This window comes from Lissotriton helveticus, chromosome 2_1 (assembly GCF_964261635.1).
Source record: "Lissotriton helveticus chromosome 2_1, aLisHel1.1, whole genome shotgun sequence".
NCBI classification, from domain to species: Eukaryota; Metazoa; Chordata; class Amphibia; order Caudata; family Salamandridae; genus Lissotriton; species Lissotriton helveticus.
In genome coordinates, this window is record NC_136059.1 from 1,224,542,757 (window position 1) to 1,225,696,189 (window position 1,153,433).

Sequence of the window (1,153,433 nt, forward strand, 5' to 3'; positions counted from 1 at the left end):
ATATTCTAAAGTAATATTCTAAGGTAAAGAAAGTGTCAAATGACACTTCCCTTAATTAATATTAACTATAAATATTATTAATAATATGAATACTAATATTAATATTAATATTAATATTAATTAATATGAGTACATTACGTCATCAATGTTGCAATTTTTACATTAGTTGAACCTGCCAACGTTGACAAGTGTCTTGTAAATTCTTGTTTTACTTTTAGTAATGCGTGATGCATTGGTATATTTTCATTGTGTTCTATATAGTTTTGCAAAGTGAAACTTGATTTATTGCTAGCTAAACGTTCATCATTCTTTCATTGAACATGCCTTGGCTCACCTCCACGTTTACTGAAACTGTACAAACTCCACAATACTGATGATGCAATGGACATTAATTAAATATAACTGAAAAACTGTCAGGCCTGAATAATGCGTATTTACTTAAGTCAAGTGAACCCTAGATGAATAGTACTTAATCAGGCATTAGATTGTTTACTTCAGTTGAAACCTGGTTAATATATTTTCATTATTGATCAGTATGTATCATCAATATAAAACGAGAGGATTTATATACCATTTAAAAAGATTGGGGGGCGCAATGATGCAAGGGTGACTGTGTTGCTTGCAAGATTGCTTTTGTGCAGGAAGGATCACCAGATTTATGAAGCCGCTCAGGGTCACGCAAAGTGGTCTTGCGTGGCTTCACAGATCGCAGTTTGGGCTTTTTTCGCGCTTGCACCACGTTGCGTGTTGTAAGAGCGACACAACTACCCTTCTAAATATGCCCCATAAGCATATTTTTGTGATTAATTTGTGTTTCATGCAGGTATCTGCAAAGTTGCTGTGCGTCTCACTGCATTCAAATATATACTGGCTCTGTGATGTTATGTATGCAATTGACTAGGAAATTACGCTTACCCCAAAAGCTGGAACACGCCTCGCTCCCTGAAAGAAAAATATAAAAAATGTATGTTTTAAAACGGGCTCGTATATTAGGCTGTACAGTACATATTGCCTCCAAAAGTTTGAAATTGGAAAGATTTACATAAAAAAGAAGGAGAGGGTCTTACCAATTTGAAACCATTATGCTAATGTATAGTTTAAGAATAGAATCAATGAAAAAAAATATATATATATTATTCACAGATCTGATATAAAAGAATGGGTCAATTAATTCAGAGTCCACAAAGCAAGAGCGTTCACAGAGAACTCTTCTGTAGCCATGAAGTTCTCTCCCAAAAAGGGCATTCCATTTCTCATCTCAGACATAGGGGAAACCCTGTGAGCACAGGTAGATTAAATGATTTGCCCAGAATCACTGGATGATGAGGCGAGGCAAGAATTGGAATCTCGGCAACTCTGGCCATTAGGTCTTATCTACTATTTAATTTAAATACTTATATTTTTTATTTTTATATTTATAGAAATTGTTACACATGTATTTTTTAAATCTAGGTTCATTATTTCTTTTTTAATAAAAATAAACATTAATTATAATAAATGATTTGTCACTGAAACGTGTGTGTGTGTGCATATATATATGTACAGTACATTTAGAATTAATTTAATTCACTTAAAAGATAGATAGATAGATAGATAGATAGATAGATAGATAGATAGATAGATAGATAGATAGATAGATAGCTAGCTAGATAGATAGATAGATAGATAGATAGATAGATAGATAGATAGATAGATAGATAGATAGATAGATAGATAGATAGATTAAATTCCATTAACATTCATTTATATGGTGTGTTATGATGATTTCCTACCTCCATTGTTTTCCATGTGAGTGTTGGCCATGTGTAGTGCTTCACTTACTCTAATGCTGGTCTGGAGTATATTTAAGCTTGTCTGATACCATTAGAGTTACAAGGGGAATTTGAAGTGGATTTTGTGAATTTCAGTTGCCTTATTCTTATGTAGATGTTTTAGCATGTCACTTTCTAACCCCCTCCTTACATTTTCCTAACGCCCTCCCCTAATCCAGTACCCTCTGCCCCTCCCATTTACTGCTAAAACATAGACCAACGGCTGCGGGGATCTCTGCCATTAGTGTGGAGATCTTCACCGTGAACAAAATAGGTGAGACAGAGGTGAAGATCTCTGGCCATTGATTTGTTAATAGTATTTTGTAGTATGTGTAGCAGTGCTAATGAATACTGATTTTCATACTCCAAAATGCTGTTTGTAAATCATGCCCTAAGTGCCATTTTTCTACAGCAGAAATATAGAAAAAACACCTGAATATGTAGCACTTGTACAGTGAGAAAATAGTTTACTCATGGAAAAAAGAAAAAGTTCCAGGTGCAAATTAGCATATTTGGTGTAATATAATCTAACATAATTACTCGTAATTACCTCAAAATTACTTGTAATTATGCCTAATTGTGTGAGAAGCATAATCCAGCATTTAGAGCTAGTTTCTTAGGGCGAAATGCACCTTTGTGTCCAAAATTGTTCAGAGGATATATTTTGCACTAATAAAATAGCACTAAATGCTACACGAAATGAACAGTAGTGGCCAGCAGCCTCTCTTAGTTCATTGTTCCTGTGCTCCTGTGATGTGATTTTTTTCCTCAAATGAATCTTAATTACTCAAGCTGATGTAATCGCGTAATTTCGCATCACAAAAGTAATGCGTAGTTACTGAATTTACTCTCATTACACCAGTGTAATAAAAATCTCTTTGAGCTCTAGTGCAAATGCACATTTACATGCATTTTTGTATGCAGAATGTACTGCCTTTTGGAAAATATGTCTGGATACATTTTACATATTGGAGTGGAAGTGTAGCAGATTTCCTGTGGAAGTTCTTGCATCATCTGGGAACCTCTAAAATGTTAGACCCTCATGAAACATATGAGTAACATCAAGGGATCTGATTTCTGACTTGTTATCTTTAGGCTTTTTGAACTGAGCTCTGGGGGCCTCATTTATGAGGAATTGGCATTGGGCAGTGCTGCAAGTCTTGCTGCGCTGCCCTACGCCAATGTTAAAGGGCAGGGAGGCACCGTATTTATGAAATACAGTGCATGCCTGTTCTTTTCCCCTGTGCTAGTGCACAATTTGCTGAGGGGATATGGGAAGTCTGCACAGCCGATGAACTTCCCTCTTCCATCTTCCTTCGCCCGGCCCCACTTAGGCACCCCTCCCCCTCCATGTCTCTACCAGAGGAGCCGCAGGAGAGCACCAATGAAGTGTAAGCATACACCTGGCTAGCAGTGGTGCCTTAAAGCGGGCCCGTAGTAGGCACCCTTGCATGCTGGTGCAAGGGTGCCTCTGTTGCAGGCAGGATTGTTTGGTGCAGGAAGGGGCACCTTCCTCCACAAAGTCAATCTCAAGAGGTGTTTTCATCTTTCTAGGTGCGTGCTCCAGAATGCAGCACACATGGAAAGAGGAAAAAACAAAGAGAAATAAAAATATTGCTTCTCGTTATGCCTGCTCTGGGGAAGCGTAAGGTTTTGGCGCTGCCCCAGGTTTAAGTGATTTAGTAAATCTTGTCAGCGTCCAAATCCTTGGGTGCTGCGTGGAAAAACCCACTGCAATGCCCATGGAATGTCTCCTGTGCTGCTTTGTCTTTCTCCATATATATTCGGCCATGCAAAGCGGGTTTGCGTGGTCTCATAAATATGATTGAGAGGCATGCACTGAGGAAGCATCGAAAAAGGTGACACTCAGCACCACAAGCCTCTCATAAATAAGCCCCTAAGTGCATAGATGCCAAAATAACGCAGACAGTGTTTGAACAACAAAAAAGGTGAGTTTTTTAATATCAACTTAAATTTACCTACCAATGGTTGACCGGCAGCTGCAGGAAGCCTCTACAATTTAGATAAGGAAAATATCATTAGTATTATCATCACAGGCCCAATGCCTCATGCAATGCAAAATAATTCATTATAACTGAATATCAGAATAAACATTTTAGTGGTATAAGTGCAATATTTATTTACGTTTCAAAAATATCCAAATGTGTTTTGGGAAGTGACGTTATTACTGCCATTGTAGTAGCACAGGGACTTCTTGCAAAAATAAAAATAACATTGCAGGAGGTTTGCAAGTCACGGATTAATGCGCAATTATTCTTCAGTTCACTAAACACAACTATTGTAGGATCTATGTTCATACTACATTTGCTAGAAAAATTGAGTTGCTTTTCCAGTGCTGATGTCTACTATTATTGCCCAGTGAGGGATATTAGAAACAAAAGGCTGCTGTACAAACTAGCAGCACCTGAAACCTGAAGTGAGACAGGTCTACAAAGTCACCTGAGATTCATCATAATAATACTTGTAAAGCACAAACATATTACCCTTTAAGGTTTTGAGGTGCTGGGGGCCGTGGGTGAAGATATTCTACACCTTTTAAGCCTATTTTTCGACAATAGTAAACTTTTGTTTGTCACTGAAACTTATAAGGAATATGCTGCTCTGGGCTAGAAGTTTAGCAGCATTTGGTAACAGTTCTCAAGTAAACCCCAGAGCACGATAATATAATATAAAGTAAAATAATAACACAACAAAAACATAACAGTACACAAACAGAAACGGAACCAATTATAAGCCACAGTACAGCATAAAAACACCACACTTTAAAACCAGAAAAAGAAACACAGGACAACCTAATAGAATGCATTGGCAAAAGCGTATTTCTTTGTATACAGTAGGTGTATTATTGTGGTCCATTGTTGTATTGTGTTTTGTGTTGGTATGCCGGGTGATATCAGAGTCTTGTTTAGTTTTGTTGAACAATATGGTGTATTTGCTGTATATTTGTTGTGTCGTTTTTACATTGCTTTGTTGTTTATTGTGATGTGTTACTGTAGTATTGTGTTGTGGAGTTGGCGTCTCTCAATTGCAATCCATCTGCTTGAATATGCACAAATATTCTTAATCAGAGAGCTTGAGATGGTGGGCGTGCTGTCAGACAGAGCGGGGGGTGGGGGTGGGGGGGGTGATGGGGGCGCGTTCCGGCCCGAGGAGAGCTCAGGCATTGTGAGGCACAGGCATTGTGAGCTCTTCGGATAAACAGGATTTAAATTGTACTCATCACCCGCTGTGGACCTTGTAGCGTGGGCCATTGCCCAGGAGTTTCACATGAGCACCCGGACTGGTCACCCGAGGGCTTGCAAGATCCAAAGCAGAAAAGAGTAAGCTTTTGCTGGTACCCTGGGTGCCTGTGCCCACTGTTAGGGCTCTCCTATCCACCAAGACAGATCATTTAGGGCCCAAAGTTGTCTCAGGGATTTTAGTGGAAGGCCTAGTGGTTTGGCAGGGTAAGGTGGCTCAAGCCTTCTCAGGCTGCAGGCTGAAGGTTGCCTTTATTGCTGTGTTGGCTTGTGCACGACCAGGGTGGTGTACTCTGTGGCACCCTGGAAAACAATGCTTGAGTATCGGCAGTAATGGATCTTACGGCAGGGCAAAGCCACCAAGTTCCACTGTTATGAGGACTGTATCCGCAAGTGGACGAGGGACTCCACCTTCCTGTACTGCCCAGCTGAGAACCATGTAGGTTCACCTGAAAAATGGTAGCTACTGGTGGGCTCATGCCCCTGGTTGTTGGGATTCGGCTCTGGATTTGTGCCCATCGTTCCTTATGCTAGTCTCTAAGGATGAATAGTCATCCTGATGACCATTTCATTTGGCCAATCGAGTTCGGTGTCCATAGAATGGTAGACCAGAATCTAGTGAATGTGGTGCCAGTGCAGCTTGTGTGTAAGGTGCAAGTCTGTAGTGAACTTAAGCTACGATAGATAGGAAATGATATAGAGAAACCCCAAATTCCAATGCATACATTAAGGCCCCACAAGATCCGGCTGGACTATATAGTGGTGGGATCTAGTAATCCCCCAAGCAAAGAAAGTGAGATTGAGTTGTGAACCGGCAAAGTAAGGATAATGAGTTGGGGCTAATCTGTTAGCATCCAAAAGACAAGGATCTTAGATCACCATTATCAGAGTAAATAAGGAAATATGCATCATGACATTTTCTTGCAGCAAAGGATGGAAAGACAAGTCGAAAAATACCTCCATCAGATTGAGGTTCCGTGAAAATCGTTACGACGTTTTGGGCATCGCCGAATATGGACGAGTGTGGTATCTATGAACCGTAAATGACGAGTTTAGTAAGTGTACGCAGTATCGCCATGCTACTCAGAAGAGTTCGTCTCATTTACAGGTTTTTCCAATGAACCCTCGGGTTCCATTTTAGATACGGCATCCATTTTGTTTCTTGCCCTCACGTAGTCAGCGAACAGGCAACTGTCCGCATCGTGACCTTTTGTTCCCAAGCTTCACGGAAGAAGCATATGCCTTTTCATGCGTCTTTTATGAGTAGGGGGAGGACACTGCTAAAGCAGTTGCCTCCGCTCGAAGGTGATTCTGCCGTGCCGGTCTATTGTTTCAGCCTCGCACGTGCTGGGATCAAGCCCTTTTAAGCTACGATTACGCATCCAATATTATCCTCACACTCTCTCCTCCCTGTTGTCTGACTTCCCTGCAGCTGTTCTTGTCTCTTTCTCTTGCTTATTTACAACTCAAGTGGAATGTACCTAATGGTGGGAAGATGTGCTTTTACAGTTGGAACTGGTGATGTTAATGTAATTATGTTCCGGGGTTCTGAATACATGAAAGCGATCCTTTTGAATTTTACTGTGGGAACTGAGCTGTAACCTTTTGCTTACATATTGTGCAATGACAAGATCTTGTATAAAAGAGAGCGACCCACAAATGCAATTTGAAGCAGACTCTTGGAACCTACACTCTGTTGTACTTCTCATGACTTTTGCATCCCTGCAGTAATAAACGCTGATCTTTGACGCCGAAGGAAGTCTCCCGTGTCTCTGTCTTTAGTGCGCCAGAACAGGTATCCCACGAAGGTTTTAGGTGTTGTTCCCTGGCACCGCTGGGCCTTAAATAGTCCAGTCCTTCAGTTGGCGCCCAACGTGGGGCGACATCGGCGGTACCGGTCCAAAGCCTGACGATTGTGAGGAATTTCGTGTGAAAACTCCGAGGAAAAGGTGCACCCCGCTTCATCGATCCTGTTGTCGAAATAAGTGGTCCGAAGATTTTTCCCGCGAAGATTCCCGCCTCCTGACGGCTGCGACGGACCGATGCCCTGACTGTCAACCTGTTTTCGACGCCTGGCGTAGACCTTTCGTACAGCGAGACGATAGACGGGCCTTCCTGGTGACGCCATTGAAGCTCTCAGTTAAGTATTTGTGGGTCGCTCCCAGTCCTTAGTTGTTGTTGTGGAGAAGTGTGGCTCACTGTGGAGAAGTGTGGCTCACTGGTTAGAGCAGGCAGACCCTGAAGCAGAGGTCAGACCCGGGACCAGGGTTCGATTCCCGACGCGGCAGGGTGTTGAGCTCAAATGTCCACGGACTCGATAATTCTCGCTTCGGTGCCTGACCTAATCATGGGTTCACACTCTGCAACTCTGGGCATTAAGCTTGCTTAATCTCCACAACGGCCCCCCTGCGGCGGGATGCCTGGCTTTCACCTTGGGGATGCCCTGCAGGGGCTATCTCACAGGGAAAAACCAGGACGGGTTCCCAAGGCAAGCGCGGAGATACCCCTTCGGGGGTCGATTCTGGCGCTATATAAGAAATGTAATAATAATTGTTTCAGCTTGTTGAAACTTTGTTGTTTGCATGGTTCCATTGCATTTGTGGTTCTTAGTTGTTGGTTCTTAGTTGTTATTTGACAGTTGCAATTGCCAAAAACCGAGGGTTTTGTCTTTCACGAAGATTCAGTACTTCGGTAACCCTTGAAGTTTGATACTAGGTTAGTGTGCACGATGCCTAGCCATAGTGGTTTTCTTGGTTTCTTTAAATGTTGCAACAAGGATTCCCGGTTGGAGGACTCGTGTCCGATACCTCCAGTTGGAACTCCGATATATGAGCTCTATAGTCGACATGGTGTGGGCCCTATTATATATAGTAAATATTGGGTCCGTTACACGAAAAAAGATGGTGTCCTTAGTTGGCCACCGCACGGAAGTTTTGAACTTGCGATTTTAGATAATCTTGAAGCTAAATTGTTTAAAAAGAAAGCTAGGCCAGCTATGTTTGATTCCTTTCGGTTGTGGCGTAAAGAGGCCAAGCAGAAAGAAATCAAACAGTTTAAAAAGAATCGAAGAGAAGGTATCGTTCCGATAATGCAAGTTGTACAACAATGTCAGCGAGATAAAGAAGAAAAAGAAATAGAAGTTCCCACTAGACTGCATCACATGAGGATAGACAAATGTTATCCGGTTTTACCAACTAGTCAGGATAAGAAAGAAGAGGATTTAAAGGAGGATCCCTTGTTAGCGTATTTGATGAAATCGCCACCTCCTTATGCACAGGGTGCTACAGCCCCTGTAGTTCCTCCTGTAGTTCCGCCTGTTGTTCCTCCTGTTGTCCCTCCTGTTGTTCCGGCGGCTGCGGGTCAGCCCGTTGTTGGTCCTACTTTCCTCACACCACCTGTCTCTATTCCTACTGCTCCTTTGCCTGTACCTTCTCAGCCTCTTGTCCCTGCCACCCCGACTATCTTGCCTGCTTCTGCTGTGTCTGCCGTCACTTCAAACGTTGTGGCTCCTGTTCTCCTTTCTCCTTCTGTTCGTAATCGTATCCCTAACACTGTTGCTACCCTTTATTCACCGCTTTCTGGTCAGTTATTTCCATCCGATACTTCTGAAACTCCCCAAAGACGGATTCAGATCCCTAGTGGAAGGGAAAAAGAGACGTTAGTGACAATGGCACATAGGTGGATACGACATCCTGCCAACTACCCTCCACGCATGGTTTTCGAGACGTTTTCTCAGTTTAATGAGCCGACACAGAGATTCGTGTTCGAAGAAATGTGTAACTTTTTGAGGGAAGAATGGTATAATGACAATTTAGATAACGTACCGCCCGATATGATTGAACTTCAGAGTCAATTTTCGAGCGGTATGATTGTAGGTGGCGATGTACGACATGCCTTAGAGCGATTGTTATCCTTTAGATCCACAGTGCCTTCTCGCGTGTCATTTAATGATGACGACTTAGAAACTTGGAAAGCGGCTCCTGGTCAGTATCCCATGAGAGAAGTTCCGCCAGTATACATGCCAGGTGCTCCTGCTGCTAATCCTCCGATTCTTCCACATTTCCAAAGAGTTTGGATACACCTCCCATGGAAGCGATCAGAAGTCTTGCAGGTGAAACAATCTTTGCCTGATCCACGCAAGAATCCGGCGGGTTACTATAAAGAGTTGTCCCAATTGGTAGATGCTACTATTATGAACCTTGCCGACATCGACATGCTGTTCGGTAATGTTGTGCCACAACCGGTTTGGGCGAAAATTCGTCAGGAAAATCATGCGAATGAGTTAGGCGGTGATTGGGCTGCACTAATAGCAGCTGATGGCCGACAAGTTGGTGGGGCTAAGCCTGAGCAGTTAATTACGGATCTACCTCAGAGAATAATTACACTTATGAAAACTCTCATGCCAGCGATGAGGGTGAACTGGGATAAATTGTCAGCTTGTAAGCAAAAGAAAGACGAGAGTGTCTCGGACTTCTTTACTAGGTTCGAGGAAGCATTTGTCGATCATAGTGGTCAGGATATGAGCACTGAGGGAGGTCAGCGGTTATTCGTTGATAAGTTCGTGTTAAATTTGTTACCTGAACTATGCAACAAATTGAAGAATTCAGAAAGTGCATGGGCTGTTTCAACCACTGCACAGATATTAGCGACGGCTCAATATTATGAGAATAGGGAAAAAGAAGAAAGTGATCGTGTAGATAAGAAAACGAAGGAGCTCAAAACAAAGGTTTTGTTGCAGCAAGCGTATCCTCCACGTTCAAATCAAAATGATTCGCAACAGCAATATAGACCACAATCGCAATCCTCCAGAATACAGTCACGTCCTGACTCCTCTGACTTCAGATCTATGCTTGGGTATAACCAGTGTGCATATTGTAGAAGAGAGGGACATATAAAATATGATTGTCCGGCTTTACGTGATCGCCTTAATGGTGTATCGGCACGAGGGGGTCGTGGTGGTTCTCAACAAGCATCTCGAGGTAGAGGCCGCGGTACCTTTCAAAATCAGACTGAACGCCCTAATACGTCCTCGGACGCGATTAATTGTTTTGACCAGTGAAATGTAAGGTCCGATAAATCAGCGCAGTATTATGCGGACGACTATTACGTTGAACATGAGACTGTTGTAAACGATCGTTACTAGGACAGCCACCGACAGAGAGAGGGAGTAGTATCAGTTCCGGTTGATCAGAGTGGGCCTTACGTCGCAGTTGCTACATCTGGCGTAGTTGAGCCTTTTCTGTTAGACACTGGTGCGACGAAAAGTTCCATCATGCATTCGAAACTCCCTGGCGCACCTTTGTCCGGCTTAACAAATGTTTCCGTTGGATTCTCTGGCGCCCCTGTTAGCAATCCTGTCTCTAGCCCTTTACCCCTTACAATTGGCCCTCGTGAGCTGGAGGCTCCATTGATTTTATCTACTGGTTGTGGTGAGAATCTTCTGGGCTTGGATTTGTTAAAACGGTTATATGCGACATTGTATTGCTCTCCTGAAGGAGTGGAGCTTACATTAGGTCGGAGAGTAATCTCTCCTATGTACTTGTCGATCGATAAACTCCCGCCGGAATTGAGCTCCCTTCCTGCGTCTCTATGGGCCACAGGTCCCAATGACGTGGGTCTCTTGGACATCCCACCTTATATGATCAAGCTGAAACCAAATGTGCGATTGCCACGTATACCTCAGTATCGTATCTCCATTGAGGGAGAACGGGCGCTATTAACGATTGTACACGATCTGATCGAAAAGGACGTCGTTGAAGAAACTCGGGGAAATGTGTGTAATAGTCCTGTGTTACCCATTTTAAAACGAACTGATCCATCTAAACCTCCTGTGTACCGTTTCATAATCGATTTGAGAGAAGTAAATAAAATCGTGATTCCACAGTTCCCCGTGGTCCCTGATATCACGACTTTGTTGACCCTGATTCCAGCGTCTGCCTCCTGGTTCACGGTGATCGACCTAAAGAATGCTTTCTTTAGTATCCCGATTGCTGAGGAAAGCAGAGACCTATTCGGATTCTAATTAGGTGGTCGCAGTTTTAGACTGAAACGTGCACCACAGGGCTATTGTGAGAGTCCGTCGATCTACAGTCAAGCCCTTAAAAGTCAACTTGATTCATTTGTATTACCGGCAGGCGCAGCCTTGATTCAGTACGTTGACGACCTGTTGGTAGCTGCTGATACCGAAGATATTTGTAGAACTGCTACAGTATCGTTGTTGCGGCATTTATGTGACTTACATCACAAGGTGTCACCTTCCAAGCTGCAATATTGTTGCCAAGAAGTAACCTACTTAGGTCACTTATTGTCAAAAGAAGGGAGAAGGTTGACCCCAGAGAGAATTGCAGCGATTACCCAAATGACTGTGCCAAAAACTCAGAGAGATGTACGTGCCTTTCTAGGTATCACGTCATACTGCAGACAATGGATCCCAAATTTTTCACTATTGGCGAAACCATTGTTATCTCTCACCTGCAAGGATGTTCCGACTCCTTTGCCATGGACTGAAGAGTGTCAAAAAGGTTTTTCTGAATTACGTGATGTGTTGTGTTCGGCTCCTGTGTTAGGTACTCCTGATTACAGTAAGCCATTTACACTGTACGTTCACGAGAGGGATGGTTGTGCGTTGAGTGTTCTGGCGCAACAATTTGGTGACAAACAGCGCCCATGCGCATATTTTTCTTCGACCTTAGACCCAGTAGCTAGAGCTTTGCCGAGTTGTTTAAGAGCAACAGCGGCAGCTGCGGCGTCCATTCGACAGTCCGCAGGTCTGGTCATGGATAATATGCTTACGGTGATGGTTCCGCATGCAGTTGACACTCTTTTGAACCGAACGAAAACTCAACATTTGACGAGCGCAAGGTTGTCTGGGTATGAGCTGACGTTACTGGCTAGTCACATACGGATAAAACGGTGTAATGTGTTGAATCCAGCAACATTATTGCCGATCAACACGGAGTCAAGTGATGTAGCACCACATGACTGTTATCTGAGAACTGAAGAAGAAACGAAGGGTCGTATTGACCTAAAAGATACTCCATTGGTAGATCCCGATGGTACTTTGTATGTTGATGGTTCCTGTTTTAAGTTACCGAATGGTGATGTGACGACTGCGTATGCTGTAGTGACGTTGAGTACGATTGTGGAAACTGCGAGATTGAGTCAGAACTCGGCTCAGGCAGCTGAGTTGATTGCCTTGACGAGAGCGTGTGTGTTGTCTAGAGGAAAACGGGTGAATGTGTTTACAGACAGTCAGTATGCTTTTGGTGTGGCACATAGTTTTGGGCGATTGTGGAAAGAAAGAGGATTTTTTACGTCGCATGGTACGAAGATTCAGCATGGACAGCTTGTGAATGACCTTTTAGATGCACTTACATTGCCTAAGCAGGTGGCCATAATTAAATGTAGTGCGCACCGAAAAGTGACAGATGATGTTGGTCATGGTAATGCGTTTGCAGACGAAACTGCTAAAGAGACAGCTAGAGATCTGACAAATCGAATGTACGTTGTGAATTCGGTAAGATGGCCAGCCGAGACTAGCATGTGTGAGGACACAGTTGAAAGTGTGAAGGAAATACAGAATGAGGCCACTGAAATGGAAAAGACTAAGTGGAAAGAAAGCACAGGCAAGTTAGACGAGAATGGATGTTGGGTTGACTTGTCAGAGAAACAGAGATGGATGTTACCGGATGCATATGTGCTTGCTGTTGTTACAATGGCCCATGGCACAGCACATATTAGCTCGAAGGGCATATGCAAGTTATTGTCTCCTGTATGGAAGAATGATGGGATTACTAAATGTGCAGAGAGAGTGGTTAAGAATTGCATGGTATGTTTGATGCATAATCCCGGTAAGGGCACCCCCACTCCACCTGGTCATTTTGCCCCTCCTACATGTCCTTTCGAAGTTATCCAATTGGACTTCATCCATATGGAGAGATGCAACAATTTGAAGTATGTTTTGGTCGTAGTATGCGCATTCTCCAGATGGATTGAGGCTTACCCTCTTAAGGATAATACTGCTCTATCCACAGCTAAAATTCTGCTCAAAGAGTATTTCCCCAGGTACGGCATGCCTCGGATTGTATGGTCGGACAACGGAAGTGAGTTTGTGGGAAGTGTGATGAAGAGTGTGTGTCGTGGTTTAGGAATATCCCAGAAATTTCATAGTGCTAATCATCCTCAGTCAGCAGGTTTGGTGGAAGGATATAATGGCACCGATATAATGGCACCCTGAAATTGAAGCTTGCTAAAATCCAGGCAACGACTGGTTTATCATGGCCCGACGCTTTGCCTCTAGCTCTCTTATCGACCAGGGCTACTGTACACTCTCGAGTAGGGCTTAGCCCATATGAGATTGTGTTTGGCCGTCCTGCGAACATTTGGGGGGTTCCGAGGCCTAAAGAGTTTAACAGACTTGAATATCCAATGTTGATTGATTATCTATATGATCTGACTGCTAAATTGAGTTTGATTCATCAACAGGTCTTTGAGGCTCTGCCGTCACAAACAGAGGGTCCTGGTCATCGGCTCCAACCAGGGGACTGGGTCCTCACCCGTAATTTCGGACGAAAACGTCACCTTGAGCCGAGATTTGTGGGACCCTTCCAGGTGCTACTAGCCACGAGGACGGCGGTTCGGCTGGAGGGACGAAAACACTGGGTGCATGCCACCCACACCAAGAAGGTTCCGCTTCCTCTGCCGGCAGACACATGGATACGTAAAGGTTTTTCCTCGTCTGAAACTGACGTTCCCCAGCGCTTTGTCCCATTTAGCGAAGCTCAGCCCATAGGGAACACTTCAGTTTTATCTGACACCCCTGTTGATTCCTCTCAAACAATTTCCTTTCCTTCATCATTGGAGAATTCAAGTACTGAACAATTGCCTGAACAATCGAACACTCTTTCGCCATCCAATCCATTGTTTGAAGATCAGACTCGACCCGGAAGAAACCGATACTTTCTTCGTACACGCAATAAAGATGAATACATTTTTTTATTATTTTGATTTCAAAATACCCCCTCACATTTTGCCTTGACCATTGTAGACATTTTATTATGTATGTATTTCTTTTCCAGAACAGCTAGGAGACGTATATAAAATTGATTATTTAACTGATTAAAACCTACCATCTGGGTTGGCCGTAGGGCCGCGCGGGTACTTCTTTCTGTTTAGCAGTTATTGACATTAGGTCAATTTCTTTTGTCGATTTCTGGGAACTCCTGGGAATTGATAATCGCTACTCAGAACGAAGTGCGTCAAGAACGTTGCGGACGGTTGTTAGAGGATGGAGTTCTCCAAGCTGTCGAAGCTAGAGGAAAAGACGGCGCAAAGATCTAAATTGTACAGCACATTTCGAACAAAATGTTTTTTATTACAGGTTTTCATGTTGTTCCTAACTGTTTCTATGCTGCTGGTGGGTGGAGTATATTTTGGTTTTCAATCATTACTGCCTTCTGCCTTACCTACCTCTCCTTCTCACGATCTAAATTTCGTCTCTACTGTTTCTCCACATTCTTTTCACCTATTGCCCCAACATGAGCAAGTCAGACGTGCGGAATTTAGAAACAATTCCTTTGTGCAACTTTTGCATCAGCATCAGTTGGTGGTAAATTCTACAAATTGTTGGGTGTGTGGGCTAATGCCACATACCATGGACAGGGGTATCCCATATTTGGTTCTTCCGTACAGCCCCCAAGGGTCAGCTCGGGCATTCCAAATCATGTTCCGTAGTGCACTAGATTCCTACCCCCATCGAGAGCCACGCTCAGCAAGCTTTGGTCCTGGCCCGTACCATAAGTCTCTGGCGATAGCGATGGCTGATCTAGATAGAGACATTTTTGATGCTTCGCTCATCCCAGAGGAGGAAGTGCAGGCCTATAAGTACCTTAGTGAGGCTGAGTATAGTATATCAGTGGGTGATAGGCAGCTTAAAAGCTCATCTCCGATCTGGATTGTACCTCACCTAGGTCACTTTTGTCTGCAAGGTCGTGGCCGAAATCCAAGAGCCCAGCTTGGGAAGAGTGCTTGTGTGGATACTTACGTTCTACCGATGCTCTCTTCCCCTGTCTTTCTGACTGCCAAGGGTACCTATTTTGTATGTTATGACCGAGCATATACGTGGTTACCTCATGACTTCTCAGGTACCTGCTATATTGCAAATCTCTTGCCCCCTACTTTCACTGTTGCTGCCGACTATCACAAAATCAGAGTTGTGAGAGGCGTCATTAGTAAAGAGGATACTTCCGGTCAAGAAGCAGGAGACTTCTTCAAGGGTTTTCTACCGTTTTGGGGCCCTATGGTCAATAGCAGAAATCTGAGACAGTTAACTCGTGTAGTAGAGTCAACCGCTAACATAACTGCAAGCGCCCTTGGTAATCTGACAGCAGAGCTTCAAGCGGATAGGCTTATGACGTTACAGAACCGTATGGTTCTAGACATTGTTCTAGCAGATAGAGGTGGTGTGTGCAAAGTCATCCATTCGAGCTGCTGCATATTCATACCGGATAACGCTCCAACGGTTTATCAAGCCATCTCCAAGTTGCACAAAATCTCGGAGTCCATACACGTGGACGAGGGAGATTGGACGCTTCTAGGATGGTTTTGGAATCTAATGTCGACTTGGGGTTGGAAGATTCTCATGGTTATAGGGGTTGTTGTGACGTTTCTGTTCACGTGTTGTCTTTGTGTACAGTGTGGTCCTGCCTTATGTGGCCTTTGTGCTACAACGTGTATAAGAAGGCCATCTGTTACCAAAGAGGCATTGATGGATAGAATTATGTTCCAACAACATCTGAATGATCTGATGAGAATCGAGATTGACTCCGACTTCGACTAGTTCTTGCCTACATGAGGGCAAAAGGAGCGTCTGAGGTTCCGTGAAAATCGTTACGACGTTTTGGGCATCGCCGAATATGGACGAGTGTGGTATCTATGAACCGTAAATGACGAGTTTAGTAAGTGTACGCAGTATCGCCATGCTACTCAGAAGAGTTCGTCTCATTTACAGGTTTTTCCAATGAACCCTCGGGTTCCATTTTAGATACGGCATCCATTTTGTTTCTTGCCCTCACGTAGTCAGCGAACAGGCAACTGTCCGCATCGTGACCTTTTGTTCCCAAGCTTCACGGAAGAAGCATATGCCTTTTCATGCGTCTTTTATGAGTAGGGGGAGGACACTGCTAAAGCAGTTGCCTCCGCTCGAAGGTGATTCTGCCGTGCCGGTCTATTGTTTCAGCCTCGCACGTGCTGGGATCAAGCCCTTTTAAGCTACGATTACGCATCCAATATTATCCTCACACTCTCTCCTCCCTGTTGTCTGACTTCCCTGCAGCTGTTCTTGTCTCTTTCTCTTGCTTATTTACAACTCAAGTGGAATGTACCTAATGGTGGGAAGATGTGCTTTTACAGTTGGAACTGGTGATGTTAATGTAATTATGTTCCGGGGTTCTGAATACATGAAAGCGATCCTTTTGAATTTTACTGTGGGAACTGAGCTGTAACCTTTTGCTTACATATTGTGCAATGACAAGATCTTGTATAAAAGAGAGCGACCCACAAATGCAATTTGAAGCAGACTCTTGGAACCTACACTCTGTTGTACTTCTCACGACTTTTGCATCCCTGCAGTAATAAACGCTGATCTTTGACGCCGAAGGAAGTCTCCCGTGTCTCTGTCTTTAGTGCGCCAGAACAGGTATCCCACGAAGGTTTTAGGTGTTGTTCCCTGGCACCGCTGGGCCTTAAATAGTCCAGTCCTTCAAGATAAGCCTGTAAATACACGTATTGATTTGGGGGCTCAGAGAAGTATGAACTTTTGCAAGATCATTTGGCTTATATGAAGGAAACCCTGAACCAAGATTGTCACCCTTGCCAAGGCTACAATTAATAACATCACTACCATTGATAAATGCAAGTTCTTGTACAGAAAGTACAGCCTCTGCATTGCTGTAGGTTCAAGGCAACTTAGTTGATATGGCATTAGGTCATGATAAGCAGAGTGAAGACAAAGTTACCTCACCATCGTTACTGAATGTAGGAGCAAATCAGCTTGACAATGTTGTCCGCTTTACATTTGTAATCCTGCTATCCAAGGAACTTTTAAAAGCATCTTGGAAGCCTTGGTTGTGCTAAACACAAATCAACAGTCCCATACTTCCTTACTACAAAACAATAAATGTGGAATTACAAAAGGTATATATTTGCCTACCTACTCTTATAGGGCCGGTACATGAAGTTCAAAAGATCAAACAGGTGGAATAAATGTGAGGGAAGATAAAATAATCACTGTCAATAAAGCCCAAAGGGTAACCTCCAATAATACTGAAGAGGAGAAGGGCTCTGTATGTATCTATGACCCGCCTATACTGGTTAGACTTAGAGTCTAAAATAGTAGATACCAAAATTACCTGCATTATATTAGAAGTTAGTTATGGAAAAAATGCATGGAATGGCAAAGAAAATTCCAGCCAAAACACTGCTCAGACAGGTAAGGTAATGGCCAGAAAAATAAAGGAGACAAATAAACAACTCCCAGAGCAATTAAGTAATCGAATTAATTTTGATGATGGGTCTTTTGCAAAATTGAAAATTAAAATCCTATCTGCTTCAAAACCATCCCACAAAAGGAATATGCCAAAAGTTTCAACCCATGCTTCCCAGGAGAACAAAAAGGAAGGTCAAGAATCAAAGTCAGAATAAGTGAAAGATACAACATGTTCAAATTACCCAAAGTATCCCTTGGTGTTTAATATTCTCCACAAAGAAAAAAAAACAAGAACACTGTGACCTCTAAGCAGAGCATAGCTCCTTTCCTAGTTCAATCACATTCCTAAATTATCAGACACCGTAACTGCTGATTTAAAATCTGTAAGGTTTTTGACAAATAATTATGGAAGAGAATTAAGTAAAGTTGATTTTATTTCTCTTTTTGCCTCTCATACAATTTGCAAAGCAGAAGAGAGTTTAAACTTCTTGGGTTATCAGTGTCACTAGGTTCGGTAATTAAATCACAAAGTGGTCAGCACCAAGGGGTTTTGAGGCATACTGGAGAGTTAGCAGGTAATCAAGTTTGTTTTAACCAAGAGCAGAACTTTTCTTACAATCATTTGAGGAATGTGAGGCTTTGTGTGTCAATTCACGTTAATACATCTAGAGAGCATTTGAAGATCATGGTTAACAATTAGAGAAATACATGTAAAAATGAGTGTTGGCCAAGTTCACTAAATATAAGCAATTGTTTCTCTCCCCTTAGCAAATATGTTGAAACCATTCCCTGGACAAGCCAGGGCTGTCATAGCATACTGAATTCTCTAGGAGCATAACATTATATATTTGGAATGTACATAACTATGATCAGTGTGTAATTTGTCTGAATTTCTGGAAAGCTTGGAAGCAAAGGTATTAATCATCTCCACAGAATTTAGCAAGGGTGCCGTGATTATAGCAGGTGATCTCAATGCTAAAATAGATAATATTAGAATAGATTCATTATTGTAAGATATACTAAAGATGTATAATATTCCAGAGGCACATTTTCCACCTGGGACCACAGGGAGTGATTCGAATTTTATTGGTGACTGGTTGAACAAGGGCCGCCTAATAAGTCTGAATGGTCACCCAAACCTTGATAATCTGGCACTTGCCACTTTTAGCTTTGGCTGTCAGTTCCATCGATTTGATTATGTTTTCATCCCCTGCAATAAGTTTAGGCTGTTTAAGGATTTTAAGATGTTACATCTTGAAGGGAGTAATCATTGAGTCTTCCAGTGGGTTTTAATATTAAAGGAAGCAGTCTTAAGTGACTTTCCTCATAGATGAAGTACCCGATGCGTCCAAAAACAGTTGCAAGGACTACAAGGGCCTGATTACAAGTTTGGTGGTCCATAGGATTGGCAAACTCATGGTAGAGGTGCGGTGGCAGTTGAGGACCGCCGAACCAGTTCACTGCCCGCTGTATCACGAGTACGGCAGTCGAAGCGATTTGGGACCGCCGTAACCGCCAGTGATCCATGATTCCTGGCTGTGGCATGGAGGTCTGGGAAAGCAATATCAAGAAACTGCCTGTCTACAGGCAGTGGGGCAAGAAATGAGCAGAATTAAGCTGCAGAGTCAGGACCGAACTTTCACACAGTTAAAGAAAATACCATCAGCCCACGCCAATGGCAGAGCATCATCATCTGGGATTTACTGTAGGTTGTATGAACAGTGCAGTCCACATCACATGATGGAGAAGACTGCACTGAAATTTGCAACCCAGTGATCGATACAGCCACAGTGAAGTTGTTAACAGTGGTGCTGAAAAATTGCAGTGCAAAACAAAGGAAAAGTGAACAATGTGCAAGAGTTAAAATTGACTACTAGGACACTTCAAATAACTTTAATAGGCACTATCCTAGTGTCAAGTTTAAAAACAAAGGGCTAATAGTTTGAAAGAACTATTGTTAGCGAGAAATAGGCAGGTCTACATGTTTCAGCCATAATGGTGTCATTAAACCAGGCTTTCGTCAGGACCATGTAAACAACAGGAGAGAAAGGGTCAAAAGGCCACTCTTATACCCCTTTGAAATACTCAATCCAAATCAACAAAAGAGTGACTACATAGACAGGAATACAAAAATTCTACTTTCACTGCTCTGACTGAGTTGCTCTATTACTGTCCATCTGATATCGTTCGGACAGTGGCCAAATTCCAGAAAGTGAGCAGTTAATTTTGTAGTGCTCTTACGGCACCTCACATTGCTGCGATGTTCCCCGATACACATTTTTATTTTTATCGTCGTCATCCCTACATATTTAAGATTGCAGGTACAACTGACAAGATAAATAACGTTACTTGAATTGCAATTCGTATGACCTCGGAGATGCCAGAGTTTGCCATCCTCTAAGTTAGAGCATCTTTGAGAAGGAACAAAGATGGATTTACCGTCTTTCCACGCATACACAGGGACTTAATGATGCTATACCCTGGGGTTCAGTAATGCGACGGTACATTTTCTATCGAGACTACTGATAAAAAACTTCTCTGCTCTCTAAGTGATGTCTGTTTCCTCCTTTAAAGAATTTTTTTTTCTTCTTTGGTGGTCATGTCTGCCATTCGGCCTCACCATCGTTGAATGACAGCTACCATTATCATATCTCTAGGTTTATAAAACTCTTGTATGTAAGGCTCCTTTGTCCCAGATGGTTCACTGTACGTGTGACTTTTACACACATCCAAACATCTTGGCCTACACAAACTACAAACTAAGAGCCTCCTGCTGTATATAATATTGGGGGGTTTTCACGAACGCCGTCTAATATCAATGATTTGACCGAGCAGTCAGTGTAAAAACTATACATTAATGATTTTCCTAAACTGTGTCCTTTTTCGAATAGACACCTTTCCTGGCTGTCCGAATATGTTTGCTGATAACACATCGTGCTCATTAGTAAATGACGAAAAGTATTCTTTGTCCCTGTTCGCACAGGGTTGTGTTGCATCTTGTGAGCGCAATAATCAAGAATGATGTGCTTATTTACTTTTACTTTTTCTGTGGCCTCACTTAAAAAAACTGTCGCATTGATAAAGTTTTCTTTTCAATGAAGATAGATGCTGCATACACGTATCAACCTAGTGTGTAAAACAGTTTGGCCCCTTTAAGCATTAGGAACTGACTGACGATCACGTGATCGCAATCAACGTCGATCACGCATTGACAAAAACAAGCGTTACTCCGCGTCCCCGGTGTATTCGGGCCGTGGTGTGGACACATTAGGTTCTCAGGAGGGCAGTCGCCGGGACGAAAGTAAGTTAAACGATGATGTGAACTGTTTTCTGCTTACATCGTTTGCTGCTCGTTTTTTCCCGGGCGATTTATGCTTTTGAGAGAGACTTGAACGAGATAAACCACGCTGTTATATGACCCGGTCTCTCCCCTTTCTAGATGCTCCGGGCATGAAGAATTCCCCCTGCCACGAGCCTAAGGGGCACTTCTCCTAATACGCACGAGTGAGTGTCATACCCTAAGGCTTCTTTCTACCGGTCTTCTGATTTGGAAGGTGTATTTTTTATATATTAATTCTCAACGGGCACTTGTTCAACTATGATTATAGGAATCCCTCATTGCTTACAAATCATAATAGATTATGTATACCTTGATGAGGTAGATATCCTGTAGGTGAATATATCGCCAGTAACGCTGCGAAGTTGATGCAGTGGTTGTTGTAGGCACATGATTTATGTTAATGTTATTGAGTTCAACGAGCCAATTAACAACAAAAAAAAAATTGTTGGATATATTCTATACCTTGAAGTTACCATCTTCTACTGGGTATTTGGTGGGTTCTGTTATGTTATGTTATGTTATGTTAAAGTTTGTCTTAATATAGCGCTCAGCTACTCCAAAGGAGTGTCCCGGCGCTTCATCAGATTGAGAACAGGTGCTTAGGGGCGGGCAGACCAGGTGAGGACTATTGTACAAAGAGCCATGTCTTTAGCTCTTTCCTAAATTTCAAAAGGCTGGTATTCTGTCTCGGGGGGACAGGCAGGGAGTTCCACAATTTGGGAGCTAAATAGCGAAAGGAACGCCCGCCCAGTCGGGCCCGTCGGACAAGAGGGACAGTTGCCAAGGCCAGAGAAGTGGACCTCAAAGTGCGTGAAGGCATATACAAAGCCATCCTGTTTCTGATATATTTGGCTCCGATGCCGTGAAGCGCCTTGAAGGCTAGCGTGAGAGCCTTAAACGCCGCACGCTTTTTAATGGGGAGCCAATTAAGTTTTTGTAACAGTGCCGTCGCGCTTGTTCTGCGATGGAAGCCCAAAATGGCTCTAGCAGAGGCATTCTGTACAACTTGCAGACGAGAAATTAGAAAATTCGGCAGGCCCAGATAGAGCACATTAGAATAATCCAGGCGGGAGCCTATCAAAGCCTGGACCGTCACTTTCCGGTGACATAGAGACAACATCGGGAGGAATTTCCTGAGCATTTTGATGATGCCAAAACACTTGCCCACAAGGCCCATGACCTGGGGTTTCAGTGTCAATCCATCATCAATCTGAACACCCAGGTTCTTAGCCCTGGAGGACACAGCCAAGGGAGGGAACATATCTGATGGCCACCAAGACTGCCACCTGGGGTCTGATGGGCAGCCAAAAAATAGCAGCTCCGACTTATTTGAATTGCATTTCAGGCTGTGTTGCTCAAACCATTGGAAAACCGCTCCTAAGCAGCCACTGATCTGCACACCGTCAAAATCAGCACCCTTCGGGCAAGTAAAAAGAAGCTGGGTGTCATCAGCATAGGACACGATCTGGGCACCTTGGGACTCTGCCAGAGCCGCCAGGGGTGCCATGTAGATGTTAAACAAAGTAGGGCTCAACACAGAGCCCTGCGGCACCCTGACCTCCAATGGCATCATCTCGGCGGAGAACGTAGGGGCCCAGACCGTTTATCGGCGACCAGCAAGGAAGGACTTAAACCAATTGAACACCGCTCCCCTCAGCCCGATCTCCTTAAGTCTGCACAGCAGTCCGCTGTGGGGAATGGTGTCAAAGGCCGCCGACAAGTCCAGCATAACCAGCAAGGCCTTACCTCCCGCGTCCAGCACCTCTCTGATGGCATCTGTGACTTCAAGTAATGCCGTCTCCGTGCTAAAATTAGCACGGAAGCCTGACTGAGTGTCATGTAAGATGTTATTAGTTTCCAAAAAATTGGAAAGAGAGGCATGGACGTGCTTCTCCACGACCTTAGCCAAGGCCGGGAGAAGGGAGATAGGCCTATAGTTGGCATGCAGCAAAGGATCCAGACCAGGCTTCTTCAGAAGCGGCAAGATCAGGGCATGCTTCCATGCCTGGGGGACCACACCCGTGCTGAGCGAACAGTTCAGCACTGGGTTGACAAGATCGTTTATCACTGGGGCCACTTTGCCCAGGCATGTTGCAGGACAGGGGTCCAAGGGTGAGCCAGATTTAAGCTTGGACAACAGATCATGAGAAACAGTTAACGAAAGAAACGGAAAATTGGCAAGAATAGGACCATCATCAAGGGAAAGAGAGGGGGAAGAGGCACACATTTCAGAAGGCATACTCGGTATATTGGTGGGAAATGAGTTTTGAATAGTTTGAATTTTAGAAATAAAGAAAGAGGCCAGCTCCGACACCCAAAGTTCCGAATGTTGGTGCGTGGGCAAAACAGAACTGGGCGTAGTAAATTCTTTAACTATAAGAACGATTTCCTTGCTAGCTACAGTGGCGGCCTCAATTCTCCTAGCGAGGTACGCTTTCTTTTCCAGGATGATGCTGCCGTGATATGCCTTGATGGACTCTCTATAAGCAATTTTCTCCTGGGGATCATAATGACGGCGCCAAGATCTTTCCGCTTTTTTACAGCTGCGACGCAAATCCGCAAGAGAGGCTGTGAACCATGGGGCAGATGCCCGCTTGCAGCTTTTGCGGGGGGACAAGGCAGGAGCAAGTTCATCAAATCTCTCCATCAACCAGTCTTGCAGAAGAGCAAGATCCGTCTCAAGACTGTCCGACAACAGGCATGGATGGTCCACAAGAGCTTGTGTCAGCATAGATGGAGTTACTCGATTGTACGCTCTCGTTGTCTGACGCGCGTCCTCTAAGGGTCGTGTTAATGATTTATTGGTCACAGGAATCCGGAATTTAACAAGAAGATGGTCTGACCATAAAACCGGGCACGGAGGAGACACGGCAATAGGTGTGGTGGAGAAAACTTGGTCTAACGTGTGACCTTTGCTATGTGTAGGAGTAGTGATGTAAGGAACCAGACCTAACGGGGTGGTAACATCTAGTAGCTTGATGGTATCGACATCAGTGTTTGTATCCGTATGGATATTAAAGTCCCCCAGCAACAGACAGTGGTCCTTTTTTAGGCACAGAGCTGCTACAGCAGTGTTAAGCTCTTCATAAAAGGCGCCGAGGGGGCCAATGGGTCTGTAGAGTAAGATCCCTGTATAAGTTTGATGTGGGGACACAGCCAGAGAAAACCCAAGAGTTTCACAGCCTACGATGTCGTCTATCGAAATAGTGGTGCAGGGAAAGCGTTTATCCACTACCAGGGCTATGCCACCCCCTCTGCCTTGTGCTCTATCTTTCCTAATGATGACGTAGTTGGGGGGGGATAGCCGACACAAGGCCGGGTCCCGAATTTTCACCCAGTCAAGTCTCCGTCAGGAAAAGGCACAGAGGGTTCATGTCCACCAGCAGATTGTAAATATCCAGAGAATGTCTGGAAAGAGATCTTGTATTCAGCAGAAGACAAGTCAGGTTTATAGGCGAGTCCTGGGGGAAGGACGCTGTCAGGCCCCCACAGCTCCAGCCACAGGCAGAGCAACGTTTTTTAAAAGCATGTCTCCCAGGAAGAAGCCTATGACAGAAGCCCGCCGTTCCTCTTATAGAGACAAGCTCTTCAGATGTATAGGTGAGCATGCTGGGAAAGGCTTCAGTCCAAAAGAGGGACAAAGAGCAACTGCCCGCACACGACCGCCTCCGGGATGCTGACGGGCGCAGACGGGCTTACCTTAGGCACTCCTTTGGCGCGAAAGTAGGCGAGCCCGCACCACGCGACCGCTGCGCGGAGAAAAAGGCTCCTAACTTTATAGCCAATCCTGGAAAGGTGGGGAAGAACGCACCACTGGTCCGCCGACCAGCGTGCCGGTAATCCTCCAAAGATGGCCCCTGAACACTAACTGCAGCCTACTGGCCTACAGGACCCAGAATGCCTTGCGTGCCCAAACAGCCGAGCAGGTCTGGGGAAATGCGTGCAATAATCACCCGCGCTGCTGTTGCCACACCAGCAGTCTGGGAGAGAAGTGAGGAGTGGGGAAAAAATGCCAAAGTTGCGGGCAGAAGAACACCCGGCTTTCCGCCTCAGGTGGGGAGAGTGAGGAGAGAAGGAGGAGGAGAAATGAGCGTCAGGTAGGTGATGTCACAAAGTAGGCACAAACGCTAGTAGTCAGCGGCCAAAGGAAATTAATATACAAGCTAGAGCAGCCGCCTGACGCGCTAGCAATCAGCGCGCAGTAGCAGTGAATACAGCAAAACAAACACGATTTTAAAAGGTTAAAATGCACTCTAGATCAGCGCAATTAGAAATTTTTAAGATTTGCTCTAGTAACAGTACAGGAACAGTACTTCAAACCTCCGTCCTACCATACCCAACATCCGCCTCGAAATGCAGCGGGAGGGTGGTCAATCAGTCCGGGGGAAAAGTCTGGGCCTGCTTTATAGCCAATCCTGGGAAGGTGGGGAAGACTGCACCACTGGTCCGCCGATCAGCGTGCCGGTAATCCTCCAAAGATGGCCCCTGAACACTAACTGCAGCCTACTGGCCTACAGGACCCAGAATGCCTTGCGTGCCCAAACAGCCGAGCAGGTCTGGGGAAATGCGCGCAATAATCACCCGCGCTGCTGTTGCCACACCAGCAGTCTGGGAGAGAAGTGAGGAGTGGGGAAAAAATGCCAAAGTTGCGGGCAGAAGAACACCCGGCTTTCCGCCTCAGGTGGGGAGAGTGAGGAGAGAAGGAGGAGGAGAAATGAGCGTCAGGTAGGTAGTGTCACAAAGTAGGCACAAACGCTAGTAGTCGGCGCACAAAGGAAATTAATACACACGCTAGAGCAGCCGCCTGACGCGCTAGCAATCAGCGCGCAGTAGCGGTGAATACAGCAAAACAAACACGATTTTAAAAGGTTAAAATGCACTCTAGATCAGCGCAATTAGAAATTTTTAAGATTTGCTCTAGTAACAGTACAGGAACAGTACTTCAAACCTCCGTCCTACCACACCCAACATCCGCCTCAAAATGCAGCGGGAGTGTGATCAATCAGTCCGGGGGAAAGTCTGGGCCTGCTTTATAGCCAATCCTGGGAAGGTGGGGAAGACCGCACCATTGGTCCGCCGACCAGCGCGCCGGTAATCCTCCAAAGATGGCCCCTGAACACTAACTGCAGCCTACTGGCCTACAGGACCCAGAATGCCTTGCGTGCCCAAACAGCCGAGCAGGTCTGGGGAAATGCGCGCAATAATCACCCGCGCTGCTGTTGCCACACCAGCAGTCTGGGAGAGAAGTGAGGAGTGGGGAAAAAATGCCAAAGTTGCGGGCAGAAGAACACCCGGCTTTCCGCCTCAGGTGGGGAGAGTGAGGAGAGAAGGAGGAGGAGAAATGAGCGTCAGGTAGGTAGTGTCACAAAGTAGGCACAAACGCTAGTAGTCAGCGCACAAAGGAAATTAATACACACGCTAGAGCAGCCGCCTGACGCGCTAGCAATCAGCGCGCAGTAGCGGTGAATACAGCAAAACAAACACGATTTTAAAAGGTTAAAATGCACTCTAGATCAGCACAATTAGAAATTTTTAAGATTTGCTCTAGTAACAGTACAGGAACAGTACTTCAAACCTCCGTCCTACCACACCCAACATCCGCCTCAAAATGCAGCGGGAGGGTGGTCAATCTGTTTTCACATTTTAACAATAGAAGTTCCTAGGCAACTATTCAGTTTGCTAATAGGCAAATCCAACCACAAAATACAATGAGAATAGATATGATCACAAGTGTACTAAGAAATGATAACAAATTAATTAACTACAGATATTCAATTTATTAAAAATAATATACATATATATATAATTTCAATGCTGTACTAGAAAACCATAAAAAACAATGTCAACATGTATTTAGACCATTAATTGCATACAAAATAATACAGTACATTCATCATATTAAAATCAAATACAATAAGGAATTGTTGTAATACATTGGTTAAAAAGGATTTAGATCTGTATAGTGGTTCTAATATAAATTTCTACGCGCGTTTCGGCGTTCTGCACGCCTTCGTCAGGATAAACCACTGGATAATCCTAATAAAGAGACAAGAGAGCATCATGTCATACATTCCAGTACACTGTGAATAATTAAGTTTAAAAATACATATGCGGGGGACAACTGATTGGTGTTTAACTTGGAGATATTGAGATTTAAACAATGAAAAGGAGCCACACCCTAGATAGTGATTTCAAGGCATGAACTATATAGGGAAAGAAAAAGGGAGGAGGGGAGGGGAGAAAAAAGGGAGGAGGGGGGGGAAAGGATCGGTGAGGGGTCAAGGGAAGGGGGGAAGAAAGACCCACACCGCCCGGTATTGTGATCGATGCCTGGTTGTGAGTAGCTTTGAAGTTAAACATACTGAACTATTTCAGTGGTTTGAGAATAAATAGTGCTCTTACCTAGGGCTATTGGGCGAGTCAGGGTGGGATAACGATCAAATATGTAAAGCTTCCTGGACAAAATGATACGCCGAGGAACTAAAGAGAGATAACAGGATACATTATAGATCAAAACTCTAAAGGTGTATTAAGAATAGACTAATTTATCTCAATCAAGGAGGTACGGAAATACCTAAAAATGTCCAATTTTATGTTGTCTCCAAAGATATATGGTGACTTGACTATGAACAGGTTTAGCGGTTATAAATTTGTTTCTGTGGATAAGAAATGATAAGTCCATGATCAGTAATCGCTTGTTGCATTCAAATGATATCTATTGTGGAGGTCGAATAGCTTGCTTTAAAATATAATACCTTGTTATGAATAGATAGAATGCATAATATTCATTATTAATTGCCAAGATTTTGAGCCATCGGATATGATGCCACAAGAATATAGGGATTTTCCGAACAGTCTTATTGATTGGTTTAAATCGGGCAGCCTGAAAAATAGCAAGGACACGAAATCTATGTTTAGTATTAAGTTATTTTTAATTCGGGAGAAAAAAAGCCATGGGTTCTGACCTAGTTTCATTTTTATTGTTACCTGATCGTCCCCTTCAAAGCTCGAATATTCGAAACTGATGTCGACTTTAAAAACACTCAGCTGGCGCCATAATAGGTTTAGCTGTAAAGAATATACCAGCAAATCTGTTTTCTGCACTTAATAATTGTACTGCTGCTAATGTATGGCTAAATTGGGAAATGTTCAGTAGTTTACCCTTTTCCCTTTCTCTTTTTCATGTTTGATTTAATATAGATCCTACATCCCTCACGCTTTGCAGGGGACGCACGAGGAAGTACCTGTGCACCGGTTACCTTCAAGTTTGTAATCTTCTTGTTTGTCCCGCCACAGTTGGTAGCGGCGCCTTAGCGTGCGTCATTCATGAGGCGAGGATTAGATTGGTCCTGACGAATGCTGAGCTGATTCTTGGCTCCTTATAGCAGAAACATGTCGACCTTTGTGTGTTTTTTGTATAGGGCATCTTGGTTCAAACTAACACAACCATCCTTATGTCCGTCTTTCACTAATGCCTTTAATGGAGTCAGAGCTACCCCTTTATTAAAAGAGTTTTTCTGGTTTGGGGAGTAGCCCGTACTCCTTTTAATTCACTTTTTTATCACTGTTGTAGATTACTTTTCCAAACAAGAACCGAAGGAAGACAACTGGCAACCGACTCTCAGTTGGTGCCTGAGGGTTCTTTTTCTACACTGTGCATGCAAAACCTACTTTATTGCTGTCCCTTTCGGTCTGGTATTTTTACCTTGGTGGTAGTAATCGTATTACTTCACTGCCCTCTTTTTTCTTTGTATTTCTGTCTATGTAGTCACTCTTTTGTTGATTTGGATTTCGTCAGGACCAATCTAATACTGCAATTGAGACTGAAAATTGTGCAAGAGAAACAATAATAGTAAATGGATGCGATACACCCTACCAGCTCCTGTGAGTCCCAATTTGGTTGTCGGATGTCACAGGAACTTCAAGTTCATTCCTGAAATATAGTTCAACATAGTAAATCGTTACAGGAAACGATCCAGAAAATCTTGCAGCACTGCTACTCAATGATTCATCTTATAGTGCTAGCATCAAATTCCAATTTATTGCTCTATTTGTAGCTTAAATGGTCAAAAAAGGGTACATTTTAGAAAATGTTGTACTCCCCCATCTCTATGTGGGAGTGCTCCTCACCTCACCTGGCATCTGCTTAGTGAATGAGGCCCCACTCTGTGTGGTGGGTAAACATATGTTACAAACAGAGTGAGTATCCCTGTATGCCAGTTTCCCATTTTAAACAATAAAACCTTGTCGCTAGGTCACCCTATTTGACCATGGCCTCCCACCAAGATCTCTCAGAGTAAGATAGACGTAAAAAGAGATCTTTGTAGAGGACTAGTGCTAATGTCCAAGACATAATCTTGTAATTCTATATTGTGCGATATGGTCATAGTTAACCATTAAGTCATGATTAGTACTCTTATGAATGTCTGCTGTAACCACACTCTAGACCAGACACCCGTAGTACACAATAAATCTAACCGATCAATATTTAGTTACCAAAAAACCCTGTCAGCTATAAGTGAGCTGGAACAATGAAATGGAGGAGAAAGAGCCTAGATGAAAAAATATCTTCTTGTCCTCACCTGCCCGTCGGTACCCCGGGCTTGACTGAGCCTAAGGGGAGGTAACCGAACGGACAGAGGCAATCCTGTTAAATACACTTACTGCATGGCGACCATTGGGCCAGGCGTGGTCACATGATGGTAATTACACACGCTGAGCCAGCACACAGTGACAACCTGTGTTTGACACTGACTGGCTTGTGTTTTCACCCTCACACAGCCCTACACATGGACTGAATCTTTAGAATGTTGTGTATGGAAATTTCAACAATATAGGGGAGGAGCCAAGATGGCAGGTTGAAGCCGTCCGTGAGCACCAGCGGTTCTTTTTTAATATGAAAAAAATGTTTGTGGACAAACGGATTTGACAAGCTTACGGCGGATTCAAGTATTAAAAAACAAGAAGTACCTTCGAGTGCCTTGATATCCCAGTAAACTGTGTTTTTTAGCACTTCTCAGAGCAGGAGTAGGAATAAGAGTTGGAGGACAAGGACGGAGATGGAGACGGTGTTGCGATCCACTGGCTAGCTGCAGACTGCTAAGGAAAGCAACAGTGTGACCGCTGCGAGAACGGGAAGAGAGAGGGGAGATTTCTGCCGGACCATGCAGCCGAGCTGATTGCGGACTGGTGCTGAATGCTGGCAGTGACGTGAATTGGCCCCCGGCGCTTGCCGTTCGCTCGAGTGGTAGAGTGCTTGGCGGCTCAGCGTTCGCTGCCGCGACTGTGCTGCCGTGTTGTACTCCAGTGGCAGAATCGAAGACTGTCTATGGCGCCCCCTAAAACACGGTTAGAAATACTAGAACGACTAATCTTACTTTGGTAAGTGCTGCCGGTGCTTTGGATGGTAGACCCGGGCTGACTGATGGCCAGAAAGCTACGGGGAAGCTGGGGAAACCAATATTGTGCTTCCTACAAACTAAGCAGTCAGCGGATCTTTTTTTGACAGAGGGCAGTGGAAGCGAATGCTTGTTACAAACTAGCGGAGGTGGTGGAACAAGCAGTAGAACTGCAACAAAATGTCTCTATGTCTTCATACTTTTATGAGGCTGGTACTGTGCAGGGGGAGCATGATATTGAAGCTGATTTGTGTTATGAAGGAAGGAACTCCCTTGAAAGTGCTCGCAGAGAGAAGCGAGATAAGGAAGGTGTGAATGGGATAGAAGCTGAAATTAAACTGGTTGCTGAGGCTCTGGAAGAGGGTGAATCTATTGAGATAAATATGAATGGATTAAAATCTATAGATAGTGGCCCAGGAATCAGAAGGGGATACTAGCATTAAAGAATTGAATCTAGTTATAAATGGGCAAGATACTTTAGGGGAGAACAATATTCTAGCCCTGAATTCAGTCACTGAGCTCATGAATGACTGCAACAGTCAGTGCGACATCTGTGTTGGCAAAGGGATTGCCCCAGACACATAAGAAAAAGGGGGTAAAATCAAGTAAGCTGCTAAACCCCCCCATTGACAAAGAAGCAAAGCTTTAATTCATCTATTAGTAAAAAGAAAAACAAAAGGGCTTCATCAACGAATAAGACACCTAAGGGAGGTAAGCCAGAAAAATCTACTAAGACCCTAAGTGGATCTACACAACAGGTTGATAGAAAAAGCATCAGCATATAAATGTAGAAACAGTGAGCCCAATTCGACGATGGGTACAGGCAAAAGGAGGAGTTAAATCTCTGATCTCTCGGTTGTCAGATGTTGGTATTGTGGACGATAAGTGTGGAGCACTCAGACTTTCAGTGGATGGGATTCCAGTAGAGGAATCCGAAAGTACTTGCCAACAGAAGGGGGAGAATGTGATGGGGAAGGAACTGGAGGATGAAGAGGCATGTGAGGGGGTCCTCAAACAAATGAAATTAAATCAGAAACTTCAATGCTCACTCTAATTCTACAATCTTTGAAATAACAAAGAGAAGAGACACGAGAGCTGTTTGCCCAAGTCAGGGCTGATAATCAAGGCATACAACAGACGATGAAGGAAGTGACCTTCAAGGTTATGACTCTTACAAATGAAATAACGGATCTTCAATCTAGAGTTGCCGAAGGCAAGAAACAACCCTAAAAACCATTGGCAGGGTGCAACAACATGATGATATTCTGGAGAAAAAGCAGTGTAAGATAGAGGATTTGGAAAATCGTCAAAGGAGACAGAATTTGAAATTATTTGGGATTCCGGAAGGGTCAGAAGGGTCGGACTCTAGGACGTATATTGTGAAGATTTTGCAAAATGCTTTTCCGGATCTTGGGGACTGGGACTGGGACTGTCAGATCCAAAGAGCCCATAGACTTCCACTGGTACAGCATAGACAAGATACACGTTTTCCATGCCCCTTTCTCATTTATTTTGGGAATGTTTTGCTTTGGCAAGCAGTTTTTTTGAAAGCAGGTCCTAGAACACCTGTTACGGTTGAATCATTTACGATCTTTTTTCTCTCTGATTTTTGTAAAGCCACAATGGACAGGCGCTGGCAACTCAGACAGCTGATAGATCCATTTAAAGATAGTGGGGCACACTGTTAGTTAACAATGGGCTGTGAACCTCTGGGGTTTCCGTGGGGATTGGCTCTCACTTAGCTGCCTAATTCAACGGCAGCTGTGAAAGAGGATGATTCCTCCTTCTAGTTGTAGGTGGGTGGGACAACCTCTAGTGGAGGTTAAGAGGGCGGGAAGGGGAGAGGGGTGGTTAAAAAATATAAAAGTCACCTGGAGGTTAATTAAAAATGAGGAAAATAATAAAGGAGTAGGAAAAAGCATCAGAAAGAAAGTGTTAAAAGAAAAAGGTTACAGATTTTTATTTTTGCTATGGCAGGGTTTAAATGTTTAGCATGGAATGTGGCAGGGTTAAATAGTAAGATTAAAAGACAATTAGTGGCAGAAGAACTGAAAATGTATAGACCACAGATAGTCATGTTGTCGGAAATGCACTTGGCACATAAAGACCGTGGGTTGTTAAAAAAATTGGGATTTGAGGTAATAGGGAGTTCAGCTCAAAGTGCCTCTATACGAGGGGTCTCTGTTCTAAAGCATAAGGGTTTTATTGCTACGATCGGTAAGGTAAAGGCTGATTGAAGTGGGAGGTGGGCTATAGCTCAGTTAATATTTAGGGGAACGAAATGTGTATTTTTTGTACTGTATGGTTCTAATAGCGATGATCCTTCTGTATTTGATGTGATAAATGTTGAATTGTTGAACTGGGAAGGGGAACGGGTGGCGATGGGCGATTTTAATTGTGTTATCGATTACAGAATAGATACAACTAGACGGGGCTCATTTCATAGAGTGCGAAAAACAAGGGCTGCAATTAAGGAGTTAGGGCGCTTACAGTGTTTGAGAGATGTGTGGAATACTTTGTACCCTTTGGTTCCAGGCTATACTTATTATTCAGCCCCACACAAACTCTATTCTCGGATAGACATGGCTTGGGTCACTGCTACCACCATATGGGAGATGGATATGGAAATATGCCCAAAAGTAACCTCAGATCATAATCCTATTCTTTTAATATTAAAAGTAGAGGATCAGACTAGGACGCCCAGAAATTTCTCATTTCCCAGGTATTTATTATCAGACAAGGAGTATGTGGCAAAGACTAGAAATCAGCTTGAGTGTTTTTTTAGGGAAAATGCAGGATCTGCTTCCCCTATAGTAATCTGGGATACATGCAAGGCTGTTATGTAAGGCCATACTCAACAATATATTTTTCACCATCATAAAGATCAAAGCAATAAGGATAAAGAGATTATTTTGGCAATACATACTGCAGAAGACCAACATGCAGAAGTAGCAATGAAAGGGGTTAGTGAACTTGAAAAACTGGAAGAACTGGGATCCCTTTTTAATAGATCTTTGGTCAAAGCTTAAAAGCAAATTTAGAGAGAAAATTATGGTAAACTATAATAAATATCGTAGATCACAATATGAGTTTGGTGAAAAAATATGTAAGATTCTCGCTTATAAGGTTGCAGATGATAGGGCTAAGGCTCACATTAAGGCAATTAAGGGGAGATATGGTATTTTGTATAAACAACCAAAGCAGATATTGGATCAGTTTGTTTCATCCTATCAAGCACTTTTATACTCCTCTATCTGATCCTCAGCAAGAGGATATTGTCCTCTACATTCAAAACAATTGTTTTAAAAAGTATGGAGATGGAGACTTCGGATTTATTAGATGAAAGTATCTCAGTGGATGAACTGGAGAGGGCAATCAGTGGGCTGCCTTCTGGTAAGGCAGTAGGGGAGGACGCAATCCCCTTGGAATTCTATAAGATTTTTAAAAATGTCATGCTGGAGCCTTTTAGCAAGGTTATAGAATTTATTGGCATTAATGGTAAAATTCGGGACTCTTGGAGGAGTGCGGGTCATACCGGCCGATTTCATTTTCAAACGCAGATGTAAAAGTTTATGCGAAAATTCTTGCTAATCGGTTATCCCCAATAATGCCCAATCTAGTTTCTTGCCATCAGCATGGGTTTATCCAAGGGCGAGATACAACAGCACACGTTAATCTGGCAGGGACTGCTTTTGATGTGGCACAGACTACAACCACCCCACTCGGTATGATATTAGACACAGAGAAGGCGTTTGACCGAGTGGGGAGGATGTTTTTGTGGAACGCTATCAGCTGTTGTGATTAAGGGCCAATTCAAAAAGCTGATACTCGCTCTATATGATAAACCTTGTGCTAAACTTGTATATCTAGGGCTGTAATCATCTATTTTTCCCATATTATTTGGCACTCGACGGGGCTGTGCCCTTTCACCCTTCTTATTTGCTTTGTACATGGAGCCGTTTATACAAGCCCTTTTAAATAATTCATACATAAGTGCTTTTGAGGTGGGAACTAAATCACTTAAAGTCATCGCTTATGCAGACGACGTAGCGGTTTTCTCAACAAAGCCAGCAGATGAGTTAATAGCGATAACTGAAATAGCCCGCAAGTTTGGCCTAGTAGCAGGCTAAAAGCTAAACGAAAACAAGACTCAGGTTTTGTTAAATTATGAATCGACAGATTTCATACCGGTAGTCTGCCCGGTAGCAATATAATTGGGTATCAAAATAACCGCGCAAATAGGTAGAATTTTCTCTTTGAATTATGAAGAATTACTGAAAGAAACAGGTAAATCCCTGAAAAAATGGCATAAACTACCTATAGGAATTATTGGTAGAATTATTATAATAAAAATGAAGGTATCTAAATTTCTTTACCTTTTTCGTGCTATACCTTTGTGGATCCCGAATTTATTTTTCAATCGATTAGATGGTATTTTAAGTAGTTTTATATGGGATACAAGAAAGCGCGACGAGCGATAGAATGATAAAAATTACCCTTTTCACAAGGGGATTTGGAATTTCCAGACTTTAAGTAGTACTTTTGGGCCGCTTGCTTTATTCGCTTTCAGAGCCTTATCAACCCTGATAATATTTTTTTTAGGCATGAGTTTGCTTTAACTGATGAGGTCAATATGTTTCTGTATAGGATGACTGACCCAAACTATTTAAAAGAGCAAATTTAAGACTATTCAGGATAACGTATCCATATGGCATGCTATTATGATTAAAAATAATATATCTGTGTATCATGATAACTATCCACTATGGCATAATCCAGGCTTGCCAAAAATATTTCAGGATGCAATCGGCAGCAGCTGGGACAGGTGTGGGTTAAAAGCCTTGGGGACATATAAGATTATAATGGCTTTATGTCTTTTGAGAAACTGCAGGTTTTATATAAGCTGCCTGATTATATGCAGTTTAAATATTATCAGATACGGCATTATTTCTTAAGAGATATAAAACTGCTGAATACAACGGATTCGGAGGTATGTTTTTTTTAATTGAAGGAGAATTAAAGAAATTGATTAGTAGGGTCTACAAATTGTTAAATATTCATAGAATAGAGGAAGCTGGTAGACTAGCGGAACAATGGAGCAATGTGTTAGGGAAGCCTATAACAGCAGGACTTATTTCAAAATCTTTTAGAATAATAGATAAGGTGGTTCATTCTACTAATCTACGACTGCAACAACATCGTAGGTTATTTCTCCTGTATTATACTCTGGAAAGAATAGCTAGGTGGTCTAAAGATAATATTACGACCAGCGAACGCTTAAGATGCCCCAGGTGTAAATTATATGCTGCTGATATAACACATATAATAAAATAAATAAATAAATCCAGTATTTTTAAAGCGCACAGCTACCCGGAGGCATCCCGGTGCTGGGGGCCGTTCGGAAGATCAAGCGAGCTATTGCCCAGAGTCACATGGTGCTGGGCAGACCCTGTCTCCGGATCCGGGGATCGAACCGTGAGCCCCAGCGTCAGTCTCCCTGGCCGCGGCACCACACCTCTTACTCTTATATGTTTGTAACTTGCCCAGAATTGGATACTTTTTGGTTAGGTGTTCGGAGGGTCTTATCTCAGAAGTTGGGGATAGGGGCTTCTTTACCACTTAGGAAGATCATGATGGGTTATAGCCCAGAGCATTCTAAAAACAATAGTTTATTTTCCATACTGTTAGTTTTGGCTACATTAACTGTAGCCAGAGAATGGATCTCGCCAAAACCACCATCTGTTATGGATTGGTGGCGGCTGGTGAGACAAATCTATGATATGGAGCAGGCGTTGGCTAAAGTAAGAAGCCCTAAGTCAACGGTAAAGTTTATGACAAATTGGGGGTCATTGTTTTTGACCGACTAAGGTATTGTGCTAAACTGATGTAAGTTGGAAAGATGTAAATATAGTCGAAATGACTTCTGTTTTTTTGTTATTTTCTTATGTCTTTTGTTCATATTGTTGGATGTTTTTGTACTAATCTCCAGTTGACCAATAAAAAAAAAGGAATGTTGAACAATATCATGGGTAAGGTCAGTGTGACATGTGACCAGAGTTATCATAGCTGTGACTGGCCCATGAGTTACATGTGATCACATAGCAGCACGTCTGGGGAAAAACAGTGACACACGGGCCAAGCCAAACTAATCTAGGCCTGAACATAGACAAATCATTCTACAAAAATGTTTAGCATGGGATTTCCATAGTTGAATGCACCAATCGCAACATACTTTTAAAAAAAAAAACCTTTATATTCAGTTTTGTAATATAACAGTTACAAAAGAAAATTCCCCCCAGACAGCATCATTAAAATGGTAAACAGTCAAAATATCGAGTAACAAATATCGAATGGACATAATATCGAGTTTAAAATATAGAATGGACAAAATATCGAATGGACAGAATATAGACATCAAAAATATCGTTTTCAAGGTAAGTAATGTAATGTCAAATGTTAAAAATATAGAAAGTTAAAATATCGAAGTATATAATATAGGTTATTAAAATTATCGAATTTTTAATAATATCGAATTTTTTATAGTGTTTTTTTATGTTATTATATGTGTGAAAAGTTTGTATTTATGTTATAGTTTATTTTAATTAATTAATTTTGTTTTTTAATTTTTGCGTAATTTACTTCTGTAGCGGGTTGTGGGTTTATAGGGGAATAGGGTGGGAAGTAATTTAATTATAATTAATTGAATATGTAAATGTATTTATTGGTATTCATCTTTAATTAACTGTTAATTAATTTATATTTGGTAATTAATTACATTTTAATAGGCAATTAATTTTAATTAATTGATTAAGTGCTAATTATGTTAATTTTACTAATTTATTTTCTGTAGCGGGTTGTGGGTTTATAGGGGAATTGGGTGGAAAGTAATTTATTTATAATTCATTAAATATGTAAAATTATGTATTGGTATTTATTTAGAATTAATTGTTAATTAATTTTTTATGGGTAATTAATTAAATTTTAATTGCCAATTTTATTTAATTGATTACTTGCTAATTATGTTAATTTTACTAATTTATTTTCTGTAGCGGGTTGTGGGTTTATAGGGGAATAGGGTGGGAAGTAATTTATTTATAATTAATTAAATAATTCAATTTATTTAATTGTATTTAATTTGAATTAATTGTTAATTAATTTTTAATTGTTAATTAATTAATTGTTAATTTGTAATTAATTTGTATTAATAGGTAACTAATTGTAATAATTAATTTTAATTTGTAATTTTAATTGATTAATTATTACATTATATTAAATTGGTAATTACTTTTAATTATTTTTTTATAGATATTAATTTATATATTTTTAAATAATATATGAAGTATTTACTTTCCCTACTGTTGCTCTCTCTGGAGCGGGAATAGTAATTTTTACCCCTACGCTATCCAACGCTTTCCCTACTGTTGCACTCTTTGGAGTGGGAATAGTAATTTTAACCCCTACGCTATCCAACGCTTTCCCTACTGTGGCACTCTTTGGAGTGGGAATAGTAAATTTTACCCCTACGCTATCCAATGCTTTCCCTACTGTTGCACTCACTGGAGTGGGAATAGTAATTTTTACCCCTACGCTATCCAACGCTTTCCCTACTGTTGCACCCACTGGAGTGGGAATAGTAATTTTTACCTCTACACTATCCAACGCTTTCCCTACTGTTGCACTCACTGGAGTGGGAATAGTAATTTTTACCCCTACGCTATCTAACGCTTTCCCTACTGTTGCACCCACTGGAGTGGGAATAGTAATTTTTACCCCTACGCTATCCAACGCTTTCCCTACTGTTGCACTCACTGGAGTGGGAATAGTAATTTTTACCCCTACGCTATCCAATGCTTTCCCTACTGTTGCACTCTTTGGAGTGGGAATAGTAATTTTTACCCCTACGCTATCCAACGCTTTCCCTACTGTTGCACTCACTGGAGTCGGAATAGTAATTTTTACTGCTACGCTATCCAACACTTTCCCTACTGTTGCACTCATTGGAGTGGGAATAGTAATTTTAACACTCTTGCTATGCTACGGTAATAATATTGTATATTTTTTAATAAGATTATGTTAATATATATATATGTTTTAACAAATAAAATTGTATTTTTTTTATAACATAAATTAATTATTTAATAATTTTAAGGTTATTTAAGTATTTTTAAGTATATTTTAGTTATTTATTTTTAATTTTTTAATTTTACATTGATTTTAATAAATTCGATATTTTTACAAAGTACATATTTTTAAACAATATTTTTGATTCGCTATTTTTGTACTTACCTGTTTGTAGATAGGAATTCGATATTTTTGTAGTCGATATTTTGGAGTCGATATTTTAAATGCCTATATTTTTGTAGTCGATATTATGTCAGTGATCCCATTAAAACACATGTATACAAATAAATCGACAGTCTCATTATGGCACTTTTTTGGATATAGGCTGCACCTGGATCTACTTAAAACCATGAGGAATAGTAGCATAACAGACAAATGAAGCGGCATCATCGTGAGGAAATAACCAGACCTCGCACCATGCACTGTGCCAAGTACACCTCCGGAGCTACCCCCGCCTCCACATCAGACCCCGATCCCTGCACTGGAAATAATTCGCCACTGGTCCTTTCGGAATCACTTTGGGAAGATTGCTCTCTCGATGCCAAACCTGAGATACACATGACTCGCCAGGCAAGCAGGTCCTCTTATAATTTCTCATTCCTCCTAGTACTCTGCATATGTGTTTCTTCTGCAAGGGACAATTCCCTCACGTCTCTAAGCCATGTGGGTATCTCTGGGGCCTTCTGTCCCATCCAAGTTATAGCTACCCTGCGCCTTGCCAGCACCAAAATCAGTTGCAGTAATATATGAGAGTTTCCGTTTCCTCGGCCTTGGGACTAACGCCAGTAAGCAATGTAAGGGTGTTCGCTTGATCTGGAGGCCTGTAGTGTCAGTTATATGATCTACAACGCTTGCCCAAAAGCACCTAATTAACAGGCAGTCCCAGGCTAAGTGCAGGAAACCCACCACCTCCACGCTACATCTGGGGCAACTGTCCCTTCTGTCCTCCGAGTAACGACTCAACAGAATCGGAGTGAGGTAGGTACGGTGCAGGAAGTTAAAGTGTATTAGTTTAAAGCGCGCATTGCATGATACCTTACGCGTCAGAGCCCCTATATGCTTGCACTGCCCCATGTCCAGCGGCAAATCCGCCTCCCAGGCCGGTGGCACCGGCGGGGCGGAGTCTCGTTTCATAGCTGCGTATAGCAGGGAGATTAATCTGCGTCCCCTGCCGCAGGACATAAGAATATGCAAGGTGTGAGTCATTGGAGGTGCCTCCGGACACTAAGGCGAGACCGAGCGTACTATGTCGCTCAGTCCTTGATAGTGTAGAAACTGTCCTCCACTAAGGCCAAAGGTCTCCTCCGCCTGCTCGTATGTCAGAAAGGTCTCGGTAGGGTACAGATTGGTTAGGACCTCACAGCCCCCCTCTCTCCATTCACGGAAGGACATATGTTGTTCCATTGCTAACATGGGTGCCAGTATCCAGATCGGGAGTTCCCTGTGAAAGGGCGCTGCTCGCAAGACCCTTTCTATAAATCGTAGCCAAACGCCCGCTGTGTGTCTTACAACGTAGGTCAAAGTATCCTTTGCCCCTCTCCCCTGCATCAAAGCCACCTGTAGCTCCTGAACCGTTGCTCTACCGGCCAGTAGTCGCGTCTCCCAGACATCCGCGTCTGCAAACCATCTGGCCGTCGGTTGCAGCTGCGCGGCATAATAATATAAGTCAAAGCTCGGGGCTTCTAGGCCTCCCTCCTCGTAGGTAGGAACGCACAACAGTATGGAGAGCCACTCTGCTGCGCCGACCCGCCCAAAGCAGGGATGTAAGTAGCATGTACAGGGTCTGAAAAATTCTAGGGGGAAGAGGACATAGCGTGTTTTGAAGGACGTAAAGTGTCCTAGGCAGCATTACCATCTTGGCGACGGTCTGCCTGCCCATCAGAGATAACGGCAGAGTATTCCAAAAGGACACTGATTGCGGCAGGGACTTAATCACCCGATCAATATTGCGGGCCAGTAATTGTGTGTCCGTTGAGGCCACTTGGATACCTAAATAACGAAAGCCCTCCCGTTCCCAGCCCTAGCTCTGGCAGGTCTTCCAGGGGCGCCGACTCAAGACCCGACAGTGGAAAAATCAGGGACTTGTTGCGGTTGAGCCTCAACCCCGAGGCCTCGCCGAACCGGTCCAGATGGTGTAATAATATCGGTAGCACCTCTCTCGGGGCTTTCAAATAAAACAAGGCGTCGTCTGCATACAGGGAGATAACATTACATGTGTCTCCCACCTGGATGCTCCATTGCGACATCTCAGAGCGAATCTGCACGCCAAAGGGCTCTATAGCCAGGGCAAAAAGTAGTTGCGAGAGGGGACACCCCTGTCGTGTCCCCCCTCCCAACTGCCACTCTTCCGATCACGCCGCTCCCTGTCGTACCCTGGCCTGAGGGGAACTGTATAGGATACGAATCCAACGGCAAACATTTGGGCCCAAGCCCATCGCCCGGAGGACCTCTTGCAAATAGCCCCAATCGACCGTATCAAACGCTTTGGCGAGGTCAATGGAAACCAGTACCGACTGTTCCTCGTTACCCTGAACCTCATGTTTAGCGTGATTCAAGCGCCGTAGGTTCATGGCTGTATTGCTCCCAGGAATGAATCCACATTGGTCCGGGTGTACCAGATGCTCCATGTAAGGTGCCAGACGGGTGGCCAATAGCTTGGACAAGATCTTCACGTCCGTATTTATCATAGTAATCGGGCGATACGATGAAGGGTCATGTTTGTCACCCCCCGGTTTGAGGATCATGCAAATTTCCCCCCATGACATGCTCTGTGGGAAGAGACCCGCTCTCGAATGCTTCAAAAAGCACTTGTAAGAGGAGACGAGACAGTGTACCCCCGAACTCATGATAAAATTCCGATGAGAACCCATCGCTCTGGGCCACTTCGCACGCGGCAAGCGGGCCAGAGCTGTACGGACCTCGCCTAGTGTTAGGACTACATCAAGTTCCTCTCGGGCCGCCTCGGAAAGGGTCAGCAGGGTCAATCCCTGTAAATAAGGGAGATAAGAGGCCTCGGAGATATCTGGGTCTGCGGTATGTACTCATTGTAAGTGGGACTAGAGGACCCCGAGGATGTCCTGCTCCGAATGAACCATGTCCCTGTTCAGGTCTCGCAGGGCTACAATACGCTCCGGGGCCTGCTCCTTCCGAAGGATCCAAGCTAAGAGCCGACCTGACTTGTCGCCCTCTCTATGAAGGCGCTGCCTATATTGGCTCAGGGTGTATTTGTCGAGCTGGTCAAGAATATCATGTACCCGGGCGCGGGCAGTCTGCTCCTCCTCCCTCTGCAGGGCGTCAGGGGCCGCTGAGGTTTGGGCATTTAAAAGAGTATCCTCTGCCTTCCGGAGGTCCTGGTGGAGCTGTTTCCGGACCCCATAGGTGAGTTCCATGCACGCTTCCCTTTACCGCCTTTAGGGCCTCCCACTTAGTGGCCAGAGAAATGCCTCTCTCTTCCCAAATAAGGTCCACATTATCCCCAAGGGCTGTTTCCACATGGGCTCTCCCCACCTGATCTCGGAGGATATCCACTGGAAGCCTACAAGTCAGAGGACGGGTAACCGGAGCTCCCCATTGTACCATGCAGGCTACCGGAGAGTGATCCGATAAAATACGAGCCTGGTGGCCAACCTCAATGGACATATTAAGCTCAGCATTCGCTATTAAGATCCTATCTAGGCGACTGTACATGTTATGGGTGGGGGAGAAACAGGTATACACTTTCTGCGTCGGGTTCTTTTGACGCCAAATATCCACCGCCCCTATATTTTCCATGACCATCCTGAGCTGCTCTGTCATACGGGGTTTTGTGCCCTCTCGAGGTGGAGACCTATCCAGGACAGGATCAAGAACACAATTAAAGACCACAAACCAAATGACTGGGGCCTCCAGATCATGAATCAGGACGTCCTGAAGGGCCTGTAAGAAGATTGGATCATCCGTGTTGGGTGCATAAGTGTTCAGTATGACAACTTCCCTACCATCCAGTTTCGCCCTAAGAAGGGGGTATCTACCGTGTATATCCGACTCCACATATTGGATAGCGAACGGGACCCCAGGTTCCAACCAGATCAGTACCCCTCTGGCGTAGGTAGAAAAAGATGAATGGAATATCTGACCCTCCACTTTTTTCCCAATTTCTGTGCTCCCTCATCTGTAAGACGGGTCTCCTGGAGGCATGCAATTGAGACTCCATGTCTACGAAGAAAAGAAAAGACTCTATATCTTTTAGTGCACGTGCCCAGTCCCCTCACGTTCCATCTCATAAACTTATACCCCATGTCTGACAATGTGGCCTACCCCACCACAGTGCTCTATCCACAATGTAGGTCCCATCCTGTGCCCGAAATGTAATACATATGATGCTTGAAACATTCCCCTTCAACAACCACTTCCAACATTCCCCCCACCCCCCTCCCACGAGCAATATACGTGCAACAACAGAACTTGCCAATATGCCCTTCCCGTGCTGGTGCCAGGACGTGCACAGCCACCCCATTCGCCCAACAGGGCTAACCATCCAAGAATAGGAAAAAGAAGGAACCCCCCCCACCCGACTCCCGGCAAGGCCAACTATCACAGCATTAGTACAGGGCTCGAACCGGCGAGGCCGGCCAGCCATGCCTGCATCATACAAACCATACATATCCACACAATCCCATCAAGGTTGGGCCGCCGAGTTAAGCAACTGGGCCCCCGCTGTCTCAGGGATCGGAGAACTGGTAGGTGATATAGCTTCGGTAGTGGGCTGCAGGGTGTCTGGGACCAACACCCCTCCCGGTAAGGGAGTCTTCGATAACATTGGTTAGCCCTCAGACTCCGTTGGTTCCAGGCGGAGGGCCACATCATCCCCCACTGTAACTCCCCGCCTCTCCTCGCGCTCAGCTGTATCTGAGTCGTGTCCCCCAAGTACCTCGGGCCCCCCCTGCTCGCCGGGGGGGAGGGCATCCCCCCTGATCTCCAGCCACTCCCAGACTTCCTCTGGGGTGTCAAAGAATTGCACCTTTCCCTGCAACAGAACCTTAAGCTTAGCCAGGTAGAGCAGCATATACTGTAGGTGCAACTCCCGAAGTTTCTGTTTAACTGCCAAAAAGGACTTCCGCTGCTCCTGCACCTGCTGGGTGTAGTCCGGATAGATGGATACCCTTGCATTCTCAAAGGAGAGATCCGCCGTCTCCCTCGCCGCTCTCAGGATGCCGTCTCTATCTCGGTAATTGAGAATCCTAGCGATGAGGGCTCGCGGAGATGCCCCAGGTCTTGGCGGGGTAACCGCTCAATCACAAAGACCTCCGACAGACCCGCCGGGCACAGTGTTGTACGAATCCAGTGCTCGAGAAAGCGCTCCGCGTTACCCGCCTCCACTCGTTCCAGAATGCCAAGGACCCTGATGTTACTGCGGCGTACCCTCCCTTCCGCATCCTCTGCCCTCCGCTTAAATGCGCCCGTCACGGCCGTAAGTTGTGAGACTGTCTTTTTGAGGGACGCCACCTCTCCTTGCAACAGCAAGATGTTCCCCTCCGCATCTGAAACCTTATCTGCCACCTTTCGTAGATCTGTCCGCAATAAGTTCACATCAATGGACACCGTTTCTATTTGTCTCTCCAAGGCAGAGTGAGATCAACTCCGGAAGGGGAGGACTCGTCGGGAGCCTCAGCCTTCTCGTCCTGCCCGGACTGGCGCGTGATCCTCTGTGAGGGGAGATGCTGAGTGGTGTATTGCGTTATGGTGTTTGGCTCCGAGGCATGGGACATCCTATCCTTATGCATTGCAGGCCCCCAACCGATCTGTCTTTGGCCTTCTAGATGGCGATGGAGACTCTAATATACACAGTCAAAGGCCCGCGTGTTTGCAGAGGGACCGTGATCAGCCGACCCATCGCAGCTCCTCCCAATGTCCACTCCGACTCACCGTTATGTCAGGCCCATACGTCGCGGGCCTTGCAAGGAACACCAACAGCGCCGGAGGAACAGTGGGCCAATCTCATCCGGGCCAGTCCCAAGGCAATCGCAGTGAACCCCGTGAGGGAGGGGGGCCGCGTCAACACCTCAGGCAGGCCAGGAGCAGCTGTTAGCCCCCAGTGCCGCCGTCTCACCCCAGTAGCTCGACAGGGCGGCCGCTTGACCCAGGGAGCCCCGATGATCCAGACCAGGAGGAGCCAATCTAGAACCCACAATCGGGCTCTCGCCGCCAATGTTCCTAGGTACTCACGCTCTGCAGTCCAGCTCCAGATCTATATCCCCACAAGGACGGCCGCAGGCCGCAGTTTCAGGCGGGCCCTCCGCCAACCCGATCCTCAACAGGTCCCCGCCGCACTCACAGGGCTCCCAGTCTTCAGGAGGCTCCCGATGTCCAAGGGTGCCTCCCCCAGCTCCTCAAGCAGTCTTTAGGGCTAGTACAGGAGGGCCGAGATAGCCCCCAGCACCACGGCACAAGCTGCTGGTTTCACCATCCTCCGTGGTAGGGTCCGCCACCAGTCCCGCAGGGCACCAACAGCCTAAGCCGGGTTTCACACTCCAGCGCCAGCCGGCGTGACTAGCACTCCGGGCTCCCCCCACTGCGTCAGGCGGGGGCCCCGGCGCTTCCCTTTGCCCTGGGGCCGCAGATGGCAGTGGACCCTCTGCCGCGGGCGTGTGCCACTCGTCCCGAGGCCCTATGACCCTGGGCACCCAGGTTGCAGTTTTCTTAGGCCGCAGACTACGGCCGCACAGTATTCTGACCCCACACGACTCCCCGCGGGCCAGCGCTCAAGTCCGCCACCAGGCCCTATCCCTGCTGCAGAGCCTCGGGGCACACAGGAGGGCCCCAATGGCAGCGGGCTCCTCCTCAATCGGGTCTTTACCAACGTGGTCGGCCCGCAGCTCCACCGACGATCTTCTGCACTCCGGGGTCCCAGATGGCAGAGGGCCCCTCCGCCGCGGGAGCGCTCCTCTCGTCCTGAGGCCCGATGACTGTGGGCACCCGGGATGCAGTCCTCCTTCGTCCCACGGTACCAGGCCGCAGACCTCAGCCCTGCATGACACCAGCTCCGACCCTACTCCGCGCGGGCCGGCGCTCAAATCCTCCGCCGGGGCCCGCCGCAAACGCAGAGCTCCAGTCCAAACGGAAGGGCCCCAACAGCAGCAGGCGCCTCCCCAGCTGGGCCTTTCACAAGGGGGTTGGTCCAGGGGGCCTGAGCAGGGCAAGTCAATTCCTCCGCTCCAGCGCCGGCCGGCGCGGCGATCACCGGGGGCACTCCCTCAATGTCCAGCAGCTTTACCAGCAACCTCCAGCAAGTCGAGGCCCCAGATGGCAGCGATCCTCTCCCCGGCAGCGGCGCTCCCCCCGGCCCAGGGGCTTCGGTGTCCGACAGCACTTCTATTGTAGACCGCCTTCGTCACGCTAAAGCAGGCCGCAGACCCCGGCCTCACGTGAATCCAGCCCCGCCTCCACAGAGCTCAGTCTGACTTCTGCGCTCTCCCTCCAACATTCAGTTCGCAAATTACAACAGGATGTGGCCCCAGGTACTTGGGAGTCGTGTACCCCCCCTTTTTATTGCGAACGACGAGCCTGCAAGGATCATCAGGATTTCTGTGTCTGCCCGCCGGGAGCCGAAGGAGCCTACGTCCTGTTGGCCATGCTGCTTGGCCACGCCCTCCCAATCGCAACATACTTGAATGATTTTTTCAAACCACTCAGAGAACAGGCTCACCCATCAGTGAATGTGCAGACACATGTCAAGCTATGGGATTCATGCTGACGCTCGTACACATGTTTTGAAATTTTGGATGCACACATGCATGTCACTACTGTTCCTACCCTGAATATGACTCTATCACATGTCCCTCGCTTGCCAGGTTGTGACACGCCCAGCTGGACCTCTGCTATCTTCCTGGCCAAGCCACGAAGGTCCTACCACCTCATGCAGCAATGATGGACACAACGATATGCGACCCCATGGCATGCACCTTCTTGACGTTGGTCAGCCACATCCTTGCCTTCTCATGGGAGTTGATCTGTAAGGCTGACATGGTGATAGTCCCTTAGTTTACATGCATCATGTTTCTGAGTCCTACACTACTATACATAGATAATGGTCTGTTTTTCAAAAATATCTAAGGGGAAGGCAGGTAGCATCATGTGCATCAGTCCTGAGTTCAATAGGATAGGATAAGAGTTTATAAAGCGCTCGATTGCCGTGGCGGCTTGGCGCTGGTGTGTGTAAGGAGTCCAGAGATTTTCATCAGCAGCAGTTTAAGTGACAAAAAGAAGCGTCTTCAGGTTTTTCCTGAACAGCTTCCTATTAGCTTGAAATCTCATGTCCAGAGGTAGTCTATTCCATAGATGAGCTGCCCCATTGGAAAATGTCCTGCCTCCCCATCTGGCCCGCTTGACCCTAGACATCTAACTCTGTTCCATGAGAACAGTGAGGACATGTTTGCCCCAGTACATACACTTCTACAGCAGTGTGCCAGCCCAAAACCGTTCCCTACATACAGTGAAACTTGCAAAAAGCCTAAATGAATATCTATGATTGAGATTCCTAATGCCAGTGATGCTCGGTTATTGCACATGTCCAATGGCAATGCACTGTTGTCATCACTCACTTGTTCCTCTGGTTTGCTATACATCCAGCTGTGTAGTGGCAGGAGAGTGTCCAGCAGGGCCTGGTTCTCCTCCTCAGTAAAAGCTGGGGCCCTGGGTTGTGTCCTTGCCATTGTAGCTACCAGAGGAGGTTGTCACAGCAGCGGAGAGATGGGTAGGTGCAGGAATGAAGCAGGTGGTGCAGGCAAGTGCCATCTCTGGGGATCAGACAGACATATCTCTAGAGCAGAGGCGGTATCAAATACCTGCATCAAAAGTGATAGATTTGCGTCAGCCGCATTGTACAAATCGGTCCAATGCATAACATTGCTTGCAAACGACACGCCTACCTTGACATTCAAACGCTCTTTATCTAACCACGATTCACTTTAATACATTGGCGATGGGAGGTAACCAAGTCGTTTTTCCACGCGCTGAAGACATGCGCCCAAATGCGCGTTGTTCACCATGACAACCAACAACTAATGGCTGTGACAGAATCGTTTCGGATGCGGCTACCGAGTCCTGTGAATACTCGCCCGCGTCTTTCACCATGACAACCAAAGACTGTGACCAAATTGTTCCTGATGCGGCTACCATGTCCTTTGATTAATCAGTCGTCAGAGCACACACTGCTGTGATTGTTGTATTTTTGTCCATTACATGTGTGGCTGCACTTATTAAGTAATAAAAGTGACCTTTAACTGGATAAGGCGCACTCGCATGAGGAGCTAAATGTGAGGGGGACATGATACACTGTTTTTTTTTTGTCACCTACAAGCATGTTAGGACAGAAATCCTGTTATCCACATAGTATTGGTCACAGTGCCCATTATTTTTGTGTGGGTGTACATGTGCATTCTTACCTTGTCACTGCATTTGTAACTGTATGAGCCATTGTGCAATTGTCATTTCAGACTGTAGATGTCTGTTGTGTAAGTAATGGCTCAAGCTTTACCATTGGATGAGTAGACAGATGATTATTCTGCATCTTCAGCTTGTTTGTGAAATGTGAATTACTAGTCTTATCTGTGTGGCCAAACCTGCAGTGTATGGTGGTGTTACATATGTTATCATCATCAACATTGAACATAGTCTGTGTATCGGATTGTATGTGTAATGTTGACATAGCTGCATGACAATGTCCAATTTGTGACATTGGTGGGCATGATTGTGTATATGAGATGATGTGTCAGGGGTGTGGAATTTAATAAAATATCTACATGTCCATGGGGCAGGTTGCTTCATAAATCTACTTGTCCTGTAACAAAATCCACTTGTCCCTTTGGTACCATGTAGTGTGGCGACAAATTATGGCAGCAGTCTCATTATATAAGAGTTCTAATATAGCCTCTTTGATTATACCGGGGCTCATACCATAGTAGCATTTGAATACTTCTTATGTTCCCACGTTTCCGCAGATCTACATACTGGTAGGGTAACCCAATAGTTCCAGGGTTAGAATGCCCTTTGAGTCTGTGCAAACCTATTAACTCATGTTTTAAGGGTTTTCAACAACTATTCTCTAATCTTTTCCCATACTGAGATGTTGGAAATTTACTCCTGACAATGGCAAACAAAAACCTTCTTGCAGAGTTGGGAAAAACAGTAGTTGGAGGGAATTTGAACTTTCAAACACTCAGACTTTCGCATGAGCAAATCTACATGTGCATGTTTGCTCATCTAAAATGAAGTTCACAAATATTTTCTAAGAGTATGATTTCTTGTCCAACTTCAGAAAATTCTTGGGAATTCATGAAAGCCATATAGCTGCACTTAAATGCAAGGACATATACCATGGATGCACTTTTGAGACTTTCTTTAATATTTAGGCCCCTAATTTGTAATTTGGTCTGGCGATGACCATGACATTTTGCGTTTATTAAAATTCTGTATCTATATTGGCTTGCTTCATTGTGACTAGACATCATTCTGCTAGTTCACAAGGAGCATATTGGCACACTAAGTAGTTTTGTTCAGTTCCAGTAACTACTGTGGCAGTGTGTGTTTTTGGAGACCAAAAGCTATTTTTGCTTTTGCCAATGTTTGTTATAATGGTTAGGGCCCTGCAGCTCCCTCATCAGGAAGGTTTTACAAAAACCATGCCGAAACTAGTCACACATTGACAAAACTAAAAGGCTAACCACCAATTTCAGACCTACTGACTTTGCCAATGCTTGTTTATTTTTGTTTCCCATAATTCTATTGAAACTGGTTACACTGATTGTCTATTATGAATATTTTTGGGAAATACTAGCATGCATCAACACAGGTTACTAAATGATACTGCAAAGAAATGGTACCTGCAATTTTACAGTAGTTTAGCTAAATGTTTTCTTTCATGCTTTCCTTTTTTATCAACATTTTATTTTGAAAGCAAAGAATCATCAATCTTGCTTTCAAGCTGCTGCTAATATTTGCATCAAATCAGAGAGCATTCTGGGAGCATTATACATAGCCTCATATTGCTAAACTTTGAAAACGTGTGTATACATTTTTGTAGTGGGCCCACTGCCAGTAGTGGAGTCAGAGCTTGCAACATTTACTTAGAGCGCGCACCCTAATAATAAAGGTTTTCAATTAATGAACCATAAATACAAGTTTGAAGCACATTAACATATGGACAAAAATATTACCTCAACTGCTTACAGTGCCCTTCCCTGATCCATAATGTGGTGCTGCAAACTGGCAGCCAAAGGGTTTGGGCTGCAGGGGGTTGGGCCTACTTGTCCCAAGGACAAACTACACATGAAAACTTGTTGCCCTTGACCCCAAAGATATGTCCTGGGCGTTGGGTTATAGGAATTCTACATCCCTGTGTGTATATCAGGTGTCCCACATCTCTTCCATTCCATGTTCCTATACTGTCTACCTATTGAACATGTAATTGTTCATAAAAGTATATTCATTTTTATGTGTAACATTTGAGTATGTGATGCTTGCTCACATTGATGAGTGTCAAACACTAATGATGTTGTACACTACACCACTCTAATTTCTATGCCACCATACCTTGGCCACATGTCTGGGTATGGTACTGATACTGTGAGATGTATCTAAGGTCATCCTTTTGTAAATTGAATCTGTATTTCAAATGATCTGTAGGGTTCAGTTGTGTTCAAATGTACTGTTCAAATGTACTGTTCTGCTTGTTCGAATGCATGTTTCTTTGTACATTGTGACCTGACACCAACTTTATTTACACTGTGCACATAGGTATCGCAGACAACCTGCAGTCCACAAGCCCTTTCCAGGCCTAGAAACCATGGAAGAACATCAGGAAGTACAGATTCACCAGGCCAATCATTGAACATTTGTCTGCGCAGTTGTCACCTAATCTGCATCCTGGTCGCCCATATCCACCTGCACTGACACCCAAAGTTCGGGCTGTGGCTGCTTTACATTTGTTTGCCATTGGTTCATTTCAGTACACAGTGGCAACAGCTGATGGCATGTCACAGACCATGTTCAGCTGCATTCTTTGTGATGTTTTGGGGGCATTTCTGCGTTGCCTGGGCCACTACATTAAGTTCCCCTCACGTGGTGATTTGGCAGTCATCAAGGATGACTTCTATGCATTGGGTGGGATACCCCACATAATTGGCTCGATTGAAGGCACCCATGTTCCATGGGTACCACCACAGGCAAATGAGGTGGTGTATCGCAACCGGAAGCATTACCACTCCTCAATGTGCCGGACATGTCCATCTCCCAGGTCTGTGCACGTTTTCCAGGATCTGCACGTGATGCATATATCATGAGGAGCAGCGCCATCCCACGATTGATGTCTCAACTACAACCAGACCGTGCATGGCTTTTTGGTAGGTGATGTAGCAGGGGTGTGTTGTGTGTAGAATGTATGTCAGATAATGCTCTGTTAACCAACAATGATTCAATATTTTGCTTTCAATATAGGTGATTCAGGGTACCCCAACCAACATTGGTTACTGACACCACTCCATAACCCACTCACCCCTGCAGAAGTGCAGTATAATGAGGCCCATGGTAGGAGCCTACAAATCATTGAGCATACTTTTGGCCTCTTGAAGACCAGCTTCTGCTGACTTGATCGGAGGTGAGAAGCCCTCCAATATGCACCATAGAAGATGTGCCACATCATCACCGTTTGCTGCATGCTCCACAATCTTGCTATCCGGAGTGAAATTCCACTCAAATAGGACGACGGATATCAGCAGCTGCCAGCGAGGGAGGGTCCTAGGCTGGGACATGATGACAGTGGGGATGATGATGATGGCGTGGATTTGAGACAAAAGCTCATCCAGAATTTTTTCACGATTGTAGCTATGCAATGAAAGTTTGGGACTATACAAACATGTGTTGATGGTGGACAATGTGTATGTATGCTTGTGAGTGTTTGAAAATTGCCATGATGGCAGCTGTGTGACAATTTATTTTGAGATGGACAAGTTGACATGTACAGTATTACCGTGAATCATAGCTAGTGTCCACACTGAAAATCTTGTGCTTCAGATGACATTGTTTGCTAAAGTAATCAGGCTTAGTCCTGTGTGCCTAACTCTGTTCTATGTTTCTCCTTACAATGGTACTTGGCTGTGCCAACATGCAAGTTGTGACCTCACCAGACCCCTGATTATGTGACTTAGTCAAACATTGGACTGTTTTGTAAATCCATGGCACACACTTCCTTTTGGACTGGTGGACATTTTTCGTTACTTGATGAGCCTTTTGTTACTGTGTAATGTCCTTTTACATTTGGTTAAGGCACGTTTTTATCAGGAGAATAAACGTGCTACACAATGAGTTGTGCCTCATTTGTTTTCACACATTCAGAGGATATCAGAGGATATGAAAGGAAAGGGAGGAGGAGTAGCGGTGGTGCTCAAAAGCCATATAAAATGTCACACCTTTACTTTAGCTCCCCTAAAAGGGGTTGAAGGACTGGGCTTTTCTATCAAGCTAAATGATTCATCTTCCTTTTCAGGCAGCTTGATTTATCGCCCTCCAGGTAGTGCCTTGGCGTTTTTAGATTCACTAAGTGACTCCTTAGGACAATTCTTAGTTCGCTATCCACATTTTACATGATTGGGTGATTTTAATTTACAATTGGAATCTACATCTGATACACATGCACTGAATTTTCTCCAAACCCTGGAGATTTTTGACCTTCAACAAACAGTCACACAGCCCACCCATCAAACAGGCAACACCTTGGACGGAATATGCACTAATTTTCCCCTCTTAGAGACTCAGCCTCCTGTCCCGCAGATTTGGTCAGACCACTTCTTGGTCCCCTTTTACATTAAGCTCTCACAGCCCCAACCTTTAGTCAAACTGACTCATAACTTAGGGAACCATGTCAACTGGACGCGAGTAGAGGCTAACTTGAAGCTCAACCCCATCGTTGACACACTTATCCCCATCATGCCTGGTGATGTTGTCCAGGGCTCCAAATGCTTTCATACGTGGATGCGACAGGAGATTAAGGACAGAGTTCCACGGAATCGCCCCCAAGGAAAAGGGAAAAAAGGGAAGATAAATGCCCCCTGGTTCACACCTGAGCTAGCAAAAATCCATCTATTATGCAAAAAAAAAGAACGTAGCTGGCGAAAAACCTATGACCCGATAGAAAGAAGCCTATATACCCGGCAGAGGAAATTTTACATCACGGCGATTAAAATAGCCAAGAACTTTTATATCAATAATATTAATACAGCCAAACAAAAACAAAAAATGTTATTCTCCATTGTCAAGTCATTTACCCATCCTGGAGCCCTACAACCAGAAATCCCACCTTCCTTAGAATTCTGCAATCAGATTGTGGATTTCTTTGAAGAAAAAATCTCATTAATACAAAAGGATTTCCAAGCTCCTTGTCAAGCCTTGTTTGCTATTCCACCGGACTGTGGAGAGAACCTGAAGGGCTGTCTTAGAACTTTTACTCCGGTCACGCTCCTCCAGACCCGGGAGGCAATCAAGTCATGTAAATCGGGTGCCCCCTTGGATTCATGTCCCCCTAGAATCCTCCACCAACTAATTGAGGTTGTCAATCCCATCATAAATGAGATTGTTAATGCTTCCCTGAGCGCAGGCGTTGTGCCTAGCGAATGGAAACATGCAATCGTGAGACCTCTCATGAAAAAAGAAAATAAATCCCCTACAGACCTTGCTAATTTGCGCCCGATTTCACTCCTCCCCGTTCTGGGTAAGATCACTGAACAAATGGTCCATAAAGAATTAAAAAATTACGTAGACTTACATCATATCCTTCACCCTCAGCAATCGGGTTTCCGTTCACACCACTCCACGGAATCTGCCCTGATTGAACTCACTGATTCAATAAAGCTATTACAAGATCAAGGGAAGAACGCCGTCCTGATCTTATTAGATCTTACGGCGGCGTTCAACACCATCTCCCACTCCCTATTGATTGATAGACTTAGGGATATAGGAATTACAGATGTTGCATTGGATTGGATAATCTCCTTCCTAGCAGACAGGTCCCAGACCATCTCCTTGGGCACTTTTCTTTCCAAAGAGAAGAAGGTACATTCTGTAGTCCCTCAGGGCTCAATATTAAGCCCTTTATTGTTCAACATCTATATGGTCCCTCTCATCTCTTTAATTGAGTCATACGGCATATTAGTAACATCATATGCCGATGACACTCAGCTTATTGTTCCCTTGGAGAACAACTCTACAGATGCTGAGCTGAATTTGAAGAAGTATTTAAGAGATGTCTTCTGCTGGATGGATCAAAACCATCTTAAATGCAACACCAGTAAGACCGAAATTCTTCCCAAGGGTAAAAACCCCCAATTCTGCCCCAGCAAATGGTGGCCTGAGGGCATCCCGGCGCCGCTCAAGTAGTTGCATCAGCGAGGAATCTTGGCGTTCTATTTGACGCCGAATTATCCTTCGACCAACATGTCAGGAATGTTGCAGGAAGCTGCTTTAATATCATTAAGTCACTGAAAAAGTTCTTCGACTTTCTACCCATAGATTCAAGAAAGGCAGTGGCAGTGGCTTTAATCCTTGCACGTCTTGATTATTGCAACGGTCTGATGGCAGGCGTTAAAAAGAAAAACACCCTCAGAAAACTCCAAGGCGTGCAGCACGCAGCGGCTAGACTTGTTCTCAAGTTACCCAGGAGATCATCTGCCTCGGCCGCCCTCAAAACCCTTCATTGGCTACCACTCCCCAAAAGAATACTGTTTAAAATCTTAATTATAGCTTTCCGTGCATTCAATGGCACTGGCCCGATCTACCTCATCAAACGGTTTCCACACTACAATCCCGTAAGGACCTTAAGATCCTCAGGTCAGAACCTGATCAAGCCGTTAAAATTCAAACTTAAGACTAAAGGAGGCAAGTCTTTGGGGCATATTACCAAGCAATAGCGATAATTATCGCTATTGCTTGGTTAGAGACAAAAATTTACCGCAGAGCTGCGGCGATTTTTATCGCAGATAAACCTTGGTATTACCAAGGTTTATCGCAAATGCGATAAAAAACGGCCACAATGCATGAATATCGCTGAAAAGTCAGCGATATTCATGCATTACCGAGCTAATGCTCTTAGCCATGTTATCCACCTCCCATTCGATAACATGGCTAAGAACTGCTCAGGGCAGGTGTTAGCTTTTGGAGATATTCGCGCTTAGTGCGAATATCTCCAAAAGTTGGTAATAGGAGATAGCGATGTTAGCGACTGTTTCCAGTCGCTAACATCTTGGCACGCCCACTTTGCATGTCATTAGTGATAAATATCACTGACATGCAAAGTGGGGCCCAAGATGGTCGCTATCTCCTACTAGCTGTCGCTAACTGGTGTTAGCGACAGCTAGGTAATAGGGAGATAATTTTATCTCCGCTTTCTTGGCTTTTAAAGCCAAAAAAGCGGAGATAAACCCCCCTGATAATATGCCCCTTTATCTTTTCTATCTGCTAAAGCGTGGAATTCTATTCCCAACCATCTCAGATCCCTAACCCAGGAAAACCAATTTAGAGAGCAACTCAAAACGTGGATTTATTCTCTCTCTGACAATCACGTAATGTCCTTCATATAGTCGCTTATCTTTTCTGGTTCTTGCACACTGTTTAGTCAGCGCCAGGATGCTCCTTTTGGAGCGATTGTTTGCGCTTTAGAAATATACAAAAATACAAATATTTTAAAGCTGAACATGCTCTATGATTCATTGGTTTGCTAACAATGATTGCTTATTGTGCATGATAATGGTGTCAGTATTTTAAGCAATAGACTTGCATTGCATCTGTAACATGTCCTACAGGTCGTGTAATGACCTTGTTATGTCTATTTATCATGCTGTGACAAGGTACATATACTCCCAAGCCATTGATTTTCTTCTTTAAAGTGATGTGTTACCAATGTTGTAGACACCTTCATTCTTTGATTTTTTTTCAACAACATTTAAATTTTTGCATTTGGCATTCAAAGACACAACATAACCACTTTATGTGTGCATAGTTATTTCTTTTAGTGCATAATGTGATGACATCAGTCAACATCATACTGGTGTACTCAACCAGAAAATTGAAAAGTAAGTGCAGATAGGAGTTTGTAGTGTTTGTAGATGAGCAATTCCAAAGTGGATTCACAGTTATTTGATTCCATAGTCCAACTCAGATCCTCCAGCCAATGTGGGAGATTTCAGTGACAGTCCACAAAGTGAATACTTGGCACATGATGGAGGATATCAGAATCAGGTAGTCACCTCCTGGGGGTGATGCGTAGCCATCTGTCTCTCACGTCTCTTCTTTGGACAACTGACTCCACGTTTGTGAGAGGCTAGCCTGGTATATGCAATCCATTTGTGTAGGTGGGCAGCCTGCACCAGTCCACACAACCACTATGGTGATTTAAGAGGTCTCAGACAACCTTAGACAGCTATCCAAGTGGTAGCTGTGGAGAGCAGTATTCAGGAGTGTAAAGCAGCCCTGTTTTACCAGAAGGCAATCTTAATGCATAGATTAAATGAAAAGGAACCACACCAAGTATCTATTAAAATATGTATTTATTATATAATGCTTTCTAGAATGTTAAAAAGGAGATAAACACAATGCACACAATACTTTAGCACAGAACGACAGTAAATAGCACGTTATACGCAGTGGGCCCCAGGGGGGACCAAAGCATATATGAAGAAAGTGGTATAAGAACCACAACTCTGGTACACACTCCTATACATGGGGAATGGAAGGCATCATATCACGTGGATCTATAAATCCATTATGGAACTCACACGCACACCACTGACCCGACTGCAGCTCCGCTGGGAGGAAGAGTTTGACCGAGCCCTCCATGACAAAGAATGGCTCACAGCCCTAGAACACCACAAAAAAGTGTCCTGCAACCAAATATTTAAAAAAATGTTCGGTTTAACGTCCTACACCCCGTTTACCTCACGCCAGCTAGGCTTAAGCTCTTCTTTCCGGCATCACAATTCGACTGCCCCGCTGCCACACTCCTGATGCCTCCTTTGTCCGCATGTTTTGGACAAGCCCCACACTACGAGATTTCTGGGCCACAGTGCACAATACAATACAAGAGGTCACAGGCCTGACAGAACCTCACACATGGGAAGCGTGCCCCCTCGGAACCTTCAGGCGACATAAACAAAAAAGGTAGAGCCCAAATTTGCAACACTACCCATATTCCTCACTAAACGCAGCATAGCTATGCACTGGCGATAACTGGGGGGCCCCCCAATAGCCGTGTGGTGGGGGGCGGTCAAGAAATGGGGGGGGGTCGAAGTGTGGTAAATAAATAAATAATACCTCTCTTTTTGACTAGACATATATCATAACAGATAGCTCAATAAATAAGAGTCAAGATTCGAGGTAGTAGGAGTTTTGCAGGTTTAATACAGCATAAGGACAGGAACAGGACAACCTGCATAGGAATAGGATGACAGGGCCCAGCAGCTGCTGGGGCTGGATCTGGGATGAGCGCGCTGACTTTTAATAATAATACATGAGCATATATACATAACGCAAACACATAGCATTACATTGCAGTAGGCGTAGCAGTGGGTGGAGCAGAAGGCGTGACGCGTAGCAGTCGCGAAAGATAAGGGCGAAAAGAGGTGTAACGGGGCGTATACATAGACATGTGATGCAAACGTAACAGAATATGTCATGAATGGGGCGGAAACATTGGAGGGGGCTACCTAAGGAGCCGGGACCTCTAACCTGATGGTGCGCGCAAACTAGCAATGACGTATCACTAGGAGAAGCTGGGGGCTATGAACTCTGTGCTAGGAGCAGAGACTAAAGTCTGGAGAGTCAGGGCGACATGTACCTAAACAGTATCTAGTATCTGATGTTTAGAGAACATGTTGATATAAACTAGAAGTTAGGAGGGGAAAGGCTAACTTGATTCTAAGACTGGACCATGCATTATTCTACATGTAGTGCGTGATGAAGAATATGAAATGACCATTAAATGCAGTATTTCTCTAACGTGGAGACGTGAAGGCTAGACAATGACGGAAACTATTGATGCAGTTCAGTAGCTTAGGAATGCAGAGAAGGAGGACTGAACTGATAACTGGAACTATAACATACTTTTGGCAGACTCAAAGGCTGAGCCAGGCACTGCGAGGCAGGAAGTAAGTGAAGGGTCGAGGATACGGGTGGGGGCTGTATGGCTCCTCAGCGAGGCTTCAGGAGACAGGAGCTGAATCTGGTGTCCAGGCCCTTTTGAGGCCTAGAAACGGGGACTTTACAATGGAATAACGTGCACACTGAGAAACGTGGCAACGTAGTTTTACATAGGCCTGATATACGTAGTATTCACGAGAACTAGAAACTGACATACTAGAGGTGGACACAACTGTAATTGCGTCATTAATCGAACATGGGGAATGCATATGCATATTTAATCATGCACACATAACATATGATGGATGACACGTAGGGACACAGAACATGGCAAAATTTACTTTTCCACATTCCCTCCTTGTCACTACGTTTCCATCAGGAAACATCAATTTTCATGATACCATCTATCATTTCATACAGTATCATTTGCTCGTCTCGAATTATCCTGGAACGGGATTTAGAACGGGGCTTGGGACTAGGAATACAAGAGGTAGCACAAATGCCGCAAATCGCAGGGCCACATTGTATACAGAGGCAGCAGCTGAATATGATCGCTACTGCAATACCTAGAAAGGACAATATTTTCCATCCCCATGCGGAAATTATATTCCAGAACCAACCGGACCATGTCCAGGTGCCTGGATCTTGGTGTATCAGATGGGCAATTTTATGGAGTCTGGTTATAGCTGAATAAACAGACGGCGCGTTATTTGGAATGAAAATGCAGCAACTAGATCCGATGACTCTACAGGCCCCGCCCCTATCGGCCAGTATGACGTCAAGGACGAGACGATTTTGCAAAACGACAAATCTCATAGCAGATTGCTCTTCGGTTAAGTTACCTAGAGCAGAGGCAGTCTCATTTACTACAGCTTCGAGGGTTCTGGTTAACCTACGGATTAGCTTACTATTCTGGATAGGTCCTATAAAGAAAAAGAAACCTCTGTTGAAATCTGTATACTGTTCTAGAGCAGTTTCAGTATAATCGACAATTGGGAACTCCCTTCTATGTCTAATGTGTACTAGATGTGTGTTTCTATGATAATCAGGTGGGGCTAGGAAAACTGGTGGCAGTAGGAAGGCAATGTAACAGGTTCCCTCCCAATCGAGGGGCAGACGAACATATGCGGTTTGACCACAAATAAAATAAGAATGACGTGAAGCTTTGAAAATAGATTTCCCACTGTCACTATACTTGACAATAGTAGTACAATCACTATGTCCTACATGTACAGAACCATAATTTCGGACACATAATTCGCCTTTGACTGGTAGTACTGAAATAGCAGGTAAGTCTGGAGTAGTATCAGACTGAACATTCAGGACCATGAAATTCGACGAATAATTACCTAAATTATACACTTCATTTTCTAGATCTAAACCTGTTCTGTGGGGAAGACCTTGCTTGTCTGGAAAACATGTACTGTTAAGAAAAGACATATCTGTTGAGGATGACGTTAACGTGGACCATGCTCCACACGAACCATTATGTGAGAATGGATAAGGAAAAAGTGGCAGAACTCCCTTCGGTGTCTGGAAAGGGGGGAGTCGACCACACACCCAACAATTAGTAGCATTGCTGGACTGGTGTGAGTAATGTAACATGCGGATAAATGAGTTATTTCGCATAGCGAGGCGGTAAGAGAGTTCATGAGGAGGCAGATCACTAAACGTGTGCTCTACTGTAGCATTAGCAGACTTATTTACATGAAGAACTGGGAAATACAAGAAAAATGCATAACTGGTGCAGGAAATCATAATGCTGAGAAACAATATGAAACATAGAAAAACGATACATCGGATTGAGTTTTGACTAACTCTCTCACTATGGGGGTCTATTTTATACATGTCAGAAACAGTCTAACCGTTTCACCTAGGGGAGGACTTAGACAATCAAACTGACTGACTTATTTTACTAGACCGGAGTTTTAGCTTGTACTCCTGTTGCGGAGTTTTCTCTAACAGGGGAGGGGTTGTAGCAATGTCTTTTGCGGGACAGTCCTTGAGAACAATATTTTGGCAATCCTTCAAATCCTGGGAAATGTTCTTTAAGACGGGTTTCAGTCCATTAAAAAGTTTGACATGAGAAAGGTGTACCCAGCCTTTGCGTCCTTCCAACTTCACGGCTGTACGGGTGGTGAGGAGGACCTGTCGGGGCTCTTTCCAACGAGGCTCCAGCGGACTTGATCTGTCAAAGTTGCGGACCATCACCATGGATCCTGGAACGATTTCATGCGGTGCCACCTCGGTATTGTCTGGAAATGCGGCAGCAACCTGTGAACGACATGAGTTGAGGGCAGACATCAAGGAAGCTAGGTAATCTGTCAGCATATTACTTGAAACATCGGTAATACTTCGGGGTCTAGGAGTACCCCACATGTTAGGGGGGCGGCCGAATACGACCTCATACGGGGACAGACCTGATCTGGAATGTGCGACCATGCGCATATAAAATAAAGCGACTGGCAGAGCTACTAGCCAGTCCACACCTTTCTCTTTACATACTTTTGCAATACGGATTTTCAGAGTCTGGTTATGTCTCTCTACGAGACCGGCTGCTTCAGGATGGCGTACACAATGAAACTTCCATTGGTACCCTAGCAAAAGGGAAACATGCTTCATGAGTTCAGATGAGAATGGCTGACCGTTGTCAGAATATACGACTCTAGGGAGTCCATAACGGGGGAAGAACTCACGAACCAACTGCTTGGCAGTGGTCGCGGCTGTGTAATCTGGGACTGGATATGCTTCTGTCCACCTGGACAAAGCGCATACAACTACAAGGACATACTTGAAACCTCGACATCGCTCCATCTGAATATAATCCATCTGGAGGACCTCAAAAGGGTGGTCAGGGGGTTGGAATCCACCTTGTTCCACCGGGACACTTTTACCTGGATTAAACTGACAACATATCATACAGGTACGGACTTTCTGCTTGGCTGCAGCTCGTAAATGCTTGTTGAACCAAATGTTCTGGATACTGTCTAACATAGCTTTTTCTCCTAAATGTGCTGGACTATGTGCGGTATTAATAATGACTTGAACCATAGAGTCGGGGAGAAACCATGTGGCTCTACCCTTCGTTAACCATCCTTGATCTGTCTGGACCCCTCCTTGTTCGGACCATTTCTTGATTTCCTCGGGAGTAGCATGTAACTGGATATCTATGACATCTTGTGTAGGGTCCTTAACTGTCATACATGTAGTCGGATCTGGAGTATGTGTCTGTGTCGGATTAACTTGAATGTCTGGAGTCTGTGCTGTAAGCTTGGCTGTGCGATCTGCTAGATCATTACCTTGGGAAATAATGTCAGTAACTTTCGTATGTGCTTTGCACTTCATGATAGCAATAGATGTCGGTAAATGTATGGCATCTAACAGAGCTTGAATAAGGAGACCATGCTGAATCTTGGTTCCATGAGAAGTCATGAAACCTCTCTCTTGCCAGAGCACTCCGAAGTCGTGTACAACTCCAAATGCGTAACGTGAATCTGTGTAAACATTAACTTTCTGGTTCTTGGCGTGTATGCAGGCTTGTGTCAGAGCAACTAGCTCTGCTGCTTGAGCGGACAGGGTGTCAATACGGTGTGTTTCAATAACTTCAGTGTCAGTAGTCACTGCATACGCGGCGACTAGTTCTCCTGTACTAGTTCTCATACATGAACCATCCACATAAAGTGTCAGGTCGGGGTCTGGTAACGGAATATCTGTCAGATCTTGTCTTGGCTTTGTCGTAATGTTAACTACTTCCACACAGTCGTGTGGGTCAGGATTCGAAGTAACTGATGGTAACAGTGTAGCAGGATTTAAAATGTTGCAGCGTCTGATTTCCATGTGTGGCTGGAACAGTGTCAATTCATAACCTGTTAAACGTGCAATTGTCAAGTGCTGAGTTTGTGTTCGATTTAAAAGAACTTCCACGGAATGTGGAACTTGTACTGTCAAGGTATGTCCTAAGACTATGGAATCACTTTGTCTGATAGCTAGGGCTGTGGCTGCAACTGACTTGAGGCACGCAGGCAGAGCCTGGGCTACAGGATCTAATGTGCTCGAAAAATAAGCACAGGGCTTGTATTGTCCTGCTTGATCTTGTGTGAGAACAGATAATGCTGTACCTTCGCGTTCAGTAACAAAAAGTGTAAAAGGCTTACTGTAGTTCGGTGTAGCTAGAACTGGAGCTTGGCATAGGGCTTTCTTTAACTCATTGAAACTAAGTGTATGTTCAGATGTCCAAGGGAGGACAGTCGATACGGCTGCCTCCTGTGTCGTTAACTGTATCAGTGGCTTGGCTAGAAATGCATACTGAGGAATCCATTGTCTGCAGTAAGAAGTGAGGCCGATAAAAGCACGTACCTCCTTCTGGGTCTTGGGCTGAGGAAGACTCGCTATTAACTGGATACGGTCTGGTGTCAACTGCCTACCCCTCTTGGACAGTAAGTGTCCTAAGTAGACCACTTGCTGGACACAGAATTGAAGCTTAGAAGGGGACACCTTGTGCCCCATCTCGGCTAGGAAATACAAGACTGTAAGGGATGCTTGCTCGCAAGCACGTTCAGAACGGGCTGTGATCAGTAGATCATCGACATACTGGAGCAGGGCAGTGTCAGTTGGCATGTGAATGTTGTCTAGTTGTCTCTTGAGTGCTTGACTGTAAATACTAGGACTTTCTGTGAAACCTTGAGGAGCTCGTGTAAACATATAGCTCCTTCCATTTAAACAAAATCCGAAAAGGAACTGGCTGTCTGGATGAATAGGGACACTGAAAAATGCGTTCTTGAGGTCTATGACAGTGAAGAACGTGGCTTCGGAATCAATGGCTGTTAATAGGGAAGAGATGTCTGGGACAACTGGGTACTGCGGAATAATACATTTATTAAGCTCTCGTAGGTCAATCACTAATCGATATACTGGGGGTGCATTTGGATCAGTACGTTTCATAACTGGAATGATCGGAGAATTACATACGTTGGAGTCAGTTTCTACAACCACTCCTTGAGCAATAAGCTCGTCAATAATTTTGGATAAGGCTGCTACAGCCTCAGGTGGCAATCTGTACTGTCTGATTCGTGGTAACACTACACCTGGCTTGAGAGTCACACGATAGGGTGTGATTTGCATGTAACCTACATCAGTTGGACCTTGCGCCCATAAGTGCTGCGGAACATTAGACAGTCTTGAATCAAAATCTCGTAATACATAGTGACCCTTGAAGTCACGTAGGAACAATCGTATTCCCTCTGGGGAACAGCATATAACTGCACCTAACTCTTTCAGTGTCTTAATGCCTAATAGGTTTTCTGGACATGACTTAGTAAGTAACAAATCAGTAGTGCGGGACAATGGACCTACTTCTAGAGTAACTGGCTTTGAAATCTCATTTACGATAGGTTTTCCTGAAAATCCAAGGGAAACATTTCTTGAGCCTGAGAGCGGAGCCCCTGGAACTTCGGCGTGACTAATTGTGGTCCTACTTGCCCCTGTATCAATCAAAAACTTTCTGTCTTTCCCTAATACTTGACTGTGAACATAGGGACCTTCTTGATCTACAGGTATCTCGATGAGAGGCAAGCCTACCTCCCTCTCTAGGCTGTTTCATGAATACTGCTGGTACTCTGGATACTCAGACTGTGCATACTGGTACATCTGCGATGTAACGTGCTGTGTTGCAGCAATAGGCTGCGGTGCGGTAACTGTCTGTGGTGCATTCTGTGGCTGAGGAGTCTGTGAAACTTGTTCTTGTCTAGGCGGACGTGGTCTTTCTTTAGTCTTACCAGTAGCTATGTTGTGTTTCAGAACTGCACACTCATTTATAAAATGACCTGGCTGTTTACAATAATTGCAATTCCCTTTAACGGGAGCTGCAGGATGACTGGCTTGATTCGGACCCCTCTTCTGACTGTCTTGAGGAACAGATTGTGCAACTAGTACTTTCATTTTCGTGTCTTTCATACGTTTTCTCTCGTGTTCTTGCTCTTCTCTGATTCTATTCTGGTGATACTGAAGCATCTGCAACATCTGGGACGGGGTATTAGCTTGCCAGGTACTTTCGACTTTCAGAACTCGATTTTTAATTTGTGGGCTTGAATTCTCGACTAATTTAGTAACAAAAAGGTGAGGGTATGACTCACTACTTGTCTTGAGGCCACTGTTGATGCTGAAACATTTTTCAAATCTAGAATAAAAATCACTAATATCCTCATCTTGCTTCTGTTTACAGGCTGAGATTGCATCCCAGTCTTCTTTTCTAGTTGTCAATAATCTGGGTAAAACTTGTATTAATAATTCTGGTAATTCTTTACATTTATCTCCAAGACCGGTACCTGGTACTCGTGCCTTATCTTCAGCTTCTAGAACTGCCCAATCGATCTTTTTCTCTCCCACCTCCCATTCTTTTTCCTTGAGCTTTTCATACACCCCTGCGGGCAGCAGAACCTTTAACATTTTAATTATATCTGGATATGTGTATTCTCCCATACGGAGCATGTCTTTTAATTCTCTATGGAACCCTGCTGGATCTTTGTCATGACAGGGAATTAATTTCTTCATCTCGAGGAGTTCCATCTTTGTAATCGGAGTGTAAACAAACACTCGCTGCATTTCGCCACCCGTTCCTTTAACTGGGTGGACTTCTCGTAACGGATTCTGTCTCTCCATGTAAAATGGTTTACTTTCTGGAGGTGAGGCATGAACAAAATGCGGGTTCAAAAACGTTCTATATTTGTGACGCTGTTCTAGAATGACACTAATTAAATCGGTACCTAGACCTTTCCATCTATACTGGAGTAACTCGTTCAGGACATCATGTAACGGACCTGGATCAGAGTGCTGACCCTCATACAATGTGATGAGGTGCTGGATCATATACATACCCACCAGTCGTTGTTCGGCTGGGGGCATTTTCAGAAACATTTGTGCCACTATTTCGTCTGGAAAAGTGGTAGAATCAGTAATCCATCGGACTGCTGATCGGGCTAGTTCTTGTTCATGCATGGTACTTAACTCACTGTAACCGATTCGTGATTTCAGAATGTGATCGGTAGCTTGAAACACTTGTTCTAGGGAACCTTGTTCTGGTGCTGGAGAATGAGAAATAGACTTGTGTTCTAGGCGTAAATGGCGATCTGGAAATCTAGATTTTCCTACATACGCTATTCTGGCGGGATTCTCGTCCTCTACCTCTTCAGTATCAGAGTTACTTTCTTTCTCGCTTACTTGTGCTGCTTTACGTTGTTCGTGTATCTTTATTATTTCTCTACGGATTTTCTTGTACATACTCTCCATAGCACCGACGGTCTTGTGCTTACCCTCGGCTATATTATCACTCCACCTTGTTAGGATTTTCATTTCGGCCGGATCTTTAGACGGGTAATCTTGTTCTCTTATTAGACAATTGATCAGAAACTTTAATATCATGAGCTGGATCTCGGCTTTCCTTTGAGACATGGCCTCGCTAATACTTTCTGGATCATCCCCTGTACGGATGAAACGATATATTCTGTCTAGATCTTCTTTCATATTCGGTAAGGTGACTAGATACTCGGCCACCTTTCTTACGCGGAATGAATATAAAACCATATTATCCTCGCCTGGGACTGGATCATAACAGCATTCGGCAAGGGATTTTCTTATTTCTGCTACAGTCTGATGTCTAGGCGTACGCTGTGACGCTTGTGCATGTAATTCGGCTGTCGTTAAACGCTTGTGTGGCGGCGGGGTTTGAGGAGGACCTCCCCCTGCGGCCCCTAAACTAGAGTCGTCTACTGAGGCTCTTCGTCCTGGCAGAGTGGGAAATGGAAATGCAGGCTGGACTTGTATGGCGGGCTGGACCGGGGGTACCGTAACAGGTACTCCGGTGTCTGGAGGAGCGGGAAGTGCCTGATTTACAGGGACTGGCGGAGCGCGAACAGGATTTGCATATTCTGGGACTGTGTCGTCCAAATAGGACGAAATAAAAATATCAGCTGCGGTCTGTTTGTGACGTAGCTTGGTCGGAACTAATGGTGGCGGGAAATTACTGGATGCCTCTGGGGTCGCTTTTGGCAAGCCCTCGGCAAGGAGAGGATACATACCCCTAATAAGGGCATGCCTCTGTCTGTCTGACTGTTCGGCTTTGACTTGTTCACCTATCTCGATTAGTTCTTTTTCTTGTGCTCGTTCTAAGGATTCTCTACCTAATTCTGACTTTCTGATTTCCTTTTCAGTTCTTTTATGAGCTTCTTTGCGCCATAACTCGATGGCATCTTTCTGTGACTGTCTGGCTTTCTTTTTCCATAATGCTTCTTCTACTCGCATGATGCATTCGGCATCCCATGTACCCGATACGGGCCATCTATACTTTTCTTCTAACTGTTTGGTATACTCTACCCATAAATCTAGATACAATATGGCGCTTATGCCATGCTTCTGATACATAAAATGACCTGGACTGTCCCTCGGCGGAACAGGAACTGCTTCTTCTAACAAACCCTTTCTAGTTCTTAGCTGACGTAATCTCGAAAAGAGAGACATTGTAAACTTGAATCGGAACACAATACAATACACGAGGAACAATAACAACTGGGAAAACAATTCAGGCATACCACGACATTGGAAATACATTGAACAACATCATAACATAACAGTTCGGACAGAACATTACCTGGAATTCTGAGAACAGAAACACAAGAATTTCTCGAGAACGGAACAGACTAGAGTTACTGGATGCACTACTGAAACAGTACGGAACATACCGGTCCCATAAAGGGACGCATCAAGACCCGTATCCACCTAGGTGAACACTTCGTTTGTGAGTCTGTGTACCACCAACCCACGGACCAGAGTCAATTTAGATTGACCCTGTCTAGATACTACCCCAGTAATGGTACTCACCGGGCAGCAAGAACGGAAGGCCTCGGACTGGACTGGACTGCTACGACGACGGACGACGAACTTCGGACTTCAGTTACGGGTGGGCCTCCGGATACCTCGGACCTTGGACTCTTGGCTTGGGCTCTGGTCGGGACTCGCCGCGTTCCTCCACCGTCTCGTTTGGATGCTGGACCTCCTCCTCCGTCTCCTCCGTGGGCCTGAGGGATACTTGAAGCAGAAATATCTGCCGGTGCACAGAAGAGTTCCGTCACGACTGCAGAGGGTCAGGGGGTCGGCGTGGCTTCACCGACGCGTGGGGAAAGGGCAAGTCCCTGTTCGGGCGCCATTATGTGGTAAATAAATAAATAATACCTCTCTTTTTGACTAGACATATATCATAACAGATAGCTCAATAAATAAGAGTCAAGATTCGAGGTAGTAGGAGTTTTGCAGGTTTAATACAGCATAAGGACAGGAACAGGACAACCTGCATAGGAATAGGATGACAGGGCCCAGCAGCTGCTGGGGCTGGATCTGGGATGAGCGCGCTGACTTTTAATAATAATACATGAGCATATATACATAACGCAAACACATAGCATTACATTGCAGTAGGCGTAGCAGTGGGTGGAGCAGAAGGCGTGACGCGTAGCAGTCGCGAAAGATAAGGGCGAAAAGAGGTGTAACGGGGCGTATACATAGACATGTGATGCAAACGTAACAGAATATGTCATGAATGGGGCGGAAACATTGGAGGGGGCTACCTAAGGAGCCGGGACCTCTAACCTGATGGTGCGCGCAAACTAGCAATGACGTATCACTAGGAGAAGCTGGGGGCTATGAACTCTGTGCTAGGAGCAGAGACTAAAGTCTGGAGAGTCAGGGCGACATGTACCTAAACAGTATCTAGTATCTGATGTTTAGAGAACATGTTGATATAAACTAGAAGTTAGGAGGGGAAAGGCTAACTTGATTCTAAGACTGGACCATGCATTATTCTACATGTAGTGCGTGATGAAGAATATGAAATGACCATTAAATGCAGTATTTCTCTAACGTGGAGACGTGAAGGCTAGACAATGACGGAAACTATTGATGCAGTTCAGTAGCTTAGGAATGCAGAGAAGGAGGACTGAACTGATAACTGGAACTATAACATACTTTTGGCAGACTCAAAGGCTGAGCCAGGCACTGCGAGGCAGGAAGTAAGTGAAGGGTCGAGGATACGGGTGGGGGCTGTATGGCTCCTCAGCGAGGCATCAGGAGACAGGAGCTGAATCTGGTGTCCAGGCCCTTTTGAGGCCTAGAAACGGGGACTTTACAATGGAATAACGTGCACACTGAGAAACGTGGCAACGTAGTTTTACATAGGCCTGATATACGTAGTATTCACGAGAACTAGAAACTGACATACTAGAGGTGGACACAACTGTAATTGCGTCATTAATCGAACATGGGGAATGCATATGCATATTTAATCATGCACACATAACATATGATGGATGACACGTAGGGACACAGAACATGGCAAAATTTACTTTTCCACAGAAGAAGATATAATCAGGCAGGAAGATTCACGCGGTATGCGACGGGACCCCATAGCAATGGAATGGGCGATGATCCTCCATAACTTTACACAAACACAGGCTGCACACAGGGAGACCCCGTAGGCCACCCAAGAGGAACCAGGACCCAACGCACATCGATCAATACAAACCCCCCGCACTAGCCCACCCCTCCGGCCACCCACAGTAGACTAAGCATGGGCGGATCTAGCGGATCTCGCGTACGCGAACTTGCGGATTTACGGATTCGCAATCCGCGAAGATCCGCGAACTCTAGCGGATTTGCGGATTTTTCCGTTTTTTGTGTTGGCGCGTGTTCGCGCCGATTTTGGGACAAGTTCGCAATTGCGAACTTACTTTTCGGCTCGCAACGGCCGCGACTATGTTGTTTCTACGTCTGGTTTATCATCACAGGTTCACAGCACCCTCTGTTTCACCACTGCCACCCTCTGGGACACCCATGCCACCCTCTGGTACATCCTCACTGGCACCTATTAGGTTTATTTATCACTGTAGATTATGGTGGTTGAAAAAAGCAAGCACACCTGCCCTTCTTCAACTGCCATCAATTAATTTGTGTTTCATTAATGTGTCAGTAATTTTGAAAGTTCCAGTCTGGCTGGCACCTGCTTCCTTCCTTATCTGTAATTTGCTTTTTGTTGCAGTGAAATTTTTTTTTCACAGGACCTTTATGGTGCTATTCTATGAGCCTGCTGTTTGGGTCATAGCAGGGTCATAGAATAGTTGCAAACTCTGGAGGGGCCCATCAGGAAGCACTACCTTGAATGTTACTAATGTTAAGTTTGAACTTTTGCACCTGCTCATTGCTTTCAGTTTAGCTAAAATCGTTTTTTCTGCAATTTCGCGCGTTTTTTGGGGCGCGAATCCGTGCGAGATCGATTTCGGAAGCCGCGAATACGTGCGAATACAAAATTGTTTTTGTTGCGACGTGTATGTTCGCGTGATCTTGCGCGTGTTCGCGAGGCGCTTCTAGCTATACGTTTGCCAAGTTACCCTATCGGTCGTACACGGGCGCGGCCATCTTGTTGGCGTGACGTAATTCCGTTTCCGCCCGCTATGTGTAATCTCGCAAAGTGTGCTGCTCGCTAGTACAATTTCGCGCGTACTCGCAAGGAAAATCTCGCGCGAACTTACCCACGCGGTCGTGAACGGGCGCGGCCATCTTGTTTCTCATTCATTGCTATGGTTCTGGGCATGCTTTCTCTATCCTCTCTCAATCTCTGCCATCCTTTGCTTGTTTGAAGTTTTTTTGATCTAATTTTACTTATTATCTATCCCTCTATTTTTCTACCTCTATATTTTTGTGTTTTCTGCAGCTTTTAGTTACTTTTAAACTACTTTTTTAAACTCTTTTCTTTTCTTCTTCACTATTCTATTTCTTCTTTATCATTTAAGTTTATTTCTGCCCAGACCATGGTAAAGGGAGCCGGGAAGCACCCTGAGAAGGGGAAGGGTCCCGCACCCCGTGCCCGGCTCCCGTGCGGGCGTTTAAGGGGGGAGCAAGTGGTCCCGAGGGAGATCTTCAGCGCGGAGGAAGTGGCGGCACTGATCTTCCACGTCCAGCGCCGCCTCCCCAAGACGATCCTGGGAGGCGGCAAGATCGCGACCGGCTATGGCATCCGGGAGCGTCGCAAGCGGTGGGAGAAGGTGTGCCGGGCCATGTACAAGATCTCTGGGGTCCGGCGCACATATAACCAGGCCACCCACCGCTGGACCGATGTCATGGACCGGGAGCGGGACTTGCTGGACGCGCTCGGCGTAGAGGTCCCCGGGCTTGGTGAGTAGTAGTAGTAGTACATTTACTACTCTGTTTTATCCTGCTCTGTTATTTGCAAATCTTTGTTCTTTACCAAGAGCAATAATGCTGCCGATTACATTGAGGTAAATTATATTTCAAAATCTTCTATGCATTTCAGGTGCACTGCTCTCCTTCTCAGTAGCCTTGCTTGCTACTATGCTTCTTTGTTTTGTATGTTGTGTTCAGAAGCATTTCATTGGCCTGAGAAATTATGTATGAGTGTACTGTAAAGAAAAGAACTGCGTAATGCTAGACAGTAAGGGTCATATTTTCAATTACCGGCGCATCCCTGCAAAGTAGCAGGGATGCGGCAGTAATTGTGTGCCATGCCACCACCACCCATTGGCCCAAAACGTCACAGAAGCCTTACGCATCTGTGCCGTAAAGGCAGCGCATTGCTGGAGTTGCGTGGCAACGATGGCGCAGCTCCAGCAATGCTCTGGGGTACCCTATCTCCCCAATGCTGCATCAAGCCGTACGTCGGCTTCAAGCGCGCAGGGTTTGAGTCATGCATCATTGTCCTAAAAGTGACTGATTGACATCTTGTAGATTTCCCTCAGCCACTTTTAGGATTCGTTCCTGCGCAGGTACGCCCTCCCTTGCGCCGGAACGCCCCCTGATGGCGCAGGGCTTTACAACGTGATGCATCGCCCATATGCCCATATGTGTTTTTTTTTTTAAATATATACGCCGCACCAACACCATGGCGAGTCTTTTGTTCTGCCGCTGCGTCAGAAAAGGCACGCAACAATGGAGGAAAATCAGCCGCAACTTCCGCAAGGGACTTCTAAATCAGCCCCAACAGACTGAAGTCCAGTCCTTCCTTTAGACAGTCACATGGCTATAAGAAGAAATAGTGGCGGTGGTGGCGGGTGGATTGATAGTTTGAGTATTCACTGATCTGCAAGCAGGATGGACTTTGTCTGTCACGTGTTGCGCACTGCTGCCTGCAGTGCCAGGCCTAGGCAAACCTCTTTAGTAGTCTGTTTATTGAGTTACATAGGAACTTTCTAAGTCAACGTTCCGCAAATCAGGCAATACGAATAACGTAGTATACCACATGAGATAGATCCCGTGGAATAGTTGTTTATCTATTTGCTATTTTTCCAAAATATGTTGTTATTGTTCTTTTGAAATGTTTGATTTGGTTGAAAAATCTCATCCATGTTTTCTGGTTTTTCTTTCTTTCATGTTGTACATCAGCTCCCCCCAAGGGCAAGAGGACACAGGAGGAGGGTGCTGAGGATGCAGGCCAGGATCGGGCAGGCGAGGGCTCCTTTGCTGGCCCCAGTAAGTTTACATTTTAATAAACAGTACCTATTTTTTCCTAGCGTTCCTCATTCGATTTTTTCTAAATCGTCTTTGATCTTCTTGTAGACTGGATATAAATTCTTATCCTGCCTCGAATATGACTCCCTGTGGTATTACTAGACTATTCTTATTAGTCTGTCTGTGTAGCTAACTAAGATTGGACATTTGGCAATTCCATTGGACTCCCATTATATTCAGCAATACCTCTATGCACTGTCTCCTTACTGACTAGATAGTGTGGCAGAGTCATTCAGCTCCCGAAGTCACCGATTATAGATCCCCAATGATCTCTAGATTATCGTACGCAGGACAAGAGAGTAGTACGGAGTCACAGCACAGTCAAGAAGTGTCAGAGGCACTCATGCTTGCAAAAATTCCAAAACCTTTAGCTCATCCACTCTAGTCTAGAGGAACAAAAACCACAGAGTCTATTTAAGTTTAAAAGCTTTATTAAAAGTAAACACATTTATTAAAATCTACTTTGTCATAAAACTATTTAACTGTAAACGGAAAAGTGGTTAGTGCTGACGATTAATTGGACACATTTCTTGTGGTCGAGCCGAACTCTCACCTGGTTTGAACTTGATCCTGGTCGTGTTCTTAGGACTCAGGAGTCAAGCTTCTGTCTGTTAGGAGAAAAAGTGGTGCGTGTTAAAAATCAAAAGCAAGCATTCATCAGTTGTGCATAAAAGTGCAGCAAGACAACAGCCTTCCCTGGAAAATGGGACATTTTTACTATGGAGTAGACAGTCACAAATTATTACATTGTATTCTGTTTTTTTAACATTTCTCCTAGACCAAATATTATATAGTAGTGAGTGGTGTATTCTAACATTCTTAAATGTACTTTGTAGGTGTAACATCTGGTGACGGGGCCAGCGCGGAGGTGGCTGTGTTGGACCAGGACTCGGAGGCCTCTGGGGAGGAGGCGGCGGTAGAAGAGCTGGCGGACGTTCCTGTGGGGGATCAAACGGTGGTGGCGGAAACAGGTAAGCTATATATTCCTTACTTATTGAGATTGAAGACTGCATAGTGTGCTTTCTGCACGGGTGTATTACAATTACAAATCAACCAGGTAGTAGCCTCCTCGAAATGTACTTCGACTTAGCTGTGAAGTTTTTGGTGAGAAGAATCCCAATAAGTTCTTAGACGAACGTGATGGATGGGATGAACGAAAAGCGAAAGAAGGGTGTAAGTAAGTGGGACGCGAACTTGTATGATGGCTGGCAAAGAAGAACGATATGTGTTTGCTTGGCCCCCGAGGTGGCTGGGAAGGAAAGAATATGGTATGGTGCATGGCTGGGTCAATGATGAAGCAAGGATGGGTGGAAGGACAGCAGCCTGGGTGGGTGAAACAGAAACTGTATGTGTGCGTATACTTTGACTGAATGGATGCCTGGAGCATGGTATTCTCTGACTCTTAGATAGCACATGTGTATCTAGAGAGAGTAGATGGTCGCCAGGTGAAGTAAGTGTTACCTTGAAGAGCATGTACCACCGCACCCGCACGTCCGTTCCAGTGCAGGGAAGGCAAGGAAAAGAAATTGTAAATGTGTCCAATACTACCATGAATAGTAGCAGTACTTTGTATTGCGTTTGCATTCACAGCATATATCTGGTTATTACGGTGGACACTCCGTACCTCTCTTAATAACTTTAGTTTACTTGTAGTACGTCATTCATGTGTGGGTGTATCACTGTTCACTCAATATTAAGCAAAGCACCTAAAGTCATCTCATCTGTCATTAAATACGTCCCATGTGAAGTGATAGATAATCAAATTAGTTAGCTTCTTCAGTTTCCTTTTCTAGTACTCATTTGCACTGTAGGGTGAAAGGTAAATTAATTAAGCAGTAGCCCTTGTAACAGAGTATTCTCAGTGCCACCCGTAATAGAAAAGTAATAGCTTCACCACCTGCATGTACTGGACCGGTACAGTAACGCAAGTCTGTCTCACTCATCATGGTGTGCAACTTTTTTTCTCGGGTGCAAGTTCACTGTGCTGTGTCCATGTCATTCTGCCGGCTTGCATAAGATAACGTACCCATTTCCCTAAACAAGAGAGAAGAAGAAGAATAAGACTGGTGTACTGTCATAGTCGACTGTAATGGAAGTCCATAGTGGTCGTAGAATTAGTTCATTAAACTACCACTACTGTTAGAGCAAGGATGCAGAAGTGGGAGGTTACATAGATACTGTCCTCAATAGTTATGTACTGTGCTTTCAATTTGCTACTTGTACTCTGTGACCCAACTTTCGGCTCAATCACTTTGTGTTATTAATAAGGAGCATTGGTTACAGACTATGTCTTTCTTTCTTCATATAGTTGCTCCTTCCAAATCAACAACAAGGAGGGAGCAGGCTAGATTGGCCCGGCAACGGAGGCTGGAGGCCACAGTCGCCGAATATCGGCGGCTGGTGGCCCTGGAGGAGGAGGAGGACACGCAGTCGAGCGGGGCAACATCCTCGACTGTGACCACTGCATCCTCCTCCGTGACTAAGCCAGCGGGACCGAGCCGGGCTAAGAAAGACGACCGCCACCGCCAAGCAACCGAAATACCAGCTGCCCCCCACAGGAGCTGCAAGGAACGCCAACGCCGCCTACGAGTCCGCATGTCCAACCTGGAGCAGGAGGTCCTGAGGTATAAGAACTTGGTTAAGGGCCTCCGCTCCGAGCTTGCCACCCTCCGCAAGGAGTATGATGCCCATGCCGCATCATGCACCAGCACCAGCACCCTCCAGTAGTGGAGTGTCCCTTGCCCTTTTTTTATAGACTTTTGGGGGGTGGGATTTGGGAGTTGGGATCGTTTTGGGACGTTTCAGAGACAATCGTTGGGGTTAGGGTGGGTGAGGGAGATTATTTTGTTAGGGCTAAATAAATATATTTTTCAACTTTATCTGACCATACCTGTTTTTTACTGCTTTTCAGTCTGGTGGGTGGGGGGCGGGGGTGTAACAGTAACTTTGTTTTCCTGAACAGTCGTAGGACTTTAGTAGTACAACCGTCAATCTCTTGTCTACTCCGAAATAATACTCCATTATACTACCTCCCACCAAACGCTTATCTTACCTGTAATTTGTGTTAGAAATTAGGGCTAGGCCCAGGGCTGGCTCCAGGTGAAATGGGGATTAACGTTGTCAATCCTGGGCGGGTGACATTTCCTCATTGCGGTGGTACTAGTGGTGTGACACAGTGGCAGTTGCATGCCTATGGAAAAAAAGAAAACGAAACCTTGTTTGTCCTCCTTACTGTAGCATTACAACGGTTACGGTACGATCGAGAAAATAGCAGGTGACAGTACACTAGAACAGTGCCATAATGTAGCCTAACAAATGGTAAAGTATTTGCTTGCAAGTATAACTAGTACTTGCGTTGAATTTATTTGACATTGGCTACTACTACTAGAAGATATAGTACTGAAGCTGAGTAAGTCTAGAAGATATCCTCGTATTCCTTCACCAGCCTGTTGCTGCTATGACCTTATCCTCCCCAGCAAGTGTGTGGAATTATTGATGTCATTTTAGTCAGACATCAAGCAAAACAACACAGCCCGGGGGAAGAGGGTTAGGGTTTGTAAAATGGATGGGAATGGGGGTTTCTTTTTGGGTAGGTTTTGTTGAGAGAAGAAAAAAAAAGCAGAGCATGGACAAACAATAATTGAAGATACAGACAATCTTTGGTTACAAACTAAAGGTAAGCACATGCAGTCACACTCATAGAATAAAAGACAACAATGGATACTGTATCTGTATTGCGTATGTTGTTGGAGTTGTCCTGTTGAATTTGGTAAGTAAGTTGCATGCAGCAAACAATTCCTCTTATTGGCGGCACTCCTCCATTCCAGCTGACGCTTCGTCCATCAATGTGGTGACCACTGACAGAAGACACCCTGTCCACTGCCTGCCTGGCGGATGTTGACTGAAACCCGGCCTGTAATTATTGAACGGAAAACAGGAAGTGCTATTACAATACCACTGATAAATAAATAAAAGGTATGTACGCTGTGTGGTGCAAAAAGTCACACTTTGATTTCCCTAATAGACAGTACAATATTTTAGAAATTGCGTGCTCTGTCTGAGTCACCTTTTTAAGGATCAATAAGTATGGCCAAAATATTATAGCGGATCTTTCCCCTCAAGGTAGGTGTACTACTGTGTTTTAGAACAAAATTTGACCTTGAAAAAAAGGCTGTTCCTTATGGATTTTGTCCAAAACACTTCTATCCGGTATTAGACCTTCCCAGGAATGCCCCAGGCAAGACCCGCCGGCGCCAACCCACCCGCAAAAAACCACCCGACAACACCCCCAAACAGCGAAAAAGCTAAATCTCATACTTACAATATCTCTCGGCCTTCGGTCCAAATGCGGCGCTGTTCAGCTAGGTCATCATCATCATCAATCATCATAACTCCTGTTTTCCACCACGGATTTCCTGAAAAGCAAATGCAATCAAGATTAGACTGTCGCAGCAGTGCTTCGACAGAGACCCCGGCCGCAACCCACCCACGAACAGCAGGAAGCCCCCCAAAACGCTACATTGAGCAAGATGTCAGAAGAAATAGCAAAAAAAAGGCTGTTCCTTATGGATTTTGTCCAAAACACTTCTATCCGGTATTAGACCTTCCCAGGAATGCCCCAGGCAAGACCCGCCGGCGCCAACCCACCCGCAAAAAACCACCCGACAACACCCCCAAACAGCGAAAAAGCTAAATCTCATACTTACAATATCTCTCGGCCTTCGGTCCAAATGCGGCGCTGTTCAGCTAGGTCATCATCATCATCAATCATCATAACTCCTGTTTTCCACCACGGATTTCCTGAAAAGCAAATGCAATCAAGATTAGACTGTCGCAGCAGTGCTTCGACAGAGACCCCGGCCGCAACCCACCCACGAACAGCAGGAAGCCCCCCAAAACGCTACATTGAGCAAGATGTCAGAAGAAATAGCAAAAAAAAGGCTGTTCCTTATGGATTTTGTCCAAAACACTTCTATCCGGTATTAGACCTTCCCAGGAATGCCCCAGGCAAGACCCGCCAACCCACCCGCAAAAAAACAACCGACAACACCCCCAAACAGCGAAAAAGCTAAATCTCATACTTACAATATCTCTCGGCCTTCGGTCCAAATGCGGCGCTGTTCAGCTAGGTCATCATCATCAATCATCATAACTCCTGTTTTCCACCACGGATTTCCTGAAAAGCAAATGCAATCAAGATTAGACTGTCGCAGCAGTGCTTCGACAGACCCCAAAAATTACCCACAAACCCCCGGAACCCCGCCAAAGAGCACCTCAAAGGCAAGCAAGTCAGCAAAAACGGCAAGAAATTTCCACCTCATATTTGGTCCAAAACACTTTTGTCCATTATTAGAGCTTCACAGCAATGGGCCCAAATCCGTCAACTCACCCGCAAAGAAGTACAACACCCCCACAAGTGCTGAGTCTTTCTTCATTGGGCGTAATCCAGCACTCTGCTTGGAGGGAAATCGCAGTCTGGAGGAGGAGGATAGAGGAGCATGTTCTTCGGAACTTGTGAACCTGAGGAATGTAGACTGCGGCACCTTCAAAGCAATAAGCAAACAAGTGAAGACAGTTCTGATGATGGTCTTGTTTTTGGGATTAGGTGATTAAAGTTTGAATTAAATTAACTGTGCAAAACAAAGAAAGAGAGACACAAAGCACACAGGAATAAAAGGGAATAAGGACGAAAAAGAAAGTTCTTGATTGATTGTCTCATTTTCAGTGCTCGGTGTCAGGGAATAAGAACAAGATTTCGTCATCATACTCTGCGAATTCAGGCTGGATGAGGTCAGTGCCACCGAACAGAGAAAAAATCCCCTCATCTACGTTGCCGTCCTCCTCGTCTTCATGCGGCGTGCTTTCTCGTACTTTGTAATCAGGTGGTATGAGGTGCTGATTCATCTTGATCATTGTCAGCCGCTCCACATTTTTGGGCGAGAGGCGGCTCCGTTTGGGAGTTACAATGCCACCAGCAGCACTGAAAACACGTTCAGAAGACACACTTGCGAGTGGGCAAGACAAATAGTTTATAGCCAGGTTGTAGAGCTGTGGCCACAATTGTTTTTTGCCATGCCAATACTGCAATGGCTCCTCATTAAGAAAGACCACTGTTGAGTCATTCATATAGTCCTGCACCATCGACTCAAGGTCATCAACGGTTCCTCCACTTTGCTTACTTTTTGCTGTGGCTGTGACATTTTTTCGAGAACCATACCCCATCAAACTTAGCCAATCCTCCTCCGCAGCCACTGTTAGTGTTGTCATTGTGTGTGGTGCAGATGATCCAGTTGCCGGTGTCTTTAACGGCTGAGAGGTCACTTGTGCCCCAGCCACAGGTGCAGAAGTGGATTCTTGTGACTGGGGATGGCCTGCTGATGCTGATGCTGATGTACTGGCTTCTCCTTCAATAACCTGCCGTTCTTTTTCAAACCTATTGGCTGACCAGGCTAACCAATGTTTGTACTTTTGAACATCTGCATCATCAAAAGGAAAGAATGCTTCGTCTGCCAGCGCCTTTTTGTAGCGTGGATCCAGAATAGTAGCACAAATGTAATGCTGATCGGACTTGATCTTTTGAAGACGTTCATCACCACGTAGGCGCTCTAATAATTTCTCTGACAAAATGAAATGTTTTTTTTTTTCTTCATCTTCTTTTTCAAACTCAGAAGACACCGCCATCCGTTGGTGCTCCAGCATGCACAACAATGGGATAGCTTTTCCCAAATTACAGTCCTCCTGGCTGACTGCACGCGTGAAGAACTCAAAAGGACGAAGCATGTCTGTCAGGCTTTTAACTATGTCCCATTGCGCCGCAGTCATCCGCAGGTCCTCCTTCTGAGATTTACCCTCTGTGAAGAAATAGTGATCGAGTACCGTATACTGCTCATACAGACGCTCAAGCATGTAGAAGGTTGAGTTCCAACGTGTTGCCACCTCCTGGATGAGTGCTTTCACTGGCATTCTACGTTGAAGTAGCAGTCTCCGCAGATGCTTCCGGGCCTTAAAAGAATGGCTGAAATGGTTGGACATTTTGCGGCAGGTGGCCATTACCGCGAACGCTGCACTGTCTCTATCACTCAAGAATTTTTGAACTACCAGGTTGATACAGTGCGCCAAACATGGCACTCTGAAATAGCCACCCTCCGACATGGCCTTAACTACATTGGAGCCATTATCCGTGGAAACATAACCAATCTTGCGTTTTAGGGGGGATAGCATTGTCAAGACCTTTTTGTTAAACTCTTGCAAAAGGTTTTCTGCTGTGTGACTTTTCTCCAAGCCAAACATGGCTAGTGTTGCATGTTTCCGAGCAGCTTTGAAAACTTTGTCCGGGTCAACACCTGCGTTTAGCTTTGCTTTAACACCTGAAAAAGAGACCCAGTGTGCAGTGATGCACATGTAATCATGGCCTGGGCCACTGGTCCACATGTCTGTTGTCAGATGTATTGTGTGAACAGCACTCTTCTGCAAAGCTGCCCCAATCGCCTGCAGCACATCTTCATGTAGTGCTGGAACCGCAACTCTGGCAAAATAGAACCGGCTCGGAACTTTCCATTTAGGGCAGAGCGTTGCCACTAATTCAAGAAAACCTACCGCTTCTACAAAAGAAAAAGGTAGAAGGTCCACAGCTAGCATTTTAGCCAGCTTAGTGTTATACAGACGCGTCAGTGGGTGGTTGCGTTCATATGGCACGTCTGAAGTAAGCATTGTTCTAATGTTGCCCTGGACCAAGCATTTACGGGCTGATAATGACTTCGTTGACCCAATTTTGCTCGCTGGTGAACTTTTGTGGGTTGGTGTCTCACTCGCTCCAACACTCTTAGTGTGCCTCACATTGGGTGTGCTGCTGACAGGGGTACTGGGTGTAAGGGAAGTGTTTGACACGTCTTCTTCCTGCTCGTCATCATCAGATGAAACATCAACGTTTCCTTGAATTTGGCCTTTCTTGATCGCATCTAGGTGCGCAAACCATTTGACAGTGTGCTGTCTCCTAAGATGACCTCTCTGGCCTCCGGTACCATAGTTGGTACCTGGCTTACCACGACTAACTGCTTGCTTACAAATGGTACAAATGGCAAACTTTGGATTTTTTGGACAAACAGTAAAGAAGTCCCAAACTGGGGACTTGAAGTGTCTGTGGGACATGGAGGAGGCGGCGATACTGGTGGTGGTGGTCATGAAGCTAATGCCAGATGAAGTGGAGGATGTGGATTGCCCAACTTTTGTACGTTTTGCACTTTCACCGCCACTAATTAAGGTCGAGGTTGACGGAGGTCTCTTCTTGCCAGAAAGAAATATGGAAGCGGGACGAGTTGGTGTACTACTTAACTCCAATGATTGTGGTGTTTCCACTGCCTCCTCATCGACAACATTATCATCACGCTCAGCAGCTCTTCGGGCTAGGGTCAAAATGTCTGTTTGCTGCATGCCCGCTGGGGCTGCAGTGACCTTTATGATGACTGGGTCGTCGTTGGCAGAGTCTTCATCAGCAGCAGTATCCGCCACTTCTTGTTGAGACTCATCACACTCCATAACTCTGAGACTTTGGACGAGCTTCCTTTTACGCTTAACTACCTTTGTTTGTTCCCAAGTTTGATCCGTATCATCAGAAGGAGGTGTGCTTGAAGAGGATGTAGACACCACCCTTGATCTCTTCCTTGCTAGGGGTGTGGAAGACAATGAAGGATCATCAGGAGGAGTGGCTTCCTCAAATGATACCTCGCCTTGATTGTCGATTTCCTGATGTGCCCCTACTTCGGGAGGAAGAACTATTGTGGGCACTTGTTGTGACCCTCCATGCACCTCTGCTTGCGCATCTCCTTGCGCTGCCTCTCCTTCCACATGTACTTGGGCTTGTACTTGCACATGTGATTGTTGTTGCGGCTGTGGTTGTTCAACACTCGTCAGATGAGCTACAACAACCTGTGTTGATTGAGGGACATTGCTGCTGCTTTCTTGCGATGAGCCAACATCACTGGTCGATGGTGATTGAAGAAGTATACTGGCTGCCTCTGCAGCACTCAAGGGCTTGGACTTAAGTTGGCGTGGTGGTGGTGGTGGCACTGAGCCCAATGGAGCGGGGGTGCTGCTGCCAGCTTGGTCCCCAGCAGATCCCGCTGCAGCTGCTGCAGGCATACTTTTTTTTTTACTCCCAAAAAAAGGGGCGGGCGGCACACCAGTGTCCTTGGTAACTTCTGCTCCTTACTGGCACCTTTCTTGCTAGAGGAGCTACGGGTTACTTTTTTTGGGGCCATCTTCTTCAGAGCAGGTCAGCAGGCAGCAGTTGCACGAGTTGCAGAGGGTTCTGTGTCCAGACGTGACGTCGCGTGACGTTATGCTGCACACACCGCTGCAGGACTTCTTCCTGGCACTGGTGGTTCTATTGAGTCTTCTTGTGCACCTAAAAGCAATGGAAGACAGAGGAACATCAGTTCAGTTATACACCCCAAAAAATCGACAAAACACAGAAAAATGAGCACAATCCCATGCCATCCATGATGTTTACATTGAAGACACCCCACAGAAAGACTAGGGACATGCAAGTATGCAACACTCACTACCCCTGGGCAAAGGGCCACACCAGCAGGCCCAAAAAAACGACAAAAAACAATAAAATCTGCACAATCCCAGCCCATCCATGGCCTCAATGGTGTTTAAATTCAAGAAGACACCCCACAGAAAGACTAGGCCCATGCAACACTCACCACCCCTGGGCAAAGGGCCACACAAGCAGGCCCAAAAAAACGACAAAAAACAATAAAATCTGCACAATCCCAGCCCATCCATGGCCTCAATGGTGTTTAAATTCAAGAAGACACCCCTCAGAAACACTAGGCCCATGCAACACTCACTACCCCTGGGCATAAGGGATGAAAAGTAGGCAAAATAAGTGCAGGCCTCAGACACTGCCTCTCCTCAAAATGGCCCCCTTACACCCCAAGCACATGTTGCCTGTACCAGCCAGCACTCAAGATGGCCACCACCACCACCCACATGGCCAGTCCACATCAACAGTACACCCCCAAAAAACAGAAAAACAGCCAGAAATCACCACAATCCAATGCCATCCATGATGTTTACATCAAAGAGAGTGAGACCACACCACAGGCACACTCAGTCCATGCACCACCACCACCCCTGGGCAAGCAAAAGGCCACACCAGCAGCCCCCCAAAAAACGACAAAAAACAATAAAATAAGCACAATCCCAGCCCATCCATGGCCTCAATTATGTTTAAATTCAAGAAGACACCCCACAGAAAGACTAGGCCCATGCAACACTCACCACCCCTGGGCAAAGGGCCACACCAGCAGGCCCAAAAAAACGACAAAAAACAATAAAATCTGCACAATCCCAGCCCATCCATGGCCTCAATGGTGTTTAAATTCAAGAAGACACCCCTCAGAAACACTAGGCCCATGCAACACTCACTACCCCTGGGCATAAGGGATGAAAAGTAGGCAAAATAAGTGCAGGCCTCAGACACTGCCTCTCCTCAAAATGGCCCCCTTACACCCCAAGCACATGTTGCCTGTACCAGCCAGCACTCAAGATGGCCACCACCACCACCCACATGGCCAGTCCACATCAACAGTACACCCCCAAAAAACAGAAAAACAGCCAGAAATCACCACAATCCAATGCCATCCATGATGTTTACATCAAAGAGAGTGAGACCACACCACAGGCACACTCAGTCCATGCACCACCACCACCCCTGGGCAAGCAAAAGGCCACACCAGCAGCCCCCCAAAAACGACAAAAAACAATAAAGTAAGCACAATCCCAGCCCATCCATGGCCTCAATTATGTTTAAATTCAAGAAGACACCCCACAGAAAGACTAGGCCCATGCAACACTCACTCACCACCCCTGGGCAAAGGGCCACACCAGCAGGCCCAAAAAAACGACAAAAAACAATAAAATCTGCACAATCCCAGCCCATCCATGGCCTCAATGGTGTTTAAATTCAAGAAGACACCCCACAGAAAGACTAGGCCCATGCAACACTCACCACCCCTGGGCAAAGGGCCACACCAGCAGGCCCAAAAAAACGACAAAAAACAATAAAATCTGCACAATCCCAGCCCATCCATGGCCTCAATGGTGTTTAAATTCAAGAAGACACCCCTCAGAAACACTAGGCCCATGCAACACTCACTACCCCTGGGCATAAGGGATGAAAAGTAGGCAAAATAAGTGCAGGCCTCAGACACTGCCTCTCCTCAAAATGGCCCCCTTACACCCCAAGCACATGTTGCCTGTACCAGCCAGCACTCAAGATGGCCACCACCACCACCCACATGGCCAGTCCACATCAACAGTACACCCCCAAAAAACAGAAAAACAGCCAGAAATCACCACAATCCAATGCCATCCATGATGTTTACATCAAAGAGAGTGAGACCACACCACAGGCACACTCAGTCCATGCACCACCACCACCCCTGGGCAAGCAAAAGGCCACACCAGCAGCCCCCCAAAAACGACAAAAAACAATAAAATAAGCACAATCCCAACCCATCCATGGCCTCAATTATGTTTAAATTCAAGAAGACACCCCACAGAAAGACTAGGCCCATGCAACACTCACCACCCCTGGGCAAAGGGCCACACCAGCAGGCCCAAAAAAACGACAAAAAACAATAAAATCTGCACAATCCCAGCCCATCCATGGCCTCAATGGTATTTAAATTCAAGAAGACACCCCTCAGAAACACTAGGCCCATGCAACACTCACTACCCCTGGGCATAAGGGATGAAAAGTAGGCAAAATAAGTGCAGGCCTCAGACACTGCCTCTCCTCAAAATGGCCCCCTTACACCCCAAGCACATGTTGCCTGTACCAGCCAGCACTCAAGATGGACACCACCACCACCCACATGGCCAGTCCACATCAACAGTACACCCCCAAAAAACAGAAAAACAGCCAGAAATCACCACAATCCAATGCCATCCATGATGTTTACATCAAAGAGAGTGAGACCACACCACAGGCACACTCAGTCCATGCACCACCACCACCCCTGGGCAAGCAAAAGGCCACACCAGCAGCCCCCCAAAAACGACAAAAAACAATAAAATAAGCACAATCCCAGCCCATCCATGGCCTCAATTATGTTTAAATTCAAGAAGACACCCCACAGAAAGACTAGGCCCATGCAACACTCACCACCCCTGGGCAAAGGGCCACACCAGCAGGCCCAAAAAAACGACAAAAAACAATAAAATCTGCACAATCCCAGCCCATCCATGGCCTCAATGGTGTTTAAATTCAAGAAGACACCCCTCAGAAACACTAGGCCCATGCAACACTCACTACCCCTGGGCATAAGGGATGAAAAGTAGGCAAAATAAGTGCAGGCCTCAGACACTGCCTCTCCTCAAAATGGCCCCCTTACACCCCAAGCACATGTTGCCTGTACCAGCCAGCACTCAAGATGGCCACCACCACCACCCACATGGCCAGTCCACATCAACAGTACACCCCCAAAAAACATAAAAACAGCCAGAAATCACCACAATCCAATGCCATCCATGATGTTTACATCAAAGAGAGTGAGACCACACCACAGGCACACTCAGTCCATGCACCACCACCACCCCTGGGCAAGCAAAAGGCCACACCAGCAGCCCCCCAAAAACGACAAAAAACAATAAAATAAGCACAATCCCAGCCCATCCATGGCCTCAATTATGTTTAAATTCAAGAAGACACCCCACAGAAAGACTAGGCCCATGCAACACTCACTCACCACCCCTGGGCAAAGGGCCACACCAGCAGGCCCAAAAAAACGACAAAAACAATAAAATCTGCACAATCCCAGCCCATCCATGGCCTCAATGGTGTTTAAATTCAACAAAACAGTTGTATCATGCACCCATAACCAACCCTGGTCCTACTGGATACTGTGGCTACCCACAATATAATTTATTTAATTTTCTGAAAAAGTTCAAAAATTGTACTTGCAGCAACTGTAATGCCCCAAACAAACTTACTTGTGAAAGTTGATTTCTAATCCAAAAGTGATCCAAAGACAGTCAAAAAGGCCTCAAATCCAAATATCCAGCAGCACCCACAAAAAGTAATCCTTCCAGCTCCAGATCCAAATGAAAGTGACCAGGAGATGGACAAAGCACTGGGAGGAGCCTGCTGGACAGGAACAGGAAGTTGGAGACTGTGGGGCACTTCCTTCCTCCCCCCCCCCAAAATGGACTCCTTGCAAAAAAAAAGGCCATGCAAATGTCAACCTGAGGAGTGATTCTGATAAAAATCATAATTTTCTGAAGGTTTATCCTGTTTGCTGGTGATTTTCTTGTGCGAAATTGCAAAATCTCTATTTCGCAAGTGCGAGATTGTTCCTTTCCGCCGCAACTACGTGTTCGCAATTGCGAACTCTCGCGAGGTGTGCTGTGCAAGGTGGCAAGCCGCGAGTACGTATTCGCGGGCGACAAACTCCCGCGGGAACACGCAGCAAGATCTAAAATGGCGCGTCACTCGCAAAGAAAAACAACTCGGCAAACGCTAAAATGACGGAAAGTGAACGCCGTGCACCACGCCGTGCGCCGCAACCAAGCAAAAAATCCGCCGCGAGCGGATTCACGGATTTTCGACAAATTCGCGAGAGTTCGCGGATTGCGGATTTGCCGAAAATCCTAAAAATCCGCGAGCGGAGCGGATTTTACGCCCATGCTTACAGTAGACCACTCCACCAGCAGCGACGGGACCCATTGCCCGTGGATAACAAACCATAGAGGAGCGACGCCAACTAAACCCACCCCCCCCCCTCAACTCCCTCCACATCTTCCAGAGTTACTTTCCCAGTTCGGTTATGAATATGGATTACCCCTTCGCATTACCATTTACAGACCAGAAAGGTCTAGCAACTGTCATGAGGGACTGGGTGTCACAATAGTCCTCTCGAGCTCACCTACAAACATGGTTCCAATATACCATACATCAGCAGAGCTGCACCCCCAGCCTCAACGGACACGCAGCTATCACCTGTTGAAATGTTGATGCCACATGTAATACACTGAAAATGTTACCTGATTGCTGTACATGTATGATGACGTAAAAATCCAATCAAACGTTTTTAAAAAAAGAACCACAACTTGGGTCAAGACGATGTCGATAGGCTGTAGAAATGCTGGGACCCCAAGAAACCACCCAGGGTGAGTAGCTAGGGAGCCCACGGAGAGCATGTGCAGTCTGCAAACACGACCGCATGTTCCGTACCAGTCTATGCGCAAGTCGCCGTTGGAAGTTTAGAGATTAAGGACCCTTCCCAGTGGACCCTGAAGAAACCTTGTGGAAGACAGAAGGTTGGAGAGCCCCCCAACCGTGGATACTGAGATACCCAAGTTACCTATCCCAGGGAAGCCGGGTGATAGGTGTGAGGTGGTGTCATAAACAGCTGTCGAACCCAATGGAGGACTTCAGGAAAGTGTCACTGCTGGAAGAGGAGACAGTGTCCGGAAGAGTCCAAGCATGGACTCTTGAAGAGGAGTACCTGAAAGCAGAGGGAACAGGAGCCTTGGTAGATGAATGCTCACCAATGTCTGGTGCTTAAGGACAGATGACGGTGACCTTGACTCTGCAGCTGTTTGGACCAGGCGACGCTGAGGAAGACTAGTAACTGGATACGAGCTGTCCCACAAAGGATGTTGAGTGCTGACGGGTCGGTGTCAGGCGGGAGAACCAACAAGCCTTGGCAAATGCAGCCCACACAGGATGTCAAGAAGGAGCAGCTTTGGGACCAGCAAGTTGCAGGGGACTCACCACAAGCAGGGGAGTCAGGGCAGGCCCTGAGCAATCAGGGGAGCCCAAAAGAAGCAAAGGTTACCCTCAAATGGACTCACAGGCCAAAGGCACAGGAGACGCGAGAGGACCTTAAGCAGCTCACCAAAAGATGCAGGGCACAATGCACACGATGCGGTGTGGCTGCAGATTCTGATCACTGGAGATGCATGAGATTGGGGCTACTTTGAGCATGAAGATCTTCTTGCAAAGAATCCAACAAGCCTTTGTAAATGCAAATTAGATGTGGTGCACAGGGGTTCGGTTATTGCAACACCTACGAGGGATACTGTCCTCAAACTTGGCAAGAAGACAGGACAGGCCTCGGGAGCTGAGGAAAACCACCACCTGTGTTGCAGAGCCCACGGAGTCCGGAGGAGCTCAGGATCTGCTGACCGGTCTACTTGGTTATCGTGCCTGCAATTGCATGGGAGATTATTTCAGTTGTCCTTGATGCTTAACAGGCCTTGGAAGGTTCCTGTATAATGCACAGATGATGCAGTAGACTGGAAGGGAGACAAAGTCAGGCCCAAATGAAGTCCAGGGAAGTCCAGAGTGCCCAGACAGTAGAGGTGCAATGGTGCCTGATCTGAATCTTATCCCACGGCGAATCTAAAGTCCTATAGCCAGGTAAACCCTTGGAAAGGGTTGGGAAGATTCAAGGGACCCTCGCATGGGAGGGTCTGGACAGGGGAGAGGTTACTCCCATGTCCTTTGTCCAATTTTGTGCGAGAGCCAGAAGCTCCCAGGACTGGTTTGCACTGGACTATGCACAGGTGTTAAATATTGCCCAGTATATTTCTGGTCTTCCTGATTTGATCCTCTAAATGTTTGCCACTCCCGACTGAGAACGTTTTTGGCTTGAGTATTCTAAAAACGACCGTTAGGTCATTCAGAACTTGGCAGTGAGAGGTTGGAGATTTGTGCTTGGTAAGGTTGTCGACACGTGCTGGACTTGTATTGGCCAATAATTTGATTATCGTGATTTGTGTGATTTTATGTCAATTGCAATTTATGTAGGCAGGTAATGAGGAGATTTTTCTCTAAATTGTGAAAACTTGAACAGCACACATTGAGTCAGGTGCCACTTGGCTCATAATATTCTATATGCTACAATATTCTTGGCATGCCTGTTCTTAGCACACATCGTAGAATGTGTTGCTTTCTTGGAAGTACCATTATGGAACTAGATGGAATCAGCCGGCACCCTGAGAGGGGTTACCTAAATAGGTTTATGTATAAAAACGTATTTCTTCCTTAGTGACTAAGTACCCCATGGAATTAAATATGTACATAAAAAAGGATCCTGATCTGTGCACTTTAACATCCATAAGTAGTGATATGCAGAGTGCTTTTTGAGTGTTTTGCCAGCCAAAACTGGTGAATTGGAACAGTCTTTGGGCTGTTTTTTGTGCAGTCTTTTTGGGCTACTTTTGAGAGCTTTTCTTGTAAATATGACTTACAATTAGTATTTACAGACGGTTTGGTTTAAGTACAGTCTGCGGTCTGTCTTTTGTTTCTGTCTTAAGTGTTGATGTGTGTTTAAATGTCTATGTGGTTTGTGGTTTGACATCGGTGGTACTTGTGTGAGTAAGTTGTGATTGCGTTCTTTGTGTAAGAATGGCTAGCCTTAAGGGCTCTCTATAGTGTGTTCTGAGTGTGTGACCCCCTTCTGAAAATGTCTGGAATGAGCTCAATGTGTTTGGTTTTTTTGTCATCATTCTGTTATGCAAAATGTCATTTAACTAATCACATATTAAATAAAAAATCCAGAAATTAATTATGTAACATATGCTAAATAGCTACACACTACCATTAAAATTGACAAAGTAAGAAACTATAGATATGTGCAAATTGGCACAGTGCTAAACATAAAATTAGAATTCACATTCAATAGGATTAAAATATGCCTCATACAGAGGAAGAAAAACGAAATTGTGTGCTTTGCAATAACTATGACTAAAATACAAAATGTTACAGCATTTTCCTTAGATACATTCTATTAGACATTAAAAGGCGATCACATCATCTGAGTGAATTGGTTGTTGTCAAAATAAACCCGACATTACAGAACGATAGATTTGTGCTGGCTTGAAAGGCGTGAGATGTTGATGCCTGCTGGTCAGAGCAACAGCTGCGTAAAAAGCACATCGTTATTCCTGACCACAGGCCACAGAGGGAAAATGCTGAGTCAACTAGATTTTAAGTCAGTGTAAACCTGGTATAAAGGCTTGCATTACAGACTGTTTTAAAAAGATACAAAAGACAGTTTCAATATTTTGGATAACAGAGAAAAGATTGAAAGTAGGGATTTCCTTTCTTAATGCCTTTTTACATAAGCACATCCGTGGGTCTGATATTAAATAATAACTGTCCTTTAAAAAGTGTCACAGAATTTTCATGTTTCAGTAAGGCTTCTGTGCTTAGGGTTATAAAAGAATACATTTTAAAGCAAAAAGGAATGAGGTGTGCTTTTCAAATGTGGAACCATCAAAAGGGTTGGTGTTATTTGATTTTTTTTTTTTTAAAAAGGGAATTTGGACGATATGAGAAAAAAATGTTCATTAAAAATAAGTGCACACATTTTTATTTTGATATCTATACTGCCTAATTATCATACTATGAACTCCTAGAATCAAAGTTGAATTTAAGCAGTGCTGTACCGCAATGGGGGGAACTAAAATGTGAAATGTAACTTTACCCAGGCGTACAAAGCTTATTTTTATAAGGGTGTGCCTAATACATTTCTCATCCCCCATCTGTGGGATATATAGAGGACACCCTGGGGATCCCTAATATGCCAAAACATTGTAGGTTATTCATTTTTAGTGGCCCTAACACCAAAATCGAATTTGGGCAAAATGTACCTTTTAAAAGCAGTTCTGTCACTCAGAGCAGTTTTCAAACTGATCTCAGGCTTCGGTAAATGGCCACATGTAAGTGTAGAACAAACAGCTGACCTCTATACTGTTAGAAAAGCACACAGCACATTGTACACAAATGAAACTAAGTATAAAAAACCAGCAGAAGTTATTATCCTACCTCTAAATTACTGGCAAACAGGAACGGAATAGGACTGCTTTTCAGCTATCAGTCTCCAGGGTCCCTTTGAATTGGAAAACTGCATGGAAAGCCTTGCACAAAATAGGACAGCTGGTAAGGGTTAAAGGTCGAATTCTGCATTTAGCAGCCTAGCAGGGCTCAGAGCAAGGTTTGCTTTGACACTTCGACCTCTGAAACTTTTTGAAAGACGAGATGACAGCGCAGGGAGAGAGAGAGAAGTTTTGCTTACTATTTTTGGCAAAAACAAGTTTTTGTGCACTCGTATGAACAGAAGGAAATATAGTGGTATATATGGGCACTCATAAGCAGCATAGCTCTGCCATGTATATACAAATAATGGTTTTAGCTTAAAGATTACTATGCAAGGGCTGAGATAAGGATGCCATGGGATTTAGTTTGTATTGATTCACCCTCATGTTACAACTACTACAATTGCTAAAGGATTTGGTATTTGGTTATTAATGTTTTCTAGCTAGCTCAATGTGCTGTCTACCTCCTACAAGTTTGTTTTGTGCCCAGTTGCCACAAATAGGGGTTGATAGTGTCGACAGAAGTGAAACCTGTTTTAGGTTTCCTACTGTCAAAATGGGGAAAGGAGGTCTTTTGAGCCTGTCTAAGCTGTCTGGGAAACAGCCATGAAACATTTAATTGGCTATTCAGTAATACTGTTTTCAAATTTGTTAGCATTAATAAAATGAATAAAATATATATGCTATGTTACTGTCCTTCCTGTCTGATGAAATTATGAAAGGATGAGTAGTCTAGATTGCTGTTCCCAGATTTGACCTTTAAGGGGAACTAGAGGTGGGTAGTTTTTGTTCTAAAATCCTCAGGTGATAACACCATTATTGTTAGCTAGTCTGTGTAAATAAGCTGACGGTCCTTATTAGAGCTGATGTTGCATAGTCTGGATCGTGAAAAGTAGAATGCAGGAAAGACGCCCATGTGATCCTCAGCAAACATTTTTGAAGAAAACATTGTTATATAGGAGTTTGTTTGTCACAACATGTTCTGCTGAAGAAATGTATGTACCCACTATGTTGAAGTTTTTTAAGTTCTTTATGTAATAAGAATCCCTGTTAAATTAGCAGTTTTAGATTTTCCTGCTGCGCCTATAACATGAGAGCATGGTCCTAAGCATACAATGTAGGTGCTTTTATTAGGAAAAATCATTTTAGAAGTGTCTGCAGTCCTGTACAAGTAATGTAAAGTTTATGAGTAAAAGTGTAGAATATTTCCTTTTTTCTTGAGGGTTCTTCAGATGAATAATGTAGGAATACACAAATGTAAGGATTTAGAGGACGGGTACTCAAAGTACGGCCCGCGGGCCGCCAGCGGCCTGGCAAGCCTTCCTTGGTGTCCCGTGGACCTTGCAGACATCATACCTGTGTGTGTTTTTTTTTTTTTAAAGTGCCAGCAAACACCACCGGTTGCAGCAGCGCGGACTCAGAGACTGTTCTATAGGGTCCAGGCGATTCCAGCGATATTCAGAGTGGAGCTGCAGGGGCACTAACAAGAGGTGAACAAAGCCTCATTAACATGTAAATGGTATTTTAAAGACCTGTGAAGTACTGGGGTGCAGCTGTGTGTGTGTCTCAGCCTGGGCTGGGGTGAGGTGACAGAGGACAGCAGGGACTGAGAGCTGGTGGGGGAGGTGACGGAGGGCAGCAGGCAGTGAGAGCCAGGTGAGATGGCAGAAGGCAGCAGGGAGTGAGAGCATGGTGAGGTGAGACAGATATAGACAGATAAAGATATATAGAGACAGAGCCAAATAGAGGCAGTGACAGATAGAGGCAGAGACAAATAGAGACAGGGGCACACAGAGCTAGATAGAGGCAGAGACAGGGACAGACAGAGACAGATGGAGGCAAAGACAGATGGAGGTAGAGACAGACAGCGATAGAGACAGAGAGAGAGAGACAGATAGAGACAGAGACAGATTGAGGCACAGACAGATAGAGGCAGAGAGAGACCAAGACAGACAGAGACGGAGAGGGAAACAGAGGGAGGGAGACAGGGACAGACAGAGACAGATGGAGGCAGAGACAGATAGAGGTAGAGACAGACAGAGAGAGACAACGATAGAGACAGAAAGATATAGATCGAGATAGAGGCAGGGACAGATACAAGCAGAGACAGACAGAGACAGACAGGGACAGACAGAGACAGATAGAGGCAGGGACAGACCAAGAGAGACAGAGAGGGAGACAGGGACAGAAAGAGACAGATAGAGGAAGAGACAAGAACTGACAGATAGAGGCAAAGAAAGACAGAGAGGCAGAGTGACAGAGAGATGGAGAGGGAGATGGAGAGGGTGACGGAGGGAGCGGGAGGGAGACAGAGAGAGAAAGGGAGGGAGACAGAGATAAAAAGAGGGAGACAAGAGAGAGAAAGAGAGGGAGACAGAGAGAGAGAGGGAGACTAAGAGAAAGAGGGAGACAGAGAAAGCGAGGGAGACAGAGAGGAAGGGAGAGATAGAGAGAGAGAGAGACAGAGAGGGAGGGGGAGAGATAGAGAGATAGATAGAGTGAGAGAGAGAAAGAGATGTGTGTATGCCGGGTCTCTTGGCTCAGTGGACGAAGGCATCCGCTGCACGGGCCTGTGTTCAACCTCATGATCATAGTTTTTTGTTGCTCCAGCCCCGCCCCCAACGGTGCGGCCCTCAGCCACAAACCACACTGTAAATTTGGCCCCGAGAGAAAGTTTGTGAGTACCCATGATTTAGAGTATGTCTGTATTGTTTTTCTCTTTTCCTCAGAATTTAGTAAATGAACACAGACTTCCATAGCTGCTTCAAATAGTGTAATAGGTCAAGGTTTTCTTTTACTCTCAGATAGATGAAGTGGTTCTTGGGTGCCTTGCTAATATATGAGGTGTCCCAAGACTAGGAAGTATTCTGAGACTATCCTCTCTGTTGATAGATTATTTCTGTGCCTTGTCCAAAGACCTTTTGTTCTGTCCACCAATAGATACTTGCTGCCTTACAACCATTGCCAGAGGGGCCATGACATCAGATCCAGCCTGGAGAGTCAGCACTAGTCCAGCTTGAAGCCTAGGTGAAGGTAACCAGCACAGGTGTTGCTGGCAACTAGGACCTCAGTGAAGGCGGAAGCACTGGGATGTGGAGTGTGTACCCCTGCCACTGTCTTGGCCGAAAGACGGGGTCACAAATCAGAAAGGGAAGTTGTGGATTAAGGTTTTATTGACCAGCTGAGAGTCACAGACCGACCTGAACGGCAAGGAGGCTTTTGCTTGAGGTGACCCTTTTTGAAACGAGGGTTGCTTCAGAGATCCCGGCATCAAGCCCCTGAACCCTGGTCCCAAAGTGAATAAAAAGTTTGCACCTCTGTTTGTTAATCAAGAGATACCTGGGCACACTGGATACCATTAGTGGCCCCAACAAAAGAGCAGTGCACCAGCAGAGCAATACCGGAGTTAGGGAAGGACTTGAGTTCATGGTACAGGTACTGTGTCCTTGGTGCCTGTTGGATCAAAGTGAAGAAAACTGGTGCACTGCCTGAGACACTGGACAGGATCGTTGAAATACTTTTTCTTAAACTGGGCCGTGATTGAGTTGCGAGTTGTGCAGCTCCATCGTGGTAACAACAAGAGCCTGCCTGTGAGGCTCAAACAGACTCAGGAAGAAGACTCCCCTCTGGCTGGTTGTACAGCGGCTTCAATTTCCCCAAGGACTTCTTTTTGTTTGTAATGTACCCCTTTAGTCGTCCCATTTTTGAGGAGGAGCAGCCCTTTGCGGTTCCTCGTCCTAATTTGTATGACCCTGTGTGGTCCTCCTGGTCCCCTGGTTCCAGGATCGTTTTTTGTAATAATATGTCTGACTGCTTTAATATTTGCATTAGCAATAATGTTTTTTCTACGAGAGAAATATTCTTTTGACCAGTTGACAAATTTGCTTTGCCCTTTCCTTGACCATATTAATTGATACTCTAGCCCTCATAAAAGGACACTGTTTTTTTACATAGAATTAGACTAGATGGTTCTAGGATTTGCTTTCTGCTTGGGGTTGAGAAATATTGGTAATTCAGTTTGTAATAATGGTCATTACTCTCTCCTGCTATCTGTATGTTAATTACGACCCAATGCTCTGTTCCCTTTGTACTCTTGCTTATACCTTAGATATACAAGCTTAATGAAATGTTTAGAATGAAAAATGCCCACCGAGCAATGGATTAGAATATTGATGAATTCATGAGAATAAATGTGCAAAATATTTTCTATGTTCCTACTAGATCATAGGGATGTGTTTAGCTCATGCTAAAAGGACTATCTGTTAAAGATTGCAGGAATCGCTGTTAGCATGAACTGAAAGCCATTTTGCACTTGGCAGCCATCTTAGTTAGCCATGTGCTTGCCATGTGCTTTCTCCCTCTTCCAGAGCCTTGCACATGCTCAGAAAGGCCTAGCTGGAAGAATGCACCTGCTCCTAGTATATAACTGTCAGGCTATTCTTGCTGATGTAAGGATAAATATCTCTCCTCCCACTTTGTTGAGCAGGCACATTTTGTATAGCCATATTAGTCAGTAAGTATTCTTGTATGTGCCAGGACCTCCCCTTCGTTTTATGCTGGCTATGTAACCTATGCATATATAAGGCCCCTGTTCTCTGTACTCATTAAAATGTCCTCCTACAGTGGCCAGAAGGTACCGTATGACGCAGTCTCCCTCATCTGAGGTTAATAAATGCATTGTTTTTATATTACAGCTTCCGTGCCAATTTCTTCTTTGTTGGTTTAAAGGACCAGGTGTATCAGTGAACCCCTTAGGAGGTTTGTATTTCTTCACACGGACACAAAATGTGCTCCTCATGCAGACTTTCTGGCACTGGCAAGCGCACCAACCCAGCTCTAATACACTAAATCCTCTCTGGGAGGTGGTCACACCTCCCTGTGACAGGATGCCTATTTTTCTGCCATCCCCTGCTCAAGCTTGGCTCAGCAGCAGAAGGACAGAAATGTGTCTCTGGTCGGCAGCAACCATTTTGTGCTGTTCGGGACTAGAAGACTGGTACCAGGATAACTGAGAGCCTAACGGAGGGCTCTTCCAGTGCTTGGAATCATACCTACCACACCGTTCAGGGTGTGGGGTTTTATTCCAACATGTTTGATACCAAACATGATAGGATTTGTTGCAGTCGTTTTCGAGATTGGTCATCGCGTAATTACGTGATGCCCCTCTATATAGTACTAGCAGCCCGTCCCGACATTGTCCGGGTATGAAATAGAATCAGTGCAATGTGTGTAATAGGCAATTCAAAATTATTTTTAAATCTCCCGGTATACAACATGTTTTGTTTTATTTGAATCTGGACGGAGAATAAATAGGTTATGGACATTGCCGGACCTAGAGATGAAAGCCTGTTAGCTACACTGTGTCCAGAAATGTAAGTCGTTATGTATGCAGCAATCGGCAAGTTTGACAAAAGGTAGTATGCAGCATTCAGTAAGTATCGGAACAGATAAGATGAGTGAGATGCCTTCTGTAACAATTGCCGTGCAGTGTGTGTGCTGTGTAGTCCGTTAGTTATGGTAACGACATTCGCCCCCAGTACGTCTGACACTCCCCCAGCCCCAATGAAAATGCGAAGTGTGTGACCCTGTAACGTGTGTGTCCGGTATTTTGCCATCCGCTATTTTGCCATTTAGACAACCCACATGGCGTGAACCGCGAATGCACTGGAATTTTCTTAACGCACAGCCCAGTGTTATTGTAAAGGCTTTCGCCCCCAGTACGTCTGACACGGCCCCAGCACAATGCACACGCACATAGTACATCTGACATGCCCCCAGCACAAATAAAAAAGCTAAGTGTGTGACCCTGTAATGTGTGTGTCCGCACCCCCAGCTGAACGCATACAGCCACTTTTTGTATGTGACCCTGTAACATGTGTGTCCGCGCCCCCAGCTGAACGCATACCTCCACTTTTTGCATGACTTGTCCGCTCCAGGATTTACGAATGCCGCGCAATTGCTGGTGCGCAATTGCCGCGCCCATTGGTCACGCCCCCAGCACAACGCACACGTTTTGTTTCCCCACGCCCACAAGGAACACTTCTTTTTGTCGGAATGCCGCGCCCCGCCCACGCCCACAAGGGACTACTTTACCGGAAAGGTTCTTTTACGTTTTTAATGTATATGGTGGGCATCTGTATAGCCTATGTCTTTCTGCTGCAACTGTCCTTTCCAATGCTGTATTGGGTGTTGTGATTGGTGCTGTTGTTCCTGAGCTTACTCGCCTCAAAGGTTTGGGTTCTCTCTTTATTATATTAGTATAGATATGGCTACTTAACTGACAACCCGGGAGAATGGACTCCATAGGCTGCAGGGGTGTCTTGCTCATGCAGAAGCACCCTCTCACTTAGAGCCAAGCACCCTGCCTTCAGAATTGTAAAGGCCTGCTACAGGGGTGACTTATAGGTTTTAAGTGCAGTGACCCTTAGATATAGTGAACCTATATCTTTATTAAGTGGTGCATGAACCATCTTACGCAGGCTGCAATGGCAGGCCTGTAGTTCCAGTTTGCATGGTCTCTCATGGGTGGCATAATGCATGCTTCAGCCCATGTGAAACCTCTGGGGTACCTATGCCCTGGGTACATATTTACCATAAACTAGAGACTGACAAGGGTATCCCAATATCCAATCTGGGATGTACCTAGGTACTGAATACAACAATTTAGGAAGAAAGCAGATCTACTGGGGTCCTGATTAGCAGGATCCCAGTTAGACTAGTCAAAAATAGTATTTAATCAAGCAAAAAGTAGGAGTAACCATAAGAAGCAGATCCTACTTTCCAACGTTTTTCCTGAAGACCCTCAGGTGCAGGCAGTGGCGGTGCAGGGTTTCCTCCACCAGAGTGCACATCCCTCCCTGTGGCTGGTGCAGATGTTGTTGCACTGGATATAGTTGGCACACAAGGAGGTATGGGCATGTTTGTGGCAATATGGCGGAGGCAGGTGACAATGTCCCCGTGCACCGCAGTCTGGTCATCACTTTTGTCCACGAACCTGTCCAGTCTGTCATTTTGGGCAGCCTGCTGCTGTTGGATGGTCCTAAGGATCCCAACGACCTGGCCAAACTCTCCTTGTGAATCATCAGATGCATGGAGGATTCTGCAGAGGTTTTGGGTCTCCTAATTACAGAGGGTCTATTTTTTATCATGGGGTACCCCAGGCCCGTTCTCCCCACACCTGAAGTACGAGCCCCTAGGTAGGCCCTGACAGCCTAATTTGTAAGCCTTTTGTTAAGTTGACCAAACTTCTGCACCCATGTTTACTGAGCAGCAGGCTCTGAGCTTGTCTGACCAAGAATCACAGCCAGCCTCTCTCAGCGAGGCCTCCTGCTCCAAACTAAAGAGCCCCCACCCTACCCGTGTGCGAAGTTCACTGGCGCAGAGTACAATGTCTCACTTTTGTGTTGAAATATGGCTCGTCACATCCTGGGTCTGTACATGAGAATAAGGGAAGTTTCCCACCGCAGCCACGTCAAGCTGGGGTGATGAATAACCAGGACATATATCCATATATGTATATATTTCTGCTTGCCCTATGCAATTTACGACGAGTGCTTGGCCTGTGAATATAACGTTTCACCTAGTCTACGTGCTGATAAATGTGCAAACTATGCTATAAGTGACGTAGGTAGAAGTGGCATGAGATGACGTTACGGTAGACTCTTCTCATAGCCTTAGAGAGTATAAAAGGGGAGCCCACACAGTTCTCGTCGGACTACCCCACCCGTCTGTTAGTAGATGGCAGGCGGGTGTGGGTACTTCCCAAGAGCTCTTGTTTTTTGTTTTAAAGATATAATTTATCTTGCCAATATATTTGCTGTATATACCATGTATGCTATTTTGCCTCTAAATTGGTGTTTTCTTATTGAGAATTTAAAGCTTATATTACACTTGCAAGGCTGCTTTCTTTTAGGTTTTAGGTAGGTACGTGAGTATTCTCAGTATTTTGGATCAAATGTGATTTGCATTTTGTGAAAGTTTTCCTTCAGTTATATCGTTCCCATGGTACATCTGTAATGTGTTTTTGAGGTTTAGTGTCTCTCTCTCTCAAACAGTTCACTGTGTTCATGCAGAAATACATACTGTTCAAGTGACTATCAGAGAATGCGAAGTCACAAATATTCTGTATTTGCATTAATAATGCCTTTTTCTCAACACTGTGCCTCTTAAGTAAATCTGTAAACCTCCTGGCTTGGTTTCCATGACTCACACATCTGTTTCCTTAATTTTTAGTGCGACCGTTCCCAGATACCCTGCCTCGAATTAAGGAACCCCTTTTGTCCCTAAATCAGTCCTCTGATCACTCAGTGAAGTGCCCCCGTGCCCCCCTGACCCCCAGGGAAACGCTCCCTAAAACCTCCCTCGAACATTTGGTGCCATGACTCTGCATCGAGCGCAAAACACGGAGCAGAAGCCCGGTAGATAGGATCCATAACGAGTATTCCCGTGACAACTATGATTTCATCGGGATAAATTCCATCTGTAAGCACCGGGCACCATAAAAAAACTGCAATAGATTGAGGACAGATAATTAACTACCGCCAGAATCTTAGTGCCCTGGGAGAAGCAAAACAGTTGCTCCGTCAAGACTTCACATCAGTACAGGACAGTTTCCAGTCCAGGTCCTGAGGAGAACCCCTAAAATACAGCCGGGTTCGAAACGCGTTGACTCTGTGTTGGAACGGGATTCAGGAAGGGCGTGTCAGGACTGTAAATTAGGACATTGTTTACCTGAGAACTGACCCTTGGTTGTATATGTTTCCAGCACAGTCAAGCTAGTTGGCCAGCAAAAAGAATTGAATGGCCCCAGCTTGTTGGTTTTATATCAGGACTGGTGCCCTATACATTGAGTGAACAGAGGCATCTTCTGTTTGTGTTTTTCTTCACATATATGGTGTTATTGTAAATATGTCTCATTTATATTGTCTGTAAAAATGTGTTTTGAATATCGTACTTTATGTGAATTTTGCTATTGAAAAGGTTTTGATGCTCGGACATATGTGAATGCTTTCTTAAAGACTATGAAATAAGTAAAAAATTACTGAATGAAAAGTGTGCCCGCTCAGGATTCTTAAAGCTAAATGGGGTTCAATCAGGTTTTCTAAATAATCTATCTGGCCATCTGTTTTGTTGTTCCAATTTAGAGTGGTCTAGGCCAGTTAGTATATAGACCCAAGCCTTCCTTGGTTTCACTATGACTCGGATTTGCAGCACCAGCTGACAGGAAACAGCTGGGACCGGGCGAGGACACAGACTAAACACTCGTGCCTCTTTTCTGACTGAACCACGGAGAACAGCGCTAGGGTAAGTTATGATAACTGCCTGATGTGCTTGTGTCTTTTTGGGAATGATTTTGGAGGAGCACTTGTGAGACATCTGCGTCCCTCTTTGTCCTCTTCCCTGCCTAGCTGGCCTCGCTTATAAAGAACATTCCCAAGCTGAGGAAACTTGTGTGCGAAGTGGAGCTCTGAGCGAAAAGGGTGATGTTAGGAAGTTAATTGAATTATGTGTTTATCTTTTTATAAATAGACATACTTTACTGTGCTTCTCGTAGAGTCCGAGGAAAGATTGCATCTGGCATCTTTCATTGTTCAATTTTGGGTTGGTTATAAAATATATTTAAGGTATACCTCTGTCAACTTATAAGGTTTGATAGGGAAGTGATATCTCTCGGTCAGTAGTCCTGAGAAAGAAGTAGGAAGACCATATCTGTCTGGCCAACAACGATTTCCTCTTGTGTTTAAGAGTTTACGCCTGTGCAGGAAGGCAAGGATTTTGCTTAAGGCAAATATCAGCTACTTGCAGGCTCAGGAGCTGTTCCGAGTCCCAGATAAGATGTGTCACTCTACGTCTTGTGACTGGCACATGAGGATTTATGATAAACTGTTATCAGACTTCCTTGGCGTTTGCGAGGGACTGTCAGTAATATATTTTTATTTCCAAAGACAGTCAACATAAGTATTGTGTGATTATGGTTTGTGAACAAAAGGCTTTCCAATGTGGTTTTCTGTTCTCTTCATGTGTTAAAATGAAACTTAAAGACGTTTATTTTTTTTCTATGTTATTTTAAGGCATCCTTCTGTACGCATTTAGGCCAACAGAAGAGAATGCGCAAATAGTTCTGTGGGTTTATATAGTTGTCCCTCGCACCCGCCTAGCTCCTGTTTGACCCATGTGGCGCAGCACCACATTTAATTAGTACAAGTCACTTTCAGATAACTGACCACGTAATGCACAACAACTAACACTGATTTGTTGTATTAGTTCTTCACATTTATATTTTGAAGTATGCACTTGGCGACAGGTGGTTGCGTCTGGCATCTCCTACTTTGTGCCACAAATACGTGTGTATGGGACTGCGTCTGGCGGCTCACATTTGTTTTGAATTTTGATTACCTATTTATTGTAAATTGTATTGTTTGAACATTTATTTCTGCAAGGAATGGGAGGCATCTTATCGCATTGAGATTCACAGTGTCTTTTTTTCAACTGCATTCTTTCAAAAGGGGAACTTTTTTCCTTCATCACATCGCCTTGTGGGTTCCTCTCTCGAGCCTGGCAGCAGCCAACGCCTTTCAACCACTTTCTCTTCATGGTAAAATGTGTCCTTTGTTCTCCGCCTCTTTTAGCTACATGCGGAGTACTTTAATTGATATAATGTCTGTCACCTTCTCTCCATTTGTAATTTGGCGTCTCTCCCTCTCTTCCCTGGCTTATAGGCCGTTCTCCCTGAAGTGACGCAAATACTGTTCAATAGATGTTCAATTTGATTATGATTCATGGTCAAAAATTCTGTGACCTTTTGGAGAAACTTTTTGTAGCATAGGTGGCACGTCTATTTTCTTAAATATTTCCCAGAAGTGACCAAAATGTGTCATGTCCTATAGGTCAGAGGCACCTGATAATGTTGTCCTTATGTGGTCAATGGGTCATCATTAAAAGAGTATAAAGATCTGCTCCTTAGTCCATTCGACGGACTACCCCGCTGCAGTGACCCCTTGGGTCGCTGATGCCTGTGTGGTCTCCTTCAGCCCTCTATCTAAAAATCTTTGGCTGAAGCTCTAATTTCTTATTGTGCTTTGGAATGGTCTCTTTCTCTCTCCTCTGCATTGCCCTTATTCTAAAACATTATTGAAAAGCAATAATGGTTGTTCCTCCTATCTTAACGTGTGCATTCATAACATTTCAGCCAAATGTATGTTGCATTATGAAAGAATTTCCATTGATTTAAAATATATTTGCATTGCATGAGTGTGTTCTTCACTCCAGAGATGTGTCTTTAAATGCCAAGACTTTGCTAAGACTCCCAGACTATATATTGAATAAAAAAAATGGTTCTTCTTTCATATAAATTAGAAAGCTATATTTCTCTATCGTTTACACATCTATTTTGTCATAAATTTGCAGAAGCACCCCCTCAAATTAAGCTGCTTGGTGCAGTGCCACAGGACCATGACATTTGACCCTTTCATTGCCTTTAAATGTACTTTGACATTTTAAATACTTGCATGGTTAATTTTCTCATTCAAGGGTTTGTCTTCAAGGCACTGGAGCATCATAAATATCTATTCTTGTGTTGCTATTGCTGGCTGATTACAATTGTTGTTTTGAATAGTATTTCTGGAGCTAACAAATTGACAAATATATTCTCTTTGTTTCACATCCGCGTTGATTATTTTTAGATACGCAGTGTTTGTGTGGCCCGTGACCACAACAGAAGGGAAATATTTACTGTTCATCTCTTGTCTGGCCTATGGGCCTTTCTCATCTCTTTCTCTCACAGTGGTGCAACAGGTTTTCAGTACTGTTAAATGAGATCTTATATATTGACGTACTTCTCTCTTGTGTACTGCAGTGAGAAGTAATCAGCAGGAACATCTGGGTACGTGCCAAGCACAACTACTTTAACTGAGACAGGTTCAATTAGAGACCACGCAACTGGTGCGCGGTGCATCCAGTGAATACTGTGTCCAGCTTCCAAGTAGCTGCCATCACAACTCTTAATTACGCCTTTTTTATCACGGTTTTAAATAGACTCCCCTACTTTAACTCATTATACCCCGAATGAAGTACATTCAGTTCCTTGACAGTCACACCTCGCGCTTCACACCTTGCCTTTCTGGCATGCTTGGACTATCAGTAATGAAATTCTCCCACTTGAATATTCAGTCTGGTGGCAGAAAGTGGCTTTCACATGCATTTCTCGCCACAACACACAGACACCTTTTTTACGTTTTCTGGTTGCTATTACACCCTAGACTTGGCCCAGCGTCAAATGATAGACCAGCCACACAAAGGACAAAATTACAAAATAAAGTGAGGTCAAGGACTGCCGTCACTTATCTCCCAGAGTACAATAATAGAAGATGTAATACCAGGTAAAATGTATCTATTCACTTTGATATTTTTGGATCATAGACTTAACATAGTACATACAATTTTCTGTGGCCCACAATGTTAAAAGACTAAAAATGCATCAATATATGTAATATAGTTTCCTTGCATAAAAGAAGATACTTTCAGATTCAAATGCATATGAATAGCTCTCTATTTGGATGGCCAATTATAATTCACACTGTAGATTACACCAAATATTGTAGTACTGAGCAACTAAGTACAGAATAATTTACTCCTGCCTCCCGAATTCAGAAGCAGCCGAGGCAGGCACAAGCAAGAGATAAAACGATAGAATGGAATGCACACTAGTTACATCCCATTTCCTTTTGGATAAATATAGTTCCAATACATCATTGTAGGCCCTTAAGAGCAAAAGACTAGAATATACGGTGTTTACACAACATGCATGACACAAAATGAACGTGGTTTGGGTTTGTGGGAGCCTTTGGTTGACTTGATAGTCACAGGTTCATATGCTACTAGGTCCATTGAGCATTTCATCCTTCTGAGGTGGATGAAATGAGTACCATTGATTTGGGGAACAATGAAGATCTGCTGTTTATCGTCAAAATACCATTCTGAGTGAACATGCGCTTTACAAGAAAGCCATTTCTGAGTGAACATGCGCTTTACAAGAAAGCCATTTTTATTTTATAACAAGATTCATACATGTTGCATATTACAATTAGAGACAACACATGTTTTTAGATATTAAGTGGTGCTGAAAAGTTAATAGATTTTTTCTTGGACTGCCTTCAGAAGTAGCATTCCTGGCCGACCGCAGCTTCTGGTCATAGAGCCAGACAGTAAACAGACTTCCTGTGGTTGGCAGCGAACAATGAGATTGAGAAGAAAGAAAATATGCATGTGTAAAAATACGTTGGTCTGTGGAAGTGAACAAGAGAAATGAGTTGCCTAGGATCACACAATTTGGCAACGGGGAAAGCCGAGATTGAATACAGTGTTTCAGGCTTCACTGTGTGCAGTTTAGTGAAGGAATATGTATGTGTTTATGTGCAGATGGGTGAGAGGAGGTAAGGAATACGTTTTCGGATATGCACAGCTGGGTGCAGCCTTCAAAATATGAGATAACCACAGATTTGTAGGAATAGATTACTACAGGTAGACACCACACCAATATTACATAGACTCACAGGTCCCAGTGCTAGGAAAATACAAAAGAATACATAATACGTACAGATATAAAGTAGATTTCAATGTTAAAGGACATATGCATGGAGTAAGCAATGCTCAGTATTACAATATTGTCAGAATATAAATGTGTGGATTTAAAGAGGCCTTTTAAAAGTAGAGCTGCAGACTTTAGAGGTGGTTGCATATATTTTGCAGTTCGGCCACTGCAAGTTTTTTTATCTCCCCTAAAAGTTTCTATCTCCTGGGAACTATTAGAGTACAATGTTTGGGTTCTTCTTTCGCTTTCTTAGTTAATAAATGATTAGAGATTTTGCAACATTATTGTTATTAGGGTCTTCCCTGCGTCTCCAAGAAGTGTATTGGATTTCCTGTCTTCGGGATGTTTACTTACATAGGCTCAATGCCATTGTTTTCATCCCCTCGTGTCTGGTTAGAAATAAAATACAAATAGGAAAGATTTATCATACCACAGGCTCAGGCCTACTGCATTTTCCCACACGTTTGGATGACAGCTAGATGTTGTAATCACATGAAAAGGGCGCAGACATCATATGGTTCAATTATGAGTTTATTAAGATAACAGACACAACATCAACGCGCCCACCATCTTCAGCCGGCGAACAGTCACTGGCTGTCAACGAGCGGCGCTCACCCTGGAACGTTCGGAATGTAGGAGCATACCACTGCGGCGCGAGGGCGCGACCGCAGCGTAGACTAAGGCACAACATACCCCCCTTTCCTCTACACGCAGGTAGGGAACGAGTGGTGAACAATACAGGAAAGTAACCAACAGACCAGCCAACAAGGAAATCATGCAAGTGTTGAGGAAGCCTCCTGGCCCGTAAGGGTCTCTTGATATGTCTGAGCGCCAGGAGGGTTCTGAGGCACATCATTTGGAACGGTTGCTCTTTGGCCTGTGCCCAAGTTATCCCCTCCGGGGTCTGGTGCCCTCGTCTCAGGACCTGCGCGGGCACTGTCAAGCAATTGGCAATTGTGGGCTAGCATGTATTCTGAGCATGTACTTTTGTTGACTGCATTTCCATTAAAGGTTTCAGAAGAATGGTTTCTGGAACAGAACTTTGCTACCCTACGCAAGTTCCATTTGTCACCATTCTCTAAAACAACATAGAAGGGGTATACTTCTTTAACCTGGAAAGGTCCAAGCAACTTACGCAAACCTCTGACCACACGTCCAGAACGAACTTTGACCCAATCACCAACCAGTATGTTAGACATATTCTTTTCCCTTCCTTGTGCCTTCTTTGAATCACGCCCGTGAATGCTTTCGTCACGATCTCCACTTTTCCACTCCTCAATCACATTCCGGATCCAAGCAGGCACTAGTTTTGAGGCAGGTTTCCTGCCCCACATGGCTACAAAGGGGATCACACCAGTCGTAGAATTCTCTGTCGTGCGATATGCCCATACCGGATCATTCAGAGTCCTTTCAACATCCAGGTTGTTGCTAAGTGCCAGACCTATCGCACCCTTGATCATGCGATTGGCCCTCTCGACAATCCCATTGGATTGTGGATTGTACAAAGACGTGAACGAATGTTTTATATCACACTCACTCAGGAATTCCCTCATCTCATTTGAAGACAATTGGGTCCCATTGTCCGTGATGAGGACCGAGGGACAGCCCTCCTCCTTGAAAATGTTGCGCAAAACTTTGATAGTAATGCGGGTGGTAATCTCAGGAAGTAGGTAAGCAATAAGCCACCGAGTATGGACATCCATAACTACTAGGCCAAACCTTTTGCTGGGGTGGACACCGGGCATAGGTCCAATAAAATCAAGGCATACGCTATGCCGCACCACGCCAGGGTCCCAGATGGAACTAGGGACGGATTGGGGTCCCACTCTTAGTCGCTTCTCTGACTCACAGCATTCACTGCACCTCTCCACCCACCTAACAACGTCACCATCCATTCCTGGCCACCAGAACTCATTCCTCAACCTTTTTTTTGTTATGGTTTGGCCCAGATGCCCTTCATGGGCCAAGTCAAAGAGTCTTTTGCGGACATCGACAGGGGGAATCAACTTATCCTCGCGCATGATGATCTGATCATTGACGGTGGATAACTCGTTGATGACTGCATTATAGGGTCGGACACTAATGGGTAAGGTACTCTCTCTACGTCTACCTTTAGAGATGAGGCCCCTGACATTTCTCAAAACCTCATCATGGGACATGGCTTCAGCCCACTCTTCCTTGCTGACTGCACCACAACTCCACTGAACTACTTCATCAACACACGAAATGGCACATTCACACTCTTTTTTAGACACACCTGTCTTGTCCACCTCCTCCCACTTCAAAGACAAACGAGAAATGCAATCAGCCTGAACGTTGCGCCAGCCCGCAATGAACTCAAGATCAAAGTTGTACTCTGGTAATCTTGAGGCTAACCTGGCTAGTCTGGCTGACCCCTTTCCTGTTCCTCCTGGTGAAAGTATTTTCAGCAAGGGCTTGTGGTCGGTGCGAAGCTTAAATCTACTTCCCCACACATACATTCTGAAATATTCCACACCCCAAGCAGCCGCAAGGTCTCTTTTTCTATAAATTATAACATCTCTCAGTTGATGTCAAGGTACGGGATGAGAACGCTACTGTTCTTTCACTTTTTCCGTCACTCTGTGATAACACAGCTCCTAATCCGGTATCACTCGCATCCACGGTGATGATTGTCTTTCCCAGCACATCGAATGGGACTAAGATTCCTGCATTGCATATCTCAGATTTTATCTCCTTAAAGCATTTCTCTTGTCCATCCCCCCAAATGAAGTTGACCCCTTTCCTCAAGAGCACTTTGAGTTGTTCAGTTTTGCTTGCAAAGTTCTTCACAAACTTCGAGTAATACTCGATAAGCCCAATAAATGAGCACACTTGGTCTATATTTGTGGGGGTAGGAGCCGACTTAATGGATGCTAAGAGATCTCTCTTTGGTTTCACATCCTCTGATGAGATGGAATGCCCCAGATATTCTACCTCTGTTGCCAAAAAAGAGCATTTCTCCCTGTGCAGAGTCAAGCCAGATTCTAAAATTCTCGCAAGGGCATTCTTCAAGGCAGAATTGTGGTCACTCACACTCTCACCAAACACTAAGATGTCATCTTGGAAGTATATTACATTTTCCACCCCTTTAAAAATTTCTGTGACCATCCTCTGAAATACGCTTGCAGCTGAACATAGCCCAAAGGGCATCCTCGTGAATTGAAATATGCCTTCATTGGTGACAAAAGCTGTCAAGTGTTTTGAAGATTCATGCAAGCGTATTTGGTGGTAAGCATGACGAAGATCAAGCTTTGAAAAGTACTTCGCCGCTTTGAAAAGTACTTCGCCCCTTTTAGCAACACCATCATCTCGTTTATGTTGGGTAGGGGAAAGGTGTCTGGGATTACGTTCTGGTTAAGACTTCTGAGGTCCACACAGAAGCGCAATTTGCCATCGGTTTTCTGTGAAATTACAACCGGAGAAATCCATGAAGAGCATTCTATAGGCTCTATAACTCCGCTGGACAGCATATCATCCAGCATTCTCTTCACCTCCCCCTTACGGTAATTGGTACCTTTATCAAATTGTGCTGTACAGGGACTGCATTGGTTTTGAGTTTAATTTTATGCACATAACCTTTCAAATTGCCTAGTTGTTCTCTGAATACACCTTTTCCACCTTCTAAGATGTCTTCTACCGAGAGGTCATCTACTACCATGACTTGCTCGATAGCGTGTGGGTCAATTTCTGATGTGTAGGTCAAATTGATGATACCATCCTAATATGGGGTGTCCAGATTCTGCAACATACACCTTCCCCCTCACAGATCTTCCTTTAAACATAATGTCTGTTGCCATGTATCCCAAAATGTCTATTTGTTCACCCTGATACCCACCCGGATTTATGTCTTTAGGCATCAGTCTCTTGTTAGGCCACTCCTGCTTGAAAATTCTCTTGGGAATAATGGTATACAGTTCAACACTCTTATCCCCAATGATAAATCCTGCCTTTGGCCTGTGTCTCCTCTTACCGTTAGGGTTTTGATTCTCAGTGAAAAGAACCTCATCCTTTTCGCTACCTTCACATGATGATGGTTCCACACATAAGATTCTGTCTTGTTTGTAGTGTTCTGAAGGCTCATCAGATAACATGGCTACTTTACCTTTGTTGGCATCCCTACACATTCTAGCAAAATGACCCTTGCGGCCACATTTCAAACACTCTTTCCCTATGGCCCAAGACTGCCTTGAGTCTGATGCATGATAAGCACTTCCACACTTCCCACAAATTTTGTTACTGGCTCTTTTGGGATATGTTCTACCACCAGGGCTATTCCTTATTCCTTTAAACCTCGTTGAAGCAGCCACTTCACCCTCACTACTCTCCACAACAGAGGTTTTGCTTTCGCTAGACACATTGGGCTTTGAATCTCTGCGATCCATCTCCTTCATACATGAATCAGACTCTTCTATTATTTTTGCGATGTCAATTGCGTCCTTAAGGGAGGGGTCTTTAGCAGCCCATAGACGTTCTTGGGTCTTCCTGTTCCTACATTGGACAATCAATTGGTCTCTAATCATCTCTTCTGTCATGGGTCCAAATTTACACTTCAATGAGAGTTCCCTAAGTCTAGTGACGAAATCATCAATGGGCTCCCCTACTCTTTGTGGCTGAGTATAAAACTTATATCTCCTCAGCGCTATGTTAGTTTCTTTTGCAAAACGCAATTCCAACCTTTTTCGTGCTTCTTCAAACACATCTGCAATGGGTTGGCCTCTTTCATCATTAGCAACAGGTAAATACTTAAAAATGTGTTGACCTTCCTTCCCTAGATTATTAAGTAGAATAGCTTTCTTCCTACTGCTAGCATAGTCTTGTGCATCTAGTGCCTCTAGGTAATTATCGAACATTTCAACCCACTCCTCCCATTCTATACCTGGATTACCTGGTTGATTTAAAAAATGGGGAGGAGTAGACACAGCAGAAAGGTCAAGGGCATTTACATCCATGTTCTAATTAAATGTGTCGCCCGAATTGTCTGACACAATATTTTTCTCTAGTTATTATATTAATCTGACATGAGGACTCATCATGGACAAAAGCAAGATGAAACTTTATCACTGTAGCATATACCTTGCACTACACTACCTATAATAATCTTCTGAGTGAGTGTTTAAGGGATACTTTAAGTAAATTGCGTGTGTCACATCTACCAGGAGGTGGCAGTGTTACACTATAAACCTGAGCACCTGTGGTAAGGCAAAGTCACATTAAAAGATAGGTGCATATTACCAAGCAATAGCGATAATTATCGCTATTGCTTGGTTAGAGACAAAAATTTACCGCTGAGCTGCGGCGATTTTTATTGCAGATAAACCTTGGTATTACCAAGGTTTATCGCAAATGCGATAAAAAACGGCCGCAATGCATGAATATCTCTGAAAAGTCAGCGATATTCATGCATTACCGAGCTAATGCTCTTAGCCATGTTATCCACCTCCCATTGGATAACATGGCTAAGAACTGCTCAGGGCAGGTGTTAGCTTTTGGAGATATTCGCGCTTAGCGCGAATATCTCCAAAAGTTGGTATTAGGAGATAGCGATGTTAGTGACTGTTTCCAGTCGCTAGCATCTTGGCACGCCCCCTTTGCATGTCATTAGTGATAAATATCACTGACATGCAAAGTGGGGCCCGAGATGGTCGCTATCTCCTACTAGCTGTCGCTAACTGGTGTTAGGTAATTAGTGCCCCTCATTAAGTGTCTTTTCGCGCTCTTCCTCGTTTCTAGTCGCAGTGTGACTTTTACTGCCTCCGCTACGCTTCCTTCACTTGCGAAGCACACCACAATGCCGCTTTACCTCACACTGACGCGTGAACACTAGCGCTGAGCACTCAGCTGTTTTCTGGCACCTCGCTTTCGCTGCCTCCGCTGCGCTTCCCTCACTCGCGAAGCACACCTCAATGCCATTTTTCCCACAGTGACGCGTGAATACTTGCGCTGGGCACTCAGCTGTTTTCAGGCACCTCTCACCAACTCCGCTTGCTGCATAACGTTGCTGAAATCTATGGCTCTGCAGGCACCGCCTCCACCCTCACAGCCTCTGCACCACTGACAGGAAAGCACACTCCAACTTCTTCTTACTTCTGTCAGCTGACGGCTTCCGATGTCTTCGCCGATCTTCTCCGTTAGTTTCTTCGCTGTATGTTGTGTCATCCGCTGTCTGAAGACCGTCCTCGTCGCCAAAAGATGTTGTAATCACATGAAAAGGGCGCAGACATCATATGGTTCAATTATGAGTTTATTAAGATAACAGACACAACATCAACGCGCCCATCGTCTTCAGCCGGTGTACAGTCACTGGCTGTCAACGTGCGGCGCTCACCCTGGAACGTTCGGAATGTAGGAGCATACCACTGCGGCGCGGGGGCGCGACCGCAGAGTAGACTAAGTCACAACACTAGACAACGTGTCCATTATGATAATAAAGCAGCAATAACTTACTTATAACAACTTATGACACATATATTAGACGACGCTCTAAAAATCCTTGACCAAAATGAAGCCTGTCTTCTAATCCTACTCGACCTGTCATCAGCTTTTGACACCGTCAAACACGACAACCTGCTGAATCTCCTGAAACACAGAATGGGTTTGTCTGGAAATGTATTTACCTGGTTCGCCTCTTTCCTCCAAAATAGATCCCAAAGATTCAAGGTCAACAAATCCCTGTCCATTCCCTCGTCTGTCACGCTGGGAGTCCCACAAGGCTCCTCCCTCTCTCCCACCCTATTCAACCTTTTAATGGAACCGCTCACTGATCTTCTCAGCCTCTCCAAGATACACTTCCACATGTATGCTGACAACACCCAAATATACATCAAAATCCACTCTCTGGAAGACATCAAATCACTCAACACCACACTACAAAAAAAACAAATTTGGCTGGCCGAAAACCACTTGAAACTCAACTCCCTCAAAACGGAATTCCTTGTAATCGCTCCCCCTAACAAAACTCACACTATCATAGACTGGTTGAAGCACCTAACAGCTCTCAATGGACAACCGCTCATAGTCAACTCAGCAAAATCTCTAGGGGAAACGCTGGACAGTAATCTTAAGATGCAGAAACACATCAGCACCTCAACAAAGGGAGCCAACTTCCACCTTAAGACCCTGCGAAAACTGAAACCCTATCTGCCCGCCTTCGATCTCAAACAAGCAGTTCAAGCGCTAGTTATCCCACGCCTGGAATATGGAGCAGTAACCTTATGCGGACTCCCGAGGTCATCGACAGCCCCGCTAAAAGCCACGATAAACTCAGCAGCGAGACTCATCACAGGTTCTAAGAGGAACGCCCACATATCCCCAGACCTGAGAGCCCTCATCTGGCTACCGTTTGAAGCCAGAATTCATTTAAAAATCGCTTGTATGACTCACATGGCCCTCTACCACAAGGCCACACAATACCTTGCCCAGAAATTCGTGCTCTCGGCGGGCAGCAGAGCTTCCAGGAGTGCCAAGACTCTGCTCCTACAACCTCAACGATTTGCCAAGAGAAAAACATATAACCGATCCTTCTCTGGTATGGCTCCGAGGATATGGAACGCTTTGCCCAATGAAACCAGAATGAACCCTTCCTCTACCGCCTTCAAAAGAGAAGTGAAAGCTATCCGCATGGCTCAATTCACGTGAACTCTATGTCCACTCACTGCAATGTATTACCTGCTTCTCTTCGTTCATATTCGTCCTTCTCTTTATCTTTGTTGTTTTGCTCTAGCTTAGCACCATCCTCTCTTGATCTAGACGTATGTATAACTTACCTATTTTGTGTTATCCTATACCGTAATATAGCTATATTTACTCCACTTGCCCTGGTTTGCGCTATATAAAACGTTAAAAATAAAAATAAATAACTAAAATAACTAAATGCCAGAACAGAACTGCTTAGAAGTAAATAAGCGCAAAATAAGCGCCACAATTGAGGGAATATATATATATATATATATATATATATATATATATATATATATATATATATATATATATATATATATATATATATATATAATTTAAAGCAGAGGGCCCACCTGATCCTCGTGGTTACCTGGATAGCCTCGGAGTCCCAACGGGGGCTCTGCTGCCCAGACACTGACTGGAGGGTGCTGCCAAGGTGAAGGGTACCCAACACAGTGTTTTCTATTGAACTGACTTGCGTACTGCGACGGAGCCCTCATGCTCCTGACTGTACTCCTGACGACTGCCCTGGGGCCAATCTGAGCCTTCTTGCTGCTGTTGCCTTCCGATGTGTGGGCTGCCAGGGGGGGCCTTCTCCTTCGCTGAACGGCCCGGTGGTCACTCATAGCTGGCAGAGTGGTGCATTTGGAGGCCGGCACCATTTTGCTGATGATGCGGGGGGCGGAGACCCACCACTGTGATGCCTCTGAAGCTCATAGTACACTCCTTGGCAGACTGGGGCAGGGGTTCCCTGTGGGGCCTGCTTCTGTGAGTACCGCTGCATCTATTTGGGGTCAGGAGATTGAGCTTGGGACTGCTCACCTGTGTGCTGTGCACCCTTTCCTGTGTCTTGGGGCAGAGCGCTGCAGACCTTGGACATATACCCTTGGGGGGCTCTGGCTCTGACTCTGTGCCTCCACGTATTAAAGAAGAGAGCCGCCATGATCCGGTTGCCACCGAGCATTCCCCGCTCCTCTAGGGGAGGGGGGGTCTTTGTCCCGGCCGAGCTCCATCCCTGCTGGTGTTGCCGCGTGCTGGGCTGCTTGCTGTAGAGAGTGTACTTCTTTATGGAAGGTTTGTATTCGTTAATTCTATATTCTGGAATTGTTATGGTGCATCTTTCAGTCCACTGTCTTTACTGTTCAGTTACTGCTATACTCTTGATGTACCAGGTCGTGGGTCCTATTTATGGAATAAATCTAATTCACTACAACTACTGTTCTTGGATTGTTACTTTCATGGAAATAGTGGATTTTACTTCCTACATTTATTGGCGACGCTTTTGAAGACCCACCGACTTTGGAAAAGAACTATTTCGTGATTTCATCGATTAATTCAAGAAATCTATCCTGACGATATTTTTTCCACCACACCAATAAGGTACTGTACTACTAAACTTGTGTGGGAGAATAAATATTCATCTAGCAAATGTTAGAGTTTGATTTATAGAACTTCTCTGCCTTTTTGTGCGAGTATTTTCTGCACCAACTTTAATTTTTATCATACGGAGTGAAGTGGTGTGAAACTTGCCATTCTGTCAGTTATTTATCCTGGAATTCGGAAATTCAGCGCTTTTCATTTCATTTACAAAACTTATTTGGATGTTACAGTGCCATTCACGCAATGCATTTTTTGAAACTCCACTGAAATTCTAACTCGTGCATTACCTTCTTTCCACGAGCCGATCTTCACTCTGCCTGCTTGCGTTCTGCTTCTTTGCTGCCTGCCTATGACGTTTGAGTTTGTTCTAAAGGGTCAATCTTCTTCGTCTACACGCTACGCTACGCACAGCACGTCAAGGTCACCTTATCTGCCATTTTGAATCTTTTGTGAGGAGAAACTTGGCAAAACTGACATTGGATGAGAATTGAACACCAAATTTGGCACTTCACTGCATTCGGATGGGAAATTGACACGATTCTTGGAGACTTCATTTTCTTCAGTGCTTATTCTTCTGTGATAAGCACACGTTTTCAACTACATTTTATTTTGGGTGACTTTATCCTTATATTGTATTTTCTAGTCTGCAATTTTAACAACTGTACATATTATTTTAAATATGTCGTCTGCTTCCTCTAATAACGTTATGCAGCCTCCTCCTTTTTTGCAGGTTCCAGGTAAACCTAAAGTACCTTGGCATAAATGGTTCAGAGTTTTTGATAATTATTTAGAAGCCATTGATGCTACTAAGTATCCTGCATCTAGAAAAAGAGCTTTATTATTCAATCATCTAGGTAGTGCTGGTCAGGATGTTTTTGATAATTTGCCTGTTGCAACACCGCCATCTGGTGATGAAACATGGAACGTTTACAAAGAGGCTTTAGCCAGACTAGGAAAGAATTATGTTGATGAGCCTTCTGTTATGGTGGAGAGACATGTTTTCTTCAAAAGAAAACAAATGCAGGATGAGTCCATAGAAGACTATCTCGCAGTGTTAAGAGTTTTAGCTGCTAAATGTCAGTTTGGAGAGTATTTAGACACAGCTCTTAGGGACCAGTTGGTTTTCAATTGTTTTAATAAAAAAATCCAAGAGCGAATTTTGACCTGCAAGAATCCGCCATTGGATGAGGTAATGGACATCGCTCGCAGCATTGAAAGGTCTGTAGTATCTTCGAAGATTTGGACACAAGAAGTTTCTACAAAACATATGTCTACGGATTCTTCAGAGTGTGTTAAGGGTAATGATCCCACTGTAAATGTTATTTCTGCTAAAGCTAAATCTTTTACTTCACATTCTGATGGTAAGACAACACATTCTGATAGTAAAGCAGTTTGTTATAGGTGTGGTTCAAAATACCACTATGGTAACAATCCTACTTGTCCAGCTTTGCGTAAAAGATGCATCACTTGCAAGAAAATTGGACATTTCAATACAGTATGTAGAGCTTCTAAGTTTAAGAAAAAAGTGAATGCTGTTGAAATTGATGAGGATGAATTGTGCCAAGCTATGAGTAACACCCTGTCCACAATAGAGATAATCACCCTGAATAATGATACAACAAAGTGTAAGGGTCCTCTATGCAATATGATGATCGGAGTAATCAACATTAATGTCATGGCTGATTCTGGTTCTCCGATCCCCATCTTGGATCTTAGAACTTTTGAGAAATTTTGGTCAAATGTGTTACTCAAACCTACTGACGTTACTCCAAAAGCGTTCGGTGAGTTTGATATCACCATGTGTGGCTATTTTTCAGACTCTGTCAATTTCAGGGGAAGACAGATTTACACCAAGGTATATGTGGCAGTTAATGGCCGCGATATCTTAGGTTGGCAGGATCAAGCCAAATTGGGAAGTATGCCTAAACCTGGGCATGCAGATCCTGTTGTGTTGGGTGAATTTCCTGTTCTCTCCATATCGGATGATGTTCCTTTAACACCTGATGACCCCACTTTGTCGCAGTTACTGGGAAAATATTCTTCACTGTTCTCGGACAAAGTTGGTTTAGTCAATTGTTTTCAGCACAAAATTATTCTTAAGGATAATGCTATTCCAGTTATTCAGAAGTGTAGACCTATTCCGTTGTCTGCTCGTGATGATTTAAAAAAAATGCTTTAAGATTTATGTTCTCAAGGCATCATAACTCCTGTGGAATCATCTGAATGGGTTTCCGCTAGTGTCGTGGCACGGAAGAGTTCTGACGAGATTCGTCTCTGTGCTGATCTGAGGGCTCTAAACCGTAATATTCTGGTCGATTGTCACCCATTGCCAAGAATTCAGGAATTGCTGGCGAATTTAGGTGGTAGCAGATTTTTTACTACTATTGACTTAAAATCTGCTTACCACCAGATTCCCCTTGCAAAGGACTCTCAACACCTAACCACCTTTGTTACTCCGTTTGGAGTTTTTATGTACAAACGCTTGCCGTTTGGACTGGCTTCCGCAGCCAGCGTGTTTCAACATCTTATGGATACATTGTTTTCTGATATTGATGGCATCCAGGCATTTCAGGATGACATTTTAGTTCATTCTGCCTCTCTTGAATCTCATTATAGAATTCTTGAATGTGTTTTACAAAAGCTTGAGAGTGTTGGCATGACTGTTAACAAGAAGAAATGTAAATTTGTCACTCATTGTGTTGATTATTTGGGTCACAATATATCGGCTGAGGGTGTAAAACCTAAGATATCTTTAATTAATGCAATCAAGGATGTGCAAAGGCCTCAGGATAAGGATGCTTTGCGGGCGTTCTTGGGACTCAGTGAGTATTTTGCTCGTTTTGTGCAGGGATATGCGTTAATTGTACAACCCCTCCGTGATTTGCTGAAAAAACATGCTAAATACATTTGGTCAACTAGTACGCAAGAAGCTTTTGTTAATGTTAAAAAATTCATTTTGAATGCACCTGCTATTAGAGCTTTCTCTCATGGAGAGATGACAATTGTCACAGTTGACGCTAGTTCAAAAGGCTTCGGAGCTGTGTTGAGCCAAATGATTGGAGGTCAAGAATACACTATAGCCTTTGCCTCTAGAGTTTTAAATGGTGCTGAAACTAACTATAGCACAGTAGAACGTGAGGCTTTAGCATGCTGCTGGGCTGTTGAGAAATTCCGCATGTACCTTTGGGGCTCTCGTTTTCAGCTTTTCACTGATCATAAGCCTTTGATTTATATGTTAGGGGATAGCTTTTCTAATAGAGCTTCTTCCAGGCTGGTCCGATTGTTGGCTAGATTACAAGAGTATAATTTCGACATAAAATACATTCCAGGTGGAAAAAATGTCAGGGCGGACTGTTTGTCTCGTATTCCTTTAGAAGTGACGGATGGTGTATCTGAGGTGAAAAGTAATGATTTTGATGTTGTTTTTACCATATCTGATTTGGCTGAAGGTGGTAAGCTTTCTGAAGCTGACTGGTTAGCTGCCGATGGCAATGACCCTTGTCTCAGCAGGGTTAAAAAATTATTGGTGCATGGTTGGCCCTGTGATAGAAGTTTGTCCATGCAAGATAAGTGTTTTGCTCAGGTGGCTGCAGATTTGTCTATTGTAGGCAATGTTTTAGTGAGGGAAGATAAAGTGGTTCCTCCTGAAGGTATTCGTTCTAAAATCATTTCACTTGCTCATGAGGGGCATTTAGGGACTTCAAGCACTGTCAGGAAAATTAAGGATTTGTACTGGTGGCCTGGCATTGATGGACAGGTGAAGGAATTTGTTAACAAGTATCCAGAATGTTTATGTTCTGATAAGCATTGGCGTTTATCTACTTCACCTTTGTGCCCTGTTGATTGGCCGGCTGGTCCTTGGCAAAAATTAGGATTGGATTTTTCAGGTCCTTTTAATTTGCTTGGTTCTGAGAATACATATTTGGTTGTTATCATTGATTACTTTTCAAAATGGCTTTATTTTTCTTTTGTTAAGAGGCCTGATTCTTCTTCTGTAATTACTTTTCTGCAACGTTTATTTATGGTGGAAGGTTTGCCTATTGAAATTGTAACAGACAATGGTTCTCATTTTATTTCAAGTGAATTTGAGAATTTCTTAGATGGTGCCTCGGTGAAACATGTGTTAGTACCCTTATATAGTTCTTCGTCAAACGGTCTGGTTGAAAGGGCTAACCGTCTGTTGAAGGAAGGTGTTCAAACAGCTATTTCTAATAATTTGGATGTTTGCAAGTATCTTTGTGAAAAAGTTTGGAGTTACAACACTACTCCGCATTCTACCACAGACGTCTCTCCTTATTTTTTGCTCAGGGGTAGAAAACCTGTTTCTTCGCTTAACCCTGGTTGGTTGAAAGGGAAAGTTGGAGAGAAAAGTTCTGGTTTGGATATTCACAAAGTCAGAAAACAGGTTGAACTTAAACATGCAACATATAAGAAAAATTTTTATTTAAGAAAAACATGTTAAAATTACTTCGTTGTCTCCTGGTGATTGGGTGATCATTAAAAAACCTATAAGAGTTACGAAAGGTGAATCAAAGTTTTCAGCGCCCACTAGAGTTTTGAAAGTTGTTGGTGGAACACAAATGCAGTTGTTAAAATTACGAAAGAACAGGCGAAAATCATTTGTGACAGATCTGTTAAACAATCTGATTCTAGTTGGCTGGATTTTGAAAATCTGGCTCAGAAGAATAATTTTGGGCATTCTACTTCTTCTCAAGCTTCTTTGAATGTTGGGGGTGGTGATGCTGATGCTAATGCTGTTAGTCAAAATGTTGAAAATTTTGAAAATGTTGTTGGGAAGTCTGGGGATCATGCAGCAAGTAGATGCAGTTCTCGTGTTAGAAATCCTGTTCGTTCTCATGATTTTGTTTATTATTGAATGTATTTATTTATTTATTTATTTAGTTTTTTTGTTTTTTTGTTTTAGGAGAGGGGTGTGTAGAGAGTGTACTTCTTTATGGAAGGTTTGTATTCGTTAATTCTATATTCTGGAATTGTTATGGTGCATCTTTCAGTCCACTGTCTTTACTGTTCAGTTACTGCTATACTCTTGATGTACCAGGTCGTGGTTTCTATTTATGGAATAAATCTAATTCACTACAACTACTGTTCTTGGATTGTTACTTTCATGGAAATAGTGGATTTTACTTCCTACCTTGCCCAGAGAGAAGGGGGTGTGTGTCATCGACGTGCACAGTAGCTCTGGTTTTGGCCCTGCTCGTGGGGACTGGACACCGGTGCCTGGCCATTCGTGCTCCTCATGACCAACAAATAAGGGTGATCCCTGGATGATTCTATCGCCCTGAGACGTGGGGGCCGCCATTCACACCTGGTCCGGTGACTGCGCTGGTGGAAGCTACTGTTCATCTGTACTTGGCTAGTGGTGTTGTACTCCTGGGGGCATGGGTAAGCCCAGGGGCAAGCAGACGGGGGTTCCCCAGGACCAGGATGAGTCGGCTTTGGATCGCAAACGGCAGGATTCACCCGAACCGTTAGCCGACCATTTGGTCCAGCAGCAAGCGGCCTAGAAAAACTACTTACAATCTCTTTCACACAATGCAGGTTCCACATTCTAGGCAGCGTAGCCTAGTAACAGCGATGACATTCTACAGATACCAAGAAGTAGGAACACTACACTTGCCCTTTTAGAAAGGCAGCCGGCCCGCAAAGAAGAATACATTCCTCGAAAACCGTGAACTTGGAGTTATGTTAATTTGGTCAGTGAGACTACTCTCCAAGGAAGTTTATACTTGAATATCCCCCCCCCCCCAGAGACTCAAAATACTTTGCCTACTTTTTTTAAACCATAATTCTCGTGCTCCTCCCTTGTATACTGTAGGAGAGTACCTGTACGCAATGCAAGTGCTGGGAGTTAGATCTTAGCGTGCGTATAGGTTGGTATGGGACTGTGACTGAGATATCTTGGCCCCTTGTTATGTAGGGCATGGTGGGCTATCGTTAAGGACTTGAACTCGACCCTTTTTGCAACTGTAAGCCAGTGCAGTTTCCTAATATGTGTGGAGATATGGTGGCGGAACGGTACCTGGCAGATAAGTCTTGCTGCCGCATTTTGTACCATCTGGAGACCATGGATCAGATATAGAGGAAGCCCAAGGTACAGACTGTTCGCGTAGTCCAGCTGAGATGTCACTGTAGCATGGACTACAATCCTGTGACTTTCTTCAGGTAGAAGGTGCAGGAATTTCCTAAGGCTTTTTAGTTTCCCGAAGCAGGATGACGTGTTGTGCTTGACTTGAGTTGCGAAGGAAAGATCTGAGTCCCACTTGATGCCCAAATTCCTAGTGGATTTTGCTGGGACAGGGGGGAATACCCAGTTCCACTGGCCACCAAAGTCCAGCGGGCGGTGGTGAGACCTGGCCGAGAAATAGGACCTCGGTCTTATGTGCATTCAATTTGAGTTTGTTAAGGTTCATCCAACATGCGATGTCCTTTAAACACCCTGATAATCTGGCAAACGAATCCTCAGAGTGGTCTTTGAATGAGAACACTAGCAGGGTGTCATCAGTGTAAGAGACAGCTTTTACTTCCCAGGAATTAATAATAGTAAAGAAGGGCGACAGGTAAATATTAAAAAGTAAAGGGCTGAGGGCCGAGCCCTGTGGCACGCCGCACCATAATAGTTTAGGGTCTGATTGATGCGGTTGGAGAAAGGCTCATTTGATCGATCTGTAAGATAAGACGTAATCCAAGCAAGAGCTGTATCCTATTTCCCTATCTGCTGAAGTCTTTCCAGAAGAATGTGGTGAGCGTCTGTGTCGAAGGCCGCCAACAGATCTAAGAGGATCAGCTTTGCAGATGCCACTGCATCTACCAACATTCTCACTGACTCTGCCACCTCCACCAAAGCTGTCCCAGTGCTGAAGCCTGATCGAAAGCCGGACTGAGTATCCTGTAGGATGTCATGATCATTTATAAAATTGTATAACAACAAAGAGAGTGAGAGGAAGGGAGGCACTCTTGAACAACCTAGTAATATATTAGGAAAACAACAAAAGAGTGACTATGCATACACTGGAAATATTCTCCAAAGGAAAGAAAAAGCAGGGGAAATGTATGCATAGTCACTCTTTCGTTGTTTCCCATTTATAAAATTGGACAGTTGCCTTGGACCAATTTCTCTAACATTTTAGCGGGTGCAGGTAGCAGTAAGATAGGGCGGTAGTGGCCCAGCGCCGTGGGATCTGCATCCGATTTTAACAATGGAAGCAGAAAAGCATGCTTCCTAATATCAGGGAAGATGTCAGAGGATAGCAATGTGTTCCAGATCAGGTTTAAGACTGGATTGATCCAGAGAGCCAAGCATCTGAATTGCTTGGGTGGGCAGGGGACTGAAGGGGCACGTGGCTTGCACTTTAAGATTTCAGCTAAAGATTCCTGAAGGGATATGGGGCGGAACTCTGAGAGAGTTCCACCAGATTTGATATTGTCCTTTTAATGAGGTGCCGCGGTGTGCACTTTATCCTTGAAGGAGTAATTTACTTTCCAGCTTTTCTCTTCAAAGAAGTTAGAGAGGTAAGTATACAGGGACGGGGAGGCTGGAATCTTTCCCTCAAGAGCCGAAGGCCTGGTGAAGGCTCTTACGATCTTTACTTGTAATCTCCGCACTTTCAATACGCAAGATGAAGAATTCTCTCCAAGCTGCCCTCATCATTTTTCTGAGTTTTTTCAAGGCTTCCTTATATGCTATCTTGGCCTCCTAAGAGTAATCTTTCCTCCACAGCTGTTCAATATTTTTACACCTATACTTTTCAGTTCTTAGTTCAGTTGAGAACCAGGGGGCCGATGGTGACTCCCTCGCGGTCCTCACCACTCTCAGAGCAGCCACTGAATCAAGGGCAGAGGTAATCCTAGAATTAAATGCAGCCACGCCCTCATTCGGATTACCCAAACTCTGTAGACCTTTTCTAAAAGTACAGGGCCCAAACTATCAGTTTGTCGCCTTTTTCCAATTTCTTCTCAGCACCGTCTGCTTGCTTTCCTCATGTTGTAGATTACCCAAGCTGAATAAGAAAGGGACCATATAGTGGTCCGTCCATACCAGACATTGAGGGGCTTCAACTCTCATAGTAGTGATGCTAGAGAAGATGAGGTCCAGGGTATGGCCAGCTCTGTGTGTGAGGGCATTTAGAGGTTGAGTGAGGTTAGCTCCACTAGGTGTCCTTATTAGCTGGGAGGACTGGGGGCAAGTGCGATCATCCACTTAGAGATTAAAATCACCAAGGGCTATGAAATTGGCGTGCTTTAACGATTTTTGAGCTATCAGTTACACAATTCCAAGGTTTTCCCATTTGCGAAATCCGGCGGTCGATAAATTAACAAGCCGGCAAAGCAAAGGGTGGGGGGCAGTTTTATAGAGAAATGTTGGGCTGTTTTATAGAGAAATGTTGGGCTTCAATATTTTCTGGCATAATCATTTCTGAAGTAGAAATGTCCGAGGATTCTTTCGTAATGATAGCAACCCCACCACATCGTCTATCACCCCTCCTGTTAGCACAGAAAATACACAAGCCGGGAGGAATAGCGAGGGTCAAGATGGGTAGAGAATCCACTTTTAACCACGTCTCAGTTAGAAACATCACCTCCCAGGTGTTATCTATTAGAGATAACCAAATATCGTCCGCTTGCTTAGGGAGTGATTTACACTTAACCAAACCGGCTCTAACCTCACCACTTGACGATCCCCGAGCAGTAGAATGCTTTTCTCTCCTCTGGGTTATCATATCCTGGATCTCCCAGTTAAAATTAAATTCCTTACAGTGGAAGGACATGGCAAAATTGCACAAGTCACCCCATAGAGTTTTTGTGCACCGGTTGCTTCTTAAGGCCAGGAGATAATCATGTAGGTAGGAGATGCACTTACCACTAGCTATGCTCATTAAATAGGTGCCAGGGAGCAGTCCAAGAAAGCTGAACTGCTCACCTTTCAACACGGTGCTTGTGAATGTCCCTGCCGAGCGGAGTAGAAATGGCGATCCGCTCGTGTATTAAAGTTAAAAAACTGCTAAAAGCGCCCTTAAAATCATTGCAAATTGGACACAGGGTTTCTAAAAAAAATTGCAGGATCAAGGCAAGGGACTGCAAAATAACTCTCAGTTGATGTCAAGGTACGGGATGAGAACGCTACTGTTCTTTCACTGTTTCCGTCACTCTGTGATAACACAGCTCCTAATCCGGTATCACTCGCATCCACGGTGATGATTGTCTTTCCCAGCACATCGAATGGGACTAAGATTCCTGCATTGCATATCTCAGATTTTATCTCCTTAAAGCATTTCTCTTGTCCATCCCCCCAAATGAATTTGACCCCTTTCCTCAAGAGCACTTTGAGTTGTTCAGTTTTGCTTGCAAAGTTCTTCACAAACTTCGAGTAATACTCGATAAGCCCAATAAATGAGCACACTTGGTCTTTATTTGTGGGGGTAGGAGCCGACTTAATGGATGCTAAGAGATCTCTCTTTGGTTTCACATCCTCTGATGAGATGGAATGCCCCAGATATTCTACCTCTGTTGCCAAAAAAGAGCATTTCTCCCTGTGCAGAGTCAAGCCAGATTCTAAAATTCTCGCAAGGGCATTCTTCAAGGCAGAATTGTGGTCACTCACACTCTCACCAAACACTAAGATGTCATCTTGGAAGTATATTACATTTTCCACCCCTTTAAAAATTTCTGTGACCATCCTCTGAAATACGCTTGCAGCTGAACATAGCCCAAAGGGCATCCTCGTGAATTGAAATATGCCTTCATTGGTGACAAAAGCTGTCAAGTGTTTTGAAGATTCATGCAAGCGTATTTGGTGGTAAGCATGACGAAGGTCAAGCTTTGAAAAGTACTTCGCCCCTTTTAGCAACACCATCATCTCGTTTATGTTGGGTAGGGGAAAGGTGTCTGGGATTACGTTCTGGTTAAGACTTCTGAGGTCCACACAGAAGCGCAATTTGCCATCGGTTTTCTGTGAAATTACAACAGGAGAAATCCATGAAGAGCATTCTATAGGCTTTATAACTCCGCTGGACAGCATATCATCCAGCATTCTCTTCACCTCCCACCTTACGGTAATTGCTACCTTTCTCAAATTGTGCTTTACAGGGACTGCATTGGTTTTGAGTTTAATTTTATGCACATAACCTTTCAAATTGCCTAGTTGTTCTCTGAATACACCTTTTCCACCTTCTAAGATGTCTTCTACCGAGAGGTCATCTACTACCATGACTTGCTCGATAGCGTGTGGGTCAATTTCTGATGTGTAGGTCAAATTGATGAAACCATCCTAATATGGGGGGTCCAGATTCTGCAACATACACCTTCCCCCTCACAGATCTTCTTTTAAACATAATGTCTGTTGCCATGTATCCCAAAATGTCTATTTGTTCACCCTGATACCCACCCGGATTTATGTCTTTAGGCATCAGTCTCTTGTTAGGCCACTCCTGCTTGAAAATTCTCTTGGGAATAATGGTATACAGTTCAACACTCTTATCCCCAATGATAAATCCTGCCTTTGGCCTGTGTCTCCTCTTACCGTTAGGGTTTTGATTCTCAGTGAAAAGAACCTCATCCTTTTCGCTACCTTCACATGATGATTGTTCCACACATAAGATTCTGTCTTGTTTGTAGTGTTCTGAAGGCTCATCAGATAACATGGCTACTTTACCTTTGTTGGCATCCCTACACATTCTAGCAAAATGACCCTTGCGGCCACATTTCAAACACTCTTTCCCTATGGCCCAACACTGCCTTGAGTCTGATGCATGATAAGCACTTCCACACTTCCCACAAATTTTGTTACTGGCTCTTTTGGGATATGTTCTACCACCAGGGCTATTCCTTATTCCTTTAAACCTCGTTGAAGCAGCCACTTCACCCTCACTACTCTCCACAACAGAGGTTTTGCTTTCGCTAGACACATTGGGCTTTGAATCTCTGCGATCCATCTCCTTCATACATGAATCAGACTCTTCTATTATTTTTGCGATGTCAATTGCGTCCTTAAGGGAGGGGTCTTTAGCAGCCCATAGACGTTCTTGGGTCTTCCTGTTCCTACATTGGACAATCAATTGGTCTCTAATCATCTCTTCTGTCATGGGTCCAAATTTACACTTCAATGAGAGTTCCCTAAGTCTAGTGACGAAATCATCAATGGACTCCCCTACTCTTTGTGGCTGAGTATAAAACTTATATCTCCTCAGCGCTATGTTAGTTTCTTTTGCAAAACGCAATTCCAACCTTTTTCGTGCTTCTTCAAACACATCTGCAATGGGTTGGCCTCTTTCATCATTAGCAACAGGTAAATACTTAAAAATGTGTTGACCTTCCTTCCCTAGATTATTAAGTAGAATAGCTTTCTTCCTACTGCTAGCATAGTCTTGTGCATCTAGTGCCGCTAGGTAATTATCGAACATTTCAACCCACTCCTCCCATGCTATACCTGGATTACCTGGTTGATTTAAAAAATGGGGAGGAGTAGACACAGCAGAAAGGTCAAGGGCATTTACATCCATGTTCTAATTAAATGTGTCGCCCGAATTGTCTGACACAATATTTTTCTCTAGTTATTATATTAATCTGACATGAGGACTCATCATGGACAAAAGCAAGATGAAACTTTATCACTGTAGCATATACCTTGCACTACACTACCTATAATAATCTTCTGAGTGAGTGTTTAAGTGATACTTTAAGTAAATTGTGTGTGTCACATCTACCAGGAGGTGGCAGTGTTACACTATAAACCTGAGCACCTGTGGTAAGGCAAAGTCACATTAAAAGATAGGTGCATTACTGGGCAGCGCACCTTAAACCCATCAACCACTGGCTACATGCTTCACAGGGTGAGCCAGCGTTCCGGGCCGACAGGGGACAACTGGGCTCTGACAGCATGTTGGCTCCGCTATACGACCACCGCAAAATTCGCTCCTTAGTGGGACCCACCAAATTAACAGTCGCGGTCTGGCACGCAGCGACAAATGCACTGGGATGGAAAGGGATAATCACCAAGCTGACTCCACTGTGGGACTCCCGAGTCCTCGGTCACATGAGAAACAGCAAAGGATTTTCGCATTGGGACACTATAGGGATCTCCACAGTGGGAGATCTTTGGGAAAGGGGCGGGGTGATACCCTTCAATAGGTTGAAGGAAATATATGACCTCAGTGAGAGGGAACTCTACAGATACATTCAGATACGACACGCAATACTGGCGGTTCTGCCTGTGGACACCGACTTGCCGGAGTCCTCCCCGCTAGAGGATCGTCTTCTTACTGAATTTATGATAGAACGCGCAACATCCCTTATCTATCGCAAACTACTTAACAACTCACCAGACCCAACACTGACATTGAAGGCGAAGTGGGAGGGGGACACTGGTGAGATGGATGAACATGAGTGGAGTGAGGCACTGGCGTCACCTAGGGAGGTCGGCATCTCCTCAAGACTAAGACTAGTACAACTGAAGATAGTACATAGGGTATACTATACTAGAACAATGCTACATCGTATACACAGGATAGAACACCCTTACTGCCTTCGTGGATGCGGGGAGGAGGGTACATTCTTCCACACCATATGGGACTGCCCCCGAATTCAAGAATATTGGAAACAGATACTCGCAAACACTAGAATTAACACTATTACCTGACCCGAAGAGGTGCCTCCTCAATATATGGGAACCTACAGATCTCTCACGGCATGGACGAATTTGGGTCACAGTAGGATTGATGGTAGCGAAGAGAGATGTCGCACAGCGCTGGGGGGTTCCAGAAACACCGACCAAGTCACAATGGTGTTTGAACATGGACAGGACAATGGTGACAGAAAGGGCGGTATACTCTAGCCGCGCCTGCCCGGGGAAATGGAATAAAATCTGGTCAAAATGGAATATATACAGAGGTGAGATATGTGACCCATTGCCGGAGGATGACCTGGACGATTCGGATGAAGAGGGGGAGGAGGGATAGTTGAATAAGCGATATGTGAGATCAATGGGACCAGATACAGAAGGGGGGACACTTTTTACAATACCTCGTAGGGCTATAGGGCCGGAAATGCGTGGAAGTACACGTTACAGGCCTACAGGCTTAGACATAGAATTAAATCTTATGGGAAGTGACAAAACTACGGAAGGCTCTGTCATGGGACACCTAGAAAAGATACTTACGAATGATCAATATCACATTAAAATTGACCACAATCTTGTTCCTAACGGTTACTCTGTTTGTTTGTTTAGTTATAAAACTGGGAAATCAACAACCATTATTTTCTGACGAACTGCTTTGAATGCCACGACCTGTGATTGAATAGGCTGCAATGCTCGATATTTTGCTGGCTATCTCTTCGAAATGTATGTGATGTAGCACTGAAAGTATGACTAAAAGATAGCGGCCAGCCCACTGGGTTGTAGGCGTTCCGCAGTGTAATTGAATGATGCAATAAAAGTTTTTGATCCCAAAAAAAAAAAAAAAAAGATAGGTGCATATTACCAAGCAATAGCGATAATTATCGCTATTGCTTGGTTAGAGACAAAAATTTACCGCTGAGCTGCGGCGATTTTTACCGCAGATAAACCTTGGTATTACCAAGGTTTATCGCAAATGCGATAAAAAACAGCCACAATGCATGAATATCGCTGAAAAGTCAGCGATATTTATGCATTACCGAGCTAATGCTCTTAGCCATGTTATCCACCTCCCATTGGATAACATGGCTAAGAACTGCTCAGGGCAGGTGTTAGCTTTTGGAGATATTCGCGCTTAGCGCGAATATCTCCAAAAGTTGGTATTAGGAGATAGCGATGTTAGCGACTGTTTCCAGTCGCTAGCATCTTGGCACGCCCCCTTTGCATGTCATTAGTGATAAATATCACTGACATGCAAAGTGGGGCCCGAGATGGTCGCTATCTCCTACTAGCTGTCGCTAACTGGTGTTAGGTAATTAGTGCCCCTCATTAAGTGTCTTTTCGCGCTCTTCCTCGTTTCTAGTCGCAGTGTGACTTTTACTGCCTCCGCTACGCTTCCTTCACTCGCGAAGCACACCACAATGCCGCTTTACCTCACACTGACGCGTGAACACTAGCGCTGAGCACTCAGCTGTTTTCTGGCACCTCGCTTTCGCTGCCTCCGCTGCGCTTCCCTCACTCGCGAAGCACACCTCAATGTCGTTTTTCCCACAGTGACGAGTGAATACTGGCGCTGGGTACTCAGCTGTTTTCAGGCACCTCTCACCAACTCCGCTTGCTGCATAACGTTGCTGAAATCTATGGCTCTGCAGGCACCGCCTCTACCCTCACAGCCTCTGCACCACTGACAGGAAAGCACACTCCAACTTCTTCTTAAGTCTGTCAGCTGACGGCTTCCGATGTCTTCGCCGATCTTCTCCGTTAGTTTCTTCGCTGTATGTTGTGTCACCCGCCGTCTGAAGACCGTCCTCGTCGCCAAAAGATGTTGTAATCACATGAAAAGGGCGCAGACATCATATGGTTCAATTATGAGTTTATTAAGATAACAGACACAACATCAACGCGCCCGCCGTCTTCAGCCGGTGAACAGTCACTGGCTGTCAACGAGCGGCGCTCACCCTGGAACGTTCGGAATGTAGGAGTATACCACTGCGGCGCAGGGGCGCGACCGCAGAGTAGACTAAGTCACAACACTAGACAACTGTCCATTATGATAATAAAGCAGCAATAACTTACTTATCACAACTTATGACACATATATTAGACGACGCTCTAAAAATCCTTGACCAAAATGAAGCCTGTCTTCTAATCCTACTCGACCTGTCATCAGCTTTTGACACCGTCAAACACGACAACCTGCTGAATCTCCTGAAACACAGAATGGGTTTGTCTGGAAATGTATTTAACTGGTTCGCCTCTTTCCTCCAAAATAGATCCCAAAGATTCAAGGTCAACAAATCCCTGTCCATTCCCTCGTCTGTCACGCTGGGAGTCCCACAAGGCTCCTCCCTCTCTCCCACCCTATTAAACCTTTTAATGGAACCGCTCACTGATCTTCTCAGCCTCTCCAAGATACACTTCCACATGTATGCTGACAACACCCAAATATACATCAAAATCCACTCTCTGGAAGACATCAAATCACTCAACACCACACTACAAAAAAAACAAATTTGGCTGGCCGAAAACCACTTGAAACTCCACTCCCTCAAAACGGAATTCCTTGTAATCGCTCCCCCTAACAAAACTCACACTATCATAGACTGGTTGAAGCACCTAACAGCTCTCAATGGATAACCGCTCATAGTCGACTCAGCAAAATCTCTAGGGGAAACGCTGGACAGTAATCTTAAGATGCAGAAACACATCAGCACCTCAACAAAGGGAGCCAACTTCCACCTTAAGACCCTGCGAAAACTGAAACCCTATCTGCCCGCCTTCGATCTCAAACAAGCAGTTCAAGCCCTGGTTATCCCACGCCTGGAATATGGAGCAGTAACCTTATGCGGACTCCCGAGGTCATCGACAGCCCCGCTAAAAGCCACGATAAACTCAGCAGCGAGACTCATCACAGGTTCTAAGAGAAACGCCCACATACCCCCAGACCTGTGAGCCCGTGAGCCCTCAACTGGCTACCGTTTGAAGCCAGAATTCATTTAAAAATCGCTTGTATGACTCACATGGCCCTCTACCACAAGGCCCCACAATACCTTGCCCAGAAATTCGTGCTCTCGGCGGGCAGCAGAGCTTCCAGGAGTGCCAAGACTCTGCTCCTACAACCTCAACGATTTGCCAAGAAAAAAACATATAACCGATCCTTCTCTGGTATGGCTCCGAGGATATGGAACGCTTTGCCCAATGAAACCAGAATGAACCCTTCCTCTACCGCCTTCAAAAGAGAAGTGAAAGCTATCCACATGGCTCAATTCACGTGAACTCTATGTCCACTCACTGCAATGTATTACCTGCTTCTCTTCATTCATATTCGTCCTTCTCTTTATCTTTGTTGTTTTGCTCTAGCTTAGCACCATCCTCTCTTGATCTAGACGTATGTATAACTTACCTATTTTGTGTTATCCTATACCGTAATATAGCGTATATTTACTCCACTTGCCCTGGTTCGCGCTATATAAAACGTTCAAAATAAAAATAAATAAATAAAATAACTAAATGCCAGAACAGAACTGCTCAGAAGTAAATAAGCGCAAAATAAGCGCCACAATTGAGGGAAATATATATATATATCTATATATATATATATATATATATATATATATATATATATATAAATAATTTAAAGCAGAGGGCCCACCTGATCCTCATGGTTACCTGGATAGCCTCGGAGTCCCAACGGGGGCTCTGCTGCCCAGACACTGACTGGAGGGTGCTGCCAAGGTGAAGGGTACCCAACACAGTGTTTTCTATTGAACTGACTTGCGTACTGCGACGGAGCCCTCATGCTCCTGACTGTACTCCTGACGACTGCCCTGGGGCCGATCTGAGCCTTCTTGCTGCTGTTGCCTTCCGATGTGTGGGCTGCCAGGGGGGGCCTTCTCCTTTGCTGAAACAGCCCGGTGGTCACTCATAGCTGGCAGAGTGGTGCATTTGGAGGCCGGCACCATTTTGCTGATGGTGCGGCGGGCGGAGACCCACCACTGTGATGCCTCTGAAGCTCATTGTACACTCCTTGGCAGACTGGGGCAGGGGTTCCCTGTGGGGCCTGCTTCTGTGAGTACCGCTGCATCTATTTGGGGTCAGGAGATTGAGCTTGGGACTGCTCACCTGTGTGCTGTGCACCCTTTCCTGTGGCTTGCGGCAGAGCGCTGCAGACCTTGGACATATACCCTTGGGGGGCTCTGGCTCTGACTCTGTGCCTCCACGGATTGAGGAAGAGAGCGGCCATGATCCGGTTGCCACCGAGCATTCCCCGCTCCTCTAGGGGTGTTGCCGCGTGCTGGGCTGCTTGCTGTAGAGAGTGTACTTCTTTATGGAAGGTTTGTTTTTGTTAATTCTATATTCTGGAATTGTTATGGTGCATCTTTCAGTCCACTGTCTTTACTGTTCAGTTACTGCTATACTCTTGATGTACCAGGTCGTGGGTCCTATTTATGGAATAAATCTAATTCACTACAACTACTGTTCTTGGATTGTTACTTTCATGGAAATAGTGGATTTTACTTCCTACATTTATTGGCGACGCTTTTGAAGACCCACCGACTTTGGAAAAGAACTATTTCGTGATTTCATCGATTAATTCAAGAAATCTATCCTGACGATATTTTTTTCACCACACCAATAAGGTACTGTACTACTAAACTTGTGTGGGAGAATAAATATTCATCTAGCAAATGTTAGAGTTTGATTTATAGAACTTCTCTGCCTTTTTGTGCGAGTATTGTCTGCACCAACTTTAATTTTTATCATACGGAGTGAAGCGGTGTGAAACTTGGCATTCTGTCAGTTATTTATCCTGGAATTCGGAAATTCAGCGCTTTTCATTTCGTTTACAAAACTTATTTGGATGTTACGGTGCCATTCACGCAATGCATTTTTTGAAACTCCACTGAAATTCTAACTCGTGCATTACCTTCTTTACACGGGCCGATCTTCACTCTGCCTGCTTGCGTTCTGCTTCTTTGCTGCCTGCCTATGAGGTTTGAGTTTGTTCTAAAGGGTCAATCTTCTTCGTCTACACGCTACGCTACGCACAGCACGTCAAGGTCACCTTATCTGCCATTTTGAATCTTTTGTGAGGAGAAACTTGGCAAAACTGACATTGGATGAGAATTGAACACCAAATTTGGCACTTCACTGCATTTGGATGGGAAATTGACACGATTCTTGGAGACTTCATTTTCTTCAGTGCTTATTCTTCTGTGATAAGCACACGTTTCTAACTGCATTTTATTTTGGATGACTTTATCCTTATATTCTATTTTCTAGTCTGCAATTTTAACAACTGTACATATTATTTTAAATATGTCGTCTGCTTCCTCTAATAACGTTATGCAGCCTCCTCCTTTTTTGCAGGTTCCGGGTAAACCTAAAGTACCTTGGCATAAATGGTTCAGAGTTTTTGATAATTATTTAGAAGCCATTGATGCTACTAAGTATCCTGCATCTAGAAAAAGAGCTTTATTATTCAATCATCTAGGTAGTGCTGGTCAGGATGTTTTTGATAATTTGCCTGTTGCAACATCGCCATCTGGTGATGAAACATGGAACGTTTACAAAGAGGCTTTAGCCAGACTAGGAAAGAATTATGTTGATGAGCCTTCTGTTATGGTGGAGAGACATGTTTTCTTCAAAAGAAAACAAATGCAGGATGAGTCCATAGAAGACTATCTCGCAGTGTTAAGAGTTTTAGCTGCTAAATGTCAGTTTGGAGAGTATTTAGACACAGCTCTTAGGGACCAGTTGGTTTTCAATTGTTTTAATAAAAAAATCCAAGAGCGAATTTTGACCTGCAAGAATCCGCCATTGGATGAGGTAATGGACATCGTTCGCAACATTGAAAGGTCTGTAGTATCTTCGAAGATTTGGACACAAGAAGTTTCTACAAAACTTATGTCTACGGATTCTTCAGAGTGTGTTAAGGGTAATGATCCCACTGTAAATGTTATTTCTGCTAAAGCTAAATCTTTTACTTCACATTCTGATGGTAAGACAACACATTCTGATAGTAAAGCAGTTTGTTATAGGTGTGGTTCAAAATACCACTATGGTAACAATCCTACTTGTCCAGCTTTGCGTAAAAGATGCATCACTTGCAAGAAAATTGGACATTTCAATACAGTATGTAGAGCTTCTAAGTTTAAGAAAAAAGTGAATGCTGTTGAAATTGATGAGGATGAATTGTGCCAAGCTATGAGTAGCACCCTTTCCACAATAGAGATTAACACTCTGAATAATGATACAACAAAGTGTAAGGGTCCTCTATGCAATATGATGATCGGAGTAATCAACATTAATGTCATGGCTGATTCTGGTTCTCCGATCCCCATCTTGGATCTTAGAACTTTTGAGAAATTTTTGTCAAATGTGTTACTCAAACCTACTGATCCAAAAGCGTTCGGTGAGTTTGATATCACCATGTGTGGCTATTTTTCAGACTCTGTCAATTTCAGGGGAAGACAGATTTACACCAAGGTATATGTGGCAGTTAATGGCCGCGATATCTTAGGTTGGCAGGATCAAGCCAAATTGGGAATTATGCCTAAACCTGGGCATGCAGATCCTGTTGTGTTGGGTGAATTTCCTGTTCTCTCCATATCGGATGATGTTCCTTTAACACCTGATGACCCCACTTTGTCGCAGTTACTGGGAAAATATTCTTTACTGTTCTCTGACAAAGTTGGTTTAGTCAATTGTTTTCAGCACAAAATTATTCTTAAGGATAATGCTATTCCAGTTATTCAGAAGTGTAGACCTATTCCGTTGTGTGCTCGTGATGATTTAAAAAAAATGCTTTCAGATTTATGTTCTCAAGGCATCATAACTCCTGTGGAATCATCTGAATGGGTTTCCGCTAGTGTCGTGGCACGGAAGAGTTCTGGCGAGATTCGTCTCTGTGCTGATCTGAGGGCTCTAAACTGTAATATTCTGGTCGATTGTCACCCATTGCCAAGAATTCAGGAATTGCTGGCGAATTTAGGTGGTAGCAGATTTTTTACTACTATTGACTTAAAATCTGCTTACCACCAGATTCCCCTTGCAAAGGACTCTCAACACCTAACCACCTTTGTTACTCCGTTTGGAGTTTTTATGTACAAACGCTTGCCGTTTGGACTGGCTTCCGCAGCCAGCGTGTTTCAACGTCTTATGGATAAATTGTTTTCTGATATTGATGGCATCCAGGCATTTCAGGATGACATTTTAGTTCATTCTGCCTCTCTTGAATCTCATTATAGAATTCTTGAATGTGTTTTACAAAAGCTTGAGAGTGTTGGCATGACTGTTAACAAGAAGAAATGTAAATTTGTCACTCATTGTGTTGATTATTTGGGTCACAATATATCGGCAGAGGGTATAAAACCTAAGATATCTTTAATTAATGCAATCAAGGATGCGCCAAGGCCTCAGGATAAGGATGCTTTGCGTGCGTTCTTGGGACTCAGTGAGTATTTTGCTCGTTTTGTGCAGGGATATGTGTTAATTGTACAACCCCTCCGTGATTTGCTGAAAAAACATGCTAAATACATTTGGTCAACTAGTACGCAAGAAGCTTTTGTTAATGTTAAAAAATTCATTTTGAATGCACCTGCTATTAGAGCTTTCTCTCATGGAGAGATGACAATCGTCACAGTAGACGCTAGTTCAAAAGGCTTCGGAGCTGTGTTGAGCCAAATGATTGGAGGTCAAGAATACACTATAGCCTTTGCCTCTAGAGTTTTAAATGGTGCTGAAACTAACTATAGCACAGTAGAACGTGAGGCTTTAGCATGCTGCTGGGCTGTTGAGAAATTCCGCATGTACCTTTGGGGCTCTCGTTTTCAGCTTTTCACCGATCATAAGCCTTTGATTTATATGTTAGGGGATAGCTTTTCTAATAGAGCTTCTTCCAGGCTGGTCCGATTGTTGGCTAGATTATAAGAGTATAATTTTGACAAAAAATACATTCCAGGTTGAAAAAATGTCAGGGCGGACTGTTTGTCTCGTATTCCTTTAGAAGTGACGGATGGTGTATCTGAGGTGAAAAGTAATGATTTTGATGTTGTTTTTACCATATCTGATTTGGCTGAAGGTGGTAAGCTTTCTGAAGCTGACTGGTTAGCTGCAGATGGCAATAACCCTTGTCTCAGCAGGGTTAAAAAATTATTGGTGCACGGTTGGCCCTGTGATAGAAGTTTGTCAATGCAAGATAAGTGTTTTGCTCAGGTGGCTGCGGATTTGTCTATTGTAGGCAATGTTTTAGTGAGGGAAGATAAAGTGGTTCCTCCTGAAGGTATTCGTTCTAAAATCATTTCACTTGCTCATGAGGGGCATTTAGGGACTTCAAGCACTGTCAGGAAAATTAAGGATTTGTACTGGTGGCCTGGCATTGATGGACAGGTGAAGGAATTTGTTAACAAGTGTCCAGAATGTTTATGTTCTGATAAGCATTGGCGTTTATCTACTTCACCTTTGTGCCCTGTTGATTGGCCGGCTGGTCCTTGGCAAAAATTAGGATTGGATTTTTCAGGTCCTTTTAATTTGCTTGGTTCTGAGAATACATATTTGGTTGTTATCATTGATTACTTTTCAAAATGGCTTTATTTTTCTTTTGTTAAGAGGCCTGATTCTTCTTCTGTAATTACTTTTCTGCAACGTTTATTTATGGTGGAAGGTTTGCCTATTGAAATTGTAACAGACAATGGTTCTCATTTTATTTCAAGTGAATTTGAGAATTTCTTAGATGGTGCCTCGGTGAAACATGTGTTAGTACCCTTATATAGTCCTTCGTCAAACGGTCTGGTTGAAAGAGCTAACCGTCTGTTGAAGGAAGGTGTTCAAACAGCTATTTCTAATAATTTGGATGTTTGCAAGTATCTTTGTGAAAAAGTTTGGAGTTACAACACTACTCCGCATTCTACCACAGACGTCTCTCCTTATTTTTTGCTCAGGGGTAGAAAACCTGTTTCTTCGCTTAACCCTGGTTGGTGGAAAGGGAAAGTTGGAGAGAAAAGTTCTGGTTTGGATATTCACAAAGTCAGAAAACAGGTTGAACTTAAACAAGCAACATATAAGAAAAAAAATTATTTAAGAAAAACATGTTAAAATTACTTCGTTGTCTCCTGGTGTTTGGGTGATCATTAAAAAACCTATAAGAGTTACGAAAGGTGAATCAAAGTTTTCAGCGCCCACTAGAGTTTTGAAAGTTGTTGGTGGAACACAAATGCAGTTGTTAAAATTACGAAAGAACAGGCGAAAATCATTTGTGACAGATCTGTTAAACAATCTGATTCTAGTTGGCTGGATTTTGAAAATCTGGCTCAGAAGAATAATTTTGGGCATTCTACTTCTTCTCAAGCTTCATTGAATGTTGGGGGTGGTTATGCTGATGCTAATGCTGTTAGTCAAAATGTTGAAAATGTTGATAATTTTGTTGGGAATTCTGGGGATCATGCAGCAAGTAGATGCAGTTCTCGTGTTAGAAATCCTGTTCGTTCTCATGATTTTGTTTATTATTGAATGTATTTATTTATTTATTTATTTTGTTTTTTGTTTTTTTGTTTTAGGAGAGGGGTGTGTAGAGAGTGTACTTCTTTATGGAAGGTTTGTATTCGTTAATTCTATATTCTGGAATTGTTATGGTGCATCTTTCAGTCCACTGTCTTTACTGTTCAGTTACTGCTATACTCTTGATGTACCAGGTCGTGGGTCCTATTTATGAAATAAATCTAATTCACTACAACTACTGTTCTTGGATTGTTACTTTCATGGAAATAGCGGATTTTACTTCCTACCTTGCCCAGAGAGAAGGGGGTGTGTGCACAGTAGCTCTGGTTTTTTGATTCTATCGCCCTGAGACGTGGGGGCCGCCATTCACACCTGTTCCGGTGACTGCGCTGGTGGAATCTACTGTTCATCTTTACTTGGCTAGTGGTGTTGTACTCCTGGGGGCATGGGTAAGCCCAGGGGCAAGCAGACGGGGGTTCCCTAGGACCAGGATGAGTCGGCTTCGGATCGCAAACGGCAGGATTCACTCGAACCGTTAGCCGACCATTTGGTCCAGCAGCAAGCGGCCTAGAAAAACTACTTACAATCTCTTTCACACAATGCAGGTTCCACATTCTAGGCAGCGTAGCCTAGTAACAGCGATGACATTCTACAGATACCAAGAAGTAGGAACACTACACTTGCCCTTTTAGAAAGGCAGCCGGCCCCGCAAAGAAGAATACATTCCTCGAAAACCGTGAACTTGGAGTTATGTTAATTTGGTCAGTGAGACTACTCTCCAAGGAAGTTTATACTTTAATACCCCTCCCCCCAGAGACTCAAAATACTTTGCCTACTTTTTTTTTAAACCATAATTCTCGTGCTCCTCCCTTGTATACTGTAGGAGAGTACCCTGCAGGGCAGGTGAGAGAGTGCTGAAGGAGTGTGGTGGGGGGCTACTAAGTGTGTTTCGGGGGACAATTGTCAGCACAAAAAAAACATGATGGGAAGTGCAGATTCCATTAAAGATATGCTGAAGGGATAACCAACAAAAAGGTTACACCATCCTATGGCTATGAATGGTGTGACACAACCTTAGATGCTGTTGTCAAGGGTTGAGCTTGGATTGGTGCAGCAGCAGTCTGACTAGGAATAATAATAGTGGCACTTATACAGTGCTCCACAGAGGTGTACCAGTGCTGTAGCAGAAATCAGGTAAGGGTAACTGGCCAGGTGCTGATTTTGGCTAAAGAGCCAGGTCTTCAGGATCTGCATGAACTCCCATTCTGTGTCCACCCTGATCCAGCGCTCTCACCAAAATATTGCACAAATGACACTATCTACTACCACAAAACTTACACTACAACACTAGGCCCATATCAACAATAGAGCGCTTGAATCATGAGGCGATAAGATCTAAATATAGTTGTTTAAACCATCTGCAATAATCAAGACCAGCTTGTCATTTTAGAAAGTTTATTTTAACACATCTAGAAAAACTTAGATTTTGGTATTTTATTAAACAAGCATTAGAAAATGTCATAAAGAAATATTTATTCAGTATTAATAAAAAGAGCATAAATCAAGAATTATTATTCATTAGCAGAAATAAGTAAAATTAAGCATTTCCAAAATCCTAACTATATCTCAGTCTCTACCCTCATCACCTAGTAATAAAGTAATTAATAAAAACTCCTGTCCTCACGTGTAAAGTCCATCAGCATAACATCGTCCTCCAGAATTCTCGAGCGTAAGCCAACTATGTGTTCTCTGAACCTATTCTTATACCCTAATTTTAGCTGAGCTAACTATTTTTCACATTCCAGCAGACGAATTCTAGTTCTCCATTGGCTGAGCCACCTCGTACCACAGTAAACTGTGACACCTCCTTCTTGCATGCCCGGGCAAATTCACTAGTTCATTGTTCATGTAGAAGTCTTGGCAGCTTCTCCTTAGGCTGCTACATTTTGTAGCGACAGCTTCCTTTTAACCTTGAGCTTGTCAGCTCTGAACTCCCGTGGCACGTTAGCAAACGTTAGCAAATTTCTCCAAAAAGTCATCTTTTTAGCAGTTCAATCCAAAACCTTTCAAAATAAAAGCTCAGAGGCCTTTTCCATCCTTCTTGGAATTATTTTCACTTGAGCCATTTTCATCATTAGGCCTCTTTCAGAAAGCGTCAATTTTCTGCGCCACTGTCCCTGCGCCACTTTTAAAAGGGTACTATTTTCCTGCAGCCATCTCTAAGCTTCACTTGTAAAACTATTATATAAACAAACACAAAGAATGATTAATGAAAGAAATACAGTTTGTTCTGTTGCCTCCCATCATTGCTAATTATTAACCCATTAGTCTAAATTACCTAGCAGTAAAGCACAAATAAAGCAGCATTTTATATCTACCAGTCTTCATGAATCCAGCAGGGTTCTTTATGCACCTATAAAGAATATAGTGACACCACATAGACAAGGGAAGCAAAATAAGCACATGCCATTATTTTAAAAACAGCTGCTATTAGTTATGACATGACAATAGACAAGATTAATTTATTATTTTCCACATACATAAGAATGCAACATAATGCACATTTATGAGCACACATGTTAATTTCCCGCGTGTTCTGTGAAAATGCAACTTTAAACTAGGTTGAATTATTATACACAGCACAAATTGTTAGCATTATTAATTTATTTATGGAAGTGTGACTTCACGGGTTTAAACAGATTTCTGTTTTCTATCCCGCTCCATCAACTCCCTCATCTGGTGATTAACAAATCACCACACCACCACCCAATATTTTAGCAAAAATTTTATCTAAAATGAACATGATTCAATTTCACCTGTGTTAGTATTTCTAAAGACTTATCTCATCAGTTTATCTGCAATTCTCATATTGAGTTTTAAGAAACCCCTCTAGTTCTATTTCTTTTTCTTGTGTAACATACAACTAAGCTTCAATAAATGTGTTGCAAAAACTATAACTAATAAAATGTCTGTATCTTGCTTGTCATATTAACTTTAAACTTCTCCTTGTTAATTTCTAAAAGAACAATAACCTAAATTAACCAAAGCAGAATTTTATTTTCATTAAGCTTGCAAAGAAAAATAAAACAAAAATTTTAAAAATTTTACCTAAATTTTTTAAAAATTTCTAACACCCCCTTTTCAAAATGTTTTTTTTTTTTTTTTTTTTTATATACTCTTTAAACCTTCTAACAGTTTTTCTTCGACCTAATGTCACAAATTAATTTTTCAGCTAACAGAATTTCTTCGACCTTGTGTCATCTAACACATTTTCTTCAGCCTTATGCCAAAAACAGAAACCTAAAAATTCAACAGGTATGTACTTCAATCATTGTCACTTTTGTTTTCAATCTCTTTTTGACTGTGACTATTTACCTCCATTACAGATATCATTTCTATTTTCTTTCCTGCCTCACTTTTCTTTACAGCATCTTTTTCACTTGATATCTCATTAATCTGTTTCTTTGATCTGTATCTCAATTTGAATTTTAGGCCTTCATTTTCTCCTGGCCATTCATCACTTTTTCTTGTTAATTTCTTCTTTTGCTTGGTCACATTACATTCTGTTCTCCAAGCTCCTTTTCTGAATTTTCTTATTTCAGAATCTTCATCACTTTCATCAGTTTCAGTGTCAGAAATTTTCATTCTGGACTCAGGTACTTCTTTACTCAGCAACTTCACTCCGTTAGGAACGTCATTTTTGTAGCTGGTACTTGGCAATTCATTTTCTTCTTTTTCTACAATTACCTTTAACTTCCCAGTTTTAGAATTCATGTTCCTGCTTTCAGAGCTACTTTTCTGCTTTTCAATACTCTCCTGGTCTTGAATCATAATCTGATCACATTCTTCTTCTGCTTCTTTTTCTGGCAGATTTCCATCATTTTCTGAGTCTTCAACCACAACTTTCAAGTCTTCTTCAATCAAGGCTTGTTTCTTATTCATGTTCTCCAGATGTCGACCAACTTGTCGATCTTCAAGATCTGGATTCTCTTCAGGCTCTTCTTCAGAATCTGAATCATCAATTGTGACACTATCCTCATCAGGATTTTCAGGTGTAGTTACACGAAAAGTATGGCCAGTGTTAATCCACCTCTTCAGTCTTTTGCACTTCTCTGCATTTGCTGTGACAAGACTGACTGACCTCCTTTTCTGCCACCTTGGCACTAGAGAATTTCTTTTTAGACGAACCTTTTTCCTGATTCTTTTTCCTGGTAACAATTCAAGTACTTGCTCTTTTTCTCTTGTTTGCACTTCAGTTTCATCTTCATCAAACACAGAAATCATTTCATCTGATAAATTCCTGCAGTTCTCCAAATTGATGCTATCATTGATAGTCATCATTCTTTTCTCTGGTATGAATGTCTGTCTCATGACTTTGTCCATCATAATCTCACGTGGACTTAAATCTGTCTTTTTATCAGTAGTGTTTCTCAGAAACATCAAAACAAGTGGAAGGACATCTGTCCACTTTGTACCTGCAGCTAGGCACAATTTTACATCTCTGTCTTTTATAGTAACATTCTCATGCTCCTCAACATCTGAAATTTCTAGTCTATCTGTACAATGGAGCAGTCTGTTTTCAATATGTCTTCTGCTATCTGATAACTTTGCAACAGTAATTTCATCATTATGTCGCATCTGAAATGTTTCAATCCATTTTGTAATCAAACAGAAAATCACAAATATGTAGCACAGTTTATCATGCAGTGACATTTCACAGAAATCCATTTGTAATCTGGTCAATGAACCACTCTCCTGTAATTCTGTTCCCAATCTCATAATTGTTCTCTTAATTGTATTCACTTGCTGATAAGTCAGACACCTCTGGTAAAGAAATTCTGCAATTTTATGGTATATTCTGTCCATGTCAGTAATCATGCTATTTAGCGAAACTACTCTGTCATCTTTGTGTATCCAAATCTCATCCTCATCTCGCTGTTTAAAATCTACACTCAACCATGTGTTTCTCAACCATGTGTTATTCTCCTCATGAGTTGCTTCATCTTGTAAATCTTTGACTCCCTGCCATGTTTCAACTACAGATGTTAGTATTAGTGAACTCAAAGCATGTTCATCATTCTTTTTGTATGCTGCACATATCACGACAGCAAACCTTTCTACCAATTTAATATCATCAATCAATCTTTTAATTAAATTTGTATTTCTGTTAAGTGAACCTGCAGAAGTCAATGTTTTAATCTGTTGATCAATTGTATCTTTTACTTTGATGTCTTCACTCAAAAGACCATCATTTTCATACCAATATTCTGGAAGTGCATTTGTTCTTTTTGGACTCTTTTCTTGATCTTTATTTAATCCTGTATCTGTTTTGTCTGTCTGTTCATTAACAAAAATGTGTAATGGCAATGAAGCCATGTCATTCTGCTGAACCATTACCTGTCGCTGTATTTGTAGCTCTTTATTTAGCTCATTTATCTCAGTTTCCCTTTTAATTGACCAGAATTTTGACTCGTCTGACTGTGTCAATTCAATTAGGTCAATGTCAGACTTCTCACTTACCAGAACTGAAGTCATCTCTGTTTCTTGCTCGGTTGTAATCCCTACTAGTTCAATCTCAAGTACAATAGAATAAACCTTTTCAGTTAATGGGACCTTTAAAACTGCGGAATTAATTTCATCTTTTCCCAGCACAGGCACTATCTCTTTTTCCATAATTTTCATAGACTCCTTCAAATCATTTGATGAATTCACATGATCAGGAATATTAATTCCAAATGTACCAAACATTTCATCATGTTTTTCAATTGCATTAATTTTAGTAAAATTCTGAACTGGCACTTTATCAATCTGATCTGACACTTTTGGCGTTGCATTAATTTGCTCTAGGGGTCTTCGTGAATTTCTGTTCTGATCCATATTTACAACATCAATTTTACACTGATCAGTAATTTCTATTCTGACACTTTTATTATTTATTTTCGCTAATTTGGGAATCTTTAATTTACTCTCGCATTTGGCAACAACCTTTTTCATTTTCTTATACAAGGAAGACATTTTCTTTAATTAATTTGGTAAATGTACTCTCTAAATTTGCCTTGCAGTGCTTGCTGATCAATTAATTAATTAATTTAACACTATCAGGTGTAGAAAACCTTATAATTTGGTCAATTTAATATATCTCCTAATTTACCTATATCACTAATTATATTTAACCTGTAAAGAAAAATTAATTCGCAAAAACAGTAGCAACGCAAAATTTTTATTTATAACAATACCAACGTATAATTACATGTGTTTTAAATGTACTTATTTTTCACTTACACACCTTCTGCAACATATACCTGTGAAAAAAGAAAACCTAATCTATTTGCTAATATCCACTGTAAAAGCTACCGTCAGGGAGTGTGAGAAAGAACATTGCACACATACACTTTACTGACAGGGCATCTGGTAACACAACACACATCAACCATGTGTAGTCCCTCAGTCAATCGCAACACAGCGCTTCAGAACGCAGCTTTCGCTAGCACAGCCAATCACATCACAGCAGTAACTATAATGTTATACCGTTACTGTAGTCTCTCTCCCCCTCCCGCGCTCAGCGTCTCATTTATAAAACTAGCTCAATACTTTAATATGAGGAACACTATGGCTCATAACATCGTGCCATTAATTCTAAAACAACACACAACACTTGTCTCAGCTGTGACACACAATGAACCAGCCGTGACACACCCTCTCCTCTTCAAATCAACAGTGCCACTGCAGTGGGGACGCTCACAAGTGCAAACAATCAACACCAGAGCTCCCACTCCAAAGAAAAATAAAGTCAAAACACTCAGAGCACATTAGCTCATAACAATGTGCTGTTTAGTTTAAGCACAACAAGTGACACTCTCCACCTGCTCCAAAGTCAATAACATGTATCAGCTGTGACACACGTTTTAAATTTTAATTAGAGCGACTGAAATGAGGAAAAAATCAGACTGGGGACATTCACACAATACAAACGCTTATTTTTGAAGTGGCAAATTGCCTCAGCCTAATGTAGCACTGCCAACGATACTTTAGTCAATCAGGACACCACCTTGCTCCGATATTGCGGACGCCTTATCAAATCAGAGTGTACCTTCCCTCGCACTTCAGTCTCTATTATTACAATACAGTGCGCAACGCTTGTTTCTCAATTTAGCTGCAACACGCTTTATTTTATATAATAGCGCATCTGAAAGGAAACCAAAGCGGGGTTGAAACAGACATTAAATTCTATAAACAACTTATTAGCGCTTTATCCAATCACAGCGCGACTTTGCTGTGACGCTACTGTACTCCTAGCCAATCAGGGCACAGTTCCTTGATGACGCGACGGGTATTTCACAAATGGGAGCGCGGCGGCTGATGTAAACAGTCGCTGTAGCTAGGGCAGCTCTCCCCTTCTCTCCTCGCTCATTAAACGGCCCCTCCCTTACCAAATTAGAACTTTAATAGAGCGCGCTATGCTCTTCTTTTAAAACATTATAACGCCGAAGAAAAAGGGATTAAAACGGTGTTTTAACTCTAAATTTGATTACCAGACACTTGTACACAGTTACAGAGCTTTGCCCAATCAGGGCGCAGCTCACGGAGCCTTAACCAATAAGGTCGCGGCCTTGTGATGACGCTGCGCGTCAATAGCCAATGGGTGCGTGGCCTTGTGATGACGCGACGGGACTTCCACCAGTCACAGTGCGGCCCCTTCGTTATTTCTTCAACTTCAAGGGAGGCCAACAGGTCAAGGAGACATAGCGTATCTACACGCACAGGCCTCGCCAGAACCCCGCTCAATGAGAGCGCGACTCTTCTATACAACCCACACTACAAGATACCAATAATTAATTACAGAGCCTCGCCCAATCAGAGCGCAGCTCACGGAGCCTCGCCCTATCAGAGCGCGGCTCTGCCAATGACGCGACGGCGTTTTAGCCAATGGCAGCGCGGCGGCTGACGCAAGCAGCCGCTGCAGCTGGCAGCTCTCCCCAGGCAGCAGCCCCTCCTTTACAAAATACTCGGAACAGCGAGAAATGTTCTATTCAAACTACGAGCATTAAACAACGAGCAAAACATAAGGTAGGCTCAAGATGAGCAAGTATAGTTAGGCGGTGTGTAAACTAAAGGAAAGTAAACTAAAAGAAAGCATATCAATCAACAGGAAATCTGAGAATGAGATCGAGTCCAGAAAACTACACTACTAATCAGATCACTACTTTCTAATATAGCGCAATTTAAGAGAAAAAGAATGAAATGAATATACTTATAACAGTATTTTAAATGTAGATCGTATTTTATCCAATGGGAGCACTTGCTCTGACACTCCAGGGATATAAACCAATCAGGGCGCTACTTAATGATGACGCTCCAGACAGTTCTACCAACCAGAGCGCGGCAGGGCTATGACGCATGCAGCAGCTGCAGCTGCAGGCTCTCCCCACACGCTCTCACTCGCAAAACCAGCCCCTCCCTTACAATTTTCGATTGGGGCACTTTTTTAATCGTTTTAAACTACGGAGAATGATTTATTATTATAATTAAAGCGAGGAATGTTTATAAAATTAATTCTGATCACTTTTTACTTACTTCTAAATGATTAACAACGTGGAATACCTTAATTATAGCCTAATTAACACAGAACATTCTAAAATGCTCCTGAATGTTTTAAAATAGCACAGTTCACCTTTTTATACTTTTCAACTATGCTGAACACTTTTGAATTGTATTTTATTAGTGTGCAGAGCTTTTAAATGTATTTAAACACTGCACAACATCATAAAAAGTCTTAGAATGGTACAGACTTTATCCTGAACTTTCCTAAGTACCTTAGAATTACTTTTGGTACATTTTAGTGAATACAAAAAAACGAAACTCATCTGTCTGCTTCTCTAATTAGGATAGTTTACATACATTCAAGTATCCACACTTCGGAATAGTCGGCGCTATTCACACTAAGGATAATTTCCATTTGCCAGTAGAGCAACTCTTACCCTACCCTTCTAACACGTAAGAATATGAACTCATTTTCCTCTGAACGCACCGCGAAGTGACAGTATCTAAGAGTTCCACTTGAACATACCTTACAAAACAATCACGCACTTTCACACTGAAAATTCCCTAACTTCAAACACACATGAAATCCGTACAGGACTCTCACCTGTTTATAGAAATCATGCACCGTTAGCAAAATAACACCGTTATCCGTACAGGACTCTAACCTGTTTATAGATATAAAACATGTACCCGTACAGGACTCTCACCTGTTTATAGATAATCATGCACCGGCATTACCCTGCCCTTCACTCAAGCTTGAATATAACTAATACTCTTATCACAGTGAGTTTTATGAAAGGCGCTTTGTCCCTATTCTCATGCTGCTCTAATTTCTTAGAAAACCCTCACTATTACAAGATTCACACCTAGCCCTAAAACTGTGTTGCACGGCGACAACACTGTGGTACACGGCGATACCACTAGTGATACTCGGCGATATCACTGCAAACAGAACAGATGTCTTGTGTGACTGCCTTCTCATCACACAAACTGTACCGGTACAACTCACATATACCACAAAACAAACAAACTCAACATGTGTTAAAATTTAATCCTATGAATTTACCTACATATATGTATCATGCATGTAACATGTATGTCAAAAACAACATATATAAACCATCCTCTGCTACCAGAAATTGATCCAGCGCTCTCACCAAAATATTGCACAAATGACACTATCTACTACCACAAAACTTACACTACAACACTAGGCCCATATCAACAATAGAGCGCTTGAATCATGAGGCGATAAGATCTAAATATAGTTGTTTAAACCATCTGCAATAATCAAGACCAGCTTGTCATTTTAGAAAGTTTATTTTAACACATCTAGAAAAACTTAGATTTTGGTATTTTATTAAACAAGCATTAGAAAATGTCATAAAGAAAGATTTATTCAGTATTAATAAAAAGAGCATAAATCAAGAATTATTATTCATTAGCAGAAAAAAGTAAAATTAAGCATTTCCAAAATCCTAACTATATCTCAGTCTCTACCCTCATCACCTAGTAATAAAGTAATTAATAAAAACTCCTGTCCTCACGTGTAAAGTCCATCAGCATAACATCGTCCTCCAGAATTCTCGAGCGTAAGCCAACTATGTGTTCTCTGAACCTATTCTTATACCCTAATTTTAGCTGAGCTAACTATTTTTCACATTCCAGCAGACGAATTCTAGTTCTCCATTGGCTGAGCCACCTCGTACCACAGTAAACTGTGACACCTCCTTCTTGCATGCCCGGGCAAATTCACTAGTTCATTGTTCATGTAGAAGTCTTGGCAGCTTCTCCTTAGGCTGCTACATTTTGTAGCGACAGCTTCCTTTTAACCTTGAGCTTGTCAGCTCTGAACTCCCGTGGCACGTTAGCAAACGTTAGCAAATTTCTCCAAAAAGTCATCTTTTTAGCAGTTCAATCCAAAACCTTTCAAAATAAAAGCTCAGAGGCCTTTTCCATCCTTCTTGGAATTATTTTCACTTGAGCCATTTTCATCATTAGGCCTCTTTCAGAAAGCGTCAATTTTCTGCGCCACTGTCCCTGCGCCACTTTTAAAAGGGTACTATTTTCCTGCAGCCATCTCTAAGCTTCACTTGTAAAACTATTATATAAACAAACACAAAGAATGATTAATGAAAGAAATACAGTTTGTTCTGTTGCCTCCCATCATTGCTAATTATTAACCCATTAGTCTAAATTACCTAGCAGTAAAGCACAAATAAAGCAGCATTTTATATCTACCAGTCTTCATGAATCCAGCAGGGTTCTTTATGCACCTATAAAGAATATAGTGACACCACATAGACAAGGGAAGCAAAATAAGCACATGCCATTATTTTAAAAACAGCTGCTATTAGTTATGACATGACAATAGACAAGATTAATTTATTATTTTCCACATACATAAGAATGCAACATAATGCACATTTATGAGCACACATGTTAATTTCCCGCGTGTTCTGTGAAAATGCAACTTTAAACTAGGTTGAATTATTATACACAGCACAAATTGTTAGCATTATTAATTTATTTATGGAAGTGTGACTTCACGGGTTTAAACAGATTTCTGTTTTCTATCCCGCTCCATCAACCCCACGCATATTTGCTGGCAAGGTGTTCCATAGCTTGGCTGTCTTCACTGTGAAAGATCTGCCTCCCACTCGAGACTTGGCAAAACGGGGTACGCAATGCAAGTGCTGGGAGTTAGATCTTAGCGTGCATATAGGTTGGTATGGGACTGTGACTGAGATATCTTGGCCCCTTGTTATGTAGGGCATGGTGGGCTATCGTTAAGGACTTGAACTCGACCCTTTTTGCAACTGTAAGCCAGTGCAGTTTCGTAATATGTGTGGAGATATGGTGGCGGAACGGTGCCTGGCAGAAAAGTCTTGCTGCCGCATTTTGTACCATCTGGAGTCCATGGATCAGATATAGAGGAAGCCCAAGGTACAGACTGTTCGCGTAGTCCAGCTGAGATGTCACTGTAGCATGGACTACAATCCTGTGACTTTCTTCAGGTAGAAGGTGCAGGAATTTCCTAAGGCTTTTTCGTTTCCCGAAGCAGGATGACGTGATGTGCTTGACTTGAGTTGCGAAGGAAAGATCTGAGTCCCACTTGATGCCCAAATTCCTAGTGGATTTTGCTGGGACAGGGGGGAATACCCAGTTCCACTGGCCACCAAAGTCCAGCGGGCAGTGGTGAGACCTGGCCGAAAAATAGGACCTCGGTCTTATGTGCATTCAATTTGAGTTTGTTAAGGTTCATCAAACATGCGATGTCCTTTAAACACCATGATAATCTGGCAAACGAATCCTCAGAGTGGTCTTTGAATGAGAACACTAGCAGGGTGTCATCAGTGTAAGAGACAGCTTTTACTTCCCAGGAATTAATAATAGTAAAGAAGGGCGCCAGGTAAATATTAAAAAGTAAAGGGCTGAGGGCCGAGCCCTGTGGCACGCCGCACCATAATAGTTTAGGGTCTGATTGATGCGGTTGGAGAAAGGCTCATTTGATCGATCTGTAAGATAAGACGTAATCCAAGCAAGAGCTGTATCCTATTTCCCTATCTGCTGAAGTCTTTCCAGAAGAATGTGGTGAGCGGTCGAAGGCCACCAACAGATCTAAGAGGATCAGCTTTGCAGATGCCACTGCATCTACCAACATTCTCACTGACTCTGCCACCTCCACCAAAGCTGTCCCAGTGCTGAAGCCTGATCGAAAGCCGGACTGAGTATCCTGTAGGATGTCATGATCATTTATAAAATTGTATACAACAAAGAGAGTGAGAGGGAGGGAGGGAGGCACTCTTGAACAACCTAGTAATATATTAGGAAAACAACAAAAGAGTGACTATGCATACACTGGAAATATTCTCCAAAGGAAAGAAAAAGCAGGGGAAATGTATGCATAGTTACTCTTTTGTTGTTTCCCATTTATAAAATTGGCCAGTTGCCGTTGGACCAATTTCTCTAACATTTTAGCGGGTGCAGGTAGCAGTAAGATAGGGCGGTAGTTGCCCAGCGCCGTGGGATCTGCATCCGATTTTAACAATGGAAGCAGAAAAGCATGCTTCCTAATATCAGGGTAGATGTCAGAGGATAGCAATGTGTTCCAGATCAGGTTTAAGACTGGATTGATCCAGAGAGCCAAGCATCTGAATTGCTTGGGTGGGCAGGGGACTGATGGGGCACGTGGCTTGCACTTTAAGATTTCAGCTAAAGATTCCTGAAGGGATATGGGGCGGAACTCTGAGAGAGTTCCACCAGATTTGACATTGTCCTTTTAATGAGGTGCCGCGGTGTGCACTTTATCCTTGAAGGAGGCATTGACTTTCCAGCTTTTCTCTTCAAAGAAGTTAGAGAGGTAAGTATACAGGGACGGGGAGGCTGGAATCTTTCCCTCAAGAGCCGAAGGCCTGGTGAAGGCTCTTACGATCTTTACTTGTAATCTCCGCACTTTCAATACGCAAGATGAAGAATTCTCTCCAAGCTGCCCTCATCATTTATCTGAGTTTTTTCAAGGCTTCCTTATATGCTATCTTGGCCTCCTAAGAGTAATCTTTCCTCCACAGCTTTTCAAGATTTTTACACCTATACTTTTCAGTTCTTAGTTCAGTTGAGAACCAGGGGGCCGATGGTAACTCCCTCGCGGTCCTCACCACTCTCAGAGCAGCCACTGAATCAAGGGCAGAGGTAATCCTAGAATTAAATGCAGCCACGCCCTCATTCGGATTACCCAAACTCTGTAGACCTTTTCTAAAAGCACAGGGCCCGAACTATCAGTTTGTCGTCTTTTTTCAATTTCTTCTCAGCACCGTCTGCTTGCTTTCCTCATGTTGTAGATTACCCAAGCTGAATAAGAAAGGGACCATATAGTGGTCCGTCCATACCAGACATTGAGGGGCTTCAACTCTCATAGTAGTGATGCTAGAGAAAATGAGGTCCAGGGTATGGCCAGCTCTGTGTGTGAGGGCATTTAGAGGTTGAGTGAGGTTAGCTCCACTAGGTGTCCTTATTAGCTGGGAGATCTGGGCGCAAGTGGGATCATCCACTTAGAGATTAAAATCACCAAGGGCTATGAAATTGGTGTGCTTTAACGATTTTTGAGCTATCAGTTACACAATTCCAAGGTTTTCCCATTTGCGAAATCCGGCGGTCGATAAATTAACAAGCCGGCAAAGCAAAGGGTGGGGGGCAGTTTTATAGAGAAATGTTGGGCTGTTTTATAGAGAAATGTTGGGCTTCAATATTTCCTGGCATAATCATTTCTGAAGTAGAAATGTCCGAGGATTCTTTCGTAATGATAGCAACCCCACCACATCGTCTATCACCCCTCCTGTTAGCACAGAAAATACACAAGCCGGGAGGAATAGCGAGGGTCAAGGTGGGTAGAGAATCCACTTTTAACCACGTCTCAGTTAGAAACATCACCTCCCAGGTGTTATCTATTAGAGATAACCAAATATCGTCCGCTTGCTTTGGGAGTGATTTACACTTAACCAAACCGGCTCTAACCTCACCACTTGACGATCCCCGAGCAGTAGAATGCTTTTCTCTCCTCTGGGTTATCATATCCTGGATCTCCCAGTTAAAATTAAATTCCTTACAGTGGAAGGACATGGCAAAATTGCACAAGTCACCCCATAGAGTTTTTGTGCACCGGTTGCTTCTTAAGGCCAGGAGATAATCATGTAGCAAGGAGATGCACTTTCCACTAGCTGTGCTCATTAAATAGGTGCCAGGGAGCAGTCCAAGAAAGCTGAACTGCTCACCTTTCAACACGGTGCTTGTGAATGTCCCTGCCGAGCAGAGTAGAAATGGCGATCCGCTCGTGTATTGAAGTTAAAAAACAGCTAAAAGGGCCCTTAAAATCATTGCAAATTGGACACAGGGTTTCTAAAAAAATTGCAGGATCAAGGCAAGGGACTGCAAAATAACAGGAGAGACTCCCCCCCCCCCCCCAGGAGCATAGAGTAGACTCACCCCGTAACACGCAATGAGCCTCCCCCGTAACACAGCTCCCACACTAGAGTTTAAAACATGTATGAAATAGTATAGCAGCATAACACAGTAAAAACAGCCAAAAGTAAAACACTCACAGACCTTAAAACAGCTTGACAACGCTGCTCGTCAGCATAGCAGTGCTCATTAAATAGATGCCTGGGAGCAGTCCAAGAAAGCTGAACTGCTCACCTTTCAAAATAGCACCTATGAATGTCCCTGCTGAGTAGAGAAGAAATGGCTCTCTGCTCGGTAAATACAAGTTAAAAAAACTGTTAAAAGTGCCCTCAAAAGCAGTGCAAAATGGACACAGGGTTTCTAAAAACAAATTGCGGGATCAAGGCAAAGGACAGCAAAATAACAGGAGAGACTTCCCCCAGGAGCGTAGAGTAGACTCACCCTGCAACACGCAGCGATGAGCCAGCCCCGTATCACAGCTCCCACACTAGAGTTTAAAACTGTATGAAATAGTATAGCAGCATAACACAGTAAAAACAGTAAAATGTAAAGCACTAACAGGCCTTAACACAGCCTGACACAGGTGCGGATTGCGGCTTGCACCACTTGAGAACCTTCCCTGCATCAAGTCCAGTTGGAGACCGTCAATGCCAGCACCAGGATTGCCCTGCTGACCAGTGTGCTGGTGGTGGGGGAAGGTTGGGGGGTCAGTAGAGGAGTCAAACTCCCAGCCCCCAGCCAGGAAGGATACACCCCGTACACGCTCTCAAGCACTGCCTTGTCCTGCCCGTCGTGGCCCACAGGAGACGGGACTGCCCTCCTCCCCCAACCCAACGCGATTGTTTTGGTGGCCCTGAAGCAGCGCTTGAAGATGGGGAAACTGAAGGCCAATTCTGTGACACATGGAGGTGAGTCCACTAACACTCTGGACTCTTTCCTCCTAAGGACTTCAGATGCCCTGGAAAAAGAGATCAATATCCCTGAACGTAGGCTCTACATGGAGGAGTTTGCCCCCCACCTGAGCAATTTAACACTGAGATCCAGTCTGCAACTGCCATCGATCCCCCAAGTGCCAGTCCAACATCCACCTGTCCCAAGCACTCGATCTAAATAAACCTGCAGTTGGACAGGGTTATACTTTCGCCCACAGAACCTCCCACTAAGAAGAAAAAAGGAGGGGGGGGGTAAACGAGTACATTTTCACATGTTGATTCGGGTCCTACTTTGGCTACTCCTTTAGCTCCTGAGGTATGGCTCTATAGAGTCGAACAGACTATTATCAATTTGCTGCAACCTTTTCTGGAAAAACTAACCAGAATTGAGGCCAATATAGCTTCACTTATTTCGATGGGGGGAAGGACACTACAGAGAGATCCTGTTGATCAGGCCTCTATTACAACTCCTCATAACGGCCTGCCAGAGTCCCCTCGTTGTCCCCCCAAATAAACTATGAACCCCGGGTAAGACAAGCCCCAAAGAAAGATAGAGATGGTGGAGTGTCTAAAGATCCTCAAACAAGTCTCTCTGCACACCTGTTGTCAGTGGACCCTATCAGGTCTTCTCACCATAGATTGAGGAATAATTGTTTGTTCGCCCACCCTGCCATATATCAGTTTAATGCCACACAGACCCAGAGAACATCCAGTGATCCGGACCTTGCCATGCCAGTGTTGAGGCTGGAAAAATGGCACATATTTGAAAGGAAAGGCCAAGGAGATTCCTATACAAAACTAGCCCTTCCGCCAGCAGCCTGTCCATATGTGAATATTTTGGCTAACACTCCAGAGTTAAATTGTAATCAAAGGGAATCAACTGAACAACTAATTCATAAAGTACGTCATTGGACTAACAAACATGCAAAGGGACAGGCAGAATCTTTCTCCACATACTGGCAAGAAAATACATAACGGCAAGAAAATAACATTTTCAGGCTGGATTGTGTGGTAGTAAATTTTAGGTCCTACCTTACGATGCAGAATCTCTTCAGGTTATTACCTATTGACCCATCCCCGGATACACAGATGCTTGCGTTGCCATTAGGCTTCTTTTATAAAACAGTAAAACATAACCCTTGGGGACAGGGACCTGTGTTTCATTCAGCGAAACAATCATCCAACTTGAGGCCTGCAGCTAATCCCCTTTTAACTTGTAATTGATTCACTGCACTTGCAGATCTTGAAGCCTGTGATTGACTGAGGACCAACGGGTCAACCACCATCTCAGCACCTACCTGTGTTACGGAAGGGTCAGAGCATTCCCTGCATTGCACAGAAGAAAACAACCAGATTAAGTTATTTGTCTGGAATATTGCAGGGTTGGAGTTTAAAGTCGTCTGACCACAAATGGATTAAGATCATAACTGCATTCTATTTGACATGTCTTCAAGAGACATGGGAAAAGGGCTTATCCATCTAGACGGTTACCGTCCTTTTAACACTTCTGCCCTTCCTTCAAAATCAGATCGTGCTAGGGGAGGGATTCTGACTGATGAAAAACACCCTTAATATTGAAGTTTTGTCTACCCATAATGATTCCCCCTACTATAATATATTACTTCTAAAAGGTACAGGCGGTAATATCATGCTTATCATTCCTTATTATAATACTAATCCGCGGGTGAAATGACAAAGGTTGTTGAGGTACTTGAAGGAAGGAGCAATGCATTATTCAATACTCTTAATCAGATACCTCGCAAATTATGGCTGGGTGATTTTATCGCACGTGATTGCTCCTTTCTAACCTAAGCAATATGTGGATTAACTGATGAGACAGGTGAAGGTATTCCCCACTTTACCAGATTGGGGGGTGAGGGTGTCGCCCCACTGCTTTCTCGCAGTGTGAAAAGGCAGAAACATAAACGGTAAAAACTACCATTTATGTTGCTGTTCTCGAGGACCGGGGGGAGTGGCTTACCCACTATTGTGGGTTATGCTATTTGGTCGGCCCAAGGGCCGACCAACTCAGTCATGTGCACTCCCTCTTTTTCGCAGCCTACATAGAGAAAATGGCCTGACTGGGGCGCTCCCTGCTGCGCCTCACCTATCACAATGCTGCCAGTGCAGCGTTGTGATTGGCTTCGGTAGGGGAGGGAGGCGGCCTGCAGGCTACTTCCTGTTCCTGCAGCAGGAACACGGGACCCGCTGTACCATTACACCAAGACCTGGCAGGAGCGGAGGCGGGCGGTACGCAGCAGTAAGGTACGTTTTATTTTTAATATTCTAATCCCCCTGACGCCCCTCACCTCCTCCCACAATGGCCGCCTTCATATAAAAGCATGTTCAACAGAGGTTTTTTAGCATGGTCAATGCAATGAGCAGTGATTAAAGTGAGCAATATCAAGTTCACAATGTTATAAGTATAGGGCTGACAGTGTTTCTCATTGGTGTTTCTCTGTAGTGTTTTCTGTCTTGAACGGGTGCACAACAAAAGTAGTTTCTTTGGGATGACTATGCTAGACGCTCTAATTTTGCCAAGGTTATGCAGCAAGGTGTTATTTCTCTGCGAGGCATGTAGGAGGCGCAGAGCCAGCAGGGGGGAACTGCACCTTTTTATGTCGGAGTCACAGCAGCTAAATAGTGGTCTGCACTCAGCACATGAAAAGACTTTTGATTAAGTAAATAGAGCCAAGGTGGCACTGCTCGTCAGCCTGAGCACTGAGGGTGCCAGGAGCAGGTCAGAACCGTTACCAGGGGCACCCGTGCAGGGAGGGGTGCAGTGACCGGCCTGAGCCCTTGCACCATGAAAGCCTGGTCAGTGAGAGGGTACATGAAGAACCGAGATTCAGCCGAACAAGAGCAAGGGAGCATCTTCCTGTTTCTACTAAAGAGGTAGTCGCCTTGCAGAGATTTCAGTCAGGCAAAGCAATTACCGTTTTATTTGCGACTGGTAGCTTTTCCTGGGTCTCCATTCAACAGGAAAGTGGGGAGCAGTCAGTCGGGAAATCAGCAAACCATCAGACTCTTTAAAGTGATCCTGCCATTTCCACCTGCACTTTGCAATCAAATGCTACACGCGGCATGAAAAAAATCCAAAGAATCCATAATCCCTGATTAACTGGTTTTTACGCCAAATAAAATGTGAACAGTCTCGAGACACCAGACACTGAACAGTAGCTGCCTGCTCCATTGGCTTGCACGGAAATAAATATATTCACAAAATACCCACGATCAGGTGAAAGAATCCCGTCAGCAGCTTAACACCAAAATCATCATTCAAGAGCTGTGAGAAGCACCGTTATATTTTACAAATGCTATCACAAGGCTAAAAATAACAAGAGCATGACCGTATTGCAATTCTGGTCTCTTTTTAGCTTTTCAGATTGAAAGCACTCACACAGTCCCCTCTTTGACCCTAGTGCCATAAGTAAAATGCAGCCGTTGGAGTTGAACGGCAGTGTGACACTCCTCTTTGTGGTCTTGACCTCTGGTCCGGGCCTGGGGTAGGCAGCAAGCAAGTTAGACTCAGTGCAAGCAGTCGGATCCGAGATTGCCTACAGCATTGTTACCTTCTACTTTCAGAGGCCGCCGTTCCCTACTCCCTAAGCTAAAGATGCCTGCAGGCCTAAACATTTCAGTGCACCCTTTCAGTCCTGGAAATTGGCACTGTTTTCACCAGGAAGCTGTAGCATGTAATCATTTGCTGTATTTTATTAGGGCTATCGCTCTGATGCTAAAGTGAGGTAAATGATGAGAGAGTGGAGAGAGAGGTGTGGGAGATGGAGAGAAGGTGAGAGGGAGAGAGAAACCGAGAGACATCTGGACTAGTTGCATTATCAAAACTCAAGAATTGAAAGTTTCCCAGGTCCATGTAAGCATGTATATTATGTGCAACATATTTATGATATATGTTCTGTTGTATAGCACTAATACGTTATCCAGAAAGCCACTGTGAATGTAAAACGTAGGTTCAGTAGGTAGCTCAGTGTGTTAATGTGCCTGCGGCTAGCATACGGGTATTTGTGACTTACTGGCCACAAGTTGCAGTAAAATAGTTTAGTAAGATAACTTCCATAGGGCGAGGATTTGTGTCTAACCTTCACACCATAGGTTTCATTAGCGATAAAACAATCAACGCGCATGTTCCAGTCCCCGTGACACAGCTCAGAAGGCTACTGTGCCTACTGCAGACACGCAGGTGTCACCTGTAGGCCACAGGTTTCCAATAGAATTGGTCAGGGAATTAACAGGTCTTTTAGAGAGGTCTGGATGTAACTTGAAGTTTAGACATGTAAACCCAACATTTCTTCCTTAGAAGGTTGTTACAGGACATACCAGAGAACCGGGTGGCAGAAACATCAAATGAAAGGCTCATAAAGCCAAACCCACTATCAGGAAACGCTGTATAAAAAAAGTTTTTTATGTTATGTCATGGTATATATTCGTGATGCTAGTTTTTATGTTACGTCACATGTGTTCTTATGTGGTAGGTTTCTGCTTTTTGTATTTCATGGCTTTTAGCACGATATCAGCTTTTAATTGTGCTGTTTTGTTATATGTTTTGGTTTAGAGAATTTCATTTTGTTTCGGTCCAACCATTTTGTTGATATATCAAGCAATATATGTTGACCATAACTTGATTTAAAAAAAAAAAAACACATGAATGCCAAATGTGGCCCTAAAGAGACACCCATATTAGTAAACATTCTAATAATTGTGTGGGTTAGGTGATATGTTAGAATTTACGTGGCACGTGACGTCACTTAATATAAGGAATGTTCAAAGGTTTACATTGTGTTATATTATGTGCTCTGATTGGTTAAGACCCTGCTGAGCAACCAAACGTTTTTGAGTCCTTTCCGGTTATTTGGGGTACAGGTGAGTCTGGAGATCTCCCAGTCGGCAGGCAAGTTGGGTGTGGGGTGTTCTGTCCAGCAAGACTGGCTGCATGTTTCTTCTCACGCCATCTCTCTGCTTCCCTCTTCCTTTCTGTCTTTCTTGTCTCACTCCTTCTGTTACTCCCCCTTCCTTTCTGTCTCTTTCTTTCTCGCTGCCGGTCTTCAACTAGATGTCTCAACCTGAGTGTGTGCTCGCCCCGTCCTTTCTCTTCCTCTCTCTGATTCCCTCTTCGTCTCTGCTGTCTCTCTCCTTCACTCTCTGCCCTTCCATCTTTTTATTGGTGCTGGGCCGTATTATGTGTCTCAACCGGTCTACCTCCTTGCCCTCTCCTTTTTCTGTCTTTTTCTCTCTCTCTGCTTGCCCCTCTATTCCCAATTCTCTCCCCAATCATTGATGTCTTTCTTAGCATCCTGTCTCATTGTGCTCCCTTTCTCCTGTGGTCCTCTCTATTTTTCTGCTCCTCTGCTTTACTCTACATATCTAATCTTATCTCCCCTTTCCCTTTGTAACCTCCCTCTGCAATATTGCTATCAGACGACGGACAGCCTTGTCCCTGGGAGGCATGAGACCTGCATCTGGGGCTACCCCCAGCAGAAACAAACCATTTAACCATAATGTGTACTCTTTTGTGTCGGAGGGAAGCGCCGGGATCCTCTCCTGTCAATTAGTAACAGGGGCACATTGGACTTGTGAAAGATTAGCACACAGTGGCACAGATGGACAGAGCACGTGGTAGGCCAGTGTCTGCTAAGCATCCGATTAGACTGACAATTTTGCCAGTCATTGTCTTCGTTAGAACAGATTCACAATTGCTTTATTAACCTTCCTGCTTTCTCAAATTTGCTTGAAAATGCACCATTTGCCCACTCTTTTTTCAAACTGTTCTCGGGGGGGAGCCCCCTAACCCACGGTAGGTGGACTTTACCCATATTTCTCATGGCGATGCACCGAATAGACTACTTATTATAAAAGACCTAGACATAATGAATCCCATTGCCATGAGCACAGGTTTGTTCAACATACCTTTGGTAGTATTTTTCAGGGATCCACTATTGATTATATAATAGCTTCTGCATCCCTCAAAAACTCTCTGATGTTAATTTTTTTTTTTTACCTTTTAGTCACCATGCAGCTATAACCTGCCAACTGGGATAGGTAGGTATTTACACTCAACAGGTGAGGCAAAAAAAACTCTATGGGCCAGATGTATCAAGCAAAATTGTGATTGCAAACGTTGACATTTGCCGAATTTCACCATTTGTGATTGCAAAATTGTATAGTGCAATGTAGGAAGAAAAAACCTACTTGCAAACTAAGGAATCACAAAATTTGCGAATCCCTATTTTGCGCACACATTTAGAGGATCACAATTTGCGTTTCCCTAAATGCTAATCTAGTAGCCATCGCAAATTCCGATATTGCTTTAAGGAATCGCAAATTACCACCAACTTAAAGTTGATGGTAATTTGCGACTTCCTAGAAAAATTCACTTTTTTGCATTGTTCAAAGTGCCATGTGGCTCACATACATGCCCTTAGGGCATGTATGTGTGCTACATATGCACACACGCATATTTCAGGGGTGCAACAGGGTGTCCTTTTGGAACCCTTGCATCCTTGAAATTGCATGCGCAATTTGCGAGTATCTATTGGGTACTTGCAAATTGCGCATGCAATTCCCACTCATTCCTATGGGTCTCTTGGCCCATAGAAATGAATGGGAAGCCATTCCTTATTTACGACTCGCAATTTGAAGACACTTTTAGGAAAAAACTGGTAGGTCTCCTCATAAGTTGTTCACATTTTATTGCCATTCTGAACAGAATGCCCCACATATTTTGGAGCTGATTACCCTGGCCCCAGTTCTTTTAAAACACTCTTTCTGAAGAAGGGAATCTGTTAACCTTACACATCAATTTTTTGAAGACTGCCTTTCACTAAAGCAAGTACACAGGATTCCTTGGATCATGTATGTCAAAAACGGTCTAATTTCTTTAAGTCTAGCGCTTATATTTGAAAAGCCAAGTAAACGCCTAATCATCTCTAAAAAGAAGATTAAAACCTGATTTCTAAATTTAAAGGCAAAAGAAAGATACAAAATTACCAGCCCATAATATATGGTACGATCCTATTTAGAGGAACCAATTATCAACGAAGGGATAACCTCATACTTACTGTCCGTGACAAACCAATGCCATAGATTCAAACTACTTACATTTTGTTTAACCCTTATCCCCTGCATGTTGGCCTATCCAGCAGGAATGTTTTCAATACAAGAGCACCCCCCTTGCTCATGTGATTGTGTGTTCACGCAGTTTAAACTGCATGTCTTAATTTTCTGTAATTTTTATTCAGAGCTTCGTAAAAGATTCATATTGCCAATCACAATTAAATTAAACTTTAGGCAATGTAGCCCAGGGATGTACTTTTTACAGCTGTTGTCTGATCACTTTGTTTGTTACTTAGTTGCGTTTTTTTATGTCTCTCTCTAAATACTAGGAAATCACATAATAACCTGGAATGAATTAAAAGTTGTAATTTTTTTTAGGATATTGTTTTTTATAGGACATTTTAATAGTCTTTTGTGTATAATGATCAATGTTTCTTATTTGTACGTTTGAACTTTTATGATCTTTTCGAACAAGGATCAAATAAAGTTTTTTTTTTATTTGACTAAAGATATTTCTGTGTAAAAAAAAGTTTGTTTACCAGAGAGGTAGGTGTGACCTTCATTATACAGCAAGTTGCATTTGAAGATTACACAAGAATTTCAACTTGGACATATGTTTGCCATGCGACTATCAAGTTAGACATAATGTTATAGTGCTATAATAGATGGTATTCAGCTATCACTGTTTAATCACTGCCTCTAATGTCTTTATAAATGGCAACTTGGGATTTACCCAGTCGACGATTATAAAGAGAAGAGTTCAAAACTCAACTGTAATAAGTTATTACATTTGAGATCTGACCTTACAATGCTTACTGCCATAGCCAGCAGCTGAGGTGAAAGGCAGGTCAGGTCACAGAGCATAATTAATGCAGCTCTTTCAAGCATAGAAAATGCTCCTTTGCTTTTCTTTCTTCTATTTTCCTACCTTACAATGATAAGCAGAAAGAACATGCTTATTTTTTTCTCCTGTGATAATTGTAGAAAATGTAGAACCTTTGTGCATGTTTCTGCTAAATCTGAGCTACTCTAGCCTTAAAAAAATGACTTGTATTGAACTGTTTCTAATATCATTTTGCAACGTAAATCTAACAGGTATTTGATGTGTATAATTTTGCAACAGAAGGGCTATTTTTATTCTTTGTGTTTGAAAACATGCTCTCTCTTTTATATGAAAGAGCAACGCACTAAGTTTTTAAGTGGTTTGTAGAAAAGGTGATGGTGTACCATATATGTTATGGAATAAAGTACCCCTTGCCGTGCAGTATAAGGATATTGAATGTCACCTCTAAGTTCTATAACCTTACAAAGGTACTCGATTTTCAGCCTCGTTCCCCTACATGGTTATAGAACTCCTTGGTGACTTCGAACATCCTCATAATGAACGGTGGGGGATACTTTATTTCTTATATAAACTTAGGAGTATGTTATCCTGATGTAGCTAGCTTTGACAGCAAGTAAAAAGTAAAAAATGGACTTTAAGCTAAAGCATTCTGATCTGATTTACAGTGGGAGTTCGGAAAATCTGTACAGGCAGTAGGATTGCTTAGTGAACTGAATGTTGTATTTTACAAATGCAGTGTCTGTAAATCAAAATAGCTGAAATCCGAGCTTGGAAGACTCAGACTTCCTTCCTTCGTAGAGAGGTTTAGTATCTATTTTGGTACTTCATCCATGAGAGTTTATGTAATGCTTGATACTACCTGATATGTTGATTACTATCGGATGGGGCGATCAAACAAAGAGTCTGTAAAGAGGGAGCATACATTAATATGTGTGGCAAGGTGTAGTGTCCTTTTTATGCTCCACCTCCTGGCACATTCAACAGATGTGGAGGGGGCCCAAGAGTTCTGAGAAAAATAGAGCTGGGGCATGTGCCCCATCTTGCCCTCCCCTTGAGATGTCACTGCAACGTAGGGTTTGAAGGTGCTCAGAATGGGCGATTTGTAGCTTCATAATTTGTTGGTATTAAAACCCTGCCTGTGCTGCTCCTTTCACTCAGCATTCACACAGGAATCTGCCTAAATCTGCATGTTAACTAAAGCAAAAAAACGTACCGCCCTTGCAGCCCATTTAAATTACCGGTGGGTGAAATGAAGATGGTCAGGTGCTGTGGCATAAATCAGACAAATCTGCTGCAGGTGTTTTCGAGTGGAAGGTGAAGAAATTGTTTTTTAATTTATTTTAATGCATACATATTTTTCTGTAACACGAAAACTGTTTTCAAGGGTTCTGATCGAGGGACTGTGTCCCAGAGATCAGATAGTTTCCCCCTCCTAAGTCCACTCTCGTGCTGAGCTATATGCAGGGCGCCGGAACGTTTTGATCTTGCAGCTGCTGTGTTTTCATCATAATTATGCATTTACAGCATTTGCCATATAATCTATCATCTGCTACATAATATGCAGATTTTAACAACAAACAAAAAATTTTCCAGCTCTCATGGCTCAAATGTTACAGAAATGCAGCAACACATGTTGCTAGGTAGTAGATGTTCGTTTACAAAGTTGACTGGTCACCTTTCTCTCGCTTATAACTACATTTGGGTGTTATTCTGCAACTAATGATGTGAAAACGTTTTCTCCGACAGTGTTAACCTGTGTAAAAATGACAAAATAAAGAAGCAATACTCTTGCAAAATGTGCTTCATTATGCAGCATAATATGGATTTTCTTACAGCATAATTTAGTCAAATCTGCCACATAATTGAGTCCTTCCCTGTGTGGTAAATATTTAAGTAATTTACCTTGATCGGAATTTCTATATTATCAATAAGGTCAAGCATGAAGAGCAGAGTCCGTGGTGGTTAAAATTCAGGGTCTTTATTCAGTAACTCGAGTTAAGGGAGAGCTCCGTCACCTAAGGAGGCTCGGGAATGGTCTCTAGCTCTGTCACAGATAGCATGGCATTTTATGTACAAAAAAGAGGAAGGAGCTTCCCTTGAGTAAGATTCAGTTTAAAGAGAGAGAGAGAGAGAGTGTGTGGCAATCATACAGAGATTATGGCAGTAGCGACGTAACTGTGTCACAATTATGAGGAAGTCATGGCAGAGGCAGAGAGTTGAGAAATAACCCTAGGCTGGTTCCTTAGATAAGAAAAAGAGAAATAGTCGTGACAGGATGTCTGGTGTCATGTGTTTAGCAAACAGGAGCGGGTTTCTCAGAATTGGTCGTGTTTTTGGTAAACGGGGGCTTATTTCTCGGAATTGGTCTGACCAGAAGCGGGGGTGGTTACAATGGGGGCTTGTTTCTCAGAATCTGCCTGACCATAGGAATGTGCAGTTGCAGTTTTGAGGAAGAGAGGTGTTTTGCGTGCATGGACGTGGATGAGAGGGTGTATAATGGGACATACATGACGATAATATTCTATTTTTCCACATTCCCTCCTTGTCCCATAATATACCCTTTTAAGACTGTCTTCCTTAATCTACCTCTATGTTCATTAAGTTGTCCACTTGTTCTTGTAACATAATCCTTTCCTTGTTTTTCTTTCTAGTTTGGGGTCTGGGAATGCAGGTAGTGATACAGAAACTACAGAGTGCTGGACCGCACTGAATACAGAGGCAGCAGGTGAAGAGAATGGCTAGAGCAAGACCTATAACTGTAAGCGCCTTCCATCCCCATGAGGACAGGAGGCCCCAGAGCCAACCCGTCAGGGACCAGGCATCAGTGTCTGTATCTAGCTTTCTGGAAAGTATATGAAGGCGGGAAATAGCGGAATACACCCAGGGTGCGTTATCTGGGATAAATATACAGCAGCTGGACCCGATCAGTTCACATACACCACCACAGTCGGCCAATATGATGTCTAGGACCATACGGTTCTGTAACGTCATGAGTCTGTCGGCAGCCATCTCAGCGGTGATGTTACTTAATGCACCAGCTGTTTCGTTTATGTCTCCCTGGACTACACGAGTCAGTTGTCTTATGTGGCGGCTGTTGATCATAGGCCCCTAGAATGGGATGACTCCTTTAAAGAAATCGCCGGCCTCTTGGTCCGCTGTATCTTCAGCATCTATGGCCCCCCTTCGCCGTCTATTAATTACGGTCGGAGGGTCACTTAGATGGTAATCTGTTGGGGCGGTGTAGGTAGGGGGGAGGAGAAATGCAATGTAACACTTCCCAGACCAGCCTTGAGGTAGACAAGTCCGTGCGTGAGGTCCACAGATAAAGTAGGTGTTGGGGGCAGTAGCCATCGTTGGGAAATTTGGATCAGGTAGGGTGTATGTCTTGTTAAATTCACTATCTCCCATTTTCTGACCCTTGCCCTTTCCTCTTACGCAGACTAGGCCCTTATGGGGCACGGCCCATCCTCCCTGTTCTGTCTGTCTCTTCTGGATTGAAAACGTCTCCCTAAAGGAGGTAGTGTCATTAAAGAGGGAATAACTGGTGCTTTCACTATTGTCTGCTCGTCCCCATGTTGCTGTAAAAGTTACCATCTTTTCGACGGCTCGTACTGTTTTTGTTTTTATCTCGTTCCAGGTACTAGCGTTCTTGGCCTGGCTCTCAGGAATATTCCTAAAAGAAGCGGAAAATATCATAGAGAGTGCATAGGTAGATCCAGCATAGCCAAAAGGGAGAGGAATAAAAGGCATTCCTCCGTGTGCGGAGTGTGGCATTAAACCACAGACCCAGCAATTAGTTTTGTTAATCACCAATTGATGTTGGTGGAGCGTGGAGATGAATGTGTTATTGAAGACTCCTTTCTTCTGTTCTTGAGATGTAAAGGACGATCTACGTGTGAATGCATAGCTGTGTTGTTCAAAGGCGTGGGGGAAGACGGTGGGAAAGCTAGATGAAGGAACCAACCTAGGCAAGCCATGATACAAAAGATAGAAATCATAAAGAGTAGTAAGATAGAAACTTTGTTACGGAATAAATTTCCATTTTTAAATAAATTCTCCATTTTCTTGTTCGCTAGTCTGAGTCAATTTTGCATCCGAGGCCCGAAACTTCCCAGCAACCGCTTCACCAAACCGACGTCCTGGACTTAAATAGCCACCGGTAGGTCTTGGTCAGATGCAATGTCTCTAGCTTGTTTCTGATGGGATCGCAGCCGCGATCTGTACTCTTCTTGGGGAGAAAGTTCAGGAAGGGGCGAAACAAAGTCTGTTGTCTTAATATCAATGTCTTTGGGGTTAGCAACAAAGTCTGTAGGAGTGGGTCCGAAGAACCGCTTGCAATGGCTCGCGTGGAGCCACCCTTTTCGTCCTTCAACCTTGACGGCGGTCCTCGTTGTGAGCAGCACCAGCTTGGGAGACGCCCACCTTCTTTCCAGGGGGCTGGCGCGATCAAGTTCCGGATTAGGACCCAGGTGCCGGGTTGAATGGCGTGGTCCTCCGACGTTGTTTTGTCTGGAAAGGCAGCAGCCACCTGTGAACAACAAGAACGTAGTGCAGACATCAAGGAAGCTAGGTAATCTGTCAGTACATTAGAATCAATGTCAGTTAGCTTTTTATGGGATGGGACACCCCATATATTCGGAGGTCTCCCAAACGTGACCTCATAAGGGGACAGACCCGTCCGGGAATGTGCCACCATTCTCATGTAGAAAAGGGCAACCGGAAGGGCTGTAACCCAGTCTATTTGCTTGTCAGCACAGATCTTGGCTAATTTGGTCTTTAGGGTCTGATTATGTCGTTCGACTAGACCTGCGGCTTGGGGGTGTCGGACACAGTGAAATTTCCAGGTGTATCCTAACAGTAAGGAAACAGCCTCCATCAGTTTGGAGGAGAATGGTTGTCCGTTGTCAGAGTATATGACTCTTGGCAACCCATACCGAGGAAAAACTCCCTCACCAATTGCTTGGCAGTCATCTGGGCACCATAATCTGGGACGGGGGATGCTTCAGTCCATCGGGTTAAGGTACAGACTACTACAAGGACATACTTATGTCCCCGACATCTCTCCATTTGTATGTAATCCATTTGGAGGACTTCGAAGGGGTGATCTGGAGGATGGAACCCTCCTTGTTCAACTGAGACACTCTTCCCTGGATTGAACTGACAGCAAATCATACAGGTTCGTACTTTTTGTTTAGCCGCTGAACGTAGGTGTTTGTTATGCCATATCAAATTTAGACTGTCTAACATCTATGAGTTCCGCTGCTTGGGCTGAATGCACGTGTATTCTAGCTGCTAGAAGGACTGTATTTTCTGTAGTGACAGCATAAGCTGCAGAAAGTTCGCCTGATTGGAGGCGCATACGGGAACCATCTACAAACAGTGTGTGTACTGGTGCATTTAAAGGTACATCTACAAGATCAGACCGGGGTTTTGTGACTAGTTCGACTATCTCTAGGCAGTCGTGTGTTTGGTTGTCTACTGGAACAGTGGGTAATAGTGTAGCTGGGTTGAGGATATTGCATCGCTTGATGATAATGTGGGGTTGGAATAATGTAACTTCATAACCTGTGAGACGAGCTATGGTCAAGTGTAGTGTCTAAGCATGGGCGTAAAATCCGTTCCGCTCGCGGATTTTGCGGATTTTCGGCAAATTCGCAATCCTCGAACTCGCGCGAATTTGCCGAAAATCCGCAAATTCGCACGCAGCGTATTTTTTTGCTTGGTGATTCAATTTTGCGGTGCGCGGTGTTCACTTACCGTCATTCAGCGTTTGCAGAGTTGTTTTTCTCCATATTTTGCGTGTGCTGCGCCATTTTGGATCTTGCTGCGGGATCCCGCGGGAGTTTGGCGACCGCGATTACGTCATCGCGGCTTGCCACCTTGCACAGCTCGCATCGCGAGAGTTCGCAATTGCGAACACGTAGATGCGGCGAGCAGCAACAATCTCGCACTCGCGAAATTTCAAAATTTGCAATTTTGCACAAGAATCCACAAGCAGCATAAACCTTCTAAAAATGATTATTTTTATCAGAATAACTCCTAAGGTTGACATTTGCCTGCACTTTTTTTGCAAGGAGTCCATTTTTTGGGGGGGAGGAAGGAAGTGCCCCACAGTCTCCAACTTCCTGTTCCTGTCCAGCAGGCTCCTCTAAGTGCTTTCTTCATGTGCTGGTCACTTTCATTTGGATCTTGACCTGGAAGGATTACTTTTTGTGGATGCTGCTGGATATTTGGATTTGAGGCCTTTTTGACTTTCTTTGGATCACTTATGGATTAGAAATCAACTTTCACAAGTGAGTTTGTTTGGGGCATTACAGTTGCTGCAACTACAATTTTGGAACTTTTTCAGAACATTAAATAAAATATATTGTGGGTAGCCACAGTATCCAGTAGGACCAGGGTTAGTTATGTGGGTGCATGATACAACTGTTTTGTTGAATTTAAACATCATTGAGGGCATGGATGGCATGGGATTGTGCTGATTTTTGTGTTTTTCGATTTTTGGGGCTGCTGTGGGGGCCTTTTGCACAGGGGTAGTGAGTGGAGCATGGACTGAGTCTTTCTGTGGGGTCTCTTTAATGTAAACATCATGGAGGGCATAGATGGCATTGGATTGTGGTGTTTTTTGTGTGTTGTTCGTTTTTTTGTGGTGTACTGTTGATGGGGACAGGCCATGTGGGTGGGGGCCATTTTGAGTGCTGGTACAGTCAGGCCCTGGCCATGTGCTTGGGGTGCAAGGGGCCATTTTGAAGGCAGGCAGTGTTCTCAGGCCTGCACCCATTTTGCCTAGCTTTCATCCATTATGCCCAGGGGTAGTGAGTGGTGCATGGGCCTAGTCTTTCTGTGGGGTGTCTTGAATTTAAACATCATTGATGGCATGGGATTGTGCTGATTTTTGTGTTTTTTTCGATTTTTTGGGCTGCTGTTGGGGCCTTTTGCCCAGGGGTACCCAGTGGTGCATGGACTGAGTCTTTCTGTGGGGTCTCTTTCATGGAAACATCATGGAGGGCATGGATGGCATTGGATTGTGGTGATTTGTGTGTGTTTTTCGTTTTTTTTGGGTGTACTGTTGATGGGGACTGGCCATGTGGGTGGGGTCCATTTTGACCGCTGGTACAGGCAGGCCCTGGCCATGTGCTTGGGGTGCAAGGGGCCATTTTGAAGGCGGGCAGTGTGCTTTGTTGTGTCATAGGCCTGCACCCATTTTGCCTAGCTTTCATCCAGTATGCCCAGGGGTAGTGAGTGGTGCATGGGCCTAGTCTTTCTGTGGGGTGTCTTGAATTTAAACATCATTGATGGCATGGGATTGTGCTGATTTGTGTGTTTTTTTCGATTTTTTTGGCTGCTGTTGGGGCCTTTTGCCCAGGGGTACCCAGTGGTGCATGGACTGAGTCTTTCTGTGGGGTCTCTTTCATGTAAACATCATGGAGGGCATGGATGGCATTGGAGTGTGGTGATTTTTGTGTTTTTCGTTTTTTGGGGTGTACTGTTGATGGGGACTGGCCATGTGGGTGGGAGCCATTTTGACTGCTGGTACAGGCAGGCCCTGGCCATGTACTTGGGGTGCAAGGGGCCATTTTGAAGGCAGGCGGTGTGCTTTGTTGTGTCATAGGCCTGCACCCATTTTGCCTAGCTTTCATCCATTATGCCCAGGGGTAGTGAGTGGTGCTCTGAAGAAGATGGCCCCAAAAAAAGTTGCCCGTAGCTCCTCTAGCAAGAAAGTTGCCAGTAAGGAGCAGAAGAAGCAACTGGCGCCACTTACCAAGGAGACTGGTGTGACGACCGCCACATTTTTTGGGATAAAAAAAAGTACGCCTGCAGCAGCAGCGGGGTCTGCTGGGGACCAAGCTGGGAGCAGCACCTCCGTTCCATTGGGCTCAGTGCCACCACCACCACGCCAACTTAGGTCCAAGCCCTTGAGTGCTGCAGAGGCAGCCAGTATAGTTGTTCAATCACCATCGACCAGTGATGTTGGCTCATCGCAAGAAAGTAGCAGCATCCCTCAATCGACACAGGTTGTTGTAACTCATTTGACGAGTGTTGAACAACCACAGCCGCAACAACAACCACATGTGCAAGTACAAGCCCAAGTACATGTGGAAGGAGAGGCGGTGCAAGGAGAGGAGCAAGCAGAGGTGCATGGAGCAGCACAAGTGCCCACAATAGTTGTTCCTCCCGAAGTAGGGGCACATCAGGAAATCGACATTCAAGCCGAGGTATCACATGAGGAAGCCACTCCTCCTCATGATTCATTGTGTTCCAGATCCCCAGCAAGGAAAAGATCAAGGATGGTGTCTACTTCTTCTTCAAGCCCCCTTCCTTCTGATGATATGGATAAAACTTGGGAACCACCACGGCCGTCTGAGAGTGAGGCACACCATGATCTGACAAAGGTAGCTAAGCGTAAAAGGAAGGTCCCCGAAAGTCTCAGAGTCATGGAGTGTGATGATGACGCTGAACAAGAAGGGGCGTATACTGCTCCTGCTGATAAAGACTCTCACGACGACGACGCAGTCATCATAGGCGTCACTCCAGCCTCAGCGGGCATGCAGCACACAGACATTTTCACCCTAGCCCGAAATGCTGCTGAGCGTGATGATGATAATGGCGACGTGGGAATGGGACCACCACGAATGCAGTTAACTAGTACACCAACACCACCACCTACAGCTTCCATATTTTCTCGCCAGAAGGGCCCTCCATCCACCTCGACCTCCATGTCCTCAATTAGTGATGCTGTAAGTGCACAACGTACTAAATTTCTGCAACACACATCCTCCAGTTCATCTGGCATTAGCAGCATTCCCAGTATCGCCTCCTCCGCTCCCCACAGACATTTGAATTCCGCAGTTTGGGACTTCTTTAGTGGTAGCCCAACAAGGGAAAACATAGCCATTTGTAACATTTGTAAGGTTCGAGTTAGTCGTGGTAAGCTTGGTACCAACTATGGTACCGGAGGCCAGAGAGGTCACCTTAAGAGACAGCACACTGTCAAATGGCTGGCGCACCTAAGGGAGATCAAGGATGCCCGAATTGCAAGTCAACAAATTGTATCCGTTGATGTTTCATCTGCTGATGACGAGAAGGAAGAAGAAGCGTCAGACATTTCTTCACTTACACCCAGTACCCCTGTCAGCAGCAGATCTATGAGCCACACTAAAAGTGTGGGAGAGAGTGAGACACCAACGTGAAAAAGTTCATCACGGAGCGTAACTGGGTCGCAGAAGTCATCATCATCCCGTAAATTGGTCCAGCCCACCATTAGAAGCATGTTGTTTTCAGAAGCGCCATATGAACGCAACCACCCAATGGCGCGTCTGTATAACAGACGGCTGGCTAAAATGCTAGCGCTGGACCTTCTCCCTTTTTCTTTTGTGGAAGGGGTGAGTTTTCTTGAAATGGTGGCAACGCTCTGCCCTAAATGGAAGGTTCCTAGCCGGTTCTATTTTGCCAGAGTTGCAATTCCAGCACTACATGAAGATGTGCTCGAGGTGATTGGGGCAGCTTTGCAGAAGAGTGCTGTTCACACTATACATCTGACAGCAGACATGTGGAGCAGTTGTGCAGCCACTGATAACATGTGCATCACTGCACACTGGGTCTCTTTTTCAGGGGTTAAAGGCAAGATAAATGCAGGTGTTGATGAGGACAAAGTTTATAAAGCTGCTCGGAAACATGCAACAATAGCCATGTTTGCCATGGAGAAAAGTCATACAGCAGAAAACATTTTGCATGAGTTTAACACAAAGGTCTTTCAATGGCTGTCCCCAAGAAAACGCATGATTGGTTATGTTTCCACGGATAATGGCGCCAATGTAGTTAAGGCCATGGATATGGGTAACTATTTCAGAGTGCCGTGTCTGGCGCACTGTATAAACCTGGTTGTTAAAAAATTCTTGAGTGAAGAAAGTCCAGTCTCCGAGTTACTGACCACCTGCTGAAGACTGTGCACACATTTCAACCATTCTTTTAAGGCCCGGAAGCAGCTGAGGTGCCTGCAATATGAACGTAAATTGCCAGTGAAAGCACTCATCCAGGAGGTGGCAACACGTTGGAACTCAACCTTCTACATGCTTGAGCGTCTGTATGAGCAGTATGCGGTAGTCAATCAGTATTTCTTTAAACTGGGTACACCTATGATGGACATGAGGATACAGGTGGAGCAATGGCACCTAGTTAAAAGCCTGACATACATGCTTCGTCCTTTTGAGGTCTTCACGCGTGCAGTCAGCAGGGAGGACTGTAATTTGGGAAAAACTATCCCATTGTTGAGCATGCTAGAGCACCGACTGAAGGCGGTGTGTTCTAAGTTTGAAAAAGATGGAAAGGAAGAAGCATTAGAGTTGGCGGAGAAGTTATTACACCGCCTACTTGGCGATGATCGTCTTGAAATGATCAAGACAGAACAGCATTACATTTGTGCTACTATTCTGGATCCACGGTACAAAAAGGCAGTGGCAGGCAGAGTATTGTTTCCTTTTGATGACGCAGATGTTACAAAGTACAAACATTGGCTAGCTGTGTCAGCCACTCGGTTTGAAAGAGAACGGCAGGAAATTGAAGGAAAAGGCAGTACATCAGCATCAGCAGGCCGTCCGCAGTCAAAAAAATCCCCTTCTGCATTTGTGGCTGTGGCAGAAGTGAGTGATTTGCCCTCTCAGCCGTTAATGACACCAGCAACCGTATCATCTGCACCAGACACAACAGTAATATTGGGTGATGAAGAGGATTGGCTAACTGAGCTTGGGTTTGCTTCTGAAAGGGTCCCAGAAAAAAGTAAGCAAAGTGGAGGAACCCGGGAGAACCTTGAGTTGATGGTGCAGGCCTATCTGAATGACTCAACAGAGGTCCATCTTTCTCATGATCACCAACCTGGCTATAAATTACTTGTGTCATGTATTCCTATAGGTTCTGAATCGATCCCCCTATTCCTGACCCTGTTCTGGTTAAACTAACTATCAAGTTAACTAACAGTCAGCCCATGAGGCAAGAAAAGCCTCCATGATGCAGATACCGTTATCTGACGCAGTCACACTACGGCACAGGAACGTGTTATCTGATTAGGTCATAACGCTTGAGATCTAATTAGACAAGCGACATTCCTCCAGCCCCTGATAAGGCATACGACGTTCTCATAACAAATCAAACCTATGACAACCTGGATAATCCGTGCGGCCATTGTTTTGATTTCACAGAGAACTTTAGTAAAAGAATGTGCTAACGAGCAAGTCGTATGACATCTTTATTGACATATCTATGTCCATCCTTACGTCAATCTCGGCACCTTTAAGGTATAAATATTGCCGATCTTGCCCTATGCAAACACACGCGTGGTGACAAGACGGAGCAGCCATACTTGCCGAAGCCGAGAGCAGAAGCAGACCCCGCTGGCAGCAGCCCCGCCTTCCTGACGCGCTGAGAGACGCGCTGCTATCTCAAGCCGAGAGACCCAGCACCGGCGCTTTCGGGCAGCCCTCGCAGGCAGCCTGGAATATCGAGAGCAGAGAGAGAGATACCATCCCTCATTCATCCTAACTTCCAGGTACAGAACTGAATAACCCCTCACAGAGAATTCTTTAGTTATTCACTTGGCAAAAACAAACTTAACTTAAACTGTAACTTTCTATTCCCGCCCACGCATTAGACTTAGGTCAGGTACACGGGGTAGGCGTATTTAGAAACACCAGTTGAGTACGTTTAGTCAAATGTATATGTGTATGTAAATATATTTTAATCATTTGAAACATCATATGGCTCAGAAACCATATCAATGTTTTTACAGTATTATTTTATACTATTGCTTTTAATGTATGCACTTTACTTAACTATAAGTATTGCAATAATATCGATCCATTTCTCATGTATGAGAAAAGAGACTGATCAATAAATAACACCTTTTTATTGAACACGCCCGTCTCTTCCTTTTCTCTACATTCTGATGAGACTAAGAATGCACGTACTGACTGAGTAAAATAATTGCCTTGTGCTCACACGACTCTGGAGATTGACTCTTGATTAGGGGAGAGCAAAGTTGTCATGTTCTATGGTTGTCAGAAACTAAATCCCTTCTTGTCTAATCAGGGAAGTTAATTCCTCCTTGAACATTCGAGAAAGTTTCTAGCGAACTCTGAGCTACGCTGGCAAACCCAAAACTTAAGTCTAGTATCGACAGTAGTAGACCTAGTTAACGTCTGGTCTAGGCCTTTACTGCTGTAGGTATTATTCTAATGCGCAGAGCCTATTGGGAAAATAGGAGCTACACTACATGGCGCCCAACGCGTTTGGAAAGGGCGATAAAACTAACGTAAGACATTTAGAGTAACTCAGTCGTGCTTTCTCACTCAGACCCCTTTTTCCATTATACTCCAAAGACGTCTGGAGTGGGTGAAAGGTTATATCCTCCAAAACCTTGCAGGAGGGAACTCCTATGTATGGTTCTTGGTATAGTCAACGTTGAAGGATACACTGTTCCAAAATATTGTGCATCTAATCTCTGTTTCCATAAAGAAACCTGATCTGCAAACAGCTATAATACCATCTGGTCAGTAAAATGACTGAAAGTGATGATGAAAGAGAGGCAGTTAGATTAGCAACTGAACTCGCAGATGCTGATGCTACCATGCAAGCAGCAGACGCGGATATAATACTCATTCCGGTCATCAAAAGGAGATCTATAACTCTAAAACTTATAGAAAATGGACTGACACCTAGAGGTGGCACAGTCATGTTCGTAATTGAGGCACACGAATATCGGCAGACAGAGGTATATTATACATGGATACATTTTCCAGCAGCAAATACTGTAACAAAGTACTTCCACTATTACAAAGTAGAGGAACCTCCTAATGAGTACACTCCTTTCGAGGAGGTGGAAGTACCACTCAAATTCCAAGAGCATTTGCTCTTATTTGATGGTGCCCTAAAACATAATAATCACATCACCAGGCTCGGTCCTTTAGGAAGACCAGGAGCAACGTGGCCGGTACTAGCCGGATACACACCGCATCCAGACTTCGAAAGAATGCCTGCAGCAGATCTTTTAGTACAACTAAAACAATTAATAAAAATTCATAGACAATTAGTTCAGTATGTAATGCGGACTTCAACAATTCAGCCAGCGATTAAACTTCCACAGCTGACCCCTCACCAGGGGAACACAAATAAAATTACACCACAGAACATCCAATCCTGCCTAGGTAAAGTTCCAGCTAAACGGGAACAAATACCATTCTGGTTGGCACAGAAAATCACCCAAATAGAGGCGGTGTTTCCTGACACCACCCCGCTAGAAAAACACAGGATTCTGACTATATGTCTCCCAATGGGAATCGCACCACACATAGAGGACTGTGACACTTGGGGTACAGTCTTTGCTTCCATCTACACAAAAACGCACGGTGTTCCATCCATTTCGGTAATACCAGATGTGCTAAAACAAATTCAAGATGAATACGGTCCAGAACCAGCTTTAACTCTTGGTATGAAATTACTGAAAGACTTCAAGCAGGTCTCGGCTATATTATTAGCCAACATAAAAGGTGAAGCAGCAAACGTGGCGATCCGCCAGAGGTTAAAAGAGACAGATATAGCAGACCAACCAGCTGAAATTGCCAGAATCATAGAAAAATCCTATGAGGAACTAGGTAGAGATAGTCTAGGTGGAATACCAGTAAAACCGCAACTGACTGAAAGTCCAGAAAAAATATTTTTTAATAATAATTCACCAAAAAAGAACTGGGATGGAAACAAACAATCCAATCCTAAAGAAAAGAAATTCCAGTCCCGAGGAAGGTCTCCTAGGCGAAGAGAGAAATCTCCGAACCAGAGACACAGGTCACCCCAGAGTGACCCCTCTGGGAATAGATATAACCTTAGAAATAGGGATAATATTAAAAAACCTGATAGATATCAAGACATTGATACACGTCCCTCTCAATCTTTTCAGAATTCCTCGCAGAAATCGGAAAGAAGAGGACGATCAGAACAAAGAGAAGAGCACGCCAAGTCCAAAGACAAGGAACCTGCTCAACTAAAAAAGAAATTACAATTTCCAAAAAAGAAGGTAGCCTGTATCAAGGTAGTTAACAATGCCGAGAATACTGAGGACACAACTGAAAAACGGAGAGTGGGCTCAGACAATGCTAGACAGCGCAGCAGAGGTGAGCATAGCTCGCAAAGTCCTTATGAATCATCTGGAGACAGTGGACACGAATGAATATCTTCAAGTGGAAACTGCAGACACCAGAGTTAGCAAGCCCCACAAGATATACGAGATAACATTACGTATAGAGGGAGATAAGACTAGGAAAATAAGGGGACTATTTTGGGATAACCTCTCCAAGGGCTATGACATCCTTCTAGCTGAAAAAGACTGGCCACCAGAGTTTGTCAGGGAGTGCCCTCATGGCGAAGAAGTAATTATGCCTGCCTTCTCGAATCAAATCCCGATTCATAAAAAATACACACTTGCTAGAAAGTGGGCAGTGGCCTTAGCACCTGCTTTATATAAAAATCATGCAGGATGGGATGAGGATTCTCCTCCTCACAAAATCCAGTTAAAATCACAACCTACTGCACAAAGGCAGTACCCAATTAAGCAAGAAGCTAAAAAACAGGTACATGAAATACTAGATCAGCTAGAATACCAAGGGGTGATTGAAACTTGCACCTCACAAATGAACAATCCTTTGTTTCCGGTCTCCAAACCAGACAATTCATATCGTCTAGTTTTGGATTACCGACACCTTAACACATGTTGCAAAACTTTTGCAGTGCAAAACTCACACAGTGCTGCACTAATGAATAACATAGTGCGCAAAAAATACAAAACAACCTTGGACATCTCCAATGGATTCTTTTGTCAAAATATAGCACCAGAGAGCAGATATTTAACTGCATTCTCAGTAAATGGCACTCAAAAACAATTCTGTCGGTTAGCCCAGGGGTACAAGAACAGCCCGGGGGTATTCTCAGCGAGAGTAACAGAATTACTACAACTATATGATGATGAAGCATTATCTTATGTCGATGACATTTACTTAACAGATGATGACTTGGAGACTCACTTGAAAAGAGTGAACACCATAATACTTGGTTTCGCTGCAGAGGGTTACAAATTCAACTTCAAAAAATCCAGAATTGCCCATCTGACGGTCCTATTCTTAGGATATGAGTTATCAAGTGAAGGCAAAAGCCTGGCAGACAATTTCCTAGAGAAATGTGCCGTAATCCAAGCTCCTAAAACACTAAAAAACCTACAGTCAATTCTAGGCTTCCTAAATTTCGGAAGAACATACATTGCAAATTACGCAGAAAGGGTCAAACCCCTTTATGATCTAATTAAACCAGACTTCAAAAGATCCAGTTGGACTCAAACACACACAGAAATTTTGAGATCCCTACAAACAGACATGCTAATTAAAACAAAATTAGAAACACGTGATAACACATGCAATCTTGTGATTCGAGTCATCCCAGGGAGATGCGGATTCACATACCTGACCTCTAATGAGGGAGAAAAGGTACCAATTGCATTCAAATCACACTTGTACACTAAGGCTGAAATGAAATTTAGCCCAACGGAAAAAATTCTAACAGCAACACAGACAGCTATAGCAAAAGAACGAGCCCTGGCACAAGGTAAACGAATAGTAATCGTGACACCAATACCAGCCTTAGAGGCGGTAACAAAGGCAAGCATTCCAAATGCTAAAGCACTCCATCCGAGATGGATACAATGGGCTAACTCTCTTGCTGCAACAGACGTGGTGTACGAATTTGATCCTCACTTAAAAACACAAGAATTTCTCCAATATGAATTTGAATGTCCTCCGCCAACCGAAATTCTGCCTCTAGATCACTACGGCTGTATAATATATACAGACGGATCAGCACAACCCGCAGTAGGGGGTAAACAAGCTTACAGTGCTGCGTGCGCGATTGTTAAAGGTCGTTGGCACGAAGGGAAATTTAAACCAACCCTCACTAAAACACAATCCCTAGGAGATTGTACAGCTCAGCGAGCTGAACTACTAGCATTCAAGATGGCGCTTGAAAATACCGATCGAGAATTCCCCACACTCATAGTGTGCGATTCGTATTATTGCGTTCAATCTTATAATGAATACTTGCAGATCTGGCTTCTGAACGGTTTCAAGGATGCGAAAGGTGGCACAATCAAGCATAAAATGCTATGGGAACAAGTAGCTCTTTTACAAAAAGAACTACCAAAGACTCACGTGATACATACACTGAGTCATCAACGTGATGGCGTTCACGTTGCAGGGAATTCATTGGCTGATGAGGCCGCGAAGGCAGCTGTGCAAACGGCTTCCGTAGCCGCCGTCACCCGGTCAAAAACAAAAATAGACAGCGAAATATTACAAGCTGTCAGCGCTTCAGAAAAGGATTCGATAGAACCACTCCCTAAAGGCTTTCCAGTAAAATACTCATACATAACTGATGCAAACAATGTTCCTTTTGCTCGAATCCCTGGAGTGGGGGATAGGGCAATTCCAAACATGGAACATAGGTTAGGACTATTAATAGCGGCACACGAAGGGCTTGCTTCTATCCATGCTGGCGTCTCAGCCACAGTATCATTATTAAAACAGAGATACTGGTGGCCACAAATGCGAAGACAAACAAGGAACTATGTTCTAGAATGTGAAATATGTCAAAAAATGAAAGTATCAACGGTGAGACGTCCAGCTCAGACGCCCCTTCTAATCTCGGATAAACCATTAGGCGGTGTTTATCTAGACCACTGCGGTCCCTTACAAAGGGATGGTAACTATAAATATATCTTGGTTGCAGTGGACTCATGCATGAGATTCATATGGATGTGGCCCCAGCGAACGGCTGACGCCAGAACTGTTATAAAAGATTTGCGAGTCTTTATCGGCACATACGCAATTGGCATGCTGCATTCGGACAATGGTCCTGCTTTTAGCTCTCGGGCTTATAAGGAGGCCATGGTCAGCATGGGCGTGCAATTGCGGTACTCTTGTCCATTTCACCCTGAGGGGAACGGAATTGTTGAAAGAAAAAACCGTGACATAAAGCAATCTATAACGGCAAAGGTATTAGGTTCGGGAGCTGGGTGGGTCAAACATCTAATAAGTGTCCAACGTAGTCTAAATAACTTGCCAAGAAATTCTCTGAAGGGATTCAGTCCGTACGAATTATTATTTGGAACTAGAATGATTATCTCTGACCTCGACAGTCAGACTTCAGTGGTTAAAGAAAAAAGCTTTGAAGTCAAAGACCGTTTGGCTATTTTGCAGGACTTAAACAAAACAAGAAAAGACCTGAGCAACATACAGTTGAAACAACAGCCAACAACCACTGAAGAATCACCACCTGTCCCAGCAAGACCTGTCTGGATTCCAAAAGTCGGGGATCTAGTCAGGGAGAAGATCGCGGTAAAGAAGGAATTTGGGCCTTCTTACAGAAAAGCAGTTCCTGTCTTGTCTGTCAACGGGACAAGATCAGTTGTACTACCGCCACTTGCTGGTAAAAAGGAGAACCGAGTTGTATCCATCGACCTGGTAAAACCACAACATGTGGCCGATAACAAACAGTAGGCCAAGTGGACTCCCAATAAGTAGCAGAACACCAAGGTTTGCTACCAGTACAGAGGTCCTATCAAAAAGGCTCATCACATTCGAAACGCCTACAGAAGAACAGCAAGGACTATGCAACAATGCAATAGAACTCAGACCTCTGAAAACCCAAATAAAAACATTTAGCAGAGACACACCAATCTATACTGAAGTACCAAGTGACAATGCAAGAAACAAAAATCCTGAACCAATTGGAACAATTGACAGAACTGCATCCGGTTACTTCATAAACTTCGATGAATCCTCTGAAAGCCTCAGTGAATCAAAGACACAGCCATCATCAAAATTCTTTAAAGACAAAGCTAAGGAACTTTTGAACCAACTGAAAGAGACATATCTGGTTTCTCCATGGATTGAATTTTGGGTGGGTTTTGGTGCATTTATCCTCATACTTTGGCTCATCATGGTATTTACTTTGGGACGCTTCATTGAGGGAAAATATGCTAAAATGGACACAGCAAGTCAGAACATCAACTTGATCCTCAAACCACACACATCTTCACACGTCGAGAAAAGAGAACTTTCTTCAGAACTTTCGTCAGCCAACTTCACAGCCAATCCGATACCTGGTGGGGTAGCCTGGGACAACACTGACTATGAAATTTATGGTCCGGTCGAGATCCTGAAATATCCACACCAAATCAAGATCTCCTTGAGTGACTTTGCAAAACCAAACTCATTTGCTGATGATTGGGACTTCGAAAACATTAATAATATGATGTCTGATTTAGTAATGTCTGCTAAATTTACAAAACATGATTATTTGCAAGGTTCTACAAATTATGATAGTATGTACTGCTATAACCATTATGGTAACCATTTTTTACATAAATCTGCACAAACTAGAAATGTTTTAAATTATAATCAATGGGAACATTGTGCTACACCTCCAAAAGGGAGCTCAAGAACCGTTTATGACAAATATTCATATTTTTCAGGTTTTAACATAAGTAATGCTGAAACATTTTATTTTAAATTATCAAACAAGACAGGGATGAAAACCATGATAACAAACACAAAGTTGATATACTCAGATTCATTTTTCGAAAAAATGAATACTTTTGGATTTGATTATTGGGACAAAAATGTTGATTTGAAAAGTGTTTGGGGTACAAAAGAATGGCAAGTACAGGGTTTAGAAGCTTTGTTTAGAGCTTGCATGATCCCAGAACAAATGATATTTTTAAATGACACTGTTCAACAAACCACCTGTCTTGGCTTAGCCAAAATCAAAGATTTAAATAAACCGTCTATTCCAAAGCCAACAATGTTTAGCAATAGCTCTGATACAGATGAAGAGATAGACGTACACCATATATTAAACCAAAACAGAACACATCCTGATTGGAAACAATGGTTGATCTGGCCCACAGATACAAATAACTGTCAAGACAGATTCCTGAATAAAACACAGGGGTTCAAAATGACCAGGCCAGACCCTAGATATCCCCAAAGACATCACCCAGGGATAATAACAACCTACAGTGTGGGCAAATTATGCCTTCAATGGCTTCAAACTTCCACACTGCCTGAAATTAAGCAACACCTAACTTTACTTACTGATGGTGCTGACTTGCGTGATTTCATTATGGGACCACGCAAACAGCGTCAAAAGCGTTTCATAGCAGCCTCTGTATATGCAGCATACAATGAGGCCTGGAAGGTTACTCAAATTTAAACAGCAGAAAGAATACGGGAAATTGACCGTATCAATTTGGAAAAATCACTTTCTGTAGTGGACAATGGGTTAATGACTCTGTCCTCCAGAATTTTTTCATTGGACAGCATTGTGTCTTCAGCAATCGATATATTATCGCAAGACTTACTGTTATTACAACATGGACAGTCACAATTGCGTTCTATTGTACAGCTTGGCTGGACGTTACAAAATCTGCGTTCAGGCTATGTGCCTTGGCGTTTAATCAACACAACGTCACTATTCCAAATCTTTAACCTTACTGATAGACAAATCGGTATGGCGCAAAAGGGTGCTGATTATACAATCTTGAGCATTGAAAAACTAGAAAGATTACCAATGACAATGTCAGAACGACCTGTCAGTGAATGGATAATACACGGAATCATAAATATTCCCTATCTCAACCTTCAGGTTTCAATACTGCCAAAAATATATACAGGCTGGCATGTACGAGAAATTGGGAAAGGGGTACCTTAAAACAACTTGGAACCTGCCCTATTCACATGCATGTGTCAGTAATAAAGGACAGAAAGTGTTTCTTAGTGGCAACAATTGTGCTATGTCACTAAGCGGCACGCTTCTGTGTAATGGTATTAGTTTGCACGGAGCCTGTGAAGGGAATTCATACAACCTTTCATGTCACCAGCAAGGCGCACCTGCAACTGAAATAGAACCATTCTTTCAAAGACTCTATAATGGGAGTTACATTCTTATTGTAGACCGCAGATGTTGTAGTCTTATGACCGGGACTCCTTATCCAGTCACTACGACGGCGAAGGTCAAGTGCTGTGGACGTTCTTTGTTCCCCAGCTCCTTTCCAGACAGGGAGGCAAGGGCATGGCCCAATTTGAAAATTACTTCTATTCGAATAGATACTTTAAGCAGAATGAAAACAGTGCTTCTTCAGACGCCTACAAGGCTCACGTCATCAAAAGAAACGTATGATCTACAAGTCGCAAGGACGACTGCAGAGATACATACATTATTATCAACTAATTCCCCCGTACATTTCGCGGAAATCCTGAGCGAAATCTTAAATATTTCTGATACCAATGGGATCTCAGGGGTATTTAAGACAGTATTTTCGATGGCATTAACACCATTCAAAGCCATACTGGGTATTTTTCCAGATTTTGTCCATTCGATTTTTGGCGGACTTCCCCTGATCCTGGGACTAATTGCAGGAATCCTATTCTTAGTCCTTATTTTTCGTTATGGCAACCCATGTCACAGATCAAACTCTCGCGACAATGGAAGATACGATCCTAGCCATTGGATACCGGGACCGGATATCAAAAATCCTGGGACTCTCCCGGCTTAGAGACCTGAACATGACTTGGTTTCTATCATTTCGACCAATGTGGCAAAGGTGTGTTTTACCTGTACTAAGGTGTCTGCTATGCGGAGAAGAGTGCGTGTTAGACACCTGTCTGACACTACAATCGGATGCGCCAGTGGATGCAGATACACTGTTGGTTCCTACCAAGGTTCACGCTTTGTGCTGCCCTCAAAGGCTGCCAATCTTGATGACGGCATTCCTGGAATCTTCACCACTACGATTGAAGAGTAGTGAAGTTCAAGATGAAAGCAGCATCGAACAGGTACGACCTTCTGTCAGCAATGCGAATCAGAATGTCAATGGAGACAATCATGCACATGAATGCATGGTTACACCTATTTCCGACTTAGTGGAACTTTCCCATGAAGCTGTTGACAGTTTTTTCGAAAGCCTGAATGATATGATGTTCTCGCCAGAACAGAAATAGAGACTTTTGAGTAAACTCGCACACGGCGTTCCCTGAATTCGGCCTTCAACTTTAAAAATAAAGTCACATGAACAGTTTTTCCCACCAGTTCACGGACAACAATTTTTTAGCAAGCCCCAAATTATTTTTTGCAAAATTTTCGGGACACTTATCTTCTGCTTAAAGTAAGAAACTATTCCTAGAGAACTAAGATTTCTATTTTTAGATACTTTATAAACTTTAGTTGCCCACTGGTATGTTCACAAATATTTTATTATGTGATGAAATGGTCTCGGACTTCCTTTCTGTATAGCCATATTAAGAGCCATTTCATGTGTATTTCTCAAATACCAAATTAACAATGATGCATACAAATGCGTGTTTACTTTTGCATTTAATTCATAGCTTAAGTGCATACAATATATATGACTGCAATTTTTCAGTATATTTGAAAATTTCAAAATGCTTTTATGTATTTTGGGGTGGTAAGGTATACACTATACTCTATAGTATGTCGTACTATGTTATACTATGCATAGATTAGTAAATATGACCATAGTTAGCGTGGAGTGGGTGTCATGTATTCCTATAGGTTCTGAATCGATCCCCCTATTCCTGACCCTGTTCTGGTTAAACTAACTATCAAGTTAACTAACAGTCAGCCCATGAGGCTGTGGAAAAGTAAATTTTGCCATGTTCTGTGTCCCTACGCCCCATCCATCATATGTTATGTATGCATGACCAATATGCATATGTTATTCCCCATTTCTGATTAATGACGCAATTACAGTTGTGTCCACCTCTAATATGTTAGTTTCCAGTCCTCGTGAATACTACGAATATCAGGCCTATGTAAAATAATGTTGCCACGTTTCTCAGTGTGCACGTTATTCCATTATAAAGTCCCCGTTTCTAGGCCTCAAAAGGGCCCGGACCCTGGATTCAGCTCCTGTCTCCTGAAAGCCTCGCTGAGGAGCGATACAGCCCCCACCTGTATCCTCGACCTTTCACTTACTTCCTGCCTCGCACTGCCCGGTGCACCCCGGCTCTGCCTCTGAGTCTGCCAAAAGTATGTTATAGTTCCTGCTATCAGTTCAGTCCTCCTCCTCTGCATTCCTAAGCTACTGAACTGCATCAATAGTTTCCGTCATTGTCTAGCCTTCTCGTCTCCATGTTAGAGAAATACTGTATTTAATGGTCATTTAATATTCTTCACGCACTACATGTAGAATAATGCATGGTCCAGTCTTAGAGTCAAGTTAGCTTTTCCCCTCATGACTTTTAGTTTATATCAACATGTTCCCTAAACATCAGATACCAGATAGGGTTTAGGTACATGTCGCTCCGACCCTCCAGACTCTAGTCTCTGCTCCTAGCACAGAGTTCGTAGCCCCCAGCTTCTCCTAGTAACACGTCATTGCCAGTTTTCGCGCACCATTAGGTTAGAGGTCCCGGCTCCTTAGGTAGCCCCCTCCTATGTGTCCGCCCATTCATGACATATTCTGTTACGTTTTACTTCACATGTCTAAGTAAACTCCCAGTTACACCTCTTTTTACTGTTATCTCTCGCGACTGCTACACGTCATGCCTTCTGCTCCACCCACTGCTACGCCTACTGCAATGTAATGCTATGTGTTTGCGTTATGTATATAAATGAATGTCTTGTTATTGAATAGCAGCGCGCTCATCCCAGACCAAGCCCCGGCAGCTGCCGGGCCTCTTTTCCCCTGTCATCCTGTTCCTATGCAGGTTGTCCTGATCCTGTCCTTATGCTGTAATAAACCTGCAGAAACTCCTACTACCTCGAATCTTGACTCTTATTTATTGAGCTATCTGTTATTCATTCATTCATCCAAAAATAGGGTATTATTTATTTATTTACCACATAATGGCGCCCGAACAGGGACTTGCCCTTTCCCCACGCGTCGTTGAAGCCACGCCGACCCCCTGACCCTCTGCAGTCGTGACGGAACCATACCGTGCACCTGGCAGATATTTCTGCTTCAAGTATCCCTCAGGCCCACGGAGGAGACGGAGGAGGCGGTCCAGCATCCGAACGAGACGGTGGAGGAACGCGGCGAGTCCCGACCAGAGCCCAAGCCGAGAGTCCAAGGTCCGAGGTATCCGGAGGTCCACCCGTAACTGAAGTCCGAAGTCCGAAGCTCGTCGTCGTAGTCCAGTCCCGTCCGAGGCCTTCCGTTCCGTGCTGCCCGGTGAGTACCATTGCTGGGGTAGTGTCTAGACAGGGTCAGTCTAAATTGACTCTGGTCCGTGGGTTGGTGGTACCCAAGCTCACAAACGAAGTGTTCACCTAGGTGGATACGGGTCTTGATGTGTTCCTTTATGGGACCGGTATGTTCCGTACTGTTATAGCAGTGCATCCAGTAACTCTAGTCTGTTCCGTTCTCGAGAATTCTGTTCTGTTTTCAGTATTTTCAGGTAGTGTTCTGTTCGAACTGTTATTTATAATGTTGTTTAATGTATTTCCAATGTCGTGGTATGCCTGAATTGTTTCCCCAATTGTTATTGTTTTTCGTGTATTGTATTGTGTTCCGATTCAAGTTTAGAATGCCGCTCTTTTCCAAGTTACGTCAGTTAAAAACTAGAAAGGGTCTGCTGGAAGCAGCAGTTCCTGTTCCGCCTAGGGACAGTCCAGGTCACTTTATGTATCAGAAACATGGCATAAGCGCCATATTGTATCTAGATTTATGGGTAGAGTATACCAAACAGTTAGAAGAAAAGTATAGATGGCCCGTATCGGGTACATGGGATGCCGAATGTATCATGCGAGTAGAAGAAGCATTATGGAAAAAGAAAGCCAGACAGTCACAGAAAGATGCCATCGAGTTATGGCGTAAGGAAGCTCATAAAAGAACGGAAAAGGAAGTCAGAAAGTCAGAGTTAAGTAGAGAATCCCAAGAACGAGCCCAAGAAAGAGAATTAATCGAGATAGGTGAACAAGTCAAAACCGAACAGTCAGACAGACAGAGGCATGCCCTTATTAAGGGTATGTATCCTCTCCTTGCCGAAGGCTTGCCAAAAAGCGACCCCAGAGGCACCCAGTAATTTCCCGCCACCATTGGTTCCGACCAAGCTACGTCACAAACCGACCGCAGCTGATATTTTTATTTCGTCCTATTTGGACGACACAGTTCCAGAATATGCGAATCCTGTTCGCGCTCCGCTAGTCCCTGTAAATCAGGCACTTCCCGTTCCTCCAGACACCGGAGTACCTGTTGCGGTACCCCCGGGTCAGTCTGCCATACAAGTTCAGCCCACGTTACAATTACCGACTCTGCAAGCACGAAGAATGTCAGTCGACGATTCTGGTCTAGGGGCCGCAGGAGGAGGTCCTCCTCAAACCCCGCCGCCACACAAGCGTTTATCAGCACTCGAATTACATGCTCAAGCATCACAGCGTACTCCCAAGAGTAATAAGTCTGTTACAGAAATCAGACAAGCCCTTGCCGAATGTGTCTATGACGCAGTCCCAGGCGAGTATAATATGGTTTTATATTCCGTACGCGTAAGAAGGGTGACCGAGTATCTAGTCACCTTACCAAATATGAAAGAAGATCTAGACAGAATATATCGTTTCATCCGTACAGGGGATGATCCAGAAAGTATTGGCGAGATTATGTCTCAAAGGAAAGCCGAGATTCAGCTCATGATATTAAAGTTCCTGATCAATTGCCTAATAAGAGAACAAGATTACCCGTCTAAAGATCCCGCCGAAATGAGAATCCTGACAAGGTGGAGTGATAATATAGCCGAGGGTAAGCACAAGACCATTAGTGCCATGGAAAGTATGTACAAGAAAATTCGTAAAGAAATAGTAAGGTTACACGAACAGCGTAAAGCAGCACAAGTAAGTGAGAAAGAAAGTATCTCTGATCCTGAAGAGGAAGACGAGAATCCCGCCAGAATAGCGTATGTAGGAAAATCCAGATTTCCAGATCGCCATTTACGTCTAGAACCCAAGTCTATTTTTCATCATTCAGCACCAGAACGAGAGCCTTGTTCTCTAGAACAAGTATTTCAAGCTACCGATCACATTCTGAAATCACGAGTCGGTTATAGCGAGTTAAGCACCATGCATGAACAAGAATTAGCCCGATCAGCAGTCCGATGGATTACTGATTCTACCACTTTTCCAGACGAAATAGTGGCACAAATGTTTCTGAAACTGCCCCCAGCCGAGCAACGACTGGTGGGTATGTATATGATCCAGCACCTCATTACTCAGTATGAGGGTCAACACTCTGATCCAGGCCCGTTACACGATATCCTGAACGAGTTACTCCAGTACAGATGGAGAGGTCTAGGTACCGATTTAATTAGTGTTATTCTAGAACAGCGTCACAAGTATAGAACGTTCCTGAACCCGCATTTTGTTCACGTCTCACCCCCAGAAAGTAAACCATTCTACATAGACAGACAGAATCCGTTACGAGAAGTCCACCCAGTCCAAGGGACGGGTGGCGAAATGCAACGAGTGTTTGTATACACTCCGATTTCAAAGATGGAACTCCTCGAAATGAAAAAGCTAATTCCCTGTCATGACAAAGATCCAGCAGGGTTCCATAGAGAATTAAAAGACATGCTCCGTATGGGAGAATACACTTACCCAGATATCATTAAAATGTTAAAGGTTCTGCTACCCGCAGGGGTGTATGAAAAGTTAAAGGAAAAAGAATGGGAGGTGGGAGAGAAAAAGATCGATTGGACAGCTCTAGAAGCTGAAGACAAGGCACGAGTACCAGGTACCGGTCTTGGAGATAAATGTAAAGAATTACCAGAATTATTGATTCAAGTTTTACCCAGATTATTGACAACTAGAAAAGAAGACTGGGATGCCATCTCAGCCTGTAAACAGAAACAAGATGAAGACATTAGTGATTTTTATTCTAGATTTGAGAAATGTTTCAGTATTAATAGTGGTCTCAAGACAAGTAGTGAGTCATACCCTCATCTTTTCGTTACCAAATTAGTCGAGAATTCAAGTCCACAAATTAAAAACCGAGTTTTGAAAGTCGAAAGCACCTGGCAAGCAAATACTCCGTCCCAGATGCTCCAGATGCTCCAGTATCACCAGAATAGAATCAGAGAAGAGCAAGAACACGAGAGAAAACGTATGAAAGACACGAAAATGAAAGTGCTAGTTGCACAATCTATTCCTCAAGACAGTCAGAAGAGGGGTCCGAATCAAGCCAGTCATCCTGCGGCTCCCGTTAAAGGGAACTGCAATTATTGTAAACAGCCAGGTCATTTTATAAACGAGTGTGCAGTTCTGAAACACAACATAGCTACTGGTAAGACTAAAGAAAGACCACGTCCGCCGAGACAAGAACAAGTTTCACAGATTCCTCAGCCACAGAATGCACAACAGACAGTTACAGTACCGCAGCCTATTGCTGCAACACAGCATGTTACATCACAGATGTACCAGTATGCACAGTCTGAGTATCCAGAGTACCAGTCATATTCATGAAACAGCCTAGAGAGGGAGGTAGGCTTGCCTCTCATCGAGATACCTGTAGACCAAGAAGGTCCCTATGTACACAGTCAAGTATTAGGGAAAGACAGAAAGTTTCTGATCGATACAGGGGCAAGTAGGACCACAATTAGTCACGCCGAAGTTCCAGGGGCTCCGCTCTCAGGCTCAAGAAATGTTTCCCTTGGATTTTCAGGAAAACCCATAGTTAATGAAATATCTCAGCCAGTTACTCTAGAAGTAGGTCCATTGTCCCGTACTACTGATCTGTTACTTACTAAGGCATGTCCAGAAAATCTGTTAGGTATTAAGACACTGAAAGAGTTAGGTGCAGTTATTTGCTGTTCCCCAGAGGGAATACGTCTGTTCCTACGTGACTTTAAGGGTCACTATGTATTACGAGATTTTGATTCCAGATTGTCTAATGTTCCGCAGCATTTATGGGCGCAAGGTCCAACTGATGTAGGTTACATGCAAATCACACCCTATCGTGTGACTCTCAAACCAGGTGTAGTGTTACCCCGAATCAGACAGTACAGATTGCCACCTGAGGCGGTAGCAGCCTTATCCAAAATTATTGACGAGCTCATGGCTCAAGGAGTAGTTGTAGAAACTGACTCCAATGTATGCAATTCTCCGATCATTCCAGTCATGAAACGTACTGATCCAAATGCACCCCCAGTATATCGATTAGTGATTGATTTACGAGAGCTTAATAAATGTATTATTCCTCAGTATCCAGTTGTTCCAGACATTTCTTCCCTGTTAACTGCCATTGATTCCGAAGCCATGTTTTTCACTGTTATTGACCTCAAGAATGCATTTTTTAGTGTTCCAATTCATCCAGACAGCCAGTTTCTTTTCGGATTTTGTTTAAATGGAAGGAGCTATATGTTTACACGCGCTCCTCAAGGTTTCACAGAAAGCCCTAGTATTTACAGTCAAGCACTCAAGAGACAACTAGACAATATTCACATGCCAACTGACACTGCCCTGCTCCAGTATGTCGATGATCTACTGATCACAGCCCGTTCTGAACGTGCTTGCGAGCGAGCATCACTTACAGTTCTGTATTTTCTAGCCGAGATGGGGCACAAGGTGTCACCTTCAAAGCTTCAATTCTGTGTCCAGCAAGTGGTATACTTAGGACACTTGCTGTCCAAGAGGGGTAGGCAGTTGACACCCGACCGTATCCAGTTAATAGCGAATCTTCTCCAGCCCAGAACCCAGAAGGAGGTACGTGCTTTTATCGGCCTTACTTCTTATTGTAGACAATGGATTCCCCAGTATGCATTTCTAGCCAAGCCACTGATACAGTTAACGACACAGGAGGCAGCCGTATCGACTGTCCTCCCTTGGACATCTGAACATACACTTAGTTTCAACGAGTTAAAGAAAGCCCTATGCCAAGCTCCAGTTCTAGCTACACCGAACTACAGTAAGCCTTTTACACTTTTCGTTACAGAACGCGAAGGTACAGCATTATCTGTTCTCACACAAGATCAAGCAGGTCAATACAAGCCCTGTGCTTATTTTTCGAGCACATTAGATCCAGTCGCCCAGGCGTTGCCTGCGTGCCTCAAGTCAGTTGCAGCCACAGCACTAGCTATCAGACAAAGTGATTCCATAGTTTTAGGACATTCCCTGACAGTACAAGTTCCACATTCAGTAGAAGTTCTTTTAAACCGAACACAAACTCAGCACTTGACAATTGCACGTTTAACAGGTTATGAATTGACACTGTTCCAGCCACACATAGAAATTAGACGCTGCAATGTCCTGAATCCTGCTACACTGTTACCATCAGTTAATTCAAATCCAGACACACATGACTGTGTGGAAGTAGTTAACGTTACGACAAAGCCAAGACAAGACCTGACAGACATTCCGTTACCAGATCCTGACCTGACACTTTATGTGGATGGTTCATGTATGAGAACTAGTACAGGAGAACTAGTCGCCGCATATGCAGTGACTACTGACACTGAAGTTATTGAAACACACCGTATTGATACCCTGTCCGCTCAAGCAGCAGAGCTAGTTGCTCTGACACAAGCCTGTATACACGCCAAGAACCTGAAGGTTAATGTTTACACAGATTCACGTTACGCATTCGGAGTTGTACACGACTTCGGAGTGCTCTGGCAGGAGAGAGGTTTTATGACTTCTCATGGAACCAAGATTCAGCATGGTCTCCTTATTCAAGCTCTGTTAGATGCCATACATTTACCGACATCTATTGCTATCATGAAGTGCAAAGCACATACGAAAGTTACTGACATTATTTCCCAAGGTAATGATCTAGCAGACCGCACAGCCAAGCTTACAGCACAGACACCAGACATTCCAGTAAACATGACACATACTCCAGATCTGATTACATGCATGACAGTTAAGGACCCTACACAAGATGTCATAGATATTCAGTTACATGCTACTCCCGATGAAATCAAGAAATGGTCTGTACAAGGAGGGGTCCAGACAGATCAAGGATGGTTAACGAAGGGTAGAGCCACATGGTTTCTCCCCGATTCTATGGTTCAAGTTATTATCAATACCGCACATAGTCCAGCACATTTAGGAGAAAAAGCTATGTTAGACAGTATCCAGAACATTTGGTTCAACAAGCATTTACGAGCTGCAGCCAAGCAGAAAGTCCGTACCTGTATGATATGTTGCCAGTTTAATCCAGGTAAAAGTGTCCCGGTGGAACAAGGTGGTTTCCAGCCCCCTGACCACCCTTTTGAGGTCCTCCAGATGGATTATATTCAGATGGAGCGATGTCGAGGTTTCAAGTATGTCCTTGTAGTTGTATGCGCTTTGTCCAGGTGGACAGAAGCATATCCAGTCCCAGATTACACAGCCGCGACCACTGCCAAGCAGCTGGTTCGTGAATTCTTCCCTAGATACGGACTCCCTAGAGTCGTATATTCTGATAACGGTCAGCCATTCTCATCCGAACTCATGAAACACGTTTCCCTGTTGTTAGGGTACCAGTGGAAGTTCCATTGTGTACGCCATCCAGAAGCAGCTGGACTAGTCGAAAGACATAATCAGACTCTGAAAATCCGTATAGCAAAAATCTGTAAAGACAAGGGTGTGGACTGGTTAGTAGCTTTGCCAGTCGCTCTATTTTACATGCGTATGGTCGCACATTCCAGATCAGGTCTGTCCCCGTATGAGGTCGTTTTCGGCCGCCCCCCTAACATGTGGGGTACTCCTAGACCCCGAAGTATTACCGATGTTTCATGTAATATGCTGACAGATTACCTAGCTTCCTTGATGTCTGCCCTCAACTCATGTCGTTCACAGGTTGCCGCCGCATTTCCAGACAATACCGAGGTGGCACCGCACGAGATCGTTCCAGGATCCTTGGTGATGATCCGCAATTTTGACAGATCAAGTCCGCTGGAACCACGTTGGAAAGAGCCACGTCAGGTCCTTTTGACCACCCGAACTGCCGTCAAGTTAGAAGGCAGGAAGGGGTGGGTCCACCTCTCTCATGTAAAACTTTTCAAAGGACCAAAGCCAGACTTCAAAGACATTGCCAAGAACATTTCCCCGGATTCAAAGGATTGCCAGAACATTGTTTTAAAGGACTGTCCCGCACCAGACTTTATTACAACCCCTCCCTTGGTAGAGAAAACTCCGCAGCAGGAGTATAAGTTGAAGCTCAGGTCTAATAAGTCAGCCAGTTTGATTGTATAAGTCCTCCCCTAGGTGAAACGGTTAGACTGTTTCTGACATGTATAAAATAGACCCCCATAGTGAGAGAGTCAGTCGAAGTTCACTGCAATGTATCGTTTGTCTGAGTTTCATATTATTTCTCAGCATAATGATTTCTTGCACCAGCTATGCTTTCTATCTGTATTTACCAGTTCCTCATGTGAATATGTCTGCTCATACTACAGTAGAGCACACGTTTAGTGATCTGCCTCCTCACGAATATTCATACCGCCTCGCCATGCGTAATAACACATTCATCCGTATGTTACATTATTCACACCAGACCAGCAATGCCACTAATTGTTGGGTGTGTGGTCGACTCCCCCCTTTCCAGACACCGAAGGGAGTTCTGCCACTTTTTCCTTATCCATTCTCACACAATGGTTCGTGTGGAGCATGGTCCACGCTAACGTCATCCTCAACAGATATGTCTTTTCTTAACAGTACATGTTTCCCAGACAAGCAAGGTTTCCCCCATAGAACAGGTTTAGATCTAGAAAATGAAGTATATAATTTAGGAAATTATTCGTCGAATTTCATGGTTCTGAATGTTCAGTCTGATACTACTCCAGACTCACCCGCTATTTCAGTACTACCAGTCAAAGGCGAATTATGTGTCCGTAGTTATGGTTCTGTACATATAGGTCATAGTGAATGTACTACTGTTATCCAGTATAGTGACAGTGGGAAATCTATTTTTATAGCTTCACGTCATTCTTATTTTGTTTGTGGTCAAACTGCATATGTCCGTCTGCCCCTCGATTGGGAGGGAACCTGTTACATTGCTTTCCTACTGCCACCTGTTTTTCTAGCCCCACCTGATTATCATAGGAATTCTCTCTTAGTACACACTAGACACAAGAGAAATCTCCCGATTGTCGATTATACTGAAACCGCCGCAGAGCAATTCATTGATATAGATAAAGGTGTTTTCCCTTATTTAGGTACAGTTGTAAATAGTAAGCTTATTCGTAGGTTAACAAGAACCCTTGAAGCTGTAGTAGATGAGACTGCCTCCGCTCTAGGTAACTTAACTGAAGAACAATCCTTTATGAGAATTGTCGTTTTACAGAATCGTCTCGTCCTTGACGTCATACTGGCCGATAGGGGCGGGGCCTGTAGAATTCTCGGATCCAGTTGTTGCATTTTCATTCCAAATAACGCGCCGTCTGTTTATTCAGCTATAACCAGACTCCATAAAATTGCCCATCTGTTACATCAAGATCCAGGCACCTGGACATGGTCCGGTTGGTTCTGGAATGTAATTTCCGCATGGGGATGGAAAGTCCTGTCCTTTCTAGGTATTGCAGTAGCGATCATATTTAGCTGCTGCCTCTGTATACAATGTGGCCCTGCGATTTGCAGCATGTGTGCTACCTCTTGTATTCCTAGTCCCAAGCCCCGTTCTAAATCCCGTTCCAAGACAATTCGAGACGAGCAAATGGTACTGTATGAAATGATAGACGGTATCATGAATATTGATGTTTCCTGATGGAAACGTAGTGACAAGGAGGGAATGTGGAAAAGCAAATTTTGCCATGTTCTGTGTCCCTACGCCCCATCCATCATATGTTATGTATGCATGACCAATATGCATATGTTATTCCCCATTTCTGATTAATGACGCAATTACAGTTGTGTCCACCTCTAATATGTTAGTTTCCAGTCCTCGTGAATACTACGAATATCAGGCCTATGTAAAATAATGTTGCCACGTTTCTCAGTGTGCACGTTATTCCATTATAAAGTCCCCGTTTCTAGGCCTCAAAAGGGCCCGGACCCTGGATTCAGCTCCTGTCTCCTGAAAGCCTCGCTGAGGAGCGATACAGCCCCCACCTGTATCCTCGACCTTTCACTTACTTCCTGCCTCGCACTGCCCGGTGCACCCCGGCTCTGCCTCTGAGTCTGCCAAAAGTATGTTATAGTTCCTGCTATCAGTTCAGTCCTCCTCCTCTGCATTCCTAAGCTACTGAACTGCATCAATAGTTTCCGTCATTGTCTAGCCTTCTCGTCTCCATGTTAGAGAAATACTGTATTTAATGGTCATTTAATATTCTTCACGCACTACATGTAGAATAATGCATGGTCCAGTCTTAGAGTCAAGTTAGCTTTTCCCCTCATGACTTTTAGTTTATATCAACATGTTCCCTAAACATCAGATACCAGATAGGGTTTAGGTACATGTCGCTCCGACCCTCCAGACTCTAGTCTCTGCTCCTAGCACAGAGTTCGTAGCCCCCAGCTTCTCCTAGTAACACGTCATTGCCAGTTTTCGCGCACCATTAGGTTAGAGGTCCCGGCTCCTTAGGTAGCCCCCTCCTATGTGTCCGCCCATTCATGACATATTCTGTTACGTTTTACTTCACATGTCTAAGTAAACTCCCAGTTACACCTCTTTTTACTGTTATCTCTCGCGACTGCTACACGTCATGCCTTCTGCTCCACCCACTGCTACGCCTACTGCAATGTAATGCTATGTGTTTGCGTTATGTATATAAATGAATGTCTTGTTATTGAATAGCAGCGCGCTCATCCCAGACCAAGCCCCGGCAGCTGCCGGGCCTCTTTTCCCCTGTCATCCTGTTCCTATGCAGGTTGTCCTGATCCTGTCCTTATGCTGTAATAAACCTGCAGAAACTCCTACTACCTCGAATCTTGACTCTTATTTATTGAGCTATCTGTTATTCATTCATTCATCCAAAAATAGGGTATTATTTATTTATTTACCACAAGGCAAGAAAAGCCCCCATGATGCAGATACCGTTATCTGACGCAGTCACACTACGGCACAGGAACGTGTTATCTGATTAGGTCATAACGCTTGAGATCTAATTAGACAAGCGACATTCCTCCAGCCCCTGATAAGGCATACGACGTTCTCATAACAAATCAAACCTATGACAACCTGGATAATCCGTGCGGCCATTGTTTTGATTTCACAGAGAACTTTAGTAAAAGAATGTGCTAACGAGCAAGTCGTATGACATCTTTATTGACGTATCTATGTCCATCCTTACGTCAATCTCGGCACCTTTAAGGTATAAATATTGCCGATCTTGCCCAATGCAAACACACGCGTGGTGACAAGACGGAGCAGCCATACTTGCCGAAGCCGAGAGCAGAAGCAGACCCCGCTGGCAGCAGCCCCGCCTTCCTGACGCGCTGAGAGACGCGCTGCTATCTCAAGCCGAGAGACCCAGCACCGGCGCTTTCGGGCAGCCCTCGCAGGCAGCCTGGAATATCGAGAGCAGAGAGAGAGATACCATCCCTCATTCATCCTAACTTCCAGGTACAGAACTGAATAACCCCTCACAGAGAATTCTTTAGTTATTCACTTGGCAAAAACAAACTTAACTTAAACTGTAACTTTCTATTCCCGCCCACGCATTAGACTTAGGTCAGGTACACGGGGTAGGCGTATTTAGAAACACCAGTTGAGTACGTTTAGTCAAATGTATATGTGTATGTAAATATATTTTAATCATTTGAAACATCATATGGCTCAGAAACCATATCAATGTTTTTACAGTATTATTTTATACTATTGCTTTTAATGTATGCACTTTACTTAACTATAAGTATTGCAATAATATCGATCCATTTCTCAAGTATGAGAAAAGAGACTGATCAATAAATAACACCTTTTTATTGAACACGCCCGTCTCTTCCTTTTCTCTACATTCTGATGAGACTAAGAATGCACGTACTGACTGAGTAAAATAATTGCCTTGTGCTCACACGACTCTGGAGATTGACTCTTGATTAGGGGAGAGCAAAGTTGTCATGTTCTATGGTTGTCAGAAACTAAATCCCTTCTTGTCTAATCAGGGAAGTTAATTCCTCCTTGAACATTCGAGAAAGTTTCTAGCGAACTCTGAGCTACGCTGGCAAACCCAAAACTTAAGTCTAGTATCGACAGTAGTAGACCTAGTTAACGTCTGCTCTAGGCCTTTACTGCTGTAGGTATTATTCCAATGCGCAGAGCCTATTGGGAAAATAGGAGCTACACTACACTTGTCTTGCCCACTTGCAAGTGTGTCTTCTGAACGTGTTTTCAGTGCTGCTGGTGGCATTGTAACTTCCAAAAGGACCCACCTCTCGCCCAAAAATGTGGAGAGGTTAACAATGATCAAGATGAATCAGCACCTCATACCACCAGATTACAAAATACGAGAATGCACGCAGGAAGAAGACGAGGAGGACACCAACTTAGATGAGGGAAGTTCTTCTATGTTAAGTGACCTACTCCCGTATGAATTCGCAGAGTTTGAGGACAAGCTCTTCTTCCCTGACACCGAGCCTTGAAAATAAATGAGTCAATGAATCACTAACTTTCTGTTTCGTCCTTTTCACTTTTATTCCTGTGTGTCTCTTTCTTTGTTTTGCAAAATCTATATAACAAAAACTTTAATCACCTAATCACAAAAAACAAGCCCATGAGCGGAACTGTCTACACTTATTTGCTTATTGATTTGAAGGTGCCGCAGTCTGCATTCCTCAGGTTCACAAGTTCACAAAAACATGCTCCTCTATCCTCCTCCTCCAGACTCCTATTTCCCTCAAAGCAGATGGCTGGATTACGCCCAATGAAGAAAGACTCTGCACTTGTGGGGGTGTTCTACTTCTTTGCGGGTGAGTAGACGGCTCTGGGGCCATTGCTGGGAAGGTCTAGTACCGGATAAAAGTGTTTTGGAGAAAATCGGAGCAAAAAAAGTTTTTGCCTTTTTTCTCACTATCATGTTTTCGGTGGCCTGTTTGGGGGGGTTCCTGGTGTTTGTGGGTGGGTTTTGGGGTCTGGGAGCAGCGCTGGCACAGTCTAATTTTGATTGCATTTGTTTTCCAGGACATCCATGGTGGAAAAGTTGAGTTATGACCTTGCTGCACAGTGTGTTTGGACAGAATTGAAAGAAGGCCGAAAAATAATTCTAAGTATGAGATTTTCCATTTTTGCTTTTTGCCTGTTTGGGGGTGTTGTGCTTTTTTGCGGGTGGGTTGGCGGGTCTTGGGGCATTGCTGGGAAGGTCTAATACCGGATAAAAGTGTTTTGGAGAAAATCCATGAGGAAAACGTTTTTGCATTTTCTGACATTTCACTCACTACAGCGTTTTTGGGGGCCTGTTTGGGGGGCTTCCTGGTGTTTGTGGGTGGGTTTTGGGGTCTTTGAGCAACGCTGGGTATGGATACTTTTTATTGCAAGTGGTTTGAAGAAAATCCGTGGTGGCAAAGGGGAGTTAGGGCCTAGCTGCAGAGCGCGCGTGGAGTGATGTTGGGAATTTGCCAGGAAAATTACTAAGTCCCCATTTTTGTAGTTTTGCTTTTTGGCTGTTTGGGGGTCTTCTACTTGTTTCCGCCGGGGTTGACGGCTCTGGGGCCATTGCTGGGAACGTCTAGTACCGGATAAAAGTGGTTTGGAGAAAATCCATGAGGAAAAGCGTTTTTGCACATTAACTTAGGGCTCGTTAGGGTTAGCACTAGCAGCAGGGTTGCATGTGTTTCGGGGTGTTCTAGATTTTTGCAACTGAGTTCTGGGGTCTTAGAGCACTCGTGGGAATGTGTAATTTTGGTTGCAAGTGGTTTGAAGAAAATCCATGGTGGGGAAGGGGGGATTTGGCCTAGTTAAAGAAAGCGTTTGCCACTATTCTTAACTTAGGCCTCGTTAGGGTTAGCAGTATTGTATTGCATGTGTTTGGGCGGGGGGCTGTTTGAGGGGGGTTTGCGAGTCTTGGAGCGATGCTGGGTATGGATACTTTTGCTTGGTGGCAAGTGGTTTGAATACAATCCACGGTGGGTAAGGGGGGAATTGGGCCTACTTTACTTTCAAAGTACGCTTTGTCACCATTTTCTACTAGGCCTCGTTTTTTGAGATCTGATTGGGGGTCTTCTTAGGGTCGTCTACATTTTTGCGACTGGGTTTAGTAAGGGTCTGGGAGCACTGCTGGGAAGGTCTCATTTTGTTCTAAAACACAGTTTACAGTACACCTAGCTTGAGGGGAAGGATCCGCTAAATTAATTCGCCCATACTTATTTATCCTTCAAAAGGAGACTCAGACAGAGTAGGCACTTTCAAAAATATTGTACTGTCTATTAGGAATCTCAAAGTGTGACTTTTTGCACTATACAGCGTACATACCTTATATTTATTTGTCAGTGGTGTTCTAATATCACTTCCTGTTTTTCCATCAATAATTACAGGCCGGGTTTCAGCCTGTGCAATGGGAAAAAAAGGATGAAGTCAGGCTTCACATTAGCGAGCCGCAATTCAGCTTCCGTCAGGCAGTGGACAGGGTGTCTTCTGGTCACCAACATTGATGGACGGAGCGTCAGATGGAATGGAGGAGTCCCGCTAATAGGAGGAATGGTTGGATGCATCTTACAACTTCCCAAATTCAACAGGACAACTACAACAACATACAGATACAGTATCCGTTCTTTTCTAATTATCTTTTAAGTAATGTTATTGCTGTGAACTTCTATGAGAGTGACTCTGCATTTCTTTGATCTCTGCTTCTAAATTCATCCGTACAGCCATTGGATAGGTTTTACTTCTGCTATTTTTCAAACCTAATTTAATGTACCAAGTGTTTCTCTGAGTGCAGAGATAGGCAAGTGAAAACGCATAATTATTACTGCAGCCCTGTACTGTCGCATTCTTTCATTCACGGTTGTCGAAAGTACTAGTTACTTTTCAGTAACCATGCATGAAGTAGTGCATGCACTTCCTTTATGTCACTTAAAAGATTCATGGTTAGCTTTGTACCCAAAGATTTGTTTATCTTCAATTATTGTTTGTCAATGCTGTGCTTTTTTTTTCTTCTCTCAACAAAACTTTCCCAAAAACCCCCATTCCCATCCATATTCAAAACCCTAACCCTCTTCCCCCGGGCTGTGTGGTTTTGATTGATGTGTGACTAAATGACAGCAATAATTCCACACACTTGCTGGGGAGGATAAGGTCATAGCAACAGGATGGTGAAGGAATCCGAGGATATATTCTTACTCAGCTTGACACCGAGTCACTATTGGCAAATGAAAGCAGATTTTCATGTGCGCCATCAACTTGATTGGTCATCAAGAGCATCCTCCTCCTAGACGTGGCAAATTAAATTATTACGCTGCTGTGTCCTTCACCTTCAGTACTATTTCTTGTAATAGTAGCCAATGTCAAAGAAATTCAACGCAAGTAGTAGTTATACTTTAAATACTTTACCATTTGTTAGGCTACATTGTGGCACTGTTCTAGTGTACTGTCACCTGCTATATTCTCTATCGTACCGTTCTAATGCTACGGTAAGGACAAACAAGGTTTCATTTTATTTTTTTCTCAGATGCTGCAACTGCCACTGTGTACACCACAAGTACCACCGCAATGATGACATTTCATCCGCCCAGGATTGCCAACCTTAATCGCCATTTCGCGTGCAGCCAGCCCTGTGCCTAGCCCTATTTCCAAACACAAATTACAGGTAAGATAAGCGTTTGGGGGGAGGTAGTATAATGAAGTATTAGGAGAGACGAGAGACTGACACTAATCCTAGGACTATTGAATTCACTTACTCTGTGAGAGGCACTTAGTTTTGAAAACATTTGGGCCATTAGTACTTACACAACTTGAATCAAGATGCCACTTAAGTTTCAGGACTGTTAAACTCCCACCCACCAGCCTCAAAAGCAGTAAAAAACACGTATGCTAAGATAAAGTTTAAAGTATATATTATATATCCAGTAACATAAATCTCCCGCAAGACCCAACCCCCCCCCGAACCCCAACGAATGTCCCTGAAAACGAAGTCCAAAAAAGTAGAAAACCCAACTCCCAATTCCCACCCCCCAGAAGTCTTTAAAAAAGGGGCAAGGGACAGTCTCCTCCTACTGGCTGCTGTTGACTTTTCGGGCCAGGTCAGCATGCTCCTTGCGGAGGGTCTCGAGCAGGGTCTTGGTGTTGAGGAGCTCCTGCTCGAGGTAGGAAACCCTCAGGGAAAGGCGGTGCATCCTTTTTTTGCAACTGCTGTGGGGGGCAGCTGATTTCTTTGCTGCTCGGTGGTGGCGGGTGGCTGCGGTACCCCGGCTCCGTACCGCTGGAGACCTGCGCTGACTGGCTGACCCAGGGAGCGCGGAGGAGGATGCAGGAGTCGCCGTGGATGTTGTTGACGTACTCTGCGTGTCCTCCTCCTCCTGGGCCACCAGCCGCCGATATTCGGCGACAGTCGCCTCCAGCCTCCGTTGCCGGGCCCTTTCAGCCAGCTCCTTCCTTGTTGGTTTGGAAGGAGCATCTATATGAAGAAAGAAAGACATAGTCTGCAGGGTGATTGGTTTGCTGACGTCACACGCCGACAGGAGAGTCCGTGGCAGTCGATTGCAGACCGCGGACCCGAAAACCCTCACCGCGCTCACTGCTACCTGCTACCTGCTACCCGCAGTCTGCCCCCCCCGCATCTCCCTCACAGAGGTGCTGTCGGGGGCTGTCAGGGAGCCGCGGCTGAGGTCTGGGCCGACCCTGTTGATCCTGCCGCTCCAGCCCGTCCCGGTCTGCCCCCCCTGGAAAAACGAGCACAAAAGTCCGACTGCAGCCAGGAGCACTCGGGCGTCGGGGCGGGTGCAGGGCTGGTCCAAAGCCCGATCCACAGCCTGCCTTTTTCCGACGCCAGGGCAGAGAGCAGCGGTGGAGCAGGCGGAGGAAGCGGGTGAATGCTGAGCGAAGCAGAGACGGCCGTTTTGATCCCGCTTTGATCCCCGCTTTGATCTTCGCTGCTACCCGCTACTGCTACCGCTATTGTTGCAGCACGTTGCTGGTTTTCACCCCCATTCGTCCCAGGCGCTCCAGCCAGCTAGTTAGCGCCTATTGCATCGATAGCCTGGGCCGGCTATCAGTCTTAAGTCTCTCACCACGTCCATCCACGTTCATCCACCACGCATCGCCCTCCAAGATCTGGAGAATCTGCCTTACGGTGCCCTTGCAGAGTTTGTGCCCCCAGTGGACAACATGCTGGGGAGGAAAGGCAGGTGGCAAGGAAGCTGAGAGCTTGCAGGGACCTGACGGGGCCAGGACAGCTTCCAAGCACAGGCTCCAAAGCCTCAAAACCCCTCAGCCAGGACCGGAATTGTGTCCGGACTCGGACAGGAGCAATCAGCCCCAGATCTGCTTAACCCAATTTACCTTTCACATCAGCACCAGCGCCAGAGTCTTGTACTTCCAGACACGCGTTTCTTGGCATGAGATGTGAATGAGAGCCTCAGAGACCCCCAGGAAAGAGAGGATCGGAGCAGCGCAAGGCAACAGGCAAGTGGCAAGTGACAAGGTGCTGTGTGGGCAATAGGCGGAGAGAGGGAGCACCCTGAGCGCGAGAGCGGCAGCTGTAGAGTGTAGTGCCTAGGCGCGCACGCGGAGGCGGCCCAACTAGGCTGGGTGCAGTTCGCATCATCTCAAAGTGCCCTGCCCGTTCCTTTCTCCCGCTTCAATCACTCCACGCCACTGTCGCTATTATAGCCACCACCGCCTTGCCTACCATTGTAATACTCAAAAGAACACACTAAGTCTTAGCCAAAGCACTCTAATCCTCCGATCCCCCGCACTCGCACCAATCTTGCATTAGTTTGCATTAACTCCACATCATGAGATCGGGCAGAGTTAGAGCAGAGCCAATCAAACACAAAAGACGCCAACAGCAACGCAGAAATATGAGTGAAGGATCAAGTGATCCATTCGACGAAGAACTAACAGACGGGCTTTACACGAGTGTCAGTTTCCCCCCTAATAAGACTCAAAAGCCAACCCCAGGCATCAAAAACGCCAAGATTACAGACTTCTTAATCCCTCTACACCCTCTTTACCGTCTTTATCTACTATATCTTCAATGTCCATGACTCCTTCGTTGCGGCAAGCACAGACACTCAAGATCATCACCAGTAACAAAAGAAAGTCCCAGTCAGTTGGCCCGACAACGACAGCCCCGCAGCCTCAGAGCAACTCTACAAAAGTCATCAACCAAAGTCCATGGCCAATCCCCAAAATAATGGCTGACAAAGTAACAGTCAAAGCGCAAATAAACTCAAGAGAAGCACTAAACAATCCTAATGCCAAAAAGGAAACGTACACAGAAACATCGGTCCCACCAGAGGAAAAAACTTTAAACCTGTCAGCAAAGCCGGCCATAATAAATCAGGATTTTCTCTGTTGTACCGCGGGGCTCGATTTAGGGGTCACCCACCCAATATCCACAGGAACTGCCATCAGTGATATGTGGGACAGGAGCATCATAGTCACAGAACTCACAGAAAGTTCACAGGGAGAACGGCTGACTGGCAATGCACATACAAACTCGGAAAGTCGTAGGGCACAGGAAAGTCAAATAATTTCCAAGGAGCTATTTAAGAATGATAAAACATCAAAATGTCCAGCAGGTTTAGGACCACAACTAACACCCAATTGCGCCAGCGAGACCAGCTTAATAGTCAGCAGTGAAGATTCAGCAAAACCATCAAACAGTTCATTAGGAGATGCTCACCCCATCTCACTGTCATCTCACCAAACATAGTAATTTCTTAAAAATTCCAAAGTCCCAGAACTCAGAGTACAATCAATCACCAACTCCGGTATCAGGTCCGGTAAGTGCTTCACAAGATTCCTGCCGGAACAAACCAGAGGAAAAAGCTTGGCACAGTCCCCAAACCAGTGATAATCAGTCAGATCTCTTTCCATCAGAACAGGCTCCATTATGGATTCCATTTATAGGCATCATGGAAACTATCTCGACGGCGCTACTTCAACACTCAGTAAAACTGGAGTTACAGATAGACCTTTTGCAAATCCTGGCCTCTCATGTCGTAGGAATAGAAAGAAAAATAACTGAGTTTAACTCCCTCATCGAACGGGTGCAGAAAGACACGCACACAAAGTTCCATGAATGCCAGTGCCTTGATATAACGACCCATCTAGCAGCACTGCCAAACATATTAACAGACATTTTGTCAGAGGTAAGAAAAAACACAAACAAGTCCCATACAACCACTGAAGATCCATGTGCAAGAAATGCCCATAACCCCCCGTCATGCACTACCAGCGGGGACACCCCAACCAGTGAGGACACAATTGAGGAACTAATGGGATGAAGCCCACAAAATACTATCGCCAACATCGGCAGGGTCTCCTCATCCAGCGAGGACACAATTGAGGATCCAACGGGAGAAAGCATCTCAGTCACCATCGCCCATTAACCAATTGGCACCGACGACCCAATCAACCAAGGTAGTCAAGACCCAGGGCCACAAACCAATGAGCAACCAAAACAAACTAACTCCTTAACAAAACGTGGACGCAAACGCTTGAGGAAAGCTAGACAAAACAAGCAACAAGGGAAAAAAGGTACAACACTGCTCAAAAGGCCAGTACAAAGAACACAGCAGCGGACCCTTTAAAGCCGCACCTAAACTCCAGTTCCAAAGTAAGTCCTATTTATTATATATGTTTTGTGCTGCCAACCCCAACACCAGCTGCTGTTTGGCGTTGCTGTGCTATCCAGATCACTTAGATGGTTTGTTAAATGTTTATGGGGGCGCACCAAAATAGAAGTCCAAAGAAACCGTTTCCTTTACGTATGTAGAACATTTCTTTATTTATCCTTATTCAGTCATAAAATACAGATCACCAAATGGTATACAAAAGGTCAGCCAACGCGTTTCACTCTCTACCAGAGAGTTTCTTCAGGGCACTACGATTTTATCTAGCCTCGTGGGGTCAAATAATTCCCTTTTTCAGGCTGTTTCTTAGTCGGTCCAGTCCACTTAGTTGTTTTTATACCAATCTTTTGCCCGTGTAGTTTCTATCTGCCCTTTTAAGTATCCGTGTTCCCAATGTTGGTAGCTATAGCCACAGAGTAGTTCAGGCAGTCTAAGTTCTTCTTTTCCCTGACCGTATTTTAATAGGGTCATTGTAAATCTGTATCGTATCTTTATCGTAGCGGCATGGCTGGTTCCAAGCTTGGAAATCTGTCTGTACCCTTCCCCACCAACCCCTCCACAGTTAGTAACTCAAAATGATTTCAAAAACACCGATAAAGTTTTCCATCCAGTGCAAGAAAATAAAAAAATAAAATCAGTGGTTGGTCTTCCCCTGCAAAAGTCTCAAAAAGAACAAAAAACCATCACACATTACTTCACAAAGTCAGTCATGTCACAAAAAGAAAACTCGTTGGCCAAAGGGTCGCAGCAAAGTCCTCCTACAGAAGGATCAGAGTGTCTAAGTCTCTTACAACCAGTATTCGAGAATGAGCCAGTAGCTCAGACAAATATTCTATACCAGGGTCACCGAGCGAATAACCTAAAAACCATCCAAATCAGGCAGGTGGGGCCAAAAGAAGAGTTAGAGGCATTTCATCCAGCCGAGGTACTTGCCCACGAACTTATCCCACATTATAGCTCCAGGGGGAACCACGACATTCTTAACCGGAACGCCATTTTAAAACTTACAAACTCAATCGAAACTTTGAAACACCTAAAGACCATACACATCGAAAGTATCGAATTCAAAATAATTCCAAATGCAAATAGAAGAGAGATGAGCGTGGTAACATGGAAGGATCCCTCGAAGGCCAAAGAATTTTGGCAACATAGGGAAGAGTTCGCAAAATGGGGAATCGAGATAAGACCGATCGAAATTGAAAGATACCCGGGCCCGTTATCCAGGTTGGCAGATGCAAATTCAAAGTCCGACAGTGGAGTACTCCGGGGTGCAGTCGGCTGTTCGGACAGCAGCAAGGTAGGATGGGCCAACCTACGGATCATCCATCAAGGCTGGGCAGGACTTACCAGCCAGATGCGGAAAGTCTTACCCCCAACGGCAAGCCCAGCGGACAACAAGAGGGATGAAGCATGAAAACCGAACCTGAAGGTATGCTCTTGGAATATAAATGGACTGGGAGGAAAAACAAATGATCTTGAACTAACAGCTTTCCTCAAACAATTCGACATTATACTATTTCAAGAGACTTGGTCAATTTCATCGGACCACATAAATGGCTTCAAAGAAATTCAACAACATGCCATCAAAAGAGGTGCAACGGGCAGGGCCGCGGGAGGTCTATCGATTTATTTGAACACCAGCATCCCATGGTCACTTAAGTCAATCGAGTCAGGTCAAACATGGATCCAATGTATCAAAACCACCCTCCCGCCAGACCCCAGTTCAGGACTACAGGATACGCAAGAGTGTCGGTCACTGGTCATATGCAATATCTATATACACCCGGCATCTAAGAGCAAATTAGAGAAAATTCTGACCCTTAAAGCACTTCTCAAATCCTTGCAAGCCACTTACCCACAGGCTGGTTTGGTGGTTTCTGGAGACCTGAACATGTTCCTATTACAAACAGATCCCGCCTACGATATCCAACGAACCAAGCTGCATGGGAAATCAATCCCCCCAACAATAACAGACCATCGCAAAAAAGACAAATATGGTAAGATGTGCGCCCAAATGTTTGCCGAAATCGGACTGATTACTTTGAACGGCCGATTCTCGCAGGACCAGCCGGCATCCTCGACCAGAATTGTCAAAAAGGCTCAATCAATTCTGGATTACACTATGGTGGACTTTGAGGTATTCCAAATAGTAGACAACTACAGAATAATCCATAAACTGGAGAGCGATCACAGCCTACAAGTAATAGAGATCAGATTACAACACTCAAGGGCCCCAGCAACCAAAGATCTGGCTGTAACCCCGGCCCTTTACAATCTTAACCGGTTAGTTTGGAACGGAAAGAATGTAGGTGAAATCATGGTTCATGTGAGAACCATGTTGGCAGAAGCCAAAGAAAAAAACCCTCTAGCATACCAGGATACTGGGAAAAAATGACCGAGAATCTAACTAACAAATTTGGTCAACAAAATCAGACTAACAAAAGAAAACCCTATAAGGTATACCAAGCGCACCTGGGAGCAATAGGGAGTAAAAAAAGGATTTTCAATCAGGAAGTCGGAAAACTTAAAGGGATAGACACAAAGAGGGGTGACGACATCAAGAGACAAATATATAACCTAAGGCAAACATACAAAAAAGAAGTATGGTCTGTAAAGAAAAAACATCAAACAGAAATCTGAGCCCTCGATTTTAATGTAAATATACTACAGGAAGACTGGATCCACCATCTAAGCAAACACAAATGACCCATGCGCCCGTAAGGAACCAACATCTCCTTACCCACCCGCTGAATGAAAAGCATGAAGAAGATCAAATCTTTGGTGCAAACTGGATTACGCAATGCCAAGTCCAAATGGTCTTGAAAAAATTGAGGTCAAAAGGTGCGCCAGGTCCGAACGGCTTGCCTAATGGGCATTTCAAACATGATCAATCGTTTTGGGCAGAACACCTCACCCCACTGTACAATCACGCATTTCAATCAGGAAGTATTCCCTCTTCATGGAGAGGGAGCATTCTGCACCCAATCTTCAAAGCAGGCGTGTGCACAGATCCAGCGAATTACAGACTGATTGACTGATAAACGAAATCCTTCCCCTGTCTTGGTCCGACCATTCCCTGTTATCTTTCTCATTTAAACTTCCTGGTAAACCTTTAAAGTCTAGATCTACCCCTCTTACCACCAATAGAGCTTGGAGGCTAATCAACGACTCTAATTTTCAAAATCACTTTCTTGAGACAGAGGTCACACTAATGGAAGACTTATCTATCTGTAACAATGTCACTCTCCTAGATACCGGAATCCGCCAAGCGCTAGACAAAATAACCCCTATGAGGGAATTAAGGAAAAAAACTGCCTCTACGGAGAAATGGTACACCCCCCTCCTTAAAAGTCTTAAAAAGGAATGTCAAAAAGACGAACATCGGTGGAGACAAACAAAAAACTTGGAAACAAGAGCAAGCTATGTCACCAAACGAAAACAATATATCCTAGCCATCAGAGACGCAAAAAAAGCGTACTTCACTCAACGAATTCACGAGAACCACAATTCCGTTAAAGAATTGTTTAAAATAGTGAAAGAGTTCAGCGACCCATCCAGCACCTCACAATCCCTCACCCCTTCAACTGAGGCTTGTGAACGTATCAGCACTTACTTTGTGGATAAAATTAATAAAATCTACTCTACCTTCACCCCTCAAAACACTCCTATCTTGCCTGAGAATACTGACAAGCACTCTCCCACAACAAACAAATGCAACGACCAACCAGACTCAGGTAATATACCGCGCCTAACTAGCTTCCAACCATTTTCTGAAGAGGAGGTATCAGCGGTATTAAAAACAGTTAAATCCGGCTCCCCCGCGGATCCCTGCCCTCACTTCGTGTTCTCCAAAATTTCATCAACACTCTGCCCTCTCATCACTAAGCTCTTCAATAAATCACTTACAACCGCGTTGTTTCCGGAACCCTGGAAACACACGCATCTGTAACCCACCTCAGAAAGAAGGCTGGATCTGACGTCTCCAATCCGGAGAATTATAGGCCAATCTCCCAGCTCCCGTACCTCTCTAAAGCCTTGAAAAAACTGGTCAACACACAACTATCCCGATATCTGGAGAGCAACTCACTTCTGGACCCCTCCCAAACAGGCTTCAGATCCAATAATAGCACTGAAGCAACGTTGCTGGCAGTGTCGGACAGTATCAGATGCACCACAGACCAAGGTGGATCAGTGGCACTGATACTGCTTGACCTGTCAGCAGCGTTTGACACCGTTTCACACGATTGCCTACTAAACACCCTTTTAAGTAAAGGAGTGCAATCCACAGCACTAAATTGGATTAGATCTTTTCTTAGCAATCGTACCCAGGCAGTGCACATGGGCCCTTTTCACTCTAAACCCTGTCCCATCGGCTGTGGGGTCCCACAAGGGGCCTCGCTTAGCCCCACTCTCTTCAATGTTTACGTTTCATCACTGGCTAACATTGGAAGAAGGTGGGGCATCGGCATATGTTCTTATGCCGACGACACACAGCTGATGGTGACAATGGAGGAAGGGCCGGAGATAACTAAGAAAAAGCTACATAGTTGTCTCACCGAAATGGCCCTATGGATGCATAATCACTGCTTAAAACTCAATGCCGGAAAGTCGGAAATATTACTGTTCGGAGGAGCTAAACTTACATGGAATGCCACATGGTGGCCACCCTCATTGGGATCAGCCCCTACCCCAAAACAGCATACCAGAAATCTGGGCATCATCATGGACGACGAATTGTCCATGAAGGACCACATACGACTACTCTGGGGCAAAGGCTTTGCAATACTTAAACTCCTGGCAAAAATCTTTCCCTGGATACCATTGGACTGCCGACGCACAGTCACTCAAGGCCTTTTGGTCAGCCGCCTCAATTATGGCAATGCACTTTTCGAAGGGATGAATGAACAACTCTTCTCCCGCCTACAGGTTCTACAAAATCAGGCGGCCAAACTGGTCTGTAATAAAGGCAGGTGAGACTCAGCATCCGCCTGCCTTAGGAAACTCCACTGGCTACCGATGCGCCAGAGGGCCACTTTTAAAATACTCTGTCATGCGCACAGAGCTCTCCATAAGACTGGTCCCACAATCCTTCAAGGGAAAATTGACTTCTATGTCCCCAACAGGAGCCTAAGATCAAATCACCTAGCTCTGGCCAAACCCAAACGTATCTATAAAACTAGAACGGGCGGACGCGCCTTTTCTTATCTGACAGCCAAGAGGTGGAATGAGCTACCTGTTGATCTCAGACACACCATAAACTACCTTCAGTTCCGCCAAAAATTAAAAACTCACCTTTTCCCCAAAAATTAATCCCCCGGCATAGCCATCAGCAGTCTTCCTCGTTTTCACAGCGCCGTGATATCCTATGGGATGAGTGTTGCGCTTTACAAATACCGGAAATAAAAAAATAAAAATTGCGCTAATTGACGTAGAGGCCAAGGCATATGTATCAAATCTCCTGAAAGCATTGGAAGATTGGGTTAGCCGCAACAACATCCTCCCAATCACCCAGACAGGGTTCAGGCCTGGAACCAACACGTCATGTAACTTGACAGCGCTGAATCTTCTTGTCGACAAAGCAATGGCCAAATCTACAAAACTGTACACCTGTTTTGTCGATCTAAAAGCGGCGTTCGACACAGTACCAAGAGAGATACTATGGGAAAAAATGGCCAGCTGGGGCATACCTCCGAAGTTGCTACAGGCCATTATAAATCTCTACTCATCCACCTGGGTTAAGTTAAAACTTGGCAATGGGGACAGAACAACATCAAAAATCACCACCCACATCGGCCTCAAGCAGGGATGTGTATTGGCCCCCACCCTTTTCAACATCTTCACTGCGGACCTCGACAAGAGCATCTCAGAGATCCAAAGTGACCCGCCAAATGTAGCCCAATACAAAATAAGGAGCATGCAGTATGCTGACGATATAGTCCTTTGCAGCCTAACCCCGCTGGGTCTCCAACACGCTATAACAAGGCTGCATAAATACACCTGTACGCATGGGCTGCATTTCAACTACAAAAAAACGAAAGTGGTCTGCTTTGTGTCTCAGCCAGGGCAGCAAACATTCAGATGGCACATCGCTGGAAACAACATAGAGCAAAGTGCCACCTATAAGTATTTGGGAGTACTGGTTGATTCAAGATGGTCATTAAGAGAGCACACCCTGTACAGAAAAGCCCAGGCAAATAAATTGCGGTTCGCCTTAAACATACAAAAAACAAAAATAAAATGTCCATCTAATGAATACCTGCTGAAAGTGATTGCTGCCAAATTTTTACCTTCCCTTACGTATGGCTCCGACCTATATAGAGGCAAAGACGCAAATTTCCTGAACCTCCAACAGTCAGTGTTGTTTAAACACCTTTACCAAATCCCGCAGTTTGCATCACAGGCGCAGGTATGCCTCGAATTCGGGTTACTAAATCAGCACCAAGCCAGACAAGCCGCCATAATAAAAACGTGCTGGAAACTAAGAGCAGCTCAAGGGGACACGCTGATGGGTCACTGTTGGTCTGAAATTAACAATCAAGCAAAAGAAGAAAAGGCATGGAAAACAACAATGGAAGAAGCATTGAAAAACTTAGACATGCAAGAGACGTGGAACACCAAACATACCTTCGCAGCCTTTAAAAAAGTAGCCAATGGTGCTGCAAAACATAAATCCTGGATTGCTGACAAAGCAGAATTGGCTAAGAAAAAACACGGCTGGATGGTACTGGCTACGTATGAGAGATGCGTCCCGCAACCGTATCTAGTTAACCACATAACACCATCTACGCAACAAATGCTACTACGACTGCGGCTGGGAACCTATATCTCAAAAGATCAGATCCCGGCATGGCGGCAAACATGGCCAACAGCACTGTGCAGACTTTGTGGTCTCTCTGAAGAAACATTGATTCACGTCCTGTGCATCTGTCCCTCTCTGAGCAACTTGAGACGGTATTATCTCCTTCAAATATTCCGCCTTTTCCCAATCAGAACTTGTCGGTCGGCAGTCATGTTTGTACTGAACAGCCAACAGCTGCAGATAGCCTGCAGGGCCACCAGATTTTTTCAGAAAGCGAGCCTCCTACTGCTGAAAAACGAAAAAGAGGTGATCAATGGGACAAAACCCAAAGTCTTAGTGAAATAAATGACTTTGAAGTTAGATAATGAAAGATAGACTTTATTACTCCAAAATGGTTATCAGTCTGTAGATGCATTTTATTTATTTATTTTATGTAATAAGCTCTTTTGAAATTTACTCTTTTGTAAAGGTTTCAACTAACCATACACAATAAAATATTACTTACTTACTTACTTACTTACATAGTCTGTAACCAATGCTCTTTAAGATTAACACAAAATGATTCAGCAGAAAGTTGTGTCACAGTAGAACTAGCAACTTGGAAGCGCAGTACATAACTATTGTGGCCAGTATCTATCTAACCTCCCAATTCTTCATCCTTGCTCTAACATTAGTGGTAGTTTAAGGAATCAATTCCACGAGCACTATGGACTCACTCCATTAGAGTCGACTATGACAGTACACCAGTCTTATTCTTCTTCTTCTCTCTTGTTTAGCAAAATTGGTACGTTAACTTCTGCGAGCCGGCATAATGCCAGCGCAGTCAACTTGCACCCGAGAAAAACAGACGCCCGCCATGATGAGTGAGACAGACTTGCGTTACTGTACCAGTCCAGTACATCCAGGTGGTGATGCTCTTACTTTTCTATTACGGGTGGCACTAAGAATACTCTGTTACAAGGGCTACTGCTTAATTAATTTAACTTTCACCCTACAGTGCCAATGAATAGATACTAGAAAAGGAAAATGAAGAAGATAAATAATCTGATTATCTATCACTGCACATGGTATGTATTTGCTCACATATGGGATGACTTTAGGTGCTTTGCTTTTTATTGAGTGAACAGTGATACATCCACACAAGAATGACCGAGTTCTACTAAACTTATTAACAGATGTAGTGAGCGGCCATCGTAATAGCCGGATATATGCTGTGCTTGCAATACAAACTACTGCTACTATTCATGGTAGTATTCGGACAAAATTACAACTTCTTTTCCTTGCCTTTCCTACACTGGGACGGACGTGCGGGTGCGGTGTTACATGCTCTTCAAAGTAACACTTAGTTCATCCAGTGACCGTCTACTCTCTCGAGATACACATATGCTATCTAAGAGTCAGATAGTACCATGATCCAGGCATTCATCCATTCAAACTATATGTCAATCATTCTTCTTCATGTCTCTCATCTGGACAAACCTTACGTTTTCTCACGGGTAGCACACTATGCAGTCTGCAATCTCAATAAGTAAGGAATATAAGAGCTTACCACTGCCCGCCACTACCGTGGCAACCCGCACAGCAGTTTGGTCCGGCACTTGCACCGCCTCCTCCCCAGAACTTTCCTCCTCCACCTCCGCGCTGGGCCCAGCACCAGATGTTCCACCTACAAAGTACATTTAAGAATGTTAGATGTCATAGACATACACCAATCACTAGTATTTTGTCTAGGAATGAAGAAATGTGAATACCGAAAACAAGCTAATAATTTGTGACTGTCTACTCTAAAGTAAAAATGTCCCTTTTTCCAGGGAAGGGTGTTGTCTTGCTGCACTTTTTGGCACAACTGATGAATGCTTGCTTTTTAACACGCACCATTTGTCTCATAACAGACAGAATCTTCACTTCTAAGAACAAATCATCATCACTAGGACGGAGGGACCAACGATTCAGCACCAAATAGAAAAATTAAAGTTCAAACCAGGTGAGGGCTCGGCTCGCCCACAATAAATGTGTGAAATAAATCACTATAAGCACTTTTCCATTTTTAATCAACCGACAAGCTTGATTTCAATAAATATTTTTACTTTTAATAAAGCTTTAAAACTTAAATAGACTCTGTGGTTTTTGGTCATGAGTGAATGAGCAAAAGGTTTTGCAATTTGCAATGCATGAGCCCGTGCCTCTGACACTTCTGGACTCTGACTCCGTACTCTTGTCCTGCGTTGGATAATCATCATTGGGGATCAATCATCGATGAATTCGGGAGCTAAATGACTCTGCCACACTATCTAGTCAGTAAGGAGATTGGGGGTTCTTCAAAGTCTGATATCACTGAGGTATGTGGAAAGTCGACCTGTGCCTATTATAATTGATAAACAATGCACTTTAGTGTCCATAGTTCTGTTTGTACAGATTTGTCCCTGCAACAGTAGTAGTATGGATTGTCCTCCTATCCAAACCAAAAGTAAAGTAGTATCTTATTCTTTCTTGGTGGTCATTCACCTTTTTATTGTTGGTAATTGTCAAAGCATAAACATTTAGAAGACTTGAAAAGACATTATGGACAATCCCAGAGGACTGCACTCAGAGCATAGAGCTATTGGAGAGGTGTGGCTCACTGGTTAGAGGCGGCAGACCTGTAAGCAGAGAACGGTCCGGGACCAGGGTTCAATTCCCGACGCGGCAGGGTCATGGACCAGGGTCAACGGACTCGATAATTCTCGCCTCAGTGCCTACTCTAACCAGGGAACACACTCGGTAACTCTGGGCATTAAGCTTGCCTCATCTCTACAACGGCCCCCCACAAATGCCGGGGATGCCTGGTTTCACCCTGGAGATACCCAGCAAGGGACCATCTCACAGGGAAAACCAGGACGGGTTCCCCAGCGGTCTACAGCGCCAGGACACTCGGGTAGAGTAACAGTGCGCTTTACAAGTATCCCACATTTACATTTACATTTACATTGCTGACTAGAATGGGAGTTTCGTTTTACACCTTTTGCCAAATGTTTAATCTTAGTTAGCTACACAGACAGACAAATAAGAATAATCTAGTAATACCACAGGGAGTCATAGTCGAGGCAGGATAAGAATTTAGATACAGTCTACAAGAAGATCTAAGACGATTTAGAAAAAATCGAATGAGGAACGCTAGGAAAAAATAGGTACTCTATATTAAAATTAAAACTTACCGGGGCCAGCAAAGGAGCCCTCGCCTGACCGATCCTGGCCTGGTTCAGCAGTAGCAGCATCCTCCAATGTCCTCTTGCCACTAGGGGGAGCTGATGTACAACATGAAAGAAAGAAAGACCCAAAAACATGGATGATTGTTGTCAACCAAATCAAACATTTCAAAAGAACAATAACAAAATCTTTTGGCGAAATAGCAAATAGACAACTATTGAACGGGATATATTGACCTATCTCATGTGGTCTACTACGATATTAGTATTGCTTGATTTGCGGACCGTCGACTTGGAAAGTTATGCAACTCACTAAACAAACTACTAAAAAGGTTTGCCTAGGACTGGCAGGCAGCAGTCCGCAGCACGCGAAGTGACAGACAAACTCCATCGTGATTGCAGATCAGCGACAACACTAAAAAGTTTCCTACTACATTAACCAGTCATTAAAATACTCAAACTATCAATCCACCACCACTATTTCTTCTTATTGCCTGGTGTACAAAGGAAGGACTGGACTGGAGTCTGTAGGGGCAGATTTACAAGCCCCTGGTGGCTCTTTTGCTCCATTGTTGCGTGACTTTTGTGACGCAGAGGCATAACAAAAGAGGCGCCATGGTGCGGCGTATATTAACAACGTGACGCATATGGGAGATGCATCACGTTGTAAAGCCCTGCATCATCAGGGGGCGTTCCGGCGCAAGGGAGGGCGTTCCTGCGCAGGAACGCATCCTAAAAGTAGCTGAGGGAAATCTACAAGATGTCAATCAGTCACTTGTAGGACAATGATGCGTGACTCAAACCCTGCGCCTGCTTGAAGCAGACGTACGGCTTGACGCAGCATTGGGGAGATAGGGCACCCCAGAGCATTGCTGGAGCTGCGCCATCGTTGTCACGCAACTCCAGCAATGCGCCGCCTTTACGGCACAGATGCGTAAGGCTTCTGTGACGTTTTGGGGCCATGGTGCGCCGCATTGTAAATACGGCGCACCATGGGTGGTGGTGGCGTGGCGCACAATTACTGGCGCATCCCTGCTACTTTGCAGGGATGCGCCGGTAATTGAAAATCTGACCCTTAGTGTCTAGCATTACGCAGTTCTTTACACTATACTCATACATAATTTCTCAGGCCAATGAAATGAACACAAAATAGAAAACAAATACGCATAGTAGCAAGGCTACTGAGAAGGAGAGCAGTGCACCTGAAATGCACAGAGGATTTTGAAATATAATTTACCTACAATGTAATCGGCAGCATTATTGCTCTTGGTAAAAAACAAAAATTTGCAAAATAATAACACACAGAGCGGGAGAAAGCAGAGTAGTGATGAAATAGCTATAAATAGCTACTACTACTCACCAAGCCTGGGGATCTCGACGCCGAGCACATCCAGCAAGTCGCGTTCCCGGTCCATGAGATCCGTCCAGCGGTGGGTGTCCTGGTTGTAGGTGCGCCGGACCCCAGAGTGTTCAAACATGGCCCACCTTCTCCCACCGCTTCCGGCGCTCCCGGATCCTGTAGCCGGTAGCGATCTTGCCGCCTCCCATGATGGTCTTGGGGAGGCGGCGCTGGACATGAAAGACTAGTGCGGCCACCTCCTTCGCACTAAAAATCTCCCGAGCTATAACTTGCTCCCCCCTCAAACGCCCGCACGGGAGCCGGGCACGGGGTGCGGGACCCTTCCACTTCGCGGGCTGCTTCCCGGCTCCCTTTACCATGGTCTGGGCAGAAAGGAAGGTAAATTATAAAGAAGAAATAGAATAGGGAAGAAGAAAAGAAAAGAGTTTAAAAAAGTAGTTTAAAATTAACCCAAAGTAGCAGAAAACACAAAAATATAGAGCTAGAAAAATAGAGGGATAGATAATAAGTAAAATAGAACAAAAAAACTTCAAACAAGCAAAGGATGGCAGAGATTGACAGAGGATACAGAAAGCATGCCCAGAACCATAGCAATGAATGAAAAACAAGATGGCCACGCCCGTTGACGACCGCGTGGGTAAGTTCGCGCGAGATTTTCCCCGCGATCACACGCGAACATGTACTAGCGAGCCGCACACTTTGCGAGATTACACATAGCGCCCGGAAACGGAATTACGTCACGCAAACAAGATGTCCGCGCCCATGTACGACCGCTAGGGTAACTTCGCAAACGTTGCGCTACAAGCGGCTTGCGAACACGCAAAAAATCACGCGAACAAACACGCCGCAAAAAAACCAAATCGTGTATTCGCACGAATTTGCGGCTTCCGAAATCGATCTCGCACGAATTCGCGCCCCGCGAATCGCGCGAAATTGCAGAAAAACGATTTTTGCAAAACTGAAAGCACTCAGCAGGTGCAAAAGTTCAATCTTAACATTAGTAACAATTCCCTCTAGTGCTTCCTGAGGGGCCCCTCCAGAGTTCAGTTGCCTACTTGCAACTATTCTATGACCCTGCTCTGACCCTCACAGCAGGCTCAGAGAATAGCTACAAGTATGCCAAAGGTCCTGCTAAAAAAAAATTAGACTGCAACAGAAAGCAATTACAGATAAGGAAGCAGGTGCCAGACTGGAAGTTCAAATTCAGTGACACATTAATCAATCAGCCCCTAATTCATTCATGTCAGTTGAGGCAGGGCAGGTGTGCTTTTCCCCCCATAATCTACAGTGATGAAACAGAGGGTGGCATGGGTGAGCCAGAGGGTGGCAGTGGTGAAACAGAGGGTGGCAGTGGTGAAAAAGAGGGTGCTGTGATGAACCAGACGTAGAAACAACATGGTCGCGACCGTTGCTACCCGACAAGTAAGTTCGCGTTTGCGAACTGGTAAAAAACCCTCGCGAAACGGCAGAAACACTTGCGAAACCAAAAAAAAAAATCCGATAAATTTGCGAGAATTCGCGGATTTTGCAGATTGCGAATCCGTAAATACGCAATTTCGCGGATTGCGAATCCGCAAAATTCGCCCATGCTTAGTTGTGTCTGTGTCCTATTTAAAAGTAGTTCTACTGCATGTGGGACTTGCACTTCAAGAGGATGTCCTAGGACGATGGAATCACTTTGTCGAATTGCCAGAGCCGTAGCTGCAACAGATTTTAAACAGGCGGGCAAACCTTGTGCAACAGGGTCGAGAGTACTGGAAAAATAAGCACAGGGACGATGTTTATTGGCCTGTGTTTGTGTGAGCACTGACAAGGCTGTACCTTCCCGTTCTGTGACAAAGAGGACAAAAGGTTTGGCATAATCTGGTGTAGCTAGGACAGGTACAGAGCATAATGCTTGTTTCAGGGTGTCAAAAGCAAATGTATGATCAGGTGTCCATGGCAATGGAGAGGAGGTGGCAAAGTCGGAGGTCGTTAATTGTATCAAGGGTTTGGCCAAATAGGCGAACTGGGGAATCCATTGCATACAATAGGAAGTGAGGCCGATTAAGGCACGGACTTCTTTCTGTGTCTTAGGGGTAGGAATGTTAAAAATGAGTTGAATTCTTCCAGGTGTGAGTGCCCTACCCTCCTTTGACAGCAGGTGTCCTAAGTATGCCACCAGCTGTAAACACAATTGCAATTTAGAGGTTGACACCTTGTGGCCATGTTGTGCAAGGAACATTAGGACAATTCGTGAGGCTTGTTCACATTCTGGTTCGGAATGTGCGGTGATCAGCAAGTCATCGACATATTGTAACAATGTCGTATTGGAGGGCAGAACAATCTCGTCTAACTGTCTTTTGAGTGCCTGACTGTTAATACTTGGACTTTCTGTATATCCTTGGGGAGCTCTTGTGAAACAGAAACTGCGACCTTGTAGAGAGAATCTGAATAGGTACTGACTGTCTGGGTGAATGGGTATACTGAAAAATGCATTCTTAAGGTCAATTACTGTAAAATGTGTGGCCTCAGGATCTATAGCTGTTAACAGAGTACTGATGTCTGAGACCAAGGGGTATTGTGGTACCACACATTTATTGAGTTCACGTAAGTCAACCACGAGTCTGTAGACTGGTGGCGCACCATCATCAGTTTTCTTTCGGACTGGCAGAACTGGTGAGTTACATATGTTGGAAGGTACTTCTCTGACTACTCCTTTTGTTATCAACTCATCAATAATCTGAATAAGGGCTTGTTCTGCATCTGGGGGTAATTTGTATTGTCGGACACGAGGTAGGACAACGACTTCCTTCAATGTCACTAGGTGTGGTGTAATATCCATGAATCCTACGTCCGTTGGATCAGTAGCCCATAGTGTAACAGGAATGTCTCTTAGTCTGACATCTAATTCTCGTGTGGTGAAATGACCTTTGAAATCTCGGAGGAATAGTCGGATCCCTTCCGGGGAACAGCATATTACAGCACCTAGTTCTTTTAGTGTCTGGATGCCAAGGAGATTTTCGGGACAGAACTTTGTAAGTACCAAATCGGTGGAAGTTGTAAGAGGGCCTACCAGAAGTGATATTGGTTCAGAAACTTTGTTGATGACAGGTGTACCTGAAAAACCCAAGGAAATACTATTTGAGCCAGAGAGGGGTACCTTGGGAACTTCGTTGTGCTGCACTGTCGTCCTACCAGCCCCGGTGTCGATCAGAAATGTTGTTTCTTTACCTAGGAGTTTAGCATGTACATAGGGACCCTCTTGGTCAACCGGGACTGGGATCAGTGGACGACTATCGTGTTCCTCCCAGCTGTCTCATGAAATCGTGGGGAATTCAGGATAGGATGACAACGGACACTGATAGAGTTGTGTCGCTAATTTAGTATCAGTTGGGGTAGCTGACGCTGTAGCAGAGGGACGAGTGGTATAGGTGCGAGGTTGTGTCTTTCCAGTAGCAATATTGTGTTGTAAGACTGGGCATTCTCGTACAAAGTGACCAGGCTTTTTGCAATAATTACAGGTAACCTTTTCTTGTGATACTGGAGTTTGCTTATGGGTCTGAGGAATCGTATTAGTCTGTGCTACCAATACCTTCATTTTAGTATCTTTTGTCCTTCTTTTCTCCTGCTCTTGTTCGTCCCTAATTCTGTTCTGATGATACTGGAGCATCTGTAGTGCTTGTGAAGGGGAACTAGCTTGCCAGGTACTTTCAACTTTTAGTACTCTATTTTTGATCGTAGGTAAAGCATTTTCTACGAATTTTGAGACAAATAGTCGACTATAGGCGTCCCCACCTGAGGAGAGACTGCTATTGATAAGAAAACATTTCTCTAATCTGGTATAATAGTCCCCTACATCTTCATCTGGTTTTTGTTTGCATGCAGAGATAGCATCCCAATCTTCTTTCTTAGTGGCCAACAACTGAGATAATATTTTTGGGAGAAGGCGAGGGAGTTCCAGGACCAGAGGTCCCAAGCCTTGTCCAGGATCATGAGTAGTGTCTTCTTTCTCTAAATCTGTCCATGCTACCTTTTTCCCTTCAATCTCCCAATCCTTTCCCTTTAGCTTGTCATATGTTCCTTGAGGTAGCAGGACTTTGAGGAGAATATTGAGGTCCTTATAAGTAAAGGAGCCCAATTTCAGAATATCTTTGAGTTCCCTATGGAATCCTGTAGGATCTTTTTCATGAGAAGGGACCATTTTCTTCATCTCTAATATTTCTAATTTTGTCAAGGGAGTATAGACAAATGTCTGTCGTAGCTTTCCTGCAGAATCTATGACGGGGTGTACTTCTCGTAGGGGAAATTGACCTTGTCCGTATTGAGGGGGATTTGAGTCATATGTATCAGAAAAGCACTGGACATAGCGTTGTTGCTGATCTAGGAATGTATTGAGGAATTCTTGTCCCCTGGCCACCCACCTCCCTTCTAGGCAGTCCCGTAAGAGGGGACGTAACATTTTGGGCGGGTAGCCAGTGTCTTCGTACAAGGTAATGAGGTGCTGAACCATATATATGCTGGCTAGTCTTTGAGATGTCATAGGGAGCGATAAAAACATTTGGGCGACTGTCAGGGTCGTATATGGAGTATTGAGACACCCAGTGAGCGCTTGATCGAGCGAGTTCTTTTTCTTGTGTGGTGAGTGGAGGCTCGTCGTCCATCCAATCATCCAAGGCTTCTTGTGTTCGTTGGAACAATCTATCTGAAGAAGCTGACAATTGGGAGGCGCTAGGGGGCGCACAGCGGAATGGCTGGGTAGCTACACAGCTCCGCCGGACGTCTCACGAAAATGTGCGTTCTGTGCCCGTTTTGACGATCGTTACCGCCAGCAACAACACCATCGGGTTTGGAAAGACATCAGGCCCCGAATGACGCGATCACCGACGGAGGATCGGCGCTAAATCGACTGTGGGGAGGAGAAGATCGCGGACACCCCAGGCGAACGCTCGCAAAATGGCGGCATACCCCAAGAGCATTGAGACCCCGACGCACGGGTAAGACCCCCTGAAGCTCCGGCACTTGCATCCGCAACAAAGATCGAGTGCGTTATGGTCAGGGGGCGGAACCCTGATATGCACGGAGGACATGACCGAAATTCGTTTGAAGTCCAGTCACGCACGGCCCCTTTAAGAAATACCGGACGGTGGCAATCAAAATGGCGGCGCCCAGGTACACAGCGTGGAGAGCGCCGGAGAAAACGGGAATGAAGCAATCTGGCGCCTGTTTGCGGGTAAGACTCCTTGCCGCGCACTTCTAAGGTCTGAAGGCAGCTGCGGGGCGAGACGAGAAAGACGCGCTATGTGTTGACATAGCCAGTACACATACGGCGGAACCTGGAACGTGGTCGCTGCGGACCATCCCCCCACAGATGCAGCGAGGATTTCTGTGTTCCTAGACTAGTGGCGCTGCAGATCATCCGCATATCGAGGACTGCGCTGAGCCACGGAAGTGGCGGGAAGGAACGGACAGCGTGATGGGCAGGTCAGTGCACGAAGCAAGCACACTCAAACAAACTTCCGAGGTCGCCCACTGAGATGGTGTAAGGTTAATGGTGTGACCTACAGATCGACTGACACACTACATCCTTAGGCGTCAACATAAAGGGGCGTGGAAGTGGTCTTGAGATATTACCGCGAAGGGCACCGAGACATCGCACCATACTGCTACTGTTCATACCAGGGCGCGTGTTACTCGCCATGAGAGGTGTAGACTCTAATATCAAACAACGCTTCCAGCACTGCCCGCAAGAGCGATCTTACCAAACGAGTCATCGAGCATAGGCGAGTGGTTATCGTTATCCCGCATGGATCTGGGATGGTCCTCTATACAGCTACAGCACGGTACTGAGCAACAGCCCTCGAGCGGGTAGAGGACAGGCACGTCGCTGCTGACCTGGGTTCGGAGGTGAGAGTTGGAAGAAAGCTGGAAGCCCACGGACCCTCGAGACTCTCCGCGGGGATAACCACCAGGAGTGCTACCACAGCGGCGTCAATCAAGACCGTCAGGCAGACAACGCAGCTGACACGTACCAGGCCTCCTGAAACGATTGAAATGGGGAAATTGGACAAACAACAGCCGAAAATCTCCTTTGAGAACAAAAAACCATCGAAAGGTACAGACCAAGCGTCGGAAGGGGACGGATCGGTGACTGCGGACTCTACGTCCACCATGGAAAAGATTTTGCTGTCCATACAAGCTAATGTACAAGACATTAATGGGAAATTAGACAGTCTTACTTGCAGGATGGACGGGATGTCGGGCAAACTCGAGAAACACGACGAAAGACTAGAGGAAGCCGAATCAAGAATATCAGCAGTGGAGGACGAATCACATGCCACGACTAGCAAATGTACCGGTATGGAACGGGTCCTGGAGGTGATTAAGGCACGTGAGGAGGATTTGGAAGCCCGCTCCAGACGTAATAATGTACGCATAGCCGGCCTACCGGAGACCACCAACACGGGCAAAATGGAGATATATGTGGAACAGCTGTGCAGAGACATTTTTGGAGCGGAGGCCCTATCCCACATCTTTATAGTTGAAAGGGCCCACAGATCATTGGCGCCCAAACCCAAAGCTGGAGCGACACCACGGCCGATTGTGGCGAGAATACTCAACTACCGCGATAGGGACACGATACTGCGCCTGGCGCGTGAGAAAAGCAAGATCACACACCAAGGAAACACTCTGGAGTTCTACCCAGACCATACCATGGCGGTCCAACAGGCGAGGAAAGAATATGCGTCTGTGAAAACCAAACTAAGGGAATTGAACATAGGATACTCCATGCTTTATCCGGCGAGACTGCGAGTGACATGGAAGGACAAGGTGGTGATACTACAGTCCCCGAAAGCAGCTCAGGATTTTGTTAAAAAAATGATACAGCAAAACAAACAACGCGCACGAGAGGAGCAACGCACGGACTCTGATGTAGAGGAGTGAGTTTGAAGGGGGTATGAACCAGACTTGTGGTAAGACGTTCCTTTCTTTCTTTTGATATCACAAAGGTGCCATCTGCATAGCACATGCGGGACGCAAACTTGTGCATTAATAGTGCGTGTGCAGGTGATCTACTCAGACATTGGGAGCGACAAGTGTGACATTACATACACGAGGGCACTCTACCCTTTCCAGGCTCTAGTACTTTCAATTTACGGATCTATCTGTGCGAACTACATGCAAGGTTTGGCAGGGGATATTGCGGCTCCTCGTGAGGAGCATCACTGTAAAGAGGGTATAAGATGGTGCACGAACAATCATTACGTTGCTTGGCTGAGTGGAGAGTACGGACCCGGTCGCTCACAGGGGTACATGCTACATGGGAGGGTACCGAAAAGGTGGTCAATTGCTGGCATGTCTCATGAGATGTTGGCCGAGGGTCGGCGGGTGGACGTGGAACGGACACAGATAACTTGCATGGAAGTATTATGTCATTGTGAGTCGTCTGCACCCAGGCATATGGGTGTAGAGTTGTGCCCCAGGCGGACCTCCAAAAGGGTAACCCCCACCAAAGTTGTTCATATAGTACGGTTAATTGTATGAGTTAGAAATGGGTCAATGGCTTCGGCAGAATTGGGTTGCTGGAGTGGGTGGGGGAGGTGGGCAGGGGGGGTTTGTTAATGTTTTGAGACTGAAACTGATTATGCAAGTGCATTTATGGAATGTTGGTGGGGTGGAGTCTGAGGTGACTCAACTAACCTGCGCGAGGGAATCGAGATACTGTCTTGTGAAAAATAGACTCCAGTTGGCAGGAATGAAAATTCGCTTTGATATATGGCGCGGATAACAGGAGGCAACAGTAGAGATCATATTAACCTCTTGACATGGAATGTGAGGGGGCTAACTCAACCTAAAAAAATAAGACAGGTGTTCGCGTACTTGAAGAGATGGGAGGTAGATATAGCGGTAATACAGGAAACACATATTGCACCTCACACACGTACTCTGATTGGTGACAGGTGGGCGGAATCCACATACTTGGCTAACTACTCCTCATACTCGAGGGGTGTGATCACACTGATACGGAAAGGGGTGAACTTTGCGGTTAATAGGGTAATATGTGACTCGGGTGGCAGGTATGTTATTGTGTCAGGCACGCTACGTGGTCAAAAAATAACATTACTTAATGTATAAGGTCCCAACACGGACGCCCCGGATTTCTACCAGGAATTGTGGACACATCTTCAGTCACTAACAACAACACACATCATCTGTGGGGGGGACTGGAATGTGACAGTGTTGGAGGGGGTAGACCGCTCCCCAAATTCAATGGAGCCACATAAGCAGGCCAGGGTTAAACTTTCACACATGATTTCAGATCTATCACTGACAGACATATGGAGGCACAAGTTCCCAGAGGTTCCGGGAGCAACACACATTTCTGCAGCTCATAACAGCTGGTCACGCTTGGACTACTGGCTGGGCTCAGATACCATTGCACTGTGGACACAGGATGTTAAGGTCTTGCCAAGGACGCTATCGGATCACAACCCTGTGATGCTGACACTGGTGCTACCGAACTACACTACACCTCCCTTTCACTGGAGATTCAACTCACGCGCACTCATGGACACGATCTATGCAACCACTATTCACAAGGCGATCAAGGAATACTTCCTAATAAACGAACCTACGGTGGACGACCCGGGTCTTTTATGGGAAGCATTCAAGGCCACAATCCGGGGTATATGCATGAGCACTACGATCGGCATCTTAAAAGATATCCGACGGCAAATTACACGCTGTGAAACACGAATGAGGGAACTAGAGCAAGCTTATGACACCACACGTGACATCACACATCTAGGCGAGTTGAGGACTTTACACTCTGAACATCAGTCATTTGTGGAGGATGAGATCAAATACCTAGATAGGAAAATATCTGCCAGATCGTTTGGGGAGGGTGGCAGGCCTGGCAGTAGATTGGCGGCCAAAATCTGTGATGGTAAGGGACACAACCCTGTGCTACGTATTAAGGCGAAAGATGGCACGATACACACACAGGCTAAGGACATTTTAGACTGCTTTGCTACGGAATACGGGGAACTATACAAATCGAACCGACAGCCTCCAGGGAGGACACATTCACCTATCTAGAAAATGTGGCAATAGGATGGCTCTCAGATGGGCAGAGGGAAATGTTAGCATCACCCATAACGGTTGAGGAAGTGACAGACATAATAAAATCGCTACCAAACGGAAAAGCGCCGGGCCCTGACGGGTTCACTAATGAATTCTACAAACATTATGTTGATATCATTGCACCACACATGGTCGACATGTTTGGCGCGGCGTTCGAACACTCAGTACTCCCACCAACATTGCGTGAAGCTGCTATAATAGCGCTCCTAAAACCTGGTAAGGACTCGGAGATCTGTGAGTCTTATAGACCATTTTCACTTATCAATACTGACTCAAAAATACTAGCGAAGTTATTAGCTATACGGCTGAAACCACTTATGACACGACTGGTCTTACCGGACCAATCTGGATTCATACCTACACGGTCTACGGCCCACAACACTAGATCATTGTTTGCATTATCCCACTATCTTCAACCATCGACCAAAGCTGTGGCGGTCATGTTAGATGCCGCTAAGGCTTTTGACTCCATCGAATGGGGCTATTTAATCACGGTATTGCTTAGGATGGGATTCCCCAAGCGGTTCGTACAATGGGTCACACTCATATACACTAATCCGAGTGCAAGGGTACGCATTAATGGGTATGTCTCGGAAGCATTTAATATTTAGCGTGGCACTAGGCAGGGGTGCCCACTCTCTCCACTGCTATTTGCGCTGGCACTGGAACCCCTAGCTTGTGTAATACGGCAGAACTACAAGGCCTCGGCCTTACAGTTCCCATCCAGACCATTGCATATATCATTGTATGCGGACGACATGCTTCTGTATATACGCAACCCTGACACTCATTTAAACCCAATAATGCGGGAGTATATAAAATTCGGCAGCCACTCAGGTTTGACTATAAATTGGTCCAAGTCCTCCATCATACCTTTAACGGACACGACAACCTCGCAAGCAACAGACTACCCTTTGGAGTGGCAGTCAGACCCGGTAAGGTATCTGGGGGTGTTATACCACAGAGATCCTGAAGTAGTGATTAGATCGAACTATGGTACGGCTATATCCAGACTGGAGGATAAAGTAACACGCTGGATACAGCTGCCTTTGTCATTAGCGGATAGAATAGCGATCGTAAAGATGAATGTCCTGCCTAAACTACTGTACCTCTTCAATAATATCCCTATTGAACCGCCAACTGCAATCTTCCGCAGCATTAAGTCCCTGATTTTACGACTGATCTGGGCGGGAAAACAAGCACGAGTGCCCTTACAAACACTCACACTACCATATAACAGAGGGGGCTTCGGGGTGCCGGATTTTCTGCTGTATTATCTATGCGCTCAAGCACAATACGCGGCATACTGGTTCCACGAAATACCATACTTAACGCACACAGCCATTGAGGAAGGAGATGCTGCACCCATACCACTATCGTCAATGCTTTCACACACGCGCCAACCTCTACATAAGCAGGATAGCAATACAATTGACACCACCGTTAAAGCTTGGAAGAAATTGGCCAGATTAGCACGCAAAGAGCCATTATACGCGCCAGCGATGCCTCTTCCTCATCATCAGGCGCTCTCTGTCACGGGGGAGAAAGTAGGAATGTCACTACTGCGACAAGTAGGCATCGAAAAAATGGGGGACATGTTCCATGAGGGCAAGTTTCTGAATGCAGTAGACTTGAATTATATTAAGAATAAAACTTTGCTGTTTCTATTTACACACTACCGGCTGCAACGCGCTATGCAAGCCTTTTTCCCGACATTTCCAGAGGAACCGGAAAGCCTGCAGTCACTACAAATGGTCATCACCTCGCAAGATACCTCACATTTAGTGTCTAGACTGTACGCCACAGCACAAGCCGAGATGCCAGAGGCTGGTACCAGGGCTAAGGAGAGGTGGGATGAGGCACTAGAGACCTCACTAACGGAAGAGGAGTGGCAACAAACATGCGCACTAACACAGATCCTCACACCTAACGGTAATTTACGAATTATCCACTACAAGTTTATACATCAAGCATACTACACACCGGAGCGTATGTATAAATTTGGCCTTCAAGATAATGACAGGTGTAAGCGATGTAATGCGGGGGGAGCAGGTTTCACACATCTGGCTTGGTGTTGCACAGCGGTACACTCTTACTGGCAGGAGATAACTACTGAACTATCTACCATGTTACAGGTCGAGATAGACTGTACGATTAGAGTTTGCTTGCTGGGAGTGCTCCCACACCTAAGGGCTACAAAACGTAAATTCTGTGCGATAGCGCTGTTATTAGCCAAGAGGCAGATTGCACAATGCTGGAACTGCAGACAGACACCCAAAACGAGCAGGTGGCTACTGGATATGACAAGTTGCAGGGATAAACTACAGACTTATGAGGAGGAGTTACCTATCAGGGCTAGGCCCAAAGATTTCTGGTGCTATCTCACAGAATATCTAATGTCACGGAACACAGAAGAAGAGGGTTCACCGTGAAATGATTTTGTAGGTGGAAACTAGTACGGCATCGGGTCCCGTGGGGTCCGGTCTGTCGACACCTGAATGCATACTGTTATTATATAAGAAGGAATGAAGAAGTCTCAATTTGGTTATGTTGATACTGTGGTAAGTTCTGAATCCACAACTGTCATGTTACTGTTTGTATCGAAAAGTTAAGACCTTAATATTGGCAAAATTGTATAAATGGTCTATATACACGAAGCTGGACATGTTTGTATAATACTTAAATAACGTGAATATGAAGAATTAGCAGCCGGCCCCAGGGTTGTAGGCACGGAGCTGTGTATAACTAACAACTTACAATAAAGGTCTTTAAAAAAAAAAAAAAAAAAAAAAAACTGACAATTTCTTAGCCTTACTCCTGAGTTGCTCACTACCTAGGGAGCGAGGGGTACGGGAACGTACTGCTCCTTGAAAAGCAGCTTCTTCTTCCCTGTCCTCGTCTGTACCCTCATTCTCTGTCTCCTGGATAGGGGCATTTTTCTGATGTGAGTCGGAAACCTTACTAGTAAAGAGAGGAATGAAGAGATCTATTTATTTTATTTTTATTATAATTTCCAGCTACCACTGCTTGATCTAGCTGAAGTAGGTTGTCGGGAACCCTTTTTCCCGAACTCGAGATCATGCGGATGAAACAGGTAATCATAAATCGTGAGAGGCATTTTCTATGAGCTATAGGTCTATTTTTAATAGCCTCTTGTAGAACTTCTAAATCTTCTCCTGTTCGGAGAGCCTCGTAAATTTTATTTAGGCAATTCGTGATATTTGGTACTTCCCGTATGCTTTCTAGAGCTTCCCGTAAGCGATGGGAGACATCTGCTTGTGGGCCTTCCCCTGGAGTAGGGTCATATTCACATTCTAACATAGGTAGAACACCACCCGAAGTGTTAGGGATGGGTTCCGTCTGTGTAACTATTCGTCTGGCTGTTATTTGATTAGTATAAGCAGGAGGTGGTTCCATTAAATAGGTAGTAATGAAGTCTTCGGGTGCAGAAGGAACCTTAGGACGTGGAGGTGCTGTGGGGATGTTAGGGTCTGAGCTATCATTAGATCCTGTCTTTTGCTAGAGGACGGGATACATACCCGTCACAGAGGCCGAGACCTCCCTTTTCTTTTGTTCAAAACAAATATCATCATTCTGCTCCTGTAACCTTTTCATCTTACTCTCTTCTGACATTCTCTTTGCTTTCTCCACTTTCCCTTGCTCTTTCTGTTCCCTTCGATGTGCTTCCTTTCGCCATATATCAATGCTCTCTAACATCGAGGGTCTTGCTTTCTTTTCCCAACATTTCTTTTCTACTGCCATAATACAATTCAAATCCCATGTGCCACTCTTTGGCCATCTAATCGCAATCTCTAAATCTTTAGTGTAACCTTCCCAAAGATCCAAATACAAGATGGCACCAATTCCATATTTTGTATACATGAAGTAACCAGGAGTATCCTTCGGGGGGACTGGTACAGATTGTTCCAGTAACCCTTTCCGGGTACCCAGTTTACACAATTTAGAAAACAAAGGCATTTTCGTCAAAAAATAAACAATTTACACTTGATAACTTGATATACCCTGAGTATCAGAGTACAAACATACCGTTTTCTAGAAACCTAGAACCCGTCTTGACCGAGCTCTGAAAAATCAGAACCCGTCTTGACCGTGCTCTGAAAAAGATCAGAACCCGTCTTGATACACCCCCAGCAGTACTCACCGAGGTGCAGAGAACTTGAAGACCTTGGAAACAAGGTCACTGGACTTCTTGCGCTGCGCTCTTGATCAGGGGTTTGTCGGGGTTCTGAAGACCTCGGACTCGGCAACTTCACAATGTTCGGGCTCTGGGTCGAGACTTCCGCTGTCGTCCTCACGTCTTGTGTGGATGGCTAGGCCGCGGCTCGGTCCCTCTTCGACACGAAGGAGTTCATGCAGGAACACCCTGCAATGTGCACTTGGAAGTCCGTCGATGTCTTGAAGAGACAGGTTCGGGTCCTCATCACCGGCGTGTGGGGAGAAAGGGAAGTCCCTGTTCGGGCGCCAATTTGCTGTGGTTAATATTTTAGTAATTTACCTTGATCGGAATTTCTATATTATCAATAAGGTCAAGCATGAAGAGCAGAGTCCGTGGTGGTTAGAATTCAGGGTCTTTATTCAGTAACTCGAGTTAAGGGAGAGCTCCGTCACCTAAGGAGGCTCGGGAATGGTCTCTAGCTCTGTCACGGATAGCATGGTATTTTATGTACAAAAAAGAGGAAGGAGCTTCCCTTGAGTAAGATTCAGTTTAAAGAGAGAGAGAGAGAGAGAGAGAGAGAGAGAGTGTGGCAATCATACAGAGATTATGGCGGTAGCGACGTAACTGTGTCACAATTATGAGGAAGTCACGGCAGAGGCAGAGAGTTGAGAAATAACCCTAGGCTGGTTCCTTAGATAAGAAAAAGAGAAATAGTCGTGACAGGATGTCTGGTGTCATGTGTTTAGCAAACAGGAGCTGGTTTCTCTGAATTGGTTGTGTTTTTGGTAAACGGGGGCTTATTTCTCGGAATTGGTCTGACCAGAAGCGGGGGTGGTTACAACGGGGGCTCGTTTCTCGGAATCGGCCTGACCATAGGAATGTGCAGTTGCAGTTTTGAGGAAGAGAGGTGTTTTGCGTGCAACCTTTCGTTGGTGTGACCGAATTTACTAGTTACCGTCATGATGAACTCAGGACGTGGATGAGAGGGTGTATAATGGGACATACATGACGATAATATTCTATTTTTCCACACCTGCTTTATAATTCCACGGGCCCTGGCTATATGGGACACAAGAGTAATCCACAGTATGCTGAGAATCAAAGGGCAGATTTTAGGGTTGATGGATAAAGGGTTCATCATCTATCCAGCCTGTCTAACAGCTCAGAGGAAACACAATTTGGTTATAGAAAAGGACATCATTTGGTCCCCCCCCGTACACAAATCTTCCTGCCGATAGTAGGAGTCACTCACTGCACTATGCGACTGGGTTGAGTGCATTTCCAGGGCTGCTTTTGGATCCCAGTACACCACTGCTCACTTTTGAATGTTCTTTCAGGACCCCCTTTATGCCACAGGCATCTGGTTCTCTTCACCTGCATTAGTGACCAGCTCAAAATTCCCCTCTACATGTCCTGTGTCAGGGCATTCCACCCATTGCAACTGAAAGGATCTCTAGCTCCCCCAGGCCCCACCTCTCACAAACAGGGATTGGAGCCGCCGGCTCCAGGTGCAGGCAGGCTGGAATATCTACTGCACTGCAGGTGTCATAAATGTTCTAAGAATTATCTTCTTTTTTATAATGTCGTTATTTAAGGACCGTAATTATTCTAATGCTATTTTATCATTTATTATTCATATTTACAAAATGCAAGTGTGTTGGTGTGTGGGGCAGCGAAGTGTAGGCCGCGGCCCAGGACTTTAAGTGGTCCCTCTGGGTCTCAGACCCAACAGCAATAAAAACTGGGCACTGAATAAGTCCCAATCGGGCCCTTAATTCATGCCCTTGACAAACGACGTAAAACACTGATCGATTTCTGAACAATTAATGTAAAAAAACATAAGAGGATCCATGTCGGTGATTTAGTTCCTGTTCAAGTTTCATGTTTTACTTACTCTGTAATGCAGCCTGAATGGAGAACAGGGAAGTGCGTATGACTGATTTGGTCGGCCTGAGAAGGCTGACCAAACAGTGATTGTGCACTTTGAAGTGGGCAAACCACTCCTCCCCTGCCCCGCTCAGAGAGCAGAGCAGCCCCACCCACCCGCCCGCCGCAAAGCAGCAAGACACATCAGGTTGCATAAAATGATAATAACTTAAAAGTTATTATCATTTTTTGTTTCTCTTCTTTACACTGCTTAGAAGCAGTGGGGCCACAAGCCGCCCCATTGTCTAGTCTTTTCTTGCAGCGTAATTTAGTAAGCACTGCCACATAATTGAGTCCTCCCCTGCTGTATAATTCCATTGGCCCTAACCCTCAGTAAACTGAGAATCAGAGGGCTGATTTTTAGACTTGATGGATAAAGGATTTATTATCTATCCAGCCTGGCCAAAAGCCCCGAGGGAACACACACAGTTTGCTTATAGACATGAACATATAATTTTCTCCCCCCAACACAAATCCTCCTGCTGATAGTAGGAGTCACTCACTGTGCTATGCCACTGGACTGAGCACATTTCCAGGGCTGATTTTAGATCCCAGTCCACCACTGCTCACTTTTTAAATGCTCTTTCAAGAGCCCCATTATGCCACTGGCATGTGGTTCTATTCACCTACATTTGACTAGCATGCAATGTCCTCCACTCCAGCTGCCAACAACATACTAAGAATTATGATTTTTTACCATGTCATTATTACATGATTATAATTCTTTTAATGTTGTTTTATACTACATTATTCATGTATGCAAAGTGCAAGTCTGTTGGTGTGTGGAACAGCGGACTATAGACAGTGGGCTAGGGCTTTAATTTGGTTGGGCCGCTTGGGGTCTCAGACCAAGTGGCAATTAAAAACAGACACGGAAACGGGCCCCTGTCGGGCCCTATATTCATGTTCTTAACAATACAGGCAAAAACTCTAATCGATTTCAGAACAATGATTGTAAAAACATTTAAGGGAATCCATGTCAGCAATTTAATTGCTGTTCATATTTCACGTTTTACTCAGTCTTGCGTCCCCTTAAAGTGCTAGCGATTTCCAGGATGTTGTTTATCTGTGTTTTTTGCTGTGCAGTATATTACTCTTGTACTGAGCATACCTTGAACTGAGTCGCCTTCAGGTGTTTATATCAGCCACAATTGGGAGCTCTAGAGTTTCTCACAGAGCCTGTCAGTGGGTCAGAAAAGGTGTTCAGAATTCAGGGTCACACAATCTTTGGTGTCTCTGGCCTTGTATTCCAACTGCAATTGTGGTTCTTTGTAAATGTGTGTGAAGGAGGTAGCTGTTGTCATGTTAAATTAGTGACAAGATGAATGTAAAAGAAAATGCAGTGGTTTACAGCTGAGTGGGTGTGTTGCCTGTTTGAGGGTGGTGAACTGAAGGAGATGGTGCGGAATTTGGGGGTCAGCCTCAATGACAACCTGAGTCTGGAAACCAACGTTAACAAACAGGTGAGCAGCTGCTTCGCCCTAATGCGGGGCCTCAGAAAGCTGCTGCCCCTACTTCCAGCACATACCAGAGCAACCGTGGTCAGGAGCACTATCCTCAGCCGCCTGGATTACTGTAACGCTCTGCTACTGGAATCACCTGCTTATTTGATTTCCAGACTCCAGAGTATCCAGGCGGCAGCCGCGAAGATGGTACTTTCTCGAGGACGACGGTCCTCTACCACGCTGGCTCTGGCCGAGCTGCACTGGCTGCCCGTGCATCAGAGGATCCGGTTCAAATCTCTATGCACCGTTTTTAAGGCAGCACCCGGCTTGGGTCCCAAACCTCTTCAGAACAAATTCAAATGGTATGAGCCCACACGGACCCTCCGTTCCTCATCCACCAATCTCCTAAGTATACCTAGGATCAGGAAAGCTACTCATGGTGGCAGAGCCTTCAGCATAGCCGCAGCTCACCTCTGGAATAGCCTCCCCATGGCAATCAGGAAAACTAACGAACTGATGCTTTTCCGCAAAAAAATAAAGACTTGGCTCTTCCCAAATATCCAACTACCCTAGAGCATTGCTCATTCCACTCGCTTTGCCCTCTGCTGCTCAGTTCTTAGTCGCACTTTCACAGCGCCAGGATGCCCGTAGGGTTGCAGCGCGCTTTAGAAATGACATAAATAAATAAATAAATAAAATGTGAGTAAGTGAAAGGTCATCGAGGCACTAAAACACCGGTCGGGTGGCACACTATGGAATGCACATAAATTTGTTCAAATGTTTAAGCCATGCTTTTAATTACAGAGGGCCCCCCCCCGCACCCCACATTTTTGATCCAACTTAAAGCTTCACTCTGGCTCCAAACATGAATGTAAAATGGGCTCCGGTTTATCTCCAGGTAGCCCACCACCATGTCTGCGCTGGCAATGAACATATTTGTACAGGTGTACCTAATAAAGTTAAACTTCTGTCCGTCTACGGTCATTTTTATTTTATATAGATAGCATAGACTTAGCCCTCAGGGACAGAGGTACTCTTTACACAAAACAGAGAAGGCACTCGGTCATGCGTAGGATACAGAAATATTTTCATAATATTGAAGGAATTAATATCAGGTTAACAGGAGCAAAGATAGAAACAAATATGTTCTTAAGCAGACAGAGGATTTAGAGGGGGTTGCATGACAGAAGAAGAAGAGTACTTTTTAATTGTTTCCTGAAGGTCATGAGTGATAGGTCAGTCTAAAAAAACAAGGAGATCATTCTGGATGCCAGGGTATTATAGGAGAAGGCCCCTTTATTTCAGGTCTCGCCTACGCAGTGCACATAAGCTGCATAGAAGAGAGACCTTTAGCCATAGGCACAGCTTTGGGGCAAAAACTTGAACACGTTGCATTGCTTGTAATGGCAACGCGTGCACGTCTGGCGATTCCCTTGCGGAAGAGCGCGATGCCATATGGTGGGGCCATATGGTTGCAATCATCGCGCCTTGCTGCACACTCCCGCAAGGGAATCGCGCAGGCCCCCTCCCACCGCGCGTGGTTTCTATTTCCATGGCTCCCTTCTTGTGTTATTCTCGTGTCTTCCCAGAATAAACGTTTTCCTATTAAATATCCCCGTCAGTTGATGTCCGTGCTGAAGCTGAAGAGAGCATGACACAGGTTATAATAGGGGCGGGCTAACTCAGCCTTTCATCTTTCTGTGCTCTGTAAAAACGTGCGCAATTTAATAAAGCGTGCAGATATAATTCAGATTGTAGCGTTCAGTGGATAATAGTCTTGGTGGGTTAAATCAGTTGAATGGATCGTGTACCTTATTGGACCACATACAACCTGACTGACTATTTAAAAGAGGTCAGATTCACCACATGGAAAAGGAAGAGAGACCCGTAAAGACTGTAGTCTCATAAAGGCCGCGGCAGATTCAGGCTGTTGATCTCCCTCTCATTCCTCCCGCCTTCCAGTGGTACCTCCCGGCTGCTGTGAGGTGCCCCATCTTCCATGGGCCAGTCGGCTCCAGCATCCCTCGACCGGGTTCCTCTGATGTCCACAGAGGATGCTGCAGGTGCAGTCCTAGGGAGTCTGCTCCCAGGAGGGGGTGAGAGGGAGGGCCCGTTCCAGCGCAAATCACTAGTTACTCGAAATCACTTTGGTTCCAGGCGAGAAAACAGCAATTACCTGCAGCACGGAGCAGTTCTTTTATTGAGGGGTGGACTTTTTAACTATTTTTTAATTGGGTGATTTTAAAAATGTTTATGACCTGCCTGGAGCAAGTGCTGGGGATCTCTCACTTTCTTCTCTATTACATCGCTCTCTTTCCAACTGACGTTCCCTGAGAAACCATCCCACTGGAGCTGAGAACACTGATATTTATTATATGCAAGTTGGGTAGTTAAATGCAGTGTAATTTCCAAAGGAGGGATTGGAATTGTCGTAATTGGCATGGCCGCGTTAGCGATTAGCTGAAACTACACGCTGTCCTCCTTAACTTGGCTATGTATGAAAACGCCATTTTGAATGATGCGGCAGCCATCTTAGACCATAAGCGGCCTCGTGGCCGGCGTGCCCCTTTAGTCCGTTGTCCGTTCCACTGACCACTTCAGTCTGCCCAGCAACAGGCTATTGTTAGTACTGGTCAAGCTTGCACATGCGCAGTCCCAACTGACCAGTAAGCCTTCAGGAATGTGCGCCAAACTGACCAGCGGAGTTTTGCCCCCTCCAATGAGCTGGCAGTGTTCCAAAACATGACCATATATGTATATAAATGTCTCCTAACTTGTGCCGCCTACCTTTTATTGCCCCAAAACTGTATATAAATCGGGGTCACACCGGTGTTCGGTGTGATACCTCTTGCATTACCAAAGGGTGCTGTTTGAGTGTACCACCACCCCATGGGGTCTAAATAAACTTGTTCTTTGCCTTTTACAGTTTCCGTGCCAACAGTGCTTGAGTGTAAGTGGGTTATCTTCGGAGCATGTAGGCCTTGGGAACCCTGATTACTTCAAATTGGCGACCACGAAGGGACTCATCGGTGACTCGGATGCCCGAAGGAGAGGTCGTGACGAAGGCTTGGAAACTCGCCATGGACGCGCGCTGCCACGAGTGACCCGAGTCTTGGCTCCCACGGTGTTTCTTCCTTTCCTTCCGATCTGACCTTCCAGGTGGCGCCGGTCCCCGACTGAGTTTTCGATCGTCTGTGTTGCCGGGAAAGTGCCGTTTGGCTGATTTGATCACAAGACCTTGGCAGTTGGAATCTGGATATTTGAGAATTTGGGTAAGAGTTGTGTTCGGTAAGGTAGTCTTCGGACGCTTACTGAAGTTCTATGATTTGTGTTCGGTAAGGTAGTCCTCGGGCGCTTGCCGAAGTCCTACGATCTGTGATTTGCCTTGAGTTAGCTAACGTTTGTGAATTTGTGATCTTTGAACTCATATGTGTAGTGCACTTCACATAGGCAGGCATGTAGAGATGTTTCTCTAACTTTGTTTTTTTCCTCTGAACGGCACAGTTGTGTGAAGTACTGTAAGTGCCATTTTGTGCGGTGTCACGCTTTCGTGATACTTTTTGAACATGCCTGTTTTTAGCACACTCCGAGGGATGTGCTGTCTTGGAGAGGGTACCATAATTAGGTTAGCGGAAGCACAGCCGGCTCCCCCAGAGGGAACACCAAATCGCGAGATGTACATCAAACTTGGCCTTCCCCCTATTATGTACAGTAAATTATGGCATAAGTACACAAAGGCCGATCCTGAATTGCAATGGCCTCTACATGGGTCATTTGATTTACGTAAAGTACAGTTTGTAGAGCAATGTTTGTTTCAACGCAGGTCTAGACAAAACATGTTTGATTGTGTGCGAATGTGGGAGAAAGCGGTGCGTGAGCGTATGAAGCGTGAAGTTGCCTTGGCGGACAAAGAGCAGCGCAAGGCTGCTCGGGATAAGGCTTTACAGCTTGAGGAAAAGGAGGCTCAGGAGAAGAAAGAGAGAGAGGAACGGGAACGTAAATTGCAAACGACTGGTCAATTTCCTATTCGCCGACCGCTTTATCCTGTCCTTAATAATGAATTTGATGATTTTTCATTGCTAGATCGGTCACCGCCTCCGTACGTTTCGCCGACGGCTCCAGCTGAAGATCCGGGAGATGATGGGCAGGATAAGTCGGAAAAGAAAGGTGTATCTGCTCTCAGGTTTACTGCGGAGAGGTCCGCACATTTACGTAGTTGGGCTCGTAAAGTGAATAAGAACTGTGTTTCTCAGTCTGAGGTGATTGCAGAGAGGGGTAAATGGTCGGAACTTGAATTAATGTACTTTTTGTCTAGTTTGGCGGATGAAGTTGTTGCCGCGTATCGTGATCTTTCAGACACGTTAGAACCTAAAGCTTTGTCAGTGCATCGTGAGAATTTGGATAAAGGTTTATTTGATCTTGCAGATGTTGATGACCTATTTAAGCAACTGATCCAATTGCGAGATGAAACGACCAGATTGCGGGAGGAGCGGAAAAGGAGGCAAAAGGAGGCCGAATCGGCACCTGATGAGCAGATTAAGGAGTGTTCTCTCCGGGGTTCAGATAAGAGTTCTGCGTTGCATGTTATGCCTATGCGTGAAGCCGCGCCCTTGTATGTTCCACCAAAAGGGGAAGGTACAGATGATGATAAATCGTCAAAGGATGCGAAAGGGTATTTTGTGTATAACTGGGTATACACGCCTTGGAATAGAGCAGATGTTATGGCATTGAAAAATTCTCTACCTGATCTTCGAAAAAATCCGGCGGCATTTTATGAAGGGGTGGAAGGGGCTATTTCGTCTTGTGTGATGACTCTTGTGGATATAGATTTGTTCTTTGGGTTCATTTTACCACCTGATATGTGGAGGCAGATTCGTAAAAATAATGATGAAACAATATTGGGGGGCACATGGAAAGAAATAAATGCTGCCGATTTAGATAGGGAACCGGCATGTAAGCCTTGTCAGTTAATTCTAGATCTTCCGGCAGCTATTTTGATTAAATTAAAGACGCTTGTTCCCTCTAAAAAGATCGATTGGACTATGCTAACGTCGTGTAAACAGAAACCCGATGAAACAGTTTCAGATTTCTTTACACGTTTTGAGGAGGCATTCCATGATTACAGTGGTCAATCTTTAACAGACGATACGGGTCGGCATCTGTTTGTAGATAAGTATGTGGCTAATCTCCTACCGGAGATTGCAAAACGATTGAAGTCGAGTGAAAGTTCCTGGGCCACGGCGACCCCAGCGTCTTTGTTAACTATGGCTCAGTACTATGAGCGGCAGGAATTGGAGGCTAAAGAAAGTGTAGAGAAAAAGGCGAAGGAATTGAAAACGAAGGTGATGTTGGCGCAGGTTCGGGGAACACAGGGTAGAGGGAATGATAGAGGTAGACGAGGTGAAGGAAATACGTCGTATGGTCGTACGGACATAGCGGGGGATCAGTGCGCTTATTGTAAGGAGTTTGGGCATTGGGCCGAAGATTGTCCGGTACTTCGTGAACAGCGTAGTCAGCGTGGTCGAGGAGGCGGAAGGTCGAGAGGAGGTTATGCGGGAGCGAGAGGTAGCGGAAGTGATCGTGGAAGGGTTGAGGAGAGGGGCCGTGGCCAGGATGAATCAATATCAGATTTCGGAGGGTGAGAATGTGGAGCATCAGGATTATGTGCATGGATAGGACTGCGTAGGATGGGGTAAGGAATCAGTTGAAGTGCCGGTAGATCAGCAGGGTCCATATGTAACAGCGGGTATTCTGGGTTCTACTGATCAATTTCTAGTTGACACAGGAGCTACACGTAGCGCTTTGTCGAAAAACTTGGTTCCGAGGGCTCCCCTGTCTGGCGAAATGATTACATGTGTAGGGTTTGATGGCACACCCTCCCCCAGCCCATTGTCCAAGCCCCTTGCACTATGTCTTGACAAATACTTTAGTTTTGGTCAATTTTTGTTATCACCCCATACACCAGATAATATCCTGGGTATTGATTTGCTTAAATATTTTCGAGCAACGATACGTTGCGCTCCTGAGGGAGTGAGGGTTATCCTGAATGACAATTATCCTGACCCCGACAGGTTTTACGCCATCTCAGATATTCCAGCCTTGGCCTCTCTGCCGCATACGTTATGGGCGACCTCAGATACGGATGTGGGAGAGATGCGTATTCCACCAATACACATTACTGTTAAGGAGGGGGCCCCTCTACCACGAGTACCACAGTATAAGATCTCGAGAGAAGGTGAACTTGCATTGACACATATTGTTCAGGATTTGATTTCTGCAGGGGTTGTGGAGGAGGTCCCTTATAATGTTTGCAACAGTCCTATTCTTCCGATCCTTAAACGAGATACTGACAACAAAGTCTATCGCTTTATTATTGACTTGCGAGAGATCAATAAAATTGTCATTCCCCAATACCCGGTGGTGTCCGATATTACGACTCTGCTTACGCTGGTCCCACCCACGGCCACCACGTTTAGCGTAATTGATTTAAAGAATGCGTTCTTTTCCATTCCTGTTCATTCTGATAGCAGATACTTGTTTGGCTTCACGTTAAATAATAAATCGTATAGATTTTGTCGTGTTCCCCAAGGTTATACTGAAAGCCCTAGCATCTACAGCCAGGCTTTGAAAAGGCAGCTAGATTCGTTTAAATTGCAGTCTGGCGTTGCTCTCATCCAGTACGTGGATGACCTTCTGCTTGCTGCTGACACTTATGCACAATGTGAGGAAAGTACACTTGCGTTGCTTTCCTTTTTGGCGCAAACCAATCATAAGGTTTCGAAAAAGAAACTCCAATACTGTAGACCTCAGGTGACCTACCTCGGTCATCTGTTGTCTAAGGAGGGGCGTGCATTAACATCTGATCGAATTCAAGCAATTTTAGATACACCAGTCCCCCGCACGTAGAGAGATGTACGTGCCTTCATAGGATTGACGTCTTTTTGTAGACAGTGGATTATGGGTTTTTCACACATCATAAAACCCTTACTAGCATTATTGTCCAAAGCTACACCAATGCCTCTAGAATGGACAGATGATTGTCAGAAGGCTTTTGAACAGTTGAGACAGGCCCTTTGTTCTGCACCCGTGTTAGGCACACCAGACTACACGAAACTTTTCACATTGTACGTACACGAGAATGATGGGTGCGCGTTGTCAGTGTTAGTGCAACTACACGGGGATAAGCAGAGACCATGTGCATACTTCTCTGCCATTTTGGATCCTGTAGCACGAGGGTTGCCTGGGTGTTTTCGAGCGGTAGCAGCAACGGCAGTGGCCATACGACAGAGTGAGGGAATAGTGTTATCGCATAAACTGCTGGTGTTAGTTCCTCACGCAGTAGATGCTCTGCTAAACCAAACAAAGACCCAATACCTCACAAGTGCACGGCTAACAGGATACGAGCTGACACTTTTGGCGCCACATATTACACTAAAAAGATGCGCTACCCTGAACCCTGCCACTTTATTGCCCTATCCGGCCGAGGAGGGTCAGGAAGAAAAACATCATGATTGTGTTTTCCTGACCGAGGAACAGACAAAGGGTCGTGTCGACTTACAGGATGCGCCACTTCCAGATGTGGATGGGGAACTGTGGGTTGATGGATCGTGTTTAAGGCTGCCAGATGGCACGACTTCCGCAGCTTATGCGATCACGACACTTAAGACAGTGGTAGAAACAGCTAGGATACCACAGAAATCGGCTCAGGCAGCGGAGCTGATAGCTTTGACAAGAGCCTGCGAATTGAGTGCTGGCCTATGTGTGAACATATACACAGACAGCCGGTACGCCTTCGGAGTAGCACATGACTTCGGGCTACTCTGGAGGGAGCGTGGGTTTCTGACATCTCATGGAGAACACATTATGCACGGAGAGCTAGTGCGTGATCTCCTAAATGCGTTGCTTGGCCCAAAGAAAGTAGCGATAGTAAAATGCAGTGCTCATAAAAGGATCACGGATAAAGTGGGCCAAGGAAATGCCTTTGCAGACAGCATAGCTAGACAAACGGCTATGTCCCGAACTAGCTCCCCCATGTATGTGATACAATCGCAAGCTGAGCGATGGAGTGATGCTAGAGCAGAAATATTGGACATTCAAAAATCAGCTACTGAATCTGAACTTGCGGCATGGGCAGCAGATGGGGTACTAGATGACGAGGGTTGTTGGAGAAGCAAAGACATGGAGAAATGGAAATTGCCTGCGGCTTACTTGCAGGCGATGGTCCAGATGACACATGGACTGGCGCATGTCGGAGCTCTTGCAATTACTCGGCTGTTAACACGAGCTTGGGAACATCCTGAGATCGCTAATACTGCGAAGAGAGTAGTGCAGACCTGCCTGGTTTGTTTACAACACAATCCCGGAAAGGGGACCCATACTCCGAAAGGAGGGTTCGTTCCACCTTCTGCACCATTTGAGGTACTCCAAATGGATTACATCCAACTCGAGCGCTGCAACAACCTGAAGTATGTCCTAGTGGTGGTATGTGCCTTTAGTAAATGGGTTGAGGCCTTCCCCACGAAAGACAATACGGCTTTGACAACAGCCAAGGTGTTGCTTTAGGAATTCTTCCCTCGCTTTGGAGTTTGCAAATTTCTGTGGAGCGATAATGGGCCTCATTTTGTCGGAAAGATTGTGGAGTATGTACTGAAGGGGTTAGGGATTCAGCAGAAGTTCCACGCTGTATTCCACCCGCAGTCGGCAGGTCTGGTTGAGCGGTACAATGCTACGTTGAAACTTAAGCTGGCCAAAATTGTGGCGTCTACATCGTTGAAGTGGCCAGACGCTTTGCCGCTAGCACTGCTCTCTCTTAGATCAGTACCCCATTCACGAACTGGCCTTACCCCCTATGAGGTGGTGTTTGGGCGCCCCATGAATATCTGGGGGGTGCCCTAGCCGCGATTAATACATGATGTGCCTTGTGTTATGATGAACGACTATTTGGCACGATTAACAAATGATTTACTCTCTATTCATCAGCAGGTTCGAGAAGCGCTCCCTGACAACTCTACTGGAGAGGGCCATGATCTCCGTCCTGGGGATCACGTCATGATTCGGTCGTTTGAGAGAGCAAGCAGTTTGGAGCCCAGGTGGAAAGGCCCCGAACAGGTCCTCCTTGCAACCCGAACAGCTGTACGAGTGACCAACAGGAAGCGGTGGGTGCATTCGACACATTGCCGCCGTGTCTCTCCGGATCTGGTGACCCCTGCTGTGCTGACCGACTACAAGGAGATTTTGGAGAAAGAAAAGAGCCCAGCTGTGACGTCGGCCGAAGTTGAGGGAGCCTTCCCGGACCACGCTGTTGCCGGACGAGAGCGCTACAACTTGCGTCCTCGATAAGAAGATTTTTTTTTGTATTTTTAATGACTGGTTGGTTACCGCTCCAGGTTTGTGAAACGGAAACCGGGAATTCCAAGGGGGGGGATCAGTTCTGCCAGTGTAGCGACACCCGTCTTGGCCCGGAGAAGAAAAACAACGGCTACCTCGGAGTTCAGCACCGCATTTTTCTTTTTTTTTTAGGTATACACGTACGTGTATCTGAGACTCTGTGAACAATTTGTGCTATTTGAGACTTTTGCACGAGTATTCCTGAACTATGGAATCAACGGCATCACGAGATAAACGAATATTGGGTGCCTTTCTCTTTGTTCTGACTATTGTGGTGATAGCTGTAATAGCCTGGGTAGTTGAACTTGTGGTGCCTGTACGTGAACATTTGCTGCCGTCTACCCCGGCTCCATCTGAACATTTTCACTTTACATTACCCTATCACGAAGAACGACATCGGCAAACCTATCTGAATAACAGTTTTATTCAGATTCTTCATCACACACATAATATGACCAATACCTCAAATTGCTGGGTGTGTGGGATGTTGCCAGGGCACCAGAAAAGAGGGGGCACCCCACTCATTCCACTCCCGTTTTCGCACACTGGATCATGTAACGCCTGGTACACCCTCCTCTTTACCTTGAGATGGCCAACCAAAGGGGGGGTGCTTTTCCGTTTGAACAAAGTATGCACCCATGACAAGGATGGGTTTCCGCGGGCTGAGGGTACTCGATTTGAATGGGAGGAGTACAGGCCTGATAATATGTCTGCCCCACGTGTGTACAGCAACCAGAGAAATGTAAATGTATCCAGTGCACATGTTATTAATGTTATTGCCACTAAAGCCGATTTGTGTATTAGGAATAAGGGTTCGGTTGCAGTGGGGAAAAGCGAATGTAACTCTACCCTTACTTTTGATAGTCCGAATGGCATCTCATTTGTAGCATCACGAAACACGTACTTCATTTGTGGAACGAAGGGTTACCATCAGCTTCCATTGGGATGGTTGGGCACTTGCTATGTATCGTTTGTGCTACCTCCTGTATTCATTGCCCCACCAATGTATCACAATGATTATACTTTGTATCATGATTTCGTCCTGAATAGGGTTAAACGGACTGTTGTCTTGGATGACATAGACCAAACCGATACTGCTTTGCAACAGTATGTGGACTTCAATTTGGGACTATTTTCCTTCGTGGGGGCTGCACTGAACAGCCGGAAAATAAGACGACTGACACGTGTTGTTGAGGCTGTAGCGAATGACACTGCCATTGCCTTGGGAAACATCACTGAGGAACTACAGATTTCTAGAATTGTTACGCTCCAAAACAGGATGGTGTTGGATGTAGTTCTGGCTGATCGTGGGGGGGCATGTAGAATCATCGGAAGCAGCTGCTGTGTATACATTCCGGACAATTCTCCATCTGTTTATGATGCCATATCCAAGCTCCACAAGATCGCAGCTGAGATACATCCGGACAATGGAACTTGGACACTTTCAGGATGGTTCTGGTCCATGCTTGCTACCTGGGGCTGGAAACTGTTGACGATTCTATGTATAATCATGGGAGCAATGTTTTTCATATGCCTATGTATTCAATGTGGCCCAGCCTTATGTTCTATGTGTCTATCAGCTTGCATACCATCAAGACGAGCTCTTGCTCATGACAAAATGATGCTTCATAAGGAAGTAAAACAAATAATGTTAATAGACATCGAGGACGAACATCCTGATTATGTTCACTATGAGGTAGATTCAGCTAAACGCTAAAAGGGTCGTCTGTCGTAATTGGCATGGCCGCGTTAGCGATTAGCTGAAACTACACGCTGTCCTCCTTAACTTGGCTATGTATGAAAACGCCATTTTGAATGTTGGGGCAGCCATCTTAGACCATAAGCGGCCTCGTGGCCGGCGTGCCCCTTTAGTCCGTTGTCCGTTCCACTGACCACTTCAGTCTGCCCAGCAACAGGCTATTGTTAGTACTGGTCAAGCTTGCACATGCGCAGTCCCAACTGACCAGTAAGCCTTCAGGAATGTGCGCCAAACTGACCAGCGGAGTTGTGCCCCCTCCAATGAGCTGGCAGTGTTCCAAAACATGACCATATATGTATATAAATGTGTCCTAACTTGTGCCGCCTACCTTTTATTGCCCCAAAACTGTATATAAATCGGGGTCACACCGGTGTTCGGTGTGATACCTCTTACATTACCAAAGGGTGCTGTTTGAGTGTACAACCACCCCATGGGGTCTCAATAAACTTGTTCTTTGCCTTTTACAGTTTCCGTGCCAACAGTGCTTGAGTGTAAGTGGGTTATCTTCGGAGCATGTAGGCCTTGGGAACCCTGATTACTTCAGAATGATTGTCCTAGAATGACTCAGCTGTGTTTTTACTAGGGTAATTGCAGTCGTAATGTCCCTAACATCAAGCACACACGACTGTGTAATAAAAAAAAATTAAAATAGCAAGGTGCTCTAAGTGATAACAAACAATGGCGGATTGCAGAAAAAAAATATCTGCAGCAAACCACAAAATACATTATTTGGCTGTTAGTTTAGAGAGAAATCCAACTACACTAAATATGGGGTTCATAGGGAATAGCAAAAGATTGTGAGGAAATCCAGATAAAAAAAAACAAGTTGGCGTTTCAACCTTATATAGTAAATATGCTAATCTTCATCCGGACAAAAGGGGCGAGAACAATGTAATTTTATTTTTGCCTTGCCCAGATGAAACGACAACGCAATTTCAGAAAAGTATTTTAATTAAAAAACTGTATTGAGCACAATTAAGGAAACAGTAGCTATGTCACAAGTATTCATTTAGCATTTTAGTTTAATTTAGTTTAGGTTGTGCATTATAGAGCACACATATACCGCTTGGTCTCTTACCGCTAGGTTTGTAAGGTATAGCACAGTGTGACCAGGGGAAGCCTTATTCAGAAGAGCCCTAAGTTTCTTTCTGAAATGCTAATGGGAAGACACAGTTTCCAATTCAAGTGGGAAAACATTCCATAATCGAGGGACTAGTACCAAGTAAGCTTTTCTTCCAAAGAAAGCTTTGCAAAAATGAGCAAAGTGCACAAACTGAAGTATCTGGTGATTTCCGCAAGTCATTTATGAACTGGGCATATTATTTTGAAATAGATTCTACGATGGATTGGAACGTAAGGGAGCTTGGTAAGATTGGTAAGATTAGATTTGGCACTGGTGAAATGATGAGATGATATGACAAATCTTGAAGCTTGGTGTGAGATAGGCTGGAGGCTGAGACGAGATGGAGCAATTGCTCCAATTTCTACCATAGGAGCATAAGGCTAAAGCTCAAGACCTAGTCCAAGAAGGAAAGCTCCTTTCAAATTCATGAATTAGGTGTGCTTTAGATGCTGTTGACACTGCAGCTAGAGCAATTAATACTAGTGTAACATTAGGGAGGCATGCATGGTTAAGGATCTCTGGATTTAAACCTGAAGTCCAGCAATCCATTTTGAATACACCCTTCGATAAACAGCATCTCTTTGGACCCGTAGCAGATACGTCATTAGAAAAGATGAACAAGGATACGGAAGTAGCTAAATCTATGGGAGCCCTACCTTTTTCTTCTAATCGTGGCTCCTTTCATTACTCCTTCTATCTTGGGGGTCTAAGACCATCTCTTTAGACACTACTGCTGCACCCTACAAGGGCAATAATCAATCCTCCTCGAGAGGCTTCTTTAGAGGAGGGTACAGAAGTAACAATAGTAAGGGTAGAGGTAAAGGTTCTACAACACATACCACCCCCTCTCCTAACAAACAGTGACTTGCCTATTCTTCCCCCAATCATTTAACACCTGTCAGGGATGTCTTTTACAATTCCTCCCTACCTGGCAATCGATAACTACAGACAAATGGGTGCTAGGAATTATGCAACATGATTATTGCCTGGTTCTTACAAACAGTACTCCAAACATTCCGCCACATTCTCACAAAATGACACCAGAACATTTACATCTACTTCAGCAAGAGGTCCAGTCTCTCCTGTACAAAGGAGCCATAGAACCTGTGCTATTACAACATCAAGGAAAAGGTGTGTACTATTCTATAGGGGAGGGAATTAGGCTGGTGGATGTTGAGGAAGACCTAGATAGCTCTAGTATTATTTCATCTCCACTGAGTCTGTCTTCTAGTAGTGGTAACACAAGCTTATCAAACTCTCCAAGGCTATCTATTCCTTCTCCCTCCAACTTGACCCAGAGGACACCAGTTAAGATTAAACCCGTCAGTAAAAAAAGAGGGGGTGGTCCTTTGAAAACCCGTCAAGCAAAAATAGCAAAATTACAAACAAAGACTCCAATCCCGGCCCTGTCAGCTACTGTTCAGCCCCCTATCCTTTCTAGGGTTCCTTTAACAACAACTCATTCCACTGATTTTCCCACTGAGGAGGGTGGCCTTTTGGATAAAATGTAAATCCTTGTGAAATCACTAATGCTCCCACTCTTAGAGAGAACCAGAATGATTAATACAAAGTTAGACCAGATCGAGAAACAGGTTGAAGGTAATTCCTTATTACTAGCCGATCTGGCAAAAGGTCTGGTCATTATTAATCACCCGGCAACAAATGTAAACTCTACGTTGCCCACTAAACAATGCCCCCCTTGTCCTACAGTTCCCATAAAAGCCAAAAATGTAGCCCAAAAATTATCACGTAAATCCCCCATAAAAGCCCATACATCTTCTCTATCACAGAAGATGACTTCCCCCAAAGTAGCACCTAAACGAAATGTGAGTAGTCAAAAGGGGGAGATAACGAAATCAGGGAAAAAATGGGAACCCTTTGAAAATAAGGTTGATAAGGCTGACAAGGAAAATGGACTAACTGCCCCCCATAATATATATAGACCATCTAACATAAGAATAGACTTGCCACCTGAATCTGCTCCTTTTGTTGTCGTTATGGCAGGGGTTCCCGTGCTTCCTAAGGGAATAAAGGAAGACCATCGAGCCTTAAGAAATAAAGTCATATATTGGCTGTGTAATAATAGACCTCTGCCGGCCCATGTGAACGGAGAAATTCTTAATGTAAGGCGTTTAAATTGGGTCGGGTCACGGCCTAAAGATAGAAATGGGGACGCCATTATTATTAACTTCAAAGATCATAGAGCTGTGAGGCATATTGGCGACTGGTATGAAGCGAGAGGCAGTGACTCTATCTCTACGCATTATCTCAGTTACTTTTATCCTCAGACGCTGGCCCCATATCCTAAAGTATACCCACTAGGAAGGCAGAATTTTAATAGGCATGGCATAGAACACCATGGTTTTAAGCAAACGCTTTTTTACCCACAAAGATTCCCTTTGAACGAGGGTTTCCATAGTTTCAACATGGAACATCAAGGCTTTAATATACCGACTTCTACTCATTTTTCGATGCTCTATGGGCTGGAAGGTGTGGATTGACTCCACCCTACTGCCATTGGGAAAACTCGTACTCCGGTTAAACCTGTAGTGCTTGGAATCTCAGTGGCAGGGGGTCCAGACGCACCGGAGAAGGACACCATGGTCAAACCCCCATTAACGCAATCTATTCAGAGTGAAACTAATATGGCAGAACAAAATAAAGTGAGAATCTCTATGGGAGGAGCCACCCAACATACAAAAGAAAGTACCGTGGAGACACATGTAGATGAGGTGCAGTTGGGGAGCCATCACACCCCTCCCAAGGATAGTTTATCAGTAAATGAAGGGAAATCACTGAAATTCATGTACTGGAACATCGCGGGCCTTCGCACAAAGGTTGATGATGGAAGTGCCCTGAATTTTGTCCATAACTATAGTGTTATCTGTCTCCAGGAGACATGGGCCATGACGGAATTGCATTTGGCCAGATATAAGACTTATTTTACTCCTGCATTAGCAGCCACCTCGGGTAGGGCGAAGGGAGGTTTGACGTTTTTTATAGCCAACACAATAAAGGGACTGGAAATAACAGTCCTACACTTGGACCCAAATTATCAGTTGCTCAGCCTATCGCTTCATAACAAAGAGATTATCCTTCTGCTCAATTTTTATAATAATCTTGCGGAAGGACAGGCCCTGAATGTTTTAGGTTCCCTACGTCACAAGCTCTCTCAGTTGACACAGAAGGTAGGAGGCAGAGCTAGCGTAAGTATTGTATGGGGGGGTGATTTTAATTTGCACCCTTGCTTACGTAGTAATACTAATATTTGTGGGCTGGTGGATGAACAAGAAGAGCCAATTGTGCATTTTACCCATACGCCTATGGGGGCATATCTGAATGAAGTCCTGTCAGATTTGGGCCTTATGATGGTGAATACATTAAATACGATATCCCATCGGCTAGATCCAACTTTTTTGGGAAGGGGTTGTGAGACCACAATAGACTATATTTTAGTATCAAATGCTCTGGCTAATAGTCATGAGCTTTGATTTACTGGTGAATACATTAAGTGATCATAGTGCCCTTACCCTAGAACATTTTATGGATCACGCCCAGGCCACCCCTCGGATTCTACCTAGTGCCCTAATTCAGAACACTTTACATCTAGCTAAGATAAATGGATATTCCCTAAGATGGGAGAAGGTGATGGAGCAGATTCCATCTTCAGTGAGCATTGTTTTATTTTTTGTGCTTCAGACAGGCTGCATTTTAATTGCCACGCACATTTTGGTGCAGGTTAAAAACATGGCACATGAAAAACATGAAAGTGAGGCCTATTCAGTCTGAAATGCTTTTGCTGAATTAACATGTATTTTTTGCAATGTAGAGAAAAGTGGCCTTTTAGCTTTGAAGATTAATAGAATGTGTTTCTCTCTTCCCAGCTCATCCCTTGCCAATCTAAATTTAATATCCCTGTCTTAATAGACTTTGACTTGTTGCATATTTTGATTAATATTTTCAGTTAATAACACCTCTTTTTATAATGTGTGTGAATTAACAAATGCACCAAACACTACACAGGGGACTAAATGCTTTTTGAATGAAAAGCTATCTAAAACACTAATGCATGTTGCTGTGTGCGCTGTTATAACTGTGTGTGTGCTTTTAAATTTTACACTAAATGCATGAAAATGCTATGTTGCACATTTATTTTGCATGTTGTCATAAATAATAGAAAAGCTGCTTTTCACTAATAGCTTGGCTAGGTAAACATTTATAAGGGGTATTAGTATGAGGGAGGGAAACATAATGGGCTGATTTACATGAAATTAATATTATCTTTGTGTTTGTTTTATTTTTGGGGCCTACAATTAAATGGCTGCCTGTGAATCCAGCAAGGCTATGGCTTGCATTAAAGAGAAGAGAGCATGCGCAGACTGTACCAGCTTTCCTAAAGGAGTCAAGGACACTTTGAACTTTGTACATTCTTGTGATTCTGCCAATGTACCAGTGTTAGTTAAAAGTGTCCATCTGACTACGCTGTGGAAGGAAGGAAGGAAGAGAATTAGAATGAAACATTTTTCTTAGTAAATGTTGCAAATGTTTATAAATGTAGTTATTCATGTATGCTTCTTTTGTTAAAACTGGTAAAGTCAGGATTTTAGAATGAGTCAGGGTATTGAGAACTCATGCCATCATGACTGACCAATCACGTACAGGTTTTCCTGAAAGATGCTACATCTTTGTGTAGTCTGCCAATAATTAGGGTATAAAATAATGTCCTCACTGGATGGGGGCTGGCTTTTCTCAGCTCAGCTGGCTTCTATGGGTTAGGTACGAGAAACGTCCCGGGAGATTGCTGAAGGGGAGGTGCGTCCGAGAAGATTCAGGGGGAGGTTTCTTGCTTCCACGTCATATCTTGGCACATCCGGCCACATTCCTTTGAGGTCTGGTGAAGGGCGGGCTGTCTCCCTCCTTTTTGCTTTTTAGGCACAGAGATGCACATGAGCAGCAACAGATAGAAAGGCTCTTTAGATTTAGATGCTAAACTTTAAGTTTATGTTTTGACTAATTAATTAGGTCTAAAAAGATTTATTTGTTTTATGCATTTATTTCTCTTAATGGGAGATTTTTGCCAACTATTTAATTATTGATTAGCTTTGCAAGACTATTTTTCTTAGAAACTCTTTAAGAATTTTGACTGATATTTTGCGCCACATTTTCATAACTTCATATAATGCTTATATGCAGACTGTAATGTGTTCTGTATTATTGATATATTTCCTGTTCTCCAAATTCTGTAACCTGATTGATATTTTACTAATGAATAAAGGGTCAGAGAAAAATTAACTTTTGACTAGAAAATAAAACCCTTTAAAATACTCAACAACTCTCTTTATTGGCTTGAATAATAAATTGCATTTTTGACTGTTCAGGTTTATTTAAGTCTCCTGAAGGTAATACATGGTGTGAAGAGCCCAACACCTTTTGAGCGGTAAATTAGAGGTAGCATGAGGGTTTTGCATTGAGAAACTACCAGAAGAAATTACCGCCCCATCAAAGGTAGATGCCGGGGAACTAACTAGGAAAGTGATGCGTGCAGTCTACCCCTCCGTAGTTAAGTGACTAGATTCGGGATCCTTGGAGGAGGAAGTCCTACATAATTGTGAGGTAATCCTGGGGAAAACAAATGAATTACTAACGGCTAAGATAAAAAGTGACCGTCCCAGGAAAACAGGATGGTTTAATCACAAATGTACGGCAGCACATAAAAAATTGAAAACAGCCCTAAAAAAAACGAATAGAGATCAAGAAGAAATAAGAATGTTAAGAAAGGACTACAACATAGCATGTAAAGAAAGGAAAGCCGAACTAAAACAAGGTTTATGGGACCAACTACATGAAAGCTCCTTAGACAAGAATAGTGAGGCATTTTGGAGAGTGGTAAAAGCTCCATTCCTACTAGATCGCAAAACCCTTCCAACCATTGAAGTGGCCATCGAGGGATCAGTCTGGGTGGAACACTTCTCGAAAATATTCACGAAGGGCCAGGAACTAGAAGGGGCCGAGACAGTATCTAGTGATAGCCCCTTGATGGAGGCTTATCCCATAACGTCAGAACTAACCATAAGTGAGGTTCTGCAAGCGTTAAAAGCATGTAGAAACGGTAAAGCCCCGGGCCCAGATGGGGTTCCAGTAGATTTTTTCAAATATAAAATAGACCTATGGGCCCCCACACTGACTAGGGTGTTCAGGGCAGCACTGAAGACCGGTCTGCCGGTATCCTGGACCAAATCCATCATGGTACCTATATTTAAGAAAGGAGACAGGCATGAAGTGTCCTGCTATCGTCCGATCTCTCTGCTGGACTCGCTAGGCAAGGTGGTGGGGAGAGTAGTGCTTGAGCGTTTACAGCAGTGGGCTTACGATGGTGGGATCCTATCTGATCTCCAGTTTGGATTTCGGGAGGGTTTTGGGACGACTGAGCAAGCCCTAAATTTATCAATGTTGTTCGGTAAATACGTTTGTGCAAAGCAGGGCAGGTTATACATGGTGTACGTTGACCTGTCTGCTGCTTTTGACTGCGTTTCCCATGCAAAATTGTGGTCCGTCCTTTTAAATTTGGATGTTGAGGCCCCGCTGATTGGTTTCTTGAGGGAATTATATTCGAATGCCTCTGCAAGGGTACGTTTTGGTGTAAAAGGCGAGTTGTCTGAGTCATTTAGGGTAGAGCGTGGCGTCCGGCAGGGTTGTGTCTTGGCCCCCTTTCTCTTTTCACTTTACACAAATGGACTGGAGGTGGCTATGGTGAAGGGGGGCCAGGACCTACCGCAAGTCAGAGACCGCCCGATACCCGCTCTACTCTACGCAGACGACGCCGTGATACTGGCCCGCACCCCACCTGAACTACAGAAGGCTTTGGATAGGTATGCTACTTTTATGGGAAACCTTGATCTGCGAATAATTATAAAAAAGACATATGTAATGGCAGCAGGTTCAGGGAAAAAAGGGGGTAAATATATAATCCTTGACAAAGAAAGACTCGAAGTTACTGGCCAATACCCCTATCTGGGTATCATAATTGATGATAGATTAAATTGAAAACCCGCAATTGAGGCAAGGAAACACCATCTAATGCGAGCAATTGCTGCGCTCATAAGTTTTTCACAAAAGTTGGGAAAAAGGCCACCCGTAGAATTGTTACATATCTATAGAGCCAAATGTCAAACGATAGCCCTGTATGGGGCTGGATTGTGGGGACATACCAACACTAGCTCCTTACAAGTAGCAGAGAATACTTTCTTAAGATTTTTATTATCGGCACCTAAATGCGTTTCCACGTTTGGGTGCCATGCCGAACTGGGGATCCCGTATTTGGTGGATTTTTTTTTTCACAACGAAATTTTATTATTCAATTGAGTTTAAGCAGAGCAAAAGGCGTGGTTCTCCACAATCAGGAGAGCGCCACCAAACATTGCAGCATAGTATACACTCATTATAACAATACCAAGGAAACGGAGAAGAAATCAAAGTAAGGATCCCCCTCCCCTACCCCAGTCCCCCCCAACAACGCCCAATGCCCAACTCCCCCACTCCCCTCCCCTTATCCCACCCTAACCCTATGCACGTGCAGTAGACACATAGTATCATCGGTCGTAAGGCATGACACAGTAAGGAGGCACTCAGGTACCTCTGTCTATAGCTCCTCTTCATGTACCACCGGGGGATCAAGAAGCAGCCCCCTGCACTCCGCCCATCTCTTCCAGATCTTAAAGTGCTTATGAGGGCAGCCTCTCGCCTCAAACACCGGCTGTTCCAGTCCCATATAAAAATCTAGACCGGCCTTCCATGCACACAGGGGGGGGGGCCCGGACACCCTTCCACGCTCTGGCTATATCTCGCTTGGCCACTATTAGGCCCAGTAGCAATAGGTGGCGCTTGTAGATGTTCCCACCTACACCCTCGAGTATGTGGAGTAAGCCCAACCGGTGAGTGCGCGGGAGGTCCCATCCCAAGACCTCAGACAAGCAATTCCATACGCCCCTCCAGAATCCAATCAGTCTAGGGCATGACCACACTGTATGCAGCAGTGTACCCACAGCCGCGCCACACCGCAGACACTCCGACGATTCAATAGAACCAGCCTTCCAGAGCCTCTCTCATGTATAATAAGACCTATGCAGGTACTTGAATTGGATGAGGCGAAGCCGCATCGCTATCGCGGTTCCACGTGGGGACTCCAGGGCCTCCCTCCAGTCATCTTCATCTAGGGGACCTATGTCAGCCTCCCAAGCTGCTTTCAAAGGTAGCAAGGTAGAAGAGCAGTGGGTCACCATCGTCTGATAAATGCGAGAGATCTTCTTATCACCAAGGTCCCCCATGAATACCTTGGCTTCAATGGGGCTAAACTCAGGGAGCGAGTCGAGGTTCGCGACACTGGGCGTGAGTGCATGCCGGAATTGCAAGTAGCGAAAGAACTGGGTCTGGGGCATACTGAACTCAGCGCTAAGGTCCTGGAAGGACTTTAAAGTAGTCCCGGACATGACCTGTCCCAACGTTGATATCCCAACTGCATCCCAGCCATCAAATCCCGAGAGTGTCATCAGGCCGGGGAGTTGACCATTATGCCACAACGGTGTCTCAGCAGTTAGCCTACCCCACCAACCCATACGACGTAACGCCTGCCGCCACACAGCAAAGACTAGTCTTGTGACGCATGGCAGTGCCCGCAGCAGCCGGGCCGAGTAGAGCACCGTGTGCAATGTATGGTCGCCCATCAATGAGCGTTCCAGGGCATATGCCGGGTCTCCTCTGTCGCCATACCACCACTCGTTGAGTATGAGCAGCTGTGAGGCCTGATAATATGACAACAGATCGGGGGTGGCCAAACCTCCACAATACGTGGAGAGGAAGCACGTCTTCAGGGCCACTCTGGCCGCGCCCCCAGCCCACAGAAAGCGACTCAGGGTAGAATTAACTTGTCGAAACCACTGGGGAGGGATGGGATGAGGGTAGTTCTGTAATTGGTACAATAGACGGGGAAGAGCCACCATCTTGAATATCGCCGATTTACCAAACATGGTTAAAGGCACCCGAGACCAAGTTTTTACATCTTCTTGAACGTTATCCCACACAGGTACGATATTACGCTCCCACGTAACACGGGTGGATTCTGAAAGGAACACCCCCAAATACTTCAAACCGTCGGTCACCTGCCGTAAGTCTGCCGCCCAGAGGCCCACCTGCGCCTCGCCTCCCAGCACCCAGAGGGTAGATTTGCCTAAACTCAAGCAAAGACCTGAGACTTCTCCAAAAACTCGCATAATTTCTAACACTGGGGCCCCGAGCGATCCAAGTCAGTAAGAAAGAAGAGGACGTCGTCCGCATACAAGGCAATCCTATCAAAAAGGGTTTCAGACCAAACAAAACCCCGGAGCTGTGCGTCTATGCGAACCCAAGACGCTAGAGGCTCCATGGCTAGAGCAAACAAGTACGGGGACAACGGGCACCCCTGGCGGGTCCCCCGTCCAATGGAGAATACCCCCGACGTGGCCCCAGCGACCCGAACGGACGCCGTGACGTCTGTATAAAGCAACGAGATGTACGACAGGAGCACCGGGCCCAGGTTGAGGCGAGACAGGAGCGTGAAAAGGTACGTCCAGCTGACAGAATCAAACACCTTATGAATGTCCGCTAATAACAAAGCCGCCTCCTCTCCCAGGACTCCCATCGCGTCCACCGCCGCTTGCGCTCGCCGGATGTTGTGTCGCGTCGCCCGATGGGGCATAAAACCTGCTTGGTCCGGATGGACTAAGTCCGCCATATAGGGGAGTAAGCGATTCGCTAGTGCTTTTGCTAGAATCTTGGCTTCTATATTCAGTAACGAGATGGGGCGATAAGAGTCGTGTCTGTCAGGGGGTTTGCCCGGTTTTTGAAAAACCACGATTTCGGCGTGGCACCAGTCAGGTGGCAATCTGCCCCGCTCCCGTGCAGCTTCCAGAGTAGAACGGTAATGGGACCCAAGAAGAAGCTGGAATTTCTTGAAAAATTCACAAGGGTAGCCATTCGGACCCGGTGCTTTACCAACATTGAGCTGGCCCAGTGCCTCCCCAAGTTCCTCGGCCGTAAGTGGAGTATCTAGTTCCTGCCTGGCCTCATCAGACACCGCCCGAGGCGGCAAGTCATCAATAAATTTAGCCACATCCTCAGCGCGGAGACTGTCTCGTGGGGCATACTGTGACCGAAAATAGTCGGCGAAACTCGCTGCAAGCTTGGCCGGCTCTGTAATCGTCACTCCGTCCTCAGCAGTGAGGCCCGGCAGCGTGATCGGCTGGAGACGCTGCTGACACAACCTATGGAGCATGGTACTGGACTTGTCTCCCCACTGGTATATCCTGCTCCGCGTGGCCAGCCACGCCTGTTTAGCCTCGTCCATCAAGAGAGAGGCATAGGACTGCTGCGCCTGGAGAAGCAGCCGTACCGCTACCTCATCTCCTCCTCCCCGACTCTGTTGTTCTAGGTCTTCCACGAGTTTAGCAGCCGTAGTGGTCGACTCCCGACGTTTACGGCGGGCTTCAGCACACCACGCAATATCCACCCCCCTTATAGTAGGTTTCATGGCCTCCCACACTACTACAACGTCCATATCATCTACTAGGTTTTCCCGCCAGTAGTGTGCAACAGCTTCCCGCAGGTGCTGGACATAAGAGGGCTGCTGGAGATGCCACGAGGACATCCTCCATCGGAAAGGTTGCCTCTTTGTAAGCAGGTCTATCGTGACTGAAACTGGGGAGTGGTCTGAGAGCCCCCTCGGAAGCATCGCAGCGCTGCGCACCCTACTCAGACAGACGGCAGGCACAAACACATAATCCAGTCTCGAGAACGAGCCATGCACTGCAGAGACATACGTGTATTCGCGCGCTGTCGGATGCAGATATCGCCACACATCTACCCATCCTAATCCCTCCACCATGGCCTGCAACCGGGTAGGGGAACTTGGAGCAGGGCCAGCAAGCACTCCCCGCCGCCTCTGACGGTCCACACTCACATCCATCACCTCATTCCAATCTCCTCCAATCACCGCCAAGGACTCCGGGATATCATCCCACACCGTAAACAGCTTCTCGGACAGGGCCCACTGCAGAGGGGGGGGGCATACACACTCCCAAATACAACCGGTTCCTTGCCCACCATGCCCTTAACGAATATAAAGCGGCCTTGAGGGTCAGCCCACTGCTTTCCATGGACGTATGCAACTCTGCGTTGTACCAGTATAGCAACACCCCTAGAGCCCCTGACGAACCCGGCATGAAATACCTGATGATATCCAAACCTCTGCAAGCTAAGTACCTTAGAGCCCATCATGTGAGTTTCTTGGAGTAGGAGTACATCCGCGGCCTCTCTCTTCCCCCATCGCAAGACTGCCCCCCTTTTAATTACATCCAGCATCCCCCTGACATCCCAAGTGATTATTCGTAGGGACTCCCGGGAGAGTCTGTGAGGTAAGTCTGCCATAGTCAATCGAGGTCCAACATGACGGCCCCCCGTGCCATCTCCTCACACCGTGAATTTCTTCCAGGTCTTTAACAAACAGCACGTGCATTTCCCCTCCCCACCCGTTCCAGACCCTCCCAACAACAACAGGAACTACTCTAGCACACCCTACAGCTTCGGTTATCACTGGTCCTACATGTCCTACCCCCAACCCCTGTCTCCAACACCCCCCATCCCAATACCTCAGAGAACATTGAAGTACCTGTCGCGGCATGGGCCGCCCCGGGCCCAAAACAGAGGGCCCAAGACCAACCATACCAATGGATCCCAACACCCCTTAAGAACTGCAATTCCCACCCTTCCCCTAACCAACACCCACTTTGCGTGGTAGTCGGAGGCCCTATCTAGGCACCCCCAGACCCCTATCCGCCACCACCATTACGAGTAAACCATCCCCAAGTACAAGCACTATGAACATCGTCCACATTTCTAGGGACGAGGCCCGGCCAAGGACCCTCCGGCAGCTCAAGTGTCCCGCAGCAGCGCAGTGTCGCCCATGGGCTCACGAATTGTCTTCGGAGTGGTCGGACGCCATAGTCTCACTGGCACAAGTCACGCTGGCTGAGACGGATCTCTTCCTTGACCTGGACCTCCGTGGTCTGTCCGTTCGGGCCGGCTGGCCCCTCCGCTCCTGCGACAAACCTCCAGGGGCATCAGGATTTAGACCCGGCTGGGCATGGGGTCTGATCTGCACAGATTCGTCAGTCCACCTGAAAACATCTTCAGGAGAGTCGAAGAAATGGGTTCGGGACTGATACACAACCCGCAGGCGGGCCGGCTATAGCAGGGAATATTGGATTTCTAATCCACGTAGTTTGGCCTTAGCATCCAAGAAGGAACGACGCTGCTGCTGCACTAACCTGGTATAGTCAGGGAAGATCATGATCTTCCGGTTCTCGTACACAATGGAGTCTCTGGCCCTCGCCTCGCGTAGAATCACATCCCGATCATGATAGTTCAACAGTCTGGCGATTACAGCTCGGGGTCGTTCTCCCTCCGGCGGTCGCTGCGTTAATGCGCGATGTGCACGTTCAATCACAAAGCAGGCGGAAAGTGCCCCCGTGGGGAGCCAGCTTTCCAGCTATCCGGTTAGAAACTGCTCCATATTGTCCTTTTCGCATCGTTCCAGAAAGCCAACAAAGCGTAGGTTGTTCCTACGTGCGCGACCATCAGCATCTTCCACTCGGGTCGCAAGGGCCTTCTGAACGTGTTCCATCGCGGCCATTTTGTGTTTCAAAGTACCCACATCATCCTCGACCACCGAGATCCTTGACTCCATCTCGGTAATTCGGTCCACGGCGTTCCGTAGGTCTTGTCGCAGCAGGGTCACGTCCGCACCCACTGCCCCAATCTTCGCGTCCAGCATATCTCTGGACTGGGTGATCGCCGCCATGAGTGCCGCGTTGTCCGGTCCTGCTCCTCCACCCCCGCTGGGAGCTCCAGACCCTCCGCTGGGTCCGGTAAACTTGTCTATGGGCCCTTGCTTGGGCGGGCCGCCACCTCCCCTAGTCATAGCCGCGTGAAGCTGTAGGGGTCTGTATCAGGAGGCTCCACAGAGGGGGGAGGGTTCCTACCACCGAAGAGTGGTCCCGCAGCCCCTGAACAGGAAACGGCCTCCAGCCAGGGGTTTATGGAAATTGATCACCAGGCCGTGCCCTCCTCACCCCCGCTTCCGACTGCTCCGCAGGGCACACAGCGGACCACCCCGGAATCACAGGTCTCGTAGGTCCCCGGGCTTCCTGACTGCCACACCACCAGGCTCGCCAATGACAATCCAAGTGAGGTACAACGTGGCCCACCGGCTGTCCCTGGTAGGGTCTGCACCCCCAATCGTGATAGGTCCAATGGGTCACCCCAGAAGGCGGCTCAGCGGCGCCCCCCACAACCTTCCGCCACTTCCACCGGCACGGGGGCACCCAGACCCCTCCTGTAATCTGCGTCGGTTCTGTGTGCAGCCGGCCCCGGGAGAGCGCGAAAACCCAGGCCCCGGCTTACCGGCAAGGATGCAGGCCTCCTCTCTCCCCAGGTTCTCCAGGTGCGTCCCAAAATCGCAGCGAGGCTGATTAGCACCCAGCCGCTGCACCCTGGAGCCGCCGCCGTTCAGGGTCAGTCAGTCAGCCGTGTGGTCCGCCGGCTCGGTCGGATCTCCCCAGCCACTCCACTGCTGCCGATGACGGAGGCCCCGAAAATCGAGGTCCCAGTCTTGCGGCCCCAACGTAGGCCTCGTCTCACTCCAGCCTCCTCCAAATGCCAGAGCAGGCACCCACCATAGCCAGATGGTCCCTCCAGTAGCTCCTCACTCCGCCCGGAAGAAGGGTTCCGCCAGTCCCCGGGGGACGGACATAGGCAGGTCGGCGCGTCGACTCCCCGGCCGGGGAGCTCCAAACTCGAGGTCCCGGCTTTTCCCCGGGGACTAGGCCGCAGACTGCCGCCGCGGTCCTCAGCTCCGCCAGCGATCCGGGAGCACCGAAGGGCACACCGGGTGATACCTCCTGCCCTCTGCACTGCTCGCCAGCTGTTTGGGGATCAAAACGGGTCTGGAAGCCAGGATTAGTAGTCGGATAAAGAACGGGCCGGTGGGAGCTCTAACAAGCTGCGTCCACCATCGTCGCCCGCGTAGCCACCGTATTTGGTGGATTTAGCGAAAATACAACCGCTTTTACTATGGCGTCGAATTTGGACATCAACAAAAAATTCACTTACTAAGCAAATAGTGGCGGATTGCATGTCACTAGACTACTCACTCAAAATTAGTTGGCTTAGGTATGTGAAAAAGCTCTTGACCGACATGGGGCTTGGAGACTACTACTCCGATCCCGACAGGATTTCTGAAAAATATCCAGAAAGGAATTGAAAGTGAGGGCACTGTCCCACGTAGAAGAGCTGCGTATCGCCACAGAAGCAAGAAAAGCTTCCGTACAACACTCAATGGCGATACAGATTACTCTTTCCATTCAGCCATATTTAACATATGTCCTATAACAATTTGAGCGATTTCTGTTGGTAAGATTTAGATTTAACATCTTCCACCGATTGGTGGCTTTTCCGGCCCAAAATATTTGGGACCAAATTCTATTACCTTGTCCATGTGATAAAATATCAGAACAGTCAACAATCCACACTGTTCTGTTCTGTAAATACTATGATGTCCATCGTAAGCTTTTGTTGTTGCCGCTGTTAAAAACAATGGGCTCTAGAAGATGTCGTCCAGCTCTGCTGCGACTGCAATTTCTAGAGTCTGAACGGATTTGCAAATACTTTGTGACATTTCTGAAATGTATTTTTAAACACAGAATAAATCTTTGATAAGTTTTTATCCCATGGAAAATATATGAATCCCAGAAATTAAGAATACTGATGCATCAGCTAGCATGGCACAGTGTCCCCTAATGTCTCGCAGGGATATCGTGCCCTTTTATGAATTGTAACAAATCTTTTTATATTGATGTATAATGACGTTTTTTATTGTGATATTGCTTTTATGGTTTTTTATGTACTTTAAAAACCGAATAAAGAATTAACTAACTAACCCCAGGGGGCTATATAAGTCTGTGAGAGAGCCACACATTTCCACTGCATCCAGACACTGCTTCCTGCCATTCTTCATCCCCAACTGCTGCTGTTCCTGTCTCCTGGATCCAGTGATGGTGAGAACTGAGAACATCAGGGCCCGTCCCTTCACCACAGAGGAGCTGGGGGTCCTGGTGGACGAGGTGCTTTCACAGTATGGGGGGCTATATGGTGCTCCAGATGTACTGCTAAGTGTTTCAGAGTGAAAGTTTGAGAGTGCAAAGAGTGCTCACATGATGTTGCTCTGCAGAAGTATGTGCCTGTGAGTGCAAGTTAATGTGGATGCATCCTCATTTTTCATATACCATGCTCCATACATGGCCTAGTAAATATTGCACTTGAGTATTTGGGGAGGATGGCAACATTGACATTTCTACAGCCTTTCTTCAGCAATACAAAGGCAAACGTAGGTCTGAGACTGGGTAATGTAAATGTGTGATACACTGCCTAATATGCTGACTTCATGTCAATGGGGTGTGTAGCCTTATTTCCACAGATCCATGGCTACATTTAAGGATGGGAGGGACATGCAGTTTTTTTGCAGCCATACAGTAACACTGCTGGTTTGGACAGTCGAAGTCAGAAAAAACGTTGCCTGTGCTATGTGATGTCATAGTCCATGAGGTTTTCACATACTCATTTGTGACTTTATACATGTATTTAGTCAGGAGGGTACTGAAGAATGTGTGTACATTTTTTATACTGCCCCCATGGATATGTGTGCATTATGCACAAGATTAAAATGGCTGATTGTAACACTCTTGGTGGTAATGTTGCAGGGATTCTGCTCCTACACAGAACTGTGCACAGAGAACAAGGACCTCAGTGAATTGTGGTGTACCAAAAAAACTTACCTTAGTGCCTAGAAACCCTAACCAGCTAGCATCGGTGTCACATTAGATCTTCGTCCTATAGCAGGAGAATCAATGATTAGACAACCCAGTACATGCGACTTAGGTTATACTCAGGAATGGTGGGAAACAAGAATACTCTTTTGTTATACTCTCATACCAGTCCACAACAGGAGTAAATAGAGACACGAGCAAAGTTAAATATTTATTTTAACGACGTGCTCCAACATAAGCAGACATACGATTAGAAATAATATGGTCAGCATTGTTACAATTCCATAAAACACAAAAGGAGAAATCATATTACAATGATGGTGAAAACTGGTCTTATAGTGCCTAGTATTACACCCTCCCTAGATAGGAACTATGTTTTATAAAATATAGACGGTCTCTTAGGTTTGTTTGGGGGACCCCATACCTCCAAGATCAGCAGGTGTGAATCACATCAGCATCTGCATAGGCTCTCTGTCTCTCTGGAAAAATGGGCTTCATCCAAGTGTCTGTAATCATGCTTACAGTGCATTATTAAAGGCGCCAGAATCACGTTGGCTGCAGCTGCATATAAGTTATGGCTAAAACATGAGCCGATCAGCCCGAACAACAGCTACCTTGTTATGATAATCTTGGAGGCTTTAGCACTTAGTATGCAGACTAGAGTCACAATATAAGTCTAGGGATGCTGAAAACAAGCCATTCTCATGTGAAGCATTTCACGCAGCCTAACTTACAGCAACAGTTATATGCAGTGTTGTGTGCAAAAGCAACAAAAAGGTAAAATGGCATTTAAACTTCTAATAAGCCTATGCTAACATAGCAGTGTGAGTAACAAGGCCCAGCCCTCACTACAGTAATTCCTCCATAACACATCAGATAAATGTAATTTGGAAATATCATCCTTCCATTGTTTTCATTATGTGTTCTGTCTCGCATGTACATGCACTGTTTGCCCTCTCATATTGTACATGCATGTGAATTTCTGATGGCCCACGCTTCACCTCAGTGTGAGTCACCCTGGCCTGCACAGAAGCTGCCCAATTTTAAAAGGACCCATCAGTAAATGTACTGAGTGAAACATATGTGTTGTCCACAACCCTATTTCTCGATGACCTATCTTGGGCCTGAGGATTGCACAAGACAGGCCTACACGTTCTGAGAAGAGTGTGAGAATGGAAGATCATGTCCCTAAATGTGACCTCCAATACAAAGTTAGCCATTCACTGGCCAAGGTCATTAAGGGGTATGTAGTGTTGGACACAATGAGTCTGCCCCGACACATCATTTCAAATGCATTGTATGTATTGCTCATACACATACTGCATCACAGATGAGGGCCTTCTTCACAATGGTTTCTGTGCGGGCACACTGCATGTGTATGAGATGGCCAGGTACTGTGTCTATCATCATACATGTATACATTTCTATGAGATTATTTGATGCAAATGTACTAAGTGTCATGCTGTATGGGGTCTGCTCAACATTGGTGTGCTATGTTTTTTCATGCTCCTGTACTGACACACAGTGATACATAACAAAGTGTCACTGAAACTTCCTCTTCTTGTCTTTTATGCATGCAGCTTAACGTCCACCAGTGTAGGAGGGCCATTGTACCCAAGGTGCGGGCTCTGGGTGTCTCCAACCAACGACACACACACTGTCACTAGAGGTGCGATGACATCTGCCGGCTGAGCAAAAACGTGGCAGAGATGACGCTGGGGTTGCTCCCTCGGACTGGAAGGTTGGCGCGTAGGAGCATGACACCATTAATGGCCCACATCTTGGTAGTGACACAGCCAGAGCTGGATTGACGTTTGAGGGCCCATCAGCAGCAAGTTGGGGATGAGTATTCTGTGAAGGGTGACTTTGGGTGTGAGTGACTGCATGTATCCCAAACCTGAGCCAGTGCGGAGCTCAGTGATGTTTCTAGTGAGATGCAATGGCTTGTAAGTGGCCTCTGTGTTGAGTGCAGCAGTCATGCATTTTCGCTACATGTACTTCCTGGTGTCTTTAATACAATTGCCCTTGACATTGCAAGATGAGATGTGGCCTTCTGACATCTGCTGCATTATGGGTGTCACAGAGGATTGCATAAAGGTTGCACATGCAGACTGCACATGGTGGTGGGCAACATGGGTGTATCATTTTCTAATTTTATGCTTTGCTTGCATATGATGTTTGTGAGTATGGCACTATACTGAACCTACGTCTCTGTCTATTGCAGCATCTACCCAGGGCACGGAAGGACAGGGGACGGATGTACGACATTACAACGCATGCTTTTACCACGCATGCTTTTACATCGCAAGTTTTACAACGCTTACCATTACAACGCATAGTGCTTTGGGGCGCTGGATAGTGAATTATTTAATTTACTATTCCAACTCCAGTCCCCGTGGATAGTAGGAAAGGTGTTGGATAGTAAATTAAATATATTCCCTATCCTAGAGCGCCCCCCAGCGCAATGCATTGTAATGGTTTGCGTTGTAAAAGTTGCGATGTAAAAGCATTGCGTGGTAAAAGTTGCGTTGTAAGTGATGTTTCCCACAGGGGACAGACACCAGTGGTGAAGCTTCTGGCATGATGCTACACATGAGCTCACTGACACTGATGTGACCAGCGCTTCGGAGGGGGACAGGAGTGCCCTGGAAGAATCATGCCCGGAAACACCAACCTCAACATCATCTGACTCCAGCGGTGACTCCTCGATGGAGTTCGAAACCTGCCTCTCTTCCACCACACATCGTCCAGTGGCCACCCTCCCGGCTGCTACCACTAGTACTGTCTGTGCCAGCAGCCCTAGGAAGGGTAGAGTGTCCTCCCCCCCCCCTGCACTGCTGCCCCTGCCCCTGTCTTCCCTGCTGCCTCAGTGTGGAGGCGGTGGACCTTTTGCGCTAACTGTGTGTGGGTCAGGTTGCTCTCCTGAATGCCTTCCAGGATCATGACAATAAGTTTGCACGGGTAGTTGCCTACATGGAGGGCATTCATTCGGACGTGGGTGGTCTACACAGAACTGTCCAATCTTTGTCCTTCACAGTGACGGCAGCCATTCAGCTGTCAGAGGCTTCCCCCTAGTTCCAGTCCCTTCAGCAACCTCCCTGCCAGTGGCACCACCTGACGAGAGTGCCCACACGCTACAGCCCTCAGGCACCAAGTCCTCCACACGCAGCACACAACAGATGCACTCCCAGTGGTCCAGAGCACAGACACCATCCCCAAAACACAAAACAGGCACACAGGTGTGCAAAGGCAAAAGCCCTTCACGTGACACTCAGGGGCATCAGGCCAAGAAGCAGGCCTCAAGCTCATATTCATCTAAATCACCACCATCCAAGGGCACGCCCATCCCCACACCTGCTCCCAAAGACAAACAAACAGTTGCCCTGTCTACTGTGAACCTGGTGCCGGCAAAAACTGAGCACAAACACCTCTCTAAGACAGATTCACCCACAACGTCAACTCCCATCTGTGAAGCTGGGACAGGAGAACAAAGTGGGGTTTTACCTGTTAGCGGTTGATCCTGATAGTATTTGAATTACAGATTATTGCCAGGCTGAATTAGTGTTGCAATCTTGTTCATGGTAATCAAAAAAGGTCCACCTCAGAAAAGGTCAGTGTGTACCTTGTTGTTGATGGAATACACACAATGTGGTAAAATACCCCTCACACACCAAAAGGGCCCTTGGTGTCATGCTTCATCATCGGGGTCTTCCCGCCCGGCTGCCGGACGGGGCAGTGCTGCGACAAGCGACTACGCTGGAGCACCTTTTAAATGTGGGTGCTATGTGAGTGAATTGGAGTGAGTGTCAGTAGGGTCAGGGTGATATAGAAAAGTGATGTTAATAAATACCTGGCCTAGTGATAGAAAAAAATATTTAATAAACACTGGCTGGTATTGTTAAAAAATGTGGTTTCGGAAAGGGTAAGCGAGTTAATGGGCTTACTTTCCTGTGCGGGTCAACATGTTGCGGGGCGTCATGCCCCTTCGTCAGGACCGGGGTCAGATCCTCCTGTCACTCACTAATGTATTTCCACAATAAAAAGTGTATGTACAAAGTGGTGTGATGGTACTATTATTTATCAATGTGTATCGATATATATTTTATATCTATACAAATCCCTTGCTAATGCTGAAATACTGATGTAGTATGCTTAGGAAGGTAGGGTACAATGCCCCATGAGCCAACTCTGGACAGAAGGGTATTTGAGGGTCCAATCAACCCCCAGCCTCGTGGTGCTTCCTCCTCCGTCCGTGGTTTCCGTGATGAAGGGGCATGACGCCCCGAAACATGTTGACCCGCACAGGAAAGTAAGCCCATTAACCCGCTTACCCTTTCCGAAACCACATTTTTTAACAATACCAGCCAGTGTTTATTAAATAGTTTTTTCTACCACTAGGCCAGGTATTTTTTAACATCACTTTTCTATATCACCCCTGACCCTACTGACACTCACTCCAATTCACTCACATAGCACCCACATTTAAAAGGTGCTCCAGCGTAGTCGCTTGTCGCAGCACTGCCCCGTCCAGCAGCCGGGCGGGAAGACCCCGATGATGAAGCATGACACCAAGGGCCCTTTTGGTGTGTGATGGGTATTTTAACACATTGTGTGTATTCCATCAACAACAAGGTACACACTGACTTTTTCTGAGGTGGACCTTTTTTGATTACCAGTACCTTTGCAAGAGGAGGACGTGCCCACCTCGGTGCCACCCAGCACCACCTCTTCCTTCCCTCTTTTTGATTTCCCTAAGCAATCTTGTTCATGCCATGACCCTAGTACTTAATGTAAAAGTTGTACACCCTGTATTATTCACCATGGTCCCTGTTAAAACCGTACACTCTGTATTTTACATCATGGTCCCTGTACATTCTGTGAGTTCAGTACATTCAGTATCATTCACCAGATATTTACTTTAAAGGTAGCATTGCTTGTTTAATTTTAAAGGTAGCAGTGCTTGTTTATACAGGTAAAGTCCTGTTCATTTGATTGTGCTTAGTATTGCCGCTATACACGTGGGTCTTATGGTTACACCCTGGAATAACTGCCAAGCAGATTCACCTGCAGTTCACAAGGCACGTGTAACGCTTGTGTGTTCAAGCGCCTATAAAAAAAACACCCGCTTTCCAACGGTGCTTCCCTTCGTTGCCTCACCGCTGGAACCTTCGCTCCCATCCCCGCAGAATTAGAAGCCCCGCTGGAACTTACCTGGATTGGCAGCCGATTTCGGACCTCCTCCGCACCTGTTTCCTTGCAAGGAATTCTTCCTGGTTCCCCAAGAGCTTCCGGAAATCATCCTTCTCCTTCCTGAAGTCGGCGGCTCTCCCGAGTGCATTCCTTAAAGCCTTGAAAAGAAAAGAACACGAAAGAGGTTATTTTGAAGCTTGATTACGGGTGAATTCTGAAAACAAAGTTAAAAGACTGACCTTGAAGCTCCGGTAAGGTTATTTAAGCATTTTAGTACAACGAAGGATTACAACTGTTTAAAGCTCAGATGAAGGATATTATTTGGGCTTTGAAACTAAGGACTTTCTGAATACAAGACATTATAGCGCTTAATGAAAGAGACTTTGTTTTAGCACAGCTGTGAAAGAAACACAGTGTTCTGAGTGTTTTAAATTCATTTAAGGCATCCAAAGGAAGGTTTCCTTGTGAACATTATATTTAAAGCTCCTAAAAGACAAGTGTTAATTAGGAGATAAAACGAGTGGTGTGCATTGACAGCATATTTGGTTCTGTGTTTGTTTTCTTCTTTTATTTTATAATTCCAGAACCCCTTTTGGACACATCTTCTCTGTGAACAAAAGGTATGATTAAAATACTGAATACCTAGAGAATGCTAACATTTTAATTACTAACAGAACTAATCTTGTGGAATGGAAAAGTATTTTGAAGTGACTTTTGTGACTTTTAATGAAAGTAACTGTTAATAAATATTATTTATTTGAGGCCCTCATGAGATTAACGAAAGCATTATCAAACGAAGTGTGTGCATGGGCTCTCGTAGATTAGGTAGGTCATTAATCCCTTGGATATTATAAAGATAACTAAGAATTCTTTACCTATACTCTGTTCTTATTTGAAGATATAAAAGAGGAGGAAGGCCCAGAGTCACTTCTAGATTAGAAACTGTCACGCGACTTCCTAAAAGAAGGAGTCCAGTGTTTTATTTGTTTCTCTTTTCAATTCCCCTTTCCCCCAGGGATCATTCAGACTGACAGGAATTATTATAATTTTGTTAGTTTGATTGGTTCAGAGAGGAATTTGGAACACGCAGCACCAAGGAGGAAACGATCGGAGACTTGGAGATTCTGGTGAGTGACATTGTGACAGAAAGCGAAGCCACAAAAACCTCTCTCCCTTGTTTCCTTTTTGGTTCTGAGACTCGAAACCATGGATACTGAACAATTAATGCAGTTAGTTCACAAGTTAAATGAGGAGATGCAAGAATTAGGAGTGGAGAATCAGAGTTTAATACAGGAATTAGATAGAACTAGATCAGGTTTTACAAACGGGAGGGATCCTTTAGGCAAGACTGAAAAACCCATTCTCTCTCCTCCCACCTTTGGTTCTAGAACCTTTTCTCCTAGGAACACTTCAGGCGAAACCACAGAACAACAATTACAGGTTAATGTAATTAACCCCAGCCCAGTCCCTCTTGCTAACCCAGAAAGATTCACGGGAGATAGCAGTCGTTATTCAACTTTCATGAGTCAGTGCCACTTACATTTTATGTGTAAACCTCAGGTGTTCGCTAATGATACATCTAAAGTAGCTTTTATAATCTCATACTTCGGAGGAGTAGCAGCCAATTGGGCTATGCTTTTGGTATATTCTAATGATCCCCCATTGCATAATTTAGTTAATTTTAAGACAACTATGTCTAGTCTATTCGCTAAACATGTCTTTATACAGGCCTTCGACAATGAACTTGTAAATCTCCGTCAAGGAACCAAGGATTTGTTAACATATGTAACCACCTTTAATAGATTGTTAGCAGAGAGTCATTGGCCCAAAGATAAAAGAATATCATTATTTTATAGAGGCCTCAGAGAGGACATAAAGGACTCTTTAGCACATATTGTTAATTTTCCCGAAGATTATACAGAATTTTTAGACTTGGTAGTAAAACTAGATCACAGACTGGGAGAACAAAAGACGGAAAGACCCATAGGTGATATCAGAAATCTACACTTTAAGATATACAAGAAAGAAACATTAGAAAAGGACAAGAATTTGCATGTAGAACCTATGCAAATTGGTGGCTTAAAAGGCCCATTATCTGTAGAAGAGAAGGGTAAGAAGACGTAAAGGAAACCTTTGTCTGTACTGTGGAAAATCAGGACATTTTGCTAGGGCGTGTCCAGTAAACACGCAAAAAAGAAAACTTTAGCTGTAGTCAGTGATTTACCTAAAAAAGAGGAAAACTAAACTTCTCGAGGAAAGTAGAGATCGTTTCCCCGAGAGGTTATAATAAAAAGATCTTTCATTATGCAACCAATGTGATTAATCGAACCCCTAGACACTTCACCATAAGGTTAACCTTCATTTTAACCAATCAACAGAGACACAGTATACCTGTTCTTTTAGATCCAGGAGCTACTGGAAACTTTTTTGACCTAGAGTTTGCCAAACTCTTACATATAACTCAAGTTCCTAAAAAAGAACCAGAGCCAGTTCGGGCTGTTGATGGGTCAGCCTTGTCTTTTGGTCTAATCAGATTTCACACAGTCCCTCTAACTATAGTAGCAGATAATGGGCACACTGAGAATGTTGTTTTTTATCTCATCGGCACCCCAACATTTGGGGTAATTCTAGGGGTCCCATGGTTGGAGCTTCATAACCCAAAAATCGACTGGATTAATCGCACAGTGACTTTGGATTCATCTTATTGTCGGGTTCATTGTTATCAAGAGACTAAAGACCCAGTGGTGCCTCTTTTTTGTGTAATCTTGAATCAAGAACCCTCCTGTCGCCCTGAAGAATACCAAGAATATTCAGACATTTTTGATCCTATTAAGGCTTCTAAATTACCGCCACACAGAGTCTACGATTGTAGAATTGACTTATTCCCTGGAGCCACTTTACCTTGTAGCAGGATTTATGCTCTTACAGAACCAGAGAATAAATATTTAAGATCATACCTGGAAGAATTATTGGAAATAGGCTTCATTCGCAATTCAACTTCCCCAGTTTCTTCGCCACTTTTCTTCGTGGCTAAGACGTCTGGCGATTTAAGAGCGTGCATCGATTATCGCGCTGTAAACAAAGCCACCATTAAAAACAGGTACCCTCTACCTCTGATCGGAATTATTAAAAAAAAGTGAAAGGATCAAGTGTTTATACCAAATTGGACTTACGGGGGGCTTATCATCTTGTCCGCATAAAGGAAGGTGATGAGTGGAAAACGGCCTTCCGTACAAAATATGGCCTATTCGAGCATACAGTGATGCCTTTTGGTCTTTGCAATGCTCCAGCAGCATTTTAATATTTCATCAATGAAGTGTTGCACGACCTATTGGACATCTGTGTCATAGTATACATCGATGACATACTGATTTACTCCAAAAACCCAGAAGAACATACACCACATGTTCGTTCTGTTTTACAAAGATTACGTGATTATTCCTTGTTTATAAAGTTAGAGAAATGTGTTTTCAACACTTCTAAAGTGAAGTTCACAGGTTACTGGCTCTCTCCTGATGGGATAACCATGGACCCAAAAAAGTTAGAAGCAATTCTGACCTGGCCCATCCCAATGTCAGTAAAAGACACGCAAAGAGTTTTGGGGTTTGCGAATTTTAGACGCTTTATCTCAAAACTTTCCGAGATTGTAACACCAATCACACAGCTGTTAAAAAAAGGAAAAAAGTTTCAATAGAACTCAGAAGCTGAACAAGCTTTCGAAGAACTAAAAAGGGCGTTTACTTCAGCTCCCATTCTAATTCATCCAGATCCTGATAGGCCATTCTTTGTGGAGGCGGATGCTTCCCAAACAGCCTTGGGTGGTGTTTTAATGTAAAAAGATCTAAAATCAGGGCATCCACACCCAATAGCCTTTTATTCACAAAAACTATTACCCGCAGAACAAAATTACACCATAGCTGAACGTGAGTTACTTGCTATTAAGGCTGTTATTCAAGAATAGAGGCATCATTTATTAGGTGCAAAACACACCATCACAATATTTTCTGATCATAAAAACTTGCAATTCTTTTCCACTGTCAATGCCCTTACCCCAAGACAGATGCGCTGGTTGCAGTTTTTTAGTGAATTCGCTTTTTTAATTACTTATTGTCCTGGACCAAAACAACTGTTGTCTGATACTCTTTCCCGTCTGGTTTGTGAAAAATACAATGATCAAGTTACTAAAACACAGAGCATAATTCCATCTGAGAAGATAATCGCAGTCACTCAATAAGATACGTTTTTGGAAAAAGTAAAAGATGAAACTATGACTATGGATCAGGACCAATGGCTATCTCAGAAAGGAAAAACACACAAGATGATGGACAGAATGTTGCACAATGGCAAAACATTCACCCTCAGTCACAGATCTTGGTTTAATCCATCGTTATTTTGCTCACCAAGCCACCCCAGTTCAGACATGGCCATATGAAAATCAATCTTGACCCTGTGGCTCATGGGAACAGTCCAGACCGAAATACCAAGCATTTCTTCCCTGGACCGGAATCAAGCATCCTAGGACCGGTTTCTAGGTATCAGCCTTCATCAGCCAGGATAGCTTGACTCCAGTGGCTTAGTGAGCACGGGACCCACGTCTGGGCATATCTCAGAAAGAGCATACCATACAAGAAGGACTTTCTTTCATAAAAATAAACTGTTTGTCCCCAATAAGGAATTACTCTTACTGGTGTTAGAATGGAATCATGATTCAGGAATTGCACGTCATTCAGGAATTAACAAAACTCTTGAATTATGTCAAAGGAATTTCTGGTGGAATTGCATGAAAAAAGATGTAGAGCAATACACAAAAGCTTCTCCAGTATGTGAAAGACAAAAATCTCTTAATTCTTTATCAGTGTGTCTATTACAACCAATGACCATACCCCCTTTGCCTTGGCACAAGATTAGTTGTGATTTCATCACTGACTTGCCTGAATCCCATGGGTTTACCACAATTTTGGTAGTGGTCGATCTCTTATCCAAGATGGGACATTTCGTCCCATTGAGCAAATTACCATCAGCAACGGAATTTAGTCATATATTTCTGAACAATATAGTTAAACTCCATGGCCTACCAAATAAAATTATTTCAGACTGAGGCCCTCAATTCGTCTCTAGATTTTGGAACCAACTAAGTCATCAGTTGGGAATTGAATTAGCATTGTCATCAGATTTTCATCCTCAGACTGATGGCCAGACTGAAAAGGTGAACCAATATCTTGAACAGAGTTTATGATGTTTAACCACTACTCTGTCAACACAATGGGATAAGGTATTACCAATGGAAGAATTCTCATATAACAATAGCATTCATGCAGATTTAGGCTGTTTTCCATTCTATTTTCTAACCGGTCTTCATCCACGTTCCATTCCAATCACACTTCCTGATAAAGAACACATTTTGCCCGCAGTTTCAGAAAGGTTGGCAGAGTTACAAAAATTCCAGGAACAAGCTAAAAAGATTCTGGCTAAAAATAAATCTAAAATGAAAAAATCTGCCTATAAACACAGACTACCAACACCACCATACAAGGTTGGATATCGAGTTTGGTTATCAACCAGGAACATTCAAATAGAAGGTCCTAAGAAATTAAAACCAAGATTCATTGGACCATTTCCAATAGAAAAAATTGTGAATCCAGTTTCCATTACGCTAGATCTTCCCAGAGACTACGCCATTCATCCTGTCTTTCATGTATCACTTCTCAAACCACATAATCCATCCACATGAATCGATAACCCTCCCCACCAGTTGTTATAGGTGACCACCTCAAATATGAAGTGAAACAGATTATGGACTCAAATCGTGTATGAGGTCGCTTGTAGTATTTAATTGATTGGAAAGGCTCTGAATATCAGAAAGATCCTGGGAACCTGGAAACAGCGTCCATGCCCCACAATTGGTTTAGGCTTTTCACCATCTTCACCCTGAGAAACCTCACCCAGTGAGACGACCTTTGGGGGTAGGAACTGTTAGAGGTTGATCCTGATAGTCTTTGAATGACAGATTATTGCCAGGCTGAACTAGTGTTCCACTCTTGTTCATGTCATGACCCTAGTACTTAATGTAAAAGTTGTACACCCTGTATTATTCACCATGGTCCATGTTAAAACCATACACTCTGTATTTTACATCATGGTCCCTGGACATTCTGTGACTTCAGTACATTCAGTATTATTCACCAGATATATAACTTTAAAGGTAGCAATGCTTGTTTAATTTTAAAGGTAGCAGTGCTTGTTTATACAGGTAAAGTCCTGTTCATTTGATTGTGCTTAGTATTGCCGCTATACACGTGGGTCTTATGGTTACACCCTGAAATAACTGCCAAGCAGATTCACGTGCAGTTCACAAGTCACGTGTAACACTCGTGTGTTCAAGCGCCTATAAGAAACCCCACCCGCTTTCCAACGGTGCTTCGCTTTGTTGCTGCACCGCTGGAACCTTTGCTCTTATCCCCGCAGAATCAGAAGCCCCGCTGGAACTTACCTGGATTGGCAGATGATTTCGGACCTCTTCCGCACCTGTTTCCTTGCAAGGAATTCTTCCTGGTTCCCCAAGAGCTTCCGGAAATCATCATTCACCTTCCTGAAGTCGGCGGCTCTCCCGAGTGCATTCCTTAAAGCCTTGAAAAGAAAAGAACATGCAAGAGGTTATTTTGAAGCTTCATTACCAGTGAATTCTGAAGCTCCGGTAAGGTTATTTAAGCATTTTAGTACAAGGAAGGATTGAAACTGTTTAAAGCTCAGACGAAGGATATTATTTGGGCTTTGAAACTAAAGACTTTCTGAATACAAGACATTATAGCGCTTAATGAAAGAGACATTGTTTTAGCGCAGCTGGGAAAGAAACACAGTGTTCTGAGTGTTTTAAATTAATTTAAGGCATCCAAAGGAAGGTTTCCTTGTGAACATTATATTTGAAGCTCCTAAAAGAAAAGTGTTAATTAGGAGATAAAACGAGTGGTGTGCATTGACAGCACATTTGGTTCTGTGTTTGTTTTCTTCGTTTATTTTATCATTCCAGAACCCCTTTTGGACACATCTTCTCTGAGAACAAAAGGAATTAATAAAATACTGAATAACTAGAGAATGCTAACATTTTGATTACTAACAGAACTAATCTTGTGGAATGGAAAAGTATTTTGAAGTGACTTTTGTGACTTTTAATGAAAGTAAGCGCTCATGAGGTTAAGAAAAGCATTATCAAACGAAGTGTGTGCATGGGCTCTCCTAGATTAGGTAGGTCATTAATCTCTTGGATATTATAAAGATAACTAAGAATTCTTTAGCTATACTCTGTTCTTATTTGAAGATATAAAAGAAGAGGAAGGCCCAGAGTCACTTCTAGATGAGAAACTGTTACGCGACTTCCTAGAAGAAGGAGTTCAGTGTTTTGTTTGTTTCTCTTTTCAATTCCCCTTTCCCCCAGTGATCATTCGGACTGACAGGAACTATTATAATTTTGTCAGTTTGATTGGTTCAGAGAGGAATTTGGAACACCCAGCACCAAGGAGGAAACAATCGGAGACTTGGAGGTTCTGGTGAGTGACATCGTGACAGAAAGCGAAGCCACAAAAACCTCTCTCCCTTGTTTCCTTTTTGGTTCTGAGACTCGAAACCATGGATACTGAACAATTAACGCAGTTAGTTCACAAGTTAAATGAGGAGATGCAAGAATTACGAGTGGAGACTCAGAGTTTAAGACAGGAATTAGATAGAACTAGATCAGGTTTTACAAACTGGAGGGATTCTTTAGGCAAGACTGAAAAACCCATTCTCTCTCCTCCCATCTTTGGTTCTACAACCTTTCCTCCTAGGAACACTTCAGGCCAAACCACAGATCAACAATTACAGGTTAATGTAGTTACCCCCAGCCCAGTCCCTCTTGCTAACCCAGAAAGATTCACGGGAGATAGCAGTCTTTATTCAACTTTCATGAGTCAGTGCCACTTACATTTTATGTGTAAACCTCAGGTGTTCACTAATGATACATCTAAAGTAGCTTTTATAATCTCATACTTCGTAGGAGTAGCAGCCAATTGGGCTATGCCTTTGGTATATTCTAATTATCCCCTATTGCATAATTTAGTTAATTTTAAGACAACTATCTCTAGTCTATTCGCTAAACATGTCTTTATACAGGCCTTCGACAATGAACTTCTAAATCTCCGTCAAGGAACCAAGGATTTGTTAACATATGTAACCACCTTTAATAGATTGTTAGAAGACTCATTGGCCCAAAGATAAAAGAATATCATTATATTATAGAGGCCTCAGAGAGGACATAAAGGACTCTTTAGCACATATTGTTAATTTGCCCGAGGATTATACTGAATTTTTAGACTTGGTAGTAAAACTAGATCACAGACTGGGAGAACGAAAGACAGAAAGACCCAGAGGTGATATCAGAAATCTACACTTTAAGTTAGACAAGAAAGAAACATTAGAAAAGGACAAGAATTTGCATGTAGAACCTATGCAAATTGGTGGCCTAAAAGGCCCAATATCTGTAGAAGAGAAGGGTAAGAAGACGTAAAGGAAACCTTTGTCTGTACTGTGGATATCAGGACGTTTTGCTAGGGAGTGTCCAGTAAAATCCGCAAAAAAGAAAACTTTAGCTGTAGTCAGTGATTTACCTTAAAAAGAGGAAAACTAAACTTCTCGAGGAAAGTAGAGATCGTTTCCCCGAGAGGTTATAATAAAAACATCTCTCAATATGCAACCAATGTGATTAATCGTACCCCTAGACACTTCACCATATGGTTAACTTTCATTTTAACCAATCAACAGAGACACAGTATACCTGTTCTTTTAGATTCAGGAGCTACTGGAAACTTTTTTGACCTAGAGTTTGCCAAACTCTTACATATAACTCAAGTTCCTAAAAAAGAACCAGAGCCAGTTCGGGCTGTTGATGGGTCAGCCTTGTCTTCTGGTCTAATCAGATTTCACACAGTCCCTCTAACTATAGTAGCGGATAATGAGCACACTGAGAATGTTGTTTTTTATCTCATCGACACCCCAACATTTGGGGTAATTCCAGGGGTCCCATGGTTGGAGCTTCATAACCCAAAAATCGACTGGATTAATCGCACAGTGACTTTGGATTCATCTTATTGTCGGGTTCATTGTTATCAAGAGAATAAAGACCCAGTGATGCCTCTTTTTTGTGCAATCTTGAATCAAGAATCCTCCTGTAGCCCTGAAGAATACCAAGAATATTCAGACATTTTTGATCATATTAAGGCTTCTGGAATACCGCCACACAGAGTCTACGATTGTAGAATTGACTTATTCCCTGGAGCCACTTTACCTTGTAGCAGGATTTATGTTCTTACAGATCCAGAGAATAAATATTTAAGATCATACCTGGATGAATGATTGGAAATAGGCTTCATTCGCAATTCAACTTCCCCAGTTTCTTCGCCACTTTTCTTCGTGGCTAAGAAGTCTGTCGATTTAAGAGTGTGCATCGATTATCGCGCTGTAAACAAAGCCACCATTAAAAACAGGTACCCTCTACCTCTGATTCCGGAATTATTAAAAAAATTGAAAGGATCAAGTGTTTATACCAAATTGGACTTACGGGGGGCTTATCATCTTGTCCGTATAAAGGAAGGTGATGAGTGGAAAACGGCCTTCCGTACAAAATATGGCCTATTCGAGCATACAGTGATGCCTTTTGGTCTGTGCAATGCTCCAGCAGCATTTTAATATTTCATCAATGAAGTGTTGCATGACCTATTGGACATCTGTGTCATAGTATACATTGATGACATACTGATTTACTCCAAGAACCCAGAAGAACATTCACCACATGTTTGTTCCGTTTTACAAAGATGACGTGATTATTCCTTGTTTATAAAGTTAGAGAAATGTGTTTTCAACACTTCTAAAGTAGAGTTTACAGGTTACAGGCTCTCTCCTGTTGGGATAACCATGGACCCAAAAAAGGTAGAAGCAATTCTGACCTGGCCCATCCCAATGTCAGTAAAAGACACGCAAAGAGTTTTGGGGTTTGCAAATTTCTATAGACGCTTTATCTCAAAACTTTCCGAGATTGTAACACCAATCACACAGCTGTTAAAAAAAGGAAAAAAGTTTCAATAGAACTCAGAAGCTGAACAAGCTTTCGAACAACTAAAAAGGGCGTTTACTTCAGCTCCCATTCTAATTCATCCAGATCCTGATAGGACATTCTTTGTGGAGGCGGATGCTTCCCAAACAGCCTTGGGTGGTGTTTTAATGCAAAAAGATCTAAATTCAGGGCATCTACACCCAATAGCCTTTTATTCACAAAAACTATTACCCGCAGAACAAAATTACACCGTAGCTGAACGTGGGTTGCTTGCTATTAAGGCTGTTATTCAAGAATGGAGGCATCATTTGTTAGGTGCAGAACACACCATCACAATATTTTCTTATCATAAAAACTTGCAATTCTTTTCCACTGTCAAGGCCCTTACCCCAAGACAGATGCGCTGGTTGCAGTTTTTTAGTGAATTCGATTTTTTAATTACTTATTGACCTGGACCAAAGCAACTGTTGTCTGATACTCTTTCACGTCTGGTTTGTGAATAACACAATGATCAAGTTACTAAAACACAGAGCATATTCCATCTGAGAAGATAATCGCAATCACTCAATAAGATAAGTTTTTGGAAAAAGTAAAAGCTGAAACTATGACTATGGATGAGGACCAATGGCTATCTCAGAAAGGAAAAACACACAAGATGATGGACAGAATGTTGCACAATGGCAAAACATTCATCCCCAGTCACAGATCTGGGTTTAATCCATCGTTATTTTGCTCACCAAGCCACCCCAGTTCAGACATGGCCATATGCAAATCAGCCTTGACCCTGTGGCTCATGGGAACAGTCCAGGCCGAACTACCAAGCCATGTCTTCCCTGGACCGGAATCAAGCATCCTAGGACCGGTTTCTGGGTATCAGCCTTCATCAGCCAGGATAGCTTGACTCCAGTGGCTTAGTGAGCACGGGACACACGTCTGGGCATATCTCAGAAAGAGCATACCATACATGAAGGACTTTTCTTCCATAAAAAGAAACTGTTTGTCCCCAATAAGGAATTACTCTTACTGGTGTTAGAATGGAATCATGATTCAGGAATTGCAGGTCATTCAGGAATTAACAAAACTCTTGAATTATGTCAAAGAAATTTCTGGTGGAATTGCATGAAAAAAGATGTAGAGCAATACATAAAAGCTTGTCCAGTATGTGAAAGACAAAAATCTCTTCATTCTTTATCAGTGGGTCTATTACAACCAATGACCATACCCCCTATGCCTTGGCACACGATTAGTTGTGATTTCATCACTGACTTGCCTGAATCCCATGGGTTTACCACAATTTTGGTAGTGGTCGACCTCTTATCCAAGATGGGACATTTCGTCCCTTTGAGCAAATTACCATCAGCAACGGAATTTAGTCATATATTTCTGAACAATATAGTTAAGCTCCATGACCTACCAAATAAAATTATTTCAGACTGAGGCCCTCAATTCGTCTCTAGGTTTTGGAACCAACTAAGTCATCAGTTGGGAATTGAATTAGCATTGTCATCAGCTTTTCATCCTCAGACTGATGGCCAGACTGAAAAGGTGAACCAATATCTTGAACAGAGTTTACAATGTTTAACCACTACTCTGTCAACACAATGGGATGAGGTATTACCAATGGTAGAATTCTCATATAACAATAGCATTCATGCAGCTTTAGGCTGTTCTCCATTCTATTTTCTAACCGGTCTTCATCCACGTTCCATTCCAGTCACACTTTCTGATAAAGAACAAATTTTGCCCACAGTTTCAGAAAGATTGGCAGAGTTACAAAAATTCCAGGAACAAGCTAAAAAGATTCTGGCTAAAAATAAATCTAAAATGAAAAAATCTGCCTATAAACAAAGACTACCAACACCACCATACAAGGTAGGATATCTAGTTTGGTTATCAACCAGGAACATTCAAATAGAAGGTCCTAAGAAATTAAAACCAAGATTCATTGGACCATTTCCAATAGAAAAAATTGTGAATCCAGTTTCCATTAGGCTAGATCTTCCCAGAGACTACGCCATACATCCTGTCTTTCATGTATCACTTCTCAAACCACATAATCCATCCACATGAATCGATAACCCTCCCCCACCAGTTGTTATAGGTGACCACCTCGAAAATGAAGTGAAACAGATTATACACTCAAAACGTGTATGAGGTCGCTTGTAGTATTTAATTGATTGGAAAGGCTTTGATATATCAGAAAGATCCTGGGAACCTGAAAACAGCGTCCATGCCCCACGATTGGTTAAGGCTTTTCACGCTCTTCACCCTGAGAAAACTCACCCAGTGAGACGACCTTTGGGGTTAGGAACTGTTAGAGGTTGATCCTGATAGTCTTTGAATGACAGATTATTGTCAGGCTGAACTAGTGTTGCACTCTTGTTCATGTCATGACCCTAGTACTTAATGTAAAAGTTGTACACCCTGTATTATTCACCATGGTCCATATTAAAACCATACACTCTGTATTTTACATCATGGTCCCTGTACATTCTGTGACTTCAGTACATTCAGTATTATTCACCAGATATTTAACTTTAAAGGTAGCAATGCTTGTTTAATTTTAAAGGTAGCAGTGCTTGTTTATACAGGTAAAGTCCTGTTCATTTGATTGTGCTTAGTATTGCCGCTATACACGTGGGTCTTATGGTTACACCCTGAAATAACTGCCAAGCAGATTCACGTGCAGTTCACAAGTCACGTGTAACACTCGTGTGTTCAAGCGCCTATAAGAAACCCCACCCGCTTTCCAACGGTGCATCGCTTTGTTGCCGCACCTCTGGAACCTTTGCTCTCATCCCCGCAGAATCAGAAGCCCCGCTGGAACTTACCTGGATTGGCAGCTGATTTCGCACCTCCTCCGCACCTGTTTCCTTGCAAGGAATTCTTCCTGGTTCCCCAAGAGCTTCCGGAAATCATCCTTCACCTTCCTGAAGTCGGCGACTCTCCCGAGTGCATTCCTTAAAGCCTTGAAAACAAAAGAACATGCAAGAGGTTATTTTGCAGCTTCATTACCAGTGAATTCTGAAGCTCTGGTAAGGTTATTTAAGCATTTTAGTACAAGGAAGGATTGAAACTGTTTAAAGCTCAGACGAAGGATATTATATAGGCTTTGAAACTAAAGACTTTCTGAATACAAGACATTATAGCGCTTAATGAAAGAGACATTGTTTTAGCTCAGCTGTGAAAGAAACACAGTGTTCTGAGTGTTTTAAATTAATTTAAGGCATCCAAAGAAAGGTTTCCTTGCGAACATTATATTTGAAGCTCCTAAAAGAAAAGTGTTAATTAGGAGATAAAACAAGTGGTGTGCATTGACAGCACATTTGGTTCTGTGTTTGTTTTCTTCTTTTATTTTATCATTCCAGAACCCCTTTTGGACACATCTTTTCTGAGAACAAAAGATATGATTAAAATACTGAATAACTAGAGAATGCTAACATTTTAATTACTAACAGAATTAATCTTGTGGAATGGAAAAGTATTTTGAAGTGACTTTTGTGACTTTTAATGAAAGTAACTGTTATTAAACATTATTTTTTTAAGGCGCTCATGAGATTAAGAAAAGCATTATCAAACGAAGTGTGTGCATGGGTTCTCCTAGATTAGGTAGGTAAGTAATCCCTGTGTTAATAGGATATTATAAAGATAACTAGGAATTCTTTACCTGTACTCAGTTCTTATTTGAAGATATAAAAGAAGAGGAAGGCCCAGAGTCACTTCTAGATGAGAAACTGTTACGTGACTTCCTAGAAGAAGGAGTCCAGTGTGTTGTTTGTTTCTCTTTCCAATTCCCCTTTCCCCCAGGGATCATTCGGACTGACAGGAATTATTATAATTTTGTTGGTTCGATTGGTTCTGGGAGGAATTTGGAACACGCAGCACCAAGAAGGAAACAATCTGAGACTTGGAGGTTCTGGTGAGTGACATCGTGACATTACCTGGACAACAGGGGATGAAGGGGAAAAGGCAAGGACACCCCAAGCGTGCCATCAGATCCAGCACATCCCCACAGGGACAGCCTCCTGCACCTGTTACACCTTTGGAGGGAAGTGAGGCTGTTGGGCCAATCCCACTTCCCACTCCTGCCAAGACAATTGTTGGCTTTCGTATCCCCAAGAAGTTGATATCCAGCCCTCAACATTCACCGTCACACACTGTCTTACAGCAGCATGTCTCTGCCTCCCTGTGCCACCACGCCACCTGGTCCAAGGAGCCCTCAGGCTCCCACAGCCACTGATGAAATGAAAACGAAATGAAATACCAGTATTTGTAAAGCACACAGCTACTTCTGACGTGGTGTCCCGGTGCTGGGGGCCGTTGGGAAGATTAAGCGAGCTATCGCCCAGAGTCACATGGTGCCGGGCTAACCTGCCGCCGGCACCGGGGATCTAACCCTGTATACCGGAGTCAGGCACTCTGGCCTCTGCACCTCACCTCTTCCACTGATGATTCTACCACAGCTGGTCCTCTCTCTCCCAGGTCCAGTCCTCCAACTGGCCCAAAAATCAGCCACCTCCCAGTTCAACTGACAGTCACATCTGAGGCAAAGTCCCCCTCCCAACCCCTTCTCTCCCACAGCGGTGCCTGGACTGCCCATTTGTATCCCTTGAGCTGGGATGATTACCATGGCAGTGGATGGTGTTACCCATTCCCTGTGCAGTTTCTCATGCACACATGTGCACACCGGAACTATGGACTGGCCAATCCCTTGCTGTTTGTCACTTTGGATGCCCATTCCCTGTGCAGTTTCTCATGCACACATGTACATACTTTGAATTTGTTCTGGCCAATGGCTTTGCTGTTTGTCACTTTGGATGCCCATTCCCTGTGCAGTTTCTCATGCACACATGTGCACACTGGAACTATGGACTGGCCAATGGCCTTGCTGTTTGTCACTTTAGATGCCCATTCCCTGTGCAGTTTCTTATTCACACATGTACATACTTTGAAGTTCTTCTGGCCAATGGCCTTGCTGTTTGTAACTTTGGATGCTCATTCCCTGTGCAGTTTCTCATGCACACATGTACATACTTTGAATTCGTACTGGCCAATGGCTGTTTTGTACTTTTGATGGCGATCTGGGTCTTATGTAATAAAGACAGTTACTCCTGTTGGCTGCTTTGTCAATGTCCTTGCTAAATAAAATGTTTTCTGTATGAGTATGGTTGCATGTGACACATGCTCTGTATTCCACTTTAACATTGCCAATTGCTTGTTTTACTTTTTCAGAGTTTGCCAGAGGTGACAGGCATTTTTGTTCTTGTTGACACTGAGGCTTGAGGGTGCAATGATGGTTGTTTGTGATGATCTACTGTTATCCTAATCATTATATGGTCAGGTTTGCTAAATTGTACACATGTCATGTTACTATGCAATACCACAACAGAGGTGAATTCTATTCACAGGATTACTTGTGGGGTGGCTAGGGTCCATCATATCTGTATGATCTTTCTTGATGTGTGAACAGCAGTGTTGATGTGTGGTCATCTTGCGTAGGACTGTCTTCATAGTCACATGGGTACATTTGAATGTGTGAACTTGAGTAGTCATACAGTGTGAATGGGCTGTAATTGTCATTGGTGTTGATGTGTGTGTGCCCCTGCAATGCCAACTACACACATGTATTATCCAGGGAATGAGTGCCTGTTTGTTTAAATTGTCAGCCATGTGCTTCATATTGTGGGCACATGTAGGAGTTGTAGGTTGGGTACTGTGCAGTATGTTGGTGTGTCCTTGCATTCCTGGGGGACACCTACTTGTTGTTGCAGCCAGTTGTGAGTATGCAGTGTGTGACAGCCAAGTCTGTGATGTGTTTTGTTCACCTGACCTATTTTTTGATCCAGTATGGTATGTGGTATGTGGAGTCATACCATCCCCTATATGTGCTTCTGATGCCAACACATTGTGAGTTACTCCTCTGTGTGTTTGTGGACTGTACGCTTCTCACCTGTCCACTACTGAAGTAGACACCACTTAAATCTCATGTCTTCCACCCCATGCCTTGCCTGTGTGTGAGCCTCCCCACCACTTCATAGTGTGACACTATGCTGTGTGAGGATAATCTGTGTAAAGGACGAATGTGCCACTCAGGACAGTTTCACAATTAGTTGTAGGATATTTTCTTCTACTGGTTTGCAGTCACGATTGCTCATGTGCAGTGCATGTGTTTGAGCATCACAGTCCTCTAGTCATGTTGTTTGCATCTGGGTTTCCATGAGATGTGCATCTGTGGATGAAGGCTAAGGTGTATGTGTGTTTGCTGAGGTACTGCTACCCTTCCTGAGTGTGATGTTATGTTTCTGCTGTAAAGATTTGTGTTGTGGGAATTCATGGTGTGGCACTCAGATATGCGTGCTACTGGTTTTGTAGTTGTGCACACGCTGCTTGGTGTGTATTCAGTGCTGTCAGTGTATGTTGCCTTGCCCTTGCTTGATGTGCATCCCCCTGATGTCCAGCTGAGTTTGCTATGTGATAGATTGGTATGTGCCTCTGTTGTGTTGTCCTTTTGGATGTATGCCGTGTTTGGCCTGTGTTGGCTCTTTCTGCTGACAGGTGCAATGTGTGTGTTGCTCTATTTGTATGACATTGTGTGTGACTAGTTTGTGCATTGTGATACTTTCATATGTGTGTTGCATGTGTAGTGTGCATTTCTTGTTTGTATGTCACTTGCAGCTATGTGGATTTATGTTCATGTACTTGTTTTGAGTGCACACTAGTGGTTTGTCCTCCTATTTTGGGCCTGTCACTTGTCAGGATTGTGCATGTGCATGCTTGTGGTACACTATGACACCATGTTCACTTGATGACTGGTGTGGTGTGTATGTGTGTGTGTTAGCTGGTTTGTCCCCTTGATCCCAGTTATTGTTCATGATTGTTTTTTGAGGAGGCAATTCTTATTTGTGTTGGGGTATGGCATCTGTGCATTTGTCTAGAGCGACAATGTTGTGTATTCCTATTCTGTCTAGGGTCACATTGCCTTTCCACTGTTTGGCTGAACATGGATGGGCTTGTTGGACTTCTGTGGATGTTGTTTGTGAGCTTTGTGTTTGGCAATTGGTTTTGTGTCAGCATTGGTTCGGGCATCCCTGAGTGTGAGTCTGTTATTTGTGGATGCACCACAGAGAGTGTGATTGGTTGTCAGTGAACTCACAGGACATCATTTGCACCATTATGTGTGTTTCTCACAGGTGTTGAGTGTTGCAGATGTGAGGTGGGTAGGTGAGGGGCATGTGTGAAGGTCCTACTTGTGTTTGACAGTCAGGGAGAGTGACAATGAGCCATGTGTGTTGTGCTGATGACATATGCATGGCAAGTGAGTTGACACAGATGTGTGGCTGGTCACTGTATGACTTCTGACACTTCCTATCATCCCTCTGCCTATGCATGGCTTGCCTTGATGTATTTTATTTTATTTATAAGGTTTTATATAGCGTGAACTAGACCCAAGAGGGTATCAGAGCACTTACAATTAGGATCGTTGCGTTAAGAGTTACATCAGATACAAGAGTATAGTAAGGGACAGTACACATAAACAATGATTCAAGAATTCATAGGAGGGTGGGGAGGAAGGAGTAATAGCAGGGAGACGTCGAGGAACTGTGCCCAATGTCCTGCTGCGTAGGTGATGGTCAAGGGGGAAACCAGGGCCGATCTCCTAATTAGCTGTCTAGCAGCTCCATTGGCATCAGCCATATTGCTCAGGTCTCAGCATTCAGGAAAACCAGTTTTTAGTTTATTTGATTTGAGAAGGTCATATAGCGCTGGCTAGACCCAGAGGGGTCAGAGCGCAAAACCAGAGGATTGTTGCATTACAAGGTATATCTAAAAAGGTTATATAGCGCTGACTAGAGCCAGAGGTATCAGAGCGCTATACAAAAGGAACATTGCGTTACAAATTACATGAGTTACAGTAGTGTAGTAAGGTACAGTAAACAAACAACGAGGAAGAGAGAATTTGTATTAAAGAAGGGGAGGAAGGAGGCACAAGAGGGAGACGAGGAAGAACTGTGTCCAATGTCCGGCTGAGTAGGTGACGGTCGAAGGGGATACCAGGGCTAATCTCCTCATTAGCTGTCTAGCAACTCCACTGGGCATCAGCCATGTTGCTCAGGTCTCAACGTTCGGGAAAAACAGTTTTGAATAGAAACATAGGCTACGAGGATAGAGGTAACAGAAGGAGGTGGGGGAGGGAGTAAAAACAAACCAGAGAAGGAGCGGGGGCTACCATATAGGCTGATGGGGGATGTGATCAAGGTCTGGTCGGAGTCCGGTGGTAGGGAAAACTGTGGCAGCCATCTTGGGGTCAGGCCAGGGATTCTGACCTTGGAGATAGAAGCATCCGGTACCCATTTTAGCCTTTTGCTGGAGGGGTCATTAGGAGGGTGACATCCCCCATGGTGGGCCGCAGCCACAGTGTTCCCCAGTCCAGTCATAGTACACTCAGTCCACCTTGCCACTGTTTATACACCTATTACACCAAGCCCGATCTCATCAGGAAAATAAAGCAATCTACTTCGTCTTACACAGCTGCCATTTTAGGGTCAGGCACCGTACAGCTGCAGGACATCGGGAATCTGCGGTCGGCCCCGTTATCACTAGCTCCTCAGAAACTGATAGCACTGGCTCCTCACGCTTACGTATCGCATTGAGGTCGGAACACCTTAACGCAGACTTGCTCGACTTAGGGATGCAGGCAGTAGTCCCATTGCTGTTGGGTCAGAAATATCAGGGTGGGGGAGGCTTCCGCGGTCCACCTGTGTTCAACAGTAATCCCTATGCCAACACTTGCCACGATACGCGCTCATCCAGGACCCTCAGCGGTAACTGCCAAAGCTCAGCCGCACAGAGGTCACTTTGGTTTAATTTCACTCCCTGTGCCACCCATGTCTGACTTGAGGGCCTAAGGGTGGTGTGATATGTTCCTTCTCTTGCATGTGATGTACACATGCTATGTGGCTTGCTCCATGGCTTTCCAGCACTGTCCACTTCACTTTGGGCTAGCCCATTTATTGTCCTCCATTGCTGCTGACCTATGGTATGAGTATGTGGTAGAGTGTCAGTCTGGGGTCTTTCTAAGGGACTTGATAGGCAATGTGAACAGTTCAGTGGATATTCTTATGCATTGTGAGTCTTCTTTGGAATTATACTCAGTTTGATTCACATGAGTGGAAGGTAGGTGTGAGGAGGAGGGTTGTCCAGCCCCTGAGCTTCTGTGCAGGGTGTTCTTTTTCACCCCCACCTTTACAGTCAATCTCCCTTGTCCTTTGACGTGTGAGGTGCGACGTCTGGCTACACATGGCTGATTAATTGTGCAGGGGGCACAGCATGTGCTCAAATATGTGTGGGATGCGTACTGTGGGAAGTGTGAGGGTGGAGCCCAGTGAATCTGGGTGGACTGCCCATGCCTGGCGCCGGCCCTGCCTACTACATTGTGGGCTGGTTTTCCTGCGTCTTCACCGCTGCTGTGGCTTTCTTGGGAGATTGCTATGATTTCGCGGTTGATGGTGGACCCTGATGCAGAGGTGTGGGTTTCTATCAGGTAGGACATGTGTGAGTACACTGGGGAATTTGTTCTTGTCCCCACCAGAGTGTCTGATATGGACAGGAACCGTATGTCATTACAGGAGGTGTGTGTTGTGGTTGTGTGCGGAGTTGTGTTTTTGCGTACCTGCGGCGTTGTCCCCAGCGGTGTCTTATTTGCTGGTAGTGGATGAGGTACAGCAGCGGAAAGGCTTGAAGAGCTGGATCCATAGCGGTCAGCACCATGTGGAGGGGACCTGAAGTCGAGTTTCGCTCTCCGCTGTAGTGCTTTCGCCGTCTCCGGGTGGCTGGATTCTCCTCTGCAGTGTGATGGGCTGTTTGCAGCATCGTGATTTGTACGGCGGACGGGACGTCATTCTGCACGTGGTGTTTCCCTATTGGCTCCCTCCACCACGGTTGCGGATGGAAATTTCTGACGGTTCACGTAACTCCACAGCGGACAGAAAATGGGCTATGTTTGCCCATCGTAATATGGTGGAAGCAAGGACGGCCGATGGAGTGCGGGAAAGGACATTTTTCGCCACCGCCAGCCTCGCAGATGTGCCTCCATCTGACATCCTAATGAGCCCCTAAGTTAGTAAACAGTAGTTACATTATTACCATAGTGCTAAGAATATGAACATATACAGTTCAGATAAGAAAGTAGCACTAACATACTCCTACAGTGCGCACCCTACACAGTTTGTCCAAATGTCCGTAGCCTAGATATGTAGGTGTAGCATGTATAAGTGTATAGATATATATGCATATAGCCAAGAATTCCCTAGGGAAGAACCAACCCCCTCACCTGATGGTAGAGAACAAAGGACCCCGTCAACCTGCAAGGAATGTCAGATCACTGCGCGCCGAAGATTCTGCATGCAAGACCCCATGTCAGCGTAGAAGGAATTATCCTCTAATTTGCCGGGGGAATAAGGGTCTTATATACTAGAGTGGTCACTCAAGGGTTTCTTCTAGAACCAATATGTTTTGAAAACAATCATAAATGTTTTGAAAACAATCATCAATGTTTTTCTAAAACAATGCAATCATGCCCAGCGGGTCTGTTGGCCAAAGATGCAAAAAGTGGTGACCTTTATACAGAATAATTATGCAGTGCCTGAGGAAATGTTTATGTACATCAGGTACAGGGATTATGATAAAATACTAAGAGCCTGGTGTTGAAGAGACAGGGACAAACTACTAGGTAAAAGGTCACTTGTTCAGAACCGTTATTGTTGTGTGGATAGGACAATGTAGGTAAAAGGGGGCATTAAATCAATGAGGGGGACGGAAGAGCAAGTTATTTAAAGAGGTCCTACTCCTGAGCTCCTCCAGGGACTAGCATCAGATATATCGGAGAGATGAGGTAGTTCCTCTATCGGGCAGATGCACAGGTAGGTACTATCAAGCCAGAGTATGGGACGCTGGGAGACATGAATTTCAGATTCATAGTGCCCTCAGACACCTGTTAGGGTGTCATGCCTCATCATCGGGTGCTCCTCGTCTGACCGGCTTGATAGCACCTACCTGTGCATCTGCCCGATAGAGGAACTACCTCCTTTCTGTGATATACCTGTTAAAGGGGGCATACATGACAAGACTAGCCTAAAAGACATGACACTAATAATTATGTAAAATTAATTTACTCCCCAACCTTGACCCCTATGAACCCCACAACCCTCACCTAAGCAAATGTATTTACTTAAACATAATTATCAATTCATTTTAATCATTAAATAATGTATTAAATTTAAAATACATTTCTTCCCACCCTTCACCCCATAACCCTACAACCTAAAAATTAATTAAACAATTAACATAATTATTAATTAGTTAATATCAATCAACAATTAATTATTAATTAAACATAAATTACTTTCCCACCCTTCACCCTAATAAAACACACATAAAATGTACTTAAAAAACCCACAATAACATAATTAAAGAAATATTTTTAATTAAAAAAACTATAATTGTATTATAATTAAATAACTTCCTTTCCTATACCCCTATAAAACCCACTACTGAACTAAACACAAAATGTAATTAAATTAAATATAATTAATAAAAATGTAACTAATATATTTGTAAAAAATCAATAATTACGCAGAAAATTACAATATATACATTTAACATTTAAGCTAAAGTGCATATCAATAATTAAAAGAATATTTTGAACTATATTTTTGCAAATGATATTAATGAGTTAGATATTTAAAAAATCGATATTACTCACGCTAAAATCAATATTCTTGACAACGATATTTCCATGTCACGATATTTTAGAATGCATATTCTTGAACAATGATATTTTAAACTCAATATTTTTTCTGAATACCCTAGCGAGCCTGGGTGCAGACGTGCTGAACGGGTTGGTAACTTTGTGCGCTACGCATTAAAAAGGAAGGGGGCCAACTGGAAATAGGCTGCAAGGGGAAACTTTGGGACAAGTCCGGGAGCTCCCAACTGGGTGGCTGGTTGAGTTGTGAGGTTTCTGGGTGCATGGGGGAAGCATTCAGTCTCTTTGGCCTGGACGTCTCTGGTGCAGTGGATTTCTATCAGCTGGAACTTGTCTGTCAAGGTGCTTGCTGGTTTCGGTCAGGACCAGTAAGAAGGAATAAAACAGAACTGGGCCACTCTTTGTGATGCCCTCTGTGGTGCTGACATCCCTCGTCGGCTGGTTATGTTATGTTATTTATATAGCGCTACAGCTGCCCCAGCAAAGGGGCGTCCCGGAGCTAGTACAGAGAAAAGACTGACAAAGCAAAAGGAGCAGGCACAGACTAAGATAAGTCTTAATGGCCTTCCTAAATTCTAAATAGTTGCTGAGGCCACAAATCTGCACAGGGAGTGTGTTCCAAAGAGTGGCAGCTCTATAACAAAAGGAGCAGCCACCGGCATGAACTCTTCGTGTCCGGGGAACCACCACCATGTGCTGACCCTGTGAGCGAAGAAGCCATGAGGGGCATATGGCAAAAGGAGATTGGCCAGAATAGGAGGGTGGCCAGTTTCGAAACCTTAAAGGAAATACATAAGGTTTTAAATTCAATACGCCTGGCCACAGGTAATCAATGAAGACGGCGGATGGCGTTGGACACAGAGCAAGACCTACGCGGGCCTAAAAGGGTTCTTGCTGCTGCATTCTGTGCCCTTTGCAACCTCAAACCCTCTGCCTTATTGGACCCTAGGTAGAGGGAGCAGGCATAATCAAGTCTAGACAAAACCGTCGCCTGGATGATGACCTGACACGTGGATGCATCAAAGAAGCCCAGCAATGGTCTGAGCCCCCGTAGCAGTCCAAAACAAGTCCCTGCCATTTTTTTGGTTTGGACTCGATAGTTTAAAAATGAGTCCAACTAAACCCCTAAATTTTTTACTGCTTGTTTGGGGAAGGGGGGACTTGCCCAGACTGGCTGGCCAGCAGAGATCACTCCACTGACCTTGTGGTGGGGGGATGTGGGCCTGTGCCCTTCCTAGGTGTACCCTTGCTATACAACAACTCATCAGTGGGCACAGACACTGCACGCCTAGCTCTGCGTGAAGTTTTAGGGACAGGAGAGTCCTTTGCTGGAGATGCCTCAGAGGTTTGTGAGGCTGATGTCAGCCTCATTGCTTTTTTGGCCTTGCTCTTCCCTGACGGGCTCTTGTCTTTGCATTCTGGGCTGGCTCTGCTCTTCTGGGGGGATGGTGTCTGTGGGCGGGATCGCTTGGGTTGTGTCTGCTTTGTGCTCCTTGTGCAGTATCGTGTCTGTGACGCATGCGAACCGTGGGCACTGTCCTCTGATCTGGCCACTGACTGGGGGTTGGACAAAGGCACCTGAGCAGGAATGGGAGCATGTGCTTGTTGAAGGGCAGACGTTACTGCGGATGACAAAGCCTGGACTGTACGGTGGAGCCCACCCACGTCAGAGTGTATGCCCTCCATGTAGGCAACCACCTGCCCTAATTTCTTGTCATGGTCGCTGAAGGCATTGAGCAGGGCGGTCTGGCCCACACAAAGCTGGAGCAGGAGCTCTACACACTCAACACTGAGGGCAGCAGGGGGGGACAGGTGCAGGCTCAGCGGTGCCAGGTGTGAATGTAACTTGTCCCCTCTTACGGACATGGGCAGCACCAGACGAAGTGGATGGGAGGCTGGGCACTGGCCGTTGAGTGGTAGATGATGTAGCAGACTCCCCATCCCCTGTGCCTGACAACATGGATGCATCACCACTCGCATCAGATGATGTAGTACTCTGTGTCTCTGCCACGGATTCCTCCTGCATACTCCTGTCCCCTTCAGATGCGCTGGTGAGCTCTGTGCCACTGGCCTCCGGTGCAGCTGTAGTGCTACTCTCGCCACCACTGGTTTCCGGCTCCTGTTCCTCCATGCCCACTGGTGTTTCTGCATGAGAGAGAGATGCAGGGTTGTATAAATGACATCATCAGGACAAAGCAAATTAAACCATGCATACAGGGGATGCTCAAATCAACATGCTGACCACCACACCCTGCATAAACATTGCAGCAACACACTACATACACCACAACAGAGCCTGCAACACTGACTACCTGCCATGACTGAGCCATGTTTAGGCCACACAGCACAACACCTTGCCCGTGGATGAAGTCTACCACACACAACTTGACATGCCCTCACCTATCATGTCCCAACACTCAGTGCCACTGGCATGCCTTCAGGGAACCTGATGGGAGAACACACACACCTATTAGGACATGACAGTCCACAATGCCAAGTAGGCCATACCAAGCACCATGTGGTACTCTGGGGCATCTTGTTGTCAGACGTGTGACCCTCAACAATCATGGTGCATGCAAAGTCAAAATACATTAACTCACACTCAGATAGTGGACCCGTATGTTAACCCCCTAATACATTTCCCACACCATCACAATGCAGAATGACCATGTGGATCCCAACACACCTGGCTATGATAAAGCACAGCAGGGATGATCAGCCTTGTAAGAGCTGTTACAAAGCGGTACAAATTCAGGACAGAAAAGATATACCAGATGACCCCTAAAAGTAGTGTAAAATATCAATTAATATTCATACTTTTTAGTGTCTTAAATAAATACAGCTATATATTTTATACATTTTAATCACAAACATATCACCCGAACTTTAACATCAGAAAAAACTAATTTAAAAAATATACATATTGTAAGCAGTCAATTTATGTAATTACTGCATTTCACAAAAAATGTCTTCCTACATGCATTTGTATAATCCAATAGTAATCTGTCAATTAATCACATTTTAAATTCAAAGATGCACATTTACTGGATAGCCATGACATTTATGCCTGTGCATATAAAAAGTTCTAAACTGCATAAACCATAATGTAATGCATGTTAAACATGTATATTCAAAACAGTCTAAAGAAACCAGTATAAAAGACCATATTTTACAATGCATAATGGTACCTGTACAGTATGTAGCAGTTGATTGTCCAGTTAATGGGACAGGTACCCACCAGATCCTATAATCATGGTAACAAATAGAGCGAGTCACTAATCAAGGATGTCTCTATGCCTACTTCCTAAAATAATCAAAGACAAACAGATGTCGAAAAATAGGGGAGTCAGGTCAAAACTCAGATTTTATTAGTGCATAAATGATCTTAAATTAAGGTACCAATAGGCCAGTTGTATTAACTGGAGATCGTCCCCTATTTTTCGACATCTGTTTGTCTTTGATTATTTTAGGAAGTAGGCATAGAGACATCCTTGATTAGTGACTCGCTCTATTTGTTACCATGATTATAGGACCAGTTGCGTACCTGTCCCAATAACTGGACAATCAACTGCTACATACTGTACAGGTACCATTATGCATTGTAAAATATGGTCTTTTAGACTGGTTTCTTTAGACTGTTTTGAATATACATGTTTAACATGCATTATATTATGGTTTATGCAGTATAGAACTTTTTTAATGCACAGGCATAAATGTCATGGCTATCCAGTAAATGTGCATCTTTGAATTTAAAATGTGATTAATTGACAGATTACTATTGGATTATACAAATGAATGTAGGAAGACATTTTTGTGAAATGCAGTAATTACATAAATTGACTGCTTACAATATGTATATTTTTTAAATTAGTTTGTTCTGCTGTTAAAGTTCGGGTGATATGTTTGTGATTAAAATGTATAAAATATATAGCTGTATTTATTTAAGACACTAAAATGTATGAATATTAATTGATATTTTACACTACTTTTAGGGGTCATCTTGTATATCTTTTCTGTCCTGAAGATGGTCTCGGCAATTCATTTATAGAGACCGAAACGTCGACCTACGCTCTTTCTTCCTGGATTTAAGATATCAAATTTCAATTTAGAAGAAAAGCGTTTTACAACGGTTACAATTACGTTGTTTGATTTCTGATATATGCACTTCTTGTATTCCTGCTGATATACATTCAGTACCCTATTTATGATTTACAGTACATATAAAATACAACTTTTTACATACACCCGTGTTTTTTCTGTACTTTGTGCTAGAATCACATAGTGTGACCATATTGAATTGATTCATTTGACAAAAGTCATTTAATTTATTTACAGACTGTCATTTGTGTGGGTCTTGGATTTAAATCATTAAAAAATATCTAAATTTCATAATCAAAATCCCTTGAAGGTACTTCTACCCTTTCATATGCAAATCAGTCTGACCCTGTGCCTCATGGGAACAGTCCATCCCGAACTGCCAAGCCATGCCTTCCCTGGACCGGAAACAAGCTTCCGAGGACCGGTTTCTGGCATTTCAGCCATCTTCAGCCCGGCTTGCTTGAATCCAGTGTCAAAGTGAGCAAGGGGCTCACGTCTGAGCATACCCTGCCAACTTATGGCGAACAAAGCGGTACAAAAGGGGGTGGTAATGGACGGAGCATCTGAACCATTCAAACACTCACACCCAGTCAACAGATCTGGGTTTAATCCATCACCGTTCTTTAGCCCACTCTGCCACCTCAGTTCAGACATGGCCATATGCAAATTAGTCTGACCTTGTGCCTCATGGGAACAGTCCAGCCCGAACTGCCAAGCCATGCCTTCCCTGGACCGGAAACAAGCTTCCGAGGACCGGTTTCTGGCATTTCAGCAGTCTTCAGCCCGGCTTGATTGAATCCAGTGGCAAAGTGAGCAAGGGACTCACGTCTGAGCATATCCTGCCAACTTATGGCGATCAAAGCGGTACAAAAGGGGGTGGTGATGGACGGAGCATCTTGAACCAATCAAACACTCACTCCCAGTCAACAGATCTGGGTTTAATCCATCACCGTTCTTTAGCCCACTCTGCCACCCCAGTTCAGACATGGCCATATGAAAATCAGTCTGACCCTGTGCCTCATGGGAACTGTCCAGCCCGACTGTTCCCATGAGGCACAGGGTCAAGGTTGATTTGCATATGGCCATGTCTGAACTGGGGTGGTGTGGAGTGCAAAAAAATGATGGATTTAGGCCCAGATCTCTGTACTGGGGTGAATGTACAACATTGTTCTGCATTCTGTCCATCAATTGTTGTTTTTGCATTTGTCACCCCGAGTGGGACGGGTATGCTCAGACATGAGTCCCATGCTCTCCACACCACTGGAGTCAAGCTATCATGCCTGATAGCCAGAAACCGGTCCTAGGAAGCTAGATTCCGGTCCAGGAAAGACATGACTTAGCAGTTCGGGATGGACTGTTCCCATGAGGCACAGGGTCAAGGTTGATTTGCATATGGCCAGGTCTGAACTGGGGTGGTGTGGAGTGCAAAAAAATGATGGATGTAGGCCCAGATCTCTGTACTGGGGTGAATGTACGACATTGTTCTGCATTCTGTCCATCAATTGTTGTTTTTGCATTTGTCACCCCGAGGGGGATGGGTATGCTCAGACGTGAGTCCCATGCTCTCCACACCACTGGAGTCAAGCTATCCTGGCTGAAGACGGCTGATAGCCAGAAACCGGTCCTAGGATGCTAGATTCCGGTCCAGGAAAGACATGGCTTGGCAGTTTGGGCTGGACTGTTCCCATGAGGCACAGGGTCAAGGTTGATTTGCATATGGCCATGTCTGAACTGGGGTGGTGTGGAGTGCAAAACAATGATGGATTTAGGCCCAGATCTCTGTACTGGGGTGAATGTACGACATTGTTCTGCATTATGTCCATCAATTGTTGTTTTTGCATTTGTAAGAGCTGTTAGGCACAATGCCTGACACTAGCACGCATCCCTGCAGCCACTCACATGACACATCACTGCACCACCCCGCAAACATAACATGGCTCACCGCTGCCACTGGCTCTGTACACATGCATCCGCTCCCAGGCAAAGTCATCCTCCCCAAATACTCACCCGTGCCTTGCTGGCGATGCTCCTTCAGACGTGCATCCAAATCCGGATTAGTCACTGCCAATATGCGGAACATCAGTGATGTTAAGTTGTGCAGTTTTAGACGCCCAGTGCGCGGTTGCAGCCCCAAGGTCATCTCGGCCACGTTTTTTGCCTGCCGGCTAATGTCATCTCACCTCTTGTGGCAGTGGGTGCGTCGTCTGTTGGCTACCCCCAGGGCCCGTACCTTTGCAGCAATGGCCCTCCACACGGCCTTACGTTGGTGTACCTTTAGCTGCAGGTATGGGAGAAAAGTAGGGTAAGTTACCAGTTATACAGTGTCATGTACCAACATCTATCACAACAGTAGCAATACGCAGAGTCAGGACCAATTGTAATCCCCCTAATTCCCAAACTGGGGGACACCTCACAAGGGCACCCTGCATGGCCCAAATAGTTATCATAGCATGCATACATGAGGGCGTAGAGGCTACATGCCAATCACACACACATGCAGGATGACTGCACTGAAACCCCTTTGTGGATCGCACACATCACCAGTCCCATGCATGTCTGACCCCCTTGCCCAACAGCACCCTCAATGATAACTTACCACTACATTGGGGCCACTATACAGCCTCGGGTACTGTGCCAGCACCTCGTCCACTAGCACCTCCAGCTCCTTGCTTGTGAATTGACTGGCATGGATCTTCTCAGTTCTTGCCATCCCTGTGGACATGTAACACCTGTGGTTGAAGTGAGTGGTCAGGAGTCACAGGCAGCAGACACTTCTGGCAGCAGCAGGAGAGGGTCCCAGGCAGCAGCAGGAGAGGGTCCCAGGCAGCAGCAGCAGAGGGTCCCAGGCAGCAGAGGGTTCCAGGCAGCAGGCACTTCTGGAAGCAGGAGAGGATCCAAGGCAGCAGCAGCAGAGGGTTCCAGGCAGCAGGCACTTTGGCCGCAGCAGGAGAGGGTCCCAGGCAGCAGGCACTTCTGGCAGCAGCAGGAGATGGTCCCAGGCAGCAGCAGCAGAGGGTCCCAGGCGGCACGCACTTCTGGCAGCAGCAGCAGAGGGTCCCAGGCAGCAGGCACTTCTGGCAGCAGCAGGAGAGGGTCCCAGGCAGCAGCAGGAGAGGGTCCCAGGCAGCAGGCACTTCTGGCAGCAGCAAGAGAGGGTCCCAGGCAGCAAGCTCTGTGAGCAGTGGAAATGTGTTGCTCACTCCCACAGATTTATAGCCCCCTGGGCTTGTTTGTGAGGTGCAAAGCTACAATTATTGGTTGTGCAGGACTGCCTCATTCAAAAGCATCCAATGACCGGCTCCGCAGTGGCGGAGCACACCTTCCGCGATTTTCAAACCTGCATCATGCCACCGCAATCATCGCTCCCATTGGCTGTAGGCAATGCTCCATGGCGGAGATGCACCGCAGGGGCCCGGGGTGCACTACCGCGATGGTGCATCATTTAAAAGCATCCGATGACCGGCTCCACGGTGGCGGAGCACGCCTTCCGCGATTTTCAAACCTGCATCATGCCACTGCAATCATCACTTCCATTGACTGTAGGCAATGCTCCATGGCGGAGATGCACCGCAGGGGCCCGGGGTGCGCTACCGCGACGGTGCATCGTTTAAAAGTATCCAATGACCGGCTCCGCGGTGGCGAAGCACGCCTTCCGCAATTTTCAAACCTGCATCATGCCACCGCAATCATGGTTCCCATTGGCTGTAGGCAATGCCCTATGGCGGTGTCGCACCGCCGTGGACAGGCGGTAGCAACCGCCATATGTGTGGCGCAGCATGCCCACCGCCAGCAACCCATGCCAATGTCTACCGCACTTGTGTAGGGGGTGGTGCTGGTGTCACACTGCCATGGACAGGCGGTAGCAACCGCCATATGTGTGCGCAGCATTCCCACCCCCAGCAACCCATGCCAATATCTACCGCACTTGTGTAGGGGTGGTGCTGGTGTCACACCGCCATGGACAGGCGGTAGCAACCGCCATATGTGTGCGCAGCATTCCCACCCCCAGCAACCCATGCCAATATCTACCGCACTTGTGTAGGGGTGGTGCTGGTGTCACACCGCCGTGGACAGGCGGTAGCAACCGCCATATGTGTGGCGCAGCATGCCCACCGCTAGCAACCCATGCCAATGTCTACCGCACTTGTGTAGGGGGTGGTGCTGGTGTCACACCGCCGTGGACAGGCGGTAACAACCGCCATATGTGTGGCGCAGCATGCCCACCGCCAGCAACCCATGCCAATGTCTACCGTACTTGTGTAGGGGTGGTGCTGGTGTCACACCGCCATGACTAGGCGGTAGCAACCGCCATATGTGTGGCGCAGCATGCCCACCACCAGCAACCCATGCCACTGTCTACCGCACTTGTGTAGGGGGTTGTGCTGGTGTCTAGTTACCGCCTGTCTACGGCGGTGTGACACCAGCACCACCCCCTACACAAGTGCGGTAGACATTGGCATGGAGACGTGGGTTGCCCAGAGGGACGTCCGGGGTACCGACGGAGAGAGCGGTGCTCCAAGTACCTGAGCTGCAGCCAGGTGAGGTGGGGCTATTCCTTCCTGCCAATAAGTCAGGAAGATGGTAACAGATCACGTTTAAGGTGATATAAATTCCTCTTTTTATTAGCAGTAGCGTTTAATGGTCCTGAAGAAGCAGCGGGAGACCACCTGGCTCCGATAGTCTGCAGAAACATGTCGACCTAAGATACTTCCTAGTAGTTATTTTGTTACACTACTACTGCACTGTTTTTAGATCTTGGGACTGAAGGGGTACAGAATAAATGGTTTTTTCCCCTGTCACTACCCAATCTCAAAATTATTTTGCTTTACTGTTCACTGATTTACTCCCACTAATTTCTTTTGCACTGCTACTCAGTCATCCACAGACACGCTTTCCTCTTGACACGTTCGATATAGATTAGGCTTATAACATCTGCCAATCTATTGTGGATATTCGACCTTCTAAACGTGACGGTCCCCAAATGATGAAGGGCGGTCTCGTGAGTTGACTCATGGGAACTCGCACATTTGGATGATGTTCCACAGGCAAGATCTCACTTATCACCTTTCTATGCATTAAGGTTTACACACAGATACATACTTAAGTTATATATATAATTTTTTGACTTACTGCTATTTGTTGTTGGTGTACTTAAGTAATTAGGGGTCTTAGCAGTTTAGGTCGGTAAACTTTCCCCTAGGACCCTCCACCCTCTGTGTTTTGTTGTCAATAATGTGTAACCAATCAAAGTGTTGTGGGTCAGTGCTGACCTTGGCAAGGCTTGTCTTGTTGTAAATCTATCTAGGACCCTAATTAAATATCCCCGATTCATGCCCTTATGTGGTTATAACAAAACATATCCTTATAAAGGCATAAGAATCATGTCCATATTTAGTCATAGCCAATGCAGTCCAAATACGGCAAGGCTACTCCCATAGACTCCTAGAAACTACAACGCGTTCTTTAAACAAACCAAGCCTCCAGCAGCCCGGGAATTCCCTCTGCTTTTGTTTTGATTTGCACAAGAACTCCTGGAGTCCAGAAAGAACTGTTAGTTCTTAGTGACGTCTTATGTCCAACCTTACGTCAAACCCGGCACCTTTCAGGTATAAATATACTAACGTTGCCTTAAGCAAACACACGGTGGTTTGGAGCAGAGCGGCTATCTACTTGCCCGACGCCCAGCTGATGCGAAAGCCGAAGGAAGCCGACCCTCCCATTTGACGCACTGAGAGAGACACTGTCTTTTCTCCTGCCGAGAAATTCCAGCTCCGGTGTTTCCAGTCACCCTTGCCGGTTGCTGGGAGATCGAGTCCTGAGAGAGAGATACAACACCTCCTTCATTTTAGAACCAAGGTACAGAGCTGATTAAAACCTTAAGAGAATTCTTGTTTCAGATTCTCGGCAAAACTAACTTAACTTAAACTGCAACTTACTTACTCCTTCCCACGTATTAGGCTCAGGTCAGGTACACCGGGGTAGGCGTATCTTAGAAGCACCAGTTGAGTACATTAGTCAATGTTTTTATGTATGTATATATTTTATCCGTTTTAAAGTATCATATGGCTAAGAAACCATATCAATGCTTTTACAGTATTATTTTATAATACTCCTTTTACTGTATGCACTTTACTTCATGATAAGTATTGCAATTGTGGCAATTCATTTCTCTTGCATGAGAAAGAAGACTGCTCAATAAATGATATTTTTTATTGAAAACGCCCGTCTCTCTATTTTTTTGCACTCTGGTGAAACTAAGCATGCACGATTGACTGAGTGAAATAGCTGTCTATTGCTTTCACACGACTCTAGAGATATACTCTTTATTCTGAGGGAGCAAAGTTGTCATGTTTATGCGGTTGTCAGAAACTAATCCCTTCTTGTCTATTCAGGAAAGTTAACTCATTTCTGTTCATTCGAGAAAGTTTCTAGGGACCTCTGAGCTAGCTGGCAAACCTAATTAAGTCTAACATAGTCAGTAGAGACCTAGATGACCTCAGTCCTATGTCTACACTGCTGTTTATGTTATTCAAATGCGCAGAGCCTATTGGGAATATAGGAACTACACTACAGTCTCACTGTATGGTGTTGTTTCACACTTGTGCTACCATATCAGCCCATGCACACAAGTTTACCATCTACTATGATCATTGTGCTCTTGATGTGCACCAGCTTCACATGATGCATTGAGGTGTGACAGGTACAGCAGATGTGTGTGAGGCATTCATGGTCTTCTTACACACTTTTGTGGATGGTACGGATGAGGCGTGCACATGTGGAATGTCATGTTCAGAAACTGTGCATTTGCATTGACATTCTGTTATGTTTGTGGCACCTGTTTTTTGAAAATGGATTGGTGTGTCCTCTGTGTGTCTCAAATTTAAACACATGTAACCTTGTGTGCCACGCATCTCTCATGGAATTTTAAGGTTTTGCGTGACATGCTTAACGGTATGTGCTGAGTCCACTTCATGATGGTTGTCATTGACATGTGTCCATGTACATCTCACCTAGGAGGAGGCCAAATCTCATACGTCACCTGACAGTGCTGGAGGACATGGAGGATATAGCGATCATCCGAAAATTCTGCCTCGACAGAGCGACCATGAAGACCCTTGGATTTTTTTGAGTCCCACCTGCAGCCTCGTCGCCACTAACCAACAGCCTTCAAACCTACATACAAAGTGATGGCAGCCCTCCACTTTTTTGGAACTGGTTCCTTCTAGGAGACCGTGGCTGGTGCTGCAGTGATGTTGCAACCCATGTTCAGCATGGTGCTGAGGGATGTTCTTGCAGCCACGATGAGATATAAGGATCGTTACATACATTTCCCCAGGGGAGCAGAATTGCCAGGTGTGAAGGGTGACTTTTATGCCCTTGGGCACATCCCCCATTTTCTTGGTGCCATCGATTGCACCTATGTCGGTCTGGTGGCACCACAGGCCACTGAGCATATTTTTAGGAATCGCAAACATTACCATTCTATAAATGTGCAGGTGGTGTGCCTTGTGGACATGACAATTTCACATGTGTGTGCAAGATTCCCCGGATCTGCCCATGATTCATACGTCATGAGGAACAGCATGGTGCCCCAGATGATGGCTAACCTGCATCCTGATCGCGCTTGGATTGTGGGTGAGTATGCCCAGTGATATGGCGTGAGGTGTGTTTGTGACCTGCTGTCCTCTGCCTGTGCAACATTGCAATGTGTGTTTGTCATTCCTAGGTGACTCTGCATATCCCAGTCGCCCATGGCTGCTGAGTCCACTGAGAAATCCCAGGGCCCGGCTGACGTCAGGTACAATGAGGCCCATGGCAGAACCCGACGTGTCATTGAGCGGACTTTTGGCCTACTCAAGTCAAGATTCCGCTGCCTTGACAGGACTGGAGGAGCACTGACATACTCACCTGGGAAGGTCTGCAAGATCGTTGTGGCATGCTGTATGCTGCACAATTTGGCTATTTAAAAGGGGATTCCCTACTCCTGGATAACGGAGAGGAACCAAGGCCCACGCCTGCCCAAGGACCTGAGTCCAGTGATGAGGACAGTGGAGAGGAGGAAGGAGTTGACATTCGTCAACAGCTCATCAACCGCTACTTTACTTGAAGGTGTGTAAAGATGTACGACTTGTACATTGTCTGTTGTTGATGTTGTTGTGCAGGGCTATCTGCGGATGGTACAGACAGGCACATGTTCAGTCACCTGTGTGTAGGAAAGGTGGCATTGGCGTTCCATATGTGGACGTATGCTGGACTCTATTTGTTAACACCTGTTGCACATAGTCTTGTATGCCTGTAGTGTCATGTGTATGTTTTGTGTAGTGATATGTCTGTGATGCCACAATGACACCAGTGACTGTTGTTCTGTTGTGTCTCCCTAGGTGCTTCAGAATAATCCTGCCCTACATACTGTACATCATTTGTACACATCATGGACATTTTCAAAACTGTAAATATTGCACTAAAAATGATACACCACAAAATCTGGTGTGTCACGTATTTTATATGCAAAGTGGACATGTGAGGGGTGCGGGAATATTTACATGAAGGTGGTGAATGAGCAGTGAGTTGACAGTCATGGTAGATGAGATGCAAGAGTAGACACCACATGGATGTGGTGACCCAGTCCAACAGACAAGTGCCATTGCCAATCAGTGTAGGGAAGGATAGTCCAAACAGTCAATGCAGTGGGGAAGAGGGTTGCCGTCAGCGCTGGCTCCGTGACTGGCGTGTGGCTGGTGCTTTGCCTCGGGAGACTCCCAGGCTCTTCTTTGGACGCTCCCTTGATCTTTTTGGCAGTGGGGGGCCTGCTGAATGGCCAGTGGCATCTAAGGACTCGCCCCTCTCTGTTGGCGCAGGGGATGATGGTGCACTGTCATCCTGCAGCACAACAGAAGGGGGCGGAGGTGTTGGTTGTGACGCAGGCCTGTCCCTCAGCAACGCCACTTGCTGGGCCATGAGGTCCACCATTTGACCAATGCGTGTGTCGATGGACCTCATCAGCAGGATGAGCTCACGTAAAAGTTCGTCCGACCGGCCACTTTGTCCCTGGACCTGTTCATATGCACTGATGACTCTGGTGAAGTGGTCCGGGGATGGTGTGCCAACCTCCTGAGATCTGGTGGGGACCCTGGCCCTCCCACCTGCCCTGCTGCCACGGACCTGTTGCCTCTCCACGGTGGGTCCTCGCACACTCTTCCTGCCCACCACAGTTGGTGTTGTGTTCTGGTCGTCCCCTGGGACAGGGAGGGTGCTGGTGGTGGTGGGGGTGGTGGTGGCCGAGGTGGCAGCGGTGGAGGCACAGGCAGTGACTGCAGGGGTCTGCTGTGCAGTTGTTGGCGAAGCAGACGTGGTGGTGGGGAGGATGAGGTCCTGGGACCTGTTGGGCCTTTGCACACCAGATGGGCTGGCCCGGAGCTCATCGTCCAAACTGTCCTGGGAGTCAACATCCGTTACCCGGGATGGAGACTGGCTCTGCTGGTCATTGTTGTCCTCAGCAGCAAGATCTTCATCACCTGTGGATCAGATGGGAAATGGTCAGTGTTGGGCAATGTGCAGGTATTCTGTTAGCTGCATGTCATCTGCTGTCTGTGCACTACACAATTGAGTCAACTTTTGTATTATTGTTACATGCAATACTGGCTGTTATTACATGGTGCATGAAAACATCAAATAATCAAACATGTCCTGTGTCGATGCATTGCATGCAATTGGTGCCGTGTGCAGTGTTGCACGTCTCACAACCACAAACAGCCAGACCTGTGATGATGGCTACCTACCTGTTAGGTGAGGGTGGACAGTGCAATGGCTGACACATGCTCCTGGGTGGGGGAGGCCTCCATGCTGCTGGAGTGTGGGACAGGGGGCATGCTGGGAGTGGTAGTGCAGGCCTCACCCCCCCAAACATGTCTCCCAGTGAGGATGGCTGCCTACCTGTTAGGTGAGGGTGAACAGTGCAATGGCTGACACATGCTCCTGGGTGGGGGAGGCCTCCATGGTGCTGGAGTGTGTGGCAGGGGGCATGCTGGGAGTAGTGATACAGGCCTCCCACCCCAAACAGTCCTCCAATACAAGATGGCTACCTACCTGTAAGTCTGTTTGGTGAACAGTGCAGTGGCTGACACATGCTCCTGGGTGGGGGAGGCCTCCATGCTGCTGGTGTGTGAGACAGGGGGCATGCTGGGAGTAGAGATACAGGCCTCACACCCTCAAACAGTCCTCCAATACAAGATGGCTACCTACCTGTTAGGTGAGGGTGGACAGTGCAATGGCTGACACATGCTCCTGGGTGGGGGAGGCCTCCATGCTGCTGGGGTGTGGGACAGGGGGCATGCTGAGAGTAGTGATACAGGCCTCACACCCAGCCGCGGTGCGTCCATTGGGGCGTAGGGGCGTAGCCCTACCAGCCACATGGACCCGCATCGCGGCCGCCGGCCGCAAACCATTCCATTCCTATCTACATAAATAAATTACTGTGACTGTAACATAATACCAGCGGCAGCCGCCGGGAATTGCGCAGGGGGGGTGGCCTGCTGCAGCTTGAGTGACACAGTCCACACACTCAGGCTGCAGCAGACCGTAGTGCGCAAGTGCAAGTTTGTTTGCAACTTGCACAAGCATGCGCACTCACCGCACTGTAAGGTCCCCAGCGGGACCTTGCTCGCCTGACACAGCCCGGGTTTACAAGGGGCGACAGGGCGAGCAGCAAATGGGCCCCCCTAGCCAATCCTGGCACTGCTGGTCCACCGGCGCAGCATCCCATTGGATGGCGCGTGTGGGGGGGGGGACATCCTGTCCAGCAAAGAGCTCTGTCGCGGCCGGGGTTGGCATCTCTTTCGTGTCGTGTGCTTCAGATTTCGGCCTTAACATGCTGAGGAACTCAGGCTCACACCGAGTGGAAGAAGACGAAGAGCTCCTGGAATATGGTGAGTCACTCTGTCGGCTGGCGAGGGTCACAGGGTGAGTGGTGAGGCACAGGATTGAGAGTTACATAAAGATATGGGCACTGTTTGAGATGCGGACCGGGGTCATTAAATCATGGGGGGGGGAGACGGGCACAGCATTGGTGGTGGGGACAGCGGCCATCTGGAAATTAAACTGCAGTGTTTATAAAAGTGACATGGCGCCCCCCCCCCCCCCGAATCTGGCAGTGATTACTGCGAGCCTGGCCGAACTCGGCGCCCGGCAGCTCCACACTTCTCGTTAGCAGGCCTGCAAATGTCACCGGCTCCTGCTCTTAGTTGTCTGCTTTTTTTTTTTGTTAACTTAAAAAAATAAAACTTGGAATACTTTCCATATTTCTTCTCTCTTGACTAATAGCGCAGTCTTTAAAGATAAGTGCTCCTTGGTTTTCATTGCCATGTGATGGACTATATTCGATGCTGACTTGTGACTAAATTAGGGCTAAGTTTCGCTGCCAATGATTTTATATTTATTTGCATTTTGAAATGAGCGACTAATGCCATTTGCCTTCTGTGTTGATTCCGACATTTTTATTAAACCTTCAGTGGTTGCAGTCTGAACCTTGCCTTGTGGATTTTCCCGAGTAAAACTTTCTATGAATTTCCTCTGGGTTTATAGGATTTTCGGTTAGGGCTTTCATGTTTAATACTGACACAAAGCCCAGATCCATCAATCCGCCCTTTAAATGCTGTAAAGCGCTGATACCGTTTACACTTTTTTTTAAACCCCTCCCAGGCACAATATCGCACATCAACTGCTTCGCGGCGCTTCATAGCTTTCTCTTGTGTAATGATTATTTACTTCCTGGTGCAGGACAATGACTAAAAGACAACGTGCATTTTAAATATTTCATCTATGCTCTGACCCCTTGAAGCAGTGGGAGTATAACAGAAATGTGTAATTTGTATTGCCTCGTAGTGCCTTGGAGAATTATTTGGGGGTGCCTGTAGCAAAGCAAGCCAGGCTGATTTATGTCCTGTTGAAGTTTTCAAATCTCCACTGATATGAGGAGTGGGAAGCCAAACACAAATGGATTTACTTGCTTCTTGATATTTCTCTTTATTTGTTGTAACAGGATATAACACATCACAAAATCAAAGAAGAATCATAGCACACACCCCACAGATGCCATGTAAGCATTTCAAATTCAAACACTTAGCGAATTATGCTTACCTTTGGGAAGCTTCGAGTTTCAATTCAGGAACTAAGCAGTAGGGGACAGATTTACTAAGGACTTGTGTTTACCTTAATAGAGTTTTATAGAGCGCGAACTAGACCCGGTATGGGTATCAGAGCGCTTTACATGAGCTGTTACAGTTAAATTTATGAAATATATCCAGTGAGTTGTCGATTTATAGTTATAAAAAATAGGAAGGTGGCAATGGAATAGAAATGTAGAGCATGTAGTTCTGGCTTACCTGCCTGATCATATGTGAAGTTATGCAAATTCTCGTTGTATTACAATAGAATTAGATTAACATGCTGCTTGATAAGAACCACAATGTTTCTAAATCGGATCCCAGCTTTGGTATGTGGTATTTGGTATTTTGGTATGAACTGGATAAATGCAACACAATACATCTGCGAGCACATTAAAAACCAAGGAAAGGCTGTTTACTTCACTTTGCATTTTGAAACACTTGAATGTAATTTTAGTTATCTTACATTTATAAGTGCAAGGTTACAACTACTAAAACTCAAATCAAGGCAAGGCCTACTCACTGACATGGGGCAAGCTGATATCTCTAAATGTAGGCTGTGATCTGTGTTTGCCAGAATCTGGAATTGTGAATTTAGAGAATGGGATAATGGGAAATGTGTATTTTTACAAATTAACTTTCACTGACATGAAGAAAGTTTTAAGACAGTAAAATCTAGACTATCATCATTTTTTGCCAAACAAAACCACGGGTCTCCAATTAATGTTGACAAGTTGCCTGTACATCTTGATATTTACCACGTCCACAACAGTCCTTTGCAATTTCGCTGTACTGAATGATCACATCATATTAGTAACATGTATAAATTCCTTTGAGGTGGCCCTGGACAGAATATCCATACATTTAATAATTACTCTTTGATGTCATTGACAGCGGTACCTGTTTTCTAACATAGTTCCAGAATTAATCAGTTTGTGAGAAAAATGCTAAGACTGAAATTGGAAGGGAGCCTAGTTTTTGAAAGTCTGACTACTTCAGTGTGTAAAATGTTAGCTGTTGTGATAAAAGTCAGTGTAAGGCAATAACTGTGCAGGATGCCGCTTGCAATCACTCAACTCTACATTTCATAGGCCTGAGATCGGAGTGGAGAGCCAGACTGCCTCTTGGACTTGTTAGAGTCCCATAAGGGCATAGGAAGTAAAGCAGGTGACTCAGTAATAAAACATCAACCAGCAGGTTTAAGAATATTTCTGAGGCCCACAGCTGGAAGTGATATTTTAGAACCACTGCAGTCTAGGAGAGTATTTCAGGACTTTGATGTTGCTTTTGAAAGTTGTTGGCTGTTTTTGAGAGTAAGACGATCCAAAGGAGGCAAAACACAATCATGTGTATATTGAAAATTACAGGTCTCTTGAAATTAGTAGCCATCTGCAGCCCAGTCACATTCTTTGAGAAAGTACACCTCCCCCATGTCTTTCTGGTAATGTGAGTTATGAAAAAACAGGACATACATCTAAAGGTAGTTTGTGCAACACAGGTTCCATGTGAACATTCAATTGTGAGTGTTTTGTATTTAAAAAATGCTTCCCTTCATTTATGAAGACAAACCAAAGGTGGTGATGGACGGAGCGTTGACAATACAAACACTCACCCCCAGTCAACTGATCTGGGTTTAATCCATCACAGGTTTTTAGCTCACTCCGCCACCCCAGTTCAGACATGGCCATATGCAAATCAGTCTGACCCTGTGCCTCATGGGAACAGTCCAGCCCGAACTGCCAAGCCATGTCTTCCCTGGACTGGAATCAAGCTTCCCAGGACCGGTTTGGCATTACAGCAGTCTTCAGCCGGGCTTGCTTGACTCCAGTGGCAAAGTGAGCAAGGGACTCGCGTCTGAGCATACCCTGCCAACTTTGCCTCAAGTTTGCCTCTTGAGTATTGAACGACCACTGATCTCTCACTGGCTGAAAGGACTTGTGTGACAAGCATCAGTTCCCAAAGTGGATGTGGTTTTTAAAGGGATGGATGGATGTACGCGTTTAATGGGATATGCTAAAGTATTACCAAAGTATTCCTAAGTGCCCCCGGATCCTAGTTGTGCAAGCACACCCGCACACAGCAACCTCGAAATGGAAATACAAACAACAAAAAACTTAGAGATAAAAGGTTTGAAAAAAATGGAAGAGGAGTGTTGGGAAAGGGTTAGAAGGCATGGGAAGGTGTGCCAGGCAACAAATGGCTAGGGGCTAATGGGGAAAAGGTGAAATATTTTATAATAAGTTGAGCGGGATGGGGACGAGCGGAGGAAGCTATGGACGAGTAGAGGGAAGCAACAATGAAAGTGACGAGGTGGGGGAAACTAAAGGGGAAGCAGCACACAGAGGAGAGAGCAAGAGAACACACACATTCCTGAGCAAGAGACGGCAGCAACAAAATCTCTCAAAAGCCAGTGCTTCTCTCAGACCCAGAGCATTTCTGCTGCAGATACATGGCGGTGAATGCATTAAAACCACATAATCTTAGGGTCTCCCCCAGATTTGTGCACTGGTTCTTCCGGAGAGCCATCCAACTGTGTTCATGGCTCTGTAGCCAGCCCTTGTAGTTCTTCTACCCTCTCTAGGAGGGAGAGCAGCCTACCGCTGGGTTGCTATTACATGCATATCTGATATTTTATTAATTTTACTGGTTTCTTTATCACGCTGTAAATTTTGCTCTGTCATTTCGCTTTTTTGCCCATGTATGTTTCCTATTCCTCCCCTGTTTTTTGTTATTTGACTAGTTCATTCATCCTCTTTTGTATGGTTTATGGGAGGGGTAGTTCCACTTGTTTTGTTCTGCTTTAGAATATGCTGTAGAACCGTGCATGGTCATTCTGTCGTTATACAGAATAAGCAGCTACCTATGTTATGCCATCTATTAATGTAATACCTGCACTTTCACAATTGCTTTATTAACCTTCCTGCTTTCTCAAATTTGCTTGAAAATGCACGATTTTTCTTCAAATTTTTTTTGGGGGGGGGGTTATCCCCCCAAACCCCCCTTTTGGGGTTCGGGCTCGCTCGCTACGGTGCAGTATGCTAATCAGTTTGCACCCCACCACTTTCAAATGTCACCCACCGCCCCTGCTCACACCCCCAAACAGTCCTCCAATACAAGATGGCTACCTACCTGTTAGGTGAGGGTGGACAGTGCAATGGCTGACACATGCTCCTGGGTGGGGGAGGCCTCCATGCTGCTGGGGTGTGGGCCGGGGCATGCTTGGAGTAGTGATACAGGCCTCCCACCCCCAAACAGTCCTCCAATACAAGATGGCTACCTACCTGTTAGGTGAGGGTGGACAGTGCAATGGCTGGCACATGCTCCTGGGTGGGGGAGGCCTCCATGCTGCTGGGGTGTGGGACAGGGGGCCTGCTGGGAGTAGTGACACCGGCCTCCCACCCCCAAACAATCCTCCAACACAAGATGGCTACCTACCTGTAAGTCTGTTTGGTGAACAGTGCAATGGCTGACACATGCTCCTGGGTGGGGAGGCCTCCATGCTGCTGGTGTGTGAGACCGGGGGCATGCTGGGAGTAGAGATACAGGCCTCACACCCCCAAACAGTCCTCCAATACAAGATGGCTATCTACCTGTTAGGTGAGGGTGGACAGTGCAATGGCTGACACATGCTCCTGGGTGGGGGAGGCCTCCAAGCTGCTGGGGTGTGGGCCAGGGGCATGCTGGGAGTAGTGATACAGGCCTCCCACCCCCAAACAGTCCTCCAATACAAGATGGCTACCTACCTGTTGGGTGAGGGTGGAGAGTGCAATGGCTGACACATGCTCCTGGGTGGGGGAGGCCTCCATGCTGCTGGGGTGTGGGACAGGGGGCATGCTGGGAGTAGTGATACAGGCCTCACACCCCCAAACAGTCCTCCAATACAGGATGGCTACCTACCTGTTAGGTGAGGGTGGACAGTACAATGGCTGACACATGCTCCTGGGTGGGGGAGGACTCCATGCTGCTGGGGTGTGGGACAGGGGGAATGCTGGGAGTGGTAGTGCAGGACTCACACCCCCAAACATGTCTCCCAGTGAGGTTGGCTGCCTACCTGTTAGGTGAGGGTGAACAGTGCAATGGCTGACACATGCTCCTGGGTGGGGGAGGCCTCCATGCTGCCGGAGTGTGGGACAGGGAGCATGCTGGGAGTTGTGATACAGGCCTCCTACCCCCAAACAGTCCTCCAATACAAGATGGCAACCTACCTGTAAGTCTGTTTGGTGAACAGTGCAATGGCTGACACATGCTCCTGGGTGGGGGAGGCCTCCATGCTGCTGGGGTGTGGGACAGGGGGCATGCTGGGAGTAGTGATACAGGCCTCACACCCCTAAACAGTCCTCCAATACAAGATGGCTACCTACCTGTTAGGTAAGGGTGGACAGTGCAATGGCTGACACATGCTCCTGTGTGGGAGATGCCTCCATGCTGCTGGAGTGTGGGACAGGGGGCATGCTGGGAGTAGTGGTAGTGCAGGCCTCATACCCCCAAACATGTCTCCTAGTGAGGTTGGCTGCCTACCTGTTAGGTAAGGGTAAACAGTGCAATGGCTGAAACATGCTCCTGGGTGGGGAGGCCTCCATGCTGCTGGAGTGTGGGACAGGGGGCATGCTGGGAGTAGTGATACATGCCTCCCACCCCCAAACAGTCCTCCAATACAAGATGGCAACCTACCTGTAAGTCTGTTTGGTGAACAGTGCAATTGCTGACACATGCTCCTGGGTGGGTGAGGCTTCCATGCTGCTGGGGTGTGGGACAGGGGGCATGCTGGGAGTGGTAGTGCAGGCCTCACACCCTCGAACATGTCTCCCAGTGAGGTTGGCTGACACATGCTCCTGGGTGGGGGAGGCCTCCATGCTGCCGGAGTGTGGGACAGGGGACATGCTGGGAGTTGTGATACAGGCCCCTACCCCCAAACAGTCCTTCAATACAAGATGGCAACCTACCTGTAAATCTGTTTGGTGAACAGTGCAATGGCTGACAAGTTGGTGCTGGTGTGTGGTGGTGATGGTGGTGTTGTGTTGTTTTGCCTATCCTGTCAGATGTGGTGTTTGGCCTTCTCTTCTGGAGTGTTGCAAAGGATTGTGGTCAGTAAAGGGACTGTATTTATAATCAGCTGTGTGGGTGTGTCCAATTGGGCCTTTGCTGTGAGGAGTATTGTGGGTGCTGTCCTGGGAATTGTAATTTTTTTTTGCATTTGTTTTATCATTGGTATGTGTTTTGTGTATTTGTGGGGCATGGCTACTTTGATTTGTGTTTCATGTCCCGCTGCTGCGGTGGCTATGCTGCAGCTCTTCTGCTGTCTCTCCCATTCACTGCAGTGTGCGACCGCGGCGGTCGGAAACAGCGGTTCGTACCGTGGGACCATCGGGGTGATCCTAATTTCCCGTGCGGTGTCTCCGCTATGCTTACGGCGGGGTGTAGCTTTTCTGCTGCTTTTCCGACTTCAGCGGTCGGTTTTGGGTCGTCACCGCCCGCGTCGGGCGGTTTTTGTTAGCCCGCTACCGCTGCGGTCGGTCTTTTTTGGCGGTTGATCCTAATTTGACCGCCAGTTTATCCGCGATCCCGGCGGATGGTTGTTTTCCGCCTCCATGGCGGTCGGAGTGATTTTCTGCCCGCTATCCTAATGGGCCCCTTAGTATTCACTATGTCTATGGTTTATAGTTTTGTCTGTTATGTTAGCAGTTTCCTACTAAAGAATCATGATACAATGTCATTGACTTGTGTTATTCTTCTTTCTAAGGTGCCATGGCTAATATAAACTTATTTTTTTGTTTAAATCTGCTTATTGAAGTTTGTTTTACATTCTTTATACATGGTTAGCACAGTCAATTCAACAGTTTACTCAGCATACATGCTATTAATAAGACAAATCTACCTTGCATTGTCTTCTTCCATTACCAGTTTCATTGACTATTTGTAAGGCTGATCTCTTACCCTGGTGATAGAGTGGTGAGTTACAACGGGGTGGACCCTAAGAACTCTCTGACCTGGGTCAGTTAATCAGGTACATGTAGAAGTGGTCGGAGTCTGATATTTGGAGTAACAAATATCTCAAAGAATCACAAGTTTTTTAGTGGATCACTTTCGCTTATATCTAAACCACAAATGTCACTAAAAATAGAACAAGTTCATACATTCGGTGCATATTTTTATTTTTGCACATCTTAATTTTTAAATTGCGTGAGTTCCAAACATTAGAGCAGAAAATATTGCAATTGATGCATTGACAATATAGATCAACTTAAAGAAAGCACATTTATATACAATAGATACATTCAAGTATGTCAACGCGCTCACGGTGCACAGAAAGGAAAGTATTTAGGAGGGATGGGTGTGTGGGGGTAGAAGTGGGGACCGGGTAAAGGTGGTGTGACTAGGTTATAATCACAGTGAAAAATGAAGCCTTTACAGTCTATATACAGATCAATGGGTTCCAAGATAATCTCAAGCATAGGTTCCGTAACCATCCATTATTAAGTCCTATGCTTGGAAAGATAAGCAGTATAGGTTGTCGATGTTTCGACCCCTGAAGGTAAGGGTGGTTCAAAACCTCATGCTGGGGTCTTCATCAGGACGCGTGGTGAAGCAGGAGCGCCTATAAGTAATGCGATAGTAATGAATATATCTGGTACTACCATAAACCATTTGCTGCACTCGAACTAAAGTGGAAAATTACATACTTTGTATGGGGCCCGGGGTGGGCCTCGAACTTGGGACCTTCCAGGGTTCCTATGTTGTATGGTAAGCCTGTGAATTGAGTAGAAGGATCATAATTACAATGGGCTGTCCAACATGTGGACAGTTCACCAGTGTAACACACAGCCAAATTAAAAGTAAAAACCGGGGGAGCACTTACTGGGAGCTTAGCAATATCCGATTGAATTTCGTGAAATTCTTTGGCCAGCTAGGACGGCCGGTCCGCGGAGAAATCCGTAAGTTTCTAGAAATGAAATGTTAAACACGGATCAGTCTAAGCGAAGAAAAAATAATAATTAACCGCCATTGCCGCATTGTGGTTGCTGGGTATATGTGCGGTATTGTGCTTAAACTAAGGTAGGCCTCTCGGGCTGGTGGTAAAGTAAAATATTTGATGGGCCATCATTCTAGAAGGTCGTTTAGAAAAAACGTCCAGGCATGTCCTGGCTGCATGGCATGAAAGCGCCATGACAACGGCAGTTAAACGTAGTCAGCCATTGTTGAAAGCGGTATTGGGTTAACTGCCCAGAGGAACGCTCATAGTGTGCGTGGGGAAGTAAAAAAATACACTCGTCGCTAATCAGATTGTGATTGTTATGAGGCAATAAAACGGAAAACACCGCACAGCCAGAGTTTTCGATTAAGTTCCAAATGTACTGTGCGTTGGGAGTGACTCATAATCTTAAAGATCCTTCACGATGTCAGAGCGTAAAGGAAATAATGGTTGAATCTGTGAGGCCTCTTGAGACCGGGGAGACGCGCTGGAAAACGTCAAGGTCTCACCTGTTTATTCGCAGGACATGTCTGTCTCAACTAACTCCTCCGGCTGTCAGCGGCAGTCTGAGCCGCCTCGAGGTGCCGGCGCTAAATGCTGCTTGGGGGCTCGCCGGATCCTGGCCAATCACCAGCGAGTCAGCCCAGGGAGCGGGGAAAATCGTAATCCTTGTTAAAACTAAGTGTCAATCACAAAGGGATGTACGTTGGGTTGATGTACAGTGGTGTTCTATCTAGACACGTTCATAAACGGACAGGAACACATTCACAAAGGTAGGGTGCTGAGTTACTTGGGGTATACGAGTTAATTACAATAAGCTTCTTCTAGGTGGACAGACAGGAAAGGGTAAACTGAACCCGGGCAACATTGTAATATTGACATAGCGTTATGAAGTATACGTCCATGCACCTGACCCAGATTATTGCGTGACTTAAAATCAGCAAGGCTAAAACGGCATGTTGTTGCGCACTGAAATCACAATTATACATTAAAAACCGCTTTAACACCTTAACAAAATACAGACATCAATCCATGATATGCAAAGTAGTGCAAGAATATTTATACAACGTACTTTCTAAATCAACCCCTTGCTGTAATTATTCGGGTTCCAATAGAGTGAAGTTGTCAAGTGGCTCATTGCCCTGGCTAGATTCAAGGTTGAGCTGGAATTGTCCCTAGTACATCAACACCTGGGACAGGGTCTATTAGTATGTTATAAAGCGTGGGGAGGAGCCTCATGGATCAATCTGGATCTAGAAGTGCCATCTGAGAGAATGTTGTTTCCAGTTCATTTAGGCCATGCTGGACAGAGTTGAAAGATTGCATCCATTTACACTCACGCACATTCAGAATCGAATTGAGATTACCACCCCGTGGGCCCAGTGTGATTTTTTCAATGACCACCCACTTGAGTGATTCTGATGTGTGTGTGTGTTCTTGGAAATGTTCTACCAGGGGGGCTCCCGGTGTTTTACATCTTATCCTGCTGCAGTGCTGTAACACACGGTTCTTTATTTTTTGTTTGGTTTGGCCTATGTAAATCATTCCGCAGGGGCAAAAAATTGCATAAATGACTCCATCGGTGTTGCAATTCGTGAAAGACTTCAAAGTCACAGTCAAACTGTTGTGTGTTACAGTTTTAGTCTCTAGACATAGTGAGCAGGCCTTGCAGTTGCCGCATTTATGATTGCCAAGGATAGCAGGTAGGTTCCACATTGATTGTATAGTGGGAGCTGCCGGGCTGTCCAGCATAGAGCATACTACAAAGTCTCTAATGCTCTTTGCTTTTCTGAAAGCATGCGTGGGTAGATGGTGCATTTCTAGGGCCTCTGACACGATTTTCCAGTGCTTGTTCACGATCCTGCGTACTGCATTGCTCTTGCTGCAATAGGTGGTCACGCAGATCATCCTGTCCTCCAACGGTTGCCGCTCCTTGGGTAGCAGCAAGGAGTCTCTATTGCTGAACCATGCCCTCTTCCGTGCTCGTTTGACCAGTCTCTTCGGGTATCCTCTTTCTATAAGTCGGAGGATAAGTTCATCTGATTCTTGAAAGTAATCATCCTTCATCGTGCAGTTCCTCCGAATCCTGAGGAACTGTCCGAATGGTAGGTTATCACGTAAGGCCCGTGTGTGGTGGCTGGAATACTGCAGCAGCGTGTTTCTTTCAGTCGGTTTTCTATAAAGAGTGGTAAAGAGCAGCCCTTCCTTTTCTTTAATGGTGATATCCAAAAAGTCAATTGTTTCATTACTGCACGTGCTGGTAAACTGAATGTCCTCTGACTGAGTGTTGAGCCAGTGCGTGAAGGCCTCCAATTCTTGCTTGTCTCCTGCCCATATGATCAGTATGTCGTCTATGTACCGGCGATATTCCAAGATCTTATCATGATATGGGTTAGTTGGACAAAGAATCCTGTGTTGCTCATACTCATTCATAAAGAGGATAGCCAGATCTGGGGCAAAGGCCGCCCCCATGGCTACTCCTTTCATCTGCATGAAGAAATTATCTTGGAATATGAAAAAGTTCTTTGTCATTGCAATCTCAAGCAGGTCAATGATAAATTCCGTGGGGACTTCTGCTGGTTGTGGTCTTGATTCCAAAGCCCTTCGTATGGTTATCAGAGCCGGTTCTTGAGGGATGCTCGTGTATAAAGACACGATGTCCATAGTTACCAGAAGTTGTTTCTCTTTATCGAATGGGCGTTGGTCTATCAGGTTAATCACCTGCATCGTGTCCCTCAAGTAGGTAGAGGTGGCTTCTGCCAATGGCTTCAGGAAAACATCAATGTATTTGCAGAGGGGCTCAAGGATGGACCCACACCCTGATATAATCAGTCGTCCAGGAGGTTTGGTGGGGTTCTTGTGGACTTTGGGTAAGACATAAATCGTCGGTGTCCGTGGTTGGTCAACATTGAGATAAGAGTGTTCTTTCTCGGAGAGGAACCCGGCTTCCTTTGCTTTGGCCGTGATAGCGAGGATCTGGCGTCTGATCTCGTTGGTCGGGTTAGTTGTGAGTGGCCGATAGCTCACATTGTCCCTCAGTTGCGAGTATATCTCTTGTTTGTAATCCTCCGTCCCCATGATAACTATCGCTCCACCTTTGTCCGCCGGCTTGATGACTAGCGATTTATTGTTCTTGAGGCCATCCAGGGCTGCTCTTTCGCTCTTTGAGATGTTGTGTCTTACATATGGGCGTTGCTTCCACATCTTGAGCACATCATTCAGGTTTTCAGGTTTTAATGTCTTTATTTCGATGATAAAATCATAAAAGACAAATTCGACAGAACATTCATGAACAATTCAAAAATCTCCACATTGTACAAAATCTTATTAAAAAACAATGTCAGTGTATTATCAAATATACAATAGGGCTAAAATCCACAGTTAAAATGTTATTAAACCATTATCGGAGAAACCAGACATTAAGTAATACTAATCGTAAAAGTAGGATTGACATATGCAAGAGAAACCATTTACACATTGCGCATTTTGATCATGGGGCAGTTAGATTCCTTCTAGCTCTGATTGCCCATACCCAACCTAAATACTTGGCCAAACATATCACAATAAAGTCAGAGGTGTTTGTTTTTAAAGCCCGTATTGCGTCCGAGGATTTTCTACAGGACAAGCGTTTGAAAATGGGTTTTAGCCATTTGGAACGGGGTTCTTTATATTGAGGACAAGCGAACAGAAAGTGGCCCTCAGTTTCCTTGCATCCAGGGCAAAATCTGCAAAGATTTGAGGAGGTTTTGTCCCAGGATGAGGTAAAGGAATTCAAGGGTAATGAGCCCACCCGAAATTGGTGGTACAATTTTTTGTCCAATGGCCTAGTAATAAGGTCCCAGTATGTCTCACGGGCCGGGTCCAACTTAAAGCTTAAAAAGCGTCCCGTCAAACCTTCAGAACTAGAGGCATGTGCCAAAGAAAGGCGGATTGAGGCCCAGAATAAACCCTTAAATTCCTTTTTCGAGGGGAAATTGTTAGTGCCTGGGGAGACCCATAGATGACTCAAGCCCATATCGCACAGGCTCTTTTTCACTGAGCGAAGCCATGGAATTCGCTCCGAACCCCCCATAGCCTTCACCTCGGATAGCTCCTTTGCAAAAAGTGCCAAATCCTCAGAAGTCCATAAGCGCCTCCAAGTGGACACTACTCTGTATCTTGCCATGTCCGTTATTGGAAGACAACCCATGTCGTGGCAAAGTGGGATCTGTGGGGTTGATTGGGGCAGCCCCACCAGGTTACGAAGAAATCTACACTGGATTCTGTATAAACTCGAAAGGTCCATAAAACCCCATAACTCTGCCCCATAGAGTGTGGCAGCATTAATTTTGACATCATATATTTGTAGGGCAGGGGCAACCCTTTTCGTGATAGTTTTCTTTTGCTCACGCAAGAGACATCCAGTCAGTTGGGCAAGTTTTAACTGTTGGGTCTCTATTTGTGCTTTCCAGGACAATCGGGAATCCAGAGTGACCCCCAGATACGTCATTGTGTCGACTTGTTCCAGGTTAATCCCATTTAATTGTACACTACTACGTATTGGTTTTTTCCTGGAAAAAACCATAAACTTAGTTTTTCCCACATTTATCTGAAGGTCATTTTTGTTACAATATTCCTCAAAGTGATTTAAAGCCTGCTGTAAACCTCCCCTGGTCTTTGATAGGAGGAGGGTGTCATCAGCAAAGATCAACATTGGGAATTTCGTCCCCGCCAAGGATGGTGCATCAGTGTTAGTGGACCTAAAGAATTTGACTACCTGATCAAAAAAGAGTAAGAAGAGGGTGGGGGCGAGAACGCACCCCTGACGGACTCCTCGTGAGACCGGAAACGAGTCCGTAAATTGCCCTTGAACCCCCCATCTTACCCTAGCAAAATTGTCTTCGTGTAGTCTAATGATCATCTCAACCAGTTCCCCCGGCATTCCTAAGTCCCTTAATACCTGCCATAATTTTCCCCTCGGCACCAAATCAAAAGCTGATTTCAAGTCTATGAAGGCTGCAAAGATGGTGCCCCCACCAAGTATGACGACCTTCCAAAAGATCATGCAGAACCGTAGAACCTGGTCAATGGTACTTGTGCCAGATCTAAAGCCCGCCTGTAATGGGGACAATATTCCTTCGAGTTCCATCCACCCATGTACCCTCGCCAGGATTATACGAGCAAAAACTTTTTGAAAGCAGTCAATTAGGCTAATCGGGCGATAGTTCCCTGGGTTTGATCTATCTCCCTTTTTGTGTATAGGGAGGATCTCCGCCCCCTTCCATGTCTTGGGGATACGGGCACCTCTCGCTATGGTGTTAGCTATGCGTGTTAAATAAGGTACCCAAAGGCCTATGTTTGCTTTAAATAGGTCTGCTGGGATTTGATCCAACCCAGGAGCTTTCCCCCGCTTTGTTAAGCCTAGTGCAATCTCCGTTTCCGTTTCTGTAAAGGACATGATCACATTGCCAGTGGGTATTGCATGTAGCAAGTTCGATGTGGTCATAGGGTCAACAACCTCTGAGCAAAATTGGGTGGAATAATGATTTATCCAGTCTTCCGGGGATACATGGTTTGATGGAGTACGGAAGTCACCATCCTTTCCACATTTAACAATATCCCAGAATTTAGTCTGGTTATTAGATTTACTGGCGTCCAGAAGGTCCGCCCAAAAATCATCTTCCCATTCCCTCTTTGCTTCCCATTGCACTCTTTTGTACCTTTGCCTAGCCACCTTTACTGCACTCAGGTCTCTAGATTTGACTTTCTCTATTAGATAACTATGGGCCTCTCTACACTCTCTGTTATACCATTTTGCTCTTGGGGCATTTAGATGCCCGTTGTTTGGCTTACACGGTTTAGAGAGAAGGTTATTAAGCTCAGAGAAACATTTATCATGTATGCCCATGATCTTATCTAATTCGCTATGGCCCCTCTCAACAACAACAGACCTCATGTTATTTAAAGCATTCTTCACCACATTTTCTATGTTGGCCTGTATCACTACATCATTTGATATGGTTGACCATTTCAGTCTCCTCCGGTCATTTGATATGGTTACAACCCCTTGGCCCCTAGGATCAGGTTCCGCTAAACTTATCAGGTCATGCATTTTAAATTTCAGGGACAGTGGGTTGTGGTCGCTTTCCGGACGCATAACAATTTCCATATCAACAATTAGGCTCCAATATTCAATTTTTAAGAAAATATAGTCAATACGGCTCTTTCTGACACCATTGTCGAAGGTGAAGTTGGCTCCAATGTCCGATTTGGTACGACCGTTTACGGCCCTTAGTCCCCAAGTGAGGCAAAAAGCAGTCCAATTCAGAGCAGCCTCCGTTGCTTTAACTGGTATTTTGTTAGAAAGTTCTGGGATTTTCCATGTCGCATCTTCTGCAAACCCCCAATTATCCTCCGGCAGGTACAGTGGCTCAATTGTACAGTTAATGTCACCTGCTAACATAATAAATGTGCCTTTGTTCCAGCCCGTTAGTAGTATATCTAGGGCACCTATCAGCTTGGGGCATCGTCCACCAGGGAGGCCTCTAGAGTATATGTTAATAATAAGCATGTCCTGCCCCCCTGCTTTACTCAACCTTATAGCCAATATATCGGGGTTATCCACATACAATTCGGAAACTGAGTAACACCAGGCCTGTTTTACCCATATAGTCAGTCCCCCTGACGCCCGCCCTTTAGTGCCTTTTATTGCTGATTTGAAAAAGTTTACAAATCCAACCATATAAAACGGAACAGTGGCCCAAGTTTCTTGCAGAAGCACAACCTCATATTTACCTATGAACTCCAGCCAGTCCTCAGAAACCAGACGTGTCTTGGCTCCAGCAACATTCCAAGACACCATGTGTGAAGTTAGTATGTCTATTTCTGCAAGATTGTTACTAACAGTGGGGGGGGAAAGGGGGCTCGGTGAGCACGCACTTGTTGATCTGATTTCTTCTACATTAGAAATGGAGACCTCTTCCCCAACTAGCCCCCCCTGTGTTCTAGTTTTGTTATGGAGCAAAATCTGTTGCTCCCTTATTAAATCCGAGGTAGGGAAGGATGGGTTATGCACTCCTTCCCCATTCCCTATAACTAGATTTGGTAACTGGGTCGGTGCACGTAGTCAGTCAACCCATTCCAAATCTGACAGTGCCTCAAAATGGTTAAAAAGAGGGGGGTAGTATGGGGGGTAGGGAGTTATAGGCTCTCGAGGCCTCCCCCCTTTAGATTTCCAATGATTGGGGCCCATTGGATAGTTATGGTACATGTGGGGGTAGAAGTAACCAAGGTGCAAGGTCTGGACATCACCGAGACGGGCAAATCTAGCTTTCCTTTGAATTCTATCCACCACCCAGGGATCTTTAAAAGAAATCAAAATACAGTCCCCTTCCAGGTCTTTTTCACCCTTGCCTACCCAATCAACTCTCCTTACATGGAGGATTTCAGTGGGGGATGACGGAGGGAGTGGACGATGTTTGTTTAGCCAGAATGTGACCTTGTTCCGCAAGTCCCCTTGAGACTCTTTGATGCCCTCTCTTAGAGGGGCCACCCCAGTTAGGACGATGGTGTATTGTGACGCTTCTGGAGGTAGGTTAACTCTGGGAGGGTGTCGTGTGTTTCTGTAATCTGTCCTCTGATTCCTTTCTGGATGGGGGGTTTTCTTCTCCTTACCCGATAATGGTGTTTGCACTGTAGTATTATTTATTTGTTTTAACGTGCCGTTCGCTAAATGTTGTTTCGCTGGCGTGTTATTGGGAGTCAATGGGCGTTTGACCTTTGGTATTTCTTTAGTAGGGGCTCTACTGACAGTAGTCGGTATAGCAGCTGCTGATTTTGCCCCTATTAGAGGCTTCTTATTATTGTGGGTAGTTGATGTCCCTGAGGGGATTGTTGTGATTGTCCCCCCATTTTGATTGGCCCCCCCTGTGGAATTATGACCCCCTGTCTTAATACTAGAAGTTGTGAGTTTTTGCAAAAGGTCCATGTTGATATTGACGGCTGCTTCCAAAACATCTATTTTAGCGGACATTATCCTGGTTCTTTCCAAGACCGGAAGCAATAAGATTTTAAACATTGCTTCCATCTTGGCCAACAAGACATCGTCACTGCTAAAACACGTTGGACAGGGGTTAGAGGACCCAGAGTGGGCTAATGAGGGACAGTACACTATTGGGGGTTCTTGGTTGGTCTGGGAGTGGGAGGAGCTCGTCCTATTGACGTGATCTATTTTGGGTTGTTTTTGTTCCTTTTCTCCCTGTGGACTTGAGACGTGTTTTCTTTTCCGAGAAATATTATTAGTGGTGACTTGTTGCAAAACGGGCGTACTGGGTAAGATAAGAACATTTGATTGTGAGGCGCCAGACGTGCTACTCTCGTCGTCCTCAAAATTTTGGCTATCAACTTCTAAGCTGGTCAGGTTATTATCGGAGTTCAGTTCCATATTTTCGTTGGCCGTGGTTATTGTGGTTCCATCACCATCTGCATGGACTATTACTTCTGTCTCTGTGGTAGAAATACAATTAAACGCTGCATTAGTTAAAGGGCTTTTAACACGGGCCAAGGCACCTATAGAAGAGCGTTTCCCAGTGACTAAGTCCAGGGACAATCTATGTTCTACCAGTTCTATTTCTTTTTCTAAAATTCCTGTAGCTCTAGAGATAAAAGCATCAAGAGGACCTGAGACAACACCCTTTGAAGTTTGTATATGCACTAAGCGCTGTTTACCAGATCTTAATGCCATAATTAAGAGATGATGTTAAAGCCTATAGAGTACCTAAAAGAGGTATTACAGGATATAGATTAAACCAGGACTCTAGGCCCAACCCAACCTCGTCCGACCCCGGACGGCCACAGACGGTCCCGCCCTTGTCCCGGGCTTCTCCCGGCGCCCTCCCGCGCGCTCCCGCGCAGCGGGGAGGTTTCCTTCTTTATATAGTTCTGCTGGGAACGCCGAGGGGGCGGGGCCGGCAGGGAGAGGAGCCCAGCTGGAAACGGGCGCGCGGGGACTCCTGGTCCGTGGAGTCCTCCGCTCTACCCTCGCAGCCCTGCCGGTCAGATGAAGCCCCTTGAAGTTTGACTGCTGCTGTGAATCCGCGAAGCGGGACCCGCGAAGCTGGTCCGGCGAGGAGGGGCGGCACACAGCAAGCAGAGACAAAGGTGAGGTGTAAGGTTCGCCGCGTTAGCTGGAGGAATCCACCGAAGGTAGGCTCAGCTGTCTTTTAACTTTCCCAGAGGTGGGGGCGGGGCCGGCAGGGAGAGGAGCCCAGCTGGAAACGGGCGCGCGGGGACTCCTGGTCCGTGGAGTCCTCCGCTCTACCCTCGCAGCCCTGCCGGTCAGATGAAGCCCCTTGAAGTTTGACTGCTGCTGTGAATCCGCGAAGCGGGACCCGCGAAGCGGGTCCGGCGAGGAGGGGCGGCACACAGCAAGCAGAGACAAAGGTGAGGTGTAAGGTTCGCCGCGTTAGCTGGAGGAATCCACCGAAGGTAGGCTCAGCTGTCTTTTAACTTTCCCAGAGGTGGGGGCGGGGCCGGCAGGGAGAGGAGCCCAGCTGGAAACGGGCGCGCGGGGACTCCTGGTCCGTGGAGTCCTCCGCTCTACCCTCGCAGCCCTGCCGGTCAGATGAAGCCCCTTGAAGTTTGACTGCTGCTGTGAATCCGCGAAGCGGGACCCGCGAAGCGGGTCCGGCGAGGAGGGGCGGCACACAGCAAGCAGAGACAAAGGTGAGGTGTAAGGTTCGCCGCGTTAGCATTCATTACAAGGCTTTCATAGGTTAGAATTCGATGATTGATCATGGCAGTGTGGGGTGTGAAGGTGGAGGGTGGTCGTAAGTTGGTAAATGATCTGGTCTGGGTAAATGGTTTGTGTAGGAAAAAGCTCCGCAGGCGAATCTTACGGAAGAATCTCGCCAATTCCGTTTTGATGGTAAATAAATTGCCCTGTGAGGTCGGGACGAAAGAGAGGCCCTTGCTCAGGACGTGGTGGAATAGAATGTTTCCCTTGGCACAGTTTAATCGTTAAGCCCACATGTTAACTTTGGATATTTAAACATCTAAACACTATAAAACAAACCAATACATATATAAAAAGGCTGGTATAAATGTATTATTCATAAAAACAATGACAATCACAATTTTAAAAAATATGGTGTTACCATATTACAACTAATAAAAACAAAGGGAAGAAAGCAAAAAACCTTTTCTTCTAACAATTTCTAATACAACTGAACCTGATATCATAAGAAAAATCAATGACGAATTCAATGGACAGAATGGGATAAATAAATCAAATTGTACTACACCACAAAAAAGAGAGACACATAAAGACAATACAGTTTTGTCATTCCAGTTATAGCACACCGAGTGTATCAATCTCAGACTGACAATCTTGGGTACATCTGATTATTGTACTTTACAAAATTGGCAGGGTTACTCAGTTGTGCAATTCGTTTTGCGTCGACGCGTTTCGATGGCTATTTCATATTCTTGCCATCTTTTTCAAGACTGTTGTTTTTTCGTCTCCCTTTATCAGCGGCACTGGATGGTTGCCTTAAATTAGAGGTTCCTTTTATGTCATATTAAGGAAGAATTTCTTTCTTTATCCTGCAAGGGCATGTTATGGGGCAGGGCTAATCTGCTAGGAATTTCCTTGCTGCTTATTCTTTCCACGTGGTAAAATTATGTCAACAGTCCTAGGCAGGGGTTATCTTTGTTAATTATTATCCAGTTAGCGGTAACCCACTGATCGCGTCTACTGGAAGGGCACGTCCCGCCTTGTTTAAAAATTGCTTGTATCTCGCTCTTTAAGACGCTGTGTTAAATACGGGGTGGATACTTGGCTGAGCCGTCTTTTTATCTTGCGAAGCGGCAGCACTTGTCTTTCCACTCCCTGTCCGTTGTAATCCTCCGTCTGATTTCCCGTAGCGTTCTCAGTTTTGTGGCAAATAACTGTTCCCGCCATTGGATGGTTCTTGGGGTAGAGACTGCACGAGACCAGGTGGAACAGCTAAGCAAAGAAATTGTAGAACTGAAGGAAGAAATTGCTAGCCACTCAGCCTTTGCAAGTGCCAAAGACACCCTTGACCGTCTAAACAAAACACTGAAAGACTTTGATGTTGAAACTCAAAACAAAAAACTGGAGAAACTAGCAAAGGACATCCAATACTATAACAAGAAAAAAACCTACCCGTACCTGGCTGAGGACTATTTCAAGCAGGACAATCAGGGTCGCTTCTTCTACAGAGGCAGAGGGGGCTACCGGGGTGGTCAACGAGGTGGGAGAAGATACACCAACTTCTCAGACTCCTCGTACAGTGGAGGAAGTGATAACGAAACGGCTGGACCAAGCAATTATCAAAATCAAGAGCAATGGTACCAACCAGCACAGGATCCTCCCAGCAGACAACAACAACCTTTTTTAGAGGACAATACATGGAGACCCCCCCCCGGGAAGAGGCGGTGGATGGAACAGACGATCGAACAGAGGTCACGACCCTCAGAACTGGGACGACTCGAGACAGCAAGGCTACAACAGCAAGCAGGTGAGATTCCAGCAGGCCAACCACGGGGAAATCAGCACACGGAAGAAGACTTACCGCTGGTAACCAGAGTAAGCCCCATTATGAATCTATCTAACCTGACACTATCCCCTGCAGAGACAGGAGTCCTGAGCAAGGGCCTCTCTTTCGTCCCGACCTCACGGGGCAATTTATTTACCATCAAAACGGAATTGGCGAGATTCTTCCGTAAGATTCGCCTGCGGAGCTTTTTCCTACACAAACCATTTACCCAGACTAGATCATTTACCAACTTACGACCACCCTCCACCTTCACACCCCACACTGCCATGATCAATCATCGAATTCTAACCTATGAAAGCCTTGTAATGAATGATGTGCTCAAGATGTGGAAGCAACGCCCATATGTAAGACACAACATCTCAAAGAGCGAAAGAGCAGCCCTGGATGGCCTCAAGAACAATAAATCGCTAGTCATCAAGCCGGCGGACAAAGGTGGAGCGATAGTTATCATGGGGACGGAGGATTACAAACAAGAGATATACTCGCAACTGAGGGACAATGTGAGCTATCGGCCACTCACAACTAACCCGACCAACGAGATCAGACGCCAGATCCTCGCTATCACGGCCAAAGCAAAGGAAGCCGGGTTCCTCTCCGAGAAAGAACACTCTTATCTCAATGTTGACCAACCACGGACACAGACGATTTATGTCTTACCCAAAGTCCACAAGAACCCCACCAAACCTCCTGGACGACCGATTATATCAGGGTGTGGGTCCATCCTTGAGCCCCTCTGCAAATACATTGATGTTTTCCTGAAGCCATTGGCAGAAGCCACCTCTACCTACTTGAGGGACACGATGCAGGTGATTAACCTGATAGACCAACGCCCATTCGATAAAGAGAAACAACTTCTGGTAACTATGGACATTGTGTCTTTATACACGAGCATCCCTCAAGAACCGGCTCTGATAACCATACGAAGGGCTTTGGAATCAAGACCACAACCAGCAGAAGTCCCCACGGAATTTATCATTGACCTGCTTGAGATTGCAATGACAAAGAACTTTTTCATATTCCAAGATAATTTCTTCATGCAGATGAAAGGAGTAGCCATGGGGGCGGCCTTTGCCCCAGATCTGGCTATCCTCTTTATGAATGAGTATGAGCAACACAGGATTCTTTGTCCAACTAACCCATATCATGATAAGATCTTGGAATATCGCCGGTACATAGACGACATACTGATCATATGGGCAGGAGACAAGCAAGAATTGGAGGCCTTCACGCACTGGCTCAACACTCAGTCAGAGGACATTCAGTTTACCAGCACGTGCAGTAATGAAACAATTGACTTTTTGGATATCACCATTAAAGAAAAGGAAGGGCTGCTCTTTACCACTCTTTATAGAAAACCGACTGAAAGAAACACGCTGCTGCAGTATTCCAGCCACCACACACGGGCCTTACGTGATAACCTACCATTCGGACAGTTCCTCAGAATTCGGAGGAACTGCACGATGAAGGATGATTACTTTCAAGAATCAGATGAACTTATCCTCCGACTTATAGAAAGAGGATACCCGAAGAGACTGGTCAAACGAGCACAGAAGAGGGCATGGTTCAGCAATAGAGACTCCTTGCTGCTACCCAAGGAGCGGCAACCGTTGGAGGACAGGATGATCTGCGTGACCACCTATTGCAGCAAGAGCAATGCAGTACGCAGGATCGTAAACAAGCACTGGAAAATCGTGTCAGAGGCCCTAGAAATGCACCATCTACCCACGCATGTTTTCAGAAAAGCAAAGAGCATTAGAGACTTTGTAGTATGCTCTATGCTGGACAGCCCGGCAGCTCCCACTATACAATCAATGTGGAACCTACCTGCTATCCTTGGCAATCATAAATGCGGCAACTGCAAGGCCTGCTCACTATGTCTAGAGACTAAAACTGTAACACACAACAGTTTGACTGTGACTTTGAAGTCTTTCACGAATTGCAACACCGATGGAGTCATTTATGCAATTTTTTGCCCCTGCGGAATGATTTACATAGGCCAAACCAAACAAAAAATAAAGAACCGTGTGTTACAGCACTGCAGCAGGATAAGATGTAAAACACTGGGAGCCCCCCTGGTAGAACATTTCCAAGAACACACACACACACCAGAATCACTCAAGTGGGTGGTCATTGAAAAAATCACACTGGGCCCACGGGGTGGTAATCTCAATTCGATTCTGAATGTGCGTGAGTGTAAATGGATGCAATCTTTCAACTCTGTCCAGCATGGCCTAAATGAACTGGAAACAACATTCTCTCAGATGGCACTTCTAGATCCAGATTGATCCATGAGGCTCCTCCCCACGCTTTATAACATACTAATAGACCCTGTCCCAGGTGTTGATGTACTAGGGACAATTCCAGCTCAACCTTGAATCTAGCCAGGGCAATGAGCCACTTGACAACTTCACTCTATTGGAACCCGAATAATTACAGCAAGGGGTTGATTTAGAAAGTACGTTGTATAAATATTCTTGCACTACTTTGCATATCATGGATTGATGTCTGTATTTTGTTAAGGTGTTAAAGCGGTTTTTAATGTATAATTGTGATTTCAGTGCGCAACAACATGCCGTTTTAGCCTTGCTGATTTTAAGTCACGCAATAATCTGGGTCAGGTGCATGGACGTATACTTCATAACGCTATGTCAATATTACAATGTTGCCCGGGTTCAGTTTACCCTTTCCTGTCTGTCCACCTAGAAGAAGCTTATTGTAATTAACTCGTATACCCCAAGTAACTCAGCACCCTACCTTTGTGAATGTGTTCCTGTCCGTTTATGAACGTGTCTAGATAGAACACCACTGTACATCAACCCAACGTACATCCCTTTGTGATTGACACTTAGTTTTAACAAGGATTACGATTTTCCCCGCTCCCTGGGCTGACTCGCTGGTGATTGGCCAGGATCCGGCGAGCCCCCAAGCAGCATTTAGCGCCGGCACCTCGAGGCGGCTCAGAATGCCGCTGACAGCCGGAGGAGTTAGTTGAGACAGACATGTCCTGCGAATAAACAGGTGAGACCTTGATGTTTTCCAGCGCGTCTCCCCGGTCTCAAGAGGCCTCACAGATTCAACCATTATTTCCTTTACGCTCTGACATCGTGAAGGATCTTTAAGATTATGAGTCACTCCCAACGCACAGTACATTTGGAACTTAATCGAAAACTCTGGCTGTGTGGTGTTTTCCGTTTTATTGCCTCATAACAATCACAATCTGATTAGCGACGAGTGTATTTTTTTACTTCCCCACGCACACTATGAGCGTTCCTCTGGGCAGTTAACCCAATACCGCTTTCAACAATGGCTGACTATGTTTAACTGCCGTTGTCATGCCGCTTTCATGCCATGCAGCCAGGACATGCCTGGACGTTTTTTCTAAACGACCTTCTAGAATGATGGCCCATCAAATATTTTACTTTACCACCAGCCCGAGAGGCCTACCTTAGTTTAAGCACAATACCGCACATATGCCCAGCAACCACAATGCGGCAATGGCGGTTAATTATTATTTTTTCTTCGCTTAGACTGATCCGTGTTTAACATTTCATTTCTAAAAACTTACGGATTTCTCCGCGGACCGGCCGTCCTAGCTGGCCAAAGAATTTCACGAAATTCAATCGGATATTGCTAAGCTCCCAGTAAGTGCTCCCCGGTTTTTACTATTAATTTGGCTGTGTGTTACACTGGTGAACTGTCCACATGTTGGACAGCCCATTGTAATTATGATCCTTCTACTCAATTCACAGGCTTACCATACAACATAGGAACCCTGGAAGGTCCCAAGTTCGAGGCCCACCCCGGGCCCCATACAAAGTATGTAATTTTCCACTTTAGTTCGAGTGCAGCAAATGGTTTATGGTAGTACCAGATATATTCATTACTATCGCATTACTTATAGGCGCTCCTGCTTCACCACGCGTCCTGATGAAGACCCCAGCATGAGGTTTTGAACCACCCTTACCTTCAGGGGTCGAAACGTCGACAACCTATACTGCGTATCTTTCCAAGCATAGGACTTAATAATGGATGGTTACGGAACCTATGCTTGAGATTATCTTGAAACCCATTGATCTGTATATAGACTGTAAAGGCTTCATTTTTCACTGTGATTATAACCTAGTCACACCACCTTTACCCGGTCCCCACTTCTACCCCCACACACCCATCCCTCCTAAATACTTTCCTTTCTGTGCACCGTGAGCGCGTTGACATACTTGAATGTATCTATTGTATATAAATGTGCTTTCTTTAAGTTGATCTATATTGTCAATGCATCAATTGCAATATTTTCTGCTCTAATGTTTGGAACTCACGTAATTTAAAAATTAAGATGTGCAAAAATAAAAATATGCACCGAATGTATGAACTTGTTCTATTTTTAGTGACATTTGTGGTTTAGATATAAGCGAAAGTGATCCACTAAAAAACTTGTGATTCTTTGAGATATTTGTTACTCCAAATATCAGACTCCGACCACTTCTACATGTACCTGGTGATAGAGTGAGCCTAACGATTTTGGACCAATGATGTGCCTGAACCAATGTTTCGCTTCAGTAGAGTCAGTCATGTATCTAGTAATAAACAGATGAACTGAATAGAGATCACGGGTTAACATCAACAAGAGTGCCCGGCATCCCCCCCACCCACCCCCATTCTCCCACAGTGAAGCAGTTTCACACGTGGTAAGCAGTGAATTGGTGGGGGCATAGAAGCAATATGGTTTAGTAGTGGCTTGGAACCCCTTGCAGGGCATGTGGTTTGTGATCCGTCTCGCCTCAGCAACTGGCACAGTGTCTAGGGCCCTACTTCATCAGTTTGGTGCAGTGGTGAGTTGGCATCTGGTGTTGGGGCCATCTGAATAACAGTCCGCAGGTCCACTAGGATCGTGTCCCAATTGGACACTATAGGGTATTTGAGAAGCCCTGAATTGTCCTCTCTATGCAGGGCAGAGCTTTCTGCTTGTGCCCATGCCGGAAGGGACTGCGTCCAAGAAGCGAGTGTTGGGGGCAAGTGTTCTTTCCATCTACTGAGTGATGAGGCATTTGGCCGTGACCAGCCTTAGATTGAGGAAGTGTGATGTGACCCTATTTTTTTAAGTCCTACACTAAATGCCTGGAATCCATACTTCCCAGGTGTGTGGCTCAGGACGTCCAGACTAGATGGACAAGTGTGTAGTGACCCCCTGTCAGTAGTATATAAGATACTGGTACCCCCAGAGCATGTGCAAAAGCTCAGCATCACTAGAGAGCAGAGTGGATAGGTGGCACCTGCTCGCCTGAAATATCAATTTATTTTTGCTTGGGCGAGGTATGCCCTGTGCACTATGCAGTATTGTATTAGATGGAACCTGGCATTGCTTGAGACACACATCAGGCCCTGCAGCAACATCTCCCATTCCCTATCAGTGCAGGGTCGGGCCAGTGCCTCATCCCATTTGTTGTGAGTGGAGGGCCAGTGGAATATGTGGAGTACTTCCTTCAAACCAAGGGGCGGTGCAGTTGTCGCCGTGTCTACAAGCTGTAAGCCTGGCATCCATTTAGTTGAAATGCAAGATAGTAGTGATCAAAATGAGGAACTGCAAGGCCACCCCGGTCCGTGAGCAGGTATAGCTTCGACAGAGCTACCCTGCAGCTGGAGTTTTATGCACCATCTTTTCCAGGGATCAGAAAAAGTTAGCAGGGATCTATAGTGGAAGATTGGCAAAATAATAAAGAAGGCGATGGAGAGCAACCATTTTAAGGAGCGCTAGACAGCTTCTGACAGCTGCAATGGCAGCGTTTGCCAGAAAGCCATTTGCATCCTCAGAGAGGTGACATCTCTGAGCAGATAGCCATCATATAGATCTTTTTCTGAGTAGTACACTATGATTGCAAGGGTAGCAGAACGTGGAGGATTGTCAAAGTATGCAGGTTTGGATGAAAATTAGATGGAGGTCCATTAGTGAGCAAGTATTAGGGAACAAGCAAGATTGTAGACCATTTGCCCCCAAGACTGGATAGGTGGGCAAAGTGGTCTAGTGCAAGGGCGACAATATATGGGATGGAGTGACGGTCGCAAAGATAGATGAGCAGGCCATCAGCGTAGAGAGAGACGAAGTGTAGGCCGTCACACAGTGGGACGCCCCACTCTGCGCTCCTGCCCCTGCCCCTGCCGTGGAGGGCAAGTGCCAGCGGCTCCATGGCTAATGAAAAAGGCAGGGGCGAAAGAGGGCAGCCCTCGCGTGTTCCCCTGTGAATCTGCAAGGAGTCCAAGACTCCTGCAGGGGGCCTGTTTTGACCCTCATCTTTGGGTGAGTGTATAATAGCTTAACCAGTTTGAGGGAACGACCTTTAAAGCCATAGCATGCTAATGTTTCAAAAAGGAAGGCCCATTCTAATGAATCAAAGTCCTTGGCCGGATCCAGCCCCAGACATCCCGCTCGGGCCATGAATCTGGTGTGTATTTTAGGACTCCGAAGAAACATCTTAAGTTTAGGGAGGTGCTGCGTGATGGCACAAAAACATTCTGGTCAGGGTGTACCAGCATGGGTGTCAGCTGAGTCGCCAGGATCTTAGCAAGTATCTTATAATCCATACTAAGTAGCATCAGTAGCCGATAAGAGCCCAAATCAGTGTAGTCCTGGTGTGGTTTAGGGAGAGAGATCAGCAGGTCTTCGCGTAGAGAAGTGGGAAGGCAAGAGGCGTCTAGGGCCTCTTCACAGAGAGTGAGCAACTGAGGCACAAGGAGCATGGTGTTTGCTTTGTAAAACTCAACATGCAGTTTCTCTAGGCCAGGCGTTTTGCCTGTAGCAAGAGCATTGATCACCGCCTGTATTTTGAATGGTGTAATTGGGTCGTTTAGCTCCACTTTTTGGTCGGAGGTGAGGCGGGGCAGAGCAGGGGAATAGTGATGAGGAAGGCCTCTGTGTCTAATGGGTTAGCAGTGAGTCGGGATTTGTATAGGTGTAAGTTTACCCCTCCTGAGTCTAACGCTTTCCCTACTGCTGCACACACTGGAGTGGGAATAGTACATTTTACCCCTCCTGAGCCCAACACTTTCCCTACTTTTGCACACTCTGGAGTGGGAATAGTGCAGAAAACTGCCGCTAAATTGGCGATAATGGGCTTGATAATATGCTCTATGGAATTCCTTTTAACCATGTTAAATGTGAAGGACATCTAACATGGGCTTCAATTGGAATTCCATAGAGCATATTATCAAGCCCCTTATCACCGTTTTAGCAGCAGTTTTCTGTCACTAAACGGTGATCATTTTATCGCCTGTCTTGATAATATGCCCCATAGTCTTTAAATAAACATTGTGTTAGACCTGGCATCCTTGGCGTGGTTTCCCCTGACTTTTTGCCTCTATCCCCTGTATTTTTGACTGTTTGCTGGATTTTGTTTTGGCGGTTTACGTACTCTGGGTACTTTGCCACTGCTGATCAGTGCCAAAGTGCAAGTGCTGCCTGTGTAAATTGTGATTATGATTGGTTATCCATGATAGGCATATTTGATTTACTGGTAAGTCCCTAGTAAAGGGCACTGTGTATGCCCAGGATCTGTAAATAAAATGCTGCTAGTGGGCCTGCAGCACTGGTTGTGCCACCTACACATGTAGCCTATCAAATGTGTTTCAGACCTGCCACATCAGTGTCTGAGTGCAGTTTTAAACTGCCTTGTTGACATGGATAGTGCACCCACTTGCCAGGCCCTAACCTTCCCCTTTCTCACATGTAAGTCATCCCTAAGGTAGGCACAAGGTCCTCCCATGGGCAAGGTGCAGTGTAGGTGAAAGGTAGGACATGTACTGGTGTGTTTTACGTGTCCTGACAGTAAAATACTGACAATTTCCTTTTTTTTTTAAACTATTACAAGGACTAGCTCTCCCATAGGCTATCATTAGAGCTGCCTTGTAAAATTTTAAAAGTGTAAATTTCAATTGGGAACAACTAGAGTTGTGAAGTTTAGGCTCTCTGAACTCAGAATTTAACACCACACCTTTTAGTAAAGGTGTTTTTTTAAATTGTGTGTTTGGAAATGCCACTATTAGAAAGTTGGTATTTTCTTGTTTAACCCTCCTGTGTGCCTCTACCTGCTTGTGGATTCGCTGTCTGGTTTTAGACTGACAAGTGCTGTTTGTGCATTTACTCCAGACACTCACACAAAGGGAGTTGAGGTTACCCTGCATATGCTGATGGGTCTTTCTAAGCTAGAGTGTTGGGAGGAGTTGTCACTAGTACCTGAATAGGCCGTGGCTGCCTTGCACAATGCTGTCTCCACAACCCAGAGGTGCGGCTGGACCAGGGAGGGCAGAACTATTTTTACTGAGCGAGAGAGACTTTCTGAACAAAGACTTCAAAGGGAACAAGCATTAATAAATGCATCAGGTTTCACCTAAGTGATTAAAAATAAGCTGTTTTTTGTTGTAAGTTGTAGCTTGCTAAGTAGTTGTATAATATAAGTTACAGAAAGTCTGTTAAAGTGTTATGACTTGTTTATGTGCAAAAAGGCAAAATATTGTGTTACTATGGGTATGGTGTGGGTAAGTAATAAAAGAAATTGAAAAACGAAAGAAGGAAATAATAGAATTAATTGATGAAATAGCAATAATATGTGTTTATAGAATTTCTGACAACTTTTAGGCCTGGTGCTACTGCACCTGCTGCACCATGCCCATAGTGCCTGCAAAAAAACTGCATTTATGACTGCCTGTTTAGTGGTAAAATTTAGCAATATATGGTGTTTAGAGGAGTTATGACAACTTTTGGTCCCAGTGCCACTGCGCCTGCTGCACCAAATCACAACCCTGTTGCCTGTAAGGTAACTGCCCTTGTGATCTCCTGTTGTTTAGTAGTAAAATATTGCACTAATTGATATTTAGAGGGGTTCCTAGAGCTGTAGGCCACCTGCTGCACCATTGAAACCATGAAGGTAACTAATCATGTGACTGCTTATTTAGTAGTTAAATATAGCAATATTTGGTGTTTAGAGGAGTCTTGACAACTTTTGGCCCCCAGTGCCACTGCACCTGGAGCACCATTGAACTCATGGCCCTACTGTCTGCTAGACAGCTGCACCTGTGACTGCCTGTTTAGTAGTAAAGTTGAGCAATATTCTCCGTTTAGTGGCGTCTCCAGAGCTTTTGGCCCTGGTGCCACTACCTCTGCAGCACCATTCAAATCAAGCCCCTTTTAACTGCAAGATAACTGCAATTTTGTCTGCCTGTGTAGTAGCAAAATATAGAAATATTAGGTGTTTCGAGGAGGATGTGACAAATTTTGGGCGAAGTGCCAATGCACCTGCTGCAACATTCAAATCATGACCCTGTTGTCTGCAAGGTTACTCCACTTGTGACTGCCTGTTTAGTAGTAAAATATAGCAATATTAGGTGTTTAATGGGATGCCTAGAGCTTTTCGCCCTGGTGCTAGTGCACCTGCTGCACCATTCAAATCATGACCCTATTGTCTGCTAGATGAATGCACTTGTGACTGTCATGTTTAGTAGTAAAAATTAGCAATAATCTGGGTTAAATGGGGTCACTAGAGCTTTTGGCATCAGTGCCACTGAACCTGTTGCACCATTCAAATAAAGTCTCTTTTAACCGCAAGGTAACTGCAATTGCGACTGCCTGTTTAGAAGTTAAATATATCAATATTATGTATTTAGAGGAGTTCTGACAACTTTTAGGTTCAGTGCTACTGCACGTGCTGCACCATTCAAATCATGAACCTGTTGTCTGCCACATAACTGCACTTGTGGTTGCCTGTTTAGGAATAAAATATAACAATATTAGGTGTTTAGTGGGGGTGCCTGGAGCCATTGGTCCTGGTTCCACTGCACCTGCTGCACTAATGAAATCATGACCCTAGTGTTTACTAGATAACTGCACTTATGACTGACTGTTTAGTTGTAAAATATAGCAATATTAGGTGTTTAGAGGAGTCCTTAAAACCCTTGTGCCCAGTGGCACTGCACCTGCTGCACCATTCAAATAATGACCCTGTTGCCAGCAAGATAACTGCACGTGTGACTGCATGTTTAGTAGTAAAATATTTGGTGTATAGTGGAGTAATGACAACTTTTTGGCCCCGGTGCGACTGCACCTGCTGCACCATTTCAATCAAGCCCCTTACAACTGCAAGGTAACTGCATTGTGACTGCCTGTTTAGTAGTAAAATATAGCAATATTGGGTGTAGAGGGGTTCTGACACATTTTTGGCCCAGTGCCATTGTACCTGCTGCATTATTCAAATCATGACCCTAGTGCCTGAAAGATAACTGCACTTGTGACTGCCAGTTTAGTAGTAAAATATAGCATAGTTCTTTATATTAACTTTATTTTTAATGTGCATTGTTTATTACAACTTTTAGAAAGGTATAATAATGACCAAATAGAAAAAAATCAACCCAATAATTCCTACAAAGTACAAAGAAAGGTACTGAGGCATGAATAGGAAATGCCACAAACATTCCATGGCTAAAGCATCTGATTTACACAACTAAATAATCAAAGCAAGCATTCTGCATACAGACAGACGCTGTCTGCCTTTTCCGTGGGAAAAGATCTTATCTTGACAGTGAATGTGGGTTAAACAGTGTGAACAGCTGTAGTAGAAGTATCGCAAATGAAAAAGTTCCAGACAAAAGCGAATAAACACAATAATTCGGCAACAGGAACTGAAAAGAGCTCCTTTTTAGGATAAATTGAATACAAGAGTTTCACAAGCACAGTGCAAGCGCTGTGCAGACGAAACCTAAAAAGGGGTATAAGTATTAGACCTAACACCCGAGGACTTTAGATTGCTTCTGGACTAAGAGGACCCTGCCAAGAAGAGGAGCTGAAGAGCTGCCAGAAAGTGTGCTGCCACCTTTGCTGTGTGTTGCTTTGCTGGGTGGACCTGCAGTTGCTGCTTCTATCTGTGGGCAGTGGAAAGGACTGAACTCTTGCCCTGCTGTGATATCCAGCTTAACAAGATCGCCAAGGGTTTGATGCAGAGCTTGCCTATTGATAAGAAGTCTCAGGGACACAGACTTCACCTGCAGATTCATTGAACTCCACTGCTGAGAGTTCTGACCTACCTGTGGTGCCAACCCCAGTTCTGGGCCCTTGGAGGTTGTTCCTACTGCAAAGAACCTTTAAAAACTGCAAAATCAACGCTTCGCCCTTTTTGCAGTCGATTTCCGATGCAGCACTGCCATGCGGGAGAAGTTCTCAACGCACAGCCCCGTGCGGCCGAAAAAATCCACGCAGTGCCTGCCAGTAGCCCGAAGAATTGCTGCATGATGAAGCTGATACACTGGTCTCTGAAGTCTGAGACCACCGCCTGAACTCCCATGTAGGCCCTGCTGTGCCGCTAAAAGAAACTATGCATTTTGGGACTGCGGCTCTAGAAATCGACCTCCAGTACATCCTCATTTCCACGCAGCGCACATGTGCAACAAGATTTTCTGACGCAGCACCTGCTGACCGGAACCGTCTTGGAATCAACACATCACTTCCCCCTATAGTCCGGATTCGACGCATCACTTCTCCTGCATGCAGCAGAGCTATCAAATTGCATCCCCAACGACTCTGGAACCGACGAATCGCTGTGTTTTCTGATGCTTCCCTCCTCAGCGGCTATTTTGCCTTGTGGATTTTGACACATCTGAAGTACTTTGTGTAGAAATCCCGCATCCATAGATTTCTATGGACAGAATTGCTTGAAACCTTTTAAAAGTCATATTTTGAATTGTGGATGCTGGATTTTTGTCATTTTGGTCTTATTTGGTATAGATAAAGATACTTTATTTTTCTAAACTGTTGTGGTGCCCATTTGTAGTGTTTTCACTGTGTTACTGTGTGTGTTTTATACAAATACTTTACACATTGTCTCTGAGATAAGCCGGTCTGCTCATGCCAAGCTACCAAGGGGGCGATCAGGGGTTATCAAGGTGCGTAACTCCCTTATCCTGACTAGAAGGAAGAGTCCCTTTTGGACGGGGTGCACATCACTACCAACTAAAGACCACCATTTCTAGCATTGGTGGTCAGAGGTGAGGACCAAACTTTTATTTGTACTCGACATACAGTGATCAGTATGCACTACTACTGAATGCAGACCATTATGCAATCATATGCTACTTTGTGATTTTTTTATTCTGTTTTTGTCATAACCCTTGAAGTAGCCACACACAATGTCTCTGAGTGGTAAACCAGCAAGTGAGGTAGCAGGATTGGAGTTTGAGATTGAAATGTTTGACTCTTACAAAGTAGATCAGCTGAAACACTTTTGCAGAGTTTGGATGTCCCATGAGGAGCTTTGCCAGGAAGTAGGAGCTGCAGAAGGCCTTCAGGGACTGGTGGGCAGCCAGAGCAGCAGGGGGCGGGAATGTGTATCTAGCTCTGAATGTGTAGAGCCAGCAAGGGGGGTTTAAGGCCTAGGATCTGCTTGTTGGAGCATCTTCTAGGAGTGGCAGCAGTGTATCATCCAGGAATCTGTTCCCAGAGGAGCTGGAGGACAGACAACAGGAGAGGAGCCTGAAAGGCTCAAATATGACAGCAAATGTTTGAAATGGAGTTCCAACAGCAGGAGAAGTCCCTTGCTCTGGACGAGAATACACTTTCGTTGGCTCATGATTTAAGTTTGAAGGAACTGGACATGAAGGTCAAGCAAGGAGAGTCCAGTTCAAATTGTGGCAATGTACAGTCTGGGGGAAGGGTACACATTCCAAAGAATTTGATACAGGATTCTGTTAAAGGGGATAACACACATGCTTGGTTTGTAGGATATGAGGCAGCCGGTCATATGAATGGGGTCCCTGAGAAGCTGTGGAGAGGGGCACTGTGGAAACACTTTGAGAAGGAAGGAGGGAAACATTGACATCCCTGGGGGACACAAACAACCTCACCTACCCTATCATGAAGGAGGCCTTATGTACCAGGTATGAACTCACCTCAGAGCAGCATAAAGAAAAGTTTAGATCTTTTAAGAACACTGATTCTCATACTTGGTTGGAATGTGTTAATCATTTTTGTAGAGCACTCGATGGTTGGATCAGGGTGAGAAGCAAGGTAACTGACTATCAGGGGTTATATAATTTGATTGCTTGGGAGCACTTGTATAGTCTTTGTTTACCAGAGTTGCATCAGCAGCTGACGGATAGTAAGCTGACTGACTCCAGGAAGCTTGCTCAGTAGGTGGACTGCTGGACGATTACAAGGGGTATGTGGGAGACTCAACCAAGGGTGGGCAGGGTCCTCAGCGGAAGAGTGGGGGGACAATGGTACACAAAATAGGTTCTGTAAAGAGCCCTAATCTAGTTCCCCAGGGTAAAGGTTCCCAGCCCCCCAGTGGTAAGAAACAGTGGATCTCTACAGGGAAACCTGCAGAAAAGGGTCCCGCAAATGTTTTGCATGTGGTCCGGAGGATCAATCAATCAGGGGTTTTATAGGCATGGCTAGTCACCCTTTAGTGTCTCAAGGTGCTGGTGGTGGTGGTGAGGGGGGGTTCTACAGTTCAGTGGAAGAGCCAGTTCAGTCGAAAAACAAGGTTTTAGGCAACAGTAATCTATATGTACTTCCGCAATAACGACCAGAGTTCCCCAAGGCTCAACTCTTTCCCCAACCCTCTTCAACCTCTACCTTGAACCGTTAGCTGAAATACAACGTCCTGCCAACATCTCTTTCCACAGGTATGCCGAGGACACTCGGACCTACATCAAAATCTCATCCCTAGAGGAGATCAATTCTTTGAATGAGGACCTAAAGCTGACTGTACAATGGCTCGCCAGCAACCAGCTCAAACTAAATGCACCAAAAACCCAGTTCCTTCTAATCTACCCCCCCTAAAAGTTCCACTGACATTCTGAAATGGACCAAGTCAATCACAGCACTAAACTGCACACCAACCATAATGGAATCAGCCAAATCTCTGGGAATAAGCCTGAACAGCAACCTGAATATGCAAGACCACAGCAACCTGATGGCCAAAACTGCCAGATTTCACCTAAGCTACTTAGGAAAACTAAACCCATTACTTGTGCTTCAGACCTAAAAATGGCAGTATAGGCACTAGTTATCTCCAGAATTGAATATGGATGCTCAACCCTATCTGACCTATCAAGATCTCCATGGCCCCCCTAAAAGCTTGCCTCAAAGCCGCGGCAAGACTCTTGATCAAAAAAATTTGAACACTTCTCACCGCACCTGAATGCGCTTAACTGGCTTCCTCTTGAAGCAAGAAATCAACTCAAAGTGGCATGTATCACGCACAAGAGACCTTGTGCTCCAACCACCCTGCTTCCGAAAGGAAAAAAATATGCAATCGAGCCCTCTCTGGGGCCGGACTAAGAATCTGGTATTCGCTGCCGTCTTATATCAGAAGAACACCTTCTCTGTCAATATTCAAAAAGGAAGTTAAAACCTTCCTAATGGGCATAAATTTCATTCATTGCATACACTGCACAGCGGCATTGCTTTATGTTTCCTGCTAGATTCCTGATTGTTTTTTTAAATTGTTTTTGTTCCCTTCATTTTTGTAATGACCTCTTACTCCCACAAATGTAAAAGCTGGTTATCTCTGGATATTGCTCACTTGTTGGCCGCTCTGAATATTGTAAATATTCTGTTATTTCCCAAATGTGTTTTCATTTCCATCTCTCCTTACCCATGTTACTGTCTACTTCAAACCTGTATACATGTCCCTGTAAAGCGCTAACAGGTTACATTTGTGCTCTATAAAACTCTAAATAAATCAATTAAATAAATAAATAAGGTTCTTGAGGTCCTTCCTGAATTGAGACAGTGAGGGTGATTGCCTGAGATGTAGAGGAAGAGAGTTCCAGTTCTTTGCGGTGAGGTAGGAGAAGGATTTTCCTCCGGCCATGGTCTTGAGGATCCATAGGATCGTGGCCAGGGCCAGGTTAGAGGAGCAGAGGTGTCTGGTGGGAGTTTAGAAGGATTCAGTGGTTGAGGTATGCAGGTCCGGTGTTGTAGAGGGCCTTGTAGGCATGTGTGATGAGCTTGAAGGTGATTCTATTTTGATCGGGAGCAGGTGAAGGTCTCTCAGGTGATCAGAGATGTGGCTGTGTTGGGAGATGTCCAGGATAAGGCTGGCGGTGGTGTTCTGAATTCTTTGTAAGTTCTTTTGGAGCTTCTGGGTGGTGCTGGCATAGAGTGCATTGCCATAGTCTAGTTTGCTGCTTATGAGCACCTGTGCAACTGTTCTTCACCTGAGGGGGGACCCTAAGTGTCCCACGTACACACCGGCAACCAATGGTGCGTAGTCACATGGGTTGGTTAGTGTAATGCTCTGGGAAGAGTTGGTTCCATGTGAAGGGTGGGAGCCAGCTGAGATGACCCATGGTTCACTAGGGGACAGTGATTTGGTCCAGAGGACCCTTGTGCCTAATAATACTAAAAAAATACAGGCAGTGGGTGACCATCAATGGGCGGAACGTGCAATCTCTGAGAGACACTGGAGCCAATTTTACATCTTTCAGGTGTCAGCTAGTGTCTGAGGAGAAGGTGATCCCCAATGCACTTCATTCTGTAGTTGCAGCAGATAAATCTGAGCACTTGTGTAAGGTGGCGCTGGTTCCCTTAGAATGGGGGTGGTAAGTCTTAGGTATCTTGAGAGTAGTTGTAAGTCCAAACATGCCTGTTGATTGACTGCTTGGCATTGACCTGGAGAGTTCCCCTTGAGAAAAGGTGGAATGCTGGTCTCATCTGGAGATGTTTGGTCTCCCTGAGAGGGCATGTGTGCACCACTCGGTCAATGGCAGCCAGTAGGGGTGATCAAGAGGTTCCTGAAGCCTAAAACAATGGCCCAGGTGCCTGCCAGAAAGAGAAAAGGCAGGGGACGCGGGAAACCCGCTCAGTAGTTCCCACAGTCCAGGAGGAGGCAGACCTTGAGCAGGATGCCATGGACCCTACAGGGGAGCAAGTGGCCGAACTGAAAGAGACCTACCTGAGCTGACCCATAGGCAACAAGAGGTGGATCCCATCAGGGAGGAATTATGCAAGAAGCATATGGAGTGGTGCCCCCTCTTACTGGTTTGCGGCAGCTGGCTGCAAACAGGCAGCTGGTAATCAGCCTGGATCACATTGGATCTACTAGGAGAACTGCCTCCTGAACAGTGAGCCTAAGGTTACTGAACCAGGGTCAGCCTGTGTGCTGGTGGTACCCCTGCGCTTCAGGGCCTTCCTACTGGGTCAGGACATTTGGGGCAGGATATGACCTTTGACAGGCTTGTCTCCCACTTCTTTTGCCCCCAAATGCAAAGGCACTCTGATGCACATTGTAGATCTTAACAAACTTTCCAGGCAAGTGGGAGGAAGACGAAGGCTCCTCTACAACCTTTTCCTGTGATGAGCACCCCTTTTGAGCGGATGAGAATTGATATTGTGGGGCCACTGAACCCCAAGACATCCTTAGGTAATGGGTACATCCTGGTCTTAGTGGACCATGCCACCCGGTACCCGGAGGATATCCCTGTCAGAACAATGACGTCCCCTGTGGTGCGCCGGGTATTGATGGGGATTTTGTTCCGCATGGGTTTACTGAGAGAGGTGGAGTATATGACGTTTCAGTGGGAGGGGTGTGATGTAACCTATAAATTCACCACTCTTTACAATCCCCAAGGTAATGGTTTGGTTGCGAGATTCAACTGAACCTTGAAAGGCGTGATAAAGGGTCTTGCGGAACCCATGAGGTGTAAGTGGGACATACTTGTGCCATGCCTTCTCTTTGCTTACAGACAGGTACCGCAGAGACGCTTAGCTTGCAGCCCCTTTGAATTTCTGTATGAGCATCCTGTAAGAGGACCTCTTAGTCTGGTGAAAGAAGGCTGGAATAAAGCTCCCAGTAAACCTCTGCAGGATGTATTTAGCTACATGCTGGCCTTCAGAAACTAGACTGCATGCTTCAGGAAGCTCACACGGGTAAACCTAGAAGCCAGCCAGGACTACATGAAACAATGGTACAAGTTTCAACCTGGCCAGAAAGTGTGGGTCATGGCCCCAGTAGAGTCTTGCTCTCTCCAAGAGAAGTGGACTGGGTCTTTTGAGGTGGTGGAGAGCAAGGGTGATATCACCTGTCTAGTGAACTTGCAGACTCCAAGGAACCCTTTGAGGGTCCTGCATGTGACCCACCTCAAACCTCACTTTAAGAGGTCTGAAGTGAATATACACTTGGCAACAGATGATGAGTGGGAGAGGAAAGTGAACCTCTTCCTGACCTCTCTGTCAAGGAGAGAGATGGTTCAGTGAAAGGTGTAAACCTCTCCCCTGCACTGACTCCAGAACAGCACAGTGACTGTCGCCGGATGTTGGGACAGTTTACCACTCTGTTTTCCTTGACCCCAGGTGTCACCCACCGGTGTACCCATGATAGGGATACAGGGGACATCTCTGCTGTAAAATAAAAAATTAACAGGTTGACTGACAGGGTCAAGGCCAGCAGCAAAGAAGAAGTCTCTAAGATCTTGGTGTTAGGGTTGATTGAGCCCTCCAACAGTCCTTGGGCCAGCCCAGTGGTCTTGGTCCCAAAATTGCCACACCCAGTGCCACACCTGAACTATGATTCTACGTGGACTACCGTGGGCTCAATTGTGTCACCAAGATTGCCCAACACCCCATCCCCAGTGCTGACAAGCTCAGAGATCGGTTGGGAGCTGCCAAGTTCCTCAGCATGTTTGATTTAAGGTCTGTGTACTGGCAGATTGCCTTGACTGATGGGGCCAAAGAGAGGTCTGCATTATCAACACCAGAGTGGCACTACCAGTTTCAGGTTATACCCTTTGGGTTAAAGAATGCCCGCCACCTTTCAGAGGTTGGTTAACGAGGTGTTGGCTGGACTGGAGGATTTCAGTGCCGCCTACCTGGATCACATTGGAGTTTTCAGTGCCGGCTGGGAAGACCACATGCAGCACTTCTGGGAAGTGTGGAAGGCTCTGCTGAAGGCAGGCCTCACTGTCAAGGCCAGTAAGTGTGAGATAGGGCAGGGGTCTGTTGTGTACTTAGGGCACCAGGTAGGAAGCAGCCAGGTAGCACCCCTACAACCTAAGATTGCCACTATTCTGGCTTGGGAGCCCCACAAGACCCAGATTGAGGTGAGAGCCTTTTTAGGCCTCACCGGACATTACAGGAGGTTTGTTAAGGGATATGGCACCATTGTTGCCCCCTTGACTGAGCTAACTTCCAGGAAGCAGCCAAGGAAAGTGATCTGAACTGATGCCTGTCAGACCGCTTTTGATGCTCTGAAATCTGCCATGTGCACAACACCAATGCTCAAGGCACCCGACTTCTCTCAAGAATTTTTGCGCAGACAGATGCTTTAGAGCATGTTGTGAGAGTGGTACTTTCACAACTGAACGATGAGGCCTAGACCAACCTGTGGTCTTCATTAGCAGGTGGTTACTTACCAGGGAACAGAGGTAGAGTGCAATTGAGCGAGGAGTTTTTCCTGTGGTCTCGGCGCTGAAGAAGCTAATACCCTACTGGGACTCACTTTCGGGTTGAGACAGACCACATGCCCCTCAGATGATTGATACAAATGAGGGATGAGAACCCAAAACTGCTGAGGTGGTCCATTTCCCTACAGGGAATGGACTTTACGGTAAAACACCGCCCTGATACAGAACACGCTAGTGCTGATGGTCTGTCCAGATTCTTCCCCCTTAATTATGAGAACTCCGAGGAGGGTGGGTAGTTCTACCTATTGAATGGGACATATGTTAGTCCTGGCATCCTTGGCATCCTACTGGTAAGTCCCTAATAAAGCGCTGTCCCATCATTCATTTACAGTTGTCAGACGCGGTTCTGTAATCATCACTGTGATACTGTTAAAAAATGATGTCATGCAGTATGCATCAATCATGCAATGATGTCACATGTGACATACCGGTAGCTTATAAAAATGCTACTTTCACAGCAGTTGCTAGCCAATAGAAACACCTTTTCCAACAGTCTCCTCTGTGGTGCAAAGCTCCGTATAGAACCTTGCGTGCACACTCTCATTAGTAATCAAGACCATTGTTGTTACCACACGCTTCTAGGCTTGTAAAAAATAAAACCTACTGGATACCACTTCGGAAGTCAAATAGTTTGTTTGTTTGCTATCGCCCACCGCTAACATGCCAGATTCAGCCACAGGTGTGAAATGGTTAATTCCTTTCTTCACACCTTTTCCCTGGTGTGGTGGTAGATGTTCCTGCCCCCAGTAGAGGATTCTCGTTGTCATGTGGTAAGTCTTCATTACAAATAAGCTGCAGATGGCAAGTCATTACAAAGACTTTATTCCCAGATCTTCAATGCCATCACCAACGGACTATGTCTTCAGGTCGTATTCTCATTAGAGAATGCGCATTTGAAAAACTTCTCAAACTTCCGCGCATTAGGAGATCACAGTTCTTTGTTTCAAACATTGCAATTAATAGTGAATCACATAATTCAAAAAGCGCAAACGTTTATTCTGCCTCCAAGGTAGCAATCAAGTCGTCTGCTCTTCGTTTGACCATTGTGTTTATTATATCCTATTAGAGTCTCTCTGATGAGAATACTACCTGAAGACTACGCACAACAAATCAAATAGTCTTTAAATAACACATGTGTTAGACCTGGCATACTTGGGGTGGTTTCCCTTGACTTTTTACCTCTACCTCCTGTATTTTTGACTGTGTGCTGGATTTCGTTTTTGCTGGTTTAGGTACTCTGGTCACTTTGCCACTGCTGATCAGTGCCAAAGTGCAATTTCTCTCTGTGTAAATTGTGATTATGATTGGTTATCCATGATTGGCATATCTGATGTACTGGTAAGTCCCTAGTAAAATGCCCTGTGTGTGCCCAGGTCCTGTAAAACAAATGCTGCTAGTCGGCCTGTAGCACTGGTTGTGCCACCCACGCAAGTAGCCTATCAAATGTGTCTAAGAGATGCCACTACAGTGTCTGTGAGTGCAGTCAATTTAAACTGCCATGTGGACCTGGCAAGTGCAGGCACTAATCTTCCCTTTTGTTACATTTAAGTCACCTCTAAGGTAGGCCCAAGGTTCCCCCAATGGACAGGGTGCAGTGTAGGTGGAAGGTAAGGTATGTGCTAGTGTGGTTTACATATCCTGATAGTGAAATACTGCCAATTTTGTTTTTCACTATTGCAAGGACTATCTCTCCCATAGGCTATCATGAGAGATGCCTTGTAACATTTTACAAGTGTAACTTTCGAATGGGAACAGCTAGAGATTTAGAGTTTGGGCTCTCTGAACACAGAATTTAGTAAGAGACCTTTTAGTAAAGGTGGGTTTTAAATTGTGTGTTTGAAAATGCCACTTTTAGATAGTGGATATTTTCTTGTTTAACAATCATGAGTGCCTTTGCCTGCTTGTGGATTCAATGTCTGGTTTTAGAATCTTTGGATAGATTCATGGATGAATGAGTGCAAGGATGGATGTAAAGATGGTTATTTGAAGGGGAGAGTGGATGGATGAATTGATGGATGGATGGAGGAGTGAAAGTGAGAATGGATTTATGGATGAGTGAAAGGGTGGATGGATGGATAATGAGAGAAAGGGTGGATGAGTGAAAAGGTAAATCGATGGCTGAGTGGATGGATGGACTGAATATAAAGCTGGATGGATAAACAAAGTGAAAGGGTGAATGGATGGATGAGTGAAAGAATGGATGGGTGAGTGAAAGGGAGGGTAGATAGATGGCTGAATGAAAGGGTGGACAAATGGATGAGCAAAAGGGTGAATGGATGGACAGATGAGTCAAAGGGTGGATGGGTGAGTGAGTGAATGAAAGGATGAATGAGTAAACAGATAAATTGGTGAATGAATGAGTAGATGGATGGATGGATGGGTCGATGGGTGGATGGATGAGTGAAAGGGCGAACGGATGAGTGAAAGGGAGGATGTGATGAAAAGCAGCCCCCTTTGAGACCGCCGAAGCTGCTTGGCTTATCACCTTTAATTCACTTTCGATTCTATTAAAATAACGAGGCAGGCGCTGGTAACTGGAAGGCAAGAACGAGGTTTATTACTCTAGAGGAGAGCACGTCTACCGCAGACACCGGGATGTCTCTCAGGGAGGTGTTCTAACTTCAACTCTTCAACAGGCTACTTTTATACAGTGTTTCGACAATACAATCTTTATGAGCGGTGTCATGTAAGCTTGGTACCCCGCCCCGGACAGGATGCCATACATTTCGGACAAGTTGGTTCGTACCCTCCCAATCATAAACAGTCGGACATATGATGTTTATCGGGCAGCTGGCCTTTGCCTCAGGGTCGGGAACATGTGAGACTGGTCAGGGTTAACGTCCTTTACTGTTGATAGGAAAACAAGTTCCATTGTCCATCGGGAGGTGCATTCTTTGGGGTGCAATAAACCAGGTTAGTGAGGGACCTTTTGGTATCTACAATCTCTGGTTACGTGCACAGGGATGGGGAGGAACAAGGAATGCAAAGGTTTGCGGCGGCAATAGAATGTCGTTCTTAAGCTAACATCAAACATGGGCATGTCCGCTAGATTATGGCCCTTAGCACACATACCAAGTCGGTCAGAAGGTTATACAGATACTTGTAGAAGTACAGGTAAAACAGGGGTGAACAACAGAACACAAAATGGTTGCGATCGATCAAAATGGCTGCGGCCTATGTGTGCGTAGAAAAGGACCATCGGGCAAGATGGCGCAAGTAATGTTCACGATTATCGGGCCAGGTTTCACAGTCCGCCCTTTGAACATGACTAGCCAGCTTGTCACTTTATTTCAATCCCCATAATTTCCTGTATCTCTTGTTCACAAAGTACTCTCATTTTAGTCAGCTGAGTGCCCATAGTTTTAGGGCGCAAGGTGCTTATAAAAAGGGAACACAGAGGCGGCATACAGCGTACACATAAACAACAATCACATATTGCCAATACTGGGATCAAGAGGATCATTAAGAACTTCCAACCCCATTCCCTTAAGATGCCCCAAACCCAATTTCCTAGTGTCCAAGTCTCTGTTACTTGATGGATTTCCGAAGACAGTCTGTGGAGATGTTCAATAGCTTCATAAACAGAAGGTGAAGTGTCAGGGACATTTATGCAACAGCTGGCACCAATGATGCAACATGCTCCTCCACGGTCCGCTAATACCACGTCCAGGACCATACGATTCTGTAGGGCCACCAGACGGACTGCCTGAAGCTCGGCAGTGTTGTTGGTGAGGATGCCAGCTGTGATGTTCAGGGCAGTTTCAACTGCCTGAGTCAGGTGCTTGATGGCTCGACTGTTTGCCATTGGTCCCCATAACGGAACGAGCCCTTTCGCTGCGTTGAGGAATTGTGATGCGGCAGAGTCTGCTTGGTCAGTATCTTTGGGACGCCTTTCTCGATGATGCTCTGCAGGGGCCGTGTAGGTTGGTGGTAGGACAAAGGCGATGTAGCACGTGCCTCCCCAGCCCCGTGGGAGCCAGGTGTAGGCCTTGGTTCCGCAGACAAAGTACATGTTGGGTGAGGCCACAAATGCTGGAGGGTCCTCAGTGTTCAGAATCCTAGTGATATTGCACGTGCTGTGTCCCACATTTTTAGTCCCGCTGCCTTTGATGCACACAAGGCCCGAGACATTCATCACAGATAGGGCCACAGTCAGCGTTGCAGCGGTTCTTTTCTTGAGGTAGGTAAAGGTGGTTCTGATAGGATTGTTGAAAACTTGGATTTCCACTTGCTCTTTGGAAGGGACATTTATTGGGAATGTCGCACTGGTGGAGTGAGGACAGAAAGGAGCTGCTGTTCTTCCTGTTCTGTTCAGCCAGAACTCAGTGTAGAAATGAGCAATTGTTTCCCCAAAAGTGGCATTGTCTCTGTAACTTTCTTGGAAGAGCATCATCCAGGCAAGGCAAGATCCATGAACGGAAAAGGGTGAAGGGATGAATGGGATAGATCGTTCAGTGGCATGTGCTAGCAGTCCAGAGACCCAACAGTTGGTGGCATTAGTGGCAAGACTGTGCTGGTGCAACAGTTGTACAAACGAGTTGTTCCAAAATTCTTTGTGCCGCTCTCGGAGGTGAGGCGACAGTGATATCAGATAATGTTCTTTATGGGTATTGGGTTGCAAGGTGGGAAACATTGTTCTGTGTGCGGGAGCATTCTCTTCAATGATCCAGACTGTGATCATTAGCCAGTCAAAGTTGGCTTAATTTTGATATGAAACATATCTTTAAAAGCGATACAATACAGTTTTTAAATGCATAAAAAAGCCATTTTCATAAAAGACAGTTATACAAAATCAGAATACAAATGGCAACAATAAATTACATAAAATTATCAATTTTTAAAACCTCAATTAAACAACATAAGAAAGCTTTTTTGACCTAATCAACCATGCCCAATTTAAAAACTTCGCCATGTCACAGACAAGTAGGGGCCGTGTGTCAGATTTTAAAATACGTAAGGCCTCACTACATTGTCTGGTACCTAGTTCTTTGCATAGGGGTTTCAGCCACCTAAGGCGAGGAGCTTTGTATGCAGGGCATACGAAAAGAAAATGAGGGACCGACTCAATCCTGGTCTCACAGAATGGGCAAAAAGGAGTTGTCTGTACACGTGGCTTCCAGCTAGCAGTCAGTTCGCAAACAGGCAGCACTCCTATTCTAAATTTAAAATATAAAGCCCTATCTCTAGGTTTTGAGATAATATCGAGATAGGGCTCTCGTAATGTCACCTCCTTTAATAGTAGGAATTCGACAGTACATCTACCTGCATTACAATTAGAGTTAGAATTTCTCGAATCCCTTACCCAATTTCAATAGAATTTTTTCAAAACAGACTTGGACAGTGCGGACCTAGACTGCCAGACCTCTCCAAGACCCACTTCTCCAAGTAGACACTTCACATCCCTCAACCATCCTATTTTGTACCAACCAGACATTGATAAAACCTCTTTTAGCCCCTCCGCATAACTAGCAAGTTCCAGAACTCTCCATAAACGAGCCCAGAGGAGAAGAGGGCGCAACCTTGCCTGATCTTTGATGGAGCGACAGCCCATATCGAGGAGCAGGGGAAGGGTGGGGGTACTATAAGGGAGACCCATTAAATCCTTCAAGAATTTGTTTTCTGAACAAGTCAGCTGATCCACATTCTGTGCCCCCCAATGCTCTGCTTCATAAAGCGCCTGCACTCACACCTCTTGCCTTGTAGATGTCCAGTACTGGTGCAATTGGTTTGAGGGTAGAGGACCGTTGTTCTTTAAGCAGGGCCCCCACCACCCTTTTGTGGTTTAGCAACATTTTTTGGAGATGACAATTCCACCTCATGGTGTCAGAGAGGCGGATACCTAAATAGTCAAACTCCTTAACCCTTTCTAGGGATACTGAGTTCAACACAGGTGGCCTGCCCATCTTCTTTGGGGGATTCAAGACCAGATATTTGGTGTTTCCCGTATTGATTTCTAAACCCCTCAAATCGCAAAAAGATTGGAACCTATCAAGGAGGCTCTGCAGCCCAACCGGAGTCTTAGAAATCAAGAGGGTGTCGTCTGCAAATAGAAGAGTGGGTATTCTCCTGCCCGCCAGGGATGGAGCATCTGAAGGATTTTGTAAGAGATGATCCACCACACCGTTAACATATAATGAAAACAGGGTGGGGGCTAAAACACAGCCCTGACGGACACCTCTATTTACAGCTATTCTAGCGGTCTTTTGGCCCTGATTTCCCCACCGAACCTGCGCAAAATTTTCTGCGTGGAACTTTATTATCAAGGATAATAGGTACGGTGGCATACCCAAATCAGATAGGACCCTCCATAAGCGGCTGCGGGGCACTAGGTCAAAGGCAGTCCATAGGTCTATAAAGGCGAGATACAGACTGCCTTTTCCCAGCACGACCACCTTCCAGTATAGCAACAGCAGGCGAAATGATTGCTCGATGGTCCCGGTACCTGACCTAAAACCCACCTGGAAGTCAGAAAGTATCCTATTCTCCTCTACCCACTGGAGCACCCTCCCCAAAACCACCTTTCCTGCTATCTTCTGTGAAGAATCCAATAAACTTATAGAGCGATAATTAGCTGGGTCGTCCCGACTCCCTTTTTTAAAAATCGGGACGACCTCAGCGCCCATCCAGGAGCCTGGGAGAGGTGCGTCATAAAAGCTTGCATTAAGTAGTGATGCTATAAGCTTTCCCCATTCTAATTTGGAAATGCGGATCAAATCCCCGGGTAGGCCATCCAGCCCCGCAGCTTTATTTGGGATAAGACAAGAAATTGCATCCTCTACTTCCTTCCCTGTAAACAGAAGATCCTCACTTAGCCTAAAAAAGTCCACTGAGAAATTTTCAGTAGGATCGTCCCCCTCACCCAATGCCACAGTATACAGTTTGGAAAAATGATTAAACCATGACACCTCAGGGATATTACATGTTACAAGGGAATCCATGGGTTTGTCCTTGGCTCTGACTAGTTCCCAAAAACCCCTCGAATCCCTCCCAGCGCTAGCCAATTTTAGGTCGCACCAAAACTGGTTCTCCCACTCTTTCTTCGCCATACCAATAGCACGCCCATACATCTTCCTGGCAGTGCTAATTAAACCACTATCCTTCATTTTGACAGCCATATTTAGATATCTTTTGGCACTTCGGCAGGGGGCAGAGTACCAGCCAGGGTTGCCCTTAGGACGCCCCTTCCTGTTGGCCCTATAGCCTGGGTTCCGCATAATAAAATGGTCACCTAGTGCTTTGGTAGTGTTGCTAAATAGAGTGGGAACCTCATAGGAATTTGATGCGACAGAATCTAAGCTGGATAGAGCACTGACCATAATAGATCTTATTTCCAGAATCTTTCCTTCATCAAGAGCAACCTTTTCCCATTTTAAGCGTCTCCCACAGTTCGAGGGGCGAACTTCACACGTTGACTTCCAGGCCTGGGATGCTTGCAGTTTTTTCCCAACCGTCCACATTGGGGACAGTGACAAAGACAGCGGGTTATGATCGCTGTCAGTTAGAGGTAGAACTGCCATGTCCAGCAGATACTCCCAGAGTCTGAAATTCAACAGGATATAGTCTATTCGAGATGAAGGACCTACCCTGTTAAAAGTGTGGGCCCCACAGGAATCCGACTTTGTCCGTCCATTTACTGCCCTCACACCGTATTCCAGGGTTAGGGCATTTAAATGGATAGCTCTTTGGGTCCAACTTTTGATGGGTGGTATTGAGAGGGATGGAATGCCTCTCCTGGCATCATCCTCCTGGCTGCCTAAAATGTCATCCACCGCTAGGGGTTCAAAGGTGCAATTAAAATCCCCTGCTATCATTATGTATGTGTCTGTACTACCGGATCTAAGTTCGCCCTCAAGGCCTAATAGGGTTGATGAGGGCGTGCCTCCTTTCGAGGATCTAGCATAGATGTTAAAGATCACTAGAGACCGCCCCCCTAGAGGCCCTCTAATTACTAGTCTCTGTGAGTCCGGAGACTTGATATCTATACTCGTTATGTGGTAGCCCAATGAGATGCTTATCCAGATTAATAGGCCGCCAGAAGGGCGACCTCTCGCTAAGGGTGAAGGAATTGCAGGAACAAAGTAGGTAATGTAACCGACCTTGTATCGATGTTCCACACTTCAAGTTTCCTGGAATAGGCATATCCCAAATGACTCGATAAAGGAGTTCCATTCGGGTATATCCAAATTACGGGAAATGCCCGCTATATTCCAGCTGACTATCTTCAAGGCCTCGTCCTCAGCTATGGCCTGTGCAAGAGAAGACCTCTGTACAGGAAGGCCATCCGGAAGACCAGAATTGGTTAATATAGCATTCCCTAATATCTGCTGGTTGGGGGCATCAGGGACGGGCTCACCAGAATTTAGGTAATCAATCGACTCCCCAGAATAGGAAGCGGCAAGGCCATCAGGAGACAATGGGTTATAACACAGTGACCCCAAAGCTATCTCTTTACAATCTAAGATACGGCTTTCCGCCTCCCCTAATACATCAGGCAGCTCCAAACGAGGTTGATAACAATTTTGTCAACAGTCCTGCCATGACCAGTTAGAAAATGGGCATGGGTTTTGGCGAAATAAACTGTATTGAGAAAGGTTGTAGGAGGTTTGTCTGCCATCCCATCCCTCCCTAATAATAGGTCTGGCAGGCCGGATGGAAGCTACATAGGGATTAAAAAAGCTAAGGTCACGGGTGCCAATTCCTAGACTTGAACTCATATTACCATCACTATTGGCAAAACTACAAACATAGCTGGCTACCCTAGGATCGTCAAAATTGACTATAATACAGTCCCCCATTATATCTTTGGGCCTAGTGCCTAACCAGCTAACCCTCCTCACATGAATTACCCGACCACCCAAAAAGTTAGGGAGAGGTCTATTTTCCTTCAACCAAAATAGCGTTTTATTTCTAAGTTCGTCAAAAGACTCCTGTTTACCTGGCATGAGCACGGGCACCCCAGTAAGAACTGCCACAAAGGGCTGACAGTCAGGGGGCAGATTGGGATTAGGGGCAATTACTGTGTCAGAGACGCTTCTTTGGTGTGGGATGGAGACTGGAATTGTTTTGCCAGATTTTTTGTCATTTGAGCCAGTACAATTACTATTACTAGATTTTTTGTTCATAGCAGTGCCACTCGTCCCTAGGCCTCCAGACCTCACTGTTGTCATCGGACGAGAAGTGCTAACCACTGTTACATTGGTGGCATCGGGACACCCACTGCGACCGCCCCCGAGTTTGGGACGGCCCCAGAAGGGGCCACAGTAAGTGCAACAAGGGTATTTGCCTCAACCACCCCAGGCACCGCCCCACATGGGGGATTTAAACTCTTTGAAGTAGACGGTGTCTCTTGAATGGCAAGATTCCTTACTGGACCATCCTCCCTATTTTTAAAATGACGTTTAACAAAAGATTTTAAGGAGAAGAAGTTATCAAGAGTGACCTGCTCAAATCTGTCTAGCCGCCCTGTTAGCCCCTTTACTCTATCCATAACCGGAATCAACAATGTTTCCATCATTTTCCCCAACTGGGCGATCAATGGGGCCTCAAAAGAGGGGCCTTTGACAGGCCCAACAGGGTCAGATGTCAAATCCTCAGATGACTTCTCTGCAGTAGCACCAATAGCTACTCCCCCCTTTCCCCCCAAGGAATTGCTAGCACCCGGCACTGAACCCTTATTATTAGTCACCCCCGCCCTGCTTCCATTTCTCCTTGGTTTCTTGAAGGGTTTCAGGTATTTACCCTTGCGCGGACTGACAGGTCATTTCCTTTTGCTAGAGGATAATCCATTTGCTGCCGACGGTAAAGGCACAGCAGTGGCTATAGGATCCTCATAATGCTGTAGGGTAGCTACGGGAGGCACAAATGCAGAAGTCTCAATAGGCAGTAGCTCCGTCAACGCTCTATCGCCGCTAAGCGAAACCGCGTCCACCAAGCTCTCTAGCCGATCCAGACTGGCCCTAACCGCAACAACCCGCGGATGGTCAAGGTCGGGGGAAGCATTAACCAAGGGATCAGATACATGTGCTAAAGGAGCATTAGCTAAGGGGTCGTTTGCATGAGCCGGGGAGGGAGCTAACGACAGCATGCCCAATGATGAAGGTTTATTTACAAAAGGATCCTCGGAAAGACGCTGTTCTGTCATGGCGATTTCATTTTTAATTTCCGTAACAACACGAGTAATAAATCGGTCCATAGTCCCAGTAACACACCCAACACCGTCCCCGCCTCCCCCCTCAAGCTCCTACCCGAACGGTTGACATTGGCATAAGTGACTCAAACGAATAATAGGGCTACTTACAGGGTCAAGAAAGGGGTTCCTCTAGCTAACAGAGTATTAAGCACAGTACTCAATGTTCATGCTACCCATCAGCCGAATATCAGAGAGGTGGCCCAGCCCAGCCCTGCACAGGCCCGGACGGCCCCAGACGGCCCGCCCTTTGCCCGGGCTTTGCCCGGCTCGTCCCGCGCTCGTCCCGCGCTCGTCCCGCGCTCGTCCCGCGCTGCGGAACACTGAGTCAATAATGTAGGCGGAGTGGTCGCTTGGGGGCGGGGCTGACAGGGGGCGCAGACCAGGTGAATATGGCCGTGCAGCGCTCTCCCCTGTCGCTGCTGTTCCTCCCCTCCGCCTCCAAGGGTCCTCAATCAGCGTCTCAGCCAGCTGTTCCCAGCGATGCGGCACCCGCGAAGCGGGTGCGGCGAGAAGCGGTCAGGAAGGTCAGGAAACACAATGCTGGGCAGGCGTCCAAAGGTCAGGTACAGGTGCAGTTACCACGAAGGGTCCCCTGTGATCATTAGCAGGAGACAGGTTTAAAAATGCTGCCGCAAGTGCAATTGTCTTTGTGCCGTGCAAGTTGGCGGTCTTGGAGGCTTTGCGATTGTTCTTCCGGTGTTTGATATCTTCCATCATCTTCAAGGAGCTCAGTGACTGGCAGGACCACAGACTTTGTCTAACGTTTTGCCCTGGTAGCGTTGGCTGTGCTACCGATCTGAGGTTTTCGACTCAGTAAGTGGCCTGGTTGTCGGAGCACCCTCCTTTCGCTGATCTCAGGTTGTACCCTTTCTTGGATGGCACCGTGGGGTCAGGAACTTCTGTGAGTTGCAGTGTGTATTCTTGTGGATAGCAACTCAATGCTGGCTGGTATTTTGTTAGGACTTCCTCGGGCACTTCCACCTCTTCGCAAGTTGCCAGCGTCGGAGGGATTTTCTTGCAGTGGTGGGCATGCAGCCAATTTCGCTTCCCTTCCACTCAAAGGGCAGTTCGGGTGGTGATCAAGACTTGCCAGGGGCCCGTCCACCTCGGCTCCAGACTCTTGGTCCTCTGGAAGTTCTTCATGAGGACATGGTCTCCGGGCTTTATCTCATGTCCTGGGCCCCTGGATACATCTGGCAAGGCTTGCTGCACCTGTTGGTGGATAAGCGTTCGCTCGTTTGTCAGTTTATACAAATAGTCGGACATTAGTATGTCCGGGACATCGTTAATGGAGGTTGGTTTTGGAGCTGCCAAAATGCTCATAGGCCTGCCGAAGACTACCTCATAAGGAGTTAGTCTGTGCTTGGTTGGGGTGGAGCGCATTGATAGTTATGCCAATGGGAGGGCATCGGGCCATTTTAACCCGGTTGTGGCAACTATTTTGGCCAGTTTTAGCTTCAAGGTTGCATTGTGCCTTTCTACCAGGCCCGCTGATTGGGGGTGGAAGATGGCATGACATTTCTGTTTTACCCCCAACCCTCTCAGGATGTTCTGTATCACCTCGGCTACGAAGTGGGGGCCGTTATCACTCCATAAAATTCTACAAAGGCTATAGCGAGGGAAGAATTCTTTGAGCACTACTTTTGCAGTGGCTAAGGCGGTATTGTCGCGGGTGGGGTATGCCTCCACCCATTTGCTAAAAGCGCACACAACCACTAGGACATATTTCAGACCAAGGCACCTCTCTAGTTGGATGTAATCCATTTGTAGGACTTCAAAGGGGTGGTCAGGGACTCCAAACCCTCCCCGAGGTACAACGGTCCCTTTCCCTGAGTTGTGCTGTAGGCAGACTATACATTGTTGCACTAGGCGTTTGGCAGATTCGGCTAACTTGGCATTATGCCACACTCTGGTGATCAGTTCAATCATGGGGGAGGAGCCTATGTGTGTGGGTAAATGTGCCATGGTTAATATAGGGATTAGGTAGGCATTGGGCAACAGCCATCTATTCCCATCTTTAGTTCTCCAGCAATCTTCCTCGTCCTTCAGTCCCACCCTTTCCCACTCAGTCAGTTTGTCCCGTGTGCCTGTCGTCTGTATGTCTCTTACAGTGGTTCTAGCGCTCATCCACTGTTCGGCTTGTGACCTGGTCACATACATTCGTGTCGTAGTCCTGTCTTCTGCCGTGGCTCGGTCAGTAGCGTCAGCTGTTGCGTTTCCCTGTCCAATAAGATCAGTCACTTTCTTATGTGCTTGGCATTTTATCACCGCTAGCTTCTTGGGGAGGAGGACTGCTTCTGTCATTGAGGAGACTAACAGCCTGATTCATGTACGGGCCGTTTTGCGTGGCCCTAATAGCGAATCATAGCGACTCGCTATTGAGGACACGCAAAACGGCATTCATGTAGGAATTGCTAAATCAATAGCGATTCCTACATGTTCTCTATTTGCGAGTAGCAATTTGCTACTCGCAAAAAAAGGAATAACTCCCCATTCATTCCTATGGGCCAAAAGGCCCATAGGAATGAATGGGGAGTATCCCTTATTTGCGAGTAGCAATTTGCTACTCGCAAATCAGATAGCGATTTTAAGGGTGCCAGGGGTGTCCAAAGGACACCCTGTAGCACCCCTAAAATGCACATTTGAACAGGTGTTGCGCACACACATGTCCAAAGGACATGTGTGTGTGCAACATGCAACTTAGAAAAATGCTTTTAAAAGCATTTTTCTATGTTTTTGCTATTTACCGAGAGGTCTGACCTCTCGGTAAATAGCGGCCCAATTTTGCTAAATCGCAATTTTTGCAAGTGTCATGAATAGCATTTAAGGAATCTCTAATAGAGATTCCTTAAATGCTAATCCTCGCATATTTGCTAATTCCTCATTAGCGAATTTTGCATTTGGGATTGTGAATCCCAAATGCCAAAATTGCACTCGCAAAAGGCAAGATTCTGAGAATCTTGCCCTTTGCGAGTGCAATTTTGCTTCATGAATCAGGCTGTAAGTCTCCATGTAGGATGGGTTTACCATATGAAGTCAGGAACCCTCTCTCTTTCCATAGATCCCGAAATGGTGAACTACCCCAAAGGCATACTGACTGTCAGTGTATATGTTGACTGCTGTACCTGCTGCTAAAATTCAAGCTTCGGTGAGGGCAATGAGTTCCGCTGCCTGGGCAGAGCGTTGAGTAATACGGGCTGTCTCTAGAATGGTTTGGGCTGTGGTGACAGCGTATGCGGCTGAGGTGGTGCCGTCAGAGAGTTTGATGCAGGAACCGTCCACCCACAGTTCTCCGTCTGGTTCTAAGAAGGCAGTGTCTCTAAGGTCTCCTCTACTCTTTGTCTGATCGTCTGTCAGTGTCACAGAGTTGTGTAGGGGAGTCACACCAGGATCGTTTTTGGGTAGTGGTAACAAAGTGGCCGGATTGAGGGTGGTGCACCGTTTCAGGGTAATGTGTGACGCTAGCAAGGTCAGCTCATTTCCGGTCAGTCGGGCGCTAGTCAAATGTTGGATCTTGGTCTGGTTCAGGAGTGTGTCGACCGCATGGGGTACTAACACAGTGATTGGATTGGAGAGCACTATTCCTTCGCTTTGTCGTATTGATACTGCTGCGGCTGCTACAGCACGCAAACACGCTGGCAGAGCTATGGCTACTGGGTCGAGGGTGGCAGAGAAATATGCGCAAGGTAGCTGCTTGTTACCAATTGATTGTGTTAGGACAGACAATGCACATCCCTCCTTCTCGTGTGTGTAGAGGGAGAATGGTTTGGCGTAATCTGGGGTTCCTAGGAAAGGGGCCGAACAGAGTGCATCACGTAGCTCTTTAAAGGCAGTTTGACATTCAGGGGTCCAGGGGAGGGGTGAGGGGATGTCTTTAGCTAGGAGGGAGAGAAGGGGTTTGACGATGAGGCTGAAGTACTGCAGCCACTGTCGGCAAAAGGAGGTGAGACCTATCAAGGAATGGACCTGCTTCTGACTTCTGGGGACAGGAGTGTCTAGGATTGTCTGTATTCTGTCGGGTGCGAGTTTTCTCCCTTCTTTGGATAAGAGGTGGCCTAGATAGGTTACTTGTGATTGACAAAATTGTAACTTCTTTCGGGAGACCTTGTGACCATTCTTGGCAAGAAAATGGAGCAGTTTGATGGTGGCTGTGACAGCTAATGGTGTGGTGTCTGCTGCTAGAAGGATGTCATCTACATATTGTATTAGTGTCACACCGTCTGGTAATTGTATAGCATCCAACTGTCTTTTAAGTGCTTGGCAATAGATGCTCAGGCTCTCCTTGTACCCCTGGGGCGCTCTACAAAATCTATATGAACGAGAATTTAGGGTAGATCCGAATAGATAGCGGCTGTCTTTGTGAACGAGTATGGAGAAGAACGCATTTTTGAGGTCGATTACGGTAAAGGTGGTAGCGGTTGAGGGAATTAAGGTCAGAATGGTAGTGATGTCGGAAACTACTGGGTACTGTGGTACCACAATTTTGTTTATTTCCCGCAGGTCAATGATGAAGCGGTTAGCTTTTCCATCTCCCTCTCCCTGTCTCTTTATTATCGGTAGTATGGGGCTGTTACAAATGTTACTCACTACTTCCTCTACCACCCCTGCCTTCATCAAAGAGTGTATGATGTCCGTCAGTGCCTTCTCACCCTCTGGTGAGATTCTGTATTGTGGTACCTTCGGTAGGATTGCGACTTGTCGTATTGTCACATCTACTGGGTCAATCATCATTCGTCCTACGTCTGAGTCAGCTCTAGCCCATAAGTGTGATAGCAGAGTGTCCAGTAGGGATGTGTCAGTCTCAGAGATGAGATACATGTGCTGGGAAGGGCTATCTCTATGGTGCTGGCGGTTGTCATATAAGATGACATATACTCCGTCGGGTGAGCACCTGATTGTCGCATGGAAGTGTTTCAAAAGGTCGAGACCCATAATGGCGTCTGGGGTGTTAGAAGAGAGAAGAAATGTCGTTTCAACGATATTGCTGTCAAGATTGAACGGAATCGGTTTGGACAAAGGGTTGGTGGAGGGCGTACCATCAAATCCTATTGAGGTCACATGTGAGCCAGACAAGGGTGCCCTTGGAATCAGTCGTTTGGATAGTGCACTATGTGTTGCTCCCGTGTCTACCAAAAATGGCTACTCTGTGCCCAGGACCTTTGCGGTAACATAAGGGCCTTGCTGATCAACGTAGAGCTCGACTGGATCCCTCCCTTGCCCCTGGCTGTCCTATGCAAAGTCATACGTGTTGTCATAATCTGTCTGTTGATACTGGTTCTGTCTAGAATGGTCAAATGCGTTCACTCTTCTTGGCCTTTCTTCCCTTGCTTCACTTGCGTACCCTCTCCCACGTCCTCTTCCTCTTTGTTCACTTGCTATTTCCCTTGCCCCTCTGCCCCTACCAGCTCCTGATAAGGCCGGGCATTGGGATTTCCAATGTCCATATTCCTTACAAAATGCGCATTGATCCTGTCCTAAGTCCTGGCGGCGTACATATGGTGTCAACGAGTCATTTCTAGGCGGCTGTATTCTAGGGACATTCTGTTGGTATACTGCCTTATATGGTTCCCTCCCTGTATTCACCCCTTGGAGTTGGGCTATCATTACTCTTTCCTTCAAGTCCTTCTTTTTCTTTTCTGTAGCCCTGTCATACTCGGTTTTCTGATGTTCATAGTACTGGGCAATTTGGAGAATGGCCGCCGGTTAAGATGCTGCCCAACTACTTTCGCTAGTCTGTAATTTCTGGGATACCTCCGGCAGCAGTCCTTTGACGTAATTTTGCACGAATAAGTGGTGTCTGGTTGCAGTGGACATGTCCTGTCCACTGTAATCAGAGAACACTGTTTCGAATGTCGAGAAATACTCGGAAACATCCTCTTGTGGTTTCTGGCGGCACACGGTTACTATGGACCAATCTATCTTTTTCTCCGGTATCAGTGTTTTTACCTTCTGCACTATTTTGTCAGGGAGGTCCAATATAGCTTTAACCGGTTTTTGACCAGGGTTCCGCTGTTTGTCTAATGTGCTGAGTTGTTCCCAGGTATGACCGAGCAATTCTGTGTGGTCTACCTTTCTAATCCGCTTCCACACATCGGCTGGTAAACATAACCCGAAGAACAAGTCAATGTCAGCGAGCGTCATTATTGTGGATCCCAACACGGTACCTAGTTCTGTGTAAAAGGCGGTGGGATTCTTTCGTAAATCTGGCAGGGATTTACGGAACGTCAGGATGTCCTGTCTGTCCTATGGCTGATACACCCAATTGTAGACCACCCTCCCTCTAGCGTCCTGATGGTTTATGTCGTCATTAGTCCCTTGTCCCCTAGGGGGAACCCAGTACGGGGCGGCTTCTTTTATCTGCATCATGTTATCTAGCTTCTCTACTGGGGTTTTTACTTGCTTTGATGTCCTGTCTGTATCTATCCGCCCTTGTTTTATGAGGTGGCGGAATACTTCTAACGTGGACGAAAAGAGTTCTGCCACATCGTTGTCGTTTTCGTCCCCAATGTTAACCTTTCTGTAAAGAGCCATTAGTCTCCCGGGCCCTACATTCTGATATTTCTCTTCATAGGCAGTAAGTGCGTAGTAACAGAAGTGCACAATGAAGAATCGTTTGTGGTTCTCGGCATATGAATTGCATATATCAGTCACATACTCTTCCGTTTCTCTTCTCTCCACGAGGGTTTTGACTATCTTGTCAATGTTTGCCCGCTCGTCCGTACTTAATCGTGGGACCCTGGGTGACTCTTTTTCTATTGATCCTATCTCTACTAATGCGTTTGTTAATGAGGCACTTGGTGCAAGTGGCTTGACTGGAGCGGAAACGGTTGTGGCGTCTCCGCTGGTACTTTGCTGTTCTTGGGATTGTACTACGGGATGAGTAGGGGCATAAGGAGGTGGCATGTAGATGATCGGGGCCTAACTAGAGATCATCATTTATTCTCTGTTTAGCCGGTAACTCGGGGTAAAGAGTTGAAGGCATTCTAACAGGGTACTGGCCTGATATTTTTGATTCTTGTTCATTTTTATCGTTTTCCCTTTCTTTTATTTCACCTTCTAACCTTTTACAGGTCTGGTAAGCAGACTTTCGCATCTCTTTATCCTGCCTAGCTTTGTCTCTTTTCTTTTGTTGCGTTGCTTCTTTTCGCCAGAGGCCAAAGCTGTCAAGCATGGCTGGCGTAGCTTTCTTTCTGTGGAGCGCTAGTTCTAATATTTCTATTTTAGCGAGATCAAAAGATCCCGTCAGTGGCCACTGATTTACCCAGTCCTTCCTAGTGTATTTGTGCCACAGTTTGCTATAAGCAACGATGGCTACTCCATATTTAACATACATGTCCTTGTTAGGGGTGCCCTCCAGCGGTGCTGGATGACTGACCACTAACAAACGGTCCGGTCCAAACTAATCAAACAATTTTGAGAAGACAGGCATGACGTACAAGCGGTCAATAGAAATATCTCGATAGGTCGTGGACAAAGGTCCGCACTTCCTGCCCTTCGCTGCCTGCAAAGAGGGAAATATTCCTATTCTACGAAGTTTGCAAGCAGGGAATGTCTCAATTACTACCAATAACTTCAAGAACGGAATACTAGTATTCGACCAAACAATTTCAATACAATCAGACAGTCAATTTTGTCGTATTTCACGATCTTACCCGGACCGTATGGACAGTTCTTCGTCTTCCCCTTCCAGCGCCTGGTTGTCCTCTCACTCCGATATCGATACGGCACTCTTTTAGGGTCCCTGTCAGGACCGCAGGACACTCGAGAGAGAGGTCCGCTCAGAACTGGTGAAGTTCAGGTTGATCGGCAGCCAGACGAGGGTCCTCTCAAGGCAGGATAACCCCAATCGGTTAGTTGTTCACTCCGTCGTTGGGACCTCTCTTACTTGGACCGGCAAGTTGCTGATGGGCCCGACGCTTGGAACGCCAATTGATGAAAAGCAGCCCCCTTTGAGACCCCGAAGCTGCTTGGCTTATCACCTTTAATTCACTTTCGATTCTATTAAAATAATGAGGCAGGTGCTGGGAACTGGAAGGCAAGAACAAGGTTTATTACTCTAGAGGAGAGAACGTCTAACGCAGACACCGGGATGTCTCTCAGGGAGGTGTTCTAACTTCAACTCTTCAACAGGCTACTTTTATACAGTGTTTCGACAATACAATCTTTATGAGCGGTGTCATGTAAGCTTGGTACCCCGCACCGGACAGGATGCCATACATTTCGGGCAAGTTGGTTCGTACCCTCCCAATCATAAACAGTCAGACATATGATGTTTATCGGGCAGCTGGCCTTTGCCTCAGGGTCGGGAACATGTGAGACTGGTCAGGGTTAACGTCCTTTACTAATGATAGGAAAACAAGTTCCATTGTCCATCGGGAGGTGCATTCTTTGGGGTGCAATAAACCAGGTTAGTGCGGGACCTTTTGGTATCTACAATCTTTGGTTACGTGCACAGGGATGTGGAGGAACAAGGAATGCAAAGGTTTGCGGCGGCAATAGAAAGTCGTTCTTAAGCTAACATCAAACATGGGCATGTCCGCTAGATTTTGGCCCTTAGCACACATACCAAGTCAGTCAGAAGGTTATACAGATACTTGTAGAAGTACAGGTGAAACACGGGTGAACAACAGAACACAAAATGGTTGCGATCAATCAAAATCGCTGCGGCCTACGTGTGCGTAGAAAAGGACCATCGACAAGATGGCACAGGTAATGTTCACGATTATCGGCTCAGGTTTCACAGATGGATGGATGGAGTGAAAGGGTGGATGGAGGAGTGAAAGAATGAATTCATGATTGAAAGGATGGATGAATGAATGGATGTATGAAAGGGTGGATGGATAAGTGTAAGGATGGATGACTGAGTGAAAGGGTGGGTGGACGGATGGATGGATAGGCGTGAAGATGGATGGATAGATTTATATATGGGCAGGCGGATGGACGGACAGAATAGTAACTGACTGAATGATAGATGAAAGAGCGAATGGATAATAGAATGTAAAGGTGAAATGGTGGATATCAGTGGATGGATGGAAAGATGAATGGATATATGCTTGGACGGAAGAGACATGCAAATTCTTCTGGGGAGGGTCAAAACGATTTGCTTTGCTTGCATGGTGCTGCAAGAGCATTGATTCAAACTGGAGGGTATTTTAATTGTATGGCTACTCCCTTGAGCCAAACTATAACATAACGATATTATTAAATGCATGTCAGAGAGGGGGCTACGGAGAGATGAAGGGCACCGTTGGGGGTGATAGTAAGGCATTTAGGAGACTTTTTTGTGAAGGGGCTCCAGAAAAGATTGCTGCACTGGGCGCCATCCGCGTTAAAGCCAGGTCTGCATTTATTTGATCATTGAACTTTGAACTCAGACCCACCCATTTTTAGGTCAAGCCTAGCGTTGCAGCGCTTGCGCTGCTTGCTTAGCGAGGCATGCTGTATGTAGTAGGGTATGTTTTAGAAGTAGTGTGGAAACCCCGTCTATATTTTTCATTGGCTGGTGTCATTGTCCATGGTAAATGCTGGCTTTCGACTGATAATGAGGCTTCTTAATCCCTCCTTGTTACTGCCCTGTCTCCTTTTGTGATGCCCATAACGACTGGATCATTTGCTTGCGGCGTTACACTGTCTCCTTCATTAGTTGGTAGGTACTTTTTTTTTTCATTTAGTTTCTTTCAGCTTTGGCAATGGCGGACGCGTGTTTATATTTGCATTGTGCTTTCACTTTAACAATACCTGGCCCCATACCCACGCGAGTGCCTTGTGAGGTGGCAGCTATTGTTAAAGTGAAAGTGCAATGCAAATATAAACAAGCGGCTGCCTTTGCGCAATGGCGACCGCTTGTATTATTTTTTCATTGCGCTCTCACTTTAACAATAGAGGCACACAAGCACTTTTCTCGGAAACCGGCCTAGGTGTAACAGTTGACGGGTGGCTGTCTTTCATTACTGCCGGTCCCCCTTCAGGCCATGGAGGCTCTTTGTGACAGCTGTGTTTTCAGTTCTCAGCTGGCGCTGCTCTTCCCAAACTTTTTTGGGGTCTTTGCGGATTCGCGCGGCTACAGAAGCCATCTAAGTCTGTGCTAGACCACGGGGAGATCCAAGTGTGGGAACCAGTGGGGCGGTGGGGGCAGGAAGGTGAGGTTAACCCTCTGCTGGCGAGTGCTTCAGCTACATAGCAGTGCATCAACAAGCCTATCTTTTATTGTTGGTAAAAGGGCATTTTATAGACGATTCTTCAGTCAGACAAATATCTAAGATTCACTTCCTTGTAATGTAGCTGCGTTGTTGAGCCCTGCCCCACTTGCACTGAGAGTTGTATAAACCCATATTCTGATTGACATACATATCCCTAAAAAAACAAAAACCTCTTGTATTCAGCCACAACCTCCCTTCTGTTTATTCTGGTATTTCTTTCTATTGAAGGGAGTTAGAATGGTACATTTACACGTGTTTCCTTGGGTGCTCATGTTGCTGGGCGGCTGAAAGGATTATAGAATACAAAATATGTTGTGTTTTTATATGGAGGAGAACCTTTACCCAAATGCTCTTCAAAGTATTAACATTTCTGAAACTACAGTGTTTGAGAGAAAGCAAAAAATCTGGTATCTTAAGACAGTTAACTACTTGTGCTTGTAAGCTGTGTAACACACTGGTGGAGATTTCAGCTGTACAGTAGAACCATTAGCATTTTATAAGACTGCAACTTTAACTATTTGTTCCTGCGGTTTTGAATCCAAGTAGATAAAGAAAACAGGTTATTTGTCCCACTTAGTATTTTCTGTTACCTCTACTCCCAGCGTTTCCCCTCACTTCCCTTCCCTACAATAAATTAATTTGTCATTGTATGTCTCTTTTCCTAACCTCTTCTTCTCAGTGCCCCTTATTCACCACTACCTGTGTTAAAGATCGGTTATATTGAGGCACTCAGCATTCACCCTTGGAAATTCTCATGTGTTCTTCCTTCTGCATATGTGATGTGGGGAGGATGAACATTATTCTTGGAATGACCCATCAGTCACTAGAAATGGCATTGTTTGCAGCTTTCAAAGGCGTTCCAACTGAGGCCAATGAAGTGCAGATCTCTGTTCACTCATGTTAACCTTCCTTCACGGATACCAATGCAAAATCCAAAATGCTAATTCAAAACCTGAGAGGGCCAGAGCAGCACAAAATGTTGTTTGTTCTAAAACCTAAGTCAAATCTTCCTTGTATAAATCGAACATCTCTCACCACTATTTATTCATACTTTCCTCCACTTTCACCTTCCCCTCAGTGAAATTTCTCCTCCTGCACACCTCCAGATTCGTTACCGTGCTTTATGTTCCAGTTTTAGGCTAGTGATATTGTTCCCCCCAAGGTGGCAGAGAATTGAGATTGCAACACTGCAGTTAATGCAATTGCCAGAACTTCCCTGGTGTTGGAGCACAGGCACCTTGTTAGGAGAGAAAACCTGATTACATTCCCGATTATTCTGAAGTGCCAGTCTCGGATCAATTGCCTCTTGGACCTTGGTAAGATCTTAGGTTCCATTTCAGGGCTGAAAGTCAAAACGGTTCTGTGGCACATTCCTGTCAACTCGAACTTCATCAATTGCGGAAGATAAAAGAAATGAATACATTATATATCCTTTGGATGCTGAAGTACAAGATCTTTGGCTTACAAAAAAGGAACAAAGTGTTTGATTGACGTTCAAACACCACGTGTTTGGGTTCAAGCTAACTGAAGCAGCTCCTTGGGTTCCCAAAAGACCACCATCCGATCGATATACCTTCTACTCCAGTGCCTCGCTGGGCTGCTCCTCAACATTTTAACAGGAACCAGTATTTGTGTTTAGAATAAATCTATGTTTATTCTCCATGGGTCTTTGGATAAATCCCGGTACTCAATGTGCATACAAGCTTCGATCTAGGGTTACTTTGCCAAACCCAGACTCAGAGCATTTGAGATCTGCAATAGCTATTTCATATATCATGCTTTTGAACCTTGGTCTCAGAAGTAGTCCATATCAGAAAAGGGTTCCTGCCACTGTTGGCTCAATGCAGCATTCAAGATGATTACGGTTCCTTTTTAGGGCCTCCATTTATGGGGTACCTCACTGAATCTGGAAACTGGAGGCTCTCATCCACGTCTGTAATACTCACAACCTATCTACTTAAGACCACAAATCCCAAACTTATCTTTGCCTTCTCTATGCACATCAGGACTCGAGCAGTGTAATCCAGCACCAGCCTGCTAAGGTAACTGACGGAAAGCCAAAACTTGTTCCCAACCCTCATATATGCTGTCGATTGCGCAGTTCATGTGTACCTTGCCTCTGGGTTACAATATGCTGTGTTAACACATACTGTATGTTGACATTTTAACCAGCTCTGTCAACCGTAACACATTAAATACTGTCTGAGCTGTCCTCACTTTTTAGGTTGCGCCTGTGCAGCGCATGCGCTGCTCCGTGAGCCATGCTGTATTGGAGTATGGGCTTGTAGCTCCGCCCACTCGCTGCCTATATTTTTCAGTGGCTGGTGTCAGTGTCCTTTGTAAATGGTGGCTTCTGGTTCATTAATAGGCTTGTTAGTCCCTCCTTAGTACCGCCTTGTCTTCATTTGTTATCTCCCATGAGGACTGGCCCTTTTGCCTTTGTTGGTACACAGTATGAGTTATTTAGTCTGTAAACACTATTTTATTTGAGTTTTTCCTCAAGGCACTACATGCTTTCCTGCAACATTCAGGGCGCCATGCTCCATTCGCGCTTTCACTTTCAAGCAGCCCAGGACAATGGCAGCTGATTCCTTGAAATTAAATAGGTCTCGCATTTACAAGAGTTTGAGCTATTGGCATTGTAAATGGCAATGCCTTCTATTTATGTGTTAATTATCAAAACAGATAAATAAAAGGCATTGTCATTGACAATGCCAATAGCTTAACCTCTCGCAAAGGCGAGACCTATTGCATTGCAAATGCTTGTTAAATAAAACTGCGCCTCTTTTCAAGTTCGTAATACCACTGTGCTGACTGCGCCCGGTTTGGGGCTTTGAAATGGGATGGTGTGAATTCCCTTTATTCACTTTTTACGAACCTCAGACTCCAGTTTTCATTTCCAATCTCGGGGCTCTGGTTTCGGTTTCTTTTCTGCTCCACTGTATGCGGAGACAGGGTTTGCCTCGACGGCTGAGTCGTCACCGCCGTCTCCGGAAACGAAACTGTCCCGCAACAGTGTATATAATATCGGCAGGCGTTCACTCGTTCTGCGCACTTGGTATTGCGGTCCTCGGCATGGGTAAGAAGAGACCTTCGGGGAGCGGTGCGCCGCTGGCAGGGGGCGCGCTTCCCAATCTGCCCTCCTCATCTCTGTGGTTCTATTCGGCTGGGGAATGCCAGCTGAGCCGGTGCCCCCTGGAGTTCAGTGGTATTCGTCAGGTGAGCTGCAGCCTGCGCCATGTGGCTGTGGTGCTGAGCGACGGCAGAGTGGCCCTGTGTGCCACACAAGAGGCTGGAGCACTTCCGACTGGAAAACCGAGTGAGTGGCCGATTGCTAACAATATATGTCTTTTTTTTATATGAAACGAAAACTTACAATTCTTCAGTTTGGGAACTCCATTCACTTTGGCGATTATAGAACGTTGAATTTTTAGCCAATATCTTCTGATTTTACTAAAATTATATATGTAAAAATTATATATGTAAAATACATACAGGGGCTTACAGGCTGCGTTCTCTATCTAATGGTCAGTTGTGTCATTCTTATATTTCTTCTGCCTATGGGCAATAGGTGTCAGTCCACTTCACCCATTGGTTATCTTCACTGTGAGTGATGGTATTCTGCCCAAAGAGCACATCCACATACAAAAGAGTTTCCTTGCCAGGCACTTCTAGGGCTGTGTGTACTTTTTGACTGTTTTTGCCTTTTGCCAGTGTTTTTTTTATATTGGCACAGTCCCAGCTCCCCAAATAATTACATTTTATATTAGTCACGACAAAGCAAAGCAAACATTGCCAAAAGGCTAGAAGCCAACTCCAACCCTATTGGCTTTGCCAATGCGTGTCAATGTTTAGTTGTGACAGATCTTTTCAGGCTCTTGCAAAATATCATTGTGATATCATTGGTGCTCACACTTTTTCCAGAGAGATATTAGTTTAATTTATGGGACTTTTGAAGCATCAGTATGTGACTTAAAAGCACTTAGTGACTCTGCAAAGGGATGATGATCTTTGTGCTCCTTTTTTTAGAGTTTTATATAGTGCGAACTTGACCCGAGACATCGGGTATCAGAGCGCTTTGCATGAGCACCAGTTTCGTTACAGAACACATTCATTTTTTTGTTAGGCCCGGGGAGATAAGTGATTTGCCCAGGATCACAGGGTGTTGAGCGTCGTTGCGAACCCGGTTCCCCAGCTTTTAGGTCTACTGCTCTAGCCGTAAGGCTACATCCTCTCCCCAAGGAAGGCACTTCTTTCCCCAAGGAGTTAACTCCCCAGGGGGGCTGGAAGTTGTTCTTTTCCTACCAAAGGGGCACTAGAAACAGCACCCCTGCAAATGGTTCAGAGAGGATATTATCCTTACTATTAATATAGCAGACTGCTTATATATAATATGGGAGTGTCAGTAGGTGTGGGAATTTTGGCAATGGAGCCTTATTGAGCCTGTATTTTTAGCTTCATATATCAGTGAGACCCAGAGACCTATTCACAAACTGCACTTTGTAGTATGTTTAGTAGTACTACTACTCACGTACTAGAAAAAGCTATTTGCAAATTAACATGAGGAGAGAGACCTCTGCCTTTCCAATCATTTTTAGGTCGAGAACTCCTACCCAAATGCGTAGATTTCTCCACATGTAAGACTACATCTTCGTAGTAAATATGAGAGAGACAGGGGAATGGCTGGAAATTGAGGAATGCTTATTACTAAAGAGAGGGGTTTAGGAAGGAGTAAGGAGGAGTTTTAGGAGGGCACAAAAGGGGTTAAGGGAGGTACACCCACCTACCCACTAAAGAGTAAACCCATTGCTATTCACAAACAGCACTTCTAAAACTACTACATTCCGTGGAATTCCGCAGAGTGAAATTCCTCAAGTTCCGCCCACCTGTCTCAGTCTTGGAGTAAACCTAGCACTACCCATGACCAACCACTGGAACTACTACACCATTCCATAGAAAATAATCGATGTTTAGAGAAAGACAAGGGGACCCTAAAGGTAAGCAAGGACCTAGGGTATCAGATAATTACAAAAACCAGCGGTCCTTGTTAAAGCAAATGATTCCAAACAAACAGTAAATATAGAACGCAGTCAATTCTATACGATCTATCCAGCCGGATAGAAAATTTAATGCAAATAAACTGAATTATCTGTCATAGGACAGTAGCAATGTTCAGTAGGATACAATCCTGTATCCAAAACAGTACATAGAACTAGTGTGACAAGGTGACAATTTAAACAAAATCATAAAGAAACCAAAAAGAAGTTCAAAACAATCAGGCGAAACAGAGAAATTGCTTGTTCATAGTTATACATGATGCGACAAGCATAATATGCAGTAACAAACGTGACACAAGGAAGTAAGAATAATTGTGTGCACAATGTTTTTTAGAGGTCGACGACGTTTCGATCCCGTTCAAGGGATAACTGGGATCATCATCAGGACAGAGATACTGTAAGCCTGAGATAGCAATATTTACAAAACTGACATCACAATGAAAACATAAGGAATTGGGGGAAAAAAGAACAAAAGAAGGGAAGACAATCAGGTTATAAAATATGCGAACTAGTACTTCATGTCATTCAAAGGTCCTTTTGTTCTAGGTTAATGGGAAGACATACTGAGTGTTTCCCAATTCCGTATGTTTTTAAGTTAAATATATTTAAAAAGTATTATTTTTTAAAATGCACCTGTAAGATAATTGATCTGTAAAAATTTGGTGTATTTGTTCTAGCTTTAAAAATAAATAAACGTGTTTTAGATTAATATTTACCTTTAAAATATGTTGACTAATTGTCTTTAACATTTAATAGGCTTTTTTACTTTTCCCTGTACACGATGGTGGAGTCATATGTCTATGTGTATACAATTACTAGTAGTAACTTTACATTGGTTATGGGGGCTGTGGGGTGCATGTAAGCCAATACTTTGGAGTATCTTTACCCTAAGAAATGGTGAATAGCCACACATTACTCCAAAGTTAAGAGTACATTTCCACATGAGAAAATGTACATGTTTAAGTTTACCTGTGTGAATAGTCCCCTCCATGCCAACACTTTGTTTCACAATGAAGCAAACAAACTTGTGAGAGGCAAAAAAATAACACCAGGATCTTACAATAGCACCACGATTTATATACCATGGCAGGTGTTAGTTGTCACTGCAGTTTACATGGGATGGGACTTGGGTGTTTCACTGGTCAACCAGATCCTCTGGATTTTCACAGGAGAGGAAGTACTACCTCTCCAAACTCATTCTGAACACAATCACTGTGTAGTCACATTTGCTGTAGTTACACATTGCCATAGTGGCACACACTTTGGACCCTCATATCTCAACAGGGGAAATGTGATGGTCTTCCCACCACCTTCCAGCAGTTCTAGGCGTCCAGATTCTAATGTACTTCAAAAGACTTGGAAGAAACTGGACCAAAAGTACAGAACCTGCATACTCCTTTGGAGAATAGCCTCCCTAATCCATGAGTAGGAAAAGTGGAATTTGGGTAGCTGTGACCCTTATGTTAAGAAGCCAACGCAAGGGGAAGTGCCTGGCTCTTAACTGTGGAGTCCTAGCCCAACGGCTGCTCCAATCATAAGGGCACTAGTTGTCTTGAAACAGTGTCTACTAATTGCTCAAGGGAGGGAGAAGATACCTACAAATTCCTCATGGTCTCAAAGACCTTTCTGCACTGTAACACTGGGGACAGTGGTTTGAGGTTTTATTGGCTGTAAGAAAATATAATTGCACAAATATTTTGATGTGTACTGTTGGCGTCTGGACTGGCATTCCAGTTTTGCTTTGTATAACTAGGTGAAAGCTATTTTAGGATGTTTTGATGAAATGTTTTTGCTTTGCGGTATGTTGCTGGGAGTACATTTTCTGTTTTCCTATGCCATTTGATTTTTAACCGGGGTGGTCTGTCAAGTAGTTGTGTGCTTCACTTTAGAATGTTACTTTGACTCGGGATTAAACATCTTCAGCACCTTATCTGAGGAGTGATTTTGTAGAGAGTTGATCATAATTATATAAAGGATAAAGTACTCCTTGCGGTACATTATAAGAATATTGCAAGTCACTGAGCAGGTCCATAACCATATAGAGGAATGAGGCCAAAGGCAGAGTTCTTTTATAAGGTTATGGAACTCCTCTTTGACTTGCAATATCCTTATCATGTACACCAGGTGGTACTTTATCCCATATGATACATGGCCACACTATCACCTTTACCACAAACCACTTAAAACGTTGGTGCGTAGCTCTTTCATGTTTGCAAACATTAAGAATAAAAATAAAACATCTAATGCAAAATTAAACACATCAAACACTTTTTAGATACTTGTCAGTGTAAAAATAAAAGCTGCTGTGGTCCTGTGCGCTCGTAGTACTTCATTGAGCGCTGGTTGGAATCCGCGTTTAGTCAGTTCAGCTTGTTGTATCGTTATCTTTATGGTAGCCATGAATCGTTCAACCATCCCGTTGGCCTGGGGCCACAGGGGAATGATCTTCCTGTGTTTGAAGTTCAGGTGACGTGCAAACTCTGCAAATTCATGCCCGTTGAACTGTGGCCCATTGTCTGTCTTCACTACCGTAGGGATTCCGCCACAAATGCTTCATCGATGACGGGTATGACGGTGTTTGCTCTTGTGGATGAGACTTGTTGCGCAATGGGTAAAAGGGAATACTCGTCCATGATGACGATGTATTTCCCTGACTTCATTGGACCAAAGAAATCAACAGCTTCTTGCTGCCACACACTATCTGGGAGGTCAGACATTTGCAGTGGGGAGTGTGGTTCATCACACCCCACTAGTTGACATTGCGGGCAGTCTTGGAGGGCGGCTTCTACCATCTGGTCGAGGGAAAGGAACCAGACTTGCTCTCGCAGCGCTTTCTTCGTGGCCACTACACCTCTGTGTCCTTCATGTGCTAGGTTGACGGTTCCTTGTCTCAGTTGTTGAGGAATGACAATTCTCCGGTCTCTCGGTAATAATCCGTTGGCGCTAATCATGAGATCGTCCTTAACGTGTCTAAATGATATGAGTTCTTGCATGTTGGCGGTGTCATTGTTCTGCGGGTCCTCCAGATGTCTGTGCGGATTTGATGCATGATGTTTTGGAGCATGGCATCCTTGGCAGTGGCTTCTATGATGGCGTTCAGTGGGACGGCAGGTGGTCGTGCCTGATCGATAACAAAATGGAGATATTCTTCTGCTAGGGAGCCACTTGTCCGCGTCATGGCTTGGGGATGTTGTGATATGTAATTCGCCGGATTCTCTGCCTTTCCCGGTTTGTGAATGATGGTGTATGTGTAGTCTTGAAGGTGAATCCCCTGCCGTTCAATCCGTGGAGGCATCTTCGCTCGGGAGTTACCAAAGATGCTGATTAGGGCCTGGTGATCAGTGATTAGCGTTAAGTGCTTCCCATAGACGAACAGATGAAAATGCTCACGCCCACACGACCGCTAGACTTTCCTTTTCAGGCTGTGAGTAGGCTTTCTCCGTGTCAGTGCGTCTACAACTAGCATATGCCACGATGTGCCGTTGTTCTCCTTCATCATCATACTGAGCTAGAATAGCGCCAAGTCCGACAGGGCTAGCATCTACCGTAATTTCTGTCTATCTCCGAGGGTTGAAGTATGCTAGATTGATGGCAGAGCTCACAGGTGTTTTGATTTTATTGAAAGTGTGTTCGCACTTAGCTGACCAGTGGAAACTTTGGCCATGTCTTGTGAGTTCTCACAGCGGATAGCTGATGGTCGCATAGTCTTTGATGTACCGGGCACAGTAGCTAGCCATGCCTAGGAAAGATCGAATGTCACTGACGTCTTGAGGTTGTGGCGTATCAGATAGGGCAGAGACTTTTTCAGGATCGGGTCTAATGCCATCTTTGGAGAAGATGTGACCATAGAATTTTAGAGTTGACTTGTGGAACTCAAGTTTATCTTGGTTGAGCGTGAGGTTGGCATTGAGAAGAGCATGACATACGCGATCAAGTGCGTTGTCGTGATCCTTGCGAGTTTCACAGAACACTAGGATGTCATCGCTGTAATTAAATGAGTTTGGGATGTGCTGGATTACGCGGCGTACTGCCTCTTGAAAGATCTCTGCTGCCGAAGTTGAGGCGCTTATATCTGAAGATCCCTTGGTGTGTGGTGAACGTGGTGATGTACCTAGACTTCTCGTGGAGTTCGAGCTGTTGGTACCCCTATTGAGGTCCAATTTTGAGAAGACAGTTGCTCCATTTAGGCGAGTGATCATGTCCCTGAAATGGGGTCCTGGATGTCGATTCTGCTCAATGGCTGTGTTCAGGGCCCTGCATGTCGACATACAGGCGCACTCTATTTTCTTGTCCTCGTTTGGGCATGACTACTACCAGTGACACCCACAAAGTGGGTCCTGTTGACCTTTCTATGATGTCCGCTCCCAGCAAGTCTTGGAGCTCGTCATCTACTGCTTGTTGGAGGTGGAATGGTACTTTCCTATGGTGCTGGGTCACAGGCGCCACCTGTTCGTCAATGTGTGATCGTACTTTAAAATGAGCTAGTTTTGCTAGGCCAAAAAATAGCTTTGCCAAGTTGCTGATGATTTCAGGAGAATCGTCAACTCTGTATAGAATCTCTACTAGTTTCAGACGTTCGGCCGTTGGTAGGATGAGAAGGCAGTCAGCTGCCTCAGGGCCTTCTATCACATGGATCTGTGCACGAGCTGTCCTGTCTTTGTTTGTCAGAGACGTACGAAATTGTCCCAAACACAGCATTGGTTCTTTGTACATCCGCGTGTAGACACGTACTACTGCTGGTTCTAACTTAGGTTTCCGGTTAATTTTTTTGAACTCAGTCGTGCATATGTAGTTGAGTGACGCTCCGGTGTCTAAGACAAACTTCGCAGCATGATTTCCCACTTGAATATGTAGCCGTGGGTACTTCTTTAGTCGGTCGGGGTCCGCTACCATGCACACGAACTCATCACTGTCTTGTGATATGGGAGTGAGGGCGGACGATTCTCTTGAGGTTCATCATCGGGATCAATATGAACCTTGTGACCGGGTGCTGAATCTCGACGAGCTCGTTGAATGGTCTCTTCTCCCTTGCACTACCTTCACATGGTGACGTGATCCTGTGCTTCTCTTGGTTGGGCTGGTTTCCTTGCGACGGGTTTGACACGCCACTTCGAAGTGGTTGTCTTTCCCGCATCGATGGCACTGTTGTCTGATGGTCGGGCAGGGGCCCGTGTGGGGGTAGTCCTGGCCTCAGCGATAGCATTGCGGCTGTTGTTTCTGGGTGTCACTGCTCTTATTTCTGCTGCGGGACGAATTCGTGAATTTTTCAGGTTTTTGATGATCTGGTTGGCGTCTTGGGTCTGTTTGAGACTGTATTCGGAAGGCTTGTTCATGTTTCTCCGTCTTGCTATCTTCCATCTTTTTCGCATGCTCTTCTGCTTGGTCATTTATTTGTGTGAGCTCCTCAATGTCTTAGAGCGATTAGTACTTCTTCAGCAGACGGCGGCACTGTGACTCAGACTGAGACCCCTCAATGATTCATAAATGAATTACATCTTCAGTGTTGAAATTGTCAAATTCACAGTAACGGGCCTTAAGGCGAGAAATGAAATCACCCATGGATTCATCTCGTTCTTGAGACGCAAGGTTGAAGGTGTAGCGTTCATAGTCCAGGTTTCGCTTGGGGAGAAACTTCCTGTTTAAAGCTTCTCTCACATCTGTGTATGACGCAGCATTGGCCGGTTGTAGTTCTTTAATGATTTGCCCGACGTCCTTGCCCACCAAATTTTACAAAGCGATGAGTTCTTGGTCGGGGTCGCTGACTTGTGAACCCTTCATAAAATCTTCAAAATCTTCTATCAAGCTCTGCCACATAGGACCCATGCTGTTTCCGGAGGTCAGTATCAGGGGTTCAGGAGGGTGCAGGAATGATACCCCCAGTATCAGTCCGGCCTGGGCAGTTCGTGCTGGACCTAGTTGTGCATTGTGCGAGGAGTCAGGTTGTATGGACATGATGAAGCACAGCTGACCTCACTGTTCACTCCAGTAATCTGCGGCTGCGTCTACAGGGGCTTCAAATTGTATTTTGGCCGTCACAGAAATGCTTTTCCTCTTTTTGCCTGACTTAAAGATGGCCACTGGCCTGGTGTCCAGGCCTTCTGGTATGGTGTGACTGCTTATATGTAGAGGGTGTCCAATGTGCATACAATAGAGGCCTGCCTACATACTGTGCACATTTGACAGTGCACCATGTTCATATTGTGCATGCTAAGAGAATTTCTACTCATAATCGATCCAGTGTAACTACAGCTATCGCCTATATAAGATAGCCACAGAATGCGACGTCTGCAGACCAGCCTCGGTAATGAACAGTGAGGCTTACCCGAGCTCGACGTGAGTTCACTTCGTCTGAGCTCCAGGATGTCCTTCTAATTCTGACTGCTGGCAGCCTTGTCAATCAGTTCTCCGTTTCAACGGACAGTGAAAGCGCTCGGTTTTACATCAGGTACAGCAGCGTGTTGTCAGCATATGCCGAGTGCGCAAGTTAGAGGGGGGTGTCTCCGCATTCCACCCTCGTCGCCAGGTTTGAAATCGAGCGCATTAAATAAGGCTCAGACACCAGTAGAGATTAAACACGTCTTTCAAGCACGGCTTATCCCTGAACTGCGTTACTTTCCCCACTCCTCCCTTTCCCGTTCCGGCTATGCCTGACCCTGACGTCACAGGCGGGTCAGGCACAGGGATGCTACAGTAGGGAGTCCTCACAAAGCCTGTGAAGCTTGGGGACCAGTGTGAAGTGAACATGCATCATATGTGTGTGCTAGTGTACATGTTTAGCCAAACCTTTCTCCAAAACCCAAGATGATTAAGGGGCCGATTACATGTTTGGCGGTCCTCCTGCAGCACCACCACCGCTATGCTGCCAGGAGGATCTCCAAGTCCTTGGTGCACCCGCCTGCCAGATTTTGACTTTAATCCAGGGTGGGCGGACGGTCCTGCGACAGTCTCACAGGGACGGCTGTGTTAGGCTCATGGGACAGCCTTAACAGGCTGCTCCATGTCATGCATGCCGCACTGTGCAGGAACGGGGGTGCAATTCCAAGGTGGCACAACCTCCAAAAGTGGCAGACATGCATGTCCGCCACCAGCCACGGCCCCTGCAGGTAAGAGCGTTGGGGCGGTGGGACAGATGACGGGGGATCCCGGCGGAGGCGATGTTCCTGTGGTGATCTGAATGACACACTCTATATATGGCAGGTGGACCAGCAGTGGTGGCGGTGGTTGGACCACCACTGCAAGTACGGTGGTCCGAGGACCATCGTACTCGGAATTAGCCCCTAAGTGTTTACTGATGCATGGGTTATGGTTTTGTGTTCAAGGTCAAATTTCTTTTTCTAAATGTTAAAATCAGAGCCAGAACATTTGAATCCTTGCGGACAAACCCATTTTCATGCCCCACTTGTCATTCAAGAGGGTCAATTTGCCCACTAGCTCTGAGGTGCCACCTTGATGGACCTGAGACCCAAGTCCCTCAAGGGTCAAATTAAGAGCATTATGATTGCTGTTCTGGCTGTCAACCACCAACATATCTACAAGGGAGAGACACAGCTCAATAGATAGAAATATGTAATCAAAGTGGCTCTTTTGCAGAAGACTCTTGAAAGTATGGGTACCTCTGCGATCAGAAATGGACCTACCATTACATGCCCTGAGGCCAAGGCAGAGAGATAAGCTCATCAGCTGATCAGCGGTCACTGTGCATCTTTTTATGGGTTCCAGTTCTAACTGAGGAACAGCCCATGCTGCATCTTCCTCTTCTTTTAGATTGAAGGAACTGAAGCCAAAGGGTTCGAATTTTACATTAAAATCGCTGGCGGTGATTACCTGATCATTATCCTGTATAGAGTCAATGACACCGCCTAGAGTAAGGAGAGTACTAGATGGCCCTTTTATAAACATTGAAGTTGTTGTAAGAGGACCCACCCTGCCAAGAGACAACTCCAGAATATCCCTAGAGTTTATTCAAGCCTAGCGTTTATACACGCTAGCGAGTTCTTGACCCACGTAATTAAGCCACCTGCTGGCCGAGCTCTACCCTGTGAGATGGCTGGGCAAAAAAGGTTGTGTACCCGGAGCTATGGACTGGCTCTACACACCAAGTTTCGTGTAGCATGCATAAATCAAATGAGTGGCAAGCCCCCCCCCCCCCTCACCCCCCCCCCGATCCCCAGTCCAGATCGGCCAGTTTAGAATTAAGGCCATCAATGTTCCAAGATAGTATGTTCCAGGATTCAGGTTGTAAGCTTGGAATAGGGAACTATAAAGATGGTTACACAGGGGGAGTTGGCTGTCATATCTCAGACGAGTCAGTGTCCTTGTGCTGGGATATAATCAGAACATTCTCATCTGTAGCCCTGGGCGCATTGAGTTTCAAGCAAATCTTAGACGGTATAGAAGTTGGAAATCATACCTCTAAGGCAATGTGGTGGCCTGCAATGCTATGGGAAACCAGAGTAGGCTCAACAGTGTCTAATCCACCCAATGAGGATTCACTCCAGCAATGTCTTGTTGAATAACAGATGAGCATTTCCTCACATTACGCAACCAACAAATTGATCTATTAGTCAGTGAGTCTTGATCTTCTCTTGCTCCGTCTGGCAGCCTTGAGACATAATGCATTGAAATGGAGCTGTGACTCTACAGGTTACGCACCCCTAAAAAAAAGAAGCAACGAGCTGGCAGCTGAGAGACCATAAAGACGAATTGATGCCAGCTTTGGTGGTTCAGGCCCAGTACTAAGTGTGGTGTAGGAAAAACCAGGCCCTGAGCAATCAAGAGCAAATCTCACATGTTGTTGAGGGACTGGGGGAAAATGGTTAGAAGGACTACCCACCATTGCGGGGCCTTCCTTCCTCTGCACTGGCCTCTAATATGTGGATGGCACTGTTGATGTCGTTTGAGTGTATAGAGCTGGGCTGTACTGCACCTGAAGCATTCAGTTCCTTGAGGCTATGGAGCATTTGGTTGTAGTCTGTTTGTTACCTTACTATTTTGGATGCTGGCCTTTGAGGCTTTTGTGGATGTCACCTTTTGCATATGTCTTTCCAGGCTACACCCTTTTCTTTTAATAGGCTGAGATCAGCAGTGAACCAACCCTTCTTCTTGCAGTTGCATTGTTTCTTTTTTTGTGGACAGAGAGAAGCCAGCTGATTAAGAGCAGTTGAAACTATATTCTCTAGGTGGGCCAGGATTTCATTAGAAATGCTCAGCAGCAGGGCATTTATATGGAGGAAATCTTGGGGATATTATTAAAGAGTGTGGATGTTAAACCAAGTCCTCCATGGGCCATCCGGTGTTCTTCCAGGGAGGTGCTTGGGTTTGTGGGTTCATCTTGTTTCCAATAGTGGTTTTGATCATGATATGTTCAGACTATGAGAGGACATAGAATCTGAAGATCGAGGGCACAGGGATAAATGAAAACAAAGGGTTCCAGGTGTTGCGCATTAGAATGGTTTGGCTGACCAGTCAATTGGAGGAAGCTTAGGTGATCAAGGCCATGGATGATGCCTTGAGTGTTCTTGTTTCATGTGTTGTTGGCTCACACACTGAATTCTCCTGGGATAAAAGCTCTCAGTCATAGTAAACTTGGTGAACGATGTTAATGGGATAGGTGGAAATGTTCTTTATCAGGGAGTGGTATGGCCATGAGCATACAGTGGGATGAGGTAGGTGTTGTTTATGTTTGATGATGAAGATGGGGTTTGTGGAATATTTTATTTGCAGCTATTGTGAAGATTTGTACGTTGGTCCTATAATTTCCTTTCAGGTAAATAAATTGTGCAATATTAGAGCTACTACTTCACCTCTCCCCTATATTTCTACTTCACAGAAAGGTTGGAAATGACTTCCAACAGCAGCAGTGGAGCAAAAGAGTAATATAATTAAAAAAGCAATGTACCCAACACAACAAAGATCACTCAAAACTAAGTAGACCATGAGGAGAAGGCAGACAGTAGTTATTTTAGTATACTGGATTGTTCGATTGGCCCTTTCTATTTTATTTAAATTTTTTGCAACACTACATGCACTGGGTAACTTTTTGATTTTAAATAAATGCTATTGATTTTACAACTCAGTGGAGAAGTGATGCGACAAGCGTGGTACTAGATGCATCGGGTAACTTGATGGCAGCAAAACAAACTGGTAGTGAATAAAGGGCAGCAGTCAGCATAGGACAGTGAATATTGCAGGAGAAGGTTTGGTGTAACCTGTTTGGCAGCCAATCCTGAATTCGAGTTGGGTGATGTTCTTGGTGAAATGGTGCTGGCAATGAGTTCATAATTTAGTACCTAAAGAGGCTACAGAACACGCCTGTTAAGTCATTGTAAATATCACAGATAATGTAATTTCACGAATTGAATAAAACGGAAGGTCTAATAGGATGTTTTCTTACCTCAGTCGATGTCCATGTAAACTGACCTTATTCTTGTTCTCTTCTATAGAGTATTTTTCACTAGGAAAACTGAAGGTCACTGCTGTGGACTGTGGATTATCGAACATGCTCCTGCTCTCTGCTGACGGAAAACTGCATGAACATGACTATGTGGCCAGCATCTCACCCTTTCAGTAGGAAATATAATATGCATTATTCTTTTTCTGTCAATTGCATAATTGGTGCTTTTTTTGGTTTGTTTCCACACATTTTTCTCACTGCTGTGTTTTGTATTTTTAGCAGTAAAGGGAGTTTCGGTCTTCAGGTTCATAAGATTTTCTGTGCCAGACAGTAATTTGGTTTCAGAAGAAACCATAAGATCCACATGGGTAGTTGAGCTTCATCTTGTTCTATGGCACCGTGTGTTCAGACTCCTAACCCTGAGAAGGTTGCTACAAAGGAATCCAGGAGCATGTGCAGACGTCCTTCATGTTACCACACACTTCCACACAATTTGTCCATTTATGCCACACTTGCTTAGGTGATTGACTCTGGCTAGGAGAGAGTATTGGTGTGCTTTTCTTCTCTCCTTCCAGCCTAATCGCTTGCATTCTGTGTAGATTACCAGGAGTGGCCTGAGTATGTCCTCAAATGAGTGCAGGCCTTAGTTTGTGAGCGTGACACAATTGTTTGGTCTTCTCCAAGAGCTCAAGTTTGGCTAGCAGCCAGTATGAGTCATATTAGGAAATATATTTACACATATGAAAATGTTCATGAGGCAATTATCCAAAACCTATTGAACTGAACAAAAACATGGGAACCACAGCTAGGACACAGGAGTCATGTTTCATTGTCCTCCTTTTTTTGTGATTTTGTCGTACGGCATCAGGCAAAGCATAGCCAAGGTAAGACATAAAAGAGCAGTAAAATCAATGCAGTCAGACTATGTTCAAACCCTCCTAATCCCTGAAACTAGACAATCAAAGGTGTGGTTTGACCCAACTCGCAACAGCACTCACTTTGTTATTTCTTCACAGTCAGAGCACAGCTATAGCAGCAGGGTGACAAACTATATAGCAATACCTTCCTATTGCCAGTCACTCCAGAGTTCAACAAATTCCACTGTGTTTAAAGTGTGAAATCCAATTAGATTTTTTGCCTCAACAATAGTGTTTGTCACAATTTGAAAACAATTTGCATTATTTATCAAGACCATATTTCACTTGCATTTTGTATTGATAGTTTATATTGAAACTTAAGCATGCACTCTGTCAAAGTTGTAAGTACATCTTCTCAAAGGTTTGCCACGATAAATCTATACTACTATTATAAAGGAAGAACTTTGAACCTTTGAGGCGGGTAAGCTCGGGAACCACAGCGCCAATCCACACACCCGATATATCGTTGTAATCGTCAGGGTGTGCAGATGGACATAGGCTATATAAGCGTAATAAATATACGTTATTTAAAAAATTTACCGAAAAAAAAGTAGTCCCTTGGAAGAAGCGCCAGCCGCAACGGGCGTGCCCGACGTGAGGTGCGCGAGTAGGAGCGGCGTCCAGGAGCGCGAGGAGGACCGGCGGTCTATACTACTATTATAAAGGAAGAACTTTGAACCTTTGAGGCGGGTAAACTCGGGAACCACAGCGCCAATCCACACACCCGATATATCGTTGTAATCGTCAGGGTGTGCAGATGGACATAGGCTATATATACGTAATAAATATACGTTATTTAAAAAATTCACCGGAAAAAAAAGTAGTTCCTTGGAAGAAGCGCCGGCCGCGACGTGCGTGCCCGACGTGAGGAGCGCGAGTAGGAGCGGCGTCCAGGAGCGCGAGGAGGACCGGCGGACATGGCGCGGGGAGGAGCGGTGAGGAGCGGCGGACAGGCGGTGAGGAGCGGCGGACAGGCTGTGAGGAGCGTCGGACAGGCGGGGAGGAGCAGTGAGCGGCGGATGAGGTAGGTCATTTATTTATTTATTTAGGAGCGGTGAGCGGCGGAAAAATGAAGCAAAAATGAAAATCGTGAGCAAGAGGAAGCAAACGGAGCATTACAAAAGTGAGCCAAACGGTGCATTACTAGAGGAAAAAGTTACGTGTGCAGGTTACAAAAGCGTACATCGTGAGCAAGAGGAAGCAAACGGAGCATTACAAAAGTGAGCCAAACGGTGCATTACAGGAGGAAAAAGTTACGTGTGCAGGTTACAAAAGCGTAGAAAGTAAACATAGAGGTATAGGAGGAAAAAGTGACGTGTGCAGGTAGCAAGAGGAAGCAAACGGAGCATTAAAAAAGTGAGCCAAACAGTGCATTACAGGAGGAAAAAGTTACGTGTGCAGGTTACAAAAGCGTACAAAGTAAACATAGAGGTATAATACTGCAATATATGGAAGAAGGCTCCGGGGGACCCACGGACAACGTCAGGGCGGGCGGGGGCCCTGAAGCCTAATTGCTCCCGGACAACGTCGGGACGGGCTGCTACAAAAGCGTACAAAGTAAACATAAAGGTATAATACTGCAATATATGGAGGAAGGCTCCAGGGGACCCACGGACAACGTCGGGGCTGGCGGGGGCCCTGAAGCCTAATTGCTCCCGGACAACGTCGGGACGGGCTGCTAGTATATATATATTCATACTAATAATGTAAAGAGAGAGCCCAAACCTTTGAGGCGGGTAATCTCAGTAACCACAGCACCAATCACAACACCAAATACAGCGTTGGAAAGGGCAGTTGCAGCAGAAGGACATAGGCTATGCAGACTGATAAAAAAAGTATTAAAAAAATTGCAAAAAACTACATCATCCAGAAGGCCGAGGGCCAAAATAACAGCAAACAAGAAATGATGTAATAATGTGACTCACTATATTGAGACTGAGAGCCTGGAGCCAAATTGATCGTGAACAAGGGATATGCTATCCCCAAATGCGTAGATTTGTGCCTGCCTGCTTGAGAAACTCCATGCTGTGAGGATTAAATAAAAAAGCACATAAGTGAAGACAAACGCGAGTTCGTCCCGTTTTTCTCCCAGCTGGGGGAATTGGTTGTGGATTTAAATGCGGCGTGGTTCTGCTGCGGGGATTTACGAACCGTCGAGAGAGCGCTGCAAATTCTGGCGAAAAGGAACTGAGGGGTATCAATATATCCATACTAATATTATGAAGAGAGAGCCCAAACCTTTGAGGCGGGTAATCTCAGTAACCACAGCACCAATCACAACACCCAATACAGCTTTGGAAAGGGCAGTTGCAGCAGAAGGACATAGTCTATGCAGACGGCCACCATATACATTTAAAAGCTAAAAGAACCGTGCCAGCAAAGTAGTCCCTTGTGGGCGTGTCTGCATTCTGCTGTGGGCGTGTGCTGGAGCGTGACAAACGCTGGTGGCGTGTGGTACGTTCCGCCCTTCTTGCCATTTGAGTCGTAATTGCGCCCCATCAAGGGGCACGCTGGGGGCGTGACACACTGGGGCCGTGACAAACGCTGTGGGCGTGTGTCCATGATGTGGGCGTGTGTCCGCCCTTCATGCCATATGAAGGGCCAATTGCGCCGCATCAAGGGGCACGCTGGGGGCGTGACAAATGCTGGGGGCGTGTGCTACGTTCCGCACTTCATGCCATCTGGGTTGTACATTAATCAGATTGTCTGCTGTGGCAGTATGCTGGGGGCGTCACAAAGGCGTTCACCTCGAAGCGGGGTAAGTAACCATTCGCAAGATTCCCCTGGGGGACTGCCCGTTGTCTCACACATACTGGGGGTGCCGAATGCAGTGTGTGCCTTGGCCTGGGTGCGTCTGAAAGGGCCGAACGCAGTGTGTGGCTTGGCCTCGGGCACTCGGGCCGAAGAGCGTCGGTGTGGGTCATAAAAAAATAAGAACAGCGGGAAACAATCATTCAAGACTCACACAATTCTAATTGTTAGACAGTCACCGCTGGCCCTCAAGCGGGGGCACACGCGTCTGAGCGTGTCTGCGGGGACAATTACTGCAGCCTCTTATGCGCGCTGTTACTGAACTATCACATTAAACCAAATTACACGCGCCTGCTAACATCAGCCAGGGCTGTAGCCGGGCTCAGGCGGCGGATCACTACACTAATTACATGCGCCTGCTAAGATGAACCAGGGCTGCAGCTGGGCCTCAATCGGGGGACACGCGCCTGCTAACATCAACCAGGGCTGCAGCTGGGCCTCAAGCGGGGGAACACGCGAATGACCATATCTGAATACACACATTACACACATTCTATTTCATACCCGGACAACGTCGGGACGGGCTGCTAGTTAACTAATAATTAGTTGCCTCTGATTCGGTCTGAGAAAGATTCTGTTGGAAAGGAAAAATGTGGAGTTAATGTAGTGATTTGGAATAAATTAGTAAAATTGCTATTTGTTTAAAAATATATAATTTTGGGAGCTCACATAAAAGAAGTCTGGGCCACATTCTAATGTGATACATTTTAAAAATTGGAGGTATTCGTTTTATACTATTTCCCTTCAGAATGGGCTTACCAAAATGATGAGTAAGAAACCTATTTGTGGGATCCAGTCAATCACTATTTTTGGTAGCATCTACACAGTAGGTACAGTTGTTTCTGCTGCTAGACTTCCTGTTATTTTATGACAAAAATCCTGTAACCACCCTCTTCTAAATCTGGGTTTAAGTTTCCTAAGTTTGTTTGGTTAATAATAGATAGTGCCCCATGTAATGGTTTTTCCTAAGTTGGTGGTGTATGTCACTCATTGGCTACAGACGATACTACAAGAGAGAAAGCAGGACAATTGGGTAGAACTCTTGGGAGGGGGGATATTAGAGAGGTCACACATCTTCCCATCATCTATAGGGCTATAAATGACTATAAACTGGACTGCAGTGTATGTCAAGGTATACCTATATTGAGAATAAACATTACTGGTTGTGAATTATAAACTGTAAATTTAGACCAAAGTCTTTTATTTTCTTAACTTCTTGAGGAAAGTATCAAAATATAAGGTGGCCTGTTAGCATGCTTGGCGATGGTGCAGTGCTAACAGATTGTTCTCAAATGTACAGGTCACTGATGGTGTTAAAGTTTGACAAAGAGTAAGTGAGGATGGTACCCCACGCCAGATTATGGAGTCAGGTGGATCTTTCACTATATGTATTAGAAAGCCAGACAGTCCTCTGCCTTGATAGGAAAGGCCTGCAGTAGAATGGGCTGTGAAAAGCTAACAGGCTTATTTAGATTTTGGTGGACAGGGTACTCTGCAACCAACATGGTGAAGTATTGTTTTCTCCAAACTCCTGGTTTGCATGATCTGTTCAGAGTTGGGCGAACCATTATGTTTACTTTTGCAGAGGCTCTGCTGGCTCGACCATGGGAAACCATAGACCCCACATACTTCGGGTCAGATGTTTTAAGTACCTCTGACAATTTGCTCTATTTATGGCAGACGTTCTGATGTACTTTTTCCCTTTTCTGGACCAGCAAGAAGAAAATCCTGGGAGCCACGAACAGGAAAGTAAAACTTTTCCCCCACCCACTGGGAGAAAACTCCCAGCATATCAGGACATTTTTTATTGTTTATCTAAAAAATTACTCACGCTTTGGGAGTTGCATTAAAAAAACAAACTTTGCTGATTGACTTTATTAAACTTGGCGCCACTCAGCAAAGCTCCAGTGCCTTCAGAGCAGCCCCTGTGGTGGCAGCTTCTCTGAAAGCACTGCCTTGTAGAGATCTCTCAATATAGTGGACAGTCTTTCACCTGGGGAGCTGTGTAAATTATTCTGCTGCCCGGGTTGAAAGGCGGACTGGCCATCAAACTCTGAATACACTCTCAAGTGTTCTGAAGTCATTTGAAACAATGTGTGAACTGAATAGTTCAACTAGCATACAACTGTAAGGATCCCCAGTCAAAACCTGATCAAAAAGAGCCCAAGGTACATCCAGATCAAGTTCAGACTTGATCTTGAAATCTATCTGCATTCCATGGGCCAATAACCAACACCCTTAGCAAATGCCCTATCTCCTAGTCTCCAGCCCACTGAGTCTTCAAACTGGAATTGAAAAAGGGGTCAAATAAATGTGCAGCTTTAACAGCAGCTGTTGGCAAGCTACCCTTGTCATACTGGCTGAAAGGGAAGGCAGACACATAGGCACCCTCCCGATGGGAAGAGTGTTCAATGGCAGGTTCCTCACTGAAGTCTTAGATATCTTACAGCAGTGTTGTCGTGCCTGAGTGGACCCAAGGATCCTTGTTTTACAAACCTTTCTCCTTGCAGGTTCCCTCAGAAATTGATCTCAGAGTGACTGGTAGGTTTGTCCAATCCACAAGATTTTAGTCAACAGAAATTGAGGTTACCTCATATAGGTTCCACCATCTTTCTGGGCTATCAGAATGATGGGCCCTCTTTGTGATGATTTTGGTGTATTATATGGCATGGTTGTGGGACCTTGCCATGTACTACACTTGCAAAACTGTCTTGGGTCTAGTCAGATTTGTTTGTAAAAAATATAGCCCAACCCTGGGTAGCTGTGGCTTCGAGCAGTAAGGCTTAAACAAAGAAACTAGCGTAAAGCATTTAAAAACACCAAACAACGAAATAAGAAAGTTACACAACACAAAATAATTCTGACACCAATTTCTAAAAAAGGATTATATGTATATGAACCTTTAGACACCAAGAAGACCAAAATCCACCGAGGGTACTGCAGGTATAGACTTTAATGTAAAATGCAAATCTTAGCTTTTTAGTTTTTAAAAAAGTTTGAAAGTGTTGTGTTTGGCTAAACCAGCCCGAGTGGACCAACAAATCTGACCGAAAGAATGGTGTATGGGGAGGGGGGGGGGGGGGTAGGGGCGCACTAAGGAGTATTTAGACAGTTACCTGGTCACCAAAACAGTCCGAAGTCCAGTTCCACTTTTTAAATCTGTAACGCTGTAGACTTCAATGGAGTGGTTATGATGCTGGGGATACAGACTACTGAGGATGCTGAAAGATGCTCTGGGTTCTTGTTGGATGTGGGGTCTCTAGTTGGCAGAGGTAGGTACCTTTGACCAAATAGGGACCCTGGCGTCTACTCAGGGTAAGGGGGTACACTCCTAAAATAACCCCTGCTCACCCCCTTGGTAGCTTGGCACGAGCAGACAGGCTTAACTCAGAGGCAGTGTGTAAAGCATTTGTGAACACATACAGTAACCCAGTGACAACAGTACAGATGGACACCACACACGTTGTAGTATAAAAATAAGTATTTTTATATAGATTTGACACAAGACCACAAACGACAAAAATCCACAATACTGTACTTTAAAAATGGTAGAAATACCTTAGTTCTCTTTAGATGAAAAATGCAACACTTTGAATTCAATGTACCTTTGGATGCGTAACACTATACAACGAAAGTGTTGCAGGGAAGGTGATGCGTCGGTTCCTTTCACGCAAGAACGGTGATGCGTCAGGTCCCTACTGCTGCGTAGGGGATGCGTTGGTTCTACTCCGTGTGGGAAGGCGATACATCAGTTACTTACTGCACTTCCTTGGCGATGCGACCAGCAGCGCCGTGATGCGATGAAGATCCGGTGCAATGAAACAAAATGACGTCTTCTTCATGATGCGACAACGATGCGAGCACGTCCGACGGCCGTGCAGCAACTCAGCGATTCTTCTGAGCCGTGAAAGGCCCTGCAACACACTTCTCCGGTGATGCGATGGCGTCTGCTGCGACGGCGAAACTCTTCTCCGGTGATGCGACGACAACGGCTGCCGTGGCTACACGCTTCTTCGTCTTGAGTAGCGCTTCCAGCTCCCAGCGACACGCAGTCTCACAGAATGCCCAGCTCAACAGCAGCCACTTCAATTCCCCGCAAGCGGAGGCAGGGGAGCTGGTTGGTTAATTCTGTTGTCCCTGAGACTTCAGCAGGAGGCAAGCTCTATCTCGATCCCTTGGAGTTCCTTTACAAGTTGATTTGAAAGTAGCACAAAGTCCTTTCTCCTTTTTTTGTCAGTCAGGCAAGCACTGCAGGCCAATCCCCCAAACAGCACTCAGCTTAGGGATAGTCTCTTCCTCAGTTTCTCTGGCTCCTCTCCTCAGCAAAGGTTCTTCTTGTTTCCCAAAAGTGATCTAAAGTTCTTGGGTCTGGGTTGGGTCTGGGTCCCAATATTCATACTAGCAAATCATTTGTCCTCTGAAGGCAGAGGGTCCTGTACCCAGTCCAAACAAGTTCTGTGCAGTCCTGGAGCACTTTGTTGACAAGACTCCTTCTTTCCTTTGACAGTGTGGGCCAGGGACATCAGACGCACCACAGGAGGTGGAGCCAGCATTGTGGAAGGCAGGCACAGCCCTATTCAGGTCCCAGGCACACTCCTCCCACCCATCTACATGCAGGTAGCTCTATTCAGCCCTGTGCTGACTCACCCGGTCTCCTGGAATCCCCCAGCCCCTGTCACTCAAACTCCAGAAAAGGAATACACAACCTAGCAGAGGCAGGCTGGATGGTGAGGCAAGAAAATACCTACTTTCTAAAAGTGGTATTTTCAAACACAGAATGTTAAAACCAACTTCACTAAAAGATGTATTTTATCATTCTGAATTCAGGCATTCTAAACTCGAATTTCTACCTAGTTCCCTGAGTCAGTTAGGACTATAAGATGTTATAATCAAACTGCCCATTCTGGCCTATGGGGAACAGATAGCCTTGCAATAGTGAAAAACGAAAATGGCTGTAATTCACTATTAGGACATGCCACAGACATCAGGGCTTGTCCTACCTATTACCTACAATGCATCGTGCCCTTGGGCCTACCACAGGGGTGACTAATATGGACAAAAAGGAAAGTTTAGTGACTGGCACGTGGGTGCCCTTGCCCAGTCAGCATGGCAGTACCAGACTGCACACAGGCTCTGCAATGGCAGACCTGAGACACATTTTACAGGCTGCTTCTGTGAGTGGTACAACCAGTGCTGCAAGCCCACCAGCAGCATTTAGTTTACAAACCCTGGGCACACGCAGTGCACTGTACTAGGGTCTGACAAGTAAACCAAATCAGCCAATCATGGAGTCACTAATCCATACATCAATTGTCAAAAGGGAGAGCATATGCACTTTAGCACAGATCAGCAGTGGTAAAGTGCCCAGAGTCATAAAACCAACAAAAACAGGTCAGACAAAATACAGGAGGAAGGCAAAAAAGTTCAGGGAGGACCCTGCAAAAAGGGCCAAGTCCAACAGTACTGTTCTGTCCACATGGGGTGTTGTTATGGTTATTTCTTGTTTCACAAGTAAGGTGGGGCGACTTTGGCCACAGGGGTCAGTTTCCTTGAAAGTCCTCTTTGAGCCAGTAGAAATCTAGCTGCAACTGGGCTACCGGTTTCTGTACACAGCATGTCCAGCGGTATCACACTTTTCCAGGAGCCACAGTCACAGCCTGCTCTTTGCTAGCCCAAGGTGCAGCAGGTGCAGCCCAGCAGTCGGCGCAGCCTCTCTTGCCAGGCCCAGGGGTCAGCAGGGCAGACCTTTCACCAGTTCCGTCATGATCTGAGGTTCAGGGGGCCAGGGGGGCCATATTTATGCCCAGAAACTGCCATGAGGGATGATGTGTCCACTAGCCAATGGGCTACAGAGATCCCTCCTACCCTTTAATGATTTGCAGCTATATGTGACATCTAGCAATCCCAGAGTGCATTATTCTGTTCACTCTCAAGATGTCTGAATCCTTCCTTGGATGTTTGGAGCTTGGTAGCCCACCCCAGAGGTGTGGCTACCTAAGACCTACACGTCCCTGGGGAAACCGGTTTGGGCACTGGTATCCCCTCTCCATTCCCACTACCAGCCTGTCTGCCTGAACAAAGGGACAGCCCTTTAGGAGCATGATCGCCATTTCCCCACCAAAGGCGGCTTCGCCTTTGAAGCTCACCTCTTGAGCCAACACCCAGAGTGGCTGCTGCAAGTGGGAGGTAACATCTCTCCCTGTGGCAGGCTCCTATTATTCCTGAGCCTGGGAGTCATTCACACTACTTCCCAGGAGGGCAGAAGGCTGTCTGATGGCCAGCAATTGTGCAAAGCCTCAGGAAAAACTGGGCAACAGAGCGGCAAGTTTTTGAACGTTGCCTTTCCTTAAAAGCAACATTTTGTTTTGAGTTTTATATAGCGCGAACTCGACCCGAGACATCGGGTATCAGAGCTCTTTACATAGCACCAGTTTCGTTACAGTAGGACATATTCATTTTTTTGTTAGGCACGTGGAGATTAAGTGATTTGCCCAGAATCACAGGATGCTGAGCGTCGTTATCGAGACTCTAACCTGGTTCCCCAGCTTCGAGGTCGACCTCTATAGCCGTAAGGCTGCATCCGCTCCACAAATTCAATTTATTCAACTTGATTCAAATTAAATTCAACTTGGCCATTAAGTTGGATTTAATGCCACGATTTCTTTGACTCCTTGAAGTACACATTTTAGTATTCCCATTCAGAAGTTAGCCGGACTGAGGGGTCTGCCGGTAACTCTGTGTTGACCAATATCGCCACTAGTTTTTTCACAGCAGAAACGACAATTTGGAAATGTTGCTGTTAGGTCATACATCAAAAGCATATGTCCTACTTAATAATATACAGCTCCCTGCCTCAGTGCTCCATAGGCCTTCGTTAGGGAAGACTTACATATATTGTTAAGGGAAGTGGGGGCTTTGCCATTGGTTTAAATGGCAAAGTCGAACTAGCAGATTTAAAATTGCCCTTCCAGGCTGCAGTCACTGACCAGAAGCCATGTTGTACTTTGTTATACACAGGGCGGCACAATCAGTGCAGCAGACTTGGGTGGACACTGCCTTTCATGCCCTGGGTACCCCTGGGACTTATCTTCATCTGACCTAGTGCACCAGTTGTGTTCTAGTTCTTGTGCTCTTTCAGTCGCAGTTACACTGAACTGAAAAAAGGCCTACCTGAGTCCAATCCCTCCCTGAAGCTAACCTTCACTAAATGTGCCCTGCAGCTAAACCGTAAACCTACCATGCCTGTCTGTTTGGCTACCCTTCTTCACTTATCCCTAGCAACAACAGCCAGACCTCTCCTTCTCTCCTTCTCCATCAGTGTGCTGTGGAGGTACAATACATTGCAATCTGCTCTATGTTGCACAAACCCCTTCATTTGCATAAGATCATACAGAGATATACTCCGCCTCCCTGGTCTAGCTATGAGTAACTTGAACCATACATTCCTCCCTTTTAGTGTTCTGATCATTTATTTGCAAAGTGAATAGGTTTGTCCAGTCTGCTTTCTTTTCAGTAAAAATGGTTGCCATTACTGTCGCGGGCAACAGCCTCCCTTGCCAATTGATTGTATGATTCTGCATGTTATGGCCAGGGCCATGGCAAAACACTTTTCCTACTGTACTATAAGAAGATGTTGCCTACTTTCTCGTTCACGTTACAAGATTTCTGCCACCCTTCAATAAATATGTCAGTTCCAATCCAACTTGGATCCCAGATTTCTTGTCTGTCACTTCCTGTATTCTATTAAATAAGGAGCCCAGTAAATCAGGAAAAATATTTGCCACCTATGTGGTTCTCCTTTTTTCTTTCTGATCATCATCCATTTTGATCTTTTCTTTTTTCTTCAGTGTCGAAACTCCAGTTTGAACCCAGCGTGAGTTCTGTCTGTCCAGCCTTCCTGCGGTGTAGTACAATTTCTTGGAGGACCTATACCTTGCTCCTGAAAGTGTCTTTGCAAGCCTCTTTCCTCTTGCCTTCAGTTGTTTATTCTGTCTAAGTTACTCTTTCCTCCAATTTACTGATCCTTTACAGGGTACCTGCCTGATTCCACATTATTGTTCTTGGCATAGTGGTCAGAGAAAGGCATTTTCCTGTCTGTCCAACAAGGTGGGAGAGGTGCATGTTGACCCTTGGCAAATTCCTTCCCCTAGAACAACCACCGCTGATATAACAAGGGTCCACCCAAGTCAAAAAAAATACTTTTTGAGGGTGCTAAGGGTATATGTGTTTTATGTGAGCTGGCTACTAGGGATCTGCTAATCGATGGAGACCACGGAAGGACCTAACTGGCCTCCTAATATTACCATTGGCAACCGGTGCATAGTGTGCTAGCAACGTTTTCTGGGGTCCAAAAGTTAAAGCACCTGTATCTCAATAAGAGCCGGGCACCATGAGTCTGTTCCAGTGGTGGCGAGAGTAACTGAGTGGGGCACTTAGTAGCCTCCAATCTTCACCGCTAGTAACTTCATACTGGATGTTAGGGTGAGGGCCCATTCATGACTTTTGTGTCCAATATCTCTGCAACGGGCTTCAAAAAGTGTTCACATGGCACCATCATTTGCATGACAGGCTGCAGCCAACAGATTACATCCATAGTGATCGGAGTGGGAGTAAAAGATATTTGCTTCTCTCTGCAATTGAAAGTGAGTGATACAGATACCCTAAGGGTATGAGCAGTTTGGTAATGATGCAAGCTCAAATTAGCTCAAGCAGAAAAGCATCTCCAGCACAAAGACCCAGGCGGTGCATTATCTGTTGGTGTTTGGTATTTAACCTTTTCCAGGCCTGTTAGGCTGTGGGGATCTCTTAGCTCATGTATGTATGGCCTTGTCTGTTGATACATCCTCCGTGGAGATTTGTTATTCAGCTTAGTGTTGTTCAGGTGTTCAAGGTGGGCCGGGGTCAGCTTCTCTTTTTACAATGCAGTCCATCACTGATCAAAAGGGACTGACTGAAATCAAGACAATTTACAGGCTCGCAGCTCAAGGGGGGCACTCTCAGTATAGTTCAGCAGATGAGACAGGAAGGTTTGGCCAACCAAAGAGCTGACTTTTTCAAAGTTCAAAATATTCCTCCTTTCAGGGAGAAGTCTATCTCCTTCCTTTTTTGCAGGATGATATGGTTTGTGGGAGTAATTCTAAACAGGTTACACTAGTAAGAACTATTCAAGGCCCGCACCTGTATCCAAGTAAGAATAGTTCAGCCATATAAATAATATTGCTAGGGAATAGCCTGCACCACATGAAAAATGAGGAAGTGGCGAGTTTTACCCAGCACAGGGAATATACACAGCACTAGACATTGGACATGATGAAGAAATATCTCACATCCACCGGATAATTCCAGTTTTAGTGGGGGTGCTCTGGGCAGTAGGGCTGTGCAGATTGTCATGTCTCCGATAGGCAAATCACAGCACACATTCTTGTGTAGACGAAAGGCAGAGTTCCATTTTGAAATTTGTTGAACTGTGTATCACCCATGTACTACACATGCACCCACGTATCCTACATTTGTGATTGGCAAAGGACATGAGTCATGGGAGACTGGATGTGCCCTTAAAGAACAGAGCCAATTTGCAGTCTTCCTGCAGAGTTGGTGTAGACAGGTATGTACCCCTGAACTAAAATTGCTGCCACTACTACCAGCACCTATCATTTCATTTAACCTGGTCTGAGAAGGCACTAGACAACTTAACTTAGGCTGAGGGTGGACTTTGGATGATCACCCTGTCAGTTTAGTCTAACTCTGCTGATGATCTACAATGTTGAAATGTAGAGCACATCCAGTAGATTTGTAGGGTTAACTGGAGGAAAAAATGAAGGCATCCATAAATATGACCACGAAAGGGAACCATCACTTTACTTGCCCTTACAGAGGACTTCTGTTCCGACAGTGGGCAGCATTTGGAGTCATGGGTCTAACAGAGCGAAGTGTCACTCCCACGGTCTGAAATAAGTCTCTGAAGACAAGTAAACCAACATATCTCTGACCAGCTAATACATTTGTCTTTTTAAGAGCTGGGTTTGTACCTTATGTTCTTTATTCTGTTAGCTGTGTTATCTTCTGGAGCATTGTATTTGCAATCCACAACTAGTAAGTCTTGGGCTGTGCCAATACAACTTAAGAAAGAGACACGAACATCTTTAGAGATATTTTTGATTTACCTCTGTGAGGACTCTCTGTCAAGTTTGTTTCTCACATACACATTACATGTAATTTCTCTGCAGTTTGCCAGGAGTATTTTGTGCAAAAGAACAGCTGAAGGTTTTGGCATTGGTAAACTTTGAGATATTGACAGCTGTTGTAGAAAAGGAGAAGTAGAATAAGATGACCTCGCCCCAGTCCATCTGAAAATCAGAATTTCTGAGAGAGGTTCTCTCCTTTATTTTGTGGTAGCATTCACAGTTGTGAAGATGCGCATAAGTGAATTATTTATTTTGTGATGGAGCTTCACTTGCAACTTGTGCTTCACATGGGTAAAGTGAATTGATTTTGTACTAATGTTTTGATTATACCTTGAAACAGTCACTTGCATCTCATTTGGCGTATTAAAGTCCTATTGATCCCTATTACAGGGGAGCGTGATCTGGGTAATACAGTCACAGTATGATGCCGTGTTTTGGCATATAGTGGAATAATATTTTAACAATGAAAGTATTGTTTTTCTTTTACAGTCCTATCAAACGTTTACATGACAGACGCATCATTCAAGTTGCATGTGGTGACCATCACTGCATGGCACTCTCAAAAGGTAATTGGCACACTTTACATAACCGGTATGTTATTTCAAAGAGTAGATGTCTATGTTAAATTATATAATGAGAGCTGTAACATACCTATACTGCAACAAAAAACATTGTTTTGAAAGAATAGCTCAAGATGTGATACAGAAATCTGCAAGTTAAATCATAGTTGACAAATGTATTGTGTGTGGCCAAAGAAGTCTATGTTATACAATAAACAAAAGCATACACTGTGAAATGAAATTCTTCCATTTCACATTAGCTGAAAAACTACTCAATGTTCTTTTCTCACTGATTACCACTTTGCCCGAGAGGAAGCAGATCAGATCTTCTTCGCAAAGGCCCTCCTGGCACAGCAGAATCAATGTCAACAGCCACTACCAACACATTTTATTTAAGGGTTTACTATAGGGTGGGTTGGGCTCTAGCTGTCTTCTGAGTGATTTATATGTAATTGTCAATCTGACATAGAACGCTCAAACTCACCAGGGGATATGGTTGCTGGTGTTGTTCAAAATGGTCATAGGGCACAAAGAAATGCAGGGATGGCAGTGTTTCTGGAGAGTGGATATGGAGAATAAGTTATAAGGACAGATCTAAATGTGAAAGAGCAACTGGAAGATACAAACCTTGAGTTTGCATTAAAATAGTTTTTTTCGAGTTCGGTTTGTTGATTAACTGCAAGGTAGTTTCAGTTGTCAGCTGTAGTTTCAGAGAAAGACAGAGCACAATTTGGCAGAAGCTCAGTGTCTAAGGTCGGATCATTTCTTTGATTTTAGTGAGCAGAGAAACATCCGATGTGTAGAGAATAGATGACAGTGTGGACAAATAAGCATGAATTGTGTTGGTTTTATTGTGGAACAAAGGGACTTTGTTTTGAACTGGGATTAAGACAGCCTTGCTGACATCCTTGCAGTGTTCATAGGGTGAGAAATGATTTTGGAGGTTGCAGTTAATTGGGCAAATGAACAACATTTTGGCAGGATATAATCTTGGAGATGTTAGCTTTTAGATGGTGTATAGCTAATATTGATAATAGTTGGGCAGGAAATGAGATATTGGATGACAAAACAGTATTGTTGAATGACATTTTAATACATATTAACTTTCAGCCTAAGAAATTCTTCACCCAATGGCTTCTTGTAGAGTTTAAAATCTACATTGGAAAGGAACAACCCCTGTAGCTATGTCTTTGATATTCACAGAAGGCAACAGCTTGTTCCCTTAGTCTCATACCTTTCAGGAGGAAGAAAATGCATCTTTATTTCCTGCCCTTGCTTTACAGTTATGCTTTTTCCGCTACATCACTCAGTCGACTCCAGCATCTCCGTTGTCGCAACTGATCAGTGAAGCATTTCAAATGTGGTGCAGAGTGCTGAATAGCCGGCAGGACATGAAGGCCCAAACAATGCAAACATGGGATTCTTCTGCCTTCACCTGCCACCTTGTTGTAGTTTCATTCTCCTTGAATAGTAGAATAACAAGGCTTATATTTATGTTAATCCAATATTGTAATTTCTTCAGTATTTGCTTCTTGAAATTCCCAATCCAGGATGGTGTGCCCTTTTTTTCTGTGATTTAATTTCCTGCTTAGAAGAGGCATTGCAACACATGTAATTCCCCTATTTTTCTTCGGTCCATTGCTGTGAGAAATTGTGTTGTTGGTTGAGGAGGGGTGAAACCATGCTCAAGGAAGAGCCACAATCCCTGTCAGGGTGAACAACTAAACTTACTGAATTAACCTGTGCTTAACCATCTGGTTGCTTGGAACAAAAACAGCAATAAAGTGTAAACACAACGCAAGATAAACCCCACAACAATTTACAAAAATAGAGTACATTTTAATAAATTATTCAACAGCAAAATTACAAAATTCTGTCAGTAGAACCGTGGTTATTAATTTCTAAAGTTTAAAGTAAAATTTTGTGCCTGAAAGATCAAAGCGTCAACCTCAGTTTTTAGCCGCACTGGACTGGGGCAAAGTCAAAAGTTATGGTCAATCGCGATGCAGCGCAGGTCGGATGCAAGAAGTCGATTGGGCCCGATCTCTGATTATCTTTGGACTTACAAGAAATTTCATGGAAAAATGTCTGAGAAGGTAAAGTTGGCAGGGCAAAGCAGCTGGCAGTATCAGAGGTGGAGGAGGCATCGTCTGCAGGAAGTCGTTGGCTGAAGTCGCTGTGAAGAATTCTTTGTTAGGGCTTAGTCTCTTTTTTTTTAAAGTCAAAAATCTCCAGGAGGCCAAAGCTGCAGTTGGTAGCCGACGAGGGCTCCACGAGGCCGTATACCCACTCTGGAAGCCACTGAACAGGATTTCCTGCTGCGGAGAAGAACATAGCAGGAGCTGCCGCAAAGCCGGGCCAACTGGTGATACACCTTGGGTGGATCAACCAGCAGGTTGCACCGGCATAGCTAGGGGGGGAGTGGGGGAGGCCTGCCCCAGGTGGCACTATTTTCGGGGCGGCGGCCGCGTGGCACTGATGGCCCATGGGGGCGGCCTTTATAATTTATTTGCGGACACAGTCTGCAAATAAATGATAAAGGCCGCCGCCTTGGGCCATCAGTGCCGCGCGGCCGCCGCGTATGTGCGTGGTGTGGTCCCAGAGCCATCAATCTTGTAGCGCTACCAATGATGGCTCTGGAAATCATTTTTGGCCAGCCCCCACTGCGCAGAATACGCTGCAGTGACGTGCGCGTGTGCCACCACCACGCGCTCGAGTCTGGAGAGTGCAGGTAGTGGTAATGACTTCCGTGTCACACCATTGTCGCCGCCTTGGAGTGAGGGTGCTTCAGTGAGGTACTTTTTGATAACGCCAGCACGCGTGTAGTGATGTCCTTGCTACTAGTGCTGTCGGTTGGTACATGGTTTCCAAGGCGATAAGCAGAGCACCAGCCTCTGGATCCTGACAGCCTCTTCCGCTGACGCGAGGCGCAGCTGCGTGTCCCTATCTGTGTCCATGCTTCCGACAGGTGACAGGTCATTTTATCTGATACTTTTTCTGGAAAACTATTTAGAACCCATCGTCTCTTATGTGTGCATTTTTACATACAAGTGTTTACATTTTAATATGTATATTTTAAGAACCAAACAGGAGTTGGAGGTGAGATAGCCCTTCTCTTAAGTGATTTACCTACAGTGATGGGAAGCAATGGCCTGGGAGTTGTCTGGTGTGCTGCCCAGCACTCACACGCATATTGTGTTATCAACTGCAGTTTTCCTTTTCTGTGCACCACTTCTGAATTTGCCTTCGGATTTATTTTAGTATTCAGTAAGTGTATCAGAGGGCGGAAGTTGAGACCTAAGCAGCGTTGATGACTTTAATGCCCTGCCTGACCTGGACTTTTTGCAATTGGGATCATTAGCTTTGGTTCTTTTCCAGCTCTGCTATTCCATTAGGCAGTACTTGTCTAGAAGGTTTAAGTGCCAATGTTCCTTATAGAAGTGCTCCTAATTTTCACTAACCACGCTCTGGTGTATTTAACAAACTATGAGCTGCAAAACCATCAAAAGAAGAATAAAATGCCAACAAGGATAAAATGCTTGGGCTTGCGTTCATCCGCGACGCAATGGATTGATCCCAATTGAGGAGTTTAATGTCCAGCATTTAAAAACAACATGCATCGTTTTATTTAGCAATGACTTTCTTTTAAACATGTTTGGTTTTTGACTATTATATACGTAAACTTAAACCTGTTTGTGGCAGAAAATGCATCTTTATTGTATTTTCGTTTTGATGAGATAGTTGTGTTTCAAGAAGCCCAAAAATGACTTGCTTTTGTGCGTAGTCGCTATTCGCTAGGATTTTCACAGCGACCCCTCTTTTATGCAGAGGGAAAATATGAGCCCTTATGTTTCAAGGACTCAATGTTGTCTGTGTTCGTGTGCTTAATTTTTTTAATATTTTTCTTCTGATCCTGTCTTTGTTGATAAAAAACTGGCTTCAGCTGCGCACACTCTGGGTAAATAGGGTCATCTGTCTGTGAAGCACAAAGTGGCAATAGAAAGTAATATCTCTTTGAGACTTACTGTTGTTTACTGGCAGCTCCAGAGAAGGCAAAGCTGTGAACTGACAATGATTTAGAGAATTAAGAGTTAGTTACCACAAATTGTATTGTCAATGATAAAGACACTGGGCAACCATGGCTCAGTATCCTCCCAAAGTAAGTCAGCTCAGAAGGTTCTGCACTTCCTTCATGTGTACAGATGTGCAAGATACATGTTTAGCATTTTTTATGGGGACACTGGTATTGTCATGACTCTTTGATGTCTTCTCTTTGGATGCTCCCAGCACATACTGTCATTGCTCTTTTATAACCAATGACCAGGCAGCTGAAAGGTGGGTCTTGGGAATTAGATAGCTTTTCACTTTTCCAAATGTATACATCAAACGTGTCCTGTAAGTGAGGTAGGTAAGATGGTTGAGAAAGAGCAGGTTATGGAACATCTGGTTACTTGTGGAAAGAGGTTGTATTTGTTTAAAGCCTGTTTTTGATGTTAGACATCACCTGTGCATCGCTTTAATTTGAAATGGTATATACCTAATTGATGCTGTGTGGCAGACAAATTGGAAGTGCACAAAATCATAAATTATTTTGTTCTAATTAAAACCTTTTAATAATGAACATGTACAGCCCGAGTCAAACATGAAATAGTTAGTGATAAAATGCACACGTTTCAAAAAGAGATTTGAGAAGAATTAGCTGAAAAGATATGTAAAACTAAAGGAGACTTTTGCTCAAACCAGTCTTTTTGGCCGAGGGTGCACGCGCATGCGCACAGGCATCCATTATTTGCTTTTGTGGCCGGACCTCAGTGGCATTGGGGAGATAAGCCAAATGTGCGAAAATTGAAAAACAGCAGCTCTCTCAATTAAAGACAACAGCACCCCTTTGAAAGCAAAGACAGACTAGTCTATCGCTAAGACCAGTATAACAAGTTCCTTGCCGACCATTCTAAGAACTTTTATTGGTTTAATGTTTATACTATCAATTGTATAGCTTTCTATTGCAGTGGTGCTGTAAAATGCATGTTGAATCCCTGCCTTTCCTTCCCTTTTTATCGAGATGCGCTATTCGCAATGGTTCTTAGTAGCTAAATAATAAAGATTTTACTTTGATATGAAACACAATTATGCAAGGAACAAAGTTACATGTAGAAGTACAAATATTGTGAAAACAGAGTGCATTTTTCATTTCACATCTTAAAAAAAGAAACCTGCGAGTGTCCATCCTTTGCAGCACAATCACTCAAAACGTTTATATTTAGGGTCCCAAACTGTTGGTAGGCAACCTATCGGCTAAACGTTTGGTCAGTGACCAGCAGTGCCACCACATGCACATGAGGTCTCTGTGTATATATAGGCGATAGCTGTAGTTACACTGGATCGATTATGAGTAGCATTCTCTTAGCATGCACAATATGTACATGGTGCACTGTCAAATGTGCACAGTATGTAGGCAGGCCTCTATTGTATGCACATTGGACACCCTCTACATATAAGCAGGATGTATCCCTCAGACATGTACATATAAGCAGGATGTATCCCTCAGACATATCAAAAGGGCATAGCCTCTTGCGTGCGCCTGGCATATAGACCTGCCGACTGTGCCTATAATCAAGTTGGGCCTCTGCTAAAGTACCCAACTTCTCCAAATCATTAAACCACTAAGGACCTTATTCTGAGTTCCCCATTACCTCTGCAGGGAGATAACAGGGATGGAATTTACAATACAGACTGGTATCTCGCCTGAGTTTTCCCCTTGAAATGGAGAATAACATGCAAACCCAGTAATACCAGATCCAATTCTGCAAGTTTTCTCCGCCTTAAAAGGAAAAAAAAGGTCTACATCTGCAAACCTTTTTTATAATGTCCTGTGCACTAGTGTGCATTGCAAAACAAGTGCTGCACTTAGGGTGCAGACAGTTTCATAATGTCCTGGGTGCTAGCATGCATTTCAAAACTGGTTCTGCACTTAGGGAGCAGACAACTTCTTGACCTGCGCTAGTGACAAGCACCAGGAATGGATGGGCACACACATATCTAGGAGGCACCACACAGGCTGGAAGGTACTGAATGTGGTGATGGGGAATAAGGTTAAAAATACATGGTAACGGGATGGAATAATGGAGTATGTCTAACGTTATGACGTAAAGCATGCCAAGAATGTCAGAACACAAAAGCAGTGTGTTATTTCTTTAAGTCACTAGGCCTTGTGTGAAATGAACTTCTATATATCAATAACAAGCTTGAGGTTTTTGGCACGATAGAGCCAAGCTACACGGTTGACTTCATTGCGGGCTCCGGAGCGAATACGTCCTTGTTTCCGCAGCCCCCACTCCCCTTCCCGCTATTGGCCATGGGCTGCAATCTGAGGCATAGCCCTGGGGCCAGAAGCTCTAGCTACGCCACTGGCAGGTTGGTTCCGGTCTTTTCTCAGTTCTCAGAGCATTTTTTGGACAACATTTTTCCAAGTCCCAGGTTTTAGACTTGGGCTATCTGGACACTTTTGGCACCACCTCCAAGGGTCCAGGACTGGAGAGGCACCAGTTGGATGGTCAGGACTCACTCAGACTGGGTCCTGGTGTGGGTTTAAGATGGTTGGAGCCTTTTCTTTCCATGAGGCCCTGATCAGGAGGCCAGCCAACTAGCCCTTGAAGTCATTCTGGAAGTCCTCGGTTCAAGGTGATATGCAGGACTCAAGCACCAGGGCAGACCTTTGAGTTGCAGCAAAGCAGTCTTGAAGTATATAGCAGGCCACAGCAGCTGGCAGTCCTCTGAGAGTCCTTCCGCAGGTCCAAAAGTAAACTGAAGAGTGGGTCTAAGAGTGCTTATTTAGGTTGAAGCCTACCACATACAGCAGCTGTCTAGTTTGTAAAGACTTCTTGGAGATATTCAAGAAGCTTCCCTGGGAATGCATTCCCCCCATTGCTTACCATTGGCTATGTGTTTTGTAACTCACAGCTGCTGGCTTTCTATTTGCTGTCTTTATTTGTTTTCGGCTGTCCAGTATGTCTTTGTCCCTCTCGTGGAGCATAGCCTGCTTACTGTATTGTTCCTTGAGTGCTCACTTTCTACATACAGGCCATTAAATCTTGTTCTTATCTTGTTATATTTACTGTGCATTCAAAAACAGAGGTCAAATGTTAGGCTCTGTTGTCTGAGGGAGCTTGGTGTTTTCTTTCTCTGACTTTAAAGTGAGAGGATTTATAGGATAATGACTGGGCACTGGGGAATGTGCTGAAAGAAGGCTGTACAACATTATTTTTTTCAAGCACGCAGCAAAATTTAAATGTCTACATAAGCTGTGCAAATATTTTAGAATATTTCAGAGTTACGAAAGCACAAATGAAGCACATTTTTTGGTAATTCTGAAGTGTGGTGGAAACAAATATTTTAATACGATCAAAGCTAATCAATACACTAGTTGATGCCATTTCCACACATTGTTTGTGCGCTATATAGTTTTATCAGTAAACTGTATGTCTGTGCAAATGTAATGGTCATTTCAATTGAAAATGTGTTGTCTGTATTGAAAGTGCGCTACTACACCCTCTACCCCACGCCACTCTACTCCCCTCTACGCTACGCCACTCCACGCTATCTGCTCAACGTCGCTCCACTCTCTGCCACTCTACTCCTCTCTATGCCACTCTACCCCATTCTACTCCACTGCATGCCACTCCACAACATGCTTCTCCAATCTATGCCACTCCGCTCTACGACATTCTACTCCATTCTGTCACTTCACTCTAGACCACTCTACTCTACTCCACTCCACTGCACTCCACTCTACGACACTCCACTCTACTACACAACACTCCACCCTACAATACTCAACTACACTCCATGACACTCTATGCCACTTTGCTCCACAATACACCACTCCACTCTATGACACTATACTCCACTCTATGCTTTTCCACTCCGCTCTATGGCACTCTACTCCACGGCAGTCCTCTCTATGACACTTTACAGTCTATGACACTCTTCTCCAGTCTATGCTATACCTTTTTACACCACTCCCCTCTATTCCCCTTTACTCTAAGTCACTCCAATCTATGACACTCTAATCCACTCATCGCCTTTCAAGTCTATGAGACTCCACTCTATGCCACTCTGTGTCACTCTACGGCACTTCATGCTACGTCCCCACTCTATTCCCCTCCACACCCCTCGAACCACTCCCCTCTATGCCACTCTACTCCACTCTATGCCATTCTACTCCAACCTATTCCACTCCACTTTGAGACACTCCACAACCCTGCACAACACTCCACTCTATGACACTTTACTCTGCTCCACTCTACTCTAAGCCACTCTACTCCACTCTACAGCACTCTATACCATGCCACATCACTCTGCGCCTCTCCACACCACTCTATGTCCCTCCACTCCACGATCCTCCACTCTACAACCCTCCAGTCTATGACCGTCTGAAGCTACACAACATTCTAGGACACTTTACAACACCCAACTCTATGCCACATCACTCCACTCTACGACACTCTGTACCACTCCTTTCTATGCCAGTCTACGCCACTCCACTCTATGCCACTTCACTGTACTCAACTCTGTGCACTCCACTCTACAACACTCTACTCCACTCTACAACACTATACTCCACTCTATGCATGACACTTCCCTCACTCTATGCTGTGACACTTCCCTCACTCTATGCTGTGACACTTCCCTCACTCCATGCTGTGACAACACTCTGCTCCACTCTGTGCCCCTCCACTTAACTCTACTCCACAACACTCCCCGACACTCAATGCCAATCCAATCTATGACACTCCACACCACTCCACTCTTAAGCCACTCCACAACACTCAACACCACTGCACAACACTCTACACCACTCCACTATCCTTTACCTCATTAATGTTTATCCATGCTGAACAGTGGCCACGCTGGTGTACAACATGTCTAAAGCACATTGGCAAAGCCAATATCTCTCGCATAGGTAAGACCTATTGGCTTTGCCTATTTTTTTATTTTTTATACCTGGTGCTTTCATTTAAGTAGGAGAGGCTTCTAAAAGTGCCACTTTCAAAAGTGCTTACAATTTCCTGCCTCCCTGTACTTGCTCCAAACGGACTACAGGCACAATAGACTAGTGTGAAACCCTTTGTGTGAGAGCAGGGAACAGCCTATTGAATTGCAAGTGAGGCTGTGCCCAGCTCTGCCTACCCCATCCTGCCTGAGACAGCCCATACTGGCACAACTAATCACTCTATTGCGTGGCTGTCTAGGAAATATATACAAAGACCTACTGCCACTCACACCTAGTCATGTGATCCAGGAACAGGCTGAAGGCACCATATAGGGCAGGAAAATGCCAATATTCTAAAAGTGTCATTTTCAAAATTGAGATTTAAAATGTGTCTTTACCATTAAAGTGGATTAAATTAAATTGCAATTTCTCAGACACCAAACATGAGTTTTCTACCTCCAATCAAAAGTTAGCTTGTAAACAAACGTGGGAGAGATACACCTCATAGTAGTGAAAGTCGTATTTAGGGGTTTTTCACTACCAGGATATGTAAAACTTGAAACTACGTGTCCAACGTTTTAAATACAATGCACCCTGCCCTAGGGGGCTGTTTAGAGCCTCCATAAGAGGTGACATATGAATTAAAAACGGAGTTTTAGGCTTGGCAAAGGGGTTATTTTACCAAGTCAAATTGGTAGTTTCAAACTGCTAGCAGGCTGCAATGGCAGGCCTGAGACATGATTTACAGGGCTACCTAAGCGGGTGGCACAATAAGTGCTGTAGTCCTACTCATAGCATTTAATTTACCAGCTCTAGGTATAAGGTATAGCCCTTTACTAGGGGCTTATAAGTAAATGAAATATGCCAATCAGGTGTCAATCAATTTTACCATGTTTTAGGGGGTGATCACAAGCACTTTAGCACTGGTTAGCAGTGGTAAATGCAATAAGAACAGGGGTACTCCGTATTATGTTTGTGGTCAAGAGGTGGGAGTAACAAGTAGTACAAAGACACAGAAAAAACCTCTTATGACCTGAATTTCATTCAGCACTATTAGCCTTTAAGTCAATTATTTGTACACAGGATGCATTACATGACACAATAGACTTTTCACATATTTGTTATTTCTTTATATAGATTTATTCATCATTATACAAAAAATATATATACTTTTTTAAATTTTTCTACAGTTTTCTTTCACATAAAAAACATAATAAATATAACTAAATACCAGTTAACGTGCGTTTGTTGAGGTGCAACATATTAACTGAAGGTGTTATTCTAGATAGAACCCCTCATTATTCATTTATGTACAAATATGAGCATTCATCCTAGCATCCATACTCACACTTACTCACATACAAACAACAGTGACAAAAATACATAAATGTTTCCAAACTTTGTGGTAATGTATTATCAGTGTCCAATACAAGACTCCTCGTAGTATGGTTTCAGTATATCTTAACTCATGGACCAATCTATATATTCTTGTTGTGAACTCGATTTATTTTCCAATTTAGTTCTTATGATCTATCAGTTCGTCCTGTTCGAGGGTCTTTGTATGCGTACGGCCTACGTACGTTTCGGTGATATTTTATTTGGTTTTCACCTTCTTCAGGGCCAACTTGGACTAAGCAAGTGTCTGCAAATAGTCAGAAACCATGGGGTTCTCTTAATCTGAAATTTTAAACAAAGCTATGTCAATAATACGTTTGAATGCATCCTAAACGATCAAGTCTCAAAAGCTATAATAACTATTTATATAGCCATAGTTAGCAGAAAGTGGTACACACCAGTATAAGTTCTTGACCTTATATCCCAAAGATAGAACAGACCCAAAGTTGAAATTGTGCATTTAGAGAAAGATAAGGAAAAATTGTGTGGTGGAAGTAGATTTAAAAAAGAATTTATTAATGGTGAGGCTTCTACCAGCATGCAACACAGTGGTGGTGTGGGAATGACCTCACTGTAGACACTATTGTAATACAAAATATGTACCTTAGTATATAAGGTCCTAGAGGTAGGATGGATCTGCTGTAGCTTTATTAAGGCGCCTAGTGTTGGTGGCTTATTACAATTCTAGAGAAAGAAAGGGCATATCGCTTATTATATCAGTTCTACATTAGTGGTTTTGGTTTTCTAAACAACCCCTCTCCTCTCAGAGTATTACCTTTAGAGGTCCCGTCCATGTATGGCTGAGGTCTGATAATTTAAAAAGATGATCTAGTTATTCGTTCTCAATGGGAGTTGGGGCTGAGAAAGAGAAAGCAAGAGAGATGTTTAAATCTATATTATCTTCGTCTCTTGGTCTTGATCTGTCAGAAGTTGCTAAAAATATTGGTTGACTCACCTCCTAAATAGCAGAAGGCAGTGTTCCTTTATAGCGTATTATCTGTTCTTTATAAGTTTTTATGGTGCCAGATTGGAGAACATGTGCCGCAATTTGTTCTAAAACAACAAGACAAGGAAAAAAAAAAAAAAAAAAATTTGAGCATTTATAGTATAAAACAGAAGGTTTCTATTAGAGACAAAGCGCGCGTTTGCAGAAAAGGAATATGTTTTGGCAGCTATATGTGTCTATATTTGTTTATAGCCTGCTGCAAAGAAAAAAACCAACCGAGCCTATAGTTGCTAGTTGCAGACTTTGCTCCAAATTATATGTCTCTAAGCCCACCTTGTTGCTAGGTTATATATTTCGCCGAGGGCTGTGATAGAAAAACGGCATATGGCTTTATTTTGATAATTCTCTGCATGTAGCAGCTTAATCGCTTAGACAGATTTTATCAGTGTACAGGCAGGGGTACAGAAAACTGCTCTGTCTCTAAAAGACTGTTTAAGGGAGATGTTTCTATCTTAACGTTTTGGTATAATTATATATACACATGCTGGGGTTGCTCATTAATCTATGAAAAAAGAGAGGAAGGTTTTGTTTAGTTTTGATAACGGTTTGTCGAGTATCCTATTTCCTTACTTTGCGCTGATAGTTATTAAAGCTACTAAAATGGGTGAAACAAAACGAGCTGAACAGTGGTAAATGCACAGAGTCGTAATGACAATAAAAATGATTTCAGCAAAAATAGGAGGGGTGAAGGCAAAAAGTTTGGGGGAAGACTACCCTAAGGCTGAGAACTCAATTGCCTATTCTGATTAGTTTTGCCCCCCAAATGTTCCCCTCTTTTTCTTCTGCAGGATTCATTTTGGAATCTGTCTTCAGGAAGACCTCATGATAAGCTCTTTCTCAACCTTTATATAAGTGAAGAAGTGTCGCCTTGCTTTTGAGCCCTGCATTAAATATCAGCTACAATGAAGAATTACCAATATTACCAATTACACTTTTCTGCTCTTTGTGGCTGACATTTGCCATCTTTCATGTATATATGACAATCAGGGTGCCCCTCAAGTTTTCTTATTTGTTTCATGATATTCTAATATAGGGAGAAATTGCTTAATCTTTGGTACTGCGGGAGAATAGGAGATTATTCACTGTCATTGCTCCAAAAGTAGGTCAGAAAGTATTGAGGGATCGGTGTCCTGAGTTGTAGGGTGAACGAACAATAAATAAAGTGTCTCTGGCTCCCTTTTCTGAAGTTAACATGCACCAGTCCCCCATCAAGAAGGGGTAATTTATTCAAAATAAAGCATGATGATTGATCAATATAACTCATTTCTATTAATATATTTGATGGTGTCTTGATTTACAGACATGCCACTGTTAGTATGTCGTAGAGCTCTGGGGTGTTGGAGAGTAAGGTGATGTGCAACTGCATTGCATTGATGGTTCAGAACTGTAGTGAGCCATATTTTGTGCAAGTTTCTCGCAAAGCAGGAGGCACAAAGAATTCTATAAACCCAGCATGGTTACCGACGTAACCAAGCTATGGTATTTGATTGGCATATATTTGGGACATATACTAATGTACCACAATATACCATAAAACCCCGGACAATTGTAAACTATGAAGATGAGTGTGCCTGTCGTGCCAATGACAATATCTCAAGAAAGGAAAGGAAGTGGATTAGAGTACCCAATATTAGTATGTATCAGAAAGGAAAGTTCCAGTACACGTACTGTTACTTTCCCATTATTAAAGCATCTTCCCTTTACGCTTGAACTGTGTTTTATTTTGTTCTTTTAAGGTGGAGAGCTTTTTACATGGGGAGAGAACACTCATGGCCAGCTGGGGCTTAGATCTCAACCGTCGCGCCAGAGCACACCGCAGCTCGTGGAACACTTAATGGGCAGCCCCTTGGCCCAGATCACTGCAGGAAGTGCTCATAGCATTGCCCTTTCTCTAACAGGCACCGTGTATTCCTGGGGAAATAATACTGCTGGACAATTGGGACTTGGCCATATGGACAGTAAGTAAAATTAGGCAGAAGCGTATTTTTCTTATAAGGAATTTAGCAGTATTCAGTATCATTATCACATCAATTCTAGATAAACATTGAGCTGTGCAGGCACTGAAATACACAACCTCTGTCCCACTTGAGCTAAAGCAGAGCGAGTACAATTTAAATCAGTGCTTACCGGTTTCAATTTTAAAACATAATTTTCCTACAGGTAGAGTTTTGCAACTATTTATTGATTAAAATCAAAACCTGGGATGACTACATATAAGTACCAAATAGTGTCCTAAAGCAACCATCCATGAACATGTCTTGTAGTGTGCAAAGAGCATGGAGATTTGCATGACCGCTCAATAGGTTTGAGGACCGTATTTTTTAAAAATAAATGTCTTTATTATCTTTTCCTTTACCGACATAACATTTAACACTACTTATAAACCATAGCCATCAGAAAATGGAAGACTAAAGTTCAGGTTACAAAATAAAGACATTGGACGCCCCAGTTTTTCCCACCTCTATCATTTTTTAATTTACACATTAAATTATAAACACATATCAGTTGTCTTCTTATCCTCGATCAAGTGTAAGGCAAGAGATTCCCTCTGGGATTCCTTCTTGGTTTTACTTCCAGCTCCCCCAAACCCTTACATGTTTGTGGGGACTACCCCTGGATTAATGAATGGGAATTTCCAGGATGCAACATCTGTCCATACCCTGCTTCCACTGGGTTAGGCTCGGAGGGGTTTGTTTCCTCTAATTTTGGGTGATATTCCACTTCCATTTTGAGGCCCAGTCTCAAAAGGATCTTTATCTAATTTGTAGGTTTTGTAAATGACTTAGGATCTGATCATGAGTTTAACGGTATGGGAGTAGGACAGTACGCCAATGCCCCGCTTCCACACCGCACGCTGCCGACCACCCGACGGATTACAAGTAGTAATCGGGCAGGCGATCCTGCAGCGGCTGGCCCAGGGCGCTGCCTTCCAAACGCTCGTAGGAGACTGCCACAGCGCATTCCAGCACAACATGGACTGTAAAGTCATCAGCATGCAGGAACTAAGGGTGCACGGAGGCACTAGGGGGCTTTGTTGGGCACCCTTAGGTTTATCGCTACCACCCGTTTCATGGTGGGCTCACCACCATGAAAAGGAGGGCAGTTAGGAATTTCATAATATGCTTGGTGGTGCAGCAGCTGCACCACCAGCATATGGTGATCTCAGACTGCTGCAAGACCTCTAAGGATTGTGGATAACTGGGGGTAGCAGCAGTCCTACCACCAAAGTCCTAATACGGTAGTCGGACGCCGGTGCAGCGATCACCTCACCGTCATCATGATGGACCGCCAAACTAATAATCATCCCCTGAGGGGTTGATTTATATATATTTTATATATATATAATATATATAAATCATTCAAAACCAGGCGGCGAGACTGGCCCTCGGGATACCGAAGTGGCAATCTGCCAAACCCCTCCTCATCAAACTGCACTGGCTCCCTGTCAGCCTCAGGGCTGCCTTCAAGCTTGGTTGCCTTATCTTTAAGTCTCTCTCTGGCTCTTGCCCCGCTTTCCTGAAATCCCTCATTCGACCCTACTGTCCTTCACGCAATCTCAGATCACTTCATTTACATCTCTTGGTGGTCCCCTCCTTCAAACTCTGTAGATCTGGTGGTCGAAGATTCGCCTTCCTCGGCCCCAAATTCTGGAATTCTCTCCCCCTCCCAGTTAGGATCTCTGGCACTCTCATCCAATTTCGCAAATCACTAAAAACTTGGCTCTTTCCACAAACTAGCTAAACTCCCTCTGCTTCTTCTTAGCACCTTATCAGCGCCATGATACCCACGGTGACAGTGCGCTTTACAAGCACCCCCTTAACATAACATAACATAACATATTGGTGGGAGGCCCTTTTCTCCGTCAAGCAATGGAGTAAATTACTCCATCCCACTCAGAGAGATGCTGCTCGTCGAATTTAGTAATGACCGCCAAGCTGGCGGACATTTTTAAAGTATTGGAACTGCCATCCTATCAGTGCTTTCTCAGTTTGTTGCAGGGCTCTCTCAACATGACGCAGTCTTCCACCAATCTGTTTTCTTATTTATTTTCAAAGGAAAAGCACAGACGAAATGTTCTTTTTGAAAATTAAGAAGCTAATGTCCCCCTCACGATGGGAGTCATCTCCTATGCCAATGGGGCATTTTTTGTTTTCGACTGTCCCTTGCCGCCAGGGTTTGCCTGGTGCGGATTGACAGTAAAAAACATCTGTTTGTCCATCCATCCTAAGTGGGCGGGCGGCCATACAGTCAATTCTCCAACGGCCCTTAATCTGTCGGGTCTATCGGAAAAGTTTAGCAATGGCAGTGACAGAGTAGTCACAACTGTACCCAAAACTATAGTCGGGCCACATTAAAATGGGACGTGCACTACTCTGTTGGTGGGGAAGGAACTTAGTTGCCATTGCGATGGATTTCTCTCTCTGCCAAGATCTAAAATGGCCCCTTAGTTATGGACACTCAGACCCTCATTACAAGTGGCCACTTTATTCTGATGGGGTGTTACTTGCATCTATTTGCCCTATCAGAATAATAAGTTCCACATTAACACTGTGGATCTGTTTAGACTCAGCTGGGGCTTTCAGCTGCTCAAAACAGCCAAAATCTTTGGATGAAAGTCCAGGCCAAAATGAAGAATTATCAGGGGACGTAGACCCGGAATTGTTGATTCCCACAGCAATTCTTCATTTCATAGAGAACCCACAGCGTCAGGCTTGTAATGTCCCAGATTTTCCCTGTTGCTCAACTTACCAGCAATTGCAGTATCAGTAACCGCAGGCATGGGGAAATACTGGTCCATTTCCCTGGCCACTCGTAATGGGGGGCTTAATTATCTTACCATTCATTATTGGTTAATGATGTAGAAATGATTAGCAGAAATGGAATATAATTGCTAATAAACTGCACCTCAGGTTTTAGCTGATATTTAATCAGATTTCTCAAACATTGAAAATAAGTCATGATAAACAAGCTTGATTATTTGTTGCTTTAATATTTAAATTGCGAGATGATGCTTATGTAGGGATTTTAGATATTGTCACTCCGAAATCCAGTGAGATATTGTTACTTTGAAATCCAGTGTGTCATTCAAATAGTCAACCTTTTTCAATGTTCTCTGTTTTGTAGCACAATATTTACCAACTCTGGTTGAAGCTCTGTGGAACAAAGGAGTGGAATTTGTCGCTTGTGGTGCTGAGCACACTGCTGTTTTGTCAAAGGTTTGTGTATTTCTCCCAATCGTTTTCACGACAAAACATATAGTGCATATCTTGAGTCTGCATCCTGTATAGTGGCTTTTAAAGTGGAAGCAGCCTATCTATTTGCTGTGTTGAAAAGCTTATCATCTCAACACCAATGTAAGTGAGCCTTTAGGGGTCAGATAAGGGGATATATTTGCAAATAAATTAGAATTAAGTTATTTTGGGAGGTCATGGATCTAAATAATTTAGTGTTTCTTGTCTCCTGCAGTGTCTAAATCCCTCACAAAGAAGCTCCACTATCCTTAATCTAGTTCCGTATTCTACAGAAAGTGTCTGAAAATGATCTCTTTTCTCCTCAAAGTAACAATATCTTGACACTTAAAAACAAGCCCAGAGAGCAAAAACAGTGGGTTGTAAGGTATTTGTTTGCAGGGACTCCGTTAAGAAACATTTCAATGCATGTCTTTTGAAAGGACATTTAATAGTAAATCTGACCCGAGGAGGTTTCATTTTTTTTTTTTTTACTTTTTATTAAAGAAAAAGAAATTATACACAAGGAAATAAAATTGTACATTCGGACATGTGCTACAAAGGGGGGAAATCCGCAGTACAATATAATACAGAAATCATTGATGCAAGGGGGGGCAGTGAGGAAACAAGAGCAGTAATCACATAAGTTACACAAGACATGGAATGTCGGATCAGGGGGAAAGGGGAACCTCTGGAGTCTCAACGAATGGAGGCGTACATATGTTTCCACGGTAAGAGTTCCACTGGCTCCAAATTTTATTCCACTTCCTAGGTCTGCCCTTAGCCACATACACCGTCTTCTCTCTAAACATGCACCAGTCCATGTTCTCCTTCCACAGAGGTTACATTTTTAGGGGGAATTACAGTCCCACTTCAGAAATTTGTATGTGGAAATTTTAAAACTATCCCTTGATCTTTGAGGCAATATAGACTGCAAGCCTAGAGAGAATATGTAAGTAGTGAGCAAATCCTCTAATTGTCATCATGGTAATAGGAACCAGAGTCACAAATGAGGTGGAAAGCAGGCACTTTGAACTAATACACAGGTAGGCGTGTGCAATGAGCGAAATGGTTTATTTCAGCATGTAAATTTAGTTGGACGAAAGATAGACCCAAAGTTAAAGCTGTATTTATTCTGCAGGAGTACTTGTTTAGACGGGCCTACTCTTGATCATAAAATGCAGATCTTCTTGGAGTGCAGACCCATATTTTAGGAATTTGAACAGCACTGTGATAAATTGGGGGTATTTTTGACATTACGTGATCTCAATATTTTCATGCCATTGGCAGCTTCAGAATCAAGACAAAATGAAATAAGAATTTACTGACCCTTGAATGGCTAATTTCTAACACAAGCCCGGCCATACTGTTTTGGGAGCGAACCTGCCAATATTATCTGACTGTGAAGATGATGGAAAGAGTTGACAGTGATGTGGTAAATATCACTATGCTATAATCTTGCATACATGTAAATAATAGAATGTGCCTCATTTGTTAGGGGTACAACAATCCTACTTGTGAAAACCCATGTTCAAGGCATATGAGCTGTACATCATATGCTATGCATAGATCGCCATATAGTGTTGGGTCCTGATGTTTGCACTTGTTTTTCTTTGAAGAAGTCTTTCCAGTCACGAGGTAGGTGACCCCTCCTTTCATTGATAGTGCGCATGGGCATCGACTCCATTGTTAGATTGTTTTTTTCCGCCATCAGGTTCGGATGTTACTCACTGCGCTCCGGTTCGACATCGATCCCTCAGTGCGTAGTATACTCACCCTCGACGGTATTGTTTCCGATCGTGTATTCCATTCCTCGCGTATCGTGTTTATTTCAGAAAACCCTCTTTCGATCGTAGAGCTCGAGGTAGGCCATTGGGCCTGGCCCTCTCAGTTCGACTTACAGACGATGGAAAGAACTCCCTTTAAATTCTGCCCTCAGTGCCAATGCGAAATATCCACGCACCGACTCACACGAGTTGTGCAACCTGTGTTTGTCACCAGAACACAGTGAGCAGGACTGCGACGTGTGCCAAGCTTTCCGCTCCAAAAAGACGCTTCGCGACCGTCAGGCTCAACACTGCGACATGCAGAGTCAACACACAGGCTCCATTCCGGACCTCTTCGGACTGCAATCGGATGAAGCAGCCGGCGACGCTATCAGGGCCGAGAAAGAACAGGATCCGATCTACATTTCCGAGGTCGGCTCCAATCAGGATGAAGATATCCTGCATGGACAACGTACTGTAAGTACAGTCCCTACCTCACCCAAACTCCCAAGTCAACCTAAAAAGAAGGCTCTGGACCAACCCGCACCATCGGGCCCCGGTGGAACCGAGATCACACTTCCGACGCCCGCCTTCGGGCTCGGCACCGAAGCCTACTAAAAAGCCATCCGGCTCCGAAAAGCCCCACTCAAAGTCGAGCACTGAGCCAAAGCATTCGGGATCGAAGCCCAAGTCTGGCTCTAAACATCACCACTCTCCACCAAAACCCTTTCGAATCTGAAGACACCAACCCCTAAGCCATTGGCACCGAAAACGTTCTGCTCAAAAAACCGGACCCGAAACAGAAAGTGTTGAACATTCACCCTAAAACTGGACGCAACACCACCAAAGTGACTCTAAAGAGAAGGACTGATAATGAAGAGGAATATCACATTCCTTTGAAGAAGAGAGAGATTGGAACTAACCCTTCCCCTCCTCCTCTTCCATCAGCACCCTCTCCTCAGTCTCTAACTTCACCTGAGCACTCACCACTACATACACCGGACAATCAGTATGATGGGGATGGTAGTGATGATAACCAGCCAGGACCTATAGATGAATGGGACGCTAACAACACAGAACGATCCTGACTTATACCCTACCAAGCCCTCTCCGCCAGATGACAGTTTAGGCTATATTGAATTACTAGGCAGGGCTGCCAATTACCATGGGGTGCATCTCCACAAAGAATCCCTCAAAGAGTATTTCCTTTTTGAAACACTTTATAGTACACAAAAGGCAATACATACATTACCCATGCTGAAGGGGATGAAAAGACATGTAGACGACATATTTAACAATCCTGTCAGGGGATGTATCCTTACCCCTAGAGTGGATAAAAAGTATAAGCCAGCCCCATCTGACCCAGTGTACATAAGGGGACAATTACCATTAGCCTCCTTGGTAGTTTCAAATGCACGTAAGAAGGCAAACTCCCAAGCTACAGGGGATACTCCACCCCCAGATTAAGAATCAAAGCTTCTCGATGCATCAGGGAAAAGGGTGGCCTCACAAAAAGCAAACTTCTGGCGCATATCGAACACACAAGCGCTATTAGCCAGATACGATAGTGCGCATTGGGATGAAATTGAACAACTCATCCAAATTCTACCCCAAGAGCATAAATCTAAAGCACAATACTTAGTACGGGATGGACAACTTATTTCGAACAATCAAATCAGATGTTCCCTAGATGCTGCTGACATATCTGCCAGAGCAGTAAACATTAGTGTCCTTTTTAGAAGACGTGCCTGGCTACGTATATCGGGGTTCAAACCTGAAGTTCAGACCTCCATATTAAACACACCCTTAGATAAACAACACCTCTTTGGCCCAGTGGTAGATTATTCACTAGAAAAGATGAAGAAGGGCCCTTTCTCTAACAGGCACTGTGTATTCCTGGGGAAATAATACTGCTGGACAATTGGGACTTGGCCATATGGAAAGTAAGTAAAATTAGGCAGAAGCGTATATTTCTTATAAGGAATTTAGAAGTATTCAGTATCATTATCACATCAATTCTAGGTAAACATTGAGCTGTGCAGGCACTGAAATACACAACCTCTGTCCCACTTGAGCTAAAGCAGAGCGAGTGCAATTTAAATCAGTGCTTACCGGTTTCAATTTTAAAACATAATTTTCCTACAGGTAGAGTTTTGCAACTATTTAATGATTAAAATCAAAACCTGGGATGACTACATATAAGTACCAAATAGTGTCCTAAAGCAACCATCCATGAACATGTCTTGTAGTGTGCTAAGTGCAAAAAACACAGTTGATGGACAGAATGTAGAACAATGTCATACATTCACCCCAGTACAAGGATCTGGGCCTAAATCCATCGTTTTTTTGCACTCCACACCATCCTGGGTTAGACACTGGCTATATGCAAATCAGCTCTGACCCTGTGCCTCATGGGAACAGTCCAGTCCAAACTACCAAGCCATGTCTTTCCCAGACCGGAATCAAGCATCCAAGGACCGGTTTCTGGCTATCAGCCTTCATCAGCCTGGATAGCTTGACTCCAGTGGTGTGGAGAGCCTGGGACTCACGTCTGAGCATACCCAGCCCACTTGGGGTGAAAATTGCAAAAACACAGTTGATGGACAGAATTTAGAACAATGTCATACATTCACCCCAGTACAAGGATCTGGGCCTAAATCCATCGTTTTTTTGCACTCCACACCACCCTGGGTTAGACACTGGCTATATGCAAATCAGCTCTGACTCTGTGCCTCATGGGAACAATCCAGTCCGAACTACCAAGCCATGTCTTTCCCAGACCGGAATCAAGCATCCAAGGACCGGTTTCTGGCTATCAGCCTTCATCAGCCTGGATAGCTTGACTCCAGTGGTGTGGAGAGCCTGGGACTCACGTCTGAGCATACCCAGCCCACCTGGGGTGAAAATTGCAAAAAACACAGTTGATGGACAGAATGTAGAACAATGTCATACATTCACCCCAGTACAAGGATCTGGGCCTAAATCCATCGTTTTTTTGCACTCCACACCACCCTGGGTTAGACACTGGCTATATGCAAATCAGCTCTGACCCTGTGCCTCATAGGAACAGTCCAGTCCGAACTACCAAGCCATGTCTTTCCCAGACCGGAATCAAGCATCCAAGGACCGGTTTCTGGCTATCAGCCTTCATCAGCCTGGATAGCTTGACTCCAGTGGTGTGGAGAGCCTGGGACTCACGTCTGAGCATACCCAGCCCACTTATGGTGAAAATTGCAAAAAACACAGTTGATGGACAGAATGTAGAACAATGTCATACATTCACCCCAGTACAAGGATCTGGGCCTAAATCCATCGTTTTTTTGCACTCCACACCACCCTGGGTTAGACACTGGCTATATGCAAATCAGCTCTGACCCTGTGCCTCATGGGAACAGTCCAGTCCGAACTACCAAGCCATGTCTTTCCCAGACCGGAATCAAGCATCCAAGGACCGGTTTCTGGCTATCAGCCTTCATCAGCCTGGATAGCTTGACTCCAGTGGTGTGGAGAGCCTGGGACTCACGTCTGAGCATACCCAGCCCACTTGGGGTGAAAATTGCAAAAAACACAGTTGATGGACAGAATGTAGAACAATGTCATACATTCACCCCAGTACAAGGATCTGGGCCTAAATCCATCGTTTTTTTGCACTCCACACCACCCTGGGTTAGACAGCAGAGCGAGTACCATTTAAATCAGTGCTTACCGGTTTCAATTTTAAAACATAATTTTCCTACAGGTAGAGTTTTGCAACTATTTAATGATTAAAATCAAAACCTGGGATGACTACATATAAGTACCAAATAGTGTCCTAAAGCAACCATCCATGAACATGTCTTGTAGTGTGCAAAGAGCATGGAGATTTGCATGACCGCTCAATAGGTTTGAGGACCGTATTAAAAAAAAAAATGTCTTTATTATCTTTTCCTTTTACCGACATAACATTTAACACTACTTATAAACCATAGCCATCAGAAAATGGAAGACTAAAGTTCAGGTTATAAAATAAAGACATTGGACGCCCCAGTTTTCCCACCTCTATCATTTTTTAATTTACACATTAAATTATAAACACATATGGAATGATAGGAGGGGGGGCTGGGGCCAAGGATCACAGCCAACTCCACGGAGGTCTATTCCACTGCCCTCGGGATTGAAGCGGAGAACGCATTTCCTAACTGTCTGGACTCATCATATTTTAAGAGGACACGATTCAAGACAGTGAAGGCTGCACACAAAGTATGGGAGGCCTTTTTGAAGAGAGCGGGATTAGGAAGATACAACAGCTATACTCTGCTTTATAAAAACCGATCCCTCCCCTTAGAAATCTTTTCAGATCCAGTCATGGCAGAATGGGCAGATAAAGGTATTAGGAAACTGGGTGATTTGATGGGTCCTCAGGGGATTGCTCAATTTGTGGAACTGCGGGATGCGTTCAATATAAGTAGGAATAGTTTTTTTAAATACCTGCAGGTACGCAGCTTCCTGTGCAATATACGGGGGGAGTGGCAGGATTTATTAATAATAATTGCATACTGGACCTGATAGAAAAAGGAGGCGGGGTGTTGATCCGTAGTGTATATGCAAACCTGGTTACTACTAAGCCAGATGATATGGAGAAGCATGGGGGTAAATGAGCGAATAAGTTGGGGATTGAGTTGGCTAGATTCCGAGATTCCCTGTAGTTAGGCTGTACAGTGTTGTGCTCATCCCCGCTGCAATCCCAGCACTACAAAACACTCTTCTCGCTCTGCTATACCCCGGCTAGAATAGCCCAGTGGGGCGGCACTTCAGGGACGATGTGTTTTCGTTGTGATGCACCAGAAGCAGACATCATACATATCTTTTCTACATGCCCGCAACTGTATACGCTGGTTAAAGGCATTGAGCAATTTTTATCACAGGTCACAGGGGCCAACATCGTCCTTACCCCAGAGTTAATGTTGTTAGGTGTAGCAACAGAATATAATAGTATGTACGAAGAATTTCTATTCTTAGCTATGGCTGTATTAAGATTGATGCTCGCCAGGACATGGCTGGATAAGACTCCCCCAGCTATGCAGCATTGGCTTGCTAGTCTTTTGGCGGTCTACAATCTTGAAAAAGGGATATATGAAAGGAAAGGTAAAAGAGGGAGGGCATTAGGGAAGAAGATTTGGAAACCATTGATGCTGTGGAAAGGGGATAGGGTGGAGGTTTAGTGGAGGGGTGCCAGTAATGTTATGCGTGTAGATCCCGCTTTGTGCTACTTGATTATGCGAGCAAATGTGTTTGTTTTTTCCTTTATGGTGTTTACGACTGATTATGCTAAATCATCTTTTTGATTGGGAACAATGTATTCCGTATGGATAACTAAACAATGTGTGTATTCTTTTTTTACATTATATGCTGTGCTGTGCTATATGTGTCAAAATTTCAATAAAAATAATTTTAAAAAAAAGAAATTATAAACACATATCAGTTGTCTTCTTATCCTCGATCAAGTGTAAGGCATGAGATTCCCTCTGGGATTCCTTCTTGGTTTTACTTCCAGCTCCCCCAAACCCTTACATGTTTGTGGGGACTACCCCTGGATTAATAAATGGGAATTTCCAGGATGCAACATCTGTCCATACCCTGCTTCCACTGGGTTAGGTTCGGAGGAGTTTGTTTCCTCTAATTTTGGGTGATATTGCACTTCCATTGTGAGGCCAGTCTCAAAAGGCTCTTTATCTAATTTGTAAGTTTTGTAAATGACTTAGGGTCTGATCATGAGTTTAACGGTATGGGAGTAGGACAGCACGCCAATGCCCCGCTCCCACACCGCACGCTCCACTGCCGACCACCCGACGGATTACAAGTAGTAATCGGGCAGGCGATCCTGCAGCGGCTGGCCCAGGGCGCTGATCAGACATGTAGACGACATATTTAACAATCCTGTCAGGGGATGTATCCTTACCCCTAGAGCGGATAAAAAGTATAAGCCAGCCCCATCTAACCCAGTGTACATAAGGGGACAATTACCATTAGCCTCCTTGGTAGTTTCAAATGCACGTAAGTAGGCAAACTCCCAAGCTACAGGGGATACTCCACCCCCAGATTAAGAATCAAAGCTTTTCGATGCATCAGGGAAAAGGGTGGCCTCACAAAAAGCAAACTTCTGGCGCATATCGAACACACAAGCGCTATTAGCCAGATACGATCGTGCGCATTGGGATGAAATGGAACAACTCATCCAAATTCTACCCCAAGAGCATAAATCTAAAGCACAATACTTAGTACGGGAGGGACAACTTATTTCGAACAATCAAATCAGATGTTCCCTAGATGCTGCTGACATATCTGCCAGAGCAGTAAACACTAGTGTCCTTTTTCGAAGACATGCCTGGCTACCTATTTCGGGGTTCAAACCTGAAGTTCAGACATCCATATTAAACACACCCTTAGATAAACAACACCTCTTTGGCCCAGTGGTGGATTATTCACTAGAAAAGATGAAGAAGGGCACTGAAGTGGTCAAATCAATGGGATCCCTTCAGTACACACAAGTCTGTGGTTTCGTTCGGGCTCCTTCTAACGAGCAGGGTCCAAAAATACTTCCACAGAAACTGCATCCACATACAAGGGCAATTACCAACTCTCTGGCTCTAAAAAGTACTTCAGAGGCGGTTACAGAGGAAACAACGCCAAATGCAGAGGTAGAGGTTCTAGCACACGCACCTCCCCCTCCAATACAAAACAGTGACTTACCCATAATTCCCCCGACCACTTAACACCTGTCGGGGTAGGACTGTCAAATTTCTTACCAGCTTGGCAGTCAATAACAACAGACAAACAGGCTCTACAATTCATCCGTTCTGGTTACTGCCTGGAATTCATCAACACTCCTCCAAACATTCCCCAAAGTCACACAAACTCTCACCGGATCATCTACACCTCCTCAAACAAGAGGTATAGTCTCTACTTTTAAAAAGAGCTATAGAGCCCGTACCACTACAACATCAAGGGTCGGGCGTTTATTCTTTTTACTTCCTACCACCAAAAAAGAACAGGTCTCTTAAACCAATCTTAGATTTAGATCTCAGAGAACTCAATTTTCACATACAGTCAGACCATTTTCACATGGTAACACTTCAACAGGTAATACCTCTTTTGCAAAAAGTTGACCTTCTGTCCACTATAGACTTAAAGGACATCTACTTTCATATTCCAATCCACCCTGCTCATCGCCAGTTTCTCAGGTTTGTGCTAGTGGGCCAAAATTACCAGTTCAAGGTACTCCCATCCGGAGTCACCACAGCCCCCAGAGTCTTCACAAAATGTATGGCTGTAGTAGCTGCTCATCTCAGGACACAAAGCATCCATGTTTTCCCATAATTAGATGACTGGCTCATCAAAGCCAGCACGTACCAACAGTGTCTCAAATACACTTCCATAACCATAAAGTTACTACATAGACTAGGGTTCACAGTCAATCTGCCAAAGTCACATCTTCAGCCAGCCAATATTCAGAACTACCTAGGAGCCACTTTGGATACTCAAAAGGCTCTGGCGTTTCCCAACGCAGCCAGAATTCGAAACATTAAGGCTTTGGTCCTTCAGTTTAAACCCAATCAATCTCTTCCAACTCGGGGTTACATGCAACTGCTGGGGATGATGGCATCTTGCGTCATGATCGTCCAGTATGCCAGGCTCCACATGCGTCCGCTTCAGGAATGCTTAGCCAGTCAGTGGAACTAGTCCCATTGTCTATTAACCGATCTAGTGTTGGTAAGCGGCCGTACTCATCGCTCTCTGCAGTGGTGGAACACACAAAATCTGTCAAAAGGACGGCCCTTCATAGACCTGGTTCCACAGACAGTACTGACAGCAGACGTGTCTCTAACTGGCTGGGGTGCTCATCTACAGCAACACACAGTACAAGGACTGTGGAGTCACCAACAAAAGTTGCTCCACATCAACCATTTAGAGCTCATGGCCATATTTCTAGCCCTCAAAGCTTTTCAAACCCAGCTGGGGGGAAAAACAGTCCTGGTTCGTACCGACAACATGACAGCTATGTATTACATACAAATAACGCACTCGCTCTAATTGTCCCACCTAGGCCAGGACATCTGGAGGTGGGCCATTCAACACAACATCTATCTCTTAGCAGAACATCTCCCAGGAGTAGACAATCAGATGGCAGACCTGCTAAATCATCAGTCACAGCAAGTCCACGAATGGGAACTACATCCTCAGGTTCTCCTCCCATTCTTTCAAATGTGGGTCTTTCCAGACATAGACCTGTTCGCCACGCACCTAAAAGCAAAATGCCCAAACTTCGCGTCCAGGTATCCACACCCATTGTCCAAAAGCAAAGCATTATAGATGAACTGGTCAGGGATATTAGCGAACGCTTTTCCGCCTCTCCCACGCATTTCATTAGTGGTTCGGAAACTCAAACAAGCGTCCCTGACACTAATCCTAGTTGCTCCCACATGGGCACGTCAACCATTGTCCACAACCCTATTAGAACTCTTGATAGTTCCACATCAATAACTACGTCTTACACCCAATCTCCTCACGCAGAGCCATGGAGACATAAGACACCCATACCTCAGTCAACTCAATCAGGTGATCTAGCACCTGAAGTCTTAGAGTTTACCACCAGACTGTATGAATAACATCAAAGAAGCTAGACACCCTACCACAAGAGCCTGCTATGTAGCAAAGTGGAAGTGGTTTGTGATTTATTGTAATAACAACCAAATCAACCCGCTTGATGCTTCTTTTCAAAACATTATATGCTATTTGTTACATCTACAACGTTCCCAATTTAGCATACACATCCATACGTTTACATCTAGCTGCAATAGCTGCATACCTACAAAATAGAAAACCTCTATCTCATTTTAGAGTACCTGTCATTAAAGCGTTTATGGAAGAACTCATAAGAATTATTTCCCCGAGACGTCCACCTGCTCCGGTATGGAATCTCAACATTGTCCTCACCAGACTAATGGGTCCACCCTTTGACCCATTGCACAAATGTGAACTGCAATTTCTCACATGGAAAACTGCTTTCCTGGGGATGTATGACGTTACAACACATACTTTTACAACGCCTACCTTTACATCACAAGTTTTACAACGCATACCATTACAACGCATAGTGCTTTGGGGCTCTGGATAGTGAATAGTTTAATTTACTATTCCAACTCCAGTCCCCGTGGATAGTAGGGAATGTGTTGGATAGTACATTAAACCTATTCCCTATCCTAGAGCGCCCTCCAATGCAATGCGTTGTAATGGTTTGCGTTGTAAAAGTTGCGTCGTAAAGGCACTGCGTGGTAAAAGTTGCGTTGTAAAGGATGTTTCCCCTTTCCTGGTGGCTATCACATCACTCAGATGAGTAAATGAGCTTCAGGCATTAACTATCGAAGATCCTTTTTTGCAAATGCACCAAAATAAAGTAGTTCTTCGGACTAATCCAAAATTCCTTCCTAAAGTCATTTCTGCTTTTCACATCAATCAATCTGTTGCGTTACCAGTGTTCTTCCCTCAACCAGAATCAGTAGCGGAACGTGCTCTACACACATTAGATGTAAAGAGGGCATTGCTGTATTACATAGAAGGGACAAAACCTTTCTGTAACACAAATCAACTTTTTGTTGCTTTTGCTCCCCAACATAAAGGTAATCCCAAATCAAAATCAGGAATTTCAAGGTGGAAAGTCAAGTGCATTCAAATCTGCTACGCAAAAGCGAAACGAACATTAAAAGTCCCCCCTAGTGCACACTCCACATGCAAACTAAGGGCTTCTATGGCATTGCTAGGAAATATACCCATAGATGACATATGCAAAGCTCCAACATGGTCTACACCTCACACATTAACAAAGCACTATTGTGTAGATTTGTTAGCAAGACAACAAGCTAGAGTGGGCCAGGCAGTTTTACGTACACTATTTCGGACCACTGCAATAGATACAGGTTAGCCACCACTTTGGGAGATAACTGCTATATAGTCTATGCATAGCATATGATCTACAGCTCATATGCCTCGAACAGAAAATGCTACTTGCCCAGTATGCATCTGTTCTTGGCATATAGATCTGTAGTGTCATATGCGCCCACCCACCTCCCTGGGTACCTATACCTGTTGCAGTAATATCTTACTTAGATACATGCATTCATGAACATCTCCTTTTACTACTCCTATTATCTCTCCATTATCAACTTCTGTGGGAAAACACTCTAACAATGGAGTTGATGCCCATGCGCACTATCACCGAAAAGGAGGAGTCACCTTCCTTGTGACTGGAAAGACTTCTTCAAAGAAAAACAAAGTGCAAACATCGAGACCCAACACTAGATGGCGATCTATGCATAGCATATGACTCTACAGCTCTATATGCCAAGAACAGATGCATACTAGGCAAGTAGCATTTTCCTTTTGAATTACTAATACGTTTGCTGTTCTTACCCAATTTGCATTAAACATTTTCAGATAGAGAGTCCTCTCATTTTCTTCTAATGTCATTGCAAAGTAGAAAAATGAGTCCCCAAATCAAAACAAGGAAAACAACACTGATTGGAGGAATAGCTGTCACTTACATGCTAGACCAGTGAAAATTGGTGTACACTGTGAGGAATGTACTTTTCCTAAAAGTAAAACAAATATGTTCTAAAAAACCTCTGAGGTTCACTAATATTAGGAGTGAAAAACAACTTTCGGGCAAGTTAGTGCTCTGTTATACAAAAGTGAGTGAGCCCTATGGATATCTCTCCTGAAAATGTATGACAGTTCAGGGGTTGATCCAAAACGAAAAGGGACTTTTCCCCCACCATCCTGGCGATAACCAGGGAGGCCCTGCAACAGAGCCAGCATTTAATAAAATATTCCTGGCCTTACCAAGGGCCAGGCAGGCTTGCTTTGTCACCCGCTGCTTTTGGACCTTGCCTTGCCTTTTTTCCGCATCCCTCCCTCACTTTCCATAAAGTTTAGTGGTGTCTGTCAGCACCTCCCCTGTAAGGGGTGGAGATGCACCTTGCATTTTTTGCCCATTTTGTTCTTGCCTAAAGTGGAGGATGCTATTTGCTCCCAGCCTTGACGTGGCAGAAGGGAGGAAATTGGCCAATACTTTATTTTGACCCTCTGTTCCTTGCCCAAGTTCCAGGGCAATTATGCCTGCCCCTTCTCACCTCACTTGCGACCATGAGTATGAATTGTCAAACAGTTTTAATGATCCTTCTAGCGTTGCTGAATGAGTGAAAGATTTGTACGCCTTTCATCAAGTTCAGGGAAAGAGTATTTGAAGGGATTCTAATAGTTTGACAGTGCTGCCTGTTTGCCATGTCTGCAATTGTGATCCCGTGTCTGTAACTGCAACAAAGCAAAGGGTCACTGGCACTGTTACATCCATGCCAGGAACTACCAACATGGCGTGCCATAGTTGTTGAAAACCGATGATCTGGGCTTGAGCCCAAAGCGCTCCCCAGTGACTGAGATCTATTGATGCTTCTTTCATCACTTTACTGTATTTGCAGGACTAAAATCAGTGGTGGCCAGTTATGAGAAAGTAGCAAGTCTCTGAGTTCTGCTCCTAGTTCTTGGTCAGGTAGCATATCTCAGCACACAGGATTGCTTGTCTCCCTTTGTCACCCAGCCCATCTTGATATTTCCATGTTCACAGTCAACCGTGCTGTGAGACTTGCTGATCAGGGAGAGAGGGGGTTGAGGCCCGCAGTAGAAGAAGGATATCAAATGTGGGATTCTTCTCACACCTGAAGGATGTGTATTTTGGAAAATGTAGGAGTGCTTATCCATATATATACATATATAACACTTCCCAAGTTGGTGGTGTTTCCAATAATTGTTGCCTGAAATCCCCCATCCAAGGTAGAGCTGAACCTTTGCATGTGATGTAATTTCCCAGCTAGACCCAAAGTAAGGAAGCGTGAATAAGTGACAGATTCATTGCAACACATTTCCTTCCATTAATTTATTGATGCATTAATCATCTACTTGCTATTATTTTTGTCCCTGACATTGTCTGTACTTTGTAGCTGGATTCCTGCCTGGATTTACACTTTTGAAAGATCTGTGCTGGTTCAGGGTGATTTTGGTGTTTTGGAAAAAGAGGACGCCTATATACTACTATTTCACTTGCTATACATAGGGAGAAAATGGGTTTAGAAAAGGTCTATAGCCAAGTGACAAAATTGACAACATTTTTTGTGGTTACATAAAACCAATAGTGACCATCACAGAAATATAAAGTCCAACTGTATTGAAAAACATCAAACAGTAGATACTTCAGATTTGATTTTATTGGTATTTAATATACGTATTCATTATTTCTTCAAAGGTACAAATATTTATATTTTTTCTCTCTTTTGTTTTCTTTTCTTGTGATTATTTTTAAATATGAAAATAATGTTGATTTTTTTTCAACATTCAATTAAAAACATACTAGAAAAAGTGCATAATCAATAGACATGAAACTATACAAATTGTTGAAGGCAAAGTGGTAGATAACACTACGCGCGTTTCGGCTCTTGAGCCTTCTTCAGGTGACCGTCTATTGCTAACAATTAATATGAACCCAGACCTGATAAGTGGCGTAGATGTAAAAGGTCAGTTGCAGATGGGGGCTTCTTGATATCTTTCGGACGCAGATAGATGAAAGAGATGTTGGAGACGTATGCTTCAGTCATGGTAAAGCGGAGTGGATATCTAGAACTCAAAAGTTATGATCCTGTCGGATACTTGTCGCGATATTGACACTGAAGATGGTATAGAAACGGCTTCCGTGACTAGAGTTTTGAATGATATCTCAAGAATTGAATTTTATTCCAAGGTAAGGAAGATGAAAAACGATGATAATATGGAAAGGTCTTTAGTAGTCTAAAGAGAGACTGTGAATAACTTCCCAGGAGCTTGGATCTGTGTGGCACATGGTATTCACACTTTCGTATCTGCAGAAAATAGCAGAATGCTTTAAGCTCCCGGTATGTTTAAGTGACGAAAAGCCGACTGCCTGCGAGTGGGAACGCTGGATACAAAGGGTGATTTTGGTGCCTTGCTTATCTACACCTGCATTCAGTCATCTTCAATCAAAATTTGCTAAGGAGATTTTTGTATGCCCTTTGTAGCTTTTTACCCAAACTAGAATCCTCTGTTAAGGAGGAATTTTACAACTTTCTTGTATTTATCTTGTGCACGGTCACACCGTGGCTACTAGAAGTCACAATTTTCCCGAGCACTCAAGGTAGAAACTAGGTAGACCTAAACATTGTCCAGGCCTTGAGATACACCTACTCTTCTACCATCAAAATAATGAGGGTCGATTTGGTACGACGGGAGCGCCCATTGTTGTAATCGGATTTGCGTGGCCTGTTAACCCGGAGAAGCCGGCCTCCGGGGTTCGAATCCTGCTTTGCCTCTTCGTGAGAGGAGATGGGGCGGACGGAAAGTACGCCATCGCTACAGGCCGTCATGGCCGCCATTGAGGCGCTCCATCCACAATCCACCGCTGTCTTCCGGACACTGATCGTGCAAGTGGACGGTATCTTGGGACCGGCACACGACTCTCCGTTTAGTCCTACTACATCTGTGGTACCAGCGGTGCAACGTACGCCTGAGACCGAGGTCCCCGGGCAGAACCTGGATTCACTGTGCTTTGTCGGCCCCCACTTCACACTCAGCGAGCCCGTGATTGTCGCTATCGTACCCTGCTCGATCCTGCTGCCGCCTCGTACAGATATGGACAGTCTTCTGTGCTGTAACAAGTTTCAAAGTGACTGTTGGGGAGATTTGCTATTTCTGGACACATTCACTCACTCGTTTTGTGGCTATCGTGACCCTCTGTCCTTTTGTCGATCCTGCAACACTGATGTGGACTTTAATGAACATTCTGCCTTTTCCTTTGTGATGGTGGTTCGAGTGCAAGAGACTCTCCCGAAATACCGTACTGGTCAGGGTTGAACTTGAGGGCTTGGACTTGATAATATGGCTTGACTCAATGCCGGGATTGTCACATGTAATGTGCTGGGAGTTGGGTGGTGCTTTGTTATACTCCCCCGACTGGTTTGTATATTTCGCTAAATGTTGGTTTGATTATATTTCGGGGTGGTCACTGCTGGCGGGGGGTATGGGAGACCGGGGGTGTGTTTGCTTTTACGACATTCCCTCCTCCATCTTTTCCCTTCCTTGGGGTTAGTTTAGTGGGCGACGGGCACGCTGCTAGTGGGTTAGGTCGTAGCCATCCGCAGGGGTGCAGGGTGGGGGGTTGAGGGGGGGTTTGTTATTTTTCCTTTCTTTTGTTCTATGACCTTTCTATTTCCCTTTTCCCTTCTTCACAAGAGATGTGGCGTATTCTCCTGATCTTTATTCATCATATTCGGGTATTGAGTGTCTGGTCTTCATATCCTGTACTCTGGGTGGGCGGGATTCGGCGATGTTTCCTTAGGTTAACGGTAGCGTATTGTTTTACCTCTGCCCTACACTGCCATAGACGTCATTCAGATGCTTGTATTCGATGTGTATTTCCTCAATTGATTTGCCTGTCCACCATTATGATATGTTCCTCCGAATGATGCCCGATATGTATATTTTTACTCTTGTGTTATAATTAATAAAAATATATATATAAAAAAAAAAATAATGAGGGTCAAGGATTACCAGGACAGATGTTAGCTGACCTGGTGTCCACTTCACAACTGCAAACATGCTAGTGAGCCACATATCTCAGACGTCATTCGCCTTCTTTATTGAGGGTTATGGAGGCCTGGGACAGTTGAAATCAGCCTTAGTGAGCTCTTCACAACTACTGAGAGGAAAACTAGACTGAGTTCAGATGCCCCGGTCCTTTTTATCTTTATTTTCTTATTGGAATGTTTTACTACTCTGTGAAAAGGATAAGCTAAACTATGAGATGTGTCAAACATTTTGTGTGCCACCCACCCTCCAATTCTCACCAAGAACGGGGGTGTAAAGGTATGCTTTTGAGATTTAAAAAAAGTGTACTGAGATGGATTACAGTTGATCTGCTGCCCTGTTTGAAGGAGGTACAGGTATGCTTGGTGCTAAATGTGACATGTACTATGTAGGTTGGGGCCCATATTTATCAAAAAGTAACAAAGCGCACCACAGCAAGTCCTTGCTGCGCTGCTCTGCGTTACAGGGATAGGGCAGGAATGGGCCTTATTTATCACAGTATGGCACATTCCAGCCTTTTCCCAGCACTGGCATACAATATGCTGCCTAGCGCCAATGCAGGCAGCCTTTCACCATGGTGCAGTGATGACTGCGTTGTTAGCAGGATTGTTTTTGTGCAGGAAGGGGCAGCTTTCACACATTGAAAGAGTAAGTAACGAGCAGAATAAAGATATTTGTCTTCAAACGCCTCACCTGGGAAAGCGCAGCATTTTGGCACATTCCCAGGTCTACTAGTAATGGTAAATGTCGGAATGTGTTAAAATCCATTGGCGTTGCGTGGGAACATCCATGCTACACCCAAGGAACGCCTCCCTGGGGCAGAGTAACATAACACAGTGATTTGCACTGCATTGCGTTACTCCAGCGCTGCATTGCGTTACTCCAGATTTATCAAGCCACTCGGGGTCAAACAAATAACCTTGAATGGCTTGATAGATCGCATAATAGGGTTGCGTTGCACGTCGATCCCGTTACGTGGTGCAAAAGCGACGCTACCCTTAAATAAATATGGCCCGAGGTGTCTTGAGTGGAGACCTGTATGTATAAGTTCTATTTATATGGGTTTAGTTAGCCTTATCCTTGTTGCTCTATGTGTTCAAAAGCTAACAGTTCCCAAACTAGAACAGTTTGCTTATATGTAGGTGCAAACAGAAGAATTGTGAATTTTCAGAAATGTCACAACCCATAAATTCTCTTGATAAATCAATAGTTAAATGCTCTTGAGTGGGAATTAATCATGTTTTTCTGTTAAATAAAACATAATAAATCCATTATTATGAACTTTAAATTCTATATGAGTTCACATCTCTGTATTTTGTAATTTCTGCATTGATCCATCAAACCTCCCAATAGCGCTAATGTTTTATAGAGATCTTCATATTTCTTTTTAAAGGACGGACTGGTCTACACCTTTGGGGCAGGAGAGCATGGACAGCTTGGACACAAATATGCAAAACACGAGCCCCTCCCTCGTTTGGTGGTTGAATTACATGAGGTGCATGTCACTCAGGTTGCATGTGGAAGGTAAATGTGTATGCAAATAATGTGTGGGTTGGTACATAACTTGATATATTTTGTTTTATCAACGCATAAAAGATGGAAAATACATTATAGTAACATTTATTGTTATACTATCATTTATTTTATCAGCACTACAATGTTCCAAAAAATCCTTATAAAATCGGAGCTTCTACTTTTATCTGTGTAGTTATCAGATGAGTGGTCAGACATGCGCTATCAAATTGAGAACTCCCCTGACACCTGCCAAGGACATCCAAAACGTTGACCCACAACCTCTACCTCAGCTTACTCTTCTCTCCTGTCAGTAATCTTAGATATCCCTTTCTGCAGCTATCAATGACCAGTGAGCAAACCTCCTTCTCATCAATATTCATACATTACAGAAACTGAGAATCTACTCACATATGTCTTCTGCATGGCTACCAAATTTAGGCAAAATCCAATTGTCCGTGTTTGTGGTACGAAAAAATTCAAATGTCTGTGTAAAATGCATAGGATTTCAAGCCCATTTTTGGACATTCTTTTTTTCTTTACACCCCATTTACCATACGCCGTGAAACTTTCACTCCTCAGACAATGAAACCGGTGCAACAGGTCTGCAAAGTTTTGTGTACACTCGACAAACGGGTGCAAAGTTAAGGAACAAAAATCCCTATCTCTGTTGACCCTAACTAGAACTGCAGAGTGACTACCACTATTCTGTGTGTGTGTGTGTGTGTGTATACACACACACACACACACACACGCACGCACGCACGCACGCACGCACACACACACACACACACACACACACACACACACACACACACTCTCTCTCTCTCTCTCTCTCTCTCTCTCTCTCTCTCTCTCTCTCTCTCTCACTGGTGGTAGACACTAAAAAACGGATTAAGGCTTGGTAAAGTCGAAACACATTATGCCAAGAGATTTGCCTGAATAAATAATTATTACAGAAGCATGCTTGGATGGGCCTTATTGCACGGACAGAGAAGGACATGTTTTTCTTGTGGAATATATGGGTGGTGACACACCCTACAGGCCCTGACCTGAGAGTCTGGGCGTCCCTATCGTCGCTTCCTTATGGAATACATATATAGATGTATGTGTTCACTGAGAAGAACAAAGGTTACAGGGATGTTATGGTTAGGCAATAGAATTAAACAAACCTTAGAAATTCACTAAAAAACAAAGGTTACGGGGACATTATGGTTAGGCTCAGATTTCCCTTGTACAAAACCAAATGAAATTCATCAGTTATAATTAGTTGAGCTATCTATAACTTTACGCCCCGCAATGCACTGTTTATGACCTCACATATTACATCACTCATGACATGATCAGTGACATCACTGGTGACATCTCAAATAGCATCAGTGAGGACATCATCCAGTAAGTGTAAGTTTATACATATATGCTAAGCTTCTACAAAAGTAATTTTTTTATAGTTTTTGTACTACCAATGAGTGATACTATTTCTAACATATATTATGTGAGTGGCTGTGTAAATGTGTGTATCTGTGTTGGAGAGGGTGTGTGAGTGACTGGATGTGTGAATGGTTGTGTGAGTGGTTGCATGGCTGAATAGGTGGGTGTGTGAGTAGCTGGATGGGGAGTGAGTGGCTGTATGGGTGGGTAAGTGGGTGTGTGAGTGGCTATATCAGTGTCTGAGTGGCTGTATGTGTGACTGTACGGGTAAGTGATTATGTGTGTAAGTGGCTGTGTTGGTGAGTGAGTGGCTGCTTGAGTGGGTGTTTGATTAACTGAGTGGGTGTGGAAGTGGCTGTATTGGAGAGTGACATGAGTGGCTGTATTTATTTATTTATTAATTCAAGAGTTTTATATAGAGCTGGCTAGACACGGAGGTATCAGAGCGCTTTACATGAAGTTCCACAAAAATTACATTACAAGATTACGTCAGTTCAATTTACATCAGTTGCTAGACAAATAAATGCAAGAGCATAGAAGACGGGATGATTGAAGTGTAGAGGGGAAGGGGGTAAGGGTAAAGGGATAGTAGGGAGATAACGGCAGAGAGACGAAAGGAAAGTCTGTCCAAAGTCCGGCTGGGTAGGTGACGGTCGAGGGGAAGTCCCAAAACCCATCTCCTCTATAGCTCCACCGGGCGTTGGCCAAATAGCTCGGTCTCAATGGGAATTTTTTTTTTTAAATCATGGAGGGCAAGATAAATGGAGCGTAGAGGGGAGGGGGCATTGAAGGAGAGAAAGGGGGGATAGGGGAAGAGACAACAGGGAGAGACGAAATGAAGTCTGTCTAACGGCCGACTGGGTAGGTGACGACCAAGGAGGGAGTCCACGGCCCATCTCCCCTATAGCTAAACCAGGTAGCTCCATCGGGCATTCGACAAAATAGTTCAGTCTCAATACATTGAGAGAGGAGAGAAGGAGAGACAAAGATAGAGGGAGTAAGCAGGAAGAGAGGACAGGAGAGACGAAAGGAAGTCTGGCTGATGACCGACTGGGTAGGTGACGTCCAAGGAAGGAATCACCGACCTGTCTCCCCTATAGCTAAACTGGGTAGCTCCATTGGGCGTCAGACAAAATAGCTAGATCTCACATGACGAGGGAAAAATTCACAGATAGACAGGGTGGGGACTAAGGGCCAGGACAGGTGAAGGTCAGCAGCAGGAAAGTGGAGAGGAGTAGAGCGAGGAGATAAACAGGGTGGGAACTAGGGCCAGGATAGGTGAAGGCAGAGGTCAATATCAGGAAAGTGGAGAGGAGTAGAGCGAGGAGGGGTAGGGGGAAGGTAGTTCGGCCAGAAGTTCCCATGGATCTGGTGGGCTATAGTTGACAGCTTAGCCAGTGTGCGGGTACTCGGCTGATTCTCTGGTGCAGTCTCAGGTACAGTCAGGTTCTGCGTGATTTTTGGTATCCCCATTGTGTAGGCTGGAGTGGATCTTTGCGTGCGGGGTGTTGTCGGTGTCCGGGACATGTGTGGCAGAGCCTCCGTCTATATGATGCCTCGGTTTTGTTCACGGCCTTCTAATGGGCGCGCCTGGTTCTTTTTCAGGGCCATTCGGGCCCTGAGTAGACATGTGAGTGCTTGAATTGATGTATGAATGGGTATGTAAGTGGTTGTATGGGTGTGTGAGTGGCTCTGTTGAGAGGCTGTGTGAGTGACTGGGTGTGTGAGTGGCTGCATTGGTAAATAAGTGGGAGTGATAGTAGCTGCATAGGCGAGTGAATGGCTGTGTTAGTGAGGGTATGGGTGAGCGGATAGTTCTGTGTGAGTAGGTATATGTGTAAGCGAGTGGCTGTTTCAGTGGCTGAGTGAGTAAGTGGGTGTGTGAGTGGGAGTATGGGTAGGTGATTGGGTATATGAGAGGTTGTGTGGGGGTATGAGTAGGCATGTGAGAGGTTCTGTTGATGGTATCATTGGTGATGTCATTAGTGATTAGTGCATGGCAAGTGCATAAGTTATATAAGTTATAAGTTATAGCTAAGCTAATTATAACTGCTGAATTTCACTGGCATTGTACGAGTGAAATCTGAGCCTAACTATAACGTCTCTGTAACCTTTGTTTTTGCAATGAATTTTTGTGTTTTTTATGTTGTTTCCTAACTATAACCTCCCTGTAAACTTTTTTTTTGTGAAGTTTGACGGTTTCTAAAAATATATATTTCCAAACTGTAACTTTTGAGAGTGAGTGTGTGAGTGAGTTCAAGAGTATCTTAGTGGTTGTGTGACGGACTGTACGAGTGTCTTAATCGGTGTGCGAGTGGGTATATGAGTGTCTGTATGGGTCTGGGAACGGCTCCATAAGTTGCTTCACTGGGTGTTCGAGTGGGTGCATGAGTGAATGGGTCTGAATAGGTGTGTGAGTGTCTGAGTGGGTTTGCAAGTACCTCCATGAGTGTGTGAGTCAGTCTGTGAGTGAGTACATGAGTGTCTGAGTGGTTCTGTAAGTGGGTGCATTAGTCTCTGAGTGGGTCTGTGATTGGGAGTATGAGTCCCTGAGTGGGTCTGTGAGTGGCTTTGTGAGTTGCTGTATGGGTCTGTTAGTGGGTGCATGAGTGTCTGAGTGGGTGTATGCATCTGAGTAGGTCTGTGAGTGGGTGCACAAGTGTCTAAATGGGTCAGTGAGTGGCTGTATGGGTCTGTGAGTGGGTGCATCAATGTCTGAGTGTGTGTGTGTGTGAAGTAGGTAATTCAGTGGGTATTTGAGTGCCAGAATGTGTGAGTGGGTATCTAAGTGCCTGTGTGGGTGTGTCAGTAACCGTGTGCGTGACTCAGCCACAAAGGAACCACACCAGCCCTTTTATCCAACAAGAGTCCACAGTTTTGCACAAAATATCTACCCAAGTGAAGTTCTATCTACTGGCTAATTACTAAGTGCTACCTCCTTGGGTAAATGTCAAGTACATATGCTACACTACATCTGTGTACTGGAGCTCAAGGAAATGTCACCAGTGACCGTGTGTGCGTTTTGGCAATATGATTGTTCCTGGTGAGTCTTCATCCAGAAAAGTGTGATAACATGACCCATCTTATAGAGAAGATGACAAGACTACAAAGAGGTAAATCTTCCCCAAACAAGGGTCCTTTCTCTTAACTATATGAAGTACACGCTTCTTTGTTTGGTGAAGATGTCTTCATATTCCTGTGCATCAAGAATGTGCCACCAAAACTGTTGGGAAACATGTTGGGGGGGAGGGGGCGCTTGTTAAGCTGTCCATCAAAAAGCAGGTAGACCATTGGATACTACCAAGGTGGGCGGGGCCAAACGGGGAAGCATCCAAGTGATTTCCACATTTGCATGCTCCTAGCATTTTAAATGGAGAACCATAGACTCTGCTGTCACCAGGACATGATAACTAAGAACCCACTCATTACAGTCACATACACGTTGCACTCCAGTAGATCAATGATGCAGTCACCTCCACAAAGGATTTCAGATCTTTTTTCAACATAGATTTGCAGAGAAAACACACTTGCTTTGCCTTCTCCAAACCCAGGAGTTACAGAAGTTACAGAAGTGGAGCTTCAATTGGGGCACCTGTTAGGTTTATATTTGTAAGTGCCTCCTGTTGAAGTTTAATTTCAGTGACATGAGCATCAAGGCCTGCACGGCCCTGGGGTTCCCATCTTCCGGGGCCAGGCCAAACTTTAATGGTGGAGAAGGGCAGTGCAGTCCCCTTCCCCAGGCCGATTTTGGCCCCGGGGCCTGGCTGCAAATCATTGGGGGAGGGGTGCTGTGTGGCCCCTCCACAAGCCAATTCTGGCCCGGGCCCCGTCCATGTTTCACTGGTTGCCCTTGTCCCACCCAGGGTACCCATTCTGCATGTTGGGGACTGCGTGGGGAGCCTCAAAACCCTAGCGGTCTCAGCGGGCTCCCCACCTCCTGCTAGAGCCAGCATTGCTCTTGAACACAGGGAGCTGCTGGAAATGCAACTCCCTGCATGTGAGAGCAGTAGTGTCATCTCTTTCCCTACCCGCATGTCTGTGGACAGGGAAAGAGATGAAAACTCGGCTTCCAGCAAGCGGGAGCAGTTTGACAGCTCCCCCTTGCAGGAAGCGAAGTGTTTACTTTTGCTTGGCTGGAGTTATCAGCTCCCACCAAACAAAAGCAAACAGCTATATCCTGGGGTTGGGCAACCCGGGAAATAGCTGGAGCTGGCCCTAGGGGTGGCGGTCCTCAGGGCCATAACTGGCTCCAGGAAGGTGGTCATAGGGCCCCACTCCTTTCTTGTGCATGGGCTAACCCCGGGGAGGTGGTAGTCCCCAGGGTCAGTTGTCCAGGCGGACCCCGTCTTTAATGGTTATTGTAGCCCTGGGAAGCTGCTGGGGTCTGGGCTTGGGCAGGGGTCCATGCCAGCCCCCCTATTCATTTTTAGGTCTCGCCTACGCAGCACGTAAGCGCTGCATAGGAAAAAGACCTTTAGCTATCAATTCAGTTTTGCTGCTGAAAACGTGCACGCATTGCATTGCTTTGAATGGCAACGCGTGCATGTTTGGTGATTCCCTTGCGGGGACAAGCTTTTAAACCATCTGTTTGTAATTAACAGATGGTTCCTGATCGCTCCTGCAAGGGAAACAGGCGCAGGCCCCCTCTTCTCCCCCTCCCCTGCTGCCTCTCGTCAAACTTCTCTTTTTTTTTACTTTGAGCATGAAGTGCACTTGTATTTCATTGGGGTGGCCCAGGACTGAGCTAGGGGCGTGCGTGGAAGCATGCACACCCTAACCCAGCAGGGTTTGCTTGCTTCTAATTACACATGAATGGCATTTTAAGTCATCTTAGTTTGCCCAGGAAAATCCCAGTCACTGAGAAAGTTCTCGGCTGGTGGACTCCCCTGCTCACTGCAGCAGCTTTGGGGTGCCGGGAGAGGCATCCATGAGTTCCCATGAGGCCGTGACAAAAGCCCACTTTCTTCTCAGGCTCCACTCGGGGCTGCTGCTACTGCAGCCCCCCGTAGCCGTCTAGTGAGCAGGAGAGCCCGCCGACCGAGACCCACTCCACCACATCGGCAGCGGGGCTGTGCCCGGTCACCCTCCTCAGAGCCAGTCCCTCGCCTTTCACTCTTTTATTTATTATTTATCCCCGGGATCGGGACTCTATGTGGAGCAGGATTATCGAGGACTATGGCGACAGAGCCCGCAGATACCCGGGAGGTCAGCGGGGTGGCGTGGGGTGGTCGCTGGCCGGAGGGGACTCCTGTCACGCTTGGGTACAGACTGTCATTTTGTCGGCCGCCGGGCTGAGGGGCGTGTGGGGCGGCATGTGGCGTCTTTGCGGCCCATGTAAACTTGTTTCTGGGGCCAGATATGAACGGCGAGATCCGGGTCAAAGCCCGGCTCCTGAAGCTCATGTGAGAGCCAGGCACTGCAGAGCACAAAGCATCTCCCGCCCCTTCCTCTCCAGAGGCCGGCTCGCCCCGAGTTGGCTAAGAGTGCTTTTATTTTGTGTATGTGCCATGCTGAGTGACTTAATAGCCCTGCACCTCCCTGTGCTTGCCTTGACCGGCCCAGCATTTTGTTTAATTAAACGTGGCAGCTAGTTCTATCTCACTGTAAGGGGCTGTGATTGCTGAGGTCACTGGTTACTTCAATTATTTCTAACAGGATTGCCTCCTTACCCGAGTTCTTTACATAATGAAATGGCACGCTCAGTTTTATTTAAATGTTGTGTGTTGCATTTGCATGTGCTTAAACTGTGCTTAACAAGTATCACTAGATTGTCTTTTTAAATATAGACTTAAATTGGAAGTAATGGGGCACCGTATGAATTTTCATGATACCTGTCAAAGTAACCAGGGTAGACTTCTGGGGCTGAAATAATGCTTGAGGGGCGCGTTGCATTTGTCAGAATGGTCTTTTCAGGGGATTCGCCGGGAAACCGTCGGTTTTTGTTTACTGAGTCTTGGGGAACTACTTTAGTTTATAGGACTAGTGGAATATGGTATAATATTGGGCGTCATATGCGCATTATGGGGACAAACCGAGTTGCACACGCACAATTGGGGGCAAGTATGGCAATTTGAGAGGAAGACTAGTAAAATAGAAACAATTTGTGTTTAAGCTAGGTTTTTAAGATGGCAATAAGGACGCAGTTTATTAACCAAAAACATTGTGGGATTTGTAGTTATGGTTCAATTAAGATGATCCATCCAATTGATGAGGGAAAAAAACTGAATGGAGTGATTGGTAAAAGAATGATAAGAACTGGAACATTACGTCGTTACCAACCTTAGTTTAAGCCTTTCCACCCAAAACAGAATATTGATTTGGACGTGTCTGTATGGGACGAAGCTAGCTTAACCATTGTGACTCTGCGCTCGCTTACGATGTGCTTTGAGGAGATACAGTTCATGACGACATGGCCTGGTATCTCTCCTCACCCTTACACACTTTGAGCCCTGGTGCACCCATGCTTTCTGCAGCACGTGATTGCAAAGATGGACATCAGCCCTGGACTACCTTTTCCAGCCTCCTCTTTCTTGTCTGAGACCATACTTGAATGGTCTGAAGTGCTGAGTAGGTTTCTCCCTGTAAGCTAACTTCTAGCTAGTCAGCTGTTTCCCTGAAACCTGTCAGATTATGTCATTTCTGTATTGTACATCCTTACATAAAATATCTCTAGCATTGGAACCCCATCGTGATACTTTTAACAAGCTCAGAGTGACATAAAAACACAAACTTAATTACACACGCTTCTTTTTTAGGTTGTCCTTACATTTTAAAAGTATAGATTCGTTCTGCACTTCTCTGAAGTTTCTCAGGTTCATGTGTACATAGCTCATCCAGAACAGGTTTTTGGTGTGCATTCTAGGACTTGTAGTCTTAATTTTATGGAAAAGTCATTGATCCCAGAATGCAAAGGAAAAACAAACTGGACTGGATGAATTGCATGAGCATGGAAACCTGAGAGTTCTGATGCTGCAGGCTTTCGGGTAAAGTGTTCCCCAGGCTGATTACCATATAAATTATATACAGGCCCTTCTGTTTGTTCACCAGAGGCAAGTGGGTGTAAAAGCCCTGTAGTAGCTTATCTTATTGTTGTAGTGGTCTTTAGGCTCTTATTTTACAATGGAAGGTCGCTGTTAAAACAGCTTCATTTCACTCTGACATTGAACATGGAGGCAGGGTATCCTCTGCTGGCATTGGAGACTGTCTCACCTACGAATACCGGAGGTAGTACCAGTTATGCCATTTTAAGCACATTGAGGCTAGCTGATCGATTCTTTTAGGCCGCTAGATATAGTTAATTACCATATTCTAACCATGAATCTAACAGGGAACCTACAATCAACAAGCATTGGCATAGCCCATGGGTGCTAACAAACTTTCTCTCGGGGGCCAAATTTACAGTGTGATTTTTGTCCGAGGGCCGCACCAGTGGGGGCGGGGTCAGTGGAGGAGGGGGCGGGGCAAGAGAACAAAAAAAAAACTGACCATGAGGTTGATCAGTGGTCCCTGCAGCGGACTCCTTCGTCCACTGAGCCACCAGACCTGGCATACACACATCTCTCTCTCACTCTCTTTCTCTCTCTCCCTCGCTCTCTCTCCCTCTGTCTCCTCACTCTGTCTCCCTTTCCCTCCCTCACTCTGTCTCCCTTTCCCTCCCTCACTCTGTCTCCCTTTCCCTCCCTCACCCTCCCTCTGTCTCCCTTTCCCTCCCTCATTCTCCCTCTCCCTCCCTCACTCTCCCTCTGTCTCCCTTTCCCTCCCTCACTCTCCCTCTGACCCCCTTTCCCTCCCTCACTCTCCCTTTGTCTCCCTTTCCCTCCCTCACTCTCCCTCTCCCTCCCTCCCTTTCCTTCCCTCCCTCTCCCTCCCTCCCTCTCCCTCCCTTTCCCTCCCTCTCCCTCTGTCTCCCTTTCCCTCCCTACCGCTCCCTCCCTCTCTCTCCCTCCCTTTCCCTACCTCACTTTCACTTCCTCTCTCTCCCTCCCTTTCACTCCCTCCCTCTCCCTCTGTATCCTTCCCTTTCCCTCCCTCCCTCTCCGTCATCTCACCATGCCTGTGTATGCCCGGGCTCACACAGCTTCCGGGTACACACACACAGACATGGGCGTCCGCAGAAATATTTCCAAGGGGGGGCAACATTTTTACTACATCACCATCCTCCGACATGATTGAGCACAAGTATGAAATAAACTAAGACAAAGTCAGAGCTTAAATAAACAAAGAAACCCATGGGGTGGGAGAAAAATCATGTGAGGCTTCACAGCAGATTACCTGGCAACCACAATGAAACAGAGCATTGGCATAGCCAATAGGTCTCGCCTTTGGGAGCTTATAAGTGTTTAGCCATGCAACACTTGAAGTTGTTGCACCGAGGATATTGTACTAGACAACTAAACACTTATAAGGTCCCAAAGGGGAGACCTATTGGCTATGTCAATGTTGTTTTCTTTTTAATGACCAGCAGTGCTATATGGCTCCGGCTGCCACTTAGTCCACCACATCCCACGTAGATGCTGAAGCCATCTTTGAATGGTTTTAAAGCCAATTCAAAAGCTGTCACCAGTGTATGGTAATCCCTATCTCAACTGTGAGACTGCTCTCCTGCTTCCCAATTCTATTAAATACAAATGATGTAAAAAGAATATCCATTTCTGAGCTGCACGGTTCATCCTACCCACGTTTCATGCGCAGATTTGAAATACTGATGGTTTGGGCTTCCCGGACTTCAACTGGTTGAGAGGTAGACAGGTGTAGAGAGGTAGAGAGAGGCAGAGAGAGAGAGGCGTAGAGAGGTAGAGAGACAGAGGTAGAGAGAAGTAGAGAGAGTGGTAGAGAGAGAGAGGTAGAGAGGTAGAAAGAGGTAGAGGTAGGGAGAGAGAGGTAGAGAGAGAGGTAGAGGTGTAAAGATAGAGAGAGAGGTATAGAGATAGAGGGAGAGGTAGAGAGAGAGGTAGAGGTAGCGAGGTAGGGGTAAAGAGAGAGTGGGAGAGGTAGAGAAGGTGAGAGAGGTAAAGAGATAAAGAGTTAGAGAGAGAGGTAGAGAGAGAGAGGTAGAGAGGGGTAGAGAGGGGTAGAGTGAGAGGTAGAGGTAGAGGTAGAGAGAGAGAGGTAGAGGTAGAGAGAGAGAGGTAGAGAGTTAGAGCGAGAGGTAGAGGTAGAGAGAGAAAGAGGGGTGGAGAGAGAGAGAGGTAGAGAGAGAGAGAGAGAGAGAGCAGTAGAGAGAGAGAGAGGTAGAGAGAGACGTACAGGTAGAGCGAGAGAGAGAGAGTGGTGGAGGGAGAGAGAGAGAGGTAGAGAGAGGTAGAGAGAGAGAGGTAGAGAGAGAGGTAGAGAGAGAGAGAGGTAGAGAGGTAGAGGTAGAGGTAGGAAGAGAGAGAGAGAGAGGTAGAGGGAGAGAGGGAGAGAGGTAGAGGTAGAGGTAGAGAGAGAGTGGTAGAGGGAGAGGGAGAGAGGGAGAGAGAGAGAGAGGTAGAGAGAGAGGTAGAGAGGTAGGGGTAGAGAGAGAGTGGGAGAGGTAGAGAGGGTGAGAGAGATAAAGAGGTAGAGAGAGGGGTAGAGAGAGAGAGGAAGAGAGAGAGGTAGAGAGGGGTAGAGTGAGAGGTAGAGAGAGAGGTAGAGAGTGGTAGAGAGAGAGAGGTAGAGGTAGAGGTAGGGAGAGAGAGAGAGGTAGAGAGGTAGAGAGACAGGTAGAGGTAGAGAGAGAAAGAGGGGTGGAGAGAGAGAGAGGCAGAGAGAGAGAGAGAGAGAGAGAGCGAGAGAGAGAGAGCAGTAGAGAGAGAGGTAGAGAGAGACGTACAGGTAGAGCGGGAGAGAGAGAGAGAGAGTGGTAGAGAGAGAGAGAGGTAGAGAGAGAGGTAGAGAGAGAGAGGTAGAGAGAGAGGTAGAGAGAGAGGTAGAGGTAGGGAGAGAGAGAGGGAGAGAGGTAGAGGTAGAGGTGGAGGTAGAGGTAGAGAGGTAGAGAGAGAGTGGTAGAGGGAGAGGTAGAGAGAGAGGTAGGGAGAGAGATAGAGGTAGAGAGGGAGAGGAAGAGGGAGAGGAAGAGAGAGAGGTAGAGAGAGAGGTAGAGAGGGGTAGAGAGGTAGAGAGAGAGAGGTAGAGTGAGAGAGGTAGAGGTAGGGAGAGAGAGAGGTAGAGAGAGAGGTAGAGAGAGAGGTAGAGAGAGAGGTAGAGAGAGAGGTAGTGGTAGAGAGGTAGAGGGAGAGGTAGAGGTAGAGGTAGAGAGGTAGTGGTAGAGAGGTAGAGGGAGAGAGAGGTGGAGAGAAAGAGGTAAAGAGAGGTAGAGAGAGAGGTAGAGAGAGAGAGAGATAGAGAGGGAGAGGTAGAGAGAGAGAGGTAGAGAGAGAGAGGTAGAGAGAGAGGTAGAGGTAGAGAGAGAGGTAGAGGTAGAGAGAGAGAGGTAGAGAGAGAGAGAGAGATAGCGAGAGGTAGAGAGGTGTAAAGAGAGGTGTAGAGAGGTAGGTAGAGGTAGAGGTAAAGAGAGACAGAGAGAGAGACGTAGAGAGAGAGGTAGAGAGAGGTAGAGAGAGAGGTAGAGAGAGAGGTAGAGAGAGAGGTAGTGGTAGAGAGGTAGAGAGAGAGAGGTGGAGAGAGAGAGCTAGAGAGAGAGGTAGAGAGAGAGAGCTAGAGAGAGAGGTAGAGAGAGAGAGAGAGAGAGAGAGAGGTAGAGAGAGAGAGAGAGATAGAGAGGGAGAGGTAGAGAGAGAGAGAGGTAGAAAGAGAGAGAGGTAGAGAGAGAGAGGTAGAGAGAGACAGAGGTAGAGAGAGAGAGAGAGAGAGAGAGATAGCGAGAGGTAGAGAGGTGTAGAGAGAGGTGTAGAGAGAGAGGTAGAGGTAAAGAGAGACATAGAGAGAGAGGTAGAGAGAGGTAGAGAGAGAGAGGTAGAGAGAGAGAGAGAGGTAGAGAGAGAGGTAGAGGTAGAGAGGTAGATTGGAGATCCTAGCATTTCCAGAGCATTAAAGGCACTACTCATTTGTAACGTCATTCCTTTCACTGCACATCCTGCTTTATCTAAATAACTAGGGCCCTCAAATACAAAAGGATGTTGTTGTCATAAAGCTTACAATTTGCAGCATCACAGTGGTTGCTACTGCAAAACCCCTTTGTAGAGTTGTGTATAACCTTCATGATTGACAAAAGGGGTTCTGCATCTTACTTCATATTGGAATTTGGAGGGGCAGTGGAAAGGGTGCTATCTTCAAATTGCAATTTACAATGACATATATCAATGGTTTTCAAACGCAATGGCAGTAGCAAACCGTTGATCTGATACCAACACTGAGCTGCAGTTGGTACATGATTCAGAAAAGAAAAGTTGTCCCTATGGGACAGCTTTCCCTTCGGGAATCATGGCAGGCGACAGTGAGTACAGACAGTGGTCCAGGGGCTACACTCGATACTGCAATGAACATGAGGGACTGCCCCATTGGAGCTCAAGGCGTAAACTCTTTAATCCATCTAATATGCAGACCCTTCTGTAATACTAGTGCTTATGGTGCAAAAAACAGGCATATCGTGTGTGGTGCAGACACTTCTGTTCAGTTTTAACTCTTTTTCAGTTGTCAACAAAATATTGTAATTCATATTTTGGTTTCCATTGTTAACTGTTTTTAAATATATCCATTATTTTATTTTAGAAATAATGGATATATTAAAAAACGTATAACAACAGTTAACAATGGAAACCAAAATATGAATTAAAATATTTTGTTGACAACTGAAAAAGAGTTAAAACTGATTATTACCATGGAAAAGAAATTGATGAAACGTTAATGTTCGCTGAAAAATGCACACATCGGAACAGAAGTGTCTGCACCACACACGATATGGTATATGAAAGGGCACCTAAAGAGGAGGTACCAGGATGTAGTAGAACCAACAAAAGAAAGGAATAATGCTTGAGTACGAATAAATCACGAGTGCACAGAAGGACTTTCCAATTGATCTCGCAAAAAACAGGCAGACACACCCATTGCATCTCTGGGCGAATTGTGTAATTCGGTGAGGCTTTGATGGTTTTCACCCCTTCCTAGGGCCCCTGGCTGCAGCTCCACTCTTCCTTAGCTTGAAAAATGTGCCCCCCTCCCCGAAATTTGACTCTAGGTGCGCCTATGCTTCAAGCTGTGGGAGCAGCCAGGCCCGGACCTTCTCTCTTGCCCATCAGCAGGACCGTCATTGCAAGCGCTTTCTCACGCTTTTAAAATTGACGGCCCTGCAGACAAACACCACTGTGGGGGCTGTCAATAGTGACGGAGCGGTGTTCCAGGGGGGGGGCAAGTGCCCCCCCTTGCCCTCCCCTGCGGACGCCCATGCACACAGAGCCGCACCCAAGCACTTCATAGGTCTTTAAAAGACCATTCGCATGTTACTGAGGCTGTGTTGAATTTCACCTTTTAGCGCCGCAGCTCCACTCTGACTATGGCTGGCCCCCACAGAGCAGCCGAGTCTCCGAGTCCCACTGGTAGAAGATGTCTGCAAGGTCCGCGGGCCTCCAGGTAAGGCTTGCCGGGCCACTGGCGGCCCGCAGGCCGTACTATGAGTACCCGTGGCATAGCAAATAGATCTCGCCTTGGGGACCTTATAAGTGTTTAGTCATGCAACAATTGATGCTGTTGCACCAAGGATATTGTGCTGCATAACTAAATACTTATAAGGTCCCAAAAGCGAGACCTATTGGCTTTGCCATTGCTTGTTATTTATAGCCTCGGGAAGGTGGTGATCCCCGGGGCCTGGGGGGTCCACATTGTCCGCCGGATTAACATTGCCGTAAGCCAATGGCTTACAGGAGGTGATGGTCCCTGGGCCATAAATAGGCCCTTTGAGGGGAGGGGGCGTGCGCCCCTTCCTTATTCTTTAAAGTCTTTATGCTCCCGGAACCTGGCTTATCCGGGGGCAATATTATAACCAAGCTTGGGAGACCACGCTTGTGTTTTTTTTAATTCACTGCGATATTCACAAATATATGCAAATGTAACCGTGAATTTAAAAAAAATGTATTTTTTGCCCTCTGGGACGCCAGGATCAAGGCTACGGGGTTGAGATATGCATACTGTGCCCCCTTTTTTTGGGGTGTTTTTGTTTGGGGACTCAGCTGAAACTGAGTCCCAAGAAGCCTGCCAACACTTCCTGGTTGAAGTGTTGGCAGCCAATCAGAGCTCTGCAGATCTTTGCACAAGCTCATCATTATTCACAAAGGCTTCCCAGTCATAGATATACAAATTTAATATCCTTTAATTTCTTGCAAGCTACTGAACAGATTTACACCAAATAACTGAAAGCGTAATCTGCTAACCGAATGCTACCATTTTGCAAATTTTGGTGTAATTATGTCCAGCAGTCTGTATTCGTGTTCAAACCCCCTATGGGAATTAACATGGGAAACAAACTTTTTTGTTGCCCCCCCACCACTTTTTCCAAGTCCGCGCTTGATGGATCGCCCCAAAACTTTCCATGCACAACTAGAATCACTGGGGATCTTTATTTGGAAATTTTTGTGAAGATTCGTCAAACAGCGGCAAAGATATCGGCAAGTAAAAAAACACTTTTCCAATGGAAATATGGTCCTAACTATACCTACCTACTGGCAACTGCCAGTAGGTAATATGTATTTCTATAAAAAAAAGTGCATATAAATGTTATTGTGCTTTGACAAAGACCTGAGTGGTCAAAACGAGTTAGCTTGGATTAAACGTGTTGTTGAAATTATCCCCTGGATTGCGGGCATTCTTTGCTAGCGGGCGCATTAGCTTCCTATATATATATATATATATATATATATATATATATATATATATATATATATACACTTTCACAGTCTCCAAAATGCCGGGACTCTTCTAGCAGCGGTGCATTCCAGGGTCGGAGATACCCTGTGTAACATTACCGGATTCACCAAACGCCACGAAGCAGCGCGAATGCACTCCTCTCATACGTGAATAAAAACCGGCAGTCCATTGCAGTTGAAAACATGAAGGTTTATTCCATATGCATCAGTATCTCAGAAATAGCCCTACGCGTTTCAGTGGATAACCGCCTTGATCACGGGTAACCTTAGTGAAGGAATCAATCGTGAATATATACAAAGTGACGTGCAATGTAACAGTGAACAACAAAAGAGGACTGTCTGGTTAAAAATAGTGTTGGCCATGTTATAATGGTAAAAGTTAATGAATCGATTTCACATAATGCCTGCTCCTATTAGAACACAATTTCATTCCAAAATATTAACTGTATCGATATATTTTAAAGATATTTCAGATAAAGTATAGTTATAGTGCAAACATCTAAAAGCTATTATATTAATAACAGTAAAATGTCCAGAACTGGACAAAGTACTATTAAAAGACATATAAAAAGCATTAGCTTGCTTTAAAAGATCTCATTCGACTAAAATCAGATCTTGAGGAAAGGGAACTCAAGAAAAGGAAATTTACAGGATGCATCACAATTCATCAATACACAGAAGATATTTATGCAAAACAATACAAAAAACGCCATCATATTCATAAAAAGTTATGCATGTCTTCTGTGTTATTCAAACCATTAGGCCATTTACTATCGAACTCAAGAATGATTCTAGTTTCCAATTGCCTAAGTTGGCGTTCCCTATTGCCTCCTCTTCTAGATTTTGGGATGGCATTATTGACGTAATAGGAAAGGCAATTTAAGCTTGCTTAAAATGTCATGCCACAGGATATGCTGGATCACTGTGGAGAATAGCCCTTATATGCTGCAGTATCAAGACATGCACCTGCAGCTTCGTACTACCAATGTAGTTAAGGCCGCAGGTGCACGTCAGGACATACATGGCATATTCGGTTTTACAATTATAGTTACCTTGAATAGGAATAGATGTCTCACAACAAGGGGTAGGATAGTGAGTCATATTGCGGCCAAATTTGCATGCCCTACAGCTCACACACTTTCTAAATCCCTTTGTGGTTGTAACCATGAGGCTGCCTTCCTGGTTTCTGGTGAAGCTTTATCTAGAGTAGTACCCATGGTTTCCCCCCGTCTGAATGTAATCACGGGGGCTTCTGCCAACTTGTTTCGAAAAACATTGTCTGTGAGTACTATTGGCCAATTTTTGCTAATGATGGATCTTATTTTACGTTCCTCCCTACAATAAGTTGCAATCAGTCTAGTAAGACAATTCTTACTTTAGCATATCACTTTATACCAATAGATGAGAATAAAGGCATTCAAAGGCACATACAAGAAAAGGCAAATAGGCTATAGGCCACTTCACAATGACAAGTAAGGTTCAATTTATTTAGTCATGTTAAGGATTAGACCAAAATACATAAATCAAAAGTTCAAAGGCATGATACTCAATTGTACATGTCCATAACGGTTATCATCAAGAAAAGGAAAGGGTGTGAAACAATTTGCTCAAGTGAAGAATAGAGAAAAAAGAGGAATGCGTTTCAATAGGAGGGTAATTCAAATATAATAATGCATAGGGGGTCCAGCGTAAGACTTGACTGAAAATGGTCTCCCTTCAGAATTCCGGCCTACCCCTGTATATTAATTACAGTACATTTCATACATCAGTTATTGTTCGTTTTTCATCACAGTGTGACCTCATCTGTGATTCCGATATGGGGGATCAAGATAGGGTGTAGACTTATTCAGGGGTTGTGGACGTTTCGGCCCTAACGCAAAAGGGTTAGTGAGATCCTCTGCTGTGGGTCTTCATCAGGACAGGGGCAAGGGGTATCAAAACGCTCAGTGAGGTGAGTAACCAGGAGAATGCTTCATGGTTTCATAAGGAGTTTTCAATGTCGTCGAATCATCGTATAATCCAACACTGCCTTGTGAAGGCTGCGTTAAGGCGTCTGGGCGTGTGTCAACATTTTTGAAATCTTAAAAGTGATAAAGCTCTCTGCGTGCCCAGCACGTTACGTCCATCGGCCTCTCTGTCAATAACAACTTGTTATTGACAGACAGGTCGATCTATTCGGATCTTTAACAGGACTAAATAAATTGAACCTTACTTGTCATTGTGAAGTGGCCTATAGCCTTTTTGCGTTTTCGTGTATGTGCCTTTGAATGCATTTATACTCATCTATTCGTATAAAGTGATATGCTAAAGTAAGAATTGTCTAGGACCACTGTTTTCTGTACCGATCGACACCCAGGTCCTCTGACTTAATTGGGTCACCCGATTAATTATAATGGCTTGGTTAGACAGAGCTGTTAGATGGGGCACCAGATTGGAGCTAAAGGTTTTATAAAAGTGGGCCGTAAACCCATCAGGCCCAGGTGATTTGTGGAGTTTTAAGGTGCTAATGGCAGCCTGCAACTCATCGTTCCTTATTACACCCCCTAGACTCTCATTGTGTGTACCTCCTCGTTTGTTGGGTCAGAAGAGTAAAGGTTTCAATAAAACGCATTTAAAGCTCTTTCTTAATCTGTCTCTGATACCGTCGGAGGGCCAGAGTCCCGATTTATTTGACCCATGTATCCTTTTCTGTGTTTGGCCCTTAGTTACCGCGCCAGGAGAGAACCCACTTTATTACCCTGGTCATATGTCGTTTTTTTAAGGCGTAGCAGAGTAAATTCTGTTCTATTTGTGTAAATTGCATTGAGTTTTCCCATCAGAGTGCAACTCTCCATTGCAGGGCCAAAGTCAGGCTCTACTTATGGGCTAGCTCCGCCAGCTGCAGCTCAGCCTCATCTCAGGATTTTTGCTTGTTCAATATGGCCTACAGGGAGATATATTTCCCTCTCACTGCACCTTTGAAGGCATCCAATAAGTTAGTTAGTATCTAACGGGTTGTTTATTTGAAAGAATTCTCTACCAGTATTACAGATCTCGTCGGGGAAGAGGTGGTCCCTAGTAAGGGATCATGGAAAAAACGAACAGCGATTTTTGGGCACTGGTGTGTCCCATGCCATTGTCAACACCATTGGTGCATGATCTGAAAGTGTGATGGAGTGGAAGGTAGCCTCCACTACTGAGTGTGCTATGGCTTGCTTTATGAAAACATAATCAATGCGCGATTATGTGCAGTGGGAATGCAAAATAAAGAATAATCCTTGGTTGTCGGCTGTGTAGTTCTCCATGCACCTATCAAACACATGATTTGAATGTATTGTTTCAGGCCCTTAGTAAAACTCCCTGTGGTAGATCTTTGGTTGTGTGTGCTGTCAATCTCCAGGTCCCATGTAAGACTGAAGTCACCCATCAGTAGATCTCTCCCTCTGCGAGCCCCTTTGTAGAGACAGGAGCGAGTGTACAAATGCTGCTTGATTAAAACTAGGGGTGTATATGGATGGAAATGCACACAAACGACCTACAGTGTGCCCTTTCACCAACACTATTCTTCGCTCTTTGTCAGTTTTGCATCCCTCATGTTGAAATTTTAGAAAGGAGTGAAAAAGAACACCAACATCATTGTGCTTAGTAGAAGCAGAGGACTTATATATCAGTGGTTTGCCTTATGAAGCTGCCTATGATATGCACAACGTTTGAAATGTGTCTCTTGCAAGGCTTCCACATCATGTCAAGAAGATATTTTGAAAGTTCATGGCGCTTGGGTGGTGAAATAAGACCTTTAATGTTCCATGCCGGAGTAGTGACTACCATGCTGTTGCAATAGAAATCTTGTTTCTCAGCAGCCATGCGCCTGTTGCAGGTCCAAGCCTCCACCTGCTTTTCCCTCAAGCCCACAATACCAAAACTCAAACCCCTAGGTTCCTCTCTGCCTCCCCCAACTCCTCCCATGGCCCAATGGAAAATACCCACTCATGTACCATTAACAACAACGACACAACCACAACATTCAGGTACCGAAGTCCCCAACAAAGAATTGATGGGACTATATATTGCATGGATGTAGGCATTTAGGTCAGAGACCGCTAGTGCATTCTAATCATGTCATCTCATTTACAAGGCACACTAACACCATATGAATGTGTAAGTCCAGAGAAAGAGCCTATAGATTCATCCATAAAAGCCAGTGCAGACCTGCAAAGGAAAAATCATGGACCACCTCAGATTGAGGCCTAGCATTTCAAAGCAACACAAAAAATGATCAAGCGTGCATCAAATGGCAAATTCAGTTCTGTAGTGATCCAGTGGGAGGTACACCACCTCTGTGGTGAACAGTCAGCTGCCAATTCAATGCTTCCCCTGACATTTCGGTGTCACTGCGAGAGCCATTGTCCTTTATGCGTACTAGTCACAAAGCTTGTGGCCGCTTAGGCAGAATCTTCCCTGGTTCATACTTTTAGGGGTCGATATCCCCACTAATGCCGTGGCCTCGTTCACGTCCATGAAGTGATGGGATGTATTTTGGTACTCGAAGGAAAGATCAAACAGGTAGGACCACCTGTATTTGATGCACTCTTGTCGAAGTTTACCCATGACAGGTCAAAATTGTAGGTGATGGGCCAGTGTTGCGGGGGCGATATCCTGTAATAAGGAGCATGTTGCACTTTGAAACAAGACTGTTTCCTCCTTCTGTGCAGCGTGGAGGATCCAGTCTTTCATCTTGAAGGAATGGAGTTGTGCCAGAATATCGCGGGGACATCTACTACCGAGGGCCAATGGACCTACTCGGTATACTCGTTCAATTCTAATCTTCACTTGAGCGTCACTCGAAAGAAGCAAACCACAAAGGTCTACAAGTCTGGGCCCTCCGCTTCCTCCTCCAGGTTGCAAATTTGAATATTGTCCTGTTGTGATCAGTTTTCTTGATCTTCACACTTTAGAATGGTAGCTTAAAATTGGTATCGGATGAGGTCAAAAGAACCCTACATCTAGCCCAGGTTTCTGCAACCTTTACTGTAATAAGAGTTAGTTACATTCAATAAAAGTCGTCCTGAGCTACGTACAAATATTGTTGTTTTAACAGTGACCACATCAGACAAGAAAACAATAGTGGGCACCTTTTGCAAGATTATCAGTAGCGAGAACCTTAGTGCATCAGAAAGTTTGTCAAAAAATGCCTCATCATGAATAAAACATAATAGCAATGCCCAAATTGCCAACTTAATAATTTTAGCAATAAGTCTCCCAATGCAAAAATAATTTATCATTGAAATATCAGAATCAAATATTTTTGGCACATTGAATTTTTTATACAAATATCAGCTTATGAGTTCTAAATATACATACATTTACAAATTGTGTATACCTATCTTAATTAAACCAAGCAAAACTTTCTAATTGGCTAGGCTGCACAGAGGGGAGCTACTTACTGGTAGCTGGAAAGTGGTGGATAGTGTCTCTCCAGTGTCTATGTTGTTTCAGCCCAGCCCCTCTGCAACACTTCACTTACGGTTTGGCTGATCTCTGTACGCGGCGGAGGAACACTGCGATGCTCGGACCCTAAAGCCAAGCTTCAAGTCCTTTGCCCAGACCGCGCCTCCGCCATCATGCGCCATGGGCCCAGAACAGGAAGAGCATTGTTCGGTCTGGCTGGTAGTGGTTTATTGGTGTCCTTGTCACATCAACCTCTCTGCCCACACCGTGCTCGTCACAGACTTTCCTGGCGGCACAGATTCAGAGCACAGGGGGGAGGAGCGAGTGTAGTGAGGCTTCTCTCTTCTGTTCAGTTAATACACCTCGTGGGCGGCAACTCGGCCGTCAGGTACTGCCAAGGCATTCTCATAGCGACATCTACCGGGTGCCTCGACCTCTAAAAGCTGCTCTATCATAGGCATCCGCCCGTTTCTAGCGAGTTATTGCAAAAGGCTATAACTCGCCAGTTCCCGTTGCCAGTCACCTTCAATTAAAAGAAAAATTCTTTATTGCATTTTCATCATATCACTAACATACATCAACACAAAAATATTACTGGTATACCCCCCACAGACTGACTCATATGTAAGTATTGTACCATTTCGAACATTCCCTTCCATTCCCAGTTCTTAATTTATGCATGTATTGGATAGGTTAGGCCCCTTATCAGTCGCTCTGGATCCCGCACGGATTGTACGTGGGGGTAGGTTTGCATGCAGAGACCGCACGCCGTTTGGGTCCCTGACTCTTCTGTGCAGGTCCCACAGGAGCAGACTGCGGGGCACCTTAGGGACACACTTAGGGTTGCACCACTTGAGGCAGGACCAGTTGGCCTGCCCATCACAGACCTACAAAGTAAAGGTTGTATAAAAGTTTTTAATTCACTGTGTAGTACTAGACACCAAGGTCCTGAGGAATTGCTATATTAGCAAGAAACATGTCGACCTAAATAGAGGGTTGCAGATATCTTCGCCACTCACTTTCGTAGCGTGTATCTCCCCTCCCACTATTTTAACCAAGGGAGTCAGCCACATTATTAAAAATCCTTGTGGACTAACTTACCTTTTTTAATCACCACCACTTAGTCACGACTACACAATTTTTCAGCCCTCTCACACGCATGCACCATATGGCTGGAACAAAAGATCTCCGCTAAAAAGCCCCTTCGCGGGTGCCCGTCAGACATTGCACCGCCAGTCTGACGAGGAGCAGGACCCATATGATGAAGCATGACACCTAGCTTGCTGGGTGTGTGAGGGTTCTAGTTCCCAAGAGGGAATATTCCCTTTCTTCTTTCCCTCTTGTCTTTCTCTATACACACACTCTTTCTTTCTAGTCCTACTGGGGAACTTTGTGCTATATTTTGTTACTAGGCCCCTTATCACTCGACTGTCTAACAGTGCACATGCTTAACATTGGTATTGCACGCCTATCCCCCATTTCCATCATTTGAGTGCAAATAGGCCAACATCAGTCCCCAATAGTCTCTTTGCCTTGATGGCAGAAGAAGCTCCTCAGCGTACAGTTCAAGTTGAGACTTACAGTGCACAACATCCACCAACCATGCCTCTTTGGTGGGGCTGGTTTTACTCTCCCAATGAAGTGTAACTCTTCGCTTTGCTAGCAGTAGACACACTAATAATAGTCTCTTAGATGTTGATTTAAATGCACTTAGTAGGCCCAGTAAACAAATCAGCAGTGTACACATCACACTTGCCCCCATCACCTCAGTTAGTACATCGGCAACCTGTACCCAAAAGTGTCGCACTGTTGGACAGTTCCATGCCAAATGCATGAAATAAGGCTCATCAGTCCCACAGCAAACACATTCAGAATCATTTCTCAGACCATATCTACACAACTGCATAGATAGGAGTGTAATACAACTGAAGAAGGTACTTAAACTTATTGATCCTCGAGTTGCAATAGGACGTCAGCATACTTAATTGTACACAACACGTTTCCCAATCGTCCTCCCTTATAGGCTGCTCCAGCACAGCATTCCACTTTTCCATCGACTTCCCAATGCCCCCATTGTCATCTTTTTGTGCGGCTGTGTACTGTTTTGGGACAAGATGTTGCCTGGAGGCGCTCGTTGACAGACACTGCAGTGCTCTCAGAGTGGGTGGTTCGCTGGGGAATTTTCCTACCTAGCCCCCAAATACTGGAATAGCCTTCTAAAATCTCTGCGAGAGATTCCTTCCTACCAAATATTCAAGAAACATCTAAAGGCATATCGGTATTAAGGCTCCTTCTGTCCAGCTGTACCATTCCGGGTGTTAGTCTGAGTAAGCGCCGAGATGCCCCCCGGTGATTCGAGCGCTATACAAGAACGCCTAACATAACATAACATAACATACCGGATTGTGGGCTCGAACTGCCGCTCTCAGTCTGTAATAAACAAATGTGAGTAGAGGGGGCTGTACTCTCTCCATCACTAAATCAGCCAAGTTTAAAAATGTGCTGTTATATATAGATCTCCCATAGTATTCAGGCCCACCCCCCACAGTAACTGAAGTGACTTGTCTTCTTGTGTGACTGTTATGTCCATATGGGGAAACATCCTTAACCACGATGTATAAACAACGACTTACCGGAACAATGAAGAGTGAACAACGAAGAGGGCTGAACCACGAAGGTAACATCCACGAACGACGGAACAACGAAGGATGGAACCAAGACTTTTAGTATTAAATCTGTTTCATTAAGCAGCAAAAGAAAACATTGCAGCGCATACAGCCACCTGCACCTGCATGAGCACATGGCGGTCGAGAACAGTTCAAAAGCATGGACACGGCCAAGAGATGCTTCCATCATGAGCGTTAACACAGCAAGCCGCCTACAACCCATCCGGGCCGGTCGCGTCATAAAAGCTGAAAAGCAGGTGCAGGTGGTATTGCTTATGAAATATGAATAAAAAGGGAAGGAAGACAGAAGGAAAAACCAACCCCAACCCCCCAACCCCCTCCCACAATCACCCCCCTCCTCGTCCACGGAGCAAAAGTATAAGCTAAAAGTGGTCTCCTCTCTAAGAGGTTCCTTGGGCTGCAGCACCATCTGGCGTCTTGCGTTTGCGTGGCTGTGTCTTAGGGTCTGTAAGTGGGGCGTCCGCTAGACGTAGCAGTCGCAAGTAGCGGGGGCAACTCAGTTCTCAGAATTCTCCTGTCAGAAGGGTCAAGAACGGCCGCCACAGCTCTGCAAATTCTTCCCCTTTCCCTGCCTTTGCCAATGATAGCTTCTCCATCCCCAGGATCGCCCATAGCCTATGTAGCTAGCCTATTTGTAAAGGAGGTTGGACGGCTCTCCAATGTGCTACTATGTTTTGCATAGCTGCCCCCAGCGCAATTGCAATAAGCCTCCCTCTCCTGGACTTTAGGGGGTACATCAGGGCGTGGGAAGGCCCAGCAGGACATAAGCAGGAAACCTGGGTAGTTGAGTATCTAAGTGTGCGTCTATCAAGTCTAAGATGGAATTCCAATAAGGCTGGAGGCGGTCACAGCTCCAAAGTAAGTGCTCCAATGTGCCAAGCTCCCCACACCCTCTCCAACAGCGGTCGCTAACTTGGGGGTCCCATCGATGTAACCGTTCAGGTGTGTGGTACCAATAGGTGGCTACCTTGGTCATGGTTTCAGTAAGACCCATGTGATATGCAGAGTGTCTGGCTCGGTGGTAAATCCCTTCCCATTCCTTGCGTGTGAGTTGTCTCCCCAAATCCCTCTCCCATCTAGCTCTCCCTGCATTGTAAGTGTATAGGTTGGTGAGGAGTAGATGTTGGTACAGATCGGAGATTAGTTTTTTATCGGAGGTGCGCGTTATTAGCCATTTCTAGTATGGAGTAAGGAAGCGCTGTGCACCGGGTCTGACCGACGGCTGTAACGCCCAATGGCGGACTTGCAAGTAGGGCAAGCAGTCCGTTTCCGGTATGCCGTAGTCTTCTCTCACTTTCTGAAAGGGAAGGACGCCATTGAGATCAAACATATGTCCCAAATTCCTGCAGGGTGTAGTCCTCCACGTCACAAATGCCTGGGGATCAAGGCCAGGCGAGAAGTCAGGGTTGTCAAAGAGCGGCGTCATCGGGGAGGGAAAGGAGGTGAGCTCCCGTTTGACCGCCACCCTGTCCCACACATCCAGGAAGGTGCTCGTGATGAGCGATGCGTAGAGGTTGGGGGGTCTATGGCAGCGCGGCAAGAACGGGACACCCTGGAGTGTACGACCTGCCACCGCCTGGTCCTGAAAGAGCCAGTGTTTGCCCGATTCCAATTGGTGCCATACCACCAGAGTGCGCAGCTGGGTCGCCTGAAAGTATAGAGTGAGGTCAGGCACTCCCACCCCGCCGTGCTCTGGGGGGGAGTATAGCGATCGTATGTTTGAACCGCGGGCGGCGACCATTCCAGACAAAGCGTGCCAGGTCCGATTGCGTCTTCTGAAGCCATCCCGCCGGGGGGCGTAAAGGGAGGGTCTGAAACACATAGAGGATCTGGGGCAGTAACGTCATTTTGGCGGCCGCCACACGACCCAGCCAGGATAAGGTAAGGTGTTTCCATCGTCTGAGATCGTCGCGGAGGCAAGAGCCGAGTCTAGCATAGTTGGCGTCTGTGGTGGCACGCACCGTTGGAGCCAGCAAGACCCCAGGTAAGGAATAGTAGACGTCGACCACTGCAGGTCAAACTCCGATTTGGCGTCTGCGAGCACCTCAGGTGACAGCGATATGTTCAGGGCCTCTGATTTCGCCACGTTAATCTTAAAGCCCGATGCCAGTGCAAAGGTGTGGAGCTCAACAAAGAGCGCTCGGGTTGGTTAGGGAGAGTAAGATGTTGTCTGCGTACAGACTGACCGTGTGCGTGTCCCCGCCAAACGGGATGCCTGTGATGAGGTTATGTTGCCTAATGCGCTGGGCCAGCGGCTCCATATAGAGCGCAAACAGGAGGGGGGAGAGCGGGCACCCCTGTCTGGTCCCTCTGCCGATCGGAAACCGTGGGGAGGTGTGTCCATTAACCCGGACTGCAGCGTTAGGGTGGCGGTAGCAATTAAATATACGGTTACGGAGGGTCTCTCCTACCCCGAACCGCTGCAACACCAGGTCTAGATAAGGCCAATGCACCCTATCGAATGCCTTCTCCGCATCGATGGTGAGAAGCATGCAGTCCGGCCTCATCCGCGACCCAGCCTTTATAAGATGAAGGACTCGCCTGGTGTTGTCGCTGGTCTGCCGTTGCGGGATGAAGCCGGCTTGATCGGGCTCTACCAGTTGTTGCATGTATGGCGCCAGCCTACTCGCAAGAATGCCAGTGTATAGTTTCAGGTCGATATTTAACAGGGATATCGGCCGATAGGAGCTACATCGGGTGGGATCCCGCCCTGGCTTGGGAATTACCGATATTGCCGCCTCCAGTAGATCTGGGGGTATGGCGCCAGGTTGATCAAAGGTATTGAAGAGGTCCCTCAGTAGGGGGGCCACTTGTGGGCAGAACGTCTTATAAAAGGCTGCTGTGTATCCGTCCGGGCCTGGTGATTTCCTCAATTTGAGGCGGGAAATCGCCGAAATTACTTCCTCAAGGCCGATGGGCCGGTCGAGGAACGTTGTCTGCGCTTCAGTCAGGGAAGGGAGGGTGGCTCCCTGCAGGTAACCATGGCCCGTCTGAAGGTTGAGATGGTCCGCCATGTAAAGTTTAGCGTAGTAGTCTCCAAAGGCTGCGGCGATGGCCGCGTCCTCCGTGATGGGGGCGCCGTGGCTAGGCTGGAGGGTTCGGATATGCTGCTTTTGACGCTGCTCCCGTAACCTGCTCGCCAGCATTTTCCCGCAGCGGTCTCCGCCAGTATAATATGCGTGTCGGAGGCGCATGGCGGCGTATTCCGCCACGTCTTGGTCTACGGCTGCCAACATTTTCCGCTCCGTACACAGCTGACGCCATGCCCGGGCCGCCCCAGTGCGTTGGTGCATTTGCTCCAGCTCTGCCACCCGTTGGGTAAGTTCAGCTCGTTTCTGTGCTCGTTCCCTATTATTCGCCGTAGCTATAGAGATAAACTCACCGCGGAGAACTGCTTTGAGAGCTGCCCATTGCGTGGCTTTGGAAGTATCGTTATTGGCGTTGTGAGTGAGGAACTGAGCTAGTGCCATTTTAATCCGTCCTAATGTGGTTGGATTTTGGAAGAGGCCGTCACGCAGCCGCCAGTGTCGCTGTGGGCCGGGCGTATCTGGGATGAGAAAGGAGGCCGCCACTGGAGAGTGATCGGACAGGGAGGCCGGGAGGATCTCTACGTCTCGTGCCTGAAGTACCAGCTGGGAAGAGCACAGGAGATAATCAAGTCTTGCATACGTTTTGTGGGCTGCGGAGTAATAAGTGTATGCCGTGGCGCGTGGGTGTGAGTGTCTCCACAGATCGGTGAGATCTAGGTCTGAAAGATGAGTGTGTCCTGTCGCCGATAGAGCCCCTACCTGACCAGACCGTTGGCTAGAGCGGTCCGCAGTGTTGTGAAGTACAAGGTTAAGGTCCCCCCCGAGCAGTAAGTGTGGATGCGTGGTGGCTGTGGCCGCCTCCAGGGCAGCGTGTAAAAAGTTCTCCTGACCTTCGTTGGGTGTGTATATGGTACCTACTGACAGCGTCTGACCTGCTATCTGGAAGCGGTGGACTAGCAACCTCCCCTTGACCTTAGCCCCCTTCTGCAGGACCCGCCCCCTGAAGGTTTTAGCCACTAAGATCGCCACCCCGGCTACCTTTCTGGTCGCGAACGAGAAGAACTGCCAGGGAAAGGCTCGGGACTTGAGTCTGTGTTGGTCTTTAGGCAGCAGGTGTGTTTCTTGCAGGAGGCAGATGTCTGCCTTCGAGTGTTCCAGGAGGGATAGGACCGCCCTGCGCTTGATGGGGTTATTGAGTCCTCTCACATTAAGCGTGAGAACAGTTAAAGGGCGCGCCATTCTAAGCGGTCAGTCGGTCTAGCTGCGCGCTGCGCCTGATCAGCCCCAGAGAGGTGTGCCGCTGTGACCATAGCGTACCGCGGTCCGTGCGTATCGACCGAGGAAGCCAAAAAAGCAAACTCAAAATTCCGTGGACAAGAACTGTCCCACCCCCCTCCCCTGCATCCCCCCCACAACCCCCAAACAACTGTCCGAGTCCCAACCACCCCCCTACAAACCCCCCAAAAACAACCATCTCCACCCAGAACCTGCCCCTCCCTCCCCTACCCCACCGCTCCAACTCTCAACCAGGCATCCTCTGCCTAAAGCCCCAACATGTAGGTCAGGATGGCTGTTCCCCCCCGCCCACTCCCCCCCCCCCCCCCCCCAACCCCCAGATCAGAAAAAAGTACAGTCCCAGTCCTGCTAGTTTCTGCAGGGCCGTGGTGAAGTCTCTTATAGGGGTCATCTCCAATGGTGGCCAATCCGGCCCCCCGTCCGCCACCCCCCAACATTTGATCAAAGTGTGTGCTGTGGGTAATCTCTCCATTGAGTGCATCAGTTATAACCACGACTTTTAGAACACCGGAGTTGCACGTCAAATAGAATAAATGTATTGCTAGTGCCACGTTCTAACGCACACAGGATACAACTCGACAAGAAATAAGACTCATGCTTTTACAAGGTAATTGAGGGTAGATCGGGGTTGTGGGGGGTTTCTCCCCACAAAAACGCATGCTAGGAAAACATTTAAAAGGGTAGATGAGGGGTGTGGGGGGACTCCCCCCACAAATACGATTAAAAAAATATATATAGTTAGAAATATACGTGAAGATTAAAATCGTAATAGTTAAAATTCAAATACAGCTAAGGTTGTTGAAGAAATTAGTTTACAATTAAATTACCGGTTTATGTCAAGAGATGGCAGTGTTGCTTTGATTTTAACAATTGTAAATGCTTTCGATTCACGAACAGAATATGATCAGTGTGCTCGTTATTGTAAACAGATCTTAACTAGTATTTTAGAAAAAAAATGAAATTAAATCAAATGTTTTTGTGGTTTAGGGAGTAGTGGTTTAAAATGTAGTGGTTAAGTAATGTTTAGCCTTCGTTGTTCCTGAAGTCGTGGTTTAGGCAGTAGTTGTTAAGCCATACAATCGTCCATATGATGTAGTAAAGGCATCTCGGGCTCATATAGTACTGGTTTACTCGCCCGCCTGACCCGAGCCCGCCAAGCCATCAACGTAGTGCACAGTGTGTTAATTTCAGATGTAGGTGTTGTGGTGCGATTATGTGGCAGGATAGCTCTGAGACGTTTCGGGAACTTATCATGATGCTCGGTGGGATAAAATCAAGAGATGCATACCAGAAGTGCGCAATATGGGCCTGCGCACAAAGTTAATATAACCTAAAGTCCGGGGCACCAAACCCTCCCTCTGAGTATGGTTGAGTTAACACTTCCCAGACGATCCTCGGTTTCTTCCCTACCCATGTTAGTGTAATTAATAGCGACCTCAGCTCTTTAAGAAAGGATTCTGATAGTACAATTGGAATATTAAGGAACAAATACAATAATTGCGGAAGCAGTTCCATTTTGATGATTGCCAGCCTGTCAGCTAGAGAGAACAGAAGCTTAATCCAGTGTGCAACTCTGTCTTCAAGCTTGGACATCACTCTCCTGTAATTTTCCTGCAGTACTACACTGGGGTCTCTGTGCACCCAAGCTCCTAGATACTTGACAGGGCCTGATGCCCATTCCAGCAGGAATTCAGTATCATGTGGTTGTGTCTCTGATGTGAGTGGTAGGATTATTGATTTTGCCCAATTTATACATAGGCCAGATTAGTGCTCAAATTTTATGTATTCCCGGAGTACCGGACCTAAATTGACGTCCGGGTCCTTAACATAAAGAGTCATATCGTCAGCATATAGTGAGCTAATATGTAGCCGCAAGTGAAAGCCGAGCTCTGCAGCTGCATGATTTTGCCTAATCATGCAGGCTAATGGCTCTAGAAGGAGTGTGAATATAAGAGGCAAAGGAGGGCAGCCCTGTCTTGTCCCCCTATATAGCCTAAAGGCATCTGATGTAACATTATTGATATGCACTCGTGCAGTTGGAGATTCATACAATAATCAAATCCATCTTAAGAACGCCACTGGCATCCGCATGCGCGCAAGCACGGTGCATGATCAGACAATGTCTTAGGGAGGTTCCGCACTTCCTCCACCCATTGGCACACCTTAGTAGAGTAGCCAGTAGCCTAGTCTTGTCCAAATCCCATGGACTGTAGTGACAAATGTACCTTCCTTCGTTGTTGGATGCCTCAAACGCCTGGCATCTTCTTGGCCGTATCCATCCATCCCGCCCCGTAATATCTTGGTTACCTGTTTGCCCCGCCAATCCGTGTCCGCTGTGCGATCCATTACAGGATTTAAATACGTGTTCAAATCTTCCCCCCAAATAATGTGTGTAGGTGAAGCAGCATGTAGTCATCGCGAGACATCAGAAAAAATCTCTGGATCGTCTGTATTTGGTGCATAAGTATTAACAAGTGTAACACCAGTACCTGCCAGCTGTCTCCGTGCAAATACCAGCCTCCCCTGATCATCAGCAGCAGGACCCCCAGTGAATAAGTGGAGTACGAGGAGGAAAAGCGACACACTGCCCACTTGGTGCCTATAGTCTTATCTGATCGCCCACCAAGGTGTGTCTCCTGCAAGAGAGCCACATGAATATTGTGTCTATCCATGTATTGGGTGTGCTGATCGAACCATTTTTGCATGTATGTGCAGGTATACCTCAACTAAACAAGTAGATTTCCCCCCTCCCACTTCAGCTGCCCCAACTAGCCAAAGACATCCCCAACAATTAAGAACATACACCAATTAGACATTGACATGTCTAGATAGAAATAAAACCAGGACAAAAAAATTACAGCACACTGTGCCAAACGTATCTCGGGTGCTCCCTTGCGGGGGGTCGCCAGCAGCCTGTTCTCCCTCCATGTGGGCGGAGGTGACCAGGTTCACAGGCATCAGGACAACCCTTCCCCACCATTTTCAGGCTTCTTCATCTTCAACATCCGAATGGTTCTGAACCACCATGTACGGTAGATTGTATCTTCCATAGGAAATCTTTAGCCACCTTGGGTGTCGCACAAGTTTGCTGCTTGCCTTGCTCTTCCACTTGGAGCCACGCTGGATATAGCATTGCATATGAGGTATTTGCCTTTTGTAGCAGTTGTTTGACGGGCAGAAACTCTCGTCGCGCAGCCTACCGTAAACTCTGGGTAGAAAGAAACCTGATTTCCTTGGTGCTGTACCACTCCTTTTTCTCTGGCAAGCCTGAGGACTGTATCTCTGTCCTGATAATTCAGGAGCTTCGCTATATAGGACGTGGAGAGGTTCCAGGGGGCGGATGCACCGCAAGCAGGCTTTGCGCCCTCTCTACTACCAATAGCGCAGACAAATTTTCAGCACCAATCACCGCCTTCAGCATCTCTTCAATGTAGATCTCCATTCTCCCAGAGTTGTTGGACTCCGGCACGCTCGTAATACATAGATTATTACGGCTTGATCTATCGGGAGGCGCTAGATCCACCAGAAGCGCCTCTATCCTCCTGCTAAAGCCTCAACGTTTCAACGAGAAAAAACCTACAAGAGATCTTTCTCGGGCATTGCTCCCAGAATTTGGAACTCTCTCCCCCCTGATATAAGACTGACTGGACTGGCTGAATTGGGTACCCTTGCTCTTCAGAGCGTTAGCGGACTCGCGTACTTTAGCGCTGTGCTGAAGGTCCGCTGCGTATTTTTTAACTACCCGTTTTGTATCTTTGTTACCTTTTACTTTGTTCTCCCCTGTTTTTAATTCTGGGCAATTTCCCTCTTACCTGCACTTTAATCGCTGATCCACCGCTGTTTTAGCGGGTCCGGTTCTGGGGGCTCTGTTACAGTGGAGAATCGGCCGCCACCTTGGGAGGGGTGGTGATGCTTTGTGGGCCCCATCTTGAGCGGTCCAGTGGGGCTGTAGACACGCGGTAACCCTATTTAAGGCGGTTCCTCAATCGGGTCAGCCTGGATTGGGTACCCTTGCTCTTCAGAGCGTTAGCGGACTCGCGTACTTTAGCGCTGTGCTGAAGGTGCGCTGCGTATTTTTTAACTACCCGTTTTGTATCTTAGTTACCTTTTACTTTGTTCTCCCCTGTTTTTAATTCTGGGCAATTTCCCTCTTACCTGCACTTTAATCGCTGATCCACCGCTGTTTTAGCGGGTCCGGTTCTGGGGGCTCTGTTACAGTGGAGAATCGTCCGCTATCTTGGGAGGGGTGGTGACGCTTTGTGGGCGCCACCTTGAGCGGTCTAGTGGGGCTGCGGACACGCGGTAACCCTATTTAAGCCAGCCCTCAAGCGCGCAGCGGTATCGCGCAGCGGGCGCGCCTTCACTGCGCCTGAGTCGTGCCAGAGTCCTGCCCGTCTGCGCCCGTCAGCGCTAAGGAGGCGTAGGCGTGGCGGTACTCTGCACGTGGGAGCTCGGTTCTTTTCAGGCAATGTCCTCGGTGAGTAGATATTCCAGGGATGAATTGTTGGATATTAGGCAATCGGTCCCATGTTGTTTGCATGGGCCTATCAGTCCCCTATGTGGCCCGTATAAGTGTGCCTGTGGGACTTGGTCTCTCAACGTCCCTTCTTCTATTACTGCCCTGTCGGAGTCTTCCTTGGTTAAACTCCCTCGTATTAGATCACTGGTCTTGCAAGATATTTCTATCTGGAATCTTAATATCAGATCCCTTCGGAAGCACCACTCTGAACTTCATGATCTCATGAGGGATGAGTCACCTGACGTGTTCTTCATGACGGAAACATGGCTTCAGGAAGTGGACACGGCAGCTGTGAATCTTGCTCTCCCCCCTGAGTATTCCATCTTCACTCACAATCGGACATCTAGGGGAGGTGGCATCGCTGTGGCCGTAAAATCCTGCTACCCATGTGACTGGAGGTTAGTGGACTTGGTAGGTTGTGAAAGCGCGTTCTTTAGAATCTCCATCAGCCATCACTTTACTTTCTCTGGCCTCTTAATTTACCGTCCCCCCGGTTGTGACACTGCTTTTCGAAAGGCTCTCCTGGAATGTGTTAGCTCTTTGGCAATGGGCTGCTCAAACTTTAGCATACTTGGAGACCTTAATCTTCATCTTGACTGTGGTCATATATCTGCCATTAGTAGTACTCTGGCGGATTTGGAGGCCCTTCAGTTAAATCAGCTGGTTTCCTTCCCCACCCATGTGGGGGGCCACACTCTTGACCCTTTTTTTACGAATCTGACCGGGGCTAAGGTGGCTAGACCCAGCCCAGTTGCCTGGACCGACCACTTTTTAGTGAAAATTCTTCTTCTGATTAAAGAGCACCCATTTAAACCCATGGATAGAGTAGTGCACAAACGTCATTGGAAGAAACTTAAATTGGAGGACTTTCATCATCTTTTGGAGGCCCACCCGCTAGGCCCTTTTCTCAATGTAGAATCTGGGTATGACCTTTTTTGTGACTGGGTCTCTCGGTCCTTGGATGCACTGATTCCTGCTGCTTGGACTAAAGTTCGCACTAGAGAACCCAGCCCATGGTACGACAGTTCCCTGGTGCCGTTAAAAAAAGCGTGTAAACAGGCAGAAACGGACTGGCGGAAAACTTATGAGTCTGGGAAACAAATTCTGTATTTCTCTAAAATTAAAACATACCATAGAGCTGTTTGCAGAGCCGTGCAGCCTACTATTCTCAGGAATTTAGAAACAGCCTCAATCCGTCCAAGTTAATTTTTAAGGTCCTTAAGGACCTGACGGCCAAAAGAGCTCCTACAGCGGAAATATGTTCAGTGGCTCACTGCGAAGATCTGGCTGCTTTTTTTATTGAAAAAGTTCAAGCTATCTATCATGCATTTTCCATTACTGAGCCGGTAGCGGAGCCCACCAGCTCTACATTGGCTACTTGTGAGACCTTAATCTCACTTCCTAGTTTGTCAATGGAGACTTTCTTACGCTGGCTTCCAAGATAAAATCTGGCTCACCAGCGGATCCTTTGAGACCAGCTCAGTTTAGAAATTCTGCTGCTATTTGTCTTCCTTCAGTGTGCCATCTCATTAATCTTTCGCTTGCCTCGGGTGTTGTTCCAATTAAATGGAAGTAGGTTGTTGTGACGCCCATACTGAAAAAGGCTTCTTTGGACCCCCTCAAACTTGAGAATTATCGCCCGATTTCTCTCCTTCCTTGGGCCGCTAAAATTACTGAGGCCTATGTGAATGGGGTATTGTCAGAACACTTTGTGAGGGCAGGGATTCTAGACTCCTCCCAGAATGGCTTCCGTGCTGGTCACAGCACTGAGACAGCCTTGCTCTCAATGACTGAACATCTTCGTTCTGTGCTTGATTCTGGTCAGACTGCGGCACTGGTATTACTCAATCTTAGTGCCGCGTTTGATACGGTTTCGCACAGGATCTTACTCCAACGTCTTGGAGAGGCGGGTGTTTCAGGCATTGCACTCAATTGGTTCAGTTCCTTTCTTGCTGATCGGACCTTCAAAGTAGACACCCCCCCTTGTGAGTCCAAGTTTTATCCTCTGGAGCTGGGTGTGCCTCAGGGTTCGTCGTTGAGTCCCACACTATTCAATCTTTATGTGAGACCGCTGGCGGCTGTCGTCAAGCAGTGGGGCATGACTATGGTCTCCTATGCTGATGACACGCAGCTGGCGGTCGTCCTGAGTGGGAACTCCGACCTTGACGCCCCCAGATTCCGGGATGGACTGGCGGTGGCTAGCTGGATGAATGCCAACTGCCTCCAGCTTAATGCTAAAAAAAACTGAGGTCATGATTGTGGGCAAGAGGACTGATCTCTGGGGTGATACATGGTGGCCCCCTGAACTGGGCGCAACTCCTATCCCAGTCTCAGAGGTAAAAAACTTGGGGGTTTGGCTAGATCCTGCACTCAGTTTTTGTGCCCATACTAAGAAAGTGGCGGCCACCTGTTTTGGCATCAAATGAGTCCTAATCTGAGGTTCTTTGATGCCACTACTAGGCAGCTGGTTATACAGGTATCCATACTATCTCGGCTCGATTACGCCAGTTTTCTCCTGTTGGGGGCCAACCAGGCTGAAATCGCCCGGATGCTACGTGTCCAGAACGCCGCAGCTAGAGAATTGGTAGGCTTACCGAGGTTCTGCTCTGCGGAAAATACCATCCGTTTTCTGCACTGGCTGCCTATGGCACAGAGGATCCATTTTAAGACCCTGTGCCTAGCTTTCAAGATCCTCAAGCTGGCCTCTCCCCAGATCCTTGATAACCTCATGGTGCCTTATGTGCCTACGCGCTCTTTAAGATCTTTGGGTCAAAACCTGGTGGTGGTCCCTCGGTTCAGGCTGTGCAGGGCCGGAGGTCGATCCTTTCGGGTTTTGGCTGCTAAACTGTGGAACTCTCTTCCGTCCCACATTTGTGAACTCGATGAGCTTCTGAAGTATAGGAGGGCTATCAAAACGTACTTGTTCCCTCATTTATCTTAGTTCTTTGATCTGTGCGCTGCTGTCTTTGCTCTGCTGTGTTGTGTTGGGTACTCTCTCTGAAGCGCCGGGACGCCCCTTTGCTGGGGCAGCTGTGCGCTATAGAAGTGTTATTAACATAACATAACATAACTCCCTCCAGTACTTCCTTCAAGAAAAATGTCAAATTCCTGTTAATTAAACAGATTCCTGGTTTAGATCCTCAACTCTCTGCCCCTCTGTGCTATTTTTTTCTGTTACACTGTATGTACCATTTCTATGCTTTATGATTTGTATGTCATTTTCTCTTCATCTTGTAAAGCACTCTGATACTCGCATGGGTCTAGTTCGCACTATATAAAACCTTTCAAATAAATAAGACTATGGAATGCATGGCAGGACCAGGGGACTTCTCACACCCTCTACTGGACACACTTAGGGGCTGATTATGTGGTACTGCCAACTCGCGGTGCCGTGGCAGGAACTGCCGCATTGGTGGTCTGACCGCTGCTTTACGAGTGCAGTGGTCCCACCGCCACAAGATCACTGCAACCGCATGGTTTCCATGATTCCTTGGTGGTGTTGAGGCAGTCTTGCCCAGCAATATGCTGGCGGTGCTGCTGTGACACCACCAAGCACATTAGGAGTTTCCTTGCAGTCTCTGTTTTCATGGTGGTGAGCGGCCCGCTGTTGCCTCTGGGTCAGAGGATGCATGCAGGTGGGCACATGGGGTGTCTCCCTGTCTGCATGCACTCCCAGTTCCTGCACGGCAAAAACTTCACAGTCCATATCGTACAGGAACATGCTTTGGCACTCCCATTGCGGGGCCTTTCTAACAGGCACCGCCTTGGGACCGCCAAAGCACAGCCCGCCTGTTAGAAAGGCGACCCCGGGGAGGCAGAAGATGTCTGACTGACCACCCCGAGATCCACCTCTCCTTCTGGAGTTGGCCGAGCATCGTCCAGAGGCCTCCTGGGTGAGGTTCCTCTCCTAGAATCGTAACAGCCGAGCAATCACACCACTACAAAGGGACACAACACAAGAGGATAGATTCTTAGAGTTTTTATCAGCATAAAAGATAGGTTCTCTCAGCAATATATACAAACGGGTCGAGGGACCCTTAATGTCTCGGTACTGCGGGAAGGGGGTAGCGGGACAGTCTTAGTACCAGCCTGGCACGGGGATACCCGGCGCACCGCTCTCAATCCTCGAGCTGGGGGGTTCCGCAAGGTCGAGCCGCGACAGCGTCAGCAGGGCTCCGAGGATGGTTCAGCGAGGTCGGGCCGCGACAGCGTCAGCAGGGCTCCGAGGATGGTTCAGCGAGGTCGGGCCGCGACAGCGTCAGCAGGGCTCCGATGTTCCAGGGTTCAAAGTAGCGAGTTCTTCTCAGGATCAGCCGCGATTCAATCAGCAGGGCTCTCGACTCCAAGATACAACTGCCGACCCATTCCAGAGCTGCCCCAGATATAGGTCTGGAGTCCTTTGATGTCCGGACCCTCGCGCCTGGGGGTCAGAGGGGCCGGGATGAGAGTGTCCAGACACCCAGCAGGGGGGTGGAGCCAGCGCCCAGGGAGGCCGGAGGGCGATCGAAACCAGGCGTCCGGGGACGGGTGGAGGGCCATCAAAACTTCCCTCCTCCTTGATCGGTCAAGTGGCCGCTTTACCACCTGGTCGGATCTTGGTGCCTCGATGTCGGGGCTTCGCTGGGCCCGCGGCCGAGGTCGGGCCGAGGCCACGTGGCCTGGACGTGGAGGGGCCAAGATGGAGTTGGGGCCGGAGATGGCGGCCCGGGTAGGAGTCGGACCCGCAGAGTGGGGCGAGTAGGGGTCGCCGTGTTCCGAAGGGGGAGAGCCGGGGGGTCGCCCGGAGTGGCGGCTCTCGTTGAAGTCTGGAGAGGGTAGCTTCAGGGAGGAGATCAGGGGTCAATGCTTTCCAGGGCCCGCCATGCGGGAGGAGTGGGTCCACGCCACGAGGCCGGGTCCAACACCGCCAGACCACGAATTAACTCTTTATCTGGTAGGCGGTATGCAGATGAGTTTGTTGGTGTGGGAGGGGGGTGGTGACATGGCAGCCCGCTCCCATACCACCAAACTCGAAATCACCACCCTGGTTTAGTCCTTCCTAAGGAGTTAAGGAGTTAAAGATTAGCCCTCTACTGCACACCTTTGTTAACCTACTAGATAAATGGTAGGACCAGGGACTACTCATGCCCTCTACTGCATACAAGACTAGGACTTGTGAATGGGAATCTTTCAACCTTCATTCTAGAAGTAGGCAAAGGGTCTCTTGCAAACCACACTCATCCCAAACACAGGCCCATCTTGTATATATAGAAACAAATCTTGAATCTATTCCATCAGCTCATCTCAACACGGGGCATCCTGCGTATAGCGAATGGATGTCTTTCAAACCTCACTCAAACAGTAGGCAAAGGGTGTATTTTAACCGTTGCTCATCCTTGCAACAACAGGACACCACATAAACTTTGAATCATGTGGCAATGGGTGCCTTTCAATTCACAATCCCGCAAAACAAAGTGAATGTGTTTCAACCCTCACTACATCAGTAGGCAAAGGGTACCTTTCAACCCTAACTCATCTGTGCAACAGCATTAACCACCCATCCCAAAACAAAGGAAACTCACACTCACTTCCACTCACAAGAACTCTTTGTAAACTTAGGGTTCAATAACGCCTTACCAAACACTGCATAACAAGTAGGAAAGACCAGGGACACTACACACACACTCACCCTCTTCTGCATACCTTGCAGGACAAGGGACACCATAATATAATGCTACTCTTTCAAAACAGATTTTCCTCAAGTGGAACAAATGCACAATACTCTGCCACAATTTCAACATGACATTCACAAAGCGACCTCTCACCCGAACTTTCATCATCTATGATCTTAGGTCCAACTTGCATAGTTCAGGTGGATCGAAATAACTAAGCTCAGTGAGGTAGGCACCCGTCACTTCTGTAGTTGATTTCAATACGAACTCCTCTATTTTACCACACTTTTCCTCACTTCAGTGTGTACACTACCATGCGGGATAATCAGCTGACGATGGCTGCAGTGGTGTTTATTTTTTGTTTAAGAAGTTTTTATTGAGTTTTTAAATACACAAGATATAAGGAAGCCATAATGAAACATATACAGTATAATAAAATAAAATAATCAGGCAAAAGACAAGTGGCGAAAGAACAACCTTATAAGAAGAGAAGAAAAGAGACAGAAGAGAATAAGGAGAAAAGAAAAGAAAGAAAAAGAGAAGAGGAGAGATAGAAAAAAGGAAGGGAAAAAACATTATAAAGAGAAAAGAGAGTTAGTGCATGGAAGAGTGAGAGGAAAGAAATGTAGTAAAAGGGAGCCAAAGAAGATCAGATTTAATTTTTTGAGATAGAGAAGAGGAGGAAACGGTAGAAATCCTATGTTCATCACAGATAAAATTCCACCAAGTTAGTGAAGATAGTTTAGAGTTTTCTTTCCACAATGATAAAATAACTTTAAAAGCTAATGCAATAAAAAGGTCAAATAACTTGGAACCAGAAGATACAACATTCATATCAGGTGATAAAGAACCTAGAAAAACATTCTGTAGTGTTAAAGTAATATTACATTTGAAAATAGACATGCAAGTATTTCAAACAGATTTCTAAAAGGATAAAACATTAGAGCAATCATAGAGTTGATGTTTTAACGTGCCCGTTTCTTTGGAGCATGACCAACATAATGGGGAAAAACCAGGTGAAAATTTACAAATACTAACTGGGGTAATAAGAGCTCTATGAAAAATAAAATATAAGGATTGGGTTAAACGAGCAGCAGCAGAGACTTTGAATAACTTTGACCATACTTTATCCCAGGTTATAATAGGAAAAGAAACGGACAAATCAGTTTCCCATGCAATCGCAGTGTGGGATTTAGGTCTTTCAATGACATCAGATAGCAGTAACTTATTTATAAGAGCAGCTTTAGGTCTTTGGAATGAAAATAAAGGATTGTGGCCCCGATGTAGGTAAAATAGATTTACCGATTTTTAATTACCGAATTATACCGATTCGGTAATTAAAAATCGGTAAATCTAAGGGGTGGATATGTAGGAACATCCAGATGTTCCTTTTACCGAATCGGTAAATATCTGTATTTACCGATTCGGTAAATACCGACCGGTAATGCCCCATTCATTCCTATGGGCTTTGAAGCCCATAGGAATGAATGGGGCATTACCGGTCGGTATTTACCGAATCGGTAAATACAGATTTTGACAAGGGTGCAGGGGGTGTCACTTTGACACCCTCTAGCACCCCCAAAAAAGATTCGGGGGCCATGTGGCAGGCATACCTGCCCTAAGGGCAGGTCTGCCTGTCATATGACACAGGTGTGCATGCACACATGTGCATGCACACCGGAATCGGTATTTTACCATCAAATATATTTGATGGTAAAATACAGATTCGGTAAGGGTTGTGGGACTCAGAAGAGTCCCACCTACATATCAAAATTACCGATTAGGTATAAATACCGATTCGGTAAATTTACCGATTCTGTAAAATATGTGGCCCTACATACCATTTACTGAATACCGGTCGGTAACGGCCGAAAATACCGATTTTCGTCCGTTACCGACTGACCTACATCGGGCCCAAAGAGGAGTAATTGGTGTAATAGATGGTGTGTAAGGGGGAGAGAAAAAGTGGTTAGGTAAGATTGTATGGCATTAACAATAATATTATATTCAGGAAGAAAAGAGTCAGGCAAGTGATAACTCATCGGCAAGGTATGAAAGAGAACAATGGAATAATTGTGAAGCATCTGATGTACAAAAATAATGCCCTTTTCTTTCCAATACTTGTAGTAAAAAGATTTGCCTTTGTATTTAAGAAATTTATTATACCATATAGTAGAGGTCAAAAAACACTGAAGTGAGGTAAAGTCCTTAAAAAAGGTATTGTGTAGTAAAGTTTGGGAGTATTTTAAAACAGGATTAGAGGACAAAAACTACAGTTTGACATAAAGGCTACATGCTGAAAAGAAAAATCCTTTAAGCATGAACGTTCAAAAAGAATCCATCTTGGGATAGGAATATCCATATAATCATATGCTAGTGCAAAAGATTGTCTAAGCAAAAAAGCTGAATGATAACCTTTAAAGTGTGGGAAGCGTACACCGCCTTCTTCTTTGGGTCGAATACGTTTGCTTAAGACACTTCTTGGGTGTTTATTGTTCCACAAGAATTTTCTACAAATAGAATTAATTCGTGAAAAAAATGCATTTGTAATCTTAACAGGAAGCATAGATAATGTATATAAAACAAGTGGCAAAATCATCATTTTAATGGTATCTAACCTACTCCACCAAGAAAGATACAATGGTGACCAGGTAAGGAGTAGCGATTGAATTTTGTCAAATAATACATGAAACGTGAATTTAATAGTATAATTTAAGGATGGAGAGAACCAAATACCTAGGTATTTAATTTTTAAAGGGCACCAAGCAAAATTAGAATCACTAAACATAAATTGATAACATATAGAATTTAAGGGTAAAACTTCTGTTTTAGAGACGTTCAGTTTGTAACCAGAGATACTAGAGTATAATCGGACTTCATTCATAAAGTGTGGGAGAGATTCAACAGGGTTAGACATATAGACCAATATATCGTCTGCATAAGCAGATATTTTAGTTTCTATAGAGTTATGCATAAAACCAGTAATTAGAGAATTAGTACGAATACGTTCCAAAAAAGGTTCAAGACATAATGTAAATAATAAAAGGGAAAGAGGACAGCCTTGTCTTGTACCTCTGGAGAGAGAATTTTTTTTGGGAAAAATGGTTGTTTACAAAAATACTGGCTCGAGGACAAGAATATAAGAGTTTAACATACGAAATAAAAGAGGGTCCAAAACCAAACAATTGGAGGGTATGGAACATAAATTGCCAATTAATACGATCAAATTCTTTTTCAGCATCTAAAGACAAAGCTGCAAGGGGGGATTTATATTTTTTGCCATATGAAATGACATTAGCAAACATCCGAGCGTTGTCAGATGCCAATCTACCCTTCACAAATCCAACTTGATCAGTTTTGATCAAGAGAGGAATAATAGTTTCGAGTCTGGAAGCAAGAATTTTAGCAACAATTTTACAATCATAATTAATTAACGATATAGGCCGATAGTTTTTACAATGAGAGTGATACTTCTCAGGTTTGGGAATTATGACAATTAGGGCATCCATAAAAGATACAGATGCTTTAGCCTCTGAAATAAAAAAATTAAAAAGTGAGAGGAGTTTAGGGACAAAAATGGAGTTAAAAGTATTGTAAAATTCAACAGAGAGACCATCGGGTCCTGGGGCTTTAGATTTTTTTAAAGATTTAATAGCATTAGTTACCTCTTGGAGAGTAATGTCTTTTTCTAGTTCGAGGAAATCAGCAGGGAGCGAAGGCGGGGATGGGAGACCTGAAAAGAATGTGTTTAGGTTCGGAGAGGAAGGAAAAGTATCTTCAGAATAAAAAGATTTATAATAGTCGTGAAATACCCCGGCAATATCTTCATCAGATGAGACTAGTTTGTTAGTGAACTCATCAAGGACAGGGCCAATCGATTTACGTTCAGATTTAATATTTAAGTAATTAGCTAACATCCTACCCGATTTGTTCTGACCGCCATGGTATTTAGATTTGATTTTGAGCAATATATTACATGCTTCAGATGTTGCTAATTTATTAAGTTCAGATTTTGCTTTGATCAGATCATGAAGGGTGGAGGGTGAACGAGAGGTGATATAGACATGTTCCAAGTCTTTAAGTTTATGTAGTTGATCTTCGTATTTCTTCTTCGTGGACTTCTTCTTTTTCGAGACATAGGATATAGTGAAGGCATGAAAAGCAGCTTTGAAAGCATCCCAAATATTAGAAACAGAGGTATCTAATGGGTTGTTGATAATAAAAAATTCATTAATGAAAGTGGTGGCTTCCTTGATAAAAGTCGTGTCCGATAATAAAAAAGTGTTAAGTTTCCATCGGCTGAATTGAGAGAAAGCAAGGGAAAGGTCCAAAACGGCATGAACAGGGGCATGGTCCGAAATAAAATAGACCCAATTTCAGAGAATTGGATTGAAGGGAGTAAGGATTTACTAACCAAAATATAATCAAGCCTAGAACGAGTGTGATGCACATTAGAAAAAAAAGTAAATTCTCGTAAATCAGGATTACATGTCTTCCAAACATCATATAAGGAGCGAGAGTTAATGGCAGATTGAAAAGCTGTATGAGTATAGTCAGGTTGAAATTTACAATTAGATAGCCGATCAGAAAAGGGATCTAACCATTGGTTGAAATCACCCGCAATAATGATATTTTAGCAATCAATGGAAGAAAGAAGAATTTTAATGTCATTCCAAAATTGAGGGTCAGGTGTAACAGGGCCATAGATATTTAATAAGACTATTGTTTTGTTGTGCATCACAATCTTTGACATTACCCATCGTCCATCATCATCATTTTGTATAGATAAAATTTGTACTGCCAAAGCTTTGTGGAATAATATCGCAACACCCCGTTTTTTGTTGGAAGCAGGTGAAAAAACAACTTGACCCACCCATTGCCGTTTCAACTTAAGAGAGTCTACATCCGAACAATGAGTTTCACGAAGAAAGGCAATCTGTGAATTGAGTTTAGATAAATGAGACATTACCTTTTGTCTTTTAACTGGATTCCCAAGACCACAAACATTCCACGTAACAAATGTATACATAATGGAGGGATGGGAGGGTATAACACAGTTGGATTCGGTAAACCTCAAGGATACAGCTACAAGAAAAAACAGACCACAAGAGAAAATTACATAAAAGACATACTACAAAGATACTCACAATGTCAGGATACAGTAATAAGAGAACAAAGACATAAACGAATGTTGAACTGATAAAGATAAAAGGAATAGAGAGACATGAAAGGATGAATAGAACAGAAGATGAGAAAAAGAAAGGAAAAGAAGAAAGAGTATAAAGAAGGAAGTGAACAAACAGATCAGGGCACCACAGCCAGATCTGTAAAGAGAAGAAAAAACAATGAAGGTAGAGTATGATGACATAGAGCGAAGCGGATCTCATGAGAAGGAATATAGAATCTAGAAAAACGAGAGCCTAAAAAAGAGGAGAATTAAGTGTAATAAATAAGAAAGAAAAGAGAAAGATAAGATAAGAAGAGTGAGACATAAATGAAAGTATTGGATGTTGAAGAAATCAAAAAAAAAAGAAGGAAAACATATTAGTTGAAAAGAAAAGAACTAATAAGCTGCTTATATAAATATAGAAAAATAGAGGAGCAAAACAGGATAATCAGACATTAGTATCCATTCCAGATGAAGATAATGATTGAAGAAAAAATTTCAATTTCTCAAGATCATCGAAGGACCATGAATGACCATCATGAGTGATCTTGCAGAGACACGGGTGAAGTATTCCATATTGAATATTAAGGTGTCTCTTCTGAGGGCGCAGGGCTAGGAACTCCTTTCTACGTGCGTTGGTTGCATTGGAGATGTCTTGCGAGATGAAGATGTTGTGACCAGACCAAATAAGACGGTGTTTGAGTTTAACAACTTTCAGAACAGACATCAATTCAGTAAACTCCAGGAATAACATAATTATACCACGTGGTTTCGCGGGGTTAGATGTAGGATGACCCAAGCGATGTGCTCTTTGTATATTAAGGGGAGTGTCTGAAGATGGAAGATCAAGAATATCTGAAAGAAATTTCTGAAGAAAGAGTACCATGATGGATCCCTCAACATTTTCCGGAAGACCATAAAGGCGTAGGTCATTGCGACGATTACGATTTTCTAAATCCTCTGTATGAATTTTCAATTTTTGAATTTCCTGCTCTAATATCGGAATCTTTGTGGAGATATCCTGAAGGACGCCAACATGTTCTAAGTCTAGTATTCTGGTCTCCCTAACAATCCATCTCTCCTGAATTTGATATAATTTTTCATTTGTTGCCAACATAAAAGGCTGGAGAACCCGCACTTCTTCCAGGATGGATTCCAGAACAGGGTTCTGAGAAGAATGAATAGGAGACGGCGGGTAATTTTTTTGCCGTTTTGATTTCGTGCCCGTGACAGAAGACCTGGAAGAGTTTGAGTCATTAGCCATAATGGTAGTAATAGGGCTCTGGTAAGAGTACAGCAAACTGATGCAGCAAAGTTGAAATTGGAAAAGAGTTAAAACGTGATGTAAAAACTCATGTAATGCACAAGGAAAATTCCTCAAGGAGAGATATTAATGGTAATGGTCAACCCAAACATCAAGAAAAGATAAGAATATGTGATGAATTGGACAAAGGGTTGAGATATTAACCATCCATAAGAAGTACGACTTGAAAATAACAGCACAAGTCTGTGTGGTGTCGAAGGAGGTGTGCTCAGTGGCTATTAAGTAGCGGCCGCACACAACCACAACAATAGATGAAATGACAGTGGAGGCAAATTATGCTGTATTAAAAAAAATTCAAGTCATGCAATAGTAATTCGCTGCAGGGGGATCAGAAGTCAATTTGCAGTGATGAGCCCTCTTAACCTAGTAAGAAAATGATGAAATTGAAAGCTTGCTGTCAACTCATAGCATTCTTTAGAAAAATTCCTCAAAAATATACAAGAAAAAAGACATAGTCAAAACAAAGTGCTCAGCAGGGCGAAACAACAACCAGCCACATCTATCCTGAGGCGAGAGGCTACGTGAGATCAACAATTTTGAGGAGATGTAAAGTAGTAGCCACAAAAATATTGCATTACGCCAAAAAAATAAGTAAAGAAGTTCAAAACATGAGCAATATGAATATGAGCCATGAGAGGTCGTTGTTGCCTGGAAATTACCGCCGTTATGAAGAGACGCAGTTGCGGCGTCTTAAAATGGCGGCCGCCCGCGTCGCGATGTGAGGAAATCCAGAAGAAGCTGCAACTCAGGCGTCTAATGCAAAGAGACCCCAAAGACACCATTAAAGTGTGCTCTGCATCTTCCGACGCTGATTGCAGTCACTCCGAGAAGCGAAAACAGCGTGGAAGCGGCTCACAAACAGATATGAGGTCCGCGGGAAAGCGGAGCTCACGAAGGATCCGCCATGTTGCTGCAGCGTCGAAGCCACGCCCCGGCTGCACTGGTGTTTACGTCTTTAATTCTCCTCATGTTCACACGGGTTCCAACATGGGTCCTATTAAGCTTCCTGCAGTACGCGTTTCAGACTTTGAGCTGTTGCGTACATGAGTCGCCTTCAGCACGTACTTTACACTTGCCTGGAATGCTGAACAGCCTCAGGGGTCCTTGCTATTGCCGCACTGCCGAACACAGTCCTTCCTCTCAGATTATCAGGAGCGGCGCATGACATCCTCGCGACCCATTCAAATGCCACATTTGATACTCGCACTACAACAGTAAGGAGACAAGCACTCCACAACAGTATAGGAACACGGCTCCCAACCCCTCAAAGGCACGCTAATGCCTTATGTGACAGCGTGACGCGCGGGCCCCATTAAACAAATAATACTGCTGCTCACCAGTCGCGTGCTTACAATGCCTGCCCAACTGTTATCACTTTAAGAGCTGCCAGTTCACTCCCCTCTGGCAAGTTTATCTAAGGGTCCCCTGCAGCTGGCGCAGAGACACACACACAAGCGAATTAACTCTCGCACTCCAGGTAATGGTTCATCTTGAAACTCACTGCCGGTACAAACTTCCGTTCCTGCCACTGCACTTCTAAAATACTGTATAAATGAACTCACACACTGTTGGCTCAGGTTACAGGTCAGGATCAATCTGCATACATCAGCAGGTCCAACGCTCTTATACTTCACTTGACAATGTGTAATTAAGTAGACCACCCTCTCAGACTGTAGACCGTCTCATGAATTAAAACACTCGTGGGGTTCAGGGCATCTACTTTCCTCTTCATGTGTCTCTTTTCTTCTCAATTCTTCAATCTCCTTTCACGTGTAGGTTCGTTTCCAACTAGTTGCCAGTGTAGCATATAAAGGTAACTTCTTGGTAGGAAGGCCAAGTAGGTTATATGATGTAGGTTTATTGTAGAAATTACGTTTTCGTTCCAGGTTATAAGGTGAATGTAAAGGCCCCACCATCCTACTGCTAAACCCACTCTCTCCAACTGACACTCTCCCAGGCCAGGCACTCATCAACATTCCATTACATCACAACCAGTGGCCAGCCGCGGTGCGTCCATTGGGGCGTAGGAGCGTAGCCCCTCCAGCCACATGGACCCACCGTCGGCGTGCATCGCGCATTAGCAATTTAGCAGCAATCCCATTCCCCTAATAATTTAAATTGCAATCCATCCGCCAGACCGCCGGGACACACCCGGCGATTTCGGAGTGCGCAGGGGGGGTGGCCTCAGCCTGCTGCAGCTTGAGTGACAGTCACTCAGTCACACCCTCAGGCTGCAGCAGACCAGTCCAGACCGTAGTGCGCAAGTGCAAGTTGGTGTAAAACTTGCCCGTGCATGCGCACTGTTGTACATTCCCTTACAGAGCGTGACCAGAGGGTGCTGGTTTACCCGGCCGCAGCCCCCAGGGTTTACATGGGGCGACTGGGCGAGCAGCATATATGCCCCCCTAGCCAATCCTGGCGCTGCATGCAGCGCCAGGATTGGCTGGTCCACTGCGCAGCATCGATCATTGGATGCCGCGCGTGGGGGTGACACAGACTGCCTCAGCCGCACTGTTATGGCCAATCACTGTGTGACTTCATGTGAAGCCATGCAGTGATTGGCCATTATCGCCGGGATGCGTGCGCTGGCTGCTGTGAGTGTAACGTGGTGACTCACTCCTGCGTGTCAATACAAGCGAGATAGGGAATGTTTGGTGCTGCAGCAGTACTTTGATAACCAGTAACCGGCCGCCATGTGCCCCTGCAGACAAGGTAAAGAAGGCTTACATTGTAATAATAAAAACCGCGGGAGCTCTGAAAACCCTTGCTTCTGGTAGACACTATATAACGACAAGAGCCCTGGGGCAGCGGGGAGGCAGGGCAATGACGTAGCAAGGGAGCCATGGCCCCTGTGGAAACAATGGAAATGTCTTCCCTTTTCTTCTGTTTGGATAATGAATACAACGTCATCAATATTCTGTGGGCCCTGGTGCCACGGTACCCGCTGGACGACTGATAGCCGCATCCTTGAGGAGAAAAAAACTAAAAGCGTGGCAGGGTCTTTCGACGCACATTCGGCTTCCCTTGCCCGTTCCTTCACTGAGCATAGTCACCGCAAGGAGTAAGTAGGCTCCCGTTCCCCTTCTCTTGATTTACAAGTCTAAGCGTCGGATCGTCTCCCCACGCTTCGGTGGCACCATTTATTCCACTACCAGACAATCCGATCTGGGCTGGAAGGGGTTGGCCCCAAACTAAAAGTCACACCAGGAAGTCATGAAATAACACGCACGGGGCACATCTGCCCATGCAATGATCGTTGGTTCTGAAGCACGGTCAGACGACAGATACTAAATGTACAATTAGCACGTGCTGCGTGCAATCAAGGAAGCAGCCTAGTTATTTGGGAAGGTTATCTATAACGGTATAATACCTTGCCTCACAAGGTTGGCAGAGGACAAGCTAGGTTTTCAAGTCTACACAGCTACCAGAGCTCCGGCATAAAACAGGGACAGAACATGCATTTCAGGGTAATTACGTCCCCATTACACAAGGGGAGGAAGGCCTAGTAGGGTGGGCGAGAAGCATTTAACTCTACAGCCTGATCTGAGTGTATTTCCTCATGCAAAAGGTAGGGTAGAGCGCCATCTGAGGCAGGCTAACTCCAAATGGCAGCCGAGCTAATTCTTTGCCGCCTCGCAACCACCGATTCTTCACCATGTTATGCTCACTGGCATTTTCCCTAGAAAGCTTGCAGGAGGCAGGAATATTTACGCTGGAGCTCCTGCGCAGAGGATAGCTCAGTGTCACAGGCCCCATCTCGCCTTCTGCAAGAGAAGCAGACTGTTACACTTAATTTAAAAACACACAGTATTTATTCATTTGTGTGCATTGTCAGCGTCCGTTTGTTTACCGTCACAACAGGCCACAGAGGAAGGGTGTCCTAAAAGGGTGGGGAGAGCGGCCCATTAGCTGTCTCCCCACGCCAGGTCTGTTAACACCTCTATAACACCGCTGTAAAAGGTTGTCACATCGCAAGCCACGAGTCATCATCATGTGTTCAATACAGATACATCCAATATTCAGGATGGCTGCGGCCCTCGATATTGTGTAGTACCACAAGCGAATTCGAAACGGGTTTATGGCCAGGTCTGCATCTTTGGTTTTAACTGTTTTCCTCTTTGGAGTGATATGCTAGTTGTTACCTGCTCTTGATGTGTGCACGACTGTCCCCAATTTTGTGGTATTGGGGTCTAGTTCGGTCTAATTACAAACAAATTGTTTATTCAAAGGTTTTTTAAAATCTGAAGAGGTCGCGTCAGTGCGCTTCACATAAAACATAGCACCAAGGACAACCGGAGGCGCTTTAAAAGAAATCTTTACAGTACTGATGTGTGTCATGGCACTGCCTGGCATCGAGGCATGGTGCTTACAACATACATGTGCCAGGCATGCATGGTCGGGGGGTCATGCCAGCAGGAGAATGACTGGTGCCGCCTAGCCCTAGACACAAGTCGCAGAGGTGGGTTCCGGGGTTCCTGGGGAGGGAGGGGGGTCTTTCAATCCGGTGCTGGGGAGTTCTGGACGGTTTTAGCCGTCGCACTGATGGCTTGGTCTGTACTGTGACTGTCTGAGCTTGTGAGATTCTGAACTTGGGGTTCGAGATGCAGCAACGTCTGCTCCTAAGGCCTCTGCCCTCCCGAGAGGGTGAACAGCTCAGACAGGTAAGTGCCTGTGCCCCCCTGACGTTGAGCTGCCTCGTGCGCACTTACCACCGTGACTTTCACTACAGCATCCAAGGGGAAGCAGTGGAACTATTTCAGTTTTGAGGTTTCGAAGTTTATGGCTTTTAATTGTTTTTATAATTAATACGTTAATAAAAGTTATTGTAATTTATAATGGCAATAGCTTAAACGTTTGTAAATAACTTTTGTGAAGGTTATGTTCAGTGTATTTTATTGTGACACAAATCCGAGAACAGAAGTGAAATATTAACATCTTTTGGTGACATTTGTAATATAGCTTGAAACATTGAGAGAACATATTTGAACCAGTTGTTGTTGAATGGTTGCACAGATTGATGCTGTGGTGGCACTTAAGTCTTGGTTACCTGGTAGCGCCTTAGTTTGCAGCTCTGCAGCATTACTCAGGCCAGGAGTAAACGCCCCAGCATCCAGGCCAGGAGTAAACGCCCCAGCTCGTCTGCTGCAGCTTTGACAGACTTGTCAGACCGCATGAAATTTATTTGTAAATAATTAAGGGAGAGGTGCTTTGGTGGAGCCCCTTCACTCGTTTTTTGGTCCAGTCTACAATTACAATACATAAATACAGATTTCTAAGTATGCTTTCACCAAATTAGCTTGATGTTTTCACAAGGTTTAAAACACCTGAGCCCTGTAAATGGTTTGACATAAAGGAGATGAAAGAAGTTAATTTGTTCGTTGTGTTTTGCTCGGCCCATCACTAAATAGGTTTTCCATGCGCTCTGCTCCCTTAATTATCACACTGAATGAGTTGCTATTTTCATCATGTGGCTGAACCTGTAATCTGTGTGTAGCAAAGGGGTGCTAAGCTGTTTGAAACCTTGCTGAAGCTGATAAGCTGGAGGGTACTTTTAATGCCAATATCGGAGTCTGTAATAGGACGGAATGTATGAAGCTCTGTGGTTATACTGAATAAGCAGCTACCTATGTTATGCCATCTATTAATGTAATAACTGCACTTTCACAATTGCTTTATTAACCTTCCTGCTTTCTCAAAGTTGCTTGAACATGCACAATTTTTCTTCTTTTTTTTCCAAATTTTCATGGAGGGGGTCACCCCCCTAAACCCCCCTTTTGGGGTTCGGGGTGGCTCGCTGCGCTCGCTCGCTACGGTGCTGTATGCAAATCACTTTGTGCCCCACCACTTTCAAATGTCACCCACCGCCCCTGCCAGTGGCTGAGCAGCAGGTAATAGTGAAACTAGCCATAGAATGCATTACACCTCAATCAGGGTATAACATATTAACCTTCATGTTTTGATAACTAATTGTCAGCTCTTTAGTGAACAATAAAATGAATCAGTTGGCTGCAGCCAGACTTTTTTTAGCATGTTTTATTAATTCTCTGTATTTATTCCCTAACAGACATCACACACTTGCTTATGCTACTTCTTCAAAGACGGTATACTTATTTGGGGTTGAGGAACAGCAACAAAGAAGTAATGGAGACATACATGGCAGATTCATGGCACTACCTATGCAGTTGCCAGGTAATATATCGTCATACTGTGTGATTGCACTCCCATTTCTCTGTGCAAGTTATTTCAAGAAAGATTACCATTTTTTGTAAATAGGCATTTAACCTCAAGATTGCTTGTTATTAATTCAACCAAGTATTTTGGGAAATTATTATAGCCTGCTTGGATAACCTGTGCCTTGTCCACTCTATCACTTACACTACATACTGAGAAAGGTCTACTAGTGTTAAGCGAAGTCCTGGGGAGCAGAGTGGCACAACTTACTTTCTACCTCATATGGAGTTGTGATGAAAACCTTGGGCATTGAATGGTTCCTTTCAAGTGGGATGTTTTCCTGTTGAATTGAAATACATCATCGAAGCAGGCAGTAGTGTGTCTACACTGAAGGAGTTACAGGATAGCAAATACTGCCAAGGACTTGAGGTGCTCACTGTACCAGCTGAACAACCTTCTGCAGAGCATGAAAAGACACAGATGTTGTTTAATGGGGACCTAGGTCACAGAAAAGACATGGGCATGCATGTGTGAGGAGAGAAGGAATAGGCGTAAAACAGCTGAAGGTAAATGGCAAGAAGCAACATCAAACAGTCACCTCCAGGTTTCAGAAAATGTTTTTACTTTAGTGGTGAGGTTATTGCAGCTGTTGGACAATTACTGCTATTGCAAGTCAAAGGATATAGCTACAGCTTTTTGGATGATGTGCATCAGGGCTTAAATAATGGTAGAATAAGAGGAATTTACAGAATTCATGAAGTAGATTAAATAGATGTGGGAGAGTGATAAAAATGAGTAGAGAAATAGAAAATAGAAGAATAAATACGAGTAAAAGAAGATAGAACAATGATTAAAAAAATATCTGATGGTTGCATCTAATGTGTCAGACAACCTGGGTTTAAGTTGTCATCCTTGTGAGTCATGTGTCCATGCCTAACGCCAATGCTCACAATTGTCAATTATTCCAAATAAACAAGATGCTGTTCCGAGTGGTACTATGCACAGCATGCATTGCATTGTATTGTAATGTATTTGCATTTATATAGCGTTCACTACCCCTGACAAGGCACTGAAGCGCTTTACAACGGGCTGCACGCCACGCTGGTCCGGAAACCCAAGGTGAGTAGTTAGTCCAGTTTTCAATTGGTTATTAAATGGAATTTTATTTTTCAGACGCCGTGAGGTGAACGGCTTGTTAAGCTTCTTGCATACCGCCTCACCTGATTCTTCCTTCTACCTGATGAGACCTCAACTACCACCTTGAAAACAAACACGACAACAACACCACCACCCTTCTGGACAACCTGGCCAATCTCGGACTCAAACAACTTGTTGACACCCCCACTCACACAGCCGGACACACGCTCGACCCTATCTTCACCTCAAGCAAACACATCTCCTTCGATCACACTACAGCTCTCCACTGGACGGATCACAGTTGTGTTCACTTCAGCTACAAAACCACCCTGACCCACAACCGTCCACAACCGATTCCTCGGAGAAACTGGAACAAAATCACCACCGACCAACTCCTCACATCACTCAGCCAAAACCCTCCCACCCTCTCTTTGGACCCAGACCAAGTGGCCACAAACCTCAGGCATTGGATTACCCTCAGTGCGGACGAATTAGCACCCCTGAAAAAGCACCAGATGAAATCAGCCAGCAAAAAAGCTCCCTGGTTCAATGACGAACTTAAAATATCCAAGAAGCTATGCCGCACCATAGAGAAGAACTGGAGAAAATACCCAACCTCAGACAACATGGCCTCCCTCAAGACAGCCACCCGCAAACACCACCAACTGATTCGATCCGCCAAGAAATCAGCACTCAAGGATCGTCTTGACAACAACACTCATAACAGCAAGGAACTCTTCAATATCGTCAAAGAATTCACCAACCCCACCGCAGCAACTAACGACATCACCCCCTCCCAAGACCTCTGCAATGCGCTATCCTCCTTCTTCTACAACAAAATTGCCGACATCCACAACAGTTTCGAAAACTCTCCCAGCGATCAACCCGCCCCACCCCCTTCAGATCCTACTCCTCCAACTAACATCCTCAGCGCCTGGAACCCAATCACCACTGAAGTCACCACTCACCTCATGAACTCAATCCACTCTGGCTCGCCTTCTGACCCCTGTCCCCACCATATCTTCAACAAAGCTGATTCCATCATCGCACCCCAACTCCGCGATGTCATCAACTGCTCTTTCAACTCTGCCACCTTTCCAGAAAGCTGGAAACACGCCGAACTCAGCGCCCTTCTGAAGAAACCCACAGCGGACCCCTCAGAACTGAAAAACTACCAACCCATATCCCTCCTACCTTTCCCGTCCAAAGTCATCGAGAAAGCCGTCAACAACCAGCTCACCACCTTCCTTGAATCCAACAACTCCCTCGATCCATCTCAATCCGGGTTTCGAGCCAAACACAGCACCGAAACCGCCCTCATTGCAGCGACCGACGACATCCGAGCACTCCTGGACAACGGAGAAACAGTGGCCCTCATCCTACTCGACCTTTCCGCCGCTTTCGACACCGTCTGCCACAGCACCCTTATACATCGACTCAGCAACATCGGCATACAAGGAAAAGCCTTGGACTGGATCATCTCATTCCTCGCTGGGAGAACTCAAAGAGTCCGACTTCCCCCATTCTACTCAGAGGCCACCGAAGTCATCTGCGGCGTACCTCAAGGATCCTCACTCAGTCCCACCCTCTTCAATGTCTACATGAGTCCTCTCGCCTCCATCGCGCGTCAACACAACCTCAACATCATCTCTTACGCCGACGACACCCAGCTAATCCTTTCCCTCACCAAAGACCGCAACACCGCCAAAACCAATCTTCACGAAGGCATGAAAGAAGTTGCCGAATGGATGAAACAGAGCAGCCTAAAACTCAACTCAGACAAAACGGAGATGCTCATCCTAGGACCTTCACCCTCAGCTTGGGACGAATCCTGGTGGCCTTCAGCTCTGGGCACAGCACCCACCCCCACAGACCATGCACGTAACCTTGGCTTCATCCTAGACTCCTCTCTCTCGATGTCCAGACAAGTCAACGCCGTCTTGTCCTCCTGCTTCAACGTACTTCGCATCCTCAAAAAGATCTTCCGCTGGATCCCCCTCGAGACAAGAAAGACTGTCACCCACGCACTGGTCACGAGTCGACTGGATTATGGTAACACACTTTACGCCGGAATCACAACAAAATTACAGAAAAAACTCCAGCGCATCCAAAACGCGTCAGCGAGACTCATATTAGACATCCCGCGCCAAGATCACATCACCGGACATCTAAAAGAGCTCCACTGGCTTCCCGTCAACAAAAGAATTACCTTCCGCCTTCTCACCCACGCACACAAGGCCCTCTACAATCTAGGACCCGAATGCCTCAACACTCGATTGTCCTTCTACAAACCCACCCGCCAACTAAGATCGTCCAACCAAGCCCTCGCCGCAGTCCCGCGCATCCGGAAATCCACCATGGGTGGCAGATCCTTCTCCTTCCTGGCTGCCAAGACCTGGAACTCACTCCCCACCCACCTCCGCCTTAATCAGAACCACATCTCATTCAGAAAAGAACTGAAAACCTGGCTATTCGAAAAATAAGTTAACCCCTTCCCCTAGCGCCTTGAGACCCTCTGGGTGAGTAGTGCGCTATACAAATATCTGAACTTGAACTTCCCGCTGCACCGCCGTGAGGGGAGTGGCTCGTCAGTTTGCTCTTGCGCTGCTTTGAGGGGAGCGGCTAGACCTGGACTCCATATCCCAGGAGGCAGTGCGCGGCGCCTGCGGAGGGCATCATCAAAGGGTGCCAGAGGCCCTTTAAAACCATCAAGGCCCTCCCATGGCGCGGGACGCACGGAATATCAGTCTTCCGACGCCGTGAGGGAAACAGATTGGTAAGCTTCTTGCATTTCGCCTCACCTGATTCTTCCTGCAGCACCGCCGTGAGGAGAACGGCTCATCAGTTTGCTCTTGCGCTGCGTGAGGGGAATGGCTTGACCTGGACTCCATATCCCAGGGGGCAGTGCGTGACGCCCGCGGAGGGTATCATCAAAGGGCGCCAGAGGCCCTTTAAAACCATCAAGGCCCTCCTGCACCGCGGAACGCGCGCGCCCGCACGTTGCCCAGACCAAGGGCGGGCCCGTCCGTGCCCGTGAGTGACCGACTGAGACCGGACCGGGCCTACTCTCTTTCATCGAGACACCATTATGGGTAAGCGAAAAGATCTATACTCCGCAGTCTCAACCATATCCAAGGGAAAAGTACCACGTAATTGTGCCTCCATTATCTCATATTTGACCACACCTGTGGGGGCCATAACCAATGAGATTCAGGATGTGGAGGCTCCAGAGGGGTTGGGGCTGGGGGCCGATGGAACAGTTGTTATTGCCACAGAGGATGCTCCATGTCGGAACGCCGTCCCCAGTCAGATAACAGACGTGGCGGCAAACACTATTACCAGTGACACTAACAGTGCTCCTACGCCTTGCTGCAAGGGTCAATCGGAGGAAAAAGGGAGTATGGGACTACCAAGAGATGGGGCTGTAGCCTCTAGCAAAAAAGGGAGGAAAAAATGCCTAAAAACAGACCCTGCTATATAGAAGCCATTAACATGTAAGGGGTGTGCTGGTCAATGGCCCACAGAGGAAATTACATCTTCTAATTTGACTAATGTGGACATGAACCCGGTTCCCTCACACATTGACATGCTTATTGACTTGTTAAAGGAGGATTTATTTAAGTATGTCAAATCTGGTCTAGATCGTGTGATGGACAGGTTGACTAAAATAGAGGACAAACTGGACGACCTCAACATGGGAGGGAGTCTGGTTCACAAAGCTAAAATCATGGGTTATAGACCAGGTGAAGCTGAGGTGGGTAGGAGTTCACAAACATCTCGTATCTCGATCCCCGATGATAACAGGTTACCGACTCCAATTCCCTTGGGGCCTTTTAATATTAATGATGTATGTAATGGCCCAACAAGCAGTATCGCTAATGGAGTTGTGAGCACTACCCAGCGGAAGTCTAATATGTCATCCCTGACAGGGCCAAACCCTACATCTTCAGGAGCACCTGCCAAACAAGTAGTGCTGAATCTGGCACCCGAGGCTACTCCTCTAGTGGCGGTCTTAGTAGGGGTACCTTCTCTTACAGGTAATTGTACTGAGACAACCGAGGACTCATTCGCAAAGTCATGTTCTGGTGCAGTAGGGGCATTCTGAGGGGGGCTTAAGAGCATCTAAACATATTATAATGGCTAGGTGGGTCAGCTGGGTGGGAAGCTGCCCCAAAATGGAAGAGGGAGATTACACAGTAATCAATTTTGATCGGATGGATGTAACTGGTTGGCTCCTTCACGGGAGCTCAAACCGGGCCTGAGGGTGATTACAGCTTTACCCTTGGGCTTTTTTTTTCTTAATTCTTTTTTTATTGAACATAAACAACAAAATACAAACTGAAAATGACCATCGTGCCATAGGTATCTGCAAATCACAATCAGAGAATGTAGATTCCAACATTACAGAAATTATTAAGGAGTGTGAAAAGTGGACTCAGGTATCATCCAGTTCCTCACGAACTGGATCTATTTCTGGCGGTGTACATATAGCCCCACGGTATGCATTCCAAACATCCCATATCTTCCCCCATTTGCGGGGTCTCCCTCTGGCCACATACACGGACCTCTCCCGAAACATGCACCAATCAAGGTCCTCCATCCATTTCCCAAGCTGAGGAGCTCGACCAGCACCCCATAATTGTGCAATGTTTCGCTTGGCAACCATACATGCAAGAGTGACCCACAGTTTACCATGGCTCGAGAGGTCGGAAGATTCCCATACATTAGGTAGGCAACGGCGTGCCTCAAGTGCAATCTGTACACCCCACACCTCACTCATTTTCTCATGCATCTTGATCCAGTAGCCATGGATCTCTGGGCACTCCCACAAGATATGGAAAAACGTTCCAACCATACCACAACCCCTACGACAATCTGCGTTCGAAACAAGCCCCATCTGACACAACCCTGGGCCCGTGGTGTAGGATCAGTGAAGAATCCTAAGCTGCACCAGGCGGAGTCTCATAGGAACCGCCACTACCCGAGGGGAAGACACAGCCTCCCCCCAGTCTTCGTCATCCAGGACCAAGCCATCTGCAACCCATTGTTCCCTAATTTTCACTAGGGGATCCTCAGTATGATTGACCAATTTCTTTTAAACCAGGGAAATAGCCTTGGTAGGAAGGTACCCATCCAACAGTCGATCCTCCAGCGGAGAGGCGCGGCTTCACATCACGTGGAATAGCCACCGCCAGTGCATGCTTAATTTGTAAATAACAAAACCGCTCACTCTCATTCAGTTGGTGTCTGGCTTGCAGTTCCTGAAAAGTTAATATCCCATTCTTACCCCACATGTCTCGGACCTGCGAGATACCGATCAGATCCCAGCGATCAAAACCCTTCGATTTCCACAAACCACCCAATGCCTCCGAGTCCCACAGTGGCGTGGCCATTGTTATCTTACCCTCTCATTTAAGAGTACGGTTAGCCTCGTGTCACACCCGCGTCGATACCGACGTCGGACCCAGCAGAGGAAACCTACCACGTCTAGCGTATAGGACCCTAGTGTACTCACCCCCCGGCAGCTGGCCGCGATCCATGGCAAACCTGGGGTCAGCCGGAGAGCCATAGATTGCATGATTAATAGGAGCTAATTGGGAAGCCCAGTAGTATTTCCTAATATTAGGCAAACCAATCCCTCCGTCGTACCAGGGTTACATCAATTTAGATAGCGCAATCCGCGATTTTCCGCCCCAGAGAAGTTGACGCTGCAACGATTCAATCTCATTGAAGTATGAAGAAGGTACGGGATCGAAGGAATTCTGCAAGACATATAATAACCGGGGTAGCGCCATCATTTTAAACAAAACCGCCCGACCCAACAGGGAGAGCGGCAGCTCCCTCCATTTTGCAATATCGCAGCGCAGTCTGGCCAAGCAGTGAACCCAAATTAGCATTGAATCGTACTTTAGGATCTTTTGATATGTGAATTCCGAGGTAGCGAAAACTCACTAGTTCGACTTTTACCGGACAATTCGCTGGCACCCTAGGCGGATCACCGCTCAACACGAAGAGGACCGACTTCACCCAATTAATGGCAAAACCCGAGTATCTCCCATAGATTGCTAAGATGTCCAGGAAAACAATCAGGGACTGTCGGGGGGAGGTCAGGTACATAAGAATATCATCCGCATAAAGCGAAATTTTATCCTCCCACTCCGGTGTCCATCGCAGCCGTTTAATTGATCTGTCCCACCTTACCCAAGCCGCAAGCGGCTCCAGGGCCAAGGCAAACAAAAGTGGTGAGAGGGGACAGCCTTGGCGGGTGCCCCTCCCCAGCTGGAAATCCCGGGACTTATGGTTATTTACCACCACTCGAGCCAACGGAGCAGAGTAAAGAAGACGAATCCAACGTATAAATTCGGGTCCAAACCCTAGCTTCTCCAACACCGCAAAAAGGTAAGACCATTCCACCCTGTCGAAAGCCATAGTAGCGTCCAACGACAGAAGCACTGCCAGTTCATGAATGCGGGAAGCACCCGCCACCACTCCATGGAGTCTACGGAGATTTAGAGCAGTATTACGGCGCGGCATGAAGCCGGACTGATCCGGATGCACCAATGCCGCAACAACCTTCACCAACCGATTAGCGAGTAACTTGGCCAGGACCTTGGGCTCCGCATTCAGAAGGGAAATCGGTCGATAGGAGGAACACTCCAACCGGGGCTTACCCTCCTTATAAATTACAATGATATTGGCGATGCGCTGGTCATATGGCAGTACACCACTATCTCTACTCTCGACATACATGTCTTTTAGAAACGGTGCCAGACGGTCTGCGTGCAGTTTATACAATTCTATGGGGATACCATTCGGGCCCGAGACGTTTCCGGAGTGAACCCCCTGGATAGCCATCGCGACCTCGTCATTCGTGATGGTGGAGTCCAGAAACTCCCTATGCTCTAGGACGGGCATCGAAATATCCCGTATGACCTCTGCGTTATCTTCCACTGTATAATTCCCCATCGAAGTATAGACCTCCTCGTAGTATCGGGCAAATTCGTCCACTATAGTCTGTGGATCCGTCGTGACACCCGAGCCCGCAATCTGCAGCTCAGGCACCAGACGCGACCCCCAATCTCCCTTCTCCAACCACGCTATCAATTTTCCGGCCTTATCACCGTGTTCGTAAATTCTACTCTGTGAGTTGGCATGCTGCTCCCTCGCCCTATCACGCGCCAGGTTTTTGTATTCATCTCTGAGGAGACCGAGGCGGTGTACCGCCCCCGGGTCCCCATCAGTAGACACCTCCCTCTCCAAGGCCGACAGCTCCGCCTCGATCCTTTCGATTTCCGCCCTACTCTTCTTTTTCTGCCCAGAGATCAGGGAGAGCGCCTCCCCCCTGACAACAGTTTTATAGGCCTCCGAAAGGGAGCATCCAGAGTCGACTGTCCCTGCATTCTCTCGGAAGTAGCCATCCGTAACACGTACTAGCTCCTTCTTAGTAGCAGGGTCTCTCAAACGGCAAGCGCTAATTGGGTCTATCCTAGCAACATCACGTTGTCCTATTTTCAGTTGAAGCCAAATCGGCGAATGATCAGACACACCTCTAGCCAGATGACTCACTTCCTGAACAAACATCGCTTGCGACGCAGGCACCAATATATGATCAATCCTGGAGAAAGAGTGGTGTGCCGCAGAGACATGTGTGTACTCCGAGTCACCGGGGTGCCGTAGTCTCCACCCGTCAACCATACCAGTTGCGGAGACAAAATCCGCCAACCACCTCCAAGAGGGCAACAACACACGGAAGGGGTATCTGTCCAGCTCACCATCCATCACAGCATTAAAGTCTCCACCTAACACCATGATACCTACGGGCAATGACAAAAACACCCTACTCAGATCGCGAAAGGTGTCTACCTGCAACGCGGGAGGAACATAGATAGAAAGGAATGTAACAGTCCTACCCTCCTAGAGCCCCGAGATGCCGATATAGCGGCCCCGATTATCAGACCAAGTCGCCTGTATAGTAAACGGAAAGGAGTTCTTCACTAGTATCCCTACCCCTCTAGAACCCGAGGTGAAACCTGCATGAGCCACCAATTTATACCCCCCCGGTGTAGCGCCATACATCGCTTACCCATAAGGTAGGTCTCCTGTAACAAAACCACATCTGGCGATCGTCGTCTGATTAGCTGCCCCACCATAGCACGCTTGATCTTGTCTCCCAGGCCATTCACATTCCAACTGAGGACGGATATATCCAAGCCCAATCTAACGGAAGCCATACTCATCTCCCGAGAATTCTGATGCATTCCGTGACACCCATAGCAGACACAGGTCATAAACAAAACACAAACCAACAATCAAAAAAACCCTAAACCCAACTCTCCAACACCCCTCCCTGCACCCCTGCATGCAACATGTGCACATCCCCAACTAGCAGTGTGGCTGTCTGCCCAAGACTAACTACTAATATCTAAACGTAGAAAACGGAGGAGGACCTTACAACAGGCCACTAGCCTCCACTATCCCCAACCTGATAGCGAACCCCCCATCAAAAATGTTCAATTAGAGTCCAAAAAATGACAAAAATATCGGTGGGGGAAAAGAAAACAAAACACCCCAGTCAAACCAGCACCACCACCACCATCATCAAGTCGGTACAGACAGGATAAGAGTCACTGTTCCTCATTCTCCGCCCGGGTGTCACCCTCCGTATCCGGCACCTGGACACGGTCCAGCCAGTCCACTGCTGCCTCAGGATTGTCAAAAAAACAAGTTTTTCCATCGTGCTCGATCCGAAGGCGAGCCGGGAACAGCATGGAGTACTTGATTTCCGAGGCCCGCAGCCTCCGTTTAATTGCCATAAAACCCTGCTGCTGTTTCTGGACTGTCTGGCTGAAATCAGGGAAAAAGAGCAAGGAAGCGTTCTCAAATGCCAGCGGTCAGGAGGAACTTGCCATCTGTAGGATAGCGTCCTGATCTCGAAAATTCAATATCCTTGCGATAATGGGACGAGGGAGCGCCCCAGGCTTCGGGCGTCCGCCGGGAACTCTGTGGGCTCTTTCCACCGTGAAAAAGTTGCTAAGGACCTTGGGTTTTAGGTGGTTGAGGATGAGATCCTCCACAAAGAGATCCGGGGCCTGTCCCTCCGACTTCTCCGGTACTCCTAGAATGCGAACGTTATTGCGCCTCGCTCGTCCCTCATACTCATCCAGCTTTCGGTCGCATTGAGAGCGAGACGCCTTTAGGTCTCTCACTTCCCGCTGAACTTCCGACACATCGTCTGTGAGGCTCGACGTTTCGATCTCAAGCGACTTGACCTTCTCCGTGGTTTTGGTTAGGTCCGCTCTGATAAGGCCCACCTCAGTAGACACTGTGTCCAATTTGGAGTCCATCCTGTCCAGAGAAGACTGGACCCCGGTGATCGCTGTCGCTAGATCCTTCATCGTCGGGTCCTCTCCAGAGGGATCACTCTCCTGGCCGCCCGCCTGAGCGCGCTTCTCATCCACCGGGGAACCCTTAGAAAAACTGTACTTTTCCAGTCTGTTGGACTGAACCAGTCTGGTAGTCCTAGATGTTTTCGGGGGTGGCTTTTCGGGGTCCCCTCTCGCCGCCATTCTCAACCCCTATCCGGACACCACCTCCGCCGATCGAACAAGGCCAAGGCAATGTGCCGCCGACGGCAATCAAAGCCTGTCGATCGCGGGGTGTTCCGTCCCGGCAGGAGAGTACAGTAAGAGCAAGTATTAGAGGGGAACCCGGAGGCACCTCATATGCGACACTACTTTCGTGGACCGGGCTCCGACCGAGCACTTCCGGTCCCGCTCGCCGATGTTGTCGAACTCCAAAGCGGGCAGTGCAACACTCAGGGTCCCGGTGTCGTTTCTAGGAGGCCTCAAAGTTACAGACGACGGTATTATGTCATCGGAGCACCCAAATCCATCAGAATTTCACCTGGTGGTTCAGGTGCTGGTCCCCCACCCGATGGTAGAGATGCGGCTCAAGAGAATGTGCCGGATGGCAAGTCAGGATGTGGCGGCCGGCGGAGCCGATGCTCAAGCGGCCATCTTGGTCGCCGGCGCGGCTCCTCCCCCCACCCTTGGGCTTTTTTTACACCCCAGACCTAGGTACTAGGGGCATAGACAGCAAGGGGCTATATAGACAGACGGTAGGAAAAGGGCCGTTTAGATCCTTTGCTCAAACTAGGTACAACGCTGTTCAGCCCCCCAAGGGTAAACACTTTTGCCCAAACCCGAGGTCACCAAGAAGGGAGTATCAGTGGCTATGGCAGAACTAAAGAAAGCAGGTTTGTGACACCTAATAGATTTGCCGCACTAAGTCAGCTGGACAATAATGACTGACTAGACCCCTGTTGTGAAGGGCAGATTGGAGTTGGAGTTAACATTATGACTTGTCCAAGTAAACCTACCCAGGGGGTAAAGATTAACCGGGGACAGTGTTCTAAGATATTAAGCTGGAATATAGCAGGACTTAAAAATAAGTCAGATGACGCTAGGTGGAAAGATTTCCTAAGAGAGTTTGACATCATTGGGTTACAGGAAACCTGGGACACCGAGAATAATTTCTGGATGGATGGTTTTACCACCTATTCGGAACCAGCTAACGCGTCCGTAACTGGCAGGGCAAAGGGTGGTCTAATGACCTTGATTTCTTTGAAAGTTGCAGGCAATCATTGCAAACTGGACTCTGGCTCACCGAATCATTTGGCGGTACAGATTACTTTTATTAATGCACCAACTTTGCTAATTGTTAATTTTTATAACTCATTTGATAGAATTACCACAAATTAAAATGTGGTTAGTCTAAATTGTTTCCTTGAAGTGTATAGTGAAAAACAAACTACTTCTTATTCGGTTATTATTTTAGGTGATGTTAATGTACATCGCTGGAACCTAAATTGTTATGTTCGGGACAGTTTAGGCCCTGCAAATCATTCAGAGATGCATTTTGAACATTCATTGCTGGGAGGTTTTATGGAGAGTATATTGGCGGACCACGGCCAATTTTATCCCAATATAATACATAATGGGGATGACGTCCCCACCTTTAAAGGTAGGTGTATGCACTCCACCATTGATTATATTTTTATTAGTGTAGTTCTGACCTCTTGGGTGATGATAGGTTACACAACTATATGGTCCCAGTATAGTGACCACAACCCTATAAGTTTGACACTGGCGGAAGGTCTCAAGAAATCCCGGAAATCAAATAGATCTGTTTGTACCTCTAATATACGACCTAAAGACCAGGCCCACAAACTTTAATGGTGTGCAGTAGTGCCGGAGGATTTTCAGGCGAACTTGTTGCTTACTGTTGGTAGGGAGATGAATCTCTGTTTAGATGACAATTCAAGGGATAAAGAGGTCCTTGTGGCATATACGAACATTTTTACCCAGGTGGCCTCTGATCTTAAACGGCCTTGTAAGGAACACCCAAATAAAGGGGAGAGGTGGCTTGATCATAATTGCTCAGCTGTCTACCGGAAGTTGCTAGAGGCCTTAAAATCTAAACCTCAAGACAAGGGTGCCATAACAAGTATAAGGAAAACATATAAACTGGCAATAAACAAACGTAAAAATGAGATTAAATATGAGGCATGGAACACTCTTATGTCCATTGATGTTATTAAAAATAGTGCCTATTTTGGGGAAATTGTTAACAAACCCTTTTTTCACGAATCTGCGGTCTCTCCGCTTGATTGTATTATACAGGAGCAGGACTGGCATAATCATTTTACATTTAAATACGGCGATCAGGATACTCAAGAACCCCTAGGCTACACATTTGAAGCTGAGGCATACACCTTGACGTTTACGGAGTCAGAAGTAGGGGTTGCCATAATACAAATGACTAGCAACAAAGCCCCTGGACCAGATGGCATCCCAGCTGACCTTTTTAAATCTAATATAATGCTTTGGTCCAAAATATTGGCCAATGTTTTTAACATAGCTTGTAAAATTGGTTTACATAGATCATGGTCAGGGTCAGTGATTGTCCCGATTTTTAAAAAAGGTAATAGAGGGGACCCAAGCTGCTACAGACCAATATCACTCATTTATTATGCCGTAAAGGTGCTTGGAAGGGTGGTACCTAGCAAACTCACTGCCTGTTTAACTGAATCTAACACTCTCACAGATCGGCAAAACGGCTTTAGGAAAGGACGAGGCACTACTGACCAGTGCCTCAGTCTGCACCCACTAATTGGGAAATATACCATTGCCAAGAAGGGAACACTATACCTGGCGTTTATGGACCTTTCCTTGGCGTTTGACCGAGTGAATAGGTCCAAATTATGGGTTATACTTCTCAAGATAGGGGTTGATAGAAATATTGTTCATTTCCTTGCCGACTTGCATAGGGATTTGACAGCTACAGTGAGATATGATCAAAGGGGGAATTGTACCCAGGGAATATGTATCGCCAATGGTGTCAGGCAGGGGTGTATTCTGGCCCCCTTGCTCTTCACCCTTTATATTAATAATCTGGATCAAGTTTTAGCGGAAGCTTGTAAAGATATTCCGCGTGTAGGGGAGCGATTGATCCCGGCTCTCCTGTACGCGAATTATGCTGCCCTCTTAGCAAGAACAGCGGTTGGTTTACAACTTCTTTTAAACTCCATTGCTGCTTTTATGAAATCCTTAGATTTAAGTATTAATTTTTCAAAATCCCTTACCATGAAAATTGGCTCCAAGCCTAAAAGGGTTAAAACCCTCCATTGTGAGGGTAATGTGATCACTAGGGTCGCCACTTTCCCCTACCTAGGTGTTTTATTTGATGATCAAGGTACATGGATTCCGCAACTACATGCAAAGAGAAATGTTTTGGTCAGATCTACATCCACAGTTTTAGGCTTTGCACGTAGGTTGGGGGCCAAACCAATGCAAGCTTTCCGTAAAATATATGAAGTAAAATGTATCTTTATTGCAACTTATATTGCAGATGTATGGGGTTTTAGAGAGGCAAGGGAAATCCAGGTAGCTGAAAATAAATTTCTAAGAAATCTGTTATCAGTCCCACATTCCACGTCAACGTATATAATCCATGAAGAGACTGGGACTGGCTTTGTGGAGGATTTAATTGTAATAGCACCCCTCTTGAAATGGATTTCAACCTGGTTAAACCCCGATCTAGAACTGAATTATGAAGTTTTAGATTGTTAAGGCTCCGATCAAGTGTGCCGTATTCCCTGGCTGAGTCATGTCCAAAGGCTGGCAGCAAAACTGGGACGGCCAGAGCTATTTAAATCCCCAGAAAAACTAGTAAAGGGCGATATGCAATGGGTAAAGAAATCTTGTTAGACCTGGCACCATTGGCGTGGGTCTACCTTCCATTTTTCGCTGTTGTCTCCTCTGTTTTTGCTGGTATTAGATTCTCTGGGTTTACCTGTTAGTCCCTAGTAGTGTAGCCTGTGAGTGCCCAGGGCTGGTAACCCAAATGCTGCTGGTGGGCCTGCAGCGCTCGTTTGCGCCACCCACAGAAGCAGCTTGTAAAGTGTTCCTCAGACCTGCCACTGCAGTGTGTGCGTGCAGTCCAGAACTGCCATCTTGGCTGTGAAGTGCCTACACTTCCCAGCCCCTGAACCTTCCCTTAACCTCATGTCAGTCACCCCTATGGTAGGTGCATTGTGTGTGTAAGGTAGGACATGGCTTGATGTGTGTAGCATGTCCTGGTAGTGAATTACCCTCCATTTTGTTTTTAACTGCTGCAAGGCTACCTGTTCTCCATAGGCTAGAATGGGCAGACTGGCTATTACATCTTGTAGTCCTATCTGACTCAGGGAACATGATAGAAATTCGAGTGTAGTATGCCTGAACTCAGAATGATAAAATACATCTTTTAGTGAAGTTGGTTTTAACATTCTGTGTTTGAAAATACCACTTTTAGAAAGTAGGTATTTTCTTGCCTAAGCCTTCCAGTGTGCTCTGCTGTTATGTGTATTGGCTGTCTGGGTTTAGAGGGGCAAGGCAGGCTGAGTCAGACCTGGGTTGAATAGAGTGATCCGCATTGAGTACTGGGGAGGGGTAGCTCCTTGACCTGAATAGGGCTGTGCCTGGCAAGGTGAATGCTGGCCCCACCTCCTACTGTGCGTCTGATTGCAGACCCCCTCTTTCTGAAAGGAAGGATGCAGCCTGGTAAACAAAGTGCTCCAGGCCTGAGCAGAACTGGTTCTGGCTGGGTTTAGTGACTAGAGACTTTTGAGAACAAAAGGGGTATAAATATCTGTGCCCAAACCCCTGATTTTTGTATTGCTCCCGGATGTCAAGAGGAACCTCTGTCCATGTTACTGAAGGAATCTGCAGGAGAGGACTGTCCTTGTGCTTGTGTACTGTTTCTTCGATTGGCCTGCAGTAATTCCCCTTGGACTTGGAAGAAGTGGGAAAAGGACTTTTGAGAGACTTTTATTTTTGCTAAGCAATCACCCAAGGGCTAGAAGAGAGCTAGCCTCCTGCTGGAATCACAGGCCCATCTGACTCCCCCACTAGCCTCCTCATTCCCCCAGCAGGGATTTCTATCTGCAGGTGAGGCCCCTGTGAGTTCCAGGGCCTCTAGTTCTACTACAGAGAAGAGAGTGCTGAAAATCGTCACTAATGCCGTTTATGAGCCGCCGCAGCTGAAGAGCGTAAGAAAAATCATTGCGCTGCTGCCACCGAGCGCTCGCAAACCAAAGATCATCACATCGCACACTTGCCTGCCCCAAAGTGCTTGCTAATCCCAAAGATCATCGCATCGCACATTTGCAGGCTTGTCGAAGGCTCGCTAACCCCGATCATCGCATCGAGATCATTGCAGAGCGGGCGCCTCCCGGATCGTCGCTCCCTGGCGGGGCGCCATTTTCTTTTGTCACAACAAGATCGCACACGCAACAGGATCAGCGCATCATCCTCCCTTGCGGCAAGGATTCAACGCATCGCTGGCCTAGCGTGAAGAAATCTGTTGCTTTGTCCCGCACACACCCGCAGACCGGCGTATCATCCTCCCTTGCGGCACGGATTCAGCGCATTGCCGGCCTAGCGTGGGGAAAATCATCGCTACAGCTCGTTTGCGACTTTTTGCTTGTTTTACTACGAAATCCAGGTACTTTGTAAGTAAAAGGGTCGCAGAGACCCCTGCCTTGAACTGACCCCCCTATTTGAACACTTTGAACTATTTTTCCAGCTTTTAAAGCGTACCCCCCTTTTTCAGTACTGTGGCTTTTTACCGTTATTGGTCTTGTGTTAAGTCTATATATAAAGATACTTCTGTTTTATAACTACTTGTGTGGTGTCCCTTTGTAGTGTCCTTCACTGTGTTACTGTTTATGATCATAAATGCTTTCCACACTGCCTCTGAGATAAGACTAGCTGCTTGTGCTACGTTACCACAGGGTTGAGCAGGGGTTATCAAAGGGTGTAGCCCCCTTACTCTGACTTAAGAAGAAGGGTCCCTTGGACTGTGGCCAGCCACTGCCAACTAGAGAGTCCAATTTCTAACATTGGTGGTCAGCGGTGAGGATCTGTACTTGCATTGGTGATCACATACAGTACTTATAGTGTACACTACTAGTGAGTGCAGTCCATAACGCAACCACAGATAGTTTTAAGATTTTTGATTCTATTTTTGATTGATATTGCTAGTTATTTCTACAATGGGCAAGCCCAGATCCAATGCCTTGGAGGATCTCTCCTGGGAAGAAGAGAGAATAGATACCTACAATGCCAAGCAGCTCAAGTATTTTTGCAAAAGATTCACAGTCCCTATCACAGGCCCCACTAAGAGGGAGGAGTTTTACAAAGCCCTGAAGGCCTGGCTAGAAACCAGGGATGCCCCTAAGAATGTGGCTGAGCTTGGGGAGGAGGGAGAGAATACAAGAGAGCAGCAGGTGGAAGTAGTAATTTTTGGTTGGTAGTAAAGCGCTTTCCAGCCCAGGCACTAGTGTGTCCTCAAAGGGCCTTTCTCCAGAAGAGATGGAGAACAGGGAGAGAGATAGGCGCATAACATGGAGATGGATAAGCTCAAGATGGAGGGTCAGAGGGACATAGAGAACAAGAAGTTAGAGGTTGAGATAATGAAAATGAAATTTGAACATGAGAGAGTATTGAGGGAGTTGGAGATTAAGGCAAAGAGGGTAGAAATCTCCCCTCTGGTGGCAGCATACCTGTAGTAGTGCATACTGAGAGTAGAGTGTATATACCCAAATACGTTATTAAGGATTTCCATAAGAGTGAAGATATTGGACAGTGGTTTGCAGCACATTAATTAGCCATGGTGTCCCATTCTACCCTGTAGTGTCAGCAGACAATTCAGAGAGCCAATGTGAGGTGGCTCAGGTTCCCTTTGAGTGGGGGGGTCTCAGGAACTCTTCAGGTAGCTGTGAGGCCCGCCATGCTTGTAGACTGTCTGTTGGGCAATGATTTAGAGAACTCCGCGTGGGCTGCGGTGGAGAGGAGAGCTCACTTGCAAATGTTGGGTCTGCCTGACTGGTCGTGTGCCACCACGAGGTCAATGGCAGCCAAGGAGGGTGTTGAGAAGGATCTGGGACCTGAGAGAACGGCCCAGATCCCTGCCTTAGAGAGAAAGAGCAGGGGGTGCAGGAAGCCAACCCCCTTGGTTCCCACGCCCAGGAAGGAGCAGACCCGAGGGGGATGCCCTGGAGCCTACCGGGGAGCAGAGTGCCAACCTGGAGAACCTGCCTGAACTGACCCATTGGCAGCAGGAAGGAGGACCCGCCAGGGAGGAGTTTTGTGAGCAGCAGAGAGTTTGCCCTTCTTTTGAGGGTTTTCGGCAACAGGCTGCAGCCCAGGCAGCAGGTGACCAGTCTGGTTCACATCTGATTTATTGGGAGAATGGTCTCCTTTTATAGCGAGCCTAAGGGTGCTGGGCTGGGGTCAGCCCGTGTGCTGGTGGTGCCCGCATGCTTCAGAGCCTTCCTACTGGGGTTGGCTCATGACATTCCATTGACAGGGCATCTGGGGCAGACCAAGATCTTTGAAAGGCTGGCCACCCACTTTTATTGGCCCCAGATGCGCATGAGTTCAGACACTCATTGCAGGGCATGTGAGACTTGCCAGGCAAGTGGGAAGAGTGGGGGGAAGATCAAGGCCCCACTCCAGCCCTTTCCAGTTGTTAGTACCTCATTCGAGCGAGTGGGCATTGACATTGTGGGGCCTCTGGATCCGAGGACAGCCATGGGCATCAGGTTTATCCTGGTCCTGGTCGACCATGCCACCCGGTACCCTGAAGCCATCCCACTCAGGACGGTGACGGCCCCCGTGGTGGGACGTGCACTGATGGGGATTTTCTCCCGTGTGGGATTCCCCAGAGAGGTGGTGTCTGACAGGGGGACCAATTTCATCTCCCAGTACATGAAGTCTCTGTGGAGGGAGTGTGGGGTAACTTATAAGTTCACCACTCCTTACCACCCCCAATGAAATGGTCTGGTTGAAAGGTTCAACCGGACCTTGAAGGGCATGATTATGGGCCTAGAGAGCCCCGGAGGCGTAAGTGAGACGTCCTCTTGCCATGCTTGTTGTTTGCCTACCGTGAGGTGCCACAGAAGTCCTTAGGGTTCAGTCCCTTTGAACTGCTCTATGGCCATCCGGTAAGAGGGCCTCTGAGTCTGGTCAAGGAAGGCTGGGAGCAATCTCCCAGGAAACCTCCCCAAGATGTGTTCAACTACATCTTGGCCTTCAGGAACCAGACTCAGCGTTTCAGAAAAATTGCTGAGGCAAATCTGGAAGCCGGCCAGGAGGAAATGAAATGCTGGCAGGACCAAAACACCACTCTGGTCGAGTTTCAACCTGGTCAGAAGGTTTGGGTACTGGCCCCAGTGGAGCCTGGTGTGCTCCAAGATAAGTGGACCGGTCCCTTTGAGGTGGTGGAGCGCAAACGTTCGGTTACCTACTTTTTGGACTTTCAGTCTCCCAGAAACCCCTTGCGGGTCCTGCATGTAAATCGCCTGAAGCCCCACTTTGCGAGGTCTGAAGTGGGCATGCTTCTTGCCACAGATACTGGGATGGAGGAGGCGAGTGAGCCTCTTCCTGACCTCCTGTGTGCAGGAGAGAAGGATGGGTCAGTGGAAGGTGTGGTCCTCTCCACCACACTGACCCCTGAGCAGCAGAGAGATTGTCACCACCTGTTGGGGCAATTTTCTGATTTGTTTTCCCTGGTGCCTGGTGTCACTGAGTGGTGCGTCCATGATGTGGACACCGAAGACAGTCCTCCTGTCGAGCACAAGGCTTACCGAGTGACTGACCGGGCCAGGGCCTACATTAAGGAGGAGGTCTCCAAAATGTTTGCCCTAGGGGTGATTGAGTCCTCTAGCAGCCCATGGTCCAGCCCCGTGGTCTTGGTACCAAAAGCTGCCGCACCTGGTGCCACCCCTGAATTCAGATTCTTCCGGGCTGCTCTCCTCGGTGGCAGGCGCGGGGCTTCCCTGTACAACCAGGAGCCCCGCTGGTCAAATGCAGCACCTTCTCGTGGCTTCAGGCCACCGCCGCTACTTGGCTCTCCACCCAGGTCCCTCCCCTTGGGGGCCCAGGACTTCAGCAGGCAGCAGGGATCTTCACCGCGGAGGGGGCAGGCACCGACAGTGCCTCGAGGCCCCCCTCCACTCTCACTAGACGGTCGTGGCACTGTGGGCCCTCCTCAGCCCCTCCAGCTTCTTCCTGTTGCGGGGCGGGACTTCCAGCTTCTCCTCAGGCCCCAGCCAATCCGGGTGCAGCTCTCGTGGGGCGCGGCAGCCTCCACCAATGGCTGCGCCGCGGACCGATGGCGCGAACAATGACGTGGCGCTCCTGTCCGGTGCCGGCCCTCCCTGCTTCTCGGGCCCAACTTCTCACTCCTGCGGCTTCACCCGGGTTCCCTCTCCCTCACGGGGACCCGGGGCTAATGGGCGGCCTTTTTCTGCTTTTCTGCTCCCGGCTTCCCGGGGCGGGACTTCCGGCTGCCTCCCGGCCTGGCACCCAATCGGTGCGTGGCGTTCGTGGGGGCGCGGCCGATGACGCGGCCAGCACCCCTGTTGCCGGACAACGCGTCTCCCGCGTTACCAGGGCCTAGCGTGGCCCTCCCCTCGCATCGGGTGCCATAACGGTGTACTGCAGCAGCGGTGATTGTCCTTCATCGGCACCCGGGCCACGGCGGTAGTTTTGTGTCGGCGCCAGTGCAGGGTAGGCACCCGTTTAGCAATCGTTCGTGAAGCGGGGTAGGCACCCGCAACCTTTAATTAGGCGCTAGGGCGGCAGCGCCAGCACAAAGAGGGGTAGGCACCCGCGATGGTCACTCCATCCACAAGCGCGCCAAAACGCGGGGTAGGCACCCGCGGTGCGTCTCCATAGGCACCACCCGGCGGCAATGTACGGGGTGGGCACCCGGTTACTTCCCTGGCATCCAGAGCGCCGCCACTACTTGGGGTGAGCACCCCCCGGGCTCCCAGCAAAATAGTTCCTCTGGGCCACACAGCACTTAGGTGAAGCAGCGCTTCGTCTGCAACAACAGCTTCTCAAGCCCAAGTGCTTGGAGGCACACGCTTCCAGACACACAGCAGGGCACAGTCCTAGGCTGGATGGCGCTTCCAGGCACACAGCGCAAGGGGGGGTGGACAGTTCCAACAGCAAGCCCTAGGGTAACGCTTCTCACCTCCTGGGGGGGTCCAGTCCAAGGTGCTCCTTCTCTTCTAGGCGCAGTGCTTGCATGGTGCCAGGTCCCTGCAGCTTCAGGGACCTAGGAGGGCCCTCCTTCTTCAGGGGGCCGGGGGACAGAGCAGCAGGCACTACTGGGCCAGGTCAACAGTCAATGGGGGCTTAATCAAAACAGGGCGGTAGGCTGACACCATCCTCCACTGCAGCGTGGCCCTCCACCTGAATAGCAGCCTGAACTCCTGAAGTGGGGCTTCCACTAGTCCTGGGGACAGTAGAGGGGTGATAGATGGGCACAGGGTCCAGCACATAGGCCCAAGTGGCGGTATCCCCTTGCAGCAGATCCCCTCACGTTCCTGTCCCAGCTCTGTCTCTGCACATGGTGACACATCCCCCTTACTTATATCCCCCTCACCCCACCTCCCAGTCAGTGCCAGAGCCTTCTAGAATTCTGTGGCGAACTGATTTAAACTGGCTCAGGGGGAGGAGTAGAGCACCCTGGGTGCCAGGCTTTCCTCCAAAAGCTAGGTTGGCTGGGTACCAAACATCTAGACCGCTAACCTACTGCAGTTAGGTGGCACAATGCACAGCCATGGCATCCATTTTAAAGGCAGCATTCCATCAGGGTACATTTTACACAATGGGGGGAAATAAGTGCACACAAGTGCATCAGATTATCGCATTAACATGGCGTCTCACACCACACATGGCCTATACAGTAACCTTTACCATGGGGGAGACATCCTTAAATTAGGGGGACGAAAAGCGAAAAATTTGGGGGAAAAGGGCCAAGTCCAACACCACCTTAGTGAAGAGAACCCCCAAGGAGATAGGTAGTTCTCCCCACATTTCATCTGGGGGGACAGGTGTTAGACCTGGCACCATTGGTGTGGGTCTCCCTTCCATTTTTCGCTGTTGCCTCCTCTGTTTTTACTGGTATTAGATGCTCTGGGCGCTGTACCACTGCCATTCAGTGCCACAGCGCAAATGCTCCCTGTGTAAATATGACTGTAAATTGGTATCTCCATGATTGGCTATTTGGTTTACCTGTTAGTCCCTAGTAGTGTGGCCTGTGTGTACCGAGGGCTGGTAACACAAATGGTGCTGGTGGACCTGCAGCGCTGGTTTGCGCCACCCACAGAAGCAGCTTGTAAAGTGTTCCTCAGACCTGCCACTGCAGTGTCTGCGTGCAGCCCAGAACTGCCATCTTCGCTGTGAAGTGCCCACACTTCCCAGCCCTGAACCTTCACTTAGCCTCATGTCAGTCACCCCTATGGTAGGTGCATTGTGTGTGTAAGATAGGACATGGCTTGATATGTGTAGCATGTCCTGGTAGTGAATTACCCTCCATTTTGTTTTTCACTGCTGCAAGGCTACCTGTTCTCCATAGAATAGAATGGGCAGACTGGCCATTACATCTTATAGTCCTATCTGACTCAGGGAACATGGTAGAAATTCGAGTTTAGTATGCCTGAACTCAGAATGATTTAATACATCTTTTAGTGAAGTTGGATTTAACATTCTGTGTTTGAAAATACCACTTTTGGAAAAGTAGGTATTTTCTTGCCTAAGCCTTCCAGTGTGCTCTGCTGTTATGTGTATTGGCTGTCTGGGTTTAGAGAGGCAACGCAGGCTGAGTCAGACCTGGGTTGAATAGAGAGATCTGCATTGAGTACTGGGGAGGGGTAGCTCCTTGACCTGAATAGGGCTTTGCCTGGCAAGGTGAATGCTGGCTCCACCTCCTTCTGTGCGTCTGATGGCAGACCCCCTCTTTCTGAAAGGAAGGATGCAGCCTGGTAAACAAAGTGCTCCAGACCTGAGCAGAACTGGTTCTGGCTGGGTTCAGTGACTAGAGACTTGTGAGAACAAAGACTTTTGGGGTATAAATATCTGTGCCCAAACCCCTGATTTTTGTATTGCTCCTGGATGTCAAGAGGAACCTTTGTCCGTGTTACTGAAGGAATCTGCAGGAGAGGACTGTCCTTGTGCTTGTGTGCTGTTTCTTGGATTGGCCTGCAGTAATTCCTCTTGGACTTGGAAGAAGAGGGAAAAGGACTTTTGAGGGACTTTTATTTTTGCTAAGTAATCACCCAAGGGCTAGAAGAGAGCTAGCCTCCTGCTGGAGTCACAGGCCCATCTGACTCCCCCACCAGCCTCCTGATTCCTCCCAGCGGGGATTTCTATCTGCAGGTGAGGCCCCTGTGAGTTCCAGGGCCTCTAGTTCTACTACAGAGAAGAGAGTGCTGAAAATCGTCGCTAACGCCGTTTTCAAGCCACCGCAGCTGAAAAGAGTAAGAAAAATCATCGCGCTGCTGCCGCCGAGCGCTCGCAAACCAAAGGTCATTGCATCGCACGCTTGCGTGCCCCAAAGTGCTTGTGGGCTTGTTGAAGGCTCGCTAACCCCGAATCATCGCATCGAGATCTTCGCAAAGCGGGCACTGTGCGTCCGCCATTTTTCTCGCATCGCACCTGGATCGTCGCTCCCTCGCGGGGCGCCATTTTCTTTCGTCGCAACAAGATCGCACACGCAACAGGATCAGCGCATCATCCTCCCTTGCGGCAATGATTCAACGGATCGCCGGCCTAGCGTGGGGAAAATCATCGCTACAGCTAGTTTCCGACTTTTTGCTTGTTTTGCTACGAAATCCAGGTACTTTGTAAGTAAAAGGGTCACAGAGACCCCTGCCTTGAACTGACCCCCTATTTGAACACTTTGAACTCTTTTTCCAGCTTTTCAAGAGTGCCCCCCTTTTTCAGTACTGTGGCTTTTTACCGTTATTGGTCTTGTGTTAAGTCTATATATAAAGATACTTATTTTTTATAACTACTTGTGTGGTGTGCCTATGTAGTGTCCTTCACTGTGTTGCTGTGTATGATCATAAATGCTTTACACACTGCCTCTGAGATAAGCCTTGCTGCTCGTGCTACGTTACCACAGGGTTGAGCAGGGGTTATCAAAGGGTGTAGACGCCTTACTCTGACTTAGAAAGAAGGGTCCCTACTTGGACTGTGGCCAAGCACTGCCAACTAGTGACCCCCATTTCTAACAAATCTTATATACAGATGGCTTCTATGGCTAGAGAAGAAAGGGAGTTGGTAAAACCAACTGTACGTGCTCATCAGCTGCTAAAAACATCTTGTGCAATGGAACTCTATTTGTTTGTGGTATCTAATCCCAACCACCGTTTTCTCCTGGTAAGATTTAGGTTGAATCAGCTACATTTTCTTCTTGCTGACCCCCCGGGATGGAGAAGGGTGGAGGACTTGGGCGTATGTTCATGTGATAACTTTTCCACCCAGGATACATCGCACTTTATTTTCTTTTGTGAGCACTTTTTGCATATTCGGAAGCGTTTATCTTCCCAATTTTAAAAAACAAAGGCTTTTTTCAAGTAAAACCAGCACTTATGTATTTACAGCTGCTATCCAATGTCTGGGAGATTTTTAGTATAGCAAGTTTTCTTACTGCGGCAGTTAGAATAAGGAGGAAAAAATGAGAGTGATTTGTATGATCTACCTTATACCAATTAATTTTAACAAATTGAAGTTTTTTTGATTAAACAATGTGTTCGAGGCATGTGGGCTGCTGAATTCATATCTGTGCATAGATCGCTGCCTAGTGTTGGGTTTGGATGATTGCACATTGTTGTCCTGAAAGAGTCTTCGAAGTATCACGAGATAGGTGGCTCCTCCCTCGGACTACAGTGCGCATGGGCATCCTCTCCATCCTCAGATTGTTTTTTTCCGCCATTGGGTTCGGATGTACCTTCCAGCACTCCAAGTTTGGAATCGAAAAAAACTTTTCTAAAAGGCCAAAAGGCCTTGGCTTTCGTCGGTACTGTTTGCGATCAGTACAGAAAGACTTTCTTCAACTTTTGTTGCACTCCGGTCGTCGAATCGGGCCGTTAGGCCTTCTCGACGCCACGTGGACCGACAGTCGATGGAACTAAGTCCATTCAAATACTGCCCGCAGTGCAACTCAAAGTTCCCGCACACAGATAAGCATCCAGTGTGCAACAAATGTTTATCTCCAGATCATAATGAAGATAATTGTCTAGCCTGTGCCCAGTTCCGATCCAAAAAGACAATACGGAATCTGCGGGTGGTGAGGCAAGAAATGCAGAGATTGGCACCAGAGCCCGAGAATATCTTCGACGATGAGGAAGAACTAGTCCACGCCGAAGACTCGGATCAAGACGATCAATACTCCGAGAACGACTCTGAATATTATATCGACGAAGAAGAAGAAATCGTCGATATCGAAGACTATGATCAAGACATTGTAGCTGTCGAAGACGACTCCGATGACAAAGAGGGGCGAACCGTGAGTACACCGCCCCATATAGACACTACACCTATATCAGAGACTCAGGTCGAGGCATCACCATCAGGCCTTAGCCAAGATCAAAAAACTGGTTCTATAGCCCCGCAATACCGCCCGGCTAAGAACATACAAAAAGAGCCTTCTGAGACACGTACTCCAAGGCCGGTTCCATCAAAACCGAAACTCATCGACACGACCGTCTTCGGACCGAACGTCGTCGAACCGAAGGTCACAAAACCAAAGGGCGCCGAGCCGAAGGCCACCATACCAGAAAAACCTTCGAAGCCAAAGACCGTCGAATCGACCAAATCGACTTCGAACGTCGAAAAAGGGAAAAAGCCTGGCACCGAAGACAAAAGGGCTACGCCCAAGGCGGTCGTTGAACCGAAACCAAAACCTAAGGTTCACCAGTCCAAACCCGTCGATCCGAAGCCCATCGATCCGAAGAAGGGCATCGAGCCAAAGCCGCAGGCTCCGAGGACACCTCTAAAGCCGAAAGAAGTTACCGAACCGACAAAGCCAATCGGTCCGAAACAAGTGGTGAAACCCGGAAAAGACATCGGACCGACAAAACCTGTCGGAAACCCTCAAAAACTGATACAGGCACCAAAACCGGTCCAACCAGTCAAAGGCATCGAACCGAAAAAGGTCAAACCAAAGACATCGGCGCCAAAGCACAACACTGTGGAAGAGGAGCTCATCCATCCAGACCCCTCCACAGAGGATCAGTCCAAACTATATATTGACCCAAATACTTGGAAAGTGACTGTTTATACCAAGAAGAAAAGACCAGTTCCTGCTGAAGACTTTTCTACAATTCCTCTCAAAAAGAAAAGGGACTGTGCTACCTCTCCTATTCTTTTCCAGCCTATCTTCCCAGCTATGCCTACTACTCCATATGCCCCATACTCACCTGCACGCTCTGACCATAACCCAGATGAAGATCAGGATGCAGACGTGGGTTTTGGATATCCACAAAATCCATATATAGACCCCAGTTCACAACCATGGGGTGGGGGGGTGAGCCAGACAATGAGGGGAATCTACCCATTACAGACCCTACGGTATACCCAGTTAAACCATCACCCACGGAAGACACAGTGGCTTTTAACTCTTTAATAGATAGAGCAGCAAGCTACCATAATGTAGACATGCACTCAGATGCTATAGAAGAAGATTTTCTATTCGATACGCTGGCTACATCAGAAAAAGTGTCAAAACGATCCCCATGTTAAAGGGCGTCCTGAATCACGCAACTGACATTTTCAAGGACACTGCTAGGGCACGTGTCATCAACCCAAGAATAGAAAAAAAGTACAGGGCGGCACCAGTAGACCCTACTTACATCAAAGGGCAACTACCTTTAGATTCTTTAGTGGTATCCAATGCACGAAAGCGTGCAAATTCACAAACTACTGGAGAGGCTGCTCCTCCTGACAAAGAGTCCAAAATTTTAGAAGCATCAGGCAAGAGAGTAGCAGCTCAAGCAGCAAACTCATGGAGAATAGCCAATACTCAGGCCTTGCTGGCCAGATATGACAGGGCACACTATGATACTTTAGAGGGACTTCTCCAACACTTACCTGAGCCGTACAAAGACCAGGCAGATGAACTCATACAGGAGGGAAAGCTCATCACCAATGCCTCCATTAAATGTGCTCTAGACGCGGCAGATACAGCTGCCAGATCTATTAACACAAGCGTACTACTTAGGAGGCATGCATGGCTGCGAATATCTGGATTTAAACATGAAGTACAGGCTACAATTCCTAACCAGCCTATAAATCCAGATTTTCTGTTTGGTCCAGCAGTTGACTCAATTCTGGACAAAATGAAAAAGGACACTGAGACTGCAAAGTCCATGGGGGCTCTTCAGTCCCAGCAACACAAAAGCTCCTTTCGTCGCTCCACCTATAGGGGATGGAGCGCAAAGTAACACATCGCAGCAATCCTCCACATACAAAACTAATACGCAGTCCACCTACAATAAAAACACAAACAGGGGTGGATACAGAGGTAATAATAACAAGGGCAGAGGTCGTGGAGGCAATGCAAACAGATCCTCCACTAACACCAACCAGTGACTTCTTGGCACTACCCCCAGACCATATAACACCAGTCGGGGGAAGACTACAACAGTTCCTGCCAGTCTGGTTAAACATCACTACAGACAAGTGGGTCAGGCAAATTATCCAACATGGCTATTGCCTAGAACTCACATCAACACCACCCAACATTCCACCCATACACCGTCCAATGTCACAGGAACATATAACATTACTGCAGCAAGAGGTCATCAGTATGCTGCAAAAGGGGGCCATAGAACCAGTCCCACTTCAACATCAAGGAACAGGAGTATACTCACTATACTTCCTCATTTCCAAAAAGGACGGTTCTCTCAGATCAATATTGGACCTCAGGCCCCTCAACCTGTACATTTTATCAGAGCATTTTCACATGCTCACTCTGCAACAAGTCTTGCCATTGCTGCGTCAGGGAGACTTCCCAGCAACCCTAGACCTCAAAGACGCATACTTTCATATACCAATACACCCTGCTCACAGAAAGTATCTGAGGTTTACTATTCAAGGACAACACTACCAGTTCAAAGTCCTACCATTCGGTGTCACAACAGCTCCATGGGTGTTCACCAAATGCCTAGCAACAGTGGCGGCACATCTCAGAAGACAACACATCCATGTGTACCCATATCTGGACGATTGGCCAATACACACGCCATCGGCCCAGCAATGTGCCAAACACATGTCAAAAACCATTCATCTCCTGCGCAGTCTAGGCTTCTCGCTAAACTACCCAAAATCACCCCTGCAACCCTCCCACGTCCAACAGTACCTGGGAGCCACAATAGATAAACTAGTGGCCAAGGCATACCCCAACGCAGCACGGATCAACAGTATGCAGATGTTGATCCAAAAGTTCAGACCACAACACTCATTGCCAGCTCGAGTGTTTATGCAACTAATAGGCATGATGGCCTTGTGCATATTTATAGTCCCACATGCCAGACTACACATGCGTCCGCTACAGGAGTGCCTAGCAAGGCAGTGGAACCAGGCTCAAGGACAATTAAAAGACCTAGTGTTGGTGACCAGCCGTGTATACAACTCTCTGCATTGGTGGAATCCACAAAACCTTTGCAAAGGACGACTGTTCCAAGAGCCTGTCCCACAAATAGTGATGACAGCGGACGCATCCCTGCTAGGCTGGGGAGCCCATGTCCTGCATTACACAGTCCAGGGACTATGGACTATACAACAGAAAAAGATGCACATCAATCTTCTAGAGTTGATGGCGATCTTCCTAGCCCTAAAAGCGTTCAAGAAACAATTATGCAACAAAACTGTGTTGATCCGGACGGACAACATGCCGGCTATGTATTACATTCAAAAGCAGGGAGGGACACACTCCCCACAGCTGTCGCACCTAGCTCAAAAACTGTGGAAATGGGCCATTCAGAGGAACATGTTTCTCATGGCAGAACACCTCCCAGGCAAGGACAATCAAATAGCCGACCTGCTCAGCAGACACAGTCAACAAATGCACGAATGGGAGATTCACCCCAATGTGCTCCAACCATTGTTCCAGAAGTGGGGACAACCGGAAATAGATCTGTTTGCCACAAGCGAAAACGCAAAATGCCAGTACTTTTGAGATGGCATGCTGTCAGCGGATGTAACACTGTGGAAAGAAACAACATTATTTGCATGGGATATAGAGCTCTATCAGGTAGTTTTGGCACAAGATTTAGATGAAAAGTCTGTACTGTGCTCAGCTACTACAAGACAACCGCTTCAGCAAGGCCCAGGGGTTGGAAGTGGTAACTAATGACTGGATTCATATACTGGGAAAATATACAGAGATGTAGCAGATGTCTTCTGATTTTCACCCATAAAGATCTCACTGTATTAATTATAAGAGCAAAGTGGATCCATTTGGATGCCCCTGGTTTCACGCAATACAAGACGGGAGGAGGAGACCCACCCTTCCCAGACAATGGAAATGCCCCACCTCATTCCCATGGGTGGAAAGTGGAGACCCTGACACTGAAGCACGGGGCAGCGGGAAAAGAAAAGGACCACAATAAGAAACTCTGCAGGCCAGCTCTTCTCAAGCCCTGTCCCTGGTAGACAGTTGGGGGGGGGGCTGGGGGCAGTTGGGTTGTAGCTTGTGGTTCAAGGTGAGGAAGTCTCACAGCCAGACCCGCTCCCCTGCTCGTCCCCTTACCTGCTGTGTCAGGAAGGCTGAGGTGCAGAGATCTCACACCTCACTGTGACCATGCTCGGGCGCCCCACCTTGAACCAGCTCCGGCGCTCCCCTGCCACAACACTCTAAAATAGCTCTAAGCTACAAAGCTGTAGTATAGGTATGTTATTTAAAAAAGAAGTAACGGATAGTACCAAGGAAAAAAAGTAAAAATTGAAAACCCCAGTCCTATCAAAACTGAAGGAAGACAAAGAGAGTTCAACATGCAGTGTCTTTTTTTCATGTTATATTATTATGTTTGTGCAACCATGTTATAAAAATAAGTAACAAACAATGACTGCCATTAACGTGTCTTAGGTAGTCGTAAAAGAGACAGTGCACTTTTAGAATTGGGGAATCAGTATTCTCTTGCTAATTTTTTAACATGATTGTTTGTGCTTTAATTTTGGTAGTATGAAAAAATGACGTGAACTTCCCTTTCATTTTCAGAGCTCGATAATCATGGGAAAAAAGGTACCTCAGGAAGAACCTATAAAATCATAGCTGGAGGAAACCAAAGTGCTGTTGTCCTTTTGGAGGAAAAGGTATTGAGCTTATGCCAAATGTATTACATATAATGTGACTAATTGTTTTATCAATGCTATGTTCCAAAAAGTCCTTAATTTGAGCTGGTGGGGCCTACCAACGCTCATTTTTGGAGACTGACTCTTATTTTTCCACATTTGACATTTACCATTTACCAAGAAAAAGAGAGGGAAAGCACACAAAGTGGAAAGACAGCAGATGAGAAACATGGAAAAAAACATCACAAAGCATGAACCTGCAAGAGTGAGATAAAAGAGCAGGGAATGTTGCTAGTGGATGAACAAGGCATGAGGTTGATTCAAGATTACGCAGCCTTGGCATTGGATGCACCAACATTTAATAGTTCCTGCCGTGGGCTTCTGAGCAGAGCTTTGGCCACCGGCTCTCATTATTTTACTAATTAAGCACTGGTTCCAGCTAGATGGGTATGTCCCAGAGTCTGCATTTAATAAGGTGCTTGTCTCAGTACTGAGTTGTTGCTATGCCGCCGATACGTACTATTGAAAAATAGTGTGGAAAATAAAAGGTAGAGAGTCAAGGCACAATTTTGCACCAGGACTGGTTAGTAAGGATGATTAGGTGTTACAGCACAAAGGAGAGTCAGACACGGTAGGTAATTGAGATAAATAGGGGTAGAAAGCGGTGAAGGGATGAGGGCGGCACAGGAATGTCTCTCATTCATACCTTGGTCCCAATTTCTCTGCAGGTTAAAATGATGATGTTGCTTGCAGTTACGTCAGCAGACAACTCTTAACGTTGACAGGAACCACTGTCATGGTGGTCCCTGTAACTGTTGTAAAAGTTTGACAGTTAGTTACATCCACCCATCAAACATTCACATAGTTTTTCATTTTTCGAAAACAAACTTAGGAAGCGGAAGTTTGTTTTTGAAAAATTAAAAACTAATGACCTCCACACCATGGCCATTATTTTTTACAATCACACTGCCACCTGATCGCCCACTCTAAATTGGGCGGCGGGACTGTGAGCTTGCCAGGCAGGGTACTCCGTCGCTCTAGTGGCGGAGTACTTTTTCTGCCAAAGGCAAAAGCAGCTGCATAGTGTATTAGCAGAGCCTTTTTCAGTCTCCTGGAGCTTGAACATGTTTACAAATGAATGTACAGTTGTCAGACGTAATGTCATGCGGTTCATACTTTCTCAGTCAAACTCCACGTTTGTTGGACGACTGAAAAGTGAAAACTGTGCAAGACTGATTCTACGCACACCATCAGGATATCTTGGCCTTAGTCCTGGCTTGCTCACAGTGCACCATCTCTATCCATAACCACAGTCGACAACCAGTGGTATATTCAACCTCAGAACATGACAACCCCGACTCCCCAAGGAAGTTTTGGAAACAGATCTATAACCTTTTTGTTTGGTAACTCATGCATGCCCAAGTGGAGACACAAGAAATACTCAAATTGGCATTTCAATATTTATTGAAGCAATAAGATTCTGGTGTAAAATACCTGCGTTGCAATAATCAATAGAAGGAAACAAAACAGAAATCAGCATCACAGCAATGGTAAAGAACTTAAACAATGCAAACATCGTGCTGTTACATAAAATATGTGCTTGCATATGTGTACAACAGAGGTCTTCAATCTGTGGGGCGTGACCCCCAGGGGAGACGTGGAGGCCAGGGAAGGGGGTCGCGCATTCCCCAGCTCCTCTTGTAACACCCTAGATTCTAGGCTGTTATAAATGCTCAAATAAATACATTGGCTCCCGGTTTTTATAGCTGGTTAAAGCTTACGTTAATTGATTCATTGATGAATCTCCGATCTAGAGACCAACACACACATCCATAGAGGCAGACAAACATACCAGTACCCTTGCACATTAACCAGCATACATACAGACACCGGTGCACACAGGACAATGAGCATTTAGGCACACATGTGCACAGGTAAATAAGCAACCAAAATGAATGCAGGCACCCAGAGAAATAAACACAGAAATACTCATGTACACAGTCCACATGCAGGCACCCATGACAGACCAGGCACACAGATCAGTAGACATACAGAAACCCTTGCCCACACACTACCATACACACCCTTGAACATAGGCCTAGAGACACACACATTCCAATGCACACACACTAACAGATAGACACCGATGCACACGGATCGTGGTTACCCAAAGGCCTCCCAGCGCTAGAACACTCTATAATATCAACGTTTCACCTGTTACACATACAGTCATCATACATTAGAACAATAGACATACAGACACCAATGCACACAGACTAACACACAGGCATCCAAACACAGAGAACTATAGACACACAGGCTTCAAATTCCCAGTAGCATAATGAAAGCAATAAAGCAAACTGGCAAAACAAAGAGGCCCTGGAGTCCGCACAGGGCGTGCTTCCACGTTACAGGCTAAACTCGTAGATAAACGTGTACTTGTCTCATTTAAAGTGCCTTCCCAGTGTAGGAAATGTATAAATAAATACAGGCTTTTGGAATAGAGTTAAATACACTATCCAGCTGCACCTCGCAGGATGTAGGGAAGGGAGAGATAAGAGGACATGGATACCGGCCTGGCTCTAATAGGCTCACCAGTGGCATGTGAGCTGTAGGCCTGGTGAGGCACACGACTCTTCGATCTGTTATGATAAGTGGTTGTTGTGTTCATTAGGGTGGCTGGTCCACGCAGGCCCGGTGAGGTACGATACTCTCATTCATAATAGGCCTTCTATAAATTTCCCTTTCCTTTCTTGTGAGAAAGTGAATTCCTGTTGCCGCCCCCCCCCCCCACACTTTTTGTCTGATACCTGATGCACTTTTCCTAGGTGTGCCCTGGGTCCCTGCCAATCAGGTACCCAGGGCCTGCGTTTCTTCCCTAAGAACTATACTAAAGCCTAAACCCAATTGGCATCTCTGGCCACATATCAGCCCCTAGTAAATGGTACCCTAGGTACCCAGGGCATTGTGACCAGAGAAGACTCCTAAGGGCTGCAGCACTTATTGTGACACCCTTAGGGGCCCTGTACCTTGACACCCACACACTGCCTTTGCAGGCTGAGGGCCCGATTCACAGAACTAACTTAAGACAAAATCCTAAACTTACTACCACAGAAGGCACTTACTCATTTTGGTATTCACAGAATGCACTTACTCATTTCGGTATTCACAGAAGTTAGGAGTCCTAACTTTAGGACTCTTAAATGCCTTCTGTGAATACCGAAAGTCCTAAAGTTAGGATTTTTCTCAATTTAGTAGTAGTAAAGTTAGGACTCCTAACTTTAGGACTCCTAAATGCCTTCTGTGAATACCGAAAGTCTTAAAATTTGGATTTTTCTCAACTTTACTACTACTAAACTGAGAGAAATCCTAATTTAAATACTTTCGGTATTCACAGAAGGCATTTAGGAGTCCTAAAGTTAGGAGTCCTAACTTTACTACTACTAAATTGAGAACAATCCTAATTTTAAGACTTTCGGTATTCACAGCAGGCATTTAGGAGTTCTAAAGTAAGGAGTCCTAACTTTACTACTACTAAACTGAGAAAAAACCCAATTTTAAGACTTTCGGTATTCACAGAAGGCATTTAGGAGTCCAAAAGTTAGGAGTCCTAACTTAACTACTACTAAATTGAGAAAAATACTAATTTTAAGACTTTCGGTATTCACAGAAGGCATTTAGGAGTCCTAAAGTTAGGAGTCCTAACTTTACTACTACTAAAGTGAGAAAAATCCTAACTTGAAGACTTTCGGTATTCACAGAAGGCATTTAAGAGTCCTAAAGTTAGGACTCCTAACTTCTGTGAATACCGAAATGAGTAAGTGCATTCTGTGAATACCAAAATGAGTAAGTGCCTTCTGTGAATACCAAAATGGTAGTAAGTTTAGGATTTTGTCTTAAGTTAGTTCTGTGAATCGGGCCCACAACCCCACTGCCCTGGCATACATCAGCCACCCCTCTAGCTGGGTGCCCTATGCCAGTGGTGTGGGCACGGGTGCATGAGCCCTGTGCCCCTACAGTACCCAGGGCCATTCCTGGGCATTGTAAGTACAGTGATGCCATTAAGAGTATATGGTGCTGGGAGGTTGTCATTACGAACTCCACAACACCATAATGGCCACACTGAAGACTGACAAGCTTGATATCAAACTTCTCAGCACATTAAACCCACACTGATGCCAGTGTGGGATTTAATGTCAAATGCACTACAGAGGGCATCATAGAGATGCCCCTTGAAACCTAACCTACAATCCACGTCTGGGCTGAGTGGCTGCAGAGGCTGCCACACAGCAGACATGTTGCTGGACCTCTGGGTGGAGAGCCCCCCGCTCTCCTGGGCCTGCAACAATGCACATCTTGGGCGAGGGGCTATGTCTCCTCCCCAGGATGGACAGGGGGAAGCTTCAAAGGCATGCCGCCTCTGAGAGCTTCTCCAGACCATTTATTGTACCCAGCAACTGGCCCCCACCCGTTCTACCCCCACTCTGGCGGGAAGACTGGCGGAAAAACTACGTCAGGAAGGGGGGGGTGCCAACCTTTGCCAACTCCAACCCTCAGGTGGAGGATGCGAGGTGAAGCACGACCCCGGGCTCCGGCCATCTTGTAGATGGGGAGCCCTGCCCAATCTCAGCTAGGCTCCTTCCCCCCTCCCACAGGAGAGGAGCAGGCTAGGGGGTGTACCAACCCCAGGACAGGGACCCATTGGTCCCTGCCCTTGCCCTACCTGTAACGCCCCTAAATTTAGTATTTAGGGGCTCCCTGAACCTTCCTTCCCCAGATCCAGATACCGAAACAAGAAAGAAGAACAAGAAACAGGAGGACCTGCCGTGCAGCTGCTAAGAAGAGGAAGACACCAACTGATTTGGCCCCAGCCCTACCGGCCTGTCGACCCTCAAACCTGCTCCTGCTAAAGTAACTAAAACGTTTTTGCTAATCTGGTTTCAGCTTAGACCCGAGGACTGAATCTAGGATCTGGTCCTGGGACTACTAAAGTAATCTGAATAGTAATCAACTGTACTTACATGTGGAAAACTTATTGAGCTCAATGCTATAGTGTGTTTTAGGATTGTGTTTCTTACAGTCAATACTGTATTAATTGTGTGCACAAACGTTATTGCTCCTTTGCAAAGTAATTACATGAGAGTACTCATAACGAGAAAAGTATATTTTTATAACTGTTGGTTCTAAAAATAAAACAACTATATCTGTGGATATAAAAACAATTGGCCTGTAGTTCAGTCCTTGAGTGTGTGAAACCTTTTGCTGACTGAGTGTGTACAACAAATGCTTTACACTGTCCTCTGGTACTGCCTTACTGCTCGACCAAGCTACCACTTTGGAGAGTAAGGTCAGTTCTGACTTTTACCTCTGTTATACCTCTGGGGTTGGTGGACTCTATACACACTGTACTTCATTCTAGTCCAGTATATATAGAGCCACTTTCTCACATTTCTCCTCGTTTTTTCCTCTTTCCATGTGTGCTTCGTTCTGTAGCTCACATCGAAAGAGGAAAACGCCTATCAGGATTGTTTTTTTTTAAGGAAGGTGCTCCTTCCTGTACAAAAACAATCCTGTCTATGTTGGTGCTAGGCAGCAATTTATGCAACAACGCAAAGGAAAAGGACAGGAATGCACCGTATATCATAAATACTATGCATTCCTGCCCTTTCGCATTGGCATAAGGCAGCGCCGCAAGAAGACTTGCTGCACTGCCCTACGCCAATTCCTCCTAAATGAGGCCCTTTGTTTTTAGCTACACCTTTGACTACACCCCCAAGCTCACTGACTTTTGGTTTGCTAAACACTGTTTAATATTATTTCCCCACTGTAAAAATTATTTGCTGTGGGAATTGGGAGTGTTCATGGTTGTTGATAGTTATCTATGATGAGGAGCACCAGGTTTTAGATATTTTCGTCAGAAGGGGGTCCTTCTGTCTAAAAACGTTTGACAAGGGGGTCTCGGCATCAAAAAGTTAGAAGACCTCTGGTGTACAGTTATATTTGTGCTCCTACGTAGCACTCCCTATCTTAGTGTGCCTACGGTGGGTGAATCCCTCAGAATCCCTGTAGGGTGATCTAACTCCCCAGTTACCTGTGGGTATATTTAATCTTGGAGCCTGTCTTGGTGTAGAGCTGGGCACCATCCTTTTCAGGAGGTAAACAGGATTCAACTGGGCTTGAAATCCAGTATGGGGTGACCTCAACAGTGTCAACAAAATGCTCCTCTGATTAGGGAAAGGAGTGATGTTGTTGCAATGCCAAAGTCCTAGTCAGGCTGTCATTATTGATTCTATCCTGACAGATTTTCGCAGAGCCAACAATAATAAACAACATCATTTTGCGCAGTGAATTTTAGCTTTCGTACAGAATGTTTAAGGCTCTGATAATATGCCTACTAAGATGTGTAAATGTAAGCAAGGTTATTGCATAGATTATTGGCCAGATAAGCTTGCAAGTAAATATGTGTCAAATGTCAAGGTTCAAGAAAAGGTGTCAACCTTAAATGTGCACATCTAAAATGGTGGTGTTCCTGACCGGGTCTAATGTGACCACATGGCAGTATGTATTTTACCTTTTGATACTTGGACCCAATGAAGCTACCTGAATATTGTAATGGTATGTTTGAATAAATACACGCTAAGGTTGTTCCTCCTTCCAAACACAGGCCATGAATTATTTTGGTGAATGGGTTACTCTGTCACAAAACTGATAGATATACTGTCCACTTTATTACAAGTACTCTAGGATATATTGCTCTTGTAATAAGGTGGCTAGCATAGCTGTGTTTCATTTGTGAGGAGCAACCCAGCCAACAAACTCTAAAACAGGCCCTCTATGGTCAGTCTACTACTACCAAAATCCCACCACCTAAAACTGGACCAATAAGACCAGCCCAAAAGTAAATTCTTGAAGTCAGAATGGGAGAGACTTCTGCAGGAGTCCCATGGTGGACTATTTATGGCACTTGGTGTCAATGCACCACGCTTGCCTGGCTGTGGCAGTTATATAGTTCAGGCATGAATGAAACATTGGAAAAGACTGCAGTTCTTAGTATAGATGATAGTTTATTTAGCGATCATGCCACAGCTTACTTTAAAAGGCCCCAGTGGCTGACACTGTGCAGCCCTCAGGCTGAGAGTGCACTTCTTTCTGGTCTCCCTTGCAAGAGGTCTCCCATCTTGGCTTAGCATACCCAAAGACTTTAAGCCTACTTTTAGTGACCCGAAGGCAGCCTTTTGGACTACCGGGAGACCGGGCCTGGTAGTGCAGTCACAGATGTCTCACTGAGTGCCTCACACTCGTGCTGCAATCCTGCCTGCACATCTTCTTGTCCTTCTAGGCATCTGCACTGTGAATCACTCTTCTAAGCAGCCTGAGGAATTGTAGCATTTCATGAAAGGAGTTATCCAAGCAAAAATGACCCCTCCAACTGAAATTCACATCAGTATGCTGATATTTTCTTAAGACAGTGGACCATGGGGTGATATATAAGTATGATCATTTCATACATTGATGGATACATTGAATGATCTATACACTACTTCAACCTGTGTGTGTGGGACCTCTCTGATCAAGGGGAAGTCAATGATTAGTATCCAGAAATCTCAGCAGGGCTTTCTATGCTCAGCCAGCTGATTGCATATTGAAATGTTAAACACACTTCCCAAATAAATGTTCCTTTTTTTGACAGTTTTGTGACAGGGGTATGAACAGGCAAATAGCCAAAGTTGAACCTGGCATGCCAGAGCGATGGCTTGCAGATGGAAACTCTGATCAAAGGCGGAGAACAAAACAGTAGGTTTTACTAGTTATTGCTCTTGAACTGTAATGCATTCTTCTTTTAAGGTACACATTTTGATACAGCATTATCAAGCTAGACAACGGACTCAGCATTCTGAGAGTTTTAATTCTAGAAAGAGAGCATTCAGAGGCCCTAGGTCCACCATCTACACTTGATTTTTCTGGCAGACTCTTAGTCGAAAGGCATCTAAGCTCAGCGTTTACGCTCCAACGCTCCCTTTAGCGCATCATGCAGCTTTACCTGTTACACACGACACAGGCGCTATATCCACACTAGAGCATGCTGGCATCACACAAATGCCAGACCTTTACCCCAATGGTAAATATATAACCACAGAGGATGTACAGTTTATACAAAATAAAACCCCACTGTTCATGTTTACATATCATAGAATACGGATGGCTGTCCAGGCCTGGTATCGCACCTACCCTGATGAGCCACCGACATTGCACAAACTACAGCTGCCCCACTCGCCATAAGTTAATCACTATATTATATAGTGTGGCCTGTGGGGAGATATTCTTGGGTAATAATAAAAGCCTTGATCGCTGGAACGACACAATCGATCCCCCACTCACTGCAACAGACTGGGAACATTGCTGCCGACTATCGCAAACCCTCACTTCAAATGGCAACCTACGTATTATTCACTTTAAATATCTGCACCAGGTCTATCATACACCTGCCCTCATACATATATAGGTTATCAGGGGCACGCACTCATGCAAAAGATGTGGGGCAAGAGGGGCTGACTTCATGCATCTAGCTTGGGGCGGTCCGCACATTCACAAGTTCTGGACTGAGATTACAACACACTTGCAGGACCTGACCACTGTCACTATACAATGCACACCCCATGTTTGTCTGTTGAGGCTGTCATTTGAAAGGTGCAATGGGTAAATTTGTACAAATTGCATTGTTGATTGCGAAATGTAGAGTGTCAATGCACTGGGGGGATAGTACGTCCCCTCTACTGGAGCACTGGCTCAAGGACCTAGTGCATTGCAAAGAGAACTTGGTAACAAACACTTAAGAACTCCTGGTGACCTCATGGGCCAAGGATATATGGGCGCCACTCATGTACTATCTAAGACAAAAATATCAGCACGACTCTATGGATTGCTCTGTCTAAACACCGTTTTGTAATATACCATCTCAGTGTAATGCCTAAAATGTTTACATGTGTATGGGGAGGATGGGTGGGAAATAAGCACTGTAAGCCATGAGATGTTTCTGTTTGTCATTGTTTGAAAAGCAAATAAAACATTTTTTTAAAGTAATGGTGGAAAATACAATCCACATGGATCTATAGCAAGAACTTGCGGAGTCCTTGCTGTTCCTCTTCACAGCCGAAGTGCTGTTGTAAGGCAGCAGCTTATTAGGATCCTGGTTGTCCTTGTTTAGTAACTGAGAAAGGGGTGGAGAATGAGAGGTGGCCGTCTGGCGAAAGAGACTTTCATTAAATTGTAAGGCAAAGAGTGTGAGAAGTAGCTCACACCAAACTTTACCTGCTTCTTTTATCTAGGTTGATTTTTCTGCCCGTAGAAATACAATATATTATAGACAGGGTGAAGATGGGGGTAGGATAATAGCTCATATGAATGTGGAGGCCGAAAGAATAAGAATATGGTAGTCCCTTCAATAAGTAACTGTGAAAATGGGTTCTTCCCATATAGCCACCTGGATGGATTTCTTGCTTTTGAAGTACTTGGTTTTTTAACCTCTGCTGTGAGACTCACTAAGTAAGTCTCATTTAGCGTAAGCTTTGGTAAAAAAGACTTTGGGTGCTAGCCCAGTGTCTACAATAAGGTCTCCTGCTGCACAGCTGGGGTAAGAGGCTCTAGTCTGGTTGCACGTAAACACCTGTGCACTTGTGAGTGAGCTGTGCAAGTAGAACTACTGCACCACTCAACTCTGCAGATGCGTAAAGGTAGCCTGTAGTAGAGAAGACCTTTCATGCATGAGTCATACCTTGTGCAGGTCTTATAATGTCAGTGGGAATTCATAGTGTACATCTGTTGTGGTTAATGAAAAGGGTGTGCGCTTTACAGTTGTGTAATGAAACATTATGGGGTCGCCCTACAGATCTTAATGAGAGGCCAGAGTCACTCATATTTCACAGATATTTATTGGCTTTGTGCTTAATTGGGCCCCCTGAAGGTTTGGGTCCCCCCTGCACCGTAGGGGCTGCAGGGGTCTGCTTTACGCCCCTGGTGCTTTACTGTATTGTGTGTTATGGGTGAGAGTTGCACCAAAATAACATGTTCCAGGCATATGAGCTGTAGATCACATTCTGTGAATACTCCTGCCATCTACTGTTTGGTCTGGATGTTTGCACTTTGTTTTTCTTCAAAGAAGTCTTTCCCAGTCACCAGGTAGGTGCCTCCTCCTTTCGGTGATAGTGCGCATGGGCATTGGCTCCATTGTTAGATTGTGTTTTTTCCGCCATCAGTTTTGGATGTGAATTACTGCACTCTGGTTGGACACCTTTCATTCGGTTTCCCTCTGTGCACAAGGCACTCACCCTCGACGGTATTGTTTCCGATCGCGTATTCCATTCTTCGCAGATCGTATTTACTTATTAGAACTATCTTTCAACTGAAAAGCTCGTGGAAGCCCGTCGGGCCTACCCGCGTCGGTCCAAACCGCAGTTGATGGAACAAACTCCCTTCAATTTCTGCCCTCTGTGTCACGCGAAGTACCCGTGCACCGACTCACACGAAGTGTGCAACCTGTGTTTGTCTCCGCAACACAGAAAACAGGACTGCAACGCGTGCCAGGCTTTCTACTCCAAGAAGACACTTAGCGACCGTTGGGTTTGACATTGCGACATGCAGAGATAGCACACAGCTCCCCATTCCAGATATCTTCGGGCAGCAATCGGACGAAGAGGCCGAGATGCCATGGCTACCGAGGAGGAGCAGGAACCGATCTCCATTTCGGAGCACGGCTCTGACCAAGATGAAGACATCCCACATGGACAACGTACTGTGAGTACAGAGCCTCCCTCATCCCAAGATCCACCTCAACACAAAAAGAAGGCTCCGGTCCAACATGCGCCCTCGGGCCCCGGTCGGCACTGAGACCACGCTTCAGATGCCCCGCCTTCTGCCTCGGTACCGAAGCCTACAAAAAAGCCTTCTGGCTCTGAAAAGCCTCACTCTAAATCGGGCTCTGAGCCGAAACCTTTGCGGTCAAAACACTCGTCTGGCTCCGAACCACACCATTAGGCACCGAAACACACTTTGGATCCGAAGACACCAAAACTAAAGACTTCCCATACTTGGACGACTGGCTCATCAAAGCAAGTACGTACCAGCGATGTCTTCAGCACACTTTCAGAACAATTCAGTTACTACATCAACTAAGGTTCACAGTCAATGTGCTAAAATCACATCTCCAACCAGCCATTACTCAGAACTACCTAGGAGCCACTCTAGATACTCAAAAGCCTCTGGCGTTTCCCAACGCAGCCAGAGTTGGCAACATTCAGGCTTTAGTTCTCCAGTTTCAACCCAATCATGTGCTTCCAGCTCGGGTTTATGTGCACCTGCTGGGAATTATGGTATCTTGCATCATGATCGTCCCCCATGCCAGGCTGCACCTGCATCCACTTCAAGAATGCTTAGCAAATCAGTGGAACCAGTCACAGGGTTTATTAACCAATCAAGTGTTGGTAAGCTGCCGTACTCATCGCTCTCTGCAGTGGTGGACACACAAAATGTATCAAATGGACGGCCCTTCATAGACCCGGTTCCACAGATAGAACTAAGAGCAGACGCGTCCCTCACTGGTTGGGGAGCTCATCTTCAACAACACACAGTGCAAGGCCTGTGGAGCCAACAGTAAAAGTTGCTCCTTATCAATCATTTGGAGTTGCTTGCAATCTTTCTAGCTTTCAAGGCATGTCAGACTCACCTGGAGGGCAAAGCTGTTTTGGTTCGTACAGACAACATGACAGCTATGTATTACATACAAAAACGGGGGGACACACTCTCTCCAACTGTCCAACTTAGCCCAAGACATCTGGAGGTGGGTCATTCACCACAAACTTTATCTCCTAGCGGAACACCTCCCAGGAGTGAACAACTAGATTGCAGACCTCCTCAGCAGATGGAGGCAGCAAATACATGAATGGGAACTGCACCCTCAAGTTCTCCTCCCATACTTCCAAGCTTGGGGAGTCCCTCAGATAGATCTGTTTGCCACACACCAAAACGCAAAATGCCAAAGCTTCACCTCCAGGTACCCACACCCGCAATCCAAAGGCAATGCACTATGGATGAACTGGTCAGGGATATTTGCCTACGCTTTTCCGCCTCTCCCACTCATTCCATTAGTGGGTCGGAAGCTCAGGCAAACATCTCTCACAGTAAACCTAGTAGCTCCCACATGGCACATCAACCTTGGTTCACAACCCTGTTGGAGCTGTCTCTGATCCCACAACAAAAGCTGCATTTAACCTCCAGTCTCCTCACACAAAGCCATGGAGAAATCAGACACCCAGATCCAAACAACTGAACCTCGTGATCTGGCCCCTGAAGTCATTGAGTTTTGTTATTTAAACCTTCCACCAGAATGTATGACTATCATTCGGGAGGCTAGAAGGCCTACCATAAGAGCCTGTTACGCATCTAAGTGGAAGCGATTTGTTATTTATTGTAATAACAATCATATTAACCCCCTTGATGCTTCCATATAAAACATCATCTGCTATCTGTTACAATTGCAACAGTCAGCATTGGCTTACACCTCCATCAGACTACACCTCATTGCAATAGCTGCGTATCTACAAAATAGACAGCATTTGTCGTTGGTTAGAGTACCCGTAATTAAAGGTTCGAGGTATGTGGGCTGCTGAATTCATATCTGTGCATAGATCGCCGCCTAGTGTTGGGTCCGTATGATTGCACTTTGTTGTCTTGGAAGAGTCTTCGAAGTATCGCGAGATAGGTGACTCCTCCCCTGGACTACAGTGCGCATGGGCATCTTCTCCATCCTCAGATTGTTTTTTTCCACCATTGGGTTCGGATGCAAACTCCTATACTCCAACTCGGAATCCTAAACAAAACTTTCTAAAGGCCAAAAGGCCTTCAACTTCGTCGGTATTGTTCTCGTTAGGTACCTCTCAACTCGATCCAACCTTCCATCTCAAATCGGTCGTCGACGCAGGCCGTTGGGCCTTTTCGACGCCACGTGAGCCGACAGTCGATGGAAAGAAGCCCGTTTAAAAGGTGCCCACAATGCCACTCCAAGTTCCCACATACTGATAAACACTCAGTATCCAACAAGTGCCTTTCCCCAGATCATAGGGAAGAAACCTGCCCAGCCTGCGCCCAGTTTCGATCCAAAAAAACGATACGAAACCGACGGGCTGCTAGGCAAGAAATGCAGCGACAGGCACTGGAACCGGACAACATCTTCGATGATGACCAGGATCTACAGGACGCCCCAGACTCGGACCTAGAAATCGTCACCGTCGAGGACTACTCTGACTCCGACGACGAGATCCCGTCGGGCCAAATCGTGAGTACACTACCCCCGACACCAATTGACCCGTTACCACCGGCTCCGGTCGAGGCATCGCCAAAAGGCCTTAGCCAAGATCATAAAAAACTTTCGCCAGCCCCGCCTTCCGGCTCGGCTCCGAAATCAAAACCGAAACCTTCTGAAACACCAGGGCCCAGTGCCATCATCCTGAAGAAGGTTCCAGAGCCGAAGAAGGTCACCGACCCGAAGGGCATCGATCCGAAAAAGGCCGCACAGCCTAAGAGCGTCGAGCCAAAGAAGACTGTCGACCCCACGAAGGCCGTTAAGCCAAAAACCGTTGAGCCAAAAAAATTGGTCGACCCGAACAAAGGCACACAGCCAAAGGGCGCCGATCCGAAGAAGGTCACCGACCCGAACAAGCCTGCTGTTCCAAAGACTGTCGACCCGGCCACCGGTGCCGTACCGAAACCAGTCTCGAAGCCGGAAAAACCTGTCAACCCAAAGACAACGGCTCCAAAGACACCAGTGGATCCAAAAAAGAACATCGACTCGGTGAAGGACACTCATCCAAAGAAGCCTACGGAGCACAAAAAACGTATCGACCCGAAAGTTCCGGTCGAACCGAAAACACTCGTCGACCCAAAAACAGGGCCTGAGCCGAAAAAGTAAAACAAAACTCCTAAAGTCATCGAAAAGAAAAGTGTTACCGACCCGAAGAAGTCTAACACTAAACCCAGGACTGTAGAGCAAGAACTATTCCACCCAGATCCCGCAGACGACCAAGCTAAAATATACATCAATCCAGACACTGGTAAAGTTACCATCCTGCATAGGAAAAAGAGGCCTTTGGACTTTGTACCTGATTCACCTATTCCACTAAAGAAAAATGACTTTGGGACTTCTCCATCAAGACCCTTCAGCCCCTTTCAACCTATGATGCCTACCACACCTTTTGCACCTTCCTCACCTTCTCACCACGGGGACAATGAGGGGGACTCAGGGTATGAGTCACAGCCTCTATATGATTTCCCACAAGATCCTAACCAAGAGGAACCTTGGGAAGAGCCAACAGACCCTAATGACACCCATCCCATCCCTGATGTACCCACTTATCCTACCAAACCGTCACCTACTGATGACACAGTAGTCTTCAACCAGCTCATAGACAGGGCAGCACAATTCCACAACGTGGACATGCATAGTGACCCTGTGGAGGAAGATTTCCTTTTTGACACATTCACTACTGCAGAAAAAAGTGTCAAAACGCTTCCCATGCTAAAGGGGGTTCTAAAACATGCACCTGACATATTTAAGGACACAGCCAGGGCACGGGTAATCAATCCCAGAATTGAAAAAAGTATAGGCCAGCTCCTACAGACCCTACTTACATCAAGGGCCAGTTGCCACTAGACTCACTGGTGGTAGCTAACGCACGAAAAAGAGCCAACTCTCAGACAACAGGGGAAGCACCTCCCCCTGATAAAGAGTCAAAAATTCTAGAGCCATCAGGCAAAAGGGTAGCTGCACAAGCCTCCAACTCATGGAGGATTGCTAATACACAAGCCTTTCTGGCTCGCTATGACAGGGCGCACTATGATCAGCTCGAAAGCCTTATGCAACACTTGCCCAAGCCTTTCGAAGCACAAGCCAATTATCTTATCCAAGAAGGAAAGTTCATATCAAACGCCTCTATCAAATGTGCGCTTGATGCTGCAGACACTGCAGCTAGGTCAATTAATACTAGTGTCCTCCTACGCAGACATGCATGGCTGCGTATTTCTGGATTTAAGAATGAGGTGCAGTCCACCATTCTTAACCAACCTGTTAATCAGGATTTTCTATTTGGCCCTGCTGTCGGTACCATTCTGGACAAAATGAAAAAGGACACAGAAACAGCAAAATCTATGGGTGCGTTGCAATTTCTGCAACATAGGGGCTCCTTTCGGCGCTCCTCATACAGAGCAAGTACACGAGGGAATGCGTCGCAAACCTCTGCCTCATACAAGACTAACACACAAGGTTCCTTCAACAAGAACACAACCAGGGGAGGTTACAGAGTTAACAGCAATAAGGGAAAAGGCAGTGGATGCAATAACACCAGGGCCTCCACCGACACAAAACAGTGACTTCATTTTGCTGCCTCCAGACCACTTAACACCAGTCGGAGGCAGACTACAGCAGTTCCTACCTGTCTGGCACGCAATTACCACGGACAGGTGGGTGAGAGAAATTATCCGGTCTGGTTATTGCCTAGAACTGACTTCTACGCCACCAAACATACCACCCAGGCATCGTCCTATGTCCTCAGAGCACATCACCCTGCTACAACAAGAGGTGAAATGCATGCTGGAAAAGGGGGCCATAGAGCAAGTCCCTCTCCACCAACAAGGGACAGGAGTATACTCTCTATACTTCCTTATTCCAAAGAAGGACGGTTCCTGCAGACCGATTTTGGACCTCAGACCCCTAAATCAATATATACTGTCAGAGCACTTCCACATGATCACATTACAACAAGTGCTCCCATTGCTACAGCAAGCAGACTTCCTAGCAACACTGGATTTAAAAGATGCGTACTTTCACATACCCATCCATCCAGCCCACAGAAAATACCTCAGGTTCACAATAGAAGGGCAACACTACCAATTCAAGGTTTTGCCCTTCGGGGTTACCACGGCTCCAAGAGTGTTTACAAAATGCTTAGCGACAGTAGCAGCACATCTCAGGAGGCAACACGTCCATGTGTACCCTTACCTGGACGATTGGCTAATACAAGCAAAACCGTACCAAGAGTGTGCAGCACACACGTCCCAAACAATCCAGTTGCTACACAGCCTAGGGTTTTCAATCAACTACACAAAATCGCATCTGCAACCTTCCCACGTACAGCAATACCTGGGAGCCACTATAAACACCTCAGTGGCAAAGGCATATCCAAACACGGCAAGGATAGCCAGCATGCAGATGCTCATTCGCAAATTCCTGCCACAACAATACCTTCCCGCTCAGGTCTTCATGCAGCTCATAGGCATGATGGCCTCCTGCATATTCATCATTCCCCATGCCAGACTCCAAATGCGCCCATTACAGGAATGCCTAGCACGGCAATGGAACCAGGCTCGTGGACATCTGAAAGACCTAGTGTTGGTAGACAGTCGCATTCACAACTCTCTGCATTGGTGGAACCCACAAAACCTTTCCAAGGGGCGACTGTTCCAAGAGCCGGTTCCACAACTAGTACTAACAGCGGACGCATCACTGACAGGCTGGGGAGCCCATCTCCTTCAATACACAGTACAAGGGCTCTGGACAAACAAGCAGAAAAAGCTGCATATCAACCAACTAGAGTTGCTAGCGATCTTCCTAGCCCTAAAAGCATTTCAGAAATACTTGTACAGCAAGACAGTGTTGATCCGGACGGACAACATGACTGCAATGTACCTTATCCAGAAACAGGGGGGGGACACTCTCCACAGCTGTCCCATCTGGCACAAAGCATATGGAGGTGGGCGATCCCCAAAAACATTTTTCTCCTAGCAGAACACCTCCCAGGCAAGGACAATCAGATTGCCGACCTGCTCAGAATGGGAGATTCACCCCCGAGTTCTCCAGTCATTCTTCAAAGAGTGGGGTCACCCAGAAATAGACCTATTTGCCACAAACGAAAACTCCAAATGCCAGTACTTTGCCGCCAGGTTCCCACATCCGTTGTCACAGGGCAATGCGATATGGATGAACTGGTCAGGCAGATTTGCGTACGCTTTTCCCCCTCACCGCTGATCCCGCTGGTGGCACGCAAACTGCGACAACACTCACTCACGCTAATCCTAGTTGCTCCCACATGGGCGAGACAACCATGGTACACAACGTTCCTAGAACTTTCAGTAGTTCCTCATCAACGACTGTCCCTTGCACCCCATCTTCTAACTCAGAACCATGGAGAAATCAGATACCCAGATCCCAATCAGATGAACCTAGCGATCTGGCTCCTGAGGTCTTAGAGTTTGGATACCTTAACTTGCCCCCAGACTGCATGAACATCATTAGGGAGGCAAGACGACCAACCACACGAGCGTGCTATGCAGCTAAATGGAAGAGATTTGTTATTTACTGCAACAATAACCAAATCAACCCATTAGACGCTTCCATACAGAACATTATATGTTACCTGCTGCACCTACAAAGATGTAACTTGGCATACTCTTCTATACGACTACACCTTGCTGCTATAGCAGCATACCTTCAAAACAGGCAACACCTCTCACTGTTCAAAGTACCAGCAATCAAGGCCTTCATGGAGGGTTTAAAAAGGGTGATCCCCCAAGACATCCCCCTTCCCCAGTCTGGAATCTAAACATCATGCTTACCAGACTCATGGGACCTCCTTTTGAACCTCTACACTCATGCGAACTACAATTCTTAACGTGGAAGGTTGCATTCTTAGTTGCCATCACCTCACTCAGAAGAGTGAGTGAATTACAAGCACTGACAATTCAAGAACTTTTCATACAGGTACATGCTAACAGGGTGGTTCTTAGAACCAACCCTAAATTCATGCCTAAGGTTGTATCCAATTTCCATATCAATCAGGCAATTGAACTGCCAGTATTCTTTCAAAATCCACAGTCAGTAGCTGAGAGAGCCCTACACACACTAGATGTAAGAAGAGCTCTACTTTATTATGTGGACAGAACTAAGTCATTTAGAAAGACGAAGCAACTATTTGTTGCTTTTGCGCCCCAACACAAAGGAAATCCCATTTCAAAGTCAGGAATAGCCAGATAGATAGTTAAATGCATTCAAATATGTTATCTAAAAGCTAAACACACTTTAACCGTCCCCCCTAGGGCACACTCTACACGCAAAATGGGGGCATCCATGGCTTTCCTAGGGAACATTCCTCTTGAAGACATCTGTAAGGCAGCCACATGGTCAACAATACACACCTTGATTAAACACTACTGTGTAGACGTCCAGGCAAAACAGCAAGCTGCTGTAGTACAGGCTGTCCTCAAAACTCTTTTCCAAACTGCTGCAGCTGGCACAGGTGGCCACCGCTAGAGGAGATACTGCTATTCAGTCTATGCACAGATATGAATTCAGCAGCCCACATGCCTCGAACGGAATATGCTACTTACCAGTATGCATCTGTTCTTGGCATGTAGGGCTGCTGACATTCATATCGCCCACCCTCCTCCCCGGTGCCTGTCGCAGCTGCAGCATTATCTCTGGCATGGCCATCTCTTACTTTCCTATCTCCATCTCTGCCACAATGGCGAAAAACTATCTGAAGATGGAGAAGATGCCCATGCGCACTGTAGTCCAGGGGAGGAGTCACCTATCTCGTGATACTTCGAAGACTCTTCCAAGACAACAAAGTGCAATCATCCGAACCCAACACTAGGCAGCGATCTATGCACAGATATGAATGTCAGCAGCCCTACATGCCAAGAACAGATGCATACTGGTAAGTAGCATATTCCTTTTCATGGAAAGACTAAAAACAGTCATACCACCAAGACTCCCACCTGTCCCAGTGTGGAATCTTACATAGTCCTTACTAGATTAATGGGCCCACCTTTTGAGCCCATGCACAAATGCGAACCACAGTTCCTCTCTTGGAAAACCGCTTTCCTCATTGCAATTACTTCATTAAGGAGAGTGAGTGAAATACAGGCACTAACCATACAAGAACCTTTTTTCTAACTACACAGAGACAAAGTGGTCCTTTGTACCAACCCCACATTTTCACCTAAGGTAGTATCTGCATTTCACATGAATCAGTCAGTAGAATTACCTGTATTCTTCCCTCAACCTGATTCTGTTACAGAATGAGACCCACACACCTTAGATGTCAAAAGACCATTATTTTGCTATATTGAAAGAACAAAATCAGTTTGTAAAACAAAACAACTCTTTGTTGCTTTTGCACCACCACACAAGGGCAATCCTATCTCCAAATCTGGTATTGCAAGGTGGATTGTTAAATGTATTCAAACTTGCTTTGCAAAAGCAAAGAGGACTCTAACTGTACCCCCTAGGGCACATTCCACTCACAAGTTAGGGGCCATTCTGGCTTTCTTGGGAAACATTCCCATAGATGACATTTGCAAAAGTGCAACATGGTCTACACCACACACATTCACCAAACACTATTGTGTAGATGTGTTAGCGAGACAACAAGCCAATATGGGTCAAACAGTACTTAAAACACTGTTCCAGACAACTCCAACAGCCACAGGATAGCCACCGCTTTGGGAGGATACTGCTATATAGTCTATGCACAGCATGTGATCTACTGCTCGCATACCTCAAATGGATAATGTTACTTACTCAGTAAGCATCTGTTCTTGGCATGTAGAGCTGTACATACACATGTGCCCACCCACCTCCCCGGGTACCTTTGCCACTACAGTTCTCTATTTAGTTTACACACAAACGCATGGACATCTCTTTTCTTTACTATCACTCCATTCTCACCCTCTGCGGGAAAACAATCTAGCAATGGAGTCGATGCCCATGCACACTATCACCGAAAGGAGGAGTCACCTACCTCGTGACTGGAAAATACTTCTTTGAAGAAAAACAAAGTGCAAACATCCGGACCCAACACTAAATGGCAGGAGTATGTACAGCATGTGAATCTACAGCGCTACATGCCAAGAACAGATGCTTACTGGTTAAGTAACATTATCCTTTGCCTAGAGCACAGCTTTCCAAACTTTTCATGTTGGTGACACACTTTTTATAAATGCAACATTTCGTGACACAGCAATGCAGTGTAGCGAGCAAGCGTAGCGAGCAAGTCCGAACCAACTACACAAGGGTTCTCCGCCGGAGACAATTTTGAAAAGAGTTGGCAAATTATGCATTTTCAAGCACATTTGAGAAAGCAGGAAGGTTAATAAAGCAATTTTGAATCTGTTCTAACAAAGACAGTGACCAGCAAAACTGCCTATCGCTTGTTCTGCGGACATGGGTCATGTGTCAGAGCACAAACCCTTGCTTCAATCAACCAGTTGTATCTCCATCTCAAAGCCAACATGCCATAATGCTGGGTTTCCTGGTAATCTAACCCTCCTTTTTGTGAGTCTTGGTAGATTCTGACAGGAGGGGTATTCCTGCTAGGTGGGGTTGAGGGGCAGTCTTGCAGGAGTAAGTTCTGCCACCCTCTCTTACTAGCCTTGATGGGAAATGACTGGTGGCACATTAAATGCACACCAACTCGTTTGAAAAGTGCTGTACTCTGCTATTGAAAGTACAGAATCCCTTTTGCGATTTCTTCTGAATGTCTCACCAACATTTAGTGCTCAATGCAGATGTTCTGTCACTCTCATATTAAAGTGAACCAGCCTTGCTGAATAGTGATTTTGCGGGCACTTTAAAATTAAAATATCCTGCCTGCTTCGAATATGCTGCCTGCACCATTAAAAGTATGTAGTCCTGGTGAGAAGATCTGTCACAGTCACATTAAAAGTGAACCAGCCTTTGCTGACACATATAAAGGTATAGCTCTGGCATGAAATGTTAGTGCTGTGCCATAAAGTAAAGCAGCCCGGGACTAGTCTGTTAGTGCCCTCCCATTAATACAAACTTTCCATGGAGTTTTGAGTAGGGGGCTGTGGAGCAGGAGGAGCAGTCACAGCCTCCAGGGCGCAGACTGCACAATAGTGATGCCCTGAGTGTTTAGCCTGACAATAAGCAATATAACCATAAGTGCAACTCAGGCTTAGACCCTGACATCTAATGAGTCGTGTAAGAAGGATTAGTGAGAAACTGATGACCCAAACACATCTCTCAAGACCAAGAATAATTTCTCATCTTTACCTATGGCGCAGGTCAGGCGGCTGCTGGCGCAGCACCTCCACAGTGTATTGCCCACCTACATCAGGTCGGTCAGGCCGGTCGGGATCTTGATGCTCATGGTGGCGGCCCGGGGCGGAAACAGACAGCAGAGCCCGGCTGTGGTCCCCCGCCGTACCTCCCCCCCAGGCTACCACTCCTGTCAAAACTTACCGGGCGCCGGGAATGGGGAGCGGAGGGCCGCGCGCACATGCTTAACTGCCTCACTCGCCTTCCTCTGCGTACTGTGTCATTGACATGCGCAGTACCATCCTGCTCAATCAATGAATAGAGCACGTCTCCATGTCGTTGCGCGACACGCCCAAACATGGCAGGCGACACAGTACAGTGTCGCGACACAGAGTTTGGAAAGCTCTGGCCTAGAGACTAGGTGAGGCATCAATTGTATGGTAAGCCAAGATCCCTAATGCAGATTTTATATTACTTTTGTCATATCTACACTTCTGGCAGTTCAGGTATTTCATTACTCTCTGAGCCAGCCCCTTGATTAGACTCTGGCTTATGATCAACCTGCTGGGCCAAATTAATTGTTCTGCTGGCCAGCTGGGGAATCAAAGCCTTCTCCAAACAAAAGGGCAGTTGGCTAGTGATTAGACCTGTTCCTGGTAGAGGAAATGATGTGGTCAGAATCTGCATGCACTACCTTTTCACAATATACCAGGCTTCGGAAGGCTCGCTCCAAGGAGAACAACTGAGGGCAGCCAGACCCCTGGAGCCAATCACAGGAGGGTCTCTCCTTTGAGGTTCTTGAGGGAAGGGACCAGGCAGCTTTGGCAGTTAGGGAGATAGTTTCCAGGCATTTTAATAGACCAGTTGAAGTCACCATGTTGAAAAGTCCCAATGTCAATGTAGCATTGGGAACTGTAGTAGGAGGGAGGGCGCCTGACCCCGATGGCGTCCCTACAGAAATGTTCCTATATGACAAAACAAGATGGGGCAGGTACATCTTGTTACTGGCCAACTGTTGTGAAAGGAGCCCCCATACCATATTTGTGGAAAGGGGCAGAAATAATCCCCATTTACAAGAAGGGAGATAAAACACAACCAGGTAATTATAGGCCCATCAGTCTGAGAAGACTCCCTACAAAAGATAATGGGTAGGTTAATCCTTAACAAGTTCCAGGAGTGGATTGATGAGAATTGCATTTTATCCCCCCTGCAAGCCGGTTTTTGAGCATATACCAGCACCATTGACCAGGTGTTTTGCTAGACATTGTTGTATTGGAAAACAGTGGCCCTGGGCAATGGCAGCCTGTACGCTGCCTATGTTGATTTAAAATCAGCATTTGATCTTGTTCCCTGTTCCAAACTATAGGCAATCTTGGGCGAAATGGGGATTCCTCCTAACTTACTCACACTACTTGTGAGATTGTATGAAGAAAACTATGCCAAAATTCGTTGGGGTTCCCAGGGCATGGTTACCAGCCCCTTCCCAGTAGAGAGAGGTGTACGCCAGGGATGTGTGCTGGCACCGACCTTATTCTCCCTATTCATCAATGGTATTGTAAATTATCTGGAAGCAGAGTCCACCGATGCCCCGTCACTTGCTGGCAATAAAATACTGACTTTAATGTTCGCGGACGGCACGTTGATTATTTCAAAGACCCCGAGAGGTCTTCAGATGGCCCTGATAATTTTTGAAGAATTTGGTACCACTCACGGTCTGGAAGTCAACGTGTTGAAAACGAAATTCATGTCTTTTAATCCTCACAGAACTTTTAAAAGTAAAATAGTAATAAACAACCGCCCATTGGAGCAAGTAAAAGCATTTACTTATCTGGGGGTCAACATTCAAAGTGACCTAAAATGGAAGCAGCAAATTGACCTGGCAACACTCAAGCATCGACAATTGTCTGGAATGTTAAACAGGAAGTATAATGCCTCATGGACTAAGCCAATTAGCCCAGTGCTCCAGGTATATAATATGAAGGCAGTCAATTCTGCACTTTATGGAGCAGAGCTCTGGGGGGTATTAAAACCTGTCCAATCGTACGATCGCTGAAAATAGGTTTATGAGCAACATCACAACCCTCCCCTAAAGCACACCAGGGTGTCCCCTCTGTATGATCTAGGAATAAAGCCTCTGGCTGAGGTTGCTAAATTACGCCCCTTAATATACTGGTGCAGACTTTGGACCACACCAGAATTGAATCACTATGCTGTGGGCTTCTTGGACATAATAAGGGCTGACACATTTCACAAAATAAGATGGTTGAGAGAAATTAGAGATGCCCTAATAAGTATAGGTATGAGGACAATATGGGAAAAACCAGACACAGCCAGCTTTCCTTCAAAAAAGATCCTGAAAGAAAAATATTGGGAGATGATCACAGCACAAAACATTAAGGGCCATATGTAGGTAGGCTTTTACCGGGTGGTAACGGCCGAATTCGGCCGTTACCACCCGGTAAAAGCAATTTGACATGTAGGTCCCTGTAATTTACAGACTCGGTAAATTTACCGGTAGGTAAATTTACCGAGTATGTAAAATACCGAGTCGGTATCATTACTGATTCCGGACAATTGGTATGTAGGTGGGACTCTTCTGAGTCCCACAAGCAGTACCACATCGGTATTTTACCATCAAATACTACTTGATGGTAAAATACCGTTTCTGGTGTGCATGCACATGTGTGCATGCACACCTATGCCATATGACAGGCAGACCTGCCCTTAGGGCAGGTATGCCTGCCACATGGCACCCGAGCCTCTTTTGGGGGTGCCAGAGGGTGTCAAAGTGACACCCCCTGCACCCTTGTGACAGTCGGTATTTTCCGATGTGGTAAATACCGACCGGTATATGCCCAATCAATCCTATGGGCTTCAAAGCCCATAGGAATGCATGGGCATTAACTGGTCGGTATTTACCACATCGGAAATTACCGACTGTTTCCGATTCGGTAATTGCACATCTGCAATTACCTACATCTCGGTATTTTTATTTTCCGACCTCTTAAATACCGAGTCGGTGTGACTCGGTATTTAAGAGGTCGGTAAATAAAAATTACCTACATCTGGCCCTTAGAAACAGTGTGTCATCGACACTAACAGGAAACTTTTTGGAAGTTAAATTGACCCCGAGCCTAGAACCATATTGGGACATAATAGCTAAAGCACATGACAGAAAATTATATTTTAGGTTTAGGCTGGGTTCTTTGCCCACTAGAGTTTTTACAGCTAGGTGGTCTAAATCATGTGACAATATATGTCCTTTATGTCAGACCCAAGAGGAGTCGATGGCACATTTTCTGTTTGTCTGCGCAGCTTATGTCGCTCCTCATCGGGCATGGCTTGTGCCAATTTGTAAATTACTTGGAACCAGAAGGAGCGAAGAAGCGAGAAGAATTTTACGTACAAATACTTCTATCACAATCATTACAGCTGTAGCAAAATTTTTAGGTTGGTCATGGGCCATAAGGTCACACTCCCTTTCCACCTAACGAATGCTATTTTGCACCTGTATTCGGAGATCCATAACTGCCCCTTGATCAAAATGTATCTAGATTTGTAATGTTGGCCCCATATGTTAGTAATAAAGCTTATTACCTCGTAGTAGAGATTTTCAATGGTGCTTGCTTTTAATGGTTGTTCTTAATTATAGCTATTAATGCTTTTTTACCACTATTTTATGGTTTTTAAAATGTTATGGTGATCCATTTGCATTTTTAAGCAAGTCTTTCAATCATGTTTAGCTATTTTGTACATTGATAATCAAATATCTTTTTAGTAACATGTTTTGTGTTTTGCTTTTATAACTAACTGTCGAATAAAGCTTGTTTGACTGACTGACAAAAGTCCTAAAATACTGCACTGAAAGGTTGGGATGGATGGAGTGATGATGTGTCACCCTAGGATTAGGCAGGTGTTAGACAGGGTGGAGAATGCTCCACTTAAACATCTGTGCACTGGGGAGAGAAGGAGAGAGAGAAGATGAATTTGAAAGGACTCTGAAGAAGACTGGATCCCTGTTTGAAGTACTGGTAGACTCTGAACGTGGACTGACTAGGAGTGAATCTTCTGGGGGGCCCTAGAAAGGAAGGAATCATCTGAAGCATCTGAGGGTTGTATTTGTAGGTGTGTAACTTTCATGGCCCCTGACTCCTGCTAACGCACCGGTTCCTGGCAAGTGGCCAAGGAGTTCTGTGTGACCTGAAGGGTATTCTCTCTTGAGACAGGTGCTGCTGACGGCAACTCCGGGCTAAGAAGAACATCTGGTGCTTGACAGAGAACAGATCCTTATCAAGGAACGAATGGAAATGAGGCATACCCTGAGCTCTCCCTCACTAGAGGAACAGAAGAGCCAAAAACTAGTTCCTGTAAACTGGTAACATTTTCAGAGGCCAGGAGGCCTGAGAACCAAAAATGTTCCTAACTGGCCAAATAAATCAATGATCTATCAGCAGCATTTGACACGGTCAACCACACCCGGCTACTTGATCGACTAACAGCCTTGGGTATTCTGGGGTCGGCACACCAGTGGCTAGAATCCTTCCTAACAGGGCGGTCCCAGAGGATTCAGTTGGGGGAACGGGTATTGACCAGTAGCACCCTCACCTGCAGCATCCCCCAGGGCTCAGCACTATCCCCGCTCCTCTTTAACATCTACCTACAGCCCCTGGTGACAGCACTGGCCCATACGGACTGCCGTGTCTTCAACTATGCAGATGACACCCAGCTCATTTTCCGGATTGATAACTTCACCCATGCCCAGGAAGCGGCACAAAATATTCTTACATTCACTGTAAATTGGATGACCGCAAACTCATTAAAAATTACCCCTGAGGGGGGGCGTGGCTAGCAGCCAAGCATGGCGGCAGCATAACGTAAGAGCTCCTGAAGGCACTGTGGCCTAATATCAATCCGGCACATTAATCCGGCACAAAACCCACCTGAAGCGGCGGCGGCTGGGACTGGGTCCGAAGCGGTACCACTTGATCCGCTTTGGAAGAACAGCGGACTCTGCAAACTACTCCGACACCATCTGACGCGGTTGGGCCTGCACCGGCGAGAGAAGCACCGGACTAGCGTGAACCTCCGGCCCCGGCGGAAGTGGGACCGGACCGGCGTATTAGTGGGAGCGACTCCCGGTGCCCGACCGACAACTGCAACCCACCCACAGTAGAGACCGGACAGACGGACGGGACCCCTGCGGTACGGCCCGGGGGTGCGGCAGCCTGCGGAGCCTGCCGACGGCTGCCCCATATAGCCGGAAAGAGACGAGCCCCTCGGAGGCTGGCGGGAGGCGACGCCGCAGGAGACACAGCGGGAGACACGGAGAGATGCTGAACGACGAAAGGCGATAAACGGCAGCAGCCACCTGTGAGGACGCCACTGGCCCCCCAGGACTGTCGGGTTCCACACAACGAAGACAGGCCGACGGCGGTGAAGGCGAGTACCCCTGGGGGACTAACGAGCACACAGTCAGACGGCAGGCAATGGCGGAGGGAGGAACAGAACTGGTAAATGCGGCGGAGTCTGGCTGGTGGAGGTAAAGACGGGGAGCTGGAGGGAGCACCACAGATCTATAAAATTACTCAACAGGAAAACCGGCGCTTACCCTGCGATTTTAATAACGCCAGTGCTGCATTAATGTGGGGCCTGTGATTAATTCTTGGTGAAGTGAGCACCCACTGAGGCCCTGAACGATCTGGCAGCGCGCGTCCAGTGCGAGGCACACCGGCACTAAGACACGTCCATACCAGGGCGCCCCTCTAACGAATACACCATCCATCTGTGCAGATCCGGTGGCCCCGTGTGGAGCGCGTTGGGAGCGTGGGACGCTTCAGACTTGAGTCTCTGGGTGGAGAGGAGTCTAGCCGGTGGCAGTGGCTGATTCTATCCGCTAAACGCTGTGTGCTCATGTCATGCACTGCGAGCGCTGATCAAACAGCGTTTTTTAAAACTTGGCGATTGTGGCTAATTTTATATGTCAGTGTATTGCTGTGTAAACTTTTAAATTGCGCCTCACCTGCAGGCTGAAATAATCTTTGTTTGGGGATTTCACTGTTAAACTCCCGCCCCGGTCCGCCCCGTCCATCTTGGGCGTTTGTTGCGGAGGGTGGAGGAGGAGCCCAACACTTCCGGGCTCAGGGCTGCAAGCTCAGCGCTCTAGTCGCGCTGTTTTCAAGAGTGAATAAATACCCTGCTTTAGCACACCCGCGTTGTGGAGAGGAGTCTAGCCGGTGGCAGTGGCTGATTCTATCCGCTAAACGCTGTGTGCTCATGTCATGCACTGCGAGCGCTGATCAAACAGCGTTTTTTAAAACTTGGCGATTGTGGCTAATTTTATATGTCAGTGTATTGCTGTGTAAACTTTTAAATTGCGCCTCACCTGCAGGCTGAAATAATCTTTGTTTGGGGATTTCACTGTTAAACTCCCGCCCCGGTCCGCCCCGTCCATCTTGGGCGTTTGTTGCGGAGGGTGGAGGAGGAGCCCAACACTTCCGGGCTCAGGGCTGCAAGCTCAGCGCTCTAGTCGCGCTGTTTTCAAGAGTGAATAAATACCCTGCTTTAGCACACCCGCGTTGTGGAGAGGAGTCTAGCCGGTGGCAGTGGCTGATTCTATCCGCTAAACGCTGTGTGCTCATGTCATGCACTGCGAGCGCTGATCAAACAGCGTTTTTTAAAACTTGGCGATTGTGGCTAATTTTATATGTCAGTGTATTGCTGTGTAAACTTTTAAATTGCGCCTCACCTGCAGGCTGAAATAATCTTTGTTTGGGGATTTCACTGTTAAACTCCCGCCCCGGTCCGCCCCGTCCATCTTGGGCGTTTGTTGCGGAGGGTGGAGGAGGAGCCCAACACTTCCGGGCTCAGGACTGCAAGCTCAGCGCTCTAGTCGCGCTGTTTTCAAGAGTGAATAAATACCCTGCTTTAGCACACCCGCGTTGTGGAGAGGAGTCTAGCCGGTGGCAGTGGCTGATTCTATCCGCTAAACGCTGTGTGCTCATGTCATGCACTGCGAGCGCTGATCAAACAGCGTTTTTTAAAACTTGGCGATTGTGGCTAATTTTATATGTCAGTGTATTGCTGTGTAAACTTTTAAATTGCGCCTCACCTGCAGGCTGAAATAATCTTTGTTTGGGGATTTCACTGTTAAACTCCCGCCCCGGTCCGCCCCGTCCATCTTGGGCGTTTGTTGCGGAGGGTGGAGGAGGAGCCCAACACTTCCGGGCTCAGGGCTGCAAGCTCAGCGCTCTAGTCGCGCTGTTTTCAAGAGTGAATAAATACCCTGCTTTAGCACACCCGCGTTGTGGAGAGGAGTCTAGGCAGTGGCTGATTCTATCCGCTAAACGCTGTGTGCTTATGTCATGCACTGCGAGCGCTGATCAAACAGCGTTTTTTAAAACTTGGCGATTGTGGCTAATTTTATATGTCAGTGTATTGCTGTGTAAACTTTTAAATTGCGCCTCACCTGCAGGCTGAAATAATCTTTGTTTGGGGATTTCACTGTTAAACTCCCGCCCCGGTCCGCCCCGTCCATCTTGGGCGTTTGTTGCGGAGGGTGGAGGAGGAGCCCAACACTTCCGGGCTCAGGGCTGCAAGGTCAGCGCTCTAGTCGCCCCTTCCCCCCCCATAAATGTGCGCAGGATCGCGACCGCGCAGCGGACGCGTGCAGCGGGCGCGCCGGAAGCGTGCCGAAGTCGAGCCAAAGTCCAGCCCGTCTGCGCCCGTCCGCGACAGGACGGGGCGCGGGGCCTCGAACTCTGGTCTCCTGTCATCCCCCTTGCTACGGTATGATAAACAGAAGTTGCTAGATCTCTGTCCCGAGATCTCCCTATCCTGTAAACACACTATGGAGGCACTATCCTTGCATGACTGTCGTCTGTGCTCTTTTAAGCCTGATATGCCACCTATCAAGGTACCCTCCAATAGGCAAATTAAGGCGGGACTGATAAATTGCCGCTCTCTCAGTAAACATAGTACTCAAATATACCACCTACTTGAGGATGAAGAATTTGATATAATGTTCTTTACTGAGACATGGCTAGGAGAATTTTCAGACCCTGACATCATAGAGGCTATGCCTCCTGGCTACTCCCTTTCCCGACTGGATAGGAAGGAAGGCAGGGGAGGAGGTATTGCAATTTCTACTAAAACTCCTATACAATGCTCCCTATCCCCCCTGACTATCGATCACTGCGAAGCAGGATCCTTCACCATCGTCATAGGACCTCAAACCTCTCTCTCAGGCATTCTCGTGTACAGACCTCCAGGTAGGATCTTTGATTTTACTACTAGCCTGATAGAAGCCACTGCACACCAAGCAATAAGGAAAAGCAGATTCCTGGTGCTTGGTGATATGAACGTTCACTTTGATGACCCCCTGGATATGGAAGCAAAGGACATTAGGTCAGAACTCCATTTCATACAGCTTGACCTAATTAATCATGACCCTACTCATAGACTTGGTCACCTCCTAGACCCAATCTTTGGAAATAGTTCTGGAGTACAAGCTACTTCGCCTATTCCGGTCCCATGGTCCGATCATTCCATCATTCCTTTTCACATTCAGCTATCCGAGGCTGATCCTAAAAAGGATTCTGAGCACCGGTACCTGCGTCGGAAATGGAAACTGTTCTCCCAGGATATTTTTAATGAACTACTCGAAATAGGAGGTCCTCTAGGAGGCACAGACTGTGAAACAGCTTACAGTCACCTGCAGAACCGTATTTTAAGGGCCCTAGATAAAACCGCTCCTATTCGAAGTTTAAAAAACTCCAAAAAGGCTAGGAAAACTACTCAGTGGTACACTCCTGAACTTCAGGCGATTAAATCTGCCTGTAAAAAATTAGAGCGCGAATGGCGTGCTAACGTCTGCCCTATTATCAAAACACAATATAAAAAAATGCAAAAGGAGTATAATAAAAAAAATACGTACCTCCAAAGCTGTGCACTATAAAACCCGTATTGGTGAGGCAGAGAACTCTTCCAAAGAGCTCTTCAAAATCTTTAAAGAGATTTCTGTGCTTACAAATGATAATATGTCCTGTAACGACTCTGTGGAAACCTGCAATAAAATTGCAAAATACTTTTCTGGGAAAATCACGGATATCTATGCCAACTTCTCTGGCAACTTGACCCCTGGCCATGACTTTAACCACTTGGCTGCTAAGGGTGTTCATGGACCTCCATTGACTTTCCATTGAAATCAATGGAAACTCCATGACGAGTTACCCTTGTCATTAGCACTGAAGGGGTTAAGGAAAGCATAGAAACTAGCTTTACTGAGCCCTGTTTGCACTGTTTTTCGGGTCCCCCCCCCTGACATGTTGATAACTGTCTGCAAAAGTGTCAAATCAGGTTCCCCTCGTGACCCGGCCACCCCGCAAGTACTTATTGCTAGTCTAGAAGTTTTGGAACCCCATTTTAGACATATAATTCAACTATCCTTCTCCTCAGCCTCCCTTCCGGGAGATTGGAAGAAGGCAATAGTACTACCAATTAAAAAGAAACCCAATGTAAGCCAGGACATACTGGAAAACTTACGTCCCATTTCCCTCTTACCTTACCTTGCGAAAGTGGCCGAAAAATTAGCTAACACCCAACTTGTGGATCACTTAGAATCTAATAAATCCTTGCACAGCTCCCAATCCGGCTTCCGGAAGAACTACTCCACTGAGACAGCCCTCCTGAGAGCGACCAAAACTCTGCGGGCCGGGGCTGATGAAGGTCACACAATGGCACTTATTATGCTGGACCTCAGCGCTGCGTTTGACACTGTAGCGCACTCCATCTTGCTGCAGTGTCTAAGCAGAGCTGGGGTCACCAAGGCGGCATTGGGTTGGCTAAAAGCTTTCCTCACTGACCGCAGTTTCCAGGTTCAGAGAGGCACGTTTCTCTCAAGCAGCATAGCCTTAGAGCAGGGGGTGCCTCAGGGCTCTGCCCTGAGCCCCACCCTGTTCAACCTTTATATGGCCCCGCTGGCAGATGTGGTCCAATCGTACGGCATAAAATTAGTGTCTTATGCCGACGATACTCAGCTGCTCATCTCCCTATCACAGGCACCCACCTTAGCAGCTGCCAACTTTAAAATCTGCATGCAGGAGCTTGCAGGCTGGATGAATCAACACTGCCTGAAGCTCAATGGCGCAAAAACTGAGGTTCTAGTGATAGGGGGTAATGATGCTAGCTGGACTCAGGAATGGTGGCCTCCTTGTCTGGGTCCGCTACCTATCCCTTGCCAGGAGGCTAAGAGCCTGGGGGTCTGGGTGGATACCAAACTCTCTTTTGAGAGCCACGTCAACAAAGTAGTAGGGAAATGTTTTGGGGTATTGAAGACCCTGAATCGAACTTTGGACCTTCTTCCTTTAGAGGCCAGACGTACCATGACCCAAGCATTAGTCACCTCCCGTATTGATTACGGAAATGTGCTATTACTGGGAACAACAGAAAAGAACATTAGAAGGCTGCAGGTTCTTCAAAACACGGCAGCACGGCTAGTCCTTAGACTCCCCAAAAGAGCAGCATCTAAACCCACTCTGGCTGCTCTTAATTGGCTTCCCATAAAAAAGAGGATCCTATTTAAAGCGCTTCTAATCTGCTATAGGATAACCTCACTGAAAGCCCCTGATTATCTGAAGGATCTTGCCATCCCCTACAAGCCCAACAGAGCACTTCGCTCTATGGGCATGGGTCTTCTTAAAGTTCCTCGGATAAAGAAGGCCAGAATGGGAGGCCGCTCCTTTCGCGTGATGGCAGCCAACCACTGGAATTCTCTCCCAACGAACATCAGATTAGCTGAGTCAGAAACAACATTTAGGAAACTTCTAAAAACCCATTTGTTTACTCTTTAGGCTCTTCACTCCATTTCTGCTGCTCTCTCCACAGCGCGGGGATACGCCGGGATGGCGTCACCAGGCGCTCTACAAAATCCTTTATTATTATTATTATTATTAATTAGACTGGACATTGTGTAATGTAGGAGCGGGAAGACCACATGGCCTGAACGAGAACGAGCAACCAGCGACCACTAGGGATACTATATCACCAAGCAGGAGTGAGGCGGCGAGGGGGCAGACTACAAGGCAGAGGAAAGCGGAGAGGAGAATTCCTCTAGAAGCACGGCTAGACTTTGACCCACGGAGCCCTGCCCCAGACGCAGTTTCCTACATCATCTCACCGAGACACAGGGAGGGTCGAAGACGCTTCCTGCAGGCCTCAAGCCATGACGGGCAAGACTAATAGGAGTGGCTCCACGCAGGCCATGCTGGACAAGTTCGCTTACAGCCAGCATGCACATTCTCAGCCCACTGGGCGGAACTCCACCGGGACTTCCCAAGAAAAGGAAGGGACCACGAAGGTAACGCTGGAAGACATCATGAGAACACTATCAGATGTCAAAACCACAGTCGGGTCCATCTCATCTGAAGTCGCACTACTGCGAGCGGACTTTCAAAAGATGACAGAAAGAGTGTCCCAGGTGGAGGTGGTGACGAAATCACTGGTGGAGGACACATCGGAGCTGCAGACGGCCATGGAGCGGATGGAGAAGTTCACCAAGCTTCTGCAAGACAAGCTGGACGACTAAGAGGGACGCTCACGAAGAAATAATGTACGAATCCTTGGACTTCCCGAGACGGAGGGTAAGGGAGCCATGGACCTCTACATTGAAGACCTCATAAAAACCAAATTGCAACCGAAAGGGCTGTCCCACTTCTTCTCCGTGGAAAGAGCACACAGAGTTCCAGGCGGAGTACCCAAATCAGGTGCAGCTCCGCGGCCTGTACTGGCTAGGCTCTTTAATTTCAGAGACAGGGACGCCATCCTGCAGGCGGCGAGAGTCTCCCCCCCCGTCAAGATTCATAACGCAACCCTGGCATTCTTCCCGGACTACACGGCGGAAGTGGCCAGACGCCGCAAATCGTTCACAGAGGTTAAAAAAGCACTGAGAGACAGGGAACTCCCGTATTCCATGTTATTCCCTGCCAAACTGAGAGTGGTCGCCGACGGAAAGACTTGGTTTTTCGATAATCCGGAAGTGGCCCGAGACTGGCTCGATGGATGGCGCCAGAGAGGGCAACAACATTGTGCACACAGAGATCGACCTGATCAACGTAACGGCAATCAACTGAGCGGACAGGTCGAACACCCGACGCACCAAGACGGCCCGGACGGACCTGAACTTGACGCGACACAGGATCTCTTCGATTCGGGACAACCAGCCCCGGTCTGATGTCTACCTATAGCAGAGTGGGACAAAATGAGACACGATGGACCTGGGTCCCGATGCAGCTGAGTAAGGTGGGCACAGTTAGTGCCTGTAAGGAACTCACCAACCCCACGAGAAAGTAAGATAGTTGGGGAAGGACTAAAGCACTCTGCGGAGTTGGGGTCGCGGGCGGGGTTTTGTCCGTGGAGCAGGGGAGCAGGGAGGGGGGAAGGAGTTAAAGTTATGTTGTTCTTGTTTCTGTTTTTAGCCGTCATTCACACCACGCACTACACTATCTCCCGAAATGGAGCCACACGCTTACATACTGTCATTACACATCAGGTCGGCATTGACCCAAGCGCCACGGTCCGCAATACATTAACACACCGGTTAAATGACCCAACCACTGCATGTAACGCCCGCACGGGCTGACTCCAGAAAGATACATGTGCCCCCTCTGCGCCTCTTAACTTGGAACGTCAGAGGCCTAGGAGATAAAATAAAGAGGGGGTTAGTGTTGCAAGCCATAAAGCGACAGAGCCCAGATTTAGTCCTACTCCAGGAAACACATATGGCAGGGTCAACATGTAAAGCACTTGATAGGCGCGGCTATGAGATGGCAACGCACGCAGAATTTACCACCGGTTCAAGGGGGACAGGAATCCTAATAAAAAAGAAGTCGCCCTTCATCATCACTCACCGTGTGACAGACGACCAGGGTCGTTTCGCCGCTATACATGGCCAATGGGAGGGAAGACCGCTGAATGTAGTCTCTGTCTATATACCCCCGGCACTCCACTCCATAGCTCTGCCTGTTCTAGGTAAATTCCTCCTGGACCTACCTGAAGGGGACACGATTATAGGGGGGGACCTGAATGCCATAATGGACCCGGAGGTAGAGACCTTACCCACTCGAGACAACCCAAGACGGAACGCAGCATTACCTGACTTTCTATACGCCTTCGGCATCACGGATGTATGGCGGCATCTGCACCCCACAGCAACACAATACACTTATTACTCAGCGGTACACAATAGCCTATCTAGAATAGACTACTTCCTGTTCCTAGGGATAGGGCTGGGAGCCGTGGACAAGCTAGATATCCTGCCCAGAGGTATATCTGACCACTCGCCACTCATTTTGTCACTCACCACCGGGGAAAAGACGTGCGCTAGAATCTACCCACTATATCCGAATTACTTAAAAATCCCTAAGATCCGGAAACAACTAAAGTTAGCAACAACACACTTCTTCGCAGAAAACACAGGCACGGTGACTTCACCGTCGGTCTTATGGGAAGCATATAAGACGGTCCTCAGGGGCGCAGCGATAGCATCAATAACGGGACACAAACGAGATTCCCGGAGGGAACTCACGGAGAAGGAACTGTTACTGAACGACGCTAACACCGCCCATATGGCGAATCCCACCCCGGCCACAACACACACATTGCAACTAAGACAGCAGCAATATCAGAATCACCTCAAAACGACGGTTCAGGGTTACATCACCAACACTGCACACAGAATTTACGATGTGGGCGACAAAGCAGGAAGGATGCTGGCGTGGTTAGATAAGAGAAGGGGAGGAGCAAGGGGTATCCAAAAGGTTCACGCTACTGACGGCCAAGTACTGACACACCCGGAAGACATTGTACACACTTTAGCGACTCATATTCAAGAAATATACACCCCGGAGCGTGTCATCACCGCTCCAATAGCATCGGAATCGTTAAATGCAATTGACGTCCCCAGTATCTCACATGAGGTTCGGCGAGACCTAGAGAAAGACCCGACAGAGGAGGAAATACAATTGTCAATCCAGGCGTTGCAATCAGGCAAGGCACTGGGCCCTAATGGACTGCCCATAGAGTGGTACAAAGCCATGGCATCGGAGCTTAGTGGACCATTGTTAGCAATGTATAAAGAGAGCAGAGACAGGGCGGAATTACCAATTGATCAGCGTACTGCCACGATCATAGCCATACCGAAACCCGGAAAACCGCCAACTGATTGTGCCTCTTATCGCCCAATCTCACTGCTTAATGTGGAGGCCAAGGTCCTGGCCAAGCTTCTGGCTAATCGTTTGATGCCACACCTACAAGCCCTGATCCACCCTGACCAATCAGGCTTTATGCCTAATAGGAGTACAGCGTTGAACCTGAGGAGGGTCCATGGAGTACTGGCACGTGCGCACCTCCTCACAGAGAGGGCTGTAATTATCTCGCTTGACGCCAAAATGGCCTTCGACCTGGTGGAGTGGGAATATCTCTTTGAGGTTCTCGCACGTATGGGCTTTGGGCCGAACTACATAGCCTGGATACGACTCCTATACACACAACCGGTGGCGCAAGTGATAGCAAACGGCCACATCTCGCCAACATTCCCATTGGGCAGAGGGACCAGACCGGGGTGCCCCTTGTCACCTTTGCTGTTTGCATTGGTGCTCGAACCCCTGGCTATCCTGCTTCGGATGACGCCCCTGTTCCGGGGCATTAAGTGGGAGGATGGATGGGAAGACAAAGTGTCACTATATGCAGACGACATGCTCGTCTATATGGTCGACCCTGATGCCGGGATCCCGGCCCTATTAGAGCTTTGCAACACACACGGGAAGTCCTCGGGCTACACCTTGAACTGGTCAAAATCAGTGATATACCCACTGAAGGATCCGGCGCCAAACCTACAGATGGACTGCCCTTTGATGACATCGTTGTCCTCCTTTAAATACCTGGGCATTGTTGTCACACAGGATGCAACAGCCTTCTTTAACGACAACTTGAAACCGCCTATGGAACGCCTACGTGCAGACGTTAAACAATGGGCCACTCTGACCCTGACCCTCCTAGGAAGAGCAGCCTTATACAAAATGATGGCACTGCCCAGGTTCCTGTATATATTTGAAAACACCCCGTACCTTGTCCCACCACGTTATTTTAAGCAAATTGCGGAGTTAGTCTCCAACCTGCTCTGGAACGCTGGCCCGGCACGTATAGCCTATGACAAACTGGTAAGAAGTTGGTATGAAGGGGGAATAGCATTACCCAACATACAGCTATATTACTGGGCAGCTCAACTTAAAATAATAAACCAGTGGCTCCATGCCCCGAGGAACGACCCAGCTTATCAAGCAGACTGGTCTCAACTGGGGACGGATTGTATGCTCTCGGTACTCTATAATAAATCGCAGCTTGGGCGCCTGACTGGCCCAACGCGACACACAGCGACATTGTGGCACATAGCGCAGGCGCGGATGGGCTGGAAAGGAAAAATAACGAAAATGACACCATTGTGGGACACAAAGGCACTGGGATCCCTGAGAATATGCAAGGGATTTACACAATGGGACCTTATAGGCATTTCCACAGTAGGGGACATGTGGGACAAAGACACAGTAATATCGTTTCCGCAACTACAACATCTGTACGGCCTTAGATCTACGGAGACGTATAGATATGTCCAAATCAGGCATGCACTGCTACGGGCGATTCCGGCGGGCACGGACTTACCGGAATCCTCGCCCCTAGAAGATAGACTACTAACTGATTTTATGCAACACAAAGTGACCTCTCTTACCTATAAAAAGCTAACTAACAACCTAGCTGACCCTACACAAAAACTGAAAGAGAAATGGGAAAGGGAAGTACGGGAGCTGGATGAATCATAATGGAACGAGGCACTGGCCTCCCGAAGAGAGGTGGGAATTTCGACAAAGTTCCGACTGGTGCAGCTCAAGATCCTGCACCGCATTTATTATACCAGAACATTACTTCATAAAATACATAGAGCGCCACACCCCTTCTGCCTGCGGGGATGCGGGGAGGAGGGAACACTGTTCCATACACTATGGGATTGCACACGTATACAAGAATACTGGAAACGAGTGCTGCGTACTGTCTCTCAAGCACTTAAAATCACTGTTTTGCCTGAACCGCGCAAATGTCTCCTAAATGTCTGGGAGCCCAACGACTTGGACAGGTATGGGCTACTGTGGGTTACACTGGCCATGACAGTGGCTAAGCGAGACATCGCGCAGAAATGGGGGGCTCCGGACCTACCCACGGCGAGCAGATGGGCAAAAAATATGGACGAACTGATGGTAACGGAGAGGGCGGTCCATGTCCTCAGAGCTTCCCCCCGGAAGTGGAACAAGGTTTGGGCAGCATGGAATGTCTATCGAGGGGAGATTTGCGAACCACTGCCGGAGGGAGAAGATATAGACTCCGAAGGGGAAGATGAGTGAGGAAAAGGCTAAGAGGTGATCACTGTTGAGGGCCGAATGCGAGGGTGGACTGATATATGAAGATTAAGTGGTGCTGGGAAGGGAGTCAGACTTGACTGTGGACAATGGGAGATGGTAACGTAAAAGGTATGATGGCTAAAGTTGGGGGGGGAGGGGGTGTTTCAGAAGGTTCTTATGGATAGGGGGGCATATTGGGCACTGTAACTAAGAAGAAAGGTGATGACCTTCAGAAACCTTGATAAACACAAACACGAATGGTCGCACTCATGGCAAGAGGGATGAATAGTATTATTGTTTGAATCTTTCTGCTACAAAATACGTAATGCAAGACAGTCAACTTGTCAAAAGGAAAATTATGTTGAAATGTAACACGATAACTGCTTACTTTGCCTTCATGTCAATAAAGATTTTCAACAAAAAAAAAGGCAAAAAAAAAAATAATTAACCCTGAGAAAACCGAAGTCCTTATCATCCCTACAAAAGGTAACTCATGGAGCGATCATTTCTGGCCCCAGGAGCTGGGTGCCACCCCCACCCCATCCATCGCCGTGAAAAGCCTAGGCATTAAACTGGACCAAGAGCTCTCCATCGCTAACCAACTCACCACTGTGGTAGGCACCTGCATAGGGCTTTTAAGACAGTTACGGAAACTTGTCCCCCTCCTTTCAACTGCCTTCCTACAAATGATTGTGTCAGCCACAATTGTTTCCAGACTGGACTACGGAAATGCGTTGTATATAGGCCTTCCTCAAAAGCTCAGCAATAAACTTCAAGTAGTACTTAACGATGCAGCTAGGTTAATCTTTAGATTACCCAGACGGGCCCATGCCTCCCCCCTGCTGTGCCAACTCCACTGGCTTCCCATCAAGCAGAGATAAAGTTTAAAGGCCTCTGCATTGCACATAAAACAATCTATGGCAAAGCCCCGGCCTATATCAAGGAACGCTTGAAGAACTATGTTCCGGATGCACACTGCGGTCCTCTGAGGCCTGCCACCGGCCCACCCCTAGATGAAACACTGCATCTAAAGGTAGATCCACATGTCTGAGGTACAAAATTCCCTTGGTTGCCGATAAGTCTGATCAAAACGTCGACGCTCCCCCCACTTTTTGCACCTGGACCATCCTCCCTATCACCCCCGTTCCAGCCAAGGGAAAATCTTCCCTATATTCTCATGAAAATATAAATTCAAATGATTGGTTTTGTATATGGCATATTGCCAGGTTGCAGTGAACTGTTTATTTGATATCAGTTTTTTGTACAGTTTTGTAAATATATGCCCCTTACCTTCTGTTTGAAAACTTTGAGTCTTCTTGACTCCCCTTATATATAATATTTGAGCACCCTTTTTTACACGTTCCCCTGAACACTTTCCTTTCCTTCATGACCCTCTAAGGTCTGTGTAACCTTTTTCTTTTACTCATTAAATAAATACATTGTAATATAACATAGTGTTTCTTGTTGCACATCATGTTCTCTCGATAAATCCAACGACTTATAGACGATTGTGAGCTGACTATTGTAAGCTCCGAAGAGGATGAACTGATTATTGTTCTTAATCAAACACTTTTTTGAATAATTGGTCCAGGACCACTGTTTTTTGTAACAATCGGCACCCACGTCCAAGGACTAGTTTGGGCTACTCCATTGTTTGGATTAGTAATGATGGTGTTGACTTGTGCAGTCAGTTTATTGTCGATGATTATTCTGGGGCTCCTGATGCAGGTTCTGGGTTTGGGTCCGAGTTCAGCCGGCCATTAGTGGGAGTCCCATGATGAGGCGTTATTGCTAAAGATCACTACTTCTGTCTTGTTCGTGTTGAGCTTGAGACAGTTGGCTTTCAGCCAGTTAGTGAATTTGGTCATGCAGACTGTAAACTTGTTTCGGTTGTCTTGTCCGAGAGGGAGAGAATGAGTTGTGTGTTGTCGGCATAGGAGAGGATGTTGATGTTGTGTGCATGGATGACATTGCCCAGAGGGGTCATGTATGCGTTGTCTTGACTTGTTCTCCATTTATGCTCCAGTTGCTTGCAGTGGCGTTTCGTCGGGCTATGGGCCAGCTGGCCTGTGGTCGGGCTCTTGCCTTTGGATTTTACCTGAGGGGAACCAAGGTGTCAGCGCATGCGGTGATCCAGCTGTTGGCGTTTTTGATGATTTTCTGCAGGTTGTTGGTGTGCTTGGGCCAATGCTTGAAGAGGGCGGAAGCCCACTCCATTTCTGAGATGCTTTTCCAGCTCCGGTGGGTGGTTCCTGTAGTCTTCTAGTGAATTGCTTGGTGATCTCCGTGTAGAGGGTGATCCCGTAGTCCAATTTGCTGGTGGCTACAGTGTGAGCGACAATTTTTCTAGTATTACTTGGGAGCCATTTGAAGATCTTCCTCAGCATCATTAAGGTGTGGAAGTAGGATGCACAGACAGTGTTGACTTGTAGGCTCGTGTCAGGTTTGCTGCCGAGGTTCCTGGCATGGCTGCCATGATTTGTCTGACCAACAGTTGGAGTTCAAAGGTCAGGTGTTCTTGCCGAAGATCACTACTTCCTTCTTGTTGCTGTTGCGATTGAGACAGCTGACTTTCATCCAGTTAACAACTTGGGTCATGCAGGCAGTGAACCTGTTTCTTGTGTTGGGGATCTTATTCGAGAGGGAGAGTATGAGTTACATGTCGTTGGTGTAGGAGATGATGCTGACGTATGCACAGACAACATTGGGCAGAGGGATTATAAATTAAATGAAGATGGTGGGGCTGAGAGATAAACCTTGAGGCACTCCATACACATGTTTGGGGGCTTCAGAGGAGTAAGGTGCCAAGCTGACAGCTTGTGTTCTATCCGTTAAGGAGGAGCAGATCCAGCAGACAGAGGGTCCTTTGATGACGTCAGGTGAGGAATGGGTGTGAGACCGTGTCAAATGCTGCAGACAGGTCCAGATGAATGAGCGCTGCCGTGTCTCCTCTGTTAAGGATCAAGTGGATGTCAGTGGTGGAAATTAGGGTTGTTTCTGTACTGTGGTTGGGCCTGAATCCAGACTGCATAGTATTGAGGAGCTGGCGGTTGCTGAAGTGGTTGATGAGACGTTGGTTTATTAGTCTTTAAAATGTTACCGGGTATGGTTGGAGGGAAATGGACTTTATGGTCGGAGAGTAAGAAAAGTAAGGAATAATATTTTAATGTCTAGGATTTCCTGCACTATTTGTGTCGAACTCCTTCCAATTCAGTAACCCAGCCTCCACACCTGCAGCTGATGTCCTGCTATATTTCCGCTGGCATGTGGGTGGAAAGTTATTGACGGTGAGTCATGCAGTCCACCCAGGTAGGAAGCAAGCGCTAGAGGGCACTAAGGGAAATGCATATCCAATCCATTACTTACTGTATAATTGCATTGACACCAGAGATGCAACTGCTCTGTACCTATCTGTTGCTAGGAATGGAGGCTGAGGACAAAGATAACATAGGCGTCTGCAAAGGTGACACTAAAATTGCACCAAAAATATATATTTCCTGACGGCTGTCTTCAATCAGTAGTCCTATATCAGTGCAGTCTAATGGTCTATTGGTGGGCACAGCAACCTATTCAGTCACCCAAAAAATAAAGAGCAGCCCACTACACTCTTACAGCCTGCACTCATGTATGTAGGATCCACCGCCATGCAGTGTTTGTTAAAAGAAAGCCTTTATGGTTATCTTGTGTGAATTTCAAAGCACCCGCTGTCCATCATCTAATGTGTTCTATTTGCTGTCTGGATAAAACTTAATTGACTAGCATTTTGAAAGGTAGTTATATTTTAATATGTGTTTCATCCCTTCGCTCAGGGGCTTCTCAGAGTACCCAGTGCAGAGAAAATATATGTTCGAGGCATGTGAGCTGTAGAACACATGCTTTGCATACTCCTGCCATCTAGTGTTTGGTCCGGATGTTTACAAGTTGTTTTTCTTCGAAGAAGTCTTTCCAGTCAAAGGTAAGGTGACTCCTCCTTTCGGTGACAGTGCACATGGGCATCGACTCCATTGTTACATTGTTTTTTTCCACCATCAGGTTCGGACCGGAATTTTTGCGCTCCTGTTCGAAATCCTTCTTGGGGTTCCACTCAGTGCCCAATCCACGATACATGTGTCGGTATTCTTTCGTACGTGTATTTCTCTTCTCCGCGTATCGCATTGGTCGAAGAAAATTTCAATTTCAGTCGGAAGACTCGTCGAAGGCTGTCGGCCCTAGCCGCGTCAGTCCACCTCGCAATCGATGGAACGGACTCCATTAAAATTCTGCCCTAGGTGCCACGCAAAATATCCGCGCACCAACTCGCACAAAGTGTGCAACTTGTGCTTATCTCCAGAGCAAAAAGAACAAGACTGCAACGCATGCAGATCGTTTCGATCCAATAAGACGCTTCGCGATCGACAGACTCAACATTGTGAAATGCAAAGCCAGAACATGGAATACACGTCGGACATCTTCAGTGAAAGATCCGAGCAAAAATTTGATGCACTAGGAGCCGAAGAGGAAAAGGAAGAGCAGCCCTTATCTATTCCTGATTCTGACTCGGAGATGGAAGAGGACATATCGCAGGGTCAAGGTTCCGTGAGTACCGAACACCCCTTGCCCCGAAATCCTACCCAAATTAGCAAAAGGCTTCTGTCCCACCTACGCCTCCGGGCCAAGGTCGGCATCGAGATGATGTTTCTGATGCTCCGCCTCCTGGCTGGGCACTGAAACCAATTGTTAAGCCTTCCGGCTCTTGATCAAGTCGTGCTTTTATGACTATTTGTCGAATAAAGCTTGTTTGGATTGGATTGGATTGGAAGTCGGCCAAAATCCGGCACCAAGCCAAAACCTTCAAGCTCAAAGCCAAAAACTGCGTAGGAGCCAAAACCCTCGATGCCTGAAAAGCAAAACAGATTTGGAGACTAAACTTTCCGTGCCAAAAAGTCATTCAATATCGGCACCGAACTCATCGGCAACAAAAGCAAAAAAAGCTCATTCGAAGCCCCAGGATCTGATTTTCGACTTACCGCCCCCCAAATCGGCCCCTAAACAACAGCAACTTTACATTATCCCTGAAACCGGACGTCTTCTTACCAAACTGCCTCACAAATGCAAACCTGAGTCAGAGGACATACAATATAAGATTCCATTAAAAAGGAAGAATGTTGGTACTAATCCTTCTCCTCCTCCTCTTCCACCAAGTTCCCCTACTCCTTCACCACCTTCTCCAGTATTGGAACATTTACTTACAACACCACACAACTCTCCACCCTCTCAGCCTGATGATGATGATGATGATGATGATGATGATGATGATGGGTGATTATGGGGATATTAAATTACCTGTAGATCCCTGGAAAGACTACACTATTGATCCACCTACAGATAATGACCCAGGCCTTTACCCTGCAAAGTCTTCCCCTCCTGACGACAATGTAGGCTATTTAGAGTTGGTTGCTAGAACTGCACAATATCACGGAGTACAACTACATAAAGAATCCCTAGAAGAGGATTTCTTGTTTGAAACTTTGAGTAGTACACACAGATCTAGTCAGACTCTCCCTATGCTCAAAGGCATAATGAGACAGGCCGATGATATCTTCAAAGACCCTGTTCGTGCTCATATTCTGAATCCCAGAATAGATAAAAAGTATAAGCCTGCTCTCTCTGATCCAGTCGTCATTAAGGGGCAGTTACCCCTAGACTCTCTTGTTGTCTCTAATGCCCACAAATAGGCTAATTCACAAATCTCTGGAGATGCCCCCTCCGGACAAGGAGTCAAAATTAATAGACGCCTCTGGCAAATGAATAGCTCTCCAGGCGGCAAATCATTGGTGCATTGTCAACACCCAGGCCCTCCTAACCAGGTATGATAGAGCAGACTCCGACAAAATGGAGCAATTGCTCCAGTATCTCCCAGATGAGCACAAACCTAAAGCACAGGATTTAATAAATGAAGGAAAGCTCATCTTCAATTCCTCTATTAGATGTGCCTTAGACGCTCCAGACGCTTCAGCCCGAGAGATTAACACTAGTGTGTAACTCAGGAGACACGCCTGGTTAAGGATTTCAGGTTTCAAACCTGAAGTCCAACAATTTGTCTTAAACACTCTGTTTGATAAAGAGCATCTTTTCGGGCCTGAAGTTGATCAGGCCTTAGAGAAAATGAAAAAAGAAACTGATGTAGCTAAATCTATGGGAGCTCTACAGTCTCCTTCAAACCAGGGCTCCTTTCACTGCTCCTTTTATCGTGGGGGGTCTAAGACCTCATCCTCAGACACCAATGTTTCCTCCTATAAAGGCAACAATCAACCTTCCTCCGCCAGAGGTTTCTTTAGAGTAGAATATAGAGAAAACAACGGCAAGGGTAGAGGGAAAGCTTCTACACCTCGTAATTCCCCTTTCTCTTACAAGCAGTGACTTACCTACCCTACCCCGATCATTTATCACCTGTCGAGAGACGTCTTCTATACTTCCTTCCCATGTGGCAGTCTATAACAACAGACATATGGGTGTTAGTAATGATCCAACATCGTTATTGCGTGGAGCTTACCACCAATCCTCCAAACATTCCACCTTGTTCTCACATAATGTCACAAGAACATCTGCACCTCCTCAAACAGGAAGCCCAGTCACACTTGCTAAAAGGAGCCATAGAGCCAGTACCATTACAAGGGTCAGGCATTTACTCCCTGTATTTTCTAATTCCAAAAAAGGACGGCTCATTAAGACCTATTCTGGACCTCAGAGAACTGAACCTCTACATACTGTCATAAAAATTCCACATGGTGACACGTTAACAAGTGCTCACACTTTTACAACAGGACAATTTTATTTCTACTCTAGACTTAAAAGACGCACATTTACACATTCCAATTCACCCGCTCATTGCAAATATCCCAGATTTGTGATAGCCAGTCAACATTACCAATTCAAAGTACTACCTTTTGGAGTCATGACTGCTCCCAGATTATTTTCCAAATACCTGGCAGTAGTCGCAGTACATCTGAGAAGACAGCATATCCACGTCTTCTCCTATCTAGACGATTGGCTCATCAAAGCCAGAACTTACCACAAGTGTCTCCAGCACACTCAAGCCACAATTCACTTACTACACCAACTAGGGTTTACAGTGAATGCGCTGAAGTCATATCTGCAGCCTTCAAACACACAGTCTTATTTGGGAGCCACCATAAACTCTCAAAAAGCTCTAGCCTTTCCAATCGCAGCCAGAATTCACAGCATTCAGTTTCTTCTCACTCAGTTTCAGCCAACCATTCATTACCAGCTAGAGTCTTCATGCAACTGCTGGGAATGATGGCCTCTTGCATCATAATCGTACCCCATGCAAGACTTCACATGCGTTCTCTCCAAGAATTCTTAGCACGTCAGTGGAACCAGTCGCAGGGTCAATTAAGCAATCTAGTGTTGGTAGATGGCCACACCCATCACTCTCTGCAGTAGTGGAACCCACAAAATCTATCCAAAAGACAGCCCCTCATCGATCATGTTCCACAGACAGTGTTAACAGCAGACGCATCACTCACTGGTTGCGGTGCTCACTTACAGGATCACACAATCAAAGGATTGTGGAGTCCAAAGCACAACATTCTACATATAAATCACCTAGAGCCACTAGCAGTGTTTCTAGCGCTCAAAGACTTTCAAACTCACCTTGTAGGCAAAGCCGTCCTAGTCTGCACGGACGACACCCATGTACTATATACAAAAACAAGGAGGGACACACTCTCTCCAGCTGTCACGCCTAGCACAAGCCATTTGGAAATGGGCTATACAACACAAGATTTGTCTCATGGCAGAGCACCTTTCAGATTGCAGACCTTCTAAGCAGACAAAAGCAACAAATCCACGAGTGGGAACTTCATCCACAGGTTCTCCTCCTCTACTTTCATAAATGGGGATTTCCTTAGATAGACCTGTTTACCACAGCAGAAAACGCAAAAGGCCCAAGCTTCGCCTCCAGGTTCCCACACCCGTTCTCCAAAGGCAATGCCCTATGGTCAGGGATATTTGCCTATGCTTTTCCGCCTCTCCCACTCATTCCACTGGTAGTTCAAAAGCTCAGGCAAACATCCCTCACAATAATTCTCATAGCTCCAACTTGGGCCCGTCAACCCTGGTTCACTACCCTGCTGTCAATATTTCCACACCAAAAGCTGCATCTCACCTACAGGCTCCTTACTCAGAGCCATAGAGAAATCAGACATCCAAATCCCAAATAACTCAACCTGGCCATTTGGCTCCTGAAGTCATAGAGTTTGGATATTTACACTTACCACCAGACTGTATGAATATCCTAAAAGAGGCTAGAAAGCCTACTACTGGAGCATGTTATGCAGCAAAATGGAAACGATTTGTTATCTATTATAACAATAGCAATCCTCTTGATGCTTCTGTACAGAACATCATCTGTTGCCTCTTACATTTCCAGCAATCTGGATTAGCCTACACATCCAATTGCTTACATCTAGCAGCAGTAGCTTCATACTTACAAAACAGACAACACATCTCTTTTCAGAGTACCAGTAATTAAAGCCTTTGTGGAAGGATTAAAAAGAGTGATAACACCAAGAGTCCCACCTGCACCAGTGTGGAACCTGAACATAGTCCTTACAAGACTAATGGGTCCACCATTTGAACCAATGCGTATGTACCAATTACAATTCCTCTCATAGAAAGTTGCTTTACTTAGCTCAATAACTTTACTGAGGAGAGTTGGTGAACTCCAGGCATTAACTATACAAGAGCCTTTCTTTCAGCTTCACAGGGACAAAGCAGTTCTTCGCACCAATCCTAAATTTCTCCCTGAAGTGGTTTTTGCCTTTCATATCAATCAATCAGTTGAGTTACATGTGTTCTTTTCTCAACCCTCTTCTGTAGCAGAACAAGCTTTATGCACCCTTGATGTTAGAAGAGCTTTACTGTATTAAGTTGAAAGAACAATAGAATTTCGCAAAACAAAAAGCAACTCTTTGTTGCTTTCTCTCCACCACACAAAGGCAATCCGATATCTAAATCAGGCATTGCAAGATGGATTGTAAAATCTACCCAATCGCAAAATAGGGGTACCATGGCCTTCTTAGGGAATATTCCCCTAGCTGATATTTGTAAGGCAGCAACATGGTCTACATCTCACACATTCACCAAACACTATTGTGTAGATGTGTTAGCGAGGCAACAAGCTAATGAAGGCCAAGCAGTATTTAAAACATTGTTTCAGACAACTACAACAACTACAGGTTAAACTCCGCTCTGGGAGTATTCTGCTGTATAGTCTATGCAAAACATGTGATCTACAGCTCACATGCCTCGAACTGATAATATTACTTACCCAGTAAGCATCTGTTCTTGGAATGTAGAGCTGTAGATTCACATTCGCCCACCCTCCTCCCCGGTCTCCTGTAGTTGTTGCAGTTTATCAGTTTACATACATACACATGGACATCTCTATTCTACACTTACTACTCCATTCTCACCCTCTGCGGGAAAACAATGTAACAATGGAGTCAATGCCCATGCGCACTATCACCGAAAGGAGTCGCCTTACCTCGTGACTGGAAAGACTTCTTCGAAGAAAAACAACTTGCAAACATCCAAACCCAACACTAGATGGCAGGAGTATGCTAAGCATGTGAATCTACAGCTCTACATGCCAAGAACAGATGGTTACTGGGTAAGTAAAATTATCCTTCCACTTTTAAATTGTTTCTCAAATTGTATTTTTTATTTAATCCTAGGGAAATAAAACAAATCTTTTCATCCACGGCTTGTGTCAATGGAAGTTTTTTGCAACCAAGGTAAGTTATGCTCGCAATATTTACCACAAAATATACTTGGAGTTAAAACCAACTCTGCGAATCCAGCACCAACAATTGTTAATTTCTTCAAAGCAACTTCGAAAGCTTCAGCACCTGGTTCTCTCTGTCCCTTCTGAAACCACACTCTCATAAAGTATTGCCACCCCAATGGGTCATACAGAAAGACCTTTTTTACAAAAACATTTTCTTAAATGCACTTCTTGAATATAGTCTGGTTTGTCCTACAAGTATTTCAATTTCTAGCATTGTAAATAACATAGAAATATATTTTAACTAAAGCTAATTAATTGAGTCCTCAAACACCCGGGGAACCTCCTGAAAATAAGACCTTTTTCTGGAAAAGGAGCAAGTCTTCTTTCACTTTAAGTTGAAGGCTGCATTTCTTTTACAATGGGCGTTGCACTAGTTGACGCACACCTAAAGAGAAGCTCACACAGATCGGTGTATTTCCTCATTAGTGGGAAGAATTTTCGAACATTCACATGAAGGCCAAATCAGCGTATGAGCTAGATAACAAACCATGCACATTTTAACCATTCTAGGACACGACTGACAAATAGTTATATGTCCAAGAGTCTCACTGAGAATAAATCCTCCATTCATTCTCTGCCCCATAGAGCCTTCATTTACCCCTTTGAATTTTTTTTGTCTCTCCAGAAAGTTCGAGAAAGGATGTGTAGTGAAAATCATTAACAGTGATTGAATTGTAATGAATGAATTAATGTCCACTCTTTTGTCCTATGTACATTATTTCTACCCTGTTGGCATCAGTGGCAAGATGAGGAAGACCTGAGCTGTGACAGTATCTGTAGATAAGAGTTGAATTAAAGTAGCCTTATGCTCAGTCTAACCTCCTCGTTCCTCCTACATCTCAGAGGTGTGTGTGTGGAAACTCAGTTTACTTCTTGTAGTTGCTAAACACCCGGCGCGGCGCAGTTCCCCAAAAAAAGATGCACTGCCTGGTGATACCCATGACTGAGACTTTTGTAAAGGTTCCACCCATCACCTTTAGATGGCTCTCTTGAGGTTCTTTTCTTCCTAAGCTTCTTTTCCAGATTTCCCCTTTGTGACATGAGCATCTCTTTTCTTCATACATTTGCATGTCTCCCAGACAAGATAACATAGCAAATCTATGTATATTTGCTCAAAGCACGAGTGCAGGGATCAACTGCTGAAAGTGACCTAGGGCTCCTGTTTCAACCTAAAGACTGAAGAATTGCTTCATAGCAACAGGTGATAGCAAAAAGAGAGGTTCCCAAAGATTCCTGGTCTGAGCTCATGATTTGTAGGGTTGAGGGACCTCTACCGGAACCAATGGCTTTGGCAAGGCATCAGCCCAATCCCCAACCACAAGGATCCTTAATACTGCAGTCAGTGCATTTAATGTCCTGAAAGGGAGCTACATTTCTCTCATAGTCTGTGGCCCTGGTAGCAGGCTAAACCTATTCCTTGAGATAGGAGAAGTTGGAAGGTGGTCCCGGATAGTTTGTGTTGGTTTGGAAAAGGGCTTTCTTATTACTGCAGAGTTCCAAAGAGATACCCAAAGCTTTTTGAAGGACTCTAGGGCAGAGAAGGATCCTCCATTGGCAAGCTCAAGTAGACTTATTTTGTCTTCCCCATATATTTATATGTAGATGGCAACTGTAGATTGACGCATTTTATAAGATACAAAAGGCGCCAGCTAGGGATTTGCATCATTCCCTGGGTCAAAGCACGAAAGGAAGGACAGAAATGCATATGGGTAGTTGATAAGTTGCATCATGCTTACAAGTCTGGCCAACCTACACCTCCATCCGTGTGTGATGTGAGCAGAAGATGAGATACACAGGAGTGTACACTGTATGTTTCCTGCAGGGTTCAAGTTGTGCAAAGGGACACAAACTGGACTGCTTAGGGCACACAGGAACGGGTCCAGTGCCAAGTGAAGGCTTTGGTCAATAATGCGTTACATAATGTGGATCGTATTGCTGTTTTCTCTACTTGCTGTTTGATGCCATTCCTTGGGGATCTTCAAATATTTATTGCTTTTCTCTTTTAAGATTGTCTGTATGCTCTCTTATGTGTAGTACACATTCTAATCCAGTTTGCAAAACCTGGGCCTTTGACAAAACCTAAATCGGTTGTGACATTAGGTTTCAGGTTCCATCAGTGTGTAATTGACATTGTTGCATGATCATTGATTGCCTTTGTGGCCTCTGAGTATTCGCAGACCAAAATTATTGAATGATGATGCTCAATAGTTTTATTTACAGTTGTATGAAAGTAATTTCAAGGATTTTCCCAAACTTGTGTCCTTTCTTTTCGGTAGAGAGAAAGATTGTAAAACTTCAGATATATCGTGGATTGACCTCAAAGCAGCCTCACACTTTTTTGACATGATTGCAAATCGTGAACAGGTTTTACAGCAGGTAAGGAACATACTTTTATAAAGTGTGTCCCCTAGAAAACTATGGCCCAGTTTTAAAATCTTTTTAGAGTAAGGGCATCTTACTCCTGGATATTCAGTAGTGTGTAACACGAGTAGCCCATGTAAAGGTTGGCTGAATATGGACCTATGATGTCACATTGCGCAGCTTGTTGCAAATTATTGCAAAAGTAGACAAATATGAATCTGGATTGTAAATTGTGCACCATACTCAGACATGGGTGGTGATATGGGCCTGTGGCTACGCCTACCCAATGATGAGTGAAATTCTAAGAGGATAAGTAACTTTGAGCAGCAAATGTTGCAATTTTGCCTCGTGCCACGAGGACAATGTGGGTAGTGGGAGGGACACGCCTTGACTAAATAATCGGATACGTGATATGTTATATGTTAAAGGCTGTCCTGCTGTAAGCTAATACTGATAAGTAGGAAGGGATAGCTTGACATGTCTTATGTGAATAAAGACATTTAAAAAAAAAAGAGGTAACTGGTATGGTAAATAAAGTTTTGGGGCCTAACTTATGGTATTGACGTCTTGATGAACAGTGAGAAATCTTTCCTTAGCAGCAGCTATTACCACATGATATGGTTTGGGCTCTTCTGCTCACAGAGAGGGGATGTGTCCTCTCTACGGATAAGACTCCAGCTACATTTCAGAGCCCAAATGTAGGGCTCAACAAGGCAGAAGAGCTAGAAAGGAAAAATAAAAAAATATAGCTATTGCTGGTTTAATGATTGATTTCCTGTTCTGGAATAAAGAATAAATAGAATATTACTCTTAACTTAAAGCCAGACTTTTGATATCCAGAATGCAAATTGAATTATCTGTAGGCTCCTAAAAAATAGACACTAATAAATTTGATTTTGTGTAAGTATCTTTCAGTTTTTCAAAATAATTATACAAATAATAACCTTATTATATATATATCTTCATCTCATATTTGTTTCAGATTAGTTCCTGCTTGAAGAACTACATTATCCCTGAGCTCTCACAGCTTCCTGCTCATCGTGATGCTCTGGCTATATTTCTCCTCCTTCCAGAATGTTCTTTGATGCATGGGTCCCAGGAGTCTCTGCCTCTTGTTGCTGCATTTGCAACGGCTGTCAATAATCTGAAACCAACATCTCTGAAAATTCTAGGTAAGTTGATTAGGAAATTTGTAGTTCTGTTTAAATGCATCAACAGCCACTGTGATAAAATGATTAATTGTTGCCCCAGATACCTGACATTTACTTGCAATTTTTCATCCTGCTATTTTGTGGTAGGCTTGGAAAAGCTTTTTATTTACATGAATACAGTTTTTGTACATCTAATATAGGCAGAGTGAGGATAACCAATGATAATGTTGACTCTAAACCACACATAGGTGTATCTTGACATTGTTTTTGTTTTTCCCAACACAGGGTTTACAAGCACTCGTTCTATCGTACTAACGAAGTGCAAACCTGACTACACAGGGCCCGATTCACAAACTGCACTTTGTAGTACTACAAAATGTATTCCAAACTGCAATCCGCAAACTACATGCAGAGTTTTATATCTCTGCATTACCTATATTTAGGTGCACGGATTTCTCCGTCCCGACTGCAGACTCTCTGCATACGTAAATACACTTGTTTGCACCAAATTTGGAAGGGAAATTAAAGAGTGGGTGGAAAAAGGAGCAGTCCTACAACAAAAGGAGATGGGATTAGAGCGGAGTAGGAGGGTTTTAGGGAGGGACATCACCCACCCGCACAAGACTAAGCCAATAGCTTTACATCGGGGTGGATACATGTAACTTACACTTTTGTTGTACATTTCTGTAAATTTGCATTTATAGTTTGTGAATAACACAACACAGTAAACTTATTCCAAAGTTTACTCAAACATGTAAGTTACCTTTGTAAATCAGGACAAGAGTGACCAGAATTACAGCCTTTGTGTATGGTTGGGTGCCTTTTAGTCTTTGTTCTGTGACAAAGTATCCATGTCTGCGAAGTGCATTTTCAATGTTTTATGAATCATACAATTCCAGATCCATAGCTCTTCATAAGAATTTAAAATCCACAAATTGAATACATTTTGGAATAATTGTTATAAAGCCAAAGTAGTGCAATCAAGGAAAACATGAGAACAGACTAAAAAAGCAGATATACTTTTGGTTCACAACAGTACGTAACCAGGATTCAGAAGGGAGTGACGGAGCTGAAACTTGACATGTAGAGATTGCCAACTAAATATTTTTTTATTTGACAAAGCCCACCATGTTGAGAAAGGTGAGCATTTGGTGGAGTAATGGAGAAATGCCTAGGGCGTAACTATCAACAGTGTATCTCAAAAAGGGCCACCTATGAGCACACTTTTCCAGTGGCATGATCACCTAAGCAACTTAGGGCATGCAATTGCCTCAAAGGCTTCACGAGTGCCAATTGGCAGCTGAACTTTTTAGTTATGTAACCACAAGCTTAACTTAGATATCAAGACAGAAAGTTGCAGCCAAATGACCATAACCCCCACTGGCAGGGGTGGAATAGAGAGAGTTCACTGCCCCTCGGGCCTGAAAGTGAACAGATACAGGTGGATTCCGAAGGGGTACAGGCAGTTGTGATAGTGGCCGCTCGGTTAGTTGAAGCAAACTCTAAGGCAGATTTTCAGTGGGCTGGACCTTTTGGAGGCCATTAGGTGTCTGCTCCTCTCCATGATAAGCAACAAATGTGCGTGTTCTTGTTTGTCACCACCTCAGAGGCTCTCCAGGAGTCCAAGGCTTATTCTGATCCTCAAAAAACCAACATTTCTGTGTCTGGTGAAGGACCAGTTTGCTGAGTTGATGGCTTTGGGGGCAATTCTAGTGCTAGTTTATCAACACAATGAGGAAGCCTATGCCAACCAAAGTTTTTCTTTAATTAAAAGTTGGATATTTTCACTCGTTGGCGAGAGAATCTTTTTTCTCTGTCCACTTTTCACAGGCTCCACTTGAGAGGGTATCACGGATCACACTAGCTACAACGGGCTCCAGATGTATATTCAAATCAGACTGGTATGGCCAAAGAGCTCCTTTTGCTAGTAGAATGGATGGCGACTATCCGCTCACCCACAGGTAATCCCATTTTCAGTAGGAAGCCCTGGACAAGAGAAGAGTAAGGCTATCAATTCCACTTTGGAGAATAGACACTTATGTACACTGTTTCCAAAAGGGACACCTTCTACTCAGGTGGAATATAAGTTAAAACGACGTCTTGCACAGGAAGATAGACATGTGTCCACTTATGGGTGACTGCAAGACTTTAAAGGTGGAAATAGTAGCGTCCCCACCAGGGGTGCAGCTAAAAAGACAAATCACTGCCATCATCTCAGCAAACGCCTGAGAGTCTGCTAAGATTTCGGCTGAGGTTACACATTTGGGCATACCCTTTAAACAGAGCTTGGCTTTCTTCTCACTCATCTCCTGTAAAAGGCTCTGAATCTCTGGTGCTCCATAGATTTGTTGACACTAATGGAAGGAAAATGTTAAACAGGTCAGAGAAAAATTGCAGGGATGGCAGTGCAGCTTTTTCAAAGCCAGGCAGAGGACGTTTGATCCAGGTAAGCAACTAGAACATCAACATGCAAAAGCCATCTCATCAACGCACACAACAGAAGACATTTCTGATAGTAGGTAAAGGTCTGAAGGTGATGGAGCCTTTGACTGTGTACACACTTCTGCCATCTCAGAACACAATTCCCTTTTGCCAGACATCACAGTCTCTTACATTGAGGACAATGATGAAGCTTGTGGGATTGAAGGCATCACACATTCACTTGGTGCCGCAAACACATCTGCATAAGAGACAACTTCAGACGTGCTCAAAAGTAATTAAAGGGAAAGTACCGTATTTTCTGGCGTATAAGACGACTTTTTAACTCTTGAAAATCTTTTCAAAAGTTGGGGGTCGTCTTATACGCCGGGGTCTTTTTATAAGCAAGCGAATATAGCCCAAACCCCATATTTTAAAAGGAAAATTAGGGGGTCGTCTTATACGCCCAGTCGTCTTGTACGCCAGAAAATACGGTATTCTGTGACTCACTACCCACAATAATCCATTCCTACAAATTGCACTCAGCATGCTAGATTCACCCTGGGAATATAAAAACATTAGGTTTGAGGCATATGGGCTGCAGATGGTACATTTATGAATAGATCGCCATGTGGTGTTGGGCTCGGATGATTGCACTTGTTTTTCTCTTGGAGAAGTCTTTTGTAGTCACGAGACTGATGACTCCTCCCTTAGGTGCTACTGCGCATGGGCATCGGCTCCATCCTTAGATTGTTTTTTTCCGCCATCGGGTTCGGAGGAGGATCGAAGCGCTCCGGATCGACTTCGAGAAAAAAGTTATATTTCGGCACCTATTCCCTTTCCAATTCGACGGTACTGTTATCGAGCGCGAGTTCATTTCCATTTCGACGCGCTTCGACGTCAACAACAAGATTTCCAACTTCTACGTCGACGAGACCGGGAGGCCTATCTCGACGTAGTCCAGCCCGGAGTCCATGGAAAGGACTCCATTCAAAAAATTTTCAACGTGTGGTGCTAAATTCCCACACAAGGACCTACACGAGGTGTGCAACCTCTGATTATCCCCTGAACACGAATCCAGGGACTGTGAAACCTGCGCGGCGTTCTCCTCCAAGTCGACGATTAGAAACCGTCGAGCCCGAAGACACGAGGCGTCGAGAATGCAGTCAGATGCAATCCCGGAGTTGTTCGAGGCCCAACACCCCGAGGAGGAAGAAGAAGATGAGGAAGGGTCGGGGTTGGAAGTGGACGAGTCTGACGTCGAAGAAGTCGACGTTCATCAAACCGTGAGTGACGACGTCACTTTGCCAAAAAACCAACCCTGATTGGTGTCAACCCCGCCTTCGAGCCCGGTCAGACAACCGAAAAAAGTTTCCGATGCCCCGCCTTCAGGCTCGGCAACGAAACTGATACCGAAACACTCGGCCTCCCATTATGTCGGATCCGAGAAGCGGTCGGCATCGACACCGAAGCTCCATACCAAGGAAAGCTCGCAGTCGAAACATGCCATGTCAAAACCGAAACATGCTTCGACGTCAAAGACTTCCTCAACACCAAAAAAATCGGACTCGAGCAAACTCTCGGTGCCGAAAACACATAACATCGAGAAGCAGAAGCAAAAGCACCTTTCGGAACCAAAAACTTCGGTACCGACACAGGAGCAACAAACAGATCCAAAACAAAAGACTTCGTTTATTGATCTACAAACTGGCAAGGTGGTGACAAAACAACCTAAAAAGAGGAAAAATGAACCGTCGGAGGACAAAGCTCCTCCTACTAAGAAGAGAACAATGGGGACAAATACAACTCCTCCCCTTTCTCCACAACCTAGAGACACACCCTCTTCTCCTCTTCCTCTCACTCTGCCAGCTATTCCTCCACCTTCTACACCACGCCCATCTACACATCAAACAGATGTAGAAAGTGACACTGGGGAGGGGGAACTTCCTAGGGATGATAGCGACACTATCCCAGAAGACACAGACCCATGGGAAGATTATAACGCAGTGTCAGATAATGATAATGACCCTGACCTGTATCCCTCAAAACCCTCACCACTGGATGATAATACGGGTTATGCACAATTAATTAATAGGGCAGCAAAATACCACAAGGTAGATTTACATGCGGAACCTCAAATAGAAGATTTCCTTTTAGAAACACTACTTGCTGCACAAAAAACCTCAGGGACCCTACCAATGCTTAAGGGTCTCCTCAATCACACATCAGACATATTTAAAGAGCCTGTGAGGACTAGGGTATTAAACCCAAGAATTGATCAAAAAATATAAGGCAGCCCCAAAGGACCCAATATTTATTAAGGGACAAACACCTCTGGACTCCTAGTAGTTACAAATACTCGTAAGAGGGCAAACTCACTAACTACAGGAGAAGCTCCTCCTCCTGACAAGGAGTCCAAGTTAATAGATGCCTCTGGCAAAAGAGTAGCATCCCAAGCGGCAAACAGCTGGCGCATAGCCAATACGCAAACGCTACTTGCACGTTATGATAGAGCTCATTATGATGAGTTAGAAAAACTCATTACACATCTCCCTAAAGAACATCAAAAGAGGGTAGATCAGCTCATACAAGAGGGAAAGATAATAACTAACACTTCCATTAAGTGCGCCTTAGACGCAGCAGACACTGCAGCAAGATCCATAAACACCACTATCATGTTAAGAAGACATGCATGGCTCAGAGTCTCAGGGTTCAAACAATAGGTACAAACTTCCTTATTGAACCAGCCTTTTGATGGGAAAACACTTTTCGTCTCAAGTACAGATGAGGCGTTAGAAAAGATGAAAAAACACACAGAAACGGCTAAGTCAATGGGAGCATTGCAACAGCCAGCTCACAGGGGTTCCTTTCGTAGGTCCACCTATAGAGGCGGATCAAAGAATACAGGCACAAGCCAGCAATCAACCTCCTTTACACCAACATCACCCAAAGGTAATTCTAGAGGCAATTACAGAGGAAACAACAACAAGGGTAGAGGTCGTGGAAATAACAACAGCCGCAACTCTCCTACCCCAAAACAGTGACTTCATACAGCTCCCCCCAGACCATGTAACACCGGTCGGGGACGCCTATCACAGTTCCTACCTGTCTGGGAAAACATCACATTAGACAGGTGGGTGAGACAAATTATCCAACATGGTTATTGCCTAGAACTCACAGCTACCCCACCAAACATCCCCCCCAAACAGCGTCCAATGAGTCAAGATCATCTGACATTGTTTTTTTTTTTTTTTCTGTTTTTTTTTGGTTAAAAACTTTTATTGAGCAATCAAATAAAAATTACAGAGATGGGCCTACAACCACACGGGCTGGCCGCTAATAGCAACGCACAACATAAGAAGCAAACGATTACTTCCGAGGCCAGGCACAAATCAGATACCAAGTATTGCTCAAAACATAGGACAGGACATAACAATTTTCTGTAATAAACATAAAAAACAACGAACTCTAAACAAGGCGAATGCACATTAATCAAGGTCAGCCCAGAAGGCGGAGGGGAAAGCCACTAATCAGGAAGATGAAAGCACAATCAATGGGACTCGGCAAGGCTGGTGGGGGGGGGACAGCGGGGAGGACAGGAAAATCCTAGAACAGCATGAAAAATTTCGGGAACGCCAGCCTAGGGAGATAGGGTAACATCGGGAGTGTCAACCAAGGGAGGGGTACAAATGTCTCCACGATATTCGTTCCACTGACCCCAAATCTTCGTCCACGCCCTGGGCCTGCCCCTAGCCACATAGACGGTCTTCTCTCGGAACATGGACCAGTCCATGTTATCCTCCCACACCGAGACGTCGGGAGGTCTGGACGCGCCCCAGAGCTGCGCAATGTCCCGCTTCGCGACCATGTATCCCAAGGTCGCCCATCTGGTCTGGGCCACAGAATAGTCGGTGGGTTCCCACACATTCAACAGGCATCGTCGGGCCTCAGGCCGCAGGGTAATACCAGTCACAACAGTCATCACCGCAAGCACATCAGTCCAGTAGGCCGCCACCACCGGGCACTCCCAAAGAATATGCAGAAATGTAGCACTCATCCCACAACCACGTTTGCATAAGCCATCCGGGGAAAAACCCATTACTACCAGACGCGGACCAGTTACATACACCCGGTGGAGGATCTTAAGTTGAACCAAACGAAGACGGGCGGGGATGGCGACCTCTTTCGGAGAAGAAAGTGCCGACTGCCAATCCTCGTCATCCAAATCCAACCCGTCACCGACCCAAACCTCCCTAAGTCGGAGCAGTAAATCAGCGCGAGTATTAATCAGTTTCTTAAAAATCAGGGAGATAGTGCTATCGGGCAGGTGGCCATCCAGTATGCGATCCTCAAGGGGGGAGGACTCGGGTAGGGTCACATCAGGAGTCAGAACTGAGGCCAGAGCATGCCGGACCTGCAGATATCGAAAAAACTCTCTATCACTCAAGTCATATTCGGCCTTAAGGGCCTGGAAAGACTTCACTCTACCCTTCACACAGACATCACCCACTTTACATATCCCAATCATATCCCAGCGGTCAAAGCCCTTAGTAGACCAGAGACCTCCCAAACGTTCGGATGCATAAAGCGGAGTCGCCATTGTCAGTCGGTTCTCCCATCCCAAACTCACATTCGCGGCGCGCCACACATTGACTGCTATCCTGGACGGGCCCGTAAGATGGCGCCCAGCCGATCTGGAATAAAGCGCTCTATTAAAATCCCCTCCCGGCAGCTGGAGTCTATCCATCTCAAAGGCCGGATCTCGACCCGGGGAATACATTGCGTGGTTAATGGCAGACAGCTGGGTAGCCCAATAATATCTCTTGATATCGGGGAGCGCCATGCCCCCGTCGTACCAGGGGATAGTAAGTTTCGCAAGGGCGATACGTGGACGCCCGTCCCAGATCAGTTGCCTTTGAAGACTCTCGATCTCTCGGAAATAGGTAGCGGGAACGTCGTCAAAAGAATTTTGAAGTGCGTATAGGAATCGTGGCAAAGACATCATTTTAAAAAGGGCAGCCCTGCCCAGAGGAGACAGGGGTAGTTTACGCCAGCGGGCCACATCCAGTCGCAGTCTAAGAAGTGGGGGGAGGAGATTACGCTCGAACCGAAGTGAAGAGTCCAGCGTAATAAAGATCCCCAAATACTTGAAGCCAGACTGGACAACCTGGATAGGAAATCTGTCCGGTAATGGGGGCAAAACACCCGAGAGAACATACACACAGGACTTAGCCCAATTAATAACCAGACCTGAGTTAGCACCAAACGAAGTAAGAACGTCAAATAAGACATTTAGAGATTTACGCGGGGAAGTAAGATACAGAAGAATGTCATCCGCGTAAAGCGAGACGCGGTCTTCAAAATCCGGCGACCAACGGATCCCTTTGAGTGAAGGTTCCCATCGAAGCCACGCAGCTAACGGTTCCAGGGCAAGCGCGAAAAGCAAAGGAGACAAGGGGCATCCCTGACGGGTCCCCCTACCCAGGCAGAAGGGGACAGAAACCCGACCGTTTACCACTACCTGTGCCAAGGGTTCGGCGTATAACAATTTCACCCGACCCATAAACTCAGGTCCGAAACCAAATTTCTCAAGAGCTGCCCAAAGATAGGGCCACTCTACCGTATCAAAGGCCATCGAGGCGTCTAGCGAAGCCAAAATGGCCGGCTCCGTCAGAAGCCCCGCCCTCGCAACAACTCCGTGGAGACGACGTAGGTTAAGAGCCGTGTTGCGATGCGGGATAAATCCGGATTGATCCGGATGAACCAAGCCACCAATGACCGTCAAGAGGCGGGTAGCCAGAAACTTAGCCAGAACCTTGGGTTCAACATTCAACAGGGAAATGGGCCTATAAGACGAACAAAGGTCCCGAGGTTTACCTTCTTTGGGAATAACAACAATCGTGGCCAGACGCTGATCATATGGGAGAATACCCCGCTCCCGGGATTCCAAAAACATGGTGCGAAGATAGGGCGCCACCTTATCAGGGCATAACTTGTACAATTCAATTGGCAATCCATTCGGGCCCAAAGCTTTGCCCGAACGGAGTGAGCGAATGGCCGTCGCTATCTCGTCCGTAGTGAAAGGGGACTCCAAAGAGACTCGGTCTAAATCGGAAACACTGGGCAGAGCTATATCACGCAACAAAAGGCGAGAGTCATCAACATCCCGTTCAGACACAGGGGAATAAACCACACGAAAGTAGTCCGCAAAACATTCAACTATTCCAACCGGGTTGGTCACTCTCACACCATTCAAAGTCTGAATCACAGGCACCACACGACTCGCCCTCTCCTTCTTATCCAACCATGCCAGCAATTTACCCGCTTTGTCCCCCACATCATACAAACGACCCTGTTGCTCCCGAAACATCAGTTTAGCCGCATCTGTAACCAAAGACCTATAAGCAAATTGTTTCAGACCCAGGGCGTGGAGTTTACCAGGTGTAACATCCGACTCCAGTTCAGCCTCTATCTCAGCAATCTCCCTCTCGAGGTCCACCACCACTCGATTCCTCGCCTTTTTAGATTCAGCAATAAGGGAAAGGGCCTGCCCGCGAATCACTGTCTTAAAGGCCTCCCACAGGGATATCGCAGAGGAGACGGACCCCACGTTGTCTAGAAAATAGTTGTCCAAAGACTTAATCAAGAGACCACGGGTCTCGGGGGAGGTGAGGTACCATGGGTTGATAGGAGCCACCCGGCCCGCCGCCTCCACCCCCACCTCAAAACAAAGCCAGAGCGGTGAATGATCAGAGATGCCCCGGGGGAGGTGTCTAATCTCGCGAACCGCCGGCGACTGCGCCGCAGGCATCAGGAAATAATCCAGTCTAGACAAACTCCCATGGGCCCCAGAATGGAAAGTGTATTGAAGCTGAGTAGGATGCATAAGCCTCCAGCAATCCACCAAGCCAAACGTATCCAGAAACCCACCCAGCCACTGTTGGGCCGATGGAGTGTCCCTAGGGGGGTGACGATCGCGTAGACCGGAGAACACAGAATTAAAGTCCCCAGCTATGAAAAGATTACTATCAGGGAGGTTCAACAACACCCGGCCCAAATCGGAAAAGGTAGAGGTCTGTAGACCGGGGGGCACATAAACGGCAAACAAGGAAAGGGTCCGACCCTCATAGCGTCCCACGAGGACGGCGTAACGCCCCCGATCATCAAGGATCACATCATCAATTGTCAGGGGGAGGGAAGCCCGAACAAGGATACCCACCCCCCTGGAACCCGTGGTAAACCCCGAATGTGCGGCGAGGCGATAGCCCCACCTATTCATTGCACGACATGTATTGCCCACCAAATGAGTCTCCTGTAGAAAAACAATATCCGGAGACAAACGTCGTAGACATCGCAACACCACACCCCGCTTAATGCGATCCCCCAGACCATTGACATTCCACGAAATAAACCTCAACCCGCTACCCCCCATCCCACACAGCAACGCCGAAACCCCCCCCCAATGAGCATGACATCAAAAACATCATTAGCAGGATAGAATCGCCTTGATAAAACAAAACACAAACATCAAACTTCCCATCCACCCACCCCCCAACAATCAAGGAAACACCCCCCACCCTGCACCCCTGCAAGAAGCTAAAAAGCCACCCCAACATGCAGTGTGCCTGTCGCCCAAGAACCCCCATTCTACAAAAAGACCCCGGAGGAGGAAAGGCCCTGGCCCACCCGCCACCCCGATCAAAACAAATAACGAGGAGAACACACAGACAGCAGAGGTACTTAGGCATAAAATCCCAGAAGAAGTTACTCTACACGAAGACCCGGGCATAGACAAGTAGTTCAACTCTCTACACCACCCTCAGCACCATCCGGGTGGTCGGCGGGCTCAGTCGCAGGAGGTCGGTCCGGCAGAGAGTCCAGCCAGTCATTCACAGAATCAGGCCGATCAAAGAAAAAGGTTCGGTCATTGTACTCAACTCGCAGCCTGGTCGGAAAAAGCATAGCATAGCGCAATCCCATGTCCCGGAGGCGCTTCTTGACTCCACGGAAGCCCATACGCTGTTTCTGCACCTGTTGAGAAAAGTCCGGGTAAAAGTTCACCGTGGCATTCTCAAAGGCCACCGGGCCCTTCACGCGCGTTGCCTGCAGGATAGCGTCCCGATCCCTATAGTGGAAGAGTTTCGCAACAATAGGCCTCGGCGGGGCGCCCAGCTTACCCTGGCCTCCCGGAACACGATGGGCACGCTCCACTGCGAAGAATTTACTCAACCCAGACGGAGAAAGGTAGTTCTGGATCAGGTCCTCGACCAGGAGATCAACAGAGTGCGGGTCTGGATTCTCCGGAACGCCAACCACACGCACATTACAGCGACGTGCCCTGTTCTCAAAGTCCTCCAAGCGCCGGGTCATGAAATCGTTCACCCTACGGAGATTGCCAATCTCCGTCTGTATCTCCGAGACGTCTGCCGTGAGGCTGGATGATTTGAGATCCAATGACTTCACCTTCTCATTGGTTTTAGATAGGTCGGCCCGAATCAAGTTCACATCAATGGCCACGGTGTCGATTTTGTGGGCCAAAGCTTCATACTGTTGGCCTATTGTTTCCTTCATGCCAGAAATGGCGCCCATGATGTCCTGCAAGGACGGCTCCGTTGACGCGTCCACAGTGTGGTCAACCACACTTGGGCCAGGCAGGGCGGCTCCAGGGGACCCCTTCGAATGGGTGTAACGGTCCATAACATTAGACTGGACCGGGCCCCCACGCAGGGGCGTCTTGGTCTTTCGTGTCTCTCGGTCCCCTCTGCCCGCCATGTCGGAAACCGCGTCACCAGGAGACTCACTCGACCCGATGGAAATGGCCACAGGAAAGTAGGGCGTCGGGACCAAAAAGCAGCGGCGAGGGTACCACTAGGAGTGAACTAGCCCGGAAGGAGAATAAGCTAGCCAAAGGCCCGATAGCCGTCTCGTGCGCCGGACCCAGCAAAGGCCAGACTCCCCTGCCAGATGTCTCAGTCTGAGGCAGAATCGAAACCGAAACTTAAGAGGGGGACCCACAAGTCCAATCCCCCTGCCGCTGTTGTTCAACTCCAAGACGGCCACAGTGCCGCACCCAGTCCCGGGCGCACCTCAAGGGCGGACCCCGAAAGTTCGAGTCGTCGTATCTTCGGCGCCCCGGGTCCAAATCAAATTCCAAAAAGCCCAGGAAGATCAGCCCAGCGTCCTCTACACAAATCCTCGTGAAGAATCAGGATATGTTCAGGATATCATGCCGGGAGTGGCGGGGGTCCGGAGAGCGCTGTGCTCACGCGGCCATCACGGATGCCCGCCAAGCTCCTCCTCCCATCTGACATTGTTAAAACAGGAAGTACTATCACTGCTACAAAAGCATGCCATAGAGAAGGTTCCACAACATCAACAGGGAACAGGAGTATACTCTCTATACTTCCTAATTCCTAAAAAAGATGGGTCTCTAAGACCAATACTGGACCTCAGACCTCTCAATGCATACATAAATTCGGAACATGTCCACATGGTCACGCTCCAACAAGTACTTCCTTTACTGAAGAAAGGGGACTTTCTTTCTACACTGGATCTAAAAGACGCTTACTTTCATATCCCATTTCACAAAGCCCACAGAAAATACCTCAGGTTTGTAGTAGAAGGACCACATTATCAGTTCAAAGTCCTTCCGTTCGGGGTCACAACAGCACCAAGGGTGTTCACAAAATGCCTAGCAGTGGTTGCAGCACACCTAAGAAGACAACAAATACATGTCTTCCCTTACTTGGATGACTGGCTAATAAAGACCAAGTCACAAGAGGAATGTCTTCAAAACACACAAAAGACAATTCAGCTGCTGCACCAGCTAGGGTTTACGGTGAACTACACAAAATCCCACCTGCAACCAAACAATGTTCAACAATATCCAGGGGCTACTATAGATACAGAAAAAGACAATGTATACCCCAATCCAGTCAGGATTCAAACAATGCTCACATTGATTCAAAGATTTCAACCACGACACTCACTAACAGCTCGAGTGTTCATGCAGTTATTAGGGATGATGTCCTCTTGCATACTGCTAATACCATATGCCAGACTACAAATGCGTCCGCTTCAAGAATGTCTAGCAACACAGTGGAATCAGGCTCAAGGTCAGATTACAGATCTGGTGTTGGTAGACGACCACACACATCGCTCTCTGAAGTGGTGGAACACAACAAACATTTCCAAAGGGCGGTCGTTCCTAGAACCAATTCCACAAGTGGTGCTAACAGCGGATGCATCTCTCACCGGATGGGGAGCTCATATGGACAAATATACAGTACAAGGAAGATGGAGTGTACAGTAAAAAAGACTGCACATCAATCATCTAGAACTACTAGCAGTGTTTCTAGCATTAAAAGCTTTTCAAATGTAGATTCTCAACAAAGCAGTCCTGATCAGAACAGACAACATGACAGCAATGTATTATATTCAAAAACAGGGGGGGGCACACTCTCTCCAACTATCCAGACTAGCGCAGGAAATTTGGAGATGGGCCATTCCTCAAAACATCTATCTGTTAGCCGAACACCTACCAGGAGTTCAAAATCAGATAGCAGACATCTTAAGCAGAGAGTCAGAACAAATACACGAATGGGAACTGCACAACCAGATACTGCAACCATTCTTTCAAAGATGGGGACAACCGGAGATAGATCTCTTTGCCACTCATCAGAACGCAAAATGCCAAAGCTTCGCATCCAGGTACCCACACCACCTGTCGCAAGGCAATGCATTATGGATAAATTGGTCCAACAAATTTGCATACGCTTTTCCCCCTCTTCCACTAATTCCATTAGTGGTTCGAAAACACAAAATATTACTTGCTACTTACTACACTTACAGCAATGTAACCTTGCTTTCACCTCCATTAGAGTACATCTTGCAGCTATAGCAGCATACCTGCAGAACAGGCAACATCTATCCCTGTTTAGAGTGCCCGCAATTAAAACTTTCATGGAAGGCCTCAAAAGAGTTATTCCACCAAGACTGCCACCTTCTCCAGTCTGGAATCTCAACATAGTACTCACCAGACTAATGGGACCACCTTTTGAAACCTATGCATAGGTGTGAAATACAATTTCTTACATGGAAGGTGGCTTTCCTTATAGCCATTACCTCCCTCAGGAGAGTGAGTGAATTATAGGCATTGGCAATACAAGAACCATTTCTACAGTTACACCAGGATAAAGTGGTTCTTAGAACAAACCCAAAGTTCTTGCCTAAAGTAATTTCAGCATTCCACATCAATCAACCAGTGGAACTACCAGTCTTTTTTCCAAAACCACAGACGGTAGCAGAGAGGGCCCTACATACATTAGATAAATTACAGCTAGGAGGATATTTAGGTTTTCCAGAATTTCCAGGCGCACAGCCAGAGTACCCACAAGGTAGTAGTAAGGGTTATTGAGTAGTTGGTATAGGCAATGAGGCGAACGGTAAATCCTCACAACCGCTCAGGGATGGACCAAGAACTGATCCATACGAAACATAAGAAAACAGCAATGCCCCTGCGCTATACAATATAGATATGTAATTTTTTAGTGTTAAGAGTATCAGTACTGTCAATAGAAAAGCATTGGAGCACCACCAATATCATTCAACATTTGAACATTTGACGAACAGGTTTGACAAAATAGAGGTTTCAATAGGTTCCGTTGTTGGTGTGATAGTTCTGTTTATTGTTCCTATATAAAATAATATTCAAAATAATATATGAAGAATAAACAGGTTACTTCAGATGGCAACGCTGTATCTTACGAGGCAAGGCGGGTGCACCTCCTCATTGTTGGTCTCCCTCTTGTATTTTCCAAAGACGGGAAATGGCGCCGGGAAATACAAGAGGGAGACCAACAATGAGGAGGTGCACCCGCCTTGCCTCGTAAGATACAGCGTTGCCATCTGAAGTAACCTGTTTATTCTCCTCCCGGTTCATATATTATTTTGTAACCATCGAGACTCATCAGGTCTCGCGGAGCTTATTGTTGACATATTTACATATTTATTGGAAACTCCGGACACAGGATTCCATACCACACACTAAACCGATGTGGTTACGCCCTTCAACTATGAGGCCCTGAAGATTCGCAGTCTGTTTCCCTGCGATGAAAGACGTGTTGGCCCTTATATAGGAACAATAAACAGAACTATCACACCAACAACGGAACCTATTGAAACCTCTATTTTGTCAAACCTGTTCGTCAAATGTTCAAATGTTGAATGATATTGGTGGTGCTCCAATGCTTTTCTATTGACAGTACTGATACTCTTAACACTAAAAAATTACATATCTATATTGTATAGCGCAGGGGCATTGCTGTTTTCCTACATACATTAGATGTCAAAAGGGCAATATTATATTACATAGAAAGAACACAAACTTTCAGAAAAACCAAACAACTATTTGTAGCGTTTTCCCCAACACATAAGGGCAATCCTATCTCTAAAGCAGGCATTGCCAGGTGGATTGTAAAATGTATACAAATATGTTACATAAAAGCAAAGAGAACATTAACTGTTCCTCCTAGAGCTCATTCTACACGTAAACTAGGGGCATCTATGGCATTCTTAGGAAACATTCCCCTAGATGACATATGCAAAGCAGCAACTTGGTCTACACCGCATACCTTCACAAAACACTACTGTGTTGATGTGCAGGCAACATAGCAAGCAAGGGTGGCCAGGCTGTACTAAAAGCTTTATTTCAAACTGTGCAACGGACACTGGTGACCACCGCTAGGGAGTTAACTGCTGTATAATCTATTCATACATGTACCATCTGCATCCCATATGACTTGAACGGAATATGCTACTTACCAGTATGCATCTGTTCTTGGCATAGAGGGCTGCAGAGTGGTACATGCCCTCCCTGCCTCCCCGGAAACCTGTGTCTGTTCCAACATTATCTTATTTAGATACACTTATGGGCATCTCTTTCTGTATTCTATCATACTACTCCATCTAATCCTACTATGGCAAAACAATCTAAGGATGGAGACGATGCCCATGCGCACTAGCACCTAAGGGAGGAGTCATCAGTCTCGTGACTACAAAAGACTTCTCCAAGAAAAAAACAAGTGCAATCATCCGAGCCCAACACCAGATGGTGATCTATTCATAAATGTACCACTCTGCAGCCCTCTATGCCAAGAACAGATGCATACTGGTAAGTAGTATATTCCTTTTAGCCATAATTGTTTTAACTCATGCAGAGCAGGTTGGTGAACATCTAGCTAATACCCGTGTTGAGTTGTATCTCAAAAAGCAAGGCAGGAGCAAAGTTATTCCCTCTGTCCTGGTATGTAAAGGTAATATGGTAATGGGTGAGCAAAAACAGTAGGCCCGATTCACAAAGGCAATCTGAGACAAAAATCTGATTTTACTACTTTTTGTATTCACAGAGTAATTTACGAACCGTATCTTTACGTCCGCAGTCGGGCCGGAATCTCTGCACTCGGGCCGTACTCTCCAACTCAAGCCGTACTCTCTGGCTCGGGCCGGATGAAGTGTCATAAATGGGCCGGAATGTAATTTTTACAAAAAGGTACATTAGGAACGTGTGATAATTGTTAGAGGAGGTCATGAAAAACAGTTTGGGCAGGGAAAAGGGTGAGGCTGGACACTACATCATATCCCAGAAAAGTTTGCTCCTTTGCATCAAGGTACATGCAGTCCGGCACATGCAAACAAAACACTGCCCAGACTACACTTTAAGATACCCGCTGCTGGTGTTAGGGGCACTGTCTTGTGGATCAGTTGAAATAAGGATGTTACCTAGACGTTTGTCCCATTAGTGTTGATCTCACCAGCACAGGTAGCCAGCACAGCCACTCCGTTATATTTCTAGCTAACTTTTATTCATTTGAATGAATGAATACGCATTTATATAGCGCATGGCTACCCTAGGGCATCCCAGCGCATTTGCAGCATACATCAATTAGGTTGCTACCCATGGCTCTTGGCGAAATGCCATCATGACTCCTATGTCAATGGACTTTGTAGCAGGACTTCTGAAATCATAGTGTTAAGGTACATAAATCTTCACAGAAATGGCAGGATAGTCTTATGGAGACTAGAATGCCAGCCACAAGCAGATGCTATTCAAAATAGTGAGTTTTAACCCGTTTACACTGTGGCCGTTATTTCAGCGCTGTGCGGACATTCTATAGAGTGTGCAGGGCTATGTCGGCCGTTGAACGTTCGCAGCACCAGCCAGGTAGTGCTCCGAACGTTCAGCGGCCGACGGCAGCACTGATAGGGTTAATCATCTGGTGAATTCAGATGACAAGAGAAACCCCTACACAGTCTCTTTTCAAGATCTTGTACATTCTATGTTACATCAGCTAGATGCATATTTAAGTTGTATCTATTACGCTACACTTAGCTTCATTAACCAAATGCTATTTATGCAAGCATAGCTTGAGGGGCTCAAACAAGTCAACCCAGACTGTTGTTGCCCACATCGAACCTAAGTACACTGTTCACCAGATTAATGGCACCTCCTTTTGAACCAGAGCATACTTGTTCCCTTTTAAAGAAGACATTGAAGGCATGTTTCATTATTGCCATTATCTCAGTGTGATGCACTGATGGTGCAATACCCATTCTTACTGGTACACCTAGAAGGAATTTTGGAAATTCTTGCCAATGTACTACTTCATACACTAAATATGCAAAGAACTTGCTTTTACTGATAAAACTAAAGATAATATAAAGCGTTGTCTCCTATACAACGACTGGGCATGGATAATCCATTCATGAATTTCACAAAAGAACAGTAGATCCAGCAATTGTATTCTTTAGGGGTGTCTATTATTGGTACCCAATGGTTCTGTTCAATTTACCACAAACTATTGTGCTGCTTGCTTCCTGGATGCGGTGGAAGAGAGTTTTTCAGATCCACCCTCTTTGATGATCACTTCACGGGATTACACCAACTCTTCACTGTCACTCCACATGGAGATCCTTCCACTTGATACCACTAAGATGATGCAGAGTCCACAGTGGCATAAGTAAGCACCTCTATTATTTGAGATCAACAGAACACACCACACAGATCCAGATCTCCCATTCTACAACACCCTACACAAGTAACACAAAATGATGATGCCCCTCTGCAGAATGTGATAAGAGGCCCAGAGTATCCCATATGTTCGAAGCATGTGGGCTGCTGAATTCATATCTATGCATAGATCGCCGCCTAGTGTTGGGTCCGGTTGATTGCACATTGTTGTCCTGGAAGAGTCTTCGAAGTATCACGAGATAGGTGGCTCCTCCCCTGGACTACAGTGCGCATGGGCATCCTCTCCATCTTCAGATTGTTGTTTTCCGCCATTGGGTTCGGATGTACTTTCTTTACTCAAGTTCGGAAACTTTTTCTAAAGGCCAAAAGGCCTTCGGGGTCGTCAGTATTGTTATTTCGATCGGTACCGAGTACTTGTTCCAGTTCTTTCGAGCAGGACGTCGAAGAGAGCCGCGTGGCCTTTTCGACACCAGAGGCCTGATCGTCGATGGAACGGAGCCCGTTCAAACGATGCCCCCTTTGTAATTCTAAATACCCACACATCGATGTGCACCCAGTGTGCAACAAGTGTCTATCTCCGGAGCACAATGAGGCCAACTGCCTAGCTTGTGCCAAATTCAGATCAAAGAAGACGCTTCGACTTCGGCGCGCAGCGAGACAATCGATGGCAAAGCCAGCGCCCGACCCGGTGAATATCTTCGATGAAGAAGGCGATGAGGTCGTCGAGACTGAGGATCCAGAACAGCAGTCGGATCCCGGTTCGGAGCATGACTCCAACTATTATGAAGACGTGGAAGGAAGCCTCGTGAATGAAAACGTCGTCGAGGTAAGGGACGACGCATCGGCCATCGGAGCCGTCGATGACGACTCAAGCGATGAACCAGGCCCAACAGTGAGTACGGGGCCCAATACCGACACGGAAAGACTTCCAAGGGCTCAGGTCGAGGCATCGCCAACAGGCCTTAGCCAAGATCATGAAGAACATTCTATAGCCCCGCGTCTAGGCCTGGCTAAGAATATATCACACGAGCCATCGGTCGAACGTTACCAGTCACTGGTTAAATCGAAACCGAAAGCCATGGAGTCGAAAACAAAACCGAAACTGCTGAAGACAGTCTTCGGATCGAAGAGTTCGGATCCATCGGATTCGACAAAGAAGAAGGGCGTCGACGAACCTGCGGGGTCACAAATAAATGGTGTCGACCCGAAGATCGGTACGCAAAAGTCCATATCTAAAGTCGGGAACGTCGAGCCGACGAGGTCGACGTCGATGCTTGTTTCCGGTCCAGGGAAGACATGGCTTGGCAGTTCGGGCTGGACTGTTCCCACAAGGCACAGGGTCAGACTGATTTGCATATAGCCATGTCTGAACTGGGGTGGCTGAGTGAACTAAAGAATGGTGATGGATTAAACCCAGATCAGTTGACTGGGGGTGAGTGTTTGATTTGTTCAAATGCTCCGTCCATCATCCCCTTTTGTATCGCTTTGTTCGCCCTAAGTGTGGCAGGGTATGCTCAGACGTGAGTCCCTTGTTCACTTGGCCACTGGATTCAAGATAGCCTGGCTGATGAGGATTATGAATCCGAAACCGGTCCCAGGATGCTTGTTTCCGGTCCAGGGAAGACATGGCTTGGCCGTTCGGGCTGGACTGTTCCCACAAGGCACAGGGTCAGACTGATTTGCATATAGCCATGTCTGAACTGGGGTGGCTGAGTGAACTAAAGAATGGTGATGGATTAAACCCAGATCAGTTGACTGGGGGTGAGTGTTTGATTTGTTCAAATGCTCCGTCCATCATCCCCTTTTGTATCGCTTTGTTCGCCCTAAGTGTGGCAGGGTATGCTCAGACGTGAGTCCCTTGTTCACTTGGCCACTGGATTCAAGATAGCCTGGCTGATGAGGATTATGAATCCGAAACCGGTCCCAGGATGCTTGTTTCCAGTCCAGGGAAGACATGGCTTGGCAGTTCGGGCTGGACTGTTCCCACAAGGCACAGGGTCAGACTGATTTGCATATAGCTATGTCTGAACTGGGGTGGCTGAGTGAACTAAAGAATGGTGATGGATTAAACCCAGATCAGTTGACTGGGAGTGAGTGTTTGATTTGTTCAAATGCTCCGTCCATCATCCCCTTTTGTATCGCTTTGTTCGCCCTAAGTGTGGCAGGGTATGCTCAGACGTGAGTCCCTTGTTCACTTGGCCACTGGATTCAAGATAGCCTGGCTGATGAGGATTATGAATCCGAAACCGGTCCCAGGATGCTTGTTTCCGGTCCAGGGAAGACATGGCTTGGCAGTTCGGGCTGGACTGTTCCCACAAGGCACAGGGTCAGACTGATTTGCATATAGCCATGTCTGAACTGGGGTGGCTGAGTGAACTAAAGAATGGTGATGGATTAAACCCAGATCAGTTGACTGGGGGTGAGTGTTTGATTTGTTCAAATGCTCCGTCCATCATCCCCTTTTGTATCGCTATCTTCAAAACAGGCAGCACCTTTCACTCCTCAGAGTACCTGCTATTAAAGCTTTCAGCTCAAACAAGTGATTCCTCCGAGACACCCACCTTCACCTGTCTGGAACCTGAACGTGGTTCTAACCAGACTGATGGGACCACCTTTTGAACCTCTTCCCTCGTGTGAAATACAATTCCTAACGTGGAAAGTGGCTTTTTTAGTGGCTATTACATCACTTAGAAGAGTTAGTGAGTTGCAAGCCCTAACTATTCAAGAGCCATTCATCCAAATTCACGCAAATAGGGTAGTGCTACGTACAAACCCTAAATTTATGCCAAAGGTGGTATCCCAGTTCCACATCAATCAAACAATAGAACTGCCAGTGTTCTTCCCAAATCCAGATTCAGTGGCAGACAGAGCTCTACACACACTAGACGTCAAAAGAGCTCTCCTGTACTATATAGACAGGACAAAGCATTTCAGGAAAACTAAGCAACTGTTTGTTGCCTTTTCACCAAGCTTGTCTCCTTTCTGGTGAAGAATTGGCTTGGTAGTTTGGTCTGCCCTGTTCCCATGATGCACTGGGCCAGGGACAGACTAATTTGCATATAGCCAGGTTCTGAGCTGGGATGGGGCAGTGAGCTAAATAACGGTGATGGATCAAGCCCTGATCTTTGGACTGGGTAAGAGTGGTCTGCTTAATTCAGACACTCTGTTTATCACCACCCCCTTTTCTGAATCGTTTTTGGCCACTATAGGTGTGGCAGGGTATACTCAGACATGAGTCCCTTGCTCACTGCTCCATCAGGATTCAAGCAAGCCGGGCCGACGACGGCTGAAATGCCAGAAACCGGTCCCCGGAAGCTTGTCTCCTTTCTGGTGAAGAATTGGCTTGGTAGTTTGGTCTGCCCTGTTCCCATGATGCAGTGGGCCAGGGACAGACTAATTTGCATATAGCCAGGTTCTGAGCTGGGATGGGGCAGTGAGCTAAATAACGGTGATGGATCAAGCCCTGATCTTTGGACTGGGTAAGAGTAGTCTGCTTAATTCAGACACTCTGTTCATCACCACCCCCTTTTCTGAATCGTTTTTGGCCACTATAGGTGTGGCAGGGTATACTCAGACATGAGTCCCTTGCTCACTGCTCCATCAGGATTCAAGCAAGCCGGGCCGACGACGGCTGAAATGCCAGGAGCCGGTCCCCGGAAGCTTGTCTCCTTTCTGGTGAAGAATTGGCTTGGTAGTTTGGTCTGCCCTGTTCCCATGATGCACTGGGCCAGGGACAGACTAATTTGCATGTAGCCAGGTTCTGAGCTGGGATGGGGCAGTGAGCTAAATAACGGTGATGGATCAAGCCCTGATCTTTGGACTGGGTAAGAGTGGTCTGCTTAATTCAGACACTCTGTTCATCACCACCCCCTTTTCTGAATCGCCTTTTCACCACAGCATAAAGGCTACCCCATTTCCAAATCAGGTGTAGTCAGATGGATTGTTAAGTGCATACAAATTTGTTATCAGAAAGCTAAACGCACATTAACAGTTCCCCCAAGAGCGCATTCAACACGCAAGTTAGGGGCATCCATGGCTTTCCTAGGAAACATTCCTCTAGAAGAAATATGTAGAGCAGCCACATGGTCTACCATACATACATTTACCAAACACTACTGTGTAGATGTACACTCCAAGCAGCAAGCAGCTGTAGGACAGGCTGTTCTCAAGACTCTTTTTCAGACTGCTGCAGCTGGCACGGGCAACCACCGCTAAAGGGGAGACTGCTATCCATTCTATGCATAGATATGAATTCAGCAGCCCACATGCCTCGAACGGAATATGCTACTTACCAGTATGCATCTGTTCTTGGCATGTACGGCTGCTGAGATTCATATCGCCCGCCCTCCTCCCCGGTGCCTGTCGCAGCTGTAGCACTCAGAATTCATCTCTAGCATGGACATCACTTACTGTATCATACTCCATCTCTGCCACAATGGCAAAAAACAATCTGAAGATGGAGAGGATGCCCATGCGCACTGTAGTCCAGGGGAGGAGCCACCTATCTCGTGATACATCGAAGACTCTTCTAGGACAACAATGTGCAATCATCCGGACCCAACATTAGGTGGCGATCTATGCATAGATATGAATGTCAGCAGCCCTACATGCCAAGAAAAGATGCATACTGGTAAGTAGCATATTCCCTCACAGATATTCATTGACCTTAGGCTAAATGGGGCCAACTTGAAGGTTTGGCAGACCCCTGGATTGTTGCCCCCCACGCGCCAGACCAACAATTTATAATCATTAAGCAGGCCCTGATGAAATTAAGTATACACCAAAAAATGAACACACCCTCATAAATAGCTCACATACTTGGGGACAAATCACTTCTAATGCTGAGTGACTGCTCTACTGTGGATGATGTATAAGTCCCATACCACCACATTTAGGACCCAAAGGGCATTTGCCTATATAAAACGAGATGGCCTTACACACCCCCATGGGTGTCATGCTTCATCTTCAGCCATCCTGTGCTCACCAAAGCATAGTCTAATGGTGGGCGGCCCTCTTCAAAAGTTTATTCAGGAAAGATTTGGGGGATCCAACTAAAAACCCCTAAATCGTGCCTAAGTAGAACAACAGTAATTTTAGTGAGATGGTGGTGACGGGATAGTTAAAATAAACACCAGTAAATATGAGGCTGGACTATGTATGCTGCTCATGTCTACACAGGTCAACATGTTTTAGCCTTGAAAAGTCCCCATACAAGGTCCCGGGCATTCCCTGGGACCAGAACCCTGTTTATCCGTATTTATATCATGTCTACTATGCTCACCCACTAGCTCAGTGCACATGCATGCATACAATACTAGATACTAATCTCTGGTTGTGTCAAAAAGGATGCTTGTGGGGTAAGGGCGCTAAGTAACAAAAAGAGAAGTGCGGGTGCCAGCTAGGAGAAGACTAAGACATCTGAAATTGAGAAAAGGTTCAAATTACTAAGATAAAAATAACACTCATATTTAGTAGAGCACATGTACTCGGACAACAAACACCATGTGAAGACAGAAAGATGACAGACTACATCAGTGGAGGGTCCCTTACAAGGAGAGTTATTTAGTTCAATATAGAACCATTATTCCAGAAGTGTGTCAAAGAACAGAACATTACAAACCTGTGCAGAAACAATAAATGAATAGCGCAACATATAATACAGACGTTACACATGACAAACAAAGACAAACACTGTCATCATGATAGCGTCTTTCTGGTCCCACCAAAGGTTGGGCACTGATAGTGTGGTGAACTCCCCTCAACTTCTAATTCCGATGTATTTGAGAAGGTAAGAATCTTCTTGTTGGTCCAACTCTGATTGTCTGGTGGGTAGGAACCCTCCTGGGAGATGTTATAATTTTCTGTGAGATATGGATTAATTTTTCCTCAGTGGATATTGTTGTGCCCTATTAATGCGAAAAAAATATCAATTGCTGCTACAGAATGACTATGAGGCATCACAATAAATTGCCCATTTCACCGAATAGTCCCATGTGACCAAACTAATTGGGGTTAAGAATTGTTCATGAGTCATCAATTGAGCTTTGAGCAAGTCATCAATTTGCAACAGGTGTTTGGGAGTTATTCACACTCCCCAGTCAATTTATTTGAAAATAAGGACCGAGAAAAGGCATTGTGTAGCACATTTTCATGAATTTTAAGTTTCAATTGTTTTATTGCAAATATTGCCTGGTAAATCACACACAAGAAACACATCAGTATATGCTGCAATAGACAAGAACACAACAAAAAATTACTAGAGGCCTGATTTAGAGATTAGCGGGGAGGGTACTCTGTCACAAGTGTGACAGTGCAACCTGTCGGACAAACCCTTGGTTCGCCTGCGCTACTGCGAGTCAGGCAAGCCATCATCTTTGGGTCGGAGGTGCCCAGGTTTGCACTGTCTACGGAAAACTTACTGCGATAGCCTGATGGAGTTCTTGCTGTCAGAGTAAGGGTTCATAACACCACCAGTCCTATTTAGTGTGGACAGTCTGATCTCTTTTTAGTCTGTCACCGTCAAGAAAAACCTAGTGGTCACTTTACAAATAAAATAATAATACCCCACATGAAAGGAAAATCTTCCTGGCTGTGAGGGTCATTAGTTATTTGTTTTTCGCAAACAAACTCCCAATTTCGTAGTTGGCTTAGGAAAAACAAAATATTTAGTGGCCATACACCAAACATCTTGTAGCTTCAAAGGAACCACCATAATGGCAGTTCCTTTGAAGCAACAGATATCTCTGTTGAAATGGTGGTGATCTGTAAATGTGGCAAACAGTGGTCTTTCAGGGTGGTTGATGTAATATCATCATCACGCTCTTGGTTCATTAGCAAAGACAATTGGTCATTTATGAATTATGTTGCACTACAAACAGAAAACAAACTGAAACCCCATCGCAGAGAAGGTTTTAATATGGACAGACAAAAGGAGAAAAGGGAAGGGCTTATTTGGGAGAGGAGGGAGATAACTGAGAAAACCGTGACTCAGAAACACCATCTTCATAATAGCATTCAAGATCAAATTTCCCCCGACTCCACATCAAGAATCATGTAATCATGAACAGGATTGGGCAGTAAACAACAAAAGGTGACAACCAGAGATCAAGAAGGAAATCAGGTTTCTGTTATTCTCATGCTGCACTTCCTGCTTCAGAGAACACAGGATCAGGCCATTCGGAAGCTTGGAGCACAACAGTGATTGTTCCCTTCAGTGTATTAGCCTGAGACCTGCAGACTCTGTGAGATAGCCAATATGGTCCACTTAACAGCAGGGATAGAGTGAATAGTAGCTAGATGAGGTGTTCAACAGAAAAAGAGTGCTTAGCCCTTAGGATATGCACTTTGTTGTGAGTGGGTAGGAAGCTGAAGCTTCGCACATTGAATGCCCTCATATTTTCTCATGCCTTCCATCTGCTGTCCATGGAGACCACGACAGTCAAGGCTTTACTTTGAAATTCCACTGTAGTCTGCAGCTTCAGGCTCCTTCTGTTCCTGACTCTTTATTTGCAGTCTCACCTCCTAATGCTGACACTGCCAGTGTCGAAGCAAGAGAGGACAGTCCGCCTCAGGCAGCATGAGTTTTGGAGATGACGGCTTCCCCCACTCTTACCTGCTGTCTCGGGGCGGCAATCGCCAGCACCCCAGATGAATCTTACCAGCACCCAAACACCCCCTCTACCCCACTCTTCAATGCAGCAAACGCAGAAGGGGCTGTCATGCGCGGCATTAGTTTTGGGGACGACGGCTTCCCCCCACTCTTTCCTGCTGTCTCGGGGCAGCAATCGCCAGCACCCTAGATGAATCTCGCCAGCACCCAAACCCCCCCTCTCTCCCACTCTTCAATGCAGCAAGTGCAGAAGGGACCGCCAAGGGCGGCCATAGGGCTAACTACGTCACTGGACACTGCACTTCCACCCTGGCCCCAATCTTCCCCAACATTGCTTCCACCTCCAACACTGCCTTCTCCACTTTATTCATCTTTCTCTTATGACCACCTCACCCCTCTCTGGTCCCTCAGCAACTCAAGTGAAGTAATTTTTCTGCATTTATCGTCCTGTGCATATATCTTTCTTTGTGAGTCTGGCAGAAAAGCTGTGTTGCCCCACTTTGACAACCTGTCTATGATAGCGCTCCACACAGCTGGCCATATTTATTAAAGGGTTGCATCGCTTTTGCAACATCAAACAGCCTGCATGCGCAACACAACCTTTAAGTGCCTTGCATGGCCCTGAGTGGCTTGATAAATCCAGAGTAATGCAACGCAGAGCAGATCGCCATGTTGTGTTACTCTTCCCTAAGGAGGCATTCCATGGGTGGTGCGTTGGTGTTCCCACACAATACCCATGGATTTTGATGCAGTCAATGGTTCCACAAGTGGTAGACCTGGAAATGCGCCCAAACTGCTACGGCTTCCCAGAACATATTTCTCCTTGTTTTTTCCTTTTTCTATGTGAGGAAAATGCCTCATGGGATTGTTTTTGTGCAGAAAGTTGACCCTTCCTGTACAAAACCAATTCTGCTTACAACGTAGGCACCCTTGCACCATTGTGCAAGAGTGCCTGCTATGGCGCTAGACAGCACATTGTGTGTGTTTGTGAGAGTACAAGTCAATTTTTGTTCTTTTTCGTGAATCAGGATGAATGATTTTCAATCAGAGCATGCAAAGAGCCCCGTATTTTAAAGCAAAGAACATACAAATAAAACATAGCATGTTGTTGCATATCTTTAGAAAACTTAAACTGTTTAAAAAAAAAAGCTGAATGTTGACTGCATAATGACTTATCAACAAATCTGAAGCTGAAATTCCAACTTACCATGCCAGTTTCCATTTATTTGGAAACTGCTTCAAAAAATGGACTACAGAAATTTGAGGAGAGTCAGAGGAATTCACAATTAGTTTTCTGAAATGAATGTAGTCTGTCAGTTTCAATGTTAATGTGCTCTTTGCTATTATTTTACCCAAAGCCCACAGTTTCCTTATCATCATCATCATCATATAACCTTTATTCAATTTTTGAATAAAAATCATAAAGGTGTGCAGACCATAAACCACTCCTAATCAACAGGAAGAATACATCATAAAATGCAATAGTACATAGTGCAAAAGATTAAATTATCAGTAAAAATAATAAAAATGTCCCAAGGGAAGATAGCAGCATAACTGGAGGATACGCTTAGAAAAGCAGGTTCAAAGAGTACAGGTATATGTGCGAAAGATGATCACACGTTACAAATAAAAAAAAACAAATAGTCCCACAGACTTAACAGCTCTACTCAACTCAAAACTCCTGATAAAACCGTGTCACATAAAAACATATTTTAGATGATGGTAGAAGCTACAGATATAAAAATGTGGGTCTCGCCTGTCTAAGGTTCATAGACTACAGTAGGAGCCCTATAAAATTGTAGCGCAGAGAATTGAGTATGGGGCAGATAAAGACAATGTTCAGGGTTACACAAGCTGAGACGTTATCACACACGCATACAGGTAAATAGGACTTTTTAAACCAGGCACCATTTGGAAACATCAACTGAATATACCTAATCTGAAGTAAGTCAACAGCTGGCAATGGTGGATAGGCATATCCATATAAAGGTAAGGTTCAATAGCACTCACCGACTTCACCATAATATACTGGCACATTGACTGCCTGGTTAAAGCAGAGGTCTCATACTCTGCTGCCACCCTGAGAGAGTAGGCCTGCTTCAACCAAGCAAGATCTCTTTTGGCAGTGTGACTGGGATCAAAAAGAGCTCTGGTCTCCCCAGATCATTAAAAGTGGATATGATAAAATGTAGTCATGGAATATGTAGCATGTTATCATGACCCAAGCAGTCACATATAATTAGCTTATTTACCTTTACCTCCTCCTACAGCCAGCCTGTGAACCAAAGTAAAAGTGGGGGTAATCACATAAAGTCTAAGATATATATCCAATTCCCAGCTCTTCATGAACAATTTCTGAGGGAATGCCCTGCGCTACACTTAGATGGTCCCTTAAAAATATATTTTCCACAACCTGAATCAGAGCAATAGAAGTTAGCCCCAGACTTCACATCCAAAGCTGGTGATAGGGGTGCACTTAGGTTTAAAGACTTCTAACAATCTCTTAATTGGCTTTTGTCCCAATCAACGTCAAAAGTCTTTTAGTCTAAATATATCTCTCATAAATCTTATCGTATTATTCCTTATCAGAGGATGCCAACTGGGACCTGAATCAAGTAAAATGCCCAGGTCGGAAGATTTCCCACCCTGCTTATGTTCTGACCACAAGCCACAATTTTTTGTGTTTTAGTGTTCTTGACGCCCACCACCATGAAAAGGGATTTAAAAGAATTAGTTGACAAGTCACGGCTTTTCATGAAATCAATAAAAAGGTCCAGAATGCACTGAAGACCCCTTGCCATGTGTGCAATCAGGACAGCATCATCTGTATATAAAAAGGCGGGGAGCAGCCTACCTCCCTGAGAACGGGTGAAGCACCACCCTCCAGAAGGCAGCACTATCTGACAATGTGCAAGCTGTCTGTAAGTACTCCCACATCTCCTTTATTAAGTCTCTATTTCCAGCCCTCTGTGTCAGATGTTTTAATGCCCTGGACTTTTTCACCATATTTCTGTCTCTTGGCTTCTCTCTCAAAACAGCCAACATCTCTTTACATGGCCCTGGGCAGTCTAACAAGAAGTGAAGGTGTGGCCACCCCTATCTTAGTAGGGCTGACTTAATGTACCCGCACAGTGAGTCAAAATCCATCAAAATACAATCATCAAGGCATCCTCATCCAAAAAAATCTGGAGTTCAGACAAATAGACAACAGCTCAGAATTGAAGACCTCAGGTATAATCTACACTCCTGATCTTTGAGAATGGCAGGATCCTTAGAAGAACACATGTCCACCGTCTTCATGTCCCACTGAAAAGTGGCCAAAAGGGGGTTATGAGTGCTGTGAATATTCCATTCCACACAAAAAATTTACAAAAAGGAAAATAGACCGACTGAAACAAAAATAAATCAATAACAGTCCTTGCCCCCGCTCCTTTAAAAGTAGGTACTCCATCTACAGAATTAGCTTCTTTTTTGTTGAGCAGGTTGACTAAGTTATAATCTAAGACAACATTGTTTAAAAAATCCCCATGCTCAGTATCCTTGAGGTGTACTAGCTCACTAATGTTGCTCTCATTATCAGACAAGTCATACAAATATAATTCCAGGCAAGGATGCAAATTAAAATCACCCATCAACATCAATACTGTGTATATAGATTGGCAAGAAGTGAATAAATCATTGAAAAACTTGCTAAGATCCCTAAGCACATCTTTTGTCTTGCCAGAGATACAGGGGGCTCTCCCTGAACTACATTATTCTGAGTATGGGCCATGATTAATAGTGGGGATCCTTCACCCAACACCCCAATAATGGCCCCCTTGCATGTTGATTGAGCATTCTGGTTTGCTGTTGAAGAACTAATAGAATTATTTTCAAAATTGCCAGAGTTCATTTTCTGCAATTGGGACCTCATTTCCGTAGAGTGGTTGAGGAGGCCAGGGAGCAGGGTTGCATGCCTCGTGACTGGGGGCACACGGAGATTGTAGTGTTCCACAAGCGAGGAAGACCCCCAGAACAACATGCATCCTATATCTCTCCCTAATGTGGAGGCCAAGGTGTTGGCCAAGGCGTTGGCCAATCGCCTCCGTGCCCATATTACATCTTTGGTGCATCCCGAACAGGCCGGGTTTATACCCCATCGGGCAACCCGGCCACAATATAAGGCGCGCACATGTTGCAGTGGCAACTGTCCAGGGGTTGGGAGAGCGGGCAGCGCTACTACTTGCTGATATGGACAGAGTCTTTGATTCCCTAAGCTGGGTATATTTATTCACACTTCTTAGTAGATTAAACTTTGGACCACGATTCCTGTCCTACCTGACCCTTCTCTATACTGACCTGACGGCGTCCATACGAGTGGCGGGCGCCGTCTCCCCCATGTTCTCTATTGCTGGGGGCACTAGGCAGGCTTGTCCGCTGTCCCTTTATGTTCGAGGCATGTGGGCTGCTGAATTCATATCTGTGCATAGATCGCCGCCTAGTGTTGGGTCCGAATGATTGCACATTGTTGTCCTGGAAGAGTCTTCAAAGTATCACGAGATAGGTGGCTCCTCCCTCGGACTACAGTGCGCATGGGCATCCTCTCCATCCTCAGATTGTTTTTCTCCGCCATTGGGTTCGGATGTACTTTCCTACTCTCCAAGTTCGGAATCAAGAAAAACTCTTCAAAAGGCCAAAAGGCCTTCGGATCCGTCGGTATTGTTCAGCGCTCGGTGCCGATACACTTGTACAACTTTGTTGCACTCCGGTCGTCGAATCGGGCCGTGAGGCCTTCTCGACACCACGTGGACCGACCGTCGATGGAACGAAGTCCATTCAAGTACTGCCCTCAGTGCAACTCGAAGTTCCCGCACACAGACAAGCATCCAGTGTGCAATAAATGCCTATCTCCAGATCACAATGAAGATAGTTGCCTAGCCTGTGCCCAGTTACGATCAAAAAAGACTATTCGGAATCGACGGGCGGCGAGGCAAGAAATGCAACGGTCGGCGCCAGAGCCCGACAACATCTTCGATGACGAAGAAGATCTAGCGAGCGCAGAAGACTCGGATCAAGACGAAAGGCAATACTCGGAGCCCGACTCCAAATATTACCCCGAAGAGGGAGAACTAATCGTCGATCTCGAGGACTATGATCAGGACATCGTAGCAGTTGAAGACGACTCCGATGACGACGAGGGGCGAACCGTGAGTACACGGCCCCATATAGACACTACACCTCTATCAGACTCTCAGGTCGAGGCATCGCCAGCAGGCCTTAGCCGAGATCAACATCCTCGTTCTACAGCTCCGCCATACCGCCTGGCTAAGAACATATCAAAAGAGCCCTCTGAGACACATCACACGACATCGGTTCCATCGAAACCGAAACTAATCGGCAATACAGTCTTCGGACCGAATTACGTCGAACCGATGGTAACTAAGCCGAAAGGCGTCGAACCGAAGGCCACAGTACCACTACAACCTTCGAAAACAAAGACCGTCGACATCGAAGAGCAAAGCAGTCGAGTCGAGCTTGAAGTCGAAGGCTGACGAGTCAACCTCGAAGCCAAAACACGTCGATTCGACACAAAAACAAAAGCACGTCGAATCGACCCCCAAAAAGCAAGTCGAATCGAGCAAATCAGCCTCAGATATCGACAAGGGGGGAAAATCGGTCGACGACAGAACAAGGCCTACGCCCAAAACAACAGTCGAACCAAAAGTGAAACCGAAGGTGGACGAAAGGAAATCGGTCGAGCCGAAGCCCATCGAACCGAAAAAGGGTGTCGAGCCAAAACAGCAGGCTGCAAAACAACATAAAGACACTGTCGAACCGACAAAACTGCTCGGTCCGAAACAGGTTGTGAAGCCAGCCAAAGACGTTCAACCAACAAAATCTGTTGAAAAACATCCAAAACCGATCCAACCACCTAAAATGGTCGAAGCCACAAAAAGCGTCGAGCCGAAGAGACAAAAACCAAAGGTTACAGCACCAAAACCAAGGACTGTGGAAGAGGAACTTATTCACCCAGATCCCTCCACAGAAGACCAGTCAAAACTCTACATTGACCCAAAAACTGGTAAAGTGACTGTTTATACCAAAAAGAAAAGACCTCTACCAACTGAAGACCTTTCCAGGATCCCCCTTAAGAAAAAGAGAGACTGTGCTACCTATCCTATATTCTTTGAACCTATCACTCCTGCTATGCCTACTACTCCTTATGCCCCAACCTCACCTGCACGCTCTGACTACAACCCTGATGAAGATCAGGACGCAGATGTAGGTTTTGGTTATCCACAAAACCCACTTCCAGAGCCAAACACACAGCCATGGGGTGGAGAAGGGGAACCAGACACTGAAGGGATTCTGCCCATTACAGACCCTGCAGTTTACCCTACTAAGCCATCACCCACAGAGGATACAGTAGCATTTAATTCACTGCTAGAAAGAGCAGCAACCTACCACAATGTAGAGATGCACTCTGATGCTATTGAGGAAGACTTCCTCTTTGATACACTGACGACATCTGAGAGACACGTGAAAACACTCCCAATGTTAAAAGGGGTATTAAAACATGCAAGTGACATTTTTAAGGACACTGCTAGAGCACGGGTCATAAACCCTAGCATTGAGAAAAAATACAGGGCTGCACCTATAGATCCTACATACATCAAAGGGCAGCTACCCCTAGATTCTTTAGTGGTATACAACGCACGTAAGCGTGCAAACTCACAGACTACTGGAGAGGCCGCTCCTTCAGACAAGAAGTATAAAATCTTTGAGTCAAGAGAGTGGCGGCTCAGGCAGCAAACTCCTGGAGAATAGCCAATACACAGGACTTTCTGGCCAGATATGATAGGGCGCACTACGACAGTTTGGAAGAAATTCTCCAACACTTACCTAATCCCTACAAACAGCAGGCAGATGAACTTATACAAGAGGGAAAGCTCATCACCAATGCCTCCATTAAATGTGCCCTAGACGCGGCAGACACAGCAACCAGATCCATCAATACAAGCGTGCTGCTAAGGCGCCATGCATGGCTTCGTATATCAGGCTTTAAGAATGAAGTCCAATCTACAATTCTTAATCAGCCAATCAACCCAGACTTTTTATTTGGTCCAGCAGTTGATTCAATTCTGGACAAAATGAAAAAGGATGCAGAAACTGCAAAGTCTATGGGAGCTCTTCAGTCCCAACAACACCGGGGCTCCTTTCGTCGCTCCAATTATAGAGGAGGAGCACGAGGAACATTGCAGCAATCCTCAAACTAAAAGAGTAACACACAATCCACATATAACAAGAACACCAGCAGGGGTGGTTATAGAGGAAACAATACCAAGGGAAGAGGTCGTGGAGGCAATGCAAATAGATCCTCCACTAACACAAAGCAGTGACTTCTTGGCACCACCCCCAGACCACATAACACCAGTCGGGGGAAGAATACAACAATTTCTGCCAGTCTGGTTAAATATCACCACAGACAAGTGGGTCAGGCAAATTATCCAACATGGCTATTACCTAGAGCTCACCTCAACTCCACCCAACATACCACCCGTGCACCGTCCTATGTCACAGGAACATATAATGCTACTTCAGCAAGAAGTCATCAGTATGCTGCAAAAGGGGGCCATAGAACCAGTCCCACTGCAACATCAAGGAACAGGAGTATACTCACTATACTTCCTCATTCCCAAAAAGGACGGGTCTCTCAGACCAATATTGGACCTCAGGCCCCTCAACCTGTACATTTTGTCAGAGCATTTTCACATGCTCACTCTCCAGCAAGTCTTACCATTGCTTCGCCAGGGAGACTTCCTAGCAACCTTAGACCTCAAAGATGCATACTTTCATATACCAATACACCCTGCTCACAGAAAGTATTTGAGGTTCACCATTCAAGGACAACACTACCAGTTCAAGGTCCTACCATTTGGGGTGACAACAGCTCCAAGAGTGTTCACCAAATGTCTAGCTACAGTGGCAGCACATCTCTGAAGGCAACACATCCATGTGTACCCTTATCGGGACGACTGGCTAATACACGCGCCAACAGCCCACCAATGTACTGACCACATGTCAAAGACCATACACCTACTGCACAGTTTAGGATTCTCACTAAACTACCCAAAGTCACATCTACAACCCTCCCACGTCCAACAGTACCTGGGAACAACAATAGATACACTGGCAGCAAAAGCATATCCCAACACAGCACGGGTCCAGGGAATACAAACGCTGATACAAAAGTTCAGACCCCAACACTCACTACCAGCTGAGTGTTTATGCAGCTAATAGGCATGATGGCCTCGTGCATATTCATAGTCCCTCAGGCAAGACTACATATGCGTCCGCTACAAGAATGCCTAGCATGGCAGTGGAACCAGGCTCACGGGCACTTAAAAGACCTAGTGTTGGTGACCAGTCAGGCATACAACTCTCTGCATTGGTGGAATCCACAAAAACTTTGCAAGGGACGACTGTTCCAAGAGCCTGTCCCACAAATAGTGTTAACAGCCGACGCATCCCTAGTAGGATGGGGAGCCCATGTCCTACACTACACAGTACAGGGACTCAGGACTGTACAGCAAAAGAAAATGCATATCAACCTTCTGGAGTTGATGGCCATCTTTCTAGCCCTAAAAGCTTTCGCAACACACTTACGCAACAAAGCTGTGTTAATCCGGCTGGACAACATGACAGCTATGTATTACATTCAAAAACAGGGAGGAACATACTCACCACAGCTGTCGCACCTAGCTCAAGCAATGTGGAAATGAGCCATTCAGAGGAACATTTTTCTCATGGCAGAACACCTCCCAGGCAAGGACAACCAAGTTGCCGACCTGCTAAGCAGGCACAGCCAACAGATGCACCAATGGGAAATTCACCCCAAAGTGCTCCAACCATTCTTCCGGAAGTGGGGACACCCGGAAATAGATCTGTTTGCCACAAGCGAAAACGCAAAATGCCAGTACTTTGCCGCCAGGTTCCCACATCCGCAGTCGCAGGGCAATGCGATATGGATGAACTGGTCAGGCAAATTTGCGTACGCTTTTCCCCCAGCTCCATTAATACCGCTGGTGGCACGCAAAATGCGCCAACATTCTCTGACGCTAATTCTAGTTGCTCCCACGTGGGCGAGGCAACCATGGTACACAACGTTCCTAGAACTGTCAGTGGTGCCCCATCAAAGACTGCGACTCACACCCAGTCTTCTAACTCAGAACCATTGCGAAATCCAACACCCAGATCCGCAACAGCTGAACCTAGTGATCTGGCTCCTGAAATCCTAGAGTTTGGATACCTCAACTTGCCTCCAGATTGCATGAATATTATCAAAGAGGCAAGGAAAACCACTACCAGAGAATGCTATGCAGCAAAGTGGAAACGTTTCGTCATTTACTGTAATAACAATGACATTAACCCACTTGATGCTTCCACTCAAAACATCATTTGCTACCTATTGCACCTACAACGGTGCAATTTAGCCTTTTCATCCATCAGAATACACCTAGCTGCGTTAGCAGCATATCTTCAAAACAGGCAACACCTTTCACTATTTAGGGTGCCAGCAATTAAAGCGTTTATGGAAGGACTTAAACGCGTAATTCCTCCAAGACACCCACCTTCACCAGTCTGGAATCTAAACGTTGTCTTAACCAGACTAATGGGACCACCTTTTGAACCATCTGCACACATGCGAACTACAATTTCTTACTTGGAAAGTGGCTTTCCTTATTTCCATTACTTCGCTTCGAAGAGTTAGTGAGCTGCCCTAACTATTCAAGAGCCATTCATTCAAGTACATGCAAATAGAGTAGTTCTTAGAACAAACCCTAAATTCATGCCAAAGGTGGTATCACATTTCTATATAAATCAAACTATAGAACTGCCAGTGTTCTTTCAGAACCCACAAACAGTAGCTGAGAGAGCCTTGCATACCCTAGATGTCAAAAGAGCTCTGCTATATTACATAGACAGAACTAAAACATTTCGGAAAACAAAACAATTGTTTGTTGCCTTCTCACCACAACACAAGGGTAACCCTATTTCAAAATCAGGTATAGCCAAATGGATAGTTAAGTGCATCCAAATATGTTATTTGAAAGCAAAACGCACCTTAACAGTCCCCCCTAGAGCGCATTCCACACGCAAGCTAGAGGCATCCATGGCTTTCCTGGGAAATATTCCTTTACACGAAATTTGTAGAGCAGCCACATGGTCAACCACTCATACCTTTACAAAACACTATTGTGTAGATGTACATTCAAAACAGCAAGCTGCTGTAGGACAAGCTGTTCTCAAAACTCTTTTCCAGACTGCTGTAGCTGACACAGGTAGCCACCGCTAAGGGAGATACTGCTATACATTCTATGCACAGATATGAATTCAGCAGCCCACATGCCTCGAACGAAATATGCTACTTACCAGTATGCATCTGTTCTTGGCATGTAGGGCTGCTGACATTCATATCGGCCACCCACCTCCCCGGTGCCTGTCGCAGCTGCAGCATTCACTCTTTGCATGGACATCTCTTACTGTACTATACTCCATCTCTGCCACAAAGGCGAAAAACAATCTGAGGATGGAGAGGATGCCCATGCGCACTGTAGTCCGAGGGAGGAGCCACCTATCTTGTGATACTTCGAAGACTCTTCCAGGACAACAATGTGCAATCATCTGGACCCAACACTAGGCTGCGATCTATGCACAGATATGAATGTCAGCAGCCCTACATGCCAAGAACAGATGCATACTGGTAAGTAGCATATTTCTTTTTTTGCGTTGGCTATGGAACCTCTGGGGTCCTGGGTGTGTATCTAAGCTCAAGTTACTGCACTGGAATGGGCGATGGGCCTATCGGATCACATTGCCTTATATGCAGATGATGTACTCTTTTTTCTTATCAATATTGTGAAAAAGTGCCATCTTTCTTGCATTGGTATGCCCCCACTTTTTTCTGAATTGCTGATATGCTTTGACTGAGTGTGCCCTGGGCTCCTGCCAACCAGGTACCCAGGGCCTGTGTTCCTTCCCTAAAACTGTACTGAAACAAAACCCAATTGACATCTCTGGCCACCTGTCAGCCCCTAGTAAATGGTACCCTAGGTACCCAGGGCATGGGGACCAGAGAAGACCCCTGAGGGCTGCAGCACTTATTGTGCCTCCCTCAAGGGCCCTGTACCCTGGCACCCACACACTGCCTTTGCAGGCTGAGTGCCTAAGTACAGAACTAAACCAAGAGTCGATATGGCACACATCCCTGTGTGCCATGCCCACAGAACCCACTGCCCTGGCTTACTTCAGTCACCCCTCTAGCTGGGAGCCCTATGCCAGAGGTGTGGGCACAGGTGCATGAGCCCTGTGCCCCTACAGTACTCAGGGCCATTCCTGGGCACTGTAAATTCAGTGATGCCATTAAGAGTATATGTTGCTGGGAGGTTGTCATTATGAACTCCACAGAACCATAATGGCTACACTGAAGACTGACAAGTTTGGTACCAAACTTCTCAGCACATTAAACCCGCACTGATGCCAGTGTGGGATTTAATGTAAAATGCACCAGAGGGCATCTTAGAGATGCCCACTGAAACCCTAACCTACAATCCACGTCTGGGCTGAGTGGCTACAGAGGCTGCCACACAGCAGACATGTTGCTGGACCCCTGGGTGGAGAGCCCCCCGTTCTCCTGGGCCTGCAACAATGCACATACTGGGCGAGGTGCTAGGTCTCCTCCCCCAGGATGGGCAGGGAGAAGCTTCAATGGCCTGCCGCCTCTGAGACCTCTGTACCCAGCAACTGACCCCCACCAGTTCTAACCCCCACTCTGGCGGGAAGACTGGCGGGAAAAACTACGTCAGGAAGGGGGGAGGGTGCCAGCCTGTGCCAACTCCACCCCTCAGATGGGGGAGATGAGGTGAAGCACGACCCCGGGCTCCGGCCATCTGGTAGATGGCGATCCCTGCTCAATCCCAGCTAGGCTCCTGCCCCCCTCCCACTGGAGAGGAGCAGATTAGGGGGTGTACTCTCCCCAGGACAGGGACCCATTAGTCCCTGTCCTTGCCCTACCTGTAACGCCCCTAAATTCAGTATTTAGGGGCTCCCTGAACCTACCTTCCTCAGATCCCGATACGAATAGAAGAAAGAAGATCAAGAAGAAGAAGACCTGCCGTGCAGCTGCTAACAACAGGACGACAACAACTGACTTGGCCCCAGCCCTACCGGCCTGTCGATCCTGGAACCTGCTCCTGCCTAAATCCCGGCGACTCCTGCGGACAGCAACCTTGGGACACCCGGAGGACATGCCTGCCTTGACCCTCTTGAAGACTGGGACTCCCATCAGGAGAGGCTCTGCTGCAACAACCTGCCTGGTGCCAACCAGGAAGCTCTGGACCAGCCCACTCTGCACCCGCCGAGCCCGGGCCGGGCCCAACCGAACCAAGGCATGAGGACGTCCCCCCGGAGACTGGGATCCAACGTCCAGTGCCCAAAGACCCCCCTCGAGGAACCAGCCGACGCCTGCAGACTCCGAACCAGGGACCACCCCAACCGCGACCAGCCGAGGGTAAGCTTTTCCGACACCCAAAGACACCCCTGCACCCGGCGCCCTACAGCCCCCTGTGCCTCCTTTTGGGGTACCTACCTGTGCTCCAAGATCCCAACTTACCTCTCGAAGTGCTGGTCGCCCCTGGTGAGTCTTCGTCCCCGAGCCTGCAGCCTTTGTTCCCTTTTGACCTTTCCCATTGGATAACATTGGGCGCCCGACGGCTCAAGAGCACCCTGCACCCAGTCGCCCAAGTGCCGCTGGCTGTGCCACCTTTGTCCTATCCTACTTCCCCCCTTGCCCTGAGCAAGTGACCAGGAGTGACCTGTTACATGTTTGTGAGTCTTTGTGCGTCCCCTTTCTTGATATAACGGGCACATTAAGCACTTTTATTATGAATGACCACAACTGCGTGGGTCATGAAAGAATCGCGCTTTTGAAAAAACTCTTTTCTAATGTACAGTATGAAACCGCGATAGAAATAATAATAATTCATGTGAATAAGCACGTACTCATAGACATATAATGCTGTCCGGACACCTGAAAAAACCAGCATGGACACGAGATTACCACGCCACTGATCACTAGAGTTCCTCCTATAATCACTGTGGCATGACGTATGAAAGCACTGAGAGACTGCACGACGTAACAGGCCAGTAAGAATGTTTGCGCCTGACGCTTGCTCACTTTTCTCTTCCCCACAGGGTTTTGCTTCTTTTGATTTTTTGCTCATTAACATTATTTTATGAGCACACTGCCACTGGCAACCTTGTCAGTAGGTACTAAAAGGATTTAGGATAGGGTGTGCCTTTTAGGGGGCACATACCGTCCATTTCCTTGTGCATGGTCCTGACGAATACCGGGTACTAACCCATATGGTAGAAACATGTTGACCAACTCACCATTACACATATAGAGATACTTAGGTCATAACCTCCTTACCAGTATCTCGCCGCTTGTTTTTAACATTGTCCAGTTGCTTTTAAATAAAAATCATTTTTTCAAGTTAAACCAGGACAATTTTTAACACACTATTTTTTTTGCACCCACACAAACAACCTGCTCCACTGTATTACAGGTGTTGAAGCACACCCTGGTGACGCTAGGCCACCAGGGTGGACCCCGATGATGAAGCATGTCACCACTAGGTGGTGAGTGAGGGGTTTCTTACAAAAGGAACAACTTTTCCCACCCCCTCTTGTAAAACCTTCAGTTCAACTTCGGGTGACACTCCTCCATTTGTTCTATACAAGTGACCAGGAGCCCAGCTCCCACAGCCGCGTGGCCTGCTAGCCAGCAGCCACCAACCGAAGGCCCCCTGGCCCTCTTTGGATATCATTGGGCCTACCAACCTCTGCACCCGGCCGCCCCTGTGCCGTTGGGATTGAACTAACTGTACTTACCTGACCCTGGGGGACCCCTGAGTCTATGCCCAGAACCTTAACTTCACCAGCCAAGTACTCACCTGGAAACCGGTAACTCACTTACCTGCCATTGGATAACATTGACCCATTTTGACTCGAAAATGTTTCAAATGTGAAGTATTGAAAACTACAAATATTCATTTAAAATCAGCCGAAGTACGAATTCCAAAGTACTCACTGCAAGCAGGCGAGAAGCCAGTACTGTACTGTGCAGCCCAGTTCTGAACGGCAAAAGTAATTCTTACCAGGTTTACTAGTAATCTGTATTTTCTCCATAGGAACCCATTGTCTGCTTTTCTATGAAATTTCTTTTAAGTGCCTACTTTTGAAAAATTGGAATATTCTTGTAAAATCGTACGAACTACTGAAACACAATTACCTACCTGTTTTAAGTTAAGACCCCAGTGCTGGCCCTAGGAGACCAGTGCTGGATTACAAAAGTAACGCAATCGTACTTTACCTGCAACCTGAATTTTCTCCCATTGAATAACATTGACAGATTTTCATTGAAAAGTTTGTAAGTGTGAACTTTTAAAACAGCTTTATATTCCTGAAACTTCACTATAGTAACTAAAATGTTGTTGCTAATCAAGTTTCATCTTAGACCCCAGGGCTTAATCTACGATCTAGTCCTGGGGCTACCAAAGTAATCTGCATAGTAATCAACTGTACTTAAATGTAGAAGACCTATTGAGCTCAATGCTATAGTGTGTTTTAGGATTGTGTAGCTTACTACCAATACTGTATTCACTGTGTACACCAACCTTATTGCTCCTTTGCAAAGTAATTACATGAGAGTAAAAGTATATTTGTATAACTGTTGGTTCTAAAAATAAAACAACTATATCTGTGGATATAAAAAAATTGGCCTGGAGTTCAGTCCTTGAGTGTGTGAAACCTTTTGCTGATTGAGTGTGTACCACAAATGCTTTACACTGTCCTCTGGTACTGCCTTACTGCTCGACCAATCTACCACTTTGGAGAGTAAGGTCAGCTCTGACTTTAGCCTATGTTATACCTTTGGGGTTGGTGGACTCTATACACACTGTACTTGCTTCTAGTCCAGTATATATAGATCCACTTTATTACAAATATCGATAAGACGGGACCGCGTCTACTACGTATTATGCAAATATTTGGGGAGACATCGGGTCTGTTCATGATCCCTCGTAAATCTCCACTGTGATCCTGAGGGGAGGGGCGGGCCCCGGTCCTTGGGCCTCCTCCGTTCAAGTAGCCACTGGGGGGTGGAAGTACCTGGGAGTGTTTTTATCCGATTCTCCGATCATCACTTGGGAACGGAATATGACCCCATTATGGGAGCGGGTGAGGGAAGATCTTAAAACGTGGTCCCACATGCCTCTTTCAATTAGACGCTTAATCTAGGTCCAGACTAACCAAGACTCCATATTACGCAAGAAAGGAGTTGCTGGTCCTAAAGCATTACCTTGCCTACCCCCCTTCTGTATATAGAAACTACTACCACCCTGTATATACTGCACACTTGTATGACACTTAGGATTTATGTCACAAAATCACTCAATATTTGTGTAATTATTCCATGTTGACAGCTTCTGCTTACTGTAATCATCTATGAATGAGTCAATTCTGATAAAAAGAAACAGTACAAAGCAATTATTTTCAGTTTCATTTCCTTCAAATTGTGTTGATCTTTCTCCACAGGCATGTTCCATAGGTTGCTTTCATTTTCATTTCTATAAAGGCACTATGAACATTATTAAGTAGCCTACTTTCTACCCGACAGAACCACTTAAAGTTGAATTTATACCTACCCAGGTTCTGAGGGACACAGGGTTACCACATTTTGAAACATCTTTCAATTTATGACCAATCGGCCATTTTTAAAATGATGTCCCTTCCCCGCCTCCTGTATCAACTACAAAACCATCCCTATCCGATTTCCCACAGTTCAGATGTGTCAATACAGCCTTGGGTCAGTTTCTATGGGCTGGTGAAATGGTGAGAGTAGCTCTTCGGACTTGCTTCCAGTCCACGTATTGCGGGGGATTGGCAACCTCTGATATCCTATCTTATTATCTGGCCTCCCATCTGCTGGTCCTTAATGAGTGGTGGTATGGCGATAGGGGCGACCCAGCCTATGCGGTCGAGAGGCGCTGTATGGGGATAACATTCTACACACTATATTGTACTCCGCGCCACTGCGCAACTCCCTACCACCGGCTACGAAACTGATATTTGCAATATGGCGACAGGCGTTGCAAAGGACAGGGTGGTGGAATAGGTTGACCCGGGAGACTCCCCTCTGGTTGAACGGGCGACTACCGCAACTAGCAATGTTGCCCGTTTTTCAGAGTTGGGACTGCATTGGCATCTCTACTCTCGGAGATGTCATGCGGGGAACAGTTTTTAAGTCCTTTCAGGAACTACAGAAGGACTTCCACATGCCCAAAACCCAATGTTTCCGGTATTTGCAGTTCCGGCATGCCATCACTCCTTACATCGAGGGGTTGGGTTCCTGGCGGAGTTTAGTCCCATAGAGGCAAAGGTATTTATGGGAGACCTCCACGACCACAAGATTTCTAAGATTTATCAGTCCCTGGTTATGCATAGTTCCCCCACACTACAGCGACTTCTGGAGGCCTGGGAGGGAGACATAGGCCCACTGGAGGAGGAGGACTGGGTGGAGGAGGATACCTTGCTCCACACAATCTGGCATTGTACCGCCTTGGCACGATTTTGGCGAAGAGTTTTGTCGTGCCTATCCGAAGTACTCGGCTGGGACCTCCGTAGTTCCCCGAAGTTGGTCCTGCTGCATGTTATGGAGGATGTAGGGGGTAACATATACAAACGCCATTTGATGCTGTTAGGGTTCACCTTGGCTAAGAGAGATATTGCCAAAGCTTGGAAGGCTCCGAGGGCGCCCTCAGTGTCTGTGGAAAAATAGCTTGGCTTTCTGCATGGGGCTGGAAATCCCCATTTTTGTGGCCAGGGGATGCCCGCCTAAACATTATAAAATATGGAGGCGATGGGCAGAATATCGCGGACTGGAGTTGGAACCGGTTTCAGTGGCCGGCTCCACGGACTTGGTGACCCTCCCCCGTAATTGCCATGCAACATCGCTTTTTAGCTACAGGTACAGTGTGTCTGGATGAACAAGATTATTCATGCACCATTGTTGTGAATTCAAATAAATAATTTACTTTATTTCTTTCCCTAGAGAAATTGTGGTCTTCTTTGTCAGCCTCCTCCTTGAGTAAACATGTCCTTATGCTTACAAAGGTTATTGTGAGCCCACTAAACAGTACATATATGACTCTCCAGGATTATGAGATCGTTAACCAGATTTTAGAAACGCTGAAGAAATTGTACAAGGTACGCCTATTCGTTTTTATATCACAATATCGAGTTTTTAATATTGTCTTGCCAAAATGTCATAAACAAAATATTTAATCTTCAGTATCAAGGAGGTAAGTATATATAAAACGTATAGATTTACTATTCTTGACACCACATCTACATACCTTGAAGATATAAGCAAGTGACTTTAATAATCAGGTTACATCATAACCAGAGACCCATTTTTAAAATATGTTTCTGCTTGATGTAGGTGAATATGAAGGCTAACATCGGGCTGCCAGTCGAGGAATTCTACATCCATGAACTCTGCGACAGTCAATTTTTATGTGATGATGTGCGCGCATGGCACACGTTGAAACAAGAAGTATGTATACTTTAAAAAAATGTTTGTTGACTTGAGAATGGAAGATGATCGTTTACATAGGTGCTATTGACTGTTGAATAGTTTGCAGAGGCACACTCACAAAGGCAACATGTGTTTCCATTGTGCCCTACGTTAGTACAAATGTCTTCCTCAGCAAACCTTTCCCAGTAAACAAAGAGCCTCTTTCGATGAACTTTAAGTGCTCAGTGGGGGAGCCTTAGCGTTGTACATTACCATAGCTTCATTACCCAATCCCTTGTGCCAACTCTGGGTGGTTCAGTGGCTTAGCAAGTGTACCCTAAAGCCTAATCCGAGCAAGGAAAATGGTGCCTAACTCTCCACCCAAATGAAAAACACACATATTTGCAGAACAGAGGGCCCCTCCCACCCCTGGGCCCTGGAGACACTGCACCTGCTGCACTATTAATAGCTAAGATCATAGGGTGAAGCAGGTAAGTAGGTACAACATGTGGGTTGAACTGCAGGTGCACATTTCTGCCCTGCTGGGGCGCTGCGCTATTTAGCGCTACTGCCCTTTATTGATTTCAAGAGGGCGTTCAATTTAGAGAACAAAAATCGTTGGCAAAGTCAAGAGGTCTGGTTTTGGCAGCGGGAAACATCGTTTACAACGCACATGTTTCAACGCGTGTCATTACAACGCATTTTTTACATCGCAAAATCCATTACAAAGCATGTCATTACATCGCATAATCCATTACAAGGCATTCTCCAAAGAAACCCCCCAGCGGAGTTAGACTAGTAGTTGCGTTGTAATGGATTATGCGTTGTAACGACCTGCATTGTAACGACATGCGTTGTAACGATATGCGTTGTAATGGATTTTGAATGTAAAAAACGCGTTGTAATGACACGCGTTGTAACGCGTGCCTTGTAAAGTGTCATATTCATTGCCAGCCAGCCTTTTCACATTGACAATTCTTGTTTGTTCTGTCATGGTTTTTGCAAAACGTTATTGTTGGGGAAGCTGCTGGGCCGTTCCCAATCTAAAAACATAGAATAAAGGAAGAATATTTTTCGGTCCAAAAAGACACACATTCTCATATTAGAACCTGGCATTAAAGGAACTGACTTTGAGGATGTGCTCCTTGTGAAAGGGACACAAAAGTAACAAAAAAGTGATGGATGGAATGCTGGAAGTTATTTCATCCACGTGAAAGTGGCGGCTCCTCTACTATGGCGGAGGAGCGTCCCCCCAATGCTCAAAAGGTCAAATATAATAATAACTTATCTTTATTATCATTTTATTTTTCCTATTGAAGTCAGTGGCTCACTGGGCGGGGCTGGTCAGAGCAGGGAGAGGAGTGGTTTGCACTCTTTAAGTGAGCATGACTGCTTGGACGGCCCTCTCGGCCAGCCAAACAGCCCTGCACACTTTGCATCTTCCCCACCAGGCTCCTGGTGAGGAACATGCAAAGCCTCCCAGGCCCCATCTGAGCGCCAAGCCACAGCACTCAGACCAATCACAACGCTGCATTGCAGCCTTGTGATTGGCTATGGGGAGCCCGGGTGCTTCCTGCAGCTAGTGGAGACAGGAAGAAGAGGACGGAGAAGAGGCAGGGGCCGGGCGGCCGAGGTAAGTGTTTTTTTAATCTCCTTCCCGCCTCCCAACTCACCCCCACCCCGTAACTCCTGATCGGCAGCAGCCGCTACTGTCCACGGGTAATTACTTAGGGCGGCGTCACAGTCCATTGTTCTGTTGCGCATCCACAGAAACAACCCAAGACTGGTTTAGTCCTAGTTAGGCCTCATCCATCAGTTATAGCTTGGTTCCAGTGACATGGTGTGCACAGGAAACACGTTTGCAAATACCCTTGCTGGATGAAATGCTTGAATTAATCTTAGCCATTGGTAATGACTGAGGCCGCATCCCACCCAGTCCATTGTTCTTTTGCACGCCATGCAACCTCAGTTGGGACCCAGTTATATGCAATTCAGTCCTGATCCTGCTTAAATGGGAAAATTCCAGCCCAAACAGTCAAACCAGGTCCTCTCTGAACCGTAACACAAGCAGCCCAAGACAGTTTTCACCTTAGTTATGGCCTCATAAGCCAGGTACAGCTTGGTTCTAGTGACACAGTGTGCATGGGACCCACGTCTGAGCTTACCCATCCCACTTAGTTCGACTCACAAAAGTATACAAAAAAGTAATGGATCGAATGCTAGAATTCATCTTAGTCACTGGTAATTACTTAAAAGTAGTGTTCGCTTTTATGGTTGCCCCCACTTTTTGCCTGGTGCTAAGCATTTATTGACTAGTCTGACTGGGATCCTGCTAATCATCTCCCCAGTCTCTCTACTTTCTTCCTTAAATTGTTATGTTCAGTACTTAGGTACATCCCAAATTGGATACTGGGGTACCCTTATCAGTCCATAGTATATGGTACTAAGATACCCCGGGCATAGGTACCCGAGAGGTCCCCCATGGGCTGACGCATGCATTATGCCACCCATGGGAGACCATTCAAAATACAACTACAGGCCTGCCATTGCAGCCTGTGTAAGTTGGTGTTAGTACCACTTACTAAAGATATAGGTTTACTACATCTAAGGTCACTGCACTTAAAACCTATAAGTCACCCCTATAGCAGGCCTTTACAATCCTAAGAGCAGGGTGCTTGGTTCTAAGAGTGAAGGTGCCCCTGCTTGAGCAGGACAATCCTGCAGTCTACGGTCCATTCTCCGAGTTGTATGAGAGACAGCCATATACTATATAGAGGGTCACCGCCCAAGTACGCGATGACCATCTCGAAATTGGCTGAAACAAATCCTATCATGTTTGGTATCAAACATGTTGGACTCATACCCCCACATCGTAAATTGTATGGGAGCACTGGAATGGTCCTCCGTTAAGCTCTCAGTGCTCCCAGTGCCAGTCTTCTAGACCCAGATAGCACAAAATGGTTGCTGTCAACCAGAGACACATTTCTGCTCTCCTGTTGCTGAGCCAAGCTCAAGCAGGGGAAGGCAGAACAATAGGCATCCTGTCACAGAGAGGTGTGACCACCTCCTAGACAGGATTTAGTGTATTGGGGCCGGGGGTGCACTTGCCAGCTCCACTAAGTCTGCATAGGGGCACATTTGGTGCCCTCCGTGCATAGTCCAGCTCAAACCAGTTCTGGGAGCCGTTGGCTCGCGCTCTGGCAAAAAACTGGACAAAGGACATGGGAGTAAACTCCCCCCTGTCAAACCCTCGTTTCCTTAGGATACTTAAGGGCTCACATGGTTGTAGGTCACTAGATTCGTTGTGGGACAAGATTCAGATCAGACACCACTTCTTCTTCTACCATCTGGGCACTCAGGACTTTGCTTAGCTTCGTTTGGGCTCAACTTCATCTCCCTTCCAGTCTGCTGCATCGGCAGGTGCCTGTGCACCATACAGGAACTTTACAAGGTCTGTGGGCATCAAAGACACCTGAAGGAATCTCCCTTGAAGTGAAGGAGTCACTTCCCTTCACTCGCAGGCACTGCTACTAAGCTGACCGGTCTGCTGCTCATGGGCTCCTCCGGACCAGAAGGCTCAACAACACAGGTGGTAATTCTTCATGTAGCTCGAGGCCTATGCTGTCCTCTCACCGCATTTGAGGCCAGTATCCCTTGTGGGGGCTGCAATAACCGAAACCCTGTGCCCCGCGTCAACTTTCAGTTACAAAGACTTACTGGCTTCCTTCCACCAAGATCTTCGGGCTCCAAGTAGCCCCAACCTCAGTCATCTACACTGACTATATTGTCCACTCCACATTGCTTGCATCGTGGGCTGTCTCTTTTGGTAAGCTGCTCAAGGTGCTTGTGTGACTCCAGTGCCTCTGGCCTGAGGGTCCTATTGAGAGTCATCTAGGTTTTCTTTGGGTTCCCCTGATTGTTCTGGGCCTTACCTGACTTCCCTGCTTGTGCTGAGTCCCCTGGACCTTGCTGGTCCCGACATTACACCTTCTTTGACTCCTTCCTTGGGTGCAGTTGCCAAGGCTTGTTGGTGCTCCCGCCGAACACCGACCCCTCAGCTCTCAGCATGTGATGTGGGACACCTCATGCAAGGCTCCTGGCCTTTCTCAAAATTGCCTGGTCCTTACAGCTGTAGAATCAAGGTCACTATCATCTCTCCTGCAACTCACAACATTGGTGGGCATTCATCTTCCAGATCTCCTGGTCACTCCTGAGTGACATAGCCACTATCCCCTCTGCTTACAGGTACCTCTCAACTAGAATCCACCTTTGTATTCCAACTGACACTTTCTCCTTCATTAGCAGTGGCACTTTCCTGAACTCCTCCATTGGGTTCGATGGCGGTTTCCGGCAACACTTCACACCTATGCACCCGGCTTCCCTGGTGCAGGTAACATGGGTACTAGGATATCCATGGATGGGGTGGCTCTCCAACCTTCTGTCTTCCACAGGGTTTTTTCAGGGTCCAGTGGGAAGGGTCCTCAATCTCTAAAATTCCAACCGCGACTTACACGTTGATTTGTACGGAGCATACAGTTGTGTTCTCAACCTGCACACGCTCCCTGCAGGGTCCCTATCCACTTACCTTGGGTGATTCTGTGGGTCCCCAGCACTTCTACGTCCTCCTAACATTGTCTTGACTCGAGTTGAGGTTCTTATACCACTTTCTTAGTAAATGGTTTGGTCACCCCCGGGGTCCACTGTGTATTCCGTGCTATTTACTGTATTTCTATGCAAATTATTGTGTGCATTGTGTATATCTCAAGGTAGGAAATATTTGTACGTATTAGTGAGTGTTATATAAAAAAATACACATACATATTTTTATAAATACATCTTGTGGTTCTTTTTCACTTGATCTATACAATAAGATTGCATTCTCGTAAAACAAGCTGCTTTACACTCCTTCTGGACTAAGCCTGAAGGCTGTTCTCCACAGCTACCAGTTTTGACCCTGTTCCAATCGAAACAGTCCAGCCTAAACTGCCAGGCCAGGTGTCCCCTTATGAAAGCAAAGTGTGTTATAACTCACAGGTCAGTGAATTTAGACAATGGCTAAAGTGGACTCTGGGTGGAAGAAATATGTTCATGACACAACAACAGACTTGTGAATGAAGTCTGGCTGACAACCCCTATAAGCACTTATGTTACATACATAATTGTAGTAAAATCAGATGGTCAAACTAACACCCAACCTAAAAAATCCAATCAATCTGGAGTTGGCTACCAGCCTCTTGCTTTAGCTAATTCTTTTTTGTAATGGTTTTGTAAATCCTTATTACAAATAGATAGAGGAGGTTGAAAAGATAGATAAATAGAGAGGCTTGTAAAGCAGATGGAGAGACTTACAAAGACAGGTAGAGAGGGTTGTAAAGATAGATAGATAGATAGATAGATAGATAGATAGATAGATAGATAGATAGATAGATAGATAGATAGATAAGCAGGTAGATAGGTAGACAGACAGGTAGATAGATACACAGGTGGACAGGTAGATAGATACACAGATGCACAGGTAGATAGATACACAGATGAACAGGTAGATAGACATAGAGAGAGGTTGATAGGCAGATAGAAAGGGTTGCAAAGATAGATAGATTAATAGGTAGTTAGATAAACGCCACAACACAGATTCAATTTGTAATGTAATAGTTAAATATCTATGTAAGGACGACATACAAGAGCACTTGAAGCAAATTAGAAAGGCAAACAAGCAGTACATACAGACTAAATTGGTTTACACGTATAGCTGTAATCCCCAATTAAAATGCATAGAGTAGTGCAGTTATACATGTATTTCATTGTGTGCCTTCTAAAAAGAGAGTCACTTTATAAACTATAGATTCAAATAGCACACAATGTGGTATACTCTGAAATAGCATGAATCACATTAAAAAAACACTCCAAAAGAACTTTACACCATCATTAGCAGGAGGCAGGAACTGATAAACCTGGAATGTGTCCTGTGCTGTGTAGAACTTGTGCAAAGAGTCCTGCTATCACATCAGGCTCTACACACAAAGGCAGCACCAAAGTAATAATTAAGTACAAACAAAAGCACAGGCACTAAAGGGAACTACCTTTTGTGTGGATGTGTGCCTTATGAAAGAGCAAAATGCAGTCACTCAAAGCGAAGTTAACCAGTGGCTGCAGTAGGCTGACCCTTGCTGTATGTTGTAGTGGGCCTAAGAAACGGGAATGACACAACAACAGGTGAAATGAATGAAACGGGCTGGCTGAAAGCCCCTTTAAGTAAGTATATTATACATAGGCTGTGGGGTTTTAGGTTTAAACCTATAATAACTGATACAACCCCACTGAAAGATAAATAGCCCTCACCGGTGAAAACATATAAACACTGAAAAAACACCTGCACAACCACAAAGCCATTCAAAGAAAGGAAAAAGAGAGTGAAAGAGGCATTTTTCTCTTCCTGAAGGTGTCAATACAATGTAACTTTGTTATACAAGCTAGCAGTAAGGAAGACTGGCTAACATTATTCTGCTTGAGTTTTGTTCTTTAGGGATGCCACTAAAAGGTTGTTTCTTCTTCCTTTTACTTTGTTCAGTTTTGTGGCCTTTGGTCCAAAGATGCAGGGTTTAGTTTCATGTTTTCGGTCTAGTTTAATTATTTTATAAACTGTAGAGAATCAGAAAATATCAAACTCATATTTTATATATTGGCTGCATTTGATTCTTTCACTGATAGGTAAAATGTCTGGTTTCATAAAAATCTTTCCTAATATGTCATCACATTTACCCACAGAGAATGGGTAAAACCCCTTATTACATAAGACCATAGTTACTAGTGGGTCAGTATTGATAGTAGGTGAATTGCCAACACCTCAGGCTTTAAACATTCAATGCAAGATATAGAGACACGTATATATATCACCAAGCATCTAGGATAGTGGTGAAAACATAACACCAGACGTTTGGAAAGCATTGAACTCAGTGTCACTTGTAATGCTCTGCAAAAAAGGTTCTTTTCAAGTTCAACAAAGATTGGAGTGATATTGTTTGTATTTGCAGTGATTCAGCTACGTATATAAAAAAGTTGTGTGATGACCTGTCGAAATTGATACCCGTGCTTAAGTGATTCCCTGTAGGGGATCCTTGCCACTTGTTAGATGGTATGCTGAAAGCAACTTTACCATCTTCAGACTTAATGAGGGATGCTATTGACTTTTTAGTCCATTCTGGTGCACTGTTTTCTTATGCACAGGAACTAAAACGCAAATATTTATCATTTTGTGCTTTATGTGGCATCAAAGAAAGAGTCATCCCAACTGTGTCCCTTAGCTGATGGTTCTCAGCCCAAGGGGCTCAGAATGCTGAGAGGGGCTTTTCACAGAAGATTACATGGGAAGGAAAGAGCGAGTGCACATGACCCAAAGACTCACTGAAGAAGTATTGTATGGTGTACTACAATAAGATTAATTTGCAAAAATCTATTTGGACCTCATATACACTATAAGTACACTATCTATATACCATGTTCTTTCAGTGCAGAAAGCAAGCAATAATAAAAGCAAAACGTTCCATAAACACCGGAAAAAAACTTTTTCTGTTGTTTTTAGTGGCGTGAAAATGTGTAACCACTGATAAAAACTGTTTTTTTAGATATTGAAAACACTGAAAAAAAAACACCAGAATTTACCAAAAATAGAAACTGAAAACAGGAAACCCTAATTATACATATAGTTTTTGTAAAGTCAAAAGTTTTTGGGTAACGCCTGACCTAAAAAAAGCAGTTCTCTTTGCTATGTACTGCATCATTAGCAATAGTCTTTCCAGAATATTTGTTTGTTGGAAATATCAGTTGGGGTTTTGAGATTCATTGGGATACCATTCACTGGATGGCCTCATTAAACCACATCGTTAAAATAGTAAATGTCTATGATGCCATCAAATCCTCAGTGTTTCATTTTGGAGCAGTCTGAGGATTTCTCTCTGCATCTAGTTTTCAACAGACCATGTTTCTCACACTACACTTTGAATCTTTAAATATGGTCTGTGCAGCTTGCTTCCTTGCCTTTTTGAAAACCCCTTCAGTGACTAAAGTACTGGCCTAAACAATTTTGGATGTTAATGGCGGAAAGTGCATTGCATACCTGTGTCGATATTAATCTGTCACAATTTGTGTATTGGCTTCATTTAGTAACTGTACCTTCAGGAAACGACAGCAGAATCTCTTTTACATCCTATCAGGAGAAGGTTTTGGATGCTAATAATGTTCTCTTTTCTATAACCAGGACTACCAGATACCAGGACAGCAGGGTGTGCCTAAGTGCATCACCCCTTAGTAATGTATATCAAAACATCTTCTGCCAAAATATTCTTTGTCAAATTTATAATACGTTTCACTGAAATGTCCCATGTATTCATATTTGATTAAGAATGTTTTGGCAGAGCATGTCTTGTCATGCATTATTAGAAGGTGATGAGCTGTAGCGCACCCTGCAGTACAGGTTCCTCTCACTACAGTAGGTTCTTAGAGTAGGGGATACCCTTTGTGGATTTTACACTTGTGACTGGCTCCTGTAATGTGACTGAAGTGTTCTTAGCTGTGACATATTAAATGTGTATTGCATCTATGTTAGTTAAACTGATATCGTCCCTCGCATTAACTTCAGTGGTCTGGTTACTTTTGATGCATGTATTCTACTGAAGTTTTGCAGATAAATCCTACAAGGCCCAGAGCACTGTACAATAAATTGATCAATTCAATTATTGCAGAATATGTCCCCAGCTTCGACATAGTTCCTCAATTCAGAATATATCCTGCTCTGGAGTGCCGCGTCATTTGTTGGAAACAAAATAATTTTGGGGTCAGGATCCGACCCAAATGCTGAGCACCCGCTGTTGAGTGCTTGAAACAGAAACATGATCACATTGTGACAAAGATTTCTTGGAATTCAGAGCGCCCGGCATCACTGCGAAGGAAAGACTATCTGCATTGAACTCACCGCGGTAGAGCACTGCGTGGCGGAGTCAGAGGACGCAGTCGAAACAGGAGTCTCCCAAAAAGGTGAGCGGCATTGTGCTAGTAAAGAATAGCAGTGAACCGAAGCAGCTGCGTTTGTTTAGGGACGCGTGCAGGACTGTATAAATATACAAAACTGTGAGCTAAACAACAACAGAGTTGGAAAATGGAAGCGCGTGCGGCTAAGCGCATTACAAAAGCGGCAGTGATGTTTAAACAAAATGAAGGGGGGCGTAGCCAAGATGGCGGCGGTGTAGGACGTGAATTACAGTCCCTCCGGCGCCGCCTGCCATAAAGCTATGTATTTCGCCCTACCTGTGCCCTTCCAAGCTGCCACGGAGGTACACGGCAGTCCCCTGAACATCCTGACTCCGGCGGTGCCATTCTCTGGGCGCGGGCTGAAAGCAATCCTCCTTCCTGCTGCAACACGGCCTCAGAGTCCCCGGAGCCTGGCCAGCCACGTGGGGAGTGGAGCGGAGGCCCCCGGAGGAGGAGTGGCGCGTTCCGGGCTGAGAGTGGCCAGATCTGGGGCGGACGAGCTGTGAGAGACGTGGCAGCGGGACCGGAGAAATTCAGGGCGCCCACGCCAGGCTGAGCCTGGTCGCCGGAAGGCTTGAGAGCTCAGCGTCGCCCCGCACCTCGGCGAGCAGCAGGCCAGTCCCGCACTGAGTTGAGGAGAGCGGGGGCGACCTCAGGAGGGACACGGCGGCTCGGTCTGTGCATTGGCGGACGGCACAGGAGCGGCCTAGTGGCGGGAGCGGCGGCCTTCGGGGCCTGGGACTGGGCCTGCGACGTTGAAGCTCGGCCCCTCCGCTTGGGGGTGGGGGGTGACTCCCTGCCTTCCCCCTTCACTTGCCGATCTGCTCCTTTGGGTGGGGACCGTGGTCGGAGGCTGGTGCAGTTCCCTGGCGGCGCTGGTGGGAGGCGGTGCACCCCCCTTCTGAATGGTGGTCTCTGGCCTCACTCAAGTGGAGCACCGTTGTCCTTCAGCTTCTCAACCCCGAAAGGCATAGCTTACTGGGGCCAAACATCGAGCGACGACTGTGGGAAACGGTGCAAGATAGCATAATTTGAGCAAGGATGGTGCCCGCATAGGCCTGACTGTAATACCGTTGTCTGCGGCTGGGGCAAGATGGCAACGAGCAGAACCAGGAAGGATAAGCCCTCAAAAGATTCACCTGCATTGCTGGTGGGGCAAGCCGCCCCGAAAACTGCTGCGAAGTCGCTGAGGCCCGAGGACGGTGATGCACCAGCTACCAAGGCCTTCATGATGGAGTTGTTTGCGGACATTAAGGAGGACATTTCCGAGCTGCGCTCCCAGTTGGCCTCTGACCTGCGGGAGGTACGACGCGATGTGGATGCGATAGGGGAGAGAGTGGCGACGCTAGAGGAGCATGATTTGGAAACGGCGGGTGACATACATCGCCTCCAACAGGATGTGATTAGGCTGACTGAGCAGAATCTAGACCTCCAGGCGCAAGCTGAGGAGCTAGAGAACAGATCACGTAGAAACAATATTCGGATTCGGGCGGTGCCTTGTAAAGGTGAGGGGTCCGACCTAAGGGAGTATGTGGGAGCCCTCTTCAAACAAGTGCTGGATGAGGAAGACCTGCCGGACATCCAAATGGACAGAGTTCACCGGGTGGGCCTACCGAGGGGACCTAAGGCTCCCCCTCCTGATATCTTGGTGTGCGTCCACGATTTCCAGCTCAAGGAGCGGATTTTGCGGAAGGCTAGAGATCGTAACCCCCTCCAATTCCGGGAGCACCGGCCGCTGCTTTTCCAAGATCTGGCGGCATCCACGTTGACCAAGCAAAGGGAATTCAAGATGGTCACCACTTATCTGAAGGAGCAAGGCATCCCCTACTCGTGGGGGCACCCGTTCAGGCTCATCTTCAAGCTTAACGGAAAGCTGATCCAGGTTCGCTCCCTGATGGCGGCCCTCGACCTCTCGGGTCTGGAGCAGTCCACTCCCTCACCAGGCGATGCTGGGTCTCCCGTCAGACGACGCAGACGATCGGCGGAATGGCAACGAGTCGGCAAGCCAGCACCTACAGCAAAATCTGACTTGTCTATGAGCTGCCTCGAGAGGGGAGCAGCGGTTGCGTCGGTGGCATTGGTGACGGAGGCGTCTGGGGGCTCCGGAGATGAGAAATCTCTGTCTGGCACTATTGGGGCTAGTTGATGGCGCCGAAGGGAACTGTCCACTGGAATTTACTGTGGCTCTTTTTCTGTCCTTGTTGAGAGTTGAGTCCTGCATCAGGAACTGGATACTTGGATGGTTCGTGCCATGTTCCCCAGCTCTTGGGGCCTGTTTGACGAACTGTTGTTTGCTTCTCTTTGTTTTTCTTATTGCTGAAGTTGGTATGGATGGGGGGGGTGTGAGTGGAAGGGGGGATGGGGGCTGAAGCTTGGGGGGATGGGGGTGCTGGGGGGTCTCTGCGTCAACTGGGTGGGGTGGAAGGGGAAGGGGTCTGGAGAGGGGGTAGGACAGGGAGGCCCTTTAGGATCCACAGCGCTGGCAGGTGCACAGCGAGTTTACTCTACCTACCCGCATGCAACATAGGGAACTGAAAATAGTGAGCCTGAATGTCCGTGGCCTCAACAGCCCGATAAAACGGGCCGCCATTTTATCCCTTCTAGAGAGCTTGGACGGCTCTATTTGTCTGTTGCAGGAGACACATCTCCTTTCCAAAGATACGCGGCGCATGACAGATAAGCGTTTCCCGCTGCAGCTTTGGTCTTCAGGGCCTACCAAGAAGAATGGGGTGGCGATTCTCTTTCGCGTGCGTGCGCAGTGCAAAATTATATCCCAGGTGGTAGGTATTAAGGGGAGACTCCTAGCTGTGCGAGTGCAATGGGGAGACAAGCAGTTTACTATAGGGACCATTTATGCGCCGAACGCTGGCCAGGAGCCCTTTTTGCAGTCGGCGCTTGCGCAGGTTTTAGCTACTCCGGACACCCAGATCCTGGTGGGAGGTGAATTAAATATTGTGATGGAGGCAGAGCTTGATAGGACAGAACAACGGGTGTACCAAACAGGGGCCTTCTCCCAGAGAGGGAAACAGTGGCTGGTAGACGGAGAATTGCATGATGCATGATGTGAGGCGCATTCACCATCCCCAGCAGCGCGAATACACCTACTACTCGGCGGCCCACAAGACCTATGCGCGCTTGGACTACTTTTTGGCCTCGACCTCCCTCTTGCCTCACTTGGCTGAGTCAGACATTTTGCCGCGTTCCTTGTCGGACCACGCACTTATCTCGGTGACTTTAATTTCTAGTGGAGCTCGGCCGCCGTCGGCGGGATGGCACCTTAGAGACTCCCTGCTTCACTCCGAGTCAGTGATCGCGAAGGTCAAAGAGACGATAGTCCATTATCTGTCTGAGAACGAGGTGGAGGGCACTCCCCTGGTAGCGGTATGGGAGGCCCTAAAGTTAGTGGCGCTAGGCAAATTTATTGCCCTAGCTGGGACGTACTCCCGCCTGCGTATGGAAAAAAGAACGGAGTTAGAAAGGGACATTAGTGGCCTCGAGGCGATCCATAAGCGACTGGGGCGCGAGGTTTTGGCGGGAGCTGGAGTCGAAGAGGCGCTTGTTGAAGCATCTGGACACGGACAGAGCAATGCTTGCCCTCCTGCGTCTGCGCCACAAGTTCTATCTCTGTGGAGATAAGGCGGGACGGATGTTGGCCCACAGGCTGCGGGCGCGTTCTCACATGCACACTATACAGGCAGTTCGAGACCGGGATGCGGCGGAACACACTACAGATTCCGCCATTGTGGACACCTTCCGGCTGTTCTATCAGGACCTATATCGCAAAGAGGGCGCTCCTTCCAACGGGATAGCAGAGTATCTGGAGTCCTGTGACATTACTCCCCTCCTGCAGAGCTCCTCGGAGACTCTCGACATGCCTATTCGCATCGAAGAAGTCATCTTTGCTATTTCTTTCATGGCTGAAAGTGGCCAAATCGCCGGGTCCGGATGGCTTCTCGGGAATTTTTTATAAAACCTTCTGCAGGGAGCTGACTCCACTCCTGACTCGCCTTTTTAATTCCTTTTTGGACACCGGGGTTGTGGCACCGTCTATGTTGGAGGCGGCTATCACGGTTATTCTCAAGCCCGGTAAAGAGCCCAAGGAGTGCGGATCCTATAGACCGATCTCGCTCCTCAACATCGATGCCAAGTTGTTTGCAGGGGTGCTCGCGGCTCGACTCAGTCCCTTGATGGACGGGCTCATCGAGCCCGACCAAGCGGGATTCATTCTTACGCGGCAAGGAGGAGAGAATACCTCATGGACTTGGTCCACCGCTCACGGTCGCAGGCCTTCCTGCTCTCTATAGACGCGGAGAAGGCCTTTGATCGCGTAGATTGGGACTATTTGTTTGGCGTATTATGGAAGTTCGGCCTGGGGAATAATTACATCCAGTGGATTCGGTGCCTTTATGCGGCCCCGAAAGCGTCGGTGCGTGTCAATGGCTGCAAGTCAGCTCTCTTCCCAATCGCAGGAGGAACGCGGCAGGGTTGCCCCCTGTCCCCGCTCTATATGGAGCCTTTTGCTCAGCAGGTCCGATCCAATGTCAATATATCTGGGATCAAGTTTGGGGTGGAAACGCATAAGATCAGTCTGTACGCGGACGACGTCATCCTCTCACTCACTCACCCACACTCTTCCCTACGGGGCCTATCCCGAGACCTGGCGGAGATTCAAGGTCAATTTCACTAAATCGCATATCCTCAACCTGTCTGTCCCGGAGGGGGAAGTCCTGGATTTGAAACGGGACTTTGATTTCCAATGGGCGCACACCGATATCCAGTATCTGGAATTCGCTTAGCACTGTCAATCTCTAGAACTGTGTCCCTGAACTACAAGATTGTGGTTGAACAGGTTGGAAAGGCACTCTCTGACTGGTCCCGCCTCAAGCTGTCCTGGTTTGGGAGATTGGCGGCCCTGAAGATGACTGTTCTTCCCCGCATACTGTATCTGTTTCAGATGCTGCCACTGACCCCACCGCCAGGCATTCTCCAGAAGATGCAGGGATCCCTTAACAAATTCCTCTGGGACCATAAAAGGCTGCGACAAGCGCTGTCCGTGGCGGTTGCTCTGAGGACGGCTGGAGGATTAGGTTTCCCCCTGCTCTCTGCCTATTTCCAGGAGTCCGTCCTGAGATATATAGTGGAATGGAACAGACCCATGTCCAGTAAGCACTGAAATTTCATGGAACGGACGGTGGGGGGCTGCAACATTTGGCGGGAGCTATGGTTGCCTCGCAAGCATAGGGCTTGGGGCCTCTACTCGTCTCCGGTGACGCCGCCGACCCTCAAGGCATGGGATCAGTTGGTGTCCCGAAAGGAATGGGCTACGTTCCCCTCACCGATGACACCCATTGTTGACAATCCAGACTTCCCCCGGGCCGCGCGTCCCCGGTCTTCCATCGCTGGCGAGAGGAAGGCTGTAAGAGAGTGGGTTCCCTCTTTGACCTGGATGGACTGATCCCGTTTCCCCGGCTGCGAACGGAGTTCCTCCAACTGCCAGCGGCTGATGCCTTCTCCTACACACAGGTGGCACACTGGGTTACCCAACCCACTAACGTGGCTGATATGTCGCGACTGCTGACCAAGTTCGAAAAATGGCTGGTCTGTAAGAAAGACGATCGGCGGCTCATCTCGGAGTTGTATGCTATGATTCTAAGTCACCCCAAGAAGCAACGCACCCCCGCGCAGGTTCGGTGGGAGACGGAGCCGGGACGCCCACTTTCGCAAAAAGAGTGGGAGCATGTGTTTTACCGCCCGCAGCACACGGCCTCCAATACCGCAGGGGCTGAATCAGCATATAAGGTGGCGGCCTATTGGTACTACACCCCGGCGCGCGTTCGAGCCTGGGACGTCACTAAATCTAGTCTCTGCTGGAGGGGATGTGGACTTACGGAGGCCTTGGCACACTTGCTATGGCACTGCCCGAAACTGGGGAGGTACTGGCCCACGATTCTGGACGATATAGATGAGGCGTTTCAGATTACATTTCCCCGTTTGCCGGAGCATACTTTACTGGGGCTTCCTCATTCCAAGTGCTTCCCTCTGCGCTCGCTGAAGGGTAAACAGATTGCGCTGGCGCTGTTGGCTGCGAGACAGGTATTACTGGCTAACTGGGGCTCGCAGTCGGTCCCTGACCCTCGAGACTGGTTTCAGAGGTTATGGCATATTTTGGCGATGGAGAGGCTCTCGATGGGAATAGACTGAAAAGGCACGGAGTATGCTAAATTGTGGGGCCCGTTTTTGCAACTTCTGTCCAAGGACCTACGTGAAGTCACTTGCCCGAAATACCTGCAGATTCTACAACTCATCCCCTTAGAATCGGCTGGAGCTGACCCTGCGGTTTGAACCTTCCCTTAGAGCTTCAGTAGTCGCAGTGATAACCCTGCAGTAAGCTGACACGGAGATGGGTGGGTTGGGGCGGGGGTTGGGCGGGAGTGTGTGTATGTGCGTGTGTGTGTGTGGAGAGGCGGGGAGGGGGGTGGGTGTTTGCTGTTGGTTCTTTTGTTCAGTTCTGGAAAAGGCGGTGGCCACTGCACAGGTAGGGCGACAATTTACGACTTATAACACTTCGCGGGGCCGACCTCCGGGATGTAGGCCCAGACGCTGTGTTGATGCTTCATGTTTACGCCCTGCCGGCAAGTTGATGTAGGCAGCTGGGCTGTGTACAGTATTTCTTCCTGCATAATAAACATGATTGATGCTAAACAAAATGAAGCACAAGATAATGTAACAGAGCAAACAGCGATTGTTCCGAGCGGTGCCAACCCAACCTTAAAACAAGAGTTTAACAACATGGAAAAACTATACAAAAGTTGGGAGATTATAGCATCAGAAAATTACATTGCAGTCAAACATGTACCTAGAGGCTTGCGCATCTTCACAATGCCCACACATCCGGATACAAAAGTGGAATTAATAAATGAATGGGTAGAAAATAATTTAAAGTGCTCTTTGAACATGATGCGCATACTAATCAAGCATGCGAAAATAGACGTCATAGATCTTACGAAGAAGCTAGCTGAAATGGAGGAAAAGATCAAAAATCATTGGAACAAAGAGGAAGTACCCAAATTGCGTAAGGAAATGGATTTAAGACTAGAAAAATACGAAAATGAAATCCAAGAGAGAACACAAAGGAAGGTTAAAAGGGATGAACGGGACTACTCGGAGGGGAAAATACTAACGTTTGCCAGGAGGTTTGAAACCCTGAAGAAAAATTATCCATTACAACAAACAAGAATAACTGTAGAAAGTACAAGTGAATCTGACCTGAGTGAAGGGGAACAAATTCAGTCCATACTATTCCGGAAAAAAACAGCTACAAACAGCATATTGCAAGGAACGAGCTTCCATCCAAAACCACTCGTGGAGAGCATCCCTTACGGAGAATTTATTCGAATGAAATGGAGTTGCTCCAAGAACGAAGATGCAGAAGAAAAGATTGATGAAACTATGAAAAGATTAAGAACAAGGGGCTATCATGAAATGACACTAAAGAAGTGTAGAAAACGGGCAGGACAAAAAATGAGGGAAGATACGCTGATTCAAAAGGTGACAACTAAAACACAAAAAGAACAGGAAGCACCAAGATTCATTACAACATACAGCAAAGAAAGTAACATAATAACAAATAAAATCAAGAAGTACTGGCATTTGATTTCAGGGGATCCAGACATTGGAAAATTGCTAGGATCTCACCCTATCGTCACCTACAGGAAAGCAAAATCATTAAAAGACATGTTAGTGAGAAGTCACTTTCAAGAGAAACACAAACTAACTGGCTATTGGATCAGCAGAAGGGATTCAGAAAATGCAATGTATGTAAGGCCTGTAAGATCGGAAGAAACATGAAAGCAATACATGATCCCAATGGAAACACGATCGCAATTGAACAGAACATCTCTTGTACATCACAGTTTGTTGTATATGTAATAGAGTGCAACTGTGGAATGAAATACATTGGCAGCACGACATGCATGGTGAAAAAACGTGTTCTTGAATACATTTGTGCTGTCAAAAATGGAAACATGGCATATTCCACGGCTAAACAGCTATCACAATGCCAGAAGGGAGACTGGAGAGCAATGACTTACTACGGAATACATATGATCTCCCCGGAAGAATGAAGAGGGGACCAAATCAAGAAATTACGCCAGATAGAATCAAAGTATATTATAAGACTCAGAACAAAGTTCCTGTTGCAGGGTTTCTGTACTCACACAGAACTGTGCACAGAGGAGTGGAACCTCGGCAAATTAGGGTGTCCCAAAACTTACCTTAGCAACCAACTCACCCCTTACCGAGCTAGCTACAGTGTCTCATTGGACATATCAAACTCCCAATGTTTAGACAAACCAGAACATGAACTTACAGTACCTCAGGGTACGTGGGACTCATGAACACTCTTTCGTTATATTATCATTACAAACCAGAACATGGAGTAAAGAAGACACATGTGCATTTGAAATGTTTATTTACTAATGCCGTCTTCTCAGGCGCAGTATCTTAGATAATACAAGTATACTTATTATCAGTAGCAAAATTATCAGCATAGTTACTAAGACATAAAAAGCGAATGGTGACAGCATGTTAACATGCTGTAATGAATAAGAGTTAACAACACTTATATCTCACCCTCCCTAACACATATATTATATTATTAGCTAAGAAGGTCTCTTTGGGTTGTTTTAGGGCGGGCCCATACCTTAGTGTCCTAGCATGAAGGAATCACATCAGCATACACCAGCTCTCTCTGCATGTGCACCGCATCAAGTGTGTTAACAATTCTCGTGCAAAGCAATATCAATCCCGCCTCAAGCCCAAGTTGGCAAAGGCTGCACTTGTGTTATGACTATGAAGGCGTGGAGATCAGACCTCATAACAATTCCATATCGTGTTGCTCCTGAAACTTCAGCACTCTCCGTGCAGACATGGTTTATTAAACAAAACTGATACCAGAGCAATAACATATTATTCTCACATACACCACGGCAAACCACTAGGTTGAAAGCTAAGTCAACAATTAAGGGTCGTGTGCAGAAGTTGCAAGAAAGGAAAAATGGCGTTTAAATCTCAAATGAACCTATGCTAACTTAACACGATATAAGGATATATAGGAGCTATACAACATTCCCAAGAGGAATAAACATCAATGAGGATCTTTTTGTACACCTTGAATAGAGACAGAGACATAAGAGGACAATAACTAATTGGCATTGGACAAAATGAACAATTACACAAATTACAATCAGGGGGGTACTATACCCCAAACTCATAAACAGGTTTAACATCATATAGCTGCACAGTAAGGTATTGATGTAGATTAGTGAGAAGTACTAGACTCATAATATCATGCAATCATATAATCATGCATTTAACACTGTTTAAATAATGATGCGCATGCTTTACAAAAGTACTGAACTCCTTGAATTATATTGACAAATTGAGTATAATGAATCACCGTGAAATAACACCCTGTTCACACAAAATGTCCTTTTGTATATATGTATAAAGTTAATTGAATTCAAACGAGCACTACAAATCCCATAATGCCTCATTGTGGCAGAAATGGGTATTTAAAGTGAATTAGAAAAAGGACTCACTAACCGTGATTAAAGCCATCCAGTCTGAAACGCGTTGGTTGAGTTGTTTGTGGTGAAAATAAAACCATAAAGTATCCTGCTCTGGAGTGCCGCATCATTTGTTGGAAACACAAACAAAATGTACACCGGTAATAGCAAATATGCTATATACACGAATGGTAGTACTTAAAAGATGTATTTGATAATGACATGTGAATAATCAGAGAAGGTGATCCACGATGGGAATGTGAGAGAGAACACTATAGAAATTAAAGTTGTCAAAGCAGCTGAGTGTCTGGAAGGATGGTTGTCAACCCATACTTAGAAGTGACTTCGGGAGAGAAGATATTTAAGGTATTTTCTTAAAGTAGAAAAGCAGGAATTGTTTATGGGAAGCATGAGGGAGAATGTTCCAAGTTATAGGATTGATACCTGAAATGGACTGCTTCATTGTGTACATTCTTCTGAAGATTGACAATCAAGGAAAGAAAATTCTGAGCTTCTAAGAGAATGTTGACTGCATGAAATAGTTGGCCTGTAGGACATACTCTTACTATCACCTGACATTTAACATCTGCAGGGTTGGACTCAGCCACAGCTGTGACACTTGGGAGAATTATTCTGCCCTCCATTTAACACCTTCACTACAGTGATGAATGCATCTTTCATAGGATAGAGAGCCCATCTGGGGTGCACATTAGTCAATGATTCCAGAGACCACAGGAGAAATTGCTGCACATCAGTCTTTTGCAGCTCAGAGCAATGCATTTAGCATTGAATGACTTTCCCTCGATCGTAATCGGAGCTCAGGTTCAGAGTCTGGCAACAAAATACACACAAAGTTCTGCACCAGAAATTGTGACCGTATCAGGGCAAAACAACTTGGTTCTGAGGGCCTATGTCTCTGGCACTGAAGTGCAGATAAACGAATTGGGCTATTATCAGCTCATCTAGTAGTAGCTGACAGAATGAAGGTAGAATGCTTGCACGCAGAGAAGTATAAACTGAAATTCCACTATGTTAGGAGTTGGGTTTCTGATTGACAGAGATATGTACCCTGTCCAAATGGGAACCACAATCCTAATCAGGGTAAGTCAGATACACACCATAAATTAACTTGTGCTCTCCCTCTGGTAGTTTGGCACAGAGCAGTCAGGCTTAACTTAGGAGGCAATGTGTAAAGTATCTGTGCAAGCATTAAAACAGTGAAAACACCAGAGAAAAATAATCCACACAAGGTTGGAAAAACAGAGCTTAATTTAGTGAACAAAACAACAACAAATCCAAAAAGTAGAACCAGAGTTATGGATTTTTAAAGATTAAAGTGAAATATTGTGCCTAAAGGCATAAAGCGCCAATGTGGACATCTGGTCGCACTTGACCGGGGTAAATCCAAAAGTTTAGGCCAACCGCGAAGGAGCGCGGGTCGGATACAAGGACGAACCCTGTCCTGCTGAAAAAGTACCTTTGAATGGAGAATGCGTCTGTTTCAAAGACCAGATGCCGGGAGCAGGGGATACAATGCATCAGCGTTGATCCTTTTGGATGCAGGTGATACATCTGTTCCAATTTGGATAGTCGAAGATGAGTTGTCGCTAAACCGATGAGGGTGATTCATCGTCGCGCTGCCGGCGATACGGTGTCCTTGAGCAACGATGTGTCGGGGCTGAAGAAGTTGCGTCTGTTACCACCGGCACAACAACAGCAATGTGTGGATCTTGTAGAAAACATCCAGAAAACCCACTTCCAAGGGCCCAGGACTAGATTGGAAACACTTGGCCGAATAGGACTCACATTTAGCAGAGTCCAGGGGCCATAGAAGAGTTGTTGAAAGTATTTGATATCCCTGAGAACAAAATCGCCAAACTAAAGTCTGCAGACAAAGACAGGCAAGATCTTGCATGAAAGGCCCATGTTGAACTTTGTGTGACTTTTTACCAAGAACAGGGAAAAGCCTTATATCTATCCAGCCCTATGAAACTGGCTTTCAAAAAAGAGCTTATGAGGATAAAAATGTGAGTGTATAAAAGGCTCTCCAGAACACCACTGCTGATTGTGTAATTTTAGGAAGGAATCATTGATGCATGTCGTCTGCATGTGTCCCTGTTTAAAATGTTTAAGGTGCTACTGGTTAACTCTGATATTCATTTGGGCATAACACAATGTAATAATGCCATTACTGCATGTGTGAGTGAAGCTGACTCCCAGCTTTCAACTAGATGTGTGAAATTTCTCAGTGAATTACTTAAGTTATTGAATTCATATTCAGTGGGCTGATCAAAGTGGTCTATCTATTTTACATTAATTTGAAACTGCTGCTTAAGGCGATCCTATTATGTGCCTCCACTTGCGGCATGCAGCTCCCCAGCCTGAGCCAGTAGATAGATGCACTGCAGGATCTAGGCATGGCTGGCCTGTTTCCACCATAAAAGAATCCTGCTAATCGAATAGGAATCACCCGGACTTCTGAAGCCAAATGAAACTGTTTCACACACGGTACCAACTTGCTTATGAACTGGCTGCTCATGGACATCTAGGACCAAAGAGAGGCAAAAACCAATGGGCCACAGGACATTGGATATGTACTTTATTAAACTCAATCTTATTGCGGTCTGCACTTTACTCACTGGCCTGTGTCCCTCTGTTCGATTGGACAGGATCCCCCTTCACCCCTGCCTCCTAACGAGCCCCTTGTCATTGGCAGTCCATTTTATATATTAGGATTTTTAGAATAGATTTTAAAGATATAAAGTATAAGTATTTGTTCGAGGCATATGAGCTGCAGATTACACACTATGCATAGATTGCCACCTATTTTTGGGCATCGATGTTTGCAGTTTGTTTTGTTGTAGAAAAGTCTTTGGAAGTCACGGGATAGGTGACTCCTCCTCTGGATGATACTGCGCATGGTCATCGGCTCCATCCCCAGATTGTTTTTTTCCGCCACCGGGCTCGGATGTGTTTCCAGCGCTCCGTGTTGAAACCGAATTCCTTCGGCGCGCAATCCTCACCAACTTTCAGAAAATAAGTTTTGAACGCTTCTCCACTCGACGCTATTCTTCAGCGTCGAATACTTCAATTCCGGTCGTCGTCGACGGCCTTCGGGCCTAACTAGGCCTCAACTCCAGCTCATGGAAAGGACGCCATTCAAAAAGCGTCCTCAAAGTGGGTTGAACTTTCCCCACACCGGCCTTCACAAGGTGTGTAACCTCTGCCTTTCTCCGGAGCACGAGGCAAAGGACTGCTCAGCTTGTGTCTCTTTCCGCTCCTAAAAGACTATCCGGGACCGAAGAGCGAGAAGAACATTGGCTCGATCTTCAACCTCCATTCCGGACGACATCTTTGAGGAAGGCGTCAACGTCCCACAACAACAAAACGTCGATAGCGGTTCCGAACATGAAGAAAATTCGTATGTCGAGGACATCACTCCAGCGCAGCGGGTCGTAAGTAAGACCGTCGACCCCGACCCTTCCTCGACACCCCCAAAGAAGGCCCCGGTTACACCCTCGGGCTCGGGTGCACACCGAAACTCCGCTTCTAATGCCCCACCTTCGGGCCCGGCTAAGAAGCCAATTAAGCCTTCAGACGACTCGGGCTCGAGTCAGCCTTCGCATGGTTTCGGCGCAACCTTACCGGCACCGAAAAAGACATCGACACCGGCTACGCCGACGTCCAAACCATCGGCACCGAAACCCACAGCCGAGGTCGGAACCAAGCAAAGCTTCGGATTCCAAAAAAACACCGGAACCGAAAAAACCATCTGATCCAAAGAAACAGTCGGATCCAAAAACAACACCTGACCCGAAAAAACCTTCGTAACCAAAAAAACATTCGGAGCCGAAAAAACATTCGGAGCCGAGAAAGACTCCTGCTTCCCCGACAAAGGACATTGTCAAAAAACCAAAGCAAGCCGCTTCGGTGCCGAAACCTTCTCCAGCACCAAAAGATCGGCCTCCGGCAGAAGACTTATTTTATCCAGACCCTGCTCAAAAGACTCTGGCTAAAGACCCAATCACTGGACAGTTGATTTTGGCCTCAAAGAAGCGACCACTGGACAAACCAGCTCCAGCTCCGCATGCAACGAAAAAGGACATGGCTACCTCGCCTTTAAGACTGCCTTCCCCTTCTCCTCCACCTATGCCATCACCACAGGCTCCCATACCACAGCATTCCCCAGCATCCTCTATAGACCATAGGGATGATAGCTCCGATGATATGGGAGGTAACATGCCTGATCCAGCCACACCTACAGGATCACCTGACCCATGGGATGATTACACCACTCCAGATATCCCAAATGTCCCTCAGGATGACTTATACCCCTCAAGGCCTTCCCCACCAGAAAACACTATAGGGTTTAACGAATTAATACACAGGGCTGCACATTATCACGGGGTAGACATACACACAGACCCTGTAGATGAAGACTTCCTGATGGATACCTTTGATAACGCACAAAGGTCTACATCCATTTTACCAATGCTTAAGGGAGTAATTAAACACGCTTCTGAAGTCTTCAAAGATCCAGTCAGAACTCGGATCACTAACCCTCGTATAGAGAAGAAATATAAAGCCGCCCCTTCAGACCCAGCATATATTAAAGGGCCAGTACCACTAGACTCACTTGTAGTTTCCAACGCACGCATGAGAGCAAACTCGCAAACATCAGATGATGCTGCCCCACCAGATAAAGAGTCTAAGTTACTGGACGCATCAGGGAAGAGAACTGCGTCTCAAGCAGCAAACATGTGGCGCATCGCCAGCACACAGGCAGTGCTAGCCAGATATGATAGAGCACATTATGACGAGTCACTAATGAGACACCTCCCTGATAAGTACAAGGATAGAGCACACAAACTCATCCAAGAGGGTAAAACCATTACAAACACCTCCACAGGTGTGACCTTGACGCAGCGGATACTGCGTCTAGAGCAGTTAACACCAGCGTCTTACTACGGAGACACGCCTGGCTACGTATATCAGGATTCAAACCTGAGGTACAAAATGCCATTCTTAATCAACCTTTTGATGAGCAACACCTATTTGGACCCAATGTGGACGTATCTCTTGAAAAAATGAAGAAAGATACAGACACTACCAAATCCATGGGAGCCCTGCACACCACCTTCAATTGACCTTCAATAGGGCTGGGTGTTCGGCTAACATAGAATCTGTAATTATAATAATATACTGATTTTAGTTCACTCCTTTTTTGACACTTTTAGAAACGCTCTACCATTCTATCTTCATTTACTCTCTCTCTTTGTAATGTATACTCATTCATTCCTTCTTTTCTTAAATTTCCAATTACCTAGGACTCCTGAAGAATTAGCTTCTCTCTGGGTTTTTGCAGACATAATTCTGAGGGTTTCAATAATTTTCAGGGAGTTGCCTTGCTCTGAGAGATTCCTCCTCGATTTCGGCAAACACTATAATTCCTTCCAATTCTCTCTTTTAATATTGTCTTTAAAAGATATCATAGACTCCTTATTTGAGAAGTTTGTTCGTTCCTTGTGAATACTTCTTTTTTAGTAGCAGCAAGTCAGTCAGATGATTTCTAACTCTCAAGAGCTCGTCTTTTTCTTTAACCAGGGTCCCCAATTCAGGACACTACTCAAAAAAGGATGCCTAATGTGCACACCAACAATTGTAATATTGAAGGCGCCAGGCAACGAAGGAATTTCTTGTCCGAAATTCCAGTCAGAAGGAGCATGAAAAAGAGACACTGCTCCCGACAAGAAAACAGTTGCCAGCGCGATAGCGCATTGGGTGCTCGTGCTTAAAAACTAAAAAGACGAGATTGTCAACTCCAATACCCAAAACATGGCTGCCGCCATAGAATACAGGCTCACTGGTCATGCGTTTGTCTCAACCATTAGTTCTCCAAAGGATTTCGGTCATCAGTTTTAAAAATAAGGTAAGTGAAGGGTTATTGCAACGTTCATATGATGGGATGTCCTTTTGTTCTCTGTCGAGCTGCTGACATTGGAATCAGTCTAGGATTCTTGACACATTCTTACGGTTTTAAATTACTAGAATCAATAAAAACTTACCTTACCATACCTACCTAAGACTTGAGAACAGAAGACCAGTCAGTAAGCCCTTGGAGTCACTTTGGTTCTAGGGATGTAGAGATGAAGGTGCAGTCCTTCTCACTCCAGGCTAGAGGGACAGCAGAGCAAAGTCCAGCAGTGTCCAGCAAGGGACAGTCCTTTCAGCAGCACAGCAGTTACTCTTCCTGGTAGAATGTCCTCCAGTCCAGAAGTGTACTGAAGTGATAGTGTCTGAGGTACAGTACTTATACCCATTTGTGCCTTTGAAGTGGAAGAGACTTTAAAGAGAGGCTTTTAAGGTGCACAAAGTCCCTTCCCATTCTGCCCTGTCTCCAAAACGCACTACAGGGGGGTATGCAGCTCTTTGTGTGGGGACAGGCACAGCCCATTCAGGGGCAAGTGTCAGCTCCTCCCTCCCATCCTGCCACGATGACCCTTCACGATGTTAATGGCCCTTCAGGATGTGGATGACCCATCGGCCACACCTAAGCTCCCTATGTGTGTGGCTGTCTAGCGGGAAAGCGCAAAGCCCAGATGTCACCCACACCAGACATGTATTCAGAGACAGACAGAGGCACAGAATGGTTAAAGTAAGAAAATGCCAACTTTCTCAAAGTGATATTTTCAGACTTGCAACTTAAAATCCAGCTTTATCATAAGTTTTGATTTTAAATGGTGAGTCCAGAAACACTAAACTTGAAATGTCTATATTTTCACAATAGAAAATTACACTTATAAAGTGTCATAAGGTATTTCCAACGTTAACCTATGGGAGAAATGGACCTTGCTTTAGTGAAAAAATGAATTTAAGAGTTTTACACTACCAGCACATGTCCAACATCTTAAATACACTGCACTCTGCCCTTGGGGCTGTCCAGGGCCTAACGTAGGGGTGATTTATATGTTTCAAAAAGGAAGGTTTGGATCTGGCAAAAGCGTTAACTTGTCAGGTCGACATGGCAGTTGAATACTGCACACACACTCTGCAATGGCAGGCCTGAGACATGCTTAAAAGGCTCTGGAGTGGGTGCCACAATCGGTGATGCATGCCCACGAACAATGATGGATTCAACCCAGATCTGTGACTGGGGGTGGGTGTCTGAAAAGTTTCAGCACTCCGTTCATCATCTCCTTGTATTTGCTTTGTTTGGCCTAAGTTGACAGGGTGTGCCCAGACGTGGGTCCTTTGCCACTGGATTCAAGCTAGCCTGGCTGATGAGGGGTGTTAACCCGAAACTGGTTCCAGGATGCTTGTTTCCAGTCCAGGGAAGACATGGCTTGGCAGTTCGGGCTGGACTGTTCCCATGAGGCACAGGGTCATGCCTGATTTGCCTATAGCTGTGTCTGAACTGGGGTGGCGAAGTGAGATAAAGAACGATGATGGATTCAACCAAGATCTGTGACTGGAGGTGAGTGTCTGAAAAGCTTCAGTACTCCATCCATCATCTCCTTGGGCCCGATTCACAGAACTAACCTAAGACAAAGTCCTAAACTTACTACCATTTTGGTATTCACAGAAGGCACTTACTCAATTGGGTATTCACAGAAGGCACTTACTCTTTTCAGTATTCACAGAAGTTAGGTGTCCAATATGGTAGTAAGTTTAGGATTTTGTCTTAAGTTAGTTCTGTGAACCGGGCCCCTTGTGTTTATTGGGGTGCGGGTACAACTGAACCGCCACGACATGCCACCTGTGAATACATAAGCCTAGCCGGAGAACTATAAAAGCTTGCAATATCTCTACAGGGCCATAGGACGAGACTCTATACAGCTACTGGACCGGTTGAGAAACCAATGGGGACTGAAGGACAAGGACTGGTAGAACATGCTGATACGGACAACCAAAGTATCCCGAAACACACGTTTCAGTCTGATTAGCTTTTATATACTTCACCAAGCATACATAACCCCAGAACGTATTAATCGATACTTTGCTAGAGACAACACCAAGTGCCAGAGATGCAATGTGCACGGGGCCAAGTTCATTACCATGATATGGAGTTGCCCATACTTGACGCACCACTGATAGGAAGTGACTCGAGAGACAGCTAGGACACCGGCACATGTCCTGCTCAGCCTGTTCCCACACACCACCAAAACTAAGAACACGGACAGGTTCCAAGATCTCACCTTCATACTTGCGAAGTGAGAAATTACAAGCAGATGGAAGACTCTGGACGGTCCCAATGTTCACAGATGGAAGCAAGAGCTGGTGAAATGGGCTGGATGCGAAGACAAGGTTTTCATTTGCAATGCAAGACTTGGGATAGGCAAGATGGAAAGGGCTCAAGCATGGGAGGTTTTGACAGAAGAACAGAGGAGCGAATGCAGAGAATCAGAGGCTTCCACTCCAGAGAGACCGTCACAACAGGAGAACCCACAGAGGCAAGATGAGGATGGGGTCATAGTACAGAACCCGAGAGATGGGGACTCATAATACCCTTAGCTCCGGGTGGGCTTAGACATTGAAAGAAGGTGACTGGGAAAGCAAACACACACAGTCAGATACAGAGGAAATGAATTATTGAGCTCACTAGATGATGTTCGGAGACAGCAGTGCGGGGCGGGGGGGTTGAATGTTACCTTGTTGGCGGGGTGGGGGGGTAATTGGGATATGGATAGTAGATTCGTACTAAGCAAAGGATGAGACTGAGGACACCAGGAATAATACGCATTTGTATATGCATAATATGTACTAAGATTTACTGACCAGGAGAAGGCTAAGAAATTACCTGTACCACCATTAGCGAAAAGGCTGACTGTTATGTAAAAGGCAATACAATCTGTTTGAAAAAAAGAAAAATCATTTCCTTGTGTTTGGTTTGCATACACACTAGTGGCATTTAATTTACAGGCCCTTGGCATCTGTAGTGCACTTTATTAGGGACTTATAAGTAAATTAAATTTGCCAGTTGTGGATAACCCAATGTTACCATGTTTTAGGGAAAGAGCACATGCATTTTAGCTTTGGTCAGCAGTGGTAACATGCCCAAAATCCTAAAGCCAGCGAAAATGAAGTCATCAAAACAGGTCAGAAGACAAAAAAGTCAGGGTAAACCTCACCAAGGACGCCAGGTCTGTCACACCATTAGGTACTAAAACCGTTTTTGAGTCTCAGGTCTCCGGATGACCATTTTTTCACCACAACTCCGAATGAACAGTGCTACTTGGTTGAATAACCTTGTGGACTACCACTTAAAGATGGCTTTGCACTAGGCAGGACGTTATACCTGTATTACGCGTTTTCACTATTTGTCCTCAGACTTAGCTTCACTCATTTAATTAGAGAACAGTTGGCAGGAGTCATACCCATTGACTCAGACTTTACAAGGAAGCCTGGGTACTCAAGCCTCTTGAAGCTCATTTTGGAGCCACCATAGCTCCTTCCTTTAAGGCTTTGAGCCTCAAAGGGTTCTGCCGGTGTAAATTTTGACCTGACAGCCCATCTGCTACAGGTACCTCAGGTCAAAGTGATGGTCACCCCACCATATTTTGTGCATGATGACTTCCACTTTTTTTCCTTAGTGGGACCACCATGCGAGGAAAGGGAAAACCTACTAAGGTCCTCATGCACAGAGCTAATATTTTATTTTGTATTCAAGAGTGTATTCTGTGTTTAAATTGCTAAGTTGAATGTTCTACTTCGGTGTATCTTCCTTTTCTCTTACAGAATGTTGATGACTCCTGTATGCCTCTGTTATGTATCCAGTTTCCTTTTCTCCTCAACCTACTTGCAAAGCGTCAAGTGCTTCAAATTGATTTAGCTCTCAAACAAAAGGTACAGTTGCATTGTTTTTAGGGTTCCTAGTTTAATATTTATTTTCTTGAAATTTCCGTCTGTATTTGTCCATATTTCTTATTTGCTAATTTCTTATCTGTAATTAAAAGTACACTTGTACTTGATTGCCTGACTGGTTTCAATGATATGAACACCCATAAATAATAAATTAATAGACCTGTCTGAATACATAACAATTTTAGTATCAAAGTGTACACATCTGCAGCTGTTTAAGCCTTATTCCTAAATTTTCTCTTATTTTTAGTTCCCTTATTTGTCATTTCAGACAGCTATTTGTCTGGCAGCCACAACTGACAATATTTATAATCACACAAAAAATCATAATTTCCAGTTCGAGGCATTTGAGCTGCAGATTGTACACTATGCATAGATCGCCATCTGGTGTTGGGCTCGAATGTTTGCATGTTGTTTTTGTCTTCGAAGAAGTCTTGTTGTCACGAGGATGGTGACTCCTCCTTCGGTCGACAGTGTGCATGGGCTTTGGCTCCATCGCTAGATTGTTTTTTTATGCCATCGGGTTTGGATGTGACTTGGTGCGCTTCGGATCAGTATCTTTATCGAACCCCCTTTGACACGCAATCACAGTTAACGACGGTATTGTCTTGATCGCGAGCCTTCGACGCGCACCCTAGACAACTTCGATTACACTTCGACGCCTGCGAACCTTGACACAGGCCATTGGGCCTACCAGCGCCGATAGAGACGGGCGTCGATGGAATGGACTCCACTTAAAAAATGTCCACAGTGTGGTGCTAAGTTTCCACACTCGGACCTCCTTCCCGTTTGCAATCTGTGCCTCTCTCCGGAACATCGAAAGGACGATTGTGACGCTTGCCTCTCATTTAAATTGAAAAAAAACCCATCTGGGATCATCAAGCTCAACGCCGCAACATGCAGCGAGGCACAGGTTCCTTTCCGGACATCTTCCATCCAGGTCCCGATAACCTTCCGGAGCCAGAACAAGAAGAGATTCCGGACTCCGAAGTAGACGTCTCCGACGTTGAAGATGACTTCACCCGGGCTCAAAGGGACGTGAGTACTGAAACCCCAGCCACAACCAAGTACATACCAATGGCTCCGGTAACACCTTCGCCTTCGGGCTCAGGTTCACACAGTATAAATCTTCGAACGCCCCGCCGCCGGGCCCGGCACCGAAGGACAATGAATAGCCATCCGGCTCGCGCCGACCATCCGGTACAGAAAAAAAAACCTCTGCACCTAAAGCTCAGTCGTCAGAGTTGCCATGCCCTCTTCCACTGGCACTGGGAAAACATTGAGCACCAAAATCTACAAAAGATTCCTCGGCATCGAACCACTTCGATAAAGCATCGGCACCGAAGCGACCGGATAAAGCATTGGTGCCGAAGCAGCCCAATAAGCAATCGGCACCGAAACAGCCAGATAAAGCCCCAAAGCAAAGACAAATCTTCTGCACCAAAACACACAGAAAAGACTTTTCACCGAAAGCTTCAGAGCCAAGACCATCAAAAGACAAGGCACCGAAAGCTTCGGAATCGGGAAAGGATGCTGTACCGGACAATGTCCCAAAACATCCAAAAACAGCTCCCAAAGAGAACTTTACGACGCCAAGCAAGCCTATCGATGCCGAAGAGTTTTGCTTTCGGGATCCAAAAAAACTAATATCTCTATTAACTCAAAGACTGGTCACATAGTCATCAAGCCACCTACAAAGAGGAAACCAGAACATATGCCACAAGCTCCAGTTCCTCCAAAGAAGATTCATATAGCTAGTAACACTTCACCACCACCTTCACCTCCACCACCAGTTAACCCTAATTTAATTATTTCGCCACCACACTCTCCACAATCAGAGGATAGTGATAATTCACAAGGGGATGGGCAATTAGATGAAGACATAATGCCATTAGATCCCAATGATTCACCACAGGAACCAGACCCACGGCATGATTATAATACTGATCCTGAGCTAACAAATGATCCGGACTTCTACCCCACAAACCATCCCCACCAGATGACAATGTGGGGTTTGCCCAGCTAATCAACAGAGCAGCTACATACCGCAAGGTCAAACTTCATTCAGACCCTGTAGAAGAGGATTTTTAATGGGAGACTTTTGCCCAACCACAAAAATCTACTCGTCTTACCCATGCAACAAGGCCTTCTTAGACATGCTCCTGGGCTGTTCAAAGACCCAGTTAGAGCTAGGGTTCTTAACCCCAGAGTAGATAAAAAATACAAAGCAGCTCCCACTGAACCTATGAACATCAAGGGCCAACTTCCCTTAGATTCACTAGTAGTTGCTAATGCACTCAAAAGGGCAAACGCCCAAGGTTCAGGTGACACACCACCTCCTGACAAAGAATCTAAGTTATTAGACGCGTCTCAAGCCGCTAATTCATGGAAGATAGCAAACACACAAGCCCTTCTAGCAAGATACAATAGGGCTCACTATGATGAGCTGGACAAGCTCATTTAACATCTACCCCAAGAATATAAGGGCAAAGCCAATGACCTTATACAAGAAGGCAAACTTATAACCAATACTTCAATCAAATGTGCGCTTGATGCAGCAGACACCGTGGCACATGCATTAAATAACAGTGTTCTGCTACGCAGACACACCTGGCTCAGGGTATCTGGGTTTAAGCAAGAGGTGCAAAATACCATTCTAAATCAACCATTTGATCAAGAGCACCTCTTTGGACCAGCAGTCGACGCATCTTTAGAAAAAATTAAAAAAGACCCCGAAACAGCAAAGTCTATAGGAGCCTTATAGTCACCATCTGCCAGAGGCTCCTTTCGTCGGTCCTTCTATAGAGCAGATTCCAAAACAAATACATCAGAACACCCCACATCATCCTATAAAAGTCCCAACCAGGGCTCCTTTTCTAGGGGATACAATAGAGGAGATAACAGAGATAACAACAATAAGGGTAGAGGCCGAGGTAATAACACCCGCAACTCCCCTAACAATAAACTCTGACTTCCCTGCGCTTCCCCCGATCATCCCACTCCTATCGGGAGACGCCTCTCACAGTTCCTACCTGTCTGGAATTCCATCACAACAGACAAGTGGGTAAGACAAATTATCCAGTATGGTTATTGCCTGGAACTCCCTTCTACACCCCCCAACATTCCTCCATGGCAGCGTCCAATGTCAATAGAACACCTAATACTCCTCAAACAGGAAGTCTTAGTAATGTTACAAAAAGATGCAATAGAGCCAGTTCCTCTACTTCATCAGGGCACAGGAGTCTACTCCCTTTATTTTCTAATCCCAAAAAAGGACAGCTCTCTAAGGCCAATACTGGACCTCAGACCCCTCAACTTTTACATTCAATCCGACCACTTCCACATGGTCACTTTACAAGTGCTCCCATTACTACAGCAAGGCGACTTTCTCTCCACTATAGATTTAAAGGACACCTACTTCCACATTCCTATACATCCCGCTCACAGGAAGTATCTCAGATTTGTATTAGATGGTCAACACTACCAGTTCAAGGTGCTCCCATTCGGAGTCACTACAGCACCCAGGGTTTTCACCAAATGCCTCGTGGTGGTTGCAGCCCATCTCAGAAGACAACAAATTCATGTCTTCCCCTACCTGGTTGGTTGCCTCATAAAAAAAAACATCCACAACAGCTGTGTTCAACACACACTCCGGACAATACAGTTGCTTCACAGTCTGGGATTCACAATAAATCTAGGCAAATCCCATCTCCAACCGTCTACAATGCAACTATATCTAGGGGCTACCGTGAATACTTCCACAGCCTTAGCATATCCCAATCCCATCAGGATAAATGCTATACAAATCCTAGTTCAAAGATTTCAACCACAACACTCACTACCAGCAAGAGTGTTCATGCAGCTAATAGGAATGATGGCACCTTGCATTTCTGTTCTCCCTCATACAATATTGCAACTGCACCCATTACAAGAATTGTCTAGCACATCAGTGGAACCAGGCTCAAGGTCAACTAACAGATCTGGTGTTGGTGGGCGACCGCACACATCACTCTCTGCAGTGGTGGAACAGAAAAAACCTTTCCAAAGGGGAGTAGTTCCTTGAGCCAGTTCCACAGATAGTGCTAACAACAGATGCATCGCTCACTGGCTGGGGAGCACATTTCCAAAACCATACTATTCAAAGGTTATGGACCTCTCAACAAAAACAATTCCACATCAACTACCTTTAATTGTTGCCAATCTCACTAGCGTTGGAGTCTTTTCAACCGCAATTGCTAGGCAAAGCTGTCCTAATCCGTACAGACAACATGACAGCAATGTATTACATACAAAAACGGGGGGGACACTCTCTAGTTATCCCGTCTAGCACACAGAGCATCTGGAGATGGGCCATTTCACGGAAGATATACCTCCTAGCAGAACACCTACCAGGAGTACACAATCAGATAGCAAATCTGCTCAGCCATCAAACACAACAGATCCACAAATGGGATCTTTATCCTCAAGTTCTTCTTCCATTCTTTCACATGTTGTGACATCCAGACATAAATCTGTACGCCACACACCAAAACGCAAAATGCCCAAACTTCGTATCCAGGTATCCACACCCATTGTCCAAAGGCAATGCGCTATGGATTAATTGGTCAGGCAAATTTGCTTACGCTTTTCTGCCTCTCCCACTCATTCTGTTGCTAGTGGGGAAACTCCAACAGCATTCCCTCACAATGATCCTGGTTGCTCCACCATTGGCAAGGCAACCATGGTTCACAACTCTGTTGGAACTATCAGTAGTGCCACATCAAAAGCTGCACCTCTCACCCAAGCTTCTCACTCAGAACCATGGCGAGATAAGACACCCAGATCCCAATCAGCTCAACCTTGCGGTCTGGCTCCTAAAATCCTAGAGTTCGGTTACCTTAATCTTCAGCCAGACTTTATGAACAATATCAAAGAAGCTAGACGCCCTACAACAAGGGCATGCTATGCAGCAAAATGGAAGTGGTTCGTCATTTATTGCTCTCACAACAAAATTGACCCGCTGGATGCTTCCATTCAAAACATCATCTGTTACCTTTTGCATCGACAACAATAAAACCTAGCGTATACATCTATAAGACTACATTTAGTTGCCATAGCGGCCTACCTGCAAAACAGACAACATTTGTCTTTGTTTAGAGTTCCCCCGATCAAAGCTTTTATGGAAGGACTTAAAAGAATAATTCCACCAAGAGATCCACCCTCTCCCATGTGGAATCTCAATATAGTCCTTACCAGACTAATGGGTCCTCCATTTGAACCATTACACAAGTGTGAACTACAGTACCTTACTTGGAAAGTAGCATATTTAGTCGCCGTCACATCTCTCAGAAGAGTGAGCGAACTCCAGGCATTAAATATACATTAACCATTTTTACAAATCCATTATAACAAAGTGGTACTTAGAACAAACCCAAAATGTTTACCCAAAGTAGTATCTGGCTTCCATTTAAACCAGTCTGTTGAACTACCAGTATTCTTTCCTCAACCAGACTCAGTGGCAGAAATAGCTCTACACACCCTTGAGGTTAAAAGAGTATTCACTTTACTACATAGAAAGAACAAACTCCTTTAGAAAGTCCAAACAACTTTTCATAGCATTTTCCCCACCTCACAAGGGCAATCCTATATCCAACACAGGAATTGCAAGTTGGATTGTAAAATGCATACAAATATGCCACCTTAAAGCCAAACACACGTTAACCATTCCCCCTAGAGCTCATTTTACATGTAAACTAGGGGCATCTATGGCATTCTTAGGGAACATTCCCCTGGATGACATATGTAAAGCAGCAACTTGGGCCACACCACACACCTTCACAAAACACTATTGTGTAGATGTGCAAGCAAAACAACAAGCTAGTGTGGGCCAGGCTGTATTAAAAACACTTTTTCAAACTACTGCAACAGATACAGGTAGCCACGGCTAAGGAGGATACTGCTATATAGTCTAAGCATATAGTACAATCTGCAGCTCATATACCTTGAACGGAAAATGCTACTTACCTGTATGCATCTGTTCTTGGCATGTAGAGCTACAGAGTTGTACATGCCCACCCTCCTCCCCGGATACCTCTATATAATCCAGTATTATCTTAATGAGATACATCACACATGGACATCTTTCTGTTTCTCACTACTCCATCTAACCCTACTGGCAAAACAATCTAACGATGGAGCCGAAGCCCATGCGAACTGTCGACCGAAGGAGGAGTCACCAACCTCGTGACTACAAGACTTCTTCGAAGACAAAAACAACATGCAAACATCCTAGCCCAACACCAGATGACGATCTATGCATAGTGTACAACTCTGCAGTTCTACATGCCAAGTACAGATGCATACTGGTTAGTAGCATTTTCCTTTTTATCCACATTTAAAAATTAATACAGGAAGGAAACGAAATTGTTTTCTGTCTGTAGTTATCTGTAAAGATCAGTAAAAATAGAAAACAAGGAGCCTTAATTGTTTTGTATAACCAGTTATCAGCTGATTAATTCTATGTGGTGTTCTTAGAAAAAACCAATACATTTAAAAAGGCAAATTGCAAAGAAAGTGTCACTGCGACTAATCGAGCCAAGCATAATTTATCAAAGGTGGGGATTTTTTATAATTAACAACTAAGCTCATGTTCATTATACTCTTCTGTCATCAATGAGCCTTTATGTATGTTTAATCTCATCTCTGCTATCAATACTACACCCAAAAGCAGTCACACTGTGCCCACAGTACTCACTCCACCTTGCAACACTCACACTAGATCCTACACTAAGCACTCCATGCATCACAGCAGTTACAACTTTGTACATTGCAGTTTAAATGTATTGGTTTGGAAAATGACATGTACTGAGAAGCTGTTCGCGTGAAGGGCTGTGACAAAAGATGATTGTACAAACAATATCTGGGTTGCTTTATATACTGGAGGACTAACATGCACTAAGATTAAATTCAGAAATACCTTTAAAAATAATTTTTCATAGAATATTTTCTGGGATCATGGAAAACAAGCTAAAGTATAATTAATTTGAAGAGACACTGACATTTTCACGTATTGTTCCCTTCTCCATAAACATACATTTATTTTATTGCTTTTGCTGAAATCTTAAATTACTTTTTCCTTATTGGATTACTGTTAACTGATAAAACACTATCTAAACATTTAGTTAATTTAATTCCTCAATATTTTTGATTTTTTATTATATTGAATTTCACTTTTTGTACTCCATTTGTACTTCAATTGATTTAAAAACCTGAAAACTTTGAAAAATCATTCATAATATCTATCACGTGTTTAACGGATTGTCTTGCATTCAAACAGTGTAGCCATAATATAATTTGCATATAGCATTAGTTTACCTTCTCCTGTAGCTAAATCAATTTCCTTACTGTTCTTACAATTCTTGACGCAATAGAGAGGGGCATTGAATGTCAACTAAAGCACTAACTGATGCAATGATTGGGACAACCTTGTCTGATACCTGTTTCAATCAGGAAATAATTAGAAATAAAGTCACCAAAGAATGACCAGATGTCTCAGGTTTGCGCAGACAGTCGTAGCTTTTCTTGGTCTGTCTCAGCATCTTTATGGATTATTAAAATTATAACACCCTCTAGTTTTAGGGAGATTAGATCATAAATAGAGTGCACACTTTCATTTTCTCTGACCATCTCATGTTAAATCACTGCATGGACAGAAGTAAACTGTTTTAAAGACTCTCTTGATGTGCTTCAACTTGGGTTCAAGCAGCAAAGCAGAATAGAAAGACAAATCAGCTTCTGAGAAGACCCTCAACTGACGCCTTAGATCATCAGCCTTTCTCTTGGCTTCATCACAGCAGATGATAGAAAAGGCAAGCTTGTTAACTAAGGAATACACATGTTTGCAAAATTTTATTTTGAAATGTAGAGATATTATCAAAACTTTTGTTAATTATTTTATGGATCCATGTGCCTCCTCTGTCACCTTCCTCTCTGCTTTATTGACACAAATTGATCCATATCTTGTCCATGTTTTATAAATTCCTGAAACTTTCAGTTTTGTTTTTTCCTTTATAAATTCAAAACTACAAGTCCCAGAAAGTAAAGAAACCAGACTGAAGGAGCTGCTCATGGGCAACTTGATATCTGTAATTTTGTCTTCGGACTAGTCGATGCTCTCTGAAATAAAGCAAATTACATAAGCTCTACAACTTTAATCTTTCTTGCCATCCCACAAATGTATGTATGACTATTTATTGGTTTGTGGGATGTGCCTGTATAGTTATTCTGTGATAGTGGGTGCGGCCATTATGGTTCTTGTGAAGTCATGGTCAGTGCCAACATTTAGTCCTGCATCTTTATCAATTGCCCGTTCGAGTTTTTGCCTTTGAAAATATGGTCACCTGAAGTCTCCACGATTATTCTTAGCTGATGGTAAGTTGTATATTATCTTTTATCATATTAATTAAATTAGGTCCTGCACTAAATTTAGTCATGTTTATAAATATATATTCTCATTCAACTATATCAAATGCTTTCTCTGTGTTTAAAGATAGAGCAATCTTAGGACACAGGGAATAGTTTTCTGTCCGTAAGAAATGTTGCATAACTCACACTTTACTTCGTGAAGACCAACCTGGAACAAATCCCGCTACAAGTTTGTTCCAATCATTTTGTCTCTAATTTTCGCTGATTAGGCGACAAGGCTTTGGAGGGGGTTTTCTGATTTTCCCGATTTAACAGAGGAGCGTGCTCCTTTGTTTCCAGCCTTCCCCCTAATTAACTTTTACCTTCTCTCTGCTTCTCTCCTTAAACCTAAACGTACGTCACTTGCTAGGTGGTGTGACACTTAAGTGGATGCTACAGTGAGAACTTTAAGAAACTGCTCAATGATTGTAGTTTTTATCTTCTTTTGAGAGTGTTTTAGTTCGTGCCCTCCTTCCTAAAGTTAAAGTTGACTAATTCATCCTGACTTTTGGCTCACCAAATTTATTTTGTGTAATTTGTCTAACAAACAGAGAAAGATCTCATTATTCCTCAACCAATCATATGAGGCGTGGCTCACAAACTGGCATTACCATTTCATAACCAAGAAGGCATCTCAGTCAATCCATTTTAAATTATTTTTTAGACAAAGCTTGCAGATAGTTTCATGAAGTTATCACTAATTTACCTGAATCAGTTTCTTGTTTCTTTAATAACTCAAAATCTACTGAAATGATGTACACAAACAAAGGGTCTATTCTGATGAAATGTAGTCTACCTTCATGTCAAGTTTGGTGTAAACCTATCCAGTAGTTCTTGCGTTATCAGATAGCAAATATGAACATGGGGAGTTTGTAGAAACCCCTTGAAATATGATTTCGGTTAACTGTGACACTCTTAAACTATTTAAAACAAATTCTGAACCAAGAGCCAGTTGGCAGATGGGTCAAACCTATGTCAAATATAGAGGATATTTGTCAAAAGAATCAGAAGTTATTAACAAAACAAAGCATCATTTCCTATGGACTAAGATCACCACAATGTGTGGGGACGTGGCAATGGGGCTGTTTGTGTGTATGTGTTTTGTAAAATACAAAAAATAGCAATACAGTGTCTTTAAATAGCCTTTGTTATTATAGTTGGACAGTCTTTCCCTCTGTAAAGAGTGTTTCAGGACCCACGCTTAAGCAGAGTGTTTATGAATTTATTGAAGATACCCTTGAAGGAGAATGGTTGTTAAAGGTAGGTCACTTTGGGTCAGATCTAGAGTTTAGAAGATGGTACTCCATCCGTCAGGGTGGCAGAGGACATTCTATCTGTCACTCTGATAAACTATTGTCCACCCAATTTAAAGTTCACCTCTGACCCTGTGGTGATATCTGTACTGTGACAGGAACTGCCCTTATAGCAGTTCTTTTCAAGAGATAAACATTTTGGTAGATGGCTGCTGCAATTTTGATGTCTGCCACCAAACATTTTTTTTAAACAAACTCAAAGTGGGCGTTTGTTATTGAAAAACAAAAAACTAAAGACCCCCAAACCTAGGGAGTTTTTTTCCATAGGTGTAGGAGTCACTAGTTGCTTTTTTCTGTCCCTCGCCACCAGGTTTTCAACTTTCTGCGATGCCCTTACTCCCCTCAGGCCATGAGATGGGTAATAATGAAGAAGCACGCGTTATGGTGAAACGTAAGTAGATTTATTCCATATCAGAGACAGCTTGAACAACCACCATAGAGAGACGAATCAGCAGGTCATCCGTCAGCTTTGGAATTACCAGAATCGTGAATCGCCCCCAACGTTCCACTAACACTAGAACACTGCACACCTTTCCCCTTAATAAGAAAAACAACAAAATAAATACAAAAAAACAAAGGAATAAAAACATGGAAAACTATTATATACAAACAATAGATCATAAATACATTAAAAAAATCCAAAAGAATAAATCAATACTCAAACAAATCTTTCAGTTTCATATTCATATTATTGACACATGAACTTCTCATTTCCAGCACATGTTCTTTGCCAATAGGTTGAGTAATACAGTGTGCCACTTGATTATCAAAATCAGTAGTTGGAACAAAGCCTTGTGCAACACCAAACTTGCTTGCACTAACATTAGACTCACTCAAACCCTGGGCATTCGGACCATCATAAATAACATTAGAACCAGCAATCCATTCACAATGAAATGAATTCATACTTGTATAGCGCACTTATGCCCTGAGGTGTCTTGGCGCTGTACGCATACCGCTGTGGAACCCTTCCTGGCTTTTCCTTGTGAAATGCCCACTTCTGGGCACCCCCAAGGTGAAGCCAGGCATCCCAGTGCTGTTGGGACCGTTGTGGAGATTAAGCAAGCTATTGCCCAGAGTTGCAGAGTGGGACCCATGATTTAGAATAGGCACCGAGACGAGAATTATCAGGTCCAAGGAAATTGAGCCCAAGACCCGCCGAGGCGGGAATTGAACCCTGGTCATGGGCCAGACCTCTGCATCAGGGTCTGCCGCTCTAACCATTGAGCCACACTTCTCCACAATCCTCATCAAACTTGCTATGAGAAAATCACTTTATCAGACTTGCTCTGTCCTTGGAAACTTCAGTGCAGTCATCACTCGTAAACCCATGTAACTTCTCATCAACCTGAAATGTCAACTTCCAATTGTCTCCAAAGCCCCTGAGCATATTCAATGGGTGTAACATCAACAGTTAATGGTTTGACAGACTTGTCACTCTGAGCACAAGGAAAACATTCCCTGACCCATTTGTCAACCATGCCATCAATACCAGGCCATCAGTAGAACTCTCTTATTCTTCTCTTAGTGGTGGACATTCCCATATTACCCTCATGGACCAAGGCACAAATCACCTCTCTCAGTTTCTGTGGCGGAACAATCTTGTCGACTCTCATGACAATACCCTGCAAAGACATAAGCTCCTTGTGAATTTTGAAAAACAAAAGCAGTCCCCTACTCAACTTCCTCTCTTCAGACCAACCTTTGCGCAAAAACGTCTGAACTTCACGCAGAATACAATCATCCTGCTTAGCATCTTTCCATTTGTCATCAGAAATAGCATTAGCTGAATACTCATCCACCAGGTTAATATTGACATCATTTTTAGTAAAACCACGTCACACTCCTCCTCATCCTTGATCTCAGCAGCATCCACTAAAGGTAAACATAACATAAAACCTCCATGAACATTCACTCGACCTCGAACATACTCAGCCACACACCGATATTTCTGCAATTTGGCAGACAACCTGGCTAAGCGAGCTGTCAATGTTCTACCTGCACCAGGCGATAGCATAGTAATCAATTAATTATGGTCAGTCCTTAACCGAAATTTGTTTCCCCATAAAAACTGACAGAAGTGTTGGACTGCCCATGTACAGGTTAGAAACTCCTTCTCAATAGTAGAGAGCACTCTGAGTCACGAAGCATTCTTAAGGCATAGGGAACCACATATTCATCTGTACTATCCTTTGGCATAAGCACAGTACCCAAACCCACACGACTAGCATCCACTGATACAATACATTCCTTGCAAATAACATAAGATTTTACAAAAGGAGCACAAACAATTTCTTTCTTAAGTTCATAAAATGACATTTGTTGTTCTTTTCCACATGCACATTTTGTGTTTTTCTTTAATAACATACTTAACTGATGCACTTTGGTAGAGTAACCTTGTACAAATTTGCCATAAAATTCAGTTAAACTCAGAAACAATACTAATTAGGAATACTTTGCACATGGTTGAATTTTGACCTGATGCCCTCACTGTAAATTTCATGACCCAAATACTCAACTTTGTTCTGCCTGAATTTGCATTTAGAAAATTTCAAAGTCAACCCTTTATTTTGCACCCATTCAAAGTTTTGACATGTTCTTCACTTGTTCTTCCAAAAATTAAAATGTCATCCTGGAAAGCAACTACCTTCAGCCGCGGTCGGTAGGGGAGTACCTGCCGGGGCGGTGACATGGGGGGGGGGGGGACAGGGTGGGGGTTAGTAATGTATGGATAATGGACGTTTGCAGGTAAGTAAACATTTAAATAAATCAAACGAATTTCTTTGCGCGCACTGCATCCCCAAATGCAATGCAGTGCGCGCAACGAAATTCATTTGATTTATTTAAATGTGTACTTACCTGCAAACTTCCGTTATCCATACATTACTAACCCCCACCCTGCCCCTCCCCCTCCCCAAGTCACTGCCCTGGCAGGTACTCCCCTACCGACCGCGGCTGACTACCTTCCAAAACGTTCTTAATTAAGCACTGAAAAACAGAGGCTGCACTTGCTAGACCAAAAGGCATTCGCAAAAATGTAAACATACCTTCTGGTGTTACAAAGGCTGTTAACCGTTTAGATTCCTCATGCAACTCTGCTTGGTGGTAGGTATTTGCTAAGTCAATTGTGAAGAAAACAGAAGCACCAGATAGGGTAGATATTAATTCATGTATATTGAGGAGAGGATGTTTGTCAACCTAGATCTCCTTATTCAGGCTACATAGATCGACACACAAACAGAGATCACCTGTACCCTTAAGGGACAAAACAATGGGAGACACCCAAGGTGAGTATTCTATGGGTTCAATTATATTCTTCTGAACCAAATCATTTAACATGACTTTAAGTTTCTCCCGATATGCTAAATGTGCATTTCTCACCTTGTGCCTGGCAGGTATTGCCTCATTCTTAAGAATAATCTTATGTCTAAAATTCAGAGATCCATCAAACAGGTTTGGAAATATTTCTCTGACTCCACTGACAAGTTCTTCATTGTTAACAGAAACAACATAAACTGGTGGAGTGTCATTGGGGTCTACTCTTATGTCCATTTCTTGCTGATGAGGCCATCCCAAGATAAGCTACTCATTTAGTAGCTACACATACCTTCCCTCTCGGTTCTTCTTCCTTCAAATCTAAATCTACCCATATGAAACCTTCCAAATCGATGTTGTGACACGAGTACCCATCAGGTTGAATATCGGGTGAAAATAATTTTTTCTCACCCCAAAGTTCATTAAACAATTTCTTCCCAATAATACTGTGCAATGCACATGAGTCAGAGACACAGGTTTACCCTCAATTACTACTGTACATCTGGGAATACCCTTGCTATTAATGTCACCAACACATAATAACGAGTTTAAATAAGAAGTTACTTCTTCCTCATCATATGTGATGTGTTTGACTCTTTGAGATGATCAGCACAATTTACCAAAATGCCAATTTTTCTTACATTTGACATAAACTTTGTCAGGCAGGACACCCTTTAAAACGTCCTACATGGTTCAGACTGCCAAAACCTGTAACAAACTATGGTACTTCTCTTCCCATAAAATTAGTTGTCAAATGTTTTTCCCTCGACATCCGTTATGACAGAAATAGTCACATTCTTCCTTGGTCCCATTTGGTTCCTTACCACTGAAACCTCAGGTTCAGTAGTTTGAACTTTGACATTTTGATTTCTAATTTTAGTAACAAATCTTTCAGACTGTTCAAGTATTAAGAAAGGCACACAACCCAGCCAAAGTACGTATTGCAGAAACTAAGGGCCAGATGTAGGTAATTTTAATTTACCACCTCTTAAATACCGATTCATACCGAATCGGTATTTAAGAGGTGGTAAAATAGAGGGGGGGAGATGTAGGTATTTCTGATTCGGTAAATACCGAATCGTTAAGATTCGGTATTTACCGATTCTGTAAATACCTATTCGGTAATGCCCATTGATTCCTATGGGCATTGAAGCCCATGGGAATCAATGGGCAATACCGAATCTGTAATTACAGATTCGGTAAATACCGATTTTAGCAAGGGTGCAGGGGGTGTCACTTTGACACCCTCTAGCACCCCAAAGACGAGAATGTTTGCCATGTGGCACACAGACATGCCCTCAGGGCATGTCTGTCTGTCACATGGCTAGGTGTGCATGCACACATGTGCATGCACACCTGGAATCGGTATTTTACCACCCAATTGGATTGGGTGGTAAAATACCGATTCTGTAAGGCCACAGGGACTCTGAAGAGTCCCACCTACATCTGGCCGTTACCGAATCGGTAAAAATACCGATTCGGTATTTTACAGATTCGGTAAATTTACCGATTCGGTAAATATACAGAATGTGTAAAAATGGCCCCCTACATCTCGAAAACCAATTACCGGTCGGTAACGGACGAAATCGGCCATTACCGACCGGTAATTGGCGACCTACATCTGGCCCATAGTCTTCTATTGATTCCTCTTCCTTCTTTGCGCATGAATACAATTTGAACCTTTCCATCACTACGCTAATCCTCTTTCTAAAATGGACTTTCATATGTGTGATCGCCTGTTCAAAAACATCCATATCCCCTGCATCCTCTATGGGAGGAAGATTCCTAAATGCCTTCATACCTGCACCACCCAAACAATGCTTTAATAATGCTAGTTTCCTTTTAACAGGACAATCCTCTTTCTCAAGGTCTTCAACATATTCTAAAATCATAGGAAACCATAATTGCCACTCCATTTTGGGCTCACCTGCCACTTGTAAAAAAATGTGGTGGTGCCACAATGTTGGCCATAGTGAGAATGATACCACCCAATAGCACAATTGTTCCCACAGAATGTAAAGAAAAATAATTCAAAGGGATTCTTACTGTTACTTAAGGTGTGCCTGTCACCGATAAACAGGTGGAATATTATAATATTACAAATGGTATGCCTGTCACCGTAAATGTAAGCTGGAGAATCTTCTGTTTTCAAAGGTGTATCAGTCACCGATAATACAGGCTGGAGAACCTTCTGTTTCCAAAGATGTGCTAGTCACTGATGATGCAGGCTGGCGAGTGATGTAGGTAGTATAACTTCCAATAACAGTGAGCTGTGTACTCACAAATATTGTAGGCAAGCTAAATGTTATCCAAGAGAAAACGAGTAATACGGGCTCCAATAATTGCCCAATCCAAGATGGCCACCAAAATTTTACCAGAGCGTGGTGACATCACACCCTGAATGGGATGTGATGCTGGGTAACGCTAACCAGCACGCTCTCTGATGCTCCAGGCGCACCGATGCACACTCCAACCACTTAAAGTTGCGCACGCTGAGCCGCTGCCTACTGCCACCACAAATAACTACAAAATTGACAAGAATTCCCATCAGGGGGATCACGAACTCCTGGATGCGTGGAAACTTGAGTGCAATACCTGGTTAGATCGATCAAACTCTCCAGAGCACTAGCGCTGCTACGGACTTGATTAAGTGAGCCCTGTCTTCGACCCTGGTCGTCGCCAAATTCATGTACTAATGAAGAGGCACGCGTTATGGTGACACGTAAGTAGTTTTAAGCCATATTAGAGACAGCTTGAACACCCACCATAGAGAGACGAATCAGGAGGTCAACCGTCAGCTTCGGAATGACCAGAATCGCGAATCGCCCCCAACGTTCCACTAACAGTCGAACACTACAAGATGCTCTATCGATGGAAAGCTGCCAGTCCTCCCTACCTAAAATAGGGCGGACGGACCTTGATTTGGCAGACAGAGTATAAATCTCCCCTTCTTTACAGAAAAAAATACAAATCTTTTGTGATCTGAAACGGTTGGACAACATGGCTACTCCGCTCCTAAATCGAATAACGCTAGCATCTTTTAACACTTGACATTTCATGCATCCAACATGCTCCAAAGCAGAAGCAATTCTTCCATTTCATGTACAACAAATCGGATTTCTTTTAATTTCCAGTAAAACAGAATTCTTGCAATGTAGCCATTCAACTCCACATTGCTGTCTAAGGTTAGAATTAGGCCTCACTCCTCTGATTGCTATGGCAGATACTAGTCAAATCAACTACTTTAAAAATTGTAAGCGGGCAGGAATCAACCCACTAAACAAAATCATTTATAAAGAATTGGCCACCCACCTGAGTGATGGATTGGTGTCTGAAAGTTCCATCATTACGTTGTTGTTAAAATATAATCTCCCATCAATGGCTGACTTATTACACATGTGAAGATCAGCTTGAAAGTTACTGGTAAAGAATGGAATTAAAGCAGCACGTTGAATTAGTGAATTTAGTGCTGAAGCAAGGTACAAGTACAGTAGGTACACAAGTGAAGTCTACACTTCACTAAGACAATTATATCTTGATTACAACATAATGCTCTGGGGGAGGAACGTTTTCTTGTATTTTAGGCTTCTGTATCGTCCTTTTAAGGACTTTAATGGCTCTTGAAAATCAAAGGTACAAGCTTATAATATGTGTAAAACAGCTAATAAGTCTATAAAACATATATGTCCATCCCTGCTTGATGTAAGGAAAAAATACCTAACGCCCATTTTTAAGGACAAAGGTATTAAAACAATCTCTGAGGTGCTTTTATTGTGTTTTAAATACACTTAATCAAAATCTGTGGTCCATACTGTAAAATTTAAAAGTTTGTTCTTCAGGCTTTGGTAGAAAAGTTCAAAGACTGTTGTATGTAACTGTACTAAGGGCCAGATGTAGGTAGCCCAATACCGGTCGGAAACGGCCGAAAATACCGATTTTCGGCCGTTTCCGACCGGTATTGGGCTATGGAGATGTAGGGGCTCAAAAAACATACAGATTCGGTAATTTTACCGAATCGGTAAAATTACAGAATTGGTAAATTTACCGATTCTGTACATTTTACTGATTCGGTAAATTTACCAATCGGTGAAATGACCGAATCTGTATTTTCAGATGTAGGTAGCACTTTCAACAGTGCTTCAGGCCTTTCAGGATTCGGTATTTACCATGTAATACAATTGCATGGTAAATACCGAATCCCTGTGTACATGCACATCTGTGCATGTACACCTGTGCCATGTGGCACACAGACATGCCCTAAGGGCATGTATGTGGCCACATGGCACACAAGCCAGTTACAGGGGTGCAACAGGGTGTCAAAGTGACACCCTGTCCCCCTTTGCAATTCGGTATTTTCACCGATTCGGTAAATACCGATTCGGTATTTGCCATTGAATCCTATGGGCTTCAAGGCCCATAGGATTCAATAGCAAATACCGATTCGGTAAAAAATACCGAATTATTACCTACATCTTATTTACTGGTTCATAAATGCCGAATCGGTAAAATTCGGTATTTATGAATCGGTAAATGAGATTTACCTACATCTGGCCCTAATGGGCCAGATGTAGGTAATTCTATTTTACCACTTCTTAAATGGTAAAATAGAGGGGGGGGGATGTAGGTAATACAGACTCGGTAAATACCGAATGGTTAAGATTCGGTATTTACCGATTCTGTAAATACCGAATCGGTAATGCCCATTGATTCCTATGGGCATTGAAGCCCATAGGAATCAATGGGCCTTACCGATTCGGTATTTACAGAATCGGTAAATACCGATTTCAGCGAGGGTGCAGGGGGTGTCACTTTGACAGCCTCTAGCACCCCAAATACCCATGCCTAAGGGCATGTCTGTCTGTCACATGGCATAGGTGTGCATGCACACCTGGATTCAGTATTTTACCACCCAATTGGATTGGGTGGTAAAATGCCGATTCTGGAAGGCCTTTGGGACTCAGAAGAGTCCCACCTACATCTGGAAATTACCGAATCAGTAAAAATACCGATTCGGTATTTTACAGAATCGGTAAATTTACCGATTCGGTAAATTTACCGAATCTGTAAAATGATGCCCCTACATCTCAATCACCAAATACCGGTCGGTAACGGCCGAATTCGGCAGTTACCGACTGGTATTTGGGCTCCTACATCTGGCCCTTAGTCCTTAGTGCATATTGCGTCTGTTTTTCTTTTTATAGTAATATTTATATAAAGTTTTAATTATGTGCTGATTTTATCTGTATAACTTATTATTGTATAAACCTTCAAAGAAACGTAACCAATAAAATTACTATTCATTCATTCAATCCTGCACAGAACATGGAATCTTCCTCAAATTCAATTTTTCTTTCACAAATTGTATCTTTTACCTGAAGGTCATTGTGGAAAGAATTTTACTGCAAGGTAGTTCAATTCTCTATTAGACAACTCACACGTGGTCTTCTGTGTCTTTATACTTTCATACCTCCTCACGCGGTGATTTCTCCAGCCAAGTGGGAATAGTCAGAAAGATGTTCCTTTAATATGTCATGCTACCCAAAATAACTGTCTCTTTGGGGACAGTGAATTGCTCTTCGGAAAAAAAGTGTTTTTCTTGTGTCAAATTATAGCTAAACATTACAAACAAAAGGGAGGGGGTGTAGCCAAATGGCAGATGGGCCGCCATTCGAACTGGAAAACTGGGTTCGGGTTTTGGCGTCGGCTCAACCTCCTGTGATTCTGGCCGAATCATTTAATCTCCCCATACCTGAAAAACATAAATCTGACCTGGTGTGATGTAATCTGGTGATCATGTAAAGCGCTCCAATGCCTTCAGTTTGTGCTATATAAAAATGCAAAAAAATAAAAAAATAGTGACCCTGCTAATGATGGTTAGTTTCGATGTCCGATTAATAAATAGTGGTATAACCTTGTGAAGTCAACATTGGTTTAATCAAAACATCGGACCTATCTACAGCAATTCTCTTTTAAAGAACGATTTTGTTACAAAACATCTATTCCCGTATGTATCTTCATGATGGAAGATGCCTGGGCTGTGAAGTGTTTTAAACCACATAGGCATAAGATTCATGAGTCGTCTTGGTACAAAAGATAACAACCCATCAGCACATTTACTTCTGATGGAATTGCTGGTATTTTTTAATGTTACACTCCAAGATCAAACTTCTATCAAATTGTACAATGGGGTGATAAACACTTTGTATGGTATCCAAACTGGTGTGAACACTCTCCAGTCAGCGAAATGGCTCTTGCAGATCTAGAGTGCAGGGTATATGTTAAGGTAGGTTTAAGCTTAAGCAATTGTCATCTACAGGGTTCACATAATGAATCAATTGAATGTGGATATAAGAATGCAAATGAAGCAGAGTAGTATACATTGATTGCTGGCTTTGCACATGTCACCCTGTAAGTTAAGATGTAGAGACATGGCTGAGTTGTGTGTTGCTAAAGAGCCTCATTTGCTGCACACGAGAACGGATACATAATATATTGTACCAGGGACAACATACTCCCTCCTTGACCTTAAATGTGGAGTAATGATGCAATTGGTTATTTCACTAAGTTCTTGTTATACATGATTGTAAATAAAAGAAAATGGTTGTAGTCAAAATATTAACTATAACAAAATCAACCTGCAGCAATATTGAGTCCACATGTTTACATAGGTAAGTATGTATTTACTATTCTTAACTCCATTTCTGCTAACCTGGGCAGAATAGTGGTAGTTCATATTGTAGATGCAATATTGTTGCAGGTCAATATTTTGACCATGATATTGTGACCCTCCCCCGCACATTAGAAATATGTAACTGTTTTGCTGTGGTTTTGTTAAATTTCCTCCAAAATAATGTTCTTATGGATGGTCTTTACTTTTATCAGTGATTTCTATGGCTTTTCAGTAGTTTAAACATGACTGAAATAACTGACTACAAAGACTGGATGATTGACAATTGTTATTTTCATTTATTTAGGTGGAAGTCCTCAGTCTGTTAATGAACTGTATGGAAGAAAGCAGCCAAGTACCCGGCTTTCCATTTTTTTTTCTCACTGTCAGAAATACTAACATATTGGAAGATACTCTGGATGTGTTGAGTACAGCGAAGGATTGTGATCTTAGAAAAGCACTAACGGTACTGTTCACAGTATCATTTAGTCATTTTCCACAAGTCCGTGGACAGGCTATTTCACCAAATGTTATTAATCTGAATGGAACTGCTGGTGTTCTATCACTTTGTATTATCAGAAATAATGTATTTATATAGGCTGAGCTGATTTAGATTTGTATTTACCTTAGGTACTGAATACTTCTTTAAATAATGTAAATTCAAATACATATGTGTCTTTAGATTAAATATGTAAAGTCTCTGCAGGTGAGCCTTCTTGCTGCACCACATGCTTTCAGTTTCTCTTACTCCTTGAGCTATTTTCACCTGTTTCGTACATGCTCAACTCTCTGTCTCCAGTAGCATTTGCATTGTTCAGGTGTCAATACAGCTCCCTGCTTTTTTAAAGGTTAAAAAGCACCAGTACGAGTCATATGTGCTTAAGATTGTACACAATGCATAGATCACCATCTGGAGTTGGGCTCGGATGCTTGCACTTTGTTGTTGTCTTGGAAGAGTCTTTTGTAGTCACGAGTTAGGTGACTCCTCCCTTGGACGATAGTGCGCATGGGCATCGACTCCATCCTCAGATTGTTTTTTTCTGCCATTTGGTTTGGATGTAACTTTTGAGCTCCGGTTCAGCACCTTATTCTCCAAACCCTTTCGATTCGCAAACTATCTACAAATCGAGGGTATTGTTTTCCATTGCGTGATCTTTGACGCGCATCTCAGCTACTCTGTTCCAGTCGTCGATGCGGGCCTCTGGGCCTATCGACACAGTTTGGGCCTACAGCTCATGGAAAGGACTTAGCTCAAAAAATGCCCCAGTGTGGAGCAAAATTCGCACACAGTGACCATCACAAGGTCTGTAAACTGTGTCTCTCGCCCGAGCACGACGAGAACAATTGCCAGGCCTGCACCTGATTTCGATCCAAGAAGACCATCTGTAATCGCCAGGCCCGACGACACATCATGACGCAGTGATCAGCTCCAGCACTAGTGGACATCTTCGATGAAGGCCCGATGTTCTGGAGGAAGATTCTGATGACCTGGAAATCGTGTCCGAAGCAGACGACCCAGACTCAGACAACCATATCATTCCTGGTCAACGAGTGAGTACAACTGCCCATACCCCAACTCCACCCGAAAAAAAGAAGGCCCTGGTCAAGACTTTGCCTGCTGGCCCCAGTCGCAACCCAACACAAGATTCAGAAGCCCCGCCCCCGGGTCCTGGCTCCAAAGAAAAAAGACAAGCCTTCAGGTAGCTCAGGACAGAGCAAACTGCATATCAGTGTCCCGCAGGCGCCTTTGGCAGCAAAGACGGGAGAGCAACCTACTCCCAAAAAGAAGTTGGCACTGACCGCCAAAAGAAAAACCATTGGATCCGAAGCCAAAGCCTTGGGAACCGAAAATGATTTCTGTCTCCATAGCCAAGCCAAAGGACCCCAAATCACCTCCTAAGGCCTAGGAGCAGCAATCCAAACCCTGCTCAGACCAGAAGAATTTGGGCTGAAGAGGAAGAACTTTTTCGACCGGATCCTGTCGATCCATGGCAGAAAAAACTACATATAGGCCCCAAAACAGGACATGTGGCTACTTTTCCACATAAGAAGAGGAAGCTGGACACACCAAAAACTCCTGTAGTGCCTGTACAGAAAAAAGATTGTGCCACTTCACCTATAAGACCCTCTTCTTCTGTTCTTCCTCTTGAGCCTGTTCTTCCCCCTAAGCCTGTCCTTCCTCCTGAGCCTGTTCTTCCTCCTAAGCCTGTCTCCTAAGCCTGTCCCTCCTCCACAGCCTCCAAAACGTCCACCACATTCACCACCACCACAGGATGATGATAATAATTTAAGGGGTGGGGGATGCAACAATGACCCTTTCACTGATCCTGATGATGACACTGACGCACCACAGGACGATCGGGACGATTATGGTGACCCTATCGATCCCCAAGACCTCCCTGATCCCCAGCCATATTCAACAAAGCCATCTCCCCCAGATGGCAATATTGGCTTTGGTCAGCTTGTAAATAGAGCTGCTGTCTACCATGGTGTTCACATGCATTCAGACCCGGCAGATGAGTACTTCCTTCTAGACACCTTCCAGAGCTAGAATTCTCAATACCAGGATTGACAAAAAATATAAACCCGCCCGATGATCCCACCTACATCAAAGGGCAGCTACCCTTAGACTCACTAGTGGTAACTAACGCTAGGAAACGCGCCAACTTTCAAACCTCCGGTGACGCACCACCTCCGGATAAGGAATCTAAGTTGTTAGATGCCTCTGGCAAGAGAGTTGCTGCCCAAGCAGCTAATCACTGGTGCTTAGCCAACGCACAAGCATTACTTGCTAGGTACGATAGGGCTCACTATGACCAACTAGAAACCCTATTACAACATTTTTCCTGATCAATACAAAACCCAAGCAAATTATTTAATTCAAGAGGGCAAATTAATAACCAACACATCAATCAAGTGTGCCCGTGATGCAGCTGACACAGCCTCTAGGTCCATTAGCGCTAGTGTGCTACTCAGAAGACATGCCTGGTTACGCATCTCAGGCTTTAAACAGGAGGTACAAACAACTATCCTCAACCAGCCCTTCAATCAGGAACAACTTTTTGGACCGGCTGTAACCACCACTCTAGTAAAGAAGAAAAAGGACACGGAGACTGCAAAATCCTTGGGAGCATTACAGTCTCCATCCACACATGGTTCCCTTCATCGCTCCTTTTATACAGGAGCATCCAAAAATATTGGAACAGAGACCGCCTCCTCTTCCTACAAAAACACCACGCAAACATCCCCCAACAGAAGATATTTTAGAGACGGATACAGGGGAAATAACAACAAAGGGAGAGGCTGAGGTAACAACAACACTTGCTCCTCCCCCACTAAAAAACAGTGACTTCCCTCCACTCCCTCCAGACCATTCTACTCCGGTCGGAGGGAGACTCTCACAGTTCCTATCTGTCTGTGATTCTATCACAACAGACAAGTGGTTAAGACAAATTAGCCAGTATGGTTACTGCCTAGAACTTACAGCAACCCCGCCCACCATACCACCCAAACAGCGTCCAATGTCCCCGGAACACCTCACTCTCTTTAAACAAGAGGTTTTCTCACTGCTTAAAAAGCAGGCAATAGACGAGTTCCCTTACAGCATCAAGCAACAGGGGTTTACTCGCTGTATTTCCTAATCCCCAAAAAGAACGGGACCCTAAGGCCAATACTTGACCTCAGACCCGTCCATCTCTAAATACAGTCAGATCATTTTCATATGATCACTCTCCAACAGGTCCTCCCACTATTTCAACAATGCAACTTCCTTGCCACACTAGATCTCAAGGATGCCTACTTCCACGTTCCCATACACCCTGCTCACAGGAAGTATCTAAGGTACATAGTGGACGGACAACACTATCAGATCAAAGTCCTTCCATTCAGAGTGACCACCGCACCCAGAGTGTTCACAAAGTTCCTTGCGGTAGTAGCAGCACACTTGAGAAGCCAACAAATCCATGTCTTTCCATATCTCGACAACTGGCTAATAAAAGCCAAGTCATTCAACCAGTGTATTCATCACACTCATCAAACCATCCAGCTGCTACAGGACTTGGAATTCACAGTAAACTACCCCAAGTCAAATCTTCAGCCCTCCCACATACATCAGTATCTAAGGGCCACAGTAGACACCTCCAAAGCTCTGGCATATCCCAATCCAGCCAGGATAGCCAGTATGCAAACACTAATCACTAGATTTCAACTGCAGCATTCCCTCCCAGCAAGGGTATTCATGCAGCTCATAGGAATCATGGGCTCTTGCATCTTTGTTGTACCTCATGCAAGACTTCAGATGCACCCCTTACAGGAATGCCTAGCACGTCAGTGGAACCCGGCTCAAGGACAACTTACAGATCTGGTGTTGGTGGACAGCCGCACACATCGCTCTCTGCAGTGGTGGAACACGCGAAACCTGTCCAAAGGGCGGCCGTTCCTGGAGCCGATTCCACAGATAGTGCTAACAGCAGACGCATCACTCACCGGCTGGGGAGCCAACTCCTAAACCACACAATTCAAGGCAAAAGGACCACTCAACAGAAAGTGCTCCACATTAATCACCCAGAATTACTGGCAATATTTCTAGCATCAAAATAATTCCAAGTATATCTACAGCACAAGACTGTCCTGGTCCGGACGGACAACATGACAGCCATGTATTACATTCAGATACAAGGAGGCACACATTCTTTGCAGCTATCCCAGCTGGCACGAAACATTTGGAAATGGGCCATTTCACAAAACATATATCTTCTGGCAGAACATCTTCCAGGAGTTCACAATCAGATTGCGGATCTGCTAAGTTGACAGACACAACAGATACACAGATGGGAACTTCATCCCCAAGATCTTCAACCATTTTTCCAAATGTGGGGTCAGCCAGACATAGATCTGTTCGCCACACACGCTAATGCAAAATGCCCAACCTTCGCCGCCTGTTGTCCAAAGGCAGTGCGATATGGATGAACTGGTCAGGCAGATTTGCGTATGCTTTTCCGCCACTCCCACTGATTCCCCTAGTAGTATGCAAACTCAGACAACAGTCTCTCAAAATGATCCTGGTGGCTCACACATGGGCATGCCAACCGTGGTTCACAACACTACTGGAACTCTCAGTAGTTCCACACCAAAAATTACGCCTCTCCCCAACTTTGCTAATGTAGAATCATGGAGAGATAAGGCACCCCGATCCAAGTCAACTGAATCTAGTGATCTGGCTCCTGAAGTCCTAGAGTTCGGTTATCTTAACCTTCCCCCAGACTATATGAACATCATTAAAGAAGCCAGACGCCCTACTACTAGAGCTTGCTGTGCAGCAAAATGGAAAAGATTTGTCATCTACTGCAATAACAATAAAATTGTTCCGCTTGATGCTTCAATCCAGGACATATTTTGCTATTTGCTACACTTACAAAGAGTTAATCTAGCACATTCATCCATACAATTACATCTAGCGGCACTTTCTGCGTATTTATAAAACAGACAACACTTGTCATTATTTAGAGTACCTGCAATTAAAGCCTTTATGGAGGGCCTTAAAATAATAATTCCTCCCAGACTGCCACCCTCTCCGGTGTGGAATTTAAACATCATTCTTACCAGGTTCATGTGTCCCCCATTTGAACCTCTACATAAATGTGAACTTCAGTTCCTCACATGGAAAGTAGCTTTCCTTGTCGCAAGTACCTCTCTTAGAAGAGTAAGTGAGATCCAGGCTTTAACCATACAAGAACAATTCTTACAAATACATCGTAACAAAGTGGTTCTCAGAATAAATCCAAAATTCCTTCCCAAAGTCATCTCTGCTTTTCATCTTAACCAATCAGTTGCGTTACCAGTGTTTTTCCAAAACCCAGACTCTGGGGCAGAGAGAGCTCTTCACACACCTACTTTATTACATTGACTGGAATAAGCCCTTTCAAAAGACAAAACAACTGTTTGTAGCCTTCTCCCCACCTCATAAAGGTAACCCCATCTCCAAAGCTGAGATAGCGAGGTGGATAGTAAAATGCATTAAAATATGCTACCAAAAGGCTAAACGCACATTAACAATTCCCCCTAGAGTGCATTCAACACGCAAACTAGGGGCTTCCATGGCATTCTTAGGGAACATTCCCTTAGATGACATATGTAAAGCAGCAACATGGTCTACACCACACACCTTCACCAAACACTATTGTGTTAACGTGCAGGCTAAGCAACAAGCTTCTGTAGGCCAGGCTCTTAAAACACTTTATCAAACTACTGCAACAGATACTGGTGACCACCGCTAGGGGAGACACTGATGTACATTCTATGCATAGTGTACAATCTGCAGCTCATATGCCTTGAACGGAAAATGCTACTTACCAGTATGCATCTGTTCTTGGCATGTAGAGCTGCAGAGTTGTACATGCCCATCTGTCTCCTCGGAACCTGTACCTGTTCCAGTATTATCTTAATTAGATATATTCACATGGACATATTTTACTTCTTCCTAAGTCCATAATTTTTCATCATGGCGAAAAGCAATCTGAGGATGGAGTCGATGCCCATGCACACTATCGTCCAAGGGAGGCGTCACCTATCTCGTGACTACAAAAGACTCTTCCAAGAGAACAACAAAGTACAAGCATACGAGCCCAACACAGATGGCGATCTATGCATAGTGTACAACTCTGCAGCTCCACATGCCGAAAACAGATGCATACTGGTAAGTAGCATTTTCCTTGTGTTACCATTTGTTGAACTATGCCAAACTGCAGGTAGTAAGGGCAAATAACATCCCCATGCCCCCTAAAGTCCCAACTCCTAATGGCAAGTATGTTTGCCTTACCCTCATTTTAGTTCATCCATAAAATAGTGGCATTGTTTTGTTTCTGTCTTGGACTGCACATGTTTCAGATTCAACTCTGCAGCAATTAACTCCTGCAAACGTCATAGAAGGTGTATGAATCCATGATCACTAGTGACCATAAAGCCCTCAATGAAATATTAGAAATTGGCTGAGACACAGAGTAGTACAAAGGTAGGCAGTTGATTGATAAAGTAAGAAATCAAAATAGCCACCTTAAGTAATAAGGAAACACACCTGGTCTTGTCGGTAGGGAAGAAGAAACCCTACAAGGGTCAGTGACAGTTTTTGTGCTAGTTTGTTCACCTTCTTTCCTAGATGGTTTCGGTTGGTTCTGGCCTACATGAGCAATTGCCAACTAGTGTGCTGAAATCAACGTCGGGTGTTTCCCTGTGTTAGATCCTGCTTTGAGAGGTCTTATGGTTGGACACATCATGTCGGGTGTTTCCCTGTGTTAGATCCTGCTTTGAGAGGTCTTATTGTTGGACACATTACTAACAGGACCTTAACCGAGAGGAAGATTCTGGTCAAATTCCACATGTTTAATTCAAGCAGTGGCACTATGATAGAAAAAACCCAAACATATTTTTGGGGATAATTGACATCAGGGATAAAGAGAAGATCTTGGTGGCTGCAAAACAGAATGGAGGGCTTTAACACCAAGAGCACAGAACTGTGTTATTCCCAGACTCTGCACCAGAAATGATAAAGAAGAAGAATGCTGGGAATGTGGGTGAAAAGAAATTACTGGCGTAGGGGCAAAGATTGGCCTATTTCTTACTGCGAAAAGTAGAGTGGCACATGCGCGTAAAGTACTGCATCTTCTCAGATCCAGAAAGTGTGGAAGACAATAAAATATAATGACCTTGACTTCAAGGACCACTTTGCACAAGAAGCGTATATGTAATTCTTCTGTCAGATTTTCAGTCTTTGTTTCACCACTGACTCTGACCATCCTGTCTTTTCCTCTTCCACTTCTTGCCCTGCCTCCCTCTGCCTAGTCACCTATGCTGTTTGGTATTAGTGCTTTCATCCATGCGCAGCAAATTTTCTTTCTGTGCGGGATTCAGACGTCACACGCCCACCGTGATGCATGAAGGCAGGGGGCTGTCATGAGCATGCAAGGGGTTAAAGTGGCTCCTTGTTTGCATTATTACTATAAATATAAACCAAACAAGTGTTGAAAATTTAACAGATGCCTGCAAATAGAAAAGTATGTTAAACATGGAAACAATGTAAGATGGTGATTTCACATTATGTCCACAGGTGGAAATCATCGGAATGTCTTCCTTCGATCAAGATGCTCTTAAGAGGATATTGTTCAACCATGTATTTGAGGACATGCTCAACCCAGAGTATGGAATGTTTGTCCAATGTGGCCAGTTTTCTCCATTGTGGTTTCCCGCCAACGTGAGTCTGCATTTTCCTACATCTTGTCTGATAATTTGACACTGTATTTATTTGACTGCCGTATTTTTATTGGCTCTTTCTAATAAACATAGATCTATTTAAATAAAATGAACAACAGACCATCTGAAAGGGCAGTTCCCTTTAAACAAGCATTGACAAACCCCCCAGTCTGGCATTGCCTGACATTCTCTTAGCTTTCGCAATGTTTTAAAACGTTTTTGCAAACCATTACGATAAAAACATAAAATGGCCACCCATGCAAAGCAACCAACTGTTTTTGGATGCTTCTGTAACACATGTTTAAAAAAACATTCGAAGATTACCGGCTATGAGTGTGCATGTGTGCTCAGACACAGTCCATGTTATTGAATGTTTTTTTAATAAAGGGTTTAAAGCCCATTCAAAGTTGTCCTCCCATGCATGTGCATTTGTATGCATGCACATGTTAGGGTGATTATTTTGGAATGGGTAAAATGCCTATTTGAAAACATGGCAACCACAAGCAGTGTACGTTTGTCAGGGGTTGATATTATTCATTCCAGCTTGGCTTGGATGGTATTTTACCAGTCCAAAGCTGTAATGCTGTGCCTAGAGTGGTAAAAGGCTTTTGTCATGTTAAGCTGTGCATGAATGGCACTGCGCTAATCCTGTGCTTCAAGAGTTTGCTGTAGAAATGGTAAAAGACTTTGGGCCTGATTAAGATCTCAGCAGACGGTTACTCCGTCACAATGGTGTCGAATATCCCGTCCGCCAAATATAAATCCCATTATATCCTGTGGGTTTTATATTTCAGCAGACAGGATCTCCGTCATCGCTGTGACAGAGTAACCTGTCTGCCGAGATCTAAATCTGGCCCTTTGTCCCTTTCTAACTTGGCGTGGATGGCACTGTGCTAATCCTATACTTGAAAACTTTGCTAAAACATAATGTATGCAGCACTCTAAGCCTGAAAGGGTATTGCGTGTGTGTGTGTATATACACACACATATATATATATATATATATATATATATATATATATATATATATGTTACCTACTGGCGATAGCCAGTAGGTATATATAGTTAGGACCTAGCTACCATAGGAAATCCGCAACATTCTATTGGGAATAACTTTGGTGCCGGTTGAGGAATTTGCGTGTAATTTTCCAAAGTTTTGGCCAGCTCCGCTGCGCTCCTTCCCTGAAAGTTTCGGGGGGATTCGTGAAGTGGGGGCTGAGAAAAAAGGGGGGTCCCAAAACATGTTTTCCCCATGTTAATTTCCATAGGACGTTCTGACAAGGCTACAGCCCGAACCGCTGAACAGAATTACACCAAACTTGGCAAAATTGTAGGGACTGGTACGCAGAAGTGCCTTTGCTATATTTGGTGAAAATTGCTCCAGTGGTTTTTATGAAAATTAACTTAAAAAACACATATATATCTGGGCGGAGCCTAACCACACATCTCATCGTGAGATCTGATTGGCTGTCAGCACTTCATCCAAGAAGTGTTGGCAGCCATCTTGGGACCAATATACATGATAGCACCTCATTAAAAAGCATTGTAGTTAATAGATGGTTTTAGGACTTTAGTTACATTATAAATCATTTGTTGATGGTACCATACTCACTGTAGGAATTGTAGTGTGTTCTAAGGTGATTTTACCATGTAAAAAAGCTTTCTGCTGGGATATCATGAATCATGTTTGAAATAAAACTATTATCTCATGCTTTTCCCACAGTGGTTTGGAAGGGGATCTATAAGCTAAACTGAAAGCATATTTTCTGTAAATTCACATTATCTTTCTCCGTTATGTGAGAATGAAATCTGACATTCTCAGTAAAACACGTACATCCAACAAGGACAGAGACTGTCAGTTGATTCCTTTGTGTTCTACTGCAGCCTCCTAGAGTGTTCTAAAGAACAACTAGAGCGCTAACAGTCCTACCTATTACAAAGGTATGGCACACCTGAAGCCATCTTGATTGGAATAAAGTGGTAACTCTTAAAACATTTAATTTAAAAAGGAACAACATGAGGGGGTATATTTTGCCATAGAAAGTATGATTAGTGCTGCAGAAAGAAAATGTAGGGCACATTTTGAGTGACTTCCCAAATCCTCTTCTATTTCATTAAAAAATTCTGACATGCAGTCTCCCAAGATGGCCACCAGAGACAAAAGAGCCTACATGTAGCCCAAATATCACCCAGATGTAGCCCAAGTATAGCCCAATGACAGAATGTCCCAGAGTGTTCTAAAGAACAACTAGAGCGCTAACAGTCTTACTTATGACAAAAGTATGGCACACCAGAAGCCATCTTGATTGGAATGAAGTGGTAAGTCTGAAAACATTTAATTTAAAAAGGAACACAATGAGGGGGTTCATTTTGCCATAGAAAGTATGATTAGCAGCAGACTTCCCTGGTGAGCAGTAGCTTTACTACAGTGATCTAATGAGCAACTAGAGTGCTAACATTCAGAATTTATGGCAAATGTGGGACACATCTGAATGCCTTCTTGATGGAACCAAAGTAAACAAGCATTGAAAATGCAATAGATCTCGCCCTCGTTTAAGTTAAAGCCATTCTGTTTGTAATGAGGTGGTTTTTTAGCTTTCCTTTTATTAGTGTTTTTAAAACTTTCATGTAAATAACATGCATATGTATGCATATATGTATATGTATGCATGCATTTATATTTGTATTTATATAGATATGCAGATTATATATGTTTATATATGTATATATATATATACACACACATACACATACATAAATGCATATGCATATATATGCATATATATATATATGTGTGTGCGTGTAGAGAGAGGTAGAGAGGTAGAGGTAGAGAGGTAGAGGTAGAGAGGTAGAGACTAGTAGAGAGAGAAGTAGAGAGAGGTAGAGAGAAGAGAGTGAGTAATAGAGAGTAGAGAGTGAGTAGTAGAGAGTAGTAGGGAGCAGTAGAGAGAGTAGCAGAGAGTGAGTAGTAGAGAGTAGCAGAGTGAATAGTAGAGTGAGTAGTAGAGAGTAGTAGAGAGTGAGTAGTAGAGAGTAGTAGAGAGTAAGTAGTAGAGTGAGTAGTAGAGAGCAGTAGAGAGTGAGTAGTAGAGAGTAGTAGAGAGTGAGTAGTAGAGAGTAGTAGAGAGTAGCAGAGAGAGAGAATAGTAGAGAGTAGTAGAGAGAGAGTAATAGAGAGTGAGTGGTAGAGAGTGAGTAGTAGAGAGTAGTAGAGAGTGAGAAGTAGAGAGTGAGTAGTAGAGAGTAGTAGATAGTGAGTAGTAAAGAGTGAGTAGTAGAAAGAGAGTAGTAGAGAGTGAGTAGTGGCCAGTGGCCTGCGTTGCAGAGAGGTGTAAAAAGAGGCATAGCCTCATTACACCTCTGTGCAATGCAGCCCCCTGGCGCATACTGGAGGTTCCTGGTGGGCTAGTTGGCCCCCAGGGACCCCCAGTATGCAAGGGGAATTAGTTCCCCCTCTGCAAACGTGCCAGGGGGCTGCGTTGCAGAGAGGTGTAACAAGGGGCATAGCCTCATTACACCTCTGCAATGCAGCCCCCTGGCGCATACTGGAGGTTCAAGGTGGGCTAGTTGGCCCCCAGGGGCCCCAGTATGCAAGGGGAATTAGTTCCCCCTCTTCAAACATGCACGGGGGCTACGTTGCAGAGAGGTGTAAAAAGGGGCGTGGCTTCATTACACCTCTCTGCAATGCAGTCCCCTGGCGCATACTGGAGATTCCTGGTGGGCTTTCAGGTCTTATATAGTTAGGAATTAGCATTAAAAAAAACTTTGAAATTCACTGAAAAAAACATAGGTTTCAGGCCTTATATAGTTAGGAATTAGCATTTAAAAAACCTTGCAAATTCACAGAAAAAAACATAGGTTTCAGGCCTTATATAGTTAGGAACTAGCATTTAAAAAACCTTTAAAATTCACTCAAAAAACTATAAGTTTTAGGGGTGTTATAGTTAGCTGGACATTTCACTCATACAAAACCATTGAAATTGCTCCTATATAGTTAGTTGTACTAACTATATTTCGCGCACCTGCAATCCACTGCTGATGAAGTCACATATTACATCATTCATGACATGGTCAGTGACACCACTGATGACATCTCAAATGACATCACTGATGACATCATCCACGTGACAATCACATACACCTTTTCATACACTAGTAAAATCTTTCATCACTCTTTGTAAAATAGAGTATCATATTTGAATCCATTGTTACAGCAATACAAGTATCTAAAAACCCACTCAGTGATTCATAGATGTATACACACATCTAATCACTTACCTGTAGATTCACTCATACATGCTGTCAATGAACAATAGAACACTATCAAAAATACTTATACACCTAAATTGACATTACACACCAGCACACATCCTATTCACATATGAAGTCATCCTACTCACTTATGCAAACAATGGATCATACTTACATATTTACTTAGCTACACACTTATACAAACACAACTTCATCTATTCATTTAGATAGTAAGTCATACTTAGTGAATTATAAAATCATTATTACAAGTATAAAGTTATCCATACAGTCACTCACACAATCATTGAGTCTTATGTATACTTATTAATATACAACAACTGACACATACACTGCCTTTTATTTTTCTAGTTTGTTGGACATGTACCATTGAGAAATATATTTGCTCATCACCACACCCATAAAGATATTCACTCACCCAAACAACTGTTAGAACATGTAGTTTTAACTTCATATATCTAGTGAATCAACTATTCACACATCTTTGGGCAGTCACACACCCCCCACCGAACCACACACACATTCACTCTCCCATACAAATACTCAGTTAACTAATAAATAACTAATACAGACTTTCACATAGCTAGTAACCAACTGGAGAACCAGTTTACACAACAACTGACAAAGTGATACAGATATTCAAACAGTTTAGTCACTATCCACTATATTTAGTGAGACACTATAATTGGTCAAGTAAACAGTCAATTACACTGCTACTAAATCCTCCATCCAAATATTTATTTTTATATATCCACTCATTCTTCAATGCAAATTGCTATATATATATTGCATATTTAAATAACGAAGCAAACCACATTCACTGGATGATGTCATCAGTGATGTCATTTGATATGTCATCATTGATGTCACTGACCATGTCATGAATGATGTAATATGTGACATCATCAGCAGTGGATTGCGGGTGCGCGAAATATAGTTAGTGCAACTAACTATAGAGCAATTTCAATGGTTTTGTATGAGTGAAATGTCCAGCTAACTATAACACCCCTAAAACTTATAGTTTTTTAAGTGAATTTTAAAGGTTTTTTTAAATGCTAATTCCTAACTATATCAGGCCTGAAACCTATGGTTTTTTCAGTGAATATATATATATATATTCCTACAAACCCTCCTTTATCCTCCAAGAAGGCTCTCCGACACTGGCTGGGTTGTTTTAAAAACTGCTTTAATGGCGAACAGCACGATGGCAAGCGGCTACCTGAGCCCAACGTTTCTGCTCCTTCAAGCCTTGATCACGGGCGGTGCCTCTCTGTAACTTTGAACTGCCCACGTGATGTCTTCTCATTTTATCAGTGCAGGCCGTATTCTCCCACAGAGTGCGCGAAGGTAAATTAAACAATTCCACAAGTGAACGCCAGCGTTTATATATTCTGCGCACACCTTTCGTAAGTATTGACAGTCCTTCAGCGCATTTAATAAAGGTAACTTTCATGCCCAGTTCGTAGTTTCTTTGTTGCACTCACTGCTTTTCAAAACACTTCCAGCCTGCAATTCGGACATACATCCTTCTGCTCCCAACTCGCCTCACTCCGCAACCACGTCACAGGGGGCAAGCAGGTCGAGCTCCAACAAATTCAAAAATGCAAAAGTTGCCGAGCAAACCAAGCCCGAACCTTAAAGGGCGGCCAGTGAGTCTGGTGCACAACTTCCAGTTAGTAATTCCAACAAACCCTCCTTTATCCTTTATCCTCCAAGAAGGCTCTCCGACACTGGCTGGGTTGTTTTAAAAACTGCTTTAATGGTGAACAGCACGATGGCAAGCGGCTACCTGAGCCCAACGTTTCTGCTCCTTCAAGGTTTGTTGGAATTACTAACTGGAAGCCGTGCACCAGACTCACTGGCCGCCCTTTAAGGTTCAGGCTTGGTTTGCTCGGCAACTTTTGCATATATATATATATATATATATATATATATATATATATATATATATATATATATATATATATATATATATGCCACAAAACAGAGTTGCCCCAGCCGTGGGAGAGCCCCTCTGTACGGCAGCAGACCTGTGATGGCGCCACCCGGCGCGCACTTTATGGGACGAGAGGTTTTCCTGTTGGAGGTGTTTACTGTGGCAGTGGCAGTTGCGGCATGATCTTTGGTCAACCCACTTGGGATTTTAATTTGACTTTAAACTGGGAGCACAAGCCAAACTCACTTGAGGAATACTAAGTGCACTTCAGGTACCAGAAGGCCGCGGGTGCGGTCACGCCCACTGGGGCGGGTTCCAGAGGAATAATAAGTGCGCTCATTGGTCTTGTCAACTTCAAAGCAGCCTATGACAAAGGGCGGGTAGCCCGAAACGCGTCGGCTAAAAGACTTAAGGACTGGCGATTCCGTGCTCACTACTCTGTCAAACCTCCAATAAAAGAAGTGAAGTATCACCACTCGTGTTGGGCTCTCCTTCAGGGGCAACTCTGTTTTGTGGCATATACATATATATATATATATATATAAATACATACATACATACATATATATATACTAGCAGCCCGTCCCGACGTTGTCCGGGTATGAAATAGAATGTGTGTATTCAGATACGTTCATTCGCGTGTTTCCCCGCTTGAGGCCCAGCTGCAGCCCTGGTTGATGTTAGCGGGCGCGTGTCCCCCCGCTTGAGGCCCAACTGCAGCCCTGGTTCATGTTAGCAGGCGCATGTAATTAGTGTAGTGATCCGCCGCCTGAGACCGGCTACAGCCCTGGCTGATGTTAGCAGGCGCGTGTAATTTGGTTTAATCTGATAGTTCAGTAACAGCGCGCATGAGAGGCTGCAATAATTGTCCCTGCGGACACGCTCAGTCGCGTGTGCCCCCGCTTGAGGGCCAGCGGCGACCGTCTAACAATTAGAATTGTGTGAGTCTTGAATGATTGTTTCCCGTTCTTATTTTTTTATGACCCACACCAACGCTCTTCGGCCCGAGTGCTTTTTAGATGCACCCATGCCAAGCCACACACTGCGTTCGGCCCTTTCAGACGCACCCAGGCCAAGGCACACACTGCATTCGGCACCCCCAGTATGTGTGAGACAACGGGCAGTCCCCCAAGGGAGTCTTGCGAATGGTTACTTACCACGCTTCGAGGTAAACGCCTTTGTGACGCCCCCAGCACACGGCCACAGCAGACGATCTGATTAATGTACGACCCAGATGGCATGAAGTGCGGAACGTAGCACACGCCCCCAGCGTTTGTCACGCCCCCAGTGTGACCCTTGATGCGGCGCAATTGCGTAATTGGTGCTTCACATGGCATGAAGGGCGGACACACTCCCACAGTGCGCACACACGCCCACAGCGTTGGTCACGGCCCCAGCGTGCCCCTTAATACGGCGCAATAACGACTCACATGGCATGAAGGGCGGAATGTACCACACACCCTCAGTGTTTGTCACGCCCCCAGCACACGCCCACAGCAGAACGCAGACACGCCCACAAGGGACTACTTTGCTGGCACGGTTCTTTTACCTTTTAAATGTATATGGTGGCCGTCTGCATAGCCTATGTCCTTCTGCTGCAACTGCCCTTTCCAACGCTGTATTGGGTGTTGTGGTTGGTGCTGTGGTTAATGAGATTACCAGCCTCAAAGGTTTGGGCTCTCTCTTTACAATATTATAGTATAAGTATATATATATACATATATATAATATATAATATATATAATTCTCAAAGTTTTGCCGTAGTAAGCATCACACGCACTCGGAAAAAGTACAGCTAGTGGGCGTTTATTTCCAAAGTAGCGCTACGCGTTTCAGCACAGAAGTGCCTTGGTCACACGTTTCGTTTGATTTGTGTCCCTGGTACTTCAAAATCCTTAACCATAACACTAGTGCAGCAGGCCCTGCAGTGACCACAGGGATAAAATCCCCTTAACCCTTGGATGTGTTGACCCTTTTTGTCTGTTATGTCACCTTTGACCAACATATCCCTCAGATTGCGGCCTCTCCTATATGTTATAAGGGGTCTCTTTGTAAGTTTGGGGCCTATGATTGTGTCTGCTTTAAGGATTTTCCAATTGTCAGCCATGATTTTTTGGACCTTATTAGACTTCTGATTGTATGTTGTGATAATTCTAGGAGGTTCAGTTACTTCGGTTGGTTTAGGTTTAGGGGTCAGAGTGTCAGGTCTAAGGACTATAGAGGCTTTTGCAACTGCCTTATTGAGTACCCACTCTGGGTAACCTCTTTCTCTGAACCGTTTGAGAATGTTATTCATTTCTTCTATGTAATCCTCCTCTCTGGTTCAATTTCTTTTAGCCCTAAGGAGTTCTCCGTACGGAATGCTCCATTTCAGGGGATCAGGATGGGCGCTCAGGGCATGCAGTAAGCTATTGCCTGCAGTTTCCTTCCTATGCAGTTTAGAGATCAGTTTGCCCTCCTGGACCTCAATACTGGTGTCCAAGAATTCAATCCGACTTTTATTAATGTTGTATGTTAGTTGGATATTGTAGCTGTTCTGGTTTAACTTGGCAATAAAGTCTACTGCCTCTTTTTCTGTACCTTGCCAAATGACGAAAAGGTCATCTATGTATCTAATCCATGTGTGTACTTTCTTAAAGTCCTGACTCAATCCTTCATCTGTCATAATTTCTTCTTCCCACTTGCCCAAAAAAAGATAAGCAAAGTTGGGAGAAAAAGCTGAGCCGATGGCCGCGCCGCGAATTTGTTTGAATAATACACCATCAAACATAAATATATTATTTCGCAGGCATAGTTTCATCTCCCACAGTGCGCACACACGCCCACAGCGTTGGTCACGGCCCCAGCGTGCCCCTTAATGCGGCGCAATAACGACTCACATGGCATGAAGGGCGGAATGTACCACACGCCCTCAGTGTTTGTCACGCCCCCAGCACACGCCCACAGCAGAACGCAGACACGCCCACAAGGGACTACTTTGCTGGCACGGTTCTTTTACCTTTTAAATGTATATGGTGGCCGTCTGCATAGCCTATGTCCTTCTGCTGCAACTGCCCTTTCCAACGCTGTATTGGGTGTTGTGGTTGGTGCTGTGGTTAATGAGATTACCCGCCTCAAAGGTTTGGGCTCTCTCTTTACAATATTATAGTATAAGTATAATATATATATATATATATATATATATATATATACATATATATATATATATATATATATATATATATATATATATATATGTATATATATATATATATATATATATATATATATCACTGAAAAAACCATAGGTTTCAGGAGTTATATAGTTAGGAATCAGCTTTTAAAAAACCTTTGAAATTCACTCAAAAAACTATAAGTTTTAGTGGTGTTATAGTTAGCTGGACATTTTACTCATACAAAACCATTGAAATTGCTCCTATATAGTTAGTTGTACTAACTATATTTCGCGCACCCGCAATCCACTGCTGATGATGTCACATATTAGATCATTCATGACATGGTCAGTGACATCACTGATGACATCTCAAATGACATCACTGATGACATCATCCAGTGAATGTGGTTTGCTTCGTTATTTAAATATGCATTATATATATAGCAATTTGCATTGAAGAATAAGTGGAAAAATATATATAAATATTTGGATGGAGGATTTAGTAGCAGTGTAATTGACTGTTTACTTGACCAATTTATAATGTCTCACTAAATATAGTGGATAGTGACTAAACTGTGTGAATATGTGTATCACTTTGTCAGTTGTTGTGTAAACTGATTCTACAGTTGGTTACTAGCTATGTGAAAGTCTATATTAGTTATTGATTAGTTAACTGAGTATTTGTATGGGAGTGTGAAAGTGTGTGTGGTTCGGTGGGGGGGGTGTGACTGTCCAAAGATGTGTGAATAGTTGATTCAGTAGATATATGAAGTTAAAACTACATGTTCTAACAGTTGTTTGGGTGAGTGAATATCTTTATGGGTGTGGTGATGAGCAAATATATTTCTCAATGGTACAGGTCCAACGAACTAGAAAAATAAAAGGCAGTGTATGTGTCAGTTGTTGTATATAAATAAGTATACATAAGACACAATGATTGTGTGAGTGACTGTATGGATAACTGTATACTTGTAATAATGATTTTATAATTCACTAAGTATGACTTACTATCTAAATGAATAGAAGAAGTGGTGTTTGTATAAGTGTTTTGCTAAGTAAATATGTAAGTATGATCCATTGTTTGCATAAGTGAGTAGGATGACTTCATATCGCCAGTAGGTAACATATATATATATATATATATATATATATATATATATATATATATATATATATATATATATATTGATACCCCTCTGTTCCTTTTCGCCAGAATTTGCAGTGCTCTCTCGCCGGTTCGTAAATCCCCGCGGAAGAGCCACGCCGCATTTAAATCCACAACCAATTCCCCCAGCTGGGAGAAAAACGTGACGAACTCGCGTTTGTCTTCACTTATGTGCTTTTATATTTAATCTTCACAGCATGGAGTTTCTCAAGCAGGCAGGCACAATTCTACGCGTTTCGGGATAGCATATCCCTTGTACACGATCAATTTGGCTCCAGGCTCTCAGTCTCAATATAGTGAGTCACATTATTACATCATTTCCTGTTTGATGTTATTTTGGCCCTGGGCCTTCTGGATGATGTAGTTTTTTGCAATTTTTTTATAATTTTTTTTATCTGTCTGCATAGCCTATGTCCTTCTGCTGCAACTGTCCTTTCCAACGCTGTATTGGGTGTTGTGATTGGTGCTGAGGTTACTGAGATTACCCACCTCAAAGGTTTGGGCTCTCTCTTTATAATATTAGTATGGATGATTCCAACACCTTGTTGGAATATATATATATATATATATGGATATATAGATAGATAGATAGATAGATACATAGATAGATAGATAGATAGATAGATAGAAAGAAAACTTAAAGAGCCAAAGATTACAGGGATGTTATAGTTAGGAAATAGCATTAAAAAAAACAAATATAAATTCAGGAACGTTATAATTAAGTTCAGATATACATACAAAATAGCTGTAGCTCGTGCCCTAAGGTAACTATAACTCACACCCCCCTGCCATGCATAATTTCCTCATCAATAATGTTACTGCAAATGTTGTAGTGATGACCACAATGATAAAGTCTCACTGTATTTTACTGATTGATTGTATATTTCTTTGAAAATCCATAACTCCTGTTTCATGCATGCTATTTTGTCCATTCTGGTGTCTTAATTAAGATAAGAATACACTCTATGTTTACAAATTGGTGTCGGAATTCTGTTGAGTTGTGTTATTTATCATCCATGTCAGTACTCTGACATGCTTAACACCTGTTCCTCTAGTAAAGCCTGGCTGCTCTTTGCCACACTACCAGGACTGATATTTATTAGTGTGAATCCAAGGACTATCTTTGGTGTATTGTAATAATACTAAATGCTAAGGCCACCCAGCCATACCACATAATATTCAACTTTCCTAGTCCCTCCATTCCCATGTGCTAGCCCCTGCTCTCTCACTCCAACCCTTCTTGGTCCATTGTGCTGCCACTGTCCATGCTGACCTTCTCTCCATGGTCAGCTTGCTGACACTGCCCCCATGCCACCTACATTCTGTTCACGGTCTGCGTGCCCTTGCCACTACCGCCTGCCGTCTGTGGTCAGCCTGCTGCCCCAGCCCATGCTGGCCTGCCCTCAGTGATCAGCTCGCTGCTCCTGCCCTCCTTGCTGTGTGTGTGCCCCTGCCTCTTCCCGTTTGCCCTCCATGGTTTGTTGTTCTGACATTGCCCCATCTTTCTGGTAAGCTTGCTGTCCATACCCTGTAACCCCACTGTCCGCCTATGCTCCCCCCCTCCTGCCCTCCACTCACTATTGCGCTGCCACTGCTGCTGCCACCTGCCCTGTCTGGTCAGCTTGATACAACTGCCCTCCCCCACTCTGTTGTTGTGTGTATGTCCCTGCCCCCTCCCTCCTGCTCTTCAACATCCATTTACTGCCCCTGCTGCCTTCCCTGATGGGTAAGCCACTGTCTTTGACCCTTTCCTCTACCATCAGATGTCTGTGTACATGTCTTTGCCCCCTCCCATCTACCCTCTGCAGTCCATTGTGCTCGCCACTACCCCTGTCTCCTGCCCTCCTTGGTCAGCTTGCTACTCCTATTCCCTTCCACTGCTGCTCTCCATTCTCAATGTGCGTGCTCGTGCTCCCTCCCTCCTGTCCCCCGCAGTACTCTGTGCTATCACTACTCTGCCAACTGTTTGTCCTCAATGGAGCTTTGTAGAACACTAGCAATAGTTTTTATGACAGTTAGACCCCCTTCATTTTTGCTAATTACTGAAGGAAATCATTTAGGGTTTACAGATTTGATTCCATAAAGATGACTTCAGGTGTCTCACACTAATGTAAGTAATACAAATGTTAGCGCTCTAGTTGTTTATTAAATCATTGTGGGAAGGTTTGAATAGCTTGTTCAAATATGTTAGTTTAATGCACTTCTGACAGACTAGGAGTGTTGTTAAACTCTTAACGATTTTGTTGCTCCTCAAATGGAGCTGTGCAACAGATTAAAAATGCAAGCTGCAAAGCACATTAGGGGCCGATTCTAATTCGGTAAACTAATCCGTACGACCAAATCAAATCCGTAGCCCTTTCCGTCCGACTCGTCCAATTACTGTCCGAATCCCGTAGTACGATTCATAGGAAAAATATACGACCGAATCGTTGCGAACCGTACGAATAGCAAGGGAAAATCCGTACGACACGGACCCTCAAAGTGAACCGTACGAATCGTAAACATGCTGTACGACCCAACAAGTACGATCCAGACCGGGGAATCAGAATGCGATTCGTGCGGAAAACGTCGCGTAGGAGCGAGCTACACAATCAAATACGAGACTAACCCACACTGAACGCCGCGCACCCGAACCCCGTAAAACAGCACAAGGAGGATGAATGACTCGTACCGCAAAGAACGTCACGTATGACCGAGTCGGACACACAAATAAACAGAAGCAAATACAACTAAACGAGCCGGCCCGGACCTGCACACACCAATGTGAAGATAATATGCATGGCCAGATTGACGCGTACCCTTCCGTTGGTGCGGTACGCAGGGGTTGCTGGACACGCCCCCCAGGTAACCGGACATTGGTGGTGATGTATGGCATACAGATTATGGGGTGGGACTTTGGTATGGGTGATGTTTCCCGCCCCTCACCCCCCCCCCCCCCAGCCCCTGGTTGTTGTTCTCGCACCAGGTCCTAGGCGTACAGGACTGGGATGACACAGGCGATGGGGTTCATGGCGTGGACGTCGCGTACCGGGGATGCGGTTCGGGGCGGACTCTGCTTTTCCAGATGTTTTGAGCTCCCGTTAAAAAAGAGTCGTACGGAGTGTCGCAGAGACGAATCGTACGTACGGACGTCGCGTACTGCGTGTTCCGGATACAAATCACACGTATTTTTTAGTCGTTTCGTACGGAGATCTGCTTTGGATCCGAATTGTAATTCATCGTACGTACACGGACGTTTACGGGTATGATCCGTACGGGAAATATGCTCCGTACGGCTATTTGTAAAGGGATTTTACCGATTCAGAATCGGCCCCTAGGTTTTACAATAACAACGAGACAAATAATATTATAAAACCACAAAGGTTTATTTCAGATTCAAATCATAATAGAATGGCTAAAGCCAGTCAATTAGTCATTTATCTCAATAATATAGCATGACGCTCAGAATATAATGAAAGAAATGAATAAGCCGAACCAGATATAGTTATCCTCTAAAGACTAAATCAAAATATAAATGAGAGGTCATACCAACGTAGTTCTGCCTTCTAAAAGTCAGAGGGGAAATAAGAACACCAACCCCCAAGAAGGTTTTTTTTATTTTAATGTGTTATACACTGGAAGTCATACATTCAACTACATTATGTAAGAGTAACAAAATGTAAACCCATTACATTTGAGAAAGATCAATACAGCTTCTAAGTTCAAATTGTCAACATTATCCCACACTTTTTCATAATGCATTTCCAATTCCTGAGGCACTTTATACACCTCAGTTGTTAGTACAAATGTTGTTACTTGATATACAAAGACATGTTCTCAAAATAATCCCACCACGGTCCCAATAGGAGAGCCCTTGGGAAAATTCACTGTCAGTGAAACATTATGCACATATCTTTGAGGAAAGGAATGCAATTCTGTTTATAGGAAAGTGACAATACACTTCAAAACATTGTTTACAAAGTTGCATGTGCATGCATTATCTGTATGTAGGTGACACAGATATAAAAAGATGAGTACATGTTGAAAAGATGACTGCAAGCAGCATCAACCATTTTGAAATAGAGGCCTACATTAGACAATGTTAACTGAAGAAGAGTTTCTTCAACATAATATCTTTGTTTCAACTGCATGTTAATTACATAGTATTAATACAATTGTGTATTTAAGTATAAACCCTCCTTCAATACCCCTCCAATGAATTTTGGACTCATGAAAATCCTCACCTCAATAAATACATTCTTTTACACTACAGTTTACACTGATTCAACAGTTTGCTTTTGGATTCCTCCAACTCCTTCATTCATTCATAAAAGCCAGGCTTGATAACGTCCATCGTGTGCAGTTTGCTCCTTTTGTTTCTTCCGCTCAGTGCTGACACTTTCATTGTATATCCACCAATTAACGCTTGTTTAAAGCAAATAAGTCCCAACTGTTTTATAAAAAGAGTAACACCAATCATGCAAATTAAAAAAATTATTAACATTTTTATTTCTAAAGGACACTTCCGCTTACATGTTTTAATCATTCACCAATCTTTGAAATCCTTCTCCAGTCCCACTAGATCACAATTTAACTGTCTCCCATGCACCTTGTACTTTCGAAGTCTTTGCTTCAAACATGATAGTAATATTCATTATATATTTATCAATCTGCTTTCTGGTATCAGGCACGAAAGTGGACATTGCTGCACGCACATGTGACAGACTCAATCTTCTTTCGCAAGCTATATATCAAAAGATCTTATCATCTTGCGACCGCTTCTCTATTGGGCTCGCCTCTGGCGTACACCTGAGTTAGCTAGCTACGCAGACGGCCTTAGGGAAGTTATGAATATGCAGGAGTCGCATAAAATTGTTTGGCTTACAAAGGTAAAGAAGTTGCTAATGGCTATTGGTTTTAATGTCGCGTGGGAGACCGGTGCATCGGTTTCTAAACTGGAGGTAAAGCGAGCCTCTTGGTCGTGGGTTAATGCCCAAGAATCTAGAGCTGCAAACATGGGTAGACTCACAGACGATTTCCGTCTCCACAAGTCAGTACAATCCTTTGAACCTTATATGCATTTAATTAGAAAACCCTAAGACAGGGCTTTATACATCCAGTTTAGATTGGGAACTGTACTGGTACGGGAACATACTTCCAAGTGGAAACCTCCCAATCAAACATCTGCCATCTGCCCGTCTTGTAATGATGCACTCTAAACCATTCCGCACCTTTTTTTTGTGTGTAGTGCCTTCAATAAACCAAGATCAAAATGGCTAACACCTGTCTGTCGGCAGCTCGAGACTAGGAGCCATGTCTTTGTCTTAAGAATCCTTCAGACAGATCCTAGCACTACACTGGTTTGTAGAGTAGCCACATTTCTTAGCTGGGCATGGGTGATTAGACTTAAAGAGTTAAGATAACATTTTTATAAGGCTGTTGTCTTTTTAAATCACGATCAATGCTGTTAAATGGTTTAATGTCTTTTTTATTCCTGTTTTTTAACTATTTATGACTGGTTCTTAAGAAATATGTACTGTATTTTAACTGTGTTGTGCTTTTTAAGATATTCTTATATCGAAATAAAGCTTTGTATTATCATATCATATCTAAAGCAAGCTGATTCTGCATAATCTTAACATGTTTAGCCATTAATTCCTTATTAATGCGTTTTAAGAGCACCCGCCGTTTTATTGGCCAATCATTCTGGTAATGTGGACAATGTTCTATTCTTCACATCATTTAAAGCTACAACAATGGAAGGATTCCTAGCACCCAATATATATCCTAACTCCTAACCAGAACCAAGTTTCTATCGCCTCAAGTTTTTACCTTTATCACTAATCTCACCTCCATAATAAACACGAGGAAACACTTAAGCTAAATAGCAGCTTCCCACCCAAATATGTGGGAGGTTAAAATAAGCAGTTTTACCACACATAATTAATCAGCGCCACTCCGGCCTATTCTCTTCTCCGATTACATTCCTACTAATCTGTCACAAAATCTGCATGCCTGTGCTACCAAGACCAGGGACATGGTGAGGCTGCAAAAACTGCCTGTCTAAGCTGCCCGTTAGGGTGCCAGGTGGCTGCTTCCACTCAGGGCCTAGTGAGCGGAATGCCCGAGTGAGCAAGATTGGGTGGAGCGAGGTGCGGAGAGGCCTGGCATGGTGGTGGCTGGAAAACATGAGGTGCTGCTTCATCCCTGGGACTGACTAGCGAGGTGAGTCCTCAGCCCGGGGAGAGCCGTCTGGGCCTGGAACGATGGAGCCCACGTGTGGTGGTTGTTCCTTATGCCTACCCCGAGCTTCCTGTGAAAGAGTACCTGCAAGTACGGCCTGGGCCCACTGGCATGCAAATGGAGCAGTCCGAGTGCTGGGAAGCAGCTGCCCTCTGCTGGAGGCCAACGTCGTTTGGGGACGAAGACCCTTTGGCAGCTGGCTCCAGGGTATGACAAAGGGCCTAGAGGTGGCGCCACTGCACATATCGGCTTCAGGAGGCTTGTTGGACTTGAACCTGGGAGAACTCTGGTGGCCAGGCCTACAGACTATCTGGGATGTTCCACGGCTAAGACCTGGCTGGGTGCCCACACTGGCAGCTGTGGCACCTCATCATGTTAGGGCTCCAGAAACCGGATGGGGGCCCTGACCTCTCCGGAAGAGCCTTTCCCTTGTGTGGATCCTGCTTGCCTTCCTTCCGGAGACTTTCTATGGTTCTTAGAGCACTTGATGAGCCTCGCTGGACGGGGCACGTGCCCTCACTCATTAACATCAATGGGTTACAATGCAGCACCTGGGTTCCTAGACGTGACGATGCTGCTTCTCACTGCATAGTAGAGAAGGGCTGTGAGGGGGATCTTGGGGTCTGGAGGACATTAGAGGAAAGCTTGTAATGTGGCCACAACTGCAGACAATTAACGAGCCCTGACCCATGGAGACCCTTGGACCCATAGAGTATGCGGTGAGCACCACCTACACCTGGTTCTTCTTTTTCTAAACCTGCCCCCTGCCTGTCACGAAGTACTGAACCATTGGTGCACTCATTCACTGGGGGATTCCACCTACAGATACTTGGGTGGATGACCTATTTCTACCTGGTTACTTACAGCACTGCTGCTGTTGGGTGCTGAGCCGTGCCTCATAGAGAGCGGATCTCCCCCAATCTTGCAGCCTGGACTCTCGCTTTTGGGGAGCTAGTGGTGTCCGCCTCTCAGGAAGATGGTGGTTTGCAGACTTTGGATTGGACAGAGCTGCAGGGGGCACCTCCAGATGGGGAACTGCCACCTGAGGGCGATGGGGACATGATGTCACTTGTGCTACAGTCAACCTTGGACAAGATATTGGCGGAGCTCAGGGTCTCCCATTTCAGCTCGTCACCGATGCTACTCACCTTTTGCATACCGTGGCTTTAAGCTTTTTTAACGCAACACCGGGTGTTTATCGGCTCATTCTGCACAAATAAGCTGCCTTAATCGATGATCTTTCGCCAAGCGTATGACAATACTAACAAGGCCATTCTTAGCTGTCTTGCTATACTAAGGTGGGAATCTGTACTGGTATGACTCTGTGTACAGTCCCCTGAGGGAGTTTCTCCTCTTTTACTCCCCCATCCATAGGTTACTGATCAACATTGGCTACGAAATTGATTAATCACGCTGATCATCTGCAGACATTGTGAGTAAGCCCTCCACATTTATGAGTTGACTTATTGTTCATTATAATCTCTCAACCTGATAGTGAGAAGCATTATCCTAGCCATACCGTCTCTGTCTCTTTCTTTTAGGAGCCTGTCTGGCCTACTCATCTTATATACAGCCTGAAGTTTCTTGTTGTTTCATATTGCTAAATACCTTTACGGATTGTTACCCATTGATGCGGGCACTTTTAGCATCACCAAATTAACCTTATCATGTTGTCCATAGGTGCCTTCTTCCTCTCCCCCCCCTTCCACGTTGGTCCTGATGAAGACCCCCTGTTGAGGCATAAAATGTCTTGTTGTACGTAGGGGTCAAAACGTTAACAGTATTGTTCTTTTGTTTTTGTCAAACATAGATGACAGAGATTGTATATCTGCATCCACTCCATTATGTTATGATTTTCCATAGGTGTAATTGCCAGGTGTCTGGCTGGATAGGTTAAAAACATTGGCTGTTGATGTATAATATGTACACCACCTTCCCTTCCCACATCACTTCACAAGGTCTTCCTATGCACTTGTCACCACACTTTCTGTGCACCAATTTTTAAATGCTTAAACGTGAAATGTATTGTGTTTTTTTACTCAATCCATTCTTGTTATGTGAATTTTGTGATGAAATAAAATCACAATCATTCTTTGAATGGACATATGGTGATGACGTATTTGGATTAAATAATCAAGATTAATTCTAATCTGTTATGTTGTGCAACTGTTAACCACTGGGACACATTTTTTGTACCACCAGTGTGACCCAGGCATATACTGGCAGATGCATCAAAGTTATGTTTTGCGAGTCCTTAATAGCGAATTGTAAGGAATCGCTATTAAAGACTAGCAAAACGGGATGCATGTAGGAATCGCAATGTTAATAGCGATTCCTACAGATTCCTTATTTGCGATTCGGTAATAGCTAATCGCTAATAAGGAATGGCTTTCCCATTCATTCCTATGGGCCTAAAGGCCCATAGGAATGAATGGGAAAGCCATTCCTTATAAGCGATTAGCTATTACCGAATCGCTAATGTTCCGCTATTTCAAGGGTGCCAGGGTGTCCAAAGGACACCCTGTTGCACCCCTGAAATGGACCTGTGCACAAATGTTACACACACACATGCCCTAAGGGCATGTGTGTGCGCAAAATGTAACTTTGAAAAATGCACAAAAGTGCATTTTTCAAAGTTTTGGCAAATTACCACGAAGTTCAACTTCATGGTAATTTGCTCCCCCTATTAGCGAATTCGCTATTTTTTTGTGTTTCATGCATTGCATTTAAGGAATCTCATTTTGGGATTCCTTAAATGCAAGAGCAATTTAAGGAATCGCTATTTAGAGATTCCATAAATTGCGATTTCTGCATTTGGGATGATGCATCCCAAATGCAAAAATACCGGGAGCAAACGGCCAGATTCTGAGAATCTGGCCGTTTGCTCCCGGTATTTTCTTTGATGCATCTGCCTGATAGATGGCTAGTGCATTCCCAGGCGAATATCAACAACACATTTTGAGAACATTACACTTGACTCCATGTGAGTAATTCAGTGGGTAGTAAGGAAACTCTGGACGAGTACTTAGCCCCGCTGATACTGCATGATATTACCACAATCGCTGTATAAGAATTGGGGGCCCTATTATGCCTCAGGAGATAAATGGTGCCATTAAAGAAATGGCTCGAAGGAAGACCCCGGGACCAGATGGTCTTCCGGTGGGATTCTACTCAGAGTTTGTGGTCTTATTGGCAGCGCCATGGCTGTCTGACCTTTATAATGCGGCCTTGGCAAAGCAGGAGCTCCTGCCTACAACCTGGGGTGCTCTTCCCAAAACTACCACATGGGGAGCACCTGCAACAGCATATGGGTCGTTAGGTGCTCAGACAGAATATCGAGTTTTAAATGTCGCATACACGAATATCGAGATGGAAATATCGTGATACAGAAGTATCGACGGGAAGAATATCATGGTCAAGATTATTTACTTTAAGGTAAGAAATGTAGTTTTTGAAAATCTCAAAGTCAATATTATCATTTGCAAAAATGTTGTTTAAATTATCGATTTTTTAATTTGTGTGATGTATTTTAGTATGTATTTTAAAGTATATGATCTATTATTTTTTGTATAAGTATTGCTTTTGTTTTTTAATATATGTGTTACATTTTTAGTGGTTATACATTATATGTTAATTACTTTTTGCGTTTTTTAGTTCTGTAGCGGGTTGTGGGTTTATAGGGGAATAGGGTGGGAAGTAATTTAATTATAATAAATTAATTATTATTTTTTATTTATTAGTATTTATTTATTTTAGATTTATAGTGTTAATTGTGGGAATTAATTTATTTTTGCTTAATTATTCATTGGTTGTTAATTAATTAATTAATTGCTAATTATGTTCATTGTGTCATTTTTTTAGAAGCGGTTTGTGGGTTTATAGGGGAATAGGGTGGAAAGTAATTTAATTATATTCAAATTATTACTATTGTTTATTTATTCATATTTATTTAATTTATATTTTGTACTTTTAATTGTGGGAAATAATGTATTATTAATTATGTATTAATTGGTTGATTATTATTAATTAATTGGTAATTATGTTAATTGTGTCATTATTTTAGGAGTGGGTTGTGGGTTTATAGGGGAATAGGGTGGGAAGTATTTTAATTGTAATAAATGTGTTAATATTGTCTATATATTAATATTTAATTCTTTTATATTTTATAGTGTTAATTGTGGAAATTAATTGATTAATAATTATTCTTCAATTGCTTGGTTATTATAATTAATTAATTGGTAATTCATTGTCAATTGTGTAATTTCTTTAGGAATGGGTGGTTAGGTTCATGGGAGAATAGGGTGTGAAGTAATTTATTTATAATTAATTATTAATTATTTGTTAATCAGTGCTAATTAACTTTTAAATATGGCAATTGTGTAATTAATTTGAGATGTAAGTTGGGGGTTTATAGTGGTAAAGGGTGGGAAGTAAATTATTTTAAATTAGTTAATCAGTTGTTGTTAATTGATAGTAATTTATTAATGTAAAATTAGTTATGGAAATTGTGTATTGATTTTAGGAGTTGAAGTTGAAGTAATTTATTGAGCGCACTAACACCAAGCGGTTTCATGGCGCTATGACTTGGAAGGAGGAAACGTGAAAGTGAGAAAGTGAAGTGCGGGAGGTTATTGCAGAGGAAAGGCTAAAGAAAAGAGATGAGTTTTTAAAGCTTTGCGGAAGTCCATGTAACCAGAGAGGGACCGAATGGTGAAAGGAAGGGCATTCCAGAAGCAGGGGGCAAGAATGAAAAAACGCAGGCCTCCCTGTTTTTTCCTCTTAAAACGAGGTATCTCCAAGAGAACTTGGGTAGAGGAGCGGAGGCTCCTGTTAGAAAGATAGGCCCGGATTTTTTAGTTGACAAACCCAGGAGCAGTGCCTGCAAGGGCCATGAAAGTAAGGCAACCCAACTTAAAAAGGGAACGCTGGGAGATGGGGAGCCAGTAAAGGGATTTAAGTAGAGGGGTTACACTTAGGGAGCCTATAGATGAGGCGTGCTGCCTGATTCTGGATAAGTTGGAGGCGCCGAAGTTCGTACGCCGGAATCCCTACATAAAGGCTATTGCCATAGTCCAGGCGGGAAAAAATCATGGCCATGATGATGAGCTTAAGGGCATCAACGGAAAAAAACTAGAGATTTTGCGAATGACGCGGAGGGACAAAAAGCAGCACGAGACAACGGAGCTGATCTGGGGGCGCATCGTTAGGTCTTGGCTAATTAGGATACCCAGGGTTTTTGCTTTAGTGGAAGGTGAGGGAGGAGAGCCAAGAGCAGGGGGCCAGAAGGCAGGGGACCAAGGGCTGGTTTTGCAGAGACCAGAAGGTTGAACAGTTCAAGTTGATGCTTAACCGCCGAGCGGGTATTCAGAAGCATGGCGCTAGCCAGGGCGGGGGAGGAGTGTGTTGTGGTGTTAATTGGGGAAGAGGGTGGAAAGTAATTTAGGTTAAATTAATTAATAATCGGTTGATCATTAATATTAATTCAATAATTGATAAATATTTATAGTATTTTTTTTATTTGTGTTTGGATTTTGCATTTATAGGGGTAACGTTTGGTGAGTAAATTAATTTGTATCTTTTTTAATTGTTTTTTAATTACTAATATTTGTTTTATTGATAGTTAATTTTGTAAATAATGGAGGTACACTTTAAAAAATATGTAGATGTGTGCTGTGAATTGTGTCATGTTATAGTGTATGAAATAAAAAAGTTTACATTTATGTAACAATTAATGCTTTTGATTATAATTAATTTCGATTAAAAATATTTGTAAATTATTTAAAACATTTTTTTTAAATAATCTTTGTAGGTAATTTTTTGATTTTTTTAACATTATAAAATGTTTCTATCTTTTGTAAATTTTAATATTTTTATCTTTTGTGTTGAAGTTGATATTTTGTTTGTTTTTAATTTTGAATTGACTTCAGTGGGAATATACATTTTTACCCCTTTGCTATCCAATACTTTCCCTATTGTTGCACTCACTGAAGTGTAAATAGTATTTTTTACCCCTCCGCTATCCAACACTTTCTCTATTGTTGCACTCACTGGAATGGGAATAGTAATTTTTACCCCTCCGCTATTCAAAATTGTCCCTACTGTTGCACTCACTAGAGTGGAAATATTAATTATCCAGCATTGGGGTATCTTTCAGAGATTCACATGCCTGAATCATTCCCCGCCGCCGAGGCGGGAGTCCCACGGTAAATTACAAAAGTAGTGCCATAAGTAAATAATAGTAGTAGGCTAAAAGAATAAAGCCTAAGGTCCAAATCTTAGTAGCCTATCTACATCATTATAGTAAAAAGAATCAAAAGTTAGCTCCAACCAATCAGCTACCAGCACCCTCTAGAACACTCTCAGCAGAGGCAGTTCTCCTCAGATTTTCACCGCACATCGTGTGTGAAGGGAGTTTCTTCAGCTATTACTTCTTTTTTGATCATCCAAGATTATACTTCATTTCTCTGACCCTGGCACTAATAAGGTAGTAATATGGCAGAGTGGCAGAAAACAAGGTAATAGACTACGAAATATGTCTAACCTTTTCCTCAAAACTCTCACGTTCTGAGAGATGAGGCTATTATTGGGATGAGTACAACGAGGATTCCTTCACCTCATAGGAGAGGTCAAAGGGAGAAGTCGTGCCAGGAGTCTCCAGAGGGCACATAAAAAGCCATAAAAATGACTTACCTTGAGTCTTGATAGGCACTTCCCACAGAGAGAGGCCATTGGAAAAAACTTCCTCAGAGGCAGATCCTACAACTCCCTTTTCATCCCTGACACTACATCTGGGAAAGCCTCATAACCTGACAATAAGGAGTCTATAACAAAACTCCATGCCTACTATTACTGCCTTACCAACATTGACCTCATCTACGATGGCCTCGTCTACGATGGCCTCCTATGACAGTCGTCTAGGATAGTAGTCGACTATAGCCTCATCTCTATCGGTCGTAGATGACGGCCTCATCTACGACGGTCGTCGACGGCGTCCTCATCTACGATGGTCATCGACGATGGCCTCGTCTTTGACGGTCGTCGACGACGGCCTCATCTACGACGGTCGTCGATGGCGGCCTCATCTATGACGGTCGTCGAAAATGGCCTCATTGACGACGGCCTCATCTACGACGGTCATCGTCGACAGCCTCATCTACGACAGTCGTCGACGACGGCCTCATCTACGACGGTTGTCGACGACGGTCTTATCTACGACGGTCGATGACGATGGCCTATCATCGACGATGTCGGTCTACAACAGCCTTGTCTATGATGGTCTCACCCATGAATGGCCTCATCTACGATGGCCTCATCTACAATTACATTGCCTAGGACAGCCTCATCTCGACCACAACCTCATCTACAATGGTCATATACAACGGTCGTCTATGACAGCCATATCAATGAGGCCTCATCTACGCAAGGCCTCATCTACGTATTGGTACAAGAAGTGAGCGACCCAGATTACCCTTGAGGGCTTGGGTAATTAAATGAAAAGGTAAAAGTGCCTTCAAGGGAATTCGTTTAAATAGATATTTTGACTTACAATGTGATTTGTTAAGAATCAGTTAATAATCCTCATTAGAATTCAATTCAACTAAATACAGTTTAAATCAAACAAACATAACTACATATATGACAAACATAAACACAAGCCAGGTGTATAGAAATAGAAGTTTATCAAAAATTTAAAACAATTCATCTGATATACAGAAAATAATATCATAGGACTGCAGGTTGACACTTAGTATATGTATATTAGATATTCAATGAAAACATAATATTTACAATTACATTCTTAAGATCGCTATTAAGAATGTAATTGTAAATATTATGTTTTCATTGAATATCTAATATGTTATGTTGTAAAGATGTTTTTGTAATGTCTTTTATGTTGTTATAAATGTAGCCTCATATGCTAAGGTGTGAGTAAAGAGAACAATTAGATACGTTTTGTAACTGAAAACATTTCTGTTTCAGATTACACTTTGTAATATACAGACTTAAAGTATCATCAGTCCTGAAGATGGTCTCGTCAAATTTTCTGTAGGAGACCGAAACGTCGACCTCCGCTTCATCCTGTTTGTTTTTTCATTATGCTTTTGGGATAGGCGTTAATAGGTTCTGTTGAATTGCTTATACATATACTAAGTGTCAACCTGCAGTCCTATGATATTATTTTCTGTATATCAGATGAATTGTTTTACATTTCGTGCCGACCGCCCAGATGGAAGACCTGGGGGCGGCGTGGCGATGATAGTCCGTCGATCCCTGCAATTCCAGCTTCTTTCACATCCTGGCATTACCAATGTAGATTTTCTGGTGGCCCGCTCTCTCAACCTCCCGGTCCCTCTCACGGTGATTCTTCTGTACCGTCCCCCTCAGTACATGTCATCTTTTGTGTCCTCTTTGCAGGATCTCCTGGCCACCCTGGCTGTAGACAATTCGTCGCTAATTCTGCTGGGGGATTTTAATTTCTGGCCGGGCGACCCGCAGGAGGACCCCCTTTCGAAAGACTTTTCTGCTACTCTCTGCTGTCTCAACTTTTCATCCCACGTCCTGACCCCTACCCACATCCATGGTCATACTCTTGACCAGATCTGGTCTCTCCGTTGCAATCCCCTGGTGTCTTCTATCTCCCCTTGTGGGTGGTCTGATCATTTTTTGATCTCTTTTTCAATCCCCTTAGGTCAGCCCGAGAAACCTACTTTGCCCAAGAACATCTGGGCTCGGTGCTGGAATAAGGTTGATCTCAATGATCTTTCCTCCTCTCTCTCTCTATCTGCCCCCGCTCTGACTGACCTCTCTGTGGAGAATCAGGCGGATGCCATCCACACTTGGCTTTCCGCGGCTTGCGATCTGGCCGCCCCTTTTAAAAAGATTCAATCGGCCCGTCCTCACGACGCCCACAGGTGGTTTTCCGATGACCTTAGATCTCTGAAGCTTGAGCTCAGACGGTCGGAACGTCGTTGGCGCCGCACTTATTGCCCCACTCTCCGCCTGAAATATAGGGCCCTCCTCAATATTTACAAATCCGCTATTTTAACAGCCAAATCCAAATACTTCTCGGACCGCGTTGCCCTTTCGGCTAACAAAACTCGTGAGATCTTTTCTCTGGTCCGTAGCCTGGCCACTTCTGACCGTGCTGGTCTTTCCCCTGCTCCTTCGCAATCCCTCTTTCACTCCTTGAACACCTATTTCATCAATAAAATAACCACCATTAAGGCCAACATCCCGATTGTTCCTCCCCCTGATATACCGGACCATCCCCCCCTTTCTTCCCCCGTTTTTGATCACTTCACACCCATCTCACCTGAGCTCTTTCTTGACCTCCTTGCTAAGGTCAAGTCCGGCTCTCCGGTGGATTGCGCACCTGCTCGCATCCTCAGAACCTTATTCACTAGTTGTCCCACCCCCCCCTAACCTTCCTCAACTCCTGTCTGGCTCTGGGTTCTGTCCCCTCTTTTTTCAAGTCTGCCATCGTGCTTCCCATCCTGAAGAAAGCTGGCCTGGATCCCTCCCTTCCATCGAACTTTAGGCCGATCTCCCTCCTCCCCTATCTAGGGAAGATTCTAGAGAGCCATGTAACATCTTGTCTCTCTTCCTACATCGAGGGGAATAACATCTTGGCCTCCCACCAGGCCGGCTTTCGACCGGGCCACTCCACTGAGGGCGTGGTCCTTGCGGTCCTTGACGAACTGAAGGGCAAGGCTGATGGTAACCTTCCTCAGGCCTTAGTCCTTCTGGATCTGTCCGCTGCGTTTGACACGGTCGATCATACTATTCTTCTTGACCGTGTCAGCGCAGCGGGCATTCAGGGCGTTGCCCTCTCCTGGATCGCGTCCTTTCTGCAGGGACGCTCGCAGGCAGTCCATCTCTCCTCTTTCTCGGCCCCTCCCCTCCCGGTCACGTGTGGGGTACCCCAAGGTTCCTCTCTTTCCCCCCTCCTCTTCAACCTCTATATCCGCCCCCTCATTTCCTCTCTTCTTGAGCTGGGGGTCTCAGTGTATAATTACGCTGATGACCTCCAGCTCGTCTTTGATCTATCCTCTCCCACTCACTCTCTTCCCAAGCTCAGGTCAACTCTTGTCTTTATTTCTCAGTGGATGAGCTTCAATCATTTAAAGCTCAACCCTGACAAGACAGAGCTTGTCCTCACTGGTGGCCCCTCTAACCCCTGGTCTTCGGCCCACTGGCCCCTTTCCTTTGGTCCTCCACCTTCCCCGGTTCCCTCCGTCCGGACTCTGGGCATCAAGGTCAGCAATGACCTCTCGATGCATGCGCACATTAGTTCTGTAGTATCCTCTTGTTTTCTTTCCCTCCGCCTCATCCGTAAGATCTCCCGGTTTTTTTCTGTTGATGCCCTTAAAGTTATCATCACTGCCCTTATCACATCCCGCCTGGATTATGGTAATGGCCTGTATGTAGGCATTCCTGCCTACGAGACCCGTCGTCTCCAGGCCATCCAGAACCAGGCGGCCCGTCTTGTCCTTCGTTTACCTAAGTTCTCTCACATCACTCCCGCCCTAAAAACCCTTCACTGGCTCCCCGTTCAGTTCAGGTCCCAGTTCAAACTTGCCTGCCTGGCCTTTCGGGCGCAGGCCCGGTCCGCTCCTCTCTTCATCAATTCTCTGATCTCCTCCCACGCCCCTCCCCGCTCCCTCCGATCTTCTTCCCTCTCTCTTCTTCACGTTCCCCGCTTCCGTAAGTCCCGCACAGGGGGCACCCGCTTCTCTGTGCGTGCTCCACAAATCTGGAACTCTCTTCCCCTCTCTATCCGCTCCATTCCCATTTTTTCTCATTTTCGGAAAGCCCTCAAAACTTTTTTCTTTCTTCAGGCTTTCCCGGGCTAATCTCTCTCGCACCAGTTAGGCAGATTTCGATGTGTTCCTTAGCGCCAGGAAGCCGCTTGGCCACAGAGCGCTTTATAAATTTCTTTTTCATTTCATTTCATTTCATTTCATTTCAACTGCCAGTTACAGTCGAACAGACAGAATGTTTCCATCATGATTTCAAGGAAGAGTTCAGGAAGATCACGAGAGCGGTACCTATAATAGACTACATCTGAAGGGTTTAAGATCATGAAGATGCCTGCATCTATTCCAGCAGTGCTCACGCTCATAGAAAAGAAATACTGTGCACCTGCTAACAGCCCGTCCTGTCTGATTGGCCACCCTCTGCCAGATTCAGTAATTTCACAGGCCGTCCAACAGTGATCTAAAAATCCCACAAAGCCTATCACCACACCGCCTGACAAGGAAGGACGTCGTCTGGACCTAATAGGCAAAAAATTCTCTACCATGGCAGTGGCCTCTATTAGAGCTGCCAATTCTCTAGCCATAATCGGCTGTTATGACCGTCAAATGTGGTCAGACATGGCGAGTCTCATTGACCTCATTCCTGAGGACCGAAGACAGGAAGCAAGAAAGATTCTGTTGGAAGGAAAACGTGCCACATCGGAAACTGTAGATTGCGCCTTGGACATCGTGAACACCAACTTCTGTCAGCTAGCAGGGGCTGCAGTGCTTAGACACCAGGGATGGCTTAAAGCCACTACTTTCTGACCTGAGGTGCAAACAAAGATTCTAGACATGGCCTATGACGAAGAGTCTTTGTTTGGTAGAGGAAGAGATGTGGCGCCGCGGCTAGGGCGACTGACTCCGGAATCTGGGGATCACGGTTCGATCCCTGGTACCGGCGGCAGATTAGCCCAGCACCATGTGACTCTGGGCAATAGCTTGCTTAATCTTCCCTACGGCCCCCAGCGCCTAGAGACCCTTTCGGGTGATTGTGCGCTTTACAAATGTGGATTATTATTATTATATTAATGAGGCCCTCTTAGCTATAAAAACTGACACAGATACCGCACGATCATCAGGCTCCCTTCAATACACTGATCTTTCAGAGGAGTGAGAGGACGTGGTTTTTCATCAAGAGGAGGATACCAAAACCAACAGAATAGGCAGTATCAATCCCAGTATAGACAGCCTTACAGCCAGACATCATACCGTCAATAGTCTATGACTAGTTACTCCCATCAGGGTGGCCGAAAGAGATCACAGAATCAAGGCCAAGACACTAACAGTAAGCAGTGATCTCCACAGGGCGCCAACCATTTTACCCTCCTTACCCGTGGGCGCGAACATTTCAGCTTTTGTTCACAAGTGGCAGGAAATTACATCAGAACAATGGGTTTGAGACCTAGTAACCAACGGCCACACCCAGGAATTCATCAAACAGCCACCTACTACTCCACCCAGGAGTCCCCTACTCCTCATCTTCACGAGATTTTGAATTGTTTAAAACGAAGGAGATTTTATGGCTTCTCTGGATATGGAAGACGCATATTTCTACATACCTATCCACCCCAAACATCGCAAATATCTTCGCTTTGAATGAATTAATGTTAATGTACCGGTATTTATAGAGCGCACAGCTACTTCCCTGAGGTAGTGTCCCGGCGCTGTCTGTATACCGCTTAGGAACCCTTCCTGGTTTTCCCTGTGAGTGTCCACTCCTGGGCAACCCCAGGGTGAAACCAGGCATCCCAGCGCTTTTGGGGCCGTTGTGGAGATTAAGCAAGCTATTGCCCAGAGTCGCAGAGTGGGACCCATGATCAGAATAGGCACCGAGGCGAGAATTATCAGGTCCGAGGAAATTGAGCCCAAGACCCGCCAAAGCGGGTATTGAACCATGGTCCCGGGCCAGACCTCTGCATCAGGGTCTGCCACTCTAACAATTTGAGCCACACTTCTCCACTTTCAAGTGGCTGGCGCCCATTATCAGTTCAAAGTACTCCCGTTTGGGCTGAAATCAGCACCAAGAATCTTCACAAAGTGCTTGGCACCAGTGGCAGCAGGATTGAGATCTCGAGAAATACAAGTATTCCCTTATCTAGACGATTGGCTGCTGAAAGGTCCTTCAGAAAACGAAACCAAGGTTGCCACAGCAGAATGTATCCATCTCTTCTCTTCTCTAGGGCTGGCTCTCAACGAGAGCAAATCACAGTTACGTCCTCTCCAAGTCATGTCTTTTCTCGGAGCAAGGTTAGACACAGTCCAGTGCAAAGCATTCTTGTCACACGGCCGCCAGCTTCGTCTTCAAAAATTGGCAAGGTTAATTTAAAAAAGAAGGTGAGTTTCAGTCCGAATGTTTACTTTGCTCCTGAGGATGTGCTCTTCAGTGATACATCTCATACCCTTGGCACGGCTCAAAATGAGACCTCTTCAGGAGGAGCTGCAACTTCAATGGCAACATGCCATGGGTTTGTTCGGCAATACCATCAAGGTCATGCCGCGCATGATAAATTCTCTACATTGGTGGTCGCGGACAGAGTATCTAACCCAGGGTCTCAGGTTCCTACAGACCATTCCAGATTTCGTTTTAACAACCTGTGCCTCCATGGAAGGATGGGGAAGTCATCTGCAGGATTTGCAGATTCAAGGAAGATGGTCTCAAATACAAAAACAACAGCAGATCAACAGGCTGGAGCTCCGCACCATTTTTCTATCTCTCCAAGCATTCCTCCCGAGGATTGCGGGTTCCTCTGTGCTAGTCTGGACCGACAATACCATCAGCATGTATTATATCAACAAACAAGGAAGAACAAAATCATCTATGCTCTCGCAGGAGGCTCAGGAATTGTGGGAATGGGTCACATTCCACAAGATAGCTCAGAGAGCCGACCACATCAGGTGTCTCCACAATAACCTGGCGGACACGCTGAGCACGTCTCAGTCGCACTGTCACGAGTGGAAGATGGAACAGGAACAGGCAAACACAGTGTTCCAAGCTTGGGGCAAACCAGCACTGGATCTATTCGCAATAAGAGAGAATAAGAAATGCCAATATTATGCCAGCAGGTTCCCTCAACAGGGATCAAGAGGGAATGCCCTGTCCATGCGATGGTTAGGAATTTGTGCGTATGCTTTTCCCCAATACCATTGATTCTGAAGGTGCTCCGCAAAGATGAAGCTGGAAGGTTCGCTGTCTAATTCTGATTGCATCCAGTTGGACAAGACAATATTGGTTCCAGGAACTTCTACTATTGTCTCAAGACAAGCCCATTTGCCTACCGCCGACGCCTACGATGTTGTCAAGGGACGGAGGCCAAGTGGTTCATCCGGACCCACAGTCACTGCACTTGCACGGCTCCTGATTTCTTAGAGTTCAAGGACCTGAACATTTCACAGAAGTGTCGTGAAATATTGGCCAAATCTCGTGCCCAAAGCACAATCAAGACTTATCGCCTCAAATGGAAGCGGTTTTGCAGTTGGTGTGAGGCGAATAATATTCACCCATTTCAAGCTCCTGCAGAACAAGTTCTCCCTTATCTGCTTTCTCTAGCCAAGTCTGGGCTTACTTTTTCATCGGTCAAAGTACATCTTGCTGCTCTTTCCAGATTCAGGAAATGCTCAAAATTCCCTTCCCTCTGCGCGTCTTCACTTGTCTAACAATTTATGAAAGGACTTTTCCAAGCCTTCCCTCCAGTGCGAGCACCCCCTTCAGAGTGGAAACTCAACACCTTGCTAGCGCAGTTTATGAAGCGTCCATTTGAGCCGATCTATAAAGCTGATCTCAAATTCCTCACTTGGAAGGTTGCCCATTTACTAGCTCTTACCTCGGCAAGAAGGGTTAGTGAAATCCAGGCTTTCACTATAAAGGAACCCTTTTTACATTTTACTCGGGACTATGTAACCCTTCGACCAAATCCCAGGTTCATTCCTAAGGTACCAACACAATTTCACTTGAACGAACCGGTAAGATTAAAAACATTCTTTCCGGATCCACCCACTCCAGCTGAAAGAGCATTACACTCTCTAGATTTTAAGAGCTGTTTAAAATTCTACTTACAGAAAACTAAAGACATCAGACATCCCAACCAACTGTTTGTGGCCTATGGTCAAGCAACACTTCGAAACGCAGTAACAAAGGCATGAATCGCCAGATGGCTGGCTTCGGAGATTCATTTCTGCCAGGACAAGGCTAACAAACCTTTGCAGAGGAAAGCCTAAGCTCACTCTACGAGGACTATATCAACTTCTACAGCATTGTTTGCTGGAGTGACTCTGGAAAATATCTGTTGTGCTGCGACATGGAAAAATGTCCACACGTTCACGAGGCATTAATGTCTTCAATCTTCTCATCAAGAAGATGCAGCGGTTGGACAGGATGTCCTACGCCATCTCTTTCATTAAGGTCAGATTCAGTTACCTTTTTCTCATTTTTATGCTATTCTATCATTTTCAATATTCATGCAATATACATATTTATATGTCTGCAAAATTGTAAAATATTTATATATATTCATATCTTAATGTTTATATATTCATGTCTCATATCGATAATGTATTTTATCATAGCTTTCGATTTCTTAAAGGCATGGTTATTTAAAAAAAAAAAAGAGAGAATGTTCTCAACCAACGTGGATGCAGTTTGGGAGTTTATAAACACTTTTCTCCCACCATACGCAAACAACAGTATATTTGGTGTACTGCTTGCCACTCTGATTCAGGCATGTGAATCTATAAAAGATACCCCAATACTGGATAAGAAAACAAGTTACTTACCTGTAACTACAGTTATCCAGTATTGGTATCTTTCATAGATTCACATGCACCCACCCTGCTCCCCGGCGAATCAGTTCTCTATGATTTGGGATACTTACTTCCCACTTGTGCTAAGAAAATCAGAGGAGAACTGCCTCTGCTGAGAGTGTTCTAGAGGGTGCTGGTAGCTGATTGGTTCGAGCTAACTTTTAGTTCTTTTTACTATAATGATGCAGATAGGCTACTAAGATTTAGGTCTTAGGCTTTTTTCTTTTAGCCTACTTGGGACTCCCGCCTAAGCGACGGGGAGTGCTTCAGGCATGTGAATCTATGAAAGATACCAATACTGGTTAACTGTAGTTACAGGTAAGTTATTTGTTTTCTTTTGACTCCTTTGCTATCCAACACTTTTCCTACTGTTGCACTCACTGGAGTGGGTATAGTAATTTTTTCCCCTCTGCTATCCAACACTTTCCCTACTGTTGCACTCAGTGGAGTGGGAATAGTAATTTTTTCCCCTCTGCTATCCAACACTTTCCCTACTGTTGCACTCAGTGGAGTGGGAATAGTCATTTTTACTTTTCCGCTATGTAACACTTTCCCTGCTGTTGCACTCAGTGAAGTGGAAGTAGTCATTTTTACCCCTCTGCTATTCAACACTTTCCCAACTGTTGTAGTCATTGGAGTGGAAATATTATGTTTTTCACCTCTGCTATCTTACACTTTCCCTACTGTTGCACTCACCGGCGCTGGAATAACAATTTTTACATCACCGCTATGCAACACTTTCCCTCCTGTCGCACTCACTGGAGAGGGAATAGTAATTTTTTCCCCTCCACTATCCAACACCTTCCCTACTGTTGTACTCATTGGAGTGGGAATATTAATTTTTAGCCCTCCGCTATCCAACACTTTTCCTACTGTTGTACTGATTGGAGTGGGAATAGTAATTTTCACCCCTCCGCTATCCAACATTTTCTCTACTGTTGCACTCACTGGAGTGGGAATATTAATTTTAACCCCGCGGCTATCCAACACTTTACCTACTGTTGCACTCACTGGAGTGGAAATAGTAATTTTTTCCCCTCCGCTATCCAACATTTTCCTTACTGTTGCACAATAGTAATTTTTTCCGCTCCGCTATCCAACACTTTCCCTACTGTTGCACTCACTGGAGTGGGAATAGTAATTTTTACCTCTCCGCTATCCAACACTTTCCCTACTGTTGCATTCAGTGGAGTGGAAGTAGTCATTTTTACACCTCCGCTATCCAACACTTCCTCTACTGTTGCACTCATTGGAGAGGGAATATTCATTTTTTACCTTCGCTATCCAACACTTTCCCTACTGTTGCATCCATTGGCGTGGGATTAGTAATTTTTACCCCGCCGCTATCCAACACTTTCCCTAGTTTTGCACTCATTGGAGTGGGAAGAGTAATTTATACCCCTCCGCTATTCAACACTTTCCCTACTGTTGCACTCAATGTAGTGCAAAATGTAAGTTAAAAGACTATTAAAAATTATTATGTTTTCATTTATAATATCATATTTTTTATTAGATTTTATGTTATAGGTGTGTGTGTGTATGTATATATATATATATATATATATATATATGTGTGTGTGTGTGTGATCAAGAGCACTTGATGCTTGAAACGCGTCATCTAGAAAGGTTGCAAGAATAAAATCATTGCTAGGCCTGAAGCCGTGGGGTCCTCCTCTTCATTTCGCCGTGGTGGAGGTTTTGAAGACTGTTGCTGATATATATATATATTCCACAGAAAACACGTTACCCTTCGTAACATGAGACAGGCCACTCCAACCGTGCTGTAGCATTTCTTTTATTGCAGACAGAGCAAGCATGACGCGTTTTGCCTCCCACGAGGCTTAATCATATGCGAACATTATGGATGGGTTTGTTAGCTCTTATAAACGTAACTGCAAACATTGAAGAAGGACCAATGTCCACCTTTTGGATTTAAAATGACAGTAGGTGTCAAATAAATGTCATTAAGTTTTCAAAAATAAATGTCATTTGCTTTTTCTTTCTCTTTTTAGCAGTGACGAGCAGTACAGTTTGCTTTCATTAGGATGATTCATTCAAAAGTTCAATATTTTCATCATAATTATATTCCAGCACTGCCTCATTCCGTTACTTTCAAACCACAATACCCACAATGCACCATTACTGTCATTCTTTTACCTTCTCAGTACTTCAATGTGGTTCTTGGCACCAGTGAAAACTTGTTTCCGCTGCCCGTCACATTCATATTCATGAATTTGCCTTTCGAAGGAACAATTCCATTTTATGGCGTATGTTTTTAGACAAGTGCAGCATCTCTCAAGTCAACTCTGCTACCACCCAGTTGTTGTTGACTTTAATATGCCTTCCATAAAAAAAATGGTTTCACAGCACGAAGTGCACGAGGAATCCTCTACGCAGACCTTGGCTGTGTTAATGTCCATCTCCCAAGTCGAGGCGGGCCTCACAACGTGACCCTTCCATCATTCCTTTGTTAATGTTCCACTTCTCACAGCCGGCGGGCTTTCCTCAATTGAATTCACTTCAACAAACAAAGACCTGACAACCTATATATATATTTTAAATTCTTTATACATTCATAACATTTTAAAATAAATTAAAATTATTATATCAGTAATTGTTTTAAAGTAAATATATGTATATATACTACATTTTATATATGCATGTTTAATTTTTTTTTATTGAATTTATTTCCTACTAGCTTACCCATCGATCTCCGAAGAAATGAAATTCAAGGAAACTCGTCATGATAACATTCAATTTACATTGTGTCATTTTTATTGAAACGTATTAATTTTAATATGGATAACATTTCAAAGTGTCGTTTTAATTCTATTTATTTATTTGAGTGCTTGTGGACACACGATTTTTTGTTTTTCCGTCTGGTGCGTACATCAGTATTCGAAAGATTATGAGGGCCCTGGGGGGCCGATATTCAAAAAAATGTATGCCAGAAACCTTCGCGGGAGTGTACGCCACAAATTCCCAAACTTTCATGGCGACAGGATGAATGGTGTAGTAATGCATAAAAGACAGTCAGTATTAGAAAGATTATGAGGGCCCTGGGGGGGCCGATATTTAAAAAAATTGTTATGGCAGAAACCTTCGCGGGAGTGTACAACAACAACTTCACAAAGTTTCATGGCGATCGGATGAATGATTTTTTAATTCTATTTATTTATTTGAGTGCTTGTGGATACACAATTTGTTGTTTTCCCGTCTGCTGCGTACATCAGTATTCAAAAGATTATGAGGGCACAGGGGGGCCGATATTTAAAAAAAAAAATATGCCAGAAATCTTTGCGGGAGTGTACTCAACAACTTCCCAAAGTTTCATGGCCATCGGATGAATGGTGTAGTAATGCATAAAGGACAAACAGACAGACAGACATACTTTCGTTTTTATATGTATAGATATTTGTACTTTAAATCTAAAAAATAAATGTAAGTCAATTTTATTTAATATATTGAACATGTTTTATATATATATATATAAAAAAACGATATTTTGTGGATTGACATTTTTTTGCCGATATTTTTATACTTGCTATTATAAATATAGGATGTCGATATTTTAGACATCGATATTTTTTAGTCTATTTTTCTGTATGGGGATATTTTGGGCATCAATATTCTATCAGTGAACCAGGACGTTATCCATGTTGAACTTAGATTTCAAGATCCTGAGCAAGAGCTTGGCTTCATGACTTCTCCCACACATGCAGACACCGGTTGACCCTGATCAGTGTGGGTTTATCTAGTAGCTGATCACCTCCCTCAACCTGTGTCGCTTGTACATGGTGCTCCTTGCTCCTTTGCAAGATAGGCAAGTCAGGTCAGGCTTGATAGCAGTGGATCTGTGAAATACATTCAATACCATTAGTTGGACTTATCTTAAGTCTGTCATGAATCAAATGTGATTGGGAGCTACTTGGGCAGCATGGGTCAGACTTTTGTACAGTAAATCCACAGTGTGGGTTCGTATGGGCCAGACTGCGTCGGACTTCTACGATGAATGCCGGGGCACTAGGCAGGGGTGCCCACTGTCCCCACTCCTGTTGGCACTTGCCATAGAGCCATTGGAGGAGTGGTGTAGGACATGGGGTAGGGGATGAGGTGTGCGAGGGGCTGGTACCAAACAACTCATTTACCTATACGCAGGTCAGGGCTCAAAGTGAATCTGACGATAATCTGTGTCTTCCCAATTCTGGTCGACCCTGATTCCTGTGGTCAACTGGGCTCCATCCACGTTTCAATACTTAGGGATCCAAATTTATCATACCCTGAAAGACCTCCGTGAGGGTACCTTGGGTGTAGTTTTGAACTCCTTACAGGGTTGAGTGGCTTTTTGGCATTCCTTATGACTCCCAATAATGGCATGGATTCCATTGGCCAAAATTATTATGTTGCAACGATAACTATATTTCACTAATCTCCCAGTCTGGGTCCCTGTCTGTTGGATTAGACAGCGTACCCATTGTTAAGAGAGTGGGGTGATGGGTGACATATGGTGTCCCTGGACGTACTTCAATGACCTATACTTGAGGGAGGCCTGGGGGCACCAGATATTGAACTTTAACAATTGGAAGCCCATGGAGTTGAGGAAAACTGTGGTGGTAGCCTCATTCTTTCCTGTTTGTACTACTGTAACGCTCTGTATCTGGGTGTTAATAAACACCAGTTGTCCAAACTCCAATCCTTGCAGAATGCAGCGGCACACACCCTTCTCAATATTTCAAAATACAGTCACATATCGGATACCATCAGAAACGTATATTGGCTCCCAGTTGAGCAGCGAATTAACTTCAAAGCTTTGTGCCTTGTTCATGAAGCCATGCATGGAGGAGCAGCCACGACTTTCACAAATTTTTCCAATGGCATGCCCCTTGCAGGATGTTAAGATCAGCTAATAAAGCTCTGCTCTACGTGCCCAGAACCAGAAGAACCAGGTGGGGAGGCAGAGGCCTCTCTTTTTTGGCATCGAAGCTCTGGAATTAACTTCCATTAAGCAACAGGCAACTCTCTTCTAGAGCTCAGTTCAGGAGACAGATTAAAACCTGGCACTTCCCTAGCAAACAATGACCGAGACCTTCCTGACTTCCACACCTTTCTTGCCCTCTCAGCGCCAAGACGCTTTGGCATTTGTGCATGTTATAAGACTTTACTTTACTTTACTCTACTGCAATGAGTCACGCTTTGGCTAGATGACGAGAACGTGACAGAGCTGGGGCTGATGGGAGCAGTATCCAATCAAGGAACGCTACTGGCCCGGCTGTTATAGAGTAACCCAAGGAAGTGGGATGAAGGCATACTCTTAACAACGGTGCTCCTGGGTTGGTGGTGCAGTGTTATGCGAGCTAATGGAACCCGTTTTATACCACCACTCTTCCTCTTGTGGGTTTGCCACATGAAACCCCCCCCATGTATTTCTCGGTGCTTCCACTAGCGATGTGGACAGAGGCAGGGCTGGTGATAACTGCTGACTGTTATGATGCTTCTGTGTTGATATCCTTGGAGGTACTTGTTGAGGCACATGGTTTACCTTTTGTAGGAAGCTGGCTCTGTATATACACTGCCAAAGTAAGGTATGGTGTGCACAGAGTTCAGGGAGTCCCCAGAGGTATTTTAGAGGCTAAATTAGGTAAGTACTAACAGCTCTCTTTGTGGTAGTGTGGGTGAGAAGTTAGGCTTATCCAGAGGGTATTTTATTTCAACATCTTTTTATTAAGTCTCATTCCGAGACACACATAAGAAAAGGGTCACATTGACACAGCGATAAGCCTACAACCCTCATGGGGCCGGCCGCGTTATAGAGCTCGTGGTGTGGACTCTGCGTGGGTCGGTACCTCCAATCCTACTCGTCGACCTGCACATCAAGATCAGTCCAGATCCCATTAAGTCGCTCAAAAAGGGGGGTCCAAAAGCGCAGTCCAGCACTCCCCAGTGATACCCCGCCTTATATATCATCCCGCGAGGCGGGCAGGTACGAACAGTTCAAACAGAAACAAACAACTGGCCCTAGGGGCCCAACACTCAACCAGAAGCCTATCAGAAGGCAGCAAAAAGAGTAGAGACAGAGATTAGAGGGAGCAGAGAAGAAGAGCAGAGGAAGCTAGGGGGGACAGTCAGAGCAGCGAGGGCGGGAGAGCCCGGGGAGAGGGGGGGTCGCAGCCCTCGGAGCATCCTTCAGAGGGCCCATTCCCGCGTCACAGGTTGCGAGGGGTAAAGGGGAGCACCGCATCCTTCACCAATTGCAATGCTCGCAGCGCCGGGGGCATATTCCTAGCATATTCGCACCTGCAAAGATAAGACACTAGCGGTCGCCAAACCTTTTCAAAGTGGGTCGTGCGAGACTGTAACCTCGCCGAGAGTAATTCCATAGTGATGACCTGCCACAATCTGCCGAACCATACAGCTAGAGGGGGGGCCTCCACCTTCTTCCAATACAGGGCGATAAGTTGTCAGGCGGCACCCAACATTTGCATCGCTACGGTCCAGTCACTGCGGGTCAGGGCCAGCAAGTCAACAGGTTTGATTCCCAGCAATATTGTGCTAGCAGCATCAGGCAGAGGAAATCCCAGCACCCCCCGAATGTGGCTCAACACCTCCTTCCAAAAGATAGCGATCACAGGGCAAGTCCACCAGATGTGTAAGAAGTCACCAGGCACATGATGGCACCTCCAGCAACCGGGCGGCACAGAGGGGAACATCCTGTGCAGGCGTTGAGGTGTATAGTACCACTGCGTCATTACTTTATACGCGTTTTCTTGTTGTGGCACGCTGCGATATACCTTAGGAACATCCCTCCAGAGGCGGGTCCATTGCGCATGATCGATATCAGCGCCCAGAGTCTCCTGCCATTGTCGCTGATACGGGTGAGCAGGAGGAGTATGAGGATGCTGCAGGATCTGATAAATTTTAGATATAAGGCCCTTCGTGCCCGCACCAGAGCGGGCCAGCCTCTCGAACGGGGTAAAGGCCCGAGTGGCCCCTGGGTATATCGCATCCGATAAAGCCCAATGACGCAACTGCAGAAACTGCAATTCGGCCTCTGGGGGAAGACGAAACTCCTCCCGACAGTGGGCAAAAGACTTAACGGAGCTTCCGTCAAAGAGGTCCGTAAGGACTTTGCAGTCCTCTCGTGTCCACCTGCGAAAGGCGGGAGTGTGGTTGGCCGGCGGGAACCATGGGTTATCCTCTATAGGGGTGTGTGGTGAGGGGAAGGTCGTCAGGCCTTTCCGCACCGCCACCTTGTCCCACACGTCCAGGACCGTCCTCGTGGGAACCGCCAAATAAGCACTAGGGGACCGTCCCGCCCTATGGGTCCAGGCCAGGTTCCAGATTGTGCGACCTGTGACCGCCCGATCCAGATGTAGCCACCCCTTCTCACTCCGCCTAATGCCCCACTCTATTACAAATCGCAAGTGAGCGGCCCAATAATAGTCTACCAGATTCGGGCATCCCAATCCTCCACGATCTCGCGGGGCCATAAGGAGTGCCTGAGAGAAGCGGGGTCTCTTGCCCCCCCAAATGAATTTAGTACAGTCCCTTTGCAAGGCTCTAATCTTCGGCAGAGGGATAGGTGTAGGAAGGCATTGAAACAGGTAGAGTATTTTGGGTAGTATAGACATTTTGATTGCGTTCAATCTACCCAACCAAGAGGGGATAATAGGCTTCCACCTCTGTAGATCAGTGAGGATAGATTTGCGGCATTCCGCCCAATTGAGTGCCGACCAGTCTCCCAAAGAGGGAGTCAGGGAGAGGCCGAGGTATCGGATATGTTGGTCCGTCCACCGGTAGGGGCACAGTACCTCCAGGGGAGGAACATCGGCCTGAGGGATCGTAAGGTTAAGCACCCACGACTTATCGTGATTAATTTTCAAGCCAGAGGCGCCTTCGAAGGAGCAGAGCACTGCGTGAAGCGCCGGTAAGGACTGTCGTGGCTCCGTGAGAGTGAGGATGAGGTCGTCCGCGTATAACGCCACCTTATGGGTTTGTCCCCCCATCTGAACGCCGCGAATGTCTGGGTTTCGCCTGACCAAGTCCGCCAGTGGTTCAATCGCCAGGGCGAACAGCAATGGCGAAAGAGGGCACCCCTGCCTCGTCCCTCTGCCAATGGCGAACGGTTCTGTCAACCTCCCATTCACCCTGACCCTCGCCCGCGGTGCAACATAGGGTGCCATGATCCTGGCAATCATCTTTGGGCCGAGCCCCATCTTACAGAGGACCGCTTGGAGGAACCCCCAGTCCACGCGATCAAACGCTTTCTCAGCGTCTAACGACAGGAGGCATGCCGGAATGTGCCAGTGATGCACCTTCCCCACCAAATGTGCCAATCTCCGCACATTATCTGCCCCTTGACGGCCCCGGATGAAGCCCACTTGGTCAGGGTCAACAAGGTCCGGCATGTGGGGATCAAGTCTTTTAGCCAGCACCTTCGTGTAAATCTTAAAATCAGTATTAAGCAGCGCAATCGGGCGATATGACGAGCAAAGCGTCGGATCTTTCCCAGGCTTAGGAACTAGAGCTATTTCCGCCATTCCCATGTCTGGAGAGGGACCCTGGCCATTATCAAAGGAAGCAAAGAGTCTGAGAAGGTAAGGACCTAATTGCCCCTGAAAAAGGCGGTAGAAGGAAAGCGGTAAGCCGTCAGGGCCCGGTGTCTTCCCCAAATTCAGATCCTTGATGTCCTCAGTCACCTCAGCAAGCGAGAGTGGCTCCTCTAACCTTTCCGCCGCTTCGGAATGCAAGCGCGTCCCGCCATAATGCTCCAGAACCTCCTCCGACAGGGTAGAGCCCGGTGGAGCCGCCGTGTACAAGGAGGCGTAGTAGTCTCGGAACGCCTTCATTTTAGCTTCCATCGCCGTCGCCCGAGACCCGTCTGGGAGCATCACGTTCGCTATGTGGGATCTGGCCGCCTTGACCCTCAGTCGTCTCGCCAAAAGTTTCCCCACTTTGTCCCCCCCGTCAAAATGCATGCGCTTTAGTGCCAAGAGAGATTTCTCCGCCCGATTCGCCCGTAGCATGCGCAACTGCCCCCTCAGATTCGCCAGGTGTCTCCGCGTCTTTAGGGTGGATTCCTCCTGATTCTGCGCCTGTGCCCCCCGCAAATCCGCCACCAGGCCCTCCTCCACTGCCCTCCTCTCACGCGCTCTCGCGATCTCGAGGGAGGTGATGTGTCCCCGAATTGTAGCCTTGAAGGCGTCCCACACCACCGGGAACGGCGTTTCCGGTAAATCGTTGAACTCGAAGTAGGAGGTAATGGCCATGCGGATGTCGTCAACCGACGCTGCATCTCTGAGGAGGTGTGGGGGCAGGTGCCATTTCCGTTCTCTAGGAGGACCGCTCCGCAGATCTCTAAGGAGCAACTCCACATGCGCATGATCCGAGATGGATATGTCCGACATTTCCACATCCACCACATCACAAAGCAGATCATGAGATACGAACAGATGATCGATGCGGGAATAAGAGCGGTGAGCACTAGAATAAAAAGAATACTCCCTCTTTTCGGGGGAGAAGTAGCGCCATGCGTCGAAGAGACCTAAATCGCCTATCTGTTTGCGTAGCGCCGAGGACATCGCCCCCGCTCCATGAAAGGAGTCCGCACTCCGGTCCATCGTAGGGCACCCTACCAGGTTAAGGTCGCCCCCCAGAACAATCGAGGGTCCACCCCGAAGGACGTGAGCACGCAGAAGGTCCCGAAGGAAGCGATCCTGTGCCAGGTTGGGCGCATACACATTGCACAACGTAAGACGGCGGGAACCCACCTCGACCGATACCTTGAGGAAGCGACCGTCACCACCCCGGAAGAGCTTGTCAGAACCCCGCCTGATGCCAGCTTTGCACAAAATTGCCACCCCTGCCGTTTTCGTATCTGCCGTAGCCCAGTATTGGATGGGGTATCTAGGGTGCGCCATGCGCTTCGTATCTGCCTGGAGAAGGTGGGTCTCTTGCATGAAAATGATGTCCGGGTCATGTTGCAGGAAATAATGCCAGAGCTGTTGGCGCTTATTAGGTGAATTAAGGCCTTTAACATTGAGTGATAAGATCTTAAGGGGTCTGGCCATATCACTCGTCATCTTGGGAGTCCCTAAGGTTAGTACGCAAAGCTACGCGCAGCAGAGCACCCACCGGCTCATAGCCCCACCCAGAGGGCCCACCTCCGCTCATCGCACCACCCCCCACCCTCAGCCCCTCATAGTAGACAGAAAAAGGAAGGAAAGAGAGAAAAAAGAGAAAAAAGAAAGTCAAATGAGGAAACCAAACTTTCAGCAGCCTGAAGGGCTGACGGCCTAAGCCGTGAAGACGTGGCCAACTGGGCCAAAGTACACTGTCTCCAGAGTAGGGCATCCTACACCCACGGGTTTGAATGTCCATCGGGATGTCACTCCCCAGGAGACAGTCCTGGTGGAACATGACTGGCCAGAAACACTAGGAGGTATGGAGCCCCCACCTTCCTAGGCCCAGCACAAGGGAATCAGGAGTCCAAGCAACTTCCCTCCCGCCCCACAACCATCCCCGCCCTCCGGAGGGGTACAAGGGAACAGTACCTCAAGTAGAGTGACACATGTGCGCTGTCCATCTCACGGTGTGGAGGACCGTCCCGCCGGGGAGCGGTCCGCATGGTCGATCTCTGCCTCCTCCAGCGCTCTAATGTGGGCGATGACATCCTGCCTGGCCTGGCTAGTCGTCGGTGCGTCAACAGGCGACGCACGCTGTCTCCTCGGCACTGTGGTCCAGTCCGGGGCAAGCGGTGTCCTCTTGCTTGGAGGGTGTCTAGGGGGGCTCCCCGGAGGAGAGCTTGCAATGTTGAGGAGCCGCGCCGCCTCGTCGTAGGACCGCAAGGACTTACGCTTACCCTCCCATTGAAAGATAAGTGCAAAGGGATGGCCCCATTGATATGAGATATTCATGGACCGCAGTTTCTCCGTTACTGGGCGGAAAGCGCGTCGTCGCTTCAGGGTGTTGGGCGCTAAATCTTGGAAGAGCTGAATCTTATGGCCCTTGTACTGCAGGTCCGGCTTGTCTCGAGCATGCTTCCAAATCTCCTCCTTCTCCACAAAGAAATGCACCCGTGTGATGATGTCCGGGAGAAGCCCCGATCTCCCCGCGGGCGCCGCCACTCGATGAGCCCGGTCTAGTGTGGGAGGTGATACATCCTCATCGCCGCACCTCGTGGAGGAGTTGTGCCACAAAGTCCATTACGTCCTCCCCTTCTTCTCCGAGTGGCATGCCGCGGATGCGGAGGTTGTTCCGTCTACCCCGGTTCTCTAAGTCCTCCTGCTTGATTTGGAGTTCAATATTCTGTTGTTCCAGGGCCGTTAGGCGCTGCCATAGATGTTCCTGGTCCTCGGTGCGCGTGTCCGCGGTTCTCTCCAGGCTGTCAACGCAGTCCCCCAGTTCCGTGACTTCTTTCCTGAGTTCCGTGACGCATGAGTGGACCTCCGACCTCAGGGATCCGATCTCAGTCTTAAGGTCAGTCATGAAGGCGGCCATGAACGCTTGCGTGACCGGGGGGGAATCCGCCATCTCCGCAGGTGGGCCTCCACTGGCCGCCGGCACTCCCCCCTTGCCCCACATGGCCGTCACCGGGTTCCCCTTGGGGGTCGGCGCTGGTTCCGCCTTGCTGTTCCTGTTCGTGCGCGTCATCCTCCACGCGGTCCACAGGGTGCCGCCTAGGCCGTGTCAGGGCCCACGCCCGATGTAGGCCGCTTGAGCGAAGGCAAAGGGGGGAAGTGGGGGGCACCGGCGCGAAGTCTCAGCGCACTCAGGGGATCCGGGCTCCGTACCGTCACCCCTCGCAGCAATGAGCACCCAGCACACACCCCACGTGGCAGAGCAGGCAGCCCAGGGATCCCTCGACCACGGCGCCTCACTTTCCAACGCGCGGTCAGCCAGGCCAATGAGCAGACCCGCTCGTCTTCAGAGGAGGCCACTATCACCCTCGGGGGGGGTTAGCACCAGAGAGTGCCTCTCACAACAGTACCAGGCCTGCACTCACCCCCAGGGAGGAGCCGCTGTGATATCTCGCTGCCACGGTGCTTCCCCTCAGGCTGTATCTCGGCTGGCGCCGCCCGCTCTTGAAAGTGCCCCAGGGGCACCGGCCGCAGCAGAGCACCGCTCCGATCTTCCCCGCTGCTCTCCGTCCCGGATCCGCAGTGCCGCTCTTCCTCAGCAGCCCGCTGGGGAGGTGAGACTAGTAGTGCCTCCAATCCTCCCTGGGGCCAGACAGCGGGTCCCGCCGCTTCCCAGCTCCGCCCCGAAGCGCGGGAACCGGGGCGCTCCGGACTCAGAAGCCGCTCAGGGGCCCCCACCCAGTCACCCCGCCTCACCGCAGCGGCCACAGGTAAGGGTGCCGCAGGCTCTCCGTGTGGGAAGGGCAGGGGTCGCTCCAGCCAGCGGTCGCCGACGGTCTCAGTGTCCGCTAGGCTCCGCCGCAGGCCGCCTCCCCCAGGTTCACAAGATGGCGGACGGACCGGGCGGTCCCTCTCGCAGCGAGCCGGCCGCTCGCTTCTGCCGTCTACCAGGCGGAGCACGGAGGTTTCGCGCCAAGAAGCACTGCCCAGCTGGTCAGGGGCACCGGGGAGGTGTGTGGCGGGTCTGGACACCTGAATTCCGCTTAAATAGCCAAAGATGGGCCCAACGGCGGCGGGAGCTCCGCAGCCACGTGTCTACTCACATCGCTGGTCAAGCCACGCCCCCAGAGGGTATTTTAAACATTTATAGTATTCACTCAATCAAGACTGATGCACACACTCGGAGACTGAATTCAGACCAATTAGGTAAGTATAAAAAAAGGGATACTTGTATTTTATTTCTAGAACTAAACAGGACTTGGTACAGGTAGGTACAATATACTTGCAATTGTAAACCTTGACAAAGAAATGGATTTGCAATTGTTACAGGTTGGTACTGATTCGAATATCTGTTTATATTACTCAATAATTACTTAAAGTAAACTTTTCAGTTACTTTTAGATTACTTTGATTATTGGGGGTGGTATGCCTTGATACCACATCTAAGGACCTCACAATACAAGGTAAGTAAAACTTTCCTTGACTTGAGTTATAGTTACTGTTTTCTCCATTCAAAACAGTTCAACACTTATAACATTTTAAGCCCAAAATCTCATAACATGGGTTCCTGTGGGGATAAATTGGTTATCAGCTTCACAGGTAAGTAAACGTCTTACATGTGGGAGTTTTGGATGTTAGGACAAGGTTCTCCAAGGTTTAGGTTGGCACTTGAGTTGCACTACCAGCGGTCCTGGGGCAGCTGGGTGCAGAGTGCAGGGATCCAATGTTAGCCAATGAGGCTAAAAGGGCCTTTGGTTAGTGACTGCTTATGAGCAGGCCACTTGGATGTAGGAACTAAACTCCTGGGGTTAAGGTCAGCACTACAGGGGCCAATAACCAGCATAGGAGATGCACCACCAGCGGCACTACGGCAGCCAGGTGCAGGGTGCCAAGGAGACGTTGGGGACCCTGTGCTTCTCAACGGAGACCTTTGGTTCAGCAAAGTTGCTGCAGGCTCAGGCACGGAGGCTTCCTGAAGGTGACCACCAGCTGGAGAGGTAAGTTAGGATCTTGGGGGATGCGTGGACATCGTCGGTTGAGCTACTCAAGGCTGTGGGGTGTCGGGTGCAGGAGTGTCTTTCGGCGTCTGCTTCTTCTTACCAGCTCCGGTTGCTGTCGGGGGTAGCCTTCAGATTGAGGCTGCAGACTGTCAACTTGAGGGAGTTTGGGGATCACCAGATCCCAGGTCAGGATTGCTGGGGAGACCTACTCAGGTGTTGGTCCACTCAAACTCGGGCCGTGGGCATCAGGTGCAAAGTGGTACAGAATCTCAGAGTCGCTGGAATCTGGATTCTGGTCGTGGAGTCTTTGTTGAGCAACTCTGTTGCCCACAGGAGACCGAGTCCGTAAAGTGAGTGCCGGGCAGGTCCACCGGGCTCTGGGGGGCCTGCTGGACTTGCCGGTTTCTTCGCTGTAGGCAGGACAGGTCAGAGTTGGGACAGGTCGGTAGGGCTGGGACTAAAGAAGTAGGTGTCCTCTTGTTCCTGGGTCAGCGCGGCTCTTCAGTCCTTCTTTCTTCCCTGAATCTGAGGTTGCCCGTAAATACTAAATTTAGAGGCGTTAAAGGGGTGTGCAGGTCAGAACCAATGGGTCCCTTCCTTGAGGTGGGTACACCGGCTATTATACCACCCTCTAGTGGGAGGGGGCATACGCCTCTCCCTAATTGGCTGAGGCCTCCCATCTTCAAGATGGAGGGCACTGAGATGTGTGCTTCTCCTCGCCTCCCCTATCTGAGGGGTGAGGTTGGCAAAGGTGGGCACACCTCTCTTCGTAGCTTGGTTTCCCCCCTGGTTCACCCACCCAAAGTGGGGGCCAGAACCAATGGAAGCCAGTTGCTAGGGGCAGCAAAGGCAGGGACCCCTCCCAAATGCGGCAGGCCTTTGAAGCTTCCCCTTCGTTGACCCAGCCCAACCTGGGGGAAGTGCCATGACACCTCTGCCAGGATGGGCTTTTTTTTCTGGAACCAGAGATCGGAGGCCCTCTCCCCAGTGGTACTGAAATCTGTCTGGTGGTGGCAAACGGTGGGTAAGTATTCAGGAACCACACCAGGGCTGGTCGGGCATCTCCAAGATGCCCTCTGAGTGCATTTTACATTAACAGCAACACTGGCATCAGTGTAAGTGTAATGTGCTGAGATGGTTGCTACCTAACTTCTCAGTTTTTAGTAAAGCCATTATGGAGCTGTGGAATTCGTAATAACCAACTCCCAGACCATATACTCTTTATGGCTTTACTACACTTACAATGTCTAAGAATGGACTTAGACGCTGTAGGGGCATAGGTCTCATGCCACTGTGCCCTCACTTGAGGGCTAGAGCACCCTGCTAGAGGGGTGACTTACCCAGGTCTCAGGCAGTGGGTATTAGGCATGGCACACAGTGATGTGTCCAATGTCGATGCTTCACTTTTCTGTGCACCAAAACACACAGCCTACAATGGCAGTGTGTCGGTGTTAAGGTACAGGGCCTCTAAGGGTGGCACAATAAGTGCTGCAGCCCTTCCCTGGTCACATTGTCCTTGGTACCCATGGTACCTTTTACAAGGGGCTTAACTTTTGCCAGAGATGTGCCAAATGTGGGTACAAAGGAAGTGTCTTGGGAAAGAACACAGGCCATGGGAACCAGATTAGCAGGGACTCAGGGCACATCTAGTCTGGTTGCATCAGATGCAAACAGTGGGGGGTAACCATGCAAAAAGGGGCACTTTCCTACACCAGTTCCTTACATATGAGACTCTGGTTCGGACGTGGGATACTGGAATAGATGAGCCCCAGATGCACAGTTTCTTACATTCCTTGCTGTCCCTGGGTAGGAGTCGATATCTGGTCAAGTGTTTATATGGGGCACTCAGTGGGATGGTGCGGAAACCATTGTCTGCTTTCCGGTGCAAATGAGATGATGGGCAGGGAACTCACAGACCAAGAGTGGGAACAAATGCTTGCTTGCCCGCAAAAAGTCTGTAGGAATTCCTGTTTTAAGGTCATTCATTTCAACTATCTTCACCAGACTTACCTCACACCGAAGAGGCCAACTGGGATCTATGGAGGGAGGCTAAATGCTGCCCCCACCGTGCACTGGCAGAGGCTCGTTTTTGCCATGTGACATGGGTCTGCCCCACTGTCCGGGTGTTCTGGTTTTTGATAGTTCAGAGGCTAAGTGAAACTCTGACCCTGATGGTGCCATGTATTTTGGAGGTCTGCCTACTGGGATCCTTACCGCAATCTGAAAAGTAGAACAGTGGGGAGCCACTTCCTCGATTTGGGGTTAGTGATGGCCAAGAGGCAGATCTTCATGGCTTGAAAATCGGTAACTGAGCCAGTGGTAGCCAGGTGGGAGCCAACGGTTAGGGAATGGGTCTTAGCTGAGGACCAAACTCTCCGTAGAAAGGGAATAGGAGGAGTGCGAAGAAGGACAATATCGCCACTATGGTCGGAAGCAGTGGTAGAAGTGGGCGGGGACGGAAGGGCACGGCGTGCCCCTTCTTCTAAAAATTGTTTCAGTCCGTTCCCCTACTTCTTACTTTCAAAAATGCATCCCGGGACGGCAAGAATAGTCCTACTTAAAACGATAACTTTTTTTCATCTTCCAGGGGCTGCTCGCACTTCTCTGTTGAACTCCAGAGGCTGCAGCAGCCCCTCCCTGAGCTCGCACAGGCTGAGGGCAGGCCCATTGTCATTCCTTTTGAGGGTGATTATCCCCTTTCCAATGACAATGCGCCCGCCCTCTGCCTGCCGTTAGCATATGCCAGTGAGATCTGCATGAGGTGTCTCTGGTATCTGGGTGCAGGCCATGGCTCGTTGTGCAACAAATATATGAGATGGGTCCGCAAATGTTTAGTCAATAATTTAAAACAATCCCGCTGGGGCGGGGCTAGCGTGAGAGGTGCACTGTGGGCAATGTAATCTGCTGTTTGGAAAACACAACCCTGACGTCGACGACGCGGAGGAGACGAGGAAAAGCATTACATTCGATCAAGCAATTTTTTATAGACAGTATACTTGTAAAAACACTTGTGGCTCTCAAAGGCGTGCCCGAGGGTGCTTGCTTCTTCTAATACGTTTTATGGAATATTTGTTTTGCTGAGTGCTCTAAGCTGTGTTTTTATAAGTGTGTGGTTTGCTGCTCGGTACGTGAAGTATTAAAGGGGAAATCCGGCGAATATTACATTAGTCTCAACACCCAGCAGACGTAATTGAACAAGGGAACATCGTGGGATGCCTATTGTTGGGTATTGTTCGAAATACAGGTCTTGATAAAGAGAACGGGGTTTTCCTTTAAACTGCCAGACCCCTTTAACTGGAGGACAACGTGATCTTAAGCCCTCCTCTGCGATCCTGTGGCATTTAAGGTGTGAGGCTCTGCTCAGGGGAGAAGCCAGAAAATCAAAATGCCCCGAACTTTGAACTACATTTATAATGGCAAGCAGCACGTGACGAGAGTGTGCTTTGCACTCCCTAAAAGAGTGGCTTTCACTGCTCCATTCAACCAAGGGAGTAGTCAGAAAATTAGAATGCCCCCCATTTTGCAGTAAACCTCTGATGCACACCAAGCAAAATAAGTAAATGTGCCCATCCTCCACTCGAAGAGCTCCCTGGTCTCTTTCATCCAAGCATATATCCATCCATCAATTCACCCACTATCTCACCTTTACATGCTGTCATCCATTAATTCATGTATTCATCATTCAATCTATTCCTATCCCAAACGTTCATCATGCCGGAGATCATTGAAGCCATCCCAGAGGGCTACTGCCTGCAGAGGCTAGATAGACCACTAGGGAGAGGGGGTGGCATAGCTATTGCTGATAAACAGGACTATCAATGTCTGTTACAACGCACCATCATTGAGGACAGTGAAGCCGGGGCTTTTTCTGTCTCGATAAACGGCAACTTCATCCTGAGAGGCCTTCTGATCTACCGTCCACCTGGCTCCTCTACAGCCTTTATCGAGAAGCTAGTCGAAGGAGTCACAGAGGCCGCACTAAGTACTGATAAATATCTAGTCTTAGGCGACCTAAATCTACACTTAGATACTCCCGCTGACAAGGTGGCAGGTGAATTCTGTCAAACTATGGCAGATCTACAGTTTGATCAGAAAGTACAACACCCCACCCCCAAGATGGGCCACCTTCTCGACCCGGTTTTTGCAAACTGGAGCCAAGTGGAAGCTTAGACTCCGATCCCCATTCCATGGTCCGATCATCATCTTATCCCATTCACCATTAAGATGCAGGGAGCGTGTCCGACCGAACCTCCTGCTGATAAACACCCTAGGCGGAGATGGGCGGCTTTCTCCCAAGCCAAATTCAATCAAGCACTAACTGTGAAGGGTCATCCTGGGGGTGATGGGGTTGAAGAAATCAACTCTAACCTCTCCCAACGTATCACGGAGGCCTTGGACCTGGTGGCTCCGCTTGGTGTGGCAAAAATGGGGGGCCGAGTCCAGAGATCGGCTCCATGGTACAACGAGGACATGCGGGTGGCTAAAGCAGCGTGTAAACGTGCTGAAAGGCAATGGAGGATTGCCTACTCGTCCCATGCCAAAGCAGAATACACTGAATGTAGGCGCAATTATCATAAACTGATAAAAAAGGGCAAATCTCTATACTACTGCAACAAGATTGAAGAAGCTGAACAGTCCACCAAGGAACTCTTCTCAATCTATAAATCTATTGCAGTAGGGAAGCCCACGGTGGTGCCCAAGAAACTTTGCACCCCAGAGGGTTGTGACCGGATTGCATAGTTCTTTGCAAACAAGGTTACCAACATATACAATTCCTTCCCTCAGAAAGCAGACAATAGTCCTTTATACCAGGAGACCATTACAACCCAAGGGGAACAGCGATTAACCATCTTCGTCACCCCTCCTGCGGAGGAACTCCTCCGCATCTGTGGGTCGATAAAATCTGGTTCCCCGAGAGACCCGACCACCCCTGGTCGACTGAAGGGTAGCCTACAAGTACTTGAACCCTATATTCGCCACCTATTAGATACCTCCTTCAAGTCCCAGCGTGTTCCCAATGCCTGGAAGCAGGCAGTTGTACTACCCCTGCAAAAGAAAGCCAATGTCAGTTTCGAAAAACTCGACAATCTGCGCCCTATTTCCCTCCTGCCCTATATGGCCAAAGTGGCGGAAAAAATAGCCAACTTACAACTGATGAAGTTCGTGGAGGTGACCTCTATACTCCATGACTCTCAATTTGGCTTCCGCCCCCGTCATTCGACGGAATCAGTGCTTCTGGTGGCGGTTGAAGCACTACGCCAGGGCGCAGATGAGGGCCAAACAATGGCCTTGATCTTACTTGATCTAAGTGCAGCATTCGACACTGTAGCACATTCCATCTTGCTGCAGTGTCTGAATGAAGGCGGGGTCACTGGAGAAGCGCTTGGCTGGATCGGGTCCTTCCTGTCCGACAGGCGTTTCCAGGTTCGCCTGGGTGATAGCTACTCGAGGGAGATTGAGTTGGGCCAGGGCGTGCCTCAGGGCTCGTCCCTGAGCCCAACTTTATTCAATATCTACGTCTCCCCCCTAGCAGCTATTGTGGAGGGCCACGGCCTTCGCCTGGTGTCCTACGCTGATGACACGCAGCTGGTCATCTCCCTATCGCGTGCTCCCGGCCTTGCAGCGGACATCTTCAGGAATTGCATGCAAGATCTAGCAATCTGGATGTCCGCAAACTGTTTAAAGTTGAACGGTAGCAAGACTGAGGTGCTCGTGGTGGGGGGAGGTCCGTCTGCGTGGTCATCGGCGTGGTGGCCACCCTGCCTGGGTGAGGTCCCCGTTCCCTGCCATGAGGCTAGGAACCTCGGCGTGTGGTTGGACAAGGACCTTGCCTTTGGCCCCCAGATTAGCCGCGTGACGGGGGTGTGTTTCGGTGTCCTGAGAGCCTTAAGGAAAGTTTTAGATCTTCTCCCTATTTCTGCTCGAAGGACGCTGGTGCACGCCCTGGTCACGTCGCGGCTCGATTACGGGAATCTGCTATATCTGGGGGCCGCGAAAAAGGTCCTGGGTCGCCTGCAAGTGCTCCAGAATGCCGCGGCACGGCTTGTCCTCAGGCTCCCCAGGAGGTCACCCTCCAAACCAGCTTTACAAGCCCTCCACTGGCTCCCCGTGGAGAAGAGGATAGAGTTCAAAGCTCTATCCACATGCCACCGCATTTTAAGCGGTAAAGCCCCCATTCCGCTTCAGAGTCTGGTGACCCATTATGAACCTACACGTAGTCTACGGTCTTCTCAAACGGGACTGCTAAAGATCCCCAGAGTTAGGAAAGCACGTATGGGGGGTAGATCTTTCAGACACCTTGCCCCTGGTTGCTGGAATGCTCTACCGTTAGAACTGCGACTTGAACCTTCTGAAGTTCTTTTTAGGAAAAAGCTTAAAACCCATCTCTTCAGCAAGTAGTCTTCCTTGGGAGAGGGGGGGACAGCCACCTCGCTTACTATAGCGCGGGGACACGCCAGTGGCGTAACCAGGCGCTTTACAAATGCCCAATAATAATAATAACTCTGCCAACCAACCATTCACTCTGCTATCCATCCATCATACATTCTTCCACTGCCATCCATTCATTTGTCTTTTTACCCACTCATCTATCAATCCTTTTACTTTGCCATCCTTTCACCTTCCCATCCACCTATCCGTTCACTCATCCTCTTACCCACACATCCATCTATCCTCTCATCCATCCTTTCACCCTTCCTTCCATTCAATATGTTATGTTATGTTGAGATAGTTTGTAAAGAGCACAGCTGCCCCAGCAACGGGCCGTCCCGGCGCTGAGCAACAATAACAAAAAATACTGCAAAAGAATCCCACACAGATACGAGAAACAAGGGGGCAGAGACGACAAAAGAGTAGAAAAGGAAAGCTTACTGCGAGAACAAATGGGTTTTTATCGCTCTCCGGAAGGTCAAATAATTATCCATGCTCCGTATATGAGACGGAAGGTCATTCCAGAGCTTGGAAGCCAGTGCGCGAAACGAGCGACCACCAGCACGGGCCCTCTGCACTCGTGATATAGAAACCAGGTGTTTACCGGCAGAGCGCAGATGACGCCGGAGAGTGTAGAACGAGTGCTGACCGGGCAGGAGCAGTGACAGGGCAGGAGCAGTGACGGGCAGGAGCAGTGACGGGTCAGGAGCAGTGACGGGGACAGGAGAAGTGATGGGGACAGGAGGAGTGACTGGGACAGGAGAAGTGACGGGGACAGGAGAAGTGACGGGGACAGGAGAAGTGACTGGACAGGAGAAGGAGAAGTGAAATGAAGGGACAGGAGCAGGAGAAGTGACGGGGCAGGAGCAGTGAACGGGTCAGAAGTGAAGGGACAGGAGAAGTGAAGGGACAGGAGAAGTGAAGGGACAGGAGAAGTGAAAGGACAGGAGGAGAAGTGACGGGACAGGAGACGGAGAAGTGAAGGGACAGGAGAAGTGACGGGACAGGAGAAGTGACAGGGACAGGAGAAGTGACGGGGGCAGGAGAAGTGACGGGGCAGGAGAAGTGACGGGAGCAGGAGCGGTGATGGGGGCAGGAGCGGGGGCAGGAGCGGTGACGGGGGCAGGAGAAGGGAGGGGGCAGGGGAATTGATGTAGCAGGAGTGTTGATCGAGCATAGGCAGGAGTACTGACTGGACAGGAGCAGTGAAAGGGCAGGAACAGGCGTTTCCCAGTGCGACTTGAAGGGTAGGGGGCCAGTTTAGTTTGGGGGGACCGGTTTTGTAGAAGTGCAGGAGTTTTAAAAACACTGCAAAGTTCTTTGTATATTCAGCAGGTTTCGGTCAACAATACAAGTGCCAAGATAACTTTGGTGATCAATGTACCTGCTGGAGAGAGATGGGAGCATGTTTTGTCTAGTGGCTGTTTTACTCATCTAAGGTAGTGCAGAGTGGTAATATGCCTGCTGCAAAGAACATGTACCATGCATATCAAAGAGCAATATGTTATGTGCATAGTTCAGTGGGTACTGCTTTGTGTTCACTTCCTGAATGAAAGGACACTTGTATACATATGGCCTGGCAGTTCGGGGTGGACTGTTCCCATTGGGTGCAGAATCTAGACTGATTTGCATATGGCTGGGTCCAAACTGGAATGGCATGGTGAGCAAAAAACGATGGATTTAAGCCCAGATCTCTGAACTGGGATGAATGTATGACATTGTTCTGCATTCTGTCCATCAATTGTTCTTTTTTGCATTTGTCACCCGAGTGGGACAGGTATGCTCAGACATGAGTCCCGTGCTATCCATGCCACTGGAATCAAGCTATCCTGGCTGATAAGGGCTGAAAGCCCGAAACCGGTCCTAGGATGCTTGTTTCCAGTCCAGGGAGGACCTGGCCTGGCAGTTCGGGCTGGACTGTTCCCATTGGGTGCAGGACCAAGAATGATTTGCATATGGCTGGGTCCAAACTGGAATGGGATGGTGAGAAAAGAAACAATGGATTTAGGCCCAGATCTCAGTACCGGGGTGAATGTATGACATTTTTCTGCATTCTGTCCACCAGTTGTTCTTTTTGCTATATTATGATTGAGCAGCTAGCTGGCTGACATGAATATGAAGGAGCCTTTGTGGGTTTCCGTGAGTCTAGATTCTCCTGAAGAGTCCCTTTCTCTTCTGAGCCCTGCTTAACACATGTGTACAGGAGGAGCCCTGTATTCATGACCTCAATGTTTGAGACAAAAAATAATCATGGATTTCTGAACAATGAGTAAAAGCATTAAGGTAACATGTTGTTCCTGCTTATATTTCACACGCTTTACATAAACCTGTATTCCCTATGAGTGTTTGCTTTTTCCTGAATTAAACCTCAAACATGTTTATCCATTGTTTTAATTAAATAACGTTTTAAGCTGTAACTGGTCAGTGAAATGCTAAACGTACAAAAAATTGGTATGGTTTGCTATTTCTAGCCACACCCCTGACTCCGCCCACTGATTCAATCTTCGGTTATTTCCGCCCCCTGATTCTCCACCCACAGTTCCCCTACTTTTTTTCCCCACTTCGACCACGGGTCGGAAGTGTTGGAGACATTTGAAAATCCTGGGATTATGGGTCTTTGCCCTCGGACATTCCAGGCTCTGTGAGCGGGAGGGGAACGGGAGAGAGGTGTCATGAGGAACCGGGTATGAATGTAGTTGCCTACCTCCTGTGAAAGGGGTCATGAATTGCAATATCCATAGTCCCACCCTACTACACAAGTACGCCCTAGTTGTACATAAGGATGTATGAGAACACCTCCCCGGTCTGGTCCCTTCCTTCACCACTTTCTTTCTTCTTTATTTCTCTTTTATGATGCAGTATGGCAGCGCACCTGGAACCTACTGTTTGAATCATTGGTTAATTTATGTTACGTGGTGTTTCCTATTCTGATTTGTGAATGTCTACTACATAAGAGATGTGCAATGTAATAGACTCCATGTTATGAAGGTGGAATACTGTTATAAGATATGACGAGTATTTAGATGATGTTACATTACTCTTGCCTGAGCTCTGACTGCTGTATTATTGAGATACAGAGAGAGAGAGAGAGAGAGAGCGAGAGAGAGAGAGAGAGAGAGAGAGAGAGAGAGAGAGAGAGAGAGAGAGGCATGACGAGCATGGAGGTCAATGAAAAAAAAAAAAAAAAAAAAAAACTCTAGGAAGGGCCATCAGAGGTCGACATCTGTGTCCGCCCACCTAATTTAGATTGGCGGCAAACAGGTCAATTTTCACTACACGTCACTGCCAGTAAAACTCTGGCGGTAAGGTACAGTGAAAACTATCCAATGTCCCCCTCGCCATGAGAGATAACTCCCATGGTGAGGGAGGCCTTTTTTGTAATAAAATCCTGCCACGGAACTGTGCTTCAAACTTAAAAACACTGACAGGAACCGCTGTGACGGCGAACTCTGTAAATGCTTCAGATATTACTGCATGCTTGGAGGTCATTTCTAAATTTGTCAGGCTGTGGCTCCTTCAGCGTGACAGAATTATTCCTATTCCTTCTCTGTTTCAAGGTATCTTGCCTTTTCCCAAATTCTGCAGCTTCTCGCCTTCCTTTCGTTAAACACCTTCATAAACTCATTTTCAATCTAATTTAGTTGGCATGTAAGCTTATTATATGTGCTGTTAGTTTGGTTAATTTGTAATCGCTTTGACACCGTCTCCCAACTTTTTATTTCTGTAAAGTAATTCAGAATACTAATAATAGGCACTTTCTCCAAAGAAATGCTATTATCAGAAAGAAAAATATCAATAATTAATGTGGATAAAACATAGTTATAAATATATTACATGATATGGAGGTCACACCCTCGGCTGCTGAAGCAGGCAGTAAAGTACATATATAGCAATTACTGACATTCATATATTTTAAAATTCTTCCAACAAACTAAAATATATGTTCTTCCCAAAATCACATACTGTATTGTCTCCATGAATCATTTTATTACCTACATTATTTTTACTATTCATCAAGATCTGGTTCATTTTAGTTTTAGGCGAGACAGGTCCAAATCAAATGTTTAGCTCCACTAATAAGCCAACTATGAATATTAATATCATAACTACTAGGATTAATTATAAAAACTTGCATCAATTTGTCTTGCTATTTGCCAAGTTTCTTCAATGAAAAACGCTAAAAAAATTAAATCTTACCACTAATTTTATGGTGCAAAATCAATAAACAGGACAGATGGTTCATGTGCTCAATGCCTTTCAAAAAGGATAACGTAGGATGTTCGACTGGATACAAGCCCATTGCGGCACCGGAATGTCACTTTTTTACATTCGGGTGGCGCAATGTGCCCTGGCATATTTACAAGGCCACGTAAAGCCACTTTCTGTGGCTTTTCATGGCCTTGTAAATATGTTCCCCTTTCACGCAGAACACTGCGTGAAAGGGCATTCCATGGGCTTTGCTGTGGGTGTTTCCACGCAACACCTATTGAATCAGAAGTATTCCAAGATTTACGGGAAATCGTAAACCTGAGAAGGAGGCACAACAAGGAGAAATGTTTTCATTTCTCCTCGTTTTTTCCTTTTTCTTTGTGTGGTACATTCTGCAGCACACATAGAAAGAGGACATCACCTGAATTGATTAATGCTGTGCAAGAAGGTGTCCTTTCCTGCACAAAATCAATCAGCCCCGCAACGCAGACACGGGTGCCTGTGTTTGCTTATGGCAGCCCATTGTGCACCGATGCTGGGGAAAAGGACAGGAATGCACTTTATCACATAAATGCAGGACATTGCTGCCCTTTTGTTTTGACATAGGGCAGCCTAACAAGATTCCTTGCAGTGCAGCCCTAAGCCAAAACCTCATAAATGAGGCCCAAAAGGTGTTGCAAAGTTCAAAAGTTTGGTTCAAATCTCAGTTCTGTATTTCATCATGGAATTATTCAGGAATGATTGTTTTGGTTTTCATCAGTTCATGCTTATTGACGATCTTTAAAAAAGGATTAGATAGTCTGTCAAATCGATTACTTCCTCATTTGATTGTTCAGTTTGCTGGACATGGATTAGATATGACCATTCAAGAGATACATACTTTTTATCAGGCACTCTTAGTCACTTTGCTCATTTGACTGGTCACCATCGCTGTCACTTTGTTGTACTTGCTCTGTTTCCTCTACGCTTGTTTCTGGTCCTTGTTCTTTCTCCAGTATTCTAGGACTGGCTCAGTTTCATAGTACTCATTTTTATCCTCAAATCCGTTTTCCATCATTACTTCTTTTACCACAGGTTGAGAGCTGTTTTTGATTTGATCATCTTCACCTCACATGGGAATCCAAGACTCACCGCGGCTTCTGGAGATATAGAGCTTAAATCTTGACCTCTAGTTCTTTCTCTGATCTTGAGATTCTTGAATATCTTCACCTTGACCTACAGCGACTTATCTGATGCTTCTTCTCCCTCAGGATCCACACAATGGACTGGGGTTTGATAGGCCACCACTTCTTCATCAGCTCATCTCACCCTCTTTGTGTGTGATGCATGTATCCACTGTGGCAATTTGGCACATTTCACAATAGTGTTGGTCACAACAGTCACCTGGTGCGGGTCTATCCTGTGAGGTTCCAAACAGGGCTTGTGAACATGCTTTTTCACCAAAAACCCAATCACTAGGATTGAAGCCATGGCACTGCTCCTGCCCCACTGAAGATGTCGCCAAGTTGGCCTGTCAAGAGATAGAATACACCATATCAGCCAGTCCCCTGCAATATTCAAGAAGAATGCTATCTGTGATACTTACAAGCGTAGATGCCGGGATAGAATGAATGATCAAAACTCACCCCATCAGTACTGCATGTGTTGAGAGTCCAGTTCTTTTTCTTGTTGTGCTTCGGAGGCTCATCTAGTCACATGGAAGTGCATTTGACAATTTGAGTGAGATGGAGGCACACACCTTCGCAATCCTTGATTACAAAAAACTGTTAACTTGCTCAACAACTCCTGATGCTTCTGGTCTGTAGCTACAATGACATTTCTGGTCAGTTTTGAGGGCTCTACAAAGTAACTTTCTGACTGTGTTCTAGTAATGTGACACATGGTCCAATTGTAAAGAAACTCGCATACCAAGTCTAGAGATCATCTCCCACAATTACAGATTTTCAATATTGAGCCTACTGCAACTTCTAGTTAGGTACGCCTTGACCCACCTGGAGAAGATGCGTACTACTACTAAGTATATCTCAACCCATTGCAAACCAGTATCTTCAACAATCCAACTGCATACAATTGAATGAGCTGTCTAACTTTCCTTTGGGAATCATGGTAATGGCTGTTTTCTTGCATGCATTTAGTTGCCGACCAGTAATGCATTGTAGACTCAAATGTTTAGCTGTAAGTCAAAACAGGGGGTAAACTAGTACTTTTGAAATATGCGAATCATCCCATCTCTTCCAACATGCGAAGGGCCATGAAAGTGTTGCGCCACTGCATGCAACATGGAATTTGGTAAAACAGGTGTACCATCATTTGAAACCCAGGTTTCACTTCAATCTTTGATACATACTGCTATTACCCACTTTTCTTTCTCATTCTCGGATGCTTCTTGTTTGTGTTCTCTGAGCGCATTAAAGATTTAGAAATATGTCACAGAATGCAGCGGAGCACCCAGAGTTACCTTGCTGTGTTGTCTGACAGGGAGAGAGCAGAAACGCACTGTTGCTACAGGGATATGGCACTATCCTGCTCACTCAATAACATTGGTGCAGAATTATCCTGCTGACCGCCAAGCACACACCTTTGCACCATAGTGTAAGCGGATGTGTGATATGCCTAGCATAGGTTTTCTACTGGAAGGGTACTGTGCAAAATATTATGCCTAGACAAACTTGAAAACTTTTCCCACTTTGGATGTGTGCTGTACAGTGCAGCACACATGCAAAGTTAGAAAAGTTAGGAGAAATAAATGCAATTCTACTTTTAATGCCTGCTTCAAAGTACCATTATATTTGGTGTAAAACCTTGTATACTCTTGTTAATAGATAGGATGTTGCGTCAAAAACCATGGGTGATTGCATGGGAACACCCATGGAAAATCTCTTTGGCACAAAGTAACGTAAAGCAGCACAAAGTGCTACTGTCTGTTTCTTTAAGGTCACTTTTGTTACTCAAATCCAGTGTGAAGTATTTGAAAATCATCCTCTAAATGGCTGGCCTGATGTCAACAGCATCCTGCTTATGTGATCCGTCAGTTTGACATGATTCTTCTATAGTGAATGTGCTGGACTCAAGAGTGCAGTAATTTGCCATGTTATCAGCCTATCTGTTGCTAGATGTGACCATGTCAATACTATTCTTATGTGCAGTACATTTCACAACCAAGATTTCTGTAGTTAACGTAGTGCTTCAGCAAGGTTTAAAATGCACATTTAATTGTGGATCGGGGAACCAGAGGATGTCATACAACCTCTTTGGGACCATAACTGTCCGTTATCATGGACCATGCCAAACCCACACTGCCTTTCAGTGAAGGTGGTAACACTCAAATAGTTGGTCACAGAGCACGTTCTTGTTAGTGCAGTCAATGCAGTTACTTGTGCTGAGCTTACATTTACATTTCTCAATAGAATGCTTCTACCATACCAGATGTGGTGCCTAGTGCATATGCTGCTCTCAATGTTTCATATGAGTCTCTCAAGCAAGAACCATCTACGAATAGTGTCAAATCGAAGTGGTACATCCAGTATGTTTGTTCTTGGCTTGATGCCTAATTTTGTGACATCCAGACAGTTGTGGTTGAAATTTGTATCTTCATCGTCATGATCTGAAATAGACTAAAGTATTTTGGGATTCAAAACATTGCATTGTCTAAGGGAAATATTTTCGGCTGACAATATTGCTTGTTCATATCTTGACAAACTGCTGTTTGTCATATGCTGAGTTTAAGAGTATGTGTCAGCAAAATCTCAGCCTAGTGAGAAATCTTCAAATGAATGTGTAACCCATCCCAGTTCCTTCGCTCTGTTGGATACCCACAAAGACTGCCACACCAATTTCAGGCTACCCAGAAGTGCTGTGGCCATCAAATACAGTGTGGATGAAAAGTAGGCCACTGCCTGTTTCACTTGCTCATTAGTCTGTGCCAACTCAGACAACACGCACCTGTCACATTTGTGACAGAAGAGGAAAAAATAATTCCTAGAGCTGTTGCGTTGCAGAGTTTATCGCTGGACTCTGGGAAGGCACTCGAGCATTTGTTGCTTCTGGGTATTGGATCACTAACATCATTGTGGGTATGCCTCTATACAGTATTTGTCTCTAGGGAAAAGTTAGGAACCCACTGACAACAGTAGCTTACCATTCGTAGGAAAATCCCCACTTCTCTTTGTGCTGTGGGAGGCTTCATTATAAAAATTGTAGAGATTAGTTCTTTTGACACCATCATTCCTCTCTTTTTAATATGGTGTCCCAAATAGATGACCTCCTTCTTGCAATATTGCAATTTATTAAGAGACACCTTCCACCCATTTTCTGAGATGATTCAACAAGGCATTTGTTTCTAATCTGCAACTCTTATTTGTCGCAGACACAAATGATAAGTCAATGTATTGAACCTGCACTGAAATACAGGGCAACTGTAAAGTCTACAGATTTCTCTTCAATATCTGATTACATTTGGAAGTGTTTTCTGTATATCCTTGGCAAACTCTACACCACACTAGAAATGTGTTCAAAATATTTTAAATGCAAAAAGAAACTTATTGTCCTCTTGAAGAGGGATGGAGAGAAACGCTTGGCACAAGTCTATGACTGCGAAGCATTCTGCATCCAATAGAGTGTGTATCACAGTACAACATGGAATTACATTTTTGTTAACCTTTCTAAGATCTTGTACTATTTATCCATGAGATATTTGCCTTCTGAAGTCCCGTAATTGGCGAGTTCCAGGGACTGCCCAATAACTTCCTTTAAAATGCCCTGATTGATCATTTGCTCAATCACAGGCATCATTCCTGACACTGCCTCTGTAATAAAATCATAGTTGGAGGTTCGGGGATAAACCACATCTGATTTCACTTTTATTTTCACTGGCTCAACATCTTTTATCAATCCGATGTCTTTACTGGTAAAATCCCAAACTTCCTCCCTTATTGTACATTTTAAATCAGGAGGTAAGTCTCCCTTTGTCAAAATAGGGAAAAAACAGATATCTGACTCTTGTGATTTTATTTTGAAGTCAGTGTCTTCATCTTGGGTTTGAATTGCCTTCCCATGTGGTGTACAGAAAATCATGCAATTCATTTTGCACGAATGGTTTCTTCCCAACAAATTATCAGGACTCGTCTAATTTATTATGAATTCATAGTTATTTTCAGTTGGACCAATCCTTGCAGGGGCATTTGATGAAACTTGGTTAGTTATTCGCTTATTAGAAATACCTACAACTTTGAATTATTTTCCTGAGTGGGGTAGGTTTGGAACCTCGATCGGACGAACCGCAGAGCAGGTAGCACCTGTACTGATGTAAAATTATACCAGGTGGCCCTTCAATTCATCTTTTTCATATGGGCCACTCTGGTCTACCACTAGGACTGCACCAAGCATGCAATCCCCCCCCCCTTCCCCAGGCATGCTCATAGTGTGTGAAAGAATTTCAAAACCTGCTAAAAAATGATGGAAGTTATCCACTTTTGAGTCGCATCTAACGGAGGCTCGAGAAAGTGGAGTTGTGTTAATCAGCAGAAGGAAGATCCGGGTTTTTGACTGTAGTCCCTTTCCTGGGCGTAGAGAAGACGAAAGTTTCCTAGAGATGTTCTGCGGCAGGCATTAGATTATTGAAGTCCTTCGATTCACGAGTGCAGCAATTAGGAGGACTCAAATGGCACTTGCTCCTGATGAAGGGTCCGATGTGACCCGAAATGCATAGAGCATCTCCAAGAAAGCACAGAAGAATTTGTTGAAATGAAATTTTTGCATGTACATATGAAATTTTGGAATGTATATTACTAAATTTATGTTTCATGATCTACTAAAAGAATTCAAATGAATGAATATTTATGGTGTCGAAATAAATGTTCAAACTCAATTTAATCATTGTTTTTCAATGTATATAAAGTTGATGGTAAATCCCTGTTGCAATTGTGCGTAGGGGTCGGGACCCAAGGTCTCGAGGTAGGGAGACCCTATGATTTAGGCCCAAATTACGAGTTTTCTGGACTGCCAAACTCATGGTGGCAGTGCAGCGCGATCCGACCGCCATATTACGAGTATGGCGGTTGGACCGCCATAGGACAACCGTTGGGGATCCGTGATCGCTCAGCGGTGGCACAACGGTCTGGGGTAGCAATATGCTGGCAGTGCCGCTGCAGCACTGCAAAGCATATTCTGAGTTTCCAGACCTCCACATTTTTCATGGCGGTGAGGCTGCCATGAAAAGTGTGGCAGTCAGGAAATTCAGGGGGCCCGACAGGGCCCCCTGTGACCCTGTGCATGGGGGTGCATGCAGGCGGTCACATGCTTTGCCCCCCTGTCTGTAGGCCCCCTGTTCCTGTGCTGCATGGACTGCACCAGTCCATGCCATGCAGGAATGAGCTTTGGCGGTCAAACAGCAGTGCCGTGCTAAGGCTCATAAGGCTCATATATGAGCCTTAGCATGCAACTGCGGTGAGACCGCCCATGAGACCAGGAGAAAACTCCTAACCTGGCGGATGGTTGAGTTTGGGGCGCTGACGTGGCAACCCACTCCCACACCGCCAAACTCATAATCAGGCCCTTTATCAGCCAATTACAGTGCAACTCAGAGCACAATAAACCAATTGCAGCCCTTCTAGTTCAAAGGTTAATGAACCACACTGTTTGTCTGCGCACAACAGCCAACAAATATAAACATACTTGCCTCAATGTGGGATCTGAGTTCGACACACTTAAAATGATTTAACAATTAACAACTCTTCTCTGTTTTACCTTAGAAAGCAAAAAAGAAACCTATCTCTTCTGAAAGACACCACAAACAGTATTTCAGTCAGTGGTGACCCACTCGTGACCAGTGGGATCACTCCTGTGCACCAAAGAATAAACAATCACAAATCAGGATTAATATGCATTCACAACTAGATCTTTAGTAAGTCGATCAGGGTAACTTTGGTTTCTGGATTTAAATAACTGGAGTATTCATTACGGTTTTTCTGACCATCCAGATCCAGTCTCCAACCATTCTCTGCTACTACAACGGATGGCACTTTTTTGTCAATTTAAAGCGCTTTTGACTTACCGGGAGGGGTGTTAATCCCCTACGGATTTTGTTGCTCCTAAACTGGATGGTCACCAAATTAAAAATGCAAGATGTAAAGCACATTAGGCTTTACAAGGAAAATGGGACAAGTAATTTAATAAAACCACAAATGTTTATTTCAAGTACAGATCATTACACAGTGGCTTAAGTCAGTCAATCATTTATTTATATAAATAAAATATCATGCAGCTCAGAATATAGTGCAAGATATGAATAAGCAGAACCAGATATAGTTAAACTCTAAAGAATAAATTAATGTCATAAATCAGATGTCAGACCGACATGGGGCTGCCTTCTGAAAGGCAGAGAAGAGGTGACTCCGCCAGAAGAGGCTTCTTTTATATTGCGGTACACATTGGAAGTCATACATTAACCCCTTGCATGCGTTGGACGGCCCCCGGCCATCCAACGTCACAGTGGGCGTGTGCGGAGGACGGCAGGAGGCGTCCGAACCCAGCCCACTCTTTATTTCCACAGCAGCGCGGCGGAATTTGCGCCCCGGTCAAGGGGTTAATTCAGTTGTGTAAGAGTAACTCGGTTTAAAACAATCACATTTGAGTTAAAATTTTCAACATCATCCCACAAATTCACATAACGTAGTTCCAATCCCTGCTGCTCTTAATTCACCTCAGTTATTAGTACAAACGTTGTTACTTAATATACAAGGACAGGTTCTAAAAAAATCACTCAATGGTCACAATAGGCGAGACCTTGGAAAAATTCACTCTCAATGGGACATATTGCTACAGAACTTTAAAGAAAGAAATGCCATTCTGTATATGGGAAAGTTACATTATACATCAAAACATAGTGTACAAAGTAGCATGTGCATGAATTGTCTGTGTGCAGAGTAACACAGAGATAAAAAGATGATTAGCTGCTGAAAAGATGACTAGAAACAGCACCAACCAATTTGGAATCAAGGCCTAGGTTAGCCAATGTTAGCATAAGCACAGTTTCCTCAACATAATGTCTTTGTTTCAACTACATGTTAATGTCACAGTGTAAATACAATTGTGCATGTAAAACTCTCTTTTAATCCCATCAAGCTGGTTTCAGGTATTTAACACTTTTCATTGAATACACGTGTTAGCACTCTAAATGTTGTTTAGAGTACTCTGGGACGCTTCAATAGCACACTTGGGAGTTAACTGACAGGCTGCTTCTGGTCTTGAAAGTACGTTTCAGTCTGCATGTCGGAATGCTGTGCTGACATGGATGAGGAACGCATTTCAGAACTTAATGGAAATATGTCCTCATTTTAGCTATGACAAAACAAACACCTTCATTGTGTTCATTTCTAAAGGAAATGCTTTACATTTTACGGCTTTGAATCCAACAAGATGGTTTCAGGTATTCCATACTTTTGTCATAAATACAGAATGTTAGTGTTCTTGTTGTTCATTAGAACACTGCGTGAGGCTGGAGTATAACACTAGGGAATTAACTGACTGGTGTCTGCTGCTCTGCTGTTGGTGGTACGTATCATGTTTTACTCAGAATATTAGACGTTATTCTTATTTGGCTCAAGAAAATGGTGGGAATTTAGAGAAAATCTACTCTCATTTGAGCTTCTGGAGCACCTTTTATGCCCTCTGAGAAAAACATGAGACAAAACTGTTTTCTTTCAATCATGAGTCATCAAAACCCAGTGGAGGATTAGCATTTTTAACTGGATAAAATCACCTTAGAACACACCACAACTCTTAAAATGAGTATGATAGGACAAACAAATTATTTTTATTATGACTAAAATCAGTTATCACCCTTTGTTTGTGCTCCTTTTGTGACCCTCATAACCTGCCATTCACTACAGTACATTTTTCAACACGAACCAAGACTTGAGTAATGTAATTGTTGCCAATACATGTTGTCCCTGCTGTGGCCAACAAATCAAGGGGCTGTTCCTTTGGGCCCCTCCCACCCACATGCCCCTTGTTTTAAGGGTGTGCTCAGCCTGCCCCTTATAATTATTTTTTGTAATTAATTTTCAGGATGCAAGGACCATGACCCTGAGTCCTGTAATAGCTGCCATAATATTTTGTTCAGGTTGAAGTCAGCCAATCAGGTTTGACTAGTCCTCTTTAAAGTGACCAATCAGTGCATATTTGGACACCAAGAGTCTAGCTATATCAATTTTATGAATCCCTTCATGAACACACTATTGGTTTTAAGTACAGAGGGACACTGTAGAATATTTAAAGTATAACCAAAGTGGGGATCGGCATCTCTGGTAACTTTTACCCTCATTGGTGGCAAGGAGTTACCCCCACTTACAGTCTGGACCTGAGCATAAAAATTGCACCCTCTGAACCTCTGGAAGATAGAAGAAGGACTGCACTTGCTGTTGAACTTGTGGAGAGAACGCCCATGGAATAGACCTGCTCCCCACTTGTACCCAGGACAGAGGTGTGGACTCCAAGGGCTAGTTGAGAACTCTCATGTTCAGCTCCAGAAACACAAAGCCTGCAATAAACCCACATTTCTGATGAGCCCAGCTGACCAGTTCCAGCTGGATTTGCCCTGGAACCTGCAGGTGGCTACTGGGAAATTGTGTCCAAACCCTCAAGTGGTGTACAAAAATCCCTCAAACATTGGCTGTGTTATTTTGTACTATCTCCATCTTCAAAATTGCAAGACTGGACACTTAAAAACCTTTTTAAAATTTTTGCAAAAAGAACCAGAGGCTACCGCCAGACTGTCGCAGAGCCACAGCCGCTGACGTCGAACTGCTGTTCCAACTAAACTTGCTTGTTTGTCTCGCTGATAGAATCCTGTAACGTCAGGTCCCTCGTCCCGCGAGGACGCGCGCGGGACGCGCCGGACGAAGCCCGGACTAAGGGCGGACAGTCTTAGACAGTCCGAGACAGGCAGAGACTGGACTGGGCACGCCATACTGCCCGTATTGGCAATAAGACATCTGGCTAAAGTAAGATCACCTGTACCTTGTCATATCTACATTGTATTCTATCATTGATCCCCCCTTTTTCCCAGCGCTCAACTTGATTGTAATTGCTCGGTTTAAAAACTTGTGCTCCGATTATTTCCACTTAGGATGCCCAAAAAGAACCCTACTGTCGTGGCAAACACTATGGATAATTACATGGTACATGTAGTAACCAAGATCAATAGTGAAAGAAGACAGTCGCTGGGATTAAGTCAATCTCCCATTCTACATCCTATGAGCCCACCACCAAATTCCCCGTGGGTAGATATTTCATCCCAGGAAGCAGGAAATAAAATCCCAGACACCGAGACACATGTTAGCGAGATTCAAAATCATAGTGTTCTCCTAGAGCTTGATCAAGATTCAGATCATGTTACCGACATTGAGTCCCAGCCTGACGATATCGTACAGGATTCTCCCATACACGTGGACACACAGGTGGACAGCGTAGTTGAAGATCCCCCAGTTCTTGTGCCTGCTACACGGGCGATTAGGAAATGTAGAAAGGCACAGACAAATCGAGGAGGGAGAAAAAGGGTTGCAACACCACCAAAAACTAGGGACAAAAGTACGGGAAAAGGGGCTGATAGTGACAAACAAATTGTTGATGACAAATTATTAAGCAGGATAGCGGATATGTTTGATAGTAAGCTTAAGGCTTTTATTAAACCGGTGGTGGCTAGACTTGACAAGCTTTGTGCTGAAGTGAAGAAACTAGGCACGGCTCAGAAAATGTTAACGGATGAGATAACAAACTTGTCAACTATAGTCACTAATTTAGCCAATACCACTAAAGAGCCTAACACGAATGGGACAGAGGGAGGTGCAAATGTAGCACAGTCTAATTCACCTGGACACACACCAGCAACACATAATAAACTTTTATCGTTAAGAGAAGACCCACCTCCAAAACTATCTGAAATGCCAATAAATTCTGAAAATGATTACCTGCATTTTATTGAAGAAGCCTCACCCCTAGTTTTGGTACTCGCAAATGTTCCATCTTTGGCCATCGGCCAGATAGAAACCCTTACATCACTGACAAGTAAGGCCCTCCACTGGCTGTCTGGCAATATGCAGATGGCCCCTCATGGGAAACACCAGCTAGCAGGAGAAGTTAGGTCAGCGAGAAGGGTACCTTGGATAGGACAAAACCCAAAAAAAGTTTACTGGCGACTGCGTAGTCTTAAACTTTACGAATGCAGCTACATTACCTAACATTCTATTAAACATACTTCCCCCTCAACGCAGGAAAGGCACCATTCTCCCACTTACCCTACAAGGTCAGCCTGGAATGGTACATCAAATGGATGGGGCATAGTTGCGCCTGATAATAACTGGGGGCGCAGTTTAGATAGGTGGGAAGGGCCTAAACAGACATATCAATACGAACATCCATACCCTACCCACTTTAACAACCAGTATAACATCCCTATTTCCAACAGGTTCAACGCCCTTTATGGACAGGGAGGATTGGACGGGGTTGAATGACTATCTGACACACTCCTTTCCCCTGTTCATAGTAACTCTAGACAACAAGGTGTAGAACTAGGGCATGAGGACTATCTAACTGTGACGTATGGACCTACTCCTGAGTCGCCTGCCTTACCAGCCCAGATAAATCATTCTACCAATCCATCAGACATGCACAATCCTATAGATGTAGACATAATATATAATTCTGTGGCAGAACAGGCAGACAGGCAAATAAGCCAAACGCATGTTACTTTAGCTGTAAAGCCCGACACAGACACAAATACTAAAACCTCGTGCTCACCATCACCCTGCAATGAAAGTTTGATATCATGGAATATAGCAGGGCTCTGTGACAAATCTAATGATATTGGTTGGCTGTCTCTAGTTAAACAACATGCGGTAATATGTCTACAGGAAACATGGCTGGTGGGGAAAAATGTACATATCGAGGGCTTTCAGAGCTTTTTTATTCCAGCAGAACCCTCACTTAGTGGTAGAGCAAAAGGGGGCCTGGCAATCTATGTTAACCTGGCTCTTACATGCTCCAAATCCGAGTACCACTCTGGTAACTGAAATATCCAGGTTTTGGAGGTGAAGAGGGGCAATACTTCCTATACCCTGATTAACTTCTATAATGCAACTAACCAGTCAGGTGATTGTAATATACAGCCTTTATGTGACTTTTTGAGAGAAAACGTTGAGAGATTGCCCCGCCAATTGCTGCTTGTTGGTGATTTTAATACACACCCATGTGGAAACCCCGGAGTGACTGCCATTAACCAACTAGGATGCAACAGCCTGGAAGGTTTCCACTTTGACCACTCGCGGCGTGGAATAGATCTAAATTCACTAATGAATGAAAATAATCTAATTTCAGCAATGTCAACAGTGGCGGACCAAACTCTTTTCCCTATTCCCACGTTTAAAGGTCACATTACTGGATCATACATAGACCATATTTTATTATCTGCCGACCTTGCCAATACTGTTCTGAACTTCTACATCCAAATGAGCATTTATAGTGATCATAATCCTATATGTATCAAAATGGGTGGGGGAATTTTTGAACAGCGAAAGTTACGAGTGGATCGTGGGTCCACAAAATGCATAAATGGGAAGCGTCGCTTAAAATGGTCAATGGTGAACCATGAAAATTTGTATAACTCTATTAACAACACTTGTAGTTCTGAATTTTCGCTATGTATATCACCTGAATCAACACCGCAACAAATCTTGGCATCCTTTGAGGGTGTCGCACAAATAGTAGGATCGATGTTAACGGTGACAACCAGAGGGAACGTAAGCAGTAATCCAAAATGGTTTGATAATGATTGCTCTAAGGCTAGCCGTGAGCTTAAGTTGGCATTGAAAACCAAACCAAGAGACCCGGTGCATATAAAAGCTACGCGTGCCAGGTATAAAAAGGCCCTTGCAAATCGTAAAAAAGAAGTAAAGAAAAATGTATGGGAGTCTCTTTTAGACCCCGAAATACTAAGAAACAGTGCAAAGTTCTGGGACATTATAAATAAACCCTTATTTGATTATTCAAATGATTCCACCATGGGCACAAACATCCCAGAGGAAGAGTGGGTTAACTATTTTAGTTCTATTTTTAAAAGTAATGAGTTACAGGCAGAATGTATTCAGGTTGTATCCAAGGAAAAATCATTGCTCTTCACAATAAATGAGGTCGAAAAGGGAATTGAAGGGCTTACTAGTAATAAGGCCCCAGGACCGGACAATCTTCCACCGGACCTTTTTAAATCCTGTAGGTCACTATGGGCACCAGTCCTCACCGCAGTACTTAATGCGGCTGTGGTCTCCGGTTGCCCAAAGTCTTGGGGGGTATCCACCATCGTACCCGTGTTCAAGAAAGGAGACCGTAATAGCCCCCTCTGCTACAGGCCAATATCTTTAATCAATTCCATTGTCAAAGTAGTGGGGGGTGTAATTTTAAATAGACTGGTCGCATGGGCAGACGAAAATAAAGTAATATCCCCCATCCAATACGGATTTAGACCCGGTCACTCTACCATTACCCAGTGTTTGAACTTGTACCTAATTATAGGGAAGTACACCAAGGCCCGACAAGGTACAATTCACATGGCGTTCATGGATCTGTCGTCGGCGTTCGATTGTGTGAGCCGTAGAGAGCTCTGGACCGCCATGATGAAAATGGGTGTAGAGCAGAACTTAATTAATCTACTAGCAGATATGCATTCTGATACAAGGGCAAACGTCCGGTACACACGGGATTTAAACGTGACAAAAGAATTCAGCGTGCACCGGGGCGTTCGACAAGGGTGCATTTTAGCCCCGTTCCTTTTTAACCTATACATAAAGGATCTGGAAGAGCACCTTTTAAGTACAGGAGCAGATTACCCCTATAATGGTCGTAGAGGACTGCCAGTTCTGCTTTATGCGGATGACGCAGTCCTTTTGTCTAGAACCGCCAACGGTCTTCAAACATTATTAAACTCCTTTTTTACATTCATGAAATCTCGTGATTTGAGCATAAACAACTCCAAATCTTTCGTAATGAAGGTTGGCCAAGGTAACAAAAAATCAAACCGTTTAAATGTAAATGGGGTTATAATCCCTACTACAAAAAAATTCTCCTATTTAGGAGTCCTGTTCGATTACCAACTAAACTGGGGACCCGTAGTCCAGAAGAAAAAAAAGGGAGAGGTAATTAGGGCAAATGCTGCAATACTTAACTTTGCAAGAAAAATGGGCAACAGCCCAGTGGCAGCATTACTCCAACTCTACCAGGCCAAGAGTGTTGCTATAGCATGCTATGGCAGCGAGTTATGGGGACATGTCCCACTAGGAGCCCTTGAGATAGTAGAAAATAACTTTCTCAAAAAGATACTAAGGGTCCCTGGTGGAACAGCAAACTTCTCCGTACACGAGGAGCTAGGTGTACCATTCCTATGTGACAAAATAGCAGTAAAACCCTTAGTATACTGGCTACACTGTTGGACAAATAGCGATGTCCCTCTTACCCAGCTAATACTGAGGGAAGCGCTAACATGGGAAAACAGGCTTAAGGTTCCTTGGTTAAGGTACCTAAGTAACTGCTTCAGGGAAATTGGGCGCCCCGACCTCTTCTTAAACCCGAATTCCATTACGAAACAGGATGTTATTTCTGTGAAGAAGGCTTTTATTACCTCACGGTACTTAGACAGGGAGGCCGGCGAAATAATGAAAGGAAGCGTACGCAAACATGTGCTATTAAAAACAACTTTGCTCATGGAACCGTACTTGTCATGGCCAATGACAAGTTACGATCGCTTCCTGCTGACAAGATTCAGGCTGGACTTATTTCACTTATTGCTGGCAGTGCCAAAGGGAGCTCACCGTGGACAAGTGTTGCCGGCTTGCGGCTGCGACGAAAAGTCTCCGCAAGACCTGGCACACTTTTTATTCTTCTGTCCATTTTATGTTACTCCACGGAGGCTATATCTAAAACCCTGTCTTAAAAAACTGAATTTTTCCAAATTTAGACCAGCACTTTGTTATCTTCAGATGTTAGGCTGGGATTGTACCTTATTTGTGTGTTATTTTTTAAAACTAGCACTCAAATTTAGGAAACGTATGGAAGGCCAACTGTTCTTGCAACTGATACACTTTTAGAAAAATATTAACTTTTTTATGTCTGTAGAATAATTCTTTTTTAATACTTGAGTGTACAACTTGCCTGTAACTTTTTTTCTTATAATCATTTACAATGAATTTAATCAAGTTGTTTTTAACCTTTTTATGTAATTATGTGTCATTATATGTTTTGTATGTAATGCTTTTATGGTTGTTGCTCTAAATAACCGAATAAAGTTATTTGACTTGACTTGACTTGATAGAATCCTGACTCCAGAAAAGTTATTAAGCCTGAACATAGAGGATTTTACCGTGACCAATGCCAAGCAGCAACCTGGGGAACAACAATGCTTTCCTGGGCCGACTTCAGAGTTCGTCTCCTCTAAGTTTTCCCCAATGTTGACGTTGAGAGCCTAAGCTCCCACTGAGGTACTGTGCTTCAACCAACCGTGTTAAGAAGCCCCTCTTCATATACAGTGGCACCCCAACCTGCAGAGGACCTCGGTGATGAGGAGTTTTCTCCAGAAAAAACAACTAAGTCAGAAGATAAACTTTCCATCAGGACAAAGCTGATCCCTGCATCCAACTCATGCTCCATAGCGGTTGGTCGTAACTCTTGACTTTGACCCTGTCTGGCATGACCACAGTTGACACTTTGTGCAGTTTGGCGCTAGAAACATCGAAGACTTTGAAAAATCATATCTTGAGTTCCATACATCCAATTTTTGTTGTTTTGGTGACTATCTGCTCATTAATTGTAGTTCTATATTTATAAAATGGAGTCGGTTTTTATCGTGCTGTGTGTTCTACTTTTTAACAATTTTGGTACTGATAAATATTTTACACATTTAAGTAGGTCCGCTCTGTGCCACAGTTTCGAAGGGTTGGGCTCAGGTTTAAAATATTATTTGAAAAGACCTAGTAAGGAATAGTGCCATTATTACCTAATGAAGACTACTATCCACTTCAAGTAAATAATCAACTTTCTTACACTCTGCCAAAAGCCAGACATTTGAGGCAAGCAGTTTTAGAGTGCCTGTGCGATTGTAGAGTTCCCCATATAATAGAACTGCTATGCGCCTAAAACTTCTCACTCAACTAACGAGAGGTCCCTATATCCTTTTTACATATTTTATGTGGCACTCTAAGCCTGAAAGGGTATTGATTTGACTTATACTGGTGACTATTTTGTGTTTGGACAAACCTATGCCTCTCTAAGAGTTTTAAATAAGAACGGAACACATGTCTTGGCTGCTTTTATTTATTCCAGGTTGGTTTGGATGGAATTTTACCAATCCAAAGCTGTAATATTGTGCTTGATACGGTAAAAGAATTCTGTCATTTATAAGCTTGGCATGGATGACACTAGCTAATCCTATGCTTAAAGACTTTCCTGTAATAGGAGATGTAGTGTCGGGCTTGGAATGTGCGATGATTCCCCTCTGGCCGGCATTGCCCCACACCCCGATGAATGAGACTAGTTTCTGGGTGCAGAGATTGAAGACTTTATGTGTACTATACTGTACAAATCCCCAAAGATTCGTGTTGAAACACTAATAAGGTGTAAGTTGTGCTAAGTGGAGTCGTGTGTTGTGAATGTCGAATAAGATTGAATAACAGTGCCGGGAAGGGGAGGGTAGGGGTGGAGGGAGTTGGGTTTGGAATAATGGGACTGTATAGTAAAGAAAATATGATAATTGGAATACACACTGTTGATATGTAAGGATACCACATGGAAGCACTTTTACCTATGTTGGAAATACTGTATTGGTCCTTAACTGACTTGCTACTAATAAAAAGATTTTCAAAAAAAAAGACTTTCCTGTAAAATGGGAAAAGGTTTTGTCAATTTGTAGCTCAAATGAATGGCACTGTGCTAATCCTATGATTAAAAACTCTGCTAGAAAAATAGACATTTGAGGTGGCCGGTTTAAGAGTGTCCGTGGAGTTGTAGAGACTCCTTAAAAAGTAGCTGCTCTCTGCCTTAAATCTTCGCAACCAGCCAGGGTCCCTACTTTCTTTTTTGTATAATTTATGTTGCACTCTAAGCCCGAAAGGGTATTGCTTTAATTTATACTTGGGGTTCTTTTGTGTCTGGACAAAGCATTGGCAAGCTCAAATAAGAGCGAGACATGTCAGTGGTTGCTTTTATTTATTCCAGGTTGACTTGGATGGCATGGTATTTTACCAAACCAAAGCTGTATTACTGTCCTTGGAATGGTAAAAGTCTGTCATTTTTCAGCTCAGTGTGAATGGCACTAGCAAATCCTGTGCTTAAAAACGTGGCTGTAAAAATGCCAAAAGGCTTTGTCACTGTTCTAGCTCAGCATTGATGGCAGTGTGCAAATCCTATGCTTAAACACTCTGCTAGATAAACAGACATTTGGGAGAAGCAGTTTTAGACTGTTGGATGTGTTGTAGAGTGCTCTGCTCTCCACCTAAAAAGTGGGAACTACCCAGGATATTATTAAAAATCCTAACTTCCCCTTATATTTTTATCCCCCTGGTTTCATATCTGCAATAGCATCTCAATGCTCAGATATTTCAGCCTTGTCCTCAGGAATGGCTTTACTTTCAGTAGCCCCTATTCAAACAAAATTGCATTAAAGAGTGCCTCAGTTTTCTCCTGAATATAAAAGGTTAGAGTTCTAGTTGTTTATTTTAACCCTGTGGTGACCCTGCAGTTGATTACTAAGGGGTTAACTAAGCCTGCTGCTAGTGTTGGAAGCACATTTCACTCTGCATGTCAGAATGTTTTACTTGAATGGACGCGGAAGATATTTGAGAGTTCACAGAAACATTGGCCTCATTTTAGCTTTCTAGAGCACTAACCAACATTTCTATTACAATAAGAAATCCATGCTTTCATTTATTTACTGCAGTATCTTTGGAATGAAATGTATTTCAGTTTTAAGCTTTGAATCCCTCAAGATGGTGTTCTGGCGTGCCTCACTCTTGTCATACATAATGTTAGCTCTCTAGTTGTTCATTAGAGTTGTGTGGTGAAGGTCCTATTTATCACAGGGATTCAACTGGCAGACTGTTATTGGTGTTAAAGGCTCATGTTTCAGTCTACATCTCTGAAGGTTTTACTGACATGGATGAGGAAGATATCTAAGAACTCATTTTAACTTTCTAGAGCTAATCATAATTATTATGACAAAATGACATAGCATTTACACTATATAGAGGGTTGGGTAGCTCTCCTGCGCTAATTTCTTGGGAACTTGTATCTGCTACAGATAATTGCCTGGTTTGCGTGTTTTTACCTCTATTTACGGGACCTTGGTCGACGCATGTCAGGTTCCTGTCGTTACCTGGGATAGTTTTACTGGACAAAGATTCTTCAATAAGGGCCAGTCTAGCGCCCAGTTGATCTAATGTGACTCTTACATGAAGATCCAGTCTTTCAACCAAGGTCATTAAGTTCTTCAGGTCGACACTATGGGCGTCACACCTTTTACTGGCATCTTCCTTCCCCTTATGGGAACCTTTTCTAGACCCAGCTCTTTTTTTCCCTTGTTGTCCCTGCCTCGTTACAGTGAGCGAGGTAGCTTTCGATAGTTTTTTACCAATTTCCCCAGTGATTTGTTCAACAGTTTCTTTTTCCCCAGAGGTCGGATTCTTTTGCCTCTTCTGAGGAGGTTGTAACGAGGAATCAGAATCACGTTTATCACAACAAGGATATGCAAAACCTAATGGTACATGTCCTACCTTTTACTTACATAGCACCCTGCCTTTAGGGTTACTTATGGCCTGACTTAGGGGTGACTTATATGTAATAAAAGGGGAGTTTAAGGCCTGGTAAGTGGTTTTGAATGACAAGTCGAAGTGGCAGTAAACTGCACTCACAACCACTGCAGTGGCAAGCCTGAGACAGGTTTGGAAGGCTACTTGTGTGGGTGGCACAATGAGTGCTGCAGGCCCACTAGTTGGATTTGAAGTACAAGTCTTAGGCATATTGTATACCACTTTACTAGGGACTTACCAGTACAAAAGATATGCCAATCAGGTATACACCAATGTCATCATGTTTAGTGGAGCTACACATACACTTTAGCACTGGTTAGCAGTGGTAAAGTGCTCAGAGTCCTAAGGCCTACAAAAAGAGTCAGCAAAAAAAGGAGACAAATGGCAAATGGCAAATATTTGACCACCCTAAGGATGACAGGTCTAACATCCTGCCTTAAGCATTCCTTTGCATTAGAAATGTTTCCAGTTTTAGCACTTCAACTCGATCACTGCCTTTGGCGTGTCTCTATACCTGGTTGTTGCTGCCTTTAACGTTATCATTTCGTATGACTTATAGCTCAGTGTTGTGTTGTGGCACAGTACCTTCTTCACTGCCTTACTAGCAGGTTTCTGGCCAACGATGAGTAAACTTTTCAGTGAAACTTTAGTTATATTCCAATGCTTTCATTGGCTGGAGTGGCTCTTTGACTCAACATAGGCCAAACGTCAATCTTTACTTCGACCGAGGTGCATGTGGCAGACAGAAGCAGTTTGTTGCAAAACAAAAAACTATCTGGGAGAGTACTGTCGATCATCGGAATATGTATTCCCTATCTCGGCATAAAATATTACGGCACACATAGAGCTTGGTTTTATATGTCTTTATTGCTCTGCATGTAACATTGAACTCCACATTCTAAACACAAACCAAATTCACCACACTCGAATACTTATGTCACTTTATCGCTAACTCACAAGACACTATCAGATGGATCAGCACAAACTTTCCATGAAGAAGCTGAGGTCGACAAAGTTTATTCGGGCAAGTTTTGTGCAGATTCATCAAATGTCATCAAAGTTATTCGTGAAAAAAATACTCTTCCTTTAAAAAGTCTGACCTAACTATAACTACGTAATGGTGACTGCCCATGTGTTATATATGTTCAATGAAAAATACAAGGATTAAAGTGATGTTATAGGTAAGAGTGGTAATAATTGGTTACTTTACATTAAAAAACCCTAGATGTTGACCGAAAATAAAAAAATATTAAAGTGATGTTAATATTAGGTGAAAATGTCATAAACTTTTAAACTAACAAAACCACTGAAATTGCCCAATTATAATTTACTGAGCTAATTATAACTTGCACCCCTGCCATGAACTGTTTATGACCTCACATATTACATCACTCATGGCATGTTCATTGACATCATTGATGACATCTCAAATTAATTCAGTTTTTTAACGTAAAGTAAAATGTTACTAACATACCTAACTGTACTTAGTAGACCTTGCTACATAAGGAGGCTTGAGTATGTGGAGGGAGTGAACTCTCCTTGAAGAGCTGTACAGAGAACACAGCTCCTCCGTATTAGTGGATCACATGCCTAATTGGGCTTGATTGTCTGGAGGGGGTGGTCTGTCCATGAAGTGTGGTGCAGAAAGCACAGGCTCTGCATAGTAGGGATTTTCCCACCTAATGGCGCGTGGGTGGCTCGAGAGAAAGGGCTGTTCGGACAATGTGCGCACTGAACACAGGCTATGAATAGTAAGGACTTGCCCACCTAATGGGGCTTAAATGTCTGGAGAGAGCGCACTCTATGTACAGTCTGCACACTGAGTGTTGGCTGTGCATAGTAGGGGCTTGCCCATCTATTGGGGCTTGGGTCTATTAACAGAGGGGGTACTATGCACAGACTGTGTACTGAGGGTAGACTGGGTTTAATAGGAGCTTACCCACTTACTGGGGCTTCAGTCTTTGAAGGAAGTGACGTCTACTCACAGCCTATGCAATGATCACTGACTGTGCGTAGTAGTGGCTTGGCCACCTAATGTCTAGAATGAGAGGGCTCAACGTACAGTCTGCACTCAGTGTGCTGACTTCATAGGGGCTTATAACCGAATAGCGCTTCCCTACATCTGGGCCCTGCAGCCAACCCCATGCAGTCAGCAAAACACCCCACCACGCATGGCCTTTGGCCCCAACCCTCATTTAACCCCCTGTTGTCCAGCGGTACAACAGGGGGGCCGTCAAGAACCCGCACAGTTTGCCAGCTGCAACATCACGTTATAAGAGGGCGTCATTTTAAATAAGGCAGGCCTACTTACTTTGTCAAGGATTCAGGACATCACTATATAACACACATGCCTATTGGCTTTTATCAGGGGGGTCACCACTTCAATATAAAAAAGGCAGGCCCATTGGGTTTATAAGAGGTCATCACATAAAATTAACCACATGTTATAATTTACCATTGTTGGACCTGTCAGTCTTAGGGTGGTCTTCCCCTACCTTTTTCGCCCTTGTGCCTCCCATTTTTACCGTTCCTTTTGGTTGGACTTAGGCCTCTGGGCGCCTCACCACTGCTAAACAGTTCTGAAGTGCAGGTGCTCTCCCCTAAAACATTGTGACACTGGCATATCTGCTACAAGCCCCTGCTACTGCAGTGAGGCTTAACCCTCCATAGGCTAACATTGGGAACCCCCTTCTGGGATAATATCTGACTGGGACCTAATAAGTCTGTCATGTTTGGTCTTGTTAGAATCGGGGTGGGGAACCCTTTCCTATGATATATGGGGTTTAGGTGCTAATATTCTAGAGCTGGGCACTGCAAGACTCCCCCCTCCCATCTGCATACTGATAGCCAGCCTGGGCTGTGAGGTTGGAGTGGTGACTCACACCTTCTCCCCTTGGATGGGCTGTGACTGGCTGCCCACTGTAGCCTTAACGGCCCGCCTTTTGTCACTGTGACAGCCAGGTCAGGGAAGGCAGGGAACATCCCAGAACTCCCTGGACTCTTCCAAAAACCCCTGCCCCCAGACCCTTCCAGAGACTTCTGCCCCTTCTAGTAACTAGATTGCAGGGTATAAAAGGGAGGGTCCTGGCCACACATCTTGGTTACACTACTGGACTACGAAGAAACTCTGCTGGGGTGAAGACTGCTGCGCCAGGAAGATTACCACTATCTACTGAGGCTGACTGCTCCCAGGAACTGCCGCCCCAAGCTAGTTGAGTTGCCCTGCCTGCCTGCTGATCTTGCCCTGCCAGAGGGGAACCAGGAATAACATCTCCAGTGTGTCTCCACAATTACTTTTTCCCTGTGACGGGCCCCCTGCTTATTGAACTATAAAGATTCCTAAAGACTACCACGTTCTATTTCTTCTGCAAACTGTCCTGTAAAGCGCTGTGAGGAAGAAGCACTGTGAGCCTAATCGCTGCATTCGGCCATTGCGCAGGCCACGTTGTTGGCAACCTAACAATCACGCATATTTAAGCGCCGTACCTACTACTGTGGCCCCAAACTGGTAGCGTAAGAGGCCCTGCGCTCTAGGGACAGTGCCACCGTTCTAGGGCCTCAGTAATCTCAATCCCCAACTCGTGAGACTTCCCTCATAACTTCTGAGACTGGGAGCACTCCCTCCCTACTTGGGACTGAACTGGTAATTGCACCAAGTCTTCCTGAACATTACCAGATCTTACAAGACTGCTTTCTTTACACCTAACACTGACAGAAAGACACTGCAAATAAGAGCTCTTTGCCTATATGAACTGCCTGTGATTTGACCCTGCCTAAATACTGGATTTACCTGATTATTGTTCTTGCCTAAAAACTGAGATAATGATACCTTTATTTTTATAATCACTGGTGCGGTGTCTGTTTGTGGTGTCTCACTGTGTTATGGTGGGTGGGTGTTACACAAATACTTTACACATTGCCTCTTGAGCTAAGCCTACCTGTTCTGCGCCAAGCTACCAGAGGGGGTCTAAGGTATTTTGAGACCCACCCTGACGGAACCGGTGGTCTCTTCTTTGGATAGGGTACATACCCCTGCCAACTAGAGACCCTGTTTCTAACAACCATCAAAACCAATTGAATCAATACCCATATTCCACTGCATTCATTTATACACATTTTGTAATGGTTATTAATAGTAATTGTCACAAAAATATTTTAAATAAAGCGCTTTTAATCAAAACAAAAATGAACCTGTGTCTGTTTTTTAGCACTCATCAAGGCACGTAATGCAGCCATAGAACTATCCGCAAGAGGTCCCTAAACACCACTGAAAAGCATTTCAGCTCGAAGTACTTGATGGAAAGCTGTCCTGGAGCTGTATTACATAAAGTGCCCAGGGGCGCAACAGGCATTTGCATCTGCTTTGCACCCCCCTGGGGCACTTTGGTATTACAGAAAGGGCTTCAGATGATTTTGTGGCCCCTTCTGTAATATCAATAGTGTTGGCGCACATAAAGCGCCAGTGCTATCTTCAAGGGGCATTCCCTCATTTGTATGGGGGCATGCCCCATTCAAGTGAGGGAAACCCTTTACTTCTGAGTCCACGCTGTACTACCGACGTGGACACAGAGGCAAAGAAGCCCTGAGCATGGGATAAAGGGAGTCCTATGACATCTCTATTCACCTTTAAAAGTGCGGGCAGGTTGCCGCCTGCATAGTGAAATGTGCAGCAGCTTTAAAGCACCCGCTTCGTATTTCACATGAATGTGCTGCCTCCAGGGCAGCACGAGTTTGCGGCTGCTAATTCCCCATAATGCGGCGCATTTTCCTTCATTGTACCGTGCATACCTTTTTAAGGGTGCACCCAGTTCAATAAAGGAAAATGTGCCGCATGTGTAATGCAGCCTCTGGTGTCATGCATACAATGACCCAGAAGACTTATTGTGATTTTTTCTTAAAACATTTCTGGGGGGCTGCTGTGCTCCCTGCAGACCTCCACAACACTTAAATTAATTGTTGGTGGTGCCCTGCCCTTTCTTGGGGCACCACTAGAACTCAGATCTTTAAAAGAAAGTCCACACGGGGCTTTATGAGGCGCTCCAGCTAAGTGAAGTGACTATTTAATGAGCAGCCTCGCTGCTTACTTTATTGATGCAGCGAGGTCATAACTCTTTTATTTTTATGTTGCAGGTGCCCTGGTCCCACACTGGGCACCTACAGCCTTCAATTTTCAATTTATTTTAAATGGCAGTGTGAGATCCCACTCCTGCATCGCTTACCCAGTTGTGCGACCTCGCACCACAATGTTTTTTTTGTGTGTTTTGGTGCCCTGGTCCTGCCTTTTTTGATAACAGGGCAGATAACCCACTCCCACGCTGCCGACTGGCTCCCTGCCTGTCAGCACTCTTCGTCGCTGGCACAGGAGCTCCAGTCACAGGAAAATGGAGTCAAAAATCGCCATGCTGGGAGTACATAGCTGCTAGAACAAGTACTCTTATCATCTTTAAACAAACTGGAAAGAGATAAAAAATATGTCAGGCAGAACATCAGCAAAGGACAAAAAGTAGCAATAAAAAATCTGAGAGAAGACTCATCAATTGTAATTAAACCCGCCGATAAAGGCGGGGCCGTGGTAATCTGGCCACGTGAAAAATATCTAGCGGAGGGTGCCACTCAGGTAAACAATCAGGTGTGGTATAGGAAACTCCAGGAAGATCCATTGAGGCAAATACAAGGGACGATAATGGAACTGGTTCAGACAGGTGTGGACAATGGCTATGTGGGACCAAAGGAGGCAGAATTTTTGGTTAAAAAATGCCCCAGGACACCCATCTTATACTTCTTGCCAAAGATTCACAAGAGGTTAGATGACCCCCCAGGACGACCAATCGTCTCTGGGTGCGACTCATGCCTAGAGCCGATCTCTAAATATGTGGACTACTTCTTAAAGCCTTTTGTGAGCAAAGTCAACTCGTACCTTAAAGATACCACCGACTTTCTAGTTAAAGTTGAAGGGACAGAATTTAATGCCCAAACTGAGATCATGGTGACAATGGACGTCACGTCTCTTTATACACAAATCCCACAAGAGGAAGCCTTGGAAGTTATGGAAATGTACCTAGAAACTAGAGAAAGGCCCCATCGGGTGCCAACAATGTACATTCTCCAACTAGCGGAATTAACGCTGAAGAAAAATTATTTCCGCTTTAACGATGAGTTTTTTATTCAAATCAAAGGTACGGCCATGGGATGTCCCTATGCGCCGGAAATGGCAGTACTGTATATGGCAGAATACGAACACAAATTTGTTGAAAATAACAACCCTTTCAAGAAGCATATCAAACAATGGTTGCGATACATTGATGACGTGTGGCTCCTGTGGCAGGGGAGCCACACTGAACTAATGGAATTTCACCATTGGTTGAATAATAAACATCATGATATTAAATTCTCTATTGAATCAAACAACAACAGGATGACTTTCCTTGATGTGGAAATCTCCAATGAAGGTGGCCATTTAAAAGCGTCTCTCTTTAAAAAGAAGACGGATAAAAACACGATTCTCCACCATGGAAGTGCACATCCCAGAAACCTCCGGGCTAACCTCCCTTATGGACAGCTCCTTAGAATCAGGAGGAACTGCTCTGAAGTAACTGATTATGACCGACATGCCCAAACATTTTGTGGGGAAATGATCAACAGAGGCTATCCTAAAAAGCTGCTCAAACACTCCCAAAAAAGAGCTAGATACACACTGAGGGAGTGTCTGCTAACACAAGACAAGAAAAAACCTGAACTAGACAAGATGGTCTGCGTCACGACCTTTGGTCCAGACACTCATAAAGTGAGACAAATGATTCTCAAAAATTGGCATTTGTTGGAGGAATTGGAATGTCCATTTCCTAAGCCTATATTCGCCTACAAAAAGAACCAGAGTATAGGCCAACAATTGGTTCGTGCAGATGTGCGAATACAAAAACCAAAGAGTGATCTGTTGGCCAAATGGGGTCTGAAACCGATCACCGGCCACCATAGATGTGGCAACTGTGTTTCATGCGACACAACGATAGAAGGTAGCGATTTCACCCACCATAACATCAAATGGAAAAATGTTGGATTCACCAATTGTCGGTCTCGTAATGTGGTGTATGCGATTGTATGTCCTTGCGACAAAATCTATATAGGCAAGACTTGCCAACAAGTCAGCACTCGCATTACACAACACAGATCAAGACTGAAAAACAGAGTGGCGAATGCACCCATGGTTCAGCATTTTACAGAGACTAACCACCGTGAAACAGAGTTTAAATGCACAGTGCTATATAGCATTAACCAAAGCAGGTGCCCGCCTGACATTGAGAAAATGCTCCTCACTAAAGAAGCGTATCTGATACTAAAATTCAATAGCACCCAAAGTGGGCTAAATACACTGTCGGAGGTCTCAAGACTTTAATCAAAATTTCATTGACTTATGTCTCGGGTCACACTGGTCTGCTACATAAATGGATTCACGATGAAATAGTGCTCTGCGCGATTATCAGGGGGGGAAGTATGTCCCTTGTAAATGGCCCTTAAAAATAGAATAACATCTTAAAAATCCCTGTCATGCCAGAACTACATGTCCCAGAATCCCTAGGTCATGTGACCAAAAATATAATTCATGCCCATAGTAACATGGCGGTTGTTGCAAAACGCTAGATGCACTGAGAAGCACACAGCGCTGTGAGATCTCTTGACTTTGATTCACTCCTCGTTTTACCTAAAGGTAAGAACCAGCCGCCGCAAACCGCGTTTTTCCAAAAAGTAATGCGAGCAAAAAACATGTAGTAATGAGCCCCGTTGTCACTCGAGGTATATGGAGGGGTCCCAGACCAAGCACAAAAATATAATTATTTGCTTTCACATAATTATTTAAATGGAATCAAAACAAATGATGGTGCTGAGTGTTTTTATTTTCACTGCACCAAAAGACATTCAATGATTGAGAAATCAATGTTATAATACACAAAATTCAAGTGCGCCCACAGAGGGGAGGGGGAGGGAGTGCAAGGGAGGGGGGTGTGTTTCAATTAGTTATACATCACTAATCAAAAGATCATTAAGCATGAATCCATAAGTAAAACCATAATTATCATTGATCCACATGTAGGAGGTCAAGAGGAAACACATGTTAAACAAAACATTTTGCATGAAAAAGAGACTCCCGTGATGATTATTATTATCAATCTGGGGTATAGGAGTTCTTGATGGTAGATGATGGTCTACGTTTCGACCCAAAGGTGTAGGACAGTGGATCCTTACTCGCGGGTCTTCATCAGGACGTGAGGGGGGGTGAAGGGTAAGGTGGGGCTGATTCCTAGGCACAAAATTAGAAATAAACGCTCATTACTTCAAGCGGTCTCAAAGAGTCCCGACATAGTTAATCTAGAAAAAGAGGAAGAGGGGGGCCCCTTAGGGCCAAGTTTGGAAGTATGAAAAAATTATGAAAAAATTAAAAAATATATTAGAAATATTAAAAGGAGGGTCGTTGTACTAAGGACAAGCTGGTATTAACACCCATGGGACTATTTAAATTACCTGATGGAGCAAGTAGAAAAACGGCCAGCCCAGTTAGGCGTGTTCCGTCTCCTGGCGCAGCCTTGTCCTGATTGGTAAGGTGTCTGAAAAACGTAATGGAAGGACTAATATTATGGCACCAACCCTCGTTTAGTAATCCGTTAAACAGAAGGTGGGGGACAGTGGCATAAAAAGCCTACCTTATTAAATAAACACTAAGGTGTAGATCGTCCGATCTTGCCGTCGTGCCTGGATATGTTCAATATTCTCAAAAAATTCACAAGGCACTCGTCTGAAAGACACCGATTAAAAATGGGGGGTATCAGTCATCGGGAATAGAGATATTATTATCGGGATGACTGGCGGACACCGTCATAGATCTGACACTCACCCGAGGGGATTGCGAAATAATTCCAAAAAGAGAGAGCAGGCGGGCTGGCGTCTCAGCGCTTCTCCTAGTTTGGGTAATCTATTCGTCGTATCGGTGCGTTCAATAAATTAATTAGGAACATCCGATAGCCATCTGCAAGACACCAAATTATGGGAAGAGGCGTTAGGAGCAATCGGATCACTCGATTCTTAGGAAAAGAACCGCCGCTACTTTCAAAAAACTCACCCGAGGGGATCAAAGCGGAGCCAGGCAGCCGGCGTCCTCCGCGTGTACCTGGAACCAGGAAATGCTTCCTTGGTAACCAGGGCAACTAACTAACCTCCTGGAGGAAAGACTCAGGCGCGTTGCTAGGTTACATGTTAGCATCCAGTTTAGGGTGTATGAAGGAAAGACTCCCACTGGGATATTTGGAAATATTTACGGACCTGTAGTATATTGTACCAGCATATCAAAAATATCAAAAAACAAGGATGGGAACGATTGCAACGTTTAAAAGAACATTTGTTCAAAACATGCGGGCTCATCGTCGTATCGACTCCCAATTGGATTTTTTGGGAAATATTTACGGACCTGTAGCATATTGTATCAGCATATCGAAAAACAGGGATAGGAACGGTTGCAACGTTTGAAAGAACATTTGTGCAAAACATGCGGGCTCATCATGGGTTGCGTGGACCTGCTGACAATGCGGTCAAAAACGCTTGCCCGATTACCCACAAGTGAATCAATTTGACTTTTGAATACAAGAAAAGTTACATTATAAAGGCCAATTAGACGGCATTCCGGCGCGAACCTGCCAAACATGGCGGTCGGGCGCACATTATACCAGCAGGGAGACTCAATGAGGGATGTCACTCAGCAGATTGAAGCTGAACGGTGTGGGCACCTGAAGAAATAGAAATACCCGCTGAGCGAGGGCCGCTCGCTCCCCCCACAAGGTACTTTGATCACATTTACTGTAAAAGTATGACATCATAGTATTTTGAATAGAAGTACAAACAACGCTCTCCTTTCACGCAGGGGCGCCCAGGCACGCAAATTAACAATCGCGCAGGCCGCAGACCCAAAGACTTAAAGAACAATAAGAATTTTATGCCAAGACACACGGCGCTGCTCACAGGTAGGAAACAGATATGTATCAAACAATCAGTGCAGGCACCCTCTCCAAGCCAACCCCTTGACTGGAATACTACTCTTTTTACAGAGTTTTTATCAACACAAAATAAGAAAAGGGAGCTGTGGAACCTCCTGTATCCAGCTAGACTCGTGCATAAGGTACATTAGTGTCTCTGACACCGTTAGAAATGGGCAAATGGTTTTGAAAGAATAGAACACAAATAAGACGTTTTTCTCTTTTTTCCTTTTTGCACAAAAATTCCTTTAGACCAAGGAACAAAGTGAAAACGCCCTGATGAGACCGCGTTGATTCATTTAACCGGTTGAAACGCGTCGGCAGTAAGAAGGCCCCTCTAAAAAAATAAAAAAACACAAAGAAATGATTGTGATATAATATTGATTTATCTATATCTACCAGCCTTCTTGGAGATTTTTTCAAAAGAATCACCATCTTGTTTCACTATTCGATACTTGTTATCACCATAAATTTTTCCTGTTTTTCACTATCTTAAGATACATCATCACTGTAAATAATGTGCAAAAAAATGTTTTTTGTATTGTATGACTTAATGTATTTGTAAATAATGTAGAATTGTCACATTTTGCTTAATGATTATTTGTGTAGTGTTTTTCTCATACATATCTAAATTCTTGATTTGAAACAACCAAAAGAAAAAAAGCAAGGGCTAAAATAAATAAGCCTATGTAATCAGAAATTGTCCTGATTATTGTTTTTCTCTAAATAACAAGCTCAAATTATAGGTGTGGGGGTCAAATTGTATGTTTATATTGGGAGTACATAGCGGCATCCCCCCACCTTCTCTCTGGTGCTTCAGGGTCCCAGGACCCTATCCTACACACACTGGCCTGAGCCAGATGGTCGCACCCAAGAAGATCTACCACTTCAGAGAGTGGTCTCCATGTGTGGCACCTTCCCTCCATTTTATAAAAATAGAAAAAGCTCTGGCCCCCTGGCCCACCCAGAGGGGGCATTATTGAAAAAGGGCTTTCATCATTCTTTTTCAGATTTTTTCCCACCGTACTACATTACTACCGCAGTACATCAACAACGGAAAGAAACATCTTTTTGGCCTTGGGGGGAAAGGTTTCGCTAACCTGCCCCCTTATATTTATTGTTTTACTGTAGACCAGCGGTTCTTAACTTTTTCACTTCAATGGACGCCCACTTAATCATTACTAAAATCAGGGGACCCCCACTGAATCATTATTGGAATCTAAGGACCCCACAGAGTCATTACTGAAAGCCGGGCACTCCGGCTATAGAAATGTCTATGATTTGAATTGCAAAACAATACAGAAACAACCATTGAAAAAAAATCACAAATTATGAAATATTTTCCTTAATTCTCCAACAAATATAAAAAAACCTGAATTTTAATGGGAAGGTTGGAGCTTTTCTGACTTGTGTTGTCGCCACCCATCGATCCATACTGTATTCTGTCGCACTTGCATTGCTCCCACAAATCAGTTTGAAGATACTTTCTTAGTTTGTAATTTCCAATATCAAATTCCTTCACAATTACAGAACATTTTAAAGTGTTCCATTTTACATTTTGCTTCTTTAGCTACATACATTTTTATTAATTTGTTAATATTATTTAATTTTCACTGAAGACCCCAGAATACAGGTTAAGAACCACTGCTTTAGACGACACAAGACCAAGTCCCGAGATCTAAAATGGCTGTCCAATCAGATCTTATCTTTTGATCTGCCGGTCGCACGTGAGTCACACAGCAACAGATATCTATACATTTTGAACCTTAATTTCATAAAAACTCCTGAACAAATTTGTACCAAGTTACAAAAAGCACACTTTCTGGGAAAAGATCTAGATTACTGCCAAATTTGGTCTAATTTCGTTAAGCCGTGTTTGCTGTATCGGTTTCTAATTTTCCCTTATGGAAAGTGCAGGGTGAAAAAGCGTTTTGGAGCCACCCCTTTTTTTTCTTTGTCCTTGCTTGAGCGATCACCACAAATATTTCCATGAAGGAGGTGAGCTGGATGAACATTTGTTTTTGGCAAGTTTTGTGAAGATTTGTCATATGGCACCAAACTAATTGGCAAAGTAAAAGATGCTCTTACTATGGAAACTCTGACCTACATATAATCAGAGAAATTCACCTATGTCAGGCTAACCTTTGGCTTTTTCATTGTGTGTGTGTAATATATATATATATATCCAGTGGAAGGCTAGGAGTAGCCGAAACGCGTAGGCCGTCCGTTTTGATGCACGCAATTATCTTGCACATGGTGTGTGAATAAAAAACTATTTATTAAAAATCTTACCTGTTGCTGTGCCGTGACTTCTGCCGATGGATGTAAGGCAAAGAGAATCTGAGAAATATATATGTATATAGTTTACCTACTGGCGGTTGCCAGTATGTAGCATAGGAAGAGTGTTTTTTGACTTGCCTATATCTTTGGCGCCGTTTTGACAAATCTTCAACAAATGTTTCCAAAAAAGTGTCCCAGTGTTTCTAGTTTTGCATGGAAAGTTTTGGGGCGATCTATCAAGTGGGGGCCAAGAAAAAGGGGGAGTCAAAAAAAGTGTGTTTCCAATGCTAACTCCCATAGGGATTTTAGATACAACAACAGCCCGAACCGCTGGATGGAATTACACCAAATAGGCAAACAGGTAGCATTTGGTCCAGAAAGCACACTTTTTGTTATTTGGTGTAAATCCGTTCAGTAGTTTGAGATAATAAAGGAAATCCAAATTTGTAGATCTACAGTCGGGAAGCCTTCGCGAATAATGACAAGCACTTGCAGATCTGCAGAGCTATGATTGGCTGCCAACGCTTTAACCAGGAAATGTTGGCAGCTATTTTAGGTCTCTGCTTCAGCCAATGCACAAAAAAACGCATAAAAAAAGAAAAGGAGGCAGGGTTCGATTACCCTAAACCCCTATTCATGGCAATTTTCACAAATATTCACAAATGTTACTGTGAATTAAAAGAAAAATACATGTATGGTCTTCTCTGGTTGTTTTTAATTAAGCCCTCGGGTGGGCCAGGACCTGGGGGCATGCAGTGTTTACTTAAAAAATCGAGGGGGTGCAAGGGGCTCCCCTCAAAGGGCTTAATAATGCCCTAGGGACCACCACCTCCCCAGTGCTATTTCAACATTAGGCAGGGGACATGCAGACCCCCCTCCCCCCAGAGCTGAGAACGACCACCGCCCCAAGGCTAAAAATACAAAATTATAGAGGGGGCAGAGTGTACCACCACCTCCCCAGACTCACTCACACACCAACTCACTCACACTCTCACACACCCACCCACAGACCCACTCAGACACAGGGCTACTCGCAGACCCACACAGATACTCACACACCCACTCCCAGACCCACACAGACACTCACACACCCACTCAGAGACTCACTGTAACCCTCTACTCATAGACCTACTCAGACACTCCCACAACCACTCACAGATCCACACGAACACTCACACACCCACTCACAGACCCACCCACACAATCACATGTCAGGGCACAGTCTAAGGGCCTAAACATTTGAGTATATAGTGATTGAAGGGGTCTGGATAGTGGTACCCTGACAACCCAGGTCTGTTAGAGGGGTCGCAGAGGGACCCATGAGTGTCAAGAAATTGCCTTTAAACATTTTTTTCCATGTGCGGAGATCCAGTGAGTCGTTACGGCACTTAGCGCAGCCCCCCATGTGAAGTTGCAATAAATCAGTGAATCCTGCTATAATTTGAAAAACAAAATAGTCACAGACCCACACAGGCAGTCAAAGACTCACACATGCACTCACACACCCACTCACACACCCACACATGCACTCAAATAGTCACTCACAGACCTACACAGACACTCACACACCCACTCAGATACTACTCACATCCACTCACTGACTCACACACAACCACTCACAAAATCGCTCACACACCTGCCTACAGACCCACAGCTACTCAGACCCATGCAGATACTCACACACCCACTCACAGACCCACACAGACACTCGCATACCCACACACAAACCCACACAGACACTCACACACCCACTCACAGACCCACTTACTCACTCATACACCCACTCACAGACCCACACACACAATCATAGACCCACACACACACATACCCACTCATAGAACCACTCACAGGCACACACGTACACTCATACACCCATTCATAGACCCACCCAGACACACACACACCTACTCACAGAACAACTCACACATCCACTCTCAGACGCACACAGACACTCATACACTCACTCACAGATCCATACAGACACACACACTCACAGACACATTCACAGACCCACAGAGGAACTTACATACCCACTCACAGACACTCACACACCCACTCAAAGACCCACTCAGGCATTCATACACCTTCTCATAGACTCTCACAGACAGTCGCACACCCACTCACAGACCACTCACTCATTCTGACTCACAGACACTCACATACCCACCCACAGACCCACACAGACTCCTACTCACCGACCCACTCACTCACATACAGACACTTGCACACCCACTCAGTGACTTAAATAGACAATCACACACTCACTGACAGACCCATAGCACCACTCACATGCCCATTCATACAGCCACTCATACACCCATACAGGCACTGACACACCTAGGGACCCACACACACACAGACACGCAAAATCTGTAATACATCCACTCACAGACTCATAGAGCCAAACAGATGCGTACTGTATTAAATGGTGCAGAGCAGGAATATCGACTGAGAAATATCGTGGGACATTAATATAGCCGCAGAAATATTGTTGGGAAGAAATATCGACAACAAAAATATAGTTGACAAGAATATCGACTGACAGGTAAGTAATATCGATTACAAAAATATAGTTTACAAAAATATCGATTCATTAACAATGTTATGTATTTTAGTGTTTTAATGAGAATTGTTTGTCTTTTTATTATATGTTTTAGAATTGTACTAGTTATTAATTTATTTTATGTTTAATTTTGCGTTATTAGTTCCGTAGTGGGTTGTGGGTTTATAGTGGAATAAGGTGGGAAGTAATTCAATTATATAAAATTAATTGATTAATTAATGTGTTAATTTATTATTAATTAGTTGTTTATTAATTTCAATTAGTCAATTAATAATTAATTATGTTACTTGTTTAATAAATTTTACGTGTGTGCTGTGAAGTTTATATGTGTAAATGGTGTGAAGGGTGGTAATTAATTAATTTTTTATTAATTATTAAATACTTTTTAAATTAATTACCATTAATTAGTAATTATTAATTGTAATTGTGTAATTAATTTTAGGTGTGTGTTGTGGTGTTTATATGTGTATATGGTGTGAAAGCTGGTAAGTGATTAATTTTTTATTGATTAATTAATAAATAATAATACATTAGTTTTCATTAATGAATTAGTAAATATTAAATGTAATTGTGTAATTAATATTAGGTGTGTGTTGTGGATATTATAGTGTTAAATATTGTGTAATTAATTATGTTTCATTATCTTTGTTAATAATAATATATTTATATTTATATATTAATTATGTTTATATTGGAAATTAAATTCAATAAAAATTATTATAGTTTTGTTTTTTAATGTTTTGTGATCCAGCGCTTTCCCTACTATTGCACTCACTGGAGTGGGAATAGTAATTTTTACCCCTACGCTATCCAACGCTTTCCCTACTGTTGCACTCTCTGGAGTGGAAATTGTAATTTTTACCCCTCCGCTATCCAACGCTTTCCCTGCTGTTGCACTCCCTGGAGTGGGAATAGTACGTTTTACCCCTACGCTATCCAACGCTTTCCCTACTGTTGCACTCTCTGGAGTGGGAATAGTCATTTTTACCCCTACACTATCCAACGCTTTCCCTACTGTTGCACTCTCTGGAGTGGGAATAGTAGTTTTTAACCCTACGCTGTCCAACGCTTTCCCTACTGTTGCACTCTCTGGAGTGGGAATAGTAATTTTACCCCTCCGCTATCCAGCGCTTTCCCTACTGTTGCACTCACTGGAGTGGGAATAGTAATTTTTACCCCTACGCTATCCAAAGCTTTCCCTACTGTTGCACTCACTGGAGTGGGAATAGTACTTTTTACCCTCCCACTATCCAACGCTTTCCCTACTGTTGCACTCACTGGAGTGAGAATAGTAATTTTTACCCCTCCGCTATCCAGCGCTTTCCCTACTGTTGCACGTACTGGAGTGGGAATAGTAATTTTTACCCCTCCGCTATCCAGCGCTTTCCCTACTATTGTACTCTCTGGAGTGAGAATAGTAATTTTTACCCCTCGGCCATCCAAGGCTTTCCCTACTCTTGCACTCACTGGAGTGGGAATAGTATTTTTTACCCCTACGCTATCCAGCGCTTTCCCTACTGTTGCACTCACTGGAGTGGGAATAGTAATTTTTTTTTACCCCTTCCCTATCCAATGTTTTAACTTCTAATGTTTTTATTTTGTTATTAAATGTATGTATACATTTGTTTTAATACTTTAATATGTTAATTAAATATAGAATATTCTATTTTATTTAAAATGTTTTACATATGCGTTTATTTTATTTTGATATAATTATTAAAGTTTATAAATTAAATAAAGATAATAGTTAATAAAATGTATTTAAGTAAATATATGTATATGTACACATTTTTTGTGTTTATATTTATTAAATTAAGTTTATTTGTTATAATTAGTTAAAATATACATTTAATTTAATTTATGTTATTTTTTAAAGTGGATATTTTTTACATCTATATTTTTCAGTCGATATTATTGTACTTACCTGTTTAAGTCTAGGGAGTCGATATTTTTGTAATCGATATTTTTACATCGATATTTTTGTTAACTATATTTTTGTTGTCTATATTTAAACATGGAACCGTATTAAATGTGATGTGCGCGATTAGGGGTTTAGTGCCTGTGAGGGACTGCAGGCAACCCCCTGCTGCGCACATCCAAAGGCCATGCACAGCGGGGGTTGGATTAACATAAGGTAATTTAATATTACTTAACATTAAAGAACCCTAGAAATTCACTGAACAAAAAAAAAACAAAGGGTACAGGGACGTAAAGTTAGAAAATAGAATTAAAAAAGCTTAAAGATTTACTAAAAAATCTAAAGGTTACAGGGACGTTATGGTTAGGTTCAGATGTTGCACACACAAAACCATAGAAATTTAGCTGTTATAGTTATACTTATCTAAAGAAACCATAACTCGTGCCCTAAGGTAACTATAACTCGCTCGCTGCCATGCACAGTTTTCTCATCAATTATTTTATTCCAAATGTTGCAGTGATACTATCAATGATATCATAGAAGATGTCAGGGCTGATGTAATATGTGAGGTAATTAGCAGTGCATAGCAAGAAAACAAGTTATAATTACCTTGGGGCACGAGTTATAGTTTCTTATGATGTGGGGTGCCTCAGATGGATACTGAGGCACCCTACTATAAAATAAAAAAAACAGGTCCTGCAGGAGCAGGTAGCCAGCAGGGCTGCAGGTGCTCTGGGGGGTCTCCCCGCAGCCCCCAACAAAAATAATGATGTGGGGCTCCCCATAATTGACTGCTTCTGCACTGCCCCACGAATTGGGGCCACTTGCAGGGAGCCGGCAGGGCACTGCAAATTACGCCACATATTACATCACTCATGGCATGTTCTATGGCATCACTGATAACATCACTGCAACATTTGAAATAACATCACTAATAACAAAACTGCACGGTGGGGGTTAACTTAGGGCACAAGTTATAATAATAATAATATGAATAATAATAACACAGACACTTGTAGAGCGCGACAGCTACCTCAAACAGAGGTGTCCCGGCACTAAGTGATTGGCAGTACACAGATGGAGAACCAAAAGGCCAAGCCCCCTACCCACTAATCTGCCCTGAAGAGCCAGGTCTTAACCATTTTCCTAAAAAGGGGCTCTGTATCAATGTTGCAGAAGTCACATGGCAAGGAGTTCCACAATTTAGCAGCCCTGACCGTGAAGGATCTGCCCCCCCATGCAAGCCTTCTTGAAACGGGGCGTGCAGAGTAGCTTTTGAGAATTGGATCTTAGAGATCTCGTCTGCTTATAGCCACGTAGTCTTTGTTTCAAGTAGCTGGGGCAGTTACCATGAGTGTCTTGGAATGCAAGCGTCAGAGCCTTGAACTTGATTCTTTTGGCCACTGGTAACCAATGGAGCTCTTTTAAATGCAGAGAGACATGCTCGCGGGAAGGAACATGCCTAATCAGGTTTGCAGCCGCATTTTGCACCATCTGAAGGATAGATTAGATACTTTGGCAAGACCAAATAAAGGCCATTTGCATAGTCCAGCCTGGATATCACCATGGCATGAACTATGATTTTTAGGCACTCTTCTGGCAACAAATGCAGAAATTTACGCAGATTTCTCAGTTTACTGAAGCAGGTAGCTGACACCTGCCGTATCGGTGCCGAAAATGAGAGCTCGGCCTCCCACTTCACATCAAGATTTTTGATAATATCTGAAGGGGCGGGGGCTGTCCCATTTGCGTTGGCAACCAGAGTTCCGGAGCTGAAGGTGGCTCTTTCCCGAAGAACATCACCTCCGTCTTTACTGTGTTGAGTTTGAGTTTATTATTGTTCATCCACAATGTGATATCTCTCAGGCAGCCCTTGAAACTCTTAAAAGAGTCCACGATCTGCTCTTTAAAGGTAATGACCAGCTGGGTATCATCGGCGTACGAAATTCCTTTTACCCCACAGTTGGCTATCAAAGAGAACAGTGGAGCCAGGTAAAGATTAAACAAGAGTGGACTCAGCTGGGGGACTCTACACCAAAACTGTTTCGGTTTAGACGCAAAGGGTTGCAGCGCGACCTTCTGTGAGCGATTATTCAAGTAGGAGTTCAGCCAGGATAGTGTTGTACCCCCAATGCCCATCTCCTGCAGTCTCTGAGACATTGAGGTTTAGTTGACAGTGTTGAATGCCGCCGATAGATCCAGAAGCACCGGTATTACGGATGCCCCTGAATCCACCGCCAGTCAAACCGACCCAGCCACCTCCAAGAGGGCTTTCTCAGTGCTAAAACCAAAGCGAAAGCCGGATTGTGTATCATGTAAGATGCCCTTACTCTCAATGAAGTTTGTCAATTGTCGCTGCACCACTTTTTCCAGCATTTTTGCTGGTGGAGGCAGCAGAGAGATAGGTCTATGGTTATTCAAATCCACAGTATCCCCTTTCAGTTTTTTCCTCAGAGGGAGGAGCATGGCATCTTTCCAAATATCTGGGAAGATGCTGGGTGCAAGGGATGAGTTCCATATGTGAGCCAGCATGTGCTTTAGAGAGTGTGCCATCACTTTCCAAAGTTTAGGGGGGCAAGGGTCATCTGGTGCCCCTGACTTACACCTCTGGATTACTGCCATTGCTTCCTGCTGGGAGATAGGAATACAATTTGTAAGTGAAGGCTCTGGAGCGCATCCTTCCCTTCCCTACTATCAGATTTCTCTGTCTCCAGTATTGCTGAGAAGGAATTGTAAACTTTATCAATTTTATTGTCAAAAAAGTCAAAAATATTTTCACACAAAGTGACGGAGGGTTGCTCATCGATCTCTAATGCTCTAGGTTTGAGAAAGGAGTTGACTACCTTAAATACATCTTTGGTAGAGTTGTCAGCCTTGTAAATACAGCTGGCCAGGTAATCCCTTCTAGCTATCTTTATCAATTTGTGCAACTCTTTCAATTCTTTTCTATAGGTGGTCTTGGCCAGCTCATACTAGTTTACCCTCCACTGCCGTTCCAGTCGTTTACAACTGCTCTTGGCCGACCTTAGTAATTCCGGGAACCAAGGGCAGAAGGGGAAAGCCTCCATGACCTAGCGGGTCTGGCTGGGACTGTGGATTCAACAGCTGTCGAAATCCACTGATTTAGAGCCAAGGAATCCGCATTAGGATCAGAAGAGAGTGTGGGTTGGCTGGCCTGTAAAATAGGGTCCAAGGACGCTGCTGTCAGGTTTCTCCAACTTCATTTGATAAAAGCTTGGTTACCCCTACTCTGACAGGGTTTATCCACTCTAAAAAAGAATGGGATCAGACAGTGGTCAGACCATATCAATTTGATGGGAGCTGAAGTACTAGAAAAATAACATAAAGGGCTATACCTACCAGTAGCCCCAATCCCATTACCAAGTAATCAGTCAGTTGGCAGTGAAGAAAGTTCAATCATTTATTAATAAAAAAAAAATACTCTATAGAGGAGCCTCTCCAACCCTAACCCATCAGGTGCGCGGAGAAGACTGTTGGCTTGTATTCAAACATGCGATTATATACTTTCAGTTCAACACATATAATCACTGTAAAAGGAAAAGTACCAGTTGGCCCTCGAGCTCCAGGAAAAGACCATATATAGCACACATGATTAGTTTCAAAGATGAACTATTTATTACTATTACTGGGTAGGTCAGGAGGAGTGACTCCCTTTCGTCTTGGTGCCTGGGAGTGTAGGCATGGCGCCTCCAGGAATGCGCTTATAGCACTCAAAGCCAGATGTGACCTTGAGTCTCAGGACAGTCGAGTGAATAGCCTACGTTCAGCTGCTCCCAGTAACTCAGATGAACTGGGGCTTGACAACTACCGGAGAGTAACACGTGATCACAGCCCCTGTTCGAGCAAAAGTTAGAAAATGGCATCTGTATGGTTTTCGGCCTTCTCTGTTAGCAGTGGATACGCGAGGAGTAAATAAAAGTCGTCCTCCCTGCAAAGGCATATATATATATATATATATATATCAAAACGCTCCAAACTGCACCTGCACTCTGCACTCCCAGGCGGGTGCCTGAACGCGGCGGTGCCTGCCGCGAAACAAATTGCGCTGCCAATTCCGTCGATTTAGAACAGAAGTAAGGGCACACAGGAAGCATCCATCGAAAATGATTTATTCAGCAAGTGGTATGAAAAACAGACGCGTTTCGGATTACTCCTTCGTCAGTGGTACATCGACTGATGGTCAGACACCATTTTAAATGTTACCGCGTCACCACAACAGTTACGAAAATGGTCGCCATCTTAACATGGTCAATGTTAGATTCCATTCCTAAGCATATGCATAGATTACATAAAGTTTATGATGCGCAAAGTACATGCGTGTGTATAGACAATTTCATTTATACTCCTAAAGCATAACCAGAGTAATCAACATTAACGGCCACTTCTGTTCTAAATCGACGGAATTCGCAGCGCAATATATATATATATATATATATATATATATATATATATATCAAAATAGGTACATGTAGATGCATCATGCTAACATAATATAGGTCCGATACTCCTGATGTATGTGAAGTCTATTTTTTAGCCCTCAGGGCCTCTGTGCACAGGGATGCCAGGTTAGCGAACACGAGGGCAATGTAATTTCAAAGCTCGTGGTTTATGTTAGGTGCACAATCCGATGGCCTATAAATGAGAATGCCTGGGAAGGAGGTTGAATGATCCATTTGAAAACAGAAGTTAAGATCCTCAAACCCAGGAGTCCTTAAAAATAATGGCTACCTCTCCACCTCTTTTTCCACTCTCCCTATTGGGGGAGCACATTTTAAAACCAGGAGGGATGGCTAGGGCCACTGTAGAAACAGAATCCGTGTTCAGCCATGTTTCTGTTAAAAATATGACGTCCCACGCATTATTTGTTAGAGTGAGCCATGGATCCTCGGCATGCTTGGGCAGTGATCTACAGTTTACCAGGCATGCCTTGATCCTGTCAGCGCGCCCGCCCCGCCCTCGGATAGCGCAATCCTTGTCACTAATCCCTACGAGCCCAGTGTACTTCCCAAGCTCTCACGAACAGTCAGTGGAAGGGCATGGAAGCATGTCAGTGGCTAGGTTAATAGCATGGGCCCTAGGACATGTCTTACCTCTGCAAGACAGCAAAAAATCCCTAGACCAGCGGATAGTCAAACCACTGGGCAGTCGGGCAGCATGGCTGACGCTGGCAGCGGACTGGCCGCAGACGGGCGCAGACGGGCTTGCCTTTGGTGCGCCTTCAGCCCATGTGGACTAAGTAGTGGTGCCAGACCCGGAAATGAGGGAGTCTGAGGGGTGGAGTCACGTTCCTCCGTACAATCGGCCCCACAAAGCCGTGCCGTACTAGGGACTCTTGACCAAAATCAAAGTGCAAGGGTGCATACAAAGTAAGCCCCCCCAGTACATCCACCTTAAAATATCAAGTTAAACACATGGCTTTTAGAATTCTGAAACAGTTTTTAAAAAAACAATCGCCACTCAACTTCGGCAGGGTAGCCAAATTGACACTGGTAGGTTTAGCCTTCCGGCGCACTACTACCTCCCGCTGCCAAGTTATAGTTACTCGAGATAACTATAACTGGTGAACTTCAGTGGTCTGGTACGTCTAAAACAGTATGTTTTAACTAACATCACCACAAGTCGATGGCAGCAAAAGGGACTACATTCTCTGCAGGTGACCACTTTGTGCTTGCGCAGAGTAACGTTAGTCACAGAGAAGAGAACAAATGGCTCAAGTCGGCTGATTCTTTGTCCATGTTGTATGCTCTGGTGGCCAGAAGCACAATACGAATGACAGTTGAACAGACCAGTGGTTGAAGAGGGCTAGATGAAAGTCTTTCTCAGTAAGTATATTTATAGATAAATGTATATCTTATGTTATAGAGTACTTGTAGAGCGCAGCTTTCACTCCTAGGAGCATGATGGTGCTATGCGGATCCCTAACGCGCACAACAACTAGAACTAGGAGGGTCAGATGAGTGATCTACATAGAGCATCAGGGGCAGAAAAAATCCCGGTTTTCAGAACCTTCCTAAAGAGGGTCTCAGTTTGAATGAAATGTAGATGATTGGGGAGCATATTCCAAGCTTTGGTCCCAAGTACCGCAATAGATTTCCCACCCTTTGTGGTATACCTGAAATCAGGGGGCTTCAAAAGATTTGCAATGGACGACCTGAGTGTGCGGTGTGTCACATACCAAATGAATGGTCTGGGCTAATGCCAGATTAAAAACGAATATTGCTGAATGGTTTTAATTAATGAGAAAAAGCTTGACTGAGTGTGGAGTAAGTACTCCCTGGGAAAACATTTCAGTAGAGATCATATGTGCTTGTATGGCTCATTCCGTAGTACTTAGTGCGAGTGCACATTTATTTACTGCTGCACAATCTCAGTGGTGCTTCACATCATTTGCCCCATCATTTGGATCATGGCCCCATGCAAACGTGAAAAGGTATTTGTCCTTTTGCGCGCACTTTATTACTGACACAACAGAACCTTGGGAGAAGCACTACCTAAGAAGAGGGTGCACAGTTAGTGCATCCTCCAAAGTTGTTTTTTAGGAAAGCCTTCATGGTCTTCCAGGGAGCCCTTCTGCTTTTGAGGTGGGTCCTGCCCCCTCTTGAAATTTGGTAAGAGCAGAGCAGCAGTATCTTCTTCATAATCAGGAACATTGCCTCGGTCTGCACTAGGAGCACCCAAAAAGGGTGCGCTGTGACTATGCACCTAGTTCTTAATGCAGCAGTGGTCATCTGACTCTCTGTACCGTTCACTCTCCAATGCCAAAGATTATACTTCAAATTGTAGCAACAGTGCGAATGGCTTGTTAAATATTGAATCAATTAATTTGCCTCTATGCAGGTTGCACCGTGAACAGCAGTGGTATTACATCAGAAGAAGTATCTTCAGATCTTCAGATATAATCAGCATAAACGTAATTACCGAAATATATTTCTAAGAAGTAATCACTAACAATATATAGTTATCCCACACAGTACTGGACAGCAAACTCTGCCAACAATTTTGCAGAGTAGTGCATAATCCTGGATTAGTTATTAAGGGCCCCAAATATCAATTCATTAATATATCGTACCAAGTAGTGTCACCCTGAAATACATTCTAAGCACATTTTTAGGGAGGTATTTTGAATAATGTGTTTGGGAGAAACAAGAGTCAACATTTACCATTATTATGTGGCAGATTGATGATCATTTTGGTAAACGTCAGACATAAAAATAAAACTAATGCCTAGGAGTTGAGTAGATTTCTGACTTCAGAAATTCACAGAAATCCTTAGGAGTAGCACTGGGAACTAGTTAATGTTTTAGATTTCTGTCTATACTCTTCCACTAAACCTACTCCTGCGAGTTCCTGCAAGTCTGTAAATGGTAATTAATACATTTAATCTTCTATCTTTTTCCTATAGCAGTAAAATATTTTTTTCTGCCTTCCCTCAGAAAATGGAGTGTCTCCTTATCTTTTCCACCCTGGACAAATGATCACTTCTATTATTTAGGTACTTTTACGAGTAGTTACGAGGCAGAAATGCTCATGAAAAATTCTGTTTCTGGTTTGTGGCTGTTCAATCAATTTTTCCACACCCCACCATCCCCTCTCTTTTAACACACATTACTCTAAACTTAGCATTGTGTTCTATTTTCATGTGTTTAGATGTTCAGATTTTTTTTAGATCAGCCTGGAATAACAACCAGAGATAGTTTTTTACGCACTTGGAGCTCAAAATCTATTTTAATTTGCCTATTGTTTAAACGTGTGATATATAGGGCACAGTTAAAATAGATATTTTGTCTTTTCAGTCTGCCTTATTGAACACAATAGTTACATCTGCAGAACCTTTAATAATTTTAAATGTCAGTCCGGAGTTAAATTAAGAATGCTGCACTTTTGGGAGTGGATGTATTTGATGGCTATTCAATTACCTTCATGTTTACAGTGTTTGCTCAAACTGATCGCTTTTAAACTACGTGAAACATCACATGTTGTTCGCATAGAGCTCATGAAAGTGAAAGGACTGGCGGCCGCTGTGTGTTTCAACGAGGATAACTATCCAGCCATAATCTAGCTTTGTGTCCTGATTTAGCATTTTTATGTCTCGCCTACGCAGCACACAAACGCTGCATAGGAAAGAGACCTTTAGCTATCGGTTCCCTTTTTCGCCCAAAAATGTGCCCGTGTTCCATTGCCTTCAATGGCAATGCATGCACGTTTGGCGATTCCCTTGCGGGAGCGAGCAGCTGGCGCCACATGTTATCAATTATCGCGCCTTGCTGCTTGCTCCCGAAAGGGAATCGTGCAGGCCCCCTCCTCTCTCCCCTCTGGCCACGCGAGGCGCACGTTTGTTTTATCTGCTATAAAAATCAGCCAGCCCTGGGAGGCATGATGGGCTAATGGGAGAGCGGCTCTGTGTATCAGCAATTACAGCTCACCCCGGACTCGGAGGACATAAAACGGGATCTTGCGCACTCGTTTTATGGATAAACTGAAGGGTTTAAGGCTGGCGCTCAGAAGCTGTCTGCTTGGATAGACACGCAAGTGGAGGGGTCAGTCTCTTTTTGGGGGTGCTTGGGTCACCATGGGATCCTGCTGGCAGCAAAATGGGGTCAGGGAACCTTAAATCGTCATAATACCAATATATTGGTTTTATAGAGCTTACTCAACCGGGCTTGCAGCTAATAACGGCTTTGCTGTTGCCATCAATGAGTGACTTGGAGGGAGGGACAGCGGGCCGTACCCATCTCGTGGTTCTTGCACAGCTAAGTGTACGCACACTTGGTTCTTGCCCGTGTGGAAATCAGCCACGCGCTCTGTCTACCAGGTCTGGGCATCTACTCCTTTCACTGCCAGTCCCTGAGCTGCTCCTCCGTGTATGAACGACTGCAGTTTGAGGGACTGAGTGGCAACTAAAAGGTGTGCACCTTTTATTCCCGTTTTTGATTTTACATTTGAGGCACAGAAAATGATTGAAGTGAGACAAGGCAGAGAACCGGGAGGGTCAGTAGCGCAGGATGGACAGCTGAGGATTTGGCAGGACTGGGTGCTGAGTTTGACCGAAAATAGTCGAATTTTCTATTAGACTAAAATGGCCTTGGTGAGGGCATGTAGTGTGGAGGGCTTGAAAGGGATGTCTCCTGGCTAAACACGACGGACTGTAGTCGAGGGGCCTTACTTGAGCACAATTTTGAATCATAGCCCGTGGCGCATTTACTTCTGCTTTACAATTCTGAGTCCAGGGCACCAATGGTCTGTAAAGATCCTGCGTCTGCATTTAGGAGTATTAAGCTTACAACTGACAGACCTATAACTATTTGAAGGTTATACTTTTGTTATATAGAATGCGAGCGTGGGTCCCTCTTGGAGAAGTCACTCGATGACAAATTCTGAATGACCAGCAAATTTGAGTCCTATGAATGCATGTGGCCAAAGATCATTTAAGGCTAGAATTTCGTTCACTTGAGCTATACTCTTAACTTCACTTTCAAATAATTCAGACTTGTGTAAAAAAATTCTAATGCCAGTAATCTTTCGTGGCAGCCAAACATCATTTTGACTATGGTGTGCGCATGTTCTGTATTGTAAGATAACGGATACTTGTTATCCAGTGAAATCTGCACGATTGATCAACCTCGGAAGGATGAGAAGCTGAGTGGATTTGTAAGGAATCAGATTTGTGACCATGAAGTCGAAAACTAATAAGTGCGATGGATGCATTAGTCTACAGGTCCTCGTCGAGAGCTGGCTCTGATTGCTGTTTTGAGTCTGATACCACTGACCTCTCAGTTCAGTCAAACAGGTTGAGGTTTTGTTGTGAAGGCCTCACCACCCCTTGTGCTCACTCAGGGCATAGATTATTGCATGCAGTGGTCCTCGTCTTACCTCTTGCCTTTGGCGATCAGGAGAGACCATGCATGGAAAGAATCTAGCATCTCTCCATATCTGCCTCCTAATTCACCACTTATGCACTCTAATTAGCCTAGCAAGCAGCATGTTGGCAGAAATATAAAAATATGAATTACCCTGCTCTCGCCTGTGGTGTTCAGTTGGCCTATCCCCCCCTTCCATTCTTATGAGAAGTGCTGGGATTGTATCAGCGCTGAGAGTCTGATTACACCAAGCGGGGTTATAATGAGATCGAGCTAATTACAGCTTTCTTATTCACAGCCCGCCTTTCGGAGTTGTGGATAGGTCCTCTAGAATGGCGGGATAAAAGCACCGAACCTAATGAACTGATCACTGGCAAAGCGTGTGTCATGAAGCTACGGGGCAACAAGCAAGTCACAAAGCAATGGGGCAACGTGCAATTAGTGCAGTCGCAGAGCATAACGAGCACCCCACAGCCATATGGAAACATGCGATTCATTCAGATATTTGGCTACGCAGCCTTGAGGAATGGCATGAGTAGATCATCTGTGGGCAGATCAGCCATTCATGCAGGCACAGGACAACCAGCCAGGAGGCAGCATGCATGTCATACAGCAATGGGGGTAACTCTTTACCAGTGCTGCCGGAGTTGGGGAGTTGCTCAGGATTTCACAAGAATGTAATGGTCAGTAGATGAGAATTGATGGGAGGCTGGTCAAGCATCAGTATGCAATCTTGCACAAGTGTTATGACTGCCACCTGAAATGCATCAAACAGTGGGATTCCTTCAATACATCTGTGCGGGGGTCAATAGTCAAAAGTCAGACATATTAATTGGGTTTTCAGGGATCGGAATGGAAGGCAGGTTAGATTAAAAGTGAAAGCAACAGTTTTTAGGGTGAAATTAACACCTAATACTTAAATCTCCATATTTTATGTATCTCTACTTGCACGTTTGAGATGTGATTTTTATTCAGTATTTCGTGGACCTGCTGGAATCGCTGTTACGGCAAAGTCTCCATTGGCCAAAATGGCATTCCATTCCATCAAACAGTCACTGTACCGCAGCAGTGCCCTGCTTTCAGAGAGGACACGACAGAGGGAGATGGTTGAGCATTAGCACTGTCTGTAAAGGGATGAGATGCCTTCTGTAGCAGCAGCGTCTCACCCTCTCAGACACAAGCAGACCAGCCATCCAGGCAAAGGAAGACTCAAGTAACCAGTCATCCCGAGACTGCGCCATAGAGAGAAAACAAAGGTGTCCTTTCTAACATGATCATTGTTGTATAACAGTGTGACCATCTCTCAGAATGCCCTGTACAGCCATTGAAACGGGCCCTAGAGGGGACGCCTTGGGAGTGACGGGATGTTGTTTTTGTTGCCAATCATTTTGCAGTGTCTTGATTAGTGTCATAGAGTGGGGCCTCAGCTCTGCTTTTACCCAGTGGAAATATTTTGTATCACTGTTCAGAAGTTGTCTCATGTCGCACTTCAGTAACTTATGCAGTGCAGGCCGAATCTTGGCATTCCAGTTCTTGACGTTTTGCTTTCCCATTTTAAATGCATTATTAGGAGTTTCAAAATGCAAAGAAAAAGAGTGCTGGTGACACTGCTAATCCCTAAAACGGGGAAGAGTGAGATCTATGAATTATGAACAAAATAAACTTTTTTTTTCAAAAGTGGTTTCTGAAATACCCATCTTCGTCTGTCATACATGTGCAGTTTATCACATTGAGTGCGAAAAATGTGGCGTAACAATAGCCCTCGCAGCCCCTGCAGTGTGAGGGGCCCAGAGCTTTAAGGGGCACCCTCTGGCGTGGGCAGGGGGCCCCTGGGATGAGAGCTCCTGACTAGGTCAGGAGCGTGGTGGGCCCTCTCCATATACATTGCAGGGGGGGCCCAGGCAAGTTTCATTATGCCACTGCTTGCAGTTACTCACTATCTGAAGGCATTTCAGGCTTTCCATTGGCAGGAACTCCGCTCTACTGAGAACTGTTGGTGATGTAACTTTAAAAGTACATCCAAGCACTGATTCCACCAGATCTTGATAGCGGTAACAGCACACGCACCGCAATGCCCAAGGCACACCTGACCCAACTATAGAGCAGTCTTGTCAGTACAACACAAACACATTTGCTTTCACAGAACCTCACTGACGTACTGCATGCATACACTGCATGCAGGGCTATGTCACACTCTATAAGACATTCAATGGCAGCAACCACAGTGATTCCTTCCTTCCAAGCCTAGGACCTCCGGTGCAGCGGGATCACTACCAGGATGGAAGCTAAGACGTGCTGGAAGAGAAGATGAGGTGACTGGTCTTCTACTTCTAGGTGGCAAGGGTTAGAATCCCACCCACCCAAGATTCTGCAGCTACCATCCCTCCTCGTCTACCAAAAGAAGCTCTAAACATCACTTCCATGCAGATAGCTGTCCAGTCACCTGTCTGCCCCTTAGGTGAAACCGTTTCCCCTCTCAGTCCCATCGCCAACAGAAGGTACCCCTCTTTCCCCTCTCCGCTGCACCTGCCTCCTCTGTCCCATTCCTTGTTGTCACCTCACCCTCTCCATCCTCTGATATTACCCCCTTCTTCTCCCTTCTTGAGCTTCCGTCGATACAGTATGTGCAGTGATCCACAACCGCTTGCCTCGCAACAAGTCTCCCCAGTTTAGGTTTATTTTTACGGCAAAGCCAGTATTGTGTCTCTCGTTTTGTCCTCCTGAAAGAGGCGTGCATCAAAATTGTTAATCCTTTGTTGGGGTGTCCCAAACATCTGCTGCACATGTCTAAACACCCTGCACGGCTCGTGGCCCTCAGGGACTGGGATCCGAATGAGGGATGGATGGTTCCATGCAGACGGTGCGATAGCCCCCTATGTTTGAGGCATTCACTGAGGTGGCATGGGCGGCCTGGCGCACAATCCATCATTCCACGCCTCACTCCAGCTCACCCGCAAACTATCAAAAGACCCGCCTGAGGGCCCAAACCCACCTAGAAAAACAAGCATTGCCATAGTGAAATAGGTCTCGCCTTTCGTACCTTATAAGTGTTTAGCAATGCACCAGTGGATGTTGTTGCACCAAGGATATTGTGCTGCATAAATAAATACTTATAAGGTCCCAAAGGCGAGACCTATTGGCTATGCCAATGCTTGTTTGTATTGGAACCTTTGCCCTGCTTTAATAATACTATAGAAGTAAATGTTGCTTTCCTAAACTCCTCATTTAAAAGAAAGAAACTGAATGTCCCTGGAAGAGTTGTATGTTAGTACATCCCCTGCAACTACGATGTCTGTCATTACATCTCCTACTCTAAAACACTTGTCATTAATTACATCTTCACTAAGGAGGAGAACTGTTGTGAGCTCACCCCCTTTGTTATTCACCTACTTAACTCTTACCCTATTTTTGAAACCCTTACCGTAATCTATATTATATACCTTACTTGTGTATTGTGAGGCTTTACCACACCTCGTTTGTGTACACTAAACGTGCTGTTTCTTTCCAGCCTTCCTTCGAGCCAAAAACGTACTTCCTTTTTGGGATTCTGTGTGGGCTGACGATATTTAACTGCGCCAGTATATATCTCCCATTTCCATTGGCTCTCTTCAGCAAACTGCTAGACCAGCAGCCCACATTGGCAGATCTGAAGGAACTTGACCCTGTTAGAGGAAGGTAAGTGTTGGCAATGATGAGTCATTGTGCATGTGCATTGTGAACTAAAGGGAAAAGAGTCCGCATTTTGACAGATTATTATTGCTGCAACACCATGCAGTGTTTTTCTTCTATTCCACAATAAGCTGCAATCCACAATACATGTAACTCAAAGGATTATACCAGTTTATGAGGCAATGTTAGAGTAAGCTGCTGTATGAGCCTGGAAATCTTTATCTGCTATCAATATTGATGTATCATTCTCATCTGGTTTTAGAGATGGACACCTTAATCTCACTCATGCACCTCATTAGTGGTATATAGAGATGTGAGAGGTAAATGCAGCTCTGTCTGCATGTTGTTGTTACTTTCTTCTCTGGGTAGAGGGACTATCACCTCTGTACTGAAATATTCACTGTATCATTAAATAACTGCATATTTTTCTTACTGTTGTACAATTGTATAGGTTTTTCTATTTGTGTATGTGAGACAGGCCCTCTTTTTTGCATAGGCACTCCCTGACTTGTGTTGCTGGTTTTTTAACTCATGCACATTAGTTTATGTGCCTTGACACATGGATGCCAGCCTCACTGATATATGTATATCAAAAGGTTACCAAGGGACCCAACCTTATTCTTTAGTATTTCTTTATCACCCTATTTCTGTGCTGTGATGTGCCCAGTCAAGTGCTTAATTTGTAAAATAATAAGTGCCAGGGCCCAAACCAGGAGGCCACTGCAGCTTGCACCACCCATCGCCCCTGTCATCGCTGCCAGAACAGCTACTAATCAACTCTCTTGCATGCAAGTGCGACAGTTCAGATTATTTCAGGTCCCCAAAGCTAGAGGAATGGCTGGTGAGACAGGTATTAGTCATTTTTAATGTACATTATATTTAACAACCGTTGTTCTGCTCATCTCTAAATTATATGAGAACGAACGCCACAATGTGGCAGACTGCCATATGTACGGTGTTGACAATGCAGTGGAGGTGCTGAGCACTGTAAACCAAGAAAGTGCTGGTACTGAGCACTTGAAACTACCAGCTCAAATAATGCACTGGCCCAATCCCTACTGACGAGTGACCTTTTCAGAATCCAAGATCCCTGTTGCCACAAGAGAGGCTGGCTCTCCCTTCCTCCAGGGTGTGTGTCCCACCCAGCTCTCAAGGCTGCAGGCAATCCACAAATCTATCTGGGATGGCTCCTCCACCTCCACATGCCTTTCCAAGGCCCCGGGCTTCCAATATGGGACACACAGGCCTCTCTTTACTGTACTATACATAGGCAAACATACATGCCCATCAGTGCGTCAGCCGTGGCCCTGAGTTATCACATCGAAGTCAAGTTGCTTAGAGACCATTGTTAATTGGCTCATGTGTTCTGAGGATTTGTCAGCAGTCATGCTACATGACCCTACGTCGCAGCAGTCTTGGATTGTGCTGCAATGTGTATTCTACCTGCAATTTTTTTGAGGTGCCACTTACACCTGGGAATAACAGCATATCTGCCTGCTCCCTTGTGGTGACCATCTCGATGTTGACACGCACAACCGGCTATACCTGTGTATGACATGCACACCTTGCAGCTTTTTAGTTAGCTTGCAGGTATCTTAACGGTGAGACACACACCTGGAGATTACAGTGCGTACTCTTCACTAGAGCCACCTTACTGTAATTCGCACTCCAGAATCTTTTTATTTGATCATTGCATTTCTTCCCATGTTCCACGTTGATGTGCACACCTACCTTCTGGGTATTATTGCTTTATTCTGCCTTGCTCTGCATATACTTTATGAATAGAGTGGTGTGGGAAGAGACATTTTTTAATGTGCCAGGCAACAGTTTGGAGACTACAGATATGCATCCAGTGACATTCAAAGGAGAAAAGAGTCCAATGTTAGGTTACAGAGCTTTGAGTTCTGAGTTTTAAGAGAAGGAAAATTGTTGGAAAATTGTATGTGGCAGAATTCGGGCTTTCAGTTCCTGGTTTGATTCATCAAAGCGATTTAGGTATCACACTTGATCCTAATAGTAAGGATCGAGTGTTGCTGGAAAAGGCTGAATTGGATTTGGTGGAGAGGTTAAGTAAAGACTTTCCTGACCGTCTTTTGGGTACCGTGGGCAAACCAAAAGGGGTTGTGCACAAAATTGTACTCAAAGACATGCCTAAGCCACTAGGTCATAAAGTGAGAAACATCCTTTTGAGTGTTAAAGCTGAGGTTGCCATGGAGTTGGAGAAGTTGGAAAAAAGGGCCTCATAGAACCAACTGAGTGTGCAGAATGGCTTGCACCTTTATAATTTACAAGGAAGGCTAAAGGGCTGATAAAGTTGTGCATTGACTTGCGGGACCTAAACAAGAATATTGTTGTTGAGAAATTTCCTCTTCCTAGGAATAATGAGTTGCTTGCCAAGATTTAAGGGGTTAAGTGTTTCTCTGCCATTGATTTGGCTTCCGCCTATTATCAGATACCTCTTCATCCTGATAGTAAAAGTCTTACAGAATTTATCATTCCTTGCAGGTGCTATTGATTTGTTCGCATGCTGTTTGGATTGGTGTTAGCTGCTGCTGTTTTCCAAAGGTCTATTATAAATTATTTAGAGGTCTAGCAGGTGAGGTTTGTGTCCGTATTAGGATACAATCTGTTCTTGGAAGATTGAGGGCAAATGGTTTAACAGTGGAATTGAAGAAATGCAGGTTTTGCAGGCAATCAGTCACTTATTTTGTAAATGATGTTATTGAAGCTGGAGTCTCACCTAAGAAGGAAATCCTTGAGTCAAGTAGAGATACTCGAGCTCCAACTTGTAAAATTCATGTCAGGTCATTCTTAGGTCTGTCAGAATTCTATTCTAAGTTTGTGAGGGAATCTGCAGAAAAGAGTTGAATTTAAGACAATTGTAGAAGTTATACCCAAGAGTTTGAGTGGAATACAGTATTGCAGAGTGAATTTCAGAGTATTAAGAATTATATTTATGCTGCTGTTCCCTTACCAGGGTATGATCATAGCGCCGGTTCTATACTGACCACTGATATCAGTGGTGAGGGTTAAGGAGCTGTTGTGTCACAAGTCTCAAGTAATGGTTCAGAGAGCACAGTGTAATTTGCTTCACGTTCACAGTCACTTACTGAGGAGAAATACTCAATGATTGTAGGAAGGTAGGATCCTTCTCCATGTGTACCCCCACTTTTTGCATGGTGCTAAGCTGTTTTTTGGGAGGGATTTTCAAAAACGTTATTAAGCATTGCGGCATGTTACAGGTTGGCACTTTCATCCAATAATGTAATAATGGTTGCACTTACAGGTGGGATCATCATTACAGAGTAATTGACAGGTACGAGTAATCATGTCATTACACATCAACTTAGGAGCAGTGATTATTGCATTAAAAAAGGGGGTGTGTGGGTAGTGAGTTAGGGCCAGATGTAGGTCGGTCGGTAACGGCCGAAAATCGGAATTTTCGGCCGTTACCGACCGGAAAATCAGATTTGGTATGTAGGGCCCAGAATTTTACAGATTCGGTAAATTTACCGATCGGTAAATTTACCGAATCTGTAAAATACCGAATCGGTATTTATACCTATTCGGTATTTTTGATATGTAGGTGGGACTCTTCTGAGTCCCACAACCCTTACCGATTCTGTATTTTACCATCAAATATATTTGATGGTAAAATACCGATTCAGGTGTGCATGCACATGTGTGCATGCACACCTGTGCCATATGACAGGCAGACCTGCCCTTAGGGCAGGTATGCCTGCCACATGGCCCCCAAATCTTTTTTGGGGGTGCTAGAGGGTGTCAAAGTGACACCCCCTGCACCCTTGTCAAAATCTGTATTTACCGATTCGGTAAATACCGACCGGTAATGCCCCATTCATTCCTATGGGCTTCAAAGCCCATAGGAACGAATGGGCCATTACCGGTCGGTATTTACCGAATCGGTAAATACAGATTTTTACCGATTCGGTAGCAGGAACATCTGGATGTTCCTACATCTCAACCCCTTAGATTTACCGATTTTTAATTACCGAATCGGTATGATTCGGTAATTAAAAATCGGTAAATCTATTTTACCTACATCGGGCCCTTAGTTGGTAAAGTTTGCATCTACGGGATCCTCGCTGGCAATCTGGCCGTCAGTGGTCGGGGAGTCTACTGCAAGCACGTCTGGGGTGGCCAGTCGGTGGAGGTAGGAAACAAGAGGGCCCCATATGTCGGGGGGTCTGCTTGCAGCTGGCATCAAATCCCAGAGTTCGCCCAGGAGTGTTTGGCAATGGGCTGCGTCGTCTGACCAGCACCTGACCTAAGGTGCTGGTTTACGACCCCAGTGAATGGCCACCCGGCGCTTAGCAAGCACCAGGAGCATCATGGTCAGTGTACGGTTAGCATCTGAAATGTGTTTAACATCACGCAGCCAGAGACCACCAGCTTAACATGAACAATCAAATGGAGGACCTCCCCTCCCCCTGCCTGCACACACCCTCGCTGACCCCTAATAATCACCCCAGTTAAATACCAAAGTTAGTGGTCAGGGATACAAGCCGGCTGTTATGTTATCGGTACCAGTCGGTAGGGAGCGCAGCCCTATCACAAGGAAATTATATCCAGTAATGGCGCAGACAGATATAGCTCCTTAACCAGGGGTACATCTTCACAGGTAAACTACAGAATACATATAATCAACGCAGACTGAATCAATGCGCATGTAATATCGGGAATGTAATAAAGATAAGCGGCAACTATGTATAAAGACAAATGCCAGTACAAAAATGTTACCAATGAAAGGACACAGTTCCTAAAGTGGGGTGCAAAAAGTCACCCATACACACAACGCTGATGGGACTTCACGTCGACTCCGAGTGCACGTTCACCAGGCACTCCTTCCTGCAGTCTCAGTTGGCACCAAGACACGCACACCGTGCTGCAGAGACTCACTTTCTTCCGGCCACACCACAACACGCTCACCGTGTCTGAGCCTCCCTTCTCCTCGGGTGCACTCGATGCCCAGGAGCTCTTCACCAGCACCTCCGGTGCACCCCGACACACACCCTGCGCATCCAAGACTCACTCCACTTCTGATGCACACGTTTACCAGACGCTCCTCACCAACGTCTCCTGTGCACCACGACATGCACCCTCACCAGTGGGTACCCCCTACCTAAGATTTCTCTTTCCTTCTTTTTGTATAAATTGCTTTTCTAGATGTATGGGTGACTTTTTTTGCACCCTTTAGTATGGGTGACTTTTTGCACCCCACTTTAGGAACTGTGTCCTTTCATTGGTATATACGTATGAATTAGGAGCATGGACACTGGACCTTTATCAGCTCCTAGGTCCCCCCTTTTTGTGTGAAGTACAAAAATGTTAGCTGAAATTATACAAGTATTTGTATGCATGTAATTTGAATAAGAAGTTCGGTCAAACTGTATCTAAATTGTTAAAACCCAATAAACAAATAAAAAATAAAAATGAAATGTGTTTAACATGTCCCAGGAGGCATAGTAGGGGATCAGGGGGAATGGGCTCAAGCATGATGTCGCTGATCGCGGTGCACACCTCCAGCCAGAACGAGGAAACTATGGGACACAACCAGGCCAGGTGTGCAAAGTCCGCACCTGGTGCCGAGCAGCGCGCTCATCTGTCACTGTCCATCAGGCCCATCTTGTGTAGCAATGTGGGGGTGCGGTAGAGTCTGTGTAGATATTTAAAATGAGTGAGCCGCAGGCGATAGTTGGGAGAAAGGCGTTTAGTTTGGTTGCAGCAGTATCGCCACTGCTCAGGGGAGACGTCTCTTTCCAGGTCTGCACCCCATGCGTTGTGAGGCGCGCTCAGTGTTTTTGGGTGAAGCAGCTAGTGTTAGATCCCATGCGCTGTGTGAGCAGGCCCATAGAGGAAGGAAGTTCATATGTGGAAGCCCCGCAGGTCCAGCCGGGCCGGGGCAGCAATCAGTGATAGGCTAAGGGCAGGAAGCGGTCCAGCTCCAATGCAAGGCGGGTCGAGGATAGAACCAGGATGCAACAGGATAAACAGGCCACCGAGTCTGGAGATGCCGCCGGCGCCAGGCCCACGTCGCAGCGGTGTAAGGGAGGAGGCCAATGCATGCTGCAATCCTACTTGGGGTAAGTGCTCGGAGTCCAGTGTGGCCACAGCTCGGATCAGGCAGTCAGAATTTGAAATTGCATTGCCTTTATGCGGTGGAACAAAGGCAACAAATAGTTGCCTAATTTTTCAAAATAGCTTTGTCCTTTCAATATCATAAAGTATTGCTCCTCTTACATGCAATGTGTGAACAGCTATTGCTGCCACTGAATCTGGTTGCAGGAAGAATATTGGCAACTCTACAGATTGGTACAAATGAAAGGCAGAAAGTACCTGTGGTAGAAATTTTGGGTTGGTATGAAGAACCACTTTGTCATTGTGTAAGCAGAAAAATGGTTTTTCAATTGTGAATGCCTGTAGATCACCAACTCTGCTCAGCGAAATAATAGCTACGGGGAAAGCAACTTTCCATGTGAGAAACTGTAGCTCACATTTGTGTAACGGTTCATATGGTAGACCCATGAACCTGATAAGGAAAATGGTCAGGTTCCACGATGGTGCGGGTGGAAGTCTTGGTGGAATCACTCTTTTTAGTCCTTCCATGAATACCTAAATAACAGGGACTCTAAAAAGTGAGAGATGCTGTCTGTTCTGCAGATATGCACCAATGGCAGCCAGATGTAATCTCATGGATATATACACTAAATTTGAGCGTTGTAAATGCAGTAAGTAACAGATGATGTTTTGTACTGAAGCATCAAGCGGGTTAATGTTGTTGTTATTGCAGTATATAAAAAAACGTTTCCACTTGGCTGCATAATGATTTAATGATATATGGTGAGAGGTTCAGATAACTAAACTCTATGACCTCAGGAGCAAGGTTGAGCTCCGTTGGATTTGGATGCCTTATGTCTCCATGGCTCTGGGTGAGGAGACTGGGCGTGAGGTGCAGCTTTTGATGTGGCACTACCGACAGTTCTTGCAGGGTTGTGAACCATGGCTGTCGACCCCATGTAGGAGCAACCAGGATCAGAGTCAGGGATGCTTGCCTGAGCTTCCAAAGCACTAACAGAAGGAGTGGGAGAGGCGGAAAAGAGTAAGCAAACATTCCTGACCAGTTCATCCATAGTGCATTGCCTTTGGATTGTGGGTGTGGATACCTGGTGGCAAAGTTTGGGCATTTTAAGTTAAGGTGAGTCGCAAACAGATCTATTTTCGGAAACCACAACATTTGGAGGAACAGAAGGAGAACTTGAGGGTGAAGTTCCCACTCATGGATCTGTTGCTTTTGCCTGCTGAGCAGGTATGCTATCTGATTGCTTTGTCCTGGTAGGTGTTCTTCCATGATATAGATCTTTTGCAGAATGGCCCACCTCAAAATGGCCTGTGCGAGATGTGACAGTTAGAGAGAGTGTCCCCCCTCCCTGTTTTTGTACTTAGTACATTGCTGCCATGTTGTCTTTACAAATCAAAACAGCTTTGCCTATGAGGTGGGTCTGAAATGCTTTCAGTACCAGAAACATTTCTAGCAGTTCCAGGTGATTGATATGAAGCTACTTCTGCTTCGGAATCCACAGTATTTGAATGGTTAGAGTCTGGAGATATGTTTCGTAACCTGTTAGCGATGCGTCTGCTGTTAAGATCGCCTGTGGAATCCGGTCAATGAATGCCCGCCCTTTGGACAAGTTCTGTGGATTCCACCACTGCAGAGAGCGATGGGTGCGGCCGTCCACCAACACTAGATCTCTTAGTTTACCCTGTGACTGATTCCACTGATGAGCTAAGCATTCTTGAAGGGGATGTATTTGAAGCCTTGCATTGGGGACTATTGTGATGCAGGACGCCATCAGTCCTAGAAATTGCATGAACACTCTTGCAGGAAGCGATTGGTTGGCTTGAAATTGGGATACTAGGGTTTGAATATTGGGTATTCTGGCCGCAGTTGAAAATGCTAGAGCTAGAGCTTTTTTAGTATCTACAGTGGCCCCCAAGTTTGTTTGAGGCATGGAGGGCTGCAGATCTGATTTCCTCAGATTGACTGTGAAGCCTAGACTGTGTAACAGTTGTAGTGTGGTCTGTGTGTGCTGGAGACATTTTTTATGAGAGCTGGCTTTGATGAGCCAGTCGTTCAGATACGGGAAGACATGCATGTTTTGTCTCCTCAGATGAGCTGCGACTACTGCCAGACTTTTGGTAAACACGCTGGGAGCAGTAGTGACTCCGAAAGGAAGCACTTTGAACTGGTAGTGATGACCCTCTACCAAAAACGTTAGGTATTTGCGATGAGCGGGATGGATTGGCATACGGAGGTATGCATCCTTTAAGTCCAGAGTGGACAGTAAGTCGCCCTGTTGCAGTAGTGGAAGCACTTGTTGTAGAGTGACCATATGGGAATGATCAGAATGAATGTAGAGATTTGAATCTCTGAGGTCTAATATGGGTCTGAGTGATCTATACTTCTTGGGAATCAAGAAGTAAAGGGAATAGACACCTGTCCCCTGATATTTTAATGGAACTGGCTTTATTGCTCCTTTCTCCAGAAGAGAGTGAACCTCTTGTTTTAACAGGTGAAGGTGTTCTGGAGATAGTTTGTGTGTTCTTGGTGGAATGTTTAGAGGGTTGTTGGTAAGCTCCAGGCAATAACCAGATTGGATAATTTGTAATATCCATTTGTCTGACGTGATGGTATTCCAGACTGGTTGAGTTAGACGTCCCCCTACAGGAGTGGAATGATCGAGGGTAGCGCAAAAGAGTCTCTGTTTGGTATTTTCTGTAGACATACTCTTGGAGTCCGCCCTATAATAGGAGCGACAAAGGAAACCCCTACCTGAAGCTGATTGCAAAGCCCCCATGGACTTAGCTACCTCAGTCGACCCCATGTAGGAGCAACCAGGATCAGAGTCAGGGATGCTTGCCTGAGCTTCCAAAGCACTAACAGAAGGAGTGGGAGAGGCGGAAAAGAGTAAGCAAACATTCCTGACCAGTTCATCCATAGTGCATTGCCTTTGGATTGTGGGTGTGGATACCTGGTGGAAAAGTTTGGGCATTTTAAGTTAAGGTGAGTCGCAAACAGATCTATTTTCGGAAACCACAACATTTGGAGGAACAGAAGGAGAACTTGAGGGTGAAGTTCCCACTCATGGATCTGTTGCTTTTGCCTGCTGAGCAGGTATGCTATCTGATTGCTTTGTCCTGGTAGGTGTTCTTCCATGATATGGATCTTTTGCAGAATGGCCCGCCTAAAAATGGCCTGTGCGAGATGTGACAGTTAGAGAGAGTGTCCCCCCTCCCTGTTTTTGTACTTAGTACATTGCTGCCATGTTGTCTTTACGAATCAAAACAGCTTTGCCTATGAGGTGGGTCTGAAATGCTTTCAGTACCAGAAACATTTCTAGCAGTTCCAGGTGATTGATATGAAGCTACTTCTGCTTCGGAATCCACAGTATTTGAATGGTTAGAGTCTGGAGATATGTTTCCTAACCTGTTAGCGATGCGTCTGCTGTTAAGATCGCCTGTGGAATCCGGTCAATGAATGCCCGCCCTTTGGGCAAGTTCTGTGGATTCCACCACTGCAGAGAGCGATGGGTGCGGCCGTCCACCAACACTAGATCTCTTAGTTGACCCTGTGACTGATTCCACTGATGAGCTAAGCATTCTTGAAGGGGATGTATTTGAAGCCTTGCATGGGGGACTATTGTGATGCAGGACGCCATCATTCCTAGAAATTGCATGAACACTCTTGCAGGAAGCGATTGGTTGGCTTGAAATTGGGATACTAGGGTTTGAATATTGGGTATTCTGGCCGCAGTTAAAAATGCTAGAGCTAGAGCTTTTTTAGTATCTACAGTGGCCCCCAAGTATGTTTGAGGCATGGAGGGCTGCAGATCTGATTTCCTCAGATTGACTGTGAAGCCTAGACTGTGTAACAGTTGTAGTGTGGTCTGTGTGTGCTGGAGACATTTTTTATGGGAGCTGGCTTTGATGAGCCAGTCGTTCAGATACGGGAAGACATGCATGTTTTGTCTCCTCAGATGAGCTGCGACTACTGCCAGACTTTTGGTAAACACTCTGGGAGCAGTAGTGACTCCGAAAGGAAGCACTTTGAACTGGTAGTGATGACCCTCTACCAAAAACGTTAGGTATTTGCGATGAGCGGGATGGATTGGTATATGGAGGTATGCATCCTTTAAGTCCAGAGTGGACAGTAAGTCGCCCTGTTGCAGTAGTGGAAGCACTTGTTGTAGAGTGACCATATGGGAATGGTCAGAATGAATGTAGAGATTTAAATCTCTGAGGTCTAATATGGGTCTGAGTGATCTATACTTCTTGGGAATCAAGAAGTAAAGGGAATAGACACCTGTCCCCTGATATTTTAATGGAACTGGCTTTATTGCTCCTTTCTCCAGAAGAGAGTGAACCTCTTGTTTTAACAGGTGAAGGTGTTCTGGAGATAGTTTGTGTGTTCTTGGTGGAATGTTTGGAGGGTTGTTGGTAAGCTCCAGGCAATAACCAGATTGGATAATTTGTAATATCCATTTGTCTGACGTGATGGTATTCCAGACTGGTTGAGTTAGACGTCCCCCTACAGGAGTGGAATGATCGAGGGTAGCGCAAAAGAGTCACTGTTTGGTATTTTCTGTAGACATACTCTTGGAGTCCGCCCTATAATAGGAGCGACAAAGGAAACCCCTACCTGAAGCTGATTGCAAAGCCCCCATGAACTTAGCTACCTCAGTGTCTTTTTTCATCTTTTTCGGTGTGGTGTCAACTGCTGGACCAAAGAGGTGTTCCTTGTCGAATGGTTGGTTAATAATAAAGGCTTGCACCTAAGGTTTGAAACCCGAAACTCTCAACCAAGCATGTCTGCATAATATTAAGCTGGTGTTTACTGTTTGGGCCGCTGTGTCTGCTGCGTCTAAAGCAAATCTAATGGAGGTATTAGTGATGAGCCTGCCCCCTTGAATAAGGTCATTAGCTTTGGACTAATGCTCATCAGGTAAAAATTGCATGAGCTTCTCTAACTCGTCATAGTGAGCTCTAACGTAACAAGCTAATAAGGCTTGAACATTAGCAATGCGCCAATGATTGGCTGCTTGCGACGCTACCCTTTTGCCGGAGGCATCAATTAACTTCGACTCCTTATCAGGCTTCACCTGTGGACTGTGAATTAGCTCTCTTCTCTGCATTCGAAACTACAAGAGTCTAAATGCAGCTGACCTTTGATGTTGACAGGGTCAGTAGGTGCAGGTTTGTACTTTTTGTCCACTCTAGGTGTAATTATTCTGGCCCTCACAGGGTCTTTAAAAAATGGGTCTGCATTCTTAAGCATTTCCTTTAGCACTGGATTTATTACCAGCTCTTTTTGTTTCGGATCTGAAGATGGAACGTCGGACCGAAGTTCCTTAGAGAGAGTCTTTTCTGTACTTGCCGTTTTCGGCATAGAAAGTTTCGGCTCCGAAGATTTAATCTTGGATACCAATGGGACGGTTACCAGGACATTCTTCGATATCAGCGCAGAAGATTTTGGCTCGGTGCCAGGATGGGGCCGACTCGAGCCCAAGCCCGAAGGCTTTTCATTGCATTTCGGCACCGGGTCTGAAGGCGTGGTGCTCGAAACTTTCTGTTGTTGCCGACCTTGGCCCTAGGGCAGAGGAGGGACTGGAGCCTTTATGTGGATCAAGTGGCAGGGGAAGTCTCGGTACTCACGATACGTTGACCTGGTGTGACTCGGTCTTCGACATCGGAGTCGGCTTCAGACATGGAGATGTGTTCTTCCTCTACTTCAGCTTTGGCTTCCAGCGCATTGAATTCTTCATGGTTGGAGTCTTCTCCAAAAAGATCCCCTGTGGAGCTGCCTTTTTGATGCATTTTGTGACGTTGAGCCCGACGGTCACGGAGTGTCTTCTTCGATCGAAACGATCGGCACGCGTTGCAGTACTTTTCCTAGTGTTCCAGAGATAGACAAAAAGTGCACACTTTGTGCAAGTCGTTGCGCGGAAACTTAGCGCGACACCCAAGACACAACTTAAATGGAGTCCGTTCGATCGACCGCTATCGAGCCCGACGCGGGTAGGGCCGACAACCCTCCATGAGTATTCCGATCAAAGGTCTTCAACTTGAAACAATACGCGGAGAATCCGAAAACGCATTCGAGAAATAATACCATCGAGGGTAGTGGATTGTGCACCAAGGGGAACCCGAGAAACGGTGTTGAACTGGAGCACAGCAATTCACGTCCGGGTGGAGAAGTGTGGCTCACTGGTTAGAGGAGGCAGACCCTGAAGCAGATGTCAGACCCGGGACCAGGGTTCAATTCCCGACACGGCAGGGTCTTGAGCCCAAATGTCTATGGACTCGATAATTCTCACTTCGGTGCCTACTCGAATCACGGGTTCACACGCTGCAACTCTGGGCAATAGCTTGCTTAATCTCCACTACGGCCCCCCTCGCGGCGGGATGCCTGGCTTTTACCTTGGGGATGCCCAGTATGGGTTATTTCACAGGGAAAAAGCCAGGACGGGTTCCCAAAGCAAGCCCCTTGAGACCTTGCTGTGATAAGGCGCTATATAAGAACCTTTGACATGACATGACAACCCGATGGCGGATAAAAACAATCTAACAATGTAGTTGAGGCCCATGCGCACTATCACTGAAAGGAGGAGTCACCATACCTCATGACTAGAAAATACTTCTTCGAAGAAAAATAACTTGCAAACATCCAGGCCCAACACTAGATGGCAGGAGTATGCACAGCATGTAAATCTACAGCTCTACATGCCAAGAACAGGTGGGACACCTCCCCAGGTCCCGTTTTTGGGGCCCGGCATATTTTTCTTCAACAGACTTTGATCCTAAGCAAGAGAGAGAAAAATACAAAAGGGGGAAAGAGAAAGACCAAAGAATTGTGACAAAAGGAGAAAGCAAAACCTACAAGAGAGAGGGATAAAGGCAGGGAGTGTCTGGTAGTGGATCAAAAAGGTATGAAGTGGAATTAAGTCTACATAGCCTTGGTAACTGGTGTGTAAATGTAAATGTGTGGGACTTGTAAAGCGCACGGCTGCCCGTAAGCGTCCCGGTGCTGAAGACCGCTGGGGAACCCGTCCTGGCTTTCCCTGTGAGATGGTCCCTTCTGGGTATCTCCAAGGTGAAACCAGGCATCCCCGGCGGGCCGTTGTAGAGATGAGGTAAGCTTAATGCCCAGAGTTGCCGGGTGTGATCACTGGTTAGAGTAGGCACCGAGGCGAGAATTGTCAAGTCCGCTGACCCTGTTCCACGACCCTGCCGCGTCGGGAATTGAACCCTGGCCCCGGGCCGTTCTCTGCTTCCGGGTCTGCTGCCTCTAACCAGTGAGCCACACCACACCACAACATTTTCCTTTTATAACTACTGTGTGGTTCTTCTTTCATTTAACCAATACTATAAGGTTGCATTCTGGTAAAACAAGTTGCTTAACATTCCTTCAAGACTAAGCCTGGAGGCTGCTCTCCACAGAAAAATATAGGCATTACCTGTGGGTCAAGGTATTGACTATGGACAGTTCTGCAAAGGTGACTCCCGGTATAGCCAGAAGAGCCCTGAGGTTGTTGGATTATGCTTACAAAGGTAAACATCTACCTGGTCTTAAGAAGAAGGTAGCAGATGATTTGAGTAGGTCTCCGTTGCAACTACAGGAGTAGATTTCCAATGAATGGGATGAGTATAGAATTGGCATTGACTGTGAGTGTGAAGCCATTTCAAAGGAAGAATGGTTGTCTGGTTACGAGGAAGATGAGGTGTTGAGTGTAGTGATGAAACATGTTTTGCAAGAATAGCTTAGTGAGAATAAACTGGATGAAGACTGTAGGAAGTTCTGGTAACTTAAGGTGTTCTTATAGAGAGGGGATAGGGTGGTACAACTCAGGGTACTCAGACAAAGGATTTTGGAAATGATGCATGAAGGACATTTGAGTATTGTCAAGTCAAAAAAGGGCTTAAAGCTTTGTACTGGTGGCCTGGAGTTGATTCAGACATGGAGATGTGTGTGAGGATGTGTGATCAATGTGCAAATCCGGATAAGTCCCAGATGGCCTTCAGGCCTCCATTGGGTCGTAGAGAAAGTTTAGTTAATACCTGGGAAATTATAGCTGTAAACATTCTGGGTCCAGTTTTGGATAGTAAAGGAGAGCTCAAATATATATTATAGTTCTCCTAGGCTAGTATTCTAGGTGGTCCGAAATAGATATGTGTGTTAGAGTAGATTCAGCAGTCATCATTACCTTCATAAAGAGACCTTTTTGAGAGAAGGGATTCCCAAGTGCTTGTTGAGCGATTATGGTCATCAGTTCTCGGCAGAAAAGTTGAAGCCCTTCCTTGCCAGAAATTCAGACAATAGCAAAAAGAAGAGATTATGTACAGAATGCTGAACAAAGCAAACATTCACCCCCAGTCAACAGATCTGGGTTTAATCCATTGTTTTTTTGCCCACCAACCCAGTTTGGACCCAGCCATATGCAAATCAGTCTTGACCGTGCTCCTCATGGGAACAGTCCCACCCAAACTGCCAGGCCAGGTCCTTCCTGGTCTAGAAACAAGCATCCTCGGACCGGTTTCGGGCATCTCCCCATCTCAGCTTTCAGTTGACATCCTTGGAAACTGGTTATGCTTGTGTCTGGGGATCGATTCACTCAATGAGTAGGAGTAAGCCCTAGTACGTTCTGTTGATTACAGGAAGCAGTCCTTCGATAAGAATTAGTTAGTGACATGTTGTGCTTTCCATTTTTTAACAGATAATTTCATATTTGGTGTGTGAGAATATTCAAATTGCTAATGATTTTATAAACAATTTGTTTATACTAGTTTTATTGTAGCTAGTGTCTTCTGGTGAGCACACCCTTACCTACTGTCATTTTGATTTTCCGTAGCTAATGTTAATTTAATGCCATAATTTCATCATTCGCTGGCTGTGTCGAGTCTCGCTTCCCATATTAGGAGCCCTCCTTAACTGTGCCCAGAATGCAGACACCTAGCTGCTCCCTATTGTAAACAAATGGGATGATATTTCCCTTATTTGATCCAACTGCCTTTATTGCCTCGTATTAATTTTTCGTTATATGATATTGTGCACATGGGCCTTGTACACACTAGGCCTTCATTATTAACCCTTTGCGTGCGTCAGACGACCCCTGGCCGTCTGACGTCACAGTGGGCGTGTGCGGAGGACGGCCGGGTGCCTTCCGAACCACGCCCAGTCATAAATCACCCGCACCACCGCGGTCAACTGGTTAATAAGTAGAGTGTGTCCTGTTGTTACACATTCCTTAGATTCACAAAGCTGTAGCTGAAGAACGAATTCCTGTACATATAGCCAGCCGGTGACTATGTTCTTTATTTTTTATAAGCTAAAACTTGAAACACATTGTCACTGGCAACCAGAATCATCCATGATCGACTCAGGAAGGGGAAGACCTAGTCACAGTGAAGGCTCCTCCACTAAGGCAGAGGAGGAGCATCGCCCCACTCCTTTTTTGCAGTGAAAGACAGAGAAAATAAAATTATAACTTGTGGTATTATCATTATATTTTCTCGTACTTCTGCTACAGCTTTGCATGAGAGGGCAGAGGAGGGTGGTAGCACCCTCCTAAAGTGTGCAATGACTGCTTGGTAGCCCTCTTGGGCCGCCCATACAATCCTGCGCACTTAGCATGTTCTCCATACAAGTTGCATTACAGCCTACAAGGAGAACATGTCCAGGCCTCCAGTCAGCGTCTGAGCACCGAAAAACGGTTCTCGGACCAATCACAACTCTGCTAAGTCAGCATTGTGATTGGCTGACTGGGATCCTGTGTGTGTTCCTGTGGCCGAGCCAGGGAGGACAACGGAGGAGAGATGGGCCAGGAAGCGGCGAAAAGGTACATTTTTAATTTTTAATTACATTTTTTCATAGCCTCTTCCCCCGTGTCCTCCCACATCCTGTGTCCTCCTCCCTACTTCACGCGTTCCCCCCAGCCCCCTCCTCCCTACCTCTGATCGGTGCTGGCCACACCTGCCTAGCCAAGGCAGTTATGGTAAAATCCTGAGCTAGTAGGGATGTTACATGCCAAAATGTGTGCTCCTAAAATATTCAACCACATCTAGACTGAAGATGAATAGCGAAATAAAATAGGAAGAGTTATTTTCACATTACTTTTAATTCTAAACCACTTACGCTTCTAGGTCCTCCTTAGGCAGTGCCACAATATTATATAAATTGTTATTGTTAATGTCGCAAACTCCTTTCGCTATTATTCAGTAAAAAAAAGACTTCTTTTTATGGCAAACACTGTATGCAGAAACAGTCTTGATGGAAAGTCTTGACGCGGTGCATCCTGGGAGAGAGAACCTGTGCGAGCTGTGAGCCGAAGCCGGAGGAGCTGAGGAGCTGCAGCTGCCACGTGTGCCACGAGTAGAGATCAGCAGCGGGGGAAAGAGCAAAGTGGTTTGGCCTAGGGAGTCATCCCCCCCCACCACCGGCCGTCTCTGCACGCAGCCCATCGGCATCGGAAGGGGTGAGGCAGCGTGGCAGTAAGTGGCAGGAGGGGGTGAAACGAGCCCAGCGGGAGAGGCAGTGAACGCGCAGGAGAGCCAGCGGCGGAGGCAAGCGGAGCGGAGCTGACAGCGAGTGTGGCAACACAGTCCCGCGGCCCCTCCCCGCTCCCTCCCGCGGACCCCCCGCAGTGGCACCAGCAGCAGCATTTGAACGGCCCCTCCCACGGTGTCACCTGCCCTCATCTGCCCTCACCCGCCTTTGCGCCCTCGCATCAGCTGCCCCAGAAGCTGCAAAGCGGTCCCAGCATCCACTTGGCTGTTCTGGCAGCTCAGGGGCACGGCGCCGAGTGCTTTGCAGGGAACCAGCCGTGAGCATAAAGAGGTAACTTTGGAGTGGGAGTGGGAGTGGGAGCGGGACAGAGAAAAAAAGGTAAATAAGAAAGTAAGGAGAAGGCAAAGTAAGGCAAGGCAAGGCAAAGGCCAACGCAAAGGGCAGTGGGCAGTGAAGCAGAAGGACGTAATGCCCGCATACCCACTACACCCATAATCACTCAAATTACCGTCACTCCAGAACTCCAGTATTTTCAGCAGTATTTTCTGCAGCCCCCCTCCCAGGAATTCACTCCCAAACCGCCACCGCTCCAGCACTTCAGCGTTCCTCACGCGGGGACTCACACACAGAAGGGTTTGTGTGACAAGTGCGAACACCGTTAGAGGTTAGAGGATCAGTCTGAGCAAAATGCATTGACCTAAATTAGGGAAACTGCAGTAAAGTTATCTTAACAACAGAACCACCTAACCAGGACTATCACGGACACTTCCTATGACAAGGAGTACCACCGGGAGTACCACAAGGAGTATTATCGGCCCGGCCTTGCGCAGGTTCTGCAGAGTCTTGAAGAGTCAAATTCTAACAGTTTTCAACTGCGCAGGATCACTCAAAAAATACAACTGACCCCAGAAGTAAGAAGCTAGTACATGGTAGCTTTAAGCAACAAACAGCGGTCAAACATCAATCAGCCAACCAACCAAACAAGTAGCGCTGCAAAAGGACCCTTACAACACCTTCTCAGGAACAACAGTACATCTCGGATTCAGACAGACTAACAGTTCAAGCAGCGAATTAGACAAGAGGTCGGGCAAAGAAAGGCAGAGCATTACAACTGTGATTAGCAATCGGAAAAAGAAAAATAAGATCCTCAAGGTGCCTGACAATATCCAGGAGAAGCCAGTGAGAACTGATGTGTTGGTCAACATGGAGGATGAAGCCCTAGCAAAACTGGACAGGGAAACTGAAACAGAGAGAGCGGTGTTAACTCAGACCAAAGTACAAAAAACTTTTTACCAACCAAAAATCTACACCAAATTCTCCTGCATAAAAGACGCTGGGGCAGTGTTGAATTTCACCAGTGAAACACAAAAGGGCCTTCCATCCCCCTTGTGCCCAGAAAAAATTCTCACAAAAAACAAAGACAAATTAGGGCTAACAACGGAGAACACACTGAAAAACGATAGAATAACAAAGCTTCCCTTGGAGCCATAGATTGAATCCAAGATAGAAGAAATCGGAGTTCAAGAACATGAAAGACAAAGGAAGCAACCCAGTTGCCACAAGGATAGTACAGCAGATAGCAAAGAAGAGTGCCAATCAAGGGTAAGCGAGAAAGTTGAGGAAGAGAAGGAACACAACCAAACCACGCAAAACACCAGAATTAAGTACATCTTAAGTCCCCTGGAATCGCCAAGAGTGGCACTCGAACCAAACATCAAAATTCAATCTCGTCATCACGGGCTAAACTCGAAACGAGATCCAGCATCATCAGCCTAAAACGTTCCAGCCCTCATCCCAATCCCCTATCATTCCTCAGGAATACAGGAAGGATATAATGACATTGACGAACAGCAAAAAAATGGAGACGGAAGGTCTCCACGTACAGGCACAGACAAATCTTCCATAACCAAAATCAATTGCACTCTGACTCAATCTAAAACCTCACACTTAGAAAACAAGAATATCAATAACCCGCAGGATCAGATCCCCGGTACTGCCGAAATTAACACATCCTTCCTGACCACGGAAGAGTGGGAAAAAATGGTCTACACTTATTTCCAGGGAAAGTGTGACATATCACAGCAGGTCACCTAAAATAAGACGCAGGAAGGACCAGAGGCTCTAACCACAGAAGAGAGCAGCCTGTGGGCGTCCCTATTAAACACCATGAATCTTTCTACAAAAGCTATGGAATACCATTCCGATAAGATGGATATCTAACTAACCCTTTTAACCCGCCTAACCACACATGTCATAAACATCGATAACAAGCTATCAGATCTGAATGAGTTGATTAAGAGAGCCCAATCAGAAACTGTGATAAATCCTCCAAGTTGAACCTGCTATTCAATCATTGACAAATTAGCCACGCTTCCGGCTGTAATGGGGGATCTCTTAACAGATATAAAGAATGCAAACAACACCCAAAAAAAAGGATTAGCAAAGGCAGTCGGATGCGGAGCTACAACAAACGTGGGTCGCACCTCAAATAGAAAAAATTAGGCACCAAACCAATTCGACACAAACAAGGAAACAAACAGCACAGAGGCCCAGCCCAAAGAAAGGTATGAACTGAACATAGGAGAGGGTGTCGCTGATGGACAAACACTACAAGGGAGTAAAAGCATGAGACCAGATCAAGCGGGAGCCTTAGAATCGCCCCAACAAGAACAGCTTCAGAGCAACTCTATAGAGCAACTAAACAACTTAGAAGGAGGAGATCAACGGTTTGGCATAAAGCAAACATCGAAACAACGACGGAAAATGAAGAGAAAAGGGAGAAATAAAATACCCACCATAAAGTCCTTCTTCCACCTGGCAAGCAAACCGCCAACAGAGACCGAGTTGGAACAAGGAAACATCAGCGAGGAACCAAATTTATATGACAAGCAGAGTTCCATCAATGACCACGGACCAAAGGGACCAGAAATAACGTCCCCACAAACCAAACTTTCACAAGCAGTTGAGAGTAAAGGAAAAGAGGTGGGAGTGGACAAGTAAGAAGGTCCAGGGATAAAAAATAAGATTGTAATAAATTCCTTATGAGGAAAAAGGTCAGAAATAAAACCCGCTGGAAGCATGAATTTACAAAAAATAGGGAGCTCAGACTCCCGGGAACTCGCAATCGTCACGGCCCAAATAATAAGGATAAAAGAACTCGATGTAAACCTTAACATAGAGACACTGAACCAGAGAGGGAAAGTCCCTCAAGCTCCCAGAACACCCCAAAGAACAGAATCTGAACTAAAATCCGAAAAATCTCAGGACAACTTCAATGACATCGACCTCAAATCAATACTATTCATCCCAGAGTACAGATCAAAGGGCCGAGAGGATATCCTAAACAGAAGTAACATCCTCCGAGTACTAAATTCTATCACTAATCTAGGAAGATTAAACACCAGAGATCTGGAAGCCGTAGAATTTGTCAGGTATAAGCACCTGTTGGAACAGGAAATAACAAAAACTACCTGGACTTCAAGAGAATTAGCAGAAAAAATTCTAAAGGAGGAAAGGCAACTGCAAGCATGGGGTATTCGAATAAAACCTTATTACAAAACCAGGTACCCTGAACCATTACTTCGCAATTTCCAAGAATATAACAACACCACACAAAAAGATTGGACTGGTGTACCTTATAAATCTGTACTAAGAGGAGCCCGAGGAGGCTCAGCCAAACCAAAGGACAGAGTCCTCCTGACGCCCAGGCACAAAGGTGAGACGGAATTAAGACAAGACTGGGACTGGGTAGCAAAAGCCATAAACATTAGACCGATAGGCCCATGACAGATTGAAGAATCAAATAGAAACTTGTCAAAATTAGAGCCACTGTTAAAACTATGTTCCTGGAACATAAATGGCCTAGGTCCAAAAACTACAACCAAAGATCTACTGTCATATTTCCAGCATTATGACTTAATTCTGCTCCAAGAAACCTGGATGGTAGAGCCGTTCCATCTTTACGGCTACAAAACATACCACCTCCCAGCCAGCGGAAACTCAAAGTTTGGTCACCTTAAAGGAGGACTGACCACATACGCCTCAATAAAAACAAAGAACTGCTGAATAAGAACATATCAGACAACCGAATGAACGCAATACAGTTGGAAATCCTAACCCCAGGAAAAAACAGACAACAGCTAATCCTGGTAAACACTTACCTGCACCCGAAAGGGAAAAAAAACGGCGCAAAGTCCCTGGTATCAGAACTGACCAAACTCATAACGGAAGTAGAAACACTGAATTTCATCGTATCGGGTGATTTTAATGTGTTCCTCTCTAGGAGCCAAGGAAACAATCAGCCTATAGAAGATCTATTGCTTGAAAGGGGGATCCCTCCTCTGGAAGAGAGTTTGTGGGGAAAACCAACTAAGCTATCCAAAAACCTACTAAAGGATCTAACAAACTTGGGCCCGATATCAATAAATGGACGATCACCCGGAGACTGCCCCCAAGTAGCAACCTACCACAATTTCAAGTCCAGCACAGAGATAGACTACACCTTTTTATCTTATCCACTTTTCATACTAGTAAGCGACTTCAAAATTGCCACGTCCGACTACAGCGACCAACTGCCGTAAGAACTGACCTTGATGGCACAGGGAACAGCACAAACTCTTCCAATTGAAACGCAAAACTTACAGATCACATCAAAGTGTATAAGAATTAAATGCAAAACAAACGACCCAGAAAAACCTGGGAAAGAAGCCAAGACCTGCTGGGAAAGTGTTCAATCGCGGAACAACAATAATATAAGCGCCTGGGAAATCTTTCTGAAAACTTTTGGACCAGCTAACTCCAAGTCCAAATCTCCACAAGATACCTATGGACCAATAAACCAAAAGGAATTACTTACCTGGACGACTAACAATCCAAGAACTTATCCTTTGACACCCCAAACCAGCAAATTAAGGCAAATACAAAGCTCCATCAACAGAACACTCCGCGGACTGCGAAAAAATGGGGCTGACAACAGGTTACAGGCCGAGCTGAGGAAACTAAAAAACATGAAGAACAAGATTCTGTGGCGAATAAAACAGGATACCACAGACAAAACATGGGCTAAATTGCTTTACGACTCAAAAGCTAACAACAGCGCGAGATTCTGGTATACAGTAAACAAAACAGAGAATCCTAAAGCCCCTGGAATAAATTCTCATATAACAGAAGAGGCCTGGGTAAAACATCTAGCCCACCATTTCAACAACGAAGCTGACGGAAAAAGACAAGAGTCAGGGGTCCGAGTGGAGTGTTTGAAGGCACCAAAGCCATTAGACGAGGAGACCAACTTCCCAGGCTCAATAAAACAGATCAAGACAAGAATTGCGAAAGGCAGGAAAGAGGGGGCCTCAGGACCAAACGGAATTCCCACCGTCATTTATAAGCAGGAACCAAACTACTGGGCTGAGCAACTGCTCCCACTCTTTATGAAAATCTGGGTGGCAGAACAAATCCCGACCTCCTGGAAGGGATCAATTATCGCCCCGATATACAAAAAAGGCAATAGGAGCGTAGCAAAGAACTACAGGCTCATCGCCCTCATAGACATTGACGCCAAATATTTCTCTGGTCTCCTACTAGAAGAACGGAATGGGCATCAAAGAAAAACTTAATTCCCATTAACCAGACTGGCTTCCAAAAAAACACAGGGACAACAACAAACATTCTAGCACTCTCTCTTTTAATAGACTCCACAATTAAACAAAAAAATCCATTATTTGTCTGTTTCATCAACTACTCATCCGCCTTTGACAGCATAGACAGAGGAAAACTTTGGGCCAAGCTCTCATGCTGGGACGTAGACCCAAAACTTTTGAATCTATTGATTTTACTTCACACAGAAACCTGGATTCAAATAAAACTGGGGTCAGGTAATTGCTTATCAAGGGAAATACCAACCACAAAAGGACTGAAGCAGGGGTGCGTCCTCGCACCGACCCTTTTCAATCTCTTTATGTCCGACCTCTCCGCAGACCTTGATAACTGTAATCATCACGCCCCAAACTTAGGGGGCTACACTCTGTCTAACCTTCTGTACGCGGACAATTTAATATTAATAAGCCGAACTCCCGTTGGCCTTCAACACCTTATAAGTACAACGAGTAATTTCTCAGAAAAAGCTAGAAAAATCAAAGGTGATGATAATAAATCAAAAATTCAAAAAACAACAGCCACAGCGGTTTCTACGCGACCAGAAGATGGAGATAGTCAAAGAATACAAATACTTGGGCATAATCTTTGATATGAAAGGGACATTCGAACAACAAAAAACGGCGATCAGAAACAGAGGGATATCATTGGCCGTTGCATTAAAGAGAATTAAGAACAAAATAACAGGCCCTAACCTAATCCCTCTGCTAGATGTGCTACAAGCAAGACTACTGCCGTCGATAACATACGGCAGCGAAAGCATGAGAGGGAGAGATGAGTCCATCTTAGACAAAGTAGTGCCAAAGCAATGCGAATACTTTTCAGCCTCCCATCGTACACTTCGCCAGCGCAATTAAGGCTTGAGTTCGGCGTCCAAAAACAAACAAATAGCACGCAAGGGTACATACGCCAAATGCTGGCAGAAAATAAAGAGAGCTGAGATAGGTACCTTGAACACATACCTATGGAAAGAGCTGGAAAGGAACAAGGACAGCCCTGCAATGGCCTATCTCCAAGCAGCAATAAACTCTCTTGTGCTAAAAGATTTCTGGGATGCGAACGGGACTCACAAATGCTTTAAGCGGCTCGTAAATAAAACAGTGAAGATACTATCTCTGGAAGAAGATAAATCTGCACTTACCAGGAGGGCCCATGGGTGGTTCGTGATCCAGAGCTATACCAGGTCCCTAGCACAGGCATACCTAGGCACAGGGTTCTCACGGGTAGCATAGGAATCCTTTTTGCAGTTGAGGATGGGAGTAATACCATCAAAAGAACATCTCCCCCCATGGACACGTTCGGAATCCAATACAAACTGCAGACACTGCAGTGACCCAAAAGAGGATGTCTTGCACTTACTATGCAGTTGTAAAGCCCTAGAGAACGAACGAAGGCTACAACTAACACAGCTTTGGAACCAAAGATGTCTGCGAACCCGCCGACAGGCATTGTTGGCATGCTTTATGGGGGCAGACATTCAATTAGCCTGCAGACTGGTACGTTTTATGAAATCAGTAGATACTGTGCTAAACCCCCTTGCCAGCACTCGAACTGGAAAAAATCAGACGCCGGGCTAACAATCTTTGCCTATAAAAGTTTTATTCCAGTCAAATTTGTAAGCGAACTTTCACGGAACTGTAAGCATAAAAAGTACAAATTGACGTTTGTCTGAAAGGAAATTCTTGGTTTTTAAACTTTTTTAACTAAAGAGTGTTTTAAGATGTTTAATAATTTTCTGTAAATATTTATATATTCATATATAACAATATCGCAAATTTCGAAAGGCCTTCACACCAATGTTATTGTAATGAAATGATCTGTTTTCTCTATGTGCTTTGCAAAAGTCCTCAATTATGTATTTTTAGCTCAACTGCAAAGATTTTACTTTACTTTACTTTACTTTGTATGCAGAAACACAGTGTTTCTGTGTCCAAATCCAAAATCCCCTGAAGATGAAAGAGTATGAAGCATATTCTGGACAGGTGGAGCCCAACAGATAAATGATGCTGACCATGGATGCCCTCACAAAGTGGGATTAAAACCCCTCTTTGAGCATTTTTTTTCCAGTGCACCTGTCATGAAAAGTTTATAAGCCCAGTGAAGACTGATCCTGTGTCTGTCATTATTAATGCCTGGAACCATCATACTCAGAGGGAACTAGGTCATGCTGTTGCCACACCCACTCGCCCAATGTCAGTTTCTACAGTGGTGTGATGCTCCCCCATCTCTTCAGTTTAGATTATGTGCTGAAAATTTGCAGGACATACATCTCAGGGGCTTATTACACGACACCATACCGGGATGGAATCCGCCCAACTATTGATGTGACTGCCCTATTGGCAGTCAGAAACATCAATTTGTCTATTCCAACTTGTGCAACGGCAGGCAAGAGGGCGGCAGCACAAGCTGCACTAGAAAAATGTATGTTTTCAAACATCCATGCACCTTGTGGCAAGCATCATGTGGTGTCTGCCACATGCTTTATGAATGTTGAGGGGCACCATAGGTGCCCCCACAGGCCCCATAATGGAGGCCCAGAGGGGACCGGTGTCCTGCTAGATGCCCTCAAAGTCCCTTTCTGTCTCCTTTTCTATGGCGAAGGCACCGCCATAGACAGGCAGACAAAAAGGGACATGGTAATCCCTACGGCGGTGCCTCAGCAGGCACCGCCCTTGTTGTAGAGATTATGGTCCGACAGGCTGTTGGAACAGCAACAGTCAGTCCCTCCCCCAGATGCCTCTGACCGCTGGATCGTTATCTGGCGTTCGCACCGCATCTGTAGATGTTGGTGGGCCCGCCACTGATGGCCTGTCGGTGGTGGGCCCAATGACATCAGAATGAGGGCCTTAGTTTTAATGACCATTTGTTAATAAAGCGGCTAGTAATTGTTTCAAACTATAAGGAAAGGTGAATGATGTTTAGCTGTTCAGTCTTTTTTTTACTTTATGAAAAGAATGACAAAAGAATACATACACACACATATGGCCCACAATGTACATCTACTGATAACAACATTTTTGTGTTTCCCTTTGTTTTCTTGTTTCAGGTCTTTGCAGGAACTTCTAGACTATGAGTATGAAGATATTGTGGACAATTACGAAGTTTGTTATATCGTGAGTTCCCTTTTACTTCAAATCGTATCCCTGTGGCCAAACGCCTTAAACTGCTGACTGACCGTCTTTTTATGATTATCTTCTGAGTGTGTGCTTGTGGTGGTCCTAATTTTCTCGCACCTCTGAATATCATTGACGGGCGTGGCTTTAGGCATTAAATTAAAGTAAGTTCGACCCTGTTCCCCCAGGGGAGATCGGTTACATTGAAATGAGAAGAAAAAAATAAACAAATGACGAGAAATCAAGTAGAATGCACTACATGGGGACTCATTAAGAGCTTCATTGTGGAAATTGTAATTGCTCACGTCAGACAGGGAAAAATCTACAGTATTTGGCACAGCATTGCCAAAGGGCAATATCTGCTGGGAGAATTCTGGAGAATATGTGCAAATACATGTAAAATGGCTTATATGCAGAAGTGTACTGTCTTTAATTTCATATCATTTTCCAGGTGGCCTTTTCCCCTAAATTAGAGCACCCATCTTTCAGCGTTCCCCATTCTGGACCAAATACAGAAGCTATCATGGTGTGCTATGCAGTCTACATGATATGTTGTGCAATTGTGCATGCATCTCTTCGAGCCACAAAATGAAGATTTTTGAACCATGAATGTACCCAAAAATGTCCTGTCTGTTGTTTATTGCTGTCTCAACCACACATTCCAATGTCTACAAATTCTGATTCCTATAATAAGATATTATCTGCATAGCACATAGTTTACAAAACTGCACAATATATAGAGCCCCTTTACCTCTACTAGGTTAGAAATGGTCACCATGCATTGATTTGTTGCTTCTTGGAAGTGGGTCTATATTATACCTGTAAACAATCTGATCAAATAGGCTGAGGCCTAACCCTTTATGTCAAAGATTTGGGTTGAACAGGAAAAGTGTTTTCTTGAGAGCGCTAAGCCCACATACCCAAACAAATGTTATGTGTGCTGAGTAATACATCTGGCGAAGAAGGCATCGTACTTTGTTCTTCTTTTGGCACAAATCTGTTTAGTTTACCCCAGACACAAACTATACATATTTCGTGGAGTACTTTGTGTTCTCGATTTGGAGCAGGGTTAGGATTTCCTGACATTCTATAGTGCAAACAGTGTTTGACCATTGGACATAGATTTTTCACCAGTTTCAAGGACCAATAAATTGGTATATATGGTAGTCATGTTGCAATACACACTGCCACCGATTTTTCTGGCAACTTTTGTACTTGCACTGACCTCTGAATCAGGCTCTCAGTGTGGATCTTAAGTCAGGTGGCGGGTTCATACACCTTCAGTGCTACACTCCAGAACGTGCCTTCCAGTGTCTACTGTACATTGCACACAGTAGAGGTTAAGCTATGAAGCATCCAAACTACTGCATACTATATTAATTAGGAGCTTTCTGGTCAACCCTTCCCAAAAGGCTTTTGCATACAGAGCATAGCCTTGTTCAATGCATAAGTGATATAAAGGCATGACCCCCCTGATTGTAAATCCGGAACTGAGAAGAATAGGCAGAAGTCTATCACTGACATCACAAAGAAAAACCTAGGGGGTTATTTAGATGTTGGCAGGTGTTGGAGAGCGACTAAATTGGCAGATGTCCCATAGGGTGAAGAGGAATTCCACCAATATTTGGCAGATGTCCTGCATCTGCCAATCTCTAAACAACCCCCTTAGTCTTGACCATTGAGGGCACTTGAATGCAACATGGCGAGACTGTGGGCAGAGAGCATACAAGATTAACCACCTGAGTCAAAGGAATGGATTGATGCCATTTTCACACACTGTCGCCAGCTTCCTCTGAGGTCAGTCCCAACTTCCACAAACTCAAGTTCTGTCTTTTCAGGATAAATCGGCAGCCACCTTATATCTATCCACAATGTCAAGAAATAACTTAGCTGCCTCATTTCAAGACACTGATCGGTAATCAACAGATGTGAGCTCTCAATCTAAAGCTTAGCTGATGTGCAGAAGGTGCTCTTATTTTAAATGTTTGTAACTGCTTATCAATTGCTCAAGGGTGTTGTTCATTTGAATTATGAAAGTTTGGATGTTTGTTGGGTTTCTTATAGATCATAGTGTAGTTTATGATAGCTACCCTAATTTATGAGTGCCTACAGGAGCATGACATACATCTCATTCATTCTGCTTGGTCATAACATGCTCTTCAAAATACATTTGGAAAAATCGAAATGTATCCATTGTGATGCATACTGCTTTCCTGGTATGCTAAATAGTCCCCCAAAATGTCCATAGGAAAATTAGACAACCTGTAATATACTGGGGATTAAGGAGGGTCAAACAGACAAAAAGGTGATGGGAGGAATGCATGCAATTCGTATAACAACTGCCAATTATTCAGGGTAGTGTCCCAACCCACTGTTTTTTTGCCCATCATGCCATCTCAGTTTGGACGCAGCCATATGCAAATTAGTCTTGACTCAACAACAATAGGAACTGCCAGGCCAGGTCCGGCCTAAACTGAAACACAAGCAAACCAATGCCACTTTCACACTTATTAGGGCTCATCAGTCTGGTATAGATTGGTTCCAGCGGCACAGTGAGCATGGGGCCCACGTCTGAGCATACCCTTGCCACTGGTGGCAGTATATCAAACACACAGAAGATGATGGGAGGGATGCTTGCAATTTTTCTGACCATTGACAGTTACTCGGGGTAAGGCCTCTTTTTGTTTGGTCACACCGAAGTTTTTCAACTGATGCTGCTGGTTTTCCAACTCTGAGAGTGCACTGAGGCCTGCTAACCAGACCTCAGTGCGAGTGCCCTGACCCTAAAGTGTATTTCCAATTGGCTGTACCCAATTACAAATGGCGAACTCTAGCTAGCTTATATTCACAAATATTATTTGTGAATATAAGCTACCATGCTAAGACTCTCCCCAGTATGTTTGTATTGTCATACATGTTGTATGTCCAGTGATGCTTTAAGAGGGAATCCCCCTCGCACACATAGAGCACCTTAGCGAGTGCTTCACATTTTTCAAATTGCACACTCACTTAAATTAAGATTGCACCTTCCCTTATTTATTGGTCCTGAGGAAAGCCAGTTTTAATCATAAAGGCCTGGCTGAAACATGTAGACCACACCTGGATGCAGGAGGCCCTAATTGATACCCCTACCACATCCACCAGCCTTTTTTAATGCTAACGGAGGCCCAGTTATTAAAGTTTAATTTACCCTCGGGTACTGGAACCCCTGTATAGCTTTTTTTTTTCAAAACCGTTTTTATTGAGAGTTCAAGAAAGGTTCAGTACAGCCCTCCACAGTCAGGAGGAGACTGCAACAACAGACACATATAAAAGCATGGCAGTGAACCCAGAGTTTTAGGAAAAACACACCCTAATTCCCTCCCGACCCGCCCATCCCCAACAACACCCCCCAACACCCCCCCAGCTACCCACCCCTTATCCCACCCTAACCCAGTGCACGTGATCACAGGTCAGCAACATGAGATGGATATCAGAGTTGGTGTCGGCTAACAGCCTAGGGTACGGGATCCACATCAAGAGGTAGTACATCATCAATATCAGCCGGGGGATCGAGGTCCAGCCCCCTGTAGTCCGCCCACCGTTTCCAGATTTTGTAATGTTTCCGGGGGCACCCCCTGGCTTCAAATGCAGGTACCTCCAGACCCATCAGAAAGTCCAATCCCGCCTTCCATGCACTCAATGGGGGGGCACGTTCGCTCTTCCATGCTTGGGCCAGATCACGCTTGGCCACCACTAGTCCCAACAGCAGTAAGTGTCGTTTGTAGGCGTTACCCCCAACATTTTCCATAATATGAAGGAGACCCAGCCTAGGGGTACGGGGAAGGTCCCACCCCAACACCTCCGATAGGCAGTCCCATATCCCGGCCCAGAATCTAGTTAGCCTCTCACAGGACCATACCGTATGAAAAAGCGTCCCCCTTTCAGCACCGCATCTCAGACATTCCGGAGCAGCTATGAGGCCTGCCCGCCACAGCCGCTCTCTAGTATAATAAGCCCTATGAAGGTACTTGAATTGAATAAATCTAAGACGGACAGCTATAGCCGCCCCACGGGGGGATTCAAGGGCCTCACGCCAATCATCATCATCCAAGGGGCCAACATCATCCTCCCAGGAGGCCTTCAATGTCGAGAGGGAGGGGGAGCAGTGTGTGACCAGGGAGCGGTATATCTGAGAGACCTTCTTGTCGCCCAGGTCGCCCATAAACAGTCTGGCCTCAATGGGACTAAAGTCGGGGAGTTGCTCCAACCCCACCAGGCTAGGGCCAAGGGCGTGGCGGAACTGAAGATACCGAAAGAATTGGGACCTAGACAGGCTATATTCGGAACTAAGGTCCTGAAAGGACTTAAGTGTAGTTCCGTTAAGGACATTACCGAGGGACGAGATCCCGATCGCGTCCCAACTGCCAAACCCTGACAAGGAGGCCAGCGCTGGAAGCAGACCATTGTGCCACAGCGGCGTCTCGGCCGTCAGCCTGCCCCACCACCCCATGCGGTGCAAAGCCTGCCGCCAGACCGCGAAGACCACCTGGGTGACCCTCGGCAAACCCCTCCTCCGCCTGGCCGAGTACAACAGGGTGTGGAGTGTGGCACCTCCCATCAATGAATGTTCCAGTGCATAGGCCGGATCACTACGGTCCCCATACCACCATTCGTTGAGCACTAGGAGGTGGGAGGCCTGATAATACGCCAGCAGATCCGCGGACGCTAAGCCGCCACAGTAGGTAGAGAGGAAGCAAGTACGCAGTGCCACCCGAGAGGCACCCCCGGCCCACAGAAATCTACCCAGTACCGAGTTGACACTGCGGAACCATTGCGGGTCGATTTTATAAGGATGGTTCTGTAATTGGTAGAGGATCCGAGGCAGGGCCACCATTTTGAATATGGCCGACCGACCATAGATATTAAGGGGCATACGTGTCCAGGTCTTAATGTCCATCTGGACTCTGTCCCACACCGGCTGTACGTTCCGATCCCACGCCACAGTGGTCGAGGCCGAGAGGAAAACGCCCAGATACTTCACGCCATCGACCGCCACCTGAAGGGACGCAGCCCATTGGCAGCTCACCGATGCCCCCCCCCAACACCCACAGGGTTGACTTGCGTGGGTTAAGAAAGAGCCCAGACGCCTGACCGAACACCCGCATTATCTCAAGAACGCGAGGTCCCGTACGGTGTAGGTCAGTCATAAAAAAGAGCACGTCATCCGCGTACAAGGGAATGCGGTCTGAGTGGTCCGTCCCCCACACAAAACCCCGATAAAGCGCGTCCTGGCGCACCCGGGCGGCCATAGGCTCCATAGCCAGCGCAAAGAGGTACGGGGAGAGGGGGCACCCCTGACGAGTGCCCCTGGTCACAGGAAACCGCGTAGAGATCGCCCCAGAAACACGCACCGAGGCAGTGACATCTGTATAGAGCAATTTGACGTAGGAGATGAAAACAGGACCCAAATTGAGCAGTGGCAGAAGGGCAAAGAGATAGGTCCAGCTGACTGAGTCAAAGGCACTATCTATGTCAGCCAACAACAGTGCCGCTTGGTCCCCGGTCGTCCCGATCGCGTCGATCGCAGCCTGTGCCCGTCGAATATTGTGTCGCGTCGCCCGGCGTGGCATAAATCCCGCCTGATCTGGGTGAACAAGGGCCGAGATGTGCGGAAGCAGGCGATTCGCAAGCGCCTTGGCCAGGAGCTTGGCCTCAAAATTAATAAGGGAGATGGGGCGGTACGACTCGTGGCGTTCAGGGGGTCTGCCCGGCTTCTGAAAAACCACAATTTCGGCGTGACGCCAGTCCGGGGGGAGGCTACCCCGCTCCCGCGCTAGTTCCAGTGCACGCCTGTAATGCGGACCGAGCTGCAGGTGGAATTTCCGGTAAAATTCGCTGGGGAACCCGCTGGGCCCCGGTGCTTTACCCACATTAAGTTGACCCAGTGCGTCGCCCAGCTCTTCAGCCGTCAGGGGAAGATCCAGGGCATCACGTACATCGTCGGGTATCGCCTGTGGGCGGACCGCTGTGAGGTAAACCGCAATGTGGTCGGGGGAGAGGCTCTCACGAGAGGCATACTGATGCTCGTAATAGCCCCGGCAAAGTGACCGGTTGAAAAGTCTGCTGACACAGCCTGTGGAGCATGGTACAAGACTTGTCGCCCCACTGGTACACCCTACTACGCGTAGCCAGCCACGCCTGGCGGGCCTCATCTAACAAGACCGAGGAGTATGACTGTTGCGCTTGTAAAAGCAGCCGCAGCGTCACATCATCGGCCGCCTCCCTGTGTCGTGCCTCCCGCCTTTCCACACGCATCGCAGCAGCAACAATACTTTCTTGTCGGGTCCGGCGAGCAGAAGCGCACCAGGCAATATCGACACTCCTCAAGGCCGGTTTCATGGCCTCCCATACTGTCACCGCATCTACCCCCTCCGTAAGATTGTCCTGCCAATAGCGGGCGATTGCACCGCGCAGATGCTGGGAGTAACCCGGTTGCTGCAGGTGCCACGTAGACATCCGCCATCTAAACGGCTGACGCGCCTTACAAAGGTCAATCTGGGCCGCCACGGGGGAGTGGTCGGACAGCCCGCGAGGCCGGATCGCCGCCCCCTTCACCCTGTCAAGGAAGGCCCCCGGTACAAACACACAGCCCAAGCGCGAGAGAGAGCCATGCACAGCAGACACATAGGTGTATTCAAGTCTCTCTGCATGCAGATGCCTCCACACATCCACCCATCCAAGACCATCAATCATGGCACTCAGCTTTGTAGGGGAGGCCACAGCCGCGACCCCTCGCCCCTTCTGCCTGTCTAGAGTCATGTCCAGCACATCGTTCCAGTCACCACCAATCACAGCCAGGGAACGGGGAAGCTCGGCCCACAGGGCAAACAGCCGCTCCGCGAGGGCCCATTGCAGCGGGGGAGGGGCATACACACTACCAAAGATTACAGGCTCCACACCAATCTTCCCTTGTACAAACACAAACCGGCCCTGAGGATCGAGCCATTGACGCTCATGAGTATAAGCCAATCGTTTGTGGACAAGAATGGCCACCCCCCTCGAACCCCTAGCAAACCCAGCATGAAACACCTGGTGGAAGCCAAACCTCTGCAGACTCAGTGCCTTAGTACCCAGCATATGCGTTTCCTGGAGAAGGAGCACGTCAGCCAAGTCTCTTTTTGCCCAGCGAAGCACAGCCCCCCGTTTGATCTTGTCCAGGAGCCCCCGAACATTCCAGCTCAATACATGCATTAGAGTACCAGACGGTACAAGTCGTGGAGCATCAGCCATTGTCACGATGGGTCTGTTCCTGCAACCCCCGTAACCCGACCCAGACCCCCAACCCTCCAGCTGCCAACATTATAAGAAACACGTGCATCCCATAGAACACAACCCTGACCCCTACTACCCCTACTACCCCTCTAAACCCGACCCAACCCACAAGCAACCAAACACCCCAGTACCCCCCTCCCCCACCCATATACCTCAATGAACGATGAAGTATCTGTCGCGGTATACGGTACTTCAGGCCCAAAACACAGCGCCCAAAGCCAGCCACACCAATGGATCCCAACTAGACCCCCCTTAAAACCAACTAGGCACACACCCAGAACCACCCCCCAGTCCCAACCGGAGGAGGCAGCCCATAGAATGTGCCCTGAACCCACACCAAGGATATAGCAATGTCAGAAGCAAAGCACCACAAACAAGGGGGTGCCAGAGCGCGAAGGCCCATACACCCGCCAGGAAAGAAGTCAATACTGCACCAGTCAATGTCCGTTCCATCGATCAGAGCTCAGCAGCCACAGCGTATGGACATCGATGAGAGGCAACCAGCATGCAGCCCCGGCGGGCGACAATCAGGAGTCTACGCCAAGTCAATCTGTATCAGGCTGTGTGTCCCCCAGCAGGGGATCCCGGGACAAGGACCTCCGTCGGGAGCGGGATTTGCGATGACGTTTCCCCCTGCCTGGCGGGTCGCTCCGGTCCTGCGAGGAGCTGCGTGGCGACCCGGAGTATAACCCCGGTTGGACGTGCGGGCGAAGTCTGACAGCCTCATCGGTCCAATTGAAGACGGCCTCCGGTGTATCGAAGAAATGGGTCTTGGAGTTGTAGATCACCCGGAGGCGAGCTGGGTAGAGCAGCGAGTATTGGATTTTCAGGCCACGCAGCTTGGCCTTGGCCTCCAGGAAGGAATGTCTCTGCTGGTGGACCAGTTTAGTATAGTCCGGGAATATCATAATCCTATGGTTGTCATAGAGCAAGGTGTCCTTAAGCCGCGCTTCCCGGAGAATAACATCCCTGTCATGGAAGTTGAGGAGCCTGGCGATGATCGGGCGAGGTCGCTCCCCGGCCGGCGGCTTCTGCGTCAAGGCGCGGTGTGCACGCTCCACCACGAAGCAGCGTGACAGGGTGTTCGGGGGTAGCCAGCTCTCCAGCCACTGGGACAGGAAGGCGTCCATAGGCCCTTTCTCACAGTCCTCCGGAAAGCCAACAAAACGCAGGTTATTTCGTCGCGCCCGCCCTTCGGCATCCTCCACCCGGAGCGCCAGGCCCCGCTGAGTCTGTTCCATGTCGGCAATCTTCTTCTTGAGGGCGCCAACATCTCCCTCCACCGCCGTGACCCTGGTCTCCGCTTCAGTAATGCGGGCGACCGCATTGCGAAGGTCCTGGTGCAGCAGCATCACATCGGCACCCACCGCACCAATCTTTGCATCCAGCATGTCGCGGGACTGGGTAATGGCCGTCAACAATGCCGCGTTGTCTGGTCCAGCATTCTGGCCCCCACCAGCCGCTCCAGCACCTCCACCAGGGCCGGTGAATTTGTCAATGGGTCCAGACTTCGTGGCGGCCGTGCCCCTAGTCATGGCGGCAGGAGAAATAACAGGTCAGTAGCACGCACCCACAGGGGGCCGTACCACGCGAAAGGTCCTCACCCAGGCCCCAGCCGGGGCGTCCGGAGCAGGCCACTCGGTATCCACTCGTCGCTAGGCCGCCGATCACAGGCGGGCACGCAGACAGCGGCGCCCCGCCAGATCCCAGTGTGTGCAAACTCCACGCGGGGCACCCTTCCCAAAATGTCTGCCTCCTCCGCTCTGCTCCAGTGCACCCAGCGAGCCCCAACAATGGTCAGGCAGTCCAATGTCCACAGTGACCTCCCCGGGCACAGCGTCACTCAACAGCCCCTGCAGCACGATGTAAGGGGAGGGGGGGCCACACTCACAGTAGATGAGTCCCACTGCGGCACTCCTGACGCGGCTCGGGCACGGGCCGCCTCCGTCTGGTCCACCGCGGTCCGCGAGAGTGGAGGATGCAGCACCCGCCGGCAGCAGAGCGCCACCGTCAGCCACAGTGGAGGGTGTCGCGCCCGTCAGCAATGGAGGGCGCCGCGCCCCCTGAAGGTGGAGGGTGCCGTAGACAGTGGCAGCGGAGGGTCCGAGAATCAGCGTGGATGACCTCGGGCGGGGGCCGCCAAACTCGAGGCTCCGGCAAGGCCAGGTAGGCCGCAGCTCCCCCGAGGCCCCCCACCGGCCTGGGCCCCCACCGCTGGCAAGGCGAAGATAGGCAGGGCACTCCGCAACGGGCCGCTGGCAGCAGGCAGCCCCGGAACGCGGCCAAGGAGCGGCAGCGTCGGCTCCGGGTCGAGTCCTCCGGGCCGGGCACGCCAAAACTGAGGCCCCGGCTTGTCCGACGGGTACTAGGCCGCCCGCAGCACTCACTCGCCTCTCAGCCGCAGATGGTCTCGGCGCGTTGTCTCTGGCACCGGACGGCTCCCAGTGTCGTCCGCCACGATCACCCCGGACGCGGTACACTCTTCGGGTCCAGGGGCCAGGATAAATCAAGGATAATCGTCGGGCCGGCGGGAGCTCTTAGGAAGCCACGTCCGCCATGATCGCCCGCTAAGCCACGCCCCCCCTGTATAGCTTTTAACTCTCACTTTCACGCCACTACACTGCACACTCAGTAACATACCTGTTCCGCTGTATCCAGGCGTTGAAGCACACCCGGGACACATTCAGTGTCACTGGGTGGGCCCGATGATGAAGCATGCCACCAACTAGGTTGGTCGGGGCTTCATGAACAAACAGAATGTTTTGTACCTTGCCATACAGTTTTGAGTCAAAACGAAAAACTTCACAAATAGGCTAGTCCTTATTGATTAAACATATAAACTTTGGGGATACGGACTAGCTACGTAGTCCTCTCTCTCTCCTTTGATGACGACATAGTTCAACATATGACACAGGCAGGACCAGTACTTTGCATGTCTTGACAGTTAAACATGCAAAACTAGTGCTTTTACTGATGAATGACTTGGTCGCCCAACTGAAGAGAAAAGGGTTACACGCTGGCCCCTTTGCTGTGCTAACTCCTGAATGGGGCAACTGAAGAAGGCCCTCTAAGGTATCAAACAACTCATTACATTAAGCCTGACTTGACATAAAAGTCAAAATTAATGTAACTTGTTACAGTGTGAAGCTTTAGCAAGGTTGCCACGTTGTCGCCTGAAAACTACTGTGCCTCCCTGGGCAGTCATGGAGCTTGATCCATGACACAGCTTTCTGCCCTCCTGGAGAGACGTGCCAGAGACTCTCAAGAAACAGAACAATGAGGCATTGCACATAGAGGAGATGTACTCTCCCTCCTGCAGGTAGACACTTGGGTGTTAGCCCTAACAGTCAGGCTTCAAAGCTGAAGCTGCCTTTGAATGGCAGATGTGTAACACCAAGGGGCAGGCTGCCCTATTGTTGAGGTAGAGATGCTGGCATGGGAAGCAGAGAGGGGAAACCAGTATCCCCCGAGGCGTGTCGTCCGGAGGTAGCCACACCCTGAGGGTGGCCTAGTGAGGTCTGAACACAGAGAGATGGGTCTCGCCATCTTGGAAGTGTGCTGAATGGTGCATCCTGGGGAAGCCAGATGCCACACTACACAGGAAGTGGTCACCAGTTGGAAGGGAACCTAGTAGCCCATTGGTTACCAACTGCATCCTGCCCTGAGGGCACTTTCCAAGCATAAAAAGAGCACCCCTGGCACCCAGACCTCAAATCTCAACTGACTTGGAAGGAGGACCAAAGAAGGACTACCCTGCTGCAGAAGGACCAGCAAAGAGAGGCTCCATCGCAATCTGCACTGTAGCTAATGAAGAAAGGGACTGCGCCTGAAAGTCCTGCTCAAGGGGCAGCCGGCTCCAGAGCCCAGTCAAGCCACGAGAACCCCAAGGGCCAGCCGGCTGACCTCATGTTCTCAGTACAGGGACACAACAGCTGAAGAAGCCTGCTGGGGCAAGTTGGTAGCCAAAAGTCTTCAACTAGCAACCACCACCACCAGGGAGGACTTGATGTACAGGGTTAACTTTGCCAAGGCTTCTTCGCGGTTGAGTAAAATTGCTTTGATTTATTATTGCCTGCAATATCTAAATCTACGGAACCCTCAGATGGATCTTTTTTGTGCTAGTGTTAAAATTCTTATAAACATAAAGTCTATTTTTATAAATTGGTGTCTGAATTCTTGAGTGTTATGTTGATTTCTTCTTGAATTGTTTTGGTGCTGTTTAAATGCTTAACACTTTTTCCTCAGCTACCCAGGGTTGAGCTGAGGGTTTTACAGACGAAACCTACTGGATCTAAAGGGGTTGGTCAGTTTATTACATGGTGAGGTCGCAAAGCCACACCATATATTACACCCCATCTCCTCACAGGATGCTTGTTTTCTGCTCCAAAGAGGACCTAGCAGTTCGGGCTGGACTATTCCTATTGGAGCTGGCTCAAGACTGATTTGCGTATAACAGTGTCCAGTCTGAGGTGCCATGGTTGGAAAAAGAGCAATGGGTTGAACTGCTACCCCGAGCAATTCTCAGTGGTTAGAATTATTGCAAGCAACCTCCTATCACCTCTTGTGTATTTGATGTGATGCCCTAAGTGTCGAAGGGTATGCCCAGACATGGGTCCCTTACTCACTGTGCCACTGGAATCAAGCTACACCCGACTGAAGAACCCCAACCAGGGTGAAACAGGTCTTGGGAGGCTTGTGTTCTGGTTCAGAGAGGACTTGACTTGGAAGTTTGGCATGATAAGCAAAAGAACAGTGGAATGGAATGTTACCCTGAGCAATTGCCAATGGTTAGACTTATTGCAAGCATTCCTCCCTTCACCTTTTGTATGCTTGATTAAGGTGGTTCTACATGTGCTGCAAAATATAGCTTAGCGTGTAAGCCATGTGGCCACTACTACCAGGACGTTGCCCCTTGTAAGGGTCCATCTAGACTATCTCTCTGAAAGCGCATGTCCTGATCCGGGCATCTGCTCCATCTGTAACTTCTTATGGGTGACCTCTTAGCTCAGTGTGTGTGCCTATTCTCTACTTGCTGTCACTTTTGGGCATAGATATATGGTATCTTTCTAAAAATTATGTTACATTTTATAATACTTAATTTGACAAATTGATTGTTTCAGGCAACCTGGGACAGCCACACTGTGGATTTAATTCCCAATGGAAGTGACACCTCAGTGGATAATTCTAACAAGTGGGTATACCTTTAAACCTTTGTAGCGTTTATTGTTATCCTTTTTAATACTGTGTCTAAAGTGCACTTACTCCAGATTTGTAGATTGTGCTCCTGCTACAGAACTGATACAGGTAAAATAAGCAGATCAAAATGTCCTATCATCTGAATATCCATTAGCCAGTGCACTGAAAATCATTGGATCAAACTGACTAACAATCACCTTTCATACTGTCCATTCAATATCTCTCCCACACTGATACCACAGTAAAGGATCCCCACAGTTATGAACACCAACACACTGCAACAAGCACTTATACGTTTATGAAGTGATATACACATTTATTTGTTAAATAAAATGAGATAAAAAAACATTATCATAAAAATGACATTAATGATCTATAGTCTAAATAAAAAAATAAAAAATGTCCAGATTTACTAAGGACTTTCATCACCATTGCATCACACAAGGCAATGCAAGCACTTAAGTGAGATTTACTATGGCACGCAGAGCCACCTTATGTGCACCTTAAAAACCATGTAGTAACAAAAGGCAGCACGAGTCACAGCCTTTCGTTACTCTGCTCTAGGAAGACATTCCATAGGCGGAGTGTGGGTGATCCCATGAATTCCTGCAAGGTTTTTGGTGCACAGCTAGATTTACTAACGCTAGTAAACCTTGGAATGCGTCAAAATGCTACACCTTCCCAGGCGATAGGTTTATTTCTCCTTTTTCTACCTGTACTGCATTCTGCAGCACACATTGAGAGATGACAATGGCCACAGAGGTTTTTGTACAGGAAGGTGCCCCTTCCTGCACAAAAGCAATCCTGCCTTTAGAGCCTGCTCAGAGAGAGAGCAGAATCGCGCCCTATGTATGTCAATATGGTATATTTCTACTCTCTCCGTTTTATACAGCGCAGCAAGTTGTCTTGTGTTGGTGTGCGTTACCTTGCATTGCTCCAATGCTCCAATATGCAGTTTTTATGCACTTCATCCACCATGTATAGTGTAATCTTTCAAAGAGGAATTAATTTCCAGAGGGATGGTGCAATATACTGCAGGCTGCTGTGGATTGGCTTAGGAGTTTATTCCAGAAAGGCTGCTGTCCACTAGCTGGAGAAATGTGGACTAGTTCATTCCTTCACCACTCATTGTTGTGGATTATTTTACAGCTACATGTCATTAGTAGGGTCTTCAGAATCATGATGCTTGATTTCACTGCGAGTACAACATAATTAAGTTGTTTTGTGCTGTTTTTAATTGGTGTCACTGGATAAGGGATAACATTGGCATACACCATATGATGACAGTATGTTACTTAATATAATCGCGTCTCAGTGATGCTTTACTGTTTCTTATAAACAATTTGGCCTGGTCCAACCAGGCCCCGGTGAAGTGGTGAATAAAGGGAGGAACGCTAATTGACAGTCGTGCGTCATGATCTGAATGTTTTTAAAATATAAAAATCTGACCTAAAACGGGGAAATTCAGAATAGACAACTGCAAAGTCACATGGAGTTAAAGTTGGACAGATGAATAATGCATTAATACTTTCAACTCTTCGTCATACATGCTGTATGGGGGCACTAAGGCCAAACAAAATACCTTCTTCTTTGTTCCACTTTACCACTTTCGCAACTTTATTTTTATTTGTCATTAAAGAGCACACTTTTGGTTTGAAGATACATAATAGTCATTTTCCGTTTTTTTATTTTTGCGTTAACAAGTCCTTTTTCTCTTAGATTGAGATTTGTGTTAAAAAAACACTTTAGGGTCCTTTCGTGAACATTTCATGATTTAGAGCAGCTACTGATCCAATTAGATTGCACTACTGAATACTGACATGAAGAATACCGACAGACAAGAATATCGAGGTAGAAAATATCAAAAGGTAAGTGCATATAGGGACATATAGATTTACTATTCTTAATGCCACATCTACGTACCTTGTAGATATATGTACCACATAAATACATATATGTGAAGATAGGTATAGCAAATCTAGACTTACCTGTCAATATTTTTCCCGATATTATTGTCCTCAATATTTACGGGAATATTTACCAATATATCATGCAGTACAGCACTGCCCTGATTGATAGGGATTTGACAGAAATGCACCATATTTAACATTATACAGCGCATTCTTGTCTTTTCCCTTCGCTGGCGCACAATATGCTGCCTAGCGCCAACGCAGGTGCCCTTGCACCATGGTGCAAGGGTGTCAACCCTGTAAGCAGGATTGTTTATGTGCAGGAAAGGACACCTTCCTGCACAAAAACAATCCCCTGAGGCATTTTTCTCTTTCTGGGTGTGCTGCAGAATACATAGAAAGAGGAGAGGAAAACGAAAATAAACATATTTCTCCTCATTACACATCACCTGGGAAGGCTTAGCATTTTGATGCATTCACAGGTCTACCACTAATGGTAAATCTGGGAGTGCACCAAAATCCACTAGTGGATGTGTGGGAACACCCAAGCTGCACCCACGAAACGCTTCCCTATTCCAGAGTAGTGCAACGTATCGATTAGTGCTGCGTTACTCCAGATTTATCATGTGACTCAGGGCCACGCAAGGTGGCCTTGTATGATTTTCTAAAACTTGCGTAGCAGTTGCATCAGCTGTGCGCCCTCTTGCATGACGCAATGGCGACACATCTGCTTGATATATATGCCCCTTAGTACCCTCAATATTCTTTTTTTTAAATAAACTTTATTTAAAGGTTTACATGAACACAACAACCATGAGTGTGCACTCAGTAGCCAGCAAAGGAACTGTGTATACATATAATACAGTGGTAATGGTTCAAGACATCAGCCCATCCACAGTACACCTCACTCCCAACTTTGTAATAAGGCGATACACATTTAAAACATTTACTCCCCCTCAGTATTCGCAGAATTCCCCCCTGCGGTGGCGCTTTGTGAACCTGTCTGGAGGCCATCAGCCATTAAATCATGACAGAGTTCCCTCCAAAGCCTCAAGTCTTCCTCTAATTTCTCATCTCTGCAACACCTCTTCATATGCACTTCCTCAGCTAGTGTTCATTCACGCACATCCCGAATCCATGCTGAGATCTCTGGAGCCCGCACCCCATCTATAAAATGGCAACTCTGCACCTTGCCAGCACCAACAATAATTGCTGGAGCCTGTACACCATCTTGCTTTGTTTTTTGCTTTTGAGTATCAATCCAGTGTTTAGGCGTTAATAGAACTCTACTATTCACATGACCCCTTATCCGCCCGCACCTCCGACCAGAAGTTGCTGACTGCAGGAATTTCCTATGCCAAATGTAAGAAATTGGCCCGTTCTTTATGACACCTAGGACATGAATTAGGCCTGTTGGGAGCCATGCGATGTATCCTTTCCGGAGACATATGTGTGTGTGATGTACGTAATTATAGTGTATTAATCGGAAGAGAGCATTGCAAGAGATTGTGTGTGTGAGCACCCCTATCCCCTACCAATCCTTATCTTCCAGTGGCTCCTCCAGGTCCGTCTTCCAAGCTGTGAATGGGGGAGCACTGGCATCTGCCCTCATTGCCCTGTACAACAATGATATGATTCGCCCGCCTTACCCGCACGTAAGTATGATATCTTGTGTCTCTTTAAACCGGGGTATCATACGTGGGCCATGTTTATTTAAATATGTTAGCTAAGGCAGCGTACTGCAGATATTGTCCCTGCCCCAGTCCAAAATCGCTACAGGGCTGTTCAAATGTGATGAAGCTGTTGCCCGGGTATAGATCCGAGAGCGAGTAGCACCCCGCCCTCCTGCCATGTCCGAAATGACATGTTAGCCATCACTCTCCGGACCGGCGCCAGATCCCACACGACAGTTCCCGAAGAAATGGGGCGTGTTTCACTATTCGCTCCACAAATGTCTGCCACATGCACGCTGTCTTCCTAGCCACATCCGGAGCTGCTTCAGAGACGCCTGTGCCCACCATGAATAAGGCTGGCAAGTCAGTGGCTGGTACTCTATCCAGAAGGAGCTGTTTCTCCCAATGGTCCCTCCTGAGCGGCGTAGTAGTAGAGCTCCATACTGGGAGCCTCAAGTCCACCCCACTCATATGTATGATTTAGCGTAACAAGCGCCACTCTTCTGCGCCAGCCCGTCACTAGAGGTCTATCAGTATGGAGTCCAGAGCCCTAAATATTCGTCTGGGTATGGGGCACAATGTGTTCTGCAGCATATAGAGGCAAACAGGGGAGTTTCACCATTTTAGCTATCACTAACCTTCCCATCAAGGAGAGTGAAAGAGTGTTCCAAAAGCCAACTGCCCCTTTAATGCATCCAGCAATTTATAAATATTAAGCTGTAATATTTTGAAAATCTCACCCACCACGTGTATGCCCAGGTACCTAAAGTGACCAATCTCCAATCTCAAGCCCAGCTAGGAGAGAGACTCCGCACAGCTGGCAGCCAAACGAGCCAGTAGGAATACCAGTGATTTTGACCTATTTAGGTGCAACCCAGAGCATCCGCCTAACTCCTCCAGTACCCACAGCAGCCTTTGGACCGCTTCCTGAGGCGAGGAAGACATAGAATAATGTTTCATCCACGTACAGCAATATAACCTGAGATGTCCCACCAACACTGATACCTCAGCAGGCCAGATCCCTATGCACCCAGATCGCCTGGGGCTCTATTGCCAGGGCAAACAGTAACGGGGAAAGCAGGCGGCCCTGTCGCGTCCCCCTCTCCAGTCTCCACTAGCCTGACCTGCTGTGACCCACCGGTACTGTATCGCTGGGTGCCGTGTATTGGATAAGCACCCATCGTCTAAAGCGCGGGCCAAATCCGGCTATCCTAAGCACCTCCAACAAGTACCCCCAATGCACAGAGTCGAAGGCCTTTTCCAGATCTATAGAAACTGGGGCAAGGTCCTCGTCTCTTTGTTGTACTTTGTGCAGGATATGTGACAACCTCCTGATATTCATGCCTGTATTACGGGTTGGTATGAACCCACATTGATCCTCATGTACCAAATGAGTCTTATGAGGGACCGGTCTGGCAGCAAGGGCTTTGCATAAAATTTTAACATCCGAGTTTGTCATCGCAAGTGGTCGGTATGCTGAGGGATCTTGATTGTTCCCTTCTGGCTTAAGGAGCATAACGATTTCTCGTTAACGCATTGAGGGGGGTAGAACCCCTACCTCAAAGGGCTCTTCAGTTACCTTCAGAAGAGGTTGTACACGCTGATACAAGTAGCTCTGCAAAAAGGTCATAGGAAACCAATCAGCCCGTGGGGCCGTGGTTCCGGGCAGGGCATTGCCTCTTGCACTTCCTCAACAGTGATTTAGTCTTCGAGCTCCTCAACGCCATCTGGCGATAGCTGCGGGAATGCCAAACCCTCAACAATTGGGGCATACCTTTCCGCTGTTACTCCAGTGTCCACAGTATAGACCCGCTGTAAATGTTGCTGGAACACCTCCAATACGCCAGCCCTGGTGTGAACAAGTGTCCCCCCCCCTCTGCTTTCAAAGTGGGAGCTTGCTCCCTTCGTAGTATCCAAGCCTGCAAGCGACCTGACTTGTCACCCTCGGCATGCATCCACTGTCAATATTGCGTCAGGGTGTACTAATCCAGTCTATCCCAGATGTCAGCTATACGCTTGCGCTGTTCGTGTTCCCTTTTGCCCGCATCCAAATCAGTTGGGCTCCACGCCCGTATAGCCACCAAAGAATTCTCCTCTCTGTCACGTTCCCCAAGCAGTTTCCTCCTCAACCCGTACACAAGCCCCATACTTGCACCGTGGGTCACTGCCTTTAAGGACTCCCACTCGGTGGCCCTCCGAGTTGTGCTTCCCTAATTTGTCTCTAAATAATCTGTAATTGACTTTGCTAATGCAGCCTTCCCCGCTTCATCTTCTAATAGATCGATGGGAATTTCCAACGCCTCAGCCCTGAATAGGATTCCCCCACCTCAATGTGCATTGCACTGGGGAATGGTCAGACAAGAAGTGCGCCAAATGAGTTAACTTCAGCTCGGGGAATACCGGCACACCCGGGACAAACACTCTGTCCAGCCTACTCTGTGTTCTGTGCGTCAGTGAATGGCAGGTGAATAAAGGAATTGTTGGATGTGACTCCCTCCATATATTGTTAGACTTGGCATCTTTTGGCGTGTTTCCCCTGAGTTTTTGCTTTCTGCACTCCCGGGTTTGACTCTGTTGTTGCTGGCGTAGTGTTTCTGCGCACTTTTATCACTGCTGATCAGTGGTAAGTGCAACTGCTACTGTGGTAAATTGTGTTATGGATTGTTGTTTCCATGATTGGATATTTGATTTACTTGTTAGTCCCTAGTAAATTACACTGCGTGTGCCAGGGCCTGTAAATCAAATGCTACCAGTGGGCCTGCCGAACTGATTGTGCCACCCCGCGAGTAGCCCTAAAAAGGCAACTCAGACCTGCCATAGCAGAGTCTGCACACAGTTGGTAACTGCTGTGTCGACTTGGCAAGTGCAACCACTTACCAGGCCCTAAACCTTCCCTGTTCGAGGAATGTGGGCTGCTGAATTCATATCTGTGCATAGATCGCCGCCTAGTGTTGGGTCCGGATGATTGCACCTTGTTGTCCTGGAAGAGTCTTCAAAGTATCACTAGGTAGGTGACTCCTCCCCTGGACTACAGTGCGCATGGGCATCTTCTCCATCCTCAGATTGTTTTTTTCCGCCATTGGGTTCGGATGTTCTGTAGTAGGGGATCTCTGTGTATAGTCATAATCTAGTGAATAGTCCCGCCCATGTGCGTGGACCCCGGAGCAATCAAAAATAATCTCTTAAATTGTCAAAACATGCAGAACTGCACCGACACTTGAGAGAGAATTTAAAGACAGATAATGCAGCCTATATCCACAGGCTACACTGTCCAGTACTTCAACTAGAAATTCCACCAAAATCCACAAACAGCACAGCCTGTCCAGGGTTTTCTACAGAGAAAAACCTTGCCTTTAACATCAAAACCCTCTGGAATGATAGAGAGGAAGAAGTGGACAGACAAGCCCCATAGGCTGCCATTATGTGGCTCAGAACAGGATACTGTGCCTTTAAGAGAAATTTCCAGAAATCTCACAGTATCCCAGAATGCACTGCAGGTCCCTTTTACTTTCAGTTCTTTTTTCTGGCTCCTGCAAGCAGGACCCTGGAGCTTTGAGCTCTGCCTTTTCAAGGGTTTAATTAGTGATTTTTCACTTTTTTCCAGTTTTTTGAGTGCTTTTCTTGAAGTACTTTGGTGTTTCTTCCTTGTGTTTGTCTTGGTGCACTCTTTATTTGCCAATATGCCTGCATTATTTGACAAATGCCCAGAGTGCTCGAGGAAGAAGGCCAAGTGGGACCCACACAAGGTGTGCATCATATGCCTTCCCTCATCTCATGTCCCAGAGGAGTGTGACATCTGCCAGGGCTTCTCTAGCAGAACCCTGAGAGATAGGTTGAAGATCAGGCTCAAAGGCCTGGAAGACAGAAGACTGAAGGCGCAAGGTGGGTCTGGAAGGGCTTCCTCTGCCCATGCTGAGGCCTCTGGGGGGCTCCCCAGGGGCAGGAAGACCAGCAAACGTCCCCATTCTCCGTCGGCGTCGATTGCACCGACTACGGCGTCGAGAGGGATGACTGCAGTCTGTTCCCCGTTTCCCCAGGGCTCTGGGTTGAAGCGGCGTCGACGCTCGGCGTCGAGGGAACTGAATAGACCGCCGTCGAGATCACCGGTGACGATTTCGTCGTCGTCGAGTAATCGACGTCGCGAGGTGGCCTGGCGTAGGCGCTCGCCGTCGAGGCGACACCGCCGTTCGCCGTCGGCGAAGAGAAGGAGGTCGTCGTCGAGGGGATCCTCGAACTCGAGGAGGACGTCAAAGTCACACAGACGTTCGGCATCGAGGAGACGCTCGCCGTTGAGACGGAGATCGCCGTCAAGCCGAAGGTCGCCGTAGAGGCGAAGGACGCCGTCAAGGCGGAGGTCGCCGCCGAGATGAAGGCGTTCGACGTCGAGGAGGAGACGCTCGCCGTCGAGGGGGCGACGCTCGGCGTCGAGTCGACGTTATTCGACGCCAGAAGGAGTTCTGGCACCAGGAGTCAGTCTAGCAGGCGACAGGTGCCGATAGGGGATTCTCCAACGCCCCAGCCTAGGACGGAAGGCAGATCACCGGGCTCGGTGTATTCTGAAGTGTTTACGCCTTCTAGGCCGAAGTCGGTTACGCCCCCTCCTCCATTGCCCAGGGGGCCACCGCCGCGGGCTCCCACCCCGCCTCCACTTCCACCTCATCCTCAGCCTCAACCTCAGCTTCCGGCTGACAGGCCTCCTCCGGTTCCTCCGAGGACGGCTTTGCTGCCTCGATTCCCGATGCCCCCTAAGGGGACCCCTCGGCTGAGGGCCCCTGCCGGGCCAAAGTCGCCCACTCCGGTGAAGCCGGCGGAGCGCCCGAAGCCAAGGAGGTCGCGATCTCGCTCCGGTCGGAGGGGGAGATCGCGGAGTCGTCACAGGTCCTCAACGAGATCGAGACGGCGTCACAAGAGGCGACGGTCGCGGTCCCGCACGGATTCTTCTGGGACCAGAACCTACTCACCGACTTTGTCGGAATCCCCGGTGACGAGAGTATCGCTGGTGGACGACATCAGCACATTCCAGGATGTTCTCCTGAGGGGTGCGGCTAAGCTGGTTATCACGGTGACGGTACCTACTCCCACGACATCCGTGATTTTCGAGACACTGCATAAAAAACACCTGTCTCGTCCTTTACTGCCTCTAGTGCCGGGGCTGGTAGAGCCCGCTGAGGAGTTGTTTCTCACCCCTGCGGGGATGAAGGCCGCGCTCCCTCCCGGCTCCTTAAGACGTACAGGGCCCCGGATTCTGACCCGGCCTTCCTTCGGATGGATCCTACTCCGGATTCTGTCATAGTGACGGCGGCTAGGAAGCAACATGCCACCTCCCCGTCTTTTACTGTACCTCCTGATAAGGAGAGCCGATGGATCGACTCGGCAGGCAGAAAGGTCTGTGGAACGGCCTCTACTGCGATGAAGGCGGCCAGTGCTGCGGCTTTGCTAGGGCAATATGATCGTGCCCTTTGGGAGTCCCTACAGCAATTCGCTGAGTTCCTTCCCCGAGAGAAGAAAGAGGACTTTCAAGAGATCCTGAAGGAGGGGATGCTAGTGTCGAACCAGCTAATCAGCGCGGCTGCGGATACGTCTCTTCTGGCTGCACATGGGTACTGTCATGGTGTCAACCAGCGGCGCCACGCTTGGCTTCGGCTTACGTCACTCAAGCCGGAATCTCAGCAGCGGGTGGCCAATCTGCCTTTCTCGGGTGAAACCCTGTTTGGCAAGCATGCGGATGGCGAAATGGCCCGCATGAAGGCAGAGGCGGAGACCCTGACGGCGGTCGGGTTAAAAAAGCCCAAGGAGAAGAAGACCTACCGTCCATTCCAGAGACTGTTTGGGGCGCAGGGCAGAGGGCGTGGACAGACTTCCGGACAGCAGCAGCAGTTCCGGAAGCCCTTCCAGAAGCGCCAGAAGGGTAGAGGCGGCCAGCAGTCCACAGCAGCGAACAAAGGCCCCGCTGGGTCTCGACCCTGAGCGGTTACTTCCCCTACATCCGTTACCCGCTCCGGTGGGGGGAAGCGTTCAATTTTTTCTGGCAGAGTGGAGAAAAATTACTCTGGACAAGTGGGTGCTGAATATTGTTTGCAATGGATACAGTCGTCGGTTCACCAGCCCGCCTCCATCGATTCCACCGGTCAGCTCGCAGTTTCAACTGCGCGAGCTCCAGGCGAAGGCCGATACCCTGTTAAGGAAAAGGGCGATAGAAGACGTACCTCTGTCTCAAAGAGTAAGAGGTCTGTACTCCCGGTTCTTTCTGGTTCGCAAGAAGGACAAGAACGAGTTCAGGCCCATTCTGGATTTGCAGCAAGCAAACAAGTGGATTCGCAGAGAGAAGTTTTGCATGCTGTCGTTGCATCAGATTTATCCTCATCTGCAACAGGGAGACTGGCTATGTGCTATAGACCTACAGGATGCGTACTTCCATGTGCCCATTGCACACAAACACAGGAAGTTCCTGCGATTCCAAGTCGGCGCCAATCATTATCAATACACAGTACTGCCCTTCGGGCTGAAGTCTGCGCCCAGAACATTCTCGAAGTGCATGGCGGTGGTAGCTGCACATCTGAGGAAGAACAAGGTGTTTGTCTACCCGTACCTGGACAATTGGTTGATCAAGGCCTCCTCCTTCTCAGAAGCTCAAGCGCACTTCCAGAAGACGTGTGTTCTCTTGAACAAGTTGGGGTTGCACATCAACATGTCCAAGTCTGTCCCAACTCCGGTCCAGTGCATACAGTACTTGGGAGCCTCCATCAATACGCTGTCAGCGAGCGTGTCTCCTTCGGAGGAGAGACGATTATCACTCCTTCGGGAGGCTCAGGCTCTTATGACCGTTCCATCTACAACAGTGAGGACGGTGTCTTCTCTACTGGGGTCGATGGCCTCTTGTATCTTCCTCACGCCACACGCACGGCTGCACATGAGACCATTGCAGGAGGGCTTGGAGGGTCAGTGGGATCAGAGGAAAGGATCTTGGGACGACAGGATACGACTGTCTCTGCATGCTCTTCAGTCTCTGAAGTGGTGGTGTTCAGCGGAGAATCTCCTCAGAGGGGTTCCCTTCCACAAGGACATTCCCACACAGACTATCGTGACGGATGCGTCTCTCCACGGCTGGGGGCGCACTCCGGAGACTTACAGATTCAAAGAACGTGGTCCCCGGCGGAGTCCACGTACCACATCAATTTCCTGGAACTCAGAGCTGTTCACTTGGCACTGAAAGCCTTTCATCCGTTCTTCCGGACTAACTCCCTGCTTGTACAGACGGACAATACGACCACGATGTATTACCTCAACAAGCAGGGGGGGTCGAGATCGCGCACTCTGTCGCAGGAGGCGCAGGCGATCTGGCACTGCTTCTAGCCAGAGGACTGACGATAACGGCTACCCATCTGCCAGGTGTGCAGAATGTTCAGGCAGACGCACTGAGCAGACTGATTCAGGAAAACCACGAATGGGTCATAAACAACGAAGTACTAGGAGAAGTCTTTGCAAGGTGGGGGACTCCAGATGTAGATCTGTTCGCCACTGCCGAAAACAGCACATGCCGAGACTTCTCCTCCAGGTACTACCAGCTGGGGACGCTGGGGAATGCGTTATGGATCAACAGGTCGAACAGCTTTCTGTACGCTTTTCCACCCATTCCCCTGATTCCGGCGGTGCTCATCAAGCAGTCCCAGTCCAGGGCGCGGATGATCCTGATTGCCCCGGAATGGCCCAGGCAGTGGTGGTTCACGGACCTGCTTCACCTGTCTCGCCTTCCTCACATACGGCTGCTGTGCAGGCCGGACCTTCTCACGAAGTTCGGGGGGCAGATGTTGCACCCCAACCTCTCGTCTTTGAGTTTGGCGGCATGGCTCCTGAGATAGTGCAATATGGCCATTTGAATCTTCCAGACGACTGTATGGACATATTGAAGGAGGCTAAGCGACCTTCCACTAGGACTTCTTATGCTTACAAGTGGAAGAGGTTTTGCATCTGGTGCAAGTCCAAGAACTATGACCCAACGTGTAAGGAAGATGTCATCCTTCCGGATCTTCTACATCTGGCCTTAATGTCCATTCCATTAAGGTTCATCTCGCTGCGCTGACTGCCTACAGGGAATGCCCTTCACAGGCTTCCTTCTTCCAGATCCCTGTGGTCAAAGATTTTTGGGAAGGCTTGAAGAAAGTGTTCCCTCCTGTCCGGCTTCCTTCGCCTTCATGGGAATTGAATGTGGTGCTGTCCAGATTGATGAATTGATGAAGGAGCCCTTTGAACCTATTCATAAGGCTTCGTTGCAGCACCTGTCTTGGAAGGCGGCGTTCCTTGTGGCCATTACATCGGCCCGCGGGGTGAGTGAAATTCAGGCGTTGTGTTGCCAAGAACCTTATACTGTATTTCATGCTGCTAAGGTAGTTATGCGTACTCGCCCTAAATTTCTTACAAAGGTTATATCTGATTTTCAAGTTAACCAGACCATAACTTTACCTAAGTTTTTTCAGAATCCTTCCTCTCCAGCGGAAAGGTCCCTGCATTCGCTGGATGTTAGGAGGGTGTTGAAATTTTATCTGGATAAAACCAAGGATATTCGTAGGTCAGAGCAATTGTTTATCAATTATGGATCAGTCAGGACGGGTCTTGCTACCTCTAAACAATCCATCTCGAGGTGGATTGTGTCCTGTATACAATTGTGTTACCAAAAGGCTAATAAGACCTTAGGGGGTAAACCTAAGGCTCATTCCACCAGGGGAAAAGCTGCCACGACTGCTTTGCTCCGTAATGTTCCAATTGCAGAAATCTGCAAGGCGGCCACTTGGAAGTCGGTCCATACCTTTGCTAAGCATTACTGTCTGGACACTGATGCCAGGGCAGACGCTCAGGTTGGGCAGGCTTCACTGCGAAATCTGTTCGCACAGTAGTGGTGTTATTTCTCTTTTCTCCACCGCCGCTTTGATGTGGGGATGGGCTTGCCATTCTATTCACTAGATTATGACTATACACAGAGATCCCCTACTACAGAAGGAGTAGTTTCTGTCCTGTAACTCCAGTTCTGTAGTAGGGGTATCTCTGTTATAGTCCTAAGCGCCCGCCCTCCTCCCCGATGGAGAGAGATATTCATGTAAGAAATGCTACAGGTCTGGCGTGTTACGCCTTCAAAAAGAACTGAAAGTAAAAGGGACCTGCAGTGCATTCTGGGATACTGTGAGACTTCTGGATAGTTCTCTTAAAGGCACAGTATCCTGTTCTGAGCCACATAATGGCAGCCTATGGGGCTTGTCTGTCCACTTCTTCCTCTCTATCATTCCAGAGGGTTTTGCTGTTAAAGGCAAGGTTTTTCTCTGTAGAAAACCCTGGACAGGCTGTGCTGTTTGTGGATGTTGGTGGAATTTCTAGTTGAAGCACTGGACAGTGTAGCCTGTGGATATAGGCTGCATTATCTGTCTTTAAATTCTCACTTAAGTGTCGGTGCAGTTCTGCATGTTTTGACACCTTAAGAGATTATTTTTGATTGCTCCGGAGTCCACGCACATGGGCGGGACTATTCACTAGATTATGACTATAACAGAGATACCCCTACTACAGAACTGGAGTTACAGGACAGAAACTACTCCTTATTCCTATACTCCAACTTCGGAATCAAAACTAAACGTTTCTAGAGGCCAAAAGGCCTTCGACTTCGACAGTATTGTTCTCGCTCGGTACTTCTTGACTCGATCAAGCCTTCCATCTCGACTCGGTCGTCGACGCGGGCCGCTGGGCCTTTTTGACGCCACGTGGGCCTGCTGTCGATGGAAAGGAGCCCGTTCAAAAGGTGCCCACAATGCCACTCCGCTAGGCAAGAGATGCAGCGACAGGCACTGGAACCAGACAACATCTTCGAGGATGAACAGGAACTTCCAGAAGGAGAAGATTCGAATCTAGAGATCGTCACCGTCGAGGACCACTCGGACTCCGATGACGAAATTCCACCGGGGCAAACCGTGAGTACATTGCCCCCGACACCAATTAGCCCGTTACCGAAGGCTCCGATTGAGGCATTGCCTAAAGGCCTTAGCCAAATCCGAAACATCATTCGGCAGCCCCGCCATCCGGATCGGCTTCGAAAATAAAGACCAAGCCTTCAGACACCCCAGGTCCAAGTAATGTAACCCCAAAGAAGGCTCTACAGCCCAAAAAGGTCATCGACCCGAAGGGCGTCGAACTGAAGAAGGCCGTACAGCCTAAGGGCGTTGACCCAAAGAAGGCCATCGAGCCAAAAAGCGCAGAACCAAAGAAGGCCGTCGAGCCAAAGAAGGCCGCCGACCCGAAGCAGGCCGTCGACCCAAAGAAGGCCTCTGCGCCGAAAGTCGTTGAACCGAAGAAGGTCGCCGACACAAAGGGCGTCGTACCAAAGCCTGTGGCCCAGCCGAAAAAGGTTATCGAGTCAAACAAAGGCACCGACCCGAAATCAAGTGCTCCGAAAAAACAAGTCGATCCGAGAAAAATCGTCAACTCGACAAAAGACAGTCAACCTAAAAAACCTGTCGAGCACAGAAAGCACATCGAACCTAAAGATCCGGTCGATCCGCAATCAATCGTCGAGCCGGACAAACAGCCCGAGCCGAAGAAGAGCAATAAGGCACTGAAAGTTGTCGAACCAAAACAGGTTGTCGACCCGAAGGCAACGAGAGATCCAAAAAAGACTGAGCCAAAAAAGTCAAAGACACAGCCACGGACAGTGGAAGAGGAACTCTTCCACCCAGAGCCATCAGAGGATCAGGAAAAAATATACATCAACCCAGACACTGGTAAAGTCACTATTTTACACAGGAAAAAGAGGCCACTGGACACTGAGCCTCAATCCCCCATTCCTCTGAAGCAAAAGGACTTTGGGACTTCTCCCTCTAGACCCTTCATTCCTTTCTATCCTACTATGCCTACTACGCCTTTTGCTCCTTACTCTCCTACTCACTCTGGGGACAATGAGGGCGACACAGGGGAAGATCCCCAATATGATATTAAGTATCCTGAGGATCCTAACCCTCAAAATGAACCATGGGTAGAGTCCACTGATCCATATGACACGTATCGTTAGTGAGGGCAAACCGATATGCTCTCTTCACGGCATCTACCACCCACCCAGGGACAACCTCACCTTCGCCCAACAAATCATGGATATGATCTCTACCAACTCCGGACGACAGCTCACCCAAATATACCTTGGTGACTTCAACCTCCACTGGAACGATCACAATGATGCGGTGGTAAATAGTCTCAAAAATCTCCTCAACGCCCTTGACCTCACTCAATTTTGCAACAGCCCGACCCACGAGAAAGGCTCTATCCTCGACCTTATCATCTCCAAAGAGGACGCTATCCAAATTGAGTCAATTCAACCTTGTGACTGGTCAGATCATCATATTGTCACATTCTTCATCAATGAAAAAGTCAAATTCAACACAGTTCAATCCTCCAAGACTAAAGTCTGGAAAAGAGACCTGAAAAAGCTCAACCCAAAATCCCTACCCCCGAACAGCTGCGACCTCCTACTCCCTCCTACCGGCGCTACGGACGTCCAATCCTTGACTGACCACTATCTCAACGCCATGACCTCAATAATCAATGAGGCGGCACCCATGCAGTTAAAAAGAGTCTCCGCTAAAAACTCCAACCCATGGTACGACGGGAGTCTCAATGAGGATAGACGAACCATGCGAATGGCAGAGCGCACCTGGAGATCAGCTCCCTCTGCACTGCACCTAAAAAACCTGAAGGAAAAGAGAAACACCTACTTCAGGAAAATAAAGCGCTCAAAATCAGCCTTCTTCAGCCTCCAGCTCGACCAAGCAAAAAACCGCCCGAGAAAACTGTATGAGCTAATCAGAACACAATCGAAGGAACAACCCCAACCACTCAACACTGTGCGCGAATCACCCTCCTGTGAAGACTTCGCTGCTTTCTTTATCCAAAAAACTGAGAACATAAAGAGTGATCTCCTCATTGACGCAAGCCTTTACCCCAAACCTCACTGCATAGCACCCACTGAATTAAAAAACAATGCTACATGGTCTTCCTTTGACACCTATTCTGAAGAAGAAATTGGCAAATTGCTCAGCACCTTGAAACCATCCAATCACCTCACGGACCCCCTCCCTGCTAACGCTGTCAAAGACTTCACCCCGTTGCTCCTTCCACTCTGGACTAAAATTATCAACAGCTCACTTCAACAAGGATCCATCCCGGACTCCCTCAAAGTTGGACAAGTCACTCCCTTACTAAAGAAACCTACAGCCGACCCATCTGATCCAAACAACTACCATCCCATTACCAATATTCCCACTCTAGCCAAACTCCTGGAAAAATGCGCACAACTACAATTGACTAAACACATTGATCAGTTTGATCTCCTCAACCCTCATCAATCAGGCTTCCGAGCAGGGCACAGCACAGAAACTGCTATGACTCACATTATTGACGACGCCCTTCAAATCCTAGAACAAAACGACACCTGCCTCCTCATCCTTCTTGATCTCTCCTTAGCATTCGACACCGTTAAACATGAGAAGCTACTTGAACTTTTAAACACAAGAATGGGTCTATCTGGGACTGTTCTCAAGTGGTTCACTTCCTTTCTACACAACAGGACGCAGAAATTCAAGAACAGCAACCTGATGTCCTCGCCAATACCTGTATCGTTAGGCGTCCCCCAAGGATCCTCCCTATCCCCAACTTTGTTCAACCTAGTCATGGAACCTCTCACCACCTTGCTACAAGCATCCAATGTACCTCACCCAGAAGCTGACAATCTCTGGCAGTTCTAGAAACACTAGAGGCACAAATAATCTTCTGCTAAAACCTCGAAGATTCCGTAAGGAAAAAACGTACAAACGCTCCTTCTCAGGAATGGCACCCAGGATATGGAACTCACTCCCTCCTGAAACCAGACTCATCTCCTCCATCGCAATCTTTAAGAAAGAAGTAAAAGCTATCCTCCTAGCCAAATACACTTGATCTATTAACGTGATTCTTAAAATCTCTGCACCGATCTGTATTATTTGCTCGATCCCTTCAATGATTTGTATTACTTTTTTTTTATTTATTTTTTTTATTTACTCACCTGACTGTCTATGCTCACACTTATGTATTATTTGCATTATTAATGTACCTGCTTTACCATGCTCCCTCATATACCTACTTATTATCTACAATTGCGCTATACCGAATGGCCTGTTTGCACCCTCATGTTTGTATTCCCCGCTTTGTAAAGCGCTCTGATATCTGCAAAGATCTTGTTCGCGCTATATAAAACTTTCAAAATAAAATAAATAAAATAAAATCCCATCCCTGACACCTCCTCATACCCAACAAGGGCGTCACCTACTGACGACATCATTGTCTTCAACCAGCTAATAGATAGGGCAGCGCAGTACCACAATGTAAACATGCACAATGAACCTATAGAAGAGGACTTTTTATTTGACACATTCCTTACTACTGAGAAAAATGTCAGAACCCTCCCAATGTTGAAAGGGGTCCTAAAACACGGGCCAGACATATTTAAAGATACAGCCAGAGCACGTGTACTCAATCCCAGGATTGAAAAGAAATATAGAGCGGCCCCTACAGACCCTACTTATATCAGAGGTCAGTTGCCATTAGATTCACTGGTGGTGGCCAACGCATGCAAATGGGCCAACTCACAGACAACAGGAGAAGCTCCACCTCCTGATAAAGAGTCCAAAATACTAGAGGCCTCGGGTAAAAGAGTAGCATCCCAGGCCTCTAATTCATGGAGAATTGCAAATACACAAGCTCTACTAGCTTGTTACGACAGGGCACACTACGACCAGCTTGAAAGTTTGATGCAACACCTGCCTGAGCCTTTCAAGGCACAAGCTACTGACCTCATACAGGAGGGGAAATGTATTACAAACGCCTCCATTAAATGCGCACTTGACGCAGCAGACACGGCAGCCAGGTCCATTAACACAAGCGTCTTATTATGAAGACATGCATGGCTATGCATTTCTGGCTTTAAGAACGAGGTGCAATCCACCATTCTTAACCAACCAGTCAATCAAGACTTCCTTTTCGGGCCTGCTGTCGACACCATTTTAGACAAAATGAAGAAGGATACTGAGACTGCAAAATCAATGGGTGCATTGCAGTTTCAACAACACAGATGTTCCTTTTGACGCTCCTCATACAGAGCAGCTACACGAGGCAATACTTCACAAACCTCATCTGCATACAAAAGCAACACACAAGGTTCCTTTACCAAGAACTCCAACAGAGGAGGTTATTGGGGCAACAATAATAAGGGACGAGGACGTGGAGGCAATAACACCAGAGCCTCCACTGCCACAAAACAGTGACTTCATCACACTACCTCCAGACCATCTAACACTGGTCGGAGGCAAAATCCAACAGTTTCTACCTGTCTGGAACTCAATTACCACAGACAGGTGGGTGAGACAAATTATCCAGTATGGCTATTGCCTAGAACTCACCTCTACCCCACCAAACATACCACCCAGGCACCGTCCTATGTCCAAGGAACACATCACCCTGCTACAACAAGAGGTGAGATGCATGCTGGAAAAGGGGGCCATAGAGCCAGTCCCTTTCCAACATCAAGGGAACAGGAGTATACTCACTATACTTCCTTATTCCCAAGAAGGACGGTTCACTCAGACCAATATTGGACCTCAGACCCCTAAATCAATACATACTGTTTGAGCACTTCCATATAATCACACTACAGCAAGTGCTCCCGCTGCTCCAGAATGGAGACTTCCTAGCAACATTGGACCTCAAGGATGCATATTTTCACATACCCATCCATCCAGCTCACAGGAAATACCTCAGGTTCACAATAGACGGTCAACACTACCAATTCAAGGTTCTCCCCTTTGGGGTAACCACGGCTCCAAGAGTGTTTACAAAATGCCTAGCGACAGTAGCTGCACATCTCAGGAGGCAACACATCCACGTGTTCCCATACCTATACGATTGGCTAATACAAGCTAAATCGTACGAACAGTGTGCAAAGGACACGTCACAAACACTTCAGCTGCTACACAGCCTAGGCTTTTCGATAAACTACCCAAAATCGCATCTACAATCATCCCACACACAACAATATCTGGGAGCTACTATAGACACCTCAGTAGCAAAGGCATATCCAAACTCAGCAAGGATAACCAGCATGCAGATGCTCATTCGCAAATTCCTGCCACAACACTCTTTGCCAGCTCGAGTCTTCATGCAGCACATAGGCATAATGGCCTCCTGCATATTCATTGTCCCCCATGCCCGACTACAAATGCGTCCATTGCAAGAATGCCTAGCACGGCAATGGAACCACGCTCAAGGACAACTAAAAGACCTAGCGTTGTTGACAGTCGCGCTTTCAACTCTCTGCAGTGGTGGAACCCACAAAACCTTTCCAAGGGGCAACTGTTCCAAGAGCAGGTTCCATAACTAGTACTAACAACGGACGCATCACTGACAGGTTGGGGACCCGATCTACTAAAATACACAGTACAAGGGCTCTGGACATTCAAACAAAAGAAGCTGCATATCAACCAACTAGAGTTGCTGGCTCTCGGCATGCTTTTAGCTCTGACCCAAGAGTGACATTTGAGTATGTTCGGATTATTATGTGGTGCATGTACGTGACTAGAGTGACACCTTATGAACCGTCAGTATGTATTCAACATGTGTGCTTATCTTTATTTTTGTATTTCTTTTGGAAAATAATAAATAAAGTTTTTTAAAAAAACTAGAGTTGCTGGCAATATTCCTAGCTCTAAAAGCATTCCAAAAATACCTGTACAACAAGACTGTGTTGATCCGGACGGACAACATGACAGCCATGTACTATATCCCGAAGCAGGGAGGGACACACTCCCCACAGCTATCCCACTTAGCACAGAGCATATGGAAGTGGGCAATTCCAAAAGACATCTTTCTCCTGGCAGAACACCTCCCAGGGAAAGACAATCAAATAGCGGATCTGCTCAGCAGACACAGCCAACAACTTCACGAATGGGAGATTCACCCCCAAGTTCTCCAGCCATTCTTCGAACAGTGGGGGCACCCAGACATAGACCTGTTTGCCACAAACCAAAACTCAAAATGCCAGTATTTTGCCGCCAGATTCCCACATCCGCTGTCACAGGGCAATGCGATATGGATGAACTGGTCAGGCAGATTTGCGTACGCTTTTCCCCCAGCACCACTGATCCAGCTGGTGGCACGCAAACTGCGGCAACAGTCACGCACACTAATCCTAGTTGCTCCCACATGGGCGAGGCAGCCGTGGTACACGACGTTCTTGGAACTTTCAGTAGTTCCTCATCAAAGGCTGCGCCTCGCACCCCATTTTCTAACTCAGAACCATGGAGAAATCAGACACCCAGATCCCAATCAGATGAACCTAGCGATCTGGCTCCTGAAGTCTTAGAATTTGGATACCTTAACTTGCCTCCAGACTGTATGAACATCATTAAGGAGTCAAGACGGCCGAACACTAGAGCATGCTATGCAGCTAAATGGAAGAGATTTGTTATTTACTGCAACAATAACCAAATCAACCCATTAGACGCTTCCATTCAAAACATTATATGTTACCTACTGCATCTTCAAAGATGCAACCTAGCCTACTCTTCGATAAGACTACACCTGGCTGCTATAGCAGCATACCTTCAAAACAGACAACACCTTTCACTGTTTAGAGTGCCAGCAATCAAGGCTTTTATGGAGGGTCTTAAAAGGGTGATTCCTCCAAGACACCCACCTTCCCCAGTCTGGAACCTAAATATAGTACTTACCAGACTTATGGGGCCTCCTTTTGAACCTTTACACTCATGCGAATTGCAATTTCTAACATGGAAGGTGGCATTCTTGATTGCCATTACCTCACTCAGGCGAGTTAGTGAGCTACAAGCATTAACAATTCAAGAACCATTCATGCAAATACATGCTAACAAGGTAGTTCTTAGAACAAACCCTACATTTATGCCGAAAGTCGTTTCAACTTTCCATATCAATCAGTCTATAGAACTGCCAGTGTTCTTCCAAAATCCACAGTCAGTAGCGGAAAGAGCCCTACACACACTGGACATAAAGAGAGCTCTGCTTTATTATGTGGACAGAACGAAATCATTTAGGAAGACAAAGCAATTGTTTGTTGCTTTTTCACCACAACATGGGTATCCCATATCAAAGTCAGGAATAGCCAGATGGATAGTTAAATGCATTCAGATTTCCTATCAAAAGGCAAAACACACTTTAACCGTACCCCTAAGAGCACACTCTACAAGGAAAATGGGGGCATCCATGGCTTTCCTAGGAAATATCCCCCTTGAGGTCATATGTAGAGCAGCCACATGAACTACCATACACACTTTCACAAAACACTTCTGTGTAGACGTGCAAGCAAAGCAGCTGTAGGTCAGGCTGTCCTCAAAACTCTCCTTCAAACTGCTGCAGCTGGCACAGGTAGCCACCGCTAGAGGAGATACTGCTATACAGTCTATGCACAGATATGAATTCAGCAGCCCACATGCCTCGAACGGAATATGCTACTTACCAGTATGCATCTGTTCTTGGCATTTAGGGCTGCTGACATTCATATCGCCCGCCCTCCTCCCCGGTGCCTGTCGCAGCTGCAGCATTATCTTTTGCATGGACATCTCTTACTTTACTATCTCCATCTCTGCCACAATGGCGAAAAACAATCTGAGGATGGAGAAGATGCCCATGCGCACTGTAGTCCAGGGGAGGAGTCACCTATCTCGTGATACTTCGAACACTCTTCCAGGACAACAAGGTGCAACCATCCGGGAACAACACTAGGCGGCGATCTATGCACAGATATGAATGTCAGCAGCCCTACATGCCAAGAACAGATGCATACTGGTAAGTAGCATATTCCTTTCTATATGTTAGTCACCTCTAATGTAGGCCCAAGGTACCCCTGTGGGCAGGAGGCAGTGTATGTGAAAGATAGGACATGCCCTGGTGTGTGTGGCATGTCCTGATAGTGAATTACAGCCCATTTCATTTTTCACTATTGCAAGGCCTCTGTTCCCCATAGGACAGAATGGGAAGTTTGTTTATAACATCTTAGAAATATAACTGGCTCTGGGAACTAGGTAGGGAAATAGAATTGAGTATGCCTGAACTCAGAATCTGAAGATGCATCTTTTAGTGAAGGTGATTTTTACATTCTGTGTTTGAAAATACCACTTTTAGATCATAGGTATTATCCTGCGTAGTCATCACATGTGCCTCTGCTGGAATGTGGATTGCCTGTCTGGGTTCAGACGACAGAAGGCTGGGGAGCAGGAGTGGCTCCAGATAGTCTAGGTGGGTCAGGAAAGAGCTGATTAGACCTGGGCTGCGATGGGGGGGTAGAAGATTTCCTTGCACCTCAAAGGGCCTGGTCTGCCTCTGACAATGCCGTCTCCACCTCCTGCCAGGAAATCACACCAGAGAAGGCTGAACTGGTTCTGTCTGGGCACAGACACTCTCTGCCTAACAGATCAAAGGATTTTGGGATATAAATATTGGGGCCCATACCCCTGAACTTTAGAACTCTTTTGGATCAAGAAGACTGCCAAGAAGAAGAGTTGGAGAAGATGTGAGGAGGACCTACCAATTTGCTTTGTGCTTTTCTGTGTTGGCCTGCAGTGGCTACTTCTGTCTTGGGCAGTGAAAGGACAGGACTGAACTTTCTACAATCTGCTGTTTGTGTTTCTCCAAGGGCTTGATGTAGTGCTTGCTCCCTGTTCAAGAAGCCTCAGGATCAACAAAGACTTCATGCTTTTCTGCCCGCAGCACTGGGGACAGTGTGTTTTGTGCTGCAACAGAGGAAAATTCACTCGATGACGTCTACGACACCGCTGCCGACTCCGTGTCCTGACGCTACACCGTGACCTTGGTCTCAACGATGATGCCTGCTGACGCCGCCACCGAGCCACTGCTCGCACCGCAACCTGTGGGCACTGCACTCCGCCTCGCTTCACAACTATGCCTTGGCACCGCAGAGGGCACCGCCGCAATGCCGCACAGAGACCCTGGTCTCACAGACGACACCATCTGACGCCGCCACCGAGCCGATGCTCACACCACGACCTGTGGCACTGCACTCCGCACTGCCTCGCTTCACGTTGACGCCTTGGTATCCCCGACGACGATACTCCACGCCGGAATCGATGCTGCTGCTTGCACCGTGGTTCGAGGGCACCGCTCGTAAATTTACACGACGTACCGCCCTCATCCCACACGCAGCCTTGGCCTACCGACACTGGTGCCATCGACTCCAGTTCGTCAGCCGACAACAGTGCTTCAGCAATGACGATGACGCTGCTTGCACAGTGACCTGCCAGCACTGTGACGAGCACCTCCTTCATCTCGTACTGCGACCGTGGTCTCACTGACTAAGCCATCCGACGACGCCACCGAGCCGCTGCTCGCACTGTGACCCAGGGGCACCGCACGCCGCACCGTTGCACTTCGCACCACAGCTCACGATGCTTGCCGACGCCAGCGCTCCTGATCCCAAGAGAGAGGAGGTCGACCTGCAACGCGTGTGACTTCGAGGGCCCAACGACTCCTGCACCAACCTCTGGAACGGACGCCTGCGGACACCGTAGTTTAAAAAACTCAATGAGAGGTCGCCGACACCCTTCATTTCTAAAAGGTACTGTTTGCGGGTCTTCCCGACACCGTAGCTGGGCCGCAACGCGACAGCTAGAACTGTTTGGATTTGTTTGCTCACAACGCAGTGATAGCCCCAGACAGAGCTATCGACATCAAGGAACTGTTTTTAAAGCTTATTTTGACAACTGTAGATTTTTAAGTACTGTATTGTGGATTTTTATCGTTTTTGGTCTTGTCCTAAAGTATATAAAAATATTGGCTATTTTACTAAACTAGTGTGGTGTCCTTTTGTAATGCTTACACTGTATTAGTGTTAGTTATTTTAGGAGTGTAACTCCCTTACCCTGACTAGGAAGAAGGGTCCCTATTTGGACAAAGGTGCAAAGCCTTGACAACTAGAGACCCCCATTTCTAACATATTGTGAGTCCCCGAATGTGCATGACCATGCACCCTCAATATTCTTACTTTCATATTTAGTATTCACACCTGCTAGTGGTAGATCGCTGTGACCTGGGACATAATTGAGCTGTATGTGGAGGACACTGGCCCTGTCACCCTCGAGGCAGATTATAAAAAACGACGCCTGGTGAATGATGCTGTGTTGGCCCTTCCGGTGAGAAGTCATTGTCCGACACTGGCCCAACTCTCACGTCCTCACTTGCTACTGCTAGTTGGCTCTGTTCCAGAAATCATTTTGCCATCTTGTTTCCCTATATTCTTCCATCCGTATTCTGAATGTTAGTAATTCCTGCTTATTTATGAGTTGCTAGGCACCTTTTCACATGGGTTTCTTTCTTTTACTGTAGACATGACTTCGTAAACAAGTATGTAGACTACGTGTTCAACAAGTCCGTGGAGGTAGTTTTCGAGCAATTCAAAAGGGGTTTTTACAAAGTCTGTGAAAAGGAGCTTCTGAAAGAATTCCATCCAAAGGAACTGAGAAGTATCATCATTGGAAACGAGGAATATGATTGGAAGAAATTAGAACAGGTTTGTGTGGAGTGTACATGATCCACGGATTATTTTATGGCTATTTTCCTATGAAATATCCTCAGTAAATCTTTGCTATTTTTGTTTTAAAGAATGCAGAATATGCTGGTGTTTATGAACAGCAGCCACCCCATCCAACAATTAACATATTCTGGGAGGTTTTCCATGAACTGCCACTGTCAGAAAAGAAGAAATTCCTTTGTAAGTATGTAGGAATAAACACATTTTTCCGAGGAAGATGATGTGGCAGCTTCTAGGGGACAGCCTCAAAATCAATTGTGTATTATGGTTTCTAGTGCTTAGTTCCAAAAGAATAAGTGTGGGGCCCACAGTTTTGTTCCAAAGCTCGGAGACGGTGGTATCAAATGTTGGGGTGCTGAACAGTAGGCCTGCAGATTCTTGATCCCACTGCTTGCCTCTTTAATCCATAGCCAGACACTCCCTGCACCTTTATCTCACTCTTGCAGGTTCTTTTTCATCCCTGCTTTCTCCCATTGCCACTGTTTTCCATCTTTCGCTTCCTCCTTCTTTTTCCCTTGTGTGTTTTTCCCTCTCTCTAAATCAAAGTTTGTTGAGGAAAAATAAGTGCCGGTCCACACCTGCAATAACCGGCTCAAATTAAGCAGTGATGATGCCTATGCAACAGAGGACAGAACTCTAACCCATACTGAACAAGTAGCTCATTAAGGACCTCTTTATTAGGTCCCTAATAATTCCATTTAGCCAGTAACAAAAATGACTGGAGCATTAGAATTGCAAAGCCAGCAGTATTTCTGAGCATCCATTGCATTTCACCTAGGGACAGTGGCTGCTGGGAGCCACACAGGCAACTAAACTAGACTAGACTCCTAAACAATCTGCAAGCTTACAAAATAATCTCTTATATTGACTGGGGTTCACATTTTTCAACTAAAGGAAACAAGCATTTGCAATGCAATAGGTCTCGCATTTGCGAGAGTTTAAGGTACTGGCTTTGTAAATGCCAATGCTTTTTATTTATCTGTTTTGATAATTAACACATAAATAGAAGACATTGTCGTTTGCCAATAGCACAAACTCTTGTAAATGCGAGACCTATTGTATTTCAAAGAAGTGGCCGCCATTGTCCCAAGATGTTTGGAAAGTGAAAGCGTGCATGATGCGCTGAATGCTGCAGAAAAACACATCGTGCCTGCAGTAGGAGAAATGTATTAAAGTAAATACTGCTTGCAGTCTAAATAAAGCAAACACAAGGAGATAATGGATGGAGCACCGAATCTTTTCAGACATCTCAGTTCAGACTGGGAGGACCTGGCTTGGCAGTTCGGGCTGGACTGTTCCCATGAGGCACACGGTCAAGACTGATTTGCATATGGCTAGGTCTTGGGGCTAGGGGCATGGTGAGCAAAATAAAGATGGATTCAACCCAGATCTCTTGACTGGGGGTGAATGTATGATTTATTTAGTATTCCGTCCATCATTTGTTTGCGTAGCACTTTTTCACCCTAGGTGGGATGGGTATTCCCAGCCGTGGGTCCCTTGCTCACTGTGCCACTGTATTCTAGCTAGCCTGGCTGATGAAGGGTAATACCCGGAAATCGGTCCCAGGAAGCTTGTTTCCGGTCAAGGGAGGACCTGGTTTGACAGTTCAGTCTGGACTGTTCCCATGAGGCACTTGGTCAAGACTGATTTGCATATGGCTAGGTCTAAACTGGGGTGGCATGGAGAGCAAAAGAAAGATGGATTTAACCCGGATATCTTAACTGGGGGTGAATGTATGATTTATTCAGCATTCCGTCCATCATTTGTTTGCGTAGCACTACAGAATACGACCTACCGTGCAACAACCGAAGTAAAAGGGACAGTCTTCATGGGCGGTTACAAATGAAGACAAGGCAGTGCTATGGAGGGACTAGCAAGCCTTTTAATGAATCAGAAGTCAGCATTTATGAAGGACAATGACACAAGCCAATGACAAATACAGGCGGTGAGTGGGCGGGGCTTCAAGTCCATGCTCGACTACAGCATGACTCGCAGAGCAGAGCATGCACTGCCCAGGCTCGACCTAAAAAATGCTATGATGCAACCAGTAATAGCCACATCATAGCACTTTTTAAAATCACTTTTGGCCATGCGGCACACCAGCCACACTGCTTTACAATAAGGCTAAAGGACATTGGCAAAGCTAGTAGCTCTCACATAGGCGCAACCTTTTGCCTTTGTCAATGGTTGTTTTAATGGCCTTAATGGCAAAAGTTTTATCTGATAGAGACATCTAGAAGCAGATTCCTTAACTTAGAATATCTCTCCAGGCGCAAGACTGGATCTGGAAAATCTTTTTTCACCAGCAATACCCCTGCTCCGTTCTGACATTGTACACGGAAGTGACGTCAATGGAGCCATATAAGCCCCTCCCGGCGTGCTGACGTCAGTTTTCTTCTTGTCCCCGTCCTAACACGGATCCAGGAAAGTAATACCTCAGGCCTGTTATTGTTTATTACAGGCCTTTTCGACGCCTTTCGCGTCCAGGAACAGTGAGTTCAATGCCCTTTGTGAGCTTCAAACCGTGCCGGTCCTACTCACGACAGATGCCAGCTACGGACCCTCACAAACTCTGTATATGGTGCTTGGGAGTGTACCATAACTCTGTGGAGTGCGCCGTTTGGCACATGGAGCTGAGGTCTTCTTCTCCAGCGGAGTTGTCCACGCGGTGGGGCCGGTCCCGGAGCCATCGCCGTCCTTCACCTACCTCGGGCAAGCATGCCCCCCCCCCCCCCTCCCTGGCCGCCTCCGGGCCCCACAGGGGGCGTAGTGACTCAGGTTGGGACACCGCCGGTGGGTTTACCCTCGGCTCCAACCGAGTGCATTGACGCAGTCACTAGAGTCGTCGCAGGTAAGCATTTGCCCCCCTCCCTTGCGCGCCTCCGGGCCCCATGGAGGGGTAGGGACTCAGGTTGGGACACCACCGACAGGTTTACCCTCGGCTCCAACCGAGTGCCTTGACTCTAACACCAGAGTCTCCGCAACATCGGGACACAGCCCGGAGGGGCATTCCACAATGTTTAGCTCTTCCATAGCGCTGTTGCTCAGCTTTCCAAGGCTCCCTGCGGGCTCGCTGGAGGTGGCTGCGGCGTGGTGCATGTCACCGCTTTGGCATACTCTCTCTCCCCCTCTGGGAATGATGAGTCAACTCCGGTCCGACTCCGAGCGGTCGAGGCCTTTTCAGAGGTTGCCGACGCCGTCTTGACTCGGACGGTCGGGACCTTTTCGGAGGTCGCCGACGCCGGCTCGAATCTAGGAGTCGAGGCCTCTTCGGAGGTTGCCGGCGCCGGCTCCACTCAAGGGGTCCAGAACGTTTTGGAGGTCGTGGGCTCGACTCGGATGGTCGAGGCTTTTCGGAGGTTGCCGAGGCTTGCTCCACTCTGCCAGTCGGGGCCTTTTCAGAGGTCTCCGACGCCGGCTCGGCGTCGCCTTGACACCGATCGACGCCTGTACCGTCTCCAACTTTAGTGGTGGGGGATGTGGTCCCGGTGGGTTCACCACCCCCTGAGTCATTTCACTGCCCTCCAGGGCAGGGGCCAGTGGAGCATTGGCCTACTCATCCTGCTGCTCAGCCTCTGGCCGGTTTAGCTTGCGTACATCACCTACTGATGACTTGCTTTCACCGCCTCGCGGGGCCACGGAGGCTAGTGAACGTTCGTCAAGGCTGTTTGTAGGGCTGCAGACATTTTAATGATGGGGCCGCCCTTAGTCTCTAGTCCGTCTGAGCTTTTGCTGGATATTCTCCACCAGGGTGCCCACTCAGGAGTCTCTGTGGTTGGAGTCATATGGCTGCATTGTGTTTGCATCCACCAGCTTGGGACGCCGGTCCCTCAACACGTTGTGTGTATTTGCTCGGGCTACATTTGCCCTTTGGGATGCTGTTGACCGTCTCCTCCTCTCCTTGCCGGGGATCTCTTGTACCGATCTGGCCCACCTAATCAGTGATGGCCATGATATGGCGCACTTTTCAATTCGGTCTGCCATGGACACCACAGACACAGTGGGTCGTACTATGGCCAGGTCTGTTACCATATACCGCCACGTGTGGTTACGTGATGGTGTTTTTCCCGGATCATGTTTGGGAGCAGCTTAAAAAGCTATACCAGGCGTCGTACGCGTACGTGATGTCAGCAAGGTCACATAAGTCCCACCTCGGCGCGCCTACCTCAGTTCTTTCTTTTTTCACGTGCAACGCGGATCCGGTTCGTGCTCTGGCCTGTTTAGGCCTTTCCCTTTTGTGTGTGTTTGTGGGAACAGTGTGCGGATGCTTTCGGGCTTTAAAACGTGCTCATCTTGTGGACGCTTAATGTCGGCGATGGACCCTCATCTCATTTGCATGTGGTCCTTGGGGGAAGATCACGGCTCCACTGATTGCGAGGCATGCCAACAGCTGAAGCCGAAGTCGCGGCGGGAGCGCCGGATGAACCTTCTCTCGGCTCGCAAGTCCAGATCGGCTTTGTCACCTCGATCAGCTTCTGCAGAAGGTTTTCGAAGCCGCCATTGTCGTCATCGTCCTCATTCTTCTCCTAAGCCGCAAGAGCGTCGCTCACCTGCTGGTAAGTGTCGCAGTTTGTCCCAGAGGGCTGGTTTCCGGCCCGGTGATGCAACCCTGCGTATCGTCCCCCTATCCACCGTTTCCCGGTGAGGGGGCATCGAGAGCCCAGATGGAGACATATGCGGCGGCTTTGCAGGCCTCGCTGGCTTCTCCTCCTCCTTCCACTCCTTGGACGTCAGCGGATCCCTTGCAGTGTGCGGGGCCCTCCGTGGCGTCGCCGCTGGCTCCGGCCCAGGCGCCGACTAACTCGGATCCAGGCTCGGAGGATGTAGTGCCGTTGGGGTGCGGGCCTTCGAGGTTCCCTCCGTCGGACCACGGCACCTCTGCTTCGCCGCAAACTCCTGCGGGAGTCCCTGTGGTGTCGCGGGAGGTCGCTGGGGCTCGGGTCGCATCCCGAGCCCCTCTCGGCCCTATGGACAGGCGGCGATCTTGTCTGGGGGTGAGGTGACGCCGCTACGGCGCCGGCAGCCGCTGGCCCTGGCGGCACAACAGGGGTCGAAGGACCCCCCCGTCCCATCATGGGTCGAGGCTGGCGGGGGTCCCCTCGTCCCTCCCAGGGCCCCTCTTGTCCCTCCACGCAGGCGGTTGCCTTGTCAGAGTTCGAGTCGGCCTTGGCAGTGCTGTGGTTCTCAAAAATCCGGACCCTGGTGTTTTCCCGATATCGAGGTCCAATACCCGTGTCACAAAACCTCATCGCACCCAGACGATTTTGGTATCTATGAACCGATAATAATTAGGACATCATTCCTATGTATTTGCGTCACAATCGAGGGTTGCCAACACCCCAAAATCGTAGTTTCCGTCCCCATCCCTTAAACTCCATTTTGTGAACGGCATCCATCTTGCATCTTGCCCTCATGTTAAGTCAATTAAAGGTCGAGCTTGATCAAACGGGACACGTCCACCTTTTCGTGACTTCCCCCTGACCTGTCCCAACTGACTCCATTGCCTTAGGCCAAACCTGTTTGGGCAGCTCCTCGCCCAGTGGCCGAATACGGTAGCATCAATACATAACATTCCACAAACCATTCACTACATACAGACCATGCTTTCTGCAAACATGCACCTGTCCACATTCCTTGTTTATGGCCAGTTTTATGACTGGGTTGTACCTTTCTTTATTAAGGTTTCATCGATATCTGATGGGAGTTCCAGGCCTATGGGTAATCTATCAACAAACTGGACATCTAAAATATGGGCTTGCTTACATGACTCCGCTCTTTGTATTATTGTAGAAATATGTGTATAGCCATATCATAAACTCAGGAATTCTTGCTTGCAGCTATTATTTTTGTATATAAGGAGACGGCTGGTTCTGTAAAAACGAACAGTCTCCCGAGAACCTACTCTCCGTGTGGTGTACTTCTGGGACACGTGTTACTTGGTAGCTACCAATAAAACTTGATCTTTGACGGTAACTAGAAGACTCAGTGTTTCTGTGGTCCGGAACAAGGGAGAACTCAGAGGTCCTCGGGTGCTACCCCCTGGCACCACCGGGTTCCTAAAAACCCGGCACCTCAGTTGGTGCCCAACTCGGGGCGATATCAAGCGGTGACGGTCCAAGCCAGATGTTCGTGAGGAGCTTTGTGTGAAAATTCCGGAGGACGGCCAGCCACTTCAGCGACCCCTGTATGTCGACGTGGTTCCGAAGGTCTTTGCTGCGAGGTTCCCCGCGTCCCGACGGCTACGAAGGACTGCTGCCCTGACTATCGCCTTGTTTTAGACCCAGTGATCCTTGGTAGAGCGAAACGATAGACGAGTCTTCTAGCGACGTCACAGATCTTCAAATACTTCAGTTAAGTATAAGTGGAGCGTCTCCCAGTCCTTAGTTTGTCCTTAGTTTTTGGTATCCTTGAGATACGCTTTGATTTGGTACTTGCAAGCCCCAAACCCGAAGGACTCGTGTATTCACGAGATATATCGTAACAGATAATCCTTTGAAGTTTGAAGCTAGACTAGTGAGCGAAGATGCCTGGTTTTAGCAGACTTGGAAACTTGTTTTGTCTTGGTTGTAGTAAGGACTCCCGATTGGAGGAATCTTGTCCGGTTCCTCCAATTGGAACTCCAACGTATGAGCTCTATGTAAAGCACGGCGTAGGTCCTATAACATATAACGAAGTATGGATAAAATACACCCGCAAGGATGGTGTTTTAAAATGGCCCCAATATGGTAGTTTCGACTCAGAAGTTTTAGATAACCTAGAGGTCAAACTATTCAAGAAGAAAGCCCGACCGGCGATGTTTGACTCTTTCCGCTTATGGCGTAAAGAGGCCAAACAGAAGGAAATTAAATTAGAAAAGAAGAATAAGAGGGAAAGAGGTATTTCAGTAATGCAAGCCGCGATAAAATTTAAAGACAACGAAGAGGATCGAATAAGTGAGCAGTTGCACAGGCAACGTAAAATGGCAATAGATAAATGCTATCCCGTTTTGCCATCTCTTCAGCGAGAGACAGTAAAAGAGCGTGAGAAAGATCCATTAATGGCTCGTTTGCTAAGTTCTCCACCACCCTATGCACAAAATGCCACAGCACCTCCGCAACCTTTAGTTGCACCTCTGGTAGCTGTTATACAGGCTCCTTTACCGCACTCACCGGCTACTCTTCAGCTGGCTCCTGTTTCTCTGGCGCAGCCTCCTCAAGGCTCACCGATCACATCTACTTCTCCTACTGTTCCTTCTAAAATTTCGCCTAGCACGCCTTCTAGTCTCTCTGATACTCGTTCTACGAACATTTCTGTTTCTACTTTGCGTGACTCTGTTCTACCACCAGTTATTCCCCCACTTTCACCTTCCGTCTGGCATAAAATGGCCAGCATTGTTACTAACTTTCCTTCACCAATTTTTCGGTCGCCTAAAACGACCCCTAACACGGAACGAAGACAATTACGAAGCCAAATGCCCGATTATCAGGAAAGGGAATCATTGAATAAGTTAGCACGAAATTGGGCTATGGACACAGCAAGATATGATGTAGAGTCTGTCATGAACGTTTTCCGTCAATGGGATGAACCAACGCAAAGATACGTCTTTGAGCAGATGTGTGTTTTCCTGTGTGAGGATTTGGTAGATAATGGTCAGAAGACCAACGAGCAAGAGTTTTGTAGTGTACGATTTAAATTTGGGGAGGGTATGATAGTTGGTCCCGACGTTGAAAAAGCAGTTGAGATATTATTATCACATAGAAGTACGGGTGGTAATTCTGGGTCATCCTCTGACAGTGGTACATCCAGCAGGAAAAGAGCGAGACAGTACCCCATGAGAGAGGTTCCTCCGGTCTGGAGGGAAGGTGATGCAACTGCAGTTCCACCGGTTCTGCCTCATTTCCAGCGTGTATGGGTACATGTCCCCTGGAAAAGATCCGAAGTTTTAGCACTCAAGCATACACTACCCGATCCCCGTAAAAACCCGACTGGGTATTATAAGGAGTTGTCCCAAACTGCCAGCTCATGTATAATGAATTTAGCGGATATAGACATGTTGTTTGGGAACGTTGTTCCACATCCTTTATGGAGTAAGATACGTCATACAGATCATGACCAAGAATTAGGTGACTCGTGGGCGAACATTGCGACTACAGATGCTAGACAAGTCGGTGGTTTCAAGCCTGAGCCGTTAATAGCTAAACTTCCCGGTAGAATTATTGCGTACATGAAGAGAAGTATGCCTGAAGTACGCGTAAACTGGGACAAGCTATCCGCGTGCAAGCAGAAGAAAGACGAGAATGTGTCTGACTTTTTCACGAGATTTGAGGAAACTTTCACTGACCATAGTGGTCAGGATATGGCTACCGAGGGTGGCCAAAGATTGTTTGTAGACAAGTTTGTACACAATCTGCTTCCCGAACTGTGTGCTAAACTAAAAGATTCAGAGAGTGCTTGGGCTGTCTCTACGTCAGCGCAGATTCTAGCAACAGCTCAGTACTACGAAAACAGGCGCAAAGACGAGCTAGACAAGGCAGACAAAAAGACGAAAGATTTAAAAACTAAAGTTCTTCTCCAACAGGCCTATCCGCCTCGTATGGCTAGCCAGCCCAATTATCAACAGAATAAGCAGTATTCTAGAGACGCGCAAGGAAACGAGTCTTCCCACCAGCGTGTTCCGTATGGCCCGAATCAATGTGCGTATTGCAAGGAAGAGGGTCATTTTAAGAGTAATTGTCCGGCTCTTGCGCGACGCTTAAACGGTGTTTCAGGTGTAAGAGGGAGAGGTGTTCAACATGCCCCCAGAGGTAAGGGCCGTGGAAATTTCTCCCAGAACACAGTTTCTTTTCCGCCTCAGAATTCCATGAATAGCTTTGACCAACAGAATAACGCATCGTCTAGGTCAGCTCAGTACTATGCTGACGACTATTACACCGAACACGACAATGAGGGTAACGATCGCTAGGACAGCCATGGACAAAGAGAGGGAGTTGTTTCAGTTCCAGTAGACCAGGATGGACCTTATGTCGAGGTAATTACCTCAGGAGTGTCAGAGCCATTTCTGCTGGATACTGGTGCTACAAAAAGTTCTATTATGCACTCAAAACTTCCTGGCGCACCTTTGTCTGGCGAAATGAATGTCTCAGTAGGCTTCTCTGGCGCCCCTGTTAGAAACCCGATCTCTAGTCCTATACCCCTTTCTGTTGGCCCCTGTAAATTGGAAGCACCCCTCATTCTTACAACAGGTTGCGGTGAAAATTTGTTAGGATTGGATTTGCTAAAAAGGTTGTATGCGACTTTGTACTGTTCTCCCTCGGGAGTACAACTTACCTTAGGGAAAAAATCATTTCTCCAATGTATTTGTCGAAAGAAGGTATTCCAACCGAATTGTCATCACTTCCTGATATACTGTGGGCTAATGGTTCCAATGACGTAGGTCGTTTGGAGATAGCACCGTATGTCATAACTTTGAAAGCCAACGTCGGATTGCCACGTATTCCCCAATACAAAATATCTAACGAATGCGAGAAGGCGTTGTTAACGATCATTTATGATTTGATCGATAAAGATGTTATTGAAGAAACAACAGAGAACGTTTGTAACAGTCCAGTTTTACCGGTCTTAAAACGTACTGATCCTTCACAGCCCCCTGTGTATAGGTTTGTGATTGACCTCAGAGAGGTAAATAAGGTAGTTATCCTACAGTTTCCAGTTGTCCCCGACATTACTGCTTTATTGACAATGGTTCCAGCTTCAGCAGACTGGTTCTCGATGATTGACCTGAAGAACGCTTTCTTCAGCATCCCGATCGCCGAAGAGAGTAGAGACCTTTTCGGCTTCAATTTAGGAGGACGAAGCTTCCGCTTCAAATGCGCTCCTCAAGGCTACTGCGAAAGCCCATCTATATTCAGTCAGGCACTGAAAACACAACTAGACACAATTGTGCTGCCAGATGGGTCAACTTTGATCCAGTACGTAGACGATCTACTGATCGCCACAGACACTGAGGAGATTTGCAAACAAGCCACGTTGTTACTATTGCGTCACTTATGTGACATGAAGCACAAAGTCTCCCTTTCAAAGCTGCAATTTTGCCGACAAGAAGTAACCTACCTAGGTCACATCTTATCGAAGGAGGGAAGGAGACTGACACCAGAAAGAATACAGGCAATTACAGAACTAAGTGCCCCAAGGACACAGAGAGAGGTTCGAGCCTTCTTGGGCATTACATCGTACTGTAGACAATGGATACCGAATTTCTCACTACTAGCCAAGCCCTTGCTGGCACTACTCCGCAAAGACACGCCTAATCCTATGCCTTGGTCTGAAGATTGTCAGACGAGTTTCCACGAGTTGCGTGATGCATTGTGTTCGGCCCCTGTGTTGGGAAACCCCAACTACAGTAAGCCTTTTACATTGTATGTCCACGAAAAGGAAGGTTGTGCATTATCAGTCTTAACGCAACACTTTGGGGACAAACAGCGCCCATGCGCGTATTTTTCGGCAACTCTGGATCCAGTGGCTAAGGCACTGCCAAGTTGTCTAAGAGCAACCGCCGCAGCAGCTGTCTGCATTCGACAGTCTGCTGGATTAGTCATGAATAACACTCTGATCGTTATGGTTCCGCATGCAGTTGACATTTTGCTAAATAGGACCAAGACACAACATCTTACTAGCGCTCGACTATCCAGTTACGAATTTACCCTGCTAGCAAGTCACATCCACATAAAGAGGTGTGATACACTCAACCCCGCTACGTTATTACCCATCCCGACAGAGACAGACAAGATTGACAAACATGACTGCTGTTTCAGGACAGAAGAAGAGACAAAAGGGAGAGTAGACTTACAGGACACTCCCCTTCCCGAATGCAATGATACTTTATGGGTTGATGGTTCATGTTTCAAGTTGCCGAATGGTGATACGACCACAGCATACGCCGTAACGACATTACACACCATTGTAGAGACTGCACGCATTTCCCACAATTCTGCACAAGCTGCAGAGCTGATTGCGCTTACTAGAGCATGTGTGTTGGCGAAAGGAAAGCGAGTGAATGTGTACACTGACAGCCAATATGCCTTTGGTGTGGCTCACAGTTTTGGGAGATTGTGGCGTGAACGTGGGTTCCTTACGTCCCATGGTGCAAAGATACAACATGGCCAGCTAGTTAATGAGCTCCTTGAGTCACTCACCTTGCCCCTACAAGTCGCCATTATAAAATGCAGTGCACACAAAAAGATTCAGGATGATGTTGGCCGCGGAAATGCATTGGCAGATGAGGTTGCGAAAGAAACTGCAAGGAACACAATGAGTCGGATGTATGTTATGGGTCCCGCTAGATGGACTGCTGATGTGGGAATGTGTGAGGACACCATTGAAAGCGTAAAATCGATACAAGCCGAGGCCACTGAGAACGAGGTGAATGAATGGAGAGAAAGCACAGGTAGATTGGATGCGAATGGTTGTTGGGTCGAACTATCAGAACACCAGCGATGGCTATTACCTAATGCATACGTACTTGCAGTAGTAACGATGGCTCACGGAATTGCGCACATCAGTTCGAAAGGAATCTGTAAACTATTGGCCCCAGTATGGCAGAATAGCAATATCCCAAAATATGCAAAGAATGTGGTTAAAAAGTGTATGGTGTGTTTGAAGTACAATCCCGGTAGGGGAACCCCAACTCCAGCTGGTCATTTTGCGCCTCCAACGTACCCGTTCGAGGTTTTACAGCTCAACTTCATCCACATGGAGAGGTGCAACAACCTAAAGTATGTGCTCGTTGTTGTCTGCGCCTTTTCAAGGTGGGTGGAAGCGTACCCCCTTAAGGACAATACCGCTTTATCAACTGCCAAAGCACTCGTCAAAGAGTTCTTTCCGAGGTTCGGTATGCCTAGAATTGTCTGGAGTGATAACGGAAGTGAATTCGTAGGATGCGTGATGAAGAGAGTGTGTGAGTGTTTAGGCATCCACCAAAAATTCCACGCTGCAAATCACCCCCAATCAGCTGGATTAGTAGAGTGCTACAATGGCACTCTAAAACTCAAACTAGCCAAGATCCAAGCCAGTACAGGTCTTAAATGGCCTGACGCCCTGCCTATAGCGCTTTTGTCAACCAGGATGACTGTCCACTCCAGATTAGGACTTAGCCCCCATGAGATCGTGTTTGGCCGCCCAGCCAACGTCTGGGGCGTGCCAAGACCCAAGAAACTAAGTGAGATAGAACACCCCGTACTACTTGACTATTTGTGCGAATTGACAACTAAATTGCGTGTTTTACACCAACAGGTTCACAGTTCCTCTCCACCAGCCTCTGACGATCCAGGTCACCTCATCGAGCCCGGCTCGTGGATTTTGGTGCGAAATTTCCAGCGCACCAACAACGGACAGCCGAGGTGGACCGGACCGCACCTAGTGCTGCTTTCAACGAGATCTGCTGTTCGGGTGGAAGGCAAGAAGAACTGGGTACATGGGACCCACTGCAAACGGGTCCCTCTACCCCTTCCATACGACCAGTGGGTCAACAAAGGACTTGCCGACTCCGAGACCGAATCCGTACCTCGCTTCATCCCTTTCAGCGATGCACGTTTGAAAGAAACTCGTACCGAAAAGGAGAGTGATCATATTTTACAAGGACTTGTGTCGCCGTCTATGCAATTTGACACTACCGAACCTGAGACGCTGTTTGAAGACCACACCATACCTGGGAAACGATGGTACGACCTGCGGTCTAAACAAAGAGACTAATAAACGATTGACCTAATGTGATTTCCCTTTTCCCCTAAGAACTATTCTTTTGATTTTTCAGCTCTCTCGTCCCAGGGGAACTAGCTCATTTTTGATTTTTCAAACCGCCATCCGGTTCTGCTGCTAGGGTCGCGGTTGAAGTCTGGGGAGTGCAACTGGGAAGTTCTAGGTCCACGGTTCTGATTGGTCCACGGGAGTTACCCCGGACTGAGCAGAGCGCGCTCCCTGGGAGAATCAATCAACCACCGCGGGCAGCAACTAGAGGATGGAGTTTCCAAGGGTAGAGAGACCTATCAGACTCACGAACTTCGGAAAACAGTTATGCACAATACTGTCCAAAAGAAGATTCCTGATACTATGTGTTTTAATGTTATGTAGCATACTTGTGTTTTTTACTGGTTATACTCTATTCGTATTTAAAGTTACCTTTTCGAATGACACCCAGCCACCATCTCCTCCCACTATTTCTCCACACTACTTTCACCCTCTACCTGAACACGAGTCTGCCCGAAGACTCGAATTTGTAAACAATTCTTTCATTCAGCTCCTACACCAACACCAGTCCGTAATAAACACATCAAACTGTTGGATATGCGGACTTATGCCACACACAACCGATAAGGGGATCCCATACTTCATTTTGCCATTCAGCTACTATGGTTCTCTGTGGGCTTTCCAGACCATGTTCCTATTCGCCCTAGAACCATACCCGACCCGTTCCACTGCGAGCGATTCCAATAACAAGGCACTAATTGCAGGGATAAGAAATATGAGTAGGGATATCGACACATATCTGACAATGCCCAAAGATGAACTCAGTCCCTACACCCGTTGGAACGTGACTGAACATGGGGTTTACCTGGTCAAGAGCCAGGCAGCAAAGAAATCCCGCCCAGTTTGGATAGTGCCCCACCGAGGTCACTTATGCTTACAGGGTATTGGTTGGGACCCCACAGCACAGTTAGGAAAGAGCATTTGCACGGAAACATATGTATTTACTTCCCGAACTTCCCCTATACTTTTGGCAGCCAAAGGCACGTATTTCGTTTGCCACGACTAAGCCTACACGTGGTTGCCCCCTGATTTCTCAGGTACATGTTTTATCTCATTTCTGCTGCCTCCCACCTACACGGCCAGAGCAGATTACCATCGGACAAGGACAGCTAGGGGTGTCGTGAGTAAAGACGACATCGCGGGTCAGGAATTCGCTGACTTCGCAAAGGGTTTTCTGCCATTTTGGGGGCCTATGGTGAACAGCAGAAATATTCGCCAGTTATCGAGGATAGTTGAATCCGCCGTGACTACGACGGCCGGAGCACTTGGCAATCTGACAACCGAGCTTCAGTCGGATCGACTTATGACCCTTCAGAACCGAATTGCCTTAGACATCATACTCGCCGATCGTGGTGGTGTGTGTAGAGTCATCCAATCCAGTTGTTGCATATTCATCCCTGATAACGCACCGACAGTATACCAGGCCATCTCCAAACTACACGAAATATCTGGTTCCCTTCACGTTGAGAAAGGGGATTGGTCCCTGCTGGGGTGGTTCTGGGAGCTGATCACTGCCTGGGGATGGAAAATTTTGATCTTCATTGGGATGACCTTGGCACTTCTGTTCATGTTTTGCCTATGTATACAGTGTGCTCCTGCACTATGTGGCCTCTGTGCTACCTCGTGTGTACGGAAGCCTGTGTCACAGGACGAGCTGAGTAACAGAATGATGCTACAGCAACATCTCCACGAATTTCTTCATACCGATTTGGACTCAGATTAGCATGAGTTATTGCCTTATATGAGGGCAAAAGGAGGGTCTGTGGTTCTCAAAAATCCGGACCCTGGTGTTTTCCCGATATCGAGGTCCAATACCCGTGTCACAAAACCTCAACGCACCCAGACGATTTTGGTATCTATGAACCGATAATAATTAGGACATCATTCCTATGTATTTGCGTCACAATCGAGGGTTGCCAACACCCCAAAATCGTAGTTTCCGTCCCCATCCCTTAAACTCCATTTTGTGAACGGCATCCATCTTGCATCTTGCCCTCATGTTAATTCAATTAAAGGTCGAGCTTGATCAAAAGGGACACGTCCACCTTTTCGTGACTTCCCCCTGACCTGTTCCAACTGACTCCATTGCCTTAGGCCAAACCTGTTTGGGCAGCTCCTCGCCCAGTGGCCGAATACGATAGCATCAATACATAACATTCCACAAACCATTCACTACATACAGACCATGCTTTCTGCAAACATGCACCTGTCCACATTCCTTGTTTATGGCCAGTTTTATGACTGGGTTGTACCTTTCTTTATTAAGGTTTCATCGATATCTGATGGGAGTTCCAGGCCTAACTGGGTAATCTATCAACAAACTGGACATCTAAAATATGGGCTTGCTTACATGACTCCGCTCTTTGTATTATTGTAGAAATATGTGTATAGCCATATCATAAACTCAGGAATTCTTGCTTGCAGCTATTATTTTTGTATATAAGGAGACGGCTGGTTCTGTAAAAACGAACAGTCTCCCGAGAACCTACTCTCCGTGTGGTGTACAGCTGGGACACGTGTTACTTGGTAGCTACCAATAAAACTTGATCTTTGACGGTAACTAGAAGACTCAGTGTTTCTGTGGTCCGGAACAAGGGAGAACTCAGAGGTCCTCGGGTGCTACCCCCTGGCACCACCGGGTTCCTAAAAACCCGGCACCTCAGTGCCACAGGGGTCGGGGGCCCCTCTCATCCCCTCATGGGTCGAGGCTGGCGGGGGACTCCTTGTCACTCCCCGGGTCCCTCTCGTCCCTCCGCACAGGCCGCTGCCTTGTCGGAGGTCAAGTCGGCGCCATTCCAGCGCCGTCCCTTAGCCACCTCGGCATCCCCTTTGGCGCTGGACGACGATGACGGTACAAAAGGGGGTGGTGATGGACGGAGCATCTGAACCAAACACTCACACCCAGTCAAAAGATCTGGGTTTAATCCATCACCGTTCTTTAGCCCACTCTGCCACCCCAGTTCAGACATGGCCATATGCAAATCAGTCTGACCCTGTGCCTCATGGGAACAGTCCAGCCCGAACTGCCAAGCCATGCCTTCCCAGGACCGGAATCAAGCTTCCTAGGACCGGTTTCTGGCATTTCAGCCGTCTTCAGCCAGGCTTGCTTGAATCCAGTGGCAAAGTCAAAGTCAAAGTCAAAAACCACTTTATTCGATTTAGGTAAAAATCATAAAAGCATACTACAGTCAATAGAAAAGGGCAATTTGATGTCATAAAAATTACATACAGAATTATCATTTATGTACACGGTTTAAAAACAATTTAAAAACAGCTAAAAAGAGAAGGTAATTATTAGCCAAAATTGCAGATACAAAGAGCATATTTCATCTTCCAAAGAGTACCCCCATGTTACATTCTCAATCGCCTCCTCCTAGTCCTAACTGCAGCAACAAGATAGCTTGCCACGCTAAACATGACCAAAGGTGAGTCCAGCAGTTGGAGATATAGGAGGGCTGGTTTTGCCTGGAGAAAAGCTTTATCCTTCAATAAGGGTACCAGGTACTTCTGTCTGGGCGTGTTATAAAAATAGCAACACAGCATTAGGTGCATGTTATCCTGCCGCGAAAAATTATCACAATTACATACAGGTGCATCCTCCTGCTTAAACCAACCCTGGCTGTCACACAGAACCATATAAATCTGGTTGAACCGGAATTTTACTAGAAGCCACCTATGAAAAGGGGTATTCACTGTAGCAAGGTACGGCTGCATCTCTAAGCAGGTGATAGTTATGTAATGAGCTCTAACCATGGGCTTAATGAGTTGCTGATCCTCTCTCTCCAGGGTCTTCAGTTTCGAGAAATTGATCTTGACCCAATTTAAATCAGATTTCTTCAGACCCGTGGGAGCAGTAAATATCTCTGGGCGTCCTAATTCCAAAGAGCACCTATGGATATATGACAGCCAAGCAATATTATTGGATTTCTCCAATTTTAAACAGTCCAACAGTATTTTATGGTTTAAGCCTAAATTATTATTAATCCAGGTCCTAATCCATAAGAGAATAGGTGCCATTGAAAGGATATCGGTGATATACCCTAAACCTAACTCCTGGTGAACTGAAAATGTAGCTGTCGATTGAGGGAGTCCTAATAAGGCCCGAAGGAACTTATTTTCCTCCCTTTGAATAATTTCGGTATTCACGTAGCCCCACAAGCCTGCGCCATACCTGGCTATTGCCAGAGTTTTTGCCCTATACAAGCTTAATAAAGCACCGCTCGGCTTTCCTCCCAGTCTCCTAGAGAAACTTAAAATAGCATTTGTCGAACTCCTCACCGCTTTAGTCTTGGCTGTAATTTGAGGTAACCAACTACCCTTTGTATCAAAAATCACACCAAGATAAGTAAAAATTTTGACATTAGTGATCACTTCACCATTACAATAAAACAATTTGGAATTGTTTTTAACAGCCCCAAAAGCCATAACATGGGATTTTGAATTGTTTACCACTAAGTCAAGTGAGGACATGAACTCACTAAATGCATTTAAAAGTCTCTGCAGGCCTAAATGTGTCCGAGCTATTAGTGCAGCATCGTCTGCGTACAGGAGAACGGGAATGCGAGTATCCCCTGCACGCGGTGTATCCAAGGTAGCAGTTAAAAGGTTTTTCTCCAATGAGTTTATATAAAGAGTGAACAACATGGGGGCAAGGATGCAGCCCTGCCGTACACCCCTGCTTGATTTGAACCAGCCTGTGCGATTTCCTTCTTGGTCCATTCTGATCGATGCCTTTAGGTCTTTGTGAAGTTCAGCCAGAAAATGTACAAGAGGAGGATCAAGACCCAATTTCAACAGCATAGTCCACAGCCGCGCTCTGTTCACTAGATCAAAGGCTGTGGACAGGTCCATAAATGCAACAAAGATTGACCCCTTTGATACCGTAGAGTATTTAGAAATTATCAGATGGAGATTTAAACACTGGTCCTCTGTACCTCTTCCTGAGCGGAACCCATACTGGGCATCCGATAAGATGTCATTTTTCAGAGACCAATTGTTGATTCTTGCCAATAAAACTTTGCCCAAAACCTTCATAGAAGAATCCAACAAGGATATGGGTCGGTAGCATTTGGGATCGCTTCTTTGTCCTTTTTTAAAAATAGGGACAATGATTGAACAAGCCTAAGTTTTTGGCAAACCCCCCTCAAGTACACAGTTAAAAACATTTGCTAGAAGCTCTGCCCGCATGCCTGGGTTTAGCTTATAAAGATCCAAAGGAACCCCATCTGGACCGGGGGCTTTGTTTGCAGCTGAACCTTTTATAGCAACCTCCACTTCAGTTTTAGTGAAACATAGCTTTGGAGGAGAAGTTGAGAAACAAGACATACTAAATGGGAGGAGGAGCTTCGCGCACACCCAAGATGGTCGCGTGAGCACAGGGCTCCCGGACCCTCGCCACCTCCATCGACTATCCTGTACTTTATCCTGGTTCAGACGACGGGTGTTTATTGCCACAGTTCTACTGTTCATCTATTTGTTTCAACGAACTTTTTTGGACTTCGGGGTCCAGAGCTACAGACTGTCACAGTTTTCTGGCCTGCTCCATGGTGACGCCCCGCGCTATCTTGTCTCGCTTGCCGTTCAGTAAGTGAACAACAACGGACTGCCAGACTTGCGTGGGATGGTGATAGCTTTCGGTTTCGATTTCTGTCCGGAGCTCAACCTGACTTTGTCGGCTCCGTGGGCGGCTGGACACTCCTACACCCTTGGTCTCTCTGTTCCTACTGCCGACCTGTAGCGGTTTCCAGATCTGAGACTGGCGCCATCTTCGCCCTTTTGGTCCTCTATTCGCCACCGCAGTCACTATTTTTACCCGTCAACAGGCGACCCGTATGGGTCCAGGATCCAAGATGGCCACCAAGCCTGAAGGTGGGAAGCGCGGGCCTAAACCGGGCGTTCGAGGGAGTGCCCTGCAAACGAACATTATGGACCGGTACACTCAAGCTAAGGGTTCACCGGGAGCAACAGCTAAAACCTCGACGACAATGCCGGAGGACTCATCGATTGAGGACGAGCCCTCGCTGCGGGATCTCATGGGCGCCATCACTGGTATGAAGGCCTCATTGGGGCAACAATATGAGGCCTTGACTCTCAAACTAGATACGGTGGCGATTGATGTCAATCTGATCAGGGCGGACTTGGCGAAGACAAACGAAAAGGTCAAATCCTTGGATCTTAAGACCTCTAGCCTGGTCACCGACGTCTCTGACTTGCAGGCGGAAGTCGGGAATCTGAGGAAAGACAATGATTATTACTCTGGGCGCCTAGAGGACTATGAAAGCCGTGCCAGGCGCAATAACATCCGCCTGATTGGGGTCCCGGAATCATCGACTGCTGCCTCGACGGACTTATTGGTGGAAGACCTGGTGCTGAATCACCTGGCGCCCAAGGGTCTCAGCAAGTTTTTCGCTGTCGAACGTGCACACAGGATCCCCGGCGGCACACCTAAATCGGGTGCTAACCCTCGACCTATCATTGCGAGGATTTTTCATTTCCGGGACAGAGACGCTATCCTGCAGGCTTCGCGGCAGTCTGGTCCCATTGCCTTTGAGAACTCTACTGTAAGCTTCTATCCGGACTTTACACAACAGGTCCAGAAACAGAGGCTGGGGTTTCAAGGGGTCAAGAAGAGACTCCGGGAAAGGTCTATGAAGTATGCCATGCTCTTTCCGGCCCGCCTGCGGGTGGTGCATAAAGATCGTACTTTTTTCTTCGACCATCCTGGGGTTGTGAGTGACTGGCTTGACACGCTGCCTACGGATCATGAACCTTTTGAGGACTCTGGCAAGTCGGATCGGGCGGAAGGTGGCCCGACGGAGCAAGAGTAACTGTTGACTTTGACCCCGTACCTTTCCCGTTGGCTTTGAACTGTGCTATGTTGTGTTTTTTATGTTTGCAAGAAATAGTCTTTTTGGGGGTGGGTGGGGGGTGAACGGGTCCTTTCTCCTCCTGGGTTTTCTTTTCGTAGATTAGTTGGGTGGTTGGGCGACAGGCACACTGCGAGTTTATGGGGCTCTTTGGTCTTCAGCAGGGGTGCGGGGTGGGGGGTATAGTTGTTTTGACATTGTTGGGGGGCTGGGTTGTTTGTTTGACTTTTCTTGTTACTTGCAAGGCGGAGGAAAGGCACACTCCTGTTTTCTGCAGTTGCTCTGGGTGTGGGGCTGGGGAGGGGCTGGACACGGGGATGGGGGGTAGGGGACTTCGGTTATTGTGTTGGAACGTGAACGGGTTGGGGGATGGGATTAAGAGGAGGGTGGTGTTGCAATTGCTGAAACGTTTAACTCCAGATGTTGTCTTACTGCAGGAGACTCATTTGCTCGGCAACAAGTGCTACGCTTTGAATAGGCGTGGTTATCGCCTTGTGGCACACTCAGGTTTCACCTCGGGCTCTAGGGGGGCGGGCATTCTGGTTCGGGCCTCCCTCCCCTTGGCCATTGATGATGTCATTTTGGATGATAAAGGACGATACGCCGCCATTGTGGGGCGCTGGGAGGGGAAGGTTCTTATTCTGCTTTCTGTGTACGTGCCCCCGGGCCTCCAGGCCACCACCTTTGCTGATCTGAGTGGCCTTATCCTGGGCCTCCCCGAGGGTCTGCTCTTGGTTGGGGGGGACTTTAATGCGGTGGTCTCGGGAATGCATGATCGTTACCCTCCCAGGGCACTGCCGAGGGCCCAGACTTGGTTGAGCGACTTCCTGGAGACGTTGGAGCTCACTGATTGCTGGCGGCTGCTTCACCCGGGACAGTTGCAATATACCTATCATTCTGGTGCTCATGGTAGTCTCTCGAGGTTAGATCACGTTTTACTGCCCTCGGCCCATGCATCCCTCATACGGGAAGTTAAACATCTGGCACGGGGTATTTCGGATCATTCTCCGCTTTGGCTGGTGGTTGATGCACGGCAGGGTTCGGCGGGCCGCGTGGCCCCGATCAACCCCTGGTATTTGAAGGACCCCAGGGTCAGGGATGAGCTGGTTAAAGCACACGATTGTTATTTTGAGGAAAATGTGGGCTCTGTTTCCTCCCCTGGTGTACTTTGGGAAGCTTACAAGACTGTCATTCGTGGCCAGGCCCTCTCATTGATTGGTAGCGTGAAGTTGGCCAACCGTGCTGAGACGGTTCGACTTGAGGGGGAGGTCACGGCCCTGGAGGAGGGCTTGGAATCTGGGGTTACCACTGAGGGGTTACATCTACTGGAATTGAAACAACATGAATACAGAGCTCTGGTCACTGAAGCTGCTAGGGAAATGGGGAGGGAACAGCAGGGGCGCCTGTATGATGTGGGTGATAAGGCTGGGAAACTGCTTGCTTGGTTGGATAAGAGAGAAAGTGCGAGTCGTGTCGTCCCTGTGATTGTTGCGGAGAATGGAGGGTGTTATACGGACCCTGTTGATATTGTTGCATGTTTTGCCGATTATTTCCATGAGGTGTACTCCCAGGTGTCTGATCGATCGGAGCAGGACTCCCACCTGTTATTGCGTGATATTGCACTTCCCCGATTGTCTGATATTGATAGAGATGCTCTGGATGCTCCGCCTACTGTGGACGAGATTGCCGCCGCTGTCCGTTCGGTCCGCTCCGGCAAGGCCTCGGGCCCTAATGGGCTCCCCATTGAGCTATATAAACTGCGCCCGGATTCGCTAGCTCCTCATTTGCGCTCTATGTTTTTTGAGTCTTTGGAGGTGGGGTTTCTCCCGCCAGACCAGAGACTGGCCACTATTGTTGTCATCCACAAGGATGGTAAACCTCGGGATCGCTGCGCCTCTTTTCGACCCATTTCGTTGATTAATGCGGAACCTAAAATCTTGGCCAAGCTGCTGGCGACACGTTTGGCGACCGTTATTGGGGACCTGGTTCACCCTGATCAATCCGGCTTTATACCGCATCGTAACACGGCGCTTAACCTCCGAAGGTTGCATGGAGTTCTGGCACGGGCCGAGACGCTGCGTGAGCCCGCCATCTTGGCGTCCTTGGATGCTACAATGGCGTTTGATACAATAGAATGGCCGTATTTGTGGGCGGTTCTTGCTAAGTTTGGTTTCGGTTCGGACTTCGTTCGGTGGGTCAAATTGCTTTACGCCGGTCCCATGGCCCAGGTGGTGGTCAATGGTCGGGTCTCTGCGCCCTTTGCACTGAGCAGAGGGACGCGACAGGGCTGTCCCCTGTCCCCCTTGTTGTTTGCTCTTGCCTTGGAACCGCTGGCGGCCTGGTTGCGGTGGGAACCGTCCCTGAAGGGCATTAGATGGAACTCGGAGTTTGAGGACCGTGTATCTCTCTACGCTGATGATATTCTGCTTTATCTTACGTCACCCCGTAAATCCCTCATTGTACTGTTTGATGTCCTAACCTCCTTCCGCAAAAACTCAGGTCTTGTCATCAACTGGTCTAAATCCTGTATATACGTCCTGTCGGGTGCCGCCCCCCTTCTGCCAAGCGGCTGTCCAATCGCGATTGCAGAGGATGGCTTTAAATATCTAGGCATTTTTATCTCGCTGAGCCCTGCACTCCGGTTCGACCGTAATTTACTGCCCCCTCTTCAGCGCCTTCGAGCGGATGTGGTCGCCTGGGGGAAACTTCCTCTCTCTCCCCTGGGTAGAGCGGCATTGTTTAAGATGATGTCACTGCCCCGCTTCCTCTACGCATTGCAAAACACACTTGACGTTGTCCCGGCTACATACTTCCGTGAGGTTGAGAGTTTACAGAGACAACTGGTGTGGGGGGGTAGGCCCCGGATCGCCATTGCTAAATTGTCGCTCCCGTGGTACGATGGTGGAATTGCCTTGCCTGATATCCGTCGCTATTATTGGGCGTCTCAACTGGGGGCAATAAATCATTGCATGTATGGCCCTTTGCCGAATCCAGCCTTCGAGATGGACAAATGGTTGTTACCGGGGGGCGACTACAACAGAGCCCTCTACTCGAAACTCACCCCTCGCAACGTGACGGGCCCCACTAGGACGGCCGTCCAGGTGTGGCGACATGCTTCCATGGCGCTTGGGTGGACTGATAAATTGACTCGTGCCACCCCCCTGTACGCGTCTGATAAACTTGGCTCACTTTGGCAGTCCCGGGGGTTTGATAGGTGGGACTTGATTGGTATCAGCAGGATTGATGATGTTTGGACTAAGGGGAGAATGAAGACGTTTGAGGAATTGAAAACCGAGTACGCTTTGAGCGATCGCGAATTCTTTCGCTATGCTCAGATTCGCCACGCGGTGCTCTCGGTCTTCCCCTCGGGTGTGGAGATTCCGGAGTCGTCCCCGCTTGAGGACAGGGTACTGGATGGACATGTTCCTGATAGTACGATTTCGCTTATTTATAAAAAAGTAATCAACTCCAGGTCTGATCTCCTGTTTCGACTTCGTGAGGTCTGGACTGGTGATGGGCTGGAGCTGGACGATGAGGACTGGCAGGCGGCGATCTCCTCCCCTAAAGAGGTGGCCATCCAGGCGCGCCTTAGATTTGTGCAACTTAAAATCCTGCATAGAGTGTATGTCACTGGTCCCCGTTTGGTGCATATGGGCTTCTCTGTGGATGGTCTGTGTCGGCGTGGCTGTGGTCTCCTGGGCACCTTTTTACATATCATCTGGGAGTGCCCTGAGATAGTGCGATTCTGGACCCGTGTACATGAGGTGATGAGCGAGGTTACCGAAGTGCGATCGATGCCGGAAGCTAGGAGATGCCTGCTGAACGTATGGGAACCGAATGATTACTCCGTGTCGCAGCTTCGGTGGGTGACCTTGGGCAACATGATTGCCAAAAGAGACATTGCGCAATTGTGGGGCGCTCAGGGCCCGCCCCGACTTCTGAAATGGAAACAAAACATGGACTGGTGCATGTTCAGAGAAAAAACTGTGTATATTTCTCGTGGTACCCCCCGGAAATGGGGAAAGATATGGACTCAGTGGAACACTTATCGTGGTGATATATGTGCCCCTCCTCTCCCCGACCCTGACGTTGCATCTATGTCCCCGTAACCCGAGGGTTCCTTCACACACTATTGTATACTGTTTGCAATTTGTTTCTTCTGCCCCCCCCCCCCTGTGCTACTCTTTCTTGATAGAACAAACGCCCATTGGATTGTCCTTCCCGCTCCAACACCATGTAATGCAACGTTGTGTATATTGATGTCTCTCTTTCTTCCTCCTTGCAAGTTGTTTGTGTTTGTGTTATAAAATCAATAAAAAGTTTTTAAAAAAAAGACATACTAAATGTCTCGACCATTTCATTTGACCCATAGATATTAGAGAAATGTTTGAGCCACTCTGCTTCAGCTATGTTTACTTCTATATCTGAATTGTTTGATTGAGCAAATAAAGGGTTGTTGATTATAGACCAAAATTTGGAGCTTTGTTTAAGGGTAGCAGAATCCATCAAGGAATCCCAGGCTTCCTCTTTAATAGCCTTTTTTCTGTTCTTTATTGCCACTGCATATTTCTTCCTCAAGTGTGCCACCAATGACCTATCTCTAGGGGAGTGTTTAAGCGCTTCCAACAGAGCAGAATGTGCCTTGGAGCATGTATGGTCAAACCAACCAAAAGCTGGGGTAGGTCCCCTCTTTGGTCTAGCTATAAGCTCTTTTTCCACTCTAGCGCAAATATCCTCAAAAGCGCAAACTACCTCCCTCCCCCCCATGTCTGAATCCCTACATATCCCAAATTCCGCTGCCATATTTTGCTCAATTACGGCAAGGAAATCCTCAGGGCAAACTTGCACCATTTAAGGCGCCTTCCCTGGTCTATGCTCCTCACATCCTTCACAGCGGTGGACCTCAAAGCCCCTTTGCGTAGACCAATGGAAGCATCTAAGACTAGCGACACTGGGTTGTGGTCACTGAACCCACTTACTATGGCATTATAAAACAATACATAGCGGAGCAAACCCGGGGACATGAAAATATAATTGATGATCGATTCACTTCCCCTCGCGTTGTATGTAACCACACGCTCCTTTAAATTTAAGAACCCTGGTTCAAATAAATCATTAGAGGAAAGCAAATCCTCCATTGCCACACCCTTAAGGCTATGCTCAAAATGTGGCAGAGTCGTATATTCTGGGCCAGTATCAACCTCAATCTGGCAATGTAGCCCACACAAATGAACATTAAAATCTCCCATCAGTATGAGTTGAACAAAAGTGGTTTGTTTTGACATGTAATTGGTTAAAAAAGAAGACAACTCTTCTAAACCAAAGTTAGGAGGACCCCCCTGCATAGAGTTATAACAGTTTATTAGCACTATCTTATTATTGTCTTTTTGCAGAATTTCCACCAGCTGAAAATAATATGAGGAGCTGGGGATTTCCTTAATAGTGCCTGTTACATTAACTGAGACTAAAAGCAACAAGCCCCCCCTATCCCTTCCCGCCGTGGAACTCTGTGCTTTGACAGAAAAAGATGTATAACCATCCACCCACAAAGCATTTTCTCGTGCCCAAGTTTCCTGTAAGGCCACTATGTCGTGTTCTTTTATCTTATGTAGCCAAATCGGGTCATCCTGCTTAGAACGTATTCCCGCAATATTCCAGGAAAGTAGCCTGATGTTCCCCCTACCCAAAGCTAAAGGGTCATTTACGGCAGTGATTGTGTTACATGACAAATCAATAGAAACATTTTCATTACAAGAGACGTTCAGGCTATTATGACTATGCTCTAGTCAATCAATATCTAAATTATTTGCCAGAGCCGAGAATCTATTCGACAATATTAAGTCATTGGTAAGGATATTTTTTACAGAATTAACTGTGCCACCAGCCCTGGGTTGCTTGGTCACCCATCGGTTCGCTTGTAAAGGTGGAATAGGTTTGTCTTCAGCCCATACATTGTTAATATGATGTGACATAGTGTTCTCTCCACCACCTAACCTAATAACTGGGGGATAGAAAAAGCCAAGGGGCATCGCACGAACACCTTTGCCTGCTGGATCCAGTGGGGAAGCATCCCAAAAGAGACGGCTGGAGACGTTTCTTGATTTAAAATTAACAATTACGCAGTCTCCTGCTACACTTTTCCTAGATGTGCCCACCCAGTCAACCCTTCTTCCTGTCAAGATATTATCTGCGATGTTACTTGCACCCGTGCAATTCGCGTTACACCAATTTTTAGTATGCTTCAGAAGGGTTTCATGGTGTTCAATCTCCCCCACAGCAAGTTTCGGTACGTTAACCAGTATAGCTACAAATGGTGTTGCATCAGGAGGTAAATTTACTGGGGGTACCATACTCCCCCGGCCCCCCTGTGTAGCTCTAGGCCTTACTATTGGGGTTTCACTAGATACGGCTTCTAGCAAAGGTGCAGATAAACCCTTTTTAACCTCCCCTTTGTTTTGAGCAGGGTTCTCAGGAGTCACTTTAGTAGCCACACTAACAACAGTAGTGGATGGGCCACCAGGCTTGGGTGCAGGAACCTGTACCGCTGTTGAGCAAGACGCCGCTTGTATAGTAGTTGAAAGAGCCCGTGTGTTTAAAATGTCATTGATGCGCTCACATTTCACCAGAAGCTCCTTGACACAATCCTTCAATGTTTCAGTAATGTCAGTGGCAATCTGGATAAGGGCGGACTCCAGCCTATCCGAGAAAAGTTTTTCAAGTAGAGCTGAGATACCCTCTTCAGTAACACACAATGCGCGTTGAGCCCCAGGCTGGCTACAAGCTATGCTTCCTGAATCATATGTAGGCGCCTTAATAGATGGTCTCACTGTTTCAGGCAGTACCGGGGTCGGGAGAACCGTGGGAGATTGTGGCTGGGTTGGCCTACATGACTCAATAATAACCCTGGGTTCCAACGGGATACAGTTAATGGTGGAGGTATTTAATGAGTCCGCGCCTACCGGAGTAGTTTCCAAACCCAATTCACGCTCTGACTCTGCGATCTGGGTTGATAGTTCAGACACTTTCGTAGTCAAATACGTGATGATGCTAGTGGTGTACTTAGGGACCTTAGCTTTAGCCTCGCCAACCGGCGCTGTCACGAGTTTGCGCTTACCCATGATGTTAGAGATGTGGCCCGTCCCGTCCTTGGACGGCATTAGATGGCCCGCCCTCTGCCCGGGCTCCGCCCGGCGTTACCCGCGCGCGTCCCGCGACGCGGAGGGAGCGTCTGCTCTATGTAGCGCCTCCGGGCGCGAAGAGTGCGGGAGGCAGGAAATGCCCGCAAAGCTCGCTGGGAGCTGTAGTCTCCAGCCGCGGTGTTGTTGCTGTGGCGGCGAGACTACAGCGTTCCCCACCCAGGAGCTGGCACAGGAGCTGCTTGCGGCGTGGAGGTATGCTGTCCGGTAAGCTCCTCGCTGGAAAAGTCCCCCCAGTGGCAAAGTGAGCAAGGGACTCAATGTCTGAGCATACCCTGCCAACTTATGGTGAAGAAAGCGGTACAAAAGGGGGTGGTGATGGACGGAGCATCTGAACCAATCAAACACTCACACCCAGTCAACAGATCTGGGTTTAATCCATCACCGTTCTTTAGCCCACTCTGCCACCCCAGTTCAGACATGGCCATATGCAAATCAGTCTGACCCTGTCCCTCATGGGAACAGTCCAGCCCGAACTGCCAAGCCATGCCTTTCCTGGACCGGAATCAAGCTTCCTAGGACCGGTTTCTGGCATTTCAGCGGTCTTCAGCCTGGCTTGCTTGAATCCAGTGGCAAAGTGAGCAAGGGACTCAACATCTGAGCATACCCTGCCAACTTATGGCGAACAAAGCGGTACAAAAGGGGGTGGTGATCGACGGAGCATCTGAACCAATCAAACACTCACACCCAATCAACAGATCTGGGTTTAATCCATCACCGTTCTTTAGCCCACTCTGCCAGCCCAGTTCAGACATGGCCATATGCAAATCAGTCTCACCCTGTGCCTCATGGGAACATGCCAGCCCGAACTGCCAAGCCTGCCTCAGGTTGCGGACTCTACGGCGCCGGGCAGGCGTCGGGTCACGGACTCGTCTTCGGACACCTCCTCTTTAACGGAGGTTGGGCGCCTGCTGGCGTCGTCCTCACCGGAGATGGGCCACAGCGTCTTGGCTTTTTCCCCGACGTCATCAAAGGATGGCTCCTCACCGTTGTCGCGGCCGCGGCTTTTGCCGAAGGAGCCACAGGTCCCCCACTCCTCGGTCCCTCTTCCTCCTTTCCGGGCCAGGCCCTTACCCACTCTGCTTGGCTTAGGGGATGCCACCTTAGCTTGCAGCCGTCGCCTATGGAGGAGCTGCTTTCCCCACTGTGGGGCCCTACGGAGGCGGGTGCGTCCTTCGCTTGCACTGTTTCCATGGCTGTGGGGATTTTGCGCATGGGAGATCCGGCTGCCCATTTCCCCGCGGATCATCTTCTGGAAGTTCTCCACCAGGGCTCTGGTGGTAGGGAGCTGCTGCTTCCCTTTGAGGGTTTGCTCCTTTCTTCTCTGGAGGGGACTTGGGGACGTCCCACCACGGGGGATCCGGTTCCCCAATACCTTCTGCAGCGCCACCTCCCAGCACCACGGGACCCCGTGTGTCTTTCCCTCCACCCCTGTGCCAGAAGCCCCCTTTTGCAGACTGCCTTTCTCTCCTGCCACCTCTGTTGTCTCCACCATCTCGGGAGACCCGCTGGCTGGACTCTTGGTGGCGCGATATGTTCGCTTTGACCAGTGAGGCTCTGCGGGCCCTTAACATTCTATGTGTGTTAGCTAGGGCCACCTCTTGCTTGTGGGACTCGGTGGAGTCCCTTGGGTCTGCCGCTTCTCAAGAGGGTGCTGGTGTTGATTTGCGGCACCATGCGTTAGATGGCCGAGAGCTGGTGGCGTTTATTCTTCGCTCCGCTCTGGACATCTCAGAGGTGTTTGGTCGTGCCATGAGTTCTTCTGTTGCCCTTCGCCGCCATGCTTGGCTTTGGGACAGTGTGTTCCCAGAAAATGTTCGGGAAGGACTGGTGGATCTTCCCTTCGATGGCACTCTTTTTTTCTATGCCCCTGCAGACTCGGCCATCCAGAGGTTCTTGGCGGGGCTTCGGCCTCCTCCTCCTCCTTCCTCTCCCCCTCAGTGACCTGTGAGTTGATCTGGTTTTTGGGAGTTGTTCTTTCGTTGGGGCGAGTTGCCCTAGTTGTGTGATCTGTGTGCTTCATGTGCATTCGAGTCCTTTTGTCGGGACTGTGGTTCTGTTGGCTGCTGGCCGGCCTCTTTATGACTGTGTATTTTTGCTCTGAGTTATCTACACCAGGTTGGATCTGAGATTAGGCCTTCTGTTTTTTTTTCTTGGGCTGCTTGACAAGCCTCCTGCAAGGTTTTTTCCTGTGGATTATTCTGTTGTCCTCTGCTGCGGAAGTTTCTTCCTGAGAGGGTTCCCATTTCTTGGGACTTAACATACCCTATGTGGGGTAGTGGTAGCTGTTATATAGCTTTTTCTGTGCTTGGGAGCTGTGGTCACCTTCGGACCTCTGCTCTCCATGGCGTTACGGTACGTTGCAGGTGCAATTCTCTTCTTGTGGCTGGACTCCTCCCTGAGGTGTGTCCGGGCCCTTCTTCGCCTTCCTGCTCTCTGTCTTCGGCTGCCCTGAGTGCATTGTACTGTGGGTTCTCTGCCACTGGCTGTGCTTGCCGGTGCCGGCGTAGTGTCTTTCTGCTCCAATGTGTCTTCTGGCCATTCTGGTGAGTCGGTCATTCTTGCCGTTCCACTTCTTTAATCGAGACCTGCGCTTGGTTCTGCCTCTCTCCCCTGAGGGCTGCGAGGGATTTTGTGTTCCTCCCTCTTTCGGTAGCAGCCTGCCGGTTCTTCCTGGGTGACCCCGGGCTCCTTTCTGTTTCCACCATTCTGTCTAGTCGATTGACTTCTGGCTGTGGTAGGCTCAGCTGCCCTCTTCACGTGGCCGCTCCCGGTGGAAGGGCTTGTCTTCATTCTACCTCGTCTCCTTGGAGTCTCAAAGCTGTTCTTCTTCCTCGGTCCTTCTCTTCCTTGACTTGGGTGGAGGTTCTGTTGTCTTCTATGGGCGTGGGATGCTTCGGCCTCCCACGCCGCTGTCTCACGGGAGACCAGGATTTTTCCACCTCGGGGACCTGTTATTTTTTCTGCATTCTTAACTGTTATGCAGCACACTGGTGCCGTGGTACCGTTTGCATAACTACCCTTTTGGGATTAGTCACTCTACGTACATGTGTCGACTTTCCTGTCTCTTTGTGGGTATGTCGAGGATTCTACGCACCACTGGGGTGTCGCATGCTAAGTCTTTGTAGCGGGTAGTGGGTTTATAGGGGAATTGGGTGGGAAGTATTTTAATTGTAATTAAGTAATGATTTTTATTTATTTATTGGTATTGATAATTTATGTATTTTTAATTAATTATTAATTGGCAATTAATAATTTTAATTGGTAACTAATTGTTTTAATTGGTAATTAATATTTGTAATTGGTAATTAATTTATTTAATTGGTAATTAATGTTTGTAATTGGTAGTTAATGTTTGTAATTGGTAGTTAATGTTTGTAATTGGTAATTAATGTATAAATGTGTAATTCATTTTTGGAATTGGTAATTAATTAATTTAATTAGTAAATAAAAAAATTATTGGAAATCATTTGTAAATAATTGGTAATTAATGGGTTATAAAAAGTATGTTTTGGTATAGAAATAATTTTATTGTTTAATGTTTTTTAATTGGTAATCAATTATTAATAATTATTAATAATATTTTTTTTGTTTTTTACAGTATTTTATTGCTTAATATTTATTATTTGGTAACTATTATTTATTAATTGATATTTAGTGTTAATGTATTGTTAATTATTTATTCAAATCTATATTGTTTATATTAATGGGTATTTTTAAATGATGTTTAGTTATTTAAAAAGTAAAACATTAATACATTTAAATATAAAAATTATTTCTAAGTATGTTTTATTTAATTTTTATGGTATCCAACGCTTTCCCTACTGTTGCACTCTCTGGAGTTGGAATAGTAATTTTTACCCCTACGCTATCCAACGCTTTCCCTACTGTTGCACTCATTGGAGTGGCAATAGTAATTTGTACCCCTACGCTATCCAGCGCTTTCCCTACTGTTTCACTCTCTGGAGTTGGAATAGTTATTTTTTACCCCTACGCTATCCAACGCTTTCCCTACTGTTGCACTCTCTGGAGTGGAAATAGTAATTTTTACCCCTAAGCTATCCAACGCTTTCCCTACTGTTGCACTCTCTGGAGTGGGAATAATCATTTTTACCCACCCGCTATCCAACGCTTTCCCTACAGTTGCACTCTCTGGAGTTGGAATAGTAATTTTTACCCCTACGCTATCCAGCGCTTTCCCTACTGTTTCACTCTCTGTCATAGATCCGTTCAGGCGGTATGCTCTTCCGTTGTCATATTGTTTTGACCCTTTGAACTTCGTTCCTCTTGGATTATAGGACCCGATGCTTGGGTCCTTCTTGAAGGTCTCGCTGCATTGTTTCTTACATTGGCACGGAACTTCTAGTTCTGGTTTCCTTTTGTCTGTGTCTGGGCGAGAGAGGTCTCACACCGTCCCTCGTCGGATTTGGTGTCTTTACCATCCCTTGTTCATACTCCTTGAGGTGGGTCATGGGTCTGATGCCTGTTGTCCTTGCATTGCGGTTTCCACAGTTTTTTGACAGCAGTGGACGAATATGTTCTCCTGGAACTTGGTGGTTGTTTCGCAGACCCTCTTCCTATGGGGTATGGCTTTGGTATCTATTCTAAGTTAAGGAATCTGCGGCTAGATGTCTCTATCAGATGGAAGAGTTACTTACCTTCGGTAACAATATATCGGGTAGAGACACAGTCTAGCTGCAGATTTCTTAACGCCCGCCCATCCTCCCCGCTCTGCGAAGGCCTTTTCATAGGGTGTTTTTTCCACCTAGTCCCACTTTCTGGTGGCCTTGGTCTTCCGGTGGTGTGCTTTCGCACCTCACTCTGGGGTAGGGTGTGTTGTTCTGCGTGGGGCCCTTCGGACTCCCCTCCGTCCTCGGGTTTGGTTGGTGGCGTGTTCTCGCACCCTTCTTTGGTGCAGGGGGTGTGGTTTGGCTTTCGAACCCTTTGGCTCTCCACTCTGTTCACGTTTTAAGGTGGTTCAGGTCTATACTTTTTACTGCCTTCTCATGTTGTTCCACCTGTGCTCCTCACACGTGGAGTTATTCTGTTTTTCATTCCCTCCCACCGCCCACACGTATGCCTCCTTCTTTCTCTGGCAGTTGGTTGGGTTGGGTTCCTCTTTGGTACTACAGTCCTTAAATCTCTGGAGGGTGTGTGTAGTGCACTTTCTAGTGGTTGTTCACTTCTAGCCACTTGTCTTGCAACATGTTGCTTCAATATTGTGGTTCTTTACTTTCACTCCTGTGGTGACAAGCTGTGCCTGGCTTGTCATATCTTTCGTGCCGCAGTTGTTGCCCCTCGAGGTTGGGCACGGCTTGGCATTTTGTTGGGCCCTTGCTCACAGCACGTACTATGTGAGCTCCTTTCAGTCCCTCCGGGTACTCGGTGCTTTTTCAACTATTTTGTTCTTTTTTAACACACTGTTCCTATGCTATTGCAGTTTCTCGCACAGCTACGCGTTGTGGCACGGAAAAGTTTCCTGCAGAAAACTGATGTCAGCATGCCGAGAGGGGCTTATATGGCTACATTGACGTGACTTCCGTGGACAACGTCAGAACGGAGCCGGGTAATGCCGCCTCCCGGCGTGCTGGGGTATTGCTGGGATAAAAGATTTTGCGGATCCAGTCTGGTGCCTGGGGAGATATTCTAAGTTAAGGAATCTGCGGCTAGACTGTGTCTCTACCAGGTATATCTTTACCGAAGGTAAGTAACTCTTCCGTTACTAGTAATGAGTGCAGTTGAGCTGGTGAGTATAGCCTTTTAAGAGAAGTTATTCTGGGGTTGTGAACCCTCATTAAATGAGATGGGTAACAGTATCCCAGAAGGGCGGATGAGAGATTGTTTTAACTCCATTGAAACTAAAAAGGCCAATTATGGTATGTTTGTTCCAGGAGATGCTGCCAGCCCTAGGTGGGGTATGTTATGAAGATCAGGAAGAAGAGTTACTTGCAGTAGTTATGAGGTTATTTTTCTAGGCATTTACTGTAATCTGAATTGTTAAAAGGGGCGGGGAGGGGGGGCGTGGCCAAGATGGCGGGCTGAGTAGACGTGTCTCCCGCGAGCTCCCGTGATCCTGGGCCCGTAACCTGTTGATACTTGCTGATCTCCCCCCACCAGCGCGGAGATCGGCACCGGAATCGAACCGCTGCACAACGGCACTGCCGGGAGCTCTGGGTGACCCGGTGGGGGCGGCGGCGAGGACCCGGAGTGCGCCCGGGCGCAGAGCAGGCTCCGGGAGCTGGCCTAGCGCTGCAAAAGGCCGGAGCCACAGACAGACGGTGCCGCGGACGAGCTGACCCGACGGCACACGGACCATCTGGGGTATCGAGTGGTCCCTGCTCAGCCTAGCGGGGACCCGGTGGAAGGGTCCCACCCGGTGCGTATCGTGTCCGGGTCTGGCCTCACCACGTGTGGGTTCGGCGTGGAGTGCTACGGCAGACCGGGGTCTGGCCCTGTCGGCGGGCCTGGGGCTGCCCGTTATCCCCCTGCTCCAGCAGAGATCGGCACGGAGTGAGAGGACAAGTGGGGGCCGCTGCGAAGAACCTCCGCACAGTGCGGACTGCCATACTACGCCTACCGGACATCGCTCTGACCCGGGCGGGAGCCTGCGGCGGCTGGGCCTGCACGTCCCGGAGGGGGACGCGGCGGACTGGTGTGGGGTCGCTGCGCAAACCCGGGGACGCGGCCGGAAGTGGGCCTCGACTGCGCAGTTCCCCCCGGCCTGACGCTACCTAGCACCGAGGGTGGTGCTGCCCCGGCGTACCCCCCGTCACCGCAGTGTGGCCGGGACCCGCCGCCGAGAAGCCCGGAGCAACTGTGGGGACCTTTAGGGAGCCGCGACACTGCAGGGGCCGGACCGCACGGACTGAGCCATACTTGCTCCCGGGTTGAAGGGGAGCAGCACAACCGCAGTATCGGCCGGCCAGAGTGTACATCTGACTCTGCCGGGGATGACTCCAGCACTCTGGCGAACAGGGCTACTTGGTCGCGTTGAGGTCACGCGTGGAGGACCGGCCGCGTCTCAGAAGGTCAGTTGCACAACGGTGACGGGCCTCGACCGCTGAGCGGCTCCAGTTTCAGGCCCACACAGTTGCAGCTACGACCACCAAGGGAGGTGGACCTCCATTGGCCCCCTCAGGCTGGGACTCGAGGCGCACCCGGGGGATCCACAGACTGGGGCACGAGCCGCTGAGGTTCCATTTGATGTGCCTTGGGGCCCAGGCCCCGCAGGGAGTGTCGCCGCCGAACGGAAAGCCCCTCTGATCTGGTGCCGGGTCGACCTACGCTGCGGGAGGAGTGCTTCGGTGCCGGCCGGCGCGCTGGTGCCTTGACCCACCCTTCGGTTCTGGATCACCTCCTTACCACCACCATACGGACCCATGGACCTTTGCGCTATGACCTGCGCCGGATGTGGTCCGTGATTGCTTTCCCGGAGCCGACGCTCCTGGTGTCCTGAGAACCCGCTGGCGGAGGTGTGACTCGGCGGTGCTGCCCACTGAAGTGATCTTGGGCGCAGACCCCACAAAAGGATTCGCCTGCAGACACGGGGACAGGCCCCGCGGCTTCTTCCGGGCACTGTGCCACGCGAAGTGCCCCCCCACTCACATGATGGCAGGGAACAGAGGGGGCAAGAAGGGAGACCGCACTCTACCAGAAATGCTGAGCAGGAGTACCCCACGACCAGATAGGTCTCAACAAGCCCCGAGCCCCTCAAACAATGCCCGAGGAGCAGAGGGAGGGGAGCCTCCAGTCACTAGATCGTTCCTGGAGTCGCTGTCTGTTCCCTCCGAGAAGATTTCCAAACGCTAAAGCAGGAGGTGGCCGGGGAGGTCCGAGAAGTGCGGAGGGAGGTCGATTCCCTGGACGAACGAGTGGCTTCTGTTGAGGAGGCCGGGCACTCCCGAGACGAAGAGATCATACAACTGCAGCAGGAAGTGCTGCGACTCAAGGACCAGCAGCTTGACCTTCAGGCCCACGCCGAGGATCTCGAGAATAGATCCAGGCGCAATAACATCCGGGTCCAAGGCGTCCCATCGAAAGAGGAAGGAGACGACGTCGCTGCGTACCTGCGAGACTTGTTCAGAGACATACTGGGTGAACCCGGTGACTTCCCTATCCGAATCGACAGAGCACACAGAGTGGGCCTGCCGTGCCTGACCTCGGCACCGCCCCCGGACATCTTAGCCTTCTTACCAGACTATCCCTTGAAAGAGCGGATTCTTCGAGAAGCACGGCGGCAGCAATCCCTGCGCTTCCGTGGCCACCCGGTGGCCCTTTTTCAGAACTTGTCGACCATCACACTGCAAAAACGCAAAGCGTTCAAAATAGCCACAGACTTCCTGCGGGAACATTACACGCAGTATTCCTGGGGGCACCCCTTCCGGCTCATCTTCCGTTGGAATGGGACCTTGCATCAACTCCAGTCCCTCCAGGACACCTGCGGAGTGCTGGGGATCACCGCAGCGGAGGAGGACGTACCCACGCCCTGCCGCCGCCGTGGCACTAGAGATGGTTGGCAGACAATTCAGGAGCGACGATCCCCACCTGCGCCCATGAGACCGGACTCGCCCACTATCCGGGCGGAAATGGACAGTGCAGTGCATGCGGTGACCAGAGACACGGCGAATGGTGATATGGCCCTGACGGCCTGAGCATGCTCCGGGGGGAGATCGACATAGCCTCTTCATCTTTGCAGGTTCGAGGGTTCCGGGGTTGGGGGGCGGCACGTGGTGGCTGGACATCCACTTGAATAACTTTCCACTGACTTGTCCATTGGGACCAGACTGGGACAATGGTGCTCTTTGCACAGTTGGGTGGGGGAGGGGGGTGGTTGGGGTAGTTTCAGGGTTGGTGGGGTGAGTGACGGAGTTGAGGGGGGAGGAGGGGGGAGCAGGGGAGGGAGGGGTCGCTAAAGCTGGTTGCTTGCATGAAGGTTTGTTGGGGGGGACTGGGGGGTCAAGGGGAGACGGGGACGGGATGTTGGGGGGAAGCTCCAGGGGAGTGGGGGCCGAGGGAAGGGCACCGTACTGTATTGCTGACACATTTGCTCTACCATCGCACCACATCTACACACCATTGACACTGGCGCCGTCCTTCCCGGGCCGCGACCTACTGATTGAGCTGCGCTCTTACCCACATCGATGATGGCCCTCAAGGTTGTTACTCTTAATGTAAAAGGGCTGAACAACCCTGTCAAGCGGAGAGCAGTATTGTCCCTACTAGAAAACACGCAAGCGGATATTTGTCTTTTGCAGGAGACACACCTCCTGGCCAGAGACTGCCAAAGGATGCGGTCCCCGAAATTCCCGACACAATACTTCTCCTCTAACACTACCAAGACGGCGGGGGTCGCAATCCTGGTGTCTAGGACATTTAAAGGGGAGGCCCTACATAAGGTGGCGGAACAGAAGGGAAGGCTCCTAGCTTACAGGGTCAAGACGGGAGGTCTAGTGTTTACTGTTGCCTCGATATATAGTCCTAACGACCACCAGGAGCGGTTCCTCCACTCGGCCTTGGCGGACATAGCGACTACCCCGGACAGACATATAATTATTGGTGGGGACCTGAATATGGTCTTCGATTCGTCCTTGGACAGATCGGCGCAGCGATAGCCTCAAACAGGGGAGATCTCGCAGACGGGCAAATCCCATATGGAAGACCTCGACCTACACGATCTGTGGCGTCGTCTCCACCCAACCGCCCGAGCTTACTCCTACTATTCACACGCATACAAGACCTACGCGAGACTGGATCATCTTCTGGTCACGAGACCGGTCTACGACCTAGCCACCGCCTCGGACATAGGGGTTCTTTCGTTGTCGGATCACGCCCCAGTTGAGGGCATTTTCCGGCTGCCGCCGGCATCCCCCTCGCGAGGGGTGTGGCGCCTCAGAGACACCCTTTTGCATAAGACGGCAGTAGTGAAACACATACAGGAAACAATTCATGAATATCGGCGACACAATGATAATGATGACACCACCCGTGCGACACAGTGGGCCGCGTTGAAGGCGATGCTCAGCGGCAAGTTTATTGCCATCTCCTCGGCGGAGAATAGAGAGCGGCAGCAGAAGAGAGACGAACTTACCTGCAAGGTGCGAGAACTGGAACGGGTGCATCAGAGGACCGGAGCTCCCAGAGTCTGGAAGCAACTTAAAGCAGCTAGAAAACTCCTGTCTGCATTGGACATGGACAGGGCGGAATACGCTGCGCTGCGCCTGGAACACGCGTATTACACTGGCGGCGATAGGTGTGGCCGGCTCCTGGCGCATAAGCTTCGAGTAACGCACCAAAAACACCTGGTGAAGGAGCTGTCGGTTTCCGCTGGGGTGACGGCCACAGAGGATAGTCAGATTCTACGCTGACTTATATGCAGGTGCACCCCCCTCGGCGCAGGCCGAGGCAGACTATCTGGACTCGGTGAATCTTCCCTCCCTCGCCCCGGAACAGGCAGAGCACTTAGAACGGGACTTTCGGGTTGAGGAGGTGATCACGGCTATCTCCCGACTCAAACACGGGAAGGCCCCGGGACCTGACGGGTATACGCCCCTTTTCTATAAGACGTTTTGCCCTGAGCTAGCACCGCTCCTTACGCGCCTTTTTAACTCCTTCTCAAAGCCAGGAGCAATCCCTCCAGACATACTCCAAGCAACGGTGTCGGTTATCCCCAAACCGGGAAAAGACCGGACTCTATGCGGCTCCGACCTACCGATTTCCCTTCTGAACGTAGACCTCAAACTGTACACAGGGATCCTGGCGGCACGACTAGCACCTCACCTGCCGGGTCTGGTGGACCCGGATCAGGCGGGATTCATCCCTGGGAGACAAACGGTAGACAATACCAAGAGAGTGGTCCATGTACTGGAGAAGGCTTCCCGAATCCCCGGGGAACGGATGTTGCTATCGATCGACGCGGAGAAAGCCTTCGACCGGGTACACTGGCCCTATTAGAGAAGGTACTGTCGAAGATGGGTATAGGGGAAAAGTTTTGCACCCTGGTATTCAACTGCTATAAATTTCCGTCCGCGGTGGTGCGGGTGAATGGCTGTAGCTCCCAGAAATTTGCGATAGAACGGGGCACCAGACAAGGGTGCCCGTTGTCGCCGCTGCTCTTTGCTCTCTATATGGAGCCCTTTGCCCAAAGGATACGCCAGAACCCGAACGCGACTGGCGTGCGGATGGGGAGGTATACCCACACCATTAGCCTCTACGCGGATGACGTTATACTGACCCTCGACGATCCGAGACAGGCACTTCCTGCTTGTATCGCCGAATTAGAGAACTTCGCCGCTGTGGCGGGTTTCAAGATGAATATGGGAAAATCGGCGGCCCTTGACATCTCGCTGACCGCCGCCATGAGAGCCGAACTACAGGGCCTCTTCCCCATGCGCTGGTCCAAAGACCTGGTGCCTTACCTGGGCATTCTGTTGGCACCCTCTCTATCCACCATGGTGACCGCCAATTATACGGCCTTAAGCAAAAAACTTAAAGAGGAGTTAACCCGCTGGAACAAGGGGACACTGTCTTTGCTGGGCAGAATAGCCGCAGTGAAGATGACTCTCTTGCCGCAGGTGCTATATCTATTCCGAGCCCTACCGCTTCAACCCCCGAAAGGGTGGATTCGGCAGGCTCAAGCGGACATTGCGCGTTTCGTCTGGCAAGGCCGCAAACCCAGACTCAAGAGAGCCTTATCCACACTAGCCCCTGAATCAGGGGGACTGGGCATACCGGATCTTCACAAATATTTCCAGGCGGCGCAACTACGGTATCTGGTGGAGTGGAGCAGGTGGGAATCCGATAAACACTGGCTGTTCCAGGACCAGGCGGTTGCAGGTAGGACCCTGCAGGAGGTGCCCTTCCTGCGCAGAGCTCACCGCCCCCCCAACCTATACGCGTCCTTCATCACGCGGGTCCCGATGCGAGTCTGGGACGCCACGAACGCTGCGCATGATCTCACCACCTTCCCCTCGCCATTCACACCGTTGGTCGGGAACCCGGATTTTCATCCCGGGATGGAACCTGGGGCCTTCGTGCACTGGCAGACGGCTAGATGCAGTGCGCTGTTCCACATGTACGGCCCGGAAGGTGTCCTTCCGTTTCAGGATCTTAGGCGAGAATACCATCTGCCGGAGACTGAACGGATGCGGTACACACAGGTGCGTCACTGGGCGCTTCAGCCGCAGGTATGCGACTCGGCAGACCGGAAGCTCACGCCTTATGAGAAATGGCTCGTGACGCGCACCTCAGACTCCAAACTCATCTCGGATCTATACAAGCTTCTGCAGCCTTCCTCTTTTCACATCTATAATCCGGGGCGGGAACGCTGGGAACGTGAATTAGGTAGGACTTTGAGTCATACGGACTGGGACCACATTTCCTATCGGGCACGACATTCCACGTACCATACCGGACTCACCGAAACGTTCACTAAGGTATCCACGTACTGGTACTATACACCCGAGAGACTACATTAAATGAACCACAACATTGGGAACACCTGTTGGCGAGATTGTGGACAGACAGGCACACTTACACATGTTTTATGGGACTGCCCCCTACTGAGCCCCTATTGTAAGGAGGTCCTGGACGAGATTGACCGGTGCTTTGACATTGAAATGCCTCGCTTCCCCGCATATGTCTTGCTGGGTCTGCCCAACGGGCTGATGTACCCTCTGAGATCTCGCTGGGGTAGGCAGATAGCGATTGCCCTGGGCTCTGCTGTCCAGAACATACTCATCCACTGGCACACCACCACGCTCCCCACGATTACCGGTTGGTTACATAGGTTGTGGCATGTCTTGGGGATGGAGAAGCTATCCCTTATGGTGGCGGGGGAGATGGCTAAGTTTGAAGATCTGTGGCTGCCGTTCCACTCCTTACTAGTGACGGAATTTAGAGAACTTACCTGTACTCGATATCTCCGAATGTTGCGGCTAACGTCCCCGGCGACCCCAACTAGCTGAGGTGTCTGGGATGATTGACGGGTGGGAGGGGAGGGCGCACTGCGGGAGTGGCACGGGAGGGCGACTTTGGCACAGTACGGGAGGAATGTGGGGAGGGATCTGGAGGGTGGGAATGGGGGGGAGAGTTGGGAATGGGGTGGTTGGTCCTTGAAGTTGTTGTTGCCGCATGCGCACCCAGCACAGTGCCTTGATGGACATCACGATGGCAGAGCCGTGCACGCTGGTTGCGCTCCTGCATAGCGGAAGCTTCGCACTACCTCTTCGAGACCACTGTATTCATTTGTTTGTATTGTTTTCAAAACTGCGATAAAATACTTTAAACCTAAAGGGGCAGGGAGAGCATTTAAGCAAGTTGTCATGGTAGTTGAGAAGATATAGAGAGCGTGTCTTGGGGTTACAAAAACGGATCGGAGGTAGGCTTATGTATTTGAAGTAATATCTTAGGGAGCAGATTTGTGCTGTGACTTGTTGGAACAGTTTAATAGTGTTTGGAGATGGGTTGTTGCTCTTTCACATGCTGATGGTATACTATTCCTGAGTTTTAATTTACTGAAGGTTAGGTGTAGGTTTTGTATGGACTGTGTTTACCAGTAGGAGAGTTTGAAACTCACTGTTTTTGTATTGGTATGGCCACAGAGGTGGAGATTAGACAATAGTAAGTGAGGCAGATTAGAGAGTTAGACAGATAGAGGGAGCTCCGATTGTTTTAAGAGATAGATAAGACCGGTAAGCACTTTATCATTGTAAGGATCTTTATTCATTTTCTTTTGCTGTTGTTCCAGGGTTTCTTAATTGGCAAATAAGTGGAGTATTAGGATTTGGATCTGTAGACATTCGTTCATAAATAGGGCATCCAGACAAGCAAAGATGGGGTCATGTGGAAAGCAGCTTGGCTTCCACAACAGCATAGTGCGGATAAAATGGTGGTGGAAGGAGAATGCATTGGGGTTCGCTCCTACTTATGGCAGTTCAAGGGTTGCCGCTGACCTGCTACTTTAGTTATTCATTTAGAGGAAAAGGATTTAGTGCAAATAGAAAGCTTGACCCTGAAAGAGAGATATGAGGGAGATTAAGAGGCTGAGGGTCAAGACAATGCTGTTGTATACACAGCTGATAATGAGGTGGATTTGGCTTGGGACCTTTAAACCTGCATCCATCAATAAGGCTAGGAGAAAGGTAAATAAAGAAATTAGGAACTTTTCTAGGAATTAAAGGAAGAGGAGATTGTGGCACTGGGCAATACGGTTAGAAGACAGGCCTTTTTATTTATGAAATGAGATTTCAACTTTATTTGTGAACTCTTATTGACTTGCTGGTCATGAAATGTCCCGCTAGTTTTCACCTCACGGGGTATGTAAAAGTCAAATATACACACACAATAAATTAGAACGACACACATGCTTACTAAAAACTCAACAGAAATGAAAGTTTGCAAACTACGAGCGACATATGTTTACTAAAAACTTAGCAGTTTTACAAATCTGAAGGAAAGCACGATAACAAGCATATATGCCTGCAGCCTTGCGGAACCAAGCAGGAGTTTCTGAAACGCTGGTCTTAACTGCCGGCAGAGAACCTCACCAAAATCATATTGCATCAACCTTAGTACTTTAAAAAATTTATGCAAAATTCCCTATTATCTTTTTTAACTTGGACCTCAGTTTACCATAAACATCAATACTGATTGCTTAGGTAGCTCGAAAACTCCACCGCAACAGTTACATTCTGTGAAGCCGGAAGGGTTTCAAAGGAGTATCAATTAGCAGATATCAGTAACTGTTCTGCACACGCTGATGCTTTTATGTCTCTAATAGAGATTGCATTTTTTTTTTTTTTTTTTATGCGTTTTTATATAGTGCGGACTTTACCCGAAGGTGTCAGAGCGCTTCACAATAGGAACAGTAATGATACATGAGGAGAAAATTACAAGCGAACAAATTACAAAAGCAGACGTTAAGTTACATGAGGCAAAAGTGACAATTGTGAGCAAACAAAATACAAGAGGTAGCAAACTGTACATTACAGGAGGAAAAAGTGATATGTGTGCAAGTTACAAAAGCGTACAAAGTACAAGTAGAGGTATAATACTGCAATAAATGGCAGACACTCCAACACAAGAACAAACATTACGTAGGCAATGGTGGCACTTGTGTAAGTATCTAAAGCAAACAAAATGTAAGAGGTAGCAAACAGTGTGTTACAAGAGAAAAGTGACGTGTGCATGTTACAAGAGAGTACCAAACACAGGTAGAAGGATAATACTGCAATAAATGGCAGATACTCAAACCACAAGAACACACTGGGAAGGCACTTCCATAGTCATGGAGTGTAGAGTTTTCTATAAAGGAAGGTCTTCCTTCAGATAATAGAGAGGGTGTGAATTAAATTTGGAAGTGTCTTTGAAGGAGGAGAGCTTTGAGGTCAGTTTTGAAGGCCTGGGGGAAGGTGGTGGTACGGAGCTGAGGCGAAAGTGAGTTCCAGATTCTCACTGCGTTGCCTGAAAAGGATTGGGCCATCGATCTTTCCTTCTTGAAAGAGGGAGGTTCAAGCAGTACATTTTCCACATTGCGTGATGGTCTAGAGCCTCCAGAGAGTTTCAGTTTGTTCGCCAGGTAGCGAGGAGAGGAGGAATGCAAGGCTTTGTGGGTAATACAAGCAGCCTTGTAGATAGATCTTGCCTCGATGGGAAGCCAGCGGAGGGTGGATAACATGGGTGTGATGTGGTCGCTTCTTTTGGCCCCATAAATGAAACGAGCTGTTGAATGGGGAACAGATTTAAGGGGGGACAGGTGGGATTTGGGGAGGCCAGTAAGAAGGGAATTGCAGTAGTCCAGTCTGGAGAGGACCAGGGTTTTAAGGTCTTGCTCCGGGAAGAAGAAACTAATTCCCCAAAGAAGGCGCAGTTGGTATCGAGCAGACTTTGCAATGGAATTGATGTGGGAGATTAGATTGAGTTTTTTGTCGAGTATGACCCCAAGGGATTTTGCGCTGTCGACAATGATGGGTTTATTGTTAAGTAGATTCATCTGATCCTTCCATGATGAAACCGGGGAGGAGAAAGTGAGGAGGAGAGGAGGAGGAATTCAGTTTTGGAGGGATTCAGAATCAGTTGATGAGTTGACATCCAGTTTTGAATGGCGTCGAGAGTAGAGCTTAGGATGGAGAGATTGTGAGTGGAGGCAACATTGAGGTAGATTTGAGTGTCGTCTGCATAGAGATGATAGTGGATCCCGGATTTACTTACGAGATTTCCCAGTGGTTCTAAATAGAGATTGAACAATGTGGGTGCAAGTATAGAGCCTTGAGGAACACCTTGACCTCCCGCCAAAGGAGATGAAAGACTGTTCGCTATTTTGATCATTTGGAATCTATCAGAGAGGAAGGAAGCAAACCATTTAAGCACAGTGCCCTCCATGCCCGTTCTCTGTTGAAGTGTGTTGAGGAGAGTGTTGTGATTGACAGTGTCAAAGGCTGCAGAAAGGTCAAGGAGAATTAGAAGACAATACCCCCCCGAATCGAGTATCCGCAGTGCGTCATCAATCACTTGCAGCAGGGCTGTTTCAGTGCTGCAGTTTTGGATGAAGCCGGACTGAAAATTGTCAAGAAGATCATTGTCCTTAGTATGACTAGAGAGTTGTTTCGCTACACATCTTTCTGTGATCTTCGCAAGAAAGGGTAGATTAGTGATGGGGCGGAAGTTGTTGAGGTCATTCGTATCAGCAGTGGGTTTTTTAAGCAGAGGGATGACCTGCCCAGTTTTGAAGGAGATAGGAAGGGAGCCTTGACAGAGGGAGAGGTTGACCAGAGTGGTCCAATAGGAAAGAGAATGGGTAAAGAAGCCAATGGCAATGGCACTAGGAAGGGGGGTCAAGAGATTGGTTGGAGGGCTTTGTATTGAGGAGGGCATCTTCAGAGATGGGGGTCAAAGTTCTGCCAAATGGCTAAGGATTTGCGTTCCTCTGGAGGGGTAGGATGAACAACCTGATCCACAAGTGCTTTCACTTTTTCATCAAAGAATAAAGCGAAATCTGCTACTTTCTTTGTAGAACCCTCCAACTTGGAGGTTGGGGGAGAGCAGTTAGGATTCTTGATGAGATCAAATAGTTTTTTGGGTCTATTTTTGCCTGAGTCAAGGAGGGTTCTGAAGTGCGACGCTTTCCCGAGGAAGATGTGCTTGTGGTACTTGGATCTTGCTGAACGAAGCGTGTCCAAATTATCGGTGGGGGCATGCCTCCATTGTTTCTCCAGGAATCTTAGGTGCTTCCTTTCTTCATAGAGGGATTTGTTGAACCAAGGTGCTGAGGGAGTGTGCCTTTTCTTTTTGCTTTGGAGAGGAGCGACGTTATTGATTTCGACTGCAAGGACTGTGAGGCTTTGGGAGGTGAGTTTGTCAACATTTAGGTTCGGGTCTAGCCTTGGAAGTGATAGCAAAGATGATTCACAGAGGGAACCGATGTCAATATTCTTTTTGAGGAATGAGAGATTTGGGATTTGGTAATTGCTGCATCTGTTCCCGGAGCTGTGTGAAGTATATGGTCTCTTGTCGCAGGGGATGTCCGCAGCCTACACTGCACCGCCTGGGGGAACCGAACTCCATCACTCCTCCCCACAATCTCCTGAGCAACATAAGCCATAAGATAAAGATTAATTTATTGCCACGCAGCCCCCGTTTTGGAGCACAATAAATTAACACGCTCTATTAGGAAGGCGGTACAACTATTTTTGCAGCTGAGTTAATAAAATTCCGAGTCTCGGGATGCTTACCTTTAAAGTTGAAAGCTAGAGCTGCAACAAAAACACAGCATCCATGTTGGAGGCTGGGCGGAAGCAGCGACGGGCGCGCCGTCTATTCAAAGAAAACACTGCATCTGTGTCAGAGGGTGGTGGGAGGCCGAAAGCAACTACGGGCATCAAGCAACCTTTTTTTAAAAAGTGCTGTAAACAACAGATAAACAAAGTAAGTTAAGGACACCGTGGTTGGCCGGTATTCCTTAGCTTTGACCGGAAGGGAGACATCGGCTCAGAGAGCGACTTAGGATGCAGCAAAGAAAAGCGATGGAGGAGGGAGCCACTGGTAAGTAGCAGGCCGAAATAAAGTGGTTTTGTTGACCACAACAGGTCTTGCAGACAGCGCATGCACATTAATCCTCGACCTAAAAGTAATTGACCGAAGCAAGGAAGCATGAACATTCCTCTTTTAATGGGCATAGCATTGAGCTGCACCAAGATATGTCAATGGTAACTTAACTGAAATGGAATGTCATAAAACTTCTCACGGACAGTCCATGAAAACAAGGCACCATATTTATGGGTTCACCCTTGAGGCTTTTATTTTGCCGGGATTTCATTGCTTAAGGTAAAATCCCTAGAAGAAGCAAAGTCAATTTTACATCTCGTGGATGAGAAGAGAAATGAGATGACAACTGAAAGAAAGAAAGTTGCCCCTGTGGGACGTGGAAGACGATAACCAAGAAATGGAAAGGTCCCAAGTAAATAGTGAACTAGTTAAAGAGCAAAACCGCTTGAACTGCTCTGGAGACAGAGTTCCTACTTGTTGTGATCACTTTACTGTTTTTTTACATGAATAAGAATCGACTATTGGTGCCGGATTCTAAGCCTAGACATTACTTATCACAAGTTTCCCATAAACTAATACGTGACTTGAGCCAGCGGGAGTTAAACTAATTATCCCGAAAAGATGATTAATTATATATTGGTGGTTTCCATTTTCCTATTACTCATCAGTTTTTGGGTGCTAAGCACATAAGCTTTGAAAATTTAGCATTGCTGGCTCACTTTTCTCTACTGTACAGGCAAAGTCAGTCTAATCTCTCTTTTGAGATAAAGCCAGCGGTTGTAAATTAATCAGTGGATGTCTCATTCCAACACACTCACAGATCCCCATCCTGATTAAGAACTGTGGTCAGAACTTGGTGTCTGATGATCGCTCCTATACAGGATCTACTGCTGGAAACATTTACCTGAGGACCACGCACTACAGAGTATTCAGGGTCATAGCGTTATTAGAAGCAGATTTTTCCTCCAGCACTATGAGGGAGCAGCCAGTGTTCCACTCAATAATGCATATTTTCCACACCCTCCAACTCCTTCTCAGAACCCCACCCAGGAACCCCAACCCCACAGAAACCCCCCACATATATATACCACCACCCTAGAGCAGGTGGTAAATATCTGCATGAAACATATAGGAATTGTGGAAAACCTGTGGAAAAGTATCTAGTCATTTATTTCCCATTCTGTTAAGTTTAATTTATTACTACTTTTAATTTGCAGATTGATCCTGGCCCTAATATCTCCATGATTAATTCACGTTGAATTCATACCATGGTTGAAGTGTAAAGAAGTGATTACAACAGTCGAACAATTTGATACATTTATATGAAAGTAAAAAATACTTGAGATGGTATACAAAATGCAATCCCAGCAGAAGTCTATTCTCCAAGTTTAACTAAATTCATTGCATTATGAATGCAATTATGGTTGTATAATTCATATAGTTAAAGGTGCATATGTCCACAATCTAGTTATGTGATTATGCTGACTAGGATAGCATGAGAATGTGGAACATTTTCTTTGCAACATGTTGATATGAAGGGAAAAAGTACAAACTATTGGCTTTTAGTTGTTAGGTCTCATCTATACAGCACATGCCCAGCCTCAAAGCACCTGTAGGCTTACCATTCTTTCGCTCTAACGTTGCTCTCGTATCCTTTGTTTCAGTTTGTCCATGACCTGCATGCATCATGCCTCTTCCAGTGTTTAGCCATCCTACAGGGCAAGAACCAAATACTTGTAACAATTCACTACTCCTGTTTTAGGAGCTACTTTTTTCATCTTTCAGCCCCCCACGCATACTCGTGTTTTCACTTGCTCTGTCTCCTACCACCTGCCCCCAACCTTGTTGCTTCTTTTCCTTCACAGATCGTTTTTAGGTCTTGCCTACGCAGTGCGCAATGCTGCTTAGGAGGGACCTCTTGGAATCTCTCAGGACTTTTCTTCAAACTCGTGCATGTTTTGCACTGTTTTCTATTGGCACTCTTGCACGTTTGGAGATTCCTTTGCAGGAGCAGGCAGCAGCGCCATCTGTTTGCAATTTTCGTGCTCGCTCCCGCAAGGTAAACAACATACATGGAATGAGCATCGAAACCTGGAACGAAGGAACGCGCACACGCACACACGTGGTGTTATCTGGCGGCCGGCCTCTGGTAGTTCTTTCTGCAGTGTGTGTCGGGCTCTGGCAGGCTGGGATGGGTTTAGCAGCGGCTGGGGACAGGATTCATAAAGCACTGTGTGTAGACTTTATTAAAACAGCTCCATATCTACTGCCGTCGTTTCGTGTTGTGACCAGAAAGAAATAAAAATGAAAACACGAAGGGGTCATCAACAAACCTCGCCCCACCAGGGAGAGGAAAGCAAAAGTGTGCAGAATTTCCCTTACACCTAGGGATGGTGTGAAAATGCAGCCATTCGTGTCCCGCCGACATGCGTGAAAATGCAGCCATTCGTCTCCCGCCGACATGAAATATCTTACTTTACAATCGCCCAGGACTTCTGGAACTGTACATGCAATTTGTGGCGGCTCGTGGACGGCGGCACGCAGCGGGTGCCTCTCACCACAAATTACCCAACCTGCGGGCAAGGCTTTGCATTAACACTGTGCAGGTTATCTCCTGTGCTCCGAGGACAACTTTAAAACGCTTAGTGAGGCCAGTGAGCTGAGGCGCAGCCCTCTGGCGAAGATCCGTGGTGGGAAACATCTCCAACGGGCAGGGTCTTGGATGACATATTCCGCCCCCGACATGAAACATGGCGCTGGAGGGCACTGCCGCCCTAGGTGTTTGCACCTTTGCGCCTTACTTCCACACCTCCACGCTAAGCCCTCGAACAGCTCTCTAATCTGGCAGGTCCGGCTGATCTTGCGGCAGAGGAAATGACGCTTTGCTGTGATGTTTACATCTATTCTTGTAGATAGTCATAGATTTATAGCAGGGCATCGATTCTGCGTCTGGGGCACCTCTTCTACAAGGCAAAGTAGCCCCTGCGATATTCACCCCGAAATCTAATCGTCACGCTTCCCAACAGTGGCGCTCTCCCCCCAAACTCCTTTCCTCTCATTCACAGCATCTTTCCCTGTTCAGTCCGCCCTCCTTCCCGTCAGTGGCCTCCTGTCCCCTCCTTACCACATATCCGTCCATTCACCTCTTTTTCGCCTTAGCCCGCTCCCTGCCCTCAGTAGAATCCTTTCTTCCTCCTCATGACAACTTCTTCCCTCCTACTCTTCGTCTCTCTCCCTCTTCATCCCGCCCCTTCCCTCCAGTTACTACTCTCTCCCTTTCTGTGACATCTTCCCTCCCAGACCAGTGTGCCTCTCTCCCTTCTGATCTCACGGCCCTTCACTGCCTGTCTCAGTGCACTACAATAAAAAAAAATCATTGGCATAGCCAATAGGTCTCGCTTTTGGGACCTTATAAGTATTTAGGTAAGTAGCACAATATCCTCGGTGCAATAACATTAACTGTTGCATGGTTAAACACTTATAAGGTCCCAAAGGCGAGACCTATTGGCTATTCCAATGCTTGTAATATGTATTCATCTCCTCACCCGCCCTTGCGCTGTTTCTGTACCATTTTGTAACTTTCTTATGATGTTTCATTATTTACAAAAAGCTGGAATAGAAACCGACATTCTGAAATTAATAAATGCAAATGTTTTGCTTAGGCCCAGATTTTGAAAAACACACTTCACGCGGCATGTTGTTTCTCAAGCCAGGCGCCATGTCCTCTTGTTTTGTGGCTTTTGTTTCATGTTCACTCTCCCACCGGTTCCGCTCTCAGTTAAACATAATTCCCAGCTTCTGGGAGATAAGTGACAACGGCGCACACTACACCTCAAACAGACAAAAACAGGTTTTCTGTTGGGTGCTGGGCTTGCACCCAGGAATTGGCCTGGCTAAGAGGCAGCTGTGGGAGCTTAATCTCCACATGCCTATGAACAACGTTTGTGTAACTAGTGCTCAAGTAAAGCGCTCGACCTTCGGTTGAGTTTGCTGTATTTAAACAAAATACAGGAAAAGGAAGGAACAGGTAAAAACAAAGCCTTTACATGAGGAAAGACAAATAAACGATGATTTCCTACTTGGTCAAAGTGAAACCAGAAAACCTGGCTAAATCGTGGCTACCCCAATTGAAAAGTGTCCTCTTGCCCAGATATTTTATTTCACCCAAACATTTTCTCTTCATTATTGTGCATGAAAGCGCTTTCAAATATGTGAGTTCAGAATACAACGCAGGCTGGGCCATAGCTCTTTTTAACATGACTTGCAGCCATGGTGCTATTCAACATGGCTAAAAGAAATTGACATTCACAAGGCCAATAGTTCTCGAATTACCGAGGCCTACTGGCTTTGCCAATGCTTGTTGTAATGTGCTCTGGTATCTTGTAAGGTGGCGAGCAGGCTTCCATATCTATTCTCTGTATCAGATTTTCAGCATGCATGCAGCCAGCCATGCCATGTTCATATGCAGTAGAAAGGCATGCCCTAAACCATCATTGAGAATACTTTACCAAAAACAAGTCATGGTTTAATACTCAAATTAATCTCAGCCACTGATGATGGCTGAGCGTCACATTTAAATCTATCATTGTCCTCATACTATGCAACCCCAGACAGAGAGCTGCCATGTGCAAATCATTCTTTATCCTACTCCAATTAGAGCTTCCTAGCCTGAATTGCCTGACCGGGTGACCTCCAGATGGGATAACAGACCAGTTTATGCCTGCTTAGCTCTCCTCACCCATGTACAATTTGAGTCGTGCCACAGAGGGCACTTGGCAGGGGCAGCTCCTCTATTATGGCGGAGTAGCATCGCACCACTAGGTAGCAGCAGAGGTAAACACTTGAAAAATAAAATGATAATAAAGCAATGTTATTATCATTTTATGTTTCTCCTTACTTGCTGCGGCCAGCGGCACATCATAGGGTGGGGACATGCACTCTGCAACTGCAGTGGGTAGGAGGGGTGATGGGCACTACTAAGTGCGCATGGCTGTTTGGCCAGCTGTCTTGGGCTGGCCAAACCGACATGTGCATTAGGCATTCGTCCACCCTGGTGTGTTGTACAGCCAGGTTCAGAAAAGCCACATGCTCCCAGTCCCTGTCTGAGCGCCGAACCATGGTGCTCAGACCAATCCCAGTGCTGCTTTCATGCTGGGAGTAGCATTCCCAGCATGAGAGCAGCGTCAGGAATTGCCATCTGGGAGCTTGTGCAGTGTGTTCAGCCCTGGACCGGACCAGCACTTTTGGCTGTACCCAACACTGCCCCCTCCCCCCTTACACCCCCTGCTTTGGCTCCTGTGCAGCCGCAATGAGCACTGGACCTCGGTCTGGCGTGTGCTTCGCATTAGGGCATCTCCTGCAACAAACAACATAGTGATGGAAGGAATGATGAAATTAGTCTCAGGCAGTGGCTCTGGTTAATTCAGGCATTCTTTCCATCACATTTTATTTGTTTTTTAGTGCATATTTACTGCCTGCACATTTTGCAACAATTAATGGACTATGCACAACAAACTGCAATGGTACTATTTAATGCTGTTGAGTATTTCATGTGAAAAATCCTAACCACAGAGGCATAAACTTGTAAACGTTTGTGCACTCTATGGGGGTTTGAAACATTTGCAGTGCCTTCTTGGGTATGGGCCAAAAATGTGTAGATTATTTTATTTTCATTTTACAGAGTTGTATATAGCGCGAACTTGACCCGAATCGGGTATCAGAGAGCTTTACATATCACCAGTTGTATTACATGCGGACACATATTCATTTTTGTTAGGCACAGGGGATTAAGTGATTTTCCCAAATCACAGGATGTTCAGCATCATTGCCGAGACTCAAACCCAGTTCCTCAGATTCAAGGTCGACTGCCCTTGCCATTAGGCCAACTCCTCTGTTCCCAAGATTGTAAAATTCTATTAAATTCCAGCCGACTTGATGAGTCTGCTGAAAATTACATTTCAAAAAGGTGGAAGCGGACCCAGGGGAATGTGCCCTGGTAGATGACATCTGCTTCTGTGATGATAACAGGGCGCTAAACTGTCATCTATTAGGAACTCTTGAAAAGAAAGGTGCTTTTCAGTCCGGATGTTCAGCCCTTGCTACATTCTACCTCTGCATTTAAAGGGATTAGGTGGTATATTTTTCACGGTTTGGCACTTGTTCACAAGACTGTCTTTTTCTTAGCAATGGATATGCATGTTCTCATGTATGATATGTTATGCAGATGTGCAGAGCGCACTATCACCCGAACCATCCTTTACAGCTGCCATGTTTTGATAAAAGCTGTAAGGGTGTTTTGTGGAGGGCACTTTGGCGCTTTGCATTTTGTGATCATTTTCCTTCACCTAGGTGTGTTACCAATTCTGTATCGGAGATATTCCTGCTTCCTGACATTTATCTTTCCCATTCCCTCCCCAATTCAGTGTTTCTCGTGGGAAGTGACTGCGTCCCTGTTTTTGGAATGGACTTTTTAAAGATAACGATTATGTCCAGCCCTTCATTTACTGAAGATCACCTTCCATATGCACAAACCTGCTTCCTGACCCTAAAACTTCCACCATACTCTAAGAAGGAAGTTCTGAAGGAAAAGCTGCTGCTGGCTATCTGCCACAACCGCGGATTCCACGAAGAAGATCAATAAATTCATATTTGTAACTTTTTTTGAACATTGTAAAATAACGTAATTTAAAAAAAATGCGAGTATGTACATTTAAAATGTCGCTAATATATTCTGTACAGAAATGGGTTGTAATATAATGATGAAATAAACTTTGAGCTTTATTTTTAGAACTGACTGTGGTATAAGTGATTGAAATTATTCCTTGACATCCAAAGCTTCAGTTGAAAAAAACGAGTTTTTTTTTACCGTTGCTAAATTTAAATGCCAATTGCCTATTTAGATAGTAAATCAAAATATTTCTTTGTAATTTTTTTTTTTTAAGTGCTTTTTTATGAAGTTTTGTTGACAGCATTTGGTGCCAAGATGTAAGCAATGATCAGTCCAAGGTCTCTCATGACGCATCTATTCAAAGGCGTCTTCTCCCTTAGTGTCTCGTGAGACTTGCTTTGAGTGGCTTTGATGGTTCTTTGGATGAACCCTCTCAGTGTCAAGTTTGATTGTTTGCTCAGGCTGGAGAGTGAGGGGTCCATTGTACATACCTAGATGTATCCCTCCCAATGGATATGGGTGTGTGGACTGCGAGGAGCCAGATGAGTGGATCCAAGTTCTGCTTCTGTCAGATGCTTCCAGTACAGGAATTTCTGGGTGCCTCCGAGTCAGTGTAGTCAGTGGTCTCAATAGCAGCGTCAAAGAGGGTCTCCAGTTAAGCTAGATGCCTACATGACATCTTGCCCTTGTATTGTAGATTGGTCATTCCATTTGATTGTCCCCCTCGCCACCCTAATAGTTTGATCCATTTATGTTTTGCTTCTTGGTGGCATTGAGTCAGCCCTAAAAACAGCATTATTTTATTCCATATTGTACCCCATTAATGTTGTCCCACTAAATTGGCCTTGTGGCTTTGTGCAAGGAACACATTTGCTTAATCTACCTGGTCCAGCTTAGTTATCATTTAGCTGATTGGACTATTGCTAATGTACAATGTCCCCTACTGGTTCAGTTCCATCTTAGTGTTGCTCTCTTCTGTTATTTTCCCTGAGCTGTGATTCTGTGTTCCACTTACGTCAAATAATGTGCCACTCTGCCACTTGGTCAGTGTACATTTTATAATGTATTTATTTTTTACTTTGTTTATTGCCATTTTTCAGTACAACAACGCTAAAATTATATTGTGTGGAAGACACTACATTAGCAGTCCATGAATACATCAGTACAGTACATAGATTGAGTTTGAATACACAAGACCCAACACACAGCAGTCGGTATAGGCATAGGTGGTGGACAAAATGTCACAGCAGTCTCATGAGTGGTCAACCCCCTAACCATGCGGCCCATCGTTCTCAATTTGTGGGGTGGTTTGCGATGGTGCAGCCCCATCTTCCGTGTCTGTTGCAGCCGCTTTGAGCATATATCTAGTGAGCGGTTCCCAGACATCACAGGGTTGGGAGCGAGGGGGCAGCAACTCTGCTTAAATATTGTTCTGCTCCTGACAGTAAGTAAGATCAGTCAACCCTTCCTTAAATGTGGGCGCTCTGCCCCATCCCCATCTGCAGGCACTTTTGCGTTTGGACACAAGTAAGCCTATCGCCAGAAATCTTTTAACGCAACCTATGTGTCCTGGGAGGTATCCCAGGAGACCCATTTCTGGTGTAAGATCAAGTTGTACTCCTATCATGTTTCCCAAGGCCTTCCCCACTTCAGTCCAGTATTGTGCTATGGACCTACATTCCCACACTACGTGTAGAAAACCCGCTCCCTCCTGCTTACAGCGGTCGCATCTGGCGCTTTCTCGTAATTGGAGTTTGTGTAGCCTCACCGGGGTATAATACATTCTATGGAGGAATTTAAAATGAATAATTATAAACCTGCTGCTAGCAGTGATGCATTCAATTTGTTGGCATCTTTACACCCAGGCCTCCTCCGTAATAGGATGTCCCAATTCCGCTTCCCACCCCTGTTTTGCCTTCAGAGTATTGTGTGTCCCCACCCCTATGGAGGCTTTATATATGCGGGACAAGGCATGTGGAGCCCCTGCCTGTAACGTTTGGTGCAATGGGAGCAATGTGGGAGGTTCCTCTGGGAACGCGGGAGTAGCAGCTTTGACAGCTTGTCGCAAGCGAATATATAGTGACGGGCAGGTTATGTTGGTCGAGCAGAGGGAGTAGCAGGGAATATAGCATGGGAACTTGGGACCTTTTGGCAATGGCGCAGTGGACCTCCTTCCCCCGGCTGTTTTGTCATCTGCAGCCAGGAACCCCACAAGCGCCATAAGGCCCTGCTCTACTGTCCAGTGTGTAATAATGGGCAGAGAAGCGAGCCAATATACGGCGAAGTGTGCCTGAGCTCTGAGATAGTAGAGTTCAGGATCAGGCGCTTCAAATCCACCCTGAGCGAACAGCAACGTGAGGGTGCACCATTTAATCCAAGGTTGTTTCCCGCCCCATGCGAGACGGATGAGTTGACTCTTCAGCCTAGTGAAGAAAGGGCGCCCCGGGGGGCAAGGGATATTTGTGAATAAGTATAAAAAATTGGGCATGATGACCATCTTAATTAAGGTGATCCGGCTTGCTAGAGAGAGCAGGAGAGCTATCCACCTGTTGATCAGGTCTTCCACCCTAGCGAGGGCCACTGCAGAAGTTCTTTCTAGTCTCTAGTGACGGTGATTCCCAGATATCGGACCTCATCATGGCTCCACAACAGCGGATAATCCATTTGAAAGGTGTGGTACAGTTGGTTAGCGGCATGACTTGAAATTGACCCCAGTTGATGGTAATTCCAGAGAAGGCCCCAAATTTTAATATTTCCCGCATCATGGCGTTTAATCCGTCAGCAGGATTTCGCACATATAGCGTGATATCATCCGCGTAGAGCGATATTAAAACAGGTCTCATGGGGTAGTCTAGCGCATATTGCTTATGGTGCTGATGCAGCATGGCCGCCAACGGTTCCATGGCTATCGCGAATAGCAGGGGTGAAAGGGGGCACCCCTGCCGCATGCCTCTGGTGATGCAAAAGGCTGGGAAGTGTTCTCCATTCAGCACTAATGAGGCGCAGGGCCGATTATACAACAATTTAATCCACATTAGAAAGCCCGGAGGAAATCCCATGTGTGTCAAGACTTTAAGAGGTACCCCCATTCCAGGGAGTGAAACGCCTTGGCGGCGTCTAGGAAGATCACCACCGCCTGTTCCTCCTGGTCGATATCATGCAGGATGGAGAAGCGTGTCCTCAGGTTATGTGAGGTTGATCTGCCAGGTATGAAACCTGCCTGGTCAGGTCGAATCTGCCTATCCATCAAGAGTGTAAGCCTATTGGCCAGAACTTTTGCCAATGTATTGACGTTGCAGTTTATCAGTGATAGTGGTCTATACGAGTCTGTGGGTTCGGGGGCTTTCCGGACTTCAGTAGTGAGCTGATGACGGCTGATTAGCCAGAAACCGGTCCCAGGATGCTTGTTTCCGGTCCAAGGAAGACATGGCTTGGCAGTTTCGGCTGGACTTTTCCCATGAGGCACAGGGTCAGACTGATTTGCATATGGCCATGTCTGAACTGGGGTGGCGGGGTGAGCTAAAGAATGATGATGGATTAAACCCAGATCAGTTGACTGGGGGTGAGTGTTTGCAATGTTCAACACTCCGTCCATCATCCCCTCTGGTTTTGCTTCAGTAGTGAGACCAACATTCCTTCACGTATGGTAGGCGGGAGAATCCCCATTTGGGAAGCCTCCTCATAAACTGCCTTCAGGAAGGGGGCCAGTGTGTAGTTTTTATAAATTTCTATACCAAGGCCGTCTGGTCCCGGCGCCTTACCATTACCTATTTGCATTATGGCTTCCCGTATTTCGTCTAATCCCAAGTCAGCCGCTAAGAATTCCCTCTGCCGGTTGTTAAGCCAAGCCAATTCTATCTGCTGTAGGTATTGCGGGTTCTCATCTTGTCGCGGTGCACACGACGTATACAGTGTTCGGTAGTGCATGGTAAAAACCCCCATTATGGCTACTGTGTCCTGATGGGCCACCCCATCCTATCTCGGATGACCAGTACATGATTTGCCATTCGGGGGGGCCGGATGGGATCGGCGAGTGCTTTGCCAGGGCGCTCTTCCTCGTCATATCTACGCGCTGTGTGATATTTGCCTCGAAAGAGACATTCCCTTTCCGCTTCAGCCTGGTACTCTGTTAGGGTCTCCGGTATCTTGGCTTGTATGGGGCCTTCGCTCGTCCCCTGTACCTTTGTCTCAAGTTGCTTAATCTGGCATTCCAGGTGTGCAATCGTTGTGCGAATATCTCTCAGGATTCCCACTGCATTGGCTATGCAGTGGCCCCGTAGGGTGACCTTCAGTGCTTCCCATATGGTGGCCAGGGACGGCACTGAGTCTATATTAATTCTCAGATATTCTTCTAGTGTTTCCCCTGGTTCAGACTTCAACACCGCATCCAGTAGCACCGCTAAATCCATCTTTTTTTCAGCTCACCATGCCATTCCAGTTTGAACCCAGCCATATGCAAATTAGTCTTGACCCTGTGCCCAATGGGAACAGTCCAGCCGAACTGCCAAGCCAGGTCCTCCCTGGACTGGAAACAAGCATTCTAGGACCGGTTTCGGGCTTTCAGCACTCATCAGCCAGGATAGCTTGATTCCAGTGGCATGGAGAGCACGGGACTCAAGTCTGAACACAACCGTCCCACTCGGGGTGACAAATGCAAAAACAGATGCTGAATAGAATGCAGAACAATGTCATACATTCACCCCAGTACAGAAATCTGGACCTAAATCCATCGTTTTTTTTGCTCACCATGCCATTCCAGTTTGAACCCAGCCATATGCAAATCAGTGTTGACCCTGTGCCCCATTAGAACAGTCCAGCCCGAACTGCCAAGCCAGGTCCTCCCTGGACTGGAAACAAGCATCCTAGGACCGGTTTCGGGATTTCAGCCCTCATCAGCCAGGATAGCTTGATTCCAGTGGCATGGAGAGCATGGGACTCATGTCTGAGCATACCCATCTCACTCGGGGTGACAAACCCAAAAACAACAGTTGATGGACAGAATGCAGAACAATGTCATACATTTACCCTAGTAAACAAAAAAAACGATGGAATTAGGCCCAGATCTCTGTACTGGGGTGAATGTATGACATTGTTCTGCATTCTGTCCATCAACTGTTGTTTTTGCATTTGTCACCCCGAGTGGGACAGGTATGCTCAGATTTGAGTCCTGTGCTCTCCAATTATTTGGGTTTACTGGGCCCCTCAAGACTCTAGGCCCTAGAGCCACCGCCGGCTACACAAATGGTAGCCATACCCCTGATGCTTTCAACCAAAGTAACTCTCGATTGCTACTGAAAAGTTTCCTCTACATCTGTATTCCCATTGTCACCAAAGATTGAATCTAAATACACATTTACATGTCTGCTGCACAAGACTCTCAAGGTCAGTCTTGCAAACCGTTTTGGGTTTCGCCTGAAGCGGGCTTGCAAAATCTCTTGTAATAAAAAAAAATCTTAAAAGGGGCTCACAGGCCGCCCATTACTTACCATTTGCAGGCTTGGTTGTCACTCTATTTTCCTGGATTTTTTACAGGTTATTGTGTGCCATTTCCTGTAGGTTTCTGTTTTTTTCTCGTCTGCCCTCATTTTATGTAATCGGCATATTACATAATAAAAGAATGTAGCACAATGTAAATAGAAATATTTATTAAGTATTAAATATAAAGTAAAACTATTGTATTCCACGTAAACAAAATATATATTATTGACGATGTATTGTTACATCTTTACAAATATTTAGAACAATTGCTTTAAGAAACACTGACACATGTTGAGTTAATTTAAAAGACTTCTTTAACAGTATACTGCTAACTCATTTTTAATACACAATGTATTATTTGACATAGCAATTGCATGTAGACAGGGTTAAACAATTTCAATGATAGCATTTTTTTATTTAACATATTGATTATTACTTTTAATATGGTAACTTTTAACAAAAACAGTAATCCTTTCTTATACAATGTTGTGCTAACTCTTTGGCAAACCCGACAGCCTTACCTTAAATATTAAGATGTTGAGCTTTCACAAAGCCTATATCATTGCTGTAATGACTACTTAACAAAACCAATATCCCTACTACATTCAAACAAATGTCCCCTTATAATGTACCATTCTATATGGCTTTGTATGGGGAAATTGATTTTCAGGGTCATAACCCAGTAAAAGTAAAATGTGAATTCAACAGATCAACAATATTTATATCTATGTCATGTATATATTTATATATTAATATGTACAATTTAGTAGTGTGTTACTACTAAATATATGTGCCTGTTTAAAAAAAAAAACACAAATTTGACAAAAAATGTATTTGACTCTTATTATTGCATGCCCACAATTGTATATTACTTACTTACAGCACCTCCTCTAAGTACACCATACAATACTCTGCTTCACTGCCCTAAAAAGTCAAGTTCTACAATGGGGTGTTTAGTTCCCAGTAAGGAAAAACTGTGGACTTATTACTTGTGCAGACCGCACAACCTGCACAAATAATGACACCATTTCTTACATTAATTACATACATTACTATCAGCTTTGTCAATATTTGTAAAACATGTTGCACAAAAGCATGGGCTGTTGTGCAACATTGCTAAAAAAACTAAAAACAACTGTAACAAAGCCAATAGATGTCACATAGACAAAACGTATTGCCTTTGCCAGTGCTTTTTTTGCGAGTAGGTGTGAATAGGTCCCTCTATGATTTGCTCTAAACTAGACAGAAATTTTGAGACAAGGATTACAAAAAGTTGTAGGGCAATTTTCTAAAGGACTATTTTTATGTGAACATGGGTACAGTGTTGGCATTGAAAACAAATTACTCTGGGAACCCATAGATCTAGGTCAAGGTGTTGCAGAGGGAAGGGGGTGGACCCGCGAGGGGCAAAGCTTGAAAAGTAGAGTCTGACTGTCAACTTATACTTTTTTTAGGTCGAGCAGACCTGCATTCAATGCGAAGCATTGCTTGCTGTCTGCTTCGACAACTATTGTCAGCCGTTTTTGGGAATGTGGACACGAGATGGGCACGAGCGCAGATTTCACCTCGTGGGCGCGCACGGCGCCGTGCCCATCTCCTGGCTCGGAAGCTCCAACACGCATGCGCATACCCAGAGACACACACACGAGCGCCCATGCACGCACCCATACATACAGAGAACCCACCCCCGCCGTCGCATACACACACGCGCGCACACACACACACTGCATACACACACGCTCCCCCCCCCTCTTACCTCACCAGGCTCTTTTCTTGCCCTGTTTTCTTGTGTGCTCCGGCTCCCAATGGATGTGCGGGCGGGCGGGGGCGATGCGGCCAGGGGCTCCAGTGCTGCTACGGTGGGCGGGGGCGACGCGGCCAGGGACTCCAGTGCCGTCCATCGCCTCTTGTACGCCATCAGCAAGCGGAGCCGGAGAAGCGGCCAAGAACACTCTGCGCCTGCGCGGAAGTGCGTGCGCCCGCCTGACGTCACTTGTGTTTGTTAGTGTTTAATTCTCAGTTTCCACTTCAAAATCTGAGAGGGGGTGTGTCCACTGCGTCCTTTCCCCGCCCCATGCAAAATCGGTTGGGAAATTCCTCCCTGTCCTTCCTGGTTCCACGCCCTCCATGTACACGGTTGCATCCACTTCACACGACACAAGAACTGTGAGCCGACCCCAGGATCGCGAAACTGCGACATCATAATTAATAACCCTACAACGCTTCTACTTCACACACCACTTGAGAATTCCCTTCCCCGTTCTCTATATCTACGCGCTACTTTATAACCCCGCCTCCATTATGACAGCCAGCCGTACCGGAAATGGTGAAACGGACGTGACGTAATACTGGGAAGTGCTGCAAATAACCCAGCCAGGAGAGAAGAGGGTCTGAACGGAAGAGAAGGTGAGATGAGAGTGGTGAAATGTGATGGATAGAAATGTCATGAAGGAGAGACTGATTCTGGAGGGAAGTAGGGGTTATACCTGGAGTTCTATTATGAAGCTGTGTATGAGATTAGAAGCAACACCAAGCTCGTACTGGAGGTTAGACCCGCCCGTAGAGTATGGCCTTCAGGGTGTTGCGGTAATCTAGTCAGTACGTATTGTGTCTGTGAAGGTAACTTCTTCTGGCCGTGAAAAGGGTGACCGTACCTTGAAGTGAGGGGGACGTTGTGTACGGGACATATTCAATGTAAAGTGCTGAAAGTTACTGGATTTGTCCATGCGAGGGTGTAGGCGATAATTGAATCTGTCCACAGAGGGAAGGTAGAGTAGATTATGTGTAGGGCTGTAACATGCCGTACCCAATTATTAGCTGGGGCTCGGCACTGAAATTCATATGTGGGCTCAGGGACTTCATTGGAGAACTTATATTCTCATTTGCACTGGCTTTATAGTGTGAAGTTAGTTGTGCGCATTTGCTTGAAAAGACCACTAATGCTACAGCAATAGTGCTAATTGTGAGTGACACGTTCACATATTTAGTCCAAGCTTGGGACTGCTGTCACAATAAAGGGCAATGGTGCCGGTGTCACAAGAGTCCTCTGTTGGTGTCCATCACGCCTGCATTAATGTGTCTTTCATTGGTTGTGTTGATCAAGGGAGCACAACGACAGCGATCTCCTTCCTGCATGTCGCCCACGAAATTAAGTGACGTGGGACCGCCAGGCACTTCTGTGTTAAGATTTAAAAAAATAGTTCATAACAAGTAGAGGCTTTCATCTTGACGCATGGCAAAGAGGTAGCTTGCCAAGTCTCATATGTTTCACGAAATTCTGCTGCCCGTAGTTCATTTAGTTGTCCTAATACAGGTGCCAGAATGCCGAAGAGGTACTTGACACTGAGTGTCTGGACAATTTATGAATGACAGGCATTGAACAAATACAGGACTGCGTGTCACATGACGCAGACAAAAAACAGGTCCAGTGGGGCTGCTCAAACCTGAGGTTTACAAAATACGACTTGAGGATTTTGTGGGATCCGCTGTGTGAAGCGAGCTAGTGCTTCAGAGTCTTAACAGGGGTAGTAAGCACTATATAAATACCCATACAATACCACACTGCATCCCAAAGGGCAATGATGTGAAAGAAGTCCCAGTCTGGCGGAACTCAGACTTACTGGTATGGGGTCAGGGAGGCGAGAGGAAGCGCTCACAGAGCCTGTCCCGCTGCTGGGAGCACTGCAGTCAGCGCAGGCCGGCATGTGTGTGAGACTTGAAATGCAGTGCACAGACACTGCCGCCCGGGCTGCACCACCGCTGACACTGCTGCCCAGACACACGTGTAAGCCACAGCGATCCTTGATATACACTGCACCACCACAGGCACTGCCAGCTGCACTGCAGCGCCACTGACACTGCCGCCTGCACCGTGCACCACAGACACTGTCTGTCGTCTACTTTGCACCACCGCTGACACTGCCGCCCAGACACCCGTGTAAGCCACCGCGATCCATGAAATACAGAGCACCGCCACAGGCACTGCCATCTATACTGCAGCGCCACTGACACTGCCGCCTGCACCGTACCACCCCAGACACTGCCAACCAGGCGCAAGTGCCTCGAAGTACACAGCGCTGCCCCAAACGTTGCAGCCCAGTATAAGTAAGTGTTCGCCGACATAAAGCCTTGGAAAGATGTGCAGAACTAAAGACACTGGCCGCCTCAAAATAGGTGCAGTTGCACAGTAGCTGCCTAAACTGTTTCGCCCCCGTGCATGCTGGTAAATGCAGTCATTTGTCCTGCCCCTCAGGGTAAATGTTGTGTTTTGAAAATTCCAGTTCTCACTCAACAAGTCTGAAAAATCATCTGCCATTTCCGCAGTTCACCAGAATTAAAAGAATTAGCAGTGATGAATCTAAGGCAATGCAGGACATAGATGAAATGGCGGAACAATACAGCAAGAGAGGGTACCCGGAAAAGGTACTCAAAGAGGCAAAACAGAAAGTAATATTAAAAAGCAGACAAGATCTATTGCAGAAGGTGCAAAAAAGCTCATCGAAACGTGAGGTGTGTGTGCTGAAGCAATCAACATTAACATCGAAGATCAAGAAAAGCATATTAAAGAGGTGGGAGATGATTGAGCAAGAAGAAGACTTTAAGATGGTTTTTTTCGATAAACCAATTTTCGCACTGTCGAGGTCAAAAAATCTGAAAGAACTATTGAAACGTCAAAACGTGCAGGCTTCGCACGAGAGAACAAAAGGAATGCGTAAATGTTTTAATTGTAGCCATTGTGGAAATGTACAGACTGGAGAGACTTTTGCACATCCGCATACAGGTAAACTGATAAAACTCAGACATACTTCAGACTGCAATACTAGTTCTGTGATATATGCCATCAAGTGCCCTTGTGGTCTAGTCTATGTTGGACGTACAACAAGGAAAATTAAGATACGAATCACAGAACATAAGTCTAACATTAGATTAGGGCAAGAAAAATCTAGTCTGGCGCAACATTGGAGAGAAAGGAAACATACTATTCCGCAATTAAAATTCACTGTACTAGAGCAGGTGTTGGTCGAACCCCATGTGGACCCCAACATAAGAATAGCGCAGAGAGAGACATTCTGGATAAGACACTTAAATACCGTGAAACCGGGTGGGCTAAATGAGAAAATTGAATTTTCATGTTATTTGTAATTGCTTGAATAACTGTGGTAACATAATAAGGTGTGAATACAGGATTAGAATTGGAACAAGTGTTAACAACAAAGTGTGGACTGATCCAATTATTATTGGCATCACTTTCATTATTTCTACTTTTATCTTTTCTATTTTATTTCCACTGTTATTATTTTTACTTTTGCATTTGTGTTTATTATTTATCGTGCATCTGTAGAGTTCTCTTAACGTCCAGTAAGCATTTAGGCGAAGTGGGGAGTAGTGGTTCACGTATGTTAGACTCGGGAGGCTCAGCATCGGTAAACCGTGAGTCCTCTTTCTATTTTCATGGACGAGATGGAAATGTAGTGTGCAACTAGTTAACACGGACAGCAGCGGTGTGGTTGTTGCAGAGCGAAGGGTATGTTGATACAAATATATTTCTTTAAGATCTGTGGGATTGTGTCCACACTTGAGTTGCTCTTATTTATTGCTGATTGTACCAACGAGGTAATGTAAAACAAGGGGCGGAGACCACGGTCAACTAATGATGACGGGTTTATATATTGCCCGACATGGCGTCTTGCAGTACGGCGTTTGTGTGTTTGAAGGAGAGTCGAGGAGATGAGGACGGCACGAGTGTAACAATTACGGTAACTCTTGCACGTTGGAGGGTGATAATACTAGCGGAGCGCCAGTAGTTAGTGAGTTTAATTAACAGGGTAACATGATTTTTACCGTTTTTGTAGGAGACGAGAGCAGTGCTAACGGAGGGTTCTACTCGATTACCTAGAGAGCAGTAAGTAAAGTAACGATCCATATAACTTGGATTTGGCAGCTTGTTGTGCGGTTGGTTCATTTACACGAGTATCATACTTGACTTGCAGGATAGATATTCCATCTGAAAATAAGGACACAACTAGGAGTTGTTGTACAGAGGGTACGTTTTTATTCTCACTTTTATTTGTAATTGAATCCCCTGATGTTTTGAGTCACGTTTTCACTCAGTTGACACGTATGTTGATTGCACTTGTTTGATTCTGATAGCATGTATAGGGACAACCACAGTATGAAGTACACAAGAGTGCTTGGGAGGGCAGGGAGTGCGGGCACATTCAAGTTACCTTTGGAAGATTGCCTATGATATAATTTAATTGATTGTTGCCAAATGAAATGATAGTTTTGTATATATGATCGCTGTTATTTGTCCTACACAGTTAATTCCCCTGACGAAGATGCAACCGCATCGAAATGCATTGGGAAACCATGAAAGTACACAGATGAAACCAATCATATTTTCTTGTTGAACTGATGTTATATATGTGTATATATTTGCAATGATATTGAATTGCAGTATTGGCTAAAAAAGTATGGCATATTTATGAAATTACATAAAAGCAATGAACTTGACTAACAAGACTGAATTGTTGTCTAGAAAATTTATTAGTAAGAGAATGCATTACTGGTTTGGTTGATTTGTTTAAAAAATAGTTTCAGTAAGTTTTGGTTACATGTGTCAAGAGGTATTGAATAAACATAGTGCACTAGAGCTAGTGTGAACAGTGCAGTCCTACATTAGGCACAGTGGTGTCTGTAAATCTCAGTGTTTTGAAAATAGTCATTCATTCCCCAACCACACACTCCAAGCTTCGCTGTGAGGCATAGCACGTATATTAAGAGCACAGAACAGCCAATGCACAAACAGCAGCAGTGCAATTTAAACTAGCACCGAACAGGTGCAACCAGACTCCGACCCACGGGCTAAGATCGTCCTCCAGACAGAACGGGAAGAACCCCTTCTGTAAGAGTGCACATCTCATACGCACTGCACGCACATATGTTTTGATATTCTCCATTCTGTGCAACCATTCAACAACAACAGGTTCAAATATGTTCTCTCAATGTTTCAAGCTTTATTTCAAATGTGACAAAAAGATGTTAATATTTCACTTCTGTTCTTGGATTTACGTCACAATGAAATACACTGAACATAATCTTCACAAAAGTTATTTATAAAAGTTTATGCTATTGCCATTATAAATTACAATAACTTTTATTTAAGTATTAATTATTACAAAAAATAAAAGCCATTGTTATTTGTAATATCAATACATCTAAGTCACGTAAATACAACACATATTGCATTACAAATGCTATAGGTGTCACATTTGCAAAAGGTGTAACTATTGACACTGTAAATGAAAAAGCTATTAATTTCACTATTTTCAAAACTAACACATAAATAAAAAAATTGTCATTTACAATACCAATAGCTCAAACTTTCCTAATGCGAGACCTATTGCATTGCAAATGCTTGTTTTAACTGCTGCCAAAAAATTGAGAACAAGGACATGACAGAAAATCTGTTCTAGATTACCTACCTATTTAGTCACAAAGAGGCTGCATTGTAAAATATTTTACAGAGTTAAAACGACCTGCTGCAGAAAACATTGTGTGCCCAGCAATTATGAAGGGATTATATTAGCTGTAGGATAGCTCTAGTGGTTAACACAGTTCTGGGAGAGTTCTATGTTTTGGCAAGCCACAGTTTTGACTCAGTAGCATGGAGGGGGCCGTGACCTATTAAAATAGACGACAGGACGTGGTATTCGTGATTTCTGGCCTAGCTGCCTAAATCCTGTTTCATCCTGCAATCTGCTTGCTGCACATTGCAGACACCGGATCGTTCCCTGACGTGCTTTTGAGCCCCAAATAGTCTGTGGCTGCTAGATTGTAGTCTGTGGCTGATAGATTATAGTCTGTGGCGGCTAGATTATAGTCTGTGTCTGCTAGATTAGCGCCAGGGGTGGCCTGGAACTGCAGCCATGGGGAGCGTTACTGGGGATAATGAGGTGCGGAGACCAGGTGGGTCTGCAGCACCCAGAGAGCAATATGTCGTGTACAGTGCCAGAGCACGATGTCCGGGGTTGTGTGCTGGCCTGGTGGGGGCCCCACCTGCTCTTTGGGGCTGATTGGCTACTCGAGGCCTGAATGAGGAGCTGGCTGGGACAGGCCGCATTGAGACAAAGGCAGGGAAGGCCTCATGGTGATGTGAGCACTGGTGCGCACCTGCCGGGAGCTCTGTGGGTGCACCCACTCTGTCACTGCTGGAGGTGAGGGTGAGGAGCGGCCCCCCAGGCTGTGTTGATGACCTTTGGATGGATGGTTGAATTTGTTGGGCACCTTCTGCCCAGAGTTAAGCACTGAGTTGGGCTGCGGTTAGGAGTGGTCTGGTGGAAACACATGGCTATGGGTAGGCAAGCGCCTGAATCCTTTGGAGCAGCAGAACTGGAGGAGCCCCAGGCGAGTGAAGGCTCCTGAGGGCCACATTGAAGTGGAAGGGAGCTCCAGGTTGCGTTTGTGGAGCTCGAGCCTGAAAGAGCATTGGCCCCCAGTAGGCCCTCGTTTTGGATAGTGAACTGTCTGTGGATTGGCCTCCCGGAGAGAGCTGCCTGGAAGAGGGCCTGTCTATAATTTATGAGGTATTCTTGGGCACTTGCAGATACTTGAAGCCAGGAGTGGATTGCTGACCCAGGTGAGAGGCAATCCCCTCATGTACAGTCTTTGGGTGTCAGAAGCCCAAGAGACTGTGTTTGGCAGAGCAGTGTGGGTGGCAGTGCTTAATTTGAGCCAGTGATTACTGGTGCTCCGCACTGGCACTTAATTGGCTTCTGGTGCTCGGCACCGGCACTTAATTGTGAACACGGCACCTATGACAGTCTGACACATGGTGGCACTGCTCATCTAATTTAGAGAGGAGCAGACTGACGGTTCTTTATGAATACAATATACATTAAACTTTACTAATACCTACCTCCCCAACCATTCCTTTAGCTTTGGGGACTTGGAATAATCTGAAATGTTGCACTTGTAGGTGAGAAAGATTGTTAGTAGTTGTTTTGGTACCGTCTTTTCGAGCGATGACAGGGCAGTGGGTGGTGCAAGCAGCAGTGGCCTCCTGGCACTTATTATTTTACAAATTTTGGCTCTGCAGCTGAAGTACGTGCTTTTGAACCCCTCATTTCGCAAGAGCGCCCGGGGGAGGTCTATGAGTGGCAGGAGATGTCAGACAAAACAGTGTCCCTCTGGCCTGAGGAGGTGCGTGTTCAAACTGGATCGGAGACTGGACCCAAGCGTGGTTCCTGGCACGGCCTACAACAGGGCTGAGGGCGGGGCCACCGGAGGCAGGCCCTTAGGATATGCCTCAAGCCATGACCCAGGAAGACGGCACCATGCAGGTGTCAGTAGGAGAAGATCTGCGGTTGCAAGGGGGGGAGCACTTGTCTCTCTCTTTGGCAGGGCTGAAATCAGGCACCCACAGTGTTGCTGTAGACTGTGTGCTGGACAAGTTGCTAACTGACTTTATGCAGAGTTAATCTTACTGTTCAGATTACGATTCCCCCATGCAAGATTTAGGCAGGGGTTGATCGGGGCCGCTGCCGCCTGTGTGTTTGCTTGCCTCGGGTGGGGGAGGGAGGTGTGATGCGGGCTGGCTGTCTGTTCTGGCTCCTTCTGTCCTCTGTGTGAAGGTTGCTTGAGATTCCACTCCGGAGTTGTATGACCTTATGGTAACAGTGGCATGGAGGAGCCTGTGTCCCCTCAGGGGGATCGGATGCCCGTGCTAGAGTGTGTGATCAGGTGGGGCCGTGTAAGCGGTAAAGCGAGCTCTCCCGCAGCTCCTGCTTCAGCACCTCGGGCATCCAAGACAACTCTGCATCCAGGCTTCTGGAGCCAGGTAAATTTGAACTGACTGTCGTGGCTTGGTCCTGGGACCCCACATTACCTTTACCCTCCTTGGGTTCCAAGCAACTCAACCTGCAGGTGCCTAATCATAACTGGTGCTTTTTCGAGTTGACTGCAATGCTAAAGTTCTGCAGTAATGAATTGCTGTGATTTATTGTTCCATTTAAAATCTATTACTCTGGTTATATGTTATCTGTTTGTGTTCATTTTAGTATATCTACAACAAGGAGCCCAGAGGGTACATCTAAGGGATACGGGTAGCCCTCCACTCATAAATCACATAAATCAACAGTACCCGTACCTCAAGGCAAAGGATATCGTATGTAGATCACTTTTGTTATCTACCCTACGGAGTGGATATATCACAAAACTTTCAATTATTCTGCAAAATAACATGGGCAGGTGAGATGGCCTTGAGGTACGGGCACTGTTGATTTATGTGTGTTAATTTTAGTGTCAAAATGAATATAAAAATCTGCTTTATTTTTATAAATTGGTGTCGGATTTCTATTCAGTTGTGTCAATTAGTCAATTAGTTATAGTCCATGCTGGTACTTTGAAATATTTCACACATGTTCCTCTAGTAAAGCCTGACTGCCCTTTGCCTCCCTACCAGGACTGAGCTAAGGATTTTTTATTGTGAAGCCAAGGGCCATCCTTGGGGTATTGCAAGAGTATAACATAGTGCAGCCTAATCAGTCACACTGCATAATACTCCACTTTCCTACAGGTACTCAACTTCACCTGACTAAAGCTCTGAGTGAAGTAATGCATAATCTGAGGCTAGCCTTGCATGGCGTTCGCTTCACTCGTCACAGAAGGTGTATACATGCCACTCTCAACTCACTACACATTCAGCAGATTGGACATTGTGCTGGTGGTCGGGTCCCCATCGCTGAACAGGTGACTGTCTTGCATTCCCCCTGGTTCTTGTCTGACCACTCTCCTGTTTGTTGTATGTTGGAGTGGATGGAGGCCGGTGTGGATATTGCGGTTGAGGTCCTGTCGGACGCAGTGGGTAAGGAGGTGCTCTCTCAATCGTTGACTGACTATATGGAGCTGAATTGGTGCTCCACAGCATGTAGGGCCACCGAATGTGAGGCTATGAAAAAAGTTTTGCATGGGCAGTGTCTGGGGTTGACGTGTGGGGTGCGGTGCCAGCAGCAAAAAGAACCATTCAAAATATTCATTTTGGCAACTGGATTTAGGCTGATAAGTACAGTTGGGTGGCTCGGGTCAACTTGATGAGTAGTTATGAGGAAGGTTGCCCAGAGGTGCCTGGAGCAGCTGGAGTTTTATTATTTTGCTGCCATTATGTAGCATGCTGTCTGGTGGATGGCGTACAGCAGCAACTGGGTGAATGACTACTAATTAATTTGGTTTACGTCGCCGAGCTCCCGGCATAGTTGATGAAGGGGACAGTCAGATCAAACACTTTACCATATGTTGCTAGCTGTATAAAGCTGTGGTGACAGATGGCACGTGTCGCCCTTTCCACGTCCAGCTGGCCTAGAAGATCGATTTGGCTACTCCCCTAATGGATACTTACTGGGCCAGAGTTGTGCCCTGACGAGGAATGTATCTAGCCAGTGGCGGCTGGTGACATTTGTAAGTGTTGAGGCGTAAAAGTAGCGGGCGGCGCACTGTGGCGACCAACCGTAATGTATCAAGGGGGTTCGAGTAAATTTTGAAAAAAGAGCGGGCAAATGGTGCATTTTCAAGGATATTTCAGAAAGCAAGAATGTTAATAAAGCAATTGGGAAAGTGTAGCAATTACATCAATGAAGTTTTTTTACATGTGGAAATGTTAATCAGACGTGGGATTCAATCATTCATATAATATTTTATATATATAGACTTTTTGGGGGAGAGGTCGGCACCTGCTTGGTTCCGCTGTTAATGCAGCGGTCAGGATTTGCTTCTTCGATATATATATATATATATATATATATATATATATATATATATACATATATATTTTTGATCACCAAAAAGCTCTTGCGCTTTGGAAGGTCACACATGACATCCCTGCCATTCAGCTTCCTCGCCTCTTCCAGCCGGCACACCTTCCTCTGATAATTGAAATGACTCCCGACGCGTTTCGAGGCTACTCCGCCTCTTCATCAAAGGGACACCACAGAAGCAAACAAGAACTCGCCTTTCTTTTCCATCATTTATTATTCTGATTTATCGGAAAGAAAACCGCCCTAAGTGGGCGTGGCTACGTGTATTCACCATTCAAGCATGATGGTATATGGTATATGCAGTCCATAAGGTGAGTTGTTATTCTTCCTTCAGTAGGTTGCATGCTTCTGTGCCGATAATTAGTCCACTTAGGGCAGTTTTCTTTCCGATAAATCAGAATAATAAATGATGGTAAAAAAAGGCGAGTTCTTGTTTGCTTCTGTGGTGTCCCTTTGATGTTGATGACGTCACATATTACATCACTCATGACATGGTCAGTGACATCACTCATGACATCACTCATGACATCACTGATGAGATCATCCAGTGAATGTGTGTTTTTCGGAAAATTAAATATGTTGTATATATGTACATCTCAAGGTCGATGGAAGAATAAATGGGTATATAAGTGTCTAAATGGATGATTTTATTTGCAAAATTGATTGTATAACGGACTGATTAAGTGTATCTTAGTGAATACAAGTATTACCGGGTAATTTTTAAATATTTAGATATCTGTATCAGTGTCTCACTTTGTGTATAGGTGGCTGCATGGGTTGTTGAGTAGCTACATGAGTGTCTATATGGGTTATTAGTTGTTTTTTAAACTATCAGTATGAATGTTTGTATGGTTCGGTGGGGAATATTACTTAGCGCATAGATGCATGAATGAGTGACTCACTGTTTGTATGTGTTTTGAAGACAGCATGTGTGCAGGACTGTATGGGTGGATGAGTGTGTGTATGGGTGTGTTAGTGAGTGAATGACTGTCTCAATACTACCTTTATAAGTAAGTACATATGTTTTAAACTACTATATGTGAGTATAAATGTTTATAAGTGAGTATATATGAGAGTGAGAGATTGGAAGAGTTCCTGTATAAATAAGTATGTGTTTCTATAAGTGATTGTTTAAGAGTTAGTATGTGTACGTTTCTGTAGAAGTAAGTGTTGTGGTGTGTGTATAGCTGTATATGCAACTAAATGGATGTTTGCATGTGTGAGTATGTGTGTAAGTAACTCTATGGATGAGTATCGGTGTGTAACAGGATGTATAGGTGTATGAGTACATATGATGAGTGAGTACATGTATGAGTGACTATATAGAACTGTTGGTGAATGAGTGGATGTGTATGTAGATGTTGGAATTACTGAAAAGGTTGTTGTAACTGGTATTGGTATCCATTTTTTTTTAAATTGTAGTTTCTATTTTTGAATGTGTCTATCTAAGGTTATATTAGGGTGAGAGGAGGTCTGCCATTCTTTCACAAAGATGATGTCATCAGTGATGTCATTTGAGATGTCATCAGTGATGTCATGATTGATGTCACTGACCATGTCATGAGTGATGTAATATGTGACGTCATCAACAGTGCATTGCGGGCGCGCGAGTTATAGTTAGCTGAACTAACTATAACGGGGGAATTTCAATGGTTTTGTATGAGTGAAATCTCCAGCTAACTATAACATGTGTGAAACCTATGGTTTTTTCAGTGAATTTGCAAGGTTTTTTAAATGCTAATTCCTAACTATAACGTGGCTGAAACCTATGGTTTTTTCAGTGAATTTCAAAGGTTTAGTAAATGATAATTTTTCAATGTATAAATTATTACATTTCTTTCGTTTTATACTAATTTCTTACATTTTTATGAAAAATATTTATATTAATTTTATTTTTTTAATTATATGTCATATTCTTTTTTTTTTTTTTTTTTTTTTAAGAACCTTTATTGTTGTGGCACGGAAATACAAACATGGGCCTACAACCAAACCGGCCGGCCGCTATTCAGATCGGGCACAGAGGAATGGAGTATAAAAATATACAGCGGTTCGGAGGTCGAAGGTTGAGCAGCATCCAGGATATGACATACATTTAAATTACCATGCAATAATAAGGATCTGAGACGGTTCATTTTATAATAACGCAAAATAAAATGAAAATCAATGTCGCACAGTCACACACGCCCCTATTACAGCTAAGTGAAAGCAAAAAGTTTTACGCCAGTGATGTACACATATTGGGAGTGACGGGGGAGGGAGCATAAGAGTCAGGATAGATGCGATAAACACGGAGCAATCATGGCGAATTAGTCCCACCCCTCGAGGCGCACTACACTATAGGAAACATGGAAGACGACGACATCGAAAAAGGAAAAGGGCAATGGGCCATAGAGACAAAGAGAGAACAAAATAACAAGCCCATCCCCCAACCCTGCACCCCTGCAAAAGGCTACGGCCTACCCCCCCAGCAGCGTGCCTGTCGCCCTAAATAAGAGACCCGAAATACAGAAAAAAAAAAAGAGAAAAAGAAAGAGAAAAAAGAAAGGAGAAGGGCCCTCAACCTGGTCATCCGGCCCCTCCCACCTCCGCTTCCAAAAATCGTCTAAACAGCAACGGTAGAAGAAGTACAAGTAACAGCAATCACGTATAACGCAATCAATTACAACTCCGCTAAGCACCCCTCAAATCACCATCAACCATCTATGAGTCCCTCCATGTCCCAATCAAAGTTACCCCTGGCCACTTCTGTCAATAATACCAACGTTGAACAATCCCTCAGACGGGATACAAAGTAGCACAAAGGGTCTGAATGCACCGGGAGGATCAGACAGTGTCGTCGCCCCATAGGATCCCAGCCACCGAAATCTCGCAGATGATGCATAGTGGAAGTCTGAATGCGACAATATCGACACCGCCAACAGTCTCGAGTCAGAGCACAGTCCCGTCAAACATGGAAAAGGAAGCATACGATGAGGGAAGCGTCGAAACTCCGCCGGGGCCGCCCAAACCATGGATCGATGCTGTTCCCCCACTCGCCAATCAGAGAGAGGCCCCAATGAAACAATCACACGTGCAACAGGGGTATCTACAGCAAGCTCACGAACCAGACCTATCCGCAGCTCAAAGAACGTAGACTCATCCGGGGAATACGTCAAGGAATCAGAGGCAAACACCTCGGCGCCTTCTCGAGAGCGATCCATGTCGTTACAAAATGGCGGGCCAACAATGGCGGCCACCTTTTTTTCCCAATTCTCGGGCCCCCCGGAACAGGGTAGTCTGCAGGGTCGTCAATGCAGCCAGTATAGTGCTGGGCGTGGGTCTTTCCTCGCGCTGCCAAACCCCGGGATTCTCTTGTGCACCGGTTTCTCTGCCCGGACGATGGGCAAGCAAGAGGGTAGCATCCGCCATTTCAGCCGTTGCGGTCTCTTCCTCCTCCACCTCACCGCGGGAGCGGGACCAACCCCCGGAGCCAGCAGGATCCACAGCGGGATCTCAATAGTCGGGGCAGGCAACAGAAAGGAGAGTCACCAAAAGGCTAAACAAGCTCCCCGCTGCTCTCCGGGAGTCACCCACCGGCTCCCGGGGGGGGCTGTTAACATGACCGGGTATCACACCGAAGGGGAACTGGGCAGCATGGACTCCCTCCAGCCCAGCTATATCGCACCTCTCGCAGGGCAACCCGCTATAGGGAGTGGGTTGGTATCATCTCTTTCGGCTCGCAGATCTCAGGTTCTCTACGAGTGGCTTCCCATCGCGACCAGAGGCCGCAGGAGTTGCAATCACGGCCGGACACTCTCCTCACTCGAGATCCCGGTCTCAGCACCTCGAAGGCCGCCAAACAGTCGGGGACATTTCTTCGGGTCAACTGCTCGGCGGAGCCACAGAAGCAGATGGTAAGTGAATGCTTTCCTTCCCCTACTCAGATTAACAAATACTGCTCAGGTTAATCGCCAGGATGTATGTGCGGGGCGGGAGGGCTCACGGAGCCGAGCGTTTATGCAGCCATCCCGATCGCCATCTTGGCTCCTCCATATGTCATATTCTTAATGTAAAATAATAACAAAACTAAATCCCACATAAATTTTTTTCTCTCCATTTTTTACAATTAGAATCGCTATAATTCCTTTTTCATATTTTTTGGGGTAACCGTACGCGTACAGTGATCGCACCACACTTTGTACGGCAAATGGTCCTCTGCGCATAGCCACGCACTCGTTACAGATACACTTTGACCTTGCGCATCGCATCAACGCTTCTGCGTGACGTCATATACGGCGCCCCGTAAGCATACGGCGCAAAAGTTTCTAATTTTTCAAAAACATATATTTATGTATTTAATGTACATATTAAGGGAAGACAGTATCTAGGACAAACATGAAAATACTTTTTTAAAACTTTTAATAAGCAATTATTACTTTTAAAAGCAATTACGAAACTCGCAAAGGTACGTCGTACATACTTGCATCTTAAGAGCACTGTAAGAGAACTGTAAGCGTACGCAAAGTCATCTGACCATAAAAGGAGAGTTTTGATTAGTTCATAATAATTCCTATTCCAACTGTTGAAAGACCCCTCTCATTTTGATTATCCTACTTCGACTTTCCCTTAAAAACATCTATTCTGTGGAGCTGTAGTCTTTTACAACCAAACTCTACAATGGCTGCTCTTTTAGAGACTTCATCAGTACATTCCTCTAAGAAACATTTTGTTACTAAGCCAGCTCAGAAAAAGAGAAAAGAAGCTTTCATTTGGAAGTTTTCTTAATTTTCGGAAACACAGAAAAACGTGATTGTACCGAAAGTAACATGCAAGATCTGTGAGGTTACACTTTCCAGGGTTGACCCCACTAAAAAGTACTCTTTCGTGACAGCCTCAATGGTTCACCATGTCAAAAATGTACATCCAAATAATTATGGAAGGATGCCAACACAAAGGTTCCAGGAAAACCCTCAACCTGCAGTTCCTTCTACCTCAAAAGCACCACCACCTCCTCCGAACATTCCGCATCCTATTATTGTGCCTCAGTTTGCAAATCTTACAATTCATTGTAAATTTTGCAGATAACTCCTTTGTTACGGTGAGCAGTCTATTCACCTCACTGTGAAGAGCAAAGAAGAGCTCCGTTGCCCAAAAGAATAATATTTTTTTTCTTTTTTCTTCCTGTTCCACAGTTTTTTTGTTTCCAGTTTCATTTTTTTGGTTTAAAAAAACCAACTAAAAACTTCCTGAAAAAATAAAAAAAAATAGAAAATTAAAAAGAAAAAACACTTCTTTTCAGAACTACCTCCACTGGCTTAAAAAAGAACAATGGCCCCGATGTAGGTAAAATAGATTTACCGATTTTTAATTACCGAATTTTACCGATTCGGTAATTAAAAATCGGTAAATCTAAGGGGTGGATATGTAGGAACATCCAGATGTTCCTTTTACCGAATCGGTAAATATCTGTATTTACCGATTCGGTAAATACCGACCGGTAATGCCCCATTCATTCCTATGGGCTTTGAAGCCCATAGGAATGAATGGGGCATTACCGGTCGGTATTTACCGAATCGGTAAATACAGATTTTGACAAGGGTGCAGGGGGTGTCACTTTGACACCCTCTAGCACCCCCAAAAAAGATTCGGGTGCCATGTGCCATGTGGCAGGCATACCTGCCCTAAGGGCAGGTCTGCCTGTCATATGGCACAGGTGTGCATGCACACATGTGCATGCACACCGGAATCGGTATTTTACCATCAAATATATTTGATGGTAAAATACAGAATCGGTAAGGGTTGTCCCACCTACATACCGAAATTAACGATTAGGTAAAAATACCGATTCGGTATTTTACAGATTCGGTAAATTTACCGATCGGTAAATTTATCGAATCTGTAAAATATGTGGCCCTACATACCATTTTGTAAATACCGGTCGGTAACGGCCGAAAATACCGATTTTCGGCCGTTACCGACCGACCTACATCCGGCCCTATATTTCTATGTTAGTGTGTAAAACTTTGTCAGAATGAATGTGTAGTGCATAAATGAATGAATGAATTAGTAGTGTATGGTGAACGTGAAAGTGCAAAAAGTATAAGAGAGTGCTACAGCATAAATGTATAAGGTGTTTACCTATACTATACTGTAATACCTCTGAAGCACTTCAATGTAACACATCCATATAAATATGTTAGAAGTCTATACTTCAATTTGCACTGCTAGTGAACTGCCTGGGTGAATTTGTTTGTGTTAGGAGCGAGTTTACAACCCCCTTGTACCTCTTTTACACATCTTTTCTGTCACTTTTGTGATGCTGCGGTGTTGCAAAAGATGTACCATAGTACCTGATATTTACAATGTGATGCATATGGAAGGTGCATCATATTCTAAAGCCCTGCGCCAGAAAGAGACTTTCCTGCATAGGGGGGGGGGGGGGGGGGGAGTGCAAGTGTTCTAGCAAGGGAACACCTCCTAAAAGTGACTGAGTGAAATCTATAATATTTCATTCAGTCACTTTTAGTGCTATGCTACATCAAAACCATGCCCCCTGCTTGAAACAGGTGTAAGGATTGACACAGCGTTGTGAGCATAGCACCCCAAGAGCATTGCTAGAGCTGCGTTGCACTTGAAATGCAAGTCAAGCAATGCACCACCTTCACAACACAAATACATCACATATCTGTGCCGTTTTTGCTCCATAATACACTTCATTGTAAATACGGTGCATCCATTGTGCTGATATCACAGTGCACAATAACTGCCATATCTCTGGGAATGTACCACTTATTGTACATCTCCTGATTACTGTTTCAATGTAGAGAATGGATTACTACACACTGATCAATGAGTCACTACAAAACTATAAGAGGAATGACAGAGTGTTTGCTGGAAGTGTAAGGATAGAGACTGGGGAATTCAAAATATAAAAGGTAAACTTGCAGGTGCATAGAACAGTACATGCATAGTAAATAGAAGTTTGAAGCAGTCCATTTACTAAGGCCTACTTTGCTCCATAATTACTTGGGTACTGACTGCATGATTACAGTTCTGCAAAGAGAGTGCATGACTGAATTTATAAGAGCTTCAGTTTTACCACAGTACATATATAAGGAAATACTGCTGAATGGCTCACTACAATATTGAAACAGTAGTGTAAGAGTGATTGTGAAAGTCTAATGATACAGACTGGACAATTGAATGTATAAAAAATAAAAATGTACACCTACATAGAATAGTGCAAGCATACTCTATACAGGTTTAAAGCAGTACATGGCCTAAGGCCTACTTTGCACCATGATTACTTGAGTACTGACTGGATAATTACAGTTCTGCAACAGGAGTGTCTGTCTGAATTTGGAAGAGCTTCATTTTTAGCACAGTGCATACATAAGGGCATTCTGCTGAATACTTCACTACAATACTGAATCAGCAATCACAAAGAGTTTGCTGGAAGTGTAAGAACATAGACTGGATAATTAAAGCTATAAAAGACAAGTTTGCCCGTGCATAGAAGAGTGCATGCATAGTGTATAGGACTTTGAAGCAGTCCATGCCCTAAGGCCCACTTTGCACCATGACTACTTGGGTACTGGCTGAATTATTACAATTCTGCAAGGAGAGTGTCTGGCAAAATGTACAGCAGCTTCACTTTTAGAACAGTGTATACATAAACACATACTGTTGAATGGCTCACTACAATACTAAAATAGCAGTACCAAAATGTTTGGAGGAAGTGTAAATATACAGATTAGGCAATTGAAAGTTTAAAAGCCAAGTCCACAGGTGCATAGAAAAGGGCATTTATTATATAATAACCTTCCCAAAGCCCCAAGCGCCAGCACACCTTTCCGAGGGTAGGATTACGATCTACAAATGCTAGCATTTTTAGGGCGAGCTAGAGAAAGCAATGCAAAGCATTGCGTCTAGCTCGACAACTGTAGTTGCCCGTGTCCTGGGAATCTGAGACAGCGTTCGGCCACGCGCTTCTGGTGTCTCAGATTTGTCCGTGTGAGCGCGCTTTCGCTGCTGGCTGCTGGCAGCTTGCTGGAGATGTTAATGTGTGTGCATGCTTTCGCTTTTAGTTATGTCTTTCTGAACACGTGGCCGCTGGCGTTCTGCCTTTTTGGAGCCTGCTCGTGAAAACCTGAAGCATATCTAAAATGCTTATAGTTTGTTAAAACATTTTACCAAAAAATGCTTTTCTTTTGCTCTTGGAATCTCGTGTGGCGGCATGTTACGTTCCTTTTTTTGTTTTATTCACAGCGTTCATTTTTTATTTTTAATTCACAGCAGGTCTGAAGAGACATTTGCAACCTGCTTTTAGAGACAGCGTGACTTTCACAGCAAGTCCGAACAGACATTTGCAACCTTCTTTTAGAGACAGCGTGACTTTCGTAACACATGCAGTGCTGGGCGCTGGCGACAGCGTGATCTCAAAGTGCTATTAAACAGTACGATCTTGTAAACGTTGGCGCCATGCTATGTCCATCGTTTTCTTTGTTGGGGAGTTTTTAAGATGCTTTCAAAAACAGCGTGATGTGAAAGTGCCATTAAAGAGTGCGATCTAGTTGGTGCCATGCTATGTCCATTGTTTGCTTTGTTATACACTAATAGTGTTGAAAGGCGCTGGTGCCATGTAAAAGTAAAAAAAGCGCTTTGCCACAGTCCAGTTCCACTTTTCTTCAAAGTTGCACTTAGCAGCTGGCGTTCTGGTGTTTAGGACGTAGGACGTGACATTTGGAAATAAAATGCTTAGGGTTTAGTCTCAAAATGTCGTGTGGCGACGTAATGGCCGCCTTTTAGCTCGGCTCCGTCGGCCCTCCGGCTAACCTCAACTATCCTGCAATATATCCTGCACCGCGACGATACTTCAATACAGAATTTGAAATTTAAAGACCCACTCTTACTCACTGTCTGGTCCGGAGGTTCCTGTGTGCTGTGGGTCCGCAGCTGTGCCCTCGGTGAGATTGGGGCCTCCGGGCACTCGAGACCGGGACCTCGCCTGCGGGACCCGACCGGCGGAGAAGAGATTGCCGGCCCCGGCCGCGAGAGTGAGCCACTGGTGGGAACCGTTGTGCGTGTGCCCCGGAGATCCTGAACCGGCCCCGATGACTGGGCCGTGCGGCTGGTGGGGGACGAGATGTGTTGGGGGCTGACCGTGTGAAGGGGTCCCTTCGCCTTTGTCCTGTCCGGCGGCCCTGAACCCCGCGCCTGGCTCTCGCCTGTGGGGCCTGCCACTGTTCGGAGGGGACCCCCCCATCGGGCGCTCGCCCATCCTGTGCCGGTGAGGCTGTTGTTGGGAGCCTCCGGAGGTCTGTAAAGTCCTACATTTGGGAACTGTTTGGGGGCCCACGGTGGAGTGTGGGGCGGCGAAACTCACAAGATGGCTACCGACAACGCGGGGGTGCTCCGCTCTGCACCGACGCTCCTTATCGGCCGGATTGTGCGGAGGCCTGGGTGTGTACTCGAGCGCCCACGCCCGGAGATGTCCTGGACGCCTTGATGTCATTGTACGCTGTCTTGGCCCCCGGTGCCTCTACCGACCCCATGCGGCTCGCCGCCATTTTGGGCCGCCGCTCTTTCATGCACCCCTATCGGCCTGATGCCGCCATTGCTTCGCCCCCTTCGGCTGCGCCAGGAGTTGCTGTTGTTGTTCTTCGGCCGCTTGATGGGCCGGTGACTTTTGACCCTCTGCTTCCTCACCGCCTGGATTTCGAGGACTTCCACACGACGCGGAGATCTGCTCCTTCCCGGGTACCTGGGACTTATGGTGGTCCGCTGTTTGCTCCCGCTTCGTTGGATTCGAACTTTTGTCCTGGAGGGGTACCTTTGTATTGTCGACTTGCGCACCTGGACTCCGGCTTGCCTTTGCTTGCCCTGTCGTTATTGCTACAATTGACTTGCTTTATTGACTTTTTGTATTCCCTCCGTACGAAGGCTCTCCCTGATTTATATCACTGCCGTGACTCTGGACAACATTACGATTATTTTGTGCTGGGTGGTCCGCTCCACATTATCCTTTATTGGGTTGGTTTCGTGGTTAGGAAGGGTTGGGGGTGAGTTGCACGACATGATAGTTTGCTGGTTTACCTGCCCGTTGCACTGATGTTTGTACTCCCGACACGGTGAAACGTAACAATCTCTTCCTCCTCCCCCTCCCTGTGGTTTATGCTGTATGTGAAGGTGTAGTATTGATTTGATACTTATTCATTCGTTGGTCGGGGGATGGTCGTAGCCGAATGTGTTTGCTCATATCCTCTGGCTCCTCCCTCACATTTTATTTTTGTTTCGTATTTCCTCTCCTCCTCTTTTTGTCTTCTTCCTCTACTTTCTTTTTTCACTATATTTCGGGTTTCGGATTAGGGCGACAGGCACGCTGTTTGGAGGGTAGGCCGTAGCCTTCTGCAGGGGTGCGGGGTGGGACGGGTGGGCGGGGTCTTTCAGATGTTTTCTTTTGGTTCTATGGCCCTTTTCTATCCCTTTGCCGCTTCTGTCCTCGCTTCTCAGGCATGAGTGGGTTGGGGTCTGTTGCTATGCCACTTTTATCGGTTTCGATGCTTTGTCGCGACTGCCATACCCTTCTTTTCGCCAGCTTCCACTTTCTTCTGTACTATTAGCCGCGGGTTGCCTGGCCCGGGGTGGCGCCCATCTTGCACGATTGTGTTTCTCCTTTTCTTTTTCTTTTACTTTGCTCTTTCTCCTTCCTTTCCCCCCTATTCTGTCCCTTTTTGGTTTCCTCCCCTTTGTTCCCCCCTATTTTTCTTTTTCCCCCTTTCCCTTTCCCTTTCCCCTCCCCCCCCTATCCCCCCCTCCCCCCTTTGTCCCAGGCTCGTATTGAGAGAAGTGGGTTCGGTTCGTACAGTTTATCCGCTCCCCTTGCCTCTGTTAGCGTGTTATTGGGTGGGGGACATGAGATCTTGGTAGCACTTGTATGCTTCTCCACTATATTTTGCGTTTGTTTTGTGCTACGATCGACTCGTGCCCTTACATCCTCCTCCCCCCCACCCACCCCCTCCTCTCGTTTTGGCATGGGTGTATTCCTGTTTCTGGGTTTTCCCGTATTTGTGAGTCAGCCATGAGCCTTGTCCCCTTATTATAAAATAGACCTCATTGATCCTGATATTGGGCCGTTATTGCCGCTTATCCCATTTCTAGCATTGTTCAATTATGTTTGCTTGCCTGCCAACTGGCCTTGTGTCGCTTATTTTGATTCTTGATCGTCTTTGACTTGTGGCCGGCCAGATTGGTTGTAGGCCCACACATGTTTATCCTAATGATGTAAATAAAGGTCTTCAAAAAAAAAAAAAAATGTTGTGTGGCGTACTTTACACTTACAGCCTCATATTTTTCCACCTTTCTTTGTTGCTATTAATAGCATACTAATTCTGTCTTCTCTGTAAAAGTCGCGAGAATGTGCACTGTTGGTCGCTAGCGTTCTGTAGACTGCTTATGCCCGTTGTTTTCTTTGTTATACACTAAGAGTGTTGAAAGGTGCTGGTGCCATGCAAAAGTAAAATGCACTTTGCCACAGTCCAACTCCTTAGCAGCCTCCTAATTCTCCGCCTTTCTTTGTTGCTATTAATAGGCACTGCCGTTATGATGTTTAAAACTAGGATGTTTAGTTATATGCGCTTTAGCCTGAAGCTGGCGCCATGCAAATGTAGCCATCTGCTTAGGCTTTAGTCTCAGAATGTCGTGTGGCGTACTTTACACTTAACAGCCTCATATTTTTCCGCCTTTCTTTGTTGCTATTAATAGCATACTAATTCTGTGTTCTCTGTAGAAGTCGCAAGAATGTGCACTGTTGGTTGCTAGCGTTCCGTAGACTGCTTATGTCCGTTGTTTTCTTTGTTGTACACTAGTGTTGAAAGGTGCTGGTGCCATGCAAAAGTAAAATGCACTTTGCCACAGTCCAGCTCCTTAACAGCCTCCTAATTCTGCGCCTTTCTTTGTTACTATTAATAGCATACTACTTCTGTCTTCTCTGTAGAAGTAGCGAAAAAGTGGACTGTTGGGCGCTGGCGTTCTGTTGACTGCTAGGTGCTGCCGTTCTGTTGTTTAGAACGCGCTTGTGATAACATATATTACATGCTTACAGTTTGTGAAAGCATTTTGAAATGAAATGCTTATTCTGCGCACTGCTAGGCACTGCCGTTATGATGTTTAAAACTAGGATGTTTAGTTATATGTGCTTTAGCCTGAAGCTGGCACCATGCAAATGTAGCCATCTACTATTACTGGTACATATGCTGTGCTTTCTTTCACTTGCTACGTTGTTTTACAGGCAAGGTTGTAAATAGAAAGGACTATCAGGTGTGACATGGTAATTTGTTTCCTGTTTCATTATGTAAGAGCTGTGTTAAATCTCACAAACGTACTTCAAAAGCTGCTTTGCAGGCGCCATGTCTGCTTTCAGTTTCTTAAGCGTTGCCAGATGTTCGCCTTATTCGCCTTTATTCTTACAAAAACTGCTCTTTACTTTACATGTACGCTGTATTAAAGTGAAGGCCTTTAACATATGTTTACTAGCTAATGTGATTAAACATGCGCTTTAAAAACAGGTCCTTAGTTTATCAAACGTGAAAAGGACACTTCTGGTTAGAAACAACGTTCTTTTTTGCACCACAGCAGCATATCACGTTTATATATTGAATGCTTTAGCCCCAAAGTAATACCATGCAGACGTATGCATGTGCTATTAGTGTTTGTGATTAAGTGCGTAGTTGTAGAAAACAATTTTATTTACTTGCTTATAAACAACTTGCTTTTCTGCACCAGAGCAGCCATACGTTTATTTATTTAATGCTTTGGGCCCAAGGTAATGCCATGCAAACGTATGCATATGCTATTAGGGTTTTTTGAAAACACTGCATTTTGCAAGACTTTCCGTGCGTTTAACTAGAAGAGTGCGTAGTGTTAGAAAAATAATATTCGTTACTTGCTTACAAACAGCGTGCTTTTCTGCATCAAAACAGCATATCACGTTTATTTATTTAATGCTTTGGGCCCAAAGTGATGCTGTGCAAACATAGGGTGCACAAAAGCCGCGCATTTTTCCAAACTTTCCGTGCGTTTAGCTAGAGGGGGTGAACGTCTCAAAGTGCCATATCCAATGTGATTACACATGCGTTTTACAAACAGATCCTTACTTTGCCAAACGTGAGAAGGGCAGTTTAAATATACTCCATATGAAGTCCTTATTAAAGCTTGTATTTACATGTGAGCCCTAGCAAAAAATTCAGTGCATTTAACTGGGCGCTGGCGTTCTGTTGACTGCTAGGCGCTGCCGTTCTGTTGTTTAGAACGCGCTTGTGATAACATATATAACAGGCTTACAGTTTGTGAAAGCATTTTAAAATGAAATGCTTATTCTGTGCACTGCTAGGCACTGCCGTTATGATGTTTAAAACTAGGATGTTTAGTTATATGTGCTTTAGCCTGAAGCTGGCGCCATGCAAATGTAGCCATCTACTATTACCGGTACATATGCTGTGCTTTCTTTCACTTGCTACGTTGTTTTACAGGCAAGGTTGTAAATAGATAGGACTATCAGGTGTGACATGGTAATTTGTTTCCTGTTTCATTATGTAAGAGCTGTGTTAAATCTCACAAACGTACTTCAAAAGCTGCTTTGCAGGCGCCATGTCTGCTTTCAGTTTCTTAAGCGTTGCCAGATGTTCGCCTTATTCGCCTTTATTCTTACAAAAACTGCTCTTTACTTTACATGTACGCTGTATTAAAGTGAAGGCCTTTTACATATGTTTACTAGCTAATGTGATTAAACATGCGCTTTAAAAACAGGTCTTTAGTTTATCAAACGTGAAAAGGGCACTTCTGGTTAGAAACAACGTTCTTTTTTGCACCACAGCAGCATATCACGTTTATATATTGAGTGCTTTAGCCCCAAAGTAATACCATGCAGACGTATGCATGTGCTATTAGTGTTTGTGATTAAGGGCCAGATGTAGGTAGCCAAATACCGGTCGGTAACGGCCGATTTCGGCCGTTACCGAACGGTATTTGGCTTTTGAGATGTAGGTGGGTCGGAATTTACAGAATCGGTATATTTACCGATTCGGTAAATTTACCGCTTCGATATTTTTCCGAATCGGTAAATATACCGATTCTGTAAATCCATATGTAGGTGGCACAGTTTGCAGTGCCACAGGCCCTTAGGATTTCTTATTTTACCACCTTATCCTATTGGGTGGTAAAATACTGAATTCCAGTGTACATGCACATTTGTGCATGTACACCTATACCATGTGACACACAGACATGCCCTTAGGGCATGTATGTGTGCCACATGGCACACAAGCCTGCATTTGGGGTGCTACAGGGTGTCAAAGTGACACCCCGTTCCCCCTGCCAGGATTCGGTATTTACCGATTCTGTAAATACCGAATCTGTATTTCCCATTGATTCCTATGGGCTTCAAGGCCCATAGGAATCAATAGGAAATACCGATTCGGTATTTACAGATTCGGTAAATACCGACTCTTACAGAATCGGTAATTTTTTACCTACATCTGCCTCCTTCCAATTTACCGACTCTTAAATACCGATTCGGTATGAGTGGGTATTTAAGAATCGGTAAATCGAAATTACCTACATCTGGCCCTATGTGCGTACTTGTAGAAAATTTTTTATTTACTTGCTTATAAACAACGTGCTTTTCTGCACCAGAGCAGCCATACGTTTATTTATTTAATGCTTTGGGCCCAAGGTAATGCCATGCAAACGTATGCATATGCTATTAGGGTTTTTTGAAAACACTGCATTTTGCCAGACTTTCCGTGCGTTTAACTAGAAGAGTGCGTAGTGTTAGAAAAAGAATATTCGTTACTTGCTTACAAACAGCGTGCTTTTCTGCATCAAAACAGCATATCACGTTTATTTATTTAATGCTTTGGGCCCAAGGTGATGCTGTGCAAACATTAGGGTGCACAAAAGCAGCGCATTTTTCCAAACTTTGCATGCGTTTAGCTGAGGGGTGAACGTCTCAAAGTGCCATATCCAATGTGATTAGACATGCGCTTTACAAACAGGTCCTTACTTTGCCAAACGTGAGAAGAGCAGTTTAAATATACTCCATATGAAGTCGTTATTGAAGCTTGTAGTTACATGTTAGCCCTAGCAAAAGATTCAGTGCATTTAACTAAAGGGAGGGAACGTCTCAAAGTGGCATAGGTAATGCAATTAGGTACGTAGTTGTGAGGACAAAATGCTATTTACTTGCTTATAAATTCATGTATTTAGTGCTTTAGGCCCAAGGTAATGCCATTCAAACGTATGCATGTGCTATTAGTTTTTTTTGAAAATACTGCATTTTTCCAAACTTTCCGCGCATTTAACTGGAGGAGTGTGTACTTTTAGAAAAAGAATGTTAGTTATTTGCTTATAAACAACGTGCTTTTATGCACCAGAGCAGCATATCACGTTGCTTTATTTAATGCTTTGGCCCAAAGTAATGCTGTGCAAACATAGGGTGCACTTTGCCACACAATTTGCTAAACTTACAGGCTAACTTATGATGCTGACACCAGAGCAGCATTTCACGTTTATTTATTGAATGCTTTAGGCCCAAGGTAATGCCATGCAAACATGAAGTACACTTTGTAGGGTGCACTTTGCCATACATTTTGCTAAACTTACAGGCTAACTTATGATGCTTACACCAGAGCAGCATTTCACGTTTATTTATTGAATGTTTTAGGCCCAAGGTAATGCTATGCAAACATAAAGTACACTTTGTCGCAAGCTTTGCTGTTCTATCACAACTTTTACGTGCACACACAACATCTCCAAACACCTTTAATCCACAGGCTGACTTTTAATGCTTACACTAGAGCAGTGTATCGCATTTATTTATTTAATGTTTTGCCCCCAAGGTAATGCCATGCAAACACAAAGTACACTTTGTTGCAAGCTTTGCTGTTCTATTAACTACGGTCCTTACGAGTAACTCTTTTTGTATGCCTATTTATTCTATAAACATGCCTTCACTATTAACAAAGCATCTTTTTTATAGCGGGCTACTTTTAGACACTTTTTACATGCACATACAGCCTATCGAAATACCTTTAGTCTGCATGCTGAATTATAATGCGGGCTTGCATATTTTTCGTGTAAGTGCAAATCAAATCTACTTTTAATAGCCGCCTCTTCATTACACTTACAGTACAGAAAAGTAACAGATACTACATATTCCTGTGCTATACTGCCAACGAAACACTCAATACATATTGTTTTTACCATGCTTTCAATGAAACAGAAACTTGCCTACATTTCCCAGCATTTAGCTAGATTTCAAGAAACAAATGCTTCTTCAAAGTTAACGTTCACCTTTGCCCTTTTCGTTTACATTGACAATTAGCAGACAATCTTCTTTCACGCTTACCCATTTTCTCACTATGTTTTTTTTTTAAAACACTGCATTTTGCCAGACTTTCCGTGCGTTTAACTAGAAGAGTGTGTAGTGTTAGAAAAAGAATATTCGTTACTTGCTTACAAACAGCGTGCTTTTCTGCATCAAAACAGCATATCACGTTTATTTATTTAATGCTTCGGGCCCAAGGTGATGCTGTGCAAACATAGGGTGCACAAAAGCAGCGCATTTTTCCAAACTTTCCGTGCGTTTAGCTGGAAGGGGTGAACGTCTCAAAGTGCTATATCCAATGTGATTAGACATGCGCTTTACAAACAGGTCCTTACTTTGCCAAACATGAGAAGGGCAGTTTAAATATACTCCGTATGAAGTCCTTATTAAAGCTTGTATTTACATGTGAGCCCTAGCAAAAAATTCAGTGCATTTAACTAGAGGGAGGGAACGTCTCAAAGTGGCATAGCTAATGCAATTAGGTACGTAGTTGTGAGGACAAAATGCTATTTACTTGCTTATAAATTTATCTATTTAGTGCTTTAGGCCCAAGGTAATGCCATTCAAACTTATGCATGTGCTATTAGGTTTTTTTGAAAATACTGCATTTTTCCAAACTTTCCGTGTATTTAACTGGAGGAGTGCGTACTTTTAGAAAAAGAATGTTAGTTATTTGCTTATAAACAACGTGCTTTTGTGCACCAGAACAGCATCTCACGTTGATTTATTTAATGCTTTGGCCCACAGTAATGCTGTGCAAACATAGGGTGCACTTTTCCACACAATTTGCTAAACTTACAGGCTAACTTATGATGCTGACACCAGAGCAGCATTTCACGTTTATTTATTGAATGCTTTAGGCCCAAGGTAATGCCATGCAAACATGAAGTACACTTTGTAGGGTGCACTTTGCCACACATTTTGCTAAACTTACAGGCTAACTTATGATGCTTACACCAGAGCAGCATTTCACGTTTATTTATTGAATGTTTTAGGCCCAAGGTAATGCTATGCAAACATAAAGTACACTTTGTCGCAAGCTTTGCTGTTCTATCACAACTTTTACGTGCACACACAACATCTCCAAACACCTTTAATCCACAGGCTGACTTTTAATGCTTACACTAGAGCAGTGTATCGCATTTATTTATTTAATGTTTTGGCCCCAAGGTAATGCCATGCAAACATGAAGTACACTTTGTTGCAAGCTTTGCTGTTCTATTAACTACGGTCCTTACTATTAACTCTTTTTGTGTGCCTATTTATTCTATAAACATGCCTTCACTATTAACAATTGCAAAAAACACAGTTGATGGACAGAATGTAGAACAATGTCATACATTCACCCCAGTACAAGGATCTGGGCCTAAATCCATCGTTTTTTTGCACTCCACACCACCCTGGGTTAGACAGTGGCTATATGCAAATCAGCTCTGACCCTGTGCCTCATGGGAACAGTCCAGTCCGAACTACCAAGCCATGTCTTTCCCAGACCGGAATCAAGCATCCAAGGACCGGTTTCTGGCTATCAGCCTTCATCAGCCTGGATAGCTTGACTCCAGTGGTGTGGAGAGCCTGGGACTCACGTCTGAGCATACCCAGCCCACTCGGGGTGAAAATTGCAAAAAACACAGTTGATGGACAGAATGTAGAACAATGTCGTACATTCACCCCAGTACAAGGATCTGGGCCTAAATCCATCGTTTTTTTGCACTCAACACCACCCTGGGTTAGACAGTGGCTATATGCAAATCAGCTCTGACCCTGTGCCTCATGGGAACAGTCCAGTCCGAACTACCAAGCCATGTCTTTCCCAGACCGGAATCAAGCATCCAAGGACCGGTTTCTGGCTATCAGCCTTCATCAGCCTGGATAGCTTGACTCCAGTGGTGTGGAGAGCCTGGGACTCACGTCTGAGCATACCCAGCCCACTCGGGGTGAAAATTGCAAAAAACACAGTTGATGGACAGAATGTAGAACAATGTCATACATTCACCCCAGTACAAGGATCTGGGCCTAAATCCATCGTTTTTTTGCACTCCACACCACCCTGGGTTAGACAGTGGCTATATGCAAATCAGCTCTGACCCTGTGCCTCATGGGAACAGTCCAGTCCGAACTACCAAGCCATGTCTTTCCCAGACCGGAATCAAGCATCCAAGGACCGGTTTCTGGCTATCAGCCTTCATCAGCCTGGATAGCTTGACTCCAGTGGTGTGGAGAGCCTGGGACTCATGTCTGAGCATACCCAGCCCACTCGGGGTGAAAATTGCAAAAAACACAGTTGATGGACAGAATGTAGAACAATGTCATACATTCACCCCAGTACAAGGATCTGGGCCTAAATCCATCGTTTTTTTGCACTCCATACCACCCTGGGTTAGACATTGGCTATATGCAAATCTGCTCTGACCCTGTGCCTCGTGGGAACAGTCCAGTCCGAACTACCTATTAACAAAGCATCTTTTTTATAGCGGGCTACTTTTAGACACTTTTTACATGCACATACAGCCTATCGAAATACCTTTAGTCTGCATGCTGAATTATAATGCGGGTTTGCATATTTTTCGTGTAAGTGCAAATCAAATCTACTTTTAATAACCGCCTCTTCCTTACACATACAGTACAGAAAAGTAACAGATACTACATATTCCTGTGCTATACTGCCAAAGAAACACTCAATACATATTGTTTTTACTATGCTTTCAATGAAACAGAAACTTGCCTACATTTCCCCGAATTTAACTAGATTTCAAGAAACGAAACTTCTTCAAAGTTAACGTTCACCTTTGCCCTTTTAGTTTACATTGACAAATAGCAGACAAGCTTCTTTCACGCTTACCCATTTTCTCACTATGCCTATGCATTTCTTTCTAATGTGCCCCTTGCATTTTATTGCCCTTAAACTCTGCTATCAGATCGCAACATCTTACTTAAACCGAAAGCTTTAACAGTTGTTACACCCATAGGTGCTTGCCGTAAACATCGACGAACTTTTGGATTTTGCTCTGTGGTGATTTCTCCACTTCGGCTACACATTGGAAAACTTTTGGATTCGTTTTCCCTATCTATTTGTAAAAGGTAAGCTTGTTTCTGTCTTTTTCTACTACTTATTTGTAAAAAACTTGATACGGTTTAAAATAATTTAACAAACGCGCACATCTTAGACTTTTGCTCCTTCAACGATAGCACATTAGAATTAATTAACTTGCTGCATTCCATCTTAGCCTTCTAGTAATATAAAAATATTTTTGTTTACTTACAGAAATGTTATATTTACGGAAAATGATCGTTTGCTACGTTTTATTTTACAGCATTTACTACTTCCCGGTACTTGCCCGCAGCGTTTACTACATCAAACAACAAAAAAATCGTTTCCTACAAGCGGCTTTGGTAATATAAAACGTGAGTACTTGCACACCTTTTTTATATTCCTTACTTTTAAAACGGAGTTATAATTGTGATGCAATTACACGTGAGTATACAAGTATTATGTGTTACGGCGTCTATCTTGCAAAGTACGGTTTTCGAAACATACAATTTTAGATAATTATGCATGCGCACGTGTAAATTCCTCTACTAAATAAATGCCTCCATAAATACACCTTTGATACACATGTTACGGCATTATAATTGTAATATATTTACATGCAAGTATACAAGTATTATGTGTTACAGCGTCTAGCTTGAAAAGTACGGTTTTCGAAATATACATGCGATTTTAGGTATTTATGCATGCACGCATGTAAATTTCCTTACAAGAAAAATGCCTCCATAAATATACTTTCAATAGACAAGCCATCTACACCGTACCAATTATTCATAACAAGCTGTATTTTTGTGAATTATTTAAACATCGCATTGCAATTCAAAAATATACAGTACATAAATAGACCGTCAATAGGCATACCACCCACACCGTAGCGAATATTCATACAAAGCGATATTTTAGTGCATTTGTAAAATACACATTGCAATTTTACAATACACAGTATTTATTATATGTGGGCATACTGTGTGCTATACAAACACAGTAATGCAATTCACAACTATAAAAAACGGCTACTCTATTAGACTGCAAATACATTCGCTCGTCTCAAAGGTGTTCTATGTACACGTCACATTTTAATGCCACACGCATAGTTACATGCGACTACACATACACATGCAAGCAACGCACGACCAAGTCTGCTCTGCAAAATACACTTTTCCGAACTTGCATTTTTATAAACGCACGCAACAACAGAAAATTTCACTGCACCAATCAGTCTGTTCGTTACACTTACATATGCGACCCATACATTAGCGAATTTTAAGATTGGGTGGTATTTTGCAGTATTTTTTCAAGTTCGCATTTCCCTCAGAAAATACGCAGTTAAAAGATGGCAGCAGACTATGTGCGCTAAACTTCCGATTTCAATATTTTAGAAAGCTATTTTTTGGTACGTTTTTTAGGCATTGCATTACAATCAAAAGAAAATACAGTTACAGTATGTCGGCAAGCTGTGAATACGCTAACAATTCATTAAAAATACATTACCCAGGGACGAGACACACACGCCACTCTTTCCATAAGCACTGCCATACGCAATACAATTTTTACGCGCGTTGATCTGTACGTTACTTTACAGTTAAAATATGTCAGCAAGCTGCAAATACGCTAGTAATTCGTAAAAAATACATTACCCAGCAACAAGACACACGCGTCACTCCTTCCAGAAGCACCGCCATACGCAATATAATTTTTACGTGCGTTGATTTGTACGTTACTTTACGTAATGCAATGCTTCAAAAATATTGGCTGCGCCAAACGTCTATCAGAAAATATGCGTACACCTAAGAAGAAAACTAGACCGCGACATTTGAAAATACAATTACTGTTCGTCAGTATTTTTAGAGCCGCCATTTTATGTGACCTTTTTACAATCAGCAAACATGCAATACATACACATTAAAACATGCATAGGAAATTAAATACAAATAAACATGTTTAAAAAGGAAACAAAACATTTCGAGTGAAACTTAACCTAGGGCCCAAAATTATTTAAACTGTCCCTGTGTGTGCCTGTAAACGTTTGTATGCACAATACTGTTGTATTTTATGGAGACAACGACCCATCACGCTTCATGTTCCGTTATTTCAACTTTATAAGTGTTTGCCTTAATATGCCAAAATACCATTCAATATATAAAAATGTTAGCGTTATGCCACTGATATACGAATTAAACAGTTATTTGTAAATAATTGGAAGCATGCAATTAATGCTGTTTCTGTTCCTTTTTTTAATTGGATTTAAAAAAACTGCATTTTTTCTCCACGCCACTGTCAGATCTTGTCATCAAAATATTGTCTATAATCTTGAGCCTGTTTATTTTGCTTTGCAAATCTCTTCCCGTATTTTGCTGTTCCAATAATGCTGTGCGAAATACACTTTTCTAATTACACGCCTCCACACAGTTCTGGCAAAAAATAAAAAGGATTAACTTGCTGCAGTTTCAGTGCACTCGAAGACTTTGCTGTTGGGAAGGTTAAATAAAAGCTATACGAACATTAATTAGTTGATGTTAAGTCACTAATATACGAACGCGCCCAGTTATGTGCTAATAATTGGGAGCGTGCAATTAATACTACTTCTTTTGCTTTTTTTGATCAGGTAAGAGTACATTTTTTTACCAACGCGACTGGCAAATCCTAGTATTGAAATATTGACAAGATTTTTGCCCTATTTATTTTGCTTTGCAAATCTCTTCCCGTGTTTTCCTGTTGCAATAATGTTTAGAAAAATACAGCTTTGAAATTACACACCTCATCACAGTTCTGGCAACCATTAAAAAGGATTAACTTGCTGCCGTTTCAATGCACTCGGACATTTTGCTAATACGTACGCACGGTTATTTGCTGATAATTATACACCTGTAATTAATACCTTAAAGATAATTTAATTACCTCTATGTTTTCATTTTACACGATCCTCCCATGTACTTGTCATTTTAACTACTCTTGGCTAAAATAATTATGTTTCCAAGTGCATTTGCGTTATAGTCAGACAGCAGCCCTTTCTCATCTGTGCAAACAATTTCACTAGCCTTGCACAACACTTTACAATGCCATAGTTTGTAGGCAAGGCTAAAAACGGCCTTTGTAGTTTTAGCAGTCTACTCTAGTAGTTTGTAAGTAGCTGTAAAATAACAAATACAGTTATTTATGAGGGCAACGACGTGGCCAGGCAACAAAGCAGTTCAGCAGATGTATGCCATTTTAATTTCTCGCAATGAGGCGCACTTATTTTAGTTGATTATATCACCTACTCTTTGTCTACAATGATAATTACATCTTTACCTAGAACAGATAGAAGGCAAAATGCCCCCATATGGCAACCTACAAATATATAGGAAAGTACTAACTTTGAAGGACCGCCCCAAAAAAATAATTTAGTTATTGTGCATTTTTTCTCCACGCCACTGATAAATACTGCCATTAAAACATTGAGTAGATTTTTTGCCCTCTTTATTTTGCTTTGCAAATCTGATGTTAAGTCCCTAATATACAAACGCGCGCAGTTATTAGCTAATAATTGAAGGCATGCAATTAATATTACTTCTGTTGCCTTTTTTAAAAACATTACATTAACACATACATACAACAATTATACAGAAAAATTAACTTACCTACCTTACAGGAGGCGATACGGCAAACAAACACAACAATTATAGTTATAACAAATAAGAAATAAAGAAAACTAACTACTTTATCACAGCATAAATTCATTTAGTTGTCTACAACGTCTACGATGCGTAGTACGGGTAATCTCAATATATAAATCTATTTATTACAATGCACGCATATAAATTTGCCTATAATAAAAATGCCTCCAGAAATGTACCTTAGATCTAAACTATAAAATAGACATTGTAGCCTGCAAAGTCCGTTTTCTGAAACAATACATACAATTTTGGGTAAAAATATATAGACACGTCTAAATATACTTACAATAAAAATGCATACGCTGATACACCTTCAATATAAACTTACAAAAATACAATAGATCAGCAACAGTATTAAAATTGCCCTAGGACATGCAATATATTTGCCAATTTATAACACAACAAAATATATCACTATGCACTCAGTCTGTTCGGTAACGTTACATTTGCCATCCATACCATAGCAAATATTACTAATAAACAGTATTTTTCTGTATTTGTTCAACTTTGCATTGCGACCAACAAATACACGATTAAAAGATGTCGATATACTATGTATGCTAAACATCCAATTTCAATATTCCAAGCGACCTCTAGCAACAGCAAGCCCGTTACTAAAGACGCTATAGTCATGGCAAATCACAACTATGGAAACCACTTAATCTATTCATTCAACCCAAATATGCCAGCCATATCGTAGCAAACATTGATATGAACAAATATTTTTGAACGTTTTTTAAAGATTGCATTGCAAGCAAAAAATACATATTTAGAAAATGTCAGCAAACTGTGTCCACTAAACATACAATTTCTATACTCCGCGTTGCCCCTAATTACTAATGTAAATGCTATTTACTCAGTACCCAACAAAACTAGCACGCTATATGTAACGTTACATTTCCTTACTAAAACAAACATTAACGTATTTGCAACCGGAAACAACATTTACACATGCATCTAAATACGCAAAAAATTCGTAAGGAAAAACATTACTTACCAATGAGGCACACGCCGGGAACACATGCCACTCCTTTCACAAGCACCGCCGAAACACAATACAGATTTTGCGCGCGTTAATTAGCACGTTACGTCACGTAATGCAATGCTGCAATATTATTGGCTGCGGGAAATGCCTACCGCTAAATACACGTACAGCTGAAAAAAACTAGACCACCACATTTCAGAAATAGAATTGTCGATCAATAGTAGTTTTTTGTAGCCGCCATTTTATATATACTTTCTACAATGTGCTAACATGTAACACATAAGACATAAAAAAATACATGCCGAATTAAATACGAGGAAAAACGCTAAAATAGGAACAAAACAGATTTGCGATGTAACTCCAGCTGTAATTCACTATTAAATAGCTATTTTATTACATATGCTCTTCCACTTTCTCTTAATTTATCGCTTGCAGATCAGTGTTACAAATATTCAAACAAACATGTAGGGAGTCTGAATAATATTTAGTGTGGAAAGTCTGAATAATACTTATGGAGTTCTTGTGCACGTACGTTAGGAGCTAGTAGGTTAAAGTTTAAACAAGGTTGATTTGCTGAAAAATGAAAATACATCTAGAAGTTTAAACACGCACTTTGGCCTTAGACTCTGCCAGGCAATAACTAATTAAACACGGGTCATGATCTATCATAACCATGTTTTCTTTTGCAGTTTACTGTAGGCACCTGACAGAGATATTCTTGACAACTATCTATGGGGATAGTTCAGGGCAGCTGACACCCTTCATTTAGTACACATTAATGACTTTTCAAAACCAACTACGGTTCGAAAGACATAGTTCAATATATTTCTTTACCAGTTTTTACAATGCAAGCTGAATCAAGTTGTATTAGTGTACTTAGCACACCACAGAAAGCAGCAATTAGCAAGCACCACCAATTTAAAAAGAATTTCACGGTAATTACTCACATAAACAAAACAAACACATGTTAGGAGAAAAACCAATTAGTAAACACATAGAAATCCGTGATTTATAGGCATTGATGTTATCTTAATGTACTTGCCTGTACAACACATGGAGTTATTTTTCCTTTAATGAAAGCAAGCAGTTTTGATACAATTCTCACGTGACTGGAGAGAGAGTTCTATCTCACGTGACTAGAGAGAGAGTTCTAAAAAATATGAATTTCGGTGACTCTATGACAAGGGAGCATGTATTCGTCAATGTTCCTTGCCCTTTTAGAATAGTCTGCATATTTTTTAGATGCAAAGGAGTTTTAAAGCAAATGACTATCTATAACAGACATTGTATTTAAAATTTGCTATTCTTCCCCAAAGCAGGCAGAGTATGCCTTTCAAAATGAGCATCCCATTTTAAGACCAAACACTTTTTGGGATTAGCAAGAGAAGATCAGTAGTGGTGTATCCAAAGGGAAATGACCGCACATGCACTTTTGATAGTCAAGTTATATTCAGTACTGGAATAGTGATAGATCTTCAGTTTAGAAGACGGAGTGCTACATAGACCACTGTCCCCCACTACCAAGAGAGACTAATGACAATACAAGATTGGCAAGATACAACTGAAAAGAAGGGGTCAAACAGAGCACAATCCTAACGAACATATGTACATTAACAGACTAATAGGTCTCCTAGTTATTTCACAATATATGAAGATTATCCAATAATGTCAACATTTGGACATGACAAACAAGCAGAAAAGTTCAAATTGTCATATTCTTTATTAGGAAATCCATAGGAGTAGACTTGACAAGAAACAGCCGACACGTGTTTCGTCAGTACTGCAGATCAGTACTATGACTTTTTCAAGGCTAAACGAAGCGAGAAAGTCACGTCGTCTCTCAAATTAAAGCATGTCCAGGTTGAAAAGATTTAAAAGTCAGGAACCATAGCCAAACGGATTCCAGACGATCATGTGACATCCAGGGGCAGAAGTCAAAATGTTCGAAGTCAGATCGTTCCAGGTAATAGCTATCTGGTCAATGCACCGAGTGCATTCTTAATATACCAACCAAAGGACTCATCCACTAGGGTCTCGTGGAAAAACGAACTCAATATAAGTGTTGTAGGACTTCCTGATTCCATTATCACGTGGGTCCATTTCACACGCCACCGCTCCTTAACTGTTGTGGGGCTTGGCCATAGCACTCTGTTACCTATCATGAGTGGCCTCTGTCATTCGAGTCTATACATTCAAGGATGGTTTTACTAAACTGAACCTATGGAATTCTGTCTTTTCGATATTTGGGTTCGTCATCAGACAATTTGTATGACCTACAACACTTATATTGAGTTCGTTTTTCCACGAGACCCTAGTGGATGAGTCCTTTGGTTGGTATATTAAGAATGCCCTCGGTGCATTGACCAGATAGCTATTACCCGGAACGATCTGACTTCAAACATTTTGACTTCTGCCCCTGGATGTCACATGATCGTCTGGAATCCGTTTGGCTATGGTTCCTGACTTTTAAATCTTTTCAACCTGGACATGCTTTAATTTGAGAGACGACGTGACTTTCTCGCTTCGTTTAGCCTTGAAAAAGTCATAGTACTGATCTGCAGTACTGACGAAACACGTGTCGGCTGTTTCTTGTCAAGTCTACTCCTATGGATTTCCTAATAAAGAATATGACATTTTGAACTTTTCTGCTTGTTTGTCATGTCCAAATGTTGACATTATTGGATAATCTTCATATATTGGGAAATAACTAGGAGACCTATTAGTCTGTTAATGTACATATGTTCGTTAGGATTGTGCTCTGTTTGACCCCTTCTTTTCACTTTTTGGGATTATTCAAATAGTTTCTCTAAAAATATATAACACCCAATTTCTTATCATTAGTTTGGTATTTTTGTGACTCACAGTTCCTTTCTTTTTATTTGCGGGCTTTATTTGTTTTAGGCTGTCCAGTATGTATTTGGCCCTCACATAAAGCTTAACCTGTGTACTGTCTTCTTCAATCAGTGTTCGCTTTTAGCAAAAACATCATTACATTTCCTTCATATTTTGTCACAATTTTTGTGCATTCAATGATACTGATCAAATATTGGACTAAGTTGTACAAGGGAGTTTCATATTTGCTTTTTTTATTTGCCTTCAAAGATGTATGTAACAATCATGATGAGTACTAGGTGTGTGCTAGAAGAATACTGTATTATGCTATTATTTCCTACCACGCAATTACATGTAAATGCCTGTACAATAACTCTACAAATGTTTCAGAATATATCAGAATAACAACTCCTAGTTTATTACAAATTGTATGATCCTGCCCTATTACCTATATCATTATAGCATTATGCACGTTCTCTCTGCTGCATTACCAATATGTTGCAAGAATTTTACATGCATATGCATTTTTCTGTATTAATATTATTTATACTAGTATATTTTTCAAGCATAGCTATTCATGCTTAATGCTGTGCTAAAAAATTGCACTTCGTACTACATTCACACCATGCCATAATGCAAGAGTCTAATTACTAACTTATTAAATAGACAACCAGTAAACTTACACATGTTGACATCCTATCCACTTCCAGCTTATTACAATTTCTGCAATTCCTAAGCTCTAACCTATATCATTATAGCACTGTACACGTGCTTACTAGTACGTGACCAATGTGTTCCACAAATTCAAAATAAATGCATTTTGTCCAGTATTTTTTTCGTTGATATATTTATGCAAGCATAACTATGCATGCTAAATGCTATGTTAATACATTGCATTTTATGCTACATTAACACAACACCACCATGATGCATGGGTGTGATTACTAACTTACTAAATACATTTCAAATGCTCACAAATTCCCATTACCAGGTCCCCCTACATAGTTCAGAAATTGAGGACAACACAGAAGCAATACAGACACACTATTTTCTCTTTCATACACTCTCTCTTATACTCTCTCTCTTCTTCACTATATGTTGCAATCTCTTGCAAACATTCTGTCTTTCACCAATATCTCTTTACACTATCACTCTTGTACTTTCTCTCACATACTCTGTATTTCACTATCACTATCTCTACGCTATTTCACTCATATTCTATCTACCTACTTCTACATCTCACACTCTCACTTTCATTCTTTTGTTTGCACTCTCTTACATACTTTCTTTATACACTTTAATATACATACACTCAAAGTTCTATTGTAGCACTGTCTGCGCACTCCTATGTCTATCTTAATAGCACTGTACATGCCCTGTCAGCTATATAATTAGAATGCTGAAGACATGCTCTCAGTTGTTTTATAGTACTATACATGTATTCTAAGCTCTATAAATGTACTGCTGTACATGCACTGTAAGCCTATCAATATAATGCTATACATGCAGTCAAATTCTATTGTAACACTGTCTGTACACTCTATACTATTTCTAAATAGCACTATACATGCTGTCTTAGCTATATCAGTATAGTGCTGTCCACATGCTTGCCACTGCATCACCAATTTGTTATACAATTTTTTGATACATGGATGTTATACTATACTTATATTATTTTTAATAATATATTATTACAAACACCCTTGTGCATGCTAAAAAAAGGAAGCAATACAGACACACTATTTTCTGATTCATACACTCTCTTATACTCTCTATCTTGTCCACTATATGTTGCAATCTCTTGAAAAATATTCTCTCTCTCACCAATATCTCTTTACACTCTCACTCTTTTACTCTCTATCACATACTCCGTATCTCAACATACTCCGTATCTCACTAACGCTATATCTCCATTACTTTGCTCATATTCTATCTAATTTCTTCTACATCTCACAGTCTCCCACTATCATTCTTTTGCTTGCACTCTCTCACATACTTTCTTTATACACTCTAGTATACATGCACTCCAAGTTCTATTGTAGCACTGTTTGCGCACTCTTAGCTCTATCTTAATAGCACTGTACATGCCCTGTCAGCTATATCATTATAATGCTAAACACATGCTCTCTGTTTTTTCATAGTGCTATACAAGTATTTTAAGCTATATAGATGTACTGCTGTGCATGCACTGTAAGCCTATCAATGTAATGCTACACATGCAGTCAAAATCTACTGTAACACTGTCTGTGCACTCTAAAGTCTTTCTAAATAGCGCTATGCATGCTCTCTTAGCTATATTAATATAATGCTGTCCACATGCTCTCCACTGCATCACCAATTTGTTGCACTTTTTTTGATAAATGCATATTGTACTGTACTTATATTATTCATAATAAGATATTTTTGCAAACACACCTGTGCATGCTACGAAGAAACAATACAGACACACTATTTTCTCTTTCATACACTCTCTCTTACACTCTCTCTTTTGTTCACTCTGTTGCAATCTCTCACAGACATTCTCTCTCTCGCCAATAACTCTTTACACTCTTGTACTTTCTCTTACATACTCTATATGTCACTACCACTTTCTCTACACTACTTTCCTTATATTCTATATAGTTTCTTTTACATCTCACAATAGGTCACTCTCATTCTTTTGCTTGCACTCTCTCACATTTTTTTGGGCACACTCTAGTGTGCATACACTCCAAGTACTATTGTAAAACTGTCTGTGCACTATTAAAATTTTCTGTCTCACCAATATCTTTTACACTCTCACTCTTATACTGTCTCTCACATACTCTATATATCGCTATCACTCTGTCTGCACTACTTCGCTCATATTCTATCTATTTTATTCTACAACTCACACTCTCTCACTCTCATTCTTTTGCTTGCACTTTCTCACATACTTTTTTTGTACACGATAGTGTACATGCAGTCCGAATTCTATTGTAGCACTGTCTGTACACTCATAAACTGTCAGCTATATAATTATAATGCTCAACAAATGTTCTCAGCTTTTTCATAGTACTATACATGTATTCTAAGCTCTAGAGATGTAGTGCTGTACATGCACTTTCAGTCTATCAATGTAATGCTATACATGCAGTCAAATTCTATTGTAACACTGTCGGTGCACTCTATGCTATTTCCAAATAGCACTATTCATGCTGTCTTACGTATATCAGTATAGCTGTCCACATGCTTGCCACTGCATCACCAATTTGTTGCACAATTAATACAAGCATGTTGTACTGTACTTATATTTTTTATAAAAATATATTTTTGCCAACAGACCTTGTGCATGCTAAAAAACTGAAGCAATACAAACACACTATTTTCTGTTTCATGCGCTCTTTTTATACTCTCTCTCTTATTCACTCTATGTTGCAATCTCTTACAGTCTCTCTTTCACCAATATCTCTTTACACTGTCACTCTTTTGCTCTCTCTCACATACTCTGTATGTCGCTATCCCTATCTCTACACTACTTCACTCATATTCTATATAGTTTCTTGTACATTTCACACTCTCTCACTCTCATTCTTTTGCTTGAACTCTCTCACAGACTTTCTTTATACTCTCTAGTATACATGCACTACAAGTTCTATTGTAGCACTGGCTGCGCACTACTAGCTCTATCTTAATAGCACTGTACATGCCCTGTCAGCTATATCGTTATAATGCTAAACACATGCTCTTACTTTTTTCATAGTGTTACACATGTATTCTAAGCTCTATAGAAGTAGTACTGTACATATACCTAAAGCCTATCAATGTAATGCTATACGTGCAGTCAAATTCTATTGTAGCACTGTCTGTGCACTCTAAGCTCTTTTTAAATAACACTATGCATGCTCTCTTAGCTATATCAATATAGCACTGTCTGCATGCTCTCCACTGCATCACCAATTTACTGCTCAATTTTTTGATACATGCATGTTCTACTGTACTTATATTATTTTTAATAATATATTATTACAAACACCCTTGTGCATGCTAAAAAAAGGAAGCAATACAGACACACTATTTTCTCTTTCATGCACTCTCTCTTATACTCTCTCTCTCGTTCACTCTATGTTGCAATCTCTCACAAACATTCTCTCTCTCAACAATATCACTTTACATTCTTACTCTTGTACTTTCTCTCACATACTCTGTATGTCGCTATCACTCTCTGTACTACTTCACTTATATTCAATCTACTTTCTTCTACATCTCACAATCTCTCACTAACATTCTTTTGCTTGCACTCTCTCACATACTTTTTTAATAAGCTCTAATATGCATGCACTGCAAGTACTATTGTAACACTATCGGTGCACTATTAACATTTTAATTCATGCCAATATCTCTTTACACTCTTACTCTTATACTATCTCTCACATACTCTGTACATCAGTATCATTTTGTCTACACTACTTCACTCATATTCAATCTACCTTCTTCTACAACTCACACTCTCTCACTCTCATTTTGTTGCTTGCACTCTCTCACATACTTTGTTTATACACTCTAGTGTAATGCGGTCCAAGTTCTATTGTAGCACTGTCTGCGCACTCCTAGCTCTATGTTAAGTACTGACAAACGAATTAATTCCAATGTTCACATAGAAGCAACTCTAATATTACTACCATGCACACTGACATTTTGCTTAAGATGCTCTAATCTTTAGAAGTAACTTGTCAATATGTATTAAATATATTGCTGTATAACAACAGATTATATAAATACACGTATAAACTAAAATGTAATAACACATTCATTTGTCTTACAGGTTCTTCAAACAGAAGAAGCTAACAGCAAGGTAAAAAACTTTTATTTTAATAAATGGGTGTCATTTACAAGTCATTATATATATACATTCTTCAGTTAGCTTTTACTATTTTATGTTAGACATAGTATATAACACACAGTACTAGTAACACATTACTTTTAAAGCATATTACAACACAACATTAATATATTACACTCATACCTATTTGCGTTAACATTTAAAAAATTACATATAGAAAGTAATTTTGATACACTTAACAAGTAGAATTAAAGAGTAATACTGTGATCCAATATCTTATAGAAACATATTAAAATGCATAACATCATTCAGGCAGAATACCATCAAGGGCATGAAAAATGTTCAACAAATTCGAGAGGTAAACAATGCTTACCGAATAGTTTGTTTGCTACTATTCACAACCACAATAAAGTTGCGCATATATGGGATGCAGAAGATTTACATTATATAATGGACCTTGGAGATGCATTATATATACAAATGCACTCTATTAATAAACAAGATTTTATGCATCCTGATGATCTACCAAAATATATCACACATGGAAATGATATATATTCACTTAGACTTGGACAACCTTACTATGGTAACATATTTAAACAATTTGATTTATCATATCCAAACATACAGGAGGAATTAAATTTAGCAATAGTACATTCTGGAGTCTTACTTTGCATGAATATGTATGTTATCTCTATCTTTAAAAATGAAGATAGCTATTTTTGATTCACATAGTCGAGATAACACTGGGATGCCACATCCAAATGGCACATGTGTAGTACTGAGAAAAAAAACTTTTCAGGATGTAATACATAATATTAACAATTTAGCAAACTACATAAAACTAATTGATGCAGCAGATGTCCAATTTGAATTAACGCCAATCAATGTTAAAAAAATACAAACAACATCATTTGAAAAAGCTTTACAAATAGAGCAGAAAAGCACACAAAAAAGACAACTTTTTTGTACATAGCACAAACCTTTTTGCGCAGGCAAATAGCAATACTAGCAAAACTGGAGAAGCATCAACATCCAAGTTACATGAAAAACAGATTAATACTAGTACATATGCACAAGTAGCAAGTTCATTACTAAATACAGTACCTGAAACTGTTACACAAACAAAAACACTCAAAAAAAGACGTAACACAAATAAAATTAATTATAAAGCTCATAAAAAAATTAAAAGTAACACACTGTTAAGAAAAAAATATCATACAAACTAAAAATATAGGCAAGCAAGCAAATGCAAATATAATTACCCAAAACTTACCATTTACTCTACACCTACACAATGTTACAATATGTGACCAGAAAGTAGCTAAAAAAATAAATAAAATAAAAAAATATATAGAGAAGACATTAACAACAAATACAATAACAGATATTAGCAATCATGACAATGAAATTCATAATAAAGGGAGTCACGAAAATATTGTAATATAACAATCTGCAATACATGAATTAGATGCAAATGGAACAAGCTTTCTTAATAGTGAACATAAAAATAGTGACATAATAGAAGTAAATGTTGACATTATAGATACACAATTTCAAGAAAAACAAATACATAACATATATATTTGCAATCTTATATTTGCTATTATTTATAATAAAATTACAAATATAGAAAAATGGACTACACAAGATCTGCATAATATAATGCAACTTGCCAAAATAATGTATATAGACATGATAACTTTCTATAACAAAGAAAACATGAGCATTGAAGGTTTACCTAATTACATTGAATACAATAATACAATATATTCAATTCAAATGCAGAAGCAACTTATACATGTTAAAGAACAAGACATTAAAAGTAAACATAACATTAGCTTTAAAAAATACATTAGCTATACATGAGTCTGTCATAATATCTTTAAATGCAATTATGATTGTCATTACTAAAACAAATGATGACTATTTTATTTACTATTCATATACAGCACAAATTAAGCAAGCATCATATAGTGATTGTACAACAATAGCTATAAACACCAAAATATATGAAAATGTCATGCAATATATAACAATGCTTGCCAATAAAGTATTACCCCATAATGCTAATTTAATAATACTCACAGTAATACCCATAACTGTAACTGCAATTCTTAGAACTTCCTTTAAAAAAGCCCAAAAAAGATTTGCTTAAAAAAAAACTAAAAACCCCTAAACATATGCATATACATTATAGCAAAAAAATCATCTAGTCCAACTATAGCTCTTATGCCTGCAAATAGTGAAATAAATTTTAGCGGCACAGAAAGTGATGGTAATGTACAAGTTGAAAAAATCATTAAAGGTAGCATAATACCTAATACAGTAATTGATAACTCTCAAACCAAAGCACCAAATAAAAGCAAACAAAAACAAAATGTCACTTTGATTGAAAATCTTAATACAAGTACTAACAAAAATATAGATACTAATATATCATTAGAAATACCTATAATAGATGACTTCCATAATCAAATACAGTATGGCCCAGAATATATATGTACTATTTGTAACCAAATGTGGCACAAACAAACAGTTAGAGATAGCTGTAATATTATTAAAAACAAAACTTTCATGTTATGTAACATTAGTGATTATCAAACAAACTATATTTGTAATACATGCTATCAATACATAAATAAAAACAAAATACATCCATGTTCAGTTTATAATGGAATGAGTTTTCCTCATCAACCCTGAAAAAACAGAGGTTCTAGTTGTATCATCTATAGGTTCCCCATGGAGCGACTTGTACTGGCCCCAGGAATTAGGTCCAACGCCTACACCAGTGGACAAGGTGAAAAGCCTGGGTATTAAGATTGACAGTGAACTGTCAATGTGTAGCCAGATCTCCTCTATAGTCGGCACCTGCAATGGTCTAATTAGACAACTGCGAAAATTAGTCCCTCTCCTATCCCAGTCTATGCTTCGCACTGTAGTCTCTGCCACGATAATTTCAAGGCTGGACTACGGAAATGCCCTTTACTTGGGCCTTCCAAAGACCCTGATCAGTAGATTGCAGGTGGTCCTAAATGACGCCGCACGTCTTATTTTTAAGCTTCCAAGAAGATCTCATGCTTCTCCATTGCTGCAGAATCTTCATTGGTTGCCTATTGGGCAAAGGTCTGTCTTTAAAAGTCTATGTATAGCCCATAAGGCAATCTACGGGCAAGCTCCCGCTTACATAAAGGAAAGGTTGGAGATATACAAACCAGAACGAAGATTAAGGTCCTCAGACGCACAGTTGTTGGTGTGCCCCCGGTTTAGGCTGGCTACAAAAGGGGGGAGATCCTTTTCTGCTCTGATCCCAAAAATTTGGAATCAACTTCCTGAGACCCTCCGAAAAGAAGGTAATCGCCTTCGCTTCAGAAAAAGTTTGAAAACCTTCCTGGTTAGGGATGCACTAAGCTCAGCTTAAACTTCTTGTTGCTCCCTTCCTTCCGATAATGATGTAGTTGTTGCCCTTCGGTCACAAGCGCCCTGAGACCTGCCGGTGAGTTGGCGCTATAAAAGCCGGAATTAACAATAACAATAACAATATACCATCTGAACTATATTTGTATGATTTAGAAGAAAGATTAGTATCTCCAAGAATACCTTTTTTTCAAATTAGAACACTGCCACGTGGTTTTCAGAAAGCATTAACAGGTGCTGTTGTTAATGTTCCAGCTGATGTTATGACAACTATTACAATATTGCCAAGACAAATAAGTGATAGTATGACAATACCAATTAAGTTCAAGAGGAGGTTACGGTATAAATCCTACACACATTATGAAAATGTAAGACCTAACATAGTGAAAAATGCAGCTTTATGGTTAGCTTGCAATAGTGATTTGTTTAAAGAATATGGAGTAACCATAAATCCAGATTGGGAATATACACCATACCAAACAACTGCTAATACAAATACTTCTGAAACAAATATGACTTCAAGTAGTACAGATGACATACCTGTAGGCAATTTGGATACATTACTAACAACTGAAACAATTACAGCAGATAACATCAATATATTAAATTTAGCTCCTGCTGAACATAATACACCACGTGGATTATATGAAGATAAAGATTCTGAATATTTAGCATTCCCAACAATATTTTGTGGGAAACGTAGACCAGCTAATGAAGATAGACATATATCAGTCCATTATAGTACAATATGTAAATGTGAATTAAGAAGTTATGACAAAAGAGTAGCTAATAGTATAACAAATATGTTTTTCAAATTGAAAAAATTGCAAATTAAACAAATACAAGACAAAATATTTATATCACTTAGAAAACATTTTACTAATGGCAAAGTTATTACAGTGAAAGATATAAAAGACAACTTACAAAGCATACTACAATACAATGAAGGATACAAAATATTAAAAACAATACGAAGTTCTCCCCCCTACTGGGAAAATTGCAAGAGAGATCTGTTTGCAATGATAAGACAATTAGGTATCCCAACTTTTTTTTAACTTTATCAGCAGCAGAAACAAAATGGTACCATTTAATTAATATACTCTTACGCATAAAAAATAATAAAGAATGTACCAGAGAAGAATTCAAAAGTATGTCTTGGGAAACAAAATGCAGTTTAATTCAGCAAGACCCTTTAACATGTGCACAACACTTTGATTATCAAGTAAGGAAATTATTCAACTGTATTTTATTGCACAAAACTAATCAGATAGGTAAAGTAACAGATTACTTTTACAGAGTTGAATTTCAACAAAGAGGATCACCACATATCCATGCATTGCTATGGATTGATAATGCACCACAGTATTGCATAGACAAAGATGACAAAGTTATTACTTTTATTAACAAACACATAACATGTAACAAAGCAGAAGACACATCTTTAGACTATTTACTTCCATTACAAAAACACGGCCATACTAAAAATTGTCGCATTAAACATATAAGAACATGCAAATATCAATACCCCAAATATCCTATGGCATGTATTATGATATTAAAGCCATTACAATTAGACACAACAGATACTATATTAAAGCAACACATAGATATCATTCATTCAACAATGAATACAGAACAATTTCCAAGTTACACATATGAAGAGTTTTTAGAACATATGCAATTAACTGAGGAACAATATATAAAATGCATACAATTACAAATAAACAAAACAACTATTGTTTTGAAAAGAACACCTGCTGAATCAATAATTACAATAAAATAATTTTATAAGCATGGCAAGCTAACATAGATATACAGTATGTTCTAGATGCATATGCTTGTGCCATATATATTGTGTCATATATTAGCAAATCTCAGCGAGGTCTAAGTAAAATAATAGCACAAGCTGCAAAAGAAGTTAGCCATATTGTAAACATTAAAGAACAATTAAAGCATATTGGCAATAAATTCTTAAATTGCACTGAAATTAGTGCACAAGAGGCCGCTTACCTTATATTGCAAATGCCATTAAGGAAAAGTTCTAGATCATTTGTATTTATCAATACAAGTATACCAGACAAATGGACATACTTAATGAAGGACATAAAGACAATAAATATGATGCCAGAAACATCAACAAAAGTACAATTTGACAATGTAATTAATAATTATAGCAAGCGTCCAACAACATTAGAACAATGTACTTTAGCTGATTATGCATCCAAATATGATACAACACAAAAAACGAACAAAAAGAAGGTGCAGAGTACCTATGATGATTTACTTTTAGAAACTCATTTTTATAGCTCAGATGATGAAGAACTTCCATTAGGCGAATCGGTTAGTAGTACAAACAGCAAATTATACACTTGTCGCAAAAAAAACAAAATTATACGCTATCGCAGGTTTGATAAAGTTAATGACCCAGAAAATTATTACAGAGAATTGCTAATGCTTTACTACCCGTGGAGAATAGAGAGTAATATAATTTCACAAAAAAATACATACTATGAAAGATACTTACAAGTACAAACAGAAGCCGATAAAAACTATTACTTATATAATAAGCAACGCATGATGCTTACTAGTGAAAAAACACATAATGATGACAACATGCTAACACCACCAGCATCACCTACAGCAGCAATATCAATAGATGACAGAGAAATTAACACACAAGATCATCAACAAGATGCACAATATGACCTAGCACTAGATTTAGGGATTAGAAGTATTCCAGAAGAAGAATTATTAATAAACAATTTACTACCACAAGAAGAATACAATAGTATTATGCAGAATTTAACATCTGAACAACTAAATTTTGTATATCACCATTTGAATTGGCTGAAAACACAAACAACAGCTTTCTTTACTTTTTGTACTGGTGGTGCAGGAGTAGGTAAAAGCTTTCTCATAACTGCACTTTACCAAACTTTGCTAAGATACTTCAATACTAAAGCAGGAGAAAATCCAGACAACATTTATATATTACTTACAGCACCAACAGGAAAAGCGGCACATAATATAAATGGACAAACATTACATAGTACATTTAAAATCCCAGTCTCTCAAACTTTAACATATAAACAATTAACACAAGAAAACAGAGATGCACTACAAAGTAAACTAATGCATTTAAAAGTATTGATAATAGATGAAATTTCAATGGTAGGTACAAATATGTTCACCTTTATACACAATAGAATGCAAGAAATAAAATCATCAGACGAGCCTTTTGGAGGAATATCTATATTAGCTATTGGAGACTTTTACCAATTAAAACCAGTTTTTGATACATATATATTTGAAAACTCAAAACAGATGTATGCACCATTGAGTACAAACTTATGGCAAACACATTTTAGATTATATGAATTCACAAAAATTATGAGACAAATAAATGATTTGCCATTTGCACAAATGCTTAATAGACTAAGAATAGGTGAACATACAAATGATGATGTAGAAAACTTAAAAGCTCGCCAAATAGAGCCTGACTCAAGTATAATACAATCCATACCATATATAATGGCTACAAACAAAGAAGTTGATGAAGTCAATAATAATGTTTTAATGCAACACATAAAACACTATCCAATGTATACAACAGTAGCAACAGATACAGTAGCAGCAGACCTAAGTGCAGAAGTGAAGGAAACAATAATAGAAAGATTACCTACAAACTCAACACAAACAATGGGCTTGCCAAATATATTACATATTGCCATTAAGTTACGTTATGATCTAACTTCTAATAGTAATGTTAATGATGGGTTAACTAATGGTGCAACAGGAATAGTTGAATATGTAGATTATACAAATGATCTTCCAATTGTTATTTGGATTTGGCTACATTTTGATAATCACAAAATAGGTATACAGACAAGACAACAAAACAAGCACTTATACAATACAAATATTTCTCATACTTGGACACCAATATTACCAATTTCTCGACATTTTCAATATAGCAAAAAATGTATAACAATAATACGAAAACAATTTCCACTACGCCAATCATCTGCATGCATAGAACACAAGGTGAAACAATAGAGCAACATCTTTAAAAAACATATACATAAAAAATGTTGATGAAAGGAAAATCTTAACACACTTAAAAGTACATGAAGAAATGTTCCCCTTAAAAACATATATGTTGTTAGAAATATCTATAACACAAATACAGCAATATAACAAATGTTTCACAATTATAGTACATAACATAAGGTCATTACAAAAACATTTCAAAGCAATGGAAGCTGATTCTAATATATTAAATGCTGACATATTATGCTTAACTGAAGTCAATATTACACACAAAACACCTCACACAAAATATTGTATTGATCATTATAATTGTATGTTATTTGACAAATTATTTAACAAACAGACAAAACATGGAATTGCTATATATTCCAACAAACAACATATAATACATCCCATATTTACAACTCAACAACAAATTGACATTTTACAATTCACACAAACAATCAACAACACAGATTATCTAATAGTTTTTATATAGAAACCACCCAAAGTTGCAATTCAAGTATTGTTAACAATTTTAACTACTACATTGAATGCATACCCAAATCATAAATATATCATAATGAGTGAATTCAATACTGATTTACAACAAGCAACACACAATACGAAATTGCTATTAAGTTACATGAAAACACATTTTAATTGCGAACAAAAAATTACCACACCTACAACAGACTACAACTCTTTGCTAGACCACATTTTTACAAATGTACATCTTACAAATTGCGGCACATTAGAATCATATTATAGTGATCACAAACCAATATGGATAGCTATTTAAATACATGCATTAGATTTATATCTATGCAAATTGTTTTTTAACATGCTTACCTATAATGTTTCTTAATTACTGCATTATATTTTACAGATGATGTCCATTGAAGAATTGAAGAACATCAAAGAAGATGATACAAAGCCATATCAAAAAGCAATCCGTGTCAACATTATTAGATGTTCATCAAAGACTTATTATAGAAATGCTAAACAAGAGAATAAAGTTTTATACCATATGGCTTTAGCAGATGAAACTGGCTGTATAAAAGCAACATGTTATAATGAAGATTACTATAATCAAACCAAAGAGCAAAATGGAATGATAATTCGGAATTATATTATCAAAAATGCTATATTGTTAGTGACAAAACAAACAAAAATTGCAAGGATGCCACCACTTAAAATTTCGTCAGCTGTTATCCAGGAGGCTGAATACATTTTACAGCCGCCAGCACCACCAGTGTCTCCAATAAAGGCTGTACGAGGCGCTACTGTAAAGACACTACTGAGTGTGTCAGGGACAATAACAGAGGTAAGCTGCATTCTATTACTTTTTTATCTGCAGACATTTGCCTATCTTTCTTCCCCCTCACAAAAAAATGAAAATGTTACAACTGTATAGCTATAACTAATTGTCTCAAATGAAATGCACTTTGAAATGTTTTCGAATATGGATTTTAATAGACAACTTGAAACCTTTGAATGCTCATATTCAAGGAACTATTTTATAATGTTTACTATAGCCTCTAGAACTATTTTTAACATTAGCCCAACACCCTATAACATACAGAAAAACAGAAATTAACTACCAATATGAAGTAAGTAAAGCACTTTATATATGTTACTATTTGTAAAATATTGCTAAATACAATGCAACTCACCTATAAACAGCATTTGCCTGTTTCAAACAACTACTTGTACAAGGAAAGCAAATTATACAATGCTTCTTGCAACAGGTAATTGCTATACAATTGTTTTTTTAGAAGTTGCTCTAACTTCCTTGCTTTTTGTTTGCTAACTTACAATACTTGGCGTATGCTCTTCAATCCTTTATAACATACCTTCTATTTCGCTACACAACTTGCAACTTTCTGCTGCTACCATTCAATAATTTTTTTTTTACACTAGCCTACAAAATAAGCCATTTTTAAAATTCACCACACATCTTATGCTGCTCCCAAAAATGCTCTCAATATTGCCCCCCGACTTCCCTTTTTTGTCTGTAAAAGCATCGCAACTAGTATATTACATCTTTATAACTAAACAGCAAAGTATAATAGTTGTGTTTCTTTTACATGCTGCATTTTCATTATTACATACACCTAAAATAATTACTACCCATTTGCTTTTTTGGCTGTTGTGCTTCCTTTGCTTTTTATTTCTTAACTTATCATCTGCTTCTTTTACTGCTACCACTCTTGCAGTATAGCTAAATTTAAATAAAGAGATTGCAACATTGCAACTACTCACATTCCAACAATAAAACCACAATACAAGGTAAGTAAAATGGTTTATATATTTTACTATTTGAGAAAATACCTAACTACAGTGACGCTCACATACAAACAACATTTATCTATTTCAACAACTACTTGTAAACAACTTACAATTGTTCTATGTTATTTCTCAAAGGTAATAGCTATCTATTTGCTTTTTTTTTCCCTCACTTTTTATTTAACTAATTCAGCAGCAATTTCTTTACTATAGTTTTGAGAAAAAGTTAAAATTTGTACATATCAAACAACATGCAAAGAACATATTGTTTTTGCCTGAATATAACTATATAAAAGAACAGCAACGAATAATAATGTTATGTACTACAGGTAGAAGCTACAAAAAATATATTCGTCGGGGGACAAGAAACCAAGATTAAGAGTATAACAATTAATAAAGCTACCGACTCAGTGAAAGTTAGTCTCTGGAGAGAAGCAACAGATTTTGCTATTGAACTTGGGAAATGTGTACAGATAACACATCTGACTGTACATGAATTCAATGGAGAAAAGATATGAAACACGACTAGACACACTACAGTACAAGTAAGTAATAATTTTTAAACCTGTCATATTGCAAAAAAAGAAAAACACAAAAATACTTTGTATTAAAACACTTTCTTTATAGGTCATACAACCACCAAAGGAAAACATTACCGTAACATTATATGGTGTCGAGAAAACATACCAAGAAAAAAGCACAATGACAGTGCAAGTAGAAACAAGTGAGAATTTTAAATCAATGGATATAAACAATACCACTTTGATGGACTTCTTAGACATTGATACAGATACAGAAGACTTTGAAGATGCTTTGATGCCGCATTTACCAATAACACTAAGGGGTCGATCCCGATTCGGGAAAAAAAACGTCCGTACGATTTGTATCCGGAGCCCTCACCGTACGAATCGTACCCGTCCGTCCGAATCGCGAAGTACGATCCGTATTCCGTGAATCCGTCCGAATCGTCGCGATCCGTACGTATTGCAAGGCTGAAACCGTGAACCGTACGACTCGTACACATACCGTACGACTCGTACACATGCCATACGACCCGACGAGTACGATCCGGACCGGGGTATGAGGACGCGATTCGTACGGTCCACGTCAGGTAAGGGCGAGTCGTACGGAAAAGCACACAAACACATACACACCGTACGGTCCGTACCCCCCATGATCGCAGGGGTACGCACCGTACCCCTGCGATCATGGGGTGTACGAGCCGTGCCCCCATTGTACGATCGGTGTACGAGCCCTACCCCCATTGTACGATCGGTGTACGAGCCGTACCCCCATTGTACGATCGGTGTACGAGCCGTACCCCCATTGTATGATCGGTGTACGAGCCGTACCCCCATTGTACGATCGGTGTACGAGCCGTACCCCATGTACCATGGGTGTACGGCTCGTACACCGATCGTACGATGGGGGTACGGCTCGTACACCCATCGTACATGGGGTACGGCTTGTACACCGATCGTACAAAGGGGGTACCGCTCGTACACCGATCGTACAATGGGGGTACGGCTCGTACACTGATCGTACAATGGGGGTACGGCTCGTACACCGATCGTACGATGGGGGTACGGCTCGTACATCGATCGTACAATGGGGGTACGGCTCGTACACCGATCGTACACTGGGGGTACGGCTCGTACACCCCATGATCGCAGGGGTACGGTGCGTACCCTTGCAATCATGGGGGGTACGCACCGTACCCGGGGGGGGCGTTCCGTACCTGTTTCGGCGCAAACTCTGCTTTTACGGCTGTTTTCAGCTCCCGTAGAAAAAGGGTCGTACGGTGCGTACCCGACACGTATCGTACTTGCTGGGTCGTAAAAAACAGCCACGAACCGTACAGATGTCGCGTACAGCGGGTTCCGAGGGAGAATCGTACAGAGATTAGAGTCGTACGTTGTCTTGTAAGACTCGTACGGAGTACGGCTCCTGGTACGAATCGTACTTCGTCGTACGTACGGGGGACGTTGCAGGGTACGATTCGTACAGGAAAAATGCTCCGAACGGCTATTTGGAGCGGTTTTTCCCGAATCTGAATCGACCCCTAAATGTACTGTTTTGCAATAGATGCATCACAGACATAATTAAACAAATGTAACAGCATAACAAAAATATACACTTTTTGTGTACCGCACGAAACTGCTTTTTTTAAAGAAAGAAAAATGCCTAACACACAATGTTCAATTTTTTTGCATGCTGTTGTAAATTTTACGTTTTTATCCCAACGCTAGTGCACAACTATTTTCGCTTTACTCTACATTATTTGTTTTTTATTGTAAACATTATTACAAGTACTGCACTTTTACATTAAGTTTTCAAGCACTACCCTCAAAAAATGTATATTTAAGAAAACAAAAAAGACTATTGCAATGTTTCTTTGTATTACTTTCATGCCTAATATGCTTTATATACAGAACAACTTGCATTTACCTGAACAATATATTATTACTTGCCTTACCGACAACAATGTATATACAAATTTTCATATTACTTACAAAGGAACTATTAGTGAACAACGCATATGTCGAAAAAAACTACTGTTTTACACACCATATTTGTGAGTTTCTAAATTGTACAGTATTGCCAATTGCAAGTAAATATAAAAATTTCTTTATTTCAATCATTAAAATATGTACAATTTCTTAAGAACCAGCATTCAGATGTTTCTTTTATACAAACTGAAGCTATGCCCACAAACATATATTCTATTATTGTACGTACACTTACAAATAATCACCTTGCCAAATGACAATATTTGCCTTTTATTATTTTTCACTTGCTTTTGTACCCCTTTAGCCTTCTGTTCGCCTCTTTTCCCTAACAACTGTACCACCTCCAGCCCCACACCCTTACTGCCCACTGCCCATTCACTGCCCCACCTCCCAATTGTATTGTTATAATGCCACCAGCCCTATGGCAACATTCACAATTCTTATATGCTGTAAGCACACATGCATGTTTCTTTTACAATGCAGTTACAGCTGTTTCATTTTCACAGACCTTAAGTATTGACACTGAAAATGCCAAAAAAAATCAGTTTGTCATTTTGAAAGTCAACACATAAATAAAAAAATGTATCATTTACAATACCAATAACTCACACTTACCTAATGCGAGACCTATTGCATTGCAAATGTTTGTTTTAATTAAGAACCATAAAAATAACAAATATTAAACCTTTTTTTTCTAATGATGACGATATTTTTTTATACGTCTTCTATTTAGATGCTTTTAATCATGAAAATGCAAAGAACACAGTTTACCGAGTAACACTTTTTAAACTCTCCAACGTATGTAGATAATAATACCTTATACGTGTTAGTATCAAAATCAAAACCTTTACAGCTTCACAGTTTGAAACTTTTCCGAACACGTGCAGACGAAAAACAGTTAAACCGTGAGAACGTGTAAACTGCAAAACGTGCCATCTACATAGGCGGAGCCACATCTTCCTTCCATAGACTACTAAACAACAAAAAACTATATAAACCACACCTACTGTGCAATTAGTTTCGTTTTCCAGGGTTATTTCTGAATCGCCAATCTCTGTTGCAGGTTCCGTTCTCCAGCATCGGATTCTCTTTTTGCGTCAACAAACATATTCCGGAGTTGTAAGTTGTTTCAAGATGGCATAGGCATAGTACTTAGTTATAAATTGTGACTATTTGTCAATATTTAAACATTTATATGTAGAAAAAAATGTTATTGCATGTTTTTCCCTTTTTCTCTGTAACGTCAGCAGCTTGTTCTTAGAAACAGATGTATTATAACAAATATTACTCCTTTTCTGGCTCATTTTACCTTATATATAGTGAATTTTTATATTATAATATTGATACTGTACTTCGCTCGAGAGGTGTTGCTAACCCGTCGACGCAAACCCTAAACATTTACAATCAACGTGACAATGATACACTTGTTATTATGTTTTCCCCTAGAGATCACATACTGTTAATATGTATATTATAACATTAAGAGTCTTAGTGATCCTAGCGGAATTCACAATCCGTCGTCACAAACAGTAACGATAAGTAAGCAACATTACCGGCTTGCGGCTTTCAGTCTATTTTCCCCTTGTGATCATATGCTGTGAGAATATATACATATTATTATTCTCACCGTCATGATCTCAGAGGAGTTTATGACCCGTCGCCACGAAGATGTAATTTTTTCACCTCCCGGAGAAAAGAAGTTTAGTAAATAATTACTGCTCGAAATTATTTCATTATGGATATTCTGTTAAATACATAACTTTATTTTCCTTTTCTTTTTACTGTGGTAAATAAATAAATAATACCTCTCTTTTTGACTAGACATATATCATAACAGATAGCTCAATAAATAAGAGTCAAGATTCGAGGTAGTAGGAGTTTCGCAGGTTTATTACAGCATAAGGACAGGAACAGGACAACCTGCATAGGAATAGGATGACAGGGCCCAGCAGCTGCTGGGGCTGGATCTGGGATGAGCGCGCCGACTTTTAATAACAATACATGAGCATATATACATAACGCAAACACATAGCATTACATTGCAGTAGGCGTAGCAGTGGGTGGAGCAGAAGGCGTGACGCGTAGCAGTCGCGAAAGATAAGGGCGAAAGTAGGTGTAACTGGGCGTATACATAGACATGTGATGCAAACGTAACAGAATATGTCATGAATGGGCGGAAACCATGGAGGGGGCTACCTAAGGAGCCGGGACCTCTAACCTGATGGTGCGCGCAAACTGGCAATGACGTATTACTAGGAGAAGCTGGGGGCTATGAACTCTGTGCTAGGAGCAGAGACTGAAGTCTGGAGAGTCAGGGCGACATGTACCTAAACAGTATCTAGTATCTGATGTTTAGAGAACATGTTGATATAAACTAGGAGTCAAGAGGGGAAAGGCTAACAGACTCTAAGACTGGACCATGCATTATTCTACATGTAGTGCGTGATGAAGAATATTAAATGACCATTAAATGCAGTATTTCTCTAACGTGGAGACGTGAAGGCTAGACAATGACGGAAACTATTGATGCGGTTCAGTAGCTTAGGAATGCAGAGAAGGAGGACTGAACTGATAACTGGAACTATAACATACTTTTGGCAGACTCAGAGACTGAGCCAGGCTGAGCCGGGCACTGCGAGGCAGGAAGTAAGTGAAGGGTCGAGGATACAGGTGGGGGCTGTATCGCTCCTCAGCGAGGCTTCAGGAGACAGGAGCTGAATCTGGTGTCCGGGCCCTTTTGAGGCCTAGAAACGGGGACTTTATAATAGAATAACGTGCACACTGAGAAACGTGGCAACGTAACTTCACATGGGCCTGATATTCGTAGTATTCACGAGAACTGGAAACTGGCATACTAGAGGTGGACACAACTGTAATTGCGTCATTAATCGAACATGGGGTATGCATATGCATATTTAATCATGCACACATAACATATGATGGATGACACGTAGGGACACAGAACATGGCAAAATTTACTTTTCCACATTCCCTCCTTGTCACTACGTTTCCATCAGGAAACATCAATATTCATGATACCGTCTATCATTTCATACAGTATCATTTGCTCGTCTCGAATTATCCTGGAACGGGATTTAGAACGGGGCTTGGGACTAGGAATACAAGAGGTAGCACAAATGCCGCAAATCGCAGGGCCACATTGTATACAGAGACAGCAGCTGAATATGATCGCTACTGCAATACCTAGGAAAGACAATATTTTCCATCCCCATGCGGAAATTATATTCCAGAACCAACCGGACCATGTCCAGGTGCCTGGATCTTGGTGTAACAGATGGGCAATTTTATGGAGTCTGGTTATAGCTGAATAAACAGACGGCGCGTTATTTGGAATGAAAATGCAGCAACTAGATCCGATGACTCTACAGGCCCCGCCCCTATCGGCCAGTATGACGTCAAGGACGAGACGATTCTGTAAAACGACAAATCTCATAGCAGATTGCTCTTCGGTTAAGTTACCTAGAGCAGAGGCAGTCTCATTTACTACAGCTTCAAGGGTTCTGGTTAATCTACGGATTAACTTACTATTCTGGACAGGTCCTATAAAGAAGAAGAAACCTCTGTTGAAATCTGTATACTGTTCTAGAGCAGTTTCAGTATAATCGACAATTGGGGACTCCCTTTTATGTCTAATGTGTACTAGATGTGTATTCCTATGATAATCAGGTGGGGCTAGAAAAACTGGTGGCAGTAGGAAGGCAATGTAACAGGTTCCCTCCCAATCGAGGGGCAGACGAACATATGCGGTTTGACCACAAATAAAATAAGAATGACGTGAAGCTTTGAAAATAGATTTCCCACTGTCACTATACTTGACAATAGTAGTACAATCACTATGTCCTACATGTATGGAACCATAATTTCGGACACATAATTCGCCTTTGACTGGTAGTACTGAAATAGCAGGTAAGTCTGGAGTAGTATCAGACTGAACATTCAGGACCATGAAATTCGACGAATAATTACCTAAATTATACACTTCATTTTCTAGATCTAAACCTGTTCGGTGGGGAAGACCTTGTTTGTCTGGAAAACATGTACTGTTAAGAAAAGATATATCTGTTGAGGATGACGTTAACGTGGACCATGCTCCACACGAACCATTATGTGAAAATGGATAAGGAAAAAGTGGCAGGACTCCCTTCGGGGTCTGGAAAGGGGGGAGTCGACCACACACCCAACAATTAGTGGTATTGCTGGACTGGTGTGAGTAATGTAACATGCGGATAAATGAGTTATTTCGCATGGCGAGGCGGTAAGAGAGTTCATGAGGAGGCAGATCACTAAACGTGTGCTCTACTGTAGCATTAGCAGACTTATTTACATGAAGAACTGGGAAATACAAGAAAAATGCATAACTGGTGCAGGAAATCATAATGCTGAGAAATAATATGAAACATAGAAAAACGATACATCGGATTGAGTTTTGACTAACTCTCTCACTATGGGGGTCTATTTTATACATGTCAGAAACAGTCTAACCGTTTCACCTAGGGGAGGACTTAGACAATCAAACTGACTGACTTATTTTACTAGACCGGAGTTTTAGCTTATACTCCTGTTGCGGAGTTTTCTCTAACAGGGGAGGGGTTGTAGCAATGTCTTTTGCGGGACAGTCCTTGAGAACAATATTTTGGCAATCCTTCAAATCCTGGGAAATGTTCTTTAAGACGGGTTTCAGTCCATTAAAAAGTTTGACATGAGAAAGGTGTACCCAGCCTTTGCGTCCTTCCAACTTCACGGCTGTACGGGTGGTGAGGAGGACCTGTCGGGGCTCTTTCCAACGAGGTTCCAGCGGACTTGATCTGTCAAAGTTGCGGACCATCACCATGGATCCTGGAACGATTTCATGCGGTGCCACCTCGGTATTGTCTGGAAATGCGGCAGCAACCTGTGAACGACATGAGTTGAGGGCAGACATCAAGGAAGCTAGGTAATCTGTCAGCATATTACTTGAAACATCGGTAATACTTCGGGGTCTAGGAGTACCCCACATATTAGGGGGGCGGCCGAAAACGACCTCATACGGGGACAGACCTGATCTGGAATGTGCGACCATGCGCATATAAAATAAAGCGACTGGTAGAGCTACTAGCCAGTCCACACCTTTTTCTTTACACACTTTTGCAATACGGATTTTCAGAGTCTGATTATGTCTCTCTACGAGACCGGCTGCTTCAGGGTGGCGTACACAATGAAACTTCCACTGGTACCCTAACAACAGGGAAACATGCTTCATGAGTTCAGATGAGAATGGCTGGCCGTTGTCAGAATATACGACTCTAGGGAGTCCATAACGGGGGAAGAACTCACGAACCAACTGCTTGGCAGTGGTCGCGGCTGTGTAATCTGGGACTGGATATGCTTCTGTCCACCTGGACAAAGCGCATACAACTACAAGGACATACTTGAAACCTCGACATCGCTCCATCTGAATATAATCCATCTGGAGGACTTCAAAAGGGTGGTCAGGGGGCTGGAATCCACCTTGGTCCACCGGGACACTTTTACCTGGATTAAACTGACAACATATCATACAGGTACGGACTTTCTGCTTGGCTGCAGCTCGTAAATGCTTGTTAAACCAAATGTTCTGGATACTGTCTAACATAGCTTTTTCTCCTAAATGTGCTGGACTATGTGCGGTATTGATAATGACTTGAACCATAGAGTCGGGGAGAAACCATGTGGCTCTACCCTTCGTTAACCATCCTTGATCTGTCTGGACCCCTCCTTGTTCGGACCATTTCTTGATTTCTTCGGGAGTAGCATGTAACTGGATATCTATGACATCTTGTGTAGGGTCCTTAACTGTCATGCATGTAGTCGGATCTGGAGTGTGTGTCTGTGTCGGATTAACTTGAATGTCTGGAGTCTGTGCTGTAAGCTTGGCTGTGCGATCTGCTAGATCATTACCTTGGGAAATAATGTCAGTAACTTTCGTATGTGCTTTGCACTTCATGATAGCGATAGATGTCGGCAAATGTATGGCATCTAACAGAGCTTGAATAAGGAGACCATGCTGAATCTTGGTTCCATGAGAAGTCATGAAACCTCTCTCCTGCCAGAGCACTCCGAAGTCGTGTACGACTCCAAATGCGTAACGTGAATCTGTGTAAACATTAACCTTCAAGTTCTTGGCGTGTATGCAGGCTTGTGTCAGAGCAACTAGCTCTGCTGCTTGAGCGGACAGGGTGTCAATACGGTGTGTTTCAATAACTTCGGTGTCAGTAGTCACTGCATACGCGGCGACTAGTTCTCCTGTACTTGTTCTTAGGCATGAACCATCCACATAAAGTGTCAGGTCGGGATCTGGTAACGGAATATCGGTCAGATCTTGTCTTGGCTTTGTCGTAATGTTAACTATTTCCACACAGTCATGTGTGGCAGAATTTGAATTAACTGATGGTAACAGTGTAGCAGGATTTAAAATGTTGCAGCGTCTGATTTCTATGTGTGGCTGGAACAGTGTCAATTCATAACCTGTTAAACGTGCAATTGTCAAGTGCTGAGTTTGTGTTCGGTTTAAAAGAACTTCCACAGAGTGTGGAACTTGTACTGTCAAGGTATGTCCTAAGACTATGGAATCACTTTGTCTGATAGCTAGTGCTGTGGCTGCAACTGACTTGAGGCACGCAGGCAGAGCCTGGGCTACAGGATCTAATGTGCTCGAAAAATAAGCACAAGGCTTGTATTGTCCTGCTTGATCTTGTGTGAGAACAGATAATGCTGTACCTTCACGTTCAGTAACGAAAAGTGTAAAAGGCTTACTGTAGTTCGGTGTCGCTAGAACTGGAGCTTGGCATAGGGCTTTCTTTAACTCATTGAAACTAAGTGTATGTTCAGATGTCCAAGGGAGGACGGTCGATACGGCTGCCTCCTGTGTCGTTAAGTGTATCAGTGGCTTGGCTAGAAATGCATACTGGGGAATCCATTGTCTGCAGTAAGAAGTAAGGCCGATAAAAGCACGTACCTCCTTCTGGGTCTTGGGCTGAGGAAGACTCGCTATTAACTGGATACGGTCTGGTGTCAACTGCCTACCCCTCTTGGACAGTAAGTGTCCTAAGTAGACCACTTGCTGGACACAGAATTGAAGCTTAGAAGGGGACACCTTGTGCCCCATCTCGGCTAGGAAATACAAGACTGTCAGTGATGCTTGCTCGCACGCACGTTCAGAACGGGCTGTGATCAGTAGATCATCGACATACTGGAGCAGGGCAGTGTCAGTTGGCATGTGAATGTTGTCTAGTTGTCTCTTGAGTGCTTGACTGTAAATACTAGGACTTTCTGTGAAACCTTGAGGAGCTCGTGTGAACATATAGCTCCTTCCATTTAAACAAAATCAGAAAAGGAACTGGCTGTCTGGATGAATAGGAACACTGAAAAATGCGTTCTTGAGGTCTATGACAGTGAAGAACGTGGCTTCGGAATCAATGGCTGTCAATAGGGAAGAGATGTCTGGGACAACTGGGTACTGCGGAATAATACATTTATTAAGCTCTCGTAGGTCAATCACTAATCGATATACTGGGGGTGCATTTGGATCAGTACGTTTCATGACTGGAATGATCGGAGAATTGCATACGTTGGAGTCAGTTTCTACAACTACTCCTTGAGCGATGAGCTCGTCAATAATTTTGGATAAGGCTGCTACAGCCTCGGGTGGCAATCTGTACTGTCTGATTCGTGGTAACACTACACCTGGCTTGAGAGTCACACAATAGGGTGTGATTTGCATGTAACCTACATCAGTTGGACCTTGCGCCCATAGATGCTGCGGAACTTTAGACAGTCTTGAATCAAAATCTCGTAATACATAGTGACCCTTAAAGTCACGTAGGAACAGACGTATTCCCTCTGGGGAACAGCATATAACTGCACCTAATTCTTTCAGTGTTTTAATGCCTAATAGATTTTCTGGACATGACTTAGTAAGTAACAGATCAGTAGTGCGGGACAATGGACCTACTTCTAGAGAAACTGGTTTTGAAATCTCATTTACGATAGGTTTTCCTGAAAATCCAAGGGAAACATTTCTTGAGCCTGAGAGCGGAGCCCCTGGAACTTCGGCGTGACTAATTGTGGTCCTACTTGCCCCTGTATCGATCAAAAACTTTCTGTCTTTCCCTAATACTTGACTGTGAACATAGGGACCTTCTTGATCTACAGGTATCTCGATGAGAGGCAAGCCTACCTCCCTCTCTAGGCTGTTTCATGAATACTGCTGGTACTCTGGATACTCAGACTGTGCATACTGGTACATCTGCGATGTAACATGCTGTGTTGCAGCAATAGGCTGCGGTGCTGTAACTGTCTGTTGTGCATTCTGTGGCTGAGGAATCTGTGAAACTTGTTCTTGTCTAGGCGGACGTGGTCTTTCTTTAGTCTTACCAGTAGCTATGTTGTGTTTCAGAACTGCACACTCATTTATAAAATGACCTGGCTGTTTACAATAATTGCAGTTCCCTTTAACGGGAGCTGCAGGATGACTGGCTTGATTCGGACCCCTCTTCTGACTGTCTTGAGGAACAGATTGTGCAACTAGTACTTTCATTTTCGTATCTTTCATACGTTTTCTTTCGTGTTCTTGCTCTTCTCTGATTCTATTCTGGTGGTATTGAAGCATCTGCAACATCTGGGACGGGGTATTAGCTTGCCAGGTACTTTCGACTTTCAGAACTCGATTTTTAATTTGTGGACTTGAATTCTCGACTAATTTGGTAACAAAAAGGTGAGGGTATGACTCACTACTTGTCTTGAGGCCACTGTTGATGCTGAAACATTTTTCAAATCTAGAATAAAAATCACTAATATCCTCATCTTGCTTCTGTTTACAGGCTGAGATTGCATCCCAGTCTTCTTTTCTAGTTGTCAATAATCTGGGTAGAACTTGTATCAATAATTCTGGTAATTCTTTACATTTATCTCCAAGGCCGGTACCTGGTACTCGTGCCTTATCTTCAGCTTCTAGAACTGCCCAATCGATCTTTTTCTCTCCCACCTCCCATTCTTTTTCCTTTAGCTTTTCATACACCCCTGCGGGCAACAGGACCTTTAACATTTTAATGATATCTGGGTATGTGTATTCTCCCATACGGAGCATGTCTTTTAGTTCTCTATGGAACCCTGCTGGATCTTTGTCATGACAGGGAATTAATTTCTTCATCTCGAGGAGTTCCATCTTTGTTATTGGAGTGTATACAAACACTCGCTGCATTTCGCCACCCGTTCCTTTAACTGGGTGGACTTCTCGTAACGGATTCTGTCTCTCCATGTAAAATGGTTTACCTTCTGGAGGTGAGACATGAACAAAATGCGGGTTCAGAAACGTTCTATATTTGTGACGCTGTTCTAGAATGACACTAATTAAATCGGTACCTAAACCTTTCCATCTATACTGGAGTAACTCGTTCAGGACATCATGTAACGGACCTGGATCAGAGTGTTGACCCTCATACAAAGTAATGAGGTGCTGAATCATATACATACCCGCCAGTCGTTGTTCGGCTGGGGGCATTTTCAGAAACATTTGTGCCACTATTTCGTCTGGAAAAGTGGTAGAATCAGTAATCCATCGGACTGCTGATCGGGCTAGTTCTTGTTCATGCATGGTACTTAACTCACTGTAACCGATTCGTGATTTCAGAATGTGATCGGTAGCTTGAAACACTTGTTCTAGTGAACCTTGTTCTGGTGCTGGAGAATGAAAAATAGACTTGTGTTCTAGGCGTAAATGGCGATCTGGAAATCTAGATTTTCCTACATACGCTATTCTGGCGGGATTCTCGTCCTCTACCTCTTCAGTATCAGAGTTACTTTCTTTCTCGCTTACTTGTGCTGCTTTACGTTGTTCGTGTATCTTTATTATTTCTCTACGGATTTTCTTGTACATACTCTCCATAGCACCGACGGTCTTGTGTTTACCCTCGGCTATATTATCACTCCACCTTGTCAGGGTTTTCATTTCGGCCGGATCTTTAGACGGGTAATCTTGTTCTCTTATTAGACAATTGATCAGAAACTTTAATATCATGAGCTGGATCTCGGCTTTCCTTTGAGACATGGCCTCGCTAATACTTTCTGGATCATCTCCTGTACGGATGAAACGATATATTCTGTCTAGATCTTCTTTCATATTCGGTAAGGTGACTAGATACTCGGCCACCTTTCTTACGCGGAATGAATATAAAACCATATTATCCTCGCCTGGGACTGGATCATAGCCGCATTCGGCAAGGGATTTTCTTATTTCTGCTACAGTCTGATGTCTAGGCGTACGCTGTGACGCTTGCGCATGTAATTCGGATAACGTTAAACGCTTGTGTGGCGGCGGGGTTTGAGGAGTACCTCCCCCTGCGGCCCCTAAACTGGAGTCGTCTACTGAGGCTCTTCGTCCTGGCAGAGTGGGAAATGGAAAGGCAGGCTGGACTTGTATGGCGGGCTGGACCGGGGGTACCGTAACAGGTACTCCGGTGTCTGGAGGAGCGGGAAGTGCCTGATTTACAGGGACCGGTGGAGCGCGAACAGGATTTGCATATTCTGGGACTGTGTCGTCCAAATAGGACGAAATAAAAATATCAGCTGCGGTCTGTTTGTGACGTAGCTTGGTCGGAACTAATGGTGGCGGGAAATTACTGGATGCCTCTGGGGTCGCTTTTGGCAAGCCCTCGGCAAGGAGAGGATACATACCCCTAATAAGGGCATGCCTCTGTCTGTCTGATTGTTCAGTTTTGACTTGTTCACCTATCTCGATTAGTTCTTTTTCTTGTGCTCGTTCTAAGGATTCTCTACTTAATTCTGACTTTCTGATTTCCTTTTCAGTTCTTTTATGAGATTCTTTACGCCATAACTCGATGGCATCTTTCTGTGACTGTCTGGCTTCCTTTTTCCATAATGCCTCTTCTACTCGCATGATGCACTCGGCATCCCATGTACCCGATACGGGCCATCTATACTTTTCTTCTAACTGTTTGGTATACTCTACCCATAAATCTAGATACAATATGGCGATTATGCCATGCTTCTGATACATAAAATGACCTGGACTGTCCCTCGGCGGAACAGGAACTGCTTCTTCTAACAAACTCTTTCTAGTTTTTAGCTGACGTAATCTCGAAAAGAGAGACATTGTAAACTTGAATCGGAACACAATACAATACACGAGAAACAATAACAATTTGGAGAACAATTCAGGCATACCACGACATTGGAAATACATTGAACAACATCATAACATAACAGTTCGGACAGAATATTACCTGGAATACTGAGAACAGAAACACAAGAATTTCTCGAGAACGGAACAGACTAGAGTTACTGGATGCACTGCTGAAACAGTACGGAACATACCGGTCCCATAAAGGGACGCATCAAGACCCGTATCCACCTAGATGAACACTTCGTTTGTGAGTCTGTGTACCACCAACCCACGGACCAGAGTCAATTTAGATTGACCCTGTCTAGATACTACCCCAGTAATGGTACTCACCGGGCAGCAAGAACGGAAAGCCTCGGACTGGACTGGACTGCTACGACGACGGACGACGAACTTCGGACTTCAGTTACGGGTGGGCCTCCGGATACCTCGGACCTTGGACTCTTGGCTTGGGCTCTGGTCGGGACTCGCCGCGTTCCTCCACCGTCTCGTTTGGATGCTGGACCGCCTCCTCCGTCTCCTCCGTGGGCCTGAGGGATACTTGAAGCAGAAATATCTGCCGGTGCGCAGAAGAGTTCCGTCACGACTGCAGAGGGTCAGGGGGTCGGCGTGGCTTCACCGACGCGTGGGGAAAGGGCAAGTCCCTGTTCGGGCGCCATTATGTGGTAAATAAATAAATAATACCTCTCTTTTTGACTAGACATATATCATAACAGATAGCTCAATAAATAAGAGTCAAGATTCGAGGTAGTAGGAGTTTCGCAGGTTTATTACAGCATAAGGACAGGAACAGGACAACCTGCATAGGAATAGGATGACAGGGCCCAGCAGCTGCTGGGGCTGGATCTGGGATGAGCGCGCCGACTTTTAATAACAATACATGAGCATATATACATAACGCAAACACATAGCATTACATTGCAGTAGGCGTAGCAGTGGGTGGAGCAGAAGGCGTGACGCGTAGCAGTCGCGAAAGATAAGGGCGAAAGTAGGTGTAACTGGGCGTATACATAGACATGTGATGCAAACGTAACAGAATATGTCATGAATGGGCGGAAACCATGGAGGGGGCTACCTAAGGAGCCGGGACCTCTAACCTGATGGTGCGCGCAAACTGGCAATGACGTATTACTAGGAGAAGCTGGGGGCTATGAACTCTGTGCTAGGAGCAGAGACTGAAGTCTGGAGAGTCAGGGCGACATGTACCTAAACAGTATCTAGTATCTGATGTTTAGAGAACATGTTGATATAAACTAGGAGTCAAGAGGGGAAAGGCTAACAGACTCTAAGACTGGACCATGCATTATTCTACATGTAGTGCGTGATGAAGAATATTAAATGACCATTAAATGCAGTATTTCTCTAACGTGGAGACGTGAAGGCTAGACAATGACGGAAACTATTGATGCGGTTCAGTAGCTTAGGAATGCAGAGAAGGAGGACTGAACTGATAACTGGAACTATAACATACTTTTGGCAGACTCAGAGACTGAGCCAGGCTGAGCCGGGCACTGCGAGGCAGGAAGTAAGTGAAGGGTCGAGGATACAGGTGGGGGCTGTATCGCTCCTCAGCGAGGCTTCAGGAGACAGGAGCTGAATCTGGTGTCCGGGCCCTTTTGAGGCCTAGAAACGGGGACTTTATAATAGAATAACGTGCACACTGAGAAACGTGGCAACGTAACTTCACATGGGCCTGATATTCGTAGTATTCACGAGAACTGGAAACTGGCATACTAGAGGTGGACACAACTGTAATTGCGTCATTAATCGAACATGGGGTATGCATATGCATATTTAATCATGCACACATAACATATGATGGATGACACGTAGGGACACAGAACATGGCAAAATTTACTTTTCCACATTACTGTAACAATAGTATAAATCGTTATATTATAATTGATTGTCCTATTGCTACAAAAGAGGAATGGGAGGTTTTTCAGTGCCATCTGTAATATAATTATCAAATATTTATAAAAACTTGATCAGATATTTTTATATATATTAAAATATAGCTATCATGCATACTTTGTTACTTTAAATATTTAATAAACCCTACATTTCTGAATGTTATTTTCTAATTTCTATTCTTATTTGCGATTCCTATTCACCTTCTCCCTAAAGAATATATAGGACCTGTACTATATATTATAAGAGTAACATTCTATATATTCTTTGGTGAGTATGTGATTTATTAGCGGAACAGTCTGCAACTTGTAAACACTACGACAGCATGTTTCTGAATTGTACAGAATACAAATTTTAAAAATAATAATGCATGCATTTCTATGTAATATGAAACAATTTTGATTTTACTGTTTTACTTGTTCTCTTGATCTGAGATAATGTAGTGCAGGAGTGTTTGTTGTAGCACTTCTATTCTACTTTATCTAAAAGTAACTGATGCCCTCTTACATCAACAAGAATGTGGGGCTACACTTTTACAAACTGTAGCACAAAAATTAACTATATAGCCACGCTTAACTGATATTATATGAAATTCCATTTTTAATTGTCACCCTTTTCATATATACTGCAACAGTTTCTGAAGAAAGTTTATTTGTATTTGCTTAATAAAAACTGTTTCAAACCTAGACTGAATTTTTTGCCGCGCAACCACACCTCCCCATCATGAAAGTAAACACCACATTATAAGTAAAAACCACATTTGCAACACCTTTGCACAGTTTTTTTTAAATAAAAAGAGGCCCCGGAGGTGGGGGAGGGGGGAGGGAATCGAGTGGAGGAGAAAGCGGTCCCCGGAACTCCCGGGGCCCAGCATACATATAGTTAAACATCCGGGGGGTAGCGATCCCCGCGCAGGGGAGACCCTCTAGGCCCCCCATTATGAAAAACAAATAGCCCCAGAGATTTGACCCCCCACGGAGGCTAATTAACAATAAAGCGGGCTTCACGTTTTTTTTCTTTTTCACCCAAAACGCGTACCCTGTGTTTTTTTAATTAAAAAAATAGATATATCCAGCGTAATGTCATATACGGCGCCCCGTACACGTACTCCACGTAAGATTCTAATTATTCGAAAATATATATTTATGTATTTAATGTACATATTAGGAGAAAACATTATCTGGAATAATCATAAAAATAGTTTTTTTAAACTGTAAAAAAGCGTATATTACTTTTAAAATCAATTACGGAAATATCGCACATACATCGTAAGAGTAAAGATAGTTTGAAAACTTATACATTTTATAAAAAAATATAGCACTGCACACTAAAGAAGAAAAGTCAACACAATTATTGACCCCTCTTCCAACATTTAAAAGCCCCTGGGGGAGGTGGTAATCAAGACTAAATACGTTAATACAGCCTACTGTGCTTACGCTACCAGAAAAACACAACAACAGTACAAAGCCCAGATTTCCATTGTAGTGATTTCTTAGTTGCAGGTCTAGTTGTCAGATCGACACACACTCTCTCATGGCTGGTATACACCCACACCACACCTATCCAGCACATCCGTCACTACACATGTGACCCTATGTATAAAAAAGACGGGGCGCACGTTTTCTACGCCATTTTAGAGTTGTTCCCAAAGCACCGAACAAGGGGCCCACTACCACATGCGTGACCTCTTTGGTCATTGAGTTAGTGGTGCCCGAAGCACTGAGCGGGTGAAGAACCTGCGATGATGATGATGATGGGAGCACGAATATATCGTTAGCCATAGAGATATCAAGACTCGGCACCATATATGGGACTTCTTTGTTGGAGATCGGAACTACCTCATGAAGAAGGTGAGCAGTGAGACTTGAGTATGCATCGCAAGGAGTCAAAGGGTTGTAGCTGACTACATACAAAAATGCGACTTAGTATTTTAGACGAACGCACTGCTACATAATGTATTAATTTATATGTTTAATTTTTTTCCACAATAGCAGTAACATTTTTATAATCGCTGAAATGTCCGGAATATATTCACAATACAAACAGTTCGTAGAAATCTGACAATCAAACGTCTATAAAAGCGCAATATTATCCAACTCCAAATTATTATAGCAAGAATTACCAATCATAACATCTTTCTTTTAATATCTTTTAGATGTACAGCTTCAGGATGGATTATGTAACACGGACTACGGCAATAGCACAAGGTGAGCAAACAAGCTTGTTTCTGAAACAACGACAAGTTATCTGTCAAAGGAGAGAATATGTAGTATGCAGCAGGCGCAAAAAAAACATTGGGCTAACGGGGCTTCAGCAAGGATGACATAGCTTCCTTGGCCCACACACACTCGCACCCGAGTACGTGACAGGTCTTTTAAAGACATTTTGCTTGTTAATGAGGCTTTGATAATCCCCCCCGCTTACAGCACCTGCAGCTCCACTCTTCTTTTTGCTTGAACTAAATCCCCCACCCCAAATTTTTTCTAACCCCCACCCCGTTATTTTTGACTTGTTGTGCCTTTGGCTTCACGTACCCCTCCCCTGTCGTGTGTGTCTCTCCCACGTTTTAATATCCTTTTTTCCCTTTCTCTTTCTTACTATCTCACATCATTTCTCTTTCTTTTTAAAGATTTGGACGCTGCTATCTCCACTCTGCTGTATACAAACTTATCTGAATTGAAATGATTAACTCTCTTGATTACAGTGAAGGCTTCTTCCACACGTAGAGCACCATGTTTCAATCACGCCAATGGCACTAGGTGACAAACAATTTTGTTTCCGAAACAACAACAAATTATCTGTGAAAGGAGTGAGTGGGTAGTGTGCACCAGCTTCACTGTCTAAAAGGTTAAATTAGCTCCGAGCAGTGACAACACATAGGTTACAACAGTCTGACAAACAGATTATTACGCCACTTTTGTGTCACTTTTAACATAGGAAAAGTGACGCAAGCAGCTTGTAAATCTACGTCTGACTTTTCAAGAAAAAATCTCAACTCCAGACTCTGCGAGACAGTTTTACTGTTGTTTTCTTTCTCTCTCTTTCTTTCTCTCTCTCTCACTCTGTGACATCATTTCTCTTTCTCTTTTAAACTTATAGCCACTGCTGTCTGCTTTGACGTCAAGAACAACAGTTGAACTCAAGTTGTAAACTCCGGTGGCCGCAGTGTTTATACAACGGTAAGCACAGAGGCCTAGATATACAATAGCTTCATTACAATGCATTAGAAATAAGTTGGCATATTTACAATACCGTTCTGCCACTTTTGTGTCAGTAACGCAGTAGGCACTTCCATATAGACACCACTTGATCGCAGCACTATAACAGAACTGAAATGTACTAGGCACAATGCACACGTAAAACTGTAGTGTAACCTTAATTTGTGAAAGGAGACAGTGGGTAGTGTGCACCAGCTTCACTGTTTTGAAATGTATAATTACCTCCGAGCAGTGACAACAGATAGGTTACAACAGTCTGACAAACAGATTTACAAGCTTATTACGCCACTTTTGTGTCATTTTTAACATGGGAAAAGTGACGCAAGCAGCTTGTAAATCTACGTCTAACTTTTCAAAAAAAAATCTCAACTCCAGACTCTGCGAGATAGTTTTAATGTTGTTTTCTCTCTCTTTCTCTCTCTCACTCTATGTGACATCATTTCTCTTTCTCTTTTAAAGTTATAGAAAATGCTGTCTGCTTTCACATGTAAAAGCAAAGAAGTCTTCAAGTTTTGATTTCCACTGGCCGCAGTGTTTATACAACGGTAAGCACAGAGGCCTAGATATACAATGCCTTCATTACAATGCATTAGAAATAAGTCGCCATATTTACAATCCCGTTGTGCAACTTTTGTGTCAGTGACGCAGTAGGCACTTCCATATAGACACCACTTGAACGCGGCACTATAACAGAAGTGAAATGTACCAGGCACACTGGTCACGTAAAATCGTGGTGTTACCTTGACTTGTAATGCTTCCGCTCATTTAGTCACATCTACATAATTCTAAACTCTAATTTTCATTTTTGTTTTGCAGATTACCAATCGTACGTCTTTTGGAGTCAACTTCACAATTTGTTTATACTATTGTTTTTTTAAAGTTATTTTTCTAGTTCTTTATAATATAATTATCATTAAGTTTCGTTTACAGTTATTCTTTTAATAAAACTTAATTTAAAAAAGTACATACTACTTTTTCTTTGTGGGGGGTGACGATCCACAATAAAAATAATATTTAAAATGTTGAAGTACTATAGTAAGATGTTCAAGACTAGGATTGAAAAGTACTGAGTTATATTTTCTCTGGATACACTACAACATGGTAAAGAAATCAAACTAATACGAAACAATGTGTAGCACATTTACAAACCTCTTGCGACATTTCCCCATGCAATGCCTAACCCCTACAAAATTAAGTGTGTGCGCCTCAAAGACGCCCCTCAAACCACGGAAACAATAACCCCACAAACACTACTATATTGTATGAGAGGGGCTGCGTGGCCCTCCACCTGGTGCCCTGGAGTCCACCACGCCCAGACCCAGTTTCTGCAGTGTCCCAGGGGGAAACAGCCATTACAACGCCTGATCGTCACCACGAAGCCATTAGCACGCATATGGCATTACCACACATGCTTTTACAACTAGTATGCATTTACCACGCATGATAAACGCATAATCTTAATAATGACTTTGTGTTGACGAACACGCGTTATAATGGCTGTGGCTTACGTCCTTCAAATTAGTTTCTAGGTATACGTGTAACCAAGTCTGATAAGATCCGAGGCCAAGGACAAACACCGTGCTGTCTGTGGCAAGAAATCTCATCGATCACAGAGAAAATATGCGGAAGGTAAAATGAAAGTAACAGGTATAATAAAAATAACGGAGGAAAACTACTAAAATGGCGGTGGACGGAGTATGTAATCAACGTTTGGCGCCTCAACACTACATTTCAAATAAATATAAATACAATATGTTTATTAATATATTACAAAAGTATAGCAGCGGATGACACACACGGCCTGGGAAAAGAAAGCGGAAAATTCAATACCTGAAATGAGGAGAGGTTTGCTTGGCGAACTTGAAGAAAAAGAAAAAAAATGTGCGCTTGGAAACAAGGCTGCACATGTGTAGAGAGTACGTCCTTCAAATGAGTTTCTAGGTATACGTGTAACCAAGTCTGATAAGATCGGTGGCCAAGGACAATCACCGTGGTGTCTGTGGCAGGAAATCTCATCGATCAGAGAGAAAATATGCGGAGGGTAAAATGAAAGTAACAGGTATAATAAAAATAACGGAGGAAAACTACAAAAACGGCGGTGGACGGAGTATGTAATCAACGTTTGGCGCCTCAACACTACATTTCAAATAAATAAAGATACAATATGTTTATTAATATATTACAAAAGTATAGTAGCGGATGACACACACGACTAGGGAAAAGAAAGCAGCAAATTTAATAACTGAAATGAGGTGAGGTTTGCTTGGCAAACTTGAAGAAAAAGAAAAAAAACGTGCGCTTGCAAACAATGCTGCGCTTGCGTAGAGAGTACGTCCTTCAAATTAGTTTCTAGGTATACTTGTGACAAAGTCTGATAAGATTGGAGGCCAAGGACAAACACTGTGGTGTCTGTGTCAGGAAATCTCATCGATCACAGAGAAAATATGCGGAGGGTAAAATGAAAGTAACCGGTATAATAAAAATAACAGAGGAAAACTACTAAAATGGCGCTGGACGGAGTATGTAATCCACGTTTGGCACCTCGACACTACATTTCAAATAAATATAGATACAATATGTTTATTAATATATTACAAAAGTATAGCAGCGGATGACACACACGGCCCGGGAAAAGAAAGCGGCAAATTTAATACCTGAAATGAGGTGAGGTTTGCTTGGCGAACTTGAAGAAAAAGAAAAAAATGTGGGCTTGGAAACGAGGCTGCGCATGCGTAGAGAGTACAACTGGTGCACAAAAAAAACTGAAAGTTTTACATACTATCATAGAAATATAGCTCATTTTTTGACCAGTAAAGTTAGTCCTTAGTGAGCCCGCATTGCTTTATCAGAGACATCACCTTATATGCTGCTCTCTCTTTCAAAACACAATCTGCTTTCTTGAAAGAGAGAACAGATTAACATGCTCTCTTTTTCAAATAGGAAAGTGGTTTCCTGTGGTAAAGTGAAAGCGGCGGCGGTACCGCCCTTCCCATACCAAACAGCAGTGTCCCGGGAGTACGCACCCCGAGACACTGCAAGAACCGACCCTGGGAGATGGTGGACCCCAGGGCCACCAAGGGTTCCAGGAGTGGGGCAGCGCAACCCCCTCCCAACATTAAAAAACCCCGGGGAGTGCAGGTAGGTCATTTTACATATTACTGCCCCAGGAAGGTGGCGGTCCCCACGACGTGTACGGGGAGAGAGAGAGGGAGAGCTGAAAACACACTTTAAAAAAATATATTTTTTTTTAAAAAAGCCTCGTCGGGGTGACGGTCCCCGAGACAGAGGGGAAGAGGATCGTAAGCCCCCCCCCCGCATACTTCCAAATAAAACCACAGAGGGGTGGTGTTCCCTGGGGCACCTTACAAGCCCCCCACTATGAAAAAAATTGCCCCTGAAATTTTCCCCCCGGGACCGAATGAATAAAACTGACTTCTATTTTTTATTTCCCTTTTCCACCGCGTACGTATACCATACGCGTACCCCCGATTTTTATTTTAAAAAAATAAATAATTGAGCCTAAATAACCATGTACAACCCCCTGATCAAGCCTAGAGGGTCAGGATGTTTCTACCCTGCCTCCTTTCCTTATTTCTCAACTTTGTTTTACTATTTTCTTGTGAGTCGCTTCTAGCGCCGAACAAGATGGCTGCCAATACTTCCTGGTTTGGAGTGTTCACGCACAGTTGACAGCCAATCAGCATGCAGCTCGTGCTCGTAATTGTACGGATTTCCGTACGCGTTCTGTACTCCGTCTCTAGATATCGCTATAATTTTACTTGTAATTTTCTAAGGCACTACTGAACAGATTTACACCAGTTAACAAAAAGCACAATCTGCGAACCAAACTCTACCTCTCAGCCCTGGCTAAAGGTCCCTATGGAAAATTGCATGGGGAAAACACGTTTTGTGGCCCCCCTTTTTTCTCGGCCCCCACTTGACGAATCACCCCCAAACTTTCAGGGAAGGAGCGGAACCGAGCAGGCCATTTTCTTGGAGAAATTCGCGAAGATTCGTCCACTGATGCCAACGTTATTTCAAATAGAATGTTGTGGATTTCCTATGGAAAGTAGGTCCTAACTATAACTACCTACTGGCGACCGCCAGTAGGTAATATATATATATAGTTAGGACCTATTTTCCATAGGAAATCCGCAACATTCTATTTGGAATAACTTTGGAGCCGGTTGACGAATCTTCGGGAACTTTTCAAAACTTACGGTCAGCTGCAGTCCGCTCCTATCCTGAAAGTTTTATGGTGATACGTCATGCGGGGGAAGCGAAAAAAGGGGGGGTTCCAAAACATGTTTTCCCATGCAATTTCCAATAGGACCTTTAGCCACAGCTACAGCCCAAACTGCTGAACAAAATTACACCAAATTTAGCAAAGATGTAGTCCTCGGTTCAGACTGGTGCCTTTTGCCTAAATGGTGTCAATCTGTTCAGTAGTTCCTGAGAAAATTACAGTTAAAAGCATTTATATATCTATGGGCTCGGTGGATCCGCGGACTATCAGCGGACCATGAGTATATCATAAGCGCACCCTTCCGATCACTCGCTGAATGCTAAATGGCTGTCAAGTGGTTGTCAACATTCGAAACCAGGAACTGTTGGCAGCCATTTTGTGCCTCGGTAGAAGCGAGGCTGAAGAAGTCAGTGGAATATGTGTGCAAAACATAGAAAGGGGGCAGAGTAGAAATACTTTTACCCTCTAGACCTGCTTAGGTGGTCCCAGAAGGACCCCCAGGGCCCACAAAATCTTTTTTTTTTTAAAGACCCGGCAGGTGCCTGTAGGGTGCGCGGACTCTGCCGTAAAGAAAATAAATAAAATAAAATGGAGCTTTTTTTATAATTAGCCCCCGGGTGTGGCTAAATACCGGGGGCAAAATATTACATTTTATGGGGGGCCCAGAGGGGCCCCAGCCCCAGGCATCGTCACCCCTTGGGGCTAAAAAAAATGGTGGGGGGAGGGGTCCAAGGTCCCCAAAGCCGCGGGGACGACCACCACCCCCCCCCGGGCTTTATGTATTGTGGGTGGGGGACTGTGTGGCCCCCCTCCTGGAGCACTCGAGGGCCTGTCACCTCCCAGGGCTACAAAAAAATTAGTTGGGGGGGGCTGCAAGGTCACCACTCCCTGGGGCTTTATGTATTGTGGGATGGCCGGCTCCTGCAGTGTCCCGGGGTGTCCATCCCGCCCTCCCATAGTAAGGAAATCGGTTCTCTCTTTCAAAATCTAAATCAGATTGCTTTTTCACATGGGGAGCTGCATGTTAGTAGCTCCCCATGTGGAAAAGCAATGCCAACTCCCAAACGTGTAGAAGTTGTGCACCAAAGGCGCTGGAGTAGTGCACCCTACAGATTATGAGTAATGCATCCAGCGCGTGCACACCAGGGGGCCACACTGAGCGCTGCGCTGGGTGCGCGACTTCTAATGTTACCGTAAAAAAATAGCCCCTATCAGTAATTTCTAATATCCCCGGGGACCCTATCCCCCGGGTCTTATAAAAAATGTTGGGGACCATGGGGGGAGCCACAATGCCCCCACGGTCATGCCGGCTCCCCTTGTCCTTCGGGAGCCAGCATTGCTTTTCCACATGGGGAGATGCTAACTTGCATGTGGAAAAGCAATCTGGTTTGGATTTTGAAAGTGAGAACAGATTTCACTGCTCTGTCTTTCAAAATCCAAACCAAGTTTGCTATGGGAGGGGCGGGAGCCGCGAGACTCCCACACTCTCATAGCAAACAGCAGTGTCCTGGGGTAGGCACCCCCGGACACTGCAGCAGCCGGCCCTGGGGTGTGGCGGTCCCAGGGCCCTCGAGGGCTCCAGGCGGAGGGCCACGCAGCCTGCCTCCCACAATACATAAATCCCCGGGGGTGGTGGTTCCCAGGGCTTGAGGGGGGTTATTGTGGCCCACACACTTCTAATTTTGCTGGGGGGGCCTTGGACGCGAAAGTGGCGCAAGGGGGTTGTAAATCTGGTACACAGTGTTCTGTTTTACTTTGCCTTCTTTTCTATTATGTAGAGGATCCTGGGTAAATATTACAGTTTCTGTACTGCCAGTACCTTTCAACCCCACCCCCGAACTGCTTACTGCCTGTTACCATATTAACAGTTCATGGAACACTTACTTGAGCACAGAGCTTAGAAGTTCACCACACAATGTTGCTAATCGAAACAGTTACTGTGCTGGAGTTGTAAAGGTTTTCCATAGGAACCGTTAGTCATAGCTATAGACTCTGGTAAAGAGCTGGTAAAGAGTTAGCCTCAGTATTATACTTCAAGTTATAAATATAATTTCTATTTTTAAATGTTTTCTAACTGTATTATTATCACACTAAATAATAGTGAAATGTTGTCAGAAAAAGAAGACGTATATACTTTTTTTTAATGCACTTTTATTAAAACAACAATAAATAACTGGAAATGTAACTTAAAGATAACAATGTAATAAATAACTAGAAACATAACTTTAAAAAAACAATTCAACAAAATGTGATATGGACTCCAATAGAAGTAGGGTAGGTAATCTGCAAAACAAAAATGAAAATAGGTGTTCAAAATTAGATTAATGTGACTAAATGACGTCAAACATTACAAGTTAAGGTAATACTTGGCGATATTTTTTAATTTGCACATCTGCAGTGTACCTGATACATTCCACCTCTCTTATAGGCCCGCGTTCAAAAGGTGTCTGTACGGAAGTGCCTACTGCGTCAGATTTACAGTATTGACCTACAGGTCTTTAAAATGATTCAGAGATGAGACAGAATTAGGTGAGAGATCAAGTCATTATGCAGGACAATATTCTTTGGGGCTTATTTACAAGCCTCTTGTGCCAATTTTGTGTTACTTTTCCCATGTTAAAAGTGACGCAAAAGTGGTGCAAGGGGCTTGTAAATGAGCTCTTTTATTTCTAATGCATTTAATCGGAGGCATTGTATATCTAGGCCGCTCTGCTTACCTCGTGTAAACACTGTGACAGCTTGAACTCAGCTTTGGTTATACACGGCAGAGTGGACAGCAGCGTCCATAACTGAGAAAGAGAAAGAGAAATTATGTGAGAGAGAGTGAGAGAGAGAGAGAAAAAACAACATTAAAACTGTGAGAGAGAGAAAGTTATAGATGGAGCAGTTAATACTGGAGAAAATACTCATAGCTCACCTTTTGCCTCCGTTGTGTGTCCAAGCACATGCTGGTTCATAGTGCACCCTCCAGTTTAGTGATCTGAAAGATAGTATATAGAGTTAATAATAGCATAGTACATACAACTGCACAAGTGTATTTTTGGTGTATTTATTTGTACACTCAGGATAATGTATTTCATCAACTTCCACTGTAAGGAGGTGTCTGTGCGCTGTTTTTCTTCCAAAGTAGTATATCCCATGCACTCCCACTGCATAGCGGTGAGTTCTCAATATTGTGTACCTAGACTGATGCACCCCATTGACTCGCATAGTCCGGAGGTGAGTGTTTTTCTTGGTAAGTCAGAGGCAGATTTAGGAGCTCCTGGCGCCACTTTTCCCATGTTAAAAGGGAGGTAATTGTACATTCCTACGCAGTGAAGCTGCTGCACACTACCCACTCTCTCCTTTCACAGATGACTTCTCGTTGTTTCGGAAACAAGCTTATTTGCTCACCTTGTGCCATTGTAGTGATTCAAAGAGGGTGCACCACATCTAGAAGCAGCCTTCTCAGACGTTGTTACGATGGCCACGCATCATCGCAGAATGCACAAAGGTTGTGCTTTGTAGGTGTTTTGGGGGGATGACGCCAATTTGTGAAACACAACCTGTAAGATAAAAAGGAAGTTAATATTGTGTGTCATTTCTTTATCAAAGGAGAGAGGAAGTGAGAGAGTGACTGAAAAGAATATTCGGAGCTCACCTTTCTGTCACCAGTGTGTTTTTCACCACGTGCCGGGACATAATGCACCCTGAAGCTCTACATATAAAAGATAGTAAAAGAAAGATGTTATGATTGGTATTTGTTACCATCTTAATGTGGAGTTGAATAACATCGCCCTTTCACAAACCTTCTCTCCTGCAATAAAAAACAACTATTTGTATAGTTTATATAATCCGGACGTTTGACCGATTATAAAAACGTTCCTGCTATTAGAAAAAAAATATACAAATGCAATAAGATACGGTATATAGGACTGCGTACGCGTAAATGGCTGCGTGAACTTTTTGTATCCAGTCTGGTGCACCCCATCTACTCCCTCCGCTGGGCACCCAGGCCTCACTGCTCACCTTTTCGCAGACAGGGTACTTTCTACATCATGCAGTCCCGCTCTGCCACCAAGAAGACTCACATTTGGTGGCGAGTCTTCATATCGGTATGGGTAACGACATACTTGTGCTCCTATCATCATCGCAGGGTCCTCAGCTGCTCAGTCCTTCCGGTACCACTAACTCAGTGACCAAAGAGGCCACGCACGTAGTGGTGGGGTCTTGTACTCAGTTGTTCGGGCCTACATGAGGTGTTCGACGCACTAGGACGGACCATCACAGCACTTGCGATGGGAGCAACTCTAAAATGGCGTAGAGCACGTGCGCCCCGTTTTTTTTATTGATAGGGCCACGTGTGTGGTGACGTATGTTGTGGATGGATGTGGTGTGGGTGTATACCAGCCATGAGGGAGTGTGTGTGTGTTGTTCTGACAACTAGACCTGGAAGGAAGAAATCAGTACAATGGAAATCTGGGCCATGTTTTTTTTTTTTCTGGAAGCGTAAGCGGAGTGTGCTGTACTGACGTATGGCAGTGCTGCGCGAGGTTCTGAACCATGATTACAGAGCTATGGGCGTGGTTCCGTAGTTAGCTATATGAAAAATCAAGTGAATCGGGTGTCCGTTTTGTAGTGCTGACGTCACCCGGGTCTTAACGCAAATGTATCATTATGTCTGTAAATTTCCACAACATGGCCAATATGAAAGGTACGGGTATCACTGTGTTGTACCTTCCGTTATATTACTCTCCCATATCTTTTACCTTATTGCCTTTATTGTTGTATTAGCGCTGTTGTATTTCTTCCCTTTCTGTACTGCAATCTCCACGTCACTGACCATGAAACTCCCATTTGGTATAAATGTGTACGAGGTATCACTGATTCTATATTCCTTCATAGTTTCACACATAAAAGATTGTGGACATGACGCATTTCTGTGATTATGAATGTTTGTCGTACATTCAGTGGAGTGTTGTAGCTGTAGTAATACAGGGCTGTGAAAGGTTTAAGTTGCCGTTTTTTGGCACATGAAGGGCAGCTAATATATATACGTATGTGGTCATTCAGGTATACTGTCGAACTTGGTGCTGGAAATCAGTGTTCGAGGCTTGGAATTGCATCCACATCCTGTTATTGTAGACTAATGACGTAATCTACGCGTGCCTGAAAATGTACTTTAAATACAGTGCTCATGTAAATTGCTGATATAGTTTTGGGTTGATTTTGCGGTATATAAATATGCTAAAAAAAAAAAGTTTTAAAAAGGAGGAATAGTCCACACTTACTGTCAGAGGTAAGATGGTTGCATATGCTATTTATAGCACAATATAATGTGGTAGAGCGTAGAAGCAGCATTTTAGAAACATAATAAATACACAGACACAGATAGATAGTTGAAGTGGATATGGGCACATGCGCTCGACTCCATTTTATTATGTTGCTGTTGGTAACAAGTAGAATAGCAATCATGATATCATACACAGATATTCAATCGTAAACAGTTTATGACTTCTGCTGTACTAAGGTAGGAGCACTATATGTGAAATAATACACAGAAGATTCTATCGAAAAGGGTTCATGAGTTGTGGTACACTGAGGTAGGGGCGGTTTATGTAGAGCCTGCGATAATGCGTGGTTCAAGCAGAAAGCACTGGTAAGAATGTCTTTTGGCAACTGAATTTTGCCTTAACCCCTTCCATGCTCATGACAGTCATGCAGTACACTGGAGCTGTGCTAATGACAAGCTGACCTTGTCATGAACAATGGGAAAATAAAATATCCAGCACAGGAAAAAAATCTCCATAGCATTGAAGGTGTTATGAGGCTACGTGGTGGTTATTTATGGTGCACTGAGTAAGTGGTGCGTGTGGTGCTCAGGGTGTGCTCACCCTACGATGATGCGTGGTTCGAGCGGTCTGTACTCAAAATATTGAGTGTTGCATATTGGTCTGCATCAATTTTGAGGTTAAAAAAAACTACAATCGATGGTTATCAACTGCTCTGTAAACTAGGTCTACTGATTGCTCCCCATAACAAATTAAACAATTGCATTTCACGCAGTGCATTCTAACTTTCTCAAAATGGGGGCGTATGTCTGGTGGCGATGTTAAAGGTAATACCCCGGAGGTACTTGGTATTACCGGTGGTGGAGGTACATTTTGGCCCTGTGTTCTACTTTCTTTGTAAACATAGTTCACAGGATGTAGGGATTAAAGGTGCTAGTGCATACTAGCAGTGCCATACGAGTATTTTTTGTTTGTGCCTTAAATAAATCAAGGCTAAATTCTCTACTGTCTGTAGTGTAGATACAAAGCTGAATTGCAGTTGTAAACCCTGTTGTCCTCAGTGTAGATCTTAGGGTGGACTGCATCATCTGCAATCATGATTGAAGTGGAAGATAGAACATATATGCAGCGTAAATTTTATTATTCAACTAAATCTATAAGTGATACAAAATACGTTTTTGAAGGAAGCATACTAAAGGGATATTGTGTAGGGTTTGATAGGTGTTATACTTAGTTTGGTTTGCACTGAGTTAGTGCTATCTGAAACAACAAGGTTCTGTGGAGCCTGCAATGATGCGCGGTCCGGGCAGGCCAAACTGATAGTTATGTTTTTTGTCTTGTGAATTCTGCCTTAGTAAGGCCACGTGATAATGATTTTTGGTGCACTGAGTTAGTAGTACCTTTGGCGCTTGTCGTGTACGTATCCTGCGATGATGCGAGGTCAGGGGGGCTACAGTAATTGGACTAATGTGTTTTATCAATTGAATTTTGCATGAATTCCATTTAAAAGGGACAGTATGTCTCACTGTGACATAAAACTGTTCAGTCTTCTTTGTAATGATTTATAGTGCACTGAGTTAGTAGTATCTTTTGCGCTGAGCTTGCACATATCCTGCGATAATGCGTAGTGCAGGGAGGACGCACTGGGAGCAATTTGTTTGCCTAGTGAATTCTGCTTTAATAAAGCTACGGGGAGATGACTTGTGGTGCAGTGAGTTAGTGGCACCAAAAGAGAACTCAGCGTGTGCGTACCCTGCGATGATTTGTGGTTCGAGGGGGTCGCAGTGGTATAATATCTCTTGTCTACTGGAATGCGTCATGTACAATCACCATTCTACCTTAATCGTGAGCCCTCACAATGTAGATCTAAGGCAGTAGTCATCACTGACATCAAGAAATTGTTTTTGTCGTATCCTTTAACAAAACTGTCTCTGACTTACATAAATCAAGCCTAACTTGAATGGTGTCCATAGTGTAGATGGAAAGCTGAATTCAAGTTGTGAACCCTGCTGTACACAGTGTAGATCAAAGGCAGTAGTCACACAAACATCAAGGAATGCATTTTTGTCTCATACGTTAACAAAATCTGAGGACACAGTACAATTGTCTCTGCCTTAAAGAAATCGAGATTGAATTTAATGTTGTCTGTAGTGCTGATGCGCCACTGGTATCAAGTGGTGAACTCTGTTGATTGCAGTGTACATTTGAAAACAGTACTCAGTACACTAATTGAGGAATGTTTTTTGTGGCATCCTTTAACAAAATGGTCTCTGTCTTACATAAATCAAAGATCATTTGAATGCTGTCCGTAGTGTAGATGGAAAGCTGAATTCTAGTTGTGAGCCCTGCTGTCCGCAGTGAAGATCGAAGGCAGTAGTTGACACTGACATCAAGGAATCCTTTTTGTCACTTATTTTACCAAAATCTGAGGACATAGTACAATTGCCTCTGCCTTAAATAAATCGAGACTGAATTCCATGGTATCTGTAGTGCTTCTGCGCTTCTGGTATGAAGTGGTGAACTCTGTTGATCACAGTGTACATTTGAAGGCAGTACTCAATAAAGACATTGACGCATGTTTTTTGTCGCATCATTTAACAAAATTGTCTCTGTCTTAAATCAATCAAGGCTAATTTCAATGTTGTCCGTAGTGTTGATGCAAAGCTGAATTCAAGTTGTGAACCCTGCTGTCCGCAGTGTAGATCGAAGGCTGTAGTCAGCACAGTTATAGACAAATGCTTTTTGTCACATCCTTTTACAAAATCGGGAGGCATAGAGTACAATTGTCTCTACCTTTAAATAAAGGAAGGCTTCATTCAATGCTGTCCATAGTGCATATGCAAAGCTGAATTCGAGTTGTGAACCCTGCTGTCCGCAGTGGAGATCGAAGGCAGTAGTCGATACAGACATAAGTCTGCGGTGCTGTGGCGTTGAGTTTGGAATGGGCCTGTATCGAGGAGGCACGTGGTCATGGCGGCAGCCACGTGGCAGGGTGCGGACTTTCGCTGTGGCGGAGTCTCTTCTCTTTTCAGAAGTGAACCACACCCAAGGTGTAGGATAATTATTTATAGTCTTACGCTGAATTTGCGTACTTTGGAGCAGCCCACTCCGCTTCTGCTTCAAGGGAGGGGGGAGACAACACAGCTACATGACCGAAATATTCGCCAGTGTCTGAGATAATATGGTTGTGTCCACTGTGCAGTACACTACATGTATCAATAGCATATCTACACACGGAAACGTTTTTGGTTTCTATAGTGTGTTGTGTATAGCATATCATCGGTAGTATTAGCAGTGTGTATATCATTGTTGATGTGTGAGATCCTTCCCTTATACATAGTTGATTGCCACATCTCTGAACATTGAGCTAGTGTGCTGTTGAGGGGATCTATTATTTTGGGAAGGTCCGTTGTCCTGTTTTGCGCTGCGTCTGAGGTAGTAGACAGAGAGCTGCCAGGAGGGGTTATTTTGGTGGTGGTGCTAAGTGTTGTTATTTTGTTGGGTGTTGGAAGTGTATAATTAGTACCTCTATTACATATTTGTCTTTAGATATGGGTGTGAGTTGGATGTAATTCGCACAGTACATAGTCGACGTCCTTACACTAGTTAAATGTTGATATTAATTTGTTAGTGGTAAATGGAACTATCGCCTTTTTTTTGGATAGCATTGTAGATTTGGTTTGTTTTTGAAAGTTTGGGAAGTGGTGTTTTTTTTGTTTTTTTTCTACGAGAATGCCTAGTTTGTATATTATTAACGTTAGTTGTGGTTCTGGTTTGTAGCGATCTTTTTGGAGGAAGGAATAAATTGAAGAGTGGTAAAATTTGCAGTTTTTACAACGTTGAGAATGGGATGATAATTAAAAAAGATAGAAAAAACAGATATACTTATTGAACATTATAAATAGGAATTATCATTTGAAAATCCTTTGGAATTCACTGAAAAAAACATAGGTTTCATTTTTTTTTTTATTGAAGAGGATTTGCAAATTCAGTTTCCTCACTATATCTTACATATACAATCTATAACATCCAGTTTATGCAAAGGCTTAAATTTACATATAGTTATAATATATACATTGAATCAAAAATAAATAAATAAAAAAAACAGAACACATAGTCCCAGCGTAAATGAATAACTGTTTGGCAAGAGAGATAAAGAACAATCCAAAACATTGCAATTACGATAACAAACCATCATTGCCGGTCTAACCTTCCGGGCATCTTTTTATATCCTATATTCCTTTACATGCTAGTTTGTCTAATAATCCATTTTTCAAGGGAGCCCAGATTTCTCTGCCACGCTTTCGAGCACCCCGGCCTTTACATTTATAGAGTGCTTTTTTGAGATGATATATAGCCAATAAACGACCAATCCATGCTTGAAACCGAGGAGGATCTGGGTCTTTCCAATGAGTGAAGATAAGAAGTCTCATTACAGCTATTGCAATAAAAACAAATCTGCTCATTTGATAACCACATTGTATACTTTCATCACATCCTAGTAACATTAAAGTTACAGATATTTTAATAGGACACTCTACGGCTGCTGTCAAGAAGGTTTCTATTTGTTTTATTAATATATTTAATTGGTCGCAGCTGTAAAACATATGAATTGTATCTTTTACACCAGCGATGTATCATAGTTGTCCATAGATACTGCCATGCCACACGATCAAAAGCTTTCTCCGCGTCTAGGAGGATCATAGCCATCTTCTCCCCAGTTGCCTCGGTGACATCTAATAGAGCTATCGCACGTCTAATGTGATCAGTTGTGCCTCTTGTTGGTATAAAACTGTGCTGCCAAGGATAGACAAGATGCGCTATGATCCTCCCAAGCCGGGTAGCTAAAATTTTGTAATATAATTTCGGGCCTGTGTTCATAAGAGATATAGGTCTATATGAGGCAGGGTTATCGGGAGGCTTTCCTTTTTTTTAAGAATACTACTATATCTGCCCTTTGCCAGGACTCCGGAGGGATCCCATCATATTGTACCCCCAAAACCAATCTAGTAACATAGGAACTATTTCTTTTTTAATCACTTTATATAGCTCCATGGGGATCCTATCTGGGCCTGCCGCCTTCCCTGTAGCCATGGCTTGTAGGGCGCCAAGTACCTCTATTTCCGGTATTTCTTTATCCAGCTCTTTCCGCATTTCTTCATTAAGCCTACGTTGATTACCTAAATTGCGCTCAGTATCACTATCTATCATAACATCAGTATTCCCTTGCTTATATAGGTCTTGATAGAATTTCTTGAAGATTTTAATAATATCCTTTTTTACTGTATATGAAGCTCAATCATTACCCTTGATTTCTGTTATATTATTTTTAGCTATTTTTTGTTTGGTCCGTAAAGCAAGAACCTTACCAATAGATTCACCATACTCATATCCTTCTGACTTATGTGCTTGGTAGATGGCTGCTCCCTTCATTGTCGTGTATTTCTATAGGTTCTGAATCAGTCCCCCTATTCCTGACCCTATTCTGGTTAAACTAACTATCAAGTTAACTAACAGTCAGCCCATGAGGCAAGAAAACCCCAATGATGCAGATACCGTTATCTGACGCAGTCACACTACGGCACAGGAACGTGTTATCTGATTAGGTCATAACGCTTGAGATCTAATTAGACAAGCGACATTCCTCCAGCCCCTGATAAGGCATACGACGTTCTCATAACAAATCAAACCTATGACAACCTGGAAAATCCGTGCGGCCATTGTTTTGATTTCACAGAGAACTTTAGTAAAGAATGTGCTAACGAGCAAGTCGTATGACATCTTTATTGACGTATCTATGTCCATCCTTACGTCAATCTCGGCACCTTTAAGGTATAAATATTGCCGACCTTGCCCTATGCAAACACACGCGTGGTGACAAGATGGAGCAGCCATACTTGCCGAAGCCGAGAGCAGAAGCAGACCCCGCTGGCAGCAGCCCCGCCTTCCTGACGCGCTGAGAGACGCGCTGCTATCTCAAGCCGAGAGACCCAGCACCGGCGCTTCTGGGCAGCCCTCGCAGGCAGCCTGGAATATCGAGAGCAGAGAAAGAGATACTATTCCTCATCCATCCTAAATTCCAGGTACAGAACTGAATAACCCCTCACAGAGAATTCTTTAGTTATTCACTTGGCAAAAACAAACTTAACTTAAACTGTAACTTTCTATTCCCGCCCACGCATTAGACTTAGGTCAGGTACACGGGGTAGGCGTATTTAGAAACACCAGTTGAGTACGTTTAGCCAAATGTATATGTGTATGTAAATATATTTTAATCATTTTAAACATCATATGGCTCAGAAACCATATCAATGTTTTTACAGTATTATTTTATACTATTGCTTTTAATGTATGCACTTTACTTAACTATAAGTATTGCAATAATATCGATCCATTTCTCATGTATGAGAAAAGAGACTGATCAATAAATAACATCTTTTATTGAACACGCCCGTCTCTTCCTTTTCTCTACATTCTGATGAGACTAAGAATGCACGTACTGACTGAGTAAAATAATTGCCTTGTGCTCACACGACTCTCGAGATTGACTCTTGATTAGGGGAGAGCAAAGTTGTCATGTTCTATGGTTGTCAGAAACTAAATCCCTTCTTGTCTAATCAGGGGAGTTAATTCCTTCCTTGAACATTCGAGAAAGTTTCTAGCGAACTCTGAGCTTAGCTGGCAAACCCAAAAATTAAGTCTAGTATCGACAGTAGTAGACCTAGTTAACGTCTGGCCTAGGCCTTTACTGCTGTAGGTACTATTCCAATGCGCAGAGCCTATTGGGAAAATAGGAGCTACACTACATGGCGCCCAACGCGTTTGGAAAGGGCGATAAAACTAACGTAAGACATTTAGAGTAACTCAGTCGTGCTTTCTCACTCAGACCCCTTTTCCATTATACTCCAAAGACGTCTGGAGTGGGTGAAAGGTAATATCCTCCAAAACCTCGCAGGAGGGAACTCCTATGTATGGTTCTTGGTATAGTCAACGTTGAAGGATAAAAACATTCCCAAAATATTGTGCATCTAATCTTTGTTCCATAAAGAAACCTGATCTGCAAACAAACATAATACCATCCTGTCTGTAAAATGGCAGAGAGTGATGATGAAAGAGAGGCAGTTAGATTAGCAACTGAACTCGCAGATGCTGATGCTACCATGCAAGCAGCAGACCCGAATATAACACTCATTCCGGTCATTAAAAGGAGATCTATAACCTTAAAACTTATAGAAAATGGACTGACACCTAGAGGTGGCACAGTCATATTCGTAATTGAGGCACACGAATATCGGCAGACAGAGGTATACTATTCATGGATACATTTTCCGGCAGCAAATGCTGTAACAAAGTACTTCCACTATTACAAAGTAGAGGAACCTCCTAAAACATACACTCCTTTCGAGGAGGTGGAAGTACCACTCAAATTCCAAGAGCATTTGCTCTTATTTGATGGCGCCCTAAAACATAACAATCACATTACAAGGCTCGGTCCTTTAGGAAGACCAGGAGCTACGTGGCCGTTCTTAGCCGGATACACACCACATCCAGACATCGAAAGAATGCCTGCAGCAGAGCTGTTAATACAGCTAAAACAACTACTAAAAATTCATAGACAATTAGTTCAGTATGTAATGCGGACTTCAACAATTCAGCCAGCGATTAAACTTCCACAGCTGACCCCTCACCAGGGGAACACAAATAAAATTACACCACAGAACATCCAATCCTGCCTAGGTAAAGTTCCAGCTAAACGGGAACAGATACCATTCTGGTTGGCACAGAAAATTACCCAAATAGAGGCGGTGTTTCCTGACACCACCCCATTAGAAAAACACAGGATTCTGACTATATGTCTCCCAATGGGAATCGCACCACACATTGAGGACTGTGACACTTGGGGTACAGTCTTTGCTTCCATCTACACAAAAACGCACGGTGTTCCATCCATTTCGGTAATACCAGATGTGCTAAAACAAATTCAAGATGAATACGGTCCAGAACCTGCTTTAACTCTTGGTATGAAATTACTAAAAGACTTCAAGCAGGTCTCGGCTATATTATTAGCCAACATAAAAGGTGAAGCAGCAAATGTGGCGATCCGCCAGAGGTTAAAAGAGACAGATATAGCAGACCAACCAGCTGAAATTGCCAGAATCATAGAAAAATCCTATGAAGAACTAGGCAGAGATAGTCTAGGTGGAATACCAGTAAAACCGCAACTGACTACAAGTCCAGAAAAAATATTTTTTAATAATAATAATTCACCAAAAAAGAACTGGGATGGAAACAAACAATCCAATCCTAAAGAAAAGAAATTCCAGTCCCGAGGAAGGTCTCCTAGGCGAAGAGAGAAATCTCCTAACCAAAGACAAAGGTCACCGCAGAGTGACCCCTCTGGGAATAGATATAACCTTAGAAATAGGGATAATATTAAAAAACCTGATAGATATCAAGACATTGATACACGTCCCTCTCAATCTTTTCAGACTTCCTCGCAGAAATCGGAAAGAAGAGGACGATCAGAAGAGCACGCCAAGTCCAAAGACAAGGAACCTGCTCAACAAAAAAAGAAATTACAATTTCCAAAAAAGAAGGTAGCCAGTATCAAGGTAGTTAAAAATGCCGAGAATACTGAGGACACAACTGAAAAACGGAGAATGGGCTCAGACAATGCTAGACAGCGCAGCAGAGGTGAGCATAGCTCGCACAGTCCTTATGAATCATCTGGAGACAGTGGACACGAATGAATACCTTCAAGTGGAAACTGCAGACACCAGAGTTAGCAAGCCCCACAAGATATACGAGATAACATTACGTATAGAGGGAGATAAGACTAGGAAAATTAGGGGACTATTTTGGGATAACCTCTCAAAGGGTTATGACATCCTTCTAGCTGACAAAAACACGCCACCAGAGTTTGTCAGGGAGTGCCCTCATGGCGAAGAAGTAATTATGCCTGCCTTCTCGAATCAAATACCGATTCATAAAAAATACACACTTGCTAGAAAGTGGGCAGTGGCCTTAGCACCTGCTTTATATAAAAATCATGTAGGATGGGATGAGGACTCCCCTCCTCACAAAATCCAGTTAAAATCACAACCTACTGCACAAAGGCAGTACCCAATTAAGCAAGAAGCTAAAAAACAGGTAAATGAAATACTAGATCTGCTAGAATACCAGGGGGTGATTGAAACTTGCACCTCACAAATGAACAATCCTTTGTTTCCGGTCTCCAAACCAGACAATTCATATCGTCTAGTTTTGGATTACCGACACCTTAACACATGTTGCAAAACCTTTGCAGTGCAAAACTCACACAGTGCTGCACTAATGAATAACATAGTGCGCAAAAAATACAAAACAACCTTGGACATCTCCAATGGATTCTTTTGTCAAAACATAGCACCAGAGAGCAGATATTTAACTGCATTCTCAGTAAATGGCACTCAAAAGCAATTCTGTCGGTTAGCCCAGGGGTACAAGAACAGCCCGGGGGTATTCTCAGCGAGAGTAACAGAATTACTACAACTATATGATGATGAAGCATTATCTTATGTCGATGACATTTACTTAACAGATGATGACTTGGAGACTCACTTGAAAAGGGTGAACACCATAATACTTGGGTTCGCTGCAGAGGGTTACAAATTCAACTTCAAAAAGTCCAGAATTGCCCATCTGACAGTCCTATTCTTAGGATATGAGTTATCAAGTGAAGGCAAAAGCCTGGCAGACAATTTCCTAGAGAAATGTGCCGTAATCCAAGCCCCTAAAACACTAAAAAACCTACAGGCAATTCTAGGCTTCCTAAATTTCAGAAGAACATACATTGCAAATTACGCAGAAAGGGTCAAACCCCTTTATGATCTAATTAAACCAGACTTTAAAAGATCCAATTGGACTCAAACACACACAGAAATTTTGAGATCCTTACAAACAGACATGCTAATTAAAACAAAATTAGAAACACGTGATAACACACGCAACCTTGTGATCCGAGTCATCCCAGGGAGATGCGGATTCACATACCTGACCTCTAATGAGGGAGAAAAGGTACCAATTGCATTTAAATCACACTTGTACACAGAAGCTGAACAGAAATTCAGTAATACAGAAAAAATCATTCGTGCAGTTCAAACCGCAATAGCTAGAGAAAAAGAGATAGCTGACGGCAGACATATCACAGTCAGAACAGCAGAATCAGCCTTTGAGGCACTAACAACACCGTGTAATTTACCAACAACAACATTGAATCCGGAATGGATACAATGGGTGAATTCAATCACAACGGACAAAGTATACTACTACTTTGATCCAGAACTAGAAGAATTAAAAAATCTAAAATATGAAAAGACGTATCCTCTGCCAATCGACATTCTTCCTCTACGACATTGCGCCTGTGTAATCTATACAGACGGACATGCTCAACCCTCCGTTTGGGGAGAACATGCATACAATCCCACATGTGAGATTACAAAAGAAGTGTGGCGCGGAGGTAAACTAAGACCTCTATTAACAAAATCACACTCAGTAGAAACAAATTCAGAACTACAAACTGAAATAATAGCTTTGAAAATGGCGCTAGATAATGCGGATCGCGAATTCCCGACACTTATAGTGTCAGATTCATATTACTGCGTCAAAGCATATAACAAGGATTTGCAGACATGGATTCAGAACGGTTACAAAGATGACACAGATGCACCAATAAAGCAGAAACTGCTCTGGGAACAAGTAGCTCTTTTGAAAAAAGAACTACCAAAGACTCACGTGACTCACTCACTGAGTCATCAATGTGATGGCGTTCACGTTGTGGGGAATTCATTGGCTGAAGCAGCCGCAGCGGCAGCCACTAAACCGGCTCCCGTAGATCGAAAAAAGCGTACATTAAAATACATTGACGGTGAAACATTGCTGGCGGTGAAAACGTCATCAAACGGCGACTGCTCAGCACTACCGATCAACTATCCACTCAATTATACATACATAATCGATGCAAACTCCGTCCCTTTTGCTCGAATCCCTGGAGTGGGGGATAGAGTGATTCCAAACATGGACAGGAGAAACTTGTTAATCGCAGACGCACACATGGGCGAGGGTCTCAGACACCTTAAATTAAAAGATTCTCTGGAAGAATTACAATCACGGTACTGGTGGCCAGGCATGAGCCTGCACTACACCATGTTTGTAAAAAACTGCCCAAACTGCAACAGAGATCGCAGTGGGGAGAGAAGCAGTTTAATACCTCGTCGTATCAAGGCAGATAATATTACCAGCAAAAAGAATGGCTTGCGATTAACATATACAGGCTAGTTTCCACTTATAATGTAGATCACCAGCACTCGGCTGACGTCCGGACTATTATACAAGATTTGCGAGTCTAAATGGCATATACGCTAAGAGCATGTTACGTTCGACCATTGTTTTCACTCAGGCATACCAGCCTGGGGGGAAACATGGCCAAATGAGCACAGCCCAGCGGGAATCTTCTCACTTCCTTCCTGAGGGTACTGGATGGTGTAAAGAAAAAACCAAGGCAGAAAGCAATCTATAATGGAAAGGATATTAGGTTCGGGAGCTGGGTGGGTCAAACATCTAATAAGTGTCCAACGTAGTCTAAATAACTTGCCAAGAAATTCTCTGAAGGGATTCAGTCCGTACGAATTATTATTCGGAACTAGGATGTTGATCTCTGACCTTGATAGTCAGACTTCAGTGGTAATAGAAAAAACCTTTGATGTCAAAGACCGTTTGGCTATTTTGCAGGACTTAAACAAAACAAGAAAAGACCTGAGCAACATACAGTTGAAACAACAGCCAACGACCACTGAAGAATCACCACCTGTCCCAGCAAGACCTGTCTGGATTCCAAAAGTCGGGGATCTAGTCAGGGAAAAGATCGCGGTAAAGAAGGAATTTGGGCCTTCTTACAGAAAAGCAGTTCCTGTCTTGTCTGTCAACGGGACAAGATCAGTTGTACTACCGCCACTTGCTTGTAAAAAGGAGAACCGAGTTGTATCCATCGACCTGGTAAAACCACAACATGTGGCCGATAACAAACAGTAGGCCAAGTGGACTCCCAATAAGTAGCAGAACACCAAGGTTTGCTACCAGCACAGAGGTCCTAACAAAAAGGCTCATCACATTCGAAACGCCTAAAGAAGAACAAGAAGGACTATGCAACAATGCAATAGAACTCAGACCTCTTAAAACCCAAATAAAGACATTTAGCAGAGACACACCAATCTACAATGAAGTGCCGAGTGACAATGCAAAAAACAGAAATCCTGAACCAATTGGAACAATTGACAGAACTGCATCCGGTTACTTCATCAACTTCGATGATTCCTCTGACGGCTTCAGTGAATCAAAGACACAGCCATCATCAAAATCCTTTAAAGACAAAGCGAAGGAACTTTTGAAACAACTGAAAGAAACATGTCTGATTTCTCCATGGATTGAATTTTGGGTGGGTTTTGGCGCATTTATCCTCATACTTTGGCTCATCATGGTATTTACTTTGGGACGCTTCATTGAGGGAAAATATGCTAAAATGGACACAGCAAGTCAGAACATCAACTTGGTCCTCAAACCACACACATCTTCACACGTCGAGAAAAGAGAACTTTCTTCAGAACTTTCTTCAGCCAACTTCACAGCCAATCCTATACCTGGTGGGGTAGCCTGGGACAACACTGACTATGAAATTTATGGTCCGGTCGAGATCCTGAAATATCCACACCAAATCAAGATCTCCTTGAGTGACTTTGCAAAACCAAACTCATTTGCTGATGATTGGGACTTCGAAAGTATTAACAACATGATGTCTGACTTAGTAATGTCTGCTAAATTTACAAAACATGATTATTTGCAAGGTTCTACAAATTATGATAGTATGTATTGCTATAACCATTATGGTAACCATTTTTTGCATAAATCTGCACAACCTAGAAATGTTTTAAATTATAATCAATGGGAACATTGTGCTACACCTCCAAAAGGGAGCTCTAGAACCGTGTATGACAAATATTCATATTTTTCAGGTTTTAACACAAGTAATGCTGAAACATTTTATTTTAAATTGTCAAACAAGACAGGGATGAAAACCATGATAACCAACACAAAATTGATATATTCAGATTCATTCTTTGAAAAAATGAATACCTTTGGATTTGATTATTGGGACAAAAATGTTGATTTGAAAAGTGTTTGGGGTACAAAAGAATGGCAAGTACAGGGTTTAGAAGCTTTGTTTAGAGCCTGCATGATCCCAGAACAAATGATATTTTTAAATGACACTGTTCAACAAACCACCTGTCTTGGCTTAGCCAAAATCAAAGATTTAATTAAACCGTCTATTCCGAAGCCAACAATGTTTAGCAATAGCTCTGATACAGATGAAGAGATAGACGTAAACCATATATTAAACCAAAACAGAACACATCCTGATTGGAAACAATGGTTGATCTGGCCCACAGATACAAATTACTGTCAAGATAGATTCCTGAATAAAACACAGGGTTTCAAAATGACCAGGCCAGACCCTAGATATCCCCAAAGACATCACCCAGGGATAATAACAACCTACAGTGTGGGCAAATTATGCCTTCAGTGGCTACAAACTTCCACACTGCCTGAAATTAAGCAACACCTAACTTTACTTACTGATGGTGCTGACTTGCGTGATTTCATAATGGGACCACGCAAACAGCGTCAAAAGCGTTTCATAGCAGCCTCTGTATATGCAGCATACAATGAGGCCTGGAAGGTTACTCAAATTGAAACAGCAGAAAGAATACGGGAAATTGACCGTATTAATTTGGAAAAATCACTATCTGTAGTGGACAATGGGTTAATGACTCTGTCCTCCAGAATTTTTTCATTGGACAGCATTGTGTCTTCAGCAATCGATATATTATCGCAAGACTTACTGTTATTACAACATGGTCAGTCACAATTGCGTTCCATTGTACAGCTTGGCTGGACGTTACAAAATCTGCGTTCAGGCTATGTGCCTTGGCGTTTAATCAACACAACGTCACTATTCCAAATCTTTAACCTTACTGATAGACAAATCGGTATGGCACAAAAGGGTGCTGATTATACAATCTTGAGCATTGAAAAACTAGAAAGATTACCAATGACAATGTCAGAACGACCTGTCAGTGAATGGATAATCCACGGAATCATAAATATTCCAATCTCAACCTTCAGGTTTCAATACTGCCAAAAATATATACAGGCTGGCATGTACGAGAAATTGGGAAAGGGGTACCTTAAAACAACTTGGAACCTGCCCTATTCACATGCATGTGTCAGTAATAAAGGACAGAAAGTGTTTCTTAGTGGCAACAATTGTGCTATGTCACTAAGCGGCACGCTTCTGTGTAACGGAATTAGTTTGCATGGAGCCTGTGAAGGGAATTCATACAACCTTTCATGTCACCAGCAAGGCGCACCTGCAACTGAAATAGAACCATTCTTTCAAAGACTCTATAATGGGAGTTACATTCTTAATGTAGACCGCAGATGTTGCAGTCTTATGCCCGGGACTCCTTATCTAGTCACTACAACGGCGAAGGTCAAGTGCTGTGGACGTTCTTTATTCCCCAGCTCCTTTCCAGACAGGGAGGCAAGGGCATGGCCCAGTTTGAAAATTACTTCTATTCGAATAGATACTTTAAGCAGAATGAAAACAGTGCTTCTTCAGACGCCTACAAGGCTCACGTCATCAAAAGAAACGTATGATCTACAAGTCGCAAGGACGACTGCAGAGATACATACATTATTATCAACTAATTCCCCCGTACATTTCGCGGAAATCCTGAGCGAAATCTTAAATATTTCTGATACCAATGGGATCTCAGGGGTATTTAAGAAAGTATTTTCGATGGCATTAACACCATTCAAAGCCATACTGGGTATTTTTCCAGATTTCGTCCATTCGATTTTTGGCGGACTTCCCCTGATCCTGGGACTAATTGCAGGAATCCTATTCCTAGTCCTTATTTTTCGTTATGGCAACCCATGTCACAGATCAAACTCTCGCGACAATGGAAGATACGATCCTAGCCATTGGATACCGGGACCGGATATCAAAAATCCTGGGACTCTCCCGGCTTAGAGACCTAAACATGACTTGGTTTCTATCATTTCGACCAATGTGGCAAAGGTGTGTTTTACCTGTACTAAGGTGTCTGCTATGCGGAGAAGAATGCGTGTTAGACACCTGTCTGACGCTACAATCGGATGCGCCAGTGGATGCAGATACACTGTTGGTTCCTACCAAGGTTCACGCTTTGTGCTGCCCTCAAAGGCTGCCAATCCTGATGACGGCATTCCTGGAATCTTCACCACTGCGATTGAAGAGTAGTGAAGTTCAAGATGAAAGCAGCATCGAACAGGTACGACCTTCTGTCAGCAATGCGAATCAGAATGTCAATGGAGACAATCATGCGCACGAATGCATGGTTACCCCTATTTCCGACTTAGTGGAACTTTCCCATGAAGCTGTTGACAGTTTTTTCGAAAGCCTGAATGATATGATGTTCTCTCCAGAACAGAAATAGAGACTTTTGAGTAAACTCGCACACGGCGTTCCCTGAATTCGGCCTTCAACTTTAAAAATAAAGTCACATGAACAATTTCACTCCAGCTCACGGACAGCAATATTTTTCAGCAAGCCCCTTAAAATATTTTTCTACATATTTTTCCCCGGGACACTGATCTTCTGCTTAAAGTAAGAAACTATTCCTAGAGAACTAAAATTTCTATTTTTAGATACTTTATAGACTTTAGCTGCTCGCTGGGATGTTCACAAATATTTTATTATGTGATGAAATGGTCTCGAACTTCCTTTCTGTATAGCCATATTAAGAGCCATTTCATGTGTATTTCTCATATACCAATAAGCAATAATGCATAACAATGCGTGTTTAATTTTGCATTTAATTCATAGCTTAAGTGCATACAATATATATGACTGCAATTTTTCAGTATATTTGAAAATTTCGAAATGCATTTATGTATTTTGGGGTGGTAAGGTATACACTATACTCTATAGTATGTTGTACTATGTTATACTATGCATAGATTAGTAGATATGACCATAGTTAGCGTGGAGTGGGTGTTGTGTATTTCTATAGGTTCTGAATCAGTCCCCCTATTCCTGACCCTATTCTGGTTAAACTAACTATCAAGTTAACTAACAGTCAGCCCATGAGGCAAGAAAACCCCAATGATGCAGATACCGTTATCTGACGCAGTCACACTACGGCACAGGAACGTGTTATCTGATTAGGTCATAACGCTTGAGATCTAATTAGACAAGCGACATTCCTCCAGCCCCTGATAAGGCATACGACGTTCTCATAACAAATCAAACCTATGACAACCTGGAAAATCCGTGCGGCCATTGTTTTGATTTCACAGAGAACTTTAGTAAAGAATGTGCTAACGAGCAAGTCGTATGACATCTTTATTGACGTATCTATGTCCATCCTTACGTCAATCTCGGCACCTTTAAGGTATAAATATTGCCGACCTTGCCCTATGCAAACACACGCGTGGTGACAAGACGGAGCAGCCATACTTGCAGAAGCAGACCCCGCTGGCAGCAGCCCCGCCTTCCTGACGCGCTGAGAGACGCGCTGCTATCTCAAGCCGAGAGACCCAGCACCGGCGCTTCTGGGCAGCCCTCGCAGGCAGCCTGGAATATCGAGAGCAGAGAAAGAGATACTATTCCTCATCCATCCTAAATTCCAGGTACAGAACTGAATAACCCCTCACAGAGAATTCTTTAGTTATTCACTTGGCAAAAACAAACTTAACTTAAACTGTAACTTTCTATTCCCGCCCACGCATTAGACTTAGGTCAGGTACACGGGGTAGGCGTATTTAGAAACACCAGTTGAGTACGTTTAGTCAAATGTATATGTGTATGTAAATATATTTTAATCATTTTAAACATCATTTTGCTCAGAAACCATATCAATGTTTTTACAGTATTATTTTATACTATTGCTTTTAATGTATGCACTTTACTTAACTATAAGTATTGCAATAATATCGATCCATTTCTCATGTATGAGAAAAGAGACTGATCAATAAATAACATCTTTTATTGAACACGCCCGTCTCTTCCTTTTCTCTACATTCTGATGAGACTAAGAATGCACGTACTGACTGAGTAAAATAATTGCCTTGTGCTCACACGACTCTCGAGATTGACTCTTGATTAGGGGAGAGCAAAGTTGTCATGTTCTATGGTTGTCAGAAACTAAATCCCTTCTTGTCTAATCAGGGGAGTTAATTCCTTCCTTGAACATTCGAGAAAGTTTCTAGCGAACTCTGAGCTTAGCTGGCAAACCCAAAAATTAAGTCTAGTATCGACAGTAGTAGACCTAGTTAACGTCTGGCCTAGGCCTTTACTGCTGTAGGTACTATTCCAATGCGCAGAGCCTATTGGGAAAATAGGAGCTACACTACATCATAGAGTAGTGGTTATTTATTTCAGCCTTAATAATTGCTATATTTTGACGTATTGTAGCTTCCTCAGTCTCTTGATTTCGTCTAACTGCGCCTTTATATTCTTTTTCCAGCTCTCCCAGTCTATATATATCAGCATATTAATTTCATGCTTTTCTTGTTTCCTGGCTCTCCCTACGAAGCTAATTGTCTCGCCCCGGAGGCCAGATTTAAAACTATCCCAGACTGTATTACATGGGAAACTATATTGATTCCCCTCATAATATTCAATAGCCCATTTCTTAATATACGTTATATAGCTTTCGTTATGCAGTAGTGATCTATCAAATGTCCATTTCATATTTGAATATTCTAGATTTGGGAGTGTCAGACCCATATTAAGGGGTTATGGTCTGAAAGTACTTTCGGCAGTTTCTTTACTTCAACAGATGAAATAAGAGAGGATGACACAAAAAAATAATCAAGTCTAAAAAATGTTTTATGAGGATTTGAATAATATGTGTACCCAGGATCTGATGGATATTTCACTCCCCAGACATCACGCAAATCGTAACTAGTTTGTAAAGCAGACAGTGCATAATGAACTCAAAAAAGGTATAATCCCCAACCCTGCGCTTTGTTGTGGGTTTTGCTTTGTCATTGACTGCCTGGCGAAGTAGAAAATTGCCAAAGTATATAAGTATCGCACGGGGTTTGGTGTCGGGCTTTGAAGGTGACTTGAGATTGAAAGGAACGTGGTGCGCCCTTTGAATTTCCAGTTCCCAATTCCACTCCTCAAGCTCTGAGAATGCTTTAGACAGGACATCCACCATGTATCTATGAGGGTCCACTCCTTCCTTTCCCTCAGGAACCCCTAAGACTAGTAAATTGTTACGGCGCGATCTATTTTCGAAATCCTCGATTTTCCACTGTATATCGACGAGCTGCGCCTCATGTGCCTCAGTAGCTGTGCGTGTTGTGGTAGCATCAGTCTCCAATGTTTCAGTCCGGGCCTCAAGAGCTGCGAGTCGTTCGTTGATTACCACACATGATTTGCAACCTTTCTGACTGCCCCTTGGATTTTACGCATTGTTGTCTGCGATCGTTTACTGTCTTGACATGTCTCTTCTCGGTGAGAGAGTATACATCAAATGAGTGTCCAGAGTTGGGGGTGCGGCAGAAGGTGGATTCTCAGTTGGTGGTGTATTAGTGTTGCTTGTGCTAAATAACTCAGCTCCCAGATAATCCCACCTTAGGTTTTTCTTCTGCGGGCTAGGTTGAGTTGCTCTTTTCATCGTTCTGCGAATTGTGGCAGTCATATCTTTTTCCCCAGTATCCGAATTATCATCGCTAGAGTCTTCCCGAGACTCAGAGGGGGAGCCGGACACTGACCAGATACCGTCAGAGAATTAGTAAAAATCTTGTTCACTATGGTTAGAGGATGCAGCATAATTCTCAGTCACTGCTATTGGACCCCCTAAGGCAGTGTTTCCCAAACTGTGGTCCGCGGACCCCCAGGGGTCCTTGACACATTCCCAGGGGGTCCGCAGGCAGCAGTTTAAAAGCACTTCAAAGTTCCTTGTAAAATTAGCAGTTTTCGAGCAACAATAAAAGTGTCAAGATAACACCAGTGAATAATGTACCTGCTGGAGAGAGAGAGAGGAGAGTTTTGTCCAGTGGCAGCTTTAACTTATCTAATGTAGCACAGAGGGTTAATATGCCTACTGCAAAGAACATGTACCATGCATTTAATTTTTTTTTAATGTTATGTGCATAGGTCAGTCGGTTACTTACTGCTTTTGTCAATAACTTCTTACTCTTCCCAGATTGTCGTATCCTGGTGCATAAGAAGGTCTTCATTTACTATTCTTTAAAAGCTAATAAAATTCAATATGTCATGATAACTGTGTTGTAGACTGCGCCATTGTTTCCCAAAAATGTTTGGGGGAGAGCATTCCAAAGCCCCCTCTGTAGTGGCCAGGCTCACTCATTGCACTTCGTATGCACCGTATGGTGACTCGTCTGAAAACATTTTCTAGGGCTGCTTTTTGTTTCCCGTCTGGCCCTGGCAGGAGCAGGAGCCTCGTACTGCAAAATAAAACCAGCCATGTAAAAGTTTGTCACTGGGATGCAGCACCAATCTTCCCATTAAATTATTTAGTTTTTTGCAAATGTTTTCAATATAAAATTTTAAGAGGGATATTTACAACAGAAATGGCATTAAGCCAAGGAGGCTAACGACACGGTCCACCACTTCAGAAACGTAGGGCTACACCATATTTACAAGAATATGGTGCAGCCCTGCGTTTCCCCCTGTGCTGGCGCTACACTTAGCAGAGTAGCACCAAGGCAGGCACCCTTGCACCATAGTGCAAGTGTGACTGAGTGCAGGGGAAGATTGTTTATGTACAGGAAGATCCTCCTTCCTGAACATAAAAAACCCAAGGCGTTTTGCTTTTTCCATGTGTACTGCCTAAGGCAGCACACATGGAAAAAGCTAAATCGAGGAGAAATAAAGCATTTCTCCTCGTTTCGTCAAATTTAGTCCAAGTGTTTCCTGGTTTTAATTTTGGCGCAGCCTCCTATTTACGCTGCACTTGTAATTAGGAGGCAGCGTTAAAAAATCAATGGGTGTTGCAGTGGAACGCCCATCGCAACACCCACGGCCCACCTCTTTCACGTTAAGTATTGCATGAAAGGGGGTCCTATTTGCAAAGCAGCGTTAAGCCACAGTAAGTGGCTCAACGCTGCCTTGTACATAAGGTGAAGCCCATATCGCCACGGGAACATCGCAAAAAGTGACGTTCCCATGGATATAGGGGCTTGTAAATATGCCCCAAAAATTGTTAGTAATACGAGTTTTCTTTTGTGGACACCTGTGTTTTTTTTGTTCGAATTACTGTTTTAATGTTTGACATTTAAATCCTACAAATTGCTTGGGGGTCCCCGGCTTCTGGTGGTGACTCAATGGGGGTCCACAGGAGTGAAAAGTTTGGGAACCACTGCCCTAAGGTATTAATTGGATTAACAGACCTTTGCATAACAAAATTTTCCACAGGCTTTGTAATGGCTGTTGTATCCCCATTGTTAAGGATTTGTATCTCTGGCTGAAGACAGGAAGGGGTTTCTACGACAGGAGGAGATTGAATATATTGTTTTGGCTGGCACAGTTTGCTTGTTACACTATCAATGGCTTGGCTAGCGTTCGGGGTCAGGCTGACACTTATAGCTGGCGGGTTTAATACATCCTTTCCCCCAGTCTCCTTTCCTTTGTCTATATTCCCCCCTGGTACTGCTCACCTGACTCATCTGGCACACCTTGTGATACACCTACTTGTTGTGTCTTGAGCTGTGGGATTGCTCGCAGCATTTCTAGCACAGTAGGCTCAGCACTTTGTGGCATTCCGGTCCGGTTTTTCTTCTCATCCAGTTTGGCTTGAGGATTTGCTGCTGAGCAGACTTGCTTGTTGGGTCCCGATTTAATTAGAGAATCCTGCTGTATTTGTTGCTATATTCACTTTGGGGGACAGCCCGACGCCCAAGCCCGAGCGCGTCTTTCCTTTCACCCCCGCAGCAACAGGAATTTTCGGGGCCATAATCACCGAGTTCTCCCGCCAAAGCCAAGAGCATTGCAGGCGATCCCTCTCCGCACCACAGGACGACGAAACCGCCAATTAAGCCCAAAGAGGTCTCGTCAGCTCCGCTCGGCAAAGCAGCATTCCGTGCAAGGCGGGTCCGGGGGAGGTCTCCAAGTTTAGAAACACTGTATCGCCTGGGTCCATCCCTTTTGCCCGCTACTTTGTTACAGCCATCGCAGCACAGTTCTCCAGGATTTTTCTCCCTTCGCCTCTTAGATCGCTTTATTTCTTAATTCTACGAGCAGTTTGTGTTTTCATATGCTTTGCTGTCACATTCTGCCTCCGTGTATATACGTGGTCAGGGAGAAGCGTACGGCCGTTCTACTCAGCCGCCATCTTGCCTCTCCGCCCGTGGAGGCTGTTTTCTAAAGATAACAGAGAAGGTTTCAAACGTGTGTTTCTAGGGTTTGTACAGACCAAATCCATTATGGTTTATGCAACCTCAAGAGGGCATAGGAGGCTGAATCAGTACCTTTATGCTTCTGCAATTTGGAGCAGGTAGTGGTTGATGCTCATTCAGTGCTCAATTCAAAGTCTCACCTCGACATAGGTTTCAAGCAGGTTATAGTTAGGAATTATCATTTAAAAAACCTTAGAAATTCACTGAAAAAACCATAGGTTTCAGGCACGTTACAGTTAGGAATTAGCATTTAAAAAACCTTAGAAATTCACTGAAAAAAACATAGGTTTCAGGGGCGTTATAGTTAGCTGGACATTTCTCTCATACAAAACCATTGAAATTCCCCCATTATAGTTAGTTCAGCTAACTATAATGCTCCTGAAACCTATGTTTTTTTCAGTGAATATATATATATATATACACACACACACACACATACACTGCCAAAACAGACCCAAATAACATACACATTTGCAGAAAGCAGATCAACAACTGCATATTCACTACAGAGAACCCAAAAGACATAGTAACTACTTTATGTTAAGGCCAGCGTGTTCCTCGCACCTAAGAGCAGCGACACACTTTACAGAGAGAATTGTTTGTAGCAGGGCATCTAAGCCTGCACATAGAACAGTATGGTGTGTGGGTCCAGTTGAAACCGAGTTACAGAAAGCAAGATGTGACTGTGGTAGGGATGCTCCTGAACTATTTTACACATGTTTATAGATTCCGAGGTGAGCAGCGTAACTTCTAGAGCACATCACAGAAAAATATCCAGACGTGTTTCCTATCATATGGTTCAAAAGCCGAGGATTTATTAATATTCCGCTCTAGCATATATGTATTGACGTGGCTAGAATTCAAGTAGTTATATATTTTGAAATAATATATAATCGATTTGTCAAAATTCACGAAGGATGGATGCGCTGGACAGTTACTGAATTTCGACTAGAAGCGTATATATAAAGGGACAAACACAACTCCACGTTGTTACTAGCCAATTCAAGGATTGGGGTGGATCCACACTTAAGTTTCACCCATGCTATATCATACAGAGTCATAGTAATAACTCCACCTTTTATAACAATAAGTTAAATGCCATCCCTGAAAATTCAGTCCATGGTTTGCGCTGGTACACATTCTGACCGCATGAACGGAGTACTGCCGACTGGACCCTAAGTATGTGACCCAGAGGGTCAACTGGGGAGGAATAGCTGGACTTTCAGTCTGCTTTTCAAATTTTTGTTTGTAACTCGTACGGTAAAAAAAAAAATTGTATTGAGTTGTCTTAATACAAAAAAAAAACTAAACATTCTAACAAATTTACGAAACAAGAAAATAAGAGGCTGGCACGCTAAGGAGAGCACAGCGACATTTGTTAATGTGGTTTGACTGACAATCAACTTCCCAGTAATGCACGCCCGGCCAAATCCCAGTTACCTGTCTACTTTGCGGTCAATCAATAAATCACGTCAATAAAACACTTTCTCGCGCAAGTTCCCAGCCTGGTCAAGAATGCTCCTCTCTGCAGTCCGCTATTCAGTGACAATGCCGTTCTCTCCCCAGTGTCTGCCCAACTGACAAACTCACGCTCTGCAAATGGTGGTCACAGCAGCGGCCGGCAGGCGGGGGGATGGGGGTCCACAGGTGGGTAATATTTAAAACAATTAAAATAAAACGTAGCATTACTTTAATTTCCTCCATCACACATATGTAATTCCCCTAGCTTTTCACCGGATGTCCCAGGCTCACTCGGATGCATGTCAACGCTGCAGTTTTTCGGGGGTTGATTTTCTGCACATGGCCTGGAGTTGCCTTTTGGGATTGGGTGGTCAACAAGCCCACACACACAACAACGTTGCAGGGCACCCTTGCTCCACAGTTTTGTTTATTGAGGAACATTTGTAGACCTAAGGGACGCAAGATGGCGTATAACTATTTGCAGCTGGCTTTGGTGCTGGCCCGGAGTAGGATGGCTATCTCATGGTTGGGACAGCACTCCCCGTCGGACGAGCACTGGCATAGGGATGTAGTGGAGTGGTCTTTTGCAGAGGAACTCCATATGCGCAGTTGGAGGTGTACATGGTTGCCTGGGGGGCCTTAATGGAAAGATTTGCAACTGCTGCAGATATACTTGGAAGTGGAAAGAGCACAGTCGACTAGAGGTCCTTTGCTCCTGCGCATTAGGTTATGAATGATTGCGTGCCTTGGATGTTTCAATGAATTGTCACTGGTTGATTGCCTCCTGCGTATTTATTGTTAATTTAACGGAATACCCTTTCAAATGCTCGCTAGGTACTGTGACTATTATTGTAAGAGCTGCATTGTTGGTTGTAGTTGATAACCTGAAATTGAATGAAGGAACAAAAACAAGTAGCATAGAGGGCTAATGTGCCTGCTGCAAAGCACATCATGAAACATGCAGATCACAGAGCTGTATTTTATGTAGATAAGCAAGTGAGCCACTACTTTTGACACCAAGGTCATTTTGTTACTTCCAGTTTGTAAGTTGCTATTCTAATATACACAACAATCTATTTACTGGCATTTGCTGCATGCAAACTGTAAGTCATGGTTTAGATCTGTATTGGTTTTTTTCTCAATCTTTTGTTATTCTGGAATTGCAAAGAAGGGTACCTATGGAAAGTAATGATCACTGCGCTAGGTTTTATTTCCTGACTTTGTGTTTCTCTCGGAGTTTCACTCATAACATCTAGGGCCATATGTAGGTAGGCCAATTGCCTTCTAGCCCATAGGAATGAATGGGAAGGTATTCCTTATTTGCGAATCTCAATTTGCGATTCGCAAATAAGGAATAGGTGGGATTAGCAAAATATTTTGCTAATCCTACCTACATTGCATTTTGCGATTCTCTAATTGCGATTCCCTAAAATTCGCAATTTGAGAATCGCAAAACATGTACTACCTACATATGGCCCATAATGACTACAAGTATGGGTGATATATGTTTCATACACCTCATAACAGTTCTTAGTTTACTTTTTTTTTAAAATGAGTGCCCAGGCCTTCGTCTGGAGGCCACTGCAGCTTGCACCACCCTTTGCCCCTGCCAGCGCTGCCAACAACAGCACCAACACAACTACTAACCATCACACTAATACAAGTGTGACAATTCCAGACCCCCCCAAGCTATAAAAAACAGCCTGGGTGGTAGTTATTAGTCATTCGTTCAAATAACTTTATTTCGATTTCTCGAAGGAAATCATAAAAGTATACAGATTAAAACATAACAACATTAAACCATAATACATATCCAAGAAAGAAAAGAAAAAGACATCATAATATATTATTACCCAATTCTGGTTTACACAGTACAAATCAATAACGGTTATAACAGTTATCAAAAATAGACATAAATTTCAGTTGAAAATCATCAATTACACTGTTAAAAAAGTTTAAAACTCAAAAGTAAGAGAGTACAAAAGTCAATATGAAAAAAACAGCATTAATATTACACAGACCTTTCTAAAGATCTCCTAAACTTAATCTTTCTTGTTAATTATGCGTCAGGTTTAACATTCATGGATCTATCGTTACAAAAAAAGGAGGAATTTATCCCATAATATTAATAGCGCTTTCCGCATTTATCACTATTATACAGTAAATCCAATCTATTGAAAGCGGAAGGGCCCCTACCATACCATGCATAGGCGGTTCTGTTCATCAGATAGTTGTACCTTTCCTTTGGTCTTAAAGGCGAAATATATTGTGCACGAGGGTAAAAGTCATATAAGTCCCAGGTGGATATAAGACCATCTCCTTCTTGGGGTTGCCAAGTTTTTAAGTATGGGACAACATATCTGTTCCTAAATTTTACTAAGACTAGGTCACCAGGAATGTCTTTTGGTAAGGAACCCAGCCAGCCCACCCTTCTAGCACTCAATATTCGTCCATCAAGATCGGGTGGAAGGGGTCTATTTTTTGCTAGCCAAAACGTAACCTTGTTAAGTAAATCTTGCTGACTTTCGGATTTACCATATGGGAGTGCTGGTACTCCCGCCAGGACAGACACGAATGGGGCAGCCTCTGGGGGTAGATGAATATGGGGAACTTTTTTAATCTCTGTTCTAGCAAGATTCTGCTGCGTTAAAGTGACCCTTGGAGCTTTTGGGACTATTAGATCAGAGTCTAGTGACAGGATTTTGGTTGTTGTAGATGGCTTGGTCTCTTTAGAGGCAACTAATGGCTGAGAGCAATCTGATATTATAATAGTTTTGGTGGGTGGGAAAATATCCTTCAGCCTTTCTTCTATTCCCGTCAGCCTTTCCCCTAGTGTGTTAATTTTTTCCAACAAGGGTGATAGGAGGGATTTCACCAGTAGTTCGATTTGAGAAAGTAAAGGCTGCTTTAAAGGGGGTACTGTGTAGTCAGGCTTTACTGCTGTTTCTATGGTCAGAGGGGAATTATTAGAAAACAAAGAGAGGCTTAGGACTCCATCGTGCTTCCTTTTAACACAAGAGATTTGTGAGAGTGCTGTGCTTTGAGTATTAGCTTTATTGGGTAAAAGGGGGGATTCCTGCGGGCAGTCATTGATGGGTAATGTACAGCCACTGATTATGGTACAGGATGGAGCGCTTATTTGTTCATTTAATGGTGCCACAGGGACGTATCTAGATTTACACAGGCTATTTAATTCCTCCCACAGAGCGAGACATTGCGTGGTATCAGCTGTTTGTGAAGATACTTGTGAGTTGGGTGTGGGAGGTGTATTAAGTATAAACAAGGGAGAATCATTTTGTGCAGTTTCATCAGGAGTAAGCACTGTTAACCTGTTAAAATGAGAATCTAATGTCCCTTTGCAGAATCCCCTCTGTGGGGTAGTTTTGTTGGTGATCCCTTGCAGAGTCATGGTCAAATTTAATTATGGCTTAGCACTATAGGGATTATGGCGTAGTAACAGAGTCAGAGTGTTGTACATAAAACTTCAAGTCTGTTGGTATAGTCAATAGGTAGATATTGAATTAATGAAAGTATACCACTATCTACCTCCTCTTTAGTGCGCTCCAATGGGGGGTGGCCCGTCCCGGCCTCCTCTGGCCTCTGAGGGCCACAGAGGGCCCGCCCTTTGCCCGGGCTTGTCCCGCGACGCGGGGGCTCGCGCTGGCCTTATGCGCACCTCCGGGGGCGGGTCTGGAAACAGGATGCGCGCCTTCCTGGGCGCAGGGGGTGCAGGGAATTGTAGTTCCCGATCTACCGCTTCCCGTGATCGGGAAACGTCAGGCAGCAAGGTCCGGTGTCAAAATGGGAGCAGCGCTCGGGCTGCAACAGTCAGCAATCCCCCAGGTGACCCCTCTGGTCAGAAGATGTGCCAGGTCCCCCTTATTTTATTGGATAGAGAAAAAGTTTTTAATGCTCCCAGCAAATTCAGGAGCCCCCAGCGAGTTATTATTGTTTATTTTTGGTATGCAATCACTTCAAAGTATTTCAAAGCAGTAATTTCCTCCGTGGAGAGTTAACACAGCCTGACACAATTAAGTCTCTGAGAGTATCTACTCCGTAGCAGCCCTGTATTTGACCGTATTCAGCCTGTTTTCCACAACCTCAAGAGATGCAACCGCAGCAGAACCGATGAAAAAGCTCCTTGACTGGCCGCAAATAATGCTGTACACTTGCTCACCTCGGGAAGGAACAGATGGGCGGCGTGATTTGCATGGAACGAGCTTTACCGAGCCCCTGTCTGACTGACGGGTCAAGAACAGCAACTGCAACGGAGAGGCAGCGTCGTTTCTCTCAAAGCGTCCCAACGTTCCAGCGATCTCCAGAATCCCTCTGCTCTGCTCAGCACCGCATTGCAACCATTGGTTCGAATTCTCCTTTCCCGCTTAGGCTCCCGGCACCAGCAGCGGCACCAGCAGTATCAGCGGTATCCGCGTCTCGGCGTCTCCAAAGCTGCATTCGCCATTACGGAGGCGGGGCCATGGGTCGAGGATCACGGGAGTCACGGGAGTCAGCCAAAGGTCCAATCCATTAGTCATGTTTTATTGTATATTGAATTAATAAGCAGCGGTTGTGCTTATCTCTAAATTTGACTGACCGGGCCACCATGTGGTAGACTGTCATAAGTGTCAGTGTTGACCATTAAGTGCCAGAGCCGAGCTCTGGAAACCATCTGCTCAAATTAAGCACTGCCTCATAAGCTATAACCTTAATTGTGTTAACATTTGCTATACATTGGTTTACACATTTGTATGATTTATTGTGCATGTGTGTGTGATGTAAAGTGCTCTGACACCCTACACTGGGATGAATAGTGCTATAAAAAATAAAAAAAACAAATCAGTGCCATCGATATTTGTGAAATTACTCATATAGACAGGTAAGTCTTTCATTCTTACAGTGCATGCCCGTTTCTTGCATAGGGAGGTTGAACAAAGTTAAAAATCTACTTCCAAATCATAGTTAATGCATATAAAAAGCAAAATATGGTAATACACATCTGTAAAACCACCAAGTGCGGGATAATCCTTGCCTCCATGTCCTTAATAAAATTGAAAATTCTTGACGTGTCAGCTAGAATTTTTTTTATTCTATGTCCGGAACTGCAGGTTTGGATTATGCTAGTTTAACTGTGGTAAATAAATAATTAATTACCGGATCTATTTTTGACTATAATCAATAAACAGGTAGCTCAATAAATAAGAGTCAAGATTCGAGGTAGCTGGAGTTGACAGGCTTTAATCAAGCATAAAGGACAGGAACAGGATAGCCTGTACGGGAATAGGATGGCAGCTGCCGGGGGCAGGAATAGGCTAACTTTTAATAACAGTGCACAATATTTATAGTTAAACAGAATACATTACATTCAATATAGTAGGCGTAGCAGTAGGCGGGGTTTGTAGCAGTCGCGAAAGATAAGGGCAACATGATGTAACAAGAAGGCGTGTACAGGGCGTATACATAGACATGTGATGTAAACGTAACAGAATATGTCATAAAAGGGGCGGAAACATGGAGGGGGCTACCTGAGCAGCTGGGACCTCTAACCTAGTGGTGCGCGCAAACTGACAATGACGTGTTACTAGGGAGAACTGGGGCTATGACTTCTGCGCTAGAAGAGGAGACTAAAGTCTGGAGTGTCAGAGCGACATTTACCCAAGCATATCTAGTATCTAGTGTTTAGAGTACATGTTGATAGAATCCAAAAGTTATCAGGGCAAAGGCTAACAGACATTAAGACTGGTGCATGCATTATTCTATATGTAGTGCGTGTGTGAGGAATATTCTATGAATATTAATACAGCATTTCTCTTACATGGAGACACAAAGGCTAGACCATGACGGAAACTATTGATGCGATTTAGTAGCTTAGGAATGCAGAGAAGGAGGGCTGGACTGATAACTGGAAACATAACATATTCTTGGCAGACTGGGAGGCAGAGCCAGGCCGAGCCGGGCACTGCGAGGCATGAAGTAAGCTAAGTAAGCTAAGGGTCAGGGATACAGGTGGGGGCTGTATCGCTCCTCGGAGAGGGTTCAGGAAACAGGAGCTGAATCTGAGTCCGGGCCCTTTTGAGGCCTAGAAACGGGGATAATTCAATGAATTAACGTGCACACTATGAAACGTGGCAACGTAGCTTTACATAGGCCTGATATTCGTTGTATTCACGAAGGCTGAAAACTGGCATACTAGAGATGGACACAACTGTAATTGCGTCTTTAATCGGTCAGAGGGGATACATGCATATCGATCATGCACATATAACATAACATGGGGAACACGTAGGCACATACAACATGGCAAAATTTACTTTTCCACATTCCCTCCTTGTGCCCTACGTTTCCATCAGGAAACATCTATATTCATGATACCATCTATCATTTCATATAGCATCATTTGCTCGTCTCGAATTGTCTTGGAACGGGATTTAGGACTAGGAATACAAGAGGTAGCACAAATGCCGCAAATCGCAGGGCCACATTGTATACAGAGGCAGCAACTGAATATGATCATTACTGCAATACCTAGGAATGACAATACTTTCCATCCCCAGGCAGATACAATACTCCAGAGCCAACCGGACCATGTCCAGGTGCCTGGATTCTGGTGTAACTGATGGGCAATTTTATGAAGTCTGGTTATAGCTGAATAAACAGACGGCGCGTTATTAGGAATGAAAATGCAGCAACTAGATCCGATGACTCTACATGCTCCTCCTCTATCGGCCAGTATGACGTCAAGAACGAGACGATTTTGGAGCACGACAAATCTCATAGCAGATTGCTCTTCAGTTAAGTTACCTAGAGCAGAAGTAGTCTCATTCACTACTGCTTCAAGGGTTCTGGTTAACCTACGGATTAACTTACTATTCTGGACAGGTCCTATAAAGAAGAAGAAGCCTTTATTGAAATCTGTATACTGTTCTAGAGCAGTTTCAGTTTGATCGACAATTGGGGACTCGATCTCCCTTCTAGGTCTGACGTGTACTAGATGTGTGTTTCTATGATAATCAGATGGGGCTAGAAAAACTGGTGGCAGTAGGAAGGCAATGTAACATGTTCCATCCCAATCGAGGGGCAGACGAACATATGCGGTCTGACCACACACAAAATAAGAATGACGTGAGGCTTTGAAAATAGATTTCCCACTGTCACTATACTCGACAGTAGTAGTACAATCACTATGTCCTACATGTGCGGAACCATTATTTCTGACACATAATTCGCCTTTGACTGGTAGTACTGAAATAGCAGGTAAATCTGGAGTAGTATCAGACTGAACATTCAGGACCATAAAATTCGAAGAATAATTACCCAAATCATATACTTCATTTTCTAGATCTAACCCTGTTCTATGGGAGAGACCTTGCTTGTCTGGGAAACATGTTCTGTTCAGAAGAGACATATCATTGGAGGATGACGTTAACGTGGACCATGCTCCACACGAACCATTATGTGAAAACGGATAAGGAAAGAGTGGCAGAACTCCCTTCGGTGTCTGGAAAGGGGGGAGTCGACCACACACCCAACAATTAGTGGCATTGCTGGTCTGGTGTGAATAGTGTAACATTCTTATAAATGTATTATTTCTCATAGCAAGACGATAGGATAACTCGTGAGGAGGCAGATCACTAAATGTGTGCTCTACTGTAGCATTAGGAAACTTATTTACATGAGAAATTGGAAAACATAAATGTAATGCATAACTTGTGCAGGTAACCATCAAACTTAGAAACAATAAGAAACTTAGAAAAACGATACATCGTATAGAGTTTTGACTAACTCTCACTATGGGGGTCTATCTCATACATGTCAGATACCTGTCTAACCGTTTCACCCGAGAGGGACTTAGACAATTAAACTGGCTGACTTATTTTACTAGACCGGAGCTTTAACTTATACTCCTGCTGCGGAGTTTTCTCTAACAGAGGAACTTTCAGTTCAGGATTCAGATCAAAGTCTGGTTTCAGGCAGTCTTTAGAAATGGAACAGTCCTTAGAAAATGTCTTGTCTGGTAGTCCATGAAATTTCTTTATATGGGACAGATGGACCCACCCCTTGCGGCCTTCCAACTTCACGGCCGTGCGGGTGGTCAGAAGGACAAGTCGCGGCTCTTTCCAACGAGGCTCCAGCGGACTTGAACGATCAAAGTTCCTTACAAGGACGAGGTCGCCTGGAATGACCTCATGCGGTTTCACTTCGGTATTGTCTGGAAATGCAGCGGCAACCTGTGAACGACAAGAGTGTAGGGCAGACATCAAGGAAGCTAGGTAATCTGTCAACATATTACTGGAAACATCTGTAATACTGCGGGGTCTAGGTGTACCCCACATGTTTGGGGGGCGGCCGAATACGACCTCATAAGGGGACAGACCTGATCTGGAATGTGCAACCATCCTCATGAAGAATAGAGCAACTGGCAGGGCAACTAGCCAGTCTACACCTTTCTCTTTACATGTCTTGGCAATACGGATTTTCAGGGTCTGATTATGTCTCTCTACGAGACCGGCTGCTTCAGGATGGCGCACACAATGGAACTTCCACTGGTACCCTAACAAAAGGGAAACATGTTTCATTAACTCAGATGAGAATGGCTGGCCGTTATCAGAATACACGACCCTAGGGAGTCCATAACGGGGAAAGAATTCACGAACCAGCTGCTTGGCAGTGGTCGCGGCTGTGTAATCTGGAACTGGATATGCTTCTGTCCATCTGGACAAAGCGCATACTACTACAAGGACATACTTGAAACCTCGACATCGCTCCATCTGAATATAATCCATCTGGAGGACTTCAAAAGGGTGGTCAGGGGGTTGGAATCCACCTTGTTCCACCGGGACACTTTTACCTGGATTGAATTGGCAACATATCATACAAGTACGGACTTTCTGCTTGGCTGCAGCTCGTAAGTGCTTGTTGAACCAAAGGTTCTGAATACTGTCTAACATAGCTTTTTCTCCTAGATGTGCTGGACTATGTGCGGTATTAATAATGACTTGAACCATAGAGTCGGGGAGAAACCATGTGGCTTTTCCCTTCGTCACCCATCCTTGATCTGCCTGGATCCCTCCTTGTTCGGACCATTTCTTGATTTCCTCGGGAGTAGCATGTAACTGTATGTCTATGACATCTTGTGTAGGGTCCTTAACTGTCATACAAGTAGTCTGTTCTGGAGTGGATGTCTGTGTCTTGTTAACTGGAATGTCTGGTGTCTGAGCTGTAAGCTTGGCTGTTCGATCTGCTAGATCGTTACCTTGGGAAATGATATCAGTAACTTTCGTATGTGCCTTGCACTTCATGATAGCGATAGCTGTCGGTAAATGTATTGCCTCTAACAGAGCTTGAATGAGGAGACCATGCTGAATCTTGGTTCCATGAGAAGTCATGAAACCTCTCTCCTGCCAGAGCACTCCGAAGTCGTGTACAACTCCGAATGCGTAACGTGAATCTGTGTATATGTTTACTTTCAGGTTCTTGGCACGTATGCAGGCTTGGGTCAGAGCGACTAGCTCTGCGGCTTGAGCAGACAGGGTGTCAATACAGTGTGTTTCAATAACTTCAGTGTCAGTAGTCACTGCATACGCGGCTACTAGTTCTCCTGTACTAGTTCTCATACATGAACCATCCACATAAAGTGTCAGGTCGGGATTAGGTAATGCAATGTCTGTCAGGTCTTGTCTTGGCTTAGTCATAGTGTTAACAACTTCCACACAGTCATGTGTGGCAGGATTTGAAGTAACTGACGGTAACAATGTAGCAGGATTCAGAATGTTGCAGCGTCTGATTTCTATGTGTGGCTGGAACAGTGTCAGTTCATAACCTGTTAAACGTGCAATTGTCAAGTGCTGTGTCTGTGTTCGGTTTAAAAGAACTTCCACGGAATGTGGAACTTGTACTGTCAGGGAGTGTCCTAACACTATGGAATCACTTTGTCTGATGGCTAGAGCTGTGGCTGCAACTGACTTGAGGCACGCAGGCAGAGCCTGGGCTACTGGATCTAATGTGCTAGAATAATAAGCACAGGGCTTGTATTGTCCTGCTTGATCTTGTGTGAGAACAGATAATGCAGTACCATCACGTTCTGTGACAAAAAGTGTAAAAGGCTTACTGTAGTTCGGTGTAGCTAGAACAGGTGCTTGACATAAGGCTTTCTTTAATTCATTAAAAACTAAAAACAAGAGTATGTTCCTGGGTCCAAGGGAGGACAGTCGATACGGCTGCCTCCTGTGTCGTTAACTGTATCAGTGGCTTTGCTAGAAATGCATACTGAGGAATCCATTGTCTGCAGTAAGAAGTGAGGCCAATAAAAGCACGTACCTCCTTCTGCGTCTTGGGCTGTGGAAGACTCGCTATTAACTGGATACGGTCTGGTGTCAACTGCCTACCCCACTTGGACAGTAAGTGGCCTAAGTAGATCACTTGCTGGACACAGAACTGGAGCTTCGAAGGGGACACCTTGTGCCCCTGCTCGGCCAGAAAATACAGGACTGTAAGTGACGCTCGCTCGCAGTCACGTTCAGAACGGGCTGTGATCAGTAGATCATCGACATACTGGAGCAGGGCAGTGTCAGTTGGCATGTGAATGTTGTCTAGTTGTCTTTTAAGTGCTTGACTGTAAATACTAGGACTTTCTGTGAAACCTTGAGGAGCTCGTGTGAATTTATAGCTCCTTCCATTTAAACAAAAACCAAAAAGGTACTGGCTGTCTGGATGAATGGGAACACTGAAAAATGCATTCTTGAGGTCTATAACAGTGAAAAATGTAGCTTCAGAATCAATAGCTGTTAATAGGGATGAAATATCTGGGACTACTGGATACTGGGGTATGATACATTTATTAAGCTCTCGAAGGTCAATCACTAATCGATATACTGGAGGTGCATTTGGATCAGTACGTTTCATGACTGGGATGATAGGAGAATTACATACATTGGAGTCAGTTTCTACAACCACTCCTTGAACAATAAGCTCGTCAATAATTTTGGATAAGGCTGCTACAGCCTCAGGTGGCAATCTGTACTGTCTGATCCGTGGCAAAACTATACCTTGTTTGAGAGTCACACGATGGGGTGTGATTTGCATAAAACCTACATCAGTTGGACCTTGCGCCCATAAATGCTGCGGTACATTTAGTAACCTTGGATCAAAATCACGTAATACATAGTGACCTTTAAAGTCTCTTAAAAACAATCGTATTCCTTCTGGGGAGCAGCAAATTACTGCACCTAATTCTTTCAATGTTTTGATGCCTAACAAATTTTCTGGACATGACTTCGTAAGTAACAAATCAGTAGTTCGGGACAATGGACCAACTTCTAGAGTAACTGGTTTTGAAATCTCATTAACAATCGGTTTTCCTGAAAATCCAAGGGAAACATTTTTAGAGCCTGAGAGCGGAGCCCCTGGAACCTCGTCATGACTGATAGTAGTCCTACTTGCCCCTGTATCAATCAAAAACTTTCTGTCTTTCCCCAATACTTGACTGTGTACATAGGGACCCTCTTGATCTACAGGTATCTCGATGAGAGGCAAGCCTACCTCCCTCTCTAGGCTGTTTCATGAATACTGTTGATACTCTGGATACTCTGTCTGGGCATACTGGTACATCTGCTGTGTAACATGCTGTGTTGCAGCGATAGGCTGCGGTGCTGGAACTGTCTGTTGTGCATTCTGGGGTGACTGAGAAGTCTGTGAAACTTGTTCTTGTCTAGGCGGACGTGGTCTTTCTTTAGTTTTACCAGTAGCTATGTTGTGTTTCAGAACTGCACACTCGTTTATAAAATGACCTGGCTGTTTACAATAATTGCATGTCCCTTTAACGGGAGCTGCAGGATGACTGGCTTGATTCGGACCCCTCTTCTGACTGTCTTGTGGAACAGATTGTGCAACTAGTACTTTCATTTTCGTGTCTTTCATACGTCTCCTTTCGTGTTCTTGCTCTTTCCTGATTCTATTCTGGTGATACTGGAGCATTTGAAGCATTTGTGACGGAGTATTAGCTTGCCAACTACTTTCGACTTTCAAAACTCGATTTTTAACTTGTGGACTTGAATTCTCGACTAGTTTAGTAACGAAAAGATGAGGGTATGACTCGCTACTTGTCTTCAAACCACTGTTGATAATAAAACATTTCTCAAATCTAGAATAAAAATCACTAGTGTCTTCATCCTGTTTCTGTTTACATGCTGAGATTGCATCCCAATCTTCCTTTTTCGTGGCTAGTAACCTTGGCAAAACTTGAATCAATAACTCGGGCAATTCTTTACATTTGTCCCCAAGACCGGTACCTGGTACTCGTATTTTATCTTCAGCTTCTAAAGCTGTCCAATCAATCTTTTTCTCTCCCACCTCCCATTCTTTTTCCTTGAGTTTTTCATATACCCCTGCGGGCAACAGGACCTTTAACATTTTAATGATATCTGGATACGTGTATTCTCCCATACGGAGCATGTCTTTTAATTCTCGATGGAACCCTGCTGGGTCTTTGTCGTGACAGGGAATTAATTTCTTCATCTCTAAGAGTTCCATTTTTGTGATAGGGGTGTAAACAAATACTCGTTGCATTTCACCACCCGCTGTCCTAACTGGGTGTACTTCTCGTAACGGATGCTGTCTATCTATGTAAAATGATTTACTTTCTGGAGGTGAGACATGAACAAAATGCGGATTCAGAAACGTTCTATATTTGTGGCGCTGTTCTAGAATGACGCTAATTAAATCGGTACCTAGACCTTTCCATCTATATTGGAGTAACTCGTTCAGAACATCATGTAACGGACCTGGATCAGAATGCTGACCCTCATACAGTGTGATGAGGTGCTGGATCATATACATACCCACCAGTCGCTGCTCGGCTGGGGGCAGTTTCAGAAACATTTGTGCCACTATTTCGTCTGGAAAAGTGGTAGAATCAGTAGCCCATCGGACTGCTGATCAGACTAGTTCTTGTTCATGCATGGTACTAAGTTCACTATAACCGATTCGTGATTTCAGAATGTGATCGGTAGCTTGAAATACTTGTTCTAGATTCTCTTGTTCTAGTGCTGGAAGGTGAAAAACTTTCTTGTGTTCTAGGCGTGAATGTCGGTCTGGAAATCTAGATTTACCTACATACGCTATTCTGGCGGTATTCTCGTCTTCTACCTCTTCAGTATCAGTGTTGTCTTCTTTCTCGCTTACTTGTGCTGCTTTGCGTTTCTCGTGTAACCTTATTATTTCCTTACGAATTTTCTTGTACATACTGTCTATACTACTGAGTGTCTTGTGTCTTCCCTCGGCTATATGATCACTCCACTTTGTCAGGATTCTCATTCCGATCGGATCTTTAGTCGGACAATCTTGTTCCCTTATTAAACAATTAATTAAAAATTTTAATAGCATGAGCTGAGTCTCAGCTTTCCTTAGAGACATGATTTCGCCAATACTTTCTGGGTCTTCTCCTGTACGATGAAACGATATATTCTGTCTAGATCTTCTTTCATATTCGGTAGGGTGTCCAAATACTCGGTCACCCGTCTTACACGCAATGAATATATAACCATATTATCATCGCCTGGGACTGGATCATAACGGCATTCGGTGAGAGCTCGTCTGATATCTGCAACGGACTGATGTTTGGGCGTACGCTGTAACGCACGTTCATGTAACTCGACTAATGTTACACGTTTGTGTGGCGGCGGGGTACCAGGAGGACCTCCCCCCGCGGCCCCTAAACTGGAATCGTCGACCGATACTCTTCGTGCTGGCAGAGTGACCGATGTAGCGGGTACTTGTACTACGGGCTGGACCGGGGGTACCGTAACAGGTGCTGTAACAGGTGCCCCGGTGGCTGGAGGAACAGGAATTACATTATTTACAGGAGCTGGCGGAACAGGATTTGCATATTCTGGGACTGTGTCGTCCAAATAGGACGAGAGAAAAATATCAGCTGCGGTCGGTTTGTGACGTAGCTTAATCGGAACTAATGGCGGCGGAAAATTACATGGTGCTTCCGGGGTTGCTTTTGGCAAGCCCTCGGCAAGAAGAGGATACATACCCTTAATGAGGGCATTTCTCTGTCTGTCTGACTGTTCGGCTTTAACTCGTTCACCTATTTCGATTAATTCCCTTTCTTGGGCTCTTTCTGAGGATTCTCTACTGAATTCTGACTTTCTGATTTCTTTTTCGGTTCTTTTATGAGATTCTTTGCGCCATAACTCGATGGCATCTTTCTGGGACTGTCTGGCTTTCTTTTTCCATAATACTTCTTCTACTCGCATGATGCACTCGGCATCCCACGTACCTGATACGGGCCATCTATATTTTTCCTCTAATTCTTTGGTGTACTCTACCCATAAGTCTAGATATAATATGGCACTTATGCCATGCTTATGATACATAAAATGACCTGGACTGTCCCTAGGCGGGACAGGAACTGCTTCCTCGAGCAGACCTTTTCTGGTTTTTAACTGACGTAACTTCGTGAACAGAGGCATAACTTAGACTAGAATCTGGACACAATACAATACACGATAAACACAATAATAACTTAAGAAAACAAATCACTCATACCACGACATTGAAAACACATGAAATAACATTTAAAACAACAGTTCGGACAGAATATTACCTGGAATACTGAAAACAGAATACATGAATTTCTCGAGAACAGAACTTACTGGAATGACTAGATGCACTGCTAAAACAGTACGAAACTTACCGGTCCCATAAAGAGACACGTCAGGACCCGCATCCACCTAGGTGGACACTTCGTGTTGGATCTGTGTACCCAAACCCACGGACCAGAGACAAATTAATTGACCCTGTCTAGATACTACCCCAGCAACGGTACTCACCGGGCAGCAAGAACGGAAGGCCTCGGACTGGACTGGACTGCTACGACGCCGGACGGACGAACTTCGGACTTCAGTTACATTACAGGTGGGCCTCCGGATACCTCGGACCTTGGACTCTTGGCTTGGGCTCTGGTCGGGACTCGCCGCGTTCCTCCACCGCCTCGTCTGGATGCTGGACCGCAACCTCCGTCTCCTCCGTGGGCCTGAGGGATACTTGAAGCAGAAATATCTGCACGTGGCCGGTATGGTTCCGTCACGGCTGCAGAGGATCAGGGGGCCTGCGTGGCTTCTCCGGCGCGTGGGGAAAGGGCAAGTCCCTATTCGGGCGCCATTATGTGGTAAATAAATAATTAATTACCGGATCTATTTTTGACTATAATCAATAAACAGGTAGCTCAATAAATAAGAGTCAAGATTCGAGGTAGCTGGAGTTGACAGGCTTTAATCAAGCATAAAGGACAGGAACAGGACAGCCTGTACGGGAATAGGATGGCAGCTGCCGGGGGCAGGAATAGGCTAACTTTTAATAACAGTGCACAATATTTATAGTTAAACAGAATACATTACATTCAATATAGTAGGCGTAGCAGTAGGCGGGGTTTGTAGCAGTCGCGAAAGATAAGGGCAACATGATGTAACAAGAAGGCGTGTACAGGGCGTATACATAGACATGTGATGTAAACGTAACAGAATATGTCATAAAAGGGGCGGAAACATGGAGGGGGCTACCTGAGCAGCTGGGACCTCTAACCTAGTGGTGCGCGCAAACTGACAATGACGTGTTACTAGGGAGAACTGGGGCTATGACTTCTGCGCTAGAAGAGGAGACTAAAGTCTGGAGTGTCAGAGCGACATGTACCCAAGCATATCTAGTATCTAGTGTTTAGAGTACATGTTGATAGAATCCAAAAGTTATCAGGGCAAAGGCTAACAGACATTAAGACTGGTGCATGCATTATTCTATATGTAGTGCGTGTGTGAGGAATATTCTATGAATATTAATACAGCATTTCTCTTACATGGAGACACAAAGGCTAGACCATGACGGAAACTATTGATGCGATTTAGTAGCTTAGGAATGCAGAGAAGGAGGGCTGGACTGATAACTGGAAACATAACATATTCTTGGCAGACTGGGAGGCAGAGCCAGGCCGAGCCGGGCACTGCGAGGCATGAAGTAAGCTAAGTAAGCTAAGGGTCAGGGATACAGGTGGGGGCTGTATCGCTCCTCGGAGAGGGTTCAGGAAACAGGAGCTGAATCTGAGTCCGGGCCCTTTTGAGGCCTAGAAACGGGGATAATTCAATGAATTACCGTGCACACTATGAAACGTGGCAACGTAGCTTTACATAGGCCTGATATTCGTTGTATTCACGAAGGCTGAAAACTGGCATACTAGAGATGGACACAACTGTAATTGCGTCTTTAATCGGTCAGAGGGGATACATGCATATCGATCATGCACATATAACATAACATGGGGAACACGTAGGCACATACAACATGGCAAAATTTACTTTTCCACATAACGTTGAGCCACCACATTAGATACAATATCCACAATAGGCTTAAGACAGAGTACTTTAAAAGTTGAATCAGAAGATCAATCCACGGCAGCGATAATGTCCTCCAGATGAGAACCAGTGGAAAAAACTTTAGAGGCCATAGCCTCTCCCACAGAATGAGCTTCGAAAATGGAGACATCAATTTTCACTTCAGACAACAACCATTTATCCCAACAGGCCAAGGTAGCTGAAGTAACTGAGCAGAAAGGTTTCTGCAAAGATATTAACAACTGTCCTACAGCATCATTGTGCATTTCACGTGTACAGTCCTCATAACATTGTAGACATTTGACAACACACAATTTCTGATGATGTGAAAAAGCAGGATAATTAACACATCTGGAATCCATTTTGGTACCTCTAGAGATAGTAAAAGATACCTGCTAAATCCAGGACCTTAACATCCAAGACCAGTTTGTAAGAAAGTGGAACTGTATATACTGCACCAAAGTAAGGTACAGTGTGCACAGAGTCCACAGTCCCCAGAGGTTTGGCAGAGGCTAAAGTTAGATACTCTCTAAAGTGGTAGCTTGGTTGAGCAGTAAGGCAGTATCATTATATTATTATCAGAGGACAGTGTAAAGCATTTGTTGTACACACTCAGTCAGCAATTGGTCTCACACACTCAAGAACAGAACTCTAGGCCAATTGTTTTGTATATAAAAATATATTGTTGCTTTATTTTAGAACCACAAGTAGTTATACAAATACTTTCTTAGAATGAGATGTTGAAATTGAATACTTTCAGTGAGCAATAGACTTTTAAATGCAATAGATACCGTTGCTGCAATATGCAACATAAACTTAACACAATAATAACATTGAGCTCAATAGGAGTTTTAAGTAAAATGCAATATCAATTACTTTGCATATGTTTTTCTTATTCAGGGCTGGATCCTGGATTTAGAAGAATTTCTGGCAAAAACCAGGCAATGTTATCCTATGGAGGAAAATCAAGTTATCGGAAAATCACAGTTGTAATTACTTTTTAGGGTCAGTGCTGGGCACAAAGATCCAGCACTGGGATCTCTCCTGATAACAGGTGAGTTATTTCGTTTTCATTGATCGACACTTAGAAGAATTTCCAAGTGAAAACCAGCCAATGCTACCCTACGGAGAAAATGTGAGTTATCGGCTTTCAGGTAAGTACTTGACTGGCAGAGTTAAGGTTCTGGGGTAAGACTCAGGGGTCTCCCAGGGTCAGGTAGGTACAGTCAATACACCCTCAGCGGCACTGGGGCAGCTGCATGCAGAGTGAGTAGGCCCAATGTTAGCCTATGGCGGACAGGGGGCCTTTGCTTGGTGACTGCTAGCAGGCAGGCAACTCGGCTGTGGGAGCTGAGCTCCTGGCCACTTACACAGGGCAAGTGGGGAAGTAGACTAGGATAGATGCTGCACTGGCACTCGGGCAGCTAGGTGCAGGGTGCTTTTGGGCCATCGGGTGCCCAATGTATTTCAATGGGAAAGCTGCAAGGCGAACAAAGGCTGCAAGCTCGGGGACGGAAATTCTTCACATGCGATCACCACTTCGAGAGGTAAGTTGGGAAGATGTAGGTTAGGTAGCCACCCAGGAGTAGGGCACAGGGGGCCGTGGGGTACCGGGTGCAGGGGTGTCTTTTGGTGTCGGGAAATCAGGAGCGTCATCAGGAGCGTCGAGGAGGGTCCTTGGGTGCTGGATTCGTGCTCACAGTTGCTGGGGGGACGTACCAGTAGTCTTTGTCCACTCAGGCACTGGCCGGGGCTCGGCAGGTGCAGAGTGTGCTGGATTCGCGGTTCCTGGCTGGCAACAGGAGTTATTGCTGTTTGAGCAGAACCACTGCTTGTGGGAGTCCCAGTCTTTGGATGAGCAAGCTAGTCAGGTCCTCCGAGGTTTTCGAGGTTGCTGACCACAGGAGACGCCGGGGTTTAGCAGGAGCAGGTTCAAGGGTTGACAGGCCTGTAGGGCTGGGGCCAAGTCCGTTGGTGTTGTTCTCTTGTTAGCAGCTGCACGGCAGGTCTTCTTTCGTCTTGTTCTTCTTGCAGTTTCGGAATTGGGATAAGAGGAAGGAAGGTTCAGGGTGCCCCTAAATACTAAATTTAGGGGCATAACAGGTAGGGGAAGGTCAGAGACCAATGGGTCCCTTCCCTGGGGTGAGTACACCCCCTATCCTGCCACTCTCCAGTGGGAGGGGGGCAGGAGCCTGCCTCTGATTGGGTAAGGGTCCCAATCCTCAAGATGGCGAGAGCCCAGAGTGGTGCTTCACCTCGCCTCCTCCACCTGAGGGGTGGGGTTGGCACAGGATGGCACACCACCTTTCCTCACTTAGATTTTCCTGCCTGTCTTCCCACCAGAGTGGGGGTCAGAACCGGTGGGGGCCTGTTGCTGAGTACAGCCAGTGGCCTGGAGAAGCCCACAAATGCTGCATGCCTCTGAAGCTCCCCCTGCCCATCCTGGGGGCAGAGGCCTAACACCTCGCCCCAGGATGTGCATTGTTGTGGGTCCACGAGAGCAGATGGCTCTCTACCCAGAGGTCCAGCAACATGTCTGCTGGGTGGCCGCCTAGGCTGCCTCACAGTCAGGACGCTGGTTGTGGGTTAGTTTCAGGGGGCAACTCTAAGTTCCCCTCTGTCGTGCATTGTACATTAAATCCCACACTGGCATCAGTGTGGGTTGAATGTGCTGAGAAGTTTGATACAAAACTTCTCAGTCTTCAGTGTAGCCATCATGGTGCTGTGGAGTTCGTGATGACGACCTCCCAGCACCATATACTCTTAATGGCAGCACTGCACTTACAGTGCCCTGGAATGGACCTGGGTACTGTAAGGGTACAGGGTTCATTCCCTTGTTCCCACACCACTGACATAGGGCACCCAGCTAGAGGGGTGACTGAGGTATGCCAGGGCAGTGTTTTGTGGGCATGGCATACAGGGATGTGTGCCATGTTGACTATTTGTTTTTTTCTGCACCAAGACAGTCAGCCTGCAAAGGCAGTGTGTGTGTGTCAGGGCACAGGGCCTCTAAGGGTGACACAATAAGTGCTGCAGCCCTTAGGTGCCTTCTCTGGTCACACATAGGGTACCATTTACCAGGGGCTGACATGTGGCCAGAGATGCCAATTGGGTTTAGGTTTCAATACAGTTTTTAGGGAAGGAACACAGGCTCTGGGTACATGATTGGCAGGAGCCCAGGGCACACTCAGTCAAAGTACATCAGCAATTCAGCAAAAAAGTGGGGGAATACCATGAAAGAATGATGGCACTTTCTCACACAGTTGACAGGAAACCAGGGTTAAAAGGAGAGTACGTTTCGCAGACAACTGTTTGCATGAAAGGCCCTCATTCACGGGCCACTCCCTGAGGAAACGCAACACCATGTTCACATCCCACACAGTGGAATATTAAGGCTGAGGAGGCCTAACATTGGGATCCCTCTCAACAGTTTACAAACTAAAGGATGTTCACCTATCGGTTTACCATCCAGATGAGGGTGACCAATCGAAACGGAAATTGTTCACTGTTTCCTAAAATAAGACAGGCCTTGACTAGCAATGTCCGACAGAAAATGGAAATCATATGAATTCCAGATCCCATGGGATCCACAACCCACTCACCACTCCAACAACCCATCTTCGGCAGGCTGTTTCATAATGTTTGTGTGCAGAGGGAGCCCGTGTTTGTGACAGGAGAAACTAAGTATCCTGCGAAAGTCCTGGCACCTGTCAGCGTTGCATAAAAGTCTCCAGGCCATGAGAGGCAATAGACCCTCGGTCACCAGCGGATGTGGAAGGTCAATCGGATTCAGAAGTATATCCAGGAAGGAGAGAAGATACACTGGAGGTGCACAAGACAGGGACACGGCCACTGCAAACCAAGACTGTACCTTCCAACAAGGAGTTAGAACCAAATCTGCCATATGATGACTGTCTTGTGAAAGGACCCTCTGTATTGTGGCGAATGGAAAAAATGGATAAAGCAGACCCGTCAACCATGACTTGAGAAAGGTATTCGAACTGATCGCTTTTGGATCCGGTCTGCAAGTGTAAAAGAGGGTAAGTTACGCATTCGTCCGGGAGGCAAACAGGTCGATCATGCAAGAACCCAAGTGCAAATTCAAAAGTCTGAATATCTCCAGTTGCTAGAGTCGCAGAGGGATTGAGAATTCCAGTCCGCTGCTACCAAATTGGACTTGCCCGGAATGTATTTGGCCATCACAGATATAGAATGTTATAAACAATAATGCCAAAAGTCCTTGGCAGTGTCCACTAGGAAGCGAGACCTCGTCTGGCCCAATCGATTGATGTTTCGGGCTGCCAATATGTAGTTCATCCTCAACAGGATGCAACAACTCAGTCTGTTCAGAGAGAGAATATGAACAGCAAATAAACCCGCCAGGAGCTCCAGACAGTTGAGCTGAAGGTGGAGTTCCCTCCAGGTACTACCTGCTCCCCATCTCCACAGAGCCGCAATAGGCTCCCAAGGCCCACTGACTGGCATTGGATTCTATTATCACTTCTGGAATCGAAGCAAATATGGCTTTGCAGTTATAGGCATATATATGGTTCAACCACCAGGACATCTCCATCCTCGCTTCCTTCGACAGAGCAATCTGTTCCGAGTACGTCAAACCCTTGTGAAGATGCATTATCTTTAATCGTTGAAGGGCCTAATAGTGGAGAGGACCCGGAAATAGAGGATGCCAACAGTTCTACCAAGCTAGCCAATATCCTCAATGATATAGTCAGAGAGGCAAGCACTCTCCTCAACTGCTTGATGAAAATTCGCTTTTCAAGGGTTGCAAAAGTTGGGCCTAGATGGGATCCACCTGGAATCCCAGAAACTCCATTGTCTGAGATGGAACCATAAGTGACTTTTCCTTGTTGATGACAAAACCCAGATCCTGAAAAATCTGGGTCGTCCAAGAGAGATGAAGAAGGACTAAGTCTCTGACCTGTGCCATAATAGGAATGTTGTATAAATAAATTAACAGGCACAACCCCCATTCTGAGAGGTCTTGAACCACTGGCTGAAGAAGCTTGGTGAAACACCAAGAAGCCAAAGATGGGCCGAATGGCAAGGGGAGAAATTAGAACCACTGGAGGCGCCACTGACACTGAAGAAATCTGCAATGGGGTGAATACAGCGATGGTTAAGTAATAGTCTTTGAAGTCAAGACGAACCATCCACTCTCCCTCTTGCAAGAGATCTCGTAACAGGTGTATGCCTTCCATCTAAAAATGGTGATACACAACCCATGAATTGAATTCTTTGAGGTTGAGAACCGTACTGAAACCTTAATCCTTCTTTGGAACCAAAAAGATTGTGCTGGCAAACTCGTGCGGATGAAGGAAGGTCTCTGTTATAGCCCCTTTCTGCTGTAACGAGAGCACATCTTGATCTATGAAACTGCCCTTTGTTTGGGAAAAATGGAGAGGAATCAGTTGTTTCCCCTGATGTGGAGAGGAGTAAAACTCCAGGTGGAATCCTTGAACAGTCTGTAACACCCACAGAACTCGAGTAAGAACCCTAATTGTGTAGGAATAATGCAATTCGTCCCCCCACCATGATCCCTGAAGATGGAAAAGCCTTTACCTGAATAGGGGTATCACTGGAGTTATTTCCTCCCTTGTAGCAACCTTTGTGGGCACGTCCCTGACCACCTCAATTGTGGGCTGGAGCATGGTGCACCACCTCGCCCTCTAACTACACTGCCTCTGGAAACCTGGTAGAATCCCTTGCCAGGCGCTAGATGTCGGAAGCGTCCAGCCCAGACAAAAAGGCCGCTATTAAAGACTTTTTTCAAGGAGGTTTGAGCTTTGTCAAGGGCTGAAATAGTGGACACGTACATGCCCAGGTCTTTTAAAAACTTACGTCTGAAGAGAAGTCCATTGGCCAAGGTGCCCACCTCCGTAGAGGCCAAGTCTGCTAACTGTTGATCAATCCTCATGAGGAAGGATTTGTGCTGTTCGGTAGAAAGAGCACAGTTAGCATTGCCCAAAAAACAGAGCGCACATTGTGCCCATTCCAGGATTTCATTAGGATTCAATTGAGTATTGTTGTCCTTAGCCGGGACAGCCAAATCCAATATTTTGGGGAGGGGCCCTCAAACATCCGACAATTTATCCTGACACCCCGCCAGGCTCTACAAAAGCGGTACAAAAGGGGGTGGTGATGGACGGAGCATCTGAGTCAATCAAACACTCACACCCAGTCAAAAGATCTGGGTTTAATCCATCACCGTTCTTTAGCCCACTCTGCCACCCCAGTTCAGACATGGCTATATGCAAATCAGTCTGACCCTGTGCCTCATGGGAACAGTCCAGCCCGAACTGCCAAGCCATGTCTTCCCTGGACCGGAAACAAGCTTCCGAGGACCGGTTTCTGGCATTCCAGCCGTCTTCAGCCCGGCTTGCTTGAATCCAGTGGCAAAGTGAGCAAGGGACTCACGTCTGAGCATACCCTGCCACACTTATGGCGGCCAAAAGCGGTACAAAAGGGGGTGGTGATGGACGGAGCATCTGAGTCAATCAAACACTCGCACCCAGTCAAAAGATCTGGGTTTAATCCATCACCGTTCTTTAGCCCACTCTGCCACCCCAGTTCAGACATGGCTATATGCAAATCAGTCTGACCCTGTGCCTCATGGGAACAGTCCAGCCCGAACTGCCAAGCCATGTCTTCCCTGGACCGGAAACAAGCTTCCGAGGACCGGTTTCTGGCATTCCAGCCGTCTTCAGCCCGGCTTGCTTGAATCCAGTGGCAAACTGAGCAAGGGACTCACGTCTGAGCATACCCTGCCACACTTATGGCGGCCAAAAGCGGTACAAAAGGGGGTGGTGATGGACGGAGCATCTGAGTCAATCAAACACTCACACCCAGTCAAAAGATCTGGGTTTAATCCATCACCGTTCTTTAGCCCACTCTGCCACCCCAGTTCAGACATGGCTATATGCAAATCAGTCTGACCCTGTGCCTCATGGGAACAGTCCAGCCCGAACTGCCAAGCCAAGTCTTCCCTGGACCGAAAACAAGCTTCCGAGGACCGGTTTCTGGCATTCCAGCCGTCTTCAGCCCGGCTTGCTTGAATCCAGTGGCAAAGTGAGCAAGGGACTCACGTCTGAGCATACCCTGCCACACTTATGGCGGCCAAAAGCGGTACAAAAGGGGGTGGTGATGGACGGAGCATCTGAGTCAATCAAACACTCGCACCCAGTCAAAAGATCTGGGTTTAATCCATCACCGTTCTTTAGCCCACTCTGCCACCCCAGTTCAGACATGGCTATATGCAAATCAGTCTGACCCTGTGCCTCATGGGAACAGTCCAGCCCGAACTGCCAAGCCATGTCTTCCCTGGACCGGAAACAAGCTTCCGAGGACCGGTTTCTGGCATTCCAGCCGTCTTCAGCCCGGCTTGCTTGAATTCAGTGGCAAAGTGAGCAAGGGACTCACGTCTGAGCATACCCTGCCACACTTATGGCGGCCAAAAGCGGTACAAAAGGGGGTGGTGATGGACGGAGCATCTGAGTCAATCAAACACTCACACCCAGTCAAAAGATCTGGGTTTAATCCATCACCGTTCTTTAGCCCACTCTGCCACCCCAGTTCAGACATGGCTATATGCAAATCAGTCTGACCCTGTGCCTCATGGGAACAGTCCAGCCCGAACTGCCAAGCCATGTCTTCCCTGGACCGGAAACAAGCTTCCGAGGACCGGTTTCTGGCATTCCAGCCGTCTTCAGCCCGGCTTGCTTGAAACCAGTGGCAAAGTGAGCAAGGGACTCACGTCTGAGCATACCCTGCCACACTTATGGCGGCCAAAAGCGGTACAAAAGGGGGTGGTGATGGACGGAGCATCTGAGTCAATCAAACACTCACACCCAGTCAAAAGATCTGGGTTTAATCCATCACCGTTCTTTAGCCCACTCTGCCACCCCAGTTCAGACATGGCTATATGCAAATCAGTCTGACCCTGTGCCTCATGGGAACAGTCCAGCCCGAACTGCCAAGCCATGTCTTCCCTGGACCGGAAACAAGCTTCCGAGGACCGGTTTCTGGCATTCCAGCCGTCTTCAGCCCGGCTTGCTTGAATCCAGTGGCAAAGTGAGCAAGGGACTCACGTCTGAGCATACCCTGCCACACTTATGGCGGCCAAAAGCGGTACAAAAGGGGGTGGTGATGGACGGAGCATCTGAGTCAATCAAACACTCGCACCCAGTCAAAAGATCTGGGTTTAATCCATCACCGTTCTTTAGCCCACTCTGCCACCCCAGTTCAGACATGGCTATATGCAAATCAGTCTGACCCTGTGCCTCATGGGAACAGTCCAGCCCGAACTGCCAAGCCATGTCTTCCCTGGACCGGAAACAAGCTTCCGAGGACCGGTTTCTGGCATTCCAGCCGTCTTCAGCCCGGCTTGCTTGAATCCAGTGGCAAAGTGAGCAAGGGACTCACGTCTGAGCATACCCTGCCACACTTATGGCGGCCAAAAGCGGTACAAAAGGGGGTGGTGATGGACGGAGCATCTGAGTCAATCAAACACTCCCACCCAGTCAAAAGATCTGGGTTTAATCCATCACCGTTCTTTAGCCCACTCTGCCACCCCAGTTCAGACATGGCTATATGCAAATCAGTCTGACCCTGTGCCTCATGGGAACAGTCCAGCCCGAACTGCCAAGCCAAGTCTTCCCTGGACCGGAAACAAGCTTCCGAGGACCGGTTTCTGGCATTCCAGCTGTCTTCAGCCCGGCTTGCTTGAATCCAGTGGCAAAGTGAGCAAGGGACTCACGTCTGAGCATACCCTGCCACACTTATGGCGGCCAAAAGCGGTACAAAAGGGGTGGTGATGGACGGAGCATCTGAGTCAATCAAACACTCGCACCCAGTCAAAAGATCTGGGTTTAATCCATCACCGTTCTTTAGCCCACTCTGCCACCCCAGTTCAGACATGGCTATATGCAAATCAGTCTGACCCTGTGCCTCATGGGAACAGTCCAGCCCGAACTGCCAAGCCATGTCTTCCCTGGACCGGAAACAAGCTTCCGAGGACCGGTTTCTGGCATTCCAGCCGTCTTCAGCCCGGCTTGCTTGAATCCAGTGGCAAAGTGAGCAAGGGACTCACGTCTGAGCATACCCTGCCACACTTATGGCGGCCAAAAGCGGTACAAAAGGGGGTGGTGATGGACGGAGCATCTGAGTCAATCAAACACTCACACCCAGTCAAAAGATCTGGGTTTAATCCATCACCGTTCTTTAGCCCACTCTGCCACCCCAGTTCAGACATGGCTATATGTAAATCAGTCTGACCCTGTGCCTCATGGGAACAGTCCAGCCCGAACTGCCAAGCCATGTCTTCCCTGGACCGGAAACAAGCTTCCGAGGACCGGTTTCTGGCATTCCAGCCGTCTTCAGCCCGGCTTGCTTGAATCCAGTGGCAAAGTGAGCAAGGGACTCACGTCTGAGCATACCCTGCCACACTTATGGCGGCCAAAAGCGGTACAAAAGGGGGTGGTGATGGACGGAGCATCTGAGTCAATCAAACACTCGCACCCAGTCAAAAGATCTGGGTTTAATCCATCACCGTTCTTTAGCCCACTCTGCCACCCCAGTTCAGACATGGCTATATGCAAATCAGTCTGACCCTGTGCCTCATGGGAACAGTCCAGCCCGAACTGCCAAGCCATGTCTTCCCTGGACCGGAAACAAGCTTCCGAGGACCGGTTTCTGGCATTCCAGCCGTCTTCAGCCCGGCTTGCTTGAATCCAGTGGCAAAGTGAGCAAGGGTCTCACGTCTGAGCATACCCTGCCACACTTATGGCGGCCAAAAGCGGTACAAAAGGGGGTGGTGATGGACGGAGCATCTGAGTCAATCAAACACTCACACCCAGTCAAAAGATCTGGGTTTAATCCATCACCGTTCTTTAGCCCACTCTGCCACCCCAGTTCAGACATGGCTATATGCAAATCAGTCTGACCCTGTGCCTCATGGGAACAGTCCAGCCCGAACTGCCAAGCCATGTTTTCCCTGGACCGGAAACAAGCTTCCGAGGACCGGTTTCTGGCATTCCAGCCGTCTTCAGCCCGGCTTGCTTGAATCCAGTGGCAAAGTGAGCAAGGGACTCACGTCTGAGCATACCCTGCCACACTTATGGCGGCCAAAAGTGGTACAAAAGGGGGTGGTGATGGACGGAGCATCTGAGTCAATCAAACACTCACACCCAGTCAAAAGATCTGGGTTTAATCCATCACCGTTCTTTAGCCCACTCTGCCACCCCAGTTCAGACATGGCTATATGCAAATCAGTCTGACCCTGTGCCTCATGGGAACAGTCCAGCCCGAACTGCCAAGCCATGTCTTCCCTGGACCGGAAACAAGCTTCCGAGGACCGGTTTCTGGCATTCCAGCCGTCTTCAGCCCGGCTTGCTTGAATCCAGTGGCAAAGTGAGCAAGGGACTCACGTCTGAGCATACCCTGCCACACTTATGGCGGCCAAAAGCGGTACAAAAGGGGGTGGTGATGGACGGAGCATCTGAGTCAATCAAACACTCACACCCAGTCAAAAGATCTGGGTTTAATCCATCACCGTTCTTTAGCCCACTCTGCCACCCCAGTTCAGACATGGCTATATGCAAATCAGTCTGACCCTGTGCCTCATGGGAACAGTCCAGCCCGAACTGCCAAGCCATGTCTTCCCTGGACCGGAAACAAGCTTCCGAGGACCGGTTTCTGGCATTCCAGCCGTCTTCAGCCCGGCTTGCTTGAATCCAGTGGCAAAGTGAGCAAGGGACTCACGTCTGAGCATACCCTGCCACACTTATGGCAGCCAAAAGCGGTACAAAAGGGGGTGGTGATGGACGGAGCATCTGAGTCAATCAAACACTCGCACCCAGTCAAAAGATCTGGGTTTAATCCATCACCGTTCTTTAGCCCACTCTGCCACCCCAGTTCAGACATGGCTATATGCAAATCAGTCTGACCCTGTGCCTCATGGGAACAGTCCAGCCCGAACTGCCAAGCCATGTCTTCCCTGGACCGGAAACAAGCTTCCGAGGACCGGTTTCAGGCATTCCAGCCGTCTTCAGCCCGGCTTGCTTGAATCCAGTGGCAAAGTGAGCAAGGGACTCACGTCTGAGCAAACCCTGCCACACTTATGGCGGCCAAAAGCGGTACAAAAGGGGGTGGTGATGGACGGAGCATCTGAGTCAATCAAACACTCGCACCCAGTCAAAAGATCTGGGTTTAATCCATCACCGTTCTTTAGCCCACTCTGCCACCCCAGTTCAGACATGGCTATATGCAAATCAGTCTGACCCTGTGCCTCATGGGAACAGTCCAGCCCGAACTGCCAAGCCATGTCTTCCCTGGACCGGAAACAAGCTTCCGAGGACCAGTTTCTAGCATTCCAGCCGTCTTCAGCCCGGCTTGCTTGAATCCAGTGGCAAAGTGAGCAAGGGACTCACGTCTGAGCATACCCTGCCACACTATTGGCGGCCAAAAGCGGTACAAAAGGGGGTGGTGATGGACGGAGCATCTGAGTCAATCAAACACTCACACCCAGTCAAAAGATCTGGGTTTAATCCATCACCGTTCTTTAGCCCACTCTGCCACCCCAGTTCAGACATGGCTATATGCAAATCAGTCTGACCCTGTGCCTCATGGGAACAGTCCAGCCCGAACTGCCAAGCCATGTCTTCCCTGGACCGGAAACAAGCTTCCGAGGACCGGTTTCTGGCATTCCAGCCGTCTTCAGCCCGGCTTGCTTGAATCCAATGGCAAAGTGAGCAAGGGACTCACGTCTGAGCATACCCTGCCACACCTATGGCGGCCAAAAGCGGTACAAAAGGGGGTGGTGATGGACGGAGCATCTGAGTCATTCAAACACTCACACCCAGTCAAAAGATCTGGGTTTAATCCATCACCGTTCTTTAGTCCACTCTGCCACCCCAGTTCAGACATGGCTATATGCAAATCAGTCTGACCCTGTGCCTCATGGGAACAGTCCAGCCCAAACTGCCAAGCCATGTCTTCCCTGGACCGGAAACAAGCTTCCGAGGACCGGTTTCTGGCATTCCAGCCGTCTTCAGCCCGGCTTGCTTGAATCCAGTGGCAAAGTGAGCAAGGGACTCACGTCTGAGCATACCCTGCCACACTTATGGCGGCCAAAAGCGGTACAAAAGGGGGTGGTGATGGACGGAGCATCTGAGTCAATCAAACACTCGCACCCAGTCAAAAGATCTGGGTTTAATCCATCACCGTTCTTTAGCCCACTCTGCCACCCCAGTTCAGACATGGCTATATGCAAATCAGTCTGACCCTGTGCCTCATGGGAACAGTCCAGCCCGAACTGCCAAGCCATGTCTTCCCTGGACCGGAAACAAGCTTCCGAGGACCGGTTTCTGGCATTCCAGCCGTCTTCAGCCCGGCTTGCTTGAATCCAGTGGCAAAGTGAGCAAGGGACTCACGTCTGAGCATACCCTGCCACACTTATGGCGGCCAAAAGCGGTACAAAAGGGGGTGGTGATGGACGGAGCATCTGAGTCAATCAAACACTCCCACCCAGTCAAAAGATCCGGGTTTAATCCATCACCGTTCTTTAGCCCACTCTGCCACCCCAGTTCAGACATGGCTATATGCAAATCAGTCTGACCCTGTGCCTCATGGGAACAGTCCAGCCCGAACTGCCAAGCCATGTCTTCCCTGGACCGGAAACAAGCTTCCGAGGACCGGTTTCTGGCATTCCAGCCGTCTTCAGCCCGGCTTGCTTGAATCCAGTGGCAAAGTGAGCAAGGGACTCACGTCTGAGCATACCCTGTCACACTTATGGCAGCCAAAAGCGGTACAAAAGGGGGTGGTGATGGACGGAGCATCTGAGTCAATCAAACACTCGCACCCAGTCAAAAGATCTGGGTTTAATCCATCACCGTTCTTTAGCCCACTCTGCCACCCCAGTTCAGACATGGCTATATGCAAATCAGTCTGACCCTGTGCCTCATGGGAACAGTCCAGCCCGAACTGCCAAGCCATGTCTTCCCTGGACCGGAAACAAGCTTCCGAGGACCGGTTTCTGGCATTCCAGCCGTCTTCAGCCCGGCTTGCTTGAATCCAGTGGCAAAGTGAGCAAGGGACTCACGTCTGAGCATACCCTGCCACACTTATGGCGGCCAAAAGCGGTACAAAAGGGGGTGGTGATGGAAGGAGCATCTGAGTCAATCAAACACTCGCACCCAGTCAAAAGATCTGGGTTTAATCCATCACCGTTCTTTAGCCCACTCTGCCACCCCAGTTCAGACATGGCTATATGCAAATCAGTCTGACCCTGTGCCTCATGGGAACAGTCCAGCCCGAACTGCCAAGCCATGTCTTCCCTGGACCGGAAACAAGCTTCCGAGGACCGGTTTCTGGCATTCCAGCCGTCTTCAGCCCGGCTTGCTTGAATCCAGTGGCAAAGTGAGCAAGGGACTCACGTCTGAGCATACCCTGCCACACTTATGGCGGCCAAAAGCGGTACAAAAGGGGGTGGTGATGGACGGGGCATCTGAGTCAATCAAACACTCGCACCCAGTCAAAAGATCTGGGTTTAATCCATCACCGTTCTTTAGCCCACTCTGCCACCCCAGTTCAGACATGGCTATATGCAAATCAGTCTGACCCTGTGCCTCATGGGAACAGTCCAGCCCGAACTGCCAAGCCATGTCTTCCCTGGACCGGAAACAAGCTTCCGAGGACCGGTTTCTGGCATTCCAGCCGTCTTCAGCCCGGCTTGCTTGAATCTAGTGGCAAAGTGAGCAAGGGTCTCACGTCTGAGCATACCCTGCCACACTTATGGCGGCCAAAAGCGGTACAAAAGGGGGTGGTGATGGACGGAGCATCTGAGTCAATCAAACACTCACACCCAGTCAAAAGATCTGGGTTTAATCCATCACCGTTCTTTAGCCCACTCTGCCACCCCAGTTCAGACATGGCTATATGCAAATCAGTCTGACCCTGTGCCTCATGGGAACAGTCCAGCCCGAACTGCCAAGCCATGTCTTCCCTGGACCGGAAACAAGCTTCCGAGGACCGGTTTCTGGCATTCCAGCCGTCTTCAGCCCGGCTTGCTTGAATCCAGTGGCAAAGTGAGCAAGGGACTCACGTCTGAGCATACCCTGCCACACTTATGGCGGCCAAAAGCGGTACAAAAGGGGGTGGTGATGAACGGAGCATCTGAGTCAATCAAACACTCACACCCAGTCAAAAGATCTGGGTTTAATCCATCACCGTTCTTTAGCCCACTCTGCCACCCCAGTTCAGACATGGCTATATGCAAATCAGTCTGACCCTGTGCCTCATGGGAACAGTCCAGCCCGAACTGCCAAGCCATGTCTTCCCTGGACCGGAAACAAGCTTCCGAGGACCGGTTTCTGGCATTCCAGCCGTCTTCAGCCCGGCTTGCTTGAATCCAGTGGCAAAGTGAGCAAGGGACTCACGTCTGAGCATACCCTGCCACACTTATGGCGGCCAAAAGCGGTACAAAAGGGGGTGGTGATGGACGGAGCATCTGAGTCAATCAAACACTCACACCCAGTCAAAAGATCTGGGTTTAATCCATCACCGTTCTTTAGCCCACTCTGCCACCCCAGTTCAGACATGGCGATATGCAAATCAGTCTGACCCTGTGCCTCATGGGAACAGTCCAGCCCGAACTGCCAAGCCATGTTTTCCCTGGACCGGAAACAAGCTTCCGAGGACCGGTTTCTGGCATTCCAGCCGTCTTCAGCCCGGCTTGCTTGAATCCAGTGGCAAAGTGAGCAAAGGACTCACGTCTGAGCATACCCTGCCAAACTTATGGCGGCCAAAAGCGGTACAAAAGGGGGTGGTGATGGACGGAGCATCTGAGTCAATCAAACACTCGCACCCAGTCAAAAGATCTGGGTTTAATCCATCACCGTTCTTTAGCCCACTCTGCCACCCCAGTTCAGACATGGCTATATGCAAATCAGTCTGACCCTGTGCCTCATGGGAACAGTCCAGCCCGAACTGCCAAGCCATGTCTTCCCTGGACCGGAAACAAGCTTCCGAGGACCGGTTTCTGGCATTCCAGCCGTCTTCAGCCCGGCTTGCTTGAATCCAGTGGCAAAGTGAGCAAGGGACTCACGTCTGAGCATACCCTGCCACACTTATGGCGGCCAAAAGCGGTACAAAAGGGGGTGGTGATGGACGGAGCATCTAAGTCAATCAAACACTCGCACCCAGTCAAAAGATCTGGGTTTAATCCATCACCGTTCTTTAGCCCACTCTGCCACCCCAGTTCAGACATGGCTATATGCAAATCAGTCTGACCCTGTGCCTCATGGGAACAGTCCAGCCCGAACTGCCAAGCCATGTCTTCCCTGGACCGGAAACAAGCTTCCGAGGACCGGTTTCTGGCATTCCAGCCGTCTTCAGCCCGGCTTGCTTGAATCCAGTGGCAAAGTGAGCAAGGGACTCACGTCTGAGCATACCCTGCCACACTTATGGCGGCCAAAAGCGGTACAAAAGGGGGTGGTGATGGACGGAGCATCTGAGTCAATCAAACACTCACACCCAGTCAAAAGATCTGGGTTTAATCCATCACCGTTCTTTAGCCCACTCTGCCACCCCAGTTCAGACATGGCTATATGCAAATCAGTCTGACCCTGTGCCTCATGGGAACAGTCCAGCCCGAACTGCCAAGCCATGTCTTCCCTGGACCGGAAACAAGCTTCCGAGGACCGGTTTCTGGCATTCCAGCCGTCTTCAGCCCGGCTTGCTTGAATCCAGTGGCAAAGTGAGCAAGGGACTCACGTCTGAGCATACCCTGCCACACTTATGGCGGCCAAAAGTGGTACAAAAGGGGGTGGTGATGGACGGAGCATCTGAGTCAATCAAACACTCACACCCAGTCAAAAGATCTGGGTTTAATCCATCACCGTTCTTTAGCCCACTCTGCCACCCCAGTTCAGACATGGCTATATGCAAATCAGTCTGACCCTGTGCCTCATGGGAACAGTCCAGCCCGAACTGCCAAGCCATGTCTTCCCTGGACCGGAAACAAGCTTCCGAGGACCGGTTTCTGGCATTCCAGCCGTCTTCAGCCCGGCTTGCTTGAATCCAGTGGCAAAGTGAGCAAGGGACTCACGTCTGAGCATACCCTGCCACACTTATGGCGGCCAAAAGCGGTACAAAAGGGGGTGGTGATGGACGGAGCATCTGAGTCAATCAAACACTCACACCCAGTCAAAAGATCTGGGTTTAATCCATCACCGTTCTTTAGCCCACTCTGCCACCCCAGTTCAGACATGGCTATATGCAAATCAGTCTGACCCTGTGCCTCATGGGAACAGTCCAGCCCGAACTGCCAAGCCATGTCTTCCCTGGACCGGAAACAAGCTTCCGAGGACCAGTTTCTAGCATTCCAGCCGTCTTCAGCCCGGCTTGCTTGAATCCAGTGGCAAAGTGAGCAAGGGACTCACGTCTGAGCATACCCTGCCACACTATTGGCGGCCAAAAGCGGTACAAAAGGGGGTGGTGATGGACGGAGCATCTGAGTCAATCAAACACTCACACCCAGTCAAAAGATCTGGGTTTAATCCATCACCGTTCTTTAGCCCACTCTGCCACCCCAGTTCAGACATGGCTATATGCAAATCAGTCTGACCCTGTGCCTCATGGGAACAGTCCAGCCCGAACTGCCAAGCCATGTCTTCCCTGGACCGGAAACAAGCTTCCGAGGACCGGTTTCTGGCATTCCAGCCGTCTTCAGCCCGGCTTGCTTGAATCCAATGGCAAAGTGAGCAAGGGACTCACGTCTGAGCATACCCTGCCACACCTATGGCGGCCAAAAGCGGTACAAAAGGGGGTGGTGATGGACGGAGCATCTGAGTCATTCAAACACTCACACCCAGTCAAAAGATCTGGGTTTAATCCATCACCGTTCTTTAGTCCACTCTGCCACCCCAGTTCAGACATGGCTATATGCAAATCAGTCTGACCCTGTGCCTCATGGGAACAGTCCAGCCCAAACTGCCAAGCCATGTCTTCCCTGGACCGGAAACAAGCTTCCGAGGACCGGTTTCTGGCATTCCAGCCGTCTTCAGCCCGGCTTGCTTGAATCCAGTGGCAAAGTGAGCAAGGGACTCACGTCTGAGCATACCCTGCCACACTTATGGCGGCCAAAAGCGGTACAAAAGGGGGTGGTGATGGACGGAGCATCTGAGTCAATCAAACACTCGCACCCAGTCAAAAGATCTGGGTTTAATCCATCACCGTTCTTTAGCCCACTCTGCCACCCCAGTTCAGACATGGCTATATGCAAATCAGTCTGACCCTGTGCCTCATGGGAACAGTCCAGCCCGAACTGCCAAGCCATGTCTTCCCTGGACCGGAAACAAGCTTCCGAGGACCGGTTTCTGGCATTCCAGCCGTCTTCAGCCCGGCTTGCTTGAATCCAGTGGCAAAGTGAGCAAGGGACTCACGTCTGAGCATACCCTGCCACACTTATGGCGGCCAAAAGCGGTACAAAAGGGGGTGGTGATGGACGGAGCATCTGAGTCAATCAAACACTCCCACCCAGTCAAAAGATCCGGGTTTAATCCATCACCGTTCTTTAGCCCACTCTGCCACCCCAGTTCAGACATGGCTATATGCAAATCAGTCTGACCCTGTGCCTCATGGGAACAGTCCAGCCCGAACTGCCAAGCCATGTCTTCCCTGGACCGGAAACAAGCTTCCGAGGACCGGTTTCTGGCATTCCAGCCGTCTTCAGCCCGGCTTGCTTGAATCCAGTGGCAAAGTGAGCAAGGGACTCACGTCTGAGCAAACCCTGCCACACTTATGGCGGCCAAAAGCGGTACAAAAGGGGGTGGTGATGGACGGAGCATCTAAGTCAATCAAACACTCGCACCCAGTCAAAAGATCTGGGTTTAATCCATCACCGTTCTTTAGCCCACTCTGCCACCCCAGTTCAGACATGGCTATATGCAAATCAGTCTGACCCTGTGCCTCATGGGAACAGTCCAGCCCGAACTGCCAAGCCATGTCTTCCCTGGACCGGAAACAAGCTTCCGAGGACCGGTTTCTGGCATTCCAGCCGTCTTCAGCCCGGCTTGCTTGAATCCAGTGGCAAAGTGAGCAAGGGACTCACGTCTGAGCATACCCTGCCACACTTATGGCGGCCAAAAGCGGTACAAAAGGGGGTGGTGATGGACGGAGCATCTGAGTCAATCAAACACTCACACCCAGTCAAAAGATCTGGGTTTAATCCATCACCGTTCTTTAGCCCACTCTGCCACCCCAGTTCAGACATGGCTATATGCAAATCAGTCTGACCCTGTGCCTCATGGGAACAGTCCAGCCCGAACTGCCAAGCCATGTCTTCCCTGGACCGGAAACAAGCTTCCGAGGACCGGTTTCTGGCATTCCAGCCGTCTTCAGCCCGGCTTGCTTGAATCCAGTGGCAAAGTGAGCAAGGGACTCACGTCTGAGCATACCCTGCCACACTTATGGCGGCCAAAAGTGGTACAAAAGGGGGTGGTGATGGACGGAGCATCTGAGTCAATCAAACACTCACACCCAGTCAAAAGATCTGGGTTTAATCCATCACCGTTCTTTAGCCCACTCTGCCACCCCAGTTCAGACATGGCTATATGCAAATCAGTCTGACCCTGTGCCTCATGGGAACAGTCCAGCCCGAACTGCCAAGCCATGTCTTCCCTGGACCGGAAACAAGCTTCCGAGGACCGGTTTCTGGCATTCCAGCCGTCTTCAGCCCGGCTTGCTTGAATCCAGTGGCAAAGTGAGCAAGGGACTCACGTCTGAGCATACCCTGCCACACTTATGGCGGCCAAAAGCGGTACAAAAGGGGGTGGTGATGGACGGAGCATCTGAGTCAATCAAACACTCACACCCAGTCAAAAGATCTGGGTTTAATCCATCACCGTTCTTTAGCCCACTCTGCCACCCCAGTTCAGACATGGCTATATGCAAATCAGTCTGACCCTGTGCCTCATGGGAACAGTCCAGCCCGAACTGCCAAGCCATGTCTTCCCTGGACCGGAAACAAGCTTCCGAGGACCGGTTTCTGGCATTCCAGCCGTCTTCAGCCCGGCTTGCTTGAATCCAGTGGCAAAGTGAGCAAGGGACTCACGTCTGAGCATACCCTGCCACACTTATGGCAGCCAAAAGCGGTACAAAAGGGGGTGGTGATGGACGGAGCATCTGAGTCAATCAAACACTCGCACCCAGTCAAAAGATCTGGGTTTAATCCATCACCGTTCTTTAGCCCACTCTGCCACCCCAGTTCAGACATGGCTATATGCAAATCAGTCTGACCCTGTGCCTCATGGGAACAGTCCAGCCCGAACTGCCAAGCCATGTCTTCCCTGGACCGGAAACAAGCTTCCGAGGACCGGTTTCAGGCATTCCAGCCGTCTTCAGCCCGGCTTGCTTGAATCCAGTGGCAAAGTGAGCAAGGGACTCACGTCTGAGCAAACCCTGCCACACTTATGGCGGCCAAAAGCGGTACAAAAGGGGGTGGTGATGGACGGAGCATCTGAGTCAATCAAACACTCGCACCCAGTCAAAAGATCTGGGTTTAATCCATCACCGTTCTTTAGCCCACTCTGCCACCCCAGTTCAGACATGGCTATATGCAAATCAGTCTGACCCTGTGCCTCATGGGAACAGTCCAGCCCGAACTGCCAAGCCATGTCTTCCCTGGACCGGAAACAAGCTTCCGAGGACCAGTTTCTAGCATTCCAGCCGTCTTCAGCCCGGCTTGCTTGAATCCAGTGGCAAAGTGAGCAAGGGACTCACGTCTGAGCATACCCTGCCACACTATTGGCGGCCAAAAGCGGTACAAAAGGGGGTGGTGATGGACGGAGCATCTGAGTCAATCAAACACTCACACCCAGTCAAAAGATCTGGGTTTAATCCATCACCGTTCTTTAGCCCACTCTGCCACCCCAGTTCAGACATGGCTATATGCAAATCAGTCTGACCCTGTGCCTCATGGGAACAGTCCAGCCCGAACTGCCAAGCCATGTCTTCCCTGGACCGGAAACAAGCTTCCGAGGACCGGTTTCTGGCATTCCAGCCGTCTTCAGCCCGGCTTGCTTGAATCCAATGGCAAAGTGAGCAAGGGACTCACGTCTGAGCATACCCTGCCACACCTATGGCGGCCAAAAGCGGTACAAAAGGGGGTGGTGATGGACGGAGCATCTGAGTCATTCAAACACTCACACCCAGTCAAAAGATCTGGGTTTAATCCATCACCGTTCTTTAGTCCACTCTGCCACCCCAGTTCAGACATGGCTATATGCAAATCAGTCTGACCCTGTGCCTCATGGGAACAGTCCAGCCCAAACTGCCAAGCCATGTCTTCCCTGGACCGGAAACAAGCTTCCGAGGACCGGTTTCTGGCATTCCAGCCGTCTTCAGCCCGGCTTGCTTGAATCCAGTGGCAAAGTGAGCAAGGGACTCACGTCTGAGCATACCCTGCCACACTTATGGCGGCCAAAAGCGGTACAAAAGGGGGTGGTGATGGACGGAGCATCTGAGTCAATCAAACACTCGCACCCAGTCAAAAGATCTGGGTTTAATCCATCACCGTTCTTTAGCCCACTCTGCCACCCCAGTTCAGACATGGCTATATGCAAATCAGTCTGACCCTGTGCCTCATGGGAACAGTCCAGCCCGAACTGCCAAGCCATGTCTTCCCTGGACCGGAAACAAGCTTCCGAGGACCGGTTTCTGGCATTCCAGCCGTCTTCAGCCCGGCTTGCTTGAATCCAGTGGCAAAGTGAGCAAGGGACTCACGTCTGAGCATACCCTGCCACACTTATGGCGGCCAAAAGCGGTACAAAAGGGGGTGGTGATGGACGGAGCATCTGAGTCAATCAAACACTCCCACCCAGTCAAAAGATCCGGGTTTAATCCATCACCGTTCTTTAGCCCACTCTGCCACCCCAGTTCAGACATGGCTATATGCAAATCAGTCTGACCCTGTGCCTCATGGGAACAGTCCAGCCCGAACTGCCAAGCCATGTCTTCCCTGGACCGGAAACAAGCTTCCGAGGACCGGTTTCTGGCATTCCAGCCGTCTTCAGCCCGGCTTGCTTGAATCCAGTGGCAAAGTGAGCAAGGGACTCACGTCTGAGCATACCCTGTCACACTTATGGCAGCCAAAAGCGGTACAAAAGGGGGTGGTGATGGACGGAGCATCTGAGTCAATCAAACACTCGCACCCAGTCAAAAGATCTGGGTTTAATCCATCACCGTTCTTTAGCCCACTCTGCCACCCCAGTTCAGACATGGCTATATGCAAATCAGTCTGACCCTGTGCCTCATGGGAACAGTCCAGCCCGAACTGCCAAGCCATGTCTTCCCTGGACCGGAAACAAGCTTCCGAGGACCGGTTTCTGGCATTCCAGCCGTCTTCAGCCCGGCTTGCTTGAATCCAGTGGCAAAGTGAGCAAGGGACTCACGTCTGAGCATACCCTGCCACACTTATGGCGGCCAAAAGCGGTACAAAAGGGGGTGGTGATGGAAGGAGCATCTGAGTCAATCAAACACTCGCACCCAGTCAAAAGATCTGGGTTTAATCCATCACCGTTCTTTAGCCCACTCTGCCACCCCAGTTCAGACATGGCTATATGCAAATCAGTCTGACCCTGTGCCTCATGGGAACAGTCCAGCCCGAACTGCCAAGCCATGTCTTCCCTGGACCGGAAACAAGCTTCCGAGGACCGGTTTCTGGCATTCCAGCCGTCTTCAGCCCGGCTTGCTTGAATCCAGTGGCAAAGTGAGCAAGGGACTCACGTCTGAGCATACCCTGCCACACTTATGGCGGCCAAAAGCGGTACAAAAGGGGGTGGTGATGGACGGAGCATCTGAGTCAATCAAACACTCACACCCAGTCAAAAGATCTGGGTTTAATCCATCACCGTTCTTTAGCCCACTCTGCCACCCCAGTTCAGACATGGCTATATGCAAATCAGTCTGACCCTGTGCCTCATGGGAACAGTCCAGCCCGAACTGCCAAGCCATGTCTTCCCTGGACCGGAAACAAGCTTCCGAGGACCGGTTTCTGGCATTCCAGCCGTCTTCAGCCCGGCTTGCTTGAATCCAGTGGCAAAGTGAGCAAGGGACTCACGTCTGAGCATACCCTGCCACACTTATGGCGGCCAAAAGCGGTACAAAAGGTGGTGGTGATGGACGGGGCATCTGAGTCAATCAAACACTCGCACCCAGTCAAAAGATCTGGGTTTAATCCATCACCGTTCTTTAGCCCACTCTGCCACCCCAGTTCAGACATGGCTATATGCAAATCAGTCTGACCCTGTGCCTCATGGGAACAGTCCAGCCCGAACTGCCAAGCCATGTCTTCCCTGGACCGGAAACAAGCTTCCGAGGACCGGTTTCTGGCATTCCAGCCGTCTTCAGCCCGGCTTGCTTGAATCTAGTGGCAAAGTGAGCAAGGGTCTCACGTCTGAGCATACCCTGCCACACTTATGGCGGCCAAAAGCGGTACAAAAGGGGGTGGTGATGGACGGAGCATCTGAGTCAATCAAACACTCACACCCAGTCAAAAGATCTGGGTTTAATCCATCACCGTTCTTTAGCCCACTCTGCCACCCCAGTTCAGACATGGCTATATGCAAATCAGTCTGACCCTGTGCCTCATGGGAACAGTCCAGCCCGAACTGCCAAGCCATGTCTTCCCTGGACCGGAAACAAGCTTCCGAGGACCGGTTTCTGGCATTCCAGCCGTCTTCAGCCCGGCTTGCTTGAATCCAGTGGCAAAGTGAGCAAGGGACTCACGTCTGAGCATACCCTGCCACACTTATGGCGGCCAAAAGCGGTACAAAAGGGGGTGGTGATGGACGGAGCATCTGAGTCAATCAAACACTCACACCCAGTCAAAAGATCTGGGTTTAATCCATCACCGTTCTTTAGCCCACTCTGCCACCCCAGTTCAGACATGGCTATATGCAAATCAGTCTGACCCTGTGCCTCATGGGAACAGTCCAGCCCGAACTGCCAAGCCATGTCTTCCCTGGACCGGAAACAAGCTTCCGAGGACCGGTTTCTGGCATTCCAGCCGTCTTCAGCCCGGCTTGCTTGAATCCAGTGGCAAAGTGAGCAAGGGACTCACGTCTGAGCATACCCTGCCACACTTATGGCGGCCAAAAGCGGTACAAAAGGGGGTGGTGATGGACGGAGCATCTGAGTCAATCAAACACTCACACCCAGTCAAAAGATCTGGGTTTAATCCATCACCGTTCTTTAGCCCACTCTGCCACCCCAGTTCAGACATGGCGATATGCAAATCAGTCTGACCCTGTGCCTCATGGGAACAGTCCAGCCCGAACTGCCAAGCCATGTTTTCCCTGGACCGCAAACAAGCTTCCGAGGACCGGTTTCTGGCATTCCAGCCGTCTTCAGCCCGGCTTGCTTGAATCCAGTGGCAAAGTGAGCAAAGGACTCACGTCTGAGCATACCCTGCCAAACTTATGGCGGCCAAAAGCGGTACAAAAGGGGGTGGTGATGGACGGAGCATCTGAGTCAATCAAACACTCGCACCCAGTCAAAAGATCTGGGTTTAATCCATCACCGTTCTTTAGCCCACTCTGCCACCCCAGTTCAGACATGGCTATATGCAAATCAGTCTGACCCTGTGCCTCATGGGAACAGTCCAGCCCGAACTGCCAAGCCATGTCTTCCCTGGACCGGAAACAAGCTTCCGAGGACCGGTTTCTGGCATTCCAGCCGTCTTCAGCCCGGCTTGCTTGAATCCAGTGGCAAAGTGAGCAAGGGACTCACGTCTGAGCATACCCTGCCACACTTATGGCGGCCAAAAGCGGTACAAAAGGGGGTGGTGATGGACGGAGCATCTAAGTCAATCAAACACTCGCACCCAGTCAAAAGATCTGGGTTTAATCCATCACCGTTCTTTAGCCCACTCTGCCACCCCAGTTCAGACATGGCTATATGCAAATCAGTCTGACCCTGTGCCTCATGGGAACAGTCCAGCCCGAACTGCCAAGCCATGTCTTCCCTGGACCGGAAACAAGCTTCCGAGGACCGGTTTCTGGCATTCCAGCCGTCTTCAGCCCGGCTTGCTTGAATCCAGTGGCAAAGTGAGCAAGGGACTCACGTCTGAGCATACCCTGCCACACTTATGGCGGCCAAAAGCGGTACAAAAGGGGGTGGTGATGGACGGAGCATCTGAGTCAATCAAACACTCACACCCAGTCAAAAGATCTGGGTTTAATCCATCACCGTTCTTTAGCCCACTCTGCCACCCCAGTTCAGACATGGCTATATGCAAATCAGTCTGACCCTGTGCCTCATGGGAACAGTCCAGCCCGAACTGCCAAGCCATGTCTTCCCTGGACCGGAAACAAGCTTCCGAGGACCGGTTTCTGGCATTCCAGCCGTCTTCAGCCCGGCTTGCTTGAATCCAGTGGCAAAGTGAGCAAGGGACTCACGTCTGAGCATACCCTGCCACACTTATGGCGGCCAAAAGCGGTACAAAAGGGGGTGGTGATGGACGGAGCATCTGAGTCAATCAAACTCTCACACCCAGTCAAAAGATCTGGGTTTAATCCATCACCGTTCTTTAGCCCACTCTGCCACCCCAGTTCAGACATGGCTATATGCAAATCAGTCTGACCCTGTGCCTCATGGGAACAGTCCAGCCCGAACTGCCAAGCCATGTCTTCCCTGGACCGGAACAAGCTTCCGAGGACCGGTTTCTGGCATTCCAGCCGTCTTCAGCCCGGCTTGCTTGAATCCAGTGGCAAAGTGAGCAAGGGACTCACGTCTGAGCATACCCTGCCACACTTATGGCGGCCAAAAGCGGTACAAAAGGGGGTGGTGATGGACGGAGCATCTGAGTCAATCAAACACTCACACCCAGTCAAAAGATCTGGGTTTAATCCATCACCGTTCTTTAGCCCACTCTGCCACCCCAGTTCAGACATGGCTATATGCAAATCAGTCTGACCCTGTGCCTCATGGGAACAGTCCAGCCCGAACTGCCAAGCCATGTCTTCCCTGGACCGGAAACAAGCTTCCGAGGACCGGTTTCTGGCATTCCAGCCGTCTTCAGCCCGGCTTGCTTGAATCCAGTGGCAAAGTGAGCAAGGGACTCACGTCTGAGCATACCCTGCCACACTTATGGCGGCCAAAAGTGGTACAAAAGGGGGTGGTGATGGACGGAGCATCTGAGTCAATCAAACACTCACACCCAGTCAAAAGATCTGGGTTTAATCCATCACCGTTCTTTAGCCCACTCTGCCACCCCAGTTCAGACATGGCTATATGCAAATCAGTCTGACCCTGTGCCTCATGGGAACAGTCCAGCCCGAACTGCCAAGCCATGTCTTCCCTGGACCGGAAACAAGCTTCCGAGGACCGGTTTCTGGCATTCCAGCCGTCTTCAGCCCGGCTTGCTTGAATCCAGTGGCAAAGTGAGCAAGGGACTCACGTCTGAGCATACCCTGCCACACTTATGGCGGCCAAAAGCGGTACAAAAGGGGGTGGTGATGGACGGAGCATCTGAGTCAATCAAACACTCACACCCAGTCAAAAGATCTGGGTTTAATCCATCACCGTTCTTTAGCCCACTCTGCCACCCCAGTTCAGACATGGCTATATGCAAATCAGTCTGACCCTGTGCCTCATGGGAACAGTCCAGCCCGAACTGCCAAGCCATGTCTTCCCTGGACCGGAAACAAGCTTCCGAGGACCGGTTTCTGGCATTCCAGCCGTCTTCAGCCCGGCTTGCTTGAATCCAGTGGCAAAGTGAGCAAGGGACTCACGTCTGAGCATACCCTGCCACACTTATGGCAGCCAAAAGCGGTACAAAAGGGGGTGGTGATGGACGGAGCATCTGAGTCAATCAAACACTCGCACCCAGTCAAAAGATCTGGGTTTAATCCATCACCGTTCTTTAGCCCACTCTGCCACCCCAGTTCAGACATGGCTATATGCAAATCAGTCTGACCCTGTGCCTCATGGGAACAGTCCAGCCCGAACTGCCAAGCCATGTCTTCCCTGGACCGGAAACAAGCTTCCGAGGACCGGTTTCAGGCATTCCAGCCGTCTTCAGCCCGGCTTGCTTGAATCCAGTGGCAAAGTGAGCAAGGGACTCACGTCTGAGCAAACCCTGCCACACTTATGGCGGCCAAAAGCGGTACAAAAGGGGGTGGTGATGGACGGAGCATCTGAGTCAATCAAACACTCGCACCCAGTCAAAAGATCTGGGTTTAATCCATCACCGTTCTTTAGCCCACTCTGCCACCCCAGTTCAGACATGGCTATATGCAAATCAGTCTGACCCTGTGCCTCATGGGAACAGTCCAGCCCGAACTGCCAAGCCATGTCTTCCCTGGACCGGAAACAAGCTTCCGAGGACCAGTTTCTAGCATTCCAGCCGTCTTCAGCCCGGCTTGCTTGAATCCAGTGGCAAAGTGAGCAAGGGACTCACGTCTGAGCATACCCTGCCACACTATTGGCGGCCAAAAGCGGTACAAAAGGGGGTGGTGATGGACGGAGCATCTGAGTCAATCAAACACTCACACCCAGTCAAAAGATCTGGGTTTAATCCATCACCGTTCTTTAGCCCACTCTGCCACCCCAGTTCAGACATGGCTATATGCAAATCAGTCTGACCCTGTGCCTCATGGGAACAGTCCAGCCCGAACTGCCAAGCCATGTCTTCCCTGGACCGGAAACAAGCTTCCGAGGACCGGTTTCTGGCATTCCAGCCGTCTTCAGCCCGGCTTGCTTGAATCCAATGGCAAAGTGAGCAAGGGACTCACGTCTGAGCATACCCTGCCACACCTATGGCGGCCAAAAGCGGTACAAAAGGGGGTGGTGATGGACGGAGCATCTGAGTCATTCAAACACTCACACCCAGTCAAAAGATCTGGGTTTAATCCATCACCGTTCTTTAGTCCACTCTGCCACCCCAGTTCAGACATGGCTATATGCAAATCAGTCTGACCCTGTGCCTCATGGGAACAGTCCAGCCCAAACTGCCAAGCCATGTCTTCCCTGGACCGGAAACAAGCTTCCGAGGACCGGTTTCTGGCATTCCAGCCGTCTTCAGCCCGGCTTGCTTGAATCCAGTGGCAAAGTGAGCAAGGGACTCACGTCTGAGCATACCCTGCCACACTTATGGCGGCCAAAAGCGGTACAAAAGGGGGTGGTGATGGACGGAGCATCTGAGTCAATCAAACACTCGCACCCAGTCAAAAGATCTGGGTTTAATCCATCACCGTTCTTTAGCCCACTCTGCCACCCCAGTTCAGACATGGCTATATGCAAATCAGTCTGACCCTGTGCCTCATGGGAACAGTCCAGCCCGAACTGCCAAGCCATGTCTTCCCTGGACCGGAAACAAGCTTCCGAGGACCGGTTTCTGGCATTCCAGCCGTCTTCAGCCCGGCTTGCTTGAATCCAGTGGCAAAGTGAGCAAGGGACTCACGTCTGAGCATACCCTGCCACACTTATGGCGGCCAAAAGCGGTACAAAAGGGGGTGGTGATGGACGGAGCATCTGAGTCAATCAAACACTCCCACCCAGTCAAAAGATCCGGGTTTAATCCATCACCGTTCTTTAGCCCACTCTGCCACCCCAGTTCAGACATGGCTATATGCAAATCAGTCTGACCCTGTGCCTCATGGGAACAGTCCAGCCCGAACTGCCAAGCCATGTCTTCCCTGGACCGGAAACAAGCTTCCGAGGACCGGTTTCTGGCATTCCAGCCGTCTTCAGCCCGGCTTGCTTGAATCCAGTGGCAAAGTGAGCAAGGGACTCACGTCTGAGCATACCCTGTCACACTTATGGCAGCCAAAAGCGGTACAAAAGGGGGTGGTGATGGACGGAGCATCTGAGTCAATCAAACACTCGCACCCAGTCAAAAGATCTGGGTTTAATCCATCACCGTTCTTTAGCCCACTCTGCCACCCCAGTTCAGACATGGCTATATGCAAATCAGTCTGACCCTGTGCCTCATGGGAACAGTCCAGCCCGAACTGCCAAGCCATGTCTTCCCTGGACCGGAAACAAGCTTCCGAGGACCGGTTTCTGGCATTCCAGCCGTCTTCAGCCCGGCTTGCTTGAATCCAGTGGCAAAGTGAGCAAGGGACTCACGTCTGAGCATACCCTGCCACACTTATGGCGGCCAAAAGCGGTACAAAAGGGGGTGGTGATGGAAGGAGCATCTGAGTCAATCAAACACTCGCACCCAGTCAAAAGATCTGGGTTTAATCCATCACCGTTCTTTAGCCCACTCTGCCACCCCAGTTCAGACATGGCTATATGCAAATCAGTCTGACCCTGTGCCTCATGGGAACAGTCCAGCCCGAACTGCCAAGCCATGTCTTCCCTGGACCGGAAACAAGCTTCCGAGGACCGGTTTCTGGCATTCCAGCCGTCTTCAGCCCGGCTTGCTTGAATCCAGTGGCAAAGTGAGCAAGGGACTCACGTCTGAGCATACCCTGCCACACTTATGGCGGCCAAAAGCGGTACAAAAGGGGGTGGTGATGGACGGAGCATCTGAGTCAATCAAACACTCACACCCAGTCAAAAGATCTGGGTTTAATCCATCACCGTTCTTTAGCCCACTCTGCCACCCCAGTTCAGACATGGCTATATGCAAATCAGTCTGACCCTGTGCCTCATGGGAACAGTCCAGCCCGAACTGCCAAGCCATGTCTTCCCTGGACCGGAAACAAGCTTCCGAGGACCGGTTTCTGGCATTCCAGCCGTCTTCAGCCCGGCTTGCTTGAATCCAGTGGCAAAGTGAGCAAGGGACTCACGTCTGAGCATACCCTGCCACACTTATGGCGGCCAAAAGCGGTACAAAAGGTGGTGGTGATGGACGGGGCATCTGAGTCAATCAAACACTCGCACCCAGTCAAAAGATCTGGGTTTAATCCATCACCGTTCTTTAGCCCACTCTGCCACCCCAGTTCAGACATGGCTATATGCAAATCAGTCTGACCCTGTGCCTCATGGGAACAGTCCAGCCCGAACTGCCAAGCCATGTCTTCCCTGGACCGGAAACAAGCTTCCGAGGACCGGTTTCTGGCATTCCAGCCGTCTTCAGCCCGGCTTGCTTGAATCTAGTGGCAAAGTGAGCAAGGGTCTCACGTCTGAGCATACCCTGCCACACTTATGGCGGCCAAAAGCGGTACAAAAGGGGGTGGTGATGGACGGAGCATCTGAGTCAATCAAACACTCACACCCAGTCAAAAGATCTGGGTTTAATCCATCACCGTTCTTTAGCCCACTCTGCCACCCCAGTTCAGACATGGCTATATGCAAATCAGTCTGACCCTGTGCCTCATGGGAACAGTCCAGCCCGAACTGCCAAGCCATGTCTTCCCTGGACCGGAAACAAGCTTCCGAGGACCGGTTTCTGGCATTCCAGCCGTCTTCAGCCCGGCTTGCTTGAATCCAGTGGCAAAGTGAGCAAGGGACTCACGTCTGAGCATACCCTGCCACACTTATGGCGGCCAAAAGCGGTACAAAAGGGGGTGGTGATGGACGGAGCATCTGAGTCAATCAAACACTCACACCCAGTCAAAAGATCTGGGTTTAATCCATCACCGTTCTTTAGCCCACTCTGCCACCCCAGTTCAGACATGGCTATATGCAAATCAGTCTGACCCTGTGCCTCATGGGAACAGTCCAGCCCGAACTGCCAAGCCATGTCTTCCCTGGACCGGAAACAAGCTTCCGAGGACCGGTTTCTGGCATTCCAGCCGTCTTCAGCCCGGCTTGCTTGAATCCAGTGGCAAAGTGAGCAAGGGACTCACGTCTGAGCATACCCTGCCACACTTATGGCGGCCAAAAGCGGTACAAAAGGGGGTGGTGATGGACGGAGCATCTGAGTCAATCAAACACTCACACCCAGTCAAAAGATCTGGGTTTAATCCATCACCGTTCTTTAGCCCACTCTGCCACCCCAGTTCAGACATGGCGATATGCAAATCAGTCTGACCCTGTGCCTCATGGGAACAGTCCAGCCCGAACTGCCAAGCCATGTTTTCCCTGGACCGCAAACAAGCTTCCGAGGACCGGTTTCTGGCATTCCAGCCGTCTTCAGCCCGGCTTGCTTGAATCCAGTGGCAAAGTGAGCAAAGGACTCACGTCTGAGCATACCCTGCCAAACTTATGGCGGCCAAAAGCGGTACAAAAGGGGGTGGTGATGGACGGAGCATCTGAGTCAATCAAACACTCGCACCCAGTCAAAAGATCTGGGTTTAATCCATCACCGTTCTTTAGCCCACTCTGCCACCCCAGTTCAGACATGGCTATATGCAAATCAGTCTGACCCTGTGCCTCATGGGAACAGTCCAGCCCGAACTGCCAAGCCATGTCTTCCCTGGACCGGAAACAAGCTTCCGAGGACCGGTTTCTGGCATTCCAGCCGTCTTCAGCCCGGCTTGCTTGAATCCAGTGGCAAAGTGAGCAAGGGACTCACGTCTGAGCATACCCTGCCACACTTATGGCGGCCAAAAGCGGTACAAAAGGGGGTGGTGATGGACGGAGCATCTAAGTCAATCAAACACTCGCACCCAGTCAAAAGATCTGGGTTTAATCCATCACCGTTCTTTAGCCCACTCTGCCACCCCAGTTCAGACATGGCTATATGCAAATCAGTCTGACCCTGTGCCTCATGGGAACAGTCCAGCCCGAACTGCCAAGCCATGTCTTCCCTGGACCGGAAACAAGCTTCCGAGGACCGGTTTCTGGCATTCCAGCCGTCTTCAGCCCGGCTTGCTTGAATCCAGTGGCAAAGTGAGCAAGGGACTCACGTCTGAGCATACCCTGCCACACTTATGGCGGCCAAAAGCGGTACAAAAGGGGGTGGTGATGGACGGAGCATCTGAGTCAATCAAACACTCACACCCAGTCAAAAGATCTGGGTTTAATCCATCACCGTTCTTTAGCCCACTCTGCCACCCCAGTTCAGACATGGCTATATGCAAATCAGTCTGACCCTGTGCCTCATGGGAACAGTCCAGCCCGAACTGCCAAGCCATGTCTTCCCTGGACCGGAAACAAGCTTCCGAGGACCGGTTTCTGGCATTCCAGCCGTCTTCAGCCCGGCTTGCTTGAATCCAGTGGCAAAGTGAGCAAGGGACTCACGTCTGAGCATACCCTGCCACACTTATGGCGGCCAAAAGCGGTACAAAAGGGGGTGGTGATGGACGGAGCATCTGAGTCAATCAAACTCTCACACCCAGTCAAAAGATCTGGGTTTAATCCATCACCGTTCTTTAGCCCACTCTGCCACCCCAGTTCAGACATGGCTATATGCAAATCAGTCTGACCCTGTGCCTCATGGGAACAGTCCAGCCCGAACTGCCAAGCCATGTCTTCCCTGGACCGGAACAAGCTTCCGAGGACCGGTTTCTGGCATTCCAGCCTTCTACAGCCCGGCTTGCTTGAATCCAGTGGCAAAGTGAGCAAGGGACTCACGTCTCAGCATACCCTGCCACACTTATGGCGGCCAAAAGCGGTACAAAAGGGGGTGGTGATGGATGGAGCATCTGAGTCAATCAAACACTCACACCCAGTCAAAAGATCTGGGTTTAATCCATCACCGTTCTTTAGCCCACTCTGCCACCCCAGTTCAGACATGGCTATATGCAAATCAGTCTAACCCTGTGCCTCATGGGAACAGTCCAGCCCGAACTGCCAAGCCATGTCTTCCCTGGACCGGAAACAAGCTTCCGAGGACCGGTTTCTGGCATTCCAGCCGTCTTCAGCCCGGCTTGCTTGAATCCAGTGGCAAAGTGAGCAAGGGACTCACGTCTGAGCATACCCTGCCACACTTATGGCGGCCAAAAGCGGTACAAAAGGGGGTTGTGATGGACGGAGCATCTGAGTCAATCAAACACTCACACCCAGTCAAAAGATCTGGGTTTAATCCATCACCGTTCTTTAGCCCACTCTGCCACCCCAGTTCAGACATGGCTATATGCAAATCAGTCTGACCCTGTGCCTCATGGGAACAGTCCAGCCCGAACTGCCAAGCCATTTCTTCCCTGGACTGGAAACAAGCTTCCGAAGACCGGTTTCTGGCATTCCAGCCGTCTTCAGCCCGGCTTGCTTGAATCCAGTGGCAAAGTGAGCAAGGGACTCACGTCTGAGCATACCCTGCCACACTTTTGGCGGCCAAAAGCGGTACAAAAGGGGGTGGTGATGGACGGAGCATCTGAGTCAATCAAACACTCACACCCAGTCAAAAGATCTGGGTTTAATCCATCACCGTTCTTTAGCCCACTCTGCCACCCCAGTTCGGACATGGCTATATGCAAATCAGTCTGACCCTGTGCCTCATGGGAACAGTCCAGCCCGAACTGCCAAGCCATGTCTTCCCTGGACTGGAAACAAGCTTCCCAGGACCGGTTTCTGGCATTCCAGCCGTCTTCAGCCCGGCTTGCTTGAATCCAGTGGCAAAGTGAGCAAGGGACTCACGTCTGAGCATACCCTGCCACACTTATGGCGGCCAAAAGCGGTACAAAAGGGGGTGGTGGTGGACGGAGCATCTGAGTCAATCAAACACTCACACCCAGTCAAAAGATCTGGGTTTAATCCATCACCGTTCTTTAGCCCACTCTGCCACCCCAGTTCAGACATGGCTATATGCAAATCAGTCTGACCCTGTTCCTCATGGGAACAGTCCAGCCCGAACTGCCAAGCCATGTCTTCCCTGGACCGGAAACAAGCTTCCGAGGACCGGTTTCTGGCATTCCAGCCGTCTTCAGCCCGGCTTGCTTGAATCCAGTGGCAAAGTGAGCAAGGGACTCACGTCTGAGCATACCCTGCCACACTTATGGCGGCCAAAAGTGGTACAAAAGGGGGTGGTGATGGACGGAGCATCTGAGTCAATCAAACACTCACACCCAGTCAAAAGATCTGGGTTTAATCCATCACCGTTCTTTAGCCCACTCTGCCACCCCAGTTCAGACATGGCTATATGCAAATCAGTCTGACCCTGTGCCTCATGGGAACAGTCCAGCCTGAACTGCCAAGCCATGTCTTCCCTGGACCGGAAACAAGCTTCCGAGGACCGGTTTCTGGCATTCCAGCCGTCTTCAGCCCGGCTTGCTTGAATCCAGTGGCAAAGTGAGCAAGGGACTCACGTCTGAGCATACCCTGCCACACTTATGGCGGCCAAAAGCGGTACAAAAGGGGGTGGTGATGGACGGAGCATCTGAGTCAATCAAACACTCACACCCAGTCAAAAGATCTGGGTTTAATCCATCACCGTTCTTTAGCCCACTCTGCCACCCCAGTTCAGACATGGCTATATGCAAATCAGTCTGACCCTGTGCCTCATGGGAACAGTCCAGCCCGAACTGCCAAGCCATGTCTTCCCTGGACCGGAAACAAGCTTCCGAGGACCGGTTTCTGGCATTCCAGCCGTCTTCAGCCCGGCTTGCTTGAATCCAGTGGCAAAGTGAGCAAGGGACTCACGTCTGAGCATACCCTGCCACACTTATGGCGGCCAAAAGCGGTACAAAAGGGGGTGGTGATGGACGGAGCATCTGAGTCAATCAAACTCTCACACCCAGTCAAAAGATCTGGGTTTAATCCATCACCGTTCTTTAGCCCATTCTGCCACCCCAGTTCAGACATGGCTATATGCAAATCAGTCTGACCCTGTGCCTCATGGGAACAGTCCAGCCCGAACTGCCAAGCCATGTCTTCCCTGGACCGGAACAAGCTTCCGAGGACCGGTTTCTGGCATTCCAGCCTTCTACAGCCCGGCTTGCTTGAATCCAGTGGCAAAGTGAGCATGGGACTCACGTCTGAGCATACCCTGCCACACTTATGGTGGCCAAAAGCGGTACAAAAGGGGGTGGTGATGGATGGAGCATCTGAGTCAATCAAACACTCACACCCAGTCAAAAGATCTGGGTTTAATCCATCACCGTTCTTTAGCCCACTCTGCCACCCCAGTTCAGACATGGCTATATGCAAATCAGTCTAACCCTGTGCCTCATGGGAACAGTCCAGCCCGAACTGCCAAGCCATGTCTTCCCTGGACCGGAAACAAGCTTCCGAGGACCGGTTTCTGGCATTCCAGCCGTCTTCAGCCCGGCTTGCTTGAATCCAGTGGCAAAGTGAGCAAGGGACTCACGTCTGAGCATACCCTGCCACACTTATGGCGGCCAAAAGCGGTACAAAAGGGGGTTGTGATGGACGGAGCATCTGAGTCAATCAAACACTCACACCCAGTCAAAAGATCTGGGTTTAATCCATCACCGTTCTTTAGCCCACTCTGCCACCCCAGTTCAGACATGGCTATATGCAAATCAGTCTGACCCTGTGCCTCATGGGAACAGTCCAGCCCGAACTGCCAAGCCATTTCTTCCCTGGACCGGAAACAAGCTTCCGAGGACCGGTTTCTGGCATTCCAGCCGTCTTCAGCCCGGCTTGCTTGAATCCAGTGGCAAAGTGAGCAAGGGACTCACGTCTGAGCATACCCTGCCACACTTATGGCGGCCAAAAGCGGTACAAAAGGGGGTGGTGATGGACGGAGCATCTGAGTCAATCAAACACTCACACCCAGTCAAAAGATCTGGGTTTAATCCATCACCGTTCTTTAGCCCACTCTGTCACCCCAGTTCAGACATGGCCTATATGCCTATAGGCTCTGTCCAACCCATTCTTCGGATCTTTTGCAAACTTTTCAAAATGTCGCCATATTGGGATCTAGTTCAGAAGTATCTGTGGCCTTGCCTCGGCGATATGGGCGGGGCATTCTGAGCATACTGTACTGCGACCCTCGGGTTCAAAACCCTGGCGAATATTGTCTCGTACTAGTGTGCCACCTCCATGCAGGGCACCCAGTCAGTGGATCGGGGTGAACACCATTCCTGGGATCAAACAGGAGATTCTTGTTACTCAAAACATCTGGTGATATATGGTGCATTTTACATTTGGTCGCAGGACGCTGCCTCCCCTGAGCAGCCTCCGATTCAGAAGGAGGGGGGTGAAGGTGAGGATACATTTGCCATCCCAGGGGTGGAATACATGGAGGTTCCCACTGTGCCTTGAGAAAAACAGCTGCAATATTCATGATCCCCAAGGACCGAAAAAGCCATTTATGACAGAACCTCCGTAGAGGAGGAACCCTTAGAAGCAGCATCATGGACAAAGCCCAGGTCATTCACATCCAAACCCTGCATATACGAGTACCCAAAGGGTCCTCCCAACTGACATATACCATAACGTGTTAAGGGTTGGGTAAAGAGTTCTAATGCCTTGATCAACACCCTATTCACTGAATTCTGCACATGTGAATCTAATGCCTCTACTAACTGCTCTTCTATGTGGTGCTTGTTGGCACCTCTTCATACTCCACATAATAATCATTACCCTCCTTGGTAACGCCATCTTGAGAAATGGAGGGGTAGAAGAGGTTCAGGGAGAGAGTAAGCCCATGGGTGAAGTGATGTGTCTCAGAAACTCTCACAGGGAAAGGCTCAGATCAGTATAGTCTTTGGGTACAGTCAAAAAATACATACAGACTTAAGGGTAGACATTCTTGAGGAGGGAGCCATCCCACTCTTCTAGAGCAAGGCCCTACAATGCTTTTGCGCCCTGTCAGGCATTGTGAAGGACAGAGAGACACTGAAGACCAGACATGCGGAGCCAGGAGCCGATCAGAAGAGACAAGTTTCGATTGGCCTCCCACGCATGCGTGAGGTCGTCAGAGATCAAAAGAGGACTCTCCTTGCACTGCGCGTACGGCCCACTCAACTAGCTGGTCAGAGGATAGGAGATATGCCCCCATGAGCACGAGCACTCAATCATCCACAAAAAGTAATGTTAAAAAAGTATCTCAAACACTTTGAGGCATAATTAAGGCTATTAATATGCACACATGTAGATAAAATTGTACTTAGCCTAGCTGCTGCAGCAGCAAAGAAATAGAAGGACTAGGCTCGGAGGGACATTTATAGATAATCGTGAACCTCTATGATTCGTGGGGAGAAGGAGCTGTGGTTTATGTAGTTTTAAGTAAGATTGGCTGATGTGAATTTCTAGTAAAGAAAGAGAAGCATAATCCAAAGTCTCTGTTCCTGACATAGAAGTTTGAATTTATTAAACTAGCTCACAAAATAAAACGTGAAGATATACACAAGATTGACTCATCTTTCCCTGTAGCGGCGTAACAGACACCCCCACTGTGCCTCCCCTTCTGCCCCTCCCTCCCATGTTCTCAACATGAAGTGGCCCCTTCAGCTTGTCTATACATTTCTCTCTAGAGCAGCTGTAGTGTGCAGCATACTCTGAGCTGACATGTGCAGACCCAGGACAGAAAAGAAACAATGGGCCATATTATTAAGAACGGTGATAACATTATCGCTGTTTTAGTGGCAGGAAACTGCCGCTAAAGCGGCGATAAGGGGCTTGATAATATATGCTAGAAAAGGTTTGATGTCCTTCACACCAGATTATCTAGGGCATATTATCAAGACCCTTTTCGCTGCTTTAGCGGCAGTTTCCTGCCGCTAAAACAGCAATAATGTTATTGGCATTCTTGATAATATGGCCCAAAATAACTTATTTGTTTCTCTGCCGTCCCAGCCTACTAGGCACCTTACTTGAATGGGTGAGGTGCCCTGAAGGACAGCATCCCCGACAGAGACCTGCTCCTCTTGTGGGGGAAAGAGGCAGCACACAAACAACAGAAGCAGAGGTAGGGTTGCCACCTTTCCCAGAGTACAAGCATTGAAAATGCAACAGGTCTCACCTTTGGTTAAGTTAAAGCCATTTGCTTTGCTAATTTATTTTATTTATTTTATTTATTGCACTTGTATGGCGCAACAGCTACCCTGAGGGTTTCCCGGCGCCTTGGATCTGTGTTACTCATGAAATAAGGGGGAGAAGCTCTATTGATTGAACAGCCATGATTTAATTCCCTTCCGGAACCGAAGGTAGCATGGTTCCAGGCGTAGAAAGAGCGGAAGTGAGTTCCACAGTGCAGGAGCCAGATGGGCAAATGAGCGGCCGCCCATCCGAGCCCGGTTGACCCTGGGAACTGTAAATTTTGCCTGGTTCATGGAGCGCAGATTACGGGAGGGTGTGTATTTCTGGGCAATCTTGCATAGATAGACAGGTGCTTCTCCTGAACTAATCTTAAACATGTAGCATAGTGCCTTAAATTTAACTCTGCTGGCGATCTTCAACCAGTGTAATTTCTTAAGGTGATCTGTCATACTCGTGCGACCTGGGAGATTAAGAAGCAGTCTTGCCGCAGAGTTTTGGACCACTTGAAGTCGGTTCAGGATACTTTTTGTGACACCTAGATAGAGAACATTACCGTAGTCTAATCTCGAGCTGACTAGTGCCTGTAATACTGTTCTCTGTGCGTCGTCTGGTAGTTGCCATAAAATTTTCCTCAGCCATTTGAGGACCAAAAAACAGGTTGAGGCCGTTTTGGCTATATGTGCACACATAGACAGCTTATCGTCAATTATTACCCCTAGGTTGCGAGCAGATTGTACCGCAACCGGGGTTGCCCCCATTTCTGCTGGCCAGTGAGTCGGGCCCCAGAGATTTTTTTGGTTACCAAAGACGAGCAGCTCAGTTTTTCCCCCATTCAGTTTTAGTTTCTTGGAGTGAAGCCAGTTCGCTATTCTTAGGAGCCCAGAGCGAAGGGGAGAAATTCCGGATTTACCTGTGGGTGTGAGGGAGAACACAAGTTGTGTGTCGTCCGCGTAGGAATAAATTGTGAGACCCATTTCTTCCGCAATCCTGGCCAATGGAGTGACATAGACATTAAAAAGTAACGGACTTACAATTGAGCCCTGGGGTACCCCGTAAGGGGACTTTTGGACCTCCGAGGAATTATTTTTGGAAAAGACCTGAAAGGTCCGATTCAGGAGGAATTGTTCCAGCCATTTCAGTGATTTTCCTCTAACCCCTATATCTTCTAGGGACTGAATCAAAATTGTGTGGGAGATGGTGTCAAATGCGGCACTCAGGTCTAAAAGAATGAGTGCCGCCATGCCTCCAGTGTCCAACTCTTGACGGATAACCTCAGTGACCCCCAATAAGGTGGATTCTGTAGAATGGCCTTTCCTAAAGCCCGATTGAGAATGGTGTAATAAGTTGTTGTCATTGACAAAGTCTGTCAACTGCTTGTTCACGTGTTTTTCTAAAATTGTTGAAAAGATTGGTAAAAGGGATATAGGGCGGAAGTTAGAAAAGACCTCCGGGTCGCTATTGGCCTTTTTTAGCAAGGGCATCACCATGGCGTGCTTCCACTCACCAGGTATTGCTGCTTCATTGAGGGAGGCATTTAACAGAGCTCTGATTACTTCCAAAATGGATGGGTCTAGCTGTTTAAGAACATGAGCAGGCATAGGGTCCTGGGGGGAGCCTGATTTGATACTATTCAGGGCTTTGCCGAAAGTATTGATGTTTAATGGGTGCCATGCCGTGAGAACATGGTTCATGGAGCAATCCCTTTGGTCACAATAGCTAGGGGTAGAGAGATTAGATGAACCATCGATGCCGTCACCATCTGAGGTGAAATTGGCATAAATTGTCGATATTTTCTCCTGGAAGAAATTGGCAATGGAATTGCATTGCATGGGAGACAAAGTAGGAGGTTCAGGTTGGGCTGCTGCCCCAGCTAAATTCTTTAGAGTTTTAAAAAGAGTCCCTGGGTGATTTTGTGCTCCTAAGATGGTATTTTTAGTGAAATCACCCTTTGCGATTTTACAGGACAGATGGTACACATTTAGTGCATGTTTATATATTTCTTTTTTAGCAGGATTATAATCTCTTCTCCACAGCCTCTCTAGTTTTTTACACTGACTTTTTTCTTCTCTCAATTTATCTGTGAACCAAGGGACCGGGGGATTGCATGATTTGTGCTTGCTTAAGGTCAGGGAAATAATAGTTTGTGTGGCACTAGATAGCCAACAATTAATTTTCTTATTGTCACTAATTGTGATCTTCTCAAGATCAAAGCCAGTGCTGGATCTAATTAGTTGTTCATCAAGATCCTTTATGTGGAGTTTTTGCCAATTTCTAAACCATACCTCAGATTTTACAAGGACTTTATGGGAGGGTTCCCAGATGTTACATTTAGTGAGAAAGTGGTCCGACCACGGGATTGGCAGTGCAGGCTCGCACTTTATGCGATCGAAGTTTGCAAAGATTGGGTCTAATAGGTGACCAGCTCTATGTGTGGGGCCTGTATTCCATAGGTGGATATTGAGTGCCTCAAGATCAGAAAGAAAGTTGAGAATCATTGGACAGCTGCGGTCTTCAAGATGTAGATTGAGGTCTCCCAAGATGGCAAACATAGATGCTTCCAGAAGAAGAGGCGCGATGTATTCTGATAGGGCTGCCACCCAATCCCCAGCTGCCCCTGGAGGGCGATATATTAAAATCTCTGAAAGTGTAGTTTGAGGAGATAGGGCTAGTTTGAAGAGCCCTGCTTCACAATTTGCCAGGTTGATATCTTCCCACTTGCATTGGAACGTATTTTTAAAGATAATGCCTATACCCCCACCTCCTTGATTTAGGCGGTCTTTCCTGATTATCGTGTAATTGGGAGGGAGGGCTAATGCTATGTCCGGCCCAGAGCTTGTAGTTAGCCAAGTCTCTGTTAGGAGTTAGTTTGGTATTGTATAGCAAAGCAAATGGCTTTAACTTAATAAAAGGTGAGACCTATTGCATTTTTAATGCTTGTTAAAAGTACTATTGAATATAATCTAATTCCCAACTCTTTGAGAAGAGGGATCATGGTACCCAAGTAGAAGAGTGGAACACCTACCGTACAGTTAGTTTTAGGTGTATTACGTTGTGCTGTGCGACTGGGAATATTTGTATTTGAAATGTGCTTTAAGTGTTCCCAATGTGGGTGCTTGCTTACTATACCTGGGGAATTAAAGTCCAACACTTATTATTACCAAGGTAAAAGGAGGTTTGGCTCTGTAACATCTCACCAAGAGATATGAAGGAAAGCAAGTTGTTCATTTAGCTCAAGCCATGGATTACGTGAGCGGATCAAGAATAATTATTTTGATGTTGTTCATGCTAAATGGAAAATGCTTACATATTTCTACAAGAATATATGGAACTGTTTGGAAATGCATCAAAAAGGGATGATACAAGGGGGCTTTCAGACTTTCTTTTAAAATCCCTATATTGCAGTGATCCTTGCTGCCCACTCACTTTGTGAAATAAAAGGAACTGCAGGGAAGGGTGGTAAGAAGACAGATACCAAGCAAAGAAAGTTAGAGGGAGGCAAGTGGAAATAGAATGGGAGGATTACATGGATATGAGGTCAGATTGGAGGGACGAAACCAAGTGCATAATAAATAGGAACAAGGAGCGCAGTTAGCAGAGGTGGATTTGAGGTCAGCAGGATGATCAGCGAGCACTACTGTGGAGGTCACAAGTTTAAATCTCAGCAAGGCTCAACCTTCCCTCCTTTCGAGGTTGTTACATTAGGCACCATAATTTGGGAAATTATTGTTTGTTATTTGCAGCACTTAGAAATGCCTGAGGTGCAGTACGCAGTATGATATAAAACACATAACAGAGTTTATAAGTCTTAGCACCTCTGCTTTCGATCAGAGCCTTGCTGCTCTATCTGCAGGGACCATCTACACCTCCCCGCTTTCTGGGAGACACACTTGTTGCCATAGCGATAGGTGGCATTCATCCATTAAATATACTTTAGGGTTCTAGTTTATGTCAGTTTCCCTAAAGGTGAAAACATTTCTGGCTATTAGCATCTCTAAGGGGGAGAATATGTTTCTAACACTGCCGAAGTAGCCAGTTTCTCCACTGTAAAGTCACAGCAACCTGATGATTTTCCTTTCTGTAATGGGTCGAATTTTAGTTTCCATAACAACTACGTGTGTGGTGTCCGCAGCCTCTTAAATTCAGTCAATCAGTATTTTTTATTCGTGTACACAAGTGTATATTGTGAAACCCTGGAACAGAGGAGTATGGAAAAGCGTAGAGGAAACCCCATGTCGATAAGAAATTACAAGCTTTTTATAGCATAGGGCCACTTTTGAACACGATTTTGGAATGGTAATATTAAAACAAAAGATATTGTTGGAATCTCTGCAGATGATTGTAATAATGGGAAACACTTTTCTGGCAGTTGGAATAAAAAAACCACGCCTGTAACGCGATACAATGAAATAACCCAAACACAGAACGAGTAAATGAATTGAGGGTAAATGCTGTAACATACATAAGGAACCCCCACAATGTAGTGCTATCGCTGCCAGCGGGTCAGGCAAAGTCCTTGCCAACTTTTGACGTTCATCTGCAAGGTGCCTAGAACGCACAAACTGTGTTATTACGGACACATGAGCGTGCTTCACCCGGCTTTGCAAGAGTAAACAGTCTACAAAACACTAACGCTTAATGACCATTGGCGCTCTAGGGGATGGTAAAGCACTTAACAGACCGCACAAGGGGGGACCCAGGGAGAGCCAGGCGCGAGCCGGTCTCTTCCTGGGTAGGTTCGCGCGAGGATCATGAACCAGGTGGGGTTGATTAGCGGAGGGGATAAAGGGGAGTCAGGCTGGCGGTTAGGAACTGCGTGGCGGGAGGCGAGAAGGGAGGTTTGTTTTGCGCTCGTGGTACCCTTGCCTGTGTCATGGAGGAAGCGGCGGAGGTCAGGAGGGCTGTACAAATCCTTTGTGCGGCAGGGCGTGAGGACTTGCTAATGCCGGGCGTCCCGGCGGAAGCGTGGGTCGGCATGGCCCGCCCCCCTCGCAAGGCTGCGGAGGGCGTCGCCAGGGCTGTGGAGGCGTGTCTGTCGCCGGGCCCAGAGGACGAAGAAGACGGCGAGGCGGCCATGCCGGCAGACGGGCCTGGGCTTGTTTTGCCCGCCGTGGAGGCAGAACCCCCGCCGTGTGACCCGGGCGCCCTCCAGCAGGTATGTGAATTACCGTTTTTCGATGCTGGTGCACGAGGGGCGCCCGGGGGGAGGCGGGGGCGTTCTATGGGCCGGCTGACCCCGCGCACAGGCGGTTTGACACCTGGGAAGTCGGGGAAGCCGCAGGCGGGCCCCAAGCCCAAGCGCGGGCGCAGCCTGGAGCAGCACGGGCGCTTGCACGCCCCCCTCTCTGCTGCGGTGCCCCTTGCCTCTTTGCCCTCGGTGCCGCCTTTGTCAGATGGGGTCTCCCCATATTTGTGGCTCAATGGGCAGTGTTATCTGCTCTCCCCTGCTATGCCGGGGCCTGTTCCTGCTCCCCTCCACAATGTTGGCCCTCCTCCCACGGTTGACGCTGATGCCAGGCACCCCCGTGCCGCGCTGCCGCCGCCCCCCCCCCTGAGGCCCCGCCCCCGGCCCCTGCTGTGGTCTCGGTGGGTGCTGCACATAACATGCTGCTCCCCCCGGCTCCCAAGGCTGCTGTAACTTGTGCTCCTGGCTCCCGGCCCCCCCCCCACGCGTCCATGGCCCCGGGTGGTAAGGGTTTGCTGCGCAAGGGGGCGCCCCCGGCTACTGGTCAGACACTGTTCCCGGTCCCCAGGGGTCGTCCAGGTGGGCTTATGGGTGGCCCTGAGGCTGGGTCGTTGGGTGTCCATGGTCTGGCGTCGGGGGGTGAGTGCGGTTCCACTGTGGGGGGCAATGTTTTTGGGGCCGTTTCCTTGTCTGGCTCGAGCGGCCGCAGTTTTCAATCTGCGCCTTCGGCTGGGCGGCTGTTGGCTGTTTCTACGGGCCCGGGAACTGTCCACACGGCTGTTTCCAGTGGTGGGCTTACAGGGGGGCTGTCTGGAGCGGACGGCTCTTCTACAGCTTTCAGTGCACATAGCTTTCGCAACATCGACTGGCAGTTTTATGATGGGGGTATCGGTGATGGGGCTATGCCCAGTGGTAGTGATCAAGTTGCATTTTCTGATGAAGCTTTCTGTGGGAGTTTTCATGATGATGAGTTGGAAGAAGGGGAATTGAGAGATAAAGATGTTGGGCTTTTGGCAGCACGGGCCCAGGAGGGCGGGTTAGGGCAACCCACTGTTTCTCGTGTTTTGCAGGAGTCTCGAGCGGACAATGCAGGTGTACGAGGGGCAGTGTGGTCTGGACCTTCTCAGAGGGATCGTGGGGCTGTCGCACAGCAGTCGGAGCAGTTACCGAGAGGTAAGGATGGGTGGTGGTCTGTGTGGCAACCTAGGGAGAGTCTCCCTGTTAAGAGTACAAGATCTGTTGGTACGGGTGATGGGGTTGTGGTTGAGCGAGTCGCTCTGGCACCGAGGCTTGAGCGGCCTGTACTTTCAAATGTTTCTACTGTGCAAGTTGCAAAAGAAGTTTCTACATCAGGGGATGGCGGGGTGGCTGCCACACGGGTCACGGAGGATAGTATCCTACCGAAAAAGTTGCCTTATTCTGGGGTGGGGATGCCCTTGGGGTCCCATTTGTCCGAAAAAACAAAGAATCTGATATGGTCTGGGGCATTTGTGGATGTTTTTCGACTTCTCCATAGGGATGTCCAGGCAAAAGAAGGGTCGAAGGAGGAGGAATTAGAATTGGCTCGGAGGCCTCGTGTTCCGAAGTCAATAGAGAACTGGACTTCGGCCTTTCTAATTTATGCCAGCGTTTATTGTCAACGTCATCCTGAGAAAGCAATAGACATGTTTAAATATGCAGATGTCATCCGCAAGGCTCACAGTTATTTTGGCGGCTTTGCTTGGTTGTCCTACGATGACGAATTCAGGGCGCGCATGAGCGCTTTCCCTGAGCGTTCGTGGGGTGAGGTTGATTCCGAGTTATGGTTGCAATGGATGGCATCGGCGAACCCACCTGCTACGACCCACACTGCTAGCGGGCAGCCAGTGCATTATCGGCCCTTTTCAGCTCGCCCCGCTCAGTCTGGGGCGGGGGTTTGGGGCAGAGGTCAATCAGCCGCCTCTGGCACATGCTGGCATTTTAACAGGGGTTCCTGTAACAGACCTGCTTGCAGGTACAAACATGAGTGTTCGCAGTGTGGAGGGAAGCATGCCCTCACCCAGTGTTTTCCCGGCCAGCGATTGGGTGATCAGGGAAGAGGTTCATGGGGTAGGGGGCAGCAACAACAGTCTGTTTACAAGGGCTCCTACTCCTATTAGTCAGGAGGTTCTCGATCTCTGGCTGGTGGATTATCCAGATTTTGAGGCCGCTAAGATTTTGTCTTGGGGTTTCAAAATTGGGTTTCGGATTGGGTATCAGGGACCCAGGGTGGGCAGGTGGTCTGATAATTTGAAGTCTGCGAAGGAGAGTCCCCATGTGGTGCGGAAGAAACTGGATGCCGAGCTTGCGGCTGGTAGGATTGCTGGTCCTTTTGTGAATTGTCCCCTGCCTGACTTGATTGTATCACCCCTGGGCGTGGTGCCCAAGAAGGCGGAAGGGGAGTTTCGTCTTATCCATCACCTGTCCTGGCCCGAGGGTTCATCAATTAATGACTTTATTGATCCAGCTGACTCAACTGTCAATTATGCTTCGGTGGACGATGCCTTACGGCTCGTGCGCACGGCTGGTGTTGGGGCTTTGCTGGCGAAGAGCGACATTCAGTCGGCTTTCCGGCTATTGACCATTCATCCTTGGGATTTCAGTCTGTTGGGAATGCATTTTGATGGTAGTTTCTACGTGGATCGGGTGTTGCCCATGGGCTGTTCAGTGTCATGCTCCCTTTTTGAAACTTTCAGTACCTTCCTGCAGTGGCGATTCACTTTTGTTAGTGGCCACGTGTTGGTCTGTCATTACCTTGATGATTTTCTTTTCATTGGGGAAGGTCGCTCTGGGCAGTGTCAGTCGGCCTTGAACATCTTTCAGGCTCTAGCGGAGGAATTGGGTGTCCCCTTGGCGCCGGACAAGACAGAGGGTCCCTGTACGTCCCTGACTTTCTTGGGGATTGAAATTGATACTCTGTCTATGGTGGCGAGACTGCCTGTGGCTAAAGTGAAGGAAATGTCTGCTTTCATACATCTGGTGTTGGGGGAGCGGAAAGTTGTTTTGAAAACTGTTCAGAAGTTGTTGGGTTACCTCAATTTTGCTTGCCGGGTTGTTCGGGCGGGCAGGACGTTCTGCAGACGTCTGGGTCTGTCCATGTCCGGAGCAAGCCTTCCCCATCATAGGGTGCGCATTACCACCGCTGTGCGTGCCGATTTGGCTGTCTGGCTTCGTTTTCTACAGGAGTTTAATGGCGTGTCCTTGTTTTTTGCGGATGAGGACATGGTGTGGCAAGTACAGTTGTTCACTGATGCGTCAGGGGCTCACTGATTCGGAATATTTTGGGAGGGTCGATGGTGCGCGGCCGGCTGGCCGGCGCACTGGAAGGATCAGGGTCGCAGCATTGCGTTTCTGGAGCTCTTCCCGCTGCTGGTTGCTTTGCACCTATGGGGGGATGAGTTTCAGAATCGCTCAGTCTTGTTTCACGTGGACAATTTGGCAGTAGTACACCTTGTCAATCACCAAAAGGCTCGCGATTTGCGGGTTTTGCGGCTCCTGCGCGCATTCATGCTGCGGTGTCTGCAATTAAATATTGTCTTTAAAGCACGGCATGTTCCTGGTACTTCTAATTGCATCGCTGACTCTTTGTCTCGCTTTCAGTGGTCCGAGTTCCGCAAGTTAGCTCCTGGGGCGGACCTGGAACCAACAGCGATCCCACAGTACGTATGGGACCTGGGGGATTGAGGGTTCACCACTTGGTAGAAAATTCAGTGGCTGAATCCACCAGGCGGGGTTATGTGAAAGCCTGGTCTGAGTTTCTGCAGTTTGGTAAGGTTTCGATGGGGCCGTTCAGGGCTGGTTGGTCTGATGAACAATGCATCTTGCAGTTTGTTTTACATTTGGCGGACAAAGGCCTATCGCCCAATACCATTTCTGGCAAATTGGCTGGGGTTTCTTTTTATGGGCAGCTATGGTGGGGGAGGGATCCGGTTGGGGGGGTGTTGGTTCGTAAATTGTTGAAAGGTTTGGCCAGGCTCCGGGCTGGTGGTCAGCAGCTCCGGCAGCCGGTGACGTTTGAGTTGCTCCAGTTGCTGTTGCCGGAATTGGAGGTGTGTTGTCATGATGCTTTTGAGTGTGCCAAATTTCGTTTGTGTTTTGTTTGGTTGTTCTTTGGGGCATTTCGGGCATCAGAGTTGCTGGGGTTGCGGGGCAGGGTAGGTATGACCAGCAGTGAGGTGGTGTTGGAAAGTGACAGAGTGCGACTTTGGCTGCGGGCATCCAAAACCGACCAGATGGGGAGGGGTAAGTGGGTGTTCCTTGGTAGGAGTGGTGTCTCTGCATGTTGCCCGGTTGGGGAATGGGAAGTGTTTGTGTCCTCTCCGCATTTTCTCCAGGGGTCCATATTTTGTCATGCGGATGGTAGTCCCATAGTTGCATCTCAATTGTTGGCTGTATTACGCAAGGTTTTGTTGCGCTTGGGGAAGGACCCTGTTCAGTTTGGTACCCATTCCTTCAGAATTGGTGCGGCGACGGAGGCCGCTCGGTTGGGGTGGGACTGGTCCCAGATCCGACGCATTGGTCGTTGGCGTTCCAAGTGCTGTGAAAAGTATGTGAGGAAATAGTGCATTTTGGCTTGTCTAACATTTCTTTTTCTCCTAGGTCCTTGGCCATCAGTCGCCGGATGCAAACGGAGGGTGTGGATACTGGGGCACTCTTTTGTTAAACGAGCAGCTTTAGCCGCTGCCAGTCAGCTATGTGGGAGATCACTTGGTCTGAACAGTATGACACACGAAGTCTCCTGGCATGGAACAGGGGGAATGCGCTGGGGTGGGCTTTTCCCCGCCTTGGCTGCTTTGGTTTCACAGTGTTTGGGGGGCCCTCCGGATCTCCTGGTGCTGCATTTGGGAGAGAATGACTTGGTTTCTCTCTCTGGGTTGACTTTGTTGAAACTAATGAAGCAGGACCTGGAAATCATCAGAACCACATGGGTGAGCACCATGATCATATGGACTGAGTTTGTGCCTCGTTTGCAATGGCGTGGGGCGAGGAACCATTCCGCCCTGGAAAAGGCTAGAAGGAAAGTGAACAGGACGATGCGACCTTTTTGTCAACTCTGGGGTATCTACAGTTTGGATCATTATCATTTAAAAGTCTCTGAACATCATTTATTTTGTGAGGACGGTGTGCATCTCTCAGCTTTGGGTATTTCTTTTTACCTTCTTGAACTCAGGGATTTGATTAGCAAGGTTCTTCAGGTACAGTTGTGGTGTGCTCCTTCCTTTCTTTTAGGTGGGGCAGGAAAACGCTAAAGGTTTTCCTGGGTGGCGGGTTTTTGGTAGTGGGGGTGGGCAGCCTGGAGCGGGTTGGCCATCCTGAAGGGTAGCGTTGGGTAGGCTAGGGGTAGTAGGCAGCAGTTTGTTCGGGGTTTTGGGATTTAGGTTTAGTAGGCTCACTGTAGAGTTGAATTATGTAAATAAATAAATAATGAATGTGTTCATGAATTTTATGATGCACCTGTCCTAAAATAAAGTGGCCTTTCTTGCTCCTAAAAGAAGGTGTGGACAATGATTTCTTGCGCGAGGGGGGACCCAGGGAGAGCCAGGCGCGAGCCGGTCTCTTCCTGGGTAGGTTCGCGCGAGGATCATGAACCAGGTGGGGTTGATTAGCGGAGGGGATAAAGGGGAGTCAGGCTGGCGGTTAGGAACTGCGTGGTGGGAGGCGAGAAGGGAGGTTTGTTTTGCCCCACCCACCCTCCCTCTTTTTTATTTATTTATGGGTTTTTCCTTTTATTTTGCGGTGCTCTAGGCGCTGTTTCGTTTCTTTAGGCTTGCCACTGTTAGGATGGGTGCCTTTGTTCTTTTGGAGGCGGGTTTTTGGTAGTGGGGGTGGGCAGCCTGGAGCGGGTTGGCCATCCTGAAGGGTAGCGTTGGGTAGGCTAGGGGTAGTAGGCAGGAGTTTGTTCGGGGTTTTGGGATTTAGGTTTAGTAGGCTCACTGTAGAGTTGAATTATGTAAATAAATAAATAATGAATGTGTTCATGAATTTTATGATGCACCTGTCCTAAAATAAAGTGGCCTTTCTTGCTCCTAAAAGAAGGTGTGGACAATGATTTCTTGCGCGAACTTCAGGCATCAGAGAAGGCTGAGTGAAGTGGCGAGTGTTCAGAACGCCTCCCACATAAACGTGACAGTTGGTACCTAGCACGTTGCGCATCCTCCCCCTCCCCCCGGCTGATGTGACAGCGGCCCAAACGCAGGTCTCACCAAAATACCTACAAGGTAGCATTCTAGCCCCTCCCCCACCCAAACAGTTACCCTACAACATTGCCTGTCACAGCGTCCACTTACCCGGCACACTACGGGCGCAGCTCCGCTCACTCGCTTCACTGGAAGTTGCTTTCACCCACGGCTCCTGGCTTCTCTCACAGTGCACAGAGGCGGCGGGACGTCTGCGTCAGGCGGCTCAGAGCAGCCGAGATAGCGCGAGAGAAGCAGCAGGCAGGGCTCGGCTGGCGGATGGCTGTCTGTCTGTCGCTTCCACCAGGTGTTTCTTACCTGCTGCTCCGGGTGGGTGGAAGCGCAGGATTCCAGAACGATCCTTCTGTTTGACACTCTTCACAGAATTGCGAAAACCAAGTTTTAACAGTGATTTCGGGGAACTTTCTGGAAAAGCTGTTGGGACTTGAAAACCATGTATTCGACTTTGAAAGGCGATCCAATTCTCTCAGCGGTTGGTAGCAGCAGCAAGGCCAATGTTTTGGTACCGCTGTCTATTGTGGGAGATGCAACCTTTTCTTTTAGGGAGAAACATACACCATGTTCTTTATTGAAGGGATAACATAAAACCATGAAAAGCAAGAGTAAAGGAGCCGTGAGTGAATCCCATGATGTCATCATTTTCTCTTTTTCTGCCGTCCCACTTGGACGGACTAGGCCTGACTTCCTGCTGGTGTAAAAGGTTTATTATCTTCTTTATGGGGCCATCTGTTTCGCCCCATAAACATAACAAACCTTTTACGCCAGCAGCCAGTCCAAGTGGAACGGCAGAAAGAGAGAAAAAAATACATCACACAGAGCTCTTTCACAATGGCCGGCCACCGTTTAGCCTAAACGGTGACGCCGGCCAATGGGAAAGAGGGGCGGGGCTTAAAAAAACATCCTGATAACACTAAATCTCACCAGCAAGACTGGGCATGTGCGCAGTCTTACGCTAGGCTTCGACCTAAAAATGGCAGCTCAGTCTCTCCATGTTTTAAGATTCTGCAAAGGCCTACAATTGATTCTCAATTAGAACTTTATATGAAATAATGTGTTTTCATTTTAACATTGCTCTCTGTCTTTGTTTACTTAAGTTATCAAACAGCGGCCATTAGGGCAGCTGAAAACCCATTTTAAAATGTTTTTTCTTACATTAACTGTTAAAGGTATGTATTGATAAGGGAAAAAATACCAGCCAGGACATTAAATGATAGTCATTGGAAGTGATTTCCCAATGTTTCTATTAAAGGATCTGAATAGAACCCCAGAGTTCTCGTTTCCCTCAGGCATGCTTTGAATAAGGTGTCAGGCAAAAGTTGAAAGCAACATGCAGTACATATAGTTTAAAAATAATTGAAAAATATAAACCAATAAAAGTACAACCGTGAAAAACGAAAGTGACTAGTTTACTTAAATATTTCCAGGTGATTTGTGTATTTTTTTTTTAAATAAAGCAGATTGCCTTTGTGTTACATAAAAAGAGTCAGTGAATTCAATATTTAAATAACCATTTTAAGTTGCAGTATTGTAAAGCAGAGATCTAAACCTCTATCTTGTCAAATGTATCTTTTTTTGCAACCTGTCCTTGTTATTTTGCTTTTCACATACTAGACAGGGCGACAAGTACCAGAATACAATGCATCAACCACTCACACCTGAAATGGAAAAATGCAAGGTCACTGTGCAAGGTCTAATGGATGATTTCTTGTACACATATACAGCAAAAAAGCCTTTTCCTTCATTGTTTCCACAAAGTACGTTTGCCATACTGGAATGTTCAGCAGGATTGTAATTTTAGTTTGTATATTTTAGTTTGTATATCATGTATAACATGTATAACAAGGTAATTTGTGATACCAAAGCATTGCCTATGGGAGTGCCAGGAACAGGACCAAGCACATGTTTTTATTGGACGGATGATAATAATGCCAGGCGGCTGTAAGGGAATTATTGCTGAAAGGGGAATCTGAAATCCTTTACTGAATTGCAAAATGGGTTTAGTGTATATTAAAAAGCCATTTTGTTGTTGTAAACCCTATGACTTTGTGAATCGCAGGGACTGTGAATCCAAAATCTTTTGGTGTTTCAGTGCTATGTAAGTAAATAATTAATTTATATTAAAGTGGTATGTTGTGGTTAAAGATCTAATGTGTTTTAAATTAGACCCTTTTTTATTGTTTCTGTCAAATATTTACTTTTCTGTTTTGTATACCTGAAAACAAAATACAAATATAATAAATAGAAGTTAGGTCTGCTAGTATCACTATGGGCAATCCCATATCTAGACTAAAATTCATCCCACAAATATATATATTTACTGGATTTATTGGAGTGGGAAGACGTAGTCGGGGTCTAATCAGCATATCTTGCAGATTGTTTCCAAGAACTACCACTATTAGCCAAAGACCAGCATTGTACCTATTTGAGCACTGTTCGTAATCATAATCCCACGTATTTCCACAAATTGCTAACATTAACCACCGTAGTTCGATGGCCAGCATTATACTAGGTTAGGCAATGGGCACAATACACCCCTTGCACATGATTGCACACGTTTTAGTGGGCTCCCAGATACGCATGCATTTACACCCTTGCGGACAAGAAAGTGTGCACAAACACAAAGCATTACTTTTAAGGTCTGGCGTTAGCCACAATCTTTTAACATTATTGAATATTATGTGCAATATACTTACTTAAAAGGGCCTTCAATCACCTCCCTTTACCCATTGGTCCGATGTTGTCATTCATATTTTACTTCAGTCCGCTGCAGCATAAGGCATGGGGCAGTGGGTCAGCATACTCAAATCACTGGTTATCTTCACTTTGAATGACTGCCTTTGGATCTTTAACAAAGAACACATCCGCACACAAAGGTGTCCCCTTCAGTGCCAGTGTTTTTACTTTGCCATTACTTTAATGTTGCTTGAGGTGATAGCAGATCTCCTTTGAAATAAACACACAGCACATTCTAGCTTAATCAGTTCTTGTCTCCTGCCAGTGCTGTTGTAAATTCCTTTTTATAATGGTTATTGTTTATCTGACTACTGCTATTTCACAGCATACCATATTGTATTCCAGTGGTTAACTAACTTTGCCCAGAATGAAAACCAAACTTTAATTGCAACACACTTGTAACAATTTTATTTAAACATAGGTGCGGGGCACTTTGGGTTTTAGTATCAAATATTTTATACTGCGAGCCCTCTTTCCATCTCCTTTCTTGTTTCCATCTTCTTTCTATCTTTTCATTTTTCTTTAATTCCCTTCTTCATTGCCTTCTTTCTTTCCTTTAGACTTCTTTCTTTTTCTTTCCCTCTATTCATCTTATTTTACGTCCTTCATTTTTAGGCGGAGCCTAGCGGCTGCGCGAATGCACTGATCGTTCTGTGAGGCACGCAGTAGTAGAGTATGCTCTGTAAGCCCCGCCCACTCTCCGCCCATACTTTTCATTGGCTGGTGTCTTTGTCCTTTCTAAATGCTGGCTTCAGATTCATTATGAGGCTTGTTAGTCCCTCCTTATTACCGCCTTGTCTCCAATTGTTAACGCCCATAACGACTGGACTTTTTACTTGGCTCGTTACACAGTCAGCTTTATCTAGGGGAGTCAGCACTATTTTGTTTATGGGCACTTATGGGTACAATGGCGGATGCTATTTTTTTGTACTTATATCCGGAGTGCGGCGCCCGCTTTAGGGACACTGCGATCCATTTATTTATTTATTTATATTTAACTTCATGTTGAGCACGGCGTCCACTTCTGGGACACCGCGCCCCATTGATTTATTTTGTTTTTTTAACTTTCATTAGCTCTGTTTGTTTTTGTTTTGTTTTTTTACTTTAAAACTGAGCGTGGTGCCGCTTCAAGGACACTAATTTCGGTTTCTTTATTTTTTTTTTAACTTTAACTCTGAGCGCGGTGCCAGCTTCAAAGACACTGCGCTCAGTGTTAAATTAAAAAAAGAAACCGAGCGCGGTGTCCTTGAGGCGTCCAAACAAGCATTTGCAATGCAATAGGTCTCGCAGTTACGCAAGTTTAAGCTATTGGTATTGTAAATGACAATGCCTTTTATTTACGTTTTAAAAAATAAAAATAATAGGCATTGTCATTGTCAATGCCAATAGCCTAAACTTTCGTAAATCTTAGACCCATTTGATTGCAAATGCTTGTTCTTTCCTGCTGTCCTTTTCTTTTTTCTTTATTGACTTTTCCTTTTTTGCCTTTTCGTTCCTTCGTTTTGCTTCCTTTCCTTCTGTTTTTCCCTTTTTTCTCTTTTCTTTCCTTTTCCTTCTCTTGCTTTTGTCTTCTTTCCCTTTTTCTTTCTTTCCTTATTTCTTGTCTTCTTTCTTTCCTTACTGTTTTGTCTTATTTCCTTCATTCTTTTTTTTGTCTTCTTTCTTTCCTTCTTGCCTTTTTCCTTCCTTGCCTTCCATCTTTCCCTCCTTTTTGCCTGCATTCCCGTCTTTCTCAAAGGCAAGAGGCTGCCAGATCAATTGGCTTTTTAGGTCTGTATTATCCAAGACCTTTTGATTTTACTAAAAGTATGTATAACAGAGGTGCAAGGGTTTTCAGCGAGAATGTATCTATTAGTCTGTGACTGTGTCATTAACAGTTTTTTTCACCCACTCCAGCAAGCATCAAGGAGACATGTGTCAGCCCACTTCAGCCTTTAGATGACTTCACTATGAGTTCCCTTCAAAGGCAGGTAATACTATGGTAAGCTGTACTTCTTTTGAGAGCAAAAAAACATTTTTGTCTTTAGCTACTGTCATTTTTTTTTGTTTTAGAGATTTTAAGTGGACCGGGCAGCTTTCAGAACAAGAAAGTTTTGTAAAAGATAAAAACTATCACATTCCAATACAAGAATTCCTAGAATGGTGGCGGTCCCAATGTTTCTTTGAGGCCAGCAAATGTGCGTCCATTTGGTGCACTGAGAAGGAGAGCGGCAGATGGGAGCACCTCAGGTAGCCTAGGTGAGGAGACGGGCTCTAGTGGCTTTGTGGGCAAGTGGAATGCTTCGAGCAGTGGGGGGGAACAAGGGAGAAGGCTTCGGGCATTGGAAACGGACAAGCAGTGGTCCTTTGGGTAAAGGAGGTAAAATAAACTAGTACTGCCACTATGAAGAGGGAACAAGCAGAAGTATATCGGAGGGTGTGGTCCATTGGATGGCTACAGACCCTCTTACAGAGTAGAGGCTGTAGCTGCTACCTATGTGAGATTCTCCGGTTCTGCAGCAACTTCATCCCCCGGTAGATGGATTTCTTTTTAGTTGGGCCGGTGGGGTTCCACTTGCTAGAAAGGCTACCTAGAGGAACTTATCTTTTACATTGTCGATGGAAGATGGACAATGGACAATCCAGTGTCTGACGACATCTCTAAAGGATCTGCAACACTCGGCATCAAAAGGTCTTTCAAAGGAGAGAATTTTACCAATCCAAACCAAAAGCTTGCCAACCATGATAGAAGCCTCTCCTAAAAGGTGGGGAGCACAGACGATGGACATGACAATATATGGAATAGAATAAAGCTTGTACTTAGTGTAGCTGGCCTTAGCTTGAACAGTAAGTTATGCCCTACCCCAAAAATAAGTATAAAAAATTACTGAATACATGTCTGAGTCAACAACCCACCCATAGGTGCTGCACTTACAAGCTACAGGTCATAATTAGCGCCTTAACCGCGGCAGTTTTTCCTCCACAGTGCGGGCGTTCTACTGAGTGGGCGGCTCAGTCGGCCGTTGGCTGACGGCAGCACCCGTGAGGTAGTGCTCCGACGGAAGCACGAAATGGGTTAAATTACAACAAGTATTAGACCTAGTCTTCGGTGAATAAATAGCTCTATTACAGAGAGGATTTACCACAGTTGACTAAAGGCACAGAGGAGACGGAGACGGCAGACTCCGGTTTTCTGAACGCTCTCTCTGGTCACACTTTGTACCTCAATAGGACCGAGAAAGTCTGAAGTCAAGCGACTTCTTCTCATTCACTTTGTGAAATTGAACCAGACGTTGAATGCACCCCAAAAACCTGAAGCATTCACCAAACATGCCCTTGAACCTAGGGGTTAACCTTTAGTGATGATTCTGTAGAAGAGAAAGGAAGGTCGTTAGGATAATCCGCCTTCCTCCTTGACTAATCTCAGACTGATCACTTAGTTCACTTTTAAAGTCAAATCACACCCTAACTCCCCACTACCCTTTTATGGATAGGGTGAGAAACCTACTACATACATGATTGATCCGTCCTCAAAAAAAACTAGTGATGGTCAAATCAGGGTTCTAGCCCCAGAAACTGAACTCCCAGAGTGAATCTTGGCAATTGTTTTCAGTAACTTTTTTGCTATTCCAACCAGTTCCTGAGAATCCTCTTTTGGAACCATAGATTTCAGCAAGTGCAACAGGGTGATAAGACTGTGAGGGACAGACTCATTATCGTTTTATGGGTAAGATAACGCTAGGGATCATCAGAAATCAAGCACAAAGAACAGCCCTCCTGAGTATGTGGAGTAAACAGTTTCGGCAGCTTAGCCAACAGTGGTTCAAATCCCACCCCTGGCAGCAATAAGGACCCTCTGATTCCATTTGCATTAAGCGGTCTCCAAAACCTGGCCACTGGTACTTTCGTGGGCTGAGTGACTAACTCTGTGACTATGGGCTTCAACCTTCTGGACTGTCTGGGCTCCTCTAGCCCACACTTTACCATAGGGTAATTTGAATTCCATCTCTTTCACAAACATATCCCTCTCATTGTCACCAATCATGTCTTGTCTTCCCTCCCTTTCCTTCGTGGCTTTTTTTGGGAAGTATTACCTTGTTCAACCCTCTGCCAGCAGGATTTTGCTCTAGCCATGGTACAGAGTCTATCCAAGCCACTGTGTTGAAAGAAGTATTAGCTTGGAATGCGTGTGTTTGGAAGGTGTATGAAGCAGCACAGAAGACTCAATGAGGGGTATTCACAAACAGCATTTTGTAGTACATAAAGTAGTACAAACTTAGAAATGCTATTCATAAACCTACGGACGAAGACCTCCGCCTCTCCTATTTTTTCTGTGCGGAGGCAGATTTCTCTCCACATCTAGTTATACGTTTCAGTAGTAACAGTAGTAACTGTGGCAGGGACAATAGGAGTGGCTATAACATGGTGAATACTTACTACCAAATAGGAGGAGTTTACGGAAATTGACAAAGCGGTTTAGGAAAGGACATGCTAATACAAACACCCTCACAAATACAATACACAAACTACACTTCTGAAGTTATTACAGCCCTAAAGATGTCAAAATAGGTGTTAATGGACTTTAGCTGAGCTTTGGAGTCAGTCAAGCACTACACATGGCCCACCACTGGTAAAGCATCCCACACTCCTTTAGAAAGTTATAGAGGAAATATATATCATTAAAACACTTATGTGATCATCTTAAAAGTGAATAAACTTTAAAAATAAACTTTCCAATGCTTTTAAAATGCAGAAATAATTTCGAATAATTAAACAGTAAAATGTACTCCCTATTAAAAATAGAAAGGTTAGCGAGGGTTAGATTTTTAAATTAATATTAAAAAATACTATTCATATATTTACAGTCATTTAACAAACAGTTACTTAGCTGTAACTTTTATTTTATTAGTTGTAGGTTAAAAATATTTAAATTTTGCTTTTATATTTTATATTAAAATGTTGATTAAGAAAAAACCTTAATAGTTTTCCCCTAGACATTTCCATAGGCAGATCTCTGCCACAGTAGCAGAGATCCACACCTATGTGTGAAACATTACTAGTAGTACCTTTACACTCAGAAATCCTACTGTCAGAGGCCCATCAGATTGAGGGAGCGGAGACATACAAGTGTACACCTATGTTTAAATCTACAGTCGGGGGTGCGTGGCCAAAATGGCAGAGTGAGAGGACGAGAAATCAGTCCCTCCACATCGGCCTTGATCTAAAAGCTATATCCCGGGGGGCCTGCTGAGGCAGAGCAGTGCCCGGATGGGCATCACGTTAGATACAGAGAGTGCGGTGCCGGGAAATCCGGTGGGGGTCGATCCCCCCGCAAGGAACAGCAGAGTCCTTGGCGAGCGCGGATCCTGGGAGGCGGCAGCCCCGCAGTGACGATTCGGCCTACACAGAGGGCGAAGCAGGCTGTGATTATACATGGGCAGCACGAGGGCACAAGTCCTAAAAAAAGAAGTGGGGGGGCGCTCCAAGTTAGGTGGTGTCACGAGAAGTGACGTCACAACAGTAAGTGACGTCACGAAAGGTGGCTTGCACCATCAGACTCATTGGCTCCCCTCGCTCACCCCTTAGATGCGATTGTATCAGAGAAGCCAGCGTGACCAGCGTTCTGAATGGGCTCCGATCTCGCCCCAGAATTTAAAGAGTTTTCCTGAGACAAATTAAACGTGCACTTTAGTTGATGAAAATCAGCACAGACATTGGACAGAGCCTGTAGAGTACAGAAGACGGGCCCTCCTGGGGATCCGGTGTAGCTATCTTGTCGTGTTTTGCTTCACTGAGCACGCACCACCACATCTGAAAGGGAGATATGGCAGCAGGCAGGGGAAAAGGCGTTAACACGGTAAAAACCCGGTAAAATAAGTTGGGGGACACCGTCCACCCGCATGGTACCCAGACTCGAGCCCTGGGCAGCAATGATGAGCAACAAGGAGCCGGGGCTGAGGACCCCGCAAGGCAAGAAGGCGGGCAACGGAAGCCCGGAATGCACCTGAAGCCTTGTCAACCAGAGGCGGCCCGGGAGATGCAGCACTGGGAGGCCTAGATGCCGCAGCCTTGGAGACCCACCCGCTCCAAGATAGCAAGGTGAGGGAGTTGGGGCAGAGGAGCGGGACCACAAGCAGTGACGGCCGTGTCTTGGGGCCCCCTCCGGACGAGGTGGAGGGGGATCCCCGACCGGCAACAGGTGGCGCCTGGGCATAGAGAGCCTACGGGACAGCTTGTAGATCTCCAGGTCCTCTTGGTCCTTAACCCACCCGGAGCGGAGGGACCTGCAAGGGCACGGAAACGGGGGGACTCCTGGGCCGGACTCTCAGGGACTCCCTAGGTCCTGATGAGCAGCTGAGGTCCCTGTGGTGTTGGGTGGAGCTCCTCCACCCTTCCCGGTGTTAACGGAGAACCAGAGGTTGGAAGACACCTCAGATGGCCTGCAGGTGCCTGCGTGCTGAAGCGTGCCCATGTGGTGGAGGAGTCCTTTGATTGCTCGACAGGCTTCCCAGGAGACATCGGAGGAACAGAGGGGTGCGCTTGTGAATGACCAGATCGGAGCAGAGGAGTGCATTGCCCTGTGGATTGCGGGCCAAACCCCACAAGCTCTAGATGTCAGGGAGTTCGGGGAGGGCCCCACCCTGGTTAACCTTCTATCGCTGCCACTAGAGCTGAAGAGCCAAGTCATTTCCCGGAACAGGCCACAGGGGAGTGAGGAGGCGAGTATTTGTGACCTCATACCTAGGGGCCCTCTTAATAGGTTAGACTATAGACTAGACTCAGGTGCAGTACTGGGAGGGCCCTGCGCTCTGGCCTGGATCTTACAGCGAATGGGCCTTCCTGGACTCACCAACAGGTGTGCCTATCTTCTGCAGACGCGCAGCTACTGCGACACTGTATAGTCTCACGTGGATCCTGAGCTGAGGTTGCCCTGGGCCTTAATGCTAACTGGAACAAACATGGCTTTGGCACGGACCAAGAAAGAGCGATCTGTGAAAGACATGCTCATTAAACAATGTATCCCGCACATCGCGGATCCATCATGTTCCCTGGAGGATCAATCACAACAGCCTGAGCACAAAGGAGGCGATGCACCGGTGACCAGGTCATATATAAAGTAAAGTAAAGTAAAGTCCACATTTGTAAAGCGCACAATCACCCGTAAGGGTCTCTAGGCGCTGGGGGGCCGTCGGAAAGATTAAGCGAGCTATTGCCCAGAGTCACATGGTGCTGGGCTAACCTGCCGCCGGAGCCGGGGACCGAACCGTGGTCCCCAGATTCCAGCGTCAGTCGCCCTGGCCGCGGCGCCACACCTCTTCCCAATATATGGACACACTCTTCCCAACTCTGAGAGAGGACCTACAGTCAATCAAGAAGCATCTGGCCCACGACCTGCAGGGAGTCCGGAAAGAGGTGTCGGAATTAGGAGATAGGGTAGATGCTTTTGAGAACCATGAGATCACAAGAGACAAAGAAATTGAACAGCTCAGACAGGAGCTCATCCGCCTCATGGACCAACAAATAGACCTTCAGTTTCATATCGAGGATCTCGAGAACAGGTCTAGGCGCAATAACATCAGGATTCGGAACGCACCGACAGCCGCCGAAGCAGGGAACGTGGAGGAGTATGTGACAGAGCTCTTTGCACAACTTCAGGGAGCGGCAGGCCTTGGATATCAAGCTAGACAGGATCCATCAAAGAGGTCTACCTAGAGCTCCACACATGGCCCCACCGGACATCCTGGCATGTGTTCATAGTTTCCCATTGAAGGAGCACATTCTCCGGAAGGCGAGAGACTCGACTCCGGTGCACTTCCGTGGCCACTCCCTTCAACTCTTCCAAGGTCTCTCGGCCATCACGCTGCAGAAAAGGAGCGAGTTCCGCCCGGTGGTAGCCTTCCTACAAGAGCATAACATCTCATACTCCTTAGGACACCCTTTCCGGTTAATTTTTAATTGGGAAGGGAAGACATACCAGTTGCGCTCCTTCCAGACTGCCTGCAAACTACTTCATATCGATAATGCGGAGGGAGCCACTGGGAGCAACATGAAGCTGGACATTGGGTCTGGTAGATATCCAAGATGGAGGAGGAGATGTAAAAGGTAAGGGCTTGGCCAAGCCCGACCCAGCCACAATAGCCGAAGAGAGGAAAGCGATCATGGAGAGCTTGTCCAGATATCTGCTGCAAGATCAGAATGGTAACGAGACTGAAAACACGCAGCAACCCGGGATCATGCGCTACAACAGCTATCGAGGTCGGCATGGGGGGAACCCCTGCTGGAAGTCGCTGGCCACCATGGAGCCTATCTTTTTTCCCACTCCGGAGATGGTGGGAGCCGACTGTATATTTCCACCCACTCCAGAGACTTTAAAGCTCTTTTATGTTATTGTTTCATTGTTGTTCGTTTTTAGGTACCATTACATGGGATGATGAGGGACTTAAAATGTAGCAGACTCTGTTAAGTCCAGGTACAGTTTACTGCGAGGTACGGACCCAGCACGCATAGTAACACACCTTCTCAGATATATCTACAACCTGGAGCTGCACCACATTAGACAACACCCGTATGACGATGTTGCTGAAAATTTGAAAATACTTTCTCTGACGTGAAGGGTTTGATCAACCCTGTTCAAAGGAAATCCATCCTCTCATGCCTAGACCACGCCGGGCTGATATTTGTCTCCTTCAGGAGACACACCTTTCAGCAAAAGACGTAGAATTGAGACCAAGGAGTTTCCACACCAGTTCTTCTCTTCCTTTGAGCGTAAAACTGCAGAGGTGGTGATACTCTGCACGTGCAAGTTTGCAGGAAGAGTGGGACCAAAGCTTGAGGAGCTCAAGGGCTGCCTCCTGGTATACCATGTGCAACTGGGGGCCGAGGTCCTTTTCCTGGGTTCACTCTATACACCCAAAGAAGGGCAGGAGCATTTTATCGGGCTGCTGTAAAGGAATCCCTCGTATCACAAGACCAGCTGGTTTTAATTGGCGGGGACTTTAATTTAGTCTTCAATAATGATCTAGACCGCTCAGGCTCCAGGGGGGCGGGGTCGGGGTTCAGGGGAACTGTCTAGAGAGGGGCTGGACTGGTTGGGGGAAATGGGACTAACTGACCTATGGAGATCTCTACATCCCCAAACAAGGGACTACTCCTTTCTTTCACATGCTCATAGGACATATGACTACTTTTTGGGGACCCAAGAGGCACTTTCATTAACGCACTGTGACAATCGAGCCTCGAGCTCTCTCTGACCACTCAGTGCTGATCTTGGAGCTTAGGCATCCATCTCGTGGGGGATTCTAGGAGTAGATGGCGGCCCAGGGAAACAATTCTACAAAGACTTGAGGTGGTCAATCTACAGCTTAATGATACACCGGACGTCTATACTTCCATTTTGTGGGACGCTCTAAAGGCGGCTATTTGTGGGGTAATTATAGCAATAGCAGCGGATGAAAATCGCCAACGCAAGGTCAAGTGAGCGGAGTTTCAGGAACATGTCAAAGAGCTGGAGCATATTCACCAACGTCTGGGGTCTACAAGAATCTGGCACCCATTAGTAACTGCGGAAACAGTTGACTAGCCTGGATCTAGACAGGGTGGAATACTCGCTTCTCAGATTAAAACAATCCTTTTATGTTAATGGGAACAAATGCGGGAGGCTGCTCGGGGCCAGATTTTGTGCCGAGACAGTCAGCTATAGTCGACGTTCTCATTAATTTAGATGATGAAGAGATAAAAATGGGGATAGTAGAATTTAGAGACTTCTATGCATCACTATATACCGGGCAGCCAACTGCACCCGATGCTCCTTTGCACTATCTATGCCAGGCGGCAACGACACGCTTGACCGAATCTCAGGCAGCCTCCTTAGAGGCATCCATTGGCATTGAGGAGATCATCTCTGCTATTTTCATGCAGAAGTCTCTGAAATCCCAAGGACCAGATGGTTTCTCAGCAGGATTCTATAAAGCCGTCTACTCTGCTCTCGCTCCAGTTCTCACCCAGCTATTCAATGACATTGCATCAATGGGCAGTGCCCCCCCCACTTCAATGCAAGAAGCGGAAATACCTGTTATTCCTAAGCCTGGGAAAGACAAACGCCACTGTGCTAATTAACGCCCTATATCACTTCTGAATGCGGACACCAAGCTCTTTACAAGCATCTTAGCGGCTCGCCTGAGTACCTTTATCCAGGGATTCAAGCCGGGTTTATACTGCAGAGGCAGTGAGCGGATACCAAGCAGCTGCATCACATCATTGATAAAGCGCGCTGTCTGTAAGGGGGGTGCCAGCATGTTACTCTCGGTCGACGCAGAGAAAGCGTTTGATCGGGTCCATTGGCCATTCCTAAATGCGACACCAATATATTTTGGGATAGGCAAAGGATTCCGAACCTGTGTTCTCAGTGGCTTTAGATCTCCGACAGCAAGAGTAAGGGTAATTGGACATAGTTTTGATATATTTTCTATAAAAAGAGGTATTAGGCAGGGGTGCCCCCTCTCTCCCCTCCTTTTTGCCCTTTATATGGAGCCCTTCGCCTAACGGGTGAGAGATCATCCAGGTATTACAGGGATTACTTTAAGGGAAGGGGGGGGGGGCACAAAAGTAGTTTATACGCAAATGACGTGATGGTCATGCTAGAGAATACCCAGAAGAGCCTTCCTCACTTCTTGAGAGAAATGGAGGCTTTCGGTGCAGCCTCTGGATTTTGTATGAATGTCCGGAACTTCCAGGCCCTTAATATCACAGTCCCCCAGGCCGTGGTGGAAAATCTGCACCGCATGTATGCAGTGCAGTGGTCAACCAAGTCCCGCACATATCTAGGAGTTCAGCTATGCTCCACGTTAGAGCGCACAAATGATTCCAATGATCAAAAAATAGACAAAGACGGTGGGTATGGAACTGGAGCAATGGAAACGCTACCCACTCTCTCTCATGGGTCGCATTGCACCCCAAAAAATGACCATCTTACCCAGAATACTCTTTTATTTCCAGACTCTGCCTCCGACTCCCACACCGTGGACAATGCTGGTGCTGCAAACAGCTTTCCACCAGTTTGAATGGGCGGGTAAGTGACCGAGAATGAGTAAGGAGCGTAGTTGGCTCCCAGCAGCTGATAGGGGGCTTGCGATACCTGGTCTCCTTAGATATTTCCAGGCAGCCCAGTTCAGTACTTAGTTGAGTGGTCTAGACCAGAATCGGAAAAACACTGGTTATTTATGGATAGGGCTATAGCAGGGACATCCTTGAGAAGGTCCCATTTTTACTGCGCCGCCACCGAGCACCCAGCTTATATATATCCCCTGTTACACATTTTCTTATGAGGGTCTGGGATGGCTGCGCATGGAAAAGACAATTAACCACCTTCCCATCTCCTCTGACACTGATTGTTGACAACCCAGCCTTTGCCCCGGGACCGCCTTCCCAGCTTGGAGGGATGTTGCTTAGGCCAGTCACTCTTTTGACACAGACGGGCCAATATACCCTTTGATGTCCTTAAAAAGGATTACACCCTCCCTGAGGGCGACCGCTTTAGATACTCAATCAATCAGTGATTTATAAAGCACGCTACTCACCTGTGAGGGTCTCAAGGCGCTGGGGGGGCGGGGGAATGCAGCTCTGGATCAGTTCAAAAGCCAGGTCTTGAGGTCCTTCCTGAACGTGTGCAGGATCGGCGGGGTGCGTCTGATGTTCACGGGGAGCTCGTTCCAGGTCCTGGCTGCGATGTAGGAGAAGGATTTCCCGCCTGTTCTGTTTCTGAGGATGGCTTCTGCCAGGGGGAGGTCGGTGGAGCGGAGGTTCCTCTTGGGTGCGTGGTAGGATACTCTCATTGCGGTATTCGGGTCCGATGTTGTTGAGGGATTTGTAGGCGGGGTGGGGAGTTTGAAGGTGATCCTCTTTTCGATGGGGAGCCAGTGGAGATCTCGTAGGTGTTGGGTCAGGTGTTCATGGCGCAGTGCCCCAAAGACGAGTCACGCCGCGGTGTTCTGGATGGTCTGGAGTCCGTGCAGAAGAGTGCTGTTGATTTCGGCGTTTAGGGGGTTACCGTAGTCCAGTCTGCTGGTTATGAGCACGTGGGTGACGGTCCTTCTGCAATTGGGGGGGAATTGATTTGAAGGTCTTGCGGAGGATGCGCAGGCATTTGAAACTGGTGGAGGCGACGGCGTTGACCTGGCGGCTCCCAGATAAGGCATTGGCTCTTACATTCAACCATGAGGAGCAGAGTTGAATAGACTCTGAACCCCTTTGAGAAGTGGCTGGTGAGCAAGAGCTCTGATAAACGACTTCTATCTGAATTATATGTTCTTCTGCAGCCCACGCAAAAGGCAGACAAGAGCATAGCCCAACGTCATAGGGAAGCGGAACTGGGGCGACAGCTATCTGTGGGAGACTGGAAACATATATACCATAGAGCATGACATACGACTTCTAACATAGCAAGCACAGAGACAGCCCTGAAGTTCACCTCATATTGGTATCTCACCCCGGCACGGCTCCATAGGGGTAACCCAGCCTGTAGCGAGACATGCTGGAGACAATGCGGGGAGAAAGGCATGCTTACACACATCCTTTGGGAGTGAACAAAACTAGAACTGTTCTGGGATCCGGTGTTAAATGACATTGACACCCACTTCTCAACACAACTTCCAAGATTCCAGGATTACATCCTACTAGGCCTCCCAAACCCCCCCCAACATATCCCCTTTCATCCCATAAAGGACAGCAAATAAGCATAGAACTGGGGGCTGCACACCAGACTATTCTTTCACTCTGGTGGTTAGCTACTTTACCGACGCATCTGAACTGGCTGCACCGCATGTGTGGGGGGGGGATGGAGAGACTTACTCATACACTTGCTGGTCAGGGCAACACTTATCACACCACATGGCGCTGACTTATCTCGCTACTCTCCTAAGAATTCCATTAACTGACATGCCCCTCGGTATTTGCGTATACTGAGGCTTAAGGACCCACCTCATGCCTTACTGGGGATACCACACAATGAAGGGCTTACATATAGATATACCTGAAAAATACCACTGGGTACGGACTCCCAAGCAGCAAGGCCAAGTCACAGCCTAACGTAATATAATCAACAAATTTGCCAATGCTGCCAACACTATTTTACCAACACATTAGTTCCTTTTCTCACTTTTGACTAGAACATAAAGTGGGCGGCTTCTCATTTCCTTGAATCAATCTGAATTGTTTATTTTTTCTTTTACTTCATAGCTTTTTTTGTTTGTTTAATTTTTTACAAAACAATTTTTTCAATTTACAAATGATACATAACATACAAAATTCTTCATTGGTGAAAACATTTACATCTCTTAAAACACTCCCTCTCTCACATTCATACCAAAATTTTGAGTGAACCACTAACATACACTATCATACACTCTAAGTAGACACTAGAAAATTCCCATTTTTCATGCACTGTTAATACAATGTTGCCATAGATGCCAAGCTGATATGTTTTTCAATTCATTTATACAGATTTTTCATTTCAAATCTTATGGCATATTATCCATACGGTCATGGATAATATGCCATAAGATTTGAAATGAAAAATCTGTATAAATGAATGCAGCATTGGCAAATTTGTTGATTATATTACATATAGATATAGGCAAGGAGTCCCTGCTAGACACTGAGCAAATGGTACCTGGGGAGTGGGGGGGGGGTAGTTTGGAGGGTTGTAAGGGGGGGGTATTTGTTTCCCTTTGTTATATGAAATTCCATGTCTCACTCGATATTCTTATGCTGATCCTTAACTGATAAATTTGTAACATGACAATAAAACAAATTTAATCCATAAATCTACACTCGGAAATTGTGAGAAGTTGGCCTGGTATATGATGTTCACTATTCTAGTGAACACCTTGCACCAGTCCAAACAACCCTTATGGTGATGGTTGTAAGTCAACCTTATAGACCAGCTATCCTAGTGGTAGCGTGGACAGAACAGTCTTAGGCTAAAAGACTCTTGAGGGCGTGTAAAGCCAGCTGTTTTACCCTATGTAACCCCTTGAATATCAAATGAAAGGACACCACACAGGATATATATAAAATATATATGTATTTATTTACTAACACACTCCTCTGAACTCTTTATGAGATCAGAGGCAAAAGCAAATAACAAGTTACTTAATCAGAATACTTTAAGTTGCACAAAATAGTTAGGCCCTAGGGGCGAAGCAAACCATATACTAAGAAAGTGGTATAAGTACCACGTCACGAGAAAAGGTAAGGCCTAGGGCCTAGAGAATCGCTGGGGCTACACTATCTGACCCTTAGGTTAGGAGTAGGAGGCCCACAGGCAGCGCATGCAGTGTCTTTACACACACGTGAGAGTCAATGTTAAGTCAATGGGAACTTAGCAGTTAGAAAAAGAAGGATTTAGACACTTCCGGTTTAGCTAGAAGGAAACAACTAAAATCCTAGACACTTGGATAGTCAATACCCTTTGGAGCACCGAAGTACTCGCGTTACCTCACCCACAGGAAGCGGGTGCATAGGTGTGAAGATGTGTCGGGTTTCGCCGTTGAAGTCTATGGAGTCTGTGAAGAAAGATGCTGCAGGCGACCAGGAGGAAGATGTCCGGGTGGATCCAAGGGCAGATCGAGGATGAAGAGGACCTGAAAGCAGAGGGGACAGAGTCTGGGTCACCAGCCAGTGACCGGGTGGAACCAGGAAGGAACCAGACGACGTCGAGGAGCAATCAGGTGCTGTGGTGAAGCTTGTCTCTTCAGCCACGCGGACCAGGAGGCGTCGAGGACGACCAGATGCTGGAGAGGAGCTGTCCTACAAAGGTTCTCGCAGATAGAGGGGTCGACTGCCGGATTGGAGTGAACAAGCCTTGGCAAAGGCAACCCACGCAGGATTCAAAGAAGGCTTCTGATGCAGACCAGGAAGGTCTGAGGTGCCTCACCTTTGCAGGGAGGCAAGGGCCAGTCTGGAGCAACCAGACCAGCGAGTTGATTCAAAAGGATTGTCGTCACAGAGGCTTCTAGCCAACGGGCCAGCAACCGGACAACGCGTCGAGCAGAACACAAGCAGAAGGGCCCCACGCAGAACTCGTGGAGTGTGGAGGGCTGAACTTCGGTGCAGGTGGAGCTCGGATTCGGGGCTTCTCAATCCCCAGTGCACAGCTGCGAGGATACCTCAGGAGCTGCACAGTTAGCAAGACGTGGACTTTTCAAGATGTCTGGTCACACGTGTCTTGTCGCCTCCACGGATCTCAGCTATGCTGCAGACGTGAAGAGAGGGTCAGAGAGGTCTGGAAGTCTGGGTCTTGTCAGGCTCTGTGCTCGGGTCCCGGCGGGAGCGTCGACAAAGCAAGCCGTTGATTTACTGGATGGTGCCCGGTTGCCCAGGGTGGTCACTCCTTGGCCACAAGGGAGATTCTTCAGTCTTCAGCTTCAGAAGAATGTCGAAGGTCCAGAGTTTTGTTTCAAGTTTCAGTTCAGGATCAAATCTAAAGTCCAAGGACACAGCTCCTACCTTTATACAGCTAAAAGGGGCTGGATTCGTTCCTAGGTCCTTCCTATGGGTGGGACCAGGAAGGGGGGTGGTTACACCCCCTCTACTTTGTCCAGTTTCGCGCTGGGGCTGGAGTGCCCCAGCAACCGGTTTGAACTGGGGTATGCATGAAGCACCTAGTGTGCCTCAGGCAGTGTCTCAATCTATTCAGCCCTCTCTGTCCCAAAACACAAAGTCCTGTCTGGGGTGGTGCTCGCACCTCTACATGCAGGAAACCTATCGTCCAAACCTCCGTGACTGGAAGGACTCCCAGCAGCAGGAGGTCAGACTTGTGTCTGTGGCAGCAGCGTCCATTTTGTGACGCTGGTGCTCTGGTTAACTTTAACCGGGATAGTCAGCAATAACATGTCTTCTCCCTCTAGAAGGGTGGAATTCTACCCCCGTCGCCAGAATTGGCGAGGGGGTAGTATTACAAAGCATATGACACCTTACATGACATGTTTAGATAAAGCCAAACCAAAGTTAGCCTTCAGCCGCGAGGATTATAATGCACTTAAGAGTATATGGTATGGCAATATCATAGAACAGCTATAAGGACATGGTTCCGAAAGCTGCAGGCAGGCTCAGCTCATGCTAGAGCACCATCTCACACATAACCAAGCACTCTGCCTCCAGGATTGTTAAGGCCTACCATAGGTGTGACTTATAGGTTACTGTGTGTCTATATATAAGGGTAGATATAGGTATACTATACCTAAGCAAGGGGTGATTACACGACATTGCCCCAGCTGAGTGATCAGCCAGTTGTGTCAGTTTGAGTGGCCAGCCAGGGGTGGCATAATACATGCTGCAGCCCCTGGTAGGCCTTGGTTACACCTATGCCCTGAGTACCTAGGGTACACTTCTACAGAGGCTGATAAGGTGAACCAATTCCCAATTGTGGATGTACCTAGAGTACATGTTGTGAATTTAGAGAGAGTGTATCTGGGTTGTGGGTCTGATTAGCAGTCCCACAGCCACATCTAATTTGTAAACCAGTAAAGCAAAGCAAAAAGTGGGGGTGACCATAGAAAGCAGACCCTACTCTCCTCCACAACCCCCCCCCAAACTTAGGGACATTAAACTAACCTTGACCAGTTGAGTCTTCATGTTCTAAATGGAAATATCAGGAGAGTTCATCTGCATTGGCATGGTCAGTCCCAGGTCTATGTTCCACTGTAAAGTCCATCCCCTGTAGGGAAATGGACCACCTAAGAAGTTTGGGACTTTCACCCTTCATCTGATTTAACCATTGGAGGGGCTTGTGGTCTGTCTGACTCTTGAAGCGAGTGCAAAAAAAGTATGGCCTCAGCTTCTTCAGGACCCAAACCACAGCAAAGGCCTCCCCCTCTATAGCTGACCAACGTTTTTCTCTAGGGGTCAGCCTTCTGCTTATGAAAGCAATGGGCTGGTCTTGACAATCTATATTCAGTTGTGAAAGTACAGCTCCCACACCCAACTCAGAAGCATCTGTTTGGACTATGAACTCTTTGGAGTAATCTGGACTTTTCAGACTAGGTGCAGTACACATGGCCTGCTTCAGGTCATCAAATGCCTTTTGACAGCTAACTGCCCACTGAACTTTCTTTGGCAGCTTTTTGGAAGTGAGGTCATTCAGTGGACCCATAGTTTTTTACAAACTTCCTGTAGTACCCAGACAGGCCCAAGAAAGCTCTGACCTGTGTCTGGGTGATTGGAGGAGTCCAGTCTCTGATGGTCTGGATCTTGCTCTCCAGTGGTTGAACCTGACCCCCACCTACCAGATGGCCCAGGTACACAACCTTGCTCTGCCCTATCTGGCACTTAGTGGCCTTGATAGTGAGGCCTGCCTTTTGCAGGGCCTCTAAAAAATTCCTCAGGTGATCCTCCCAGGTGAAGCCAAAGACAGCAATATCATCTAGATAAGCTGCACAATAGTCATCCAGTCCTGTGAGAACTTGATTCACCAGCCTTTGGAAAGTGGCAGGTGCATTCTTCAAACCAAAGGGCATTACCACAAATTGATAATGTCCTCCTGGAGACGAAAATGCTGTCTTGGCTTTTGCATCCTCAGCTAATCTGATTTGCCAGTAGCCTGCTGTCAGGTCAAATGTGCTCAAGAACTTGGCTGAAGCCAATCTATCAATGAGCTCATCTGCCCTGGGGATGGGGTGGGCATCTGTCCTAGTGACAGCATTGAGACCTCTGTAGTCCACACAAAACCTCATCTCTCGTTTACCATCTTGGGTGTGAGGTTTTGGCATTAGGACTACTGGACTGGCCCAAGGGCTCTCCGAGGGCTCAATAACTCCCAACTCCAACATCTTTTGGACCTCTGTCCTAATGCAGTCCCTGACATGGTCAGGTTGCCTGTAGATTTTACTCTTGACAGGCAGACTGTCACCAGTGTCCACCTCATTGGGTGCACCAGCTTGTCTGACTTGGGGTCAGGGAAAACAGATGTCTGAAGGACTGAAGAACTTGTCTGCAATCCTGTTGCCGATGTTCAAAGAGGCTGTCAGCAAAGATTACACCATCTACTGAACCATCATCAGGGTTCTGAGTAAGCAGTTCTGGGAGAGGGTCACTCTCTTCCTCCTGCCCCTCATCTGTAGCCACGAGCAAGCCCATGTCTGCCCTGTCGACAAATGCTTTAAGTCTGCTGACATGAAGCACCCTGTGGGGGCTTCTGGGAGTCCCAAGGTCCACCAAGTAGGTGACATCTCCCTTCTATTCAACTATTGTATGGGGTCCAGACAATTTGTCCTGGAGTGCTGCTGGGGCCACTGGCTCCAACACTAACAACTTTCTGTCCTGGCTGGTACACAGTCAGCACAGCCTTTTGGTCATGCCAAGCTTTCAGAAGTTCTTGGCTGGCCTCAAGGTTTTTGGAAGCCTTCTCCATATACTCAGCCATCCTGGAGCGGAGAACAAGTACATAGTCCACTATGTCCTGCTTAGGCTTTTTGAGAGGTAATTCCCATCCTTCCTTCACACGACATAGGGGTCCCCTTACAGGATGCCCAAACAAAAGCTCAAAAGGGCTGTAGCCAACCCCCTTTTGTGGGACCTCTCTGTAAGCAAACAGAAGGCAGGGTAAAAGGATGTCACATCTTCGCCTCAGCTTTTCAGGTAACCCTTTTATCATCCCTTTGAGGGTCTTGTTGAATCTCTCCACAAGCCCATTGCACTGTGGGCGATAGGGGGTGGTGAACTTATAGTTGACACCACACTCCTTCCACATTGCAGTCAAATATCCTGACATGAAGTTTGCACCTCTGTCAGAGACAACCTCCTTTGGAAACCCCACTCTGGAGAAAACTTCAAGTAGGGCCCTTGCCACAACAGGAGCAGTTGTGGTCCTCAGGGGAATAGCTTCTGGATACCTGGTGGCATGATCCACTACCACCAGTATAAATCTGTGCCCAGATGCTGTTTGGGGGTCCATTGGTCCTACAATGTCTATCCCCACCCTCTCAAAGGGTACCCCCACCACAGGTAGTGGTATGAGGGGGGCCTTTGTTGTGCCACCTGATTTGCCACTGTCTTGGCAGGTAACACAAGAGCGACAAAACTTCTTGGTATCTTCTGACATATGGGGCCAGTGAAAGTGAGGGACAAGCCTGTCCCAAGTCTTGTTCTGGCCCGGGAGTCCTGCTAAGGGAATATCATGGGCCAAGGTAAGAAGGAAGCCCCTAAATTGCAGAGGTATAACCAACCTCCTGGAAGCATCAGGCTTGGGGTCTCTAGCCTCTGAATAAAGGAGCCCATCATCCCAATACACTTTATGGGTACCTTGAGCATTCCCAGCAGCAGCCTGCTGTCTGAGGGGTTCAAGAGAGGAACAATCTAATTGTGCCTGCCTCAGATCTGCCCTTGAGGGTCCCCCTGTCCCAAGAAATTCAACCTGATCAGGCTCAAGCTCTTCTAGGAAAGTTCACTCTTGTAACTCAGAATCATCCTCCTGGGAGGGCTGATCCTCAACCTGAGGCAGGGGGGAAGGCACTGCCTTAACCCTCTGGCTCTTTCTCTTGGGTAGTGTCTGGTCTAATGTTCCAAGATCCAGCACTTGTTCAGGTAAGCACTTTTTGGCCTGTGACCTGGTCACAGCAAGGACATGTGCTGAAATTCCCAGCATTTCTGCATGGGTCCTATACTCCACCTCAGACCAAACTGAGGTTTTATGATCATTACCTAACAGACACTCTACTGGAAGGTCTGAACTCACAACAACTCTTTTGAGGCCAGTTACCCCACCCCAGGAGAAGTTAACAACTGCCATACTATGGGAGGTAGTGGCATTGCTAGGGTTGGTCACTAGGTAGGTCTCACCTAGTATGATCGCTCAGGGTCCACAAAGTTAGGTGTCACCATGGTGACACTGGCACAAGTGTCCCTGTAGGCCTGATCCATCTTATTATTAATAAAAGGTGTCTGTCTGTACTTGCTCAGATTACTGGGACTTACAGTAGAGGACATTGCTATGTCCCCATAACAGACAAGAATAGCCTGAGTTGGTACTCTGACTAGGCCAGAGTCCACCTCAGTTCCCAGGGTCAACCCTATTACACCCTTTTGCTGGAAACCACCACTAACAGCTGGACTAGGGGGAACAGTTGCCTTAGGGGCAATGGTGGTTGGTGCTGTGCCCTTCTTGGTGCACTCACTAAACCAGTGAGAGACTGATTTACAGTATTCACACCAGGGCTTCTTTGGACCTTCTTGTTTTTGTTTGTTCTTTTTGGAGCCACCCTCCCCCTGTGCCTTTTGGGGGCCTGGTGAAGACTTCTGGTCTTTTTGTTTCTGCTCATAACCCTTCTGGTCTGCCCTTTTTCTGATCACCCCCCTGGTTCTGGTTTCTCTGCTTAATCCTGGTTCTGACCCATTTGTCCGCCTTCTTTCCCAATTCTTGGGGAGAGGTCAGATCAGAGTCAATCAGGTATTGATGCAATGACTGGTTTTGACAGTTGCTAAGGATTTGCTCTCTCATGATCAAATTATACAATCCTGTATAGTCCTTAACTTGACTTCCCAATAACCAGCCTACCAGAGCCTTAGTGGCACAATCAACAAAATCAGTCTAGTCCGGAGTCTGTGTCTTCTGGGTATCTCTGAACAACAACCTATATTGTTCAGTGGTTAGGCCAAACCCATCAATCAGAGCACTCTTCAGGACAGAGTAGTTAATAGCATCCCCATCACTAACTGTGAGGAGCTTATCTCTACCTTTTTCAGAAAAGGAGAGCCATAAGATTGCTGCCCACTGACTTTGGGGTACCTGCTGCACTTTGCAGGCCCTCTCCAAAGCAGTTAGCCATTTGTGGATGTCATCCCCTTCTTTGTAGGGGGGCACAATCTTACTTAGGTGTCTATTCTCATAGGACCTATCTTTATCCTTAGGGATATTGCTGCCACCAGTGGGTTCTAACCCACTCTCTCTATGCTCTCTAGCACGAGCAAGCTTCTCTTTGGCCAGGGCAACCTCAAGTTCCTGTCTCTCAATCCTAAGAGCAGCCTCTCTCATCTTTGCCTCATGTTCCCTTCTCTGAGGGGAAGTCATTCCTCTCTGAACAAGGCCATGAGAGCTATTTGAAGCATGCGATTGGAGAGATTCCCCGGAGTGGGATCTTCCTCTTCTCTGCCTCTGGTTAAGCCCACTTGGGGGTCTGTATGAGGGCTGCCCATACTGACTCCCATGTATGCTTAAGTTAGCCTGACTAAGTCTTCTGACTAGGACCTGCCTGTTTGTCTCAAGATCAGAATCCTCTTCTTCTACCCCCTCTTCTTCCTCTGGTACAAGAGTATCAGTATTATCATCATCAGAAGAGGGAAAGACTTCATCTGCACTGCCTGGGTCACCTGTCTTAGGTGGCTGTTGAGCATCATACTCTTCTAAGAACTCAACCAGGAACTTGATGGTAGGGTTTGAACCCTGATTTAGCCTTCTAGAAGTACACAATTGTCTCAATTCTTGGAGGGCTAAGGCTTCATATCTCGAAGCAGTCCTCAAGGGATCTACTTCTGCAGGCAGAGAACCACTGGGGCTCGCTGTCTGAGACATGTTTTCTAGTGAGGTGTGGTGTTGCACCTACCTACAGTATTTGTTTTCCTACAGAACCTCTCTAGGAGTTGTAGTCAGGGTGTGCTAGGCCCAGGCTCTACAACAGCTAAGTTCAGTAGAACTTAAGTATACTAAGACTTGTTTTTATATGTACCAATAGGTACCTATGTGATCTTTCAAATGATATCTCAAGATTACAAGTGGTAAAACAACAGCAAGCTCTAATCCCAACCACTGCACACCAATGTGAGAAGTTGGCCTGGTATATAATGTTCACTAATCTAGTGAACACCTTGCATCAGTCCAAACAACCCTTATGGTGATGGTTGTAAGTCAACCTTATAGACCAGCTATCCTAGTGGTAGCGTGGACAGAACAGTCTTAGGCTAAAAGACTCTTGAGGGCGTGTAAAGCCAGCTGTTTTACCATATGTAACCCCTTGAATGTCAAATGAAAGGACACCACACAGGATATATATATAAAATATATGTATTTATTTACTAACACACTCCTCTGAACTCTTTATGAGATCAGAGGCAAAAGCAAGTAACCAGTTACTTAATCAGAATACTTTAAGTTGCACAAAATACAGTTAGGCCCTAGGGGCGAAGCAAACCATATACTAAGAAAGTGGTATAAGTACCACGTCACGAGAAAAGGAAAGGCCTAGGGCCTAGAGAATCGCTGGGGCTACACTATCTGACCCTTAGGTTAGGAGTAGGAGGCCCACAGGCGGCGCGTGCAGTGTCTTTACACACACGCGAGAGCCAATGTTAAGTCAATGGGAACTTAGCAGTTAGAAAAAGAAGGATTTAGGACACTTCCGGTTTAGCTAGAAGGAAACAACTAAAAACCTAGACACTTGGATAGTCAATACCCTTGGGAGCACCGAAGTACTCGCATTACCTCACCCACAGGAAGCGGGTGTATAGGTGTGAAGATGTGTCGGGTTTCGCCGTTGAATTCTATGGAGCCTGTAAAGAAAGATGCAGCAGGTGACCAGGAGGAAGATGTCCGGGTGGATCCAAGGGCGGATCGAGGATGAAGAGGACCTGAAAGCAGAGGGGACAGAGTCTGGGTCACCAGCCAGTGACCGGGTGGAACCAGGAAGGAACCAGACGACGTCGAGGAGCAATCAGGTGCTGTCGTGAAGCTTGTCTCTTCAGCCACGCAGACCAGGTGGCGTCGAGGACGACCAGATGCTGGAGAGGAGCTGTCCCACGAAGGTTCTCGCAGATGGAGGGGTCGACTGCCGGATTGGAGTCAACAAGCCTTGGAAAAGGCAACCCACGCAGGATTCAAAGAAGGCTTCTGATGCAGACCAGCAAGGTCTGAGGTGCCTCACCTTTGCAGAGAGGCAAGGGCCAGTCTGGAGCAACCAGACCAGCGAGTTGATTCAAAAGGATTGTCGTCACAGAGGCTACTAGCCAACGGGCCAGCAACCGGACAACGCGTCGAGCAGAACACAAGCAGAAGGGCCCCACGCAGAACTCGTGGAGTGTGGAGGGCTGATCTTCGGTGCAGGTGGAGCTCGGATTCGGGGCTTCTCAATACCCCAGTGCACAGCTGCGAGGATACCTCAGGAGCTGCACAGTTAGCAAGTCATGGACTTTTCAAGATGTCCGGTCCCACGTGTCTCGTCGCCTCCACGGATCTCAGTTTTTTTTTTTTTTTTTTAAATTATATTTTATTGCAGAGTCATAAACAGTAGGAAAAAGTAAACAGCCAGTGCACTCGTGGGCCCCCCCCAGCCAATAACAGTTCACAGTTGTACACAGCCTTTTAGCCCGCATCCCGGGGGCCGGGCGGCATATCTGATCGCTCTAGAGGAGCACAGCACAGTGTACGTCCCATTGGAACCCTGGCATAAGGTCGTCCTACGCATCTGCTTTTACCCCCCCACCCACAACAACACCATTCCCGTCAGCCATCCCCGCAATATCAACACAATAGCCCCCATCGGGACCTGCTCTAGGCTATTCGGCCTTCGTGACAGGCCGTCCCATCCACCCAGTCCGCCCGCCGCTCAATACCCCTTGTCCCAGTGGACCCAGGCCTCCCTCAGCAATCCTCCAATGGCTTCCGGCCCCCCCAAACCCCTCTACAACTAACCCCCCAACACCCCCCCCCCTTGGCAACTGCTAAGGTGTGTGTTTCACTCAACCGAACTGGATGGTTCCATTACAGTGCACATTGACATATTACTGTGTTCGCCCCGTGGTGTCCATCGGCTTAGTCCTCGCCGTCCCCATCCTCAACCAAAGCATCACGCAGAGCCTGTACCACTAACTCCCATGCACGCGCCGCATCCAAAGCCTTCTCATTCCCTAACTTCACTGCCTGCTTCATCCGGAGCACGCTCTCGCAGTCAGACCATCGCAGCAACTCATTCTTCCATCTACGCAGTGAGGGACCCCCCCTGGCCTTCCAGTGCCACGATATTTCCCTTTGAGCCAATATCAGCCCCAGATCTATGAATTTACTGGTCACCTTGGTGTGCTTAGTATGCGGGAACCAGAGCAATAGACACGTCGCCATGTCGAACTCCACCTCTCTGTCAGTCACTTCATTCAGGAGTTCCCCTACCTCTGCCCAATAAGTCCCTAGTCGTGGACACCCCCAAAACAAATGGTCCATGTCCGCCCCAAGGGACGAGCACCGGGGGCAACAGGCATCCAGCACCCGAAAGTGCCGCTGTAATTTCTCTGGAGTTAGGTATGCCCTGTGGAGCACATAAAAATGGACCTGCTGAAAGCGCGCGTTCCTGGTGCCCTTCCACGTGCGTCGCAGGATATGGCCCCATGCCGTGTCCGGTATGGGCCGGCCAACGCTCCCCTCCCACTTAGCCTTGAGCCCATGGAGTGGTTCCAGCCCGTCGTTCAGCATCCTATTATGGAGGCACGTCACAGCTTTGAACGTACCAGCCGCCATCACCACATATTGGCATGCCATAGTCGTCGCCGGTTCCAGGAGCCCCCCTTTCCAGTGCTTCTGCATGGCAGCCACTACAGCCGCGTGTAGGAGGAAGCCCCCCTCAGGCAGTCCGAACTGGTCCCGGAGCACATCGAACGGTGCCAACGCCCCATCGACATACAAGTCACCCACCACCTGCAATCCCGCGTCCTCCCAATCTATCAACGGGGACCAATCCCCTCCGTGCGGCAAAGCCGTCAACATCCCGATCGGAATCTCCGGGGCATAAGGCCGCGACGCCTTCGCTCTCCGGAGGCTCCTCTGCCAGCACAGTCGGAGCGTCCGCTCCTCCATGGTGAGGGCCCGTAAGTCGAGCCGTTGCTGCATAATGATGTACGACAGCACGTGGCGCTGTATCCCCCGTCCCCGGTCCTCTTCCGGCCCCCTGAATACCCTGGCCACGTTCTGCGTAAGGACCTGCAATTGCGCCGCTAAATAATACAGCTCCAGGTCGGGCACGGCCATGCCCCCCTCCAACTTGGGGCGAAGTAGCGTGCTTAAGGCTATCCTGCGACGGCCATGCCCCCACAGAAAGCCAATAAACATCGACCGCAGTTCCCTAAACACCCCCTGGGGAATCCAGACAGGGAGCGTTCGGAAATAATAAAGGAAGCGGGGGAGCGCCACCATCTTCAACAATGCTATCCTGCCCAGTACAGTCAGCGGGAGGGTCGACCAGAAAGACAAGCTGCCCCGCAGGGACCGGACACAACGGCCAATGTTACCCTCTAAAAGGTCATTAGCCGAATGATAAATGCGGACACCCAAGTAGGAGATGCAAGAGGGTTCCCACTCCACCCCCAGATCGTCGCTAGGGGCTGGCGATCCCGCTCTCAGCGGAAACACACAGGTCTTCGCCCAGTTGACCTTAAGGCCCGACAGTCGGCCAAACTCAGACAACAGATCCATCGCTCCCACCAGGGCCCCCGAAGTGTCAGCTAGGTACAGGAGCAGGTCATCCGCATAGAGCGATATATAATGCCATCGCCCATCACTCACGATTCCCGCATAACGGTCGCCGGACCTCGCATGGACCGCCAAGGGTTCCATCGCCAGGGCAAACAACAGAGGGGAGAGAGAGCATCCCTGTCGTGTACCTCTGCCCACCGGATACGCGGCAGATATCATGCCGCCCAACCGAACTCTCGCCGTCGCCGAGTCATACAAGACCCTCGTCCACCTCCGAAACCCATCTCCCATGCCAAACCGCTCCAGCACTCCATCCAAGAAAGGCCATTCCAAACTATCGAAGGCCTTCTCGATATCCACGGACAGAACCGCCGGCAATCCTTCCTCGCCCAAGATGGCGTCCATTAGTCCCACCAGGCGGCGGATATTCATCGCCGTGCTCCTCGCGGGTATAAACCCGGCCTGATCCCTGTGCACCAGACCCGTCATGTGCGGTGCCAGTCTAGTGGCTAAGATGCGACTCAGGATCTTGTAGTCCACCGTCAGCATGGACAGCGGACGATACGACCTCACGTCCGCGGCATCCCGGCCAGGCTTGAGGAGTGGCACTATCAAGGCCTCCCGCATGGAGGCAGGCAATGTCCCCTTCTCGAAGGCCTCCGTATACACCACCAGCAACCTGGGTGCCAGAGCGTCTACATAGTGCTGGTAAAACTCGATTGGGAATCCATCCACCCCGGGTGTCTTGTTACGGGCCATATGTTTGATAGCCGCTCGAATTTCCGTCAGCGTAACCGGGCTACCCAGGTCCTTCGCGTCATCCTCGTTCAACACCGGAAGCGGCCTCCCCCCCAGGTACTCCGCAATGTCCCAAACCCCCGCTCCCAGCTGACTCCGGTACAATTCCTCATAGTAACCCCTAAAGCGGTCCAATACAGCTACCTGAGAGTACACCATCTCACCCCGCGCGTCAATAATGCTGAGGATCGGGCAACCCCTCAGTTCCGGGCTAGCTAATCTGGCTAAGAGGGTACCCACCTTGTCCCGACCTGCGTGTGCCCTAATAATGTACTGCCTATAATCATAGCATCGCAAACGTTCCGTCTCCGCGGCCACCGTTTCCTTCGCTTCCAATAACTGGGCCTGTAAACCCGGCCTGGTTGGCCTACGGCGCTCCAGGTCCCTCAAAGCGTCTTCCGCTCTTATTAAGTCATTCAGCACAGTCGTTCGAGCATTCGAAAACCTGCCCAGGCACACCCCTCGCACCACCACTTTCATTGCATCCCATTCAGCAGACCTGCTCGTCGCCGTTCCTTCATTCACACCGAAATAACTATCAATGCCCTGCCGGACCGCATCATCGAACACAGAATCCTCTAGCGTCTCCGGGCGAAGCCGCCATGTTGGTATTGCGGAGCGCTCCCTCTGCCACTGTATATGCACCAATAGGGGGTTATGATCGGAAATTGTCCTAGCAAGGTACTCAGCATGGGTAATTAATGGGGCTAGGGAGCTCCCGCAAAGCACCGAATCAATCCTAACATGTAAATCATGTAGTGCGGAATAAAAGGAGTAATCCCTGGTTCCCTTGTGTCCCTCCCTCCAGACATCCAGCAACCCCCATCGTTCCTGCCAGTCCTTCCTGTGTGCTGCCAGCCTGCGTACAGGAGAGTCCACAAGGGGGGGATGGGACCTATCCAGAGCCACATCCGTAATCGAATTGAAGTCCCCCCCTAGAACTATCGGACCCGCCAGGAAAGAGGCCAAGGACCCCGAGAGGCCATCAAAGAATCGGCCTTGGTCAGTGTTCGGTGCATAAACACAACAAAAAACTACATCCCGTCCATACAGTCTCCCCTCCACCGCTACAAACCTGCCCTCCGGGTCTATGACCTGATTCAGCACCTGAAAGGGTATCCCCGCCCTCACCCAAATCAAGACCCCCCTGGCATACGCTGAATAAGTGGTACCAAAAACCTGGCCCCTCCATCTCTTCTGCAAGGCAGCGCACTCTTTCTTGGTGAGGTGAGTCTCCTGGAGCAGAGCTACCTGAACCCCCCTGCGTACCAGGTATGCGTGTACTTTGTGACGTTTCACCATAGTCCGCAGCCCCCGGACATTCCACGTTAGGCATTTCAAATTAGGTAATGTCCCCATACCAAGTCCGTACAGTCCGAATTAAGCTCCAGTGGTTCATAACCCCCCCAATGCAGTTGCCCCCCCCCAAACAACCCCAAAACTGAAACATTCCCCAAACCCCACTCCCCAGGACAGAGCACACGAACCCAACGGCCGCCCCCATCCAAACCATGATCTAACTTCTCGCACACTTACCCTGTGGTCTCCACCACAGTCGGCCTTAAGGGCCTAGGGGGGGGTGAGTCGCCGCCGACCCCAGCCAGCGGAGCCCGCGTCCCGCCCTTCATCCCCTCTGATACACTCAGCACCCCCATCCGGCAACCCGCCCTCCAGCAACAGGATATCACCCTACCATGAAGTCCTGATCCAGGCCAAAGTCTATCTTAACCACAGCAAATCTCGTCCGAGGTCTGTGGGGTCACTGTCGGCCCCTTCTGGCTCTCCGCCTCCGAAAGTTCCCCTCCGGTTCTGCTACCTTCTCCTCCCGAGTCCGTTTCAGCCCGTTCACTGGTCTGCTGCGACCCCGTAATGGCCGCCGTCGCTGCAAGTGCATCCCTCTTCTCCGCCGCCATTTGAGCCTCCCGCTTCTCCCGCTGGCGCCTGTTGCGGGACCTGATGCGTTGTGACTGCCGCACCCGGGGCCGCTTGGGCTGGTCTCGCCTACTCTGGTGCGTCCCGTCCGTCCCCGCTCTGTACGATTCAAGCCAGTGCCATGCCTCATCCGGAGTGTGGAAAAAGTGTGTGGTGCCATCCATGATAATCCGCAGCTTGGCCGGGTAGAGCAAGGAGTACTGAATGCCTTCCTCCCTGAGCTCCTTCTTCACAGCAAGGAACGATGCCCTGCCCTTCTGGACCGCCTGCGTGTAGTCCGGAAAAATCGTTACCTTGCTGTTCTCCACCCCATAAGGGCCCGACAACCTGACCCGCTGGATGAGAAGGTCTCGGTCTTTGTAGTGGAGGAGCCGTACCACCATTGGTCGGGGGGGGCGGCCAAGCCCCGGCGGGCGAGCGGGTACCCGGTGAGCCCGCTCCAGAGTGAAAAATGGAGTAAGCCCCTCCGGCGCCACCACAGTGCGGAACCAGTTCTCCATGTAGGCCACCGCATCCTCCCCCTCAATCCGTTCCGGCAGGCCTACGACCCGCACGTTGTTCCGCCTATTGCGGCCTTCGGCATCCTCCACCCTCCGCTCTAGAGTGTCCAGTCGGGCCAAAATGTCTGCGATCCTGTGCTCCGCTGTCACCACCGAGGGCTTCAGGTCCAGTAACAGTTGGTCATGATCCTTGACCCGATCCGCCAGCTTCGTGTGGTCCGCGCGGAGCAGCCCCAGGCCCGATGCCACCTGGGCAATATCGTTGTGCAACGCCTCCTTGGTGGAGGCGATCGCCTCAAGGATGGCATCCAAACGTCGGTTCAGTCGCTGTTCCTGGTCAAGCTCCGGGGAGGGACTCTCATTCAGCCAGGACGACGTCGCCGAGTCCCCCTCGCGGCTCCCGGGCATCGGCCCTCCGGTCGCCGCCATGTCAGGGTGCTGCGTCACAAGTCCAGCCACCCGTACTACGGGTGCTCCCGTGAGCTCGTGCCGAGTGCCGGGTACCGGGCAATGTAGTGCTACCGCCAATGGACTCAGGAGCAATGACCAGGCGGATGAACCCAATTCCGCCCCCCCCGCTGGATCCGTGGGGGTAGGACGAGTCGTGGGACGGTGGTCGACGAGAACCCTCGATCTCCTGGGTGAATCGGGCAGCGTCCCCCGGTCCCCAGGCTTCACGCCGCCAATCTCAGTGCGTCGGGCAGCCGGGCACAAGGTCCCCTCCGCTTGGCGACAGTCGAACTCAGGGCTGAAGTTCGGGATCGTCCGACCTCCACGCCGCCATTTTCTTCACACCCCGATCCACACCTCGGCCGCCCCTTCCTCGATCTTCGCGGGGCCAGCAGTCCCCCAGCGAGTCACCGAGCACGTCCAGCTATCTCCTCAACCTTCAGAGGGCAGGACCGTCATCTCCGGGTCGCCTCGGGTCCCGAAAAACAGGAGAATTAGCGGGAATCCGCGCGGAGCTGCGAGCTCACGCCGCCATCCCGATCGGCGTCCAAGCCACGCCCCCGCCTCCACGGATCTCAGCTATGCTGCAGACGTGAAGAGAGGGTCAGCGAGGTCTGGCAGTCTGGGTCTTGTCAGGCTCTGTGCTCGGGTCCCGGCGGGAGCGTCGACAAAGCAAGCCGTTGATTTGCTGGATGGTGCCTGGTTGCCCAGGGTGGTCACTCCTTGGCCACAAGGGAGATTCTTCAGTCTTCAGCTTCAGCAGAATGTCGAAGGTCCAGAGTTTCGTTTCAAGTTTCAGTTCAGGATCAAATCTAAAGTCCAAGGACACAGCTCCTACCTGTATACAGCTAAAAGGGGCTGGATTCGTTCCTAGGTCCCTCCTATGGGTGGGACCAGGAAGGGGGGTGGTTACACCCACTCTCCTTTGTCCAGTTTCGCGCCAGAGCTGGGGCTGGAGTGCCCCAGCAACCGATTTGAACTGGGGTATGCTTGAAGCACCTAGTGTGCCTCAGGCAGTGTCTCAATCTATTCAGCCCTCCCTGTCCCAATACACGAAGTCCTGTCTGGGGTGGTGCTCGCACCTCTCCAGGCAGGAAACCTATTGTCCAAACCTCCGTGACTGGAAGGACTCCCAGCAGCAGGAGGTCAGACTTGTGTCTGTGGCAGCAGCGTCCATTTTGTGACGCTGGGGCTCTGGTTAACTTTAACAGGGATAGTCAGCAATAACATGTCTTCTCCCTCTAGAAGGGTGGAATGCTACCCCCGTCGCCAGAATTGGGAGGGGGTAGTATTCCAAAGCGTATGACACCTTACACGACATGTTTAGATAAAGCCAAACCAAAGTTAGCATTCAACCGCGAGGATTATAATGCACTTAAGAGTATATGGTATGGCAATATCATAGAACCGCTATAAGGACATGGTTCCGAAAGCTGCAGACAGGCTCAGCTCATGCTAGAGCACCATCTCACACATAACCAAGCACTGTGCCTGCAGGATTGTTAAGGCCTGCCATAGGAGTGACTTATAGGTTAGTGAGTGTCTATATATAAGGGTAGATATAGGAATACTATACCTAAGCAAGGGGTGATTACACGACCTTGCCCCAGCTGAGTGATCAGCCAGTTGTGTCCGTTTGAGGGGCCAGCCAGGGGTGGCATAATACATGCTGCAGCCCCTGGTAGGTCTTGGTTACACCTATGCCCTGAGTACCTAGGGTACACTTCTACAGAGGCTGATAAAGTGAACCAATTCCCAATTGTGGATGTACCTAGAATACATGTTGTGAATTTAGAGAGAGTGCATCTGGGCTGTGGGTCTGATTAGCAGGCCCACAGCCACATCTAAGTCAAAAACCAGTAAAGCAAAGCAAAAAGTGGGGGTGACCATAGGAAGCAGACCCTACTCTCCTACAGAAATGAGTAGCAAAAAAGTGTACAGCTACACGTGGGTGGTGTAGTAAATATACACAATATATATGTGTATGTTTACCTTTACAAATAGGCCCCATAGTTTATAGAGTCTGTCTTTGCCCATATCTATTTTACTCTACTATGTCCACAAGCGATACACAGGTCTGGAAGAAAGGAGAGAGGGCACTGTAGTGGTGGATGGACTAAGGGTTTGGGGGAGGGGGGTTTTGTTTAATGTAAAAAAAAAAAAAAAAGAATACAGAAAATACTGTACATAAATGTATAGGTGACTATGTTGCCACAGATTTGATCGCATTTGTTGTTGGTAATCCAAAATGCATTGTGTGTTCTGCAACAGTGTTACTACAGATGTAATGCAACATTACAGCATTGCTCAATTTTGTGAACACGTTAAAATCTGTGGTAAACCCATTACTACAGATTTCTCCTATTACCCTTGCCTTGTAAGAGAGAGGATCAAGAAAGACCGTCCATCACAGAAAACCTGCGGTTCAGTGCCATATCTTTCTTTATGACAGCAAAGCGTCAGCAAAAGGAGCCGAGTGATATTTTAAAAGGTTAAGTGTGCAGCTCACTTCTAAAACTAGTTTCAATTTCTTCTGAAAAATTGACTGATCCACCTAATACTCACTGTGATCTACAGATATAGTGATCTTTTTTTTTAACCAGTGCTGTGTAATAAAGTATCCGGTGGCCGACCTGTTATTAAACTACTATTAAGGATTTATTTTTTTGACATAGTCTCATAATCTTCAGAAGCAATATAATTTATAAATAATGTTTACTTTATAGGTTTCTTTTTCTGTTCATCACATTTTCTTTCTGCTTTGTTGTCGTGTTGTGTTACTTTCTGTAGGTCTCGCTGTGAAAGCGCCAGGATACTCTTTTTGAGTCGCTGTGCGCTATACAAATAAAGTGTAACATAACATAACAACATCCTTGTGAATATCAAGGAATAGGGGGACAACAAATGGGTGTTTACCCCTCAACACCTGCTAAGTAAAGCATCAATGCTTTGCAACCATTTTAAATTCTTTATGCACTTTCAGACATCACATCTCTTATACAGTAATGGGGTGACTTCGCATCATTATTTTCCCTCCAATCCCTCGTCAGTTTCATAAAAATACGTTACCCGGGGGAACAGCACTCTTGACAGTGTAGGCGATTACGTGAAATTTTTACTTACCCTTTATCACACTACTCCAGAGAAGAAGCATTTTTCAAACTAAAAGTTGTAAAATGAAGGAAAGGTTGTCAATTTTTCCAGCTACCCACACTTTCATCCAACAGCTTGACACGTTCGAGGGGCACTCATTTATTTAAGATCTCACCAATAAAATGGCTTCTGTTCCTCATAATATTGCATTTATGGCACTCTACATAGATCGGAAACTCATCTTTTCTCTTTCACTTTTCTTGTCTGCCAATGCCATATTAACAAGCAGAGGTGAAAATCTAAACACATTTGTAACAAAAGTTATTGCGAGGCTATCAAATCTTCAACTACTGTGTAATTTTTAAGAACCGAGAGCCTGTTTAAATATTTGAGAATTTATTACAAATCTGCATAACACACTTTGCTTTCTCCTGAAACACAGGGATCCGTGAATACGTTTCTTTCAAACATTTTATGGAGGAAGAAAGGCACACATCTGGCAAGCCCCTCTACTTTAAAATCGCTCGCACATTTTTATTAGTTGATTGTTTATTATCTATCTGCTATAGATGGTAATAAGCTGATACCTGAAAAATAACCTTAAAATATTCACTATGTATATGCAGATAGCACGGCAATGGCCCAAAAAAATAAACGAAACAGAAGTTTATTAAATATTGATTGCGCCACCTGGGTGCAAAGCAACATGACTATTTAGTCTATGACAAAGCTACAGAATTGTAAGTGTTCATGGCAAAACAGCATCTTTCAACATCTCACACAGAGACTATCAAAACGGTTCATGTTTATTTGCACTTAAATATAGTAAAGGAAGTTAAGCTTAAACAGCAGGCTAACCAGATAACCGCATTCACTGCAGTCACAGACTAAATTCATCACATACCTAGAAAAATTTTATAGTAGGTGGCAAACGTTAATCGAAACTCAAAGGTAGTATGTCATAACTTAGTTTCCATCTACTCAATGGGTAGAGAGTGAGGCATCTAATTGTGCCTAAAGAGTTTAATACCCATCCAAGTCCAGAGATGGAAGAATACATAAATAGGGATGGTAAGGGGAAGAAGCAGGCTGTAGAAACACAGGCTTGATGCGCTTGTGCAGCCGCGGGGAAAGTCTTCGTCCACAGAGGCAGAATAAAACAGACCAGCTAAGGACAGTAGCGGGACAAGCACTGTTAAGGTCGGTAAAGACAGAAACATGGCGATCTCCTTTCCGGGCAGCGACTCCTATATTTGTTGTGGGGTCTTGGTGATCTGCGTATTCAAGAGAAGTAACCCTATGTTTGCTTGATTTCCGGATCGGTCGTCTCCCGCTGGATCATCCTTGCATCCTGCGGGATCATGTTGGGAATGCCATCTATTATGGGATATGCAATGCCCAGCTCTTCGTTGATTAGTTCATTGGTGGACTCTTCATATCTGATGAGACACAAAACAATGACAAATGTTTTAAAGAATTTCATGAGGGGGAAGTAGAGAATGGCGAATGTAATATTGACTTTGGTGGTGCAGATAAATCTTACCAATTTAAAACATTATACAAGGCAATTCGCTCAAACATTCAATTTTTTTAGCCTTGGACTTAATGCCAACGTATTGAGGAGTGTAGTTGGACTACAGTGGCATCTCAGGTTTCACATAAATCGTAGATGCTACCAACATGGAAGTCCATAGACTTCTCAACACAGAGCTTTCAAGAAACGAGCATCACACTAACCCCAGCTCTGGACTAACCACTTATTTAATTAGATCCAACCTGCAAGCAAACACCCAATTATAAAGACAATATACTATACACAACCTCAAATACCTTTAGGACTTCAAAAAGAAAACAGCTAGCAAACAAAATCCTACAAGCAAAACACTGTTTAACTTAAATGTTCACACAATTAAAAGAGAAGCAAGGATAGGGAAACTATTTGGAGAAAGATGGGCTATGTAAACAACAAACCCTACTGAAATTTTTCGGATGACAACAAAAAAACCTTCAAAATGAAACAAAATGCTATCTGCGGTTACATGACTTAGAAGCAAACTGTAGTTATTTTAAAATAACCTCTACAGAAAACAAATGAGCACACAAGAAATGTCCACAAACATTTCCCAAATATCGCTCCCGTACTCTCAATTAAAGTTACTCTTCTTTCTCAACTTGTGGTCAAACACATGGCTGGACGCACGACTATGGTCAATCCTGTACATCTACCTTCAGCCACAACTGTTCAAGACATCAAGCCAATAACAACGTCAACACCCAATATTACACAAAATATCAGAAATGTTAGTAATGGGAAAAACATCGGAACTGTCAACCTTCAAAAAGAGGGGGAGGGGGGGAAGTAGCACTGATCCAAAAGTACTCTCCAACATCTCACCCATGGTCAGTCTGCCACAATCATGGACTTCAAAGTCACCTACAAGCAAAACATCCTTAAAGTCATGCTTCAGACTCAGAAACACGCCTGGACCTTTTTACAGCATTTTGGCCCAATAAACCATATTGCTCAGCTGCCTATATTGAAAAAAAGAGAAAAAGCAAGACATAGCCCTTTCCCCCAGCTAAACCTTACCTATCGGATAGTGCAAAGTGAAGAAAATGAGGACTCAAAGGATCATATCTTTGACACAACTAGGTTACCTTACTTTGTCCTACATCGATCTTTGCCTCACTCATCAATTTCTTTCAGCAAGCCTCGTCAAAATACAGCCCACCATTCTGACTGTATGCTGATAGACCCAAATTCAATTTTAGGTCAGAAATGATTGTAAAATCCAAAGTGTCATGCGAGACGGCTTTATGTAGACATATTCCTTGATGGGTATCCTTTGGCTCTTCCTAAAGTAGATATTTGAAATACAGGTACTACTGTTCTAAAGTCCTGTTGAACTTGGTAAAAAAAAACAAAAAAAAACACAGAACTTACACCACTATTACTCAAACTGGGAGTGATGTTTTAACCTTCCTTATCTTTCATACCTATCATGTCTCAACACGCATTGGCAAAGCTGACAGCTCGCCTTTGAGACCTATTGGCTTTGCCAATGCTGTACAGGATTCTAGAGAGCAACTGGGAGCTGCAAGACCCTTCACGAAATGTAAAACAAACAAAAAAGTGAAAAGGACTGCAAGAGCTGGCGAGAAAAGCAACAGAGTGGGTGGGATGTTCAAATGAAAATAATGGTGGGAGGAGGGGAAAAGGACAATGGAAAGAAAAGCAGCACACAACGAATGTGCAACACAGTGTAAGGGGCAGAAGCACATGAGAGGGCAGTGCACGAGGGAGAGAGAAACCAAGTATGGGCATGTATTTGGCAGGGGGGAGAGAATCATGATGGCGAGAGCTAGAAAACAGAAGCACTCTCACAGAGTGTTTATTGATAAAGAACTGTCATTCTCTAAAATTGAGCAGAAGAATGATACAGATCGGCAAATCAAAAACTTGGTAAAGAATCTATGTTCCAGTGGGGGGGGAGGAGGGAGAACAAGGAAACATGAGTTTCCAATAGAAACAACTGGGGCCTAAGCCCTCTGTATATTTTTGGGCTAGTCCCCAACAGGTCTTTCGCAACCAGGCACCATAAGCGGTGGTAGGTGAGCCCTAAAAAAAAAAAAGTTTCCAATTCTGTTAACACCCATGCTAGGGAAACTTTAGTTGGAAATCTTTGTGGCTTTAAATGAAGAGACCTCATCACCCCAGCAGTGATCCTCCATCCAATTCCAAACACTATTTCATATACAGAGAGCAGCTTGTATGGTATACCAGACAGCATCAAAACTATTAATGCCATACCATCAGTCTTCTTGAGTCCTGTGATCCATGGTGTGTGGGTTCTTCAGCATCAGAAAAAACACTCTAATAACATTTGGTGGAAGGTGAGTGGGGCTGCAAGGAATGCAACTTTCAATGATCATAAGTATGTCTTGATTGTATGTATGAATATGCTATTTCTATAGGGTAGACCTAGCAAAAGGCAGTGGAGAGCTGCACATGGTCAAAGGTAAAGTCTACTAGTAATGGGATTGTAAGCTGGGTTGTCCATAGTTATTGGAAAGCCTTGTCAGTAGTTTTTACACATTTATGAAAATGCTAAAATGCTTACTCCAAAAAGCATCTCCAGAACAACATCACCACAGGAGCTTCTATTGGACCTCTGTAAACTCCCTCGAGCTGCTAGTCTGCGGCATATAACGATCTACAACATAAAACTGTGACCGCTGCTCTAAACCATAGCATGTCAACCACCTCTGAGATCTTAGAAGCTGTGGATGAGCTTATCTAGGGGTGCAGGAACATCTCAAACAAAAAATCACAGGTCCAACAATGGGGGAATTCCTATGAGGTGTACAGTTAAAAAAAATCCTGATTTCAGCGGAGTACTAAAAGGAACAGCTGGGGTGTCATTGATGTCAGTATTTTCTTCACATTGGCACGTACCCCCTTAAAATCTGTGAAGTTTCATTTCACCACTATCATGCTGTAATAATACATAGAGGATGCCTTGACTCAAGCCTGGTGTGCGCTTTCAGTATAACTCACACAAAATTGTAATTTTAATGCGTTTATGGTTTGAATAGATCAAGAAGCTGCAATAATATATTCCCTCGTTACCAAACAGGAGTAAACCTCTCTTCATGAGATTTTCAAAGGTAGCTGTGCTACGAGTGTGCGAATACCCAAAACTAGACGCTTCACAATAAAGTTGGTCGGATCTGCCTGGGCTGTATTTATATTACAATGCACTGAATTGGAAAGGTGAAAGCTCAGTACAAACAATGGATTTACAGGTTTTCATGAAAAAGGCACTGCTGCAGGTGTCTTGTTTGCTAAGACTTAGCTGATGAAATGTACCTTCCGGTGATATGCAGGGCCCGCTTGCCACAATGCACTGTCACCGCAAGGAGCTGTGTATTAGCTGCATAGGATATCTCTTTTTAGGTCAGGCCTACTAAACAGCACATGCCCGGTTTGTTGCGAGGCATATTGTGACTTACCAAGAAAATAAAGGGGCTTGGAGTCCTCCGATTGCTTACCACTGGCTGGCTTTCCCAGGCACTCTCATTTGCCTACTTCTTATTCGTGTCCCAGCTTGTCAATCTTGTGCTTGCCCTCCCATGGAGTAGTTCCTCTTTACAGCCTTTTTGGGTTTCGCCTGCCGAAGGCTGCGCTCTGCGCAGCTTTTCAGCGCAGGTGAAATCCTATGTTGACAATAAGCACTTCGGGAACGTCCCCCGGCTCTCATTGGCTAGCTCCATAAATGGAGGCTAGCCATTGAGTGCCGGATCTGTCCGTCAAGGCCGGACCAGATTCGGGGGCGTTCCCGAGATTTTTTCCCAGGGCGGAGTTACGTTTTTTCCCGTTACCTCCCCTTTCACTGCAAGTCTGTCCATTCCCGCCCCCTCCGTGTGCCTTTCCGCCCCCCCTCGCTGTCCTGTGCACGTTTCCGTCCGTGTCCTCTCCCGCCCCCTCCCGCCGTCCGTGTCCTCTCCCGCCCCCTCCCGCCGTCCGTGTCCTCTCCCGCCCCCTCACGCCGTCCGTGTCCTCTCCCGCCCCCTGTGTCCTCGTAGGTGCTTGTTAAAGCATTGCTCTGTCTGTTTTAATAAGACATGATTCGGCTAAGCAGCCAGTACTTCAACGTATGCAAACAATCGTGAAGACCCCATGAGCTGAGTCTCTCTTTGTTTCCCTCTGCATACGAAACTGTAATGATCAACGGCTAAACTATACAATATATCCCGCCAACCCAAGAGCAGATGCTTGCGGGACGCCTACGTTATTGCAGTTCCATATAATGTGAGGAAACGTTACGTGATCATTTAACCAATAAAGCCATGTGTTTCTTCAACCAATAGGAAATTGGTTCACATCAACCAATAGAAACACGTTTCCTTTGTTGTGATTGTAGAGAAAGTCGGTTGAAGTTTTGGCATAGCTCTGCAGCATACAAATTCCAGACCGTGTGCAAGTGAGACCACGTTTTTACTTCAACCTATAGGAAAGAGCTTCCTTTACCCAATAGGATGGCAGTGGGCGTGGCTTGGACAGCTGACTTGGTCTTCCATGCAGCCAGTGAGGGACTGGTGGCGCGGCATGCTCTGCTCTCAGGGCTCCCTGGAAGGTGCTTCTGACTTCGGATTTTCACTTCTTGGACCGGCAGCGCCGCTTTGCTTCCCCGTTTTTTTTTCACGGTTTCAGAGGATTGACAAACCAGAAACAAAGTGCGAGGCTTTCTCCAGTGCCGCGGACAGAGAGCCCGGGCAGTGCAAGCTTGGTGAGTTGCCTGGTCTGGACAGAGTTGGCAGGATATGTTCTGCCGTTTAAAAAGGTGGGAAGCCGAGTTAGTGCTGGGCGCCGGGCACAGATAAATGGTATTGTGAATCTGCGTCAGGGCTCTTTGTTTCACTTTTAAGAGAGTTTCGGGGACAAGGGCACACATGCTAGTGTTCAGCTTAGTGAGAATGGTATGTATCCCTGCAGCACGGACAGGCTCAGATAAGCATGCACCTGCAGCCCAGTGCCCTTTCCCTTACTCGTGCTTATGCCACATTTGGTAGCGGGATCTATTATGTTTCCTATTGATGCATTTACTGGCTCTCTGACTGTTGCATCCGTCACTGCTCCCCGTCTGCTGCAGCCCTATCTCAGCCACCCTACTTTCTGAATCTGCATGCCAAGTGCCTGCCCCCTCCTGCTGCCCAGTACCACCCAGCTTTTTACCTCCCTTGGACCCGTTTCTTACAGCTCCAGCCAAGTCCCACTGCTCGAAGCTGCACCTGGCTGCTGTAGGCCCCTTGCGTGCACCATGTCCCAATCAGCTAAAGCCCATTGCTTGTGTCTGCTGCAGCCGCTTTACTTTACCTGTGAAATTGAGGGACGGACTCTTCATCCGCTTTGTTTTTAAAGTTGACTTTCTTTTGATAGTACATGTTAATTCTTTACTAATGTATGCTGTAGGTTGGCCATTTTTTGTAGCTTGTATGCATTGGCTGGTTGGTGTGCAGTGGTTGCTGGTTCAGACTGTGAAGTGTGCACATTTCCTAGTATCAACAGATTGGCTGTCAGACTTGTTGAGGTGGTGCTGTACTCTTTCAGCAAACCTACACTGGCCCAACCCCAATTATAGCCCCATGTACCCTGAATCTTGGAGTCTTCCAGTGCAACAAGTTTGGAAGTCTATACATTTGAAGCATTATGTGGGCCATTTTCAGTTCGCAGTAGGAATCGGGCATAGCATACACATTCCTAGCAGTTTTGCTTTTCTTTTTATAGCAAGGCAAGGGCCTAGAGGTACCAGCTTGCAAAGACCTGTTGCCTAAAAAACTAGCGATGGGTGAAGACGTCACACATGACGTTTTAAACACTTGACAGGTAGAGAGCAGATGTGTGCATAGAACTATAAATGGTATTCTGCTGTCAGGCTCCAACTCTGCATATTAGCTCACCGGGCTTAATGTTTCAAAAAGCACCCTGGATTTCTGCGTGTTAGTTGAAATTGCTAGAGTAACATACCTGTAAGGTGAACGATTTGCCGTGTTGTGTGGTAATTTGGGGGCTAGTTACTCACACTTACTAAAGATAAACAGGGCCAAGGGCAGGGTGTCCCTTATGAAGCACATAGGATGAAACATGTTGAGTCTGAGATGTTTTGGGGAAATCTGGAAGAAGCTAATGAACCCATTGGGGTTGACCAGCAGGATCAAGGAACAGTGCTGTCATCTATATGTCGCCTTGACTTGGAATGCATGGAGGCGATAGTTATGCAGAGTCATAGATGACAGCGTTTCTAAAAGCTTCTTTATCCTTCAAGTATGAAACAAGCAGGCCCACATACAATCATCACAGTAAAGCGACCAGTTCTAAAGCATTCCTTCTCCAACACTGACACGAAAATTTTGTGACCTCATATAAATACTGTAATGACATTCTATACGTCAACATATTAATCAACACACGTTGGACAATACAACGCATAAATAAACAATTTGTCATTTACAATGCCAATAGCTCTAACTTTGTCAAAGGCGAAACCGTTGCATTGTAAATGCTTGTTGAATATCTGTCATCACTGCTTGCTTTTTAAACACTACTTTTTTCTTTTTTGAGAAGTACTCATAAAAATCAGTATTTGCAAGCCGCCTACCTCATGTAAGTCTCACCCCCGGCACTACATGTTGCCCTCTGTTGCCTGACTGCTTCTCCCTGCCCTCCAACCACATGCACTTTCTTGTGTGTCTATTGCTTCCCCCAACCGTGTCCTTGTTACTTTACCTCAACCCCAGTGTTGCTTTTTCCCGCCCTCCCCTGTTGCCTTTGTGTCCCCGCCAGCCCTCCTTCCTGTTGCTTTTACATCCCGCCTCGTGCCACTTCATGTTCTCTGCCACCTTCCCTTGTGTTGCTTTGCCGTTCACCCCCATGTTACTTTAGCATTCGTCCCACCCTCCCCATAATTCCCCATGTTGCTTTAGCATTTGTCCCACCCTCCCCAATGTTGCTTCTGCGCCCATGCCACACGCTTTAAAAAGACTTTTTTTTACTTAAACCCCGCTTAAATGCATTCTATTTTTTCCACTTATAGATCCAACTTGATCAATAACTAACAAAGAAAAAAAAACATTCAGGTACATTTTGTGGGTATGTGTGGTGTGGACACCTACCAAATGATGCGGGCAGCTGAGTCAATTCAGTTTCTTTTTTAGGTCTTGCCTGAGCCAGGGCATTCGCAGGCGAGACTTTTAGTAGGTGGGCTTCAAGAAGCCGACCACAACTTTTTGTGTGGCCTAGAGCGTGCGGTTAGGCGCACTGTTACGAGCACAGGCGCCATCTAGCTTTCCTGTCTCGTCATGGCTCATTAAGTGCATTGTTCGCGGGCGCCCTTACAGCCCGCGATCACTTTCACTTTTACGGCTGCGTCACTTTCACGGCCAATGCTTGTTTCCATTGCTTAAAGGAACAATGTGGGCAGGTTACGCCACTAAGCTTTGTGCTTGAAACCTGCACTTAAATCATCCTCATGTATGCCACGTAGGGTGTGTGCGCGCGCCTCGCCCTTGCACTTGATTTGTATATAACCTGAAGTATTTGTTCTGCCGGAGCCTTTTACGTTTAATAGACATGGAACGCGGCTCTGCTGCCTGCATGCGAGCGAGCACACCATTAGATCACGTGGACAGCTTTACCTCATTAAATACCTGCACAGGGCGCAGCCTCCCTGACAAGTGAAGCATTCCTTAAGCCAGTACTCACAACTGACCAGGACTCTATGAGCTACAGCAGTGGTATCCCCAGCTCATGGGCACAGGACTGCTGTGCTGCGCGTATGCACCGATTAACTAATTCTGCTTTTTCTCGACACGTCTCGTTACTAATTCTGCTGCTGTATAGAGTCAGTCTGTATCAACAGTTCTTAATATTTACTCCCTGAAGGAAAGAATTGCTTTAAATTGAATGAGCGCTTTTGTTTCCTCAGTAGGAGGATGGCACTCCCCTGTGACAGGTTTTAGCTACGTGCTGTATTTTAAACCCCCCCCCGGTTCCACACTCTTCCAACGTGTCTCTTTCTGAAACTGCAGTTCGTCTTCATTTACAATTTCGCTGCATGCTTTTCTTGTTTGCCTATTACTGTAGCTGGGCTTTCCAAAACTGTCTATGTCCTAGGGTGTCGGACTTGCATTATATTATGCGTGTTAATCTAGAAGCCTGAACCCTAATACAGTTCTCACTTTATCTTCAAGGGCAGTTCGGCTCTTCATGAAGGTCTGGGATTAAAGCACAAAAATGTTTACTCGACCGGCTCCTTGAAAATCCTCCCTTAAAGTGTTTAATCTAGTGGTCGAAGTGCATTAAAAAACAAGCTAATGCAATAGGTCTCGCATTTACGCAAGTTTAAGCTATGGACACTGTAAATAACAAGGCGTTTTATTTATGTTTTAAAAACAAAAACAAAAGGCATTGTTATTTGCAATGTCAATAGCTCAAACCCGCATAAATGCGAGACCTATTGCATTGCAAATGCTTGTTTTACTCTAACCACGCTGCACAGCATCGCGAATGCTCAGTTTATACATCAATGAAAAATGTGGCAGCTATATTTAGGCACCGATCACCTGACCTATAACTGCAAACAGGTCAAATGTTCCCAACAGACTGAAAATTTCTATATAAATTTAGTAACAGCATTCAAACAATGTAATGTATTATATGAATGTGTCCTTTTGTAACGTAACTGGTGCGCAAGTAAAGCGCTCCAATTCCTTCGAGTCGAGTTCGCGCTATATAAATCTGCACACAAAAAAAATGTAACCCACATCGTAAAAACACTAACTGAAGCATTAGCCATAATCTCGGTAAAATTTAAAACTATTTCCCCGGGACCAAACCTCCGAAAGAAGTAGGAACTTCCCTAAACACTGAAGACGGTACAAACTGTAGCTCAAAGTCAACAAAGGACAAGACTATTGTTATGTGTATGAGGAGATGCATGCATTAAAACGAGCAAAAGCTAGGTTTACCTTAGCGGCTTCCTTGACAGAGGGCAGACAAGGAAATCCAGTAAGTAGGGGTCGAACCTCTTTTGGGTCTCCCCGTTGTCCTTGGAGGGACCGGATACTGCTCTACGTGATGCTGCGGCGTGCAGGCTGGAGACAGGGAGAAGAGGTACGCTCTGCAGGCTACTGTGCCGAACAGCAGCGACAAGCACACTCCTGCACAGGCCAAGACCCAGCATGGTCTACTGCCAGCCGCAGAGGCAGGGGTGATCACGCACGCAGCTTCCTAGTGTAATCCTTCCGGGAGAGGGCGGGCCAAGCTGTCTGCTTCCTGTGCACTCGAGAAAGCAACCCTCCGTCCTTGCACTGCTTTCAATATAGTTCCGCCGCGAGCAGAGGTGATGCTGGCAGCAACCAGTAGAGGGCGGGAGAGCTACATTTACAGTGGCTTTCGTTTATTTTATTTTTATTTTTATTTAATGCGATTTTATATAGTGCGAACTTTACCCGAGGGTGTTAGAGCGCTTTACATAAGAACCAGTTGCAAAACATAAGGATTTAGGATTACATGCGTTACATAAAAGATACAAACCGAAAAAATTGCAAATGTCCAAGATGTAAAGTCACACAAGGAAGAGATACAAACAGAGAGAAAATTGCAAATGTACAAATAGTAAAGTCACTCAAGGAAGAGATACAAATGGATATACTCTAAGAGTCACATAGGAATGGTAGAGAGTACAAAGGTCTACTGCATATACTAGTGAATTGAGTTATCTCTATATACATATGTATACACATAGTAGATTTTCTCAGGTCAAGACCCAAAAAAACCCCCCCAGAAGAGCAGAGTTCCATTAAGTGGGGTCGGAGGGGGGACGCAGTCACAGCACCAAGAGAGGGTGGGAGGGATACAAGGGTATGGAGAAAAGGCAAATCAGAAAAGGGAAGAAACATTTGAGGATCGTCAAGGGGGAAACGAGGGAAAAGGGTAAAGGACGAGGGAATGGACAAGATGGTGGGCCCTCTCTGCTGGCCCAGAATTGCGGGGACTGCCGTAGACGTGGGGCGGCCGGGGAGCGCGGCCAGGCCTCACCTTTCTTGGCCGTGGCTGCATGGTGATCCTGCAGGTCCGGGAGAACCATAAATCCCTGGTGTGGAGAGGAGCCTCCGGCGCTGCTCTGGCCCCCAGGGGCGCGGGGAGCCCGGGCTCCGCTTCAGAGTGGCCCGGGGCAGGGGTAGCCGCTGTTGTTGGGTGGTGGGTTGGACGCCAGGCTGACGGGCTTCCCGCTCCCCACAGGCCCCTCTTGGCACGGTGCCTCTGTACTCACCGGTGTCCAGCCGCACAACCTGGGGCAGCCAGTAGGAGCTGATGAGCTGGTCTAGGGGCGGAGAGGCCGAACTCCAGCGCACCTCCTTGAGCGGGGGTACGGCGGCAGGCTCGTTCTTAACTCTATAAGGTTCTCTGTGCAAATTGAGTCGATATGCCCCACTAACTCCCACAATCCAGTTACGATTTCGAGAATGCCGTGGTTGAGGTTCGAGAAAAAACATATTTCTTCATAGTGTCTATTTGTGCATATAGTATTTTTCTGTGGACTGGCACACCTAACATATGTTACCACTTGTCCGTTTTAAATAACATTTTTAAAAAAAAGAAGAAAATCATCAAAATCCGGCATTTGTTCCTCTTTGAAATAAAACCTAAGTAATTTATAGAATCTGAAAACATCTAAAAATTATTTTATAGAGCTAGCTAAACTAATAATAATTGCTATCTGAGGTAAAGTGTAGCTGAATTGCAATGTTGAAAAATAATACTGAGGATTTTGCAGAAACTATTATCTAAGTATCTATCATTCCTTGGCCTTTCCAGAACATCATCAACATGGCTGGTATTTCCTCTCAGGAAGGTGTTAATCCCAGATAAATTTTTTAGAACAAATCTTTCTCCACACCATTTTCTCACACACGGTATCCAGTCATGTGGGTGGTTCAAAGAAACAGGCAGCACAAACAGGTCAGGTACCGTAAACCACTTTACTTAAGCAGTTTCTCCTCCACAGTGCTAACAGTGCAAGTGGGGCAACACGTTTTGGCCAGAGCCTTCAACTGGCCATAGACTTTGTAATGTGCAGAGTGTTCTTAAAGGGGGAAACCCCTCCCCCGCCACCAACAACTTATTTAAAAAGTGCTAGACTGCAAATCGGCATTATAAAAGTGCTCACTATTCAGTTATCATTTTCAATTTGGTGCCAAACTCCGGAGTATAACAATTTGATGGTTCTACAAATTCATTCACATTTGAACAATGTCTATAATGGTAAAGTACCAAGATAGTCTTGGGAAACATATATGCTAAATATGAGCTGTTGGACCTGACCTTTTCCCCCTGAAATTTTTCGCTTTTGACCCCCTTGTCTAGGATGTCTCCCCCATGGTAATAAACCTGTATAGGCCATGTGTGGTAGGAGTTGCCCTGTTTTAAAATTGTAATGTCACGAAATGGTGTGCAGGAAATATTCCCCCATTTTAGAAATGCACCTGACTGAAATGTTCTGTATGTAAAATGGATGCCATGGCCATGGGTTTTGCCACCTGACTGCCATAGGTCAGCGGTCTAGATATTATTACCCAGCCACCCCTAGCCTTTGGAGGGAAAGCCTGGCACCCAGGGTGCTCAACCCCTCCCCTTGAGCCAGTTTAGGCCAGCTTTGCCAACATTCTAGAAGGTTCTGGCACTGACTGGGAGGAGGGTATAAGTAAGGGGGATGTGCCACCAGAGAGACACACAGAGCTGGGATAGGAACATGAGGGTACCTGCTGCGAGGTGTTACCGCCAAATGGGCCTGTGAGCTGGGCCCTGCAGCCCTCAAAACCCCCCCTCTACTGTTCCCGGGGACCCCTGGTAAAGGAGGCCCCCCCCCAGGTCCCTGACACTGTGTAGGACCTTGCACCACGCCAGCGCTGCGTGAAGAAGCGCCCTGAAAGGGAAGGAGTGCTGAGGACAGGATCCCCCCAGGAGGTGAGGAGAGTTACCCGGAGATCCCTTGGCCTGCTGCTGGGACTGTCGCCTCCTCATTGATGTGTGCCTGTCAAGCGCTATCCTTGTGAAGCTGTGGCCCCCGGGGAGGCGCTGTGCTGCAGAAGTGCTGTGGCCTGTGACTGTTGTGGCCCCTAAGCGCTATAAACCTAAAGCGCCGTGCTGATCCCAGTGTTGCTGACCTGCCTCAGATAATTTGCCCCCGGACTGCCCACCAAGCGCTGTGGGAAGAGAAGCGCTGGGGCTGTGTGGCCTGAAGGAACTGTGAGGGGAATAGCGCTGGAGGAGCCTACCCTCGTTTTGGCGCGCTTGCCGCAATATAAATAATTAATAAAAAGGGAGACTAACCCTTATTGCGGCCGTCCTCACCGCCATAGCCCGAGGAGTGTTGGCGCTGCCTCGCGCCGGTTGTACCTAGCCGGAAATCACTGCCGCGGCCCGGCGCTGTCGAGGGGACCCCCCCCCCGCTGTGGTAGGCATTGTTGCGGCGCCCCCCGGTACAAGGAGAGGGCCGCCGAAGTGAAGAGAGGGCCGAGTTAGGCCCTGAGGCCGCCGTCACCCTCATCACGTGACGGGGGCGCCGCGTCAGTAGCCGCGCCCCGCCCCTACTGGTGCCTGATTGGATCGTGGCCGCACCCCCTGAAGGCCGCGAACAGATTGGCTGCCTGTCGGGCAGCCAGAGGGAGAGAAGCCGAGCCTAAGCCCCAGGTCCACGTGAGGTAGGGGGAGCCCGGGTGAAGACGGAGGTAGGAGGCGCCGGGGCGGGGCCCCCTGTGCCCCGGAGGGAGCCCCGGTGAGAGCGACCGGAGCGGGAGACCACTCCGCCGGTCAGGACCGGCAGGAGTGTGGAGGGAGAGCCCCGCGTGTGTCCCGCGCCTCCCCCTCCACTGCCTGCGAGTGGCCTTGGGCCCAGAAGGTGCCCGCAAGCCCCATCAACCAGCACCAGCAGAGGAGGCCTACCGAGGTCCCGGAGGAACCCAAGTGCCCCCGTCGGTGAAAGAGTGCCCCGAGTGTTGCTGCGAGTCCTGCGGCTGGCTGCAGGAGCACAGAGGGGAGGGCCTCGAGGCACATTGTCAGTGCCTGGCCCTAACTCCAAGGAGAAACCTGCCAAAACAGCCGAAGCCCGGTGAGTGTGGGGAGGGTGGAAAGGGCAACGGGGCACAGGGTCGGTGCTCGCCCCCCCCCCCGTTTTTCTGGCCGGAACTCAGTGGGCCGTCAATTCTTGAACGTAGAGTCCCAGGACACAGGGACTCCAAAGGTTGGTTCTGTGTAGTGAAATGTGGCCTGACTGCTGAAAGGGTCTGCTCCTGATACTAGGAAAGAGGTGTACCAACCTAATGCTGCAGCGTTGGGCCCCAGCAGACGGTGCCAGTTGTAGAGGGCAAGATATCTAAGCCCATTGGGGTTCTCCGCAGGGTTTTTGATGCCCCATGAGTTAGGGCCAAGCCTTATGCCCGAGCGGGATGCCTAGCTTACTGCGTCCCATGCCCAGGGAATTGTTTGATACGCATAGCCAGGTGATATGCCTAATGAAATGCACATTTTTACCTGTTGCCTGATTTTCCCTGAAATGTTTAGGCCTGACATCCGATCTACCTGTCTATGCCCCGAGGAGAGATTGCCCTATGTTGAGGTTCACAGGCCTAGAGTCAGGTACATGTTAAATGCATAAATGCCCCCAGGTTCAATGCGATTTGGGCCTAGTGTTAATGTGATTGCTACCTGCATGACCTCCATGAGTTAGGGCCGAGTTTTATGTTAATGCTGGGTTGATGCTTAGGCAGATGGTTTCGCGCCCAGTGTGCTGATGGCCTAGTATTAAGTCCTGATGGGGGGTTATGTATGCTGTTGTATACTCCCTGATGTTTTATACTAATGGTCCTGCCCCTATGCTGGCCTGACGTGTCCTTCCAGGCCCCTGGTTACATCCCATGTTAATGAGCAAGCCTTGCTGCTTTATTACAGGTGCTCCTGTCTGTTATCATGTGCTGTGATGCCATGAAGTTCTTCCTTTACAGGGGTCGGGTTGGAGTTATAGTGCACGGTGTGTACTTATGCTAATGTTGTATTTTGCAATTACAGCCTACTACTAAGGATTAGAGCCTGAGTTGGCCCCGCCATATTGACCCCAGGTTTAATGTCAATTTAATCACATTCTTTTCCCTTCAGCCATGGACTTACGGACTGAACCTCTTTTCCATTGTCCCCCTTGTAAATAATCCCCCCTGATACACTTGGCTCTGGTGCCAGTTGGCGCCGGGTTGTGATACCACTGTTTATGCATTTTTTTGCCTTGCAGGTTGGAGAGTGTAACGGGGTGTCCCCGACACCGATCCCCGTTATAGACACTGGACCCGATTGCTCCCCATTGCCTTTGAGACATTGTACAACTCCTCCCTCTTGTGTCCCTCAGCAGATGGACTACCGAGGGGCTGGATCCGAGACCGCCTCTGGCCGAGACAGAGAACAGAGCTGGCCCTTTAATTATCAGAATGTGGACGAATGGGCGGAGCTTCAGGAGGGAGGAACGCCGTCAAAGGCGGAAACAGAGAGAGAAGAGTCGTGTTTGTTCACCTGGAGAGAAGACGAGGAAAGAGTGCGGAGAGAGACGGAAGCGAGCTGGACGAAGGAGTCGCAGACTGGAGGAGAAGTCCCCTTCGTGGAGAGAACGCCAGGAGGCCACCGATTCAACGCGTCGCCCAGCCACTCACCCAGGGGAGGTGTGTGGCTCAACCAGGTGCGTGACCGTATCAGAGGCTGGGTGGGAAGGAAGGGAGGTCCCGTTGTAATATAGCGGATTCCCTGGTTCCCGGTTTCCCCCTATCCTGAGCACACCCACCCCTTGCGTCTTCACCACTTGCACATAGGTTCAGAGCACGTGTGAGTTTGCTTCCTCACTCCCTTTTCCCGAAGTGATCAGTCTGAGTAGGACGCCTGCCTCACAAGCTGCCCTTTTCTTTTGTTTCCATCGGTCCTGAGGCGAGACGGTGTCAAGACGGATCCGGACGAAACCAAACCCCGAAGAAGCCAGACCGGCTATCGGAGGACCCCGTACGGAGAGAAGAACCGACCTAGGAAGTCCCGAAGTCGTTCTCCCCGACGCACCACCCTTACAAGAAAGACTTGTTCTGACCATTTGTTTAGCTCAATAAAGCCCGTTGTTACCAGAACCCGACTGCTGCACTTCTCTGCTGTCCGCTCCAGTCCTGCCGCGGTTACAGTGGTGGAGAATGCGGGCATAAACCCCATCTGTACCTGGAAGATGGAAACCGTTATTGAGCAGCTTGCCAAAGGACAAGAGAAGCTAGAATGGGTAGCCGAACAACAACTCAACGCCACCCAAGTCAATACCGAACTATTGAAGGAAGCATTGGCCACCTGACCATCGGCCCCTTGGGTAGATCCCGTCTCACCCGGAACCGGAGTGGAGCGTGTTATACCCCATGGTTCGGCTGCCATCGCTCTACAGAAATACCAGCCTGGGGAGGATCCGGACGCATTCCTCCTGAATTTTGAACGTGCCGCCAGGGCTTGTGGTTGGCCTGTGGTGAAATGGCCGTTCTTTCTAGCGCCTCTCCTGGTGGGTGAGGCCCAAGCCGCGTACCAGGTGGCCAACCCCACCGGGGACACCCCCTACCATGAGGTAAAACGGATCATACTGGACCATCTGGGGCTAGACGCCGAGGCCTACCGTCTACGCTTCCGGAAGGAACGGGGGCCCCTGGGGAGAACCCTAAAACGCTATTCGTTCAGTTAAAGATGGCGGCCGACAAATGGTTAACCCCCTCTGTCAGCACTAAGGGGGAAATAATGGACCGGATATATCTAGAGCAGTATTTAGAAGCACTGCCCTACGCCACGCTGAGATGGCTTAGGCAGCACCATGACCTCACGACAGCCCAGGCTATAGAAATGGCCTCCTCGTTTGCCCGGGCTCAGCCACGGAACCCTGCATGGGAACCCGAAAAGACTCCTAGACCAGCTCCCAAACAGGAAAAGAAGCCAATACGTCATGTAGAAGTACCCAAGCCTCGACCCTGGAGATCAGAAAGCCCGGGAACTCCCGGACCTCAATGCTTTGACTGCGGAAATTGGGGACATATCGCCAGACACTGTCCCAAACGACGACCCCCGGAAGAACCAATGGAGGTGGGATACCTTCCCAAATCTGTCCTCTTCTCAGCCGAGATGGGTGGCACGTACAGAGTAAGTGTCAGGGTAAACGGGACCCATATACCTGCCCTTTTAGACTCCGGGTGTAGACAATCTGTGATACAGACCAAACACGTTACGCTTTCCCAGTATGTTCCTCGGCAAATGGTGAGCATTAGGTGCGTACATGGCGATGTACGGCCTTACCCGGTGGCTAACGTACCCATACACCTTAAAGAGGGGGATTACCAGACGGTTAAGGTAGGGGTGTTGGCCTCGTTACCCGAGGACCTCATTATAGGTACTGACAACCCTCGTTTTTTGTCTCTGTTTAAAGCCAGTTTTGAAAGACAAGGCCGCCCCTGTCCTCCAGTAGACAGATCTAGAAACCCCTGCCCCGCGATGCTCTCCCCGGATCCCTGGGTATTAGACAGGAGTTTCCGATTCGCCCAGTCCAATGATCCGACCCTTTTTAACGCCTGGGAGCAGGCCCATCAGGCACAAGGACAGCCCCCCGATAAATTCCCCCGATTTACCATTAGAAGCGATCTGTTATATCGCGAAGGGAACCCCAACGAGGAGGCTCAACTCCTAGTGCCAGTGTCCTTTCGCAACCAGGTATTATTCTTTGCCCAAAGCCACTTACTTGCCGGCCACACCGGAGGAGAAAAGACCACCCAGAATATTCTAAGACACTTCTACTGGCCCGGCATATATAAAGACACGGCTGAGTACTGTAAGGAATGCACCATATGTCAAAAAAAGAACATGACCATGCCCCCATCCGTTCCCTTACAGCCTCTCCCTATCATTGGAAAGCCCTTCGAAAGGATTGGTATGGACCTCATCGGTCCCCTCCCAAAAACCCGAAAGGGCTACCAGCATGGCCTCGTAATGGTAGACTATGCCACCCGATTTCCGGAGGCCTTTCCATTGACAGCGGCTACGACAAAACAGGTGGCTGAGAGAATGATAGAGGTATTCAGTAGAGTGGGTTTCCCATAGGAAATACTTACGGACCAAGGTACCCCGTTTGTGTCGAAACTCATGAAGGAAGTCTGCCGGAACCTTGACATACACCAGATTCGCACTTCCGTGTACCATCCACAAACCGATGGCCTTGTGGAAAGGTACAATCGAACGCTCAAAACGACACTCCGTAAAATGCTAGAGGTCAGCGGGGCTGAGTGGGACCAGATCTTACCCCTGTCTCTATATGTCATCAGAGGACAACGCCAAAGTAGTTTAGGCCTTGCATCGTTAGAACTCCTCTACGGCAGACAACCCCGGTCCTTGATGGAAATGACAAAAGACGCCTGGGAGAATGAATTGCACGAGGAGACAGCCAGTTCCTTGGAATATGCACAGAGCCTAAAAGCACGGTTGGGGAAACTGAGGGACCTGGCCTTTACTCACCTGGAAACCCAGCAGAAACGCCAGAAGGCCTACTACGACAAAGGAAAAAGGTGGAGACATCTGAAGATAGACGACTGGGCCTTAGTCCTCCTCCCTTCGTCCAACCAGAAGTTTCGAGCGGAATGGGTGGGTCCCCATAAAGTGGTCGAAACCATTGGAAAGACCAGTTACCGGTTGCAGATAGGACCAAAGAAAACACAAGTATACCACATCAATCTTTTAAAGAAATGGTTGGGTTCCGTGCCCTCTGGAGTCCATCTATCAGAGACCGTGCCTGCCCGTTCAACCCGCAATGAGTTACTGATAAATGATGAGCTGACCTCTACTCAGGCCCAGGAATTAAAGGAAGTATTGTTACGACATGACACCCTATTCTCTAATCTACCGGGCAGAACGACGATGGCCGAGCACAGCATTGATACGGCCCCGGGGAAGACTGTAAAAATCAAGCCCTATAGGGTACCGGAAGCCAGGAGGAGAGCCATGCAAAAAGAAGTGGAGGATATGCTACGGTTAGGTGTTATCCGACCATCAAAGAGCAACTGGTCCAGTCCAATCGTAATGATCCCCAAACCAGACGGCTCGAGGAGATTTTGCATGGATTTCCAGGCACTAAATGCGATCTCCAGCTTCGACGCCTATCCCCTCCCGAGAGTCGACGAACTGATTGAGCGTTTGGGAGAAGCCAAGTATATCACAACGCTGGACCTTACTAAAGGCTACTGGCAGGTGCCATTAAAGGAGGAAGACCGAAGAAAAACTGCCTTCAGTACCCATGAAGGGCACTTTGAGTTTACAGTCCTCCCCTTCGGCCTACATGGAGCCCCGGCCACCTTTCAGCGACTCATGAACACCGCCCTGAAAGATGTCTCGGAGTTTGCCTCGGCTCATCTGGACGACATAGTCATCCACAGTCCTACCTGGTCCTCCCATTTGGAACATTTACATGAGGTATTTGTAGCCCTAGAAAAAGCGGGCTTGAAAATTAATGCCAAGAAATCGAAAGTCGCCTATCAAAAGGTGAAATACTTAGGATACGTCCTCGGCCACGGGCTCATCGAGCCCCAGATTGAAAAGATAAGGGCCATAGCTGAGACGCCCTTTCCCTCCAACCGTAAACAGTTAAGAGCATTCCTCGGATTGGTAGGGTATTACCGACGCTTCATACCCCAATTCTCACACATAGCTGCCCCCCTGTCCGACTCTCTGAGACATCCCGGGAAATCCAATACGCCCCTCCTACCCACTGAGGCCATGCAGGCAGCGTTCACTCATCTCAAACATATCATCACGTCATCCCCCGTTCTGACCTCTCCTGACTTCTCTAAACCCTTCACGCTGCACACCGACGCCTCCGATTATGGCATAGGGGCCGTGCTTTCTTAGACTGGACAGGACGGTAGGGACCATCCCAGCCTTTACGTGAGCCGTAAGCTTTTTCCCCGGGAACTGAGGTATGCCACCATTGAGAAGGAGTGTTTGGCTGTCAAATGGGCTGTTGAAAAATTGTCCTACTACCTGGAAGGGCATCCGTTTACCCTGTTCACTGACCACGCCCCCTCCTATGGATGGCCCGTAATAAGTCCAATAACGCACGTGTGATGCGCTGGTTTTTGTCCCTACAGCCGTATGCCTTTTCAGTGAAACATAGAAAGGGTGTGGAGAACGTGGGGGCCGATTACCTGTCTCGGCATCCGCTCCCCGAACGTAAGCGTCCTAGGGGGGAGGTTTGTAACGGGGTGTCCCCGACACCGATCCCCGTTGTAGACACTGGACCCGATTGCTCCCCATTGCCTTTGAGACATTGTACAACTCCTCCCTCTTGTGTCCCTCAGCAGATGGACTACCGAGGGGCTGGATCCGAGACCGCCTCTGGCCGAGACGGAGAACAGAGCTGGCCCTTTAATTATCAGAATGTGGACGAATGGGCGGAGCTTCAGGAGGGAGGAACGCTGTCAAAGGCGGAAACAGAGAGAGAAGAGTCGTGTTTGTTCACCTGGAGAGAAGACGAGGAAAGATTGCGGAGAGAGACGGAAGCGAGCTGGACGAAGGAGTCGCAGACTGGAGGAGAAGTCCCCTTCGTGGAGAGAACGCCAGGAGGCCACCGATTCAACGCGTCGCCCAGCCACTCACCCAGGGGAGGTGTGTGGCTCAACCAGGTGCGTGACCGTATCAGAGGCTGGGTGGGACGGAAGGGAGGTCCCGTTGTAATATAGCGGATTCCCTGGTTCCCGGTTTCCCCCTACCCTGAGCACACCCACCCCTTGCGTCTTCACCACTTGTACATAGGTTCAGAGCACGTGTGAGTTTGCTTCCTCACTCCCTTTTCCCGAAGTGATCAGTCTGAGTAGGACGCCTGCCTCACAAGCTGCCCTTTTCTTTTGTTTCCATCGGTCCTGAGGCGAGACGGTGTCAAGACGGATCCGGACGAAACCAAACCCCGAAGAAGCCAGACCGGCTATCGGAGGACCCCGTACGGAGAGAAGAACCGACCTAGGAAGTCCCGAAGTCGTTCTGCCCGACGCACCACCCTTACAAGAAAGACTTGTTCTGACCATTTGTTTAGCTCAATAAAGCCCGTTGTTACCAGAACCCGACTGCTGCCCTTCTCTGCTGTCCGCTCCAGTCCCGCCACGGTTACAGAGAGATACTAAACTACTTACTAATTTTCCAACTCAAGCTGGTGTCCTGCCTCTTTTGTGGTGTGCCTGTTTAGTCGTCTGTGGGTACTGCGTGAGTGCTTCACATGTCCTCCGAAGTTTGGCCTGCCCGCTTAGTTCCGTGCTAACCCCCTGGAGATTTGGTAACCCCATTTCTTACATGAGCGTTTTATCATAAGCCACATAACAAAGTAACACAATATGTTGGAAAACAAGAGACACAGCGGCAATTACTATACTATAAAACACTATAGACTGTTTCCTTCAATCTTATCATAACTAAAGTGTCCAGAATGGAATATTTCATCAGTGACCTTGAGCCAATGCAGCATGATGTTATGCATATACGGCTAAAAAAAGGATGAATATATAAGTATAGAAGAATATACGGACCAGGATGATCACTGCCCTAAATTGCACGCTGATTCTGGTGGACTCCGCCAAATCGCTGGGAATCACACTGGATAAAAACTTTAACATGCAAACACACATCAACGTATTGGCTAAAAATGCCTGTTTTCACCTCAGCTATTTCAAAAAAATGAAACCATTCATCAAGAGCCCTGACCTCAAAACGGCAGTTCAGGCCTTAGTCATATCGAGGTTGGAATACTGATGTACTACCCTCTTGGGGCTGCCCAAAATCTCAACAACCCCTCTAAAAGCTTGTCTCAACGCAGCAGCAAGACTCTTAACAGGATCTAGGAAATTTGACCATATATTTCCACATCTCAAGGCGCTCAACTGACTAGCCAGAATCCACCTGAAGATGGCCTGCATTACTCATAAAGCTCTCCACCACAACACCCCCCAGTACCTAGCTCTGAAACTCACTTTATCTGGAGGAAACAGACACTCTAGGAGCTCCGACAACCTACTCTTGAAACCCACTGGTTTCAGTAAGAAACAAACTTCCAACAGAGCGTTCTCCGGAGCGGCACCAAGAATTTGGAACTCGCTACTTCCATGCATCATAAAAATCTTGTCTACACCTTTATTCAAAAGGGAAGCAAAATCATTCCCGATGAGCAAATTCCTCCCTTAACTCTGCACGTCTCACCATTTGGTGCCCTACTAGCACAGCAGCCTTTTCACTGACTTACAAGGCACAGTACTAGTCCACTTCCTCAAACTGCTTTCCACATTCCCCATATTGACATCTATGCCTCTTTGACTTATTCGTACGCAAACTTGCTCCTACTGCTATGTATAAACCATCTCCATCATTGTTTCTGCTACCTGCCAAAACTTGTTAAAAATGTCTTGATACTAAATCTGCTATGTTTTGCAAGAAGTTTTATTTGTACGCTGCTTCTTGCCTAAACTTGTTAAAAATGTTTTGATACACCCTCTGATCTTGTTAGAAAAAGTTTTATTCTTACTCTGATTTTTGTAAAGCGCTCTGATACCCTAAACTGGGTCTTGTTCGAAAATATAGAAAACTCTAAAAATAAAAAATAGTAATAGGTGCTGAACACTGTAATTATACAAAATAATAAAATTCCTTCAGTATTAACATATTGTCCATGGTGTCCAAACTTATAAGATCTAATAAGATGACATTTATGCCTTCCTAATTCGCCTGTTGTGCATGTAAAGAAATGGTAGATTACTATAGAGGTACTCTGTAGAATACAACCTATGTAATTGTATCCGTACTGCACTGGTTTCATATGATTTTCTCTATGGAAGAGGAATGACCATAGAAAACTGACATTTATATTATCATGAGAGATGTGAAATCTATATTAAATCCCTAGGTTCATTTCTTCTTTGTTTCTTCTTTTGTGTTCTGAATATTTATAATTATTGCAATGAAATGATCAAGATAATGTATTCAAAGCTATATATATGTGGATTTTGAAATTTTGTGATACATTAAGATATGCATTAGCTATGTAAGGCTCTGTTTATTTTAAGAAATTTGAGGAGGATGGCTCACTCACGTAATGTGACATGATTCATCATTTGCCACCGCGTCCCACCCTTGTAAGCTGATACTACCAGGGTGGGCTCAAGCTCGGGCTGGGGCTTACCTGAGGGAGTTCTTAGATAAGTCTTGCCTGGATAATATCGTGATCCAGCTAACTGGCTAAAAATACCTTAGGATACACTGCAAAAGTGTCCTTTATTCTGGTGGTATCACAAGTATATTAAAAAGTTATTAAAAGCATAACTACAGGGACATATACTGGTGTAATGACTGATATTCGTCTCTGTATACGAGTAAATATTCATACCAACATGTTTCTGCCTTCTGTAGGCCTATTCAGCTATGGCATTCATCAGGCTATGTCTATGCGTCCCTATACTGCAAGCAGTCAGTGCAGAGTATCCAAAGAGAAAGAATATGTGTATGGAGAGGACCAACCTCTCACTTATGGAAATTTCCAGTCAGAAACAACCTAAAGATACAGTTAAAGGAGAAAAAAGGAGTAAAAAGGAGGCAGCAAAAAACACATAATTTATATACTAATAAACAAATGGAACTCATTCAGTACATAATATTGAGGAGCCTATTATTTGCACACCCCAAGGTAAACTGCAGTTAAAAAAACCTTAGCAATATACAACAGTACACCCAATGTGATCAGGTAATTCTAGAGATATATTCATTGACACAATATGCATAAGTGGCACAGCCAACATGTGAAGACACAGAGGGTTGTTTTTACCTAGTTTAGTTGCACTAATTGCTGCATGGTCTGCTCGGGGTGGGTATCTCCTGTAGTCACACTCTGGTGGCAGAGTTATGTATGAATTTGTTTAGCAGTTAGGCATGAAGAAAAACAGAGAGAACATATTGCCTCGTATAGAACTAGACCATCTCCTCCCGTGAGGACCAAGAGCCTTTAATCTATAAATAAGATCTTTTGTCTATAATGACATTTCTTTCACTTACTTCGTCAAGGTAGAGAAGCCACTTTGTGTCCTACCGTACCCCTTTGAACAGCTGACTGGTGGAACATCCCTATCAGTAATCACCACCTTAAGAAATGCAGGGGCGTTTTCTATTTTGTTAATCGTCCTGTTGCTCATGCTGGAGGATGGTGGAGGCCCAAGCCTACCCACTGTGTGGTGTGAGGAGCTCCTCAGTCCTGTGGAGTCCGGGGGTCGCTTTTACTACAGTACCCGACCGCTCCAATACCACCTTGTGAAATGGAAGTGTATGCCAGGCTTTTTCTGTGGTTCGGCAATACTCACAACTCCTTTGTGGTTGAGGGTGTGTTTTTCCCTTGTTGGTAGGCATGTCACCTATGTCGTGTCCTACATACGCCCATGCATCATTGTTAGACCTGGTACCATTGGTGTGAGTCTCCCTTCCATTTTTTGCTGTTGTCTCCTCTGATTTTGATATGTTTTTGCTGGTTTACATGCTTTGTGCACTGAGCCACTGCTATTCAGTGCCACAGTGCAAGTGCTCCCTTTTGTAAATTGTTGTAATGGATTCGCGACTCCATGATTGTCTTATTTGCTCCACTTGTCCGACCCTAGTACAGTCCACCATGTGTGCCCAGGGCCTGTAGATCAAATGCTGCTAGTGGGCTTGGTAGTTTGGTCTGCCCTGTTCCCATGATGCACTGGGCCAGGGACAGACTAATTTGCATGTAGCCAGGTTCTGAACTGGGATGGTGCAGTGAGCTAAAAAACGGTGATGGATCAAGCCCTGATCTGTTGACTGGGTAGGAGTGTTCTGCTTAATTCAGATACTCTGTCCATCACCACCCCCCTTTTCTGAACCGTTTTGGCCACCATAAGCGTGGCAGGGTAAGCTCAGATGTGAGTCCCTTGCTCACTGCACCATCAGGATTCAAGCAAGCCGGGCCGACGACGGCTGAAATGCCAGAAACCGGTCCCCGGAAGCTTGTTTCCTTTCCAGTAAAGAATTGGCTTGGTAGTTTGGTCTGCCCTGTTCCCATGATGCACTGGGCCAGGGACAGACTAATTTGCATGTAGCCAGGTTCTGAACTGGGATGGTGCAGTGAGCTAAAAAACGGTGATGGATCAAGCCCTGATCTGTTGACTGGGTAGGAGTGTTCTGCTTAATTCAGATACTCTGTCCATCACCACCCCCCTTTTCTGAACCGCTAGTGGGCTTGCAGCACTGATTGTGCCACCCACAGAAGCAGCTTGTAAAGTGTGTCTCAGGCCTGCCATTGCAGAGCCTGTGTGCAGTCTAGTACTAGTAGAAAGGTCCGTCGCACTCGTGTTACAATCAAGTTTTATAAACTTGAACCGTTGTCTCAAATTTAATCTTTGGGTTTGGGTCTGCAGGTTGTCGCCTCCTGTCCTTCTGGCGAAAATACTTGAAAACCAAAGTTACTGCCCTGCCCGTCGGGAAAGGGTCACTACCTGTAGACTCTCATAAAGCAAGGGAATCGCTTTTCCACAATCAATTCAGTCAAGTATGGAAATGTTCAAAATCTATTTCTCAAAGTATTCTTTTGTCAAGGTTGCAACAAATTTTTCTTCTGCATTCGAAAATGTTTATATGTATCTTGTTCAAAACCACATGGACTCTTTGTATCCAAATATTCTGTTAGGTCTTCACAGAGTTACATATTGCTCCTATGCATTTCGGGACCAGCCCTTCGTCAGGGGATGTTCCCTAGAGAAAAGCTAAATAAAATATATCCCACTTAATCCAAAAACAATAGCTGAATGCGAATGTTAATTCAAAATAGTTCTAAAAAGTGTTCAGTGATGAATCAAAAGTGCCCAGTGATTCGTTAAGAGCGATTCGTAAAGTCGGAGACAAAGGAACTGTGGGGTGGGATGTGCGCTGATATATCAGCAAAAACGTATTTGCTTACTCGGCGTGACGGGTGAAATGAACAACGGAAAACGTGCCGATGGTGAACGGGACAAATTACGGTCTAAACCACAGGGTGTTGGTCTTGTTAGGCTCGCGGTACTCGCTGTTGTAAAGAAAAAGAGCAGGGTTCATACCTGTGAGATCTAAAAACGAGTTTCATGTAAATTCCTTGGTGTCCGCCTGTAGTGGTTTCCAAGATGGTGTAACTAGGCAGAATAGCCTATGGTTTTAAAACCTGGGTGTGCAGGGTTAACTTCCGGCGTGACGTGAATGTGACGCTACGTAATTTTAGTGCCTGTAAAAGAATTAAAACGGGCCGCCATCATAATCAGCCCCTTAGTATGCCTGAACTTAGAATGTTAAAATCATCTTTTAGTGAACGTGGTTTTTACATTCTGTGTTTGAAAATACCACTTTTAGAAAGTAAGTATGTTCTTGCCTAATCATCCAGCCTGCTGCCTCTGCTAGGTTGTGTATTGCACGTCTGGTTTGTGAGTGACAGGAGAGCTTGGCCTCCAGCAGTCTGATGAGTCAGGGCTGGGCTGAATAGGACCTTGGCTGAATAGAGAGGGGGGAGCGGAGATTAACTTTAACTCCCCTGAGCCCTCATAGAATAGAGAGTAGGGAAGGAGATTTCCTTTCAGCTACCTGGGCCAGGTCTGCTTTCAACAATGGTTTCTCCACCTCCTGGCAGGAAGCTGCACAGAACTGGGTTTGGCTGGGCACAGGCACCCTCTGCCTTCAGAGGACAAGGGATTTACTGGTATAAATATTGGGGTCCAGACCCCAAGACTTTAAATCACTTTTGGGAATTGAGACAAACCTTTGCCAAGTAAAGGAACCAGAAGAAGCTGAAGTAGTTGACTGCCCCTGTGCCAGTGCGCTATTTTCTGGAGTTGGCCTGCAGGGGTTGCTTATTTGCCAAGGAAAGGAGAAGGAACTTTTATTGAACTTTAATCATCTTGCTTGCTAGGAATTCTGTCTGCAGAAGCCTGTGTATTGTTGGGAGCTGGAAGCGCGACTCAAACGAGAAGAAGCGTGTCGCAGTCGCAGCTGTTGCCGTCGCATCACCAGAGAAGCATGTCACCACCGCAAGGGTCGCTGTCGCATCACCAGAGAAGCATGTCTCCGTCGCAGCTGTTTGTCGTCGCATCACTGGAGAAGCGTGTCACCACCGCAAGGGTGGCTGTTGCATCACTGGAGAAGCATGTCGCAGTGCCTGTCGTGGCTCAGAAGTTCCAGAGTCGCCGCACGGCCATCTGGCGTGCACGCATCACCTTCATGTCGTCGCATCGCATCAAAGGCGCCAATTTTTCGCATCTCACTGGATCGTCGCATCACATCAAGGCTCCATCTTGCCGCATCGCAACCGGAACGCAACACGAGATTGGCGCATCACCTCCTCTCCAGTAAGGAACAGATGCATCAACTACTTTGCGCAAGCACTGAGGAACAGACACATTGCCTCCCCCGAAGCAACGAACCGACGCATCGTTCTCCCTGCGAACCTTTTATTTATCTTGCGTTACACATCCAAAGGTACTTTGTGAGAAACGTGTCGCATTTACCATCAACTTTGAATTAAGCTATTTCTACCATCTAAAAGTTATTTTTCTAATACTGTATTGTGGATGTTTGTTGTTTTGAGTCTTGTGTTAAGTCTATATAAAGAATACTTATTTTGGGGGAGGAGCTTCGCGCGCACCCAAGATGGTCGCGTGAGCACAGGGCTCCCGGACCCTCGCCACCTCCATCGACTATCCTGTAATTTATCCTGGTTCGGACGACGGGTGTTTATTGGCACGGTTCTACTGCTCATTTATTTGTTTCAGCGAACTTTTTTGGACTTCGGGGTCCAGAGCTACAGACTGTCGCAGTTTTTTTGGCCTGCTCCATGGTGACGCCCCGCGCTATCTTGTCTCGCTTGCCGTCCAGTAAGGGAACAACAACGGACTGCCAGACTTGCGTGGGCTGGCGATAGCTTTCGGTTTCGATTCCTGTCCGGAGCTCAACCTGACTTTGTAGGCTCCGTGGACGGCCGGACGATCCTACACCCTTGGCCTTTCCGCTCCTACTGCCGATCTGTAGCGGCTTCCAGTTCTGAGACTGGCACCACCCTCGTCCTTTTGGTCCTACATTTGCTTCCGCAGTCACCATTTTTACCCGTCAACAGGCGACCCGTACGGGTCCAGGATCCAAGATGGCCACCAAGCCTGAGAGTGGGAAGCGCGGGCCTAAACCGGGCGTTCGAGGGAGTGCTCTGCAGACGAACATTATGGACCGGTATACCCTAGCTAAGGGATCTCCGGGAGCGGCAGCTAAACCCTCGACGACCATGCCGGAGGACTCATCGATTGAAGACGAGCCCTCGCTGCGAGATCTCATGGGTGCCATCACTGGTATGAAGGCCTCATTGGGGCAACAGTATGAGGCCTTGACTCTTAAACTGGATACGGTGGCTATTGATGTCAATCTGATCAGGGCGGACTTGGCGAAGACAAACGAAAAGGTCAAGTCCCTGGATCTTAAGACCTCTAGCCTGGTCACCGACGTCTCTGAATTACAGGCTGAAGTCGGGAATCTGAGGAAAGCCAATGATTATTATTCTGGGCGCCTAGAGGACTATGAAAGCCGTGCCAGGCGCAATAACATCCGCCTGATTGGGGTCCCGGAATCATCGACTGCTGCTCGACGGACCTATTGGTGGAAGACCTGGTGCTGAATCACTTGGCGCCCAAGGGTCTCAGCAAGTTCTTCGCTGTAGAACGTGCTCACAGGATCCCCGGCGGCACACCTAAATCGGGCGCTAACCCTCGACCCATCATTGCGAGGATCTTTCATTTCCGAGACACAGACGCTATCCTGCAGGCTTCGCGGCAGTCTGGTCCCATTGCCTTTGAGAACTCTACTGTCAGCTTCTATCCGGACTTTACACAACAGGTCCAGAAACAGAGGCTGGGGTTCCAAGGGGTCAAGAAGAGACTCCGGGAAAGGTCTATGAAGTATGCCATGCTCTTTCCGGCCCGTTTGCGGGTGGTACATAGGGATCGTACTTTTTTCTTCGACCATCCTGGGGTCGTGAGTGACTGGCTTGACACGCTGCCTACGGATCATGAACCTTTTGAGGATTCTGGCAAGTCGGATCGGACGGAAGGTGGCCCGACAGAGCAGGAGTAGCTGTTGACTTTGACCCCGGACCCTTCCCGTTGGCTTTGAACTGTGCTATGCTGTGTTCTTAATGTTTGCAAGTAATAGTCTTTTTGGGGGTGGGTGGGGGGTGAGCGGGTCCTTTCTCCTCCTGGGTTTTCTTTTCGTAGACTAGTTGGGTGGTTGGGCGACAGGCACACTGCAAGTTTATGGGGCTCTTTGGTCTTCAGCAGGGGTGCGGGGTATAGTTGTTTTGACATTGTTGGGGGTACTGGGTTGTTTGTTTGAATTTTATTGTTACTTGCAAGGCGAAGGAAGGGCGCACTCCTGTTTTTTGCAGTCGCTTTGGGTGTGGGGCGGGGAAGGGGCTGAACACGGGGATGGGGATAGGGGACTTCGGTTATTCTGTTGGAACGTGAACGGGTTGGGGGATGGGATTAAGAGGAGGGTGGTGTTGCAATTGCTGAAACGTTTGACTCCAGATGTCGTTTTACTGCAGGAGACTCATTTGCTCGGCAACAAGTGCTACGCTTTGAATAGGCGTGGTTATCGCCTTGTGGCGCACTCGGGTTTCACTTCGGGCTCTAGGGGGGCGGGCATCCTGGTTCGGACCTCCCTCCCCTTGGCCATTGATGATGTCATTCTGGATGATAAGGGACGATATGCCGCCATCGTGGGGCGCTGGGAGGGGAAGGTTCTTATTCTGATTTCTGTGTACGTGCCCCCGGGCCTCCAGGCCACCACATTTGCTGATCTGAGTGAACTTATCCTGGGTCTCCCCGAGGGTCTGCTTTTGGTCGGGGGTGACTTTAATGCGGTGGTATCGGGGATGCGTGATCGTCACCCTCCCAGGGAACTGCCGAAGGCCCAGACTTTGTTGAGTGACTTCCTGGAGACGCTGGGGCTCACTGATTGCTGGCGGTTGCTTCACCCGGGACAGTTGCAGTATACCTATCATTCTGGTGCTCATGGTAGTCTCTCGAGGTTGGACCACGTATTACTGCCCTCGGCCCATGCATCCCTCATACGGGAAGTTAAACATCTGGCTCGGGACATCTCGGACCATTCTCCTCTTTGGCTGGTGGTTGATGCACGGCAGGGTTCGGCGGGCCGAGTGGCTCCGATCATCCCCTGGTATTTGAAGGACCCCAGGGTCAGGGATGAGTTGGTTAAAGCACACGATTGTTATTTTGTGGAAAATGTGGGCTCTGTTTCCTCCCCTAGTTTACTTTGGGAAGCTTACAAGACGGTCATTCGTGGCCAGGCCCTCTCATTGATTGGTAGCGTGAAGTTGGCCAACCGTGCTGAGATGGTTCGACTTGAGGGGGAGGTCACGGCCCTGGAGGAACACTTGGAATCTGGTGTTACCACTGAGGGGTTACATCTACTGGAGTTGAAGCAACATGAATACAGAGCTCTGGTCACTGAAGCTGCTAAGGAAATGGGGAGGGAACAGCAGGGGCGCTTGTATGATGTGGGTGATAAGGCTGGGAAACTGCTTGCTTGGTTGGATAAGAGGGAGAATGCAAGTCGTGTCGTCCCTGTGATTGTTGCGGAGAATGGAGAATGTTATACAGACCCTGTTGATATTGTTGCATGTTTTGCTGATTATTTCCGCGAGGTATACTCCCAGGTGTCTGATCGTTCGGAGCAGGACTCCTGCCTGCTATTGCGTGATATTGCACTTCCCCGATTGTCTGATATTGATAGAGATGCTCTGGATGCCCCGCCTACTGTGGACGAGATTGCCGCTGCTGTCCGTTCGGTCCGATCCGGCAAGGCCTCGGGCCCTAATGGGCTCCCCATTGAGCTATATAAACTGCGCCCGGACTCGCTAGCTCCTCATCAACGCCCTCTACGCCGGAACCACGGCCAAACTCCAGAAGAGACTCCAGCGGATCCAGAACGCCTCGGCGAGACTCATCCTCGACATCCCCCGACGCAGCCACATCTCCGGACACCTGAGAGATCTGCACTGGCTCCCGGTCAACAAGAGAATCACCTTCCGTCTCCTCACCCACGCGCACAAAGCCCTACACGACCAAGGCCCGAGCTACCTCAACAACCGGATCAACTTCTACACTCCCAAGCGCCTCCTCAGATCAACCAACCACGCCCTCGCCGCCGTCCCCCGCATCCGAAGAGAGACAACAGGAGGAAGGTCCTTCTCCTACCTGGCCGCCAAGACCTGGAACTCACTTCCCACCAATCTGCGCCTGACCCAAGACCACCTCTCCTTCAGGAAGAAGCTCAAGACCTGGCTGTTCGAGCAGTAGCGGCACCCCCCCCTCCCAGCGCCTTGAGACCCTACGGGTGAGTAGTGCGCTCTACAAATGACCTGATTGATTGATTGATTGATCTGCGCTCTATGTTTCTTGAGTCTTTGGAGGTGGGTTTTCTCCCGCCGGACCAGAGACTGGCCACTATTGTTGTCATCCACAAGGATGGTAAACCTCGGGATCGCTGTGCCTCTTTTCGACCCATTTCATTGATTAACGCGGAACCTAAAATCTTGGCCAGGATGCTGGCGACACGTTTGGCGACCGTTATTGGGGAACTGGTTCACCCTGATCAATCCGGCTTTATACCGCATCGCAACACAGCGCTTAACCTCCGGAGGTTGCATGGCGTCCTGGCACGGGCCGAGACGCTGCGTGAGCCCGCCATCTTGGCGTCCTTAGACGCTACGATGGCGTTTGATACGATAGAATGGCCATATTTGTGGGCGGTTCTTGCTAAGTTTGGTTTCGGTTCGGAGTTCGTTCGGTGGGTCAAATTGCTTTATGCCGGTCCCATGGCCCAGGTGGTGGTCAATGGTCGGGTCTCTGCGCCCTTTGCACTGAGCAGAGGGACGCGACAGGGCTGTCCCTTGTCCCCCTTGTTGTTTGCTCTCGCCTTGGAACCGTTGGCGGCCTGGTTACGGTGGGAACCGTCCCTGAGGGGCATTAGGTGGAACTCGGAGTTCGAGGACCGTGTATCTCTCTACGCTGATGATATTCTGCTTTATCTTACATCACCCCGTAAATCCCTCATTGTGCTGTTTGATGTCTTAACGTCCTTCCGCAAAAACTCGGGTCTTGTCATCAACTGGTCGAAGTCCTGTGTATACGTCCTGTCGGGTGCCGCCCCCCTTCTGCCAAGTGGATGTCCTATCCCGATTGTGAAAGATGGCTTTAAATACCTAGGCATTTTTATCACGCTGAGCCCTGCACTCCGGTTTGACCGTAATTTACTGCCCCCTCTTCAGCGCCTTCGGGCGGATGTGGTCGCCTGGGGGAAACTTCCTCTCTCTCCCCTGGGTAGAGCGGCATTGTTTAAGATGATGTCACTGCCCCGTTTCCTCTACGCATTGCAAAACACACTTGACGTTGTCCCGGCTACATACTTCCGTGAGGTTGAAAGTTTACAGAGGCAACTGGTGTGGGGGGGTAGGCCCCGGATCGCCATTGCTAAATTGTCGCTCCCGTGGTACGACGGTGGAATTGCTTTGCCTGATATCCGCCGCTATTATTGGTCGTCTCAACTGGGGGCGATAAATCATTGCATGTATGGCCCTTTGCCGAATCCGGCCTTCGAGATGGACAAATGGTTGCTACCGGGAGGTGACTTCAATAGAGCCCTCTACTCGAAACTCACCCCTCGCAACGTGACGGGCCCCACTAGGACGGCCGTCCAGGTGTGGCGACATGCTTCCATGGCGCTTGGGTGGGCTGATAAATTGACTCGTGCCACCCCCCTGTACGCGTCTGATAGACTTGGCTCACTTTGGCAGTTCCGGGGGTTTGATAGGTGGGACTTGATTGGTATCAGCAGGATTGATGATGTTTGGACTAAGGGGAGAATGAAGACGTTTGAGGAATTGAAAACCGAATACGCTTTGAGCGATCGCGAATTTTTTCGCTATGCGCAGGTCCGCCACGCGGTGCTCTCGGTCTTCCCTTCGGGTGTGGAGATACCGGAGTCGTCCCCGCTTGAAGACAGGGTACTGGATGGACATGTTCCTGATAGTACGATTTCGCTTATCTATAAAAAATTCATCAACTCCAGGTCTGATCTCCTGGTTCGCCTTAGAGAGGTCTGGACTAGTGATGGGCTGGAGCTGGACGATGAGGACTGGCAGGCGGCGATCTCCTCCCCTGAAGAGGTGGCCATCCAGGCGCGCCTTAGATTTGTGCAACTTAAAATCCTGCATAGAGTGTATGTCACTGGTCCCCGTTTGGTGCACATGGGCTTCTCTGTGGATGGTTTGTGTCGGCGTGGATGCGGTCTCCTGGGCACCTTTCTACATATCATCTGGGAGTGCCCTGAGATAGTGCGATTTTGGTCCCGTGTGCATGAAGTGATGAGTGAGGTTACGGGGGTGCGATCGATGCCGGAGGCTAGGAGATGCCTGTTGAACGTATGGGAACCGAATGACTACTCTGTGTCGCAGCTTCGGTGGGTGACCTTGGGCAATATGATTGCCAAAAGAGACATTGCGCAACTGTGGGGCGCTCAGGGCCCGCCCGGGATTCGGAAATGGAAACAAAACATGGACTGGTGTATGTTCAGAGAAAAAACTGTATATATTTCTCGAGGTACCCCCCGAAAATGGGGGAAGATATGGACTCAATGGAACACTTACCGTGGTGATATATGTGCCCCTCCTCTTCCTGACCCAGATGTTGCACCCACGTCCCCGTAGCCCGAGGGTTCCTTCACATACTATTGTATACTGGTTGCAATCTGATTCCTCTGCCCCCCCCCCCCCTGTGAGACTCTCTCTCGATGGAACAAACGCTCATGGTATTGCCCTTCCCGCTCCTACACCATGTACTGCAACGTTGTGTATACTGATGTCTCGTTCTCTTCTCTCCTTGCAATCTGTTTGTGTTTGTGTTATAAAATCAATAAAAAGTTTTCAAAAAAAAAAGAATACTTATTTTTATCAAGCCTGTGTAGTGTCCATCTGTAGTGTTTCACTGTATTACTGTATGTGTTCGCCAATGCTTTACACACTGCCTCTGAGATAAGCCTTCCTCCTCGTGCCAAACTACCACAGGTTTGAGGACGGGTTATTTTAGGAGTGTAGCCTCCTTACCCTGACTAGAAGCAAGGGTCCCTATTTGGACAAAGGTGCAAACCATTGCCAACTAGAGACCCCCAGTTCTAACAGTCATGCTAGCACTGGCGCTCGCAACGCTGCAGGGAGCGTCATCTAAGGTGTGTTGCCCATGTACAATGAATCATACTGCCGCACAGTCAGTTGTTAAAGAGCGTGAGCAATTGTTTATTGCACGATAGTTCAAAGACCAGTGCAGCGGCATTCTGGGACATGTAGTCCGTAGCTTGTTTCACGCTGCTAGGTTGGGTGGGTATTTTCTTTACATTGATTATATCCTACCCTGCCCCTTCAAGGTAAAAACGGCTGTGGTTGTGGGTCAACACGCTGTGTTGTGTTGGCATCTTTTGGCCCTTATCCTCATATTATATCTCAGGGAATTTGACTTGTGTAGGCCACCCACCAATATGAATTTGCTATTCATTTATGTTATTTTTTACAAGAAACTTGCAGTGTATGTACCAAAACCCCCCAATTTACTTTTAGGATGTTCTACAAAGGTGAGAGTGATCATTTTTTACATGTTACCAGGTCACCAGTTTCCTTATCTACGTAAATATCCCAATGGGATGTTTGTTAGTACATAGGCGGAAAACCCAGTGTTGTTCAAATATAAAAAATGCCTTGGTCATATCTGTTTTTCTCTGTTCCAGTTCTCTATTATGCACCATTCAATATAATTTTCTGTGTGTTGTGCGTCGGTGTAATGACTTGTCAGCTTTGTGTTCTCTTTTTTGCACCTAATAGTGCTCCTATGTTCCGTCATCTGCACCTTGATTTTGCGTGATGTCATGCCTATGTATAAAAGTCCACAAGTGTATTTTAGAGCATATACCACATTAATTGTATTGCAGTTTGTGAAGTGTTTCAGTTTCCACGGTGTGGGGAGACACAGGTCCAAGAAGTGCATTTTTTCGTAAATGTACATGCCCCACATCCACCACATGGTTGGTGGCCGGTGGAAGGCGAAGGATTCCAGAGTCTCTGTTGTGATTCTACTGGTTTTCTTATGGAGCGTGTCTTGTAGCCTCATCTTGTATATTCCGACCCCGTTTAAATGCAAATATAGGCGAAATTGCCTGTATTAAGGATTCCCCAATGTTTCTTGATCAGTTTCTTTACTGAATTTGATATAGGGGTGAACGTTGTCACGCTGGGTATTTTGGAGTCTCTTGTATTGCTGTGTCAATGGATTCAAATATGATACTCTGTATTTTACAAAGAGTGATGAAAGATTTTACTAGTGTATGAAAAGGTGTATGTGATTGTCACGTGGATGATGTCATCAGTGATGTCATCATTGATGTCATTTGAGATGTCATCAGTGATGTCACTGACCATGTCATGAATGATGTAATATGTGACATCAGCAGTGGATTGCGGGTGCGCGAAATATAGTTAGTACAACTAACTATATAGGGGCAATTTCAATGGTTTTGTATGAGTGAAATGTCCAGCTAACTATAACACCCCTAAAACTTATAGTTTTTTGAGTGAATTTGAAAGGTTTTTTTTAAAGCTAATTCCTAACTATATAAGGCCTGAAACCTATGGTTTTTTCAGTGAATTTGCAAGGTTTTTAAAATGCTAATTCCTAACTATATAAGGCCTGAAACCTATGGGTTTTTCAGTGAATTTGCAAGGTTTTTTAAATGCAAATTCCTAACTATATAAGGCCTGAAACCTATGGTTTTTTCAGTGAATTTGCAAGGTTTTTTAAATGCTAATTCATAACTATATAATGCCTGAAACCTATGGTTTTTTAATTGAATTTGCAAGGTTTTTTAAATGACAATTTTTAAATGTATTAATTTGTTTTTTTTATACTGATTTACTACATTTTTGTAGGCAGGTGTTCAGAGGGCACGGCCCCTTTTTACAACACTCTGCAGCGCAACCCCTGGCACGTTTGCAGAGGAGGAACTAATTCCCCTTGCATACTGGAGGTCCCTGGGGGGCATCTAGGCCACCAGGAGCCTCCAGTATAAGCCAGGGGGCTGCATTGCAGAAAGGTGTAATGAGGCCACACCCTTTTTTACACCTCTCTGCAACGCAGCCCCCAGGCGTGTTTTCAGAGGGGGAACTAATTCCCCTTGCATACTGGAGGTCCCTGGGGGCCAACTAGCCCACCTGGAACCTGCAGTATGCGCCAGGGGGCTGCATTGCAGAGAGGTGTAATGAGGCCACACCCTTTTTTACACCTCTCTGCAGCGCAACCCCTGGCGTGTTTGCAGAGTAGGAACTAATTCCCCTTGCATACTGGGGGTCCCTGGGGGCCAACTAGCCCATCAGGAGCCTCCAGTATGCATTGCTTTGCCCCGGGGGTGGCGGTCCCCGGGGAAGTGTGGGGGGGATTGTGGACCCCCCCACACTTCTTTATCACTATGCCCCCGCGATTTGGTCCCCCCGGGGGGTAATTTTTTAAAAAACAGACCAGGTTTTAAAAAACATTTGGTCCTTTTTTGTCCATGTGGGACCACCTGGGCAGGCCTAGGATGTCAGGGTGTATCTACCCTGCCCCCTTTTTGTGTTCTTCGCGTTTGTTTTTTTGCTTTCTTTTGCCTTTGTCTATCGAGCACAAGATGGATGTCAACACTTCCTGGTTAGAAGTGTTGACCGCCAATGAGCATGCAGCTTTCTCGGGAAGGCATGCTGATTGGCTGCCACTGTCTGTCAACACTAGCACGAGATGGATGCCAACATTTCCTGGTTAGAAGTGTTGACAGCCAATGAGCATGCAGCTTTCTCGGGAATATTTAACAACAAGGGGTGGTGATGGACAGAGTTTCTGAATTAAGCTGAATACTCTCACCCAGTCAAGAGATCAGGGCTAGATCCAACACCGTTTTTTAGCTCACTGCACCATCCCAGCTCAGAACCTGACTATATGCAAATTAGTCTGTTCCTGTCCCAGTGCATGATGGGAACAGGGCAAACCAAACTACCAAGCCAATTCTTACACTGGGAAGGAAACAAGTTTCCGGGGACCGGTTTCTGGCATTTCAGCCGCCGTCGGCCCGGCTTGCTTGAATCCTGATGGTGCAATGAGCAAGGGACTCACATCTGAGTATACCCTTCCACGCTTAGGGTGGACAAAATATTTAACAACAAGGGGTGGTGATGGACAGAGTTTCTGAATTAAGCAGAATACTCTCACCCAGTCAAGAGATCAGGGCTAGATCCAACACCTTTTTTTAGCTCACTGCACCATCCCAGCTCAGAACCTGGCTATATGCAAATTAGTCTGTTCCTGTCCCAGTGCATGATGGGAACAGGGAAAACCAAACTACCAAGCCAATTCTTACACTGGGAAGGAAACAAGCTTCCGGGGACCGGTTTCTGGCATTTCAGCCGTCGTCGGCCCGGCTTGCTTGAATCCTGATGGTGCAATGAGCAAGGGACTCACATCTGAGTATACCCTTCCACGCTTAGGGTGGACAAAATATTTAACAACAAGGGGTGGTGATGGACAGAGTTTCTGAATTAAGCAGAATACTCTCACCCAGTCAAGAGATCAGGGCTAGATCCAACACAGTTTTTTAGCTCACTGCACCATCCCAGCTCAGAACCTGGCTATATGCAAATTAGTCTGTTCCTGTCCCAGTGCATGATGGGAACAGGGCAAACCAAACTACCAAGCCAATTCTTACACTGGGAAGGAAACAAGCTTCCGGGGACCGGTTTCTGGCATTTCAGCCGTCGTCGGCCCGGCTTGCTTGAATCCTGATGGTGCAATGAGCAAGGGACTCACATCTGAGTATACCCTTCCACGCTTAGGGTGGACAAAATATTTAACAACAAGGGGTGGTGATGGACAGAGTTTCTGAATTAAGCAGAATACTCTCACCCAGTCAAGAGATCAGGGCTAGATCCAACACCGTTTTTTAGCTCACTGCACCATCCCAGCTCAGAACCTGGCTATATGCAAATTAGTCTGTTCCTGTCCCAGTGCATGATGGGAACAGGGCAAACCAAACTACCAAGCCAGTTCTTACACTGGGAAGGAAACAAGCTTCCGGGGACCGGTTTCTGGCATTTCAGCCGTCATCGGCCCGGCTTGCTTGAATCCTGATGGTGCAATGAGCAAGGGACTCACATCTGAGTATACCCTTCCACGCTTAGGGTGGACAAAATATTTAACAACAAGGGGTGGTGATGGACAGAGTTTCTGAATTAAGCAGAATACTCTCACCCAGTCAAGAGATCAGGGCTAGATCCAACACCGTTGTTTAGCTCACTGCACCATCCCAGCTCAGAACCTGGCTATATGCAAATTAGTCTGTTCCTGTCCCAGTGCATGATGGGAACAGGGCAAACCAAACTACCAAGCCAATTCTTACACTGGGAAGGAAACAAGCTTCCGGGGACCAGTTTCTGGCATTTCAGCCGTCATCGGCCCGGCTTGCTTGAATCCTGATGGTGCAATGAGCAAGGGACTCACATCTGAGTATACCCTTCCACGCTTAGGGTGGACAAAATATTTAACAACAAGGGGTGGTGATGGACAGAGTTTCTGAATTAAGCAGAATACTCTCACCCAGTCAAGAGATCAGGGCTAGATCCAACACCGTTGTTTAGCTCACTGCACCATCCCAGCTCAGAACCTGGCTATATGCAAATTAGTCTGTTCCTGTCCCAGTGCATGATGGGAACAGGGCAAACCAAACTACCAAGCCAATTCTTACACTGGGAAGGAAACAAGCTTCCGGGGACCTGTTTCTGGCATTTCAGCCGTCGTCGGCCCGGCTTGCTTGAATCCTGATGGTGCAATGAGCAAGGGACTCACATCTGAGTATACCCTTCCACGCTTAGGGTGGACAAAATATTTAACAACAAGGGGTGGTGATGGACAGAGTTTCTGAGTTAAGCAGAATACTCTCACCCAGTCAAGAGATCAGGGCTAGATCCAACACCGTTTTTTAGCTCACTGCACCATCCCAGCTCAGAACCTGGCTATATGCAAATTAGTCTGTTCCTGTCCCAGTGCATGATGGGAACAGGGCAAACCAAACTACCAAGCCAATTCTTACAATGGGAAGGAAACAAGCTTCCGGGGACTGGTTTCTGGCATTTCAGCCGTCGTCGGCCCGGCTTGCTTGAATCCTGATGGTGCAATGAGCAAGGGACTCACATCTGAGTATACCCTTCCAAGCTTAGGATGGACAAAATATTTAACAACAAGGGGTGGTGATGGACAGAGTTTCTGAATTAAGCAGAAACTCTGTCCGGGAAGGCATGCTGATTGGCTGCCACTGTCCGTCAACACTCCAAACCAGAAAGTGTTGGCAGCCATCTTGTGCCTCGGTAGAACCAAGGCACAAGAAAGCAGTGAAACAAAGGTGCAAACCACGCAAAGGGAAGTACCCTGACCCCCTAGGCCTGCTCAGGGGGTCCCACAAGGACCCCCCAGGCCCAAAAAAATTTAAAAAATGTTAAAAAAATCATGGGGTAAGCGCAGCGTACGCGTACCGCACAGAGTACAGTAAGCTTACAGTAAGCTTACTGTACTCTGTACAGTACGCGTACCCCGTGATTTTTAAAAAAAAAGTAATTTTGTTGGGGGGCCTGGGGGGTCCTTGTGGGACCTCCTGAGCAGGCCTAGGGGGTCAGGGTGCTTCTACCCTGCCCCCTTTTTGTGTTCTACACGTTTGTTTTTCTGCTTTCCTGTGCCTCAGTCTACCGAGGCACAAGATGGCTGCCAACACTTTCTGGTTTGGAGTGTTGACAGGCAGTTGACAGCCAATTAGCATTCAGCTCGTGCTCGGAAAGGTAAGCTTACAGTAAGCTTACAGTAAGCTGCTATAGATATATTTTTTTCTCTTTTGATTTTCTCAGGAACTACTGGAGGGATTTTCACCAAATATAGAAAAGGCACTTCTGCATACCAGTCCCTACCATTTTGCCAAGTTTGGTGTAATTCCGTTCAGCCGTTCGGGCTGTAGCCGTGTCTAATCGTCCTATGGAAATTAACATGGGGAAAACACGTTTTGGGACTCCCCTTTTTTCTCGGCCCCCGCTTGATGAATCCCCCCAAATCTTTTAGGGAAGGAGCAGAACTGAGCTGGCCAAAATTTTGGAAAATTGCACGCAATTTCCTCAATCGACGCCAAAGTTATTCCCAATAGAATGTTGTGGATTTCCTATGGTAACTAGGTCCTAACTATATATACCTACTGGCGACCGCAAGTAGGTAATATATATATGTATATATATATATATATATATATATATATATATATATATATATATATATATATATATATAAACACTTCCCACTGTAATCCACCACTCAAGGTTTGAAACGGGCACGGACTCCAATGTTGCTGGTGCTGTATATTGTTTATTGCTCGTTAGATGTCATGACGTGTTTTGGTCACCACACGTGACCTTTATCATATATATATATGTCCTCAGGGTACAACACTCTGATGTATGGTCGAGGAATATAGTCATGTATATGAGATATATAGATGATGTATTCGTGATCTGGAGGGGAAACAGAGAAGAAGCTCAGAATTTTGTGCATGCGATCAATGGCAATGACTGTAACCTTGTGTTTACATCAGACATAAATGCCACGAGAATCAGTTTCCTCGATGTGATGGTGGAAATTATAGACAACAAGATAACAACTAGTCTATTCAGAAAAGAAACAGCAGGTAACTCCATCTTACATGCTGAAAGTTTCCACCCTAAACACACCATTAGGGCCATTCCCTATGGAGAGTTCCTCAGGATTCATCGAGCCTGCAGTACGGCAGAGCTCAGGGATAAAAACCAATCTGAGGCTAAACTAAGACTAGAAGCAAGAGGTTACAGCAAGAACATGTTGGATTCAGCCATGACTAGAGCCAACAACCAAAACAGACTAGAGCTGCTTAAAACTTCTCCCCAAGTCAAATTACTAACAGACACACATAAGATGGAAGAAACCAATACTGGTGTCAGGCTAATAACAGGATACAGCCGTCAGGCCTGCCAAATCTCCAGCCTTATTAGGAAACAATGGCCAGTTGTCCTCACAGATCCAGTGTTAAGAGAAATCTTACCCCCCAAACCAACTGTCACTTACAGGCGTGCTTTTAGCATGCGGAATGAGTTGGTTTCAAGCAGTCCAGAGATGCCAAAAAACGATGATTGGCTTTCGCCACGTAAGGGCTTTTACAAGTGCATATCTTGCCGCGCTTGTAATTTTGGCAGCAACACAAGGACATATGTCACCCCCTTTGATCCAAAACCCATTAACATCAGGGCACATTTCACTTGCAGAACTGAGCTGGCAGTGTATGTTCTCACTTGCACGTGTGAGTTACGGTACGTTGGGAGCACAAAATTACCTGTGCACCAACGCATTTTACAACACCTAAGAGCAATAACAAATAATGACCAAAGTTACCCTGTTGCTCGGCATTTCCACTTACATCACAATATAAATTTATCACATTTAAAGTACTATGTGATTGATGCAGTGAGAACCTCTAAAAGAGGGGGAGACTATGAAAAACAACTTAGACGTTTGGAATCTAAATATATTGTTCGGCTGAACAGTAAGAGCCCGGGGGGGCTCAATATGGGTGAAGAACTCAGTAACTTCCTGTAATACCCTTATCAGTTATACACAATCTTTTCTCCTTCTGCCTCAACACTAGACCTTACATGAGGCAGTAGTATAGTACCATTTAGTCGCTTAGAGCAAGGCAAGAATTCTTTTCAATTTTATATGTGACATTAGCACTGGTACACGTTTAATTAAAATTAAATTTAGTTAAGTTTCATTTGGCACCATCATGGTTTATACCCAGTCACACTCCTTCCCCACCGTTATTTTATGTTTACAATTTGTTTATTTAATGGACATGTAATTAACCATGACAAGTTGTGCGCTAGTCCCCGAGCACAATATTGCATCTTTAATCTATAGAACTCACAGAGGCATGTATCAAATATCATAGATTACATGAGATTAACTATGGATATGACATAGCTTTGTAACAGTGTTATAGAATGCATAGTCGGCCCAGTAAAACATCAAAACGCCAAATAAGATTTGTGTGATTATATATGGTTGAAGTAATATCTACCAGTAATGTGAAAGCATTTTGAATTGCGTATTTGCACAGTTATAAAGTTTACATGGCACTTTGCACTTTTATATAAATTGTATTTAAACATACAAATCATGTCTGTTCAGGCATTACGCATTTGCACGTGGCACTTTACAAATGTGCCTATTTGCACATTAATTTGCATATTTGCACATGTGTCTTATGTTTACATTAACATTGAATGAATATAATACTATTTGCACTTATGTGATTACCACTAGGATTATTATAGTATTTGTACATATATGATTGAATAATATATGTTTCACCATTTACAAATGGCCGCTATGGACGTTACCTATTATCAGGTTTTAAGCCATCAGTCCTCTGTCTATGTTAATTACTGTGAATGCACCGGCGCGCTTTTTGAACATTAGTGTTTGTTATTTAATGGTTACCATGTCCAGTTTCTCGCTGACAGTGAGCAAGGGCGTCCGCGCCCGAAACGCGTCTGTTTGATGATTCCTGCACCCTGCACTTTAATGACAAAATAAAAGAAGCGATTTGACAAGCCTGACTCCGGACGATCATTGTTGTTTGCGCGCTGGGAAAACAGGCAGAGGCGCTGCCGTTTTTCAAGTCGGAGAGTAATATATATATATATATATATATATATATATATATATATATATACATATATATATATATATACATACATATACATATATATTCACTGAAAAAACAGAGGTTTCAGGGACATTATAGTTAGGAAATCTGCATTTTAAAGTGCTGTCATTTGCGATGTCATCAGTGATGTCACTGACCTTGGCCCCCAGTGGCTCCATCTAGACAACTGGCTCATAATGTCATCTCCTGGAACATCTCCGGGCTCGGGCAGGGAAGGTTCAAGACCCAAAGTGGGTAGTGTTTCTAAAGGCATTTCCTGTGATCTGTTTGCAAGAGACCTGGATGGTGGAATGTAATATATTTTTAGAAGGCTATAAAGCTTTTTTTATACAAGCAACACCGTCACGTAGTGGCAGAGCTAAAGGAGGTCTGGCCTTATATATTGCCTTCGCCTTGAACTGTGTAGTTAAACCAATAATCTCTAACAACATTGATATTCAAGCAGTCACCATAAAAAGAGGGAATGTAATGCTGTTTATGATTAACTTTTATAATGCAGTGAATGCTAGAAGGGAATGCAAGATTGCCCAATTGGGCGATTTTATCAGACAGCACTGTGGAAGTAACCCCCACCGTATCATGTTAACCAGGGACTTCAACGTGCATCCATGTGGGAACCCAATGAACACTGCAATGGGAGATCTGGGATGTGATAGGATGGAGGGCCTTCACTTTGAACACTCGGGTCGGGGAGATATGCTTAAACACCTACTTAATGAATTTGACCTGGTTTCTGCCCTGTCTGTGGTGGACGTTTGTAGTAACCAGCGCGTCCCCACATTTAAAGGCTATACCGGGTGTCCATTATAGATCATATCTTGTTCTCTAATGGTCTTCAATCCATCATACTAGGCTTTAAAATTCAGGAAATCATCTATAGCGACCATAATCCAGCCTGTGTTCATCTGGGTGGTAACCTAGAGAACCTACGGGAAAAAGCGATAATCCAGGGCGTCTTGAAACCTACAGATGGAAGGCGCCGACTCAAGTGGTCAAAGGTGAACTCGGATTTACTTTATGAAAGTATCCATAAATCATGTGCCCCCGAACTAACATCATGTGTGTCCCCCGCATCCCTCCCCCGTGACATCCTCCAAGCCTTTGAGGGGATCGTCATAAAAGTAGGGTCTATGCTAACCGTCCCCACATCTGGATCACCATCTAGGGACCCCAAATGATTTGACCATTCTTGCACCAAAGCAGCAAGAAAGTTAAAGGCTGCACTGAAAATTAGTCCCAGAGACCACTTATTGATTCGGTCTCTACGCCTGACCTATAAAAAGACCCTGGTAAAACGTAAAGCTGAATTAAAGGATAAGATCTGGCAGGAACTTTTAGACCCCAACACATTAAGCAATAGCGAGAGATTTTGGGGTATCATTAACAGACCTCTGTTCGATAGGGAAGGGGAGCACGAGGTTGGCACTAATATTACTGAAGACGAATGGGTGTCACACTTCAGCTCCATCTTCAAGAGTAACAAACCCCAGTTAGAATTATATGGCGGTGGGCAAGGCGCAATCTCACCTCATTTCACCATGATAGAGGTTGAGAGAGGTATTTTAGGGCTGACAAGTAATAAGGCACCGGGACCAGATGGCTTGCCCCCGGATCTTTTTAAATCAAAAGTGTCTCTATGGGCACCGGTTCTCACAGCCGTGCTCAATGCAGCTGCAGCATCTGGCTGCCCAGGGTCATGGGGAACCTCACCAATTGTGCCAGTGTTTAGGAAGGGAGACCGTAATAGTACCACCTGTTATAGGCCGATTTCCCTCATTGACTCTGTGGTCAAGGTCGTGGGGGGAGTAATACTGAACAGATTAACATCTTGGGACGATTAAAACAGGGTAATCTCTAAAATCCAATACGGGTTTCGGCCAGGTCACTCCACTCTGGCACAATGCCTAAATCTGTACACGGTCCTCGGGAAGTACACCATAGCCCGACGGGGCACCATCCACATGGCGTTCATGGACCTTTCCTCTGCGTTTGACTGTGTCAACCGGGGGAAATTGTGGGAGGCCTTGGATGCCATGGGGGTGGAGGCCACCTTGGTTAACCTTCTGAGGGACCTGCACAGGGACACAAAGGCTAACATTAGATTCTCGCAGGACCTTAGGGTATCTAGGAATTTTAACGTTCATAGGTGTGTAAGGCAGGGCTGTATCTTGGCCCCCTTTTTATTTAACCTATATATTAATGAGCTGGACGAGTGCCTGGTTAATACCGGAGTTGACTTCCCCTAGGTTGGGCGCAGGGGTCTGCCCGTTCTGCTATACGTAGACGACGCCGTCCTCTTGGCCAGAACTGCCAGAGGTCTGCAGTCTTTATTGAATGCTTTCTGCGGTTTCATGGCTGCTCGCGACTTAGCAATTAACAACACAAAATCCTACATTATGCAGGTGGGACAGCACACCAAGAAAGTGTACCCTTTTGTGGTAAATACAGAGAAGGTTCCCATGACTACAACATGCTCTTACTTGGGAGTCTTATTTGACGACCAGTTAAAATGGGGACCATTGCTGTAAAGGAAAAGAGGGGAGGTAACCCGGGCAAACACAGCTATATTTAATTTTGCGAAGAAAATGGGTAAACGCCCAATCGCTGCATTATTAAAGATTTATCAGGCAAAACGGGTTGCACTAGGAAGTTATGGTAGCGAACTTTGGGGGTATGTGGCAGCAGAGGGCATTAGGGTGGTTGAGAATAATTTTTTAAAACAGCTTTTGGGGGCACCAAAAGGAACCTCAAACTTTTTAGCTCACGAGGAAACAGGCATACCCTTTATTGGCGACATCATAGCTCTACGGCCCTTAGTATTTTTGCTAAAGTGCTGGCTAAATAAAGATTTGGTCTTAAACCACCTGCTACTAAAAGAAGTAATGTCCCTGCACCACATGCTCAACATTCCATGGCTAAAATATTTAAAAGGTTGTTTTTTTGCATTGGGGCGCCCGGACCTTTTTTTAAATCCAGACTCGATTGTCAAGGCAGATGTGGAGTTTGTTAAAAAATCTTTTACCCTAATGAAAAAACTTAACCGAGAGGGGGTGGAAATGGTAAAGCCTAGCGTTCGCAATCATGTGATGCTTAAAACTACGCCATCACTGGAACCTTATTTATCATGGCCCATATCAGGTTACGAGCGGTTTATGTTAACAAGGTTCCAGCTGGACTATTTCCACTTTTTATTAGCTGTTCCGAGGGGCTCTCACAGAGGCCAAATGTTACCATCCTGCGGCTGCGACAACATGTCTCCGCAGGATTTGGTGCATTTCCTATTCGTTTGTCCACCTCTATGATGCACCACGGAGGTTCTTTTTAAAGCCCCTCTTTAAAAAAATGAATTTTACCCAGGTCCGTCCAGCCCTTTGCTACCTGCAAATGTTGAATCCTCATAGCACTTTATTCTTAATTGGTTTCTTAAAATCAGCTCTAAAATCCAGAAACTGTAGGGAGAACTAACTGATCTGTAAAATATTGCCATTATTATAGTTGTCCCCTAACGGGTGTCTGTTGATATTTTATACCTTTTAAAGTGGAATGCGCTTTTTATAATGACTTGTGATTATGATTGTAGATTACGTTTTAACTGTGTATTATTAACTGTGGTACTGCTGCTTTTATGGTTTTTATATTAAAAAAAACTAATAAAGTACTTTGAAACTTGAGTGATGTACTATGTGACGTCATCAGCAGTGCACTGCGGGGGCGCGAGTTATAGTTAGCTCAGCTAACTATAACGGCTCAATTTCTCTGGTTTTGTGCAAGTTAAATGTCACCCTAACTATAACGTCACTGTAACCTTTGTTTTTTTCTATGAATTTCTAAGGTTGTTAAAAATGCAAATTCCTAACTATAACGTCCCTGAAACCTCTGTTTTTATCAGTGAATTTCTAAGGTTTTTTAAATGTTAAATACTAACTATAACGTACCGGAAACCTCTGTTTTTTTTCAGTGAATTTGTACGTTTTTTTAAATACTAATTTCTAATAAATTCCCTGAAACCTGTGGTTTTTTCAGTGAATTTCTAAGGTTTTTTAAATGCTAATTTCTAACTATAACGTCCCTGAAATGTGTGTTTTTTTCAGTGAATTTCTAAGGTTTTTCAAATGCTAATTCCTAACTATGCCTACATAGGTATGACGTGCACAAAGAGGTTGAAAGGTGCAGAAAGAAGCAAGAGAAGTGCAGAAAGAGGGAAGAGAGGTGCAGAAAGAGGGAGAAAGGTGCAGAAAGAAGCAAGAGATATGCAGAAAGAGAAAGAAATGTGCAGAAAGAAGCACGAGAAATACAGAAAGAAGCAACAGAGGTGCAGAAAGAGGCCTACTTCGACTATACCTTTACAAAGTAGCCTAATCAGTAATCCATCTCCCAAGATGTCTTAAACCTCACTTTTCTCTTGAAGGTTCACTATTCATTGAATGCTCAGAATGTTAGGCCTGCCAAATGTAAAACAGAAATCCTAACCATATCACTGTTGTAAGTCTCACCAAGTTCGTGAAGGTATGCATGCGTGTGTCTGTGCTTTTACCTAGTGACATGCTACATTAAAATAAACATACAAATACTTGAATACCTGTGTTTTAAACAGCATACTCTGTACATTTGTGAACAAGAAGGTGTGTGTATTTATTTCTGCTCGTAATACAGGGCACATGGGTATCCAATAGTATATTTGAGGGGCTCTATAACACCTACATCTGTAAGACATGTATGCCTGTACAACCGAATGACAGAGCAGAACTGAGAAAATTTGACCACCTGTAGGAAAAGCTATCTGCTTTTTAAAAATACCATCTTCAGATGCATAACACATGTGAGAATACATGTACAAGTAGAAATATACCTCAGTCATGAGAGCACGCAGACCTTTAAACTTGGCAGCTTGCACTTCCCATTTAAGTACAGAAAGAGGCGAGAGGAGTACAGAAAGAGGCAAGAGAAGTACAGTGAAAAACAAGAGAGGTGCAGAAAGAGTAAGAAATATGCAGAAAGAGGCAAGAGAAGTGCAGAAAGAGGCAAGAGAAGTGCAGAAAGAACTAAAAGCGGTCCAGAAAGAGGCAAGAGAAGTGCAGAAAGAGGCAAGAGGGGTGTAGAAAGAGGGAGAAGGGTTCAGGAGGAGGCAAGAGGGGTACAGAAAGAAGCAAGAGAGGTACAGAAAGAGGTAAGAGGGATACAGATAGAGACAAGAGAGGATGGTACAAATAGAAGAAAACAAAAACAGAAACAAAGAGAAAGAGAAAGGGACTAGAAAGCACTGCTGTGTTAAGACGAGAAGCCTCACTCACCCTAGGGGGATATGCTTCATCATAGGGTCCCCTCTTCACACTTGGACTGCAAGGTTCCCTGTGTGGGCTACTACTCTTCCGTAGGAGAGGAGTGGGGGTTCTTTTTGTCAACCGCAATCCAAGTTCTTTTTTTTTGTGTGGGAGAAAGGGGCAGAGTGTAAACGAAAAATTGTGCGTGGGTTAAAACTATCTCTTGGTGGCTAAGGACAATTTTTATTCTGGTACCCCCCAATGGATAGAGTTAAAAAAAGCTTGGTGAAATAGGGATATGGATAGATTTTCCTATTCTATATTCTGGTCAACATGTTGCTGCCCATGGGGGCGCTTGAGAGCCCGGAGCAAAATAGCTGTCTTTAGTGCTGCTCTGCTGGTCGAGTCCCCCATCCACCAAATATCCTGCATTTTCGGTGCCATCCATGGCTGCACCAAGTGTGTCCTGACTCCCAGACTGCAGAGGAACACTTTGGGGCCGTTGTTTTTGCTGCTATGTGCCTCTAAATACCTTTTACAGCGGGACCTCGCTCGGCGCAAGATGGCGGCCCCGGCGGGAAATCGCCATTGAACTCTCCTAAAGGGAATCCTCCTACCCTGGTGCTGCGACCTGAGCTCACGGCGGCTGTCCAGTGTTGTGGACCTGCCCCGGCCACCAATCGGTCATTGGCGCGCTGCAGTGCGACTGGGCTCTACGCTCGCTCATCGCCGCATCTGGAAGGTCAACCGACATTACATGATCCGAAGCATTGAGGTGATTTGACTGAGCTGCGGCCCCTGCCCGTTCTGGCAGCTGCAGAGACAAGGAGCACTCTGAGAGCAGTGAAACTGCTTATACCACGCCCGCACCTAGCTGCACTAGTGCACTTACTGCTGCCATCCTGGTGTGCCCTGTGCGGTCTGCGACTCTCCCGCGAGCACTGCCTCGGTGACCCAGCGCTACTACTGGGTAATATGCGACTACTGTGAAGCCTCTCGTTGCCAGTATTGTCCCCCTCCGACATCGCGTCCTCTGACGGCCCTGTGCTCCTCTCTCTATCTGTGCTGACTGCTGTGCCTGCAATGTGTCTCTGAATAGCCTGGCATAGCACTGTACACGCGCCATCACGCCCCCTGATAGGTCGCGGTACGATGTGGACACAATGTTGGAGAGGACGGGGGGCGCTCTGTATGTGGAGGAATTGCCTGTGTTCTACCCGCACTTAGTTGACGTACTGTATATACTGGCGCACTTTGCATGGACTGCGGCCCTCCCGCCTTTGTGAATACCACCTCTGTAGCCTGGAGCTGCTGCTGGGGAGGGCGCGGCTGGCTTAAAAGCTTCCATCGTCGGCACTGCTTCCCTCAGACATCGCGCCTTCAGATCCGGTGGCCCCGTGATTACCTCGTTGTCTGCCCCATCTGCTGTGCCTACATCGTGACTGCATAACATGGCGCTGCTCTGAATAACGTTCATCATTGCCTATGAACTGCGCCATTGCGTCCTCGGGTAAGCTGCTGTGCAGGGCTAACGCATTGTGCATCGCATAGCTCTTTGTTGACTCCCGGTGGCTGCCGTGCGGTAACATACCCCCCCCCCCGTGGAAAGGTAAGTGTTAAAGCGCAAGGCCTGTGGTTGCTATACACATACTGCTCTCTTCAACCTGCCTGGCTGAACTGTGGGGCACTTCCGCGCATAATTGATGCACATCTGTCACTGGGACAATCACGACTGTGCGGTGTTATACTCCTCCATGGGATCCAGCATACTTAGAAGTTTGCGGCCGGGACAACAGTTTGCACTGGTGTGGGACATAGCGTTGAAGAAGGGACGAACACATCACCATAGTCTATGTCTCTGGTGTACTCCAAGTGGTAGGATATGTTCAAACGCTGCGACCTCTGCGTGTCCCTGGTCTGAAACCTCCTCACTCCTGCACATATCCTTAATTCTGCTGCGAACATCTGCTCAAGACCACGGCCAAACATGGGTAGAACTGACAAGCAGCAAAGCAAATTTCAATTCGAAGCCAAAAAGCACACAAAGTCCCAAACACCAAATGCTTCGGATACTGAGCCTGATCCTGAAGTGGGAACAAATACAAAACTAGAGCATCTGATGTTAAGCATGCAGCAGAGTTTGCAAACTATCGATGCGAAGATCGATCATCTTAAGTTGCACATGGACAATATGGCTGCAAAGATAGACAAGTATGGCACACAGATTGTAGAAGCCGAGCAGCGCATCTCAACTATGGAGGATCGTATGGAGGTTGTCAGCGCATCCTGTGCCAGCATGGAGAAGCTATTGGAGGTGATACGGGCGACGAACGAGGACATTGCAGCCCGTTCCCGCAGGAACAATCTACAAATTACCGGCATTTCAGAGTCCACCAATACTGGGCCCACGGAATCCTACGTCGAAACGTTGCTCACAACCCTACTGAGAGCGGAACACTTCTCTAAAGTGCTAACAGTGGAAAGGGCTCACAATTCCCTGGCAGCTCGCCCTGTACCAGGGACACTACCCCGTCCCATCATAGCCAGACTTCTGAATTACCAGGATTGGGAAACGGCGCTACGTTTGGTGAGAGAAAAAGGCAGTCTGAACTATCAAGGAATGAAAGTTGAACTATTTCCCGAATTCACTGTAAGTGTGCAACAAGCGCGCCGAGAATTTGAGGCTGTCAAAAAGAAGTTGCAATTCCTACACATCCAATATGCGATGCTATACCCAGCTCGCCTGAGAATTCAACATGCTGGTAAAGCACGCATCTTCTCGACGCCCAAACATGCACTACAATATATCCGACGGATCGAGCGGCAGGAGTCGATGCGAGAGAGGGGTGCGGACTCCGACTCTGAGGGCTGATCATGTGAGACTCACACTGTTTGTTGAACTCAGTTAGCGTGTCGCTCACGGATTACAGTTATATCTCATGTATTTTTTCTCGCTATCTTCAATACATTATGCAGTTCTTAGTCTATACCATATCTTAATTGCACCTCGTAGTATGTTGTGATTGTTCTATGCAAACTCCATGCTGCTCAAGCTACTAATACTTTACAACGCTCCTTATGTAATGTTGGGGTATATGTGGTACGGATGTATGACGTTACAACGCATACTATTACAACGCATGGCTTTAAAACGCATTTTTTACAACGCAAATACTTTTACAACGCATGTTTTTACAACGAATACTGTTACAACGCGAGATAGTATTATTAATAGTAAAGTGTTATTACAACGAAATCATTTACAACGCATACCTTTACAACACTAAAATAACGTTTTTTTTTTATTTGTTTTTTTAATAAAACCTGGCATGGGATGCAGGGAAATTAGGGGGTTTTGGGTGGGGAAGGGTCTTAAAATGTAGAGAAAAACTGAACGTAAATTTAAAGAAATGCAACGAGTTTATTAAAATGAATACTCGAGTATTAAAAGTAATACCCGAGTATTAAAAATAAATACTCGAAAGTATTGAACAATTTTACACAGGCAACGAATTTAAATATATAATAAACTTACAATATATTACTATGAAAGAAAATAATTATTAGTAAATATAAATATAAACATTATACATACACATAGTCGCCATTTTAAACTGTGTAGTTCCTAAATATGTCCTACAACTCTTTCCATGAAAATAATACCACAATACTACTTTCAAAGTGGATGCCAAAACGGAACGAAAAAGTGAAAACATTACATCTTTACATGAAGTTTTAAATGATAACTTTCCACAGTAATGATTCGTATTAAAAAAAATAATACCAACGCTGTGTTTCATAAAAATAACAATGACACTGACTAAAACTTATAAATACGAGTCAGACACCATTTTAAAATCAGTTGATTCTCAACTCCCAGAGTGACCAGACGCCAAAAGCTGACCCTCTGACCTCTTTATCAAGATAAGACCGGAATCGATTTAAGGAGCATTTTTTTTTCGTAATACAAGTGAGTTTCTAAAACTAATGATAGAAATGTTTTCTAGAATCATTTAAAACGCTGCCCCTAATAAGTTTGTTTTTCCAATTTAAAGGAAATAATATAGCACGAAGATATTACTACAAATATGGATACATATATCAATAAATATAAAGCCCTACATTTTTAAAGCAGAATAAAATTTAACTAAAATTGTTTATTAATTTAATTTATTTTTAATGCAATAAACATATATTATTTTTCAAACATCACATAATGTTAAATTTTTTTCTATAGTCGAACTACTATAAAGTGGGGGGGCGTGGCTTGGAGGGCATCGATGGCGGTCGCAGCTTAGAGGAGCTCCCGCCGGCCCAGTCATAATCTGCTCTTTTATCCTGGCCCCGAGCCCGCTAACTGCCTTACCGGCGTGGGGAGTGTTCCTGGCGGTGTCCGGATCTCTCCGGTGTGCCGACCCGTTCTCCCTGCCGTCCCGGTGACCCGGGATTGCCGGCGGCGTGGTGCGGCCTGGTGTACACAAGTGGAGCCGGGACCTCGATTTTCAAGGTCGGACGCTGACGGCCGGTGATCGGGCCGGTCGGGTGATCCCCCGCGCAGAGGCAGCACCGCCGGAGCTTGTGGACGCTACTGTGGGGCCCAGTGGAGCGGCCTCCTACCTTGAGGTGACCCTGTGACGGCGGAGAGGCGCAGCGGCCTGTACAGACCCCGGGCAGCCGGGGCCTCGATTTTCGCGACCCCGCGCCGGCCCGGACCCGGATGACGGTGGGTTGCTGAGGCCCACCCCTGATGTTGTTGGGGCGGTTGCCACGCCCGACGACCACTGGGCACACACAGCAGGAGGAGCACGGAAGGAGTGGATTGTGGCAGGGGCCCGGCTGCCTGGTGGACTCGACATTGCTCACGCAGTAAGCCCTGCGGCACGCTTCCCCTGGTCTGGCCCGAGGCCACTTGACATCTGCGGCACGTCGGAGAGGGTCCCTGCTGGATCCTGCATTGGGCACCTGGGGCATCCGAGTGTGACTGTGGCCGACCTGGCCCTGGGGACACTGTGGCCTGGACTTTGGCAACCCCCGGCCGGGCTGTATCCTCACCGGCTCCTAGACGAGGGGTGCGGGCGCTGTGCAACCGGGGCGCTAGAGGGTCGAGCGCCGCGTCCAATTTGGTGTGCTGGGACGGATTTCACGGTGCTGGCTGGTGAGGTGGACGGATGGTGCATCGACGACGCTGCATAGTGCTGTTCAGTGGGGCTCACATACACGCCTGGAGGGACGAGCCTGCTGCCCGAGTGGTGCCTGGAAGTCTTCCGCAGACGGTCCGCGACAAACTGTGAGTGCCCCCCCTCTCCTCCTCCCCCCTGGTGGACCTGCGTTAAGGCGCTGCGACAAGACTTGTGGCCCGGGGGTGATCAGGGCTATCCAGTTTGAAGACCAGAGTGCCTACCCTGCATCGTCTGCTGCTGTGGTCACGAGTGGGGTGTGAGGTGGCCAGGAGGACGGCGGAGCTGGACGCCCCAGTGTCTTGAAACTATACTGTCGGTGCTCTGGTTCGCAGGTCCTGGGTGAGGTCCGAACCGAGGCCTCGGAGGCCCTGAGCAAGTGACGGGGCTGTCCTGTTGGCGTTCCCGCCGGGGCTTGCCGCCCGGAGCGTGGCTGCGGTGCCCGTGATCTGGGGGTGCCCATTGGGGACGGCGTTCAGGCCCGGACGGTGTCTCCTTGGCCCACCGAGCGGACGCTGCTGTTGAATTATTGTCGACGAGGGACCCACCGCAGTGGCTGAGAGGCCCTCTTCACTACCACTAAACATGACGAGAGGTGGGGGCGGCACTGGTTCCGCCAAGCAAAGGCCGATTGATAAATTCACGGGTCCCAGTGGGGGATCCGGGGCCTCCGGGGGTGGCCAGGGCACAGGTCCTGATAATGCGGCCCTAATGGCCGCCATTACGCAATCCAGAGACATGCTTGATGCCAAAATAGGTGCGGTTGGAGCCGATGTCATGCTGCTGCGTCAAGATCTCCGCAATGCTGTGGCCCGCATCACAGAAACCGAAACTCGGATTACAGGTGTAGAGGATGATATGGTGGCCCTAAAGAAAAAGGTGGAGGACATGGCCAGGATTCAAAAGGGGCTGGCACTCCGTGTCGAAGATGCGGAAGGGAGGGCGCGAAGGAACAACCTGCGCTTTGTGGGCTTTCCAGAGGATTGTGAGAAGGGGTCCATGGATGTGTTCTTGACGCACTGGTTGGAGAGTTGGCTTCCCCCGGACGTCCTATCACGCTGCTTTGTGGTGGAACGCGCCCATAGGGCCCTGGCGCAGAAACCGCCGGCAGGAGAGCGACCTCGTCCAGTCATCGCCAAAATCCTCAACTTTCATGAAAGGGACGCTATACTTCGAGAAGCGAGAGTCAAGGAGGATTTGTTGTTCGAGGGCCACAGGATTATGATTTTCCCAGATTATACCAAGCTGGTGCAGCAGCAGCGCCGATCCTTCCAAGATGCGAAAGCCAAATTGCGTGGACTGAAAATTCAGTATTCACTGTTGTACCCGGCTCGTCTGAGGGTTGTGTTTCACTCCAAGACCCACTTTTTTGACACCCCGGAGGCGGTGTTTAGCTGGACGGACGAGACGGTCAGGATCCGACCAAATGCCCAGCCGGGCCTGAACTCTGGAGCATCGCGTGGATCGTCACATGAGAGGGGCGAATCTTCCAACAAGAGCAGAAGGCACAGGAAGTCTCGGTCACGGAGGCGCTCCCTATCCGGGGGTGGCCAGCTGGATGGCGCGCAGTCGGATACTGCTCAGTCTGGGACTGGGACATGAGGGCCGTGGAGCCCCATTCTTGATTTCAGAGCGATATTTCGTCACTAGCCTCTACTGGTGGCCATAGGGGTAGCTTTACTGATTGATGGGTTGGCGTGTGGTGTGGTGTGATTTGGGCCATGGCTGGACACAGGAAGGACAAAATATCTGTTGTAGTGCGGTCCCGCTGCGCGTAAGCGGTGGGTCACATGTGACTGATGGGGCTCGGGGTACTGACCCATGGGCGGCCTGATCCTCTCACGTTTGAGGGGGGGCCCTAAGGGGAGGTACTGTTAGTTGGGGAGAGTGGGGGGATCCATTGGCATGGGTGGCTTTGGGCGCTCTGTTTTGGGCCTGAAGCTTTTTATGCCGCGACAGGTACTTCAATGTTCCATGAGGTATAGGGGTGGGGGAGGGGGGATAGGTGGAAATTTGGTTGTTGGGGGAGTTGTGTTGGGGGCCAGGGAGGGGGGGGTACGGGGTGGTTGGGCAGGGATGCACGTGATTTTTGCTGCTGTGATTTCTGTACTACAAGGTGCTTGGGCTAGGTCCGGGGGTTTTCAGATGCTCTCCCACCGAGACTATGGGTGATTCCCCGGAGAAGGCGCCGGTTAGTGGCTCCATGAGAATTCTTAGTTGGAATGTCAGGGGAATGCTGGACAAAATTAAACGGGGAGCAGTGCTGCGCTGGGGTAAGCGGGACTCAGCGGATGTCATGCTATTGCAGGAGACCCATATGTTGGGAACGAAGATACTGAGTTTACAACGATTTGGCTACACCCAGGTGTTCCACGCAGGCTTTGCCAGGGGGTCGAGAGGGGTAGCTGTCCTCATTCATAGACGACTGTCTTATACTCACGAACGCCATTGGCTTGATCCCCAGGGTCGGTATGTGTTTGTTAAGGGCATGATTGGTGCAGAACCGGTGGTGTTTGGCAGTGTATATGCTCCCCCACCCCTGCAATGGTCTCTTGTGGAGCGCCTGTTTGAACTGTGGGCCGAAATTCCGGACTGCCTAGCTGTGATCGGGGGTGACTGGAATGACGTGATGGATGTAGGTCTGGACAGACAGAGAATGCAAGTGGCCGCAGTAGCGCCTACCCCTACCCGTCTGAAAGCGATGATTGATGGGTTGGGTTGGGTGGATGTTTGGCGGCATTTACATGTCAGGACGCGTGAATACACGTATGTGTCGGCAGTGCATGGCTCCTTCTCCCGGTTGGACTGTGTGTTTGTTCCTGGGGACTTCCTAGATAGGGTGAAACAGGCCGTGATTCAACCTCGGGGACTGTCGGACCACTCCCCGGTCGCAGTACGGATTGCCCTGTGTAAGCCGCATCGGCCGTTCCGGTGGCGGATGTCTTCGTGGCATCTCCAACAGACCGAGTATACCACACACATGCGCGGAGCAATAGCCCAATATTGGCAGGAGAATTTGACCGAAGGCATGGATAGTGTGACGGTCTGGGAAGCCATGAAACCCACGTTGCGGGGCGTGGACATCGCCTGGTGTGCTACCGCCCGCCGGAAGCGCCAGGAGGTCACAGTGGCAGCTGCAGCCAAGGTGAGAGCATTGGAGGAGCGGTGTAGAGAAGATAATGGCGATGTGGCGCTCAGACTGCTCCTCCAGGCACAGCAATCATATGCCTCGGTCCTACTAGACGAGGCTCGACAAGCCTGGCTGGCCACACGAAGCAGGGTGTACCAATGGGGCGACAAGTCCTGCACAATGCTCCACCGGTTGTGTCAGCAGACGCTGCAGCCGATCTCTCTACCGGGCCTTACGGACGGAGAGGGAGTTGCCGTGACGGACCCTGCTGCACTTGCGGCGAGCTTTGCCGACTACTATAAGGTGCAGTACGCCCCACGAGACTGTCTCCCACCGGAGGCAATAGACAAATTCATAGCTGACCTTCCCCCAAGGGCGATATCAGATGAAGCCAGGACAGCCCTAGACCTTCCCCTGTTGGCGGAGGAACTGGGCGACGCGCTGGGACAGCTCAACACTGGCAAGGCGCCCGGACCGAGTGGCTTTCCCAGTGAATTTTACAAGAAATTTCATTTGCAGCTGGGACCGCACTATCGACAGGCCTTGGAGGCAGCGCGGGAGTGTGGTAGCTTGCCGGTGGACTGGCGTCAGGCGGAGATTGTGGTGTTCCAGAAACCAGGCAGGCCCCCTGACAGACACGAGTCGTATCGCCCGATATCTCTCATTAATTTTGAAGCCAAATTATTGGCTAAGGCGTTGGCGAATCGTCTCCTCCCGTACGTAGCGGATCTGGTCCACCCGGATCAGGCGGGCTTTATGCCGGGCAGAGCGACGAGGCACAACATCAGACGGGCACAGGTAGCGGTGGGTGCGATGAGGGCGACTGGGGAGCGGGCAGCGCTCCTACTGGCTGACATCGACAGAGCGTTTGATTCTGTCAGCTGGACTTACCTTTTTGCTCTATTACCGCGCCTCAACTTGGGCCCAGTTTTTGTCTCATACGTCAAACTGCTGTACACCGACATCACGGCCTCGGTACGTGTTTCAGGGGCCATCTCGGAGAAATTTCCGGTTGCTAGGGGGACCCGGCAGGGTTGCCCTCTGTCCCCGTATCTCTTCGCGCTAGTCATGGAGCCACTGGCTGCTTGGGTGCGCATTGACGCGCAGCTTCGTGGCTTTGTATGGAGTGCGAGCCTCACCGACAGGATCGCGCTATATGCAGATGACGTCCTTTTCTTTTTGACGGACCTTGATCGCTCGGGCCCACGAATTTTGGAGATACTACGCATTTTCGGTGACGTCTCGGGACTCTACCTGAACCCGCGTAAATCGACTCTTTGGGTGCTGGGGGACCGGCCCGAGGTTTCTCCTTGGGCAGCAGACCTGCAGGTAGCAATTGGTGGACTGAAATATCTAGGAGTCTTCCTATCAGAGTCTGCCGTGATTGCGTGGGAACGTAACGTACAACCGGTGTGGGACAGGGTTCAATCAGACGTCAAAACGTGGTCGCGCATGCCTCTTAATATCTATGGCAGATCTGCTATTTTTAAAATGGTGGCCCTCCCTAGACTACTGTACCAGCTACAGAATTATCCACACAGAGTGGACCCGCAGTGGTTCCGGCGTGTGAATTCCTTGCTAGGCCGGTTTTTGTGGGCTGGGGGTGCTTCTAGGGTAGCACTGCGGACTTGCTTTTTGTCCACGTACTGTGGAGGTCTCGCAACATCAGACGTCTTGTCATACTACCAGGCCTCTCATTTGTTGGTTTTAAATGAGTGGTGGTACGGTGGACGTGACGATCCGGCATATGCCCTTGAACATTTTCTGATGGGAGATGCCACGCTCCATACACTCTTGTATTCGGCAGGGCGGCGGAAGACACTGCCACATGTGACCCAAGTAGTTTTCCTGATTTGGAGACAGGTACTGCGTCGCATGGGCTGGTGGGGACGGCTGACGGCCGAAACTCCACTGTGGAACAATGGACAGCTCCCTGCTCTGGCCTCACTGCAAGGGTTTGGTGGCTGGGACTCCATAGGGATCTCGTCGCTAGGTCATGTCCTTACCGGGACTACCCTTAAATCCTTTGAGGCACTCAGCGCTGAGTTTGACATGCCCAAGACCCAGTTTTTTAAATATCTACAGCTTCGTCATGCTCTGGCGCCGAGTCTGGTGGAGCTGGACCAGCTTCCGGACTTTAGCCCTGTGGAAGCTAAGCTCTTCATGGGGGATCTGGGGGGTAAAAAAGTTTCAAAAATCTACCAAACACTAGTTACTCACTGCTCCTCTTCCCTGGTGTCGTTGAAGGCCTCCTGGGAGGTGGATGTTGGTCCGTTGGATGAGGATGACTGGCGAGAGGCGCTGGGTCCCCCCGAGGTACGGCTATAGCAGTGAGGTTGCGATTCATACAATATAAATACCTACATCGGGCTTATTACACCAGAGAGAGACTGTGGAGGGCGGGCCTTATTGCTTCCCCAGACTGCCTGCGCTGCGGGGCCGAGAGGGGCACATTGGTGCATACTGTGTGGTCGTGTGTGGGCCTGGTCCGGTTCTGGAGTGGAGTGTGGGACTGCCTGTCAGAGGTGCTGGGATGGGATCTTCCTCGTACACCTAGATTGGGTCTTCTTCATGTCCTCGATCAAGTAGGTGGTAACCTTTATAAGCGCCATCTTCTTCTGTTGGGCCTCATCGTGGCCAAGAGGGATCTGGCGAAGGCCTGGAAGAGTGATCGCGCCCCCCCACTTAGCGCCTGGAAGGCGGGCTTAGATTTCCTTATGGGGCTGGAATTGCCAGTGTTTGAGGCCAGGGGCTGCCCTCGGAAACATTACAAGATCTGGAAGCGGTGGGCGGACTACAGGGACCTGACATTAGAGCCTCCCACTGAATCAGGTGATAGCCTATCCACTGATTGAGACTTCGGGATCTGGATAGTTCCAAGACACTTAGTTGTGTTTCCATCTGTATACTGCAGCTGTTTGTGATCACGTGCATCGGGTTAGGGCGGGATAAGGGGTGGGTAGTGGGGGATGTTACAGTTGCTGGGGGGATAATGGGGCGGGGAGGGGCAAGTTGAAAGTTTGGGCTATATGTATTTTCTATTGTATATTGCCTGCTGACGTGTTCTCCTGCATTTGGAGGACTGTACATTTGATCTGCTTAAACTTCTAATAAATACGGTTATGAAAAAAAAAAGATGCATACCTCACAGTCCCCATTTTTGCACCCCACCACAGATTCTTTCAGTTCCTTTTGCGGGAGCAGGTCTATGAGTTCACAACTCTACCTTTTGGTCTTACCTCAGCCCCATGAGGTTTCACCAAGGTGCTCAAGCCGGCAATGGAATCTCTCAGTGCCCAGTGTTTCTGTCTAATTATCTACCTGGATGACCTTCTTCTTAATCAATGTCCAGCCAGACTGCAAGAGCAATTGCAGATGACAATTCACATGCTGGAAGCCTTGGGTTTTTCGTAAATGTGAAGAAATCCCCATTAACCCCGTACAAACAGAATACCTTCCTGGGTTTTACCATCAACTTGATGGAAAAGACCCTCTGCTTACCCTCTCGGAAGATGGTAAAGATTCAAACAGAACTGAGGCATACTTTGTCCAAACTGACAACTTCATAACGCCAAATAGCCTGGGTGGTAGGTCATCTATCGTCCTCCATTCAGGCAATCTTCTCGTGTCCATTGCATTACAGGGCCCTTCAGAGTCTCAGGACTTTTCACCTCCGCAGAGGTCTCCAATACTCGGAGCAAGTTCCTCTGGCGAAGGAGGTCTGAGAAAAGATGCAGTGGTGGCTGGCACACATAGAATGGCAGAGCCATTGTTGGTTCTGACCTGGATATCATAATAGAATCTGATGCCAGCAAGTCCTGATAGGGCGCGCAATGTGGGGAGTCGTTCACAGGAAGAAAGTGGCCTGTAGCAGAACGACTGCTGTACATACACTGCCTGGGAGTAATGGCAGGATCCTTCGCAGTCCAGTGGTGGACCAAGGAAATGGTGAATTCCTGTGACCTACTGAAAATGGACAAAGCATCTGCAATCACCTTAGCGGTCCCCGATCGACGATCCTGACAGAACTTGCCAAGAAATTCTGGACCTTTTGCCTCTCCATCAACATTTTGGTTATGGTGGACTATCTCTCAGTGGTAGCCAATGAAGTGGCAGATCAGTGTTTGAGGGAATTGTTGGGCATGAGCCTGCGGCACTGAAGGCACGTATGCCGAAACTTGTGTAGTTGACATCTGCCGCACTGCCTCCATCAACTTTACGTGTATCGTATATGATGTATGTACAATATTGTTGGTCTGATGAAATCATTTTCATGAAATGACTATAATAAATTTGATATCTTATATGAATATTTGATCTACTAAGCTAATCATGAGCGATATATAAAATAAGAAAATAAATCTGTTTCGAACTACTATAAAGTGTGACGAAAAAGACAAGTTAAAATAAATTGGATTTTGCTACAGAATCCACACTCCTCTTCAAGAATAATTTAAAGGTATTTTTACTAAATTTTAGAAATCACAATTCCCAATAAATAAAACGGAAAAACATTTGCTAATCCACATATTTTTAATCTGATTTTCACAGAGAAATTAAAAAACGAAAAAAGAAATATTTCTTTAAAATTGAAACATCGACTTTTAAAGAAGGTAAATATATTATAATTAACATAACTGCATTTTTAAACTGTATTCATTAATGAAGAAAAGATTGTAAAAGAATAAGAAAGTGTAGAGATAAAAATAATTTAGAGAACTCCATGAAGTTGCACCAGTAGGAAAAATGTGTGAAACTGTGGAGGTATCAATTACTATTCAAACTCCAGAAAGTGGTATCAGCAGGAAAAGTGTAGAAAGGTGTAAAGATATCAATTACTATTGTAACTCCAAAAAGTTGCAGCACTAGAAAAAGTGTGGGATAGTATAGGGGGAAAAATTACTATTCTAACTTCTGAAAGGTGCAACAGTAGGTAAAGTGTGGGATAGTGTAAGGGTAATAATTACTATTCCAATTCCAGGAAGGTGCAGCAGTAGGGAAAGTGTGGGATAGTGTAGGGGTAAGATTTACTATTCTAAGTCCAGGAAGGTGCAGCAATTTACTATTCTAAGTCCAGGAAGGTGCAGCAGTAGGGAAAATGTGGGATGGCGTAGGGGTAACAATTACTATTCTAACTCCAGGAAGGTGCAGCAGTAGGGAAAGTGTGGGATAGTGTAGGGGTAAAAATTACTATTCTCACTCCAGGAAGGTGTAGCAGTAGGGAAAGTTTGGGATAGAGCAGGGGTAACAATTACTATTCTAACTCCAGGAAGGTGCAGCAGTAGGAAAAGTGTGGGATAGTGTTGGGGTAAAAATTACTATTATCACTACAGGAAGGTGCAGCAGTAGGGAAAGTGTAGTAAAGTTACATGGTAATCTGAATGTAATATAGCATATGCAGAAAAGTATTAACATATTTGACTGTATCACAAACATTAAAATAAAATATTACATTTCATTTTTTTGTCTCATTTTTTTCCAGATACTCAAATAAATCTTCTTACAACAAAATCTAAAAGCGAATCCCAAAAGCCCAGACAACCAAAAAGACCAGAAAACAACGAGAAACCTGAACAAAAACTAGACCAAGAAGAAAACATCTACATCAAAAGGTATTTAAAAAGCACATTACAAAGCACATTACTATTCAAACTCCAGGAAGGTGCAACAGTACAGAAAGTATGGGATAGAGTAGAGGTAATAATTACTATTCCAATTCCAGGAAGGTGCAGCAGTAGGGAAAGTGTGGGATAGTGTAGGGGTAAGACTTACTATTCTAACTCCAGGAAGGTGCATCAGGAGGATAAGTGTGGTATAGCGCAGGGGTAAGAATTACTATTCTAACTCCAGGAAGGTGCAGCAGTAGGGAAAGTGTGGGATAGCGCAGGGGTAAGAATTACTATTCTCACTCCAGGAAGGTGCAGCAGTAGGGAAAGTGTGGGATAGCGCAAGGGTAACAATTACTATTCCCACTCCAGGAAGGTGCAGCAGTAGGGAAAGTGTGGGATAGTGTAGGGGTAAAAATTACTATTCTCACTCCAGGAAGGTGTAGCAGTAGGGAAAGTGTGGTATAGCGCAGGGGTAAGAATTACTATTCTAACTCCAGGAAGGTGCAGCAGTAGGGAAAGTGTGGGATAGCGCAGGGGTAAGAATTACTATTCTCACTCCAGGAAGGTGCAGCAGTAGGGAAAGTGTGGGATAGCGCAAGGGTAACAATTACTATTCTCACTCCAGGAAGGTGCAGCAGTAGGGAAAGTGTGGGATAGTGTAGGGGTAAAAATTACTATTCTCACTCTAGGAAGGTGTAGCAGTAGGGAAAGTTTGGGATAGAGCAGGGGTAACAATTACTATTCTAACTCCAGGAAGGTGCAGCAGTACAGAAAGTATGGGATAGAGTAGGGGTAATAATTACTATTCTCACTCCAGGAAGGTGCAGCAGTAGGGAAAGTGTGGGATAGTGTAGGGGTAAGATTTACTATTCTAACTCCAGGAAGGTGCAGCAGGAGGGTAAGTGTGGTATAGCGCAGGGGTAAGAATTACTATTATAACTCCAGGAAGGTGCAGCAGTAGGGAAAGTGTGGGATAGCGCAGGGGTAAGAATTACTATTCTCACTCCAGGAAGGTGCAGCAGTAGGGAAAGTGTGGGATAGCGCAAGGGTAACAATTACTATTTCCACTCCAGGAAGGTGCAGCAGTAGGGAAAGTGTGGGATAGTGTAGGGGTAAAAATTACTATTCTCACTCCAGGAAGGTGTAGCAGTAGGGAAAGTTTGGGATAGAGCAGGGGTAACAATTACTATTCTAACTCCAGGAAGGTGCAGCAGTACAGAAAGTATGGGATAGAGTAGGGGTAATAATTACTATTCTCACTCCAGGAAGGTGCAGTAGTAGGGAAAGTGTAGTAAAGTTACATGGTAATGTGAATGTAATATAACATATGCAGAAAAGTATTAACATATTTGACTGTATCACAAACATTAAAATAAAATATTACATTTCATTTTTTTGTCTCATTTTTTTCAGATACTCAAATAAATCTTCTTACAACAAAATCTAAAAGCAACTCCCAAAAGACCAGATAACCAAAAAGACCAGAAAACAACGAGAAACCTGAACAAAAACTAGACCAAGAAGAAAACATCTACATCAAAAGGTATTTAAAAAGCACATTACAAAGCACATTATTATTCAAACTCCAGGAAGGTGCAGCAGTACAGAAAGTATGGGATAGAGTAGGGGTAATAATTACTATTCTAACTCCATGAAGGTGCAGCAGTTTAGAAAATATAAATTATTATTATGTCTTTTTTGCAATTTAAATTTACATACTAAAATAAAACATTGTTTCTTTACAGATAATGTGTGCACAGGAAACAGCTACTTATATAAAATCCAGAAAAGGAAACAAATTACTTAAGCATGCAGGTTACATATATTGTAAAGAAAGGATAAGTTTTGCCAGAAATCATTGGAGATGTGTGCAATACTACTCATCCCATTGCAGCGGCAGAGCGGTTACCCATGATAATATTATTATTAAAACAACTGATCATAACCACTCTGCCTCTGCAATGGAGATTGATGTAAGGGAAACCCTAAATGAGATGAAAGAACTTGCAAGCACCTCCAATGATTCTACAGGATCCATTTTAAGAGAGATTGCACAGCATGTCCCCAGTCATGTCGCTAGTAATATGCCTATAATTCCTAATCTGAGGCGAATTATACAAAGACAAAAGCAGGCAAGTAACACACAAGTAACTACACCTCATACTTTTTCAGACATTGTTATTCCACATGAACTTACTATTTCTTTTGCTGATGAACCCTTCCTTCTCCATGACAACGAAAACCCTCAAAAACGAATTCTAATTTTTAGTACACCCCGCAACCTTGTTAAATTAGAAAATAGTGAAATTTGGATGATGGATGGGACGTTTAAAAGTACACCCCATCCTTTCACCCAAATTTACACTATACACGCTAAAATTAACCATAATGTGATCCCCTTAGTATATAGTTTACTGCCTGATAAGTCTTCTGCAACCTACACTAAACTTTTATCAGTTATTAAAAATACAACAACCAAAAGTCCTAGGAAAATAATTGTCGATTTTGTATTGAGCATGATCAATGTGATCAGTAAAACGTACACGGATACCCAAATTCAGGGTTGTTTTTTTCCATTTTTCCCAGGCATTCTGGCGTAAGTTACAGAAAACAACCCTGGTTGCAGAATACTCAACAGATAGCAAACTACAAGTTGAATAAAAAAAATTAACAGCTCTTTGTTTTGTGCCTCCCGAAAGTGTAGATAAGTACTACACTGCCATTACAGAATCAAATTATTACAATGTAAATGAAGACAAATTGGCACCCATTCTAAATTATTTTGAAGACACATGGATTGGGCACCTAAGCAGATCTGGTCGCAGGAGGAAGCCACGTTTCCATGTGGAGTGGTGGAACTGTTACACAAGCTGTTTAGAGGGAGAAACTAAAACAAATAATGCCATTGAGGGATGGCATAACTCCTTCAACCATACAATTGGAAAACCACACCCTAATTTCTACTCTTTTTTGGAAACTTTGAAGAAGGAGCAAAGTTTCCAAGAAATGAGACTTTCACAAACATTAGCTGGCAGTCTAAACCCACGAGTTACACAAAAAACAAAGGAAATGTCTGAGAGACTATTGGGTATTATACAACAATTTTCGTTGTCTGTGGCTCTAGACTACCTTGAAAATGTTGCTAACATTCTAAGCTTCTAAATAACATTTGCACCTTACTTTCCTGCTTTGCCCTAAATTTAAACAAACACTAATTACAATTAGCTATCCCATTTTTCCAAAACATTTTTTATTAAATTAGTTGGGTCTGCATATCTTTTTTTACTTGATATTTTTTTCTTTTATGTTTTCAAACTGTACTAAACTAATGTTTGAAACATCACAATACCCCAATAATCCAAAATATCATGGTGCAAAACTTTTTTCAATTTTCAGAAAATCAGTAAAATATTTTCCAATTTGACATCCACCTGACAACATATTTTTTTCAACGATAAATGCATTTTAAATTTTAAATAATTTCTTCTAAAAAATATAAACTTGGAAAAAGCTTCTTTAAATTACCATATATTTGTTTAAAAAATTGTGGTTACAAACACAATATGTTTTTTGAAATTGTATATAATACCATAGTAATATGTTAGTAAACCCCAAAATAAAGTATCTCGATAAACATCCAGATAAAGACCTCGATATACAAAAATGGTACTCTTTGACACTCCTTGATGTTATATAATGTTGATCGATCGTATTAATAATTTTATTTCATATATCAACAATTTGGGAGAATTATAATTGCTTCCTAAATAAAATAGTACCTCCTAACAAAACATTTTCTCGCTATATCTCCCTAACTATTTACGAATTTAATGCTAAAATACTATGCAATTTATCCAAAAAAAAACAAATCTACCTCCAAAAAAGCATATTCTCCCTATCTCCACCTCTACTTTTTACAATAATAAATTATAAAAATAACTATATATTTACTAACGAACCAATTCAAAATAAAAAATTATTCCCTCCTTCTAAATCATACTATCACTGTCAATCATAATACTTTCAAAAAACAACGCATACAAAGTAAATTATATATCAGACAATATCAAAGTTCCAAAATTACAGTAATAATTCGAATAAGCTTTTTTCAAAAATCGAATAACCACAAATTGTTTATTTTGTAGCAAAAAAACAGCAAGATATTATCGAAAAATGTTTTTTTAATCTTCTTTTTGTGATCCATTTTTTCAATTACACATTAACTTTAGATTTCATTATTGATGATAATCAATAAATTATTATCAGAAATAACTTTTCTCTTTAACTTTTTACTTTCTATGACCCGACATAGGCATACTCTAATAACATGATCGGCGACATGCTATTTTACAACATTTACATCACATATGTAAACTGCAATCTCTCCTTATCCCTTCTTTACAATATATGTGTACTTTTTTAACTTAACATGTATAAACTATCATTTAAAATGTTTCCTACCTGGACGCAGATCAGCTTCCAGCTGCTTCCTCCATCGATCCTCTGCAAAATGGCCGCTTACGTTCAAGTTTACGTACTTACGTCATCGAAAGCTGCAAAGATTAAAAAGGGACTATTTGAATTTTATTTTTTCATATTTTATTATTTAGATAAATAAAATACAAAAAAATACAGAAAAATATGTATAAATTTCCTTGAGTAATATGCTATTTTGCTATATTTTTTAAATAAAAAAATACAAAAACCAAAGAATGTATTCTTTATTTTTAATAATGTATTTATTTAATCTAAACCTCTCTTTTATAAGTTATTATTTCAAAAATGATGTAATATTATCCTTACCTGTATTCTTATCACATTTCCTTTCATAAGATTCCCTTTCTTCTTCTTTTTAACCTTCATTTTCAGTTCCGCGGGACAACCAGCTTCATCTATGGAAGCAAAAAAAGGACAATTACTTCCATTGAAATCAATGCAAAATCGTGGGATTTTTTTTTATAAATTAGTATTAATACATTTTACCACTATTAATCATAGTAAATACATTTTATTTTTAATCTATCACTTTTAATACATTATAGACTTTTATATAAAAAAAAATGTTTTAAATTAAAAATTAATAAAATAGTTATTTTTATGTATTTAAAAAATACCTTAATACTCTTAAAACAATAAAAAAATATAATAAACATTTTTATAAACATAGCCAACATTTATTATTATTTCTTTTTAATTAATACTAAAGTATTAATTCAAAGTACTACAGTATTACTAACATCGAATTATATTTATTTTCAGAGATTCAAAACAATACTATTTACTCTTTTAATAAAATTTTAAATAATAATAAATCTTATTTTTTTAATACTACAAATTTATTTTTTACATTTTTTCACCATTTTTAAATAATAATACTACAGTATTAATTCATTGAACTTGAGTATTAGTAACAATAATTTAAATATAATACCTAAGTATTATTAATAATAAATACATTGATAGTTATTATAAAACATTAAAAATAATAATTCAATAATTCAAACTTATAAATATAAAAATATTAATATAATGTATTACATTTTTATATAATGAAATAAAAAACATATTACATATCACACATAATAATTGCGTTGTAAAAGTACTTGCGTTGTAAAGGTACTTGCATTGTAAAATCTTGCGTTGTAAAATCTTGCGTTGTAAATCCACTTGCGTTGTAAAAGTTTTGTTGTAATGGTAGTGCGTTGTAAAAGTTGCGTTGTAAAGGTTTCTCACCATGTGGTACTATGCACTAGGGCTCGTTAACTGTCATTGTGCCTATGGCTGGTTAGCCTGATTCCTTATGTCTCGACCCACCCTGTTTCAACGCGTGGCTAACGGCTACTAGCGACTCTCAGTATGGGAATTCCCCACAAAGTTTGTCCTTATGTTATGGCACCTCCGGGTGCCTTTGTTGTTTTAATTTCTGTTTTTACTTCTTTTTTATTTTCTGATTCAGGCCGGCAAATGCTCAGTTGTTGTCTTGTTATGGGGGTGGAAATCCACAGCATGTTTCCATTGGTGGGTGGGGGGATGTTGGGGGGATATTTCATTGAAGTTACATTGGTCACAACATATTGGCAGAGCTCGGCTTACACAACACTCATTTATAGGTACCAACACAATCTTGATCATCAACATTATTAGATATGACCAAACCAAAAGTTAGACAATTTCCTGGATAAGTTGGGACGTTAGAGGGCTTAACAACCCTAAAAAAGTGCGACAAGTGCTCTCGTACCTGGATCGCTACCATATCCAGATAGCTCTCTTACAAGTGACTCCAGGCAAGCGGGCGTTTTCAACCATAGCCACCAGGTGGGCGGGAGTGAGGTTGGCTGCATCTTACTCTTCCATTGCACGGGTAGTTAGGATCCCCTTTGTACCAATACACATGGAGGAGGATGAGGGGGGTAGATATATAATAGTGCAGGGAACGCTATATGGTACGAAGATGGTTATTGTGAATTTATATGGGCCAAACGTTGATGACCCTGCAATTTATGATACACTATGGGGTAAGCTCCACAAACTGCCCCCTCAACTCTTATCTGTGGGGGTGATTTTAATGTTGTTTTAGACTCTGCAATGGATAGATTATCTACAGCTGACCTTCTCCTAAGAAAGCTGCCGCATCAGTACACAACGGACTATTGAATCTGGGGCTTACGGATATTTGGCAGCTGCGAAACCCACGCTCCCGAGAGGGTACATGTCACTCATATGTGCGTCAAACGTGGTCCCGCATAGACTACTGGCTAGTCACGCTGGACGTCAATACATGGACAGCACAGATTAGGCATTTACCTCGGACGCTATCAGATAACTCCCCCGTATTTCTCAGCACGAAATTGCCATCTTACATCCCCTTTCAATTTCAATGGCGACTACAGTTGTCCTCCCTACTAGACCAGGTCTTTTGCAAAGGAATTCATGAAGCTAATTCTGACTATTTTTCACATAACACTGGGTCTGTTCAGACTGTGGAGATGCTTTGGGAGGCTTTTAAAGTGACCATTCGTGGGGCCTGTATAGGTCTTCAGGTGGGGGTTCTCAAATCATTACGTGACACTCTGGCTGCACTAGAACGAGAGTTGTGTGACCTAGAGCGCAGATATGGTGATACCGCAGATCCTGCTACACTGGCACTCATTAAAACTAAAATCACAGAATATAATGATGTGGCCTATCAGGAAATACAACATATGTCACGGCGGAGCAAAGCTCGGTACTATGGTGAAGGTGGCAGGCCGGGTAGAGCACTGGCCAGCCACATAATGAAATTCCCAAGACAAGGTCTGTATAGTTATAGCAATCATTGTAGATGATACCACGCATTATGACACACCCAATATACTCAAAACCTTCGCAAATCATTAGGCTGCGATGTATGCTCATCGACAAGCTGCAGATGAGACAGAACTAACACAATATCTTGACGGTATAGCGCTGGTATGGCTCCAACACGGACAACTAGAGTTCTTGATGCACCCTATTACGCTAGATAAAATACGAGAAGCCTTCACCGTGCTGCCTAACGGGTAGTGTAGGGGTAAGATTTACTATTCTAACTCCAGGAAGGTGCAGCAGTAGGGAAGTGTGGGATAGCATAAGGGTAAGAATTACTATTCTCACTCCAGGAAGGTGCAGCAGTATGGAAAGTGTAGTAAAGTTACATGGTAATGTGAATGTAATATAATATATGCAGAAAAGTATTAACATATTTGACTGTATCACAAACATTAAAATAAAATATTACATTTCATTTTTTGGTCTCATTTTTTTCAGATACTCAAATAAATCTTCTTACAACAAAATCTAAAAGCGAATCCCAAAAGCCCAGACAACCAAAAAGACCAGAAAACAACGAGAAACCTGAACAAAAACTAGACCAAGAAGAAAACATCTACATCAAAAGGTATTTAAAAAGCACATTACAAAAGCACATTACTATTCAAACTCCAGGAAGGTGCAGCAGTACAGAAAGTATGGGATAGAGTAGAGGTAATAATTACTATTACAATTCCAGGAAGGTGCAGCAGTAGGGAAAGTGTGGGATAGTGTAGGGGTAATATTTACTATTCTAACTCCAGGAAGGTGCAGCAGGAGGGTAAGTGTGGTATAGCGCAGGGGTAAGAATTACTATTCTAACTCCAGGAAGGTGCAGCAGTAGGGAAAGTGTGGGATAGCGCAGGGGTAAGAATTACTATTCTCACTCCAGGAAGGTGCAGCAGTAGGGAAAGTGTGGGATAGCGCAAGGGTAACAATTACTATTCCCACTCCAGGAAGGTGCAGCAGTAGGGAAAGTGTGGGATAGTGTAGGGGTAAAAATTACTATTCTCACTCCAGGAAGGTGTAGCAGTAGGGAAAGTTTGGGATAGAGCAGGGGTAACAATTACTATTCTAACTCCAGGAAGGTGCAGCAGTACAGAAAGTATGGGATAGAGTAGGGGTAATAATTACTATTCTCACTCCAGGAAGGTGCAGTAGTAGGGAAAGTGTAGTAAAGTTACATGGTAATGTGAATGTAATATAACATATGCAGAAAAGTATTAACATATTTGACTGTATCACAAACATTAAAATAAAATATTACATTTCATTTTTTTGTCTCATTTTTTTCAGATACTCAAATAAATCTTCCTACAACAAAATCTAAAAGCGAATCTCAAAAAACCAGACAACCAAAAAGACCAGAAAACAACGAGAAACCTGAACAAAAACTAGACCAAGAAAAAAAACATCTACATCTAAAGGTATTTAAAAAGCACATTACAAAGCACATTACTATTCAAACTCCAGGAAGGTGCACCAGTACAGAAAGTATGGGATAGAGTAGGGGTAATAATTACTATTCTAATTCCAGGAAGATGCAGCAGTAGGGAAAGTGTGGGATAGTGTAGGGGTAAGATTTACTATTCTAACTCCAAGAAGGTGCAGCAGGAGGGTAAGTATGGGATAGCGCAGGGGTAAGAATTAATATTCTAACTCCTGGAAGGTGCAGCAGTAGGGAAAGTGTGGGATAGTGTAGGGGTAAGAATTACTATTCTCACTCCAGGAAGGTGCAGCAGTAGGGAAAGTGTGGGATAGAGCAGGGGTAACAATTACTATTCTCACTCCAGGAAGGTGCAGCAGTAGGGAAAGTATGGGATAGAGCAGGGGTAAGAATCACTATTCAAACTCCAGGAAGCTGGAGCAGTAGGGAAAGTGTGGGATAGAGTAAGGGTTAAAATTACTATTCTCACTCCAGGAAGGTGTAGCAGTAGGGAAAGTTTGGGATAGAGCAGGGGTAACAATTACTATTCTAACTCCAGGAAGGTGCAGCAGTACAGAAAGTATGGGATAGAGTAGGGGTAATAATTACTATTCTCACTCCAGGAAGGTGCAGTAGTAGGGAAAGTGTAGTAAAGTTACATGGTAATCTGAATGTAATATAACATATGCAGAAAAGTATTAACATATTTGACTGTATCACAAACATTAAAATAAAATATTACATTTCATTTTTTGGTCTCATTTTTTTCAGATACTCAAATAAATCTTCTTACAACAAAATCTAAAAGCGAATCCCAAAAGCCCAGACAACCAAAAAGACCAGAAAACAACGAGAAACCTGAACAAAAACTAGACCAAGAAGGAAACATCTACATCAAAAGGTATTTAAAAAGCACATTACAAAGCACATTACTATTCAAACTCCAGGAAGGTGCAGCAGTACAGAAAGTATGGGATAGAGTAGAGGTAATAATTACTATTCTAATTCCAGGAAGATGCAGCAGTAGGGAAAGTGTGGGATAGTGTAGGGGTAAGATTTACTATTCTAACTCCAAGAAGGTGCAGCAGGAGGGTAAGTATGGGATAGCGCAGGGGTAAGAATTAATATTCTAACTCCTGGAAGGTGCAGCAGTAGGGAAAGTGTGGGATAGTGTAGGGGTAAGAATTACTATTCTCACTCCAGGAAGGTGCAGCAGTAGGGAAAGTGTGGGATAGAGCAGGGGTAACAATTACTATTCTCACTCCAGGAAGGTGCAGCAGTAGGGAAAGTATGGGATAGAGCAGGGGTAAGAATCACTATTCAAACTCCAGGAAGCTGGAGCAGTAGGGAAAGTGTGGGATAGAGTAAGGGTTAAAATTACTATTCTCACTCCAGGAAGGTGTAGCAGTAGGGAAAGTTTGGGATAGAGCAGGGGTAACAATTACTATTCTAACTCCAGGAAGGTGCAGCAGTACAGAAAGTATGGGATAGAGTAGGGGTAATAATTACTATTCTCACTCCAGGAAGGTGCAGTAGTAGGGAAAGTGTAGTAAAGTTACATGGTAATCTGAATGTAATATAACATATGCAGAAAAGTATTAACATATTTGACTGTATCACAAACATTAAAATAAAATATTACATTTCATTTTTTGGTCTCATTTTTTTCAGATACTCAAATAAATCTTCTTACAACAAAATCTAAAAGCGAATCCCAAAAGCCCAGACAACCAAAAAGACCAGAAAACAACGAGAAACCTGAACAAAAACTAGACCAAGAAGGAAACATCTACATCAAAAGGTATTTAAAAAGCACATTACAAAGCACATTACTATTCAAACTCCAGGAAGGTGCAGCAGTACAGAAAGTATGGGATAGAGTAGAGGTAATAATTACTATTCCAATTCCAGGAAGGTGCAGCAGTAGGGAAAGTGTGGGATAGTGTAGGGGTAAGATTTACTATTCTAACTCCAGGAAGGTGCAGCAGGAGGGTAAGTGTGGTATAGCGCAGGGGTAAGAATTACTATTCTAACTCCAGGAAGGTGCAGCAGTAGGGAAAGTGTGGGATAGCGCAGGGATAAGAATTACTATTCTCACTCCAGGAAGGTGCAGCAGTAGGGAAAGTGTGGGATAGCGCAAGGGTAACAATTACTATTCCCACCCCAGGAAGGTGCAGCAGTAGGGAAAGTGTGGGATAGTGTAGGGGTAAAAATTACTATTCTCACTCCAGGAAGGTGTAGCAGTAGGGAACGTTTGGGATAGAGCAGGGGTAACAATTACTATTCTAACTCCAGGAAGGTGCAGCAGTACAGAAAGTATGGGATAGAGTAGGGTAATAATTACTATTCTCACTCCAGGAAGGTGCAGCAGTAGGGAAAGTGTGGGATAGTGTAGGGGTAAGATTTACTATTCTAACTCCAGGAAGGTGCAGCAGGAGGGTAAGTGTGGTATAGCGCAGGGGTAATAATTACTATTCTCACTCCAGGAAGGTGCAGCAGTAGG

At 45.5% G+C, this 1,153,433-nt stretch overlaps 2 protein-coding genes and 2 long non-coding RNA genes across 8 annotated transcripts in view; 1 reads left to right on the top strand and 3 right to left on the bottom strand.

Annotated features, from left to right (window-relative positions):
- Window positions 1–915: 915 nt before the first annotated feature.
- On the bottom strand, window positions 916–260,403 carry LOC144818568 (uncharacterized). Its single transcript, XR_013607136.1, has 3 exons — window positions 260,317–260,403; window positions 3,795–3,824; window positions 916–942 (listed from the first exon to the last, which is right to left on the bottom strand). It is a non-coding gene; the product is annotated as an uncharacterized LOC144818568 (long non-coding RNA).
- Window positions 260,404–358,734: 98,331 nt separating this feature from the next.
- On the top strand, window positions 358,735–870,042 carry LOC144818569 (E3 ISG15--protein ligase HERC5-like). 3 transcript variants are annotated; one of them, XM_078676100.1, is made up of 23 exons: window positions 358,735–359,075; window positions 371,256–371,379; window positions 385,608–385,684; window positions 398,808–399,029; window positions 402,196–402,287; window positions 420,141–420,271; window positions 470,636–470,760; window positions 500,500–500,594; window positions 508,264–508,367; window positions 547,856–547,915; window positions 550,245–550,344; window positions 551,312–551,501; window positions 593,688–593,842; window positions 594,078–594,191; window positions 622,478–622,585; window positions 642,645–642,803; window positions 650,439–650,582; window positions 756,146–756,312; window positions 781,581–781,647; window positions 794,082–794,152; window positions 818,171–818,354; window positions 818,447–818,555; window positions 869,679–870,042. In XM_078676100.1, the coding sequence occupies exons 1-23, from the start codon at window positions 358,832–358,834 to the stop codon at window positions 869,894–869,896; spliced, it is 3,060 nt and encodes a 1,019-aa protein (XP_078532226.1). In that variant the 5' UTR covers window positions 358,735–358,831; the 3' UTR covers window positions 869,897–870,042. The 3 variants fall into 3 exon arrangements, with proteins under 3 accessions (XP_078532226.1, XP_078532227.1, XP_078532228.1); XM_078676101.1 differs by lacking the exon at window positions 547,856–547,915 and having other exon boundaries at window positions 358,761–359,075; XM_078676102.1 differs by lacking the exon at window positions 398,808–399,029 and having other exon boundaries at window positions 358,762–359,075.
- On the bottom strand, window positions 395,809–397,375 carry LOC144819689 (uncharacterized). 2 transcript variants are annotated; one of them, XR_013607514.1, is made up of 4 exons: window positions 397,021–397,375; window positions 396,841–396,923; window positions 396,669–396,749; window positions 395,809–396,347 (listed from the first exon to the last, which is right to left on the bottom strand). It is a non-coding gene; the product is annotated as an uncharacterized LOC144819689 (long non-coding RNA). The 2 variants fall into 2 exon arrangements; XR_013607513.1 differs by having other exon boundaries at window positions 396,669–396,923.
- Window positions 870,043–1,079,810: 209,768 nt separating the features above from the next.
- The window catches only part of PIGY (phosphatidylinositol glycan anchor biosynthesis class Y), a 330,062-nt gene continuing 256,439 nt past the window's right edge, over window positions 1,079,811–1,153,433 (bottom strand). For both annotated transcript variants that reach the window (XM_078676104.1, XM_078676103.1), the window contains exon 3: window positions 1,079,811–1,080,870. In XM_078676104.1, the coding sequence (XP_078532230.1) occupies window positions 1,080,436–1,080,651 (216 nt within the window). In that variant the 5' untranslated portion in view covers window positions 1,080,652–1,080,870 and the 3' untranslated portion in view covers window positions 1,079,811–1,080,435. The remainder of the gene's footprint in view (window positions 1,080,871–1,153,433) is intronic.

What these genes read in the sequence shown, in the direction of transcription:
- LOC144818569 (XM_078676100.1), top strand. Translation starts at nt 358,832, where the DNA reads ATGGGTAAGAAGAGACCTTCGGGGAGCGGTGCGCCGCTGGCAGGGGGC. An exon ending in ACTTCCGACTGGAAAACCGA is followed by an intron (nt 359,076 to 371,255) that starts GTGAGTGGCCGA and finishes TCTCTTCTATAG; the next exon opens with AGTATTTTTCACTAGGAAAA. An exon ending in TTGTCCTTTTGGAGGAAAAG is followed by an intron (nt 500,595 to 508,263) that starts GTATTGAGCTTA and finishes TTTTTTTGACAG; the next exon opens with TTTTGTGACAGGGGTATGAA.